General features: G+C 46.8%; 3 protein-coding genes and 2 long non-coding RNA genes across 8 annotated transcripts; 2 read left to right on the top strand and 3 right to left on the bottom strand.

Moving 5' to 3' along the window:
• Nucleotides 1-226872: 226872 nt before the first annotated feature.
• On the bottom strand, nt 226873-227386 carry LOC138488022 (uncharacterized). The gene is made up of 2 exons (XR_011274576.1): nt 227270-227386; nt 226873-227182 (listed from the first exon to the last, which is right to left on the bottom strand). It is a non-coding gene; the product is annotated as an uncharacterized lncRNA (long non-coding RNA).
• Nucleotides 227387-231535: 4149 nt separating this feature from the next.
• LOC138488021 (uncharacterized) lies at nt 231536-232056 on the top strand. Its single transcript, XR_011274575.1, has 2 exons — nt 231536-231659; nt 231747-232056. It is a non-coding gene; the product is annotated as an uncharacterized lncRNA (long non-coding RNA).
• Nucleotides 232057-236195: 4139 nt separating this feature from the next.
• On the top strand, nt 236196-420022 carry RFC2 (replication factor C subunit 2). The gene is made up of 11 exons (XM_069614736.1): nt 236196-236596; nt 292684-292753; nt 296680-296721; nt 298741-298847; nt 333443-333544; nt 337251-337351; nt 369302-369459; nt 399116-399181; nt 410405-410485; nt 418854-418967; nt 419698-420022. Exons 1-11 carry the CDS (start codon nt 236463-236465, stop codon nt 419803-419805), a joined length of 1083 nt encoding a protein of 360 aa, XP_069470837.1. The 5' UTR covers nt 236196-236462; the 3' UTR covers nt 419806-420022.
• Nucleotides 420023-422683: 2661 nt separating this feature from the next.
• On the bottom strand, nt 422684-743325 carry LAT2 (linker for activation of T cells family member 2). 3 transcript variants are annotated; one of them, XM_069614737.1, is made up of 13 exons: nt 743138-743324; nt 599224-599319; nt 590745-590790; nt 584844-584887; nt 552451-552499; nt 546932-546957; nt 537010-537048; nt 477914-477947; nt 474814-474869; nt 462029-462082; nt 458568-458633; nt 456991-457060; nt 422684-422833 (listed from the first exon to the last, which is right to left on the bottom strand). In XM_069614737.1, exons 1-12 carry the CDS (start codon nt 743148-743150, stop codon nt 456999-457001), a joined length of 585 nt encoding a protein of 194 aa, XP_069470838.1. In that variant the 5' UTR covers nt 743151-743324; the 3' UTR covers nt 422684-422833; nt 456991-456998. The 3 variants fall into 3 exon arrangements, with proteins under 3 accessions (XP_069470838.1, XP_069470839.1, XP_069470840.1); XM_069614738.1 differs by lacking the exon at nt 743138-743324 and adding an exon at nt 737202-737325; XM_069614739.1 differs by lacking the exon at nt 537010-537048 and having other exon boundaries at nt 743138-743325.
• Nucleotides 743326-889666: 146341 nt separating this feature from the next.
• EIF4H (eukaryotic translation initiation factor 4H) lies at nt 889667-1152164 on the bottom strand. 2 transcript variants are annotated; one of them, XM_069614734.1, is made up of 8 exons: nt 1152010-1152164; nt 1066281-1066474; nt 1001316-1001380; nt 1001138-1001234; nt 950712-950768; nt 950039-950092; nt 946057-946218; nt 889667-892256 (listed from the first exon to the last, which is right to left on the bottom strand). In XM_069614734.1, the coding sequence occupies exons 1-8, from the start codon at nt 1152066-1152068 to the stop codon at nt 892117-892119; spliced, it is 828 nt and encodes a 275-aa protein (XP_069470835.1). In that variant the 5' UTR covers nt 1152069-1152164; the 3' UTR covers nt 889667-892116. The 2 variants fall into 2 exon arrangements, with proteins under 2 accessions (XP_069470835.1, XP_069470836.1); XM_069614735.1 differs by lacking the exon at nt 950039-950092.
• Nucleotides 1152165-1153433: the final 1269 nt, after the last annotated feature.

Here is a 1153433-nt window from a genome sequence, read left to right as displayed (position 1 = left end):
ATACTAATATAAAGTGCCAAAAGTGTGCAATGAGATTAACGTGCATTGTGTACAAAAGATTGTACATCTGAAAAATGTGTGTGAACATTCACACACATGCTCACATAGGAAATGCGATTGTTCTCTCAATTTGGTTATCAAAAATTAGCACTTCTTGTGAGGTATATTTATTTGACTAACTCAATTTGAATTTCCAACAACTCTCACAATGTTCCTACAATTTCCCTTCGGGATTGCTGGTGCCTAATATCCCTCATCATGTCATCTGTATAGCAAATGGATGTAATATAATCAATGTTGAATGTCGACACCAAAACGTTTCGGTCCTATTTTCGGAGATTCACCCATCCACTACGATCTCTCACCTATTATCGTCTAGGCCTTCATCAGGACAGGAGCTGATTGTACATTTTCCGATATTCAATCTGCCAATTACCCCAATGTGATTTGGTTCATTCTTTTTCCCTCAGGGCAGCACATTCTTTTTCTTTGAAACTGCGTGGTTGATTTCCATGGTATAGTCTTTTATAATTCTTTCGTTAGTGCAGTAGAGGCATCTTTCGTCTTCAGACACCGATTTGTCAGTTTCACCCTTAACTTCCCGTTGTTTGCTTTCGGGTTCCACATGCAAATGCAGATGTGGCATACTCGCCTCCAACACAGGATTCAAAGGACAAATGGATCTCTTCAGATCCTGAAGAACAGGCAGAACTCTCCGTCATATGAATGGAAAGACAGAAAACACACAAAAAAGGTTTTTTAAAACAAATTGAGCCAGAGATCACTCTGGTAGTTCCTGGGTCCCTGTATAAACCCTCTTCACAAAGAGATCAACAACAAATCAGCAGTGAAGTAACTTATGTTGTGGTGCTGCTTGGACCATATTCTACATTTTAATATATTTTATGTAAAATAGTCATAATTGCTACACGAAAACAATCTAAAAATAATACAAAGTTGTAGGCCTGTTTTCCAAGAGCCCATGTGAGCATCACACAAGCTCTTAATCACCACAAGCCTGATTTTACATCTTCTTGTGCCAAGGTCGATCTCTTTCTGACTTGCATGATATAGGCTTACAAACAGGATTCACAGTCCACCTTTAATTTTAAAAGACTGCTCTGGCTGATTCACTGATAAGCTCGCCTCAAACTCAACTAAACTGAACTGAGTCAGACGACCTCAACTTCAAGGAGTAGCAGCTTTTAGAAAAACCTAACTTTTTCTATTTTCTTGCAAACTTGACTGTTATGCGGTTCATGACGCAATTGTTCCACTTAAAAACAAATGCATGGCAGGGTCAGGATTGTCTGTGTACATTCAGATGGCTTTTAAGGGCCCACGATTTTTGGTATCTAAATGTGTTAGGAATCTGCCCCTATGTGCTTTACTCGCTACTAGATTGTGAGAAAAAAGTGCACACAATCAGAGTAGATGCTGTGATGATGAGTCTTAGCCCTACCTTAGTCACTAGTCCTGGAGGGTTCTCTGCAGTGAGGTGTGAGCTGTGTGGACGTATTACATATGGGGGATGATGCAGAGAGCCCTCCATCAAGAGAATGCGCTTGGATATAAGTAATGCCATGACCCTCCCCTGCTGCTTCTCTAGTATGTAGACATTTCCATTTCATTTCAAATGTATTTGCCAAACAATACAAGATTGCCTTTCAAATATTAAATCAAAACAGATTGTTATCACAAACCACATTGTTTCGCCCTTGATACAGTTCATTTAATTCATGGACATTCTATCACTGCCTACATACAGGCGAGAGAAAGTGAGGGGCCTACGGCCGGACTGGTCAGCTTGACCCAAGGAACTAACACTTTACCTTAGGAATGCAGCTGTTACGGAAACATATGGAATCTGACAGTTAAGAGAGGCGAGGTCCGGGGGAAGCCAACCCTCTGTGAGAGAGGTGCGGGTGGACTGGTAAACTGTGGTTTCAAAGTCTTCTGCCTTTCTCATAATTTTGAGATCTAAAAAGGTTACTTCTGTTTGACTATGCTCGTGTTTGAATTTCAAAAATGGGTTTTGCTCATTTAGCCATGTGATGAAGTTTCCCAGGGTTTCTTCATCACCATCAAAGATCATAAACACATCATATATGTAGCATGTCCATCTACTGATGTTTTAAAAATATTGATGGGTCTCACAATAGATTGCCCGCTCTTCGAAGTCTGCTAGACTTGGGGCAAATGTTGCACCCATGGTGGTGCCAGATGTTTGTTCGTACTATTTGTCTTCTAGAATAAAGTAGTTCTTCGTAAGCGCTATTTCCACCAATTGCATTATAAATGTTACTGGAACTTCAGGTCTAGGTATTTTTTGCAATAGTACTCTCTCTATTACCCTCAATGTTTTTTCTTGGGGAATTTTTGAATATAGTGACTCTATATCTAAAGTTACTATCAGGACGTCGTTTGATGGCAAAATCATTTCATCCAGGAGCCTCAACACTGCCGTTGTGTCTTTTCTGTACGACTTCATCTTCATGACTTCACCCTTTATGAAGACGTCTACAAATTGGGATAATGGCTTCAAGATGGACCCAATTCCTGAGACAATTGGTCTCCCTGGTGGGGGGGAACTCCCTTGTGAATTTTAGGGACAGCATAAAATGCTGGGCATCTCGGAAAACTCTGACACACATAGATTAGAATTCTCTGGACAACTGGTCAGACCAGACGTCCTTTGCGGGTCCCGCGAGGGGACCAAGGAGCTAACAATGGGCCCGTTATTAACGAGCCCGTTTTTATCTCCCTCCCCATTCCCATTGAGCCCTACAGGGGCTGAAATGGGAATGGGGATGTGTTCCCTGAATGGGGAAATACCGGGTCCTCCAAGGTTGGAATGGCCCAGTATTTCCCCATTCAGGGACCACAGACTCTACCTCCAAACTCATAATGAGGCCCCATGGCTTTTCCAGGCGTTCCCCAGTATCCGATTCCTTATAATAAATCGAGATTTCCTGGGTTATCTGTGCTTTTCAATGCAATGCACTACGTCAGAAATGCTTGTGTTTCCTAGGAACATTTATACCACCCAGCTTTCATGAGAAAGTCTGAATTCCAATACCGTTGTGGCTGTTCATATCTTTTCTAGGAACTCCTTAGAAATGCATGCTTATCCATGTATTTAAAATTAGATTTATTTAGGAAATCCTTAGATTTTGAATCTAATTTTTACATGGCAAGATTTTATTCAGAAGGTTACGGTGAATGCTGTGATGGTTGAAGGCTTGAAGGAGTGCGACATTTCCAAAATAGCTCTAGCAATGGATTTCACACGGGCATATAATGCGCAGGACAACCCCAAAGCATGACTACCTGGCATATCAAGTGCTTTTGCCCTTTAAGATTGAAACCAAGACACTCACAAACCACACTAGGAACACAACTGTGACTCAGGACCTTTAACATGAGAGTTCTAAAGAACAGAACACAAAGTAGAAAATCAAGACGAGGAACACCTGGATCACAAATAATTAAGTTGAAAAAACACATGGATCAAATCAACAAGAAACAACAATTGGGCTCCTGGTTGGGAACCTATTCTACCCAGGCGGGTTGTGTAGGGAGCAACAATTACAGTTGAATAGGTCCAAAAACAACTTTGTTCAGATTATACTCATCACCTTCTGCATGTATAGAGAAAAGGAAACACCCTCTCATACTCTTTTTTCGAAGTGAATCTTGTCTTGCTCAGAGGAACCTGCACGGCTGCAAAGCTTGCACGCCGTCTGCTGTCTGAATCAGCCGATTCGCGCTAGAATGCTGAGTCACTGCGATGGCGGGGGCCTGGCTACACAGCGTTAGTTAGTTGTCAGGTGTGCCGAAAAATGTTCTGGTTCCGTGTGTTGTAAATATCCTGTGTCTGGATTTCTCGGTTTTAATACCGTGTGATGTCTTATCTCTTGAAATGTATTTTATGTTGATTTACACCACTTTGAATATATAAAAAAACAAGATTCACTTCGAAAAAAGAGTATGAGAGAGTGTTTCCTTTTCTCTATACATGCAGAAGGTGATAAGGATTAGGAGTATAATCTGAACAAAGTTGTTTTTGGACCTATTCAACTGTAATTGTTGTCCCCTCAAATCAACAAGTACAACATTGAGCAGACTAAGAACACAAATAAGGAAGACTACGGAAAACACCGGGTCACTGTGAGGGCTTTAATATGTATTAACTTCTCGTCTTAAGAAAGGGAAATGCTGTAGCATCCTTCCTGTCCATCTAGTGTGTCCCTCTGCTCAGGTGCTCTGCTCCTCTTCCCGGCAGACAGTCCTTTTGAAAATTCCAAATCAAGACCCAAGGTTGGTCCCTCGTTGACTTCTTGGGATCCCTCAGCAGCATATCGTTGCATCACTTCTACCAGATGTAGATACAGGGCAGGTTTTCCAGGGGTTGGAAATGGAGCCAGATGTTTCCGCTACTACCCTCTATTTCTAAGGCCCCCTTCTATGCATTTAAGGGTGTACCCCTGCACCCTCTTCTTTCCTCATTCATTGTTGCTCCTTCTCTGTCCACCATGCCTGGGTTTCAGATCCCCTCCTGCCTTGGACTAACCTGGCCTCCTTGTTCTTTTTTGCTCTTACTAACTTCTTTACCACTTCCTTCCAGCTTTTACCACCTTCCCTGATGTTCTCCACACACTACTGATGTTCCCACCTCCTGCAGCCTCCTGCCATCTCCTCCTGTTACAACTGCCTTCTCTTTCTCTTTACAAACACCTTCCAATGTTACCTTTTCATTCAGAATCTCACCACCTGTTCCTAATGTAACTGCTTCCTCCAACTCCCCACCACCTCCTTCTGATGCCCCCACCTCCTTCAACTCCTCACTAACTCCTCCTGTCAGGCAGCGCTTTTATAGTGCTTAGGGCCATTCCCCTGTGTTGGATTTTGAGAAATGGTCTGCAAATGTGGTTCCCAATTATTGGAAAGCAAAGATTGTCTGGAAGTCTCGGGAGGATAGCTTAGCGGCAACATGTTCGCCGTGAAGGTAAGACGACACAGAGCCACACAGGTTTAATCCCCGGGTCCGCACTTGTAAACCTCTGGGTATTAAGCGTGTTATAAATAACCTATAATATCATATCATAATAACTTTCACCTTCACTTGGGACTGCTTAATGATGTGGGTGCTGTCCTAAACCCATCTCAGGCCCAGCGGCCATTTTAGATGTTATGTCTGAGTCTAGAGGGCTTGGGGGAGTTGTGTGTAAAAGGAACAATGCTGTGTCGTGTTTTACAGTTAATCACAGTTTGGGGAGGCTAGGGGTATTTCTAAGCCCATTTTCCTGTTGACTATAGTGTTCATGGTTGCTGGACGAGTTCACGAGTGCATTGATCAAACGAGCAGATCTGCTGACCTGGACAGGCACATGAACATTGCAGACTTGTTGGGTGGCATGTTCCTGGACCTGCAAGACCTCACAAAGCCCACTAATACCCATTGTGGGCTGTGAGGTCACTTATGGAAGCAGAGCCTGGCAGTCTCTGAGTGGCAATGTCCTACCAAATAGCTAGGATCAAGGGAGGGTGACCAGGTGATCCTCATCATTCAGAACACAGGATCATCATGAACTGGCACGGGGGTTGGGGGACTTGGTCCCCTGTGTCACTTTGGTCAGGCCTGAGACTTTGTCACACCTGTCAAAACATAATTGCAACCAACACACTTGGGTCTCCAATGTACCAGAACCTGGTAGTTGGTGAGTTGGTGGTCATTCACTAACAAACTTACTGAATTGCTTCTGCAGCCAGTCCGTGATGTTTACATTGTTGGGTGGTACACAGTCAATGCAGACTCAAGAAGTAGCACTCGTCATTCCCTGACAGCTACGTCAATTGCGTCTGCCTGTCTTCAGATGGCAGTTTGTTGTATTGTGCAGCAATGCTGATGAATCAAGTGACTAAGCACGTGACTCCTTCAGGCTGTAGAGCTTAGCCTGTGTGTGGTTTGTGGACTGTGAAGCCATCTCTGCCCAATGGGCTGCACCCAGGATCCTTTCATCATTTTTACATTTACTTTTTAATCAGATATATATCTATGCCCATGTCCATGTTTTATTGATATTTTATGATATTTCTTTCTATTGCGCTCGTACACAAGTGTTTCAGAGCGCGACAAGACAAGGGAGGGGAACAGGGGAAAACAAAACAGCGATCTTACTAGGCCCAGTGACATTGAGAACGCGCAAGTGCATGGGGGAGGGGAGAGGAAAAGTGCATGGATGGAGGGAGAAGTGGAAAGTGCGAAGCAGAGGGGAAACAGATAAATAACAATGAATAAATAATAAAGACAACAAACAGTGGTAATGCAGCCAGCAATTTGCAAGTGCTAGGTTTAAGGCAGCAGACAGGGTAGGTCTGATAAGTGCAGGAAGAAAAAGGGGGGGCTGTATGGGTACAGATATAGACCCCAGTGCAAAGGGTGGCCCGGAGGCAGTGCGGGAGGGTGGCTGGGTGAGCAGGTACCTGGGGCCGAAGGACAGAGGGTGGCCAGGTGCACAGTGCCAAGAGAGAACAGATCAGCAGGGGAGAGGGGGAGCGAAGGTAGAAGAAAAGAGGAAGGTCTTGAGGTGCTTCCGGAACCGGAGATGGTTCTCCTCAGGTTTTAGAGTGGCAGGGAGGCTGTTCCACAGGGAGGCCCCAGCTAAAGACAGAGATCTACCCCCAGCTCGTTTCTTTGAAAAACGACTGACCCTGAGGGAGTTAGAGGTAGAGGAGCGAAGAGCTCGAGAGGGAGGGTATTTGCGGAGGGATAGCTGAAGGTATTTTGGACCCAGGCCCCTGGAAAGCCTTGTGGACAATGCAGAGGGTTTTGAATTTCATCTTTGCATCCACTGGGAGCCAATGGAGAGATTTCAGAGCTGGAGAGATACGATCCCAGGGCTTGAGGCCAAGGACAAGTCTTGCGGTCCTGTTCTGGATTAATTGCAGAGGGCGGAGAGTAGGAGGCAGGTAGATTTAGAAAGAGGCTGTTACAATAGTCCAAGCTAGAGAGAACCAGAGCTTGGGATACCATGAGCATCTAGGGGAAGGAGAGGAAAGGTAGAGTACCTCTGAGGAGGTGCAGTCAGAAATGTGACTTTTTAGAGACCTGAGAGATGTGGGCGGAGAAGGAAAGGGTGGAGTCAAAGATGACCCTGAGGTTCGTAGCCTCGCAGGTGGGGGTAGGAGGAGGGCCAAGGGAGGCCGGCCAGAGAGTGAGGGGGAATGGAGGGTGGAGGTGTGCCGATGAGGAGGATCTCCGACTTGCTGGCATTCAGACAAAGATCATTGGCGGAACACCAATCTTGAATGGCAGTTTTGCAGTTTTGGGATCCCGGATGCAGACATGTGATTGTTGAGGTCTGAGCAGTGACTGCCAATCAGCGGGAGATAGCTGTACCTGGGGTAAATTCTCACAAAAGAGAATTTACCGTACAATAGTAACATGAGCCGCTTTTATTTCAGCTGTATTTATGTATTACCTGTGTAATGATTCACCATTGACATGTGTCTGGTTGTAATGCTCTTGGAAGTCTTTCCTTCCAGACTGCAGTCAGGTGATCCAATCTGGGATGAGGAGAGGGCAGAGTCTTTAGCCCGCTGAGGGGAATCTCACAGCAGAGGCACTGCGTGCATTATCATTGCTCAGACAGGGAATCTGGGAGACGATGCCCTGTCGTTTGACAAATGGAAGGTCCCCTAAGCAAGATTCATCTACAGGGGGTGCTGAATATTAGAAAGGGATATTTCAGCAGTGAAGAGAATGATGAGAACATTGAAGCCTAGGGGAAAGAGCTGGGAGAACCGCTGCCGGATATAACTGGCCAAAATATTGCAGAGAGGAGCCGGGTGAGACAGAATTGAGCATAAACGGAGAAACCAGCTAGAATGACTGGAGCCAACGAGGTGCGCCCGTTGCTGCTCTACTGCTTGCAGGATGTTAGGCTCGTGCAAAGCCGCGATGAGATGGCAATGAACAGAGCCTTGGAGTCAGTGTAGTAACTTTGCTGAAAATTTTGGGGCGGGGCATGGCATCTGAAAGGGGCCGCTGACAAATGAGTGGGACAAAATGGTGTTCCACAAAAGTTGGTGCGGACCAACACCCTTGTCCAGCCCCCACCCTATAAAATTACGCCCTTGCTTGGAGTAAAGCTCAAAGTCAGAGGTGGAAGTAAGAGAGCCAAAAGCACCTTACCAAGTCAAGACATGAAAGAGGGCTATATCTATTGTGCTGCAACACTGCAGGCTGTGCACAGTTATTCTAATGGAATCATGTATAGACAGCGCCCACCTAGGCAAAATATCAACACGTTAGTTCAATGTACAGAGACTAAAGTTGCCAAGCTGGCAGCGTCCGTTCTGTGGAGGCTGTAACACAGCCATTAGCCTAAAATCCCAAGGAATGCAAATCCATGGTCCAGGTGTGCTCAGTTTAAATTACTTAGGAGTCCACCATGTTGTTTCCATTTGACAGTGATATTTATTCACCAACAAGATACCCTCGTGCCTAGTGCCAGCAATCACCTACTAGGGCACGTGCTAATGTTTCATCCCTTATTCTAATGCATCGTATAGTGCTGTAACGCTCTGTGCTCGGTTTAAGGAGCTGTCTGCAACCTCTGTGGTAGCCGTCTGGAATAAACATCCCGGATGCCATTTTGTATCTGCTGAGCATACAAAACGATTAATCCTTTCGCTCTATAAAAACGTCTTTTCTACCAGTGTCGTTAGAACCTGGTCAAAACGCTTCAAGTTCTCCTGGGCAGTCTTACAACACGGACAGCTGGCATCTTGGGCAATCTGTTCTTTAGAGAGGTGTGGTCGAATAAGTGTGCACATGGCAGCACACCCCTGCAACCTCGGAAGAGAAAGAAAGAAATGCTACATGCATTTGTGCCAGGGTCACAGCGAATTCCATTCACCGCTGTTATTTGCAGGGCTGCGAAATGGTACAACTGTGGTATCAAGCATCGTGCACATGCAAGTCATTGTTCTGCGCTTATTCTAGCGAGAGCACTTAGGCGCTGAGGGAAACTCTTTAATGCCAAACGATTGACATTCTGAATGAAAAACATGAATTTCAAATGATAAAAAGTATAAGTGCAATACAAAAAACATTAGAATGTAATGAATTGAAAAATATAATATACACTGGTGTAATCGTTGTTTATAGAAAGAAAATAGGGTGACACCACCCTATTAGGACTGGCGCTCTCAGTTTGTCCCAAAAGGGACTGAAAAAATAATAATAACTTCAAAATTCAGTTATTCTGATTCTTAGGCAACTCAAAATGTGTTTCTTTCCAAGATTTGCCCTTGAGGTTCCCTCTAGGACTTATGGAAAAACAAAAGGAACTCTTTGTGTATATATCGCGAATTGTTTAATTCACAGTCCTTAAAAAATGTACTTTTGATAGTGAGGCGAAACAATAATAGCTGTCGCCCTTTAAGTATACGTGTGCCAATGCATTTCGGTAAAAACCATCTTCAGGGCTGTACACTTATGATGCTATAATTTGAAAACCTTAAGGAAAACATACAATCAAAACATGTCACGCCATAATTGTGGTGTTTTCAAATGATAAATTAAAAAAATAACATACCAATTCATGCCAATTCAACAAGTTCATTAATGGGTGTCATCCCAATGTGCAGATTAGGGGGAGAGAAAGAGAATGCAAGTCAACTTTAATTGCGTTCTCGTGCTAGTCGTCAAAAATGCTTAACTAACCTGTGTAATCCTACCTCCTTCTATTCATAAACTGCGTCATCAAACGTGTTCTAAGCACATACTGGAAGCAGCTTCTATGGGAAGATATGAAGACAATCAACCCCAGTGTCAATTCTACATGAGGCGAGAACGCTTTAGTTACAAAGTCGTACTCACCTTGTCTCAGTTTTCAGATCGAGCTGAAGCCGGGCAGAGCTGCGAAGACGCAAGTGCGCCCCGACTCTGTGTGGATTTAAGTGTTGCCATGGAGACAGAGCGAGGCGTCACGCTCCCGCAGGGTAGCCGGAGCACGTACGCCTCGCGCCCTACCCCCTTTGTGAACACGGTGGGGCGGGAATGTCTCCATGGCAACACATGGACGCCTTGGTGAGTGTAATGGGCTGTGTGCAACAGCAAAGTCATTCAGAGAAGTGCTGTGTCAGCGTATGTCTAATCGGCTTGTTCTGTGCAAAGTTCAAATAGTTGAACTTTAGCGATACGGGAGTACCCTGGTACTAAGCCCTCTGTGATATCAGTGAGATCAGTCGCGGAGCCCAAAATTGAACCCGTTCTGGCTTAGGTAATATGTGAAATCAAAAAGTGGATCACATTGATCACCGTGAGTGGTTAAAAATGTAGCTGCACTCAGAAGCACCATATTTCATTTTCATTAACACTTAATGGTATATAAGGTAATGCAAGAATTTGAACGTCTATAAAGGAATACTGTGTTAGAAAACAGTGGATTAAATAGCGAAACAAATGGTTATATACTGCCTATTCAAATGGAGAGAAAACATAAACACAAAGTTCATTGCAAGGTTGTCTCACAGTTCAATACACCATATGGTAACTACGGTGTACCGTTGTGTAGCATATCAGTACTGTCATGAATAGAGATAGCACATGTAATTTATTTCCTCATTTAACCCTTTCGGTGTTAAAGAGCTGAGTCTGTCAATCCAGAATTTTCTCTTTGATCTAGTCGCTTTTGTAAGTTCTCATGTTGATCTCTTCTTTGCACTGTCTCGAGGATTACAAATTTGATTTGGGCCAAATTGTGCTTTTTTTCTTGCCAATGCCTGTCTACCGCCGAATTTACATTCTGATTCCGTATGAGGGATCTGTGTTCATTCCACCTTACCTTGGCAACCCTTTGTGATTGGCCTACATAGTAAAGGCCGCATGGGCATTTAAAAGCATAAATGATGTTATGTGTGACGCCTATCGGGTTGCAAAGAAACCTAAATGCTGTGCAACGATACGTCACATCCAATAAGTTAGCGATCAACACTAAGAAATGTGAAATATTGGTTCTGCAGAACCTGGACGGTGGGGGAGTGTGCAATAGAAAAATCATAAAATGGTCCTTAGGACAAGAAACGCTCCAGATCTCTCAAAATGTCAAATATCTTGGGATGACAATAAGTTCTGCTATAAATGACGGGCCCTGGCTTGTGGAAACTAAAAGGAAATGTAAGCAACTAGCAAGCCAGACATTGATAATCCATAAGAAATTTGATACATTTTCATTACGACCCGTTTTGACTTTTTATCAACAGAAGGTCATCCTGGTTGTGACATATGGGGCAGAAAATGCCCTTGGTTGTCCTTATGAGACCTGGGCCTCTCTAGAAAATTGTTTTTGGACCAAGGTACTAACCCTCCCTAGAGGTGTGAAGACGTCCTGTATAAAATATGAGCTTGCATTAATATCGATGCACGCAAGAATATGTTGGAGTCTGTTGATTTTATATCGAAAGACCTGTATTCGTGCGCAGATCCCACAATTCGATATCTTTCATGACGTCTCACCCGCAAACTCCAAAATCATCCAGATGTCAAATAGATGTGAGGGTATCTTAAAAAAATATGACATCACAGTTGACATGCTGCATGAGAATCCGGACGCAGCCAATCTTAAAATCTGGCGCATAGACTGGGATGAAATTTGTGCGGAGAGATCAGCCTCCAGTCGTATGAGCGATGTCCCATTAGAGGCACGTGCCTTTAACACTCTTCAGAACTATGTAGTTTTATTTCCTAATCCACATGCACACAGACTATTCATATTGTTTAGACTGAACATGTTTAAAACTGTTGATCGGCTTCGTCTATGGAAGGGTTATGATCATCTGACACCGGAATGTAGATTGTGTTCAAGTAAAAACGAATCACTTAAACACTTAGGGCCTCATTACACGGACGGCGGTAAGGGTTTACCGGTACCGGTATTTTACCGGTACCGGTAAAACCTTACCGCCTTACTACGAGGTCCCTTTGCGGGTTGGAGAATTTAACGCCTGCTTTTTGCAGGCGTTAAAAACCAACCCGCAAAAGGACCAGGGAGCTAATTAAGGTACCGCACTTTGCGGTGCCCTAATTAGCACCTTCCCCATTCCTATTATGCCCTATTGGGCAAAAATGGGAATGGGGAAGGGCAATGGGGGAAGGGGGAATTACCGCCCCACCAACCTTGAAATAGGGCGGTAATTCCCCTTTCCACCAAGGCGGTGCCGGTATTTTACCGGCATGGACCAAGGTGCTAATAGCACCTTGGTCCACCGCCTTCCATGTAATGAGGCCATTAGTGTTATTTTGGACTAAATTAAGATCTGAGAGGACTATTCACCTGGGTCCACGGAGCCTAAATCATCCTTCCCTGTGTGCAGACGATTGGTGGAAGTTGATGTTTCAGGGAACTGACTTAAAGTTAATACTTCCTTTAACACGGTTGTTGGAAATAATTGAAACATGTTTGATACCAACAGAAGGAATATTTCTTGTAAACAGTAATATTGGGTGAATTAGTATAAGCTGATGCTAGATGTGGAAGCCATGGAAACGGATGATTCGTTGGTGTCTGTCACATGATATATGTTAATATGTGTGTGCATATGTTGTACTTATTTTAAAGGTTTGTAAAAACCAATAAAATAAAAAATAATTTTTTTAAAAAAAATAAACTCTTAAAAAGCTGTTACAAACCCTAGAAGGGCCTTTTTTGTTTTAGCAATGAGGACAACATCATCTGCGTACATCAGTACCGGGATATGCCTCTCACCCCGTTTAGGAACGCCACTAGACGAATAAGACAATGTAAAGGATAGTGAGTTTATATACAAATTAAAAAGTAACAGAGCCAGCACGCAACCTTGTCTAACACCTCGTGTTGCAATGATTGGCCCTATCAGTTGCCCGAAATTATGAAGACGCACTCTGACTGACAGATTTCTATGCATTTCAACCAAGCAGTCCAACAACGAGGATGGCATGTCAAAAGCCTACAAGGAAGCCTATAGCTTCCCACCATTTGCAATCAAACACAGTACCTAAATCCATAATAGCTGCGTACATTGGGTGCCCATACCGTCTGACATATTTCTCCAAGTTTACATTCAGATTTAAGATTTGATCCACAGTTCCCACGCCCTCCGTGAAACCATATTGAATATGAGAATATGGCTTTATCCTCTACCCATTCATTGATTTTGCTGTACACAACCCTACCAAACCACTTGCTGTAGTGTCAGGCGCATAGTTCCAGTACATTTGCAACATAGCACCTATTAAGCTGGAACCGTAAATGCTCAGCACGCTCTGTTGGTCCACCAGATGTCATGGTGCAGAGGAGCAGACAACACAACATAGTTTCTACCCAAGTGTAGCTTCTATCAACGCCATTGTACATCTGTCACCTTCAGGCCATAAACCACTCTCCCGTCTCTTGTGACACCCATTTCCTTCCCCAAACCAGACTTCTCCAATACCTTGTATCTCCTGCCATGCAGTTAACTTACTTCTTAACCACACTTAAACTTCTGTTTACACAGCATGGAAGTTGTGATGATCAAACCACTCCCAAGTGTCAACAATTACACATTCTGGATCACAAAAAGACAGGACTACCATGGATCGACACCACCACTCTCTGACATCCCACAAACCAGTGGAACACCGGCGCACGTCATACCCCCTTTGTGACTTGGCCTCATCAATACATGTTCTGACGGAAACATGAGGTCCTGCATTTCATCTCATCACCTCCTCTTCACCACCATCATCTGGTTCTCTATGAAGAATCTTGAGAAGCTAGTAGACATCATGGCCATTATCCACAACATGAAACCCCATAATTGCTAACAGGCGGGAGCAGGGGCCACACAGCATCACATTCATCGCCCCTTTACCGGCTCAGCAACATTCCCTTTAACACTTGAACATGTGCATCTTACGAACACCTGGCTATCAGAAATGTCCTTTCCTTCCCTATTACTAGACTTTATTCGAAGAGCTCTTAAACACAACCCATCCTTCCTTGACGACTTATCTACCCACCTTGATGAAATCTCCAAACTTGGCAGGAAAATGATAATCCTCTGTGACTTCATTATCTAGGGCGATGACCCATGTGGCTGGGTGTCCTCTGCATCCAACATGTTAGTGAGTCCATACATGCTGAAGGCCATGCCTGCAACTACCTGTTCAACCTTAACCTGGACATAAACTGTCTCACGACCACAGTCATCTGCTGGTCTGCGCACATCCTGATTGCTTTCAATCGCCCCTCCTTTCATTGCCAGAACACAACCACTGTTTGCATCGATACCATCTCAACTGAAGCCTTCACTGAACTCTTGAAATCCACCAGCAAAGACGCCAACACAAATTTAGACCAACTACAGCCAATATTATCACCACATCACGTCCAACTTGCTGGTTCTTACCACCCTTAAGTACATATTCACCCAACCACTGAATGAACACAAAGTTCACCAAAGACATTGCAGTAATTAAAAGGCTATGCAGTCAAATGTCATTCACGAAAAACAGGTCACCCTGAAGGCGAGCTTTCATGTAGGTTCCATCAATCTGGCTTAAAAAAAAGCCATCAGAACAGCCAAAAGAAGATTCTTCACCCAAATTATTGATTTAGGTCAGAACAACAGTAACATTCAAATTCTACAGCACCCTCGCCACGCCTGCGGGTATCTCTTTGCTTATCCCTCACAGACAGGTTTTCTGCAACATCTGGCACAAACCATTTCACCTCATAATTCGAGAAGATACAAACGAAATTCACTACCTCTGCACATGTCCTAACTCGACCCCTCTTCCCATCAGCCTGTTTGTATCCTCTCAGCTTGCACATGTTCAAGGCCGCATTAGCTTTCAACATTCTCAAAGCAATCAAGGATGTATGCTTTTCTGGTTCCCATGATGACCCATGCCCCCTTTGCCATAATGCAAAGGGCAGAAAACAGTCTCCGGGACTACTGTAAGGCAAGACCTCCATCCAACCAGACAATAAGAAAACACTCCTTTAAGGACAAAGACCTGGTGAACCTCTTTGCAAGGAAAATAATATTTATTTTGTATAAAAAAAAGGAAAAAGGTGACAGAAGGTCCATAGAACCAAAGTGACACGGAGCTCTTTGTTAGTTCAAAGCAAGTACACAGTTTTAAAGGAAGAAATTGTCACTCATGCCATGAACAATATACACAACACTGCTGTCCCTGCCCTCTCCATTGCTATGCCACCCAACTATGCTATCCTAAGAACTGACTGAGACACACACAAAGGCTGTGGAGTAGCCTTCAGCTAGAAAGACACATTACCTATCCACAGCATACCCTCTACCCCTCCCAAACTGCCAATCACTTACAGCCAAGATATCATTGCCACCCACATCCACCATTACCTTCCACATTATCTACCGCAAACCCGGGCCCGCCACCTCCTTTGAGGCAGACCTCACCCAACTCCTCAACTGAAACCTTACCTTAAACCTAGCTCTACAACTATTGCCCTGGGTGACCTCAACCTAGGTCACTGCGACCCACTTGACAAGGATGCAGATTCCCTCGCCAGTTCCGCTACTGCCTTAGGATTTTTCTTTAAAAGTCTCACCTCCATACACTCGCTAGGACGCACATTGGACTGGCTAATAGACTATAATTACAATATTACAGTCCTATCTAACCATCCCTGTGTATTTCAGACCACCACAGCATCACTTTCACCAATCCCCTTCAACAGCAAACCCATATCCCCTCAGCCCACCCGTCCCCCCGCATCATTGATTGATTGATTATTTAGTATGCACTTATACACAAGTGTTTCAAAGAGCAACCATGCATGGGAGGGGAAGATGTAAGGAAGACAAGACAACGATCTTACTAGGCGTGGTAAGTCATATCATGCAGGTGGACAGAGCAAGAAGTGCTTAGGGGCACAATAGGGACCAGGTGCGACCAGTCCCATCAGAACATGGGTTAAGTGCAGAAAGATACCATTCTCACGGGTCGTAACCGAAGTGCAGTAGCTCTGAGGAAAGTGTAAGGCCCGGAGGTAAGTGCAGGAGACTGGCGATGCGAGCTTAGGACCTGTGGGGCTCTGAAGGTACACCAGGCAACCAGTCAGCAAAACTGAGCAGAAATAGAGGAATGAGAGCTAGGGAGCAGAAAGAGGTGTTAACAGGGGAGAGGGAGAGAGAAGGAGGATGCAAAGTGGAAAGACTTGAGGAGTTTCCAGAGATTAAGGATATACGACTCACGACGGAGAGAGGCAGGGAGGCTGTTCCAGAGGGAGGCACCTGCAGTGGATAAAGACCTCCCCCCAAATCTCTGCTTGGAGAAGCGGCTCACCCACAGAGATTTGGAGGAAGACGAGCCAACGGTTTGAGAAGGAGAGTATTTAGGAAGAGAGCATTGCAGATAGAGTGGGCCTGGCCCCAGAAAGCCTTGTGGACAATGCAAAGGGTCTTGAACTTAATCCTTGCCTTGCAGCCACAGGGAGCCAGTGAAGGGATTTCAGCACTGGAGAGATGCGGTTCCTGGACTTGAGGCCAAGGATAAGTCTCACGGTTCTGTTCTGGATGAGTTGAAGAGGACACAGAGTAGAGGAAGGAAGGTTGAGAAAGAGTCTGTTTCAATAGTCCAGTCTAGAGAGGACCAGGGCTCTGGAGACAGTGAGCCTCTGGGGGAAAGTGAGAAAGGGTAGAATACCTTTGTGAAGGTGAAGTTGGTATTGGGACTTTTCAGAGATGTCCGCAATGTGAGTTGAGAAGGAGAGAGTGGAGTCCAAGATGCTTGATCTCACATTGCACTCGAAACCTCACCAGTGACCGCCTCTGACCACTTCTCACGCACCTCCCGCCCTGTCGAGAGAGAACTTTTATGCATCTGGTTAAATGACGCAAATACCCTGTAAACTCGCCCCCCCAAAATGCTTGCAGCCCTGTTGGCATCAGATGCACTGCGCATCAATGAAAGTGGCATGTGCATTCTCCTCCCGTCCCAATCTCCTGAGGCGGGAGGTGATGGTCTTTACAGGGCTGCATTCTCAACTGAACAAAGCTAAGGGTAAACAGTGGATCCAATTACGTTTGAGGGTCACGCACAATTTGGATAATTTCCCCTCGAGGATTGGATTCATCCGTTCAACAATCCTTTTGGCCTGAGGATGGTAAATAGAGCACATCTTATGCTAAATGCCTAACAATGTTGCTGCTATCTATTTGAACAGCTCGTTGAAGAAGTGAGTGTCATTATCAGACTTAAGTTCTTTGCACACTCCCCAGCAGGGGAACACTTCATGAACTAGATATTTGCCCACTGATTTAGCATCTGTATGTTCACATGGCACTCCCTCAACCCACTGGGAGAACAGGCACACAATAACAATAAGATATCTATATGTTTTGCACCTCTCCCCCATATCAGCAAAATCTATATGAAGCTCACAGAACGGCCCACTGGGGTGGGGTAATGTGCTGCACAGTGTTCTCAATGTTTGCCACGTGTTGCAACGGTGGCATGTGGTACACTTAGCTACAAAAATATTCACTAATTCCTGCAGGTTTAGACAAACCAATCTTTCAGAATGTCTGCAGCAATGTGCTGCTTCGACACATGCGTTGATTGATGCAGCAGTTCAAAAGCGATCTTTACAAAATCTCTGAGTATCACTACTTTACCTGTGATGGCCCATTTCCAAATAAGATCATAGGTGATTGCATACAACTGCTTTTTTGCCACAACTCTGTTTTCCTGGGGTGCCTGTCTCTGTAGTTCAATGATTTGGGTAATTGGCACTGCAGTATATGGGACCTCTAATTGCACTTGCAAACTTGGTACTTCTGGATAGACTGCAATGGCTGGCACCGGGAGATACGGTGCTATTTTGGCTGCTTCCTCTGCTTCCTTGTTACCAAGGGAAGTTGGGTCTGTGTTGATAGTAAGGCTGGTGCACTTGACCACTGTGACAAGCGTGGCCAGCGAGAGAGCATAGATCAACCTGTCTAGCCAGGCTGCATTTTGCACTGCGGACCCATCGGCCCAAAGGAACCCCCTCCTCTTCCATCGGAATAATCCTGAATGTACTGTAGTGATGATATACACTGAATCAGAATATATTGTCACTTGGAACCCCTGGGATGCTGCCAGCGCTTCAATTAAGGTAATGAGCTCTGCAGCTTGGGCAGAGTAGTGCATGGGCAATCTTTTCTGGACCAATACCTCATGCTCTCTGTCTACTACGTGGACCACTACCACCCCCATGTGCCTCGTACCCGTCTCCTGGTCAATAGTCACTGAACCACCAATGACAAACACTTCCCCATCATCAAGAGCACCTATTGTCAAGAGCACAGCCCCTCCCCTTAGGTATGTCATTGTCGGGGCCCTAATAGGTAGCACAGTCATGCACTTCATCTCCCTCAGTAATTAGTTCAATGAGGAACGTAGCTGGGTTAACGGTCTTACACCTCACAATGTGGATGGATGGGCTTGATAAAATCACTTTGTATGCTGAATTCCTCTGTGTAGTCAGTGTGGATTTGGACCTTGCAAGAATTGCAAAAAATGTGTGTTTTTCATATAAGGTGTTAAAATGGATTTCTGAATTCTGTCCTGGAGGGGCAGAGGTTCAGAAGGCCAGCCTAGTTTCTTGGAACAGGGTAACCTCTGGACAAGCCAGACCAATCAGGGTAGCGATCGCGGTGGTCAAGACTAGGTCTCAAGAGGGGTGAGGGTGACTGAAAGCCCGCAATGAGCACACAAAGCAAGAACACTTACAAATTACTCCAAGCAAGTGTTATATGAAAAATATAGACACATTTATTACAAGGCCTTTGTAACATTGACCGTAGCGAGAAATCACCATAAAACTCAAGTAAACCAACACATACCAATCAAATCCAATATATATAAAATACAAACGGGTCTAACGAGTTAGACGCACGAAATTTGTAGACCACCTAGATGGGGAGGAAAACAGGCAGTGCGAATAATAATTAGACCCAGTCCGCCTTCAGAGGCACCTAACTAAAAGGAAGTCCAAGCCCCACGAAGAGTGGAGCCTTGTGCTCAAAAGTACCTGCACACGCTGGTGCCAACGGGCAAAGGGGAGTCTCTTCGAGGGAATCCGGCAGATTAGTTCGATGAACAGAGCTCCGCGACTCAAGCGCAGCCTCCAATGGGGGCAGTAGCAGAGCGCGAGAACGGAAAGGCGTGCTGTTAGACATAGCGGGGAAAAGCTATGGGCTACTGCAGGAGTGCGACCAGTTCCTAGCGAGGCTACTCACCGGTCCCCCGATGCAGGCAGACCCAGGCTTCTCAGGGTCAGTTTCAGTGCTGGCAGGTTCAGATACGAGCAGGGGACGTCTCGGCGTCGTGTAGATTCTGCAGCAGCAGAAGTTGAGTTGAGGATGTCCCAAACGCAGTGAACCCGCACAGTTTGTTACCACAGCAGGGCAACGGAGCAGCCGTGTGTATTTCAGCCAAATGTACACTACTCACTTCAGACCTGGGAATGCCAAGTATACGAATCGTGTGGGAGTGACAGGGACTCGTAATGCAACACAACCTGACGGCGGTTACAGAGCAAGACTCCTGGGTAGGCTGGTCAGTCTGCTGGATGGCCCAGAGACACTTCCGAAGGCTTATGTGCAGGAGATGGTGAAGATGCTGAGAATAGTTGTTCCCACTATTCCCACTATTCCAAGGGGTCGAAGTAAAAGTACAGGCCTTCTCGTTCGATCAGAGGTAGAAAGGGTTTCACAAAACGACAGCAGTGCAGAGGAGCAGTCCTTCAGTGGGTCACTAGCAATTCCTCGGTTCAGCCTCGTAGTTGCAGGATACTTGGCTCCTGTATTCCTTCATTCGTGAGAACTCAGGAGATCAACATGGTAGTGGTGTTTCCAGCCCCCTCTAATCCACGGTTCCCTTCGCGCCAAAACGGAGGGGACCCAATGGGAGATCTGCTCACAAAACACTCACACCATACGTGGACCTATCACGGACCATGGTGGTCCCAGGCATTCACGACACACTAGACTCTCTGGCACCCAGGATGTGTATTGGGACCAGACACACAAGGCCTGTGGAAGCCTGCGAAAGCATCTGTGTTTCGCGGGAAAGTACATGCCCAAATAAGGAAGGCCCCAGGTCGGCTCGACCTGGTGAAGGTGAAGGGGGCAAGACGGTCAGCGGGCAGGACAAAGAGCCTTGTGGTCTGGCCATTTTGGGAGCCAGGCCACCATTTTGGGCTAAGCGTGAGAAACACGCTTAAATGCCAAAAGGAGCTCAAAAACACAAAGAAACAATCACTGCCACCAGTCCCGTCCGTGATTCACTTACACCGTTCATTAACAATCCAAAGAGAGTATCTAGGGCCTGTAGAAGACTAGAGACCCAAGAGAGCAGTAACTTAGCTTACAGTGCCCTCTTGTGCCATGTTGCGCGAAAGCTGCAACATGATAAAAGAACTACGGAAAACAACGTTTCCCGGTACTGACTGTCTTAAGGGCATGTCAGTTTCCCCGTAAGAATGGAGCGAAAGCCCAGAAGAGTGCGGCCGAAGGCTGCACTTCGCTGGCAAAGTCTAGATCACGGTGAAAACAACAGCAAAAAGTTTAGGGGTTGCCACATGGAAGGAAAATTACCCACAATTAAGAAATCTTTCCTAACACTCGCCCCTCCCAGACTATGGACAGGGGGAACTAATCCACCCCTGGATGAGTCTCTTGTTCAGGTCGGTTAAACATTCTGGACAACCCATCAGCATTGCTATGTTGGACACCTGGCCTATGCTCAATAGTGAAGTCGAAGCCTTGTAGACTTATGGACCACCTAAGCAACTTTGGATTCTCTCCCTTCATGTTCATCAGCCACTTTAAGGGCTTATGGTCAGTTTGCACAGTCAAGTGGGTCCCATAGAGGTAGGGCCTCAGCTTCTGTAGGGCCCACACAACAGAGAAACATTCTTTCTCCACTGTGGACCATCTGAGCTCTCTGTCCTTAAGCTGGCGACTAATAAAACCAATAGGGTGTTCCTTACCCTTCTCATCTACTTGCGATAATACAGCTCCTATCCCAGTGTCAGAGGCGTCCGTCTGCACAATAAAAGGTCTTTGATAATCAGGGGCCCTGAGGACAGGGGCCTGGCACAAGGATTCTTTTAAGCCGTTGAAGGCCTTCTCACACTCGTCGGTCCAAGTTACCTTCTTGGGTTCCTTCGGAGTGGTGAGGGCAGTCAGAGGGGCAGATATGGTGCCATAGTCTGCCATGAAGTTGCAGTAATACCCCGTGAGTCCTAAGAAGGCTCTCACTTGGGTCTGTGTAGTGGGGGTAGGCCATTCTTGTACTGCTTGTACTTTACTGGGAAGAGGCTGTATCCTCCCTCCACCTACTTCATGCCCAAGGTAAACCACTGAGCCTTGTCCAATCTGGCATTTACTAGCCTTTATGGTCAAGTGTGCTTTCTGAAGAGCCTGGAGCACAATCCCGAGGTGTTTCACATGGTCTTCCCAGGTGGCACTGAAAACTGCTATATCGTCCAGATATGCAAGACAGAATTTGTCCAACCCATTCAACACATGATTCACAAGCCTCTGGAAAGTTGCAGGTGCATTCTTCAAACCGAACGGCATTACCCTGAATTGGTAAAGGCCGTCTGGAGTAGAAAAATCTGTCTTCTCCTTGGCATGTTCTGCTAAAGCTATTTGCCAATAGCCAGCAGTGAGGTCAAACGTGCTGAGGTACGTAGAGGCACCCAAAGTATCCACCAGCTCATCTGTTCGAGGCAAGGGGTGTGCATCTGTCTTGGTGACAGCATTCAGAGCCCTGTAATCCACGCAGAACCTCAATTCAGAAGTGCCTGCCTTTGGAACCAAAACCACAGGGCTGGACCAAGGACTACTAGAGGGTTCAATCACCCCAAGGTCTAACATCTTGTTGACCTTGGTCTTAATGTAAGACCGTACTTTGTCTGACATCCTGTATCCCCTACTCTTGGTAGGTACGCTGTCCCGTGTCTATGTTATGTTTGCACCAAGGTGTCAAACCAGGCGACTGTGAAAACAGGGGGGAGAACTGCCTAAGCAAACTTTTCACCTCAGCCTGCTGCTCAGAAGTCAGGTGAGGGGCCACTCGGACACCTTCAAAGGAGTTATCTGAAGGACCGCTTTGCAACAGGTCGGGGAGAGGTTCAGACTCCTCTTCCTCAATATCTGAAGCCAGTAGCAGTGCTGCGATTTCGACTCTTGGGACGAAAGCCTTCAGCCTATTTACGTGGAACACTTTTGGAGCCTGTCCAGGCCTTCCAAGGTCCACTAAATAGTTAACCTCACCCAGGGGCTCCACCACTGTGTAAGGGCCTGACCATTTGTCATGTAAAGCTCGAGGCCTTATGGGATTCATGATCAGGACTTGCTGACCAGGTGTAAAGTTGATGAGGGAAGCTTTCTGGACGTACCAATGTTTCACCAGCACTTGTCCTGCCTTCAATTTATCACTAGCCAAGCCCATCAGAAGTACCATCCGTTTTCTGAGCCCCAGCACATAATCTACTACGTTGGTAGTAACAGGGGGAGTGGGCATCTCCCATCCCTCTTTGACAATGTCTAAGGGTCCCCGTACAGGATGACCAAACAGAAGTTCGAAGGGGCTGAAGCCAACACACTCCTGTGGTACCTCTCGGTAGGCAAACAGTAAGCATGGTAAAAGACGATCCCATTTTCTTCTCTGACGTTCTTCCAGAGCCCCAATCATGCTCTTTAACGTTCTGTTGAAACGTTCCACCAGACCATTGGTCTGGGGGTGGTATGCAGAAGAGAACTTGTAGGTGACCCCACATTCTTTCCACATAGCCTGCATATACTTTGACATAACGTTGCTGCCTCTGTCAGACACAACTTCTTTAGGGAAGCCAACCCTAGTAAAGATGCCAAGTAACGCTTTTGCAACTGACTTGGCAGTTACAGTTTTCAATGGGATGGCCTCAGGATATCTGGTAGCATAGTCGACTAGCACCAAGATAAACCTATTGCCTGAGGATGTCTGCGGGTCAAGGGGACCAACAATGTCGATCCCTACCCTTTCGAATGATATTCCCACAACTGGGATTGGTACCAATGAGCTTGGATTGTTGAGCCACTCTTACCAGATAACTGGCAGGAGGCACAACTCCTGCAGTGACTTTCTACTTTCACCCCCATCTTGGGCCAGTAGAAGTGCATGGATAACCTTTGCTTGGTCCTCTTAATACCAAGGTGACCAGCAAGGGGCACTTCATGCGCCAGCTGCAGGAGGAAGGGTCTTACAGCAAGGGGAACCACCAACCTCCTATGGTCTCCTTCTGTAGACTCTGTGGGCACACTATACAGGAGTCCACCTTCCCAATAAATCGGATGCGTCCCAGGAGGTTCTCCCTCAAGCTGGGAGCAGGCCTGTCTCCTTAGGCCTTCCAGAGATGGGCACTCACGTTGGCCTTAACTGAATTCTTCCCTGTCAGGACCACCTTCTACTAACAAGCCTTTTAGTTCAGGATGGTCGTTGGGGTCAAATACTTCAGGCATCGCCACCTCCTCGTCAGGCCCGGGCGATTGACTAACTTCCTCCACCGCAGTGGTAGGCGAGTTCGGGAGAATTTTCTCTTTCCCTCGTCTTGACTTTCTTACTCCTTTCGCCTTGGGTTTCCCCTTTGGCTGGGGCGGCGTATTGGTCTTGGCCAATGCTGCCCATGTTTGAGACCGGGTGCAGGGTCTGTCGGCAGTGTCTCCTACGAGCCCTAAAGCTCTGAGATCATTGCCTAACAAGACCTTTCCTGGGACGTTTCTCTGAATGCTCACTGAAATCCTGACTGCTGTACCATTTAAAGTAAGATTTACAGGTATTACTGGAAACATGTGAGGTGGGCCGTCAGCCAACTTAGTGGGCATCAGAGTAGCTCCGACAACTTCCTCTGTGTCTACCAAGGTAGAATCCACTACAGTTCGACTGCACCCACTATCCCTAAGAGCTGGAGTATCCACACCATTGATCAGCACACTGTCTTTAAAGTAGTGCTTGGCATTATCTGGAATCCTAGCATAAACCTCTGCGACTTTAGGCTCCCAGGAATCCAGGAAAACTAAAACTACCTCAGCTTCTATCCCGCTGGGGAAGGAGTCTGAGGAGAAGGATGCTCCTGTAATCTCTTCTTCCTCGTAGGAGGAGAAGGCCAGATTAGCAGAGTGGAACCCCAAAGGTTTAACCTTACACCGGGGATCCCCCTTCACGTGGTCAGTTGCTCCACAAGCAAAACAAGATCCATTGGGTCTGTTTACATAGGGAGGCTTATTGTAACCAGAGTTCTGTTTCGGAGGCTGACTTCCACTACCCTGTGAGTTCTCTTGTGTCTTACCCTTATTTTTCTTTTTGTGGCCCTTTTGAGAAGACGATTTATCAGATTCTCCACCCTCCTTATCTTTGGACTTTTTCCCTTCCTCCTGCTTACCAGGATGAGTTTTGTCCTTATGGGACACTCGATGTGACACCCATAAGTCTGCTGCAATGGCCAGCTTCTTAGGATCTATCTCCTTTGAATCGGCCAAATGCTGCTTAAGCTCCGGAGAAGAAGATGCAAAAATATGTTCCAGCATGACAAGACTTATCATGCCTTCGAAGGTAGAAACCTTATAACCTTCGACCCAGCCAGTCAAGTTTTTTAAGGATTCGGTTACATAAGATACCCAAGTACCACCTTCTTTTTCTTATACTCTCAGAATCATTTTAAATATTGAGCAGGAGTCTTTCCAAACTTTAAAATGAGAGTTTGCTTTAACATTGCGAAATCCGCTCGCTCAGCCTTCGACATTTCCATAATGGCACTACAGCCAGAATGGGGCAGTCTGCTGAGTAACCAGGCAATCTTATCAGCATTGTTAACTTGTTGAACTTCGCATGCATACTCAAACATATTCAGCCAGTCCATAATGTCATTCTTTTCCTCATACACACTGAGCAGATCTTTTGGAAACTGTGAATGAGAGGAGGCCCCAGACCTATGTCCAGGACCCTTGGATCCATTTGCAACCTGAAGCTTGGCCAGTTCCAACTGGTGATCCCTGTCTTTCTGTTTTTCTGCCTGTTCGATTTTTAGCTTGACCCTATTGAACTCAAGCTCTTCCTGTAGTTTGGCCATATTGAATTCAAGCTCCTTCTGCCTAAACAGCAGCTCTTGCTTCTTGAATTCAAGCATGGCCTCCCCATCAACACTAGCAGAGGAAACATTAGACATCTCATCCTCCCTGGCCTAGCGGTCGCGGTGGACCAGTGCAGCGGCAGAACCGTCGGTTCTACCAGTGAGAGCAGCCCCACCTCCTTCCGCACTGTCCTCAGAAGTTATAGCATCAAGCTGCGCTTCTTGCCTCGCCACGATTCTTTGGATCATATCCAATTTGGTGCCTTGAGAGGAGACACCTCTCTCCGCACACATCTTTTTCAATGTTTCGGATTTAGAAGCATTTAAAGTTAACAAGGTATTTGTTTCCATACTGTTAGATAGAACTATGGCCTTTTCAAAAGTTATACTACGACAATTCACTATGTGTCCTAGTAGGAATAACTTGAAATGCCCTCGCTCGTGTGCAACACTGGATACCTTCAGTCGTATTCCTCCGCTGTACACCAATTTGTTAAGATGGATTTCTGAACTCTGTCCTGGAGGGGCAGAGGTTCAGAAGGCCAGCCTAGTTTCTTGGAACAGGGTAACATCTGGACAAGCCAGACCAATCAGGCTAGCGATCGCGGCAAATTACTCCAAGCAGGTGTTATATTAAAAATATAGACACATTTATTACAAGGCCTTTGTAACATTGACCGTAGCGAGAAATCACAATAAAACTCAAGTAAACCAACACATACCAATCAAATCCAATATATATACAAATACAAACGGGTCTAAAGAGTTAGACGCACAAAATGTGTAGACCACCTAGATGGGGAGGAAAACAGGCAGTGCGAATAATAATTAGACCCAGTCCGCCTTCAGAGGCACCTAACTAAAAGGAAGTCCAAGCCCTATGAAGAGTGGAGCCTTGTGCTCAAAGGTACCTGCACACGCTGGTGCCAACGGGCAAAGGGGAGTCTCTTCGAGGGAATCAGGCAGATTAGTTCGATGAACAAATGAAGATGAACAGATTTCCGTGACTCAAGCGCAGCCTCCACTGGGGGAAGAAGCAGAGCGCGAGTACGGAAAGGCGTGCTGTTAGACACAGCGGGGAAAAGCTATGGGCTACTGCAGGAGGGCGACCAGTTCCTAGCGAGGCTACTCACCGGTCCCCGATGCAGGCAGACCCGGGCTTCTCCGTGTCAATTTCAGTGTTGGCAGGTTCAGATACGAGCAGGGGACGTCTCGGCGTTGTGTAGATTCCGCAGCAGCAGAAGTTGAGTTGAGAATGTCCCAAACGCAGTGAACCAGCCCAGTTTTTTACCACAGCAGGGCAACGGAGCGGCCGTGTGTATTTCAGCCAAATGTACACTACCCACTTCAGACCTGAGAATGCCAAGTGTACGAATCGTGTGAGAGTGACAGGGACTCGTAATACAACACAACCTGATGGCGGTTACAGAGCAAGACTCCTGGGTAGGCTGGTCAGTCTGCTGGATGGCCCAGAGACACTTCCGAAGGCTTACGTGCAGGAGATGGTGAAGATGCCGAGAATAGTTGTTCCCACTATTCCAAGGGGTCGAAGTACCAGTACAGGCCTTCTTGTTCGATCAGAGGTAGAAAGGGTTTCACAAAGCAACAGCAGTGCAGAGGAGCAGTCCTTCAGCGGGTCACCAGCGATTCCTCGGTTCAGCCTCGTAGTTGCAGGATACTTGGCTCCTGTATTCATTTGTTCGTGAGAACTCAGGAGATCGACATGGTAGTGGTGTTTCCAGCCCCCTCTTATCCACGGTTCCCTTCGCGCCAAAACGGAGGGGACCCAATGGGAGATCTGCTCACAAAACACTCACACCATACGTGGACCTATCACGGACCACGGTGGTCCCAGGCATTCACGACACACTAGACTCTCTGGCACCCAGGATGTGTATTAGGACCAGACATCCCAGCCCACATCCTGGAGGCACACACGAGGCCTGTAGAAGCCTGCAAAAGCATCTGTGTTTCACGGGAAAGTACATGCCCAAATAAGGAAGGGCCCAGGTCTGCTCGACCTGGGGAAGGTGAAGGGGGCAAGACGGTCAGCGGGCAGGACAAAGAGCCTCATGGTCTGGCCATTTTGGGAGCCAGGCCACCATTTTGGGATAAGCACCAGAACCGCGCTTAAACGCCAAAAGGAGCTCAAAAACACAAAGAAACCATCGCTGCCACCAGTCCCGGCCGTGATTCACTTGCACCGTTCATTAATAATCCAAAGAGAGTATCTAGGGCCTGTAGAAGACTAGAGACCCAAGAGAACAGTAACTTAGCTTACAGTGCCCTCTTGTGCCATGTTGCGCGAAAGCTGCAACATGATAAAAGAACTACGGAAAACAACGTTTCCCGGTACTGACTGTCTTAAGGGCATGTCAGTTTCCCCATGAGAATGGAGCAAAAGCCCAGAGGAGTGCGGCCGAAGGCTGCACTTCGCTGGCAAAGTCTAGATCACGGTGAAAACAACAGCAAAAAGGTTAGGGGTTGCCACATGGAAGGAAAATTACCCACAATTAAGAAATCTTTCCTAACATAATGTTACTGAGCACTCAATCGTAATCGTAGCAGATTTCTCAATGGCAATGTCATTATCAGACTTAAGTTCTTTGCACGCTCCCCAGCAGGGGAACACTTCATGAACTAGACATTTGCCCACTGATTTAGCATCTCAATGTTCACATGGCACTCCCTCAACCCACTGGGAGAACAGGCACACAATAACAATAAGATACCTATAGGTTTTGCACCTCTCCCCCATATCAGCAAAATCTGACCTTGCATCACCGAGTCCAACATCCCACTATAGTAGGCCAAGGGCTTGTGACCCATAGTACTTTTCTGTTTCAACACTGCTGTCATCATCTGTCCATCTAAATGGGAAAACAAATAAAACTCCTGTGGGTGATTGGGTGTTGCTTAATTAGGGGCATTGCTTATAAAATCTGTAGAGGAGGTCAGACATGGCCTGCACCGCAGCCCCCCATTTTGAGGTACCAGGACCATACTCACCAAGATATGTGACGTATGAGGAACAAATGAACCAACAGAGAGCACTTCTAGGCCACTGCCCAGTGCCCATCGGAAATGCAATACCTGTCGAAGTGCCTATAATCAGACAACCATGGGCAGCTCGGTACCCACTGAGACATCCGTACCAGCAGCTGACACGAAATGAAGACTACTTACGGGCCGTCCCTAAGGAGACCCAAAGAGCCCTAATGGAGGGTAAATGGTGACGACATAAGAGCCTGAACAGTAGTACAAATGAACATAAACGACCATCGAAAGTCGACACACAAGGGCGAAAAGCTAGGAATAATGTTGTAATGGACGTGTAAGAGAAAAGATGTTAATATAAAGAAACGTAACCATAAAGTGAGATGAACACACGTAACTGACTAAAATGCCTGTAAATAGTCTTGGAACACAAGAAGCTAAGAGAACGATACTGCTTGCAATGCTTAGTAGAAGAATAGAGTGGCAAGCGCCAACTATATATCTACCTCAACGAAGCACATTATAAAGTGTGACTCCATTTTGTGAAAGCAGAATTAAGCCGAGGCTGCAAGGAGCAAAACAGGCCGATATTTATATTCCAGCTAAAGCCAGAAGGGATGAGCGGAATCGAAACTCAGTGAGAAGTAGCTCATGCTTCGGAATTCGAGGTCAACTCCAAATAGGGAGAGCGGCAGCTTTGAAGAAATCGAAATTTCAGAGCATACCAGCCAGCGAAGGTCGAGATAAAGAGGCCGCAGGCAGGTGGCAAGGCTATGGAAGAATCAAATACACAAATAACAGGGAAATGAAGCAGATTCACAGTGGACACATGACCAGCCAAAGGCGAAGAGGTACCAACGTCTGATGTCACCCAGAACCTGAGGATGCCATAACTTTTCCTGATAAGAAACTACAGTTTGGAGGCCATCCACAGCCAACTAATTGACACATACCCCTAAAGTACTGATTGATGGAAGGGAGGCAGGGTGAATCTTGGGGCACGAGGCACCTGGGTGTCCATTCTGCATGCTGCTAATTAAAGTGGAGATTTACGCCTAGGGGTGTAACCCACCCAATCACAATGGACCAAATAATCTAGAGTCCTATAGCGGTATAACCAATAAGACGTCGTAGTTGTAGTGACGTCTATCACGAGTGATGTAGAGGGATGGGCGTAGATGCCCACCCGATAAGAGTTATCCAATCCTCACGCTTTGTTACCATATACAGATATAGCACCTACACTTAAGTTACCTTTACCGACCAATAGAATTGCATGTCAAACTTACGAGTGTTACAGTCAATGATGATGAGAATTCGCTATAAAAATTACTGTTTGTATGAAGAAATTGGGAGTTGACGCGAGACAGGCGATCGCATCACTGTTGATTACCATTTGTTTCCCCGTTTTTTGTACTTGACATTAAACGGACTTCTCTTTGCCAAACCGTTGAAGTGTCCTTATTGATTGGTGTTGGAGTAAGTGAATCCCGCACCCCATCCTCCTCAAGGTGCGGCTATCTTGTTTTAAGGTGCCGGAGGGCTACCTCTGAATCTCAATGTGCCCGTGCAGAGGTCGCTCCGCCCTCCAGTACACTTGGTAGCGACGAGGATGGTTCTTGACCATCAAGTATTGATTAACTATTGATAAGACACATATTGACCGCTGACTAAATAACTCTAGGTCTTGGGCAATATCACAAGTCCTTCGCCATTCGGCTGAGTCGACTGAGAAGCTTTCCGTGGACAATGATAGTGTAAGTCCATAAAATCTGCAGTGGGTCTGAAGGAATCTACCTTACAGAGCATAACCCTTCTCATTCCTACGGGCAGCCGATCGGATGAAAATACTGCAGAGGCGGTAACGACGGAGGGGCTGGTGATCGCAAAGATCCAGAGAGGAACCATGCGAGCGGTGAGTGAACGAGAAGACTCAATACTTTAGCAAATGTTTTGTAGACATTAGAACAAGTAAGGGAAAAGGTGACGGAGGGTGGCGGAAAATAAAATAATCAGAAGTAGAGAAGACTGGATATATATATAAGGGGATATTGACTCGAGTATAATAGAGAAAAACATTGGTTACCGGGATAGATACCCGAGAGAAAAACAGTGGTTGCCAAGAGGACACCCGAGAGAAAACAGTGGTTACCGGAAGGGGCACCCGAGAGAAAAACAGAGGATACCAGGAAGGACATCTGAGATAAAAAAGTAAGAGGATTCGCCTTGTTCCTGCACTTTAATATAGCGGTCAGAAGAAACGTGAACTCAGAGCCCATATAATAGGGGATGATTAGGCTACTGTGATGATTAAAGACATCACAAAAGGGGTTTGTTTAAACTCCATGACGGGGTATTGATTAGAAGGCAGAGATATATGTGTCCAGCTGGTGTCTGTCTGGTCTGTCAAGTGTCCGTCGTGCGCGTTCTGTTATATGTCCAATGTAAAGAACTGTATCATTGATTGTTTGAAATGAACTTTGGGTTTTACGCGATTCTGTAACTAAGAGGGAATCGCCAATGGATTGATGTTCTTGAGTAAACTGATGATATAGAAGTTTGGCAGGAAAAGATTGGATTGAAGCTTGCGTATGTGGTGCTCGCTCATATTGTTGGAAGTATTAAACGTGCATGAAAATATTGTTGGTAACAGAATTTAAGAATGGAGGAGATTACCCCACTTGCCCACCTATGTAAGCAGCTGCCCAAACATGCACCCAAGCTTAAAAAATATAGCACAGAGTGGGTTAAGGGTACCATCCACAAGATGTTTATGTCGTGGCCACAGAACAGGTCCTTATCAAAAGCCGTCTTGCAACATATGGCGACTTATTTGCACGCCACATATACCGGCAAGAAACTAGAAAAACGCCTTGCCATTCTGGAACTGTGGAAAATGTTCGAACAGCCAAAGGAGGACGAGCCTCCCGCAGACTGGATATTAAACGTATGCAGGGAGGGGGGTGAGACGCCTACCACGCCACAAGCCCCAACTGAGCCAGAGATTGAGGGAAGTAAGTCAGAGGGACTCTACCCGATAAGAGAGCTTAAGGCAGCCACCGGGTATAGCAACCCCGCGTATGAGTCACCTACGGACAGTAGTGACAAAATCAAGGGGACGGATCAGGAAATTAATCTTACTTCCACAGTCCCGAGGGACAAGGAGAGACACGATAATGAAAGAAAGTACCAGGCACAGATTGGTGCACCTCTCGATAAAGAGAGAGAAGGAAAGAAGTGGAAGGGAAGTGAAGACAGAACTGATGAGATAGCATTCGCAAAAGACGAATGGATGGGAGGACAGATATTGTTGAAACTCGATGGTAAGGGAAGTGATGATGTGAGACCGAGAGAGAGGTCTGATGAGATGCAAAGAAGGCAGAAAGAAAAGGAGAAGGAAATAAGGGACGAAAGGATAAAAAGGAAAGATAGGCTGAGACGAGAACAGTTATATCGCGAAGAGCAAGATAAACAGCTAGTTCGCAAACAGATGGCAGCCTATGAACAGTACAGACAGAATCAGCAAAGTTTGGGAGAACAGCAAAGAGTACGTGAAAAAAGGATGAAGAGGCGAAAGGATGAAGAAATTAGAAGGGTAAACAAACGTAGTAATGAAAGAAAAGGGGAAGAAGAAAGGACTAGAGAAGACGCAAGGAGACGCAAGGAAGTTGACGATGATATAGAATGTAAGCATAGACAGAGGGCACGCGATCTTGAATATTTGGAGCGGGAAGTTTAGAAACCCAATCCTGTTGTAGAATGAGAAGATATCGAAGAATTCTTTCCTGCGTATGACTCAGTACCAGACACGAGTGGGACAAATATTGATGATGACTTCGACACCAGAAGCATCGGGGAAACGATCGATAAAATATATGATGAAATGGGGTTGGAGCAAACATCCCACGGGGAAAAGGAAGACGAGCGCTTGGAAAGCACTCAACTGCATGACACTGAGGATGTCACCCGAAGTAGTGGGAGCAGCGGACTGTCCCTGGACAGGCTAGAAATTAGTAAGAACGATGAAGATGCAAGGAGTTGCGTGAACTGGGAACAATCAGCGTCCAACTCCGGTGAGGAGACGGAGGACGAGGCACACGAAGTAGGGAGACGGTGCGAGAAGCGGCTCCCAAGGGACAAAGGGGTGTTCCTTTATGTCAGTGTATTTTCCTTTGCTCGGTGTAACAGCCGTAATATTGTATTTTTTCTGATTCCACATGTTGTTGGTGTTGCCGGAGTGTTGGCCCTGGTGCTATGGTGGTGGGGCGCGGCCTGTGTTTTGAAGGGCTTGATGTTGTGGATATGTGTCCAAACATCCTTGTCGGTCAATTTGACCGCTCTGGGTGCCACCTTTTTGACAGTGTGCAGACCCGTAAATCTAGGGGTGTTCTGCTTTCTACAGTAGTTCCTAAGGGGAACTGCGTCTCCTTCTTTCACCGCCCACTGTCCAGTTTGTTCCTCGTTGTCAGTTGTTTCCTGTGGGTTGTTTTCTGACCAGCCCTTTGTCTGCTGTATCTGTTGAGAGATAAAGGAGGCACTAGGTACCAAAGAAGTCACATATTCATACATTTCTTGACCAAATATATTATCTGTTCCTTCACAGTCATACATTGCCCTTGTGGGTGGAGTTAGTAGGAGATGCATTTGGCGTCCAGTCACCACGTTGTGGGGTGTGAGGTGGTGGTCCGAACCAGGTTTATTCCTCATCTCAAACAGAGCCAGAGGAAGACAATAAAGCCAACTCTTTTTGGTGGTCTGCTGCGTTTTTGCAATTGCATCTTTTAAGAGGCTGTTGAGGCGTTCACACACGCCATTGGCTTGTGGGTGGTATGCACAGGCAAACTTATGTTTAATCCCAAGCAGGGCAGTGACGTGCTGGAATAATTCATTCGCAAAGTGCGGGCCGTTATCTGACCTCAATACTTCGCAGACCCCCACCTTGGGAAGACCTCCCTTACTAGGAACTTTGCTGCCCTAAGTGCGTCTGCATGGGAGCACGGGCCAGCCTCAATCCACCTCGAGAACAGGCACATTACCACAATCATGTATCGGTAGCCTTGGCATACATTGATCATGTCAATGTAGTCAATGTGCAGATGCAAGAAGGGTCCTTCAGGCCGTGGTATCGTACCTTTGATCACTTGTAATGTGTGACCGGCCGTAAATTGCTGGCAGGTAAGGCAATTGCTGATAAAGTTTGCAACATGTGAATTTAGTTTGGGACAGAACCATGACTCTTTTATCCATGCTGCAATTACTTCCTTTCCTGTATGGGTGGGACGGTGTAGTTGGGCCAGCGCTGTTTTTAGTAGGGCCAGGGGCATTACTATTTTGCCTGTGTTATTTTGTCTCCATAGTGCATCTGTTGGGGACATAGTGCATCCTCTTTTTACCCAGAGCTCCTTTTCTGTCATTGGGGCTGCCGCTTGTAGTTCTATAATGTGTTTCTGGATTGTGTGTGTAGCTGTCTTTCATTATCATCTGTCTTGCCCCCCCTTTCTTTCTGTTTTTCTTGGAGGTCCCATATCGTGCCAAAATATGCAGCATATTTTGTATGTGCATCTGCTGTTTCATTACCCCTAGATATTGGGTCTTCGCCATTCGTGTGTGCCTGACACTTGACCACTGCTAACTCATGTGGGTATGTTATTACTTCTATCAGTTCACCCAGGAGGAGAGCATGTTGTACTGGCGTACCGTCCGCTCTCCTAAATCCCCTTCCGAGCCATCTTATTAATCCTGAGTGTACCGTAGATATGACATAGGCGCTGTCAGAATATATTGTTAATCCTTTGCCGTTGCTTTCTTCTAAAGCCAATATGAGAGCTACCAGTTGTGCTGCTTGCGCCGAATATTGTTGTGGTAATTTGACACATTTTACTGGGACATACGTCCAATCCTCCCTTAATCGCACTACAGCTGCACCTGTCCTTCTTATACCATCACTTTGATCAATTGTTGAGGACCCATCAGTGTACAGAACTTCACCTCCCTCTAGGGCAATTTCCCTTACCTTGCCAGTGGACGAATAGTACTCAATGCATGGGTACAATCATGTGCATATTCGCTCTCTGCTACTTCTTCAGCTATGAACCGTGCTGGGTTAAAATTGGTGCATCTCACTATTTTCAACTCAGAGCTTGACAAAATAATCTCATATCCATTTGCTCTCTGAGTGGTAAGTGTGCTTTTTGTCTTATGCAAAATTGCAAAAAGGGCGTGTTCAACATATAGCGTGGTGGAGCAGCCCATAGTGATGGAAGATTTTTCTACGGCGAATGCTCCAGCAGCCAGGTGTTGTTCGCACGGGAAGTGCCCCATCATTACTGGGTCTAGGTGTCCGCTGTAAAATGCTAGGGGTTTGTGTCTCATACTTGTTTTTTGTGTTAGTACTGCTTTCATTACTGCACCATTGCAATGTGAGAATATGTAAAATTCTTGTTTGTAGTTGGGATTGCCCAGAACTGGTGCAATTGAAATGGCCTCTTTCAGTTTGTTGAATGCATCGGTCATCTCTCTTGTCCATCCCAACTTTTTCACCCCTCTTTGTGCTTCTTTAAGAGCTGCCAGCAGGGGCCCTATATATGTGCTGTAGTCAAACACCCATGCTCTGCAGTAATTGCACAGGCTAAGGAATTGCAATTCTCTTAGTGTTTGTGGCTGGGGAGTATTTTTTATGGCTTGTGCGCTTTGTATTGGGATGTTCCTCCCTTTCTGTGATATAACCTGTCCAATGTATAGGACCTGTTCCTGACAGTACTGCAGTTTTTCTTTGTCTACCTTGTACCCTTTTTCGGCCAGTACTGTGAGCATTTTCACAGAGTCCTTCCTGCATTCCTTCTCGGTGGTGCTGCAGATGAGAATATCATCTACATACTGCAATACCGTACTCTCAAGTTCAACATTCCCCAGGTCCATCTGTATAACCCTGTTAAAGATGGATGGTGACTCGCAGTATGCCTGGGGTAGCCTAGAGTGTTTCTATTTTGTGTTGCGGTATGTGAAGCTGGTCAGGTCTTGTGAGTCAGGGTGCAATGGTATTGAAAAGAACTCATTCTTGAGGTCTATCACAGTGAACCGTGATGCCTCTGCTGGTATTCCACACAATACTGTGGCAGGGTTAGCTGCTATAGGGTATTCTGCCGCTACAATGTTGTTGAGTGGTCTCAAATCTTGTATGAAACGCCAAGACCCTCCCTTCGCCTTGCACACATGGTAAACCGCAGTGTTGCATGGTGATTCTGATGGTATCAATATGCCCCTTTCCACTAGGGCGCTTATTGTCTCATAGTTCCCTTCATCAGCTTCTTTTGACAATGGGTATTGCTTCACTCTGGGCAGTATTGCTCCCCTTTTTAGTTTTATTTTTACCCCTCCAATGCACTTTATGTATCCCACATCATAGGGACTAGTAGTCCATAGTGTGGCGGGTACAGCGGCCAAATCTTACTCACAGAAGTCAGATTGTGTGGGGAGGAGCGCTTCTAGAGCCATTGCCATTTTCTGCGCAACCTCCTTGTATGTCACTTTTAACCACACGTAGACGCTCATCTCTCCATCTCCTGTTTCATCTGAGAACAGGTCCTCGTCTGACACCTGTGTTAGCCTGCATCCTTCTGCCAATGCTATCGCCGCCCTCCAGGCCTTTCCTTCCCCATCCTGGGCGTGTACTGCAATCCAGTCTTTGTTAGCTACAATACTTTCGATGTCTACTGATATTGCCCCTTTTTCATCACTTGTGGGCGTTTCTGGCCTACAAAGGTAGGTGGGGGGCCTCCTCCATACCTTACCCTCAATCCCTGGTAGCCATGCTATTGCCATGCCTGTCCCGGATTGGAAGATCTCAGTGTCCACTGGTTCTGCCCTCACCACTGTCTGGCCACAGTAAGCCTGAAGTATGTGTCTTGCCATGAGCATGTGTATGCCTGGTGTTGAGCATATTATTCCTTTGTCAGTGAAGGAGCTGGTCATATTCAACCGGCTCATTATATCCCGCCCTAGTATATTTACTGGTGATTGTTTTGAGTATAACAAGGGCAAAGATAAGTCGTGATCTCCAACAGATAAAGAGATGTTATCAGTAAAAGGAACCACCCCTCGGGCCCCTGTGTCAACTAGGAAGGAAAATGTTTTGTCACCTATCGCCACCTTTATGTGTGGTTCCTTCACAGGGTTAGGTGTTACAGACAGGATGGGACACAACAAGGAAGTCTGTGGGCTGTCCTATTGGGGGTACAATGATTGCCTGTTACCTGTGTAGGGGTTATGTCCCAATATGTTACTCCCCCATTCATGTCGTTGGTACTGTCGTGTCCATGGGTTGTTGCACGTTGTCTTGTACTTGTGTTAGTTGCTGTACTGTGTGGACGTGTTGTTGTTGTGCCGTTGTCATTTGTTGTTGTGCTTGTTGTGGGGCGGGTTGGTGTTGTATCTGCTGTGTAGTGGGCATCATGTTTGGTTGTTGTTGTAGCTGTGGTTGTTGTATGCCCCCTTGCTGTTCCATCTGAACCTGACCCACTTGCAGCGTTTCTTGTGGGTGGTAGTTGTTTGGTCCCACTTGGTAGCCCTGTTGTCCTTGCTCACCCCATCCTGGTTGTGCCAACCTTGCCCTAAATGTGCGTGATACATGTTCTACTAACCCGCATATCCAGCATGTGTGTGGCTCCCGGGCTTGCCATGGGTAACCCCCTGTGCTGTCCAAATAACCCTGTTGTCCATATTGGGAGTACCCTCTGAACCCGCCCCCTTGCTGGTGTGCTGGTGGCCCAAACCCCCTCCCCCTGTTAAATCCTCCCATACCTCTGTAGTTCTTCATGTAGTTGTTCATGTAACCGTTGCCCATTTGTGTGTACCCTCCCCCATTGGTGGTGCGTATTGTTGTTATTGTTGTGCTGTGTATGGGGACAGAGGCGGCAACTGTTGTATCATTGTGGGTACTTGTTGTTGTTGTGTTGTTGGTTGTTGTAACATGAGAGTTGGTACCGGTGGTGCGGAGCTCGTCATGAGCGCCCCCTCCAGGGCATATTTTGATAGCTTTTTCTGAACCAATTTTGCCTCGTCTGCCTTTCTATCTTCCTCTTTCTGTTTCATCTTTTGTTGCCATAGTCTGCAATGGTGTACTATTGTTAATTGTATCTCAGGCCATGCCTTTGCTTCCATTCCCACCAATGTTTTCAATTGCCTCTGCACGGGTCCCTGTATCAGTATATGATAAAATATAGCTAGTGTTTTGTCCCATGGCTCTCGCGTTTCAAAGCGCCATTTCTCCTGAATTTCTTGGATGCAATGGATGCAATTAATAGGGTCCTCGTCCTCCTGCATTTTGCGTGAGGTAATCGTCCTTATGTCTGATGTGTCGGGGTACTGTACCCTTAATGCTTGCCACACGGCGTGTCTGCAGTTTGCAAATGGCAACCCATCCTGTGATGTGTCACTGATGGTCACCGCCAGGAACCCTGCCCTCTTCCAAATATCATCTGCAGCGTCACCCAAAATTGATATTAATAGCCCCTAGGCGTCCCCAACCACTAGCCTGTGTCCTGTAGTTAATTTTTCCATTTCATATATCCACTTCCCCACCCCTCCGTTAGGGAGGGTAATCTACACTTAATGTTTTCCTCCCATATTGTGGCCTCGTCCCGCCCCTCTACAAGAGTGGCATCTGTGTGTATTCTGTTACTTTGTCTGGTGTGGGTCTATACTGTGTGATGTGGATGTTTTGAGTCTCCTCCTCCATGTCAGATAAATCGTCGAAAAAATCAGTAATGTGGTGTGCACGTTGTGCGTTCCCTGTGCTCCTATGGTCCCCGTGTTGGCCTATCTGGCCCTTGTTATGTGCTATTGTTGATCCTTCCTTTCTGCGCCCAGTGAGGTCTCTGAGTCTGTTGAATTATGGTGTGTGCTTGTTGGATGTTACTGTTAGTAGCATCCCTTCCCCCGTGTGCTTGGCCCCTCTCGTCCAGCTGTGTCTTCCTCATGCGTTCTGCATTCCCATGAGGACCCTGTGCCTGTGATGTACAGTTTGCTAAGCCCTTCTCCGCTCCCATCGCTCTGTTCTCCGCATGATTCTTCCTCCTCCTCCGTGTCACTACAGAACCCCCCGAGAATGTTAATTTCGTGCGTGGGTATCATACCGTTATTGTCTCTAAGTCTATGTCCACGCACCTTCCTTTATCCTCTACATCTGCCCCTATTTGAGGAGTCGTGCCTGCTTCGCAACGGCGCGTGTTCATTTTATTCCTCGGTGTTCTGTTGCTTTCTCTTAGCCCTTGGTCGCCTGGCCGTTCGCCCTCGCTTCTTATTTCCGCTCTAGCTCTGCGTAGTTCATTCATTATGGCGTCACTTACCTGTCCTAGCACCCATGCATATCTATCCTTGGTGCTCGTTTCTCTGCCCTCCATTCCTAGTATGCTTTCTATTATCCTTCCCTTCTCGTACTTACGTGTGCCTTCTGACAAAATCTTTTTCTTCCAGAGCGTCATTTCCTGGTCACTCTCTTCCCTTTCTTCTTCTTTTCTTCTAATCTCCCATTGTTTCATACGTGCTCTCTTTCTGCAATACTCTGTATGTGAGCCTCCTCCTTCTTCCTCTCTTCTTCCCCATGTTGCTCCAATTCGATTCATTTTCCTTTTTCTCTCTCTAGCTCTACCTGTTTCTCCAGTTCCTTTAGCTCTATTTGTTTAATGAGTATGCTTCACATCTTCCTTAATTCGGCCTATTTTGTCTCCAGTACTGCTTCTTCTTCTTTCGTTGTGTTCCCTTCTTCCTGGTTACTTACCTCACTCTCCCTCTGCGGTTGTCCTAACTCCGCTCTGTCTATTGCCTGCATCACTTCCTCCTCCCTTCCTGTCATCGTCCCCTGCAGTTCTAAAAGCACCTGCGCTGCTATCCATTCATCTGGCCCTATACCCGTGAAATCGAGCTGTGCTTTCTTCACGCCGTCAACGTTCACTTGTGTCTCTTTCATACCTACCGTACCTCCTATTGGCAATTTCTCCTGATAGTGGTCCCCTGGGGCGTACAGTGGCGGGTTGTACGTAGGGTTTGAGCATCCCTCTGCAGCGGTTAATTCTTGCGACTTTGTTGCTTCCCTCAGTTCTCTTATTGGGTATAGCCCTTCTGCCTCTTTCTTTACTTCTTTTATTGGGTATGACCCCTCTGCCTCTTCCTCACTTTCCTCAGCATCTTTTGCTATATCGCTGGGAGGGGCCTGGGGCACTCTGCCCCTTTCCCCTTCGCTCACTCCTTCGCTCTTTACCTCCTGCATGCTCATCATCCCCGAGGCATATCCCTGAAACATCCTCCACAAGTCGAAAACCTCTAACTGGCTTGCCAGTTTCTTCCCCTTGTTTGTGTTGCGTAAATATGCTAGCAGTGAATGTTGTGCTTCCATTCTAAAGCTACCATTGGGCGGCCATGGTATACTTATCTTTTCGTCTGTACCTTTAGTCCATTCAATACTATATTTCACTATTTTGTCTCTGTGCGGCTGCAGTGTTGCACACATGTGTTGAAGTGGTGTTGTTAATGAGTGGTACCCATTGTCTGTTCCTAACCCATAGTATGATGCCAATTTGTAAAAATAAATATATATATATATACCACCGTTACCTGGCCCCTAGTTGGGGACTTCCGACTCTCTGCTGTTTAATAGTAGGAAAAAGAAATCAGTTAAAAATGCTCTCCAACTATTCAATGCCAACTTCTCTGTCGTCCTGCACCAGGCTGCCGCTCTTCGACACCCCTCCCTTTGAAATTAGGGTCCCCTTTGAGCCCTGGCGCATGAGGTCCCCTGCGACCTCACACACAGCACGGCGTGCTCCTGGGCCGCCCGCCTTCTTGGGGTAGCCGCTGCTCGGCGTGCCTGTGTTAGTGTCCTGATTCCTCCTCCCCCCTGCTTCCTCACAGCCTGCGCTGTGTACGTTTGTACCGTCCCACCCACATGGCTTGCACTGCTGCTCGGCACCCCCCTTCGATGACGTGCCGGCGTTCTCCGTGCACCGCCGTCTGCACACCTTTACCCCACCCTAGCCACTGGCCGTGGCTCCAATTTTTCGTAAAAAGAAACGCAATGCCCTATGCAAGCCCTATGGGTGATGTCACTAATTAACACAACGTATTACTTATACACAGTTTGAACATGTAAAGCGCCAATTTCACAATAGCAATCCCCACAATCCCCACAGCTGTCTTCCCGAGTATCCATTAATCACCGTAATCATTATAATTGGGCTGCACACGCTGCATCTCCTCGCGTGTGATACGCTCCCTCACCAGGGGAACTTAACCAGCCAACTATATTCCGTAATCTGAGACAAACTCTAGCTACCTCCTGCGGGAATACGTCATCTATTCACTGAGCTAAAACACTCAATTTATAGGGATCCTCATCGATTCACCGAACTACAACGCCGATTCATAGGAATACCACACCCCCAGACATGTGTTCGCTATCCAGACCAATCAGCGCGGCACTCCGTTCAACACGTGGGGACTCGTTGGCCCACCCACTACACTCAATAACACAAGAAGGGACTACCTCTGCTCCGTTCTTTACTACAACTCTTGTGTCGACCATCACAGATAAACCAAATTTTGCGACAATGTAAAAACCTCCCGCCACCCTTTTCTACAATACCTCCCTCCACCAGAAGCTGTTTTGTTCTCCCCTGTTCCCTCCCTTGCCTTGTCACGCTCTGAAACACTTGTGTATGAGCACGATAGAAATAAAATATCATATCATATCATATATCACCCGCACAACATAATTTTGCTGGTTGTGTGGACCATACTCACATCGGGCTTACGTCTGCCGGTGCCGCTCGGCTGCGGACTCCCCTCCCAATCAGCTTGTCGCCTCCCCTCGTCTGGACCGCGTCTGGACACTCGCCAACCGCGGGCAGGATACTTCTGAAGTCGGCTCCCGACGGCCAATCTCCGGATTGCGCAGTCCGTTCGTCTCGCAGTTCCGCGATGGTCCTGCAGTCTTCCAAAGGGGGCAACGGCAGAGGGGGCCGCGTTGCCAGGCCACCTTGTCACAAACGGTCTCGCTGTGATCTATCTCAGGATCTCAGCAGTGCCTCCAACATGTTAGGGTAATTTTCTGGAGGTCGGCAGGGCCGCACCCAGAATCCGCGGACCTCCAGCTGTGGGAAGGCCCTAACTCCTTTCGTGTCCCAAAGAAGTAGAAGGCCCACACAAGAGCAATAGGTTACTGCTGTTTATTGGACAAAACAGACAGGGACAGGTTCACGGAGCGTAAGTTCCAGAAAACTTCTCGCCGCAAGTTGGCTCGCAGACACCTTTTGTAACTGAGTGACGTAACAATGAGCGTCATCTGTGAAAGTTCATCCCCAAACCTACCACTACTCCGGGTTGGCTCCCCGAGTGGTAGGGTCAGTATAGGACAGTATATTGGAAAGGGTTATTGGTAGCAGTATAAGGTCCATAAGGCGAGGGGTTTGGGAGTGCGGTGCGGTTCTTTGTGCATTGGTCGATATGGTCTTGTCTTCAGGGTTAGTTGCATAAAGTGTCTGCAAGCATGTACACAAACTCTTCTTACGTCTAGCGTTTCTGCGATGTGGTTTCTGACCTATATGAAAAATAATAGCGATGCATGTCTGTGAGTGTGCATGGTCCTCTATGTCGTAGCACTGAGCGTGTTCTTTGTGTGGTTTGGTGTGTGTCTGATCCAGGTGTACGGCAGCACGTGTGTTTCAGTCCGTTGTGGCTATGTCGTTGTGTCATCTCTAACGATGGTAGGCGTAGGTTTGTGACGTTTAGTCGAGCTGGTCCATGAGATCGGTTTCAGTTCCATTGTGGTTCCCTCCTCGTGTTCTGGGTGGGAAGCAGCCAGGATTTACAGGTGGAGCAGGGTCACGGTGGATGTGGACATAGGTGCAAACTCTTCCCGCCGAGGGTACTTGGGTCGTGACGTCGTCGGCCATAGTTTGTATGTTGGTCGGGGGAAGGGACCGTCCCATTTTCCCTCTTCATAACCAAGGGATTAAACACAAGTAGTGGCGCAACACCATTGAGCTGGCTGGGTTTCAGCACAACCCCCCTCACCCCTCTTGACATTTTGGGCTATGGTGACGCGACTTAGCTGACCTACAGAGCCGTTACCGGACAGAACAGGACACATATGTTAAACGCCACCTGGGTTTCGCTCTTAACGAAGGCTCAGCAATTATTAACGTAAAGCATTTCACTGTTAGTACCTGCATTCAAATGCATAATCTTTTAGGCAATTGAAATCTTGATGTGGGTTTAATACTTACATGAGAGGGATGTGATTGGCAGGGAAGAGAGGGAACAGGAGACCCCTTTTTCTCACAGCAGTCCATAAGTGGGTGCTTGTTATTGCTTCGACTGTCATTTTGGTGCAACCAGTCTAGGTAGGTCTAAATGTGGACGGCATGCTTTACTGTAATATGTTATTACATGTCTAGACTGGTCTACATTGTGCATCCAGTAATGCTGTAACAGAAATAATTTCTTTATGAAGGCAGAGTGACAAAAAACATTTTTTTCACGTGGTGGTGGGCCCCTCCCCCCCCTCCGCACCGCAGGCGGTGAGGGGCCCCCGGTACACCAGTTCTTCTCTCACTTCACCACACACTAGCGTTCGTTGCGAAGGCTACTGTTGGTTTCCAATCCTTCCTACTTGGGGTGCCCTGGATCCACCAGATTCTTTCTTGTGGCTGTCCCACAGACTGACAGTTGCTTTTTCTGTTGGCTGACTTTTAAACGGCAGTTCCCACTCACGTAGTAGTCCAAGCCCATTGGCTTCAACTATGCTGCAATGGTTGTTTCTTCTCTTGATTGTCCCTTATGAACAGGGTCATGCAGGGTTTCAGAGGGTCGTCCTTAAACCATATAGAGGCCGGTGGCCATTCTCCTGTGGCTTGTATCTGCACATGGACTGCTATGTGGCTGCCTGACCTGCTGGTGAGCTGATTGTGCTTTAAATGTAAATATACGTCAGCCTGGTTTTGATCAGCTTTGAAGGTACTTTTAGGCATTTTTTGAGTTTGCTGAATGTTCAATGACTTTTACTGTGAATTCGCCAACCTTTGCTGTGGGTCAGAAAAAGTCTGCAAACCCACAATCCAGATCCAGGGGGACCGATGAACCTTGCGGGTGTTACGCGGCTAGGGGGTGGCAAAGGGGGGTCCTCGAAGACAACATCTGGTGCTACCAGGTCTGGATACTGGGAATTTTCCACACCACTCCTCCCTCCCCCTCAACTGTCCCGCGCCACCCCTACAACGACTTCCAGAAAATGTGGGATCTCATTTCATGACACGCTCTTACTGGCCAGTCAAGTAAATTCTATCCTCAAACACTGCAATTCCACCGTTAGCATGCAAAAATACATTCTCACTATGTACAGACCCACCACCAAGCTCCGTTTATCAGAGCCATCTTCACTGGGCTTGACTACAAAACACCCTCTACATTGTTGCGGGGTGGAGCTGGCATGGGACATCGTACCAGCCCCCCCACCCCTGTAGTGCTATGGGACACCAGCACAGGAGAGGCTTCAGTGCCTCAGTAGATGTCAAGTTCACCTTGCTGCCTCCGGCAGGCTAGTGTGGCTGGCTGAGTGCGAGGCCCCATGATGCCGTGGCCTGAAGGCCCCTTGTGTTCAGGGCGGGCCTGCAGGCCACAATAAAGGACACACACACTGGTTACTTAGTCATGCTGTCCGCAGCCGTGTGTCTCGCACGTGCCTGCAGGACTCCCTTTTATTAGGTTGGGCCATGACGACATCACGGCCCATCTTAAAAGGGCAACATATGGGGGAGCGACACACCCCAGAGGTTCCACTACACAATATCTCCCTCCTTTTTCATAGGGAACAAAAACAAACTTGTCATATAACATACCTAATTTTCCCACACCCTTTTTTTCAATGCAGAACAAGATTACTTCAGAGGTGAGGCACCATCTTTAATAGGACGTGCTATTAGCACCTCTGGTCTCACCTTATGGTGCACTACTCGGTGATGGGCACAGGGGGGGGCACCTCCCCGATGGACGGTTGGCAGATGGACCGCAAACTATCGACCCTTTATTAACCTGGGGTGCGGACCTGCCATCATTGCATGACGCTCACCGGTAATTCCTGGTACCAAAAGATCATCCCCACCACCTGCAGGAGCAAAGCTTCACATTGCTGTCCTTTACTGAGCCTACTTTCAGCATGTACATACTATGCAGGTCTACAGCATCACAACCTCAATGTACTGAGCCCTTTTTAACGCTACGGTAGGACTTGCTGGAGATCAGTTTGTCACCCATGAGCGTCCATTGCAGACCGATGCAATGACGATATAGTTCCCAGCCGGCACAGCCGCACTTGGCCGGTGCCAGGGGCCACATCGGCACCGCCCCTTGACGTGGGCAAGGCAGCGACCCACATACCTCTGGGCGTCCAGGTTGTTCCATTTCCTTGTCTATTTCCTTCCATGGCACAGGAGGGCGCACAAGCACTCGTCCCTAGCTGCAACCCAGTGCCTGCCGGATGTGCTGCATCTTGGTGTTGGTCCCGTCTTGTGATGGTGTGGCATGCGGGGCAGCACCAGTGGCTGGCAGTTCAGGGGCCTTGTTGATTCGATGTTAAGACCACCTGTTGTTCAGACAGGGTGCCTGCAGTCAGTCAGGGTGGCTTCTGTGTCAGGCCACTTATTGCCTTGAATTATGTTGTGGTGACATACCGCTGCTTTGGGTGTGCAGAGTCCTGCACCAGGCCATGGGGCTACGGCCCCCCAGGTCCTTGTCCTTGCGTCCTTGTGCCAGGGTGTTTGTGCCGTGGCGTACTTGTCACTTTTATGTTGCACATCTATTGCAGCGTTGCACACCCACTTTCTCTTGCCCCTCTTTCATTATTCGCTCCGCTCTGGAGCATTCCCCTTTTCCCGCCGCAGGGCAGAATGGCCACAGTGCAGCTGCGGCTTCCCCTAAAGTGACTCGTGCCCCTGTCTCTCCTCTCTGGCCTGGCCCGTGGTGGTGGCAGGCACGCGGGGGAGGGGCAGCTCCTTTTCCCTGTGGCGGATACCGCATGTGTAGCCGCTTCGGGTTGAGTAGGGGAGGGGCAACTCCTCTTCGTTGTGGCCGCAGGACACACTTCTTCCCATCTGAGGTGGGGAGGGCGGGCAGCTCACCTCTCTCCCGGCGAGCAATGCCTCTTCTGGAGCTCTTCCTTGTTGCGGTGGACGCCGCTTCTCCTTCACGGCGGGTGGGAGAAGGGCAGCTGTGGCTTTCCCCACTGCGGCTCATGCCGCTTTCCCTCTGTCCCGGCCAGTGGTGCAGGCATGCGGGGGAGGGGCACCTCAGGTCTCCATGCAGCAGAGGCCGCAGGGCAGGCTTCCTCATCTGGGGGGGGGGAATGAAAGGGAGGGGCGGTCAGCTCACCTCCTTCCCAGCGAGCGATGCCTCTTCCCGTAGTACTTCATTGTTGCGGCCGACGCCGCTTCTATTTCTCGGCGGGTGGGGGAAGGGCAACTCACTCCTTTGGTGCGGCGGTTGCCGCGTAGCTTACCCCTTCTATGAACGGAGTCTGCTTATTCCTTTAACTTCGTGGCGAGCACGCCACTTGGGGACTCCTGGTGCTGCGTGCGGGTGGGGGAAGGGCAACTCCTCTTGGTTGCGGCAGCGGTCGCAGGACCGGCTTCCTCCGCTCGGCGGTGGGGTTGAGAGGGGGCGGGCCGCACACCTCTTCTGGGGTTAGCCTGGTTGTGGCGGGCGCCGTCTCCACTTCACGGCTGGTGTGGGGTCGGTAGCTCGCCTTCCCTCACCATGCGGTGGATTCCGCGACTCCTTCCTTCTTGGCGCACACACTACTTGGGGAGTCACGGTGCACTGGCCGCTGGGCATCTTCCTTTTCGGGGGTGGTGGTGTATCACTCTCACCCTACGCGGGCGACGACCCGCTTCTTCACAGTTGCGGCAAAGGTCGCGGGACACTCTTTCCAGTTCTTGGATGGGAGGGGGAGAACACATGCGCCTCCTCGTAGCGCCGCCCCCGTTCCTGTGCGGCCGATGCCGCCCTTCACTTCGGGCACGGGGCCCTTTCTCCCTTGCTTGCGGCGGGTGCCCCAGGGAAGGGGGAGATCCCTTTCTTCGCAGGAACCGCCACTTCCTTTGCGACTGTGGCCGCTCCACTTTACCTCCTTTCTGCCGAGCACTGCAGGATGCAACTCACCGCAGGGTGTCCCGGGCTATCACCGTCATGCGTGCGGTGGAGCGCGGGTCCATCCTGGCTGCAGTGAGGGTCGGGTGCTGTACTGAAGGCCCGTGGAGATTGCTTACACCTCGTGTGCTTGTGGTCTTCTCTCTCTCTCCTCTTCTTTCCTGAGAGAGAGACGACTTCCTCGTCGCCAAATGTTGCGGGGTGGAGCTGGCATGGGACATCGTACCAGCCCCCCCCTGTAGTGCTATGGGACACCAGCACAGGAGAGGCTTCAGTGCCTCAGTAGATGTCCAGTTGACCTTGCTGCCTCCGGCAGGCTCGTGTGGCTGGCTGTGTGCGAGGCCCCATGATGCCGTGGCCTGCAGGCCCCTTGTGTTCAGGGCGGGCCTGCAGGCCACAATAAAGGATACACACACAGGTTACTTAGTCATGGTGTCCGCAGCCGTGTGTCTCGCACGTGCCTGCAGGACTCCCTTTTATTAGGTTGGGCCATGACGACATCACGGCCCATCTTAAAAGGGCAATACATGGGGTAGGGACCCAACCCCTTAAAGGGGCGACACACCCCAGAGGTTCCACTACACAACATACATCAGCCTTCCCCAATTCCGTGTGGACAAACTACAGAGAATTCCGAAAACCAAGTTCCTATGCTCCTCTTCCAAATGAGGCCACATGACCACACTTTGTCTGCTTAAAACAGTTAAACTTGCTCCTGCTGCTTCCGTTTCAAGTTTAAAACACAATGGGCCGGATACATGCAACTTTTAGTGCAGTGCAAAGTCACTTTGCACTGCCAACAAAACACCTTGATTCACAGAGCGTTGCAAAGTGTATTTTTGCAGTGCAAAAGTGGTGCAAAGTCCCCACGCTATGGATCAGGCCCTCTGCATCACTCACCAAGCCATTCACGGACCAGGATCTACTTACTTGCACAAACGCCTTAAGAAATACTACCCATCCAGGCCCCTTTGGTTGACATGCTCCTCTCTTCCACAAGTCCAAATCCAAGAATGTAAGATGCGGAGGCCACTGACCCGCAATCCTAGGCCCAAAGTCGTGGAATGCCCTGCCGATCCACATCCGAGGTGAAGACAACCCAATATGGTTCCGCAAACACAAGAAAGACCTACCCCTTGCCCCTACTACTGAGCATCTCCTTCTCAGCCCCTCCCCCTTCTTGTCTCCACCGTGTTTCCTACCCTCTGAAGTTAACTTGTTTTGCATGGGTGCATTAAAAATACCAATAAATAATGTAACTTTAATACATTGTGCATGGTTAAGGTAGAAATGATTAAAGAAATTACTGGATAAAACATGAAGAGATCCTAAATCGGCACACATGAGTACTAGTCCTGTTTCTTTGTCTTTGCATTCTCATGTGTCAGCAGTGCAAAGTCACTTTTCAGTACTGGAATTGGACCCGATTTTCCCAGATCTGGCCAAAAAAAAGTCTCTGCAGATCTGGAACAACTTGTCCCAATGAGCACTGGAGCCTGGGTGGCTAACACCAGGGATATGATAGGTTATTTATACCCAGAGATATGTGAGCGCGGACCCGGGAATCGAACCTGTGGTGCTCTGTGACGTCTTGCTGCAAGACGAGCACGTTGCCCCTGGCCTATCCTCCGGAGACACTTAAACGCAAGAACACATAAAGGCCCACTCAAGATGCCCGTAACATTATTTATTAAGATTGTAATGTGCAGCAAAAATGTTAATACAGCTTTTTAGTTTTCAAAGGTGTGCGCCTGTTATGCGTTACCAGCAACATTATGGTACACGCCCTTCTCCAGGGTGAACGCGCTGGTCTTCACGGTTAATTTTCTGAGTGACAAACATGTTGATGGGAGGGATGAGAATAACACTGGCTCCACCCTCCCACCCTCCCCCATGTCCCGGCCACCTTTGCTAGTAGGTTCTCACGGTAAATTATTCCTATTTCCAGCACTAAATAAACAAGACGAACTGGGCTACCCACACTTGAATTTGGAAAAAGCTGACATGTCTGAAAAAACCATGAATGCACGTTGGCAGCGTTTTATTATTACAATTCTTCTTAAAATGCTAGTGTTTTTCTGTTCAAATGTGGAGCAGGAGGCGCTGGTAACCAGAGTAATTAAATGCGTGCTCCCACCAGCTGGCAATGGCCTCATCCTTTCAGCGCTCCAACAGAGGAGATCATCTTTTATTCATAAAAGCGGGGCCTCCTGGGGGCGAGGAAGAAAACAGGAAGTAAACATTCCTCAGGGGGGCAGGGGTCACTCTGCAGCTAGAGTTCACTCCCGCAGACTGGGCACTCAGGGGCTGGAGAGTGGGGGAATGAAGGGCCGTTTTTCAGGGAGCATCATTTGCAGGGGTCTGGTTTGTGCATCATCCCTTGACGGTAAGCGCGTCTGGCCGACACTGCAGCATCCTGGACGCCGGGCACATGCTTTGCTGATGATGATGATGTCCAGCTGGGCAGGAGCGCTGTCACTTTTCAAACCAAAGAATCTCAAGTGTGCGCAGAACTGCGTGCATGCCCGCATGCTACATCAACAGTAAACACGTCATTCATGGATTTAGTATGGGGCTCATTTTGCAACAAGCACGGCGGATGACGAGCAGCAAAGCGGAGTTTGCATCTCCGCTTTATTTTTCTCCTCCGTGTCAGGAGAGCACTCGGGTTTTCGCCGGAGATGTTCATGTAGGTGTAAAAACCAAGGGATTCCAATGGATTCCGCCTGAGATTAGCACCTGGTGGATTCAATAGGAATACATTATAAAACACTGCCTGAGAAGCATCATTTGCCAGATGCGCTTTATCTCTGGCACATCGAAGTGTAAAAGTGTAAGCGCTTTATCTCTGGCAAAGCGAAGGGTAAACGAGAAGAGTAAAGGCAATGCCACCTTCATTTACACATCACAATTATACTCCGCTTTTTGAGTGTTGGAAATGGCGTGCAGGGGGGCAGCAAAACGCAAGTGCAAGCGTTGGTGGTCCCATTGTACGTAATTAGCATTTTGTTTTACAAAATGAACCCCTAAGTGTATTAATATTGTGAATAAATAAATGAAAATAAATTAAATTAGAACAGAGGTGTCGTATGACATAATATAGGCTAAAGATCACACTCCATGCAATAAATCACATCATAGAAAAGGGTCCATCACATTATGTCAAATGCAGTCCTGTACCATGCTCAACTTTAACAGAATACACGTTTTTGTAAAAGTACGCAATGCACGGACATATAAAGCCTGAAACTTGAGGAGAACCATCTCCGGTTCCGGAAGCACCTCAAAACCTTCCTCTTTGCTTCTGCTTTCTCCCCCCCTCTCCCCTGCTAAATCCTTGACTGAAACTGCACTGAATCAGCAACTGGGCCACTCTCACCGATCTCGGTCCTTGGCCCAGCCACTCTCCACTTGCACTGCCTCCCTGGCAACCCCTGCACTGCGGGACTGTCTCTGTATCCCTACAGCCCCCCTTCCCAGCACTTGTCTGCACTTACCTTGTACTTGCCACCAGCTGGCCCTAGTATTTATTTGTTGTTCTACTTACCCTGTATTGCACTTTCCCCCCTCCCTTTCCCCTTGCACTTTTCCCTTTCCCTCCACCCATGCACTTGCGCGATCTGACTGACACCTGGCCTACTAGGATCGTTGTCTGTCTTCCCCTTGTTCCCCCGCTCCCTGCCTTGTCGCGCCTTGAAACACTTGTGTATAGGCACGTTACAAATGCCATATCATATCATATCCCCATGCAGATTTTTGCTCAACATTGTCTCTAGAGTCATCAGAGTGGGTGGTCTACTTACGTTTCGGCAATAGGTAACCACTGTAGTGGTGAATCAAGCCTTCTTCAGGACCATTCTTTTTAGAGCATCATGTATCCAAGTGTGAAATGGTTGTAGAGTGGTGCGTAAGATAATTAACTTAGCATTAGCTGTGTGCTTTATGCTTTACAAAAACAATCTAAAAGCTCTCGAGAGATGGGGGTAAAGTACCAGTATATGGTAGCAGGAGCCACCAGTACACAGAGCGCGGGTAACAAGATGCAATCAGGCCGTAACCAGCAGGGAAACAGACAGAAGGACACAAGCTCAACCCTTGGTCGTTTTTGTAAACGATATGCCCTTAATCTTGTGGTGAAAAATGAAAAAGAAAAAAATACTCACCTATGGAACTTCAAAACAACACAACAGGTTCTGCAAAAAATTTAGGTTGTACAACATTTCCGATGAAATAGCTGTGCCGTGTCGCCTGGCACCTTCAAAACACCAATACATAAATAAACCTACCATCACTGTGGAATTTCACTCCAGAATAAAGGCAGAAGCTGCGTGTCTTCAAATACTCACCTACGAGGACCTTGTGAGCAAAACCGGCCACCTCTACTTTATACTTGATGAAAACACGTTGCATGAATTAACTTAAGGGCGATGGTTTTATATAAATGATGGTGCCACATGAGTGGTGCATGACGTTTGCTCCTCCTCACCATTGCATATAGGAACTGAAACGGCAGGGCAAAGAAGTGGAACGGTGCTACATTCCGAGAGTAGCTGCTGCACTGAATTAATCATGCCCCCGTTTGCTAGCCGCTAGCATGCTGCTCGAGAGGGCTTTAGGCCCGTGCGGGAAAGAGGCGGAAGATGCATAAAACGCAGGTGAACTTTCAGACTGACCTTTTCCCGCAGCTCTGCCTGCAGTCACGTCAGCCATTGCCATGGCAACCATTGTGTAACAGGCTAGTTTGCCATGCCTCTGAAAGGCAGTACATCTGCTTGAAGCGGTGGTTGATCACAGCGCCGTGTGTTCCCCCGTCGAGGAAGTGTTTCCTGAAAGGTTTCGCTCGGCCACCGACAAGGCTTATGGGGTGCAATTGCCATTCTTTTATAACTGTATCCATACGGCATACATGCCAACATGCCCTATCCCATTCCGAATATGATGTTAATCCAATCCTGATTCATTCTCGGCATTCTGGGACTTGCAGTCCTGGATTTTTAATGCACAAACGCATCACTAGAAGCCTCAGCATACAAAGAAAAAACATGTCTGACTTTGCAACTCCCTATACATGCCCCATATCATTCAGGAGATATTCAGTCTTGATTTTTCTTACTATTCTGGCACTTGTAACTTTTCATTTTCCAATGTAGATCCAGGACTGCAAATCCCAGAATGCAAAGAAAAAGCAAGAACTGGGTCAGTATCCTCCGAACAACATGGGGCATGTCGGCATGTATGATATTTAGTGATTTGTTTTGTTACCCATAATGCCCGGATTACTTACTGGTAATTGTCATTACTGCTAGTCCTACTCTTCCTCGTCCCCTTACTAATCATTGAGGTGCCCCACCTCTCACAGGAGCCCTTTTTCTCTCTCCACTTTTTTAGTCCCGCCTCCTGCCTCGGGCACAAGAACCTGCCTCCCCAAGCCACAATAGTAACTACCAACTGCCAGAAAGGCCAATTTGACACCAGGGGTGGGCGATGAGGGGAAAGCTGTTGTGAGGTTTTGCTCGGCACCTCAACTAGGCGTAGGACGTATCCCGGAGGGGGCCAGGGTAACGGTAACCTGCTTTAGTATCAACCCGGCAGTAACTGCCAGAACCCCGCAACCCCCCTCCCTCATCCCACGTCACTTCCCTTGCTGCCGGAAGAAAGGACCGCAAAGGCGGTCCACCCACACAACGATGTGGGCAGGCTGTAAGCCCGTGGGGGACGACCTGACATCTCTCCACTTTTTAACATGCAGGGTCTTTGCATCTTCTCACTCCACCTCCTCTATGAGTCTGTGAGGTTTTATGCGGCTTCTCTGTGGCCTGCCTGAATTTCTCAGCGTCCGCCCCACCTCTTCATGTTGCATCAGGTTGTCTTCACTGTCAGAGGCCTTGCTGTCTCCTAGATAGGGGGTGTCCCGACTTCTGTCGTTGTCACTGTCCTCGACTCTATCCTGACCATTTTGTGGGTGTGTCGTCCCGGGCTTGAAGTGCGATATGTTCCGAGTCACTGAGGATTGATCCGTTCTTTGTACCGTGACCATTGTTCCTTTTCTCTGCGTGACTGTCAGAGGTTCTTTTGCGAACGTGGCGTCCTCCTTTCTTTGCTTCGGTTGTCGCATCCACACTTGGTCCCCTGGTTCGATGTTCGACTCTTGTGCTCTCCTTTTGTGATCAGTTGTCTCTTTCATCCTAGCTTTTGCTGTGTCATCTTTGGCTCGGGCCTCCTGTTCTAACGGTGTGGCTTCTGCTGAGCAAGTGTCTTCCGGTAGCCTTGTTTGGATTGGCCTTCTGAACATCAGGTCAGCCGGGCATACTCCCGTCGTGCTATGAGGTGTGTGCTGATAGTCTCTGAGGAATTGGTAAAGTGCTTGTTCAAAAGGTTTATTGAGTATGGCTGCTATTTGTAGTGTGCTTCTAATGTTGGCCATGAATCTTTCGACCATTCCATTCGCCTGAGGCCATCTCAGTGATATTCTTCGGTGTTGGAACCCCATGTATTTTGAGAAGTTCTCAAAGTCCTGACTCATGAATGGCGCTCCGTTGTCCGACTTTATGAGCTTGGGTATTCCATAAGTGGACAACATGCGGTCTAGTGCTGGGATGACGCTAGAGGCAGCGGTGCTGTCGATGATTTGAGCCTCTGGGAACCTTGAGTGTTCGTCTATTAGTATCAGTAAATAAGAGTCGTCTCTCAGAGGTCCAAAGAAATCCACCGCTAATTCCTCCCACACGTGTCCTGGTAGGGGAGACATGTGTAGTGGGTTTGGGTGTGGGGGTGGTGCTACTTGAGCACTCGTCGGGCAGTTGCCCACTATGTCTTCCACCACTGCATCCAGCCTGGGGAACCACACTTTCTGCCTTAGTAGCCGATTGGTGGCGACCACCCCTCTGTGACTTTCATGCGCTACTTGTATCGTCCTAGTTCATAGCGATTTCGGGAGAAGTACTTTACAACCTTTTAGAACGACATGTTCATCAACTATCGAGAGTTTGTCTCTGACTTGGTCTATGTATTTGACATCTTCTTGAACGTCCTCAGATTCCTGTCTCGCTTGTTGTCGCATGTGCGCTCTCCTCTCTTCTTTTATGCAGTGACGTATGATCCATAGCGCCGGGTCCTGTTCCGATTGCGTGACTATGTCTGCCCATCCTACGGGCAGGGGTTGCAAGTGATGGACGACATAGTTGAGATATTCATCTGCAATGGAGGGTTCAGGGCTTGCGGGTCCAGTTGGGTGGCGAAACAGATAGTCTGCCGGGTTGTCTTCTTTGCCTGGGCGGTGTTTGATGGTAAATGTATAGTCTTGTAGACGCAGGCCCCATCTGGCTATTCTTGGGGGCATTCTTGATTTTGGATCCCGGTAGATTGTGAGTAGGGCTTGATGATCCGTTATTATGGTGAATTCCTTACCGTATAGGAACAGGTGGAAGTACTCGCATGCCCATACCACGGCCAGACTTTCCTTTTCCACTTTGGAGTAGGCCTGTTCTGTGGGGGTTAGGCTCCTGCTGGCATATGCTACTATGTATACACTCGTGGGCACCTGAGGGTCTATTTGTGTTAATATGGCACCTAAGCCAACGGACTGGCGTCGACAATTACTTCCGTGTGTCGTTTGGCGTCAAAGTAGGCCATATCTTCCGCTTTTGCAATGGCGTCACGTATTACTTCGAATGCCTTCTGACAGTCTGTGGACCATGTGTAGAGTTGGTCTTTGCGCGTTAGTAGGCGCAGGGGGTTGCTAATTGTAGCATAGTCCTTTAAGTATCTGGAGCAATAGCTGGCCAGTCCTAGGAACGACCGGAGCTCTGTCGCAGTTGTTGGGGGTTCGGCTGAGTTGAGGGCGGCCACTTTGTCCGGGTCTGGCCGCATTCCTTTGCTGGAGGATATGTGACCAAAAAACCATAGTGAGCCTTTGCCAAATTCACATTTGGCTTTATTTAGTGTTAAACCAGCCTCTTCCAGCGCTTCGCACACACTGTGAAGAGCGGTGTCGTGCTCCTCCTTCGTCTTCCCAAAGACCAGATCATCATCCGAATAGTTTAGGCAGTTTGGCACATGCCTGATGACTATGTGTATTTCTTCTTGAAAGATTTCGGCGGCAGAAGATATCCCAAAACTAAGTCTTTTGTATTGGAATACGCCCAGGTGTGTGACGAATGTTGTTATGTACCTGGACTCGGGTGCAATCTCGATCTGGTGGTACCCTTTTGTGAGGTCCAATTTGGAGAAGGCTTGTGCCCTATGAAGGAGGTGGATCATGTCAGTGATCCGGGGTGCTTGATGTCTCTCCCTTTCAATTGCTGCATTGGCCCTCCTCATGTCTACGCACAGGCGTATTGATCCATCAGGTGACTTTTTGGGGACGGGGATGATGGGGGATACCCATGGAGTGGGACCCGAGACTGGTTCGATGACATTGAGTTTGATGAGCTTGTCTAGTTCTTCTTCAACTTGGTGTTGTATGTTGACGGGTATCCCGCGATAGTGTTGGGCAACTGGTGGTATGTCCAGGTTTATATGCAGCTGTACCTTCCTGTGTTTCAGCTTGCCCAGACCTTTGAATAGGTTTGGGAACGTTTGTTTTATCGCATCAGGTCTGGTGAAGTATTTGTGGGCCATGAGTTGATACAGAATGTGCACCAAACCCATTTCTAAGGCCGTCTTGAAGCTGAGGATACACCCGCTGTTGGCTTCAGTTTTTAAAATGTGTAATGGAATCTTTGCAGCGTGTGATTTGTGCACGCACCATGCTGAGATAGTCCCTTTGCAGCGTAGTGGGGTGGTGGCGCCATACGGATAGATGTCCACCGTTGCTTTCTGGATTTTTGGAGGGCTGGTGAGCGAGTTGTATGTTTGTTCACTTATGATGTTGACTGTTGCCCCTGTATCAATAAGGAATTCGAGCGGGGTGTTGTTAACTTGTAATGTGAGCGTGGGACTGTGTTGGGTGGCCATGGTATTGTTGAGCGCCCACATGTACCCCTTCTTTCGTTGGTCATCCTCTGACAACTGGGATTCACTGTCGGATGGAGATCGCATTTCGATGTAGCGGACGAACCTCCTCCTCTGAGACCGTCTGGATCCGTCTGATGACTTTCTGTCTTCCCTTGCGTACGCACTCCTCTGGGTCCTGTCCTCTCGTCTAGGTCCCGTCAGTTCATCCTCCCTTCTCCCTGCTAGCGGGCTGAGCCGCGAGCTTCTCCTTCTTTCGTGTTGTCTCGGTCTGCTGGGTACTGGTCCCGGCGCGTTCTTGCATGCGGCTCTGTAGTGGTCCATTCCGCCGCAGGCGGCGCATTTTTGTCCAATGGCCGGGCACTCACCCACGTGCGGATATTCGCAACCACATCGGTAGCATATGGCGTCTGTACGTTTTCCGCTTTGTGAGGGGGCTGCATAGAGTTTGTTGATGGTGTCCGAGTTGGATGACGGTGGTTGTAAAGTGACCTTGCTTAGATTGTCCAGCTGCGACTCCACTGCGGCTTCCATTCTGGCTAAGGCGAGGATTTCCTCGAGGGATCTTTGTTTTTGGAGCAATTGTTTTCTGAATGGTTGTGATATGCAGCCAGCTATCACCTGGGATCTCAATGCTTCTTCGTTGGAATATTTGTGAAATTCACAGTATTTCAGCTTGATGCGCAGGCGCATCACAAAGTTGTCCAGCGATTCTCCTTTTTCCTGTCTAGTGGTGTGGAACACGTGTCGCTCATAGTCAATATTGGTGTGGGGAGCGAAATATTCAGATAGCTTCCCATGAAGTTCTCCATAGGTAACAGTATCTACGTTTATCAGCTCCCCTGCTATGTCCCTGACCGCTGGGCCTACTGTCATGAATAAGGTGTTTTTTAGTCTTGCGTCATCAATTAAGCCGATTGCCCCCGCGTAGAACTTAAAGTCCCTTAGCCGTATGACCCACCTGGGCCCCAGATTGGAAGTGTCTCTGACATCAAATGGACCGGGTATAGGCAGGTTTTGAGAGGTGTTACCTGATCCTTGGGCCTGCTGTGGATCATCCGCCGTAGTTCCTGCTCCTCCTGATGAAGATGCCACTGGGCTTGCAGGAGATGACATGGTTCTGGGGGCTTATTTGGTTCACTCCAGTGACTGTGTGTTATTCAGGGCCCACCTCTGCTCTGTTGTGCCTTGTAGTGCTGCTAGGCTGTGGCCTAGATGTACGTGTTGCTTCTTCGTAGAGCACGTGACCTTCACAAACCACGTGTGGTGTGAGGCTGTGGTGTGTGTGCCTCTGTGTTGGTGTCCGTGAAAGACTTTTCCCCCTTCTTCATGGGACTTCCGGCTGTTCCCCTGTTCATTAATGCCTGTCGTGGGTTGTGGTGTATGGGGGGGGGGGCGGGGTCGCCTCCTTCAATGCGCTCCGCGTGTGCTGAGGCCTCCTCGTGGCCTGCTGAGCACTCCCGTGCTGCGTGTTGGTTGTGGCCTGCATCCGCTTTACCTGCAGTGCTGATGGAGCCCCTCAGCAGGGGCCTCTTCCACAAGAGGAGCGCCGACGCGCCTCGCCACTAGACCGCGGTCCTCTGCGTGTCTTCCAGGGCCTCCGGGCCTCAGGATTGGAGGAGCGCCGATGCGCTGCAAACCGCTCGACTGCGGGCCTCCCTGGCACGGATGGGTGTTGCACACCCCTCGTCGCCAGATGTGAGGTTTTGCTCGGCACCTCAATCCGACGTAGGACATATCACGCGGGAGCTGGGGTAACGGTAACCTGCTTTATTATCAACACGCAGTCACTGCCAGAACCCTGCAACCCCCCTCCCTCATCCCGCGTCACTTCCCTTGCTGCCTGAAGAAAGGACCGCAACGGCGGTCCACCCACACAACGATGTGGGCAGGCTGTAAGCCCGTGGGGGACGACCTGACAGCTGTACTGGAATGAGGAAGAGTAGGACTAGGAGAAATGAAGATTAATGGTAAATCATCTGGGAATTACCTCCACGTCCTTCTTCCTCATTGCAGTACTAATCGATAAGGTATGCCAACTCAAGAGAGAAAGGGGCCCAGAACAAAACCCACAGACCAGACAGTTACGCAAAGTGACCAGCACCAATCTATTGAAGCACACAGGCCAAGACAGCAGGATCAACAAGCAGGACACAGAAGAGCAACACGCAAAACCCCAGACCCAAAAAACCCAGCCTCCCAGCAGAGGAGGGGAAGGCAAAAGCGCCAAACATCACACTGTGGCCAACCCAGGCGCAAGTCCTGTAAATGTCTAATACAGCAATACAACGTGCTGTTACCCAGGAAGAAGCCACGCCTCGCATGGGCCTGCCTGTACCCCAGCCAGGAGATGGGAACGCACAGAGGAGCAGGCCAGAAAGAAGTTGTCACGCAGCCAATGACAGAGCATGTGCACAGACGCCTGCCCACGGGGTGAGGGGCACCCAAGGGTGACAAACAGGTCGGAGGAGGAACGAAAGGCCATGCCGCGTACCAGATACACCAGGACAACCCCCCTGACATCCAAGGAAGCCCTGCATGCCCCCAACGTGGAGAAGGGGCAGGCAAGATGGAAGGACAAACTCCAGAGAGACAGGAAACCCGGACACCACCGTAAGGAGGAAGGAGGGGTGACACACAAAGAACAGGGCATCAGGAGAAACGTCCAGGGATGGGGCCCCACAGGAGAGAGCACCAAACACATCCAGCCACCGGGCCGAGAGGAAGGCCAACAAAAACACAGGTCAGGACAAAATGTTACAAGGACCTTCCCATAAGTGTAAAAGAGAGAGGAATACAGAGCCCACAGGACCAACGGAAGAACCCAGGGGGACACCAGAGCAGAGATGTGCCCAGCCAACGAGAACACCTCAGGAGCCACCTTTCCAGCCCCAACAAGGGGCGCACCCCTGTTGGGACCCCCAAGGAGCAGAAAGAGCAAGGAAACACAGAGACCCATGGGGAACCCTCCCAGGAGAAACCGCAAAACTGGAGCTCCGCCCCAAAGGAAAAAGGACACTTCAGCACAAGACACCAGGACCAGATGTGCCATCAGTGTCGGACATAGGCCCGCAAGGCAGAAGGACGTCTTACCTGCAGAACAAGGAAGCCACCTCCTCCGACAGCCCAGCGGACAGCAGGAGAGGCCCTCCAGTGTCCAGGCCCCCAGACCAGTAAAGTGGGACCACCACCACCCTGGGGCAGAGCACCGGCTCCAGACCCCCGAAGAGGGGAAGGATGGGAGAAAGGTCAAGTACCAGCAGCAGAGGCGACCGATAGCAGCGGGCCAGAGAAGAGCAATCCGAACAACCCCAAAGTCAGAGGAAGACCCACTGAATGAGGCGGAGGGGAGGAAATGCCACGTGTGGACAGGGTATCCACCCCCAGGGAAGGTAACCAGGAGAAGAACAGGAAAACCCTTGATCAGCGGAGATGCAAACAGAGCCAGAATCAGACACAGAGACCCCAGAACCCTGCAAAACCACCAGAAGGCCACCTCCCAAACCATTGAAGGAAACACCACACTGAGTTGACTGCCACAGAGTTGCACTGACCCCAGACGGCGCATGCCACCAAGGCCAAGAGAAGAGCCCCCACCCAGGTATCCATCTGCAACAGCAGGAGCCCCAGAGGCCAGGAGCGGGAGAACCCCTGCTGGGAGACAAAGGCCACAGAGGCAGCAATATCTGAAAGCAGCAAGACCAACCACACAGAGAGCAAGGGGGTAAATGCTGGAAGGCCCCAGAGGGCCGCCACCAGCAACCTCCAGAAGAAAGGCCCGGCTCGGCCGCTACCCGGTAGGACCACAGCTCCGGGCGAGGCTAAAACAAAACTACTGCTCCCACCTCAGCAGGCAGGCGTAGATGTGGACAAGGAGCAAAGGGATTTGACGGAGGGGAATACCTGCAAGAAAGGAGCAGGAGGAGCCACCACTGAGGCCACACCCTCAAGGATGGAGCCACCAGACGGGGTCAAGAAGTCCAGGGAGGAATCCCACCAAAACCCAAGAATGCAGAGCAGTGGGTGCAAGACACCAGGAACCCCTTCACCAGCAGGAAGCCCCGGGCCACAGTCAGTTCATATGAAAGAAAAAGGTTCAGGCAGTCCCAAAACCAGTGAGCCCTGGTGAGCAGAAGCACGATCCAACCTTCCGCTGAACAGAGCCAGGCCCTCAGAAATGGAAGGGCCCAGGAGGGCCGTAGAGGGGACGTTGTCAAGATTGGTATCCGAATAAGAGAGACACCCCAACTCATCACCTAGTCTTCCTTAAAGAGATAAGGCATGTCACGGGGGGGAGGCCACTATGTCTGCCTGTAGAATTGGTGGACTAGCGGCCCCCTCCCTGAAACAGACAGACAGTGCAAAAGCCGGTTTGGCAGAAAAACCCCTGATACAGGTTGGTATACAAATGAGTATTCCTAAGACTATAGAAGATTGGATGTAAGAGGAAGCAGTACTGGAGTGATGGAGTCCGTGCTGGCTGAATACTGCAGTGTATTTCCAAATATCCCCTGAAGGCAGGCAGACAGATGGGAACCCCCAACGAAAGAAGGGAGCATAATGATCGAGCTTGCAGCGAGCAGAAGACATGGGAACTGAAATCACAGGCTGGAAGCAGCAACAGGGAAGAAGACTTGAGAGTGGGAGAGGGAACAAGGGAAACCAAGAGAGAAGGGAAGCAGGATGAACGGAGTGAGACTGGGAGCCACGGATGAAGAATGGCAGCTGGAAACCACGGGAGACCACGCTCTGCAAGGCGGAGTGAAGAGGAAGGACAGGCAGGAGGGAAAAAACAGGAACAAGCAAGGAAATGCAAATAGGCAAGCCTACACACAGCATACAACCCCTATGCGGAAGCGGGTTGCAATGCGCCCCAGAACTCCACTACGCTGAATAAGTAGCGACAGGTGGCGGCCATGAGGGAAACCACCAGAGTGCTAAAACACGCTGCGGAAATGACGTGCCGGCCAAGTCAATGGTGGAATGTCCAGCACCTCCAAAGATGCCACGGGGCTACAGAGGTGACAGCATGCCCCCGTCGATACCTGTTTGTTCCGGGCTTCCCTAGGTGAAGTCCATGAAACCTTTGCAACAAACGAAGGGGTTGTATGAACGAGCTGGGTTCCCAAGAGGTTTCTGAAGAAGGGTAGCCTTTCCACTGGACCAGGTACTCAAGTATGCCTCTGTGATACAGGGAGTTGCAGTTTTGAGATACCTCATACTCCTTGGGGGCGGTAGTGGCCTGGATGGGATGTCTTGTTCGCTGACGCTGGAAATAATCTGGGACTCAAGGGCAAAGCAATGAGGAGTGAAACACAGGGTGTAATCGACTGAGAGTCTCATAAGTCCCTATGTACCAGGGGGAGAATTTAGATGGACAAACCCATCTAGGTAAGTACACAGTGGACAGCCAGACCTTGGTACCCACACCCCAATCAGGTACCTCTCTGCAAAGCCTGTCAGACTGTTGTTTGTCCTTCTCCTTGCAATCCGTAAGGTTTCTGAAAGTTGTCTTGTGAGCTTCAGCGCTGTCTTGTGAGCTTCAGTGATTTCTGATAACAAAAAGTCAATGGAAGGTATCTCAGAAGCAGGCGTAATCGAGCTGGGTAAAGTACGGGGATGTCGGCCATAGGTGCAAAAGAAAGGACTGAGTTTAGTGGCTGAATGAGTAGCATTATTGTAGGACAATTCTGCCGTGGGTAGCAGCTCCACCCAGTTGTCTTGTTGTGAATTGATGAAGCACATCAAGTATTGCTCCATCGTGCTATTCAGTTGCTCAGTTTGACCGTTAGTCTGTGGGTGATATCCAGAAGACAAAGCCCTCTAGAGTACCCAAGTTCTTGCATAAGGCGCTCCAAAATGTGGAGGTGTATTGGGAGCCCCAATCGGAAACTATGCATTCGGGTAAGCCATGAAGGTGGAAGATGTCTCTGAAGAATACTTTGGCCATCTCTGAAGCGGTGGGCAAACCAGGAAATGGAGTAAAATGAGTCATCTTTGAAAAGGAGTCAATGGTTACCATGATGGCAGTACAACTGTGGGTGGCTGGTAGCTCTACTACAAAATCAGTGGAGATATGACTCCACGGTCTTGTAGGAACCAGACTTTCCTCCAGTAGGCCAAGGGGGCATAGTGTGCAGTATTTATTCTGAGCACAAATCGAACAGGATTGTGTGTAAGATCTTACATCTGATCGGAGGGTTGGCCACCAGAAGTTCTTACGGACAAAGTCCACGGAATTGGAAAAGCCTCTATGCCCTGCCATCTTGGTTTCCTGACACCACGACAGAACTTGCTTCCTTAAAGAATCTTCCGGTTTATATAGCCTGCCATTGACAAAGATTAGACCTTCTTTTCTTTCGAAGGGGAGTCTGTCATCTTGGTGGAGATCTGGAGGTAAAGTTACTCAGGCCTCCTTTACCTCTTGGAGAAATGAATAAACCAAGTTGACAAAGAGGTTTCTCCTGAAGAAACATTCTTGATGCAGAAAACAGACACTGTCACCATGGTTGGAGCGTGATAAAGCATCAGCTAGGATATTTTGGCTTCCCGGAATGTATGAGATTGAGAAGTCGTACTGGGCGCCGAAGTATGCCCATCGAGCCTGTTGAGGGTTCTGACACTGCATCTGCTGTAGAATACGTAGGTTACGGTGATCAGTACGGATGGTAAATGGATGAGTGCCTCCTTGTAGTAGGTGGCGCCACTCCTCACAAGCCAGTTTCATTTCCAAAAGCTCCTTTTCAATTACAGAGTAGTTTACTTCACTGGAAGACAAGGTATTTGACAAATTTGCCACAGGATGTTCATTCCCATCAAGTTCTTGTAAAAGCACAGCTCCTACTGCAGCTGCAGATGCATCAGATTCTATGATGAAGGATAATTTCTGGTCCAGCTGGAGAAGATCGGATGCTTAATAAAACAGAGCTCTGAGACATTGGAAAGCAGCCTCGGCCTGTTCGTGCCACTCAAACGCAGTATTTTTCTTTAAAAGAGAGGTGATGGGAAGAACCACTTTAGAGAAACTCGGGATGAATTTGCGATAAAAGTTAGCAAGCCCTAAGAATCGCTGAACATCCTTGACCGATGAAGGAGCAGGCAAATGGAGGCTAGCTGAAACCTTGTTCTGATCCATCTCGATGCCTTGACTGGACAAGACATAGCCTAAGTAGGATACGGTAGAGATTCTGAACTGGCACTTTTCTGGCTTAACCAGGAGTTGGTTGTTTTCGCAGGCTTGTTAAAACCTCCCAGAGATGTTCTTGATGTTCCTGGTAAGAAATGGAAAAGATCAGTATGTCGTCTGAATAGATCAGGGAGTGAAACAATAGGTCTGAGAAGAGTCTGTCCATAAATCTCCGAAAAATTGCCAGGGCATTAACGAAACCAAATGGCATCATCCTGTACTCAAAATGGCAAAAAGGGGTCCTGAAGACCGTTTTTCACTTGTCTCCCTTCCTTACACAAAGAAGATGGTATGCTCTGCATAGGTGGAATTTCGAAAATATCGTGGCTCCTTGAACGGCTTCCAAGATGTCCCTAATAAGGGGCTTTGGGTAGCAGTCATGAACCGTGACTGGATTGAGCCCCCTCTAATCAATGCAGGGTCTGAGCTCCTATGTATCCCTCTTCGATATGAAGAATAGCGAAGCCCCAGCTGGGGAATGGGAAGGGCAAATTAGTTTGTTCTGTATGTTAGAGGTTATAGGTGAAAGTATCTAAAACAAAAGGATGAATGCCTTTTTATCAACACCAAAAGTGCTGAAAATAAATGTTTTGAGTGCTTTTTTAAAGTTTTTTTATGGGTGGCTCCCCCGCAACCCACCGTTTTCCTTTGTAAAAAAACTTTTTTTGCACACTAAACTAAAAAATATATAAATACATAAATATAAAAGCATTCAAAACTTTTTTTTCCGGTCCTTTTGGTTTCCAAAAAAATGGCATTCGATCCTTTTTTTTTCGACCCTTTGACCGGACACCTAGGTTAGAATCTAGGTACTCCCTGAGCACCTTTTTCCTGTGGAATGGAGAGGGGATACATCCGCCCAAATGGAACTAAGGCTTCTGGGGTGAGTTTTTTGGCACAATCCTCTGAATGATGGGGTGGGAGATCCTGGGGAACCTTGTCACAAAAGACATCAGAGAATTCAGCGAGATCCAGAGCGATACAATGAATGCTGATAGTGTATGCTGGAGTGGAAGGCAATGTCTTCACCGATTCCAGGTCGTTGTTGAGTAGGCAGTGTTTGTGACAGTAGATAGAATTGAACTCCAGGAGATTCTTTGCCCAGTCTATGGTCGGGTTTTGTTTTCTTAACCATGAAATGCACAGGATAAAAGTGAAGTGGACTGCCCTTATGATATCAAACTGGAGGGTTTCCTAATGTTGAAAGACTGAGACGCTTGAGATAACTTCTCGGTCTGCCCAGACAGTGTCGATAAAGTTTCCTGTGGCTCCACAATCAATCAAGGCCAAGGCATCGATCCTTTTCCTTCTGAGTATTATTTGGACTGAGACCACTGTAAGTCTGTTGTCTTCACCCTGTGGGGATACCGTCTGAGTTGTTAAGGGACTGGCTGGGGTACCTCGGATTCCAGTCCCTCTTAGGACCAAGGTCGATTGTTCTCCGATCTACGTGGGGGTTCTTCGGGACAATCCCATAACAGATGAGTGTTTGAACCACAGTACATGCACAGACCTTGCTCCTGCCTTCCCTTTCTTTCATCGAGAGTCAGGGGTCTGCAGGCAGCCCCAATTTGCATGGGTTGGTCTCTGGTTTTGGTATTGGAGGAGTGTATGGTGTGTGTTCAGAGGTATGAGGAAGTGGACTGCTACCCTTCTGTCTTTCAGGTCGCCTTTTGGTCAGGGGATAATCGATTTGTAGAACGATGGAGAGTAGTTCTGAGAAGCTGTTTGGTCAAGAGGTTCTGGCCAGTTTGTCCTTGATTTCTTCCCAGAGACATCTCTGAAGATGGTATATTGGGGCGACTCTGGCCATCCTGTGTCTATCGCAGTCCACTTGAAGGATGTGATGTTAGAAATGAGATCCAAAGAGCCCTGTCTGATGTATAGCAGATACTCACAGGCAGTATAGACCACCTCTGGTCTCTCAAAAGTTTGTTTTAAGGTTAATGGTTCAGGTTCAGGTTAATGAAGGCCCCATAGTCTTGCAGGACTGGATTGACAGAGGTGACTAAAGGGGTGGCCCAAGAGGGTGCGTTACCCACCATATTTCACATCATAAACCCCACCCAAGTGCGGTCATAGGCATATGTGCTGGTACGAAAGGTAAAATGAATGATAAAAGCCTCTATGAACTCTTTGAGTTTTTTCAGAGCTCTGTCGAACCTCTCAGAGGCTAGTCCCATGGAAGGGAGATCAGAGGGAAGTTGTTCACTAGCAGTAACCAATTGTCGTAGCACAGCATTCTCAGTCTTGAGATTTTGAACTTCCTGAGTGAGTCCTTTTAGAGCAGCAACAAGCTCCTGGATCTGTTCTGCTGTTGCCATAGTAGGTTCCTGGTGTTGCAATCTGTCAAGATTGGTATCTGAATCAGAGCGAAACCGCAACTCCTCACCTGATTCTTCCAGACTTATTGAGAGGGTTTCCGTAGTCCAACCATTTCTTCCCTTCTTTTTCCTCTTTGTAGTCCTTCTTTCCTTAAAGAGATAAGGCCTGTCGTGGGGGAAGCCACTATGTCTGCCTGTCAAATTAGCGGATTAGCAGCCCCCTCCCCGAAACAGACAGAGAGGGAAAAATCCATTGTGGCAGAAAACCCCCTGATAGAGGTTGTTACCCAAATGAGTATTCCGAAGACTACAGAAGATTGGATGTAGGAGGAAGCAGTACTGGAGTGATGGAGTCCCTGCTGGCTGAATACTACAAGATGTAGGAGGAAGCAGTGTTGAAGTGATGAAGTCCCTGCTGGCTGAATACTGCAGTGTATTTCCCAATATTCCCTGAAGGCGAGCAGACAGATGGGAACCCCCAAAGAATGAAGGGAGCGCAAAGATCCAGCTCACAGCGAGCGGGAGACAGGGGAACCAAAATCTCAGGTGGGAAGGAGCAACAGGGAAGAAGACTTGAGAGCGGGAGAAAGAACGGCGGAACCAAGAGAGAAGGGAAGTAGGATGACCGGAGCGAGACCGGGAGCCAAAGGCGAAGAATGGCAGCTGGAAACTACGGGAGACCGCAATCTGCAAGACGGAGCAGGGAGAAAGGACAGGCAGGAGGGAAAAACAGGAACAAGCAAGGAAATGCAAATAGGCAAGCCTACACACAGCAGATAACCCCTGCGAGTATGCTTGTTGCAATGCGCCACTGAACTCTGCTAGGCTGAATAAGTAGCGGCAGGTGGCGGGCTATGATGGAAACCACAAGAGCGCTAAAACGTGCTGCGGAAAAGACGTGCTGAACAAGTCAATGGCGGAACTTCCAGCTCCTCCAAAGATGACACAGGGCTACGGAGGTGACAGACGTCAACCAAACGACAAGGGAGCCCAAGGAAGAAGGTGTCAAGCGCCTTACTTTGTGGCCCCTTCTGCCCCGGGTTAATTTACGTGGCGGCCATTATGGGTGCCGCGACATATCTTCAGTACGCACTGCAGCAGTATAGTTGTTTTCTCGTAGCGTTCAGGGAGGCTTATATGCCACGCCCTCTCTGTGTGCTACGCGTTGCAACAGCTCCAGTTCCGGGTAAATTGCTGTGGCTGTAGTGTCTTTTGGTTTGCTGCGCTAGTTTATCACATTTACTACCCACTCGGGGTATTCCTCCTTGCTCTCTCTCTCTCTAGTCGCTCTCTTTGCCCTCGTTGCTTGCCTCTTTCTGTCGCTCTGCTCTCTGACACTCACTCTCTCTCTCGCTCCCTTCTCACTTACCTGGCTTCTTTGTGTTCTCATTCTCGGAGTCCAACTCCCTAGCAGTTTCAGTGTGGGATTGGGCACTGTTTCCTGTTTCTGTGTTCTGAGAGGTCTTCCCCTCTCCGCTCCGTATTTTGTTCGAGGCTGCGGAGCCCACCTTCCATTTCAAGCCGGGTTTGTCCTCTCAGCTCGTCCTGGGTTTTTTGTGCCTTACGGCTTTTTCCTCATTAGTCCCTTTCCGGGGAGGGGGCCACTGGTAACGTTGTTTACAACTTCCCACTGTGGCTTCTCTCCGGGAGCATGACATTGTCCACAAAAAAAAGGAAAGAAAGAAAGAAGAAGGACTATCTCTACGGGAGACCGTATGTAGAGGCTACATCTGATTCTTGGTTGTCAAGTGAGGAGGAGGCTGAGGAGGGGAGGTCAGGATCTTGGGAGTCTTCAGCCCGGGGGTCTGACAGAAGGAGGGCACCCGCGGCCCCCAGATGCTGAAGCAAGTGACTTCCAACAGGGTCTTGAGGAGTCAGACAGCCGGGAATGCGAATTCCAGAGCCCCCGTCGGAGAACAGCGGCCCTACCTGGCCTCAACATTGTGGAAAAGACACAGGGTGCCGAAGCGAAGTCGAAGGACAGCAGAGTCCTGAACAGGAAGTGGGCCCAGCCCACAGCAAACCCTAGGAACGGCCTAGGAACCCATGACAGGGGGAAATGGAACATGCATTCTACACACCCCAGGAGGCCAGGAAGGCGAAGTCCAGCACCAGGGAACAATCCACCGGTGACAGTCAATTCAGAAGAGCGGAACCGAGCAGGAAGGTGCAGTGCCCTCACCAAGCACCAAAAAGACGCCAAGACCCTGACAGTGAGGCAGAGGAAACACAACAGGGCACACCCCCAGATCCTACACCACCCAGGCGATCCACCTTATGACCACCATGGCTTGCAGAACCTGGAGAGCAGGCAGCAAGGCATATCACCATACAGGAGATCCAGGGAGTGGCAACTGGAGCAAGCCAGAAGGGGGAGGGTCGGGATTAAGTAGGAGACACCAACTCAACCGCCCAGCAGGGAAGCCAGCCTCCCAAAACCGGGAACCTAACCAACAAGGGACATGCTCCAACAGCAAGCAAATCCCAAACAGGACCAGCAAGACCATGGCCAATCACAAAAGGCCATCCACCAGCACCGGAAAATAAGGTGCCGTCCCGTCGGTCACTGACAACAGAACCTATGGACACGACAGCACTCGAGCCATCATCAGCCAGAGCATTAGAATCGGATTGAGACCAACGACAGTCCTTGTGATGGCTGACTCCAAACCCCCAAGCAGAGCCAGCAGAGCAGGAGGAGGAGGATGAGGCTAAACGAGGGCCGGACGTGCACCACCAGAAGTATGCCCCAGAGAGGAAACATCCAACCAGTCCAGGGGAACCCAGAAGGAGACCCCAGCAGACATAGAGGACCCCCGAGGCGAGGGAGGAGGTCATCCACGAGGATGACCTGAAGCACAGAAGGCACCCCACACAAGGAACACAGGAATGCCAAGCACCTGGGCCCCAATGCCCTCACAGGGGCAAACCAAGGCCACAGGACAGCAGTCCACACCACAGGAGGGAGAGAAGGGCCGCCCGGAGAGTGTGCCTGTGGGTAGAGGAGTCTGGCGACACTCCTCAGCACCTGAGGGGAAGCAGCGGTCCACCTGGATGACAACAGAAGCAGCAGCCTCCACAGCAAGACATGCAGACGAAGTAGAAGACGATCATCTAAAGGTGGGAGAAGTGAGACAACATCACCTCCACACCGGGGACCCACTCCACGAACCCGGTAAAGCCACGGCAGCCCTCGACAGGGACGGCCCCCACAACCAACACCCACAGCCCTGCAGGATCAGCAGGAGCATACCGGAGGCTACTGATAAAGAAGAGGGGTGTGGGGGACACACCCCTGCTGCAGCAGACCTAGACATCACAAGAGGGCGAAGGAGACCGAGGCCAAAAACGCCCCAGCTGGCCAGCATGTCACCTCCAGGCAGACACCCAAGGCCAGAGAAAACCAGAAGGCAGACACAGGCACCATCCCAGTCTGCAGGCCCCGCTCAGCAGAAAGAGAGGGCCCAGCATCCGAAGAGAGCACGGAAACCGGGGGATGCCGAACAACCCCCATTCCCAGCCCGGGCAGCAGGCCCACAAACGGCCGGGGCACAACACAACCCTGCCCACCAAGTGAGCACTCGTACCGCGCCCGGCGCACATTCGCCCCGGTTCAACATCACCTCCATACCAGGGACCCGCTCCGCGGCACCCAGTAGAGCCGTGGACGCTCCTGACCAGGACGGCCCCTCAACTGACACCCACAGATCCGCAGGAGTGGCCAGAGCACACCCGGGGCCAAGCTCATGCTCAACAGAAAAACCCTGGTCAGCAGGAGATCCCTGGTGCCACCACTGAGTGCGGACAACCGTCTTCCCAGCAGGGGGTCGTTCAAGTCACAGAAGTGAAGAACATGGCCTACCCCAGCAATGTTCAAGGAAGGGGGCGGGCGAACCGCCCAAGGATTCCCTGCCAGAGGCAGGAACAAGACAAAACTGTTGTGGCTTGGGGGAGACAGACTCTTATGCCTGGAAGCAGGAGGCGGGACTAAAAGAGTTCACAGATAAAAAGGAGGTGGGGCGCCTGCGCCTCAATGATTAGTACTGTGAAGAGGAAGATGGACATTGAGGAAATTCAATTTTGCTGTCTCGGAATTCAGGGAGAGAATATTTAGGGCGTACGTAGTGATACGCTGTATTTGACTGACAAGGTCTAACAATGGACTGTGCCTTACCGTTCCAGAAAAGATAGGCTTCTGTCCAGCTGTTTGTAATTTTCAAATCTGTCACAGTTGTTTCAATATGTCAACGGCTGGCAATAACGTTGTGTTGTGATATTCAAGTGTGCCCACGAGACAACACTCATGTGCGTTTGATTGCATCGCAAATATTAAAGATTGTTCACAGCATTTTCTCTGTTACTCGGAATCCTTCTAAAAACGTGTAAACTATGGCCCCAGAATGCACCTTGCTTTAGCTGGAGCACGTTGATAGACTCACAGTGCCGTTTCCGTGGCAGATACACTGTATTTCATGGCTCCTGCTTGGCCACATGCTGGTTAAGCTGGTCACCTCTTTGTAGAGAACGGCTTGGCTACCTGAACGCCATCCTGATTGGACAGTGGACATCAATGTGATAGCTACAAATATGTTTAATTTAAAATATGTTGTGTTTGCATTTCCAGAATTCAAACAGCTACAGATTGTTTATCTCCAGTTAAATAGCTTTCATTATCTCCCACTCCCACCTCTTTTCTTGTGGGAGTATGGAGGCTGCCCTAGTCCAGTTCTCCAATGAGTTCTGCATTACTCCTTAATCGCTGCTGCACATGGTTTCTTATCCACAGGCATCATGTGACTGGATGCAAACAGCATATCCTGACTGGAGGCAACCAGTTTCTGTTCTTCAAACCCAGGGGTCTTCCACAAGAGGTTCTCCTAATGTTTTGGACAACCCCACATGACCATTTACCATTGACAATATGTTCCAAGAGGGATGCCAGTCTGAAAAATATTAGTTTAGGCTGATGCTAGTTAACTGTATAATCTATCCATTGCAAGTATTTCCAAGAGTTTTTTAATCCACACATATTCAGAGGGGCTTGTGTCTGTTCCCAATGAAGGGGCTATCGATGATTTTACCTGCTACTGACAGTTATGATTAGAGCTGATCTCTCAGAGGGATTAATCTTAATGTATCAGGGTAAATGGATCCCAGCAGCATGTGTGTTTGCTTAGCTGGGATACTCAGGCCAGTCACCTCTTTCAGAAGCAAACCCACATTTTCCCCCGATTCGGCCAATTGGTGCGATCACCTCCATATACCCAGTAGCTCAACACTTAAACCATGTTTTGTTTCAGCATGGCACAGATCTCACAAGATATTTTTGTGTTTTACTTCAACATGGGTATAATACTTTTTGTAAATAACTTTTAGTTAACATTTGGAGAGATTTTTCCACAGCCCTCTGGCCAAGGATTTGAGAACATGTATCTTAAGGGAAAACAGGGATCCAACCATAGACCAAAAATCCCATTATGAGGTCGCAAAGACAAAGCAGCCATGGCTTCATTCAGAGGAAGGCAGAAGGCTGGAAGAAAAGACCATTTAATCCCAAAAGAATATCACTCAAAAGGTTACACTGAACAGCTATACTGAAAAATATACATCATTTATTACACAGTTACATACCAAGCAACTGCGAGTTCAAACCAGCCCTGGAGAAGAACACAACACACAGTAAAACAGTGGAAGTATAAAACAGTAAAAGGGCATTAGTGCAGTCCCTTCCCACTTTTTAAATGATGAAGGACCTATAAATACCTTGGGACAAACCTTGTACATTATCATGCTAAGGGCTACGGGAAAAAGGGAGACCTCAGAAGACAGGTAAATGCATACACCTAAATTAGAATCACCATGTTATGTTATGTTATGTTATTTGGGATTTATATAGTGCTCTATATATCATTGGTATGACCTCAAAGCGCTGGTAGGTTGAACGCCCTCGGGGACCATGCTCCAGGTCATTTGAGAGAGTAAGGTGGCATAGGGTGCATGGGTGCACCAATTATGTGGGCTGTATTAGGTGTGATGGTATTTGATATCAGTAGAATGTGCGCAGTCTGGGCGATGGTCACCAGGACTGGGTTCTGGCATCGTTGGGCCTGTTTAGGACGCTTGTGTGTGCAGATAGGCTGAATTCGAGGGGTATAACTGGGTTTTATCAGATAGTTGAGGTGTTCATGAAGTATTGTTTGTATGTGAGCTGCTAGGCCGAAATTGATCGAGGGGTGGAGCTGCGTTCTAATTGTGTGTTGGTGTAGAGAAGAGAGTGAGCGTAGCGATATGAGAGGTGAGTGTATGGGAGGAGGGTTTGATCAAGCGAGCTTGCTATTCTGGAATTAAGGTCCACGTTTGCGATTGCCGTATTCAGAGTATACTTATTTGTAATTTATTAGCCGCTTTCAGTGGCCTTATTGCTCAGGATTCCTGAACATTTGTCATCAGGTAGCAACGTTTCAGCAGTCTTAGATGGTTATATTCGGCATAATGGAAAGAGCCAGGTTTTTAGAACTTATTGGGAAGGCCATGTAGTTGTGGGTGTGTCGAATATGAGCGAGGAGAGAGTTCCACAGAGTAGGTTGAAAAAGTGCATTCTCCAATCCTGGCAGAATTAGGTTGGAATCACTAGAAAGAGGACAGTGCTTGATCTAAGGGTCTCGTAGGTATGTTGGGCCGGTCTTGTGCACTGCTTGGTAGGTAATAGATAGGGTCTTGAAGGTGGCCCTTCGTCCAACGAGGGTTCGAAGAGCAGGAGAGATGCAGTCTCTGTGTCCCAGGGCGAGGAGGACTTTGACGGCAGCATTTTGGGCTCTTTGTAGTTTGTTGAGTTGGTATGCCGGTGCTCCCAGGTATAAGTAGTTGGCATAGTCCAGTCTTGACATAATAATAGACATAACAGCAGTGTGTCTGTTGGGGTAGGAGAAGTAAGGAAAAATGCATCTTAGAAGTTTGAGGTGATAGTGACAGCATTTTGAAACATTATTGATCTGACGGGATAGGGTTAGGCCTGAGTCCATAGTGCAGCCTAGGTTTTTGATAATATTGGAGGGAGGGAGAGGTGGGCCGAGGGAGGGGGGCCATTAGAGCGGATGTGGGAGAAAGGCGGTATTGCCACACACCATGATTTTGGTTTTATTGGGGTTCAAAAGGAGGTGGTTACAAGTCATCCATCGGCCAATATCATGGAGACAAGCCTAAAGGTCAGGGCGTGGGTTGGTGCTAGTCTTGGGGATTCTTAGAATAATTTGGGTATTGCTGCTGTAGTTTTAACAAGAGAGGTTGCGCGCACGGATGATTCCTGGTAGAGTGGTCCGATAGAGGTCGAAGAGGAAAGCTGAGAGGCATGCCACATGGGGTACTCCAGCGTTGACGGGGTGAGCAGTTGAGACAAAAGGGGGAAGGAAGACTGATTGTTCCCTGTTGCTGAGGAAGGAGGCCATCCATTTGAGTGTCGAGCCACGGATTCCTAGGGATTGGAGGCGGTCAAGGAGGATTGAATGGTTAACGGTGTCGAAGGCTGCAGAGAGATCGAGGAGTATCAGTGCAGCGCATCCCTCAGAAACTGCTGTGACCTTAAGGTCATCCCAGATCGAGATCAAAGTGGTTTCTGTTCCATGTTGAGGTCTGAAGCTTGATTGTGTGGGATCAAGGAGATTGTTTGATTCTACAAAGCAATTGAGCTGTGAGTATGCAGTCCGGTCAATGAGTTTCATTAGAAATCCGGTGTTGTAAACTGGTCTATAATTCTTGGGTGCAAGTGGGTCGAGGGATGCCTTTTTTAGAAGTAGCTTGAAGTGCACTGTTTTAAAGGCTTCTGGGAAGAGGCCTGAGGTGAGGGAGTCGTTTAGTATAGCTCTTGCATGTTCTCCTGCGCATGTAGAGGAGAATATTTATTTCAGAACAGAGGCGGGGCAAGGGTCGAGCAGTGAACCGGAGGGTCTGCTGGCTGTAAGTAGGTCAAGGAACCCGTCTCTGGAGATGGGTTTGAAAGAGTCCAAGGTTGGTTTAGTGGGCGTCGGGGCAATGGGATCAGGAGGGGTCAGTATAGGGTAGGGTTTCAGCAACGACAATTTGGAGTGAAGGGTTGCTATCCGGTCAAGCGAGATGTTGTAGAGATGTAGAAAGAGGGAGCCGCAGAGTGATTGTGTGGGAGTGGAATGGGTAGAGGTGCAAGCAGGTTTCACGTGTGGAGCTCTTTGCTGCTGCTGCCACAGTTCAGAATGAGTTTATTGTAATAGGCTTATTTGGCCTTACGGATCTCAGATTTGTAATTACAGTGGTGGAGGGCGAACAGGGATCTGCTGGTGTTGGATTAAGATGCTTGCCATTTGCATTTAAGAGAGTTATTTTGTTTTTTGAGTGTCCTCAGAAGGGGAGTGAACCATTTGGGGGACGGTCCTTTGCGTGAGGTTGCAAGGTATAAGGGAGTGAGCGGAATTAGTTATTCTTCAAGCCAGGAGTCGAAAGATTTAATGGTTAAGGGTCCATCACAGGACAGTGTTGCAGGGGGATGGAGTAGCAGGGCTTCAGCTAAGTCAGGGAGAACTTTGACTTTGTTCCAGCATTTGTGGACAAGTGGGGGGCAGGGTGAGCTGCAGGAGATGGGGCCGGTGTGTGGATTTAGAAAGGGATGGCAAAATGGTCTTTCCAGATAAGTGGCTTGGGACTGGATATAGAGGTCATAAGAGCTGAAAATCACTTCAAGGGTGTGCCCGCCTGAGTGGGTTGGACCAGTTGTGTGTTGGGAGAGGTTGAGTGCATTGAGACTGTCGACCAGAGGATGGGCCATGGGGTTGTTGGGCATATCCAACCAGATATTGAAGTCTCCCAGGAGTGTAAGGGAAGGGTGCTTTACCTGAATGGTGGCAATAGAGTCGCAGAGATTATTGGCAAAATGTCTGTCGTATCCAGAGAGGTCTGTAGATGAGTAGGAAGCTGTGGATGAATGTTGATGATAGTGAGAGTTTTACCAGAAGGGATTCACAGGAGGCGTTGTATGTCTGGGTTTCGACGAGTGGGATGGAGAAATGTGGTTTGTAGCGGATTGCCACTCCGCCACCTCTTGAAGGTCTATTGTGGGTGATTAGCGATTAGCAAGGGGGAAGGCCTCGTGTGTCACAGGCACAAAGTCATCAGAGAACCAGGTTTCGGTGATATAAATGAGGTCATGATTGTCAGAGGAAAGGAGGTCACAGATGCTGTGTCTGTTTCGTGCTACGGAGCGGGCATTAAAGAGGATGCATGTGCCTTCATGAGGGGAGGTGGATTTGTGGCGCTCATCACCAGCGGTGTTCGGGGGACATGGGTGCCAGACGATGAAGGGGCTGTGGGAGGGTAATTCTGGGTGGTGGACCCTGGGAGAGGGGATGCATGTATGCTTTGGGTAATGTGTGAGGGGGTTACGTTGGGTGAGGAGGGGAAGAGTAGGCAGGCTTTGGTAGGTATGTGAGAGACGAGGAGGGGAGGTTCAGGGGGAATGGAAGGGAGGTGAGTGGAGCACACAAGATGGGGGGGTTAGGCGGATTGCTTGTGGTTCGAGTCGGGTAGGCCCTGGAGGTTTAGGGGTGCTGTATGAGAAGTCAAGGGTGAAGGGGTGGAGAATGGGAGAGGGGGCGGGGAGGGACTGGAGGTAGGGGTCGGAAAAGCTGGTAGGCTGGTACGATGGAGAAGGGGTGAGGTGTGGAGGGTCGAGGGAGAGGACCAGTCACTCGTTCTGGGTTTTGAGGGTTTTGGTGCCATCGGAGTGTGAGAAAGGGTACGAAGGGTTAGGGGGGGAGGAGGATGAAGTAATAGTTCTAGAAAGGTCAAGGCAAGCTACTTTCAGAGAAGGGAAGGGATATGAAGTGGGGGGTCTGTCGACGGGGGTAGTGTATGGGTTGAGGGGGAGGGAGAGGGAGGCATGAGGGGTAGGGTGAGAGGGTGGGGAGTTTCTCGATGGGCACAATGATGGCGTAGTAGTAGGGTGGGGGAAGGGGAGGAGAGGGTGGCATAAGAGGTAGAATGAGAGGGGGAGGATTTTGTCGATGGGAAAAACAATGGTGTGGTAGTGGGGTGGGGCAGAGGGGGGGAGAGGCTGGCATGGGAGGTAGAATGAGAGGGTGAGGAGGTCCACTGTGGGTAGAGGGACGGTGTGGTAGTGGAGTGGGACTCGTGATGTTTGGAGTGCCAGAGAGCTCCCCTTGCTTGGGAGGTTGATATTGCGTGGCGTGAATGGACAGGGAGTGAGGGGTTGTTATCAATGAATGCAAGAGGGATGATGGGTGGTGGTGTGTTTGGGTGGGTTGAGAGTGGCCCGTGAAGTTTGGAGCTCCAGAGAGCTCCTCTGGTTTCTGAGTTTGATATTGTGGGGGGTGTATGGCCAGGAAGTGGGGGTTGTTATCATTGGATGCACGAGGGATGATGGCTGGTGGCGTGTTTGGGTATGTTGAGAGTGGCTCGTGAAGTTTGGAGCACCAGCGAGTTCCTCTGGCTTGTGAGTTTGTTATTGTGCGGGGTGTATCGATGAGGGGAGAGCGGATGTTATCAGTAGATGCTAGAGGGAGGGTGGAGGTTGAAGTGTTCTGATGGGCTGAGGAGTGTTTGAGGGGGAGGAGTGTTTGAGGGGATGGGGACATGGGGTGCCAGAGGGGTCCTCTGATCTTAGAAATGGGGGTGGGGAGATGGAGGGGGAGTGCGCAGGGGAGTTCGGGGTGGAGTGGTTTCGGGGGATGGGTTCATGGGTCATGGCCTGATATGGGGTGTAGGGGAGGTTCATGAAGTTGGGTGCAAGGGCGTGAGTTATGCACAGGGGAGGATGAATTATGGGGAGGGGGTATGATCCTGAGAGGCCGGGAGTGAGGAGGGGTAGGTCAGGAGGGTTTTGTTGGTAGCATGGTATCACCCTAGTTAAAGTATCACCACTAGGTGAGGGAGACTGTGCACACCTTTTTAATTTGCCTTCTAAGAATTTTGAGTTGGCAATTTTGATACTCAGCCATTCTTACTTTAGTATTACTTGCTTTAACTTACAAAGGGAGATACATAATAGAAATAATGTACTTGGCCTTCAAAGAATGTTATGTAGAATTCGGACAATAGCTATGCAGAAATCTACAATGCTTTCAGGCAATCTGCATACTTTCAGGATTTGCACTGAGCACAAACATTAATGAATGCAATGGTACTGCAGATATTTTCTGAAAATCAGAGTTTGACTAAGCGCTTATATGATCCTACACAACAATATTTGGAGGAGTACATGATGCAATCTGGTTTTGCACAGCAAAATAATTGTGTTTATGAAGATTCGTGGCAGTTTCTTTCTCTGTCGAAACATCCTCATAATATAAAGTTGAGGCTTTAAATATTTGTATGAAAAGTATTTTGAGTACGCAAATATGGGGGTGACGAAAGGGGTGTTGGGTGGCAGAGAAGTACATTGCTCTGTTGTGAAGGACAGATTAGCAACTCTCAAAATCCAAGTCTGATCTTTTGGCATAACAGTACAGTGGAGGAAATTTGCTGTTTCTTTGCATGGAAGGATGGTGTCCTCTAGTAACAGTCTGGGGAAATGCAGCGTTTGTTTTTTTTTCTGTGCTCAGCTGCTGGGGCATTTCAATATAATCCCGTATTCTGTGTTTGGGGCCTCTAGCATCTCCTCTGTCCTGTTTAGCTGTTAAAAAGAATTGCAAAAGAAGGACTCCCTGGTTAGAAGAGAAGATACTTCATCAGTTGTCATTCTGAGCAGTGCAGCTATTAACCTATGGGACAAAGCGTTGTGATTGTTTTAAGGGGGCCCTTTGAGGGTCCTTACGGATGCTCTTACTTGTTTAGGCTGGGTCTGGGATGCAGAAGGGTGGGAAAAACAACAAAAGGCCAGATTCTGTGCTTAATCATGTCACTGCACTTAGCATGGTTACATGCATGGCTCCTGGTACAATTGTGAAGTGCCAATGAGAGGCGTTCTAGTTTGAGTGGAAATATAGATCTTTTTTCAAATCATACTTCATTCCACCTAGTAATTTGTGTCAAATAAAATATGTTTCCTTTGAGGATCTCTTTGGAGATGGCAGTATTATTATTAGAACTTCTTCCCGTGACACTGCTTTTGCCGGTGCCAATGATCCAAAAATACCGGTGGAAATGTGTGGGTGAAAGTAGGGGCTAGGTGTCGTTGTGAACATATTTTACCATTTATTTGTTGGACCTACTAATCCACATGTATAATTTTCTTGGGATGTCTATGTATTTGGAACTGAGACTGCGCACAGTCGTCCTTACCCTAAGACCAGCAAAGATTCTGTAAAAAAACGATAGAAAACATTATCTGTGGATGTCCCTTGGTACTCCAAGGACGTGACTAATGTCACAGCTAATGTCTCCTCCGAATCAGTGTATATGCTTTAATGTTCCTCGCATTTTAGGGTGAGTATTGTTAACAATGAAATAAGCACCACTTCCAGTGTGCATTACGTACTTAGTGATACAAGCATGCGTCTCTTTTAAAACAGACACATTTCTTAAATATAAAGAACTGTGATCATTATTCTGTTCCAGAATGCACTTGGATTTTATGCAAAGCAATCTGGAACCCTCGCTAGTGCTATTTGTCTCCTTTCCCTTTCTCAAAGAGGTATTTCGAAAGGGCACAATAGCAGTGTACCAGGCTGTCCATTATGGAATTGTAACTTTAAACCAGAAAACAATGGTTATTATAGGTGTTGTTAATGTGTTTGCTTTGTATGACTACAACATATATATGGTATGTGATCATTATAAATCAACACTGTAAAATGTTATAAAAGAGCCAGTATACAGAGTCAGTGCAATTAAAAATGGCTGCTTTTGTAAAAGAAAAATGCTCTTGACCTCTCAAAATATTTGTTTTTCCCACTATTCGTGCAGCTGGAGTGGCCGTAGGAAAGGCGCCCCTGACTGCGACTCTAACCCACATAGACCACAACAGAATGAGACACAGTGTGAGATTGTGAATAAGTGAGAGTGTGACTAAGAATGCTCTGATTACTTACTGGCAATCTCCTAGTCCTACTCTTCCTCGTCACAGTACTTACTTCATGAGGCCCCTGCCTCAGCACAGAACCTTCTTCTATTTCTTTTATTTCCTATAACTCCTCCCCTCCGAGTAGGACTAGGCATACTGAAGATTACCAGTAAGTAATCAGAACATTACCTCCACGTCCACCCTTCCTCATCCCAGTACTTACATCATGAGGCATACCATATCAGTAACGGGGAGAGGTCCTAATGAGACACAGATAGAAAGTGCAGAACAAAAACTCACACCTATTGTCAGAACTTGATGGTTTTCCCCCAACTCCTCCTCACCTGTATCCTCACAAGAGTGTCCTGTAGACTCAGAGGTCTTCTTTCTTCTTGAAGTCCTGCCCTCTTTGTCGTTTTTCTCTTTCTTATGATGTAAGTAGGGGTGCGCTCCCTCGGAGGCCACCTTGACAGGATAGTGATCCAAGTCCAGGGGACCACCAAGGAGCAAGCCCCTTTCAGGGAAAAAGCTTTCTTGGCAGAAAAAACCCTGGCGGTAGTCAGGGGAGTTGCTAGGTCTGGAAAAGACCCAGGGCTAAGCTGATGTCGGAACTGTTGGGACTGGGGGCTAGCTAGTCTTTTGGCTGTAGCTCCTGAGATTCTATCCGGGGCTACAACCAAAAGATCAGGGGCTATAGCCCCCTTAGCCCCCCCTAGCAACGCCCTTGGCGGTAGTGCAGTCAGTTCTTCTTCAAAGTAGCACAAAAATATGTCCAGTGTGCTAAAGTATACTCTGGAATATCAATGCAAGTCTTCCGGCAAACTGAGAGAGTCACTGACAGGGTGGAACACTCAACTTGACCCTTTCCAGCACTGTTAAGAGAGCAGAGGAGTGCCAGACCGGGTGAGTGCACGGAGTAATGGTCCTTGTATGAATGAAACCCAGCGGACTGGAACTGCTGATAACTTGCCGGTAAGTAATGGGAAAAAATAAATAGAAGGTAGCAAGAAAAACAAAATCCTACCGAAATTAAAGAATAGAACTAGAATTAGAGCTATACGAGAAAGCCGACAAAAAGACAGCCAGAACGTTCAAAGAAGGGCAGCGGAAGTAGAGGACAGAATAGCGAGAGATAGTAAGTAAACAGCACGGACAAAAGCCGAATTCTAATTAGAGCAGATTGAATGGTCTATACGAAGAAGAACACCCTACAAGATACAAAGGCTAAGAACTCCAGAGAAAGTCCGAAGAAGGCAGAAAGGAAGGCGGGTAACAGACCTGGAAGGAAGGACGGAACAGGAACAGAGGTACGTGAGGAAAATAGAAAAGAATACACCGTGTAATTTACCTTGTGGCAAGAAGCCGATCCCGAATGTGACGGAAGACAGAGGAAGGCACGCGAAAGCAAACAAGAAAGGTTACGAAGATCTGAAATGGGTAATAACACAGAGCTAGCAGCGTAGAATCTGGAGACGATACAATGCACCGGTCTTCAGAGGGAACTGACGTGAATACGTTCCGGTGGCCATATTGCAAATGCATAGACCGTCAAGGTGGAACAAAAGGCGGCCATGTTAGGTGTATCTCCACTTGTGCCAGAACCTCCAAGATCGATGCATGACAGTATGCCTCCCTCGATGCCGACCTCCACCCGGTTTTCCTAGGTAAAGTTTGTGGAACCTTTGTATTAGTCTAGGTGCATGTATGTGAGATCTAGGTTCCCACGTCCTCTCCGTCTTGGGATAACCCTTCCAGTGGACCAGATATTGCAGGATACCTTTTCTGTAGCGAGAATGTACCAACTTGGACACCTCATATTCTTCGGGCTCCGTTGGGGTTAAAGCTTTAGTCTTCTTTAAAGCCCTCTTAAAGGGATCATCTTTGTGCAGCTTCAACAATGAGGAATGGAACACTAGGTGGACACGTCTTAAACTGCCAGGCAATTTGACTTTAAAGGCCACTGGATTGATTCTGGAAAGTATCTAATAGGGCCCAATGTATCGGGGAGAAAACTTGCCCAAGTGCAACCAACGAGGCAGATACTTGGTCGATAGCCACACCTTAGTACCTGGTCTCCATTGTGGATTTATTCCTCTTTTTCTATCAGCAAATCTCTTACAGGCATTTCGGCTGTCTTCCAACGCTTGTGAAGCCATCTTGTCAATTCTCTCTAGATCAGACAACAAGCTGTCTACTGCCGGAGCCTTAGAAGTTACAAAGTTTCCTTTAGTTAGGTGATGTGGGTTATACCCGTATGTACATCTGAATGGGCTCATTTGTATGGCCGTATGAAACGTGTTGTTGTAGGCGAACTCCGCCATGGGAATGTAGTTAGCCCAGTCCTCTTGTTCCTTGTTACAAAAGCAGCGAAGGTACTGGTCTAGATTTGCATTGAGCCTCTCTGTCTGACCATTAGATTGTGGGTGGTATCCCAATGAGAGGGCCCGGTGATCCCCCAACCTTCCACAGAGTGAGGCCCAAAATTTTGATGTAAATTGCTTTCCCAGATCTGAAACCACTGTCCGTGGGATTCCATGCAATCTCACAATGTCTCTGAGGAACACTGCTGCTGTCTCAGAAGCAGAAGGAACACCGGCTAAAGTGGAAAAATTAGTCAGCTTGGTGTAGGAGTCTATTATTACTAATATAGCAGTCTTCCCATGTAACAAAGGTAAATCAACCACAAAATCCATGGAGAGATGTTCCCAGGGTCGAGAAGGTAGATCAACTTGTTGAAGAAGACCCAAAGGTCTTTGTCGAGATACTTTACTTGAGGCACAGATTGGGCATGAAGATACATAGGACGAGACATCCTGTCTCACCTTGGGCCACCAGAAACATCTGGTTACCAACTCATATGTTGCCTTTTGACCCTTGTGACCGGCTATGGGCATATTGTGACATGCTTGCAGAGCTTATTGCTGGAGAGTTCTAGTGGGTAGTAAAAGGGCAGAGCCACGAAACCATAATCCTTGTCTTTCTTGTAGTTGGAGCGACCTTAACTCATTAGAATTGTAGTCTCTCAAGTCGTCCTGCACCACCTTGAGAAATGTGTTCACTTCTGCTAAAAACTTGTGTTCTGCGAAGATCTTTTACACTCCGATAATTTCCTGGGTTTCTTCTGACCAGCTTCTTGATAACGCATCAGCCATGCTGTTTTGTGTGCCAGGGATATAAGCTACCCTAAAATCAAAATTGGAAAAGTAGTAGGCCCATCGTGCATGTCTCGATTTCCTGCACTCCATCTGCTGGAGCACCTTGAGATTATGGTGATCCGTAAGGATCACAAAGGGATGTGCAGCCCCTTGTAAAAGATGTCACCACTCCTCGAATGCCATTCTCATGGCTAACAACTCACGTTCAAAGACAGAATAATTCCTTTCACTAGTGGGGAAGGTACGTGAATAATAGGCGATGTAAGCGATATTCAATCAACACTACAGCTAAGTCAATGCCTAGTCTGGGATGCTGAGGAAAACCCTTATTGATGTATTTTTATATCCAGTTCAGTACTCTGGATGACAACCCTTGTATAACACCCCCTCTTAGAATCCCTCTGACCCCACTGAGCCAAGAAGTAGGTTTGTTTTGCAAATTAAAAGGTTTATTTGAAAATGTAAACAATATATATATCACACTTCTATAAATAAATTGATAATGGATATTACACTTGTGAATATGAGCAGTAATCAGCAAGAGGTAACTATGAATAGGAACAGAAGAACAAGGTGGGAAAGAATGCTTTATATGGTTCAAGGAAACGCAAGGTGGAATAAAATGCAGTACAGAAATAACTTGTTATGATTTTAGCAAAAGGCAATATGATCACTTTTTCTTTTGACAATTCACTCCCCCCCTATGCAATACCAGAAATGGAAGGAGAGCACACAGTCTTCAAGAATCCCAACAAATCACACTTTATAATGCAATACACAGTTCCAGTTCTCCCAGCAAGCTTAGGGAAAACAGTGATGAGTTTTAAACACAGGCAAATTACTTTAATATGGTTTGCAAGGAAGTGAAAAGGTGCTAAAATTGCTTTTAATTCCCTCTAGAGGTTCAGGGTAGGTGATGGCTACTTTATATTAGTTCAGACTCACTTTAACAATACTCTATGAATGATTAGCAGATTGCAAACAAATTTTAGCAAAGAGAAGCAAAAAGCTGCTGATTTCTACAGATGAAGAAATCGGGCCAAATCGCAAATCGCGGTAAATTTCTTGAGTGCGTGTCTCGCGATTACGGGAAAAGTATAGGGAGTAGGAAGTCGGTTCTAGGTTCGTTGGAAAGCCTAGATTCTAAGCTTTCAGATGAAAGTTTCGTTCATAGCCCAAACGGTTCCAGAGATACGGACGATTAAATAAAGGTAGTTTTTCGGATTTAAAGTAAACTCAAAATGACAGGTGACAGCTTGCAGCTGCAGAATTGACAGGTGACAGTTGTGCAGCTTTAAAAATGACAGATGACACGATTTCTAGGAGGCAGTTCTACTTAGGTTAACATAGTTTGGATTAGATTATTTTAACTAAGAGATTGGTTCTGCACAGTTCTGCTAGGTACTCACAATATAACTTAGAACTAGGCCTCGTCATGGATCTGGTCAACACGTCCAGCTGCGGTTCTGTCTGCTCGGCGGGTCAATCAGGCACCGGTTCTGCTCACAGCGATCTGGGTCAGCTCTGCTCTGCTGGTCTAGCCTCTATGGATTCTGGATGTAACACTGCTTTCTGGGTACTGCTACAGGTTCTTGCAAAAATTATCGGCAAAAATTCAAACAGCTCGCCCGGCTGTTGAATAGTTTGGTTAGTTTTGAGGCCTGCTGAAGAGGATTCAGCTGGTGGATTCAGGCCTCTCTGCTACAAATTCTGGAGTTAATTTCTGCTACAGGTTCTGGAGATTGATGGATTTGAAGTCTGGATCTCTGGATGTGAAGTCGTCGGTCAGCATGCTCCGCAGCAAATGGAATTAAATGTCTCTACCTGTCCCAGCAGTCTCTTTTTATGTGTTTTGAAAATGGGTGTGTGCCTGGGCCTAGCTAAGCCTGCCCCTCTCTACTTGTCATTGGCCCAATTCTTCCCTCTCCCATGATTGGGGGAAGGAAGTGGATTGTCATCATGATGAGGTCTGTTTATGGGTCAGAGGATCCTCCCCTGGTCAATTTGCACCCCAATCTATTTCTGACCCAAATACATATTTATCTATGTACCATTTTTCTCATATTATAGGTCCAGTTAACATATTTTCTGTAGCACCAAACCATCCGATCCCTGTCTTTGTACGATGTCGTGTCCACTGATGACAGAATTCTCCCCTTTTCATCCAGATAACGACCTCTAAACGTTTCCAGATTTTACACAAATGTGCACCAGGGATATGGGTTTCAGATGATAAATTTTCAGATTTTTAACATGCAGACATTTGGAGTAACAACCTTTTTTCCGCTACTATCCCCAGGAACATACTACAGGGTCCTAACACCTCTTAAAATGTGCACCGAAAAATCACAAGAATAATGGTATTATTTATATAATTTTGACCAGTCCGCACTATGAGTTATCTATCTTTTTAAAATTATGCCCTGGTCAAAAAGGGGTGTGGCTTCCCACATCACATGGTGGAATGCTGGTTTATCCACTTCCCCCAAGCCAGCTTGTTCACAGAGGCACAGCTGCCCCCCAGTTTCTCCCAAGAGGAAGCTATTTTACGACGCCCCCAATATAACATTTGCCTGAGTCAAGGAAGTTGCATTGTTCTGTCCCTACCAGTTCCCAGGTGCTCCACACCTAATCTAATCAGAGAGGTGTCAACTCCTTTTGGCAAGGGGCAGCAGGATGCAGCTAGGCCTGGGAAGTGTGGCTGAGCAGGCTTCTCCTGTCGGGGGTAGTTGTCAGGCAGAATTCAGTCTCATTAAGCCAGGTTTCAGCTAAATGTCACTTTTTGTTCCCAGTTTTCTACATTCAAATCAAACTGACAATTTTTACCTATACATTAAATAATTACTTCCTTCAAGTCATTTCAGAATATAGTTTTACATTGTATCCACCTCTTAGCAAGTCTTTCCTTGGTCTGGTTTTGTTTCATTTGTTCAGTTTTACACAAAAGTCTGGTGGTTTTAAAACGCCGGCTTTCTGATAGTGGTGAGTACTCGTAATGCAACCATTTTTGGGATTAAGAAAATGAATTCCCCACAGTTCTGAGTTGCTTTTTGGCAATCAGCATTGCCATTCCCAATGGTTTCAGGCTACTGTGTGTGTAGCCCAATGGTGGTTTTAGGCAGTGCCCTCCTGTGCTCACAACATAGGCAAAAATGGGTGGCAGCCTATTCTTAATGTTTTCCCTGTGCACTCTCTGGGGAGTTCTGGCCATCATGATGTTTTCCATGCCAGTACTGCACAGTTTTATGGCAGGGCTTGGATGCATGGGTAAAAACATCCCACAAGCCCCCCCTCTTGCGATGGCCATTCTGTCCTTTCACTGATGGAACTCGCAAGATCTGGGATGTTCGCCTCCTCTTCTTCCAATTCCATAGATGGCACAGTTCAGCATCTTTTCCTCCCTCCAGTCGATCAATCAGTTCTCCTTGCTGGTCCTGATGGGAGGATTGGGCGGTACCCCGGGCCCCTCGGGTCTCTGCTCCTGGTCCCCGGTCGTCCTCCTTGGTCAGTCTCCATGGTTTCATCTCTCCTAGGATGATAAAGCAAAGTGACAATACATATTCCTAGACATTTCTTCCCCACCATTGATATGGTGGGGTGGCATATACATTTTATGGTCAAAACATTTGCGTTCTTATTTTAACCAAAACAAGATACAATTATAAGACATTTTTTTTCCAAATCATAATATTTTAGAGACTATATGTGGGATATTTTAGGGTTGGAATTGAATTACTCTGGAGCGGTCCCCTCTGGTATTGCAGAGGACTCCTCCAGTTGTTGCAGAGTGTGTCTGGGATCGCAACACTTTAGCTGATTTATATGGACCCACTTGTCTTCCCCCTCTGCCAAACCGCCTTTGGGGATGCGGATCTTGTAGGCCACAGGGGAGATTTTGTCTATAATTTCAAACGGTCCCTTCCATGTAGGCAAAACTTTTCGCTGTTTGGCCTGGTTCCTTTGGAAATTGTATAGATAGACCCGGTCCCCCACAGTATATTCCTTCCTGGTGCTCTTCAGGTCGTAGTGGGTTTTCATGCTATCAGCTGATCTTTCTAGATTCTGCTGAGCATAGGCAAAAGCATGCTGAAGGTGTTTCCTTAAATTCTCCACATACTCATGAGTTGTGGAGGTATTTATCAGCGTCTGCTCTTGAGTCCTGTAGAGCAAATGCTGGGGAAGCACCATCTTGCGTCCAGTCATCAACTCAAATGGTGACATTTTAGTTGCAGATGAAGGGGTAGATCTGAGGCCATTAGGACCAGAGGTAATCGGATATCCCAACTTGGCCCAGAATCTTCCACAAACTTTTCTAATATGCTCACAATGGTTCGGTTGTATCTCTCCACTGCTCCAGAAGAAGCTGGCCTGTAAGCAATGTGTAGCTTCCTTTTAACTCCCAGTATCTCCCACATCTTTGTCATTACTTCACTGGTGAAGTGGCTACCTCTGTCTGACTCAATCCTTTGAGGTAGACCAAAACGGGAAAATATGTGGTTAATCATCAGGGCAGCTGCTGTTTCTGCCTTGCAGTTTGGGGCTGGGAGACATTCCACCGACTTCGTAAACAAGCCTGTAACGGTCAACATGTACTTGTTTCCTCTAGACGAACGAATTACAGGGCCTACAAAGTTGATTTGCAAATCTGACCATGGCAGTGTCATCCCACTCTTTTGGAGAGGTGCACGTGCGTGAGGGATGATGGCTGAAATTGTGCACACATTAGACACCTCTTCAAGTATTGGTCGAGGTCCTGCCCCATTGTGGCCAGTATGCAACCTCTCTTAAGATTTCCAGTGTTGTGTGAAACCCCCTATGACCGGCAGTGGCCGCATCATGGGCGTGACTTAACACCAGGCTTCGGAATGAGGTAGGAACCACCCACTGATCGTGGCCAGCTTTGGATTTCCTTACCAGCAAACCGTCTTGGATTCGGAACATTTTTGGACATTTCATCTACACTCTTAGGTCCTCTTTCCCAATGTAATCGGTATCCGTCAGGGAAAATTTCTCAGGGTCCTCAGAGTGTTGGTAAAACATACCAATGATTGGCTCCCCCTTCTGAGCTGTAATCAAATCAGCATCAGGGGTCTCCTTGCTCCATTGGGCAGTTGAAAGATCATTGTGAGCATTTGTCTGGGACCTAGTGATCGCAGTGACCTGGATTTCCCCCAACAGGAACTCTATTTCTATTAGATCCCCTTGGATGGCCCCGGTTTTGGCCAGCTGATCAGCTAAGTCATTTCCAGTTATGTCTGGTACCTCTACTTTGGAATGACCCTTGATTTTTTTTCCAGTAGATGGTCATCCCATTCGATGTGACCAGATCATCAATATTTTGGATTAACTTCCCATGTTTCAGGGGTTTGTTATTAGCGCATAACATGCCTCTGGTTTCCAGTTGACCAGGTGCTCCACGAACCCGTTCCGTACATAATCCGAATCTATGATTATGACCAGTTCGTGGAGTTGATGCTGGACAGCAGTGAGGATGGCCTGATGCACAGCCATCAATTCTGCCACCTGACTACTTCGGGGACCAATTTTGTATCCAGCGGAGGGTTCTGGGAACTCCTTCACCCATGCATTCCCTACGCCAGCCACCAGTTCTTTCTCCCTGTCGTTGTCAACATGGTAAGAGCATCCATCCACATAGACAGTGGGCATTCCCTCACACTTGTCTTCTTCAAAGACTTTGTGTGGGGAATTAAGGTATGCCTCCATGTTGTCCTTGATTTTTAGACTTTCGTCCTCGAGACAGTTTTCTCTGGCACAATCATACAAGTCAGCCAGACCTTGCGCGAGGGGACTCTTCTTGTTTTGGCCATATCTGACCTCCACAGGAAAGCCTTGCATTGACAGAATCCAGGAAGTAATTCGGGAATTACTCACATTTCCGGCCCGGATTCTGTCACTTTGGAGATATTGCAGAGGCTGGTGTGGAGTCTCCACTATGATGTGATCCCCTGGATAAACGGGTGGTAATTCTTCAATGCCCACACCGTTGCCAGGAGTGCCTTCTCACAATCGTTGAATTTTTCCTCCACAGAGGATAAAGTTTTGCTCGCATAGGAGATTACTTTATTGACCTTGTCATGCTTTTGGTATAATACTGCCGTCAAGCACGTATTAGAGAACCCCGTCTCCAGGAAGAACTCCTTGTTTCTGACAGGGTAAGCTAGGCAAGGCGCTTGTGAGAGGCTTCTTTTGAGTTGTCTTACCACCTCGGATTGTTCTGGACCCCATTCCCACTTGACCCCCCTCCTTCAAGAGATGAATCAGGGGTCTAGTGATCTCTGCGTAGCCTTCAATGAACTTTCTGCTGTAATTAGTCAGTCCAAGGAGGCTCCTTAGTTCCCGCAGAGTTGTGGGGTCTTTCAGTTTCTGGAGTGCTTCCACTTTCTTTTCTTGGGGACAGAGACCCTGACGAGTAATCTCATGCCCCAAGAAATTAACACAGGTTCTACACCACTGTGCTTTCTGAAAGGAAAGTTTTGCTCCGGCGGCCCTCAACTGTGTCAGAACATAACGGATCTCCGCTATGTGTTCCTCCACAGATGAACTTTTGATGAGCACATCATCTACATAAGCCAGGTTACCCCTCGCACCCAGGTCGGGCATGGCCTTATGTAGGAAAATGTTGAATTCATTGCCGGAGTTGAGGTATCCAAAGGGAGTCCGGGTCCATGTGTACTGCTGGCCCCCAAAGGTAAAAGCCAGTTTGTGTTGGTCCTCCCTACTGACAGGCACGGTCCAGTATCCATTGGTCAGGTCTATTGCTGTGAATACCTGTGACCCCTGAATCTGGGCCAGCCCTTGGTCAATGTAGGGCAGAGGCCATCGGGAAGTATGGACCCTTTTGTTGAGCTCCCTAAGGTCAGCGCAGAGTCTCCACTGGCCGTTTGGCTTCAATATTCCCAGCACCGGATTATTGAAAGTGCTGTGGACTGGACGGATTATTCCCCAGGACTCAAGGTTCTTAATTATTTCAGTAAGGGACTCCATGGATGCGAGAGGCAAGCGATATTGCTTCACAAACACTGGAGTCATTCCAGGGTCCGTGGGAATTGTTGTGGTGTGGATGTCGGTGCGACCACAGTCATATGAGTCTACCGCAAAGAGATCTTGGAAATCCAAGAAAACTTGTTTCAACTTTTGCTTCTTTTCCAGAGTCACACAGGCATCAGCTAGGTTGACTCTCACTTCCACCATCTGCCTGAAGCCTGGAAAGACTTCTGGTTTGGCTATCTCAGCGGCCTCCTCCAGCTGGGTGGAGAAGTCCCTGGTCAGAGTGCTGATTTGGACTGGAGGCTTCAGGTGGGAAAGGCAGCCCTCATGGACCTGGAAAATCACCTCATCCCTCCTGAACTCACAAGTCACATCTTCCTTACCATAAGGGCACGAAGTGTACACCAGGAAGTTCCCCCCATGCCGGGTGAAAATCCTGTCTGGTGTTGTATTGTCCTCACTGTCACTGTCAAAACAGTCCTTGGGGATTGGTCCTAACAGTTCATTTCGTAAATCAATGGAGAAATGTCGGTCATCAATCGCCATTCCAATAATGGTGCCTGCGGCTAGAGTAATACTCTTTAAGTCGCTGTTATCCACCTCTATTGGAATGGTGTCATGTTCTATGTTGACTAATGGTGTTGGGTTTACCCCTACCCTTGCTGTTGGAGAGAAGCATTTAGATGGATATAAGCATCAGGGTTTTTCAATTTTTGTCCTCTTTTAACTTTCACTTCCAGGGAGAATTGTCGGGTCCTTTCTGGGATGGTGACTTCCTCTTTGATCTGAATTTCAACTGCATAAGGTAGCAATTGAGCTGACCTAAATGCTTTTTCTGGATCATCAAAGCCCATGGGATTATCCGCTAATCGGGACCAAGCTTTGAAGTTTATAAGGTCCAAACTAATGGCAAAGCGATTGAGAATGTCACTGCCTAAGTAAAAGGCGGCAGTGACGTCTCGCACGACCCAACAATTATGGACTATGCTCTTGTTGCCAATGGAGATTTTGAGCATACACCTGCTTGGCAGGAGATGTTTGGAATTAGGTGCTTCCAGGTCCATTTCCCATTTGTCTATCAGTTTGAATGTGGGAATGGCTGGATCTTTTGGGAGTTGGCGGAACATGGCTTCGCTGATGAAGCTCTTACCGTTGTTCACACACACTCGAGCGAGAACAGAGTCCTTCCCATCATTTAACTGAACAGGGATGAACAACTGCTCTCCAATTTGCTGAATATCAGCCAGGCTCTGAGCTGATTTCACATCTTTCTGGACTATAGGAGTGGGAGTTTCTGATTGTGGATTAGTAAAGAATTTCAGGGTGTTTCCTTCCAGTGTGGAATACCACCTTAAACTGGAAGGAAGGTTGATTTTCAGAAATAGAGAGGACCCCCCATCACCAGTCTGTTGTCCTACTGCTATTACTGTCACGTCTGGAGTTTGGTTGTTCTGGAAGTGAAATTCTACTTGGTCAGATTTTTGTTCAACCATGTGGCAGGTGCCGTTTAAACTAACATGGTTGACAATCTGTTTTAATTTTATTGGTCGGCTAGTATGGGTCCAGAGGACCTTGTTTACACAATCTATTAGGGGTGACAACCTTCTCGGGAGGTCATTCTCTACTAAACAAGGGGTGCCCTCTGGAGTCACTACTATGACCGGGTGTTTCACCTGGTGTCGCCCAATTTTAATGTCCAAGTCTGCAGTCCCCTCAACGGGAATTTCCTTCCCGTCAAAGTTCTGCAGTTGTCCAGGAAGAGAGGTGAGAGGAATTCGGTAATTCTCCCCCATTCCTGCATTTAGTTCATCAAAGAACCTTTTGGACAGAAGGGTAGCTTGGGATCCAGTGTCCACCAGTGCCGAAATTGTACCCTGCCCCTGTACTTGTACTGGGGCATAATATCTTCCCTCCTTCTCCTCAAGGGGGCACAGCTAATGCACATTTTTGGACAACTGGTGGGCTAACTTTCTGGTTTTGGACATTGCTAGCGAAGAGATTTGGGCAGAATTCTGTGGAGAGCCTGGGGAATCTGAAAGAAAAAGTTGGCAACTGGAGATCAGAGCCATTGTGGGTTCCCCTGGTTCTGGTTCTGGGCCGCCCCCCCCTTTTTGGAGGCAGTCACCAGGATGGGTTTGAACCAGGGGATTTTGGTATTGTCGGTTCTGGGATGAGATGATGGGCGGCGGTAGCTCAGTCTCCACATCTCCCCAGTCTGAATTGACATCCCTTGGGACCCATTTTTCCTTGGGAGGAGTTCCCCCATCTCTGAAGGAGAAGATCCTTTTCCCAGGATCTTCTGAGGATCCCTCTCCCTCAAATTGGAAGACCTGTACCTCCTCCACAAAGTGGGGCTGTTTGGGTCCTTTGTTTCTCCTACCCCCCTCTGCTCCTTGGGAGGCAGGCTTTCAGGGGCAGGAGATTTTGTTTCCGGTTCCTGGTTTTCCAGGGGCTGTTTACAAGTTGGGAAGGAAGCTTCCTCCAAGGCTTTACACCCCCCTTCCCCTTGTGCCTCCTCCCTGGGAACCGGTGGGTTATCGGGGTGCTGCCCCCGTCACTGTTCTGGAGCACCAGGTCCAGAGTTTGGGGCATTCTGCGGTGGCATGCTCATCTGAGGGTTCTGTTGAGCCCTCAGTATGTGACCCAGATCTCGTGCCATATTTTGGACCTGGCGCTCAAGTTGTGAAACCTGCTCAGGCTGATATGGGGCTCTATTTTCTCCCCTGGGCTGATCCCGGGAAGGGTAGCTATCTCTTCTCTGGTAGTACCCCTGGTTGGGAAGATTTTGGTACCCCTTCACCCTTGGCCTCCCCTCTCCTGGATTAGGTTGTCTGGGCTCAGGGAATTGGGGAAAGAAGGATGGATGATTTTGGGGCTGGAAATTGGGTGGATGCCTGGGGAAAAAGTTCTGCCCAGGATTTGGTGAATTCCTGCCCTCCTGGGGGAAGTTAGGAGGGAAGTTCCCCGGGTCAGGTGCTTGGCTGGATCCCCCCCTTGGGCTGGAGGAGTCCACACATAACCCAGGATTGGTCGGTTTCCCTTGTAGCGGGGACTTACATAGTCAGGGGGGCGGGGGACCCCATTTGTGGGACTACCTCCTCGACTCCCTGTCTGTGACTGGCCCAAGGGCCTTCTGGGCTGTGAATTATTTGGTGCAGGCAGGTTTTTAGGCCCCCCCATCTCCAAATCTAAAACGGGGGCAACCTTTACCTCTGCCACCTTGGCAGCATCCGGGGTGCTGTTGGTTTTGGGGTTTTTCGGCGCATTATTTTTATTTTCGATGGGCTTCTGCACCTCATAGATCCGGGTAGCCTGTTCAATGACCCAGTCTAAAGATCTTTTCTCATGAAAATCTCTCACGAGCTGGGTCATTTTGTATTTGGGTAAGGCATGGAAAAACGTATTGATAAATTCTCTGCTATCCGTGCGCACCCTTCTGGTGGTCTGTGCAAAAGCACGCTTTAATTCTTGCACAAACTCTTGTGGGGCCTGATCCTCCCCACATTGCAAATTGTAGGCTGCCTTGCGAGCCTCTTGAGGATTTCCGTGCACAGAAAAATGTTTCAAGATGGCCGCCCTGCATGTGGACCACCTTGAATGGTTTTGATCCTCCAGCCCCTCAAAGAAACTGGAGTATTCTGGTGAGAAGGTCCACTTTACATATTGAATACAGCTTTGGCTGTTCTTCAAATAGAAAGTCTCCATCATTTGCTCATAGAGCTCCAAGTGTTCCCAAACAGAATACTTTGCGTTCTTATGATAAGGCGTGATGACACTCCTTATTGCCTTTATTTGTTTGAATGGGTCCTTAAGCAAGGCCCTTTTTTGCCTTATTGGCCTTTTTGGTTCGGGTAACCCTGGTCCATTCATCCTCCGACTAATGAAGGCCTCTGGTACCAGGGCTCCTGAGGTTATGCTCAGGTGTTTCCCTTTCCCAGCGCACCTCGTCTCTATCAGCCCCTGCTCCCTGTTGCAATGCAAGAGCCTGCGCTTTCAGTTCCTCAGTTAAGGCCTTACTAGACTCTATCAGTCTCTCCTGCATCGCTACCTGTTGCTGGAGCCTATCATTGTGCTGACAGAGAGCCTCATTTTCTCTCTGTGCCTCCTGATTGGTCCTGGAGTACTGGGCCATTCTCTGCTGCAGGAGGGTTACCTCCTGAGCTGTGTCCCTATTGGCCTGCTCCTTTCTTGCCAGAGCATCCTCCACCCTCTTGGTGTGCTCTAACAAGTTCTGGTGTTCTTTTTGGAGGTCACCCAGTCCCTGGAGGGCCAGGTGATTTTCTTCCATTTTCCTTTTTAAGTGGCAGACTTCCTGGCCTAAGGTATCCCTTTCCTTACTAAGAGCCTGCATCTGTGCCGCCAGGTCGTCCCTTTGCCTTTGGAAGGCACCAGCTTTCTGGCGCTCCTGGTCAAACTCTGCCTGGGTATCCAGGTCTTTCAAAATCAGTTTATTGCTCTCTGCCTTCTCCCTATCTAGGTGGCTTTGCAGGGTGACTACCTGCTCGGCACATGCCCTATTGAAATCTAATTGTTGCTCCAGCTTTTTCTGGCTCTGCAGTAGGGAGTCCAAACCTTCTTGGTACTCCTTCTGCAAGGCCAGAAATCTGGTATCCTGGTCCGCCTTTTCCTGTTGCAGCACATCCATATCCTCCTTTATTTTAGTGATGTACTGTCTGCTGTCCTTTTCTGACTCCTGGCTCCTGAGCAGCCTCTGCTCAGAAGAGTCCACATCAGATTGGGCCTTCTCTAACACCATCTGTTGCCTATTTGCCAGATCTTGGCCTTCAGCACATTTGTCCTGCATGGCTCCCATATATAGATACAAATATGCCGCTATCCTGGCAATCTTATTATGTTCATCTTTGGCTTTAGGGGCCATATATAGTTCACTCAGGGCCACATGTAGGGGACCTTGATCTCCCCATATATCTGACCCTGTTTCAGTGACCTGTTGCGCGATTGCCTGCAACCAGACCGTTTGGTCCTGATGAGTCCACTCACCTCTCTGTCACACCGCGGAGACCGTGGAAGATATGGGCAAGATGGAGGCGCTATTAGGTCCATATGGTCGGTCGGTGAGCGGTCTAGTCTTTTTGTTGCTCCCGTATTTAAGGATGCCACGCCCCCTCTGCGAGTTGCGTTGCAACTCGCTATGCTACTTTTCAAGTGTTCATACTGAAGCGCTGTCCTTACGAACTCCTCTTTTGTTTTCTTGGATACTCTCAGCGGCCCTTCGCCCTCTCGTCAGGCGACGGCCGTTCTCTCTTGCATTGGATACTCTCAGCGGCCCGTCGCCCTCTCGCCAGGCGACGGCCAGTCTCTCTAGCATTCCCCTTTTTCATTCGATCTTTCCATCCTTCACTTTCACCCCTTATATCTTTCGCGTACTCTCGCATTCGTTCTACCGCGCATTCGCGCACTCTCATAGTCATTTACTCTTTCAGCCATACTCTCTCGCATTCACCTTACCTCGCATTCGCGCACTCTCATAGTCACTTACTCTTTCAGCCATACTCTCTCGCATTCACCTTACCTCGCATTCGCGCACTCTCATTGTCACTTACTCTTTCAGTCATACTCTCTCACTCTTTCTCTCTTCCTTACCTATTTAGCCAGCAGCCTGCAGAGCCTCTGTTGGATGCTTCAGTATTCCTTCGTTGTTCTTCACTCTACCACCTCATTCCCACCAAGGATTCAAGGATCTGTTTCCGGTCATATCTGGAGTCATCCATTGGACATTTGTCTCAAGACTCGTATAACATCTGGATCCGCTATTCATTCTACCTGTCCCCGCCAGCAGCCTCACAGGGTTTTTTCTGCCTTATTGGCTTTTTCCCTGGATTGGAAGGGGCGGACTCCCCAGGGTTCACCTGACGGTTTATTCTACTAACGGTCAAGGTGGCCTCCGGAGGAGACCGTCCCTATCTCTTCGAACGCAAGAAGGGTAAAGGACTCCTTAAGAAGGACACGGAAGAGGAAAAGACCCAGAAAGAACGGAGGAGAAGACAGAAAGCCGCCAGTCAGAGTGAAGACCGAGGTGAGGAGACTCCAGGTAAAGAAACTGTGGGAAGTGGTTGTGACACTCTCACAAATAGCTTATGTAAGAAGTGCTCTCTGGCTATTTTCATATCTACCAAGGTCGTCATTCTAGAATTTGAGTTCCTTCCTGACTTACAGAAGTTTGTATTTTATTTTGCAAAACAGACCGTTTCCTTAGAGCGTTCCTTTGAGGGATGCTTTCACAGTGTAAAACAGCGTGGTGATCTAACCGGATATGTGTATCTGGTCAGTTGGCACACTGTATTAATCTGCTCAAGTGATAAATCTAACCCAGAATATCCCGGACGACCCCCCACTTTTGTAAGCGATATTCAATCAACACTACAGCTAAGTCAATGCCTAGTCTGGGATGCTGAGGAAAACCCTTATTGATGTATTTTTATATCCAGTTCAGTACTCTGGATGACAACCCTTGTATAACACCCCCCTCTTAGAATCCCTCTGACCCCACTGAGCCAAGAAGTAGGTTTGTTTTGCAAATTAAAAGGTTTATTTGAACATGTAAACAATATATATATCACACTTCTATAAATAAATTGATAAAGGATATTACACTTGTGAATATGAGCAGTAATCAGCAAGAGGTAACTATGAATAGGAACAGAAGAACAAGGTGGGAAAGAATGCTTTATATGGTTCAAGGAAACGCAAGGTGGAATAAAATGCAGTACAGAAATAACTTGTTATGATTTTAGCAAAAGGCAATATGATCACTTTTTCTTTTGACAATTCATTCCCCCCCTATGCAATACCAGAAATGGAAGGAGAGCACACAGTCTTCAAGAATCCCAACAAATCACACTTAATAATGCAATACACAGTTCCAGTTCTCCCAGCAAGCTTAGGGAAAACAGGGATGAGTTTTAAACACAGGCGAATTACTTTAATGTGGTTTGCAAGGAAGTGAAAAGGTGCTAAAATTGCTTTTAATTCCCTCTAGAGGTTCAGGGTAGGTGATGGCTACTTTATATTAGTTTAGGCTCACTTTAACAATAGTCTATGAATGATTAGCAGATTGCAACCGAATTTTAGCAAAAAGCTGCTGATTTCTACAGATGAAGAAATCGGGCCAAATTGCAAATCGCGGTAAATTTCGCGACGCGTGTCTCGCGATTACGCGAAAAGTATAGGTTCTAGGTTCGTTGGAAAGCCTAGATTCCAAGCTTTGAGATGAAAGTTAAATTTCGTTCCCAGCCCAAACGGTTCCAGAGATACGGACGATTAAATAAAGGTAGTTTTTCGGATTTAAAGTAAACTCAAAATGACAGGTGACAGCTTGCAGCTGCAGAATTGACAGGTGACAGTTGTGCAGCTTTAAAAATGACAAATGACACGATTTCTAGGAGGCAGTTCTACTTAGGTTAAAATAGTTTGGATTAGATTATTTTAACTAAGAGATTGGTTCTGCACAGTTCTGCTAGGTACTCACAATATAACTTTGAACTAGGCCTCGTCATGGATCTGGTCAACAGGTCCGGCTGCGCTTCTGTCTGCTCGGTGGGTCAATCAGGCACCGGTTCTGCTCACAGCGATCTGGGTCAGCTCTGCTCTGCTGGTCTAGCCTCTCTGGATTCTGGATGTAACACTGCTTTCTGGGTACTGTTACAGGTTCTTGCAAAAATTCTCGGCAAAAATTCAAACAGCTCGCCTGGCTGTTGAATAGTTTGGTTAGTTTTGAGGCCTGCTGAAGAGGATTCAGCTGGTGGATTCAGGCCTCTCTGCTACAAATTCTGGAGTTATTTTCTGCTACAGGTTCTGGAGATTGATGGATTTGAAGTCTGGATCTCTGGATGTGAAGACGTCGGTCAGCATGCTCCGCAGCAAATGGAATTGAATGTCTCTACCTGTCCCAGCAGTCTCTTTTTATGTGTTTTGAAAATGGGTGTGTGCCTGGTCCTACCTAAGCCTGCCCCTCTCTACTTGTCATTGGCCCAATTCTCCCCTCTCCCATGATTGGGGGAAGGAAGTGGATTGTCATCATGATGAGGTCTGTTTATGGGTCAGAGGATCCTCCTCTGGTCAATTTGCACCTAAATCTATTTCTGACCCAAATACATATTTATCTATGTACCATTTTTCTCATATTATAGTTCCAGTTAACATATTTTCTGTAGCACCAAACCATCCGATCCCTGTCTTTGTACGATGTCGTGTCCACTGATGACAGAATTCTCCCCTTTTCATCCAGATAACGATCTCTAAACCTTTCCAGATTTTACACAAATGTGCACCAGGGATATGGGTTTCAGATGATAAAGTGTCAGATTTTTAACATGCAGACATTTGGAGTAACAACCTTTTTTCTGCTACTATCCCCAGGAACATACCACAGGGTCCTAACACCTCTTAAAATGTGCACCGAAAAATCACAAGAATAATGGTATTATTTATATAATTTTGACCAGTCCGCACTATGAGTTATCTATCTTTTTAAAATTATGCCCTGGTCAAAAAGGGGTGTGGCTTCCCACATCACATGGTGGAATAACTGGTTTATCCACTTCCCCCAAGCCAGCTTGTTCACAGTGGCACAGCTGCCCCCCAGTTTCTCCCAAGAGGAAGCTATTTTACGACGCCCCCAATATAACATTTGCCTGAGTCAAGGAAGTTGCATTGTTCTGTCCCTTCCAGTTCCCAGGTGCTCCACCCATAATCTAATCAGAGAGGTGTCAACTCCTTTTGGCAAGGGGCAGCAGGATGCAGCTAGGCCTGGGAAGAGTGGCTGTTGATCCAGTTTCAACTCCTGTCGGGGGTAGTTGTCAGGCAGAATTCAGTTTCATTAAGCCAGGTTTCAGCTAAATGTCACTTTTTGTTCCCAGTTTTCTACATTCAAATCAAACTGACAATTTTTACCTATACATTAAATAATTACTTCCTTCAAGTCATTTCAGAATATAGTTTTACATTGTATCCACCTCTTAGCAAGTCTTTCCTTGGTCTGGTTTTGTTTCATTTGTTCAGTTTTACACAAAGGTCTGGTGGTTTTAAAACGCCGGCTTTCTGATAGTGGTGAGTACTGGCAATGCAACCATTTTTGGGATTAAGAAAATGAATTCCCCACAGTTCTGAGTTGCTTTTTGGCAATCAGCATTGCCATTCCCAAGGGTTTCAGGCTACTGTGTGTGTAGCCCAATGGTGGTTTTAGGCAGTGCCCTCCTGTGCTCACAACATAGGCAAAAATGGGTGGCAGCCTATTCTTCATGTTTTCCCTGTGCACTCTCTGAGGAGTTCTGGCCATCATGATGTTTTCCATGCCAGTACTGCACAGTTTTATGGTAGGGCTTGGATGCATGGGTAAAAACATCCCACAGCGACCGGATGTTCCTGACCTGTCTTGTCTTCTTGCAGCAGAACTGCACCCAATTCTCCTCCAGAGGCATCTGTCTCAAGAATAAATGGTCTTGACTGATCAGACTGTATCAGTATTGGGGCAGTTGTGAATACCTCTTTGAGACTTAAGAATGCCTCTCGAGCATCTGACGTCCAATTGAATGGCAATCCTTTTTTTAGTAAAGCTGTGATAGGTAGTACCTTGTCAGAAAAATGTGGGATGAAACAGCGGTAAAAATTTGCCAATCCAAGAAATCTTTGGACATCCTTGCTTGGGGACGGTTCGGTCCATCTGGTAATGGCCTTGACCTTCACTGGGTCCATCCGCACTCCCTCTGCTGACAAAATGAACCCGAGGTATGGTATTTCACTGGCATCAAATACACACTTCTCGGGTTTTGCATATAGCTGGTTCTTCTTCAATCTACTGATTACTTCATTTACATGAAGATGGTGTTCCTCAACGGAATTGGAAAAGATCAGTATATCTTCCAGATAGACTACGACAGATAAGTATAACATATCTGAAAATATTTTATCGATGAATCGCTGGAACACTGCGGGGGCGTTAACCAACCCAAAGGGCATTACAGTCTTCCATTCATCACCACTTCGTATTCTTAAAAGATGATAAGCACCTCTTAAGTCTAATTTGGCGAATATCTGAGAGTCTTTACAACAAGGAAGCCCCTCCTGAGGACTTTGATTCTCGAATCAGTCCATTCTTGAGGTTGGCCTCAAGGTATTCTTTCAAAGCATTCTTATCCATCAATGATAAAGGATACATGCGTCCAAACGGAAGTGGAGTCTCCTCCTTGAGGTCAATGCAACAGTCCTCGGGACAGTGAGGTAGGAGAAGTGGAGGGACTACATCTTCAAAACCTCAGAAAGGCTTGATAATGAATAGGTATTGTGGTAATAGAATTGCACTGTTGGGTAGCTGTAAGCGTAGCCTGGATGTTCACCTGAGGATCCTTAATACAATGATTGCTGCAATAATCGGAGTCAAAATTCAACCTATTAGCCCTCCAATAAATCTGAGGATTGTGCCGCCTTAACCAAGAAATGCTGAGAATGATGGGAAAATGGGCAGCTCGAATGACATCAAAAGATATAGTCTCAGTATGGTTATTCATAGACATCTGGATCGGTATAGTCTCCTTGATTATTGGTCTGGATGACAATGGACGACCATCCACCCCTTCCACAGGAATCACCCTTTGTTTCTCTTGAAGAGGAATGTGATTTTCTTGTGCCCAGGAAACATCTATGAAATTGCCTGCTGCCCCACAATCCAACATCGCAAGGACAGGCAATGGAGAACCAGACGGCATAATTAAAGAGAGCTGAAAGATCATCAAGCGGTTGTCCTCTACTCCTTCTTTTCCAGCTTGGGTACAGTTGCAAGGGTTTGTGTTGTTTCCCCGGATATCTCCCTTGCAAAGTTGCGGGGTTGAGCGTTTCCCGGATGACGGGGAGGTACATCAGGACAATTTCAGAGTAAATATTTGAGGGGTCCACAATGCATACATACATTCAACTCCCTTCTTCTCTTTCTTTCGTCTGGGGTCAAGGGACCTCTTGCAGCACCTATCTGCATGGGTTTCTCTGTGGTTGCCTTCTCCTTCCCCAAAGAGTGTAAATTAAATATTGGCGGGTAACTACGACCCTTCTTTCATTTGTGACGCCTCTCCAGTAGACGAAATTCAATCTGAAGTACTAAAGTCACTAATACTTGAAATGAATTTGGTCTGGCCACTCGGGTGAGCTCATCTTTAATTTCCTCTTGCAACCCTCGACGGAATATGATTTGTTGTGCTGTGTCAGGCCAGCCGGCCATGGCAGCTAATTTCTGGAACTGGGCCACATATGACTGAACGTCCTGGTTCCCTTGCTACATCCAATAACGCCTCATATGTCGAGTACTGTACTTCAGGGCGTTCAAATCGAGCCTTAAAACCCTGAACAAATTAGTCGTAGTCTTTAACCAAGGGATCCTGGTTAGTAACCAGTGGGGTTGCCCAAGCTAGAGCACTTCCGATCATGTTGGCAATGGCAAACCCAACTAGGGATCTTCCCGTCTCAAAGGTCTTCGGTCTGAAAGAGAAATATACTGCACAGGCGTCTAGGAACTCCTTCATCATCTTGGGATTTCCATCGAATTTACCAAATGGGAACAGCATCGGTGGTAGATCACTTCTACCCTCATCTCTGGCGGCCACTTGTCTTAGTGTTTGATTCTGTGCTTGGAGGGCCTGCATCTCCACTCGAATCCCTTGGATAGCATTACAAGGTTCCTGGAACTGCTCTAAAGATGCTATTGGTCTTTCTTGGTGTTGTATGCTGTCAGAACTTGTTGGTTTTTCCCCCAACTCCTCCTTACCTGTATCCTCACAAGAGTGTCCTGTAGACTCAGAGGTCTTCTTTCTTCTTGAAGTCCTGCCCTCTTTGTCCTTTTTCTCTTTCTTATGATGTCAGTAGGGGCGCGCTCCCTCAGAGGCCACCTTGACAGGATAGTGATCCAAGTCCAGGTGACCACCAAGGAGCAAGCCCCTTTCAAGGAAAAAGCCTACTTGGCAGAAAAAACCCTGGCGGTAGTGTAGTGTATTCTTCTTCAAAATAGAACACAAATATGTCCAGTGTGCTAAAGTATACTCTGGAATATCAATGCAAGTCTTCTGGCAAACTGAGAGAGTCACTGACAGGGTGGAACACTCAACTTGACCCTTTCCAGCACTGTTAAGAGAGCAGAGGAGTGCTAGACCGGGTGAGTGCACAGAGTAATGGTCCTTGTATGAATGAAACCCAGCGGACTGGAACCGCTGATAACTTGCCGGTAAGTAATGGGAAAAACTAACTAGAAGGTAGCAAGAAAAACAAAATCCTACCGAAATTAAAGAATAGATCTAGAATTAGAGCTAAATGAGAAAGCAGAGAAAAAGACAGCCAGACCGTTCAAAGAAGGGCAGCGGAAGTAGAGGACAGAATAGCGAGAGATAGCAAGTAAACAGCACGGACAAAAGCCGAATTCTAATTAGAAGCAGATATAACAGTCTATATGAAGAATAACTCCCTACAAGATACAGAGGCTAAGAACTCCAGAGAAAGTCCGAAGAAGGCAGAAAGGAAGGCGGGTAACAGACCCAGAAGGAAGGACAGAACAGGAACAGAGGTACGTGAGGAAAATAGAAAAGAATACACTGCGTAATTTACCTTGTGGCAAGAAGCCAATCCCGAATGTGATGGAAGACAGAGGAAGGCATGCGAAAGCAAACAAGAAAGGTTACGAAGATCTGAAATGGGTAATAACACAGAGCTAGCAGCGTAGAATCTGGAGACAATACAACGCACCGGTCTTCAGAAGAAACTGACGTAAATACTTTCCGGCGGCCATTTTGCAAATGCATAGCCCGTCAAGGTGGAACAAAAGGCGGCCATGTTAGGTGTATCTCCATTTGTGCAAGAAACTCCAAAATCGATGCATGACACCTATAAGAACTCCAAACTCACATCCCAACAGACAAAACCCCAACCCTGAAGGAACCATCCCCAGAGTGGGAGACATACAACCGATAGTGGTTGATGAAAGTGCTCTGACCCGCCCAGGTGGCCGCCCCACAAATCTCCTGCAGAGGAAAACCCCCTAGCAACCGCCCAGGAAGCAGCCAAACCCCTGGTAGAGCAACCCTGAACGTGGGTAGGCACAGGCAGGCCAAAAACCACATAAGTCATGGAGACAACAACACGGATCATTAGAGTAAGGAGCTTGATGACAATATCAGAAAAAGGGGTGCAAAAGCCAGTCCCTGAAGGAACCTCAAGACAAGAGTGAGATCCCAAGGGGCAAATGAGGAGAACCAGTGGATGAGCAGATCCGCCTGAATACTGTTCACCCCCCTGACATGAGAGGCCACCACAGACAACAGAAGCCACTCCCCCCTGGAACCTATCTGAGCTGCCAGAGCCTGCAAGGCCCCCACGGCGGCTGTGAGACAGTGGGATAAAGGCCGCGCAAGCCAGAGAAGCCAGGAGCCAGTGGGAGAATAGGTAAGACACCAGAGGACGCAGATGAAGACGAGCCCAAGGAAACAGAAAGACGCAAGATGCCACGAGCCCCTGAAGCACGAGCAATAGGCGAGCCGCGACACACTGCCTCCAGAGAACCCTGCCTAGAACAGACAGCAGGCACTGGACCCTTTCTTGGGACAGAAAAACCTCCCCATCCAGGAGCAAATCTGAGCACTGACGAAAACCAGATCCTGAGAGGGCTCCACATGAGACAAATGCCAGGTCACCAGAAATCCCCAGTCCTGCAATGCCCGGCAAACCAGCTGGAGATGAGACTGGACCGCCTCCCGGAGGTCCGCCCTGACCAACCATGCGTCCTTGTAGGGAAAAATCTGAATGCCCTTCAGGCGAAGATGCATCACCAGGGAAGCCACCAGCATGGTGAACACCCTGGGGCCAAGCACAACCCGAACAGGAGCATTCAGAACTGAAAATGCAGAGTGGAAGAACTACATCTGGCAGGGACAGAAAGACGCGTGGTAACATGCAACCCGGAGATCCAGGGACACCATCCAGACCCCCCTGCACAACATCAGGAGAATGTTCTGCAAAGTTCCCATCTTGAAGTGTTCCTTCCAGACGAAGCAGTACAGAGCCTCGAGGTCCAAGATGAGGCGATATTTCCCAGAAGGTTTGGGGACCAGAAACACCCACGAGCAATAACCCAGACTCCGCTGCGGAAAAGGAACGGCATGATAGCCACCTTCAGCAGTAACTCGGTCAGAGCTGTTGCCATCGCCAACTACTTGGGCAGTGAGCGGGGAACAGCAGTACGAACCATGCAACCCAGGACAGGGAGAGACAGGAAGTTCACTTGAGAATCCCTCCAGACAGTGTCCAGCGCCCAAGAATCCAAGTACCACTGGTCCCATATCGGAAAAAACAGCCAGAGACAGGGACCCACTGCCCTGCACCAACTGCCAGGACCCCTGGGCCGGGCCTTGACGAGATGCATGCAGAGGCCCACGACCCCCCCTGGGCCTCCGAAAGGATCAGGAAGAGGAACCAGGGAGATCTCATGACTGTTGAGGAAGACTTCTGCTGCAATTCGACAGCGCGCTTGTCAGCACGAAACACCTTATGCACTGTATCCTCAAGAAAATTACCAAAAAGTTTGGAACCGTCAAAAGGAAGCTTAAGGGCAGCCGCCTACTTTGACCCCACCATTTTCCAATCCTGCAGATGCACATGCCTGCAGGTCGACACATCAGCACCCATGGCCATGGCCGAGCCATGCACTCCAACAAATGCCAGATCGGACAAGAGTTCAACCTGATGCTGCATGTCAGCCAGCAGCGGGGCACAGTCAGAGCCACCTTCAACGTCCTTCTTCAACCTCCTGAAACCACTCAGCACAGTCTCCGCAGTGTAGGAGCCATAGATATTCACCCTGAGGGTCAGATGTGCACATCATTGATAGAAATATACCAAAAAAGTAATGGAACTGTTACTCCGGAGGGGGACAGAGTAGGAAGGAAGGGAGCAAGGTGCAACATATTATTCCAGGGTGGCAGTCATGCAGGTTGAGAGCCAATGGAGTGGAAAACAGATTTCAGTTTAGCTGAAACAGACATCTGGTGGGAAAATGGAGAAGTGTGCTTTAATTTCACAAAGAACAGGTCTGAATGGTGAAAATGGTTGCAAAAAGTAGTGGAGTGAAAATAAAAGTAGTGGAACACCGCTCCCGACCATTCCCGCTCACTTCGACCACTGCACCCCCCTTTGCTTTCACTGTCCTTCCTGGGCAAGGAACATTTTGCCGGCATTTTCTTCCTCCTCTTGCAAAGCTCAGGAGAGGAGGAAGATGAAGAAGAGGAAAAGGGCAAGGAGCCTGAGCTGAGCAGGGTGCTTTCCCATGGCGTAAGCAGCACAAACACAGCAAAAACAGGAACGCCAGAAACACATGTACGACCATTAAACACCAGGACCGGGAGAAACCCCCCCCCAATGAGGGAGAGCAATCACCCAATTCCCCCGGCAGCGGGCCGTCACTGCCATTATGCAACTCCAGGCCCACCGGAGAAAAACAACAATACCCCCCCTCGGAAGGCACAAACACCACCTGTTGTCCACCAGGTCCTGCATCGTACTGGAGACAACAGCACGTCCCAAGGAATGCACAGTCTGGGGCATACACAGGGCCCCGAACCCACAGCAGCCCCTTAGCTTAGCCCAGGCCTGCAAGCACGGGGCAGTGATGCCTCACACGCAGGATATGGTACCCACCAAAAACAGGGAGAGGCTCCATCCAAGCACACCAAGCCCAAGCCCAGCAGGGGAACCAGGAGAACGCTGCACCTGAAGAAAGCCGAGGCCCTGCCACACAGCCCCACCAGGGGGCCAGCAATTGTCACTCCCCTGTGCCCCACACCGGGAACAGTCCAACCTGCCTGAGGAAGGAAAAATTAAACTGGTTGCCTTGATTTAAGGGGAGGAGTTATAGGAAATAAAAGAAATAGAAGAAGGTCCTGTGTCGGAGGCAGGGGCCTAATGAAGTAAGTACTGGGATGAGGAAGAGTGGACGTGGAGGTAACGAGTGCTAGACTGACGTATGTTATGCCAGGTACAGCTAGTTACTCCCTTTTGTTTTGGTGGGAGTATTTTCATGTTTAAGGAAGTGACTTGTCCTCCTGCTATCTCTAGGATTGGTTATTAGTAAGGATTGCCAAGGTCTGTTTTCAGGGCAATGTAACGTTGATGGTAAGCAGTCTCCCAACAGTTCTGATGATCATACTCTGCAGTGCAGCAATTCTGATGCCGCTGTTCTCCTGACACATATGAGAGGCATGGTGTTGTATAGTAACTGCGCCCACACATTCAATAATACATGGATACTGGATGCGTCTTTCCTCTAATTTATTCACCTCCAAACTGAAACTCTTTTCTCCTCCCCCTCCCTTCCTCCCATCCCTCCCTTTCCCGTTGTGCTTTTGCTTTCCCCTTAAAGGGGCAGGTGTCCTTTTCCACTGCACCACATGGGCGCTTTGCCCTGCATTATTGAATTCTAGTGGCATGAACTCTTACCAAGTCTGAATGCTTTGTCAGCCACATGGAATATGGTAAGCGATATTTCTTCTTTGTAGTGCGCTGTCAAATGAGCCTTTTTTTTGCTTTCAGTGGAATTAAACATATTCTTCATTTTTAGCTAATATATGTATTAGCTAATGTATTTGATATGCCTCTCTAACGAATATATAATATATTGTTAGTTGAGCACATGGAAAATAATGCGTGCCCGAAAGCAAACAATTGCCGCACTTGGCGAAAAATAATGAGAGGGAAAATTGCACAACTCGTTTAGCATTAATTGCGCCTACTGAGCAGCCTTCAACTGAATAAACCTGCGAATGGGAGCACAGCAGGAAGTTATGATGAGCCAGCAATGGCAGCTGCGGTCCTGAGGCACACTTTCAGAAACCAAGGCGTTCGGGCAGCGCGAGTAAACGTGCACCTTGTCGTAATCCCTGGAGCGTGGTGCACCCGAACGTTCATTATTGGTGCGGTTTACGACCCATAGAACATGGCGCCAATTGATGTCTTCCTTTCCTTCAGACAGAGGACACTGCACTGGCGGACAAAGGGCAATTTAAACAGAATTATCATGTGAAAGTGTTGCCCAATCTGGATGGGCGATTTAACGAAAGTGTCGAATTAGATGATTGTCACCACTAAACCTTTCTTTGGAGCAAATTAATGGTTGTAGCAGGGACGTCATTTCACCAAAATGCCTGGGGTAGCGGAAGTGACAGCACATGACCCTTGACCTCTGATGACATCACAGGAATCATCTGACCCCACCCCGAAAGTGACAGGGAAGTGATGGAGCACAACCTTTCACCCCTTGACAAAACAGGAAGTGGCATCACATAGCATTGTTTCTAAGTACACTATTAAAAATATGGTTACGGTATCAATGTAAAGTGATTTACATTGCATACAAGAATGGATCACCATATGTATTGTTAATATCAGTGCGTATAGGCCCATATTACCAAATTACTGTGAATGCAAGCAGATGTCGAAGGCCAAACGATAATGATGTGTTATCAAATAGAACTTATGTGTAAGCTTTTCATATATTTGATCTAATTGTTCATTATTGTTTATAACGCGCTTAATACCAGTGTTGTGGTTTCTAAGCGCGGGATCGGGATCCGAACCTGTGTGGGGCTGCATTGTCTTGCTCCCAAGACAAAGCATTGCACCTGGCAGAGCCAGCCTTAGGGGGGGTGAGCCGGGTGACCGCCCAGGGCGCCACGCCCCCCAGGGCGCCATAAGCCCCCACCATGCCAGCTAGGGGGAGTCTTTCAAGGGCTTCCCGAGCTGGCGTTGTGGGATAAAGGGCAGCAGGCAGCCTTTTGCTGTTAAAAGTGCCCGCCACCGCGGGTGCCTTTAATAGGAAAAAGGCGCCATTATCCCCCCACCATGCCAGCTCCGGGGAGTCTTTCAAGGGCTCCCCCGAGCTGGCGTAGTGACAGAAGGCGTGGCAGGCGCCTCATTGTATGACCCGCGACGGCGAGCTCATTCAATGACTATGGGGTGCTAACGCGCCCTATTCGTATCATTACCTCCTCGCCAGAGCGAGGAGGTTTAAAAAAAATAAATAAATAAGAAAGTGGGCCCTCCTGGCCCGCCCCCTGTTAATCAGGGTCACGCAAAGGGCGAGGGGGGCGCCAGTTCGCCAAGGGCGCTGCTGCCCTTAAGGCCGGCCCTGGCCCCTGGGCTATCCTTCCTCACCTATATATATAAAAAATATAGATACAATATCACCCAAACTGTTTTGGTACTCATTTATCAACCTTAACAGGATGAAAGCCGGAGTTGACCTTGCCAGGAGTCGAAACTGCAACCTGCAGATTACACACACATTGCAGCAGTGATCGCTCAACCCACTGAGCTATTTTACGGGTTATAGCTACCAGAAAATCAGCCACTCCAGAAACAAAGAGCCACATGCTGCTGGTCGCAGCCCAGGAGCCTCAATTAAAAAAAAAAAATTAAATTAAAAGATTTGTACTAATTCTTTTAGGGGTAGCAAGGGAGACCACACAGGTAGCAAGCGAGACTCCAGGGGTCGCAGTTGCGAGCTGTGGCAACCCCTAAATGATGTCCCTAGGTTGTAGTCAGCAGAGACCACTGCCTTTATCTAAGCACTTCAAAGCAGATATGTTATCAATTCCTAAAGAAATTACTCCAGGCTCATTTTACCTACTACTGGGATGAACGCCACATGAAATGTACAAAATACTAGAATTAGGAAGTCAAGTTTCAAGTGTTTTATCAAAAAAGTGAAAGAAATCAAAAGTGTAATCACGATGTGAACAAATGCCTCTAACGCTGGGGTGATATTGCCTCACCTATCACTGGCATTGTGGGTCTTCCAGAGGATTCTGAAAACAAGGGAATCTCTTAATAGTCAGTTGTCAGATGCCAAGGGTTACCAAAGCCTGGATCTGCTCCAGTGCTGACAAAGTCCTTGCGGTGAACCATCCTGTCGCCTCCACAAGCCACTGGTATAACTGTTGCTTCTCTGCTGGGTTGAACTGGAGGCAGGAGGCACCACTTGCACTTTCAATGACGCAACCTATGCCTGTGGCCTATATGCTTCCCTCTAGTAGATCTTCGGCCTCCTTTCCCCCGTTGCCCAGATTATACATTCAAGGGCCTTCTCGCCTGTGTCCAGTGCCTACTCCCCCTTCTTCTAGCTGCCTTCGGCCAACCTGGCCTCCTTGTTCCTTTCTAGTATGTCTAAGTATTTGCTTCTTAGATCTCCCTTCAATTCTTGCAGTTGCCTCCTCCGCCTCAGAATCACCTACACCTCCTGATGTTACCATCTCCTCCTCCATACCACTTTAAGCTACTGAGGTTACAACCTCTTCTTCCTCAACACCACCTTAACCTCTTGATGCTACCTCCTGAATGCTGCCTTCACCTACTGGTATTACCACCTCCTCCTCAATACCTCCTTCACTTGTGATGTTACAACCACCTCCTTAATACCACCTTCTCCTCAATACTACCTTTGCCTCCTGATGCTACCACCTCCTCCTACACCATCTCCTTCTCCCCTCTTGCCTCCAGTACTTCCTCAAGAGCCCTTGCATCTGTCACCAAGCTCTCCAACACCCTGCCACAACCACCTTCTCCAACAATCCAGATGTCTGACTAAGCACAGGGTTGTCCAACTCCAGGCCTCACGGACCAGAATCATGTCGGATTTTCTAGATACCACATATTAATATTCATGACATATATTTGCATACAATGATTCTAAATGTATGGAAATCTTTTCTCATGAATATTAATGAGGGATATCCTGAAAACCTGTCAGATTCCGGCTCTCGAGGTCTGGAGTTGGACTATCCTGAAAGGTCTCTGGGTTTTATAATGTTCTCTCACACTGGGCTTTTTGCAAGAGTTTGCACCTCTCTCCCCTGAGAACATTTGTAAAATAATGTGTTAAAATAGTAAATTGTACATGACACTTACCATGAAAAACTGGGTTAACATCTTCAGAGTTTGCAAACAGTGAAATAACTCAATAGATGCAAATAGGCAACAGTGCACAGGAGCATTTTCCAATACATTTTCATTATGCCTTTATCCACAATATATGCCAGTATAAAGATATTTATTTGCTGGCTGCGCACATACTTAAAAAAAATGTAATGCTTATGGCTAATTCAAGCCTTTTGCATAACAACATTTACAAGAATTAAGAAAGAAAAGTACAGCACACGAATAAAACACACAAATAAATGCATTCCAACGTTCGAAATTACAGCAAAATTACAATAAAATGAGTGTAACAGTTGTGTGTCATTCACATCATTCTAAGTAGAGTGACAAACAATAAAAACTGCTAGACATGTCGAATTGAGGTGTTAGACTTAATGGCTTTTGCCTCTCCTTGGTCCAGTCTGATTTGAACTATCTCCTAAATGTGGAAAGCAGCGGCAGCAATAACCAGGGGTTTGGCAAAGAATATCGTGGACCAAAATGGATCCGCTGCATACCCCCCTGGAACTGCACAAAATCTGCCGTAGACCTTACCGTAGTGAGAGTTTAACCCTGTCCATCCCGTAAATGTGTGTGTACAGCACTCCACCTTAACCTCCCATATACGACAAAGCCGCGGTTCCTGGGCTGGGCCCAAGCGAGCTCGCGAACGGGCAGAATGTTCCAACGTAGATATAAAATAACACGCCTCCGTGGCAAGCTGCAGTATTTCATAAGGTAACTGCCAGGTTCATGCCAGGGGAACCCCCGTTCTACAAACTCAACATGGAGCTCTACAAACTCAACATGGCGCTTACATGGGGTCGAGGTCATCTAGAGTCATCCCCTGGCCCCATAGTAATGATTTCTTTCTTAACTCAGTCAGGAATGGCGCTGGGGTGGACATGTCCTCAAGTTGCATACCAATGGCCTTTAAGTGCACAGCGATGGTATTAGAATGGAATTTGCTCGATTCCCTGGTTTAAACAGCCTGTGTGCGCCAAGTAACGGGAGTAAAGTGTTTGGAGAGGCGCTAGAATCTGCTGCAAGGATCTTCATTAAGAACTTGGTGCATCTCATCATCCAGGACGTGGACAAAGAAACCACACCCAGCTCCATTGACAGGGCCTCAACTGTGCCCCTGTTGGTTTTAGGTGATCCTAACATTGCCTTCAATAGTTTCCCTGTTTAGCCACTTGACAGTGACGGATTCTAGTCTGTAGGGTAGACTTGGGGTGGCCGACTCGGAGTATACCTCCGGGAAGCCTTCCACGGTCTCCACAGTGTCTCCCACAAACCTGCTGATCAAATTATTGAGAACCGGCCACTTATGAAGCACTTTCATGCACACTGACAGCCTAAATATAAATAAATTCTAACTTTTTCCAACTTAACCCCATCTAACCACCAATTATGGCTCACTGGCTTTTTACCCTTACACTGGAGCTGTAAGATCCTTGTCTTCCGATGCTTGATTTTCATAGGATTTTTTTTTTGTATACTGCGAAAGAGCATCCAAAGAATGTTGCAGGCCCGACGGTGTGTGATCTAATATAACGGTATCACCCGTGTAGTTAATGCATGCAGTAGAGATACCCCCGAGGCGTGGAGGAAAGTTACGACCTTGGTCAAGCGCATTCCCCATGTCAGCAACATATAGGTTATGCAGCAGGGGTGCTAAAACCAGAGACGTTTTTATGGGAGGGCAAAAGGGGCACATGCCCCACAGGGTTGACTGATTTGAAGAATATTCCATTGTTCACCAGTCTTAAATAGCACACGTCACCCTTGATCAATTCATCATGTATTGTTTTCTGTGTTCACTGTGTGTTCCTCATGGCACAACTCTGTAGCATTCTTTCCTTCCTGTGGGTATTATGTTGATCATGTGCATTAGGTTCAGAAGTTAGCTCAGTGTGTGAAGCACCCATTGCAGAGATATGGGTTCATATGCAAAATTAGAATGTTACATTCCAACAAGGCTGGCGGAACACAGTCTGATAAACCTGCCTGCATATGTACTTGGTTTTGCAGAACAACATATGCTATGATCAGCAATGCACCTGCACCAGATAGGGGTTGCTATAAAAACGAACATATCATCCGTATGGTGAAGGTCTAGAAATTGGTTTGTTCAGGTGGGGTGTTGTAGGGGCAATCCCCTCCAACAATGGCATAAACTGTTAGTCCTAGAGATGAATAAGTATCCAAATTCAAGACTATGGAACGAAAGTGTTCATGCTTGTATCCTAGATTTGCCAGCAGACGATACAGTGATCCTGGTCAAATCATGTAACTAATATATCTTCCATTACTGTGCTGTCTTCTGTGAGGTTTGCCTTCTTGCATGCTGCTAGTATCGTTTAGCCCATTACTTGATCATTCTTCTTATGTAGGCCATTTGGATGGAAGGCTTGGTAGACAGAAGAGAGTGGACCAGATGTTGCAGGCCTCAGACAAGCATATTTTAAGGTCTGCCTGTTTGACACAAAAAACGGTTTGCTCTTTGGTAAAAGTCAAAGGTTTTTAAGCACGTATATAAAAGAAAATGTCACAAGCCGTTGTTTTGGAAGTATTTAAAGCTTTAAAATACAAAAGACAAACTCAGATTAAAATTGTTAAATCGCATCGATTGTGATGCTGGTAATTATATACTTCCCCTGATGATGGAGCGACTGAAGCTAGATTCATTCCCATTTTGCATAACACCCTTCTATAATATTTTGTTTAAAAATGGTCACATTTGGTAATGTGATTTGTGTACTTTCCAAGTCCGTTTTTTTAAAATGAGATTGCTTTAGGCAATGGTAAGAACTGGAAATTAAAGTGTTCAAATGCAAAAATTGCATAGTTGGCACAAATCCCAGCTTTACCCCTTCACCCCTTAACCAATGTGTGATCATGGGCATCTCATTTAATCTTGTATTGCCTAACCTCTCAATATTGCCAGTCCCTAAACCTTTCAAAACGTTCACCTTCAGAGGGATTTCCTTCTCATGGTATGATCGTCATAAAAGTCTTATTCATGGTTCACTGGCTAAAGGATTGCTTCCACTTTAATAGTGAGTGTATTTATATTGCACGCCACAGGCACTGGTTGCCTTGATATCTAATGGCAACACTATTTGTAAACCATATCCCACTTCTAATCTCAGTCTGTCTGGATAAAGACACTTTCCTGGTAGTTTCTAATCTGCATCCACTATCCATGCTAAGGTATGTGCAGCTTTCTCCTTTCTTTCATTTGGTCTCCTCTATCCATGCATCAGCACTTTTACATTCTGTGAGGCAGCTAATGTGAGTTCTCTGTCTATTATGGGTTACATGTACCTTTTACATACGGCCCTGCATTAATACTAGAGGCTGCATAACTTCCTGGATGCGATAGATAAAAAGTATCCTGTATGTACTAGAACAGTAACCTCTTCATAGACTCATAATGTTGGTCTTCAAATGTTACTTGTTTATCATTCTGATTCCAGCAAGAACAAAGAGGGCAAGGGGACTTAAAGGGAGTAAACGTGCTTATGCTGTGAGAGAGCACATCAGCCTATAGGTTGCAAGCGTGACAGTTTGGGGGGTGGGGGCGACCAGTATTCTTTATTCCTTTAGTTTGGTGGAGCGGGCCCCAAAGATGTCTGTGCCCAGGGCCCCAAAAGTGCTTAAGATGGCCCTGGCTAAAACGCACCCCTGCTTAAGGCCCCGGTGCTATGACAGATCCAGCCTGCGATAGTCATACTAAGACTGATGTTTCAGTATATAGACCTTGAATGAAATGGAGTAACTGTGGGCCTATGTCCGAAAATGTTAATTTACTGCATAGTCGTTCTCGTACTACATAAACGAAAGCGGCCGAGTCGGTCAGCGAGAGGTTTCTTGGACAACGCGAGTGCCGCAAGGTCTCGTGCTCGTTAGTCTCCTTTTTAGATATTTTTTCGGACACTCCACGCACCAGCATACTCTATTCTCTCTGGCTGTGAGTTTTAGCATCCCTTTTGTTTAACCTATATGTTGCTGACATGGGAAATGCGCTTGACCAATGTCGTAACTTTCCTCCACGCCTCGGGGGTATCTCTACCGCATGGATTGACTACACGGATGATACCGTTATATCAGATCACACTCCGCCTGATTGACTGCAACTGGGTCTTTAAACCAAAGTGTCTCTCCCTGCATATAGCAGGGTCAGCTGGTGACTTCGTGGAGATGTTGTGTTTTATGCTTTTAAGTATTATTATTGATTTATTTGCTGGTTTTCACTGCCTTCAGTTCCTTTATGGGCATCGGGTACTCGCTGGTGACTGGACGCTGCATATCTACACTCATGCAGTCAATTATTAGTGTTTTGTTCATGTTTATGTCGTTTCCTTATTGATTTTCAGTTCATTTTATTACCTCGTAGCAGATGTCGGTCGGCGGGAGGTTGCCTGGACTTCTGGGGTGCCCCGTGGGTGCGATAGAACTTTGGTTCACCAATGTTTCTATTACTGGGGATTTTAATTTTGCGCCCAAATGATCCGACTAACCAGATTACTGCTAGCTTCCTATCAGCAATGAAGGATTTAGGGTATGCAGTGATAAAACCGAGTCAAAAATGTCAACTGGATAAAAAATTGCTGCAAAAATGCAGGGGTTTGACCCGTTAAAGGTGTACCCCACTACACCATTTAAGGGGAGCAGCGGTTTGCTGGGGTGTCCCCAGCTCCCCTTAAATGGTATAATGGGTCCAGTGGTTGCAGGGGTGTACTCCGCATCCTTTATATGGATTGTGGCGGCAAAACCACAGCCTTTTTGCCGCGATATTTTGTGTCCATGGCCATTTTTGCTGTGATTTCAACACATGCAACCGGATTTAAGCCTCCCTCAGCTGGCGCCAGCCTACTCATAATGTGGGCAACACATTGGATCTCATATTCTCAGCTGTCACTTTGGTAACGCTGTTTTCTACCATGCCAGTCCTCGAGAGAGAATACTGTCCGCTGGTTGTATACTAATTGACCTTTTCACAATTGACTTCGGGAGAACTGACCTTGGGAGAATTGACCTAATTTAGAAGGTCAATTAGGACATATATGTGGGTGGAAACCCCCTGCAACCCTCCCAAACCAAAACCCCCTGCAACCCGCCAGCCAACCCCCTTATATCATTTATAATCCAAAACCAACCCAATACATATATAAAAGAACTAAAATATTATAAAGGTCAATTGTGCAGAAGGTCAATTAGGACCACTATAATTAGGTCAATTGTGCAAAAGGTCAATTGTAAAAGGTCAATTTCGGTAATACCTCTCCGCTGGATTCCATTCCCGTCTCTTCCATGAAATCCATTATATCGGCAATTGTTCCGGCTGTGACTGGCGCAATTAATCAGTCTTTTTATTCCATTTACATTCCTTCAATTCTTAAAGACGCCCTGGTGATACCACTTCTGAAAAAATCTAATCTGGATCGATGCCTACCTGCTAACTATCATCCTATTGCCCTATTATCTTTTCTAATGAAGCTCTTGGAATCTCAGGTGACCCCTTTACTTTCTTCTTTATTGAAAAAGTCTTCTTTCTTTTACCACTTCCAGTCTGGTTTCCGTCCTGGATGAGGTACTGAGTCGGTACTGGTTTCAGTCGTTGCCGGCCTTACACAGCTGTCTGATCAAGGTGCAGTGGGGGTGCTGGTTTTATTAGACCTATCAGCTGCTTTTTACACAGTTCACCATTCCACCTTTCTCCTCCGGCTGTCTATGGCATGTAACTCTGGCTCAGCCCTGTCCTGGTTTGGTTCTTTTCATTACAATTGCTCCAAGTTGTCTTCTCTCCGCCCTTTTCAATCTGATCCTCTGTGGGGTTCCCCAAGGCTCTGCTCTTTCTCCTATTCTGTTCACCATCTACATTAGTCCTTTGGCCCGGCTCCTGAAGTTCCACAGGTTCTGCTGCTATTCACATGCCGACGATACCCAAATCGTTGTGAGTCTCGATCCGACGGTGGCTGATGCTGCCGATCGTCTGCACTGCTGCCTGGAATCTGTAGGTAGCTGGATGAACCAAAACTGCCTGAAGCTGAATGTGGACAAAACCCCTCTTTGACTTCTTTCTGGATGGAGGCCTTCTGGCCTATTTCTCAGAATCCGCTTCCTACCACAGTCGTGGTGATGAAGGACCATGGCTGTAAAATCTCTGCGTCTCTTTCTGTGGAAGCCCAGGTCATCATGGTTTGTAAAAATGGATATTTCATCCATAAAATACTCCATAAGGTTCTTCCTTTCTTACCAATTCACCTACGTGCTCCGGTGGTGGCATCTTTCATCTTTGGGATGACATATTACTGTGACTCTCTTCATCTAGCCCAACCTCACTATGCTCTGAATCAGTTGCAGGTGTTATAGAATTCTGCAGCTAGAGCCGCTACTAGTACCCCATTGAACCCCTCAATCTCGCGAGTCCTTCTCTCCCTGCACTGGCTAGCGATTACTCGCCGCATTGAGTTCAAGGCACTCTGCATTATTCATCATGCCTTTTATGGTGTTGGGTGCAGAGTACCTTCAGGACAAATTTCGCCCGTACATTCCCTCCTGACCTTTAAGATCGAGCATGCACTTCAAATGCAGGTACTTAGGTACAAACGCTCACTGGCGGGAGGGCGAGTTTTCTCGGTGACAGCAGCAGTTCTTTGCACCAAATGTCCTCGTTCCTTACATGCGACTTAAAATCATCTCTTATTCCGACGACATCTCAATACCCTCCTTTTTTAACCTTTTCTCCCTTTCTCCATTTGTTCTCTTCAGTAGATGACACTCTTGTTCCCTGCACACCGTATTTACTGATACATGATCAGTCAAGATGTATTTAGATTTAAGAGGTTACATCATATTTAACAAGACAAAATGTTTCGGGGTATTCCTTCATCAGGAGCAGGTTTCAATTAATAGATTTTTCTTACTGCTTCACCTATCTGAAGTGTAAATAGACAGAAGTTGAGATGAGAGAAGAAGTTGTCTAATTCTTCTCAAGAGCTTTTCCAGATGCCAAAAATGTTGTTGATGAATCACTTGGACACTGCTAGATTGTCTGCCCATTCAGTTAGTTCTACTGAGTTTTGTTTCGAAAGCGTACATAAAAAGGTTTGCATAGACAGGGCCCATTGCTGAACCCATTGCGGTCCCTGATGTTTGTAAATAGTAGTTCTTGCAGAAGCGGAAATAATTATTGTATAAAATGATTTTCGTCAATTCTAGTGTTCGAATTTTATTAGCTCAACGCATATATAAAGCAGCCATTTTGTCCTCATACATGAGGATACCTCAATGAATGGACTGCTCAAGAAGCACCTGATCCATAATTGAGGTAAGACTTAGAGTTGTGCGCACTACAATATTAGTCCAGTTCTCTTCTCAATTCTACACAGCGTCATGATGCCTTAATTGGCAAAGGGTTGCACTTCACAAAATTCATTAACATAACATAACAGACATGTAAGAACACTCACCATCCTGGCTTTACCATTAATGCCAGTAAGAAATGGCATGCCACAGTAAGAAAATATGTCCAGACTGGCTGCAGAAATGTATTCTAGTACATCCATGCAAGAACACTCATTGTGTTGGATTTACTCTTGATGGCAGTAAAAAAGCCCATGCCACAGTAGGAAAACATGTTCAGACTGGCTGCACTAATATGGGCCACTATGGCCATGAAAGAACATTCATGCTGGCTTTACCCTTGATGGACAGTAAAAACACATTTTGCCACAGTAAGAAAGCATGTCCAGAATGGCTGCACCAATGTGGGTCAGTATGGCCTTGGATGAAAACCATCATGTCGACTTTACCACTGATGCCCAGAAAAAATGTCATCCCACTTGGGAAAATATCTCCAGACTGGCTGCACTAATGTTGGCCAGTATGGCCACACAAGAACACTAATTTACTGGCATCAAGGGTAAAGCCAACAAGATGACATGCCACAGTAAGAACATATGTCCAGACTGGTTCCACCATTGTAGGCCTATATGGCCAGGCCAAGGGTAAAGCTAACATGTTGCCATACCACAGCAAGAAAGTATGCGCGGACTGGTTCCACCCATGTAGGCTAATATTGCAAGGTAAGAACACTCATCAAGTTAGCTTTACCCTCAAAGCCAGTAAAACGTGACATGCCATAGTAAGAAAGTGTTCCTGTGTGGCCATACTGGCCTACATTGATTCAGCCACTCTGTTTATGTTTAAAGCCTGTCCAGAGTGTCCGTACCAATGTAGGCCAGAATAGCCATGTATGATCACTCATGTTGGCTTTACCCTTGATTACCAATAAAAGAATGCCATGTCACAGTAATAAAATATGATGCCCAAACTAGCTGCTGCTGCACAAATGTAACCCCCCTTCACAAATCAGAGGCCCGCTCCCTGAAACACATGCACACACATGCATTCATACACATTCACCTGTGCACCCATACAACATTCATACACTCTCTTTCACTCATTCACCCAGGCAACATAAACTCTCTCATTCATACACACACTCAAACACCATGCACTCTCTCATTCACATGGTCATGCATGAAAAACAGCTCTCATTTGCATGTGCACTTGCAGACAGAACCCTTTGCATACAGGTACACAAATGCATATATTTATTTCTTTACCTGCATCCTGGTCTAGATTCCGCTTGGCCCCATGCGCACATGATGGCCCTCTGGTTCCTGAGCAGCATGCAATAGGAACCATGAAGCAGAGAGAGCATCCTGGTTCTTGTACATGAGTGGTGGAGTTGAAGCGCTGCCAGCCCAATGCCCCTGGCCCTCTGAATGTGCAGGTAAGCGCAGGCATGTCCATCTATGCACAGTTGGCCTGCAGTACCCCACTCTGCATCTCAATGGGACATTCAAGGCTGGGAAGCAAAATGTACACAGCCTTGCATGGTCCATCGGCCATGCACTGGGGTATTGAAACTGTCAAAGGGGAACCATGTTTCCCTTTGACAGTTAAAGCCAGTTCAGGAGAACTCCCTCAGCCGCTTGCTGCAGCTGAGGAAGGACTTACTGTTTACACTCTGCTAGCATGGTTCATCCATCATAGGTGGCAGGTAGGTGCCCTGTCGTCCATCAGGAATTAGCTGTCCCTGTTTGGGGACACTGCAGTAAAGAGATTTAATTGTACAGATAGTATGTATACTAATCCTGTAAACCATTTAATTTCCAAATGTAGTAAATGAAATGTACAAGTTACTGGCGATTCCTTTCTGTAGATTGTGCCAACTTCGTTGTGGATTAGCATCTGAGTGGGAACAGGACATCACTGAGACATGACCTCGGGAACCTGCTTTGAGACAGGAGCAGGGTGGTCAGACTGGTAGTAGGCAGAGACAGTGTGGTGGGAGGCCAGAATGTGTTAGGGCTGAAATCAGGAGGAAATGCATGGGAGAGCCAGCTAGAGTGGCTTCAAGTGGACAGATGATGGAGGGGCACTCAAGACCAGTGAGGATGAGATTGGATTATTGCACTCCAAACTGACTATGTTGCCTTATGCATGCTCTACTGGCATCCCTCTGTAGAGGTGCAGATGGCAGCATTTTCCCTAACTTCTGCCCCCTCACCACCATCATATTGGAACAGTAGAAGAGCCCTATATGGGACTCCATGCGTTGTCCCTATTCCCCATTGAGTGTACAAGAGACGATATTCACTCAGACAACCGTATCGAATGTATCCTTGCACTGAAAGAGTGGAAGGATATTGTGTGGAACGATGTCAGCAAACACCATTGGACATCATGGAGCGCTGAGTGAAATCTGATGAGGGCAAAGTGATGTAATCAAGAAGATGTAGGAAGACATATTGAAACCATAGGAAAATACTTAAGAGTGACTATGGGGGTAATTATGACGTTGGCGGTAGCTGTGCTGATAAATACCGGCACGGCTGCCGCGGGAGTCATGCATTTTCCAGCGCCCGGGAATGGGCAATTACCGGGGCATTACAGCCCCGGTGGACCCGGTAATTGCCCATTCCCGGGCACCGGAAAATATTACTCCCCATTCCCATTTGAGTCCCATTGGACTCAATGGGAATGGAGAGGAGGGATCCACCAGAACCATTCATGAATGGTGCTGGTGCATCCGTCAGGGTCTGCGAGCGGGTGCCGTTCCACCCGCCAGGTCATACCTGGTGGGCTGAAAGACACCCACTCGTATAGCTCGTAGTTTGCCGGTCCAGAGACAACGGTACCGGTAAGCTTACCGGTACCATTGTTTCCAGACCGGCAAACTTGTAATGGGGCCCAATGTAACTGAAGAAACAAGAGAAACATGTACGAAATGATAAAGTAATCATATATGCAAAAGAAGACAAAAAATATGCATAACGCAAGGTAGATAAGATAACATGGCTTGGACAGCCATAATTGGAAGAAGGACGCCGGCTTGTGCTAAGATTCAATTCAGCTACCTCAAAGACAGACCCGGGTTGCAGAGTCAGGAGACATAGGAAAATAGTCTCATGTGCAAAATAAAGAGGAGTCTATGTTGGCCTGGGATCAGGGATGCTATTTGTGGAATTGCTGCAAAGCACAAGGGAGGCAGGCGGATAGGCCATGAACGTGAGACATAAATCTCTTACATTATAGAAGAAGAAAACATTTAAAAGAGCTAAGTATTTGACAATTAAAAGTGTATAAAGTCCATACAAGATGGAGTGAGCAAGTCTGTAAAAGCCAAGAGGAGCAATGACACCCAGCATAATTAAATCAAATAGCAGTAAATAAAAGATAAAAAGGGACACATTTGTGGTCTCTTCACATGTGATTCCGAAGTCGAAAACAAGAGCTATTCATTAAGCTTTGGACTAAGATAGAGATGTGCTTATACTCCCTTGAATGTCTCAGAACAGGGAGCAGCCTACAAGGTCAACTACAGCCAGGAAACGTGGCTCATGGCTGGACTGATGAGAGATGATGGACTAATTGGGAAAGTGGGGAGTAATCTGACATGACTTGAGCCCTTGAGTTTCATTTCGCTTACGTGCTGCTAGCCGAGCCGAAAGTCCAAGGTTGGGTGGGGATGCCAACCAATCAGTGCGTCTATGGGCCAACCTGCTATACAATGTTGCATAGACCGATCCGCTGCCATTTTGTTCACTATAATCAGGATTATACGTATTTAGAGGTAGTTTGAGGTGTGATTTACAGATAAGAGACAGCCAATGATGTACTAACACTTATATGATATATAGGTACATATGTTCTCCTAAACAATCCCTTCCCTTTTTTTATACATCTTTTTTATTATTATTGAATAACATACAACAAAAATACCAACATATGGACATACGCTTCCTTATGGCAAACGGTTATGATCAAGAATGAGAGCTCAACAATGCATCTGAAGCATCTGAGTGTTATTGAACAGTCCAAGCATCTGATCCAGCCATCCCTTAATGTCTGAAAAGTTCCAGCTAGTTCCCCTCCTCCCATTTGCCCCAGATTTTGGCGGCCTTCCAGGGGCAACCCCGAGCTGCATATATGCAATGTTCCATTGCAGCACAGATGCCCATGTCTGCCATCCACTGGGCTAGCACCGGGCTATCAGGTGAACCCCACAGACAGGCAATGTTGCGTTTAATCTGTCCCACCGCTGTGAAAATGAACAGCTTTTCCCACTTGCGAGTAATGTGTTCGCCCGGTATACCCAGTAGTAGTAGCTTGGGATCCAGCGGTATCTCCTTCCCCAGTGTCACTGTCAATCGGCCACAGCATTGTTGCCAGTACCTTCAAATTCTAGGCATTCCCACAGGATATGTATGAATGTTCCCTCTCCCCTTCAACCCCCGGCATCGCAAACAATTTGGGTTGGAGGCTTGATCCCATCGGTATAGGGCAACTCTAGGTAATACACTCTATGCAGTATCTTGAGTTGTATCATGCGAATTCTAGAAACAATCGCTATTTCTCTAGGGTGCATCAGAGCTAGGATCCAGTCTTCTGGGTCAATGGTTCCCACATCTACCTCCCATTTTTGTTTGAGAGCAGCCAATTCCGGTCTAGCAAAGGCAGTTATGGCATTATACAGAGTGGATGTGACCTTGGTGGGCACTCGTTCTATCAAGAGATTACGCTATAAGGGGGTGCATTGAGATACTTCCGGGAATGAGGGTATGTTCCTGCGCAGTGCATGTGTAAGTTGTGTACAGTTGTAGTGTTCTGTACGCGGAAGTCCATGTGTTTGGCAGAGCATCTCGAAAGGAGTAAGATCACCCTTGGAGAGAACATCCCCGACCACTCTGATTCGGGCGGCGGTCCATCGTGGCCACACCAGTAGTTTATTTACCTCGGCCAAGTTGCTATTTTTCCACAGGGGCTGCAACCGGGTCACCTTACGGCCCCATCCAATATGCTTATGTGCTCTCCTTCACACCATAGTGATGTGCGCAGCTGTCTTCTGTGGGGGTGGTTTGGTGAGGGGTTGATGGAGTAATGCAAGTGATGAGGTGTTCGGCCGCCACTGTGTTTCAGCTTTGTGTGGCAACACCCAATCACTGTGAAATATGTCATTAACCACAGTCATTTGGCTCGCCCAATAATATGCTTGTATATGTGGTAGGCCTATACCCCCCTCCCAGACTGATCGTTGGAGCGTACCAAGCGCAACGCGAGGGTGACACCCGCCCCATATAAGTTTCCTAAGGAGATCATCTAACGGACGGAACTCTGGGTCAAGTATCCATAGTGGCGCATTCTGGAGGGCATATAGCAATCGTGACAACAGTGTCGGGGAGGAGCATCCAGTGTCGAATATCGGCAGAAAATCGATCGATTATTGGGTGTAGATTGCGTGGAATGTATTCGAGGAGGTTCCCGGAGATCTGAATACCCAAATAGCGGAAGCACTCGCGCTTCACCTGATACGGGCAGTCAGGCGGTATGGCATGTTCGCCTTCTTTACCGGAAAGAGGATCAACTTCCCCCAATTGACCCGTAACCCGCTAAAAGCACCATACCTAGCCAGCAATTGCGTAACCACTGGGCAAGAATGGGCCGGTCGCTTAGATATATCAAAAAGTCGTCAGCATACAGGTAGAGTTTATCATGCCCACCATCTGGCCAACAGAAGCGCCTCCATGTAGTGGTCTGTCGAAGCCATAGTGCCAGTGGTTCAATGGCCAGTGCAAATAATAAGGGGGGCAGGGGACACCCCTGTTATGTCCCCCTGCCCAATGGAAAGGGTCTGGACGGCCAACCATTGACTCTAACTTCTGCTTGCAGGGACCCATATAACAGCTTCACCCACCCAAGAATGTCTCCACAAATCCCATCCTGTGCATGACTTCCCAGAGGCTCTCCCATATTAGCTAGGAATAACATGATGTACTCTTACATGCCTAACCTAGCCTTCCAAGTGTCACTCTCTAATCTGATAATTATACTCATAATTACTGCCTACACCACCATGCCAACCTTCCAGCCTCTCGAAGACCCAGGAGTCCACATTCATTCAATACCCACAACCCCTTGCAATGTAGCACAGAGGAACCACAGACTCCGGGGCTCGACTTCCTAAAATATTCAACCCATTAATAAATACAACATTAACCTGGAGCACCTTCGCCCGAAACTAACCCTACCATTAGAAACTACCGGCTTCCCCAGCCGTAAACCTTAACCTAAAAGAAATAAGCCTACTGCCAAACTGCTGCCTATAATATCACCAGAACTTGACCTAAAAGCCGCTTTAATTAACGCAAGATCGTTAGTCGCTCATGCTACAGACATAGCAGACGTCATCCGGGAAAATGACCTCGACTTCATCGCCATCACGGAATCGTGGCTCCACGATGCAGCAGGTCCTGCACTCACCCTAGCAGTCCCGAACAACTACACGATCCTCAGAGCCGACAGACCAGATGCACGTGGTGGAGGAATAGCGATTATCGCCAAGACTAATCTATCCATGAGAATCACCTCCATACCCGATCTTAAATCTTGTGAGTTTCTCTCCATCAAACTACCTACCGCCAACTCACAAACATTAAATATCCATCTCCTCTACAGACCTCCAGGCCCTATCAGCTCTTTCAACGAAGATATCACAACTGCGATCTCTGAGAATCTAAAAAAACTCCTCACAAACCTTAGTACTAGGAGATTTCAACCTAGGCTACAACGATATCAACGATCACCAGGCCACTGCCGTAGCCAACACCTTAGCAGAACTAGGTTTCACGCAGAAGGTGAATACTCCCACACATGCTAAAGGGAGAACTCTCGATTGGATCGCCAGTCACAATTGTAACCCCTCCATAATAGCCATTGTCCCCCAAATATGGACGGACCACCATCTAATCTCTTTCACGATCAACACTAAAAGACCCATAGCTCCAACACTCCCCCCAGCTGTACCCTCTTTAACTAGAAACAAGAAAAATATCACAGCCGATAACATCCTACTCCATATCCTACCTAAAACTTAACTCTCTACCAGAGCATACCAATCCTGACCTTCTAGTGGAGGAATTCAATAACGCCATAACCATAGCTCTCGATAGCGTTGCCCCGTTTAAACTTAGGAATAGTAAACCAAGAAAGCACCTAAACGCCTGGTTTACTCCCCACCTAAAAAACCTAAGACTACAAAAAAGAAAATGTCAAACTAAATGGAATTTGCATCCTACCGCTGAAAACAAATCCAATCTAACAAACATCTCTAAGCCATATAAAAAGGACATCATCTTGGCCAACAAGAAACATATAACAACAGAATTACCCAAGCCAATTCCAACATGAAGGAGCTCTTCTCCATCCGAAAAGAACTGGAAACGCCTATCGCTGTACAGGATGACTCTATCAGAGATAAAACCTGGTGCACAGACATACAGCGGGCTCTCACTACTAAAGTATCCAACCTCCAAACTAAAATTGCCCTAAAGAAAGCATCATTACCAGCCAAAACCCTTACCTCTGGGGACAAAATCCTTACCTCTGGGGACAAAATCCCCACACCCAAACCTAATGAATGTACCCAATTCAGCTTCTCTAAGGTCTCAGTAATAGAAGTAGAGAAAACCATTCTGGCTCTCAAACCATCTAATTGCAAAGGAGACCAATGCCCAGCACAATTGATCAAGGACGCTGCTAGAGATTTAGCTCCCTTTATCACAAAACTCATCAATGCCTCCTTTACCACATGCACTATTCCACGTAACCTTAAGGAATCCTGGGTACTCCCCCTATTGAAAAAACAAACACTGGACCCTAACATTCCTACAAATTACAGGCCCATCACCACGGTGCCCTTCTTACTAAAAATACTAGACAAGGTAGCTTACACCCAAATCCAGAATTTCCTTGAGGTGAACCAGCTTCTTGGCGTCCGCCAATCCGGCTTCCGACCTTTAAATGGCACAGAGACTGCCCTCATTGATTCGAAAGCCCAAATAGATTCACTCAGAGACGAGGGTAAAGTAGCTCTCCTCCTCCTTCTAGACCTCTCAGCCGCCTTTGACCTGGTGGACCATAAAGTCCTATGCAACCATCTGGACTCGGCGGCCCACTTCTCAGAGGAGGCCATAGTCTGGATACAATCATTCCTCAGCGACAGGACCATGAGGGTGTTCTCCCCCTCAGCGGCAGCAGACCCGATACCTATCACCTCCGGAGTGCCCCAGGGATCTTGCATCTCGCCAACACTCTACAACATCTTCACCAAGCCACTCTTTGACGATCTTGATAATCTGGGTATCACCTACACTAACTATGCGGATGATACCCAGATTCTCCTACCACTTACCAGGGATTATGGGGAAGATCTGGCTTTGGTGAACAGAGTTTATAGCATTGTTCAAGCATGGATGGCCAACCATGGCCTCTGCTTGAACAATGACAAAACGGAGCTGATCATCCTGGGCACTGCAGCTCGTATCTCCAAACTCAACCGTAACTACTTTGCATTTATCATCGATGGGAACACAATTAAGGTAGCAAAAGAAGTAAAAACTCTAGGTTTTTACCTTGACTCGACTCTCTCCTTCACCAAACAGGTGAATTCACTGGCCTCATCCACTGCCTATACATGCAAACTAATACGAGCCGGTAAACAATTCCTGTCAGAAGACAGCTGTCTTATCCTAGCTAGAGCCCTCATCTTATCAAAATTAGACTACTTCATAGGGACCTCCAAACAAATAATTAACAGTATACAAGTGCTCCAAAACAATGCACTTTGAGCGGCCCTATGCATCCTGAAAAGAGCACATATTTCTGAAATAAGACGCAAACACAAATGGCTCTCCACCCTTGAAAAAATCAACCTTAAAACTGCATCCCTCACCCACAAATGCCTAAATAGCAAAGCCCCCCTTTACCTCATAGAACGATTTACCAGAAATAACCCGACTAGACTTACTAGAACAGCCAGCCCTAACTCCCTTTTAGTGCCCAGATTTAAACTAACCACTATCGGAGGTTCCAGCTTCCCGGTCAAGGCAGCCCTACTGTGGAACTCCCTACCCCAGGCACTTAGATCTGACCTAACATTCAATAAATTCAGAACAAACACTATAAAATGGCTCACCGAAAACGCCATTTAACTGACACTCTCCCACCTATCACTACATGCATTTCACCTGTTATAGACTGACATTTTACCATGCAAATGTTAACTATAAATTGAATGCGTGGCTGTACATTTATTCTGCTTATCTGTTTTTCTGTTTCCTGTCATATGCTGTAACCGCAACCTTTTTGCATCCAAGCTGTAAACTTCCTTGTTTTATGCGCCCTGCTACTCGAGGGTCCGGTGCGCACAACAAATAAATAAACAAACAAACAAACAAACAAACTGTGTCAAACCCCTTTACAAAGTCAATTGCTAACGGGGCAAGGGGGGTCTCCAGGATCGGGCCCGTTCCAGGAGCAGGTGGAGGTGCCTAAGATTCATGCGTGTCGATTTATCCGGCATGAAGCCACATTGTTCACGGTGGATCAATGAAAGGATAACTTACTGCAACCGCGACGCAAGCACTTTAGCTAGTATTTTGGCTTCTCCATTGATTAGCGTAATTGGCCTATATGAACTAAAGAGTTCCGGGGGCTTCCCCGGCTTGGGGATAATTACTATGCTGGCCTTGCGCAGGTCTGGGGGGAAGGTGCCCTGATCTCTGCAGTGGAGAAACATCCTGTGTAATGGGGTCGCCATTGCTTCCCCTCACAGTTTTTTCCAAGTCTCGACTGGAAATCCATTAGGGCCTGGTGTTTTCCCAGAAGGCAGCTGGGTGATGGCCTCTGGCTATCTCTGTTTCAGTAAGATCTACATCTAGCTGCTCGCGTTGTGAATCAGTTAGTGGGGGAAGGGAAATGACATCCGCCAGACTATTTGGGCCCTGATAGAGTGTGGCATAGTACTCTGCAAACGTCTCCGCTATGTCAGAGTCTTGGCTTAGCACCGCGTTCTGGCTATTTGTAATCTCCCTGACATAACGGTGCCCCTCCTCTCTTTTCTCTAGCCAAGCCAACAGTGTACCCACTTTATCCCCATGCTCATAGATGCGTGCCCCTGATACTCGGTGGGCATGTTTTGCAACATCAATTGCAGTGTTTTGGAGGCACTCTCTGGCTTTCACAAGGTATCGGTGTACTTCAGAGGTACTGGACTGTATGTATTTGGCCTCCCATTCTTTGGCCTCCTTCTCTGCCATTGCCACCTTCTTGGAGTGCTCTTTCTTCCGGGCAGAAGTCCAGGAGTTCATTTCTCCCCTGAGGACAGTTTTGTAGGCATCCCAAATCACCTCTGGGCTCTTTATGGAGGTGGAGTTTATTTCAAACTATTCAGTGGATATCTCATGGATATGTTCCACACACGGGAAAACCAAGGTAGTAGCTATTCAGTCGCCATGATCTAAGCGGGAAAGGGATGTTGACTTTTATCTCTATCACCAAGGGCGAGTGATCCGATATGCCCCGGGGAAGTAGCGACGCTGTAGAAACCCGGTGATCGTCTGGAGCTTGGAGAAAGAAATAATCTAATCTTAACAGAGAGGCATGTGCCCTGGAATAGAATGAATACCCACTCTCCTGCGTGTGGAGTTCCCTCCACACGTCACAGAGGCCCAGGGCAGACGCAAAGTTGGTAAGTTCAGTGGGGGTGTCAGGGTTTCGCCCTCTGATGTGTGTGCGGTCTTGTGTAGTGCTCATTACATCGTTAAAGTCACCCCCAAGGATCCATAGATCTGGATGGTGTTCTGCCATGATGTTCCCAATGTCTGCTAAAAGCCCTCCCGTGAGTTAAGGTGGGGCACATATGGCCAGGATACCCATGGATTCGTTCCATAGCGTACCCTGCATCAACACAAATCTACCCCTGGCTACCCCTGGGGTCCTGTCCCACCGAGGTCAAGGTAATCGGAAGGCATTTGTGTAGCGGCACCAAGACCCCATGAGAGCCCGTGGTAAACCCTGATTGTAAAGCAGTACGGTAATGCATCCCGTGAAATAGGCTGCATTCTGTGCCTGCAAGATGCGATTCGGTAATAAGGGCGATGTCGGGGGAATGCCTGTTCAAGAACTGGGTGCCCAGGCGCCTTTTTATCCCTGATCCCAGGCCATTAACATTCCAGGTGAGAAGCTTAAGTGACCTGCGCCCGCTACCAGCCCATACCGTGCTCTGAGGGCGTGCCATGAGTAATCGTAAGTGTGCCGCCACAAGTGGACTGTTTCTCTCATGGATGTTTTCTGGGTAAGGTAAGTGCATGTAACATGGTAATCACACATTCGCTCAACAAACTTCAACATTAAACAAAGGTGAACATTCCCTAACTTTCCCCCTCCCTATACTCCGCCCCAACCCGAAGCATCTGTCGCCTGAACTTCAGCTGGGAGATAACTAAAAACTACTCCCAGCCTCAACTTAACCACTTCCTACTCCTGGTGGAGATCTAGTATCCCGGGTGGCGGCGCAGGTGACCTCCGTGATATTTCCATGGCGTAAGTAAAGTGTAGGATTGCTTGGCACCTTGAGCAGTGACTAGCACTTGCACACAGCTGCATCCCCTCTGGTGCGATGTTCATTACATTCAGTTCATTGTCTTCATGGGTCCGCTGCCTGCTCTGGTCCATTTTGTCCCAGGGGCAAAGGTCGCTGTGCCAGAGGTCTTTGATGTGGCCGGGCACGGGGTCTCCCTCCTGGATCTGGGCCGTCTCTCTCCCAGTCCCCGTCAATGTGGTTCTCCGCCCAGCTCCATGCCTCATGCGATCGGTAAAGTGTACCGTGGTACCGTTGTGATATATCTTTAGCTGGGCCGGAAAGAGCAGGCCGTATTTTACATTCATGGAGCGGAGCTTGTTCTTCTTCAGGTGATCAAAGGACTGCCTGGCCTGCTGCACCTCACGAGTATAGTCGGGGAAAAAGGCAATCTTGGAGCCATTGTATGTGATCGACCCTTTTGTGCAGCCCATTTATAGGATCGCATCCCGGTCTCGATAGTTTAATAACTTTGCAATGACCGTTCTCGGAGGGGCACCTGGGACAGGCCCTCCTGACGGAATTCGGTGGGGGATTTCGGTGCGAAGAGATCCGCAACCATTGCTCCAAGAAGAGGTCCATACTGGGGCCTTCTGTGCCCTCTGGAAGACCCAGGATATGTTGTTTATTTATTTATTTATTTATTTATATTACGCACCTAACCCCTAGAGGGGTAGCAAGGCGCAGAGGCAACAAGAGGATTGCAAAGCTTGGTTACATACAAGGAATTAAGTCCAGCCGTGGTTACAGTGCTGGACGCGTCAAAAAGAAACAGTGCACGCCAATGAGGCGTGGGTTACAGAAATATACAATATGAGCAATACTATATACAATAAATCGGTTGTCTCATGACAAGGTATCTACACTGAGCAGTTGACAACCTAAATGTACATATTTACAATCATAGTGGTGGAGCATCAGGGCAGCAAGAGAGCAAGAGGTCGTTATGTGTCGTGAATCTTAAGCCAGTGGATGGTCTTAGTTCTCAATAGGCGGTAGGGGAGGTCCTCCCTGCAAGGAGGTGGAAGGGAGTTCCAGTATTGTGCTGCTTTAACCGGAAAGCTGTTCCCACCCGGCAAGGAGCGTTTAAACCTGGGCACCAGGAGGAGATTGGAGTTGGCCATTCTATAGGGGCGAGAGGAGGTAGGTCTGGTGAATCTAGTGATAAGGTATTGAGGGGCTTCTTGGTGGAGGCATTTGTGGGTCAGGGAAACTGATTTGAGGAATATTTTGTCTTTGGTAGAAAGCCAGTTGACAGACCTTCTAGAACCAGAGATGTGGGCTTTCTTTGGGATACTGAGGGCCGCTCTTAGGGCGTTATTTTGAAGGAACTGAATTTTGTTCCTAATATATTTGTTGCATCCTACATAGAGTGCGTTACAATAGTCCAACTTGGTCAGGATCAGAGCCCTGGCTAGGGTGATACAGTTAGACGGGGAGAGAAAAGGTTTGGCTGCTCTGATGAGTTTGCATTTATAAGATGTTGCAGATGCCATAGCATTAAAGGATAGTTCCGGGACTTTTTTTTTATTGTTCCTACGGTTCGGCCATGTGTTTTTAAGCATAAATCGGTAGATCGTAGAAAACTTTCCTATGGACCTTACCCGACTTTTCGTCCATTAACGCACTCGAAATCAGCCGCCATTTTGTGATAATCCTATCATTTCCCCCCATCGACCTGGCTCACCTGCGTTTGCGGCACTAAATCAAATCCCCCGCCCCTGAGCCTGACATCAGCAGACGCGTACCGCCCATTTCCCAACGCCAAAGCACGTTTCGTGTCAACAATCGCTGCGCCTCAGCTAATGAAGTGTCGCCATGGAAATGGCAGGACGCCTCTTTCCTCAATAAGTATAAACACACCGTTTCACAACACACAGCAGCAGATTTTCGATTCCATTACTCTCTCTGTGTTACTTTGAGTATTCTGTGACTCTTTCTGTGCTCTGGTCAGCTACCTTCGCCGCTTCTAGGCCTTGTGAACACCTGTACCATCTCTATAAAATATTTTACTTTCTTTACCACACAATGGCTACAATAATGCCGTATATGTACGAGCCCGAGTACACCGAGGAGGAACTACTGGAAAGGCAAGCACGCGAAAACGATGGGGATTCGGACGGCAGTTGGGAGGACCAGTCAACAGATGAAGAGCCTGGACCATGTCGCATGGACGGCGTCTCCACCTGGTGCACGTGCAATCGGTGCGAGCTAATGCCAACTGAGGAGGAGAACTGCTGCTGCCGTGAAAATTCCGGGTGCTTGGCCTACATTTCGGAAGGCGAGCCAAGTCCGCAATGCATCACCGAGCTGCCAGAGTTCAGGGAAGCCTGCCTCTCACGGACCGTGCTGAGGATGATGATGGTGCTTATGCACGAACTTCGCGGCACTGTTCGTCCGCGTAATCCGAGTAACGAGTAAGAATACTCTGGTTGTGATGTCAGTGATGCCACTACTATTTCATGGTCGTCTCCCACATATAAAATTACATCTACATATAATTCGAACGCATATAAATTGGTTCCATATTGTGCATTTTCTAGATAGAATTTTTTTCAAAGCAGAATGACATTTTTTACCTGAATCGACATTGATAAGAAAGTTTTGTCATTTCAATACAGTTTGCATCTTTCTTTTTCACAGGTGGTACAGGCTGGTGGCCTATCGTTGCTTCACTTGGTGGCTTCACGGGTGGCTCGGACACCGCGTTCGGAGAGTAATACCTGCCTGTGCGGTACTTGCCATTAGACAACATTTCCCCAGCGACAGTGGACAATACCGCGGATTTTCCCTGGATGTGCTGCAACCGGAACTTTACAATGTGTAATGTTTATTATTTATGTTCAATTGAAATTAAGATCTAAAATAAAACCCAACATATATTTTAACAATGGTTGTTTTGATTTTTAAATGAATCTAGTGTGTCTCCATTGAATAGTCTTCCTGTGCCTTGTCTTGTCACACCACATGTCTCCGGCCAGCATCCTCCCTCACGCTGGCCGCCAACCTTCAATCCACATAACCGTTGAACCCATATGCAGCAGACATACATATGTTATTTTGCGGGTTGGCATCAAGCCTCCCGGCCTTGCCTCCTCCCCCAAAAATACTTACCACACCACTTTGTTCAAGCATTGGCAATAAAAGGCCGTTGGATTTTATTGATACAAAACATGGTTGTAGGTAAATAATCAATATGGTTGATCATAATAAATCATCCTTTTGGGCACCGGGTACAGAGATGACCCCCTCTGGCCCGTGCCGCCTTGCCACCACAGGCCAGCCTGCTGCTGAGTAACTGCCTAGGCATCCAGGGTCTCCAGGGTGAACTGCACCCATATATTCTCCTTGGAGGGTGAGGTATTTATAAACTCACCCCCCTGCCTTCCATGTACTAGATCCTGCAGCCTGCCTCTTACATGCAGTTAGATGGCCTCTCCTTGGTGAGGCCCTGCGGCAAACGAGTCTTGTCTGCACGACCACCGCCCCAATCCACCCCCCGCCCTATCAAAGGCAGTTCGCACCGGGGTACTTGCGCTGGCAAGTGGAGCTGTCAGGGAGCGATAAAGGCCAAGAGGTGCCAAAGACCATGTACACTTCAAAGTGGTCTATAGAGCATGGGTTGTTGTTCCCATGTCTACCTCCAGACCCCGTGTCTCCTGCCAAGCATCCCCCCTCACGCTGGACGCCCCCCTGCAAACCGCATAATGCCACGACATATTCACGTCATTCATTCACAAACACACCCCTGTTTCGAATTCTTTATAACCCACTTCATATTTCTAATGAGAACTTCTTTGCGCTTTGCTAGTCAACCCGTGAAGGTGCTGGTTATCTGCTCTTCGTCTCTGTGAACTTCCGTGACCACTTCGAGCAAACTCGTCAGTTTGCAACCTGTGAACTGCTCCCTGTTCTACGACAAGAAACTACTCTGATCCCTGCATCTAACTGTTTGTTCGTCAAGGTAAGGCCATGTACGATAATCATTTTGCGTCCAATTTTTTAATTTATATCTATTTGCTAGTAGTCATCAAATTACATCCATGTTTTCTTTTCGTTCAAGACAGTACATGCAAGGAACTAGTCACATGTTCTGAGTTTAGTCAAATTATTTTTCTATTTTTTTAAAGTTATTCAAATACTTATCCGCATGTGAATAACGTGTATAGTTCCAAGAACCAAAACGAACCTTTCATTGAACCTTTTATGTGTCATTTAATTTTTTAACACATTGGTATTCATAGAGAATTGTTGATCTTTACTTTTCAGAACTTTCCACAATGCCTGCCTGTTCCACTTGCGGTTGCCCTTCGAAGACCCATAAAAAATCTGAAGGTACTATAATGTATGTTTTCCCTAAGACAATAGATCAGATAAGAGAATGGGTCCGATATTGCGGATATCCACCGTGTGAGCTTGAAAGTAGAGTCCTAGAAGTCTTTGCGGACAAGAGGGGTGATCGATACCGCATCTGCAGCAGGCACTTTAGCTCAGACATGTACTCCACATCATTGCTAATAAAGAAGAACACACCGCGAGCGAAGCGAAAATTGCTCTCAACCGCTATTCCCACTCTATTCGTCCACATCCCTCCACTGGTGAGTCAAGTTTACGGATTTAGCTCTCGGCCTTGCGGTAGTGTGTAGCATTAGCTAACAATAATTTCCCCATTTATGTATCCACTCAATATGAAGGCGGAAGATTCTCCATCCGTGTCGTTATTGCAGTCATCAGCCACTTCAAGCGCCTATCGGGTGATCTTACTTAGCTATTCTGCCACTGACTTGTTTTAGGCATGTAAATCAATAGTTTTAATTTATCGTGTAATTATTTTACCTAATGGTACACCCTAGTACTCGTCCTCTAGTCTTTGTTTTCAGTTATAATTATTGTTATCCAAAATAATGCAAGTACTGTCTTTCAGGGAGATGCTGAGGAGTCCAACGCATTGACGACAACCGTTGATGTCACTCAGATGCTCGAGGTACGTTTCCGGACAGTTCCATCGATGGAGATCATCAGATCTTGCATTCTTGTAGCGTGATTGTTACACACAATGTTTCTTTCGTTTTTAGCCATTGATATGTCCTTCTGTCGTCGCCCTCCTATGTGTCTTCTTTTTTCAATATTGTGTTCATTACTAATGAAAGTCCTATGTTTCAGGGAGTCGATGGAGCATTAGTCCAAGAAGAAGGGGGAGCATGCAGTTACGGGTCGGCGCAATGTTCTACAAGAACATCACCCCTAGTAGTTGATGCAGATCTCTGGGTGGTGACACTTCCAACGATCGAGCAAATCGAATCATATTTAGATATCCATTACTTATTTTAGACAACTGATCATTTGTGCAGGTCTATTTAGATGAGCCGTTGACGCCTGCACAAAGTTTATGTTCTTTTTAACAAAATAGAAAACCATACTAATGCAATTACTGTGTTTCAGGGAGTTGCTGAAGCGTCATCTTCAATAATATCATCAATGGAAGTCTATGCAGAGCCCGAGGTATGGATCTTGACAGTTCCATCTAACTAGATCAACAATGCGTGAATAATTGTCGTTTGAATGTTCTACACAATGCGTTCATTTGTGTTTTGCTATTGAGATGTACGTGGGTATTGGTCCCCAAGTACATTTTGTGTTTTCAATATTATTATACATACTAATGAAAGTTCTATGTTTCAGGGAGTCGATGGAGCGTCAGTGCGTGATGGATGTGCTTATCATGAAAATATAGTCGTTGCAGCGCAAGAGGAAGTGGAGACATGCACACACGAGTCGGAGCAACAGCGTCCTGATGTTGAAGTTCGAGGCAAGAAAGTTTCAAAGAAAAGAAAGCAAAAGAAGGTTAGTGTCCTGGTCACTATATTATGTTGTTTTTCACTGTTAATAGTTCAATACTGTAAGTTGTGTTTAAACTGAACATCCCTTTTCCAATCTGTCCTCTAGTTGCGAGTGGGTGTACGAACTAGATCTACACAGACAGTGAAGCGAACGAGAGATGTTGCTTGTCAAACCTTTTGGCAGGGACTTGAGACTGGAGATGCATCGTGCCAATGGGAAGAATATGAAGTGATTGACAACGGAGCTATACCACCACCAGCCATTGATAGTGAATGTCCTCCTGGTAGTTCGGATGCCGTCGGAGATCAATTCACAGAATCCACACCCGCAAAAACTAAGACCGCGAGAAAGTTGAAGAAATTGTTTTATTCACCCATCGCCGGAGAAGGAACAGATGTTGCAATGGAAGAGAATGAAGTGGACGACAATGAAACACCATCAATATCACTGAACATAGCGGAAGACGATATCAGAGATTCTACCTTTCATGTGAGTGACATGTCCTCAACGTTACAGGCCGAACCAGCTGGTATGCAGAGTGACAGTATAAGGAAAGAGGCCAAATTCATTGTATTCGATAGTTGTTTGATTGATATTATTATTAGGATGAAATGTGGGCATTCGGTTGGTGGGGAAGTATGTGGGGAGCCATTGATTAATGTGACTCGTGCAATTCGAGGCACTAACCTTAAAATACATGCCACCTGTACAAAATATCATCCTTTCTCATGGTCTGCACAACCCATGCTGGGGCAACTGCCAGCAGGCAATCTACTTTGTGCAGCGGCCGCACTTTTTAGTGGTTCAAGTTTTAAAAAGTTAGAGTATTTCTTTCAGTTTGTGGGAATCCATTTCATTGCGAAAACTCAGTTCTACAAATACCAAATCGATTATCTATTTCCAGCCATTAGCGAAGCTTGGAGAATGGAAAAAATGTCTATTGATAGTACATTCGCGGGCAAACGGTTCAGGCTAGCCGGTGATGGACAGTGCGACAGCCCAGGATTTTCAGCCAAGTACTGCACCTACCACTTTCAGGACATGGAAAGTAAGAAAATTGTGAGTTCGGTGGTCGTGCAGGTGTCACAAAGTACATCCTCAGTGGCCATGGAGAAAGTTGGCTTTGTAGCATCATTGCAAGAACTACAATCGCGGGGAATGGTGATCGACCTGATAGCCACGGACAGACACGTTTCAATTGCCAAGACAATGAGAGAAGAGTACAAAAATATAAATCACCAATTTGACGTATGGCATCTTGCAAAAACAATCAATAAAAAAATGTCGGCTGCAGGTAAAAAAAAAGATATGCAAGGTATTTCACAGTGGTCCAAGTCAATCAGCAACCATCTTTGGTGGAGCTCAAAAACATGTGGAGGGTCGTTGGAAATTCTACTGGAAAAATGGCGGTCAGTAATGCTACACTGTAGTAACGTTCACCGCTGGACCACAAACCAACATTTCCACAATTGTGAACATGGCCATTTGTCCACAGAGGAGGCACGGAAGAAGAAGTGGTTGATTCCTTCATCACCCACTCACAAAGCCATTGAAAAGATTGTATTTGATAAAACTATAACAAGAGATTTGAGGGGACTCACGGAATTCTGCCACACAGGAGATTTGGAGGTGTTCCACAATATGTGCCTAAAGTACAGGCCAAAACGATTGCATTTTGGCATGGAGGGCATGATAAATCGGACTCTTCTAGCGGTCTTGGCACATAACCATAATGTTGGCCGTCAACAAAGTAGGACGACCGGAACTTTAGGGACGCTTCGCTACAATAAGGCCTTCACTAAAAGAAGTAAACAATGGGTGATCAAACCAGTGTTTCAGGATATGCAATATGAGTTTATTGAGAGACTTATTGTTGATGTCCTAGATAGGCACATACATGGAGTTGTGAACGAACCTGTGCAGGGGACAACTGCATTGCCACCCAACATTGCCTCTGTTCCATGTCCACCTAAAGCAGAGCTCATTGAGAAATACACATCACGGTTTAAATGATTGTAATTTGATTGTCTGTTCTCTCGAGTGTCCTCATGTTGCAGGCCCATTGAATATGTGTATCTATGTAATGTGTAAATTAAAGTGATTGCTCAGTGTACATGCAATGTGTCTCTCCACCGTTGCCCCTCCCTTCACCGTGCAGTTGTGCGAACCACCCGGGTGTCACCTGTGACTTTGCTCTGGAGTCTCCTCATGTCGCAGGCCCATTGAATATGTGTAGCTATGTATTGTGTAAATAAAAGTGATTGCTCAATGTACATGCAATGTGTCTATCCAACCTTGTTCATTTGCGCATTAAATTAAACCAAACAGTAATATAAATCATTTTTCAAAAAATATAGAATGTCTCCGTATTTATGGTTCTCTGGGGCTGCAAATGCACGCAGACAAAATGCAAAGATGGAGTGTAAATTTCAAGTCCTGTGAGATGGCCTTACACTGAATGTAGCTAACTAGGAATGTGTGCTCGTTCAAAGTGAAGGTCAGCTGCTTTGATTTTTTGCTCGGGTGCCGGAATGGCCCACGACTCAGTATAAGGTTCTATTGTTATTTGACCTTGACAGGCCGGGACCATCCCGAAAGACTTCTTTTTGGGGGTGTGGTGCAATAACGTAAACGATAATGAATATAATTTCAGAAACGAAAGCCATTTAATGTTCGTTCATTAGAAGAAATAACGTCGGCATAGAAGGAGTGGTATTTCGGGGCTGCCCTACGCACAGACACAATGGAAAATGCAAATATAATATAAGTAACTCTTTAGATGAGTTTATACCGCAATTTAATTACTATACAGTAGCTTTAAAGACGGGTTAAGTTGTACTTGTTCGTTCTATGTGGCATATTGTTTTGTACCGCGCACTACCTTGAGGAGAACCATCTCCTTTTACGGAAGCACCTCAAAACCTTCCTCTTTGCTTCTGCTTTCTCTCTCCCTCTCCCCTGCTACAACTGGTCCACTGTCTGCGACCTCGGTCCTGGGCCCTTCCACTCTCCACCTGCACTGCCTCCCTGTCAACCCCTGCACTGGGGGACTGTCTCAGTATCCTACAGCCCCCCTTCCCAGCACTTGTTCTGCACTTACCTTGCACTCGCCACCAGCTGTCCCTATGTATTTATTATTTTATGCTACTTACCTTGTACTCCACTTCCCCCCTCCCCTTCCCCTTGCACTTTTACCTTCCCCCTACCCCTGCACTTGCGCGATCTGAATGACACCTGGCCTAGTAGGATCGTTGTCTGTCTTCTCCTTGTTCCCCCCCCCTCCCTGCCTCGCCACGCCTTGAAACACTTGTGTATAGGCACGTTGCAAATGCCATATTATATCATATCAGTGACGAAGTGGTCCACTGGCGCTCAGGCGGCTCTGAAAAAGGCAGAGGAGAGGGGGTGGGTTACTGGAAATGACGTATAATACCCAGTTGCACTGTCCTAGCTATGAAATAATTTCCCGACCTAATATATAAAATGAATAATTTTAATAAAGATCTGATGGTGAGACTAATTTCATTTTTTATGTTTTTAAAACAGGTACATCCTTCATTATTGTATGTGTCACGAGTACCAGACACCGGCGGATGGCTTTTACAACCGCCAGTTGCTTCTCCGCGTGAACAACGTTACCACCCTGACCATTTTATGGGACGATCGCCAAGTACAAGTATGCCCTAACGCGGTACTAATGGCTAGATGCAACATACATACCGTTGTGGTGGCCTAGTGCCTCGTTGTTGGAACAGCCATGCGATTATCAGTGTGACCGAAGAGCTTATTTTATCGTAAACCAACACCCTGTGTACTGCACACGAACATCGCTTGCCTCAAGACGAACTATTTTGGATCGAGAGCAAAGAAAAATGCAAATCGCTGAATATTCTCTAAACATTTGATGTAAAATAAATGTACTTTACCAAATTTACAATCTTGCGGTTTGATTTAAAAGTACAGTTTCATATTCCGAATTGTGGCGCGCTGTGTTGTGAGCTGATCTGTGTTGGTTTCCGGGTTCTGTGTGGAGTCGCGTAGAAGACGCCTGGGTGCGTTTGCCTACGCAGCACAGTCACGTCACGGATAGAGGCGGGGAATATGAATGTTTTGATAAAGTCTGTTTCAGGGGCGGGGGATATGATTTAGTGCCGCAAACGCAGGTGAGCCAGGTCGATGGGGGGAAATGATAGGATTATCACAAAATGGCGGCTGATTTCGAGTGCGTTAATGGACGAAAAGTTGGGTAAGGTCCATAGGAAAGTTTTCTACGATCTACCGATTTATGCTTAAAAACACATGGCCGAACCGTAGGAACAATAAAAAAAAAGTCCCGGAACTATCCTTTAACTTGTTTTTGGAAGGTGAGAGTGGAGTCTAGGTAGAAGCCAAGGGTTTTGACCTCCTTGGCTACCTTGATCTTATTGTTGTCAATTACGAAGGAGGAGTAGTTTTGGTCCAGTTTGTTAAGGTTATGTGAGGACCTTAGAATGAGGAGTTCTGTTTTGTCGTCATTCAGGCATAGACCGTGAGAGGCCATCCATGCCTGGATGATGAGGTACACTTTGTTGACGAAGGCCAAATCCTTGTCATAATCCCCCGTCAACGGGATGAGGATCTGGGTATCAACGGCATAATTAGTGTAGGTGATACCCAGACCATCTAGATCATCAAAAAGGGGCTTCGTGAAGATGTTATACAGGGTCGGGGAGACGCAAGATCCCTGAGGCACGCCACAGGTGATGGGTGATGGGTCCGCTGCTGCTAGTAGGGAAAAGACTCTCATTGTGCGGTTATTTAGAAAGGATTGGATCCAGTCAGTTGCCTCTTGAGAGAAGTGGGCGGCTTTTTGAAGGTGGTCGCATAGGATCTTGTGGTCGACCAAGTCGAAGGCAGCCGAGAGATCAAGGAGTAGCAGTAGTGCCACCTTACCCTGATCTCTCAGATCATCTATCTGTGCCTTAAGATCTATGAGTGCAGTTTCGGTGCCGTGTTGAGGCCTGAAACCCGATTGTCTGACCCCTAAGAGATGGAAATGCTCAAGGTAATGTTGGATTTGTTGGTATGCTATTTTATCGAGGATTTTAAGAAGGAATGGTACTGTGGTGATGGGGCGGTAATTAGTGGGAGTAGAAGGGTCTAGATTCAGTTTTATGAGCAGGGGGAGGCCCCATGATTGTTTCAGATTATTAGGTACGCTGCCTGATGTGAATGACACATTTATTAGTTTGGTAATAAATGGAGCGAGATCACGAGCCGCATCCTTTATCAATTGTGCGGGGCATAGGTCTCCATGGCAGTTCGAAGGTTTGAGGGTAAGAATGACCTTTTCTACCTCTTTGGTGGATACTCTGTGGAAGTTAAAATGGGGAATGTGCACAGGGGGGTGTGTCTGAGTTGGGTGTATCTTTTTAGGGGTAGGGATGTTGGGTTTGGTGGAAGAGAGAAGGGAATCCTTTTTAATGTTTATCTTTGTCTTGAGAGAGGAGATTTTGTTAGCTAAGGCATTTTGTATACCTGTGCACCAGTTTTTATCCTTGAGGCACGAGTCAGGAGCTTGGATGGCAGATTCAACCTCTTTTAGTATTGTAAAGAGCTCTCTGGTGTTGGATTTAGCTTGTGAGATTCGAGTGCTGCAGGACGTTTGTTTGGCCAGGATGATTTCTTTTTTGTAATGAGAGGATAGTCTACTCAAGTTTTTCTTGTTTTTTTCTGAGGGAAGTGATCTCCAAATTTTTTCACAGCGTCGCTTTTCCTGTCTGAGGGCTTTAAGATGTGGAGAGAACCAGGCGTTGATATGTTTTCTAGGTTTGCTCTTTTTTAACTTCAGTGGGGCAATGGCATCGAGAGATGAGAGCATGACACTATTATATATGTCTACCATCATTAAGGGATCTGCGTGGTCCGGAATGGCATTCAAGGTCGGTGCGATTAATGGGATCACATTTTCAGGGGTGATGTTTTTTTTATTTCCGGTCTGAACAGCTGGAGCTATACTGTCAATTTGCGCTGGTGTCGCCTCTAGGGTGAACGAGATCAGGTCCAGGGCCGTGGAAGTATAGAAGAGATCAGGACTGGGCAATTGTGCACAGCTAGCCAGTCCAGGGTTCTACCTTTGGTATGAGTGGGCTCTGTGATTTTCTGGGTAAAGCCCAGTTCCTCTAAGGTATTATTGATTATTGTGGCGTAGGTATCTGCGGGGTCGCTTAAACCAAGGTTAAAGTCTCCTTATACGATACTTTGTGAGGAGTTCTTGAGTTTATTTGATATGATATTTATGAGGTCTTCTTCAAATGACCCTAAAGGGCCAGGTGGTCGGTAAATAAGGTGAATGGAGATGGATTGTGTATTAGATAAGGTTAACTTTGCAGTTAAGGATTCACAAGATCCTATGTTGGCTGGTGACTCAATGGTCAGAGGGAATTTAGTCTTAGCTATAATGGCAAGACCTCCGCCTCGAGAGGCGGTACGATCGAGTCTTAGTAGAGTATAGTCATCTGGTATGGCTAACATAATTGCGGGGCCTGTTGTTGGGTGTAGCCAGGATTCGGTAACAGCTAAGAAGTCCAAGTCTTCATTGTAGAGTAGGTCGGCAATGTCTGTAGCGTGGGCTACCATGGAGCGGGCGTTTATCAGTGCTCCCTTGGTCTCAGGTTGTACTGGTTTTAAAAGTGATAATGATGATTTATGTGTGTCTTTCTGGGCGTGGATAGGTTCACGATAGAGTCTACTGTTAAGTTGAAGAGGGTGCTGGGAGGGGCTGTGGGGGCTAGTAATAGCCTTGCTGTGGGCTGATTTGGTTAAAGGGTCATAAAGCCTTGGGAGTCTTGCACGTAGTTTGAGGTTCCTCTGGAGGACAGTGCAGGGTGCAGAGATCATATCAGTTGGTTTGTGAAGATTTGGTGGGGACTAGTGTGTAAGTGAGTTTGGTATCATGGTCGGGAATTGGATATTCATAGTATAAAGAAGTCATCTAAGTAGCACAGTATAGAGCGTATGGAGATACATTGTGTACGTGGACAGGATAGGATAGGTGCAGGGTGGTTGCACCTAGCACCTGGATATGAAAATGCAGCAGTATGAATGCAGGGGAAATAGCACACCACGGAAGGGCTAAATGCAATTCTGGGCGCAGGGCACCTCTAGGCTATTCAATGCAATCACAAGTGGGCTAAATGCAATTCTGGGCGCAGGGCACCTCTAGGCTATTCAATGCAATCACAAGTGGGCTAAATGCAATTCTGGGCGCAGGGCACCTCTAGGATAGTCAATGCAATCACAAGTGGGCTAAATGCAATTCTGGGCGCAGGGCACCTCTAGGCTAGTCAATGCTAAATATAGATACATTTGGGTGGGATGCAGCATTTGAGTGTAGTAGTACACTTTAGATAAGGTACATGGTATAATAATGCTACTGAGCAGTAGGCGCTAAATGGCACAGTAGGGCAAAGTATTGTGCAGCAAGGGCTTAGTGCAGCAATCAAATGTAAGGCAGCATAGGCTAGATACAACAATCACATATTAAGCAAAAATGGGCTAAATGCAGTGACCAAGTATTGGGCAACATAGGCTAAATGCAGTAATCACAGAGTGGACAGTATGCTGATAGGGAGCCACTTAGACCTTTCCGCGCCGTGGGACAAACAGTGTAGGCAGTTAGAGGAAGGGTACATAAAAAGGCATGTTTGTGCCACCTGGTACAGTGTTATAATATGGCCCAGCACACAGTTAGTGGAGCTTAGGAAAGCAATGGGCTGGTGTGCAAGAGCATAGGTGGGACACTATTTGGACAGGATAGAGTATGGCTGGCCGCTATGGTGTAGAAGCACCAGTAGGTAGGAAAGGGTGCATGCAGTAGCGTTTGGGTTGGAATGGCACCTTATGCTGAACCAAGTCAAATGTGCGACACGGCAGGTGGGGTCAGCAGATACATTGGAGCTTGCATCAAATCTAGGCAAAGCACATAGGGAACAGAGCATAGTGAGTAGGGCATCGTGCAGGAGGTGGGGCACAGCAGGCTAGGTATTGCACAGCGCACATTATCAGGCAGTTACTAGGTAGCAAGCAAGCATTGAGCACATTTAAGTCATGCAAGACATTTAAGCATGCAAGCACAGGGCACATTTAAGTCGGCTGTAGTGAGGGAATGCCAAATGTTGACACAGCTAGATTCGAAATGAGGCCAGGCGTGCAGGAACTAGGCACATTAGAGTTAAATTGCAGTATTGGAATAACAGATGTGGGCACAGTTAAAATCGAGGTACGGCTCTACAGGCCGACTCAGGCATTTAAGGCAGATGATGCAGGGTGCTGCTTGCGGCACAGCATAGATAGCTAGTAGAGCTGTGAGACGTTGAAAGGTTCGAGCTAGTTTACATATAATATGCACGAGAGCCTCAAGCTCGTATGTGCGACGTCGTAGGTGGTGGCAGTTACAGTTAGATGGACGTGCGTTGTGTGAGGCAGGGCGGTGGGAGCCACGAGTACACTTGGCGGCTACAGTACAAAGGCAGGTTGCAAATGTGAGAAAGTTACCTTGGTGGCGAGGCAGTGCTGGGCCAGGGGGACTGGCAGACGGCAGCCTCGGCAGAAACAGGCTGTAAACAGGCGACGGCCTTATTCCGGTGGGCCTTGAGGCGACGGCCTTATTCCGGTGGGCCTTGAGGCGACGGCCTTATTCCGGTGGGCCTTGTTGGCGGTGGGCCGGCTAAGCCTGCCGGTGGCCAATAGGATATAAGAGGCCTGGACCAGCCAATAAGAGCGGGCAGGCTGAGGCCAAATCAGATGCTGGAGTCGGCGTGCTGCGGGCGATCGGCCATCTTTGAGTGGCTGGGTACCTCGTGTACCAGAATGGCGGCAGATGAATATTTACAGCATTTACTGCTGTGTGAAGGCGGTCATGGGTGTTTCTTCCATCTAGTGTCGGGAGGAGCGGTCTATGTACAAAAGGGCTGCAGGAAGGACACGGATCATGCCCAGAAGTGCAGGTCTTACCGCAGTCAGATATTCGTGCGGGTAGGCGCGGTGCCTTGCGCAGGATGCTGTCTGCTCCTGCAGTAGAGGATCAGTGTCGGGGACCTCCTGCTGCGGTGCGATCTGCCCTCTCCCTCGTCAGGCCTTGCCTCCAGTGTCTTCAGGTGTGTCAGCGCTTGCGAGAGTTGTTGGCATACCCCACCCAGATTGTCCTCCACCCCAGAGAGACGACGTTCCATTTCTCCAGTACGGGAGGATAGCTTCTGTAAATCGTGACGTAGGAAGGAGACCTCAGCCGTGATGGCGCCCATCTTTTTCTCCATGGAGGAGCGAGAGTTGGCAATGGCGGTCATCACGTCCCTTAATGATAAGGATTCATCTGCAGTGGAGGTTGCCTGTGGCACGGAGTCCGCTGTTGTGGTGGAGGCGCTTGTCGCATATTGATCCACTGTACTCTGCATAACTCCTTTCTTTACTTTGTCTTTGCCCATGCTGCAGATCGATGTTCGTGAAAGAGGGGAAGGAAGAGCAAGACGCCGTGTTTGTAGGTAGCCGTCTCCTATAGCCCGCTGTTGTGATGCGGCGAGCCGTTAGCGCCTCTTTCAGTGAGAGCCTAGCCCTAGGCAGGAAGCGCTGAGCTGCACTGTGAAGTCCAGCGAAGCCCGGGTAAAGCCAGCAGCCGGTAAATCAGTTCTGATCCCTGGGTTCTGCACCCCAATATAGCCTCAGCGCATAGACAACATATACGTCCCTCCTCCAGGCCAGTCCCCCGGAGCATCAAGCCTGGGCTCCGGCTCCACAGTCCCCTCCACAGTATGCAGCAGTTTCTCTGGGCCAGACGCCCTCAGCAGTAAGTCAGCTGTGGACAGGCAACGCATCCCCCTGGGCAAGCAGAGCACAGTTCCTCAGCTCCCTGCCCCCTGGAACTTGCTTGGATTACTTCGGGTTCCTTGGGAGGGCGGAGCCCCAGCTCTCGATCACTACCTTCCCGATGGGGGGGGGGTAGCAGGCCACAAGAAGCAGCGCCACGTGGCATCCAATTTCAATCCAAGCTGACTCACTCAACTAGGAGCCGCACCCCCTCGATGGCTTCGCAGCAGGTGGGTTACTCCTTCACAGTCAGTTTGGAATCCCACCAGTCCGTGGGATTGCGACCCAATCCATACAGGCACTTAGTAGGCGGGTTTGCATCTCCTAGGCCCACCACTCTGCGCATATGGTCCTTTCGCCCCTTTATTGGATCAGTTGTATAACGCACTGAATTAGAACTTGCAGGCAGGTCGGCCACAGACAAACAGCACAGATCCCTCCGAACAAGTATAACAAAGCTTCGGGACTTTGGTGTTCCTTGATGTCTGCAAAGTTCAGAGTGCCCCCTCTGCCCCCATGTGCTGCAGCAGGGGGCTTTGCACTGGGATCGCGGGGATGTGTAATAAGCGTGCCTTTCCAACGAGCCAAATGCCCGGGGGGGCCCCCAATCAGCAGCTGGGTCCTGCAGGTGGTGTGTGATCGCCACGCTACGATGCCGCTGCTCTGCCCACCACTCACCCGGTTACTTCTTGTGTGCGTTGCTGCTCCTCACGAGGTCTTTATGGTGGCCAGGTGCTACGTAGCATACACTCCTAGAGGATGGCTGCGATCAGGCCCCGGTTTTGCAGCAGAGCCAACGTACCTCAGTGGCTGTCCGCCAGCATCAGTCACTCCGCATCCCCTGGGGTAAGCCGCAGGGTTTTCCGCCCCATATGATGCTCGCTGTGCTCTTTTGCTGTGGCGGACACCCAGGATGACAACTGCTCCTTATCCCCTTCAGGATCCAAAAGAGGTAGTCAGTGGTGCTTAAGCCTAGCAGGCTGGTAGGTCCAGATTCGGCTCAGGGCCTAGCCGGAGGTCCGTTCGCAGGTTCGATTCCACAGATTCTTGCTCCATCTCTGCCCCAGCAGAAGCGCACTGCTGGTCAGCTTGGTCAACAGGTCCTCTGTTGTTATTACGTTACCAGTGCTACCTCACCATTGCACCACAGCCCGCCCACAGTCCACAATGCTTGGCGGTAGCCGCACTGCGGCCTGTAGGACAGATCTGCAGCTTCTTCTGCCTGTGTGGGGGAGGGGCGCCTGGGCAGGGTCTTCTGAGGCGCCCGTTCCCACTTCGACTCTGTGCCAGTTCCCCACACGGGTGCGTCTCTTCTCGGGGGTGCCCGCCGGTGCACTTCTCCGGCAGAGGACGATCCTGAATCTCCCGTTCAGCCCCTCACACACCACCGGACCGTAGTACAGCAGGTCGCATCCCCTTCTTTCAAATTGCAGATCGCGGCAATGTTGTAGATGGGTGGCGCGACTCCAAGCCCAACTTTCAGCTCCAATTGCTCAGCCGGGTCTGTTTACCAGGATGTCACTGCCATCCAGCAGGTCTTCATGCGCCGGTCTATCAGGTGATATGCTTATTTTTCTAAATTTGCCACGAAATACAGGATATTTTATAGGATAATGGTGGCGGCCACGGGAGCTTCAAGAGCTCACGTCTGCATAGCTCAGTAGCTGGCCACGGCCACTGTAACCATATTCTTACGTTAAAAAGCGCCTAGAGACCTCTAGGTTTTGTGTTCTATATAAATGACAAAATAAATAAATATCTCGACGTGCGATGAAAGTAAACAGCGTGATGAGAGACGGGACATACAAGATAGACGGATGGAGAGAGAGGAAGAAGCAAGGAAGCAGAAGGAAATAAAAGACAAAGCTAATAGAATAATAATAGCATAGAATTAATGGATGGGAGGACAAATATTACTTAAGCTGCACGCTAAGGGCACTGATGGGGTTCGAGAAAAAGAAGAAAGACAAGAACAAACAGGAAAAGAAAGAAAAGGAAGAAGAGAGCATATAAAGAAGATAAAAAAGAGAATGCAAGAGAAGGGAAGAAGGTAGGAGGTATGAGGCAAAGAAAAGGCTATTTATTTTGTTTAATTGTTTTTTCATAATGCACCTAATACCGTACCTGAGTTCAGTTTCAAACTGCAGATCCGGGATTCGAACCTCTGTTGCTCTGTGTGGTCTTGATTCCAAGACCAGCACGTTGCCCCTGTGCTATCCTCCATTCTCATGCCACAATATGAAAGCATGAAAAAACTGACTGCACCAAAATGCCTGCCTGTTAGGATTCACCCCTTATGCTGCCTTTCAGCGTGATAGGCGGAATCCCAAGCCGAAGGCAAAGGAAGGCAGAAGAATTCATTCAGTTGATGACGTGTTCTTCCCACGAAGGTACCCCTCAGTTGTTTCTGAAATAACAATCAGAGGTGTCAATTAATTGGAAGACTGGGGACACACATCATGACACCTCTGGCTGCAAAGCAAGAGACACGGTTATAATGTTTGCACAGGTAAGCACGAGCAGAACAAGACAAAACCAGGTTAGGCTAACCTCTATTCCAGCCGAGGGATTCCTTACATGGGTGCTAGATGGTAAGAGCAGGCATGGTAGTTGTACAGCACATTGCCCTAGTTCCTCCCAGGATAGGGTATACCTAGAGCCAGAAAAAACACCCAATAAGCAGAAGTGATGGAACAGTAGGAAGTAGTGACGGTAGGGGAGTGTTCCTTACCAGTCGTAAGCAGGTAGCTGAGAGGTTTTGCTGTGTTCCAGAAGCATGATACAAAGTCCAAACCTAACCTGACGGCATGAGGACACCTTACCTTCCAGGAGAATGCACTTAGGAAGTCTCTAGTCCATGCACGAAAAGGTTATTGAAGCACAGAGGAAGTCCACAGATGAGACCGTCGTGGAGCGGCATTGGAATCCGGGTAACAAAGGAAGATTCCGTAACGTGCAAACAGTTTGGTATGCAGGAGTAAGGCAAAGAGTTCCAAATGCAAATTCCGAGGTTGACTTTGGGCGAGCATTGAGGTACAAAACGTGAAGCAGGAAAATCCGTAGAGCAGGCAGGGTCAGTTAGCGTTCGAGCAGCAAGGTACAAAAACGTGGAGCAGAGCAGTCCGCAGAGCAGACAGGGTCAGTTAGTGTTTGAGTAGCAAGGTACAAAAATGTGGAGCAGAGCAGTCCGTAGAGCAGGCAGGGTCAAACACCATTAGTAGCATACACTGCACAGACAGGGGAGCGGGCAAAGGCAAAATCCAGATAACAGATATGGGTCAGAAACAGAAGATCAAACAGGACGAGAAATGCAGAAGGGTTCCGGAAACAACTTAATGAGAAGCACCGTATGATGGGAGAGGGCGGTCTTCCGGGTCACGTGATCAGCAGAGACGTGCTTTCTCGCTCTGGCCGCGTGATTACGCGCATACCATGGTTTCCATGGCAACCCCCATCGCGCATGGAACAGCGCTTTCCGTGTATGAGGAGAAAACCGTGCATAAAATCGGGAGCTTTCCTGGCGTGGCGTGTGACATGTTATATGGAGGCTTTCTTCTACATGCATGAAGCCAGAGACGTTTTTATGGGAGGACAAAAGGGGCACTTTCCCAGGGCCCCCACCTTGGAGGGGGCCCACAAGGCTGCCTGATCTAAAGAAGTAAGATTCCATTGTTCAACAGATTAAAAAACAGATCTAAATAGCACATGTCAGGATATTTTATGGCATGCTGCTGAGGTTCTAAGCCCATTGCCTTTCTATTTTGACAAGTACATTCTGCCTTGATCAATTCATCATGTAATGCCTTCTCTGTTCAGTGTGGTATACATAGTTTGTGTGTTCCTAACGGCACAACTCTGTGGCATTCTTTCCTTCCTGTGGGAATTATGTTTATCATGTGAAATAGCTAAAGTTGAAATGCATATTGATAAATTAAATGCCACAATCGTTCAGAAGTTAGCTCAGTGTGTAAAGCACTCATTGCAGAGATATGTGTTCATATGCAAGATTAGAATAGCACATTCCGGCAAAGCTGTCAGAGCCTTTCCTATGTTTGAAGTTTATAAACCTACCTGCATGTGTACTTGCTGATAATAGCACCTGGTGTGCTATAAAACCAATAGGGGTTGCTATAAAAACAAACATATCATCTGTATGGCGAAGGTCTAGAAATTGGTTTGTTCAGATGGCGTGTTTTAAAACCTAGGCAAGCACCTCCAACAATGAGCATAAACTGTTGGTTCAAGAGTTGAATAAGTATCCTAATTCAGCACTATGGAACAAAGCATTCATGCTTGTATCCCGACTTTGTCAGCAGACGATACATTTATCCTGGTCAAATCATCTAATATCTTTTACATAGTGTGCTGTCTTATGTGTGGATTGCCTTCTTGCATGCAGTGGCATTGTTTAGCCCCTTACTTGATCTTTGTTCTATGTAGGCCATTTGACCGGAAGGGTTGGTAGACAGAAGAGAGCATACCAAATGTTGCAGGCCTCGGGCAAGCATATTTTAAGGTCTGCTCGTTTGACACAAAAAACGGTTTGCTTTTTTGTAAATGTCAAAGGTTTTTATGGATGTTTATGAATGACAATGTCACAGGCCACTGTTTTGGAAATATTTAAAGCTTTAAAATACAAAAGAAAAACCCAGATTAAAAGTGTTAAATCACATTGATTGGTTTGCTGGTACTTATATACTTCCCTTGATGATGGAGAGAATTAAGATAGAATCATTCGCATTTTGCGTTACACCCTTCTATAATATTTAGTTTTTATAAATGGTCATGTTTGGTAATGTGATTTGTGTACTTTCCAAGTCAGTTTGATAAAATTAGATTGTTTTACTTAATGATAAGAACTGGAAAAGAAAGTGTTCAAATGCAGAAATTGCAGAGTTGGCACAAATCCCAGATTCTCCCCTTCACCCCTTAACCAATGTGGGACCCTGGGCATCTCATTTAATCTTGCATTGCCTAACTTCTCAAAATTGCCAGCCCCTAAACCTTTCAAAATTGTCAACCCTTCAGAGTGATTTCCTTCGCTGTGCATGCTCTTCATAAAAGCCTCACTCATAGTTTCACTGGCTGTAGTGTTGCTTCCACTATAATGGTGAGCATTGATATATTGCACCCCACAGCACTTGTTCCTTTGATCTCTAATGGGAACACTATTTGAAAACCATATCCCACTTCATATCTCAGTGTGTCTAGATACAGACACCTTCCTGGTAGCTTCTAATCTGCATCCACTATCCATGCCATGGTATGAGAAGATTTCTCCTTCCTTCCAATTGGTCTCCTCTATCCATGTTTGAGCACTTTTGCATTCTGTGAGGCAGCTAATGTGAGTTCTCAATCTATTCTGGGTTGCATGTACCTTTTACAAACAGTCCTGCATTAATCTGCATGGTGCATTCCTTCCTGAATTCTATTGATAAAAAGTATCTTGTATCTAAACTAGAACAGAACTAACCTCTTTCTAGACTGCTAATGTTGGCCTTCAAATGCTACTTGTTTATTTTTCTGATTAGAGCAAGAATGCAGAGGGTAAAGTGACTTTAAGGGAGTAAACATGCTTATTTTGAATGCTGCAAGGCAGCATATCAACCTATATGTTGTGACCAGGACGAGGAGGTGAGGGTTGCGACCAGATATTTTTGATCACTTAATTCCTTTGGTTTGGTGGTGGGGGGCTCCAAAGATGTCCGTGCCCAGGGCCCCAAAAGTGGTTAAGATGGCACTGCATGAAGCAGCCTGGTTGCATAAATGGGTGGACTCCTGACACTGCCTAGCCACATAATAACACATATCACACTATAAGAGAAGAGTTGAGAGCAGGTAGAAGCGCAAAGAATGAAAGCACGTAGGTTGCAAAGAAGGCGAGAGCATGACAGATTAAGGGAGATGAGGAAGAGAGAGGAAGACATTAACAGAAGTAGGGGACTAAAAGATGATGAGACAGAGTATCTCTGTCATAGAAGCATAGTGCCGATAGAAGCACAAGAACGATTTGAGGAAGAGAGAGGGTCACAACAGCCCCGCAGGGAGCTGCAAGGAACACCAACAATACCAACATGGGCTGGTGGGCGAGACACAGAAAACATAGGGAAAAGAATTGGAGATTTAAGTAGAAAAATGAGGAATAAAAAAGGGTATAAAACCCAAGAGAATGTAGAAGGATCTCTATTGAGGGAAACAGGGAGAAGGTCAGATGACATCGTAGCAGATGAGCATAGAACGCTGTCTTTAAACAGATTAGAGCTTGATGATGCAAAAAAGGATAACAGCCATACAGGCTGGGGCATAATAATGTCAGACGACGAAAGGGAAGAAAATGAGAGAGAGTGAAGGGAGACCGCGTGCATATTTTCAGAAGAATCGAGTGTAGAAAAAGAGGTAAAATGGTCAGATCTAGAGAACCCCAAAGAGAGAACACCAGAATTGACACTATATGCTGATTGACCACAAGCACGATCATGCAGTGCAAGGGATGTATCCCATCATTATGTAAGCAGATTAAGGGGACTACCAGGACACAGACAAACGGGCATGACTAGCCCCACCTGAAAAAACTAGAAGTGTAGGCAGGTATGATTATGGACCAGGATTTTCACAGTTTCCATTATTAGAGAAAGGGGGAGGATGACCACCATTAATACCGTGGCCACAAAAGGATAATGACAATTTAAGATGTAAATTACCAAGTTTAACTTCCGATGTGGAGAAATGGATCTATGAGTTTGAGAGAATGACATCAGGAATGATGTTAGCCATAGATGACATAAAAGGCTTGTTAGCAGCCATCATAGGGGAGAGAGCTGACAACATGTGGAAGAGAGCAGGATACGTAGGTGTGACTGCACAAAACACGCCACAGGATGGAACACCATTGAACAATTGCAGAGCAGATATATGGTGGGCGCTCAGAGTAAAATATCCTGAAACATCAGATATGGGTGCGATTATGACTAGAAAAATGGGGGAGGACCCTGTCACCTATATTCAAGACATTCAAGAGAGATGGCACCTTGAGATGCATTAACCGTGGGATAAAACAGTGGAATTATTTTACCACATTTTATGTTAGGGACTGCCCGAGCCAGTGCAACAGAAAATTAAGAAACAGGTGGGAATGGAAGCAAAACTATAACCAGAAATGCAATTGACTTTCGTGCATCACTGCGGATTGTTACAAGAGAAAAATAAGAAGAAAACCGAGAGTAGAAAGCAGGAAGAGGAGAAGTTAGTTGAGAAAAAGTTGTCAAAAATAGCCAGAAAGGGAGCAGTATTGACTAGTAATGAAGTTGGGATGACACAAGAGATGCAATCATTACAGCAAAACAATGTAGTATATCCCACGGAGCAGATTAGGTATAATTGTTGTCCAAGAAGAAGAAGGAATGGGCCTAGAGGAGGAAGACAAGGCACATTTCAAAACCCTCAGGCAAGAGGAGGATTTAATGGAGGACCGCTGTAACAATGCTGGAATTGCAGGACACGTAGCCAGAACATGCAGAAGCAGAGGGGGCATGCAGCAAAATTGGCAAACTCCAAGAGGGGGGATGGGCTATGTTACACAATATAATACAGAACTGCAGGAGTGCTATGCCCTAGATCACACAGCAAATACAGCATGCGCCATTACAAATGCAATTGCCACATGGAAATCACAGATAGTGCCCATGCAAACACAACAGGTACAAATCCAGCAAGTGCAGACACAACAGGCCATGGTACCACAATGGAATATGAATACAGGAGCCCAGCAAGCAACAGCACCCAAATTAGGGAGTGTGGTCGTAGTAGGAGAAAATCCTTATACAGGTACAGGGGTGAATTTATATCCACCATAGGACGGCCCACAGAGTGACCTGATGTGTTCAGTACTATCAGTGACACCAGACCCCCAAGAGGAACCAAGGGTCAAGGTAACAATAGGAGGCAAGACATTTTCATTTCTTGTAGACACTGGAGCAACTCGTTCATGTGTCAGTGAGGGAAAATACCAATGTCAGGTATTGCCATAAATGTGCAGGGATTCTCTGGGGTGATGACTTTAGTTCCTTTTACAGATGAATTACAAATCTACATAGGAGAACACAGCATGTCTATGTCATTTCTGTATTCTAGCAGGTGCCAGTCAACATATTAGGGCATGACATGATGACAAAACTTAACATGTCAATATCTTTTACTGACGAAGGAATAGTGCGTTCTACCCCAGGGATACATTATATGAATGTGAGAGAGTTTATATTAGCCTTCACGGGCAAAAGGTATTACAAGGTGTTCCCTTAAGACACCATAATTTTTAAAGGAATATTTAGAGAAATTGCCAAATACTTCAAGGACCACAAGTCCATATGATGTGGGTCTATTGAAAGGAGTAGGTAGGAGCAGTTAAAATCAACCTTAAACCAGGGGCCCTTTTGCCACGTGCAAAGAAATACCCCATGTCCAGAGAAGCGGGTGAAGGTATATTTGAGACCATTTCCGCTTTAATAATATTGGTGCCATCCATTTCTCCATGTAACACAGCTGTGTACCCAGTGAGAAAATCAATAGGGGGGTCATGGAGATTCGTACAGGACCTTCGCCCCTTGAACAATACAGTCGAAGCTGAGTTTCCTCCATGTATTCCACAGTCATAGACTTATTAAATAATTAGTTCTTTTCAATTCCCCTTAATGAAGACTCACAAGGTTTGACTTCCTTTTTGTATAGAAATATTAGCCTGAAACATACTCCTTTGCCCTAGGGTTACTATGAGCAGTGGCGCCCCCAGACCCTTTTCATAGGGGTGGCCACACTGCAGACCTTGGGGTGCCACGCCAAAACAAACACACATAACTGGATGTGTTGGTGGGGGGGGCAGCCTTTTTATAAAGGTGGCCGTGGCCTCCCTTGGTGGCGCCCCTGACTGTGAGTCCCCTTCAATGTTTAACACAGTCCTTTAGATAGACCTAGGCAATGTACAGCGCGAATGTACAATAGTTCAATATGTGGATGACATTTTGGTGTGCAGCGAGACAGAAGAGAGATGCAGAGAAGATTCAGTTAAGCTTACGACTATCCTCTCAGAGAAAAGGTATAAGGTAGACAAGGAAAAGTTACAATACTGTCAGGAAGAGGTCTTGTATATAGGACAGTTGATTTCTCATTAGGGGAGGCAAGTGACACCTGAAAGAGCAGAAGCAGTTATGAAGACCTCAGAACCTAAAACATTGATGGAAATGCAACTATTTTTAGGCCTATGTAACTATTGTAGGGCCTAGGTTTCGATTACAGTACATATATATCTGACCACTTTTAAATTGACTTGAAGAAGCACAGGTGGGAAAGAGCAAAATAACATGGACAGATGAGATGACTGAAGGATTTAAAGAATTAAAAAAGGCAATCAGTACAGCCCCTGTGTTAGGAAATCAAGATTGTCAAGAAGAGTATTACTTATTTTCTCATTCAAATGGAGAAGTCATGACAGCAGTCCTTACACAGAAAACACCATTAGGACATGAATATAAACCATTGGCTTACTATAGTGGGATTTTCGATCCAATTATGAAAGGGCATTGCGCTTGAAAGCAGTCTTTAGCTGCTGCTGCATTTGCGATTGAAAAAGCTTCAAGCAGTATTATGGGGTGTTCAGTGACAGTATTTGCTCTCCTCCCTCCAGCCCGCCTCCCACCCCTCCCTTGAACTCTTATTGGGTGCTCCGCCCTTCTTCACTACTTCCATCAGGGCAGCCCCACTGCCCGTGGAATCCCCCTGCAGCAAAGGACATCTTCACTGTAGTGGCTCCAGATGGTGTCTGCCAGGGAAGCAAGAAGCCTGCAGCCATCAACCTGCTGTGACTGACTAGGAAAGTTGAATCTGGGTGTTTGCATTGCTGCTGTATTAAAAAACTAGGCCTTTCTCCCTCTTTTTTAGGAAAGTTGAATCTGTGTGTTTTGCATTGTGGTAACTGGGGTACTGCTTCATGTGTCTCATTTGGCTCTCACACACACTCTCTTGACCCCCCCGCCGGGAGTTCCTTATACTGCTGAATGTACCTATTCACTCCTCTGTGTGTTCCCTACTGTGTGCACCACACACCCTCTGTGCATCCCTCCTCTCTCTTCTCTCCCTCCTCCTTCCACTTCCTCCTCACACCCTCTATGGTGCTTCCCGTCTCCCTTATCTTCTATAACTTCTACCCTATCACCTATCCTATCCCTCTCACTATGTCAGGAAGGAAGAGGTTGAAGAGGGATATCCTAGTCTGCAACCAGGGCCTCCCTATCACTGATACCTATATGATACCTCGAGGCGAGCTTGAAGTCCTTCCGAAAGTTCTCAAAACGCATCTTTTCAACGAGATAAATGTGTCCCAACCTCTCTTTGCTTGATCTGACTGTTCTGTCCCTTTTTGCTTGTACCCAACGTGTAATTGTTGCACCCTGATGCCTGCCGGCGTTCGGCACAGTATACAAATAAATAAATAAAAGTTATGCGGATGACACTCAGCTCTCCTTCAGTCTACCCTCAGCCTCCTCTCCTCTCTCGCTCATTCCTGACTGTCTATCCAAAAATCAGGAGTTGTGTGCCTCCAACAATCTCTGCCTTAACGCAAGTAAGACTGGGATCCTTCTCTTTGGGACCCCTGCTCCACTTTCCCTCTCTCACTCTGGCCACCCTCCTTGGACCCTCTTCCTTCACCGTCCTGTGAGGCTAAAAACCTTGGTGTCATCTTTGACTCCACTCTCTCCTTCTCTCCTCACATCACAGACGTTGCCAAGAAAGCCCACTACCAGCTGCACCACCTTAGAGGTATTCTTTCTTTCCTCACTTTGCCCCAGGAGCTCACTGTCTCCAGAGCCCTGGTTCTCTCTAGGCTGTACTACTGAAACAGCCTCTTTCTCAATCTGCCTTCCTCTACTCTCCGCCCTCTGCAACTAATCGAGAACACAACTGTGAGACAAGTCCTTGGCCTAAAGCTCAGGGACCATATCTCTACAGCCCTGAAATCTCTCCACTGGCTGCATGGATCAAGTTCAAGGCCCTATGCATCGTCCACAAGGCTTTCTGGGGCCAGTGCCCGCACTACATCCAACTGTCTCTTCCTTAACACATTCCATTTCGAGCCCTTCGCTCAGCCACCTTCAACTCTCTGAGGGTCAGACGGTTCTCCAGGCTGCAAGTAGGGAATAGATCTCTCTCCTCTGCAGATGCCTCCCGCTGGAATGGACTCACTGTCCCTCTCAAACTTGAGCTGAGCACCTGAAGTTCCGGAAGCAGCTCAAGACCTTCTCTTCATTTCTGCTTTCTTTCTCTCTCTCCCCTGTTGAGAAACCGGTATGCTGCACTGACTGGCTGCCTGGCTCCCCTCAGAGTCTTACAGGTACCAGGCCCCCCCTTCACCAGTAGCCCCTGCACTGCATCCAGGCCTACTGTGCACGTGGGCGTTGTATCTAGAACCCTACTGTCTCCTGCCTCCTTGCCCTTACCCAGAGCCGCGTTGCGCTGCCTGTACTTACTCAGAGCATTGCTGCCCTGATTGCACTTCCCACTTCTCTCCACCTGGCACTTTAGAAACACTTGTGTACAGGCACATTATAAATGTCTTCTCATATCATATCATATTTGTAGAGCATGCATTATTTGCAATTTTAGAGAAGCCCACAAGTACATTGACTGCACAAGGAGCATCAGGATACAAGGTAATTATTTCGAACCTTGGGATTAAAATTGTTAGATGCAAGCCAGTGAATCCAGCAATGTTCATAGCAGAACCAATAGGGGAGAATGATTATGTACATGATTGCACAATGTATACTGAACACTTTGATGACATCCCCCAAGCCAGAGAAAATGCTATCGGGTGGAGGAAGTTCTCTTTATTGATGGTTCTTCAGAAATTGGCCAAACAACTGGCAAAATGTATAATGGATCAGCAGTAGTGAAGCTGAACCAAGAGGGTGAATTTGAGGTAGTGACAAGCGTGAAATTGCCTTCACATTGCCCAGCACAGCCTGCAGAATTAGTGGCGCCTATCGCTGCTCTTCAAAGATTTGAAGATGAGGAATTGACAGTGTACTCTGACTCCCCCTATGTGATGTCAACTGTGCACGCAGGTTTGTCACGATGGAAAAGGAGGGACTTCCTCTGTGCAGACATCACTCCAGTGCAACATGCGGCCCGATTGGATAAGCTTTTTGAAGTATTATAACTCCCGTTGACGTTCGCAGTCTTAAAATGCGCAGCGCATACTAAAAGGAAAGATGTCATTTCTTGTGGAAACGAAGCTGCAGATTTAGAAGCCAAAAAGGCAGCCTACTTCCCCCCCATTTTTAATTTTGATGTAGAAAGTGTTAAACAAATGACAGGACGATGCATGTTGTTAAAGGAGCGCTTTAACATGCCTTCTATTGTCCAGTTAATTGAGATACAAGGGCAAACACCACAAGAAGAGAAGGATTTCTGGAAGAAACAGGGGTGTTCTTTATCCCCCACGGAGGCAATTTGGATACAAGATAGCACTGGAAAGCCTCTTATGCCTCGGGCATTATTGAGGGTAGTGCTGGAGCCTCTTCACTACCCCGCGCATACGACTCGAGAGAGTCTTGCTGCTACAATTGCAGAAGATTGGTTCTCACCAAATTCGCTTGAGCATGTGCCACAGTTTATTGTAAATTACATTGTGTGCCAGAATTGCACTGCAGGGCACACTTTCAGCATCTACATATAGTTTATGTGGATATGCTGCAGACATGCAATGGTTACAGGTATATGCTGGGCGTGGTATGTCCTTTTTTTAGATGGATCGAGGCAGATCCATGCATGCACCCTTATGCCACATGTGCCGCCAAGTTCCTTGTATGTGAGGTGTCCCCAAGATGGGGTGTGTGCAAGGTTTTGCGGTCTGACATTGGACTGCATTTTGTAAAGGAAATGTTTGAGCAAATGGTTTTCCTATTAGGCATCAGGCATACATTTTCCTCAGTTTATCATCCATAGGCGAATGTTGTCTGTGAGAGATTAAATGGATTATTGAAGGAACGCATTGCAAAAATAAAGATGACTTTAAAGAAGGGATAGCTCAATTGTCTACCTGTTGTCTTATACGCACTAAGAAATCAGCCTGGCTCAGATCACCATCTTACTCCTCATGAGTTGGTGACTGGATGCCGTATGAGAACCACCCTTGCTCCTCCAACTAGGGTAAAAACTGATCCCGATAGTGTAGCGAAGGTACTATGTGAAGAGATGCATGATTACCTAACAACAATGACTGCAAGTATTTCTTTCATGTCTCAACAAGTTAAAAACCAAAGGGAGGGGTCAAAGGGAAGCGACAAAGATGATCAACCAATTGAAACAGAAGGTTTATTAAAGCAACCCAGTCTATACCCAGGGGACCAGGTGTTGGTACAAAGGTTTGTACGCACTTGGAGTACGCACCGGTTTGAAAGACCCTACGAGGTGGAAGAAGTCACCCCACATCTGCCAAATTAAAAGGAAGACGAGTTTGGCTGCATTTGTACAACATCAAACCATATAAAGGAGAAACCCCAACCCCTCCTGCAACTACCAATGGTGAAGCAAGAGAAGAAGTTCCACGCATGCAGACTTGTTCAATGGCCAAGAGCAAAGACAAGGAAAATGAAGAGCACAGCAGTACTTTAAAATGAGGACCAATATTTGTCAACATTCCATAAGGAATAAATAGACTTGTAGTTAGTTATCCTGGAACTTTTTAGATAGGCTCAAGGAACAATGTTGTAGAGGAGCAGCTGAATGCCTCTGCAGGAAGTCCCGCCCCATCCCTCCTATATGCTGGAAGCCAGAGATTGCGACATGCACAGAACGAGTGATTCTGCCTATTCCATGGAGAGCCTTAGAGAAAAGGTATCTACTGAGAAAACCCTATATGATATATCCCCGTAGAGGTGACAATCCCTTAGAGGAGATCCCTGAAGGAATATGAAGATGAGAAAAAGAGAAGTGGTAACGTCATAAGAAGTGAGCATGACACACTAAGAAGAGTGGCTGAAGAAGAGGATGTATAGACTTTATGGAATCTGATGATGAAATAAAGGATTGAGTAAACTTTCGTATGCAGAATGAAGATTGCCTGTGTGAAGAACACTGCAGAAAATGCATGCCGTTTTATAACTGTACAGATACAGCAACGCAAGTAGACTAAGTGATCTTAAGGCTAGCTATACGTAGTGAATAGACTGCAGGTGGTGCCGCCATTAAATAGAATTCTGGACACCGGTTCTCACATATTTAGTAAGCTCAGACCCACGAAAAAAGAAGGATTGGAAAGCTGTGTCGCAGCAACATGAAGGGCATGGAAAGGCCTGGAAGAACTGTCTGGCCTGGTGTCAAAGGCTGAAGTACCCAAGAACTGGTTATCTATCTGAAAAGAACAGGAACCATGAGACGCTGAATCGTCTCGTGTCAAGGTGCAAAGAAAGAGCACCCTGAGTGCCAAGTTTATTAATTGAAGACAATTAAATGCTGCAAAACAGGCTGAAATACTGTCTCCTGTCACGTGAGTCGAGGATGGAAATAGTAGTTGGGCATGCTGACCAGAACTGTAATAAGAATGTGCCTGTACTCCCTTATATTGTCAGAAGCAAAGATACTTTGCAAGGCCGAGTTCAAAGACAATCTGAATGGCAGACGGCATGAGTGATGATACATGTTGTGCTAATTGTGTGTGGAGACACAGTCAAGTCTACCCACTGACACCTGGAATACCAGCTTACATGCTGCTAGTGAGCCAAAAGAAGGGTACAAGCATGCCAACCAATTGTAGAGGGCCATATAACGAATATTATAGTTTGATGCCAATGATGGGCCATGTGTCAAATAACTATCGAAGATGACTTGCACTAGGGGTGGGCAGAAGTTGTCCACCTGGCTGTAAAGACCCAATCACAACCCATCCCTATATAGAAAGTAAACTTAGACATTCCCCTTAAGCCAACCAAAACCCCCATAGGTTTTCTTAGTTTGCCACATAGTATGACATCACATATGATGAGTTTGTGCTATAAAAGTATAATTTTTTATGAGATGCGTTGAGAATGCTGTATGGCGTCCGTTGATGTCCTTCGTAACTCCCTGTTTAAGCGAAAATGAGGAGGTTTCAGAATATAAGAGGCTCATTGCCATCAAGAAAATCGATGAGTTTCTGAGGAATAATAATTTTAATATCATTCTGTATTGTGATTTGTGTTTTCATCCTGATTATTATGGCATTCAGACATGTTATAAGAAACAATACAGACATGGTGGGTGACAATGAAACAGTAACTATTGTCCCTGATGAAAGCACAACAGTATCCTTTATAATCTTACTAGGCCTCTATTTCGATTTAAAAGGGGTATTGAGGAAGACCATGAAGATATGAATACATATCTTGATAATACGGTTCACTTAAAAAATAACCTATGGTATCAGCACATGAAGGAGGTGAGAGAGAGAACGTCAGATGAAAGCTGCTACATCTGTTCCTTAATACCACATGCCATGAATGCAGCAAGGACATTTATTGCAAAAGAAATGCTTGCACAGGATGCAAAGTGTCTCAGTCATCTAGCAGCATGTAAAACCAGAGGGCAATTCGAAGGAAAATGGGCAACTCTACGATGGCGATCAAGAGGAACATTTCCATATGAAGATACCTATGTGAAAACAAGAAGGATGGAAAGTGGAATGGGGTGGACAAGCAAAAACGTATCTATCCATCCCTGATTGGAGAACGGATAGAAATTGTCGAGATGAAGAGAATGAATTGCTCATATTTGACTCAACGAGCAGGAGAGCCAGGATGCTGGGAGAGACCTGAGCTATTTGTTTATGGGCATGTTACCACTAGTACCGGATGGGAAGAAGGACTATTAGCTTGGCCTGCACACTTATTAAAGAAGGAACCAGTAAGCATAGTGCAAATAGTGAATGACAAATGCCTAGAATCATGGGCTAAGTACTCTAAGCTTCTAACATGGGTCGACAATGAAGCAGGACCAGTATCTATAAAACTACTAAAGAATGCAACAACATGCTTGAAGAATGAAGGCCTGGTTCTAGTTGGAGAAAACAAAGGATGTGGACAGATAATCGAAGTCCCAGGCATGAATGGAGAAGCTGCAGTACTGATGGACCGATATTGGGGTTGTGGATCCAGAGCCTACATGTAGTTGCCTAAGAAATGGGGAGGAATATGCTCTATTGTAGTAATACATGTTCCAGCATTAGTGATTCCTCAAAGTGATCTCAAAATTGATGGATTCCCAAAGATGAATGAGCACCAGAGGAGGAAGCGGACGCTCAACCTGCTGAAGAGAGAAAATTAAATCTCATCAAAATCAATAAAGGCCTATGAAGATATTCCAGATGAGCATAACTTGTTCAGCAAGACATCAATGATAATGACATCTATATTTATGTCAGAACGCCAGACTGCAGTGAATGCCAAGTGGCTGCAGATTACAATATGGGAGCTGCTGCAGATGATCAATACAACAGAAAAAGGATTTAATGAAATCAGAAAAGAATTGAGAGCCCTCAGGCTGATGACTCTCCAGAACAGGTATGCCTGTGAAACCAAAGGGTGTCTCACTTGCTAGTCCCTGGGGATCTCTCTCTCAGGTGGCAGGGCACGGCCATTGCCTTTGGATCCAGGAACTGTTGGTTGACAAGTGCAGATCACCTGGGTGAGGGGTCTTCGGGGAGTGAGGGTGAGGCAGCCGATGGTGAGATGCGGCATTCCCCCCTTTTTTGTACACCTAAGCAATCCTATTTTTTAGGATTATCTGAGGTCCCAAATCCCCCAAACCCTTTCTACACAAACACTGGGCCGAGGAAAAGGGCAACTGAGAGTAACAAGGCTACCTCTTATAGATTCCACTGGACATGTCCCGCTAATCAGGTCAGGCAAAGTCAGGCACTGAACTTTAAGTACATACACACCTGAGACCAATTAGCTCTCATGCACGGATAAAAAGCGGAACATAGAGACACACTCTGAGCAAGGTGGAACACGAGTCAGAGCAGAATGTTCGGGGAAAAGGAGAACCTACTGGAGCAGAGCAACGGACCAAGGGACAAGAGCAGCAGGTAGATAACCCGAGGAGTTCCCTACTGGAGGTTGTTTTTTCCAAAAGACAGCAAAAGACACATGGGGAAGACCAAATCCCAAAGCAGACAGCAGCATTGTGTTTCAAGGAAGCCAGCGACCCTCCCAGGTGAACAGTAGAGTTGGGGAGGGGAGGTCAAGCCTGTGGAACTAACCTTGACTTGTGAATTGGAAAACTGTAAAGAGGAGACAGAAACGCACACAGCCAGTGTGTTGGCAAACAACCTGAGAGACTGGTGTGTTAAGGAAAGATTGAAGTTGAAACATTATATCACAAGTGAAGGCTGCACTCGTGTGGATGAGACGTGAAGAAAGCCAGACCTGTGAATGAACTTTGAAATAAGAACAGCTGTGAAAAAAGCGATACTGAGTAATGGAGTGGACCGGCGAAAGGAAGTAGCCCACTTGAAAGTCTCCATGAAAGGTGAATTTTTTGTAGCAATAAAGTGAATGAACTGTAAAAGCAAAGTGATCAAAATTAAACCTGAGAGAAGGGGAGGGTAAAAATTTGAACATTGAACAGTGAGTCGAAGTGGTCCTGCAAAGGTCTTTAAAGAAAGCCACGCACATTTGCAAGTCTTTGACATCCGAAAACGGTCAGAGCACAACTGAAGGAGCCCCGAAGTGTAATAGGTTTGGGGAAGGAAGCCCCCTGCAAGCATTGTTGAACTTTTGTTGTGAAATGGCTGAGCCCGAAAGAGGGGGACCAACGTGAACTTTTTGTTGAACGATGTTTGAAAGGATGAAAAGAGAAACTTTAACGTGGAAGGCCAGGCGTGCCTCAATCCATGTTTTGAACTGTTTATGTGTTGAGAACCCGAGCCAGAGTGTGTCATCCTGCCTACGGGGACCGCGTTACTCGGTGCTGTCTGACGTGGGGAGCAGAGCTGATTCAGCCACATTTATTCTTTATGTTTGAACACTGCTTTTCCTTTACAATAATATCTCCTTTATACAGTTTTTGTACAAGAGATAGGGCAGGCATTAGGTTTAGTTAGCATTTGATTTTATGGACTCCGCTAGGACTGTTTTGTTTATCGTTTGATGGTTAAGACTACTCCCATCTTAGTTATAGGGCAAAGTAGGAGTTTTTCCAAACCCAGAAACTTTAATAGAGGTTTTACAAATTGTACCTTTTGTGCCAGTGTCATACTTGTGATACCATGCCACCCTTACATATGTCATGGATTTCATTACAGCAATGGAAGGAGGTATGTGCACCAAGGTTGGACCTTCATGCTGTACATTAATACCATCTCATGATGGAGTAAATGGAACCCTGACAGAAGCAATAATTATGCTGACAACTCTGCATACGGAGATGGAAGATGAAGCTGATGAGACAGCAGGAGGTGATTGGTTTTCATTCCTATTGTCATGGATCCCAACCTGGCTGGCCAGTGCTTTCAAAGTACTTGGAGCAATACTAATGTTGGTATTGCTAGGAATTTGTCTCATAAGGATCATCTTGGGACAGTGTCAGAAGACAGCTAAGAAAGCTATTGGGATGAATATAATGATTGATATAGATGTTGGAGCTGGTGAGCAGATGCAAAATGAGGAAACTACCAATGGGAATATAAAGAAAAGCACCCTTGCACCTGCAGTAACTAAGTTATGTTACCTTACAGATCATAAACAATATGTAGGACGTTGGATATTCTGTCTAGCATCAGGAGAGTACTATCACATGACCTGGAGTGTGGATGAACATATAAAAAATACAGGTCATCCAAGGGGAGTGACAATGATATGGATCCCAAAGAAACGATAGTATGAAGGAGCTTGAAGAGGAGAATGTGGTTGACTCGACCAGAGGGGGGAATGTAGAGGTGCCCCCTCACCACTGGCATATTGGAACAGTAGATGAGACCTATATAGGACTCCATGTGTTGTCCCTATACCGCGAGTGTAAGAGAGATGATATGCACTCAGACAACTGTATCAAATTTATCCTCGCACTGAAAGAGTAGAAGGATATCATGTGAAAGGATGTCAGCACGCACCATTGGACATCATGGAGCACTGAGTGAAATCTGATGAGAGCAGAGTGATATCATCAAGAAGATGTACGAAGACATACTGAAACAATAAATACTTAAGAGTGACGATGTAACTGAAGCAACAAGAGAAACATGTACAAAATGATAAAATAATCATATATGTCAAAGAAGACAAAGGAACTTGCTGACCAATAACTGTAAATACACAATAACGCAAGATAGATAAAATCTATAGAAACTTGCTATAAAGGAATATATAACATGGCTAGGATGGCCAAAATTGAACGATGGACGCTGGCTCATGCTAAGATTCAATCCAGCTAGCTCAGAGACAGACCATGGTTGCAGAGTCAGAAGATGCTGGAAAATAGTCTTGTGTGCAAAATAAAGAGGAGTCTATGTTGGCCTGGGATCAAGGTTGCTATCTAAGGAATAGTTGCAAAGCACAAAGGGAGGCAGACGGATATGCCATGAATGTGAGGCATATTTCTCTTAGATTAGAGAAGAAGAGAACATTTACAAGAGCCAAGTGTTGGACAAATAAAGTCTATACAAGATGGAGTGACCAAGTCTCTAGAGGCCAAGAGGAGCAATGACATCCAGCATAATTGAATCAAAGGGCAGTAAATTAAAGGTTGAAATGGAAAAAATGTTGGTCTCTTCACACATGATTCAGAAGTCGGAAACAAGGGCTATCATTAAGCTTTGGACTGAGATAGTGATGTGCTTATGCTCTCTTGAATGTCCTAGAATAGAGAGCAGACTGCAAGGTCAACTTTACACAGGAAAGTTTGGCTCATGGCCGGACTGATAAGAGATGATGGACTAATTGGGAAAGTGGGGACTAATCTGTCGTGACTCAAGCACCTGGGTTTTGTTTCGCTTACGTGCTGCTAGCCGAGCCGAAAGTCCAAGGTTGGGTGAGAATGCCAACCAATCAGTGGGTCTATGGGGCAACCTGCTATACAATGTTGCATAGACCAATCTGCTGCCATTCTGTCCGCTATAATCAGGAGGTAGTTTGAGGTGTGTCTTACAGATAAGAGAAAGCCAAAGCCAATGATGTACTAACACTTATATAATATAGGTACATATGTTCTCCTAACCAATCCCTCCTGTCAATAGGTTTTACAGTTTACCATGTAGGATGACATCATAGATGATGCATATTAGGGTAAGACCTCTGTATAATCAAGTTTGTGCGTGACTGTGCAAGCATTAGTCTGATGTCTGCCAGTTTGCCCTGCTTTATTAAACTTAGAATAAAGTAGTACTTTGCCATATTCTTTGAGTCTGTCCGGTTATTTGGTCTGACATCTTTATTGGTAATCCCATTGAGCACAAGAGACGCTTCAAGGTGCTAGAGCACACCTCTTTACTCTACCCAACTATTTTGGAGTTCTACCTGATTTGAGGGTGAGTCTGCTAATTTTAACCAAGTGCTAGACTCTTCTGGGAATCTTCTGTCTAGGCCATTCCTCCCCAGCAAGATGAAACCTGAATGTGTCCCAGAAGGTCTTGGAAAGCTGCAGGGTTGAAGTGGGTACAACTCTCTTGGGGGTAGACACTTGTAGAAATAGGGACGTATTATTTATGCCCTGGGCTTTAAGTGGGTTAAGCAATTTAGGGGGGGCTCTCATTTGTGGGCGTGGCTTGCATGATGAGCGTGGCCTGAAAAGTACACACCATTGTAAGGTACACAAACAAATATTTAAATGTATGTAAGCATTTATATAGTTGTATGCGTACCTTACTATGGTGTGTGTACTTTGCAAGCCACCTTTTATAAATATAGAAATATGTTACATATATCTGTGTTTATAATAGATGGCTTGCAAAGTACACAAACCATAGTAAGGTACACACAAAAATATATAAATGCTTACATGTATATATTTGTTTGCGTGCCTTACTATGGTTTGTATTTTTCAGGCCACGCTCATCATTCAAGCCACGCCCCCAAATGAGTACACAAACCATAGTAAGGAACGCACACATTTATATATTTCTGTTTGGACCTTACTATGGTTTGTGTACATTTCAAGCCTTTTTTTTAAACACAGAAATATGTTACGTATTTTTATATTAATAAAAGATGGCTTGAAAGTACCCAATTCAATCCATCTTTCATAAAGCTTTGCTGACAGACAAAGCCTGAGGAGTCTTTGTCCGTCTGCAAAGCTTTATAAAAGATGGCTTGAATTGTGTACTTTTCAAACCATCTTGTATAAACCTAGAACTATATCACAGAGTCCCCAGGTTCGCCAAGGGTAAAATACGCTGCGCTGACCTGGAGAGGGCGGTGGGGAAACAAAAGGACAGTAACCTCCAATGGTGACCCCTCGCGTGAGGAGTCACCAGAGGATTTTACAGTGACTGACAGAAGTGCCAGCCAGTAACAGCCTCGCTCAAACTGTTTGAGCGACACTGTGGCTGGCACTTCTGTCAGCTTGCCTGACTAATTGGCGGGCACATCTCCCATCACGGCTGCGACCGTGGTGGGAGAAAGTGTCCTCTCATGGTGTGGTGTGACCGAGGGGGGGCATCAGCAGGACCCCGGCTAAGCCCCACTTTTTGGAGACTGCCGTGGCCCGGCCCCAGCTGGCCCCGGCCCACTTAAAGCACTATCAATCCCCTAATTAAAATTACAAATGTGTGTCAAAAGCATGTGCAATTTGCGGTATCTTGTTTTTGGGGAGTGTGGGATACTAGAGGTTTTAATACCTTCAGTGGTAAAGGCGGAGAGACAATTCCAAGCTAGAAAATGGTGTCTGTAATTGAGGTGGCTATCTTAAACGTTAGTGCTTTGAAGTGGAGTAAGACTAGAACTAATAAAAATTACTGGTATCATTCTCAAAATGTTTGTCTGTAAAATGTATTCCCAATAATTTAAACACAAACAAATCACTTTTTATTCCTAAGTGTGCAGGCCCATGTGCAGGTTTTCATTGACACAGTAGGACCACCCTATATCCTAAGCCAACAACTCCCTCTATTGGTGACAACAGGTGAAGGTATGCAAATTGGCATTGTCTTTATATAGCCCAAGTCAACAGCTCACTCTGGTGACAACAGGCGAAACTACTGCATCAGACAAACATACATCTAGCCTTTTATTATATTATAATTATTATAATTGGTTATTAATAACGCTGAGGTTTCTAAGCGCGGACCGGGGATTCAAACCTGTGTTGCTTCGTTGCCACTGAGCTATACTACCCATGTTGTTAGATTAGATTAATCAGATTAGATAGATACATACTTTAATGCGCACATTAAAAAGAAAAACCACCTTTTTCAAATTGGAGTTTACCAGCTCGGCACAATGCAGGTGGAAGCCCTTACTGCAGTGTGTGGCAAAAATCTGCATCCCTAACAACATGGCAAAAGGGTGTTATGCTAAAGTACAAATCACAGAGGGCTGCTTCCGTGATTTGCTAATGAATGGGTGCTTCATTTGTTTTCTTCAGGCAGACCCTCATCAAGGGATTTGATAAAATATTAAGGAAGTGACGAAACAGGACAAAAGAGGCAGTAGGTCCTTTTTTATCCAGTCTCTGGGTTTTTTGTAAGTAGTACATTTTGCATTTCTTTTATTACCAGGGTGCAGCAGATACAAGTGTGAAATGGAAAGTGTGACTAGTCATGACAGTTTAAGGTCTTTGCACCGAATGCATTCAATCGAAAATGGAATGCATCGAAAAGTTTTCAACGAAAAATGTTCCATCGAATTGCCATACATAAATGCAAAGTGTTTATGCATCAAAACCCTAAAGGGTTTCGTTGTATAAACACTTTACATTTTTTTCATCAAATTCGATGAAACATGCTTAACGTTAAAACGTTACATGGAGCTGTCTAGTGCTGAAATCGTTAAAGTATTTGGGCACTGGCCAGCTTCATGTAACGGTTTAGTGTTTATTGTTTATTGGGGGAGTTCTCCCCAACCCCCAAGGGCACCCCCCTAACCCTAACCCTAGTGTTGAAAACAAAAATCCATCGAAATCCAACTAAATGTATTCAATAAAATGCATTTCGATTGAAAGGGTTTTCATTGAATAAAATTTGTTGGATAGTAATTTGAGGAAACTAATTTCGATGGATAAATTAGATACCATCTTTGTCGAGTTGCGGCTCACTGGGATAGGCCCTTTAGCATTTCATAGCCCCTCAACTGTGCCTGCTCCACATTAAACACCTGCACAGTAAAACCTAAAGTTAAAAATGCTTACTATTTCGTACAAGCCATTAACTCCACGTCCACTCTTCCTCGTCCCAGCACTTATCAATGAGGTGTCCCACCTCTTTACAGGAACCCTCTTTCTACTTCTAATTTTCTGGGCATAACAGCCGCCTTCCCCAAGACCCAAAAGTTGTTTTTTTCCTGCCTTTGGGCAAGGACTCGGTTCGCTTCTGCCCTCCACCCACTCAGCATAGCCGGGGGGGGATTTGTTGTCATTTCCCGCCACTTCGGGGTCCTGCTCGGGATGGCCAGTGTTCTCTGGGGGGGCTCCCTGCTGATCAGGCCCCCCATTGAGTACGAGCGGATTGCCCGGTCCCTCCTACCACCTCTGCATAGCCGGGGCTGGTGGTTGAGGTCGCCCACCCCAGTCGGGGGCAGGGACTGTCGGGTGTCGTAGAGCGGCTCGCCCTCCAAGTCTGCATGGCTTGGGGTGGTCTCACCCCGGGCGCAAGTAAGTGGGAGCGGGGGGCGTGGTTGCAGCCTTTTCCTCTTTGCTGGTTTGATTGTGTGCACCTGGACTCCCGGGCAGAGTTTGTGGTTGCCTAGCGACCGGTCCTGTCCCGCTGATACTGGATTATTTGAGTGCAGGGGTTTCTGGTTGTTCTGTGGTTACCTTCCTCCTCTGTGGCTGCTCCTCTGTGCTTGCGGGCCTCAGCTTCTGGTTATTGGTGCTGACGCCAATGGGAAGCGCTCTTCCAAGTCTTGACATGTGGAGCCTCGCTCTCCTTTGCCTTCCTATTCCTCTTCTTCATGCCCCCCCTTCTAAGAGGCAGAGGGGGTGTAGGGTGCCAGTGGACCGACTCCTGCGTGCTTTTACAAGAGCCCTACAGGAGGAGGGGATTCAGCATCATCATAGCAGGGGGCTGTCCCCTTCCTCTTCCTCATGATCGGACGCCTCATCCTGCAGCCTGGGTGATTCCCAGAGGTTGACTGATTTCAAGGGCAAGCACCTGGACAAGGAGGCCACGGCGGGTGTTCTTCTTCAGGTGTCCCACCATATAGGGTTTCTGGACTCTGAGCCCCTGTCTACTCTAGCTGGAGGGGTTCAGCCCCGCCGCCCCAGTCTAAGTGCACTCTCAAAAAGAGTCTCCCACTTCTCTCTGAAATGAAGACTGAGATTTTGAGGGAGTGGGTTGATCCTGACAAGTCAGCGGTCCCCAGGTTCCTTGCATAGCTTAATCCCTTACAGGGAGAGGAGATGGCCCTGTGATGGGTGGTTCTGGTGGATGGTATCATTCCCAGTCTTGTGGGAAGGTCATCCCTGGCCTCGGACGATTCTCTTCGGGACACCACGGATCGTAAAGTGGATGCCTCCTTGAGATAGATTTATGAAGGGGCTCATTTGGCCTCTGCGGGCTGCCACTTAGGCCTCATACATGGCGGGAGCTGCCCTTGGGAGTCTGAAGTATGCCCTGAAGGGTTCTATGTGTTAATATCCCCACAAACATATCGCGATACATAAATATCGCCATATTTTTCTGGGGGACAAAATATCTTCCCCAGAAATATCACCTATGGCGAGACAAACGGCCATATGTATGGCGATATTTTTGATGGGGATATTTTGTAGGGGGCAGGGGAGGGTTCGGATCTTGCGGCCCTCCTACATGCCGTCAAGTCTCAGGTGGAGTTTTTGTCTGACTTGGTGTATGGTGGTGTGCAGCGGGCCGCCATGTCCATGGGTTCCATCGTGGGGGATCGTCGGCATGTTCTTACCAGGGATTGGAAGACCGACGCCCGACAGAAGTCTACTGCCATGAAAATTCCCTTTGAAGGATAGATGCTGTTTGGGGATTCCCTGGAGGGCAAGGTCCATAAGGTCTTCAAGGTGGATAAACATGCTGGCCAGCTGCGTTGGAAGTCTGCCCCTGCTCACAGGGGTTCTGCCGGGGCAGCCCCTCCCCAGCAGGCTGGCCTCTGCCTAGGGGTTGGGCTTGGCCTGTGCCTGGGCAGAAGTGGCACTCGGGTCCGGTCTCCCCTTCTCACCAGCAGAAGTCCTGACGCCAGGCCTGTCGGGGGCTGCCTGATGTCTTTTGGAAGCAATGGTCCCGGCTCTCGGGGATGCCTGGGTCAATCGTCTAGTGAGATGTGGGTACAAATTGGAATTGGCCGGGATTGGCTGATTCTTATAATCGACACAGCCACCGAAATGACCAAGAAGATTCTCGTTGACCTTAATACTCTAGAAGAGGAGATTAAAAAGGCAGTTCCATTAGAACTGTATAAAAAACAACTAGATAATCTAATGACTGAAATGCTAGCATTTAAAAAGGACTCTTTAAAGGAACATGTACGGAGAATGAATAAAGATCTGGTGAATTTCAGTCATGAAAAAGCGTTCCCGTATACCCAAGAGAATTATCAACAGGAACGCCAAGCATCGGCGTCAACCTCTAACAAGACACGAGGTCAGAAGAAAGTCGCATTTGCCAATACCTCGTTTAGCTCGAGTGATGGCAGTACATACGGCTCAGCATCCACGAATCGTGGAGGAACAAACTATCAAAAACAAAACAAAGGCAATAATTCTAGAGGTAGAAATAACTCAAATCAAGGTCAACCAAGAGGCAATCTTGCCAACAGGGGACATGGTCAACCTTTTTTAGAAAGGAGCCCGGAGGCCTGGGACCTACAACCCAGAGTGACGAGGAGTATGCAGGCATTGTGGTAAATCTCTCCTCTTATATACCCACGGAGACCGAAATGAGACTACTCGAAAGGGGTATGGGTTTTGTATCCACCAACCTGCACAATCCACTCCAATTTTGACAGGAATTCCATCAATTTATGAGGAAGATTCATCTACATCAGTTCTTCCAGAACAACACTTGCGATACAGAACCTTCTGAAACAGGCCTCCAAAACATATCTAACTTTTGTGCTCCCAGTGGTGCGCATAGTCCCGAGGCTAAAGTCTTCGAACACAGGGTACTTAAAGATTTAGAGAAATTGGAACATTTAAATAAGAAAACAACTTTCCATAACACGAGCACCGCTGAAAAAATAGCTATGAAAAACCTTCTGAACAATCAGGAAATAGTTATCCGTTAAGCCGACAAGGCGGTGCAATTGTCCTCCTCAATCGAGAAGACTACTTACTGGAATGCAACTGACAATTGCTGGGTCTAACTTGTTACCAACCTCTTGAAGACAATCCAACGTCGCGACTAGCGAAGGTCATCGCCAATAAAATTTCAAAAGCTGAAGAAAGGGGGTGGATAACAGGGAAAAAGGCAGACTTCCTGGTTAAGGATAAACCCCTAATCCCTCAGTTTTATGTGCTTCATAAGTCTCTAACCCAGCCACCACGAAGACCTATTGTGTCCGGAGTGAATTCAGTTTTAGAACCTTTATCCCGCTTTGCAGACAGGTTTTTACAACCACTAGTGAAGAACATGGCTTCATATGTCCAGGATATGACACAAATTATTGTGGAAGTAGAAGGAACACCTTTTGACTCTCAAATCGAATTACTAATGAGCCTAGATGTGACAGCACTTTAAACTAACATACCACAACAAGCTTCACTTGAAATGTTAGAGGAGAAGCTTCTAAAGGATCATATTACCATCAAGACACCCATATCATTCATCCTTTGGTGCGCCGAAATGGCCTTGACCGAGAACTATTTCCACTTTAACGGCAACTTCTTTAAACAAATTCAGGGCACAGCTATGGGCGCGACATTAGCGCCAAGTGTAGCCAGCCTCTATATGGAGTTTTTTGAAGTTGGAACTATCATGACAAATACCAACCCCTTTTGGGACAACATCAGGTTATGGCGTTGTTACATTGATGACATTTTTGTCATTTGGAGAGGTACCACAGGACAACTGGATGAGTTTCTGGAATGGCTTAACCAACAAAATGCTTTCTTAAAATTCACATCCTCGTACAGCAACCAGACGGTCGATTTTTTGGACATCACCATCTTGGCAGATAACATTCTGAAAACACTCTTTGTTAAGCCATTTAATAAACACACTGATAAGAACTCGGTCCTACACTACGATAGCTTCCATCCCAAGCACGTACGAGACAACCTTCCACTAGGACAGTTCCTCAGATTGAAGAGGAATAGTTCAAGAAGAATGGACTACAAAGCAGAAGCCAACCACATTCAGGTACGCCTACTAAAGCGAGGTTATCTGAATAAAATTGTTAACTCTGCTCGCAAACGGGCTGAGAACAACAATAGAGGCTCACTCCTCCAATACAAACAACAGAGATGTGACAAGACAGAGAATGATCGTTTGGTGTTTGTAAACACCTACAGTCACATGTCGAATGCCGTCAAACGACTGATCTGCAAACATTAGGATATACTGGAGAAGGGCTCCAACCCCATTGCAAGACCGATCATTGCTTTTAAACGGAGCCATAACATCAAGGAACTAATAACCCAGAATGATGTATCATCCAGACCAACTACCTCCCCCACTCTCACACAACTTTGGGCTTACAAGCAGTCACTGACCATTTACTGTGGGGAACCTGTACGTGCTGCGCTTTCACATAGAAAAGCGTATCCATAAACATTGATTTAAAAACCCCCTCGGTACAGAAGACCCTAATCAACTGCAATACCAGTTGGGTAATCTAGGTGATTTGGTGCCCGTACAACAAATTGTATGTAGGAAAAACAGAGAGAAAAGTGAAACTGCGCATAGGCGAACACCGCAGTTGTCTAAAAAAATCAGACCAAAAACGCCCCATTGGTAGAACATTGGATAGAACACGTCCACCAGGTACAGGATTTATCCTGGTCCATCATCTATAAATTGAACCCCAGCAATGACACCAATCGGGATAGAATCGCGTTGTCGAGAAAAGAACGAGAATTCATTTTTTTGACAAATATTATGTGTAACGGCTTAAATGAAACATTTGACTGGGTATTATAATCCCCGGACTAGAAACTGGTGTGAACCCTGGTCGGAACACTTTTGGTAAACATTTGCAGGTCACTGTGTATTTACTCTGGCTGATAGCTATACGTGCGCACTTATATAGCCTATCTGGAGAAAGGATGATCCGATATTTCCCTCACCTTTGTGGTACGGGTATGGATGGGGTCCCTGTGCGCTATCGGTTCCCCCCCCTTTTGTGACTGTTCCATGGCCGCCCGTTTTTGGCGGTTTATGGTACGGGGTGCGGTCGCGGTGAAGATGCGGCAACCACAATAGAGAACTCACATAGAGGACGTAACTCACGTTATGCACTTTGATCATGTGATACTACGTGAGCCAGGAATCACAAACGGTCCATCCTGATTGGTGAACAATGAGGTGCTCTAAGCAATTTAAACACAGGCCTGCTTACAGAATGAGGAGACGCGTTCACGGACCCGAAAGACAGACGCCGGACAATCCGCTGCACTCAGCGTAATTGAAACGCGGTCCTGTATACAGAACGAAGATACGCGTTCACGGACCGGCAAGGCAGACACCAGAAGATATGGCGCACCCAGCGTAGCAGTTTGATATCACAACCCGGTTACAGACACACACAGAGGTAAGCAGTAAGTCTGCTCCCCAGCTATCAGCTATACGGATCAGTGGGTTTCACCAACACCAACCCTTACGCTCTCCTCATTATATGAGTAAGGCAGGTACAATGAACCCATAGTTGGACTATTGACAAGTGGAGTCCGGTACAACATGCTTTAGTTGAAACCAGGGACTGTGAACCAGATTGAATGTCTCACCTTTTCTCTGGCAATATTTTGAGTAAAACAAGATCAACAGAGAATGGTTGAGAGTGCTTATTTGTTAACAGTCGGCCTCTATAAGGAAATGCACGATAATGTCACGTACTATATCTTCCCCGATAGGTCCAGTGATAAGAGGTGCTTTAATCGGGTGGGAGCAAGATTGAAATCAAGCATCCCAGACACAAACTATGAACCCTATTGACACGCAATATCCGACTACCCTTTTACAAGGGTCAGAGGATCGGCTCTCATTTAAGTGTAATGTTTTCAACATTTGTCGGGTAAGCTGATGGAATAGACAACTATACATATGAATAGGCTATTGCCTTACATCCGTGCCTACAGTGATGCTAAGGAGTATGTCAACTTTTGTAATTGTTACCTATGACATTCCCTTTAGAACTGACACAAGCTAGTTTTCTGACGTTCTGCATGCACAAGCAGTGCTGAAGCAACCTGGCCCAAGAACGGCGAGTGCTATATACCTAGAGTCGCCGATTTACCACCAGACAGGTGCAGCCTACACACTGACAGAATGATGTTCTTTCTAGCCTTATGAGGAACAGTTGCCATATACCCTGGTCAGTCAGCAGGATTATTCTTTCAAACACTCGATGGCGGAGATCGCTCCACTCTGGAGCATGGTTATTTTTGAATCTGTGTACCCCAGACTGGGGGCAACACTACACGAATGCACAAATAAACTGTGATGGGTCTGCTCTGAGGCCCTTAAACTTTCAATTTTTGATTTTTTTGCTTTACTTTTCCCTTTTTTTCCTTTTCCCTCCTTATGATCCCCTACACGGGGAGATTACCCCTCGTGTTTAGGGTACGTGATTGTAACTTTTCCCTGCCAACCTTTGTGAGCGTGAGTCTAGGTACTCAACCAGCACTATGATATCACTGGGGGAGGGGGATCTGAGCCTTGTATTCCATTTGAAACCGTGTGAACTGAACTACTTGTAAGCTCTGCCGTACCTGGCACTGTATTTGTCACTTGTCTTAGGTACGAGTACAATTAAACTACACACTCTGATTAACAGGAAATTGATATACTGTTTTTGTACCGCTTTCTTGTAGGAGAAACTATCCCGTGAAGTTGTCACTTAGAATTCCCTGAATATAAAGATTGGAATCTCTACTAACCAAAGCACTTGGACTTTGAAGAGAATTATTGATTGTAAAAGAATCTAGTCACTGCCATCATGCATTGATTTCAATTTTAATTCCGCTCCTGATGAATTTCCTGGAACAACCCCCTGAAGGAAAAAAACATGTTGGGCTTGTTTTTATTATTGTCCAAATTTTGTGTATGTGTATGAATGATTAATCATTCATGTATGAGTGTGTATGGTACGTATGATGATGAGTGGGAGAGTTAATAAGTGAATTCTGATCACGTATTATCACTGTGTATAAGCCACTTAACCATCGAGGCTCCCATCAATGGAACTTACATGTGGAATTACATTGTGTCATCCATATACAGTGATGTTTTCTGTTCTTTTTTTCCTTTTTCTCTTTATTAACACTCTCTTGACTAGTCCTATGAGAGGATATTTACATTGTTTTTGTATTTAACTTATATAATATTACTGCATTGAATATCAATTAAAATATGCAATTGTTTTAGATTTCTCAACCTTGTTGTCCTTTATCATTGATGAATTTGATGCCAGTTGAGTACATGAGATAGTACTTCCCATCTCTCCAAGAAAGCGGTAGTCTTGAGTCACAAGCCTTTTTGTTGCCAAGGGTTCTACCCTTATTGTGAGGGTTTGCTTGTGACTCCAAATGTTCCCCTCTACCTCCTAGTGTTTTCTTGTGGAATTGGTCTCCCCTCCTGTTCTGTCTGGTCTGATCCGGACACCCTGCCCAGGTGCCCAGTCAAAAGGTTGGCCATGTGGCAGGGACTCCAGGAACTTTGCTCCAAGAGGGTTCTTCGGCTGGTGCCTCGATCTGAGAAGGGTCTGCGGATTTACTCCATTGTCTTCCTGGTTCCCAAACCTTTGGGATCCTTCTGTCTGATTATAGACCTCAAAGTCTTGAACTGGCACATTCTGACTCGGAGGTTCAAAATGGAGTGTCTTCAGCGGGTCATTCCTCTGGTCATTCCTCTGGGGGATTCAGGTGGTCCCATACCTCAAAGACTGGCTACTGAAGGCTTGGTTGAGAGATCTTCTGCTGCGACACCTGGAGTCTACTTGTGCCCTGCTGAGCACACTGGGGTTTCTCAGAAACTGGACAATGTCTCTTCAGCAGCCTTCGCAGGATCTTCAGTTCATTGGGGCCAGGTTTTGGACTGCTGGGGGGGGGTGTTTTTCTTTCCCTTGTCAGAGCTCAGAGACTGCAGGACTGCCTGATGCATCTTCTGGCTCCGGAGTCGGCCCGGCCAGGGATTTTCTTCAGGCTCATGGGTACATGGCGGTATGTGTCTTCCTTGTTCCCTGGATGAGACTTCACCTATGCCCACTGTTGCTCTATATCCACAGGTTCTGGAAGGAGTCGTCTCTGGGCTTCGAGGCTCCTATCCCTGTGGGTCCCTCCCTCAGGGACCAGCTTGGTTGGTGGCTGCACCTGCTCAATCTTTTGGTGGGGTTCCTGATTTGTATGCCCTCTATGATCATTGTTACCACAGACGCCAGCCCAGTGGGGTGGGGGGTATTGGCCCTGGGTCGGGAGCTGCAGGAGAAGTGGTCCCCGGGGGACACGGCAAGGTCCTCCAACTGGAGCAAGCTCTTGGTGGCCTTCAGGGCTCTGAAGTCCTTTTGCCCGGTCTTGGAGGGGCAGGCTGTTCTCCTCCGCTCAGACAATATTGCCACTGTGGCGTGTATCAACGTCCAGGGGAGCTCTTGGTCTCGGTATTTGGGGTCTCTTGCTCTTCTCCTCTGTAGTTGGGCAGAGTCTCATCTTCTGTTGCTGTCTGCATGTCACATCAGGGGCCGGGACAATGTGGTGGCGGATCGCCTCAGCCGTGTATTCTCTTCGGGGGAGTGGGTGCTGTGGGAGGTGGTCTTTCGGAGGATCTGCAGGCTACTGGGGACTCATTGGGTGGATTTGTTTGCCTCTCCCCGGTCTGCGAAGGTCCCCTGGTTTTTCTCCCATTTCCCCTCTCCAGGGCCGTGGGGGTGGATGACCTGACCTTCCCGCGACTGCCGGGGCTCCTGTATGCCTTTCTGCCCCTCCCTCTCATTGAGACGGTGTTGCTCCGCATCCTGGACCATCGGGCGGTGGTGATCTTCGCTGCTCCGCCTTGGCCTTGCAGGTGCTAGTTCCCCCTTCTCCTGTACTTGGCTGTATCCCCAATGTTACCTCTCTCTGGGAGTCTGGATCCGGTGGTGGGCCCCTTAGGGGTGAAGGTTCCCAAGAACTTGGTCTGGGGGGCTTGGAGACTGCAAGGGCATGCCTAGTTTCTGGAGGGCTCTCTGACAAAGTGGTTTCTCACATTCAGAGGGACCGGCGCCCTTCTACCTTGAACGCCTACGAGAGGCACTGGGGGCACTTCATGTCCTGGTGTCTGAGTCATGGCGGTTCTACCTCCTTGGGTTCTGGGGCTCCTGTGCTTCAGTTTTTTCAGGATGGGTTTAACTTGGGTCTCTCTGTCTCCACCCTGAGGGCTCAGTGGGCTGCGATCCATGCCTTTGGGGGTCCTGCTGTGGGTGGTCACTCCATGGTGGGTCACCTTCTCCAGAGTTTTTATCTTGCTTGGCCTGTGCCTTCTTCTGGGTTGCCCTCCTGGGATCTTCCACTGGTCTTTCAGGCTCTGCTGTCTTTCCTTTCTAACCTTTGTCTGAGGTTTCCCTTCAGGTCCTTATTGCACTTCCACCTGAAGTGCTGGCCCCGTGGGTGTGCGCGCTCGCGCAGCAATAAAAACACAGGAGCCGATGCGTAGTGCTTCTCACTTTATTTCTCAAATCGGCGGAACTGCCGAACCCCCGTTCCCGTCCCTCCCCTTCCCCTGACGTCACGTCCGGGGCGTCATGTCCGTGGGGCCTCAACGGAGGCCCACCCACACAACGATGTGGGCGACCCGACATCTCCCCCCTTTTTAAAATGTAAGCCCTAGGGCCTCACTCTTACCCCATTTCTTCAATGAGTCGCATTGGCTTCATGCGGCTCCTCTGGGGTCGCTTTGCCTTGCTCGGGGTCGGTCTTTCTCCGGTGGGGTTAAGGAGGTGTGCTTCTTCTCCTGACTCTTCCCCTTCTCCTTGATACGCCTTTTCACATGGCCTGTCGTCGTCGCTGTCTCTGTCCATTGTCCATTGATCTTCCTGTGCTGGACTGACGCGCTTGAAGTGTGAGCTGTTCCTGGTCACCACCGACCAGTCGTCCCTTTGTGCGGTGACCATGGTGCCTTTCTTGTGTGTCACTATTAGGGGGGTGGACGCAAACGTGGCTTCTTCCTTAAGATTCTTGGGTTGCTTGAGCCATGCTTCGTCCCCTGGTTGCATTATGCTTTCACAAGCTCTTCTTTTCCTGTCCGTGAATTCTTTTGTCTTCTCTTTCCTCACAGTGTCATTAGCTTTCGCTTCCTGCTCCAGCTGTGTCGGCTCTTGCGGTCTCGGATCCTCAGGCAGCCTCGTGGTGATCGGCCTCCGGAATAGCAGGTCCGCAGGGCACACTCCCGTCGTGCTATGGGGCGTGTGCCTGTAGTCTCGTAATAACTGATTGAGGGCCTGTTCAAACGGCTTATTTTGAACATGGGCGATTTGTAAGGTTCTCTTTATGTTGGCCATGAACCTCTCGACCATGCCATTTGCTTGGGGCCATCAGAGGGTTATTCGTCGGTGTCGAAACCCCATGTATTTTGCGAAGTTTTGGAAGTCTTGACTTATGAAGGTGGGGCCGTTGTCCGACTTTATGATCTTTGGGATGCAATAAGCAGAGAGCATCCTGTCGAGGGCCGGGATGACGCTCGATGTGGCGCTGCTTTCTACTATCTGAGCGTCCGGGTATCTTGAATGTTTGTCCATGAGTACGACCACATGTGTCCCGTTGTTCAGTGGTCCAAATAGATCTACCACTAGCTCCTCCCACACTTTGTGCGGCATCGGTGATGATTGTAGTGGGTTTGGATGTGGCGGGGCGCCACTTGCGCGCAGACATGGCAGCTCCCAACGATGGATTCTACTAGACGATCAAGCTGTGGGAACCAGGCTTTCTGTCGAAGGAGGCACTTTGTGGCGACTACTCCTCTGTGCCCTTCATGTGCCAGGTGTACTATTCTCTCACGGAGTGGTCTTGGGATGACGACCTTGCATCCTTTTAGTAGCACGTTGTCTTCCACTACTGTCAGCTCTTCTTTTACTTGGTCCAACCACCTGACGTCCTCCCTTGTTGTTTCCGATTCTTCCCTGGCCTGTTGTCTCATGAGGGTCGTCTTGTTGGCCTGTAAACAGTGTCTTGCAATTCGAAGCGCTGGGTCCGCCTCTGACTGCATCGACAGTTCCGACCATCCTACTGGGAGCGGTTGCAGGTGATGTATGATATAGTTAATGTATGCGTCCGCTATGGACTGCTGTGAGACGGTTGTGGACATGGGGTGTCGTGGAAGGTAATCCGCGGGGTTCTCTTCTTTCCCCGGGCGATGCTGTATTTGAAACCGGTAGTCCTGTAGGCGCAGGCCCCATCGGGCTATCCTCGGTGGCATCCTGGCTTTCGGGCTTCCATATATGGTGAGCAGTGCCTGATGGTCCGTGATGATGGTAAATTCCTTGCCAAACAGGAAGAGGTGGAAGTATTCGCAAGCCCAGACGACCGCCAGGCTTTCCTTTTCCGCCTGCGAGTAGGCCTGTTCTGTGGTCGTCAGGCTCCGGCTGGCATATGCTACCACGTGTGTGATGTGTGGCTCCCTGGGGTCTTTCTGGGTCAGTATGGCGCCGAGTCCGACCGGGCTGGCGTCCACGATAAGTTCGGTGTCACGGCTGGCATCAAAGTATGCCATGTCCTCAGCTTGTGATATGGCCTTTCGTATTGCCTCAAACGCTGCTTGGCATTCTTGTGACCATATGAATGGCGTGTCTTTTCAGGTGAGTAAGCGTAACGGGTTGCTGACAGTGGCATAGTCTTTGAGATATCTGGAGCAGTAGCTGGCTAGGCCCAGGAATGACCTTAAGTCTGTGGTGTTTACAGGGGGCGAGGCCGAATTGAGGGCCTCAACTTTTTCTGGGTCGGGCCTCATACCTTTGTCAGAAAAGATGTGCCCGAAGAATCGCAGGGATCCTTTTGAAAACTCACACTTGGATTTGTTCAGGGTTAGTCCTGCGCCATCTAGCGCCTGGCATACTCTGTGTAGTGCCACGTCATGTTCTTCCTGTGATTTGCCGTAGACTAAGACGTAGTCCGAATAATTTAGGCAGTTGGGGATGTGCCTGATCACCTTGTGAATCTCCTCCTGAAAAATTTCAGCGGCCGAGGAAATACCAAAACTGAGTCTTTTGTACTGAAAGAGTCCAAGATGTGTAACAAAGGTGGTGATATATCGGGATTCAGACGCGATTTCAATTTGGTCATATCCCTTGGTGAGATCTAATTTAGAGAAGACTCTCGCGCCGTGAAGGAGGTGGATCATGTCGGTGATCCTGGGTGCCTGATGCCTCTCCCTTTCAATGGCGGTATTGGCTCTGCGCATGTCTACGCATAGACGTATGGATCATTCAGGTGATTTCTTGGGGACGGGGACGATGGGCGATACCCAGGGTGTCGGACCCGACACGGGTTCTATGACGTTCATTTTGATGAGCTTGTCCAGCTCATCTTCCACTTGGCGTTGGATATTGAATGGAATTCCTCGATAATGTTGGGCCACAGGTTTGACTTGAGGATTTATATGGAGATGAACTTTCCTGTTTTGCAATATGCCGAGGCCGGTGAAGAGTTTCGGAAATGAACTTTCGATTGCTTCCGGTTTGGCAAAGTACTTGTGGGCCATCAACCGGTATAAAATGTGCACTAGGCCCATGTTAACCGCTGTCCGGAAACTCAAAATGGATCCGCTGTTGGCCTCCGTGTCCAGGATGTATAACGGAATCTTGGCTGTGTGTTCTTTGTGGGTGCACCATGCCGTGATCATGCCCTTGCATGGCAGAGGGGTAGTGGAGCCATAGGGGTATATGTCTACTGTGGCTTTCTTGATTTTGGGTGGCGTGGCCAGTGATTGGTATGCTCGTTCGCTTAAGATGTTGACCGTCACTCCGGTGTCTACGAGAAATTTCACTGGGGTATCATTCACTTGAAGTGTCAATATGGGACTGTGCTGAGTCGCCGCGGTATTGTCCTTTAGGGCCCACACGTAGCCTTTCCTCCTTTGATCATCCTCTGATGATGGGGAGTCACTGCTGGTGGGGGACCGTGTTTCCATGTATCGTACAAATCGCCGTCTGTGTGAACGTCTTGTGTCCTCTGATGAGCGTTTGTCTTCCCGGGTGTATCGGCTTCTGCGGTCGCTGTCTTCTTTCCTGTTGTGCCTTCTTTCGCTGTCTCCCACTGACGTGGGGGGGCTCTGACGGGTGTATCGGCGTCTGTCCTGATTTCGCTGTTTAGGTGGTGTGTGTGTCGGTGCACTCTTGCACATGGCCCTGTAGTGATCCATTCCTCCGCACGCGGCGCATTTTTGTCCTATCGCCGGGCATTGCCCTGTGTGTGGGTATTCGTATCCGCATTTGAAGCATGTGGCTCCGAGGGGTTTGTTTCCTTGGGTGGGGTGGGTGTGCAGTTTGTTGATCGATTCAGTGTTTTCACTGTGTTGTTGTAGGGTCACCTTACCCAGACTGTCCAATTGAGAGTCCACTGCGGCTTCCATGCGGGCCAGCGCTAAGATCTCTTCTAGCGACCTTTGCTTCTGTAGGAGTTGCTTGCGAAATGGTTGCGAGAGGCACCCCGCTATCACTTGTGACCCGAGTGCTTCTTCGTTGGAGTATCTATGGAACTTGCAGTGTTTGAGTTTAATACGGAGGCGCATCACGAAATTGTCTATTGACTCCCCTTTCTCTTGTCTGGTTATGTGGAACATGTGACGTTCATAGTCGACATTTGTATGTGGCACGAAGTATTCTGATAATTTGGCATGTAGCTCCCCATAAGTGACTGTGTCAACATTTAACAGTTCTCCTGCAATGTCTCTTACCGCAGATCCCACTGCCATGAACAGTGTGTTTTTTGCCTTGTGTCATCTGTTAGCCCAATGGCGCCGGTGTAAAATTTAAAATCTCGGAGCCATATGTTCCATCTGGGTCCCAGGTTTGAAGTGTCCCGTATTTCAAAGGGGTTGGGCTTATGCATGACTTGGGATGCCCCTCCCTCATTTTGTACCCGCTGGCCGATATCTTGCGCCGTGTCCGCATTTCCTGGTGCAGTTGCCGCTGTTCCTGCCCCTCCAGAGGAGGATGCCGTGGTGCTTGCCGTATCTGACATGACTGCAGACCAAAGATGTACCCGTGTGTGGGCGAGTGAATGTGGTGCTTGTCTTCCCCACGCTCCCGGCTGGTCTCACGTGGTGCAGGGAAACGGAGCGCTGTGCCCTTCAGCGTGTGGCGTGGGGATGGCCTTCCGGCGTTCTTCCCCTTGCTCCCGAAACCCACCGGGTTTGCTGCATGCACGTGCGTCCCCTCTGTCGTCAAGGAGGCGGACGCGTGGTGCCCGTGTGCTTCTCCCAGGCTTTGTCACGCGGGAGACAGGGCGGCGTAGTTGTCGTTTGCCGCGAGCCTGCCTTATCAGTGTGCGCTCGCGGGGGCCCGTGTGCTACTTCTGGGCCTTCAGTCACTTGGGAGGGGGGGCAACGCTGAGTGCAGCTTACCGCTGCCGAGGTGCGCCGACGCGCTGAACTGCCGATTGCAGACCTCGATGCGGCTTCGGCGGGGCCCGTGCCCGCTCGTCGCCAGTGTTGCACTTCCACCTGAAGTGCTGGCCCCGTGGGCGTGCGCGCTCGCGCAGCAATAAAAACACAGGAGCCGATGCGTAGTGCTTCTCACTTTATTTCTCACATCGGCGGAACTGCCGAACCCCCGTTCCCGTCCCTCCCCTTCCCCTGACGTCATGTCCGGGGCGTCATGTCCGTGGGGCCTCAACGGAGGCCCACCCACACAACGATGTGGGCGACCCGACAGTCCTCACATTGATAGTGGTTTTCCTGGTGGCTATCACTTCGGCACTGCGGTTGGCGGAGCTTGGTGCCCTCTCGTGTGAGCCACCCTACCTGGTGGTTTCCCCTGATGCGTTGTTTTTTAAGTGCCACCCATCCTTTCTTCCTATTGTGGTTTCTAGGTTTCATCTTGTCCAGGAGATTGTTCTTCCTTCCTTTTTTCCCTCTCCCTCCTCCCCGGAGGAGGTTCGTTGGGCCGCACTGGATGTGCGGCGGGCGGTTCTGCTCTATTTTGATTGCACTAGAGCTTTTTGTTCCTCCCCTAGCCTCTTTGTTACCTATGGGGGGGTGGTCCCAGGCAGAAGGCGTCTGTGCCCACCATCAGCCGTTGGCTCCGAGATACTATCGCTTTGGCTTATTCGTCTGTAGGGTCTCCCCTTCCATCTGGCGTGCAAGGCAGGTCCACGAGGGGGATGGCTGCGTTCTGGGCTGGAGCCTGCAGTGTTCCTATTCAGGACATTTGCTGTGCCACCAACTGGTCTGATCCACACACTTGCATTACCCGCTATCGTTTGAATCTTCAGCGCCAGGAGGCAGGGGCCTTTGGTGCGGGTGTGTTGAATGTGGCGCTCTTGTGAAATACCTTTTTGCTTCTGTCTTGATTTGTGTATTTCAATAAATTGGTGTTGGTCGGGTTGTATTTTCCATTTGCCTTTTGGTGTTTTTCTTTGTGCTCTGCCCATTCTCTCTGGAGTTGGCACGCCTCATTGATAAGTGCTGGGAAGAGGAAGAGTGGACGTGGAGGTAATGCTCAGATTACTTACTGGTAATCTTCATTACTCCTAGTCCTTCTCTTCCTCCTCCCAGCACACCTTTCCCACCTCACCCTTCCCCGAGTTGAATGGGCCTATTGGGCAGTGTTATGTACTTTTGGTTCTTGGGGAAGACAGGCTGTTATGCCCAGAGGCGGGGGGTGGCGGGCCGTGAAGAAATTAAAAGTAGAAAGAGGGTTCCTGTAAAGAGGTGGAACACCTCATTGATAAATGCTGGGAGGAGGAAGAGAAGGACAAGCAGTAATGAAGATTACTGGTAGGTAATCTGAGCAACACTATTCATTCCATTAGGGAGGCGTTAGTCTAGTCGTGGTTTTAATTTTGTATTCCGAAAGTTGCAGGACAGGTCTTCACCGTTATAAATCCAGGACTGAAAGTTCCAGAATGCAAAGTTAACACCAGGCGCGGACTAGTGTTTCAGGAATGGCAGATGTTGCCATGTATGCTTGTCTGTGATGTGTTTGCTTAGTTGACATGAAAACATGGTGTTCAAACGGATGGGGGCTTGCACATTGTATTCACGATCTGCATAACAAAGTGCATGCTTGCGCGAAACAGTGACTAAACCGCTCCTGTGGTCTGTGTGCGAGCTTGAAAGCATGAAACACCATTCAGCAGTATGCAGAGATGTCACGTTCTCCTGTGAGTTGTGAAATAATCAGCAAGCGCTGACTTTCAGGCTCACGTCGTGTAGCATTGTGGTACCTGTAGTGCTGCATTTATAATGTTGTTTTACATTGTCAATGAGCGCAATCACAGAAAGAAGGCATGTAGTTCCAACCTTAAGGGCCAAATTTTCCTAAGAAAGACATCTGGAAGGGATAGAAATCTACATTCTCAAGCATAAGGGCGGTTTAATCCATTGAGCGACTACCTGGTGTTGGCTTTACGATTAATGTCAGAAACAAGGAAAGGGGGCGCTTTCAAGCAATGGGGACGTGCATGGTGTGGTGTGCCGGGGGCAGGGCCTACCAGCATGGAGTGCACGCAGCGCAAACAGAGACACGGACACCGTGTGTGTGTGTGTGTGTGTGTGTGTGTGTGTGTGTGTGTGTGTGTGTGTGTGTGTGTACCCGAGCGGGAACTGCCTTTTGGCGGGCTCCATACTCTCCTTTATTTACTCGCCCACGTGACCGCGGTCATGTGGACATCACATCCCTCATCAACTTTTAGATAGCCATTCAAACATGAAAATCGTTTGTATTCAAACATGAGAAACATGGTCAATCAAACATTAAAGTCATCTGTGGCTTTCCCCTTAGGCCGCCACCCAAAACATGTGGACCATTTGTGACTGTTCAAAACAAACATGCTGTTGACGCAGCACCTCAAGTCTCTCGCCAGGGCTGGCTCTCAGTCCCACGGCCTGGCCGAACGTAGACACCATTGAGGACGTAGCCTTTCAACCTCGTCGATGGCACTGGTTGCTTTCGGAGTGCATGCCGCTCGCTCCTCTCTCAGTGGGGAGTATGGGGTGTGTCCCTGCTTCTTTCTTCTTCATGGCGGACAGGAGGCTCCGGGGTTGCCTCCTCCACAAGACCTTCTCATGGGTTGTCTGTCTGTGTCAGCTGGTCTTCTCCAGGACTGCTGTCTGCTTTGCCTTCCTCCCACAAGGTCGGCGGCGGGACTTTCTGGAAGTGCGAGATGTTTCTCGACACCGACTCGTGCCCTCGGGCGGCTGACACGAGGCCATGCTCTCGACGGGATACCGTCCACGGCTCTGATTTGTACGGGAGTGACATCTTTCCCTTCCGATTTCGGGTTCTTAGCAGCACCGTGTCCCCAACCTGGAGGTCACTGGCTACAGCCCTTCTGGCCAAGTCCTCCTTGGCGTTGTGTAACCGCCTCCTTGTTTCTATGTTCTCCAAGTCGGCAGGGGCTGGTTTCCAGGAGTGGTGTAGGGGCAGGCCCCCTTGGATGGGGACACCAAACATCATGTCCGCTGGGCTGACGTGAGTTGAGGAGTGTGGCGTCAGCCGGTACGTGTGCAGGAATCTATAGAGCTCGGGGAGCCACCTGCGACCTTTGTTCTTTGCAATTAATATGGTCTTGTTGATGGACGCCATAAACCTTTCAGCGTCCCTGGTGGCTTGTGGCCAGTACGGGGTTATGTGATGGTGGTGTATCCCCAGATCGTCCATGAAGCGTAGGAACCCCTTGCTTGTGAATGGCGTGCCGTTGTCACTGCATATCGCTGACAGAATGCCATGCGTTGCAAAAATGTTCCCTAGTGCAGTGATGACCGCTGCTGCATCTGTGGAGAGGACGGGCTCAACCTCGGGGTACCTCGTGTGCTCATCAATTGCCACTAGCAGGTAGGTCTCATTTGCAACTGTGCAAAAGTCAATGCTGATGGAATCCCACCTGCGGTTGCTCCGTGGCAGGCATTTCATGGGTTCCGGTGGTCCAGGGCGGCGTGAGGACCGGCAGGCGCTGCAGGTTTCTATGAGGGCCATTACTCTTCATTGCATGTGGGGGAGCCAGATGCGTAACTTGAGGTACGCAAGTGTTTTGACGACTCCCTGATGCCCTTTGTGCGCCAGTTGGATTGCTCTCTCGTGCAGGGACAACAGCAGTACGATCCTGTGTCCCTTCAGGATCAGTCCGTCCACTGACATGGACAGCTCGGGCGTATCCCGAACAATGCATGTAACAGTTCTTGGGCTGGTTGCGTCCTCGGGGTAACCGCTGACAGGAATGTCTTCCATTACCCCGTCAGAACAGCCATCTTTGCTAGCTGCAGGCACGGATCGTTGTCCGTTTCAGTTTGTATTTCATCCAGCGTCTTAGCCTTCGGTCTGGCGTGCTCGACAATTTGGCAAACATGCACTTCTGCGATATTCGCCGCTTCACGTTCCGATGCAGTGGCTGGCCGTGGGTGGCGCGACAAGTAGTCTGCGGGTTTGTCAGCACCCGCACGGTACTGCACATTCAGGTCGAACTGTTGGACCTGCAGCAGCCAGCTCTCGATTCTTGCAGGTGGGTGTGGTGCTGTGCCTCCGAAAATGGGGATCAGTGGTTTGTGGTCGGTAAGTACTTTCAGCGGGTGTCCTAAAACGTACACATAAAAATGTTTGCACCCCCATATAATGGCCAGCGCCTCTTTCTCGATGTGAGCATAATTTTTCTCAGCCGGCATAAGCGCTCTGGTTGCGAACGCGATGGTGTAGACTGTTCTGTTCTTGTCTCTCTGCATCAGCACTGCTCCCAGCCTTACTGGGCTGGCGTCAACGAGTAGTTCCGTGGTGCGGTAGATGTCAAAGAACTCCATGCTGGCGTCGCTGGAGAGGGAGCCTTTTATCTTTTGGAACGCTTGTTCTTGACTGGTGCCCCACTGCCATGGGGCCTTGGCTTTCGTGAGCTCACGTAGCGCGGCAGCAGTCGTGGCAAGGTCAGGGATGAAGCGTCCGCAGTACGTGGCCATTCCTAAGAACCTCCTCACTTCCGATGCTGTGGACGGTGCTTTTGCATTTTTGATGTCGCTAACCTTGCCGGGGTCCGGGGAGACGCCCTGTTCATTGAATACGTAGCCGAAAAAGCTAAGTGACCTCTTCGCGAACTCACATTTTTCTTCATGGAGTGTCAGTCCGGATTCTTCCAGCCGTTGCAGTGTCGCCACTAGCTGGGCCATGTGTTCAGCCTCTATTCTTCCGTAGACCAGCATGTCGTCGCTGACATTGGTGACCCCCGGTAGATCCTAGAGCACTCTGCGAATCTCGTTCTGGAAGACTTCCACCGCTGAGGAAATTCCGAAGTTGAGGCAACGGTATCGCCAGAGCCCTAAGTGTGACGAAAAGGTGGTAATGTAGCGGGACTCCTTGGCCAGACGGACCTGATGATAGCCAGATTGGAGATCGAGCTTGCTGAAGACAGTTGCGCCTGTGAGGTCGATGATCAGCTTGTCAATCGTTGGCGTGAAGTGCCACTCTCAGCTGATGGCTGCATTGGGAAGGCGCATTTCAATGCAGATGCGCACGGCATTGGGTTGTTTGGGTTTTGCCGTGACTACCATGGGGGAGACCCACGGGGTGGCTCCCGACGTCTTTTCAATGATTTTCAAGTCCTCCAACTTCTTGAGTTCGGCTTCTACGGCGGCCCTCATATGGAAGAGACCCTCCTGTGTCTCACTGCCCTGGGTTCAATGGTTGGGTCGATGTGGATCTTCACTGATGGACCTTTGAGACCCCAATGTCGGTGAAGAGTTTCTTGTGCTTCTTGAGAAGGAACTCAATATTCTTGGGTTGGATGGCAAGGTTAAATTGTATGACTTCCAGGCATTCAGCCGTGGGGCAACTAAGCAGAGTTTTGATGCCAGCATCCACAACATGGATCCGTGTCTTACAGCTCATGCCACGATGTGAGAGTGTCGTTTTGAAATACCCCTTCACCGGAAGGGGCTTCTTGCACCCATAAGCGTAGAGCAGAACTAAGCGCTGTCGGAGCGTCGCTTGGCCTCAAGTTTGGCAAACCTGGAGACGGGCATGACATTCATGGTGGACCCTGTGTCTATCATCATGGTGACTGGGATGTCGCCTACCAGCACCATGCATCAGTGGGATCTGGCGCCACTGCGGTTGTTGCTGTCTCCTGGTTTCACTGCTGAGATCATGTGCGCCTTTTCCTATTGCCAATTGTAGGTCCTTCTGTTGTGGCTGGGGAATGGCTCCCTGCTAGACTGGTCTCCCTCGCTGCTGCTGGGGCTGTCTGACACCTCACCACCGATGGCGCGGGCGCGCTCGCTTCTGCTGTACCGGGGCCTCTCCATTGGTTTTCTTTGGCGGTGCGGTTGTCTCTCTAGGTGCCTGGTGGATCCTCAGGCTCCTGTGTCATCTCTTTGTCGTGGGGTGTTCTCCCTGCGGGTAGTGTCCCTGGGCGGCCTAGAGCTTAGGCATACCAATGCGTAATGATTTTGTTTCCCGCATTTGTGGCACGTGGTGCCATACGCCGGGCATGGTACGTTTCTGCCGTGTTGTCCCCCGCACCATTGCAGTCTTTCGGTCTCGTGCTGGGTGGCCCCCCTCGTGGCCTCTGTTGCCTCAGGACGTTGATCGTCGGGGTGTTGTTCTTCAACAGGTCAGTGTTTAAGGGCAGGCGACTTCTAATCTGCTCCATCACCGCCTCATACTCGCCCGTCCTTTCGCGTAGGCGTCCCATGGCCATTATGGTGTCGAGCGCGAGGTCTTCTTCAGCCAGGACCGCGTGCCTTAGCTTCTCTGAGGACAGCCCATGTATGACTTGTTGTCTGACTGAGAACTCCTCGTTCGGGAAGTCACACGACAGTGCCATTTCTCTCAGCCGGCTGTGGAAGTTGTCTATACTCTCCTCTGGGCATTGTCTGGCCTGGCACATCTTAAATCTTTCGAAGTCGTGGCTGGCCTTTGGCTTGAATTTCTTTGTGAGGACGTCTTTGGCGGTTGCGTAGTCGTCATCCGTCCCTCGGTTTGGCAGGGGGCGTTGAAAATGCGAAGGGCCATCGTGCCTAGGTTGAGCATGAGAAACGCCCTCTTCATCTCTTCATCCTCGATCTTGCGGGTGTGGAGGGAGAGTTTGAACTGCTGTAGCCACAGTTCCCACCGGAGGCCGGTGCGGCGCCAAATGGCTGAAATGGTTGCATGAACGTGCCCTGCGTGGTATCCAGCCATGTGCTGGTGTCTGGGTTACGCTCTGGCTCTGCAATCTTTGCGGCATTGTGATGTCATCTGCCATGTTCTCACTTATCTTGTCCCACCACCTCCAGATGGGTGCAGCCTGGCTGTAGAGGAGTCTGTTGATTCAGCTTGTGGGTGAGAGTCCCAGCGTGCTCCCTTTGTGAGCTGGGTGTTCTCTGGATGCTATGTTGGTGCTTCAGTTCAATGGTGCCACGGGATTTGTGTGGAGCGTGTGCGGAGGTGCATGTGGGGGCACTCTGGGTGCTGGCGGGTGGAGCGTACTGCGCTGTGTTCCCCAGTCCTTGGCTGGATCAGCAATTCTGGGCTGTGGCCTCTGACACTGCTGTCAGTGGAGGGGTGAATGTCCTTGGGCCCTTCCCCCTAGGTGCATGCATTGGAGAAGAAAAGGAAACGTTCCCATGTGACCACTATGCGCTGTCTTCATTAGTGGTGCACATCAGCTTCCCGCGCTTTCGTTCGTGTGGGGGTAATCAGGGGGAGAAGGGCCTTGCAGTCCTTGCTGTGCTTTCTCCCATGCGGTGCTTTTGTTAAAAAAAAAAAAAATCTTGCTGTGCCCCGTGTTGTGTGGGCGTGTGAGGGTCACAGCTGAGCCCCCCCCTCTTACTTCTGGCCGTTGGGGTAGGGAAAGTGGCCGTTGGGGGGTGCACGGAAGCGCCGCACTTACTGCAAAGCCCGCGGCAGCAGGCTTGTTTTTTTTTCTGCTCTCCCCGGCTTCGATGCCCGGCACAAGTAGCTCAGCGGGCCTAGGCTGCCGGGGGGAGCGCGAACACCTGCTGCCTCTTCCACAGGCGGGTCCGCGAGGGATCCCCGCCTCGTCGCCAGTGTGGTGTACCGGGGGCAGGGCCTACCAGCATGCGCAGCCCAAACAAAGACACGGACACCGTGTGTGTGTGTGTGTGTGTGTGTACCCGAACGGGAACTGCCTTTTGGCGGGCTCCGCACTCTCTTTTATTTACTCGCCCAAGTGAAGGTGGTCACGTGGACATCACACATGGGTACACTTCAGACTGGGAAAATGTTGCCGTGTCGTCAGCTGTGTGTGTTTCATCGGAAGAAGCCCTTTTCTTTATGACGTATAAAAACAACAAGGAAAAATGGGTGCTCCACAGGTAAACATAGGGAAACATTTTCACTTGAATGTATGCTGAAAAATGAAACCCCATTGTCGTTGGTTCCAACACAATACGAACATGTGTTTACATTAATATCCGTGGGCTGTGAATCAATGAACCCTGTTGGCTCCATTCCATTGTGGAAATTGTAAATGCACTGTTTTAAAAATATTTTTTTTTATTGTATATGGTTTATTCCAAACCTCATACCGTACATAGAAAATAAACATTAAGACATATGAAAAATTATTTTCAACCACAATTTACATTCCTAAAACAATTAAGAATAAAATAAGAATAAAAAATTGCCTATCTATACCATAGAAGGAATTGAAGGGATTTCAGGGTGTTAGGCCCAATTTTTAAATACATTTAACAACTCTAATCAAAAGTGAAGATGAACTACCCCCTTAAATATAATGCCAAAAGGTTTCCTCATTCCTAGATGATCATTCACGTGGTAAGGGACCAAACAAGTCTACCCTGGACTTCTGAAGCACAGAACATGCAGTCACGAAGTGCTTTACCGTTCCAACTACCACCCACCCCCGCAAAAACGACTCCAGGACTTGCCCCTTGCCCTCTGCTGAAGAGAACTTCCCTTGCGTGAAGCAAATGTAATCGCAGTCTCCTGAAGGTATCTCTATAGCAGCTATCCAGGGACTGTCTTAAATAACCCTTTTTTTTAACCTCAGAGTAAATTTCCACATAGGACGTCTATTCCTTCTTTCCTCGCAAGTGTCAATCCAGTTAAACTCTAAGATTTTCTTTTTCACTTTCTGTAGACTCCCCAGCAGGGCCTCGGGTGTGATCTCATATTTTGCCACTATTTTCACACAGTCATTCTTGAAGGGAACACGCGGGCCCACCTCAAAACTTTGAGAATGTTTCCCCACTCAAGCATACACAGTGTTCCTGTTGCTGGAAAACAACATTCAATATAACAATAGCTTCTTCAAAGATACTGCACTCATCCTTGAGCTCACGCCCAATTCAAAACGCAGCATAGTTACTGGAACACAATTCGGGAAGCTTAAAGCTCTCCTACAGATGTGTCCCTCCAGCTTACTCAGCTCCAATTTTCAACTCCCCCCCCTATTTGGCAGCCATATAGCAGAACTGGGACAACCTTGCACGTGAAGAATTGCAGCAACGGGCGAAGGGTAAAGCGACAATACTTTTTCCTCATGTTTGCCATTTGGGCCACATACTGTTTCCCTTTAGCTGTTACGCAGTTGTTGGTCGTGCAGAGTATGGGCTATCCCTCTGTTCCCAAGTATCAGACTGACAATCACGGTAATACCGCCAGAGTGATGTTTAGGGCCAAAGGTGGTAGTCCGTAGAGCCAGGACTCGGGAACAACCGGAAAAACCCCTGGAGCGCTGCAAAGGAAGGTATAAGGTTATGTAATAGTACAGAGTGTAGTAATCTTAGTGAAAACATCCAAGGCACTAAATACCTGTGAGTACTGGAGCGTTGTCCCAGGGAGTCGGACGTAGGCGTTAGCCAGTGGTTAGAAAGTGGCAGCGGGTCCGGGCAGATGTGGCAGCAGGTCCGGGCAGGTGACCACCTAAGACAGGACCGGAGTCCCGATGTAACACATGATCCGTAGAGTGTACCAGAGCAGTCTGAGGGGCTAAACACAAGGCAGTCCGTAGGGCAGAGCGTAGGTCGGCACCAGTGGATCCAAATTCCAAGGCAAGTAAAGGGCCACGACACAAGCAATCCGTTGGGCAAAATAGTTCGTCAACAAATAATCCAAGATTCCAAAGCAGACAAGGGTTAGGTACTGAGCGGTCCGTTGAACAAAAGCCGTGGTCAGATGAAGTAAGGAGTCCTGAAACGAAGTGCAAGCGACACATGATCCAGATAGAACAGCTGTGAAGCAACGCTTTCCGTAACCGGACTCCTTTTATCCATGGAAAGGAAACACGTGACCACTGTCACGTGACACATGTACCCAAGCGTTGCAGTATTGCTAGGCAACGAGTCACGTGCTCCGAGCCGCGCTGGGTCGCGCAGTCCTCCGTGCGTTTCTGTGATGAAGAAGCCTCCAGTTCGCTTGCCACAAACATGAAGGGCGATAAACTCCAGCTCTGCCGAGCATGCCACGCCGTGCCCTATAGCGTGACACCTGATAAGGCAATAAGGTACCCCTGTCGGGACGTGTGCGTTTGGGTGCTGGTTGGGAAGAGGCTGTGGACGTGGAGGGGCGTGTCTTCGTAGGAAGAGTAGTAGCTTGTGCGGGGAGCGGTGTGACAGAATCCCCCCGCAAGGGCCCACGACCCCGTGGGCTAGCCGGGTTGTCCCTATGAAACTGCGACACCAGAAGAGGGGCCTGGACGTCATGGGAGGGAACCCAGGAACGGTCCTCGGGACCATAACCCAGCCAGTCCACCAGGTACTGGAGACGGCCCCTATGGAAGCGTGACCCGAGGATGGCACTGACCTCAAAAACGTCCTGGGAAGACACAGAGACGGGGGCGGGAGGAACAAGGACGCGAGTGGAAGCAAGGTATGGCTTAAGGAGGGAGACATGGAAAACCGGGTGGATCCGCCAAGCACACGGAACAGACAGACGTAGGGCCACGGGATTTAGGATTCCGATGATCCGATAGGGGCCCACAAAACGGGGCAACAGCTTGCGACAACCAGGGATTCGCAAGTGTCTGGTCGACAACCACACCCGATCGCCCACATGATACACCGGCGCCTCGGCCCGCTTGCGGTCTGCCTTAACCTTCATCACCGACTGAGCCTCGCGGAGGTGGACCAAAGTTTGTGCATGAACACCGGCTAGATCACGCACGCAGGCGTTAGCAGCAGGAGTGACAGAGGAGAAATCAGGGAGCGGTAGGGCGCGAGGATGTTGTCCATACAGAGAATAGAAGGGAGAGAACCCAGTGGCCGAATGACGGGAATTATTGTATGCGAACTCAGCAAGGTAGAGCAGCTTGAACCAGGAGTCCTGGTACTGAAGGGACAGACAGGGCAGGTACTGTTCTAGGGCTTGGTTAACCCTCTCCGTCTGCCCATCACTTTCAGGGTGGTATGCTGAAGAGAAGCGAGCATCGATCCCCAGGAGTCCGGTAAGAGCACGCCAGAAGCAGGACGTGAACTGGGATCCCCGGTCCGATATAATGACATGTGGTAGACCGAAAAGACAGAAAACCGTCTTGAAGAACAGGCGAGCCAGTGTTGGGGCCGATGGTATGCCTGTGCAGGGAACGAAACGGGCCATTTTGGTGTATGAATCGACGATAACCCATATGGTATCGTAACCCTGTCTGCGAGGTAGATCAGTGATTAGGTCCATAGAGATGGTGTGCCAAGGCCTGGGAGGTATGGGTAATGGCAGGAGCAACCCCAATGGCCGTCCTCTGCGTGTTTTGCATTGTGCACATATAGAACATGTGTTTACATAGTTTTCTATGTCCTTTCTCATGGATGGCCACCAGCACCAGCGTTGTAACAATTCAAGGGTGCGTTGTTGCCCGGGATGGCCATTTATGGCCGCATCATGTGACCATGCAAGCGCCTGGTTGCGTGCATCGCATGTAGGAAGGAATAGTTTGCCCTGAATGAAAGGTAGCCCGTCCTGGAGTGTAATGTCCCATTCAGTGAGTGTATGAGGATGTTGAGAAACCCATTGTCTGATGGCAGTGAGCATGGGTGGCGAGGGCGTACACATGCAAACAACATGGCTTTTCCCTAATAGTGTGTCTGGAAATGAAACCAAGGATTCACCACCGGGAGATCGGGACAAAGCGTCAGCCTTGCCATGGATGAGGCCTGGTCTGTGTTTTACAACAAAATCGAAGGCAGCAAAAAACAAGTGCCAGCGTACCTGCCGGCTGTTTACACACTTCAGGACGGCCAGGTCTTGCAGGTTTTTGTGGTCTGTATAAACCACCGTTTGGTGCTTTGCCCCCATGAGATGATGTCGCCATGTCTGGAGGGCGTCCTTGATGGCCAGCAGCTCTTTCTCGGTTACAGTGTAGTGAGTTTCGGCTGCCGAGAACTTCCGAGAATGATAAGCCACCGGATGTAACCGACCCGTGGCTGGACAAGGCTGGGACAACACCGCACCTAGTGCAAACGAAGAGGCGTCTGCTTCCAGGACGTAGGGGAGGTCGGGATCGGGGTGTTGTAGGACCGGGGCAGAAGTAAACCTGGACTTGAGTGCCTCGAATGCCCTTTGCTGGTAGGGGTCCAAGAGTACGGGACAAGAGGACTGGTCAAAGCGGTCAGGGGAGAAACGATGGAAGAGAAGCCGGCGATGAACCGTCGGTAAAAATTAGCGAAGCCAAGAAAGGACTGAAGTTGTTTAATGTTAGTCGGAGTCGGCCATTCCATGACAGCACGAACCTTGGACTGGTTCATGGACAAGCCTCCGGGGGAGATGTGGAAACCTAGGAACTCCACTTCCTTTGAATGGAAAGTACATTTCTCCGGCTTGGCGACCAAGGCGTTCGCCTTAAGGCGAGAGAGGACCTCTCTGACATGACAAATGTGTTCCTCTAACGAGGACGAGAAAACCAATATATCGTCCAGGTATACCACCACGAACGTATCCAAGATGTCAGAGAATACGTCATTGATAAACCGCTGGAAAGTTGCGGGAGCGTTACAAAGCCCAAAGGGCATTACAGTGTACTCAAATAGCCCCTGCCGGGAGCAGAAGGCCGTCTTCCACTCATCCCCAAGTCGCATACGGATCAGGTTGTATGCCCCTCTTAGGTCCAACTTGGTGAAAACGGTAGCCCTTGTTAATCTGTCCAGCAGTGTGGAGATGAGTGGCAGAGGGTACCTGTTTTTTACGGTAACGGCATTCAACCTCCTGTAGTCCACACACGGACGCAAATCGCCTTCCATTTTTGGCACGAAAAATATCGGGCTGGCAGCAGGGGAACACGATGGACGGATGTGACCCAATTGCAACGCCTGATGGATGTATTCTTTGAGGGCCCGCTCCTCTGATTGGGACAATGAGTAGATCCTCCCCCTGGGTGTAGGTGCATCCGGAACTAGATCAATCGTACAGCCGTATGGTCTATGTGGGGGTAGACCCTCCGCCGTGGCTTTATCAAACACCATGTGGAATTCATGATACTCGATGGGGATATTAGCCAGGATGGCCCCCACGGTATGCGAAGGCCATGTCTCTGACGTTACGTCATTAATGCGAGTAGAGGCCATGGCGCCCAGGATCGTGGCAGGAGAGGAGAGCGATTCGCCATCCACAAGACAAAACTGCTGACATACCTCTGACTCGAACGTGACTTGTCCTGTCCCCCAATTAATCAACGGGTTGTGTTGCCGTAACCAGGGTATTCCCATTATAACACCGAATTGTGGTGTAGTGATAAGGTCGAATGACATGATTTCCCTGTGGGTGCTCTGAATCAATACTTCCAAGGGCGCAGTCTGGAACTGAATGGGGCCGGAAGACAAGGACTTGCCGTCAACAGCATGTACGGGTTCCGGGTGCTCTTTTCGGACCAGGGGTAGGTTGAGACGATGGGCCAAGGCTATATCGATAAAACAACCTGTGGCCCCAGAGTCAATTATAATATGAACCACATGTGCGACCTCCCTAGTGGGTTTCATAAGGGCCTGGACTACCACTGGTCTGACAGGGCCGAAGGCGGGTTCAGAGGGGTTTGAAGACAGGCTCGCCGGTGCCCCCTGTATCATGGGCGAGCCCTCTGAAAACCCGGGGTTTTGTTCTTAGGGCGTCGAGGGCATTCCCTTACATAGTGCCCGTTTAACCCGCAATAAAAGCAGGCGTTATCCGCCCTCCGGCGTTCACGCTCGGACGGTGTTATCGGGCTTCGGATACCACCTATTTGCATGGGTTCGGAAGGGGTGGTAGAAGAGGCCTGGCCGGACTGGCTAGTGAACATTGTTTCTGTCCTTCTCTCGGATCTCCTTGCATCTATCTGTAAAGCGAGATCCACCAGATCCGAAAACACCGAGGGAAGGGCAGGAACCACTGAAAGCGCATTCTTCATGGTGTTACATAAGCCACGGTAGAACACAATCGCCTTTTTCTCTTCCGGCCAGGAAGTCTCGGCGGCGAGTTGGTTATACCGAGCGATGTATTCTATCAACGATAGTTTACCCTGTGTTAGGTCCAGGAGTTCCAGATCCCTTGATTAAGCCTTATGGCGTGTATCAAAGACTTTGGCCATTTCCGTTATGAGAAGGTCAAAATCATACAAAGCGGGATGATCGTTTTCCAACATTGGATTTGCCCAGGTGGCCGCCACCCCAGATAAATGTGACAGAAGAAATGCGGCCTTTGTGACTGAATCGGGGAAAGCCAAGGGTCTGCACAAGAAGTGGAGTTTACATTGATTAATGAAGGTACGGTATTTCCGAGGGTCCCCCTGGTAGCGTTCTGGGGCAGCAAGAGGAACGGGTGTCGGAAGCAACACAGGAGTGGGTGCAGAGGCCGGAACAGGTGCTGGCTGATCCGGGGGGCCGGAGTCCCCGAATTCGGTGTCTGGGGGTAATGGGTAACGTGTGCTCTGTAAGGCGTCAAGACGGTCATGTATGGCGGTTGTGGCGGCGGCCATGTCGGTCCTGAGGGCCGCTACTGCTTGCATCAAAGCAGTCACTGGGTCCCCGGTGGAGGGATTCATACTCTGGATGACCAAAAGGCTTCACAGTCTGTTACGCAGTTGTTGGTCGTGCAGAGTATGGGCTATCCCTCTGTTCCCAAGTATCAGACTGACAATCACGGTAATACCGCCAGAGTGATGTTTAGGGCCAAAGGTGGTAGTCCGTAGAGCCAGGACTCGGGAACAACCGGAAAAACCCCTGGAGCGCTGCAAAGGAAGGTATAAGGTTATGTAATAGTACAGAGTGTAGTAATCTTAGTGAAAACATCCAAGGCACTAAATACCTGTGAGTACTGGAGCGTTGTCCCAGGGAGTCGGACGTAGGCGTTAGCCAGTGGTTAGAAAGTGGCAGCGGGTCCGGGCATAAGTGGCAGCAGGTCCGGGCAGGTGACCACCTAAGACAGGACCGGAGTCCCGATGTAACACATGATCCGTAGAGTGTACCAGAGCAGTCCGAGGGGCTAAACACAAGGCAGTCCGTAGGGCAGAGCGTAGGTCGGCACCAGTGGATCCAAATTCCAAGGCAAGTAAAGGGCCAAGACACAAGCAATCCGTTGGGCAAAATAGTTCGTCAACAAATAATCCAAGATTCCAAAGCAGACAAGGGTTAGGTACTGAGCGGTCCGTTGAACAAAAGCCGTGGTCAGATGAAGTAAGGAGTCCTGAAACGAAGCGCAAGCGACACGTGATCCAGAGAGAACAGCTGTGAAGCAACGCTTTCCGTAACCGGACTCCTTTTATCCATGGAAAGGAAACACGTGACCACTGTCACGTGACACATGTACCCAAGCGTTGCAGTATTGCTAGGCAACGAGTCACGTGCTCCGAGCCGCGCTGGGTCGCGCAGTCCTCCGTGCGTTTCTGTGATGAAGAAGCCTCCAGTTCGCTTGCCACAAACATGAAGGGCGATAAACTCCAGCCCTGCCGAGCATGCCACGCCGTGCCCTATAGCGTGACACCTGATAAGGCAATAAGGTACCCCTGTCGGGACGTGTGTGTTTGGGTGCTGGTTGGGAAGAGGCTGTGGACGTGGAGGGGCGTGTCTTCGTAGGAACAGTAGTAGCTTGTGCGGGGAGCGGTGTGACATTAGCCCACACTGCCTCCTTCTTGTGCCCATACTCCGAGGGCCTATCGAGATTCAACCCTAGATAGCATGGACCGTCCCGTTCTCCACCCTAATTGTGCAGATTTCTGCTTCCTACCATTATAACACAGAATGTTAGATTGCCGGGCGTGGTGGTGCGCGCCTCTGGATGGGGGTTCGCGGTTGCTGTTTGCCTCCACTGGTGATATGCTAGAGCTATTTTGTTTTTTTTTATAGAGCTGAAATGAATCAACTTTTGAATTCAATTTTACGTTACAAAATATAGAAAATGATCTTAAAAATGTTTTTCTTTCAACTATATACAAAGCTAACATACAAAGGTTATAAAACACTTGTCACAAAACATAAAACATAAACAAAATAGGGAGACAGAAAAAATATCAAAATAAAACAATTTCTCTTCTATGCATAATCAGAAACAATATTACTCACTTTCCTTCAAGTTTTAATTACATCAAGAAATTGATTTTTGCTATCTGTAACATTTTTTCCGAGGAGCCCGCAATATACGCCCAACAAGTTTGTTCTTTTAACAGTCCTAAATGTCTTTAAAAAGTCCTGAAATGTGTTACTCTCAACGATGTTAATTCAGGACAACTTACAATGAAATGTTCAACAGTTTCTTCTATGCCCCTCTTTTGACAGAATCTGCAGATATTTTCTTGTTTTGTTATGAGTTTACGTTTATGAAGTAAGGCTCTTGTAGGCCATAAATTGAAACAAAATCGTAGGATTGCATGTCTATACAACACAGTTGGTATTTGTTCAAGATATTTTTCAGGTGTACTCATATGTTTTGGTGAAAATATTTCAGGAGAGATCGTATGATAACACAAGCATAACCATGGTTATCAATCCAATCTATTCCATAGAGTTGTCTTTTTGCTTTGTCTGGGTTAGCTACCAACAATTCAATGGAAATATCTGCATGGAATATTCGATATATTGCTGACAACCACCTTTGCACAAATCGATGAGAACTGGAAACAACATATTTGGACACTGTTTTCAATATGCTCAACCTGACAGTTGATATTATACATTTTCGAAATAATGCGCATATTTTCCAACAGTAAGTTGCATAAAGCGATACAAGACCCAATTCATACCGCATCCAGGAGATGGGAATACAGTGTGGTAATTGCAATATTTGTTGCCAAAAAAGTTTCTCCCATTTATCACAGGTTTTGGATGAGATCGGAAAATCTGTTTCAAGCCCATATAGAATGGTTGGTACTACTTTTGCTTTCCAGTATGTTAGGGCCGGACGCACCGTAAATTTACCATAACGGTGCAGCATTATTTTTGCCTGAGACACTGCAGTCAGGATTTTATGTTCAAATGATCTGTGGTGAGTGTTTGCTTTTTCCATCCCCTCAAAACACATTCCAAGGTACATGTGGTCAGGTACAATTTCTAGTAGTATGTTATTGATAGACCATCTGTTCAGTCTGCCTCCACGGGTTGTTGGTTTATATACAACTATTTGAGTTTTCACTGTGTTAATACTCAATTTGTTGGAGGTGATGTATTGCTCAAGGGCTGTCAATAACCTTTGTAGGCCTACTGGCATCTTTGCTATGAGCACCTGGTCATCTGCATACATGAGTGCTTTGATCGGATATCCCTTCATTTTTGGGGAATCAGAGTTGATCGTCTTAAACACGTGTTTCACATCTTGTATGAAATAGTTGAAAATTGCAGAAGCTAATAGACAGCCCTGCTTAAGGACTCGGGATGTTGGTATTGCTGCTGATAATAAACCTTGTAAATTCAACCACCTAATACGAATATATGTGTTGGTATGAAATTCTTATATCATATCACATACAGAAGGTGGGCATTGATCGCATAGTAACTTTGACATTAACAAAACCCTCGAAACTGAATCGAACGCGGCTCACAAATCCACGAATGCAAAAAATACTTGTTGCTTCATTTGATGACATTGATGTATTAACGCATTAATGCATAGTAAATTAATGCCTGTGCCTATGCCCTTTACAAATCCTGTTTGGTGTGGATCACGTAATTGACATTTTAACGTTCAATCATTGAAATCTCTCAATAAACACTTTGCGGAAAAAAATTCCGGTATATCAAGAAGGGCTATGGGCCTATAATTCGTTGGTTTGGAGTAGTCTCCTTTCTTGAATACCGGGACGATGACAGAAGACTTCCAAGAACTCGGTAACGATTTATGTTCAAGGATTTGTTGGAACATGGAGTGTAAAATTTCAGCCCACATATCAGCATCATCTTTGAGCATTTTATTATGTAGCCAATCAGGGCTTGCTGCTCTAGAATTGCTTGCCTGTTTAATGTAATCACAGATAGTGGGGAGCACTCCAGTTTCCATTGCTTATTCATTTGCATCGTATAATAAAAGTCATCAAATGCTGGATCAGCCTATAGATCTCTAAAGTGGGTTAACAATTGTTCCTCTGATACACCATTTGCCTGAGCTTCCATTTGGTGAGAAAGACTGCACTCATTCAGTAGGATCCATGTAGCGGCAGAATTCTTTGTTGCTATGGTCTTACAAAAAACTTTGCTATCATGATTGAATAATTTTTCTTTATAACCTCGGATCCAATTGGTGTATCTACATTTGGCTGATCTTAGCCTCTCAGACATCAAAGGTGACGCTACTCTCAAGATGTTCTTGCGTTCTCTCCGATACATTGCTTTCCTTTCTCGCACTTCAGGGTTATATCTATGTATATGCTTCACTATTAGATTGTTTTTTGTTACGATGGTATTCTTGAACACCTCTAAAATGCAAGTATATGGGTGCAAAGTATAATCATTTGCATGATTTTGTATGCAATTTTTAAGTATCTGCAATTTTGGTATTGACCAGATAAATCTTGTTCTTGCATTATTAATTGCCAGGGATTGTTGAAGATACATTTGTTGTTCTTTCCCATTCACTTGGTTCCACATGAAACAAGTTGTTAATAAATTATGGTCACTTACAGGTAACGTAGTTATGTTGAGAGAGATTATTCTTGAAAAGTGTTTGGTATCGACAAATATATGATCAATTATGCTAGAACTATTGTTTCTATGCCATGTCGGTTGAGCTGGATCATCACCTTTAACCGCACCATTGACCAGGGTAAAGGCTCTCTCGGACATAAACGCAAACCACCTTCCAGCCTCCTTAGTTTGCAGGCCTTTTTTTGTTGTTATTTTACTTTATTTCTTTTTGTCTTTTAATCTTTAAGATTTTTACAAAACGAAAATCCTGGTCTAAGCCTGAGTCTCTATGCAATCTCTTGCGGGAATGAAGTTGGTACAGCACATGACGCCACCAAGTTTGTTGGGTCCGGGAAGGCTTCTTGTATGCTGCGTAAGATGTTGAAGGATGCCAACAGCCATGAAGTCTTATCACCCGCTATCGACCTCGCCCAACAAAGGGCTTCGTTCTGCAACACGAAGTCTGAAAAAATGTGCCTCAGATACAGTGATATTATCTTCAAAGTCCCAGAACAAGAAAGCAGCAAGTGACGGATTGATTCAACCACTTCCGTTTGTCCACAAAATCTACAACCTTTTGTTATCGCAAGCCCCCGTATAGATAATATCTCATTTGTGTGTAGTAGGTTCAGTCTTGCTCTCAATAGCAGGGACCTTGCTTGCTTGGACGGAAACTGTTTGATGAAGGGTTGGAGCTCGTTCAATTTACAGTGGTTCACAGGCAAATGTCTCGTTAGCTTATTAGAGGCGGCTTTCTCACCAGTTTTAATCCAGTCGAGTTCCTTCACTCTATTCAGTACTTTTACTGGATTGTTATTGAGGGCTGAGACCTCTTGGAGACATTCCTTGATCCAGTTTGACCAGCTGTTTAACATCTGGCAGCTTAAGTCATTTATTTCTTGTAAAATCAGGTTATATACTGAAGGTTTCTCCGCGAGTTGGCATTTGCGGTAGAGCATCAGAGAATTACATCTAACTGATCCCTCCAGGGAAAGTAAGTTGAGTTCTTGCCTTATGCAGGCTATTGGGACACAATTTGGAAGCCCCAGGACTGCCCTCCAAAAAGTTGCTTCCAGGGTAGGCCAAAGAGATGTAGGAATGTTGGGCATAGCGTCAGCCCCGTAGACTAGAGTTGGTACCACCTTCATTTTATAAAGTTAATCACCGGAATCAGGGCGAATCGCCCAAATTTCCTATCAATAGCTCTACCATGTGGCGTGAGTTTTCTTGTTTTTTCTTTTAGGAGATTTTGCATACCTGTCTCGTTTTTTGAGTTGTCCAAAATAACACCGAGGTATCTAAATTCCGCCACATTTTCAATCCGTTTTTTGTTCAACACTAGTTTCGTTTTTGTGTTGATTCTTGTGTTTATGAACAGAGACATAAGTTTGGTTTTCTTTTCGTTAATCTTTTGTTGTTATTATAATCTATATTAGTACCCCAGCGAGAGACAATCAGAATGCAACAAGCATTCTGATTGGCTCTCGCCAGGTCCCTACCCGGCCGGGAATCCCTCCGTCGGGATTCCACGGCCTTTGTCCCCGGTGGGGGGCATTGCAGCCCCTCAGCCAATGAGGAGGCTCGAAGCGGGACCATCCCTGCTCCGAGCCTCCCCGCGGCTGAGAGGCTGCCTTGGCCCCCCGCCGGGGACTCAGGTAAGTCTTTTTATTATTTTTTTTTCCTTCCCTTCCCTCCCTCCCACCCACCCCCCCAACTTACCTTCTTGATCCTGTGTCCCCGGCGGGGGACGAGGGAAGCCTCCAGCCATGTGGAGACTCGGAGCGGGGCCATCCCCGCTCTGAGCCTCCACACAGCTGGGGGCTTCCCTCGTCCCCCGCCAGGGACGCAGGTACTTTTTTTTTTTTTTCTTTTTCCCCGTCCCACTCCCACCCTCCCAACCGCACATACCTTTTTTTTTATCCTTTTTCGGGAGCGGACGCGCTGGGAACACTTGCGCGTCCGCTCCCGATGGCCACCATGGAAAGGGAAAACGGACTCCGTTTTCCCTTTCCATGTCGGCTGCCATTTTCTTGGTCTTTTTTTTTTCTGTCCCAAAACGCTGCAGAGTTGAAACGCTGCAGCGTTTCGGGACAGAAAAAAATTGCTTTTAGTACCCCGGTCACGCAAATTTTGCGGGCCGGGATACTAATAGCAATAGAACCCTCGCAGCGAGGGCATTACCGACTCTGGTAATGCCCCAGGGCCTTCGGTAATGCCCCTGTCGCTCGGGTTCTATTGCTTAATTAAAGTCACCTACTACGAACGTAAAAATTACGTCCTTAGCCAAAGCAATCATTTCTAACATATTTGATAATTTCAAATAGAATATGTCGTCTGCTATACCATACGGATTCCGATATATATTTATCTGTCCTATTGATCCTACTGGACTGACCAATTTCACCAGTTGTAAAAACCCACTATAGGATAGCCAAGGTTCTAGACTGAAGCCCCATGTTAAACGGACCACAACAAGGGGACCCGTGGATGGTCTGCCCCTAACTCCTCTAATTGCAGGGACTAGAGAAACAGCAGTTATCCCATACAGGAGGAGCAAGTAACCAGATTTCTTGAAAAGCTAATACATCAAACCTGACGGCAAAGTCTTTTATAGGGGACTCCAGATGATTATGACCTCTTGTGTTCCAACAACCCAACGTGATTAAGGGGGTCTCCTGCCTATCACTTAGTTATGTTCTTGGAAACACTGAGGAGTTGGATTGTAATCTTATTCTATGCTCCTGTTTGTTTAGAGTTCTGGTAGATGAATATATGGTATTCGTGCTCTGATTATGTGATTGCACCGGATCTTGTGCTAACAAGAAACCCATCTCAAAGACCTGCATTTTTGCCTTCCATAACACGTTGAAGACCAGGCCTGATGGTATCCAAAGTCTTACTATCGTGAGATTCTTTCCGGCAATAAATTTGATTAATTCAATAGCTCTAGAAGTAATCGACTCCAACTCTACAACATTACCAAAAATATTCAGTACACTTTCTCGATTTAAATCAAACATATTAAACTGCCCTCCCTGGCATTTCATTATTAAGGAGTGACAGTTACGACTAATCTTGGCCTGATTAGACTGTCTGGTAAGATGTTGAGGTGGTTGATTTCTATCGTTGAAGGATCTAGAGGGGTCAATGGATGATGACAAAGCTTGTTTATAGGGGTGTAGTGAGGGTCGGGCAAATGCATATGTCTGATCTCTGCCTTGTTGTTGAGGTAGATATCGCAAGTTTGCCACCTCATGTAAACTTGGGGTATGATGATTATACCCCTGTTGTGGAGTGTTACTTATCCCCATCTCATTTGTTAGTTGTCTACGCTGTGCTCTCTCTGCTACCACATCTTGTATTTGCAGCACCCTTATGCCTGGTGCCCCATATATGCCTTGAGAGCCCTGGCTCACATTATCTAGGGTGGTTGGATGAGGCCCAATACATGGAGTTGTTACTCCGTCGTTGTTAGACGTTTTCAAGGTCTTATCTTTCTCTGCTAGATATGAGTCAATCATTTTTTTCATGGCTTCCATCGTATTGATGGGTGGTGGACTATCAACCCTCACTGGTGTCACATTTGAAACTTTTTTACTTCTTCACTTGCCGTGGCGCTCTTGTTACTATGTTCAATGGCCTGGACTAGTTAATTTAAGCAGGAGTGTTGTGTCGATGCACTATTTACTCTCGGGGTTGTATCACTTAGAAGCCCACTAAGGGGCAACCGAAGGTTCCTGGTACTTGTGTCATCTGATACCAACTCCACACCCATCCTCTTTGTTACGTTGGATTCCAGGGACTCATGTTTCTTATTCTCTTTGGTCGCTACCCCTAGTGTGTTGAAAAAAGACGTCAACTTGTTTTTGTGCATTTTCATGGATGGCATGTTTTTAGATTTTTTTATCAAGGTCTGTTTTGATCCTTTTTTTGTCATATGCTGAGATTTGTTTTTTCTCTTTTCTTTCGCCGAATCACAATGTACATCGGCTGTTTCAGCATCCAGGTTGTCATGATTATCAATGCTTACCCACGAGGTCTCTGCTGTGGCTATTTGGGCAGCTACAACCGGGGTTTCCATTGAGCAAATAATCTCTGGGATCAAGGGTAAGCATCCTCCATTAGAGGCACTTGTCTTTGTGATTTGTGTCTGTTGTTGTGTATGCTGCATCCAAAGATAAATAGCATTGATTTGGTCAGCCTGAATTGTGAGTTTCTGATCTAATATCTCTATTAACTTGAATAGAGTTGTTATTGTGGTGTTTATTGCGGATAGAGTTACTTCTAACATAACTGATTGTGGCCGGTCTGTGTGTGAGGAGCCATCATCGAATACTGGCTTCGTGGGACGTTGCCTCGGGGTAGGGTGAATATAAACTGAGGATTCTCTTGACCCCGACCTCTCTGCAACGTGTGAATCACCCTCAGGCAACTGAGAACTGCATATGGTAATGGGTGATTCACATTGGCTAGCGTACAGTGAGATATTGCCTGCTTCAGGGCTGTTAGCTATTGAGCTGTTTAAATTGTGCTCTGAAGAGCTCACAACACTATCTGACAACTCTACAGTTTTAGGTGCCTCGGTCATATTCGCATCAGGCTGTAATATAGTGGCGTCAGACAGTAAATGCGGCATTGGTGATATTGCTACTGCAGCTGCATTCTTGGCCATGCTTCTGGCTACGCCACGAGGTGTGAAGAAAGGAGCATTTTTTACCGTATCCTTTATAGTGCGCCCCTTCCATTGGAATGGCTTTTGAAGTTTGCTAGGAAACGTTGACGTGGCCATTTTGGAAGGGGCAGCAGGGGTTAAAGTCATTGCTGTGCATGATACACATAACTTTGGTGAATCCCTCACCATTATGGAATTAGGGAAGTATGCCGTGTTTGTGGTTATACACATCGTTAAGGTGTATAGCTTTTTGAACATAGGCCGCTACCAATTTTAATGGTGGCTCGCAAAAATAACAAGACTTCTTAATGTCGAGTACGGGGCCAGGTTTCTCTGTGCGCCACAAACGAGGGAAAAGGAAAAAAAGAAAAAAAAAAAAGACGACGAATAAAGCAACTAAACTGTGATCACAAAATATGTACGCAGCTGATGGCTAATACATTAAAATTATAAATGCTAATAAAACACATCCAACATCAAATCTCACTCACAAGACAAAAATAAAACATGTAATAATGTATCTCACCGAAATACCGGACTTGTTGGGCAAAGCGGGCTAAGCGGTACTTCAACAAGGTACTTCGCTTGCAAGGTGCGCACGCGCTGGTGCGCGAGCAATCTCAATTTATGGTGAAATAAAAAGGAGTTCAGCCCCTCCAGGGGCGTGAAAATTATTTTGGCACAGGATGCTTTCTGGCAGACGAAGTCCACAGTAATAAACGGCACAACACAGCGTTCCAACGTCCTCCAGCGAGACCCAGCGGGCTAAGCGGTACTTCAACAAGGTACTTCGCTTGCAAGGTGTGCTAGAGCTATCCTGAGTATCTTCTGTGTGACCCCAAGTCAAGGGGATTGTGTTCTGTTCCTGGTGAACCCCCAGAGAAGGGGACTTGTTTCTGTGTCAAGTGGGATCTTCGAAGTACACGAGCAGTGAGCTGGGCCTCACAGACATAACCTCCAAAAAAAAAGAAAGTTAGATTTGGATGGATTTACGACGAGACTATTCATGTTAACATATTCCTCAAAGCTATTAAGAAGTTTCTGTAAGCCCAGCGTCCTCTTGTCCAATAACAAGACGTCATCCACATATGCAAACCAAAAACAGGGTTCCCCCGCAACCCTTAGTGGTGCAAACGAGGAGTCTCCTAAGGGGTCTCCAAGATCTGCTAGGTAAAGGTTAAAGAGGCAGGGGGCAAGAGTGCACCCCTGCCTCACACCACAGGCAGTTTTTATGGGGCCCGGCACCTCTCCCCGTGAGCTCAACTTCACCCGAACCGTGGTGTGAGAATGTATCTGTATTAGTATGTCCAGGAGATTTCTTGGGATACCCCACTTAAGTAGTTTTGACCAAAGCCCTGTCCACCATGTCAAAGGCCAGACTCGGGTCGACACATGGCACATGCAATGGGCTCTTGCCTTTCTGACTTGCTTGGTCTATCAAAGATTGAATAAGCAGACTACTCGCGTCCCTCCCAAAAACCCTCCTGAACCCTGTTTGAAATTTAGAAAGTCTCCCAGACGAGGATATCACTCCTCAATAGACACTTAGCAAAAACATTGCTCTGGTCGGTAATTCAAGAGATCCTGTTGGTTGCCTTTCTTGTGTATTGGGACAATTATTGATGTTTTCTATGAAGTTGGCAAGATTTTGTCTTCCAAAACACCTTGAAATACTGTGTGTAGGATCAGTGCCCATGCGTCTGGGTCCCTCTTCTTAACTAAGTTACGCCAGTAGGCCATTAGGAGCCGGTGTGCGGAATTTAAGCCCAACTTCATGATTATGGTCAGATTATCCAGGGATATATACACCAACTACGCCGACGACACGCAGATCCTCCTCACTCTCACAGAGAACTATGACACTGACTCCCTGACCCTCAACAACCTCTACAACACCATCCAAGCCTGGATGGCAGACAACGGTCTATGCCTCAACTCTGACAAGACAGAACTCCTCCTGGTAGGTTCCCCCGACACACTAAAAAATCTAGATGCACAATTCAGCCACTTCACCATTGACTCCATTAAAATTCCGGTCTCCGACTCTGTCAAAACTCTGGGAGTCCACCTGGACTCAAGCCTATCCATGGATAGACAAGTCAGCGCAATAGCCTCAGCAGCTGCATATCATGCCAAACTTATCAACGCAGTCAGACCCTTTCTCTCCAAAGAGAACTGCACCAACATAGCCAGAGCCATCACCGGCTCTAGGCTAGACTACTGCAACGTACTCTTTCTAGGAACCTCCAACAAAAACTTAGAGAGACTACAAGTAATACAGAACAATGCTCTCCGGGCAGCCCAAGGCATTGCTAAAAGAGAACACATCTCTATAGCCAGAAAACTAGCCCACTGGCTCCCAATAAAGGAAAGGATCGTATTCAAAGCCCTGACACTGACCCACAAGTGCATTCACCTCACTGCTCCAGCATACCTCTCTCAAAGGATCCACCCCGTCTCCACTACCAGGCCAACCAGATCACCATACACCAACATGCTCTCGGTGCCACTAGTAAAAAGAGTAAAAGCGGGCGGATCCAGCTTCCCCTATCTAGCGCCCACTCACTGGAATGCCCTACCTCACCACCTTCCGCAAAACTCTGAAAACTACCCTCTTCACATAAGACCCGACACACCAGCATGAAGACTTATCATATATGTTGTAATATACGTCCCAATGCAATATATGTAACAACAGTATGATATCTTGTAGTATTCATAATGTGTTATCAATCGCTTTCATGCCTGTACCATGTAACTAAGTTATTGCAAGTAACAGCGCCTCAATGCCCCTGGGCTTCTTGTGCGCTATATAAATATAAATAAATTAATAAAAAAATACTCTAGAATAACGCTTTCCACGTTCACCTTTTTATATAGGTCTCCAAAGTGGGACTTCCAAGTCTCCTCGGAAACAGGATTAGACATCTCCGGAATGACTTACCTTGTGGTTTTTGTTTACAAGGGACCGGAAGTTCCTATTAGAGTTCTTCAGGACTGCTTCCACCATGTTTCCCAATCTCTTTATAATAATAGATGTCTATCGGCATAATACAGCTCTTGTAAAGATGTTTCTCTTTTTTTATTAAGAACTTTTTTCCCCTTTCACAGAGAGTGCGTAAATGTAATGCTCTAACTTCTCTGCGCATATGAGCCTTCCTTAACTGAACCTCCTTAGCGTAGGGATAGGAGCGAGTCAACTTGATGCGTACAATGTTACTTGCATTACACAAAGATAATGGGCCGCATTCTTATAACCCTGAATCAAGCCTGCTTACGTCTCCTCATAGCGCCCCGATGCCCGTGGGCTGTAGTACGCTCTGCAAATACAAAAATAAATAATTAAAGATAACCCCCTGTCTACAAACAATGGGCAATTCTCCACGGAGAGTGTTCCGAGTTTCTCTTGATGTCGAAAACCAAACGTCCTGTATAAATGTACTAAACATGTCAAGACATTTGTAATTCCTGCTAAATCGATTTTTCTGAGAGTTTACCACGATGTTCCTACACAGCAATTCACCCTGAGACTTAATCACCATATGAAAGTGAAGGACCAAAATATCATGATCACTGTGCATGGAAGTCACTACATCGGAATAATCTGCTTCCTGAAAAAGACTATCTGACGCAGTGACGTAATCAATCCATGATCTCATCTCTGTGCCAGGTAGGCTTTGGCGGGATGTCCCTGAGATCTGACCATTTACTATTTGCAGCCCCAACCTCCCAAACACGTTCTCCATGTGTGCTGCCGTGTCTCACAGTCACCTTTAGGATCAGAAACCCCCCCCCCACCCCTCCCCCGCCCCAAAGGCTGTTGTGAAATTTAGGCAATGGGAGTTAAAATCCCCCACCAATATGGTTTCTGAGTCGGGGTGTTCCATTTTATAAATTTCGAGGATATCCTGCAAAGTCCCCAAGCAGTGTCAAGGCATTATGGGACGGATGCCAATACATATTAACCTGCAATATATGCTATAGAACCAAGTTGATCTCTAACTCTACTTATATCGCCAGCAACCCCCTAAAGGTGTTTTTGATAAACGCTCCCCTCAAGCCCTGTACCATGCTTAATTGCCATGCAGAGACCACCAGCGGTCTATCCAATTCAGTACCTGATTCATGGAATTATTTGCGTGTAAAACGCACATTTGCGCGTCTTTCTGCCCGAAAATCCCTGTTTAAGGTATGGGGATTTTCAGGAAGAATGGCGCACAAATGTGCGTTTTATGCGCAAATAATTCCATGAATCAGGGTGTCAATCTCGTTGCCCCCTGGGAGAAAGTTAAGCAGCCGCCCCAAATCATCACTGTCTGTTATCCCAACTGCATTTCGCATTGCTTGTCAGAGGTGTTCCGAGATAGCTTCAAAAACTTGAAAGCGCAATTGTGCCACCTGGTGGTCAGCTTGTTTAAATGTATGTACTGTGGAAGAATGAATCGCACGGGTGTCTGATTTGTGACGAGAAGTTCATTAGCAGATCTCTTGGTTTCTCCCACAGGTGTCAGGTGGGCGGGCCTGGACTGGCCTGGCCTATACAGCAATAGGCCCATGTCCGAACCAAAAACACAAAATGCTGGCGGGACAGTTTTTCTGGTCAAAGTGAGCCACTTCTCTGGCCAATTTGGGCCAGTTTGATTAGTTTATTCACTCTGTGGCTAGTCGTTTTGACCAGTGTTGCTGAAGAAATGTTCTTTAAACTGCACAATTTGCATCACACTTTATTTTTTTTAATATTCAAGCCGTGTCACAAAAGGAATGAATAGCCATTTGCAAACGCGGGCCACCTTTTCTTGGTGCCCCAGGCACTTTTATGGCCCAGTCCGACCCTGCTGGTTGCACCAGCATTTGAAAGCAGCGTATCATGATAAATACGTTGAAAATGTTTCATGTTAATTATTTTGCCGAATTTGAGATGATGGAATTGCCTGCTGTTTATACTGGGAGAGGGACACGCGCCACTTCTTGCAGTGTCAAGGTGAGATTGGGTGTCCTTGAATGTCAGTGCGCCCCGTCTACTTAGTTTATCCGACCTGTTAGGTAACCTTGTATATAGTTTATATGGGTCATTTTATGTTATTCGGCGACTGAGGCACACACATTTAGGGGGCCACCGGAAACCAAAGAAATGAAGGGGTCCAAGAACCTCAGGTCACACCCCCTCTTTCTTTGCCATCACAAACCGTAGCTTGATATGCTGTTCGAGAAGCGATCAAAATAAGCACGGGTGCTCCCTTCAAGTCGAGTTGCACCCTTCATCCTTGCTGGAATCAACATAATAAATAAGTGTCACTTCAAGGGCAGCACTTGCAGTTCAAGACAATTGTACAGTGCCCAGTATAAAAACAGTAGCCAAGAGGAAGGTATACAAGCTATAGCACAGATGGATGTAGGACACAAAACACTAGATATAGGGGAATAGGCATAGGCTCATCACTCAGATTAGCAGCTTCACAGAATCTAGAAGTGTTCAAGCCTGGATGCAGAATACACATTGAAAGCTACAAGAGAGGTACGCACAGCATGGAGAGAGGCTAAGAACTAAACATTACAGGAGAGTGCAATATACTAGCATAGACTGCGAATAGCAGAACATCATGGTTTTTAAGTGTTGTTGCCATGAGTGTGCAAATAAACAAATGCATTTTCCATGTGCAATATATCAATGGTCGCTATTATGTATGAAGCAACACTACCCTGAGTGAGACATTGTTGAAGAGTGTACCCTGGGAACTAAATCATTCTTAGAGAGGGCCAATTTGAAATATGTATGAACAGGCAATCCATGTTCACAGTTTAGGCAAGGCACAATGAGATTAAATGAGTTGCCCAGGATCACACACTGGGGTTAAACGGTGGAGCTGGGATTTGAGCCCAGTCTGCAATTTCTGCCTGCACTTGACCACATTGCTTGCCAGTTCTTGTCATATAGCACGATGCAATTATTTGTGAATGTTTGGCTTTTGTGAACTAAACTATTCACTGTTTTGTAGACCTGACTTGGAAAGTTTACAAATCACCTACTAAACCAACATGACAATATTTTAAAAATCCTTATAGAAACATGTTCTGCAGACTGGAAATGGTTCCACTGTCAGTGTATTTTCTCTTCCATCAAGGGACGTTTACAAGTACCAGATTACCTATTAATGCGAGCCACAAAATCTCACGAGGGTTTTACTACTGCCTTTCAAAGCTTTAACTACATCCAATAACATAAACTACGTGCTATGGCGACCTCAGTAAAGATATCACATGACACATAGTTGCAGATTGTTATTCAGAATGTGAAGGAAAACAACTGAAATTGAACAAAAAGCAAACAGTTGTCTGTGTCAATTAAGCAGACCTGAAAGCAAGCTCACCAGTGGCCTGTGACATTTGGTTGTCTTCTGTGTAGGGCGCCTACCCACTCTGATGGCCTACATGAAAGGAAAGAGCAGATAACGGGCTAAACAATGCCGTGAGCACGTGAGAAGGCAAACCTTTTCTCAAAAGACAGCGCAGTGCTCTATAGTGACATGAGATGATGTGTCTGGGATACCAGTATCAGTCAGTGGCAATGCCAGGTTATGAGCCTAACAATTTGGTTCCAAAGTCTTGAATTTAGTTGCCTAATCACCTCTAATGACTAATGTTTTATACTCTTCAGTGGGGTTGGCTTCTCAGTTTTTACCATCCTTGTGTGACTGGACCACACTTACACTAGCACAATAATGATGGTATGTTCATTTTTTTAAACTGGTGTTTTCAGGTGCGGGTATGTTGTTTTATAGCAGAGCAGATGTTAATATCACCAAAATGTTTATCAAACTAAGAGAGAGGAAATACACAGTCTTCCTTGCCTGAATGTGGTACTGTGATCTGGCATAGCTACACTGATAAAATCAACAAGTGCTTAACACTCTGAGCTATCTTCTGAACCATCGTGGCTCAAACGTATTAACATTTCAAATTTGTTTTTGCATGTGATCAATATATTTCCCAAAGAAAGGTGAAAATGCAGAAAGAGTTTTTCTACAGCGAACACACACACTATACGATCTACAGTGAACACAGAATGCAATACAGGATTAACAGAGCACATTGGACCTTAGTTGAAAACAATGGCCAGGCCACAGGATCAGAACCTTAGCAGATCACTCGCCGATATCATGGCATGTGGTATTCATGTTTTGTCAAGCATGTGCACTGACGTCTTTGCATTAGGCTGCTATGTGGGAGCCCTCCTCTCACAGTGGGGGCCAGGGGCAAATGCTCTTTTTGCCCTCCCATAAGAACATCTGTGTAGTTGCGTAGGAGCCCATGTCATATGTGATACTCTTAGCCGGTTAGGTTTTGTGAATTGTTTAATGGGGCTCGTAGGTCCATATTTGCAATGGGAAAATATAAGTACAAGTCCCAGCACTCAATATGCAAAACCAGGACTCGCTGAAGGTGTTGCACGTGACATGAGGCCACTTGGCAGATATGCTTTTACAGGCAAACAATGGCACATATTTTGTAATTCTCGCCATTTCATTGTCTGCTTGTAATAAGGGATGCTTCAAGATAATATTTTTGAATTGTTGTGTGTAAATCCATCGCTTAGTCAGGAATATTGGGTTGCGGTGGTTCTGTGATTTTTCACAACAAACTATGTGGCTTTCCTGATATTTGTCTGCAGTATCATGATATTACTTCATTTGGAGCTGCTGCTCAATCTGTTTTTCAGCGGCCAGCTCCTTTTCCAATCTCAGGACTCTCGCCTGTATTTCCACATTCTGTTGGTGGACCTTTCAAAATACATGTTACAGAATCCAGCCTCTTCTACCTAGAGCTGAACACTCTTTCTCTTTTTCCACAGGCACCTGTTGCAGGCAGCTGTCATGATGCCTGCCCCCAGACATCCGGAACAGGTCCATCTGTCCAGGGAACAGGCAACCAAGAAGACACAGGAATTCCCAAAACCCCGCCTAGGGGCTATATGGGTTCAGTCCTGGTGCCGTAGGCGCCAGGCTCATATTGCCAACTTTAAACTATGCAGGTCATCCTGCAAAGAACTCATGTACAGGCCATGAAGGGACTACTTTCGTTTAGGAACTATTTTGCTGCTTGGGTGTGGTACTGGAACTTCTTACCTGGGAACTACTTTTTTGATGCTATTTAAACCACGCCCGAAGAGCAGCACACGCTTCGCGTTATTCTGCATCTTAGCAGCGTAACGCTCACCGTGTCTGCAGTCCAGCATACAGTCTACAGCCACACCCGTCTTGTGTCCGGAGACGATCCTAGAGAAAAGGAAAGAAGAAGAGAAGGTTAGAACAAGGAGATTTCCATTTGGTCATCATCTTTTCCTGGAGCAGCCGCACCTGTGAATAAAGGAAAAAGACATTAAAATAAACCGTGTCGCATTGCCAGCTGCAGCGCCGCGCCATACTCACCAGTCTTTGGAGCATCTCCACGACCCGGCGCAGCACCCGCTGAATCGCCGCCCGAAACATCAGCATCTGAAAACACAAGAACAAACAAAAGGTGAGCGGGGTACCGCCAAAGACATTCTTTTCCTTACCGCAAGATACTTGCTCGGAATTTTACCGCTCGAGGCAGAGCTGGTCACCATCCTACATTTGACATTTTCGGCAAGGCGCCGCACCTGCAAAGAAGATAGAGAACTATTGCTTAATTATATTTGGAACAATATTACTTGCTAGACAGTGCTTGGTACAAACTAACTCTTACCTAAGCGCTACCTTCATCCATCGAGGCAAACTCACTCCTTGGATCACGCCGCAAGGGAAAAGATATGAAAGGAGCAAGAGCGAATTAACAGACATTTGAACTCTAAAAGAACTATACATTTGGTTTACACACTACTTACCTCAGAGTCAATGTTGTCTGGAACTCTGCCAAATACCTTCAGATCAGTGAAGTAACTGAACTTCTACGCGCCCCTGCACTCCACGCAGGATGGAGAGTTCGTCCTTCCAAACAATAAGGTGAGACTTTATGAAGGGGAATACTGGAAGTGTTCAGGGAAAATAGTGTTAATGTAACCTCTCTACCACGGGTGGCTAATCCCCTTTACTGCTTTTAGGGACATATTCTTGTGGGCCAGGCAGAAGAAACTGAATGGGCAAGTGCAGTCGATCATCACTTCGCTACGAGTCACACTGGTGGAGACCGCAGCAGTCCAGCTTCGTTCGACACCCCTGTGGAATCCAGGTGAGCGTAACAGCAGCCCACCACTTCAGCCGGACTCGCCTCTCCTATAATTGTGTCCGAGGTCTCGCTCAGACCTGCCCACATGCCCAGGTCTGTGTGACTTTGTCACATGGACCGTTGGTCCACCCTGGAATAGTCACCTCAGGACAGTCTCCGCCTGCAGAGATTCCTTTTTTCCTAAATAGGAAATTCATGTTATCAAATGAATATTTCACATCCCTATAGTCAAAACCTCACAACACACACCTTTCAAAGTATTGCCTCCCCGAGTCCAAAGCTTTAAGGTTCTCAAACCAGCAGGGCTCTTTTGCATCAATATCAGCACAAAAACCCTGCTCACAGCGCCAAAATGTTTAGCTTTTTCTTGGCCACGTGTAGGGACATCCGACCCACGTCCCCCAGACCATACCAAAACAAGTTATTGGACTCAGATAGGCAAGAAATCACACTTAGACCATTAGTTATAAAGAGCAAATGGCTCATTATAGGACCTTTATTCACTCTTTAAACATACACACATAACATATAGTCAATTATACATAAACATAGAAAAAGAGCTTCACCATTAATATGGTTGCAGAAGACACCTTCATCTAGGCCACCACAACACTGCTTAGTCCCAGAGCAGGTAGGCAGAGAGATCACTCATACTAACGGGTCTGGAGCGGAGCGTCCTCCCTCTCAGCAAGACTGCATCACCCGGGGGTACAAGTACTATCTGTCTTTCCAAGAGGAATACCTCTTCTCTTTATGGGGGAATCCCCGCCCCTCATTGGTTGCCAGACTGCCCTTGGCTGAAGAGCAGACAATAAGCATGAGGAGCAAAGAGTGGAAAATTCCAGCTAGAAGTGGAAAAACCCAGCTTCTCTTCCTTGCCTTCATTCCCAGTACCCCTTATCACTGCACCTGCAGAGCACTCCGACTCCCTTTCTGGCTCGTCCTTCAGCAGACAATACAACAACTATTTTCCACAGTTAGTTCATCTGACATCCTTATGTGACCTTGCCTCTGCTGCAGAAATGTGCCTTTACTTACTGAGCCCACGAAAACGTAGGCTTTCATTGAGGTAATGGAAGTGAATGTCCAAAATGTCCGCACATTGGCGCCATGTTCTTTTAGCTCAATTTTCGTACACGCACCATAGGGGGGGTGGATGCTCTTTCACTCACTTGGCCTTGGGTGCTTCTTTATGCCTTTCCCCCACTTCCCCTGATTCTCAGACTCATGGGGAGGTTCCGGGTCACTCCGAGGGTGTTTATCCTGGTGGACCCTTAGTGGCCCCGGAGGAGGTGGTTCCTGAGTCTTCTGGAGGTGCAGTTAGTCCCTCCCTGGGTGCTGCCCAAATGGCTGTCTCCTTTGCTGGGGGCCGATCTCCCCCCCTCCTCCTCTCTCATACGCTGGGCGGTTTGGAAACTGAGAGGAGGGGCCTCGAGGCGTTAGGTCTTTCGGTGCTATGGCTGAAACGGTCCAGCTCGTTGATCCTTGACGTTTAAGACTTATGATTGCCATTGGGTTCACATTCTGGCCGGGTGATCCTTCAGGGGGTCCAGGCTCTGGGGTGTAGCCTTCCGGACATTTTGCAATTTCTTCACGAAGGGGCTGAGAAGGGGTTGGCTGTTTCTACTTTCCGTTCCCCGTGGTTGGCCATTCGGGCCTTTGGGTTTCCTGGTCCCCTCCTGCGGGGGAGAGGCTCTGGTCTCCAGGCTGTTGAAAGGGGTTTCGGGTTCCCGTCCTTTGCGGCTGGTGGGGTACCCACCTTGGGATCTCCCATTGGTCCTGCCCATGTTGTAGGCACCTCCTTTTGAGCCCCTGGAGAGTGTTGAACTGAAGTGGGTGACTATGAAGATGACTTTTCTGATCAATATGACTTCTGCACTGCGTTTGGGTGAGAATGGGGCCCTTTTTTGCAGCCCCCAATCTGGTGGTACAGGAGGGGGTGCTGCTCCTGAAGTGTGACCGTTCCTTTGTTCCTAAAGTTCCCTCCCGGTTTCACCGGTCGCAGGAGGTGGTGCTTCTAGTTTTTTTTTCCAGTTCCCTCCTCTCCTGTGGAGGAGCCTTGGCATTGTTTGGATGTCAAGAGGACGGTTTTACAGTATCTTTCGGGGCCTGAGTCCTTTAATCAGTCTGATCATCTTTTGGTCACTGTTGGCGCAGGGGGCTGTGGCCACCGGACTTCCATGGCTACGATCAGCAGGTGGATTAGCATAGCTCCCAACCTTTTGTGTCACCAAGGCCAGTGAAAACGCCCGATTTTCTTTTTGGCGGGTGAGAGTCCATAGAAGTGAATGGGCGTATGAGGGACTTGGCAGATGATTCAGCTGCTTGCAAGGCGGGTGACACCCGCCAAAAGCAGGTGAGTTGAGAGCTATGGATTCGGGATGTTGCTCTGCAGGCCTCTGCCCTCAGGGGCGGATCCAGGGTCGGTCCACAAGAGGGTTGGCTGTCACCTGGGTGAGCCTTTAGGGGGTGCCTCTGCTGGATATCTGCCAGGCTGCCACCTGGGCTACTCCTAACACCATCACAAGATATTACCAGCTCAACGTGTGTGAGCCCTGTTCTACTCCTCTGGCATTGGAGTTTTTGGGGCTGTGTCTGTGATGCTGGAAATGCATCAGAGGGACAGGGCCTCTGAATCCTTGTCCTTTACTGCTTTTTATCGTGTGATCTGTCATGTTTTCTGCCCAGGAGTCCACGTGGGACTCCTGGCAGTGCAGCTCTCTCTTTTGGTTTGGTGAACAGACCCATGGGATACCCTTATGGCACCCATGGGTAGGGGTACAACCCTGTGCCCCTAGTGTATGTTTTTGGGCACCTGTGGGTGGCCCACAGAGCAGGGTATGGGCTGGTGGCAGCTCCATGCTGAATTTGACAGGTGCTCTGGGTGTCCTCCATTTTGGGATACCCAGGCCCTGCCATTGGGATCAGTTGATTCCTGATAGGAAACAAGATGGCCCCTGTGGCCTCTTGCTTTCTATTGCCTGTTACCTTGTTTTCCCAAAGTCCTGGGAAGCCCTGACTCTGTCCCTTCCCCCTGACTGGCTGTTGGGTGGAAGTTCCATATATGGTGTTGTTGTGAAGGCCCAGCTAGACTGACTGGAGCCTTCCCAGTGACTGTATGTTGTGGGTACCTCCTGTGGGTGGGACCTGGGTGAATGGAGTGTGTGACCAATATACACTCCTTGTTGTGGTTGTCTGGTTTCTGGCATGAGAGACAAAGACTGAGACAGCCCTGCCCGAAACTGACCTGAATGCAGTGTGTAGTGTTGAATGGCTGGGTACTTGTCCCAATCCACATTCCTTGTTGTGAGTGTCTGAAAGGGAGGAGTGTGGCCTGAATGCACTGGGTGCCTGAATGGCTGACTGACTGCATGAATGCCCTTCTGTATGATTGGCTGCTGAGTGTGTGCCAGCAGTGTGGATGAGAGACAGAATAGTATATCTGGGGACCTCTCACCACTGGTAGGGGGGTTCAGGAATGTTCAGAAGCGTTCAGAAGCGTTCTGGAGCTGAGTCTCCACTCTAAGAGTAACTGGAACTGCTGATCCTCGACGTCCAGCTGGAAGAAGAAGACTTGCTGTGGCATTTGCTTCGACCGATCCGAAGGCTGCCGAAATCGTCGAAGACTGACCCGAGAGAGGACCTGGTAAGGCGCCCTCTTCCCGTGCTCCGAGGGACCATCGAGCACTGCTCCATCTTCGCCGAAGCGCCCTGGAAGACAGACCCTCGAAAGGCTGCCGACCCGAGACGGGACCGCCGAGGAGATCGAAGTGAAGCACCCGGACATCGCCGCCGTCGAAGTCCATTGCCGTCGACCAGGGTTCGCAGGTTTGTGTAACCGCTGGAGGCCCGTCGAAGTTGTGTTGCCCAGCTGTGGGAACCACTTGACGCCGTGCCGCCGAAGACCGGAGCCGTCCGCTCCTTTGCCTAAGGACATTCGAATCGAAGGACTACCTCGTCCGCACCGTCGACCGCTTTATCCGGCCGGAGAAAGTCGAGGACGACCAACGCGCCGAGGAGAAACCTGCCGGTGGGTTTCCCGCCACCCGAAGACCACAAGGACTCGAACGACTCGACGCCTTTGCTGGGCCTCCGTCTCCACAATCTTTGCGGTCCAGAACTATTGTCACCGAGGTGCCCCGCACGCCTCTGCCTTGCAGGACGCCGACGCTCCGACGCCGACGAGCACCGCTCGGACGAAGCTGCCGCCTCATCGACGCCGTTCTACCTTGTTTGTCGACGGACGTTCGACGCCCCGTGCCTCCCGCTTGAAAGGGAAGGCATTCAAGAAGGGCCGTCGATTCCCCGTCGCCGAACACCGAGTTCCTCGACGTTTCTCGACGCCTCTCGACGATCCGTGACTCCCGCTTGAAAGGGGGGTCGCTCAAGAAGGATCTGTCGACGCCTCTTCGAAGAACTCGACTCCACCTGGTACATTATGGGGGTAAAAACATTATAGGAGGGAATAAGACTTACAGAACAATATATGGACTGGGCTTGTGCTATATCTTTATTTTACAGGTTGCCCAGGTGGGGGGATCTCCACACAGAACTGTGCCTAGTGGTAGGGGCCAGTATTCTGCCTATTGCTCAACCATCTTATTTTCTCCCCTCTCTCTATTGTTGGTTTCACTCTATTGATCTGTGTGACATTGTTACAGTATTGTTGATGCACTTTAATAAGATCTAGTACAAAGGGTGGTGCCACTTTAGAATTGTATATATTTGCCATTGTTGATTTTCCGGAGTACAAAGTGAGTTATTGTGATAAGTGTACATAACCTTGACTATTGATTATATAAAGACTGTGTTCTAACCAATACAGTGTGTGGACATTCCTTTGTGGGGGCTTGGGGTACACTGTACTTAAGAACCAGCCTGCATCACCTCCTGAGAAGCTAGGCCTTGATTGCTCGTCCATTGCTACCGTATTAGAGAATCTTGGCTGGGGTCCTCTGTGCCTCTCCTCTACCATATAGGGAGCAGAAGTACAGACACCCCCCACCGGTCGTTCTTTACAGCTGGTGGCAGCGGTGGGATGCTTATGGTTTTAAGAATCAGTGTATAACCGTGCCACTTACAAAGGATATCCGCACTTTATTAAATTAAGGTTTAGTTGTGTACAAGATAACTGCATTACAAACAATGGAGTCTATTGCAAATGGCAAATTGACTCGGATGAGCTTGGAGGCTCTCCAGAGTGCTTGTGAAGCCAGGGAGTTAGACTTTGTGGATAAGTCTAGGGCTGAGCTGATAGCTGCCCTGGTGGACTACCAGACTGATGGTGAAACTCCTGATGAGGGGGGGAATGCAACCAATGAGGACTCTGCCCCTGGGGTTTCTGCTGAATCTGTTTCTGGGAATGCCGCCATTCCTGCTGCCTCTGTTCCAAACCCCAGCAATTCCTTGGAGCTTGAGTTATTAAGGATGAAATTGGCCTTTGAATACCGCAAGTTGGAAATAGATGCTGAACTTAAGAAAGAGGAGTTGGCTCAACAAGTGGAGCTCAGAAATAAGGACCTTGAACTCAAGAGCCAGGACACTGAATGTCAGAGAATCCAGCTAGAGAAAGCTAGAGTGGAGACTTCAGCTAAAACCAGTGAGAGTGTCAGGTCCCCAGCCACCAAGTTTATGAAAGATTTGGTTGGTGTATTTGTGGAGGGTTCAGATATCCTCCAATGGATTGAAGCGTTTGAAATGGCGTGTGCGATTCATGATGTTGATAAAAGAGATTGGGCTAAGTGTTTGTTAAGCAGAGTGCCTCAAACTGGATATGACTGTATTCTGAAGCTGAGTGTGGAAGAAAGGGGTCAGTATGAGTGTATGAAGTCTGCTTTGATTGCCAAGTTTGGCAAGACACCTACCCAATACCTTAGAAGGTTCAGGGATTTTAAGAAAAGAGAGAATGTGTCTTGGGTTGACTGGGTGAGTGCTGCGCACATGAACATGATGGGGTGGATCGACGGATACAAGGTTAAGACTTTTGTTGAATTGTCCCACCTCTTGTTTTTTGAGCATTTTTCTGAAGCCTGTTCACCAGAGCTGCGTCAGTATGTGGCTGACCAGAACATTTTGGACCCCTTTAAGCTGGCTAGGTTGGCTGACAAGTGGGTCCCCACCGGGTGTCCCCTAAGGACTCCAGTGGGAAGGACAAGGACAAAGAAAAGGGGACCTCTCAGAAAGCTGAGGAGTCCCAGAAGCATTCACAGTCGGGTAAACCAAAACCTTCCTCTCCTAAGACCCATAAATCTAGTGGGGATAAGTCATCTGTGGGTGGGAATAAGAGTAGTGGTCCACCTGCTGCAAAGCAGGCTCCCGGTGGTTCCAGTACCGTACCCCGCACTCCTGGCGCTTGTTGGGACTGTGGGGCTCTAGATCACAAAAGGGGTGACTCCAAGTGTAAAGGTAAGGCACTTGGAGTACAGGCTGTCAGCCTGACCTACCCTTACCCCGTGTCTGAGGTGGAGGCCACTGTCCTCCCCTCCTCTACCGGGATCACATTTGGTGCTCCGGTAGAGATTTCCTTAATGTCCCTTGGGGCCTGGGACCAGTATGCAGAAGTACTGGCGACTATCCCACAGAACACCCGTAGGTTTTTGAGAAGTGTCCTCTTGAATGGCCAGCCTTCTACTGGTTTGAGAGACACTGGGGCAAGCATGACAGTGGTGGACAGGACCCTGCTCAAGCCAGAGGACTATGAAGGTGCTCCTCTGCAAACCACCAGGTTAGCTGGTGGGCCTCCCAAATTATCGCCTGTAGCCTTAGTCACACTCATGATTGGAGACAAGACCGCGAAGCTTCCTGTCCTGGTTCAGGACAATGTCCCTGCTAACATTCCGTTAGGAAATGATCTAGTACAGTTGGGGTTGATCTCGGATGGTCTTCCCATGACTGCTGCTGCTGTCACTAGGTCACAGGTGACACCGGGTCTGGCTGTGAGTCAGGTACCCAAGCCAAAGGCGAGGCCTAAGGCAAGAAGAAGGAAGACCAAAAAGGCCACCTCTGTGGAGGGAACACCTTCTCTTCCTGCTGTTCCGACAGCACCCATTGGGATCCATGCTCCGGATGGGCTGGGTCCAGTGGAAAACCCAAACTCAACTCCTGTGGGAGAAGAGACAGAAGACTCTCCTGTGGGAGAGGTTCTCAACCCGGAGGATCATCCCGACCTTCAATGCTTGTTAGCTGAAGGGGGACCCTCCCGGGCAGACTTCTGTAAGGGACAGAGAGAGTGCCACTCTCTCGAGGGACTGAGGAAACAGGCCCTGTCCCAGGCACAAGGAGAAGTGCCTAGGACATTCCGGATTTATTGGGAGGGTGAGCTCCTTGTTAGTGAGCCCACTAAGCCTGAACCTGGTGCCCTCAAGAGGTTGGTGGTACCCCAGGTTTACAGGCCCTTCCTACTGCAGTTGGCGCATGAGGTGCCCTTGGCTGGTCATCTTGGGACCAAGAAGACTAAGCAGAGGCTCTCTGCCCATTTCTACTGGCCACGGATGGGAGTAGAGGTGGAGTCCCACTGCAGGACCTGCCCAACTTGCCAGTTGTCTGGCAAGACTGGAGGCAGTGTCATTGCCCCACTGCAGCCATTGCCAGTGGTTGGCACACCATTTGAGAGGGTGGGCATCGACATCGTCGGTCCCCTTGACCCTCCCACTTCAGGTGGACATCGGTTCATCCTGGTCTTGGTAGATCATGCCACCAGGTACCCTGAGGCAATACCCCTTCGGACTGTTACTGCCAAGGTGGTTGCCAGGGCTCTCCTGGGCATTTTCACCCGTGTTGGATTCCCCAAGGAGGTTGTCTCTGACAGAGGATCCAACTTCATGTCTAGTTACATGAAAACCATGTGGAAAGAGTGCGGGGTAACCTACAAGTTCTCCACCTCTTACCACCCCCAGACCAATGGTCTGGTTGAGAGGTTTAATAAAACTCTCAAGGGCATGCTAGGGGCTTTGGAAGAACCCCTAAGGAGGAAATGGGATCTCCTCCTGCCATGCCTGCTGTTTGCTTACAGAGAGGTACCTCAAGAGGGTGTTGGTTTCAGCCCCTTTGAGTTACTCTTTGGACATCCCGTGAGGGGGCCCCTCGCCTTGATCAGAGAAGGCTTGGAAGCCACCCCTCCAGGTCCCGCCAAGCAAGTGGGGGACTATGTGTTAGGCCTCAGACGGAGGATGACACAGATGATGGGTCAGGCAACAGCAAATCTCAAGGCTAGCCAGGAATTTAATAAATACTGGCATGACCTTAAGGCCTCGCAAGTGGATTGGACTCCGGGACAGGAAATCCTTGTGATGGAGCCTACCAAGCCTAGAGCTTTGGCAGACAAGTGGACTGGACCCTTCAGGATCATCTCCAAGATGGGCGAAGTCAATTATCTGGTTGACATGGGAGCCTCTGGGGTAGCCCCTCAGATATTCCATGTCAACAGGCTCAAGCCTTGCCACCGGCGAGCAGAAGTCTCATGTCTCTTGCTAGCTTCAGGGCAAGAAGAGGATGAGAGTGAGCCCCTTCCTGATTTGCTGCATAGCAACCCTCAGGATGGCTCAGTGGAGGGAGTACATCTCTCTCCGGATTTGACAACAGAGCAACAGAGGGCCTGCAGGGCTTTACTCCAACAGTATGCCTCTCTGTTTTCACTGACGCCAGGCCTTACACCGTGGTGTAGGCATGAAATTGACACTGGTGACAGTGTGCCTGTCAAAAGCAGGTGCAACCGTATGTCAGATACCGTCAAGGACCACATCCAGGCTGAGGTCGCCAAGATGTTGGATCTGGGTGTTATTGAACCCTCAACCAGTCCCTGGTCCAGTCCAGTGGTCCTTGTCCCCAAGGCAAGTTCCCAGGCGGGTACCAAGGATTGGAGGTTCTGTGTGGACTACCGAGGAGTCAATGCCGTCACCAAAACTGACGCGCACCCATTGCCCAGGGCTGATGAGCTCGTGGACACCATAGGTGCTGCCAAATTTGTGAGCACCTTTGACCTTACCTCAGGCTATTGGCAAATAGCTCTGACGGACCATGCCAAGGAAAAGACGGCCTTCTCAACACCTGAGGGACTCTACCAGTTTAGGGTCATGCCTTTTGGGTTGAAGAATGCCCCTGCCACCTTCCAGAGATGGGTCAACCATGCGCTCAGTGGGCTGGAAGCCTTTTGTGTGGCTTACTTAGACGACATTGCCGTCTACAGTTCCACCTGGGAAGAGCATTTGACACATCTGGATAAGGTGTTGCAGGCCTTAAAAAGGGCTAACCTCACTATCAAGGCCACCAAGTGCCAGATAGCTCAGGGGAAAGTTACCTATCTTGGTCATGAGGTGGGGGGGGTCAAATCAAACCTCTCTCCAGTAAAGTACAGGATGTACAGAACTGGGAGACTCCCACTACTCAAACCCAGGTGAGAGCCTTTTTGGGCCTCACTGGGTACTATCGCAATTTCATGGCAGACTATGGGACCATAGCTGCACCCCTGACAGCTCTATCTTCACCCAAACAGCCTAGGAAGGTTAATTGGACCGAAGACTGTCAGAGGGCCTTTGATGGCTTGAAAGAAAGTCTGTGTAGGGCACCTGTGTTGTGTGCGCCTGACTACAGCCGACCCTTTATCGTCCAGACGGATGCCTGCGACACCGGAATTGGAGCTGTCTTGTCCCAGTTAGATGACAAAGGGAGAGAACATCCTATCATATTCATCAGTAGACAACTCAAGGGTAGAGCGCTTAGGTGGGCTACTGTTGAAAAGGAGTGTTTTAGCATAGTTTGGAGCCTTAGGCGTTTTAGGCCCTACCTTACGGGGTCTACCTTCAAGGCCCAAACAGATCATAAGCCCCTGAAGTGGCTTATGCAAATGAAGGGTGAGAATCCGAAATTGCTCAGGTGGTCCATTAGCCTGCAAGGGCTAGACTTCACCATAGAGCACAGACCAGGGAAGAGTCACGATAATGCAGATGGCCTTTCCAGAAGGTATGTTGACCGTCTGGATGAGGGTGTCTATCCCGTGGGAGATTAGACACCCTCCACCTCAGTCTGGGGGGGGTGACTGTGATGCTGGAAATGCATCAGAGGGACAGGGCCTCTGAATCCTTGTCCTTTACTGCTTTTTATCGTGTGATCGGTCATGTTTTCTGCCCAGGAGTCCATGTGGGACTCCTGGCAGTGCAGCTCTCTCTTTTGGTTTGGTGAACAGACCCATGGGATACCCTTATGGCACCCATGGGTAGGGGTACAACCCTGTGCCCCTAGTGTATGTTTTTGGGCACCTGTGGGTGGCCCACAGAGCAAGGTATGGGCTGGTGGCAGCTCCATGCTGAATTTGACAGGTGCTCTGGGTGTCCTCCATTTTGGGATACCCAGGCCCTGCCATTGGGATCAGTTGATTCCTGATAGGAAACAAGATGGCCCCTGTGGCCTCTTGCTTTCTATTGCCTGTTACCTTGTTTTCCCAAAGTCCTGGGAAGCCCTGACTCTGTCCCTTCCCCCTGACTGGCTGTTGGGTGGAAGTTCCATATATGGTGTTGTTGTGAAGGCCCAGCTAGACTGACTGGAGCCTTCTCAGTGACTGTATGTTGTGGGTACCTCCTGTGGGTGGGACCTGGGTGAATGGAGTGTGTGACCAATATACACTCCTTGTTGTGGTTGTCTGGTTTCTGGCATGAGAGACAAAGACTGAGACAGCCCTGCCCGAAACTGACCTGAATGCAGTGTGTAGTGTTGAATGGCTGGGTACTTGTCCCAATCCACATTCCTTGTTGTGAGTGTCTGAAAGGGAGGAGTGTGGCCTGAATGCACTGGGTGCCTGATTGGCTGACTGACTGCATGAATGCCTTTCTGTATGATTGGCTGCTGAGTGTGTGCCAGCAGTGTGGATGAGAGACAGAATAGTATATCTGGGGACCTCTCACCACTGGTAGGGGGGTTCAGGAACGTTCAGAAGCGTTCAGAAGCGTTCTGGAGCTGAGTCTCCACTCTTAAGAGTAACTGGAACTGCTGATCCTCGACGTCCAGCTGGAAGAAGAAGACTTGCTGTGGCATTTGCTTCGACCGGTCCGAAGGCTGCCGAAATCGTCGAAGACTGACCCGAGAGAGGACCTGGTAAGGCGCCCTCTTCCTGTGCTCCGAGGGACCATCGAGCACTGCTCCATCTTCGCCAAAGCGCCCTGGAAGACAGACCCTCGAAAGGCTGCCGACCCGAGACGGGACCGCCGAGGAGATCGAAGTGAAGCACCCGGACATCGCCGCCGTCAAAGTCCATTGCCGTCGACCAGGGTTCGCAGGTTTGTGTAACCGCTGGAGGCCCGTCGAAGTTGTGTTACCCAGCCGTGGGAACCACTTGACGCCGTGCCGCCGATGACCGGAGCCGTCCGCTCCTTTGCCTAAGGACATTCGAATCGAAGGACTACCTCGTCCGCACCGTCGACCGCTTTATCCGGCCGGAGAAAGTCGAGGACGACCAACGCGCCGAGGAGAAACCTGCCGGTGGGTTTCCCGCCACCCGAAGACCACAAGGACTCGAACGACTCGACGCCTTTGCTGGGCCTCCGTCTCCACAATCTTTGCGGTCCAGAACTATTGTCACCGAGGTGCCCCGCACGCCTCTGCCTTGCAGGACACCGACGCTCCGACGCCGACGAGCACCGCTCGGACGAAGCTGCCGCCTCATCGACGCCGTTCTACCTTGTTTGTCGACGGACGTTCGACGCCCCGTGCCTCCCGCTTGAAAGGGAAGGCATTCAAGAAGGGCCGTCAATTCCCCGTCGCCGAACACCGAGTTCCTCGACGTTTCTCGATGCCTCTCGAAGATCTGTGACTCCCGCTTGAAAGGGGGGTCGCTCAAGAAGGATCTGTCGACGCCTCTTCGAAGAACTCGACTCCACCTGGTACATTATGGGGGTAAAAACATTATAGGAGGGAATAAGACTTACAGAACAATATATGGACTGGGCTTGTGCTATATCTTTATTTTACAGGTTGCCCAGGTGGGGGGATCTCCACACAGAACTGTGCCTAGTGGTAGGGGCCAGTATTCTGCCTATTGCTCAACCATCTTATTTTCTCCCCTCTCTCTATTGTTGGTTTCACTCTATTGATCTGTGTGACATTGTTACAGTATTGTTGATGCACTTTAATAAGATCTAGTACAAAGGGGGGTACCACTTTAGAATTGTATATATTTGCCATTGTTGATTTTCCGGAGTACAAAGTGAGTTATTGTGATAAGTGTACATAACCTTGACTATTGATTATATAAAGACTGTGTTCTAACCAATACAGTGTGTGGACATTCCTTTGTGGGGGCTTGGGGTACACTGTACTTAAGAACCAGCCTGCATCACCTCCTGAGAAGTTAGGCCTTGATTGCTCGTCCATTGCTACCGTATTAGAGAATCTTGGCTGGGGTCCTCTGTGCCTCTCCTCTACCATATAGGGAGCAGAAGTACAGACACCCCCCACCGGTCGTTCTTTACAGTGTCTCATGGATTTGCATCAGTGGTCTAGTCTGTCTTCCTCTTTCTGCTGTTCTTTGAATACATTGGTATTGGATGGGTGTTGCATTACCTTTGGTGTCTGTGTCTTTGTGGTGGGCATGGGCATTCTTCCCGGTGTTGCTTTGGTACAACTCCATGATCAGTACTGGGACGAGGGAGTGTGGACGTGGTGGTAATGCTGGGATTACTTACTGGTAATCTTCATTACTCCTAGTTCTACTATTCCTTGTCCCCGTACATACTTCCTTCCTCTCCCGTCCTGGGGGTGAAGGTGCCCATGTCTTGGCTTTGGGTATATTGGTAGTCTGTGGATAAGTGGGAGGTTATACCTCCTGGAAGGGGAGGACTTCATCTTAGAAAAAAAGTTCCTGTGAACACGGAACCAGTCGCTCAAAAACTGGCAAACGGATCTGAGTGATCTAAATAAGAGCCTCTTCAAACAAATAGCCCTCCAATATAAAAAAGCCATTTTAGCAGCAAAATCCAACTCCTTCAATGATAGGATCTCAAAGGCCAACTCCCAAGCTAAAGAACTATTTGCAATCTTTAATGAATTAGTCACTTCTCCGGCTACCGCTGATGAGATAACTAAAGACAAAGCCTGGTGTGCCAGCATTCAGTCTGCCATGCTCAACAAATTAAAACTCCTCCAGAACAAAATCCAAAACCACTGCAAAGCCCTCCCAAACCAAAAAGCCAACCGCCCTACACAAGACAAGCTTAGTAATCTCAATCACGCTCAATTCTCCTTCAGAAACGTCACTGAACCTGAGGTCCTTAATCTCATCAAAAACCTCAAACCATCCCTCTGCAAAGCAGACATTTGCCCTCCCAAAATCATCAAAGAATGCGCCAATGACCTATCACCCCTGATTACTGCCTTCATTAACGCATCTTTCCAAACAGGAACTGTCCCAAACAATCTCAAGGAAGCCTGGGTGCAGCCACTTCTAAAAAAGGCCACACTTGACCCAGCGCAACCCAACAACTACGGACCGATAACGACAATCCCGTTCCTCCTAAAAATCCTGGACAAAGCAGCTCACATCCAGATCCAATCATACATAGAAGCTAACTCCATACTAGGCAAAAGACAATCTGGCTTCTGTGTCGGGCATGGAACAGAATCCGCCTTATTAGACCTAAAAAATCTAATCTCACAGATCATGGACAAAGGCAAACCTGCCTTGCTCCTCCTGCTCGATCTATCAGCTGCTTTTGACCTGGTAGATCACCAAACACTTGTAAATCCAACAGATTGTCCACAAGATTGTGGAACTCTCCCGTCCCCTGCACACCCTTTATACTGTAGAAACAGTCAATATTTCTATACAATGGTAATATTCAGTTTCTTTCAGAAAAAAGAAGAAATTAATGAGAGAAGCTAATTCATGACACTATTATAATAAAACAGAATGATGGGGACCATCGGTTTTAATTGAATTTTAAATTAATTGTTATAGATATGAATTTCAATTCATTCATCATCCAGTCTTTGTAAACATAATAACATAAATGTGTTCATTTTGAGGTTACATTCAATATAATAATACAAGGGCATACAAGGTACTCATCACACTTTCTATACAATAGGCTTTTCACATGGTATATCCACAAAAAGTAATGATGAATATTTTCTCGACGCGTTTCGGGGTGTCCCCTTCTTCAGGAATTGATAGCCCTCTTCATTGCCGTTAATCTTTGTTTCGTCTATAATGTATGATACAATGATCAAATTTTAGATTCTCACTGATAACTGTCATTTAACTCTTGGGAGAAATTTTTAATAATAATCACCTGGATGTTCAATGTGGAATATCCTAACTGGATTTATTATCAATAGCAATAACAGCCCAATAATGGTTATTCAACCTGTAGATGTGATAAAAAGACAATAGGGAAAGCTCAATTAAAAACGGGATCTTAATTCATGAAGGAAAATCTAGTCATGTAATATCTAAGAAAAAATATTACCTTTCGGTATTACTGTAAAAAGCTACTACATCCATGGAATGGGTCGCTGTGGTATGTAGAGAGTCCTCAGGTACGGAGGTAGTGCAGTAATGGGCGATTCCTCCACTCGTGTCTGTAAAAACACGTATATATACTATATTAGATACACGAAAACAATGGGGTGGGATCATTCTGTGGAGAGTATTCTGTGAAGGCCTCTAGGCTCATGATATGCAATTGGGGAGCTGTTTACAAAGGATTCTCTTACCTCCTTCCTGAGAAGATGGCCGGTGCTGTAGCTCGAACCGTTCTACACGGTTTTCGCTAAAGATGGCCACTATTTACATTATGACGTCATCACGTCGAAGCGTGACGACGTCACTATGTTTAGAACGTCAGCGTGTGACGGGAAAACAGACGTCATACGGACATATTTTAGAAAACAATGTGTAATTAACCAATAGTATATAGGTGTATATCTATACTGGTGCAGGGAGTTTGAGTCAAATGAAATAAAGGTGAAAAGAGTCGAAAGATAAATGTGAGGAGTGTCTCATGTAACTTCTGGGAAATCTATTGTTTACCACGGACAAAAGTTAATCGAATATTGGACATCCGTGTGTTTACTATTTCAAGAGAAGCATGCTCACATTCTATGGTCTGTAACTTAATACATCCTATGTCAGTAAAAAATCATCCTAAGTGAACTGAACAAATTCAAAAATGTATTTAACAGCAATTGATATTGTATCCACACTGGGTTTCTGATTGGGTCAGGGGAAACAGTATTTAGTTACAAAAATGAGGCTAAACTGTAATCTTCGTTCATCCCATTGGGAGCTAGACTGTTTAGTCTCTCTATCCAGAAGATTTCCCTCTGGTTCATACGTCTGGCATGATTGCCACCTCTTGGGGCTCTGTTCACAATTTCCAAAATCACAACCTTTAGTTGAGAAATATTATGTTTCTTTATGGAAAAATGTCTTGCTACAGGTGAGTTAACACTGTTGGTACGTATGTTACTTTTGTGTTCATTCCAGCGCTCCTTGGCTTTCCTTTGTGTCTGTCCAACATAGTAAATGCCGCATGGGCAGCTTAAACCATAAATGATTGATTTCGTGTCACAAGTGGCAAAATCCTTTAGTGGGATTTTTTGGCCATTTGATGGGTGTCTTACATAGCTTCCCTTCATTATGTTGTTACAATTGCCACAACTGAGACAGGCAAACGTACCTATTTTCCTCTTGGTGAGGGTTCTTTGATTGTCCACTCTCGGTCTTTCTGCTTTAACTAGGCTATCCCTGAAGTTCCGACCCCTCTTGTAGGCGATTATGGGTGGTTCAGGAAATAGTCTCTTTAGTTGTGGATCCAATTTGATTATACCCCAGTTCTTCTTGATCATCCTTGTTATGTGATGACTCTGTGCTGAATATCTTAAAGCGTAGAGAAATGGGATCTCCTTAGATCTATTTCTTGATATACGGAGGTCTTTCCTCTCCAATGTGAGTGTTTTTTCTTCTGCTTTCTTGATGATAGACTCTGGATAGCCTCTTTCCTTGTATCTTTGTGTCATCAATAGGTTTTCATTCCTCAGGGTGTCAGTTGTTGAGATAATTCTCTTTAGTCTAAGGAATTGACTGTAGGGCAAATTATTCTTTAAATGCGTCGGATGATGGCTCCTGAAGTGTAACGTGTTGTTAACATCGGTGGGTTTGTGATAAATATTGGTGATTATCCCATCTTCCCCAATCTCTAGTTCAACGTCCAAAAAATGTAGTTTAGGGGTTCCAATTTCCATCGTGAATTTGATTCTGTCGTGGCCTGAATTGATGTATTTTAGGAATTCCTCTAGTTCGTGATGTTGTCCTCTCCAAATGACGAAAACATCGTCAATGTATCTTTTCCAGGTGATGATTTTTTTGCTAAATTTTGTTGGTATCAAAATCCATTTCATCTCCAAATGGTACATGAATAGATTAGCATAGGCTGGGGCCATTGCTGACCCCATTGAAGTTCCTGATGCTTGTAAATAGTACTGCGTCCTGTATCTGAAATAGTTGTTAATGAGTATAATTTTGCTTAATTTCATTAGGAAGGTTTTGTTTGCTTCACATTCATTTCTTAGTAGACACCATTCGAGTGCTTCCAACTATTAGCAAAAAAATCATCACCTGGAAAAGATACATTGACGATGTTTTCGTCATTTGGAGAGGACAACATCACGAACTAGAGGAATTCCTAAAATACATCAATTCAGGCCACGACAGAATCAAATTCACGATGGAAATTGGAACCCCTAAACTACATTTTTTGGACGTTGAACTAGAGATTGGGGAAGATGGGATAATCACCAATATTTATCACAAACCCACCGATGTTAACAACACGTTACACTTCAGGAGCCATCATCCGACGCATTTAAAGAATAATTTGCCCTACAGTCAATTCCTTAGACTAAAGAGAATTATCTCAACAACTGACACCCTGAGGAATGAAAACCTATTGATGACACAAAGATACAAGGAAAGAGGCTATCCAGAGTCTATCATCAAGAAAGCAGAAGAAAAAACACTCACATTGGAGAGGAAAGACCTCCGTATATCAAGAAATAGATCTAAGGAGATCCCATTTCTCTACGCTTTAAGATATTCAGCACAGAGTCATCACATAACAAGGATGATCAAGAAGAACTGGGGTATAATCAAATTGGATCCACAACTAAAGAGACTATTTCCTGAACCACCCATAATCGCCTACAAGAGGGGTCGGAACTTCAGGGATAGCCTAGTTAAAGCAGAAAGACCGAGAGTGGACAATCAAAGAACCCTCACCAAGAGGAAAATAGGTACGTTTGCCTGTCTCAGTTGTGGCAATTGTAACAACATAATGAAGGGAAGCTATGTAAGACACCCATCAAATGGCCAAAAAATCCCACTAAAGGATTTTGCCACTTGTGACACGAAATCAATCATTTATGGTTTAAGCTGCCCATGCGGCATTTACTATGTTGGACAGACACAAAGGAAAGCCAAGGAGCGCTGGAATGAACACAAAAGTAACATACGTACCAACAGTGTTAACTCACCTGTAGCAAGACATTTTTCCATAAAGAAACATAATATTTCTCAACTAAAGGTTGTGATTTTGGAAATTGTGAACAGAGCCCCAAGAGGTGGCAATCATGCCAGACGTATGAACCAGAGGGAAATCTTCTGGATAGAGAGACTAAACAGTCTAGCTCCCAATGGGATGAACGAAGATTACAGTTTAGCCTCATTTTTGTAACTAAATACTGTTTCCCCTGACCCAATCAGAAACCCAGTGTGGATACAATATCAATTGCTGTTAAATACATTTTTGAATTTGTTCAGTTCACTTAGGATGATTTTTTACTGACATAGGATGTATTAAGTTACAGACCATAGAATGTGAGCATGCTTCTCTTGAAATAGTAAACACACGGATGTCCAATATTCGATTAACTTTTGTCCGTGGTAAACAATAGATTTCCCAGAAGTTACATGAGACACTCCTCACATTTATCTTTCGACTCTTTTCACCTTTATTTCATTTGACTCAAACTCCCTGCACCAGTATAGATATACACCTATATACTATTGGTTAATTACACATTGTTTTCTAAAATATGTCCGTATGACGTCTGTTTTCCCGTCACACGCTGACGTTCTAAACATAGTGACGTCGTCACGCTTCGACGTGATGACGTCATAATGTAAATAGTGGCCATCTTTAGCGAAAACCGTGTAGAACGGTTCGAGCTACAGCACCGGCCATCTTCTCAGGAAGGAGGTAAGAGAATCCTTTGTAAACAGCTCCCCAATTGCATATCATGAGCCTAGAGGCCTTCACAGAATACTCTCCACAGAATGATCCCACCCCATTGTTTTCGTGTATCTAATATAGTATATATACGTGTTTTTACAGACACGAGTGGAGGAATCGCCCATTACTGCACTACCTCCGTACCTGAGGACTCTCTACATACCACAGCGACCCATTCCATGGATGTAGTAGCTTTTTACAGTAATACCGAAAGGTAATATTTTTTCTTAGATATTACATGACTAGATTTTCCTTCATGAATTAAGATCCCGTTTTTAATTGAGCTTTCCCTATTGTCTTTTTATCACATCTACAGGTTGAATAACCATTATTGGGCTGTTATTGCTATTGATAATAAATCCAGTTAGGATATTCCACATTGAACATCCAGGTGATTATTATTAAAAATTTCTCCCAAGAGTTAAATGACAGTTATCAGTGAGAATCTAAAATTTGATCATTGTATCATACATTATAGACGAAACAAAGATTAACGGCAATGAAGAGGGCTATCAATTCCTGAAGAAGGGGACACCCCGAAACGCGTCGAGAAAATATTCATCATTACTTTTTGTGGATATACCATGTGAAAAGCCTATTGTATAGAAAGTGTGATGAGTACCTTGTATGCCCTTGTATTATTATATTGAATGTAACCTCAAAATGAACACATTTATGTTATTATGTTTACAAAGACTGGATGATGAATGAATTGAAATTCATATCTATAACAATTAATTTAAAATTCAATTAAAACCGATGGTCCCCATCATTCTGTTTTATTATAATAGTGTCATGAATTAGCTTCTCTCATTAATTTCTTCTTTTTTCTGAAAGAAACTGAATATTACCATTGTATAGAAATATTGACTGTTTCTACAGTATAAAGGGTGTGCAGGGGACGGGAGAGTTCCACAATCTTGTGGACAATCTGTTGGATTTACATAGGTTAAAACAACCCAGTGTCAAGGTTGTTATTCTCCCCGGCACCCCGTAAATTTTCAACAAATCCTGTAAAAGAACCTTAAACCTAGGTGTGCGCTAGGCAAACAAATATTAGATCACCAAACACTCACCACCCACCTCACCCATGCAGCCCATTTCTCTAATCAAGCAGCATCCTGGATCACTTCCTTCCTTGAAGGAAGAGCCATGAAGGTCTACTCCGACACAGCTAACGCAGATCCCAACACCATAAACTGCGGTGTCCCCCAAGGATCTTGTACAGCCCCCACCTTCTATAACCTCTTCACAAAACCCCTCTTCGACCTACTTGACTCCATGGGTGTTGCATATACAAACTATGCAGACGACACTCAAGTACTTTTACTCCTATCTGGACTCTATCACCAAGACGCCACGGCCCTTCACAACATCTATGCCACTATCCAAGCTTGGATGGCAATCAATGGCCTCTGTCTTAACGGGGAGAAGACTGAAATTCTCGTCCTGGGCCAGACAAACACATTATCGAAACTAAGCCCACAATACAACAACTTCAACATAGACAACTCAACCATCTCTGTATTATCCTCTGTCAAGACTCTAGGTGTTCACATTGATGCAAATCTATCGATGAACAAACAAGTCAGCGCCATAGCCTCTGCATCAGCGTTCAGCACCAAACTCATCAATGCCATTAAACCATACTTATCCACCCCCAACCGCTTGGCCATAGCTAGAGAAACTATAGGAGCCAAACCCGATTATTGCAACGCCCTTCTAGCTGGCACCTCCGCCAAAAACATTCACAGACTGCAAACCACACAAAACAATGCCCTCAAAGCCGCCATGAGCACCCCTAGAAGAGACCATATATCCCACGCCAGACGTGAAGCACGGTGGCTCCAGGTCAAAGACCGTATTACTCTGAAAATCCTCACCATCACTCACAGGTGAATCAACAAAACCGCTCCAGCATACCTATCTGAAGCAATATCAAGGACCACATCCAATCGCCCCACCAGCGCTCAGTACACCAACCAGCTACACGTACCATGCATAAAGAGAGCCACAGCGGGAGGTCTAGGTTTCTCCTATATTGCACCGAAACTCTGGAACTCACTCCCTGCCACCCTTAGAGCTGAAACTTCCATCTCTGTCTTCCGCAACAACCTCAAGGCCACTCTCCTCAACTAGCAAGTGGAGGACTGCCTCCTCCACTTCTGCCATGTATATTGTCATATAAGACAAATGTAATATAACTATATTGTAACCTGTGTATATATACTGCTAATGACTATGTAACTATATTGCAACCTGTATATATATTGCTAATGACCATGTAACTAAGTAACTAAGCGTTGTACTGTAACAAGTGCCACGATGTCCTTGGGCTGTTGTGCGCTATATAAATACGAATAAAACAAAACAAAACAAAAACGTACCCTATGATTAGTACTGGGACGAGGACTAGTAGGACTAAGAGTAATGAAGATTACCGGTAAGTAATCCCAGCATTTTCAGTAATACAATCTAGAAAATGTAATTGCTTTTAATATAGTTTACTATTTCACTAAACACCATTTTCATAATTTTTTCGATGTGTGCTGGTTCACCACAGAGTGGCTCACACAATTAAGGATTGGCATTTTAGTAAGGTCATGTGATAGAACATTTTACATTTCTGAAAATGATAGTTAAGAAAAAAAACTGTACATCAGTTTGTGGTAAGGCAGGACAGATCGACTTGTAATTCAATGCCATCAAATCGCTGCTTTACTAGCAGCGCTGGCTAATGGGCCGGCTCCCGCCATATCCGCGATCCAGCATCAGTTCTCTAGCCGGATCTCAGGATCTGGCTTGCCTCTGCCCCAGCCCCGTCAAACAGTGCACAGTGTGCTCGCACGTGATCTAATGTGCTCTGTGCAAGCGCACTGTGCACACCTGTTGCACAGAGCACATTAGTTCACGGAGGCCCAGTGGCATATCGTGGAGGAGAGCAGAGGGGGTGTAGGGAGCAGCTGCTGGACATTTTTCAGTGGGACACCTCTCCCGTTCGGCACCTCAATGAGGGCACCCAACGTGAAATGTGTCCTGCTGGCAGGAAAATGTGTGCCGAGCAATTCCTGCTCAGCAGGCCCATTGTCCTGCCATCAGGACACCTTACCTTTTCTGAACGGGAGAGGTGTCCTGCTGCCAGGACAATGCCCCAAGCAGCCCCGGACATCAGAGGGGCTCTCACGTTGCTCTGTGTAAACAGAGCATTAGAATGTGAGCCATTAGGCACTGATGAGAGGGAGGGGGACTATTAGCAGGTAAGTTTGTCCCTTTAGAAATAGGAATGGGTAGGAGTGATAAATGTACATAATGTTGCATGCTTTATGAAATAAAGACTATGGCTTTAAAATCCAAAGGTGATTTGTTAGGCTCACTTTGAATGCAGGATGAGGGGGAATAAAACTAAAGCCATACTCTTATTGCTCGACATATTTCTATGACAAAGTATGTAGCGTATAGTTAGTTTACTATGAAAGGCTAGTTTATTATGTAATGTGGTTTGCTTCCAAGGCATTGCTATAAATAAACAATTACTTAAGCACATGAAATGTGAAGCAAAACCTTAATAAATCTGTATACCAGCTCAACCTGCTCAGTTGCTTGAATTGTCCACATCCCGGTTTCACCATTTAACCAAAGTGTGTGATCCTGGGCAAATCATTTAATCGCACTGTGACTTATCTGCAGCTCTGTAAGTGATTCTGATTCACTTCATAGCTTATGTTACTATATCATGCTATTATTAAAAAAAAGCCCAGTGACTATACAGTTGCTCCATATATAATAATAGTGCAATTTAGATATGTTGCACCACAAAGCAATTTGCCATTTGGTTTACTTATGGCAATTTATTTTAAAGTCCTTTCCATGGTGCCTCCAAGTATCAATGCCGATGCTCCTTGCTCTGAAGTCACTTCTGTTGGTGCCATATGCAAATTTGAGGTGTTGCATGCATTCTGCCCCAGAGCCCCTAGACAGAGCCCTCTATGGATGAGTTTCCTGCATCTGTAATGATCATGCAGTTTTTTTTTGTTATGTATTTAAAATGCCAACTGCCACTAAAGGTACCAAAAAAGTAGATTGGGTGGGATGGCCGATTTGGGGAAGTGAATTAGACCGTATGGAATTGCGTGTACTGCATTTGGGGGGGAAAGTAACAGGACTTTTTTAGTGCCCCCCCCAAACCCTCTCTTGTAATGCTGGATACTCCCCTGTTGAGGACAGCCCCCAGATTCCCTGAGGGTCAAAGACCCTGTGACAGTCCAGAAAGCACACTGTGCACACAGAGCAGATTCCATTTGGAAAACAAAATGATCACCGAGCCCCCAGCTTCGTGGGCTCGGTAATGTAAGCTGCTCTGTTTGAGCACACTGTGCACATTATCTAGCCCGCAAATCTGGGGGCTTGGCATAGCTCCCAACCTTTTTTGTCACCAAGGCGGGTGAAAACACCCAATTTTCTTTTTGCCGGGTGAGAGGCCCATAGAAGTGAATGGGCGAATGAGGGACTTGATGGGTGATTCATCTGCTTTTAAGGCAGGTGACACCCGCCAAAAGCGGGTGAGTTGAGCGCTATGGGCTTGGTGATCATTGCCTTTAACCAACAGATTCTGTTATTTGTAGTTTTGAGAAGATAATAATAATAATAATTTAGCATTTATATAGTGCTACGAACCCTCAGGTATCTGAGCGCTGCTCATTATTACCCACGGTGTGGTTTGAAAAGTACACAAATCATAGCAAGATACACACATATATTGTGTACCTATGGTTTGTGTACTTTTCAAGCCATGAAAGAAATGTCCCAATTTTTGAACTATTTCCAACATCCTTTCCCTGCTCACCACCCCCCCGCCCCCCCCACTGAACTCCGCCTCCTCGGAACTCCGCCCCTCCCCCAAACTGCGGCCCTTGTGGGATCCCCCTTCACATTTCTTGCATTTCCACCACTGCTTACTAGGTATTTAAAACATGCACAAGTAAACCAATACTCGCTTATAATCTTTAACTCTGAGACCCGCAGCATGGCGCTAACAGGTGCCATGTCTGCTAGGCTCTGCAGTATTGTCTAGTGCTCCAGCTGATCACGGTTTCCTGCGCGTGGCGCTTGTTGTTGTGGAGAGGTCACGTGTAGGAGGCGCACTCCAGAGGCGTCATCGTTCTGCGTTGAACGTGCTGGCGGGAGAACAGCGGGCATGGAGGCAGAGGAGATGGATACTGAACCTAGTACAGCTCCCAAAAGTGAGCCCGTGAGCCAGGCGAGCAAAGCGGCCCCCTCGACTGCCGCCTCCGGGAGCAAGAGCACCTCCTCTTCGTTTGATCTGCCCTGGTAAGGAAGACATTGGACTGCTGGCAAGAAGGGACGAGGGAATATCGCAGAGCATTGCCGCAGCCAGGCGTGGTAAAGCACCACTAGCAAGAGGGGCGCAGTGCCGCGGGGAGCCCCCTAATGGCATTGCGATCGTGGTGCGGTGGGTGTAGCCCAGCATTTACTAATTTGGGGCAGCGGTGGTTGTCTTTGATTGTCCTGCAAAACTTCCACGTAGCTTAAGTTTAGTAAGTAATATGGGTGTGGCAGGACTTTGACATTTCTCTACAAAGGTATGTGGTTTAACCGACTGTGAAGGAGGAAGCGTCGACTTGGAGATATATATCAGTCTCCGCATCTTGGCATGCCTGTCTTCACGCAAATTTATATTGCTCTAAACTTCTGGCGTGGAATATATAGTCTCATCGCATCCTTTGCTGTCTTCTATCCAGAATTCTGCATAGCACTCCAAACACACAAGTTTGCAACCTTGCGATGAAACAGTTATGGCAGTATGTTTGCTATACATATAAATGGAGATATATCATTGTTTTAATTTAATTCACTGTGACACAGTTACGTTAAAGAAACCTGTCACAGAAATAGCTAAAAAAAAAAAAGTCAACCTTCAGGTTAAAACATCTCCAATACATTACATTAATAAAACAGTGTTGCGGTAATCGGCAAGAATACAGTTGAAATATTGGTATGCCTGAATACAAAGTATGCTGTTCAGAATTAGTAAAACATGAAACAATATCAAAACGGTTACTAAAACGAATGAAATAATTTACATGCTTCTGCAATACTTAATGGATTTTTTAAATAAGCATGGAAGGTCTCCCGTATGATTTTGGGATCAATTTTATTTAAATTTTCCATCAAACAAGTAAACTCGCAATAACTTCAACATAAACAACCAAATCTACCTAACATTGAACAATAATTAAACGCTATACTTATGAGCACCACCCATACCGCTTGCTCGCAGACTGTGTTTTCAGAAGAGCTGATCGTAATAGTCCAATATAAATAATCTCAGCTAATAGTATGTATATATTAGCTGAGATTATTTATGTCGGGCTATTATGATTAGCTCTTCTAAAAACACAGTCTGCGAGCAAGCGGTATGGGTGGTGCTCATAAGTATGGCCCATAAATTGTCAGTATTAGCTGATGGCGTGAATAAACCTAAGATAAACCTAAGATAAAACCAATCTTCTTGACAAAAGTGCAGGGCATTTTAGCATTAAAGGGGAAGTTCGCTCAGAAATGTTATTGGCCCTATCGATCGGGCATGTGTTTATGAGCATACATCGATCACACTTAAACAAAATTCCAATGCATCTTACCTTTTTAGGTTTTCTCACCTTTACACATGCGAAAATGACGGGTCGGGTACCGCCATTTTGTACTAATCTTATCTGTTGATACACAGCCCTAAGTTCAAGTGCCCTTGTGGCAGTAATTCCGATCACCCGCCCCTAAAGCTGACATCACTAGTCAAAACAATATGCTCCACCTATTTTCATGACGTTCGTGTGAAGCGTAGCCAAACGTACCCTGTCATCACCCATGTCATAACGTTATGCAACGCAGAACCTGGAACATAAACACAAGTTTCCTTTTTTCACAAAAAGTAGAAGAAAAAAATATATTTTGAAGAAAATGGCAATAATCGGGACAAGTGCTTTTATTTTTATTTTTTTTAAACTTCTGTTTATTGGCAGGTGGTCAAGACAGGTACAGCACATTTATCATGTAAGTGCGAACAAAAGGAAAACATTATTACAGCATCGATATACATTGCTTCACCAATAACGTCAGATTCCTATTGTAGAGGGGAAAACACATAGTGGAAAAGCAGATTCGTACTCATGCGGCGTGTGTCAGGAGGAGTCTAGTGGTGCCGGGGAAGGGGCTGATGTCCGTTCGGCGCCATCCTTGCTGTTTAGGTAACTACGGAATTCAGTCCATACATTTGCAGGGCGGGATGGAGCGGGCACGGTGCCGATGTACTCCTCCTCGCATGTTTGTACCCATGTAAGGGCCTTCAGCCACATGTTGAGGGTGGGGGGAGTGCGGCGCTTCCAGCATTGTAATATGCATCTTTTGGCAACCATAACACTGACATTCAAGAACCTAGACAATTTCCTCACATCTTCTCCCGTCCAAATGCCAAATAGCAAGGCCAATGGGTCCATCTCTACCGGGGTGTCTATTATCTCGGTGAGCGCCTGTGTCACCTCCCCCCAGAACCTGCGCAGCGCCTCACAGGACCAAAACATATGGGCATGGTCTGCTTCGTTTGATTCGCATTTCGGGCATTTATGTGACGAACTAAGCGTAAATTTTGCCACTCTGTACGGAGTGTAGTAGAGTCTATTGAGTAACTTGTATTGGATGCAGCGGAACCTGGCACTGAGTGATACCTTTCGCGTGTGTGCACACATCTTACCCCACATTTCATTAGTGATCTCCGTTCCAAGTTCTCTGGCCCATGTCTCCCGTGGTGCCGGGGAGGTATTCTCTATTTTTCCCATCTGCATTTTATACAGGGAGGATATTATGCCCCTACAGCCTGCGGAGTTCGCTATGTACAGGAGTTCAGGTGAGTCAGGAGGCTCCTCTGGGAAGGAGGGCCACATTGTCCGCACCGCTGCTCTCAGTCTGTAGTACTGTAACAGGTCGAGCGCGGAGCCGGAGTGCCCGTGGCGTAGTGTTAGAGGGGTAATGAATGAGCCTTCAGGGTACAGGTCAGCCAGGGCTCGGTACCCCAGGCTCTCCCATCGCTGGGAGAGGTGTTGGTCATGTGTGGGGGTTAGGCCAGGAAATTGCCATAAGGGAAGCCACTTATAGTATGGGCGCTGTGCTGGGCTGGGGGAGAGGATATTGTTCCATGCCCTGATCGTGGATGCTACCGGGTCCTATGGGACATCCGCGTGGTAACCATGGTGTAATAGCAGGGTCATGATGTGGGTTCCGTCACCCGCCATTTTTTCCAATTTAACATGTGGGGGCGGATCGGGGTGTGTGTACCAATGGGTAGCATGCTGGGCCTGCGCAGCGTTCCAGTAGAGAGTTAAATCGGGGGCAGTAAAGACTCCCTTCTCATACGGGAGGGTCATATGTTGCCACTTCTTACGGACCGCTCCCGAGTGCCAGAGGAATTGGGCGAACGACGCGTGGAGCCTCTTGAAATACTGCTTGCCTGGCCAAACTGGCACATTTACAAATATATAGAGTAGCTTGGGTACCGCGATCATCTTTATTAGGGAGAGTCTACCAGCGAGGGATAGAGGGAGATTGCGCCACCTGAGCATCTTGGTTTCAATGAGCAGCGCCGTTGCTTCGTAATTATCTGCCAGCAGGGAGACTCTAGCCCTTGACACCTGAACCCCGAGATACTTAATCCCAGACGGGGACCAGCGCAGGGGGAACTCGCAGGACGGTTGCTGAGTTGTTTTAGTAAGGGGGAAGATTTCGGATTTTGAGTAGTTTATAGTGAAGTCCGAATAGGTTCCTATTTTTGTTATGTCTCGAATGATAGGGTCCAAGTGTGTGGAGGGTTGTCTGACGTAGAGGAGGACATCATCCGCGTACAGCAAGATGATTTCCGGTGTGCCCTGCAAGCGGACGCCCTTATGAGTATGACGATTTCTGACATGGTCGGCCATGGGTTCAATGGCAAGTGTAAAGAGGATGGGGGAGAATGGGCAGCCTTGTCGGGTACCCCTATGCAACTCGAAGGGGGGAGAGGGGACGGAGTTAACTAGCACCCTTGCCGACGGTCCCGTGTACAACAGCTGTATGTAGGCGATCATGTTCGGCCCGATTCCCATTTTCTCCAAGACGGCCCATAAGTATTGCCACGAGACCATGTCGAACGCCTTTTGGGTGTCCATTGTGACTGCCTGTCACGCCACCTGTCCTGGGGTCTCCTTACCCATTACGGCGCTCCACGTCTTGGAGGTTGTATCCTCGCTTCCGGGTTCGGGGGTGTCCCGGGTCTCGGGCGCTTCCGGGTCTCCTGTGCACGCTGCTTTGCGCATGCGCGGGCGTCCGCTCTCCGCGCTTCGCGCATGCGCAGTGCGCAGGATGCTCGATTCTGGGAGGTATGCGGCCCAAGCCTCGTTGTGGGGTATCCAATGCCTGGGAGACGGAACGGCTTGCGTTGCAAGCCTCCCAGGTGTTGGTGGGCCTATTTAAGGAGCCCTGATCCTTTCCAAACCGCGTCTCAACGCGGTTTGTTCGGATCGTGTCTTTGCTGCCTTGTGTGAATTCCAGTGTTCCTGCTTGCTTCCTCCTTCCCTTGTTCTGCCTGGGGAACCCCTGTCTCTCTGTCCTTGCGCTCCCTCCTTCTAGTTCCTTCCTGTTCCTGAGTCCTCCCTGGCTTCCCTTATCCTGGTCCCTGCCTGTCCCTCTTTGTCCGCCCAGTCATTCCTGACTCCATTCCGCTCCAGTCCCCGTGCTCTTCTCATTACCAGCCTGCCCTGCTTGCTTCCTTGCCTTCGTCCCTGGTGGTACAATCTGCTTCCTGCCTCCGGATCTGCATTACGCCGGAATACCTCTGAGGACTTTGAACCATCTACGCAGAGGCTCCCCCTGCCAGTGCTTGCACTGTCCTGACGCCACACCATTCAGGGGTGAGCAATACCGTGGCGTTGGGAGCCGGTTCGCCTCCAATCCGGTTCTATTCGGGCTGGGGTTGGGCTGGTTCCCCGTGCCATTAATCACGTCTCTTCGGATCCTCTGACAGCCTGGCCTCATCATCAAGAAACCCAACCGGACGAACAGGTACGCAGCGTTCTCGTGACGCTAGTTACAACAGATTGAGACGCCTGTCTTCTGACACCTCGGACACTACGATGGAAGAAGATCCGGGTCTTCGTAATGAACTCCAAGCACTTCGTGCTGAGATGGCGGCGCTTCGTCAGGAAAATGTAGCCTTACGCCAAATGATGACACAGAATGTTGGTGCCATTCCACAACCCGAAGGTCCCATGGCTCACACGGCTCCCATCAAGTTCGATGGAGATCCCCGCCGTGTGGGAGAATTTTGTAATCATTGCCGTATACACTTTCTCTTCCGTTCATCCCACTTTACCAATGACAAAGCCAAGATCGGATACATCTTGGGCAACTTATCTGGGAACGCGCTTGCCTGGGCAACTCCATTGGTCGTTACCAATAATCCAATCCTGAATGATTTTCTAGCCTTCGAGAAAGCATTCTTGGATGTGTTTCAATCCCCCAATCTGGCTTCAGCAGCGCAGAATCAATTGATGGACATACAACAAGCCAATACCGATATCATCTCTTACATCAGCCGTTTCCGTCAGTTGGCAACTGACTCCTTATGGCCAGAGGTAACGCAGAAGACCTTGTTTCGCCGTGGATTAAGAGAAGAATACAAAGATGAATTGCTACACATTCCGGAACCTGACGATCTACAGAAACTTATTGAACAAGTATTAAGGATAGACCAGAGGTTGGCCGAAAGAAGAGGCGAAAGACGACGTTTTGAGAAGGGAAACCTCAGACCACTGACTCATCCTACCGGGATGTCAGCACCTTCGGATGCTACCCAAGAACCAATGCAACTGGGAGCTGTAAGGGGCCCATTATCGGAAGAGGAGAAGAAGCGCAGGAGAAGTCTGCGATTATGTTTATACTGCGGGGGTGCTGGTCATTTTCTGGGAACCTGCCCTTTGCGTCCTATCAAGAAAGGGGGAAACTAGAAGACCTGTCGTCTAAGGGAAAGGCTACGACAGGTCCTTTCTTACTCTCAGACCTTTCCAGCCCTGGGTTACAACTGCCCCCAATGCAGCCTGCCGCCCTGATGACTCTGGGGATAACCTTGAAGTGGCTTGATAAAAGGATTGATGTCCAGGGTCTATTAGATTGCGGGGCCTCCGGTAACTATATTGATGAGGCATTCGCCATCAACATTGGTATGCCTTTACTTACCAGGAGAACTGTTATACCAGTAGAGGTCATCGATGGTACACCTTTGGCTTCCGGTCCCATCCGGTTGCATACCATCGGCATGCTATTACAGGTCATGGGGCATGAAGAAAGGATAGCCCTCGACGTCATCAAGTCACCTTCGTATCCTGTGGTTTTGGGACTGCCCTGGCTTTTGCGACACAATCCTACGATCAATTGGGAGTCCCGTACTTTGACTTTTGTTTCTGCCTTTTGCCTGAATGAATGTCGCTGCCACAACACCTCCTTGAAGTCTACAACCTTGATCCCCCTAGTTCCAGGGGAGGACTCATCTGCTTTATGCTCTCTGTCCCGGATTCCAGAAGGTTACGCCGACCTTTGTACGGTGTTTTCGGAGCCCGGAGAAATACCTCTTCCTCCTCACAGGACGTTTGACTGTTCAATAGACCTGATTCCTGGTGCTGTGATTCCTCATGGAAAGTTATATTCTCTAACGCAGTCTGAAAAACAAGTACTCCGGATTTATCTAGATGATTGTTCTAAGAAAGGTTACATCGTACCCTCCAAGTCATCCGCCGGTTTTCCGCTGTTCTTTGTTAAAAAGAAGGAGGGGACCCTGCGACCCTGTATCGATTACCGTCAATTGAATGACATAACACTCAAGGACAGGTACCCCCTACCATTGATTCGGGACATCATGGAGTCCTTACGTTCTGCCAATATCTTCACTAAGTTGGATCTCCGAGGAGCCTACCACCTGGTTAGAATCAAAGAGGGCGACGAGTGGAAGACAGCATTCAAGACACCCTTTGGGCACTACGAATACAGGGTAATGCCCTTCGGGTTGTGTAATGCCCCTGCCGTCTTCCAACGGTTTATGGACAACGTGTTTGGTGATTTGGTGGGCATTACGGTCTGGGTTTACTTAGACGACATCCTGATCTTCTCGGACGATCCAAAGTTACACGTCTCGCACGTTCGTGAAGTACTTCTGCGATTGTCACAGAATCACCTATACGCCAAAGCCGAAAAGTGCTCATTTCACCAGAATAGCATGGAGTTCCTGGGATACGTAATCAGCAATGCAGGTATACACATGGATTCGGGCAAAGTGAAGGCTATTCTGAATTGGAAACAACCACATGATTTGAAATCCCTTCAACGATTTTTGGGGTTCGCCAACTTTTATCGGCGTTTTATCCCACAGTTTTCACAGTTCACGGCCCCATTGTCACGCCTAACCAGTGTCAAGATACCTTTCCTTTGGGATCATGTGGCATCAACTGCTTTCGAGCACTTAAAGACGGCGTTTAGTACGGCTCCCGTTTTGCGTCATCCTAACGACGAGCTGCCATATGTCATCGAAGCAGATGCCTCCGACTTCGCTGTTGGGGCGGTCCTACTGCAGAAACATCCTACTTCTGGTGACGAACATCCTGTTGCCTATTACTCGCGGAAACTGACCTCCAGTGAGCTGAACTACGCAGTCATTGAAAAAGAACTCTTGGCCATCAAGACGGCATTCGAAGAGTGGAGGCATCATTTACTTGGTGGTCGTTTTCCTGTAGAAGTACGTACCGACCATCGCAACTTGCAGTTCCTACGATCATTGCAGTGTCGCACTGCTCGTCAAGCCCGATGGGCCTTCTTCTTCTCTCACTATGATTTCAACATCACGTACATCCCTAGCTCCCAGAACCAGAAGGCTGATGCCTTGTCCCGATCACTGGAAAAGGAAGAAGTGGGGGACGGTTTGAACATGCCTATGATATCTCCCAAACACTTTCTACTAACCTTAGCTCCGCATCTTCAGAGGATCATTCGAGAGACCATGAGGGATCCAGAACGAATCGACCTGCTGAAGAAACCTCAGATCTGCGAACGCAATGGGTTTTTGTTCTTTCTGAACCGGTTGTACATACCTTCGACTGCTCTTCGCTTGGACATCCTACATGGATTTCACGACTCTCGAGTAGCGGGTCATCGTGGTATCAGGGCTACCCAGGAATTAATCTCCAGACAATTCTGGTGGCCCGGATGGGCCAGAGAAGCGAAATTATACGTGGAAAGTTGTCCTGTCTGTGCTCAGACGAAGACACCCAGAAGAAAGCCTTTGGGGCTCCTCAAGCCTACTGAAACACCTCCCTACCCTTGGCATACTATCGCCACCGACTTCATTGTCGAGCTTCCGCCCTCTGCAGAACACACTTGTATCATGGTGGTTGTGGACTGTTTAACTAAATACGCACACTTCGTTCCATTCATGAAGATTCCAACCTCCTCCCAGATGGCATTGGCTTTTCTACACAACATATATCGGTTACATGGACTCCCAGAGAAGATCATCTCGGATCGTGGTTCGCAATTTCTTTCTTCTTTCTGGCGTCAGTTGTGTACTCATCTGGGTATCCACAGGGCCTTGAGTTCAGGCTACCACCCGCACACCAACGGCCAGACCGAAAGGACGAATCAGACCCTGGAGCAGTACCTACGTTGCTATGCCAATGCCACTCAGTCAAACTGGTTAAAAGTACCTGGACCTGGCAGAAGTTTCCTATAACAATGCGACCCATGCTGCCACTGGCATCAGTCCCTTTTTGTGTTCAGCTGGACAACATCCCAAGTTGGTTCCCTTCTCACCTGTGGTGTCCAGTTCCGTTCCATCTGCTGATCACTTGGTCTTCGAGATCCAGAAACAACACGACCTGGCCCGGAGAACCCTTACGAAGACACGCGAACGCATGAAGGAGCAGGCTGATAGGGGTCGAACCACGGAGCCCAATTTCCAGGTGGGCGATCTGGTTTGGTTGTCATCCAAAAATTTACCTGTTCGTAATTTGCCCACTAAGTTGGCGCCCCGATTCTATGGACCTTTCAGAATTGCCAAACGTTTGTCTTCAGTGGCTTTTCGATTGGTGTTGCCCCGCACTTGGAAGATACACCCAGTATTCCATGTCTCCCTTTTGAAACCCTATGTGCAGGATGTCTTTGGACGTTCTGGTCCTCGACCCTCCTCTGTCCTGGTTCAGGGGGTTCCTGAGTTTGAGGTCCAGGAGATCTGTGATTCACGGATTCGTCGGGGTGTACTCCAGTTCTTAATCGACTGGAAGGGTTATCCTGCTTGTGATCGCACCTGGGAGCCGCGCTGTGATGTGCACGCTCCCCGGCTTGTCCGTGAATTCTTTCTTCGCTTTCCCTGGAAACCTGGGGCCCCGGGTCTTTCTGGGAGGGGGCATAGTGTCACGCCACCTGTCCTGGGGTCTCCTTACCCATTACGGCGCTCCACGTCTTGGAGGTTGTATCCTCGCTTCCGGCTTCGGGGTTCGGGGGTGTCCCGGGTCTCGGGCGCTTCCGGGTCTCCTGTGCACGCTGCTTTGCGCATGCGCGGGCGTCCGCTCTCCGCGCTTCGCGCATGCGCAGTGCGCAGGATGCTCGATTCTGGGAGGTATGCGGCCCAAGCCTCGTTGTGGGGTATCCAATGCCTGGGAGACGGAACGGCTTGCGTTGCAAGCCTCCCAGGTGTTGGTGGGCCTATTTAAGGAGCCCTGATCCTTTCCAAACCGCGTCTCAACGCGGTTTGTTCGGATCGTGTCTTTGCTGCCTTGTGTGAATTCCAGTGTTCCTGCTTGCTTCCTCCTTCCCTTGTTCTGCCTGGGGAACCCCTGTCTCTCTGTCCTTGCGCTCCCTCCTTCTAGTTCCTTCCTGTTCCTGAGTCCTCCCTGGCTTCCCTTATCCTGGTCCCTGCCTGTCCCTCTTTGTCCGCCCAGTCATTCCTGACTCCATTCCGCTCCAGTCCCCGTGCTCTTCTCATTACCAGCCTGCCCTGCTTGCTTCCTTGCCTTCGTCCCTGGTGGTACAATCTGCTTCCTGCCTCCGGATCTGCATTACGCCGGAATACCTCTGAGGACTTTGAACCATCTACGCAGAGGCTCCCCCTGCCAGTGCTTGCACTGTCCTGACGCCACACCATTCAGGGGTGAGCAATACCGTGGCGTTGGGAGCCGGTTCGCCTCCAATCCGGTTCTATTCGGGCTGGGGTTGGGCTGGTTCCCCGTGCCATTAATCACGTCTCTTCGGATCCTCTGACAGCCTGGCCTCATCATCAAGAAACCCAACCGGACGAACAGGTACGCAGCGTTCTCGTGACGCTAGTTACAACACTGCCACTGCATCCGCGCTTGGGTCAATTCTCGACAGTACGTTGAATAGGCGCCAGATGTTAAGTGCCGTAGAGCGGCCAGGGACAAATCCACTCTGGTCGGCGTGGACTAAGTGGGGCATTAGTGGGAGGAATCTGTTGGCAATTACTTTGGCAAAGATCTTCATATCAGTGTTGATGAGGGATAGGGGTCTGTAGGAGCCGCATTCGTCTGGAGGCTTCCCTGGTTTGGGGAGGACAGTGATTAATGCTTCTCTTAGGGAGGGGGGGAGGGAGTGTGAGCGGAGTGATTCGGTCCAGACCTCATGTAGTGACGGCGCTAGTATGGCCACATGCTCCTGGTAAAACTCAAATGTGAGTCCGTCGGGGCCAGGGGCTTTGCCTTTAGGGAGATCTGAGATCACCCGGACTATCTCTTCTAGTGAGAACGGGGCGTCTAGAAGTTCCCTGGTGTCCTGGGAGATCAGGGTCATAGGGATGGATTCCAACAGGTCGTCAAGGATTCCAACAGGTCGTCAAGGTCGCGGGTCGTGTGCTCTGGCTGGGGGCCGTACAGGGTGGCATAAAAGTTGGCAAAAGTGTCAAGAATAGCATGGTCTGCCCATTGTCTGGACCCATTATCGATAATGCTATCTATACGAGTCCCGCCTCCCTCGGCCCGGACCAGCCTAGCCAGGGTTCTGCCTGGCCTGTCCCCCTCGCCATATCTACGGGCGGCTGCAGGGCGGGTATGGTATCTCACTTCACTAAGGGCATGCTCCTCAAATAGTTCCAGTTCCGTCCTAATTTTCGCTAGGGTGGCAGGTACTGGCCTGGAGGCATACTCCTGCTCCAAAGTTTTTAGTTTAGATTCGGAGCGGCTTAAGGCCTGTCTTATGGACTTGAGGACCCCCGCTTCTCTGGCAATGCACGTTCCTCTGATGTGGACTTTAAAAGCCTCCCATCGGGTCCCAACGGACGTGTCGGAGACCTTGTTGGTTTCGAAGAACAGGTTTATGTCAGCCAGTATCTCCGCCCTAAAAACGATGTCTGATAGGGCGTCGGATTTAAAACGCCAAGCGGGGCGAGTCCCTGCGATGAAACCCAGCTGGATCTGGAGTAGCACGGGGGAGTGATCGGAGTGTGCGCGCGCTAGAATCTTGACTTCAGACACCCTGCCCATCCGTTCCTCAGGCGGATTCACCAGGGGGACCTGTGCTTCGATGAACTTGACGGCCTCATCCGGGACCGTGAAGAAATAGCTTTTGTTGCGGTGGATAAATTTCAGGCGGGCAGGGAAGAGCATAGAGTACTCAATTTTCCTATCTCTCAGCATCTTCTTGACCCCACTAAACCGGCGTCGCTCCATCTGGACCCCCACCGAAAAGTCAGGGAAGATTCTGATGACTTGGGATTCCAGCCTTAGTTCACCCCTCTCCCTGGCCAGGCGGAGAATGTGATCCCTATCTTTGTAGCTAAGTAGTTTTGCGATGATAGGCCTGGGGAAGTCTCCGGGCTTAGGGCGGGGTGCCAGGGAGCGGTGCGCTCTTTCAACAGTGAAGAACGGGGAGAGCTCAGGGTTGCCCAGGAGGTCCTTGATGAGCTGCTCAACAGCGGTCTCCATGCGGCCCTTGAGTGCGGATTCGGGAACCCCCACTATTCGGATGTTATTCCGCCGTGATCTCGATTCAAGGTCATCGTTCTTGGCCTTGACCTGTTTCATGTCGCGGACGAGCTCTGAGACCGTGGTCTGGAGGGTGTGAATGTGATCTTCGTTGGTCCGTATCCGCTGCTCCGTTTCCGTGAGCCTGGACCCATGCTGGTCAATTTGGGCGCGTAGAGAGGCGACATTAGCATTGATATCATCCAGCTTTTCATGAAAGGATGCACAGTTTTTGGCCATGGACTCCATCATGGTAGTGAGGTCTGGTTGCGGGGGGTCCGGCAGTGTCCCGCCATCCTCCTGTGTCGCTGGGGAGGACGCCGTGTCCGCCCGATGGGCTGGCTTGGTAAATTTGTCCATAGCGCCCGCTTTGTTGGCGCCCCGCGCCCTGTTGGACATTGTTGTGGTGGGGGGGTTCCCAGCGACTCCGGCAGAGTCAGAGACGGGCAGCGGCCGTGGAGTCGGCGGATGAGGCGAAGGCAGGACTGCAGCCGCTAATCCCTAGTATTGTAGGCACAGGGGAGCCAACCGTGCGCCCGTAGGATGGGGAGGCGGGCGACAGTGCGGCCCCCGAGGTGGTGTAGGTTGGCAGGGGGCATGCGTGGTCCCGGGCGGTGTGGTTTTCGCGGGGGGGGGCAGAGGCCCCGACCGTCCAGGGAGCCCAAGGGCCCCGCGTATCCTATGCGGGCACCGGGTGCCATATGCCAGGCCGGACCCAGAGCGCAAAGTGGAGAAGGCAGGTGGGGGCCGAGCCCAGCAGCAGGCGAGGGAGACCCCCAAGCGGGGTTAGCTATGGCCAGAAGGGACCGGGGCCCACCCCGGCAGGCATCGAGGAGGACGCGCACAGCGCCCAAGCACCCACCTTGAGGCCTCTGGGAATGCTGTGCTTGACGTAGGCCCACAGCGGTGGGCAGCGCGTCAGGGCGATCTTCGTGGCAGGCTGGAGAGGTGGGGGGTCCCAGCAGCGGCGTCCTCGGGTTGTGTTGTGTAGCCCTCACGGGGGCCGGCAACCGGCCCCCCAACCAGCGAGAGTGGGCGAGCGGTCTGTCCTCCTCCCACGGAGGTAGCGGGTCGCCGTTCAGTCCGGCGCGGGGTCCCACCAGGTGCCGCAAGCCCGCGGCAGTCGGGAAACCCACGAGGTCGTAGCAAGGTCAGTCACCCCTGCGAGGAAGCGTCGCCGGCGGTGGCGGGCTGTAGCGCGGGAGGAGCGGGAACCACAGCTCCTCCCGACAGTGTAGATGCAGGGAAACCCCCGGGGTGCTGAATCCGCGGTCAGCGGCGCGGGAGGCCCACGGAGCCGCCGTCCCCTCCGGCGGCAGCTGGGTCGCAGTGGGTCCGGGAGGCCTCGGACGGCGCAAGTACGGGTCCCGGGCGCCGTTTCGGCTCGAGATTGCGGGAGAATGTAGCGGACAACGCCGCTAGACGAATCGGTGTCGTGGCTGCAGCAGGCGGACTGGATTCGTGCTGATATGGCGAGGATTAGGTGTGCGATGACGGAGCTCCGACGCTAAGCGGCCATCTTGCTTGGCTGCTCAACAGCGCCCCCCCCCCCAAGTGCTTTTATTTTTAGCATAATGCTCAAAAGAGAATATTATGTCCACAAAAACATTGATATATTTTGCCAATATAAGTTATAGCTAGCAAACTTTTTATGCTTTGCCTTTTCTCTGCCAATATTCACCATATAAAGGCCTCTGCGCTTTCATCAATGGATGCATTTAATCCTGGTATTTTTATTGTTTGTGTAGTTAAATTTAATGTGCTTATGTTCCATCACCAATGTTTTGATCGCACATGTTATTCTGTTAGTCAGAAAAAAGGAATAGTTTCATTTTCGAATGCAACACTTTAACCTATGTGCTTTTTCTGACCCTAAGGGCTAAGATGTTGCTCCTTATTACTGCTAGCGCAAAAGGACAGATTAGTGTCTGGCGATCGTCCCAGATAGTGTTTATCACAGATGCGATTATGGTTGAAGAAGCAGTCTACCGGAAGGTTGAACCCATGGCAAGCATACATTGGTAGAATGTAGCTATGTAAATTTGAGAATGCGAAACATATTTCAGTACCCAGTTTATATTAGAATATACAGAGCACATAAATATGTTAACTAGTGGGCCGGGGCCGAGCCCCAGCAGTCTCCAGAAAGGTCTTCCGAGCTGGGGTCCTGCCGGTGCCCACTGCATCTAGCTCCAGTCATGCCGACACCTCGGGCATTTGTGTAGTCGAAGCGCTGCACAGTTAGACTGCCTGCAGGTGTCCGCACTTCGGAAGTACTGACATCTGAAGACAGCCAGTGTAACTGTGGCTTCGGCTACACAGCTTCCAGATGACTCTAAACTCAGAAACAAAAGGAGAGACTGGCTCCTCCAGGCCTCCTCCTGTTTCAGAGTCATCACACAGCAGGAAGCCCTTTCATTCAAGGAGCCGCTGGTTTCTTAACCACATGGTGCCTTGAATGAAAGGGCTGTCTGCTGCGTGTGAGAGCTGGGGCACGCACGCTGGAGTCACACCTTTGGTGCGAGTTGTGCATGCAAAATCTTTGCACCAACGGTAATAATGTCAGTGAGCCCCAGCTCCCCTACTTTCACCGGTTTTGTAAGATTTTCATATCAATGATAAATCTTCCTGACCTGTGTCAACCCCAGAACTTTTTTTGCTTTGACTAGTTAACTATTTTTTGCTTGTCCCCGGATACAGGGGAATCTTTTTCCCCTCCCACCTAGTCTTTTACTCTTTTTATGGATGGGTGACCTTTTAATGTCTTAATGTCTTGCCATAGTGTATGATAATGATCTGGCATTTTTAACGTGCCTATACACAAGTGTTTCGTGGTGCGACAAGGCAAGGGAGGGGGGACAAAGGGATGACAGAGACAGCAACCTTACTAGGCCAAGTGACATTGAGATTGCGCAAGTGCAGGGGAGAGAGAGGTGGGGAAACCTGCGAGGGGAAAGGTAAGTGGGGAAGTGCAGTACATGAGAACAACAAATTACAAGAAGGGCAGCCCACTGGTGGCATGTGCAAGGGTAAGTGCAGACAGCAGGTGTCTAAGTGCAGGTAGGGGACTGTAGGGTTCCAGATAAAGACCCAAGTGCAGGGATTGCCGGGGGGGCAGTGTGGGCGTGTAACTGGGCGGTAAGGGGACCAGGGCCCGAGAACAGAGGGTAGCCAGGTGGTAACCGGTGCAGTTTCAGCTGGGTCATCAGCAGGGGAGAGGAAGAGAGAAGACAGAAGCAAAGAGAAACGTCTTGAGGTGCTTCTGGAAACTGAGATGGTTCTAAGTTTCAGAGAGGCAGGGAGGCTGTTCCAGAGGGAGGCCCCAGCCGAGGAAAGAGATCTACCACCAACTTGTTGCTTGGAGAAGCGACGACCCCTGAGGGAGTTGGAGGAGCGAAGAGAGCGAGTACGAAGGTATTTACGGAGAGTTGGAGGTATATAGGCCCAAGGCCTTGTGGACAATGCAGTGAACTTGATCCTCGCAGCCACTGGGAGCCAATGCACAGATTTCAGTGCTGGAGAGATAGGATCCCTGGGCTTGAGGCCAAGGACAAGTCTCGCAGTCCTGTTCTGGATGAGTTGCATAGATTAGAAGCAGGTAGATTTAGAAAGAGGCTTTTGCAGTAGTACGGCCTAGAGAGAACCAGAACTCTGGAGACAGTGAGCTTCTGGGGGAAGGAGATGATAGGAAGAATACCTCTGAGGAGGTGCAGTTGGAAGTGTGACTTTTTGGAGACGGCAGATGTGAGGAGAAAAGGAGTGTGGAGTCGACAATGACCCAGAGGTTCTTAGCCTCACAGGTGGGAGCAGGAAGAGGGCCAAGGGAGGCTGGCCAGAGAGTGGCAGGAAAGGAGGGTGTAGGTGTGCAGATGAGGAGAATCTCCATCTTACTGGTACTAAGGCAGAGATCGTTGGCGGCACCCCACACCTGGATAGCAGACAGTCAGAGATGAGAGGAGAAGAGGTGGCAGAAGGGAGCCTGAAAATTAGCTGAGTGTCATCTGCATAGCACTGAAAGTTGGAGCAGAGAGCGACAATGCAGCGGGCAACGGGTGCCGGGTATTGGTTGAACAGCCTGGGAGAAAGGTCAGACCCTTGTGGAACACCACAGGTAGAGAGTGAGATAGAGGAAAGGAAGGACCCAAGTTGGACATGGGAGGGTCAGTCAGCGAGGAAAGAGGTCGGCCAGGCCAGGGCCTGATCGGTAATACCCAGGTTATCAAGGAAACGGTTGAGCAGGATGGCATGGTTGACTGTGTCAAAGGCAGAAGAGAGATATAGTAAGATGAGAACAGAGGGGGGATTAGAATCCAGGTTGGAGAGCAGGTCTTCACTGATGTTCAGGAGTGCGGTTTCCGTGCTTCTGGCTGCTCTGAAGCCAGACTGATGGTCATAGAGACAACCAACAGATTCAGTGTGGAGATAAAGCTGGGAGATGGCCAGCTAGTCCAAGAGTTTGCCCAGGAAAGGAGTGATGGAGATTGGACGATAGTTAGCCGAGCAGGAGTAGTCGGCTGAGGTTTTCTTAAGAGGGTGCACAAGGGAGTACTTCAGGGAGGAAGGCTCCAGTGGTTGCAGAAGTCAGCCAGTGCAGCAGCAGGGGTGTCAATGTGGTCCTTGATGACTTTGGGAGAACAGCGTAGAACCTGTTTTGACAAGACTTTCATAGACCTTACTTATCTAGAAACCTTGTGAGGGGAGAACAGTGGGGAAGTTGCCACAGGGGGGCCAGAGATAGAGCAGGGAGTAGAGGGAGGAGGAGGTGACGAGAGAGTGGACAGGATGTCCTGAGTTTTAGAGAGGAAAACAAGACGCCAGGGCCGTGCAGAGGGCCTGGGAGGGGACAGGACGGGTAGAGACTGCAGCAGGATTTACCAGCTCCTTGCAGATTTAAGAGTTTGGCCGAGTTGTTGGATGCCGCAGAGACGCAGGCTTGGATGTGGGCTCTTTTCTTAGTGCAGACAGAGAGCCGGTATTGCCTTTTGGAGCAGGTGGCAGGCCAGTTTGTCAGAGGATGCACAAGGAGCAAGCCATTTCCTCTCAGCCACCCTGCACTTGGGTTTAAGGGTGTCAAGATCTGAGTCGTACCAAGAGTTGCACTTTGCTTTGGGCTTCAAGCGGATCCTCATGACAGGGGCAAGACCATCAAGAGTATCAGAGATAGCAGAGTGGAGCATGGAAAGGGCTGTGTCAGGATGTGAGTCAGCCAGAGGAGGGGGAGAGAAAGTGGCGGCGAAAGCCTCAACTGACACACGCTTCATATGTTGGATAACCGAGAAGGTAGGTGGCAGTGCTGGAGTTGGATTGGGGGGTAGAGAGGGAGAGATGGGAGGAAAGGAGAAAGTGGTCACTCCAGGAGAGAAGAGTGGTGAGAGGGATAGAGAGGGGAAGGTCTGAGGAGATGAGAACATCCAGAGTGTGCCCTGCAGAGTGAGTCGCGTCGGAGGGGAGAACAGAAAGCGAGAGTCGCTGATGTGAAAGATTCCAGAGGCAGGACAGGAAGCATCCAGGTGGATGTTAGTCTCCAAGAAGGAGTTGAGTGGTCGAGGCTAGGACGGAGGAGGAGAGGTCCGCCCACTCGGAGAGGAAGGAGGTGACCTGACCAGGTGGCCGATAGATAGTGGCCACGGTAAGAGAGAGAGAGACTGCAGACAAGGCATTCGAAAGAGGTGTAGGCCTGCGTAGGAATGACAGAGGCAGGTATCCACTCTGGGAAGATCAGGGCTACACCCCCTCTGGGAACGGTTGGATCTGGGCGCAGAGAGGATCTTGTAGTCATCAGGGAGAAGTGTCAAAGCTCGTAACAGAGCTGGCTATGAACCATGTCTTGGTGAGCCTGAGGACATCGAGGTCAAGTTCTTCCAGGAGGCGGCAGATATCTGAGGAGTGTTTGACAGCTGAACGAGAGTTGAGAGTGGCAATATGGAGAAGGTTGCTGTCCTTGAAAGACTTGAGGGGAAGGGTACAAATCAGAGATACGCCCTACGGAGGTATACAAAAGAGCCCGGGGGGGGGCAGAAGAGGAAGGAGGAGAGGGTCAGGTTAGCCGAGGAGGAGACAGAGGAGTGGGGGGAGGCAAGGAAGCTGGGGAAGGGAGAGAAGGGACAGCTGGAGATGATAGGAAGTTGATGAGACGCAGGAAGAGTCTATCAAAGAGAAAGTTGGCCTGAGGGCCTTGGACCAAGATGGTGCCAGTAAAGTTGAACGGTTGAAGTTATTTCCTACAATTTGGGCTTAGGCTGGGTTGCCCCTATGGGCTCCCCTGTTAATTTCTCTTACTTGTACTTGGGTGAACTACAGTTCCCAAGTAGTAAAGAGGGATTTTCTTCCCCCATTACACTTTAAATAGTGAGCCAGCACACCCCATCGTATGTGGAGTGCTGGGGCGAGACAATGTATCCCCTTTCTTACCTGGTAACATTTTGTTACAATTGCACGTTTCCTTGAATGGCTGGTGGCAGTGTAACTACTTTTGACACTTTAGTTTTCGTTACTCGCAGGCTGTTAATTGAGCCTCTGTAATGCACAGAAGGGCCTACATTTTGCTAAAATGGTTGGCTCCTTCTTCTATCACCATTTCTTGTGTGCTAGCAGTTTCTGAGGTCTTCACCTGCCATTCTAGACGCAAACTACCTGAGTGGCTGTTTTATCTTGGGCAGGAATCCTGTGGATTCCCAACCTAGTCTGGAAAGGCAGGAAGCGAGGGAGGAGTCCCAAAATCTGCAGCCCTTTCCTGAAAGAGAACAACTCCCAGTGGGGGGCTAACTGTCCTGATTGGGCTGCTAGAACGCCCCTTAATTTGGGCAGAGAATGCAGAGGTTGTTCTGTAGTTGCTGATAAAAACTCTGAACCTGGAAGCTGCTGACAAGTCTACCACTGGAACTGAAACCGAAGAGGAAGACTAAGAAATGAAGGCTGTAAGACCGGAGAGCCTGCTGTTTAACCGGAGCCTGCTGTAGCCCTTCCTTCCAATCGACCTGGGGACTCTGAAAACGACGACCCCAACCCAGAGCCTTGAGATCCACTAGACTTAAGACCTCCATTTTGAGCCATCCCACGAGACCTTGCAGGCCTGCAATACCCCAATACACTGGGACCTTGAGCCATTGTGTGGTGCACAGTCTTTCGAATCTTACTGAAACTTTGTCGGCATCCTGCTGGACCTCCAGATAGGTAGTCTGAAAAAATGTCCCCTTACCAGAGTGCTGGACCTCGCAAACGATGAGAATCCGACCAGCAATATTAAGTATTCTTCTGGCTCCTGAAAAGGGTGCCAAAATCCAGAGCCGTATCCAGCCGCGAAGAAACTCTTGCCTAGAGCCTTCCCTGTTGATCCCTTCTGCAGAAGCCGTTCCAGTGTCCTGTCTTCATGAATTCAGCTACCAGGTTTTTGGATGGAGGTTGTTTTTCTTACCTTGGAAATATCTGCCATTCTGAAAAGTATATGTAAAGTCTTACTTTCCTTACAAACTGTTTCACCATTTTACAGAAAGTAGTTGCAAGGTTAATTTACTCACCTGTGAATTGGTTGTGCCTTTTCCCAAAAGTAATACTGTTGGCTTCACTTAACAATTTCTTTCAGAACATTAGTGTAAAGTTCACCTACTGGGTTTTGCTTTCCCAGGTCTGTTTTATACAGATTCTAAAACTGTCTTGGGTGTATACCTACCTACCTATCACTCTAAAAGTATATAGGTTTTACTTACCTTGGATTGGCTGTGTGCCATCCTAAAAAAGTTAGTTATTGCTTACCTTAATCTGTGTTCCACTGATCTGAAAAGCAACTGTACTTGTATATTACACCAAAAAGGTCTTACCTAAAATAACTGTGTTATCCTGAATAATAGTTGTAGGTTTTTACTGTTCCTTGAATGAGCGTTCCGCTATTCAGAAAAGTATATTAAGTGTTGGCTGATTATGTGATTTCTTTGAGTGTCACTGCATAACTAACAGGATCATTCTACCCTTGTATTACTGAAAGTAATAAAAAAGTAACTACTGGTTTTACTCCTCAAGAATAGATGTGACCTATACTGAATGCGTATGATGAGGGTTGAAATACTGTGTTTTCTGAATAAGGTCTATACTTTGGTCTTTGTACTTTAAATCATAGTGTTTTTTATGTGTTCATATGATCTGTGGTAGTACTTATTTCCCACAAGATGTATCTGGGCCTACTTGTATTTAAAAAAAAAAAAACGATTTATTTTAACAATACATCGTGTTTCTTTGGACCATGTGAGTATTACAATTTCTTTGTACTGATTCTACAGCCCTCTCTCCTAAGATAAGTCTGGCTCCTCAGAAGGTTCAGCCTTATACTAAGAGTGGAGTCTTGTACTGTCTTGGTTGAATGGTTTTACTAAGCCCTTATTTGGACTCCAGAAAAACGGTTGTAACAACCGGCCCCCCATTTGGCGAGAGGGGGGGTGCTCACATTTTGCTCTCATTGGGGTGTGTGGCCTTGGGTTGTGTGGCCTTACACACATACTTGGGCCACACCCTCGATTTAGCATCCTTGCACTTCATCCACTGGTTAAAATTAATGTGTACTATGTTTATTCTTTACGTTAAATTGAACATTCATCAGTCACATCGTTAATCATCAAGCATATAGCACACCTGCCATCCTCGGTCGCCTAAATGTTATGTAAAATTATGCTTATCTTTCCATTGTCTCTATATGATGGTGACCAACCGCTTCGACCGACAGAATCAGTAATAGAAACGTAACTTTGTTTGCTTTCAATGTAGTAAATCTTATCAATACTTTGTGTGTATTCGACACATTCTGTCCTTCAAATTGTTAGTATGGTTGATTCAAGGACAAGTAACGGAGACCATTTATAGTGTGCTCTCTGCCAGCCAGGGGTTGGTTTGGTTTTAGGGAAACCATGCCGCAAAAATGAACAATATTTATTTTGCTTTCAATGGCAAGCTGTGTACTAAAACACAAAGAAATATTTCAACTATTCCACATAGCCAAATATTTACTTCCATTTTAACTGTAACAAGGCGCCTGGTTCCACAACATTTATGGATTCTTTCACAGATGTGCTTAGGTGAGATGCAGACAGTCTCGTACTGGCCCATATGGCAATTCTAGAAACTAAAACTCTAGTTTATGCCAGTTTTTTTGGTCAAAGTGGGCCACTTTCTGGGAAAATGTGGTCCAGAGTTACTTCATGGTGTGGCTAGTAGTTTGGACCATTGTTGCTGATTAAATATTTGTGTTAGTTCACAATTTGTATTTCGTTTAATCAAAAAGATCCTCCTTGGGTAGTATTCAAACACTCTTACGAAAGGAATGAATTTTCATTTTGCCAGACACCATTTTATGCTCCCCTACATGGAGAACACGTACACTGCATGTTGCTGCTTACTAGTTTTCCCAAACAAGCTTTTCTGCCCTGTGCATGAATGCATTATTTGATATGGATGCACAGAAGGGAGGCCATCCTGCGTCAGTGTGGTTAGGGTGCCGATCTGTCTGCCCATACAATCAGGCCAAGTGGTGATTGCATTACTGCTGAAGAGCTTTTACAAACAAGTTCCAGTCTTTCTTCAATGTAAAGTCAAGCAACAACATTGCAATGAAAGATAATTGTATCGCGCATGTACACGTCTAAACCATCTCCTCACTTCTCAAAAAACAGTTTGAATACACACCATGAAAACAGGCTATTGAAAGCAGGTGTGCCTGGGAGTTCTCCACATGTAGGTCTCCACAGTAAGATGTAAATGAGCAAAGGCCACAGTCCCATGTTATAGTGCACACGGGCAAAGTATAGATATAAATGACAGAATCACCCGTTGTTTGAATGTTGGATAACACTGTGGCCCATTAACCTTTGGTCTATTGCATCTGCAGCCACTTAGCACGATTCCTTGCCAATAAAGTTCGAATGCATAATTTAAAAGGGGTTTTCCTTGCTTTCATTCTGTGTTACCGTTTCTTCACTTTTCTGATGAGATTCTTGAGCTCTTGGGAGTTCACTACGAAAGAGTTTGGTAGCACCATCAGTAATCGAGAATGATAAAATTGTGGCACACACTTTTGTGCATAGTTCAATAACTGGCGCAGAAGGATGAACGGTCCGGTATTGCATGTTATTATAATAGTACCATTACTGGTCATATTTTATGCACATAATAGACAATATTTTCCCCTTAAAACCTTTCCTGTGAAAAGCTGCGAGTGTACGCATCTGAGATGCCATCCTTTTAACCTCTTTCTATGGCCATTTTTGAAAACCATGGGTGTTTACAAGGAAAGCCCCTCAGCTTCGCGCACAACACAAATACATATTATTGGTCGGACTTACTCGTCGCCATATCCATGGATGACACCCCACGCAGTTACTTCTTCTTCCATGAATTTAAATATGCAGCAAACATGGGCAGTCGCCATAGCTACAATTACCATCCAGTGCAAGACCACAACTTCGCCTCGTATGGTGCATCACATGAATGGCAAATAAATGTAACCTACCATGTACATGTGATCCAGTACAATGAAACGGGTGGATTTACAAGCAATTAGTCAATGGGCAATGTGTGCAAATGAAAGGGGTGGTGTGCCAGTAAAAGGATGGCTCATTCACATATCAATTTTATGTTTTTTTTCACATGAAATAAGTATATGAAGGTGCACGCTGAAAAAAGTGTGTGAACTACTGGAGAAAGTGAGGGTCCACGCTCGTGTCCCTTCGACCTCAGCCCGTTCATAATGCGCGATTACTATCGGGTACACAATTAATAGTTATAGTTCCTTTAATCCATGTGCTGTGTACAAGATAAATTCGAACTGTTTTAATATTACATCTTGTGATTGCATACATTTTTCTCGTAATGAAAATTTTACCAAGACTTTTTACAAATTGTTTGAGAATCAAAAAGCATATGTATCTAGAAATTTAATCAGACTTTTCAATGATTTTGAAATAGTCACATACTTAAAAATCACACTTATTTATTGTTGTACAATCGGTGATATTGAGGGGAAGAAATTACATCACAATTATCACATTGCAAGTTATATACTATGACTTAATTGGTATAATCAAAATAGTTTCCAAACATATTGGGCAAAAGCTTGAAACTTGCTTTCAGCCACACATCAGTTGAATCTGAAATTCAACCTTTCAACAAGCTCATGTTTTGGAGGACAAACCTCTTCTGCAAGTTCTGTGGCATAGACTGGGCCCTGGGAACAAAATCTGGAGCCGTTCCTTGCGTATGCATGGTCAGCACAGTCAATGTCAGATCTTTAACAAATTCCAAATCCATCTGCTTGAATTTTGTCTTTGCCACCCACTGTTTTCATCTTTTTGTAAACGTTGTGTTGTAACGAAGCATCCCAAAGTTCCTGCAGATTTTGCTTGTTCCCTACAAATGTTCTCATGTTCAAGTACAGCCAGTTTTGTTCTGGCTTCCATACCAACTATGCCAAAATGCAACCTTTTAGGCCTGTGCTTTAGGCACATATTATGGAACACCGAGTCCCTTCACGTCTCTTGAAGGTATTTTGTCGTACTCAATCTTCTGTATTGCTGCGTGAGGAGGCGAGTCTGTCGCCAACCACCTTTTCTTACGTTCCTGCTCCTTAATCAAAGATCCATGTACACATTCATGGAAATGGTTTTCTTTCCAAGAGTCTGTTTGAACAATGGTGCAGCATTGTATGCAATTTTTAAAGCCGAATACCTGCAGATCTATCGCACGTTTTTGACCTCCACCAAAGATGGTTGCTGATAGACTGTGGCCAATATCTTTACCCCCCCCCCCCTTTTCTTTCTTTTTTACCAGCAGCTGTAATCTTCTTAGAAATAGATTTTTGCGACGTGCCCTATACATATTGATGCTGTATGTTTGAGAACTGCTCTTGCATGGCCTTTGCTATTTCGACGTGCCTGCCAGTGGCTATCGGGTCAATTTGCATTCCTCTGGATTGCAGAAGTTTAATTGATTTTAATGAAACCACATTTCACCATGGCAACAGAAGATGTACATTCAGACACTTGTACAACGACTGAACTCACTATTTGTTTGCTTTCCATGTCTTGGAAGTGCAGTATTTAGAGAGAACCCAGGACTGTCACACTGTCCATCACCAGCAAGCCTGAGCCTTTTGCCATCACAAGCATTGTCCATTGATATTAGTTAGAGATTCCAGACCTGGCTAATAGCTGGGAACAAGAAATGTTTGATATTTGTAGGATTGGGATCTGCTCAACAACATGAACAAAGTACATTTCCACCAGGCGCTTTTCCAAGCATGGGATGTTCAGACGATGAATATGCTATGATGGTGGAAACAGCTACTCTTGATCTTCAGGTTGGTGCCTTTGACTACACAAGTAAACTTCACCATTGTCTCCCCACAAACCCCTCACCCCGCCCTATGTAATTTCTGATCATATTTAATCAGTTTGATGATAATCTCTAGCAGGCAGCAGTCAAATACAATGTATTTTTCCTCCCATAATAGCCAATCGTCCTAGTACAGTGGGAAACAGTATGATTGAGGTATGCCAGGTAAGTGGAAGCGCTTGAGCTTATATATTTGATCAAAATCCTTTTTTAAACAAACCAAGCTAGCTGCTGCACCAGAGGGGAACAAGTGGGTACCTCAAACCCACTGAACATTGCAAAGAAACAGTAGATGTTCCACCGTTGGATGCGCTGCGGGCTCATACGAAATTATGCATCTGCAGTGTTAGAATTTCTCGTAATCAGTCCATATACAGAAAATAGTTCAATTCAGACGCAGATAGATTTTAGCGTTTCTTTAATTATATGCATTTCCAATAAGTTTCGTCCTAGTACAGTGGTTTGCAGTTCGATGGTGGTGGACTAGTCCTCCACACTTGGAAGAATGAAGTCCAGATCATGAATCGTCTATCAATTGCAACGATGCTTCAGTTATTTCAATCTGATATTTCTGGATTTTCTGCATGTATTGGGGAAACCGGGAACATTGTCTCTTTAGTCGATTGACATTTTTTTAGAGGGTGTTGATTGTGTGAACAGGTCTGCATGCAATTCAGAAACATGTTTTGTGTTGTCCGTTTCTTCTGGGTGATGTTGTGTACAGTAACCATGATCCATGGTTACTTTCCATGGGTCACTGGTGACATTCCATTCAAATTCCGGCCACTGCACATCTGCATCTTGACTGACCATGCTGAGCCTCAAGATGTGATTGCTCCAAAGTGTCTTCAGTTTGGTAAGCAACATCATTAGTTTGTGTTGTAGTCCGAGTCCTTGTGCTCCTCTTCTTCCTAGGCCTCTAATCGATAAAAAAAACCTGCTTAATTATGATCAATTTATTACACACATACAGAATAATAGATTTACAACTTCAAGTTGTAATATCAATAAAATACCTACTAAAGAACGTCCGTTAAAAAAAAAACCTGCTTATTTACCCTTGGTTTCCTAATTTGCCATGAAACAATCAATTTGGTTTAGTCGATGACACGACCAAGCTGAAACAGCATTTTGAAAATGTATAAACCAAGAAATGTACTCTTCCACTTCAAGCATCTAATATGCAAATCTACAAATGGAACCTAACTTACATATGCAAACCAATAAAAACAGGAGAAAATTCCATAAAGCGGGATGATGACTGGTGTAGATCTTATGTATACCTTTGGTCAATGTCTCTCCAATTTTGACTGCTTCAGTAGTGCATTGCTTGTACATAAAAATAGTTCAATTGTTTAACAATGTAATGTTAAAACCTTTGATCTCACAGTACAGACCTTACAATATCAGTTAAACGTTGACAAAAAGATATGGTGAATTGTTGGAATAAGTTTTTTACAATCTTAAGGTAAAGTTTAACACTGTATGCATGTAATGTTTTTAAAAGACGTATTTGAAATTGTACCTGATAAACCACCTGAGATGTCACAGGGAGTTGGTGATGTGATATAGCATTTATAACGCTCCAGTACACAATTGTTTCTAGACGTGGCAAGGAGGGGGAAACCAGGGTGGACAAAACAATATTATCTCACTAGGCCCTGTGCCATTCACATCGTGCAAGTGCAGGTAACTCAGTAAGTGCAGCCAGCGGGTGGCTCCTGTGCAGAGAGAAGGGACTGTAGGGTTGCAGGTTCTGACCCTTAAGTGCTGGGGGAGCCCAGAAGCTGTGCGACGGCAACTGGACATGCTGTATCCTGGGCCAGAATTCAGAGGGTATCCAGGTGAACAGTGCACGGAGCAGTCTGGTACATCAGCAGGGGAGAGGAAGAGAGAAAGCAGAAAAGAAAAGGATGTCTTGATTCCGGAACCAGAGGTGGTTCTGCTCAAGTTTGAGAGGGGCAGCAAGGCTGTTCCAGAGGCATGCCCAACCCGAGGAGAGATCTGCTCCGAACTCTCTGCTTGGAGAAGCGTTTGACCCTCAGTGAGTTGGAGGTGTTTGAGCTGAGAGCTCGCAAAGGAAGATGTTTTGCAAGAGGAAGTTGGAGGTAGAGCATTCCCAGCCCCCAGAAAGCCTTGTGGATGTACTTGATCCTTGCAGCAACGGGGAGCCAGTGAAGAGATTTCAGAGCTGGAGAGATAATATCCCTGGGCTTGAGGCCAAGGACAAGTCTTGCGGTCCTGTTATGGATAAGTTGTAAAGCCTAGAAAGGACCAGAGCTTTGGAGATGGTGAGCTTCTGGAGAAAAGGAAGAATACCTCTGAGGAGCTGCAGCTGATAGTCTGACTTCTTAGAGACGTCAGAGATTTCGGGAGAGAAGGAGAGAGTGGAGTCGAAGATAACACTGAGGTTCATAGCCTCACAGGAAGGAGGAGGGAGAGGTCCCAGAGTGGGCAGCCAGAGAGGAGAAAGGAGGGAGCAGGCATCCCAATGAGGAGGATCTCCGTCTTACTGGCATTAAGGCAGAGATCATTGGCGTCGCACCATTCCTGAATTGCGGCCAGTCTGGTATGAGAAGGAGCAGAAGTGGCTGAGGGTAGCTGGGTGTCATCCGCATAAAACTGAACTTTGGAGCAGAAAGTAGCGATGCAGTGGGCAAGAGGTGCCAGCTAGTGGTTGAAAAGCCAGGGAGGGAGGTGAGACCCCTGGGGAACACCACAAGTAGAGAGGGAGATAGACGAGAGGAAAGACCCCAGTTGGACCTGAGGGTCGGTCAGTGAGAAAGGAGGTCAGGGCCTGATTAGTGATACAGAGGTGTGAGATCATCCTGCTAAACACAGTGAGGAAATTGTTTCCGCCTTAGGTATGTTGCGTTTAATGTCTTATTTTAACCTATTCAGCTTTGGGTAGGCAGCTGAAGTTTATGAATGGAAACATAAAGGTTCTATGTTAGGTTCTATGTTATTCAGCTACAAAGTATGTTTTAGTGATGTTTATTTGTATTGTTGCATGTGTTTGGGCGATAAATACAGGTTGTTGATTGAATGCTTTGCTAATTGCTGACAGTATTGTAAATTATCAAACCACTATCACTTGACCAATAATATTTTTGTTTAAAATTTAGTTAACAACTAATAGCACAAGTCCATACATTCTCAATTATCTTACCTCATCCTCCAGACTGGTTGCTATAGCTGAATAGTTTGTTGTGGAAGTTCCAGCATCCCCCCCTATACCAGTTATGTTATGTTATTTGGCCTTTATATGGCAGTCAAACTTAACACTGTGCCTTAGCAGCCCCTATGTATGACACCCAACCTTGTAACTCTATTGCCAGAAATGAAACGCTCCGTTCACGACCAGCCAAATTATTTGAACCACTAGCAAGAACACTCGCCACTCCAAATATAAGGAGGGTCACTTCACACACTGGAACTCCCAATATCAGAGGAAAATGCCACTATAGCCCTCTGACAGCATATGCATCATGCAATCACACCAACTTTAAGACTCAAACTACAGAAGTCTCCCCCTCTCTAATATCCACCAACCTAGACCCCAAGGGCGCTTTAATAAATGCCAGTTCCCTTGTCGCACATGAGACTGCGATATCCGACATTATCCAGTCAGAAAACCTCGACTTCCTAGCGATCACCGAATCATGGCTACACGCCGCTGCAGGCCCAGCCCCCTTACTAGCTCTTCCTAATGGCTACACTATTTTTAGATCTGACAGAAATGAAGCGCGAGGAGGAGGTATAGCCGTTGTTGCTAAAACTAATCTAGCGCGTTCAGAGGAGTGGTTCAGCTGAGTGGTGCTCTGCGGCGCTTTTTTCGTCTGCCTGACACCCTGTGAACTGCTTTTGCCAGACTCAACGTGTGGACTCTGGACTTTGTTGGCCCGCCCCTCCCTCAATCTCCAGTTGCCTCCTTATCACACGCACGCGTTCAGAGGAGTGGTTCAGCTGAGTGGTGCTGTCTCGCTGTCTAGCTCTCTAGCAAGCTGCAAGCCTCTCCACTCTACGCACACCTGTACCTTAACTAAACCTCAAGTAAGTCCTAACTGTCCTTAACCTGCAATCCAGGCTCCCTTCACTAAAAGCAGGCATGCCTGCCACGTTACTTCCAGGTGGTTCTAAATCAACTCTAAGCACAATGTCAATTGCCCCCAGAACAAAACCACCAATAGCACTTTGTTCCACGCCAATAATGGAGCATGGGGCCAAAGGTGGAAGACCTGATTTTGGGAGGCCGTCTGCTTCGGATATCTGCCATTTTTACAAAGAGATTCCCAAATTCATGGCCTTTGACGCACCTAAACCCCTTCCCTGGGTTAATGATCGGCGTCACGGGTGCTCCAACCGTCCTAATGCTCTTTCCTACTCCATTGACTGGAAGTGTGTTGCCGGGTCATGTTGCCTTTAGTATTCCAATAGAAAATATAGCTGCAAACGTTATTGCTAAATCTCCCCATTGTGATTCTAATATGCATGTCTCAGTGTCCGATAGTATATTATTGAACAACATGCCGGCCTCAGCTCCTGTTAATGTGGAGAGCAGCCTTGAACTTTGCACATGCTCGGATGTAGCAATAATTGATCTGAATGTGAGCAAGTTGGGCTTTTCGCGTCATTTGCTTCCTGACGGCATACCACCAAACTTCTTACTCACCGGTCATGTTCTCAGACATTGATATAAATTGTTCGGCCATTGAAGTGTCATTCCTTGCTCCGACCCCGCAACGTCCCCCTTCCTCTCCATCTGCTCCGTGCAATGGAGGGAATGGGGACGTGGGTAAAAAATGTGATCAATACACATTTTATCTCCATGAATATTGTGTTGCAAACATGAATCTTTGAACGACAAATTTCAGGCCCAAACATATCAACTTCTTAAAATCATAGCATGGCAGAACGATGCAAGTGCCTTGTTACAGCAAAGAATGCCCGATACACCTGCCATTGCCCCTGTACCAAAGCCCACTCCCTCAATGATAACACCCAGATCTCAATCCATCATAGAGACACCGGTCGTGGGACCCCTTTCTCTTTTGAAACCTGCACTAACGCTTGCTGTACCGTTGATCACAGGTATTCTCAAACCTGCGTCCGCTTCATCCATTGATGATGCGATAAAGGAAAATAATTCCAAAACTCCCAAGAAAAACAATAACGCCTACAAAGACACCCTTCACAATATTTACCAAAAATTCTCTAAAGGGTAATAAACAATGCGTTGTTGAGAACTTGAGCAAAAAGCAGAAGAACTTGCAAATGCCAAAGGTTCATTCATCCAAAACAAATTTGTTTTTGAATCTTCTTAAACCTCCTATGAAGAGGGCACAAATTGCTTCCTCTGCTGTGACGAAACTCTTCAAATAGCCAAGCTCCGTTCTGTCGCAAACACTCAGACCGGTGCAAAATTCATTCCACCCTACGCCCCTATGGATGCACTAATTGAGGAAGCGGAGAGCTCTAGCTCCCCTACTTTACCCTCTTCTGAAGCAATCATTGCTGCGTGAAGTGATGACAAACATGCCAGTGACGCATCGGCGCGCCTGATCACTGAATTTCACTGACAAGAAATTAGACGGGCCGTAGATGCTTATGGATGGTCAGCGTCCAATTGAGCCAAATCCCAAGCCAGCCCGGGAGGCGACTGCCTCTAAAGCAGCTCTCACCCAGGTGCCACAGAAACAAGTCGCGCAGGCTCCAATTTCCACTTTGCCTATTTCACAACATTCTTGCAATAGTGATTCAAAGTAATGAAGCTTGCCAGCACCTGAATCAAGAATCCCCAAGAGAAAAGAAACGTACGTTATTGGCAGAACTTGCCCCTGAAATTTTAGAGCTGTTACAAGTTGCTCTACACAAGGTCCCTAAACAAGTGACTAGCATTACCCCAGTTTCTACATTTGACAAAACCAAATCGTCCTAATTTGTAAATCAAAAACGTTTGGCCAATTATTCTTTGATTTTGTCATGTCGTCCAGCTCCATGTACACAATATGCATTGAACCGTAGGTCAATACTGTCCATCTTCTCTGATGTACCACAACTGGAAGACATCAGTTCTGAGGACATGGAACTAGTCGAATTTTGTATTCAGCCAACTTCTCATGCAGTTAGAATCTGGATGAAATCCAGAGTCATTCAGAACACCATTTGGTCGGCTAAAAGACAGCTCTTTGATTTGGGTTTCGAGCTATCCGTGGTTGCGGACTCAAAGAATCGGCTTGTGATGCATCAAACAATACCCAAACCGACCCAACCAAACATGTACAAAAATCTGTCTCAAACTGAGAAATGCTCCCGCTTCCCAGTACAACAGTATAATCGACAGTAACTAGTCTCACTTGCTCCCTCTAAAGATTTTGCTTTACTTAGCTGGAATTCGAGAGGATACGCACATTCATTAAATAACATCATCAGTGGATTAGACTAATTCCATCTTGTAATGCTTCAAGAGACTTGGCTTACGACCTGCCCAATTTGGGATGATCATGATGTACTTATTATTCCTGCCAAAACAAGTCCACGTGGGAGACCCTCAGCTGGCTTACTTACAGCAATACGAGCTCATCCCAATATCTCTATTACACCATGGGCTTCTCCAAATTTGTTTATCCAAATTGTTAGTCTACAAATAAGTGCCAGCATATATGCCATCATAAATGTATACTGGAATCCGGTGGGGATCACGGACGATTGCTTCCTAAAAGATCTAGGCAAAGTACTCAATTACCATGGATACTTCTGTGGAAAAATTCTTGATTGCAGGGGATCTAAACTTGGACTGTATTTCTAACAGTCCTAAAAACAGCTCAAGTAGACTGAGTCAATGGTACCAATTCGTGAAACATTATGATTTGCATAGACTTAATGGTGCTTTCCTATCCGACATCCCCGCCGGTTCAACCTGGCAGTGAGGTTCCTCCTCGTCCACCATTGATTATGTTGACACCAATGCCAATTTCTTTCCAGACTTCGTTGAATTTAAGATCATAAGTTCCATTATGAGTGATCACAAACTACTAACTGCAAAATTGACACATCGTAACGGCCCTCATGTACCAAGAGACAAACATCCCAAGGGCCCCTCACACTAAATAATGCAGGTAACAGACTATGATGGTCAGAGAATTCGTTGAGTAACTTTCATTCTTGTATGAATAGAGAATCTGCCAGAATATGCTCAAGCGATGGGTCTAACAATATCGCTTATTCTGATATGATGCATGCCTTTCAAACCTCTTTGGCTCCCTCCTCTAGAAAAAATGGCATGGACCCTCCAAAATTGCATGTATTTGATGCAGAATTAAATACTCGAAAAAGGTTGTACAGAAAGCAAAAACGTGAAGCAGTGAACCTCCCCATTGAGACTAGGCTCAAAGTTCTAACCAATATTAGAACCAAATACAAAAACTGGCTCAAATTTAAACGTGCAAAGCTTTATCAAGCGGATGGCCAGCTCTTGCTAAGCGCTGTGCCCACTAAAAATGTAGCAAGAATTTGGTCTCTGCTTAACCAAGCTTCCGTTGGGAGTCAAGTCATTACCCAAGCAAACAAAGTATCAGAATCTGTAGAGGTTGGAAAAATGTGCAATCCAAGCAAAGTCCCTGATGGGAGCACATCTCTAGAAGCTGTCAAACCTCCATGCAATTTCCATCTACATTTTGACATAGACGATGTCTGCCTATTCATCAACAAAGCTAGCACGTCGGCGTGCTGCCCGGATGGCTTATCTAATAGGATGCTAAAAGCTCATCCTGCGTTTTGGTCGGAAATCTTGTTTAACATTTTTTCCATTATCAACAAAACTCAAATCCTGCCGCCTACATGGACTCATTCGATCATAGTCTCCATTTACAAAAAAGGTGACAGGAAAGAGCCCTCGAGTTACAGACCAATTGCGCTATTGGATGCGCCGGCAAAAATCTTTTCTCGCCTAATTTTAAGGGAGTTGAATAGGTGGACTACGCAAACCCACCACAACAATCCCTTTCAAGCAGGCTTTGTTGCCGGCCTGGGCACTATACCGAACATTATAACCTTGCATATCCTTCAGACTGATTACGTAGCCAGTTTAGATATAATTGCCCTTCATCTCTTGTGGCTCTAATTGTTCTGTTACATACCAACACTTCTATGCAGGTCAGATTGTCTACGGCATGTGCAATGACTGCAAAATTTAACACGTTTAGAGGGTTAAAACAGGGGTGCATTCTTGCATCGACAATTTTCAATTTATTTATGATTTAGGAGTGGCCCAAGTCTCATTAAGAGCGATGCACCATTTTTGGGTTTACATAAAATTGCATATCTGTTTTATGCCGATCTCGTGCTTATTTCTCAAACTCCTATAGGCCTGCAGCATCTATTAAATGGCTTAGAAACATAAGTGAACGAGAATCATCTTACCATAAACCTAAGCAAAACTCAAACGATGATTTCCAAATGGAACTCTAGTGCGAGGGTCAAATCATATAATTGGAAATTACATAAGGTTACCCTCGATAAAGTTATGAAATACAAGTATCTAGGTTTAATATTCTCAGCCTCCTCACCTAACCCCTACTATGAACCAAATCTGCGAAGTAAACTTCGCTCTCTAATCTCCCAAGCTAAAATCCTTATGGGAAAATTTGGAAAGTTCACAATAAAACATGTTTTATCCTTCTACCATCAAAAGGTAATTCCGATTCTGACCTATGGCTCAGAATCAACGCTTCCTAGAGATGTGTCGTGGTGGGATAGACTGGAAGCTCTATTCTGGAAATAAGTTCTGCATCTTCCGAACTGCACTCCTCTTCCTTTAATTCGTAATGAGTTAGGCTCTCTTTCAATGCATTCACATGTCATCTGGAAATGTTGTGCTCTTCTTCGAAAATGTTTGTTATCCTTAACCCAACCGAACATTCTGGGCAAGGTGGCCATCCACCTATTGTCCGGACACTCTATGTTCTCAAAATGTTGGTGTAACTTCACACTAAATGCCATGGCGGATGCCTCGATAGAACCAAGCTCGTGCTAAAACCAAGATCCATCCGTATGATTGGTGTGTTAACCAATCTAAGTGCCTTAAAGATTTTGATCGTAGGTTATTTGGTCACAAGACTTACAGAAATACGGCAGATTATTTGGCTAAATTCCCCTCATCCATTTTACGCAATAAGTTTCTCCGTTTTCGATTGAACCTATGAACAACCTTGGATGTTATGGCTAGGAGGAAACAAATTGCAAAGGACTCAAATATCTGTCGCTTCTGTAAGACTTCTAACCAAAAAGAAACTTTGGAGCACTGTCTGGTCTGCTGTCCTCAACTAGACTCTCTGCGTAATTCTCATTTTGGAAGTGTTTTTGACGAATTAAACCCGCTCTCTCTGTCTGACATTTGGCCACAAATTATTTCTTCACCTAGGTTGGCCGTGAAAGTGGCAACTGTTCATTTTCTGGATGCGATACTCCCTCAAACTTGGCCTGTTCAAAATATTCCATCTTGTCAACCCAAGTCAGAAATTGTACAAATGTAATCGATTGTTATTATTTTAATCTTGGTTGAAATATATCCATTCTTTCACGTTTTTGTACACTGTTAAACTATGCAATTTGTTGAATACATTTTTCATGTTGATGCTAAAGTTTTTCTTCATTTTTAATTTTTTTTAACTAGATTTAGATCTGTTAAAGGATGTCTTACTTTTGTGTCTAATATATTGTTGATTGAAGATTTATATATTGAATTGTAATGTTTTGTAAATTTGAAAGGTTGATTTTATCAACTAAACAAATAAAAAAAATAATCTACCAGTCAGACTAGCACCACCCCTCGACATCAAATCATGTGAAAACCTCACAGCTAAGCTTACCATTAACAATTCCCAGATTCACCTTATATACAGACCTCCAGGCCACATCGGAACCTTTCAGGAAGATATCTCTAATATCCTCTCCAACAACCTAAAGTCTTATTAGGGCACACAAACTTAGGCTTTAATGACCCCAAAGACTCGTATGCATGTAGCTTGGCCAATATCTTAACAGAACTAGGCCTTGCCCAGAGAGTGCTCCACCCTAATCACAACAAAGGGTGAATTCTCGACTGGGTGACAGACTATAACTGCAACACTTCAATCTCATCCATATCCCCCCAGATCTGGACAGACAACCATTGTGTAGCCTTCTCCTTAGCAACTGAAAAAAACTATCTCCACCCCCATCTTGCCAGCTCCACCTATACCCACAAGGAACAAAAAGAACATTACTTATGGTAACTTACTCCCTCTCATTCTCCCCACACACAATGCGCTCCCTGAAAACATGGGGCCTGATGCATTGGTCAAGGAGTATAATAGTTATGTCCTCCTCACTTGACTCAATAGCACCACTTAAAATGAGACAAAGCAAGCCCAAAGCCACCTTAACTCATAGTACACACCACATTTGAAAACCTTATGAAAAAATAAAAGACCATGCGAGGTAGATTACGACCCTCCGAGGAAAACAAGATCAACCTCGGCACCATAAATGCTCTCTAAGAGTGAAATACTTCTAGCTAAGCGTGAAACTTATAACTCCAGAATATCACAAGCCAAATCAAGTATGAAGGAACTCTGTTATCCCGAAAGAGTTAGAAGCCCCCATCCCAGTGCCGGACAACTGCGTAAAAGATAAACCATGGTGCTCCAACATACAGCAAGCATTAGCTAATAAAGTCACAACCCTACAAGCAAAAATTGCCAAGAAAAAAGCTTTACTAACCTATACCACTCCCCTCCCCCCCCCATAGTCGCCCCTTCACCTAATAACATTGCCAAGCCCCCTCGCTTTAAGTTCTCTGAAGTCGCCATAATTGAGACTGAAAAAATTATTCTATCGCTCAAACTGACCTCCTTGGCCTCTCCGCTGCTTTTGATACTGTCGATCACCCCTTACTTCTCAATACTCTTTCCTCCTTTGGCTTCAAAGACTCAGTCCTTAACTGGCTCTCCTCTTACCTTTCCAACCGCTCATTCGCCGTCTCTTGGGGTGGTCAAACCTCCTCCACCTTCCCTCTGTACTACGGCGTTCCCCAAGGCTCCATCCTCGGACCCTTCAAATTCTCTATTTATACTTCACTTCTCGCTCAACTCCCCTTTTGGAATTTCTCACCATTTCTACACTGATGACTCAGTTGTTCCCCTCCTTCTCTTCCGTCACCCCTGACTTTCATCTAAAACTCTCCTCCTGTCTCACTGCCATTAAAAACTGGATGTCATTGCATTTTCTCTCTCTCAATACTGACAAGACTGAAGTCCTTTTCTTCCCTTCCATTACACTTACTCCTCCCTCCATTCCCCCCCCCATCTGATCTTCCTATTTCCGCTCATGCCCGGAATCTAGGAATCTACTTTGACTCTCTTCCCTTTACTTACCGCATTTCCCTTACTACTCGCTCATGTTCCTCTCTCACTTTCCATGCTAGCAAACTCTTAATCTCTTACCTCATCTTTTCTCGCCTTTTCTACTGTTCTCTCATTTTCGGTCGCCCCTCTTCCCATCTCGCCCCCCCTTAAATCCCTCTACCACTCTGCCATCCGTACCCTCTGTCTTCTCTCGCCCCATGATTCCATCTCGAATTCACTTTCCAACCTAGGCTGGCTTCCCTTCCACTCCCAACTTAAATTCCACTTCCTTTGTCTCGTTTTTAAATCTCTTCATGACCTTGCCCCTCCTTACCTCTCCTCCCTTATCTCCTTCTATGCCCCCTCTCGCTCCCTACGCTCTGCTGATCTCCATTTACTCACTGTTGCTCCACCTCCTTGTGCCTCTTCTCGTTTCCGCTCCATGCCCACCTATTCCTCCTTCCGTTCCTCCTTAAAATCACACCTTCACCCCCTGACTTCTCTCGCCTTCCTCCTCTTCTCTTCCTCCTCCCCACTCCATCTTCCTGTTCTGTCTCCCCTATGATCTCCACCCTCCCTACTACTCCCTCTACTCCTTTTTTCCCTTTCCTCCTTCCCATACCTCTCATTCTCTTCCTTCCCAATTTCAAATTGTTCCACGTGCTGTTTTTCTGGTTTGATTCATGTATATTTTGTTGCTTCTATGTTCCATGTTTGATGTTTTTTCTTGTTGTTCAACTGTAAAGCACTTTGGAGTAAATCGCTATATAAACAATAAAATATGAATACAAACTGTCAGGGCGATCAATGCCCTGCCCAACTCATAAAGGATGCAGCCAGAGACCTGGCCCCTTTTTATCACGAAACTCATCAAAGCCTCATTTTCATCAGGCATTATCTCAACCACCCTCAAAGAATCTTCGGTGCTTCCATTACTTAAACAGACCTTAGACCCAGCTATACCTACTAATTACCGACTGATTAGTGCCTTTTCTTCTGAAAATCATAGACCAGATGGGCTATTCACAAATACAAAAACACCTGGAATCCAACCTGAGCACGCCAGTCTGGTTTTCGGGCTCAGCATGGGACTGAAACAGCTTTAATAGAACTGAAGGCCCAGATTGACGAGCTCGGGGATAAAGGGAAATCGGCCCTTCTTCTGCTGGATCTATCCGCTGCATTCGACCTTGTGGACCACGGGGTCCTATGCAGCCATCTGGACTCAGCCGCTCACTTTTCAGTAGAAGCTGTAGCGTGGATACAATCCTTTCTGAGTAATCAGACTATGAGAGTCTTCCCCCTCCTCCCCCCCACTGCAGCTGCGGACACCAACCCCATCACTTGCGGAGTGCCTCAGGGATCTTGCGTCTCACCTACCCTATACAATATCTTTACGAAGCCCCTTTTCGATGATCTGGATCATCATGGTATCACCTACACTAACTATGCAGATGATACTCGAATCCTACTACCACTTACTGGGGATTATGATAAGGATTTGGCCTTGGTGAATAGGGTATATCATCATCCAGACATGGATGGCCACCCATGTACTATGCCTGAATGAGGATAAGACTGAGATCCTCATCCTGGGCACTACCTCAATCTTAAAAAAAATAAACTGGGCTCCAAATACTCTGCCTTTTAATATTGACAACAATACTATCGCCATCACTAAGGAGGTGAAAACCTAGGGGTTCTACCTGGACTCTACCCTGTCTCAACAAGCCGGTCAATGCCATGGCCACGGCATATACTTGTAAACTGTTTAGTGCGGGTAAACCCTTCCTGTCCAACAACAGTTGTATTGCCCAGAGCGCTCATTTTGTCAAAGTTAGACTACTGTAATGCACTGTACATAGGGGTGAACAAACAAACTATTAAGAAAATCCAATTCCTCCAGAATAATGCCCTTAAAGCAGCACTCGGAATCGCCAGGAGAGAACATATTTCCGAGATCCGAATATCAAATAACTGGCTTTCAACACATGACAAAATGAAACTAAACGTTGCTTCACTCAAGTATAAATGCCTGAACAACGCGACACCTTGCTACTTGACAGAAAGACTCAGCATAAAATCCTCTACAAGAACTACTAGATTATCCAGCACCAACTGCCTCTTAGTCCCAAGATTTAAGCTTTCTAGAGTTGGGGGTAATAGCTTCCCGGTCAAGGCGGCTCAAGTTTGGGACTCCTTACCCCTCTGCCCCCATTGAGAGTAGATCAATCTTAACTAAATGTCCGCCAGAACCTTATAAGATGATTTAAAGACTCTGACAAGTAATGCCCACTCTATAACACCATAAACTGATCTTCTCTTCTACTATGTAAAAAATTTAGATGGTGTCTACCTGCCTGTGATATTGAACATCACTAGTTACATTTTTGACTGTCCATTGTATATGCCCATATTTTTGCCTATGTTATGTTGCTCCTACTTGATCGTTTACCCACAGCATGTATATTGCTTCTGCCCTGAATAACTCATGTTTTGTATTACTTTGATGTGTAACTAAAGCTGTAAGTTGTCTTATGCAATGTGCCCTGATACCCACGGGTCTGGTGCGCAATACAAACATATAACACTCTATATCATTGGTAGGACCTCAAAGCGCTGGTAGGTTGAACGGCCTTGGGGACCGCAGTCCAGGTCCGTCCAGAGAGTAGGGTGCTTGGGTGCACCGATTATGTGCACAGCTGATACGAATGCCTGATGGTAGCTGTATCTTAGCATTGTGTGGTGGCATTTGATATCCGTTGAATGTGTGCAATCTGGAGGGAGTTCACCAGGACTGGATTTTGGCTGCGTTAGGCCTGCGTAGGATGCTTATGTGTGCAGCTAGGCCCTAATTTCGTGGGTATAGCTGCATTTTTATCAGAATGTGGAAGGTGTTAATGGAGTATTAGTGATATGTGAGCAGCTAGGCCAAATTGATTGAGGGGTGTAGCTGCGCTCCAATTTGTGTGTTGGTGTAGAGTACAGAGTGAGCATAGTGATAGGAGAGGTGAATGTCTGGGTCTAGTTCTGATCTAACGAACTTGGTATTCCGGATTTCAAGTGTGCTTTTGTGATTGCAGCGTTCAGGGTACACTTATTAGTGTCTTAATATGCGCTTTCGGTGGCGTCATTGCTCCTGATCTCATTGAACATTTTTTCGGGTTGTAGGTCTCAGTCGCCTTAGATGGTTTTAGTCGGTTTTATGGAAAGAGCCAGGTTTTTAGAGCTTTCCGGAAAGTCATGTGGTCTTGGGTGTGTCAAATATGAGGGGGGGGGGGGAAGAGAGTGAGTTCCACAGAGTGGGGCTAAGTTTGAGAAGGCGGATCCTTACAGAATTAGAGGTTGGAATCACTAGAAAAAGGGCAGTGTTTGATCTTGGGGTGCGAGAAGGGAGGTAGGGTTTTAGCTTCTCTTGTATGTACGTTGGGCCGGTCTTGTGCATTGCTAGGTGGGTAATGCAAAGTGTTTTGAAGGTGGCCCTTTGTCCAACTGGGAGCCACTGCAGGGTTCAGAGAGCCAGTGAGACGTGGTCTCTGTGTCGTAGGGTGAGGAGGATTTTGGCGGCAGCATTTTGGGCTTTTTGGAGTTTGGGTTGGTATGACCGTGCTCCCAGGTAAAGGGAGTTGGCAGGCTCGACATAACAATAGACATAACAGCGGCGAGTCTGAGGTAGGAGAGATGACGAAAGATGCATCTAAGAAGTTTGAGGTGGTAGTGACAGCATTTTGATACATTGATCTGGTGGGAGAGGGTTAGGCCAGAGTCCATTGTGAAGCCTACATTTTTGACTATATCAAAGGGACGGGGTGGTGGGCTGAGGGGGGGTGGGAGGTCCATGGAAGCAGATATGGGAAAAGGGAAGTATTGCTGCATACCGTGATTTCAGTTTTGTCAGGGTTCAGGAGGAGGTGGTTACTTGTCATCCATCGGTCAATATCGGAGACAAGCTTCAAGGTCTGCCAGCGGGTCAGTGTTTGTCTTGGGAAGTCTTGGGTATCAACGGTGTAGTTGTAACGAGAGGATGCGGACGATTCTTTGGTAGAGTGGTCAGATAGAGATTGAAGAGGAGAGCAGAGAGGAATGTGCCTTGGGGTACTCCACTGTTCAGTGGGGGGAGGGGCAGTTGAGACAAAGGGGGAGAGGAGGGCTATTTGTTTCCTGTTGCTGAGGCAAGAGGCAATCCATTTGAGTGTTGAGTTACAGATTCCTAGGGAGTGGAGATGATCAAGGAGGATTGAATGATTAACTGTGTCAAAGGCAGCAGAGAATTCGAGGAGAATCAGTGCTGCGCAGCCCTCAGTATGCTGTGACCTTGAGGTCATCCCAGATAGAGATCAGAGTGGTTTCTGTTCCATGTCACGGTCTGAAACAGATTGTGCAGGGGTTGAGGGGTTTGTTGGATTCTACAAAGCAGTTGAGTTGGGAATATGCAGTCCAGTCAATGAGTTTTGCAAGTAATTTGGTATTGGAGATTGGCCTGTAATTCTTAGGGTCAAGGGGGTCAATGGATGCTTTTTTTTAGAAGTGGCTTGACATGCGCTATTTTAAAGGCTTCAGGTAGATGCCAGATGTGGGGGAGTCGTTTAGTATAGTTCTCGCATGTTCTCCTATGGAGGTAGAGGAGAATATTTCCTCTAGGAGAGAGGAGGGGCAGGGGTCGAGTTTCCTCAGTGGTAACCTTCTCTACTTCGATCAGTGTAATCTATGTAAAGACATGGTAATTGGCAAATTTAACAAAGAGCCAATTTTTCAAGGATGCTATGTAAGTGTTTAGAAAGGCTCCATTTGCACTGACCTATTACAGTATCTCTAAAGTAGAGAAACGCAAAGTAATCTGAAGTGAAAAATGATACAAGCACAGTACATTGTAGCGCAGCGGAAAGTTGTTATAACATATAGATGGATATATTACCCGCAAAAAAACTGAAAACCGTTAATCATGTTACCGTTTCACACACTATTTCAATATATTGAGTGATCATTTAGAAGACATATGTATAGAGACCAATTTAGTACTTAGCAACATGCATACAAAAATTGTCTACTACTCGCACAAGCAAGCGTGTTCTGAAATTCAGTTGGGACTGCATTGGGAAGTAATTTGCAAAGGACTCTGGGGCGATGGTGTTTAGTGTACTTTGATGGTTCGTACATATCATCTGAAGTGCGTATTGCAGACACAGTATTGATTGCTCCTCACGTCATGCAAGACATCCTAGGCTCTGCTTTCAATCTCGGACACTGGCAATCCGCAGTTCAACAGCCATGGCTTTTTAAAAAATTTAAATCCTTTGGAAATGCATGCATCACTATATGCATGCATCACTAAACTATGACATTTGACATGGCTGGTATTAGGGCAACCCAAAATGATACATGAAAGCATCGTTTCTTGTGATCTCATAAAAAATAACGTATCAGTGACTAAATCCACCATAACATAGCTTTGATATATATATATATATATATATATATTTTTTTTTTTTTTTTACATTTAAAAAAAGGCATCTAAGCAAACATGCACTATGAAACATTACATTTGTTAACAATACTCTGTAATGTTATGTGCCTATTCGAGAGATATCAATAAACAGTTGATAATGGTGAAAAATTTGAGATAAATTCAGTACTGTGTACATTGAGTATAAAGCAATAGAAAGTTGCTGAGCAGAAAACAATGACGCTCCAGAAGGCAATAGTTGACTGACCGTTTATTGGAAGAACAGATTCAGCGAGCAAGGTAAAAAGTAGTTAGATGATGATGTCCATTGTAGATTTCAGAGATGTTTTCTTGGTAACCTTCAAGGTGTTTATAAAGGCTTACAGAAGTGGATGTGAATGCGTATTTGTTCACATTCGCCAGCCCCCTATGACAATGTTTGATGACCTCAATTCTGCCAGTGCAGCCCCCTTGCAAGCACACTGTCACAGCTGCAAACTGCCATTGATACCGGGGGAGGGATGGGTGTGCATGAGGGGTGCATGCTAGGCCTGGAATATAGTCAAAGTACACATACACATGTTGATGGATGGAGCCTACAAAGGGGAGTCTGGAGAAACCGGGTCTGGGGTGGCCATGTGACCAATGGTCCCCGTATGAAGGAACACTTTAAGATGTACATGGTATCAGCACCTTGTTCGTTCCCAGCCACCCAGCCCCATATTGAGCGCTTGGCCACAGGTGAGTACTGCTATTGATACCGGAGGGTGGATGGATTTGGATGAGGGGGGCACAATACACAAGTAAACATGTTAAAGCACACTGATCTTTCATCATCCTCTTGGATGTATGGACGTGTTGTGGACTTACAAAATAATTCGAACAACTTTAAATATCAACTAATTTTATTTTTAGTTTGGCAAGGTGGATGGCAATGACAAACTATACATTGTACTACTGCGGTTGAGTTACTGGCTGTATACATTCCCGGTATTGTCCGTAATCCCTGGGGAATTTCTCACAAATGGCTCGAACCAACCGGCAGGTATTACTTGCTGAACGCGGAATCCCAGTATTCCATGAGTCCACCATGTAAACGCGCAATGGGCCACAAACCTGTACAAACTTTGTAACAGCTACTGAAATAGTTTACTTGAACAAACCTAATTGCATTCATTTTGTTTTCACTACCTTCTAAAATGTAAGGCATTGTTGTGCTTTCAAAAGTACATTTTTTCGAGCAAAGTATTGACAGTACTTGTGATTTCAAGTAGGGATAAATTGTGAGTGCCAATTCCAGAAAAAGCAGTTTGTGATATGGGGAAATATTGTTTTCAACTTCCAAGTGAAAGAACGTAAATTGTTCGGATATTAAATCTAATGATGGCTACTTTGGTTTGAGATTAGCGCAAATATTAGTTTACAGAAAAAAACCTTTGTCGGGGATCCGTCGAAGTTAAAATGATGTAGAACATAAAATGTTAGCCATCGTGCTTGTCAAACATACAACATATATAGAGTAAACTTACTTGTTACTTGGATTACGAGGGCAAACTGTAGCTTGAATTTCGTGCACAAGGACCATCATTCGCTGCACAGATCTTGTATGGCAGGCTGCCCTGAAGTCGTGTAGATCAGTGATGCATAGTGGTGGTGTCTTTTTCGGCAATGTAGGCCAAGCAGCCAGAGTTTTCTCTGCAACAGCAATTCTCCAACACAGTTGGCTTAAACTTGCAACAATGGCAGGTACACCAGGTGGAAACCTCTTCCATGCGAATGGGTTCCGGTTTCAGCGATCGTCGTGACTTTCTCATTCCTCTGCGCTTCAAGTACTAGCTCTTCTGACTATTCTGGCTCGTACAGGTAGGGCTGAATTGTTGTCACAGTTCCTAAAATAAAGTACAAAATCAACAGTGAGAAAAATTTGTATAAAGTAACGAAATTAGGTTTTACATTACAATTCAATGTTAAAGAAAGACGAGGGAAGAAACGGCCATGTTACAAAAACCCATCGTGCAAAGACTAGATTAATAGGTTTAAAGTTTGCAAAGACACATGTAAAGAACATGCCATGTTATAGTAGAATTTAAATCTGGTCTGGTATAGACATTTGTACATGATATAAGAAATGTTTAAAATGCATCTAATGAGTACATTCATTTTAGGGCACCATAAGGACCTCAGTGCATCGTCCTTGTAAGATAACTGAACACAGCAGAAACAAATCAGGGAGGCTCAAAATGAAATCCACTGACACAAAGGAAGAAAACTCCAATGTTGTGTGATCGAAAAGGGTTTGTTTACACTTGTCGAGGAAATGGGCGCCTTGGCATTTCCATGGAGCCACGTCTATAGTGTGCACAGAGGATGTTGACGTGAAACGTGCATTGGTGTTGTGAAAGGGGGCGTGAACGCCTAGCTTTAGGGCGGGTGATACTGCCACAAGGGCACTTTAATTTAGGGCGATGGATCAACAGATAAGTACAATATCAAAGACAAAGAAGGCTAACAACTGTGTGCATGTCAAGCTCCCCCGGCATGTCGCAAGAAACTATTTAAAGGCATGGTCTAGTAAAACATTTTATTTAAAAAAATAGATAGGCAACATAAAAAAAAATACTAGCATTCTCTTTTTTAAAACTTCCTATGTAAAATTTTGAGCCATTCAAGCTCAAAATTCGCAAAAGCAAGCACATGGGCGCATCCATTTTGTGAAATGGATGCCCTCCTGTGCTGGCTTTTGCTTTTGTGCCACTAATGAAGGAAAAGCCAGCCAGCTGTAGTAAACAAAAGCTACCGCTGGGTGGCTTTACGCGGAGGACGGGGACCGGAGACCAGAGCAGGAAAGCTGCAGCTGAATCTCGGTAAGTGCTATTTATTTTTTTTAAAAAAATAAGCACTAGCTGCGTTTTTTTTCTTTTTTTCTAAGTTTTCCGGGCTAGAGGAGCCAGGAAAACTTAGAAATAAAACCGCAGCTTTAAAAACGTATTAATGTTTGCGGTCGCTTTTGAAGCTACCGCAAACATAAATACAATGTTATTGTGTTGGAAAACGCTGTTTTTAAAGCTGCGGTTTTATTTCTAAGTTTTCCTGGCTCCTCTAGCCCGGAAAACTTAAAAGAAAAACGCAGCTAGTGCTTATTTTTTTTTTTTTAAAAAAAATAAATAGCACTTACCGAGATTCAGCTGCAGCTTTCCTGCTCTGGTCTCCGGTCCCCGTCCTCCGCGTACAGCACTAATGAAGGGAAAGCCACCCAGCGGTAGTTTTTGTTTACTACAGCTGGCTGGCTTTTCCTTCATTAGTGCCGCAAAAGCCAGCACAGGAGGGCATCCATTTCACAAAATGGATGCGCCCATGTGCTTGCTTTTGCGAATTTTGAGCTTGAATAGCTCAAAATTTTACATAGGAAGTTTTAAAAAAGAGAATGCTAGTATTTTTTTTTTATGTTGCCTATCTATTTTTTAAATACAATTTTTTACTAGACCATGAGAATGTGACACCTAGTGAAAGAGTTCTACACATTGGTAAAAGACTGGAGCAGGTTTATAAGGGGAGTAGATGGGTTACTTTCCACAAACTGCTCATGTACGAAGTCTAATCCCCATGCTACATAGGAGAACAAAGAAATACAGATCTGCCTTTTAGGTGATGAAAATGAGCACATTGCAGTGTGGAACATGATTGTGCTAAACATATGGTTGGATGAGGGGGACGCAGTGACACCAGAGCATAACATTAGGTCAATCTTAAATCATTGTGCAGTGGGGGGACTGTTAACTTAGATAATGTATTCATATACTAGCCTCTCCCTACTAAATTATTTTTTTTGTTTTACCCATATACAGGATTTCAATAATTTACCATATATTGAGGCACAATAACATACTCTGGAGAAATAAAGCTGACATCAATGTTCAGGTGATGAAAAACAGGTGCAGATTCATTTATCATGCAACCACATCCTACATCTGATAGGAATTAACCACTCTTGACTAGCACACCCTCTAGACCCGTCCCCTTTTATAGATCCTCTGGGTTTCTGACAAAACCCTCAACCTAAGAGCATTCGGGAAAACCTTATCAGGCCTTCTGGCATGCACATTCTGCCTCATGCCAAATACAATAGATTTCATTATTCCATAGTCGCTCTGCAGTGTTCATTTCTGTTTATGTATAGGACGTGCTGTTAAAATAGCTCAGCAGGTTGAGCAGTTGCTGCTGCGATCTGTGTTTCCAACAGATCGTGGGTCCGAAACCCGGCAAGGCCAACACAGCCTTTCATCCTCCCGAGGTTGAATGAGTTCCAACATCGATTGGGTGATAATTATATGTAAAATGTTCCATGTGCAGCTCTTTGGTGAAAGCTTATCATGAAGCCATCCATTATGCCGATTCCAGGCGAGGGGCTTAGGCCTTCCACCCACAGGATGACTTTTTGATCAGTCCCATTGTTCCTATCTGTTTGTTCCAGTTGGGGTGCCAATAACCTTGGTACTGACTCCTGTCAAAAAGCACTTTTTTCCATCACAGGGTGCGTGTTCTGAACATCCATGGAAGTTAATGGCTAGGGAAATAGTGCTTGGGGCTGTGATGCAGTAGGGGGCGTAGGCAACTTTATTTTATTCATGAACTATGATCCACCGAGGTACTTTGTTTTATTTATCGTCTTTCACAATATTTACAAGGATCCTGTTGCATATATATGATCAGCATTCGCCCATGCATCTGTTGTTGGGTAAAACCCTGTAACAGGCCAGGCATGTCCTAAAAGTCAGCAAGTTTATGGATTTCCACCCCTTATGTGCCCCTTCAGAGGAGTAAGCCCATACTATCTTAAGAGAAGTCCCATATAGACACCTCCTAGGAACCTGAAAGTCCTACTTTAGCCTCTTAAATTGTACCAGTATTACAACTTCACAATGACATGAGCTTATTCCCTTCATAAAAACCTTGGTGGCACTTGAGTGGTGGTTTTAGCCTAACTCCTACATAGAATTTCAATTTATTTCTTGTCTGGAGCCCCTATAAGGGTACTCCAGAAGCCATGCTTTTTAAAGGCTCGGTGAACAATACCAGTTGAGCAGCAGTCCTATTGGATCACCCTACAACACTCCATTTTATGACGTAAGCATCAAATAAGGAACTTTGGATTGAGGGATTAGAATCGCACTTTGTCCGCAAATGCTTCTCAAATGACATCAGATCATGTGAAGCCACTGCAAGAGGGGTACTGTCTGGGACATATTTGGTAGCCAGTAGGGGCTAGCCTGAAAGACTGAAAATTCAACTACGGGAAGAATGCACTGTGATGCTCACTGTAATGAGAGAGACTATGCTTCCAATATTTAGGGGCTTTGTGTCCCTCTTCACCAGAAAACAATAAACAGCCACTAAACAAAGGTTATGGGTCGACCCTACCGTAGAACTAAAGCCTAATTGGGCAACTTTCTGTATGGTCCGTTGCTCAGCCCACTTCTAATCATGCTAGTGCTCACCAGGCACTATACTCAGGCTAACCATAGGTATTCGCTCTCCTTGAAAGACTTCTGTTTTCAGAAACCTGTACATTTGGCGCATATGAGGGACACCTCATTTGCATGTTGAGTAGACCGCCACCAAACTAAGAGCTTGGAGTCCCAGGAATTTTTCAAAAGGAAACTCCCGGGACATACATTGGGCCTAGTTACAAGTTGGGCAGCGTGGGTTAATTGCAGCTGTATTGCTACATTACTGCACTGCCTAGCTATAGGTTTGGTGGAATGTTAAAGGATTCAACTCCAGCCTTGAGCAGATGGTGAACCTGACAATTTTTGGCAGGATTACTGCTGCCGTAATTCCGCCAAAAATGCCCCTTTGAGTACTATGGACTCCAAAAAATGGGGATCTACACTGCCACTTGTAATTCGGCAGTAATGCCCCTGGACCAAGTGGCAATATAATTTGGTATCTGGGTGGATTTACCATAAAGATACCACTAAACTCTTAATGAGGCCATACCATAACTTTATTCCATTATACCCTAGTCACAACTCTCCCTGATGGAACTCCCTTCAGCCTTTGATTGTCATATGTGACCAAAACACATCCGTAATTGGTTTCCTTGTTTGTCAGTCGGTGAAAGGTCTTTCCATGTTACACATAACCCTTCCCGGACTATGGTTCTTAATGCAGATAAGAATGTATCACAGCAGGTCCAGCAGCTGGAAAATGAAATGCTGTGATGTCACTGCTCAATCAAGAGAGAAACCTGGCCTTCCACATGTCTAAGCTTACTATCTCTTTCCATTGATCCCTAATCTACTCGCCTTGCTTAATAGGAGCTACTTGCAAGAGGCAGGTATTGCTTTGGCTGGCCTGATTCACTATTTCAGTGCTGCTGCACAAAACTGGCATTCCAGTAAGGGGGGGGGTAAGGTTTTCAGTTTTATCAGGAGAATAAAATCTGGGCGGAGCAGAGGGAATAGCATAATAAAGATATCTCTGCTGCACAACCAGAACTGTTGTTTTTACTTAAGTGGTATTCTAGCTTATCTTGGAAATGACTCGAAGGAAGAATTGATCATTTCATTCTGGTTTTAGATGTCACCATTCCAGTGAGACAGCCCGTCTGGCTGTATCTGAGCCTCTCGTTATGCTAAACTATCCTCTCGTTGTAGACATGTCGGCTGCTTTCGACACTGTCGGATACACCCGTCCCGCCTCCCACCCTCCTATCACAGATTTTGGGACTCCGCTTTGGACAGTTTCACTCTTATCTGGCTGACCGCACCACTGTCTCTTCTACTCGGACTAGTATACTGGACGATTCAATTGCAGCTCTAAATGAGGAGACCTTAGAAGTGAAATGGAGTGAAAGATCTCTGGCAGTAAGGGTGGAATTAGTTGAAGGATCAGGAGTGGGAGAAGAAAGGAGGCGGGAAAGAGTTTGAAATAATCGCCTTGGATGAGACGACTGTGTGTAAGAGATCAGAGAAGTAAGATTGTTTAGCAGAGTGAAGGCATTAATCATAGAGAGCATGGTAAGATTCATAAGAACTGTAGTCCCCTGCAGTTTCAGCTTTAACCAGCATCTTTCGTAACGCCAGAGAGCACTGTGCATTGCGCGAAGATGGGGAGAAGGCCATGGTTGGGGTATTTTCTTTTTCATATGGTGTAAAAAGTTGAAGGGTACAGAAAGGGCAGAAGCAGCCTCATCTGCTGCCAGAGTGGAAATTGATGCATGAGACACCAATTTAGACGTGCTACTAGAAATGAAGTGTAGTATTGAAATTGCGCTGATCACGACATAAGTAAGAGGGAGGGGTTGAGAGAGGCAGAGTACGAAAGGAAAGATTTGTAGTAATAGAGAGCGAGAGAAGATGGTCTCAGAGTTAGACTGGGAGAGAGGAGACGGGGGTTGTAGTAAAAGAAGTGAATATAAGATTTAAACAAGAGCCTGAGATGTGAGGAGGAGGAGTAGGAGGAACTAGATGTTGAGAATCTAGAAAGGAAGGGAAAGGTAGTGTGTAGTTAAGAGATGAAGATTAAAGTTACCAAGAACTAGAAGTAGAGTGACAGTAGGGAGTAAAAAAGACGAACCACTATGAAGGGTGGAGTATCCCTCATGCAGTGGAGATATACAAAATGCAGGCTGTTCCTGCTGCAATGTTTGGAGTGGACAATCGGGGGTATTTGGATATTAATAATAGTGTAATACAAGCTATTAAGATCCTGAATCTTCCAAATAGCGCACCAAATCTTCCATCAAGATAAGAATTGGGCTGGTATGGCATTGAATATTTAGTAAACATAAAACCACTGCTCTATTGACTAAAATTATGGAACACAGAACTGATTTTCTGCAAGGTGATATGAAACTCTCTTGGTTCACTTTTCATTAAAGCTATGTCAAATACATTGAACATTCTGCTCCTTTGGAGCAAACCGGACAAGCTTGTACTCATTACAAAAGTGTTGAAACAATGGTATCTTAATAAGATTTGTATGCCTGTTAAAAAGAAACTTTACAATATTTGGAATTTAAACGGAGCACTGGCTTTGAGAAACATTTGGTTATACCTTGCCATAGAACCGTAAAAACCTTGACCTGCAGTGTTTCAAATCGTGATGGATTAAAGGCCATGCTGGGAACGTGCATAAACTGTTATTTCGGAGGAAAATGTCACACACTTTCTTTTTATTTGCTTTCTATACAGTAAACCAAGAAGGTTTTTAAGACTATTGTTTTTATATCGCAATGTAAAAACTATTAAAGAGGCCATCTAGATTGTTCCAATGACGGTAGAAGAAAATACCTTCACAGTAATAAATGACCTTGATTTGGCATGGAGGATGATAATGACATTTTTATAAACAAGGACTCTGGACATTCGTAGGTTCTTCTTAATTTACTGTGTCTTTGAACTTATATTTGAGCATATTTGATCTATTCTTGTCACAGATTTTGATTATATATTAGGTGAACTTGTAGTAATCGATGAATTATTGAGTAGATGGTGTAAAAAATAAAAATTAAATGTCTTCATGCTTTCTTCCTTTTCCAATATGTTGTTGAAGTGAATTTCATCAGTTGGCAGACGTATTTATTATGAGTAATTTATGAATTGTTTTGATTTGTTGTGTATATCTACATCAGTAAACATTTGACTTTTCCAGAAATAAATGATATTGGTCTGAGTGGATAATAAAGGCTGATTAAGAACTTTGTGCAGGAGTAATTTATAACCAACTACTGCCCTAGTTTATCATTGTAGGATGTTTTTAATCGTGCAACATCTAGTTTGGGGGAATTTGCCACCCACCCCAAATGGAGTACACACAATTTCTTTTAACCTCCTTTTATGAACCCTGGGAAACATCATTTTAACAGTTGATGGTATCCAGTGAGGTTTCCCGAAATGAATGAATAGTTGCTGAAATAAATAACAAAAGGTAAATATAGGGGTCGGGGTAAATGGTAAAAAGGTGTGGGCAGAAGGATTCAGGGTGGCGTAACAAACATGAGGAAAATTATTTTTTTTCGGTAATCAATTCGTTAGAAATCATTCAGGTAAGAATGCATGGAACCATATTAATTCCGTAAAGCAGGGGGTCTGCAACCTTGGGCTCTCCAGATGTTTTGGACTGCAACTCTCAGAACCGTTGTTGGCATAGTCCATGTTCAGTGGTTATGGGAGTTGTACTCATCTGCAGGGCCTCAGGTTACATACCAGTGCCCTACAGCTTGTCTTCCTTTTTAGGACAAGAAACTGAGGTTTGCACAGGAGGTCATTAATGAAATAATCAAATTTTAATCTAAACATTGTTCTGACCATACTCTATGAAATGTCAATGATTACTACAATGATGCATGATCCCATGGGCGTTAGTTCAATTGTCAAAGCTGCATTTAACTTGAATGTAGACTTTTCAGAGCACACACTTTACCATATGTACATTTGGTTTACCCTGAGTACACGTTCACCGTGCATTGAAAAGTGAATGAAGATTCAGGAAAAAGCTTTTATTTTCTAGAAAACAAATTGAAATCAAAATCGCTGCCTAACAAATCTCTCGACTTCTCATTTTATTAAACACTTCCTGACCCATTCTAGAAAACTCAGTTTAAGATGGGCTACTTGCATTCCTATGTGTAAATCTCTTGCAAAAATAAAACCTTTATATTGAACATGTGTGGCTAGGTTCCCATCAGTGGTGTTTCTATTGCAAGGCATATAATAAGAAGTGTTACATAGCAATTTGCTATGCAATTTCTGTAGGCTTGCTAATTAAATTGACACTTATGTAGCAAAGACAGCTATTTGTTACCCTGTTCAATGAAAGCACCGCTCACCCTGCATTCCTCTTCCTCTGTGCTCTCCACCCTCTTTGTAGAGAGAGAATATTACAGTATTGTCACTGTAAAACACTCCAGTGCCTCCATGATTTACAGTAAAATTTAGATTAGTGTACCTCAATCTCATAGTGTAAACTAAAATTCATTTTGTTGAGGAAGGTGCATCACATTGACAAGTGAACCGCTTTGAAAATGTACATGATCACACAGCCAAATGATGGTAAACCTATACATCTGTGCAACTGGTGCTCAACCCATGAGCTGGTCCCATAATCCTCGATATTCTATCGAATCACCCTGTTGCTTTGTACCAGCTACCCTGAAAGTAGAAAATACATGTACTCATCAACAGAGATGGGAGCAAAGTGCAATGTCTAAGATCTATAAAGGTTCTATATACAGCATGGTGAGGGTATCGGGCCTTAGAGGTCTGTTTTAAAGCCAGTTGATACAATTGTATCTAAAGTTCTGGTATGTTTGAAACTTTGCAGTAAATGCCAAATTGAATGTTCCCACCCCGTGGAACAGATCACATTTCTGACAATCCTTGTGTTTATACATATTTAATGTGGATGAAATGAAAAAGATTATGTAGGGTTAATTAGTGAAGTGCCACTACATATATATTGTACCAACAGTATGGTTCAATTTTTATCAATTTGTGATTGAAAGAGGTTGACGTGATTGTAAATGATTGTTTGATTGTTGAGGAATGATAGTTGTGTATGGTTTTTTATAGCCTGGTGTAATATGCTCTCCTGCAATATTTATGTAATTTAATGTGTGCATTAATTGCTGATTAATTCATTGTGGAAAATGATGTATCCCAGTAACTTTTGCTACCTTGAAAAATTTAAAAAACGTCCTCTGGACAATATTTCAGTATACTTTGGTGGGTCTGTGGTGACGTGCACAATTTTACAGAGCACGTTTTACATTTTGTCATCCGTTGTTGTCTAGTGCATTTCTTTTAGGTCGAGTAGGTAAAGTTACTTGACATGCAGGTCTAGCAGAATTTTAAGAATTTGCACGGCCTGACTCATGTCACTAGTGTTTTAGTTCAGCGATGCACAAATGGTGTTGATGCTCATGTCTTTGGTACAAATCACTTCTGGTGACGTTAAAAATATTAGACTAACATTGCATATCAAATGGGTTTGTTTGCTAATCAAGAACATTTTAATTGGCAAACTCTGCTAATCGTTTTTGAAAACTAATTTATACTTTGTATTGCACTACTGTGTAAATGTTATTTTTCAATTATTTTAAAGTGGGAAAACGGGTGGCAATTAAAAAACCTTTCGTGTTTCAGAGGTAGTAACAGGTCCTGATCAGTGATATAACCAATTATGTTATTCTTCTAGGATTGTCCAAAGTGAGATGTTATGTGGCTTCCCGTCTAAACTTGCCATTCCAAAGAAAAAGAGTAAAGGATCTCCCAATATACACACCACTTGGGTCTATTTTTATCAAGTCTAACGTTTCCAGAAGCACTTGCACTTCTGAGATTTTACTAATTTCCCAGCCAGGATGTACAGACAATGCATACACCTGTTACTCCTCAGTACTTTCACAAATAAGGTGGGGGGGGGGCTGGGGTTTCATCTATTCCCCTTTAGCGTTTACCTCCCTTCATTATATTTCCCTGTGGCAGCATTCTTGCATATGAATTTTCTTTCGGTTGTTTTACAGACTGGAGTACACCCTCTTAAGGACTGGTTCATTCCTCCCCCCTCTGGTAACAGATGGTCATCCGTCGGCAAAAGGGGCAACTTCCCTCCATAGCCTGGTTTCTCTCCTTCTGTATTGGGCCGTTGTTTGCTTTGCCCACTAAGGAAGGGCTGGGGTTGAATTCCATGTGAGCCTTTTACAGAGGTCTGTCAGTAGGGAAAACCAGCTTTGCCGTTCTCCTCCCAGTTATCAATTCTTCATCTCTTTCCAGTTAGTCCATCTCGGTCAGTGTGTGCGAGTCCCCCACAATCTATGGGTTTCGACTTTTATAGATTAGGAGGCACTCCCTTTTTGAGGTATGCATCATTTCTCGATTATGATTGGTTAGGCTATAGTGGTAGTAGTATTTCAAAAGTGACATCATACTGGACCATTCCCTTCATGATCATTGGGCATCTTAATGAAGAGGGCAGTCTACTGGGAATAACCTGTAAACTCTTTCCTTCCCACTTGATATCTTGGAGATTTATGCATTGTGATTTTCTTTCGCACTTACGATTGCGTTAAAGATTTTGTCCGATTTTTAATGAAAGTTTCATATGATTTTTGCTTTTTTTCTGATACTTTCTCAAAACTATCTTATTCCCATCTCAGAATATCGGCCTACCCAGCACGCACACTACGATATGAATTGTTGACCTGCAAAAATATCGGTATTCATATAACTGACATAATTAAATACCTGAAAAAAGAGTAAGCTTAGTTGATACTCTTTTTAAATTGTGGGTGAACAACTAACTTGCTATGACGTTCTTATCAAAGATATTCAAGTATTTATTTTCCCATGTGTAAAATTTAAAACTTCAATTATTTTACTTCCGTCATGGGTTTTCAAAATATGATTGGTACTTCCAGTTCCTGGCCTGAACAAGCCAGATGATGTTGGTCCTCAGAGCTGGGCCATTTATGACCCTCGAAGTCTCTATCATGACAAAAAGTTCTTTGAAGTTCAGTTAGTTGCTCAGTCATTTGTCGACGGTGCTGTACCCCTTACGTGATTCCAACAACTTGCTGTCACACATGTCAGAGTAAAAGCATGAGTTGCATCCTGCATGGAAGACCGGTTTGCTAATTTCCAATTACCTGGGTCCAATCTATGTCAAATATATTCCTTGTATTTTTAGTTAATTGTTGGGCAGACCCAGTGACAAACTGAACCGATGATGGTCATCACTTGTTTTTCTCCCAAGGCCTGTTCTTTTGATGAACTGAGTGTTTGGTGAACCCAGGCAGTGTCCCAAAATGTATAGCTCTGGTTCAACTGGCTAAGTTTACACTTCCTTTTCCCTCACACCCCTAGCACTGTTCCTGTGGCCAGAGAAGTTGCAATCTTTCTGCTCAGCCCAACATTGTTGGCTTCTTTCAAACAAGTAGCAATTAAAATGATAGTCTTTCAATGTTGAAATATTATAACTGGATCTTTAAACAGGGCAACATTAGCAAATGTTTGTAATCTGCCCAATGCCGATTTAGATGTGAAGTCTGTGGTGGCTTTTATTTCATATTGGCTCAGTTGTGCAAAGGAAAAGGCAGAAATAATGTATAAAATAACGACATGAAGCCTACATTTTTTGTTTGACTTTTCTATAAAATGCTGTAATTTTCATCCTAGATTTATTTTTTCATTAAATACAGATTTCTGCATTCTTCCACGTAACTGAAAAATCTGTTTGATACTTGTCTTTAACTGTGGAACAAAACACTTGTTTTAGATGGGCTGCTAGCATCGGAACTTTTCCTTGCATGCATTTCTTTCAAAATATTTGTGTAGGATGCAGTCCATATATTTATTTTTGAATGTAGTTTTCCTTTGCATCATTTCCTTCCCTACATCATCTAACATCACTTCTTGGTTAACACGTATTCATCAAAAATCATGCAGAAAGAGAGGTGGTATTTGTATTTGTTTTATATAGCGCCTCCGTTGTGTTATCCCATATCAGATTTGAGACTTATGCTGATATTTATTCTGACTCCTTCGTTTTGGTTTCCTATGCAACATTGAAGTTGGGTTCCTACTGCGAATGCAGCACCGTACAAACCGTGTATTTGGAGGGAGACATGGATCAGCTGTGCGTGCACTTGAGAAACTGAAAGATCTACAGAAGGAAGACTGCATTCTGAATAAGTCTAGATGGTCCCACGGCAGGTTTAACACATCTAGCCATCCCAGGCTTTTCAGCCAATAACTGTTTGCACTCCGACTTGCAGTAGTGGGACTTACCATTTGTTTGGGCCTACATATCCTCATCTTCAGTGTGCATTTCCTCATATGCAACTTTCGCAATTGGTTAGCACACTTCCTACCGTGAGTGGTTCCTTCTGATTTGCCCCCTTGTACATGTACTTTATGCTTGTACCATAATGGGCAGCTGTAGGTCACAGGATTTAATGGGCTTACTAAAATCGTTTTGTTATTAATGTTGGACTGCAGGTACATGAACAACCGCGATCAGAAATGTGATCCATCACCTCGTTATTATTTTGAAAAGGGGCCTATCGCTCGTTATGCTTCATGTGGAAACAAAACGTTTTATTTGCTAATCTAACAAGTTGGAGCCGAGTGTACATTTTAAAAAAAAAAATGCTTGCATTTTATATCGCAGATCAATCATTAACTGCTCTGGTGATTTTGCTTAACTATTAGAACGTTCATGAGCATTGCTACTTCACACACGTTGCTGATCAATAGATTTGCCCTCACAACTCGAATTCCCGTATTTGCCTCCTGCTGTCCTATCCTTGACCACCACGAGCAATACAGGCAGAATGATGTGATGGGATGCACAGCAGCCAGCTTAGCTGGGCAATCCTAGGTCTGGCCGATTTTGGACCCGATGGGAGGCTCTTAACAGACACTAGATAAATCCTGGATGTGGCCATATGCCCTGGGGAGATGCTTTGGGGTGAGGGGGGCAGAGGGGAGGCAGCAACAAAGGGTTCATTGTTAGGGAGAGAGGTTTAGTGGTGGGGACAACTGGGGGCAGTGCCAATTGTGGGCACCTTCGACATGATCTGTGCTCATCGGGAGGAGAGTGCCTTTTGGAAGCATTAATGAGACCATCTGTGTCTTTAAGGCTACACCTATTAAGCACTGTGCTAAGGTGTGGGGGGGTTGGGATTGGTAAAGGTAGTAGTGGGAGGGTGCATATGAAAGCTGCAGTAACAATGTGAGGACACATGTTCATAATGGGCACCAGAAGTGCCAGTGGTGCATAAGTAGAAAGGATGGCACAAGGAATAGTGCAAAAACGGCACAGGGAGCATTACCAGGGGAGGCGGCACATAAAAGATCTCTATGATGGGGTCGTCTTGAGCATTGCAGTCATATAAGTGTACTGGAATCTGACACTGCCGTGGTAGGGGTCAGGATGAGTGCTGTAGATGGAGTAAAAGTATGGTGGTACTGTATGCCCATTGAGTGCACTTGTATAATGCATTGACAAATTGCCTCTGCTGACTCCTAGAACATTCTGTGAGCTTGACTTCTAAAGCAAACCTTCCTAAGAACCGTCACTGCCTTGATTGCATTTTTCGTGCTACATTGTTCGAGCTATGTCTAAGCAGTTGTATCATTTTCTTTTTTTATAAAGGGTAGAAAAATACAGGCCAATAAAGCTGCATGAAATAGTTGGAAATGAAGAAACCGTCAGCAGGTTAGAGGTGGGTACTTTGTTTTATTAATGCATGGCTCAATTTTCACTTAGTTTTGAAGCTGCATTGTTTTTATGACCGTATTGCATGCATGCGTTGTTTATGCAGAGATGGGGTTGTCTGCGTTGTTTCTGCACCATACATTAGTTTCAGCCCTACAGATGAGCAGTGTATCTGACACTTTTACTGCCTAAAAATGGGCAAATGCTCCCAAAATGCACCCAACAAAATAGGAAACTGCCACAAAGTGCCTGTTGCCCTGCTTTCACCCATACAGCCACATGGATCTGTTTGCAGCAGTAGGTTAGGTTACGCAGTACCACCTGAATATACTCCTGTTACTACTGCCTGATTCAAAGAGGTAAAAATGTATCTTTTAATATGCATGAATAAAAAGATGCAGATATTTATTACAAATTCATTTGTTTCCCGGTAAAAACATATTTTGCTCTTTTATAACAGTCCCATTAGGAGTGACTTACTGTTATCATTTTGCTCCCGACTTTAACAAATGGGAAGTCGAATAGTCCCACTTAATCTTATCTGGAGTACTGATTAGTTGCAATGAAACTTAGTTCAAATGTTAGTACTGTATGTTAATGTTAAAGGATATTTGTACCGCACAATATCACCACCGGAGTGGTCCTCTGACGGCTCTGAAAAAAGGAAGAAGGGGGGGTGAGTTAGTGGGAATGAGCTGGAGAAGTGCAAGATAGCAGTGATGTGCTATTGGCAGCCTCAGCCCGGTGGATCCGTTGACTGGGCCTGGGGTGTTTTAGGGTCGGTAGTCGTCGTGTGCTGTTGTACAAGTCTATGTGCGGTTAGTTTTGTTGTTGTAGTGAAGTTAGTGCGGTTTGCTGCTTTAAGGCTTGTGGTTGTGTTTGGTTCGAGAGGTGTATGCAGAGGAGTGGAGTTGTTAGTGGGTTGGTTGATTCATGATTGCATGCTAGGTCCAGGCTAGGTAGGAGAGTCATATATCAGTCATTGAATTGCCTCTATGTATGCACATGCAACCTTTTACAATTCTATCCAGATGCAACGCAGGCTGGTTTGAGGATTCCAACTAAGTAAGGCACATGCTAACATTCAGAATTCCATCTAGATGTGGCGCAGGTTAGGCTAAAGAATTCCCTCTATGTGTGCACATGCTATCATTTACAATTCTGTCTAGATGTGGCGCATGCTAGTCTAGCGAATTCCCTCTGTGTGCACATGCTAACATTTACAATTCTATCCAGATGCGAGGCAGGCTAGGTTGAGGATTCCAACTAAGTGAGGCACATACTTACATTCACAAATTCCATCTAGATGTGGCACATGCTAGGCTAACAAATTACACCTACGTCCACCTCTTTAGGACAACGCCACCTTAAAGCTGAATAACCCACAGACCATTCTATAAATTGATCCCCGTTTCACATTTATTTTCCTATGAGAAGAAAACAAATTTTGTAATGTGACCCTCCAGAAATGAGCCTGGTCTATTAATTTGCCAATGCTTTGAGGCAATGACACTATTGCTTATTCATCAGCAAACTCCCCAATCACTCAGCCTTCGCACAACCTGACTGCCAATCTTATCTACTGGTTCCTCCAAAAGTTGAACCCACAGCACTTGTAAAGTATGGAAGCTTCTTGTCCCCGATCCATAACAGCTCGTCTGGTTATAGAAATTCCACATCTCAAGGTTTAGCTTTACAAAAGAAAAATAACCTGCATTGACATTTCTTTCTTTTTTTCTTGCTGATATATGGTAGAACCCACAAAACGTCATGAGCAGCACAAGCAAGTTCGTTTTAGATTTCTGAAGTGATTGTAAACTGGACGATATGCTTATAATTCCATTTGCGTGCAGTGGTTTTTTTCTACCTTTCCCTTAGATGACCTCTGAGAATTAAAGTGATCAAGCAGACTTTTGCTGCATCTGGTCCCTCTGCACAGGCCATAAACTGACCATTGTAAATTATTGTAGTAATCTGTGTCTTTCCAGGTACGTCACCTAGTCGGTGCTGAGCATTGTGACTAAATGCTGCTTCTCTATTGGAGGCTGTGTGTGTATGGTGCTCCATCTCCTGACTGGTCTGGCACAATAGTTTCCAACATAACAAATGGTTTATCATGGATGGAAGAATAAACTGGGACTCTGGGTGAGATAACTTGTTGTTAGAGAGGTGCATGCCACATTTTCTTTTTTTTTTCTTTAAAAAAATGGCAAAGCCAATTGTATAAGCACTATGCAATGTTGTAGGAAATGATGCCACAGCAAGTTGGTTCTGGTTTGTCAACCTTTTTATTAAGTTCCATCTGCAGAACGAGTTCTTCGTTAACTAACAATTAAAAGGAGTGTTCATCTTTTTTAAAAAAAAAAAATATATATATATTTTTTTTTTTAGGAATTTTAGCCAACAATGAACTTTCTTCCCAAAGGAAGAACTCTTCCTCTCAAACCCTGCACTTGGCCAGACAGTATTTGCAATAAGCACACGCTATTCGTAAATTCCTGTAGATGCACAGGCATGCCTCAAAATGTGCATTCAGCAAAACAGAAAGGTGATGGCTGGAAGGTTTTGAATTAATCATAACCACGTGCAAAGCTCTGGGCAACCCTGCAGACCATCGTTTTTCAGCCTGCCAAGCCATTACAGAAGGGGAAAAAGCATATGCAAATCAGGCTTGGTCCTACCCCAAAAGGGGCAGTCCAACCCGAACTGCTAGGTCACATCCCTTCTGCACGAGACCACAAGCATCCCCAGACACGTTTCAGCCTTGTTGGGCGTCATCAGTGAGGAGTAACTGGAGTCTCTAGGCCTGGCAGACTCGGGCCCACATCTGGGCATGCCCGTCCCACTCAGGGTGACTTTAGAAAAACAGAAAGGTGATGGCTGGAAGGTTTTGAATTAATCATAACCACGGGCAAAGCTCTGGGCAACCCTCCAGACCATTGTTTCCGTGCAGAGGGGACCTGGCCTAGCAGTTCGGGCTGGGCTGCTACCATTGGTGGCAGTACCTGACTGATTTGCGTATGGCTGGACCCCTTTTGCAATGGCGCAGACGGGCTAGAAAACGGTGGTGTGGAAGGTTACCCAGAGCAATGCCAGTGTTCAGATTCATTCAAAACCTTCCACCCATCACTTTTGTGGTCTCAAAATGTGCATTCACCACCACCATCTAATAGTGAATGATGGACCCACTCTTGGCAAGAAAGAAATGGTGTATTTGGAAAACTTAATTCATGCCAAGGGGCGTGTCTTTTCTATCTGGCTAGTAGTTTGGAACTTATCTGTACCACTGTTAAGGGCATATCGGCTTGTAACTGTCCTCTTGCAGTGGAGTAGGGCCCCTGCCAAATGAGGGGGACAAAATGGTGTGCCACGAAGTTGGGCGCCAATGTCCTCGTGTCACAAACTATGTTTAGAGAGGGTGGGTGTTCTTTTCTATAAATATTAGGGAAATTCTATCCACTCGACCACGTTCCAGTTGTGTCCTGTTGAAGCAGCACAACATGTTAATTTAAATATTTGAAATTGGTATGGCAAAGTATGTGATCGTTCATGAATTGTTAGCTCCCGATTGTGCTCTTTTGATGAATATCTTTGGTTCACAAGTATGGTGAATGTTGTGCCCTGGTTAGTGACAAGTACGCAGCCATTTCTTTTTTTAATGTGGCTAAAATATTGTGTAGTCAAAGTATTTTGGCTCACCCATACATTTTCTGTTTAATTCTTAATTGAATAATTTACTCCAATCTTTACTTTTTTAAAATATCCTCTTGTGTGCTTTGGAGAGTGCAGTAATAAGCAAGACAAATACTAAATTATCACATATCCGCAAGGACCAGTCTTTTTAATCCTCATTTGGCAGGACATTGAGGAGCATTTATATAACCCCCTTTTCTCTGCTTCTAATTAATTGTTACATCTATTTATATTTTCTAGGTGTTTGCAAGAGAGGGCAATGTGCCCAATATCATTATTGCTGTAAGTATGTCAAGTTTTTCTCCTTCCGATTTCAGAACTACCTTCCAATACACCTCACATAGAGCAATATTGCTCAATATATCTGACAGTGGCTTAAAGGAAATGTGGCAAACAAAAAATGCATGTTTTATCTTCTACATCTTTTTTGAAAATGTTTGGTTTTGAGTTGAATACAGAGAATAGAAGACTTACTGATGAGTAAAGAAAGGATAACGTGAAAGATCTTCAACTAGCCCAGCCCAATGTGAAACATCAACTCAAGGGTGTGCAATTTGGGGAAACTAAAGTAAATGCATATTAGTTCATCGTTTGGAACGAGATGGGTAGGATGACACAACGCATACAAGGATCCACTTAAGCCTGGTAGCTCTTTGTTAGCGCTTTTGCAAGGGCAAACCGTTTCCACAATTGCCAAGAATGTACAGTGAAATAGCTCTGTCTGTGTCAATAAAGTTGTCCACCAAGTAGTTGTTGAGGTCACTCTAGAGGAGGGGGAAGGCAAGTCCATAGTAAGTTATTTTCAGTTCCCGTTAATCCCTGGTCCTTCCTGCAGCGTGATGGAACACAGCAAATTGGGTCATGTACTGAATGTCCCAAATAAAACCTAAAGAATTTCAAGAAAATATATTTCATGCTCCTTCTTGCGGGTTCTTTCCATAAGAAGTCTCTTGTATTTATAGCACTGTTGGCCATGTTGTGGGACTGGAAGGTGTCCTCTTGCATATCTATGGTTCTGGTTCTATGGCAGATTTGGAGCTGGCCTTAAGACGATGGTCGCAGCCATAAGAAGGCTAGCTCCCCTAAGGCCTTGTTTAACAGTGAAGTGGAAATTCAACACATGCCATTCAGAGGTGGTATGCCGCATACGTCCTTCACACAATACTAACACAATTATGTGATGGCGAAAAAACGAATATTCTCTATTTGGGACAATCCCTTATTCAAAATAGCTGACCAAGAGACAAACCTCCATATAGAAACCGGATTTGGAAAATGTCGTCCTAACTGGGTAAAAAGTGTAAAATCTCCCCTTTTAATCGGGACACTTTTTTTTTTTTTTAACACGAACCAGGACTGTCAAAGAGAAAGTATTTGACACTATGATATTCAGAAGAATACCTTTTTGCTGTGAAACTATTGCAACCAAGTACGATTGTGGTAGGACTGCACAATCCTGATTTGTGTACAACCTGAATAATTTAACCAAGTACCACTTGGACACCAATACATATTTGGGGAGAGTATGACTGCTTATAATAGTTTTATTGGTGTGTAACAGGCTCTGGTATAAACAATGTGATGTTTGAATGAGAAGGAAAAAGACAGTTGGACGCCTCTAAAAAGCAGAACAGGTCTACTTGGAAGAAGACCGCATTCACATCAGAGAAAATGTGAACTGGATAGGATTCCACTACTTTTACTAGAAGTGTAGTGCTGTAAAAAAAAAATCTTGCAGAATAGTAAATTAAAAATGATATATATTTTTTTTTTCTTGCAGGTACCGAGTTAGGCACATCTAATAAACTCCGAGCACTGCTAAGGGGATCCTACCATGTCGTGCTTGGCCTTTATGTAAACCCTAGAGAACCTACACAACAGCTTTTAGGACTCACTAGTAACTGGTTGTGCTCTAGCTACAAGGCAGTTAACAGCTCTGGTGCATTAATCACACCTCTGCAGAGAAATTAAAGCAACATTTTACAAATGTAAGGACATAAAGTACAAACATCAGTGAGGCTGATTCTTAGCAAAGTCACTTAAGCACACAGTAGGATATTGAACTGGTGTGCCATACCAATAGTCTTGGATTGCATGCTTATTCTTTTGACAGAATCATTTCCCCCCAAGTCTGTTATGAGAAATTGTTGAATCTGGTTCTCTATTGCCATAGGAAAAGCTAGTATTTGTTGGCTAGTTTTATTTAGTTCCTTGAGCAGATCTGCTAGATATTTTCTTTTCCACTTTATATAGTTAACCTAAGTAATAAACAATTAACCTGTGCCAATATTTTTTTTAAAGGGTCCACCAGGAACTGGGAAAACAACAAGTATCCTTTGTTTGGCTCGTGCTCTTTTGGGGCCTGCATTAAAGGATGCTGTCCTGGAGCTCAATGCTTCTAATGACCGGTAAGCCTGACTGAATACATTTGTCATAGAAGAACTGCGCTAGTTTAATAGTTGCAGGCTAAATCCGTGATGGAGCTTGAGCGTGTTTTCTACTAATTTCCTTTGTTCCCTAATTGCTTGCCAAATGTTTGTATTGGGCGGGCGGGCTCCATAAAGGTTTGTGTTGCTCTACAGGTTTTTCCTCTGTTTCGTAAGCTATTGTTGTGGTGTGGCTTACTGCTGTTGAATAAGATTAAACACATAATGGACCATTTGCACAGTGTTCAATATCATTGGGGATGCCACAAAACTATTGGCATTATTTGAAGACCGCGACAATTTTGTTTTTCAAAAGTATTCATGTATTTGGAATATTTTGCATTATGCCTGGGAGTAAAGGACTGACCATGCTGATTCCAGGCCGAGAAGGCTGCACTCACAAGCTCTTCTGTACTCAGTGATTTTCTGGGGGTCACACTGTACACCCACTCCTACCTGCTGCAGGCTCTGGATGCCTTCATTTGATTTCTGCCACCTCTGAACCTGAAAGCCTGACACATGCTTGTTGTGCTTCTGTGTGCAATATTCTGTGCCTAGGGCTTCAAGGTTCACGATCTACAGACCGCGAATGGAATATTTGTTTTCTCATGGGATCTGAAAGAGAAGGCGGGGGTAGGTTAGGAAGAGAGGAACATGCAAGTTAGCTTAGCTTTGCTGTTGTGTTTATGCCTGCAGACAAGTACCTATGCAGTTCTGTTTAAGTGTCATGTGATGAGTGCACAGAGAAATTTGTGTCCAGAAGGAAGTTTTGCATGCCCATGGTGCTAAAATGCATTGGCCGTAACCGTGACATGCAAGTTGATTTTCTAGGTGTAGCATTCTATTTGATGTCTGTTGGGGAGGGTTATCCTAGCGCATCAAAGTGACTTGACAGGTGGTGGCTTTATAAACCTACTATTAAGAAATATGCAGTTGCTGTGTGTGAGCCACTTATGTATGTAGTATGTTTGAGCATTGTTTGATAATGTTGGTGGTGGCAGTTTAGTAGTAGTTTGTCATATTTATATACTACCTTTATCCCAGTGACATAGTCTCAACTCGCTTGGTGGGGGGGGGGCGCCCTTGGGGGGCTCGGTGTGGCGGACCGAAGTCCAAGGTATGGTGGAAGTTGTCTGGTTTAGAAGGCTTTTGTGCATTTGGTCAAATGGGGAGTTTGGTCGGATGGCCAAGCCCCAGTAAGATACTCATGATGGTGAGGCATGTTGCTGAGAAGTGGTCAGGAGAGTGCGAGAGACTGGTCTTGTGTCTACCTAGACAGATCATTTTTTTTTCGTAGGATATCACTTAATTCTGATGGCAGAGATGTTGTGTTTTAGTCTGGTGTATGAAGGTGAATGTGAGCGGCCGTGCCTGTGGCTGGTGTCCACCGAAGTGCTGCTTAACTACATACCTTGAACCTCAGTTGGGGTTTTGCTTTTGATGTGGCAGTTGGATCCATTTGTCCGGTCTGCTCCAAAATGATACTTTAGCTCGCTCTGGAGAATATACTCCTGACTATCAAGGCCTGGGTGTCATGAAAGTGGGTGTGTGAAATGGGGAGTGTAGGGTGGGGCTGTTGAAGGAGGTGCGTTTGCCATGGTGGCCCGACCTATGCTTAAAGATGGGGGGAAATGTGTGGGTGAAGGGGAGTGGTGGGTTAGATTTTCATTTATAAGCCAAATCACCTTCATAGGTGAGACCCCAGCACGTTTTGCTGGACTTCTGGACTCTCTTTCTGTGTGCCTTTGAGAGTGGGAACCTCACTCACCCTTTCTTTTACTCTTTTTATGGGTGAGGGTAAGATTTTCATATTGATGATAAATCTTCCTGGGCTGTCAACCCCAGCATCTTTTCCTGGACTGGTAGATTGTGTCCCTATGCATCAGTCAGTGGGAACCTTTTTCCACACACTGTCTAACTCTTTTTATGGGTCATGTTTAAGACTCTCCATAGTGCCTTTTTAATATCCTCTTTGACAACTTTTGGCACATACTGCCTATTGTTGCCGGGTTGCCGTAGGGGCTCCCCTTTTAACTTTCAATGGCTAACCTTGTGGGAACTACAGTTGAGTAGAAAGGATCTTTGGATCCCACCCCCCTTTTTTTTTTTTTTAAATGATATAGTTTATTTATAAACTTTCATTGTATAAGTGTTTTAAGAAGGATAAAAGTTAAGAGATAAGAGAATCTTCTTCACTTCATTTGTTGAGTTCAAGGATGGTTTGGAGAAATAGGGCTATTGTGTAGGTGCATTTGTTGTTTTGCCCGCTCAGGAAGGTAGACCATCTTTCTTCTGTGGCCATCTGCTGCTCTGAAAGTTCAAAGAAAGCACCAAATTGTTTCCGCTGAGTAGAGCGGGAGGGGCATTCCATTACAAGGTGGAACAAGGTTTCAGTGGTTTTTTGCACATCACAAAAGTGACAGTATTGATCCTTGAAGGGTATCTGCTTAGTGATGGCAAGGTGTGATCTTGTCGGGGAGCATGTTCAGACGTATTCTGAGGAAGGTTGATCTTATAGATGCATCTGGAAACAGCGTGAGATATTTGGGTAGCTCATGTATTTTCCGGATATCTGATATACAGTTCAGATTCTGTTGGTGGTTGTTTTTTCTTTGTATGGTTTTTATCCAGTCGTTATGTAATAGTTTGATTTTGGCGTGTTGAGGGCGCATTGTTAAAAGATCTTCTGATATATCCTCGTTGGCCATTTCTTGTCGGGGGGTCCTGCTTCCATTTTTGGAGTATTGTATTGTTGAAGGTGTTTGGATGATACCTCAAAATTTGTATAGCTGGTGTTTGTGTCTGAAAATTTCAAGTTGTTTCCACAGTACAATGAAGGCTAATGATTGAGTTGGCATCGGAAATGATTGTGGTAAGTGTAGGATTTTGCACCAGAAGATTGACTCGAACTTCATCCAGTTTGTTGTTTCAGCATTGAGCATGGCTTCTGTTCCGTAAGTGACGATTGGGAAGAGTTTTTGTCTGTAGAACGTTATGATTGGTTTAAAAGATAATTTGCCATATTTGTGGTGTATCAGACGGCCTTGCCGTGCTAGTGATTGCGCCTTTTGTTCAATTTTATCTAGCCATTGTTCCTCTGAGTTTGATTGGTTTATCTGAACACCAAGGTACTTGAAAGAGGTGACATTTTCTAGATGGATCCCGTCCAATATGAATGTAGGGTGTTTTTGTTTTTTAAATGGGATCTTGTCTAGCGTCATTGTCTTGTTTTTTTCAGTATTAATGGCAAGTTCGTTCAAAGACATATATTCTATTTGCTCAGTGCTGTCAAGGCCGTTTGGAGTCCTGATGTTTTATCGAGGAGGATGATGGCGTAAAGCATAATTGGAACAGGGATGGAATTTATCTTAGGTGGATTTGTCTGATTGCTCGTTATGTTCTTTTCGATGTCGGCAGTAAAGAGGTTGTAGAGGGTTGCGGCAAGTGTGCATCCTTACTTTAGGCCATTTTCTGTGGGAATGGAGTTTGTGGTTGCGCCTTCTTTCGAGAGTCTGATCTTGATTGACGTTTCAGAGTATAGAAGTATGATTGGCTCCAGAATGTGTGTTGGGCACTCCCATGGTTTCAATTTAGACCAAAGTTTGTCTCTGGATATTGCGTTGAAGGCCATGTGTAAGTCTATGAAGGCAGTGTGCACTGTGATATGGTTTTTGATGGCCTCGTATTTGATTAAGTTTAGTAGAATGAGGTTGATGTTGGTTCCCACATTCTTGGTGAAGCCCGTTTGTCTGACACAGAATTTGCCCGGTTCTGTCGCCCAAGTGGTTAGTTGTTTTAGAAGGATGGACGCAAATAGTTTCCCCAAGGGATCGAGAAGGGCGATTCTCGTGGTCCTTGTTTATGTATTGGGACAATAATTGCGGTTTTCCATGAGTTCGGAATTTGATTGAGGTCATTAATCAAGGTTATCAGTTTGCACATCAGGTTTGCCCATGTGGGAGAATCTTCTTTGATGGTGGCATTGGTAGTGCCATCGGGTCCTGGTGCTCTTGAGGTATTCAGGTTTTTAATAATTTGAAGAAAATCGTTGTCGTGTGTGTTGACTTGCCATTTTGGTTTGTTGAGGGTGGTAGTGCTGGATTCTTGTGTTGATCGGGTTTTGTATATGTTTGAAAAGTGAAAGGTCCAGGTTTCCTGGGAGACGTTAGCTGTTAGTTTAAGTTGATTCTGTGAAAATTCCATAACACTATTGTATTATGCATCTAGTTGTTGGAGTTTCTTATGGGATTTCCTCCAGTTAAGTATTTTTGTTTGAGTTGTTTGGCCGTTGTACTGTTTTCTTTGTTTTTTTCTTTGATCAGTTGATGCAGTGCTTTCGCTAGATGTTTTTTCTTTCCGCTTTTTCTTGATTATAAACTTGCTCGTGGTGGATCTGGGATCGAGACTGGCCCGGTTGTTGAAAGGGGAGCAGTATCCACTGGTAATTAAGTTTGTCTTGATCTTTCAGGTTGGTATTCTGAAAGGTGGTTGGTAGTCTGGACATCGCTTGGTGCGAAATGCGTCTTGTAGATGCGCTGTTCAGTTCCAGAGCGCATTGCGGAGAGGGCCTCGGGAGGCTTGGTATGCCAGCGCCATGTATGATCAGTAGGTTAGGGTCACTTTTTTCAGATAGCAGTTTCCACTTTTGATATTAGGCCATGTAAGTTTTGTGACTTGAATATATAGTCAATTATCGCAGTGGAGTTGCCTCTTGACCATATTGGGATTAGTTGGTTTGAATTGTCAGTCGCATGATCAAGTAGTTTTAGATTCCGGGTGGAGATTGCTCTCATCCATCTTCTGGCTTGTGTTGATGGGTTCTTTTGTTTTATGAGGGAGCCTCCTTGGTCATATAGGTGAATGTTTAGATCTCCACATATTATGAGTTCAATTGACTGATAGTTGGCGGCAAGTCTGACAATTGCCAAAAATACCCCATCAATGAAAGTTTTGTTTGCGATGGCCGCTGGGTTCCAGTAGAGATTCAGTATTACGATTATGGTCCCGTCTCTTTTGTGTATTTCCGTAGTCTGTATTGTGGTAATTTGTACCAAGGGATTGATGTTTTCTGTGTTGAGTATGGTCCAGTGTGGATTAATCTTAATCAGGGTAAGGAGGCCGGAGGCCGGTCTTCCTTGGTTTTTTGTTTGTGCTGGGTTCAGGAGAGTGAGAAATCCCTCGCAAGCAGTGTTGCACTGAGCCACGTTTCTTGTAGGCATATGATTTGGAGATTGTCGAATTCATGTGAGGAATTGTTGAAGAGATGCAAGTTTTCTCTGGTGTTCCATGAACATAGTGACCATGTAGGATCAGGATTGATTATTGGTTATAAGCTGAAGGTAGGGGAATTTCCTGCATATGATGATTCTGTATCCTAGTTTCTTCTGAATGGCCCGTCACAGCGGATAGGTTGTTCAAGATGTTGGGATCGGCTCTTACGATCTTGGCGTCTTACAGTGTTATGAGGACTGGTAGTTATGTTGCTTGGGGTCTGTGTATTATTTGAGGTGTTTTCCTTGGTTGACCAGCAAGAGAAACCCAGCTTTCTAAATCGGGTATGCATTGTGAGTATTAGTTCAAGAGTTGTCGGATCTGCTAGCTCCATGTAGATTTTGTCCAGATGAAGGTCGTCTTTAAAGGTTATCAATATAATACCTTGGCTAGTAATTTGGGTTAATTGCGGAATCACTCGGACAGGTGTAGAACATTAGTTCTATTTAGAATAAGAGGGGAACTTCTATTCCAGGTGTTTTCTATCGGGATTATTTGTAGTTGTTTTTGCTGTAGAGGATTGATGAATGAGAGATGGATACAAGACTCTTCCATGTCGTTGTTAGATGTCGATGCCAGAGTGTTGGTAGATATTTGGTTATGTTACAGATGGTGTTTCCTGTGTTGCGTCGCTCAAAGATGTGTCTGAGATGTCTTCATAGCTGTTCCTTGAGGAGGATGGAGGTTCATAGCAATATTCATCTATGATTATGAAGTTTGCGGCGGACATCGGAATTTGTGGCATGATTGGACCTGTTGGTTGTGGGTCTTCGTGGGTGGTTAGATTGAGTAAATCTTCGTCAATCTGAGATATCTCATGGGGTATGGTAATCACTTTGGTGTTTTCCGGGGTAAGTTCGGGTTGTGTTTGGTTTTGTACGCCGGATGGGGCCAGAGGTTTTTGTGAGTTTTCCTTAGCGGGAGCTTTATGTTCTTCTGGCTTTTTCACTGTGCGTAGAAACGCTCTAGATCCCGTTTGCTTCTTTTGTTTTTTCAGAATTTGTGGTTTGTTCTCATGTGTTTTCTTCGTTTGCGAGAAGATTTGGTACGAATCTGTAGAGGGGTTGTTCAGCGAATTAGTGGTTGTGGGTTGAACAATGGATAAGTTCTCGATGGCTTCGTTTGGTGGACATCTTCGAGTGGGTAAGAGCGGCGTTACCAAGTCGTGTGCCAAATGCGGAATTAGAAGAGTTGGTCGGTAGCTTGAAGGGAGTCTCGAAGTGCTTGTTGTTGGTGATGCGCCTTTAGGAGAGAGTACGTCTGATGAGATTTTTCTTGCAGATCGCTTCTTGCAATTTCATAAAGTCTTTGCTGCCAGCGGTTTGACTGTTCTCCTTCTATATTTAGGTTTTTTTCAATGTTCGTGATTGTTTTCTGTATAGGTTTGTTTCGTGTGGATCATAGCTAGTAGAGTAGCTTGATCGCGGATGTTTTCTTTCATGTTTTCTTGGTGTTTGAGGAACGGTATAATTGATTGCGATAGTACTGTAACATGTTTTGGAGGTCTTGCATGTTCGTGGGTAGCCTCGGATAGTTGCAGTCATTGCTGTAGGCGTTTTCCGGTAGTATGTTTGTATTTTTGTTTTTTGACAGTTTCGTCAGGATGGGGATTTGATGATTTTCCATCATTATATACGGGGTGTGAAAGGTTTCTTCTGAGTCGTAGGTGAAGAATGTCATTGTTGGTTGAGGCGCGAAGTTGGGAATTTCCTGTCGCAGTTTTGACGTGAGACTTTGCCGGAGTGTCACTGGTCAGTTGTTTTGTGCACGGAGTAGACGTTAAATTCGGTTGTTGCTTGCCAGTTGACGTACCGAATAGTTCCTATCTTTTTTTCCATGTTAGTCATGATTGACTCAATTTCAGTAATGTCCATTGAGTCTTGCGACCTTTGTATCATCGGGAGTTGGTTCAATTGCTGTGGTTTGTGAGATTTTGAGGGAATTATGGGTTTGTAGCCAGGAAAGTTTGGCTAATCTGGCCTTTTCTTTCTTTGTTGTTGAAGTTCCCATTGGTGGAATCTGGTGTAGGCTATTATTAGTTTGGATTTCTTTCTGGTGCTTTCCGAATGCTTGTGATAGAGCTGTTACTTCTATTTGCATGATGCAGTCGCTTGGAATAGCTGAAAGCTGAAGTTGCGTGGCAGTGAGGGCTGGTAGCTTTGGTGGTTTTTCTATAGGTCGAGAGGTCAATTTATCGATTTCCAGGAGGTCCATCGTGGTAGCTAATTGTACGTCAGTTATTGTAGGTGGTGGATCATTGCTGGAAGTTTGTGTTCTATGTGGATCCTTGGTGGGACTTTGGTTCGTTCTCTGTGGGCAAAGCTTTGCCTGATGATTCCGATCTGCGGAAGTATGAATCTGAGCATGCGTTTTGAATAGGATTATTCTAGATCTCCTCAGAGGTGGCTCTGCATGGGGCAGAGGGGTTTGGTTGTTCAAGATGTGTTTGATCGGAAGTCTGTTTGGAGGGCGAGATGGAGGAAAGGTCAGGCTCCCGGGTGTCTGGGAGAGTTCCCAGATTGCCTTTGGTTTTGATGGGTCTTAATAAAGTTTGTTCCAGTGTTACTTTCGAAGAATCTACTTGAGATGCGGTGGTAGAGCTTTGCTTGCATCTTAGTCTTGTCTTGGGACCGCCAAGCAATGTGGTTTTGGTGGCACGGCTTGAGGACATGGTAGTCTGTGTGAGATGGGTTACTGTGTGCTGATCGCTTCTTTGGATGTAGAGCAGGAGTGAGGGAGTAATTTTCCTTTGTTCGTTCGAGGGTAGAGCCTTACAGATCTGTGTAGAGCGCTGTTATTCCAAGCAAGGCTGGCTCTGCTTCAAATAAAGATTGTAGCAGAAGATCGGTTACTTTGGTTGTCTCTGGATGGAGCATGGGAGTGCTCCCTGTTAGGGGGTTGGTGGGATCCAAGGGTCGAACCCTTCGGTCTCCTGCCAATCCTTTAGGTATTGTTTCACTATTCAGGGCAGAGTTCTCCCATGTGGGCTGCATCCAAGGGTGTAGCCCTTTCGGTCTCCATCCGAGTTGTATGTTGGTTCTGCGTTGTCGAGAGCTTGTCAGGATCCAAGGGACGAGCCCTTTCGGTCTCCTGACAGTCCTTTGGTGCTGATTCTGCTCTTGATGGTGGTCAGCGTTGATGGGTGGTTTCAAAGTTTGAGCCCCTGCGGTCTCCTGCCAAAGTATGTAGAAGTATCACAGTGTGAAGTGGTGGGCGGGATCCAAGGGAGGCCCTTTCGGTCTCCCGCCAAGCTTCCAGAGATGGAGCTATGAATTATCTAAATTTCGTTTAATGAAGGCCTGAAGGCCTGAGTGGTGTAAGTGTCTTTCCTTATAGGGCACTAGGTTTTAGTAGAGGTTGGCAGGTGCCCTGAATGACTCATTTACGTTTTATGATGGTTAGGAAATGGGGAAAAAACGTGGCTTTAAAGGTCTATGGGGATACCGTTGCCATTACCTAGTGTGGATTCGCAGGTCGTTGGAGAGCACTTGAGTGGTAGGAATTTCCATGGCAGTCAATAGCAGGCACCCGGTGTAAGGGGCGTAGCGCCCGTGCCTCCAACTCGTGTAGAAGAATCCCAAGCCGGAGAAGTGAGTGAGGAGGCAGACGGGTGCAGGTTGTTGAGCTGTCAGCTCGCCTCGCGTGTCCCGGAATAAGGAGCGTGGAGCGAATCAAGGGGGAGGGAGATGTCGCGCAAGTCGCAGACAGCTGAAACCTTGCCTCGAGCGTCACTAGACAAGTTCTGGCAAGCTGCGGGAAGGGTGTCTTCGGTCAGCACCGAAGAGTTAATCAGGAGGTGCGGCGTAGATAGCTGTCAGCTGAAGGCACACTCCGGCCGTCCCAGGAGGAAGTGCAGCGGTTCGCAGGTGGGGGAAGCCCGCTGCCACCAGGAAAGTCGGCGGCCAAGGACGGGCGGCCAGGGGATGGCGAGACCACACCTCGTGGAGCAGAAGGGGGTGAACCGGAGCACCGTGTGTCACCAGACGGTCAGGAGGCAGCGCAGATGCAACCTTTGCAGGAGTCGCAGCAAAGTCGGGTAAGGTGGGGGGGTGGTAGCTGCCTTCGAAAACAGATGGTGAGCAGGGGAGCGGCAGCTCGGTGGACCAGCAGAAGAGCGTTGCAGATAGAGCTCGATGAGGCTTGTTGACGTTCGTCTCAGGGTCAGCTTATGTGAGTGACTGCTTGACACACCAGGGTGCAGAACGGGTGTTATGGTCAAAGGTTTTAGGTTTTTTTTTTTTAATTTCTTTTTTTATTTTTTATAGCTGTGCAAGCAGAAGTGAAGCAGGCAGAGGGGGAGCGGTGCCACAGAGCACAAAGACCAAAAGACTCTGCAGCTGACTTCGCGGAACGCTCCATGGGTAGCTGGGTATTTTGAAGTGGATGATGTTAGAGATGAAAATAGGACTGGTAACAGTTCTCAATGAATGAAAATCTGCATCAAAGTCAATAGAACCTTCTCCTTGACACTCCAAAAGACGCTGCAGCCGATCCCTTTTACATTTTGTAAGGTGAGACCAGCACCCACAACCTTATGGGGAGTGCTGGGGAGATACGGAGTATCCTCTTTCTCCTTTTTAAATGTAACATTTATGTTAAGGACAAACGTAGCTTTAATGGCTGGTGGCAGTGAACCTTTACCGTGGGCTGTTTCCACAGCCCCGGTAAGGCAATCATTGGTGCTCATTTTACCAAAATGGCCCCTGTCTTCTTTTTTTGCCGTTTTAGCGTTTCTTGCCCTTTCTGTTACTTCCTCTGACATTCAGGGTGGGAAAATTCCTTTGTTTTTTTATTTTTTGGTTTTTATCTTTGGCGGGAATCCTGTGGATTCCCCGTCCAGGTTCCATGTGAAGGCAGGAAGTGAGGGAGGAGTCAAACTCTGCAGCCCTTGTTTTCCAGCCTGACTGCGAGAATCCAGTTCAAACTGGAAGGCTGGCTGTCCTGAAAGGACTGCCAAACCCCTCCCCCAAGTTTGAATGTTGCAAAGCTGTTTGGCTGGGTTCCTGTATATAAAAGTCCGATCCTGGAATCTGAAGAGGTAGTCCACCACTGGAACCAAAACCGAAGAGGAAGATGAAGAAACCGCAACTGAGACGATTTCCAGCTACTGGCAAGCCTGCCATGTAACCGGAGCCTGCTGTAGCCCTACCTTCCAATCGACCTGGGGATTCTGAAAATGACAACCCAGACCCAGAGCCTGGTGAGAAGCACTAAACTCAAGAAGACCTGCATTTTGAGCCGTCCCATGCCGTGCTGCGACCTTGCATGGTTGTAATACCCAAATACCAATGGAACCCAAGCCATTGCATGGTCTTACGAATTTGGAATCTTGCTGAAACTCGTGGGCATCCTGCTGGATCTTCAGAGACACAAATTATGTCTGAAAAGTCCCCTCACTAGAATACTGGACCTTTGTAAAAACGAGAATCCAACCAGGGATATTCTGTCTTCTGTGCTCCTGAAAAGGAGCCAAATCTACAGAGCCACATCCATCCACGAGGAAAACCTAGCCTAAAGTCTTCCGCGTTGATCCCTGCTGCAAAGTCCTTCCCAAGTTCCTGTTTTCAGTCAACACAAGGAATCCACTGACCAGGTTTTTGGCTGCAGATCATGGAGTCCTGCTGCTGTAAAATCTTAAGTCTCTTGCGTTTCCTGTGTAGTTTCTGGGTGTGTACTGTGATTGGGAGGCCTCTCGTCCAGTGCACCCAGGCCCCTGCTGGAATCCTCCTGGGCAGGCTCTGGTTAAACAGCAGGCTCTCGTGCGCTGGAAATCATCTCAGCTGGTTTTCCTTCATCCTCTTTGGATTTGGTTCCAGTGGTCGACTGCCGCTTCAGCTTCAGGGTTGGACTTGAAACCCAGCCAATCAAACAGCCTTGAAACGTTGAAACTTGAGGAGAGGCGGGGGGTGTAGTTGGCAATCCTTTCAGGGCAGCCAGACTACCAGTTTGAACTGGAATTTCGTACTCCAGCTGGAAGACAAAGGGCTGCAGAGTGTTTGACTCCTCCCTCGCTTCCTGCCTTCACAGACACACTGGAGCATGGGCAGGGAGTCCACAGGACTCGCACCGAAGATAAAAATCGCACCAGCGGTGCGATCCGGGGTGGGTAGTTGGATGGGTGGAGTGGCACATGGGGTCTAGGGTCTGGTTTCTGGAAAAGCCACTATGCGCCTCTGGCCTGGGAACTGCTAGGCTTGCTGGAAAGATTCTGCATGAGGACTAAAGGGGTTCTGTGTGTATAATTGGGCCTTGAGACGGGGCACAAGAGAAGCAGGTGCAGAATGTGCAGTACCTAAAATGTACCAGGATTCGAAGCATTTTGTAGTACCCAAGATGCTGCCGGATTCAAAACCTGTGCAGTACCTAAAATGTAGGCGGATTCAAAACCTGTGCAGAATATGCAACAGTTCGGGGCGTCTACCTTGAGTTGCATGCCAGGGGGAGAGGCAGGCCAAGTGTATGGCCAGCCATGATCCTGCGCTTTGGAGCGGAACAGTCGCTACACTAGGGTTGTGGCATGGTGCTAGAAATACGTAGGATAACATTCATAATTCTTCGAAGTTCAATACATAAAACTTTTGAGCATGGCAAAATTCAAAGCAGTCACAAAGTGTCTTCTGAGCCCAGCAAAGTTTCAGCGGGGTAGTGTCAGCAGCCAGAAGGATTTCGAGCGTGGGACGTTTTTCCGAGCCGGAGGAGTCTGAGAAACTTAAGAAAGAAAAACCGCAGCGTTTTCAAACACAATAGCGTTGTATTTAGGTTTGCGGTCGCTTCAAAAGCTACTGCAAACATAAATACAACGTTTTTAAAGCTGCGGTTTTATTTCTAAGTTTTCCAGGCTCCACCAGCCCGGAAAACTTAGAAAGAAAAAAAAACGCAGCTAGTGTTTATTTTTATTAAAAAAAAATAGCACTTACCGAGATGCAGCTGCAGCTTTTCTGCCTGTAGTCTCCGGTCCGCATCCTCCGAGTCCCGGCACCAATGAAGGAAAAGCCACCCAGTGGTAGCTTTTGTTTACTACAGCTGGCTGGCTTTTCCTTCATTAGTGCCGCAAAAGCCAGCACAGGCGGGGATCCATTTCACAAAATGGATGCGCCCATGTGCTTGCTTTTGCAAATTTTGAGCTTGAATTGCTCAAAATTTTACATAGGGACTTCGAAAAAAAAAAAATTGCCTTTTTTTTTTTTTTTATATTGCTCATCTATTTTTTAAATAAAAAATGTTGGGCGAACCATTCCTTTAACTAGGGGTCTCAATGGAGATTCAATACTTTGAGAGATGGCTGTAGAAATGTAGGAGTGGCAGGGTTTTCCAGAGCACAGCAATGGCTGTGCTCTCAGCCTGTATGACCTTACCGTAGTTATAGCTGTAGAGTCTTCTGTCTGGTACGAACGGGGTGCAATCTGGGAGATGGATGGAAGCTGCCCCTTGCCTTTGGCTCTTTGCCCCCTTGCTCACTGCCTGGGCAAGTTGAAGTGCAGGGCTTCCGGTCCATCCGCTTTGCTCTGGGCTGAGTAAACCGGGATGAGGGCGAATGTGGGTGGATGTGGATTTTTACATTGAAGGAAAGGGAAAAATGAAACGCAGTAATGGAAAGGGAGCGGGCACCAGGAAAATACGATGGAACGAGGGAGGGAACAGGGCACTCGCTGCAGATTATGCTCGCCACGCAGCCTGGGCACAAATGGTTTTAAGGCCACTCCATAAGATCATTTTCAGAATGATGCTTCGGGGTCTGGCAGATCTCATAGTAAGGTATTCCAGGGATGAGATCTACAAATGCCTTGAGCTTTAATTTGGCTGAAGATGAAGGTTGAATGCATATGTTGGTTGGTCTTCAAATGGATACTCGTGGACCTATGCATTTTGTTCTGCTAAAAGAATTAGTGTTTTCCTTTCTGAAGAACCATTGAAACTAAAGTTTGTGAACCTGGATTTAACGTTATTCAGAATGGTTTAAATTACCTAGTTGTTTAGACGCTTTCAAAGCAGAGTATGCAATTGTTATATTGTGGTCTATTCTGGGTTCATTTTGGGAGGGCCTGAAGGGTCTGTTAGTTGCTCCTTCTATTTAAACCAAATCTGTAACGCCTGTAACACCAACAGGGAACTCCACTAGATCTCAGAATTCAAGGCTGCTCCATGCTTCTCTGCTGCGACTCCACACTCCCAAGCACTCTGTGATGCCCTATCGGACCACTTCCAAAACAGGCAGTGAAAAACTGCACAATTGGAACTAAACTAGCAGCGCTCTCGCCTCGATACCCACTCCCAACATCAGACCCTAACACAGCTTGACCTACCTGAAGTTTCTTGCCGGCAGCTGTCCGGGTAACCAGTGCCCACCCGCTCTCATAAAAGATATCCTTTACTCAGCCTGCAGGCAGCATCGCAAGATATATCATCTCCTCCCTCACATCAGGCACTTTCCATCAGCTTTCAAGACCTCCCACATCAAACCCATGCTAAAGAAAAGCCTCCCTTGACCCCCCTCCTATTGGCCAACTACAGACCTATCTCTAACATCTGTTTCATAGCCAAACTAATTGACTGAACAGCCTTCTGCCAACTCTGCCTTTTCACTGAATCCAGCCTACTCCTCGACTCCGCCCAGTCTGACTTCAGACACCTTGGGTGAACTGAATCTTCCCTAGTCTGCATCTGGGATGATCTCAAAAGATCTGCAGACCCGGAAGACTGTGCCGCACTTACCCTCCTCGACCTCTCGCAGTCTTTGACACTATTGACCACTGCACCCTCTCTCTGCATCAGGTATACAGCATTGATGTAGATATCCTCCTTCCTCACTACAACCAATTGCAAATTAGCCACTGGTGGGGGTGGGGGGAGGAGGGATTTCTCTTTAAAGCAGCTTTCCTTCCATTTCTATGGACCCCCTAAACTTTTTGCTTTTATTTTTAATTCTGACGTCTTTTTGCAGTGCAGTCAAGCCTTCAGCTTCACTACACTGGCTCTTGCTCATTTTGTCATGGGGAAACTGGCATGTACTTCAGGCTGTCAGTACTGGGATACATTGTTTCCCGTAGTCTTGTTACTTTGTTACTACTTTTGGTAACTTTTATCATTGTACAGTACATCATGCAATACAACGGGGTATACTTTTTTCTTTTGCCCTAGACTAACGCAATGATTTTTGGTTACTTTAGATGTGCTAAAGGGACAAGCTGGTTGTAGCAGTAACTTTTTGCTTTTTTTTTTTTGGGTGTATTTCGTTTTAGCCTTAATGCTTTTACTGCATTGTGACCAGTGTCCAAACGTGGCCATGCCACATGGTTTTTCGCTTGTCCTTGGCCAGCTTGTCTGTTAACCTTATTCCTAGCCTTTGAATCCAGGAAAATCCTTATATGGACTTCCAGTGCCTGGGAAAGCAGAGGCTTTTGGCGGGCTACTGCAGGGCCATGGGTGGGTTGGCACTGTCTGGTTCCAATCCACAAACTGGTTTCAGTGTGTCTGAGTTGTATTCATGATTTGTGCCACCAGTGGTCCGGTCTGGGCTGGGCTTGTGCATGTCATATCTGTGATTAGCTAGTGGGAGTTTCAGCTCTTACCTGGCTTTTGGGATAAGAGGACCCCTGCACCTACCCTAGAGGGATCCTGGAAGAAACTAAAGGAGCCAAGTATCCTGTCCAGCTGCAAGACCTGCAAGGAGACAGTGGGCCCATTGGAAGAAGGCCTGGCGACCAACTTCTGCTGCTGCCCTGGTAGAGCACTGTCTTGTGGAAGATCTCCAGCAGTCCTGTGAAGGAGCTGCGACCCTTGGAGTGGAGGGAATATCCATTCATTCTCAACGTCAGTTCCAAGTCCTACAAATAACTTCGGAAGTGTCCTTAGACCACTCAGTGGCTGACCAGCTCTGAGTTTACACTGCCATGCTGCAGAAGTCGCTGTTCCAAGTTGAGGCCTGGAACTTGGGGGATCTTCAACTTGTGCTAGAAGACTTACCTCTGCGTAATTCCATGGTCTAGCATCCAGGGGACCCGAGATAAGCGGTGAAGTCTGACTGCGGCAAGTGAATCCCTTTGCATCACCGTGCATTGGTGGCTGTCGTCTGAAACTGCTTACCTGCATCCAGTCCTGTCCTTAGAGGGGCCCTGCATCGAGTTCTTCTGCATTTTTCAACTGGAGACCTTGCACCAGCATTAGTCGCTGACCGTAGAAGTGCTCGAACCTGCAACCCTTGGGGAATCGGTGGCTGAGGCTGACAGCGGGAAAAGCGACCTCAAACCCTCTTCAGCAGACCTGCTGCCATGACCTTCAAAGAATCAGAGTATGGACGGAGTTGTAACAATACTTGCCTGAGCCCCTAAGGTTTTGATAACTTTGATTTAAAAAATTGTTTCTTTGCCCATGCTTGTTTACACAAGCACTCAAAGTTGGCGACGCGTTTGTTAGATTAACGTGTCCCCTAACTGGAACTGTTGATTTTTTTTCCCAGCTTCACAAAACTGTATGGAACTTTGAACTTTTGGGCACAAGGTGCCATACATTTTAGGGATGGACGTCTGAAGCTCTGATGCATCTCCATGGACCTGTAGTGCTTCTACTGCTCTGTACCTTCCTTTTTAGGAGTTTGTGTATTTTTCCCTACTCCAGTGATTGTATATATGTATCTACTATTAGTGTTGTGTGATAGTATTACCTGTTCGTCATTTTTCACTGTTATATGGCCATGAGTAAAGAAGTATTTGTACCTCGGGTACTTCCATGTTTGCTGTTGTTGGCCAAATCAGGGCTGACCCACCCCTCCCTCAAGGTTCATCTGGCAGCTATCTCCCGCTACACCAGATCCCCAGGACAACCATCATTGTGGTTGCAACGCTTGGTCAAGGAATTTGTCAAGGGGCTATTCTGCTCGTTGCCGCCAGTGAATGCTCCGGCCCCGGCGTGGGAGCTCAGTGTGGTGCTTACTAAGCTCATTGGACCACCATTTGAGCCCATGCATCTGCACCTCAAGTTTTTGTCATGGAAAACTGCTTTTCTCGTGGCCATCACCTCTGCGTGGTGAGTGTGAGAGATCCAGGCCCTCTCCTGTAAACCACCTTACTTGACTTTCCACGAGACAAGGGCGAACACACCCCTCCTTCATGCCCATGGTGCCACTGGACTTTCATCTAAACAAGCCCTTGGTTTTTTTTTTATCGCCGGCTGAAAGGACTTTGCACTTGCTGGATGTGGCTACAGCGCTGAAGTTTTATGTGGCCCACACGAAGAGTTTCCGGAAAACCTTTTAACTTTTTGTGAACTTTGGCCCTTTGAACCCTGGAATGGCCCCCTCCTTGGCTTCCATTTCCAGGTGGCTCTCCGGCTGTATCACCCACTGTCACTGGTTGGCAAACCGACCGCTGCCTGGACGTCCGAGAGCCCATTCCACCAGAGTGATTGCTGCTACAACAGCGTTCCATTCTGGGGTGCCCCTGCTGAGCATCTGCAGGGCTGCTACGTGGAGGTCGACGCACACCTTCAAGAAATTCTACTGCGTCGACAGGGATTCCAGGGAGGATTCCAGAGTTGGCTAAGCAGTGCTGCGCAACCTGTTCGCTTGAAGGTGAGCCTGGTGAGGAGGTAAGAGATGCTTATGTTGAGCCTTGCCACCTCCCATGATTGTGCATGTGTATACTGCGATGTATGATGTGAATCCATGCCAGACCCTTGCTGGAGAACAACAGTTACAAGTAACTATTGTTCTCCAGCATGGGTCTGGCATGGATTCACATGAGAACCCTCTCGCCTACCTCTGCGGCTCTTCTCTTGGTCCTACTGCCAATTGTACGTGCTACCAAATCTGAAGATTGCTGCCAGGGGAGGGACTTAGGTAGAGGGCAGTCATTGGCTGGAGGCAGTATGACCCAGAGCTCAATGATTGATTGTTAGGAGAAAGACAGTTCAGAAATTAAACTGAATTTCTTTTTTTTTTTTTTCTTCTCTCTCTTTACCGAGGATTCCCAGCCTGACGACGGGGAATATTCATGAGCATGTGAATCCATGCCAAACCCATGCTGGAGAACAACAGTTACAAGTAAGTAACTTGTTCTTTACGTTTGGTGAATGGTACAGAACTTGAATTAACTATACACACCCAAAATTATTTTTAAATGGGGGTGGAGGGGCAGCAAACCGTGCAAAGCAGAAGGTTCACAAGTACACAATAAGAGTAGGAAATGCAAAGTGGGATGAAGTTAGATAAGGTGAGGCTGGAGCAACAGTAGAAACTTCAGGAGAGTTAGTGATGGGACTCACTTTCATGCCATTCAGGGTCGTGGCAGTCTTTGGAACAGCGCAGTGAAAACAGATCAGAATTTGTCAGTGGATAGATCATCCTTGGGGATCTGGTGCTGTGGCTGTCCAGATACAGACAGTGCCTTAAGAGTGGGCCTTTTGATGAGGCTGGTGTTCACCTGCCACTGATGCTGATTGGCCCTATTGGAGCGGCCACGGGACGGAATCGCAAGATAAGACAGTAAAAAACAAGTGCCCAGGGTGCATATGATGCCACTCGATTTTACAATAGGCACAATTTAAAGCGGTGCCTTTAAATGTTACTGCATGATTTCGGCATATGCACTTTCTGCATACTGGATGGCCCAAACGGGCATACCTGCGATGACAGCGATGGTCCTTCATGGAGGATGCCTCGTGGTGAAGGGGAGGCTTCTTGTCAAGCCACTTCCCAGATGCGACTCTGCTGTCTTAGATGTCCAATACAGAGGCAAAGAAAGTTCTTCATAAAAGGAAGTACTGTTAGAAGTCCTAAACACATTATAAAAATCAACACAATGGGTATGGTAAGTTAACCAGAGCATAAACCACATTTAGACTAGCAGTATGCAGTTCAAGGTGAGGAAACCCTAGTGGGGCACATACAAATGGCAGTATGCTATTCAAGGGGAGTAAAACCACAATGACGCAAGGCAATTCTGGATAAGCAGACCCTATTAGCAGTACACTGTTTATTATTCAGTTTCTAGAATAATATAGTTCCACCAATATTACTTTTCAGAATAGTGGAACACAATTAAGGTAAGCAATAACTTTTCAGAGGGACATTATGCACTTCATGATGAGGAATAACTCTGGAATACACATTTAGAATGGCTATAAGCTATTCAAAGTGAGTAAAACCCTATGGGTAATGACCTCTTGTGCTATTTCTATTACAGGAATATGTAGTTTTAACCTTGATGCTTTCCAGTGTTAGGCCTGGGTGAACGGTATTTGTGAGCTCCCCACTATGCGAACCACCACCTTAGCCACACAAGACTTTAGGTAAGTATTACCCTAAGTCGCACAGTAGGAGTAGCAGTGAAGAAGAGCTTGCAGAATTATACCTTCATGGTGCAGCAGCACAGGACCCGGTCTCTGGATTTTTCGTCATGGTGACGAAAGAACTGAACTTGCAGCAGAAGTCGACAAAAAAGGCTGCCAGCAAAGGATTCTTCGGTGCTTCTCGCTGGCTCTGTGATTTTTGGCATCCTTTTCAAGTTATCAGATGAAGGCCGTTTGTCGCTGAACAGATTTGCCTCGCTTTCTCGGTCCAGCACTCTGGTGAGGGGACTTCAACGAATGGAATGGCACTTCCGGGGGTCCAGCAGGAGCTCACCAAAGTTTCAGCGAGATTAGTTATTTGGAAGATGCTACACAGCACTTGGGCTCGTGGTCCCAGGATATTGGCGGTCTACAGCCCGCCCAGGTAGGTTACAGCTCGTAGTGGAATGCCTTGAAATGCCGGTCTTAATACTGAGTGGTCACACCTGTCTCTGGATTGTAGTAGTTTTCGGGACTCCTCTGTCGCATGGAAGAAGGGATCAGCACAGGCCGTGGTTATACAGCAGGCATCTCCAGTGGCTGCAAGTAGCTACAGCAGTCTTCTCTTCTTCGGGGTAAGCTCCAGTGGTTGACTTGTCCTCGGCTTCCAGATCCAGGCCAGATATACAGGAACCCACACACATCCTCTGCAAACTCTCCCTGCAGTTTACAGAAAGGCGTGGGTGGCTGTATACTAGAGAAGCCAGCACCGCCAGTGAGAACTGTTTTCTCTTAGGCACACCAGAAAACAAAGGTGAGTGGAGTTTCGGACTCCTCCCTCACTTCAGACACTCTACAGCTTTGGTGGGCTACACAAGGGTTTCCCAACAAAAGAACAACCAGGACATCTCCCACCCATACGGCAGGACCAAGAAAGGACAAGCACACTAAAAATGGCAAAAAAAGAAAAGCCACCATTCTTGCAGAATGGTGACCGTTCTGTGCATTACTGCAGCTTTAATGGCAGCCTGCACATAAACATTACGCAAGCCAGTAAAGTATGTCCGCTGCCACAATAGTAAGCTTGTCACTGTAACACATGTTACAGGAGAAAGGGGATACAGAGGAACCCCCAAGCACTCCACATAAGGTGGGTGTGCTGGTCCCACAACATAAAATGTAGAGGGGATACAAATCCCTCTCTACTATTGAACCAGTATTCTGCAAGTTAAGTCGAGAGAAAATAAAGTGAAGCCCAAGTGAAGCACAGAAAGTGCTGCATGCTGCAATAATAAAATATAGATGCCCTAAATGTTACAAGAAAATATAAACTATGGAGATTCAGATAAATGAAATCCATAAAGAGTAAAGAAAGGGTGAGTGGGTAAAAAGCTTCCCACTCACTCGGCATAGAAAAAGAATCCACAAGTCCAGCAACAAGTGCTGGGGGTTTCACATGTGAAGGTGATTTGGCATATATATGAAAGTAGCCCATATGGATACCAGAGAAGTGGAGCTATTTAAGCACGTTATTTTGGATCCTGTGTGATTCCATCACCCTGCAAGGGGGTTGGGGAGTAGGCTGGTGGCAACAGTGTTTTGGTTTTGGTTTTAATAAGGCTGTTGAGGTGAATTCTCAGAAATGTGCTAATTCCCTTCACCTTAGAGACCCCCAGCAACTTTGCTGGATTTTAAGGACTTGATTTTTATTTTTACCTGGAAAGAGTATGAGCCTTTTTCCCACTCTTCCATGTATTTTGATTCTTGTGTTCTTTGATTATGGAGTTTTAAGATAACTGCATAGGCATCTTTTCATGTGTATTACACAGCACCCTCAGTGCAGTGACACAGGGATGTCTTTCTTCGACTTCCCAAAGGTTATACCTTCTCTGGGAAAAGGTTTGTCTTTTTTTAAATTTCTAGACCCAGCACACACTATCTTCCTATAGAGTGCTGGAGGGGTTACTTAGTATCCCCTGTGTCTAGAAACTCATGTAGCAGTCAAATGCTACCCTTTTCTATCATAATGGCTGGTGGCAGTGGTTTTACAACGAACCACCATGATTTTTCCCGACCGCAAACACTGGTAGCTAAAAATCACGGGAGCCATGTTTTTTCAAGATGGCGCCCTAAGCCCCTTTGTTTAAATAGGTCCCGATCTTCTTTTTTCGCCATTTATTTTTGGAAAGCTCCTGCTACTATTTCTCTGCGCGCCAAACCAGGTTTGGTCCCTTTGTTTCCATGCCGTTGGCGGGCTTCAGGACTGAAGATTACCTCTGGCGTCTGAGTGTCTTGGGTGGGCAGAAAGTGAGGGAGGTGCCCGACTCCTAGGAGATCCAAATGCACTCTGGCATGATTGGCTGACTGTCCGGCAAGGACAGCCACCCTCCTTGTTGAGTGGCAGCTAGGCTGGAATGAATGGGAGAAAACTGTTTAAAAGGAGAGTCTCATAGACTGGAAAGCAAGAGTCGACCACTGGAACAAAAGAACCGAAGACCAGCTGGAAGAGGCCGGCTGCTGCAACTCCTGGACCATTGGTTTGCCCGGTGAAGCCCTGCTGCAGGTCCGAATTGCCAAGTTCATCTCGACGGACGCCCCTTCAAGAACCACTTCTTCCTTTTGAGTTGGTGGGACCAATCCACTCATAAGCCACCTGGACACCAGCTTGTGTGCTTGGATTACAGCTACTGGAACTGAACTGACTCCATTTTGTCGGCGTTTTCCGAAGATCCCGTGCAGTGCAGGAGTTCCCAGACGTCCTCCCTCTTGTCCCCACGACTGAGGCTCAGGAACAGTGAGATCTGCAGGAACTGCCAGGAACCAATGTCTTCAGCTGCATCTTGTGCTTCATATTAAGGTACTGTGCCAACCCGATTGAGAGAATGCGCCTCTCGCAGTGAGTTCGTGGAACTTTCCCAACTTGCAGGCCTAATCAGCTTGTGACCCAACATGATTCTTTTTCATACAAACTACTTCTGAGAACTTTAGTAAAGACTTTACCGTTTAATGCAAGAACTGTTCTTTCCTATCCAAGACACTAGTCCATTGACTTCGGCCTAGGCCTATTGAACTGAATCGAGTCCTCTAGTGAACTAAAACTATTTGCACTGCCTAAGAAAGTATTTGTGATCTATTCTGCTAACTTGTGCCTTTTTACTCCCATTGAAAGTAACTGAAATGCCATTTTGCTCCTATTTCACAGGAGCCTAATTTGTTCAGAAACTTATTGGTTTGATATTGAAGTGTTTGTGTAATATTCTAGTGAATGTTTTCTAAATGATTGTAATACATTTATTAAGTGTTTTACCAAGAAACCTTGATGAGTGTCTACTTGAACCACTGTGATTCTAAGTGTATAACCTCTTGTACTGCTCACATTCGTGCTTGAGATAAGCCTGGCTGCTCCGCTCGCTACCACAAAACTGTGTAGTAAAGACTTTTCTGATGTTTGTTAATCTGCTTAGAATCACATGCTGTGCATAGGTCCGACATCCAGTGGTCACTGCGGAGTGTTGCATTTTGTTTTTCGTAGTCGAAAAGGGGACGTCGACAAGGCGTGTCTGTAACACTATCCCTATAGTGACGTGCGTTGTACCCACAATCCCTCACGCGTCGAGGTCCCTCAGATTGTTTTTTTCCGCCCAGTTTCTGGTCGCCTTGCGCGGAGCTCCTAGAGAGACATTGCTATACTTACCACGGACCTCGGTCCTTTTGTCATAACTTAATATACTGGTAACGATCCCTCCCCCTCGACGTTAGCTGTGAAGCTGTTTCTCCGCCGAACTATTTTCGACGGAGAGGAAGAGCGGAGGAGATCCTTCGGCGCTGCCGAACACGTGGCCTGGCCTCGACGGCCAACTTACAGTAGGGAGAGTGGGGGTTAGAACTTTGTCTCTTCTCTTTGAGAATGTCTTTCTTTCTCCCTTTTCTTTCCCTTGGGGTTGTTATCGCCAGCTATTATTGCCTCAGCTATGGAGAGGACACCATTTAAGTTTTGCCCACGCTGCAGGGGCAAATATACTTGGAAAGATAAGCACAAGCTCTGTAATCGTTGCTTACCCCTCGATCACATAGAGAACAGCTGCGCAGCCTGCAAGCTCTTAAAACCCAGGACTCTTAAAGAACGTAGGGTTAAGAGGTGGGCGGACTACGCGATGTCGAAGTCAGTTGCTTCACCCGCTGCCGCTGTTACTGAAAGTGACGAGGAGTGCGATAACTCGACGTCCGTTACGGAAGTCATGAACCCCCAGAAGGAGCGCTCACGCTCCTCGACGTCCGTCCCCGGCCCCGACGGGCTCGGCTCACGCCCTGCTTATGGGGATGAACACCCCGGCGACAAGGACGCACACAAACCCCATAAGGCTAAACACACTACCCACGGCTCTTCTTCGTCGAGAACGAAGGATCCATCAGCGCCGAAGGGGACGCAGGGCACTCTGGCGTCTACCGCAGACCGTAAAGGTCACAAGCCCCACCCGCAAACGCAGCCGCGACCAGCGATTGGGCTTCCATCTAACACGGGCGCTACCCCAAAAACATCCGACGCAACGCTCCATAGAGCGACCGTCGAGGTACAACGCGCAACGCACACAACGTCGACACCAAAGCCCTCGACGGACAAAATCGTGGCCGAGAGCCTAGCGAGAATTGTCGCCGAAGACGAACGTGAGCGGACGACGAAACAAACGTCGAATACCGCGTCGAAAAAACACAAAAGTAGCCAGGAACTGCCCCTTTCTCCAAAGGACGCTTCCGAACTACCTGAAGGCTTTTCAGAAGGAGACGGGAACCTCTCGTCGACGTTGTGGGAGCGTTCGAAACGATTCGAAGGCGAAAACACTAATTTCCCCCCTCTAGACTATTCAGGGGTACCCCATGAGACCCTTGAAAGACTCCATTCTTGCATGGAAAAAATGGAAAGGTTTCTAGGAAACCAAGACCCACCCACTCACAAGAGACAAAGAGAATGGCCACAGGATGACCCTAGAGTCAAGTTTCCTAGGCTGGTTGACCTCACTGAGGAGGAGCAATACCTCCAAGAAGATGAGTGTTTGGGTGGAGAAGAAGAGGTAGAACTTGAGGAAGAGGGGTTCGAAGAAGATCCTTACACCACTCCTACACGGTTTGAAGAGGATACAGCTACCTCGCAGCCCTGGCATTCACCGTCAGTGCAGCCTTGGCAATCCCCATCAGTACATTCAGACCCTGATGCCTTTCTCCCTTCTCCTCTCAAGGATTCACATGGGAACTCCTCTCCCATAGATGACCAACCTTCCCTCAATGCACTATTGCGCAAGGCAGCAGCGCATTTTGAGATTGATACAGGGGAAACTCTTCCAGATATTGACTTTGTAGAAAAAGTCATCAAAGAAAAAGCCCCTGTTAGCCAATCTATTCCACTCCTGGCTTCTATTAAAAGAAGAATTTCTCCTTCCCTTACTAACCCAGCTTTAGTAAGAGGGGTCAACCCTAGAATAGAAAAGCTCTTCAGCCCTTCATCCTCTGACCCTTTATACATCAGAGGACACTCTATTCCGGACTCTCTTGTGGTTACCAACACAAGAAAAAGAGCAGGGGTGCCACTATCCACTAGTGAAGCACCGCCAGACAAAGAAGGCAAAAAACTCTACGCACTGGGGAAGAGAATCACGACCTCCGCCGCCTTCTCTACTAGAATTGCTAATAACAACTCACTTTTAGCTAGCTACGCAGATGCACAGTGGAACAAGCTGCGCAGCGAAGCAGAGGAAGCACCTGAACCTCTGCGTTCTCGCCTGCTAGCTATAATATCAGAGGGCACACTGGTAAACCAGGGCATCGTTAAAAACTCCCTAGATGCCGCTGAGACGGCTGGCCGCTCCCTAGTGCAGGGAATACTTCTCAAGCGCCACGTTTGGCTACGCAATTCAGGTTTTAAGCCCGAAACCCAAGCCTCCCTCATAAATAAACCCATTGAACAGACGCATCTGTTTGGGAAAGCAGTAGATGAGGCCCTAGAACATGCTAAAAAAGAGTTTGATACCATCAAGACTCTTGATCAAATTTCTAGGCCCCCTAACAGGCGAGGCTATGGTAATAAACGCTCCTTTCCTGGCCAAAGACAGCAGCAGAACCAACAACAACAATATTACTCTGCCTCCAACTGGCCCACCAACCAGGGTAACACCCAGTTCAGTCAAAGAGGCCAACGCCGTGGCAAAGGAAGAGGTCGTGGCTCCAGCCCCAGAGGTTCCACGCCCAATACCAGCAAATGACCCGAAAATTCGGGTCCCCTCCCATGCATCACCGGTCGGGGCCGGCTAACATCGTTCCTTTCAGCATGGGAGGGAATCACGTCAGACCGTTGGGTATTATCCACCATAGCCCACGGATACTGCATCGAGTTCAACGGTTCCCTGAAGTACAAACCCCCACGGAACCGGCGCATGACACCGCAACACCTCTCCATTCTTCTTCAAGAGGTGGAAGAACTACTGAAGAAAGAAGCTATAGAGCCCGTCCCCCTATCACAGGTAACCGAAGGTATCTATTCAGTGTACTTCCTTGTACCCAAAAAGGACTTAACCATGCGCCCTGTATTAGATCTGCGCCCAGCGAACATATTTGTCAAACCCCAAAAGTTTCGTATGGTGACCTTACAGGAGGTAATCCCACTGTTATCACAAGGGGATTACATGACAACACTGGACATGAAAGATGCATACTTTCATATTTTAATGTTGACATCGCACAGAAAATACCTCAGGTTCAAAATAGAGGACAAACACTACCAGTTCAGAGTACTACCCTTCGGGATAGCATCTGCACCAAGGGTATTCACGAAAGTACTGGCAGTGGCAGCGGCCCACCTGCGCAGATTATCCATCCCGGTATACCCTTACCTCGACGACTGGCTCATAACAGGGGATTCTTACGAAACATGCTTCTCCAATACCCAAAAGACCGTAGACCTTTTGTCCCAACTGGGCTTCTCCATCAACGAAAAGAAGTCCAGCTTAGACCCCAGCCAAACAAAACCATTCCTAGGGGCTCTAATTCGAACAAGGGACGGCCTCGTATTCCCCTCCAACGAGAGGGTCCAAAACATGCTGTTTCAAATTCCCCATTATGTAGCAGGCCGAGAGGTGACGGTACGCAAAGCAATGCGCTTGCTAGGGATGATGGCGTCATGTATTTATTTGGTACCTCACGCGCGCCTGCGCATGCGCCCAATGCAAGAGTGGCTCTACAGCCAGTGGTGTCAGGCCAGCGGACAATGGGACGATCTAGTGGTGGTCTCGCAGGCCTTGGTTCTCTCGCTACGGTGGTGGACAAAAGAAAACCTGTTATTAGGGAAAACTTTTGCCACACCCGCAGTGGAAGCCACTCTAACCACAGACGCATCCCTTACAGGATGGGGGGCTCACCTATCCCATCAAACGGCACACGGAGTGTGGACTCCGAGTTTAGCATCCAAGCATATAAACCTGCTGGAACTACTAGCGGTGTTCAAAGCACTGAAAGCCTTTCAGGAACACTTACAAGGAAAGACAGTGATGGTCCTCACAGACAGCACCACAGCCATGTACTACCTCAACAAGCAAGGGGGCACTCACTCTCCAGGACTATCCAAGCTGTCCCAGAATATATGGAAGTGGGCTCTCAAACACAACATGTTCCTACTAGCACAACATGTACCAGGGGAACTCAATCTGCTAGCAGACAAACTCAGCAGAGACTTCCCCCTGCCCGAAGAGTACGAGTGGCAATTGCACGAAGACATCGTCTTAGACATCTTCACGCAATGGGGATTCCCGGAAATAGACCTGTTCGCAACCCTGGAGAACTCACAATGCCAAAGTTACGCCTCCAGGTACCCCCAGAACCAGTCCAAGGGGAACGGTCTGTCGATTCAATGGTCAGGGAAATTTGTTTACGCCTTTCCCCCGACTCCCCTTCTCAACAAAGTGGTGCACAAGATGCACCAGGAGCAGGTTACCATGATACTAGTGGCCCCAATGTGGGCACGGCAACCTTGGTTCGCTCACTTGATGGAGATGTCCCTATCTCCCCCAGTGAAACTTCCCTGCCCGTACAACATGCTGTCACAAGACAAGGGCAGGACACTGCATCCATGCCCTCAGACCATGAACTTAGCAGCCTGGCTCCTGAGATCATAGAATTTGGACATTTACAACTCCCACAGAGATGTATGGACATCCTCAGGGAAGCCAGAAAACCTAATACTCGACACTGCTATTCTAGCAAATGGAAAAGATTCGTTATCTGGTGTAGAGGTACTAGCATCAACCCAGTTGACTGCTCTCCTACTGACATTATTCTATACTTGACCCATTTACTGGATTCAGGTTTAGTGTTCAATTCCATTAAAGTCCACCTAGCGGCACTTTCTGCATACACCACTTCCCAACTTAAAGTGTCGTGGTGGAAGATACCAGTTATCAAAGCCTTCATGGAGGGGGTAAAGAGGATACACCCTCCGATAGCTAACCCAGCTCCCGGATGGGACTTAAATGTGGTACTTTCCAGACTCATGGGCCCTCCCTTCGAACCCATGCACAAGGCAACTCTTAAAGATATCACCCTTAAGACTGCTTTCCTAATAGCTATCACCTCCATTAGGAGAATAAGTGAACTACAGGCTCTTTCTGTACTAGACCCCTTCGTAACAGTTCACAAAAATAAAGTGGTTCTACGCACACACCCAAGGTTTGCACCTAAATTCATCTCGAAATTTCATGTAAACCAAACTATAGAACTACCAACGTTCTTTCAAAACCCTTCCAGCTCGGGAGAAAAAAGTCTGCATACACTAGATGTACGCAGAGCTGTCATGTTCTACATGGAAAGAACCAGACCACTGAGAAAGACTAATCAGTTCTTTGTCTCGGTGGCAGCAGGAAGAGAAGGAGATGCGGTCTCAAAATCCACTATATCTAGATGGATTGTTCAATGCATCACTCTCTGTTACACTCTTGCTAAGAGAGAACTACCCTACAAGCCAAGAGCACATTCCACTCGAGGCACTGGGGCTTCCATAGCATTCATTGCAAATGTTCCCCTTGAGTCCATCTGCAAAGCGGCTACCTGGAGTTCTGTGCACACCTTTACAAAACACTACTGTCTAGATGCACACTCTAGATCTGACTCCCAGGTGGGACAGGCAGTATTAAGACATCTTTTCTCTACTGTTCCTTCTCATAACCCACCGCCAACTCCGGGTACTGCTCGCTAGTCTATGCACAGCATGTGATTCTAAGCAGATTAACAAACATCAGAAGACAATGCATTACTTACCGTAAAAGCATTTCTGATGGTTGTATCTGCTTAGATTCACATGCGCCCACCCTTCCTCCCCGCTCGGATGGAAGGAACATAGACTTCCTTTATATCTCTCTTTTCTGTACTCACTCACGTCTATAAGGCTCCCTCAGGGCAGAAAAATACAAACAGAGGGACCTCGACGCGTGAGGGATTGTGGGTACAACGCACGTCACTATAGGGATAGTGTTACAGACACGCCTTGTCGACGTCCCCTTTTCGACTACGAAAAACAAAATGCAATACTCCGCAGTGACCACTGGATGTCGGACCTATGCACAGCATGTGAATCTAAGCAGATACAACCATCAGAAATGCTTTTACGGTAAGTAATGCATTGTCATACCAAAGGTTGGTGTTGCTTACACTGTAGTCCTAATTGTATGTGGTGGTCCCAGCGGGTACTGCATGTAATTCTGCCTAACAAGGGTGCAATCATTTTACAACATTTACGTAGTGTACACTTTTTAAAAAAAAAATTTGTTGTTTTTCTCTTTCTCCAGCCATTTTGATTTAGGCCTTCCCTTGGTCTGTATCGACCATGAGGTAGGCCTAAAATGACTGTTGTGGACTCACTCTGTGCCTAGGACTATACCCTCTAGAGTGGTTGCTAAAACATTAGTGTGCCTGCCTGGTGTGATTTGAAATCTAGCTCTGACCATGCTTTATCCTGTATCCAGTAGAGACCCTGTCCATTTGTCAAATTCTTACCCAAGTTGCAGGCGGATTGCCACAAAGATGGACTGCATCCGAGGACATGCTTTGACAATATGGGCTGGACATTGGCACTTTAATTTTTTCCCCTGGTTTCTTCGAAGGCAGCTTTTCCTCAAATCAAACCCCCTTCGACACAAGGCCTATATATGACAGTAGTCTAATTCTACCTGCTGCTGTAAAAACAGATTGACACTTTTCCTGCTATTAACCCAAACACTTAGTTAAATATTGAGGCGAGTCGCGTGGCTACGAGGGCCATGTAGGAGGACGCGATCTGGAGGAGCTCCCGAGATCCTGAAATGATCCTGGCGAAATAGTGCATAACAACGTGCCTATGACTGCTGAAAACACACATGTTGGTGTGTGAACGGACTGTCTGCGCTTGGTGAACTTTTGGAATGCGTTGGAGGAATTGCGGCAGAGTTTTGTGTGAAAAAGATGAGGAGCGCGGGAGACGGAAGACGAAACAAAATGGCCGATCAACGACCGGAACAAAGGAAGGAGTAGGCCGCACGGTGGTCGGGCGACAGGAGCGGACTGTGTGCGTATTTGTAACTTGCGCGGAACACAGGTCCCCTATGTTGGGATACTGACGCGAATCGGCCTGTATTTCTAGAGTGTTCTACTAATGGCGTAGGCTTTTGGGCATGTGATAGAGGGCTGAGGCCGCACTAAGACGCATCGAAGTAGCAAGACACTGTGCATGGAAAGCTTGGCGTGAGAAGCTCAGAGTTTGTGGACTGGGAGTGTCATAAATACATGTTGCTGTATCCGGCGAAATTGAAAGTTTTTCATAAACACAGGACTTTGTTTTTTGAGACTCTGGCGGACGCCATGGGATGGCTCGACGCGCAGGGATGCCCCCAGGAGCCAGACGTCCGGATGGGAAGAGGAGATTGAGGAGATAAGTAGTGCACGAGGAGGGCACTACAAGATGGCGCTGAATAGGACTCTGGGACTTGATTATAGTCATTTGAGCGGCCTTAGGCAGAGAAGGCCAGACCGTTAAACAACATGTTATGAGCACTGTGACTATTGCTGTTTTTAGGGGAGCCTTGCAGAGTGGATCTCTTTACCCCATTTAGTAACCTTAGTTAAGTGGCCATTAGGGCGACTTCACCCTACTGAGCTCTGAGCATTGGTTGGTGCTTGCAGGGCTAGATGTGGGGGTGCCTGAGTTCCATGGATGGAGCTGGGCAGCAGTTGGGGAGTGTGGTGTTGGGGAAGGGGTGGGGAGGGAAGTGGGGAGTTTGGGGTGTACATAGTTATGGGGAGTTCGAGTTTGTACATGAGGCTACAAGAAGGAGCTAGAGGGTTGTATCTGTATCGCATGGGCAGGTGGGATTGGCTGCACGGAAGGGGGAGGATACTTATGAGCTATGGGAGATCTTAAGATCGTAACGTGGAATGTCAGGGGACTCAATTGTTAAAGAGGAACAAGGTCATGATCTATTTGAAAAGACAGAAGATTGATATTGCACTGTTGCAGGAGACTCATCTGACGCGGGAAAAGTTGGAGCTGGTGGGGAAGAAGTGGAGAAGTATTGTAGTGGGTTCTCCGTATTCTGCCTACGCCAGGGGAGTGTTGGTCTGGGTGGCACCGCACGTTCACCTCCAACTTACACAGGAGGTGGTGGATACAGAGGGGAGGATGGCTATATTCAAGGCGCTGGTGGAGAATAAAGAGGTGTGCATTGTAAATAAGTATGCCCCCAATCAAAACACGGCGGCATATTTTAGGACTCTGTGTACCAACCTGGGTACGTGTGTGTGGGGGGGGGGGGATTTTAATTGTGTGCTGAACCCCAGGGTAGACAGATCTGATAAGATTGATAGGCCCACCCCAGAAGCCAGGGCATTGCAGACGCTGCTCGACGACTTCGGGCTGGCAGATGTTTGGAGACTGAAACATCCTAATGGGGAGCAGAATTTGCATTACTCAGCCCCGCAACAACTGCATACGAGATTTTTTTTTGCCACTCCAGATGTGGTGGTAGAGACCACCCAAATAGAATACAAAGCGAGGGTCCTGTCGGACCACTCGCCTCTGGTCCTGGGGTGGCAGTACTGCCGCCCCAGGGCGCAGATACCGACGTGGCGCCTCCGTGCTGAGGCGCTCAAGGATCCGGTCTTCAGAGAGGATATCAGAGACAAGATTATACATTATTTCGAAGAGAACACTGGCAGTGTGGACTCGGCGGACACGCTCTGGGAAGCCTTTAAGGTGGTGTTGCGGGGTGCTACGATCGCTAAATCAAAGGGCCTGCATGGTTGGTGTCCCGACGGAGTTAGGGGGAGCTGAGGATGAACTGGAAAGGGAACTCAATAGTGGAGGGGGGGATGCAGAGCTAGTACTTAAACTACAGCAGCGGTGTGCGGAACTTTGGGAAAGGCTCTGCAACCTTAACTATAAGAAGTATGTTGAGAGGCAGCATGCAGGTGGGGATAAAACGGGCCGCCTCTTAGCGTGGCTATACAAGAGTGAAACCCCTAGGCCCCCGATTAGGACGATAACCAGAGGAGATGGAGAGGTAGCGGACACCCAAGAAGGAATCAATGATGCATTCTTGTATTATTACAGGGCACTATATGAGGACAGATGGGGTGGGGGGGGCAGCCGAGAGGAGATAAGGGAAACTTTGAGAGATATTGGATTACCTAAGATTAGTGCTGAAGAAAGAGAAGAGCTGGATACACCGATTACTTTGGAGGAATTGTATGAGGTGGTGAGGCAGCTGCCCACCAGTAAGACCCCGGGAGCGGACGGACTTCCTAGCGAATTTTATAAAGCATATAGAGAGGAGGTACTCTTTTCCCCCGCCCCCCCCCCCCCCATGCTAGAAATGCTTAATGAATCGTTTGAGGTGGGCCGGTTGACGGAATCGCTTAGAGAAGCGATCATAATACCGCTCCCTAAGCCCAACAAACCAGGGCATAGCTGTGGCTCCTACAGACCCTTGTCAATGCTGAATCAGGACGGCAAGATATTGACGGCGGTTCTGGCTAATAGATTGCGGAGAGTTATTAGTAAATTGATACATCCGGACCAAACAGGTTATGTCCCCAACAGGAATATAACCCACAACCATAGGCGACTCCACCGGGTGGTTGAATGGGGGAGCAAGAGCGAGGGCGAAATGGCGGTTGTGCCCTTAGATGCAGTCAAAGCTTTCGATTCAGTCAGGTGGTCGTGGTTGCTGGAGGCCCTGAGGGAATACGGGATGGGGCCGGGCTACATTATGTTGCTGTACAGTGAGCCGCTAGCTAGGGTTCGTACAGGAGCGGTGATATCCGAGAGGTGGCAACTTAGCAGAGGCACCAGACAAGGGTGCCCCTGGTCCCTGATGTTATATATACTGGCCCTGGAGCCCCTGGCAGTGTACCTTCGGCAACAATATGACATGATGGGCATCGAGGTAGGGGGAGAGAAACACCTAATATCCCTGTATGCTGACGATTTGCTATTATATTTGAAATATCCAGAGGAAAATCTTCAATATATTCTGGAGGTAATGGAAAGGTATGCGGAACTGTCTGGCATAGCGGTGAACCCCCAAAAATCGAGCATATTCCCATTGGGTAGCTATAGAGGAACCCTTCCGGAGCGGTTGCCAGTGTTGCTGATACCATGGGCGTTTGGTTCCTTCCGCTACCTCGGAATAGATGTGTATCACACGGTAGAGGAAGAACATTTGCATAACACCGAGGTGGCTGTGGGAAAAATCCGTATAAGCATGAAGTTTTGGGAGAAGTTGCCGTTGGCAATGATGGGACGGGGGGGCGTTGCTTAAAATGGTGGTCCTGCCTAGGCTCTTACATTTTTTCGCCAATATTCCATATATGATACCTAAGAAGTTTTTTGCCAAGCTGAATAGTATGTGCAGAGACTTCCTATGGCATGGCACCCGGAATAGAGTGGCGCTATGGAAGTTGCAGAATTTCCATGAGAGGGGGGTATTAAGCTGCCTAATTTTGATGCCTATTATGTAGCTGGTCAGTTGCAATATGTGGTCAAATGGCTCTCTGATGAGGCAACTCCCGAATTTAGGCTGTTTGGACAGGACTGCACTCCGTTTTACCTGAAGGAAATTATTTGGTTGCCTAGTTCAGAAATGAAGGAGCGCCCGGGAATGATGTTGCTGGGGTGGAAGATGTGGCGTAGAGTATGTCGAATGATGGAGGACCCGTACCCGTGTTCCCCGCAGGTGCCGTTGGTTGCTTTGGCAGGGGAAGACAAGCAACTAAGGATGATAATCAGGACCTACTGGGAGTCGGTCGGGCTGGTTACATTGGGGGATGTTTGGCAAGAGGGGACCATTAGGGATTTTGAAGGACTAGGGGAAGAGGCGGGCTTGCACAGGGGCCAGTATGTTACATACCTAAGGCTGGTGCAGAATATTCGTAAAATCTGGCCTGAGACTGTACTGGCGGAGGAACCAGACGCCACTATGGGGACAATATGACATATCAGAAGGGGGGGTATGAGATCTCTAGATTGTATGAGATGGTGATGACCCGGGTTGGGAAGGAGTTGACGCATTTGAGGTTGGATTGGGAAGCAGAGGTGGGAGCACAGATGGAGGATGGGATGTGGGAGCGTGCTATGGGATACCGCAAGAAGGTGTCGAGAAATGCTAGATTACAACAAATACAGTTGTATATAACGCACAGAGCTTATATGACCCCGATGAGAATATCTAAGTTCGGAAATGCGGGACGACAAGCGTGCCCGAAATGCGACAAGGAAAATGCTGATATGACACACATGTTTTGGTCTTGCCCAGTGATTGAGAGTTTCTGGGGAGAAGTGGCGCAAAAACTAGCGGACAAAGGGGTCACGCTCATTATAGATGCAGCCTGGGCCTGCCTGTTGGGAGGGTTTCCCAGACCACGGAAACTTAAACATGTAGGGAAATTGAAGGACTTGGCATATGTGCTCGCAAAACGGAGGATTGCCATGGGATGGAAGCAGTGTCATAAGCCACGGGTGGAGGTATGGTGGCGGGAATTGCAGAAATGGGCGGAGGCTGAAACGGTGGTATGGCAGGAGGCATGTAGCATGAGTGGGGAAGAAGTGGGTACCCTGATGGCATGGAGAGTATTAATAGCATGACTGTTTGGAACAATAACGGATTCTGCAGACTCAGAAGGAGGTGATACCCTGCCACACATAGCAGATACGGAAAGTGAAGGACAAACAAGCTCTTGAGGGGGGAGGGATTGGGGGAGCAGTGGTCTTGACTAATTGATGTTCATGTGATTGTTGCAAAAAGCGCTGCCAGTTTGGTTTGTATTGTTTTAAAAATTAATAAAAAACGTTTAAAAATAAATTAAAAAAAAAAAATATTGAGGCGATATGCCCCGAGGTGGCGGGCCCAGTTAAGGGCCCAAGCAAAGTGAGGTACCCGTAATGAAGGTGGCGAGCCATTACCCACCGAGTGAGCTTCCTCATGACCTTGCTGGGCGTATTCCCCCAGGGATACGAATGCTAGCAGCGTGAGACCATGAAAGCTTTATGAATGTCTGCGGTTCTGGCCTTGCTCACCGATGCCCATGTTTACACCCTATTCTTACACGCACAAGCTTATTTCTACCTTCATGATGTTTTGCAGCACAGCGTTGGGCCTCGATTTCAATATGGCTGCTACTTTCTAAGATGGCCTTCCATCCCCAGTGTAACCCGCACCCACAGCGTGCACTAATCTACCCGCTCTGTGGTCCCTGTGGACACCCCACTTGCCCTGCAACCTCCCTGACCCCCTACACCATACTTTCAGGTCTCTGCCTTATCCGAAACCAATTGGGGACCGGGGGGGGGTCCTGGGGCGATCGCCCCCTTCCCAACAAGTGGCTGTAAGGGGTGATATTGGGGAATTGCTTGGCGGTCCTGGTACAATTTTTAAGAGTAATATAGATTGTCTGCTATCCTTGGAGCTAGGCTTTGTGGATGTACCAGTTTTGCTTGGATCCGACTTTGTAAATTGTTTTTCTCAATTTTGTTTTAGAGGCATTGATGTGGTGAGAAACAAAATTAAAATGTTTGCTCAGCAGAAAGTCACACTTCCTAAAGGCCGTCACAAAATGATCATCCTGGATGAAGCAGACAGGTATTTGAGCCCATTTTGCCTGCCTCCCTGAAACTAAACAGCAGAGCTTTTATTGAAATGAACAAAGTTTATCATCCAACACCTAAACTGGCCATATATTTTATTAGTAGAACTTTTGAGCTCTGGATAACTGTGCTTAACATTAGTAACTGTCCTAACACATGCATACGCCTAGTTGGGTGGTTTTGAGTTCAGTGCACTTTGAGCAGAGGTACCACTGGATGGGTTCACTAAATGAGTGGAGCTATTGGAGGAATGTTGCGTTTTTTGTTCAATCAGAAATGTCAGTGGGTTATGAGGCATTCATATCTAGACGACCCCTCTGGGAAATGAAAACAATGTTCAGCTTGTGAGTTCTTCGGAACCTATGGTATTCAAGCAAGCCATGCAATTTGTCAATTGCCTTCCAACGCATGCATTTTAGTCAAATATTTTTAAGTAGACGATAGGGAAGAATGATTTTAAATTCAGTCCTCCAAAATGTTTACTCTCCAACAGCTATTGGTAAGTGATAATGGATTCTTGCCCAGTGACATACTATTGTCCAAATTGCAACTTAGATTTTCTGTCTCAGGCCCTACTTTATGCCCACGGATCAAAACCTACAATGTTTAAAATGAGTACTTTCTCAGGAAGAGTAGTGGATTGGTCAACGGGGTGCTAAGATTCAAGTGAGCTAGAAAATAATTGTTGTTTTTGATCTCTACTCTTCTCGTTTAAACAATTTCCAATTGAGAATGGTTACTAGCCTTTCTAAGCTCAACACCATGGGATGTGCTGTACAAACATGATTGCGACCAAACAATTGTAAAAAAGAAAAGTGGTGTCTGGGTGCGTGTTTGTAACTATACTGTCCTTTTTTTAATTTCTTTTTTATGTTGTCTCATTTGGAATGTTAACCTGCCATTTTAAACCGTCTGGCTGTGTGATCGTGCAGTGATTTTGGTAGAATGAAGTCTGACAATTGCTGACTGTGCTTCTAGTAAACTGCTCATTTGCAATTGCCATGTGTTGGTGTGTACATGTTGGGAGTTTTCCTAAAGTCCACTTGCGGTAAGACTTCATTAAACTATATCCCTTGGCATGCATGTCCTCAACTCTTAGTACAAGTCTGTACTACTCGAGGAACCTTGATAGAATGGCAGAGCAGTCAGGCTCATCATAGGAGGAAGTTGTGAGCTGTAGGCAACTACGGAGAGACCAGTTAGTACACTATTTCAAAGTAACACTTGCACAGATAATGTTATATTAAAATAAAATATATAATGTATTATCTTTACACAAGGAAGTCAGAAATTTACTTGGTTCAATTAACCAACACACTAAGGAAAATGTATAATTACTTTTCAAAGGCCATTGCTTCAATGGTAATTGCTTGTGGTTACAGTTGTTTGACACTAATGACAGTTCTACCGTATTATCGGTAATGCCTCGCACACGGACAAAGATATACAGTACTTGTATTTAGTTAGCAGAACCATATAAGATGGTCTCTTAGGAAGGAAAAGGGTTGGTTAGTCCTACAGTAGTAAAGCTTAACGTTCTAGAGACACTTTCCTGGCAAACTAAAGCTTTTAAAGTCCAATCCCTAACTTTATGCAAAAGTCAGTCCAGAAAGAGCTCTAGGTGTTATGTTGCAGTAGAACAGCAAAAGTTCCTTAGGATACTTTTGGTCTCTAGGAAAATATAATTGAAGAGTTAGCTCAGCGATGGACACTCTGCAAACTAAAGGGACACAAGCCAGCAGCTTGGGTTGGAGGTTAAAGTGGACACTGGACACCTTTGTGCACTCCCAATATTCTGGAGCGACTTCATGATTCTAGGTAAGCAGCACCTTTCACCCCGCAGTACCTTAGGTCAGAAGAAATGTAGCTGGATTCTCCTCTGGGTAGCAGTGATGGTCCCGCTCTCCGGATTCCTCGTTCTGGTGGTGAGAGGGTGGGCTTTGAAGGGGGATCTCTTTTTCTCTTTCTCTTTCTCTCCTGGTTTTGGCACCTTTTTATCAGCTCCACACTAGGGACGGTACTCGCCCGGTCGATCTTCGCTTCTGAAGTGATGCAAATGGGCTGCAGGCATCGGTGGTAGTCTTCAGTTACTTCAGTTTCCAATGGTCGACTTGCCTTTCACCTCAGGAACCTCACCTTTTATTCAGTTTCACCATACACTCTGCTGCAGTCTCTGTCAGCAGTTTACAGAAAGGGGTGTGTGGCTGTCCAGTCAGGACAGATAGCCCCCTAGTGGGCACTGGTTCCATTCAGGCACTCGGGCAGTCAAAGGGCAGGGGAGTGAACCTCTCCCCCGCCCCCCTTCCTGCACACACACTGGAGCCTAGGTGGGGCTACCCACGGGTTCCCACCAAAGACGCACACAGACCTCCCCCTCCCAGAATGGTTGAAGAAGGGCTAACAAAGAACCATGCTAGAAATTCCGAAAAAAAGAAAGGGGGCCCCATGTTGGCACATAAGTGCATAACCGAGACTGTCAATACAGTCTGCTGTAAGAAGTAGCACAATAGTTGGTATAACACGGCCACTGCCACCAGCCATAACTATAGGCTTGTCTATGTAACTAGAAAGTCACAGGAGCAGAGATCAGGGGGATACTAGATATCCCCTTAGCACTCCGCATAGGGAGGTGTGTGCTAACTCTCATAGTATAACGTTTTAGGAAGGATATAAAATATCCCTCTATCCTTACGAACAGTAGTTGATAGTAAAATCTCAAAGGATCCCCGGTAACACTGCACACGGGGTACTGTGCGCTGCAACAGTAAAACACAGATGCCTTAAGAGAGATGGAGGAAAGCGGACTCCATAAGAAAGTTAAAACATAGAGAACAGAGTTCCAAGATGAGTGGGGAAAAGACTCTCATTCAGGATAGAAAGAGAAAGGTCTCAAAATCCAGCAAATTGTGCTGGGGGGACGGAGAGGGGGGGGGGTTTCTCACTAGGAGAGGGGATGAAGCATAAAGGTCTAGAAATCCAGCAAATGGCAAATGGTGCTTGGGGGGGGGGGGGGGTTCATTAGGAGAAGGTATGAAGCAAAACAATGGTGCCGCTCCCCAACTCCACATAATGTCAGTGTAACCAGGGTGATGCATTACTGGTTATGATGTACGTCTTCCATTACCGTGCTGTTAAGGTAACACATGACGATATTGCATATCTTTGTCTAAGCCCCTTACTGGAAACCCAATGGCATAGTAATGCTGATGGTGGTTGTGTGGTGGGCTTTGTCAGTAACTAGTGCTGGGTGTATGGTTGGTCCTGACAAGGCTAGGCAACCTAAGAACACTCCAGGAGTGATGGGCAACATAAAAGATTGTTTTGTGATCTTGGAGTGTGCATGGTGCTGCAGTCAAGAGTGCACACTGATTCAGTAAACTGACTGCAGTTGTGGGTCCTGCTATGCGCATTCACTTAATCTGATGAAGAGGCAGTGAAGCCTCACAGGAGGAAACTTTGATATAGCGTCAGAACAAAGGGATCAGAAGAGGATGAGTATGTATTTCAACCGTTCCATAGCCCTTTGGCATCAGGGTGCCATGTTTTCAAGTGATGTCACATCACTTATAATTAGACAGTGAAGCTTTTGTGTTTACATGAGAACTGCCATCCTGCGAGAGACCTTGTTAATGGCGTTAACAGCTCTTTTTTGTTTGTGCTTGGTCCATGGCATACTCCTAACTGATCTATTTCTATTACAGCATGACAGATGGAGCCCAACAAGCCCTCAGAAGAACAATGGAAATCTATTCCAAAACGACACGTTTTGCACTTGCATGCAATGCTTCAGATAAAATTATAGGTAAATTACTGTAGTGGGTATTTACTTTGTTGTTTGATTCATTGATCGTTACCAATTGTGACGGTGGTGCCATTTTCATAAAGCACCTGATGATAATTTGCTACAGTATGTCTTCCCTATAAATATCTCCCGTAACTATGCCCATTGCATCAGGCTATGTTTTGTGTTTTGGAAACTATTTGATTACTATGCTTTCCAGGAGTTGCTTTTGCAAAAGGTCTTAGTAAGCAATGCAATTTTTAAATAGGACATGCTTGTAAATTGGGCTTTTTGAGAATTCTTCTGCTCAGTTGACCGAATTTGAAGACCTCAAACTGAATAGCCAATCTCTACCCTTTTCCAAGGATAAGTGCTTTTTAAAATGTCTCATCAATTTAATTGTAACTTCCACCAGGTTTTGCAGTGAATCCACTGTGCCTGTAAATATATTTCCGATTTGTGCTTATGCTATTCACCTATTTGCTCTGCAAGCTTACTAGTGCTGCTTCTTTAAGGCTATGTGCATGTTAGTGAAGATTTCTCTTTTGACAACTTTCCCTCTATAGTTTCTATGGACACCCAATCTTTTTGCTTTTTTTTTTTTAGGTAAAAATGAGTGCAGCCCAACTGGTGTGGGTCTACACAAGACTTAGCTCTTGGTGGTATTAGGTAACCCACCTTTTAATATAGGACTGTCCTGTACTACACATGTTGGTAGTGTGACTGAGCAGCCAGGCTTATCTTAAGAGGGGTAATGTGAGCTGCAGAGCTGTGCAATGAAATCAGTAAATACAAGTATCCAATTACACACTTAAAGTTATATAATACATTATTTATAATCAAAGATATTTAAAGCATTCTTTAAAAAGAAGTAATTAGCTGTAACATTAATCCCAAAAATAGGATTGAATTCAAAACGTTAACAAAGCAGGTGAGTAATTCATGCATATGTCAACATGTTCCAGCACCCGGAAGTGACATTTGTGGTCAGTATAGCATTTATAAAGTATCACCTTTGCAATATTGAGTTTTTAAGGAAGGAAGGGTTACATCAGAACAGACTGATAGGTCATGAACAGTTTGCGTCTCCCAAAGGGATGCAGGCAGTCTATTCTCCCAGCATTAACATGTTCAACATTTAAAACCTGTAAGGGAACAAGCACTACGAAAGCCAATAGGTTCAGAAGGAGGCCTTTAGGGAGCCAGGACAGCCAAAGTCAATGGACGAAGTCAAAGTTATGATGCTCTTAGAAAAATGTTCTTAAATAGTCGGTGTTCAAAAGAGAAATCACAGCAGCTCAAGAACAAGCTGTAAGGCCAATGCAGGTAAGTTGAGGTCAACTTAGTGTAGGGTTACATTGCACTCCTAAAGATGTGAAGCACTCCAAATGGCAAACGGATAAAATACCCCGAGCCTCACAGTACCTTGAAAAATTAAGAAAGTGTTCCAGGGTTGCCTTCATGATGCAATGTAGTAGACCCTTGTTCCTGGTCCTTGGTCATGATGACGAAAGGGAGGACGTCTGGCGGGCTCCTGCGGCAGCAGAGTGACTCAGCAGGAATGGATTTCTGTTGATTTAGCGGCTTTATGGTTTTGGCACCTTTTTTTCTCAGCGCCAACGAAAAACGAAAAGCTATGGTTAGGATTTCCTTGATCCTTCGCTCCTGAACTCTGGTGAGGGGACTATGGATGCAGATTTTGTGCTTCTGTAGGGTCTTCTGGATGCCCACCAAGATCTGTCCGGATTCGGACTTCGGTAGACAATGCACTCACAAGTGATCGAGGTACCCCGGGTATTGGGCTTCAGCAGCCTTGGAAAATCGCAGCAAGTCGGGGGTTGTGCCAAAATGGTTTGTCTTGAGGGCTAGTTTGTCCCACCAGCCTAAGGGAGGAAGTCGTCTTTATGGGTCTTCTCTGTTGATTCGAAAACTAGGTCAGCACAGCTGCAGGGCTTCACCGGGCACTTTGCGTCTTGGAGGGTGCTGCTGGCATCTTCCTTTGTCTTCTGCTTCGGATTTTGTCCTCCAGTGGCTTGGACCCAAAAACCTTGCTGTTTATGCAGTTTCCCATTCATTCACAGCCCTAGACTGTCAATCACACAGTAGGGTGGCAGTCCTCCAGGACAGCCAGCTGGCCAATTGGAACTGGTTTCACTCTGGCACCCTCGAGACAAAGGACAGGGAAGTTTCGGGACCCTCCCTCACTTCCTGCCTTTCCAGACCCACTGGAGACTGGGCGGGCTTCAGGGCTGAAGCCCGCTAAAGACAAACTACACAAAGGACTCCGAAAAAAGACGAACAGGGCCATTTTGAGAAAATGGTCACCCTTGGATGCAGCTCTGCAGCTGAAGTATCAGCATGCAGATGCATGTCACTAGGTAGTAAAAAAGAAACCACTGCCGCCAGCCATTCAATTGAGTTAGTGTAACACAATGTTACACGAGGCATGGTTTAAAGGAATTACTAGGTAACCCTCGGCACTCCACATAGGGTGGTGTGCTGGACCCATAAAAGTAAGACACGGGTCTTCTTACTATTCTTGGGAACAGTAGTTCACCGGAGAAAATGTAATTAAACAGTGGCACTGCACAAAAGATGGTGTGTCACAATGCAAAAGCAGTTGCCTATGGAGTTTACCAGATTCCTAAAATAGTAAGAAACATCATAGTCAGAAAAACATGTGAGTGAGGAAAGGGTCCCACTTACTCAGGAGTAAAAGAAAAAGCCCTGAATCCAGCAAAAGAGCTAAGGGTATCCAAGGTGAATTGGCACAAATGATTTTGAAAATATATAAACAATATCACCAACTTGTACAACATATGAGTTACGTTTACCCTCCCTTCCCCACCCTCTTTCCCTCAGCCCTGTATGCAGTTCCACTAGACTCATGTTTTTTCCCCACAACCGGGAATTTCCTACTTATTCACACATTTTTCCCCCCATGGGTAGGCTATCGACCATAGTTATTAAAGGGCATCTATATCCTTTCTATGTCTGTCCTCGTCTCATCTGAGATGTCAGGTATTCCATGTTGTAGATGCACCTTGCTTTTTGGACCCATTCCTTCTCTGTGGGCACACTCCCCCTCTTCCATTGTTGAGCTATGCAGCATCTCTCCACCATGTGACGCTCCTCCACCCACCTTGCCCCCTTCTCGCACACCCCAAACAGCAGTAAACTGGGTTACAGGGGTCTATCCCGTCAAGTCCCTTTAACCACCGCAGCAACTCTTTCCAAAATGTTTGGATAAGTGAGCATTTCCACTACATATGACAGTAGTCCCCCTTCGCCCTACCAGTGAGCATCAACCCATGGGTACGTTTTCGCTAGTGTCACTGGCGGAGTGTGACATCTATGCAGTAGTTTGAATGCCTGCATTCTATATTGCAGGCATAATGTGGATTTTTTTTTTCACCCCTCTGCACATTTTACCTCACAGCTGGTCAGTTAGGCCAATACCCAGGTCTTCCTCCCATTTCCCCCGTGCTGGCAATATATCTATGGGCTTGCCCCTTCTCAGTTCCTTGTATAGCCTAGATAATTCTTCCTTTGGTATTGGTTTCTTGTAACAGTACTTTTTCGAAGGGGGTAAGTTCCTGGGATAGATAATCTCCCCATGTAGGTTTCGTCAGGACACCCTTTAATTGTAAATACTTGGAGCCCCCTTTTTTAAATTTTTTCTTTTTGTTTTTGTTTTAAGCCAACCCTCCAGTCTGATTAATGAAATAAATTCTCCCTCTCCCCACAACTGTCCCGCCTTGGAGAACCCCTGCATTGTACCACCGTTAGAACCTCAGAGGGTCTATGATGTGATTTTGTATAGGGGTGCCCAGATAAAGCTAAGGGGAGAGGCCCTAGTTGGCAACCATCAGGTGGCACTTCCTTCACGCCAGGTTGACCAGAGCACTTCTAAGATGGTATGTGTCAATACTCCCCTAGGGATTTCACTTCGTGGAATCCACATCCATGCACCCTGCGATACCGGCCGTAGGATGGCATTGTCCATATGGACCCTCTACTACTTTGTGCTGGGGTCTAGGTGGTCAACCATAATCCGCAACTCGGCTGCTCTGTAGTATGCTCGCAGGTCCGGGAATCGCACTCCCCTCTTTTGCGCTCAAGTGCACCCTGTGTGCTACCTGGGGTTGTCGCTCTTGCCCAGAGAAACCGTAAGAGTACCTTCTGAATTGGGGGGCCAGGAAGAGGGCTGGCACTGTCGTGGGGAGCATTTGGAAGAGGAACAGCAACTTGGGGAGGACCGTCATCTTGATACAGTTCAGCCGTGCCATCCAGGATGGGCTAATCCTACCCGAACGCTGCAGGTCCTCCTTTATCTTATTCCGCAGTGGTGGATAGGTCCTCCCAAATAAGTTTTCGGGTTCCCTCGTAATTTCTATCCCTAGGTAGGGAAAGCACTCCTGCTGCATCCGAAACCCCCATTTACCTATCCTGTCAATGTCGCCTGTTCCCAGTTTCCCATTAGGTATGCCACTGATTTGGAGAGGTTGACCCGGAACCCTGACCCCATTTTCCTTCAGCCCCTTTAGGGGGGCCAGCACTGATGATTGCGGATTAGTAGGTAGAGCAGCGCATCGTCCGCAAAGAGGCTTGCCTTATACTCTTTTCCACCTTTGTGAACTCTGGCTATGTCTCAGGCTTATTACACATGGCTCCATCACCAGGGCATACAGCAATGAGGACAGGGGCACCCTTATCTTGTCCCTCCTTTGGACCCCTATCGTCCTAGACATGTTCCCATTGACTGTGACTTCTTTCCCTTGGGGTATTCTATAGGGCCCTGATCCATTCCATCCACCGCTCTCCCATTCCTATCTCCTCCAGCACCACTTCCATGAACGACCAGTTCACCCTTTCAAACGCCTTTTCGGCGTCAAAGGAGAGGACCATGGCCCCTCTCTTTGCGTTAGCTGGTCATATAGGATGTGTAGGGTCTTTTATTAGGTTATTGGATCCGTGCCTATTTTAACCCTGTCTTGCGCTGGGTGCATGAGGCCGGGGAGGTGTACCTCCTAGCGGGAAGCCAGAATCCTCGTACAAATCTTTGTGTCCACATTGAGCAAAGATATGGGCCTATGAGTAGTCCGCCATGTCCTTGCCCTGCTTGAGGATCACCGTTATAAGTGCCTCACAGAAGGGTGAGGGTATGTGCTCTGGGTGTTTTATGGCGTGAAGGACCTTCGCCAGAGGACCAGCTAAGGTGTCTTGAAACTGCCTATGGAAGCCTGCTGGGCAGCCACTTCCCCCGGTGTCAACTGACCTATTGCTCGCTTAACCTCTTCTCATTTTATTTCCACTTCGCGCATGGCTTTCCTCTGTCGTGAGGTGGGGGATGTGGAGCATGCCCAGGTATTCCTTGATCGCCCTTCTTTGACGATTTACTGGTTGGGAATACAGTGCTTCATAGAAGTCTGCAAAGCAGTCTGGGATGTGGTCCTCGGATCAGAGTGTCGTTCCGTTCTTATCCCTTAACTGGTCGACCCGCCTGTCTCCCCTACATTCCTTGACTCTATTTGCCAGCAGTGTCCCCACCCGATCAACCCCTTCATAGAACTTTTGTTTGCATCATCTTCTTTGCCACTTCCCCTATCAAGAGCTAGTGTAATTCTTGCCTCTTGTCTCGCCTTGTATGCAGTAAATCTTCTGTCTACTCCCGATCTTGTCAACTTCGTCCTCATGTCTCTTGTCTTCCCCTCCATCAGCGCCCGTGCCCTCTTTTTTTTTCGGACCCTCCCATTATGAGTAGGCCCCTCACTGTTGCCTTGGCTGCCTCCCAAACCGCATTTGAGCTTGTCCCTCTGTCGCTTAATGCAAAATATTGGGTGATTTCTGTCTGGAAGAAGTCCCTGAATATTGGGCCCTTAACGGAGGCCGTCATTGCACCTCCAACGTGGGCGTCCCTTCCTCCCTTCTTCCAACCAGCAGTCTATTATAACCATTTTATGGTTCGACCATGTCACCTGTCCACCTTTTGGTGATGACACCGTGGCCTCCTGCTCATTTGGAACCAGTAGGAGGTTGATCCTGGTATCAGTGTGGTGTGGGGGTGAGAAGGTGTACCCTCCCACCTGGGGGAACTTTGACTGCCATACATCTACCCAGAAGTGGTCTTCCAGCAGTTGGGCGAATGCTTCATGCTCCTTTCCTTTCTCTCTTTAGTCTTGTTTCCCCTTGCCGACTACCAGTCTACTGCCGGGTCTGCTATTAGGTTGATAAGTCCCGCCCTCCCCCCTCCACCCCCCCAAACAGCATGCCCTCCCCCCATTCTTCAAGCTCCAAGAATACCTTACGCAGGAATGCCAACTCGGTACGTTTGGTGCATATATGGAAGCCAGGGTGATTAATTGCCCTTCCACCCGCCCTTTGACTGCCACCAACCTACCACCAAAGCCCCTCTTTAACCTGCACATCCCTTAGTTGCATAGCTCTTGATAGGGCAATCCCCACACCCTCCTTTTTGCTTATCTTGTGAGGCCCAGAAGGTCTGTCCTACTGCTAATCCCTTGAGGGGGCGTTTCTCCACCCCGCCTGTAGGGTTTCTTCAAAGAATAGCACCGCTATGTTGGTTATCGCGGAGAATATTTGACGTGAGTGATCTTTAGTTCAGGGAGTTCAATCCTTTATATTTAGCGTTGCCACTTTCCAGTTAACCATTCCAGTTCCTCTTTCCCCCCCCCTCTTTCCCCCCCCTCTTTCCCCCCCCTCTTTCCCCCCCCCTCTTTTCCCCCCCCTCTTTTCCCCCCCTCTTTTCCCCCCCTCTTTTCCCCCCCTCTTTTCCCCCCCTCTTTTCCCCCCCTCTTTTCCCCCCCTCTTTTCCCCCCTCTTTTCCCCCCTCTTTTCCCCCCTCTTTTCCCCCCCTCTTTCCCCCCCTCTTTCCCCCCCTCTTTCCCCCCCTCTTTCCCCCCCTCTTTTCCCCCCCTCTTTTCCCCCCCTCTTTCCCCCCCTCTTTCCCCCCCCTCTTTTCCCCCCCCTCTTTCCCCCCCCCCTCTTTTCCCCCCCTCTTTCCCCCCCCCCTCTTTTCCCCCCCCTCTTTTCCCCCCCCTCTTTCCCCCCCCCTCTTTTCCTCCCCCCCTCTTTTCCTCCCCCCCTCTTTTCCTCCCCCCTCTTTTTCCCCCCTCTTTTTCCCCCCTCTTTTTCCCCCCTCTTTTTCCCCCCTCTTTTTCCCCCCTCTTTTTTCCCCCCTCTTTTTCCCCCCTCTTTTTCCCCCCTCTTTTTCTCCCTCTCTCCCTCTCTCCCTCTCTCCCTCTCTCCCTCTCTCCCTCTCTCCCTCCCTCCCTCTCCCTCCCTCTCCCTCCCTCCCTCTCCCTCCCTCCCTCTCCCTCTCTCTCCCTCCCTCTCCCTCTCTCTCCCTCTCCCTCCCTCTCCCTCCCTCTCTCTCATCGAGGCGTTTGGCCCCCCGTTGTCCAGTAGCTGGGCATTATGGCTGAACCACCAAGTTGTGCTCCCTGTCCTATTCTCCTCTTACACCATTTTTCAACCTCTCCCAGTAGCACAACATTATGGCGTTGCCGGACTGGTGTGTGCCCCCTTTATCAAGTAACAATCCCTCCCCACCAACAGACGGCTGGTCTGTGCTTCGCCGATTTCCTCGCTCCATTAAACAACTCAGACAGTAACCTGGAAACGGCCAAAAACTCTTCCTTTTCAACTATATGTACTGCACCTCTCCCATGCTTTGCCTTCCCTGTTCCTACATAAGCACAACTTTAAACCATATAAGAGTCTTGCTCCTTGAGCCTCCTGGGGTTGATCAACTAGCATCAAGTCTGGTAGGTGGGGTGTTGGGCTTCTGAAGTTTCCTAGCTCCCTGTGTTTTACACCTTCCCTGATCCATCTGTGGGCCTCTAAGTTCACGTCTTTTGGGTGGCTCAACCTCTCCTCCATCCCCCTGTTGATCCTGAGGGTGTCCTATTAAGTCCTCCGTTGCCCTCTTAGGTCTCCCTTGTGCACCAGCTGATAACCCCCCGCCCCAGTTCGAATAGGAGTGCAAAGGGATATCCCCACCTGTATCGCACCCCTTTTTCATGGCCACTGTGTAAGGGGGCCACATTTCTTGCATCTCAAGAGGGTTTGTGCCGAGAGGTCCTGAAAGATAGTCACTTTAGAGTTCTGGTAGTCAATGACCCCCAATCTTCTTGCTTTGTCCAAGATATCAGCCTTGTCTCTGTAATAGTGCAGCTTTGCGAGCACTGATCGGGGTCCCCTTGTGCCACCTCCCCCCCCTGTGGACCTAGTCCAAAGCCACTTGTTGACCACCTTTGGCACCTCTGACCATCCCTATTTCTTGAATTTTTTTCTTTCAAGGCCAGCCCCGGAATCCCCCTCTTTTTCTTCCAGTCCCAAAAAAACGGAGGTGGTTGCACCTCTTTCCGTTCTCTAGATCGTCCACTTTGAGCCCTAGGTCAAAATCTTTTCAATGTCCCAGAAGCAGACCTCTAACTGGGATTCCAGCACCCCTGCCGAGGCTTGATTTGCTTCCACCCCTTCTTATCGTTCTTCCAGGGTGACTGTCTGCCACTTCCCCCCCCAATGTCCATGCGCATTCAGTGAATTTCCTCTAGTATCATTTGGATGTCACTTTTTATGGTCCCAATTTCTGTGGCACATGGGTTGGATCCTCTATCTGCCTTTGCTGCCACCATGAACCCTGCGTCTGGGTACTGGAACTTAGAGAGAGCCATCTTACAGCTTATTCACTTGGTGGGGATCTAGTGTCGCGAAGCTACCTCTGTGGCTTTCCCTCCTTGCTTCTTTCTGTGCCCCAGGCGGTGCACTTGGGTGCACTCACCATACCAGCGTGTGGTGGGATTTGGAGAGACCTTCTCTCTCTCCACTCTGTTTCCAGTGTCCTCTATCCTGCACTTTCACTGACTACTGTCCGGTACTGGGCTCACCATGCTGCAGGTTCCACCAGAGATTGGCGTTGCATGTGTCCATTTGGGGGTGGACTGTCTCTCCCCCTGGTTTTTCTTTGTTGCCCGTTATGTCTTTCTGGGCCTCCCCGCACCCTTCACTGGCCTCACTGCTGGGGACCTGTGCAGCGCTGGGGCCTCCTGTGTCCCCTCTGCCCAGTTAGGGGCTATTTCCAGGCCGTGTGTTGCCTCTGGGATGCCTGTGGCTGCCCACTGTACGTTGCTCCCATGGTGTCCCAATGCCTCTCAGCCCTCGCGCACCGCCTCACAAGGTGTCTTGGGGGCGGGGTGGGGGGGATGTCTCCCGTTCAGGCCTTCATACCTCGTGGGTGCGTGGGCGCTTCTCTCCTGCTCCTCCCCTCGCTGCTATCTGGCTTCTCCGATGCAGGTCAGCTATGTGGCCGCTTGTTACTTGCCCCCCGGGGGACCGCCATGGCTCCCTCGGCTTTGCGGTTCTTTTCCCTGCCAGTACGGCTCCTCCCAGCATGAGGACTCACCGTTGTGGCCACATGTCACAGCACCGCCGTTGGTCCGTCTCTCGGCATTCTCCCAGGTGGGCTGCCGCTTCAGGAGCGTCTCCCTCGGTCAGCTCAAGGTGCGGGGCTCTCATCTGGCCAGGGTGCGCTGCTGCTGTTATGCTGCCCGGGGAACCCTATGGCATGGGTCACGGGGCTCTCAACCAGCCACAAAATCACTGTTGCATAGGACAGGGACTGGAGCTACTTAATCAGGCATCCATCTTGCCTGCGCCCCCTGGTGGCCTCCCTAACATTTTTAACCTGTTCTTGCTTTTAAGTAAAGCCTTCAGCTTCACTTCCCCTGCCTTTTGCTCATTTGTTATGGGGGAACCTTCAGACTATAGCTACTGTGTTGGGTAAGATTTTCATATTTGTGTCAACCCCAGAAACTTTTGCTTGGACTTGGTAATTATTTTTCCTTGTCCCTCGGTGAAGTGGAATCTTTTTCCCCGCTCACCTAGTCTTTTACTCCTTTTTTTTATAGGAGATCTTTTTAAGTCTCTCCATAGTGAATGATTGCCGTTATAGTTTACTATAACTTTTGGGCTTAGGATGGGTGGCCCCCCTGGACTTCCCTTTGTAATTTCTCTTTAATGTACTTGGGTGAAATACTGTTCCCAAGGGGTAAAGATGGATTTTCATTCCCTTTGCATTTTATATAGTGAGCCAGCACACCCCACCTTAGGTGGAGTGTGGGGCAGATGCACTGTACCCCCTTTCCCACTTACCTGGTAACATTTATGTTCCACTTACAAGTAGCTGGTGCCAGTGTAACTACTTTTATGGCTTTTAATCATTATTATGCACAGGGGTCAACATTCTGCTAGAATAATGGATTCCTTTTTTTTTCACCATTTCTCGTTTGCTTGTTGGTGGTTTTCTGCCATTTTAGGCGGGAATGACCTTGGTTGAAGTTTTATCTTCAGCGGGAATCCATAGTAATCCCCGCCAAGGCTCCAAGTGTCTGAGAAGGCAGGAAGTGAGGGAGGAGTCCAAAACTCTGCAGCCCTTAGTCTTTCACATTGCCTGAAAGGAACCAGTTCCCACTGTGGGCGTGGGGGGGGGCTGGGGGGCTAGCTCTCCTGATTGGAGAGCCAGACAGCCCCTTTCTGTACGAGTTTGCAGAAATTGTACTGTAGTTCCTGTTAAATACTCCAATCCTGGAAGCTGCTGACAAGTCGGCCACTGGAACCAAATCCGAAGAGGAAGATTAAGAAAGGATAGCTGTAACCATATTCAGCGACCGGAGTACATGCTGTGTAACCAGAACCTATTTTAACCTTTCCTGCCAAGCAACCTGGGGGTCCCGAATGTGACTACTCCTTCCCAGAGGCTGGTGAGATCCACTAGTCTTGAAGACCTGCAAAACGAGTCATTCCTCAATGTGCTGTGAGCTTGCTGGGCTGCAAAACGCCAATACCTGGGGGCCTCGAACCTGAGTGTGGTACATGCTCTTGCAAACTTTGGTGGGCTCCTGATGGACCTCCAGAAGCACGTTTTGATACCCTGAAGTCCACTCACCAGAGTGTAAGACCGAGAGTGTGAAGAGTATCAGACTGGCAATATTAGGCCTTCATCTGGCTCCTGTAAAAGGGCGCCAAATCCACAGAGCCGTGAGAAACTGGGAAGAATCCCCTGCCGGAAGCCTCCTCTGGCGACTGCTGCAAGTTCCCATCCAGTGTCGGTTTCTTTTGTCTCCAGACCAAGAATCTAGGGACCAGGTCCTGTGCTGCTGCATCCTAAAGGCATCCACCCAGAAGCTCTTCTTTTCTCTTAAGGTAGTGTTGGGTTGGGTAATACTAGTCTGATTCCTGTGAGGCTGAGTGGGTGATGCGTGTGGTTGTGAGTGTGCCCTTACCACCTGCCCAGGTCTAATGCTGGAACGTGTATAGGGATTCTTTTGTGAAGTCCCTGAACACTTTTGACTAACTCTGAAGCTAATACTTGTTGAAGAAGATATCCTCTGGAGCTCTGACTTTCCTGCAACTGAACCCTATCCTGACCTCTCTACAGCTGGCTCCTAGACCAATAGGGCCCCTCTTCTGCGTCTGAGGAATCTCATGCTATATGCTAGGGAAGGATTTTAAGAGAGAAGGCTCCTGTCTTGAAAATATAACAAGTGTAAAAGTACTTCCTTGCTAAAGAATGGAGTGTGGTTACTGTATCTCTGCCAAATAAGTAGTGTCATTAATAGTTGCATACTGCCCCTCTAAAGTATACAAGTTATTTTACTTGCTTTGAATGGTGTTTTTCCCCACTTGTGAAAAGTGATGTTGGTACTGTTTTATCATTTCTTAACCGAATGAGTGTAAAAGCTTACCAATAGGGTTTACCTACTTGAATATCAGATTGTCATTCTTAAAGTGTACTATTGGGTTTTGCTTTCCCTGATCTGCTCCAATGCATTTCTAAAACAGTCTTGTAGTCAATACTTACCTATGAGTTGCTGAAGGCCTTTCTTAAAAATATAATCGAAGGCATAAAAGTGTTGCATAGCAATTTGCTATGCAATTCTGTAGAGTTGCTAATTAAATTGACACTTGTGTATCAAAGCTAGTTAAGTTACCCTGTTAAATGACGACACAGCTCACCCTGCATTCCTCTGGGCTCTCCCCACTCTTTTCTCTATTCACTGGAAGTTCAAAGGGGCTAATGAAGAGTGCCGCAATAATCGTCCTCTCCACTCTTGGGTCCAACGGCCTGTGGGGGAGTGCTAGGCAAGCTATCTGTTTAAATAACTGCAAACCAGAAGTAATCAGGAGGCTACTTTACCAAACTGCATCAGCTTTTATTTATTATAGACAGTCATGCAATTCTATTCCTAAAACTGTAAGTTGTTACATAATTCATATTTACAGTATTGCTACTGTAAAACACTGTATTGTCTCCATGCTTTACAGTAAAGTTTAGGTTAGTGTAGGATATCATATGATAAGTTATTTATAACGTGCTTAATTCCCAGAGGTTTCTAAGCGCTGATCCGGGGATTGAACCTAGGTTGCTCCTTGTCGTCTTACTTCCAAGGCGAGCATGTTGCTCCTGAGCTATCCTCCCGAGACAAATCCCAGGAGGATAGCTAAATCTCATAGGGTCAACTACATTTCATTTTCAGGGAAAGATGCATCATATGGATGAGTGAACACTAACGTACATGATCACACAGCCAAATGCTTAACACGAAACCTTGTTATGTGACCTGCTGGTCTTATCCATCTGTGCAACTGTAGTCCAACCCATGAGCCAATACCATACTACATGACATTCCATCTGATCACCCTGTTACTTTATAGTTTGCCTATTTACCTGCCTGATATGCCATCCATCTGCATACTTACTTTCTTTCCTCCTTCAATAATAAGTAAACAAATCAAACTAGATGTTTATGCAAAGTCCAAATCTATAGTTCCATCCAGTCTGTTCATCTACAGATCTACTGCAATACCATACACTGTAGTTTACCTTGAGAGCTCACTTTGCTTTATGATTATGATTGCATTATATATTAGCACCTGCAGGAGAGTGCTAGCCAAGTCTTTACAGAGCATGTTTGATCATATCTATATATGTATGCGCAGCCATTCATGCAGCAAACCTTTTACATTTTATAGACTTTCATCCCGGGCTTGCAAAGTCTACTTTGCTACTCGCGTAGTTTAGGTGAGTACCATTTGCAGGGGATGTGTCCAACATTTATTCAACATTTAGCAATAAATATCAAATACCTTTCACTGTGCATGGCTAGCCTCTGGGTGGCAGCAGTGTGCCAAAGAAAGTGGGTTTGTTTGACAAGCACCATTTTCCAGAAAACACATTTAATTAATTTTTTTATTTGTTGCAATTGGCAGAGTGCATTTCTTAGGTCAAGTAGGTAAACTAAGTTAGTCGACCTGAGGGTCTAGTGAAATTTTAAATAATTTGCAAGGCCAGACTCATCTCACTAATGTCTGTTAAACAAAAATGCTGTATTGCTAATTTTATATCATGGGTATAAATAACTTCTAGTGGCATTACAAATATTAGTACAACATTGCTAATCAAATGGGTTTGTTTGCTAATCATTTATAATTAGCAAACTACCAATCCATTTTTTAAAATGATTACCTTGAAATACATTATTTCTATAAGTGTACAATTGGGTTATGCTTTCCCTGAACTGCTTTAGAGCGTGTTTATACTTAGCATTGAGTAGCTTAAGGCCCCTCCAGAAAGTATGAGTTACTTTACTAGCTCTGAACTGTTATACAATGTAAAATGTTGCAAGGTGTATACTTGTATGGTTTATTGAAGTGATTCTGTGATTGAATACCACTGTATGACCTAACCAGTGGGGTCTACTACCTTTGAACTACTGATTGTATTCTAAAAGTATACCTAACCTGATTTTACTCTCCAAGAATAGCTGAATGACATTCTGAATGTGTTATGGGTTTTACTCACCTTGACTACTTATTGTAATCTAAAGGTTATGCTGTGGTTTATAAACCATAAGAGTTGAGTTGGTTTTTATAATAGTTTATACAATATGTACTTCCTTCCCCTAGATGTATCTTGGCCTACTTGTGTTTAAATACTTACTTGGTGTGTGTATCAGTGTTTCTTTGAACCATATGTATACTACAATTTCATTGTACCAAGATACAGCCCTCTCTCGCTCTTAAGATAAGCCTGGCTGCCCTGGCTACGCTACCATGTTCTCGGGCATTACAGCCTTCTACTAAGAGTGGAGTTTAGTACTGCCTCAGATATGGTTTTATGAGGCCCTTAGTTGGACATTAGAATAACTGTCCTAACGCTGTGAAAGTTTCCCTTTTGCATTCTGCGACTTTTTAACATTGCACACATTTTATAATGCAGTGCAATGGGAATACTTTTCTATCACCCAAGCTTTTTACACTTGGGATTTTTGCTTACTTTTATGTGCCTAAAGACAAGCTGGTGACAGATGCATGTTTCCAATATTTTTAGTGTGCACATTGTACGTTTGCAGCCTATGGCTACTAAACGTGGCTAGTGCTCTAAAATGGGCATGCCATGAGATTTTTGCAGTACTATTGTTTGACCGTATTCCTGCCTTGCCAGGTCAGGAAATATCATATAAGGTCATGCACTTGACCGTGAACACTGCTGCTTTTGCATGCTAGCGGTGTGTCTGTCACGCACCCAGGAAGGGCTGAGACTGTCTGGCACCATATGTGGCATGGGACTAGAGCCTAGGGTTGGGGCATGAGTGAAACCAATGGTTGTTCCTGATTGGACAACTACTGGCAGTTTGAATCGTGCACAGCCTTACCATTGATGGTCTTGGACTTGCTTCCAACCTGGATTTTGGGTGAGGGGACTCCTGCAGCCATTTGTTCAGATTAGCGTTGAAGCCAAGAATCCCTTGACAGCCGGCTGAAGAGCCAAAGAAGACTCCTGAAGAGGCTTGGCATCCCTGCCTGCATCTGACCCGGGGAAGCCCTTTTGGACTTCCTGATCTCCGAAGATCCTGAGCGGTGCTTCAGTCCTTGGACTAGTGGGACCAAATAGTCTCCACACCTTCTCGAGGGTCCTGCTGTCCCATGGCCACCCAGTGTACTGGCTACCGCACCAGAACGTTGTGGTTGAACCCAGAACTTTGGTAGAGAACAGCTTGTTGTACAAGTTGCCCTCCCTCCAAATTTCAGTGTTGCAACCTCAAAGGAGCCTGTCCTGCAGGAACTTCTGCGACTGGAAGGATGCCTGTTGCCGCCTGTGTGTGGAGATGGTCTCTAGAACTCTCCTTCCCCATGTTCTGAAGAGGCTTGCGTCAGTGAAGCTTGCATTTCTTCCTTGCCAAGGGTTGCATTCTACATCTGGACCTGACTGGAAGAATTCTTACACCGGAATCGGCACTCTAGCAAGGAGCGACCAAATGACTTGAGGGAAGTACTACCACAAGTCGCACAGTACCTGAGGAGTGATGAAGATGCAGCTAGATTCTTTCACGATGCAGCAGTGGTGACCCCGGTCTTCTGTTCCTTGGTCGTGGTGACGCAGCAACAGTCGCAAGAAAAGACTTGCAGCAATGGATTCTTCGTGCTCTAACATCAGTCTGCAGTTTTGGCGCCTTTTCTTTTTTTTATTTGTTTTTATTTGTTTTGACAAACCTAGTGATCAGCATATACATAACAGTTGAAACATACGAGAATTGGTAATCCACTTGCCCCCATTCCCATCCCTATGGCCTAACATGAAACTGTAATCCAAATATTTTGTTTCACCTACCCCTCCCCCTGGAATTTTACCTTTGTCCCTGTCTGCAATACTAGCGTGTGTGGCTTTCAATGAGCACATTGTGAGCAAAACATATTTAACTGAGGTGCCTCTGGCAGGGTTCTCTAAAGGCCCTCAGGAGGTTGCCCTTTTTCATGTCGTTCCTCCCTGACGTTCGTGATGCTACATATGTGCTATGTCCAGTTGTCACTCGCCCTCTGATGTTCCCTGTGTAGGTTTAGCAATGTTCTCATTTACAAAGTCATTCCACATCGTTTCATATTGTGCAGCCCTTCCATGAAGGGATGCTGTAATCCTTTCAATCACACGTTTGTTGCGACCATGACCCAATCTTTCTTGGTAGGGGTGGATCCAGATTTCCCCTTAATCACCAGACAGGTCCTTGCCGCCAAAAGAAGTGGGGTGGCTATCCCTGTTAATCATTTCACCTTTGCATTCTTCCAGGCCAAATAGGGTTAACAGGGGTGTTGCGTCACGGACAACCCCATCAACCGGTTTGATCCAGCCCAAGACTTCATCACAGTACACTTTCACTCGGGGGCACCCCTAGCAGGTCATATGCCAGTAATTGGCTTTTTCGCCACATTGGCGCCAGCGCAAGGGACATGTTGTTTGGAACATTTTGGATAGTCCATCCGGATCATATTGCCACCTGTGAAGGAGTTTAATGGCATGCAGTTTGTATTGGGCAGCTATAGATACCTGGGAGGCCCCTTTGCAAATCCTCGCCCAGAGGTCGGGATCTAGTTCCATATTCAAATCCCACTCCCACCTTTCTCTAAGGTGGGCAGTGGAGCCCATCCCTGCTTCTATCAGCACTTTATACATGGCGGAAATCAATCGTTTGGTTTCTATGGCAGTGTCCAACAGTTTTTCAGAAGGATTGAGGCTTCTCTATCGCCTTTCCATTCATTCCTCATGAGGACTCCGTTAGGCTGTAAGAAGGAAAAGACTGATATCAGGTGTATTCCCAAAGACTCTTGAGTTTGGTAATTGAGAGAACCCCTGCCCGAAGTTGTCCTAGCCTTTTGAGGCCTGCTTAGAACCATGTCTGGAACCGGTCAAGATGAAGGATTTCCTCTCGGACTCCCGGAGCCCATATATGGCTCAAAGGGGACAGACACGTGGTTATTCCACGCATATCTGCCCCTTCGCTCCAGATTCCCCATAACGTGCCCAGTATCTGGTGACTTTTGAGCAATTTATCTCTCGGGACCCAAAGCCACTCCGCGACGGTGGCCGGTGCTAGATTATGGTGATCAAGGTTCACCCATTGTAAGTCAATCTGCCCTCTCAAATGGAGAACCATGACCCTTAATTGGACGGCTTGGTAATTTATTTTATGGTCGGGAAGACCTACACCTTCCTTTACCTTGGGTAAGACAAATGTCTCGTAGGCTATCCTTTCTTTTTTCCCCTGCCACAGGAATCTTAGAATGGCCCTTTTAGTTTCTCTAAAGAATGCCTCCGGGAGCTGTATCAGGAGCATTTGAAACGGATATAGGAATCTCGGGAGGCAGACCATCTTAACCGCATTAAGCCTCCCGATCCATGAGATCGTGAGGTTCTGCCATTTATTTAGGTCGGCATGAAAACTAGCCATGAGACAAGGATAATTGTCTTCATATAGGGTCTCTCGTTCCCTTGTTAGGTTTTATCCCTAAATAGCAGAGGGTGGTGCCACCTATTTCCATGGCGAGAGTGGCCAATCTGTTGGCGGTTTCGGAGGTAGGGACCTGTAATGGGAACAATATTGATTTAGATCTATTGATTTTAAACCCCGAGAGCGCAGCATAACTCTCTATTAGCTGTATAGCACTTGAGACCAATGTCATAGGGTTCTGTATATGCAGGATGTCACGGCGTACAGGGCGATCTTGTATTCCTTCCCTTTCACATGTAGGCCCTGAACTTGCTGGTCCACTCTAAGCGTCTGGGCAAGGGGTTTCAGGGAGAGTGCAAACAGTATTGCCGAAAGGGGGCAGCCCCGTCTCATACCTCTTTCCAGGTGAAACCAGCTCGAGTACTCTTGAGTTGGCAACTACAGATGCCTTGGGAGATGTGTATACAGCTTTAACCCCTTTTCTAAACATGGGTCCTAGTGCCACCTTTTCAAGTACTGCCTCTAAGAAGTCCCACTCCGCCCTGTCAAATGCTTTTTCTGCGTCCACTGAGAGGAGAGCGGGGTCTGCTGTCATTTTTTTGGACTCATGGATTAGATGGAGCGTTTTGCGCATAGTGTTGAGCACCCCCACCCCCCTTGTCTTCCCAAGATGAATCTGACCTGATCGGAATGTATTAGTCGGGGCATATAGACCTACAGTCTGGCTGCCAGTACTCATTTATAGATTTTGGCATCCATGTTGAGTAAGGAGATTGCTTGGGGTCACTGCCCTCCTTGGGATTACAGTGATGAGTGCTTCTGAGGAGGAGGCAGGGGCCACTCCAGCCGGAAGGATATAGTTTAAGTCCACCATAAAGGGGAGGAGAGACAATATAAATGTCTTATAGAAGCCCGCTATATAGCCATCGTTACCAGGTGCTTTCCCTAGTGGTAGCCTCTTTATCGCTCTCATCACTCGTAATCAGTACGTCTAATATTCCCATATCCTCATGGGAGAGCCGTGGCATGTCCACCCCCTGCAAGTATTGTATTTCTGCTAGTTCTGCACCCTTTCAGATTTGTATAGCTTCTCATAAAACTTTGCTAACACTTAGTAAGACACCACCTTCCCCCTCTATGCTGGAAATCAACCTTTCTGCCCGTTGGCCTCTCAATCTAGCAGCAAGCAGGGCGTCTGCTTTATCCCCTTTTCATAGTGTTTTTGTTTAAGAAATTGGAGTTTGCGGACAACCTGCCCCTCCTAAGAGCCTGAGTTCCTCTCTTTTCTGCCTGTCCTCGGCCACCTTTTCCGATCGTTCTTCTATGGAGTTTCAGGCTGCAGTATCCAATTGTGCAATTCTCTCCCTTAACCCAGTTTCTATGAGGGCCCTCTTTCTCTCCTTATTCGATCCATCCCTAATCACTAGTCCCCTCCATGTCGCCTTCCCAGCCTCCCACGCCACCCTCTTGAGTACCCCCCCCGTATCATTGAGTTCAAAATATTCCTCTATCCCTTTCTTCTCCTCACAGAAGACGTGATCCTTCCAGAGAGTTTCATTGCAGCGCCATTTCGCTCCTCTGTGGTAATAAGTTAATGTCGGCAGTAACCATATCATGCTCTGACCATGAAATTGGTATTCTCTCGGAAGCAGTCACAGCTTCCTTTGCCCCCTCGGAGATGTACACAGTCTATGGTGAACGTGGAGTGTGGGGCTGAGTAAAAGGTATAGCCCATCTCGTTTGGGTGGAGTGTTCACCAGATGTCCTGTAGCCTATATGTCGCACCTCTCTGTCCAACATGGGGTCTGCCCACCAATTAAGGTCCCCCGCTAGGATCACAGCGCCTCCAACATTATCTTTGGAATAATTTCAAAAAAGTAGCAGGCGCTCCTCTCCAGAAATAACATGGCATGATAACCTGTTCTGATAGGAGTTTGCAGCACACACTTTTTGCTCAACCAGACGTGGACTCCCTGCTCACTTTGCTCAAGAGGCACAGCTTCACCTCACTGAGGCCCAACAAGGCTGAAACACGTGTATGGGGTTGCTGTTGGTACTCTTGTTGAGAGAGGAATTGCCATAGCATTTCGGTGCTGGACTGTCCATGTGGGCGGGACAAAGATGATATGCAAATGGGTATTTCCCATCTGTGAAAGGTACAGTGAGCAAAAAGCGTGTGCTGCAAACTCTCATCTCAGAACAGGTCTCGGTCCCGGAGTGGTTCCCGCCATTCATCCTTGTCTCGGCATTCTAGGAAGCGCCATCACCGCTCCTGGTCCCGCAAGGAAAGTGGCCTGTCCAACTAAATCCTCGACCCCCGCAGAATGGGCTGCCTTTAGGGCGCAGTTATTGATTTTTTTTTTTTTCTTTTTCAATCGCAGGGCACAGTTTCGTCCACGCCTTCTGACGAAGCCGGCAAGGAATGATCTCGATCCGTGGCTCGCACGCCTTCGGGCTCAGGTCCTCGGCGCGATCCTCATCGGGAACCTTCGAGGTCCTGTTCGGACAAGGCTCAGGATGGTTGCAAGAGACTTGCTTCCAGGTCTCGGTCCTTGTCCCCAGCGAGACCACAGAAACCTGCTAAGGGCTCGAGGTCTGCGTCAACACCATCAGTGCCGTGTCCATCGGATACGGACGTCAAAGCTTTGCCTTCGTATCAGCCCTGAAGCAATCAGCGCACTAGATGCTGTCTGGGCCTTTTGGGCGAAATTTACCATCCGAGATCCCTGGTACTGTGGATCCTCCCAGGAAGGCTACTTCCAAGTCTGAGGCCTGTTATGGACTCAAGACCCTCAGCGGTTCTGAGAAAAGACTTTTACCTCCCCCTGGATGACATCTATGAGGAGGAGTATAGGTCAGATTTAGAATTTGACCCTATTGAGCCTGATGTGGCCCCTGTTTTATCAAGCAAACTCTTCATGATGCCAGCGGTTTGGACACTTATCCGGAAGTGGAATTTGGCAGGCCTGAGCATGGGGCTCATGTGGAGTCATCCTACAGGAGGATCATGGCTAGGGTCACAGAGTATCTGGGCTGGTCCAGTCCTCCTGAAGCTTTTGTACAGGATGATCTAACTGACATTTTAGATCCAGGTCCGTCCTCTGACCCGGTATTACCTTTTCATCTGACATTACAGAAAAGGGTGGTGGCTGCTTGGCAGTCACAGAAATCTCTTCTGGCTGTTAACAAATCATTAACCAAAAAATACCACCCTTCCGGAAGCGACCCCAGCTACCTTTCATCTCACCCAACTCCCGAGCGTTTGGTGGTTCAGGCAGCTACTGCCACCTCGGGGCAGGCGGCATACCCTACCATCCCTCCTGATTGGGATGACAAACGCTTCGACGGTTGGGCACGCAAGGTGTGTTCTGCGGGGAGTATGGCGTTGAAATCAGCCAACTCCACTTGTGCCTTGGCAAGATTTTCACACACTCTCTGGAATTGTATCTCTTGCGGCTGAGCATATTCCCGAAAGGGATGGGTTCCTTGCTGTCGTGCAAGATGGCAAGGATGTCATGTGTGAATCCCTTCAGTCTGGTTTGGACAGTGTTAGCCGGTCCATGGCTGCGAGCACCGTTATACGCAGATTTGCGTGGTTGCGGAAGTCTGGTTTTGCTCTGGATGTGCAAGCCTGTCTTTTGAACATGCCCTTTGATGACGCGCATTTGTTTGGCAGCAAGGCTGACGAGAGCCTTGAGAGGTTGCAGACCTCGAAAGCTAGGGGACAGCAGTGGACGGGGGGTTGTTTTCGTTACTACTCCTCCTTTGGTATAATGAGAGAAGCCGCCAGTCAAAGGGGTCAGCGTAAAAGTACCCATGGTGGTCAGGGCAATAGCGGTGCCAAAGCCGCTCAGTCAGCTGCCTCTTTGCCTTCAGGCGCTGCCACAGCCGCTCCTAAACAGTCATGAGGTCATGTCCCATGGTTCGCCGATTGGGGGCAGACTGTCTCAGCATCTCGAAGAATGGCGAGCCATTACTTCGGATGCGTGGGTTCTGGATACAATAGCCCACGGCTACTGCCTTTCCTTCCTACAGCAGCCTCACGACAATCCACTGGGGAATCTCTCTTTGAAGCTTCCAGATCCGCTCCTTGTGCAGGAAATATTGACCCTGCTAGAGAAAGGCGCTATAGAACTGGTGACTGTAGCGGAGAGGAACAAGGGTTGGTATTCCCCTTATTTTGTTGATTCCGAAGAAGACTGGGGAGTGATACCCATCCCGGATTTGCGTTCTCAGGAAGGAAAAGTTCAAGATGGCAACTCTTTCTCAAGTCCTCCAGGCCCTTCAACTTCAGGATTGGTTGGTGTCTCTGGACCTACAGGATGCTTACTTTCATGTGTCGATTCATCCCAAGCACACAGTACCTGAGGTTTGCGGCTGGCGACTCGCATTTTCAGTTTCGAGTCCTGTCATTCGAATTGACCTCCGCCTGAGGGTCTTCACCAAGCTAATGGGGGTGGTGGCAGCGTATCTCAGGCGAAGGGGGGGGGGGAGAATTCACGTCTACCCCTACCTGGACGACTGGCTGATCCGTGCGCGCTCTCCCGAGCAAGCATTGGCTCACCTCGGTCTCGCCTGCTGCTGCCTCCACAAGCTGGGCTTCTCCCGCAATTTCAAGAAGTCGCACCTGACACCTTCCCAACAGCTCCAGTACATCAGGGCTGTTTTGGACACATCCTTGGGGGAAGTGCTCGCTGCCCAAGGTGAGGGCTCATCACATTTTGCAGATGGTGGACAAGTTTCAACATGCCCAGAGTCTTCCGGCTTTTGAGTTCTTAAGGTTGCTCAGCCTCATGGCATCCTGCATTTTTCTGGTGCCAGAGGCAAGGCTGAGGATGAGATCCCTGCAATAGATCCTCAAGATGCAGTTCTCAGGCAAGATGTCGGATCCCTCGGTCTCCCAGGATCTTCTGTGGTGGGCCAGCGAGGGAAACCTGATGAAAGGGGGAACAGTTTTGGCAGCCGTGGCCGGAGGTGACTGTAGTGACTGACTCTTCCCTCACAGGATGGGGAGCTCATGCCGAAGACTTGACCGGCAGCGGTAGTCCAAACTCCACATCAAACTGTTAGAGCTGAGGGCCATCGGGCTGACCCTGAAGGCGTTTCTGCCATCTGTGTGGGGGAAGAGTGTCCTGAGAATGACAGACTACACAGTGGCCATGCATTACCTCAACAAAAAGGGGGGAGGGGGGATAGGGTCACTCCCGTCGTGCAAAGAGGCAATGCAGCTCAGGTTCGGGCCAATCCAGCAGGACAATGCGGCGGCGGATGCTCCAAGTAGGCAGAGCACGATCTCTCACGAGTGGGAGTTAAATCAGGAAGTCCTTCTGGAGATCTTCGTCCTTTGGGGAATCCCGCAAGTGATCTCTGCGCTACCAGTGCCAACCAGAAGTGCTAGAGATTCTGCTCAAGGGAATTTCCTCCTTAGAGGAGCCTTAGACGCATTCGTAGTGGATTGGTCATTCCCACTGCTGTACGAGTTTCCTCCGGTCCCTGTCATTCCTCAAGTGTTAAGGAGGTTATGGAGGTTCGGATCCAACATGATCCTCATTGCTCCGGATTGGGCCAGGAGAGCGTGGTACCCGGACCTTCTAGAAATGTCCATCTGCCCTCCACGCCGTCTTCCCTACCGAGAGGATCTTCTCTCTCTCTCTCTCTCTCTCTCTCTCTCTCTCTCTCTCTCTCTCTCTCTCTCTCTCTCTCTCTCTCTCTCTCTCTCTCTCTCTCTCTCTCTCTCTCTCTCTCTCTCTCTCTCGGGGGGGGGGGTTGGGGGGAGGGGTCAGGTTCTCCATCCAGAGGTCAGGACCCTCAACCTTCACGCTTGGTATCTGAAAGGTTGCGGTATAAGGATTGGGACCTCCTGGATGATGTGATGGAGTTGTTGCTTTCGGCCAGGCGGCCAGCAACAAAATCCCTGTACCATTTGGCGTTAGTTTTGCGACTGGTGCAGGAAATGTTGATCCTTTCAAGTGTTCCATTCCCATGGTTTTGTCTTTCTTGCTGTCTTTGGCCCACAGGGGCCTTCAAGTGGGTACCATTTAAAGGGTGTCCAGACAACTCGTCGAAAAAAAACTGGTCGACTGCAATTTGGTCGACGCAATTTGGTCGAAAACCAAATGGTCGAATTTTTTTTTTATTTATATATTTATTTTTTGGGTTTTCGTTTAGTTAAAAAAGGGGTTTTTAGAGAAAAAAAGGGGGTTGGGGGGGGACCCCCCCAAAAAAAAAAATTCGACCATTTGGTTTTCGACCAAATTGGTTCGACCATTTGTCTGGTCGACCAATTTTTTTCGACGAAATGTCTGGCAACCCCATTAAAGGTTACCTGGCGGCGCTGTTTATCTTCAAGCGCTCGTCTGAAGAATGTTCTCACTTTAGATTCCTTTGATTCCCAATTTCTTAAAGGCCTCACTAATGTGTTCCTACCGTCCCCTTTCCAGGTGCCTGTTTGTGATCTGAATTTGGTTTTAAAATTCCTCATGGGTGCTCCATTTGAACCTTTGCACTCTTGTCCTTTGAGGTTGTCTTTCAAGAAGGTGTTCTTGGTTGGTTTCTTCCGCTCGCAGAGTGAGTGAATTGCAGGCACTTTAATCTAAGGCACCTTTTACTGTGTATCACAAGGATGGGGTTGTACGGAGGGTACGTCCATCCTTTCTACCTAAGGTAGTATCTGAATTTCATTTGAGCCAGAAAGTGGTTCTTCCTTCTTTCTATCCTCCTCCTCATCCTGTTAAGGAAGAGGAGCGACTCCATAGGTTGGACCCTAGGAGAGCTCTGAGCTTTTATGTTTCTAGGATGTCCAGGGTCAGAGTGGACGATCAACTCTTTGTGGAATATGCTGGTCAACGATTGGGCCAGGCTGTTAAAAAAACAGACCTTGTCCAGGTGGATTATCCTGACCATTACTGAGCGTTACTGTTTTCGCGGACAAGGACCCTCCTGAACGGTTGCAAGCTCATTCCTCTAGGGGCGTGGCTACTTCCACAGCCTTGCAGAGGGGAGTTCCTATTCGGAATATTTGTGATGAGCCACATGGGATTCTATCCACACCTTTGTTAAACATTACTCCCTTAATACACTACATGGTCAAGATATGGCCTTTGGTAAGGCGGTCCTTTATTCTGCCATCTGATTGGGTATTCTAAGTTCTTCTCCCTCCTCCGTTTTCTGGTACTGCTTTGGGAGTCTGTCAAAGATGTGGAATACTTTGGAGGACACGATCCATTCGAAGAACAAGTTACTTACCAACTGGTAACGTTCTTTCGATTGGATGCTCCTCCAACGTATTCCACATCGCCCTCCCAACCTGCTCCTCTGGAGAATTTTCTATGCAATTGCAGCTTACGTTTCCGCAAGGCTATGTGCAGTCAAGCAGTCATTGGATATGTGCATGTCACACGTTATGGAGGAAAAAACATTAACTGAGGCTTCAGACACCGTGCGTCCTATTTGTAAAATCCGGTGACGTCTCCCTCGACGGAAGCCTTCGAGGGACATCAACCCGATGCAGGACGCCCTCTGCTGAAAAAGTTTCTGAACTACACAGGTGTAGAGATTACATGGCAAAGATGTGGAATACGTTGGAGAAACATCCAATCGAAAGAACGTTACCAGTTGGTAAGTAACTTGTTCTTCTCTCTTCCCCACCCCCTCCCTTCACAAGAAACCATTTGAATAGTCTGTCTCAGACAGCTGAGTCTGTTAGAAAAAGCCTCCCCATCAGCTTCACGAGTTACGGTATAGGCGAGCCCGCTCCATCTTCGGAAACCGGTTCTCTGAAAAACAACCCACATGTCTGCAAACACCCGTTGTTGGCGTTCTCCTAATTGCGGAGCAAGCATTCCTGGTGACCAGGTGCGCCCTGTCCGGTGTCTCATGTCTGCATCATGGAAGTCATCTGATGCTCTGCAAGCCTAAAGCAGTGTGCAGTAGTCTCTCCCCTCAGTCACCCACAGCCCGATAATGCCCTCTTGGAGTTAATTCATGTGCTTGCAGTCCGTGTCGTTTTGCTTGTGCTGGTCAGTGATCTGAAATGAACGATCCTCCCGCCGGTCCAAGCATCCGGCACAAGAGTATAGAATGATCTTGCTGATGTACTCAGTGTTCCATGTCGGTGATGCATTCATCCTCCTGAATTTCCTTGATCCTGGTATCTGCCTCCACCCCTTGATTCGCCATTCTGTCAGCCCTTCTTCCCTCTTGGATTGCGTCGTCCTCCTGGACGCCCAGTAGATCTGACGTGCAGCTCTGTATATCTCTCTCAGATTTGAGTCCTATCGTACTCCCCTCCCACTCAAATGTTAGCGAGAAGGCATAGCCCCAGCGGTATCGGACACCTTTCTCATTCAGCCATTTAGTCAGCGGGATGAATTTTCTCCTCATAGCCATTGTAAGAGTTGACAAATCTTGGTAGATTGAGGCCCTTGCTGTTTCCAGGGGAATCGGTGCGCAGTGCTTGGCCTTCTCAAGGATCCTGGCTTTAACTGCATAGTTGTGGAACCTCGCCAGAACTGTCTTCGTGCCACCTGCTGTCCCACCAGCTCTGTGTATACGGTCGATTTTGGGCTTGTCTATAGAGTCTTCTTCGAACAAGAGTTTAATTAGCGTGTGTAATGGCCTCTTTAGGTCCTGGTCAGTTTCCCCATCTTTCCCCATCCCTTTCTGGAATGCCGAAAATACGTATGTTCCCTCGTTTGCAGTTCTCTAGGTAATCCGTTTTTAGTCCGAATTCTTCTTCCCTGGCCTCAATGTCCGCAATTCTTTGCTCCATTTGAGATTCTAGCGTGCCAAGCGGGGATTGGTTATTCTCGACCTCCTCTAGTCTCTCCTCCATTGTCTATTCTCTATCATTTTATCAATTTTCCTGCCTATATCGGCTCTCATGCCTTTTTATTTCATTCAGTAGGTCCGCAATGTCAGCTTAGTTGTGGCTGTTTGTGCCCCCGGGGTCGTCATTTTTGGGTCTGGAGTGATGATTGTGCCAGTGCGGAGTGAGGAAAATCTATATGATGCGAGTTTACCTTTGTCCGTACATCTGCTGGATAGAGCACTGCAGCGGACTCCGAGCAAGACGAGATGTCGCTTCCACAGAGACCAGACAAGCGGGGAAAGTATGTGATTCCTTCAGATTTAGAAGAGGGCACACGCCCCAAAAATGGGGGCCCAACCTTCTTTAGAACAAGCGCAGGCACGGGTTACTGGGGCAAGTAGCACCTTCTCAATGTGTCATCTTTGGCGGGAAGGCCGATACTTTACTTTTTCTGGATAGTCCCCCCCCCACAATGATCTGCCCTCAAACGTGGCTGGATTATCAACTTCGGTGGTTCGCGAGGAATACTCCTCTCTTGAAGGGATGGTGGGCACATGCTTGGTGGGAGAGCGTGGTCTTGAGGAGGGCACACGCCCTGTTAAACAGGGGCCCAACCCACTGCCCTCTCCTGATGGCGTGAGCCAATTTGGGTGGGTCTTGGTATCTCTCCTTCTAGAACCCAGTAGTGCTCCCGCTGTCGTATCAATGCGTCGTTCACGTGGAGGGGTGTTAACCGCGCACTACTGCTTGTGATGAGCTTCCAGCGTATCCTAGTGGTTAGTGGGGTAATGGGATACAGAGAAGCCTTCCCTCGGTGCTCCCCATATCGTGTCTGCATGCACACCGAAGATTTTGAATGCCTGCTTCCCCTCCACATGTGAGTCAGCAAATACTTCAGAGCAAGTGGGGCGCTGTTGCAGGGCCTACTGTGGCCTCGGGTGACTTCTGAATGATTCCAGGACTACAGGCTGTCTCGGAGTGGCTACCACAAGCCATGAGGTTAAGTTTTGTGTTCCAGTCTTCACTCACTCCTGTGTGCAGCCTAGCACAGTCACCGTGTGTTATTTATAACGATCTCCTTTTAGTCCACATGTATCCCCCAATATGCAGAACACGGTGCAGGCGAGTTTGGTAGTGCTACGATATTTCATAGTTTAGGAGTTCTGCCCGTGTTAGTTAAAGGGTGGTCTAAACAGTTTAGCACTACATAATCATTTCAATGCTTCGCTGCAGGGCCCTGGATTCAAGCTGCATGGTCACAGCGCTCTGGAGTATCCGGAACGTGTGATTGCCAGTCCATGCTCACCGCCCTCAACCTCGGGGGCCGTGGTGACTTGTGTGCTATGGAGCGCTTCTCTTCACTTTGTGGCATGTGTTCCTTCAGGTCTGTTCCCCTCCTGCCATGTGCGGAGGTGCACAATGGGGTCAGGGTGCCTGCTGAGGGTAGGGGCTGCTGCGCAGACCAGGTATGGCGTCGGGGGCGCCAAAAAAATGTGCAGGAGTATGCTTAACTACTCGGGATCCAGTCCACAATTAGGTAGGAGTGCTCGCCACCCTGGAAATTATGGGCGCAGTCCGTGATGCGTGCCGGGTCTCTTGTCGGAGCCTCAGAGTTTCGCGGGTGCTCCGCTTCCCTGGGCACCATATGGGAGGAAGCCCATGTTGCAAGGAGCCGCACTTTCAGGCAGTCAGCCCGCAGTTAGGTGTTGGGCTTATCAGTGGGTGGAGAGGAGACAGGTTCTCGACAAGAGCAGGGGACAGGACCGCGCCAGAGGGCTCACCTTTCAGGACTGAGTTTGTCGCAGTATTGCAGCTTGTTTGTGCCCCACTCCGTCTTTCACTCCAGGTCCAGTGAGAGGAAGCAGCTCCCTTTCCCCATGGTGTGCAGGAGGGGGATCGCTGTCCGGGGTGGCACCTCGCAGCTGCACCGCTCGCCTCTTCATTGTAGGCAAACCAGACTCCTCTGCTGAACGTATGCCCAGCAGAGGCTCTGTGCTTGCTGCATAGTCGGCCTTGGATCACTGAAATTCAGTTATCTCGGCGAATCCTTAACCGATTCGCGTCGGGTTTTCTCTCTGCTAGTGGGAACCACCTACATAGACTGGATTCTCTCATTTACTTTTGGTGGGGGGGTTCCCTTGGCAGGGACTCGAGCCGCATTCCAGGGCCTGTAGACGGAGCTCACACAGAGGAAACGTCCATCCGTGCACCCCCTGGTGGCCAGTTTTGGCACCTTTTCGGCTCAATTAACGTTTCTCGTCCTAACAATTCACCTAGCGTGCTCGGTCCTGGACTTTCAGGCGGGGAATCTTGCCCCTGGAGGTCCGGTAGGAGTCCACTTAAGTTTCATCAAAGTTTGTTCATGACAAGACGATTAACTGCAATTGGTCTCGCGGTCCCAGAGTATTGTTAGTTTGCAACCCAGGAAGGTTGCAGCATGTCGTGGCATGGCTTGAATTGAAGGTGGTCTTAGGACTGATTATACCCACCAGTCCAAGGGCAGAAGTCCTCTTCGGAACTTCCTGTCGATTTGAAAACTGGGTCAGGAGAGCAGTGGTTGCTTCACCGGGTAGTGGAATGGGCTGCAGGTGTCTTTGGTTGTTTTCATCCTCGGTTTCTCTGTTCCAGTGGCCGACTGGTCTTCAGCTTCCAGGCCATTTATCCAGGAACCCAGCAATCGGCACTTTACATTCAAACTTTGGGGATTGGAACAGGATCCAGGCAGGCATGCCAGAACACACAGGGCTGCAGAGTTTCGGGCTCCTTCCCCCGTTTTCTGTCTTCAGACACTCTGGAGTCTTGGCAGGCTTCACAAAGAACTCCTGCCAAAGACAAGTCAAACCTGGCCCCCTCAGCCCCCACCCAGGACTGCCGAAGGACCAAGAAACGACAAGTGCACAAAGAGAGCCACCATTCTAGATGAATGGTGACCCTTCTGTGCATTACTGCGGCTGTGATGACAAAGTATCACTCTACCCTTTGGGTACAGTAGTTCACACAATAAAAATACAAAGGGCTAACGGTACTGTGCAAAAGATGTGTGCTACACAAGTAAATTACAGATGCCTTTAGAAAATATGAAGGAAAACAAGGGTTCCCATAAACGGAGTAAAAGAATGAGTGGGGCAAAAGGAAAAAACAGGAGTACAGCAAAAAGTGCTCTCTACCTTTGAGACATCCAGCACCTTTGCTGGAATCTGAGGACTTACATTTTTTACCTGGAGAGAGTGAGACCCTTTTTCCCACGCTCTCGTATTTTTGCTAGGATTTGAGAACTGTTTCTTTTTCTTGTGGAGTCTGACAAACTCCATAGGCATCATCTTTTACATTGTACCACACTGCACCGTCACTGCAGTGGCACAGGGAAGTCTTTCAGATTGCCCAAAGGTTTAATTAACTTCTCTTGGATAAACTACTGTTTCTAAGAGCAGTGACGTGAAATTTACTGTCCTTATATTGTAACTTTATAGACCCAGCACATACTATCTTACAATAGGGTGGTGGAGGGGTTACTTAGTATCCCCTTTGTCTAGTTTCTCATATAACATTTGTTACCCTTTCCTCTGTGAATAGCTGGTGGCAGTGGTTTACTTTTAACTACCGTGGTGTGTTTTTACCGCCGGCTGCATTCACAGCTGCAGTAAAGCACCCAAGGGTGCCATTTTTGTCAAAATGGCCCCAGTTGTCGTATTTTTTTTTGTTTGGTTTTTTTGCCTTTTCTTTGTGGAAAGGTCCTTCTTGAGATTTACTCTATGCGCTAAATCGGATTTTCGGATTTGGTCCTTTTGTTCGTTTTGTCTTTGCCGGGATTCACGAGTGAAGCCTGCCTCTGGCGCCAGTATGTCTGGCAGGGCAGGAAGTAAGGGAGGTGCCCGAAACTCCCTGTGCTTAATCCCCTTGGTCACAGGAATGCTCCCAAAGGTGATTGGCCGGCTGGCTGTCCGGCAAGGACAGCCACCCTGCTGTTTGAATAGCAGCTAGGCTGGAATGAATGGGAGACACCTGCATAAAAGGTTTTTTGGCTTGGAAGGCAGAGTCGACCACTGGACAAAGGAATCCGAAGAAGAACTTGGAAGAGACGCCTGCTGCAACTCCTGGACCGTTGGTTTGACCAGTGAAGCCCTGCTGCTGTGCTGAAGCTCAGAATTCGTCTCGACTATAGAAGCCCTGCAAGAACGACTTCTCCCCTTGAGTTGGTGGGACCAATCAACTCCAAAGTAAGCCACCTGGACATCCTCTTGAAGCTGGTTGAATTTCCACTGCAGTTGCTGCTGGAACTGAAGGGCCAGGGAGCGGAACACCAGTTTGTGTGCGTTGCTTTTAAGTTGGCCAAGAGCTCCAGGAAGATACTCCAGACTCCCAGGAAGCAGGACTGACCGAGCCTGAGCCACCTCAACAGAGTGCTGGACCCCAGGTGCAAGGAAAGCCCATCAACAGCCAAGAGTCTGAAACTCGAGGAGCTGAAACTGCGAAATGCCATTGAATAGAAGTTGGTCCTTTTCTGTTGCCGACCGCCCCGTTGCAGTGCAGGAGTCCTCCAGACGTCCTCCCTCTTGTCCCCACGACTGAGGCCCAGGAACACAAGATCTGTGGAGCTGCACAGGAACAGAAGCCAACTGGAACCATTTCTTCTAACCAAAGGTACTGTACAGTCTGAGAGAACTTACCTCTTGTTGTGTAACATCAGTAAGTGGTGACTTGTCTTTGTTGCTTCTGTAGAGTTTCTAACAGCTTCTTTACCTCACAAGCCTAATCAGTTTGCGGCCATAATTCGATTTCTTCTTCTTTTCTACAAAGACTTATGAAACATTGCAAGACTTTTACTTGCAAGAATTGCTTCAGCTCACCTAGACTTTTGTCCTATTCACTTTGGCTTGGCCTGGCTCCCTGAATGACTCCCTCTGACTGTGTTTTTGCCTTCCTTCCTGGAAGGGGTTCACTTACTTTGCATTGGGGGTTACCAAAAGTACTTACCTGCTTCAGAATATTTGTGAGATCTCTTGCTTTAGTCTAATCCTTTTCTTTGGCATACTCTTAAGTACTGCCACAAATGCTACAGTGATATAATGTCCAGTGTCCTAGCTATTTAAGTCACCCGAGGGTGTAGGAAGTGTCTGTATGCCATCCCAAATGGGTACTTGCTGGTTTAGAGAAACTAGGTGTATTTTGGAGTGTATTTGTGTTCCTATCATATTGCCCCCTTCTGAAGAAGGCTTACTCAAACTGACTTTTAAATTAATAATTGTTTAATCAAGAAACCTTTTGTTTAAGTTTATTTGAATACTTGTCACTGTGAATCTCTGTGTAACTCCCCTACTGCTCACACTGACCCATCTTGAGGTAAGCCTGGCTACTCAACATCCTACCAACCTGTGTAGTACAGACTTCTACCAAAGGTTGGGTTCCAATACCAGGAGGTCAGCGTTGTTGTAGTGCACCCAAAGGGTACTGCATACAATCTTGCCTAACACAGGTGAAGGAGATTTGGCATAGAAATTAAACATCTACCAAACAAGCTGCATCTCTTACCAGTGTTAACCCCTTAACGGGAAAGTACAAGGTGCAGCTGGGTTATGAACCCGCCCTGCAGTTGAGGGTAAATGTGTTACCTAGTACTGACAACTACACATTAATGTGCAGCCCCCTTTTGATTTCCTTATCTCATGTCTCCCTTTTCATAAAACTGAAAAATCCATTCTTTATTTTGAGTGTCTAGCCACACGTTGACTTATTAAACCACACCCTGGAGGAATAAGAAGTAAGGGGTTATTGTGCCTCAAGTGCCTATTGTTTCCTAGTCTGCTTTTCAGTTGCCAACCAAGCACTATGTTGATGTACTTTAATTTCCATTTTCAGAGCCCATCCAATCTCGCTGCGCAGTTTTACGCTATACAAAGCTGACTGATGCTCAGGTTCTTGCAAGGCTGATGACGGTGGTCGAGTTGGAGAAAGTTCAGTATACGGATGACGGACTAGAAGCCATTGTCTTTACGGCACAAGGGGATATGAGACAGGTACCAATATTACTTTTGGTAAAAATTTGTATTCAGCTTAAAGACATTATAGTACAGTTGCAGTTAGATATTGAAAAATGAATTGCTAATTTGCAGAACCTTTTAAAATTCTTGTCCAACGTTCCTATGAAGGGACGTTTTTTGGGGGAGTAAAGGGGAAAATCTATAATTTGATGTTACTGCAGTTAAGATATTTCTCCAGGCTCTTGGGTAGAGCCTGGGTATTTTACCTGAACTATAAAAGCTACAATTTAACTGTTATCACACTTATTCAGGGATCAGATGTTTAATGCGAAGTACTAAAAGGCCCATACAGATGTTATAACTTAACTTTGTTAAGATCAAGCAAAGTAATATGTAAGCATATACATTCTACCGCTTGGTAACCAGAAATGTTACACGCAACTTTAGTATTAAGTATCTTCACATGCAGTTGCTTCCTGTGGTAGCTGGAGGAAACTCTTTTTCACTCTAGGATCTTTTTGCAGGAGTCCACTAGTCCCAGTTGCAAGGGTTTTTATAATTGTAACATCCGATATCAGAAACACTTGGTGCGGGGGAGACAGCTCAACTTGGTTTCCTACTTAAGCAATAAGCCCTGAGATGGGGCAAGGTCATTACCACATCAGGTAATGCTCTGGGTCTCATCGCGAGTGTTAGGGAGAATTCTCAGAAATGTGCTAATTCCCTCCTCCTCCTTAGAGACCCCCAGCAACTTTGCTGGATTTTGAGAACTTGATTTTATTAACTTGGAGAGATTGAGACCCTTTTTTTTTTTTTCCCCACTCGCTCATGTATTTTAGTGTAATTTCTGAACTTCTTTTTCTTTTGGTTATGGAGCCTGACAAACTCCATAGGCATCATCTTTTACATTGTGTCACACAGCACCTTCAGTGCAGTGGCACAGGGAAATCCTGCTGATTTCCCAAAGGTTGAAATACCTTGTTTAGGATAAACTACGGTTTCCCAAAGCAGTAAAGCGAAATGTACTTGATTTACATGTGTAACTTTCTACACCCAGCACACCCTATTTTACAATGGGGTGCTGGAGGGGTTACCTAGTATCCACTGGTGTCCGGTCAAACAAAGGGATCGAATTTCTTTTTTTAATTATATTGTTTTTTTGGTTTTCATATAGGTAAAGTGTTTTTTACCAAAAAACGGGGGTTGGGGGTCACCCTCCCCCCCCCCCCCAACAAGTAAAAAAAAAAAAATAATAATAAACAATAATTCGATCCTTTTGTTTTAGGTCCTTTTGAATCGATCCTTTGACCATTCGATCCTTTTGAATCGATCCTTTGACCTATAACCGTATCCCCTTTGTCTAGCTTCTCATGTAACAATTTTATGTTACCCTTTCCTCGATGACTGGCTGGTGGCAGTAGTTTACTTTTAACTACCACAGTACGATTTTACAGCGGGCTGTGTTTGCAGCTGCAGTAAAGCACCCAAGGGTGTCATTTTTGTCAAAATGGCCCGTCTTTTTTTTTTTTTTTTTTCTTTTTTTTTTTTCACCATTTCTTTGTGGAAAGGTACTTCTTGAGATTTACTTTGCGTGCCAAACCAGGTTTGGTCCCATTGTTCGCTTTGCCTTTGGCGGGATTCACGAGTGAAGCCCGCTTCTGGCTTCAGGATGTCTGGGGTGGGCTGGAAGTGAGGGAGATGAACGAAACTCCCTGTGCTTAGTCTCCTAGGAGGCCCAAATGCACTCTTTAGTGATTGGTCGGCTGGCTGTCCGACAAGGACAGCCACCCTGCTGGATGACTGACAGCTAGGCTGGAATGAATGGGAGAGAACTGAATAAAAGGCAAGGCTTTTGGCTTGGAAGGCAAAGTTCACCACTGGACGAAGGAACCGAAGAAGAAATTGAAGAAGACGCCTGCTGCAACTCCTGGACCGTTTGTCTGCCCGGCAAAGCCCTGCTGCTGTGTTGAAACTCCAAATTCGAATTGACAGTTAAGCCCCTGCAAGGACAACTTCTCCCCTTGAGTTGGTGGGACCAATCAACTTCAGAGTAAGCCACCTGGACATCCTTCTCAGAGCTGGTTTGCTACTGTAAACCGAATCGCCAGGGAGAGGAACACCAAATTGTGTGCATTGCTTTTAAGTTGGCCAAGAGCCCCAGGAAGATCCTCTGGGCTCCCAGGAAGCAGGACTGACCGAGCCTGAGCCCCCTCAGCAGAGTGCGGGACCCCAGAAGCAAGGAAAGTCTCCATATTGACAGCCAAGAACCGCAGTGTTGCTATTTACGGTAGTCGTGAGCAGCTGAAACACCAAAGTGCCACTTGTTGGAAAGATTGCCGGTTGCGAGCTGTGACCGTCCCATTGCAGTGCAGGAGTCCCCAGAAGTCCTCCCTCTTGTCCCAACGACTGAGGCCCAGGAACAGTGAAATCTGCAAAGCTGCTCAGGAACAGAAGTCATCTGCTGCCCTTTTTCTTCAATGCAAAATGTACTGTAAGTCTGAGAGAACTTGCCTCTCATTGTAGAGTTGCTTGCATCTTCTACCTCACAGCTTGTGACCCTACATTTGATTCTTCTTTTCTTCAAAGACTTCAAAACATTGTGCAAAGTCTTTTCTGCTTACCTACCAGAGGTACTTCATCCTGTAGGAGACCTTTGCCCATTGACTTTGGCTTAGCCTGATATACTGAATGACTGCTTGGATCCAAAAGTATTTGCCTGCTTAAGAATATTTTTGGTCTCTTGTTTGTTCTAGTAACCTTTCCCTTTTACCAACTTCTAACAGTATTCTAAATGCAAACAGTAAGATGTTAATGTTCCCAGCACCCTAGCTATTGAAGCCACCTGAGGGTTTAGGTTGTGCCTGTGGGTCATGCCAAAAGGGTCTTTACTGATTTAGAAACTAAGAGTGTATAGTATTGAAGTATATATTTGTGTTACTTTTTATGTTGCTCCCTTCAGAAGAAGGCTTATTCTAACTGACAATTGTTTATTCAAGAAACCTAGTGTTTATTTGAATACTTGGCACTGTGAATCTGTAACTCGCCTACAGCTCACATTGACCCCTCTTGAGATGAGCATGGCTGCTCAACGCGCTACTAAACTGTGTAGTACAAGCTTATACCAAAGGTTCAGTTTCCTATTACCTGTAATCAGAATTGTTGTAGTGCACCTTAAGGGTACTGCATACAAGTTTTGCCTAACGGTGAGGGCCTTAACACAGGCCCCGGGGCAGTATCTGATGCGGTAATAACCCAGTGAGGAGCTTATTTCTATTGGTACTAAGGCACATTGCACCGGGGCAACTGAGGTGGAAAAAAATAGCTGCCATGTAACTGGATACAAAGTCCATTCTCCCTTTCCATGATGGCCATTGAAAAGAGTTTAAAAAAAAAAGTAAACTAAGAAAATGGCTGCCATGGAACGGGATAAGGGACTACATGTAGTCCCTTCTCACTTTCCATGCTGCTCACTCGCTTAAGGAACACACCAATAGATGGGTTGTCTAATACCAAGAGGACAAGGGTTGTGTAGTCTCCCCAAGGGTTACTCCAGCAATTCTTGCCTAACACCAAGTAACCCCCCCACCCCAGCACTCAACATAAGATGGTGTGTGCTGGACCTACAAAGAGAAAAGGTAAGTAGTCAATAACTTTACTATTCTTGGGAACAGTAGTTCCCACAAGAAAAGGCATTTAAACCTTTTAAGAAATCTAAAGGATGTCTTACAGTGCACTGAGGGTGCTGTCGCCATACAAAAAGTAGATGCCTATGGAGTTTGTCAGACTCGAACATAAAATCCAAATCCGTTCAAAACACATGAAAGCGTGAGAAAAGGGGCTCACTCACTCAAAGGTAAAAAGTCCTAAAGTCCAGGAAAAGAGCTGGGGGTCTCTAAGGTTGAAGGGAATTGGCACAAAAATGAGAATTCTCTGTGATGGAGATAGTTTCCAAGTTTTCTGCGTGACAGGAAGGGGGGGGGTGTTCAAGGGAATTATAGGGTTTGTACCAGGGAGTTTGATACACTTAGAAGGGTGAAACTGATAGGATTTGTGGAATAGTCGGGAATGACCGGGTTTACTATCTTGAAATAAACAGAGGATTGTGGGAACGGTAGTACTTTGTCCTAGTAGACCGAGTGCTGGAAAGAAAACCAGGAGAGCGTGGAGACGAAAGATGGGGAGTATTTGCGTGGAAAACAGGAAAACAAGGATTCTGGGAGTTGTGGGTTTTGAGTGCAATAGGGTTTGGGCTATTGGGTATCTATCAGATACGGACTAGTTTCTGGGATTCAGGTAAGGGAGATCTTTCAGGTGAAAGGGAGGTTGAGTTGGTGCAGCCTATAAAAATTCAGGAAGCTTGTCTTCCTCCTCCCTTTCTTAGGCATAATACTGCGTCTCACCTTGGATATTTCCCCAGGCTCCCCTACCCAGGTGATCATCCCTCACTCGCCCACCCCTAGGTTTGGGATCTGAGAATGCCAGCCCGTCCCTGGCCACCAGAATAAGGGACTCAAGAGGTCTAAATGAGAGAATACCTTCCGGTTTCTCACAGTACTGAGTTGGTTTTTTTGTAATTGTGTGTGTATATATGTTATAGTACTTACAATTATACCAAGATAAATCTTCTGTAAGTATTTAAATAAACACTTTCTTTTTACAATACATAGTGTCTTTGGACTGCATGTATGCTACAATTTCTGTGTACCAAGCTACAGCCCTCTCCCTCCTAATATAGCCTGGCTGCTCTGACCATGCTACCAAAACATTCTCACGTGGTACAGCCTTATGCACGGAGTGGAGCTTATGTACTGCCTCAGATATATGGTTTTATGAAGTCCTTGGTTGGACTTTATAAAACATTCCCAAACACCCTCATAAGTTTGAGATGCTCGGGCCAAAGGGCTTGGTTTGCAATTTTATTGGTACCAAACGATGACCCTAGAACTGAAGAATGAATAATCAAGCACACTAAAGATATATATATTTTTTAAACCGATAAAGAAAAAAGTACTTCATAAAAGCAAATCCGTCTCCCCCTCTTGTTCCCTCTGAAGAGGGGGCTATAATTGGTCCACTCCAAATACCAACCAATTCGCTGTGAGACTGTTGGGGAGAATTTACATTTCTGTGCCAATTCCCTTTAACCTTAGAGACCCTCGGCGCTTTGCTGGACTCTGGGCTTTTAAATTTTTACTCATGAGTGAGTGGGACTTCTTTTGCTCACTCATGTTTTCCTGACTAAGACTTTCTGTGTTTCTTACTGTTTTATGGAGTCTGGTAAACTCCATAGGTATCTGCTTTTTGCAATTGTGACACACAACACCTTTTGTGCAGTGCCACTGAGAAGTCCTTTGGACTTCCCTTGTGGTTTAACTACATTTTCTTGGGTGAACTACTGTTCCCAAGAATAGTAAGATGACCCCCGTCTTACTTTAAATTTACTTTATGGGTCCAGCACACACCACCCAATGTGGAGTGCTAGGGGGTTGCATAGTAACTCCTTCAACCCATTCCTCATGTAACATTTTGTTTCGTCGCTCACTAGCTCACTTAAATGGCTGTTGGTAGTGGCTTAATTTTTACTACCTAGTGATAATTACCTGCAGGCTGATACCCCAGCTGTAGTGCTGCACCCAAGGCTGACCATTTTCTCAAAATGTCCCTGGTCTTTTTTCGCCATTTCTTGTTAGTTTCTCCTGGGTTTTTTAGGACTAGAAGCAGTACACCACCAGAGAACAACATCCGAAGCAGAAGATGATGGAAGGCACCAGCAGCACTCTCCTGGACCGCAAAGTGCCCGATGAAGCCCTACAGCTGTGCTGACCCCATTTTTGAATCGACAGGGAAGACCCGTGCTGGACGACTTCCTCCCTTCGGCTGGTGGGACCAACTAGCCTCAAGATAAACTCTATTTTGGTGCAACCCCAGACTTTCTGAGACTTTCCAAGACTGCAGAATCCCAATACCCAGGGTCCCTTCACCATCTGTGTGCATTGTCTTAAGTGCGAATCCGGCAAACTTTGTGGGCATCCAGGGGACCCTACAAAAGCCGGAAATCTGTGTCCAAAGCCCAGGACCGAGGGATCAAGGAACTTCTAACCAGAGCTGTTCATTCTTCTTTGCCGTTGAGGAAAAAGACCCCAAAACCACAAAGCCGCTGAATCCTGAGGAATCCATTGCTGCTGTGTACTCTCGTGCTGCCACAGGACCCAGCCAGACATCCTGCCTTTTCGTCACCACGACCAAGGACCAGGAACAAGGGTCTGCTGCACTGTAACCAGAAGGCATCTAGCTGGAACAAATTCTTCAGTGCACAGGTACTGTGGGGCTTGCGGTACATTATCCTTTTGTCATTTGGGGTGCTATTTCGAGTTTACCTCAACTCACTTGCACTGGCCTTTTAAATTGTGCTTCTTCAAGGTGACTCCTCCTTGAGTTGCTGTGATTTTCTATAAGAATGGAGCATCAGAACTTTGAATTTGCCCATTGACTTTGGCTATCCTGGCTCCCTAAAGCCCCCCTTCTGAACCTACTGGCTTTGGCAGTGCTTGTTCAATTACAGGTCTTAATTGGTGAACACTATTATTGCTGGGATAAAAGACCACTTGCATCCCATTGGGAGAATAACTGTTTTTATTGAATACCAGTCTGTTCTGATCTAACCCTAACCTTACCTTCCTATTAATAATGCAAAGGTGATACAAAAACAAGTGGCATACTGACCTCAAATGGCATCACACTTGGTGCTGGAAAATGTGTAACATATAATTGAATTACTCAACTGCTTCATTGTTCACTTTTTTTAATTGAATCCTATTAATGTTACTGCTAGTTACTGCTTTTTAAAGAATGCTTTAAATATCTGTTTATACATTTTTGTATTATGTAAGCATGTACAACATACCTAGTGTAACTGCAAACTTGTAACATGCCTAGTGTAACTGTAATACTTCAAGCTTCTCTCATGTAACCATCTCTTAAGGTTCTGTGCCTAGATGCCACTGGGTTATGTGCGCATTACAAATGCCAAAATAAATAAATATTAACTTAAGTGTTTATTTTATACCTGTATTTACTGATTTCATTGTACATCTCTACAGCTCACATTACCACTCTTTAGATAAGCCTGGCCGCTCCCACTACCAACTTGTGTAGTACAGGCCTTTATTAAAAAGTGGGTTACCTAATACCAAGAGATAAGTCTTGCGTAGTTCCACACCAGTTGGACTGCACTAATTCTTCCAACACTTACATGGGTGGACTTGAGAAAAACTGTCCTAACAAGAAATTGGAGCCATTTGATTCAACCACAAGATCCAAGTACCTGATGCTAAACTACCACTAGAGGACTGCTGCAGCGACCAGCATTGGCAAAGTCGGATACAGTGTACCGTACCCCTGCCTTTCAGTAGACATTTAAGACTTGAATCGGGTGCCTTCCTCCTCTGGACTGGTGAGACCAACCAATTGTTTACCCTGCTCACCTGCCTGGGAATTAACTGGACTGCACTGTTGCATGGGCACCTTCTGCCGCTTTTTCTGGCATCTTCGTTGCTCTGCTGTGACCGTGCCAATCTTCTGCAGTCTCTCACCATGAGGAAAGTCTCCCGAAGTCTGATTGCACCGCTCCCAAGACCCTGCAGACCATGAAGTGGCTCACTCTCAATGTCTGCTGCTCCTGTAGGTTCCGTCTGCCTCGCTTGTACTGAAATTCAGAAGTCTTCTCCCTGGCCTGGAGTTACTCAAAGGCTTGGCCGAACCAGCAGTGGAATCCCTGAACCCACAGCCTGTGAGCCTTAAGCAAGTTTACAATGAGTCTGGTTATCCCCAGAGATTCCATGTTTCCAGATGTTGGTTTTGCAGGTTTCAGATAGTGGATCGAGAATTACTCTTTAAGCGCCCATATCCGCTGTCGCTGGCATTGGGAGTAAGGTCCTAATTTAAACGTAGCTACCTTATCGGACATAGACTATGGAGCCTGGGTCAGGAGTCCTCTTTACAGTCACGTAGTGCCTGGACTGTCTTCCTCTCCATAACCATAACTGCAGAACTAACTAGGAACTTTCTAAAGTGAAGTTCTTCAAAAACCTGTTTGATAAGGCTCCTTCCTGTAATGAGACTGAAGTGTAGGGATCGGCATCTAAAGCATTGCTCTTGTGTGTGCTAGTGTACTCGTCATTTGAAAGCTTGTGCCTTTAATAACGTTTTCTCCCACCTCTCCGGATAGCTTACGGCGTATAGTGCGAAGTCGAACTGTTAAACACTGAAGTGGTTGGTAACTTATGTTGGTGTTAACAAATTGGGAATGTACATGTTTAATGGTGATTTTCCTTCCCATAGTAATGTGGTGATCTTAATGCAACATTGTGTTTCATAGAAAGTAGATTTGTGTATTCATCTATGTGTACCTTTAACAGACTTAATTGTTTACTGTACCTCACATCAGGTCTACAACCTTTAATCTAAGCCTGATTGTGCAGTCATTCGACTCTTTTAGAGTTTGCTCACAAAGCTGTAATCTGGTTGCATATTTACATTGGTTTCTCGGGACCCTGCACCGGAGTAGGTTCTGAAAGGAAATACTTGCACAGGAAATACTAAGGCCTATTTAGCTTGACACCAGCAGCTACTTTACACTACCCAGGCCACGTGTTGCCAAGCAAGTATACCTTTGTACAGTTTACTCTGCTTTGGCGTGATATAAAGGAGCATTCAGACCTAGTGCAGGGAAGCTAGCCGGTCAGTTACCAAGTTGAATCTAGTGATTTTGATCTGCGTTCTAAGGGAGGTGAAGGCTGCTTTTCCACACACATCTCCTGCTGATACTCCACTACTTGCACCCCACCCAACTGAAAAGTATTCTTCGTAGAGTAGTCCCCTTCCAGTTGTACTCCTTTTTGGGAACACCAGATGGGTCATTTCAAATGCATCTTTCGATGCAAATAACTTTGAGCCTTGAGGGGCGTGGCAGGCAGACGTGCTCACTGGAGGCTCTTGTCGATCCGCATAATGAGAAGCTTCATACGCTAGCTTGATAACTAGACAACAACTTAAAACTAGATAGCAGCTGCTTGAAACCTTGGAGAGGCTTATGGCTCCGGAGGGGCACCACAAGCTCTCGCAGCAGGAGAAAGGCTGTATTGAAGAGGAGCTGCGCGTGACAAAAAGATGGCTGAGGTGTAAGGCGAATCCGAATTACCCCGGAGTGCACCAAGATGGAAGACACCAACGAAAGCGAGTTGCAGAGCTGCTGAAACAAGTGGGTGCATCCAATGTTTGCTAGACACTGGGAGAGGAGCAAAGTTGACTGGTGGAGGAACGAAGCTAACGGAAGGCCACTATACGCGGCTATCAGAAAGACAAAGGACTGGTGGCTAGAAGAAACGGGACACCGAGGCGTGGCAGACGCGCAACCGACCAAACGGTGGCTGCAGGCATGGAGGGAAGACAACAGTAACCTGGCAAGAACGTCCATTACCCTAGACTGCGGCCGTAGGCATTACATACAGCGGGATGGTGAGCAGACCCAACGAAAGACTTCCCCAGGGCAAAGCTGTGGGAGCCACAGACTGGGAGGTAGGAGAGGAGCTGCCAGCTAGGCAGACCACGGACATTACATCTGCGGTAAGGAGTCAGGGGAGAGGGGGGGGTTGGAAGGGCTGCACAAACGTTGCTGGACATATAAATAAACTGACAGGGCTCCCTCCAGCCACCCCTAGTGCTCCTGTGCAGCGCGGCACTGGGGCTGCACAAGGCCCCTATGAGAATAAACCTCTGCTTCCCAGAGGGGCGATCACTTTGACTTCCCAGTAGCCCACACAGCATGGAAAGGATAACGTGCCGAGGCTGGAAGGCTCCAGTCTCAACCGCGTGACACCCATAAGAGCGGCACATGAACTGGGCGTCAGAGTGCCCCCGCACACAGAAGACCCTAAGAGAACACACGCCACAGGGCCTTTGACAAATAGAAGCAACATAATTGTTGACTGGGTGTAGCCCTGCGGGGCGGCAGAAATTCTACAGAAATTACGCCAGAAGGGTCAACACCCCCCAGAGGAGCAAATATTTCTTAGATAACCGAAGGAACTTGAGAGTGAGATATAAGTAACTGGTACATGCACGTGGGCCTCAACTCCGGCCAAAAGGAACCGCATGAAAAGCAGAACACAAAAGGATACGTTGGCGAAAGCCGAGAACACTAAAGCTTTCAGAGGGAAGACCAATGGCCCATAAACCGATGACGCAACATCGGAGGTAGACAAGGCAACACAACACAGTGATGCAAAAGCGCACGAAAAGGAAACCAGCGGAGTTGACGCCTTCCAAGGGGTCCTGTGATATAGAAGTGCCAAAGAAAGAGTGGACAACACCTCCTGAGGGTACTGACTGTTCTCATTCACTGGTACAAAGTCCCTTTAAGTTAACAGCGCGCCGGTGTTTGCATGCCCCAGCCGTGGCCACCAGGAGTCACACAGAGGCAGCACTTAAGCGAAGAATGAGCCAAAGTCCCTGAGCATGGAAGTGTCACAAAAGAGGCACTTTGCAAGACTTGCAAATATGGTGCACCGATAGTGGCACAACTGGCACAAACGGAACAGTTCCCAGCAATGACGCAGCGCTGAGGACGGGAGATCACAAAATAGGCCCCCACAACTGGGCCCAACAGCAAACATGCGTACCACCACATCCATAATCGCAACCTAGGAAAGGTTGATCTGGCCTCGGTGACCTCAACGCAACTATAAACAAAAAGGCAAGTGAGCTGGCACGGCGGGGCAGATCACACAGGATTACAGAAGAAAGGATCCCTGAGGAAGCGCTAGACGGCAGTGGTCTCACTAGGGCTAAAGAGGCAGCGCATAATGGCTACCAAAGGAAATAAATCTAGGAACAAGCAGACCACGATGGAGACCTTTACGAAGTGACCAGCCATCCGGCAAGAGGGCGACCATGGAGACATAGGGAAACTGGAAGCGCAAGTCAAAGAAAACGCAAAGAGTGCAGACAGCGAAGCATATCGATATCCTTATGCAGAAAGTTAAGGTGCTGGAAGATAATTTAGAAGGTAAAGCTAGACGAAACAATAAAAGGATTGTAGGATTGCCTGAAGGAGCGGGAGGGTCTGACCCTACCACATACATTGGAAACTTGTTTCTGCAGGAGATAAGAGTGGACGAACTTACGCAGGGATTTACGATAGAGCATTGTTCCCTAATCAGAAGGCCACCATCTGGCGCGCCGCCCAGACCTGTGATAGCTAAAGTTCTCAACTATAAAGACTGGGAGAAAATCCTTGCCTTCTCCAGTGCTGGAGGGATAATTCAAAGGGCATCATCAAAGATGTCAGTATATCCAGACTACACCTTCCAGGTACAAAAGGGGCAAGCTTAATATATCACAGTGAAAGCAAGGCAGGCCTAAAGTACATGTTGATATACCCGGCAAAGCTGAAGGTACTCCGCAATGGCAAAGTACTATTCTTCGAGACACTGATGGAGGCACAAGATTGGATGGACCGCGCTCAGATACCAGAGACTGCCGAACAGTCAACTAATGTAAACGGGAGCTATAGAGACAGTGCGTTTTGCCAGAAGCCAACTGTAGAATTACGGATACGCATTCAGGAGTTAGAAACGTTTAGACTACGTTGCGAGCATTGCTTGTAAGAAGTATGGAAGCTATTTACTACGTAACGGAATAGCAGCAGGTCAGTGTACCCACAAACCCAGTAGAGGGAACGCTAAGAGCAGACCCTCTACTCCCACGTAGAGATGTTTTCTTTAGGGTTACTATGCAGAGCCCGCCCGTTGGGCACCAGTAGACTAGGCTACCGCCTGGGTGAATGGAGCAGAAACGGGGAAGTCCTAGCATGCCTAGCACAGCTAAACAAGTTGTTTGGTTTGGAGTTAGTTCAGGGGGAGGGAAGGGTGGCCTGGCATGAGTGGAAGAACATAGCATACCTTCACTATCCGGTTTTGGACTGATGACCCCAGTAGTACCACGAATATGTAAATGTAATGGCTGAGGCGATTAAAATCATGACACGGAATGTCAGTGCGCTTAACTATGTAAAGCGCAAAAGAGAACATATGTATATCGAGCGTAATAAAGTGGGCACAGTGTTACTGCAAGAGACGCACTTGGATGCGAAAAAGCTAAAGTCTGTCTGGTGCGTGGGGAGGGGTGATGGTGGGCTCCACCTGCTCCGCATATGCGACAGGGGTCCTCATTTAGGTAGACCCAGCGATACCGCTTAAAGTACTGGCAACAAAGGTAGAATGGACGTAATACATGGGATGATGGAGAATCGTGAAATATGTATTAACACCTATGCACCAAATCATGATGCCAGTTTTTTTTAGATCATTGTACGCTAGACTTGGACCTTACATGGAACCTTGATATGGGGTGGGTATTTTAATTGTACACTTGACCCCAACGTGGACCGATCTGATTCCAAATACAAACTACCATCCCCCCAGCCAAGTGTTGACACTTTTTAATCACTTTCAGTTGAGCTATATGGAGAGTACAACAAGGCGAGGTCAGGGAATACTTTCATTACTCTGCCCCGCATAAAGTCCACAGGAGAATAGACTACCTGTTTATGGCGGAGGAGCATGCGACTGAATTTACAGAGGTAGAATATTTAGTTAGAATCCTGTCGGACCATTCCTGAATCACAGCAAAATGGTGTGTATTTGCCCCTAGACCACCCATACCCACATAGAGGTTGAGAAGCGATTCGCTACTAGACTGGGCATTCGCCAAGCACGTTCGGAAAAGGACTGTTGACTTCATTGCAACTAATGAAGAAAGCGTGCAAAAGGTGGGCACGGTCTGGGAACCATACAAGGTGGTTATCCGAGGTGAAATGATATCAGTCAGGGGTAGTGCAAAAGGCCATTATTGTTGACCTGGAAAAAAATAGAGGGGAAATTGCTGATAGCGGAGAGGGAGGCAAGCGTAGACAAAAAAATATGTGGAAGCAGTAATTAGATTGAAGCAAGCATGCCTAGTGCAGTGGGACGCTGTCCATATATATATATATATATATATATATATATATATATATATATATATATATCTGAGGCTTGTGGAATCTGCTTAGATCACATGCTGTGCATAGGCCGACATCTAGTGGAAGCTGCGGAGTATTACAGTTTGTTTTTCGAAACTCGAAAATGGGCGTCGACACAGGCGTGCCAGTAATACTATCTCTAGTGTGACGTCCACTGTACCCAAGATCCCTCACGCGTCTAGGATCCTCAGATTGGTTTTTTCCGCCATACTGGTCGGAAGCATCTTGCGGAGTCCCCTGGCCTTAGCCATACTTTTGCTAATTATTGAAGTTTAAAATTATTTATTGACATCCTTCCCCACCCCAACGTCGACCCTCGACGACGGCTGGAGAAGACATCGACCGTCGGCTGCTGCACGACGGATCTGGGCCTCGGAAGGCCGCTGGCCTCGGCCCGGGCCTAGTAGGACGCTGACCTCGGCCCTGCAAGTAGGGAGAGTGGGGGGTGGTACATTCTCTTCACTCTTGGTATATAGGTACACCTTATATATTTCCTACACTTACCAGCCCGCTGCCTCAAGGTGCGTATGGAGGCTACCCCTTTCCAATTCTGCCCCAAGTGCAACCGCAAATACCCTTAGGTCGACAGGCACGCCACGTGCAATCTCTGCTTGCCGAGGGACCACCCCGAAGCGAACTGCAGAGCGTGTAGTAGGTTTAAGCCTAAGACACTTAAGGACCGTTCGACAAAGCGTTAGGCCCACCACGCCAGGCAGGCGGCCATGGCAGCGGAGGGCGCCTTCAGCGATGGCAGCGACGCCGTACTTTCGGACGGCGAGGGCATTACGGCGTCGAAAGACTGCCGAGCGCAGGTCCCCGACCTCGGAAGGTTGTCCGGCAGGGCGGCTATGGGGAAGACCCCCGGCGACGCAAGCGCTACACACCCTACACACACTAAGCACACTAAGTCCAACCGAACCTCGACGACGTCGACTTCTCGGAAAGAGGCACAGATAGAACGGTCCGACTCGGTGTCCTCTGGGCGCTCTCGATCGAGATCGCCTCATGACGCAAGGCAATCATCCACTCTTGCCAAGAGTGCCTCACTCCCTAGATTAACGGAAGTTCGATCGTCGGAAGACGAAGACGACTTCCACCCCCAGGCCGCGCTCCAGGAGACCGAGGCCGCAGTTAACACCAGCGAGGCCCCACGCTCGAAACACACAGATACCTCTCCCGACCCTCAACGCCAGGCGTCGAAAGTCTCTGGGGCCTCCAAGGGGCAGGGAAAACATTTTTCCACGCACGGGGAGGGGGGGAAACAGCGGAAAGCACAGCCTTCCACTCCTGTAAGACCATCCTTCCTCCCTAAGCAGACAGACCAACACAAATCTACTGGGACATCAACATCCAGCAAGGGTACCCTTGATAAGTCCCCTAAGTTGCCTACTAAAGTCATACCCTGTTCCAAAGAATGGTCCAGTGAAGACATAGACAGGGTCATGTCAAGGATGTATTCCTTGGCTGATTTTTATGACAAAAACCCAGAACATTTCCTTTCGTATGACCCTAAAGGGGCCACACCCTCAGGCTCCTCTGATCCTATCCCCCTAAGTAAAAAGACCCGGTTCGAAAGACCTGAACCCTTCGAGGTGCAGCCTTACTCTACTCCATACTCTACTCCACACCCCAGATACCAAGGACAGCCTTTCCCTGAAGGGGACCAGGAGTTTAACATTATGGAGGAACAAACCGGGACTGAATACTATGCGGATGATGAGGACCTGGAGGAGGTAGAAGATGAGCAGGAAATTTACAGAGTAGATTCCCCGGTAGAGAGCGAAGCCCCAGTTACCGACTCGCCAGTTGATAACCAGCCCCTCCTTAATGAAGTTCTCGCTCGCGCAGCAGAACATTTTCACATCGACACCCACGGTGTACAGGAGGAAAGGGACTTCGCAGAAGAGTTGGTGGGAGAGAGGAGGCCGGTCGCTCAGACCATCCCTATCCTTAAATCCATCCAACGTAGAATAGATCCATCCCTGGTGAATCCTAACCTCACCAGAGCCGTCAACCCCAGAGTCGAAAAACTTTTTCGGGCAGCCCAGTCTGACCCTCTTTATATAAGAAGACATCTTAAACCAGACTCCCTAGTGGTTACCAACACTCGGAAGAGGGCTGGGACACCCTTATCGTCGTCGGAAGCTCCTCCCGACAAGGAGAGCAAAAAACTGTATGGGTTTGGCAGGAAGGTAGCCTCAACGTCCGCCTACCAAGCAAGGATTGCAAACTCCACCACCCTGTTGGCAAGTTACAACTGCCATCAATGGGAAGAGGTCGCGGCGCTCATAGCCTCTACTCCTGAACCGTTAAAGGGCCAGTTGGCTCGGATCTCGGCAGAAGGGAGAGCCGTGTCTGGTTGCATATTAAAAGCAACTTTCGACGCCGCGGACAACGCAGGAAGATTGATAGCGGAAGGTACTGTTATCAAGAGACATGCGTGGTTACGGCAGTCGGGGTTCAAAACAGAAACACAGGCTTCATTAATAGACAAGCCGGTGGAACCCGATCTATTGTTTGGGAAAGCGGTCGAAGACGCACTTAAGAATGCCAAGGACGAGTATGAGACTCTCAAATCCCTTGGCCAGCTTACCAACAAACCCCCGAACCAGAGGGGGAACAGTAATTTTCGTCGCCCACGCGGCCAAAATTCACAAAGAGGCAACTATGCCCAAGGACAGGGTACACAATGGAACAACAACCAGCAGTCTACCCAAAGTTACAGCAAGGGTAACAAGAGAGGTCGTGGAAGAGGCAGAGGCAGCCCCAACAAGGGAGGTGGCACGCCTCCGCCAAAGCAGTGACGCTCAGTTCAGGGTCCCTTCTCACGCAACCCCAGTAGGGGGACGCATTTCCAACTTCACCCAGGCTTGGGAAGGGATCACCTCAGACAGATGGGTGCTGTCAACAGTGTCCACAGGATATTGTATAGAATTACTGCAGCGTCCCCGGAACCACCCTCCACGACAAAGAATACACTCCTTAGAACATCAGAAGATCCTTCTCGAGGAGATCGCCATTCTGCTAGAAAAGGACGCGATAGAACTCGTCCCAGGACACCAGGTAAACAAGGGTATCTATTCAACTTACTTCCTTGTGCCAAAGAAAGATTTGACAATGCACCCAGTATTGGACCTACGGCCTGCCAACAAGTATGTCAAGCCCCAAAAATTCCGTATGACCACGCTACAAGAGGTAATCCCCCTCCTAAAAAAGGGGGACTACATGGCAACCTTGGATATGAAAGATGCTTATTTTCATATTTCCATGCTCCCAGCGCACAAAAAATACTTGCGCTTCAAAGTGGACAGTCGCCACTACCAATTCAAGGTACTGCCCTTCGGGATAGCTTCAGCACCAAGGGTATTCACCAAGGTACTGGCGGTGGCAGCTGCACACCTACGCAGGGAGGCAATCCCAGTGTACCCTAATCTGGACGACTGGCTCATAACGGGGGAAACCCCAAGAATTTGCAGGTCAAACATTCAGAGGACTATCGACCTCCTCCACGAATTAGGCTTCTCTATCAACGAGAAGAAGTCAAGTCTGGTGCCAAGCACCTCAAAACAGTTCCTAGGAGCAATCCTAGATACTCAGAAAGGGTTGACCTTCCCCCTCGGAAGAGAGAATTCGGAATATACTACTGCAAATTCCACATTATCAGTCAGGTCAACAAATAACGGTACGCAAAGCAATGCGGTTACTGGGCATGATGGCGTCATGCATTTACCTGGTCCCCCACGCGCGTCTGCGCATACGTCCCATGCAGGAATGGTTGGCGAAACAATGGTCTCAGGCAAGTGGTCAGTGGGACGATCTAGTGGTCGTTTCGCCAACACTCATACAGAGCTTACACTGGTGGACAAAAGAGAATCTCGCAAGGGGAAAACCCTTCTACGATCCCGAAGTACAAGCAGTGGTAACTACAGATGCTTGCCTGACTGGGTGGGGAGCTCACCATCTCCACCACAGAGCTCAGGGTCTCTGGTCTCACTCAGTAGCCAAGAACCACATCAACCTGCTAGAGCTTCTGGCAGTATTCCGAGCGCTTCGGGCGTTCGAGCCCCATCTACTAAACTTGTCGGTGCAGATCCGGACGGACAGCACGACAGCCATGTTCTATCTGAACAAACAAGGAGGGACTCGTTCGCCAAATCTGTCCAAGCTTGCCCAGAAAATCTGGATATGGGCACTCAGACGGAACATCTTCCTATCAGCACAACATGTTCCAGGGGAGCTCAATTCCCTAGCGGATGCCCTAAGCAGAGACTCCCTCCCAGAAGAACACGAATGGGTCCTTCACAGAGAGATCGTAGAAGATCTCTTCTCTCAGTGGGGTTTCCCCACTATAGACCTATTCGCCACAAGCGAAAACAAACAATGCCCAGGATTTGCATCCAGGTTCCCCCAGCCAGACTCCCAAGGGAACGCCCTGTGGATGAACTGGTCAGGGATGTTTGCGTACGCTTTTCCACCAACTCCTCATCAGGAAGGTGGTGTACAAGATGAACAAGGAATCGATGACGCTCATCCTAGTTGCTCCCATGTGGGCGAGACAACCATGGTTTCCACACCTACGCAGGATGGCGTTGTGCGAGCCCATCAAACTCCCAGCCTGGTACAACCTACTGTCCCAGCAACAAGGTCAAACAGTGCACCAGGAACCCAACTCAATGAACCTGGCAGCATGGCTCCTGAGGTCATAGAGTTTGGGCATCTCAATTTACCACAGAGGTGTATGGACATCCTAAAAGAATCCAGGAAACCAAACACAAGGCACTGTTACTTTGACAAGTGGAAGAGATTCGTTATTTGGTGCCAGAATAAACAAATCAACCCAGTTGATTGCACTCCTTCCAACGTGGTAACGTACATGCTCCACCTGCTGGACGCAGGTTTGGTTTTTAACTCTCTGAAAGTACACCTGGCAGCCCTCTCGGCTTACACCACATCCCATAACAAAGTATTGTGGTGGAAAGTACCAGTAGTTAAAGCCTTCATGGAAGGAGTAAAGAGACTTCACCCTCCTATTTCGAACCCACCGCCAGGATGGGACCTCAATGTGGTGCTAGCTAAGCTCATGGGCCCCCCTTTCGAACCCATGCATAAAAGTAGTCTCAAACACCTGACTTATAAAACGGCCTTCTTAGTAGCCATTACCTCCATAAGAAGGGTCAGTGAAATTCAGGCTCTGTCAGTGCAGGATCCTTTCTTTATTATCCACAAAGACAAACTGGTTTTACGCACACACCCTAGGTTCTCACCTAAATTTATATCTAAATTCCATGTAAACCAGTCCATCGAGCTTCCGGCTTTCTTCCAGAACCCGCAAAGCTCGGCTGAGGTGAAACTACACACCCTTGATGTGCGTAGGGCGGTCCTCTATGTAAATAAAACCAGACCGCTAAGAAAAACAGATCAACTGTTTGTCTCCGTAGCTACAGGCAGAGAGGGGGATCGCGTCTCTAAAGGCGCGATCTCGAAGTGGATTATCAACTGTATACAGCTGTGTTACTCTCTTTCTGGAAAAACTCTGCCTTTTACGCCAAGGGCCCATTCTACTAGAGGCATTGGTGCCACTCTGGCTTTCATTGCAAATGTTCCCCTCGACACCATTTGCAAAGCAGCTACTTGGAGCTCTATTCACACTTTTACTCAGCATTACTGCATTGACACTCATTCCAAGACAGATACACAAGTGGGACAAGCGGTTCTAAAACACCTGTTTGCTCATGACCCTTCTCACATCCCACCTCCTTCTTCGGGTACTGCTCGCTAATCTATGCACAGCATGTGATCTAAGCAGATTCCACAAGCCTCAGAAGGGATACATTACTCACCGTAATCGTATTTCTGATGCTTGTATCTGCTTAGATTCACATGCGACCCACCCTTCCTCCCCTCCGAGAGAAGGCGCATGATTGCTTGTAGTCTTACCTTTCTGTCTATCTGCTTGGATTATCTGTACTCACGCTACTCCTCATGCTTCCTCATGTCAGAAAAAATACAATCTGAGGATCCCAGACGCGTGAGGGATCTTGGGTACAGTGGACGTCACACTAGGGATAGTATTACTGGCACGCCTGTGTCGACGCCCATTTTCGAGTTTCGAAAAACAAACTGTAATACTCCGCAGCTTCCACTAGATGTCGGCCTATGCCCAGCATGTGAATCTAAGCAGATACAAGCATCAGAAATACGAATACGGTGAGTAATGTATCCTATATATATATATATATATATATATGTTTTCGTTTAGGGAAAAAAAGGGGTTTGGGGGGGGGGGGGAGGACCCCCCACCCCCCCCAAAAAAAAGTGAAAATATAAAAAAAATACATTCGACCTTTTGTCTTTCGACCAAATGGTGTCGACCATTTGTCCTGTCGACCTTTTTTTTTTTTTCTCGACCAAATGACTGGTAACCCAATGGGACAGGTTGGGGAAATGTAACCACGCTAGATACCCAGAAAGGAGTCACGCACATGGTGATATACCCGGTAGAATGCTGGCTTGGCATTATAAGCAAAATTTGGAATTAGACTACAAGCTCTTATTTTCGTGAACCTTTGAAAAACATGTATAGAAGGTTTGGGTGGAATATGGAGCCGAGGAGAACTTATGGGTGCAGCAAAATGGATCCCACAGAAGGAAATAACTACGCAAGCTGGCATAAATGAAGTCTTTTCGGAATACTATAAAGCGCTATATGCGGATCCCCAGATAGAAGAGGGATGCAAGATGCCCTAGATCTCATCCTACCGTGTTTGGATGCACAGCAGTCCGGCTCTTTAGAGGCACCCATAACCCCAGAGGAGGTGGTAGCTACGATCAGAGCGCTGCCCACTGGGAAAGCCCCAGGTACAGATGGTCGGACAGGGGAATTTTATAATGCCTGCGCAGACACACGGTCGCCACCTCTTGCCAAGGTATATAACGAGGCGTTTGAAGTGAACATCCTCCCAGACAGCATGAGGGAGGCTCTGATAATCCTGTTACTGAAACCGAATAAGGCAGATACTGACTGTGGATCATACAGACCACTGTCACTGGTGAACTAGGACAGCAATCTTGGCTAATAGACTCCATAGAGTGATGACGCTAATCAATCCAGATCAGACTGTGTATGCACCAGGGAGGAATACTGCGGAAAACATAAGAAGGCTGCACCATGTGACCTATAGCACAAAAAATACAGCAGCACTCTGTGCCGTTGCATCATTGGATGCGACTAGGGCATTAGATTCCGTACACTGGAATTGGCTGTATGCCACAATAGTAAAGATGGGGATAGGACCGCAGTAAATGAAGTGGGTACAGATCATATATACCAAACCAATGGCCAGGGTTAAGACGGGGAGCACATACTCAGAAAAATAGCAATTGTATAGAAGTACGAGACAAGGCTGCCCCTGTCCCCTATGCTGTATATTATAGCAGTGGAACCCGTAGCTGCTTGCTTGAGGCAGGAATATAGTGATGGTGGTATTGATGTGGACGGGTGAAGCATATAGTGTCCATGTATGTTGACGATATGTTACTGTACTTGTGTAACCCAGAGATAAATTTGCCGTATGTCCTGGAAGTGTTGGACAATTTTGATAAGTTGACGGGGATCCGAATAAACAAGAGCAAATCGTGCTTGTTCCAGCTGGCCAAGACAGCGAATGTGGCAGAGGTGGACATGCCGGTCCTCCCCCCCCCCTCCCCCCCTACCATGGAGCAAGATCTCCTTTAGGTACTTGGGATTCATGTATATCACAAACCCAAACGAGAAAACAAGTTTAACACGATACAAGCAAAAAATGGGTTGCGAAGTCGATGGAGTTTTGGTGCAAGTTACCTTTGTCTGTGATGGCAAGAGCGGCTCTGCTAAAAATGGTGGTGCTGCCGAGACTCATGCATTGCTTCGGCAATGTTCCATATAATATCCCAAGGCAGTTTTTTTTTGAGACTTGGAGAAGTTATGTAGAGGCTTCTTTGGCGAGAGTAAAGACAGTTTCGCTGAGTGTATTGCAAAGACCATACGAACACGGAGGCCTGAAAATGCCAAACTTCTAGATTTACATTCTGGCATGCCAGCTACAATATGTAGTAAAATAGATGGCGGATGATCCCACGGCAGAAACAGTACTGGTGCAGCCGGCCAGTAAGAGATACCGCAGAGTTTTCATTTGGAATCCCGCTATAGAACAAAAAAGGAACCCCTACCTGGTAGAACTGGGCATCCAGATCTGGAAAAGGTCTTGGAAAGTCATGGGATTAGAAGACCCACTCTCTCCACAGAACCTCATAGGGGCTATAATGGAAGATATGCCAGGCAGTAGGGCAGTGGTCCGGTCACAATGGGAATTATGTGGCATAGCTACGGTGGGAGACCTAAGGAATGAAAAAGGGTTGATGACGTTTACAGAGCTGCAGGAAGTCACGGGTATAAATGGCGTCAGTTTCTACTACACAATACAGTAATAAGGGTGTTGACAGTACTGAGGAGACCATAGGAAGCGAAGAAATGGAGCATTGATTATGGTAGCGGTGGGGACACACGCCATTTCAAGGATATGAGTTATTGATAGAACGTAGCTTGAGAGCAGAAATGACGTGCAGGGAGAGTTGGGAAAGGGAATTGGGCAAAAAGTTTGAAGACACGGCCTGGAAAGACCTAACATATCACAAGGTGGTTTCTAGAAATGCCAGATTGCAACTAATACAGCTTAACGTTACGCAGAGAGCATACCTCATGCCCGCTGCTATAGCTAAATTCAAGGGAGCAAACAAACAATGTCCTCGATGTAGGCTAGAAAGGGGGTGGGTCTTATACATATGTTTTGGAGATGCCCAACTGTTCAGGTGTTTTGGAGAGGGGTAGCGGGAAAAGGAGGAATCGACCTTGATATCCAAACCGCCCAGAGGCTTGCATGTTGTGCCGATACAAGATCAAAGATTTGATGTATATACTGGCCAAACGTAGCATAGCCATGAGGTGGGAAGACACAAAAGGACCAAGTGTCCCCAGAAGGTGGGGAGATTTGGAAAAATGGGTAACCGCAGAAACTGGAGTGTGGGGAAAAGGCATTGAGGGAACAAAAGGTAGATATGGTTCTCCAGCATGGGGTCTGGCATGGATTCACATGCTCATGAATATTCCCCGTCGTCAGGCTGGGAATCCTCGGTAAAGAAAAATCAGTATCAGTTTCGTTTCTGATCTGTCTTTCGTAGTAGTAACCAATCACTGATCTCTGCGTCATACTGACCACAGCCAATGACTGCCATCTCCCTAAGCCCCGCCTCTGGCAGCCATCTTCAGATTTTTACCGCACGTTCAAGTGTTGGGGGTCCTCGTGCTTAGCTCTCGAGCTTTTGCTGCGTTTTCGCGCTTTTTCAGGTGAATTTTCACATTTTTCGGTTAATCGAGCCTCAAGCTCCACCGTTTCTACTCCCGTTAACGGGTACCCGTTGCAGGATTTTCCTACGCCCCTCAAGGGTGAAGATTTCGTCGAATCAACCTTTTGGAGGATTCCAGAAGATTTGCGGCCTACTTCGAGATGGCCAAGGACGCGAGTTTGTCACCCGGACCCAAGCTGTTTCGCAGCTGCCCTGGATGCGGGCTGCAGAATGTGTTTAAGGAGGACGAGCATTCGCGATGCCTCTACTGTCTTCATGGGGACAAGACTCATGTAGAGAAGGACTGCCAGTTCTGCAAGAACTTGTCGGAGCGGACCATGAGGGACCGTCGATCCCGTCTCGCCAGCTGGTTGGAGAAGGGTTCAACGGGTGAGAAAAAGAAGAAAGGGTCCGAGCGGGCTTCTAAGTCCTGTGCGGGCGCCCCGGCGAAGGGGGCCCAACACCAGGCCAAGCGCCGCAAGTCCGCTGGCTCCGGGAGCGCCGAAAGGTCGGGCTCTTCGGTCGCCAGGCAGGGCGCACCTTCCCTGGCACAGTCAACCACGAGCCAGCGGTTCGGGGAAGAGTAAGTCGGAGACCCCGGGTAAGCTTCGGGAGAAGCCCCGTCCGATCTCGGGAGAGGGGGAGCGAGGCGTCGCCCCTCCCCCTAAGGAGAACGCCCGGGACGCACCTAAGGTGGTGAAAGCCCCTACCCAGCAGGCAAAGGCCTCTATCGAAGCGATCGCGGCGACTCTGGCCAAGCCGGCAGAGACCCCGCCAGCGGAAACTGCCTCTGGGACTAGAGTTTCCCTGCCGCCAAGGAGGGAATCCTCTTTTCAGCCCATCGTTATGGCCACCGTGATGGAGAAAGCGAGGGGGAGCACGGTAGCCTCCTCGAGCTCGGAGTCCGCCTCGGAGGAGGAACTGACCGAGGCCGTGAGGAATCTCGAAGTCCAATTCGAGAAGGTTCGATCCCGTAAGGAAGATCCTCGGGAGATAACCGAGGAAGATGGCGAGGAAGAGCAGCCTTCCCTTCCGGCGCAGCCGGAACCTAGGCCTCAGGATAGCTCGGCGGCCATTTTGTCTGCGATCCAGTCCTTATTCTCTGAGATAAGGACGAGATTACCACGGCCCAGGCCGGAGGACCCGCAACCTGGCCCGTTGGGAAGTCCTCAGAACAAACGACGGAGGACCCAACCCTCTCCTCCACTCGCCCCCGTAAGGCCTACAGTTCCCTCCTCATCCTCCCACGAGTCGGGAGATGACGGTGCGGTGGGCTCGACGACGGGTTCTGAGGGCGACGACGACGGAACGGATCTCCTGTCGCACGGGCCTCTCCGCCCGACGAGATTGGCTCATTCCACGCCATGATCGCCGGGGCGTCCGAATTGTTCCAGCTCTGCCCGGAGGAGCAGAAAAAGGAAGGTTTCCTCTATCAGCGCCGGGAGGCCAAGAGGAAGACTGTCATCGCAGTGCCTCTAATCGATGACATCTGGGAGGAGGGCCTGTCGGTACTCAAGAACCCCTCCACGGCACCAGCCAAACGGGACCGGTACAAGAAGAAATACCGGGTCCCCGAGACCGCTCCCCTGTGCCTCAGGGCCCAGCCAACGCCAGACTCGGTCGTCTCGGCGGCGGCGAAGAAGAAAGCGGCGGGGTCAGGAGCCTCAACGTCTAATTTCCCCTCCGGACGGCGAGGGTAGGAAGTTGGACGCGATGGGGCGACGGGTCATTTCATCGGCGGCGACGACGATCAAAGCGGCCAACGCCCTGGCGATCGTGGCCCGTTACGACAGGGAGCTCTGGTTTAAGCTGGCTCCCATATTGGACTTCCTACCGGACGACAAGAGGTCTGAGGCCCTGGAAATACTTCAGGAAGGCGAGGTGGCGTCGGACCACGCCATAACGGTGGCAACCGATATTGCCGATACTGGGTTCCGCCAGCTGGGCAACATAGTTTGCCTACGACGACGGGGTTGGCTCCGGGCGACCGACTTCCGTCAGGACGTCCAGACCAGGGTGTTGGACATGCCGTTCGACAGCAGCAACTTGTTCGGGAAGGCGGTGGACGAATCCCTCCAAGCCATAAAGACTGACACAGAGACGGCCCGCGCCGTAGGAGCCCTTCAGCAACGACGGCCCTTTCGGAGCTCCGGAGGCAGACAGGGGGCCTCCAAGGGATCCAGCGGTGGCGCGTCCTACCGCCAGGCGGCACGCTCCTCGTCTCAGGGGGCCTACAGCGGTCGCGGGGAGCGCCTCGCCGCCGTCGGCAAGGTGGCCAGGGCGGCAAGGCCACCACCTCCAAGCAGGACTGAACCGGCCGTGGCCTCGGGCCCCCAGCGAAGCACCCCGGTGGGAGGGCGGCTGACTAATTTTGTCGGCGTGTGGAAGTCCATCTCCACCGACCGTTGGGTGCTGGATACCCTGGCAAGAGGACACTCTATCGAATTCCTGAAGAAGTGCCCTCACGTTCCACCTGTGGCCAGGAAGGAAAATCACGTCCCGCAACTGCTGTTGAAAGTACGGGCGATGCTCAGGAAAGGCGCCATCGAGCTCGTCCCGAAGAGGCTCCGGGGTGTACTCAAGGTACTTCCTCGTCAGGAAGAAGACGGGCGGCTGGCGGCCCATCCTGGACCTTCGTCGTTTGAACAAATACATCAGGTCACAAAAGTTCAGGATGGTCACCCTCCAGCACGTGCTGGGACAGCTGGAGGAAGGCGACTTTCTATCGTCGTTGGACCTGGAGGATGCATACTTCCACGTTCCCATCCTCAAAAGTCACCGAAAAGTTCCTCAGGTTCGTCGTCCAGGGACGCCATTACCAATTCAGAGCACTGCCGTTTGGATTGAAGTCGGCCCCCAGGGTCTTTACCAAGTGCCTAGCACCTGTGGCGGCGTGGCTGCGCCTGCAGGGATTCACATCTACCCCTACCTGGACGACTGGCTCATCCGCTCAAGGACGAGGCAACTCGCCGTCGAACACACTGCGAGGACCGTCCAGCTACTCACAGACCTGGGATTCGCCATAAATTACCCAAAGTCCCACCTGGTGCCATCGCAGGTGGCCCTGTTTCTGGGAGCGAAGCTCGATACAGTGAGGCGCCTGGCGGCACCGTCGGAAGAACGGACGAAGACTATTCTGGGCAAAGTGCAGCGCCTGCTAGCCACGGACGTGGCCAGGGTGAGGTCCATCAAGTCCCTCCTGGGGATGATGTCCTCTTGCATCTACCTGGTGCGCCTCTGCAGACTACGGATGCGCCCTCTTCAAGAATTTCTCGACGCCCGTTGGATGCAGGCGACGGGAACCTTCGAAGACAGTGTCCCCCTCAACGAGGTGTTCCGGCGGGCGATTCAGTGGTGGGCCGTTCGAGCGCACCTCACGGCGGGCAAGGACTTTCAGACGCCGGCGTACCAGGAGACGGTAACGACGGACGCCTCCCTGGAAGGTTGGGGCGCCCACACCGGAGATCTCCACGCAAGAGGCCTCTGGCTCCCGGAGGAGAAGCTCCTGCACATCAACATCCTGGAACTCCGAGCCGTGTTCTGGGCTCTCAAATCGTTCCTCCCGTTGCTCAAGGGCAAGGTGGTGCGGATCTTCACGGACAACACCACGACAATGTTTTACAAACGGAAGCAGGGAGGCACCAGATCCCCAGCCCTATCCAAGGAGGCACAGGATCTGTGGCACTGGGCGGTCGCCCAGGGGATGTTCCTGGTTCCCTTACACCTGGCAGGAGAAAGAAACACCATCGCCAACTCGCTCAGCAGGGAGCTGCGCGCGTGTCACGAGTGGGAGCTGCGCCAGGATCAGGTGGATCAACTCTTCCGACGATGCGGCAAACCCCAAATCGACCTGTTCGCAACAGCGACGAACTCGAAGTGCCAGAGGTTCGCCAGCAGGTTTTCCCAGCCAAGAAGCATGGGCGATGCGTTCTCGTTCCCCTGGGACGGCCTATACCTGTATGCGTTCCCTCCGTTGCCGTTGCTGCTTCGACTCATCAACCAGCTCAAGAGGTCCCGGTGCAGGATGATCCTCGTCGCACCGGCGTGGCCGAGGCAGATCTGGTTCCCGGACCTTCTGGACTTGTCAACGTCCCCTCCCATCAAGCTGTCGGCAGACGCGGATCTTCTCTCCAGAGAAGGAGGCGCCATCTTCCACCACGACCCGGCGTCGCTGAACCTGCAGGCTTGGCTCCTGCAGCGCTAGAGTTTGGAGGGTACGTTATACCGGCCGACTGCAGAGAGGTTCTTGCAAAGGCCAGGGCGTCCTCGACTCTCAAATGCTACGGTCACAAGTGGAAGAGGTTCTCTATCTGGTGCCAAGCACAGAAGATCAACCATCTACGAATTACGGCCCCTCAAGTGCTGCCGTACCTGCTATCGCTGGCAAAGGCTGGGCTAGCCCATGCCTCCATTAAGATTCATCTGGCGGCGATCTCCAGATATACCAGAACCACAGGACGGACGTCCCTGTGGTCCCATCGACTGGTAAAAGAGTTTATGAAAGGACTGTTCCGGTCGTTCCCGCCGGTGAAGGCCCCGGCATGGGAACTTAATGTGGTGCTGACCAGGCTCATGGGACCCCCATTCGAGCCGATGCACTCCGCACCGATGAAGTTTGTGTCATGGAAGACTGCATTCCTGGTGGCCATTACCTCCGCACGACGAGTGGGCGAGATCCAGGCCCTATCCTGCAAAGCACCGTACTTGACTTTCCATGCCTCGAGGGTGGTGCTTAGGACGCACCCCTCCTTTATGCCCAAGGTGCCGTCGGACTTCCATCTTAACGACCCCCTGGTGTTACCTGTTTTCTTCCCGTCACCTTCGTCGCCGGCCGAGAGGACTTTGCACTCGCTGGATGTGGCTAGAGCGCTGAAGTTCTACGTGGACCGCACAAAGAGTTTTCGGAACACATCACAGCTATTCTTGAACTTTGGACCTGTGAATCAAGGGAAGGCTCTCTCAAAGTCTTCTATTTCCAGATGGCTCTCCGGCTGCATCATGCACTGCCAACGGTTGGCTAACCGACCGCTGCCAGGCCGTCCGAGAGCCCATTCGACTAGAGCGATCGCTGCTACTACGGCGTTCCTATCTGGTGTGCCCCTGCTGGACATCTGCAGGGTTGCTACGTGGAGGTCGACGCACACCTTCACGAGATTCTACTGCGTCGATCGGGATTCCAGGGAGGAGTCCAGGGTCGGCCAAGCAGTGCTGTGCAACCTGTTCGCTTAAGGTGAGCCTGGTGAGGAGGTAAGAGATGCTTAATGTTGAGTTTTTTGTATTGCTTAATGTTGAGCCTTTTGCCACCTCCCGTGGTTGTGCATGTGTGTGCTATGTATTCTTATATTCATGAGCATGTGAATCCATGCCAGACCCCATGCTGGAGAAGGAACAAGTTACTTACCTGTAACTGTTGTTCTCTGGCATGGATTCACATGCGAACCCTCCCGCCTACCCCTCTGCGGCACTTGGTCATACTGCCACTTCACGTGCTACCGAATCTGAAGATGGCTGCCAGAGGCGGGGCTTAGGGAGATGGCAGTCATTGGCTGTGGTCAGTATGACGCAGAGATCAGTGATTGGTTACTACTACGAAAGACAGATCAGAAACGAAACTGATACTGATTTTTCTTTACCAAGGATTCCCAGCCTGACGACGGGGAATATTCATGAGCATGTGAATCCATGCCAGACCCATGCTGGGGAACAACAGTTACAGGTAAGTAACTTGTTCCACATCCAATGGTGGATTGCTCGAACTGTGGCTTTATTTACACGAGAGGAAGGGAAGACGCCACACAGGCCACATTAGAAGAAGTAAATGCAGTGTAATGTGAACAATACATCCTAGTGATACTATGCACAGGCAGAGTTGTGGGGAGTGGGTTAGTTTTAGGTGGGATATTGGAATAGGTACTGTAATATAACGTACACTGTGTGGTTTGTTTTTTTAAAAAAAATGTAACATATATATTTTTTAAAACTGAGCCTTTTGCAGCCCCGACACACCTTTGATTGTAGCACCACCATGAAATGATAATTATCGTTTTTTGTTAATGGTGGAAATGTAATTGTCTGGGAGGGTGGGACCCATGTGCCAAGGAGAGAATCCATGCCTGTGGCAGATCACATTATCCAGCTCTGTTATAGAACATTTGTGTACATGATACCCAATACTTAACTTTTGATCTATTTTAGATTTATTTTCATCTTCAATAGAAATAATTAAGTCTTGTAACCATTGGAAAATGTATTTATTGCGATGTGACTTGACCGTGATCGTAACTGCACATTCTACTGGTACAGTGATTCTGATGGGTCCTATTCAGAGTAATTCTGGTGGGCATGATCTCTCATGGAAAAATATTGATGCCTCTTATTTCTGATGGCCCAGTACTTATGCACCAATGGGAATACTGCTTCTGAGCTCCTGAGAGATCTTTATCGAAATTCATGAATGGGTACCCATTCAAAACGGTCTCCATAAATAACCGATTGTTTTCAAAACCACATTCTTTGAAATTGTTCAATAACGTACATCATTGCATATGTTCTTAGCAGAAATCTTCACCATTCCCCCCCCCCCACCGCCTCGCAAGCCACCCTTACAAGGGCTGAGTCACTCCACTCACTCCATTGCGTTTCCCAAAGGGATCTGGCCAAAATCTGCCCCGCCACCGCAATAGTGCATCTTGAGTCTCCTGAAGGAAACATTTGTTCATTTTCTCAGTCCTCTTGGATTCCTGTGTCTAGAAGCTGTGTTTTCGATATTATAGGTCTTCGTTTTCTTTTTAACTATTTCAGGTGTAGGATGGAGGATCTGCAAGCAGTGGATGTGGGAGGGAGTTGCGGGTTGCTAGGTGGAGAACTAGCAAGTGAGGTAGGAAACCTGCAAGGAATGGGCAGTGGAAGGTTGTTGTCCTAGAAGGATCAATACAAATACATCTCAAAAAGACTTCTGAAATTGGAGAGTTTTTGTCGCTTCTAGAATTCATGCAGAGTCTTAGATTTTAAGCATGGTGAATTAACCTGCCAATGTACTCTATCTTTATGCAAATATTCAACGGCACAGTTTAAACTTTTTAAAGGCAAATTTCCTTAGTGGATTATGCAGTTCACTCACGGTTGACCTTTCACCATCTGGTACGCTTGTTCTTTTCATACGTCCTAGTTAATATTCAAATTGTATTACGTATGCAGTAATTGTAAACCATACTTTTTTTTTACCCACAGGCATTAAATAATTTACAGTCCACCCAGTCTGGATTTGGCTTTGTCAACAGTACGAATGTCTTCAAGGTATGTGGGTGTGCTGTCACATTGTGAGCCATCAAACATTTCCTTCTGCAACAGTTTTCACACATGTCTAATTGTTGCAGTACAAAGTATTGTTGAAAACACTTCCGTTGTTGCTTCCATAGGCAACATCGTAGTTTCCAGCTTTTCATACACTGATAAAGCAGCGTTTTTCAATTACCCGCTATCTAATTTTGCACAGTTTGACATTCGGTTCACGGTGCTGCTTCTCTCTAATCCCATATCGTTTGTAGACAATACCACCAACTAGTCAGTTTGCTGCAAGCACTTCCAGGTGGTTACAGATGGTAGTTAAACTGAACAGCTGTGAAAATGGCTGGTACAGTTGAGAAATGAAGCTGCTTTCAGATATGTGAAGACTGACACTTTCTCCAAAATCCTTGATATTCAACGTGATTTTCTTCAATACATTTCCACAAACCCATGTCTGCGAACGCCAGCATCAGGCTTTCATTGACGGTACGTCACCAAACTAACATTTACCCAGGTCTCAAACCTTATAACCAGAGCAAACCACACTTCATTGTATTTTATAGCGTAAACATTGCTAGAAATAAGTGAGTCCTTTTATGGGTAGAGGATGAGCATACATGGCAGAAGAGAGAGGGTAGGGAGTGACCATCTTGGTCTCCTTACTAACCTCTGTGGTGAGTAGATATGTTTGACCACAACATTCGTCCACTAGTCATGCCTGCTCCTCATTTTCCTTCTACTTAGTAGATTGTTCCTGTGTTCTCGCCCTCATCTTACTCCACTGCCACACTCTGCCCATGTCCCACTCATCACTTTTTGGTTAAGGTGCTACAAAAACACATGACTTCTTAATGTACTTTTAGATCTTTTCAAAACTCTTTTATAAAAGGCATCAACATCATTTTGAGCTAACAATGTCTTAAATTAAATTTGAATTACCAGTTCCACCAGCCTAAGCCTATAAAAATGTCTTCCATATGCCATTGACATCCCATAAGGCACTGCCGGGCACCATGCTGCAGCATCTGTAATCAGATGCTGCCATCAACCATATCGCTGCCCTTTTTTCCTGGTGTCCGTTTGGGCTCTGGTTAAGATAATAGTGCTTCTTTTCAAATCAAACTTCGACACTTGCATCAATATTTCTCACTTCACACCAAGCTGGTAATGCCCTTTTTGTATGTGGGATCCATTTTGCTGCACACATTCTCCTCGACTCTGTGTTCCTCCCAAACCTTCTGTTCCTGTTTTTCAAAGGTTCAACAAAATAAGAGCTTGTAGTCTCATTCCAAAATTCTAATGTGGGAGCTGTTCCAGCAGAGGACTGATCACAAATTTAAAAAAAAACATAACCAGCTTAATTGGGACTAATTTGTTGATGTGGCCTTTACTATTCCAGTCTGTTAATGGTATTCATGACTGCTTCAGTATTCTTAACCACTGTAAAGTCCGTCCCCACCTCATCCCTTTCTACAAAGGCGTTCAGGGCAACATTTTGAAGTAGGATTTGTTTACTTGCTAAAATGAAGTTGATTGTAAATGATTTTTTAGAGAGGTTAACAAAGTAATTGCTATTCTGAGAGGGGATTTTTTTCAGGTAAGCAAATCTAAATTCATCCTTCCTATGACACTGTTTTGCTGGTAAAACCGATGCAAACAGATCTGTGCAGCTGTGTGGTTGGAAGTAGGAGGCAGCATTTCTTTTTTTTTAATAGTTTAGCTTAAGCAAGATTACCCTTGTGGGTGGGTATTACCGGGCCAGGTAATGCTCTGGGCCAGGTACAAGCCAGAGTGAAGCGAGGGCTTTACCAATCGCCTGGGGCATCACCGGGCACAGCAAGGGTAATATTGCTATTAGTATCCTGCACGTTGAACCGGATAATACATTTTTTAAAAAAAATTATTTTACATTGAGAAAGGACGTGTACAAAAAGATGGCCGCCATGGATCGGGGAGAAGGGACTCTTCGAATTGATTGTGTCCTCCAACGTATTCCTCATCTTTGACATGTAATTTTCAGCTTCAGCTGCTTCGGAATTTTTTTTTTGGCAGAGGGTGCTGTGCGTCGATGCCGTCGAGTCGATGTCCCTCGAAGACCTCTGTCGAGGCTGTCTCATCAGAGATCATATATAGCACACGTAGGGCCCGTTGGCCTCAGTTATGGTTTTCCATGACAGCTTTTGCTTCGTCTAACGAGAATCCGTGCGCCTCATCTAATGACTTGTTTTCGAGAAATTCTTTGAAAAATCCTTCGACATGTCTTCATCCTTGACACCTTCAACATCGAAAAACGTTTGGGAAAAAATTGCCGGGACTGTGAGTCCAAGATGTCCCTTACCGGGCAATTGACATGGCCAATTGTTCAGAATTTCAATCCATGACAGGAAAGGCCTTGAGGGAGCGAAAGGGCAAACTCTGGGTAGGAAGATTACCCAAATCCCCTAAGCCCTGACCTGCTAAGCCTTCGACCGACGAGTCGAGAGGAGACTCTCCTCTAAGGAAGAAGGCAAAGCCTCTACCTCTAGTTCACACCACTCATTGGCAAAAAAAGTTGAATAGGAAGTACTGGAGGTCTCCTTCGTCAACGTCTTCCTCTGGCGATTCACCCGAAAGGGTCGCATGTCCCACAAAAAAATCTACCCCAGCAGAATGGGAAGTTTTCCGAAAGGAAATGTTTGAAAAACAGGGTCCTGCTCCTACCGAGCCATCAAAGCAAGCTGGTAAGGATCGGTCTCGGTCAAAATCCCACGCACCCTTGAACTCGGGGAAAACAGCCCGACAAACATAGAGAGCCCTTGAGGCCCCCTTACAATGAAAAGCACAAAGAAAAATCTAGATCAAGGTCTTCAGACCCTCAACGCCATCAAAACCGTCGACACCAGCTGTGTCCTCGACAGCTGCTAGATCGTCCACGCCAGTGTCGACACCAGTCGGGATCTCGACATCGACAACTTCGAAGACAGCTACGCCGCATACGCTGGCTGTTCCATCGAAGCCAAGCGTCTCTCCTCAATTGGCGCCAATAAAGGCTTCGCCATCGAAGCCTACACTGACTCAATCTGAAAAAGTTTCTACTCCTTAACCCAGAAGTTATTCAAATCACTCTCTACAATTTATGAAGATGAACACTCTGTTGGAGACTGGAACATCCCTTGACCAGGGAGTATAGTTTTTACTCTGGTGCACATTCAGTATATTCGAGAATAGATATGTTTTTGACTGCTGGTCGGATGACGGAGTGTTGTGAAACAAGTGAAATAGGTAGCATACTCTTAATGGATCATGCGCATGTGGTTTTGCAGTTACGGCTGCGATATGCGCTAAATGGTCATACATTTTGGAGGATGAATGTTTCATTGCTGCAAAAGGTTAATGTGTTGGAGGCATTGAGGAAGGAAGTGGAAAGTTTTGTGGAGAGTAATCATGATGGCGTGATGCGTCCCAGTGTTGTCTGGGAAGCTTTGAAATGTACGATTCGCGGCCATCTAATTGGTGTATCAAGTGGGTTACGGAAAAAGAGCGTTGAAAGGGAGGCATTGTTGGAGATTAAACTTACCGAATTGTCAAGGAGGGTGATGGTAGGTCCTGTTTGTGGGGAGGTGGTGGGTGAAGTTAAAAGGGTGAGAAGAGAATTGAATTCGCTCATCAATGAGCGTAATGATCGAAGTAGCTTCTATTTAAAATGCGCCTACTTTGAGAAGGGTGAAAAATGCAACAGGTGGTTGGCTGATAGGTTGAGGAAGCGGGAGGCGGAGCGGTCTATTCCTTCGGTTAGGACTCATGACGGCAGCATTAGCTATCATCCGGGTGTGATAAACAACATTTTCAAAGACTTTTATGAGGAACTTTATAAGAATGAATCTGGGATATCAGGTAAAGGTGCAGAATTTCTGGAAAAGGTAGACCTGTCTAGGATTACTGTGGATGATTTCAATGTTGCTGGAGGAGGATTTTTCATTGGATGAGGTCAGGACGGCGATTGGTAAGTTGAATGCTGGGAAGGCCCCAGGACCGGATGGGTTCCCGGCGGAGTTTTACAAGATCCTGCCGGATTCGGCTCTACGATTGTTGCTGGATGTGTATGTGGAGTCGTTGACCATAGGATTACTTCCAGAGACTACTCGTCATGCTTTGATATCGGTCTTCTTGAAAGGAGGGAGGGATGAAACTCTGCCTTCCAGTTATAGGCCTATTAGTCTTGTTAATGTTGATAATAAGATTCTGGCGAAAATGTTGGCTTGCAGGTTGGAGCGTCTGCTTCCGTCAGTGATACATGTGGATCAATCTGGTTTTGTGAAGGGTAGGAAGACCTCCAGTAACATCAGGAAGATTTTAAATATTGTCTTGAAAGCAAGTGGTCAGGAAGGGGATAGTGCAGTTATCTTTGGATGCGGAGAAGGCGTTTAATAGGGTGAATTGGGACTTCCTCTATGCGGTGTTGGAGAAGATGGGTTTTGGTGTTAAGTTTGTTTCCTGGATCAGGCTGTTATATAATGAGCCGACTGCAGAGGTAGTTACCAATGGTATGAGGTCAGGGAGAATCAGAATGGAGAGGGGTACGAGGCAGGGATGCCCTCTGTCGCCTCTTCTATTTGTGTTGGCTTTGGAACCACTGGCCGAGTTTATCAGGAGGGCTGAAGATTTGGTGGGTCACTCGTGCTGGGGGATAACGCAGAAGATTTGGTTGTTTGCGGATGACATGCTTTTAGTCCTTAGTGATCTCAAGAAATCTATACCGGCATTGATGGATGTTATGGCGGAGTTTAATCTTTGTTCTGGATACAAAATGAACTGGATGAAATCGGAGATTATGCCTTTCACACATTCTGTTGATAGGTTTGTGGTGGATTTGGGCTTCAGGTGGTGTCCAGATAGATTGCTGTATTTTGGGGGTTTGGCTAACTCCGGGGATTTGGTGACCTGGTTAAGGAAAATGCGCGGGTCATGTGTAGTGGTTTGCGGACAGATCTTGAGAGATGGAGTCTTTTGAATCTTTCTTTGTGGGGTAAGGTGAACGCCTTAAAAATGGTATCTGCCCCGAGGATTAATTATGTTTTGAGCATGGTTCCTTTGATGTTCCCTAATACGTTTTGGAGAGATTTGGACAGGTTGTTGCAGGAGTTCTTGTGGGATAGGAAGCCCCCCGAGATTGAAATTGTGGAAGTTACAATTGCCATTGCATAGGGGTGGTCTTGGGGTGCCAAATTTCATGGCATATCACCTAGCCTTCTTTTCCGAATTTTTGGTTCCCTTTGTGGAGGATTTGCAGGATGTTTGGGTAGAGGCAGAAACCAGTTTCAATGGACCTCTTACTTCCAGAGCTGTGTTGACCTCGGTCTCCAGGAAGAGTTATGGACACGATTTGTTGATGGATGGCTTGAGGAGCGCCTGGAAGGGATTGTCGTTATTTGGATGTGGATGCTTTGAGGGAGCCTGGTGTTGCTAAATCCTGCTATCAAGATAGATGGCAAGGTGATTTTTTGGGCAGATTGGTTTCTGGGTGGGGTGAGGTGGGTTGGTGACCTGTTTACAAATGGTCGTTGGATGAACGCAAGGGAATTGCAGCAACAATATGGTATTGAAAACTTTAGAGCTTCTGACTTTGTAAAGCTCAAAAGAGCAATTGGTGTGGTGGATTTGGATAAGAAAATTGCGTTGAATTTCTTTGCAAGGGATTTGGTGGGATCGGGTGGAGGTCTGGCCAGTCGCCTGTATAAAGTTTGTTTGTGCAGTGTTTTCAAGGGAATGATTCTTTAAGAGAGGGCAGGAGAATCGGATTGGATATCACGGAGGGCTTGTGGCAAAACATGTGTATGAACGTGAAGTTGTGCTCGTTGGGACTCACGGAAAGATTGCGACAGATTAAAATTCTAAATCGCATTTATTGGACGCCTGAGAGAATGCATAAAATAGGGATGTCGGAGAGTGCAGAATGTTGGAGGTGTTCATGTGAAATTGGTACACTGGAACATCTACTATGGGATTGTAGGCTGGTAAGGCTGTTCTGGGGTGAGATTGGACGTATATGTGACAGTGATTGTTGGTCTCCCGGTCTTGGATTTTAGTGTGATCATATTGGGGAGTGATGAGTCTTTGGATGATCTCACTCAGAGTGAGCGGAAGTGGTTGTTCAGAGGGACAATGACTGGTAAAAGAATGATCTTAAGGAACTGGACGAATGCTTTGACATTGAATGTTGAGACGTGGTTGTCTGAGATGCATGAATTGGCAAATATGGAGAGGGTGATGTATAGGAGACTTGGTAAATTGGCTTTGTTTGAAAAAATATGGGCTAGATTTTTGCAGCTATTCTAACATTGTGGTTGCTGGGTCGGGGGGTGATTGAGAGATTTGTTTGATTTATTGGGGTTTGCGGTATTGTACATCTCACTCTGTACATTGAACTGTGTAAAATGCTGTGCTTTTCTTGTATTGTTTACCATGTTTTATTTGTTGTACATTGATTGTCTTGGGTTTTTGTTGTACATGTTGTGTAAATAAAGTTTCAACAAAAAAAAAATATACACAAATACACTTCAATAGCAAACCAATAAGTTTCTGAACAAATTAGGCTCCCCTGAAATAGGAGCAAAAATGGCATTTCGGTTACTTTTAATGGGAGTAAAAAGACATAAATTGGCAGAATAGATCACAAATACTTTTTTAGGCACTTTGAGGTCTTGAATCGCAGTTCACCCGTGGATGGCAGACTGTCTCAGTATTTAGAAGAATGGCGAGCCATTACTTTTGATGCTTGTGCTCTGGAAACTGTAGCCCGGGGTTACTGTCTTTGCTTTTATAATAAGACCTCAAAACAATCCACCGGGGACCAGCTCTTTCATGGTTCCGGACCCACTACTTGGGGAGGAAGTCTTAACCCTGCTAGAGAAATGTGCTATAGAACAAGTGCCTGTAGCGGAGAGGAACAAGGGATGGTCCTCCCCCATATTCTTTTTTTTTTAATCCCCACAAAAGGACGAAGGACTGAAACCCATCTTGGACTTGAGATACTGGAACAAGTTCCTCAGGAAGGACACATTCAAGATGGTCACATTGTCTCATATCCGCCAGGCCCTTTAACTCCAGGATTGGTTGGTGTCCTTAGGAACTCCAGGATGCTTATTTTCATGTGTGAATCCATCTCGAGCACAGAAAATACCTGCGGTTTGTAGTTGGCAGGTCTCACTATCAGTTTAGAGTCCTGCCTTTCAGGCTAACATCTGCCCGAGGGTTTTTGCCAAACTGATGGCGGTAGTGGCAGTTAATATAAGGAGAGGGGGATTCACGTCTACCCCTACCTGGACAATTGGCTGATCAGGGCACGATTTCCCGAACAAGCCTTGGATCATCTGTCACCTGCTACTCCCTTCACAGATTGGGCTTCTCCCTCAATTGCAAGCAGTCCCATAGAACACCTTTCCAACAGCTCCAATACATTGGGGCTGTGTTAAACGTCTATGGGAAAGAGCTCGCCTCCCAAGGTGAGGGCTCAAGACATTCTTCAGATGGTATCCAAATTTCAGAATGGCCAGAATCTTCCGGCCTTCGATTTCTTGAGGTTGCTCGGCCTCATTGCATCCTGCATTTATCTGGTGCCAGAAGTCCGCCTGAGAATGAGGTCCCTTCAATGGGCTCTAAGAACACAATGGTCCCTATTCTCAGGAAAGATATCGGCTGACTTCAGATTCCAGCCAAGGGCTCACAGGATCTTCTGTGGTGGGCCTCCAAGGAAAATATTCTGAATGGAGAACCCTTTTGGCAACCATGGCCGGAGATTACAGTAGTAACGGACGCCTCACTCACAGGATGGGGAGCCCATGCCAACGATTTGACAGTCGTTGGTCTCCATCGGAGTCCAAACTACATATCAATCTTTTGGAGCTCAGGGCAATCAGACTAGCTCTGAAGGCATTCCTGCCCTCTGTACGGGGGAAGAATGTCCTGATAATGACCGGGCAACTCGGTGGCCACGTACTACCTCAACAAGAGAGAAGGTGTAGGGGTGACTACCACTGTGCAGAGAGGCAATGCAGCTTTGGTACTGGGCAATTCAAGAAGGACTATCTCTTATCGGATGTTCATCTAGCCGGAGAGAACACAGCGGAGGACGCTCTGTGTCCCACAAGTGGGAACTAGCTCAGGAAGTCCTTCAGGAAATCTTCACCCTTTGGGGAACCCCTCAAGTGGATCTGTTCGCGACCGGTGTGAACCGGAAGTGCAAACTGTATTGCTCCAGGGAATTTCCCCCAAGAGGAGCTCTAGGAGACGCGTTTGTGGTGGACTGGGAGGTTCACTCCTGTACACGTTTCCTCCATTCCCCGTCATTCCTCACATAAGGAGGTTGAGAAAGTTCAGGAAGCACATGAACCTAATTGCCCCGGATTGGGCCAGGAGAACTTGGTACCCGGTCCTTCTAGAAATGTCCATCTGTCCTTCGATACGTCTTCGCCAGAGAGAGAGGATCTTCTCTCACAAGAGGGTCTGGTTCGCCATCCAGATGTCAAATTCTCAACCTTCACGCTTGGGTTTCTGAAAGGCTGAGATATAAGGATTGGGACCTCCAAGATGACATTAGGGGGGTGTTGCTTTCGGCTAGAAGACCAGCAACAAATTCTTTGTGCCGTTGCAACACGTTTTTCAACTGGTGCAATGAAAAGATCCTTTCCTGCGCAAAACACTGGATGTTGTATCCTTCCTTCTATCCTTAGCCAATTTGGGGCTCCAGGTTAGTAACATTAAAGGCTATTTGGCGGCGCTATCCATTTTTCTCGTCAGAGGAGTGTTCTTATTTCAAAATCCCTCTAGTGACACAATTTCTAAAAGGACTCACTAATGTGTATCCTCAATCTCCCTTCCAGGTTCTGGTTTGGGACCTAAATTTGTTTGGAAAATTCTTAGTGTGCATCTTTTGAACCATTGCACAAATTTCCTTTAAGGCTGTTGACCTTTAAAGCTATTTTATTGGTTGCTCTCACATCAGCACGCAGTGTGAGTGAGTTGCAGGCACTGTCAGTAAAACCACCCTTTACAGGCTTCTCCAAGGACAAGGTTGTCTTGAAGGTCAAACCTTCCTTTTTAGAGAAAATCATTTCAGATTTTCATTTGAACAGAACATTGTCCTGCCTTCCTTCTATCCTCCACCTCACCCTGGAAAAGAGGAAGAAAGACTTCATATGTTAGGTCCTAGAAGAGCATTAAACTTTTACATTTCAAGAACATCCAAAATTCGGTTATTCATAGGGTATACAGGACACAAACTAGATTGGGCTGTTACCAAACCGACCTTATCTAGGTGGATAATTTTGGCAATTTGAGTGCTATAGGCTTGCAGTGAAAGACCCTCTTGAAGGCTTGCAAACTCATTCCACTAGGGGCATGGCCACATCTACAGCTGTGCAAAGGGGAATTCCTATTTGGAATATTTGTGACACTGCAACGTGGTCAACAATACACACGTTCACAAAACAGGCCCTGGATGTTTCCCATTCTCAAGATCTTGCTTTTGGCAAGGCAGTACTTTGCTCTGCCCTGGAAAATGTATAGTATGTAGAATTCTACTCCCTCCAATTATTATAAACACTGCTTTGGGAGTCCGCGTTTGTCATCGCCTTCCCAACCTACCCTCTGTAGAATTTGCCATGCTATTACAGCTTCCGCTCCACCAAGGTTGAGTACTGCCATGCCTGTATTTTCGGGCATCTCTGATGCATAAGGAGGAAAAACTGAGGCCAACTGGCCCCAATGATCTTCGAGGGACATCGACTCGACATCATCAACGCACAGCGCTCTCTGCCGAAAGTATTCTGAAGCTGGACATTAGATGTCAAAGATGAGGAATGTGTTGGAGGAACATCCAGTCGAAAGAATGTTACCATGGGTAAGTAACTTGTCTCCCTTTCCTTGGCGGGAAGTTGCACATCGGGACCACTACTGTTCCCAGCACCAGCGAGGGACATGGAAGCGAAAGGTAAGTTGGGCAGGGATGGGCGGTTGTGAAATGTGTGGAAGGGGGAGATGGGGGAACGTGGGGGAGCTCTTATCTGACAGCGAAGATGGTGGCTTCCAGCTCTGACGAGGCTTGGTGCTGGGGCTTTACTGTGTGGTAAAGCCCCCATTCTGCCAAGACCAGACCATGCCCCTGCCAGGTACTAATTTGGAATATTTCCCAGTAATAAGGGCGAAGTGACTGGTACCCATCAAATCTGTAGGACGAAAATCGCTACTGCAGTACTCTGCAAAGTAGACCGTTGTTACAGCTAATACTGTTCCTTTTTCCACCACCTTTGGCAGGATTTCTTCTGTGCCACCTACTCCCTTCATCCTATTGCATCCTTTAGACATTAAGGATCCACTACACCGCATTGCCCTGTACAATGCCTCAGCACAGTATTCAAATAATTGTTGCAGAAGCGATGGTGTCGGTACCCCACTCCCACATCCCTTTACTTCCTCTGCTTCTAGGTACTGGGACCCTTTCACTGTGGTTCTGTTTTCATAGACCTTTTAAACTGTCTCCATAAATCGCTTCACAATGGTCTTCTAGAACAATCTGTTTTTACTCGAGGAATTCACAGCAACTACATAACCCTCATTCTTCGCCTACATTGAGCACTTTTAGGACTGTTTTATTAACCTGTTCAGTATTAAAGCCTACTTTTTTTCTCCCCGTTCTTCCCAATGTCGTGGTTTGCCACTATCTCTATGATCAAACATTTTGAAACTGGACAACCAATTTTGATGATGCTTTGAGTAAATACATACCTTGTATTTCTGACCTTTATCGAGATGTTTGTCGGGTTGTTGACCTTCATAAAATCAGTTGTCGCAACCTTCTTAGTTTTCTGTATTCTGCCTACTCTGAACTTAGATTCACGATTATGATTTGAAATGTAAAAAAGATATTTGTCAGCTGTGAAAATCGTGAGGGGATTTGCTTACACCTACAGCATTGTATTTGGAGCGCTTATGAAAGACGAATGATGTTGAGGACAGATCGAGTGTTTATTTTCCGTATTGCCATCTCTGGATAACTTGCCTGTGTGATTGGTCTAACCTCTTCTTCTGATTCTGTCCCCTCCATTCTCTTCTTTATGCTCTGAGGCCTAGTGGCGTGTAGCGCATAACAAAAATTTAATTAAATTCTCCCGTGTGGCATACATTTACTCCTGTGTTACCGGATGTCGGAGCAAGCAAGACCCCACTGGTTTAACTGTTCTTCCGGTTGTGTTTCAGGTGTGTGATGAACCCCACCCACTCCTGGTGAAGGAAATGATACAGCACTGTGTGGACGGAAACATTGACGAATCATACAAGGTTTAAATGTATTTTATGTATTACTATTGTTTCTGGTTTTGTTGTAATAATGTACCCTAGTAAAATAATATGAAAGGTTGGTGGGTCTTGCTGTGTAGAACTGTTTTTACACTTGATGGAGCAAACGGTTCTTGCAAGGCAACGCCTACTCCGGTAACGATCCTTCACAACATAAGACCACTCCGATTTTATTTATTTTTAATATGGTTCCACGTCGCAATTTCTTGAGGTAAGTAAAGAGAATGCCCTCCTGTCAAATCTCATTTAAATATAATGCACCCATTTGAAATGCCTTTTCCAGCTAATAAGCACTGGTCGGGTAAGGCTCTGATCCACGTTTGCCTGTGGCTGCTGTTGCCACCCCACCAACACCTTCCCTCTACACTTCTCACATTAATTCTTTATTTGCAGAGTTTTCGTTTTACTCTCTATTTTGCCATACTTCACGTTAGGTAAGAATGAGTGCAGTCCAACTGGGGAGGACTACACAAAACTTATCTGCTTGGTATTTGGGAACCCACCTTTTAATATAAGCCTGTACTACACTAGTTGGTAGTGTGACTGAGCAGCCAGGCTTATCTTTAGGGGGGTAATGTGAGCTGTACAATTGAAATCGGCACAAGTAGCCAAGTAACACTTACACACAGTTACATATACATATTTATAGTATACACAAGGTTTAAATAAGCATTCTTTAAAAAGTTTTATCTACTAATAACATCAATCAAAGTTTGGTTTCTGTTTTTAAAAGACATAAAAGTTGGTAATTACCGTTATTATGCGAACACATTTTCCAGCACATATAGTGACTTCAGTAAAGGTCAGTATTGCACTTCATTTTAGTTACCAATTCAGTTATTGAGTTGTTTAAGGAAGGAAAGTTTAGAATAAGACTTGGAACATACCTTCTACAGTTTTTAAAACAATTAGAATCTCCTAAAGTGAGGCAGGTAAACTTTTATCCCAGAAATAATAGTATCTGCAATTATAACCTATGAGGGAACAAGTGCTGCCAAAGCCAGTAGGTTCAGAGGAGTGCCTTTAGGGAGCTAGGACAGCCAAAGTCAATAGGTTGGATGCACTTCTTCGATAAAGTCTTGACAAAGTTAGTGTTCAGAAGAAATCGCAGTAACTCAAGTGAGCTACTTTGTAGAGGGCACAAGCTGTTAAGCCAGTGCAGGTGAGTTGAGATGAACTCCAAAAAGTACTTCACAAGATAGGAAGCATAGCTTATGGCTAAAAGGAACACCCCAAACCCCACAGTACCTGTGATTCAAAGAAAAATGTTCCAGCTGGATTCTTCTGTGCTACAGCTTGGCAGACCTTGGTCGTGGCGACATTAGGGGAGGACGTCTGTCGGACTCCTGAGCAGTGGATTTCCCTTGTCTCAGCTGCACTGTTTTGGCATTTTTTCCTCTGCGGCAAATGGACTAAAACTCTGGTTGGAAGAAGCTTGCTTCCTGGACTCTGGTGAGGGGGGCTCTGGATCAAGATTTCCTGCTTCTGTAGGGTCCTCTGGATGCCCACGAAGATCTGGACGGATTTGGACTTCGCAAGACAATGTACTCGTCAATTGTCACAGGACCCCTGGCATTGGGCTTCTGCAGCTCTGGGGCACAGCAAGTCTTGGGATGCACCAAATGGAAGCTTGTCCTGAGGCTAGTTGGTCCCACCAGCCCAAGGGAGGAAGCTGCCCCATACAGGTCTTCCCAATTGATATGAAAACGGGGTCAGCACAGCCGTAAGGATTCACCGGGCACTTCGCAGTCCAGGGGGGGGGTGCTGCTGGTGTCTTGTCTCCTCTTCGGATGTTCCTCTCCAGTGGTCGACTCTGCCTCTAGTCCCAAAAACCTTGCCTTTTATGCTTTTTTTTTTTTTCCCCATTTATTCACAGGCTATGCTGTCAATCACACAGCAGGGGCCTGCCCTTTCAGGACAGCCAGCCAATCGGGACTGGTTTGACTCAGTAGAGACATATGACAAGTTTCGGCACCCTCCCTTCCTGCCTTTCCAGACACACTAGAGCCTTGGCGGGCTTCAGGGCTGTGAAAAATCAACGACTTGAGCCAACAGCTCAGATGTCTACTTTCATGATGGATGTTTGAGAAAACTCCCCCAAGTCCTCTGGAAGATAGGACTTCACAACTATCCCAGTGTTCTGTAGATCCCCCAGCTCTTACTATCAGTATGTACTACTGCTGATACCTTGTACAGTGGCAGAGCAGTCAGGCTTGTCATAAGAAGAAGATGTGAGCTGTAGGGCAAGTACACAGAGCCTAGTTAGTAATGCACCTCAAAGAAACACCTACTCCACATATATATTAAAATATATATTCTATTTACACAATCAGTTTTTAAATAATTCACACAAATTAATCAAAACACTTAGGAATACTTTAGAATACTTTTTAAAGACCACTGCTTAGTTTGTAGTTGCTTGCGGTTACATTTGTTACAGCTTTGGACAGTTCTATCGTATTATCGGTAATAACGCGCACTCGCGAATTTTAGCCGGAATATGGTAAATCCATTTACCCTGATACTCATATAAGATAGTGACTTTTGGGAAGGAAAATGGTTGCTTGGTCTATACTAGCAAGTCTAAGGATCTAGAGGCAGTTTCCTTGCACAGCAAGTATTTTTTTAAAGCCAACATCCAACCCTAGCTAAAGGCAGTTTGGAGAGGGCTTAAAGGAACAGTGCGCTCAAATTTGATTGGCTTAAAATGGGCAATAATAAAACACGTATTCAACCTCTTTTCAAAGAAAGTTCCTATATAAAATTTTGCACAAATAATGTTTAAACACCTTTAATTTCAAGCACTAGGAGGCATCCATTTTGTGAAATGGATGAGCCTCCTGTGCTTGTGTTAATCTCTGCCCTCGCAGCAATAGTGAAGCAAAAGCCACCTGCTGGTAGCTTTTATTACAGTGGCTTTTGCTTCATTAGTTCCAGAGAGCAGAGAAGTGCTTTTATAAATACAACCTTGTTGTATTTATGATTGCGGTGGCTTTCCGTACCAGGGGAGCCCGGGAGATTCAAAGCAAAAGCCACCGCAATCTTAAATACAACCGCGTTGTATTTATAAATGCTGTGGTTTTCTTTTAAAGTTTCCCGGGCCAGAGGAGCCTGCAAAACTTGGAAAGAAAACCATAGCAATCATAAATATAACGCGGTTGTATTTATAAATTCTGTGTTTTTAAAATTACGAGGCTCCTCAGAGTAGCCTGGAAAACAAAACCACGCATTTACAAATGCCATGGTGTTCATTAAAAAAAAGAAAATTAGCACTTACCGGCAGCAGCCTTCCTGCCTGCCTGCATTCTCTGGTCTATGGCACTTATGAAGCAAAAGCCGCTGTACTAAAAGCTACCAGCAGGTGGCTTTTGCTTCATTATTGCTGTGAGGGCAGAGATTAACATAGGCACAGGAGGCTCATCCATTTCACAAAATGGATGTCGCCTAGTGGTTGAAATTTTCTTTTTATTATTGCCCATCTTTTAAAACCATCAAATTTTTGAGTGCACTATTCCTTTAAGGTCTTGACAAGCAGCAGAACAAACTCCCCTGGATATTGTCTACTCTCTACTATGCAAGAGGATACAACCAATGTTGGAGACCCTGTTAAAGGACTCGCTAAAGGGACACAAGCATCGGCTTGAGTCAGAGGTAAGGCGTGGGTTGCCCTGGACACCTCGAACGGCACTCCAATGCTCTGGAGTGACTTTCCAGATCAAGGTAAGCAAAACCCTTTTCCTCACAGTACCTTTAGGTTAGAAGAAAAGATTGTGACTAGATTTTCCTCTGTGGCCTCGCTGGACCCGACCTCCAGATTCCTTGGTCTGAGGATGAAAGGCAGTACAATGGACGGGATCTCTCAGCAGCAGTCTTCGAGAAAGGACCTCTGGCACGGCTTTCAGCAACTTCTCCAGTCACTCTGGGGTTTTAGCACCTTTTCTGCAGCACCAACAAAGGACGTGATTCGCCCGGTCAATCCTCTTCGGTTCCTTAAATCTTGCACTCTGTTGGGACTTGGACTGGGTGGATTGTGGTTCTGGAGGTTCACCTGGAGCTCAGCAAAGACTTGGACGGATTGTTGGGCTAGCACGTTTTCTGAATGGTATAGATTTTAATTGTTAGTTGACAATCCTCTATTTTTTTTAATGTACTGTGGAATTGAGGATTGCTTTGTACTTTTTATCTTCTATGAACTCGAGGAAATGTTAATTTGTATTTTATTTTTACTGTGTTGTGTAAATTAAGATTGGTTTTCTTGTTTTGTTTTATCTTTCAATGCTTTGTACATTTTGTGGAAGGTTTTCTGCAAACCGAAACACAATAAAAAATAAAACCGACTTGGATGGATTCAGCCTTTTCATGACGATGCAATGCAATTGGGTCTGAGGTCTCCTGGGTTGGAGTTCCGCAGCTCTGGAGAGAGGCACATCATCTCAGGAGATTGCTCAGTTCTTCTTGGGACTGGCTGTTCCCACCATTCCAAGGGAAGGAGTCGTCCTCTTTGGAATTCTGTCGCACAGAAAACTGGGTCAGGACAGCAAAGGTTGCTTCAGTGTTGCAAAGGGTCTGTAGGCGTCTCTGTATGTCTCCTTCGGTTACCTCAGTTTCCAGTGGTCGACTTGCTTTTAACCTCAGGAATCTCACCTTTTTATACAGTTTCAGCACACACTACTCTGCAATCTCCCTAGCAGTATACAGAAAGGGGCAGGTGGCTGTCCAATTGTTGGGGAGAATTATCATAAATGTGCGAATTCCCTTCTACCTTGGAGACCCCCAGCTCTTTTGCTGGACTTTAGGACTTTCAATTTCGAACCTGGAGAGAGTGTGACATTTTTCCCACTCATGTATTTGTGATTTGGACTTCGTTTCTTTTGACTTTGGAGTCTGACAAACTCCATAAGCATCATCTTTGCGTTGTGACAGCACCTTCATTGCAGTGGCACAGGGATGTCTCTTAGATTTCCCAAAGGTTTATGAGGTGAAATTGACTTTACTTACATTTTGTAACTTTCTAGACCCAGCACACACTATCTTACCATATGGTGCTGGAGGGGTTACTTAGTATCCCCTTTGTCTAGTTTCTTATGTAACATTTTCTATGTTGCCCTTTCTACAATTAATGGCTGGTGGTAGTGGTTTACTTTTTCCTACCATTGTGAGTTTTTACAGCGGGCTGCGTTCGCCGATGCAGTAAGGTACCCATGGGTGCCATTTTGTCAAAATGGCCCCGGTCGTCTCTTTTCGCCCATTTCTTGTCAAAGTTCCTTCTTGAAATGTACTCTGCGTGCCAAACCAGGTTTGGTCCCTTTGTTTGTTTTGCCTTTGGCCAGACTCATGAGTCAAGCCCGCCTCTGGCTCCTATATGTCGGGAAGGAAGTGAGGGAGGTGCACAAACTCCCTGTACTTAATCCCCTTGGTTACAGGAATGCACCCAAAGGAAACTGGCAGGCTGGCTGTCCGGCAAGGACAGCCACCCTGCTGTGTGGTTGACAGCTAGGCTGGATGAATGGGAGAAACCTGCATAAAAGGTGAGGCATTTGGCTTGGAAGGCAGAGTTGACCACTGGACGAAGGAATCGAAGAAGAACTTGGAAGAGACGCCTGCTGCAACTCCTGGACCGTTGGTTTGCCCGGTGAAGCCCTGCTGCTGTGCTGAAGCTCTGATTTTGTTTCAACTAGAGAAGCCCTGCAAGGACGACTACTCCCCTTGGGTTGGAGGGACCAATCAACCCCAAAGTGAACTCGTTTGGACATCCTCTCGGAGCTAGCTGTACAGTGCCAGGGAGAGGAACACCAAATCGAGTGGATCGCTTTTAAGTGTGACCCAAGCGCCAGGAAGATCCTCCGGACTTCTGAAGCAGGACTGACCAAGCATGAGCAACCTCAGCAGAATCCTGGACCCCAGATGTGAGGACAGTCCGAAGTGGTATCCGAGAACCGCGATGTTGCTATTTGCTTTCAGACGCGAGGAGCGGACACTGCGAAGTGCAGCCGAATTGAAGTTTTCCCATTGCTGCCACTGACCTTCCCATTGCAGTGCAGGAGTCCCCAGACATCCACCCTCTTGTCCCCACGTCTGAGGCCCAGGAACACCAGGATCTGCAGAGCTGTAAAGGAACAGAAGCCAGCTGTAACCATTTCTTCTGACCAAACATACTATAAACCTAAGAGGATTTACTACTTGTTATGTAGCTTTACTTGTTCTCAGTCGAGACAGGTATTTGTTGCCCTTGCAGAGTTGCTTGCATCTTTGCCCCTCACAGCATGTGGTCCTTCAAGTGAATCTTATTTCTACAAACTTTTCTAAAAATATTGTGCAAGACTTTTTTTACTTGCCTGCAAAGAGGATCTCCAGTTCCCCTAAACTTTGCTCAACTAACATTGGCTGTCCTGGCCCCCTGAGAGACTCTTCTTACCTCTGACTCTGTGCCTTTACCTTCCCCCAGGAAAGGGTTACATTTACTTGACATTGGAAGGTTTAAAAAGTACTTACCTGTTTGTTAGCCTTTGTTTTATTCCCCAATCTAACCTTTGCATACAACTCAGTATTGCTCTAAATGTACCAGTGATACATGTCCGCAGCGTCCTAGCTATTTGTCACCTGAGGGTGTAGGAAGTGTCTGTGTGCCATCACCAATGGGTATCTGATTTAGAGAAACAAAGTGTGTTTGAAGTATTATAATTGTTACATGTTTTGCTCCCTTCTGAAGAAGGCTTATATAACTGGCTGTTAAATTAATAATAATGTAATCAAGAAACCTTGCATGTAAGTGTTTATTTAAATAACTGTCACTGTGAAACTGTTACAACCCTACTGCTCACATTGACCCCTCTTGATAAGCCTTACCAACCTGTGTAGTACAGGCTTATACCAAAGGTTGGGTTCCTATTGCCAGGAGGTCAAGTGTGCTGTAGTCTTCCAAAGGATACTGCACACGATCTTGCTGAACACCAGGCAAGACAGCCAGACCGCCAGTGGGAGTTGGTTCCGTTCAGGCCCTTTGGCCGACAACATGGGAGTGAGAAATTCCTCCCCTACGTCCTGCCTGCCCAGACACACTGCAGCCTAGGTGGGGACACACAAGGGTTTCCGTCAAAGACAAAACATTTACACAGGCCACCCCCTCCCAGGATGGTAGAAAGGCTGACAAAGAACAACCACACTAATAATGGCGAAAAAAGAAAGAAGCCACCAATTTAGTACTTGTGTGACCCTAATGTGCATAACCAGGGCTATGGACATAGCCTGCAGTAGAAAATTCAATTCACACAATAGTTGGTAGAACATGTGCACTGCCACCAGCCATAAGTAAGGGGTTGTCTATGACAAAAGTCACAGGAGCAGAGAGTAGGGAGATACAAAGCATTCCTTTGGCACTCCACAGAAGGTGGGTGGTGTGTGCCAATCTCTCCACTCTAACGTTTTAGGAGAGATGCAAGTCTGTTACTCTGATAGAATCTCAAACGATAGCCCAAAGGTTTCTCAGCAACACTGCCCATAAGGAGCTGTGTGCTGCAAAAGTAAAATACAGATGCCTTATGAGATTTGGAGGAAAGTAGACCCCATAGGACAGTAAAACACAAAACTGAGGTCCTAAAGACAGAGCCCATACGAATGAATTAGTGGAAAAAGGCTCCACTCATTCAGGATTAATGGGAGGGGGTGGGGTTCGCTATAGGAGAAGGGATGAGGCATACAAATGTGTATAATATTTCATAGTCATACCTGCCACATTGGTTGCCTTCAGTAGCGTAATTCACATGCTTCAGAAGTTCAAACCTCCAGTTTTGTTTACGCACCATCTTGTAAATGATGTATTGCTCTAATTAATTACATCCACACTTTAAACCTTAACAGTTAGAGTAAACCCTACATTTCAGGATCTGACCGTGCCGATTACCTGTTTGAGGGTTGCTGAACTTCAGTTTTTGAAGTTTTGAGCCAAGATCTTAAACCCAAAAGTTGAGTAAGCGCTATCCACTTTGTTTTAACGATGGGGAAAATCTAGGTAATTAGACTCCAATCTGAAAGTTTAGTGACTAAAGAGAAAATCGTGCAATATTTTGAGCAAAATGTTGCTGTTATAAGAAAATAAACCTGTTCAACACAACCAAAAGTGCACTTTTGTAAAAAAAAAAAAAAAGGGAAGTAGTGATTGCCTGCATCAACATACTTTCTATTAAATATCAATACTCTGGTCCCTCCTGCCAACAATCAGTCAAGAGTCATGCGGCAAAGATATTAAACTTGGCATTCTATCTGACCTTGGTGCATAAGAATGCATTTTCCTTAAGTGAATGCTGTTTTTTTTATCTTTGAATGTCTGACAATCATCATTCTGTTTGTGCAGATTGTTGCTCACCTCTGGAAGCTTGGCTACTCGCCCGAAGATATCATTGGCAATATCTTCAGAGTCTGCAAAACATTTCAAATGCCAGAGTACCTCAAACTGGAGTTCATCAAGGTTTGTTCCATTGGGTGTTTTCAATAACTGGTCTTTTAACTGGAAGTGTGTATGTTTTGGCGCTTCCAGTTTTGGTAAAGAAAGGAAAGTACAAGTAGATCAGGGTATGTGTCAGTGAAGCTGCTTTATCTGATCTCATGACTTATGAACCCAAACGCTATGCCCCAAGATGATGGGGCAACACTTTTTGTCTTATACAAACATATCATTTTAGACTTCTCTGAGGCTAAAAGTTTTATATAGTATATATGCATTGTACAATGTGTGCTCACATCTTGTAACCTGCTTAACCAGTTTCCCCCAAAACGTATTTGCAAGAAAGGATCCAATTTGTAGAAATTATGTGCAACCCAAAGATTGTGGAATATGGGCATGTCTCCCTAATGTTCATAGGGATTTGAACGCCAGAGTTGCAGTTTGGAATCATGGAATCTCCGTTTAAATTCTAACAGGAATGGATTATTCCAAGGCCATGCGTTATTGTATGACTTACATTTCACCAAAGCCAATACCTCGTTAATGATTTACTTTTCCCTATCCTACTGGACTGCAGCTTCACCTCCAAAGCAAGATACCAAACATGCACAGTAGAGAACATAGATATAACTTCACTGTGTCTGATCAAAGCGCTCCCTTAAATAGTGCAATAAATGGTTCTCTTCCATTCGAAATGTCTGGCCGGTTGCTGCTGCTGTTATCTTATTTTGTTCTTTTGCTTCATTTCTTCCAGGAAATTGGTTATACGCACATGAAAATAGCCGAAGGGGTGAATTCGCTTTTGCAAATGGCTGGACTTCTTGCTAGACTATGTCAGAAAACTGTTCCTACAGCGAGTTAAAAGTAAACCATTTTTAGCAATAGATGCCCCACCAAATTGCCCTGATAAATTCCCCAGACTAGGAGTGGTCATGAAATGCCTAACGGAATCTGCTGCACTTAAAACGTACTCCTAGGAACACAAAAATACAAACACCTGGTCTATCTGTTTTGTACATTATTTTTTTTATTGGTGGCCATATTAGCTTTTGAATATTTAATAAAAATATTAAAACTCATTGAAGTTGTTTTTTCTTCTGTAAGGCAATGCTTCTCACTAATGAGACCCAAGAAAATTACGCTTTCTTCTTTGAGGCTCATTGGATTTGTTTTTGTTCCTGAAAATCAAATGTAAAACAGATTAATGTTGGACTCTTGACTACAATAAGCTGCTATGTGAAGAAAGAAGAGATGAACACAGGCTACCCCGTCCTTCCACACGTGAATAGGAGGATAAAAACAGACGGATGCAGACCAGCTCTGTTTCAGAAGATATTCACAAAAAAGGACTTCGTAACGAGACTATAGTGATATGTTAATTCACTTGTCCTGCCATTAGATTGAGTGCCAGCCGGAAATAACCCTCTTACGAGTGGCACAGCACCGGAGGCATCAACTAGAAAGTAACAAATCGCTGAATACACAAACCTTTATGATGTCTTTTATAAGCGAGTGGCCCAAGACACGCAGAAGCAATGGAAGTGTTTATCTGGAGTCATTCTCCATAACCGGGGAACTATATATTTACACCGCCTTGAGCTGGGTGTCCCGAGGAAGGCTTGGAGGGACGCATTATACCTTGAACTGAAACCAGCCAGAAACACAATGTGTCGACATTATAGTGGAACGTTTGTCACACTGTTACTAACCCCACTTAGACACAGGGCATATGTACAATGACCCTCATGCCCATGAAATGGTTTTTTTTTTGTATATTTTTGATACTCCAATTTCTTCTTTGAATACATTATTTTAAGTTTCTGGACCATGAGTACTGTTTAGTCTATTTCAGTACTTATTGAAGCTTTAATCCACCTACTCACATGTGGAAAGGTGCGGTAGCCTGTGTTCATCTCTTCTTTGTTCACATAGTCTGTTCCCTCACGAGACAGGCCCCCCCCCCGGTAACAGAGGGAATTACCCAGATTATACAAGACACAATAAGCTGCTGCCTTGGCACCACCTTTTGGCCAACTGGTTTGCACCCAGCTTTATGGGGCTCTTTCACTGTGAAGAACCCAACCTCCTGCAGAGTTAATGCATGATTCTGAAACCCAATTCATGGAACTAGTGCAACAGCGGCTGAGGTGGTGGGTGATTTAGTTTCAGTTTGAGGCTTGCAGGGAGACAAATGGTCAGACTTCAGGGAGAAACAAGCGATTCAGGCTCCTATCCAATCACCTGGCTAGCAAAAGACACAGCTGGCCACTGAGCATAGCACCTGAGCAAGTAGTGAGATTTAAGATGGAGCTCAGCTTTCTAACGTAAGTACTAAAGAAGCTGAAATATATTACAAGGCTCTTTATGTCTCCGAATCAAACGTTCTTAACTCCCATTACACATAGCACCGAATGGAGTCTCCAAATTACCCCCTTTCCTCATCTGGCAATTCTCGGATCCTGGGGGGCTGGGAGGGACTTGGAGGGCGGGGACTGTGAAGGAGGGTGCCGGACAGACCTACTGGGTGGAACACTGAAGCACAGGCTGGTTGGGACGCAATATGAAGAGTGAAATGAGACAATCCTGAAAATGCCAGAGTTGGTAAATTGGGAGGACAAAGGCTTTAAGGCATTTTTGTGCGCTTCAATGGACTTCTGTTTTGTGATGTTGTGATCATGCCTGTTTAATTCCATGTTATGATCTGCTTTGTGGTTTTAGGTTTTGTCTGCTGAAGCAGCGCTCGGAGTACTCACTGCACCAACCCGCTCAAATTGTGTATTCACACAATGCACATCCCAAATGCACTTGCCAAATCGACAACCTTCCCAACAGACAGCCGTATACTAAACCCCTGAAAGCAACTTGCATAGCACGCCCCAGACCAAAGCATCCTGCAACATGGGCACACAAGGCTTCCCTTCAGATACAAATACCTCTGCTTTCGACACAGAACACAAACCTAGGAATTGACCTGCACGTAGAACTCTGGATATGCCCAGTCTGTCTGTTCCAACAGAGCAGCAAGGCCATCTTTGCTTGTTTCCCCTCCTTTCTGCTAACCTCAAAACGCCCTCTTCTTGCCTGCCAGAGAGCCTGGAGACGAAACCATTGTCAGCTGAGCATGTTCTTAATCCCATCACATAACTATTGAAGTGTGCCAAGTGGTGCTTCATTCGCACTTTCTGAAATGGGTGTATTCTGGAATGTCTCGTAGCATCCCGCTACTGCAGCAGCATAGAATCCATTTCCAGATTTAAGGACTGCATGGATTGAGCTGAAAAGCAGGTCCTACTAAGTGTTGGGAATATTGTGTATTCCGAAAAAAAAACTTAAGTTCCATTCAGAAGCAAGTGAAAGAAATTTGGAACAAAGCCCTGTCCCCTTACAGAGCTGACCAGTAGCCTTCATGAAAAAGCTCTTAGAAGGACCCAGCGTTAACTCTTTTGATTTGCTCCATTCCAAACATTAAGAAGCTAGATTATTTAATAAGACCAAACTCTTCAGAGTAGGCCATGAAAAAGGGATTAAAAATGACATTCTCGTATGTAAATGGGTTGTAGTTGAGGATACACCATAGGCGTGAAAGTGTCTGGTCCACGAACTGAAGCAAAGTAGCCCCAAGTCTTGTGCAATCATGAGAAAAAAATGTTTTCTCGTGTTTTGAACACATTCGAGAAGCATTCCGTTCATTTTGAAATGACAAGGTGTAAATAGGCATTTGACAAACTATGCCTGGTAAATAATTTATCACAATCTGTTATTTTTTTATTTAAATTTAGCAGGTTTTAATATATTACATGTGGCAAGTTCAAGAATAGCATGCATGTGAAAAGGAATGTATCCGACTTCTTGCAAGGGACAGCAGGCCGGTCTGATTCACTGTGGTAGTCCTGTTGAAAGAATTAGAACTGTTAGTGGACTGTGACTCAACGACAGAAGATTAAATGTCAATAAATGTATTCAGTGACCTTTGTTTGCAAACTCATTTGAGTTTAAGGATTCAAAGTAAAATGGTAGGACATTCCTACATTTCATCTACTGTCCTACAGTCTGTATGTTTATGTTAAGGGTGACAATACTCCTGTGCGAGTGTGTAAATTCCTACAGTTCTAAACAGGTGTACACTGCTGGGAAATTGGCAGAGTAGGCCATGTGCAGTCTTCTTGCTCAGCCTCACAGCAACTGGTGGGCATTCTAAAAAGACCGAAGCTAGGCTCTATTGTAGTAAGATTCTACAACATAGAGAGCACGGGTTCCATGTGAAGAGGCATCGTCAAGTACTGGCAAAAGCTCCTTACTTCGCCAACATTTAAACCTTACAGATATCAAATTATATTGGGCTTTTCTATGCCACAGACCAAGCTAGAAGCATGGTTCCAGGTATCAAATCCATGCTGCTCAGTGTTATCTGGCTTCCAAGATGAGCACGTTGCCCATGAGCTATAATCACTGACAAAATTCCAACCGCTCATAATGACTTACCAAATATTTGGGGAAACATAAAAGCAACTTTCTATGTTCAAAGGTGCATCGGTGATATGGCTGCATTCATAGCAACTACTGGAGCACATGAACTGTTATTTTCAAGCACGCTGTCGTTAAATGTGTTGCACAAGTATCTGGTGAAGGGAAAGTGATGCTTGACTCACAATGGTAATGTGACGAGCAGCCAAGCTTCGCTCTTAAAGGAATAGTTCAATCAAAAATTGTATTGGCTCAAAAGATGGGCCATGATCAAAAATATATATAACAAATATTCATTAAGAAAGTTCTGATGTAAACTTTTGAGCAAATGAGGCTCAGTCACATATTTCAAGCACTAGGAGGCATCCATTTTGTTAAATGGATGAGCCTCCTGTGCTTGTGTACATCTCTGCCCTTGCGGCGCTTATGAATCAAAAGCCAGACAGCTGTTATAAACAAAAGCTACCAGCAGGAGGCTTTTGCTTCATTATTGCCAGAGAGAAGAGATTAACACAAGCTGCTGCTGGTAAGTGCTTTAAATGTTGTTCTTTTTTCAAAGCACTGCAAAATAAATGCTGCAATTTTCTTTCTAACTTGGAAAGAAAACCGCAGCATTTATAAATACAACAACGTTGTATTTCTGTTTGCTGCGCCTTCAGCTTTGAGTCGTCTCGACTCCCCCGAACCGGGGGAGCCCAGGAGACTCAAAGCACAAGCCACAGCAAGGAGACTCAAAGCTGAAGCCACAGCAAACAGAAATACAACGTTGTTGTATTTATAAATGCTGCGGTTTTCTTTCTACGTTTCCCGGGCTCCGGAGCCTGGGAAACGTAGAAAGAAAACCGCAGCATTTACATATCCAACGTTGTGTTTCTGACTGCGGCGGCTTTAGCTTTGTCTCCTGGGCTCCCCCGACCCGGGGGGAGACTCGTAGCGAAAGCCGCCGCAGTCAGAAATACACATGGAAGTCATTTCACCAAAATGCCAGGGGCAGCGGAAGTGACATCACACGACCCTTGGCCCCCTGATGACATCACAGGAAGTGATGTCATTTGACCCAGCCCCGAAGTGATATCGCGGGTAGCAATGGAACACGACATTTCACCCGTTGACAAAACAGGAAGTGGCATCACATAGTATTGTATACTACGAAAAATATAGTTATATCACTGTGATGTACATTTCATACAAGAATGGATCGACATATGTAACATTAAGATCAGTGTGTGTAGGCCCATATTACCAAATTACTGTGTATGCAAGCAGACGTCCATGACCAAATGATAATGTGTTATTATATAGCACTTACGCTTAAGCACTTTATGTAGACAAAATATGCACCCAATATCACCCAACCTGTGTTGGTGCTCGAAGGATGAAAGGCTGAGTGAGGCATTTAAGAACAGACTAAATCAGTGACTCACCCCCTGAAGTGTGCCCGAAATAAACATTTAATGAGCCGCGCAATTATTGTATAGAATTCCAGAAAGACACATTATTTGGTATTCCTATTCTTATTTAGGGTCAGTGATGAAAGTTAGACTTGTGGCACTCCTGCTCTTATTTTTCTTTTTTTTAAAAAAAAATGTTTTTAAGGGGCCTGAACAAGAACGCAAGCCACCCCAGAAGTAAAGGGCCACAGGCCAGGAGCTTGCATTATAAAATATATACATTTCTGATGTTTGTTAATCTGCTTAGAATCACATGCTGTGCATAGGTCCGACATCCAGTGGTCACTGCGGAGTATTGCATTTTGTTTTTCGTAGTCGAAAAGGGGACGTCGACAAGGCGTGTCTGTAACACTATCCCTATAGTGACGTGCGTTGTACCCACAATCCCTCACGCGTCGAGGTCCCTCAGATTGTTTTTTTCCGCCCAGTTTCTGGTCGCCTTTCGCGGAGCTCCTAGAGAGACATTGCTATACTTACCACGGACCTCGGTCCTTTTGTCATAACTTAATATACTGGTAACGATCCCTCCCCCTCGACGTTAGCTGTGAAGCTGTTTCTCCGCCGAACTATTTTCGACGGAGAGGAAGAGCGGAGGAGATCCTTCGGCGCTGCCGAACACGTGGCCTGGCCTCGACGGCCAACTTACAGTAGGGAGAGTGGGGGTTAGAACTTTGTCTCTTCTCTTTGAGAATGTCTTTCTTTCTCCCTTTTCTTTCCCTTGGGGTTGTTATCGCCAGCTATTATTGCCTCAGCTATGGAGAGGACACCATTTAAGTTTTGCCCACGCTGCAGGGGCAAATATACTTGGAAAGATAAGCACAAGCTCTGTAATCGTTGCTTACCCCTCGATCACATAGAGAACAGCTGCGCAGCCTGCAAGCTCTTAAAACCCAGGACTCTTAAAGAACGTAGGGTTAAGAGGTGGGCAGACTACGCGATGTCGAAGTCAGTTTCCTCACCCGCTGCCGCTGTTACTGAAAGTGACGAGGAGTGCGATAACTCGACGTCCGTTACGGAAGTCATGAACCCCCAGAAGGAGCGCTCACGCTCCTCGTCGTCCGTCCCCGGCCCCGACGGGCTCGGCTCACGCCCTGCTTATGGGGATGAACACCCCGGCGACAAGGACGCACACAAACCCCATAAGGCTAAACACACTACCCACGGCTCTTCTTCGTCGAGAACGAAGGATCCATCAGCGCCGAAGGGGACGCAGGGCACTCCGGCGTCTACCGCAGACCGTAAAGGTCACAAGCCCCACCCGCAAACGCAGCCGCGACCAGCGATTGGGCTTCCATCTAACACGGGCGCTACCCCAAAAACATCCGACGCAACGCTCCATAGAGCGACCGTCGAGGTACAACGCGCAACGCACACAACGTCGACACCAAAGCCCTCGACGGACAAAATCGTGGCCGAGAGCCTAGCGAGAATTGTCGCCGAAGACGAACGTACGCGGACGACGAAACAAACGTCGAATACCGCGTCGAAAAAACACAAAAGTAGCCAGGAACTGCCCCTTTCTCCAAAGGACGCTTCCGAACTACCTGAAGGCTTTTCAGAAGGAGACGGGAACCTCTCGTCGACGCTGTGGGAGCGTTCGAAACGATTCGAAGGCGAAAACACTAATTTTCCCCCTCTAGACTATTCAGGGGTACCCCATGAGACCCTTGAAAGACTCCATTCTTGCATGGAGAAAATGGAAAGGTTTCTAGGAAACCAAGACCCACCCACTCACAAAAGACAAAGAGAATGGCCACAGGATGACCCTAGAGTCAAGATTCCTAGGCTGGTTGACCTCACTGAGGAGGAGCAATACCTCCAAGAAGATGAGGAGTGTTTGGGTGGAGAAGAAGAGGTAGAACTTGAGGAAGAGGGCTTCGAAGAAGATCCTTACACCACTCCTACAGGGTTTGAAGAGGATACAGCTACCTCGCAGCCCTGGCATTCACCGTCAGTGCAGCCTTGGCAATCCCCATCAGTACATTCAGACCCTGATGCCTTTCTCCCTTCTCCTCTCAAGGATTCACACGGGAACTCCTCTCCCATAGATGACCAACCTTCCCTCAATGCACTATTGCGCAAGGCAGCAGCGCATTTTGAGATTGATACAGGGGAAACTCTTCCAGACATCGACTTTGTAGAAAAAGTCATCAAAGAAAAAGCCCCTGTTAGCCAATCTATTCCTCTCCTGGCTTCTATTAAAAGAAGAATTTCTCCTTCCCTTACTAACCCAGCTCTAGTAAGAGGGGTCAACCCTAGAATAGAAAAGCTCTTCAGCCCTTCATCCTCTGACCCTTTATACATCAGAGGACACTCTATTCCAGACTCCCTTGTGGTTACCAACACAAGAAAAAGAGCAGGGGTGCCACTATCCACTAGTGAAGCACCTCCAGACAAAGAAGGCAAAAAACTCTACGCACTGGGGAAGAGAATCACGACCTCCGCCGCCTTCTCCACTAGAATTGCTAATAACAACTCACTTTTAGCTAGCTACGCAGATGCACAGTGGAACAAGCTGCGCAGCGAAGCAGAGGAAGCACCTGAACCTCTGCGTTCTCGCCTGCTAGCTATAATATCAGAGGGCACACTGGTAAACCAGGGCATCGTTAAAAACTCCCTAGATGCCGCTGAGACGGCTGGCCGCTCCCTAGTTCAGGGAATACTTCTCAAGCGCCACGTTTGGCTACGCAATTCAGGTTTTAAGCCCGAAACCCAAGCCTCCCTCATAAATAAACCCATTGAACAGACGCATCTGTTTGGGAAAGCAGTAGATGAGGCCCTAGAACATGCTAAAAAAGAGTTTGATACCATCAAAACTCTTGATCAAATTTCTAGGCCCCCTAACAGGCGAGGCTATGGTAATAAACGCTCCTTTCGTGGCCAAAGACAGCAGCAGAACCAACAACAACAATATTACTCTGGCTCCAACTGGCCCACCAACCAGGGTAACACCCAGTTCAGTCAAAGAGGCCAACGCCGTGGCAAAGGAAGAGGTCGTGGCTCCAGCCCCAGAGGTTCCACGCCCAATACCAGCAAATGACCCGAAAATTCGGGTCCCCTCCCATGCATCACCGGTCGGGGGCCGGCTAACATCGTTCCTTTCAGCATGGGAGGGAATCACGTCAGACCGTTGGGTATTATCCACCATAGCCCACGGATACTGCATCGAGTTCAACGGTTCCCCGAAGTACAAACCCCCACGGAACCGGCGCATGACACCGCAACACCTCTCCATTCTTCTTCAAGAAGTGGAAGAACTACTGAAGAAAGAAGCTATAGAGCCCGTCCCCCTATCACAGGTAACAGAAGGTATTTATTCAGTGTACTTCCTTGTACCCAAAAAGGACTTAACCATGCGCCCTGTATTAGATCTGCGCCCAGCGAACATATTTGTCAAACCCCAAAAGTTTCGTATGGTGACCTTACAGGAGGTAATCCCACTGTTATCACAAGGGGATTACATGACAACACTGGACATGAAAGATGCATACTTTCATATTTTAATGTTGCCATCGCACAGAAAATACCTCAGGTTCAAAATAGAGGACAAACACTACCAGTTCAGAGTACTACCCTTCGGGATAGCATCTGCACCAAGGGTATTCACGAAAGTACTGGCAGTGGCAGCGGCCCACCTGCGCAGATTATCCATCCCGGTATACCCTTACCTCGACGACTGGCTCATAACAGGGGATTCTTACGAAACATGCTTCTCCAATACCCAAAAGACCGTAGACCTTTTGTCCCAACTGGGCTTCTCCATCAACGAAAAGAAGTCCAGCTTAGACCCCAGCCAAACCAAACAATTCCTAGGGGCTCTAATTCGAACAAGGGACGGCCTCGTATTCCCCTCCAACGAGAGGGTCCAAAACATGCTGTTTCAAATTCCCCATTATGTAGCAGGCCGAGAGGTGACGGTACGCAAAGCAATGCGCTTGCTAGGGATGATGGCGTCATGTATTTATTTGGTACCTCACGCGCGCCTGCGCATGCGCCCAATGCAAGAGTGGCTCTACAGCCAGTGGTGTCAGGCCAGCGGACAATGGGACGATCTAGTGGTGGTCTCGCAGGCCTTGGTTCTCTCGCTACGGTGGTGGACAAAAGAAAACCTGTTATTAGGGAAAACTTTTGCCACACCCGCAGTGGAAGCCACTCTAACCACAGACGCATCCCTTACAAGATGGGGGGCTCACCTATCCCATCAAACGGCACACGGAGTGTGGACTCCGAGTTTAGCATCCAAGCATATAAACCTGCTGGAACTACTAGCGGTGTTCAAAGCACTGAAAGCCTTTCAGGAACACTTACAAGGAAAGACAGTGATGGTCCTCACAGACAGCACCACAGCCATGTACTACCTCAACAAGCAAGGGGGCACTCACTCTCCAGGACTGTCCAAGCTGTCCCAGAATATATGGAAGTGGGCTCTCAAACACAACATGTTCCTACTAGCACAACATGTACCAGGGGAACTCAATCTGCTAGCAGACAAACTCAGCAGAGACTTCCCCCTGCCCGAAGAGTACGAATGGCAATTGCACGAAGACATCGTCTTAGACATCTTCACGCAATGGGGATTCCCGGAAATAGACCTGTTCGCAACCCTGGAGAACTCACAATGCCAAAGTTACGCCTCCAGGTACCCCCAGAACCAGTCCAAGGGGAACGGTCTGTTGATTCAATGGTCAGGGAAATTTGTTTACGCCTTTCCCCCGACTCCCCTTCTCAACAAAGTGGTGCACAAGATGCACCAGGAGCAGGTTACCATGATACTAGTGGCCCCAATGTGGGCACGGCAACCTTGGTTCGCTCACTTGATGGAGATGTCCCTATCTCCCCCAGTGAAACTTCCCTGCCCGTACAACATGCTGTCACAAGACAAGGGCAGGACACTGCATCCATGCCCTCAGACCATGAACTTAGCAGCCTGGCTCCTGAGATCATAGAATTTGGACATTTACAACTCCCACAGAGATGTATGGACATCCTCAGGGAAGCCAGAAAACCTAATACTCGACACTGCTATTCTAGCAAATGGAAAAGATTCGTTATCTGGTGTAGAGGTACTAGCATCAACCCAGTTGACTGCTCTCCTACTGACATTATTCTATACTTGACCCATTTACTGGATTCAGGTTTAGTATTCAATTCCATTAAAGTCCACCTAGCGGCACTTTCTGCATACACCACTTCCCAACTTAAAGTGTCGTGGTGGAAGATACCAGTTATCAAAGCCTTCATGGAGGGGGTAAAAAGGATACACCCTCCGATAGCTAACCCAGCTCCCGGATGGGACTTAAATGTGGTACTTTCCAGACTCATGGGCCCTCCCTTCGAACCCATGCACAAGGCAACTCTTAAAGATATCACCCTTAAGACTGCTTTCCTAATAGCTATCACCTCCATTAGGAGAGTAAGTGAACTACAGGCTCTTTCTGTACTAGACCCCTTTGTAACAGTTCACAAAAATAAAGTGGTTCTACGCACACACCCAAGGTTTGCACCTAAATTCATCTCGAAATTTCATGTAAACCAAACTATAGAACTACCAACGTTCTTTCAAAACCCTTCCAGCTCGGGAGAGAAAAGTCTGCATACACTAGATGTACGCAGAGCTGTCATGTTCTACATGGAAAGAACCAGACCACTGAGAAAGACTAATCAGTTCTTTGTCTCGGTGGCAGCAGGAAGAGAAGGAGATGCGGTCTCAAAATCCACTATATCTAGATGGATTGTTCAATGCATCACTCTCTGTTACACTCTTGCTAAGAGAGAACTACCCTTCAAGCCAAGAGCACATTCCACTCGAGGCACTGGGGCTTCCATAGCATTCATTGCAAATGTTCCCCTTGAGTCCATCTGCAAAGCGGCTACCTGGAGTTCTGTGCACACCTTTACAAAACACTACTGTCTAGATGCACACTCTAGATCTGACTCCCAGGTGGGACAGGCAGTATTAAGACATCTTTTCTCTACTGTTCCTTCTCATAACCCACCGCCAACTCCGGGTACTGCTCGCTAGTCTATGCACAGCATGTGATTCTAAGCAGATTAACAAACATCAGAAGACAATGCATTACTTACCGTAAAAGCATTTCTGATGGTTGTATCTGCTTAGATTCACATGCGCCCACCCTTCCTCCCCGCTCGGATGGAAGGAACATAGACTTCCTTTATATCTCTCTTTTCTGTACTCACTCACGTCTATAAGGCTCCCTCAGGGCAGAAAAATACAAACAGAGGGACCTCGACGCGTGAGGGATTGTGGGTACAACGCACGTCACTATAGGGATAGTGTTACAGACACGCCTTGTCGACGTCCCCTTTTCGACTACGAAAAACAAAATGCAATACTCCGCAGTGACCACTGGATGTCGGACCTATGCACAGCATGTGAATCTAAGCAGATACAACCATCAGAAATGCTTTTACGGTAAGTAATGCATTGTCATCTATTTAGGTCGCAAGGGAGACCTCAGAGGTCGCAGTTGTGACCTCTGGCTACCCCTAAATGACGTCCCTGGAATTTATAATTGCTGTGCCTTTGCTTTTTGCCTTTCTTTTTACGTTTTCTGTGCTTCCCTGGGTTTGGGGAGCACCGAAAACGTAAAATAAAAGTGAAGGCAGCCTCCTCCATGTACAGCTGTGCTCTGGTTGCAGTAAGCGAAAGCTCCCAGTAAGGGGCTTTTGTTTGGTTAGTGCCACCAGGATGAGCTGAGGAGGCTGCCTGAAATGACAAAATGGATGCTCCCATGTAAACGCTTTGAGCCTCGTTTGCTCAAAACTTTACATAGGAACTTTAAAAAAAAAAATGTTTAATGTATGTTTTTGATTATTGCCCATCTTTTGGGACAATAACATTTTTAAGTGAACTATTCCTTTAAGAGGGGAGGCTGTTGAGATGGATTTCCAAAATCAGTCTGGGGGGGGTGGGGTCTAGAGGCCACCCTATGATGGTGATTAGGGAAGACCGAGTTTTGGCAAACCTAATCAAGTTAAGGTAGCAGAGCGGCAAGGCTTAGTCTCAGGAAAGGTGTGAGTGGTCTAGTACTATGAGTTCACACGGAACACAAATAATTTCAGTTACACAGGTAAGTATAAAAATACACAATAGTTTATTGGGCCATAAAATACACACCAATCGAGTATAATCTCTAGTCCAATGTTTTCACTCCACCACTATAAAACCGATATTAGGAGAAAAAGAATAGCATTACGTTCAATGACCAGTGTGACAAAGGTAAATACTAGGATGCATTGGAAACGACACTTCAGGATTATTTGTTGCAACTGCTGGTTGGGGCGAGTACATCCCTTGTTTGCTTTGCACGTTCCTGCATTTGGGCATATTTGAATGTAATCGTGTGCTCTTCGGCCCTCAGATACCCTTCCCAAACCCTCCTGCTTCCTGGTTTGACTGCCTCCAGCCTACCATCCCTCCCACTGCTTTCCTGATTGGGCCTGTAGACCCACAGACTTGCCATTGAGGGACTAAACCCCTCGCTGCAGCACACACACCAAGGTTTTCTGCAGCTGCTAATTTGGGGGAGTACATTCCCTGTTGGTGTTGCATGTTCCTGTATTTGGGCATATTTTAATTTAATTCTGTGCTCGGCTCCCCTTCCCCACACCCCTGCCTGAATGCTTCCTGGTTTGAGACTGCCTGCCATCCCACCCACTGTGCTTCTGATTGGACCTCCTATACCCCCCTTAAGACATCTACTAAGGGCAGCCTCTGCCCAGGGCCCACAACGCAAAGGGCAGCTTGTGAAGAAGCAGCTCCACTCCGTATTTGCCAGTGTTCACCTGGGAAGTCGGCCGCAGTACACCGGCAGCGACTGTCTTGAGCGGGAAGTACAGCCACTACTGTACTCAAGTAAAACCCTCCACTCTTACTACTTAATGTATGCCTATGCATTTAGAACAAATTATACTAGGTAGCCATATCTTGCATTTAGCCTAAATTTTACTAGGTAGCCACACCTTGCAACGAGTCTACATTTTATTAGGTAGCCATATCTATTACACATAGGAGCTCCTACTACTGCACAAAAGTTAAACTCTGGGAGTTTATTGCTGTGCCAAAGTCAAATCTGAGCGTTTCCTTTGCTGTTGCCAAAATTTAGACCTAGGCCTTTTCTCCTTAGCGCCACCAAAGTTTTAATCTAGGTGAATATATAATCAATGCCAAAGTTAAATCAGAGTGTGTACTCTGGTGTGCCAAAGTCATTTCAGTATTTTTCTTTGCTGTGGCCAAAGTAAGATCTGGGGCTTCTTCACCACGTTCTACTAACGCTAAATATGCATATATCTATTGCAGTGCTAGAGCTGAATCTAGATGGTTTCATCTGCTCCAACCTACTGAATCGGGCTTCCCTTACTGTGTCAGTTAAATCTAGGTGTGTTCCATTGCTGTACCAAAATGGACTCTAAACAGTTAAGACTACTGTGCCAAATTCACACGAGTGCTTCCATTGCTATACCAAAGTTTACACTAGGTCATTTTCATTGTTGTGTCAAAGTTAACCAGTGTGTCCCCCTAGTGCCCTGCCAAAGTTGATTCTAGCTTTCCATCCTCGCCATGCCACCCTTGGTTGTGTCACACTAATCTCCCCCAAAAATGTCAACCTTGGCTGTACCACACTCATCCCACCTTCCCCAAACCGAATCCCCCCACCCCCTCAGGAGCCCTCCTCCGACACCCCCTCTCATCCCCACACAAGCTAGACACTTCACCTCTCCAAAGGCATCTCAGGCAGCTCACTGGCACGCCACTCTGCAGAACCCCCTGAGTACTCACTAAGTCCCGCCTCCCAAAACTCACCCCACCTGTCCAATTACACCCCGACTGCTCCCACAGACCCCCCCCCTGTCCGTTCCCACCAGCACAGAAATAAGGCTGCTTGCTGGCATGCAACCTCCCCAAACTGACACCCCACCGTGCACCTTGTGCTATAAACCTGAACCCACCCATGGCAATGTTTAACTGCCACTCAGCTACCGCCTCCATGCCCTCCACCACCACCGTCACAGACCACTAACTCACTCTTCCTCTCTCTGTGCATGACGAGCCGCCCTGGCCATCGCAGCCCCGTCAGCAAACCCTCGCGCGCGCGCACACACACACACACCTGTGCCCCTCAAGCGCCCTGCAATTCGCACAGGTCATACTCCTCCCAGACTGCCATTGACACATTGCTATCCCATTTTCCTCCCCTGGGCACCCTATGCTCCGCCTGCCTACTCTCCCCAGCCTTGCCCCGCCCACTTCCAACCCTGTCCTAGCCCTTTTTACCTCCCCTCCAAAACACGCTTCCAAAATCAATATACCGCAAAACCTCCCTCCTTCTGAAATTCCCACCTTGCATCCGGACTCCCCTGATCCCCTACATGCCCATGCCGCTACCACTCCAGATGCCGACCATACAGCAGAACTCCCTCACCCTATCCTGTGTACTCGACGCCAGATCGGTCGCTAAAAATAAACACAGCTTCGACCTCCTAGCCCCTGAAAACCCTGACTTGACATTCATAACTGAAACCTGGTTCACCAATGATGACCCCGTTACCTCTCCCACAACTACTCCCTGCTCATACATAATGTGGCCAGCATAGCGGGGTCTAGCCATCCTCCACAAACTACACCTTTCAGTAATATCCACGAGAATCTACCATGCAACACTAAATGTTAATGTTAAAGGATATTTGGACCGTGCACTATCGCCACCAGAGTGGTCCCCTGGCACTCTGGCAGATCCGAAAGGGGGTGGAGTGAGTTAGTGGGTCCGAGCTAGAAAAGTGGAAGATAGCAGTGATGTGCTGTTGGCAGCTTCAGTTCGGTTAGCACAGTTCGTTGAACTTGGGTGTGCTTTTCGGTTGGTAGCAGTCGTGTACTGTTGTGTGAGGCTATGTGTGCTTCGTTTTGTTGTTGTGGTGTAGTGAAGTTTGTGCGGTTTGCTGTGCTTTAGCTGTGTGGTTGTTTGGTTAGAGTTTGAGAGGTGTATGCAGAAGGGTGAGATTGTTAGTGGGTTGCTTATTGGCCTCGCTATCTAGATGTGATACATGCTAAGTTCCAAAATCTTTCTCGATGCGGCACTCGCTAATCACAAATCCTGTTAAGATGTTATGCAAGCTAATATTCACAATGATATCTGTGGTACTGGCTAACGTTCACAACCCTGTCTAGAAGCAACGCACGCCAACATTCACAATCCTGTCTAGATGTGGCGCAAGCGAACATTCACAATCCTGTCTAGATGTGACACAAGCTAATAGCCACAATTATATCTAAATGTGGCACTGGCTAACATTCACAATCCTGTCTAGATGTGGCACTGGCTATCACTCACAATCCTGTCTAGATGTGACGCAAGCTAATATTCACAATTATAACTAAATGTGGAACTGGCTAACATTCACAATCCTGTCTAGATGTTAAGCTGGTTAGTATTAACAGCCAGGTGTGCTATTTTCTGAGGGTAGGTAGTGGCAGGGTTTCCGGAGTACTGTGCTTGCTCTACTCCCCACCCAGGCCACACCTACCTTGATGGTCGCTGCTGGTTGACGGCTGGCTCTGGCCTCCCCTACTGACACCTGCAGACATGATAGGGAGCCGCCCTTTGCCTTGGGGCCCTTAAACGCAGGTGCTGCACAGACGGAGGACTGCCCTTGGAGGGTGAGTTAAGAGCAGCGATGGGACCAATCAGGACACGGGAGGAGGCAGGGAAGTGAGTCGGGGAGAGGGCCGGTGCATCGAGGGAGTGAACGGGGGGGTCTAAAAAAAGAAAACAAATACTGGATGCAATCGGGCCCAGGAGGGCTCTCACTCGCTTGAAGCACCAGGAAAAAAAGTGGCGTGCAGGTAGGATTGTCGAGGCATAGGCCAGGTAGGCGCACTCCTAAGGAACCAATCGGGACATGTGGACAGGAGGAGGGAGGGAAACGGTGAAGTAAGTCTGAGACGGCAATGGGAGCGAACGGGGATGGAAGTCTCAAAATTAAAAACAAAAGAAATACTGGATGCAACCAGGAAACATAATTTACAACTCCGAAAATCCATGCCGCGGGAACTGCACAAAATCCTAGGGGAATTCAATTTGCCTAGTTGCCTAACCCCTCAACCCCTACCCCAAACTCAATAGCTCTCTGTGATTAACTTTTCTAACAGTGCGCTTGAAGGACATTGTACCATCACCACAAAACTAGCTGGAATCCTACCTTACACATCCGGCTCTCTGGAACCCAAACCTCTCCTTGCCCTCCCGACCAACTTTCTCCTCATTCACACCTTAATTTCTGCAACTGACTAGCACTTGGCCGACCCATAGGCTTGCGTGGAGATAATGGCCTACCTCAGCTAGTGGTCTATGAAAAGAAGTAGTGGAACTATGTTCCCTGTTGGCCTGCCCTGCTCCTCACAAACACCATTGCCACGACCCCTCCCATGCACAATAAAAACCCACAAACAAATGCACCTGCTGTTTATGGAAATGTGCAGTGCACTGAAGTGCAGGTTTCAACTGCTTAGTATACTTTTATTTTAAAACTACACCCCCCCCCCCACACCACTCCTGACCCTGGCTTCCTTCAAGCACCACTAACTGAATCACATCCCTTCATATATGAAATATCACAGGATTGATTAATCACTGCACCTGGCATGTACAGTAAAACTGGCAAAGTGCACTCAAAGTAGGTTGCGATAGAATCACAATCTGACAGATTTTGATGCACTGCAGTGGAAGTTGCCAGGGGAGGACGTGCACATGGCCATGCCCCACACCATTAGGGTATTAGCATAATTGACCTAAAAACATTTGATTTAATTTTTTTTTTTGGTCCAATTTAAATGGATCTATGGGGGTGGCTAAGGGTATAGATTAAGATGAGGGGAAGTGGGAGGGGGGTGTTGTGGGGGTCCCCTGTGCCCCACCACCACATTTCAGACTGAAAAAAGGGTCAACTAAATTTGATCAAATGTGATTAGGTCAACTGTTTTAGGTCAAATAGACCCAAACCTACCAGTTGGCCAGGTGGGGTCCCCCATGCAATACTCCAGGAGGGCAATCAACCTGCTCTGGAATCACTCTGGAAAGAAAAGGGCAGGGGAAGAATGGGCAGTGTGAAGGCATCATGAAGCAAGATACAGACAACAGAATCAAAGTTAAAATAAAATGGTTTAAATTACATGTCGGGATGGTAGAAGGCCTAACTTGCTCTATGCTAAGGTGGGATTTCCCTACCTAAAAACTAAGGATAGTTCAACTTAAGTCTGTCTGTGTCCAAAAACTATTCTTGCCCTCACAACTAAAGCTAAACAATGTGTAGGGATGTTGGCAACAAAAGAAAGTGTTCCAAATAAAGTTCTGAGCTTCTTCCAGCTCTGGGTTTACTTTCCAGCTTCTCTTCCCCAAGTTAAGTGCCACAAAGTCTCAAAAAGGATTCTCTGGTTCCCTTCCACAAGAAGACAACCGTTCCAAAACAAAATCTCAGCGTTCCTTTCCCCAAAAAAACACCGTTCCAAATGAGTCTCTGGATTCTCCTCTCCCAAGATACCAGCTTGCCAACATCTACTTAAGGTCAGTTTCTCAATATTCAAAACCAGTTCCAGGTCAACGTGATACTCCTTGACAGTTCAAACAAATTGCTTTCTTCTGCCGTACTTTGGCAATCTCTTTCAGATACTTGCAATAACATTTTGTATATTTCTTTGGCTTTCACAGATCGGGTACACCTGGTCTAGGCGCAGTTGTCTGACCACACGGGCCACCAATCACAGATCATGCTTGCTTGCCCACACAGGTTCTTCTGTAACTGCACCTGTGTTCTGGTTCACACTCACTTTGCTCTCTGTCAGACTTTCTGCTTTGCCAAGTGTTTCACCCTTTGCCAGTTTTTGGACTTTGCTACCATCAGTTCAATTATGCAGTTCACTTTGTGGTGCTCTTTTCCCTTCACCACATTACTTTCACACTACTTTGCAATATTCCATTCTTGCTTTATAATGCATTTCATCGGAATCTCTTCACTTGCAATATATTTGTTTTTTCACTCCAACTTGTCTGCACATTGGTTTATGAAAAGCCTTGATATTCTCACCAAAATCGTTAATTCTGTACGGTATTCAGTAGTGTTAAGACCGTTTTTCTAAAGTCCTACCAAGACTTCATGGAACCATGTATCTCAGGCAGTGCATAAGCTTCACTCTTCGTATAAGACTGTACCCCCTGGGAATGAGGTAGCTTGGACAGAGCAGCCAGGCTTGTCTTCGGAGAGAGAGGGGCCTGTAGCTTGCTACAAAGAAATGGTAGCATACATATAGTCCAAAGAAACACTATGTATTGTAAAAAATAAATGGTTTATTTAAATAAATGAGGGCCAAGATGAATCTTGGGTAAATACTATCACATTATATAAGCAAAATTATAAAAACCAACTCAATACTTAAGGGATACAACCCAAAGTATAACCTTATTAAGAATACAATAGGTATTCAAGATAAGGCAAACAAATTACTCATTCAGAATGCAATCTGCTATTCTTGGGGAGTAAAACCAGCTTATATATACTTTTCGAATACAGTCAGTATTACAAGGGAAGAAGACCCTGTCAGTCATGCAGTGACACTCAGTTATGAAATTGCATAACAAACCAACTCTGTTACAAGTACACTCCTTGCAACATTACTTTTTAGAAATCAGTTCAGAGTTAAAACAACTCATACTTTCTGGAGGGCCCTTAAGCTACTGAGTGGCAAGCGTTAACACACGTCAACTATTTAGAATGCACTCTGCAAATCAGTGACAGTAAAACCCTATTACTTTTCTAAGAAAGACTGAAGCAGTTCAAGGTAAGTAATGTACCCTGTGACTATTTTGGAAATGCTCTAAGCAGATTCAGGGGAGGCACAACCCAGTGTTAAAAGTATACTTTTCTGAATAGTGGAACACCAATACATTTAGGATAACCTTCAGTTAGACAAAGTAAGACCTAATGGTGTAATAAACTAATACAGTTGCTTTACAGATCCGTGGAACACAGATTGAGGTAAGCAGTAACTTACTAACTTATTTTAGGATAGCACAAGGCAGACCAAGGTTAGTACAACTCATAATACACGCATAGAATTGCACACTGCTATTAAAGATGGGACCCAAGGTGAACTTATTCTAGACAGGCTATACAGCAGGTATGAGGAAGTAAGACCCAGTTGGTAAACCCAACGACTTCTATTCTGAGAAATAGTTGGGTGAAGCCAACAGCATTACTTTTGGGAAGAGGGGGGAGACCCAATTCACAGTTGAGTAAAATAACCTTATATATACTTTTCAGAATGACAAAACACATGCAAAGGAAAGTAAGAACTTTTGTAACTGCTCCTCTTTCAGAGAGACAGTTACTGATTCCAGTATCAGAACAATTATCAGTCGGTAATCTGGAGTTAGGCTCACCACTATACCACGAAATACCAAAAATATAGCCTCACCACTATACCATGAAATACCAAAAATATAGCCAAATTGGTACTATTGCCAATAACACTAACAAGAGGCAAGTGAGCACACAGTACTGCACTACCTCGCAGCTCTAAATCGGAGAATGAGTGTGAAATATGGTTATGCTTTATGATGCAAGGCCATGCCCAGTAGTAATTTCACTGGTTCCTGGCCAATGCACCAAGATGTTGGAGATCTTTTTGGCTATATTTTTGGTATTTCGTGGTATTTTTGTGGTATACTGATATTTTTGGTACTTCATGGTATAGTGGTGAGCCTAACTTCAGATTACTGCCTGATGATTGTTCTCATACCAGAATCACCAACGGTAATCAAATACTGGACTTGATGCACTCTAAACGATTAACTCATCCCCTTCTGTGGTATTTTATTTACAATACCACCATTATGCCCTTTTGGCTTGTATCTCAGAATACATTTACCATGTAAATGAAATACAAACATTCATTCAGAGCCTCTCGGAGTAACACAATTTACAGTGACTAACTTTGCTTTTATATTTTACCACACGTTCTGCATCTCTCTGTATGACAACCCAATAAAGCTGAGCACAGATAAGTACACTTAGGCTAAATCAAGTTAGAAATATGCAAGTTATACAGAATGACGTGTGCATTGACGTTGTAATTCAAACATAAACCAAGCCTTTCCTGCAATGGGTTTCAAAACATTCTATTTGCGATAATGGCCAGAGTTCTGCCAACATTGGCCTTGAACTTCGCAACAAAACTTAGAGCACTGGCTTCTGTCAAGTGAGTTTTATCGCAGCAAACAGTTTTACATACACGTTTAAAATGTCATTGTGCAGCACCTAAAATGATTTACCCACTCAACACTATCAAGCATTCAGTCATTAGTACGCTCCTCAAATTGACCGAACTTACCAAAAAAAAATCTTGAATCGGGTGCGTCTTGAACTGCTCGCGACCCCAATCTAGTTGTCTGTCAGAAGAACTTTCTGGTACACTCCCTTTTCGCCTGGAACGAACCCTCTACCTGCCTTTTTGCTCCTGAAGTCAGCCAGAGGAAAAGAGCTCCTGGAACGAACCCTCCTTAGACGGCTGCCAGCTCCCGAGCCAGTGAGTGAGAGAAACCCCATCCAGCCCTTGCTTCTGCAAGCCTTTTTAAGCCTTTTTCTGAAATCTTATGTCCTTCAAAACCACCTCCCTTTTCAGCCAATCCAAGAAGGTTGGGACCGTGTCCATCCCGATCGCTTAGAAACAGAAGCAATAGCTACTTCTCAGTGCTGTTTTCCTGCTTTGAAAGTTTTTTAAACATTGCAATGTCTTTAGCAGAACGGATCTCACATTCTACACTTCTTATTCAAGTCCCCATTCAGACACAGCGCAGCTTTAACCCTTTACATTTAGATAATTTCCTTTCCAAACTACAATGCATTTCAATTAATCTGCACCAAGTTTACATAACCAGCATGGACTGGTTTGCTCTAAATGTTAGTATAGGAATCTGTTATATGTTAAATGAATAAGGTAAATCAGTATGTTAGTTTCATGTTAGTTTTATTTAAGTGCAACTCAACCCACAACTGTGGTATCGTGGAGCAAAGTGATTATTTTTCTAGCATGTGTTCTGTGCATTCCCAATATGGGCATCTACTAGATTCAGCCTGAGTCTCACACATGAGTCACACACATGGATCTCACACCCTTGGCCCTAGTTAAAATTCAGACCTATGCTAAAACGTGGATGTTGAAATGTGGAGCTACCCTTGTTGAAATTCAGAATAGGGAAATGTATTTCCCTATTACATTTCCCTACAGTTCTCCTAAGAAAAAGGGGATACCATGCCTTGCCTGCAGACCTCCTCTTCACACTCTTCCTAGTGTTCTCGTATTTATATCTTCTGTCAATCCGGGCAGAGGGAAAAGGGTAGCAATATCCCATGAATGCAGATGGGACTGAGGGTTCATCATGGAATGGGGATTACTGTGTCTTACCCAAGGACATCCAATCCTCAAGGGCCCTTCACCCAGATGATCCTCCTTCGCATCTCCACCCCCATGATCCGGATCCAAAAGTGATGGCCTTTCCCTGGCTGCCTGAGGAGAGGATCCAAGGGGAGTAGATGTGAGGACGCCCTCGGGTTTCTCACAGCAGGTATGAGGCATGTATGAACTACAGGGTGGGCCTCTCTCTGTAAACTTAACTGAAAAGGTTCAGGAAGCGCTCGATAGCTGGGTAGATTTACCACGGTATCCCCCAGAAGAACCTGGAAGTGTACTCGTGTGCCTCTTGTTGCAAATAGTTGGAGCATACACTGTCGCTAAACGCTTTATCGCAGCCGCAAGAATCGACAGAAAATGTCAATTACCCAAGTGGGCGCACAAGCAACAAATAACCACTGAATTTCACAAGATACATATAGCACACTACTCCGGTGGACAATGTTCGCAGTCATGGCTACCCACACACATTTGAATACAGCAAGGACTGACGAAATCTGGTTGTGCTGTTCACATAACTCTCCGCCTACTCACACCAGACTACGCCTCAACACCTCTGATATCTGAATGCATTGCAAAACCATGACAAATTTGTGAATGCTGGACACGTAGCAGGTCTATAGCACTCACGCCATATTCTGACTCCTCTCCGCACCCCCCACATACCTGTCCACAAGGGGTGCTCTCTACTGGAGGTTGGCCAGCCCTGCTAAGCCTTATTGGGTCAAATGTGCATACACATCCTAATATTACTCCTTGGACCTCCAAGGGCGTTCCCACCAATGGCACATTGAGAGTATAAAAGGTGTTATATGAATGAGAAGTACAATACTTCTAGAACAGTTTCCCTAGCTCTTATAATGTCCAACCCTCGGTTGGTTTGGGGCCTTGTGTTCAAAGGTCACCTGTTCCAAAGTATATACTTCGAACAGTCAGTGGCTTTCCAATCGTAGCTAACCACTGGCCACCACATCTGCCCAGCAACATACATTCAGGCACCCAAATGTGTACTGGGACCAGACAGTCCCAGCCCAATATCCAGGCTCACCCACAAAAACTGTGCATTCAAATAAAAATGTAACCTAACCGTTGTCTTGGCCATGCTCTCAGCTCAAATCCTGGATAAAAGGATGGCTCATGCAGCCATTAGACAGATCACCTTTGTAGCAAAGACCTCTACAAAGAGCAACCTACTGCCAACCTGAAGACTACTCCTGAAGCAGACCAGCATAGATGTCAGGGCCATCCCAGAGAAGCCCTGCCCCACTTACTCGAGGAGGCCTTTTGCTGGTGCTTTGACCCCTCAGCCAATGGAAACTACCAGCACAACCCCTGCTCAAGGATCTGTGCCTTCAGAGCCTTCCAAAAGGTCCCTGGACCAACTGGTGGACTGACCAGCTCTCTCCTGGGCTGCCTTGCTGTAGCAGTCGTCATTTTGAGTGCATCCTTGGAACTTGGAGGTTCTTCAACTTGTGGGACAGGTCTCACGCTCCTGAATTTTCAGCCTTCTTGCATCAACAGATGCCGTGCTGGGCCTGTTCCTTTATTCACCTACAGAAGATCGCCCATCGTCACCTGACCGTGCAACTCGTCATCACTCCCGGAAGGGTCCCGATGTGTTCTGTGCCACAAAAGTCTTTATCTTCGTTTGGGTGTTCTACTGGAACCTGAGCAACCACTCCTCCTCCCCCACGAGATCCTGTGTAAGGTTAGAGCTATATGGTCTTGGAAGTGAGTGTTGTCAAGCTGTGTTCTAGTGAGAGTTAAGGTTTCATTTGTAAGGAAGTCGTTTTTTTGTTTTGTTTTAGGGATCGAGTGCATTTGGACTGAATGTTAGCACCTTTAGAATTGCCTGTGTTTGTAGACTTCATATTCTGTTGTCTTTGCACTAAGTGTACCTAAATGTTCTGTTCTTGACATGTGTAGACTTCGTTTCCCCCACCGGTCTCCTTTTTTAATTAAATGTTCCTCTGAGAATGCTAGTGTTTTGCCAATTCCATGCATGTCTTTCATGCTTGTTTCTGAAACTGGGCAGAATATAAATGGTCTCTGCTTATGACTGACAAGTGTCTATCATATTATGAGTTTGTGTTCTGTGCTTATGAATTGATTGAGGTATGACTTGCAGCCTTGCTATGCACATATGTTTTTGCATTGAGTGGTTTCGGCGTATGACTTGTGGCTTGTGCGTTTGTATCGTGCACCTTGCTATGCCTATATTATGGTGTGAGAGTCACAGCCTTCATGTACTTGTATTTTATTTTTATTAGATTGACCGTGTGACTGGCAGGCTTCTGTTTTGTACCAGCAGTGAGTCTTGCTTACCCCTAACGTGTGCATACATCATGTGTTTGCCAGTGCCTTATTTTGTGATTGATTTGTTTATTTATAGAGCACTTTACACCAAGGCGCTGTACAATGGAACAACTCATACAGTGAACAACAACAATAAACAAACATTGGGAGCAAAATTACATAATGAATCATTCGACAACAAAACAGTGCAAAAAGCAATTAACTGGGGGTAGGGGAAGTGTAGAGGGAGTAGGATTGGTGAGGGGGAACAGAGAAGGTTAGAACAAGTGAAGAATAGAAAGGTGGGAGAAAGAAAAGGGAGTGGGGATAGAGGAGTTAGAAGAGGGAGAGAGGGGGGAGGAAGAGAGAATAGGGAGGTCTGCAAGGAGGAGAGTGGAGGAGAAGGGATTTAAGGGACGTGCGAAATGAGGGAAGGGTCGTGGAAGAGCGGATTGAGAGAGGGAGTGAGTTCCAATGAAGAGGAGCAAGGAGTTGGAAGGAGCGGAACCGGGAGGAAGTACAAGGGGAAGGAGGTACAGTGAGGAGGAAATGGTCAGCAGAACGAAGAGAGCGTGAGGGGGAGTAAAAAGTGAGAAGGGAGGAGAGATGAGGAGCAAGACTATGTGAGGATTTGAAAACAAGGCAGAGAAAGCAGAATTTTAACTGTGTGGAAAGGTAGCCAACGAAGATGAGAGAGCGAGGAGGAGATGGAATCACGGGAGGTAAGGAGACAGAGTACGAACAGCAGAGTGGTAAATGGATTTAAGGGGGGCAAGCTGGGATGCAGGAAGTCCAAAGAATAAAGAGGAGCAGTAGAATAGTCGGGAAAAGATGAGAGAGGAGATAAGGAGTTTGGTCGCATGGAATGTGAGGGAGAGACGTATTTTGCAAATGTTGTATAGGTGGTAACGGCAGGAACGAGAGGTAAGTGAAATGTGTTGTGAAAAGGAGAGAGTGGAGTCAAATATAACGCCTAGATTACAAGCATGGGAGGAGATGGGGAGGATGGAGGGGGGAAAGTGGATGAATGGGGGAGGAGAGGGAGGAGGAAGTGAGTTAGAAGGGAAGAAAAGGACTTCAGTTTTATAAGTGTTAAGAGAGAGGAAGCGGGAGGACATCCAGTTCTTGATAGCTGTGAGACAGGAGGAGAGTTTGAGATGGAGGTCAGGTGTGAAGGAGCAGAGAGAGAGAAAGAGTTGAGTATCAGCGTAAAAGTGATGGGAGATGTCAAAGGAGGAGATAACAGGGGCGATGAGTGAGGTATTAAGAGAGAAGAGGAAAGGACCAAGTACTGAGCCTTGTGAAAAACAAGGCTCAGTACTTGGTCCTTGTACTGTTGCATTCTACATCCACTGTGGGGGGAAGGGGTGAGTTTACGAATATGGTATGGGTATTGTGTGTGTGTGTGTATACAAAAATGTTTGTTTATTTACATGTGTACATCAGTTGGTGCTGGTGTGTCAAGAGTGTGGCCATGCATGATAGCATCATTTGCAAATGTTACTCCACACTGTGATGCTGGAAATGCATCTGAGGGACAGGGCCTCTGAATCCTTGTCCTTTTTCTGTTTCTACCGTGTGTTCTGTCATGTTTTCTGCCCAGGAGTCCATGTGGGACTCCTGGCAGTGCAGCTCTCTCTTTTGGTTTGGTGAACAGACCCATGGGATACCCTTATGGCACCCATGGGTAGGGGTACAACCCTGTGCCCCTAGTGTATGTTTTTGGGCACCTGTGGGTGGCCCACAGAGCAGGGTATGGGCTGGTGGCAGCTCCATGCTGAATCTGCCAGGTGCTCTGAGTGTCCTCCATTTTGGGACACCCAGGCCCTGCCATTGGGATCAGTTGATTCCTGATAGAAACAAGATGGCCCCTGTGGCCTCTTGCTTTCTATTGCCTGTTGTCTTGTTTTTCCCAAAGTCCTGGGAAGCCCTGACTCTGTCCCTTCCCCCTGACTGGCTGTTGGGTGGAAGTTCCATATATGGTGTTGTTGTGAAGGCCCAGCTAGACTGACTGGAGCCTTCCCATTGACTGTATGTTGTGGGTACCTCCTGTGGGTGGGACCTAGGTGAATGAAGTGGGTGACCAATATGCACTCCTTGTTGTGGTTGTCTGGTTTCTGGCATGTGAGACAAAGACTGAGACAGCCCTGCCCGGAACTGGCCTGAATGCAGTGTGTAGTGTTGAATGGCTGGGTACTTGTCCCAATCCACATTCCTTGTTGTGAGTGTCTGGAAGGGAGGAGTGTGGCCTGAATGCACTGTGTGCCTGATTGGCTGACTGACTGCATGAATGCCCTGCAGTATGATTGGCTGCTGAGTGTGTGCCAGCAGCGTGGATGAGAGAGAGGATAGTATATCTGGGGACCTCTCACCACTGGAAAAGAGTTCAGAAGGGACCTTTGGTTGAGAAGCGACCATTGTGCTCCTAAAGCAGCCAGGGAGCTGAGTCTCCACTCTACGAGTAACTGGAACTGCTGATCCTCGACGTCCAGCTGGAAGAAGAAGACTTGCTGTGGCATTTGCTTCGACCGATCCGAAGGCTGACGAGATCGTCGAGGGCTGACCCGAGAGAGGACCTGGTAAGGCGCCCTCTTCCCGTGCTCCGAGGGACCATCGAGCACCGCTCCATCTTCGCCGAAGCGCCCTGGAAGACAGATCCTCAAAAGGCTGTCGACCCGAGACGGGACCGCCGAGGAGATCGAAGTGAAGCACCCGGACATCGACGCCTAAGTCCATTGCCGTCGACCAGGGTTCGCAGGTTTGTGGAACCGCTGGAGGCCCGTCGAAGTTGTGTTGCCCAGCCGTGGGAACCACTTGACGCCGTGCCGCCGACGACCGGAGCCGTCCACTCCTTTGCCTAAGAACATTCAATCGAAGGACTCTCTCGACCGCTTCGTCGACCTCTTATCCTGCCGGAGAAAGTCGAGGATGACCAACGCGCCGAGGAGAAACCTGCCGGTGGGTTTCCCGCCACCCGACGACCTCAAAGACTCGGACGACTCGACGCCTTTGCTGGGCTCCCGTCTCTACAATCTTTGCGGTCCAGAACTATTGTCATCGAGGTGCCCCGCACACCTCCGCCTTGCAGGACGCCGACGCCCCGACGCCGACGAGCACCGCTCGGACAAAGCTGCCGCCTCTTCGACATCGTTCTACCTCGTTTGTCGACGGACGTTCGACGCCCCGTGCCTCCCGCTTGAAAGGGAAGGCATTCAAGAAGGGCCGTCGATTCCCCGTCGCCGAACAGCGAGTCCCTCGACGTTTGTCGACGCCTTTTCGAGGAACTCGACTCCACCAGGTACATTGGGGGGGTAAAAAACATTATAGGGGAAAATAAGACTTGCAGAGCAATATATGGACTGGGCTTGTGCTATATCTTTCTTTACAGGTTGCCCAGGTGGGGGGGATCTCCACACAGAACTGTGCCTAGTGGTAGGGGTCAGTATTCTGCCTATTGCTCAACCATCTTGTTTTCTCTCCTCTCTCTATTGCTGGTTTCACTCTATTGGTCTGTGTGATATTGTACAGTATTGTTCATGCACTTCAATGAGATCTAGGGTGGTACCACTTTAGAATTGTAAATATTTGTCATTGTAGATTTTGCCAGAGTACAAAGTGAGTTATCATGATAAATGTACATAACCTTAACTTTTGATTATATAAAGACTGTGTTCTAACCAATACAGAGTGTGGATATTCCTTTGTGGGGGCTTGGGGATACACTGTACTTAAGAACCAGCCTGCATCACCTCCTGAGAAGCTAGGCCTTGATTGCTCGACCATTGCTACCGAATAGAGAATCTTGGCTGGGGTCTCCTGTGCCTCCCCTCCACCATATAGGGAGCGGAAGTACAGACACCCCCCACCGGTCGTTGAGATCCGTTCTCTCACACTGGTGGCAAGCGGTGGGATGCTTATGGTTTTAAGAATCAGTGTATAACCGTGCCACTTACAAAGGATATTTGCCCTTTATTGAATTAAGGTTTAGTTGTGTACAAGGTAACTGCATTACAAACAATGGAGTCTATTGCGAATGGCAAATTAACTCGGATGAGCTTGGAGGCTCTCCAGAGTGCTTGTGAAGCTAGGGAGTTAGACTTTGTGGATAAGTCTAGGGCTGAGCTGATAGCTGCCCTGGTGGACTACCAGACTGATAGTGAAACTCTTGATGAGGGGGGGGAATGCAACCAATGAGGACTCTGCCCCTGGGGTTTCAGCTGAATCTGTTTCTGGGAATGCCACCATTCCTGCTGCCTATGTTCCAAACTCCAGCAATTCCTTAGAACTTGAGTTATGAAGGATGAAATTGGCCTTTGAATACCGCAAGTTGGAAATAGATGCTGAGCTTAAGAAAGAGGAATTGGCTCAACAAGTGGAGCTCAAGAATAGGGATCTTGAACTCAAGAGCCAGGACACTGAATGTCAGAGGATCCAGCTAGAGAAAGCTAGAGTGGAGACTTCAGCTAGATCCAGTGAGAGTGTCAGGTCCCCAGCCACCAAGTTTATGAAAGATTTGGTTGGTGTATTTGTGGAGGGTTCGGATATCCTCCAATGGATTGAAGCGTTTGAAATGGCTTGTGAGATTCATGATGTGGATAAAAGAGATTGGGCGAAGTGTTTGTTAAGCAGAGTGCCTCAAACCGGGTATGACTGTATTCTGAAGCTGAGTGTGGAAGAAAGGGGTCAGTACGAGTGTATGAAGTCTGCTTTGATTGCCAAGTTCGGCAAGACACCTACCCAATACCTTAGAAGGTTCAGGGATTTTAAGAAAAAGGAGAATATGTCTTGGGTTGACTGGGTGAGTGCTGCGCACATGAACATGATGGGGTGGATCGATGGGTACAAGGTTAAGACTTTTGTTGAATTGTCCCACCTCTTGTTTTTTGAGCATTTCTCTGAAGCCTGTTCACCAGAGCTGCGTCAGTATGTGGCTGACCAGAACATTTTGGACCCCTTTAAGCTGGCTAGGTTGGCTGACAAGTGGGTCTCCCACCGGGTGTCCCCTAAGGACTCCAGTGGGAAGGACAAGGATAAAGAGAAGGGGGCCTCTCAGAAAGCTGAGGAGTCCCCCAAGCAATCACAGTCGGGTAAACCAAAACCTTCCTCTCCTAAGACCCAAAAATCTAGTGGGGATAAGTCATCTGGGGGTGGGAATAAGAGTAGTGGTCCACCTGCTGCAAAGCAGGCTCCCAGTGGTTCCAGTACCGTACCACGCACTCCTGGCGCTTGTTGGGACTGTGGGGCTCTGGATCACAAAAGGGGTGACCCCAAGTATAAAGGTAAGGCACTTGGAGTACAGGCTGTCAGCCTGACCTACCCTTACCCCGTGTCTGAGGTGGAGGCCACTGTCCTCCCCTCCTCTGCCGGTATCACATTTGGTGCTCCGGTGGAGATTTCCTTAGTGTCCCTTGGGGCCTGGGACCAGTACGCAGAAGTACTGGCGACTATCCCACAGAACACCCGTAGATTTTTGAGAAGTGTCCTCTTGAATGGCCAGCCTTCTACTGGTTTGAGAGACACTGGGGCAAGCATGACAGTGGTGGACAGGACCCTGCTCAGGCCAGAGGACTATGAAGGTGCTCCTCTGCAAACCACCAGGTTAGCTGGTGGGCCTCCCAAATTATCCCCTGTAGCCTTAGTCACACTCATGATTGGCGACAAGACAGCGAAGCTTCCTGTCCTGGTTCAGGACAATGTCCCTGCTAACATTTTGTTAGGGAATGATCTAGTAGAGTTGGGGTTGATCTCGGATGGTCTTCCCATGACTGCTGCTGCCGTCACTAGATCACAGGTGACATCGGGTCCGGCTGTGGGTCAGATACCCGAGCCAAAGGCGAGGCCTAAGGCAAGAAGGCGGAAGACCAAGAAGGCCACCTCTGTGGAGGGAGCACCTTCTCTTCCTGCTGCACCCATTGGGATCCATGCTCAGGACGGGCTGGGTCCAGTGGAAAACCCCAACTCAACTCCTTTGGGAGAAGAGGCAGAAGACTCTCCTGTGGGAGAGGTTCTTAACCCGGAGGATCATCCCGACCTTCAATGCTTGTTAGCTGAAGGGGGACCCTCCCGGGCGGACTTCTGTAAGGGGCAGAGAGAGTGCCACTCTCTCGAGGGACTGAGGAAACAGGCACTGGCCCAGGCACAAGGAGAGGTGCCTAGGAATTTCCGGATTTATTGGGAGGGTGAGCTCCTTGTTAGTGAGCCCACTAAGCCTGAACCTGGTGCCCGCAAGAGGTTGGTGGTACCCCAGGTTTACAGGCCCTTCCTACTGCAGTTGGCGCATGAGGTGCCCTTGGCTGGTCATCTTGGGACCAAGAAGACTAAGCAGAGGCTCTCTGCCCATTTCTACTGGCCACGGATGGGAGTAGAAGTGGAGTCCCACTGCAGGACCTGCCCAACTTGTCAGTTGTCTGGCAAGACTGGAGGCAGTGTCATTGCCCCACTGCAGCCGTTGCCAGTGGTTGGCACCCCATTTGAGAGGGTAGGCATCGACATCGTCGGTCCCCTTGACCCTCCCACTTCAGGTGGACATCGGTTCATCCTGGTCTTGGTAGATCATGCCACCAGGTACCCTGTGGCGATACCCCTTCGGACGGTTACGGCCAAGGTGGTTGCCAGGGCTCTCCTGGGCATTTTCACCCGTGTTGGATTCCCCAAGGAAGTTGTCTCTGACAGAGGATCCAACTTCATGTCGAGTTACATGAAAACCATGTGGAAAGAGTGCAGGGTAACCTACAAGTTCTCCACCTCTTACCACCCCCAGACCAATGGTCTGGTTGAGAGATTTAACAAAACTCTCAAGGGCATGCTAGGTGCTTTGGAAGAGCCCCTAAGGAGGAAATGGGATCTCCTCCTGCCATGCCTGCTGTTTGCTTACAGAGAGGTACCTCAAGAGGGTGTTGGTTTCAGCCCCTTTGAGTTACTCTTTGGACATCCCGTGAAGGGGCCCCTCGCCTTGATCCGAGAAGGCTGGGAAGCCACCCCTCCAGGTCCCGCCAAGCAAGTGGGGGACTACGTGTTAGGCCTCAGGCGGAGGATGACACAGATGATTGGTCAGGCAACAGCAAATCTCAAGGCCAGCCAGGAATTGAATAAGTACTGGCATGACCTTAAAGCCTCGCAAGTGGATTGGACTCTGGGACAGGAAATCCTTGTGACGGAGCCTACCAAGCCTAGGGCTTTGGCAGGAAAGTGGACTGGACCCTTCAGGATCATCTCCAAGATGGGCGAAGTCAACTATCTGGTTGACATGGGAGCCCCTGGGGTAGCTCCTCAGCTATTCCATGTCAACAGGCTCAAGCCTTTCCACAGGCGAGCGGAAGTCTCATGTCTCTTGCTAGCTTCTGGGCAAGAAGAGGATGAGAGTGAGCCCCTTCCTGATTTGCTGCATAGCAACCCTCAGGATGGCTCAGTGGAGGGAGTACAGCTCTCTCCAGATTTGACAACAGAGCAACAGAGGGCCTTTAGGGCTTTGCTCCAACAGTATGCCTCTCTGTTTTCACTGAAGCCAGGCCTTACACCGTGGTGTAAGCACGAAATTGACACTGGTGACAGTGTACCTGTCAAAAGCAGGTGCTACCGTATGTTAGATACCGTTAAGAACCACATCCAGGCTGAGGTCGCCAAGATGTTGGATCTGGGTGTTATTGAACCCTCAACCAGTCCCTGGTCCAGTCCAGTGGTCCTTGTCCCCAAGGCAAGTTCCCAGGCGGGTACCAAGGATTGGAGGTTCTGTGTGGACTACTGAGGAGTCAATGCCGTCACCAAAACTGACGCGCACCCATTACCCAGGGCTGATGAGCTCGTGGACACCATCGGTGCTGCCAAGTTTGTGAGCACCTTTGACCTCACTTCAGGCTATTGGCAAATAGCTCTGACGGACCATGCCAAGGAAAAGACGGCCTTCTCAACACCTGAGGGACTCTACCAGTTTAGGGTCATGCCTTTTGGGTTGAAGAATGCCCCTGCCACCTTCCAGAGATTGGTCAATCATGCGCTCAGTGGGCTGGAAGCCTTTTGTGTGGCTTACTTAGACGACATTGCCGTCTACAGTTCCACCTGGGAAGAGCATTTGACACATCTGGATAGGGTGTTGCAGGCCTTGAAAAGGGCTAACCTCACTATCAAGGCCACCAAGTGCCAGATAGCTCAGGGGAAAGTTACCTATCTTGGTCATGAGGTAGGAGGGGGTCAAATCCAACCTCTCGCCAGTAAAGTACAGGATGTACAGAACTGGGAGACTCCCACTACTCAAACCCAGGTGAGAGCCTTTTTGGGCCTCACTGGGTACTATCGCAATTTCATGGCAGACTATGGAACCATAGCTGCACCTCTGACCGCTCTAACGTCACCCAAGCAGCCTAGGAAGGTTAATTGGACCGAAGACTGTCAGAGGGCCTTTGATGGCTTGAAAGAAAGTCTGTGTAGGGCACCTGTGTTGAGTGCGCCTGACTACAGCCGACCCTTTATCGTCCAGACGGATGCCTGCGACACCGGAATTGGAGCTGTCTTGTCCCAGTTAGATGACAAAGGAAGAACACCCTATCATATTCATCAGTAGACAACTCAAGGGTAGAGAACTTAGGTGGGCTACTGTTGAAAAGGAGTGTTTTAGTATAGTTTGGAGCCTTAGGCGTTTTAGGCCCTACCTTACGGGGTCTACCTTCAAGGTCCAAACAGATCATAAGCCCCTGAAGTGGCTTATGCAGATGAAGGGTGAGAACCCGAAATTGCTCAGGTGGTCCATTAGCCTGCAAGGGCTAGACTTCACCATAGAGCACAGACCAGGGAAGAGTCACGATAATGCAGATGGCCTTTCCAGAAGGTATGTTGACCGTCTGGATGAGGGTGTCTATCCCGTGGGAGATTAGACACCCTCCACCTCAGTCTGGGGGGGCGACTGTGATGCTGGAAATGCATCTGAGGGACAGGGCCTCTGAATCCTTGTCCTTTTTCTGTTTCTACCGTGTGTTCTGTCATGTTTTCTGCCCAGGAGTCCATGTGGGACTCCTGGCAGTGCAGCTCTCTCTTTTGGTTTGGTGAACAGACCCATGGGATACCCTTATGGCACCCATGGGTAGGGGTACAACCCTGTGCCCCTAGTGTATGTTTTTGGGCACCTGTGGGTGGCCCACAGAGCAGGGTATGGGCTGGTGGCAGCTCCATGCTGAATCTGCCAGGTGCTCTGAGTGTCCTCCATTTTGGGACACCCAGGCCCTGCCATTGGGATCAGTTGATTCCTGATAGAAACAAGATGGCCCCTGTGGCCTCTTGCTTTCTATTGCCTGTTGTCTTGTTTTTCCCAAAGTCCTGGGAAGCCCTGACTCTGTCCCTTCCCCCTGACTGGCTGTTGGGTGGAAGTTCCATATATGGTGTTGTTGTGAAGGCCCAGCTAGACTGACTGGAGCCTTCCCATTGACTGTATGTTGTGGGTACCTCCTGTGGGTGGGACCTAGGTGAATGAAGTGGGTGACCAATATGCACTCCTTGTTGTGGTTGTCTGGTTTCTGGCATGTGAGACAAAGACTGAGACAGCCCTGCCCGGAACTGGCCTGAATGCAGTGTGTAGTGTTGAATGGCTGGGTACTTGTCCCAATCCACATTCCTTGTTGTGAGTGTCTGGAAGGGAGGAGTGTGGCCTGAATGCACTGTGTGCCTGATTGGCTGACTGACTGCATGAATGCCCTGCAGTATGATTGGCTGCTGAGTGTGTGCCAGCAGCGTGGATGAGAGAGAGGATAGTATATCTGGGGACCTCTCACCACTGGAAAAGAGTTCAGAGGGGACCTTTGGTTGAGAAGCGACCATTGTGCTCCTAAAGCAGACAGGGAGCTGAGTCTCCACTCTACGAGTAACTGGAACTGCTGATCCTCGACGTCCAGCTGGAAGAAGACTTGCTGTGGCATTTGCTTCGACCGATCCGAAGGCTGACGAGATCGTCGAGGGCTGACCCGAGAGAGGACCTGGTAAGGCGCCCTCTTCCCGTGCTCTGAGGGACCATCGAGCACCGCTCCATCTTCGCCGAAGCGCCCTGGAAGACAGATCCTCGAAAGGCTGTCGACCCGAGACGGGACCGCCGAGGAGATCGAAGTGAAGCACCCAGACATCGACGCCGTCGAAGTCCATTGCCGTCGACCAGGGTTCGCAGGTTTGTGGAACCGCTGGAGGCCCGTCGAAGTTGTGTTGCCCAGCCGTGGGAACCACTTGACGCCGTGCCGCCGACGACCGGAGCCGTCCGCTCCTTTGCCTAAGAACATTCAATCAAAGGACTCTCTCGACCGCTTCGTCGACCTCTTATCCTGCCGGAGAAAGTTGAGGACGACCAACGTGCCGAGGAGAAACCTGCCGGTGGGTTTCCCGCCACCCGACGACCTCAAAGACTCGGACGACTCGACGCCCTTGCTGGGCTCCCGTCTCTACAATCTTTGCGGTCCAGAACTATTGTCATCGAGGTGCCCCGCACACCTCCGCCTTGCAGGACGCTGACGCCCCGATGCCGACGAGCACCGCTCGGACGAAGCTGCCGCCTCTTCGACATCGTTCTACCTCGTTTGTCGACGGACGTTCGACGCCCCGTGCCTCCCGCTTGAAAGGGAAGGCATTCAAGAAGGGCCGTCGATTCCCCGTCGCCGAACAGCGAGTCCCTCGACGTTTGTCGACGCCTTTTCGAGGAACTCGACTCCACCAGGTACATTGGGGGGGTAAAAACATTATAGGGGAAAATAAGACTTGCAGAGCAATATATGGACTGGGCTTGTGCTATATCTTTCTTTACAGGTTGCCCAGGTGGGGGGGATCTCCACACAGAACTGTGCCTAGTGGTAGGGGTCAGTATTCTGCCTATTGCTCAACCATCTTGTTTTCTCTCCTCTCTCTATTGCTGGTTTCACTCTATTGGTCTGTGTGATATTGTACAGTATTGTTCATGCACTTCAATGAGATCTAGGGTGGTACCACTTTAGAATTGTAAATATTTGTCATTGTAGATTTTGCCAGAGTACAAAGTGAGTTATCATGATAAGTGTACATAACCTTAACTTTTGATTATATAAAGACTGTGTTCTAACCAATACAGAGTGTGGATATTCCTTTGTGGGGGCTTGGGGATACACTGTACTTAAGAACCAGCCTGCATCACCTCCTGAGAAGCTAGGCCTTGATTGCTCGACCATTGCTACCGAATAGAGAATCTTGGCTGGGGTCTCCTGTGCCTCCCCTCCACCGTTAGGGAGCGGAAGTACAGACACCCCCCACCGGTCGTTGAGATCCGTTCTCTCACACACATGTATGACTATATCGATACTGTGGGATTTTCAAGCCTGAATAACTAGAATTTGTCAGATCTGGTTTCAGAATTATTGCAATATGCACCAATTCTGAGTAAATTCTGTTTACTTCACTTTAAACAATTGTATAGCACATCCATGGACCCATGGGCATTAGGGCGCTGACAAAAACAAAAAGCAAGGCAAAGATCCTAGAGTAGGACCAAAGAGAAATTCAAGAAGTCGAGCATAGTCTGGGATGATTTCCTAAATAACCAGGTTTTCAGTTTTTTTATTTAAACACTCGAGATTAGGCTGAGCTCTCAGATCCAGGGGGAGATTATTCCATGCCATAGGGGAGGCAAGATGAGTCTCCTTTCTCAGCCCTTCTGGTCCTGCTTCTGGGGATACTCTGGAGTCTCGAAGTGCAAGATCTCAATGCGCAACCTTGATTTTTTGATATTTTTTGATTAATGGGTTCTGGGAGTCATATTAGGTATGAGACAGAAGGCCCCAATGGTTACTGTGGCTCCCACAAAGACACTTACGGGGTCATCACGAGTTTGGCAGTAACCCTTAAATGCGGTGGTAACGCTATTACTGCTGCATTTAAGGGTCTGCCAAATTACGGGTTTGGCTGCATTTACCCCCAGCTCTGAGCTGGGGGGAAATCCGCCAGGAATATGCTGATTTTCAGCTCTATTACAGAGCGGTAATACCAACAATGGTAATCGCCCCAAAAAATCCCTGTTTGGTCCAATGAGGAACTCCCGAATGGGCCCAATGGGGAATGGGGGAATTACTGTTCTGCCAAACACGTGATCTGGCGGTAATAGCGCCGGGGTTTGACGATAGCGCTATTAGCATGGGTGGTATCCCGGTGGGAAAACCACCGGGATACCACCCAACTCGCGATGAGGCCCTTAGCCATTAATGTATTGTGTCCCGCCCTTATGGACTTAGGGGCTGACAAATTGAATAGATGTTTAGATTGTTTCGAGCATATTAATCTTGCACAGTTGTGGGTGTGTATCTTGTGTGTATCTTATCTTGTGTATCTTTGTATAAATCCAAATGACATTTCTTTATTAAATGCAATTTTAGATTTTTTAACTATTGTATTGACAGATTTTTTAAGTTCTGTATTGTGTATGCTCATTTTAAACTGCTCTGTTAGATTGTGCCTGAATTGTTTTGTATAATTTGTGACTTTTTCTTTGATTTGTTTTATTTGCTAAATGGGTGAAGGGTTCTGTTGTGTAACCAAAACACAATAAAATAAATTGTACATGTGAACACTAATAATGTGCTCCTATGACACAGGCACCTAATACACACGTGCTTAATGCACATACTCCTACAACACATGTTATTTTGGCATATGCACTAGCGATACACGCTGTAATGCAGCATGCGCTTAGGCCACACAATATGTTTTTAGATTTATGAATGAGTTTAATGTTACGGTATTTCTAATGTTTGTAGACGTTTAAGTTTTTGTTGGTTTAAAGGTAACTTTTGTAGGTATCCAGTCATTTTATTGCAAACATTACAGAGTGGTACATAACAGAGCAGACACCAACACTGAAAATAAATATATAAAGGGAAGTGGGGTAAGGGGTTAAAATGGGTCAGGAGGGGATTAGGGTGGTGTTATAAGGGTAGAAAATGAGGGACATGGCAGGAGGAAACCCCCATAGTAAAATAAACATATGATGAAATATACCACTCTAATTGTGGTCGGTAACATCACATATAAATAGCCCTTTTGTTAAAAAAAAAGTCAAATATATATTTATATATGCACACAAGCACTTTCTGCTCTTTAATAATGCACCAATTTCACAACCTTGATCAGGGGTTTTATGTGTTCCTTGTGTTCCATTATCTTTGGAACACATGTTTTGTATTTCAGTTTTACTCTTGCGTAGAGTTGCTGGAGAAGTAAAACAAATGCAAATGAAGTAGCATGCTTTACAGTTCCTGGAATCGTTTTTTTCCTTCTTGTTCTTCCTAGAGTACAGTTTAGCAAGCAGAAACATGAACCAGAGAAGTGCAGACTGAGTAGCTTGGTTAAGTTAAAGATTTGGTTTTACCTTGTTTTTCATCTTCTGGGGAGTGTGGCATTCACATAATCTGGGTCAGTATATTCGTCCTCTGAGGTTCCTGAAATTGAAATTATTGATCATGTTAACCGCAGTGGAATCAAAATGAATTAGTTATTTCTTGCTATTGCGTGGGAGATTAAATAAAAAATGGTACATAATTCAATGTTTAAAGTCCAGCTTCCTTTCACCTGTGTTGCCATTAGGTTGTCAAAATGGAAACCATATAGCTTGACCAGAAGGAAATGCTAAATGATGTCTCTGTTGGGCATAGACATGGGTTAGCAAGTCAATTAGTGTAAACTAATTTAATTCAAATGATAGTTCACTGTTAAATACATTATTCTATTAAGTGTGCCTAAATAACAACATTGTTGTAGTGCTGGTTATCAATCTGACTGGCTTAGAAAATAACTGGTGCAGTGGTTGTTCAATTGTATATTTAACAAGTTTACATTTATTTCAACGAAACATACATTCGGATCCCAAAATGCATGTGTACCAGTTTAAATGGATAACATCAGCTTTAACAATTTGCTTCTTCAAAAAATGCATGTTGGAAGCAGTTGAAATGGGTTGTTAATGTGGCTTTGTTTGTGATAACCAAAAAGATCTAAAACCTTAGAATAGAGATGTGTGCCGACGCAGCACACCATAACATTATACGTTCTATTTCAAAGAATTGGGCTTGGACTTTTCACTTGGCGAAGGCAACAACTATTGGCCTCACTCAAGTGGCTGTTTATCACATGAAATGTTCTATTTGAATCAAAACACTAATGTGTTAATATCTTTTGATAAGAGCCTGCTATCTTTTGTTTTTTAAATAGTTTTCTCAGCAATTTTCAGAAGATCATCATGAGATGCTAAGATTTGCTAGGAAGTATGAGTTAAGTGATCTCCTGGGCTTAGTCCTAAGATTTCAACTTCGCCAATTATAATAGTGGTCCTACTATTCAAATTGATATGACCCAGCTCTTTTCGCCCCAGTGCAAGTCATATGGCAAACTATCAGAGAGGTCTGGCTAACGGCGCCTTGCAAATTCTTTAAAATCCTGCCAAACCTGCAGGCCCATTAACTTAGTTTACCTGCTGAACCAAAGAGAAATACATTCAACCCATGGTGACGGGTGCATACATTTTACCAGTGCTTTTTGTACAATCATAAATGTCACCATGAGCCCGCTTCGTGCTTGAGGCACTGCTGCCATCCAGAGGCCTGCCACACTCAACATGTTACTTGACATTTGCTGCAAACAAGGTTTGTTTGCAGTAAATGTCAAAGAATTTTCAAACATCTCTAAATGTCATTGTACAAAGTGTAAATGGCGTGCAACCTTTCATAAAACTACTTGACTATGCAAGTAGATTTTGCGAGGTCTGCTAATGCTGAAACCCGGTGGCCATGTTCTTGTTATTAAAGCCCTTAACATTCAATAAATACTTGTGCATAGTGTTTTCCTCATATAAAATAAATGCTTTCTTCTGTTCAATGGAAACTTGCATTAACAAAGAAGACTGGTTATGAAGGTGAGTCACTAGTCTCCTTTCTTGGCAATAGGCCTTACCAGAATTGTTTCTTGTGTTGTTCTTGAGCTGATAAATATTCTCATAGTCTGCTGTTTCATCGGCTTCTAAAAGAGATTGACAATAGGAATGGTGTCAGTATTGAGTTCATTTTTAAAGGAGAGGCCTGGCTCCTAGAAGGAAAATTGGTATTTTCACAATGTTTTGCTCTAGGCGTTGACACCCTGTGGCTCTCCGAATGCTTTGGAGATATAACTCCCATGACCCCTCACCATTGACTATGCTGACTAGGGATAATGGCCGCTGTAGTCCAAAACCTCTGGGGAGCCAAATATTGTAGACTCCTGCTCTAGGTTAATGTGGAAACTTTATCATTGGCGGGGTGAATGGGTATTTCATATGCAGATGTCTTGCTCATAGAGGGGCGGGGGGTGAACATTAAAAATTCATTTCAGAATGCTTTGTAAATGTGCTTGTATCAATGCCGATTATAACATCTTTTTAGCTTGCTAATCTTGTGGTGTTTGCCACTCACAATATAAGCAATTATCTGGCATTAGAGACACAAGGAAATCTTTAATTAGTTCATGCTGTTTTTGATGTCCCAGGTTACTGTTCAGGCACTGAGTCAGGCCTTCTATCCTCGAAGTATAATTATGCCATCATTATTGGTGTAAACAGTCTGTGTTCACTCTCCTGCTCGTCTCTTTTGGCTCAAGGAAGAAGCTGTAGCACATGAACCGTTTGAGGAATACTATATGGCACATCAGCCAAGTGTTGGTTGAAGATGGTCCCTGCTGTCAACACCCAGATAAAATTGAAGGGCTTCCGAAAGACCAGGCAGGTTATGCACTGAAATCAATTTGTATCTTACATTGACGGGAACCTCATCAAGGTGGCTAAGGAGGTAAAGACCCTTGGTTTCTACCTTAATCCTACCCTTTCCTTCGACAAACAAGGGAAATCAATGGCCTGCGCCGCTGCCTACCCTTGTAAGCTCATTAGGACCGGCAAACCTTTCTTGTCGAATGATAACTGCATGATCCTGGCCAGAACCCTTATACTCTCTAGGCTAGATTTTTGCAATGCCCTCTACCTCGATGCCAATAAAGCCATTATTCAGAGGATACAAATCCTCCAAAACAACGCCTTAAGAGCTGCACTTGGTGTGACCAGAAGATCACATACCTCAGCGACCAGGCGCCAAAACAACTGGCTATCGACCCATAATAAAATCCTTCTAAAAACTGCATCCCTCACCCACAAGGCACTAAACAATGCTGTCCCCAGCTATCTGGGTAGACTACATAGAACATCCACCGGACCTATGAGACTTGGCAATGCCAACTGCCTCATCATATCCAGATTTAGGCTTGCTAAGGCTGGTGGCTGTAGCTTTCCCATGAAAGCAGCCAAACTTTGGAACTCCCTGCCACACCCTCTTAGAGAAGATCAACCTTACCCGAATTTTAGACGCAACTTCATTAACTTGCTCAAAGCCACAGATCTTTAGGTTTGATTGCTGTACTACTTATACCTCAGTGATGTATCTGTTTATCCCCTCAAAGTATCTCTCGATACATGCCTGCTGTATTTATGGATCTTTCCTGCTCATAACCTGTATATATGTTTTATTCTTGCCTATATCCTGCAACTCTGTAACTTAAGCCTTGCACCTGCTTAATGCTGTGCCCCGATACCTCCAGGTCTGGTGTGCATTAGAAATGAATAAACAAAGTTAAGCCCATATCTATACATAACCTAAAATGCCACTCTCTACCTCCTCTAGAAATGGGCCTGGGGGGGTTTTAGGCCTAATTGAGGGACCTCACAAGCACGTTGAGGGCCCAGTCCAAATTACCTAGTACACCTGCTGCTCCTTCTGTTCCCTAAAAATCCAATGTTCGAACAGCAGCAGTGAATTGTTTCAGGGGCTCTGTCAAAGTACTGGGGAGCAGCTGACATGCAGCATATGGTGGATTTGATATGATGCAGCATTTATAACGCGCCTACGCACAAGTGTTTCTAGGCACCAGGAAAGTTACTTGGGGAAGTTTGGGGTTAGTTTGTGGAAGCAAGCTACAGAATGGTCACCAACTCTCGTCTTTGCGAACAAGGTGTTGAAATGTCCATACCAAGATGGGAATTGAATGCATTGTACTGAAAACCAAAATAATCTTAGAGTAGCTGAGCAGATCACACTTAGTACTTCTGTGTAGCCAATAACCCTTTTCTGTACAGGGTTTTCCCACACTCCATGGTCTGTCATTGTGCAGTGTTAGGCAAACACGGTAAGAGGTGTATATTGCCTTGTAAACATGAGTAACCATAGAGTCGAACATGATGTGTGTAATGATCCCCCTATTTGGCAGTCTCCGCTGTGTCGACCTATAGCATCTCGAGGACCAATGTCAACTTGAGTTCTGTTCTTAGACGTTTTCTGAATCACATCGGATTAGGTTAAAGAATGCCCCAGAGACTAGGGCTTGGACTTCTGCCGTTTTGGAGAAGGGGGTAAAGACAAAATCTTTGAAAGATGAAATGTGCCCTGACTTACTTGCAATCTCCACCCACATCTCTGGTTTCTTTGTGGTACTCTTCTTTCCCTCCCGCTTTCTCTAACCCTCTACGGGTTAGAGAAAGGGGGTCCCTGGCTTTAGATGTGACAGTCCCTCGCCCTCTGCTCAGGGGCAACGCGTTAAGGTGTTAAGCGCATTATGAATAACCAATTATAATTTATAATGATCTGGAATGCTGCTCTCTAGAGTATCTGTGAATTACAATATAGCATGCTACAAAATATCAAATCAAAGAAATGCATAGATTACTCTTGTAGATTCTGGGGTTCCAAACAAAACCAAATGTAAAGTTAGGCAAAAAGGTTAACTGGTAAACTCTACCGCTGCGCTGTCCCACTTATTTATTCAATAGTATTAAGAGCTAATGTTCTACCTCAAAAACCTCATGCCTGTTATGATGATTCCAAAATTATAAACGAAACCACCTGGAGTTAATGAGGGCAATCACGCAATTCTTATGAAGTGAATACAAAGAAAACCAAATGTAAATGCATCAATATGTGTCCAGACCATGTTTGCAAAGTCCCTTCATTCATCAGAGCTGGAGTATGAGCCAGGGCCTTTCGAGGAACCAAAGAAAGGGTTACCCATTCAACCTGACCCTAGTCTCTTAGCAATATTCGATGGACGAGTGTGTTTGTATTTAGATGTGCAGTGTACATACCCCCTCCCTCCCTCGCTTGCATGCATCATGCCAATTTTCTGTGGCGGTTTGGATCAATCTCCTACATTCATACTAAGGGTAGACTTGTTAATCATCTTATTCCTTGAACACTAAGTAGTACTTTTTCTTTTTATCCCCCACCCCCAACGTTTGAATGCCTCACCAGTCCTTTAAAATGTTGCACGGCTGAACGGGTTTGCGCACTGCCGCGTGTGTTTACTGAGCTACTGAGTGACTTAAGGAAACTAGTCTCACTTACCCGACTCACTGCCGTCTGTGATCACGACGTTTACATAGGATTGTCCATCGTGTTCTGAAAAGAGAAAAGGATGGACACCAGTTGAGCTGTGGCGGAAAAGATGGTCCAGGTGTCCAATGTTCTCCTTTGCAGCCTCACCAGCAGGCGAGCTGTAAGGAAGGTGGTTTGTCCAGAACACTGTTTGCACGATGGACAAACCTTTTTTTCAGGTGGAAGTGAGACTTGTACTTGGAAAAAGTCGTAGTTTATGCCAGTGTAAGTTGCAACCAAATATTGGATCCACATGCTGGCTTGCATTTGGCACCAGGTCACAATCATGGACGTCACCTTCTACACAAGTAGGGTGCCACTGGTCCTGCAAAACTGCTGGGTCCCAGCGTCCTGTCTAGGAATGGTGGTGGGTGGGCAGTTTATGAGAAATCAATACACGCCCCCAAAAGTAACTGTTCAGTGACCTTTCTGAAACGGTTTGGATGTTTTGGGTCTGCATGTTGGGCATAAGATGAGGCGGGAAAGTAAGCTATATGAGGAGTTATGAAGTAAAGAGAAAAACGTGGTAAAAAAAGGTTAAAAGGTTTAAGATTAACTTATTGTTTTTTGTGTTTTTTACATGGTAGGAAATATGTGGGGTATTGGGTGTAACTACACCTTTCGTCAGTCTGGTGTGAATTGCACTGATTTTGCAACAGTCGAAGTTATAACCAAATTCACTGGTAGGTTTTGTAACTCTGGTTTTCAATCAAATGTTACGATCAGTCTCTCACGCATGTCGTTAAGTCAGAAAGTTTTTTTTTTGTCTGAATTGGCCCTGACATTGAATGGGTATCAGGTAATATTATCCCCACCAATAATATCGCCATATATATGGTTGTGGGATAAGGCCATAGGTGATATTATTAGTGGGGATAATTTATGTGGTTATTGGGACCGGGGGTTGTAGGGGTGTCCCCCCGCAGGTTCCATGGCTTAATATCGCTGCAAAAATATGGCAATATTTTTGCGGGGATATATTAACACATGGAACCATTGAATGCATGTTGTTCAGACATTTTCTTGTACGTTTTTATTTTATTTATCTTTATCTTAAAAAGTGCAATTCTGACCCAGAGGAATTTGAGGCGATGAATGGATCAGCGTGTCATTGTCCAATATGATAAAAATCTGTCAAGTTACAGAAGATAACATTCCAAAAAACTGAGCAATAGCAATATGTTAGCAAAAGAATAACTTTTTCCGGGCTTTATGAAATAACATTGATTTTTTTATTTTCTTTATGTACAGGAGTGATAATGCTCTTTTGATCACAAAAGAACGTACAATAGATAAAAAAAAACGATTAAAAGACAAATGAAAGTGGGGCTAGAAATGTCAGGCCATCAAAGAACAAAACGAGGGCATAACATTGTTCACTACAAAATGTAGTGATGTTTAGGTGGAGAAGATCTTTCCTTTGTCTGCTTCTTATCCTGCCAGTTAACTGCAACCTATTGGCCATGTGTGTGTTGCCAACACCACAGTCTTGAAGGTAATGCAGAAGAACCTTAATCAGTGTGCATGTGAATGGGTAGCCAATGAAGTGAAATTAACATTGGTGGCATTTCGGTCAAGCTTTCTTGTGCCAGTGGTCATCTGGGCAGGAGAGAATGTATGGCATTCTTTAGAGGAGCAAAGGAAGAAGCAGGGAGTAGTATCAGAATGGCACTGCCACTCTCAAGCTTAGCGAGTACTAGAGCTTGAAAAGCATGGAGGAAGTCTGTTGGAGATCTAAACATCTTGCTTTAAAAAATAAATTGAACAAAAGATTTTCTTGAACTATACAATATAACTGTTAACGTTAAGATCAGAATCCGGAAGAAGACCTTTAGATTTAGCAGAGGACAGGAGGGTTGGTGTGAAATCTTAAGAAGATATTACCCAATCTTAAATCCGGTGTCCCAGAGATGAAGAAAACAAGAATATTTATATTTTAATGAGATTGAATGTCCTCACTATTGCGAAAAACAAACATCAATAGCACAGAGACAGTTCCTCAAATGGACCATGTAAGCCATGGCAAAAACCCTGAGATATAGTTGTGTCCTCAGCAAATGGGTGAACAGAGAAGACTGAGCCAGGGGTCTGATAACCCTGAGTGGCCGTATAAATGAAATGATAAAATGGAGCCCCAGGCATTACCAAACGCACCTGGAGAGGACAGGACCTGGACAAACCAACCGACATCACTGCTCAATCTCTCAAATAGGAAGAGAGGCACTCCAGCCCCCTGTGGAGGGACAAGGTGTTATGGCCCCCCGTATACAGTTAACGGATATGTCCTTCCAAACAGACCCCATAACCATCCCAATGATGCAACAGTACTTGGCCTCTTCCGATATGTTCGCTCGGCCCGCCTCTCTATTGAGGGAAGAAGACCGGGCCTCCTCTACTGCAATGTTAACATCTTATGATTTGGCGTCCACTGTTGGCCTTAACCCCTCAGCAGGCCCTGGTCTTTCCTCCCCCGGAGAAGAGAAGAAGACAAGCTCTTTACACCCTCCTCCACAGGAGGACCCCGTGAAGTTCACGTCAAGCCTTGGTATAGGGGGCTATCCAGCAAAAACTAAAAACTACATCTCAAAGAGCTTTCTAATATAGAAATCCACAATGCCACAGCTGAGCGATAAGTCCATACACTACTTTGTAATTTGTAATGGACAAAAGGAATGTTCTCATCGCCAACATTGAAAAACCCTCTGGGAAAGAACCTAGAGATGCTTTAAGAAACAAGGTCCTGGCCTGGCTTCGCCAACAAACTGGGCCGGGGTGATCAGACACATAGGTTTGGAAATAAATGAGTGGTGCACCCAGGAAAATAAGCATTGTATCATGGTTGTGTGTGGGTCTAGCAATCTTCCAAGCTACCTTAGTATTTGCATTTATAGGCCTGGAGGTCCATCAATCTTGAACCTTATAGTGGACAAGCCACAGGCTCCACCCTGTTGAGAAAGTGGTATTTTATGAATTTTGTCATGTTGAATTACTGTGATGAAGTTGTTTTCTTTCTATGTTGTAAATTGTTTTGTTATGGCGCTCTGATGCCTGCAGGCTTTCAGTGCCTTATAAATACATAAATGAAATAATGAAAACAGTTCATCATGGCTCACCCTATCGGAAGCTCCTGAGAGGTCACAAAACACTAGTAAACAGATCCTACATCCACGATGCTCATGCCATCACCTGCCGCCTACATAGTGGCTAACCTACACCAAGGATGGAATGCTGATAAACAATCCCAGAAGGTTGCAATTCCAGATGTGAATACAAATGTTGTTCAACTGTACAGTGCATGAGGAAATTCCTCCTAATAGACCAATGGGGCGAGGAGATGAAAACTCGAAAAATCTATCAACACTGGGGATATTTATTTCTGCTAATGAGTAAATTGTGCTTGTATTTCAATGTATCCGGGTGTATCCCCCCGAGTCTTGATTGTGCCAGGAGTTATTTCAGTGAAAGTGGCAAAGCAGCTCTTGGCTTCATAGCACTGGTCTGAACATTGGCGTCATTAGTTGGAGCTCAAAGGAATCCTGCATGGGAGCAACAGAAGGAACACTGCAGATGGAGGTGGCATTTTAGCAGCTATGCTAAAAATCCCGTGTTTTAGCAGACATTAAGAATTGCATGTATCTGACTGGTCGCAATAGGGAGGGAATTGTCATACAAGAGATTACGGCATTTTTTTATAAACCATGAACAATTCTCTTGGTTTATTTACGGCCCCAAGAATGTTGGTTTCCAAAAATAAAGATGTTTTTAAGTTCATGTTCTATAAAGCACTAGGTTGAGGTAGCTGTACAAGAACTAGTTCTGAGCGTTTGTCTCCACTACTCACCCTTTAACGACGGAAAAGTATTCTTAATCGTAGCGGGGAAAGTGAGTTCAGATATAGTCAGGGAACGCCTTATAAAAGTCTGCGTGCAGCCTTTAAGAGCAGGCTGCTGCTTGGGTTATCTTTCTTATATGGAAGTTATTCACAATGTGCTCACATTTTAATCAACCTATCCAGTTTCAACGACCATTGGCAATGCCAACAGTTTGCGCTTTTCTGTAGGCATGGGACAGGCACAGCTGTAGTGGTATTAACTGGCCATTGATGGTAGCAGGGGCAAAATTGTACAGGCACCTGGGCATCTAAAGCTGAACCCTGGCAAATGCCTAATATGTTTACACTAGCCAAAAGTGTTGGCTTTGGTAATGCTTGTGTTTAACAGGACTTCAGTGAAGGACATGCATAGTGCTTATAAATTGAGTGGCTGAAGGCAGACCTGGTTAAGACATTTTTATTAACCCAGCAGCAAGTTTGCAGCTCCAATTACGTCATAAAACTGTGGCAGTCACCTGAGTGCAAAGTTTGATGGTAAGGTTTGAATAATGCAAACTCAGAGTTCCCCTAAGGAGGTGCTTTGGGAGGTGAGGGGCAAGAACTGGGTGAGAATAGCCATATGGCTTACCATGGTCATGGGCAGTCAATGGGTGGGCGCATAACCAAACACAAGTGAGTGTCCCTCCTGATATGCAATTTCTCCGTACCTCTGCTCTAATGCAATAGTTTCCGCTTATAGGTGGTGCGAGCACCACCTAATAGTCCAAACTAAAAAAGAAGTTCTCATCTGGTCCACAAAATGTTATTCTTCCTACACAGAGTGGCTGGGTAAGATTTGCGCTATTGATGAAAGTAAACTGAAAGAATTAAAGGTGTACAAAACATTTTCTAGGATAAGCCAGTAAAATAGCTCTTTGGGTTAAGTGCTCGCTTCTGCAATCTTTGTGTGATCTGCAGGTCATAGGTTTGAATCCTGGAAAGGCCAACTCAGCCTTTCATCCTTTCCGATTATTAACCGACTTCAGTTGGATAATGAGAATGATATATAATCATGTTCTATGTACAATGATTGTGATCACTAACTTTTGATATAGAAGGAAGCTTATTTTTTTCTTCCGTAAACACCAGTGCGGGAAGAGGAAGGTCAGTAACTAGAATTGCATCCCATCCCTTTACCACACTTCCATTCGGCCCCTTTACCCCCAAAGCATTTTCATAATATAGTGTCTGTCACATTTCTTTAGTGTGTCCATAGTATAGTCTTGCCCTGAAGGGTGACGGAGGGCTTCACATTGAAAAAGGGGGTGGATCAAAAGTAAGCCTAGATCACCTCACTTGGATGCAATGCATCGAGAGGTCCACCGCACGCGGGGTAGTACTCTTGTAGCACTCTGGGTAGTACTCATGTAGTAATTCCTAGCGTGACCTTGAATCCTCCTCACCAGCTGCTGGGTAGCAATGATTGAGCACACTGGCCCAGCTGCCACCTCTGACAATATCTTTGGTACCCCTTGCCCTGCCCTTGCGGCCACTTGCCTACTAGGGTTCACACTGAGATGCCATAAACGGATGTATTACTCAGTGAAAAAGCACGATCGGCATGAAATAACTTCGGCTTTGACAGAAAGGGCGTGTCTGGTCAAATTCATCTCTTCCAAATTCCACCTGCCAGTTCAGTGGGAGCCGCCATCATGTGAAAATCCCACAGGATTATGGGTCTGTGGGCCTCATCCCTGAGCCTGAGGAAAATGAAATAAACCCAAATTAGCACTTTCCATGGCATCGTCAGAGTTGGCAGTGTGAGAGACCAAATTTAGGATGTGTTGACCAGGAGCAAAAAGCAGCTCCTGGGTATTGGGCATAACCCGATATGCAGGAGCTACCTCGGGGGATCCGGCAGCTGGTACATAATGCACAGCAAATCTAACTTTGTGCAAAATGCAAACTTTAACTTTTGTCCATTCTTTATTATTCAATATGCTTTAAATGTCCCTTAGATGTGTTCTTTATTCTCCTTAATACACATTCCCAAATGTACACAGTTAATATCACATAGCGGGGTGTGCATGGTACCACTCGCCACAGGAGTCAAAAGTATCTCCTGGCAGCTCTTTGTGTCAAGCTAACCAGGCCGCCTTGGCTATAACCAGGTGCTACGTAGCTCCCAGCGCCTGGCCATTTCGAACCCAGGAGCTGTATAATGTAACTGTGTGTGATTGTGAGATAGTAACAGAGAGAGGGAGAGATGTGCTTGCAACTTGCTGAAGCATGACAGTTTTGGTTTGGCTCTGTCTAATTTAAAACCTATTTGGCATGTGTGGTCTTTTGCTTGACCCCCATCTGACTTTTTTTTTTTGCCAACCGCTCCCTGGTTGTCGACTCTTTTTATTTTCTATGAACACTTGCATAATGGGCGACCCCCTGTGGCCAACCTATGTAATTGCTTAACCAAAGAAATCCCACATCTACCCACTACATTTCCCTGCCGCCTCCCATCCTCACCATTCTTCTCTCAGGAACACTTATTTCCAGACCCCCTCCCACTAATTCTATGTGCACCCCTCTTCCCCTCACCCCTTATTCCTCTGCACCATCCCCTCCTACCCTTGCCCCACCTCATCCTGTTCTCTTGTAGGGAGCTCTACCTGAACAGCTTTCTGTTCCCCCCCCTTCTATACCACTCCCCTCCCATTCACCACAAACGTATCTCCCCCTCCCACTGCTTTGCCCCGCCTCCCCAGAGTCTTAGTACTCCTCCTCGCATCATAAAGGCGTCGAGCAGGCTCACATATCGTCCAGCTTTACCAGTCGACCACTCTAGCCTGCTGACCATTTAATGATGATCAGGTTGGTCCATCTGTAAATTGGGAGTTGATCAGGAAAGGCACTACCTTTTTTTCTGCATTTGTCAATATCAGAAATTGCCCACTTTTTTACAGTATTTATAATGGGATGGAGATAGCTACATGAGTTAAGTGGGTGCTGCTTGTAGTTGTGTTCATTTTACAGTCGTCACAGGTTTCAATCCCAGCAAAGCTGCCTTACCCTGCATCCTTACAGTATTGATTACGTTACTATCTGTCCATTACAGTGCTTGAAATTGCTAGCAGCCACTGTATAGAAAAAGGAGAATACATCCTACATGTCTTAGCCAAAACGTTTTAGAATGTATACTTTCTGGTTGATTTAAAATGGGATTTGCTGCTTTGTGAATCCGCTTTAGTAAAACTAAACAACTGATTCTGCTCATTAAAGAAAATAATGCAGACATCTCAATATGTTGATATGAAACTGAAGATGGGGTGGCAGGAGCTGTGCCCTACTGAGTACATTGGAGACTGAAACAAGGACACAGGGCCCAAAACCTTAGCTTCTCCACTTGACAAATTGTGTGCCCCTGGGCAAATGACTCAATTCTCATATGGTCTCATTGTCCCCACCTGCTCAAATTGAGATCCACCAAAAGTGATTTAGTTGAGCACGCCAACTAACAAGCGGAAATCATTTGCCCCTAAAATGCATCATCTTACCAAAATCCATCCAGTCCAATCCCCTCTCTTCTCACTTGCCCCAAATCCACACCCTGTCCATTCCAGGCCCTTATTTGACATTGGTACATTTGGGATCCTTTGTTTTAAATCTGCCACTGCTGGGGGGCATGGCTGGCCAAGTGGCACAAAGTTGTGCCTAGAAGAGTTAGCCTACACTTGACATATGATGGAAAACCCTAGGAATGCGAGGCAGCACTTCACTTGTGAATGCTTTGCCTGCTGCACCAGGGTTTACCTGGAATATAATGGCAGTGCCTAAGTGACTGATGTTGCACTTGGTATATGATAGCAGTGCTTTGCCTATAATGACCATGTATCACCAATGTGAAATAGCCTGGCATAATATGGCACTACTTGGGTATGTGATGATGCTGCACCTAGCACATTATAGCAGTGCCTGTGCATGTAAGCCTGGCACATGAGGCTGTAACTGGCATGAGTTGATGTTAGGTAGAAATCCCACTCTTTACCTGATATGGTAGCCCTGTGTACTTTTTTCTAGCATTTGGACTGTATCTTTCCTGTCAACCAGACTTCGCCCAAAGCCTGACGGAGAGTGACTGTGTTTTGTTCTCTGCTTTAACGTAAGCCGGTTTTGCCCTTTTCTTTGTGTAATTGTAATTGTAATGGGTTATTTATAACGCGCTTAGCGGACCTGGGGATCGAACCTGTTGTGCTCCATGTCGTCTTGTTTTCAAGGCGAGCGTGTTGCCTCTGAGATTTCCTCCTGAGACAAATCTGGCTTCCACCTCATGGAAATCATTTCACCTGGCTGTGGTCCTTTTTGACCCACTCTTCTGTTCACAAAATGGATGTAATCTTTGCTTGCCTCAAACACCTGAGGGGTTTGGGGGTCACATGACTAGCCCTTGTGTGAGAGGAAGTGACACTATTGGCTCACTAGATATCTGTATCCCAGGATTAGCTGCTGTATCCAGACAGAATCCATTTCTGACTGGCATAAGCAGGAGCCTGCCTGGTATAGTATGGATACCCTGTGTTTATGTGTGAGTCCTTCCTGAGTGTCTGGGTGTGATTGGAGGGAATGTCAGCCATTGGCTGACCACATCTTTTTGAATGTTTCGTGGTGTATGATTGGGTGCAGTGTTCACTCCTAAACCCCTCCGGTGGAAAAAAGCAATCCCATTCACCTGGTCTACTGCTTGACCTCTGAATCTGCAGTCCTGGAAGGCTTGATGTGACAAAAAAAGCCTAAAGCTCTACACCAGCACCTTTGATGTTCCACTGAACCTAATGGCGAAGCTCTGCTTCTCAGGCGACCAGACATACACACTGTGGCACTCCTCCTTCCTGCTCCGATTGGGACAGCTGGATCACTTTCTTGCGCAAAGATTCAGTCTCCCGGAAGCTCCTGACCGTGCCTGCATTACCAGATCCAAAAGTGGGAGCCCCTTCACACCAGGAGTCCTAGGGACTCTCCTGGACATCTGTACCTGAATTTCTTCATACAAGGAAATCCGGCAATCTCCCTGTTCGATCTTCTCCATCTGGGCAGCTCCAGGGGCCCTTGCTGCCCCCTGTTCTTTAATCGCCTCAACACACTCGCCTCTCGGCCCTAATACCATGGCTGCTTCCTTTCCAGTCTGTCTCAGTGAGTGAATTCTGAATGGCAACTCGCTCGTCTTGGAAGCAAGAGCAACACGGGTTTGAATCCCGGGTCTGCGCTTAGAAACCTCATCGGTATTAAGCAAGTTATTAAAAAAATTATAATTATAATTTTCATGCACCGTTATCTTCTCAAGCTGACCCCGTCCTCTGAAGCCGAATACTGAGCTAGAGGACAACAGACCTCGCCCGCTACTAGGATTCTTTACTAGTCCTCTTTCCAATTGGTCTTGGGATCCCTCCTGTACCAGTGTCACCTCACTGGAACCTTCGGTGGGTACCAACCAATGTGGGCACAGTACCTGCTCCTGGAAAACCTAAGACTGTGTGCTGCAGAATTACTTCTTGGATCCACCGTATTGTACTCCTCACTCTGCGGCACTGCTGGTGCGCCCTTTCTTCAGCTGCATCCCCATCTGGAGTCACCTCTTCCACTCCAAGGGTCTTCTGTCACCTAAACCCCACCAGAACACTGGAAACTTCCCCTTTGGACATTTTCCCAAAAGATAACTTTCCACAAATCTGCAAAAGCTGGTTGCCCTTGGCCTCTTTAATAAAAAGTCTTTATTGCCCTCTATGGGGAAAATCATTTTACATGGCTGAAACTGCCTTTTCTTGGCTACTTGCTTGATCCAGTCTTGCATATTTGTTGTATAAAGTTTACTTGCCTGTTCGTGTTGTATTTTATCCATTGTCTTTTTCTATGCGAAAAATACATGTATGTAAAAATGTAGTGTGTGGACAGTGTCTCGTGGATATTTGTAAAAACTATGCCCTGTGCCTTTTTAACCACCCCTCTAACCACATAAGAGTAAGGATGGGCTGTTCTGCCCACTGGCACCTAGAGAGACTGGTGAGATGTAAGCATATCCCTGGCACCCAAGAAGGAAGGCATAACTAAGAACCTGCCCACAGGGATGCAGGAAAATCTGCCAGATAGATGACAATAACTGGCCTTGCCAGGCTGTACTGGCCAGAGGCGTAGGCAGGATAGGGCCTGAGTGGGCAAGGCCCACCCAAAATCTGTAAATGCCCACTCGGCAGCGCTGTGTGGGTATTTACAGATATTTTTGTCAGTGCAGTGGGCCCAACTACATTGGCATCAGGCCCCATTTGCTAGACAATCCTGGCTACGCCTCTGGTACTGGCATGAGAAGGCAGTGCTGCTTGGCTATGGTCTTTCGGCTGGGTGAGCCCCTGGCATATCACGACTGCACCCATGGCATGTGGAGGCAGCACAGTAGCAAAAATATGGCTGCCAACTAAAATAGCCTTTTGTCAACTTTAGTACCCTTTTTTATTCTATTAGACTTCTGCTTATTGTAGGTGTTTTTTACATTTGTGATTTCACAAGGGCCAAAGGTCTTATTTCTTGTAAGGTCATCAGGGTCTAAGGTTATGTTATGAAAGCTCCTGTTATGTCAGGGGGGGGTGTGATCTCGCTTCCGACACCCCCATCATTTTGGCGAGTTGACGTCAATAGATGCAATTGCAATTCCACCTGCACATTTCAGATGACTCACAAACAGTAAAGGAAGACATTTTTACATGAGGTGTATAGGAAAATGCAGGTGGAGCATTCCATTTCACAAAACAGGGGCGGGGGGGGGTTGCTGGCTCCTGTAGCAATTTGACCCTACCTTAACCGGGCTTTAGTCCATTTTAAAGTGTGGTGAAATAATCAGGTACAAAACGGATTTCTTTAGAAAACATTTTAACTAAAAGTGGTTCACTTTCCGCAGGGTTTGACACCGCCTTCAGGGGAAAAAATAGAATTTGTCTTTGAAACGTTCGCCTTTCCATGCTAAGTCAAACTTGCACCTGGTCATTTGGTCTGTTTGATGAGTCGTCACCAATTGTGTACAGTACAGGAATAGTTCACTAAAATGGCGCATACAGTATTCTTTTGTGCGACACCAGGTACATGGAATGTGCAGGTTGTCGCAAGCGCAATCTGCAGCTACTGCAATTTCCATGCTTACAATGTATACTTGTTAATAAGCACAATTTTAACACATTTAAATAGCCCTTCTGTTGCCCGGAGATGTGCAAATGGCATTGACTACCACTGTGGTCGGGTGGGGTGTTCATTTGAAGCTATGTTAGTTTCTTCCCAAGCGGGTCCCAGCTGCCTGAAGCTAAACCGTGTGTGTGGCAACGTTACCTCTTCAGTCCAATATCCAAAATAATAGCCATCCTCCCACCCACATGACACTTCTGAACTTGTGGTTTGCGTGCTTAGAGTTGAGGCGCAAAGAGCTAGTGAAGGGGTTTCCTTGTCCGCTGGATAATGATCCCGTTCTTTGAGAGATCACATCTCCTTGCTCAAACCCAGTTGACCCTGTGGGTTTATCCAAAAGGGTCAAGAATGGCACGTGGGCCCTGCACTGCGCCTGCGCTCTATCCAGAAAGGTCGGGGAAGTCATTTTGGGAGCAGCGTGTCTGCTTTAATGGAAGTTGTGCAGAGGGGCGAGTTGTACGTCCTAAGACATTGTGCTGGATGTTCCTAAAACGCTCCTTTCTTGCGGCCTTTTACTTTGGCCGCAGAGGTCTGAGCCTATGCATACTTTTACTTTAATGCGGGCACTGCCCAGTGCCAAGCGCATTATTCCATCCAGTTCACGGGAGGCGACAGACACGTCTGTTAATGCACTGTGTATCTGTTCTGTATCCAAAATTTGGCCTCTTCTTCTGCGTTGACCTAATGTCTGACAGTCCGAAGTCGACTTTCTTTTTGTATTCTTGGTGGGGGGTTAAAAGTTGACTTTCAAAATTGCCCCGTTTGTGTTTTTTTCATATAGGTGCCGCCCCGAATTTCGATACTTGGCTTTCTTCTTCTTTTTATGTAATTGATTTATGTCGGTCGTGTTGATCCTTATTCTAACCACAAAACCCATCGCACACAAATTCTATTAAGATGCTTTGCTTTATTACAAAATATGTCGCCCTTTTTATCATGGAAGATATACCATTCAAAGCCGTAGAATACACCCTCAGACAGTAATAGAAGGTACCCAGTCAGTTTACTGAAAATAATTCAGAGTGGTACATTTCACAGAAAACCATAACACCAGAAAATACTGAAAATATTAAATATATATATATATATATATATATATATATATATATATGGTAGTGGTGTACGAGGTTAAAATGGGTTGGGATGAGGTTGGGGTGGCGTTATAAGGATAGAAAATCAGGAGGCTTTGGGGTGGGGGGGATTTTGGTCGCAATGAAATGTGCCACTCTGAATTTTCCGTCGGTAACATCAAATATAACTTAATAGAACTGTACCAAAAAAGTTGTGAAATTGTGACTGCGGTGGGGGACACAGAAGGAAGGAAGGAAGGGAGCAACATGCAACACATTTTTTGAAGGGTTGCAGTCATGCTGGCTGACAGCCAATTGAGTTGAAACAGATTTCAGTTTAGCTGTAACTGATATCCGGTGGTAAAATGGAGAAGTGTGCTTTTAACTTCACAAAGAACAGATCTGGGGTGGTGAAAAAGGTTGGAAAAAGTAGTGGAGCTGTTAAAAGTAAAAAATAAAAAGTAATGGAACACCGCTCCCGACCGTTCCCACTCACTTCGACCACTGAAATCAATCTATATAGGTTTTAGTAAAACCCCCACAACATTTGTCATAAAAGCATTTCAAGACGTATTAGTGGAACTTTTCTGTCAACGCTCAAATAGTTTATGTAATCGGCGGCCACACAAAAGTATTCTCCTTGTATATGATCTTACCTGCTGGTGGCTGTAAGAAATTCCCGCAATTGTAGTAATCCATGGCTGTAGGGATACTGAAAGAAAGACAGTTTAGGGAGTGCAAACATGGTGGGTATACATCACTGGCTGTTAGCAGCTAAGGAAGAGGGTAATGCGTTGTTTATAAGGAAAAACGTATGCTACAATCTGAATTGTATTTTTAATATTTCGTCTGTTATATGAATACAGAGTATTTTGCATACAAAATGGTGCAGAAATATAATGCATGAGCTACAATACCAAGCTATCGAACAACCCCAAAAAAATGATTAGTTCCTGGTATAAAGTCGCGTATACTGTAACGGGGCCACTCACCGATCTCGGTCCTTGGCCCAGCCACTCTCCCCTTGCACTGCCACCCTGGCAACCCCTGCACTGCGGGACTGTCTCTGTATCTCTACAGCCCCCCCTTCCCAGCACTTGTCTGCACTTACCTTGCACTTGCCACCAGCTGGCCCTTACTATTTATCTTGTTATTCTACTACCCCTGTACTGCACTTTCCCCTCGCACTTTTCCCTTCCCTCCACCCATGCACTGGCGTGATCTGAATGACACCTGGCCTAGTAGGATTGTTGTCTGTCTTCCCCTTGTTCCCCCCCTCCCTGCCTCGTCACGCCTTGAAACACTTGTGTACAGGCACGTTACAAATGCCATATCATATCATATACAGAAGGCCTGTTGCCTACTACAGGGCAGCATATATATATATATATATATATACATACATACACACCAAGTCATTTTTAACCCCAAAGATGAATGAAATCGTTTTCTTCTCTTAGTTTAAAGCAACTGCAGTCACACTTTTTGCCTTGCAGGTGGCTGGCTGTTGGCTATGCTGGAGTACAAACATTTAAAGTGTATTTTACAAGTTTACAGAAATTGGGCTGCCTTTAGAAATATTTTTCGACTATATGGGGGAATCCCTATGGGTAACTGTGGTAAGATGTTTGGGTTCCCTCCCATAATATCGAGGAACCACATTGATTTTAAATACTGCATATTTAATTAATGCATTCGACCTGTCTAAATAGTGCCCATCCGTTTCAATTTCTATGTGATTTTATATCGGCCTTTGCCTTTTACCACTTGTTTTTTTTTTGTTTTTAAAAACCTACTATTTTTCGACCGACAGGGATCCACCTGCCAAACACCTCTCATCCCTACCACAAAATCCCAGGGAGTTGCTCACCTCCACACTACCCGTCACTGAACCCTACAACACTCACCAATTCGTGTAAACATTCTTGTTTTTTTGCAAACGCCATATTCTACAGATTTTGAAGCAAGATACTGTTGAAATTTCAGGGGTTATGACAAATGCAGGAATATGACATGCAAAATATCTTCTAAATATGGAGCGTGTTGCAGTGGTAGCATTGCAATGAGGGAATGCATGGACCGCTCACCAGTGGTAGCATTGCAATGAGGGAATGCATGGACCGCTCACCAGTGGTAGCATTGCAATGAGGGAATGCATGGACCGCTCACCAGTGGTAGCATTGCAATGAGGGAATGCATGGACCGCTCACCAGTCTGTGCAACCGTGGATTTTACTAGAGTTTCATAAAGGACATGTGACCAAAATCCTTTCTGGGCCTTTGAAAAAAGAAATCTCTATGAAAGATGAGGCCAGGGGTCCGATGTAGACCGATCCGATACACTTCAGGGCATTCATGAATAACAGTGCAGCGAGCCGCCCTACAAAGAGCCCTGCTGGTGGATGACAGTGTGAACAGGAAAAGAACTAGACCCATTAAAAAAAAACTAAAAGTGTGCAGAAAGAGTCTGGACATTCCCAACCCCGCCATTCTGGTGATGAGACTTGCTGTATTCAGTTGTCTCTTACACATACAGGCTCAGGAAAATAATGTATATTGTCAAGATAATGAGGAATGGTGCCGAGTGAGGGTGTGTGATGAAGGTGCTTAATTTTATTAATGTCATCCTGCCCTTTTAAGCAATAAGGCACTACTAGGATGGGTGCGCATGATGTGAGATTAGAGAAATGCCTTTTGTGACTAATATTTGAAAATATGTGGGCAGAGCAAAACTAATCATTTGAAAGATCTACCTAAACCCAAAGGACATTCCCCATCTTTTAACTAATCCTCAATTTCTCATCACACATACATTCAATACAGCCACTTCCACACAACCTTTTATTTAATTTAAAAAAAATGGCATCGCCCTAGATGTCAAGGATCGCAAACGTACATCTCTAACTAAACCTGACACTCATCCCCTGCCCAAGACACGACCACACTAAAGGCATGTGGCCAGAGGCATCGTTAGAGGGGTTTGGAGGAGGGGCGCTATAGCCCCGGCTCTTTTGGTTGTAGCCCCAGATAGAAGCTTGGGGGCTACAGCCAGAAGGCTAGCTAGCCCAGAGTGCCGACAGTCCTGACCCTAGCGTAGCCCTGGATCTTTTCCAGACCTAGCAATACCCTTGCCCGTGGCTGCTTCCTAGACACCAAGCCTTTCCATGCCTCATGCACTTCACAGCTAGAAATCTTACAAGCACCCAGAGCTCTTGGTACTTCCGATCTTCAACAACAACACAAAACACTGCAATCTTGCCTTTCCCTCTCCTCCCAACTAACCAAACCCACCCACTCTCTTCGAAGTCTGCCAGAGCACTGTACAATTCCTAACAACATAACCAAGAAAATGTTGTGAATGCATGGTACTGCCATGTTGTGATGTAGAACACATTACAAAATAGTGCATCTGTTAAAAAAGAGAGGCATTGTGGGAAATTGTAAAATCACAGGAAAATCTGCAGGTAAACTAGAGTTTGTGGTAAGGGTGCGCAAGAAGAGACATTGGAATACAGATTGGGGCACGTGTGACTTATCACAATTAAAAGAAGTGCACCTTTGTTTCTGTGGGGTGAAAGGAACAGATCCATGTGTTCATGAAGTTAGTCTAGCCGCGGCCTGCTATGTGCTCTCGACATTGTATCACAGTTGTCTGACCAAATGGGAGCAACACAATATGGCATTATCAGTAAGATAAAGGTAACAAATACGAACTAGAACTAAGCTATTTAATGTTGAATAAAGTTGCTGAACTTACATGTAGGCTCCATCGCATGGTTGTTGTGGGCTCTCTGAAAATAAAATGTATTCAATTAGTATATCATCCGGATTTGCAGGAAGGGAGCACGTAAAGAAAAGTTTCAAATGCCAGAGCTATCCAGAATGTTTAACTGCAATTTTCACAAAATCCTTGCTTTAAAAAAAATATACAATCTTTATGCAATACCTCTACAGGAATAGAGAAACACCAGTCTATACCTGTTACACCCTTTGGCATTTACAAAACCTTCACACATCTGTTCTACAGCTCTTCTGGAACATCTAGTATTGGATGCAACTCCTCCTGACACCTTCTGGTCCTTAACACAACTCTCTTCACCATCTGGGTACACATCCATTTGCACTAGCCCAGTGTTGTTTCTGTGTGCACAAACAGGATTTATCCATGCAAAGCGATACTATAATACTGCCCCTCGTAGTTAATAAAAAGGTACTATCACCATCTAGACAGAATTGTGAGGATTAGCCCGGGTCACTTCTAGACAGAATTGTGAAGATTACCCTTGCGCCACATCTAGAAAACATTGTGAGGATTATCCTTGCGCCACATCTAGACAGAATTGTGAAGATTAGCATACATCACATCTAGACAGAATTGTGAAGATTAAAATGCATCACATGTAGACAGAATTGTGAAGATTAGCCTTGCGTCACATCGAGACAGAATTGTGCAGATTAGCCTAGTGTCACATCTAGATAGAATTGTAAAGAGTAGCATGCATCACATCTAGACAGAATTGTGAAGACTAAAATACATCACATGTAGACAGAATTGTGAAGATTAACCTGCATCACATCTAGACAGATTTGTGAAGAGAACATGTGTTGCAGGCTAATCCTCACAATTCTATTTAATTGCAACACATGTTCTCTTCACAATTCTGTCTAGATGTGATGCAGGATAATCTTCACAATTCTGTCTACATGTGATGCATGTTAGTCTTCACAATTCTGTCTAGATGTGATGCATGCTACTCTTTACAATTCTATCTAGATGTGACAGCAGGCTAATCTGCACAATTCTGTCTCGATGTGACGCAAGGCTAATCTTCACAATTCTATTTACTTGTGTCACATCTAGACAGAATTGTGAAGAGAACATGTATCGCAAGTAATAGAAAAATGCACAGGTCAGGACCATGTAACGTGATGTCTCAAACCCTGTAAAGGGGGCAGTAAAGGCAAGAGAAGAGTACCCCGTATTTATAAATGACAAATAAATAAGTGGGAAGGTGATCACAGTGTTTTGTAATATGCAATGTTTGACTAGTCTAAAAGATGTTTGTTAAATATAGTATTGAGGAGTGATAAAACTGTGAAGAGTTGAAAAATAACAGTGATCAAAAGATAAAGTTTAGCAAAACGATTGGTGCCTATCAAAAGGATGGATGGGTAATTGATATAAGAGGATTGAGCAGCGATTGATGGTGCTGGCTCATTATTGTTTCAAAATGTTAAACGTGGTGATTTAAGTCACAGTAAAAGGTTTATTTAACGATCTGGTAAGTATTGACAGTCAATTGAGACTTGTCATTATGGGGGACACTCCTCTCACACACCTATGCAAGACACAGTGCAGAATGGGTAAAGAGTACAGCAGATAAAATGTTCATGCCATGGCCACAAGGGGGATCATTGTCAAAAGCGGTATTGCAACACATGACCACATACTTGCACACTTCGTACACAGGAAATAAATTAGAGAAAAGACTGGCAATTTTAGAAGTTTGGTAGATGTATCAAGAGGGAATATAAGACCCGCCACCTGAGGAGTGGATGCTTAATCAGAATAAGGGGGAAGTCGTTGAGCCCTCAGCTCCCCTTACCTTGCTTGAAGGAAAGAATGGTGCTGTCAGGTTCCATAGTAAATAGGTGGTAATTAAAGAATTATTATCCTTATGTTCTTTGTTTATTTCATTGTTGGGTTTAAAAACTAAATATAGTCCTTTCACTGTTAAAATGGTTGGGCCTTAACTTCCATATTCAGAGTACTGCAGATACCCCAAGCCAAGATGGAGGGCAGAGGCAGGAGTTCTGATTGGGTGGCAGGTTGACAATGGTGTGACTCCCAACATTCTAAACTGCCTTTCATTAGTTTAGTTTCCTGAGCTGGTCATGTTTCTGTTTATCTCCTATGTTTTGGGCCTTGGAAAACTCTTAAGAAAATATCTTCAACACTAAAAGAAAAATAAACAACTCATTCAAGTTACATCTACTCTAAAGAAATTATTTTTTTCCCTGTGGAAGAAAATGCTGAGAGGTCTTCTAAAGCAGAAAATAAGCTAAGTACTTTTTATGTAATTAATCTAAATGAACTGCCAAAGTTAGCCTTATCTTCTGTTATTTTCTCCTCTGAAGTGCAAGGATTAAAAGACGTTGTGTTGTGAAGCCAGTGTTTTTACATGGCAAACTCATTCATCAGAGATTAAGTCATGAAAACATGATATTTAAAGGCTATTAAAGTTAATGACTGCACAGGCAACCTTGTTTTTTAAAAGCAGCACCAAGAAGGATATTTATTTTTGAGCCAAGGTATTTTTAACAAAGAGGAAAATATATAAGACTTGTTTACCATATTATATGAGGAATCTTCCAAATGCATCTCATTACATGCAAAGACGTTTTTGAGGAATAACTTTACTTTAAAACTGCACTCAACATTAAATGGTATTTCCTTTGGTTGTTGAACTATTTCCATAAAGAGAGGTAAATGAAATGGAATGAACTGATTAAGGAAATAGTATCATTTTAAGGAAAACAAAAGATTATTTCTGTGTTTTCAACTATTTTTTCAAGTGTGCTTCATTCAAAAGACTCATCTTCTTGAGACATTCTGGAGTTTGTGTTCACAGTTTTATTGACATTGTTTGGAAACACATTTCCTTTTCTTCAAGTTCATTTATTTCCACAAGGAACCTCCATCAGTTTGGTCACTTGTAATGACATTCAGTTCATTGGTTTTCAGCAGCACAGTTATGAAACATGACCACCAAAGTTTGCTTTTAGGGTAAAAGAGTTGGAGTTATTTCAAAACTAAAAAAAAATATATAGAAATAATTATCATCCTCTGGGCTTTTTGCAGAGGGTATTCAGGTAGGATTGTTGATATTCATAAAATAATAGTTGTTTAGTTTTGTAATATTATTTAATGCTTAACAATTTTCATTCATGCAGAGACCGGATGAAGATAGAAGATCCAGTGTCTGATTTGTTATTTTATCCACTTTTCCCCCTTCCCCCCAGGGGTGTCTAGTACTCAGCTGTTCAGTTTAGTTGTGAGCTAGACATCTTAGTGGGATCGTGGGACTCAGCAGCTCCTGCGTTGGATGTGGATATTACCAGGCTGACAGGTGCTATGGAAGAGATAGGAGTGTATCCTTTAAAGGAATTAAAAGCAGCGACGGGGTATAGTAATCCGATATATGAACCCCCCGCTTACAGAAGTGACAATAGTCCTGAAGAGAATAAACGAAAAGAAGATATTTATAAAATCATAAAAGACAATGAAGAAAGGACCGAACAGTCAAATTTGTCGACCGATATAGACAGAGAAATGAAGAGATGGAAAGCAGAAAATGATACGGCTGACGAGGTAGCACTTGTATAAAACGACTGGATAGGCGGACAGATATTACTTCAGATAGATGGGAAAAGTATCGAGGAAGTTAGGCAAAGAGAAGATAAGGACAAACATGAGAGGAAGGATAAGGAACAAGAGACAAGATTAATGGAAGATGAGCAAAGAAGGAAAAGTAGGGATCGATGAGAACAGATATATAGCCGGTCAAGTGTCACAGCGAGTAGAGCGCTCGCTTTGACATCCGTGCAGAGCTTGCTAACACGGGTTCGAATCCCGGCAGGGCCAAACTCAGCCTTTCATCCTTCCAAGGTCGATAAATGAGCAACACACACCGTGGGTAATAATATGCAGCGCTCAGATACCTGAGGGTTCGTAGCGCTATATAAATGCCAAATTATTATTATTATTATTATAGCGAGGAACAAGAGAAAAATGAAAAATGGGCAGAGGAACAAAGAAAGTACGACAATAGACAAAGAGCGATAAAAGAGAGGGACAGGAAGGAAAGGAAGAGAGTAGAGGAAGAAGCACAATATTAAGGCACAAAAGGCTACAGAGAAGAAGAGAAGTAGGGAAGAACAAAGGCAGGAGGAAGAAAGAGTCAGAATGGATGCAAGAAAGCAGAGGGAAGTAGATGAAGAAATAGAGCAAAAAAGGCAGTGAGGTACGGATACCAGTCTTATTCATAAAAAAACAAATGAGGCCGAGCCCAGAAATACGATGGGATAGAGTGGAAGAGATTCTCCGGATAAAGGAAGTAATGCCAGTTTCATCTAGAGTAGTGCTAGAAGAAGAAAGATATGATGCTGAAGGCATTGGAGAAAGGATCAAAAAGGCCTATCAACAGTTAAGACGAGATAGCTAGTATGGAACTCGAGGGAACGATGATCGATCCCCAGTTCGTTAATCATGAAGTGAGGAGGGAAACCTGTTTAGTGATGAACATTGAGCATTGTCTTTGAGTAGATTAAACCTAGACAAAGGTGAGGTGGATGTTAGTCATACTAGTTGGGGCCTAGACATGTCAGATGAGGAAAGAGAGTTCGGTCTTGGCGCAGAAGGAGGGAGTGCGTGCGCCCCTGTAGGAAGCCCGCAAATGGATAAGGAAGTGAGGTGGTCAGATCTGAGACATTCTAAGGATAGAACACCAGATCTTGTAGCATGTCCTGAGCTTTCCTGAAGACGATTGTATATTGAGAAGGGAGAGTCTCTACCATATGTAAGGCAGTTAAGGTCATTGCCGGCAAGGAGATCAACAGGGACGATTATCTCTGCCCTCGATAGACTAATAGTGGGACCCGACTATGGGATGGGGTTCACGCAGTTCCCCTTGTTAGAGAAGGGGTTCTTCCATGGCCACAGATGTACAAGGATAACTTGAAATGTAAGCTCGCTAGTTTGACTTCGGGGGCTGGGAAATGGATATATGAATTAGAGAAAATGACAGGAGGAAATACTCTGGCCATAGGGGGCATAAAAGGTCTCTTGGCAGCCATTCTCGGAGAGAGGGTTCATGACATATGGAGGAGAGTGGGATAATAAAGTGTGACTGCATTAAACACAGCACATGATGGAGCACCATTTAATAATTGTAGGGCAGATGTTTGGAGGGCTCTCAGGGTACAATACCTAACACATCGGATATTGGTGCAATTATGACATGTAAAATGAAAGACGATGAAGACCCTATTGCTTATATTCAAGATTTTCAGGAGAAATGGTAGCTTGAAACTTGTCATGGGAAAAGACAGAGGCATTATTTTACCATTTCTGATGTCAGGGGTTTGCCTGAGCAAGTACATAAACAGATGAAAAAACATGTGGGGATTGCAACAAAGCCATGAGCTGAGATACAGTTGACAACAGTACACCATTGCTGGTTATTAAAAGAGAAGAACGAAAAGAAAGATGAAAATAGAAAAATTGAGGACGCCAAGTTGGTTCAGAAAAAGTTGTCAAAATGTGCCATAGAAGGGGTGGTATTGACAAGCAGAGAAGGAATGGGAATGCAGGAAGCAATGGGTACATCACAGGTAAACAATCTGCGCCCGATGGACCAAGATGGGTATGGGTTTACGCCACGAGGCAGAGGCATACCGGAAGAGGAGGTGGATTTCAGAATAACCAAGGTGGGTTTCAAAACACACAGAATGAGACCAGAGTGCTCAGGGAGGATATAACCACAGAAAGTTTTCCAGAGGCGGGGAGGCAGCTAATCCACCGCCATCCAGCACACAGACCAGGGAGGGCTTTGCCCAAGATCACACATCTTATCAGGCACAAGCACTGCAAGTACAGCAGGTGCCACAGCAGGGACAAGCACAAATGAAGCCACCCCAGGGGCAGTCGCAACAGGCCCCTATGCAGACACAGCAGTATGCAAATACAGGACAAGTACTAACACCTAGAATAGGAGGTGTCACTGTGGTAGGAGGAAATCCTTTCACTGGGACGGGGATGAGTTTGGGCCCGCAATAGGACAGGTAACAGGGTGACTTCATATGCTCAGTACTATCTGTAACAGACCCCCAAGAGGAACCAAGGGTTGATGTGACGATAGGAGGCAAATCTTTCTCTTTTCTTGTAGATACTGGATCAGCTTGTTTGTGTATATGGGAGGGAAAATATCCAATGTCAGGTTTTGCCATGAAAGCTCAAGTTCCTTTTACTGATAAATTACCGGTCTCCATAGGAGAATATGACATGTCCGCCCCGTTTTATTCTCAACAGACACCAGTTAACATCTTAGGAAGAGATTTAATGACAAAACTTAATATGACGATTTCATTTACTGATCAAGGAATCATGTGCTCCTCTCCGGGAATATACTATTTAAGCATGGGAGAGTTCATATTGGCATTCACAAAGCAAGTGGCTGTGCGAGGTGTTCCAGTAGATCCAGTGATTTTTCTATATGGAGTAAGCATTTTACTGACATGGCTACCTGGTCTGGTAGGAAAGATTGTGAGGATACCTGATGAGTTTTTATTTAGACCACAAATACCTATGGATGAGAAAGGTGGACAGACTACTCCTATAGAGTTGGAGGCAGCTATAGTTTCAAGAGAGATGGCAATGCTCGAAGGGATAGACGATGAGGGTAGGCCATGGAGAACAGTGATAGTTCTTGAGGAGGGGTACAGACTGACTGATATAACCGATGACGATATGTTCATGGAAGAACAAAGCAATGATGAAATGTTGTTCTTCATGAGCATTACATACTGGATAAGGATAGAAAAAAAGGGAAGTCCCATAGAGAATGGCGATAATGCAGCAAGAACCAGCATTTTTTCAGAAGGATCTTGAAAAGGTGCCGGTTATGACATAGGTTTATTGAAGGGGATAGGAGAGGTTAAAATAAAGCTTAAGCTTGGAGTAATTTTACCCCAAGCTAAACAGTACCTCATGTCTCGAGAAGCTGATGAAGGTATATTTCAGACTATTTCAGCACTAATGAATCGGGGGATTCTGGTGCCATCAGAGTCATCGTGCAATACTGCAGTGTAGCCGATTAAAAAATCAAGAGCAGGGTTGTGGAGATTTATCCAGAATTTGAGACCTCTTAACCAGATTGTAGATGCTGAGTTTCCTCTAGTTCCTAATCCTGCAACAATATTATGTAGTATCCCAGTGGAAGTTCAATATTTTACGGTGATCGATTTGAAAAATGCATTTTTCTCGATCCCGTTGCGCAAGGACTCCCAAGACTTGACTTCATTTATGTTTTGCCAAAAAATACTAAAAGATACTCGTTTGCCTCAAGTTTACAGTGGTCCCCATCGATCATTAACAGAGTCCTACAGATGGATCTAGGCAATACTGATCTTAAAAGTACAGTGATACAGTATGTAGATAACCTATTGATTTGCAGTAAAAGGGAGGATGTGCGTAGGGAAGATTCTGTCCAATTGATGACTATTTTAGAAGATAAAGGATATAAGGTAACAAGGAGAAATTACAGTATTGTCAGGAGGAAGTGTACATAGGTCAGTTAATTTCAAAGAAAGAAAGAAAGTGACACCTGAGAGGGATGAAACAATTATGAAAACACCAAAACCGAACACAGTGAGACAAATGCAGCAGTTTCTGAGTTTGTGTAATTATATTAGAGCTTGGGTCTTTGATTATAGCACATATACCAAGAAAGCACAAATTGGTAAGGCAAAAATAGATTGGGCCAAGGAATTGGAGGAAGGATTTGAGGAGTTAAAAAGAGCAATTTGCACGGCTCCAGTTTTAGGATTCCTAGTGATTGCATCGAATGCAAAAGCATTGAATGCAAAAACATGGAAAAAATGCATCGAAAAAATGCATTTTTTTAAAATGGGGTGTCCCCCCCCAACCCCGTTTTTTGACCCCTTAAAATCTATTATAGTAAAAAAAACTTTACCTACAAAAAAATTCATTTTTTCGATGCATTTTTTTCAATGCTTTTGCATTCGATACTATGGCCCTCATTACAAGTCCGGTGCTGGACCATGGTGCTATTAACACCATGGTCCATGCCGGAGTCCGGCATGGTGGATGGCGGAATTACCGCCCCAATCCAAGGTGAGTGGGGCGGTAATTCCCCATTCACCATTTGCCCTTCCCCATTCCCATTTTTGCCCCATAGGGCATAATGGGGATGGGGAAGGCGCTAATTACGGCACCGTAAATTACGGTGCCGTAATTAGCACCAAGGTCGCTTAGCGCCTTGGACTTTAACGCCTGCAAAAAGCAGGCGTTAAAGTGTGAATCAGGCATTAAGGGTTAACGGCGCAAACCCTTAACGCCTGACTTGTAATGAGGGCCTTTGTATTCGATGCAATGCCTGGATACCCAGTTTTAGGGATTCCCAACCATATAGTGAAGAATTTTATTTATTTTCACACACAATTTGGACAGTCATGACAGCAGTACCTATGCCAAAGGTTTATATCCTAATGTGGTTCTTTGTGTATTACAGTGGGATTCTAGACCCAGTTATGAGAGGACACTTCCCTTGCGAGCAATCTTTGGCGGCTGCCGTGTTTGCAATTGAGAAGTCCACAAGTAGTGTCATGGGCTGTTTTATGACCCTTTACGTAGAGCATGCCTTGTTTGCCATTTTAAAGAAACCCAACGACACATTGACATCCCAAAGAGCTGCATCTTATGAGGTAGTGATTTCTAACCCAACGATTAAAATTGTAAGATGTAAAATAGTGAACCCTGCCACATTTGTAGCTGAACCCATAGAAGAAGGTGATCATGTGCATGACTGTGCCAATTATGTTGAATTGTATGATGATATCCCCTCCCGCCAAAGCATTCTCTTTCACACGGGGTATATGTTTTTTTATTGCTGCAAAATTGACCAAACTAGTGGGAAAGGCACTCAGGCGCTGCAGAAATGGAGGATTTGAGGTGGTGGCGAGTGCAAGGTTACTGTCTCATTTTTCAGCGCAAGCAGCAGAATTAGTAGTGCTTAAACGCACTTGAGAAACGTGAAGGGAAGGAAGTGACGATGTACAGTGACTGTGCCTATGTGACGTCAACGATACAAGCAGGGTTGTCACGTTGGAAAAGGAGGAGCTATATCCACGCAGATGGCTCTCCAGTGCAGCATTAACTCATTAAGGGCCTCATTACACGGTAGGCGGAGGACCAAGGTGCTATTAGCACCTTGGTCCATGCCGGTAAAATAATGGCACCGCCTTGGTGGAAAGGGGAATTAACGCCCTATTCCAAGGTTGGCGGGACGGTAATTCCCCCTTCCCCATTCCCATTTTTGCTCCATAGGGCTCTATGGGAATGGTGAAGGCGCTAATTACAGTGCCACAAATTGTGGTACTGTAATTAGCACCCTGGTGCCTTTGCGGGTTGGTTTTTAACGGCTGCTAAACAGCAGGCGTTAAAGTACCTACCCGCAAAGGGACCTCGTAGTAAGGTGGTAAGGGTTTACCGGTACCGGTGCCCTTACCAGTACCGGTAAACCCTTACCGCCGTCCGTGTAATGAGGCCCTAAGACACTGAAACTCCCAGTGGCCATAGCGGTCGTAAAATGCACAGGGCATACTAAACGAACAGACTCTATCTCTTGCGGGAACAAAACCGCAGTCATCGAAGCCAAAAGGGTTTCATATTCTCCAGAAATTTCGAGTTTTGATACTGAGGATATTAAAGAAAATTCGACTACAACCATGTTAGTGCATGAGGGGTTTAATATGCTGTTGATAACCCAATTAATAGAGATTCAGGAAAATGCACCACAGGAAGAGCAAGAGCTATGGAAACGAAGGGGGTGTCCTTATCCCCCACAGAAGCTTTATGGTGTCAGGAAAGCACTGGAAAGCCAGTGATAACATTAACTTTATTAAAAGTTCTGCTTGAACAGCTGGATTAACCTGCACATGTAAATTGAGAAAGTCTTGCTGCCGATATTGCAGAAGACTGGTTTATTCCTAATTTGTTGTAACACATTTCACTATTTATGGTGAATTGCATCGTGTATCAAATGTTTACTGCTGGGCATGCACTAAGAACGATTTGAGGAGTAATACCTCGACCGAATGGTCCATTTCAGCATTTACATATCGACTATGTCGATATGCTGCAGACATGTAAAAGATATAGGTATCTATTAGTGGTGGTGTGCCCCTTCTCTAGGTGGATCGAAGCAGGTCTGTGTGCACACCTTGATGCCACTTGTACAGCAAAGGTTTTAGCACACAAAGTTTTCCCGAGGTGGGGTGTGTGTGAAGTGCTAAAGTTCTCTTCTGCATATCACCCATAAGTGAACAGAACATGTAAGAGACTCAACGGCCTCGTCAAAGAGAGAATCGCCAAGATTAAATTAACTTTGAAAAAGGGATGGCTGTATTGCCTACCCCTGGTCGTATATGCCCGTTCAGAATCAGCCAGGGTTGGACCACCACCTCACCCTACACAAGGTAGTAACAGGGCATTTAATGAGAACGCCCCTTACACCTCCGTCTAGGATTAGGAGTGATGCCCATAGTGTAGCTAAAACTCTAGGTGATGAAATGCATGATTATTTGACATGTATGACTACCATTATTCCTTTCATTTCCGATCAAGTTAACCATGTGGGGACGAAGGTCTAGGAACATGGAAGAAGATAATTCGGCAACCAATCCAAGTGAACTATTACCACCACCTAAGTTATGAGCCTTGATGTAATGGCCCATTCCTTGTTGAGGAAGTTTCCCCTTCTGTGTTAAGGTTTCGGGAAGACGAGCTTGGTTGCATCTGAATGACGTGAACATTTATAAAGGCGCGACCCTCCCTCCTACCATTGCTGATCTAGAAGCAAGGCAAGAAGAAGAATATCTGCGTGTGCAGACTCGATCGATGACTAAGAATAAGGACGATAAAGCAACAAGTGACTAACACGTACTTTCTTTGGACTGGAATTCAATAGACACTCCTTATATATATTTTAGCAGAAAGTGCAAGGGATTGCAGAGAAATTCCACAGGTTGACATGAACTTTTAGAAATATATTAAAGCAGTGAATAATGCATCAGAATTATATCTAAACGTCAGTTCTTGATCAGAAATTGGAAGAGAGATCAATATCCAGATTCATTTCATGGAGAATAATAAGTGATAGAAATACATGATACCCACCAATAGTGATGATCATCGGCTTGTGATTGGTGTCTTTGTGTTCGTATTACAATCTTACCCTGCTCTTGTTAGAAGAGACAGTAATATTCACACGTTTTTACAGGATCCTAAAAACGGTCCAATGATAAGAAGACTCCTCATTGCTATAATTGAACAAATTGTACAGTTACAAATGTAAAAGAAACTCAATGATTGTATTATAAATTATTAATGAAAAAGAAACTACGATTATAGAGAGAGCACGAGTTCAGCAAGCAGTGGGTTGGCACGAAAAATGGCTTTCCAGAGTACTATGCATAATGTATATTTGAATGATTGTTTTCTCTATCTTTTTGTTCCTTATTTGTCACAGTCTCTATTATCTTAATGGTTCTACTGAAGAAAAAGTTCCCATGATTTTCCTCACTATCAGTACGAATTATGACAATTTCTTTGATCTCTATGGGTATGTTAGGAGACCTAAAAGAGGCGTAGAGGAAGATAATGAAGGGAAAAATACCCATCTAGATAATTCAGCTCACATGGGGAATAACATGTCTGCTCTCTCATCACCTATGCCATGAATACAGTAAGGACTTTCATTTCGAAGGAGGTATCAGCATACGATGCAAAATACCTCAGCCATCTTGCATCATGTACTACACAGGGACATTTCGAAGGAAGCTGGGCAACCTTGAGATGGAGATCAAGCTGGTCGTTTCCATACCATGATGACTATATCAAGACCATACGAATGGAGAAGGAGCCTGGATGAACAGACAACATGCTTGTGTATCCTGCTGCAGGAGAGGATGAGGTTCTCTTTGAAGAAATGAAGAGAATGAACTGTTATGATGTGACGGAAATAGCAGGAACACCTGGATGTTGGGAACAATCACAACTATTGATCTATTGACAAGGGCATACCAAGAAGGGATGGGAAGATGGAAAGATGTCCTGTGCAGCTCATCTGCTGAAAACAGAATACGTACAAGAAGTGCAGAGTGTGAATGATGGATGCTTAAAGTCATGGGCCAAACACTCCAAGATACTGACATGGTTAGAAGATGAATCAGGTCCAGTAGTTGTAATCCCATTGGATAATGTGACAATATGTTCACAAAGCCATGGAAGGAACCACGTGGGACATAACAAAGGATGCAAAACCACAATCGATGTTCCCGGAATGATAAAAGTGACAGTTGTCCTTATGGATGGATATTGGGCTTGTGGATCTGGAGCCTATATGAAGTTGCCCAGGAATTGGGGCGGATTGTGTTCCCTGGTGCTCATCCATATTCCAGCATTAGTGATTCCTCAGAGCGATCTAAACATTGATGAATTACCTAAAGTGGACGACCATTTGAGAAAAATAAGATCACTTGAACTCTGATGGGCGAAAACAAAACATTATTTCTCAGACAAATCAATAACAGTGTATGAAACCATTTGTGATGAGCACAAGTTGTTCGGCAAGACTGCTATGATAATGACAGCTATATTTATGCCTGGAATTCAAACAGTGGCGAATGTCAAATGGTTACAAATCACCAGATGGAGCGTCTGCAGACAATCAATGCTACCATAAAGGGATTCAACGCCATTAAAGAAGAGCAGAGGGCCATTCAATTTATAACCCTCCAGAATATCCTTGATATGATGACAGCGATGGAAGGAGGAGTTTGTGCCAAAATCAGGCCATCATGTTGCACATTTGTACCTTCTCACGATGGCCAGAATGGGACCTTGGCTGAGGCCATATCGATATTGACAAACCTGCATACCATGATGGAAGAAGAGACCGATGACATTGAAGATGGCAGTTGGTTTACCTCCTTGTTTTCATGGATTCCTCATTGGTTGGCAAATCTATTCAAGGTTCTCGGGAGTAATAATGGTGCTAGTAACGTTTGGATTCTGTATAGTCATGATGGTGATTGCCCAATGCAAGAAAACAGCAAAAAAGGCAGTAGGAATGAAGATCATGATTGATGCCAGAGATGAAGCAAATGCCAAAGAGCTGACTGAGGACGCTATCAGAAAATATATAAAGGCTAGCATTGTAGCACCTGAGGGAACAAAGTTTCTGTATCCAAAGAATCAGAAGAAGTATGTGGGATAATGGGTCTATTGTACCCCGAATGGACAGTGTAACTACATGACCTGGAGTGTAGATGAACATGTCAAATCAGCAGGCACCTTGAGGGGGGTGATGAAAATAAGGACACCTAAGAAACACTTCTTCAAGAGAAAATACCAGGATACAGAAACACTTGAGGAGGTTGCTGAGGACTCGACCAGAGGGGGAATGTAGAGGAGCAGCTGCACACCTCTGCAGGAGATCTGGCCCCCCTTCCTACCATTTGTTGGAGACATGAGACTGTGCCATGTTTGACACCAGTCGTTTTGTCAATACCGCAGCGGGTGTTCGATAGAAGATACCCGTTGAGACAACCCTACCAAATGTATCCCCGAAGTGATGAGAACCTAAGGGAGGAACTCCCTGAAGGAATAGGAGAAAAAGAAAATAAAAAGAAGCTAGTGACGTCATAAAAAGTATGCACAACGTCCCAAGATACCTACCGAAGACAATATATAGATCCTATAGAAACTAATGATGAAATAAAGAATCAAGTGAACTTTTTAATACAAAAAAGATTACACAAACACAAGGTGCTGCGGAAAATCAACCATTCAATAAATGTACAGATGCTGAAACGCAAGGTAGACCAAGTCATCATAGAAGCTGGCTATACCTAGTGAATAGAATGCAGGCAAAGCCACCATTATATAGAAGCTGGACATTGGTATCATGAATTTAGTAAGCCAGAACGAATAGCAGGAAGGGAAAACTGTGTCGCAGCAAGAATAAGCTGAATCGTGGAGCTGCAAGACGAGTCTGTCTAGCCTCGAGTCAAGACTGAAGTAGCCACGGTCATCTATTCTGGAAATGAGCAAACGTGCGGGGGAGGAATCAACCCTTGCTAAGGTGCAAAGAAAGAACACCAAGAGTGCCAAGTTTAATTCATTTGGAGTATTTACAACCTGCAAAATGGACCAAATTGTGGTCTCCTGTCACGTGAGCCAAGGGTGAAAATAGAGTTCGAACTTGAGTCCCAGACATGATAGTTAGTGCTCTCACTCCCGTTCATTCTCAATGACAATGGTACTTTGCAAGGTCAAGTACAAAGACAATCTTCATGGCAAAAGACATGGGCAATGAGAGATGCTGGGCTTATTGGGTGGTGTGGTAGTGTCATGCCCCATCTCCTTGCACCTGGGTCTGGGCTTACGTGCTGCTAAACTAACCGAAAGTTCCAGACATGGCCAAGCGTGGCAACCAATTATAGTAGTCCATATAACGAAGGACCTTATAGTTTGGAGACCAATGAGAAACTGTGTATCTAATGTTTCTGAAGATGACATGTTTTAGAGGTAGGCACATGTTGTCCAGCTGATAGTGGGCAGCCAATCACAATCCTAACTCCTATCTATAGAAAAGTATACTTCGATGTTCCCCTTAGCCAATCCTGACCCTTAATAGGTTTTTCATTATTGCCACATAGTATGACATCACATCTGATGTATTTTTGGTGTAAAGACTATGTTGTGTGTAAAGATAGCTGAGATACTGAGCATATACGTCCGTTGATGTTTGTTGTAACCTCCCTGTTTAGATAATTGTTAATAAAACAGTACTTTGCCATCTTCCTGAGTTGGTTTGGTTATTTGGACTCAAATTATTCTGTATGATCCCATCCATTATCTATGCACGTTCCTAAAGGGCCCTAAGCTCAAGGCATTATAATGGTATTGGGTGGTAGAAGGTAAAATGTAATCTGGCAATCTTGTGGACAAATTAAATGGGATGGGTGTTCTATTTAGACCAATCAAAACAATGTAAACTTGTTCACAAAATCACGATATGCACATTGATTTAACTAAATTAAACACATTAATTGTTTTTTGTCATCCTCTGGTTTCTGATAAATTGACTGTTTGTTGTTTAATAAAACATCTGACCATCTTGTATGTTACTCCAGGCCATAAAATCTTTTCCGCTACAACTCTTGTATTGAATAAAACGATTGTTTATCATCTAGTACTAAATAAAACTTTGAAAAGTCTAGTATATAATACAAATGCTCACCCTTTCTGGTATATATTGCAACTCCTAATAATCAGGCTGAGGTGCTGTTCTGGGGCCGTGATGATGTCGATTGAAGACTTTTTCTTCTCTGCTCTAGGCTGGAGTTGCAACCTTTCCCTTCTTTTTCCAGTGTAGCATCTTTGGAACAAGGGGTTTTCTGCCATATTTTGGCCCTTCCTCTTCTTAATGGCAGTCTAGTAGGATAGGCGGCGAATCAGGTGGGGCTTAAAGTGTACCAGGGCTAGCAAAGCCTCATCCCTAGCAAGGTCCAAAAATTGCCCTCGAGTTGGGGCTTCTGCCGGGCTCTCCAACCTGACTTCCCCATGCTAAAAGTCAATAAAAATGTCCATTCAAGACCAGGCAACCTACTCCTCTCCACATTATTCCCCAGGAAGGGAGCGCTGAAAGCATCATGTGCCAGGGTACTTATAGCTTTACAGCTCTCACTACCTGCTTGGTAATGGCCCTTAGCGTGTGTTAAAGCCCTCGATTAACTTGGGCTTCTAGCCAGTGATCGAAGTGAGCGGGAACGGTGGGGAGCGGTGTCCACAACTTGATTTACCATTCCTCTATTTTACGACCATATTCACCATTCCATACAGAGGTTTTGTCCATTCATGTCCCTGTGCAAGTGTAAAGTTGTAATAGGAGCCTAGTTACTTAGACTATTGCAATGCCCCGGCCGCACCACCTTTTTACATGTTGCACTGCGCTCCCACCTACCCTCTCACTTGCCGAGACCATAGTTGCACTTCTTTTTTCGGTACACTTCTACCACTGCTGCTGGCCCATTACCAGCCAGGCTGCCCACGGATGCGAGCTATAAACCTGTATTAGTATAGAAAAATCATGGATTGTTGGGGATTTGGACCCCCATCAACCAATTCTGATTGGATTTCGTTTATGTATTTGAAAATGTTTATTTCAGTTCATGTGTTTTACTGCACCTTATTAATATTATATTTAACAAAGCTTTCAAAAATAGATGTTGCTCCTTTTCATGCCATTCACGGAAACCTGACCATGGCCCTCATTATAAGTATGGCAGTCTGGAAATAAGTGTGCCGGTAGCAACGTTCCGTACGTAAGCATACATTTGAATTATAACAATGATAGGTTACATAGGCCACCGTTCTTCAAAGGTTTCTTATTTTTCTTAGGTTTTTGGGTTGTCCTCAAATTTTGTTGCACAACTCATTAGGGCCCCCCTACATTTCTTCTCCCACTTAAAGAACTGTGATCAGGGCTGCAGAGCCAGATCTGACCAGCACCACTGGAAATGCTCTCGTCGCCAGGAATAGAACGCAAGGCCACCCCTTTGTTTAATAAGGCTCGGAACTGAGTGTCGAGACTTTTAGGTGATTGAGAACTCCTGGTTGCCACCAAAGTTGTGGCCTTCAGTGGGGTCATCCTTGTGGTTGGGCAATGAGAGGACTCCTCTTGACCTCTCTTCAAGGCGTATACCCGTCTCTTTGGCTTCTATCTTTTCAGTGTGGTCTTCTCTTGCATGTTGAAGAACTGGTCTTTATGGCACCAACATATGCATTTAAGGCACTGGGGGCCTGTGATAGGGGTCCTTCTGGCAGGCATTGTCCCTGTCCTTCTCCAAACGGGGATATATAAGGACGTTATTTTGGCTTGCCATCTCCTCACCCAAAGACACAAGTGTTTTCTTGAAATTTTGAGGTTTTGATCTCCCTCATGTACGAGTTGCCATCTTCACAGCATCCCGCACCGACATGTCAGGATGTCGCCGGATCCATACTTGATCCCTGGTAAGCAGTGAAACCAGAAACTGATCAAATTGCTCCAATTGTTGTCTTTTTTGTATGATCTTTGGCTGCAGCTGTCGGGAAAGAGGGGTCATGGTATCATTTATGGCACTGCAGTGTCTGTGGTGGACAACCTTTGGGCTTGTGCACTAAGCCTGCAATACTCTGGGATCAAATCCCACTCCCCCAAGAGTGACCGCTTTACCATATGGCGTATACCGTGCAGCATTTGCGGACTAGCAGGTTGTTTGCAATTTGCCAACAACAGCAGGGGCTACATTACGTGCTCATTGTCCCTGCAGTCACTTGCCAACATGTTGGGAAGAAAGTGGGGGCGTCTGCCTTCCCCCGTCCCGGGAACTTCTTATGTTGCTGATGCAGGGTGCAAATTTAATGTGCCCTTCTATGAGTGAGGATGCCGCTTTTTCCAGGATCACTGATCGCTGCTTTTGGACTGCTGCGCACATTTGTAATAACGACCTCCTCAGACTCAGGGGTGGACTGGCCAGTAGGGAACTCTGGCGATTTCCCAGTAGGCCTCTGCACCCTGGGTCCCTATGTGTACTATTTCCAAATGTTCCCATAGGAAAAAGGTTGGGCTTGCTGAAAATGTGTAATAAGGGGCCACTTTGGAAATGATTTCAAGGGTCTCTTTTGGTTTCCAGTCCACCCCTGCTCAGGCTCGGCCCTGTAAAAGTGGCTGGCCTTCCACCAAACTAGCCATGAGTTGCTCCAAACTGGGCCTGCATCTGACACCAATTGTCAAGGGGTAACAAACAGGTCCGGGATTGAGGGTGCTTTTTATGCGAGGTTTATACGGGAAGTTTGCATATAAAGTCTGCAGCCCTTTAAAGCGGAGCGTATTTCCAGGCTAGGGGTCCCCTCCCTCCAGTCTGCCGCCATCTGCATCATCCTCCTGGGGGAGGATGTCGGTCTTTGGCCGGTGTGTGCCTCGTTTCTTCTGGTGCACCTCCAAATCAGCTGGATATAGAGAACAGTGTCAGCTCGCCTTTAAAAATATATATATATATTCCTCCCCCTTGCTGCTGCACCCTCAGCACGTCCTCCCTGGTGTTGGTACTTCCTCCTCCTGGTCCCTGCCTCCCCCTGTCTGCTCGCCAGCCTCTCCCCGGAGGTGAATGAAAGTTGCCATTGTGACACCTCCACGTATCATCACGTGCTGCGTTGACTGGAGATCATTGTGATGTCGGATGTGTGAGAGGCGACCAGGGTCGGACTGGGACAAGGAATAGGCCCGGTCACCCAAAGAAAAGTGGCCCACCCCTCGCCTCACGACCCTTGACCTCTGAAGTCATCACCGGAAGTGATGTCATTTGACCCCACCCCAAAGTGACATCCCAGGAAGCAATGAAACACAACCTTTCACCCCTTGACAAAACAGGAAGTGGCTTCACAGCATTGTGCCTAAGTACACTGAATTACTGTGAATCTAAGCAGACGTCCAAGGACAAATGATAATGTTATTGTATAGCGCTTAAGCTCTTTTTTATAGAACAAATATGCATACAGTATCACCCAACCTGTGTTAGTACTCATTTATTGACCTAAGAAGGATGAAAGGCTTTTTGAAAAGAAAAGAAAATGTGGGGGAAAAAAATGCATTTTTTTTCTTCCAAACCGGCCCAGGCATAGCCAGAAATTGGCCCCCACTCCCTAGGGACGATTTCGGCCCGACCACGGGCTGAAATGCCGAGGGGCCAATCCGACCCTAGAGGCGATGTACCAGTGGCAAGAAGAAATGTAAATGGTGAAAGACGGTACACCCTGTTTCGGCGACACCGTTTCGGCGCAGGCCGGTTTGCTGCGACCGCTTTTGCGCAGAAGCCTTTCTGGCGCCGTCGATTTGGCGCGAGGGACGTTTGGACGTGACTGACCTTGCAGCCACGTCTAACCTGCCTCACGCCAAATTCAAAAGAATAATTATTTTCAAATGCAGCACGTTGGCAGGTAATGTTAACTTGTTGCATTTGAAAAGAATTGTGGGTGTGGGACCGGAGCAAAGCCTACGTGGCTGCGAGAGCCAGCCCCCCACCCTGCCCCGGCGGTGCGCTGCTTGAGGCACAGCGGGAAGTGCACCAGGATCACACAGCTTGTGACACAAGTGTCTCTCCAGCTGCACAGAGGGGGGGCAGCCCGCAGAGTGAACACAGTTGGGGGAGTGGCTGCTCGGTCCATACTTCCCTGCATGGGAGGACTCTGAATGCCAAGGGCACTGCTGACTAGACCTCGTGTGACCGTGGCAGCACCCCTGGGATTGGCACCCCACTGACTTGCCCACATCCTGGGGGGTTCTGTGGGGCGTTGCTGATCTGCTGCTGTCTCTTAGGGGTCTCCTGGATCTATGTTAGATCAATGGATCCAAGGGACCCTGGAACTATGTGAGTACCAGGGCTGGGGGCAGGGGGGCTGTGTAAATGAATGAATGAATGACCGCACATAGCGCTGAATCTACTTTGGGCGCTTCTGGGGTATCAGCTCCGTGAGTCCCTCCGCATGTGTAGTGCGGAAGGCTGCTACAGGGCACCCTCACAACGTCACAGAACGAGAAATGTGGGGCTGTTTGAATGAGTGAGATAGTGAAATGGCATAGCGCTTCCTCTCCTCTCGGCGCTTACCAGAGGATCGGGGCTATAAGAGTGCCAGCGGTGATGCCTCTGCGTTTGTAGTGCTGGAGTCGCCACGGGGGTAACCCCTAAGCAAAGGATATGATGCTGGGAAAATCATGTAACATAAGTAGCACCTTGATGCCCTCAGGTTAAGAATGCTTTACAAATGTAAAAATAAATACATCTCCATGTTTCGTTTCTGAAGTCCCTAAAAGGATTCAGTGCATATTTTGTGTTTTCATGTTGTTATAATCTTCTACTAAGGCAATCCTCACTCGTGGTTTAATGACTATGGAGTTGCTTCTGGCACGGGGGAATACACTCCCGCTCCCACCCCGCAAAGATCTCTTTTATAGAAACTCGGACTCCTGACCCTCTTGGAGTTTGGTGGGGAAATCTAGGCCCTTTGAGTGTTTTCATGTTTTGATGCTCAGCCTTTAGAAGTTGACACCTTTCGACCAATTTGCGGGACAAGGGTGGGTGGATAAGTGGGCGCAGAGGGAAGATTGAACTGTTCGGGGTGAATGCAGAGACATGCACGGTCTGGACAAAGAGCTGAGCTTCCCTGTACATCCTAATATCTGGACATGTCTTGATGCTGTCAACGAGAAGGTGCTGCGGGAGGAGGGGGTGGTCATCATGCTCTCGGATCACGGCGCTGCAAGTGATGCCAGAGCCGGAATCGCAGAGAACTTCCGACTGGGGTGGCGCGCTGCCAGGAGATCCCCCGTGATGCTTGCTGCATTCCAAGGGTCGCCCTTTTCATTCTGGGACTTGTAGTCTTGCTGTTCCATCATTATGGCGAACTAAACAGTGCCCGAGGAGCATTGGGGCGAGCTCTCCTCCCGCGCCAAAACATCCTGCCGCCTGAACATCCCCGCGGCGAACTGGCCACGCCGAAATAGGCGTGCCAAAACAGGCTCTGCGGCCAATCGGCCGCGCCAAATCAGCCTGCGCCGAAATGACTGCGCCAAATCGGTCTGCTCCAGGTGAAAGACTGTTGGAGGCGCTAGGCTCTTCTGTGGGTCTCTTTTTTGACGGTGTGTGGTGAACAGACCATTTTCATCAGACCGGTGGTATGATTAGTTGGCCTTGCACACCTTCTCCACCACATCTGATGTTTAATGTTGTGTTGCTTGCTGTTATATTGTTTCTCTGTGTTGTACTCGGGAGCAGTGGCATCTCCAGGAAACAAATTTAGGGTGGGCACAGAGGCAGGGGCACCGAGTACAGGGGGCTGCGGGGCCCGGCCCCCCCAGGCAGAATAAAGTCGGGGCTGAGCCCCCCCCGCCCCCCCCGCCCCCCCCCCCCGCCGGAGAGAAGAGACACAGTATGGATGGCCCTGTGTTCCATTCATACTGTGTCTCTCTCTGGCAGCCCTGGGAAAAGCCGGGTAATAACGATATTTAGAAATTGTGGCACAGATACAAAGCAAGAAACTCTTGCTTTGCATTTGCATCTGTCCATCACCTCAATTTCTAAAAATCGGTTTGGGTTGGGTATACTTCTACATCTGTGCACCGGAGTGCACATAGGTAGAGGTACACCCAACCCAAAACGATTTTTAGAAATGGAGGCAAAGATGCAAAACAAGCATGTCCCTCAATTTCTAAAAATCGTTTTGGGTTAGGTGTATTTGTACCTCTGTGCACCCCTGTTGGCAAGAGCGGTGCACAGATGTAGAGGTACACCCAACCCAAAACGATTTTTAGAAATGGAGGCACAGGTGCAAAACAAGTCTGTCCCTCAATTTCTAAAAATCGTTTTGGGTTTGGTGTATTTGTACATCTGTGCACCCTTCTTGGCAAGAGGGGTGAACAGATGTAGCGGTACACCCAACCCAGAAGGATTTTTAGAAATGGAGGTAGAGATGCAAAGCGAGGGAGGGGGCAGAGAGCAGGCAAATGAGACTGCATGTCTCTGAGTGTGCACGTGGTTTTGGGTGAATGCTATAGGCGGGGAGCGGAGGCGTATGAGCCAGCACTTTCGAGTAGAGCTGCCATATTTCAAATGGGGCAATGCTGGTACTCCTCAGTTAGCTCGCTATACTCTTGATGGAATAGTACTGCTGTAACAGGGCTTCTATAATTGTTGAATCTTCTCAGCGATAATACTATGCTTTTGTTGAGGCAATTCTAGTTCATCTTAGTGGGGCTGCTATACTTTTGATGGGACAACATCAGCACTTCTCAGTGGAGCTGCTACACTCTTATTGACAAGGCCCCAGCACTTCTCAACAGATGTATTTCTTTTTATTTGAATTGGTTATTTATAATGCATGTACTACCCAGAGGTTTCTAAGCGCGGACTGAGGGAGCGAACCTGTGTTGCGCGGACTGAGGGAGCAAACCTGTGTTGTGCGGACCGAGGGAGCGAACCTGTGTTGTGCGGACCGAGGGAGCGAACCTGTGTTGCTCTGTGTCGTCTTGCTTCCAAGCCGAGCACGTTGCCCCTGAGCTATCCTTCCGCTACTCTAAAGATCTGAAGTACATTTAATGATACAGAACCAGAACTATTGAACAAGTCTGTCATCATCAGAATAACTCAACACTGTTGTGGTTCCACAAGAGCTCATATATTTAAAGGGATGGAATTACTCAGAATGTAGCAGCACTATTCAATAACCCAAAGTTCTTAAGCATAGTTAATGTGAAAATACTACACTTCTCACTCTCACCGTTGGGACAGTACTGCCACTTCTCACAGAGGCTTCTACACCTTTTATGGGGCAGCACTGATCCAGCCTACTGCTCACATGCTCAGAATTGTCATTTCTCACCAGGACTGCAACACTATACCATTGTGTTCTGTATGTTGTGTGCTTCTTCACCACCATTGTGGATTCATGGCTCTCTCCAAGTGTCTAAATAGTAGATCTGTCTACATTCAATTGGCAACAGGCATGTCAGGAGCTGTCTACTGTCCATAAGCTGCCGCTCAGGATGTTGGGAGCCGTGATGCGGCAAGGGATAGAAGGCTCGAGCCTGTCCGATAGCAGAATCAGCAGGGTCTTAAAACCTGCTCACTCCTTCTGGAGGGGGTCATGGGGCAAAATGAGCCTGATCCCACATACAGGGGGTTGTTACCCCTTTATCTCTCCTGAATGAAAGAATGAGCTCTCTCAGACACAAGTTATCACCCCTGCACACACATTGAATGAATATGGTAGGGCTCTATAGATAAAGAAACCTGGAGTGACAATTCAGAGTGTTTTAACAGAAATATAATTGTCTTCCCAGATGGGAGACTGACTCCATTAATATACATGGGGTCACTGAGATGACCAAGAGTGAAACTGTACATTCAGTTGTGAGATTACCAGCAACGGTTGATACTATGCTCCAAGGAGTGAGGTGCCCACTCAATATATCACACTGTTCATAGGTGTGAGACCCATCCTGAATGCTTGCCCAAAGAGCCTTGGCCAGAGTTTCACACTGAAGAAGTGAGCATGTGATCCGGGGTATGCAGCCCACAACACGCAGGGGATTCCCATGCTCCCACTTGCAAGATTTGCTCCAAATTAGTGAGATTGTGCTCTAAGGTAGGAGGCACACGCACAGTCTTTGCTCTGACATTTGACACACTCACAGGATGGGACGGCATTTCGTTCTCCCATCCTAGTTGTGTTGCTCTGCCTTTTGAGGGCTACTACAACCTGGATGATTATAGAGGGGTGGAGTAGGGGCAGTGATGGCCTACTGGAATGCACCTTGAAGGCTTAAATCTCCTTCTTACTTGACTTTAGTATATGCAGTACATGCTAGCCAATGTTTCCACTGTTCTGCGCTGCGTGTGCATCCAGCCCCTCGCGCGCCCTTGCACCAAGTTGGCGACTACATGCACATTTGTGGTCCTATAACTGCTAGTGATGTTACTTCCTGTATTTGGGCCCCTCCATCCCCCCTGGGAAATTCATAAGTTGGCTCCCCTGCACAGAGAGGCCACAGATATAAGTAGAGGGGCTGCCTATAAAAGGGCAATGTGTATGCTTTTCCCAAATTGACACGTGCAAAGTGGCCCGGGGGGAGGTAAAAATGTTGCATTTATACAGCAAGCAATTCTGTTGTATTTATCTTGATGTTAATGATATTGTCTCATCCTATATCGATATTGAAAATATATATTGGTATATCTCCATAACACAATGTATCACCCAGCACACAGAGACAGCACCAGTGTTCACTCCTGGTTTCGGGCCTTCATGGGCAATTTGTTCAGATGTTGCCTATGGTCATTGGCTGGTAATGGACACCTGCCATTTTATGCACTTTGAAATGATACAGTGTCCATATTGTGTCCTGATCGCATCTGCTGTAAGGGGCCTTTCACAAGTGTGCCATTAATACCCACAGTTCGTACTGCCTTTTTGTGCATCTCGCATCTGGCTGCGGGTGGTTTTCTGGAAGGTCTGTGCAGATCGCACTTGGGGCTGTGGGTTCCTTTCTCAGCAGTGTCTTTGTGTGGACATTGTATAGTGCATTTGTAGCAAGAGCACTGAGAATATCCAGACAGGCATGTGAACTAGAGGAGCACAGTGTGTGTCAGTGTGCACGCTATAACAGCGGTCAACCAGCAACAAGATATGATCCTTTGAAGAAGTGTCTTCTGCAGAGATGGAGCCACTCAGATGTCTTGAGGGCAGTGAGTCCCTTTTAGGCCAGAAGAAATAAAACAGACTGAGCAAAATACCTGCAAACGTGCAAGTGATGGCTGGGGAAAGGAAGGCAGCAGATTAGATCACCAAGCCCCCTGCTTTCCGCAGCGAAGCTGGGTGCTTAGCAGAGAAACCCTTGTCAGGGGCGAGCTACCTGCCAAGACCCCAATTTGAATTTCAACAAACGGCAGTCGGGCTGGCCTGATTTTTGAACTACAAATTGAGGTCTTTTTTCACTGTGCCCTCACACCCCAGGCAGGGCAGGGGGAAGAGCTTACCTTTTCACCTAGCTGTGCATGTGTGTGCACGAATGCAGTAGCAATGGCAGGCCCTGGACCACGATGCTGTCCATCACCCATGTGCCGCTGTTCTGTGTGCACCTTAATGGTGCGTTCTTCACTGCATTTGCCGTGCCCCTAGCCAGCCCGATGGCAGCATTGCAGCCCGGTGTATTGCGGCTCTGTGTGTGTGCTGTGTTGTGTTGTTGGACCAAGGCAGTACTGCAGAGAGAGTAGCCCAGGTAGGGGGACAGGGGAATATCCAGCATTGCAAGAGTGGGGGAGGCCACCAAAAAAGTCCTGCTACTTCTCCCCCCCCAAATGCTGTGCGCGCAATTCCATATGGTCTCAATCATGCCCCCAAACCGCCCACGCCTGCCCCAATCTACGTTTTTGGCAACATGAGTGGCAGATGGCATTTTAACACAAAATGAAACTCTAGAATCATTACAGATCTAGGAAACTCATCTATTGGAGTTCTGTCCAGGCGCTCTGGGGCAAAATATATGCAAACCTCCTAATTTGCATATGGATGACACCAACAGAAATAACTTCACAGAAATGGACATCGCAAGGAGCATCATCTGTCTTTGATACTTGGAGGCACCATCGAAGTGACTTTAGAATAAGTTGCCAATAGTAAGCCAAGTGGCAAATAACTTTGTGGTGCACAACACCTAAATTTCACTATTATTATATATGGAGCAACTTTATAGTCATTAGGCTTTAAAAAAAAACAGCATGATATATTAACATAAGCTATGAAATGAATCACTTACAGAGTTGCAGATAAGACTTAGTGTGATTAAATGATTTGCCCAGGATCACACACTTTGGTTAAATGGTGAAACCTGGATGTGGACAATTTAAGCAACTGAGCATATCTTCCCAGGTTTAGTTGATATAGATATTTATTAAGGTTTTGCTTTGCATTTCATGTGCTTAAATAATACTTTATTTATAGCAATGTCTTGGAAGGAAACCACATTGTGTAATAAACTATCATTTCATAGTAAACTAACTATACACTGTTTACATTGTCATAGAAATATGTTGAGCAATAAGAGTATAGTTTTAGTTTTATTCTCCCCATCGTGCATGCAAAGTCACAATAGCATCATGTAGATTAATGTGAGCCAAACAAATTCCCCTTGGGTTTTAAAGCCATAGCAATTTCATAAAACATGCAACATTGTGCACTCTTCTCCCTTCTGATCACTCCACCCCATTCACATTTCTACAGGGACAAAAGTCCCTGCTAATAGCCCCCCACCCTTCTCCCTCCTCCCATCAGTGCCTAATGGCTCACATTGAAATGCTCTATTGACACAGAGCAACGTGAGAGCCCCTCTACTGCCTGGAGCTGCTTGGCAGCGGAACACCTCTCCTGTTCTGAATGGGTATGGAGTAATGAGCGTGCTGAGCGGGAATTGGTCAGCACACATTGTCCTGCCAGCGGGACACCTTTCCCGTTATGCACCGTCATTGATTTGCCTAACGTGAGAGGTGTCCCCCTGACAAATATACCGGTCTTGCCCTCGCTGCTCCCCCTGCTTGATACGCCATTGTAGGGGGGCCCAAGTGGGGCACAGGTTATCAGAGGAGGGCCACTGCTCAGGAGTAGTGCTGGGGCGAAATTGCTAGATTCCTCTCCGCCAGCCACAGAAACGAAATCTCTCAGATTTCGATTGGCTTCGCCCATCTCTGCATTCCGCCCCACATGTGGATTCCCCCAAAATGTTCGTGCTTGTCCGGTGCTTCATGAAATGCAAAATATTTGGGGTTGCATACCAAACCACCGCCAAAACACATGCGCACACCAAATTTTGTGTACCTCGCGCATTTCGTATGATTCACTTTCACGTGCATGCACACATTGGTCCATTTCGGTTTTGGCCACGAGGGCCGCACATTTCATGCCTGTGCGTATGATGCCGCATTTTTGCACCGCAAACCCCAAAAGGTTTATCGAGCCCCAAAACGTTTTGTGGAGCTGCAGAATAGTTCATGCAGGTGAAATCTGACAACGGTGTGCGAAAACATACTTTGTACCGGTGCAAAGGTTTGCGTGGGCGGACACATGGAATAGCGTGCGAAACTCATGAGAACCCACGTGAAACGTTGACGGATGAAATACTCTGCTTGGCGCCTGAAATTCCAGAGCCAGCAGAGCAGTATTGGCACTTGTGCGTAACGGGGAAACCAGTTTGAATCCCAGGAGAAATGTTTGCCCAGCACTACTCAGGCGGTGACCCTGAGATTAGAACATTGAGATTTGGCGAGGAAAAAAAACAAGAATAATAGTTTGCACGGAACAGATGATGATCTAGTAATGAAACAGAACACATGTGTGTAGTTGTTTTTAATTATTAACAAAACAGGAATATTTATGTTTACCCATATGCAAGTAAATTGGATATGCTGATACTACGTTGCAATCGTTATATATATATATATATATATATATATATATATATATACATATAATACACACAAAACTGTTTTAACCTGCGGGCAAGGGCAGAGCTTATAGTACTTAAAGGTGCTGCGAGGTGTGCATTCACCACAGGCTGCACACATCTAACGGTTTTTGATATTCAAAAGTAGCTCAGGTCTACATTTGGCAGTCCCCAAGAAGATGACTTTGCATAAATAGTGGAGCTTGTATGCGTCTAGTAACTTGTATTCAGTTAAGGGCTGCATTAGGACAGAGACTGTAAAAAAGGAGTGTTAGGCAAAATTGTATGCACTACCCTTTGAGTGCACTACAACAACCCTGACCTCCTGGCAATAGGAACCCAGCCTTTGGTATAGGTCTGTACTACACAGGTTGGTAGCATGTTGAGCAGCCAGGCTTATCACAGGAGGGGTCATTGTGAGCTGTAGGGGATTTACACAGAGATTCACAATGACAACTATTCAAGTAAACGCTTACACACAAGGTTTCTTGATTAAACAATTATTAATGTATTTAACAGTCCGTTTGAGTAAGCCTTCTTCAGAAGGGGCAATATAATAGTAACACACAAATACACTCCAAAATAATACACACTCTTAGTTTCTCTAAATCAGTAAGTACCCATTTGGGATGGACACACAAACACTTCCTACACCTTCAGGTGACTTAAATAGCTAGGACACTGTGGACATTAATATATCACTGCTGCATTTAGAGCAAGACTTAGGAGTTTGTCAAAGAGAAAGGTTATTAGAATAAAACAAGAGATCTCACAAATATTCTGAAGCAAGTAAGTACTTTTGGTAACCCCCCAATGCAAAGTAAGTTAACCCCTTCCTGGAAGGAAGACAAAACACAATGGCCCTCATTACGACCCAGGCGGTAAGCGGAAAACGATGCCGGTAAATGAATACCTGCATCGTTTACCGCTAGGTCCGATTATGACCCGCGATAGTGCAATTAGCGACATCGTAGTTTACGGTGCCGCTAACAGCACCAAGTTCGCGCACGCGACCCACCATGCCGTAAATACCGGCATGGCGCAAAGCTACGCAGATCACAAACCAAGCGGACATGCCCCTAACGCCATCGCCAAGGCCGTAAAGTACCTTGCCGCCATGGCGCTAATTCCGCCATCGCGAACCAACCGTAAATGGCCATGTGCAGTGTTCCCAGCTGCCACAGGTGCACAGAATCAGCACAGGTGGAGGCAATACAGACTCTCCCAGTGCAAAAAGAGCACACCCCACCCCTACCAGCCCCAGTCACACTCCACAATGATACCAATAGGAATAGCAATGTTGGGGCTGGAGGACCTGATAGCAATGCGAGTGCTACAACTGCAACAACAACAACAACCTGCACAGAGGAGACGCAGGAGGAGAAGGAGGGCAAGGCAGGGCCAGCAAGCCCCACCAGCACAGCCAGTGGCACCACACAGGCAGCCCCCAATCCCACGCATCAGAGCCAGTCCATTCAACCTCACCGCAGAGCAGATCCACACCCTGTACCGACTGGACCGGGACACCATCACCAACATTGTGCACATGATATACAACAAAATCGTCAGCATGATAGAAACACCCACCGCCATCCCGCCCCTACTGAAGGTCGTGTCCGTGCTCCACTTCCTGGCCACAGGCACCTACCAGCACACAGTGGGCCACTTGCATGGCATATCCCAACCATTATTCTCACGTACACTGATCCAAGTGCTCGATGCCCTCCACAAGCACACAGACGACCACATCCCATTGCCACGGTCTGCCCAGGAGATTGCCAACACCAAAGTGGGTTTCCATGCACTAGCTGGCATACCTGGTTGCATTGGTGCCATCGACTGCACCCATGTTGAATTGGTGGTCCCATATGCCATGGAGGTACCATACCGCAACCGTAAACTATTTCACTCAATCAACGTGCAAATGGTCTGCGACTCCAACAGGATCTTCACACATTGTTGTGCCCGATTCCCCGGATCAACGCATGATTCAATGGTCCTTCGGAACTCCACAATACCACGCTACATGGAGCAACATGCAGGCCCAAGATCCTGCCTACTCGGTGAGTCTAATGTCATGAGCATGGAAATGCGAAGTGTGTAGGTGATCGACGTACCAATGCATATTGCACCTGGCAGAAAGGGGGGGGATGATGCATACGTCACATGGCTGCGACTAGCAGTAGCCAGATCATACCCTGAGGCAGCACTCACGTCATCTGACAACAGTATACATGATGCCTGATCTAATCAGCCCTAACATGTGAATGAAAGTGTACCCCAACCATGACACAACCATCTGCAAGTGCATTGTACGAAATGTGACCATATTGACTCCAAAGGAACGCACCTACATGCACGTCACCAAACACCATCAACTGAAAGGACTGTCCCCCATAACTGCGCACAATGGAGGCACATGTCGGACAGGAACATCAATGCACCACTACACAGACAGCAAGACCCACAAACTCCCCCCATTGACATCAGTATTGTTCCCTGGGGTCATAATGAGCCAGACAGCAATGTTGCAATCATGTGAGCATTGACCTCACAGAACACGTGCCAGGTCACATAAAGTAATGGCCTGAACGGACACAGTGGATGGGCACTCACAAGGCAATTGTCCCCCCTGCATTGTGTCTTGGCATGCAAAACAGTACATGAGAGCCATGAACATATACCGGTTGCATAGTGTGAATCCATTAGCACAACTAAATCTGGTGCAAAGTAACAGTTGAATGCAAGGCATGGTGGCGCATCATGTTCAGAAAGCAATCTCATTCCTGACACATACATTGTTGCCCATTTACAGGTGATGCAGGCTATCCCCTGAAGAGGTGACTCCTTACACCAGTCCGGAACCCACAGAACCAGCATGAGGAGGACTACAACCGTGCCCATGCACGTACCCGTGTGGTGATAGAGCAGGCCTTTGGCCTACTGAAGGCACGTTTCCGCTGCCTCAGCAGGTCTGGCGGGGCACTCCTGTACCGCCATGAGAAGGTTGCGAAGATCGTCATGGCATGTGTCATGCTACAGAATATCTGCGTCAGACGTAACGTGCCTCTGCCCCCTGACGCAGAACTGCAAACACCTGATGATGAGGATGATGAGGGTGGGGATGGGGCAGCACCTCAAGGAGGCAGCGATGCACAGGAGGGCCGTGAAATGCGTCAGAATCTCATTGATCAATGCTTCTAACACACACTGCGTGTGCGTGTAAAATGTGGACGGCACTTGGGGCACTGTGTGTGTCTGGTATATGCACACTGTAGACTGTACAACAATAAAGCACACATACAAATGAGCAATGTCCACACATTTGGTTTGTGATAAACGTAAAAGTGTATTGTGCTCCTGAAAAGATATCACACACCCAATCCCCCCCTCCCCCCTGAACACCCCAACACACCCAATCCCCCCTCCCCCTGAACACCCCAACACACCCAATCCCCCCTGAACACCCCAACACACCCAATCCCCCTCCCCCCAGAAATCCCTGCAAAGGAGTGCCAGTGCCTGTGGTGACGTGGGTAATGTTTTAGTGGTCTACTGTGCGGGCACTATTGCCAGCCCCCTGTCCCGGAACCTGGGGCCCCCCTGCCTGTACTCCTCCGGGTCCTGGATGACCTGGGGACGGGGCTGGATGGGGCCGAACTTGCAGCTGAGGAGGTACCGGGCTGCTCGGTACGCCGTGTGTCCATGATTGTCCGTATCAGTTCACTAATCATATTCCGCACTGCGGCTAGTTCCGTGCATATGTTCGTGCCTGCTGATTGGATGGCTGCCTTGATGCTGTCAGCACACCTCTCCATGCCTGAACTGGCACCTCCACAATCAGCAACATGCTGCGTTAGGATTGACGCCAGTTGTTCTTGCCTCGCTGATATTTGGTCCAGCACCTGGCTGTAATCAGGCACAATGGGGGTTGCAATTGCAGGCCCAATAGGACTACTCCCCTACTCCCCTACTCCCACTGGGCTTGGAGTGGCTGGCCATGAACCTCCAGGGGATTGCCCCTGTGTGTCCTGTCCATGCAGGCTACATGGGGACAGGTGTGGGGAGGTAAATTGGGTGTAGGGGGGACCTTCCATGTCATCATCCCCATTCGCCACATCGCTGTCGGAACAGGCTGCGATGGCTGCAGTCTCCCCTACTGTACTGCTCCCCGCAGACACGATCCCCTCAGTGGGCAGCAGTGGTTGTGGGTCTGCCGTGGGTGCCATCATGTCCCTTTCCTCTGGGGGAATTGCTGCCCTGGGCTGTTCGGCAACAGGAATATTGGCCTGCTGTGGGTTGGCCATGGGTCCAGCGGAGGTGGATGGTTGGTGGTCTCTTCCCTCTGTCCTGGTCTTCTTGGCTGGGGTGGTGCCACTCTCGTCCCTGCCGGTGTCCGAGTGTGAGCCTGTGGTGGAGCAGAGGAGGGAAAGTGGTTCAGCGGACATTGAGCAGGCATTGTGATGAGTGCCATGGTTTAGATGGATAGATGGTGGACTTTGTAGGACGTGACATACAGGTTGTCTCCCTTTTGGGTGGGTTGAGCATGCAGGAATGTGTCTGCCTGCTGTAGAGTGTACATGCTGCATGTGTGCAGGGTGTGGGTCTTCTGCTGATGTGTTGCGTTTGACATATGGGGCGACATTGTGATTCCCATGTAAGTGTGATTCAGGGTGTTTTGCAAGGCTGATTTGGAGGCACCTACCTGTGTCTCCTGATGTCGGGGCTCCTCTCTCCATTCCGCCGACGCCCTCGATGCACTCTATGCCGATCAATGAGGCACATGTCTCCTCCCATGGCTGCATCTTCAGTGGGGAGTCTGCTCCACCGCCAGCTGCCAGTCCCAGCTTGCGGTTTGCTGACAGTATGCCCCTTACTCGGAGCCGGAGGTCATCCCACCTTTTGCGGCACTGTCTGGCGGTGCGTGGGGTGGTACCTATGGCACTGACGCATTGTGCCACGAGTTCCCATACTGTTTTTTTCCGGGCTATGGCTGGTCTCGTCATCTCTGATGAGAAGACGACGTCTGCCTTCTGCTGCAGCGTTTCTGCCAGCGTAGTCAGTTCTTTGCGACTGAAGTGGTCCTGCCGCTGCCTGTCGCAGGCTTTTTTAACAACTTTTGGCATGGTTAGGTGAGGAAATGGGTGGGTAATGGGATTCACAGGGTTTCAGGGTCGGATGTAGTGTGGTTGGGTGGGATGGCAATGGAATGTGTTTTTAAATATGGCCGCTGTGCTCTTTCCCGTTCCGCCGCGATGACGCTACTTCCGGTTCCGCTTATTTGCGGTGACCGCTAATTACAGGGCCCGCTAATTACGGGGCCCGCTGATTACGGTCGCCGCTATGATGGGTGGCAGTAGGTCACCCAGCGCGGCATTCGATGCCGGTAAGGGCTGTTTACGCCATGGCGTAGTTTACATTACCACCATGGCGTAATGCTCGTGCGCGATGGGTCGGAATATGGCGCTCTTTACGCCATCGGTCCATGACGTAAACGATGATTACGCCATGGCGGTAATGTAGCTTACTTACCGCCAGGGTCGTAATGAGGGCCAATGTCAGAGGGAAGAAGAGTCACTCAGGGAGTCAGGCCAGGTCGAAGTCAATAGGGCAAAAGTCTAGGTGAGCTGAAGCAATTCTTGCAGGTAAGTAAAAGTCTTGCACAATGTTTTAGAAGTCTTTGTAGAAAAGAAGAAATCAAAGCAGGGCCACAAGCTGATTAGGCATGTGAGGTAAAGAAGCTGATAGCAACTCTACAGAAGCAACCAAGACAAGTCTCAAATGAGATTATGCAACCAGAGGTAAGGTCTCTTAGACTTTACAGTACCTTTGGTTAGAAGAAAAATGGTTCCAGCTGGCTTCTGTTCCTGTGCAGCTCTGCAGATCTTGTGTTCCTGGGTCTCAGTTGTGGGGACAAGAGGGAGGAAGTCTGGAGGACTCCTGCACTGCAACGGGACGGTCAGCAACAGAAAAGGACCAACTTCTATTCAGTGGCACTTTGCGTTTTCAGCTCCTCGCGTGTCAGCAAATAGCACCACCACAGACACTTGGCTGTTGAGATGGGCTTTCCTTGCATCTGGGGACAGGCACTCTGTTGAGGTGGCTCGGGCTCGGTCAGTCCTGCTTCTTGGGAGTCCAGAGGATCTTCCTGGAGCTCTTGGCCAACTTAAAAGCAACGCCACACAAACTGGTGTTCCTCTCCCTGGCTCTACGGTTTCTAGCAGCAACTACAGTGGAAATTCAACCAGCTTCGAGAGGATGTCCAGGTGGCTTACTTTGGAGTTGATTGGTCCCATCAACTCAAGGGGAGAACTCGTCCTTGCAAGGCTTCTCTAATCGAGGTGAATTCGGAGCTTCATCACAGCAGCAGGATGGCTGTCCTTGCCGGACAGCCAGCCAGCCAATACCCTAAGAGTGCATTTCTGTCTCCTAAGAGACTAAGCACAGGGAGTTTCTGGGCACCTGCCTCCCTTCCTGCCCCCGCCAGATATCCTGGAGCCAGAGGAGGGCTTCACTCATGAAAGACGAAACAAACAAAGGGACCAAACCTGGTTTGGAGTGCAGAGTAAATCTCAAGAAGGGCCTTTCCACATTGAAATGGCGAAAAAAGAAGACCGGGGCCATTTTGACAAAAATGGCGCCCTTGGGTGCTTTACTGCAGCTGCGAACGCAGCCCGCAGTAAAAGCACACCACGGTAGTTAAAAGTAAACCACTGCCACCAGCTATTCATCGAGGAAAGGGTAATATAAAATGTTACATGAGAAGCTAGACAAAGGAGATACTAAGTAACTTCTCCAGCACCCTATTGTAAGATAGTGTGTGCTGGGACTAGAAAGTTATAAGTGTAAGAAAAATCAATTTCACTTCACTGCTTTTGGAAACAGTAGTTTATCCAAGAGAAAGTATTTAAACCTTTGGGAAATCTAAAAGACTTACTTGTGCCACTGCACTGAGGGCGCTGTGTGACACAATGTAAAGATGATTCCTATGGAGTTTGTCAGACTCCATACTTAACAAAGAAACACAGAGTTCAAATCACATTAAAAATACATGAGAGAGTGGGGAAAAAGGGTCTCACTCTCTCCAGGTTAAAAATTAAAAGTCCTTAAATCCAGCAGAGTTGCTGGGGGTCTCTAAGGTAGAGAGGAATTAGCACATTTCTGAGAATTCTCCCTAACAAGGAGTTGAGTTAAATAAAATAAACTATATGGTTAAAAGAAGTCTGCCTCCGTTTTATTTTTGTCTGCAGCATCAGAGCACTAGGAGTGGGGAATACTCATGGATGGGTGTCTAAATAGTACACATGGTCTGTGGACCAACCACTTAGTGGTAGCAAAAACTATGATCGAAGACTTGTGAGGAGGTTACACTATAGGTACAGTGTCATGATGCCTACCCCCGGGGACCCAGACCAAGTCCAGCACCCCCGGAAGCAGGCATCAAGTTATACCAAGCAAGCCCAACAACCCCTCCTAGGGGCTATTTGGGTGCAGTCCTGGCGTCTATGGCGCCAGGCTCATATGGAGAGTCAGTCCTGGCGCCATAGGCGCCAGGCTCATTGATTAAAACTTACCTGATGCAGACCATGCTGCAAACTTACCTGATGCAGACCATGCTGCAAGAGCTCCAAGCCAAAAGAGGCTTGGAAGGGACTACTTTACCTAGGGACTTTACTTGGGTGGGGCTGGGGAGGAATACTTACCTGGGACTACTTTGGGGGCTATTCAAACCACGCACGAAGAGCAGCACACGCTTCGCGTTATTCTGCATCCAGCAGCGTAACGCTCACCGTGCCTGCAAGTCTGCATCCAGTCTTCTGCCATGCCCGCCTCGAGTTTGGAGCTCCTAGAAAAAGGGAGAAAAGGTTAGAACAAGAGCAATACCTTTGATCCTTACCTGAATTCCCGATCCATCGTGCCTTCGAGCTGGAAGAAAGAAGTTATTTTATGCGTGTCGCCTCGCCTGCTGCAACGCCGCGATGAACTCACCGGCCTTCGCAGCATCTTCACATTCCACTGCATGCTCCTGCATGTTCCCGCCGCACTCCGGCACCTAAGGAGAAGACAAGAACAGCAAGGTGAGCCAAGGGAATACACAGAGGAATATTAGTTACCCCCCCATAGACTTACCTGATTTTACCACCGGGGGTACTATTCCTCTTCACGGGTCGGCGCAGCTTCCACTGCATCTTCGCCGAACCCTGGCCCCTAAGGGGAAACAAAAGGACAGCAAGGTGAAACAAAGGGACTAGCAAGGGGAACCCTCCTCACCCCAGTAGACTTACCTGATTTTACCGTCAGAGGTATTATTCCCCGAGACTTCATACTTTCTCTCAGCGCCTGAATAAGGGAGAAAGCAACAGGTTACATATTGACATTATTTTATCGAACTGTGTTGGAAAATACAAATCCTTACCAGAATATTACCGGTTGCCACGAGGAACTCTTCACTAGGGTCGAGCTGCAACCTGCAAGGAATCGGACAAGAGTGAAAGTCAGGCATTTGAACTCTTACGAACTACATACTTACAGCGTCTTGTCGGGAATCTCGGAGTCAATATTGTTCTGGAACTCACCAATTCCTTCGAGCCAGTGAAGCAACTGGTTATCAACGCGCCCCTGTGCTCAATGCATGATGGAGAGCTCATCTTTTCAAACCATCAGGTGAGACTATAAGAGGGGACATCAAAGGTGATCTGTGGGGAGATCAGCAGGGGTGGGGGAATTTACGCTCAACTCCACGGGTGGTTAATTCCCTTTCTCCATTTGCAGAAGAATATTCCTACGGGCCAAGCAAACGAAGCTAGGTGGGGCAGTCCAGTCCATCATCTTGGTCCTACGCATCCCATTGGTGGAGACCGCAGCTGTCCAGTTCAGATCGACGCCTCTGTGGGAGCCAGGTGAGCGTAACATACAGCCGGTCTTGGGAACAGATTGCAACATCTCAGCCTATTGGCAAAGGCAGTGAAGGCTTCATGCAGCTTGATGTGGAAGGTTGGCAAACCCGGGAATGTCCCTCACATACATTGAGCAGAAAGCGTATGGACACTCCTTGATTTGAAGATTGGACAGGAGGAAGTTCCAGTGTGGGCACCTCGATGTGGTGCAGGATTTTGCAGGAATGTAGAAGAGGAGTGCATTGCTTCTGATTATCTGGCCCTTGCACTGGTAAATCACTACCATTGTGGTCTTAAAGCACAGAGCCATGTCCATATGAGGGTGAACTGTCACCCTACTCGGGCATTGACCAGGCTGTGGTGTGTGAGATGAAAAGGAGAAGGGGAAGAGAATGAGGGAGAGGGTAGAGTGGGACATCAATTGGGAATAAAACAGGAAGGCAGACGTACAGAAGGACAAATAAAATGGATGTTTAGTGGTAATAATGGGAAGGTTGAGGGAGGGAGTGGTCTGTGTTTAGACATGGAAAGATAAGTCCAGTAAAGGATCTTGAAATGCCCTTGATGGCACTTTCCCCTTAAGGTTATTTGGTCAAAACACTGTGTTGGAGAAAGTGTTAAAATTGAGCCATGAATGCATGATGAGCTTTGGGTGTACTCAAGAGTTCGTCAGTTGTGTGCGGCTGCCCACCGCAGGTATTTATACTACAAAATCCCTACTCTGTAGAGCAGAATGATCAAGTAATAAATATCCCACCGACAGAGAAGCGCCAATGGTGTTCCCCCCTTCTCTCATGAAGATCTCCATCCTATTGAAAGCACGCCCCTGCACGCTCACACCAGAATAAATACAGCCCACTAGAGAAAAAGGCCCAAGACACCCTTGCAATAATACCAAGTATTTATTTCTACAAAATAGAAATGCATCAGCAAAGAACTATGCTGCCGCTGAATGTTGTGGGCTCCGTAGGCACGTGCAGCACATTATAAGCACAAACAATGTCACTGATGACGTAAATACATATAGTACAATTCTCCAATCCTAATTGGAAGAGCCCTATACATGTACAGCATGCTCCATATAGGATGCCAGGTCACTGGTCCATCTTCATCTGTCCATCTCCGTCCACATGGGTGCTGCTGGGCTCGTCATCCGAGGTGAAGTTGGCCCAACAATTAATTGGCTACTAACACAAACAATGTTATTTTACCTTTATAATTGTGCACCTGGCAGATACAGGGATGAGCTCGGGGGAGGGCTGAAGGCACACTTGCTCACATGCTCACTCATTTCTCAGACAGTTCAGCAACTCCCAAGGTCCTCCACCTTCGTTTTAGGCTATAATTTGCCACCACCAGCGCCTTGCTGCACAAATCACGTGACCCATTTGTGAAGGCGCAATAGCCTTGCCTTCTGATCTTAGTGATCCCTTGAGGGATGTAAAAGGTTTATGGTCGGTTGTTTGGGTTTGGATGGTCTTGTGGCAGGCAGGGGACTCGGCAAACATATTGCAAAGCTATATTTCTCGTGTGGAGATTGTTGGGGGCAGGAGGGCCTTGCTATCTTTTCTGGTTGGATGGTGCAACCAGGAGGCGCGCTGCTCCCTTCTCATGACCTTGCTGGGAGCATGCTTTCCTGTGCGCGAGGGCCTGTAACTTTTTAGAACTATGGAGGATTTCATGGACTCTGTGAGACCTGGCCGGGTGGTGGTGATGTTTGCACTCATGCAAGGGATCTAATACTAAAACATATAATGCTGTTTGCCACGATTGGGCCTAAACTCTAAGATGCCTGCATCTACCATATAGCTTCTAATGCATACGCTGAGGTGATCGCGCATTCTCCTCTGTGCACACCCCCTTCCCCTCTGTTCTCTGGATGTGTTCTCTTAGCGTTTATTAATCATTTGGTATTGCCTAGGGGGGGGTGGGAAGACCCTCTCTCCTTCCCAACACTATATATATAATTGTCTAAGGATGTCCATGACCTTGTACAGCAATATATACATAGACACCCTCTCTGGCCCTCTTCTTCTAAAAATTCAGAAAGGCTCCTGCAACACAATGGAGTGACGGATATTGCAGCCATGTTATCCTCACTTCCAAATCCTGGGGCTGTCGTCGTCTTGTTAGTGTTTCATGGAGCACTTTCCATCAGATTTCACAATGTGCGCCACCTCGTGTACATTGTTCAATATTAAATCTTCTTTTTATGAATGGGTATGTATAGTTCATTGTGACAAACACTTCACTGCTAGGGTGAGGTTTGTGAAAAATTAAATGAGTACCAAACCCAGTGGGCATTCTGTACTTAGTGATTCCAGTCACAAATATGTTTGTCAAATATAAATATTTGTGGTCATTCTTATGTTCCTAAAATGATCTGTCAATGTATGTAAAGTGGCCCCAACCCCTGTATTTGTGCTGTTTGTTCCCTTCAGAGTATAGTAGACTGTCCATCTTGGAATGCCAATTTATCACAAAATAATCCATAGGGCTACTCTAGGGTTTCATAATGTGCTTTCATCAATAAGACAAGTGTAACATTCATTTTCCGATCACAATATATACTGAAAATGATCATTAAAAATAAGCATTGTAAATATGGAAAAAGAGCCAGTTTCCAATGTTGGTAAAATTAGATCATTTCCTTAAAAAAAAAGTTTTCTTTTGTTGAAAATACAACTATTTTGTCTGTCAAAATGCGCTTTGTTGGACTCGTACTGGAATTAAATCTAGTGATCTGCTTCTGATGCGAGTACCAAGGCCATGTTTTATTTTGTGCTCTGGCCACTGTTATGTGGGTAGTGCTGTAGCTCTGTGTGTTCATTACAGCACGCACAAACACTAATAAATAACAATGAATGGCAAATAAAAAGAGGCAATTGACACCCCTGGAGACTGGTTCTCTAGCCCCTTACAACCACAGCAGCGCCCACAGAGCCTATCTAAATCCCATGTAACTTTGAATTCTACATACTGTGCCCCATCAGTGTGCGGGGGGGGGGTGGCGGTGGTGTGAGGAGAGGGAGGGGGGGGAGAGAGAGAGAGAGAGAGAGAGAGAGAAAGAGAGAGAGACAGAGAGAGAGAGAGAGAGAGAGAGAGAGAGAGAGAGAGAGAGAGAGAGTTGTTTGCAATAATACATGGCACCAAGACCCTAATCTATGGTTTTTTTTTTGCCTGGATCCAAACCTATCTACAGCATTTGGATGCTTGAATTGGCGTATTTCGCGCTCAGAGAAACTAGCCGAAAATCTTATGGGGCAGTCTAGGCTAAGAGGCTCCAAGATGGGTCACTTTTGCCGAATGGCAAATTCACTGAATTCGTTTCTGCTGAATTTCTTTCATTCTTTAATTTGTTTCTACTGCTAACAGGTAGATCGTAGGTTTGGGTAAGGTATATAGTAGGGAGGTGGGCGGATCTCCCCCTGATGTTTGTGGTTAAAAAAATCGGGCAAAAGAAATCTGGCGAACTTACCATTTGGCAAAAAGAAGAAAATCAGTAAACACTCATAGAACCCCAAGATGGCCATAGATCTTCTGCTCTCCGAAAGGGAATCCCGTCTCTGAGCTGCCAGCATGCTTTGGGAGCAAACCGTGGGGTAGCCATAGCTGTGTAAAAGTCCCAGGCATGACGCTGTTCTCCTTTTCCACAGATTCTTCATAGTGGAGTAGGCGTCAGGAGCAGTGGCAGTGCTGGTCATTGGGCCAGCTCAGAGCGGATCTGAGATCCAGTTACACATCTGTTGCCGGATCTCAGGATTCGGCCAGAGTCAGCCGCCCAAGCCCATGAACCGCACGGGAATAATTAAAAGAAGAAAAAAAAAAAACACCCACGACGGCAGCATTGCTTTTTATCACCGGCTTTGGCACTGGTGTGTAATGCACAATGCTCGCTACATGTACAACTAGTGTCAGAGCCGGCGGTAAAAGGCAATGCTGCCGTTGCGGGTGCTTTTTTTTCTTACTGAGGTATAAGAGAATATAATCCACCATTAAAGCAAAACGTTCTGGGGTTGACACAGGTCAGGAAGATGTATCATTGCTATGAAAATCTTACCTAACAGCCTCCACCGACCAAAGACAGGAAAAGAGTGATTTAGGGACAGGTCATTATGTCCATGTAACCCTATGTAGAACGGGGGAGCAAGTGTTAACGTATCCCCCTGACTCCAGAGATCACTGCTCAAGTTACAGAATGCTTTACCTGCCTCCAAAAAGTCAGTTCAGGAGTCAAAATACAGCAAAGGGAAAGGGTGGTCCAAAGTAGTCTATGGGAGGAAAGCCGCAAAATGAAAATCTTTCTGAACAGTGTTATCCTGCATGCTCTTTTTCCTTTTGCATACAGAGATGCAAGCTGATGTACAGTAGCCAATGCGGTCCACAGTGCCTGCACAAACCTTACTACCGCCACCAACAGTGTTCTTGCTCATACACCTAAACAACCTACACTTAAATGGCATACACTTATAAGACATTGGGCCTCATTACGAGGCTGGCGGTAAGGGGTTAACAGCACCGGTAAGGATGCCGGTGCCGTTAACCCCCTACCGCCGCATTACGATGTCCCTTAGCGGGTCCCACTAAGGCCAGCTGGTTTTACCAGCCGCCCTCAGCGGGAGCCGCTAAGGGACCAGGGAGCTAATAACGGGCCTGCTTTTTGCCGGCCCGTTTATTAGCTCCTTCCCCATTCCCATTGAGCCCTATGGGGGCTCCAATGGGAATGGGGAATGGTTTTCAAAATGGGGACTTACCGGGCCCTCCAAGGTTGGAATGACCCAGTAAGTCCCCATTCCAACTACCGAGACCTGGAAACGACTTTGGAGGCAGCGCACCATGGCTACATCCAAACACGTAATGAGGCCCATACACTCATGTGCAATATACCACGTTAGCCACAAAAACACTGAAATAACAGAGGAAACAAAGATTTACGGCTACTCTAACAAACAGTATAAATGATGTTAAGGTGCAAACACTCGCTCTATACCACTACAAATTCAACCATGAAACCTGAAATATAAACATTTTCTCCACACTACTAAAAATCCAACCTTAACACTCCCTTCAAATATTATGCAGGTTACATCAATTCATAGTGGAACTGAGGGCCCGATTCATAACTTGGCCCAGTGAACGTGCTAAAGAGCACGATTCACTGCGCCAAATGAGGACGCCCAGGTTCCACCAGTATTCTCAAGTGGGCCTGGGCGACCTCGTAGTGCACGACAGTGCACCGTCAGGATTGCGTCTGTTTTAGTTATAAGGGGCGCAATTCTGAAATCTCGGCTGCATTTTTGTAAAATAACGACATATTCGTTATTTTACAAAAATGCTGCCGAGAGCGCAGGTGTATATGAACACTTTCCTGTGCACCAAAGTAAGCAGCTTTGAAGCTGCTTACTTTGGTGTATAGAAAAGTGTTCATATACACCCGTGTAATTGAAAGTGTTGATTCATTTACACCAAAGTAAGCAGCTTCAACGTTGCAGACAACAACGTTGAAGCTGCTTGCTTTGGTGTATATGAAAGTGACGTTGCAGACTACAACGTTGAAGCTGCTTGCTTTGGTGTATATGAAAGTGTTCATATACACCCGTGTAAATGAAAGTGTTGATTCATTTACACCAAAGTAAGCAGCTTCAACGTTGCAGACAACAACGTTGAAGCTGCTTGCTTTGGTGTATATGAAAGTGACGTTGCAGACTACAACGTTGAAGCTGCTTGCTTTGGTGTATATGAAAGTGTTCATATACACCCGTGTAAATGAAAGTGTTGATTCATTTACACCAAAGTAAGCAGCTTCAACGTTGCAGACAACAACGTTGAAGCTGCCTGCTTTGGTGTATATGAAAGTGACGTTGCAGACTACAACATTGAAGCTGCTTGCTTTGGTGTATATGAAAGTGACGTTGCAGACTACAACGTTGAAGCTGCTTGCTTTGGTGTATATGAAAGTGTTCATATACACACGTGTATATGAACACTTTCATATACACCAAATAAAGCTTCTTGTGGCACTCCTCCCGTATAAGGGCACCAAAATGGTACCGTATATGTGCGCGATTTTAGCACACATATAATACTGGAGGAGTGCCACAAGAATACCCTTCTAAAAAGCTAGGTAAGGAATGTGGCGGTTGCTAGGTTGGTTTCCAACCCATCCTAGCAACCGCCACTTGTATTTCAAAAGTGGCGCATTCCTACCGACTTCGGAACAATGCGCCACCTTCAGAATAGTTCTTAAGTACCGAAAAGGCTGTTAACCCTTTTAACAATCTTTTCGGCACTTAAGACCAGGTTGAGAATCGGGCCTGTGTTAAGGTTGAATTTTGAGTGGTATAGAGTGTTTGTGCCATAATGATGTTACTGCTACAGTTTGCAGACTTTACGTAGAGTAGTTTACTCTTTTTTCCCCATGCTTTATATATCATTGATATAGTACAGCATAGACCCTAATTTTCTCAATCAGGGTTGGGCACGGCCTGCTGGGATTCGACCCCCTAGTTTTGCAGATTGCAAACAGACCTCAGCAGCAGGTCTTGAACCCACCAAGATAGGTTACTGGTTTGTACAATGTTCACTTTATTGCCAATATAATTGAGCATGGGAGTCATATGTATTTAATTCTGAATTATATTTAAAATGTTTATTAATAGGACTGCGATGTTATCTCTGTCTTACTTTTCCTGTCCTTGGCTCTCCTGGGTGACTGATTAACAGGATTGTGCTCTTCTACTTCAGACAGTTGCACAGAAGGGGAGGTAGGACTCACACACCAGATGCTTGTTTGTGACCAGAACGCAGTTAACACCCACACAATGGAATCTGCACAAACAAGCCAGAAAGGGCAAACCACAAACAGGCCGAAACATAGATTAGTGTGAACGTGTCTAACCACAGGGCTTTGCTTATCAGCTCTGTATTTTTTTCCAACCCATTTTCCACTGTAGCTCATTTCCTGGCAAGTACTGATCAGCCCATAAGGTTACAAGTACAGCGGCCACTGCACCATTTTCTGGAAAATACTAGTGGAGTAGCACCCTGTCCCCCCTGCCCTCTGTACAGTGCATTCATCACTTGTTTGTAGCGGGTCCCTGAGTGGCTAGTTCCAGCGCACCTTTACTTGTATGTATTTTACTGGTGCACTACTGTTACCGCAACAGTGCCTCTTTACCAAAACATTGGCTAAAATAGCTAACCTGGTTGCTGAAGCCCGTCATTTTGGGCCACTTCCTTCGTTGTCCGTCTTCCTCATTGTTAGGGTGGGAAATGGTTACATAAAATCATGTCTCTGGGGGCTCCGTCTAGGGTCTGGTGAGCAACAGCTCACGGTCTAGGCGCCCTACCACACATCTTCACCTTGATCGATGCCAGGACTGCTTCTGAGCTGGTCATCCAGGATTGGATGACCACTCAGAGTTTAAATGGTGTATGTTTCCTGGTGGGTTGGCTGGGAGGCACCCCAAGCCCAGAATTTTGACTGTCTAGGGACGTTTTGGAGCCATTCTTCAGTCAACCACTGAAAGCTGGCAAATGAAGCACGAGAGCCCACAGAGGGGCACAGAAGGCTGCTGCTGGGACAACTCTTTCGCCTGGTCTCTCTTTCAGCTGATCTCTTCGGCTCTATGTCTAGCTCGGCCGGCAGCGACATTCATTTTCTTTTTTCCTTCATTTCCTCCTCCTAACTACGGGGGCTAAGAGTGTTAATCTAGAGATCTCAGCCCCAAATGAAGGCACAGACAGAATTGGTTTGTGGTGCCCCAAATGAAGGCACAGACAGAATTGGTTTGTGGGGCCATTTTCACTGAGGATGCCCCTTAAAGCGATGCTGGAAAACAGTAACTAGAAAGAGTCCTCCGCAGATTGGTCCTAAGCACCCATCTTTTTCCTTGTCCATCTTACTTCAATCCCATGTAAGAAGGGAGTTGGAAAGTGACCCTCATTTGCAGACCTGGCTTGTCAATGTTTACCTGCAAGATTCCTACATTCACATTTTCACATTAGGAGGGACAGGAAAGACCTTGATGTTTTGCTTATTCATATATTTCAAAATCCACCCAACAATGGCGCTTTTCACTGCACACAGTGGGATGTGACTTTTCAGTTTATAAATGAAAGGAAATAGAGGACTATATAGGTAATAGGAGTTGGCAGTGAAGTGCCTGACAAGAGAAAGGAAAAGGGAATACAGTCCTGCTGTGGCCTACAATTCAGGTGGCAGTGTGCATTATATAAATAATTACTGGTATTCGCGTGGGCTGTATAATAATTTAATAATAATAATTTAGCATTTATATAGCGCTACAAACCCTCAGGTATCTGAGCGCTGCTTATTACCTGAGGGTTTGTAGCGCTCATTTGTGGTGCTCATTTATCGACCTCGGAAGGATGAAAGGCTGATTTTGGCCCTGCCGGATTCGAACCTGCGTCAGCAGGCTCTGCATAGATGTCAAAGCGAGCGCTCTACTCCCTGTGCTATCCACCAGCTATGACCCCTTTGTGAAGTGCAAAGCGTGCCACAAGTGGTCTCTTGCTGCTATATGTGGGGGCATCATTGTGGGTCTTCTTTTCCAAATACCAGGTTCATAACTCAAGGTGTCAAAGCCTTGCATGGAAGTGGTTCCACCAAGTGTAATGCTGTGCATTCACACACCTGGGCATTTCTCTTGGTTTTTGAAGGCGAAGTGGTGCCACGGAACAGAGTAACCATATCCGCCTGCACTTTACACTCTGTCTTCAAAAGACTCTTGGTTTTATGCTAGCATGACTTTGGTATCACTACATATTATCCCAACCAAAAATATCGCTGTATATATGGTCGTCTGGAACGGCCATAGGCAATTTTTTTGGGGGGGATAATTTTTGGGGGTTTTGGGAGCAGGGGCTGCGGGGGTGTGCCCGGCTCCTTTAAAAATAATGCGGGGGTTGCAGGGGTGTCCCCCGCAGGTTCCATGCCTTAATATCCCCGCAAAAATACGGCGATATTTGTATATGGCGATATTTTTGCGGGGATATTAACACATGGAACCATGACTTTTTCATGCCGATTTAACCCTAATGGCTGCCTATGTAGTGCGGCTGTTTTTGCACCTTCTAAATGCAGGAAGCTTACATAGGAATCCATTATACATTCTATCCGTCTTACATAAATGCCAGGGGAGACTTACACTTTTTGCAAAACAAATCTTAACGAAAGAAGGTGTAAGGCCGATTAAGTCTTGAAATGGATGAACATTGGCGAGGGCACCTTTTCTCACACAAGTGCATACATTGTTGGTCCCCTCCATGCAATGTACTTTTTTTAAATTGATGCCGTTCATGAGTATGGCTATTTATATGAAAGGCTTATTTTAATCACTGCTAGATGATCAAATTTTGACAATTAAAAAAATATGTCACTGTGACGTAAAGCGATTTGTCCCAGAGTGTGCCGAGTGAAGCACAAAACAAGACAAGGTTGAGGGAGTTAACAAACTGGCGTATTCACCAGAGAGGGAATAACACAGTGTTTAATGCCCAGTCTAATGAAATAACGAAGTTCAGGATGAACTGAAAAGAAAGAAACTTAAATAGCTAGAAAGAAACTTGAATAACTAAACAGAGCATGGACCTGTTCCCGAGTCCTCTTTGAGCACCAACAACAGAACAGCTGGGACATGTGTCATTGTGACATCGAAGGAAAACTATGCCTACCTACAAGTATTGGTAGTTTGTCTTTTTCAGAAAGTAAGTCAAAATGTAATATAGACACCCTGAGTTCCAGAGAGTCTCACGGGACATCCGAAAGATAACCTTAGTCTTTGGATTGCGGGTTTCAAAGGTTTCCCAGACCCTCAGGGATGGAGTATGTTGTTCTCACCATCCATGGCCAACAAGGCACAGGTAAGGGGAACATCTAAAGAACTCATTCAGGAGATGATGGCCCCTCTGCGACTCAGGCTGTGGTGGGTGAGGTCTCAGGAGAGGAGTCAGTGAGGTCCCTATGGGCGCATCAACTCTCTGCACTGGCCTATCACATCACCACCTCAAATATACTCCATGGCCCCTGGATAGGTTACACTATCTCGTACCTCCTTCCACTGTTTCTACTTTCTGCCATGAAAACCCCTTAGTCTTTTCTTTTAGGGCCACTTGCTCTTCTCCCACCTCCTAGAATGTTGGAGCACTGTCTTCCCATCTAGCCCCCCCCCCTCCCAGTCCCCACCTGGCATAGGCTTTAGGCTTCCTCCAACGTCCTCTGCCTCTTGCTATCGGGAAATGGCTAGGTTATCCTCAACCTCTGCACACCTTTCCTCCACCTGAAGGTGACACCCCTTTTACTCGGAGTTATGTTTTGCCTCCCATCTCCTGAAGACATCTCTCAGTTTCTGTCAAAACTCCTTCCTGCTTTGATGGTTTGCCTTCTCCTCCTCTCTTCACCTTCTTCGCGCCACCTGCTGTTAATCCTTTTTTCCTCCTACCTCTCGTACACTGTAACAAATCTCCTCTATATGATGGTGTATGTCACCTGCAACATCCTCCTCCAAACTCAAAAGACACCCCTCCACCTCCTGGTGACACCTTCATCCTGATCCCACCTTCTCCAAACTCTCCCTCCAAGTTCGAGCTCTCTCCTTCTCTCGTGTCTGTGGGCCTCTCTTGCCTCTCTTCAATAAACTTCTTCCTCGACCTCCTACTCAAACCCCCATACTGCCAGACAGAGCTGGCGGCATTATATAGCCGGGTCTCTCCTTCCCTGAAGTGGGACCCATCGAATCGAGAACTCATGGACACTGAGGGCTGTGTTTGCGGTGTCCGGTCAAAGGTTCCAATCCAAAAGGATCGAATGCCATAGGGTCGAGTCAATAGGACCTAAAACAAAAGGGTCGAATTAAAAAAAATATATATATATATTTTTGGGCTTTTCGTATAGGAAAAAAAAGTGGGTTTTACCACAAAAAAGAGGTTTTGGGGGACCCCCACCCCCAAAAAAAATATATATAAAAAAAAATCGACCCTTTTGTTTTCGGTCCTTTTGATTCTTGTCATTCGATCTTTTTCAGTCGAACCTTTGACCTATAACCTGTGTTTGCATATTACTGGTTCCCAGTTTGCGGGATCATGTGGAGTGCACGGGCGGGGGGGGGGGTGGGCTGAGGTTACTAGAAGGCTTTCTGCTATCTTGCATCTCACAAAGTCTGAGAAACTGTCTGGAGCGTCCCCCTTTTCCCTGGCTTTCCCAGTGTCGACGGGTGTGTTGGTCTGAGTCCTTCTGCACAGTAACATGGCTTTATAATAGTGTAATTGCGCCAGTGGGCATTTACATTGGGGAAATTACACCAGCAGCCAAGCAGTTATGGCACAGGTTGGCATCATAACACATGCAACAATCTGAATTTTATAGCAAGTCACGAGCCAGGACTCACAAACGCAGCGCCTGGAAGTGAAAGTAGGCAGTGGCATAGCTCGTCGGAGCAACATGAAGTTGGCTGGCATCATGCCATCGCAGGACACAGGTGGGCAGATGAGAGATGATGCGGGGGGGGCGTTGAAGACAGCATGCAAAGTAGGTAGAGCTGGGCAGGGACAGAGGTATGATTGATGAATCAGGAGCTGAAGGGCAGTTGGCTACTGCAAGACAGGGGTTGAAGAGGGGTACCCCACTTCAAGGCGAGGGTGGGTTGCAGCAGCAAAACAGGAGGTGAAAAGGGAAGCCTTTTCCAAGAGCAGCTTTGCAGAGGCAAAGGCCCCACCCAGGAACATGCAGTCATGTAAAGGCGGCAATAGAAAGGCACACTGGCAGGAAGACATGCGACCCACCGCTCTATGCCCGCATGCTTCCATGCGAGAAAGGCTCTCAGTAAGCATTGGGGGCAGCTTATCTTATGTGTGTAATTCCCTTTCGTCCCGTGGGTCATGCAAGTCTATGCCCAGTGTGCATATTGTGTCCTGGACCCATCCAGCAGGAATCGCCCAAGCCTCCTCCCAGCATGACTTTGTAACCCCGCTACTTGTGCAGTTTCCGTCTTATGTGCTGACTCTACTGGGCCCGAGCAGCTACATAACAGATGGCATGTCCCCGTTCAGCGAGCACTGTGACATAGGGCAGCATTGCCCTGTCCCAGGATAGGCTTCCCCACCCTAGCTGGAGCTTTGGGTGGTAGGGGTTTGTCTGGCTCTCTGGGAGTCATTACCTTGAGGAATTGATTCCATCTAGTGATCGTAGCAGCTCCCGTCCCAGGCCTGGGTTATTGGTAAGGCAGGTCGAATGGAAAGAAGTTTGGGTGCCCTTGCAAGTAGCCTCCACAGGACCCTGCCCACCAGCAGGTTTGAGGAGGGGGTTACCTCTCTGCAACTGTCCACTGCCTTATGGTGGGGGTGGAGATGGGGGTCGTTTGTGGATCCCCTTTACAACTCCTCTGGATCATGCATCCGCTAGCTCGAGGCAGCTCAATTACCCTCTGACCGACCACCCCACCTTCTATCATTACCCTCTGACCACCCCGCCTTCTATCATTACCTTCTGACCACCCCGCCTTCTATCATTACCCTCTGACCACCCCACCTTCTATCATTACCTTCTGACCACCCCACCTTCTATCATTACCCTCTGACCACCCCGCCTTCTATCATTACCCTCTGACCACCCCGCCTTCTATCATTACCTTCTGCCACCCCGCCTTCTATCATTACCCTCTGACCACCCCGCCTTATATCATTACCCTCTGACCACCCCGCCTTCTATCATTACACTCTGACCACCCCGCCTTATATCATTACCCTCTGACCACCCCGCCTTCTATCATTACACTCTGACCACCCCACCTTCTATCATTACCCTCTGACCACCCCGCCTTCTATCATAACCCTCTGACCACCCCACCTTCTATCATAACCCTCTGACCACCCCACCTTCTATCATTACCCTCTGACCACCCGCCTTCTATCATTACCCTCTGACCACCCCACCTTCTATCATTACCCTCTGACCACCCTGCCTTCTATCATTACACTCTGACCACCCCGCCTTCTATCATTACCCTCTGACCACCCAGCCTTTTATCATTACCCTCTGACCACCCAGCCTTCTATCATTACCCTCTGACCACCCCGCCTTATATCATTACCCTCTGACCACCCTGCCTTCTATCATTACCCTCTGATCGGCCCACCTTCTATCATTACCCTCTGACCACCCCGCCTTCTATCATTACCCTCTGACCACCCCGCCTTCTATCATTACCCTCTGACCACCCCGCCTTCTATCATTACCCTCTGATCGGCCCGCCTTCTATCATTACCCTCTGACCACCCCGCCTTCTATCATTACCCTCTGACCACCCCGCCTTCTATCATAACCCTCTGACCACCCCGCCTTCTATCATTACCCTCTGATCGGCCCGCCTTCTATCATTACCCTCTGACCACCCCGCCTTCTATCATAACCCTCTGACCACCCCGCCTTCTATCATTACCCTCTGACCACCCCACCTTCTATCATTACCCTCTGACCACCCCGCCTTCTATCATAACCCTCTGACCACCCCGCCTTCTATCATTACCCTCTGATCGGCCCGCCTTCTATCATCACCCTCTGATCGGCCCGCCTTCTATCATAACCCTCTGACCACCCCGCCTTCTATCATTACCCTCTGATCGGCCCGCCTTCTATCATTACCCTCTGACCACCCCGCCTTCTATCATTACCCTCTGACCACCCCGCCTTCTATCATAACCCTCTGACCACCCCGCCTTCTATCATTACCCTCTGATCGGCCCGCCTTCTATCATTACCCTCTGACCACCCCGCCTTCTATCATTACCCTCTGACCACCCCGTCTTCTATCCTCAAGGCTAGGCAGAGGACTTCACCACATCACATAGTTTGTCAGGGAAGCCAGAAGGTGGGCACTAGGTCCTGGCTCCACGATGTACAATTTAGGCAGTAGACCACTTTAACCCCTCATGGGTTCAAGAGCACAACAGGCAATGCATATCTGCAAAGTTGTCTTTCCGTGGATGATAACGCATATGTGCAATTCTCTATAATCTAGTGTGCTAAAACCAGATAGGTGTAGCGGATATAACAAAAGAGGCTATTTGAAAGGTTGACATATTTGATCTGTGTCTTTTCCCTGGCAGACCCATGCCGGCTGCACTTTATGCTAGCGGTGGGAGGCCGGTCACAACTATGCTGCCTGGTCCTTTTCAGTCTAAACCTCGGGTCAAAACAGCAGCGGGGGAATGTGTTGCCGGCACTTTTTCCGTCATGTTCTGTTATGCCCTTTTCATGTTGCCATCCTGTGGCCAGGTAATACCATTATGGCAGTGCCTAGAAAATACCCATGCTATACCTACACAAAAGCCAGACCTCTCGGATTTGCCAATGTTTCTTTTCTGATGTCACCACTCCTTAAGCCCACTTTTGATGAATATTTGCAGATGCTCAAGCCAATTGTCATTTTGGCTTAGCCATTCTCTCTTTCTGGCAATTGCGGTTATGGTAATTATGTATCCTCACATCACCAAACTTATTACTTGTAAAAATATTATTTTAATGTGTTTTCAAGGTGGTGGTTGTATTTCAAATTAGGATAAAGGGATACATCTGCATGTCATTGCCCCTTTGACAGTGGTGTAATATTTCATTCAGTTGTACAACGAAGATGAAATAAAAACTCATTTTTCATTGAAACATTGGTTAGTTTAATTTATTTTTCCAAATTCTGAATGAAGGGTCACCCAGAGAAAGCTATTTCTACGTAATATATTTTGAAGTTGTGCATTAGGAAATGAGTGGACATATGAACACTACCACCTCAATAACCAACGACTAGTCAGGCAATAATATCAATCAGTTTCACCATTCATGCTAATACTCTGCTGATAACCTTTTATGTGTTGATATTATCTGAAAAAGCCAATTCTCTCCCACGCAGCACTCGGGGGACCTCATGATATTGTGCATCAAGCCCCAAGCCTAAAGTAAGGGTTAATTTTGCCTTTTAAGGGGACTGGGCTAGGAGGAACCAGGGAGAGCAAGTGAACCCAAAAGAGAGCCCCATTGGCCTATTTAACAGGCTAATTTAAATCAGACGTCTGCCTACTTTGAGAGCTGGTAAAGTGATGTTGACCTCTTTAGAATTTAGAACCCATTCATACATAGCATGAGACCACCGCAGCGGCACGGCTTTCATGAATGTGTTCTGTGGCTTTGCTTTCACACACTGACGCTTTTGGTGATTTAAGCCCAGAAGTTCATTAGTATGTCTTAACAATTGGTTGGGCGCCACCTGGAGTGGCCCTTGCAAAGGCAATTAATGAAAGAGGCATGTTAGGTTCTTGACTTTCCCACCGGGCTCCATTTTAGCATTATGTGCACTACTTCTGGGTGATTCTAATAATTTTCAGGGCTTTTGCCTAGCTGTCAACTTAGGAATGTCAGCAGATGTTCTAGTTCCCCTTGGGCGCTGCATGTCCCACCATGACAGCAATATGAGCATGTGTTTTATGACAGCAATGAGGGTTCTCAGTGGAAGCCATTAGTTTTCCCTGGCATATTCAGAGACCATGCTCCATATGAGTAAGCAATCAAACCATGGACCAAGCAGACTAGTTACCATAAGTGTTACGATGAAGTATGCCTAGCTCACAGCTAAGCACCTTAAGGCTATTGGACTCAGGTTGATTGTTTATCCTCTCCCCCCTCCCTTTCATTTTCCCTACACATTCATCTATGCACGTCCAACTCTTGGTGCTGACATCTGTCAGCTGGCTCGGCAACACCAGTTCTACCCCAGACACTACCCCAGAGTGGTTCTTACAAACTATTCAGGAGAAAGCCTCCATACTAGCAGGACCCGCTTGAGCACATCACAATCCATCACGCAACCACACGCCAACTACATCTAGCACCATGCATCGTCTGGTCTGATTATTACCAGTACAGTGAAGCCTTTGTTTTAAACTGATCTTCACATTCCTAGATTTCATCTCATGCTTATCGATAAATAATCACAGTTAAGAAACATGCCTCTGCACCACCACAGCCATATTACCTCCCCCCTCATCCCACGTGTTTGCCCTTCTGTATATGTCTGTCTGCTGAGTAGCCTCACCTTTCCTATCTCCATTCCACCCCCAACCCGCCTCTTTACTATCCACAGGCCAAGGTCTTGCGAAATCCTGGCGAGGTCACAATACGCTACCTCTCGGACAAGGTTCAGGCGCCGTAAGACCACCACAGTCGCGATGGGTGCTGCATGAATGTTTCATAACGCAACATAAAAAGCATAGTGCTTGACACCGCCTTTAACTTGGTTTATGAAACATTTAACAGAACAATGAAAAAGTAGGTGAAGATGTCAAGTTAAACTGAGACCACAATACAGACCTACCTTTACCTTACCAGCAGATGGCGAAAGTCAACCGGAATTACTTCTGGGAGAGGACCTTGGGAGCATCGATTCCAGTGGCAAGTAACAATCCAAACCCATAGTGAGAACACAATAAGGCCAATTTATGTTCACAAAGGAACTAAAACCACACTTTGTCATCAATACAGCACTCATTAGCGACATAAAGGAGCAGTGCTTAGAAACAAAACGTTCTAAAACTACATCATTGTCACAGGTAACGCAGTTTCCCTGGTATTTCGATATGTTCGAATTTCGGCCGTACGAAAATTACATACAGCCGAAAATCTCGCAAACATCTCCCATTTGGTGCGAGTACATGAACCAGGAGAGCGGGGGGGGGGTGCAGGGGTGTTTCCTGCATCCTTGTTCACTGTAATCGCATCAGGGGTTACAGAGGTGTCCCCAGCGACCCACATAATACAGTTTTTTTAAAAACAAAAAAAAGGACCCTAAGCCGCCGTAAGTGAAGGGAACCGACGTTGCAGGGGGATTGCAGAGGCAGCGGCACACAGCTAAGTGTGCCGCCCTAAGGTAAGTAAGGCAGTCGGGGGGGAGCAGCCTGTTGGAAATGTCTGCGGGAGAGCAACCCGAAAGTTATTTACGTTTGTTAAGATGGATTTCTGAACTCTGTCCTGGTGGCGCAGAAGTTCAGAAGGCCAACCTAATTACTTGGAACAGGGTAACCTCTGGACGAGCCAGACCAATCAAGGTAGCGATCGCGGCGGTCAAGACTAGGTCTCAAGAGGGTTGAGGGTGACTGAAAGCCCGCAATGAGCACACAAAGCAAGAACACTTACAAACTACTCCAAACAGTTGTTATGTTAAAAATATATACACATTTATTCCAAGGCCTTTAAAACAATGACCGTAGCGAGAAAATCACAATATAACGATAGTAAACCAACACATACCATACCAATACAATATATATACAAATACAACAAGTCTCAAGCGTTAGATGCACGAAATGTGTAGTCCACCTAAAAGGGAAGGAAAACAGGCAGTGCGAAATAATGCTTAGACCCAGTTCGCCTTCAGAGGCACCTAACTAGAAGGAAGTCCGAGCCCTGCGAAGAGTGGAGCCTTGTGCTCAAAAGTACCTGCACACGCTGGTACCAACGTGCAAAAGGGGAGTCTCTTCGAAGGAAGTCAGGCAGTTCAGTTTAGTGCACAAAAGAAGAGGAACAAGTTCCGCGACTCAAGCGAAGCCTCCACTGTGGGCAGAAGCAGAGCGCGAGTACGGAAAAGGGCGCTGTTTTGACACAGCGGGGAAAAGCTATGGGCTCCTGCAGGAGGGCGACCAGTTCCTAGCTATGCTACTCACCGGTCCCCGATGCAAGCAGACCCAGGCTTCTCCGCATCCGTTTCAGTCGCTGGCAGGTTCAGAAGAGCAGGGAATGTCTCGTCGTCGTGCTGAGTAAAAGACGTCCCAATCGAAGAAACCCGCACAGTTTGTTACCACAGCAGGGCAACGGAGCGGCCGTGTGTATCTGAGCCAAATGTACACTACTCACTTCAGACCTGGGAACGCCAAGTGTACGAAGCGTGTGAGAGTGACGAGGACTCGAAATACTACACAACCTGGCGGCGGTTACAGAGCAAGACTCCCGTGTAAGCTGGTCAGTCAGCTGGATGGCCCAGAGACGCTTCCGAAGGCTTACTGGCAGGTGATGGTGAAGATGCCGAGAATAGCTGTTCCCGCTATTCCAAGGGTCGAAGTACCAGTACAGGCCTTCTGGTTCGATCAAAGGTAAAAAGGGTTTCACAAGGCGACAGCAGTGCAGAGGAGAAGTCCTTCAGCGGGTCACCAGCGATTCCTCGGTCCAGCCTCTTGGTTGCAGGATACTTGGCTCCTGTATTCCTTCGTTCGTGAGAACTCAGGAGATCGACATGGTAGTGGTGTTTCCAGCCCCATCTTATCCACGGTTCCCTTCGCGCCAAAACGGAGGGGACCCAATGGGAGATCCGCTCATCAACATACACACCATTTGTGGACCAATCACGGACCACGGTGGTCCCAGGCATTCACACCACCCTAGACTCTCTGGCACCCAGGATGTGTATTGGGACCAGACATCCCAGCCCACATCCTGGAGGCACACACAAGACATGTAGAAGCCCGCGAAAGCATCCGTGTTTCGCGGGAAAGTACATGCCCAAATAAGGAAGGCCCCGGGTCGGCTCGACCTGGGGAAGGTGAAGGGAGCAAGACGGTCAGCGGACAGGACAAAGGAGCCTCGTGGTCTGGCCATTTTGGGAGCCAGGCCACCATTTTGGGTTAAGCGCGGAAAACGCGCTTAGAATGCCAAAAGGAGCTCAAAACACAAGAAACGATTGCTGCCACCATTCCCGTCCCTGAATCACTTGCACCGATCAGATACAATCCTAAACGAGGATCTAGGGCCTGTAGAAGGCTAGAGACCCAAGAGAGCTGTAACTTAGCTTACAGTGCCCTCTTGGGTCATGTTGCACGAAAGCCGCAACATGATAAAAGAAACTACGGGAAACAGCGTTCCCCGGTACTGACTGTCTTAAGGGCATGTCAGTTTCCCCGTAAGAAAGGAGCGAAAGCCCAGAGGAGTGCGGCAGAAGGCTGCACTTCTCTGGCAAAGTCAAGAACAAGGTGAAAAACAACAGCAAAAAGTTTAGGGGTTGCCACATGGAAGGAAAATTACCTACAATTACGAAATCTTTCCTAACAACGTTCAAATAACTTTTGTTTTTTTCTCCTTCCGACATTTCGTGTTCGGTCAATTCATGGACATCCGTTTCCCTAGTTACTGACTGTCCCATTATCATTGTTGGTCTCTTTCCTGGAGAAGACAAGGAAAAGGGCTTTGTGCTGTCATGCAGTGGAGACTGTGGAGCTTCATTGAACAGAACATCAGTACAACTGTCAGGAAAGAACTGAAGACTCTTTGTTCCAGTGAATGTTTCTTGGAGGGCAGGGACCTAAAAGCGACTGAACATGCGTATGGCACCTGTCCTCATAGGAGACTGCCACGAGGCGTTGTTACTCTGTTAATACTTCACAGTTTTCTGCTTTTTCCTAGCTAGGTGCATGCGATATAATGACCATTCATACATTCCATCTTCCTCCTCGTTTACCTCTTGGTGCATGCAAGGGCAATGTGTTCAAAATATGGCACACAAATAAACGCACGGTAAAAAAAAATAAACACCTTTATAAACTAATTAAACTTGGTATTTTAAACCCTAATTTTTTAAACCCTAATGGCATGACCAAGTGTTTAGATGTGTGAATGATCAGGTCCTACATTGCCAGACCAAATGCTTTGTTTGATGAAATCAGGTGAACATTTGCTCTACAGACTTTAAATGCCCTTTTAACGCCAGTCCTCCTTAATGGGATGCATACACTGATATAAACGTTTAGTTTTTTCTCATAGGTTGCAAAACGTAAACTGTTTTGTATGATTTTCCAAGTATTGAATAGGGAACCAAATACAGATCCCATTATATTTCTTCTATGGATCAGTCAACTACTGGTCACACACTTCTTGGATTCCCTTGGTTTGAAGAATCTGTGACCACATTAGCATCTGCATAACCTCCGTCAATCATACATGGAGATGCTGTGGCTCACTCCAGACTATTAGAAGCAAGAGACAATCAGATCTTCCCTTCACATCCTGATGAAGGTCTAAGCAACAGATGGGTGTGATTGGTAGAGTCCAGTATTAATGACCGAAACCAGTGTAAACCCAGAACACTGTTCATAACATAAACGGACAGTCACTGACACCTGTATTAGAGAAAGGGCTTGAATACTATGATAAAAAGGGGTTGTGTTAAAGATGGTTAAATATGAGGTCTCACCAGTACAAGAAAGTCTAGAGTTGATGTGTATATGAGAGTGTGTGTATGAATGAATGACAAGAGAATTGATTATGAGTCGGAAAAATTGTCCATAAATTGTTTAGGAATTCTTTTAATGGTACTGAAATGTATTTCAGAATAATAGTGTAAAAGCATATGTATATATTTTTGTATTGATGAAATAAATGTATATGTAGAAATAGGAACAGAATTAGTGAATTGTGTCATCCTCAATCTGCTGGTCCATTGTGTTATATTAGATGTTAGTACAGCGTGCAGAGAGAAGGAATGCATTGGCGAGGGAGAAAGTCTGCAGGTGCCTTAGGCTACATAGGTTTGGCTCATATGTTGAGATTGAATGCTCTTTGGTGTATCTTAGTAAAGCTACATAGACTTGGCTCCTGGGGGGACTTTAACACCAGAAAGGGTGAATCGAGGATATTGTTATAGATATGTTAAATGGGGCACATTGAAAACTGCTGGGACTAGAAAGGAAGCTAGGAGGTGGGTGTAGTCAGTGGAGCGTGGCCCTGTCCCTTCAGCTCTGCAGGCTGCTCCCCAATCTCCCTGCTTGCACATCTAAAGTAGTTCACTTGAACACAAACACTTGACTTTGTCAATGCTCGTCTCCTGGAGAGTACATTAATAGTGTATAGTGAAAGTATTTTTGAAAATGCACATGCTCACAGTAACATTGATTCTGTGTATACAGAAAGGGGGGGGCAAAATGGGGGTTATGGCCCAGCACTAGCAGGTATAAACATTGCATTGATTGGCTGCAAGTTGTTACAAAATGACACTTACACGTCACCTAGCACAGACTACTGGAATTGGTATTGGAATTGTTGTAACCTGCTTTGCCTTACGCTCGACATAATATTAATTTAGATTGATCCTTCTTTTGATGACAACTTGATAAAAAAGACATTAATGGGCCTCATTACAAGTCTGCCAGTCTGGAATTAAGGGTGCCAGTAGCAACGTACCTACACCTACTGCAGACCGGCAGACTACAACTGTGCCTACTAGGGCCTCTGCACCCGGCAGGGTCTGACCTGCCGGGGGCATCGGCCCCGGCAGTCACAGTTTGAAATGGGGATTTAGGATTTCCGCTGCCTGAGATCCAGGGCCACCGGGCCTTGTAATGTCCCGGTGGCACCGGGATCTCAGGCGGTGGAAACGGTGTTACAGGGTTGGCTGCAACCTGCCAGTGGCACCGGCGGGTTACTGCCAACCTTGCAATGAGGCCCATTAGATTTTGGCCTAATGCTGATTTCATAATGCTGATTTCATAAGCAATTTCTAAATATATTTTATGAAATTAAAATGAACATTGAAAAGTCTCAAAAGGAAAGTCTCTTCATGCAGAATACTGCGAAAAAAAGGGCCAACATTTTTGCAAAGATTTCAGCCTACACGTTTTTCACTCAAAATGATCTTCCTCAGGGAAATTCATAATCAATGAAAGCGATGTATACTTCAATCTTAGTACATGATGTAAGAAGCGTGATTGAATTCAATACATTCGACATCTTACATGCATTCTAGTCCAATAGTATTTGATCCCTACATCATCCCAGTCTAGTGTGATTTGACAATAGTCTCATTGTTCAAAAATGTGAATGTAGTTTTAAAAATGGTTGACCTCTGGGTTTGGTCACTGCCTTTACACGAAGTCCACGGGCCATTCAGGATCAATAACGAGTGCTTGCAGGTTTCTCCAAACCCATCGACAATTTCAAATGTTCAAACAAGCATACGAGCTAATACCACAATTACAATAAAACATCACATCTTCCCTAGAACATCAGTACTGGAACTTCACGCGGGAATTCCAAGAAAACTCAACTTAATTTACAAAAGCATGCACTTGGTGAAAACTGAATAAGAATATTGTCAAACCTCACTAGAAACCTCGTTCAAAAAGTCATTGGGCCTCATTACACGGACGGCGGTGGACCAAGGTGCTATTAGCACCTTGGTCCATGCCGGTAAAATACCGGCACCGCCTTGGAGGAAAGGGGAATTACCGCCCTATTCCAAGGTTGGTGGGGCGGTAATTCCCCCTTCCCCCATTGCCCTTCCCCATTTCCATGTTTGCCCCATAGGGCATAATGGGAATGGGGAAGGTGCTAATTACGGCACCGCAAATTGCGGTACCGTATTTAGCTCCCTGGTCCCTTTGCGGGTTGGTTTTTAACGCCTGCAAAAAGCAGGCGTTAAAGTCTCCAACCCGCAAAGGGACCTCGTAATCAGGCGGTAAGGGTTAACGGTCACCGGTACCATTAACGGTGACCGTTAACCCTTACCGCCGTCCGTGTAATGAGGCCCATTGACATACTTTGCGCCCAGGGTCACAGCAATTGCATTACGAGTAATTGCCGCATGACAGTACTAGTCCTTTGGGAAATGTAATCCCAAAATGTTATTTTCTCACATTTCCCAAATCTCAAAAACCTACTTCTGCCTTCCCCCCCTTCTGGAGCTTCTCCTTGCCCAACCAACCAACCTTTGCTATGCCCGCACTCTACCTGTACCGTCCGCGTGCATTTGCTATGTACAGCTCCAGCAGGGTTCACAGTTTGAAAATCCAACACATGCGTGCCAGGTACCGTTCCACATATGTGAGCCTACATGGCCTAACTTGTGTATTTTCCAGTTATCCAATATATTTTGAAACTACCCCTTTGTTGCATCCATCTCAAGTAAGATCTCTTGAACACCTGCTTGTGAATAATTTAACACTAGTACAATTGGCATGGTCTTTTCATAACATAACATAGATCTAGTGGTCATTTCTGTTCAGTTTGGGCTCACCTGCTGAGGTGTTTTGAAATATGGGCTCCACATTAATGCCTGGAAAATAGATCAGTTTCATACTTCAACAGACAGAACAGATTTGATGTCACTTTCTGATTTAAAGTTTTAAGGCGGTACTCAAAATGGAGGATAAATATACTTTATGAGAAAGATTTGTATACAAATATTTAAAATAAGATAGACGGAAATATAAAATGCTTGGAAAAGTAATATACATTACAACATAAATAGTAAGCAATAACAATTAATTTCTTATAAAACCTTTATAACACCATAAACGCAAAAGCTGTGAGACTCTAGTCCCTGCTCACTATGTAGTCTTGGAAGAGTGAGCATGGGGCTTGCCAGCTGGTCACTCGATTGCTCATCTAAGCTAAGTGTGGACAAAAACCTTAAAGGAGAGTTCCGGGACTTTTTTTTTATTGTCCCTACGGTTCGGCCATGTGTTTTTAAGCATAACTCGGTAGATCGTAGAAAACTTTCCTATGGACCTTACCCGACTTTTCGTCCATTAACGCACTCGAAATCAGCCGCCATTTTATGATAATCCTATCATTTCCCCCCATCGCCCTGGCTCACCTGCTTTTGCGGCACTAAATCAAATCCCCCGCCCCTGAGCCTGACATCAGCAGACGCGTACCGCCCATTTCCCAACGCCAAAGCACGTTTCGTGTCAACAATCGCTGCGCCTCAGCTAATGAAGTGTCGCCATGGAAATGGCAGGACGCCTCTTTCCTCAATAAGTATAAACACACCGTTTCACAACACACAGCAGCAGATTTTCGATTCCATTCCTCTCTCTGTGTTACTTTGAGTATTCTGTGACTCGTTTCTGTGCTCTGGTCAGCTACCTTCGCCGCTTCTAGGCCTTGTGAACACCTGTACCATCTCTGTAAATTATTTTACTTTCTTTACCACACAATGGCTACAATAATGCCGTATATGTACGAGCCCGAGTACACCGAGGAAGAACTACTGGAAAGGCAAGCACGCGAAAACGATGGGGATTCGGACGGCAGTTGGGAGGACCAGTCAACGGATGAAGAGCCTGGACCATGTCGCATGGACGGCGTCTCCACCTGGTGCACGTGCAATCGGTGCGAGCTAATGCCAACTGAGGAGGAGAACTGCTGCTGCCGTGAAAATTCCGGGTGCTTGGCCTACATTTCAGAAGGCGAGCCAAGTCCGCAATGCATCACCGAGCTGCCAGAGTTCAGGGAAGCCTGCCTCTCACGGACCGTGTTGAGGATGATGATGGTGCTTATGCATGAACTTCGCGGCACTGTTCGTCCGCGTAATCCGAGTAACGAGTAAGTATACTCTGGTTTTGATGTCAGTGATGCCACTACTATGTCATGGTCGTCTCCCACATATAAAATTACATCTACATGTCATTCGAATGCATGTAAACTGGTTCCATATTGTGCATTTTCTAGATAGAATTTTTTTCAAAGCAGAATGACATTTTTTACCTGAATCGACAGTGATAAGAAAGTTTTGTCATTTTAATACAGTTTGCATCTTTCATTTTCACAGGTGGTACAGGCTGGTGGCCTATCGTTGCTTCACTTGGTGGCTTCACGGGAGGCTCGGACACCGCGTTCGGAGAGTAATACCTGCCTGTGCGGTACTTGCCATTAGACAACATTTCCCCAGCGACAGTGGACAATACCGCGGATTTTCCCTGGATGTGCTGCAACCGGAACTTTACAATGTGTAATGTTTATTATTTATGTTCAATTGAAATTAAGATCTAAAATAAAACCCAACATATATTTGAACAATGGTTGTTTGGATTTTTTAAATGAATCTAGTGTGTCTCCATTGAATAGTCTTCCTGTGCCTTGTCTTGTCACACCACATGTCTCCGGCCAGCATCCTCCCTCACGCTGGCCGCCCACCTTCAATCCACATAACCGTTGAACCCATATGCAGCAGACATACATATGTTATTTTGCGGGTTGGCATCAAGCCTCCCGGCCTTGCCTCCTCCCCCAAAAATACTTACCACACCACTTTGTTCAAGCGTTGGCAATAAAAGGCCGTTGGATTTTATTGATACAAAACATGGTTATAGGTAAATAATCAATATGGTTGATCATAATAAATCATCCTTTTGGGCACCGGGTACAGAGATGACGCCCTCTGGCCCGTGCCGCCTTGCCACCACAGGCCAGCCTGCTGCTGACTAACTGCCTAGGCATTTAGGGTCTCCAGGGTGAACTGCACCCATATATTCTCCTGGGAGGGTGAGGTATTTATAAACTCACCCCCCTGCCTTCCATGTACTAGATCCTGCAGCCTGCCTCTTACAAGCAGTTAGATGGCCTCTCCTTGGTGAGGCCCTGCGGCAAACGAGTCTTGTCTGCACGACCACTGCCCCAATCCACCCCCCCGCCCTATCAAAGGCAGTTCGCACCGGGGTACTTGCGCTGGCAAGTGGAGCTGTCAGGGGGCGATAAAGGCCAAGAGGTGCCAAAGACCATGTACACTTCAAAGTGGTCCATAGAGCATGGGTTGTTGTTCCCATGTCTACCTCCAGACCCCGTGTCTCCTGCCAAGCATCCCCCCTCACGCTGGACGGCCCCCTGCAATCCACATAAGTGTGTCTCCATTCACGAGTCTTCCTGTGTCTTGTCTGCACGACCACCGCCCCAATCCACCCCCCCGCCCTATCAAAGGCAGTTCGCACCGGGGTACTTGTGCTGGCAAGTGGAGCTGTCAGGGAGCGATAAAGGCCAAGAGGTGCCAAAGACCATGTACACTTCAAAGTGGTCTATAGAGCATGGGTTGTTGTTCCCATGTCTACCTCCAGACCCCGTGTCTCCTGCCAAGCATCCCCCCTCACGCTGGACGGCCCCCTGCAAACCGCATAATGCCACGACATATACACGTCATTCATTCACGAACACACCCCTGTTTCGAATTCTTTATAACCCACTTCATATTTCTAATGAGAACTACTTTGCGCTTTGCTAGTCAACCCGTGAAGGTGCTGATTATCTGCTCTTCGTCTCTGTGAACTTCCGTGACCACTTCGAGGAAACTCGTCAGTTTGCAACCTGTGAACTGCTCCCTGTTCTACGACAAGAAACTACTCTGATCCCTGCATCTAACTGTTTGTTCGTCAAGGTAAGGCCATGTACCATAATCATTTTGCGTGCAATTTCTTTTCGTTCAAGACAGTACATGCAAGTAACTAGTCACATGTTCTGAGTTTAGTCAAATTATTTTTCAATTTTTTTAAAGTTATTCAAATACTTATCCGCATGTGAATAACGTGTATAGTTCCAAGAACCAAAACGAACCTTGCGTTGAACCTTTTATGTGTCATTTAATTTTTTAACACATTGGTATTCATAGAGAATTGTTGATCTTTACTTTTCAGAACTGTCCACAATGCCTGCCTGTTCCATTGGCGGTTGCCCTTCAAAGACCCATAATAAATCTGAAGGTATTATAATGCATGTTTTCCCTAAGACAATAGATCAGATAAGAGAATGGGTCCGATATTGCGGATATCCACCGTCTGAGCTTGAAAGTAGAGTCCTAGAAGTCTTTGCGGACAAGAGGGGTGATCGATACCGCATCTGCAGCAGGCACTTTAGCTCAGACATGTACTCCACATCATTGCTAATAAAGAAGAACACACCGCGAGCGAGGCGAAAATTGCTCGCAACCGCTATTCCCACTCTATTCGTCCAAATCCCTCCACTGGTGAGTCAAGTTTATGTATTTATCTCTCGGCCTTGCGGTAGTGTGTAGCATTAGCTAACAATAATTTCCCCATTTATGTATCCACTCAATATGAAGGCGGAAGATTCTCCATCCGTGTCGTTATTGCAGTCATCAACCACTTCAAGCACCTATCGGGTAATCTTACTTGGCTATTCTGCCACTGACTTGTTTTAGGCATGTAAATCAATAGTTTTAATTTATCGTGTAATTATTTTACCTAATGGTACACCCTTGTACTCGTCCTCTAGTCTTTGTTTTCAGTTATAATTATTGTTATCCAAAATAATGCAAGTACTGTCTTTCAGGGAGATGCTGAGGAGTCCAACGTATTGACGACTACCGTTGATGTCACTCAGATGCTCGAGGTACGTTTCAGGACAGTTCCATCGATGGAGATCATCAGATCTTGCATTCTTGTAGCGTGATTGTTACACACAATGTTTCTTTCGTTTTTAGCCATTGATATGTCCTTCTGTCGTCGCCCTCCTATGTGTCTTCTTTTTTCAATATTGTGTTCATTACTAATGAAAGTCCTATGTTTCAGGGAGTCGATGGAGCATTAGTCCAAGAAGAAGGGGGAGCGTGCAGTTACGGGTCGGCGCAACAGCTTGCAGAAGTGTGCACCGCAGTTACATCGTCCCTTGATGTTCTTATGCATTTCGAGGTATGGATACTGACAGTTCGATCAAGCGAAATCATATGACGTGATTACATCCGCTATACTTCCTTCTTTATTAACGCAAGTACTATGTTTCAGGGAGATGACGGAGCTTCTTCTACAAGAACATCACCCCTAGTAGTTGATGCAGATCTCTGGGTGGTGACACTTCCAACGATCGAGCAAATCGAATCATATTTACATATCCATTATTTATTTTAGACAACTGATCGTTTGTGCAGGTCTATTTAGATGAGCCATTCACGCCTGCACAAAGTTTCTGTTCTTTTTATCAAAATAGAAAACCATACTAATGCAATTACTGTGTTTCAGGGAGTCACTGAAGCATCATCTTCAATAATATCATCAATGGAAGTCTATGAGGAGCCCGAGGTATGGATGTTGACAGTTCCATCTAACTAGATCAACAATGCGTGAATAATTGTCGTTTGAAAGTTCTACACAAAGCGTCCATTCGTGTTTTGCTATTGAGATGTACGTGGGTATTGGTCCCCAAGTACATTTTGTGTTTTCGATATTATTATACATACTAATGAAAGTTCTATGTTTCAGGGAGTCGATGGAGCGTCAGTGCGTGATGGATGTGCTTATCAGGAAAATATAGTCGTTGCAGCGCAAGAGGAAGTGGAGACATGCACACACGAGTCGGAGCAACAGCGTCCGGATGTTGAAGTTCGAGGAAAGAAAGTTTCAAAGAAAAGAAAGCAAAAGAAGGTTAGTGTCCTGGTCACTATATTATGTTGTTTTTCACTGTTAATAGTTCAATACTGTAAGTTGTGTTTAAACTGAACATCCCTTTTCCAATCTGTCCTCTAGTTGCGAGTGGGTGTACGAACTAGATCTACACAGACAGTGAAGCGAACGAGAGATGTTGCTTGTCAAACCTTTTGGCAGGGACTTGAGACTGGAGATGCATCGTGCCAATGGGAAGAATATGAAGTGATTGACAACGGAGCTATACCACCACCAGCCATTGATAGTGGATGTCCTCCTGGTAGTTCGGATGCAGTCGGAGATCAATTCACAGAATCCACACCCGCGAAAACTAAGACCGCGAGAAAGTTGAAGAAATTGTTTTATTCACCCATCGCCGGAGAAGGAACAGATGTTGCAATGGAAGAGAATGAAGTGGACGACAATGAAACACCATCAATATCACTGAACATAGCGGAAGATGATATCAGAGATTCTACCTTTCATGTGAGTAACATGTCCTCAACGTTTCAGGCCGAACCAGCTGGGATGCAGAGTGACAGTATAAGGAAAGAGGCCAAATTCATTGTATTCGATAGTTGTTTGATTGATATTATTATTCGGATGAAATGTGGGCATTCGGTTGGTGGGGAAGTATGTGGGGAGCCATTGATTAATGTGACTCGTGCAATTCGAGGCACTAACCTTAAAATACATGCCACCTGTACAAAATATCATCCTTTCTCATGGTCTGCACAACCTATGCTGGGACAACTGCCAGCAGGCAATCTACTTTGTGCAGCGGCTGCACTTTTTAGTGGTTCAAGTTTTAAAAAATTAGAGTCTTTCTTTCAGTTTGTGGGAATCCATTTCATTGCCAAAACTCAGTTCTACAAATACCAAACCGATTATCTATTTCCAGCCATTAGCGAAGCTTGGAGAATGGAAAAAATGTCTATTGATAGTACATTCGCGGGCAAACGGTTCAGGCTAGCCGGTGATGGACAGTGCGACAGCCCAGGATTTTCAGCCAAGTACTGCACCTACCACTTTCAGGACATGGAAAGTAAGAAAATTGTGAGTTCGGTGGTCGTGCATGTGTCACAAAGTACATCTTCAGTGGCCATGGAGAAAGTTGGCTTTGTAACATCATTGCAAGAACTACAATCGCGGGGAATGGTGATCGACCAGATAGCCACGGACAGACACGTTTCAATTGCCAAGACAATGAGAGAACAGTACAAAAATATAAATCACCAATTTGACGTTTGGCATCTTGCAAAAACAATCAATAAAAAATTGTCGGCTGCAGGTAAAAAAAAAGATATGCAAGGTATTTCACAGTGGTCCAAGTCAATCAGCAACCATCTTTGGTGGAGCTCAAAAACATGTGGAGGGTCGTTGGAAATTCTACTGGAAAAATGGCGGTCAGTAATGCCACACTGTACAAACGTTCACCGATGGAACACGAACCAACATTTCCACAATTGTGAACATGGCCATTTGTCCACAGAGGAGGCACGGAAGAAGAAGTGGTTGATTCCTTCATCACCCACTCACAAAGCCATTGAAAAGATTGTATTTGATAAAACTATAACAAAAGCTTTGAGGGGACTCACGGAATTCTGCCACACAGGAGATTTGGAGGTGTTCCACAATATGTGCCTAAAGTACAGGCCAAAACGATTGCATTTTGGCATGGAGGGCATGATAAATCGGACTCTTCTAGCGGTCTTGACACATAACCATAATGTTGGCCGTCAACAAAGTAGGACGACCGGAACTTTAGGGACGCTTCGCTACAATAAGGCCTTCACTAAAAGAAGTAAACAATGGGTGATCAAACCAGTGTTTGAGGATATGCAATATGAGTTTATTGAGAGACTTATTGTTGACGTCCTAGATAGGCACATAAATGGAGTTGTGAACGAACCTGTGCAGGGGACAACTGCATTGCCACCCAACATTGCCTCTGTTCCATGTCCACCTAAAGAAGAGCTCATTGAGAAATACACATCACGGTTTAAATGATTGTAATTTGATTGTCTGTTCTCTCGAGTCTCCTCATGTCGCAGGCCCATTGAATATGTGTATCTATCCAACCTTGTTCATTTGCGCATTAAATTAAACCAAACAGTAATATAAATCATTTTTCAAAAAATATAGAATGTCTCCGTATTTATGGTTCTGTGGGGCTGCAAAGCACGCAGACAAAATGCAAAGATGGAGTGTAAATTTCAAGTCCTGTGAGATGGCCTTACACTGAATGTAGCTAACTAGGAATGTGCGCTCGTTCAAAGTGAAGGTCAGCTGCTTTGATTTTTTCTCGGGTGCCAGAATGGCCCACGACTCAGTATAAGGTTCTATTGTTATTTGACCTTGACAGGCGGGACCACGTAAGAAACGATAATGAATATAATTTCAGAAACGAAAGCCATTTCATGTTCGTTCATTAGAAGAAATAACGTCGGCATAGAAGGAGTGGTATTTCGGGGCTGCCCTACACACAGACACAATGGAAAATGCAAATATAATGTAAGTAACTCTTTAGATGAGTTTATACCGCAATTTAATTACTATACAGTAGCTTACCGCGCACTAGAACCGTCTCCTTTTACGGAAGCACCTCAAAACCTTCCTCTTTGCTTCTACTTTCTCTCTCCCTCTCCCCTGCTACAACTGGTCCACTGTCTGCGATCTCGGTCCTGGGCCCTTCCACTCTCCACCTGCACTCCCTGTCAACCCCTGCACTGGGGGACTGTCTCAGTATCCTACAGCCACCCCTTGACGTATAACACCCGGTTGCACTGTCCTAGCTATGAAATAATTTCCCGACCTAATATATAAAATGAATAATTTTAATAAAGATCTGATGGTGAGACTAATTTCATTTTTTATGTTTTTCAAACAGGTACTTCATCCATTATTGTCTGTGTCACGAGTACCAGACACCGGCGGATGGCTTCTATAATTGCCAATTGCTTCTCCGCGTGAACAACGTTAGCACCCTGACCATTTTGTGGGACGATCGCCAAGTACAAGTATGCCCTTACGCGGTACTAACGGCTAGATGCAACATACAGACCGTTGTGGTGGCCTAGTGCCTCGTTGTTGGAACAGCCATGCGATTATCAGTGCGACCGAAGAGCTTATTTTATCGTAAACCAACACCCTGTGTACTGCACACGAACATCGCTTGCCTCAAGACGAACTATTTTGGATCGAGAGCAAAGAAAAATGCAAATCGCTGAATATTCTCTAAAAATTTGATGTCCAATAAATGTACTTTGCCAAATGTACAATCTTGCAGTTTGCTTTTAAACCACAGTTTCATATTCCGAATTGTGGCGCTGTATTGTGAGATGATCTAAGACCCTGTGTACAGCAAAGGAACATCGCGTGCCTCAAAACGAACTTTTTGGAACGTGAGCAAATAAAAATGAAAATCGCTGAATATTCTCTAAACATTTGATGTCAAATAAATTTACTTTACCAAATTTACAATCTTGCAGTTTGATTTAAAAGTACAGTTTCATATTCCGAATTGTGGCGCGCTGTGTTGTGAGCTGATCTGTGTTGATTTCCGGGTTCTGTGTGGAGTCGCGTAGAAGACGCCTGGGCGCGTTTGCCTACGCAGCACAGTCACGTCACGGATAGAGGCGGGGAATATGAATGTTTTGATAAAGTCTGTTTCAGGGGCGGGGGATTTGATTTAGTGCCGCAAAAGCAGGTGAGCCAGGGCGATGGGGGGAAATGATAGGATTATCAGAAAATGGCGGCTGATTTCGAGTGCGTTAATGGACGAAAAGTCGGGTAAGGTCCATAGGAAAGTTTTCTACGATCTACCGAGTTATGCTTAAAAACACATGGCCGAACCGTAGGGACAATAAAAAAAAAGTCCCGGAACTCTCCTTTAAACAATTGATTTGTTTGCATTTGGTAATATCAACGATCAATGAAGTGAGCCAGAGGTGAAGGAACTGTGCCCGGAATCAATTGGACCCAGCTTAGTAAAGCGCAGTTCGAGAAATTGAGATTTTTAGCATTTAATAATGGGCAGCAAAGAAAAGATGCCTAACAGCCAGCGATTCACAAAGGCCAGCCTGTGTTGGGGGACAGTAGGGCAAAGCTAGAGACTAAAGGGGGTCACTAGGTCCTGCAGTGGATAGGGAGATTAGCTGGCCCTGGTGATCAGTGTTTTTTGGCAGCGCATCAGAGCACGTGACCTCAGTGCACGGCCTTACTTACTGCCTAGCTGCACAGAACTTACTCTGTTGCCATTGTCTGTATGTTAGATTTTAAATGTCTTCTTTTTTTTTTATTTCGTTAGAGTTTATGTGTCTCAACGTACTTCTGAAGTAATTTAAGGCAAATGGTGGGTTCTTTCTACACACCTAAATATTTAATCAAATAAAAACTTCCGGTATAACCCTAGTAGTCGGACCTTTAGTGATCAGCATGTCCTCCTAGTGGATGTGAAACCTGAGGATCTCTAGATGTTTTGCACTACAGCTCCCACAATCCCTCGCAGCTGACTATGCTGGCTAGAAAGTATGGGAGTAGTAGTCTAAAACATCTGAGGAGTCAAAGTTGGGGGATAGGATAGTACTAGTCTAAAGACCAGGATTCTTTGACATTTAACTTTGGCGGGTGCCTGCAAAGGGCAACTTGATAGGTACTGTTTTTACCTCCGGTAGGTAAGTATCAAATAATGAAGAACAGTTATTTTAGAATAATTAAAGGGAATGTTCTCAAACTGAAAAACCAACGTGTGACTCAGAAATACACATGGTGTAATACATCACTCACCTTTTCTGCTGTTCCTGACCGTATTTCTAGAAATAAGAACAAAGAGCATGTCAATAAACAGAACTTATTTTCTTGACACATAAATGAGAATTGATTGCTGTTGAAAAGGAGAGACCATTGGATAAATTGGGGCGAATGGGTGGTTTAGAACGATGTGAACTAATAGGGAAACAAATGTGAATTGAGTGGTGTTGTATCGTTTATTTATGTTGTGTGTGTATTGTCTAGTTTATCATTGATCTTTATGTATACATTGTAATTCTGTTATGGGTTATTTATAGTTGATGATTTTGTAACATACCTCCATGGTACGGTTTTAAATTTGTTTATATCTTTGAGGAACAGGAAATGTAACTGATTGATGTAAGGTATATCTGTCTCTTCATAACTAAACTAAGTTTGTACATTTAAAATGACAAAGAGTTAAAAAAAAGAAAAGGAGAGATAAAAATAGCTTTTTACCTAAGTTTCAAAATGTGTTTTTTGGCAGTCCACCTGCCTCTTATGAAACTTTTTTAAGATGTATAATTGCCAAAGGGAGAATGGTATCCGCGATGAACCCTGGGGATTTGTCCCCTATCCCCAAGTAGGATCCACCCATTTGGGAATAGGGAGGTGAGCCTGCTAAACATAACACGGCCTAGTAGACAGGGCAAGTGGGATTGCACTGGGGTTGACCCCCTCTTAGAGTACAGACAATACCTAAGCAGGGATATGTGTTATCCCCCTTTGTCTCAAGGAATTGATAGATCTGTTGGTGTTAAACGGTGTAATGACTTACCACGTCCTAAAGTAATGCCTGGTATGGCACTGTCCACACCCCCGAAGAGAGAGCGGGTGTAGACCCACCCCCTAGTAGTGTGGAAGATAAAGATTTAATCAGCATTGCTACACAAGGAGGAGAGGAGCCTGCAGAGTTGGAGAGACCTCCTCCTGGGAGGTGTGGTAAAGAGAAGCCAGCGCATGCCCGGCGTGGCATAACGAAGTGCAGTCAAGCTCACAGAATGTTCGGCAACCCTGACACCAACCGGAGATGCCAGGTTCACAAGAACCCCAACCAGTGGAGAGTGCATAATAGGTGAGCAGGGGCGTAACAAGGAAATGTCAAAGCTCCACCGGAAGAGGGTTGGGAAGGGAGAACCAGCTCCGTAAGACGTGGAATGCCAGTAAACAGCCCAAGGAGAAAAGATGCGTTGGCTTATTGAAAGCCCAGCCTGGAGGAGCACTGTATGGAGACGGAAGGTACGCGGTCACTCCAGGACAATTACAATGTTAGCAGAAAGGCCCAAGAACCAAAGACGGGTTAAGAGAAACGAAACCCCAAAGTGGACTTCGAGAAAGAGAGATGAAACCCGAAGCTGGGGCAAGAGAAGGGAAATCCCAAGGTGGGGTCCGAAAAAGCAGAGGCCGAGACAAGTTGAGAGAAACCAGACCCCAGGATGTGGTAAGAGACACCAGACCCCAAGGTGGGCTGTGACACCAAATCCCTAGGCTGCGTATGAGACCTAAGATCCCAGGGAGGGGTAAAACCCGTGAGATAAGTCACTGGAGAGCGTACCAAGTTCCTTGGTTGGGAAACCAAGAAGAATGCCTGGTGTGGACTCAGGAATCAGGATGTTCCCAACGATAGAAGAAAAATAGAGAATGAGACTATGTGCTTTACCAAACCAAGGTGAAGGAGACATGTGTTCTTCTGTTTTGGGCCTTGTCCATCTCCCGATTATGATTTACCAAAAGTCTTGCAATCTGTTGTGACACTTCTGAGACCTGCGTCTAGTGCCTCAAGTGGGAGGTGAAATCAAGGAGTGGGCTCTAGAAATAAGCACAGCGTGAATGTTGGGCCTGGCCCAAATGGTGATGGGAAGGCCTACACTGGGCCCGGCCTGAAACAAGCAATAAACCATGACACCCTGCAAACATATACTTTGGGTCACTCAGCGTGGTCTTAGATGGCATGGTTTCCATCCAGTCTGCATATTGCGAGTTATTTTTCTAGGCTTTGTAAACCAATCACTCGCATTCAGTATATTAGAAAAATAATCATTGTGTAAATCTCCCTCATTCTGGAAAGAAATCACCTATGAGTAAGGGGAAGGGGAACAAATAGTACATATGTTGTTTTCCTGGTGATTTGCTTACAAGCAAGAGCATTTTGGGAAAATAAGAATGACCACAGAATTGTATATTTGAAATCTGTCTGTGATAGTAATTCAAGCATGAAAGACTTCTGAGCACGCAATGCACACTGGGCTCTATACTTCTTTCATTTGTCACATCCCTCACCCTAACAGTAAAATGTCTGCAAAGCACAAGACATATGTAGTCATTTCGACAGTGGAAAACAACTTCTCATTTCACTGTCACTCAGTTCTCCTCACTTACCGCACGTTTTCAGACTAAAGATACGTGCGCAGAAGAAATTGTATGGGCTGCTCTTGGGCGGTGGTCTGGGGGGAGAGAAGGGTGGGGGCTGGCTTGGTACCGGTTTTTGGAGACTTCTGGTCTGGAGCTAGTCCTGGCCAAAGTAAGGCCCTGAATACAAAGAATTGAGTAACTAAGAAAAGTGCCGATTGCTGAATTGACAAGAAGCACCTGCACATTTCTCAGGAGGCTGCGCATGCGTGCAAATGATGGCCGCCCATTCAAACACATGAGTGTCTGGCTTACAGGCCCAAACATAGAAATGACAAGATTCAAGCACACACATGGCTGGCAACGCAGCTACACGTGATGTGCCATGCAGAACCAGTCATACAAAAAAGTGCAAAGTGAACAGAAAGCCCTTCGGAACAGCAGCTGTTCACTTGTGTGAAAACATTTCTGTGTGAATTTGGCTCATAATGTTTTTAGGAAAGGGAATTGAGCACGGTAAAATCATCTCTAAAAGCAACAAGTAGCTTTGCTGATAATCTGAATAACAAGAGCATTTTTAAATACCAGTAATTCATAACACGCGCTGGGACAACGAGCTGCTTCAGGAAGCTGGGAAACGTACATATGAGGAGGGGAAAGAGAGGCAATAACAATCGAAGGGGGGTCGGAGGGTACAGTGCATACTTCGCAGTTAGGTCCATGTAGGCCCATCCACACCTGGATCTTAGTTTGAATTCCTGGGGCCAGGGCATGTGTTAAATTCGTTTATAGCGTCTATTAATTTGTAGTAGGCACATTAACAAAAAAGAAAGGGTGTGGGATAAAAGACACAACTAAAATAAAACAACATTTTCTTTTTCTTGCACTCCACAGGATCTTTTTCAAAATGTGTTTGTTCATGGAGAAGATACGGACAATACATTTCATCTGTTCTGTCAACCATATATTGACACCCACCATGTTGTGTGCCTGAGGCCTTCCTCCTGCCAGTTAAGATGGCATCAAGTAGAGACGTCAGCCCCCATCCCTTTGCATAGCCAGTAAGGGGGTGTGACCAGTGCTGCCCAGACGTCGTCTTAATTTAATGGGAGACACAACTCAGGGTGTGAAATGGTGGGTTGCGGTTAGTGCTTGCATGGGAGAAAGCCCATCATTGTTTTCCCATCCTGCTAAGTGTGTTAATGCGAATGCTAGAAGGACCCTCACAACACCATCCTTCTGGCCAGCTGGCTGAATCTGTGAGCCCAATCACTAGTCGGGCTATTTCCGGGCTATTCAGAGTTTCTGAACAAGGAACACTCCATGCACAGTTATTGCATGCAGTAGTATCACAAAGGCAAATGTTGCAATTGGTACATGTCATGCATCTGTGCACATAAAACATGTCTGAAATGTGAACTCCACCACTTGGACTGTCGATGGCTGTGATGGACACCGTCTGAAGGGTGCTATTGATGGTGAAGGTTTAAACCATAACATTCCTACCATGATACCCCACCTTGCAATAGTTCTATCGCCTTGTTCAGTGTAGATCCTCCTTCAAAGGCCAAGTACCAATAATACTGCATGTGCATGGTCACATGGTATGTCCTGCTGACACTGACATGCTCCCCTTTTGAATCCCTGTTTGCCTTGCTGACTGTCATTGCATGCCCATTGCCATTACCGTCTGGTTTTAGGTGTGGAAAAATATTAGTGGTAATTATGCCTGATTTAATCCCCCAAATTGTCAAACGCTAACAGTCCCTGCACTTACTTCCTCATTCTAGAATAGGGAAATAAGTTTTTGAATGAGTACATTGGAAAAAGCGTGTCAATTTGGATCTGCACATCAGTAGGGAATAGTCAACGACCCGACAATCAAACGCTCAGTGATCCCTTCAGTCGGGTTTCTGGAGTAAACACTTAATTGAAACTGCTCTCACCCACATCTCCAACTTTCCAATCAGTGCTCACCACTCCTGCCTCTCCTCCAACCATATCCCACCTTATTCCTCTGCAGACTTCGACACAGTGGACCATCCTTCTCTCCCTCAAAGAATTAAGGGAACTATCATTATTGGGTGGGTGTCCTTCTACCTCCACATTTCATGGAACTCTACCACATCCCTTCCAAGGGGCATCTCTCCTAAAGATCAGTCATTTGTCCACTTCTTCACCCTACATATGCCATCCACGGGCCAACTCATCGAATGCTTTGGCTTTCCCCACCACTTCCTAGCCAATTCTATCAAGATGCGCTCCTCTTTATCCTCTTTTACCCCTCTTATCTCAGAATGCATCGATTGCCTAAAAGCTATCCGTCACTGGAAGGCCCTACACTGTATGTTGCTGAAATCTATAGGCATCTGGGCAACATTTGTCTTTCTGGCTGTAATGCCAATTTCACTCTTCCATCAGCCACCTACACCTCCCCCCACGCACCCGCAACCTCCTCTCCATCACCCAGGGCTCTTAATTTTAGCGGTTCTCTTTAACAACGACCTTTGACTTCAGCAGTTCATTATGCCCCCTGTCATTGCTACCAGGATTAACCTTCTCAGCATAAGGAAGATCCACCACAAAACACTGACCACTCATCTAATACTCTAATCCCCTCCTTTGTGCTCAGCCAACTAGACTACTGATCGAGCCTACTTCTCCCTCTTACCCTCTATGCCTCCTCTCCATTGAGCAAAGGTCACCCTCTGCAATCTACCTAGATCCTCTTCCAAACCCCCATACTGACCCCTAGCTGGATGGCTCTCTACCCATAAATGCTCTCTTTAATTTCATCTCCTCTTCGAATCTATACATTGGCTTGCCCCCCCATTACCTTGGTGATTGCATCTCTTCCTCTCAAACTCTGCAATTGTCCCCTTTCCACTAACCCCCTCCTGCTTCCTTCCCTTCCGACTGCCTACCTCTCTCTCCTGTATATTTACTATGCAAGTCATTTCTGATAGAAAGGAAATCCTTATTGTTAAATCCATGTAAATACAAATACAAATAATGTTTTTATTAATATCATAGATGAACGAGATTAGCTAGGTGTTTTCTCGTATGTCCTGTGTGTTAATTTGTGTGAATGGGTACATTGTAAAGGGCTTGTCGATTGGGAGAATAACAGCATTAAGGTCGTTTTTGAACATATTTAATTCACGTACCTGGTTAGCTGGTTAGTTTCCGGGTCATGGATTTGCTCTGTCCTACCCACTGAAACAGGAAGGAAGAGCTGAATCATGCACTGGGAATGAGCACTGAAGATGGTTTTAGAAGCAGGTATTGGGGCCAGCGAGAAGCTAGTCTTTATTCATCGGTCTAACAGTCAAAATAGAGGAACATACATACAGACAGACTTGAACCTCAAATCAGTCAGATAAATGTTGTAATATCAGCACCATTTTGTGATTACAAGAGAGTGTAGCGTTCAACAACCACCATCAGAGAAATATTTGAAAAATGTGGACCAGACGAACTCATCTGCAGCATAATATCCCAAATAATGTGGTCATTCAGGGGTCTGCAACCTTTGGTTCTGCAGATGTTTTGGACTACAACCCCCATGATCAGTCGACATTGGCCATGCTTTCTAGGGCTGATGGGAGTTGCAGTCCAAAACATCTGCCAAAGCAAAGGCTGCAGGAATCTGATTTAGGTTAAAATGCTATTAGATTTGGAGACAGTTCTCAATGACAACTCATGAAATAGCCCGATAGTTCCGGATCAATAGATCAAACATAGTACTCAGGATCATTGCTCTTCTGCAGCTGTTAGCGACCGTTCAGAAATCTCACACCCCACACTGCTCAACTTTTTGATTCACCAGGGTGTGTGAAATCAGGTGTGCTTGCTTTGGATGGGTGAGCACCCATTGAAGTCTATGGACATGTATGGGGCAGTCCTGTATGTGAACTGTGTACACAGCTTGTGACACACACCAAATGAGGGTGAGCTGAGAGGTATTCACAAGAGTGTAGGAGCCCCTCTACAGCGAATGAACATGGTTCAAATAACCTGTTCTATGGAATTTCTTCCACTCAGCAGGGCCTACAACCACGTTTTAGCTCACTGCACCCTTCACAGAGGCGAAACACCATTTACATGTCAGTCTGGTCCCACCCACAAGGGCAGTCCAGAACTGAAATGCTAGGCAATTCTCCTATGAACAAGAGTACGATCAGCCACCCCAGACACATGTTTCAGCCTTGTTGGTCCTCCTCAGTGAAGTGAAGCTGAGCCTCTCTAAAGCACAATGAGCAAGGGGTCCACGTCTGGACTACCCTTGGTTACTTTTACGATGGATTTCTAAAATATGGCCTGCTGCACATATTTCAGGAGGTTGTCCTAGTTATAGTGAACAGGGGAACTCTGAAGGATTAGCCAAACCCAATCAAGGTAAGTGTTGTGAGTGGGCAAGGCTTAGTCTGAGGAGAGGTGAGTGGAGTCCGGGGTCCACAATCAGTCCACACAGTGAAATACACAATGATTCGGCTTAGACAGGTAAGTACATAAATACTCTATTCATTATAGACCCAAAACACACTAGAAAAATGAATCAAGCAGCCAATAATATCACACAATACTCAGTTGTGAAACATATACACAGTCACGTTTGGTTTGTAGAAATGCATACCATTCACTTAAACGTCTGAAAGGAAGTTAAGTAATTATGCATTAAACCAGTACACAAGAATGAAGTCCCTAACTTTATAAGTCCAATCCCTATGTTGAATGGGGTGTTGTGCCAAAAAGTCACAAAGTTCCTTCTAGGAGATACTTTTCTATCTCTTAGAACAGCTTTTAAAACCAACGTTTAAAAAGCGATTGAATGGAATAAATCAAAGTTATTCACAACTGAACAGATCAACTCAGCCATTTAAGATGAGTAGCAATTACCCTGGAGATGGATGGGGATGCATGCAGATTTTTATTCATACATCAATAATCAAAATGACTCAAGTAGTTGGCAAAAGGAAAACTGTTTTAATATCAATTATCTAAAACAGGGAGTACAACGAACATCAACCAATTCGCTCGATACTCTTACTCAATGCATTCTAGTAAAAACTGAGATTTTCTACACAAAACTCATCATCACTGACGTTAACCTAAGTGTTTACTAACGTCATCCAACTTGGCAAACTACAAAAACCTATAAGTATGGGTGATAGGCTCTCAGTGAACATCTAAGTATACGATCCATACTAGCATGAGATAGTGAGTGAAGGTAATTGGTTACTTAACATCAGGTAGGGCAACTTAGCTCTTCCCTAAAAATGACCACTATGAACGTCACTAAATACATGACGTCCCATTGGTTACACAACTATAGGACCCTTAATTATGCGGCCCTCTACAATTGGTTGGCACTCTAACCTCCGTCACCACTTTTCCACCTACGTCTAGCAGCATGCCGGCTGGCCATCCAAGTGCTGGTGAGCTCGCCTTGACCATTGCTTCCCACCAATTTGCATATCAATCCATCATCACCTCAGTGGTCTACTGTCAATTAGGCTCTGAAGCTCGGCCTTGAGAGTGTTCTTAGCTCTAAGAAATTCAGGGAGTGAAGGCATGCTCTGCTCTCGTGGGTAGGTGTGACCATCTCGTTCATCCAACTTCATGCTTCCACGTGACTGGAGACCATGAAATCGAGCTATTAATGCATTTAAATACTATTTTTTTAATGAACCTCTGATGTCTTTTTTGTTTTGTTCATGCCTTCTGAACAAGAGTTCTGTTTTGTTCACACGATTTGTATCTAATGTCAGTTTGCTCCAGTTTGATAAGACTATGGGCCTCATCAGAAGGTTGGCGCTAAAAATCTTGCCGAACCGGCATGGCGGTAATAACATGTCAGGCTTGGCACCAACCCGCACATAGCGGACGATCAAGAGTGCGCGGGCGCGCGCATCCCTGCATGCCGGTTACAGACGTACCGGCATGCCGGTAACAACCCCCAAACCCCCACACAGCGGCATCGAGCAATACGCACAGAATGGCTCCGCCCTCGGCAACCCCTAAATACTGTTACCGTTATTAACATAGTGCAAATAACGAGTGCGTCAATACCGGACCCGGAAGTAACATCATCGCGCCGGAACGGGAAATGCCATGGCGGCCATCTTTAAAAACACAATCCATTGCCATCCTCCACCTACAGGACCCTCTACACCCCAACTCCCAGGCCACCACTGACAACATGTCGAAGACCACCCGGAGAGGCACGGCCCGCCAGTGCAAACCACGTTTTACAGACGATGAGCTGAACATGTTGGCCGACACCCTTGTGGCATATGCAGAAGTGGTGTTCTGCAACGACCTCAGGCGTCCAGCCCAGCTCAGGAAAAAGTCCATCTGGGAAGAAGTTCCCCAGAAAGTAAGTGCAGTCGGCACCACCGCACGCACAGTGCGTGATTGCAAAAAACGTTGGGACGACCTCAGGCTGAGAGTCCGGCACATATTGTCACCTAATCGGAGCCAGGGGCTGGCAACAGGAGGAGGACCACACTCCCCACTGAAATTGGCCAGATGGGAGGAGACCTGCAGGTCCATCATAGACGTGGAGTCCATCGAAGGAGTCGGTGAAGCAGAGTTTGGCGTGCCAACATCAGCAGATGAAGGTGAGTGTCCCTACTGAAACAGTAAAAATCATCATAATCACCCTCCCCCAATTGTGGCTGCTACACCAGCCAACAAATGGGCCATCATGCACACCTACACATATCCATGTACGCATTCTGGGTCTACCACCATCCCATCCCAATGCATGTTGCGGTCATACACAAATACACACACAAGACACATATCATGGGCATGTGCCACCCAGGACGACCCTCCCAAAACACATCAATGTGCAACTGCATCAACAATGTGTACATGTGGACATGACTACGCTATCAGAATCCACTCTTCAACATTGCATGTACACAGTCCCCTACAAATGCACAAATGCAACTGATCAGATGGCGCCAGATGTCCAATGACTAATGCATGCACAATGCAAGCGGAACAATCACTGATATCCTGCCACTCTCTGTCCCCCACAGGTACGGATGCTGACAGTGATGAAGCACAAGGGAGTGCACAATGCACAACACCAGCCAAAATGCCTAGGAGGCAATCTGATGGCACAGGTCCATCAACCTCAAGTGGACCAAGGATGGGCCATGCGGGAAGCGGGCCAAGAACCGGTGCAAAAAAAGCACCACAGACAAGTACACAGGAAGAGCTGACACCTGCACCTGCATCCGTGGTCACACCATCCACACTGGCTGAGGACACAGCAGGGATGGAGGATGGCACACATTCTGCTGCTGCCAACACAATTGGGGAGATGGCTGCATCGGCTGATCATAGTGTTGAAGAGGTAGCTGGGCCGGACAATGAGGGCGATGCAGGACTTGCCCACTCAGAGCCTGTAGTGCACACACCAAGCCCGCAGGCCACCCCACAGGACACACCTCAGCGGGACACATCCGACCAGGGCAGCCATGGACAGTGGTTTCCGGCCATGCACAGCCCCACACTGCCATACGGGACCTTGAGGGACGTCTCTCCAGGATGGAGGCAAGGCTATGTGCAGTAGTACCTTGCTGAAGGGGAGACAACACGCCGTATTATCCAGGACAGCACCGCGTCCGTTATCCAGGCCATTAACTCAAATGCACAGCAAGTGCGTGATGGCTTCAATGCCTTGGCTCAGATCCTCACCAGGATTGCTGACCGCATGGACCAACGGCAAACCCAGCCCCTTGGATCACAACCATCTGGGTCATCCGCATCATCCACGCCATCGGGCTCGGGGCAGACCAGCCCTGTGCGCATGTCCCTGCGGAGTTCGCGCCGCACAGAGATCCAACCCCCAACTCCCAAGGGGGCTCAACAGTAGCAGGGCCACCCTGCATAATCCCTTTGGGCATACATGCAGACACATGTCGTGCCATAGTTGACTTTGGGTGTTAGGGGGTGGGTGGAGGGGTGGTGGTGGGTGTAGTGTGTTGTACTGCGGTGTTTGGGGGAATGGGAGTAGGTTGAGGGTGGGTGCGTGGATTGTTGTATCATGTTGTACTTAATTGCTCACGAATACACCAGTTGTGTAACAAACATCACATGAGTGGACATTGCTGATTTATTGCATGTCAATTTATTGCTTCATGGTGTTTCGCGCACATGTGCCCACACACCCAGTGCCCACAGTTCACAACACATGGCACCCTCTGCATCAAAGTACATCAGAATGATTGGTCTATGACCATTTGGCGCACTGCGCAACCCTCACGAGTTTCACGTCCTGGCCTATGTCCTACTTCTACTCCTTCCTCTCCTTCTACTTCACCAGGTGGTGGCAGCTCCACGTCAGGTGGCAGGGGTATGTTCCGCCGGATGCACATGTTATGTAGCATTACACATGCCGTGATGATCTGGCCCACCTTCTCAGGCCCGTATATGAATGCCCCTCGCGACCTGCTGATGCAGCGAAACCGTGCCTTCAAAAGGCCAAACGTCTGCTCAATGACCACACGTGTACGTGTATGTGCACGATTGAAGTCCTCCTCGTGCCCGTTCTGCGGGTTCCTGACAGGGGTGAGTAGCCACGGCTTCAGGGGATATCCAGCATCACCTACATGGGAGCAGAAGGAGGTATGTGTGAGGATGAGGCTCAGTTGACAGGTGTGCTCAGCCTGTAAATCATTCAAGGTCATATGCACTATCTCGTCATTGGCAGCCACACCCACATGACTGTCAGCCCTGTACAGTGCATGCCAATCCATAGAGGGAGCCTTGTGTAACATTCACGACCTAGGGTCCTAGGATTTTAAAGCACCAGGGAATGTATGTCTTGGCTAGGGGCATTTTGCATGCATATGTGAGGGCTGTGTGTCTGCGGATGACTTAAGAAACTACCATTCCCCCCAATCCATCTGCGCCCATGGCCCAGAGGGCATTCCCCTAGCATATGCATGTACCTCCCCCCCAATCCATCTGCCCCCATAGCCCAGAGGGCATTCCCCTAGCATATGCATGTACCTCCCCCCCAATCCATCTGCCCCCATGGCCCAGAGGGCATTCCCCTAGCATATGCATGTACCTCCCCCCCAATCCATCTGCCCCATGACCCAGAGGGCAGACTCAGCCAACAGCCAGCCACTTCGTACAACGTCTCCTTCCATGTAGCGGGGTAGTGAGGAGTTCCGCAGCACCATGGCATCATGCGTAGATCCTGGGTATCTGGCACAGCAGTGTGTTATTATCTGGCTGGCATCACACACCATCTGCACATTGATGGAATGGTATAGCTTCCGATTGCGGTAGACCGCCTCCACGGCATGTGGGACTACCAACTCTACATGGGTACAGTCGAGGGCACCAATTACATTGGGCATGCCTGCCAGTGCATGGAATGCTATTTTGGTGGCATTTGCCTCCTGTGGTGTCCTTGGTAAGGATATGTAGGCATTTGCGTGCTTCAGTAGTGCATCCAGCACTTGGTTTAACACAACCGAGAAGCATGATTGGAACATGCCATGCATTTGGCCCACTGTGTGTTGATAAGTGCCTGTGGCCAGGAAGTGGAGCACAGATGCCACCTTCAGCAAAGGGGGGATGGCTGTGCGGATGTTGATCAGGCTGACCAAGTCGTCCTGTATTAATTCCACTATGTTGGTGATGGTGTCTCTGTCCAGGCGGTACAGGGTGTGGATCTGTGCTGGGGTTAAGTCAAATGGATTGGACCTTATACGTTGGATTGTTGGCTGTCTGCGGGGAGCGACTGCCTGCACTGGTGGTATTTGCTGGGCATGTCTCACCCTCCTTCTCCTCCGGCTTCTCCTCTGTGTTTCCTGTTGTACTGCCTGCTCAAGGAGTAGCAGTGCAGACATGTCCTCCAGGCCCAGTATGGCAAGTACAAGTGGTAGCATTTTGCCTTGGAGGGGGGTGTGGTGTGTGGGTGTGCTCCTTTTGTGCTGACCCTGACTCCATTGCCTCCACCTGTGCTGATTGAGTGCACCTGTGGCACTTGGTTACACAGCAGTTTGCTGTTTACGGGTGGTCCGCGATGCCGGTATTGCCGGCATCATGGTGGCCCTTCTTACAGGCATCTCGATGCCAGTATGTACTTGTACGTGTGACTCGTGGTCTCCCCTTCTTTGCGGCATGCCGGTATTAAGGCCTCCCCATATGCGCGCGTGCCCGCGTGCCGGTACGGTGGTGCACGGCCACAGCGGGTCCTTGGCGATGCCGGTAGCAACGGCATCTAGGGTCATGATACACCGGCCCGGTAATGGATGCTGGTATTGCCTTACCGGTGCAGTTCTTACCGGAGCGCCAACCTTGTGATGAGGCCCTATGGCTTCTTGGCTCATCCAACCCTGTCTGCTGAGATTCACTTTGTAATTCAATTGTTTTTTTAACTACAACATACTAGAAATGAGGCCTTCTTGCTACTGTCCAGCACTGCTATAATGCATAGCGGAAACATCCATCCTTTACTTGTCCATATGCATATATATATATATATATATATATGCTTGCAATTCTTTTGCATCTGTACACGTGTAAAATAGCTTGATGTCTTCATCTGTTTCTGTTCTGTGGCATACATTTCTTCACCTCGATCCAGAGATGTCACTTATCCTTGATACTTTCTTGATGCCTTATAGAATATCTTCATTCTCGTGTCTCTGCATCTTCTATATACATCAGCTCAGCTCTGTGTGACGTATACTGGTGATGGTTGACGTCACTATTCTTCTTTGCCATTTCTTTGCTCTGCTTCTTCAGGAATCTCATTTAAACAATCATCATATTTCCTTGTGTGCATGTATGGTTTTCCCAATTGGAATCTTGCCTCTAGGATTCGTTTTGGCCTTTGTCGCTACAACTGTTCCGTGTGTGTCACATACTCTGGTTTCCAACATACAGGTAATAAGGGCAGGACGGTTGAGGTGGGGGTACTTGGCTCCTCCTCTACACAATATTTATTATAGGGGAGATAAGTGCATCTGTAAGCATTCCGATTACTCACCGCCCTTAATCTGATTTTCCCAAGTGACTTGGCAAGTAAGCTGGGAGTCGCTGGAGGTAGGTTTTCCTGCCTTTAGATCCAGTATAAGAAGCCCAGGAGATGCAGGTGCAAGGACAATTCCGGTCGGGTCCAGGAGCTGAGTGCAACATTTTCCAAAGAAGAAATGCAGCAGGCACTGATGCTGGCCTCGTCAGGACACTCTACCAGATAGGAGGAAGCTGGTTTCAGTGACAGACAGCGCACATGGGCGACAGCAGGCATCTCTCCAGTCATGAACGAAGACAGCCTTCCAGGAAAGGATTGCTTGATGCTGGGAAGCTGAAACCTGGCAGAAAAGTGACATGTAGGACTAGCTGGCGACCACCGAAATTCCAGACAAAAATGTGGAAAAGCGACAATTCTTTGCAGTAGCCCAATTCAGAGCAGGTCGTTCCACAGGGTGGTCCAGGGACAATTCTGAAGGCTCAAAGCTGCAGGACTGCAAGAAGACGTTGAAATTGGTTGGTCCCACCATTCCAACAGTCGAAGCACTGCAGAGGGCCTTCTCAGATCAGGTAGTCCGGCAGGGCTTCACTGGGACAGTTGCAGCAAATGTCACGAGTTGGCCACAAGTCTTCACTTGGCTGCACAGCTACACAGGATACTTAGCTCTGTTGCTGATCTCCTGAAATGGCTGCAGGACTCATCTTCTTATCCCAAATCCAGGCTCATGGCAAAAACTAGCCCACCAATGGTAAGGATCTGCTCCACTCACTCAGCCATCACTGGTCCAATGAGGGACCATTGTGGGATTCACTCATGCATGCAAACCAGACTTTCCGGCACCACAGTTGTGGAATGGGACCAGACAATCCCATCCACTTCCTGAGCCCAGGCACACATGCCAGGCACAAGCCCGCGAACGAGGCAGATTCCTTGGCAAATGCATGACCCTATTAGGGACCTAAAGACCTGAGAAGGCATGCATGAAGAAGGCCAAGCAACAATATGGCCAAAGAACAAGCAAAAAACCTACGTGGCATGGCCATTTTGGGGCACTAGCCACGTTTAGTAGCCAGACACAGTAAATGCAAATGTGCACACTAAACAAACTGCAGAAATTGTGAAAATGTAACTGCTTGTGTTTATGTATATATAAAAGTAACCATAAATCCCCAGTGTACAGGTCTAGGGTGATACAAAAGTATCCCCATGCACTGCATTGCAAGGTGCTGTGTGCACTGTTAGAAAGGTTACTAAAACATAACATAAAACTTGGGTGTAGACACTCCTGAGTGGAGGAAATTCCACAGAACTGGTTATTTGAACCATGTTCGTTCTCCGTAGAGGGCCTCCCACACTCTTGTGAATTTGGTAAAAACGTGGGGGTTTTACCCTAACTGTTAGGAACGATTTCTGTTTTAGGCAACTTTCCCTCCATATTCTATGGACCCCCAAACTTGTCGCTTTTCTTTTTGAACCTGTCTTGACTTTTTACAGAGAAGTGAAGCCTTCAATTTTACTTCCCTGACCTTTTTTGCAAATTTTGTCACGGGGAAACTGATCAGTTCCTCAGACTATCAATACTGGGAAACTATACTTCCCTTTTTTTACTTGTTATCTGTTTTAGTAACCTTTCTAACAGTGCACACAGCACCTTGCAATGCAGTGCATGGGGATACTTTTGTATCACCCTAGACTTTTACACTGGGGATTTATGGTTAATTTATATATACATAAACACAAGCTGGGCTAAAACAGGTAAAAAGTAAATTCATCCTAACCTTGGGCAAAATTCCAGATCATCGTTCTTCAGCCCGCCAAGCAATTACAGATGGAAAAGATGGTATGCAAATCAGGCTTGGTCCCACCCCAAAAAGGGGAGTCCAACCCAACTGCTTGGTCACATCCCTTCTGCATGAGCTCACGAGCAACTCTAGACAGGCTTCAGCCTAATTGGGCTTTATCAGTGAGGATTTGCTTGGATCTATGGCCCAGTAGGCTCAGGACCCACGTCTGGGCGTACTCATCCCACTCGGGGTGACTTATGCAAAACAAAAGAGGTATTAGCTGGAAGGTTTAGACTTAATCCTAACCATCTGGCATCACTCTGGGCGACCCTGTAGACCACTTTTCTTCAATCTGACAACCTACTTTAAAAAGGGGAAAGACAATATGCAAATTAGGCTTGGTCCCACCCCAAGATGTCTATTCATGGATTTTAAGTGGTAGCAGGGATTGACCTCCCAATCAGAGAACTCACCCCCAACCCACCATCTATCAGTGCACTGAAGAACCTACATCAGTGTTCACCAACACGGAGTGCTCCACAGTACACACACAGCTACTACGATGCGTGCTGCACTGAGTGTTCCACAGTACACACACAGCTACTACAATGCTTGCTGCACTGAGTGCTCCACAGTACACACACAGCTACTACGATGCTTGCTGCACTGAGTGCTCAACGGTACACACACAGCTACTATGATGCTTGCTGCACTGAGTGCCCCACAGTACACAAACAGCTACTACGATGCGTGCTGCACTGAGTGTTCCATGGTACACACACAGTGTATGGGAGTGAGGGGTCCCCAGGCCCCCTCGCGCCGTATACTCCTCAGTATGAGGCTTTGACCATGTGCCTCCGGTAGTGGGATTGCCCCTTGCCCTTATGAAAAGTTAACCACGGTTGACTGGTACATAGATCGGACTACTGAGCAGGACACGGGGCATCCATCTTTTGTGCCCCCTTTCGACTCCATCTTGGGTAAACAGGCCTCACTGCGATAGTACAGCAATGCTCAGCTCCCCTTCCACCGCAGCAGCCAAGGACAGAGACACTGTCAAAACTTGACTCCTCTTCCCCTATCTCCTCCTCACCTGTTTCTTCTTGTATCTCCTCCAACTTTAAAGGGATGGTCTAGTAAACATTTTTATTTAAAAAATAGATAGGCAACATAAAAAAAAAATACTAGCATTCTCCGTTTTAAAACTTCCTATGTAAAATTTTGAGCTATTCAAGCTCAAAATTCGCAAAAGCAAGCACATGGGCGCATCCATTTTGTGAAATGGAGGCCCTCCTGTGCTGGCTTTTGCTTTTGCGGCACTAATGAAGGAAAAGCCAGCCAGCTGCAGTAAACAAAGGCTACCGCTGGGTGGCTTTCCCTTCATTAGTGCTGTAGGCGGAGGACGGGGACCGGAGACCAGAGCAGGAAAGCTGCAGCTGAATCTCGGTAAGTGCTTTTTTTTTTTTTTTAAATAAGCACTAGCTGCGGGTTTTTTTCTAAGTTTTCCGGGCTGAAGGAGCCCGGAACTTAGAAATAAAACTGCAGCTTTAAAAATGTTGTATTTATGTTTGCAGTGCTTTTGAAGCGACCACAAACATAAATACAATGTTATTGTGTTGGAAAACACTGTGGTTTTTCTTTCCAAGTTTCTCAGGCTCCTCCGGCTCGGAGGAGCCTGAGAACCTTGGAAAGAAAAACCGCAGCGTTTTCCAACACAACCGCGTGTGTTTCTGCCTGCTGTGGCTATCACTTTGGGTCTCCAGCACCGGAGACCCAAAGTGAAAGCCACAGCAGGCAGAAACACACGCGGTTATGTTTACATGCCGCGTAGAGTTTCTACCTGCAGCTGATTTCCCATTTGGGGCTCTCGGGCTCCCCGTGGGGAGCCCGAGAGACCCAAATGGGAAATGCTAAATGCTGCGTTGTCTGCAACGCGGTTGTTTTCCGCAATGCCGCGTTGTTTCTGCCTGAATCTGCTTTACCATTTGGGGCTCTCGGGCTCCCGCGGTTGTGTTGGAAAACGCTGTGGTTTTTCTTTCCGAGTTTCTCAGGCTCCTCCGAGCCAGAGGAGCCTGAGAAACTTGGAAAGAAAAACCGCAGTGTTTTCCAACACAATAACGTTGTATTTATGTTTGCGGTCGCTTTTGAAGCGACCGCAAACATAAATACAACGTTTTTAAAGCTGCAGTTTTATTTCTAAGTTTTCCGGGCTGCTCCAGCCCGGAAAACTTACAAAAAAACTGCAGCTAGTGCTTATTTTTAAAAAATAAATAAATAGCACTTACCGAGATTCAGCTGCAGCTTTCCTGCTCTGGTCTCCGGTCCCCGTCCTCCGCCTACAGCACTAATGAAGGGAAAGCCACCCAGCGGTAGCCTTTGTTTACTACAGCTGGCTGGCTTTTCCTTCATTAGTGCCGCAAAAGCCAGCACAGGAGGGCCTCCATTTCACAAAATGGATGCGCCCATGTGCTTGCTTTTGCGAATTTTGAGCTTGAATGGCTCAAAATTTTACATAGGAAGTATAAAAAACGGAGAAAGCTGGTATTGTTTTTTTATGTTGCCTATCTATTTTTTAAATAAAAATTGTTACTAGACCATCCCTTTAATGCTTCCGTCTTCTTCCTGGTTCTTATGCTTTCCACTGGCCTCTTCACTTTCTTCTGACGTAAGTAAGGACGCGCTCCCTCGGTGGCCACCTTGATCTGGATGTTTTACAGATCTTGGGGAAACCCGAGGAGCACGCCCTTCGTGCTGGGAAAAAGCCCAAAGGCAAAAGACCCTGAGAGATGTTAGCAGTCCATCTTCAGATGTGGTGAGTGTTTGGTAGTACCTTTCAATTGTCCTTTGGGAAGGGTACCAGAAAGGTCTCCAATGATTCCTCCGATTAAATTAAGGAGGGTCTGAATAGAAGAAAACAGACTCCAGCTGCTCTCACTAAAAACAGAAAGGAACCGGAACACCGGCAGAGGAAAAAAGAAACAGGAAAGAATTAAAGATAGAAGGTAGCGAGAAAGAAATAGAAAAATGTAACGACTTCCGATACTCAGGAAGGCAGTAAATATAGAGAGAGAGGCTGAGTGAGATAGCCGAGATAGACACTTAAATGGAAATAGCGGCAGACAGCAAAGGTGGTTAGCGCTACGTGTGTGAACGAACAGCGAAACAGAACCAACCGTTACCTTACCCTAACCTGTAGACACCCACGTGAGGAGATAAAGGTGAAATACATACATAAAGGAGAGTAGGAGAGGTTAAACAGAAGAGGCTCTGGACGGCAAGTCGCTTTAGAGAAAGAACTGGCAGCGCACGTAACAAAGTTGATACAACGCGCCGAGCGCCAGAATGCATTGTTGTTTATAGGTTCCGGCGGCCATGTTGGATAAAAACTAGACCGTCAACCTGGAACTCTCAGAACCATGTTAGTGGTATTTCCATCTATGCATGAACTTCCAGGGCTGGTGCATGACAGTATGCCCCCTTCGATACTTGCTTCCTCCAGGCTTTCCCGGGTTCCGTCTGTGGAATTGTTGAACAAGTCGTGGGGCATGTACATGGGATCTTGGTTCCCATGTTCTTTCAGCAATCGGATAACCCTTCCAATGGACTAGGTATTGAAGAGTGCCCTTTCTGTAACGAGAATCCACCAATCTGGCCACCTCATACTCCTTTGGTTCATCGCGAGGGGCAGTGATTGGGCTTCTTCTTGTTCTTTTGTATGGATCTTCCTTATGAGCCTTTAGAAGCGAAGAATGAAAGACCGGATGAATTCCTCTGAAGGCGCTGGGGATTTGTAATTTGATTTGAATGCAACTGGATTGATCCTGGATAGAATGCGATATGGACCTATAAATCTGGCTGCAAATTTACCCATATGGGTCCAACGAGGTAAATACCAAGTAGAGAGCCAGACTCGATCTCCTGACTTCCATAATGGAGTAGGACTTCTATTGGTGTCGGCAGACACCTTGTATCTCCTCCTGCTGTCTTCCAATGCTCGCAATGCTTCCTTGTGTGAGACTCTGAGATCCATTAGCATCTCTTCTATGGCTGGCGTGGAGATCTTAGACCTTGGAGCTAGGACTCCTGGTAAGTGGTACGGATGGTACCCATAGGTACATTTGAAAGGGCTCATCTTGATTGCTGTATGATACGTATTATTATAGGCGAATTCTGCCATTGGTAGCAAAGAAGCCCAATTATCTTGCTCTCTATTGCAAAAGCAACGAAGGTACTGCTCTAAATTGGCGTTCAGTCTCTCCATCTGTCCGTTTGATTGAGGATGATACCCAGAGGAGAGAGCTTGTTGAATTCCTAGTTGTTGACAAAGAGAGTCCCAAAACTTGGAGGTAAATTGGGTTCCTCTGTCAGAGATTATGGTTCGGGGTAAGCCGTGTAGTCTTATTACCTCCCTGAGGAATATGGTAGCCGTCTCAGAGGCAGCGGGTACTCCTTGTAATGCTACAAAGTGGGCTAGCTTTGTATAAGAATCTATCGTTACCAAGATCGCTGTTCTACCATTTGAAGTTGGTAGCTCTACTACAAAGTCCATCGAAAGGTCTTCCCAAGGACGTGTGGGTGCCTTGGCTTGATGTAAGAGTCCTAATGGTCTTTGACGAGGTGTCTTATTGACGGCATAGATGGGGCAAGTAGAAACTAGGAGGTGATGTCTTTTCGCATAGATGGCCACCAAAAACTTCTGGATATCAGCTCATAAATTGCCTTTTCTCCCTTATGTCCCGCCAAGGGTAGATCATGACAAAAGCTGATGGCTTGGTTCCGAAGAGTCGAGGTAGGTAGAAATAGTGCAGACTGGTGAAACCATAATCCGTTGATCTCTTGTAATTGATAGGCTTCTCTTTCTTCTTGTGTACATTCCTCCAATCCACTATGAACCTCCTGTAGGAAAAGATTTGCTATCATGTAAAAATGATGCTTCGGTAGGATTCTTTCCTTCTGTAATTCTGGCTTCTCCTCATCTACCCAGCTTCGGGATAATGCGTCAGCAACACTGTTCTGAGATCCAGGTATATAGGTGATTTGGAAGTCAAAATTGGAAAAGTAGTATGCCCAGCAAGCATGTCTCGAATTTCTACACTCCATCTGTTGGAGTACCTTCAAGTTTCTATGATCCATACGGATAGTGAACTGTTGCGCTGCCCCTTGCAAAAGGTGTCTCCATTCTTGACAGGCAGCTCACATAGCCAATAGCTCTCTCTCTCGAGCACGGAATAATTTCTTTCACTTCCCGTCAAGGTGCGGGAATAGTAAGCTATGGGGTGTTCTTCCCCTTTACGATCCTCTTGTAATAAGACTGCCCCCAAGGCACCTCTGGAGGCGTCTGTCTCCAGGACAAAAGGTTTAGTCTGATCAGGTTGTAGTAGAACCGGAGCAGAGGTGAAATGTTTCTTAAGGTTCTTGAATGCCTCCTGTTCTTCAGTATCCCAGTGAAAAACCACTCCCTTTTTGAGGAGCGAGGTTATGGGCAAAACCAGGTCTGAAAATTTTGGGATAAATTGGCGATAGAAATTTGCCAGACCTAGGAAGCGTTGCACCTCCTTAACAGAAGAAGGATCTGGCCATCGGTCTATTGCCTGAATCTTGTTAGGATCCATTCGCACCCCATTAGCAGACAAGATAAACCCGAGGTATGAGACCTCGGAAGCTTCGAAGATGCACTTCTGCGTCTTGGCAAATAGATGATTCTCTAGTAATCTCTGTAGAACCTCACTTACATGGACTTGATGTTCTTCCAAGGAAGGTGAGAAGATCAGTATATCATCCAGATATACCACAACAGATGTATATAGAAGATCTGCAAAGATCTTGTCAACAAATCTCTGAAATATCGCCGGGGCGTTCACTAATCCGAATGGCATCACACAGTACTCGAACAACCCCATTGGTGTTCTAAATGCAGTCTTCCACTCATCCCCTCTCTTAATCCTTAACAAATGGTATGCCCCTCGTAGGTCGAGTTTGGTGAATACCTTTGAGTTCCGGACAGCCTCAAGAATGTCTCGAATAAGGGGCATTGGGTATCTGTCACGGACAGTCAGGCTATTTAAACCCCTGTAATCGATACATGGGCGTAATTCCTTTGAGTCCTTCTTAGATATAAAGAACAATGATGCCCCTCCTGAAGACTTTGACGGTCGGATCAGTCCATTCTCCAAGTTGGCATCTAGATAATCCTTCAGAGCTGCCTTCTCTGCTAAAGACAAGGGATACATCCGTCCAAAGGGAAGATAAACCTCCTCCTTGAGGTCTATGCTACAGTCTTCATTACGGTGAGGTGGGAGGAGTCTAGGGTTTACATCTTCAAACACCTTTGAAAAAGTCTGATACTGTACCGGGATAGAGGAAACTGAGATGTTGGATAGTCTTTCGGTAATGCTGGATTGGATTTCAACCTGGAGTCCCTTCATGCAATGTTCTCCGCAATAGTCTGAATCAAAGCTAAGTTTGTTAGCCGTCCAATCTATTCTGGGGTTATGATGTCGTAACCAGGAGATACCTAGTATCAGAGGGAAATGTGCCGTCCTGATGACATCAAAGCTAAGGGTCTCCATGTGGTGTCCCATTCCCAATGAGATAGGAACCGTTTCCATAGTAATAAATCCGGAAGATAAAGGACGTCCATCCACCCCTTCGACTGGGAGAGGTGTTTTCTTCTGGAGCGGGATTTGGTTCTCTTGGGCCCATTTGACGTCTATGAAATTTCCCGCAGCTCCACAATCTAGCTTGGCTAGTACAGGGATGTTCTGCTTCAAACTGTAGGAAAACGAGACCTGAAATACCATTAAACGGTTGTCTTGTATTCCTTCCTGGCTGAATCTGGTAAGATTGCAAGGGTTTGAGCAGTTGTCCCCACGGTCTCCCTTGCATAAACTTGGGGTCTGTCGTTTCCCTGTCTTCTGGAGGGAATTTCAGAACAGTCCTTGAGGCTGTGTCTAGAGGATCCACAGTACATACAGAGGTTCAGTTCTTGTCTTCTCTTTCTTTCAGTCTTGGTTAAGGGTCCTCTGGTAGATCCTATCTGCATCGGTTCCTCTAGGGTTGGGCGTTCTCTTCTTCCTTGCAGGGGGCTGTACCGTTGTACATAGCCTCTTCCTCTTCTTCTCTCCAAACGTCTCTCTTGAATACGAAATTCGATCTGGAGGGAGAGGGTAACTAGCTCACGAAAGCTGTTGGGACGAGCTACCCGGGCCAGTTCGTCCTTCATTTCCTCGTTCAACCCCCTTCTGAAGATTGTCTGTTGCGCTGTATCTGGCCAACCAGCGGATACTGCTAGACTCTGGAATTGCGCAATGTAAGCTTGTAGGTCCTGATTTCCCTGCTTAACATCGAGGAAAGCTTCGTATTTGGTATACTGGACCTCTGGACGTTCAAAACGGTCCTTGAACCCCTGTATGAACACAGCATAATCATTAACCAAAGGATCCTGGTTAGTGACCAGGGGGGTTGCCCAGGCGGGGGCACTTCCAGCTAAGTTAGAAATGATAAATCCTATCCGAGCCCTTCCAGACTCGAAGGCTCGAGGCTTGAAGGAGAAATATACCGCACAGGCATCTAGGAACTCCTTTATCGTCTTAGGATTTCCTTAATATTTACCATACGAAAATGGCATAGGTGGTAAATCATCTCTACTCTCGGTTCTGGCCGCAGCCTCTTGACGAAGCAGAAGGTTCTCAGCATGCAGGGTTTGCATCTCTACTCTGAGTCCTTGTATGGCGTTGCACATCTCCTGAATCTGTTCCGGAGATGCCATGGGTGTAATTGGGCGTTGTATACTGTCAAAACTTGACTCGTCTTCCCCTAGTTCCTCCTCACCTGTTTCTTCTTGTATCTCCTCCAACTTTAATGCTTCCGTCTTCTTCCTGGTTCTTATGCTTTCCACTGGCCTCTTCTCTTTCTTCTGACGTAAGTAAGGACGCGCTCCCTCGGTGGCCACCTTGATCTGGATGTTTTACAGATCTTGGAGAAACCCGAGGAGCATGCCCTTCGTGCTGGGAAAAAGCCCAAAGGCAAAAAACCCTGAGAGATGTTAGCAGTCCGTCTTCAGATGTGGTGAGTGTTTGGTAGTACCTTTCAATTGTCCTTTGGGAAGGGTACCAGAAAAGTCTCCAATGAGTCCTCCGATTAAATTAAGGAGGGGCTGAATAGAAGAAAACAGACTCCAGCTGCTCTCACAAAAAACGGAAAGGAACCGGAACACCGGCAGAGGAAGAAAGAAACAGGTAAGAATTAAAGATAGAAGGTAGCGAGAAAGAAATAGAAAAATGTAACGACTTCCGATACTCAGGAAGGCAGTAAATATAGAGAGAGAGGCTGAGTGAGATTGCCGCTATTTCCATTTAAGTGTCTATCTCGGCTGACACCAAAGGTGGTTAGCGCTACGTACGAACGAACAGCGAAACAGAACCAACCGTTACCTTACCTTAACCTGTAGACACCCACGTGAGGAGATAAAGGTGAAATACATACAGAAAGGAGAGTAGGAGAGGTTAAACAGAGAAGAGGCTCTGGACGGCAAGTCGCTTTAGGGAAAGAACTGGCAGCGCACGTAACAAAGTTGATACAAAGCGCTGAGCGCCAGAATGCATTGTTGTTTATAGGTTCCGGCAGCCATGTTGGATAAAAACTAGACCATCAACCTGGAACTCTCAGAACCATGTTAGTGGTATTTCCATCTATACATGAACTTCCAGGGCTGGTGCATGACAGACACACACAAACAAGGCGCGCAGGCAGCTGGCTGGCCCCCACCCTTGCACTCCCCCTGCGAAGGAAAGCTCTGCGCTCCCATTCTCACGCAGAAGCCGGAGAAAGTTGCAACAACCAATAGGATGCAGTTTTCTTCCTCTGAGATCACTGCTAGCATGAGAACCAGCATGTGAACCAGGATGAGCTAAGCACTTTCTGCTCATTCGCCCCCATAAAAGTGCAAGCCACCCACCCCCATTTAGAACAATTTATTGCTATCTTGACCCTGCGCTCCCTGTAAGGTATTTCTTTCAAGTGCCAGACCCTTGCCTGTGCTGCAAAACCCACCCAACACACCCACTACTAACCTTAAGCATATTACTACAATATATGTTTTTTTTTCTCATACAAATAGGTTTGAAGTTTAGGAGATATGTGAAACACAGAGGCCTTGACCTTATTGTGCATGTAAAAAGAATCAAGCTAATTAAAGCCACGAATTACCCAATTGTACTGACAATAATTATTATGTGTAACTTGTGTAGAAATATGAAAAGTAGCATAAAATGTTTTAGATAATTTGTTATTTAGTGTTTTTCGAATGCAACATATTAGCTTAGGTAGTGACCACAGTGACCGGACCCTGACCTGCGTGGAGCACGAGATATTTGACATCCGTCATCTCGTCAGCCACTCAGCCAACCAGAAGGAAGAGATGCCACCCACACCTACAGCACCACACCGCCTGGCCAATCGGGTCCATTTAGCACTTTTTGTTGGAGTTACTTTAATTGATATATTTACGAGCATGATGTAAATGTTGGTAGGGGTTTTTTGGGTTATTTCCTAGCTGGAGAAATAAACCATCCTTTGAACTCTTGCAGCCGGGTCTCAGTGCCTCCTTCCCCGACAGGGGTGGTTATTTTATTTTCTCTCACACGTAGTAAGCCGGGGAAAGGCACCTACATTTTTGGTGACCCCGCGACGTGATTTAGAGAGGTGCCTCGAGGCCTGCACCACCCGGCAGCGAGATCCAGGGCGCCCCCAGCAAAACCATCGGGTCAAGGGTTCCTGGTTGATGAATACCCGGTCGAAAAGGCTGCTCGCCAAGGCAGGCCACGGCTTGGTTGGGGGACGGACCTGAGCGAGGTCCGGCCGTGAGCGGCGACCCTCGGAGTACCTGACTGAACACGTGGAGTCCCTGTTGCAAAGACCCCAAAGGAAGGTAAGGGGAAAATACGGGAAGAAGGGAATTAGCAAACAAAGGGAAGGTAGTTAAGAATAGGGTCTGTGTGAGTGATGGTGAGGCTTTTCTGATCTATCCTTTATATGGCCATTAGGTGTTGTAAGAAGCGAGAAGAAGAGAAGTGGTATCTTAGCCCGTACGGGGTAGAGGCGGCGCCGCATAGCATTTGTCCCGACCAAGTGCAGAATAGAGATAAAGAGAAAAAAAGTAGGGGTCTCGTATATTGAGTAGACTCGGAGTAGTTTTTAGAATATTCTTTTTCCGTGGAGGTAAGAAATCTTGAGACATAATAAAGGTGAAAGAGGTGGGGAGCGAATGCGAAATAGTAGGTAGAATAGGGAAGAAGAAAAATCAGGGACAGTAACGGGAATAGGGAAAGAAGAAAAGCGCGCAGGCAGCGCATGTGTATGTTGCATGATTATATGTTTGTCGGTCTGCTTTGTGTACATGTCTTGCTGAACACGCTAAAGTATTTCGGTACAAGTAACCTTTTTGATTGATGAATAATAGGCAAAGAAATAAATTGAGAGGTGACCAGGTAACACCTCTCAGAAAGAACAGCTAATGTGACATAACATAATTTCAAGCTTTGATAAAGAACATATTTTTCACATATTGTAACTGACATATCAAGTGAGAGGTCGGAAGGGACTCAAGGGTACCAGAAAACACAAGAAAGGAAAAGAAGCATTGCCATGGGGGGAGTAACGCCACTGGCACATATTTGCCAGAACCTTCCACTATATAGTGACAGGATACAGAAGTATCACGATCAGTGGATCACTGAGATAAAAGGAGATGGGGTTATACCAATTTGGCCAGAAGGAGGGTCATTCGACAAAAGAGTGTTGGACCTAGTATCAACACATTTGCTAGCACGATACAAAGGGAAACAGTTACAGAACCGGAGAGAAGTATTAGATTTATGGCGAATGTTCGAGGAAGTTACCCCAATGGCAGAGGTAGGTACAAGCCGAATGATAAAAAAGCAGAAAATACCTGAAGTAAGCGGGACACCAAAAGGGGAGTGCTCAACAACTACAACCGAGAACGAAGTAACAAAAATCTATCCCTTAATGACCAGGCCAGCAGTAGGGTTTAGTGAACCTCTGTATATACCACCCACCCCCACTGCTCAGGGCGGGGCAACAGCCCCAGAGCCTCCACCATATGACAAAAGAGGCCTGTACGGCCCCACAAGTGCGCCTCCTGTGGACATAGCACGTTTAACAGGTGATTTAAATCGCCAGCTAGCACACGCACACATGGAAATAACGCGGTTAAGAGCTCTATGTGACAAAGGGCAAATGTTGCCAGGGGGAGGGGAGGTACCCCCGCTGTCACTGGCAGATCTCACACCCCCGATAGGGGCAGTAAGCAATGCAACCCCAGCAGCCTTGGTATCAGGGCAATCTATAGCATCGCAAGGGACGTCATCACAGCAAAGACAAGAACAAGAGTGGCAGTCAGGACAGTTCCTGTTCCAATTGAATAACAAGCCAGTAAGAATTATACGCCCAAACACACCGGAGAGTCAACAAAGTGGAGATCTGGGTGAAAGACAAGGAAGCGAACCCAAGGAAAACTGGGAGGATAATAACGAGCTAGAGTCAGAGATAGAAGAAGTATGGGATGATTTAGATGAATACGAAGAGGTAGCTGCCGCAGAAGCTTCCCCACTGCCAAACTGCCGTTACCCAGACACACTATCACCACCATTATGGCAAGGTAGATTAAGACAATGAACAGGGAGGACAGGAAACATAGTGGTAAGTAAAACAAAAAAAGGGAGAACGAGCAAAACAGGAAAGAAACAGAAACTACAAATGCCACTGATACATAAAGGAGCAGGTAGGCCAAATTATATTCCATGGGCCCAAATGGACAAAAACAACCTGTTAAAACTCCTCCCCCGCTGACGGGAGGAGCAGGTAAGTGGATACATGTATTTGAGAAGAACATGGCAGGCGTGCCGTTAGCTATAGGTGATGTGAAAAGCTTATTAGTATCAGCAATCGGGGACCAAGCAGACACAATCTGGGAAAGGGCAGGGCTCCCGGGAGTAACAATGAGCTGTGATCGCCACGATGGATCACCATTCAATAATGTGCCAGCACAAGTGTGGGATGCATTGCGGCATGCATTTCCAGACGTTCCAGATTTACATGCAGTGATGCAGTGCACGATGGAGGAGAACGAGGACCCTGCGCAATTCATTTTGCGAGTGCAAGATTTATGGAGAAGCGAAACTGGTACGGCATGGAATCAATCAACAGCTTTATTTTATTTTATCATTAAAAAGGGGTTGCCGAAAGAGGTGCAGAAGGCCTTGGACAAAATAGCTGGGATCAAAGCCAAAGGGTGGCCTGAAATTCAGAGCATAATTGTACACCATTGGAGGAGGATCAAAGAGACAGAAAAGGAGGTCACGCAAAAGAGGTTGGCCGACGAAGCAAAATTAGTGCAGACGAAATTAGTGAAGGTTGCCGCCCTTACTGCCAGCGTAACCGCAGACTGAGGAAACGAAGGAGAGGAAAACGCGGGAGGAAGACCCATTGGGATAGCAGCGCAGTGGGTTGGAGAGGACCAAGGACAGTGGAACGGAGAGGAACAGCCATGCCAAGGATCACAGTGGCAGAACAGGCCTGCCCAAGGAAGAGGTGGGTACCGTGGGCAGAGGGGAGGATATGGAGGAATGGGAAACAGAGGGTATGGTGGGCAAGGACCAAGAGGAGGACAACAGGGGTCATGTTGGAATTGTGGAAGATGGGGACATTATTCACGAGATTGTAGAATGCGACCATCAGGGTATTTTCAGCAGCAACAGCAGCAGCCCATGAACAATGAACAGGGGTGGGGCTGCCCACACCCAGGTAGCCCTTGTGGAGCTCCAATGGGAAGAGGGGGACAACAAGATCAGTACTGCTATGACCCCCAAATGCAACAAAGACAGCCAGCCCCACAACAGCAACAACAGCAGCGACAACAGCAAAACAGACCACAGCCCGTGGCAAGACAAAACTCAGTAGGGAACATAAATAATAGACCTTTTGCAGCAGCCCCAAACGGTCCCCCTTCACCATTCCGTGGCGTAACGTTCGTAGGTGACAACATTTTTTCAGTGCCAGGCCAGCAAAGATACCAAGACTAGGACAGCCCACAGGGAGCACTTGCGTGTCCAGTCCTAGCCACCACACAAAGTGCAAATGAGGAACCACTAGTGGCGGCAGAGATAGGAAACAAGTAGTTTATCTTTATGGTAGACTCTGGAGCAGAAAAATCATGTCTCACAGAAGGGCGGTTTCAGCTCTCGGGAAGAAATTTGGAGACACAGGGGTTCTCTGGGGCTATTTTAAAAGTTCCTTATACAAAAGATCTTGATGTAACAGTAGGGGGAAAAACAGTGCGCGCACCCTTATTATATTACGAAGATGCGCCAATCAATTTGATGGGTCGAGACTTGCTCAGTAAGTTAAATATGACCATAGCCTTTACTGAAAGAGGGATAGTGTGCTCGACGCCAGGGGTATGCCCCGTACGAGCACTCCTGATAATAAGCACGATTACAAAGGAAGTTGCAGTAAGAGGGATCCCCATTGACATGGACATGTTCGTCTATGGAATACAGGTATTAGCCCGAGTAGTGCCTGAAATGACACAAAGAGAGTGGAGAATACCATCAGACTTCATATTCCACCCAATCACACCAACAGATGTAGTGCCAGGCACAATTATATCTATAGACATTGAGGCAGTTCAAGTTTCCAACAAACGCATTGTGGTCATAGGCCTGACGCGCAGGGATGCGAGTGGAGAAGTGTGCTATGCATAGAGCCAAACATAATGCTAAAAGATATAACTGATGAAGAATTGTTTACCTATTACGAGGGGGATGGAGAAATAATAATGGAAATAAGCATACCATGTGACATTATGATCCAATATAGAGAAATACACAACCCACTCATGGCTAACATAAAGGCCCCACTGACAATATTTGAGGAAGACATGGCCAGGGTAGCACCTGAAATTTGGACTACAGGGCCACACGATGTGGGATTGTTGCATGAGGTGACTCCCATAAAGATAAAACTGAAACCAGGTGCCCTCCCCACCCAGAGTGAAACAATACCCAATATCCAAAGAAGCAGAGGAAGGTATTACAGAAACAGTGAATGCACTCCTAAGCCAAGGTATCTTAGTGCCATCAACTTCCCCATGCAACACAGCGATTTTTCCGATTAAGAAAGCGAAAGGAGGGGCATGGAGAATGGTGCAGGACCTCCGCCCACTCAATGATGTCATCCAAAAAGTTGCCTAACACGGCATCAATATTGTGCAGTATACCAAAAGAGGCAACTTGCTTCACTGTCATTGATCTGAAAAATGCCTTTTTCTCTGTGCCACTCGCACCAGAGTCGCAGTACCTCACAGCTTTTACATTAGGAAACAGCAGATATGAACACCGCAGACTCCCACAGGGGTATTGCGAGAGCCCAAGCATTTTTAACAGAGTACTACGAGAAGACATCGGCAATATAGATGTAGGGAGCACCATTATATAGTACGTAGATGATTTACTTGTCTGCAGCAAAACAGAAGAAGAGTGTAGAGAAGACTTGATAACATTGCTTAACGTATTGGCTGCCAAGGGATACAAGGTGGACAAAGGAAAGTTACAATACTGCCTTGCAGACGTTGTATATCTCGGTCAGCAAATATCTAAAGATGGAAAAAGAATACTACCAGACAGGGCTGCTGCCATTCAACACATTATCATACCAAAAACAGTGAAGGACATGCAGAAATTTCTTGCCATATGTAACTATTGCCGAGCATGGATACTCGATTATGCAGCATACACACGGCCAATGCTACAAGCACTGAAGGAAGCACAGAAGAACAGGGCCCCAATCAAATGGACACCTGAGACAATTGCCCAATTCTCTCGATTAAAAGACCTTATTGCAGACGCCCCAGTCCTTGCAAATCCAGATTATGAAAGGGAATTTTTCCTGTTTTCACACAGCAATTGAACATTGATGACAGCAGTATTGACACAAAAGACATCGCTAGGCCACAAACCATTAGCGTACTAAAGTGGAATATTAGACCCAGTAATGCAGGGACATTCCGCTTGCGAACAGGCCCTCGCTGCAGCGGCCTTCGCCATTGAGAAAAGTGCCATGATCGTAATGGGATGTTCAGTGACGCTATATGCGGAACACTCATTATTTGCTATCTTGGAAAGATCAAAATCTACTCACAACACAGAGAGCATCTGCTTATGAAATAATAATATCCAGTCCAAATGTACATGTGGTCAGATGCAAGACAGTGAACCCAGCCACATTCATTACAGAGCCATGCACAACTGAGGATTTACAGGAATACGATTGTAACACGTATGAGGGAGAGGGCGATGACATTCCCAAAGCAAGAGAAAATGCCCTTACAGAAGGAGAAATCTATTTCATAGACGGGTCAGCATCCATAAACTCAGAGACAGGAGAGAAACATGTGGGGATGGCAGTAGTGCACATGGAAGAAGACACATACGAGTGATTGGTCAAAAGCGCCTCCCCTCACATTACTCTGCACAAGCAGCCGAACTGACTGCACTAATCAGCGCATTACACACAGCCAAAGATTGTGCCTTAACAATATAGTCAGACTCAGTTTACGCCACCCCCACAGTTCACTCAGGACTAACACACTGGCGAAGGAGAGGGTTTAGAAGAGCAGATGGGTCCCCCGTACAACATGCCACATTGCTAAATGAACTAATAGAAGCTTTAGCAGAGCCATCGGTAGTGGCAGTGGTTAAATGCAAAGCCCATACCAATAACACAGACGCTGTCTCATTGGGGAACGCAGCAGCCGACACAGCAGCGAAGGAAGCCTCGTACTTCAATAAGACACCAACATCAGAGTACGTTGTAAAAACAGCTACAGCAGAACCACCAGTAGAAGCATACAGTAACACGCCCATAGCACAATTGATACAACTCCAAAGAAGGGCCCCATCGGAAGAACAGGAGTTGTGGGGCAAACGAGGATGTAAACAAACAGCCACAGATCTCATTTGGAGACAGGAAAAGACAGGCAAGGTAGTGATGCCTGTAGAATTATTAGAAGTAGCGTTCCAACAACTGCATTTCCCAGCTCACGTTGCAAAACAACACATCGCCTCAGACATTCAGGAGGATTGGTTTTTTCCCGATCTGCACGAATACTTGTCTAAATTTGTGATTGAATGTACTACATGCCAAACTTACAATTCAGGAATGACATTACGAACTCTGCCTGGCACTTTGCCATGCCCTACAGGTCCATTCAAAGAACTACATATCGACTACGCCGATATGGGAGAAAGATGTTATGGAGCGAGATACATGATTGTGGTGGTATGCCCTTTTTCACGGTGGGTGGAAGCGGGCCCCTCTCCCCATCCTGATGCAAAATGTGTTGCCAAGTTACTTGTGCGAGAAGTATTCTTGCGGTGGGGAATATGTGACGTGATCCATTCAGACAACGGCACACACTTTGTGAATGATCTCTTCAAAAAAGTAACCTCCCTTCTTTGGGTGAAACATAAACTATGTTCGATTTATCATCCAATGGCCAATGGATTTGTGGAAAGGATCAACGGGCTGCTCAAAAGCAATTTATAAAAATTATGCAGCACGTTGAAACAAAATTGGGTATATTGTCTGCCCCTAGCACTGTTCCAACTTAGAAATCAACCATGCAAGGATCACCATTTAAGCCTGCAAGAAATCGTGACGGGGAGAAGAATGCACACGCCGCTCTCTCCTGTTAGGAGGGTGTCTGATGCACACAGGGCTGCCACAGTGCTGGGGGAAGAGTTTAAGGAATACCTAGCACAGCTAACGCGCGCAGTACGCAGCATAGCAAAACAAATTGCTCCGCCATTTACTGAAGATGTAGCAACAGACACCTCCATGCCGGCAGCAGATAGTCCGGAGGGGCCTTTAATGCCAGGGGAACACATCTATGTTAGAAGTTTTGTAAGAAGGTGGAATTCACCAAGATTTCATGGTCCATACACAGTGGTGTACAGCACCCCAACCGCAGTTAAAGTGAAGGGACTGAAATACTGGGTGCACCTATCGGACGTGAGAAGGGCGCACAGTGTCGCACTCCCCCAAAATGAAACAGACTGTGTCGATGGCATCGCTAACACAGTCTGAAACGATGAAAACTGCGACTAAGACAGGGAAAGAATAGTGAAAAAGCAAAATGTTTTTTTTTAGATATATTCTGTCTTTCTCTCTCTCTCTTTTTTCTTTTTCCTTTTTAAATTTCATATGAATCATGTTATGTTTTCCATTTTTCTTCATTGTTTTCATGATAAATTGAAAGAAATTGTTAAATGCCTAATTGAGCAAAAAGATGAAAAAGAATGAACAATTGCAAATATATTTCTTTTCATGATGACTTAACGAATTTGTCTCGCCCTCATAGGTTCAACATGAGCCAATGCGATGAAACGGCTAAGCAGGCTGAAATGTTAGATAGAAATAGGGATGCCACTAGGGCCAGTAGATTAAGTAATGTGGAATGCGTTATAAAATATGCTGCCATACTATTTGCAATAATGATGTTTTATTTTATTTGGTATAATGTTGTTTTATTTGTGGCAAATGAAATTAACAAAGGGGGGAGCGGGGCTAATATGACAAAACCAGGGTCTAAACTAATATGGACTGGAGTAACAACCATTTTGAAGGACACTTATAATATTGAATCAAATAGCATAAATGCAACACCACCTTATGTACAATTACACGTGAACAAAACTGCTATTCCATTGTTGAGTAATACTATGGCCAAGGAAATAGAGCTTGGATGGAATGTAAATGACGATTACTATTGGTTGACTAACTCCAGAAATACAAGCATGCACGCACACACGGCACCAGAAACCACTACTGAATACACAAATGTCACCATGAACATTGATAATGCATGGGCCAGAATATTCCCGCTGCAATATCAACAAGTTGGTACCCAATTAAAAAACAAAAGAAGGATGAGAAAAAGGGGGGCGGGAAAAAACATATATGATATTTATCACAATCTGGGGTTAGATGAAATAGAGGACCCCCGACACCCTGACCAATCAAATAAAATGGTATTCAGACATGAGCGCCACAGCAAAGCAAGCAAGTAATGAAAGTTGCTACGTGTGCTCACTTATTCCTCATGCAACTGGAACCCCAAAAATGTTAGTTCCACAGAAAGTACCCTTGTCTGAGGCCCAATGTTTGATTCATCTGATGCTGTGTAGAATAAAAAAAACATTTCAGGCACACACAGTCGCCATGGAAAAATTGGAAAATGAACAAACATGCACCAGAAGACGACAAGGAGTAATCTGCCTCCAAGAGCCATTTTTCATCATAAAAGGGACAAGGTATGCAGAAGACAAGTGGCATGATGACACGATTAAATGCAAAGCTGAGGGGCTTCGAGGGCTGCCAGACGAAACATACGAGTGGGCAAAAGAAACGTGCATCCCCATCTGGTCACAGCATATCACCAAGCTGACATGGGTCACACCCCTGATCACACCACAGATCAGTTTACAGCAAGGCCTTCGGCTGACAGTTCCACAGCAGGCCAATCGGCTGACATATCGGCAGCAGGGCAATCTGCTGAATCATCGACAGCGCCCGATGAGACAATCACAGAGCCCCCAGCATACAAACTATTGTCAGCTCCCCTTCCACCGCAGCAGCCAAGGACAGAGACACACACACAAGGCGCGCAGCCAGCTAGCTGGCCCCCACCCTTGCACTCGCCCTGCGAAGGAAAGCTCTGCGCTCCCATTCTCACGCAGAAGCCGGAGAAAGTTGCAACAACCAATACGATGCAGTTTTCTTCCTCTGAGATCACTGCTAGCATGAGAACCAGCATGTAAACCAGGATGAGTTAAGCACTTTCTGCTTGTTCGCCCCCATAAACGTGCAAGCCACCCACCCCCATTTAGAACAATGTATTGCCATCTTGAGCCTGCACTCCCTGTAAGGTATTTCTTTCAAGTGCCAGACCCTCGCCTGTGCTGCAAAACCCACCCAACACACCCACTACTAACCTTAAGCATTTTACTACAATATATGTATTTTTTCTCATACTAATAGGTTTGAAGTTTAGGAGATATGTGAAAAACATCTTGATTCTATTTACATGCACAATAAGGTCAAGGCCTCTAATTAAAGCCACAAATGACTCAATTGTACTGACAATAATTATTATGTGTAACTTGTGTAGAAATATGAAAAGTAGCATAAAATGTTTTAGATAATTTGTTATTTAATGTTTTTCGAATGCAACATATTAGCTTAGGTAGTGACCAGTGACCGGACCCTGACCTGCGTTGAGCACAAGATATTTGATGTCTATCATCTCGTCAGCCACTCAGCCAACCAGAAGGAAGAGATGCCACCCACACCTACAGCACCACACCGCCTGGCCAATCGGGTCCATTTAGCACTTTTTGTTGGAGTTACTTTAATTGATTTATTTACGAGCATGATGTAAATGTTGGTAGGGTTTTTTTGGGTTATTTCCTAGCTGGAGAAATAAACCATCCTTTGAACTCTTGCAGCCGGGTCTCAGTGCCTCCTTCCCCGACAGGGGTGGTTATTTTATTTTCTCTCACACGTAGTAAGCCGGGGAAAGGCACCTACAACAGCTACTACGATGCTTGCTGCAATGAGTGCTCCAGAGTACACACACAGCTACTACGATGCTTGTTGCAATGAGTGCTCCACAGTACACACACAGCTACTATGATGCTTGCTGCACCTAGCTGGTTATGGTGGCTAATACACACTTCTTGTGTCATGGTATAAGTCCTAACTAATTATTGGTTAATTCATGATTAACACATATTACCAGAGAGATGGGGTGAGAACTTTACAGGTTGATGGCATTAGGCCTGCACAATACCAGGTCAGTCATGTAAATCAAGTGAGCTGCTTTGTATGTTGATGTGATATAAATGACCACTAAACGTACAATAAATATGAGTGTTGCCACGATTAATCATGATCATGCTTATTAGCAATGTAAGTCTCCTGTTCTGGAGTATAAAAACGGTGGGAAGTTGGTACCCTAAACTTTGAGCGACTTGTTGGGGGTAGCTGATAATAGACCTGACTCAAGAAGCCACAGCGTTTCACGTAAATGCGAACATTGGCTTCATGATTATGATAAGAAATAATCAGAACATTTCATTTAATCTCATTCTGTCAAAATATGACGCCCCATCCCGTAGAGTCAGACTCCCAACCATTTATAAGGATGCACCACATGTGTGAGCTCACGTGATAAGAAAAAGGCAAAACTTCACCCAGGTGGTGCGAGGTTTCCAGCACGCTACTTTCATTTCCGTTTTCTGAGTAACATGTTTGAGGTTCCATGTGAAAACGTTAGGATGGACCTGTCCATGTAGCAGTTTCCTATGCACCAAGTCTAACCTGATGCGCATTTTCAGACCTTGATTCTTGTGCCCAAAATGTAAATGCTTGTGCAAAGCATGATTATTTCTATTTCTTTTACCAATGAAACGGGGAGCTGGAGAGTGATGTGCAACCAGCACCCATGAGCCCTCCCGGTGCATAGGTAAGTGTTGAGCATGTAGCAAACACTTGCAAATGTCGTGCCCGCTCCGCCTCTAGCACAGGGTATCACTTGCCCGCTCCGCCTCTAGCACAGGGTATCACTTGCCCGCTCTGCCTCTAGCACAGGGTATCACTTGCCCGCTTCGCCTCTAGCACAGGGTATCACTTGCCCGCTCCGCCTCTAGCACAGGGTATCACTTGCCCGGTCCGCCTCTAGCACAGGGTATCACTTGAGAATAATGGAACGTGAATGCAGGAGATTTCATGTAATGTAAGTGCTCTTGTATAGCGCCTGTCTGCCACTATTGGTATCCTTGCTGTGCTCAGCTCTGTAAGAGAAAAGGGTGTTGGGGTACATTAGTGGAACAGTGGGAGAGGCAGTTGTGAACCCTGTGGGGTTGACAGGTGCCATGTTCCCGAGTTCCAATCTGCTTTATATCGGTTTGCTGAAGAGATTTACGAGTATGTTATCCACAGAGAGGAGCCCAATATCTCATACACTACAGTGCTTTGGTTCTGTCTAGCCGTTATGTTGGAGTCTGCGATCGGGCTAAAGAGGGGGGTGGGGTGTGTGTGTGTGTGTGTGTGTGTGTGTGTGTGTGTGCGTGCGTGCGTGCGTGCGTGTGTGTGTGTAACGGTCGGGTGAATGCGGGAGTAGGCCTTACAAGGCAAAAACGACCGGCAACCTTGCACAACTATCCGTGCCATATACAGACAGGTCTAATTTCTCTAGCTCCCAATGTCACCCCTCTCTCTCTCTCTTTCAAATACATACTTTGTACCCCAATTCCTACTTATGAGCCGTACCCACTTTTTCTCTTAGAGCCAAGCGCAGCGAGGTCACCAATAATGGCAGACAAGCGCTGTACAAGAACATTTACCTTACATTACATCATAGTATGAACCGCAGAGGGCTACATTCACAAATTAATATGAGTAACTCCGAGATGCTCTTAACTTACTCTTCCATTTGCAGGAGTAAGTCTATGACTAAGTCAGAGCTACTCCTTGCAACTTCTTTTGGAATCGATAAGTCTCTCTCCAAGAGTAAATCAGAGTTTCTATTTTTAACTTCATTGTGAATCAGCCTCTATGAGTTTTAGGAATTAACACCATCGTGCCCACCAACACATTACTTATAGAATGTTTTTAAACATATTTTTTTCATTTAGGAGGCAACAGCTGTATTAATATTGGAGAAATGTGTGCACTCTTTCATTAAACTTAGCTTGAGATATCTTTTGTCTGTTTTTCAGGATATTGCACAAGTATGCAAAGTTGGTCACATCATTAGTGGTAAACCAGAGTGTAAGCTAGTAACAATGTGTCATCAACACACCAGCACGGCTTGGTCTGAGTATGCAAGGTGGGAGGAGGCGTCAGTGGGCGCAGTAAGAAGTGTCCTTTGAATTGGATGCTCGCATGGACTACTCTTGCCTCAGCATTCACCTGCAAGGGTATGGGGTTGTCCCATAGTGTTGTGGCGTTGTAACTAACAAGTGTTACTGGTCCTCATTACGACCTCGGCGGTAACCATGCCACTATTGGCAGCATGGCTGCTGCCGAAATTGCATCCGGGTCCGGGTTCACAGAATGAGGAATTACCGGGCCAGTTCGAGTTCGGAAGGCCCGGTAATTCCTCCCTCCAAGGACCCGGTCCTCCCCCATTCCCATTTCAGCCCCCATAGGGCTGAATGGGAATGGGAGAGGGAGCAAACAACGGGCCATTACAAGTTGGCCCGTTGTTTGCTCCCTCTTCCCCTCGCGGGACCCGGTAAGCATGCTTGGTTTGGCCAGGCATTACTTCCTGGGTCCCGCTAGGGGACCTCGTAATGAGGTGGTACGGGGTAAACGGCGCTGGCACCTTTTACGGCGCCGTTGACCCCATACCACCAGGGTCGTAATGAGGCCCACTATCTTCCAAATCCATGGCTCTCCATTCACCTACCCAAAAAGGATGAGCGTTCGATGTATTAGCTCACTGAGCTCCTGGGCAACTGGGCTACAAGCTGCACTTTCATGATACTTCAATTATTAGAGAACAAAGCACAACTTTCAATTGTTATGGGTACTATACGCATCTCACTTATACAATGGGGAAAGGAAAATGTGCGCTTTCATATTAAAACAAAACACGTTTTATTTTTAATAGAAGAATACTTACCGGTATAGGACCTCACAATCTGAAATCCTGCCGGATTGGTATTTCTGGAAACATAAAAGTGTTCAGAGAACAAAATGTTTAAAAAAAGTTTAATTCATGTGATTGTTAGTAAAAAAAAGTGAAATGGTTCTCATGTGTTTAGCCTGTGATGAAACACATCTCTTATTAATACTGCTTGTAATGGTGCTGCATCACGGAACCCTCATTTTCTTGCACAACACAATCAAACAGATGCAAAAATGTACTTAGGTCAGTGACCTTCAAACATTTTGATCCCACCACCCCACTTAGAAAAATATGTTGGGGTCGAGACCACCCCTGAATGCATGAAGTCTAAATGTTACTAAGTTCCCAACTCGTATTGCGCTCTGTTATATAATGATGCCTGCCTCTTCCGCCCAGTCACAAGCGTCAAATATTGTAACCCCTGTTTGGGCATGCATGCCCCTCAAGTCCACGCCACAGCTTCAAAATAGCACAGGGCTTGTTTGGAGGGTGCCTACCCCTATAGCCCACTACACAGTTTACACATATTGCAGCCCTCGTTTGGTAGATCACTTCCTTGCAGCCCACTCCCCAGATTCAAAATAGGACAGGCCATGTTTGGGACTGCCTTCCCCTGCAGGCCACTACACAGCTTCATAATATCACAGGCCGTGTTTGGGGGGAGGGGTGCTCCGACAAAAACAGCACAGGCAATGGGTTTTAAAGATACACAGTGTCATAAGTGACATACATCACATAGGCTTCAAGTTCAGGTAGCGGGTTGGCGCGACCCTATACACATATAGCCTGCTCCATACAGGATGCAGGCGATTGGCCCCACCATCTTCTGTCCATCTTACACCATTCATAATGTCATAGCTTCTACAGTGCACCTAGTACCAAGGACAGCTTCCAACCCTGCACCTCAACAACTCCCCCCTCCATTGCTGGAGCAGAGAGTTAATCACTTCAATAGGGTGCCGATGGTAAAGCAGTATGGGGCAGATTTTCAAAGGCTGACCCATGCTTTCTTAGCATCAGCGTCCTATTGTAATGAAAAGGGCCACGCTCCGTGCTTGAGCAACCAGCGCCAGCATGAGAGCGGTCGCATTTCCTTTCAATAGGGCATCTTCACCCACCATGCCAGCTGGGGAATCCTTGCTGGCATGGAGAAGGGCTAATATGGTACCCTGGGCGACCGCACAGATCTCCTCGGCCTAAAGCCTGCTCTGCATGCAACACAGTCACATGCAGAGACTTTGAGCAGGCACAATTACACACACAAGCACGAAACTATCAGTTACACACAGAAATACACAAAGCCTGTACAGACAAAAATCACGTGTGCACACACACTCCTGCACCCCTTCTCCCCACACAAATGACAGCCTGCTAAGAAATCAGTCCAGCAAAGGTGGCTTCCCTTCTCCACAGGGGTGTTGCTAGTTCTGGAGAAGACCCGGGGCTACGCTAATGTCGGAACTGTCGGGACTGGGGGCTAGCTAGACTTTTGGAAGTAGCTCCTGAGATTCTATCCGGGGCTACAACCAAAAGACCAGGGGCTATAGCCCTCTTAGCCCCCCCTACCAACTCCTCCGCTTCTCCATAATGCAGCCTGCTGCATAAACATTCCCTGCCACCCCGTGCCCAATGAAAGAGCAAATATAAATAAAGGGTGCACGCTCGTCCCCTTCACCTGTTTGGCTTCCATCCTACGTTCCCTGCAAAGAGGATACAGTTTGCAGGTTGGAGGAGCGCAGCGGCTGAACAATCTTTCCATAGAGCTGGAGGGCGCGAGGGGCAGCAAGACTGGAGCACTGCCACATATCTGTGTTTGAGGTGATTCCTGGTGGTGCACAGTGTTACCTGAAAGGGCAGCTGAGTATCATCCAAAGCATAAGAAAAGCCTGGAAGCACAATGAAAATGGAGGGCAACTTTTTTTTCCAGGCTGTTTTTATTTCCAGGTTTAGTGCCATACCCTGTCCTCCGCTGGGCCCTTATCACAATGAGCATGTACGACAGGGGGAATTTTAAATGGACACAACTTTGTTGTTGTGTCATTTTCTCTAATTGTGTGTGCACCAGTAAAAGGAGAGGAAATGCTTGGTGGACTCACACACACCCTGACATGCTACAGCACATCCGTCCCATGGGGTGCAGCCCCCAGTTTGGAGACCTCAAGATTAGGGGGTCATTGCGTGTGTTAGGGAGAATTCTCAGAAATGTGCTAATTCCCTTCTACTTTAGAGACCCCAGCTCTTTTGCTGAACTTTAGGACTTTTAATTTCTAACCTGGAGAGAGTGAGACTTTTTTTCCCCACTCTCTCATGTATTTGTCTGTGATTTGGACTCTGTTTCTTTTGACTTTTGGAGTCTGACAAACTCCATAGGCATCATCTTTACATTGTGACACGCAGCACCTTGAGTGCAGTGGCACAGGGAAGTCTCTTAGATTTGCCAAAGGTTTAAATACCTTCTCTTGGTGAAACTACTGTTCCCAAGAGCAGTGAAGTGAAAATGACTTTACTTACATTTTGTAAACTTTCTAGACCCAGCACACACTATTTTACCATAGGGTGCTGGAGGGGTTACTTAATCCTCTTTGCCTAATTTCTCATGTAACATTTTTATGTTACCCTTTCTACAATTAATGGCTGGTGGCAGTGGTTTACTTTTTACTACCATTGTGTGTTTTTACCAGGGGCTGCGTTCGCAGCTGCAGTAAGGCACCCATGGGTGCGCATTTTGTCTAAATAGCCCGGTCTTGTTTTTTCACCATTTCTTATTGGAAAGGTCCTACTTGAGATTTACTCTGCATGCCAAACCAGGTTTGGTCCCTTTGTTCATTTTGGGATTCACAAGTGAAGCAGGAAGTTAGGCAGGTGCCCGAAACTCCCTGTGCCTAATCCCTTGGTTACAGGAATGCACCCAACGGTGATTGGCCAGCTGGCGGTTGACCACAGGAAAGTCTGAAGTGGTATCGGAAAACCGCTGTGTTGCTATTTGCTGTAGACACGAGGAGCTGAAACCGCGAAGTGCCGCTGAATTGAAATTTGACCTTTGCTGCCGCCGACCTTCCCATTGTGTTACAGGAGTCCCCAGAAGTCCTCCCTTCTTGTCCCCACGACTGAGGCCCAAGAACAGCAGGATGTGCAGAGCCACACAGGAACAGAAGCCAGCTGGAACCATTTCTTCTAACCAAAGGTACTGTAAACCTAATAGGAATTACTTCTTATTGTGTAGCTTTAGTTGCTCTCAGTTGAGATTTGTCCTGATTGCCATTGCAGAGTTGCTTGCAGCTTTGCCCCCCACAAGCCTTCCAGCTTGTGGCCCTTCAAGTGAATCTCATTTCTACAAACTTTTCTAAAAACATTGTGCAAGACATTTTACTTACCTGCAAAGAAGATCTTCAGCTCCCCTAGACTTTGCTCAACTAACATTGGCTGTCCTGGCTCCCTGAGAGACTCTTCTTACCTCTGACTTTGTGATTTTGCCTTTCCTCCAGGAAAGGGTTAATTTACTTTGCATTGGAAGGTTTTAAAAAGTACTTGCCAGTTTATGAATTTTGTTAACCTTTGTTTATTCCTCTATTTTATCGTTTGCACTCCAAACTCAGTATTGCTCCAAATGTACCAGTGATAAATCAATGTCCACAGTGTCCTAGCTATTTAAGTCACCTGAGGGTGTAGGAAGTGTCTGTGTGCCTTAGAGAAACAGTGTGTGTTTTGAAGTGTATTATAATTGTTACATGTTTTGCTCCCTTCTGAAGAAGGCTTATATAACTGACTGTTAAATAAATTAATAATTATTTAATCAAGAAACCTTGAGTGTAAGTGTTTATTTGAATAATTGTCACTGTGAAACTCTGTGTTACAACCCTACTGCTCACATTGACCCCTCTTGAGATAAGCCTGACTGCTCAGCCACACGACAAACCTGTGTAGTGAAGACTTATACCAAAGGTTGGGTGCCTATTGCCAGGAGGTCAAGGTTGCTGTAGTCTCCCAAATGGTACTGCACACAATCTTGCCTAACAGCGTGTTTGGTGCTAGTTGTAAAATATACAATATGATATGTTGAAATAACTCATAAAACACTTCCAGTTTTTACCTCCACCTAAGAGGTAATCCTATGAAACACACAAAAGGGTCAGGATTTACCCTCTTCTGTTTTTAGTTTATTGATACAGTAGCAGTATGGACTGCTCCTATATACAATCCATGTCCATCCTGTAAATGAGGATGCTCTCTGATTTTAAAAAATAGAAAATAATACATACAGACTTCCAGAAATACTGCATGTATGGTAACAGTAATTACTGCATGTGTTAGTTCCACTCAGGAATCTGTAAGGCATGTAATGGGGGGGAGGGAGAGGACCAACGTGTTTCAATAACAGCAATGCCATCCAGAACAAACTTCAAGTATCAACTACTGTTCATACCAAATGCAGTAAGATGGATTCTGGAATATTTGTAAGACCAAACCTCGATGCAACATCAATTATCAATTTGGCATCAGTGCTTGAATTCTGATGGCAACTTTTGAATTTTCTTTAATGACCCTATTTACAAATCTTCTGTACAACTCGGCCAGATTTTGCCTGGAAATAAAGCTCACTTAATGACTTTTTTCTGGACCCTTGAAATCATGCAAGATTGCAATTCTAACATCATCAATCAGATTGTTCAAAATGTTGATGTTCAAGACATGCTAAGTATAGTCAGACGTTGCAGCTGATTTTTCCTTGAAAAATCTAAGTAGGTAATTTTGCGGCGGGGAACTGTTACGTGTAGACACTGTGGAGTACAAATGTGCAGGGCAAAAGGTGGCATGCATGGGTGTACGCCTTTTGCCCTGCACATTTGCACTCTGCCGTGCAAATGAGTAAATGCTGCCTACCATGCCCACCCCTCCTATCTGCCGTGCAAATGCTGCCTACCATGCCCACCCCTCCTATCCGCCGTGCAAATGAGTAAGTGTTGCCTACCATGCCTGCACCTCCTATCCACCATGCAAATGGACAAAAATGGGGCGTGACATGAATGGAAGGTGTAAAAGCCCCTATACAAAATTAGCTCCTAAGTGTTCTTCTTACGGGCAGGTAGTGACAGCACACCAGTGGAAATATAATTTACGATCATTTCACAATATCTTTCATGTGGATCAGTGATATTTGGCAATGTAGCATCAAAGGCAGTGTAGCTTCGAATGAGGGTGACATTCAATCTCTTTGGAGAAACAGGGGCTGCTTTAATTACGAGGCTCCATCCCACCACCATTGCTGTTCAAGTATGCTTGGCACTGGATGAAGCTATGTAAAGTCACATTTTCACAGTCTGCCAACTTGCCTTTCTTTAGTTTGACTGGAGCGTTTTAATACAAATATGTAGATAGATAGACAGAAAGACAGACAGACAGAGTTCAATTCCCTTGTACCAATTTGGACAGGCGTGATATAAAAAACGGTTGGTCCCAAAAATAAATCACACCTTATTGAGGCTAACAAAGTAATTTATTTGTGAGCTTTCGTTATGTGAGTGATTTGACATCTGATGAAACTACATAAGCAGTAACACAGTCATGCACAGATAAAGGATGGAATCATTTGTAATGTTTTTTTTAGAATGCTTCATTCCATCTGTGCCTGAGGAAGTAATCACAAGATCACGAAAGCTGGTGGGATGCCCCATTAACTAGCCTGCGTGCTATTTTTGGACTGGCAGTGTGCAAGAGATCCCCTACACCTCGGAATCCACAAATTAGGTGGAAGGAGCTCCTACCTGACCAGACCCAACAAAGGAAAGGGCGAGGCCTTACGGATGGCGATGGCATGGGACAGCAATAACTGGGGCAAAGAAATAACTCCCTTTTAAGAGGAGCGGAGGTGCACACTCACTCACACAGTCAACTTACACGCTCCTGCTTTTTTTTCGTGGATTCGCATCTTCTTTTAATTCATCTGTAAAGAAAAAGAAATATGTATGGATCAAGCCTGTGAAAATCAAAGAAAGAAAGATAAAACGAAAGGCAAGTTAGAACATTGCTCGACTCATGTGTGGTAGGTGACTGATTCCATCCCTATGCAACAGTAAATGACTTTCTGGTGGTCGGTTCATCTCACAGTGCCACATTTAAAGCAACTATCTAGATGTGTGTGTTAACAGAGAATTCATATTTTTGCAGATTCTAATGCCACTGTTGTCCCGGGAGGATAGCTCAGCGGCAACGTTGTTTGCCTTGGTAGCAAGACGACACGATATGCGCTTAGAAACATCTGGGTATTTAAGCGTGTTATAAATACGCAACTAAGACAAAAAAAAACAATTACGCAACTAACAAAACAAACAATTCTTGTAACAGCGCCTCGATGCCTGCGGGCTGTGTGAGCGCTTTAAAAATGCAAAATAAATGTAAAAAAAAAATACTGTTTAGGGCCCCCCAACGGTTAGCTTGGTTCCCTTTATTTTTTGGGACCGCAGACCTATTTTTGGTGGTTAGTTTTTGGTGACTTCTCCTGAAGTCCTGCTGTCATTGCAACCCTTTTTACCTTCCTATGGCACACAATACCAGCACATTTCTTCCCTATGATAATATAACCCTAAATTGGTTTTAGAGAGCAGGTTGGTGGCAGCTGTACTTTAATTTTGGTTTCACTAGTAGTACAATTAATTTCACTGCATTGGTAGCCCAATGTACCTTTTTGATAGCCGTTGGTGTACCAATGTATTCTTTTAAATTCTGCTCATGGATGTTTTGTACTTTAGGACTTTCTTTGTTCAGGGCAACCACGAGGTAGGATCAAAATGGCTGTTCTGACCACTTGGGCTCTTTGTGAGCCCGCATGGACGCCTCCATATTGGTTGTAATTGGTTTAGACCAGTATAGGTCCCTGGGTTCTCCCTCTCACGTCCTGTGGGGTTTGTCTAGGCTAAGTGGCAGTCCCAATAACCAACTAGTATGGTTGGTGATTCAACCCTTTGCTTCCAATCTCATCTAGTGATTTGTGGGATTGTCTTTGGGCAGCTTCTTCTGCAGTGGTACAGAAGGCTCTGCTAGGTCCCTGCCTCTCTATCATGCTGCTTAAAAACAAAACAAAAAACAAAAAAAAATGTATACCTGATTTTAACTGTATTTTACCAGTTTTATAAGTTGCACTTTTTTTTCTCCTTATGTCTTACTTGCTTGCTTCCATTTTGTCCACTTTATCCAGCCATTTGGACTTTGGTTGATGATTTATTGAATTTTTTATTTATATATTTTTTCTTTTGTTTGTTAACGTCTGACCGTTTAAGAAGTTAACATCCCATCTCGATCATTCTTTACCTTCTTTTTTTGTTCCAATGAGGGAAGAGACCTTTGAGACAAGTTCATTTTTTAAGGTCTAGAGCTAGGCTCTCAATGAAATTCCCAACTGCCATGACTAGTTTCCGATTAGCACCATTCATTAGAAAGGTCCACCAGTGTTCCTCATCCATACTACAGAAATATGTAAACAGGTGGCCTATACGCGTCCTTTGGTTTAACGAGAGGCCCTTGCATTAAAGAATCAGATGTCTCAGGGATTCAATTACGTTCGTCTGGTTACAGAATCGACAAGAACTTGCCCTGGTTTTATCTCTGATGGCTAGGATTTCGTGTGTTTTTAAGATGTTGAGTCGGGCTCTCATGAAGGTCGATCGCAATTTGTTATTTGGAAATTTGGACAGGTAACTTGCTGGTTCGTTGAGATTTTAAATATTGGCTGGCAGGTGTCTTGTAGATTTGTATCTTGTAGCTAAATCCTGAGTGTTGCACCAGTCTCGTTCTTTTAGTTTTTCGACGATCATGCTGCTTTAGACTGGGCCTTGGAAGAAGCAGGTCTTCTAACCAACCGGAGAGGTTTTCCTGTCTGGGTTTCCTCAATTCTCCCGATGCCTTCTCCCATGCACTGGGTTGAGCATTCTACCCTGGAACCATTTTCTTGGCCGTTTACTGTTATTTTCCTGCTGTTTACCTCCAGGGTCTCCTGCTTTGGTGCTCGAAGCTGTTGTTGTTTTTGAAGTTTTGGGAAACCAACACCCCACCCCATCTGCTCTATGGGACATCCCTGATTGCCCCCAGCAACCATGATCCATCTTTGTGGGTTTCTCTGTCTTCCCAGAGTCTTCCTCAATGGATTCTTAGCTCCTGGCTTGAAGGTTGTCATCGTGGAAAAGCCATTTGTTCTTCATTTCTGCCGTGGGGGTCCCTGTTGGCTTAGGGTTCTGTCCCCTGTACACTGCATCCTGTAAACTGCATGTAGGAAAGGGGCCTGCACTTACCCGGGTTGTTTTTGCATTCCTGGAGCCGTTTTCACCTAAACCGTCACTATAATTACTTACCTTTGGATCCTGGGGTGGGTGATTATTCAAATAATTCACTGTCAGGGGTCCCTCTGGTCCAGGGCTTAGATTCTTTAGATGAAAGTCTGAACCATGTTGCCCATTGACTTACATAGTGGTATTTATGCTCTTCTGGACTTTCTTTCTTCTGGTTCTATATGCAACCTCTGGATTTCGTCATTGAGGGGCCTTCTGATCCTCCCTGGGGTTATTTGTCTTACCTCACAGGTATGGAGTCAGTGGCAGACTGATCTCCATACACATGGCTCGCCCATTGACTTTGTTCAATTAAGGTCTGTGGAATGTTCTACCTGCCCTGGAACTCTCCTAATGTGGCATTGGGGATACTTACCTAATCCTAGACATTTTTTGTGCAACCACAAAGGGCTCTGGGAGTGCTAGGCCAGGAACCGGATTTTTTAGTAGTGATCAGAGATTTTTGATATATGTATAAAGTTCTGCTGTTCTCGCCATTCAAAGTGAATGCTTTCTAGACTATCTAATTTTGGTAATTGTGTGACTATTTTTCCTGCGAGTGAATTGTACTGGTAAGTATGGCTAAAGTGTGTCTTGATTTTTGGGGCATTGTGCAGTGCGTAGATGTTGTTTTCCACCCCAATAGCTCTGGTATTAATTATCATATGTGCCTTTGTATTATTCAGGTGCTTTGCCCTAGAGGGGCATAATTCGTGTGGATTGTCAGTGTTGGCCTTAGGGCTCGTATAACTATTTTTCCCACTGGTCAAAATCTCTAGTTCCCTTTTGTGCCTATCCCTTGCCTAAATATGTTGAGTGCTGGCCACCTGATCTAGGACCTAGCGCATGCAACAAGAGTGGGATGTGTCTTTAGGAAACTCTGCTTAAATGTGCCGGCCCTTAGGAGATTTTACCTGCTTTGATAGGTGGTGCTGGTCCACTTGTATCCCACCCTTATTATTCTATGTCGGGTGCCTATCTGAAATAGTGGGCCCACATGAAGGCATTGGGGTGCAGAGAATCCTTTGAGACATTTACTGTTCCTATAATATTCAAAGGTATTCTTTAATACTGTGTATTACAAGTTAAGTACTTGTTTGACCTCACAGAGATATATATTTGTAACATAATAAAAGTATATATTTTTCAGTATATCAGTATGGTGAATTTTCTAGAGATAAACGTGTAGATGTATTGCAACTTTGTGTCAGCCTACTACCCCTGCATGAAAGTTAAGCCTTATCACTCTGTCCCTTAAAGAGATGTTTGACTTCCCTTTCTTGTTGGGTATATTTGCCCCACATTAAAGTCAGTGGTTGTAGACCCCTCAATAGAGGGTTGCACAAAACACGGATTTAGCAGTGTGTATCAAAGTAGCAATACTGACCCGGATGGCTGCATATAACCTACCAGATTGCGTACAAAGTCATACCTTTCAACGCAAGCTGATTGAAGCTGATAAATGTTCGTACCAAATAGTGTGTACATATCTATAGAACCAGAATGAATATACCTTGATTGGTCTGACACAATAAATATTACCGTGTAGATCACGTGTGCACCGTTAATCTCCAAGGTGTGATTCTTCCAAAACAAGATTGGCCTCATCACGAGTTTTGCAGTAATTCCGTTTGAATTCCTGCTAAATTCCATTACCGTTACCGCCACTTGTGCCTGTGAATTAACAGCGCAATTCCAAGTAGCTGCATGGCAGTGTGAGTCCTCCTTTTTGGAGCCCGTAGGACTCCATGGGAAAATCCTCAGATTTGTGTTGTATTGTGTTATTTGTATTGCGCAAATCCTCTGGGGAACCGGGCAGAGCCTGTATCTAACCGCAGATGTCAACAATATGATGAACAGTAGCCAATAGGAAATTATTGAAAATGGTAAGTCTGAAGCCTCTTCTTGAACACCAGCAATGAGTTAATTTTCCAGAGTTCGGAAGGCCAAATATGGAGAAACACCTGCCTCCATGATGAGAAAAGTGAGGAGGAGCGCAGCGTAGCCAGGAGTGCCTAACAAGTGGGGCCTGAAGCTAATGTAGTTGGGCCCTTAGCAGTGACATTAACATCTTTAAATGGCCACACAGAGCTGCTGAGTGGGCATTTATAGATTTTGGGTGGGCCTTGCCCGCTCAGGCCCTCCCTTACGTATGCCTCTGAGGAGGAAATATTAGATTTTGACCCACATATCGAAGTGAGCAGATTGTATGGTAACGGAAGATCTTAGAGACAAGATAGCTCAGCCCTAAGCCATGGAGACATTTTAAAACAAGGCCTTGGGCCTCATTATAAGCTTGGCAGTCTGAAAATTACAGTGCCGATAGCACCTGAGTTTGCCGGCCTAATCTGCCGGGAGTTCAGGCCCCTACCGGCATGCTTTTCCCTGAAGCACTGGCACTGTTACTAATGGTGCTTGTGCTTTAGGATCCCATTCCCATGGAGTCCTATGGTACTCCATGGGAATGGGATGCAGGACAGTGGCTGTTTAGGCTGGAGGCAAAAAGATCCACCTATGTTCCGTATGTTGTCCCGATTGATGGCTTAAAATCCTTCAACACCAGAAGGATGGTTTTCAGTTCCAAATAATGTATGTGAAGGGAACGGTCCACCCCAGTCCACCGGTCGTATGCTTGGAAACCTACCAGCATTGCCCCCATTCCAGCAGGGAGGAGTCCGTCATGATGGTGGCCCGGGGCAATGGGTCTCAGAAGGGAACCCCCTGCAATAGATTCTGAGAATCTGCCCACCAGAGAACGTCTTGAGTGAAGTCCTGAGGAATGTAAATCAACTGGGATGGATGATCCACCCCCTGCGACCAGGCAAGCCTCAGAGTCAGCTGAGTCTTCCTAATTTTCTACCTGGCTAGTGGGCCTGCCTGGACGCAAGAAGCCATCAGCCCCAACAGCCTTTGAAACCATCATGCCATGTCTCTGCTGGAAGAAAGAAACAGGGAGCAGGTTTCCTGAATGTCCGATACCTTCTCTGCCATCGGGAAGTCGTTGGCCTCCTGAGTGTCCCAAAGGAAGCCTATAAAGACCAAGCGTTGACACAGGGTTAGGTTTGTCTTCTTCTAGTGAACTGAAAGACCTAGGTTGTAAAGTAAGTCCAGAAGATAACGAAGGTGAGAGTTCACTTTCTCTGGGCATAGCCCCCTTACCAGCCAGTCGCCCAGGTGCACATAGACATCAATTCCCTGGAGACGGAGGAAGCAGGCCACTGCATGCATGATTTTTGTAAACAATCCGGCTGCTGAGTTGAGACCAAATGGAAGGTCTAAAAACTGAAAAAGGTCCTCCCCCACCGAGAATCTGAAATACCTCAGATGAGGGGCCCATTTAGGGATATGCAGGTTAGTATCTTTCAGATCCATGGCACAGATCCAGTTCAACCTGCTGCAGGGCCGACCGGATCTGCACAGGGGTGATCATCTTGAATTTCTGAAGTGGGAGGAAAGAATAGAAGTCTGAAAGGTCCAGAATGATGTGCAGGCCTGCCTCTTTGGAATTTGGCACCATAAACAGACGGGAATAGAACCCCTGTCCAATTTATGGGGCTGGAACTCTCTCTATCGCCCTCATTTCTAGGAGCTTGGAAACCTCTGCCCCAAGAGAGGACCCAGACTGCTTCAATGGGGGACGCAAGGGAGTAAGGATGAAGAGGGAGCCTGAACCCCCTGTTGGTGACAGACAGCACCCACAAGTCCTTGGTTACGGTGCTCCAGGCCTCCAAGTGGAAGGAGATCCTTCCCCCCATAGGAGTCCTGTGAGACCGAGCAATGCCATCATTTGGTTGGTTTGTCGGTGAAGGAGCTCGTAGCAGTTTTCTGTTGCTTTTTGCACTGTGTACTGGGCGATCTGTCCAGTAGTCTCACCTTTCACTCCTGGAATCCCCTGAATCCAGAAAAAGACCTGTACCGCGCCTTCAATCAGAACGAAGACACTTGTTCAGAGGGGGCCAACTTTGTCAACACTGACAGCGACTTTGCCATGAGGGTACTGGCTTTCTTTTTAGCCAGCTCGTCGAGCTGTTGAATAGATCCACCCCCTCAAATGGGAAGTCAAGCACCTTATCCTGCACCTCCCTTGTGAATTTTGTAGCGTGCAGCCTCGCATGCCTGCTCAAGTCTGCCCCTACGTCACACCCCTATCTGATGTGTCGACATGCTGCACAGCTGCTTTGAGAAGTCCTGCGTGACTGTTCTAGGATCTGCCAGAACGCCCTTGAACTCGTCCAATTGGTATTGAGAAATGAACTTCTGGAACTCTGTGAGATCTTCCCATAACAATAGAGCGGTGAGGAGGTGACAGGCAGGGGCATTCTAGTCAGAGCCGACCACTCTACCCGGAGAGCAAAGGGATCATTCTCCCCCTAAGGCCCTCAGAACCGACCCCGAAGGATCACGTTCCAATGATGCACTAGGAATGGAGATACATTTTGGGTCACTCCTTCGGCGCCAAAGACGCTGACGAAATTGCATAAGTTAGAACGCCTGAGGAAGCAGAGTCTATTTTGAGCTGCGACAGCACTGACTGGTTTTTGGTGGTTCAAACATTGTTGTGCTTAGCCCTCTGACAAGGATCCTCAGCGATGCCGGTATTAGGCCAAGCGCTCAAAGAGGTATCCTCTGGACAGCCCCAGTACATGTATCTCCCTGGGGAGCCTCAGTGCTGCCAGGAAAATTATCCCTGCTGGAGGGAACCTCAGGGATAGCTCCAGTAGATTTCGCCCCGGCGGGCATACCTCAGACTTGCCAGTACTGACTTTAGCCCTCTTAGAGCAAGTCTCAGGGGTGACCCTGGTACAATTAGTCCCCGCCGGGGGAACCTCTGTGCTGCCGGTAAGAGTGTTAGCCCCTGAGTGGAGAGCCTCGGAGCGAGCTCCGGTATCAAAATTATCCTCGAGCGCCTCAGGACTAGTGCCGGTACTGCTAGGGAATGAGTGGCCCCTCCAGCGACCAGGGACCTCCAAAGAGAAACCACCAGGCCGGGTTCCCTGAAGAGGAAGTCACTTACTGGTCGATGTTTCTTCACAGCAACGAATCCTCAAATGTGCTCCAGCACTACCTGACGGAAGACTTTGAATCCTCAAATGTGCTCCAACACTACCTAACGGAAGACTTCTTCCCATCGCTAGAGATGTCGAGTTAGAATCCGCACTGAAAGTGCGTCACAAGCAATAGACACATCCCGCCTGTGATCCTGGCCCAGGCACTCCAAGCAGAGCGCGTGTAGATCCGACGCCGAGTACCTTCTGGAACATGGCATGCAGGATGCAAACCCCTTTTGTCCCGGCATAAGTGGGCCAAAAAAGACTGCCATGCCAGAGACGTGGGGAAATCATTCTGACAGAAGAAAAAGGGTGGGAAAAATCACCCGCTGTGCTGAAGCATCTGGCACGATGGGGAGGTGGAGCCTGTGGTCAAGCATGCGTTCTGGCCCACGAAATAGAAATAGGACAAGCATTTGTTTGTTTTGTGCTACAAAATGCTCTGGTCCCGTCCCGAAGGACGTAACACCCACATTTAAGGAGGAATGGGAACGTACATAGCAGTAGAGAGATTTCGCATGAAATTTCACAATCATCTTCTAGGATTTTTTTGCGTGCAATTATTCCCATTTTTGCTTGTTTTATTCTTAGAATCTTTGACTTCTGGGGCAGCATTTCAGAAATGTTCCTCTAGTATAAAACAATTACCTCTTGGGTGCATTTTTACACTAAGGCAATGTTTGTCCTAGTCCTTTGCCCTGGTCCAAAACTCCACTGAAAGAATGTTTCTGTTTTTTTGCAGAAGGGACATTTTTGCCCTAATGCTAATTGCACTTGCACCGATAAAAAGTTTCTAAAGCATGACTCTGGAGCTCTATCAATTCTTTCTCAATGTATTCGTGTTCACTAAAGTTATACCTGGCCTTTGAGCGCTGTGGAGGTGGATTGGAACTAAATACATAAATGCAAATATAAGATGTCTCTATAAATAAATATAGTTTACACATGAAGCAGATGTTTGTGCATATTGGGCAAACATGCATTGCAATAAAAAGCAAAGTTTCTTACTGGAATTTCGACACTTCGTGCACAACGTCACTAAAGCTCCAAGTAGCACAATGGAGGCAATGGCCCACAATGGCCCGTCTGCACTCATTACTCTGTCTGAAAAACAAAAGATAACATGCAGTCATTTGCACTTTTAAGACCAGCTTTTGTTGCCGATTACATAATCAAATCTGTTTAGGTGTTTTTCCCTGTGACATGTTGGTATGTATGTGCGTTATTTCTGTACGAGCCTTTACTTTGATTGGTTGAATCACGGTAGCAGGCTGCAAATGAAATGATTGCGCTATGATGAAGCCAGTTGTTTTGCACCTGTTTCTGTTTAATGTGTGCACTTCAGCAGTCAGAGAATAACTCACATGTAGATTAATGCGTATGCAGCCCTCCCATGCAATAATGATTGTTCATGTGAATGGTTACACTTAAACATGTAAACAGTCGTAAATTCCTCCCAACATGTATCCACACGGATTTCTACAGAACCTCCTGCTTTTTGCAGGTGGGAAAAACCTGCAGATTCCATAGGATCCCAAAGAATCTGTGCCTGCATCAAAATCAAAATGCTGCTGGATTCCCCTTACAGGTAAGATGGGAGAGGCAGACTTGGTCTTTCAAATATTTGTCGCTGCCGAAACAAATCTATGGAAGGGGAAGGTGCTCAAAACCATTTGTAAAATGTTTTAGGCATGGATTTCACGCACCATGTTCATGTTTGACCGCCATGAACATGAACGTGGTTGTGCATTTAAGGGGTTGCCGTTCCACCATTTCTATTGCCAATGGTTAATTTTTATCTGCTTACTATGCATGAATATTAGCTTTGGCACCATCGCAGAGACTGCTATTCTGGTATCTATGGGGGCTTTGTGGTAAAGTCTGTATTCAGCACTCTTGAAGGTACTTTTTTTTTTTTATTTGCTTTTCCTTTCTGCTGCTCCTCGGTTGAGCAAATGTTTTCTTTGCTATGTTCATGAAGGCATGTGATGAATGCCCAAATGGTGGAGCTCCTTTAAGGTGTGGAAATAGTGAAGAGTTCTTGATCAAGCATGGATGAAGCAATAACGCAGTATACTACACTATTCACACAGCTGAGCACAAGAATCACCCCTGCCACTTTCAATCTCAGAAATCAGTTTCTTACACTGCTGAATATTTCATTTATTATAGTATCAAATTCAATCTGTAATACAATACATGGGATTAAATGAATTTCTCTACAAGAATACATACACGATCTGCAATAATTTGTTTAAAAATAAAATGGATCATAAAAAAGAATTCTAACAGCCACAAACGGGTAGCATTGTTGAAAACATGCTTTTAAAAACCCGAGATACTTTTTTAAAGACTCATTTTAATAACATTGAACCTTTCCAATGGTAAATGATGTCAAAAATTAACTCCTTTTGATACCTGCTGTGAAGAAATATTCAGCAATGGGTTACGGCCTACAATAAAGTGAATTGAAAAAAGGCCTTCCTGAAAGAGCAAGAGTGGAGCCAGTCACTAATGATGTCATTTGTTGGAAATCTGTGCCTCTTGCTCAATGTTATTACAGAAGGATAACTCTGGAAACATGCAATATCAAACTAGGTGTGCGTGCACTCTTAACATTATTTCCAAGGTTTTGTGTGTCTTTCAATAGTATTTAAAGACTGACTCATCAGTGCTGAAGAAATGGTGAGAACAGTGGTTAGCTCGAATTCAATAAATCACAGTAACAATACATTTCTTCAATTATTGCCTTTTTGTGTTGATGATATTTTGGGAATGGAGTATATTTAAACAGGAACTTTCTTTATGTAAAAATATCAGGACAAGGCCCATGTACCTGAAAAATATCAACATAAGAACCCACCCTGGGTCCAAAAACAGGGATTCTCTCAACTCTGAAGATCAAAAGAATTGAATTTCTTAAACATGTCCTTATAATTTGGATAACGTGTCAAGGAAATGTATTTTATTACTTAAAATATATCACTCTCTTGTTAACGGTGAAATGCAATTGTAAATGGACAAATGCACTGTGAATTCTGCCCCAGACATATTTATTTTGCTTAGAGGGGAACTGGAAACTCTTTGAATATTCTACTTATCAGGCCTAGCCCGGATCAGGAACTCTCAATAAGAAGACATGAAGAGCACATACAAAGACCTTGGTGGTCTGCTCAAGCTTGTTCAGAAGATAATTTGCAAATAAACCCTCTGCCAGAGGTCACTAATGGATTTGAGTTATCAGCTTCAAAGGGCTTGTCATAATTTATCAAGCTCCAGGCATCCCATAAAAACTCAATTATCACAGGTTAAGGGAAGGTTTATTGATCTCTTTGCACAGCAAAATGTATCTGCTCTCAGGACACATTGATATCATGAAAAAGGAGTATGTGGTCATTGCACCACCACTACCACCTCCTGGAAAACTTCATCAACTCCACACTATCATCATGAATAGACTGTAACATGATGGAAATCTTAAATCAAATGTTTAATCATTAAAATAATCACCGTGTCAATATGCAAGCTCAGATTGACACGAAATGTTGACATGTTGTAGACAGGGGTTTTCCAGCATTGGATCTTTCATGGATTCACATGCTCATTGAATATTTCCTGTCATCAGGCTAGGAATCCTCAGTAAATGAAAGCAGTTGATCTTTAAAGTTTAAAATTGCTTGTCACTTTAGTACTCTATTCGTGTCCCTTTGGGTCTTACTGCCCACAGCTACTTAGAGAGTTCATGTTAGCTCCACCCCTGGTGGCCATCTTCAGCTTATTTACTGCATGTTAAGTGTTGGGAATCCTCAATTTTTCTCTTCAGAAATTTGATATTTTTGAATCTATTTTTGATGATATCTTTCTTCAACATCTTGTGGTTTGGTTCCCAATGCTTTGCGACAAAGGTGATCCGTTAACGGTGACGTTTTTCAGCCCTTTTCACCGCTGGAGTTTCAATCCTATCTGATGCCTTCATTTGTCTGCAAAGAAGGGACATGTATCACATGCTCAGGCTGCTCCAGAAATGACCACCTTGTTGACCATCCCGTCTACACCTATGGGCCCCTCGTCAACCATTTCAGCTCCTAAAACACCTTTGTCTACAAGTTCATCGTCTAAGCACTCTTCAGAGAAGTGGTGCTCGTCAACGACTACCCCTTCGATGACCCATAGTGAGCCCAAATCATCATCGACAAAGACAAAGGCCTCCTCGACGACCACCACCACGTTGTCGATGATTGGATTGACAGCCCCATCGGCCACCTCGTCAACCACTTTGTTGACGACCAAGATAATGATGAGCAAGGCCATTGCTACTCCATCGACAAGCTCATTGATGACAAAAACTTTGATGTCTTTGCTGTCTAAACCATCATCTTCATCGTCTGCGACTCTAGTCCAGAGGCCCAGGGTTTCCACATTCCCAAGAGGAGTGAGCGTCGACAGAAAGTACCACATGCTTTGGCATGTCTATCAAGGCCTAAGCGGGCTCAGCCACGGTTTTCACTGTCTCCCTAAGTACTGGCTCCCTAAGTACTGGCTCCCTAAGTACCGCCTACAACCCCCGTCCATACATGGCCCCTCAACTGTTACAGCAGGGTGAGGAATCTGACATTGAGCCTCTGGAGACTATTTGCTACAACTATGAGGAAGAACAAGAAAGAGCTGTCCCGCCTCTTCCCAGCATGCCTCCTCCAGCTCTTCCAAAACAAGGCCTTCTTACACTTAAAGGCCCTACTCAACCTCCTCCTACTCAACCACCTATAGTGGCACAACCTACACCAAGCAAAACTTTCCCAATGGGGACTCCTTCTGGCTCCAGAGACCTGTCTATGGACATAATGTCACTTTGTAAACTCTGGTTTCCGAGCTCCAGCATCAACTTCCTGCCCCATCATTGCCTTCTCAAGGGCAACCCTGTGAGTTCCCAGCAAGAGAGAGTTTAGCCCTCTCCCCACCATCTAGACCTCTTCCACAGGCTCCATCTCTGCCACCTGTCACCCTCACTGATACCGTCACTGACGATTATCCATCAGATAGACCTACAGTCACATACACCACAGATGAGTTTGAAGACCAAGTGCTGGGCAATGGTGAGCCAGCTGAACTACTGCCTAGAGACTCGCCGCCATGAAATGGATTCCTTTCATTCACTCATGACACGGGCATCCAAGCTGTTTGATCTTATACCTGAGGAACAGAAAAAAGTAGTTTTTGTTTTATCAGAGACGGGAATCTTCCAGGAAGTCTATGGTTGCCATTCCCATGCTAGAAGATATATGGGAAGGTGGTCTCCTGGTCATGAAAAAACCCTTCTCGGCGCCACCCAAGAAAGACCACCTAGAGAAAAAATACAAGGTGCCAGATTCCATGGCAAAATGCCTGCACACGCACCCTTGCCCAGACTCTGTTGTTTCTGCAGCAGCAAGTAAGCATTCTACCAACCCTTTATCCCCTGCATAGTGCCCCCAGACAAGGAAGGCAAACAGCTCGATGAATTTGGAAAGGGTTATATCTACTTGTACAACGACCATAAAGTCGGCTACTTCACTAGCGATTCTCTAACGCTATCATCGTGAGCTTTGATTTAAGAAGGGAGAAATCCTGGAATTTCTCCAGGGTGACAAGTTTGACTAAGAGCTTTCACTGCTGCTTCAACGGGTAGCCACATCAGACCATGCCATCTCCATTGCAAGAGACATTGTATATACTGGTTTTCACCAAATGGGAAGCAGGGCAGTGTTGCGGCGCCAAGGATGGTTAGAGGCCACTAACTTCCAGCCTCGGTTGCTATTGTACGGAAACACACATAGTGGATACGGGTGTGGAAAAACAAAATACTGTGTTGATATATAAAAAGGGTTCTACTCAAGGGTTGACCTTTAGTATTGTTTAAGTTGACATTGGTTGTGTGATTGTGAGTATGGGTATGAATGGTGGAATTAATTGGATGTCAAAATTGTGATTTACTTTTATAAATTGCATGGTTTGAGTATCTGTACTAAAATTATTTTTGTACTGAATTCATTTGTTAGTTGTATCTTTCCAACCTCACCACCAAGGTCAATTTTTTGTAGATTAGAAATTAGTCCACTGAGAGAAGGATGAACAATCTATGTTTGGAATTTGGTTTATAGTTAGCCACCTGGAGAGAGGGTTTGCTGAAGGAATTATTCCAGGCTGACCGAGTACCCAGCTGATTCTTCAAAATCAGAAGTCATATTTCAGCAGGTAAATTAAACTCTAATCAACCCCAAACTGTCTATATAGATTGGCCAATGTAAATCAAGGAAGATAAAGGGCAGTACGAGAACAGGGACAAAGGTGCTGATATTTTACATGCCCTGTGACTTCTGTATGGGATAAGAAGAATGAGTCTGACAAGGTGGGGTCATGTTGCTTGCTTATAGACTGATCAATGAAAACCTAAATATCCCTATTTCTATGAGGGGTTTCCCTGCCTCAACCTAGACAACTAAGGAAGTGTCAGAAATTCTACCAAATGATCACGTTCTCTGTCCTTGTCAAAACCCTACTCCTAACCCTAACACTTAAACTCATGAAGATCTAAACAAAGTAAAGTTCTTGCACGAGGAGAATGCGTTCCTACTCTTGGTATTTGAAAGTATTTCTGTAAGGGTAAAAGTCGAGGAGAATGTCTCCCTTCTCCTGGCACGCAATAGTTCACACCTCTGTCGGCAGTCCTTGGATCACCAGATTAATCCCTCCCTTCTCCTGGTTCAGCCCCTCTCATGGAAGAAATGTCGCTGCAAATGTTGTAGCTCTCTTTGGGCCCTTTTGAGAACATCTCAAAAGGTTTCACTTGTCTGGTTCATTTGAGGAATCTTTTCTTGTTGGTTAACCTTAGAATTAGCTCCATGCCAACTACTATGATGAGGGAAATCACTTTGCCAATATGCTGCACAAATCCTTACTTCTGTAGCTTTGATACTCTTACAGGGACAAGGGAGATTGCTCCCAAGTTCCAAATCCTTCTACCAGTAGCCGTGTGGTTACCAATGGGATGGGGAAGATTCCTCTCGTTACATAGTTCACTTGGCTTTGGGTCAGTGGTCTTCTGACTGCCACTGCAATGAGGAAACAATCCTCGGATGCACTTTTTGATTGTGTTTGGGTCAGTGGTCTTATGACTGCCACTACGATGAGGAAACACTCCTCTGATGCACTCTTTACTTGTGTTTGGGTCAGTGGTCTTATGACTTCTACTGAGATGAGGAAACACTCCTTGGATGCACTCTTCACTTGTGTGTGGGTCAGTGGCCTTATGAATGCCTCTGTGATGAGCAAACACTCCTTGTATGCACTCTTCACTTGTGCTTGGCTTAGTGGTCTTATGACTGCCACTGTGACGAGGAAGCACTCCTCGGATGCACCCTTCACTTGTGTTTGCATCAGTGGTCTTAAGACTGCCACTGCAACAAGGAAACACTCCTTGGATGTACTCTTTACTCTGCCACTCCAGTATCCCTGCTGGGTCTCCCTATTCCTCCCTTTACCTTAATGCAGGGTCAAGCACCACAATGATTCTTCCTGGGATTGTGCTTCACCTCGGCAGCTTTCCTGTTTCTATACCTTCTCTTCGGCAGTCCCACAGGGCTTCCGCTGACCTCTTCTTCTCAGGGCTTTGTGTTGTTTTTGGACCGAACGTTCCACCTTGATAAGGTCACGCCTTTGCTTCTCTCCGCAATCATGGCAGTGGGGTCCACTCCTGCTGTACCCCCATTGGACTCCAACAGCCTCTCACTGGCATCCAATACGCAGCCGGTTCTACTCTCACATGGGATTCTAAACTGCCGGGGTCCTCGATGCAGGAAGACATTGTGTCATTCTTCTATTCCTACTTTATAGGGCTGTTTCTGCCCCAGCATAACACCAACACCTGTTGGCAATGCCTTCTTGGCACACTCCATGCCTCCTGTGAGCCACCTCATGTCAGTACTTGCATATCGTGGAGTCTTCATATTCCTTGTGCTCTTCTTCATCTCAGTAAATGGTACATAGGGTACAGTCAGTGTATTGCAATAGTATATGGTTGTACTATCAGGAGAGGAAGCGGTGGTGGTGGTGTAAAGCGCTTTCAGGTGATGGTAGGGTTGTGCAGGTGGTGACCCAGGTTGTCGTCCTTAGCTCCAAGAGGGGATTTCCCTCCTATGAGGTCCTCCCTCGTATTATCACCCCTACGGGGACTATTAGGTAGCAGCCTCACCTCCCTAGCCTCATAGAGGGATCTGGGGGAGTACAAAATGAGCCCCTATATATCTGTAGACTATTAGTGTGAATGCTGGTGTGGACTGATAATCGTGAGATTCATATAGGTAGGTCATTGGGTTATTGTTTTTGGTTGATTATTGTTTTTCCTATGTTTTGTGTTGACCTCCATGATGTAAAGCTGGAGACCAAATAATTTGAAGTTACATTATTCTTTTTTTTTTTTAAATATCAATTTCTGAATACCACGCTGTCTATTCCTTCCCCAGAATAGTGGGGTGGGATTTTATAAATGGGGATATGAGGCAGCATGCCACGCCAACATGAGCTATTTAAATGCATGAAAGCTCAAAACAATTCCTAAAATGCCTACATTTTGAATATTCAATACAGAAAATTCTAGGGGAAATCATGCTAAATTCTTTACCTTCCAATAATATGTAGTGGAAGAATAAGAAAACGTGTGCAAATCATAAAATGACTGACAAGAAATGGGAGAGTTGATCTCATATCAAAATGTCCATTTATTCATATGTGGATTAATAGCTTTGGTTGGTTTGTTTATAAACGCTAAAGATTTCTCTAAAGCAGGACAATACGGCACAGAGAGATGAAGAAATCTGCCAATGATCACACCGTGGTGAATTGAAGATACCAGTACTAGAAGAAATGTATCCTGGATCCACAAATGGCAACTTAACTCTTGTGCATTGTATGTATATTAACAGTAATATGCTATGCAGGCTACACACTCTTCTGTAGTGAAGGCGTTTCATTGTCCGTTCAAATCAGAGGTCTAAACACTGATGTCCTTCCTCAACAAATAACATGAGAAGCAGTGCACTGTTTTAATCAGGATCCTGGCACATTAAGAGCATGCATGTCTCGAACTTTCTCTCCAATTTTTTCCACTCAAAACTCTATTCTATATTCATCTTTTTGGACCTCTATGCTGCTTTTGACACCCTCAATCACTCCCTTCTCCTCCTCAATCTCCAGGACCTTGGGTTTTGGATATCTGCTCTTGCCTGGATTGCATCATGCCTGGGAGGTTACTCCTTTAAAATGTACTTTGCAAACCTCTGATCACCCCTGTTGGTGTCCCCATAGGATCAGTTCTTGGACCTCTGCTTTTCACCCTCTATCAGTTGCTCTGGCACCAGAGGGGCCGGAGGTGCTGAAGCACCCCCTGACCTACTGGATGGAGGTCCACAGGCTAATTAAGCAATAGAACCTGAGGAGGGAGTGCATTAGGGGGCGATAGTTACAAGCTCGAGTGAAGTGAGGGCTTTAACAAGCCCTGCTGGCATTACCAGACCGGGTTCTATTGCTTTAAGTTCCCCGGCACGTTGTACCTGGGTACTAAGAGTGTTTTTTCCCGAGTTGCTAAACTGCAAGAAAGCTGTTTCTTAGCTCGCAAAAAAAGAAACCAAATGACCGCAATGGACCGGGAAGAAGGGACTACATGTGGTCTCTTCTTCCTATTCATGGTAGCCATTAAAAAGATATTAAAAAAAAGTTAAACAAAGAAAATGGCCACCATGGTTCTGGCAATGGCACTGCACATACTCCCTCCTCCCTTTCCATGGTAGCCAGATGAACAATGGAAAGGAACCTGGAGAGATGCGGCGCTCGATGTAACCCATAGCAAGTAGGTCTTTGTCGCTCTGGTAGGAAGCATCAGCAGTGGAGAGAGAGAGAGAAAGCAGAAGCAAAAATTAAGGTCTTGAGTTGTTCCCGGAACCTTAGGTGGTCCTGCTCAAGTTTGAGGGAGGCCGATATCCATCAAACCACACATTCCCACATCCACATCACTGCACACATCCACATCCTCATGCATGTGTTCATCCTTATTAACAGACACTCTCACTTCACCGCACATCTTTCAATCTAGTCCATACAATTATCATCATCCACATTCACACCCACACTAACATTTACCTTCAAATGTCAATCAAGACTGCAAAGCCTAGACACCCTGACTAAAGAAGCCACACTCACCAACCACACTAGAGAACAAACTTACACCAACATTCAAATGCAGGTGTTTGCGGGAGGTTCCTCGATAGAAGGAACCATACTCACGAACCATCTGAGTGAGCAAACGTCAGGTGTAAATGTTAGTTGGTTATTCTGGTGACCACTCTGCGAGAACAAGCTACCCTCATCAACCCTTGGAGACTGTCGGGGATAGCATCATTTCTGCCCTGCCCCTCGAGTAAATAATCCATGCCTTGGGTAGGTCACTGTCTCACATAGCAAGTGGTTGTCTCTAAGAGGCTGTGCAGATAGGGAACATTAGGCTTACAAAACCCCACCAGATAACAGAAATGAAGGACACAGTTTAAACTCCAAAGGGATTGTGTGTGTTAAGGGCTTGGATTTGTGTTATTTATAATGTGCAGCCAGGCAGAATGAACTGCGTGTGTGCAGCTGCTGATACATTTCCCCAATACAACCACACGCCTGCAACCCCTGTGAATATACTGAGAAGTAGGGTCAACAATAAGAGATGACCAGCAGATCAAAGAGGGTCTGCTAAATGGGTTAATCAAACCTTTTTGGATAGATATGGCAGAGCTAGTCCACAAATGCACTTAAAAACCAGAGTATTATGAACTCAATTCTCTGTCTGACAGGCAGCCAATGAAGATACTTTAAGAATAGGGCGATAGACTTGTTTTCTGAGTAACAAAGTCTTCTAACTGCAGCGTTTTGATCGAACTGCAGACGAGAGTTGTCTGCCTAATAGCAGCTTAGAAAGCGGCCACATAATTCAGTTTGAATTATCCTAGGCATCGACCACTACTGGATGGTCAGCAGGGGAGATGAAGGGAAGGGCATAGTGAAGTGTATATAGGCAATATATTGAACATTAGCAACCTGGGGTGCTAGCCAATCAGGAAGCTCGGAATGCAGGCTGTATTCGCTGGTATAAGCATGTGTTCTGAACAGCCTGAGTGTTGCTGGCCTGCGCTCCCCTTCCGGTTCCCTGCCCTCATTGCTTACCACCCGCGTAGCTCACACGTCGTTTCAAAGGGTGTGTTTAATTAAAAAAAAGAAATCTTACCTTGTGGCTGGCGCTGCATTTCTTTCTCTGAGTCCGGTTTGCTTGTTGATGATGTCACGTTCATCATTATGGAAATGGACTAAAGAAAGACACGGTTCTGCACTCGCAAAGGTAAGAGTTCTTTTTTTTCTTTTTATTAAAACGCACCATTAACACACCTGTATCATCTACACGGAAGCTAATGGCGATATAACCCGAGGGGGCAGGCCTACCACCACGGGTAACATCCTGCCACCTGTGTAAAGGGACCCTCGCTCCACTCAGCCCTAAATTTGGGTGGCGGGCCATTACTGGCAGGGTCGGCCGTATCAATTGCCAATTTGATGCTTACAGCCCTTCTGGTATATGGATGTCGTTCCCAAAATGTTCTCTTGCAAAAAGCTGCAAGCAGGAATGACTCTGTTCCCCTGGCTTGTAGCAATCTAACAGAAAGTTCCTTCTTCAGGATAATGACTCCCTTCTCCTGGTACTGGTCTGCACTCTCCAATGTAGTTCACAACAAGGCCAGGGGGAACGACTGCATTCCCCTGGTGTATCGTCAGTGAACTTGAAAGGATTCTCTTTCTTCACCAGGAGAATGACTCCTTTGTCCTGGTGTTTGAGAGAGTTATTTTTCAACTTTGGGGTCATCTTAGTACTCTTTCACTATATCAGCAAAGTCCTAAATCCTTCTCTGGATTCCAGTGAACTGATCTCTGCCACTGCGAGGAGTAGGATTTCCTCAGATGCCTGTTTCAGTGGTTTTAGGGTCCCAGACCCTTCTCTGACCACCAGTGGGCTTATCTCTGCCACTGTTGTGCGGATGGTTTCCTCTGATGCTTGTTTTACTTATATTGGGGTCCCAGACCCTTCTCTGGTGGTCAGTGGGCTTATCTCTGCCACTAATACAAGGAAGATTTCCTTGGATGCTTGGTTCCCTTCAGTGGGGTCCCAGGCCCTTCTCTGGTGGTCAGTGGGCCCATCTCTGCCACTAATACAATGCAGATTTCCTTGGATGCTTGGTTCCCTTCTGTTGGGGTCCCAGACCCTTCTCTGGTGATCAGTGGGCTTATCTCTGCCACTGATACGAGGAAGATTTCCTCAGATGCTTGGCTCTCTTTTGTTGTTGTCCCAAACCCTTCTCTGGTGGTCAGTGGGTTTATCTCTGCCACTGATATGAGGGAGGTTTCCTCAGATGCTTGGCTCTCTTCTTTTGGGGTCCCAGACCCTTCTCTGGTGGTCAGTGGACTCATCTCTGCCACTAATATGAGGAAGATGTCCTCAGATGGACTCTTCACCTTGTTATGGGGCTCAGACATTTGATAGCCCTCTGAAAGGCTTTACTCTTGCCCAGCATGAAGCAGTGACCTCTATACTCCTACCACATCCCTACTGGTCTGCCCGTGCTTCCCGTTACCTTCTGGGACTTGCTCGCACAGCGCCAGTTTCTCCAGTGATTGGTGTTGGTCTCCTTCCTGCTTCCTGCAGCCGTCTGCTTCATCACAGCTTCTGCAGCAACTCTGCCTGTTGTGGCTCCTTGCAGTCATACCATTAGGGGACCTCACCGTCCACCTCCTCCTGGAGGGCATGCCATTGCCTTGCCCGCTTCCCACTGGGCTCGGTCCTGCTGACCAGGTCCCGTCGCAGACTCCCTCAACACCTCACTTGCATCCTCTGCAGAACCCTCCCTTCGGGTTGAGTGCTGACTTCGAATCTCCCAGGTTCTCCAGTCCTTCTGCTGTTTCCACTAAGGTTTAATCCGCCCCAGCATAAAGTTAAAACCTTTTGTCAATGGCTTCTTGGTATTCCTCATGCTTCCTGTGAGCCACCTCATCTCAGTACTAGCACAGACAGTAATCCTCATGTTTTCTATGCTCTTCTTCTTCATCCTAGTATTTTCTGTCTTTGCTTTACACCAGGTACCACTAAAATACATTGGTCTACTCTCAAACTGCAAATATCTGATGCCCATCCTTAAAAACTACACAAATACCACTGTTCTCAAATCCATACTTAGTCCGGTCATGGAGACCCCATTGGGACCACTGACCTCTACATCCCTCCTTCCTCACAAGACAAAAATGGATACTATTCCACTTACACCTCTATGCACTAGTGTGATGCTGGAAATGCATCGGAGGGACAGGGCCTCCGTATCCTTGTCCTTTAATGATTTTTATCGTGTGTTCTGTCGTGTTTCCGGCGCAGGAGTTCATGCGGGCCTCCTGGCGGTGCAGCTCTTTCTTTTGGTTTGGTGAACGGACCCGTGGGATACCCTTATGGCACCCATGGGTGGGGGTACAACCCTGTGCCCCTAGTGTATGTTTTTGGGCACCTGTGGGTGGCCCACAGAGTAGGGTATGGGCTGGTGGCAGCTCCATGCTGAATTTGACAGGTGCGCGGAGTATCCTCCATTTTGGGATACCCCGGCCCTGCCATTGGGATCAGTTGATTCCTGATGGAAAACAAGATGGCCCCGGTGGCCCTTGCTTTCTATTACCCATTACCTTGTTTTCCCAAAGTCCTGGGAAGCCCTGACTCTGTCCCTTCCCCCTGACTGACTGTTGGGTGGAAATGCCACATATGGTGTTGTTGTGAAGGCCTGGCCAGACTAGCTGGAGCCTTCTCGGTGATGTATGTTGTGGGTACCTCCTGTGGGTGGGACCTCGGTGAATAGAGTGTATGACGAATATGCATTCTGTGTTGTGGGTGTCTAGTATCTGGTGGTTGACACAATGACTGAGACGGCCCTGCCCGAAACCGGTATGAATGCAGCTTGGAGTGCTGAATGGCTCGGTTCTTGTCCCAATACACATAACTTTTTGTGAGTGTCTGGAGAGAAGTGAATGTCCTGAATACCTCGTGTGCCTGATTGGCTGCCTGCCTGCATGAATGCCCATAGTCGTGATTGGATGCTTGAGTGTGACCCAGCGGAATGAATGGGAGATCAACATTATATCTGGGGACCTCACACTGCTAGGAATCGTGTTCAGAAGCTGAAGTCCACTACGACGAGTAACTGGAGTAACTGACGCTTGACCTTGAAGCCCTGCTGGATGAGAAGAATTGCTATTGCTCTCCTTCACAATCTGAAAGCTGCTGTGTTTCCAAGGACTGACCCAGAGAGGACCTGGTTAGGCGCCCCCGTCCCGAGCTACGAGGGACCATCGTGCACAGCTGATCTTTGCCAAAGCTCCCTGGTAGATAGACCTACAACAGGCTGTCGACCCGATACGGGGACTGCTGCGGAACTCCAAGGAGAAGCCCTCAGACTGTTGTCCGCCACTGTCGATGACCGCCGTCGCCGACCGGAGCCGCCGTGCTCCCGTTTGCCTAAGAACTTCAATTGATCATCGGACGCTCTCGCCTGCATCGTCATCCGCTTGTCTCCCGCTGGAGAAGGCCCGACCGTCCACGCGCTGAGGAGCATCCACCGGTGGGTTTCCCGCCACCTAAAGACCACAGAGACGCCGACGACTCGACACCCTGGCTGTCACCGAGTCATGGCTGTATGATGCTGCTGGCCCAGCCCTTACATTAGCAGTACCTGACGATTACCAAATACTCAGAGCAGACAGAACGAATGCCAAAGGAGGCCGGTCAAGTGGCACAGCGAGTAGAGCGCTCGCTCGCTTTGACATCCGTGCAGAGCTTGCTAACGCAGGTTCGAATCCCGGCAGGGCCAAACTCAGCCTTTCATCCTTCCAAGGTCGATAAATGAGCACCACACACCGTGGGTAATAAAAAGCAGCGCTCAGATACCTGAGGGTTCATAGCGCTATATAAATGCAAAATTATTATTATTATTTTTATTATTACTACTGGGTGATTTTAACTTCAGTTTTAATGATCATGCAGATAAAAATCGAAAGCAGTAGCCAATATCCTCTCCGAACAAGGATTAACTCAAAGAGTATCCTTACCAACCCACGTCAAAGGCAGGACCTTAGACTGCGTGGGTGACCAGAATTGTGAAACCTCTATCACTATGGTGACCCCACAACTGTGGACTGACCACCATCTGATAGCCTTCACCGTAGCCATGTCCAGACAACTGACTAAAGACCAAATCATGGCACCTCCCCTCCCAATTAGGAGCAAAAAAAATATTACAACGGATAAACTACTACCACTTATCCTACCCTTGCTCAACTCTCTCCCAAGTGCCTCTTACCCTAACCTCCTGGTCGAAGCATACAATAACACTATGTCCAAGGCTCTAGACACGATCGCACCTATCAAAATGCGCAGAAGCAAACAACGTGCTCATCTCAATGCATGGTTTACACCGCATCTGAAAAACCTGAGACGTCAAAAAAAAAACTAGAAACCTTATGGCGCCACACTCCGTCAGAGGAAAACAAGCTGAAATTGACCGACTTTGCTAAAGACTACAAAAAGGAAATCATTTGCACAAAAAAAGACCTCTACAATGAAAGAATCACTAATGCCAATTCCAATACCAAGGGACTATTTGTGATTTTACGAGAATTGGAATCCCCAATCCCGCCCACTGACAATGTGTGGATAAATCATGGTGCACAAGCATACAGAATGCTTTAGCCAACAAAATAACACTACTTTAAAATAAGATTGCAGACAAAAAAGCTTCATTGACCAATTCCGACCCTCTACCGACCATCCCAACTAATTCCCTTAGTATCCCAGAACCCTTTAAATTTACTAAAGTATCCATCCATGAAATGGAAAAAATCATCTCATCATTGAAACCCTTCAACTGCAAGGGCGACAACTGCCCTGCCCAAATAATGAAAGAGGCAGCAAGAGACTTAGCACCTTTCATCTCGAAACTAATTAACACTCTCCTTCATGACCAATACTGTCGCCAGCAAATTAAAAGAGTTTTGGGTGCTACCTTTGCTAAAAACAAACAGACTCTGCACCCTTCCATCCCAACTAACTACAGGCCCTTCCTCCTCAAAGTAATCGACAAAGTAGTGTACCTGCAAATTCAGAACTATCTTGAGGCCATCCATCTCTTAGGCTCCCGCCAATCCGGCTTCAGCCCACAACATGGTACGGAAACTGCGTTAATCGACCTAAAAACCCAAATTGATGAACCCAAGGACAAAGGGAAAACTGCCATGCTACTCCCTCTTGACCCGTCGGCCGCCTTTGACCTGGTGTTACAAGTTTCTACCCTTCTCACCTGTTTCTGTTGTATACTTGCGACCTTCTGGGATTTCGTCTTCTTTACGGTCCGGGATTTGTATAGACCAGAACACTGATCTTCGGCGTCCAGCGTGAGAGTAGCGGTTCAGTTTCCAGGAGCGTTCCAAAAGTCCAGGGTAATTCCAGGAAGTAAATAAGGTATGCTCGGAGGCACGGAGGACCGTGACTCGAGCGCAGAAGCTTTTCCAGGAGATTGGGGAGGAATGGGAACAGGAGGGAATTCAAGGGACTGGGAACAAGGAATCAAGCGAGAGCCCCGATCAAACTCCGGCTAAGCACGTCCGACTACAGGTAGCAGTAGCGTTGAGACGCACAGAGCCGTGGGGGCGTGTCTCTTTTGTAGGATGATCAGCGTGGAACGCATAGACTGATCCGGAGCATTCTGTTCCGGGTGGCCATGTTGGAAGGATAACTGCATGCAATCCCCTGCGAGTCAGGGACCAGGAGGTCCAGAAAAGACATAGATGACGGTTCATGACAGTATGCCTCCTCTGGAAACCAGCTCCTCCGGGTTTGCCCGGATGGATCAGATGAAATCGTCGCACCAATCTGGGAGCATTCATGTTTGACACGGGTTCCCAGGTACGCTCACTGGAAGGGTACCCTTTCCACTCAACCAGATATTGTAGTTGACCACGTCGATATCTTGAGTCACAAATCCTGGAAACCTCGTATTCCAGTTGATCATTTACAATAACAGGGGTAGATCTAGGAGCTGTTCGGGATGACTGAATGTATGGTTTTAACAGAGAAGTGTGAAAGACTGGATGGATTCTTTTCCAAGATTCAGGTAACCAAAGTCGAAAGGCCACTGGGTTGATGATTTCTTGTATGGAAAAGGGACCGTAGTATCTGGGAGCCAGTTTATTGGGGCACAGGTGTCGAGGAAGGAGCTTCGAGGATAACCAAACCTTATCTCCTACTGAATAGGAAGGTCCAGGTCTTCTTTTAGAGTCAGCATAACGTTTGACATCTTCTCGGGCCCGTTCTAGGTATTTCTTAACCTCCTTATGTACTGTGATGAGGTTTTCGATCCAGGAGTCTACTGCAGGTACTGGAGTAGGATGTGGGAGTACGGAGGGTAGGACTGATGGATGGAATCCTTGGCTACAGAAGAAGGGACTGGTCTTGATAGCTGAATGATCTGAATGGTTATAGGCAAATTCAGCCATAGGTATTAGGAGTGACCAATCGTCCTGAACTTTGCTGGCGAAACATCGTAGATATTGTTCGAGAGTCTGGTTCACACGCTCCGTGGCTCCATTGGTTTGTGGTTGGTAGCCAGAGGATAAGACACGTTGGATTCACAGAATACGACATACTTTCTTCCAAAACTAAGATATGTACTGAGGTCCTCGGTCAGAAATGATCTTGGAAGGCAACCCATGAAGTCGGAATATGTGTTCCAGGAAAATTCCGGCAAGGTCTGATGAGGAAGGTAGTTTGGATAAGGGTGTAAAATGAGCCATATGAGTAAACAAATCAACAGTGACCATGATTGTTGTGTAGCCTCTAGAGGGTGGTATTTCCACGATAAAATCAGTGGCAATGAATTCCCAGGGTCTTGTTTGTATTGCTGGTTGGAGTAGGAGTCTGGCTGGCTTCTTATTATCGTGTTTGTTCTGATTGCAAACTGTGCATGTTATGACATGGATCCTAATATCATCCTTCATCTTGGGCCACCAAAACGGTCTTTGTACTAGATGGAGAGTGTTGGTTATCCCACGATGTCCCGAATGTAAGGTATCATGACAGACTTGTGATCCTTTGTCTCAGTCCAGGAGTGGGAATGACTAAGCGATTATCTTTGAATAGATACCCGTCCTTAGCTGTGAGATTCCATCTGTTATTTCTCTTGTGCTCCTTCCAGAGGTCCGAAAGTCGAGTTTGGCGTTGGATATTCTGCAGGAGGGTGAGTGCTTGGGCTACAAAGATCGTGTGAGGAAACATCTTTGGAAAGGTCCGATGCTCAGAGTTTTCATAGTCAGGACGTCTGGAAAGGGCATCAGCAATTATGTTTTGTGATCCAGGGACATGATGGATGTGGAACTGGTACTGGGCAAAGAAGAAGGCCCAACGGGCCCGACAACTGTTCCTACACTCCAAAGATTGTAGAACTTGAAGATTTCAATGGTCCGTACGGACCTGGACTGGATGCCTAGCTCCCAGGAGCAGATGTCGCCATTCTGTGAAGGCTTGGCAGATGGCTAGCAGTTCCTTTTCCAAGACGGAATAATGAGTCTCACTGGGCGTCAGGGTTCGTGAAAGATAAGCAATGGGGTGCTCCAATTTGTCCTCAAATTCCTGTTTTAGTACTGCTCCTATGGTGTAATTGGATGCATCCGTCTCCACTAGGAATGGCCAGTTAATATCGGGTTGAGCCAGGATGGGGGCTTGAGTAAACTCTGTCTTTAATCGTTGGAATGCCTTGTCTTGATCTGTAGACCAGAGAAATGGAGCATCTTTCTTCAAGAGAGCAATGATCGGTTGAACAATTTCAGAGAAGGACGGTATGAACTTTCGGTAAAAATTGGCAAGTCCAAGGAAAGATTAAATCTGTTTCACGGATGTGGGAGCCAACCAAGATAGTATGGCCTTTACTTTTGAAGGATCCATTCCAATTCCTTCTGGACTAAGGACAAATCCTAGGTAATGAACAGAAGTGACGTGAAACAGGCATTTCTCGGGTTTACCACCGTCTATCTACATGCAACCTGTCTTACTATGTAATAATATGTATCATTATATCTCTATCTCTATGTAACCTATTATACTATGTAACCTAAGCTTCAAGTATCCTTGTATATGCGGCGCCCAGTTACCATACAAATTAATAAACAAACAAACAATATAGTGGTGTTAAATGGAGGGGGGGTCTAAGGAATGTGGAGTGTGACGTTGTTCAATGGGTTGTACCCTAGTTGATCTCCCTTGTCCCCAGAGGAAGAGTCCCTCCCCATGAGATCCTCCTGTATTAAACCACCCCTAGGGGAACTATTGGGTAGCAGCCACGCTACCTAGCCTCATGGGAAAGGGCTCCCCCTTGGGGAGAAGTGATGATACCTGATGAATCATCACATACCCATCCCCTAATACTGCCGGTTTCCCCTTCTGAGATTTACCAGAGGTCACAATTGTGCTGATCCTGCTTAGGACTTTCTCTGAGGTTTTCATACCAGACCCAGACAGGGGTATCAGGTTTAAATCCTTCTTCGTCCCAGGTACCAAAAGGAGAATATTTAACTGGTACCTTATTGATTTCCTCTATTAGCTTACCAAATCGAGGGAAGTTGGTACCAACAATGGTATCCTCAGGGGTCTGGGTACTAAGGCTGAGTTCATAATGGTTTCTTTACCCCTGATGTTAATAGAGACTGGTCTCCTACGGTTGAATTCTTGATCCTCATGGACACATGTTATCCTGACTGGTTTTCCCATTTATATTTCGTCAGCAAACATCAAGTCTGCTCTTAAAGCAGTTTGTCAGCTGCTGGAATCAACCAGAGCTGATAGTGGCACTATATTAACTAGGACAGTCTCATGCGTTTTAAATGGGGTGGAGAGACAGAGACAGTTGCTAAGTGTCTCGATGTCGGGTTCTCCTTGTGGTTTTAGGTATCCCCACTCTTCTCCAGCCATCCAACCTATTTCTATCAAATTAAATAAAAATTATTTCGGATTTCAACATAATAAATACAACATCCTAAAACCCAATGGAAAATCTTCCAACTACAAACATTCATTTTTAAACCAGGCATTCTAATACATTTCGGGGCAGTTGAGAATAAATCTAGTCTCCCACATTGTGCAAAATAGGCATTCTCATGTCTAATGCTTTTTTTAAAATTCAGCCAAGTCTTCCGAAGAAGGTATCCTCCGATTTAAAGACCATAGAGATTGCTTCCTTAATAACTCTAATCAGCTTACTCTTAAAATGTGGTTTTAACCATTCCTTCCTCAGGACCTGATATTGTGGGCCGATGAAGAGCAAGTGAACCAAATCGTCGTCTAACCCTGTTTTACAACTATCCTTTTAGAATGAAGCAATAGGTTTAAACATACTAAAATCAGCAGCCCTCTGCCTTATGGGGAGTTTATTTTAGTAATTGAGCCAGGACCCTGCTTAAACATGTTTGTAGCAGAGGTACCTGTCTTCTCCCTAAACCCTGCCCCCTTGCAACCATCATATTGGGATGACAGACGAAGGGCTATGATGGGGAACCCATGCTTGAACCCTTGCAATGATTGTACACCTCTGCGTATATGAGACGATATGCACTTAGACAACCCTTCAGAGTGTACCCGCAAGCTGACATAGTTGAGAAAAGTTACGAGGAAGGATGTACTTATCCATTCTGTTCATGGCTACATTTCAACAGCTTGGCAGTGTGTTAAACCAACATTTGACGACAGCAAAAGAATGTCATAAAGAAGATATAAGAACCTATGCTGAAACAATATGAAAATACTTAAGAATGACAACGTAACTGAAGCACTAAGGGAAACATATACTCCATGATGCAGTACTACGCACATAAAGAAGAAATGAAGTGACTCACTGGTCAATAACTGTAAAATACGTTAAAACGCAAGGTAGAAAGAATACATAGAAGCTTGCTTATGAAAGGTATATATTCAATGGTTAGGACGATCATTAGAAGAAGATCGACGACGGGTCATGCCAATCAACCTGGTTACCTCAAAATACAAGCCCAGCATTTTAAAAAGCAGTTTTCCCTTGCAAAATAAAGTAGTACATTGGCTTGGAACTAAGGATGCTATTTTGAGAGATGGAGAAAAACCAAAGGAAGACTATGAGCAGACCACGTGTAAGCACATATTTCCCAAACATTAGGAGGAACAAGAACATTTACTGATGCCAAATATTGGACAATTAAAATGGCATAACGTTAATATGGGATAGAGCGAGCAAGTCTCTAAAGGCCAAGAGGAGAAACTGCACCCAGCATAATTGAACCAAATGGTGTTAAAGGCACAGTCGAGATGGACAATTTCATGGTCTTCTCAAACGTGACTAAGAGCTTGCAAACAAGGGCTATTCACTAAGCCTGAAGCTAAAATAATGGTGTACCTACACTCCCTCGAATGTCCCGAGACAGTGCAGACTGGCAAGATCAGCCTTCAAACAGAAGACATTGAGAGGAGGCCTACCGATGAGAGGGTAGAACGAATTGGGGAAAAACAAGGCGAAAGCTGACGTTTCTCCAAGCAGCTTGGTTTCATTTCTATATACGTGCTGCTAGCAAGCCAAATGTCCAGGGTTGGATTCGAGTTGCCAACCAATTAGAATAGCCTGCCATGCACATTTACATACAATGTTGCAAGGTATTATTCCGCTGCCATATTTTCTGCTATGAAGAGTGCCTTACACCACGTGTATAGAAGAAGTACCTCAGGGAGTGTCTCACAGATAGGAGACCATCAATGAGGGACTAACACCCATATATGCTATATGTAGACATGTTCCCTTAATCCAATCCCACCCCTTGATAGGTTTAACGTAAGGGCTGCTGTTTTTGCTTGATATTTTATATGGCTATCCCATCTACCTGATCTAGAGAACAACATGCCTAAGTACAAATATGTATCTACTTCTTCCAGTTGGTCCCCATTTATGTTACAGCTACAAGATTTGGGTCGCTTCCCAAAAATCATAATTTTTCATTTGTTTTTGTTTAATTCTCAAAGAAGGAATTAGCATATACCAGACCCAGTTTGAGAGAGTTCGGGGTGAGACCTAAAAATACAGAGTCGCCAGCGAATAATAATGTGCTATACTCCATCATCGCCAGTTTTTGACAAAGGATTCTACCATTGGCTTTACTGGGGTCAAAATCAGCCATAAACAGCGTGAATAACAAAAGGTCTAGTGGAAAACTCTGTTTTACCCCTTATTGCTGTTTTAAAAGGGCTAATTCCCCCTGCCTTTGTATACCGGACCGCCGCCTTTGTGTCCCTGTAAGAGACCAGAATCAGTTTCAGCACCGCACCTGAAGCCCCTATTTTCTTCAACTTATACCACAAAACAACCCTGTCTATTGATGATTCAAAAGCCTCCTCGAGGTATACAAAGGCTGCAAACAGCCCCCCACCCCAGAGTCGCCTGCGTATAATAATGTGCTAGACTCCATAATCCCCAGTTTTTGGACAGCTTTACCGGGGTCAAAATCAGACATGTACAGGGTGAACAAGAGACGGGCTAGTGGAAAACCCTGTTTTACACCCTTTTTGGTGTTAAAAAAACTGCCTATTAATCCTGCCCTTGTACACCAGACTGCCACCTTAGTGTCCCTGTAACAGACCTTAATCAGTTTCAGCAATCTCCCTGGAGCCCCCACTCTATCCAACTTGTACCACTAAACCGCCCTGTCTATTAAATCAAAAGCCTTCTCGAGGTTCAGGAAGGCTGGAAACAGCCCTCCCTCCCCCAGAACCCTGCAATATTTATTAATAAGTGTACCCAAGATAAACCTATTTCTATAGGTTAACCTTTCTGATTCCTATGACATTTTGCCTCATTACGAGACAAGCAGTAATTCTGCCGGTGCTACCGGCTGGTTGCTGCCGGACTCGTAATATTTTACCAGCGCCTGACTTTCCAGTGCCACCGGGAGATTACAAGTCCAGCGGCCCAGGAAGTCAGGCGCCAGCAAAATGTAAGTCTCCATTCCCATAGAGTCCCAAAGGACTCTATGGGAGTGGGGACACAGTAGCACCAGCACCGTTGCTAACCGTGCCAGCACTTCTGTGAAGTGTCTGCTTTCCATGGCTGCTGCGCCAGGCTGGGTCAGACCTGTCTGGTGCAGCGGCCACAGCAGGCAAACACGTAGTTTGCCGGTCCGGAAACCAGGATGCCAGGGAGCTTACTGGCACCATTGTTTCTGGACCGGCAAACTCATAATGAAGCCCATTGTCTGTCCAGATGTCCCTTCTACCCACATGAGAACCATGCAATTGTAAACCAGTAGGAGATTTTCCTTCCTCTGGTTTGAGTGCTCCCCTTTCTTTAAAGGGGATATATTTTCGTTCATCTCGTTTTTCTATTTCCTTAGTCCCTATTTTAAAGATTTTGTTTGATTTTGCGGGTGCTATTTATCTGGGGTTTATTTTAAATTCTTTTGATGGTAAGTTTCTGGGGTTTATCTTTACGTCCTTCCATCCTTCATCCCCTTTATGGAATTGTGATGGTGCAGATAAGACCAGTGATTCATAAGGCCATGCCCCGCCTAAGGGATGTCATTTAGGGTTCACCAGGGGTCGCAACTGTGACCCCTGAGGTATCCCTACGTATCCCTGTGGTCTCTCTCGCTAACCCTAACAAAAAAACTCATTTTTTAAAATGTATTTATTATTTTATTTTTTTAATGCAAGGTCTTGGGCTGTGGCCAGCGTCATGTGGCTCTTTCCTTCTGGAGTAAATGGCTTTCTTGTTCAGGCCTCTTAAAAAAATAAAATAAAAAAATTAAAAGAACAGGGGTTCCACAAGTCTAACACTTTCAGCAGTGACCCTAAATAAGAAAGAGTAGGAATACCAAATCATTTGTCTTTCTGGAATTCTATACAATAATTGTTAAGACTCATTGAAGGTTTATTTCAGGCACACTTCAGGGTGTGAGTCACTGATTTAGTCCATTCTTAAACACCTCAACTCAGCCTTTCATCCTTCTGAGGTCAATAAATGAGTACCAACACAGGTTGGGTGATAATGCATGTATATTTGTTCTATATAAAGCGCTTAAGCGTAAGTGCTATTAAATAACACATCATTATCATTTGGCCATGCAAGTCTGCTTGTATTCACAGTAATTTAGTAATATGGGCCTAAAGACACTGATCTTAACGATACATTTGGCGATCCATTCATATATACACATTATAGTGATATCGTAACCATATCTTTCGTAGTGTACTTAGGAACAATGCTATGTGATGCAACTTCCTGTTTTGTCAAGGGGTGAAAGATCGTGTTCCATCGCTTCCCATGATATCACTTCGGGGTGGGGTCAAATGACATCACTTCTGCGACCCCTGGCATTTTGGTGAAATTACCTCCCTGCCCCATATGTCCCCAAATGGCAGCAAACATTTAGAATAAGGAAATTAGAAAAAGGTGTTAGTTTGTGCATGCCACTGATCTGTAGAATCTAACAAGTAGGATAGAGTTCATTTTGGTAAACTGTAAGGAGATAGTTTGCCACATTAAAGGTAGGGTTAGGTTGTTGAATACACAGAGAGTGAATGTAGTAAATGGTGGTATGCACAGTTAGGTAGGGTATATATGTAGGGGTGTTGCTAAGTCTGAAAAAAATCAGGAGCTATGCTGTCAGGGCTGTCAGGACCCGGGGCTAACTTGACTTTTGGTTGTAGCACCTGAGCTTCTATCCGTTGCTACAACCAAAAGACCTAGGGCTATAGCCCCCTATGCCCCCCTAGCAATGCCTCTGTATATAATGCAGCATTATAAATGCCAAGGGAAACGCCATTGTCCCTTTTGCAAGGCCCTGCACAGCACATAGTTCAAAAAGCACAGCACATAGTTCAAAAAGCACAGCATTGCAGTTTAAATGGCTTAATAGTGATTTTTGTCAGCTCATTATTGTGTCCAGATGTCTGAAGGTGCCAAGGCTGAGAGAAAGGGAGGATAGCTGAAACTGCATGAGTAGGCATTTCCTGTGCTTCCAGTTTTATGTAAGCAACAATTCAGTTTGTTTTGTTGCTAGCAGACAGAAATATTCAGGTTTGGATTGCCAAGTGCACACAGTAGCGTTGCCAATAACACACTAGCAAGATACATCCACAGCACCCCCAATGGTGAAAACAGTTCAACGCACGCACGAAGAACATATTACCAGGTTGAATAAAGTTAAGTGAAAAGGTCTCATACACTGGCCTCACATCACAATGAATAAACTATGCATGTCATGACCCAATTAGATCAAACACCTGCAAGCAGCAGTATGTTTCCGAAGGGAGTACAGGACGAGCTGTCCAATGTTGAGCAAAATGTCTGGAATGTTGGGGCCCCCTGTGGAATGATGAGATGGGAGTAAGTTTGATAGTTCTTCGGCCAAGGCAATGTTTCAATCTCTTTTTTTCCCACCAAAGTTAATTGGACTGTTGTGGATAAATGGAACACCCAAGGCCTCATCAGTAACCGGCACCAGTATTGTAAAGGTGTCAGCAGGTTATGGTGCCAAGCAATTCGAGCACGGTCCTGGGTAGGCTCAAAGATAATGATTGTCAAATTGAAAGGGGCAATGTAAAGGCAACTATATTTGCCTTTTTTTAAAAAACAATGGCAGTTGTAAATAGTATGTTGTTTATGAATATGACGATGTAATATAACCCATAGGCTACTAGGAAGTAACTAAGAATGTCAGTGGACCTTATTCCGACCGAATGTAGTTGGAATGGAATTTGGTTTAAAGCGCTTTTTGTGGTATATAATAAAAGGTGGGAGGGTCAATTGATTAAGGGGAAAATAGAAATAAGGTGAGGACTTGTGCGGGAACAGCATTGATGCATACAATTGGTAAGTAGAGTATATTATTGTGCATTATGGACACCCCACTGGCACATATGTGCAAATGACTCCCCCAATATCGGTAGAAAATTGTTAAGTGCCACACTAAATGGGCGCAAGAAACGGCAGGTAACATATTTAGCCACTTCCCAGGGAGGGAACACACACAAAGGAAGTATTACAGCACATGAACACACATTTGATTGAGGACCCTCAAGTGAGGCTGCCAACAGAAGTTAATGGGCAGAGCTAGAGGGGGACCGGCTGAGTGTGCCAGAGGAAGTAAATGAACAAATAAGTGGAATAGAGATTGCCCCAAACGTGGGACAACCTCACAGTATTGCGTATGATTCAGTGCATGGGGATGAGGAATGGAAGGATAATGTAGATGAAGGCAACGATATCCAGGGTGACAGCCAGCAAGCAGAAGATGAATGGTCACCAGAGCCCCCCATTTCCTGTACCCCCAGTAAATGAGATAAGAGAATCATTATACAGGGATAAGCTTTGATGCCTGCCAGCCTGCTGCATGGCTGTGGCAATGGGGAGAAACGTTAAAATGTTACCCCCGCACATGAAGCAGAGTACGCAGCTTCGCCTTTTACAGAAGGGGACAGGGTTGGCTCAGTACATCCAATGGCCCCAGACAGATAAGGATAATAACTAAGTAGCCATCCCTTACAGCAGGGGGTGGGCAAGTGGATACATGAACTGGAAAAGAGAATGGCAGGAATAACTTTAGTGGTGGGGGACATCAAGAGTTTATTTGCTTTGATAGTGGGTATGACCTGTGGAGAAGGACAGGATACGCAGGGGTGACAGCAAACAGTAATGAGCAAGAAGGGTCACCATTTAATAATTGTATGGCTAACATGTAGACAGTAGTAAGAGTAATTTACCCAGATACATCAGACTTGACTGGCATAAAGATGCAGAAAATTAAACCAGATGAGGACCCTGCACAGTATATTGAGGAAATGAAGGAAAAGTGGCACTTAGAAACGAGAGAGGGATGGGACAAAAATATTCCTGTATTTTATCACATTGTATGCCAAGGCCTCCATGACCAAGTGTAAACTGAATTGTGAAAGGCAATAGGGATAGAAATGAAAACATGGTCTGAAATACAACTGAATATTGTTAATTTTTGTAGGCTGAAACAGGAGAAGGATTGGATGAAAATAGAAGATAGAGTGAGTGAGGAGGCAAAATTTGTGCAAAAGAAGTTGATGAGAATAGCAGTAGAGGGAGCTGTGAAACACAGGAGAGGAACCATATCAGCTCAATAACCAGCAGGTGGGACCAATGAGATTTAATGGAGGAAGAGGAGAACAGATGTATTATCCCAGGGGCAGAGGGAATTCGCAAAGAGGAAAGGGAGGGGGATGTGGGCAAGCATATGGAGGAGGATTTGACAGAGGTACACCAAGATTTGGTGGCTATGGACATTTTGGAGGATAATGTTGGGTCTGTGAATTCAGGACATTATGCAAAAGGGTGTAGAAGTAGAGGCATGACCCCATATGGATTAGAGCCTCCAAGCAACAGAGGAAGGGCAGCACATTTTACATCCATGTACCCTCCACAGCAGCAGACACAGTTTTCTAATGCTGCACCGCAAGCACAGCAGATGTCATACATCCTGACAAATACCTTTCATTAAATGCTGCAACAGGCACAGCCCCAGGTACAAAAACAGCAACTGAATATTTTACATGCACAAGTGCAGCAGACAGCACAACAATGGGACACAAATTTGATACACGCAGGCGTTGTACTGCATTTTGGGAGGGGGCACAGTTACGGGAGGGAATCCCTTTTTATCCACAGTCACAAGCATGTATCTGCAATAGGACAGCCCACTAGGGGCTCCGATTTGTCCAGTACTATCGGTAACTCCAGACCCAGAAGAGGAACCGAGGGTGGGAGCGAGGACAGGGACTAGAACATTCATTTTTCTTAGTAGACACAGGAGCTACTAGGCCCTGCGTTACAGAGGGTGAATTCCCATGGTCACACATTATTATGGATGCACAGGGATTTTCTGGGGATATGATGTTGGTTCCTTTTACAGAAGATTTACCAGTAACAATTGGGTCATGCACATCGTAAGTACCTCTGCTATATTTTTGAAGCACACCAGCAAATATTTTAGGTAGAGATTTATTGTTTAAACTGAGCATGACCTTTTCATTCACATGCATTCATTATATGACTGCCAAAAGATTCAATCAAGCATTTTGTGGCCAGAAAGTTATGAGAGGAGTGCCAGCTCCTGCAGGCTTGTTCTCCTACGGAGTACAGATGTTGGTGGGATGGGTCCCCAGAATAAAAGACAAGGTGTTGAGGTTGCCCACAGAGTATTTGTTCAGACCAAAGGTACCAACAGACATTGAATGTGGGAAGGTTATTATGGCGTATATACAAGCAGCGCTGGCGAGAGAGGATAGGGTAATTTTGCATGCAACAGATGAGGAAGGCATTGGTTGGCGCGCAGTTTTAGCGATTGATCCAGCGCTGCGACTGCATGAACCCTCCTACGTTAGGCAGGGATAGATTCCCCACGTTGTTCAATGCAGACATTGCAGTCCTCCTGTCTACCACCCCAATGGACCTTAACCGAACCAGCGAATGTTTTTTGACCAAATGCAAAGAACTAGGCCTATCTTTAAACATTGGGAAAACTAAGATCTTATGCTTCCAACCTGGGATTCCTTTTTACGCAAGCCGGCACCTGATCCACACAGATTGAGAAGTCATGCACTCATCTATTGAAATACTGTGGAAGGGTGAGAGGCTTTTTGGGGGGGCACAGTAAGTGGCAACCTTGCTGACATTGGAGATCTATCGGAAACCAGCAAAAGCATTGACCTTTTATGTTGCGGACATCCGTGGCTATGGTAAGAATCAATTTCTGCAGTCATCAGAACTAAAATTCTTAAAAGCCTTATTGATGCTGCCGCAAAGTTCTCCAAATGCCCTACTCAGGGTGGAGATTCACTTGAGCCCTATTGAGGATGATGTCCTATGTTATACTGGGTTAGGCTATGTGGTACTCCTGGCCTCGTTAAATATGGTGAGGCCCTAGAGCATTTTTTGTTGGACGAGGTTGGTAAATCCTTACCGTCGTCCCTCTATTAAAAACCTGCTCAGAGAATTCAATCTGACTGGCCTATGGATGAACCCCAGTACCATTGATAAGGGCAGTATTTGGCGTGTCAGAAATGCAGCCCTGCTTGCATCGCACAGGAAAAGTGAAGAATCCTGGACGTTTCTACGTTTAGGTGCAGGATATTTAGCAGGTAAACCTAACTTTGGGTACAAAGTCTACCTTGATTTAATCTCTCTGCCCCTCGCTAGGATGCTTTTTCTCGAATTTAGTTTGGGCACGCTCAGAGTTGCTGCTTTCACCAAGTCTTGGGGAAGTCTTGGGCTGATGTGTACCCTGGCCAGTGCTCTTTATGTGGCACAGGTGAAGAAACTATTATGCACTTGATGTTGTTTTGCACAGAATTTGAGGCCTTGAGGAGAGATTATCTTAACCCTGTCTTCAACTCACAGCCTATCTGGAGGGCTGCGAATGCGATGGCTTTCTGCAAGTCTACTGTTAACCTTGATGTTGTTTTCCGGGTGTCAAAATATATCCATAGGCCAAGATAATTGAATCATACTAAATGTATGCATTTAATTACCTACCTACTGTAAAATATCAGTGCCTTTGTTTGCCCATGTTTTATGTTTTATAATGCTTGTATACGTTTGAATAGATTAATTTTTAATGTAATATGTATGTTTTTTTAAACAATCGCGATTTCATGTGTTATCTGTGTGTACCTAAAGACTTAATGTCGAATAAAGGTAAATTGACAAATGATGAAAATTGTGTAAAGTATGGGAGAGTATACTGGATTAAAGGTGGGGAGCACAGGAGAAGGGGCCTGGGGATGAGGTCATTTCAGACACTGGGAGAGACGAAGTAGGAGTAAGAGAAATGCTGGAAGTAAAGAGAGGGAGTGTGTGGGACAGAGAGGAAGGGGTGAAAGTTATGTGTGTGGTTGAGACGAAGTGTAAGAAGAAGAAGAATACGAAGAAGACAAAGAGGAAGAAGAAGACGATTAAGAACAGCACTCCTGAGGATGCTTAGTGACATACACTGGCACTCTCCTAGCCTGAAGCAGCCTTGCCTGGTCTCCCAAAGCTAAGGACTGAACGTAGATGGCATAGTGGTACGGGCCAGACAAAGGTGGGTGGCATATGTGCACGTTTTCAGGGCATAAAGAAGGAGGCTGCGGAATGCTTTCCATTTAGCTCTTGAAAACCCACTTGTGAGAAACCCATGTTACATTAGGTTACATGGAATTTGTATAGCACACCTCTGACATTTACAGACAGCGGCATAGCTTCAGGGATGGTGTATTGGGGTGTCCTACCCCACCATGTGTGTCCAGTTGTTGGACTACAACAGTACGGTCAGGTTGGAAGGTGTCAGGACCAGAGATGCCATGACTGGCATTCATCAAAGCTCTTTCTGGGCTCTCCATTGCATTTTAATTCAGTCATGTTTCTTGTAGCTGTGTTGTACACCCCTACTGTCAGACAAGGGCTGCCAAGCAAGCAGCAATTAATGAGAAACGGGTCGTGGGGAAAGTTCATGCTGAGTAACTATGTTCAAAATTCCATATCGTCATGAAAAGTGCTAATGTTATGATTATCTGTGACTGTCCATATCCATTTTAAAGTTAAGATTCAAAAGAATTTAGTTAAGCATTTGAATTAATAGCCATCAAATATTCAATATAAATTATACATCCTAGCTTTGGCAGTACATGTTACGTTTTGTCAGACTAATAAAGCAATATTGTATTGTACTAAATTGTACTGTTAAGACCCACCAAAGCTACCAGGACCTGATTAAGCAATTTGAGAAAGAAAAGTTGTTCCAAATATGTTTTTAAATGTACAATGCTGCCTGCTTACTTGATATGGAAAACATTGTGACTGTTTTAGCAACATTGGTAATTTTCTGCACAGAATGCAAAACATGCAGCGCGGCTGTTTCAAATAATGAAAAAGTAAGCGATGTTTGTTGTTAATACAACCCACACACAGCAGACTATACACGCATCTGAAGTTATGACAGAGACATATGACAATAAGGCGCCCAAGCCAGGACTCATTCAGTCAACTGCAGCTCCTCATTTCCAATGGAATAGCAAACTACCAGTAGGAGAATGCAGAGAAAAACACAGCGCCGGATGCCCCATTCACATAAGGCTTGTGGAATAGTTAAATCACTGGTTTAGAGCTCTAGACGCTGTGGAGTGATTGACACATTAAATCATCTCATTGTACAATGTTGTGTCTGTGCAGTCCATCCAGCCCAAACTTTATTTTCTCTTTGCATTGCCGTAGCTTTGGTTCTGGGCTTCTGGGAGAATTAAAATACAGTATGGGCACAAGAAGGCAGAGTAACAAAAAATACAGGGGCAGGGTATGAGGGAACATATAGTTCAGCCTCACAACCAGCATACAGACTAAATACATAGGGCCCGATTCATGGAATATTTGCCCGTTTCAAAGTGAATTTGCACTGCTGAAAAGTCACTTTGCACTGCCGACACAAACCCTGATTCATGAAACCGTGCAAAGTACATTTTTGCAGTGCAAAGTCCGGGCAAAGTCAGTGCATAATCATTTTTGCAGCACAAAATTACCTTGTCTGGACTTTGCATGGCAGAAATACACTTTGCACAGTCCCATGAATCAGGGTTTGTGTCGGCAGTGCAAAGTCCCTTTTCAGCAGTGCAAATTCAATTTGAGCCGGGCAAATATTCCATGAATTGGGCCCATAGTGTCTGGAAAGTAGCTGACTAGTGGTTGGTCCTTGCTTTTCAGCCTCTAATGCTTTAAATGTGATGATCAAAGGCACAAACCTATAGCAAAAGCTAAACTACAAATCCCAGAATTCAAACTGCTTTCGATTTAACAGCCACAGAGAGACTGAGTTGTCAGCCTTTTTGGAGCCAAGTAGCAACATTTAAAAGTTGTGGCCGTGTAGAGCCCTCTCTCTCAGGGGTGGACTGGGCTATAGGGAACTCTGGACATTTCCCGGTAGGCCTCTGCACCCTGGGCCTCCCTTTTTGTGGTATTTCCACATTTTCCCATAGAAAACGGGTTGTGCTTCCTGAAAATGTGTAATATGGGGCCACTTTTAAAATAATTTCCATAGCCTCTTTTGGTTCCCAGTCCACCCCTGCTCTCTATCGATCTATCTGATGGTCCAATGTCGAGTCTTAGACACTCTACCAGACTAGGCCCCCAGGCCAACATGACCCAGCAAATCTACTACTCAGCGATCTTCATTTATATGAGAAACATAAACTTCGACACAGTGTAAGGTAGCAAAACTGCATGAGTGAAAGAAGTGTACTTGTAGAAAATCTCATACCTGCCATCACACAATACAGTAGCTATGGTCCTTATCATTTTGAGAAATTACTGTAAATGAATGAGTGAAGTTGCAAGATATGTTTGGCCAGTGGTTTGTCAACATTACTGTCCTTCGGACCAGCACAATATCTATTAAGATAGTGCACAATATTCCTGAAATACTGCAATGTTTAAAAGTGGGAATGGATGGAACGGCCACAGTAGCACAGTTTAATGATTTGATCACTTCAATAGTTAATTGATTGTTACCAGGCTTATAGGAAGAGCGCCGGCAAGAAAGGCCACAGGTTTTTCATTGCCCCGTATTGTTATGGGAATGGTGAGACATTGTACGCGGGCATATAAAGCAGTCCTAAGGGAGTGGGATACAAATTCACAGCGTATGGCCTACATTGGTTACAGCTACTGTGGCATCAGAATCATAGGTTATTGTGAAATTCTGGGCAATGTCCTGTTGGTAGAGTGAAGGTGAACCAATTACTTCTGGTCACTGAATGATGGACCCGTGGAGGGTGCATGTGGGCATCGGCTTAATGTAGATGAGTTTCAAAAGCTGAGGGCTAATCAAGGACGCAGTGTCCAGTGATAAAATAGCATATGTGGAGCTGCAGAGGTACAGCAGGCTCTCACAATAATTTGACTTGAAGATTGGCGTATTTTGCGAATGAGACTTCATTAATTAAAACCTTTGAAAAAGAAATCAATATTGTAATACATTTACTTGAACTATACCACTTAGTAGTGGCTTAAGGGTGTGCAGCCCGCACTGCTGGCCACAGGGCCAAGGTCTATTTACTTCAAACACTTCTTTTGTTGTCTACGATGGTTAGGTGGAATGATTGTGAGATCTTGGAAACACTTTGTCCTTGTGGCTCACGGGCCACAAAAACCCTAATTCACTTTGTTTTGTTTTGCCCTTTATTTGTGAATACAAGGCGTCTCTACCTGTGGCCAATACTTAATGAGAGTGTATTTAAACAGCACAGAGCTCTCTTTTTACAAATATTGTGCAGATGTGTGGAAAGCTTTTTAACATTTGCATAACGCATACTAGCTAAATCTCTGCTATGATAGATCCGTTTACTGAACCATTCAATTTATTTTTCGTTGTATTTATGCTTGTTTTATTCATCGCTGATTTTTTTCGAACTTGCTATTACTTCGATTTTTAGGAATGATCATTTATAAAAATGTGTATGATTGTTGTTTTGATTGTTATCCTTTATGTACTTTTAGGGAGCTTGTCTTGTCGAAAGAGAAAGTATATCATGCCTCCTATTGTAATAAATATATTAATATTGGCCTACGCCAAGCTGCTCGAAAGTTGCTTGCAAAAGAAATCTGTGTTGCAAGGTCCTGACCTTAAATCCATGTAAGCCGCCATTTTAGGTCAAACCGCCATTTTAGGATTCGTTGTGTAAAAGTCACCCTGTGAGTTAAAATGGTGGACGATGTCATTCCAGAATACAACATGGCCGTCTTGACCTCTGTACATAGCTAATGTGTAACTTGCCCGCAGGCCACTTGTTGAGGTCGTGAACTGAGACCTTGTCCTTTGTTGACCTATGTGTAGAAGGATTACTCGTGCAATGAAACTAATCCACGAGCATATGTTGAGACAATGTATTCAAATACTGAACGAAGAACATCTGTTTAACTACATTGTATTAATGTTTAAGAAGGCCTGCATGGAAAATCTTAGAATACACAGTTATTGCATAGGCTTGTTGATACATGTATTAAAGGCAAACCAGTTATATGCGGTTGTTTGAGACTTGGCACGAACCCTAGATCGGTGATGTATTAAAAGGAATATTAACCCGAAGTGGGGCTGGACATCGCGCCCACCAAGCGTATAGAAAGCGAATGCATTCTAATGTACGTCTCTCACTGAACACACTGAACCACGCTGGAGTTCGTTGTGTTGTACTGAGGGCCGATAGCTATCTGATTTTGCTCTGTTTTTGTAACTGGATTCAGTATAAAATAAAGTACTTTGTATGTTCCTTTGTAACCCGTGTTCGGTGCATTTCCTTTTGGAGTACTCAGCCTCGATATTTTGATTCTGTTTTCACAGTTGGCAACCGAATAGGGACCCTCAAGATTGATGCCGGATTGTTGAAGGTTGACGCACGCTATCGGACCGGGATCGGACGGTGTGACATAAGGGGCCCCCTGAACGAGGCGCGACACCTCAGCAGCGCTGCACGACCCGATCCCTGGACGATAAGCGTGTGGTCCGAGACGGCATCTTGACGAGGGTCCACTAATCAAGGTGGGCAGATTTGCCGAAATCACCATACACGAGGTAAGATTAGTTAGGTAAGATTCTTAGAAAACCGATCGGACCTCCTTAGGTTTGGTCAGGTGAGTCGTGACCCGATTCTTAATTTAACCCTGACAATTTGAATTTTGGCGCATTGTATCTGCAGATACAATTATTGACCAGGTAACACCAAGAATTTGAGATATGCCTGGGAAATTGTCTACCTGCTTTAGGGCATTATTCCGCAGTGATAGACAATCTTTGGAATTGAGCCGTCCCGCACCACAGGAGGGGTCGCCGGCATGTACTATGTACTGTAAGCATGGCATTGGAAGTATAGTATTTAATGACATTTGGCACAGACAAACCAGACATGCCTCCGAACTTCAGTGGCCAATCAATGGTAGTTTTGAAATCCCTCGTATTGAGTATTTAGAGTCAATTCTATTAAAGAAAAAGGCTAGACCTGCAGCATTTGATGTTTTGCAGAATTGGAAACAAGAAGCGGTGCAACAACTTAAAAGTAGAGAGAAACATGCACGCCGTCATAAAACGAACGCTGAAAAAGCATTGTTATATGATCAGGACAAACAGTCTGAGGCGACTAAAAATATGGATAGGGCTTTTTCACTCGGTATTCAGAAAATCTATCCTTCTAAAGATCTTCATATTTCTGATGAGTTTATTGACAAAATATTAAATGAACGAAGGCCTGGTGCCTCTGCGCCACCTCTGTATGTTCCACTTCCTGCTGCTTTGCCTCTTCCTCCTGTTATTCCTGCTCCACCTGTTGTTGTTCCAGTTGTTCTTGCTCCGCCTAATGTTCCCCTTCCTCCAGCTCCCCCACCTCTTTTTATCGCACCGGTTATAGTACCTCCATCAAATATGCCTGCTCCCTCTCTTCCAAGTGGTCCTGAGCCACTTGTAATCGATCGAGGTACCAAGATAAACATTCTGAGTTGACTAGGAATATGGATAGGGCTTTCTCACTTGGAATTCAGAAAATCTATCCTTCTAAAGACCTTTGTGTTTCTGACGAATTCATAGACAAATTGTTAAATGAACGAAGGCCTGGTACCTCTGCGCCACCTCCCTATGTTCCTCTTCCTGCTGCTTTGCCTCTTCCTGCTGTTGTTCCTGTTGCTCCTCCTAATGCTCCTCTTCCTCCAGTTACTGTTCCTCTACCTATTCCTCCACCCCTTCCTATTACAGCAGTAAAAGTACCTCCATTGAATTTGCCTGCTCCCTCTCTTCCAAGTGGTCCTGTGCCACTTGTAGTCGATCAAGGTGCGGGGTCGAAGGTTGTCACTCGCAATACCGTACCACCGGAGAAGAAACGTGAGTTAATTGCATGGGCTAAACATTGTATGGAGAAGGATGATCGAGCTAGCGTTTTTGCCACACTTTGTAATACGGATAATTTTCCTGAGAAAAATGTTTTTATTGAAGGTTTAGGGATTCAGTTATGTATAATGTGGGGAAGATTAAATAATGCGGATTTTCCGCAAGGCTTAAGGGATCTAAATACTCTTGCGCTTTCTAGAGACACTGTGGAGAAAGTAAATGAGCATGTCGAGAGGTTGTTTGGGTATAGAAAGGAGTTAGAAAAGTTACAGAATGAGGATGACGAAGAGGAAAATATGTATGTACAGAAACGGTTCCTTCCGTGTCGTAAACCGATATCGGAGGAAATACGAATTTGTAAGAAAGACGCGATTAGATGGATTTCAGACATATCGATAACTCCAGTTGAGGTATATGACACATATAGTCAATATACGCTAGAAATGCAGAGGAAAGTGATACAGGTAATGGTAGAGTACCTGCAGGATGAGTGTGTAAAAAGGAAGATTAGTTGTCCCACAGAGTTATTGAGCATTTATAAGAGAGCTTTTTCACTGGACACTTCTTCGACTGCTTTAGCGCTCGACTTGGCTCTGTTGCTTAGTAAGCGTTCAGAGTCACCTACTTCTCAGTTGCCTATGAGAGAGGTTCCTCCGACATTTGTCCCGAAAGTTGAGGTTGCGGCCGATGCTGCACAGGGTATAGTCGCTGTGAACATTCCCGCACATTATGTATCGCAGTTCGTTCACATCCCGTTCTCAAGACAGGAAGTGAATACTATTAGGCAATCTATTCCTGATATTAGGAAAAATCCGACAGGGTTCTGTGAAGAGGTAGAATCTGTTTTGCAGTCCTCAGTGTTCACCTTAGGTGACATTGATTTGTTGTTTCCTGTATTCCTGCCCGTAGATTTATGGAAACAAGTTAGAACTATTGACGACGTACCCGGGTTGGGAGATACAAGGGTGAATATAACTAGACTCGATGGGGAAAGGCCAGCTGGTGAAAGACCACCTCAGGTGATATTAACTCTGCCTGATAGAATCGTTGCTAAATTAAAAACCATAATTCCCGAAAAGAGTATTATTTGGGACAAGCTTACGGCCTGTGTCCAAGGAAAGTCTGAGGGTGCTACCGGAGTTCTTTAATCGGTTCAAACAGGTATTCTCGGATTTCAGTCGACAAGATTTCGGCACAGAGTCTGGGAAAAGATTATTTGTGGGCAAATTTGTACGTGGATTGCTGCCTGACATCCAGTCACAATTTATGTCTTCTGAGAGCGCTTGGCAGGCGAAATCACAATCAGAAGTACTGCACATGGCTCAGTACTACGGGAACCGTGTCAATAATGAAAAAGATAGGATTGAAAAACAGAAAGGCGATTTAAAAACTAAAGTGCTATTGCAGCAAATTGTTAGGGGCCCCAGAAGGGGTAGTTCTCAGGTTAGAGGTCAGTATGTCCCGCAGGGGAATGTGCCCTTTGGCCCTGTGAACAGTAACCAGTGCGCTTATTGTCGTCAAGAGGGTCATTGGCGAGCACAATGCCCCGTCCTTCAACAAAAGTCGAATAATACATTTGGTAATATGGGTAGGCGATCCAGAGGTCATCCGGGCGTAGGGGGCCCTGGTAGAGGTCAGTTTACACAGGACCCTCAGCAACCTTTTTCGCAGGACAATCAGACTCCGAGTGTGGACACCAGGAACATATTTGATCCTCCTTCCGATGCATATTTATCTGAAGAACTTCCTTTTGATGATATTCTGTTTCGTTAGGATTGCCCGAAGCAGGGTTTGGAACCTACACCTATTCCCGTCAATCAGAAAGGTCCCTACGTTGAAATGGTTGTGGAAAATAGGAAACATCAGTTTTTGATAGACACTGGAGCACAAAAGTATGCCATTGATCATTCGCGGGTTCCAAACATTCCACTGTCAGGGCAAACCAATGTTTCTGTAGGGTTTTCTGGTACACCAGTTGTTTGTCCGGTTTCTATGCCGGTACCTATTTCTTTGGGTCCCTTTACGGACCATTGTCCATTTCTGTTGACTTCGGATTGCGGAGAGAACTTGCTGGGGTTGAATCTGTTAAAATAATTAAATTCAGTGATTTATTGTTCTTCTGATGGAGTGCGCTTGACGATTTCACCACAGCGATTTTCTGCCTCGCAATTCTTGACTAGACCTTTGCCTCCAGAATTCATTGATGTACCAGAGAGCTTGTGGGCTGTCGACGACAATAATGTCGGTGTTTTACAGATTGAGCCTGTCAAAATAGTTTTGAAACATGGAATTGAGCTGCCACGCATTCCCCAGTATAAGATTTCGGTTGAGGGCGAGCGAGCTTTGAAATGTATTGTTTCCGATTTTGTGCATCGCGGGGTGATTGAAGAAATTTCAGGAAGTTTGTGTAACAGTCCGATTTTACCCGTATACAAGAAAGGCGATAATGTAATTCCGTTTCATAATTGATTTATGTGCCATTAATAAAGTTGTGGCACCACAATTTCCAATTGTGCCTGATGTAACAACAATCCTAACCATGATTCCAGCTACAGCTACTTACTTTAGTGTCGTGGACTTAAAGAATGCGTTCTTTAGTATTGCTATACACAACGATAGTATATATTTGTTCGCGTTCACCTCAAGGGTACACTCATTTACATTTACTCATGCACCTCAAGGGTACACAGAGAGTCCTAGCATTTATAGTAGGGCTTTGAAAGAACAACTTGATACCCTTGAATTGCCCTCTACCTGTACTTTGCTTCAGTACATTGATGATTTGCTTCTAGCTGCTGACTCTGAGAGTGCCTGTAAGGAGGGCACTGTGTCATTACTTATTCATCTAGCTAAGCATGGTCACAAAGCTTCGGTTAAAAAATTTCAATATTGTTGTCAGGAGGTCGCCTATTTAAGGCTATCTCCTGTCAAAGGATGGAAGAAGATTGACACCTGAAAGAAAACACATTTCCGGTATGTCTGTCCCAAATACACAGAAGGAAGTTAGAGCCTTGATAGGTATGGCTTCTTACTGTAGGTTGTGGATCCCGAATTTCTCACTAGTGATCAAACCGATGTTGGCTTTGACGAAGAAGGGCATTTCTTCACCATAGCCATGGAACGTGGTACACCAGCAGTCTTTTGACTTGCTTAAGACTGCATTATGCTCTGCACCAGTTTTGGGCACACCAAACTATGAAAAGGCCTTTGTGTTGTTGGTGCATGAATGTGATGGATGTGCTTTGGCTGTATTAATGCAGGAACATGGAGGGAAGAATAGGCTGTGCGGTTACTTTTCTTCCGCCCTTGATCCTGTAGCATGCGCTTTGCCAAGATGTTTGCGTGCTGCCGCTGCCGCGTCTGTAAAACAGAGTGAGGGAATGGTCCTAGGCCATGATCTAACCCTGATGGTGCCTCACTCTGTAGATGTTCTACTGAACCAAACTCAAACGCAATACCTCACTTGCGCACGGTTGACAAGATATGAATTGATCTTGTTTGCTCCTCACATTCAAATTAAGAGGTGTTGTGTCCTTAATCCGGCTGAACTCCTACCTTTCCCGCAAGATATTACTTACGGCGATGAGGTGCCACATAACTGTTTGTATACGACCGAACAAGAGACAAAGGGTAGAATTGATTTGAAAGATGCTCCCTTGGATAATCCGCAAGGAGAGCTGTTTTGTGACGGCTCCTGCTTCAAACTTCCAGATGGTACATCCACAGCTGCTTATGCGATCACTACATTGAGCACGGTTGTGGAAACTAAGAGAATCGCGCATAATTCTGCGCAGGCCGCAAAGATTATAGCATTGACCCGAGCTTGTGAACTTTCCGAAGGGCTTGCAGTAAATATATATACTGATAGTCAGTATGCTTTTGGGGTGGTCCACAACTTTGGGAGACTTTGGTCAGAGAGAGGGTTCCTAACTTCGCATGGCACCAAAATTCAACATGGCTCCCTAATAGTACAACTACTCTCAGCGCTTGCACTCCCTACTCAGTTAGCAGTTATGAAATGTGCAGCACATCGAAAGATTACAGATGAAATGGGGAAAGGGAATGCTTTCACTGATCAGATAGCTAGGCTAACTGCTACCGATCTCCTTACGGAGATGTATGTTTCAAGGGAATCTGTAGATGATATGATATATGATATGATATGGCATTTGTAACGCGCCTATACACAAGTGTTTCAAGGCGCGACAAATTATGCTTATACAATAGATGAGGGTGTTGGGTCTGTACGGGATATCCAAGCTTATGCCACGTTAGAAGTATCCAAAAGGTGGGCTGAAGGCTTGGGGAAACTTGATGATGACGGGTGTTGGGTGGACATAATAGAAGGGAAATGGCTACTAGCTGACGCGTATGTCATGATGATGGTCATCATGGCCCATGGTCCTACGCATGTATGTATGTGCCCAGAAAATGACAAAAATGTTAGAGAAGGTTCGGGTAAATGAAAAAATTTAGAAAATTGCCCAGCGCTACGTCCGGGAGTGCATGATTTGCCTGCAACACAATGTGGGAAAGGGGACAGTAACTCCAAGGGGTAGTTTTGGCCCACCCTCTGTCCCCTTTGAAGTGATCCACTTTGATTTCATTGAAATGGAACAATGCGATAATAAGAAATATGTACTGGTGGTTATCTGTGCTTTTAGTAAATGGGTTGAGGCTTTCCCTGTTAAAGATGCTACAGCTATGACTACTGCAAAAATCATGTTAAAAGAATACTTTCCACGATTCGGTTTGCCAAGAGCTATCTGGTCGGACAATGGTCCACATTTTGTCGCCGCTGTAATTCTACAGATATGTACAGCATTACAAATTGACAAACGGTTCCATTCGGCCAGACATGCTCAGAGCGCCGGACTAGTAGAAAGACACAACGGTATCATCAAGAACAAGCTCGCTAAGACGTGTGCCGGCACCAAACTAAAATGGCCGGACGCCTTACCGATCGTGTTGTTATCTATGCGCACAACCCCTCAAACTATGGGCCTCATTACGACTCAGGCGGTAAGGGGTTTACGGCGGCGTATACAGCGCCGACCCTTACCGCCTGAGTACGAGGTCCCTTAGCGCCATGGAGGTTTTAACACCTGCTTTTAGCAGGTGTTAAAATCCATGATGCTAAGGGACCATGGAGTTAATTACGCCACCGTAATTTACGGTGGCGTAGCTAACACCGTCCCCACTCCCATTATGCCCTATGGGGCAAAAATGGGAATGGGGAAGGGTAAATGGGGATTGGGGACTTACCGCCCCGCCGACCTCGGAATGGGGCGGTAAGTCCGCCTACCTCCATGGCGTAAACATAGTTTACGCCATGGTGGTAAAGTCACGGCCCAGGCGGTAACTTACGCCTGGGTCGTAATGAGGCCCTAAGACTGGGCTCTCTCCATTTGAGGTGGTAATGGGGAGACCTGCCAATATTTGGAACCTTCCTAAATGTAACTCGTTGAAAATGTACTACTTTCAGATTATTGTAGCCAATTGACTAAAAACCTGTATTTGATTTATCACCAGGTACGAGAAGCTTTACCTGTGCGATACGAGGGCCCGGGCCACGGCATACGGCCTGGGAGTTGGGTGCTCGTCAAATCGTTTGAGCGCACCTCCTGCCTCTCTGGCGTGGCCCATTCCAAGTCCTGTTGGTCACCCAGACAGCGGTGTGGGTCGCTGGGCGAAAGAACTGGATCCACGCGTCCCACATCAAGAAACTTCCTCACCCTGTGCCACACGTTACAGAAGAAACAGAACCCCTCGCTGACATTGCAACCAATGAACCCAAAGCAGTAAGCAGCACTGAGAGTGTGTCGGAGAATCTCTCTGAGCCCGGTAGGCTTGGGGAAGCTGCCATTTTGTCTCCGCACTCTCCACAAATTTTGCACCCGGAAACTGCTGTTTCGAATTCAGCCCCTTCACTTGCCTCAGACACGTTGCTTCCAGCAGGAAGTGACGACATATTGTTTCCAGATCAATCAGTACCAGGAAAAGTACGATATAATCTACGACCACGAAGATAGACTTACGGCATGGTTTTGCTGTGCATCTGATAGACTTACGGCACGGTTCGGCTGTGCATTCGGAGAAGGAAAAGAGTCATCGAGGGCTTGCTTTTTGCCCAAATTTGAGAAAGGGGATTCTGTTGGCTAGGGTAGTGAAGGACTAAGAAGTCGCTCGACCTGGAGGTAGCCAGCAACAAACTTTAGAGCGTCCGTTTGAAGACTACTATGCCCGCCACCGCTACCGCTCGTATGGGACTTGTAAATAAGGGGGTGACCAACCGGGAAATGGACAAAATGCCTGGGCCCCGAAAATGTATTGCTGTATTCTTATAATTATATTTTGTTTTTTAATAGTCACTGCCTTAGGATTGTGGTACCTCGAGGAAACTCACTCTTTAGTACTTTTGTTGCCTACTGAAAGTGTACCCAGTGTTCCTACTCCCTTTGTACATTTGCATACTTTATCCCCTCGGGATTCCCAGCACAGACAAAGGTAAAACAATAACACTTTACTGCTTATCATGAATGCTACACATGCCATTTTTAATAAATCTAACTGTTGGGTCTGCTCACATTTACCGCAACACGGGGATAAGGGGCTAGGTTGGTATATTCATCCTTTACCGTTGACAACTGCTTGCTATGCTTCTCTTAGAGCACTGTTTTTTGGCCGATGGAATGATAGCATCTCAGAGAACTTTGATGGCACCAATTTGAATAGTTTTGAGAAATGTGTTTTGACTCCCCTGGGATGCTCGCTTTTTGCAAATAGGAGTAAAACGAATGTTGCTTCTATTAGGCCTTCTGATAAACTGTCTCGTCCTTTCCAATCTTTGATTTCCTTTAAAATGGCTCCAATAGGCAATAAGGAGGCCATGCCTCCTTCTTACACTGTTAACCATAGCCCTGATTCAGTTTCTTTTTGCATACAGAGGAATGGAACCCAGTCAATGGGAAATGTTCTAGGTTGTGCCAACGTTGCAAATTTGACTGGGGAGAACTGACCTTTGTATGTAGGCGAACCAGTCTACTTTGTCTGCGGTAATGTAGCATTCCCATGGTTGCCCAGGGATTGGCAGGGAACCTGTTATTTAGGGATCCTGTTACCTGGGGGTGTTTATAGCTAGTACAAAATAAGTTTGTTTCGAAGACTCGTCCACAGCGGGATGAGAATGGTGACACCCCAGCACAAATCTTGGGAGATATAGCTAAATCAGTTGTGCCATTTTGGGGGCAGATAGCGAATTCAGAAGATATCAGAAAACTAGCAAGAGTACTGGAGAGAACCATCAACCGGACCACGGACATACTCTATAATATGACGTTAGAACAAAAGGCAATAAGATTAGTAGCACTTCAAAACTGAATGGCATTAGATGTAATTTTAGCTGAGCGTGGTGGAGTGTGCAAATTAGTGGGGTCCGCTTGCTGTGTTTTCGTACCAGATTCCTCCCCAACTATCTTCAAGGCAATACAGAATCTGCACGTCCTTAGATCCCAGTTTCCCTCGGGAACATGGACTTCGGAACTAAGCGCTTGGTTCTGGGACTTCTTTCCATCTTGGGGTTGGAAGGTACTTTCGGTCTTACTAATTATTTTGGGAATCCTGTTGTTTCTTTGTTGCTGTATTCAGTGTCTACCTGGTATGTGTTCGATGCTAGGGGGATGTTGCGCACAAGCGATAGGTTTGATAGGACATAAAGTGTATGCCCCAGATAAGACTTCCAAAGAATATGTGTTGATGGATATTTTAGCAAATGACCTAATGGAAATAGATATTTCTGACAGCGATTCAGGGTGCATGGCCAATGATGCATGGAGTTATTTGCAAGGAGATCCAATGTAGTTTTTAGCTCTTGGCATAGGCCAAAAGGAGGGTTTGTCGAAAGAGAAAGTATATCGTGCCTCCTATTGTAATATATTAATATTGGCCTACGCCAAGCTGCTCGGAAGTCACTTGCGAAAGAAATCCATGTTGCAAGGTCCTGACCTTAAATCCATGTAAGCCGCCATTTTAGGTCAAACCGCCATTTTAGGATTTGTTGTGTAAAAGTCACCATGTGAGTTAAAATGGTGGAAGATGTCATTCCAGAATACAAAATGGCCGTCTTGACCTCTGTACATAGCTAATGTGTAACTTGCCCGCAGGCCACTTGTTGAGGTCGTGAACTGAGACCTTGTCCTTTGTGGACCTATGTGTAGAAGGATTACTCGTGCAATGAAACTAATCCACGAGCATATGTTGAGACATTGTATTCAAATACTGAACGAAGAACATCTGTTTAACTACATTGTATTAATGTTTAAGAAGGCCTGCATGGAAAATCTTAGAATACACAGTTATTGCATAGGCTTGTTGATACATGTATTAAAGGCAAACCAGTTATATGCGGTTGTTTGAGACTTGGCACGAACCCTAGATCGGTGATGTATTAAAAGGAATATTAACCCGAAGTGGGGCTGGACATCGCCCCCACCAAGTGTATAAAAAGCGAATGCATTCTAATGTACAACGTCTCTCACTGAACACACTGAACCATGCTGGAGTTCGTTGTGTTGTCCTGTGGGCCGATAGCTATCTGATTTTGCTTTGTTTTTGTAACTGGATTCAGTATAAAATAAAGTACTTTGTATGTTCCTTTGTAACCCGTGTTGGGTGTATTTCCTTTTTGGGTACTCAGCCTCGATATTTTGATTCTGTTTTCACAGTCTCTGAAATAAAGTTTTTATGATATGATACAATACTGGCCCTCATCATGTTCTTACTAAGAAGTTGCTCTGCATAAAGACCATGGCGCAGTTAAACAATCCACCATATATCACTTCCCCACATTCCTGGTAGGCAAGTCTTATAATTACACCCCACCTGCTTCTAGCTATGATATGCCTTTATGCCGTTGGTGATTGTTCATAACCCAGTGGACTATGATCTGCCCTTCTACGTTTCGCCATGAGCATGGGGTATTGGTTCTAGTAAATGGACGTTTAAGCGTAGTGAGCCTTTTGCAGGAGCACAGTGGCAGAATCCGGGCATATCATACATAGGCCCCCCATTTGTATTATCTCTGCATTCATAGGTGTTGTGTTAGGATTGCTTGATATGGTCATTGTTTTATTGACCTTAGTTCAATAAAGCACCATGTGCACCCTACTATATGTCTCTCACACTCACACACCATCTCTGCAACAGGCACTCCACCCGCTGAGCTATGTTGCCATAATTTTGTGAATGCTAATGTATGTGATGGTGTATGTATCTGTAATCAACAAACTAATCAATCAGTGAATGAAATGCAAATGTATATTTTCCACCATGTTCACCAACTTATCCAATAGTTACTCAAGGAAAATCAGTGTAATTCACGGATTGTAATATATACGCAGATATCACGCTTCTTTGCATTTGACATTGCATGGAAATGAAGGACGGGTTCATTTGTAACCCTTGTACTTGGCTGGATTCCTTAGTACTAGTTTTGCAGATATGCATTCTCATTTGCACTCTTTTGCGCTTTCAGAGTGAATCAGACTTTCTTTCCCCCTAACATGTTTCTATAAAAATGGCTTCTATATTGTCAGGTTGATTGCACATGTGCTTTGCAGGGCAGATTCGCTGAATAGACCGTCTGAGTGTAGCTTTTGAAAGACAACTATGCAGAAAGCATTGCTCATTGTTGAAAATCAAAAGTTGGGATGGGAGGAGATATAGTCTACTGTCTGAATTCAAAACTGTGCAACCAAGATGTCTGAACGAAACCCCAGCTTCTCCAGTTGACCAAAGTCGCGATCCTCAGCAAATGGCTTTGCATCACTGTGCCTCAGTTTCTTTATCTGACAAAATTGGTGTCACCTAGAAGTAATTCTTTTAGGTGAGAACTACACAAACCGCGAGGATAACTCGTGAATCATTTACCACACAGCACTGTTGCAACCATATGGAATAATCCTATTGGCCATTTACATACGGTGCGATGTCCTTTCATCGCGGGATGTTTTTTCGATGGGTTTTTTACCGTGATTCTAAAAGCTGACACGTCTCATAAGTCCCACATGTCTGCATCAATTGTGATTGGTAAATTAATGGAAACAAATGATACTGCCACGTCCATTAGGTGGGGGTATTGTGGGGGGCCTGGAGAGTGCAATACACAATTCTAGGGGGGGGGGCATAAAAGGATGTGACTATGACTAAAGACATCCTGCAAATGTGGATGACTAAAGACATCCTGCAAATGTGGGGCAGCACAAGGAAGGTTCTGAAAGCTCAGCAGTCATAGTAACATAGGGTTAATGTTTCATTTAAAGAAAGGTGCACAATTAAGTGCTGGCCCTCAAATAAGCACACTCTCCTTTTTTGCGGGGTACACGGCATTGTTTGCTCGGAAAAACCTAAAACCATATACCCTTATTTTTGATTAAGCTATGCCTCAGTTTAAAAAAATAACTGTGATGCCTGTGATCTTTTCCTGTAGAGGTGGAGGGGTTTCTGGCGTGGTCTAGCGTGTGCTAGGAAGTGCTAATGGAAGGAGATAGAGTGGCCTAACAACACTCCTCATCAAACTGGAGTCCATCTCCGATGGATGAAGTGTGTGAAATGTGTGCAGCTGTGTGATTTATATCTGGTGTTGCCCCCCAAGGGAATAGTGTTCCAGTGAGGATGGGTCGCAATTGTGACAGCTAGTGTGTGGGACAATTGAAGGAGAACAAAAAAGGGTAAGGGGAGAGGGAGAGGGAGAGGGTGAGGTGGTGAGAGAGGCAAGAGACAGTGGGTGGGGCAGATTGCACTCTGTCTAACGACAGGAGAAGGAAAGGTGGAGTGATAAGAGTGAAGTTAACAGGAAGCATAGAGGGAGAGAGGGTAAGTGGGTTGGATGATGTAGAAAGAGCAGTGGTCGAAGTGTACGAAAAGAAGTAGTGGAGCTATGTTCCTGCCGGTCTGCCCCACACCCCACAAACCCCATTGCTGCGCCTCTCCCACACACAGTCCAAACCCCCAAACAAACACACCTATTATTTAAGGGAATGTTCAGTGCAGTGCACTGAAGTGCAAGCTTCAACTTCTTCCTACACTTTTATTTTAAAACTAAACCATCCCGGAACAGTGGAACGGTGAAACTGAAAAATGAAAAGTATAGGAGCACCGCTCCCGCCCACTTCGACCTCTGAGAATGAGGAGTAGTAAAAGTTGGAAAGCCAAAGGCACAGAGAGGGATAATGGGGAGATAACAGTGCCAGAGGGAAAGGAGGAGTGGACAGATGAAAGATTGGAAGAGTGGGAGAAGAGGGAACACAAGCTGCTGGTGTAAGAAGGAGAGTGGGAGAAGCGGGAGTGGTTGGGTAGATGTTCAGGGTTTTGGAATATGCACGATGGGACAGTGTGTGCATGGAGATTTGGTATTTGTGATATGCAGTTTTGTGCAGTTGTTGTATTATGTGCTTTGTGTCTGCCCCATTAATGGGCTCACTGGGGTTCTTATAACTGGAGGGCTAGTGATCTATGCTTTCTCAGGCATTTGTCCCTCATGTATATGATACCACCCTCCCGCAAACACACATAGTTAAATGGCTGCTGCCATATTCCCAATCTTTACTTACCCAATGCCTGGGCATCGCCTTCCACCTCCTCAGTGGTCGAGATTATCATAGACCCGCAGTCGCTGGATCAGTAGCAACCAGTCAGGCAACGGTAGTGACAGGAGCAAAGGCGCCCAGAGACAGTGTGACAAAAAGGGCTACAGCTGGTGTCCAATGGGCACGAACGCCAACCGGAGATCAAACTATGTGGTGTTAGTAGGTTTCACTCATACATCAATCTCTTTTTTGATGAAGAAAAAATAGGCCCTCCCTTAACATGCTGACTTGCCTAACAACTTGTTCCATGTTCATCAGAGGATGGAACCTGGTATAGGAATATACTTGTTATGTGGCAACAGCTATTGGGCCACAGTACATCTTGGAAACAGTGGAAACGCGTATATTTTGTCCGCAAAGTCTGTAAGATTTTAAATGTATGTCTTTGGAAATGAAATAACATTTGTGTTATCATTACACTATACTGCCTAAACCCTTTCTGGGGATGAACATTATTTGGAGTCAGAGACTTAGTATATAATTGTCAGGGGACTTTTGTAATACGGATATAGAGCATTCATGACAGTTGCAAGGTGTTTTATTAGCCTGGAAGTAGTTATTAGTTATTTTCGAAGTGTACAGTGAAAACGTTGAGACCTCTCTTGTGCCCCAGTCTCTAAACGATCCTCATCTTTTTGAGCAAGTTATCAATTCAACATTTTCTTCAGTCATTTAACTTAATTTCTCACCCAGTGCTTATGATACAAGTTTAAATTGTATGTAGACCCGCTAAAAGCAGCAGTTAACATGAAAAATTGACTGCTTTACACATGGTTAGGTTTTCCTGTTTTCAGTGCTCGTTTGCCAATACGTATGTTGCATTTTCCTGTTCATCAATGCTTACCCACTGTTTCTCTCAAACAATTCACGGCCAACAGTGTTTTTCCAGTTAGTGAAAAACGTATAGTTTATCGCTGAATTATGCATAATTCTTTAGAAGCAAAAAAAGCAGTTAGTGCTGATGAAGGCCTTGTTACTTCTTTGAATTCTTGGACTTATTGTCCCAAATGTATAATGGAAAAAGAAAACTAAAACATACAGAAATGCCAAGAATCATGCCAGGACTTGATGGTCTCCAGTTGCCTGACATAGGGCAAGATGACACCTTGAATAGTTTTGCTGTGAATTCTAAGACGTGTGCTGCCCAAAGCTAAAATAAATCATGGTGTACAAGATAGGAAGGGGGAGGTGCATTGGGTACATAGGCAGGTTTAGAACTGAGCATCATTTAAAAACGATTTTGGGGAACCAAGCTTCTCATCTCAGAGTAAAAGGAAGCCCTCGCTAAAAATATACCTTTCGCACATTTATTAAGAGGGGAGTTTAGATAGACATTAATGATGACCCTGGAGGAGGAGAAGGGAGCCCCAGAATCTATTAAACGGCACTGTCCTGATACAGGGTCCTCAACCCAACCTTCTCCTTTTGGATAGGATACTCCCACGCCTTATCAACTTTTCTTATTCCTCTTCAAGGGCACCCCTGCCTCCCTCTGCTACCAGCTCCACATGTAATACAGCCCAAGTACCATCCTTAACTTCTGTCGCTCTACCTTCTCCTGCTTTCATCTCTCAGACACTCTCGCCGCTTACGGGGGGTACAGCGGTACCCATGTACCCACCGTAAATCTCTCAAAAGTGGCAATTTGCTCCATGCCTCTCGCTCTGCTGTCAAGCACTCCTCTGGCATCTGCCTCCTCCTTGAACTCTTGGACCTTGAGGTTCTTGCCCTCACTGAGCCTTGGTTTAAGGACAGCTCTGTCACAGGTTTTGACACACTTGTCGCTGAGGCTACAAGGTCCTCTCTGTGCCCAGGACTAGCAGACAAGGTGGCAGAGTAGCCTTGATTTATCCAGAGTGGATCCCCATTTCCATCATTCCCACTCAGGCCTACTCTTCCTTTGAATGCCTGGCCTGCAGGCTCTCTCGCTCTCCAATCTCTGCGGCATCACATGGGCAAACTTTTCAAAGTCTGCAAGGAATTGGCCAACCCTTGAGCAGCCACATCTGCCACTACACCCACCCAAGCCCTTTGCTTGTCATTGGCAGCACATTTCACTAACAAAACCTTGAACATACTTTTCCTCTTTCACTCCTTCACCCACCCATGCACGAACATCCTACGAGCCAACTTTGGTCTCCCACACTCTTCCCCCTCTACCTCCTCTTCCCTTTCCTGCTTTTTCCCCTGTCACACCTGAGGAGGTCACTAGAAGAGGCTTTCATAGACCGGGCTTGCCTAAACAGGTGGATCCATACCCTTACAAAACTATCAAGGACAATATTGACACTCTACCTCCAGCCTTGGCAGACCTCTGCAACCTCTCCTTCCCATCTGGAGTTTTCCCCTTCTCTCTCAAACACTCACTGGTGTGCCCACTACTCAAAAAACCTTCTGCCGACCCTTCTATCCTGGCAAATTATTGCTCAATTTCTATCACTCCCTACCTGGGCAAACTACTGGAGAAATTGGCTATCTCTCAGCTTACTCCCACACTGAATCTGTTGGTTGTCTCTATGATCATTATTCTAGCTTCAGAGCATCCAGAGGCATGGAAACTGCTCTCATGAACACCCGTAAAGATCTGCTCTCAAATCTTTATACAAACTCTCCTTCTGTCCTCATTCTCCTTGACCTCTCCTCCGCATTCGACACAGTAAATCATAACACCCTAATCGATCATCTCCGTGATACCCTGGGCATCACTGATCAGGCCCTGACGTGGCTTACCTCCTTTCTCTCCAACCAACCATCCCAGGTGGAACTTGGGCACTTTCTCTCTGATATCAGTCTCTCTCTACTTGCGGGGTCCCGCAGGGTTCTAACCTATCTCCCTGGTTCTTCAATACCTACATGGCCACCTTGGCCCACAGGATCTCCTGCTTCACGTCCAACTTTCAGTATTATGCGGATGACACTCAGCTCTCCTTCAAGCTACCCTCAGCCTCTTCTTCCTCCTCGCTCATTCATGACTGTCCGCAATTCAGTCCTGGTGTGCAGCTAACAACCTTTGCCTTAATGCCAGCAAGATAGAGATTGTTCTCATTGGGACCCCTGCTTTCCCGCTTGCACTCTGGCCAGCTACCATTGGCCCTGTGCCCACACCCACCAGTGAGGCTATACATTTGGGGGTCATTTTCGATCCCACTCTGTCTTTCTCTTCACACATTTCAGACATATCAAAAAAATCTCACTATTAGCTACACCTCCTCCGAGGTATCCTACCTTTTCTCTCTTTCCCCAGAGACTCATTGTCTCCAGAGCTCTGGTTCTCTCTAGACTCGACTACTGTAACAGTCTCTTTATCAATCTCCCTACTTCTACACTCAGACCTTTACAACTCATCCAGAACAGAACCTCAAGAATTATCCTTGGCCTCAAGCCCAGGGGATGCATCTCCCTGGCACTGAAATCCCTCCACTGGCTACCCATGGCTGCAAGGATCAAGTACAAGACACTCTGCATTGTTCACAAGGCTTTCTGGGGCCGGGCCAGCACTACTTGCAACACACTCTTCCCTAATACACTCCTTCTAGAGCACTCCGCTCATCCTCCGCCAACTCTCTGACATTGAGCCGTTCCTCCAAACTGAGACTTGGGGGTAGATCCTTATCATCTGCAGGGGCCACCCTTTGAAACAATCTCCTGGTCTCTCTCCATCTCGAGCCGGATCTCCTTAAATTCCGGAAAACCCTCAAGACTTTCCTCTTCTCCTCTGCCTTCTCTCTACCTCTCCCCTGCTACCCTCCGCTCCCTACCTTCTACCTCCTTCTTCTGCTAAGCTAGCTGACAGGATCAACTCAGAACCTTACAGGTCCCAGGCACCCGCACCAGTCCCTACACTTGCCACCAGGCCCCCGCACTACTTGCTGCACTACGCACTTCTCCAATGAGATTACCTTCTGCACTTAACCCGGCCTTCCTGGACTAGGTGCACTTATTCCTTACCCCATTATTCACAGTTCCTGTCTGCGCACTCACATAAACTGAATTCACCGAATTTGTTTTCTGTTTCCCCCTTTGTCTCCCCTGGTCCCCCTCTAGCTTTGAGCGCCTGCACCACTCGTGTTAGTGTCACACTTAAAAATGCCATACCAACTTAACCATTCCCCTTCCCTCTCCATATCCATTCCCCTTATGTCAATGACCACTTGTGTTCATTCTAGCATGAAATGTTCTCTAGAATGGCTGTCAAGTTGTTACGTGCCTCGACCTCTCTCCCCCTTCCCTCCTACCCTCACTACTTGTCACGCACTAACATTCTGGCAGTTTGTTATGCATGCACCCCCACTCTCCCCCCTGCTTTCCCCCCACTATCTGTTAACGCACTTGAATTAGCAGAAATGACATCAGGCCTTGTATGCTTATTATTATTGTATATCATTCGGAATTCTCCAAGGCATTATGAATGATTGTATCTCATGTTCCCCCATCTTGGAGTGCTTTGAATCACTTGATTTGTGTCCAAGCTCTTTATAAATAAACAATACCATACCGTACGAATCATAAAAAAGAGCTGGATATTTAATTTGATGGGAATTAGAGATGCCAAATGACAGATAACCAACCAGTTTAAAAAAACTGTCCAATCAAATTTTGATGGAAAGTTTGCATCATGGAAATAGAAATTAGCTTTCCCTTGTTCAAATTCCTCAACAGAACTTAAGGAGCCAGTGTTCGATGTAAGGTCATTGGAACACAAGGTGACAGTTGATAAAGTAGTCCATCTGGATCTTCTCTGACAAGTGGCTAACTGAATATGTTCAACCCTGTAGCTTCGGCAATCCAATAGTTGACTCCAAAGTGCTACTTTTTCAAGTACATGGTTCATAAGATAAATAATGATTAAGGGGGACATAGCATAAGGCCTATTTTAGTTTGAATCATCACAAGGCATGAAAATCTCCACTAGACGGCACTGCTGACCCTGCTTTTAATTTTCATGTTAATGCAGAAATAAATGTACAGCAATGCCATAAACCCCTAGGAGGGAACATTATTTCCAAGGGACAGAAATCTGTGTTAAATCAGATTTTACTGAAATCCAAAATGCCTACACGTTATTCAAGCATTGTCTAAAAGAAATACCCCACACTTTGTCCTGCCCCCTATAACCATTGCCTTCAAATGAATGTGTTGTATGCCCCTTACATTTTGGGCAAAACTATTACTTTAGTGCTGTATATGCTTTCTTTTCCAGGAACATGCCATTTCCTGGGCTATGACTAAACCCTCACACAGCCTAATGTAGGAGAGACAAAGAACAAAAGGAACACAAACACAACGTTTTGAGGCACCCCAATCAGACAGAGTCCCCAGGATACAGTGGTATTGATTTATACAATGTGTGGCAAGAATAAAGAAGTACTGCGATATGAATCTGCACATTGTGCATTATATATGTTTAATTAAACTAGTAATAGGTACCTAGTAAAGTACATTACTGATACTCTCACTGAATCTCCTGACTGAAAACAAGCTTATACAATGGTAGTTTCTTGGTATAAAGGGTATTTGGGTCTTCAGAACACTGGCACTGTGAGTACTGGATATCAGAATTTGAGGTGTCAGAAGGGTAAAATACCACAATTAGCTATTTCCTTAGCTGCATTTCAGACAGTTTGCAACACATTTTTCATTGCAAGCACAAACTCCTTATTAATCTAGATGGTCTGATTAGTTATCTGGGCAAATAGTAACTTGAAATGTTCCTGAGAAAGGATGTCTTTAAACAAACCTTAGAAATACAAGGCTTTGTAAAAGGCACCCTCCCCTAGCGAGCTATATATTCACCAAAATTGCACAGCGGAAGTTAAAAGAATATGAATTTATTTAAATTAAAAAGTATTCATCCAGAGGGGCCCCCATACAGAAGGGCCACAATCACTCATAACTCTACACTCAAGCCACTGACTTAAGGCCGAGCAAGAGGTTGAAATTGCTAAGCTTGCTATTTTTGCACTTAATCCTAATTTTCTGTGATCAGGGAGTACGGTGTGTGCTCTCTTATAAAATGAGATTGATCACTTGAAACAGAGATTTGATGGGTAAAATTATAGTTACATCCTCACCACTGTTTTTTATACTAATGGGATTCCATGTGTTTCTAGTCCCTAGATCATCCTGAGGGAGTTACTATAACACTCAATGACACTGGAAAGATAGGTTATACGAGGTTAGGTTAGGTTTACACCTCAGTCACAAGGGAACTACTTTATCGAACCACTGTTGCCGTCATGGAACATAACTCATATCAATTTAAAAATCACCCTAGTCATTTCTTACTCAATCTCCGCTAACATTTACATAATAGACAAAAATGTATTACCCTATCCATTTCGGAGTTAAAACAAGGACAAAGGCATCCATAGGGTTTAGCTGACCACAATCTGAAAAATGCTGCGACATCATGCTGACTAAAGGAACATTTTATGCAGCAGAACCGCATATGTGCAGGTGAAAAAGTAGCCAGATATGGCGCAAAATTCCAATTGTTCTTTGACTCAAATAAAGCTTTGCCACCATGTTCATGGCAAGCTTTAACACCTCTCTCTTTCTCCCTTTCCCTATATCTCACTGTCTATTAAGGTCTCATTTTATGTCTGTGAGTGTCCCTCTCTGTTAGTGAGAGTCACTGTGTCAGGTGCACATTTTCTAGAGCAACCCCAGCCATTCACAGTAGCATAACTAGAGAAACAAATATCTTGAAGGAGGGTGGGAGGAGAGGGTCCTTTGGTTTTTTTTAGGTTAAAAGTAGAATGAGAGTTTCAGAGAAAGGTGCAGCCCCCCAAGAAAGGGTCAAGCCTATTATTTCGACACATACATTGTCATCACGTGTCCTGCCAGAATTTCGCCATCACATTGAAGGTACATTTTTCATAAGGGGGAGGTAAGGGGAGAAGAATATGTTCGACAGGGATGCTTGGGTTCTGATAGATCATGTAAGAGACCCGAAGAGCCGGCTGTAGTGTCTACATCTGCATTTATCTATTTTATGTTAATTATTAGTTTTTGTGCATATTGTCACAAATGTGTAGCTTCAGTGACACTACAAAGCAATCAGTGACAAGCACAAAAATAACTTGGTGCTAACATAAGAAAAAGATAATTCGTTTTAGTCCCAGTGTAACCCTTTCCAAGAAAGAAGGATGTTTTGAAAGACAATTTGTGTCTATTCTTGGCAAAAGAAACTATAAAAGGGAACATTTTGAATTGTACTACTATTACACATTGCACATTGTTCTGAGCAAAGCACACTATCAAAACATAGAATAACATATAAACGATCTTGTAATATAAGGTTATCATTCTAAGATGGACAGTCTGATGCAGTCCCATTATACTCTTTAAATATACCTCTGTGAGAAAGTGACTGAGGGTTCCTGGTTGCTTTGCATTAAGTCCAAGAGCAGTATTGGAACATAAGAATTACCATGTACCTTTACCTTGGACAAATATGTATGTGATAAATGGCTTGTATGCATACATGACTTGGTACATATTGCATACTGGGCTTGGTGCTCATTTAGTTTTTTACACCATTCAGCGCTCACACCAAAATTAAAGTGGTTGTAGCAATGAATCATATATACTCATTTAGGCAGCTTCAAGATTTTGGTGTCAGGATAAAATGGCTGTGACATCTGTCAACTCACTGCAGTTGAGGAACACCGGGACAGAGGGCACAGTTGGACCAGAATTTTAGAAGAGGCCGAGAGTGGCAGCTTGGTCTCAGGGTAAGAGTAGGTGTACATGGGGTTGTGCACATGTCCAGTCCACAATGAACAAATATCCTTAAAGAATTATATATGTAGGGTGTGTCATATTTATTTATTGTGCCATCTGGTGCTTTGAATACCAGCCTAATTACATACATATGCAGAAACCGCTGTATGTTGGCTCTAAACCCCATTCGTACCTGGCTGGGGGGGTTGCAACCTCCCAGCCAATGAGGAGACTCAGAATGGCTAATTACTGTAATTACCCCGCTCCGAGCCTCCTCACGGCTGGAGGCTGCTATCTTCAGGCTAAGTGCTCCGCTGCCCTCCTCCACAGATTTCCCTTCCCTCCCCCTTACCTAAACTTACCTGCTTTTTGGCTCCTCTTCGTGAGCATAAGCGCTGGAAACACTTCTGTCTCCAGCACGTTTGCTCCCGATCTGTGGCAGGCCACCATGGAAAGGAAGAAGGGGCTACACGTAGTCCCCTCTCCCCTTTCCACGGCGGTCATTTTTTTTTCTACTTTTCTTCTATTTTTTAAAAGGCCGCCATAGAAAAGGAAATGGGTACATGTAGTCCCTTCTCCCTTTCCATAGTGGTCATTTTGTTAGTTTACATTTTAACATTATTTTCAATGGCCGCCATGGAAAGGGAAAACAGACTTTGTTTTCCCTTCCCCGGTGGCCATTTTTTCTTTTTTTTCTTTTTCCTTAACGGGGGAGGGTTTCGGAAAGGAAGAAAAAAGCTCTTAGTACCCCGGTCCACCAGGCCGGGGTACTAATAGCAATCATCCCCTCACTGGGGGGACATTACCAAGTCAGGTAATGCCCCGGGGCATTACCTGACTACGTAATGTCCCCCCAGCGAGGGGATTATTGCTTTTATAATGAATAGGAGATGGCATGGTCTAGTGTCTACATTGTAAACTGCGGAACCAGGAAACCAAGATACATATTTCCGTTTCTCAACTTGACCAGTTTAAGTATTCCTTGGCAAATCATGTTACCTCCCCTGGAGCCTTACTATATGTGTGGAGGTAAATGTAAAAACTGCAGTATTTGCAAATACCAGTTGTTTAGGCCAACTGACAAATGTTGGGGCTGGTAGTTTTTACTGAATGCATTGAGCCATAATACTAGATTTGTTAAACACTGCATGAAGAGATGAAAATGTCCTGTTTTTTGTTGCACCCAAGACGTTTTTTCGCATACATTGCATTTCACAAATGAGTCAAACCGACCATAATAATAACAATAATGACCACTTATTTAGTGCACACTGAAAGCTGAATTGTGTTTAGCACTCTCTCATGCTAATGTCACTTATAGGGCATGGTCCTCTCCTCATAAAATATTGAACTAAATGATGTGACCTTTAATGGCTTATGTACTTTAACTGGATATACACAGACTCTTCCCTTTAGCGTTGCTATCTTCGTTTTCCCTCAGCCCATAAAGCATTCTAGAGAACTCCTTGTGCCTCAATACGAGGTGGGCGCAAAGGGATACCGGGCATCGTTAAGGACATCGGTGCCGGTAATCCCTTTGCGCCCTATTCCGAGGTCCCTTAGCGGGTCCCTTCCTTAACGCCTGGTTTTACCAGGCGTTATGGACGGGGCCCGTAAGGGACTTCAGAGCTAATAACGGTACCGCAATTTGCGGTACCGTTATTAGCGCCTTCCCCCTTCCCATTGAGCCCTATAGGAGCTGAAATGGGAATGGGGAATGGCTTTTTCAATGGGGACTTACCGGCCCCGCAAAGGTCGGAATAGACCGGTAAATCCGCATTCAACGAGGGCGGACTTGATACCGGTATTGGAGGTAGTCATGGCGCTAATAGCACCATGACTACTTCCAACCTCGTAATGAGGCCCCTCGACTTCAATCCACACCATCATTGTTTTACTGTTTACGTCATCTTGTCAGCAGCTTCACTGCCAGCTCTTTTTACGCAGTCTACCTTGCAACTTTCGTAATCATATTTTTCTTTATACAAGCAAATCCAGTGCTGCCGCATGCATATAGAGAGATATTGTCAGAATAATGAACATAAACATCTGGACAGTGCCGGATTAAGAACCTGTGGGACCTCTAGACACTAAGGCGGTGTGAGTGCCTTCAGTTTCTAAGATTCAGGGGCCGATTCATGGAACAAACGTGCGCCGAAAATCTTTGCGCAAGCAGGCGCAAGCAGGCGCAAGCGCAAAAAAACAGGCGCACGCGCGTGCGATTCGTGGAAGTCCCTGCGCGTGTTTACCTCGGGATGTGCGCCAAACCCGCGCATGGCGCACAAGTCACTGCAACATCCCGAAAGGTGTGCGCGACGCGCACAGTGAAAGCGCACAGTGAAAGCGCACAACCTCGGCGCATACACCAGACAGTGGGCGGGACACGGGGCGTAACGTGCGGAATGGGGAACAACGCGTGAACATAAGGGCGTAACTGGGGATGTACTGCAGGGAAGCAGACGGAACGCCCACACGCACTCGAACCACAGGTATTCATGGAATCGAATAGGGCAAAGCCACGCACAGCCAAAGACACGCACAAGCTGAAACACGTCCGCCACACGAAGGCAGGCGGTAGAGTCCCAGCGCATCACAAAAGTGGCAACATACAGCAATTGGGCCTGTGCGAGCGGGGCACGTGTATTGCGGGGGTGCGCGGGAAGTAACACACGCGATTGAGCGGGGTATATGTATTTTGGGGGTGCGCCGGAAGTTACACACGCGATTGAGCGGGGTACGTGTATTTCGGGGGTGCGCGGGAAGTTACACACGCGATTGAGCGGGGTACGTGTATTTCGGGGGTGCGCGGGAAGTTACACACGCGATTGAGCGGGGTACGTGTATTTCGGGGGTGCGCAGGAAGTTACACACGCGATCACATCAGGGTACGTGTATTTCGGGGGTTTGCGGGAAGTTACACATGCGATCTCATCAGGGTACGTGTATTTCGGGGTGCGGGGGAAGTATCACACGCAACATCAGCAGGGTACGTGTATTCCAGGGGTGCGCGGGAAGTTCCACACGCAATTCCATCAGGGTACGTGTATTACAGGGGTGCGCGGGAAGTTCCACACGCGATCTCATCAGGGTATGTGTATTACAGGGGTGCGCGGGGAGCACCACACGTGAATTGCACGTGTGGGTCCTCCCAGGTGTTCCCTCTACACCCTCCACGGCCCCTGCAGGTGGCTCACACCACAGGGGCCTACCCTGCACATGTCCTGCAGGCACCCCATCCACCATGGCCATGCCCCCCAGCCAACCCACATGTCAACTTGCACTACTGCCAAACAACGCATGTCCCCCTGCACCCCCAGCCACCAGAGGCACCCTCCACCAGGCCCCCAACCCATGTCTCCCACCACCCCCACCCCCAGCCACCAGGGGCAGCCTCCACCAGGCCCCCACCCATGTCTCCCACCACCCCCATCCCCCAGCCACCAGGGGCAGCCTCCACCAGGCCCCCACCCATGTCTCCCACCACCCCCACCCCCCAGCAGTGTAGGGGCACCCTCCACCAGGCCCTCACCCATGTCTCCCACCACCCCCACCCCCCAGGGGCAGCCTCCACCAGGCCCCCACCCATGTCTCCCCCCACCCCCAGCAGAGCAGGGGCAGCCTCCACCAGGCCCACACCCATGTCTCCCAGCACCCCCACCCTCCAGCCACCAGGGGCAGCCTCCACCAGGCCCCCACCCATGTCTCCCACCACCCCCACCCCCCAGCCACTAGGGGCAGCCTCCACCAGGCCCCCACCCATGTCTCCCACCGCCCCCACCCCCAGCAGTGCAGGGGCAGCCTCCACCAGGCCCCCACCCATGTCTCCCAGCACCCCCACCCCCCAGCAGTGCAGGGGCACCCTCCACCAGGCCCCCACCCATGTCTCCCACCACCCCCACCCCCCAGCACTGTGGGGCACCTGCCAGCAGGCCCACACCCATGTCCAACTCATGTTCCCCACCACCCCCACCCCCCAGCACTGTGGGGCACCTGCCAGCAGGCCCCCACCCATGTCTCCCACCACCCCCACCCCCCCCCCAGCAGTGCAGGGGCAGCCTCCACCAGGCCCCCACCCATGTCTCCCACCACCCCCACCCGCCAGCCACCAGGGGCAGCCTCCACCAGGCCCCCACCCATGTCTCCCACCACCCCCACCAGTGCAGGGGCACCTGCCAGCAGGCCCCCACCCACGTCTCCCACCACCCCCACCCCCCAGCAGTGCAGGGGCAGCCTCCACCAGGCCCCCACCCATGTCTTCCAGCACCCCCACCCCCCAGCCACCAGGGGCAGCCTCCACCAGGCCCCCACCCATGTCTCCCACCACCCCCACCCCCCCAGCAGTGCAGGGGCACCCTCCACCAGGCCCCCACCCATGTCTCCCACCACCCCCACCCCCCCAGCAGTGCAGGGGCACCCTCCACCAGGCCCCCACCCATGTCTCCCACCACCCCCACCCCCCAGCACTGTGGGGCACCTGCCAGCAGGCCCCCACCCATGTCTCCCATCACCCCCACCCCCCAGCAGTGCAGGGCACCCTCCACCAGGCCCCCACCCATGTCTCCCACCACCCCCACCCCCCCAGCAGTGCAGGGGCAGCCTCCACCAGGCCCCCACCCATGTCTCCCACCACCCCCACCCCCCAGCAGTGCAGGGGCAGCCTACACCAGGCCCCCACCCATGTCTCCCACCACCCCCCACCCCCAGCAGTGCAGGGGCAGCCTCCACCAGGCCCCCACCCATGTCTCCCAGCACCCCCACCCCCCAGCAGTGCAGGGGCAGCCTCCACCAGGCCCCCACCCATGTCTCCCACCACCCCCACCCCCCAGCACTGTGGGGCATCTGCCAGCAGGCCCACACCCATGTCCAACTCATGTTCCCCACCACCCCCACCCCCCAGCACTGTGGGGCACCTGCCAGCAGGCCCCCACCCATGTCTCCCACCACCCCCACCCCCCAGCAGTGCAGGGGCAGCCTCCACCAGGCCCCCACCCATGTCTCCCACCACCCCACCCCCCAGCCACCAGGGGCAGCCTCCACCAGGCCCCCACCCATGTCTCCCACCACCCCCACCCCCCAGCCACCAGGGGCAGCCTCCACCAGGCCCCCACCCATGTCTCCCACAACCCCCTCCCCCCAGCCACCAGGGGCAGCCTCCACCAGGCCCCCACCCATGTCTCCCACCACCCCCACCCCCCAGCAGTGCAGGGGCATCCTCCACCAGGCCCCCACCCATGTCTCCCACAACCCCCTCCCCCCAGCCACCAGGGGCAGCCTCCACCAGGCCCCCACCCATGTCTCCCACCACCCCCACCCCCCAGCAGTGCAGGGGCATCCTCCACCAGGCCCCCACCCATGTCTCCCAGCACCCCCACCCTCCAGCCACCAGGGGCAGCCTCCACCAGACCCCCACCCATGTCTCCCACCACCCCCACCCCCCCAGCAGTGCAGGGGCACCCTCCACCAGGCCCCCACCCATGTCTCCCACCACCCCCACCCCCCCAGCAGTGCAGGGGCACCCTCCACCAGGCCCCCACCCATGTCTCCCACCACCCCCACCCCCCCAGCACTGTGGGGCACCTGCCAGCAGGCCCCCACCCATGTGCAACTCATGTCTCCCACCACCCCCACCCCCCAGCACTGTGGGGCACCTGCCAGCAAGCCCCCACCCATGACCAACTCATGTCTCCCACCACCCCCACCCCCCAGCACTGTGGGGCACCTGCCAGCAGGCCCCCACCCATGTCCAACTCATGTCTCCCACCACCCCCACCCCCCAGCACTGTGGGGCACCCTCCACCAGGCCCCCACCCATATCTCCTACCACCCCCACCCCCCAGCAGTGCAGGGGCACCCTCCACCAGGCCCCCACCCATGTCTCCCACCACCCCACCCCCCCCAGCAGTGCAGGGGCAGCCTCCACCAGGCCCCCACCCATGTCTCCCACCACCCCCACCAGTGCAGGGGCAGCCTCCACCAGGCCCCCACCCATGTCTCCCACCACCCCCACCCCCCAGCAGTGCAGGGGCACCCTCCACCAGGCCCCCACCCATGTCCAAATCATGTTCCCCACCACCCCCACCCCCCAGCACTGTGGGGCACCTGCCAGCAGGCCCCCACCCATGTCCAAATCATGTTCCCCACCACCCCCACCCCCCAGCACTGTGGGGCACCTGCCAGCAGGCCCACACCCATGTCCAACTCATGTTCCCCACCACCCAGCACTGTGGGGCACCTGCTCAATGTCCCGGAGGCGGTCCTCCTCCATGGCCCAGAGGGTCCGCAGGGCCGTCGACGTGTCCACCTCCAAACCCCTGTGGATTGCCTCGAGGCACTCGGCTCGCCTCAGGGCCCTCCGCATGGAGTTCTCCGCCCTGACCATTGTGAGCCGTGCCTCTTCCGCCCGCTGCCGCTCCGCATCTATGGCGTGGCCCAACCGCTGCCACACGGAAGACACTCTCTGTCCTGGGTCCTCCTGCCCTCCGGCCGATGCCTGCCCCTCCGATGTTGAAGGCCCCGAGCCTTCATGGCTCCCACCACGTTGCTGCTGCTGCTGTGCCTCTGCCCGTGCACTGCCTCCTGCTGCCTGCACATCCTCCGCCGGCTGGGGTGCAGTCGTTGATGTGGCCACCCCTGCTGGACGTCCGACTCCCGACTGTGGCAGGGATGCCTCCTCCACCAGCCTGGCCGCACCGTCAGAGGCAGCTCCACAGGGCACCCAGGTGACTGATGGGTGGGAAGATGGCACGGAGGACGACTGGTGCGTAGGGGGTCCAGTTGAGGAGGGGGTCGTAGCAAGCCCCATCATACGGAGGAATCCGGCCTGGGTGACCTGTCCCAGCAGGCTGACGTGGTCAATGAGCCATTCGAGATGACGTGCAGTCTCCTCATGAAAAGACTGCAGGTCACCTCGCATGGCCCGTTGACGCAATGCTACACCAGTCACGAAAGGCTCAACCCGGACCCGGATAGCCACGTCCGCAGGCAGAGGAAGGCCAGTTGACGTGAGCTCATCCCCTGCCTGAAAACGGGTCTGGACGTAGGCATCCCTGCTGGTGCAAGATGATGCAGGGACAGGATCAGGGACAGGATTGCACACAGGCACATGAGTGGCATTGGCAAACCTCAGACATGTCATCACAATCCCCAACACACATGTCATTTCAACTCGCACACATGAGCCATACCACAGCCATATCGCAACTGCCAGCACCATCCATACACATACAACAGCATGAGCAGGCAAAGGTGAGCCAGACATCACATGCAACGTCCACCTAGGGCCACTGAGCACATCTACCGAAACCGCAAGCACTGGCATTCCATCAATGTACAGGTGGTATGTGATGCAAAGGGAATCATCACCTCTGTCTATGCAAACTACCCTGGCTCCACCCATGACAGTTTCATATACAGAATGTCCGCCCTGAGCCGGGCCCTGGAAGCTGGGCAGCATGGTGACACATGGCTCCTAGGTCAGTACAAATGCCCTTGCACATGCATGCAAGTCACACACAGACAAATATCCAAACCCTAATAATCTCAACTATTATCACCTCCCCAGGGGACAGTGCCTACCCTCTGAGCAACCACACGATGACGCCAATCCGGAACCCCACCACACCACCCCAGGTAAGATACAACGCCGCCCATATTGCAACCAGGGGCATAGTGGAGCGCACATTCGGAGTGCTCAAGTCACGTTTCCGCTCCCTTGACCGCTCTGGTGGGCAACTACTCTATGCACCACCAGTAGTGTGCAGGATCATTGTGGCAGCCTGTGTCCTGCACAATGTTGCAACACGGCAGGGCGTCCCGGTGGACATAGTGGTGCCCCCACATCCCCAACCACAGGCACAGGCACTGCCCATGGGAGTGGACAGGGCATGTGGCGAGGAAGCCCGGAACCAGCTTGTGGCCACATTTTTCACCTAAACTCCCACCCCTGTGGAGTGCACACACGCCTGGCACATACCAGGTGACAATCGATGACAAAGACAGTCAACTGTCACAACCCTACCACCCTGAGATAGTTGCCATGGAAGTGCCACATCGTCTGCATCCCTAGCTACTTAAACACAAGCTATCCTGTGTGACCAAAAGGCACACATATGACATATGACATGATATGGCCCATACACAAGTATTTCAAGGCGCAATGAGGCAGGGAGGGGGGAACAAGGGAAGACAGACAACGGTACTACTAGGCCAGGTGTCATTGAGATCGTGCAAGTGCAGGGGTAGGGGTAGGGGAAAGGGAAAAGTGCAAGGGGAAGGGTGGGGGGGGAGTCCAGTACAGGGGAAGTAGCCCAAAAAAATAATACATAGGTTGGCTGGTGGCAACTGCAAAGGTAAGTGCAGACAAGTGCTAGGAAGGGAGGGCTGTAGGGATAGAGAGACAGTACTGCAGTGCAGGGGTTGCCAGGGAGGCAGTGCACGTGGAGAGTGGCTGGGCCAGGGACCGAGGTCGGTGAGAGTGGCCCAGTTGCAGCTCCTGTGAAGTTCCAGTGAAGAATTCTGCAAGGGAGAGGCAGAGAGTAAGCAGAAGCAAAGAGGAAGGTCTTGAGGTGCTTCCAGAACTGGAGATGGTTCCCCTCAAGTTCAAGTCAGACAGGAAGTCTGTTCCAGGGGGAGGGCCCTGCAGCGGAGAAAAATCTACCCCCAGCTAGTTGCTCTGAGAAGCGGATGACCCTGACATGCAAGGTGTGCATCACACACACCTGCAAAACAGGCCATGGCCATCACTGTCATGTCAATCAAACCCTCCCAAACATCAACATGACATGGCAAGCAATACCCATACACCAACACAGTAACGATAAGGTACACATTGCCATGTCCTAAATGTACAGTGGCATCAGACAATGATGCCTGACCCGGAATCAGATGAAATGACAGACCAACAAAATCTCCCACCCAAAATAAGTCATTTCCAAATGCATTACAACAGTCGTAGACGTAACATAACAATGAATGCCTGTCTACATGCACATTATGCATTGCAAAATCAACACTGCCGCTCATGTGTGCAGTGTCCTACTCCTGCAACACACTGCTCAGCGCACAGCACAGTGAACAGCCATTGTGTGTGATGCACACCCTGAGCATCACATCTAAGTGACAGACCACATCAAATTAGGCATGTACTGGATCCATAATCGGTCACAGAACATGTGCTGCAGGGACACAGTGGGCACCAGAAGGCAAACAGTGTACACGTGGATATGCAAGGGTGGGAATACATGTAGTGCATCAGAGTGCAAGTGTGTGTTTCTGCAAGGACATGCACTCCACATATGCATGTGCACTCAAGTGACCATCAGTGTTCCCTACACATCACATGTGAACATTCACCATGTGTACACCCCAGCATGTCAAACCACAACTATCCCCTCGCACCTGAAAGGAAAACACAACACATGAACAGGCATTGATCAGCAGAACACAACATGTACATAGGATACCACCATTACAATGTCAGAGTTCCCATCACACTGCAGGGCAAGGCAACTATCAACAACAACCCCCCCCTCCCTCACAAATGACCATGACCCACTGAACAACTGCACCTGGGTCATTGAGCCTCCAACCCTCAATTCCACCTGGCCACAGGATCACCTTTACCCTTCGTCACCATCACCCACCTTGTGTGTAAAAAGATGCCTGAACCCTCAGAATCCACACTCATTTCCAAAATCACAAAATCCAAGGCATAAAAACGAACCCGAACACCCTCCAGTAGATGACTTGACGTAGCAGTACCTCACAAAGGCCAAGTACTACCACAATGATGCAACAACCAAGGTAGCACAGTAAAACAATGTCACAACAGGATGTGAACCATGTGTGGTACATAACATAGGATGATGCATCATGAACGGATGTGTATTGTCACAGGTCCCGTGTACAGGCGCGGAAGTGTCACGAAACAACCACCCCCACCGTGTCCCGGGTGCCTGCAAGGTCAAACTCACACAGGCCCCTGAGACCCTGGTGGAGAAGGAGGTTCGGGGATATGCAGTCGGGACAGGTGTTGGCACACTGGATAACTGGAATGAGTGGCAGGAGAGGGGAGGAGCAATGACACATGAAAGTAGGGAATGAACGAAAATGTACTACCTGCATGAACACATACACAATCCAAACAAACTTGGACATCATTGTTATGGCCTTCTGTAGTCCAGGCTTAGGAGTGGTACGAACCAACCACCCCCTCTAGGGTTTTGGCGCCTGCAAGTTCGGGGCTTACACAGGCATCCGCAACCCCAGCGGGGAAAGAGGGTTAGGGAACGTTGCTTGGATAGGTACGGGAAGCAGGAACACCGGGTAGAGGGTACAGGGTTCAATATTGCATAGGATTCCGGGTGATTAGGGGGAAAAAAACATACCAAATTGAATCACACATACATCCATGCATTAGTGCACCCCCCCAGCAAGCCTATGCAGAGCAGTTTGAAAGAAAAACAACAAGACACTTAGATCTGGTTTTGAGTGCTGGCCTCCTGCCTGCGCACTCTCAGGTCCGGTTACAGGAGCACTGCAATGCTGCAAAGAGAGCCACAGTCAACAAGCACTACGTGCCAATTACACAAAACACACCACCAAACATGCCCCATAGCAACAAAGTACTCTACAAACAGACAATCTGGTGTAGATGCTTCGTACCCATATATATCAGTACCCCTGTGACGGGTCATACACAGTCAATGCAGTAAGTCAGCCGCCGATGGGTGCGTGGCAAATGGAACACCAATGTGTGACAATTCACACAACATGCAATGTTCCCTGGGTAAGCAGACAGACCCATATAGAAAGCCATGACTTCAGTGCAAGTTGCGTACCACCATGACCGAAACAAAGTTGGCAGTGCATTTATCATAAAGTACATGGAAATGAAATGCACTGCACCCGAGTATGTCCCTTGCTGTATGTCCCTGTGAGCTGCCCCTTTCCATGTCTCAGAAGGCTACATGGTTGATACAAGTGCCTCAATGGACCTTGGTGTACCGGAGGGTATGTGCCACTGCCCCTGCATGTGTCCCAGACAACCCTACTATCAACAGCCATCAGTCCACAAACACATCTGAGCTGCATTGTGTGCTTCAACACCAATATTCGTCTAAACTGACCCTCAGTGCTGTGACTAAGCCTGCATGTGCAACTCGCCTGGTGCAAGCTTTGCTGTGTCGTGGCCCCCCTGTGATGTGCCCAAAATCCACAAAACTCTACAAAACCCCCCTGGCAGACCAATAGTGTCCGGTTGTGGCTCCCTTTTAGAACCCCTCTCTAAATTTGCAGACTACTTCCTGAGCCCTTATGTAAAAGAAATGACATCCTACATCCAAGACACGACAGAAGTCATTAGAATAGTAGAAGGGGTGAAGGTTGACAATGAAGATCTATTGGTTACATTAGACGTGATATCACTGTATACAAAGATCCCTCAGGCAGCTACACTGAGTATGATAGAAGAAAAATTGCTAACAGCTAGAACGACAGGAAAGACACCCAATTCCTTTATACTTTGGTGCACTGAGATGGCGCTGTGCGAAAACTACTTTTTTTTAATGGTCGATTCTACAAACAAATCCATGGGACGGCCATGGGGTCTGCTGTAGCACCGACTCTGGCCAATTTGTATGTTGAAACAATAGAGACACACGTGATCTTGACTGATGATAACCCTTACAGAAAATACATCAAACTTTGGAAAAGGTTTATTGATGACATCCTGATGATATGGATTGGTGATCTGTTAAATTTTGAAGCCTTTAAAGTGTGGCTGAATACACAAAATCCTTTTTTGAAATTTACCAGTTCTGCAAGCTATGATGGCATTAATTTTTTGGATTTAACTATTTTTATTAACAAAGAACAACGAATACTTCAGGTTAAACCATTTCCAAGAGCACTGATAAAAATTCGATGCTATTATACTCGAGCTTTCATCCTCAACATACGAGGCAAAATTTGCCGTTTGGCCAGTTTCTACGTATAAAGAGAAACAGCAGTGAGAAAAAGGATTTTGTGGAAGAAGCTGTAAACTTGAAACAGAATCTGCTAAAGAGAGGTTATCCTAAAAAAGTGGTAAAAATGCATACAAAAGAGCCTCCAACAACAACAGAGATGCAATCCTAGAATATAGAGAAAAAAGAACTAATGATGATAAGATTGTATTTGTGAGCACATATAATCCATTGTCAAATGAAATATCTAAGATTGTGAGACGAAATTGGCACATACTGGAAAAAGGGGAATGCCCCTTATCGACACCAAAATGTGCGTTCCGCAGAAGTAAGAACTTAAAAGAACTAACAACTAAAAATGATGTAACAACAAACCGGTACACACAACTGACACTAACAGAAAGTTGGGGCCTCTCCAGAACTAAAGGCCATAGTCCATGTAGACACTGCCAGTGCTGTGCACAAACGTGCAGGACAAAAGACATTGACCTGGGCCTGCACAAAAGATGGGAACAAAGAGCCTTTACCAATTGTAACTCTATGATGGTAGTGTATGCCATTTGGTGCCCCTGTGATAGACCTTATATCGGAAAAACAGAAAGAAAGATAAAAGTCAGAATAGGAGAACACAAAAGCTGTATTAGAAACAATACAGCGAATGCACCTCTAGTGGGACACTTTACCAGCCTAGGCCATAAACCGGAAGAACTCAAAAGGACTGTAATTATGAAGATTGAATCAACCCAAGACTCTAACGCAGACAAACGCACCTTAAGCATACAAGAACAAAAAATGATCTTTTTGAAAAAAAGCTATCCTGAAGGTCTAAATGAAAATATCGATTGGAGTGTCTTCATTAATGAATTCATATCCACCCCACTCCCCTACGACACTTTCTAAATTTTAGTTAGCTCCCTGATATCTAACTACTACAGTATTAACTGTTACTCTGCGATTTCAGGCACACCGCGCATCACTGAAATTGAATGCTCTTTCTTCCCTACACCTTATGCGCGTAGGATGCGAAGGACTAGTGTTTCTACCCTGGCACATGTGCACAACCTTGCCTTTCTCCTTTCCCATCACGGGCCCACATTCGATATGATTTTACTATTATCTACTACGATCTTACCATGAACTCGCCAACTGATGAGAGCACTATTTCAATGTTAATCTCTCTTTTGTTTTGAAAGCCGGCACATCGTGGAAGCTTTCAGAGATAGGATACTCTATCTTTTCGACCACCTATCCTCCGTAGAAACGAGCAATACGAGGGGAGCAGTGGTATATGTACAGTTTTGCACATGCGCACTGGAATATCCTTCATATGCGCATGAGCGTAGGAACTAGCGTCCTCAGTCACGTGCATGCGGACATAGAACCAGAGTTAACTCACCTCTCATAGGGTGTCTGACAGCTCAGTCCTTGGCCGAGATTGTTGTAATTCCTTTGCCCTATCACTACACCATAGGGGACTGAGTGTCCTGTCATTTTGTTGTATGTCTACAGGGTTCCAATTTGAACTGCGACTTAGTAGCAAAGTGCAGTATCCTGAAGATGCTTAACCGACACTGAGAAACGGTAAGCTCCAACATACACCTTACTGAGCCAATTAATGAATGGTGTATTTGAGTTAAAGCAACCACACTAATTAGCCTGTGGTTTGTTGTTTTTATTAATAGGTTCACACTGGATCCACTTCTCGGTACTCAACACCAACGAAGTGGTTTTGGCACGTCTATTATGCACCCAAAAGGGATAAACCATCCGCAAACTCACACTGTTATGTCAACATCAAGTCTTCAAGTGTCCATCTAATACCATCACCAATTGGGTCAAGGGCGTTCGTAGGCCTTGGCTCAACTATCCCCCTGAAGAAGTTCCTACAACTAGTTTGAATCTTGGAAGGAACGAAACATGTTGGGTCTATACAGATACAACTGAGTAGTATCTAAATGAGTATCAATTAACCTTGATGCACTCTAAATATATGGTTACTGAGGCATCACAATTAGAGACATTGTTCAACAAGGGTTTCTATATGTATATATTGTGAGGTTTAATGTTCAGCTAAGAATGAATGTTACAAGTATTCAAGAACTGTTTACATGTTGACCTGTACACTTGAGGTTATTAGAGTACCTCATAGTAGAGATACAGTTTTCTCCTTGATGATGAATACCAAGCACTATCTATGAAGCACTTGTCACTTTAGCTAGTTTTCTATGTTAGTTTTTATGTGTTTTTATATGATTACTATTTATATTAAAATTTATTTTTGAAACAGAATTACTGATGAAGTCAGGTTGAATTCTCCTAAGACTTCTGTTTTTTAGGTTTGTACTTCCCCCACAGATGTGAGTATCCCACCAATATCCAGCGAATTATGTGTCTATAACCTAACTAGCGAGGTGGCCTCTCTTTTGTTGAAACCCCCTGTGATGCTCACCTTGCCTGGAGTTCCTTGGAACATGTCAGCAGTTCTAGGATGTGGGTCTGCAATCACTGTGCCTCTGCTTGTGCACACATGTGCATGTGGGCACCAACAAACGGGTCCAGATTTCCGTCGTCCAATGGGCCATGTCTGCTGGCAAAGGTGCTCTGGAGGCTCACCCCCCTGCAGGAAGGGCATGAAACACATGATTAATGCTTCAAAGTCATCTGTGTGTGTCTCATCAGGCATCTCATTACTTGACCATGTCAGAGAGTCACATCACAAATCACACCATCAGTCCGTCTTTCACATCCAAAGTGTGGTACACTATCTACAGCATGAATTGCAACAAGCACGTGTACAGGAAAGATATGAAACATACTACACAATGTATAGCAATCAATGTACACATTCATGACACACCCCATCTAGCAAAAGCCGAACAGTGTACAATGACACCAAAATCATCCACACAAGGGGTGTCAACACAAGTCACACAGCACCAGACATGCCACAGATATGACAGTCCAAAGCCCTTGTGTAATATTCTGTAACACCAAACCATCCTTGCGAGCCCATGGATAAGGGAGGCAGGAGTGGCAGATGTGAGTCAAGGACCCCAAGCACCAAACACATACACAAGACAACCATGAAGGGCCATGCTGGAACAGACAGTGGATGCCTTCAAAAGCCACAAAGCACCGCACTGTCACATGAAAGCACAATAGACTAGCAATTTTAAACTAAATCAACTATTAACTAATTGCACTAACAATGGAAAACCTACATTACCTATTTAAACTAACTATCAAACAGAAACTTAACTAACTAAACTAAAAGAAAAATCAAAAATGGCCACATACGACCCGGGGGGGAGGGGAGGCACCCAGGAGGGGGGAGGTACAGGGTGCTGCTCAACATCCACATGCGATGATGCTGAGCCAAAACAAAAACCTCCATGGGCTCAACACCTGCACAGCCCGACCTATGTGGGAGATAGATGGTCGTCTGAGTCTGGCTCATCCTGTAAAGGAGGACGTGGCACAGTAGCCTGGCCACGCCTGACCGCAGCTTGCCCCTCGTCAGCAGCAAGTCTGCCGGACGGGTGAGCCTGGTTCTGTGTGGCGATGTGACATAGGTCTGCATGCAGAACCTCACGTGATCCACGTGCTTCCTCTTGCAAGGTAGCACGTGTAACACGGAGTTCCTCCTGCAAGGCCTGGCTGGACAACCGCTGCACCTCCCGGCAAGCCTGTAGCTCAGCCGAGATGGTACGCCCAAGCTGTGCAAACCTCTCCTCTGCCTGCTGCCTCTGGGACATCATAAGGACACCCAGAGTGGATCTGAGGGAAGGGAAGCATACTCCTCCCTCAGGGCATCCATGTGCGCCTCTGCGTGAGCAGCAATTGCTTGACGCAGAGACGACATTTCAGCCTGGCGTGCCATGTCTGAGGCCGCCATGCCCAGCCTGAGCGAGCGGGCCGTGGACCGTGCCGCCTGCTGCTGGAGAAGCACCTGCCTAGCAGGGGGGAGCACAGATCGGGCCACACGCTCCATGCTCTCAGCGATGTTCTCCATTGCTGCCCCCTGCCGTTCGGAATTGGCAGTCATGTCTTGCTCCCACTCAGTATACAGCGGCTGCGCGCGGCGACCGCGTTGCCGGGCTTGACCCCTGCGAGACCCAAGGACCGGGGGTCCTCGCTGTGTTGGCACCGCCTGCGGCTGCACGACTACATGCCCCCGTCAACGTGATGTCCCAGGCACATCAGTGACTGGTGTGGAGGGTGACCCTGCGTCCCGATCCACCACGGGCGGAGGAACCAAGACTGTCTGATCCCTCAGTGCAGGTGTCGCAGACAGAGGAGTGTCCACATCAGAATCACTCACCCCTGACACATGGACTTGATGCTCATCCAACTCAACATGGACGTCAGAGTCGTCATCAAGGCTGGACTCATAGGCAGCCAGAGACAAGATGGACTGCAGCACTTGGGGGTTTTCGTGGCCTACCACCCCACGACCCCCACTAGTGCTGGGTTGATGTGGTGTTACCAACCCTGTGTCTGGCATGACAACACCATCCTCCGCCTCCATTGCGTCATCACCTGAAAAATAGAGAGAAAAAAGGTCACTACACATGTCAGAAGCACACGACACACACACACACCGACAGCAAAGGCATCCGGCAGACATGTGACACACAACATATGACCTGGCATTCATGCTGGGTCTACTTTGAATAGCTTCTGTGATCAGACCTGTTGAAAGGTGGCAGTTTCCATGGAAGTGGGTCTATGCAGTGCAGAAAATGTGTACGCCACTCACTACCTACATGTACAACCACTCCATGGTGTGTGCCAGGAAATGTGAAGGCAGTGCAATGTCAAATTCACACATCACGTGCATTGTGCATTCAATGTGTACCATGTCTAGAAGCCAAGCACCCCTCCACCCCAGTACCAAAGCAGGGATGCCTAGCATGGTATCAAAAGGCTGACCATACACCTGTGTATTGACAGGCAGTGTTGACTGGCATCAACAGCTTAATGTGATTCAAATTACAACACTGCAAATGATGCTGGGACAGTGGGCAGGACACATGATGAAAACTCCGGAGGCCGCCCACGTGTGAAGAAGACACAACAAGAGTTGGACAGAGTCATTGGCCATTGAACAGGCTGAGGCCTGTGAGCCACACAGATTGTCAGAGCCTAAACATGTGTGCAACGCAGGACTGAGCCACAGTAGACATGGGGAGGCCGATGAGATGGCAGGCAATGTATGTAACCAAGGACTCATATTACAGTGATCATCCAGTCAAGAACACATAGGGGCATGCGTGCAATGCACATGGAGCATGAATGGGCACTCATGTCCCTGCGGGACATCTGACTCATGCACAGTACAAGTGAGATACCCTGCATCGAGTTCTAAGGCTGTACCACACGGCATATGTCTGGCAGTTTCTACGCTGGAAGTTAGCATCTACACAGGACACATGAACAAGAAACTACACATTGGCAAGATTGAAGCAGACCAGTGCAAAGGTGGAACTGGGGTGCAGAGTGGCGGAGGAGGGGCAAGGGAGCATGCCCACATGGAGTCCCGCATGCAGGCAGAGGAGACATGCATGACGGAAGCATTGTATTACTTACACATCAGAACCATGTACACGTCACATGTAGCAGCAATCATGCACAACACATCCCACAAGTGAAACACACACGTCCTCAACAAACACGCATCAACACTCACTGGACTGGGCATCAAAGTCCAGCTTCTCTCCCACTCCTTTCACCAATTCAGGTGGTATGAACTCTGCAACGAGAGCCTCATGCGGAGTGAGTTCTTCCTCCTCTGGCGCAGGCCCACCGCCAGTCACCAGAGTCAAGTTGTAATTTGAGGCACGCTTAGCCTTAGTGCTGCGCTTGATGTCATTCCAACGCTTTTTGCACTCCTGCGCCGTGCGCACCTCATGGCCGAATGAACTGACATGTTCCGCAACATGCTTCCAGTGGGCGTCACGTTGGGCAGCCGTAGTCTGACTATTGGCACCCACTAGCATGTCACGGCTGTGGCCCCGCACGTAGTCCACGAGGAAGTCCAGTTCCTGCTTACAGAAAGGCTTCTTCCTCGACGTGCAGGAGGTCGTGGCTGTGTGTGGGGTCCCAGCCTGTGCTGCATGTGCAACCTTCCTCCTCTTGGACTGTGGCGCAGACCCTGGCTGGCTAATGCCGCCCTGACCAGTATGGCCAGTGGGTTCGGTAGATTGAGCCAAGGGAGTGGCAGGTGGAGGGATGACCAAAGGCCTGACTAATGGACCCTGCGCAGCAACATCAGCTGTAGCAGGGTCATTGACCGCAACGGTCCTGTTGGCAGACTCACAACCGGGGTGCTGCTGGGTGCATCTGCCCCTGCACTTGCCAACACCCGGCTGTTCGGGGCAGCAGATGACATGACTGCCCCAGGGACACGTGTCTTGGTCTGAGCAGCCCGGCGTGCCCCTATGGTTTCCCCCCTGGCCTGTTGGAGATCTACCAAGGGCTCTTCAAGTGCCAACGCAGCCTGCGCTGGCAGACCCTGAGCCTGGGTGGCGGTGTCCACAGCTGCAACTGCAGCTACCACTACCCTTGGGCCCGTGGCAGTCGATGGAACGGACTGCCGGGTCGTACGGGTGCCAGTGCCAGATGCAGGAGCTGCATCCCCGGGAACCACAGGGGGTGGTGGCATGGCTGCACCGACACATGGCACAACATTGTGCTCAAGTGGCGCATCCCTGCCTCTTCACCCTCTGTGGCTGCCCTGGACACCCTGGAGTCCCCCTACTCCCTGGTCACCACGGCCACGTCCCCGACCACGCCCGCCACGAGGAGGACGCCCAGCTGAGGCGCCCCTCACCTTTGGTGCCCTCCCAACCATGGCACAGATGTAGTAGTGCTGGCACAGATGGAGTGGTGCCAATGTGAGGTGTACACCACAATTGACCTGGGCAATTGGGTTGAAGGGGGTGGGAAGCAAGATGTTAACAGCCCCCCTGCACCTGCAAGGCTGTATGTGACCCCGGCGATGTGGTGACGGGTCACGCAACGCTCAGGCACCCCAAAACTGCAGTAAAACCGTTCACGCAACCCTGCAGCCTACATGCGTGGATTCAACCTCCCGCAGTACGCGGTGGCACCCAGTAACACGAATAACGCGTACGCATAGGACACGCAGGCTACTATGACATCGTAAATGGGTGCGATACACAGGGGCACCCGCAGTGGGAAAAAGAGCGTGTGCGACTCACCGTCTGACTAGCGCGATGCAGAAAAACACGCATAGCCAACACCCCCGCCAAAAGAAGAGATACGTCCTTGATAGCTGTGAAGTTGTGATGGCGCGCGAAACAGGAAGCAGCAACACACGTCGGTCTCCACGAAAGGCACATACAGCGAACTGCTGGGCCCGCTCACCTTTAACCCGTGCTGAGGGAAACGCACTCGCGCGTCACGTCACTTACACGCATGGGCCCTTTCCTCGTATTACACGCGGACGTGCAGTTTTCTACGCGTGCTTATGCGCATGGGCCCTTTCCTCGTATTGCACGCGGACGTGCAGTTTTTCACGCTCGCTTACGCGCATGGGCCCTTTCCTCGTATTACACGCGGACGTGCAGTTTTTCACGCGCGCTGAAATGCCCATGCACGTCTGTACGTGTCACGTCACAGGGGCGCTTGCGCTTGAGGTGCCTTCTGTCCAATGAAAATGCGTATGCGTGCAGACGCGCTTACGCGCTAAGGGCCTTTCCTCGAATTACACGCTGAAGTGCAGATTTTTCACGTGCCAAATCACTCCGTATCAAGCTGGCCACGCGTAAGCACACGGAAGACCACGCTCCTGCCCAGAAGGCCGAACTACTGCCCCCCCAGAGCCCCGAGCACGCTCCCACCTGCCATCTGCTGCTGCCTGACTGCCTGCTGCCCACATGCCCTGCCATTTGCTGCCTGCACATCAGCCAGGGGTGCTGTTGCTGTGACCACCCCTGCTGGAACCGAAGACTCCCGACTGGGATTCCATCGCTCCACAGCTCAGCCCCAGGACCCAGTTGCCCACCCACTCCTGCCTCTGGGGTTGTCATGTCGGGGCAAACACCATCTGAGACCACCGACAACCCCCGGCCAGAGAGGCAGAGGGGCACTAGCTTCAGTGCCACCGAAGTTGGTGTCCTGGTGGAGCAAGTCCTGGGGCAGTATGATGCCCTCTTCGGAAGTTCCCGCGCCGACAAGGAAGGACGGACTCGGATCTGGACAGACATCGTGACTGCCATCAACGCGGAGGGGGTGGCAGTCCGCGACTTACAACATGTCAAGAAGCGCTGGGAGGACTTCAGGTCCAGGACCCTGAACAAGGCCCGGCGCCTCTTGAAGGCAGCGGATGCCAAGGGGTGCCGGGGCCACTTGTCGGAAGAACAGATGAGGGTCCTGGAACGCATATCCCCAGCGCTCCACGTCCAGGTCCTTGAGAGGCAGACCCGTCTGGAGTCGAGCGGTAAGTGTACATGCATCCTGATTGTGAGCAGTGCATGTGGTGATTTTTCAGTAGTGTGCAGGTTGCACATCTGTTTGTATGGGGTCGAGTATGGGTGGGGGTGTACAGGGCCGTGGGGCTAACACATGCGAGGGCTGGAATGTGTGAGACATGGATGGTACTTGTGTGTGTAGGCTTGCATGCCAAATGCAGTTGTGTGGGCACACATGTTTGGATGAATGTGTATGTAAGTAGACATGTCCGTGATGTCATGCATGTTCGTTGTTTTCGGCTGCATGTATCAGCACTGTGTACATGTGCATGTGTGTGTATTTGACAAGGGTGCAACAGTGATGCAACATGGATGCATGTGACAGCGATATGTGGAAGCCTGATTGGCAGATGTGACATGGATGCCCGTCTGAACACTGCGACACTTGGCAGAGGTGTACACATGCATGCAAGTGTGGTGGTGTGTGTACATGTGTGGTGCACTTCCTGTGTTGCATGTGATGTCTGGCTCACCTTTGCCTGCTCATGCTGCTGTATGTGTATGGATGGTGCTGGCAGTTGCGATATGGCTGTGGTATGGCTCATGTGTGCGAGTTGAAATGAGATGTGTGTTGGGGATTGTGATGACATGTCTGAGGTTTGCCAATGCCACTCATGTACAACTCAACTGTCATGTGTGTATGTGTCCATTGTACAGTGCCCTGATGCATGTGTTTTGTTTCTCCCTGTCTACAGCGTCAACTGATGAAGAGGGCGGAGAAGGTGCTGTGGAGCACAGCGGCGGGGATCCCACCGCCAGCCAGAGACGCAAGGCCCGGCTCCCCTCCCATGTTGTCATCTCGTCGGGGAGTGATGAGACCGGTGCCGCGTCCCAGGCCGCAGCTGCAGGGGGGAGGTCCAAGAGGCGGAGGTTGGAGTTGGACTCCTCAGCAGCAGAAGGGGCAGCTGGGACCCCACAGGGCCCAACAGGGGAAGATGTCACGGAGTCATCCAGGTTGGTGGGGGTGTTTGGTGGAGGAGGAGGCCGTGCAAGCACCAGAGACGGGGTCTGGAGGTGGGGATCCCACTGGTGCTAGTGGTGCAGTGCAGGACCAGGGACAGGAGGCAGCACAGGCCACTGCGGAGGTGCCTGTGTGCAATCCTGTCCCTGCATCATCTTGCACCAGCAGGGATGCCTACGTCCAGACCCGTTTTCAGGCACGGGATGAGCCCACGTCAACTGGCCTTCCTCTGCCTGCGGATGTGGCTATCCGGGTCCGGGTTGAGCCTGTCCTGACTGGTGTGGCGTTGCGTCAACGGGCCATGCGAGGTGACCTGCAGTCTTTTCATGAGGAGACTGCACGTCATCTCGAATGGCTCGTTGACCACGTCAGCCTGCTGGGACAGGTCACCCAGGCCGGATATCTCCGTCTGATGGGGCTTGCTACGACCCCCTCCTCAACTGAACCCCCTATGCGCCAGTCGTCCTCCGTGCCATCTTCCCACCCATCAGTCACCTGGGTGCCCTGTGGAGCTGCCTCTGACGGTGCGGCCAGGCTGGTGGGGGAGGCATCCCTGCCACAGTCGGGAGTCGGACGTCCAGCAGGGGTGGCCACATCTACGACTGCACCCCAGCCGGCGGAGGATGTGCAGGCAGCAGGAGGCAGTGCACGGGCAGAGGCACAGCAGCAACGTGGTAGGAGCCATGAAGGCTCGGGGCCTTCAACATCGGAGGGGCAGGCATCGGCAGGAGGGCAGGAGGACCCAGGACAGAGAGTGTCTTCCGTGTGGCAGCGGTTGGGCCACGCCATAGATGCGGAGCGGCAGCAGGCGGAAGAGGCACGGCTCACAATGGTCAGGGCGGAGAACTCCATGCGGAGGGCCCTGAGGCGGGCCGAGTGCCTCGAGGCAATCCGCAGGGGTTTGGAGGTGGACACATCGACGGCCCTGCGGACCCTCGGGGCCATGGAGGAGGACCGCCTCCGGGACATTGAGCAGGAGTTCGATGATGCCCTGGCCCGGGACATCCACAAGTGAGCCGTCAAACTAGCCCGCTGCCCTTGTACTTAGTTATGTAGGTAGTGTTAGGTTTCATTTTTGTTTTGATTTTATTTGGACCTTTCGGACATTGGCCACATTTTTGTATATAGTTTATTTTATTAGTTAGTGTAGTTAGATAGGTTTCCTTTCTTTTGTTGGGATAATGGACCCTGGCTTGTTCCCATGTACATAGTTCACTGTAGGATTGTATTTTTTTTCACATTTTAACCATGGAGCTATGGCTTTCTTTTTTTTCCCATTGGATTTTGTTTTGTGGACATGGGTGGGGGCCTGGTGGAGGGTGCCCCTGCACTGCTGGGGGTGGGGGTGGTGGGAGACATGGGTGGGGGCCTGGTGGAGGGTGCCCCTGGTGGCTGGGGGGTGGGGGTGGTGGGAGACATGGGTGGGGGCCTGGTGGAGGCTGCCCCTGGTGGCTGGGGGGGTGGGGGTGCTGGGAGACATGGGTGGGGGCCTGGTGGTGGGTGCCCCTGCGCTGCTGGGGGGTGGTGGTGGTGGGAGTCATGGGTGGGGGCCTGCTTGCAGGTGCCCCACAGTGCTGGGGGGTGGGGGTGGTGGGAGACATGAGTTGGACATGGGTGGGGGCCTGCTGGCAGGTGCCCCACAGTGCTGGGGGGTGGGGGTGGTGGGAGACATGAGTTGGACATGGGTGGGGGCCTGCTGGCAGGTGCCCCACAGTGCTGGGGGGTGGGGGTGGTGGGAGACATGGGTGGAAGCCTGGTGGAGGGTGCCCCACAGTGCTGGGGGGTGTAGGTGGTGGGAGTGTTAGGCGATCCTCAGCACATCAGGCCTCCCCACAACAGAACACTGCTCACATTCCCCAAACATCTCCACCCCAGCTTCGAGGCTCAAGGGATTCGGTGAACCCACAGAACCGAAGACACCGTACCTTCTTTGGTGTACGGGCTCGTTTACAGCCTTTCCTGCACTGGCAACTGCCTTGGAGGATGTATCGCAGAAGGGATGGCGTTACGTCATCACGTCGGTCACGTGATACAGTGTGGCGTTCCTCACGTGATCTTGGTGGACGTCACATGGCCCAGAGACGTCACATGACCCAGGGACACACAGTATAAAGAGCTGAGAGGCAGGACGATCATTGCTTCTCAGCTGGCTTCGGACCCTGTTTGGCGTTATTACTTGCTCCTTGCTACCTCGACCACGGAACTCTATCTTGGACTCTCTTGGACATCCCTTTGTACCTTTGCCTGGAACTGTTTACCTGTTGCCGGATTTTTGGACTACACATCGACTTGTCTTTGGATCATCCCTGAGTATCTTGCTGTACTTCTACGCCCAAGTCAAGCCCTATCTTACAGGTGGCCTACCTGGATCCACGCTTACCTGCGGTTCTACCACTCCAGGGACCGCTGTATCTTGTTGAGCCTCGAACCTCCCTACTAGGTTACCTGGGTCTCCCTTACACCAGATAGGTAAGACACTTTAGATTCTTTTGTTTACCTGCCTGTATTGTGATTGCCTGGTGCTTAACCTCATTCCTTCTTGACAGCAGCATCGGTGTTCCAGAGGCTCCGTGGATCTGGGAAGACATCTCTCACCTGTGGCCTCAAGGGTCGCACAGCGGGTTTCTATTTTGTTCCCCTGTGCGTCACTTGGGGACGGAGGTCTCATCGGTCTACACGACACTCAAGTCAGAACAGAGAGACATGGGTGGGGGCCTGGTGGAGGCTGCCCCTGGTGGCTGGGGGTTGGGGGTGCTGGGAGACATGGGTGGGGGCCTGGTGGTGGTACCCCTGCACTGCTGGGTGGTGGGGGTGTTGGGAGTCATGGTGGGGGCCTGCTGGCAGGTGCCCCACAGTGCTGGGGGGTGGGGGTGGTGGGAGACATGAGTTGGACATGGGTGGGGGCCTGCTGGCAGGTGCTCCACAGTGCTGGGGGGTGGGAGTGGTGGGAGACATGAGTTGCACATGGGTGGGGCCTGCTGGCAGGTGCCCCACAGTGCTGGGGGGGTGGGGGTGGTGGGAGACATGGGTAGGGGCCTGGTGGAGGGTGCCCCACAGTGCTGGGGGGTGGGGGTGGTGGGAGACATGGGTGGGGGCCTGGTGGAGGGTGCCCCTGCACTGCTGGGGGGTGGGGGTGGTGGGAGACATGGGTGGGGGCCTGGTGGAGGCTGCCCCTGCACTGGTGGGGGTGGTGGGAGACATGGGTGGGGGCCTGGTGGAGGCTGCCCCTGCACTGCTGGGGGGGGTGGGGTGGTGGGAGACATGGGTGGGGGCCTGGTGGAGGGTGCCACTGGTGGCTGGGGGGTGGGGGTGCTGGGAGACCTGGGTGGGGCCTGCTGGCAGGTGCCCCACAGTGCTGGGGGGGTGGGGGGTGGGAGACATGGGTGGGGGCCTGGTGGAGGGTGCCCCACAGTGCTGGGGGGTGGGGGTGGTGGGAGACATGGGTGGGGGCCTGGTGGAGGGTGCCCCTGCACTGCTGGGGGGTGGGGGTGGTGGGAGACATGGGTGGGGGCCTGGTGGAGGGTGCCCCTGCACTGCTGGGGGGTGGGGGTAGTGGGAGACATGGGTGGGGGCCTGCTGGCAGGTGCCCCACAGTGCTGGGGGGTGGGGGTGGTGGGAGACATGGGTGGGGGCCTGGTGGAGGGTGCCCCACAGTGCTGGGGGGGTGGGGGTGGTGGGAGACATGAGTTGGACATGGGTGGGGGCCTGCTGGCAGGTGCCCCACAGTGCTGGGGGGTGGGGGTGGTGGGAGACATGAGTTGCACATGGGTGGGGGCCTGTTGGCAGGTGCCCCACAGTGCTGGGGGGGTGGGGGTGGTGGGAGACATGGGTGGGGGCCTGGTGGAGGGTGCCACTGGTGGCTGGGGGGTGGGGGTGCTGGGAGACCTGGGTGGGGGCCTGCTGGCAGGTGCCCCACAGTGCTGGGGGGTGGGGGGGTGGGAGACATGGGTGGGGGCCTGGTGGAGGGTGCCCCTGCACTGCTGGGGGGTGGGGGTGGTAGGAGATATGGGTGGGGGCCTGGTGGAGGGTGCCCCACAGTGCTGGGGGGTGGGGTGGTGGGAGACATGAGTTGGACATGGGTGGGGGCCTGCTGGCAGGTGCCCCACAGTGCTGGGGGGTGGGGGTGGTGGGAGACATGAGTTGGACATGGGTGGGGGCTTGCTGGCAGGTGCCCCACAGTGCTGGGGGGTGGGGGTGGTGGGAGACATGAGTTGCACATGGGTGGGGGCCTGCTGGCAGGTGCCCCACAGTACTGGGGGGTGGGGGTGGTGGGAGACATGGGTGGGGGCCTGGTGGAGGGTGCCCCACAGTGCTGGGGGGTGGGGGTGGTGGGAGACATGGGTGGGGGCCTGGTGGAGGGTGCCCCTGCACTGCTGGGGGGGGGTGGGGTGGTGGGAGACATGGGTGGGGGCCTGGGGGAGGGTGCCCCTGGTGGCTGGGGGTGCAGGGGGACATGCGTTGGTGGGCAGTAGTGCAAGTTGACATGTGGGTTGGCTGGGGGTCATGGCCATGGTGGATGGTGTGCCTGCAGGACATGTTCAGGGTAGGCCCCTGTGATGTGAGCCACCTGCAGGGGCCGTGGAGGGTGTAGAGGGAACACCTGGGAGGACCCACACATGCAATTCACGTGTGGTGCTCCCAGCGCACCCCTGTAATACACGTACCCTGATGGAATCGCGTGTGGAACTTCCCGCGCACCCCTGAAATACACGTACCCTGATGGAATCGCGTGTGGAACTTCCCGCGCACCCCTGGAATACATGTACTCTGCTGATGTTGCGTGTGAAACTTCCCCCGCACCACGAAATACACATACCCTGATGAAATTGCGTGTGGAACTTTCCGCGCACCCCTGAAATACACGTGCCCTGCTGATGTTGCGTGTGAAACTTCCCCCGCACCCCAAAATACACGTACCATGATGAAATCGTGTGTGGAAATTCCCGCGCACCCCTGAAATACACGTACCCTGCTGCAATCACGTGTGGCACTTCCCGTGCACCCCTGGGATACGCGTACCCTGCTCACACGGGCCCAATCGCGTGTGGAAATTCCCGTGCACCCCTGGGATACGCGTACCCTGCTGAAATCGCGTGTGAAACTTGCCCTGCACCCCAAAATACACGTGCCCTGCACCCCGAAATACACGTACCCTGCTGAAATCGCGTGTGGCACTTCCCGCGCACCCCTGAGATACGCGTACCCTGCGGAAATCGCGTGTGGAACTTCCCGCGCACCCCTGAAATACGCGTACCCTGCTCGCACGGGGCCAATCGCGTGAGGTACTTCCCGCGCACCCCAGTGATACACCTAGCCCGCTTGCCGTGCTGGTACAGGGTTAGCGCAGCCCTTTGCGCTGGATTGGGTATATTGATGGCTTTTCCCTGCGCGAGAGGCGTTCTTGGGGGCGTAACTGGCGCTGCTGCAGGGTCGCTGCGCCACTGTGCGCCACGGCTGGTTTTGGTGGCTGGAATCCATGAATACGCTGTGTGCGGAAATGGATTTTAGCGCACGCGGCTGGCGCAGGGATTCACACGCGCACACTGTGCGCCAGCCGCGTGCACCACTTGTGCGCTGAATTCTATGAATTACCCCCTTAGTGTGCTGTCATCAGTAGTGGCTGTGTGCGACGTAATGCCCACTCCGTATAACTGCCCCACTGGTGTCTTGAGTGGTTCTCCTTCCAAGAACATTTTCAAGATAGTTGGTCAAATGGGGCATTCCACAGTGCACTTTTCAGAAGAAATTGCATGAAAACTAAAAGGACGTACTCGGTTTTGAAGAGGAACACATGAACATTCAGATTCCATTGGTACAGTACAGCAGAGCATGTTGCGCTTTTTTTAAGCATAGTGGATGCATAGGAAACTGTTACATGTGCCGCATGACTGAAATAGGGCCTAAAACACTGTGCCACTGTGTAAAATGGCAATTATAAATCATACGTCAATAAAAATCACAACAGTTTTAAACACGGTGGCGAGAGATTTAACCCCTTAAGTGCCACGGGCGAGGTATCTCGACCTTGGGATTACCTCCCTGTTGCCAAGGATGAGATACCTCGTGCTTGGCACTTAAGGGGTTAATGAAACAGAAAACGTTAAAAAGCATTGAATGGCGAAGTACCAAAATCACCAAAAGAGGCCTGGTCACTGAAGGGTGGTGGGGAGCCCAGACCCATGGCAGTTATTAATAACACTAGTTTTAAATTCTATGCCAGAAGATGCAAAACACAGTATTGGTCCCCTGACTGTTACTACAACGCATGAAACAAGAGATATATTAACACTGACTGCTCCAGATAAGATTTGGAAGTGGTACTATGTTACTCCCTCTTTTTTAAAGTTGGAAGTGAAATGATTTTTTTAGGGTAGTAAAAATGTAAGTGGAATTCCCAATGGGAGTATTTTATATGCAGGTCAAAATATGTTTTAACTGGAAAACGTTTTTGTAATAATTCTTTGCACCTAGTTATTCATGCAGCTAAAAAGATAAATGTTTACCTCTTGCCATCAGGCAGTAATAATTGTAGTTTCTTCCTGTGGTACTGCGTGCCTTAAAGGTCCAAAAATATTCATGGAGCTTTGTGGGAGAAATCTATTTTTGTTGGGAGTATTTTCACGCCCCATTTTTATATTTGGGGAGTTTTGTCCTATTTTTTTTAGAGTAAAAGTGGCCGATACACCCCATCTGTAGGGTTCTTAACACTAGTTTTAAATTCTGTTCCAGAAGATGCAAAGCACAGCATCGGTCCCCTGACTGTAAGTACAATGCATGATACAGAGTGCAAAGAATAAAGTAGCAGAACTGGACTAGCTCAGCACACGTGCCAAGAGGCCGCTTGAGAGGGCACCCAGTGATTCCACTGCAAAACATCCTTCACACACGTTTTACAGCACAGATTATTCCTTGCAAAGAAATTCGCCTACACTGTATAACTGATCAAAAGTTACAGAAAGTAGGTTTTGGAAATCGGATGATGTTTTTAGGGGACTGGAGCTATGGTTCAGGTGTCAATAAGTGGTTGCAGGGATACTGGCATGTTGCTGCTGCACTGAATTTAAAATGCACGAAACATCAACAATTGAATATGCTGCAATGAAAAAATCAGTGGTAAAAACACGTTGAAACCTTGAATTCTTTAACACAACCTGTTCCCCAAACCTAATCATATCTGGGACCGTGTGGCCAAACAAAGCACTGACATGGGTGTTTGGTGAAGGGGCAGGCTAGGTGGAGGGAGCGCATAATCACTACAAATTCCACTGAATAACACACTCTCCAGTCTACAAACTCTCCATACGTACCTCCTGATTCACTTACCGAACATATAACACTTCCTTTGCGTTATCCGTTTAGTTCCTAAATAACAATCGGCCTTGTGTTGTTAAGAGCATCTTTATCCAGTATTAGTGTAGTGTCTCGCAAGTGGACTTCCTCATGCTGCCAGTCACCCTCATGCACACAAGGATATACCGACAAGGGAGCTGGGGTGCAACACCTCTTTACTTAACGACCATCAGCTTCCAACTGCCTTTCTGGCGGTAGCCCCGCCCCTTACTACACGTGGGTCGCAGCCCACTGATGAATGGCAACAAACCGAGGACTCATCCTCTGAACAAATAAACAATGGCGACACCACACCCTCCCGTTACTAAACATTAAGTCGTGCTCTCAGTTCATTTCTTCAATGAGGCGATGTGGTTTCTTTCTTGTTCTCTGTGGTCGACAATCCACTCTCGCCGATGAATCTGTCCGTGTTTCTGGTGCTGTGTCGCCCTCAGAGGTTTCGCTGTCTCCTTCATAGGGCGCGTCCCATTGAGATAACATGTCATTCATATTTGTGTTGCCTGAGGCTGGGGCATCAAGCGTCCTTCTGAAGTGAGATGATTTTCTTGTTATGACCCTGCGGTGATGAGTGATCCCTTTTTCTTGACGATGATGCGTGGTTCTTCCATTGAATGGAGCTACGTTTTTGCGCTGTTGAGGTTGTCGGACCACTACCAGGTCCCCTGGTGCCAGGTCACTTCCCTTGGCCCTGCGAGTGGCATCGGCAGCTCTCTTCATGTTCTCTTTCATGAGCGTATCTTTCTCTCTCATTTCAGTGTCGTTCTCATATTGATCTTCCTCAGCTGCCACATGTGGTAGCCGCGTTCTGATAGTTCGCCCAAACATCACCTCGGACGGTGACTTCCCAGTGGTGCTGTGTGGGGTGTTTCTGTAGTCTCGCATGAGTTGGTATAATAGTTTCTCGACAGGTTCTCCGGTGAGGCGCGCAATTTGTGTCGTGCGTTTGATGTTACTCATGAATCGTTCTACTGTTCCGTTTGCCTGTGGCCATAGGGGTGCACCTTTCTGTGGCGAAAACCCATATATTCAGCGAATCTTTGAAAATCTTGTCCAGTGAATGGAGGTCCGTTGTCGGACTTGACTACCTTGGGTATTCCGTAGGTTGCAAACATCCGATCTAGGGCTGGGATGGTGTGATGTGCGGAGGTGGACGGGACTATCTGCAGGTCGCGGTATCTTGAATATTCGTCCACAGCTACCAGTATGTATTCACCCCCTTCCATGGGCCCAAAATGGTCGATGGCTATTTCCTCCCATGTTCCTTCGGGCAGCGCTGTCATGCTCAGGGGTTCGGGTGATGTGTGTGGCTTCACGAGTGCACAAGTGGGACAGTTCTGCAGTAGTTCTTCCACTGATGTGTCTAGTTGGGGGAACCATAGTCTTTGTCTTAGCATCCTTTTAGTGGATACAATGCCCCTGTGTCCTTCGTGTGCTAGTTCTAGCACTTTCTGTCGCAAGCTTCGTGGGATTACGAGCTTGGTTCCTTTGAGTAGTAGTCCTTCCTCCGACTTTGCGAGTTCTTCTCTTATGGCTAGAAAGCATGTGACGTCTTGTTTCGTGTCATCATTCATTGTTTCACGGATCTGCTTTGCGGGCTTCTATCGCCCTGTTTCTAGGCATCTTAGTATGATTTGTATTCCTTGGTCAGTATTAGTTTCATGCATTATCTGCTCCATGTCAAGCCCTTGTGGTGTGCTGCTGTGGATGACGTATCTTATATATTGATCAGCTATGGACGGTTCTGGTCCGCACTTTTCTCTTGGATGACGGGAGAGAAAATCCGCAGGGTTTTGTTCTTTCCCCGGCATGTGTGTGATGGTAAACTGGTAGTCCTGTAATCAAAGTGCCCACCTGGCTATTCTTGGTAGTATTTTCGCCTGGGGGTTGCAATAGATGAATATGAGTGCCTGGTGGTCTGTTACTACTACGAAAGGTTTTCCATACAGGAAGAGGTGAAAATGCTCGCAGGCCCAGACAACCGCTAGTCCTTCCTTCTCTGCCTGAGAGTAGGCTTGCTCAGTTTTGGAGAGGCTTCGACTGACGTAGGATACTATGTGCTTCCCACTCCCTTCTCTGTCATCCAGTTGCGTGAGAATGGCACCTAGGTCGACGGGACTGGCGTCAACGATGAGTTCCGTGGTTTTCTTTGGGTCAAAGTATGCCATGTTTCGGGCGTCTGAGATGAGGTCCTTAATGATTTGGAATGCCTCTTGGCATTTGGGTGACCAGACAAACTCAGTGTTCAGCTTGGTGTGGGCTCTGAGAGGTTCGCTGATGGACGCAAAGTCTCGTATGTATCTCGTGCAATAGCTTGCAAGTCCTAGGAAGGATCTGAGGTCTGAGGTGGTGGGTGGCTCAGCTTCTCGGAGTGCGCTAACTTTCTCCGGATCTGGCGTCATGCCCTTCTCTGAAAATATGTGTCCAAAGAATCGGAGTGTCCTTTTGCAAAACTCACACTTCTCCTTGTTTAAAGTGAGCCGGGCTTCTTCTAGGGCCATGCAGACTCTCATTAGTGTGTCATCGTGTTGCTCTTAAGTTTGGCCGAAGACCAAGATGTCGTTGCTATAATTCAAACAGTTGGGCACGTGTTTGATAACATTGTGGATTTCTGCTTGGAAGATTTCCGCCACGGAGGATACCCCAAAGCTGAGCTGTTTATAACGGAATAAACCTAGGTGGGTGGCAAAGGTTGTTATGTAGCGGGAGCTCTTCCAGAGTTCCAACTGGTGGTAGCCTTTGTTTAGGTCCAACTTGGAGAATACTGTCGCTCCATTTAATAGATGCACCATGTCTGTTATTCGAGGAGCTTGATGTCGTTCTCTCAGGATGGCTTTGTTTGGTCTCCTCATGTCTACACATATCCGGATGTCAGGGGAATCTTTTTTGGGCACCGGTACTATGGGGGAAGACCCATGGTGTGGGGCCTTCTGCTGGCTCAATGATGTCTGCCTCGAGTAATTTGGTCAGTTTATTCTCGACTTGCTTTTGAATGTTGATGGGGATACCCTTGTAGTGTTGTGCCACTGGTGGGGCGCTGGCATTGATGTGGAGTTCGATCTTTCTGTTCTTCAGTTTTCCAAGGCCTTTGAATAATGATGGGAAACCTTGGTCAATGCTTGCCGTCGGGTCTAAATATTTATGCACCATGAGGCGGTATAGTATGTGAATGAGTCCCATCTCTATGGCTGCCTGATAGCTTAGTATGCACCCGCTCTCGGTGGCAGCCTCTAGTACATGCATGGGGATGCTTTTCTCGTGTTCCTTGTATCGGCATGATGCCATGAAGAATCCCTTGCATACCAGGGGTGTTTTTGAGCCGTATGGATAGATGAGGGCTCTTGCTGGCTGTAGGCGAGGGGCATTTGGTATGCTTTCGTAAACTTCCTCACTGATTACATTCACGGTTGCCCCCGTGTCTATCAAAAACTCGGCAGCAGTTTGATTGATTTGTATTCGTAATATTGGGCTGTGTTCCTTTGCCGTGTTGTTTCCAAGGGCGTATAGATATCTCTTTTTCCGTGGTGCTTCTTGGTATTTCTCCGGTCGGCGGGTTCTCTCTTCTGATGACGCACTTGACACGCTGTCCGATTGCAACTGTTCTATGAGGCACCGTACGTATCTCCTGGGTCTTCTTGTCTTGGATGGGGTGGTTTTGCTCTCCCTCCAGCCCTTTTTCTCCTGTCTTCTTTCCGGTTGTTCGTCGTAGTGTCTGTGACGTCCTTGTTCGTGTGGTTGGTGTGCTACCCGGTGGTGCTGTGTGGGCGGGTTTTGCTCCAGTTCTGTTGTGGGTTTCCCGCTTCTTCCTGCCCCTCTCATCTTGCTGCAGAATATCAAACACACGGCCTTGTAGAGGTTGTCACCACCACATGCGCAGCATGTCTGGCCCATGGCGGGACATGTTCCTTCATGGGGGTACTCGTGTCCACACCGGTAGCAGAAAGGATCACTGTTGGTTCTCGCTGTTCCTTCTAGCTTGTTGAGACTTCCGTGCTTACCGTGCATGATTTTTATTTCATCCAGGCCCTCTACTTGCGCCGCGAGGGCAGCATCTGATCGTGCCAGCCGCAAGATTTCCTCTAAGTTTCTCAGCTGTTGTAGTAGTCGTTTGCGAAAGTCAGCGCTTTCACACCCCCACTATGATCTGCGACCTGAGGGCCTCCTCGTTGGAGTAATTGTTGAAATCACAGTGCTTCATTTTTGATCTTAATCTCATGACAAATGCGTCTATGGTTTCTCCTCTGTTATGCTTGTTGGTGTGGAATACATGCCGTTCATAGTCCACATTTGTGTGGGGCGTGAAGTATTCCGTGAGCGTTGTCTTTAATTTGGCGTAGGTGTCTATGGTGTTTTCAGGTATTTCGTCAAGGATGTCTCGCACGTTAAAGCCTATGGCATGGTTTAGGAGGTTTAGTTTTTGCTCATCCTCTAGTGGTCCGGCCGCTTTTAGGTATACTTCGAAATCCCTCAGCCACCTTTTCCATCTTGATCCGAGGGTGCCGGTGTCAGTGAGGTCAAAGTTTGCTGGCTAAGAGGCTGTCTGTCATCTTTGTGCTCTGGTCTGGCTGGAGTCACTGGGATTGTCAGTGACTCCCCTTCCGATCCACTCATGGACTGATCTTATCTGCTCCTTCTGTCGCTTTGTCCTTGGTGCTTTACTAGCTGTGTGGCTTGAGAGGCCTACTGTCCTGTGTGCAGCCGTTCTTGGACGCCAGGGGGGTGGGGGCGCTGTGCCACGTGTTGATGGGCCTGTAGGGCCTAGCTTTGGTGGCGCGGCCTGAAGCCTTGTGGCGCGGGAGTCCTAATTTCGTTTGCACGCGTTGGGGTTTGTGATCTTACCCTTCTTATCCTTGTGGAGAAAACAGGAGGGCCGTGTCTCTGCTGCTTCTCTCTGAGTCGTTTTTCAGCCATGGTCGTTGCCGGGAGGTCAGTGCTCCTTAACCGCCCAGAGATGTGAACAGGGAGCCGCTGATCCACCTGCAGGTGATTGGATGCACCTACCGGCGTTGTTGGCGGAAAAGGTTTTCCCTTCCCCCCCGCCCGGACGGATGATACGCGGGGAGCTGCTGCAGCGGCTCCACCCACGTGAGAGGTGTGAGTTGGAGCCTTAACGGAGCTTGCGCTGGGGCTCATTTTGACGGCGGTGAGCCTTCTCACTCCAACCCGCTGTCTCCGGGAGTCCTCGATCGTAAGATGTCCTGCGGCTCCAGTGGTGCCTCACTGCTCACCACGAGCGCTTTGGACCTGAGGTGGCGGGCACAGTGGGAGACACGTGTCCACTTCGTCGCCAATGTAGTGTCTCGCAAGTGGACCTCCTCACGCTGCCAGTCAGTCGCCCTCATGCACACAAGGATACACCGACACAGGAGCTGGGGTGCAACACCTCTTTACTTAATGACCATCAGCTTCGAACTGCCTTTCTGGTGGTAGCCCCGCCCCTTACTACACGTGGGTCGTAGCCGACTGATTAATGGCAACAAACAGAGGACTCATCCTCTGAACAAATAGAAAATGGCGACACCACAATTAGCTATGTAGCCAACAGCACTTTGCATGCCAAGACTGGTAGCTATGTTTTTTTCTATTATAATTATGGGCTTACAAGGTCAAGCATGCAAAGCGTCATTGATTAAAATGACAGGACTGTATGAAAGTGGCTACTCTGTTAATTGTAATATGAAGTAAGATCATTTTAACAGTAGAGCACATCAAAAAAACACTGTTTGCATTGCTTCATTGTAGACAAGCAGGTTACATTTTGATTGCAACTAGGGGTACAGTTCACCAACAAAGAGTAACACTATTAACATCTCTAATCCGTGTGTTGGTAACAGGGTAAACAGGGTCGGACTGGGGCATAAAATTGTCTCGGCCACCAATTAAAAAGTGGGCCACTGTGGCAAATGGCAATTCATTTCTTTTGTGGCACTGTTCGAGTAGTACCCAAGGGGGAGTTCTTTGATAAAATGTGAGGCTAATTGTGCATTTTAAAAATTATTTATTCAGTAACAATGGTCAAAACTACTAGCCGCATGGGGAAGTAACTCATCGAACTAGCCCACATTGGCCAAAAAGTTGGCCCACTTTGACCAGAAAAACTGCCCACACTAGTGTTACGATGGACTGGAAGGCCCAAATTACACAGATTCTGGAGCCAGTTCAACCCGGATTCAAGAGCGGAAATAGACAAGAGCAAGGCAAACCCCAGCTTTATTATCATCAAAATAAAACAGGAACAGCAAACAAGCATAACATTCTTAGCGTTCTCGCCAGTTTCCATAAAAAAAAACAATGGTTTATATATTCAGTATTTGTCATAACTGACATCCTGAAATTTTAGTTACCAAAACCTACAGGGAACAGGGAGTGGATAATAGTGGTGATTACATATACATTCTATAAGGGTTACATTTCTAATTGGGTAACGTTTGTCTGATGGCTCCTCCTGTGACCACCTCTAAATTGATAAAGGTAAAAAAGACATCTCTCTGCAATATGCAATTGTCTGGATCCTTACTTCATGGGCATTATAACATTGGGGGTTTTCATTGGTTGGCTTCGTACTAACCAACCTTGGATAATTGACAGGTCGTCATGAGCCGGACAGGAGTATTGGGAGAGAGGTTCACAGAACGCTTTCCTTTCAATTAAAAAAGATACCATCCCTCATTTCTAGGCCATGAGCCAGGGTGATCTCTTTGTATTTGGCCTTGTGTGGCTTCTCGTGTCTGGTGATACGTCTAATGAGTAAGGCAGGTATCCTATCTATGTTCATTGCTAATGAATAGACCGTTTTCTCAATTATGGGTCACGTTTGATGGGACTGTGTTTGGAATTATTTCACCCTTTATTTTTTTGGGATTTTAGCTAATATTGATGCAAGTGTTAAATTTTCTTTTGCCACTGCGGACACTCTGAGTTATTCTTCAGAGAGTCTTTTGGCTTATATTTGTCCTGCACCTGGCTTACAAAGGCTGGTTGTATTCTTATAAAACTTTAATCTGGGAGTATCCGTCTGCATTCTGGAAATTGATAACTCATGCTTTCACTGCAACATTCTGACCCTCCCTTAATTCGCAGTAACCTTGGCTGCAGTTGTCGGGTGCTGCCTGAGCTCTGCATTGAACTGCATTTCTGTGGTTTCAGCATTTTGTGTTCTCGTGAAGCCTTGAGGCCCTTCATTTAATTAGAAGCATATCGTGGCTTCCATTTTGGAAAAGATGGCTACCCATTACTGTTGCTTTTCTATGTTAGTAAGCTATATTTGCGTGTCGTTCAAGTTTCATTCAGCTAATACATTGCTTATTCTCATGTTTTATGAATAGTCTTCATGTACAAATGCACATATTACCTAATTTGCGTGTTCTTCATGTTGAGTGCACCTTTTCTTCATGTCTAATGCATGCACCTGTATTGTCACAACATTACAAAAACAAAGAGGTGATGGCTGGAAGGTTTCGAATTAATCTTAACCACTGGCATTGCTCTGGGCAACCCTCCAGACCACCGTTCTTCGCCTGCTAAGCCATTACACAAGGGGAAAGACCATATGCAAATCAGGCCCATCCCAAAAGGGGCAGTCCAGCCCGAACTGCTAGGTCACATCCCTTCTGCATGAGACCACGAGACCACAAGCAACCCCAGCAGGCACGGGACCACCCCGAGTGGGACGGGTATGCCCAGACGTGGGTACCGTGCCTGCTGGGCCTAGAGACCCAAGCTACTCCTCACTGATGAGGCCCAACAAGGCCGAAACATGTTTGGGGATGCGTCTGGTCTCGTGCAGAAGGGATGTGACCTAGCAGTTCGGGCTGGACTGCCCCTTTTGGGATGGGACCAAGCCTGATTTGCATATGGTCTTTCCTCTTCTGTAATGGCTTGGCAGGCGAAGAACGATGGTCTGGAGGGTTGCCCAGAGCAATGCCAGTGGTTAAGATTCATTCTAAACCTTCCAGCCATCACCTCTTTGTTTTGTCACCCCGAGTGGGACGGGTATGCCCAGACGTGGGTCCCGTGCCTGCTGGGCCTAGAGACCCAAGCTACTCCTCACTGATGAGCCCCAACAAGGGCAAAACATGTTTGGGGATGCTTGTGGTCTCGTGCAGAAGGGATGTGACCTAGCAGTTCGGGCTGGACTCCCCCTTTTGGGGTGGTACCAAGCCTGATTTGCATATGGTCTTTCCCCTTCTGTAATGGCCTGGCAGACGAAGAACGATGGTCTGGAGGGTTGCCCAGAGCAATGCCAGTGGTTAAGATTCATTCTAAACCTTCCAGCCATCACCTCTTTGTTTTTGCTTTGTCACCCCGAGTGGGACGCGTATGCCCAGAGGTGGGTCTCGTGCCTGCTGGGCCTAGAGACCCAAGCTACTCCTCACTGATGAGGCCCAACAAGGCCGAAACATGTTTGGGGATGCTTGTGGTCTCGTGCAGAAGGGATGTGACCTAGCAGTTCGGGCTGGACTGCTCCTTTTGGGGTGGGACCAAGCCTGATTTGCATATGGTCTTTCCCCTTCTGTAATGGCTTGGCAGGTGAAGAACGGTGGTCTGGAGGGTGGCCCAGAGCAATGCCAGTGGTTAAGATTAATTCTAAACCTTCCAGCCATCACCTCTTTGTTTTTGCTTTGTCACAACATTAGTTTTATTGCTCTTTCCATCTTTAACTCAGATTGTGTCCATCTTCTGCAATACCTGCCTGGGATAAGGACAGTACGGTTGCCTCATTGAGTAAAGTTTCTCACCGCTGTGATATTGGTCCAGGGAAGGAGCAGAAGCTATGGATGACGTATTCATCTGCCTTTCAACACTAGCATTTTGCGGTTTGGGTTTGGGTATTGCGAGTCTTTAAATTATGAAGCATGCCATCATTATTTGTAATCTTGAAAGTCAGAATACTTTATTTTCAGTAAGACGCGGTATGGAGACAAAGACCGTCATTAAGAGTTTGGTGGTAATTCCATAAATATGGACAAACTACTGCCTGAACTACTATCCCTGGGTTTAGTAATTGTACATATTACCCCTGGCAGTATTCCAGTGGAAGGTCCTCTGGCAAATGTTCATCCTGAGAATGTGCCTATTTTAATCTCCAGCACAAGGCATGGGAAAAAACATGACAATGCCCCAAAAATGTTTAATTGGGGTGTTTAACTCTATAACAAAGAAACATGTAAATGGGTAAACTGGAAAGGGGTGATAAAGATGCCCATCCTCTCACCATCTTTCCCATGTAATGCAGAAAAGGGTCTCAATTTACAAATTTGAGCTTAAAAAATGTACAGTAGTGGTATGAACCTCTTCTGTACTTTATCTATTTCCACCAACACACTGAAGGTGGAAGTTGACAGAAAATAATTACTAAACTATACCTTCAGAGGTTAACACTGGCAGAAGTGTAATTGGTGTAATACCAGGCATACCACTGGCAGAAGATGCATCTACCACTATGAGCATTACTATTCAGAAACTTGTCATTGACGAGTAAACAAAAGAGAGCTACAGGGCATTGTAATTCATGTAGTCTGCGTCACAGTCTTTGTCCATCTTCCTCATCCTAGTGCTTTGTTCCCCTTCCTAATTCTCCCTTTCTCTTCCTAGTCCCTCTTCTTAGTCCATCTGACTTATCCTAGTCCTTCTTCCAGGTCTATCTTCCTCATTCCAGTCCCTCTTCCTCATACTTGTTACTTATCCTAGTCTCTCTTCAACACCCTAGTCCTACTTTGATGTTTTAGTCAAGCCTCATTGTCCTACTCCCTTGTCCTAGCTCCTTATTCTAGTCTCTTGTCCTAGTCTCTCCCTTGTGCATCATCTTAGACCCTTGTCCTATTCCCTCATCAAAGTTCCTTGTCCCTCATCAAAGTTCCTTGACTTAGTCCTTCACTTAGTCCCTCTTTCATACTCATATCAAAGTCCCACTTCTCCGACCCAGTCCCTCAATCTAATAACTCTTTATTTCGATTTTGGATTGTTCATTGGCAAAATTGCCTTTAACAAATTATTATAAAATAGAACAATGCACAAAAAGATTAATAAAACCATTAAAATATTAGAAGATACTTCACACAGTAACTAATTAAAATGTATATCATTATAAAATGTCATATTATATTCAACTCTACTACTTCACAACAAGGAGGACTTCTTCTTTTGCCTTTCCACATCCAGATCCACAAGAACTTAAAATAAGGGGTCAGTCATATAATCAATGCTAAAGAATTTTAAAAACCTACAACAGATATTACAATAGATGTGGTCCTGCCAAACAAACACTCATTCCACAGATTTTCTTAACTTGATTTTGATAAAGCATAATCAAACTTTCTAAAGTGCTGTGTGCCTTTCCCAGCAAGAGCTGGACATATTAGCAGCAAATGTTTTCGACATCCTCTACTGATTCCTCTAAATTGTGCTCATCCCTCGTGTTGGTTCATTGGCCTAATCCTAACATCTCGTCTTAGTCCCAGTTTCTGTAATATTCCTAGTCTCAGTCAGAATATTGTTGTGTCTCAGGTGCAGTTCCTCATCCAGTCTCTTTTATTGTCCCTCTGCAATGCTTCATCCATCTTTATGTTCTTCTTTTCCCCATCCATATCTCTCTCTCTTTGTCTCTGTCTCTGTCTCTTTCTCTCTTTCACACTCACAGACTCACTCACACACTCACACACTCACACTCTCTCACTCTCAATCCACTGTGGAATATGGAATTTGTAAGGGAGGATATGGCTTAAGGTGAATTAAGAATTAAAGGATGTATGGAGAGTTTATAAAAAGGGAAGATTCTGAAAGCATATCATATAAAGTCATCTAAGAGAATTGCTCTCTGTTATGCTGAAACCCCACCCCCTAAACCTCACTTGGTTAAAGACTTTGTGGTATGCATGGAAAATAAACTTTGTTACTGGGCATTACACCTGCAGGGAAGCACTGAGTAGAGAAGCTGCTTCCCTTTTCACACAGGTAAATGGTAAGACATGAATGCTTTACATGATTAGCTTTATACATGAATGTTGATGCCCTCTTTGCATAGGTGTGACAGATAACCCAGTGCTGGGTGGTCTTGGTTCAGCACAATATTCTTCATTTTGTTGCACATTATAGTTATCAAACAGTGCATGCCATCCTACACATAATCTAATATATATTTAATCTGTGTATGTTATTTATAGGTGAATGATAAGATGCCCTCTGTGAAGAGCAGTCACTTGGTGTTGCCTCAGGCGGAACGGAGGAAGGAGACCTGCGATCGACCAGAAGTAAGAACATGTACAGACTTGAACTCCGCCTGTGCAGGAAGGAAAGAACCAGAAGACAAGCCTTCTCTGTCTAAGCCCCAGACTCTGGATCCTCTCCCCCATCAACACCAGACTAGCCCACTCGCGTTTACAGTTCATGAAAGAGCACCAGACCTTCCTCTTCAACGAATGGCTCCTCACTAAAATCTAGGTCCACACACCCTCCACTCCGTACCCTACTTGAGTCTCGTGATCTCCTCCTCACTTTTTCCTCCCGTGGTTTCTTTTAAATCCCTTGCTGTCAATTGCCCACCATCCTCTGTTAGCAGAAAAGAGAGTGCTGGGTTCTAGATCATGAACACTCTTGTGCTGAGCTCTGTGTATAGTTCACTTGGATTTGCAATGTCTCTGTAAGGTCACAGGTTTGAAGAGGTAAACCCTATACTTCTTAAAGAAGAAATTTCAGTATGATTGTCCTAGTTACCTCACAAGAAAAGAAATTGGGCCCTTGCTTCTCAAAAAGGAAGGATCTCACACGTTTCCGTTGTGTTTCTTACATGAGTGTTTTTATTTTCACTTGGAATATTGTCTAGACAATTTGTCTTGAGGGTAAAGGTCAGCCGACACCTGTTTCAACCCCTAAGGGTCTTTCTCAAGGCAGTTGGGGCAATATTCTAAGGGTAGAATCCCTGTGGTTCAAGGAGCCAATGGCTACGATAAAGTCCAAGTTTCCTGGGTTGTTGTAGGCTGATGTCTACATGTTGTTGCTTCTGTGCCCCTTGCTCCTTTTCTCTGCTTCCCTCTGTGTTCTTCCCATGATTGTAAAACGCTCCGTTGCTTCCCGAAGCTAGGTCCAAGCACAATAAATACAATAGTAATAACAAAATGAGAAGGAAAACTGATCTTCACAGCCTTGACACTTTCAGTTAATTAATCATATTTCATGTGGCGAGGTCCCCAGCCTGAATCTGGGGACAAGCAGTATTGTGAATCAGGGGGGGCTAGGTGCTACCCCCAAGGCATTGGATCTTGGGCCCGGATGCAGCATGGGTAGCATTCCCTGATAACCTTGCCTAGGAACCCAGCCCCTGCCAGGGAATTGTCAAATTGCCCCATCACCACCAGATAATCTCAAGGTGCCCCTTCCCGAGTAAGGGAGCACAAAGCTCTACACAGCTAGACCCAAATATACAATACAGGAAATGAAGGCTCTACCTCTAAAGGAAGCATGCTTCAGTTGAAGATAACACAATGTTAGATACAGTTGCCTGCCCGCTCTCTGAGATTGTATAAGAATTGCATTCCGAGACCCGCAGGACCCGTGATAAACTCTGCACTACAGTGGAGGGTTCCAAATTGCCAGGAGCGGGGACCTATTTAGCTCCTGGTTCTAGCCAGGGGGACCTTGACGACAACAGCTACGAGGAGCTACTATTGACTTCCCAGGCAGTTGGTGCCTTTCAAACATAGTTGTGTGATATTAAGGGCCCGATTCATGGAATTATATGCGTGTAAAATACCGGATTTGCATAACAAAATGCATGCAGAATCCCGTCCGTCGATTCATGGAATCGACTGCGTTGGATATTTTGATGACTTGCGTGTATTACCACCACGCAATGTGCATCCCTGCGAGTGGCCGAGTGCCTTGCGCGAAAGACCGCGCAGGCCGTGGGCGAGGCCTACGCAGAGGGCGGATTTGTGGGCGGAACACAGAAAATAGGGAACACCACGCCAAAAAGTGGGCGTTACGAAGGACGGCACGCAGGCAGTCCATGGCATGCCCATGCAAAGCCCTCAATCTCTCCACTACCCAAAAGCAGGCGTACAGATTTGTGCTGAGGATTCGCAACTTTGGTGGTGAGTTTGCATGTAGGATTTATGGATGCATACGCGAAGACGGGGTCCCAATCATAGTTAGGGGTGAGTGTACGCAGCATAACAGGGTGCAGGAACGGTTTACAGCGGTTCGCATGCAAATCTTACCCCAGCTGTTTTCCAATTATAAATTCACACGCTGCAAACATCACTGCCACGGCTCATAAACCTCAGAGTGGGTCGAGAAACCTCTGAAAAATCCAAGATGGTGGCCAAGCCAGTTAAAGACCGGGCCTCATTCAAAGAACCCAGCCAATACCAACCTTCCCTCAATTTCGCCTCACAGGGGTGGTCTCTCTTCCATCCTCACTGGCACAATCTAGGTCACGCTTGGGCTGCTGCGCTCACCCAACACAGTTGGCAGCTCAGGCCCAAGTCATGCGCATAAGGGAGGATGCCCTCGGTGTGTGTGGGTGCATGTGCAGTACTAGAGGGTCTATTCAATCCTTCCTTTCCAACTCCAGTGTCCCTCTGGGCAGTGGCCAGCTCTAGGGGTCGAACTGCTCACTTGGGGGAAAATCGCCAGCATTATTACTTCACCAGTGGTAGAAGTGTACCAAAAATAGTAGTGAAACTGTGACCCCGGTTGGGGACAGGGTAGGCAGGAGGGGGGGCAACATGCAATACATTTTTCAAGGGTTGTAGCCATGCTGCTTGACAGCCAATTGAGTTGAAACAGATTTCAGTTTACCTGTCACTGCCATTGGGTAGTAAGTGGAGAAGTGTGCTGTAACTTCTCAAAGAACAGTTCCGGAATGGTGAAAATGGTTGCAAAAAGTAGTGGAACTGTTAACAGTAAAAAATAAAAGTAGTGGAAGAGCGCTCCCAACCGTTCCTGCTCACTTCGACCACTGTACTTCACAGTGCCAAGAAGTCTTTCCCGCCACTGCATCAGCCACAGTCCAATCCTATGAAATGCACCACACCACTCATATCCAACATATCAGCATGGCTGTGTGTGACTGCTCTTTACCTTGTTTTGGGGAACTAATACATGAGACGGTAACAACAGCTCAGGAACACTGAAGCACGTGCATGCAGCAAGACTAGCATTCTACGTGTAAAAGTGCATTTCAGCAGTGCCTCCACAAGCAGACCCGTCCTCTGGTGGTTCTTGTGGCTTCCTGTGTGAACTAAAAAGAAACTTCTGGCTCGCTTTACACCTTCAAGTTCCTATTCCAGCTTTATTCGACCTTTCAGCTCACCTACCCCTTCTCACTGCAGATCAGCAGTATTCTAAATCACGTGATTTTCTCCTTCCTGTTCACCGTTGTTATTTTCTTAAAGCATGTCACTTTATGTCTTTATTTAACATTATAGTTAAAGAAAGGTCACTCTCCATCTCTTTTCAACTAGGAAGCCTAGCTGGCCTAATTAATAAAAGCCCTTCCCAGTACAATTTCTCAAATAATATTTATAACTGATTCGGACCACAGGGTGAGACTTGATGTTTTGGGTTAACTATGAGCCATTTCCTTTCAACCACCCCCAGGGAAGCTATGTGTGAGATTCACCTTACGTAAGACGCACACACCAGGAAGTGTTTCCAGCTCACAGGACACTCCCTACCTCGAGCTAAGGCATCCCTCATTGCTTATGAAAGAAAGATAGAGAAACCTTACAAGCTTTGGGTTGAGGGTTAATGGCTAAACTGGCATTTATTCTATGGGCAGGTACAGTCTGGTGCAGGTAGCACTTGGGAGCACTTGGTGGCTGCCCCCAGAACGTGGTCTGTATTCTGTAGGATAACGTGTCTGTGAAATCATTCTTAAGAGCTAATCCTATAGGACCCGATTAGGGAAATCATATGGCACTGCTTCCTTGGGAGCAAATTATCTGAAGACTGCAGCAGACTAGCCAAGGAATTTTACATTTGGGGATTTTTCTCTCTTCATTCCATCACTCCTTTGGTCATCGTCTTGTCCCATGGTCCCTAAACCATCAGCGTGCCCGAACATCCTCCTGAGGCTTGCACAAGCATGGAACCCATCTGTCACTCGCTCAGTGGCATCAGGCCATGCTGTTATGAAGAAGGGGGAAAGGGGGCAACACTCTCTGCGCTTGCAGAGGTGGGTCCCGATTACTCGATAATGAGGAGCCTAGCTGTCTTAAGCTGCTACACTGATTCTCACCTACTTCCCAGGCCCTTCATCTCCTCTCAGGAAGGCCTCTCCCTTTCTTGCTCTTCACTTGTTCTAAGGTCCTCTCCTCCTAGCGATGCATGCATCCCAATGATCAATCACCACTCCCTGCTCCTCAAACACTCCCCACCTAGTAACCTTTAGTCTCTCAGCCTGTTACCAGGGACATGTTATCCAATGTTAACCTGACAAACAGCCTCGTGGAACACGGGATGCATGGTCAAACATCTCCTCACACCGACCCTCACTTTTAGTTGGCTTTGTTACATTTATTGTTACATATCTGTGATCCCTAAGGGGGTTGGTTAAATCAACCTTTTGTGCTTTGCTCCCAAAATGGCTAAATACTAGCCTTCCCTGATTCATCTGCATAAGGATCCGATGTGCTCCATCTCTTGTGCACTTAGACCTTCCTGCTCCCTGCGTTCATTATAATTCTAGAGGGAGGACATCTGCACAAAGATGGGAGCTGGAGAAATTAGATAACAAAACAAGAATGTTCCCATCAGAGCTGGTTATATATAGTAATTAGTCACAAACGTTTTTAGCATGCACCATGCAGGGCTGGACTGAATCGTCAGTCCAGCCCTGCCCTGCATGGTCCATGCTAAAAGAGTTTATGACTAATTACTATACAGAACCAGCTCTGATGGGAACATTCTTGTTTTTTTAGCCTGGGTTCGTTGGCAGGATTGGCTGTCCCCCATTCCAAGCACCCCCCGCCTCATGTATCTCTCCCTCAAACCTAGAGATGATCACAATCCTGGATCCGCGCTTCCAGAGAGCTCACGCTTCAGTGAGCTACCTCTGGCTTTCCTTACCACTGCTGCTTTCAATTACCTCCTCTGGCCTTTGCGTAGCCCTGTGCTGTGCTTTGCCACTGTCTAACTGCCTAACAGACCTTCCTGCACCGTCTCGTTCTCCTGTGCTGTGGGGAATAAAGGGGATCCTAGGGCCCCCAGACACTGCTTCCTCTTGCCACTCCTCATCTGTTTGCACCTCTGTCACTGATCTAAGTGTCTCTTTCTGCTCCATCCATCTATCTCTCTCTTTCTCCTTGCCTCGTCACAGTCCATCTGCACCATCTCTTTCTGTGGCACCTTTCCCTCTCTGTGCCCCACCTCTCTAGCTCTCACCCACGGCCGGTCTTTGCGTCAGGCAGCTCAGGCGGCTGCCTGACGTCAGTCAGCCTCTAGGGGGCGCTCGCCTGAGCCTCAAGCCAATGCAAAGCCACTGGGCCAGCCAAAGCCAGCCAGTTTAGGAATACGAACGTAAGTTAACACATTAAAATGATGCATCATTCACGTTCGTATTCCACACCGCAGCGGGCGACAAGCAGCCTCGTCCCTCAGGGAGGGCAGCAATTAAGTTGAACACTGGCAGGAGGGAAAGGTAGAAAGCATTAATCGGACGGGGTGGACGGTGATTGATGGTCATGGACCGCAGACACCCACATTTTCTTTCCAGACTGCGATTTCCTCTCCGGCCCACTTTCTCTTTCCATCTCCGCGACTCCTATTTTCCTTTAAATTTGCTTCTTTTATCCGCTTTACTATTGTCTCCTCCGCTCTCTCCCCCGTGGGCTATCTGCACTACTGCATTGTGTAATATCACATACATTTCATTGCTGATGGTGGAGAGGCATTATGCAGTCATGAAGCATAAACTATTTTGTATATGTCATATTACATACGATAGGTTATTTATAACGCACTTAAATACCCAGAGGTTTCTAAGCACTGACGCAGGGATCGAACCTGTGTTTGCTCAGTGTCGTTTTGCTTCCAAGGCGGGCACTTTGCCCCTTCTCCCGAGACATAGGCTCTTATTGCATGCATTCTGTGATCAATTGAGGGTCTCTGCGCACCATCAGAACGTAGTGACATGGAAAAAATTATTGCGCTTTTGGGCAATATTGAGCTGTTTGTAGTAAATGGTATGCATCCAATGTATGGAGAGCTGACCCCCACCTTGAAAACATAACGAGTGATTAGATTTTTGTGGAAAACCAGACGTGGACACACTTAATACACAATAAAACAATATACAGAAATGCCAGTGGGACTGCAGACCAGCCAGTACATTCAGGAAAGAAAGTGGTAAGAGCTCCAGAATCAGGTTCAGCCATACTGCACACCAGTCTGGGGTCCTCTTCACCCTATAGATCATGAAGGTTCGTGCCGAAGAGCGACTGGCCTACCGGCTTATTGGCACCTCAACACTGTACCAAGTACTCAATCTGTGGCAAAATCTCCTGAAATTGTCACCGCTTAATTGGTTGCAATGATGACGAGTACAACGACAACTCTGTCAATAACATTCACAACTCAATGTCATGAATTGTGAAAACAGCAGTTACCCGGTGCTAATATCTCTCAAGTGGTTCCCTGTAAGCCAGTCTAGTTCCTCGACACTAACACTCTGCGGGGACCCTGTGCCTCTCACCGCCATCACCCACCTCCGGCTACTCTACCCGTGCGGTATACCAAGCATCGACTCACACTCAACAAACTCAGCCACCTCTTGATCTTCACACCTCACACTCAGCCAACATGCCAGTCAACTCTGGTTGATTATGCTCAAGCATGAGGGAGCCTTGGGCGGGGGTCTTTGGTATGGCAGTTTGTGAGGTAACAGTTACTGTAAGGCACTTGGGGGGAGACATATGTCCGAGATGCAGCAAAATAGGTGTGAAAGGGCAGGCAGATTTTTCGCAGACGCAGATAATTGTATAAAATGTTTTCTACTCTGATTTCTCCAGTTGTTTTTTATTCAGCCATTGCATTGTGTTGCTGCTAGTCCAGAATATCGTCAGGTTGTCTCTTATTCCACACCCCTGGGCTGTTCTTTCTTCCTTCCTTTTTTTCTTTCATTCCCTCGCATCCCCCTGTCCTCTTCGTGTTGCTGCTGTACAAAGCTTGGTTTTCGTCACAGGGGTCGGTGGTCATAGTGGTGGTACTTCTAAGTCACCAACTGTACCCACTCTACAACAAGCCTAGGAAAATAAGACCGCGCAGGCCCGGTTGGGGCCGGATTTAAATGTGTCCGGGCACCAATGAAAAGTGAGCCACAATCGCAACATTTCTTTTTGATACTTTTGGGGACAGACTTTTGGAGTGATATTTACCTAGGGGGGCGATGTGACATATTGTGCATTTTAAAGTATATTTAAACAGACCTGTTTTGGCCCCCCAAAAAACTGCCCAACAGTAAGATGCTAAGACAGCGCTTTTGGGCATTTGGCCAATAGGCCAATTTGAACCCCTGAAGACAGGTTTGGGGCCAAAAGTGCTGTACCCACAAGTAGTGGTGCCTGCTTGGACCCGTTGATACTGGTCTAGCCAGTGGCCACTGAGCTCACAAAGGCAGCCCTTGTCCCCAAGATTTACCCCAGATTATAGTGGTGCCCACGGATAGATAGCAGTGCCCCTCAGACCCCGCAGTGTGCCAGGAAGGACAGATTGAAACTGCATCCAGGCAAGGCCTTCCCTAAGAGCAGGTGACAGAAAAACCATTTACTTGGGTAGCATCAGCTGTGCTTTCACATTAGAATTCTTCTGTAAAGTACTTGAATTACAAAGTAATGAAACTAGCTTCATTTATATAGCAATTATTTATTCATATTGAGGAGGGGTTTTGTCGCACAACAGAGGTGTAGTTTGGGAGTGACGTGAGCCAGTCGGGGAGGAGGGGTGCATTCTGATGAATGGGGGGGGGGCACCAACGATGCTTCCTGCCTGGGGTGCAAACTGGTGTAAGACCAGCCCTGCACCCGACCTCTATCTCTGTCTGCCCTTCTTTTCCTCTATGTAGCCTCTCTAGCTATGTCCCCCATGTTGCCCTCCCCTTGTCTCCATGCATGCTCCCCCACGCACGCCCTGCCGCTATGCATGTCCCACTTCTCTCTCCATCCCAGCAATCCGCAAGATCCATCTATCACTCCATCTGTTTGCTTCCTTTCTTCCCCGTCCTGTCGGCATTTCCCAGAGCCTGCCACCAGAGTACTAAGAAGTCTGAAGGACGCCTATAACATGAGTGGCATGGACACGTTTAAAACTATTCTGGAGTCTGAGCGAATTACTGAGCAACCTCAAATTATGTGAATTTCAAAAGGACAAAAAAAGTGGAGAAAGGTGTTGCGTTCTTCCTTGGGCCTTTACCTGGGTAACTTCTTAGAATGGACACAGGCGTCAAGGAAAGACAGTCACTCATTCCGCTGTTGATTGTGAGTCTTTATTATTCCAACTCCCAAGGTACAAGCTGGGACCTCCAGAGAAACCGGTGCTCACCACCCAGGCTACTGTTCTATCAGGCTCCCTCCGTCAAATAGCACTCTAGAAACCTCTAACTCAGAAGATGCACCCAAGGTCCCATAGATGACATCCGCCATTACCTCACAGTCCATTCACTCACCACTACAAAAAGCTGGAAAAGACACCTATGGGAACGATGTTATGAATGGCAAGGAGCTGAAAGGGGTAAATAGGTGCAATCGTGACAGAGCAAGGAGAAACCTAGCTGTATACGAGAAACAATATCTTATCAAATAAAAAAGACCAACACTGAGAAAGCAACAATGTTCTTCTGTATTAACATCACACTGCCACAGTACGAATAGGTGATATGCAGGCCTCACCAGGATGCAAGTCTTTCTCAGGTTCAGACCTTTCATTAATTTTCCCACCTCAAGCTTTTAACTGAAAATGAATTCCATAACACTAAGCAACCTTCACAATAAACTGCTGCACATTGGAAAAAATGCAGGTTATGCTTTGCTTAGACACATATTTCATATTCCAATTCTGCCCGGGGCTGGATACATGACATGCTGCTTAGCTTGAGGGATGAGTGACAGGATTATAGTTTTGTATCAGTGGCAGAGCCAGCTTCTGTCAATGCATCCCTGCAGGCTTGTGCAGCATGGGTAGAAGGTGCAGGCCTTTCTGGGAACGGTAAACCCTTTGAAAAGTAATTGTTCCTTTTGGATGTATATTTCAATTAAGTTCAAGAGAAAAGAATAAAATCAGTTATGGTGTTTCATGGCCTGTTGGGAATGGTCAGTTTTTTCCCTTACATGTGACTAGCTCTGCCCCAGCCTGTCTGCCCTCTAACAGGCACCGGAGTTATGGGTCAATTTCCAATAGGCCAGCTCAATGTCACAAAGCTGAGTAGGCTCAACATGAGGCAAGGACACGAGCATATGTTTACACTAAGGTTTATTAGGGATATTTACAGAGGTGGACCAAAATATGTAGGTGGAACACAGGATCTTCATTGACAGCAAGTCTTATCTTGTAAATCCTAACCCGGGTCTCCTCACAGTCCAAGCTTCCTTCTTTTCTCTATGGCTGATGATCGCTGCTCCTCTTATCCTTGCATCTGGCAAGACCCACTTATTTGCTCCTGTTTCTATGGGTCCACATGCTCCCACATGCTAGACCCACTGGAAAGTGATGAATGGTGCTAAAAAGTATCTGGGGAAACCCCAGAGCTTCCTCGAGTAGGGTGGCAGCTTTAGTTGGCTTAATGACCCAAACTCTACTTTCTAGGCACCTCACTGTCTCAAGGCCCTGGCTTTATTCTCCAATGCCCCATCCTCAATTTCCCCCATGACAAGCCTCAACAGTCTCCTGCCTATGTGACCCTCACTTGCACCACCTGTCCTCTCCCTTCCTGTCTGGTTCTTCTCCTGTACATCATCAAAGCTTTGCCACAGACTATCACCTCTACCCTTCCTCGGTTCACCCTTGTCAGGCATTGATTTCATCTCCCATCCAGACTCCACTCCTGTGCTGATTTTCTCCCTCCCTCCTGAATCACTCATCTGCCAACATCCTTCTTAGATCTCATATCCTTCTCAAAAATGTCTCCTCCAAACTCCTTTCTCTCTCTATCTCTCTTGCTCGCTCTCTCTTACCCTCTCTCGCACTCTCCTAACTTCTTCCTTGTAGCTCCTCCCAATATCCTTCTTCATGATATTCTCTCTCCAACTCTTCTCTCCTCCCAATTACACTTTGATGTCCTCTGTCACTCTTGCATCCACTCTAACAACCACCTCTCCAATGCTTTTCTCCACTCCTCTTCCCATCCTCCTTCTCCAACTATCTTTCACTACCTCTCCCAACCTCCAAAAACGTCGAGTACTTTCCCACCAACTTCACATGCCTACCCTTCTGTCAGGGTGTGTATGTCTTTAATAGGGGACCAGTCCCTCTCTCTGGGGTGTCCAGCTCGGGCATGGGGACATCTGCATGTAATCAGTATGACTGGGACCAGAATGGAGCAGCGGCTATGTGGTTGTGATTTCATCAGTTGAAGTGCATTTCTTCAGGAGCACCCAGGGAAGCAGACAAAGATGATATCTGGGTTGGTAGCCATTTTGGACTGCATGTCCTGCTGAAGACAATGGCAAGCAGACCACCCTGCACATTCCGTTGCAGACTGCCAGGAGTCATACCTACTTTTCTCCCGGCATCTGACATGCCACTGCGAGTGTCATTAGTGCCTTTAAGCATCTGTTGTGCTAGATGGAATTACCAGTAAAATATGTCAGACCCAACAACTGGACAGTCCCAAAGAAGATGATAAAATACTGCTTTAATCTCAAGAAGTAAAAGCAGGTTGAATAAACACTCATCAATTCGACTCATGCAAGATCACACTGTCTTATAATTTGTTTTTAGCTTACTTAATGCTAGATGCGTCATCTATGAGGTCATCCTATGTGGCAAACAGTAAAAACGTATTGAGGGGTGGGATTGGATTAGGGGATCATATCTACTTATAGAAAATGTGCATGTGAGTCTCTTATTGGTGGTCTCTTTTTTGTGATACACACCCTGTGCTACTTCTAAACACGTGGTGTAGGGTACTCGCCATAGCAGAAAATGTGGCAGCGGAATAATACTTTGCAACAGTGTATGTAAAAGTGTATGGCAGGCTATTGTCATGAGCCGCCGGACACGCTCCTTCTGGACCTCCTGGTCCTAGACACATCGGGGCTTACACTCCATGCTACTTCCAACATGGCCGTTAAGCAGCAAACGCTGCCTCCCAGCCTTTACGTCCAATGCAGCACATCCTATAAAGTAGCCACGCCCCCGCGGGCCCGCGTGTCGCAACACTACTGATTGCTGTGGCAAGACGTGTGCTCCGTAAGTTCGCTTCCGCAGAACTCTGTTTATTCCTGGTTCCCGGTCCCTCTGTCTTCTATTATTCTCAACCCCCTTTCCTGTCATCCTTCCGGACTCTGTGTACCCGCTTCCGAGTACACTTCTTGTTTCCTGGACTTCCTGGACGTTTCCTCGATCCCGGACACTGAATGAACGCTGGAAGCCAACGATGGCCGAGCAGGGTTATATAAAACCCGAACCGTAAAGAAAACTCCTCCCAAAGATACCAGCAAGCAGCGAAAACAGGTGAGAAAAGGGGAAACCTGTGATAGATTGAGACGCCACCTAACTGAAGACAATACAGACATGGAGGCGGCCGTTCAAGATCTTATGCAGGGCATGCAAGAACTAACGACCGAAGTACAAAACCTAAAGGCAGAAAATGCCGCGTTAAAGCAATTAGTCTTATCTCGCGATTCCGCCACGAGGGAAAGTGTACTATTGGACGGCATTGTTGACAAATACGATGGGTCTGCAAAAGATCTTTGTGGATTCCTTGATTCCTGTCTGGTCCACTTTACCTTTAAGCCTTATTTTTCTACTCCCAGGGCTAAGGAGGGCTTTATCATCTCACACCTTTCCGGGAATGCATTAACCTGGGCCGCACCCTTAGTTAACGCCAGAGATGCCCTCCTGGATGATTATGATGGGTTCATTCAAGCCCTTAAGACCATGTTTGACCGCCCAGAACAGGTTTATACCGCTCAGGAGCGTCTACTTGATTTCCAACAGGGCTCTCAGGACATGCTCACATATTTAACACGATTTAAGCAAATGGCTTAAGAAGCAGATTGGTCCTCAGAAGCCTGCTTCACTCTCTTTCGTAGAGGGCTAAATGAAGACATCAAGGATGAACTAGCCAGAGTCGCTCGCCCAAGTTCATTCCAAGCCCTTATGGATCTCGCTCTACAGATTGACTTCCGCATCCAGGAAAGAAAAGCAGAGAAAAAGAAGACCAAGTTGCCCTTCAAGAAGAACCCTATGGAGACCACCTCGAAGTCCAAGCCTGTTCCTGCCCCTAGTAACGAACCCGAACCCATGCAACTAGGGGCCTTCTGTGGACCCATCTCCCCACAAGAGAGAATGTGAAGGATCCATATGGGCTTATGCATGTATTGCGCCTCGGACAAACATTTAGTGAGAGAGTGCCCTATAGCTCCTCCTCAGCGTTCAGGAAAGGCCAGCTCCCGATCCTAGTTGGAGCACAGTTTCGGGAGAGTGAGGTTTGCTCCACATCTATTCCATCCTTGAACTCTCCTGGACAAAACAATCTTGTGATTTTACAGGCTTGTCTATCACCATCCAAGGAGGAAACCTACCCCATTCTGGCACTGGTGGACTGTGGAGCTATGGGAATAATTATAGATCAAGACTGGGTCTTAAAACAGCATATTCCACACAAATCCCAGAATATCATGCAGCCTGTAGAAGCAATTGATGGATGACCCCTCTCTTCAGGACCCATAACCCTTCAATCCAAGGAAATTGAGCTTGCAATAAACCACCATCGAGAGAAGATAAAGTTTGACATCATTAAGTCCGCCCATTACCCAATGGTTTTGGGAATGCCCTGGCTACAGAGACAGAACCCTTACATCAATTGGACAGCAGGATCCTTATTCCTGGGATCTGAATATTGCATGTCTCATTTCTTAATCCCGGATCCCGTTTTGACACCATCGGAAGGAGTTTCAGCAAATCATCAGGGGCCGCTCACGGTCTCAAATATCATCCAGGTTCCCGAAATCTATCAGGAATATGCGATGTGTTCTCTTCTGCCATTGTTCAAGCCTTACCTCCTCATAGACCAGAAGTCTTTGCGATTGATACCGAACCTTCAGCTGTGATCCCCTTTGGAAGGATGTTCATCCTATCCGAACCTGAAAAGAAGGCCCTCCGTGAGTACCTAGATACAAACCTTGAAAATGGCACCATGCGACCATCCAAATCCCCAGCCGGAGCCTCACTGTTTTTTGTTCCAAAAAAGGACACCAATGAGCTCAGGCCTTGTCTTGATTATCAAGGTTTAAATCAGTGTACATTCAAGGATCGCTATCCATTGCCCTTGATCTCAGATATCTTGGAAGCTGTAAGGAGCCGTAATCTTCAGTAAGTTGGATCTCAGAGGTGTCTACCATCTGATCCGTATTAGAGAAGGTGACAAATGGAAGACAGCCTTTAGAACCCCTTTTGGTCATTTTGAGTACTTGGTCATGCCCTTCGGACTTGCAAATGCCCCAGCGGTCTTCCAACGCTTCATGGATCGGGTATTTTCAGACATGCTATTCCTCTTTGTCATTGTGTATCTGGACGACATCTTGATATTCTCCAAGGACCATCTGAAGCATGAAGAACATGTTAAGACAGTCAGAGCTATGGGCTAAGAATACTAGGTACACAAAAAGGGGGTTTGCTAAGTTCTGGGGTCTACTTATTGACTGCAGTAGGCCTAGACTTATTTTATTAAGTCACATGCATGCAAGAACACTCTAAATATAGTAGTACTTTGGAAATTGAAAAATTCTGCAGTCAATGGTTTCACCCTTCAGTGCTACCTTCCGTCCTCCCACACCCTACACCTGTCCCTATGGTTGATTCCTGGATTGAAACACTGATCAATGTACAAAAAGAAGCCAAAGAGCAGTTAGAAAAGGCTCTGACTCATACCAAGTATTACGCAGATTCCAAAAGAAGACCAGGGCCCTCCTACGCAGTAGGAGATAAGGTATGGTTGTCCTCGAGACTACTGCCAAGACATCTACGACCAAACAATCTGGCCCTCCCCAGTATTATGGGCCCTTTTCCATAAAAGAAGTCATTAACCCAGTGGCCTTTCGACTCAAATTACCAGATTCCTGGAGGAGAATTCACCCAGTTTTCCATACTTCTCTGATGAAACCATACATCCGGACTTCCCGGACTAACCTCAGACCCAATCCTGTACTAGTCAATGACCAACTCGAATATGAAGTCTCCAGAATATGTGACTCTAGATATAAGCGGGGTCAGCTCCAATACTTGGTGGAATGGAAAGGATATTCTCCCAGTGAACGCATTTGGGAACCAATCTCACACTTAAATACCCCCAGGTTGCTCAGGAGGTTGGTTCCATCTCATACACCCGGGCAAACCAGGCGGATGGGTTTTTGGAGGAGGCATGCTGTCATGAGCCACCTGTCATGATCTCTGCTTCCAAAAGATCAGGACTTGCCCGACTCCCTTGGAAGCAGACCCATAACCCCGGTTCCGAGTGCCAGCCAGTCCCAATTGGGACCTTTTGGACCCTGTCCTGGCGCCAGTGGCACCAGGCTCATAAAGATGCCCAGTCCCAGCGCTGGAAGCGCCGGGCTCATAATGCTTGGGTGGACTTACCTGCAGCAGACCATGCTGCTTACTTACCTGCCAGTTGAACCCCTGATCCTCTTCTGTTTGGGACTACTTTTCCTGTTGGGTGGGGCAGGAGCCACTCCGTAGGTTTAGAACACTGGAACTCTTCTGGAAAGCAGGAACTCTTTTCTTACCTAGGCGTGGCTGTGGAAGGAGACACCTAAGCACTACAGGAGGCTATTTAAACCACACCCGATGGATGAATCTTGCTTTGCGTTATTCTGCATCCTCTGCAGCAGAACGCTCATCGTGTCTTCTGCTTCTGATCCTGGGCCTAAGGGAACAAAAGCTTACCATCCTGGAATCCAGTCTTCAGCAGCACCTGTAAAGACAAAGAAAGAACAGGTTAGCACTACGGTCTTCAGTGGCAGCGCATCTCTTACCTGGTCCATCGGCTGTCACCAACGCCTCGCGCTGCATTCCGGCATCTGAAAGACAAAGGCTTACCTACTCTTCGCATGCTCCGGAGGTCTTCGCATTGCATTCCGGCATCTGAAAGACAAAAGCTTACCAGCTCTTCGCACGCTCCGGAGGCCTTCGGCTCTGCATCCCGCATCTGAAAGACAAAAGAAGGTGCGTTTAAAGACATTGGGCAACTTTATTACTCACGTGCCATTACTCCTTCCCACGCCGAATCCAGTGGGTATTCCAGCACCCTTCAGCTTCTCTAAAGCTCCGAACTTGTACCTGCAAGATAAAAGGGACAGTTAGTGCGCATCGTGAAGCAGGCTACAAGCGCTTACTTACGTGCTTCCAGGCGCTTCTATTCCTCACGCGGGTTCGATCCTCAACTCTCATCAGCCTGCCATCCGCCATCGCCGGAACCCTGCAAAACAAGAGATATCATTACAAAAGACTTTTAAGACATTTGAAGTGCCCAGAACTTACCGTTCGTGCAGTTAACGACGGACAGCAGTCCTCTGAGGTCAAGAGGCCTGCACCCTTATCCAGTGAAGAAACTGGTTACGGCACCCTGCCCCGAGGCAGATGGAGAGCTCGGCGTTCACTTACCTAAGGGGAGGGTGTTAACCTTTGGGGTGCTACAGGAGAAGAGAAAGGGAAGAGGAGAGAGGCACCCAATAACCCCAGTTCATTAATCCCATATTTTCTATCTGCAGACATATTACTCTTCGAGTCAGACATACAGTGCACAGAGGTCCAGCCCAAAGAGCCAACCGTGTGTTACACATCACCTTTGAATATACGGCATTCACCCAGTCAAGACCGGCGCCTCTGCGGGAATCAGGTGAGCGTTACAGAACGCAAAGCCTATCGCAAAACTCCCACCCAGGCGCTATGGAAACCTCGGATACCGACCAGCTAGCCCAGTTACTTGGGGAACTAAGAGCAGAAGTGCATGCAGCCCGTCAGGAAACGAATGCTCTAAGAAGGGAACTGATTATTTCCAAGGAGCGAACAGACGATCTCGCTAGACAATTGCTACAGTCACAAGCCGGACAAACTCCGTTACCCGCATCAGGGGCAAATCTTCCTTCAACATCCTCTACGAACCCAGTGCAGATCAACCTACCTGGGAATGTATCTCTGGCTCCGCCCGAACAATTTTCTGGTGACCCAAAGAGGTTTGCAGGATTTATTAATCAGTGCCGGTTGCACTTCTTATGCCGGCCAGCAGCCTTTCCAACTGATCAAGCTAAGGTAGCTTTCGTGCTTTTGTACCTTAGTGGCAATGCGGCAGACTGGTCGATCCCTCTAGTTAATCAAGATGATCCGGTTCTCCATGATTTTCAAGCTTTTCAGCTCAGTATGGAAAAACTGTTTGCAAGACATTCACAGGGGCAGGCCTTGGACAATGAACTCCTTTCATTGCGACAGGGTAATCAAGACCTTTTGGCTTATATTGCGTCTTTCAACAGACTGATAGTGGAAACTCAATGGCCTGAGGACAAAAGGATTACGCTGTTTTATAGAGGTCTACGTGGAGAGCTCAAAGATGTGTTAGCCCAAGTAGTGAATCCCCCGCAAGACTGTTCGGACTATATTGACTTAGTCGTTCAAATTGACCACAGACTGCAGAACAGGAAGGCCGATCGTTCCAAGTTTGATGCTCGAGTATTTTCCAAACCACCAACTCCTACCAAAGGAGTAGACTCCGGGGAACCCATGCAAATAGGGGGCCTGAAAGGACCACTAACACAAAAGGAGCGGGAAAGGAGAAAACAGCTGCAATTATGCCTCTATTGCGGAAACTCGGGGCACTTTCTTCGAGACTGTCCGGTGAAACCAGTCAAGAAGGCAGTAGGAGCTGCAGTTACCAGGGTCACAAACTCTGAGCAGGGAAACAACCTCGCCCGACAAGAATAGAGGTCCTCTTGCCGAGCGTTAAAACCAGTTCCGTGACCTCGCATTTCGTGATACCTATGGTCCTCATTAGCCCTGAGCATCCGGATCGATTACATGCGATTGAAGCTTACGTCGACAGCGGTGCCATCGGCAATTATGTGGATCATGAAATGGTTTTGAGGATGAATCTGACTCTTTGTCCAAAGGCTGTAAAGGACATCATTACTACGGTGGATGGTACGGAGATAGCCTCCGGACCAGTAACGCATACCACCCAAGAAGTGACGCTAATAAGTCAAGATGGACACCATGAGAAGATCGTGTTCGATGTGATCAAGGCCCCTCAGTTCCAGATTATTCTAGGAATTCCTTGGTTAGAGAAGCACAATCCTCAGATCGATGGGCGAGCAAGAACGGTTCAGTTTCCAGAATGTGTCTCTACTTGTCACCCTCGACCTGGTGTTGCACTGGCAGCAATTTCCTCGGATGCTCCCCAGTTACCTCCTGAATACCTAGAATTCCAAGATGTTTTCCGGAAGGATCAGGCTAACTCTCTACCTCCTCATAGGTCTTATGACTGCCAGATAGACCTGATACCTGGATCTACTCCTCCTTGTAGTAGAATTTATGCCCTCACCGAGCCTGAGAATCTTCACCTCCGACAATACCTGGATCAATACCTAGCGAATGGGTTTATTCGTCCTTCCAAGTCCCCTGCTTCCTCAGCTTTGTTCTTCGTTCCAAAAAAAGAAGGGGACCTTAGAACTTGTATAGATTATCGCGCCCTGAACCAGATTACCGTTAAGAATAGATATCCATTACCTTTGATCCCTGAACTCCTGGAGCAAGTCAGAAAAGCATGCATATATACAAAGCTGGATCTTAGAGGAGCCTACCACTTGGTACGAGTAAAAGAGGGCGATGAATGGAAGACGGCCTTCCGCACCAAGTATGGGCTATTTGAATATCAGGTCATGCCCTTCGGACTTTGCAATGCCCCGGCCGCCTTTCAATATTTTATGAAAGATGTCCTCAGAGAGCTCATAGATGTGTGTGTTGTTGTTTACATTGACGACATCCTCGTTTATTCTTCATCGGAAACTGAACATCGGAAACACGTGAAAATGGTCCTCGAGAGATTGCGTCAACACAAACTTTTCGCTAAGTTGGAAAAATGCGTTTTCAACGTGACTGAAGTTGAATTCTTGGGATTCATATTATCACCTAGCAGAGTGCGTATAGATTCAAAGAAGGTCGATGCAATTCTCAAATGGCCATCGCCATCCTCCGTAAAAGGTGTTCAAAGCCTGTTAGGCTTTGCTAACTTTTACCGCAGGTTTATCCCCGAATTCTCTCGAATAGTCCAGCCCATCACCGCCTTGTTAAAGAAAAACAAACGTTTTGAATGGTCTACCGAGGCGGAACAAGCTTTCCAGAATTTGAAGACTAGATTTATCTCTGCACCGATCTTAAAACATCCTCGCCCAGAACTCCCCTACATCGTTGAAACTGATGCTTCGAGCCTTGCCATGGGGGCAGTTCTATCACAAAAGGACCCAGTAACCAATCAGTTGCATCCCGTGGCATTTTGGTCCCACAAATTCTCGCCTCCTGAAATCAATTACACTATTACTGATAAGGAACTTCTAGCTATCAAGTCCGCCTTTAAGGCTTGGCGGCATTATCTTCTGGGGGCCCGACACACCGTTACTGTGATTACAGATCACCGAAACCTGCAATATTTGAAAACCGCAAAAGCTCAATCCTCTAGGCAACTCCGTTGGGCACTATTCTTTGCCGAGTTTGACTTCATAATTACCTATCGACCTGGTACAAAAAACGGTAAAGCTGATGCCCTTTCTCGGATGGGAGTGGAAGAACATTTGATCAATCCTAAACCTGTACCTATCATTCCCGAACAAAGAATTCTAGGTGTAATCGCCACCCAATCCATAGAGGAAGTTAAGGATAAAGCCAGGCTACTGGTAACTCCAGCAGACATACAGAATTGGCATCTGCAGGGAAAGGACTTTACGGTGAAGGACAACCTATTATATTTCCAAGAACGGTTATACCTGCCCAGCACAGATTTACAGAAAAAGGTAATCTCTTGTTATCACGATTCTTTAATGGAAGGACATCCCGGTATGACCAAGACCTCGGAAAAGATCAAGCGCTATTTCTGGTGGCCGTCTTGGAAAAAAGATATCAGAGACTTTATAATGTCCTGTGGAGTATGCGCCCAAAACAAGAGTCAAAAGGAAAAACCAGCCGGCCTCTTACGCCCTATTGACATCCCGCCTCGCCCTTGGCATACGCTTTCTATGGACTTCATCACCGATCTACCTCCATGCTCCGGATACAATACGATCCTAGTAATCGTGGACCTATTCTCCAAGATGGCGCATTTCATTCCACTCAAAGGCTTACCAACAGCAACAACTCTGGCCCGAGAATTTCTCGAAAACATCGTCCGACTGCACGGTTTTCCTTCAGTTCTAATTTCGGATCGAGGTAGTCAATTTATTTCTCATTTTTGGCGAAGTTGCTGTCGGTCGGCTCAAATTGATGTGAGACTTTCGACCAGCCACCACCCTCAAACCGACAGACAAACCGAGAGGACCAATCAAACTCTGGAACAGTATTTGCGCTGCATGCTACAACAAACTGAAAAAACTTGGAAAGATATCCTTTGGATAGCCGAATATGCCTACAATAACTCTGTCCACTCGGGAACTGGGAAGACCCCGTTTTTTCTTTTATACGGTAGTCACCCTCGAACCTCGGAGTTGGATCCACTCCAAGATCTTGGAACACCAGCAGTAGACCACCTGCATTCTACAATCACCCAAGCTTTTAAGGAAGCCGTTTCTCACCTTCAAAGGGCTAAAGAACAATACAAGAAAGGAGCAGACCAACATTAGAAGGAAGCCCCCCAATATCAAGTAGGAGATCAAGTCTGGTTATCCACCAAATATCTACCTCTAAAAGGACCACGCACATTCAACCCAAGATACCTTGGTCCCTATTCCATCACTACCATAGTAAATCCAGTAGCGGTCAAGTTGGACTTGCCCCCTCACATGAAGATACATCCGGTCTTCTACGTCTCTCTATTAAAACCCGTGCAACCTCAAACCCGACTAACTACATCTCCAAAACCTATTCTAGTTGATGGAGAACTCGAGTTTGAAGTCAAAAGCATCCTGGATTCCAAGATCTCCAAATCTAAACTATTTTACCTGATTGACTGGAAAGGCTACGGTCCCCAAGAAAGATCCTGGGAACCTGCAGAATATGTCCACGCGCCTCGTCTAATCAAAAGATTTCATCGAACATTTCCTAACAAGCCCAAACCCCCAGAGAAGCCTGGTTTGGGATGGGCCTTGAGGGGGGGGGGGGGGTGCTGTCATGATCTCTGCTTCCAAAAGATCAGGACTTGCCCGACTCCCTTGGAAGCAGACCCATAACCCCGGTTCCGAGTGCCAGCCAGTCCCAATTGGGACCTTTTGGACCCTGTCCTGGCGCCAGTGGCACCAGGCTCATAAAGATGCCCAGTCCCAGAGCTGGAAGCGCAGGGCTCATGATGCTTGGGTGGACTTACCTGCAGCAGACCATGCTGCTTACTTACCTGCCAGTTGAACCCCTGATCCTCTTCTGTTTGGGACTACTTTTCCTGTTGGGTGGGGCAGGAGCCACTCCCTAGGTTTAGAACACTGGAACTCTTCTGGAAAGCAGGAACTCTTTTCTTACCTAGGCGTGGCTGTGGAAGGAGACACCTAAGCAATACAGGAGGCTATTTAAACCACACCCGATGGATGAATCTTGCTTTGCGTTATTCTGCATCCTCTGCAGCAGAACGCTCATCGTGTCTTCTGCTTCTGATCCTGGGCCTAAGGGAACAAAGGCTTACCATCCTGGAATCCAGTCTTCAGCAGCACCTGTAAAGAAAAAGAAAGAACAGGTTAGCACTACAGTCTTCAGTGGCAGCGCATCTCTTACCTGGTCCATCGGCTGTCACCAACGCCTCGCGCTGCATTCCGGCATCTGAAAGACAAAGGCTTACCTACTCTTTGCATGCTCCGGAGGTCTTCGCATTGCATTCCGGCATCTGAAAGACAAAAGCTTACCAGCTCTTCGCACGCTCCGGAGGCCTTCGGCGCTGCATCCCGCATCTGAAAGACAAAAGAAGGTGCGTTTAAAGACATTGGGCAACTTTATTACTCACGTGCCATTACTCCTTCCCATGCCGAATGCAGTGGGTATTCCAGCACCCTTCAGCTTCTCTAAAGCTCCGAACTTGTACCTGCAAGATAAAAGGGACAGTTAGTGTGCATCGTGAAGCAGGCTACAAGCGCTTACTTACGTGCTTCCAGGCGCTTCTATTCCTCACGCGGGTTCGATCCTCAACTCTCATCAGCCTGCCATCCGCCATCGCCGGAACCCTGCAAAACAAGAGATATCATTACAAAAGACTTTTAAGACATTTGAAGTGCCCAGAACTTACCGTTCGTGCAGTTAACGACGGACAGCAGTCCTCTGAGGTCAAGAGGCCTGCACCCTTATCCAGTGAAGAAACTGGTTACGGCACCCTGCCCCGAGGCAGATGGAGAGCTCGGCGTTCACTTACATAAGGTGAGGGTGTTAACCTTTGGGGTGCTACAGGAGAAGAGAAAGGGAAGAGGAGAGAGGCACCCAATAACCCCAGTTCATTAATCCCATATTTTCTATCTGCAGACATATTACTCTTCGAGTCAGACATACAGTGCACAGAGGTCCAGCCCATAGAGCCAACCGTGTGTTACACATCACCTTTGAAGATACGGCATTCACCCAGTCAAGACCGGCGCCTCTGCGGGAATCAGGTGAGCGTTACACCACCGGACACTCCCCTTCTGGACCTCCTGGTCCTTGACACATCAGGGCTTACCCTCTGTGCTACTTCCAACACGGCCGTTAAGCACCAAATGCTGCCTCCCAGCCTTTACGTCCGATGCAGCACATCCTATAAAGTAGGCACGCCACCGCGGGCCCACGCGTCTCAACGCTACTGATTGCTGTGGCAAGATGTGTGCTCCGTAAATTCGCTTTTGCGGAACTCCGTTTATTCCTGGTTCCCGGTCCCTCTGTCTTCTATTATTCTCAACCCCCTTTCCTGTCATCCTTCTGGACTCTGTGTACCCGCCTCCGAGTACACTTCTTGTTTCCTGGACTTCCTGGACATTTCCTTGATCCCGGACACTGAAGCTGAACGAACGCTAGAAGCCGACGACAGCCGAGCGGGGTTATATAAAACCCGAACCATAAAGAAGAAAATTACTCCAAAAGATACCGGCAAGCAGCGAAAACAGATGAGAAAAGGGGAAACCTGTGATAGCTATTCTAATTGGTTGGCAACCCAAATCCACCCTTGGACATTCGGCTTGTTAGCAGCACGTACATAGAAATGAAACCCAGGTGATTGGAGATGTGTCAGCTCTCCCATTGTTTCCCAATTAGGCCACCTTCTCTCATCGGTAGGCCTCATGCCAGTGTCTTCTATTTGAAGACTGACCTTGTCAGTCGTCACTGTCTCAGGACATTCGAGGGAGTATAGGTACACTGCTATCTTAGCTCCAGGCCTAATGAATAGCCCTTGGTTGCGAGCTCATCACATGTTGCAAGACTGAATTTGTTCATTTCGACAGTGCATTTAACACCATTTGATTCAATTGTGCTGGGTGCAGTTCTCCTTTTAGCCTTTAGAGATGTGCTCACTCTATCCCATATTGACTTTTTGCCCTTTTAATTATCCAATATTTGGCATTAATAAATGTTCTTGTTCCTCCTAATCTTTGGGAAACATGTCCTTGCACATGGTCTGCTTGTTAGACTCCCTTTGTGCTTTTTCCTTCATCGCTTGAACAAGCATCCTTGGTTCAAAGCCAATGTCCTCTTCTATTTCGCAAGGAAAACAGCTTTTTCATCATCTTTCCATGTTAAGATTCTGGGCATGTATTTTTTTTAGGTAGTTGGGTTGATTGACATAAGCCTGTGTCCATCTTGTTCTGATGCTAGTCCTAAACATGATATATATACCTCTTTAAAGAAACTTCTATGTATTCTTTCTACCTTGCGTTTCAGCATATTTACAGTTATTGACCAGTGAACCACTTCATTCTTCTTTGTATTCATAACTACTGCATCATGGAGTACATATTTCTTAGTGCTCCAATTACATCATCATTCTCAATTATTTTCATATTGTTTCAACATAGGTTCATATATCTTCTTTAGGGCACTCTTTTGCAGTTATTAGACTTTAACGTACATCCATGTGGCGCACCACTGTTTCAACATGAGGGTATCTTCTGAATGGCTGCCTGAGTGCATATCGTCTTCCATATGGTTTACAGGGTATGGACATATCACATAAATGTATCCTTTGGTTCACAATTATAATTTTTCATCCATCATTCCAATAGGATGGGGATCTGGGGCAGTGGCTAAGGAGAATGCTTCCACCTGCTCCTCTACAATGGCTTCTCTCGTTATCAGTGTAGAGCTTACACGAGCCACAGGGCAATTACGGCATCGGCTAACTCCCAGCATAGGAGGACCCCTTAAAGGGGAAGTAGAATGTAAGTTGTAATATGCATCACCCGTGGCACAGAGGGATATGGTTACTTAAACATGTATAAGGGGGATACATCAAGAAATTGAATGACAAGAACAAAAAAGAACTGTGGTACAACTACATGGGATGGGCATGGAGTGTGGATTTGTCAACTGTGATGTACTGTTTATGTATATTAAATGTAGAAAGAACAATAATGAGTTACTCTTAAAACAATGGATTGCAGGCTTTTTGTCCTCACTCAGAGTGATGATCACTAATAGTAGATTTGTGGCTTGTTGCTTCCTTAACAATAACTCCAATTATGGTGCCGAAACACATGTAGAGGCATTCAATTTGATGAGACAATTAATTTGACATGAAACTTAATTTGACATTAGAGGTATTCATTAGATATTGAAGAAACATCTCATGTTATTGAAAACAACAATGAAGCAAAGTTAAAGAAAGTTCTTTTTGAATACAATCACCAATTAAAAACTGATATTGAAACAAAATACAACAGTGTTTGGCGCATCCTTTAAAAACATTTTTGCAATTACTGGAGGATTTCAACTTCAGGGCAAACGCGAATTATTTTTAAGGAAGTGACAAGCCACAAAACTACTATTAGTGATCCTTGCTCTGAGTGACGACGAAAAGCCTGCAATCCATTGTTTTCACACTAATTCTATTATGAATCCTCCTGGTGCAGAGATCAACAACCGAGAAACAAAAATTGCCAACAATTTTGATCTAAGAGATTTAGAAGCAAACATTATTTTCCAACACCCACCACACTAACAAAGGGAACAACAATATGAGTAACTCAACACCTTCAATTCAAAAACTATTTGAAAAATTGGAGAATCTGTCAAAGAAGGAACTATCTAAATGGTGGGAAATAAAAACATTGAAAATGTACCTACAAGCAGTGTTCCCTCTAAGTTGTGCGCATGTCCGCTTGCCCAGCTTCCTTCTGGGTGCCGCTCAGATGTTTTTAACACCGCACACAGACAATTCTCACCTATTTAAAAATATTTAATAAGGCACAAGCCACAGCAATTAATTTAAATTAGCTTTCTCTTAAAATAAGCAACTAGTCTCAATATTCTGCTAATTTGCATTACACTACTATGCAAAGGTGACAGTAAACACCTAAAATCCCTAACAGCAAAATGCACACATAAGAGGTAAAAAAACGAATATGAAAAACAGGCTCCATGAACAGAATAATCTAACCAAGATATGCCTGCACACATTAACCAAATAATTAATGTTTCCTCCCCACTCATGACTCCTAAGCTTGATTCTACCACACTTTGACCGTATGATTCTAACTTCTGCCCCAGAACACATTAAGATGGTACCAGACAACCTTGACTCCTCCTTTCTTGGCTCTGCGAAAGGGTAGCAGACGTGTACCTACATCCACTTGTTTTATGTTTGTTGCAATGTGAATAATGTTCATATGCCAGAATTTCTGTTACTCATTGTGCCTTACCAAAAGCGTCACCCACACAATACAATCGAACTACCAGCTAAAATAGCAGATACGGACTGTAAGTAAGCAGGCTACCTGGATGTGTAACCTTATGAAGCAGCCCCCTTACAAGTTAACGCATTATAAAACTCAAATATTAATTTGGCCTGTAAGGATTTTGAGAAGACAAATGTGATGCTCAGTATCTCCAACTTTAGCATTGCTAGCATTACCCTTTAAGTGGAGAGCAACATTGCAAGATCATTTACTTTGTCTACAAGGGATAATGGGTAGGACTATGCCTGGGATTACTCGTCCATAATATCAGGGCAATGGAAATTCAGACAGGAGAATGCTTTTCACACAATCTGCTTCATTTCCAAGTGTTCAGAGTTCCTTTGGGCATAGACTGTCACACATTATATAGTAACTCGTTGCTATGCGCACTGTATAATCCTACATAAGAATATAAGGGCGGGTATGTTGCAAACCATCGTATATGCACTGCAAATGAATTGCATACATGCAGTGTCATGACATTCTTAAAATGCACATAATATGTTGAGCATTAAATAGGCCTTGCTTGCAAAGTATTGAAGGTCTGCAAATATCCCAGTGAGTGTTTACTGCTACAATCCCTCACTTTTTACAGTGCTCTATCAACTAGTATTGGAGGCAGCACAGGGGCCGGGGAAGGGTATGGGTGGAAGAACATAGGTCTTCACTCCTTGCGGGTGACGAAAAAAGCAGCAAATTTCAAAAACCAAGTCAGACGTTTTGGCAGTATACTGAAGGAAGCGTGTTGCTCGTTTGCTAAAGGATTGGAAATTTTAGTACCCGTGTAGACAACAGCACCTTCTTTCTATGCTCATCTGCTGAGGGCAGTTCAATATAACCATGTGCTTTGTATCGTCTCCGGTATCTCCCTGCATCTTATTTAACTCATAACAAAGAACTACAGAAGAGGGATCCATAGTTACAGAAGAAGGGACTCAATCTGTTGTATCTCTTGTGATTTTATGCCATTAACTTAAAAGGCATATATTTGTGATTTTCTTACACAAGGATCCATAATAAACCTCAAACCTCTCGTTTAATTCGTCTAGGCTCTGGTGCAGAAGGGTGGGCAAAACTATACACTACATTACATTCTCTGTCATTTCACTTTCTATGTCAGGGTTACAAACAAGGCTCTAATCAGATTTTGCTCCCTACTTGGAGTCAAATGATTTTTCGGGGAGTAAAAAAGTTATTCGCTTTGCCACTAGGGATACTTTCTGCTTATTAAAAGATGTTCTTCCCCTTAAAATTCCTGTTGAGATCAGGCATTAATATTATTCGAGTTCCTTCCTATACCACTCCTCTGCTGGTTATTAATTAAAAAAATATCAGTGGAACTTTGTGGGTTGAAGCAACAAAATGTTCATTGTTTCTCGTTTTTGTTGGGCACATTTTCATTTTTAGGGAGATAAAATGGATGGTTTATATGTTTCTTAGCTGTAAGGCTGGTATTATCACTACCCAAAGGACAACATAATGTGGATAGTAAGCAGAGGCACAGGAATATTTACTCATCATATTCTGAGGCACAGTTATTCTGATGCAATTATCATCCTTACACAAATTATTAGAAGCTTGTTCACCTGGCCCTTGAATTACTTCATTAAAGTGGCACTTGTCCTCCTATCAGCATATTTGACACATTGCTTTTAATTACCGTCAATCCATCGGCAAATTTTGTAATCTGTCTGAATTTCTTGACAGCCACATACGTTTTTCAAGAGGTATTTGTATTTTGTAGTACACGAGTGATTTTCCAGTGTCATAAAACATTTGCAAGGTGCTGTGGCAGATGTTGAAGTCTTGGACTGGTTGATTAGTTTTCGGTTTAATCACATATGACATTCTATTTTAGCCTGTGTGTTTGGAAAAAGTGTTGTAAGATTTGTCTACAATTGAAGTGGCTGGGTAGAGGAAATTCCTTTCCAAACTCTCTTCTGCGACGGTAGTTCACTAAATACGCATGCTCACAAAGTGGCTGAACTCATTAATCAATAGCGCACATGGAAAATAATGTGCGCACAACAGCCAACCAGTTCCGCACATAGAGAAAAATAATTAGAGGGAACATTGCCTACAAGTAGATAGAGATTTGTATATTTCTAACATTTGAAGATGAGGATAACACAGACTTCAATGAATGGGAAAAAATGCTAACAAGAACTTCTAATGAGATGATGGAAAGAGTAATAGCGCAAACAAAGACATTTCACAAACGTACATTCATAGAAATACAAAATGTTAAAGAACAAATTGTTAAAGGACTAAAGTCTGTCAGAGAGTCTCCCAGGAGCCCCCTCCTTGTTATTTGCATATTTCAAGTAACTTTGGGATCACCCTAAGTTACTAGGGGAATCCAGACGTGGAACCCTTGCTCACCATTCCTAGAGAGGTTCAACCAGACCGAAACACATGTCTTGGGTTGCTGTTGGTACTCTTGTACAGAGGAGAATTCCCTAGCATTTTGGTGCTGGACTTCCCGAGGGCAGGACAAAGACTGATATGTTTGGGATATTTCTCCTCTGTGAAAGATAGTGAGCTAAAGACTCTGGGAAAGGCTCTTGTAACCAGGACTAATGTCTGGCAGACAGTCTTCCAGGACCCCCCCTTGTTATTTGCAAAGAACAAATTGAGACATTGAGAACCTACCAGAGATCTCGTTCAAAAACTATCAAATCACGGATGAATTCTTGAAAGATTACACACAGGAACTTAAATTCAAGAAGCAGAAGAAATTCGGAAGAGATTAACAAGATTAGTTGAACAAATGGGTCTACACCTTCCAAAAACAATAGGATTTAAAATATAGTCCTCATTCTGTACCTAAATAAATTCCAACAAACGCAGAACTACAGTCATCTGCATCATCATTGGAAGTGGATTCTATAGGAAGCATCAATGTAGAAATAGACACCTTGCATGGTTCCACAGAAAATGTGCCCAATTCTTTTTTTAGAAGAAATCGACAAAAACAGTTTCAAAAGGCCCACTTCCAACACAGGCAACGCAACAAAAGGGGTATTTATATCGACAAAATCCAAAAAAGCAAAGAGGCAAAAGAGCAGGGCGAACAAACAGGAAGAAGACCTAGGGGTAAAAACTAGATTACAAGAAATGACACAAAGGAACAAGAAAACCTTGTAATGAACCTATCGGAACTCGATCCTTCTGAAGGTCCGATTACGGCTCTCAACAAAGGACTGTCATTCAGTCCGTCCAATACCATGGACTTTATACAAACCAATATTGACATGTTGCAGATGTCTGGAACTTAAAAAATATTTTGAAACTGCACCAAATCCTTCTACGTCACACTCACCAAAACCGATACCATCAGAATTAACAGTTGCTATGGCAGAGCAAACAATAGCTTTACTTAATGCGGAAGGTATAGACAAAGACTACAATGTGGAAAGCTTTGTATGGGAACAAGATATAGACACACATCACCAAGGAAAGTTCTCTCAAACCTAAAATCAAAATTACGTAGCAGTCTGCATCCCCTACAATTCTTAGCAGCCCGTGGCTCCAAGAAATCTGTACTTGACACACTCTGCACTGTAGAACATTGTACTCTGTAATTTAACTGTATAAGTAACTTATGTTGTTAAGCTTCACACATTGGGCCGCTTATTGTAACCCACAAGCAAGCCTCCTTAAGTATACTTATAGCGCCTCGTTGCCTAGAGGGCTGCAGTGCGCTTTACAAATCCAAAAAATAAAATAAAGAAAGGGGTACTGCCATTTTGATAGTGAAGGGAGTCCCATTTGTAGAAGTTGAAAGTAAGAGGGGTCCAGAGGGCAGATATGTAGGGGTTGAAGGTACAATGTACGGACAGCTCTTCACCTTGATCTCAATGTATGCCCCCAATGAAAAACAGGACACATTCTTGACTGATTTGGTCATGGAACTGTCCCCATTCATTGGAGGCCAGTTGATTATCAGAGGCGATTTTAATGTGGTCCCGGACCCTACATTGATAAGGCTCATCCCCCATCCCAAGTGCACTTCAAAAATGCTGTTACGCTACTTTATCTATTTAGGACTGAGGTTGAGCGAGAATACACACATTTTTCCCATGTTCACCGTACCATCTCAAGAATTGATCTCTTGCTGACCGACCGTCTGGTGGTGCCTTGCGTTAACGAGGTGCTTGTAGGTACAAGGGTCTTTTCAGATCACGCGCCAGTTGTAAAGCACCCGAGGATTCCAAATGTGTCCCCACTTGAGAGATGGCACAATGGAAGCTTTATGATCTCATCCTTGGCAACCTCGCCATGCGAGATGAGATCGCGATGGCAAGCTCTTATTATTTTCGGGAAAATTACATGGACTCCCTATCGACTTCAACTCTCTAGGAGGCAATGAAGGCGGTAATCAGGGGTGAGCTGATTGGCCGGTCCTCAGCTTATACAAAGCGTAGGAAGATCTTCAAAATGAATTGGAGGGAATAGTGAGACAATGCGAGATGGCCCACAAGAAAGAATGCTCCCCTAAAATGTAACCATCCTTTAGAGTGGCTGCCGTAATATACTTAAAGCCCACTAAGCTGTATAAACGGCTCCATCCCAGGCCAAAACCAAGCAATCATACTATGCAAAAGGAAACTAAGCCCATGGTGAGGAAATTGTCAGTAATAAAAAATAGAAATGTGATAGTAGGGCTGAAAGATCCATTGTGGAAGATACAATATGCAGACGAGGCCAAAATGCTAATTATAGTAAAATGTTTCACAGAAACCAAGCCGCCCTCCCCTTGCACGCCATCAGAACAAGCACAATTTATTATGGAAGTTGGACTCCCCTGGCTCTCAGAAGTCGCTAAAGCTCATTTAGATCACCCTATTAGAGTAGAAGTAGGTGGAGTGATCAAATCCCTTAAAACAGGAGCCCCAGGTCTGGACGGATATACCCTATTATTCTATAAACATTTAGAGCCCAGCTACTTAAACCCCTCACTAAATTATACAATTCTTTTCTCCAGATTGAATGAGTGACTGCCACTGTGGAGGAATCTGCTACTGTGTTAATACTTAAACAAGGTAAAGATCCCCAGGATTGTGCCTCCTATAGAGCCATTTCACTACTAAATATCAATGCTAATATCTAATAATAAATGTGGGCAAATAGACTGGTGGAGGTTATACCACTGTTTGCGGACCAGGATCAAACAGGCTTTATTAGGGGAGAAGTACCTTTGATAATATACACAGAGCTCTCAAACTAATAGAAATAGCTAATGAACTGCATCGTAAAGTGGCCTTATTAGCATTGCAAGCCACTAAAGCGTTTGATAGGCTGGATCGGGCCTTTATGCGCTATACTCTCCAGGATTTCAATTTTGGCTCTATATTACAACAAAGGATACTAGCCAACTATAAAACTCTGTCTCGAAAGTATGGTTCAATCACTCCATACCGAAATCCTGTGACAGGGATGTCCCCTTTAATCTTCGCAATAGCTATGTAACCTTTCTCTGCTTGAATCCCTGAGATATTAGAGTCTCCCTGATTCATTTAGAGGGAACACACCAAAACTTGTCCCTTTACGCGGATAACGTGATGTTAACGGTGACAAACCTGCATGCGTCAATAAAAGATACCATGGTAGAATTTGAATCATTTTGGAAAATAGCCAGCTTTGCTATCAACTATCAGAAATTATCGGCACTGGGGATTGCAATGGTAGAACCGGACATACAGCCTATAGAGCTATTGTACCCGCTGACCTGGGGGGTTAACACAGTGGAGTACCTGCGGGCGAGTATCCCCTCGTGTCCACAAAACACCTGCTTGGAAAATGTCCCTAAACTATTTAAGACGCTGGAGGAGGACTTGAGGTGGTGGGGACAGCAGGATATCTCTCTAATGGGCCGAATTACAGTAGTTAAAATGAATGTGCTACCTATATATCATATAGAATATATATTATACATCATTGTTTTTTTATAACACGCTTAACATTGAAGAGGTTTCTAAGCGCAGACCCGGGATTCAAACCTGTGTTGATCTGCATCGTCTTGCTTCCAAGACAAGCGCGTTGCCACTGAACTATACTACCCATGCCAAGGTATCTAGATACATACCTAGAAACCTCTATTATTGCTCCACTCTTCCAGTTAAATTCCTCAGCCGACCCTACGACTGAAGATAATGATGTCCCGGTTTATATGGAGGGGTAAAAAACCTGTATCTCTATGGCGGTTATAATCGGAGATGCCGGCATAGGAGGAATGGGAGAACCAGACTTGACTAAATAGAACATCACTGCCCAGGTCTCACACATTGCTAAATGGAACACCATACAACCCCTCCCTAATTGGTTGTCCTGGAACAGACAAGGGAGAAGGCGCCCCTGTGAGCCTTACCATATACGTCAAACATGGCCCGATCACATTAGTCCCCGTTACTTTCGTCCAGCAAAACCACATTAGACTACTGGTGTGAAGCATTGAAAATCAAGGGAATCACTGCAGGTCTGGGCCCATTGTCCCCCATACCGAATAATCCAGACTTTACCCCACGGCTTAGGTCGAGGGTGTCAATAGGTGGACACAGGGATGTCTACAGCACATTTCACAACTATTTAAAGATACTGCATCCCTCACCTTTCTCAACTGTAAGGGAAAATTCTCAATCACTGAGAGGGAAAGATTCAGATACTCTCAAATTGGGCACTGGGTGGTCCATCCTGGGGTTAAAAATGAAATTCTGCGTATTCCCAACACCCTGAAGCTTACTATGGGGGATGGGAGATCAAGGGGATATCGTTTTCTCCTCTTCCTTCCCTTTACACCTCCCGTGCTAACTCCCCCTCTGCCGCTGCTACTGGGGAGTGGTCCCTTCAGAGTCATCCATTGGCCAGACCAACACCCACCAGTCCCCCCTGCCTTTCCCAGACTAGCCCAACTTGGTCCTCCATGTCCACCGCACTCATCCTCCCTTCTCCCCCTTTTCCACTGGCACTTGCCACCTTGGCCCACCCAGCACTACCTGCCACCTTCCCTGGGCACGCACCTCCTGCACATCTCCCTCATCCCCCCCTCACCCTCTGTAATTACAACCATCTGACACACTTGCACGGTAGGATTGTCACAAGGCCGATATAACTGTTTTTTGTTGTTCTACGTTCATGATTCCCTTGTCCCCCTCTACCCACCATCTTGTTTTGTGGCGCCTGGAAACACTTGTGTATAGGTGCCATACAAATATCCAATAAATAAGGGGATGGGTTTCCAAATTATATAAGATTATGAGAACAGACATGCTGGTGACAAGACCTAGTTATATGACAATCTGAGAAAATTACTTGGCACACACAATTGAAGATCACTCCTGGCTAGATATATGGGCCCGAAATTACTCTTCGTCGACATGTGTTACGAACAGGGAATGTATGTTTAAATTAACTAACATATGATATTACCCCCACCCCACTACATTGCATCGAATCAAAAGATCCATTGACCCTCACTGCTGGCGTAAATGTGGCATTAGTGGCTCCTACTTTCTCATGTGGTGGGACTGTCCAATCATTGGACCTTTTGGGAGAAAGTCTTAGCATCTATCTTAGATAGAACTGGAGTCCGACCACCTATGGATACGATGATCATGTTACTAGGGGCTCCTAGCAAGGAGATATATCTGAGATTGGGTGTGGCCATTAAACTGCTTGCCCACCTGTTGGTGGGGGCTTGAATCAAAGTTGCAAATTTTTGCGAAGCAGAAGACAGCCGCTAGTTCCACTGCAGTGCAATGTGGTAGGTTAAAGTATGGAATATATTTGTCACGGAGACAGCTACTGCTTCCAGGGAGAACCATCTCCACATGTTGTTAGGAGTCTGGTCTCCCGTACTTCATTTCGACCAAAACTATCCAGCAAAGAGACATAAACCAATGCCCACAACACATTTCCTATGGTACTGAACGACCCTAGGAGGCACACAGGGAATCTCGAGGATTAGGAGAGCTGGCGGGTGCAGAGATGGGGCGAGTAGGAGGGCCTTGCTACACTTTCTATTACATTTATTTGATTCCATGCATAGAATGTTGTGATTTCTAATGTTGCAGCTGAACTTCACTAAATAACGTTGGTAAAAAACAAACACGGACAGCATGTGAGAACTTTACTAGATGACTCACTTCCATTGTTTTCTTCTGTACTGCTCCAGCTATCCTGTGCAAGCCACCCCTATGATCAGAACCAGACACCAGGCCGCCCTTTTCCATATGGTGCAGCATCAAGGTGCCCACTTAAGTCTTTTCTTTTTGCACTGGTTGTTCTCAAACTTGTATCCTCTTTATGGGGCATAGTGATTTTTTTCGAATCTGGTTGCTTTGCAACACACCACTTTTCATTTCCACCCTTAGCACCTGAAACCTGCCCATTGCATCTGTATTAATTTATTTTGGATTATTTGATTTTCTGTAGCACTGCTCCAACCCAGGGGGTAACAGAGACCTCAGAATATGGCCAACAATGGAGATGTGGAGACACCTAATCTTTCAATCAATAACTGAATGAGATGAGAAGTGGAAGGTATAGAAAGAGAGGATAGGAAGGAAAGTAGAGGCTAGAGAAAAGAGGGTAGGACTTGAGGAATTCGGATGCTGAGTGCTTATATGTTTTTGGACACACACCGCAGAGTAGTCTCCGAGCGCTAACAAGCTCACCAACAACAAGGAATTACTGTGTGAAAAGCCTGGTCTTCAGAGATTCTCAAAACTAAATGATAAATGATATATAATGGTTTGCACATGTGGAGGAGGATGGTTGCAGAGATTGGGGGTTTCAAGAGAGAGAAAGCTTTGCCCTTAAAACTACGCTTGGTAGATCTTGCAATAGATGGATGATTGGCAGAGCTTGATCTCAGATTTCTTACAGGAGTGTATTGACTAGCACATGGTTTGAGAAGGCGTGGTCTGTTGCCCTAAAGGACACAGTGGACCACTCAAAGCATATTACATTTAGTATGTCTCCAAGGGCAACATATTCAGAGAGGATACAATAGGATCATCATGGTTTCGTCCTGCAACATTTCGAAGACTCTAGTTACTGGATGAGAAAGGCTGGGAGCCTGGGTGTCCCAGATAGTTGGCACTGGTGCAGTCCACACATGGCAAGAACACCACCACAACTGATGCAATCCATTGCAGGACAGCCAGACACGTATATAATCCTTTCAGCTAACGGAGTAGGAAGGAGGCATTCTTCACCACTTGTCTGATCTGATGTTCAAGTCTTTTCCTCTTGTCAAGATAAACACCAAGGCTCTTAACGGTTCGTGGAGTGGTAGGACAGGGGTCAAGATGGATTTGGGGTGGTGGCCAAAGTGATCGAGACCTAATTCTATAGTTTCTGTTTTAGTAGTGTTCAACTTCAGAAAATGTGGTTTCATCCAATCATTCACTGCCAGGTTACAGTTTACAAAACATGTGGGGTTCCTGTGGTAGGCAGGAGACGCAACCTCTGCAATTATTTGTGTATTAGCTGCACAATTCAAAAAGTCCAGGCTTAACGATTTGATTAGTAAAGGAAGTGATTGGATGTAAATATTGAGAAAAACAGGAGACGCTGATGAACCCTGTGTGGCTTCATGGTTAACTTTGGGAGTTGAAAAGGAGAGGGCAAGTAGAACAACTTTGTATGAGATTTTGCATTGAAATTATCTAAGCCAGCCTAGAGCTGAGCCAGTAATTGCAAAATCCTCAAGAAGATAGAGAAGGGTATCTTTGTCCACCACGTGAAATGCGCTGGGACTACAACAAGAACGCACTTCTGATTTCCTGGATGGATGTTGCTCTGAGGTATTTTTAGGTGCCTTTTGTATACGGTTGCATTTTGGCACCCGATTCCTCCAGCAGGAGTCTCAGCATATGTATATAGTGATTGCATTGATGAGTAGAGTATGGCACTCGGGGGCGAGGGTGGTATTTAACAACTGACTTTGGTAGAATTGGCAATTGACTTCACAACCATGACCAATTGATCTCCATCACTCAGGGGGGAGGGCACTTCAATACATTGACACCAAATTTCATCCAGAGGTTCCAGTCTGTAAGAACCCCCAATGATTACACTGGTAAACATGTGTTGATAAATTGAGTAAGGTGAACATGCAGGCAAATCATTTTTCCAGCAGCTAGTTGTCAACAAGGACCTTATTTGTCACTATTTCAATGCTGCAGGCTATGCTGAATTCTGATTGATATTGGGCAAAGAGACTATTGTCTTCACCATATTTCCCCTGCTGCAGTGAGACACATTTTGACATCAAATGAATGTGTGATCTGAGGTCATTAGCAAGGAGGTTAATGTAAAGTTTTGGTTTCTTGACAATCAGTTATTTAGCCTAATGTTTTTGCATTTGGAAAAGTCTTTCTGCAAAAGGTGTTCAGTTTGGTATTCCAGTTGTCGCATAATAAATCTGAGCAGGATTTTAAGACAGGTGGACATCTCAAAGTAATTCTTCAGGTTCAAATTGACATAGGAATTCAGTTGCCATTGGTGATCACTGAGGCAAAATTCTACCATCTGGTGTTTGTGGTGGCAGCGGCGAAAGCCATACGTGTGGCTTAGTTTAGAAGTTGATTTTTTTCAGATGTACGAGATTTGTTCGAGAAATACTTCCTTGAATTTTTCTTGAGAGGGTTGTCAGTGACGCTTGCCTTGTGGCTTAATGTTGATACAAATAGGTTTAAAGGAGTTTTGAAGTGGAATTGAAGTCGACTGGATATATTTCTTGATAAGACAGGCTTTAGCAGTAAGAATGTTCCCTTTGTTAGCCTGTCTTGCTGATTTACTTAGGTAAATAGTCTATGGGATTTTTATTTGCACTTTTGTTTTTTCAGGTTCTGAAGATGTCTTCTTTCTTCTTTTGGGTCAAGAAGACTCCTGCTTTCTGGATAGCTTTATCGGATCATTTTTACCAGTTAACGTTTGTAGTGTTTGGAATGGTCTTTAATCCAGTGAAAATGTGTTTAAGTCTCTAAAGGTAGGCTTCAGACTTATTTAGATCAGCTTTTTGATGGAGTTGACCTATTATTTTTTATTTTGTTATTGTGTCAAACAGTTAAACATGTAAACCATCAAACAAAAAATGTATCATCAATTCATAAACAAATTTCACTCAATTAAACAGATTACATCTTAATCATTCAAAGATAAAATACACATAATAGTACGCAATCTATAAAACTCAATTCATGATCAATCCATCCATCCAAAAATGGATACAATGATATTAAAACTACAATCGAGCAATGATCTAAAAAAATAATATTTCCCACAAAAATGTCCATGGGCATACCTGTAGATCACCAATAAGATCTTTAAAACAATGCAATTGGAGGCTGTGCAAGACAGGACATACCAACAGCAAATGTTTCAAGGACTCTTCCTCTTTCTGGCAGTACCAGCACTCTGGACCACTTATTCTTCCACAAGAAGCAAGTTTCATTAGTAGGCAAGACATTTAGGTGAAAGCTTAAAATTGTTCATGCAAAGTGCCAAGCTGGAAATTTTGCTGTTTGCCCGCTTTTTTGATCACATAAACCCAAATGCCTAAATCTCTAATAAGTACTTAACTCGTCACATGTGCAAGACCAATCATAGTCCCATAATCGCTTTTTGCACATTTGTGGATTTCCCATTAGTTCTTCAAAAGTCCACTGAAGCTTTTCTTCTACCTGTATTTTGCGAATTGAGGCCAGGGATTTGATCACCTTGTCCCCATTTGTGTCTGAAAACCAAGGGGATTTGGAGTTTTAATCTATGTATAAATGTGCACATAGTTGAACTCTTTCCAAAGTACCTTCATGTTCATGGAAACGATGCCTAGTCGTAGTCGATGTCCGATTACTGTCATTGGAACCATGCTGAGAAGACCCAACATGCCTCTACATAGCAATCCTTTAACATAATCAAAATCAAAGTCTCTTAGTTAATGGTGTATCTCAAGCCCATAATAAATACTCGGCACCACCTTTGCTTCTAAAATTTTATGACAACCTTTAGAGAGAACTTGCCTTACCAATTGTGTAAATATTTCATTTGTGAACTGACATATCTTGCCTTTTCAACTACACAATCGATGAGCAAGTTCTTCCCTGGAGAAGCAAAGAATTAAAAACCTGTATCTTTTAATTGTGAAACCTCTTCAAGGTTATGACCATTTAGAATCTTTGGGTTTCTCAGTTTGAATCTGGCCCTTGTGGTTAACACTTTGGAATGTGTTGTATTTATAACTATGGCATTATCTCCCAAATATTGTTCACAGGCTTGCAACATTCAAGAAATTCACACTCTAGTACAATCAATCAACAAGATATCATCTGCATACATAATCCAGTGTACCTTGTAACCAAGGACCACTGGAGAAACTAATGCAGATTTAACCAAAAATTCTCCAAGATCCCCCAAGTAAAAATTAAGGAGGTCCAGGACACACCCCTGATGCAGGCCGTTCTCATCTGGAATGGGCTGCTTAATATTTCCCTGTTGACTGAGTATGACATTCAAAGTATGTTTACTGTGGAGGCATATGAGAATATTCAATAAGTTACTAGGAATCCCTCAGTTATTCAGTTTTTTCCATAATAAGAAACGATTCACTTTGTCAAATGCCAACATGAAGTCAGCACTAATCAAAAAATATTTGATCTACCTTTTTCTGCCATACCAGCTGCTGCAGATGGTCCAATACAAAACCTGCTGTTGTGGTCCCCACACCTTGTCTAAAGCCAATTTGGTGTGGAAAATTGAGTGGAAAGCAGTTACTGGCAGTTAGAGGCAGGCAGCTGTATTAGCTGCACTAGCCGCATTCAGTCGGGAACATACGTTTCTGCTCATTAAGTAATATTGTAAAGGAGTGAGGATTACGAGCGAGACCGCACGTCGGCCTTCTAGTGCTAACCTGCAACTGGCAAGGTGTTTCCTGAACTGTGGCCCCACCTCCTGGTTGTGTGACGCACATTTCCTTTCCTTATATTCTCACTTACCAACGCACCAAGAAGTACAGAAAAAGTACTGTTTGCTGTGGTGAATTCATGCCGGTTTTTGTGCCCAACATCTGAACTTTGTGCTTTGAAGCAAGTTCGTCTGGGGCAACGTGTTTGCTTCCCCCTTGGAGGACGTCTTTAACTGCAACACAGCTTTGCCTGACCCTGCCAAGCATCCAAGGAGGTGACTGCGTGTGCCTCATGTTACTTTGGAGACCATTATAACTGCGTGTGCCCCGTGTTACTTTGTTATCCAGTAGTAAGCTGGTCTTTAACACATTTTTTACTTCTATCTTGCCTAAGGTGTTTCCTGAACTGTGGCCCCACCTCCTGGTTGTGTGACGCCCATTTCCTTTCCTTATATTCTCATTTACCAGCACACCGCGCGCACACAGAGAAGTACAGCAAAAGTACTGTTTGCTGTTCGCTGCTTCGGTGTTGTGCTGCACTACTTACACCTAAAATATTCCCCCGGGGCTCAAATGGGGAAAAGTGAGTAAGTGTTCAAGTCTAACACTGCAGGGTGAGTTGCCTTCTTCACCTTTTTCAACATACTACGTACTTGTCTTGTATTTATGTTTGAATACTGCTAGTTTAACCCATTGTTAACCTGTCCTTTGCTGAATAACTTTGAAAAATCTTCTCCATTTGTGAACATGGCAGGCGGCTTTCGGAGTGGTCGGTGCAATGAATTGGGCGCAATTGCACTCACACCAAATAGCATTGACTCGCTCGTTTGCCGAGGCCGCACATCCTATATCGAACCTGCTGTCCTAGATGCTCTGACTTTAAGTAGTCCTGGGGAGATTAGGGGTTGCACAAGTCTTGCCTCGCATGTAGCCATGATACATGCTAATGAAGCGAGTCTTCCATCTACCCCCATTTCCTCATAGTCACCCTTCAATAGGAATGCAAACGGTTCTGTAGGACGGCCTCCCGATGAAGTATATGGAAGCTGCTCTAAATTTCCACTGATTAACCAACTTCCTAACGATCAGTACGACTTTACTATGAGAAACATGGTTGCCATGGACGACCAGGTGTCCCGTGCCATCGGTATGTTAACTCCGCTTGCCTTTGGCTCTTCAAAAATGAATCATTTGGTAAATCAATCATCATGTAACCAAAGTTTTGTAAATGAGCCCCATAGGGACTCTCAAGAGATTAATAATGAATTGCTGCCACCGCCTCTATCATATTCTTCTGTTTCGGCTGATGTATTCATGAAGCCTTCTCAAATTGCACAGTCAGGAGGTTCTACCAACACTGTTGAGAAAGATCTACGATCTCCATGCACCTTTCCAGTGATTATAAAAATACTTGACTTATTGGACAAGGGACATGACCTGACCCATTTGGAACTGAAGGATGTAAAAGTGACCTTACATCATTTATGTTCCCAAATGGACAATGGAAATGGTTTATAATCGCTGCTGATACTATTAGATCCATCAATGGCCAACCTCCATCAAATCCCCCCACTAACCCTGTTCCAGCTCCATTTGAAAAAAGGTACACAATCTTGTCATGAGGCATGGCCTCTCCTTACCCTTCCTTCAGCCATCTCCCTTGCCTCTGCGCTGTACAACTGCAATCATGAAATAAAAGAACTTAAAGCATCAGTAGAGGCAATGAACTTAACATTTTCCTCCCAACTAGCCAAGTTAGTCCAACCGGTCGATTCTCCTGATAGTCCCTCGACCTTGGTGAAAGTACTCAATGAGCAGCATTAGAAGGAACAGGAATGCTCACACTGATGAGAACTTCACTTTCTTGTCACGTCGTGTAAAAAAGACTCACTTGAGCAGTGAAAAGATATGACAAGAGGAGAAAGGAAGCTTTGGCCAAAAAGAATATCAATAATGAGGTTAACAATCCTGTATCCCTGTCATCTGATGGTTTTCGGACTGAAGGACAGGAAACGGTGATAGTAATCTCTGATGAGGAAAGCATTGAATTACAGCAATTGTCGAAAGAAAGTCAGGAGGCACTTATACTGACCCCAAGACTGAAATCAAAAATAGCACCTAGAATTAAAAAGATTGAAACTACTTCCCAAAAATTAATGGAACCTGTAAAATCAACAATTACTAAGTCTGCTCCTCTCAACAAACTTGTCAAAACTCCTCTGACTACTCTTGAAACAAGTGCTACTGGAATAGATGGTAAAGGGATTGAAACTGTTCCTATCCAAAACTCTAAACCAAATTTGAACAGCTATTTTCCGATTTCCGGTAGAAGTTGCACCACCAGAAGAGATATTACATTCGAACATCATATAACTAACAATGATCCCAAAACCAATAATGAGCTCAATCTTCCCCGGAGAAAATCATATAGTGCCGTATGCACTGAGGTACCATGTTGCTCAGAGACAGATTTTAATAAAATTGACCTCAGTAATGTCAATACGTCAAGTATGATAAATGGTAAGGGCAAGGTTACCAAACTTGACAATGTGCCCTGTTTAAGTAATGCCATTACCCCAAGTATGACAAATGGTAAGGGCAAGTTCTCCTCACTAGTCAATGAGTGTCAAGGCACCCACTGTCACTTCTAGGCTTAACTCTAACTGATAGTGAGGTGGCAAAAACCACATTTGCTCCTAATCACATTTTCATACATGGGCCAGCACTTGGTAGATATCTTCCTGAAAATAACAAAGACCTAGGGAAGTCCCAACAGGACACACTTGAAATATTGAGGAAAGCTATATATGATATGATTCTGAAATAATAAGGCGTTACCATCTCTTCCACCGCAGATGGTTAGGGTGGAATTTATGCCTCCTTCCCGAATTGAACAGAAAATCCTTGAAAAACCTCCTGCAGTGAATTCCCATCACAATATACTTGAAATACTGAGAAAAGTCATACGATGGTTCTTTGAATGCCGAATCACTAACTAACTTGCTACTTCCACATCCACCGCAGATGGTCAGGGTGGAAGTTATGCCTCCCTCTCGAATCGAAGAGAAAATTCTTGAGAAACCATCCGAGGTGGATTTTATAATAAAAAAAAAAAACTCTACCTCATTGGTCTAGAGGGAGACAAGGTCTCTACTGCGGGGAAGTGCATTAATCGATCATTTATTTTGGCCTTATTCTCACAAATCCCCCAATTGAGAATGGTTAAATCGGAGGATATTTTGAGAGTTTCTAGGGCTCAGACTAATAACTTTAGAGATATGTGTTACTTGAGCTCTGAGACCATTTTGAAATTTCTCTGGTTTAAATGAGCCGAGTTAAAAAAAATCAGGGATTCAACCCATCTACTTTTGAATTTGAATCAACTGCGATGACTTCTTGGCATATATTAATCCTGCTGTTGCTGAGATGTCGGCGACAGGAGAGTGTTCAAAAACCCGATTCCATTGTTGATTGTGACTTACATGTGTTATTGAATCTTGTAGCTACAACAAAAGGTATCCCATGGCTCGAACCAATGCTTACTGCTATTTTGGGAACCAAAACCTCGCCTTCTGCCCCATAGCATCCCGAAAACACTGTACTAAATCTCCTCTCGTGGAATACATGTGGCTTTGCTTATTTCATGGGTTGGTACTCATCACTTTCTTTTGAAAACCAACCCACAATCTTATTATTGCAGGAAACAATGAAAATGGGCTACTTTTCAATACCAGGGTTTACCACGTATTGTATGCATGCAAAGCGGTCTTTACAAGGCCGGCCATCTGGGGGGCTCGCAATTGCAATTAATAATTCTGTTAACTTTTATTCAAAGTGGATATGGGAATCAGCGAGTTTACTGGGTGTACTCGTGGATATTAACCAATCAAAATACCCTCTAATTCTAATAGTGTCAATCTATTGGAATCCAGTTTGTGTTACAATTGATGTAATGCTGGGTGAACTTGATTGCCTTGAAAACATATCCAGCCAACATCAATCCCTTGAGATCATCATAGGCAGTGATTTCAATTGCGATTGTAGAGACCCCAGTGAGTTTGGAACATTAAAAACCTCCCATCTATCACATGGAAGGGAAGCGAAATTTAGAGAGCTACTATCTGATTGGGATATGGATATGGTTGGGAATAACGATACGAATTCACAAATTACATGGACTCAGGGAACCAAAACATTGACCATATATGTTACTCGATCCCTATCCCTACTTACCTCATCTCTTCACACTAGTCAGATTTTATCTAGTGACCAGGCATGGATCTCCTGTACTCTGAAATTGGAGTGCGAATTACTGACGATTGAGCCAGCTTTGGCTTTAGTGGAGATCGATCACCCCCTAGTATCCATTAGATGGAGTCAGGGTCTGTGCCAGCAATTCGTCAGGTATGTTTCGCAAAAAAAGCAATTGCCAGGGCACGAAACCACTAATATAGAAAGGCCATTAATTGATTGGCACTTCGAATTGATTAACAACGCACTCATTCATTTTAGGAAAAGGCACATTAAGAAAGATCATCCCCATCCTTTTGATTCCACTTGTATGCTTTTAAAAAGAGGGAAAAATAAGGCACTGAGACAACTTAAGACAGGTGGTCTGTGAGTACTGTATTGCCGGAATATGCGGATACAAATCCTGAAGGTATACAAGCAGAATCTCAGACACGCTCGCATTCTCAAATACAACAGAGAGAACTGTGAATTAATAAGAGCAATATCGTCACACGATACCCGAGCAATTTGGCGCACAATTAAAAGTGAAAATAAAAGTGTTGTGATGGCCATGACCAACTGTATATCTGAGCATACATGGCATGACTATATCACAGATAAATTCCATCTTCCAATAAAATTCGAATCTGCACCAGATGTATTTCTGTGTTATAGTAAGATCGCCTGCTTCGAATGGTCAATGGAAAATCTCAAATGGGCCATCTCAAGAATATCTTATTCTAAAGCAGCAGGCCCCGAAGGCCTTCCACCCTGCCTCTACAAAGCTGATCCTGAGTTTTGGGCAGGCATTTTGAAAATTAAATTCGATGCCATCATCAATACAGGAATCATTCCTCCATCATGGTCCACAGCAAATATTGTACCGATATTCGAAAAGGGCAACGCTACCTTACCACAGAATTATCGGGCCATTTCCCTAATTGACACGGATGCTAAACTGTTTGCAATTCTGCTTCTATACGACCTTGAAACATGTATTGAGAAAAACAACCTTTACTCGAAATATCAAACAGGCTTCAGGAAGGGTATGAGCACCTCTTTGAATGCTGCTATTATGGCTCATATGATAGCAGGTACAAGTGGAAAGAATTCCTATCCTGTTTACATAGCCCTGATAGATATGTCATCAGCATTTGACAATGTCGTACGAAGTCTTTTGTGGAATAAGATGAACATGGGAATTCCTATGGTATTATACTGGTTTATCAAACTTCACACCAACACTTCCTATAAAATTAAAATCTCAGTCGATGGCAGAACTACCAAGCCAATCAGAACATCTATTGGTCTTAAGCAAGGCTGCAATCTTGCGGCAACATTTTTTAATCTGTACCTTTCTGATCTTGATAAACAATGGGATCACACAAACCTGTTTTCTGTCAAAATTGGCTTGTTGCGCCTAAAATGGGTAGCGTTCGTAGATATTATCTTCAATCCTACTCCGGGTGGGCTGCAAACAAAGCTTCTACTTTTTGAGGAATTTGCAGTCACGCACAATCTGACTCCAAATCCTGCAAAAACAGCCATCATGAAATTTGGCACTAAACATAACAGTAAGGGATACCAATGGCAGATTATGAAAACACAAATCTCAAGCATTACCAGCACAATTTATTTGGAATATTATATGTTGGCCTGTTATTCAAGATTGGATTCTTTAGGGAAAGAGTGAAGGGAAGCAAGGAGTGGTGGGATCAGTGTACTTCAGATAGCAACTTGTACAATGGTTGGCAAGTAGATGAAGAGCCTCAAGCAGGTGCATTCACATTACACACTCTTATACTGCTGAACACACCCAAAATTTGCCACGGGTGTGCCTACCCCCCACCTGTGCAGGTGGGAGAGCAAAGCATAGCGTTGTTAGTCACTTGGCTCATAGTCATTATTACATTTTTGCTGGTTTTCTTATGGTTGTATCACAACTGCATCATGAATCATCATCATGATGTGTGGATTTGCACTGTGCCCTTCTTTCACTGTGAAAAGGTCATCCAATGTAGTTTTCACACTATTTGCTCAGATCCGATTGGCACGTTCATACAGGGACCTCTCCTGTTACTGGTGTCTTCTGCAATTGCTACTGCGAGATGTGTTTTAAGAACACTTTGCCCCAGCAATGTGGCATAGTAGCAGTGCCACACTTTAATCAGAAACTCCAAGGAGCATCTTATTTCTCATGGCTGCGATACTCAATGCACAGGTGACTGAGCACAGAGGAAGAGTTTCTATTCTTTTGAAAAACAGATACGTTTTCAAAGATTTTCTAGACAAACATGGCATGGCACCTTCCAAACAACATGCCTACCGGATCCTTAAAACATACTTTACACCTCGACTGGGACCCGCAACTTCCTAATGTCGATCATTCAGACTTTTACAGCTTAATAGCCATTACGAACTTGGACCCATAGCCCCAGCAGAGGACCGACCTGATAAAAAAAAGAATTAAATAGAGGCACAAGCCAGTCAGACTCACCCATAAGTGCAAATAGACCTGCACAAACTGTTTAAATCAAAAACAGACTCGGGATTGGACTCAGTTGCCGCGGTCTCCCTAAATTCTCCTAATCAGACTTGAAAGATCAACACCATCTATAAAATCATAAAATGGAACTAGAACAGCAAGAACACCTCCTCCAGACGGATAACACCACAACAGCACCTCCACTTTCAGACCGACAGCAGACAGGTTCAGCCTGGCGTTGAACTGCAATTACAGGACTCATTAAGAGCCCCCACACTACCTCTCCTTCCATAAAAAAAGTACTCGCCTTTCGGTCTACTAGCACCTTTGCATCAGATACACGGACCTCCATCTGAAGTGGCAGCTTTACATCTGCTAGCACCAACTCCTCCTTAATCTCTGCTGAGCCACTGGGGGGGTAACTGCATGGCCTGCAACACCTTTAGCCCCATCACATATGCCCTGCCACCTCCAAACAAGATGCTCTCAAGATGTCTCAGTATGATTATATAACGCGCCCCTGCACAAGTGTTTCAAGGCGCGACAGGCTGCTAATTGATCTTGACAATCGGATTAATGACCATCTGTGACACCCCCTCTAATTTAGTTAAGGAAAATCAAGATGCTTATCCTCAAAACATATAGTTCTCTAAATGGAAGCACTACTCAGAATTCAGTGTATATATTTTTTTACTGGATTGCCAACACGTATTTCGACCTCTACTCCTAAACTCTTCTTCAAGGCTTTGTTACCAGACACCAACATATTCAGACAATACAATACGTGTAACATTTTCAATTCAAGACCATATTAAAGCATTTTTGTATCCAAGAAAAAAATGTGTACAATGATTGCCTTTCCACATTATGGTGCCAAAGACACCAATCGAAACCGAATCAGAGAGAATATAATACACACCAGATACGGGAACAGAGATGGCTTGCAGGGAAGGAAAAAAATAAATATATGTATGTGAGTAACATTATTTGTATACGTCACATTCTTTCAAATAATCACAACATATTTCTTTTTCCATGTTCCCTTTTCCTAACACCAAAGTGTAAACAAAATAGCAAACCTGCAAAGGTATTTTCAAATGTAGGCGTTTAATCAGCCACCTACCACCAGAGTCGTGTGACCACCACCAGCACACTGACGAATCCCATCCTGCTTATTTAGCCCGTGCTCAGAGTTCAATTGTTAGCGAGACACTTCGTATTCTTCTGCATGGGAACACCCCAAATGAACATGTCCTGTGAACTAAATAAAAACTCACCACTCAATAATTACCTTTTGGTACAATCGGTTGGTCAGGTTTCAGTGTCAACCTGACAGTGTGAATGACTACACGTGTTTCTTTAGATGCTTGTGGAGGTGATCAATATCCTTATTGGTTTAGATGGTCATTAATCTCAATTTGGTGACCTTGGGCCAGTGTCACTGTTTATGGGCAACGTTGACTAAGCCCCTGAACAGACACAATAGCGAGATGACAGGCTCTTAAGTACTTGGTAGATATCAAATAAGGGCTAATACTTCCTTGAGCTAACTGTTAGTTGGGTATTGGGCGTGGGGGTGGACAATAACAATTAACACCGTCCAACCATGTAGAATAACCCTGGCGTACAAGATTCGGATACTTCTGGCGGCCACACATCCACCAAACAGGTTTTGCACCCCGCCCCCCCCCTCCCTTTACCTCACTAACTCCATTCTCTTTTTTTGCAGAACCATGGGCTACGAGGCTTCCAAAATAATAGTCTGCTATAAAAGGGCCCTTTATTTCACATTAGCCTTGCATATTTAATTTGCTACTAAACGTGTATTGTTTTGACATCTGTATAAATGTTGCAATGCATGTACGTTGTATAAAAACTTGTTGATCAATAAATCTATTAGTGCTGGGCAGAATACCTGTTTCTATACCCCGGGAAATTCTACTGATAATATTATTAATGGCATTCAGAAAAATAGAGCAACCAGAAAATGCTGGGCCCATTTCAGAGATAGCAGGACCAATGGGGGGCTGCTTGCAGGCCAGGCAACCAGAAAGAGGCGCAGAAGGAGCTGTGGTCTATTGGGCTAAGTTACCAGGCTGCTGCTACATACAGCAAGGCAATTCTAGGCACCTGTTCGGTTGAGAGCAGCGGGTGCTGTTTTGGCCTACAATTATCTAATCTGGCCAGAAGGAAGCGCCGCCTGAAGCCGCATAAATCCTTTCGCCTGCACTGCAAAAACGGGGTCTGTTACACCAGAATTTGGGAGGCCAATCCTGGCTTCTCCACTTAACTAAATCACGTGTGCCTCGGTTGCCGCATATGCCAACACCGGGATGCGGGTACAAACAGGCATAAGTGCACAATAAAGACTGGACATTTACAATGATTTTTGCACACTAAAAAAAGAGCAAACCTCGGGCATTTGCTATATTGCTATTAACAAAAAACTGCGCCTTCAGACAGGAGGAAATGTAAAACAAATGCTATAACTTTACAGAGCATGCATTCACTTCAAAACGTGCTGCCTTGTTCATCAGTAAGGATCCCGGTTTTCATGGTATTTATTATTCCAGCCTTTCCATCTGTATTTATTTATTTTTTGCTTATTTTATCTGCATTTATCCTCTTTTTTTTGGTTGCTGTGTAAACATAAAAGTCACAACTAGTATTAAATGAAAACATGTAGTGCATGGATACCCAATGGGAGGCTCGTGAGCTAGGTTCTTGTACATCAAGCCTCAATCCAAAACATCTCTGCAGCCATTTCTATATCTTGAAATACAAAGAAATTCACCTTTAAAGCCATTCCGTCATCTTACTTTCCACAGACATTGGACTGAAAGGCATGGCTGGTAACCTAGAGACCTAAGCAAGAGACCTCCAGTTCCGCGTTTTACCGGTTTTTATAAATAAATACCGAAAGGGAACATTGGTTTCTGTCTGTGTAAAAATCAGTAAAAACCGAAACGTACACGCTAGCATCAACTGTGCAGTTAGCAAACAAAATACAAGGGTGACTGCATTCATGACCGAACTTCCTTTTTATGGATGCCCTTGCAGCCATGCAACTGTGAGTATCTTCCTTAATGGCATTTAGGAAAGAAAACATGTTTTTTTAATAACAGTATCTGGAGTGTTTTGGGGTATATGTTAACTTGTCTCTGCATTTTGCACGACAGTATCATCCATCCTATGTATGTTTTATTCTTAATGCGGAGTTGATGTTTTTATCCGTGCTGTAACTATTTATGTGCAGCGCTATGAAGCTTTTTAGTGAGAGTGGAACTTTATAAAAAAACACTTAAAAGCAATAAAGGAATCGATCAAAGGGAAACCAAGAGCTATGAAAGCGATGTCTGTGCCTCCCACTTCTAGACCAAGCCTTGCCACTCTATTTCACACCAGTGATCTGTGGCACTGATTTCAAACCTTTGCAGAAATGCAAACACAATAGTCCTCACTTTTATTTTTTTTTTAAATACAAAGATAAAATTGCATGAAGGCAATTGCCAAGGTTTGAACTTTCGTTCAATGCGGTCCCCGGTGTGCAATTCTCGGCATTTGCACTAAAAAGTGCAAGGAGAAAGCACTAAAACAGGCAAAATTGCCTAAAAAAAAGTAGTAGTACATTTTGTAGTGCAAAAAATGTGAATGCCTCCTGCAATGTAGGCTTACGGCAGGCATCTACAATGGATTCCTATGGAAAACAGGTGTGTTTAGCAGTTGCTACAAACAGGTGGATTCCATAGGAATGCAATGAATGTACGCCAGCACGAAAAATACATGTTTGTAAACATTATTTTGTTGTTTGCAGGCAGAGCATCAAGGGGCAGGCAGACAAAATCCTACTCCACGTGCCAGCTATGTCTGAAAAACTGTTAAAAAACACCCTTTAGTGCAATAAGTGGTGTTAAACAATTAACCCTTATTTAGCGGTGTGAAACTTAACACATTTGGGGTGATTATGCTTTATTAAAATGGACACAGAGCAATTGCAGGGACGAGCATTAAATGGGCCGTGCTTCAGATTAGTTTGGTCACAATAAATGGCACATCAAAATGCTGCAGTATGTTACATCTTTTCAACAACTTTTACGAATATTGGCACCCATACCTCAAAATGAATCTCGCCACCACATGTTGATGAGAACACCACCTGTGTCATCATCCAGACAACATCAGGTCAAACGACCTCCCGAAGCTCTTGGTTAATGCCTTAAGTCAGGGGCCTGTAACCTGAAGCTCCTGAGATGTTTAGGGCCAAATCCCTCCACCCCCACACACATTCCTTCACCATTACCATTGAGTCGACTATGTTGGTTAGGGCTAATTGGAGCTGTAGTCCAACACCTCTTGAAATCCAAAGGAAGCAGATCCCTGATCGTGCAAAGTCCAGGTGCACAGTGTTCCTTCTCATCAATATCTGGGGAGCCCACGCCACCACACCACATAAGTGAGTGCATGGCAGTGGTATTTATGAATGGGATTTATCGCCTCTGCATTGGTACCTATCTCTCCACCACGGTACCCCACCACCCCCACACCCTCCCATCCCCCATGCCAATGGTGATTGTAAACTGCGGTATCTGTATTGCTGGGATGGAGGCAGAGTGGTAAATGCATGAATGGAAGAGCGACCGAGGTCCACGAGAGACCGGATGAGTGGGTGCTGATGGCGGGCGTTGTCATCACTGCACTTCCCTATCTCACCTGTAACTAGAAGCAAGAAGAATAAAGACGCAGCACTTTCATTTTGGAATAAGCATGGCTGCATTTACTTGGCACTTTGCTCACAAGGTCTGCCTAAGCTTCCCCGCTTTGCAGTCCATGTGGAGCCTTACCGGTAGGATCCATTGGTCCGTCCCCAGCCTGTCACAGCCATCCCCTGGTCCACTTCCAGCAGGGCCGCGCGAGAGACAGGCGCCGGAGCTGTGACGCAGCAGGCCCGCCAGCATCTCTCTGGTTTCCTGTCAGCCTCTGAAGCACCGCCACATCCGTTCTTCTACTGGACAAAGCCTCCTGCTAGAAAACAGAAACTTGCATCGTCGCACCTCAACGTTTTTCTGGCCCCCCTGTCACGCCCCCCGCGCTTGCCCTCAAATGTTGCAAGACCGGAAATAAAAAACGCTAGTAATAAAACCATAGTTGGCGACAAAAGCCTGCATGCAAGGAGATTGCTGTAATCCCGTTACCCATTTGAAATATTGTAGCAAGATATTTTAGACTCACTGTTGATAAAGTTTGCAACGGGCACACCCTAGTTAGTCTAAATGAAAACCTTTCTAAGCATTCACCAAGCAAGTAAACAGTTAAAAGAATGCCCGTTGTAAGTATTTACTAAGCCCGAACCTACCCAGGCATTTATAAGTCATGACACATTTAAAATTAGATAATGCTCATTTGAAAATGTGCGGAAAATACTTGACACTGTGTTGTAATTGGATCTGTGGGTTGGCTGGTGATGTAATTTGGAGTGTGGATGGATGTGATGTATGCAAGGTTCCACGGATGTCAGTTGGACCTGCTGAACTGGGCTGGCTGGCTGGCTGGATGGATGTCCCAGTGCTTTCTCTACCATGTAACTACAAGGATTAAACTAACCTGTAAACTTACCTTTGGGTCGTGGCGTTGAGCAATACAGGGGACCCACGTTACATCACACTGCTTAACTGATTTCTTTTTTTAGCAAGTGCTACACATGTAAACATTTATCAAGGCTGTATCATTTCAGAATGTAATACATGTTAATTTCCCTCTGTCTAGGTTTAGGTTGACTCCTCATTATGGGTCAGCGATGAATGGCACACTCTGTTGAAGTGAAGATGTTTGATTTTTTGATAAGGGTGGGCGCGACCAGTATAGAGAACAGCTATCATTTCCTCACAGCAACTTTAGAACAAGTAAGATTTACACGCAAAGATTCCAAGATGGCCGCCGGGACAGGGCGACACGCATAGATCTCTCTCCGCCCGGGACGCCACTAAAACGACAATAAAGCTGGACAGAATCGATTAATAAAGCACAGAAACCTACCCGAAACGTGCAGGGCAGCACCCGGCAGGCGAGAGTCGACCACGCAGCAGCGGGGCCCAGGAGACGCGGGCTCAAAAAGCGTAGCAACGTGGCCGCCCCTCCCCCTCTGAAGCCAGCCACGGGCTTCCACGGAAGAAGGGAACCAGCAGGGATACACAGGTGGCCGCGGCAACACCCCGTGCACAGCGCGACACCCGGACCGGGCACGCGAGGGAGCAAGAAGGTGCCCCCACCCTCGTAGCTCATCCGCCCCCCCAAAGAGGAGAAGAACAGCAGCGAGGGGGGGGGGACAACACAGGAGCGCAAGGCCCCAATTTGAGGAAGCGAAGGGCCGCATCCTGAACACCACGCAGCACGCCATCGGCCGCCCGGAGGGGCATAAGGTGAGCACACACCCCCCCAACACAAATAAACAGTGGTGGTCACGCACCCAACCCTAACCTCACATTAGCCCAACTCCAGGGCCGAGGCGAGAGGGGGAGGGGCAGAGGGGGAAGGAAGGACATTTAAGATCTGCCGCAGGCAATGCCCTATTGACTGCACCTGCCTCTCACAGGAAGATCTACAACCTCCCCCAACAACCCCACACAATAAGGGGGTAGCCCGTAAGGGTGACAAGCAAGAGACACCCCCCCGGGTCTCTCCAAAAGCGCATTGCGCCTCCCCGCATCCACAGGAGAACAGGATACCCCAGGGAAGGCATGTCGAAAGCAAAGGGGAAGGGGAGCTCGGTACTCCCGAACTCGCAGTCCTCTAAACAAGATGCGAATCTAGTACAAATGCGGTCGGCGGAACCCCAGGTCCATACAAGAGGAAGGGCTCAGGAAGACCCCCCAGAGGACCGCAACCTCCCCAAAGCTCCCCCACCACCTCCATCAAAGGAGGATATGCACTCATGGTTCGTGGAGCTACAGGATAAGTTCATGACCATGGTCCAGGACCAGTTCACCACAATGAGAAACTAAAGGAAACAGGTGGTGCAAGAAGTAAAGAGGGACGTAGCCAAACTAGAAGAGAGGACCGACACGGTAGAGAGAATCATCCAAAACCTAGAAGACGAAACACGCCAATATGGCGAGACCCAGGAACATTTGGTGCGTTTAACCCACAACCTAGAGATCCAGTGCGAAGACCTAGAAAATCGCTCCCGGAGATCCAACATTCGAATCAGGACCATCACAGAGTCGGTACTCAACAAGGATCTCAAGAAGGCAGTCCAGGAAGTGTTCAGAGACATTCTGGAAGAACAGGAAGCGGACTCCATAGGGATCGACAGGGTCCACAGAGTGGGACCAAAAAGAACAGGGGCGCCCAGAGAACGACCAAGAGATGTTCTAGCTGCCCTCTCTTCCTACCCACAAAAGGAACAAATACTAAAGAGGGTGCGACAATTGGATCACATCAGGATGAATGGGACGGACATCCACCTGTACCAGGATCTGGCATCGGTGACATTACAAAAAAGAAGAGATGTCACCGCTAGTTAAGGAACTAGTGGCGAAGGAAATACGATACAAGTGGACATTTCCGTTCGGCCTCCTATTCACCTGGGAAGGCAAACAAAGAAGAGTGACCACATGCGACGAAGGTCTACTAGTAATGGACATAAAAACAGAAGGACCGAGGGGATTAGCCAACAGAACAAGCGGAGGGTACCACAAAAGGCCGAGAGGCTAGGAAGAAATACGGCAAAAGAAGAAGCAAAATGGGTAAATATGTGAACACATTAAACTGTCCACGGAATGCACAAATCGGCAGCCCGGCAAGGAGCCCTTGGAACTGAAACTCAGGAAGGTCTGAAGAAATGCGGGGTATAGGAACCCCCTCGAAGTTGATACCAAGTTCACTGAGGGCCGGGAGCGATAGGCTCAATGCCCCAGCAACCTTAGGTTAGGTACCCGGGCCCTCCTCGGGAAGTTATTTGTTTCAAAGTTTGAAGTTGGGGGTACAGGGGACACACCGGAAGAAGCAAGGATCTCACCGCACAGGGAATCACTAAAACTCACAATGACATAATACAAAATGGGGAAACTTAGAAGCCTAACATACAACATAAGAGCCTTGAACTCCCCGGTAAAGAGGAAGAAAGTAGAGACCATGCTGAGGAGAGAAAAGGCGAGCATCCTCCCACTTCAAGAAACACACATTAAAGCCCAGGACAAACAGAAAATACATCTCAGGGGATACCGGATAATAGCGCAATCCAATGCCAAAGATAAAAGGGCAGGGGTCCTGATAGCAATAAAAGAAGGAGTGAATGTAGTCCTAACAGACAGGCTAACAGACAAGGAAGGGAGGCTCGCGATCGCCAACGCTCAACTAGACGGAAGCCGCCTAACCCTGGCCTCAATCTATGCACCCAACACGGGTCAGGATGGCTTCCTTCGAGGCACTCTGGAGAAGCTCGAGGGCTTTGCGAAGGGGGAAGTGATTATGGGGGGAGACCTAAACTAAGCATGGCATCCACAAACTGGACGGAGCGCCCTGTGTGATGGGACCCCCCGCACTCCTTCCAAACTTCTCAAACAAAAAATGGACCAACTGGCACTCTGCGACGTATGGAGAGAACAGGAGGGCCTGCAGAGAGGCTACACGTACTTTTCACACGTATATAATACGATGTCAAGGATAGACTACTTCTGGGTATCGGTGGGCCTCTTGGGTAAAATTCAAGAAATACAAAATGGGATCGATACCACTATCGGATCACGCCCCACTCTGGCTAGAAATGACGACCCCTGAAAAGGGGGGAGGACTATGGCGCTATAGGCTCCCACAGGATATTCTCCTGGACCCAGTACTGGGGGAAACAATCAGGGACCAGATAATTGAATATTTTACACAAAACGACACAGGGGAGGTCCCATTAAGCACAGTCTGGGAGGCATCCAAAGCGGTAACCCGCGGACACTTCATAGCACTAAAGGCCACTAAAGAAAACCAGAGACACCGCTGGGAAAAAACTCGAAAAAAAGTAACGGACACACAAGAAGAACTTCTGTCCCACCCCTCGAGAACCCTCAAGAAGGCCCTAAAACACATACAGGGACAACTAGAAATGCTCCGCACCAAAGGGGCCGAAAGATCCCTCCAATACCTCAAACAACGACTATATAAAAGCCAATAAAGCAGACAGATTATTAGCGAGACAACTACGAGAAAAACAAAAGACTACGAACATAAAGAGCACTCGAGACTCACAAGGAGAACTACAGACACGAACCCAGAACATAGGAAAAGTCTTTCGTGAATTCTATCAATCACTATATGCCACAGATCACCCGAAAGAAACCGACCAAGACAGTTATCTGCAAAATCTCCCCATTCCTAAAATCCCAGAGGAAGACAGAAGCATTAGAGAACCCGATCACGGAAGAGGAAGTAAAAAAGGCAATAGCCGCACTCCCAAATGACAAGGCACCGGTTCGGACGGCTTTACCGCCCCCTTTTATAAAAAATATGCAGATATACTCATCCGCGTCTTGACGAGACTTCTAAACTCCTTCAAAGAAAATGGAAATGTGACTCACTCAATGAATGAAGCAAAGGTGCTGGTATTCCATAAAACAGGGAAAGACCCATCCCTCCCCGGCCCATTGCACTGATTAATTTAGATGCCAAGCTATACCCCAAAATTCTGGCAAATAGCTATCCCCTCTCCTTCCGTCCATAATAAACCCAGACCAATCAGGATTTATCCCAGGGAGACAAACGCACGATAACCTCAGAAGAATAATACACCTAGTGGAAAAAACGCAGATCACACGCAAACCGGCAGCCTTAATCTCACTAGATGACGAAAAGGCTTCCGATAGGGTTGAGTGGTAAATATTGTTCAAAACTGTAAAGCATATGGGCTTTGGGGAACACTTTATAAAAATGGTAAAAGCCAAATGACACCTCCCCAACAATCAGGATTGCCATAAATGGGGTGGTCACAGACAAAATTGAGATCTCACGGGGCACCAAACAGGGCTGCCCACTCTCCCCCCTTCTGTACGCCATATTCTTGGAACCTCTCCTAATTAGAATAAGGGAGTCAGTCCGCATAACGGGGATAGAAATGGGCGGCACACAACATAAGGTAATAGCGTACGCAGACGATATGCTGCTAGCCCTAGTGGACCCGGGGATGGCATTACCCATAGCTATCAGAGAGCTGGAGACATTTGGGGCAATCTCAGGACTCGCAATAAACAAGAAAAAAATCAGAACTGTTACTCTTAGCCGGAGAGAGGCCGGAAATAGAAAGAATAGCAGCAACATTAGACTTGACAATAGCTGAAAAAGGAATCAAATATCTGGGGATAACCCTGACACACAAGATAGAAGCACTATAAAATGGGAACTACCCCCCCCCTTCTGGAACGGGTAAAGAGGAACCTGGAGCGCTGGACTCCCTAATGGTTTCATGGTGGGGTAGAATTCAAGCAGTAAAGATGAGCATCCTCCCTAAAATGCTATATCACTTTCAGGCTCTCCCAATAAAAGTTCCCAAATCATTCTTTAAAACACTTTCTAAAGCAACCTCATCCTATATTTGGAATAAAAGCCCCCCCCCCCCCGCCGAGGATCGCCAGAGCGACTCTTACTGCGCCAACCTGGGAGGGGGGGGAATGTCCCTGCCACATTTCCACAAATACTACCAGGTGGCTCAACTATGGGTCCTGAGGGAATGGCTGGGAGACAATCAGCAACAGGGGTGTTGCTAGGTCTGGAAAAGGCCTGGGGCTATGCTGATGTCAGAACTGTCGGGACTGGGGGCTAGCTAGCCTTTTGGTTGTAGCTCCTGAGATTCTATCTGGGGCTACAATCAAAAGACCAGGGGCTATAGCCCCCTTAGCCACCCCCTAGCAACGCCTCTGATCAGCAAACAGTATGGGTGACACAAGATCGGGCGGTAGCCAGATCCTCCTTGGAAGAAACTCTATGGAAAGCTAAACAACATAGGCATCCCAATCTCCGTATAAGTGAAATCATGAAAACCATCCTAGAGGCCTGGGATGAACAAATGCGGAAGGGCATCATGACCACAGTGGGGGGGTCCCTTCACACCCATTTGCCGGAACCCCCAATTCCCACCGGGAATGGAGCAGGGAGCCTAGGAGAAGTGGGAGGCAGCGGGATACACAAAAATAGGAGAAATGTACAAACACGAAGAAATAAGGACATTCAAAGAATGCAAAACAATACTCAAATTAACAGAATCAGACAGATACAAATACGAGCAGCTTAGGCATTGGCTGGCAACTCCAGATGTAAAAACAGCAGCCACAAGAGAACTCAAGCCATTTGAGAAGTTCCTAATAACCAACTTGGGATCAGGAAAACTGGTCTCCTCGCTGTACACCTACATCAACTCCCAGGAAGAGGAAGTCAAATGGGCATACATGGTCAAGTGGACGAGGACACTAGGGGAGGATGTCCACAAACAGCAGTGGAGAGACCTGTGGAATACCATTCCAAAAATGACCCGATCAGTCCAGAAAAGGGAAATTTGGCTAAAAGTAGTAACCCAATGACACTACACACCGGAAAGGCTGCACGCATGTACCCCCAAACACCAAACAGGTGCTGGAGAGGCTGCACAGAGGTGGGCACGTGGAGACACATATGGTTGGACTGTAAGGGGGATCAAAGCCTTCTGGTCAGAAATAAAGACGGAAATCATTAAGATATTCCCGGATACGGAACGAGTTTGACTATGCGGAATAAAAGATCAAGGCAGCCAAGAAATTTAGGAAACCACAATGGAGAAGTTTCATGGGTCTTCTCATAGCGGCATGGGCGACAATAGCCCAAAACTGGAAAAAACAAAAACCCCCACTGATCTTTACATGGCTCCAAAAAGTATGGGCCCAACTGACCATGGAAAAGCTCACACACGCAATACAAGGATCAAAAGAAACCTTCACAAAGGAATGTGGAGAGACTCTGGACTATTTGCAATCAGACTACATGGAACAATGGTGCCCACATAATATAAGAATATCGGACATATTCAGATCATAGACACTCCCTGGAACAACAAAGACAATTAGAAATCTTCCGGGGTGGGTGAGGGGAGGGCAGGGGGACAATATGTGTTCAGAGTTTGTATTTTGAAAAGCATAAAATAAAAAAAATAAAAAATTTAAAAAAATTCACACACAAAGTACAGTGTTATGAACTGGGTGGATCTTGTACCCGAGTACCACTTGCACTAAACTGGAAATCTGGCCCATTATAAGAATACCGGCATGGAGGGAACAGATACACATTTACTGAAATACTGTATTCAATAATTCAGAACATTGTCAGCCTGAATTTCTTTTAAAATGTATTTTAAAAAGGTAATTTTTTCAATCGCTATTCTGAGAATGGAAATAGAATGGGTGCACCAGAGGGTCATCGTGCTACTGCACAATGTAATGCAGCTGAAGAGGGATGGCGGAGTTCACCCCCTCCTCACCCTACTATAAGATACATGATGCGGAAGAAAGCCAGGAGATACCGGGAAAGCTATAATATTTTGGACCAATTCATAGTGCTCCAATGATAGCCAAGTATGTCGAGAGGTGCCCACTCTGCCAGCCCTACAGACCAGGTGCTGTACAAGTCTACCCTTGAGTGGACGAGGAGCCCCAGGCTGCAACTAGAGAGACCTCAATTGGCAGTATCGACTAAAGCGCAGAGAAGCCATGTTGCTGACGTCGACAAAGACACCACGATTTAGGAGCTCTAGACATGAAGCACACGTGCCATCCGCACATCGGGACACAAACACACTCGAATACATGAAGAACACAAGCGTACAGTTGTATAGTTAGAGGGCAGATACATATACGCACAAACCCCAAGCAAGAGATCCTGAGAAAAGCTTGCAGATGCTTATATGCAATGAAACATATGGAACTGCAGGAGCACCTACGGGACCCGACAGAGCCAAGTGTGACTAACGCATGGTGAATATAGAATAGCATGGACACTGTAGGAACCGCATAATGGTTTAGGAAAATTACAGCAGGCCACAAGCCTCTCAGCAAGAGCTAACTTGAAATCAGGTTGGACAGGAGCAAATGTGTTGGACAGGACCCGCTACTAAGGCCACCAGATATGAATAACATTCCAGTCCCTGAACTACAGTAACACCAGCAACAATAAATGCAAATAATTCTTCATAATTCAGAGCTGCAAAGCTCCAAATCATGGTCTCCGAACACGTGACCCGGCTGTCTCAGAAAATGGACCGCAACCAGCGCTGGGAAAGGAAGCTGATCACACACCGCCAGACAGAAGCTTGCAACAAAGATGTCACAATTTGAGACAGGTGTTGCACTAAATGAACGAGCACTCTCAGACTAAGGTGGTACACACAAGTTACAATGCAGATACATAGTCATTCTTATTACTGTGAGAAGGTACACCAAGAGTTGAGAACCTTTATGGATCTCAGGCCTTGGGACATCATCCCTTGCCATTCCACAGTTCAGTATCATAGGGGCGGATAGCAATGGGCCAGAACCAATGGTAAGACCCTCACACTGCAACATGGTTAGCGATAGTGATTTGGGGATGGATCAGGACAGCCACCTGACATGCAAGAGCCAGTAGATTAACATGTATAGTGTCCACTATAGGTGGACTATTACTCAGTACCCAATCCAGTAGCTCGATAGGTTTTCTGGAGAGGGGCCCAGGTTGTGACATCACTCAGACGCAATTTTAGGTCAAAACTGGCCTGCAAGTCAGGAGATGTTGAGACGTCCATGGATTTCTTCTTTCCTTGTACTGATCCCTGTTGGTTTTTGCTATAATAAACCGCAGTTTGAACTTGCCATTTGACTGAGTCTTACATTCCTCCTGCGGAAGGTTTTGGGCCTTCCAATAGACCACAAACTCCTAGTGGCCCTCTGTCATACCTGGGAGTTTATCCCAACAAGTTGGAAGCAGAGGATGGTTGGCAGGTCGACAGCTTCACTGCCGAACCTGAGAGGCTGCGGGACCCTCGGATATTTCGAGAAGACGGGACAGGACGGGGAGGCAAGCGCCTTGACGGGGAGCCAGCAGCCGAGGAGCACCAGCACAACACGGAACATAAGTATTGACCCAGTCCTATGGCAACTGTGGGTGTGATGGAGGGTACTGAGTGTTGTGGACTATCGTTTAGTATTGTCAAATATCGTTGGAGTATTGATTAGTATTGTTATAGTGATTAGGGACCGGAGCAGAGGTAGAAGTCCCTTTTCCATGTTTATTTTTTATTTTTTTTCATTTATTTGTTCATTTATAGAGCGCACCTAACCCTCAGGTATCTGAGCGCATGTTGAGGGCACATTCAGTCTGCGAGGTAAAAGGTTCTAGTGAATAACCTAGACCATTGACTCAAGGGCTTGGATGACAAGTTATGTAAATAAGGTATTCCTGTGGGTGGGGCGTTTTAACTCATAAAGGATGGTATCCCGTGAGGGTTAGCAAGGGAGTTAGCCTAGATTGCGGAAGGTGAGTCGGCTGGTTAAGTCTCCAGGAGTGAAGCATTTCACGCATTAGGCAACGCAACGGGTGCATTTCGATCACAAGAGAATATTGGTATACTCTGCCTGGAGTGCAATAAGACAGCTGTGGGGTTTGTTTGGGTTTGGGAGTAACAGGCTATTACAGTGTACGCGCAATATTTGATTTACCTATGTCATTTTGGTAGATTGGTGATGTCACCCTTACGTTTGCATATAGGACACAGAGCTTGGGACGTGAGGAGCTAGTATTGAGAACTTGGGATTGGCAGACGAGGTGAACAAGAGGTGGTGCGCGGAAGGTGCATGCGCAGGACTGTGGTTGTGTGCCTGAGGAGGCAGCAATTGTGAAGGAGGGGGAGTGCACGGAGCAAGTTGGGGAGCCAGAGAGGCTCGCAGAAACTGGAAAGTATTATTGCATTGTGACTTTTTATCCCTCCGCAGCAGATTATTGAAACACTCGACTTGAGGTCAGGAAAAAGGTATTGATATGTATCAAGGTAATTTTGGGGAGACTACTCCCCTTCAGCACTTGTGTAAGATACTTCCGCCTTATAAGGAAAAGATATGCAAATATAGAATAGAATGGTCCAAAATTACAGAAAGTAAATTAACAAAACCATGGCCACCTTGTGGACGTTTCTCCAAAGACGTGCAGCAATCGCTATTGACACACATACAGGGTGCAAGGGGAAGAAACTGACCAAATGCATGGTCATACTCTAGTTGTGACGCATGTTTCAGGTGGATGAAGGGGATACCGCGAGGCGTCAGTAAATGTTAAGCCAGCAGGAGGTGAAGGACCAAGGGACCCATCCCTCCACACCTCCCCCTGCCCCTCCGAACGTAGTATCCGATGATAAATAGGGAATGTATTCAATGAGGGAACTAAGGGCAGCAGAGGGGTATTCAAATCCGACCTACAAGCCACCACCATATACTAAGGAGGATAAGCAGAAAGGTGCAAGACATTCAGCTAGTGAGGCAGGGGCGAACAGTGAGGCGCAGCAACGCACGAAGGCATAAGCGTGAACAAATGGATAGCAGCACAGGTATATATGATATGACATTTGTAACGTGCCTATACACAAGTGTTTCAAGGCGCGACAAGGCAAGCAAGGGGGAAAGAGGGAGAACAGAGACAACAATCTTACTAGGCAAAGTGACATTGAAACCACGCAAGTGCAGGGGAGGGGAAAAGTGCGAGGGGGAAAAGGAGGGGGCAGTGCTGTACATGGGTTCAAAACAATAACAAGAAGTGTGGCCAGCAGGTGCCAGGTGCAAGAGCAAGTGCAGACAGCAGGTGTCCAAAAGTGCAGGTAGGGGGGACTGTAGGGTTACAGATACAGACCCAAGTGTAAGGGTTGCTGGGAGGCAGTGCGGGTGTGCAACTGGGTGGGCAGCGACCTGGGCTCGAGATCAGAGGGTAGCCAGGTGACCAGTGCAGTATCAGACAGGAAATCAGCAGGGGAAAGGAAGAGAGAATGCAGAAGCAAAGAGGAAGGTCTTCAGGTGCTTCCAGAACCCGAGATGGTTCTCCTCAAGTTTCAGGGAGGCAGGGAGGCTGTTCCAGAGGGAGGCCCAGCCTACTGGGCTACTTTTGAAGCTTCAAGGGAAGAGAAATGGAGGCAGAAGGGGCGACCGAGGCGAGAGAAAGCATGAAAAGGGGCAGCGACATGACAGACTGGGCAAAAATAATGGATGAGGAAGATAGAAGGGAGAAGGACAGGGAAGTGAGATTAGAGCGCGAGGACAGAGAAGGAACGAAGAGAAATTGGAGTGGGAAGACCGGGAACAGAGAAGGGAAGAAGAGAGGGAACACTTGGAAAGGGAGTGGGAAGAAAGAATAGAGAGGATCTCAAGGAAAGGAAGAGAGCGGAAAGTGAGATGAGGGAGAAAGGGGAGAGAGAACTGGAGAAGGCAGAGAGACGGAGAGAGATAGAGCAAGAAAAACATAAGTTAGCAGAAAGGGAGCAGAGAAAGTCACAGTTGGCCAGATTGGCAAGAGAATGAGCATGCACAGAGGAAGCCAAGCGAGCAATAAGGGCGGTGAAGATGCAGGCTGCACTTGATAGGGAAAGAATAGGCGCGAGGAGGACAAACGAGTTGAGCCAGATAGCACAAACTCACGAGGCAGCAAAGCGACAGGGGGAGAGGAGGGGGGGGGAGGAGCAGGTCCAGGGGCCTGTGCAGGAGGTAGCAAGTATCATTTAGTGGACATTAATCTTAGCATGAAACCTAACAGACCTGACATTGACGAGACTACGTTTTGCCAATGATTTTTGTAGCAACATGGAAACAGGATCCGACAATAACGACAAATACAGTGGGGACGAGAGGGGGAAACAACAGCGATCACAGTCCACAGGGATGGGGACAGACAAACAGGTTTCATGGGAGTTCAGGACACATACACAGGGAGAAGAGAGAGAGGTGGCTTAGAAACAGACAAACAACCTTTGCACCACACACAACACATGTCAACAGACTGCGGGATCTCCCAGGACAATGCTGGGATAATAAGCAGCTCTCAGATACCTCAGGGTTCGTAGCGCTATATAAATGCCAAATTATTATTATTAATGGAGGGGGGAGACAGGCATAGCTTGTTCGAGGGGATGCTTGTCTAGAGCGTATGACGATAACAGGAGAGTGCCCACATTGGAACCAATAGATATATGCACAGATATTGAGAACGAGAGAGGACCTCAACAAACTAGACTGACTACGAAATCACTTGAGGAGCAGGAAGCATACACACAGATGCCTCTATTAGAGAGAGGAGGGCGAGACCTCAGTACGTACCATGGAAGCACACAGACCAGGAGAATTTGAAGTGTAGGTGACCATTACTGAGCGCTGGAGCGGGGAAATGGATTCATGAGATGGAGAAGATGACAGCTGGCCACAGGCTAGCAGTGGGTGACGTAAAGGGACTGTTCAGATCAATTTTAGGAGATACAGCTGATTACGTATGGAAGAGAGCGGGGTTTCCAGGGGTGATGACAGAACACAGCGCATGATGGGGCACCATTTGCAAATTGCAGGGCAGCAGGATGGCAAGCATTATGAACACAATAGCCAGACACACCAGACATTGGGGCGATTACGTCACATAAGATGAGGGAAGATGAAGATCCTGTGCAGTACATTCAGGAGATTCAAGAGCTTTGCCGCCTCGAAACTGGAGAGCCTTGGGACAAAACCATAGCAATATTGTGTCATATTATTGCAGGGACTACCAGAGCCAGTACAGAAGAGTATGAAGAAATTGGTGGGGATGGAAGCGAAAGGAGAGCCAGAAATACAGCTCACAATAGTGCATCATTGTAGACTAGGAAAGGAGAAGGTTAAGCAAAAAGCAGAAGACGGGAAGGCAGATGAAGCCAAACTAGTACAGAGAAAGCTATCAAAGTATGCAATGGTAGGGGCAGTTATAACCAGCCCCTCCCCACAGACAGCAGCAGCACCAGTAGCCACAACAGTTTGCACTGCCCATGGGGGGAGGATGCATGGGGTGGGGCAGCCCACAGCAGGGGTTTTGAGGTAGGGGAGGCCTACAAAGTGGGCGTGGCTTTGGCCCACAGATGCATCACAACCAAGGGGGGGTTTCTGGAGGGTTTCGCGGATATGGACAACAGATGCAGCAGAACCCAGAAGATTTTGCAGGGGGGGGTTTCAGGGACAAGGGAGGGAGCCACCACACTGCTGGCCTGCAGGTAGCTGGGCCACATCTCAAGGGTGTGTCAATTTAGAGGGAGGCAACAGAATTGGGGAGAGCAGGGCCAGTAACCATATCAAGGGGGACAAGAAGATTATTATGCACAAGATCAACAGCCACAGTGGCAGATGCAGGGTACATATCAACAGATGCCCCAAGCACAACCACAAGCACAGATGCAGGCACCACATATGTCAGCACAGATACCACAGTATTTATAAGCACCAGAGATTAAAGGGGGCGCACAGCAGCTAGCACAGATATAGGATGACAACGCACCAGCACATGGGGACACAGTAGCAACAGTGCCTGTCCGACAACTGGGAGGAGTTCCCATTGTAGGGAGTAGTCACCATGGTAGGGAACAACCCCTTTACGGGAAATGGGTTATCTATGTACCCGCAATAGGACATCCCGCAGACAAACTTGATGTGTCCCACCCTGTCGATCACACCCAACCCTGCGTAGGAGCCTTGCATAGGGGTGGGGATAGGTGGCAAAACCTTTTCCTTTTTTGTTGACACTGGGGGGACTTGGTCATGTATTAGGGAAGGAACATTTATGTTGTCAGGCGATGCCATGAACACTCAGGGATTCTCTGGCACTCGAGAAGTGGTTTCTTTTACTGATATCTCACTATCTATAGGAGATCACGAGTGATCACTACCTTTGCTCTACTCTTGACAGACACCTGTAAATATATTTGGACAAGACATCATGAGCAGACTAAACATGACCCTCTCATTCACAAAGGCATAGTGTGCTCAACAGCAGGCATATGTTTGTTAAATGTAAAGCAGATCGTTCAAGCATATTGTGAATGCACAGTACAGAGGGCGGTGCCAGTGGACCCAGAGATGTTTCAATATGGGACTGACATTGCCATTGCATGAATGCCAGGCATTGCAGGGAAGGTGTGGCTAGTACCAAACGAATACCTGTTTAGGCCAGAGACACCACTGGATGAGCCAGAAGGAACCCTAGTGTCCATAGAAATAGAGGCAGTGTTGGTGAGGGAGGATTGGATTGCAGTACACAGTGTGGATGACACTCGGAGGGCATGGAGAGAAATAGTTGCAGTTGAAGAGGGGTGCAGGCTGACCACAGTGGCAGATGAACTATTTCAGGAAGAGAGACAGGAATTGGAGATGGTATTCGAAATAAGTGTAACCTAGTGGTTACAGATACATTACAGAGAGGTGCCACAGAGAATGCCTATGACCCTGGAGGCGCCACCCTCATTCTGGGAGGAAGACATGGCCAAAGTGCCCAGCCGTTTATGGACCACAAGTCTTTATAATGTGGGCTGCATAAAGAGCATCAGGGGAGTGAAGATTAAACTGAAACTAGGACCAACTTTGCCAAGAGTAAAACAGTATCCCCTAACCAAGGAAGCAGCTGAAGGCATTTATGAAACAATCACAGCTCTGATTGACATGGGCATTCTGGTATCATCAGAATCTCCATGCAACACAGCAGTGTAGCGCATGCTCAAGGCTAACAGTGGGTCATGGTATTACGCTCACCTGGCTCCCACAGAGGCGTCGATCGGAACTGGACAGTTGCGGTCTCCACCAATGTGATGCGTAGGGCCGAGATGACGGACTGGACTGGCCCACCTAGCTTTGTTTGCTTGGCCCGTAGGAATATTCTTCTGAAAATGGAGAAAGGGAATTAACCACCCGTGGAGTTGAGCGTAAATCTCCCCCACCCCCGCTGTTCTCCCCACAGATCGCCATTGATGTCCACTCTTTTAGTCTCACCTGATGGTTTAAAAAGATGAGCTCTCCATCCTACATTGAGCCCAGGGGAGTGTTGATAACCAGTTGCTTCACTGGCTCGAAGGAATTGGTGAGTTCCAGAACAATATTGACTCAGATTCCCAGCAAGACGCCGTAAGTATAAAGTTCGTAAGAGTTCAAATGCCTGACTTTCACTCTTGTCCGATTCCTTGCAGGTTGTAGCTTGACCCTAATGAAGAGTTCCTTGTGGCACCCGGTAGTATTCTGGTAAGGATTTGTATTTTCCAACACATTTCGATAAAATAATAATATGTAACCTGTTGCTTTCTCCCTTATTCAGGCGCTGAGAGAAAGTATGAAGTCTTGGGGAATAATACCTCCGGTGGTAAAACCAGGTAAGTCTATTGTGGTGAGGAGGGTTCCCCTTGTTAGTCCCTTTGTTTCACCTTGCTGTCCTTTTGTTTCCCCTTAGGGGCCGGGGTTCGGCAAAGATGCAGTGGAAGCTGCGCCGACCCGTGAAGAGGAATAGTACCCCCGATGGTAAAATCAGTAAGTCTATGGGGGGTAACTAATATTCCTCTGTGTATTCCCTTGGCTCACCTTGCTGTTCTTGTCTTCTCCTTAGGTGCCGGAGTGCGGCAGGAACATGCAGGAGGATGCGGTGGAATATGAAGATGCTGCGAAGGCCGGTGAGTTCAGCGCGGCGCTGCAGCAGGCGAGGCGATGCGCATAAAATAACCTTTCTTCCAGCTCGAAGGCGCGATGGATCGGGAATTCAGGTAAGGATTAAAGGTATTGCTCTTGTTATAACCTTTTCTCCTTCTTTCTCCCTTTTTTACTAGGCGCTCCAAACTCGAGGCGGGCGTGGCAGAAGGCTGGATGCAGACTTGCAGGCACAGTGAGCGTTACGCTGCTGGATGCAGAATAACGCAAAGCGTGTGCTGCTCTTCGGGTGTGGTTTAAATAGCATCCAAAGTAGTCCCAGGTAAGTATTCCTCCCCAGCCCCGCCCGAGTAAAAAATAGTCCCCAAGTAAAGTAGTCCCTTCCAAGCCTCTTTTGGCTTGGAGCTCTTGCAGCATGGTCTGCATCAGGTAAGTTTGCAGCATGGTCTGCATCAGGTAAGTTTTAATCTATGAGCCTGGTGCCTATGGCACCAGGACTGACTCTCCATATGTGCCTGGTGCCAGGACTGGACCCACATAGCCCCTAGCAGGGGTTGTTGGGCTTGCTTAGGATAACTGGATGCCTGCTTCCGGGGTTGCTGGACGTGGTCTGGGTCCCCGGGGGTAGGCATCATGACACATCAAGTTTTATTCAGGATTTAGGCCCTCTCAACCATATTGTAGAAGCAGAGTATCCTTTAGCAGCAAACCCAGCGACAATTCTGTGTGGCATCCCAGTGGAAGCTACCTGTTTTACGGTCATTGATTTGAAGAATCCATTCTTTTCAGTGCCACTACACCCAGACTCACAAGACTTGACCAGTTTTATTTACCGAAACCAGAAGTGGAAACATACTTGTTTACCACAAGGGTACTGCGGGTCCCCATCTATCTTTAACAAAGTGATACTGATGGATTTAAGCAACATGCAGACAGAAAGCACATTTTTGCAGTATGTAGACAACATTTTGATTTGCAGTGAGGGATAGAGATCAGAGTGCACATGCTGACAGTGTTATCTGACAAAGGGTACAAAGTGGACAAGGTCAAATTACAGTACTGCCAGAAGGAGATGCTCTACATTGGACAGGTGATATCTAAGGACGGCTGACACATTGGCCAAAAGAGCAGAGACGATACGGAAAATACCCCAGCCCACAACAGTAAAGGAAATGCAACAGTTCTTGGGGTTGTGCAATTACTGCAGAGCATGGGTCTTTGACTAAAGCACATACACAAGGCTACTACTGGGCACTCTGAAAGAGGCACAGAGGGGAACAAAGACACTAACATGGACCACAGAGATGAACTGAAGGAAGCCATAAGTACTGCCCCAGTGTTAGGGAGCCCAGACTACAAAAAGGAATTCTTATTCACACACACCGATGGTGTAGTGATGAAGGTGGTACTGGCTCAGAAGACCGGCATAGGCCATAAGCCAATCGCTTACTACAGTGGACAACTTGACGCAGTGATGAGGACATTATCTGTGTGAACAATATTTTGTAGCTGCGCCCTTCGCCGTGGAGAGGTCATCAGGAGTGACAATGGGGTCCACCACCACCTTATGCGTGGAGCACGCCCGCTTTGCAATACTGCAGAAGCCAAAGAGCACACAAAGCATTAGGGTATGAGGTAATACTATTGAATGTAGGACTGAGGATAGTAAGATGCAAAACTGTAAACCCAGCAATATTTTTGGAAGATGTTCTCAAGGCAGGAAACTATGCACATGATTGTACAACGAACATAGAGATGTTCAGTGAGACATGCAAAGTGGAGCACGACGCACTTGCGTGGGGAGCTGTGCTATACACCGATGGTTCGTCGACAATTGATCAAACTGATGGGATCAAACGTAATGCGATTGCAGTGGTAAGACTGAAGGAGGGCGGAACAAGCAAGGTGGTTGTAAGTGTGTGACTACCATCCCATTATTCAGCACAAGCAGCAGAACTAGTGGCTCTCAGCACCAGAAAACAGTGTAGAAAAGGAGGTAACAATTTATCATGACTCCGCCCATGTGACAAACAGTACACTAAGGACTGGCGAGATGGCTCAGGAGAGGGTTTAGGAGAGCAGACAAGAACCCAGTGCAGCATGCACTATTATTAGGCAAATGGATCGAGGTGATTGCATAGCCAAAACAGGTAGCACCAGTGAATTGCCAGGCCCCACATTTCAAGAGGAAATGAAGCAGCAGATTATGAGGAAAGGTGCACAGCGTATTTTGGGCAATTGTGGGAACTGAAGGAGAGACCAAAGGCTCAGGGACAAGTGAGGAACATGGTGATGATTGAAGGTTACAATGTACTACCAGAGACACAGACTATGGAGATGCAGGGAGCTGCACCCCTGGAGGAGAAGGAGCTATGGGTAAGGAGAGACTGCTCCAGGTCTCCGACAGATGCCTTATGGCGACAGAATACAGGTAAAATGGCCATGCCACTAGCATTGCTGAAGACAGCATTGGCACAATTGCACTATGTAACACACAGGGAAGGAGGTCATTGCTACACGCACTGGAGAAACATGGTTTTGCCAAAATTTGAATGAACATGTAGCTGATTTTATAAGTAACTGCTTGGCCTGCCAGCAGTTTACAGCAGAGCATACTTTGAGAGCTATGAGAGGAGCCACAACAAACCCATAGACCCATTTCTGCACCTCCACGTGGACTACATGGATATGATCCAAGTTTGTCAAGAATACTGCTACATGACAGTTGTTGTCTGCCCATTCTCTAGGTGGCTAGAGGCAGGTCCCGGTTCACATGCTGACACCCTCATAGGGGCTAAGTTTCTTGTCAGGGAGGTTTTCCCGAGATGGGGCATGTGCGAGGTCCTGCAGTCTGTCAACAGCCCTCATTTCGCCAATGAACTATCCTAGCACATCACAACCCTGCTAGGCATTAAGCACAAATGTGCCTGTCTGTACCACCCGCAAGCAAATGGGATGTGTGAATGCCTGAATGGACGCCAAAAGGAGTTCATAGTCAAAACTCACCAGAGCACCAAGAAAAACTAGCTGCATGGTTTACCACTAGCCTTGTTTGATTTGCACAACAAGCCAGGGTCAGACCACCATTTTACACCCCATGAGTTGGTGACAGGACAGCGCATGCATTTTCCCCTAGCTCCTACCACAAGAGCATTCAAGGATAACAGTGCAGATGTGTTAGGACAGGAAATCTACGAATACATTAATTCTCTGGTTTCTAATGCTTCTTTTATCTCTTGCCAGATACAGCGGATCCAGGGAGGCCCAGAAGACTGGCGAAGAGATAGACTGATGACATACCACAAGATCATGAACTAAAGCATTCTGTGAAAGTGGGAGATGCTGTGAAATTTTGTGAGGCGCTGTAATGCACCTAGATTCACAGGACCTCACGTTGTAGAGGAGGTAGCAGACCGTGCTGTTAGGCTAGTTAGTATGACTTTATGGAATCATCTCCACGACGTCAAGCCCTACAAAGCAGTGGCCTCACCTGGCAACAGAGTCTCCATGACCGACAGGGCCAACATTCAGGACCTCAAAACTACAAGTGTGTACAGATCTCACTGAGTTAGGGAGACCAGGTCACCCCATGATTACACGATACCAAGCAGCAGAAGCAGCAACTGGAGCACTTGTCCAAATAGACTAAGGATACACTGGCTCCAATTACAAGTCCGGTGGTAGCCGTGCTGGTTAAACCGGCAGGCTGCCGCCGGACTCTTAGTGAATTACCAGCGCCGGACTTGCCAGATTTACCGGGGCATTACAACCCCAGTGGTCCGGTACATCCAGCGCCAGCAATTCTGTTAATCCCCATCCCTGTGGAGTCCCATAGGACTCCATGGGAATGGGGACCGCGGAAACACTGGCACCATGTCGTAATGGTGCCAGTGATTCCGTGCACTTCTGCGGGTGGGTGCCGTTCTGCCCGCCAGGTCAGACCTGGTGGGCGGTACAGCAACCACCCACAGAACTCATAGTTTGCCGGTCTGGAAAAAGGTGCCGGTAATTCCAGACCGGCAAACTTGTAATGAGGGCCACCGTCTGTTATTTTTCTACTCGCACACGCAGGTCTACGTGAATGTCGTTGGAATTGTATCGTTTTTTTCCTAATGCTATCTCCCACCCATCACGATGAATCTTTCTCTAACCAGTTTGTGCACTATATAGTGAGACCCCGGCGATTCAGAACACGATCTCTTGCAGTATATTATCTTGTTTTTGTAGAGTATTTGGCACAAACATACGCACAACTTGGACACAGTGAATTCCCAGTGTTGGCTAAATGGAGAGACCCCTCAGTAAGAAAGGTCTGGGAGGGGGTCTCTGCCTTTGCAATTAGTGATTATTTGGTTCACGGGGCTTGTGGGTACTGAAAAATACTAACACAGTAATGCCTTCTTTTGAGAATTTCAGGCGGGCAACTTTATCACCAGGCTGCAAGGATCAAGCAGCATAAGTGGATATGAAAGAAACAAAGAACTTTATTATCATGTCGTGTCTATTGATTCCCAGTGGCTTGATGGGATTTGTATTTTGGCAATTATAGGTTGTTACCACTACCGCTGTACCTTATACTAACATTCCACCAAACCCATGCAGGAGGGATGACCATGTCAGGTGGACGAGAAGACACTGCTGATAAGGTAAGGAGAAGTAAGTGCAGCGCTAACACAGACACAAAGGGAATAGACATGTATCTCACTGACACTCCTTGAGTATCCAACATGTGGTACAATCACATGACAAAAGTAGATAAGGAAACGACCAGGGAGAGCGGTTATGTCTGCTCTTTAATACGCTATGCCATGAGTGCCTCTAGAACATTCATAGCAACTGAAATACCAGCAGCAAGAGCACAGCGCCTGATGTATCTTGCAATGGTACAAACCCGAGAAAGATTCCAAGGGAAGACAGCAACATTGAGATGGAAGTCCAAAGGGACTTTCCCTTATGAAGATAATTACATAAAGACATTGGACATGATGAACAATTACTGGCAGCTACATGAAGCCAAGCAGTACATAACTGACAGACCTGAGAAGGAAGAAAGGAAGACTATCACACTGAAGGAATTGCCATGTCCCTGGACAAGCGTGAAGGAAATAGGAGAGCCTAGATGCTGGGAAAGGCCACAGATATTCGTGTATGTACGAGTGTACACTAACAATGGATGGAAAGATGGAGTGGTGGGGAGGAAGGCACTTACACTAGCCCAGTGGTCAGTGAATAAGGTGCAGGTAGAAAATGACAAGTGCCTAAAGGAGTGGGACGCAAGTGCAAAGTTACTAACATCGTTGGAGAACGAAGCTGGACCAATGCCAATAATCCACCTGAAGATGCCAGCCCTGTGCTATCAGAAAAAATGGTGATGTTGAAGTTGGCGAAAACGTAGGATGCAAGACAATTGAACAACTTGCAGCAATGAGAGCACGAACGGCAGTGCCGATGGATCATTACTGGGTGCGTGGATCGAAAGCGTATGAGAAGCTAACACCTGAGTGGAGAGGAGTATGCTTGTTGGTACAGATCAACATGCCTTTGTTGGTTGGACCCAAAAAGGATGTAAAGCTCGATGAGTTCCTGAAGATGAACAACAACAAAAGAAGGAAGAGATCAATCAAGGTGGCACCAACAGCCCAGATAGAGACGGCAGAGAAGCAGGATGGATTGAGCAGAGTGAAAAGAGTGGGGAATTACTTCTCAGAGACAGAAACAGTACTGAACGAGATCCCAGCAGAACAGACTGTTTAGCAGAACGCAGATGTTCTTTGCATCAATAATAGCAGTGATACAGACATACACAAATGCCAAGTGGTTACAGATCACTAGTTGGGAGCTGATGGTAACAATTAACTCTACAGTGAATGGGTTCAACGCCATAAAGGAAGTACTCAGACAATAGGGTTGGTGGCGCTCCAGAATAAATATGTTCTGGATCTCCTCACAGCTATGGAAGGAGGAGTTTGTGCAAAGATAGGGAGTTTGTTGCACATTTTCACCAGCTAACGACAAAGATAACAGAACTCTCTCAGATGCAGTAGCACAGATGCACGCGAAAATGGAAGATGAATCACAAGGAACAGGAAAGGACAAGAGCTGGTTAGCATATATATGGTCCTGGATGCCATTGTGGCTGTCAGACGGACTGAAGGGGTATGCTGTTACATGCACTGATCATCCGACGGCCACACAAACTATTACAGACACCTCAAAGGAATAACGAAGATATGGCAGCCCAGAGCAAAAAGACTCATGTAAGGATGTGGTCAACAAGTCGACCAGAAGGGGAACTGAAGAGGTATAGAGGAGGAGCCAAGTACCCCTACCTCAACTGTTCTGCCTCTATTACCTGTAGGTTGGAAACCAGAGTATGTGACATACACAGAGCAGTTGAAACGACAAAGGCCAAAGGGAATCCTTGAGGCAAGATTCCAATTGAGGAAACCATATCTGCACCTAAGGAGATATGAGGGTTGTTTACATGCGATTCCTGAAGAATCAGAGCAAGTGAAGGGTCAAGACGAATGGTGAAGTCACCAACCATCGCCAAGTAAATGTCACACAGATGAACAGACGTACCTGGAAGAGATGCAGCGACTAGACAATGCAGATATTCTATAAGGCATCAAGAAAGGATCAAGGATAAGTGACATCTTGGGATCAAGGTGAAGAAGCTTATGCCACAGAAACAGATGAAGACATTAAGTCATTTTACACGTGTACAGATGCAAAAAAAAAACGCAAGCAGACGAAGTAATCTTGAGGCTAGCTTAGAGTGAGTAGATTGCGGCAAGTGTCATGTTATATGCACACGGACAAGTAAAGGATGGATATTTCCACTATGTATTATAGCGGTGCTGGACAGTAGCAAGAAAGCCTCATTTCTAGTGTGTCGCAGTTAAAAAGCAAATTGAATTACAACGTGAATCTCAGCAGATGAGACTGGGCGAACCAAAGAAGCCAAGGCCTTATCAAACTGGAGTAGGGTGGCATTAGATACAAAATCGTGTGAAAGAACAAAACTCCTGTTCAGAAAGCATGAACATAACAAAGAAGATGACAGAGGTCTATTAAAAAATAGTAATACACTAAAGGCTCGATTTTATGGTCTCTAGTCACATGGAAGCATGAAGTTGGATGAACGAGATGGTCACACCTATGCACGAGGGAAGAGCGTGTGCTTTCATTCCCTGAATTTCTCAGAGCTAAGAACACTCTCAAGGCCGAGCATCAAAGCCTAATTGACAGTAGACCACTGAGGTGATGATGGATTGATATGCTAATTAGTGGGAAGCAATGGTTAAGGTGAGCTCAACAGCACCTGGATGGCCAGCCTGCATGCTGCTAGACATAGATGGGTTAGAGTGCCAACCAAATTGTAGAGGACCATGCAATTAGGGGTTCTATAGTTGTGTAAACCAATGAGATGTCGTGCATTTAGTGGCGTTCGTAGTGGTCATTTTAAGGGAAGGGCTTAGTTGCCCCACCTTATGTTAAGTAACCAATCACATATTCACACTTTAGACTAGTATGGATCGTATATTTAGATGTTCACTCAGAGCCAATCACCCATACTCCTAGGTTTTTGTAGTTTGCCACATAGGATGACGTTAGTACATACGTAGGTTAACGTCATTGATGACAAGTTTCTTGTATAAGATCTATTTTTACTAAGAATGTTTGAGTAAGAGGATCGAGCAATTTTGCTGATGTTCGTTATGCTCCCTGTTTCAGATAATTGATATTAAAACCTTTTGCCAACTACCTGAGTCGTTTTGATTATTGATGTATGAATACAAATCTGCATCCTCGTCCATCTCCAGGGTATTTACTACTCATCTGAAAGGGCTGGGCAAGTTGTCCCCTCCTATAAGATACATGGCATGGAAGAAAGCCACGAGATACCGTGAACGCCCATACTATTTCGGACCAATTCTTAGTGCACCAATGATAGATAAGTATGTCGAGAGGTATCCACTCAGCCAGCCCTACAGGCCAGGTGCGGTACAGGTCTACCCCAGAATTGTCGAGGAGCCCCAGGCTGCAACTAAAGAGACCACAATTGACAGTATTGACTAAAGCGCTGAGAAGCCATGTTGCTATCGTCGATAAAGACACCACGATTTAGCAGTGTTAGACATGAAGCACACATGCCATCTGCACATTGGGGTCACGAACACACACTCAAATACATGAAGAACACGAGCATACTGTTCTATAGTTAGAGGACAGATACATATACATACTGCTATTGCTTTTATTATTTTGCCATTAGCCAAACGCAGCAACGCAGAAACCGTAAGAAGCAAGAAATCCAGAGTAAAGCTGCAAGACTGATATGTGAAAATAGCCTTATGCTGGGTGTGCGCAAACCAATCTGAAATATGGATGAAAAGTCAATTTAATGTAGTGTTCAGCAGTAGTGAGGAATAAGTAGGTGACTTCTCACTGGCACCTAAAACAAAGTGAAAGTATAGAAAGGTATCCTCACAATCCGCGCTCACTTTCCAGTACAGAAAACAAACAGCAATTGACATTGTAAGAGTACCAAAAAAAACACATTTAATGAGGCTGAAAAACACCTCTAGATGTTGTTCAGTAATCTCTGTACATTAATCGTGAAGAGACATGTGTTACAGGCATTGCAAGCTCCCCAAAAATGAATTGTTGGTCATAAAGGAACAAAAAGAAACATTTGCAAGTCTCAAATGCAATATATGCAAGTAGCCCGATGAAATGGGTGCAAGACTCCAACAGGTGTTTCAACCCTCTAAGGTCGTCTTCAGGGCGTATAGTTAATGTGATACTGTAGTCCAAAACATTCCATAGTCGTTCATTTTGTTAGAAAAAGTAGTCAAACACATTGTTGGAAAATGTATGTGCAACCATCAGATGGAAAAGGAAAGAAAAAGGGGAGAGAAAAAACAAGAAGGGAAACCTATATTAGTTCCTGTTATTAATTCCCACGTGAAGTGCATGAAACTTAAAATTGCACATTTGTATAGAGAGTGAAATACCAAAGTTCACAGTTGTATATTGATACATCTAAAGGTATTGGCTCCATTTTAAACATTAAGGCACGATTGTGAGCCTAATATTTGTCAAACTACATAGTATACTAGAAGAGAACATTTTGGAAACGCACCTTCACCCAAAACCATTGTGCATATTGGTCTAATTTACAAGGAAGCTAAAAGGTAAATACCTGGATAGTACAAGCGAATATGTAGGGAGATTTGGATAAAGTCCAACTTGGTAATGCTTAGGGTAAGCATAGGGTGCAATTCCTATCTATGCGGGAAATCACACGCCTGTGGAAGTAAATAAAAAATAATATAATGTATTTAAGTCAGATAATCTTGGTGTTAGAATACGGTTAAATGCGTTTAACACCGAGAAGTGTAATGGCTTACCTGCCATTCGATGAAACTTGTTTGTAGTGCGACAATAGGCAAGTTGTTAAAGTCATTTGGCAAATTGTATTGGCCAAGTGCAAGGTTATAAGATGTGCCGGTTCATAGAAATGTCTGTAAGGAAATGAAATAGAACGAATACCCTTTCATTTTTATATAGTCATGAGGAAATATAATATCCGTGTTCCGTACCGTCATGTCAGATCTGCTTATTCGGATATAGAGAAACTCACCAAGTGTAGCGCATCATTGCGAGCGTACAATTCCTGCTTGATTGCAGATCGAGTCACGCCAACGATGGAGCGGGGGGTGTTGTCACCAATGGCCTATTAGCCGTGTGAACAGAAAATACTTCTGGTCACATGACTGCTCACGTGAGAGCATGTTGCCTAGTAACTTGCTCAAGCGCCGGTTGCCTGGCGACTTAGTTGTATCTAATAAGCAGTGTTCTGAAGTTGAAAACATTTTGAACTAAATAGTTGTATATTAGCTTGATTCCCATTCCCGTTTGTGTGTGCAGATAATGATGAGACTGCATCGCGAAGGTGATCTTGGCTGACAATTGTGAAACTGGATTGAGAATAGGTGAAATCTTTATTTACCAACCATACAGTAATAGGGTTAAGTAATAAACCATGCTGTGTCCAAGCGAAGGTGCAGAGCCAAACAGTCACTCAATGTGAGGCTCTCACTTGGTAATGTCTTAGTAAAGCAAAACATGGTTGCTGATGAATAACCACCCATCTTGTATGGACTCTGGATTTGCAAAATATCCATGCATGTGCTAACTTGTAAAAACATGAGGAATGCCAATCAATCTATAATTTGTGGAAACTGAAACAGATGAATGACATGTTAAATGTGAAAAACATGAAAAAAATATTTTTAACACATGAAAAAAAAAAGTTTTTTCCCATTCATCCATGCTTGTGCAAACTGTTGAGACAGATGTGTTTAAAAGAGTAATAATAATATTGGTGGACAAAATGGCATATGAAAAACAAATATAATCATAAAAATACATTCAGCTCATGTTCCTGGTTGAGGCCAAGTTGTAAACACTGTAATTTGCATATCATGCGTGCTTCTTGTCATCGCAGAGTGAGTGGTTTGTCGCCTCCTCTTGCATGGGGTTTGATCTGTTTTAATCCAATGAATCTGATGTCCTTGCGATGATCTGTTTGGTGGTGAGTTTGCCAATGCATCGCAAACAGGAGTTTGGCATCCTGGCTGTTAATATTGGCAAAGCGTTCACGAGTCCTGACTCGCAATTCGCGGATGGTACTGCCAATATATATTTTCTTACATACACATTGGATCCCACAGATTATGAATTTCAAGCGACAGTTTATAAAGTCCGTGATCTTGACTTGTAACCCGCCGTGGCAGGTGAAAACCTTTGTGGGTGATAGTGCAAATTGACAAAAATTACATGTACCGCATTTGTAAAAACCAACTGGTTTAGTGGTTTCAGATAACCAATTTTGCTGTCTAATGGGGTCAGAGCTTAAGAAAGAGGGACTAAGTAGATTTCTCAAAGTTGGTGCTTTAGTAAAAATGATATTGGGTTTCTCTGAAATGTATTGCGCAAGGCCTGTATCCAAAAGTAAAATATGCCAGTGCTTATGCAGAATATGGAACAGAAACTTGGCATCTTGAGAGAATGTAGTTATGAAATTGACATGTGCCGGAAAATCTTTAGTAGGTCTCTGTTCTTTCGTCTGAATTAACAAATTAAAACGTTCAACTTGTTCCATATATTTTACAACCTTATTTATAACATTCTTTCAGTACCCTCTTTCTTTAAATCTGGCTCCAATCGACTCACATTCTTGTAAGAAAATTTCATCTTGACTACAATTTCTTCTGGATCTTAAAAATTCCCCTCTGGGGAGGTTTATTGATGACACTTTGTCTGCGACTACTTGCCACGTGCAAAATTGCATTGACCGCAGTTTCATTCTGGTAGGTGCGAGTCTGAATGGAATTGGATACAATATTGATTTGCAAATCTAAACACAATTTCCCTAGCATCTATGTGGCCTGTGAAATTAATTCCAAAATTATTGTGGTTCAAATATTGCATGGAGTCGTCAAAATTATCCTGATTTCCAGACCAAATGACAAAAACATCGTCTATGTATCTTTTCCATGTTATATTAGAATGACGATGGATTGTTTAGAAAGATGTGAAGGTCTTCAAAATAGACCATAAAAAGATTGGCTAAGGAAGGGGCATATTTGGCCCCCATGGAAATGCCTTTTGTTTGAGAGTAATAGTTGCCATTAAAGATTAACTGATTATGTTGTAGAGTAAATTCTAAGAAACTTTTGAGCATTTGCACATGCATGGCATGCGAATCCGAGAACATCCTGAAAGTATAATCTATTGTCTCTAAGGCCAAATAGTGTTGGATGGATGTGTATAAGGCGGTTACATCTAAGGTGACAAGAAAGTAGTTTGGTTTCTGTAAAACCAAAAAGGAAATATCAAGGCTTAGTACCCCAAGAGGAAATACACCAAACGCGGGCTAATAAAGATTCACAGATCCTTATTCTAAAACTGTACAGTTACAAAGAAACAAAGTATCAGATAGCTATCTGGCCCTCAGTACATCACAGCAAATACCAGCCCTTTCGGTGTGAGAAGCGAGAGGTACTGGACGTCTAAACAGTCGTACATTTTATACTTTTCCAATCGTAATGTCCAGCCCCTCTACAGGTTAATAATCCATGGTCTAGAGTTCGTGCCGAGTTCACTTCTGGATCAATCTAAGTTTACTCAACAAGTTACAATGGCAACAGTGTATTCTCGGATTTAACAATAAGCCTTAACACATGTCCTATACAATGCAGTTCAGCTAGTGTTCACATTCAGTATTGGTATAACATTGTAGTCTATGCATGCCCGCAGATTGGACTTGTTGGCGCAGACAATCCTCTGTCTACAAGTCAGGCATGGGACAAGGTCTCTTTACTCAACCCAAACATTCGGCCAACTGACAGTTTATACATTAACTCATGTACAAGGTTCAGGACGGCTCAATTACAAGCGGGAAACACTGTCCACCATTTTAGAACACAGAATCACTTTAGAAATCAAAATGGCAGATTGACCTAAAATGGCGACAAAAACGACAAAGTCGATCTAGAATCGGAACTTTGCAACGCGGTTTTCTTCGCAGAGCGACTGGGCTTAGGCCAAATTATACAATAAAGGAGGCACAATATGATATCCCGTTTAACAAACCCTCCTTTTAGTATAAGCCACGCGCTAAGCTACTTCTAGTCACTTTACGAATAACTCCACGTCTCAATGTCCATACATCCTGAATCACTATCGGAGATATCAATTGCCATAAGGTCAGATACTAAGATTTCCTTTACCACAAATTCATTAGATATTTTCTCTGGGGCGTATACCTTGTGCCCCAACGTACCCATTGCTTGTGCACAACATCCTCCTAACATCGAACACATACCAGGTAGACATTGTATAGAACAGAAAAACAACAGAATACCTAAAATAATCAGCAAGACCGAAAGTAGCTTCCATCTGCAAGATTGCAAGAAGTCCCAGAACCAAGCACTAAAATCCCAATTTCCCACTGGGACATGCACTTCTAAACTGAGAACATGCAGATTTTGTATTGCCCTAAAGATAGTTGGGGAGGAATCTGGCACGAAAGCACAGCAAGCGGACCCCACTAATTTACATACTCCACCACGCTCGGCCAGGATGACATCTAATGCCATCCGGTTCTGAAGTGCTACTAACCTTATTGCTTTTTGTTTTAAAGTCATGTGATAGAGTATTTCAGTGGTCCGGTTGATGGTCCTCTCCAGTACTCTCGCTAGTCTTCTGAGATCCTCAGAATTCAGTATTTGCCCCCAAAATGGCACGAAGGATTTAGCTACATCACCCAGAACATGTGCTGAAGTATCGCCATTCTCGTACCACCGTGGACGAGCCTTTGAAATTTCTACAGTGCTAGCAATGAATCCCCCCAGGTAACAGAATCCCTAAATAACAGGTTCCCTGCCAATCCTACATTACCGCAAACAAAGTAGACAGGTTCGCCTACATACAAAAGGTCTGTCCACACTAGTCAAATTCGCAACGTTGGCGCAACGCTTGAAATCACCCATTGACTGAGTACCATACCTCTGTATGCAGAAAGAAACTGAATCTGGGCTGTGGTTAACAGTGTAAGAAGGTGGCGTGGCATTCCCATTGCCTATAGGAGCAATCTTGAAATAGATCAAAGATTGAAAAGTACGGGACAGTCTATCAGAAGGCCTAATAGAAGCAACATTAGGCTTGCTCCTATTCACAAAGAGTGAGCATCCTAGGGGCGTTAGAACACGTCTCTCAAAATTGTTCAAATTAGTTCCATCAATGTTCCCCAAGATGCTATCGTTCCATCAGCCAAAGAATAAGGCCCTTAGAGAAGCATAGCATGCAGTCGTGAAAGGTAAAGGATGAATATAGCAACCCAGCCCCTTACCCCCGTGTTGCAGTAAATGCGAGCAGACCCAACAATTGGACTTATTGAAAATGGCATGTGTAGCATTCATAATGAGTAATAGAGTATTGGTATGGTAACTGTCTGTGCTGAGAGTCTCTAGGAGATAGTGTGCAGATGCACGAAAGGCGTAGAAACAGTGGGTACATTTTCAGTGGGTAACACATTTTCAAGCGGATGTACTTCTTCCAGATACCAGAATCTTAAGGCAATGACTATTGTAAAACCAGTTAACATTATCACAGACAATACGTTTTCGGGGCCCACACATTAGATTGTTTATTTTTACGATCAGTCACACAGTCTCTTTCTGTTCCGTACGAGTGGGAGCGGTTGCAGGCATTGTTTCTTCAAACGAATTCACCAAAGTTAATTTGCTGGTGATCTCCAGGTCGAGCGTCTTCTTAGTCCTTTTCCCCTTACCCTAGCTAACAGAATCCCCTTATGTACAAAAGATCGGGCCAAAGAGACGAGCCCTTCGATGATTTTCCTTGATGGCACAGCCGAACCATGCAGTAAATCTACTTCCTCAGACGCAGATTGTACCTTGTGATCCCTGGTACTGAGTGATCTGTGAACAACGTGTTGTTACTGCCTGATGGAAGCGGTGAATTCAAAGCGGGATTTAGTACAAGTTTCGAGACGGATTTTGCAAAAGGAACGGTTGGAGAGTGTGGAGATAAATGGCTGTTTCCCCAGGCCCCACGGGCTCAGGGAGAGTCTCTGACACACTCTTGATGCTGTTTGATGCTTCGTGATCGTTGATTATGGTATTGGTGAGGGGTTCTGTGTCTTCTGTATCATGTGGCAAAGGGAAAGGAATCCTCTTGATGTGGGACGCGTGGATCCAGTGCTTCCTGCCCTCCACTCACACCGCTGTCTGTGTGACCAGGAGAACTTGGTGCTGGCCCCGCCAGCAAGGTGCGAGGCAAGAAGATTGTTCAAACGACTTGATGAGGACCCAGTCTCCCGGCCGTATGCTGTGGCCTGGGCCCTCGTACCTGACAGGTAAAGCCTCTCGCACCTGGTGGTAAATCAAATACAGGTTTTTAGTTAACTGTCCACAATATTCAGAGAGAAGTACATGCTCAACATCACGTAGCGAATGGGGCTTTGGCAAATTCCAAATGTTAGCTGGCCTACCCATGACCACCTCAAATGGAGAGAGCCCAGTCTTAGTTTGAGGGGTCGTTCTCATAGACAATAACATGATCGGTAAGGTGTCTGGCCATTTCAGTTTGGTGCCGGCACACGTCTTAGCAAGCTTGTTCTTTATGATGCCGTTGTGTCTTTCTACTAAACCAGCACTCTGAGCGTGCCTAGCCAAATGGAACCGTTTATCGATCTGTAATACCGCGCATATCTGCAAAATTACAGCAGCGATAAAATGTGGACCATTGTCCGACCAGATGACTCTTGGCAAACCAAACCTAGGAAAATATTCCTTCAGCATGGTCTTCGCCGTTGTTATAGCTGTGGCATCTTTGACAGGAAAGGCTTCAACCCATTTACTAAAGGCGCAGATAACCACTAGTACATACTTTTAGTTATTGCAACGCTCCATTTCAATAAAGTCAAAATGTATAACCTCGAAGGGGACAGAAGGTGGACCAAAACTACCCCTAGGAGTCGATGTGCCCTTTCCCACATTATACTTCAAACAAATCATACACCCTTGGACAAAACGTTGGGCTACCATAGAGATTTTATCATTTACCCACACATTTTGCAACATTTTGGTAACTTTTCGTGCACAACTATGGGTGGGACCATGAGCCATAACAACCATCATCGTAATGTGTGCATCAGGCAGTAACCATTGCCCTTCTACTTTGTCCACCCAACACCCATAGTCATCCAATTTTGCCAAACCCTCAGCCCATTTCTTAGATTCCTCTAACATGGCATCAGCTTGAATGTTTTCACGGACTCAAGACCCTCATCCAAAGTACAGGCATTTGTGGCTTCCCTTGAAGTATACATTTCTGAAGAGAGATCAGTGGCAGTCTGTTTGGCTACCTGATCAGCGAAAGCATTCACTTTTCCAACATTAACTATAATCTTCTGATGTGCTGCACATTTCATAATTGCTAGTTGAGTAGGGAGTGCAAGCACTGAGAGTAACCGTACTATCAAGGAGCCATACTGGATTTTAGTGCCATGTGAGGTCAAGAAGCCTCGTTCTGCCCAAAGTCTGCCGAAGTTGTGAACCACCCCAAAAGCATACCAACTGTCAGTATATATATTTACGGTAAACCCTTTGGAAAGTTCACAAGCTTGGGTTAATGCTATAATCTCTGCGGCCTGCACAGAGTTATGCGTGGTTCTTTTGGTCTCCACGACCGTGCTCAATGTGGCGATTGCATAAGCAGCTGTGGATGTACCAATCGGGAGTTTGAAACGGGAGCAATCACAAAACAGCTCCCTTTGTGGACTGTTCAAAGGAGTATCTTTTAGATCGATTCTGCCTTTTCTCTCTTGCTCTGTAATGTAAAGGCAGTGATGTGACTCTTTGTCACTGCAAGCAGTACCTTGCGGGAAAGCTAAAGGTTTAGTCGGATTAAGGACACACCACCTCTTTATTTGAATATGCGGTGCAAACAAGATCAATTCGTATCTCATTAATCTTGCGGAGGTGAGATGTTGCGTTTGTGTTCGGTTTAATAGAACATCTACAGAGCGAGATACCATCAGGGTTAAAGCATGGCCTAGGACCATTCCCTCGCTCTGTTTTACAGATGCAGCAGCAGCGACAGCTCTCAAACATCTTGGCAAAGCGCATGCAACAGGATCAAGGGCTGAAGAAAAGTAGCTGCACAGCCTATTCTTCCCTCCATGTTCCTGCGTTAATACAGCCAAAGCACATGCATCACATTCATGCACATACAACACGAAGGCCTTTTCATAGTTTGGTGTGCCCAAAACTGGTGCCGAGCACAATGCAGTCTTGAGCAGATCAAATACTTGCTGATGTTCCGAGTTCCACGGCAATGGCGAAGAAATGCCCTTCTTCGCCAAAGCCAACATTGGTTTAATCACTAAGGAGAAGTTCGGGATCCACTGCCTACAGTAAGAAGCCATTCCTATCAAGGCTCTGACTTCCTTCTGTGTATTTGGGACAGACATGCTAGAAATGATTTTTATCCGCTCAGGCGTCAACCTTCTTCCCTACTTTGACAGAAGATACCCTAAATAGGCGACCTCCTGTCGACAATACTGAAACTTTAAGTGAAGCTTTGTGTCTATGTTGTGCTAAGTGGATAAGCAATAACAGTGCCCTCCTTACAGGCGCTCTCCGAGTCAGCAGCTAAGAGTAGATAGTCGACATACTGAAGCAGTGTACAGGTAGTGGGCAACTCGAGTGTGTCAAGCTGCTCTTTCAAAGCCCTAATGTAAATGCTAGGACTCTCTGTGTAATCTTGCAGTGCACAGGTGAGGGTAAACGAGCATCCCCCTAAGGTGAACGCAAACAAGTATTAGTCTTTGTGTATAGGAATACTAAAGAAGGCGTTCTTTAGATCCACAACACTAAAGTGAGTAGCTGAAGCCGGAATCAGTTATTGTCGTCACATCAGGCACAATGGGAAATTGTGGAGCAACAATCTTATTGATGGCACGTAAATCAATAATGAAACGGAAAGGAATTGCATTATCGCCTTTCTTGTACACGGGCAAAATCGGACTATTGCACAAACTACCTGCAATTTCCTTAATCACCCCTCGGTGCACAAAATCGGAGACTATACATTTCAAAGCTTGCTCACCATCGACCGAGATCTTATACTGGGGAATACATGGCAACTTTACGCCACGTTTCAAAATAATCTTAATGGGCTCAATTTGCAAAACACTGACATCATTATCATCAATTGTCCACAAACACTCCGGAACATCACTGAATTCCGGTGACAAAGGTCTGGTAAAGAATTGAGAGACAGAAAGTTGCTGTGGTGTAATCGTCAAACGCACTCCATCAGAAGAACAATGAATTACCGCATTTAATTCTTTCAACAGATTCAACCCCAACAAATTCTCTCCGCAATTGTAGTCAAAAGGAATGGACAGTGGTCTGTAAATGGACCCAAAGTAATAGGTACCGGCGAAGAAACCAGACAGACTACTGGTGTGCCAGAAAATCTTACAGAAACATTGGTTTGCCCTGACAGTGGAATGTTTGGAACCCGTGAATGGTCAATGGAACACTTCTGTGCCCCTGTATCTATCAAGAATAGATGTATCCTATTTCCCACTATCATCTCAGCGTAGGGACCTTTCTGATTAACGGGAATAGGCGTTGGTTCTAAACCCTGCTTCCGGCAATCCTAGCAAAACAAAATGACGTCAAAAGGAGGTTCTTCAGAGAGGTAAGCAGCAGAAGGATGATCAAAAATGTTTCTATTATCCACACTTGATGCCCGATTGTCCTGTGAAAAAGTTTTCTGCGAATCCTGCCAAAACTGGCTTCTACCAGGACCCCTTGCCCCAGGGCGCCCTCTGGATCATCTACCCATGTTACCAAATGAGTTATTCGACCTCTGCTGGAGGATCGGGCATTGTGCACGCCAATGACCCTCTTGTCTGCAATAAGCACACTGGTTTCTGTTTACAGGACCCAATGGCGCATTTCCCTGTGGAACATACTGACCCCTAAATTGCGAATAACCCCCTCTAGGGCCTCTAACGATTTGCTGCAATAGAACTTTTGTCTTTAAGTCTCCTTTTCACTTTTCAACTCTTTTTTGTTATTGACACAATTCTCATAGTATTGAGCCATATGCAATACTTCTGACTGAGACTTCGCTTGCCAAGCGCTGTGAGGACATAATTTGCGACTAGATGTCAGGCAGCAATCCACGCACAAATTTGTCCACGAATAATCGCTTCCCAGACTCTGTGCTCAAATCTTGTCCACTGAAATCTGAGAATACTTGTTCGAACCGATTAAAGAGCTCGGTAGCACCCTCAGACTTCCCTTGGACACATGCAGTAAGCTTGTCCCAAATAATCCTCCTTTCAGGAATTATAGCTTTCAATTATGTAACTATTCTATCAGGTAAAGTTAGTATTACCCGAGGCGGTCTCTTGCCAGCTGGCTTTTCTCTATCGAGTTTAACCATGTTATCCTATGCATCTCCTAACCCTGGTACATCATCTACAGTCCTAATCTGTTTCCGTAAGTCAATAGGCAGGAGTACAGGAAATAAATCAATATCTCTTAGGGTAAATACTGATGACTGCAAGACAGACTATCTTTTGTAAAACCCTGTCGGATTCTTCCTAATATCAGGAATGGATTGTTTAATGGTGTTCACTTCCTGTCTCGAGAACGGGACATGAACGAACTGCGACACAATGTGCAGGAATATCTTAAGCAGCTGCACCTATTGCAACATTAGCGGGGATCTCAACTTTTGGGACAAATGTCGGAGTAACCTCTCTCTTAGGCAACTGAGGAGGCAACTCTGAACGCTTACTGAGCAACAAAGCTAGATTGAGCGCTAAAGCAGCTGAAGAAGTGTCAAATGAAAAAGCTCCCTTGTAAATATACAGTAATTCTACGGGACAACAATTCTTTCTTTTTATACATTCATCCTGCAAGTACTCTACCATTACCTGCATCACTTTCCTCTGCATATCTGGCGTATACTGACTATATGCGTCATACTTCTACAGCAGATATCGACATGTCTGAAATCCACCTAATCTCATCTATCATACAAATTTGTTTCCACATTTATCGATTTACGACAAGGAAAGAACCGTTTCTGTACTAGCATAGCGTCCAAACTATCACCATATACATCTTCATTCCGTAACCTTTCCAACTTCTTTTTATACTCAAAAGCCCTCTCGACGTGCTCATGTACTTTCTCCGCAGTATCTCTAGTAAATGCTAAAATATTCAGATCCCTCAACCCTTGTCAGAGATCTATATCATTTAGCCTGTTGCACATTATACGTAAATGAACTCCCAATCCTTCAATAAAAACGTTTTTCTCAGGGAAAATTGTCCAAGTTCGAGAGTGTGGCAAAAACATCAGCTTGTTCACCCTTCTCCATGCAATGTCTAGCCCATGCAATCAATTCATGCCTTCTCTCTGAAGACACCGTATTACGAGTTACAATTCTTGATCCCGCTCTCCGATCAACTACAAGCAGCACAAAACCACTTGGAAGAGGGAGCGTAGGCAAATTTTTGACATTGGGTAACAGAGGTGCTATCACTGGTGCAGCAGGCAAACCCACCGGACCCGTAACAGCAGGCAAAGGTGGAGGAGCAGGTTGAGGAGCAACGACAAGAGGAGGAACAACAGCCAGAGGAAGAGGAACATTAAGAGGAGCAATAGGAGGAGCAGGAGGAGCTACGGGAGGAGGAATAACAGCAAGAAGAGGCAAAACAGCAGGAAGAGGAACATACGGAGGTGGCGCAGTGGCACCAGGCCTTCGTTCATTCAGAGGTTTGTCAATCAGCTCATCAGATACATGAAAGTCTTTAGAAGGATACATTTTCTGGATACCAATTGAAAAAGCCCTATCCATATTCCTAACTGACTCAGATTGTTTATTTTGATCATATACAATGCTTTTTCGGTGTTCGTCATATGACGGCGCGCATGTTTTTCCCTACTCTTAAGTTGCTGTGGAGCTTCTTTCTTCCAATTCTGTAATACATCAAATGCTGCAGGTCTAGCCTTTTTCATTAATAATATGGATTCTAAGTATTCAATACGAGGAATTTCAAAACTACCATTGATTGGCCACTGAAGTTCGGAAGCTTGTCTAGTTTGTCTGTGCCAAATATCATTAAACACTACACTACCAATGCCGTGCTTACAGTACATAGTACATGCCGGTGACCCCTCCATTGGCGCCGGTCAGCCAAATTCCAAAGATTGTCTGTCACTGCGGAATAATGCCCTGAAACAGGCTGACAATTCTCCCAGGTATATCATAATACTGGTGCAAGTGTAATACGCCAAAACAAATGATCAGGATACTTAAGAACTGGGTCACGATTCACCTGATCAAATCCTAAAGAGGTCCGATCAGATTTCAAAGAACTAACAAAGGTCCCACGTGGTTGGTGATTTCGGCAAATCTGCCCGACTCTCCCCGTCAAGATGCCGCCTGGGACCGCGGTCTCACCGTCCAGGGATCGGGTCGTGCAGCGCTGCTGAGGTGTAACATCTCATCCAAGAAAGGGGCCCCCTTTGTCACCATCCGATCCTGATCCGATAGCCACGTCAACCTTCAACGAGATGGCATCAATCTTGAGGGTCCCTATTCGGGTGCCATCTGTAAAAGCAAAAGGAAATATCGAGGCCCAGTACCCCAAAAGGAAATGCACCAAACACAGGCTTATAAAGATTCACAGATCTTTATTCTAAAACTGTACAGTTACAAAGAAACAAAGTATCAGATAGCTATCTGGCCCACAGTACATCACAGCGAATACCAGCCCTTTCGGTGTGAGAAGTGAGAGGTACTGGACGTCTAAACAGTCATACATTTTATACATTTCCAATCGTAATGTCCAGCCCCTCTACAGGTTAATAATCCATGGTGTAGAGTTTGTGCCGAGTTCACTTCTGGCTTGTCCGACAATTTACTCATGGATCATTCTTAGTTTACATATCAACAAGTTACAATGGCAACAGTGTATTCTCAGATTTAACAATAAGCCTTAACACATGTCCTATACAATGCAGTTCAGCTAGTGTTCACATTCAGTATTGGTCTAACATTGTAGTCCGTCTATGCCTGCGGATCGGACTTGTTGGTGCAGACAATCCTCGGTCTACAAGTCAGGCATGGGGCAAGGTCTCTTTGCTCAACCCAAACATTCGGCCAATGGACAGTTTATACATGCTCACGTACAAGGTTCAGGACGGCTCAGTTACAAGCGGGAAACACTGTCCAGCATTTTAGAACACAATCACTTTAGAATAGAAATCAAAATGGCGGACGGACCTAAAATGGCGGCGAAGTCAATCTAGAATCGGAACCTTGCAACGTGGTTTTCTTCGCAGAGCGACTGGGCTTAGGCCAATTTATACAATAAAGGAGGCACAATAAGATATCCCGTTTAACAGTTCCCAGGTAATGTAATTCAGAATTTGTAAGGTGTGGGTGGTATCCTTGAGATAAGCCGGTATCTCTGGTACTAGATGTTTGATGCCTGACTCTATATATTCTGCGAGTCCTTCCGTGGCCCCTCCTTGTCCACTCATAATAGGTCGTACCATTGGTAAGTGTGAGAATGGTTTGTGTACCTTGGGCAAAAAATACAGGGTGGGCATCAAGGGTCGCTGATTGATGAGAAAAGTTCTCGTCATCGATAAGTAGACCTTTGTTATACCAATACAATATCAGTGTTTATAATTCCTTAACAGTTTGCACAGAGGGATTGCTAGCTAGTTTTAGTTTCTGATAGCAATCTGGTGTTGAAAGATGTTCTTGAGCCATATTGATGTAGTCTGATTTGTTGAGAATCACAGTATTGCCACTCTTATATGCCTCCTTTATAACAATGGAACTGTCTTCTGACAAGTCCTGAAGAGCTAGACTTTCTGATTTAGATCAGTTGTTTTTCTTGCTGATGGAACTTGTGTGTTGCCAATCAATGTGTTTGTGTATTTCCTTTGTTATTGATCTGTAGAAGATTTCAATTGCATTTTCCCCAGTAGCTGTTGACATGAATTTGGATCATTTTTGTGTTCAATAATGTCCATATTTCGCTGATGGACACCTAACTCACTTCGGAGGTCACTCAAAGTTGGCACGTTTTCTCCCGCTAAGTTAGCAAGTAGATGGATGTTTTCTATCTCTTGAATACTCCTTGTACTGATTGAGGGTAAATATTCTCGAGTTTTGAAAAAGGTTGGTCTGTTATTAATTTTGAGTTTCCTCGTGAATTTATAAAAATCAATTTGAACTTCAGTCATATCTGATGTGACATTCGGAGCAAAGGAGAGACCATAGTTCAAGACAGAAAGTTGTTGCCTGGAAAGGTGTTTGTCAGATAAATTGAGAACTACGTTTTTAGTATTGGTTTGTTCTTGGGATTTTTGAAACTTGATCTCATGAATCTTTTGCTTGTATCACTGGAGTCCCCTCTGGCTTGCTCCTCTTCCTCTTCTGAATTGGTGGGAGTCGTTGAAATATTTGGCCCTAAAGGGGCAATTATTTGGAAAGTGACCTGTTTGTTGCTTGAGTTATAACTCAATTGGTTGCCCTTTTTGAACCTTTTAATTTCAGCTAAGTAACCTCTTCTATATTGGCGTGCAGGTACTGAAGTTGGTTCTTGTTCTAGGTCGCCAGTGGTGGAATTACCAGGCTCAGATTCCGAATCTGCATCTGAGGTGACGGGCGTCACCGTAGGGGTTTTCATTTGTGACAGATCATATTTTGGTTGGAAGGTATAGACCCGATCATAGAGGTAATCTTTCTCATCTCGATAGAATTTCCGGAATTTACAGTTTTATTTCATCTTGATATTCTCCTAGGATATTGTAAAAAAATAAAATTCTTGATGGTCGTGGGAATTTTCATTTCCGAAATTTCTGTTTTAATTTTGTCAATTTCTTCAGTCACCCTTCCATATTCCCGTTCCGCATGTGCGATTAGGATCTTCATCATATTCTCTGAACTCACAGTGACATTGGCCTCCCAATCAGCTGCTAGGTCTTGATCATCTTGGTGCGTTCCAACTTAATACATTTTTTAGCAAGTGTTTCTATAGTGTTTGTTCGGATTTTAAAGGGGTTACTATCTAAACCCTGTGGTGCAAAAAGGGCAGCACTATCCTCTTCTCTATTCTGTAAATATTGCACCATCTTCTAGAGGCTAAAGATGGCAATACCTAAGGGAATGCTGCACCCCAAAGTGAAGGGGCCCCTGAGGGACCCTCGCGTACGGAAACAAGGCACAATCACCACACACGAACCGATACGCCAGACACAATGTTGTATTCCCAAAAGCTAGGGTTTATTGCAAAAAAAATAGTCTCAGTTGGCCAACTGGGTCCCACACCCCACGACATGTTTCTCCAGACATCGGGGGATGCAAGCGAGAGAAAAATCGTACAACAGTTACATACATACAAAACGAGCATCTTAAAATCAGCGGTGACACATTCAATAACGCCCATAATGTATTTCCTTTGAACTGGCTTCGATGATTGACAATTGTGACGAGTATGACACCTTCAAACATTAATTTTGGTACTCTTACAATGTAATTTGTTGTTTGTTTTCTGTACTGGAAAGTGAGAGTGGATCGTGAGGATACCTTTCTATACTTTTAGATCCGGAGTAAAGCTTGCAGTTGCTTATATGTAAATAACCTTATGGAACTGCAGGAGCACCTATGGGACCTGACAGAGCCAATGTGACTAACGCATGGGCAATATAGAATTGTAACGCTCACCTGATTCTCGCAGAGGCGCCGGTCTTGACTGGGCGACTACCGTATCTTCAAAGGTGATGTGTAGCACCCGGTTGGCTCTTTGGGCTGGACCTCTGTGCACTGTATGCCTGACGTGTAGAGTAAGATGTCTTAGGTAAGTGAATGCCGAGCTCTCCATCTGCCTCGGGGCAGGGTGCTTTAACCAGTTTCTTCACTGGATAGGTAGCGCAGGCCTCTTGACTTCAGAGGACTGCTGTCCGTCGTTTACTGCACGAACGGTAAGTTTCGAGTCATTCAAATGTCTTTAAAGTCTTTAGTAATGATGTCTCTTGTTTTGCAGGGTTCCGGCGATGGCGGATGACGGGCTGAAGTGAGTTGAAGATGGAGCCCGTGTGATGAATAGAAGCGCCTGGAAGCACGTAAGTAGGCGCTTGTTGCCTGCTTCACTATGCGCTCTAACTGTCTTTTTATTTTGCAGGTACGAGTTCGGAGCGGCTGCAGGGTGCCGGAATACCCACTGGATTAGATGTGGAAAGGAGTAATGGCACGTGAGTATTAAAGTTCCCCAATGTCTTTAAACGCACCTTGTTTTGTCTTTCAGATGCGGGATGCAGCGCCGAAGGCCTCCGGAGCGTGCGAAGAGTTGGTAAACTTGCCTTTCAGATGCCGGAATGCTAACCTGTTCTTTCTTGTCTTTATAGGTTTTGCTGAAGACTGGATTCAGGATGGTAAGCCTTTGCCTTTCAGATGCCGGAATGCTAACCTGTTCTTTCTTGTCTTTATAGGTGTTGCTGAAGACTGGATTCAGGATGGTAAGCCTTTTTCCTTAGGCCCAGGACCGGATGCAGAAGACACGATGAGCGTTCTGCTGCAGAGGTTGCAGAATAACGCAAAGCAAGATTCATCCACCGGGTGTGGTTTAAATAGCCTCCTGTAGTGCTTAGGTGTCTCCTTCCACAGCCACGCCTAAGTAAGAAAAGAGTTCCTGGTAAGAAAAGTGTTCCTGCCTTCCAGAAGAGTTCCAGTGTTCTGAATCTAGGGAGTGGCTCCAGCCCCACCCAACAGGAAAAGTAGTTCCAAACAGAAGAGGATCAGAAGCTCAACTGGCAGGCAAGTAAGCAGCATGGTCTGCTGAAGGTAAGTCCACCCAAGCATTATGAGCCCGGCGCTTCCAGCGCTGGGACTGGGCATATTTATGAGCCTGGTGCCACTGGCGCCAGGACTGGGTCCAAAAGGTCCCAATTGGGACTGGTTGGCACTCGGAACCTGGGTTATGGATCTGCTTCCAAGGGAGTTGGGAAAACCCTGACCTTTTGGAAGCAGAGATCATGACAAGAATAGCATGGACACTGTAGGAACTGCATAATGGTTTAGGAAAATTACAGCTGGCCACAAGCCTCTCAGCAAGAGAGGAGTTGAATTCAGGCTGGACAGGAGCAAACGTGTGAGACAGGACCCGCTGCCAAGCCACCAGATACGAATGACATTCCATTCCGTGAACGACAGTAACACCAGCTGCAATGTCATGATGCCTACCCCGGGGCAGCCGGATCGAGTCCATCAGCCTCGGGAGCAGGCATCCAGATACTTGTTAAAACCCCAGCAGCTGCGGCTGGGGGCTGCTTGGGTTCAGTCCTGGCGCCTTCCGCCAGGCTCATCTTAGAAACCAGTCCCGGTGCCATAGGTTACTTACCTCATGCAGACCATGCTGCAAATGAATCCAAGCCAACGTGAGGCCTGGATGGGACTATTTTATTACAGGGACTATTTTTTACTCAGGTGTGGTTCTGGGGAACTTCTTACCTGGAACTACTTTGGAGGCTATTTAAACCACGCCCGAACAGCAGCACACACTTCGTGTTATTCTGCATCCTGCAGCGTAACGCTCACTGTGCCTGCAAGTCCGCATCCAGTCTTCTGCCACGCCCGCCTCGAATCCGGAGCTCCTAGAAAAAGGGGAAAGAAGGAGAAAAGGTTAGATCACAGACATTATTTTAATTCCTTACCTGATTCCGGATCCAGCACGTCTCTGAGCCTGGAAAGGACATTATTCCAGCACGCGTCGCATCGCCAGCAGCAGCGCCGCGTCATACTCACCAGTCCACAGTATCTTTCGACTCGGCGCTGCCTCCATCATTTTCTTCGTCGAACTCCAGCACTTGGGGGAAAACAAAAGAAATAACAAGGTGAGCCAAGAAAGCCGACAAATACAATCTCTTACCACCATAGGCTTACCTGATTTACCACCGGAGGCATTACCCTTTAATACGCCTCATCTTCATATGCCGCACCTATAAAGGGAGAGAAAACAACAAGTTAAACTCATGCAACTTTTACCGGACAATGTTGGGTAGTACAGACTCTTACCTGAACGCCATTAGCTGCCTCCAGGCAATATTCTTTTGGACCAGCTGCAATTCAACAAGGGAATGGAACAAGAGTGAACATCGGACATATTCCTCCAGAACTCCTCCAGTACCTTCAAACCAGTGAAGTAACTGGTATCTACGCAACCCTGCATGCCACGCAGGATGGAGAGCTCATCATTTAAAAACATAAGGTGAGGTTACTAAAAGGGGATATTGGAGGTGACAAGTGGGGAGAACGAGAACAGTGGGAGGGGGCCCATCACTAAAATCCATGGGTGGCTAAATCCTCTTCTTCACTTGCAGGAGAATACTTCGGCGGGTCAAGCAGACGAGATTGGGCAGGCCAGTCCAGACAGTCATCTCGGCAATATGCATCACGTTGGTGGAGACCGCAGCTGTCCGGGTCCGATCGACGCCCCTGTGGGAACCAGGTGATCATAACAGAACACGAAGCCTATCTACAAATCCCCACCCGGGCGTAATGGAAACCTCAGAAACCGACCAACTAGCCATATTGTTAGGGGAACTTAGAGCAGAAGTGCATTCCGCGCGCCAGGAAACTAATGCCCTCAGAAGAAAACTGATTGTGTCAAAGGAGCGCACTGATGATCTTGCTAGACAACTGCTGCAAAACCAAGCTGGGAAAACACCACTACCTGGACTCAGGGGGAATCCAACTCCCGTTTCATCGAGCAATCCTGTGCAAGTGGTTCTACCAGGGAGCATTCCTTTAGCTCCACCTGAACGTTTTGCTGGGGACCCGAAAAAGTTTGCCGTGTTCATGAACCAATGCCACTTGCACTTTTTATGCAGACCTGGAGCTTTTCCAAACGACCAAGCCAAAGTAGCCTTTGTACTATCATACCTTAGTGGCAGTGCAGCGGATTGGTCAATTCTACTAGTCAACCAGGATGACCCTCTTCTGGATTTTCAGGGTTTTCAATTGAGCATGGAAAGACTATTCGCCAGACATTCACAGGGACAGGCCCTGGATAACGAACTTATATCCTTACGACAAGGTAACCAGGATCTACTAACCTATATCGGAACCTTCAATAGGTTGGTGGTGGAAACCGGATGGCCAGAAGTAAAACGAATTACATTATTTCATCGTGGACTTCGGGGTGAACTCAAAGATGTTTTGGCCCAAGTTGTGAACCCACCTCAGGATTGCGCAGAATATATATAGACTTAGTGGTCCAGTTAGACCACCGACTTCAGAATAGAAAAGCTGATCGAGCTAAGTTCGAGAATCGGGTATTGGTTAAACCCAATGTTACCCCCAAAGGAACAGATGCATCAGAACCTATGCAGATCGGGGGTGTTAAGGGACCCTTAACTCAAAAGAGAAAGGAGACGGCAGATGCAATTGTGTCTGTACTCTGGGGCCTCAGGACATTTTCTACGGGATTGCCCTATAAAACCATCCAAGAAAGTAGTCGGAGTTGCTGATAGAAATCAAACAGAGCCTGATTTTGGAAACTACCACACCTGACAAGCGTAGAGGTCCGCTTGCCGAGCTTGAAAAAGGACACTCAGACCTCGCACCTAATCATACCAATGGTCCTTATTGATCCAAGGCAGCCATCACGTGGGCACGCAGTAAGGGCATACATTGATAGCGGGGCCGCAGGAAACTATATGGACCACGAATTGGCTTCCAGGATGAATCTTCCTCTCTGCAAAAAGACCACTTCGGATGTCATCACCACAGTCGATGGAACTGAAATTGCCTCTGGGCCTGTAACTCATTCCACCACAGAGATGACACTGTGGGGTCAAGATGGGCATCGAGAGACTATTGTGTTTGATTTAATCAAAGCCCCGCCGTTCCAAATAATACTGGGGATACCTTGGTTGGAAACACAATCCTTGTATTGATTGGCGAGAGAAGAGAATAACCTTCCCGGATTGTGCACACACCTGTTACCCGGAAAAAACCTTGAACAAAAGCCTGGCCACAGTCGCTAATCCAGTCATGCAGTTACCTCAGGAATATCAAAAATTCCAGGATGTTTTCCAAAAAGAACAGGCAAACACCTTACCACCTTAAAGATCATACGATTGTCAAATCAACCTCATACCTGGTGCACAACCACCATGTAGTAGGATCTACGCCCTTACAGAACCCGAAAACCTTCACCTACGACAAAAACTGGACCAATACCTTGCTAATGGCTTCATTCATCCATCCAAGTCCCCTGCATCCTCAGCTTTGTTCTTCGTGCCTAAAAAGGAAGGTGACCTCAGAACGTGCATAGACTACCGCACATTAAATCAGATCACGGTGAAGAACCGATACCCATTGCCTCTGATCCCCAAATTACTGGACCAAGTAAAGGATGCTTGCATCTACACTAAATTAGATCTCTGAGGGGCATATCATCTGGTACGTGTAAAGAAAGGCGATGAATGGAAGACTGCCTTTCGCACCAAGTACGGATTATTCGAATATTAGGTGATGCCCTTCGGGTTGTGCAATGCACCAGCAGCCTTCCAGTATTTTATGAACGATGTCCTTCGTGAACTCATTGACGTCTGTGTTGTCGTATACATAGACGATATTCTAGTGTTGTACTCCTCAGAATCAGACCATGTTAAGCACGTTCGTGCAGTCCTCGAGAAACTATGCCAGCACAAGTTATATGCAAAATTGGAAAAATTTGTTTTTCATGCTACAGAAGTTGAATTCCTCGGATTTATCCTGACTCCAAAAGGAGTCCGAATGGACTCTCGAAAGGTGGACGCAATTCTCAAGTAGCCATCACCCAGTTCAGTTAAAGGGGTACAAAGCATGCTTGGATTTGCCAATTTCTAACGCATATTTATTCCTGACTTCTCACATGTTGTACACCCCATCACAGCACTTTTGCGAAAAAACAAATGCTTCTTGTCGACCGAAGAGGCTGAAAAGGCCTTCCAAAAGCTGAAATTGAAATTCACGTCGGCACCTGTCTTAAAGCGTCCCCGCCCGAGCTCCCATACATAGTTGAAACCGATGCATTCAGTTTAGCCATGGGGGCTGTCCTGTCCCAAAAGGATCCTGAAAACGGTTAACTTCATCCAGTAGCTTTTTGTTCCAGAAAGTTCTCACCCCCCGACCCCCGCCCCCCCCACCCCCCCAGAGTTAAACCATGCGGTTACCGATAAAGAGTTGTTAGCCATCAAATCCGCCTTCAAGACTTGGCGGCATTATCTTCTCGGTGTCAGGCACACCATTATTGTAATCACCGATCACAGGAACTTGCAGTATTTAAAAACAGCCAAGGCCCAATCATCGCGTCAACTTCGATGGGCATTATTTCTTGCCGAATTCGATTTCGTGATCACTTATCGACCAGGTTGTAAGAATGGTAAGGCAGATGCCTTATCCCGAATAGGGATGGGAGAAGCATATTCGAACCCAGAACCGGTGCCTATAATTCCAGAACAAAGAATTCTTGGCATAACTTCTCTACAGACTTTAGAAGATATTAATTTAAAAATCCAACAACTTTTTGATTCAGCAGCCCTGCAGGACTGGGTGAAAAAGGGCCAAGATTATTCAGTCATCAAAGACTTACCTTAGTATCAAGGGCGTCTATTTCTACCACACAAGGAACTACAAGAACTAGTCATCTTCAATTACCATGATGCTCTGATGGAAGGGCACCCAGGTATTGCAAAGACTGAAGCTAAAATTAAAAGACAATTCTGGTGGCCCACCTGGCGAAAAGACGTAGTCATTTGTACTGCCTTGTGACATCTGCGCCGAAAACAAAAGTCAGAAGAAAAAACCAGCTGGTCTTTTACAACCTTTAGATATTCCACCCACACCATGGCACACATTGTCTTTAGACTTTATTACAGATCTACCGCCATGTAATGGATTCATCACCATTCTAGTTATTGGGGATCTTTTTTCCAAGATGCCCCACTTTATTCCTTTGAAAGGATTACCTTCCGCTTCAATTTTGGCCAAGGAATTTCTCGGAAACATTGTTCGAATACATGGATTTCCTTCCGTATTAATTTGATCGAGGTAGTCCGTTCATTTCTCAATTTTGGAAGAAATGTCAATTGGCGCAAATCGACTTAAGGTTATCAACCAGTCACCATTCCCAAACCGATGGTCAGACGGAGAGGACCAACCAGACTCTTGAACAATACCTAGGTTGTATGCTTCACCAAACCGAAGGTAATTGGAAGGATATTTTATGCATTTCTGAACACTCATACAATAACTCTGTACATTCAGGAACCGGACAAAGCCCCTTTTACACCATATCTGGACATCATCCTCGAACCTCAGAACTCGATTCACCCCAGCACTTAGAAATGCCGGCAGTGACCCATCTGCACTCTACTATTACACAAGCCTTTAAGGAGGCAACAGAACATTTGAAACTAGCAAAAGAAAAATACAAGAAAAATGCTGATCAACATAGAAGTGAGACTCCCCCATATCAGATTGGATATCAAGTTTGGCTGGCTGCAAGACACATACATCTGAAAGGAACTCGGACCTTTAATCCTAGATATTTGGGACCTTACACCATTAAGGCCATTATCAACACGGTGGACGTCAAATTAGAATTACCATCTAATTTGCGAATTCATCCTGGCTTTCATGTTTCACTTCTAAAACCAGTTCAACCCGGGACAAGATTAACCAAACCACCTGACCCCATCCTGATAGATGGAGAACCTGAATTCGAGGTAAAAAACATCCTGGACTCTAAAATGGTTAAATCAAGACTTTATTTAATAGAATGGAAGGGTTACAGACCACAAGAAAGGTCATGGGAACCTAGTGACCACGTTCATGCTCCCCCGGCTGGGGGCTGTTTGGCTGCAGTCCTGGCGCCTTCCGCCAGGCTCATCTTAGAAACCAGTCCTGGCGCCATAGGTTACTTACCTCATGCAGACCATGCTGCAAATGAATCCAAGCCAACGTGGGGCCTGGATGGGACTATTTTATTACAGGGACTATTTTTTACTCGGGTGTGGTTCTGGGGAACTTCTTACCTGGAACTACTTTGGAGGCTATTTAAACCACGCCCGAACAGCAGCACACGCCTCGCGTTATTCTGCATCCTGCAGCGTAACGCTCACCGTGCCTGCAAGTCAGCATCCAGTCTTCTGCCATGCCGGCCTCGAATCCGGAGCTCCTAGAAAAAGGGGAAAGAACCTGATTCCGGATCCAGCACGTCTCCGAGCCTGGAAAGGACATTATTCCAGCACGCATCACATCGCCAGCAGCAGCGCCGCGTCATATCCACCAGTCCACAGCATCTTTCGACTCGGCGCTGCCTCCATCATTTTCTTCGTTGAACTCCAGCACCTGGGGGAAAACAAAAGAAATAAGGTGAGCCAAGAGAGCTGACAAATACAATCTTACCAACATAGGCTTACCTGATTCACCACCGGAGGCATTACCCTTTAATACGCCTCATCTTCATATGCCGCACCTATAAAAAGGAGAGAAAACAAGTTAAACTCATGCAACTTTTACCGGACAGTGTTGGGTAATACAGACTCCTACCTGAACGCCATCAGCTGCCTCCAGGCAATGTTCTTTTGGACCAGCTGCAATTCAACAAGGGAATGGAACAAGAGTGACCATCGGACATTTTGAACTTCATAAACCCCGGAGTCAATATTCCTCCGGAACTCCTCCAGTACCATCAAACCAGTGAAGTAACTGGTATCTACGCGCCCCTGCATGCCACGCAGGATGGAGAGCTCATCATTTAAAAACATAAGGTGAGGTTACTAAAAGGGGATATCGGAGAGGTGACAAGTGGGGAGAACGAGAACAGTGGGAGGAGGTCATCACTAAAATCCACGGGTGGCTAAATCCTTATCTCCACTTGCAGGAGAATACTTCTACGGGTTAAGCAGACGAGATTAGGCGGGCCAGTCCAGACAGTCATCTCGGCACTACGCATCACGTTGGTGGAGATCGCAGCTGTCCGGGTCCGATCGACGCCCCTGTGGGAACCAGGTGAGCGTAACATGCAATACATGTGAATAATTCTTCATAATTCAGAGCTGCAGAGCTCCAAATCATTGTCTCCGAACATGTGACCCAGCCGACTCAGACAATGGACAGCAACCAGCACTGCGAAAGGGAGCCAATCTCACGCCGCCAGATAGAATCTTGCAACAAAGAGGTTACAATGTGAGACAAGTGTTGCACTCAATGAACGAGCACTCTCAGACTAAGGTGGCACACACAAGTTACAATGCAGACACAAAGTAATTCTCATTACCATGAGAAGGTACAACAACAACTGAGAAACTTTGCAGATCCAGGCCTTGGGACGTCAGCTCTAGCCAACCACAGTTCAGTATCCTAGGGTGGGTAGCAACAGGCAAGAACCAATGGTAAAACCCTCACCCTGCAACATTGTTAGAGATGGTGATTTGGGGATGGACCAGGCCAGCCACCTGACATGCAAGAGCCAGTAGATTAACATATATCGTGTCCACTATAGTTGGACTATTACTCAGTACCCAATCCAGTAGATCAATAAGTTTTCTGGAGAGTGGCCCAGGTTGTGATGTCACTCTGACACAATTTTAGGTAAAAACTTGCCTGCAAGCCTGGAGATGTTGAGACGTCCACAGATTTCTTCTATCTTTGTACTGATACCTGTTGGCTTTTGCTGTAATAAACTGCAGTTTGAACTTGCCGCTTGACCGAGTCTTACGTTCCTCCTGGGGAAGGTGATGGGCCTTCCAAGAGACCACGAACTCCTAATGGACCTCTGGCATACCTGGGAGTTTCTCAACGCAGCGAAGGGTCATTGACGCCTCTGCTTTACATTCTAAACCAGGTGATGTGTGAGCATCCCAGAGTGGCCCACTTCAGGGATAGTATGGTGTACTGCTTTATATTTTTTTAATGCTGGACATTAAATGTCAAGTGTACATAGTCAATGGGCATCTTGGGGGAGAATTAGGCTCCTTAACGGCCTATTCTTGAAATGGGAGCAGGACATATGCCTCAAAACATAACTACCCACTTAACGATCCAGGGAAGCAATGCCACAACAGATGTCTTCGGTGTATACACGTAGCAAACAGTATTTAAACAATTCATGTAATTAACAGTCAAACAAAGGTTTTCACAGGTACAGAGAGCAAAAGACATGCCACAGGATGGCATTTTAGGTTGTAGTGCAAACAAAGAAATAGGACATCCCAGGGTCTGAGACCATTGTATGAATTAAATAAATCATAAGACTTTGGCCAGTTGAATTGTGTTTTCACAAGTAGTTCCCTGATGTTAAGCAAGTAATATGACATTAATGTTGGCAGTGCAGGCTAATGCTATTTTTAGGCTTGACTAAAGAGAGCTTTAGCTCTCAGAGTTCCTTCAGAAGTCGGTAGAGGGGTATTGGCATCACTCAACTATCCTGTAATGCTTAAAATGGGCTTGTTATGGTTTAATGCTTCTTGATACTTGGATGTCCCCACTGTTGCACCTCATTACAGTGCGGTTAAAGAATAGAATATCAAGGCTCCCAATCCATAACAACCAGTTGCTCTGTGATACAGCTAGTGCTTTGCATTGGGCTGTTTCATATTAAACAAAGCAGTATGTTTTCAAGTACTATCTTGGAATGCAGGACATGCCGGAGAATGGTATAGTCCACTATGTGCGTCAGCCCTGTGATAATGTTTTTATTCAGTGTGGATTAAAATAGGTTGGCACATCTTAATTCTCTACATGTGCATTTTCATTCATGGAAGTGGAGCAATATCACCAAGCCAAAACATAGCAACTATTCCCTGCATGCACAAATCATTCACCAAATTAGAAAGTGATTTTTATGTTATAGTTATAATAATTTATTATAATGTGATTTAGTTTAAACAAACTTTACACATCTTAACATAACATTTGCATAAGATTAACATAAAATCCATTTTGTAGACAATTCAATTTCTTACAAAACCTTTAAAAATAAATGGAGAAAAAAGGACCAATAACGGAGTAAACCAGCTATAACTCAATTAACTAAGACAAATATGTATCAAACGTGGTTATGAAACTGCCTAACACTAGGTTGGCATGGAACATGGTATTGGAACTACAATGTAATGCAATCTTGACTCAAAGCTTCCCAAAAATATTTTACTAAATCAATGATAGTAATGATTGACTGAGGCGGCAAAACAGTACTCGGGTTTCCCAATTGATTTTTACAACAAAAAGTGCCAATCATATTAAATACATACATATCCCTTTTTCTTATGTTAAAACAATAGACATACATCTGATAAAATAGTATCAACCATTAAAATAGCACTTTAACTATTAGTCAAGTAGTGCCTTGGCTTCCACTGCCTTTATGGCACTGTTCCAGACCCTGTACAAAGAACTTGATATCACATTTGAACTTAACGCACATTAAAGCCGACTGTCCATAGTACTTGCAAAGAGCTCCATGAGAATGCAGCCCCTTCAGAAAGATACCATTGAATCTTTTGACATGGATATTAGCTGTGACCAGGTTAAGCAATTTGCCTCTTGTCAAAATGAGGACGTCAGCTTGTTTGATGAAAAATCAGAAGACTGGCTCCCAGGAAACATTACTCCCTAATCTATAAAAAGTTTAGAAACTGCAATTTTTAAAGTTGGTTTACAGACCCCCCCCCCCCCCCCCGACCCCCCTGGATAGAAAACAAGTTGACCAGTTTCCGAAGCTATAAAATATAACCAAAAAAGTGATGGATGGAAGGTTTTGAATTAATCTGCCAAGAGCAGTGCCAGTGGCTCAACCTTCCACAACACTTTTTTTTAGCCTGTCTGCTCCATTGCAAAAGGGGTCCAGCCATATGCAAATTAGTCAAGTACTACCACCAATGGGAGCAGCCCAGCCCGAATTGCTAGGCCAGGTCCCTTCTGCACAGGAACACAAGCAACTCCAGACATGTTTCAGCCTTGTTTGGCCTCAGTGAGGTGCAGCTTGGTTCCCTATGGCGCAACGAGCAAGGGGCCCAAATCTGGGCATACCCTCTCTCACATAGGAAGACAAACTGTAACCAAAAATGTGATGGGAGGAAGGTTTCGAATTAATCTGAGCCACTGGCACTGCTCTTTTGGTGTTGGCAAACCACTAGCCATAAGAGATGGAAGTGTGGGGAATCTTGCTGGTAAGCCTACGGTTCGTCTAACGAAGAATACTTCATATCCTAGGAAGCAGAGTAGGCCTGAGATTTCAGACCTCAATCTGAGAAGTTGCATTATGTACCAAAGGAACTTTATTTTAAATCAACGTAAATAAGGTTAAGGGTGGGCAATCTAGACAGTCCATAAAAAAACAAGGTCTTCCACTGGCTACATGCAAGAATGGGACCTGGTCGTTAGAATGCAGGACCTTACATTCTTGCGAAGGGTTCATGTTAAGGGCTGGTCCACTGAAGACGACAGACTATTATTGTGGTTTGTGGAATGAGCAACCTTCCTGTTTTTCCGAGTCATTGGATTCCTTGGATTCTAAGATTAAGACTGTTCTCGGATGACAGAAGGACTGAATAGGGGAAATTACATTTTTTTGTTTCGGATATTATTTTTAGTTAAATGGCCTTGTGTTGTATGTTATATTTTGTGATTGATCCGATTGTATTTCTGTGTTTATGTGCACCTAGATGCCTGCAGGCTTTGGCATGGTATAAATATACTTTTTTTTAAAGAAAAAAAAAAGTTGACCAGTATTGGTCTTCAGCAACACCTTCCATGAGCCTTACAAACATATGATAGTGAACCTCAGAGGGTCAATAACAGAGCATTGCCTAAGTAGATGTCTGGAGGTGTCTAGTGAGCGTTCACACATTCTACACCTATCTATTACTAAGCTCCAGTAACCATACAAGTGGGTAGTAGATTAAATCTAAGGAACATGATGAAACGTCTCAGGTTCTTTTCAATAGTGGAGCATATGTAATGCATAGGTTTTAGAAATGGGAATGACTGCCTAACATATTAATTATAGGTTTTCTTCTCGTGAAGGTAAGCAGTATTATTTGCTCTATCCCACACATGTGCTTTGTTCACTATTGCTTTCTGAGTTAAATAGGGAAAGCTGTTCGAATAATCATCTGGATACCACCCAATCAGATGTGGTCTTCCCTACTCACAGGTACTGTCCATTAACCATTGGTCAGGTCAATGGTGGTATACACCTTCCACCCTTGGATCTGGACCAGTGCCTGATGTAGGGAAAGGGCCATCTTGACACGTGGACCAGTTTATTTAACTCCCTAAAGGTCTGCACAAAGTCTCAATTTGCCACTGGGTTTCAGTATCCCCAGTACCGGGTTGTTAAAGGTACTGTGGATTGGATGAATTATCCCACAGGATTCTACGTTTTTAATAATCTCCATGAGTGACTCCTATGAGCAAGGCATGGTATCAAAGTAAGACGGACACAAGTGATCACAGTTCAAAAGGTGTTTATTAAACAGTAAAATGGGTGGGGTAAACACCTAATCTAAACCTAAATCTAAAATGGGAGCAACCTACAACCATCAAATAATAATCCCGTCCAAGGGGAGTCTAGTCAAATAAAAAGGGCCTACACTAAAAAAAAACGAAATCCTTACTGCTATGCTACAAAATAGTGTGGGGGAATGTTCACAAAATGATAAGGCAGGATGTAAAAGTTAGGGTCTCCCTTCCCCAGTGTTTTTAGCACAGGAAGAGGCAGGACCAGTGAGCACAGCACATCCTGGGCTTCTCCAGCACGAGCTTGCAGTTTCTTTTCTCTGTATCAGGTCCTTCTGTGCCCAAGTCTCTTCTCATGCAAAGTCTCTTGCTTCAGGAGGGCCTGGTATGCAAAAAACAACAAAACAAAAGTTCCTTCTGGTAATCTTCACATTGGGTGATTACCTTTCACCCTTGGATACCACTCAGCTGGGCTCTGATCCTTCTCTCAATCACCAGCCTCCCTCAGTCGGGCTCAGGCCAACCACTCACTGTGGACGTCCCTGCGTCAGGTTCATGCTTGTCGACACAATGGAGTTCCCTAGGCTTCTTCGCAAAGTGGGATTCACTTCCCTATGCTTTTCTCTGGACGTACCTCCATCGGGTTCACTACCGCCTATCAAATCAGCTCTTCATTTGTAATATTTACAGGTCTTAAAGTCTTTTAAACAAACAAAAAATGTTCATTAGGTCACCCTCATCCAGGCTCAGACCTCTCAAAGCATTTGACAATTATAAACAGTCTACCAATGGGTATTCGCGTTCGCCAGGCCACTCTGCAGGCCTATGAAAAGTGCAGGTTGCACAGCATTCCCCTCAGCCGGGCGCAGATGCCCGTTTCACAAAAAGTACTCAGTTGGATTCATAATTTCACAATTGTCAAAACCTTCTGCACCGTGTCAAGGACCTTCGATTGTACAAGGGGTTTGGCTTGACCCTTGTATGACCACCTTATCACCTCATGCCGGCCTTCCCTATGGCCTTCTGGTAGTTGTAGTGTTAATACTTTTTAGTTCCACATTCTCTTTGTTCAGGAGAGGAGTACCAGGTAGAGTCCTTCAAATGAACTCCCATGTGGTGCCAAACTACTCTCTCTGGTACCAAGTTTGTTCATAACAAAAAAATCTGTCTACCAATCTTCTTAATGTTGCCACTGCAACCTTGAGGCCAACACATTCCCGTTTCCCATCAGGGTCTTCTGACTCACCGGCTGTGCTGAACTCGTTGCCGTTTCTCTTGCTGCTGGAGTCAAGGACAGTAGCATGATGACAACCGTGTCTCCCCACCCTGGCTATCAGTGCGGGAGGGTTCCATGTACTGCTGACATCTGTCACACCATTAGCCAGCTGCGATTCCCAATCTCATGGTTCCTTTGTTGGAGGCTTCGCAGGTCTGGGTTGAAAAGGGCAACTCCCTCCTTGACGTCCTTTCAGGTCTCGCCGCCTTTCTCCATCTTTTGAACTGCCGTCATAGAAAAGATGTTTCCTCATGCCTTCGGCCTTGCTCAGAGTGTGCTCCCATGTTGCGCCATTTATCCGGATGGGACAGGGCGGTCAGGTGTGTGTTGTTGTCGTTAATTGCCTAACTCTGCCTGACCCTTGTGTTTGGGACATGTCAGGTAAATGGTTTGGATCTTAGTCCGTTGTCACTCACGGTGTGAGAAAGTGTTCATGTTGGAAGGGGGCGGGGGGTAGAGTTTCTAAATATCCTACTTAACAGGATGGGGAAAAGGTGTCATAAGGAAGGGGATACCGCGTCTCACGCTTCGGTGTCCCACTTCCAATCCCTGAGGACTCCTCATCCAGGTGACCCTCCCTCAGTGGTCCACCCTCAGGAACTGGATCCAATAGCAATGGCCCTGTTCTGACCACCTAGATGACAGGTCTCCGGGGACCAGTGAGTGAGACTCCATCAGGTTTCTCACACTCCATAGACACGAGAGCCAACTGCTATTGCTTCACAAATACTGGAGCCATCTCGGGGTGCCTGGGTAGGGCAGTTGAATGTGTCTGTGCGTTCACATTCATCTGAATCCACTGCAAAGATACCCTGAAAATCCAGAAGCATCTGTTTCAGCTTCTGTTTTTGCTCCTAGGTCTCACAGGCATCAGCGAGATCGATTTGTTCTTCGACCATCTGCTTACAGCCTAGAAAGACCTCGGGCTTGGCAATTACGGCAGCATCCTCCAGCTGGGTGGAGAGATCTCTTTATCGTGTTGGCCTGGACATGAGGTTCCAAGGATGAGAGGTAGTCACTGTTGACTCGGAATATCACCTCATCCTTCCTGATGCCACAGGTCACCTCTTACACACCATAAGGCAGTAATCTTCAAACATTTTTGGCCTGGGCCCGCTTAGCAAAATTTGGGCAGGCTGGCCACCCCCCCCCCCCAAAGAAAATTCCAAATGGACAGTATGTACAAATGGCTGTGAACTATTGCGTACCGTCACCTCAACCCACTCCCAGTATAGTCCCTGGGCCCATCATAGACCCCGGGCTTTCCCCACCCTGCTCCCACCACTATTCCAGTTCTCCCACCCATTGTAACGCTCACCTGGTTCCCTCGGAGGCGCGGGTCTTGGCTGGGCGATGCAACCGTCTTCAGTGTCAGGCGTAGGATACGTTTGGCTCCCGGATTCGGCCCCTTTCTCACCGAAAGTTTAACCTGAAGGGTGAGGTGTCTTAAATAGGTAAATGCTAGGCTCTCCATCCTGCGTCTCAGGCAGGGGCGCTGAGTCCAGTTACTTTACTGATATGAGTTCAGCCTCTTAATAGCAGAGGGTAAGTTGAGAGCGATGCCGCCGTGTGCTGCACGAGCGTGACTTGTAAGTATAAAAGTTCCCTTTAGGTTGCTCTCTTCAAATGTCTCATCTCCTTAATGTCTGTCTTTTCCCTTTCAGATGCTGTCGGTGCCGAAGAAGATGCTCCCCACAGGTTCGTGGCAGAGAGCGTAACAAGATGATGGGCATACGAAAGCACGTAAGTAGAACGGCTGCTCTAGGGCTGTAGAATGCACCTTAATGTCTCTTTTGTCTTTACAGGTGCCGGAATGCAGCGCGAGCAGAGTTGGAGCGAGCGTAACACAAGTAAGCAGTTTTGTAACTAAGCGTTACTAACCAATGTTCTTTGTCTTTGCAGGCCCGATGCCGTACGAGATATGCAGAAAAAACGCCTTGAATGCTGCCGATGGATCGGGTAAGTTGAACCGCCAACTCTGCCTTTGCCTAACCTGTGCCTTTTGTTTTGCAGGAGCTGCTGAAGACTGAGGATAGGTTCCCAGCAGGTAATTTTCGTATTCACAGGATCCGGAACTGAAGATTCACTGGAGCTGACACGGTGAGCGTCCTGCTGCAGATGCAGAATAACGCGAAGCACCTTGCATCAATCGGGCGTGGTTTAAATAGTCCATAGGAGTGCTTAGGTGTCTTCTTCCACAGCCTCGCCCAGACAAAAGAGTTCCTGCTTCCAGAAGAGGTCCAGCATCAATGATCCAGGGAGTGGTGCCTGCCCCACCCAGAAGGAAAAGTAGTCCCTGCCAGAAGAGAGTGAAACATCATATTGCTGGTAAGTAAGCAGCATGGTCTGCTGCAGGTAGGTCCACCCAAGCACTCTCACACTTGTTATGAGCCCGGCGCTTCCTGTGCCGGGACGGGTCCATGCTATGAGCCTGGCACCACCGGTGCCAGGACAAGGTCCAAAAGGTCCCTATTGGGACTTGCTGGTGCCGATAGTATATGTTATGAGCCTGCTTCCAAGGATGTTGGGCAGGTCCTGACTCCTTGGAAGCAGTGGTCATGACAGCACCCCCCCTCAAGGCCCCTCCCAAATTTGTCTTCTCCGGGGGTTTCGGTTTATCAGGAAAAGTTCGATGGAATTTCTTACCCAGACGGGGTGCATGAACATGTTCTGACGGTTCCCAAGATCGTTCCTGGGGGCCACAACCTTTCCAGTCAATCAGATAGTATAATTTTGATTTGGAAATCTTGGAGTCTAAGATGTCTTGTATTTCGAATTCCAGTTCTCCGTCCACAAGAATAGGGTCTGGAGATTTCGTCAAACGGGTTCCAGGTTGCAAGGGTTTTAGTAGAGAAACGTGGAAAACTGGATGTATTTTCATATGGGCAGGTAGGCCCAATTTAACTGCCACTGGATTAATTATGGCAGTGATTGGGTAAGGTCCCAGGTATCGCGGATTGAAAGTACGCGGTCCTTTTAGCGGTAGATGTTTGGTGGATAACCAGACTTGATCTCCCACAAGATATTGAGGAGCTTCCTTTCGATGCATGTCCGCACACTTCTTGTATTGTTCCTTGGCCCGCTTAAGGTGAGACGTGGCCTCTTTAAAGGCTTGAGTGATTGTAGAATGCAGATGATCTACAGCGGGTGTCCCAAGATTTTGAGGTGGATCAAGATTTGAAGTGCGAGGGTGGAGTCCATATAAAAGAAAAAAGGAGTTTTTCCGGTTCCGGCATGGACTGAATTATTATAAGCGTACTCCGCAATCCAGAGAATGTCTTTCCAAGTGTCCTCCGACTGTTGTAACATGCAGCGCAGATACTGTTCCAGGGTTTGGTTGGTCCTCTCGGTCTGCCCGTCGGTCTGGGGATGGTGGCTGGTAGAAAGCCTTACGTCAATTTGGGCTAGGCGACAACAACTCCGCCAGAAGTGGGAAATAAATTGACTTCCTCTATCTGAGATTAAAACTGAAGGAAAGCCGTGCAACCGAACGATGTTCGAGGAACTCTCGAGCCAGAATTGAAGCTGTAGGTAACCCTTTCAATGGGATAAAATGGGCCATCTTTGAGAATAGGTCCACAATCACTAAGATTGTATTAAATCCCGAGCATGGTGGTAAATCCGTGATGAAATCCATGGAGAGAGTATGCCATGGGTGTGGAGGAATGTCTATTGGATGTAAGAGACCTGCTGGCTTCTCCTTCCGGCTTTTGCTTTGAGCGCACACACCACAGGAATTTATGAAATTTTTAATGTCTTTTCTCCAAGACGGCCACCAGAAATGTCTTTTTATCTTTTCCGACGTTTTGGCAATGCCGGGATGCCCTTCCATTAAGGAGTCATGGTAACAAGAGATCACCTGTCTTTGTAAATCGGTGCATGGTAGATATAATCTTCCTCGAAAGTATAGTAAGTTCTTATCCATTGTGAAATCTTTTCCCTTGAGTTGCCAGTCTTGCACTTCTGCTGGAGTCAGAAGTTCTTTAACCTTAGCTTCAAGGTCTTCAATGGTTTGTGCACTTATCAAACCCAGGATTCTCTGCTCCGGAATTATGGGTACTGGTTCAGGATTGGTCATGAGTTCACCTACTCCAATTCGGGAGAGAGCATCTGCTTTACCATTCTTGTTGCCTGGTCGGTAAGTTATCACAAAGTCGAATTCGGCAAAGAATAATGCCCAGCGAAGTTGTCTAGATGATTGAGCTTTGGCTGATTTAAGGTACTGTAAATTACAATGATCTGTGATGACGGTGACTGTGTGTCGGGCTCCCAGGAGATAATGCCGCCAGGCTTTAAAGGCGGACTTAATAGCCAAAAGTTCCTTATCTGTAATAGTGTAGTTGATTTCGGGAGCTGAAAATTTGCGGGACCAGAATGCTACTGGGTGTAACTGCTTTGTTTCTGGGTCTCTTTGCGAGAGCACTGCTCCCATTGCGAGACTGGAAGCATCAGTCTCCACGATATAGGGAAGTTCCGGGCAAGGATGTTTTAAAACTGGAGCCGAGGTGAATTTTGTTTTTAGTTCCTGAAAAGCTTGTTCCGCCTCCGTAGACCACTTGAAACGTTTATTCTTTCTGAGAAGGGCAGTAATGGGTTGGACTACTTGAGAAAAATCAGGAATAAATCTACGATAAAAGTTGGCGAAGCCCAACATGCTTTGAACTCCTTTCACAGACGTTGGTGAGGGCCACTTACTGATAGCGTCCACTTTTCTTGAGTCCATGTGGACTCCATTAGGTGACAAAATAAATCCCAAAAATTCGACCTCCGTGACATGAAAAACGCATTTCTCCAGCTTTGCAAAAAGTCTGTTTTCGGAGCCTCTCCAGTACTGCTGTGACGTGTTTTCGATGATCCGCCTCAGAGGACGAGTAGACCAGAATGTCATCAATATAGACAACTACACATACGTCGATGAGCTCTCTGAGGACGTCATTCATAAAATACTGAAAAGCAGCCGGTGCGTTACATAACCCAAAGGGCATTACTTGATACTCGAACAGTCCATATTTAGTACGAAAGGCCGTCTTCCATTCGTCGCCCTCTTTTATTCGTACTAAATGGTAAGCTCCTCTGAGGTCCAGCTTTGTGTAGATACAGGCACTCTTAACTTGGTCAAGAAGTTCAGGGATCAATGGTAACGGATATCTGTTCTTAATCGTAATCTGGTTCAGGGCACGGTAATCTATACATGTTCTCAGGTCTCCTTCCTTTTTTGGAACGAAGAACAAAGCTGAAGAGGCTGGGGACTTCGAAGGACGGATGAATCCATTAGCCAGGTACTGGTCCAAATACTGCCTCAGGTGAAGATTTTCAGGTTCTGTGAGGGCATAAATTCGACTGCACGGAGGAGTGGATCCCGGAACCAAGTCTATCTGGCAGTCGTATGTTCTGTGAGGAGGCAGCGAATTAGCTTGATCTTTTCGAAAGACATCCTGAAATTCCCGGTATTCAGGAGGCAGGTGATGACTCTCAGAAGTAGTTGCTACTAGCTTAGTGGTAGGCTGAGTATAACAGGTAGGAGCGCATTCTGGAAACCGGATTGTCTTTGCTCGCCAATCGATTTGGGGATTGTGTTTCTCCAACCAAGGGATTCCCAGGATAACTTGAAACTGCGGAGCCTTGATCACATCAAACACGATCTTCTCTTGATGTCCATCTTGGCTTACCAACGTCACTTCCATGGTGGTGTGAGTTACTGGTCCGGAAGCTATTTCCGTACCATCCACGGTGGTGATGACGTCTTTCACCTTCTTAGGACAAAGATAGATTCATCCTGGTGGCCAATTCACAGTCCACGTAATTGCCGATTGCGCCACTATCAATGTATGCTTTAATGGCATGCATACGATTGGGTTGTTCTGGACACACGAGGACCATGGGCATGATGAAATGCGAGGTCAAAGAACTGGTTTTAACGCTCGGCAAGCGGACCTCTACACTTGTCGGGCGAGGTCGTTTTCCAACTCTGAACCTTTGGCACCTTTATCGGAAGCTCCTACTATCTTCTTCCTTGGTTTCACGGGGCAATCTTGAAGGAAATGCCCTGAGTTTCCACAATAGAGGCACAATTGCAGTTGTCTTCTCTGTCCCTTTCCTTTTGGGTTAGAGGTCCTTTCACAACCCCAATCTGCATGGGTTCCACGGGATCATTTCCTTTAGCGGAACTCTGTGGTCTTGAAAAGGTTCGAGTCTCAATTCTGGAACGATCGGCTTTTCGATTTTGTATTCTATGATCCAATTGAACCACCAGATCAATGTATTCGGAACAGTCTTGAGGAGGATTCACCACCTGAGCCAGAACGTCTTTGAGTTCTCCACGCAGGCCTCTGTAGAAAAGGGTGATCCTCTTATCCTCAGGCCATCCGGTTTCAACCACTAGTCTATTGAATGATGCAATGTAGGCCAGAAGATCTTGATTGCCCTGTCGTAGTGAAAGTTCATTGTCCAGGGCCTGTCCCTGAGAATGTCTTGCGAACAATCTTTCCATACTAGCTTGGAAGTCCTGGACATTGTAAAGAATTGGGTTATCCTGAGTCACTAAAGGAATAGACCAATCTGCGGCACTGCCACTAAGATATGAGAGCACAAAGGCCACCTTAGCCTGGTCCGTTGGGAAAGCGGCAGGTCTACACAAAAAGTGCAAACGACACTGATTGATGAACACAGCATATCTTTTCGGATCACCTGAAAAGCGTTCGGGCGGGGCCAGAGGTACATTTCCTGGTAGATTAATTTGCACCGGATTAGAGGAAGTCGTTGGAGCATGGCTCCCCCCAAGGGTAGGCAGAGGAGTTTGTCCCGCTTGGGCTTGCAACAATTGCCTAGCCAAATCGTCTGTTCGTTCCTTAGAAACCACTAACTCCCTCCTTAGGGCATTTGTATCCTGGCGCGCTGCGTGTACTTCTGCCCTCAACTCCCCGAGCATCTGGGCCAATTGGTCCGTGTCTGAAGTTTCCATTGCGCCTGGGCGGGAAATATGTGGTAAGGCTTCGCGTTCTGTAACGCTCACCTGGTTCCCTCGGAGGCGCGGGTCTTGGCTGGGCGATGCAACCGTCTTCAGTGTCAGGCGTAGGATACGTTTGGCTCCCGGATTCGGCCCCTTTCTCACCGAAAGTTTAACCTGAAGGGTGAGGTGTCTTAAATAGGTAAATGCTAGGCTCTCCATCCTGCGTCTCAGGCAGGGGCGCTGAGTCCAGTTACTTCACTGGATATGAGTTCAGCCTCTTAATTGCAGAGGGTAAGTTGAGAGCGATGCCGCCGTGTGCTGCACGAGCGTGACTTGTAAGTATAAAAGTTCCCTTTAGGTTGCTCTCTTCAAATGTCTCATCTCCTTAATGTCTGTCTTTTCCCTTTCAGATGCTGTCGGTGCCGAAGAAGATGCTCCCCACAGGTTCATGGCAGAGAGCGTAACAAGATGGGCATACGAAAGCACGTAAGTAGAAAGGCTGCTCTAGGGCTGTAGAATGCACCTTAATGTCTCTTTTGTCTTTACAGGTGCCGGAATGCAGCGCGAGCAGAGTTGGAGCGAGCGTAACACAAGTAAGCAGTTTTGTAACTAAGCGTTACTAACCAATGTTCTTTGTCTTTGCAGGCCCGATGCCGTACGAGATATGCAGAAAAAACGCCTTGAATGCTGCCGATGGATCGGGTAAGTTGAACCGCCAACTCTGCCTTTGCCTAACCTGTGCCTTTTGTTTTGCAGGAGCTGCTGAAGACTGAGGATAGGTTCCCAGCAGGTAATTTTCGTATTCACAGGATCCGGAACTGAAGATTCACTGGAGCTGACACGGTGAGCGTCCTGCTGCAGATGCAGAATAACGCGAAGCACCTTGCATCAATCGGGCGTGGTTTAAATAGTCCATAGGAGTGCTTAGGTGTCTTCTTCCACAGCCTCGCCCAGACAAAAGAGTTCCTGCTTCCAGAAGAGGTCCAGCATCAATGATCCAGGGAGTGGTGCCTGCCCCACCCAGAAGGAAAAGTAGTCCCTGCCAGAAGAGAGTGAAACATCATATTGCTGGTAAGTAAGCAGCATGGTCTGCTGCAGGTAGGTCCACCCAAGCACTCTCACACTTGTTATGAGCCCGGCGCTTCCTGTGCCGGGACGGGTCCATGCTATGAGCCTGGCACCACCGGTGCCAGGACAAGGTCCAAAAGGTCCCTATTGGGACTTGCTGGTGCCGATAGTATATGTTATGACCACTGCTTCCAAGGAGTCAGGACCTGCCCAACATCCTTGGAAGCAGGCTCATGACACCCATCCTGCTCCCACCACTGTCCCTGGGCTCCCCCCAACCCAGTTCCCAACACAGTCCGAGGGCCAGAGGGAGCTGGTGATTTTTTTAAGTGGAGGGGCATAAATATTTCCCACAAAAATGCAATAGCGACCGAGCGCAGCAAGGGAGCCCGAACCAATCAATCGGGGTTCATGGGGCGTTTTCCACCTGTAAATTCTTTTTAAATAATGGGTTAAAATGTTGCATTTTAGAGCATACTTTAAAATAAAACGGTAAAAAGCCAAACAGTTTGCAATTGGCGCTCAGGGGCCATGGGGAAAGCATGGTATTTTTGGCTGGACATCTAGGATAGATCTCCAGTAAAAGAAAATACCGTCCCTGTCCCCTGGGCTCCACAGCGCGTCAGGAGAGCTAATTTTGGCCTGTGGGTAGGGGGATAGTGCAAAAAACACATTTTTAAAATGCCTTTGTTGTACAACCCTGTGTCCCCCCTCTGCCCCCCACTCGTTAAAATCAGCTCAGCGGACCAAAACAAACACACATTCACACAGCAACCACGCTATTATTCATACGAGCATCCATCACCATAAACTCACTCATAACACAAGCATACACGCATCCATACACATTAAAATAAAAAATAAATGAACATACACATACATTCTGCAGGGGCCTGCGTGTGGGTGCTGATATGCCCCGCTCCAGGTTGCTCTGTCCGTATGTGCAAGGGTGCGCAGGAGTTCCCTCTCGCACATACAGACATGCAATGCCCCAGCCAGCATTTCCAATGACCTATTCAAGGCTGGCGAAGCAAAACGCCCTCAGCGCTGCATAGCTCAGTGAGCATGTGCAGCTGGGGAACGGAGCCAGCCTAGGAGCACTACTTCAGCCAGAAAAAGCTGAGAGAGTGCTCAGTGTTTCACTGGGCTGGCTCCTTGGGTCCTCCATAATGGGCGAGGGGGGCCACTGGGTGGACACCCTGTCACCTATTACGGATGAGCCACCTGGCTCGGACTGGCCTATAGGGCAATGCCCGTAACAAAAACGCAAAACGCTAGTGTAGGCCAGTCAAAAATGGCAAATTCTTGGGCCAATGTGGGCCAGTTTTATTAGTTACTTCACTATACAGCTAGTAGTTTTGACCATTGTTGCTGAATAAATATTTAAATATCACAATTTGCTTACATTTTAACAAAAAACACCCCTTTCGGTACTATTCAAACAGTCTGTGACTAAAGGAATGAATATCCATTTGCAAATGCGGGCCACTTTTTCATTGGTGCCCGAGACAGTTTTATGGTCCAGTCCTGCTATGTGAGCCGCCTCTGCCCATTTCCTCCAATAAAAAAAAAAAGAAATAAAATAAGATCTTTTTTTACATTTCATGCTGGGCTCTCGCGCCCCCCTGCCATGCGGCCGCATCCCCTGGGAGGGCGCGCCCCACGGTTTGAAGACCTCTGCCATAAGGGCAGGAAGAGTACACCAAGAAGTTGCCCCCTTGCCAGGTGAAAATCTCTTTCAGAGGGATACCATTAAAATTGTAGCACGCATTAGGAATTGGTCCAATGATCTCATTACCTAAATCAATAGAATAATGTTGGGCATCAACCGCCATTCCAATAAAGGTGTCTGCAACCAAAGTGATACTTAGAGAGTCACTGTTATTCACCAATATTCGAATGATGTTGTCTTCAAGGTCAACTAGGGGTGTTGGATGTAAATACAAAAGGTTGCTGTTGGAGATGATAATTCAGATGTATATAAGCGTCCTTGTTTTTGAGGTTCTGGTCTCGCTCAATTTTTAAGGGAATTGTAAATTGTCGCACCGGTCGTGGGATGGTAACCTCTTCTCTCACTTGAACTTCAACCGCATACAGCAGCAATTGAGCTGATGGTAATGCTTTCTCAGTGTTGTCAAAGCCCATGGGGTTACCCACCAGTCGGGACACGGCTTTGTTATTAATTAGGTCTAAATTAATAGCAAATCGATTGAGAATGTCACTGCCTAAGTAAAAGGTGGAGAGTACATCCTTTACAACCCAACAATTAATGTCTATGCTTTTGTCGCCAATGGACATTTTTTAGCATACACCTGCTAGGCAGGAGATGTTTGGAATTTGGAGTTTCCAGGCCGATTTCCAACTTATCAATCAATTTAAATGTGGGAATGGTCTGATCTTTTGGAAGTTTCCTGAATAATGCTTCGCTAATAAAGCTTCTTCCGTTATTCAGGCATACTCTGGCGAGAACAGGCTCCTCCCCCTCATCTACCTGAATGGGGGGAAAAAACAGCTGTTTACCCTTTATCTGGATGTCGGTCAAACTTTGAGATGGTTTTTCATCATCTTTTGTAACAGGATTTGGGTTTTCCTCCGATTGTGGATTGGTATACAACTTCAGAGTATTTTCCTCCAGTGTGGAATGCCACTTAAAACTGGGACAGAGGTTGATTTTCAAAAATGAAGGATTCCCATCACCAGTTTGTTCTCCTTCAGAAATGACAGTGATGTCTGGGACTTGATTGTTCCTAAAATGGAATTCTATTTTGTCAGACCGCTGTTCAATCATGTGGCATGTTCCATTCAAACGCACATAATTTGTACTTTGTTTTAATTTGATTGGCCGGTTAGCCTGAGTCCAGAGGACCTTGTTCACGCAGTCAGTCAGGGGAGCAAACCTCTGAAGGAGGTAATTCCCCAGTAGACAAGGTGTGCCCTGTGGAGTGATGACTATCACCAGGTGTTTCACCCTATGTCGCCCAATTTTTATCTCCAGATCAGCAGTCCTATCGACGTAAATATAATTTCCATCAACGTTTTGGAGTTGTCCAGGAAGAGGTGTGAGGGGAATTTGATGACTCTCCCCCTTCCTGAATTTAGTTGCTCGAAGGACATTTTGGACAGGAGGGTGGTTTGCGATCCAGTGTCCACCAGCGTTGATAATGCGCACAGACCCTGGACCTTGATGGAAGCATAAAATCTTCCTTCTCTCTACTCAAGGGGACAAAGAAAATGTGCATTCTGTGCCAGCTTGGCAGTTAACTTTGAACATGGGAGAGTGGTGGTTTGCGATGTTGTCTGGCAACACCAAATTAACTTGGGCAGCAATTGATTACATGGATGAGATTTTAATAACTACTTAATATGCCATGTATCATTTTAAGGACTTGTGAGCTGCACCTCGAGAGATCTTGAAGTTTCCTGATGCTTTCTAAAGAACGATGAGGTGGAATGATTCTGCCTAACAGAATTACTGTGATTTGTGTAGAATGTAATAAGTTTATAAACTATATATTACAATAAATAAAAATAAAATAAATATTTAACTCCGATACTGTGTGATCTTGGACAGTTTTCTGTGTCGGAGTCCGGGGAATCTGTAAACAAGATTTTGCACACAGAAACGAGTGGGATTGCGCAGTCCCCTTCCACCCCCCGCCACAATTCTTTGCTGTCCCCCTTTTCCTGGAGACAGTTACCCAAACTGTTTGGGGGGAGGCTACCCTAGTGATTTCAGGGTCATCTGGGTGACCTTGTTGGGGTTTGAGAATGTGTTGCTCTGGGACAGTCTCCATACTTAGCCAGTCTAAATGAGGGTCTTTTGGGACCCATTTTTTCTTGGGCGGGATCCCTCCATCCCTGAAAGAGACGATGTTCTTCCTTGTATCCTCCAGGGATTCTTCTCCTTCGAAAGGGATGATGTAGACTTCCTCCACAAAGTGGCTTGCCTTTGGCTTTCAATTTCTCCTACTTACCTCTGTTCTTTAGGTTCTAGCTTTTTGGGGGTAGAAGATTTACATTCAGGCTCCGAGGTTTCCAGGGGTTTTGGTCCCGAGGGAAAGGAAGCTTCCTCTAGGGCTTCACATCTCCTTTCCACCCCGGACCCCTCCTCTGGAACCTGTTGGTTGTCAGAGGTTCTTGCCCATCATTGCTCCGGGGCACAAGACCCTGAGTTATTCTGGGCAGCAGTTTCCAGAGGAGGGTTCTGCTGAGCCCTTAACGGTTCCATGTGATAAAATTGCGGCAAAAATGGCTGTGGGCACAAAATATTGCGGCAAAAAGGCTGTGGTTCTGCCGCTGCAATCCATGTAAAGTATGCAGGGACACCCCAGCAACCTCCAGACTCCCTATACCATTTAAGAGGGGAGGGGGACAAACCCTGCAACCTCTGTCCCCTTAAATGGTGTAATGGGGTACACCTTTAACGGTTCAAAACTCAGCATTTTTGCCGTGATTTTTTGTACAGGCGACATTTTTGCCACAAATTTATCACTGCATACCCCCTTAACATGCTACACAGGTCTTGGGTTAGTTGTTGCACTTGCGGTATCCTCTCAGCCATCCATAAAGACCAAGTGCGGTACAGATCTATCCATGTGTGAGTGAAGAGCCGAAGACCATGGTCAGAGACTCCTATATGGGCAGCCTGGACTAAGCACCAAGAAGCCATGTTGCTGACATCATTAGAGACACCATGACACAGCCGTGTTAGACATGAAGTACACATGCAGTCCGCACTGCACCACAAACACACTCGAATACATGAAGAACATGAATGCACAGTTCTATAGTTAGAGGACATATACATACTGTCATCGTTTTATTATTTTGTCAGACAAATGCAGTAATGGAGAAACCGCAAGGTACAAGAGATTCTGAGCAAGCTTGCTGATGCTTAAAGCCAATAATCGTCTGGACATAGAGCAGTATATATGGAACCTAATCGAACCACGGATAGAAAAACCATAGGGAATGTAGTATGACATGGACAACATAGAAACCACATTATACAGTTTAGGAAAATTACAGCAGGCCCCAAGTCATTGAGCAGGAGACAAGCTGAGCTAACTCAGGCTGGACAGAGGGCCCACAGCCAAGGTGAAGAGATACGAAGACATTCCAATAACCAGACAACAAAGGGACCAGCTGCAGAAAAACAGAATAAATCCTCATAATGATGAGCTGCTGAGCTCGATTTTGTGGTCTCTAAACACGTGGTACAGCCGAATGGAACAATGGACCATCTTCCAGGGTGGGAAGAAGCCAGTCCCAGCAGCCAGCCGCAGATTGCTAAAAGTGTTGCTACCCTGAGGAGCATATTCTCATAAGGCAGAGGTGGTGTACACAAGTTACAATACAGACACATAATTGTTCACATTACCTTGAAGAGGTACACGGACAGCTGAGAACTTGATCGTGTCCCAGGCCTGGGGGAATCGGCTCCAGCCAATCACAGTTTGGCACTCCAGGGGGTGGGTAGCAATGGACAAGAACCAATGGTAAGCCCACTACCCTGCAACAATGTGATAGTTAGTAAATTGGGGATGGGACAGGTCAGCCACCTGACATGTGAGAGCCAGTAGAATAACACATATAGGTACACATATAAGTTATTAGTCTCCTGCTGGCTAATCCCACCCAGTGATGGGTTTTTGGAGAGTGGTCCAAGTAATGACCTAGTAGTGATGCAATTTTACACTAAAACTGGCCTGTGAGCTAGGAGAAGCTGATATGTACTGGAATCCACCTGTGTTCTTGTATCGATCCCCGTCAGTTTTGGCTGTAATAAACCTCAGTTTGAACTTGCAGTTGACCAAATACTCTGTGTATATTGGGGAGGGAGTTGGGCCCTCCGTGTCTGCAGACTTCCAGCATCGCTTTGGCATACCAGGGAGTTCTCCCCAACAAGTTGGTAGAGTTGTTGGTGCAGTGCGTCAGCCCAACACAAGGTCATCTCCCCCGCTGCGGAACCTGAGAGGCTGCAGGACCATTGCATATTGCGAAAAGACACGTACACGTACCCATGGAAAGGTCATCAGGAGCCAGCTTGGAAATCATCCGGCCCGAAGTCAGCGAGGAGTCCAGGCAGGATGGGGAAGTGAGCAGGGCCAGCAGACCACGGAGTGCAAGTATTGACCCAGTAAAATGGCAACTGTGGGTGTGAGGTAGGGTATTGAATATTGTGGAGTATTGTTTAGTATCATCGAGTATTGTTGAAGTGAGTAGGTACAGGAGCGGGCATGGATGTCCTTTTTGTAGGTCTAGGGCACATTTGAGTTTTGAGGTAAACTGTTCTGGTGAAGAACCTAGACTATGGACTCAACAACACGGTTGGCAGATATGTGAATAGTGGATTTCCTGTGGGTTGGGCAGTTTAGCTTGGGTCATAGATAAGAGTATCCCTGTAAAGGTTAGCAAGGGAAGCTGGCCTAAATTGCAGAAGGTGAGTCGGCTGGTTAAGTCTCCTTGAGTGAGACGTTTTGCACTCTAGGCGATGTAACGAGTACAGTTCGATCACAAGAGAATATTGGTATACTCTGCCTGGAGGCGGGAAGACAGCTGTGGGTTATTGTGCATTTTGGGAGTAACAGGCTATAAAGTGTGCACGCAGTATCTGATTAGTTAGTAAATTGGTGACTTCACTCATAGGTTTGCACATAGGATGCAGAGCATGCGACAGTGAGGAGCTAACGTTGGAAATTTGGGATTGGCAGACGAGGTGAACAAGTGACGGTGCACGGAAGGCGCATGCGCAAGATTGTAAGCGTGCCTGAGGAGGCAGGGATGGGGAGTTTGTTAAGGGGCGGTGCATGTAGCACACCTGATAAGTTGTGGAGCCGGAGCGGCTCACAGCAACCTGAAAAGCATTGTCATTATGTTGTACCTTTCTCCTTAAACAGCAGATTGTCAAAACCCTCGACTTGATGTCAGTTAAAAGCAAGAAAAATGAGCAGGGAAAGTGCAGGGCCAACACGCCCCTACAGCACCTGTGTAAGACACTCCCACCCTACAGGGAAAAGATATGTATTTATAGCATAGAATCATCCAAAAGCACAGAGGGAAAGTTAACTAAACCATGGCCAATTTGCAGAAGTTTCTCCAATGACGTGCAGCAAACACTAACACAAATAAAGGGTGCCTATAAGGGGAAGAAGTTCACAAAATGCATGGCTATATTCGAATTGTGGTGCATGTTTCAGGAGGGGGAAGGGGATGCAGTGAGGTGTCAGTGGATGCTGAGCCAGCAGGCAGTACCGGGGTCTGCAACCTCACCTTCTGCTCCCCCACACATCCCTCCAAGTGTAGGATCTGATGACAGACGACAAGCAAGGGATGTAACTATTACAAGTAGTAAGAGTCTTACAGTAATTGAGAGCAGCAGAGGGGTATTCAAATCCGACAGATAAGCTACCACCATATACAAAGGCCAAGGGGCACAAGGCAGCCAGCTACTGAACGAGAGATGAACGGCGAGGTGAAGAAGGGCATAAAGGAGGGGCTCGAGAGCATAGCCACAAATGAGTGGGTAGGAGGACAAATACTCCTAAAGCTGTAAGGGAAGACAGATGGGGAAACAGAGGAGGCGGATAAGACAATGGAAGGTCTGAAGGGAAGCAGCGTAACAGACTGGGCTGAGATCATGTATGAGACAGATAGAAGGGAGAGGGAATGAGAGAGGAAACAAGAAAGGACAGGGAGAGGAGAAGAGGTTGGAGAGAAAAGATAAGGAATGAAGGAAGGAGGAGGAGATGCAGATGCAGAGGGAAAGAGGATCGAAAGCGATCGCAAAGAGGAAAAGAGCAGAACGGGAGCAGCGGGACAGAAAGACAAGGGAAGTAGAAGAGCTTGAGAGGCAGAAGGAAGTAGAGCAGGAAGAACACAAGTTGGTTGAGAGGGAACAGATGAAGTTACAGGTGGACAGACTGGCAAGGGAACACGCACGCAAGGAGAACAAGCGAGCAATCGGGGTGTTAAAGACACAAGAGACAATGACAGGGGAAACAACAGACTTGAGGAGGACTGGTTCTATTGCTCCTCTCACCAACATGAGCTCCACCTCTTGCCACAAGACAGATGTGGGTGCGCCACCTGCACAGGCAGAATAGGGAGTTGAGGATGGTGAAACGTAGTGGCCTTGATGTACTGTATCCAGCACCCAGCGGTCCATAGTAATAAGATGCCACTCGATGTGTCACTAAACTCTGCCCCCTAGTTGACTGCATATATGGCAGTCATTTTCAGCCCTTAGCAGCCGAGGCGGCTGGGAACGTCTTATGTTGCGCTTGATGGTACCTGTTCTGCGTGAACTGGAACGAGCGCCTGAAGCCTTGGGAATAGTAAACTGGAGCACCATAACCTCTGTTGAGGGAAGCAGCAAATCCAGCATTTCCGGAGGCCCCTCGAAATGCCCGAAAGAGCGGCCATCTCATATTCTTCTTTCATCCCCTTGAGCGCCTCGTTGATTTCTTCACCAAAGAGGTGCTCACCCTCACAGGGCATGTCCACTACTTTATGCTGAACCTCTGTACAAAGGTCAGTGCAGCGCAGCCATGGCTGCCTCTGGAAAACCACCCCATTATTTATTTGTTTGAACCCAGATTCCGCCAGGTCCACTGCAACGTTAATGCTGTGGTTGTAGGCTTCCTCCCCATCCCGAACTAGCAGCATAGCTTCCTTGCGTTGTTGCTCCGGGAGATGAGTGGAGCCAACCAGTGCCACATCTCCCCGTCACACCAGGCCACAATGGCCAAGGAGTTTGCCGCTTTCACTATTGTAGCACCCACCGGCAGCACCTTTTTTCCGAACGCATCTGCTTCCTGGTTTCACTGTCCAGGGGCGTAGCACAATTGTACTGGCTCCTTGCCTTCCGACTAGCTGCTGCTGACACAGATTACAGCATGGGTTGCGACGTGAGGCATTTGGGGGTAAACTCTGGCACATTAAACACCTTCTCAAAATGTCCCTTCACCGCCGGTTCCGAAAAAGGATGGCACATCATACGCAGACCCTCCTGCCACACATGGTCCAAAATGGTGACAGAGAAGACTGCCTTCCGTCGCTTCCCCCATATGATTGAAGAGAAAACAGTCTTTTCTTTCCTCTTCAGGAGCAAGGCCAAACTCTTGGCAAGCCTTGGCCATCATCGCGTGAAAGGCCCCAACATCTGGCAGCGACAGCGGAGCTGGGCCACTAGGAAGCTCCACTTCAGGGTCCGTATCCCAGGTATCGGCCCTCCTGGGCGACGAGGACACCGTCGACAGCGTGTCACGAGGACCACTCTCCGGATCCGAATCCACCTGCTCCTCTTCCTCTGTGAGGCCTCTGGGAAGGCCCAACCCCACCGGCAATGGTAATGGCAGCTGCACCGCAGAAGATTTCCTGGGGAGACTTGGTCATGGGGCCTCTACAGGCACATGTACCACCGGAGCCACCGGGCTTGGTGCCGTCAGAAGACTTGCATCAAATTGTCCCAACAACGCCTGGAATGTACTCAACACCTGAATGGAGAGCAGAGTTCAGATTCACCAAAGGGTAGAGGGGGCAGGCCAGTCCCAAACCCCTCAGACATAGATGGATGCACCAATGGCTCATGTTCGTCCTCAGGACTCGAGGACACAGTATATGGACCTGGGTCTTGCTGAAGGATGTCCACTGGGAGCAAAGGCTCAAAGCCAGCCCCAGACTGCCAGTGGTCCCCCCGTAGGCAACAAACCACCATCTGTCCCCAGCAGAGCCACCAATAGCAACTGCAGCCCACTGTCAGGCACGGACAACGAGGCCCCGAACCCGGTCACCGACCGAGCAGACAATACCACCGTCTACGAAGGAAGTGAAGGCAACGCCACCACCGTCGACGGAACGTGCGTCAATGAACCAGCACTAATGCCTCCACTGGCCTGGACTTCTCCGGCGAAGCATTCTGCCTGATGAAGTGCTGGAACAATGTTTCGAAGAGTCACAGCTGGAAGATGACCTATGATGGTCCTTCGATGACGAGTGCTTCGACAAGGACTCCCCCCGAGACTTCTACGTCTCCCTCTCTGCCATCGTGGTCTTCTGCCCCGACTTCTCATGGCTAGCCTCTGCTTCCTTCGACTTGTCCGGTCTTGCCGACTTGGCTAGAGAGTGCCCACTCACCCCTTTAAACTGATGAGACCTGGATCCAGAGGGTCCGCCGCCTCTCCCCACCACCGACCCTGGCACTCCCATGCACAGCTTCTTAGAAGGGGCAGGGGTTCCGCAGACCTCACCCTCTGGTGCATAGACGACACCTTCTCCACTGGAACCGAAGACTTGCTCCCCCAGGACGAACTCTCTTCCGAACCAAGGTAAGTGCCTTTGTTGAACCAAAAATTCAACTACCGGTTGTGATCATTCAAAGTTTTCTGAGAAAGCCTCGACAGATCTCACAGGCCTCCACGGAATGATTGGGGTACAGACAATCCACATGCCCATCCCCCTCGAAGACGTTTTTCAGGCTGCAGGTTTCACAAGGCCTAAACAACGATTTCTTCGGGCCCACACATGACATGATGGCCCATGTAGGAAAAGCATGTGTAGAACACAGTAAATCGAGAGCAAACACGAAGCGATCCCAACAGTTTGGAGACAGTTGCAATCTGAAGGGAAGCCACAGGGGCAGAGCTATTTATATCAGGCGTCCTATTAGTGTAGCCTAAAGCACCCAAAAAGACGTTGATCGGACACTGAAGTGTCAAAGTTTTCCATAGGAAAATGCTAGGTTCAAGTTACTGAGGTTTCCCAGCCTGACGACAGGAAATATTCACAGCATGTGAATCCATGAAAGATCCAATGCTGGAAAATGTTCTTTATTGTGCCTTTCATTTCCATTTACGCTGCTTGATCCTTGCAGCCTGGTGATAGTTGCCCGCCTGAAATGCACAGAAAAAGGTGTCACTGTGTTAGTATGGTCAGTGCCCTTAAACCCTACAGAGCACACAAAAAAAAGAAATCACTGATTGCAAAGGCGAAAACCTCCTCCCAGATCCTTCTTACTGAGGGGTCTCTCAATATGGTTAGCACTGGGGGCTCACTGTGCTCAAGCTGTGGGTATGTTTGGGCCAGATTCTCTACAAAGACCAGGCAATATACTCCAGGGGGATCACGCTCTGAATCTGTTGGGTCCCCTCATATTGCGTACAAACTGGTTAGAGAAAGCTTCTGGGTGGTACGTGGAAGTTAACATTGGTGAAACGATACAATCCCCACGGAATTCACATAAGCCCTGTGTGTGCGAAACAGAAAATAGACAGCGAATCCCTAGTCGATTTGGACAAGTATTCCAGTTGCTACCTCTGCTGCTTGGGATTGTGTGACCATGGGATGTCTGGGCCTCCCTAATCTTTTGAGCTCAGAACGCACTTGTAGTTCATCTAGGTGCTGAACGTTGGCCCTGTCAGTCACAGACTCTTGCCAGGTGAGGCCACTGCTTTGTAGGACTTCATGTCCTGTAGGTGATTCCACAGGATATGGCATTTATAAACACACCTATATGTAGTCCATGTGGAGATGCAAAAATGGGCCTACAGGTTTTGGTATGGCCTCTCTTAACTCTTAAAGTATGCCGTGCTGTAAACTGCTGGCATGTCAAGCAGCTACTTACAAATTCAGCTACCTGTTCACTTACATTTGGACAACCACATTTCTCCAATGTGTGTGGCAATGACCACCTTTCCTGTGTGTGTTGGATAGCGCAACTGTGCTAATGCAGTCTTCAATAAGGCTAGTGGCAGGACCACTTTTCCTGCGTTGTTGTCCCGTCGTCATAAGGCATCTGTCTGAGACATTGAGCACCCTCTCGTTACCCATAGCTTTCTCCTCTTTGGGTGCAGCTCCATAATCTGTCTCTCCGGTAATACATTGCAACCTTCCTTCATCACCATGTTCCTCATCCATCCCAGAGCCTTTCGTCTCCCTCTCCCAGCTCCCATTGAACAAAATACACTGAACATTTTGCCTCAATCTGCTGCTTCCTCTTGAAATAGGGTCTTGCCCCTTTGGTGTGGGCCTGGCATTTTACTAGTGCTACCTTTTTCTTCTGGATAAGCAATCACTTCGATCAGTCTAATAGTGCATGCTAAGGTGTGTAATTTGTCGCAATCATTTATGGATACTCCACCGATTTTTGGCATGGGCGAGATATCGTTTCCCTGCTTGTCACAGCATCTTGAACAAAGGGGACTTAATGCTGATAATGGAAAATTCACTCCAATTCAGGAGCAATCGTGTGAAGATGGTTGCGAAATAACATCTGATAAGAGGATGGTTGAGGAATTGCGTAAACAGACAATGATGTTGAATGAGATTGTTTTGATTTTGACTGCAATGCCTGAAATATGTTGTGGAACTTGGTTGCGAATGATGGATGGGAAGGCACGGACAAATAGCAATCTAGATAACCAGGGAAACATTACCCCACATAGTCACAGGAAATTAAATGGCAACCGAGCAATAATTGATGTTGCTCCTGTGAAAATGACACTAGAGGAAGGTATTACGCCTCAAAACAATGACAGAAATGTACCCATTGTTGAGCAAAATGTAGAAAAATGGCTGATTTCACAATTAAAGTATAAAAAAAAAGAAAAAAAAAAGGACGAGACAAAAAAGATGCCCAGGCACAAAAAGCCTTGAATATATCTAGGAAATTAAGGGACCCTAACTTAAGGGAGGGAGAAAAGCATTTATCAGTAAACAATGGTTATTTTTGTGAAAGAGGCAGCTGGTAAGATTCATGAGAGTCCTAGTGATGATCAGATAATGATTAAGTCGTCTCAGTGTGGTTATGCAGAAGGTCCAAACACACTATGAGGCTATGAAAAATAAAGAAATGTCTGGAAGAATAGATAAAAATCCTGAAATCTATAGAACTAGGTATGAAGGATATTTTTGATATATTCAAAAACCCAAATGCCCCTATGAACTTATACAGTCCTGTATCAGAGGCACCAATAAAAGCCTCTAAGGTGCTACCACTCAAGCTGCCATAATAAGGTTCAATGACTGTGGTAAAGAAACTTCGGGGGCGATTAGAGATATGGATGCTGGTGGAGAGGTTGAGAAACAACAAGATCAGTGACACAAATGATTATTCAGAGTTGAATAGAAAGGAGCAAGGAAAGGGGGGTAGGAGAGCAACCCAGGAGTAGTAATATAAAGAGAAAATGTAGCTATGAAGGTGTCAACTGATCTGGAAATGAAGGATGGGAGGCAAGATAAAACTTGGTGGATCTTTAACTTGGTGGAAGAAAGTCAAGAAGGGAGTAGCCAGAACCTGAATTCAGAGCTAGATATAAGAGATTGTAGAGGAAATATTAAGTAAGAAAAAGTATCGCCTGGAATCCAGATGATTGGGAAGGTAGGGAATGGTGTGAGTGGAAGCGAAATCCCGATGAATGAATCTATGAATGAGAGAAAAACCAGTAAAAGGAATATGGAGAGTGAGTGGGCTAGGATATGGAAGAGATAAGCGAGGAAAAGTCAACGAAAATAGCAGATATCGGGAAACTCAGCCCTACTTAAGAAAAGCAGTATACCCGCAAGAGCATAGTTTAATCATGTGTAATATATTTGAAGAAGACAGATATCAACCGTTAAATAGACCATCCATTCTGAGCATTTTTGCTGAGATTCCAGAATGAAATCTGATCTCGTCGGCAGACATTAAACTTGTTGACTTTATACACCTATACAGATTTGATTATGTGCGGCTGGTGATACCTTCACCTTTGGCGAGAGCTCTGATCTTGAAAGAAGAGTACATTGCAGAAAAAAGGTTTTGACATCTGTGTGTTCCATCAGAAAACTGAGAAAGAAGGATCGGGGATTCACCCAAATGGTACCGGGAATATACAATCCAATGAGAGGTATGATCCACGTGAGAATCACATAGTTGACACTGGTTTGATAAAGGATATGCACGAGTGGCGAGAGTTAGCAATGTCACTTAAAGAATCTATATCTCAATAAAAAACTATGGGCAAGCCCCTTTAGCATACGGGCGAGCAATGGCGCTATCATGGAATACAAGGGGATGTCTCATCTTGTTTCCAATAAAAAAAAAACTATGCGATTCTATGGAATCGCATGACTTTATATTGATGCAGAAAACATGGGCGACAGGATCCCATTTATGGGATAGGTATGAGATTATATGTGCAAAAGCGAAGGTGGGCAGTAAGGGACGCCCTAAGGGAGGACTTGCGATTGCTATAAAAAAAGATAATGTGAAAAGAATTTTGGAAGTACAAATTGATGATTCGATTCTGATGGTATCACTGGAGATACAGGTTGATGAAGGAGTAATTGATGTAATGTTGATAAATATTTATTGGAATGCTCTAGCCAACTCCGATAAAGACCTAGAAGAGGTTATGTTGAAGTTAGATAACCTACTGGGTGACTGGAAGGATTATAAAATAGGAGGTAATTATCATGGGCAGCGACTTAAACGCTAATTGTCAATTAGATGAAAGTGAAAAAGTAACTCCAACGATTTGTGGGGTGGGGGGAAGAGATATGGAATGGAGAAAAGTAAAAGGAATCGTGGAAGATTATGGCTAAGGTTTGCGGAGAGCTGGGGCCTTGCAATTATGCATAATGTGACCTCCACTTGGCATGCTACAGGTTTACAATCTATTATTGACTATATATTTATAAGCATGTCTTTATTCTTACGCATTGGCAATCTAGTGGTGACCAAGGTCGAGGCAAGTGACCACTCAATGTTATCTTGTGTTCTACCCTAGCCAAAAAAAAAAAAAAAAACACAATGATCCTGCGGTTTATAGCATGAATATAGAAATAAATGCTAGAGGTTCTAGGATAAAATGGAATCCAGGAAAAACTGAAGAGTTTAACAATATGTTGTTAACTGTTTATGATTCACAGACTTATGAGAAAAAGTCCTATGCCGTAGGCAAATTTGATATGGCCATCGAAAAAGCGAGAAGATCATCATAAGTCTGGTAGGAGGAAAGAAGCTTAAAGATCATAAGCACAATTACGATATAGAAATTAAACAGCGGCAAAAGGCAAGTAATAGACACATTTGTGAGCTAAAAAAGATATACCAGAATGGGGATGTTCTTCGAAGTAAGGTCAAACAGAAGTATAGGTATTGAATGAAGAACTACCAGATATCCATACAGCAAAATGACGCAGAACTCATGATGCAATCAATTAGGAGTTCTATGTCAAGATCCTTTTGGGCTTTGATAAACAGCACTGAGAAAACTCAATTTCAGATGGCAATGAACCCAATAGCTGCACAGGACTGGAGAGAATTTTTTGAAAACCTATACAGGGCATCGAACTCCGGCCATAGAATGGAGTGCTACCGTACACAAACAGAACTCTATATGTGTCCGCAATAAGTATAGAGATACATAATAAAAGCCAAAGCATCAAACACCCCTGGACCAAATTATCTATCATTTTTGACGTTAAAAAACAATAAGGTGTTATGGGCAAATAAGCAGCATATCTTATTTACTGATGTATTAGTCAAAGAAGTTACCAAAATCGTGGCTATTATCCTATGTTATACCTATATTTAAAAAAAAAAAGGAAATAGACTATGCCCTACGAATTATAGGCCAATCTCTCCAATGAATGTGGAGGCGAAAAATGTTTCCTCCATTGTATTGGATCGATTGCTAAAATGGATAGAGGACAAAAGAATATTGGATATAAGGCAGATTGGCTTTAGGAAGGGGATAAGCATGGATGCTGGTGATATGCTATTGATGCAATTGCAAGGTGCTGCCAGAAATAAAAGCAGGAGGCCATTGTATATTGCATCGATGGACCTCTCGGCGGCCTTCGATAGGCCCTTACTCTGGAGGAGACCGAGTTGGGCATCGACAATGATCTGTTAAAAATTCTGATTAGTCTATACTCAGATACTAGGATATGTGTAAGATTGAATCGAAGGTTTAATGTCGTCTGAGATAAAAGTTTCCAATGGTCTGAAACAGGGTTTTTTTTTTTTTAAATATATTTTTATTTTATTTTTAAGGTCAAACAAACACACTACAACCGTTTCAAAACATAAAAAGCATCATATTTCAACACATTTTCAAACTCCCCAACTCCCCCCTCCCCCTTTAAACTAGAGCCAGTTCTCACATATTATTTACGGGAACATCACTGGGTGGCACACTACCTAGACTGCCATCAACCGGGTCCTCTGTCTCGTTGTCACCCTGGTGAGGGTTTGCCAACGAGGCCACCAATTGCCGCCAGGCCAACAAGGGCCCCACTTCTTCTTCGCCCCCCTGGTGACCGCTTCAAACCAGACTACGGATTCAGCTTCCGCCCATCTCAAGAGGTCTGTCCACCACAACTCCACCCTGGGTCTATGGGCCGCCTTCCAGCCCATGGCGATCCTAAGTTTGGCCAAGACATAGGCCAGGTCCTTCATCTTGCTTATGTGTTTCAAATGCCGGGGTCTAAGGAATAGTCCAAGCAAGCATGACCAGGCCGATTCCACATCCAGCACTACCCCCCCGCCGGCCAGTTTCGTCTTGACCTCATTCCAAAATCTATGCACCTCCGGGCAAGCCCAAAACATGTGTAGCAGTCCCGCGTTCACCTCCCCACACCTGGGGCATTGCTGTATAGCTGATCCCCCAAACTTTGCAATCTTCCCGGGGGTTAAATAAGCCCTGTGGGTAACATACAACTGAAGCTGTTGGAATCTCGCATTGCGGGACACCTTTTTATGGTACCTCTGGGCCTGTTCCCACTGCCCATCCGTCATGGGTCCTCCCACCTCCTCCTCCCAATCTTGTCTCAATTGGAGCAACTGCTTCCCTGCCCTTGCCCGCAGGAGCTCATATATCCTCGATATTTCGTGCCCGCCCTCCGATACATCGTACATGGTTTCCAGGGAGGCATCTGGATCCTCCGCGAGCACTGTCTCCGGCCATCTTTCTCTAGTCTTTTTCACCAGCCTAGTGTAGGTTATATATTGGCCACCATGTACTCCCGTCTCTTCCTGCAGCTGCTGAAAGTCCACCGCCTCCCCTTCCTGCCATATGTCCCCGAGGGTGGCTAGGCCTACCTGTTCCCAATATCTGCGGACCGATTCAAGTAGTTGGGAGTCGCTCCCACACAGAGCCGCCAAAGGGGCTTGCTCGGAGTATGGTTCCGAATCCGCCCCCCCCCCTATCTTCCATGTCCTGTGCCAGATCTCCCAGCCCAACCTCAGTAACCGCCCCTTGCCCACCAGTTTATCTCTACTCAACCACACCACTTCCATCAGAAAGTATGGGGCTGTATCTTGGCGCAGGAGCCTGGCTTCCGCCGAATCTTCAGTCGAGAGCCACCTGGCCACGTACTGCAGCTGCCCCGCCAGGTAATAGAGTTCTAAGTTAGGCAGGCCTATTCCCCCCCCTGTCGCACGGGTTCTGGAACTTCCACAGAGCCACCCTATTCCTAGAGCTGCCCCACACAAAACCCCTACACATACTGTGAAGTTTTGCGAATAGGCTTTGGGGTATCAGGAACGGGACGTTTGTAAAAAAGTGCAAGCGTCTAGGCAGGACCACCATCTTGAGCAAGGCCGCCCTCCCCATCATGGTCAGGGGCAGTCTGGACCAAAATACCATACTGTTCCTAATCCCCTCTATTGCCTTTGCCGTGTTGTGCTTGTGTTCGGTCTCGATCTTGTGGTAAATGTTTATTCCCAGATACCTAAATGTTACGGCTGCCATGGTATTGGCAGAATAGGCAGCCTCTGCACTGGGACGTTCCTATATCTACCCAAAGGGAACAGGCTGGACTTTCCAGGGTTCACCGATATACCGGAGAGGATGGTGTACCGTTCTATCACCTCTAGGACATACTGTAGGTTTTCTTCTGGATAGCGTAAATAAAGGAGCATATCATCCGCATATAATGATATCAAATGCTCTCCACTGGCCGTGTTTATGCCCACCTCCCCATATTGTTGGCGCAGGCATATTGCCAGCGGCTCTAGCGCCAGTATGTATAGCATTGGTGACCAGGGACATCCCTGTCTGGTCCCCCTGCCCAGTTGCCAAGAATCTGAGACCGTGAACCCTGTCTTGACCCTCGCCATCGGGGTGCTGTAAAACAACTGTACCCATCTGAGGTATCCGGGTCCCACTCCATACCCCTTCAGGACCGCTTTCAGCCAGGGCCATTGTACCGAGTCGAAGGCCTTGACCGCGTCTAACGACACTATGGCCAGCTCGCCCGTGTCCTCCTCAGTTTGGTCCATGACATGGTGTAGCCTCCGGTGGTTGTCAGTGATGTTCCTGCCCGGGACATATCCCGTCTGATCTGGGTGTATCAGTTTCTCAATCACCCTTTTCAGTCTATTAGCCAGCACCGCCATGAGTATTTTGCTGTCCTGGTTGAGCATGGACAACGGTCTGTAAGACCCGCACTCCACGGCCGGCTTGCCTGGTTTCAAGAGTGGGATGATTATGGCCTCACGGAGAGACAACGGGAGTTCTCCCTTCTCATAGGCCTCGTTGAAAGTGGCTAGCAGTGGCTGGAGCAACTCTTGCTGGTATGTTTTGTAGAACTCGCTGGGCAGCCCATCCGAACCCGGCGCCTTGCAAGTGGGCAAGTTCCGAATCACTACCTCCAACTCATCCGAGGTGACGGGTGCGTCCAACTCAGAGCGTTCTAGATTATCTAAGGTGGGCAGCTCGATGTCCTCCAATGTGTCTAGTATGTCTTAACCCATATCCTCCCCCGTGTCCTCATACAAGTGTCTGTAGAACTTAAGAAATTCCTCATTTACCTCTTTCTGGGTGTTGCATCTGCTACCTTCTTCGCCCTGAATCTCACTAATCACCGAGCGGGGGGTCTCACTCTTGTACAACCAAGCCAGCAATCTGCCCGGCTTATCGCCCCCTGCGTGTATCCGCTCCGTATTTTCCTGTACCTGAGTCTGCACAGTCTATCCCAGAGTGCACCACAGGACGACTGTAGCTCCTCTACTTTAGTTCTGTTATCATGAGCGGCGCTCACGCAACGCGTGAGCTCCTCTAGCTCTCTTTCCGCCTCCCGGAGCTCCCTTTCAACCCCCCCCTTTGACTTGGGAAATAGCTACCCCACGCACCACCACCTTGAACGCTTCCCACAGTGTGCCCACGGAGCTTACGCATTCAGTGTTTTTATCAAAATATTCTTCAATGGCGTCTCTCAGGCCCTCCCGAAACCCCTCATCCTGCAGAGCCTCGGTCCTAAGTCTCCACGTAGGGATCTGCGGGCGTGGGGGCTGGTGTCTCCAGTCTACCACCAAGGGCGATTGGTCCGACAGCACTCGGGCCTTGTATTCTGCTCCTTCTATTTCTCTCACTATCCCGGCTGTTACAAACATGTAGTCTAACCTTGTGTACAAATCATGTGGCGCTGTGTAGTGTGAGTACTGTCTATCCGTGGGATGCAGCCTCCTCCACGCATCCTCCAGGCCTAGGTCTTTCAGTAGAGTATTCAGCGCTTTAGCCGCTGGTGCAATTTTCCCTGCCCTATCCTTGGACCTATCCATACTGGGGTCTACGGTACAGTTAAAGTCCCCCCCCCCCCCCACACTACCGTACCCCCCCACCAGGGGGCCAAGTTTACCGTAGAGGGTCCTAAAGTAAGCCGCTGTATCGTTATTGGGGGCGTACAAATTTATGATGTGTATTTCTCTGTTTTCCAAGAGACCCGTTACCACCACCATTCTACCCTCCGGGTCCACCGAAGAAGCAAGCACTCGAAACGGCACGTGGGGCGCCACCCAAGTGACCACCCCTCTGGCATACGCCGAGTACGCCGCCCCCACCACGGTGCCCTTCCATTTCCTCCCGACCACCTCCAGCCTTTCCCTAGTGAGGTGGGTCTCTTGCAGCAGGGCTATGTCTCTTTAAATACATCATCACTTTGTTGCGTTTAAGGTAGCTGTTGAGGCCCCGTACATTCCAGGTCACAATTCTGAGATTACCCGATGCCATCTAGTCCATCTATCTCCATCCCATCCCTCCCCATAATGTTCCCCATATAGGGTCGTTTCCTGGCTCCTTCCCTATTAACAAACCGTGCCCCCCTCCCCCTTTCTCCAACCTCACACCACTGCACACAACTCCCCTCCCCCACCAACCCCCAACAATAGCCCAGCTCCATCCCTGGATCTCAGGCCTACCCACGTCTGGACCCGTCTCGTAACCAAGAACAAGGAGCCCGCGGGGTGTCACCAATCTAACAGTGACCTAAGTATACTACTATCGGGTACAGAGGTTGCTCCCAGTCATCTGTTTAGGAGAAGTGAATTCAACGGGACCCGCCGGCAGATGCCATGACTTCCCCCTCACAAGCACAATATCAAACTATATTCTAGTCCCAATGTCATAGCTATGGCCTCACGGGTGCCTCTGCAGCGTGCTACTTATCTCCATCCGCTTCTGTCTGGGCATCCGATTCCTGTGGTCGACCTTGCATATCGAGCCATTCCATCGCGTCGCTCGGCCTCTCAAAGAAAAGGGATCTGTTCTTATGGATCACCTTTAACCTGGCGGGGTAAAGCAACATGTAGCAGTGGCCTGCCTCTGAGCCTCCTCTTCACTGTTCCAAAGTTCATTCGACTCCGTTGTACAAGCAGCGTGTAATCCGGGTATGCTGTTATATTCACTGACCCCCTTTCTATCGTGCCCCCTTTCCAGAAAAATTTGAGAATCTTCTCGCGGTCACGATAGTTCAAGATCTTAGCAATCAACGGCCGCAGGGAGGCTCCTGGGGCCGGTCTCCTGGTCAGGGCCCTGTGCGCCCTTTCGACCGCGAACCCCTGGGTCAGCTCTCCGGCTGTGATCTCCTGCAAAAGCATGGTTTCAACGAAATCCGTGGGGTTCGATCCTTCCATTCCCTCCGGTACCCCCACTATGCGAATGTTGTTGCGCCTGGGGCGCCCCTCTGCCTGCTCTGCTCTGTCCTCCAAATTGCCCACTCGCTGCACAAGGGCATGAAGTTCCTTGGCGTGTGTATTGCACGCCTCCTCAGTCGGGGCCAACTCCTGCTCCCCAGTACGCTCCGCGATCATTCGCACATCCTGGCGCAACAGGTTCACTTCTTCCTGGACCGCTCCTATCTTGAGGTTTAGGCCCTCTTGCAACTCTTTCATGGCCAGGCCCAGCTTCGTCTCCCAGGCCACCTTCAGGTCAGCAATTGCTGCCAGCACCTCCTGGATGGTACCCGGAGGGTCCGTCGCCGCCGCTGAGGTTTCTTTGCTCTTGCCCCCTTCCGCGCCCGAGGGCGACCTAGCATAGGTCTCCATCATAGGCTGCTTGATCCGGGGTCGCACCACCTTGGAAGACATCCTGTTGCGTCGATTGGGCCCACACGCCCAGCTGTATCCTAGCGGGTTCAATCTGCTAGTCCGCCACAACCCATGGCTGCTGCAGTAGGGGCTCGCCCTTATGTGCTTGCTTTCGGCCCGAGGCGCATGCGACCCGTCTATCTGGTTGGGCTCGCCCACGTTCCGACCAACCTTGTCTTCCTCAGCTATTCGGACCTTTTATGGCCCTTTGTCCACAGGCGGCCATCTTGGGTGCTCCCCTTCCTTTGCGCGACCGCCAACTTCTTCGGAGTCTAGTTCTGTGAATATGCAGTCCCGCCGTTGGGGAGGGCATGCACCGTATGCCCCCCACTTTCATACGCCTTTAGATGCACCGTGGGCTCGAAAGTCCGCCAAAAACCATCACTTTCCCCAGGATCGGATGATCGGGAACTCCTCCAGGGAACGTCCTCTCACGTAGCCATCAAGCCACACCCCCTGGTCTGAAACAGGGTTGTGCATTGCTGCTATTCTAATCAATCTATATGCATCATCTTCAGGTTGTGAGTTAGAAGGGAAAGGTCTGATGCCCCCGAAAATAGGAAAAATGCACTTGAATGGTGTGCTTATGCGGACGACTCCTTGTTATTTGATACTTCCGAAATAGGGCTGCAAAGAACAATCGGTGCCTTTGAGGAATTCATTAAGAAATTGAAACTGAAAATAAATGCAGAAAAAACAGCCATCATAAATATAGGGAGAAGCACCAAGGTCACGAAGGGTTATTCATGGTATTGTGAAGGAATTAAAATCAAAGCACAGAAAAATCTGAAGTACCTTGGCTTTGTATTCTCAAGTATGCTATCAAATAACTTATAAAAGACTGCTTAAAACAAAAGGCTATGGATTCGGCTCAGCAGTTAAGAATAGTAGAAAAGTATGGAAAATATTTTATTTTTTTATGTAGAATTCCAAGCACAGAAATAGTGTATAATAAATAAAACAATAGTACCTAGGTTGACCTATGGCATGGAATTTGTCCCCAATGCCCCATCGCAATATCTAAAAGGTAATAGAAGGAATGACATGGAGAAAGTTACTTTTTTTTCTACCCAAATGCTTACCATTTGAAGCAGTGAGGTATGATCTTGGCTTATATTCCCTTGAAAGTTACATGACGTGGAAAAAGGCGGGTTTATTGAGGAAACGTATGCTAAGTGAATCTAATTTGCTATATAACAAGATTATTAATGACATAGGCAATTTTTCAAGAGAACTTAAGGCATTGGTTCAGAGATCTATATGCAGTCTTGGTCTATCGTTAAACGCCTTGATAGAGAAGCCGCTGAAAATAAAAAAGATAAAAGCTTTCGATTGGCTTACTAACGATGCCTATTTAATAAACTCAAAACTATTCATGAATTCTGTATCTTTTTGGAAATGGGAACCGAAACCATACATACTCAAATATCCATTTCGCAAGATCCGAAACTGCACTATGAGATTTCAAACTAATGTGTTAAATACTCAGGAGATTAGACATGTACGGTTTCTGAATGCAGAGCAATTTAAATATTGTAAACGTTGTATGGTACATGGCAAAAATGAAACATCACTTACTAGTAAAATGTCCAAAACTTTTGGGGAAGCGATTGGAATACTTCGAAGAATTTGTTGCAGATAGATCATGTGTAAATACTGAATTGTTGTGGTATAAAATGCTACATGGGAAATCGATGGTGTTGAAAATAAGAACGATTGCCTTTTTAAAAAATGTATGTAGTTTGGAATAGGAGTAGTGGTTGGGTTCTTACACTAAATTTAACACAGGTTTTTGAGTACAAATATTGCATATAGGTTTTAAATAGATGATGAAAGCAATGAAATGGTATATTTTTATATCCACTTGGGTATGATTTAATATGGATTTTAGATGAGAGCTTAGAAAGTAAATAATTGTAAGAATTAATGTGTATATTTATGGATTGTAATGTGAAGTATAGAAATTTTGTAAAGGGTTGAATAAACCAATACAAATAATAAAAATAAAATAACAAATAAAATAAAAATTGTGCATGCTGCACTAGGGTCCCGTCTGCTCTCCTGAACCCTTTCCTGAGCCATCGCCCCAGTCCTAACTGTACTGTTGACAACATGTAGGGAGAGTCAGAATAAATAGTATCTCTCTATGCTGCTTTCCAGTGCCAATATGAGAGCCTCTCGTTCTGCTGCTTGTGCTGAATAATGGGATGGTAGCCGCGCACCTGCAACCACCTCGCTTGTCCCTTCCCCCTTCAGTCTTACCACATCAGTCCCAGTACACCCGACCCCATCAGTCTGATCAATTGTCGACAAACCATCAATGTAAAGCATGTCTCCCCCCACTCAAAGGCTTCCTCCTCTATATTGTGCGTCTCAATGAACATATCTATGTTCTTTGTGCAGTATGTGCATAGTCTCCTGCCTTGACAAAATCTGGCAAAAATGTCACTGGGTTCACAGTGTTGCATCTTACATCCTACATATAACAGTATGCCCTCGTACCCCAATGCTCTGTGTAGTAAGTGTGCTCTTTGGCTTTTGAAATATCACAAAGAGGGTGTGCTCCATGTACAAAGTAGTGGTGCACCCCATTGTCACTACTGATGAAGATGATTATTTCTCCACCGCAAAAGCAGCAGCTCCCACAGCTTGTTTGCACGGATAATGTCCTCTCATTACTGGCTCAAATTGTCCACTATAGTAAGCTATTGGCTTATGGCCCATGCTTGTCTTCTGCGTCAGTACCAGCTTCATCAACACACCGTCAGTGTGTGAGAATAGTAAGAATTCCTTTTTGTAGTCTGGGGTCCCCAACACTGGGGCAGTGCTTATTGCTTCTTTCAGTTCCTCAAAGGCCTCAGTCATCTCTGTGGTCCAGGTCAGTGTCTTTGCTGCCTTCAGGGTGCGCAGTAGTAGCCTCTTGTATGTGCTGTAGTCAGACACATGCTCTGCAGTAGTTACACAACCAAGAACTGTTGCATTTCCCTCACTGTCGTAGGCTGGGGCATTTTGCATATGGTCTCTGCTCTCCATGGAGCAATCTGTCGGTCGTCCTTTGATATCATCTGTCCAATGCGTAGCACCTCCTTCTGGCAATACTGTAGTTTGGCCTTGTCCACTTTGTACCATTTGTCAGCATGTGCACCAAGTCCCTCCTACACTAGTCTTTTGTCTCACTGGAAATCAAAATGTAGTCAACATACTGTAAAACTGCGCTTTCCGTCTGTATGTTACTTGGATCATCTGTATCACTCTGTTAAAGATACATGGTGACTCGCAGTACCCTTATGGCAAACGTATGTTTCCAGTTCTGGTTTCTGTAAAGCTGGTCAAGTCTTGTGAGTCTGGATGTAGTGGCACTGAGAAGAATGCATTTTTTAAAGCAATTACCTTGAAACCAGAAGCTTCCGCTGGAATGCTGCACAAAAATAATGGTTGCTGGGTTTGCAGGTAGAGAATACTATGCTTATACAAAATGGTTAAGAGGTCTAAAATCCAGAACAAAATGCCATGACCCTCCCCCTCTGCCCCCCCCCCCATTTGCCTTGCGCACATGGTACACTGCTTAGTTACATAGGGATTCTGATGGTACTAGAATGTCTCTCTCAACAAGGGCTGCAATTGTCTCAAATGCCTTCATGTGCTTCCTTTGTTAGGGGGGTACTGCTTTAGTCTTGGCAAAATCGTTCATGGTTTCAGTTTAATCTTTACTCCGCTATACTCCTAATGCACCCTACGTCATAAGGACTTGTGTTACATAAACTGCTGGGTACCCTGGCCATGTCCTCCTCCCAGAATAGCTTACACACATTTCAGCATCTCCAGTTCCTGTCTCTCTTCCTGGAATAGTGCTTCGTCTGTCACTGGTTAGCCTGTACCCCTCTGGAACTGCAATTATTGCTCTCCATGCCCTTCCCGTGTCATCCATCCCATGCACTGTGAACCAATCCTCTCTCACCACCCCTGCCCTCTACCTCTATGGGCACTATTGTTCCTTCCGGCTCGTCCAATGCTATTTCTGGCCTAACAGATATTCGCTTGGGACCCGCCACACTTTCCCTGGGAGCCATGCGATCACAATGTCCGTTCCATACTGGAACATCCCTGGGTCCACTGGCACCCCCCTTACCGTACAGCCACAATATGCTTGAACGATCTGATTTACATTGAGCATGTGCATGCTTGGTGTTGAGCACACTATGCCCTTGTCTGTGAATGAAAGGGCCATGCTTAGCCTGCTCATGTCGCTTCCCAGTATGTTTACAGGTGTCTGTCAAGAGTAAAGGTAGCGATAGATTGTGAACTCCTATAGATAGTGAGAGGATATCAGTAAAAGAAACCACTTCACGAGCCCCAGAGAGTCCTTGAGTGTTCATGGCATCGCCTGACAATGTAAGAGAAAGTGTCTTGCACAGGTGCTGAAGGGGCGTATCCCCTCCACACTTACCTAGATGCATAGCAATACCTTTTACCGGACCTCAAGTCAAAGGTTTCGATAGTCCGCTGTTTAGGGAAACGGCACAATGCAATAATACTTTCCAGTTTCTATGAGCCTCTCTGGCTCTACAACCCATCAGGCATGCTCCGTACACTGCCCCTCCTTCACAATCGCTGCCTCCTCAGGCACACTCCCAATCTTGCGCATGCGCCTTCCACACACCGCCACTGGTTCACCTTGTCTGCCAATCCCAAGTTTCCAATACTAGCTCCTTACCATCTCAAGCTCTCCACGTCCTATATGCAAACCTAAGGGTGACAACAAGTTACCAGAACATCATAAGTAAATGAAATATCGCATGCGCACTGTAATAGCCTGTTCCTCCCACACCACACAAAACTCCATAGCTGTCTTCCTGCACTCCAGGAAGAGTATACCAATATTCTCTTGTGATCGAACTGCACTCACAGTGTTGCCTAACGTGTGAAACACCTCACCCCAAGAGACTTAGTCGACTCACCTTCCACAATCTAGGCCAGCTTCCTTGCTAAGCCTCCCTGGGCTACCGTCACCTATGACTCGAGCTAAAACGCCCAACCCACAGGAATACCTTTATCTACAGAACTTTTGTCAACAAAGCCTTCAAGTCAATAGACTAGGCTATTCACCAGAAACGTTTACCTCTAAGACCGAATGTGCCCTAAACATAGAAAAAGTACTTCTACCTCCACTCCTGTGCCTACTCACTATAACACCAATCTACAATACTCAGTACCCTGCCTCACACTCCCAGTTGCCGTTAGACTGGGTCAATACTTATGTTCCGTGGTGTGCGATCGCTGCTCGGCTGCTGGCTCCCTGTCAAGGCGCTCGCCTCCCAGTCTTGGTCTGCCTGGACAACTTGCTGACTTCAGCCAGGATAATTCACATGGGGCTCCTGACGACCTGTAAACAGGCACGCATTTTCCAGTCTTCGCGAAATATGTGAGGGTCCCTCAGCCTCTAAGCGGTGGCAAAGGAGACTACATGGTGCCAGGCTGGCACAGCCAACCATACCTCTGCTACCAACTTGTTGGGACAAACTCCCAGGTATGCCAGAGGGCCACTAGGAGTACACAGGCTCTCGGAAAGCCCAACACCTTCCACAGGACAAAGACTGAGGACTCAGTCAAACGACAAGTTCAAACTGTGGTTTATTACAGCAAAAACCCAACAGATCAGTACAGGGACAGAAGAAATCCATTGACATCTCAACTTCCCCTGGTTCGCAGGCCAGTTTTGGACTCGAATGACAGTGATGCTACAAACTTGGCCCTTATCTAGAAAACTTAGTGGATCACTGGATTGGGTACTGAGTAATAGACCACCTATAGTGGACACTATGCATGCTAGTCTACTGGCCCTCACAAGTGAGGTGGCTGGCCTGGTCCATCGCCAAAGTCACCATCTATAACAATGTTGCAGTGTGAGGGTCTTACCATTGGTTCTTGCCCGTTGCTATCTACCCCTAGGATACTTAACCATGATTGGCTAGAGCCAACGTCCCCAGGTCTGGGATCCGCAAAAGGTTCTCAGCTCTTGGTGCACCTTTTCAAGGTAATGACTATGTGTCTGCATTGTAACTTGCTGGGGGTAGATCTCTCTCCGCAGCAGGGGCCTCCCTCTGGAACAGCCTTCCTGCCTCCCTGAAACTTGAGGAGAACCATCTCCGGTTCCGGAAGCACCTCAAAACCTTCCTCTTCGCTTCTGCCTTCTCTCTCCCTCTCCCCTGCTAATCCTGCTTAACTCCCCACTGAACTCAGCTCAAACCTGCATCTGGGCCACTCTCAGCAACCTCGGTCCAGGGCCCAGCCACTCTCCACCTGCACTGCCTCCCCGGCTCCCCCTGCACTGTGGGACTGTCACTGTATCCCTACAGCCCCTTTCCCAGCACTTGCTCTGCACTTACCTCGCACTTGCCACCAGCTGGCCCTTTCTATTTATTATTTATTATTATTTTATTTTATTTTTTTTTTTTTACGCTACTTACCTTGTACTGCACTTCCCCCCCCACCTCCTCCCCCCTGCACTTCCTCCTTTTCTCCTTACCTCTGCACTTGCGCGATCTGAATGACACCTGGCCTAGTAGGATCGTTTGTCTGTTTTCCCCTTGTTTCCCTCCCTCCCTGCCTCGTCGCGCCTTGAAACACTTGTGTATAGGCGCGTTACAAATACCATATCATATCATACCAACTTAGTCTGAGTGCTCATTCGCTCTGTGCAACACTTGTCTCACATTGCAACACCTTTGTTGCGGTCCTCTGTCTGGTGGCGTGAAAGATGCTTCCTTTCCCAGTGCTGGTTGCTGTCCATTGTCTGCTTTGCCCGGGTCACGTATTCGGAGACCATGATTTGGAGTTGTGCAGCTCTGAATGATGAGAAATTATTCACATGTATTGCAGCTGGTGCTACTACTGTTCAGGAAATTGAATGTCCGTTCAGGGAATGGAATGTCACTCATATCTTGTGACCTTGGCAGTGAGTCCTGTCTCACACATTTGCTGTTCACCCTGAATTCAGCTCTTGTTGAGGCCTGTGGTATTTTTCCTAAACCATAATGTGCTTTCAACAGTGTTCGTGCTATTCTATATTCTCCATAGGTTAGTCACACTTGGCTCTGTCAGGTCCCATAGGTGCTCTAAGATTATTTGCATGTAAGCATCTGCAAGCTTTGCTCAGGATCTCGCTTCTTGCGGTTTCTGCGTTTAGCTAATGGTAAAATAATAAAAGCAATAACAGTATGTATATGTATCTGTCCTCTAACCATATAACTGTACACAAGTGTTTGTGTATTCGAGTGCTTGTTTGTTTCCCAAGTTCGGATGGCACGTGTACTTTATGCTCACCTGGTCGCTGCGGAGGCGTTGGGGCATGATTACAGCCCTCCCAGTGGTTAGATCACCCCCTTCAGGTTTCTCCCTCTGCGGACAAGCTGCTGGCGGCAACAATTGGTGGCACTGCCCCTGGCAAGTATGGAGGATGAGCTCTCCATCCTGCTACTTCTGGCAGGGGCGCTTGTGGATGGGATCTAGTTGCTTCACTGCTCCTAGATCAGTATAGTCCGGTCCAGCTGCGACTATGCTCCTCCTTGTTGGTGGTAAGTGTCTCTTGTCTTTTCCTCTTTTTATCTTGGTATTGTTGCTCTCAATGTTGTTAATTCCTGAATAACGTTTTCTCTTCTGCTTTCATCCAGATAGGTGGAATTGTGGCCCAACAGAAGCTGTGGAGACGCGGAATGAGATGAAGATGGATGAAACCGCAACGTCTGACAACTGGTAAGTGATGGTTTAAGGGAAAGCGCAAGGTTTGATGGTAGCGCAACCTTAAACTTAATGTCTGTTAAGTGTCTAACCTTGCCTTTCGTTTTATTTGCAGGTGCAGGGGTCGCGGGTGGAGCGTGTCGTGCTGCAGTATCAGCATGACGATTCCAGCATTCCTGAAGAATGGAAGATGAGCTGCAGTGCCAGATGATCATGAGGATGCCTGCGCTCCGGGAGATGTTTGAAGGTGAGCCGCGGTGCCCAAATGACGATGCCTGCGCTCCGGAAGAGGAAGGTGAGCCGCAGTGCCAAGAAGATGTGCAGAGATGACCACGAAGACGCGCACAGGTGAGAGCAGGATCCCCAGGTGGTAAGTATGGAGGCAGATGACTGGACTTCTAAAGGTAAGTGAAATCCGAGGCGGCGGCGAGCGTTAAGCTGTGTGTAAATGCAGAATAACGCGAAGCGTCTGCCTCAGGGATCAGAGCAGCTTATACAGCTGTGCTCGTGGGCACGCCCACTAGACTTGGTTTGCCTGCCACTCCTAGTGAGTCAACACGCATCAGGCAACTCAATAGCAAGTAGCCCCACCCAAGTGTGCACGTGGGGCTGCTTTAAAGAGGAAAGTTCCAATGTTAAATACACGGTGCACCCAAAATGAAGTGCTATGTCCGTAATAAAGATATTTGACACAAGTGAGTCTTATTTATTGTTCCTTATAAGCCTGGCGCCAAAGGAACCAGGACTGTGTCCATCCGGGCCCCCTGTGTGTGCCCCTGTAAGGTCTGTGTCCTTCACCCGATGACCATGACAGCACTTCGTGTCTAACGCGGCTAGGTCGTGGTGTCTATTGACGTCAGCAACATGGTTTCTTGGTGCTTTGATACAGTCAATTGAGGTGTCTTTAGTTGCAGAACAGGGCTCCTCGTCCACTCTGAAGTAGATTTGTACTGCACCTGGCCTATAGGGCTGGCTAAGGGGGTACCTCTCGACATACTTGTCAATCATTGGACCACTGGGAATCAGTGCAAAATAGTATGGGCGATCGCGGTGTCTCCTGGCCTCCTTCCGTGTCATGTATTTTATAAGAGGGGGACGAGGGGCTAAACTTCCCCATCCTCTTCAGTTCCAAGACAGACCCACATATAGACGGGGCATCCAGGAGGATTTTCCTCGTTCTTATGAGTCGTAGGTAAAGCATATAATACAGGGTTGCAGATGTCACATGTGCGAAACCTAGCCTCTTGATGGGATAAATTATCCACAAAAAAAAAAATCACTGGCCTTCAGCTGTACATAGTTCCTGTAGTCCAAGCAGGTTTGATTCAGTAGGATCTACTGTAATACGCATGTAACCAGAAGAATTGTCCAACAACATGAGTATTTCTATATATTTAGGGGTGTTGAGTAGATCAATCCCTCACCTCATGTGAGCAGGTTAAGGGCACAATTCATGGAATCCAGCAAAGAAGCAGCGCAAGTGCCTCGCGCAGAGAGTGAGCGTGCACCAGCCGCAGGCACAAAACAGCATTTCCATGCACCGCGCATTCATGGATTTCCCATGCCATTACCAGCCGTGGCGCAGTGAACCTCCAGCAGCGCCAGTTACATCCCCAACACCGCCCTTTGCGCATGAGAAAGCCATCGAAATCCCCAATATGGCGCATAGGCCCACGCTATCCGTTGCCCAGCATAAAGCCCCCCTACATCAAAATTGCGAGAAAATACTACATGTACCCCGCTCGTGCCAGCCAAAATACGTGAAAAGGGCCTTCGCGTAGCCCTTGAAATTTCACACCCCGCTCGCGCCAGCCAAATCATGTGAAAATGGCTGTGTACCCCGCTCACGCCAGCCAAACCGTGTGAAAAGTGCCTGCCGTAACCCTGTGAATACATGCACCCTGCTGGCACCAGCCAAATCACGTGAAAATGGCCTCACGTGCTGCCATCACCTGCAAACACACCCCACAAGCAGGCCACACCACAAGGGACTACCCCATCACCTGTGACCATGCCAGCTGGCAGCCCACACCACAAGGGATCACCCCATCACATGTGACCATGCCAGCAGGCAGCCCACACCACAAGGGGACCCCCCTGCTACCCCATCACCATGCCGGCAGGCAGCCCAAACCACAAGGGATCACCCCCATCACCTTTGACCATGCCAGCAGGCAGCCCACACCACAAGGGATCACCCCATCACCATGCCAGAAGGCAGCCCACATGGCACCATACACATCAGGCAGACCCCCCCCCCCCCACCACCAGTAGCGGCAACCAAACTACTCTGGCTACACTTTTGATGAGCCAGGGTACATGGGCGGAACAGCGGATGGAGCAGCTGGAACACACCATCTTGGCTGAACTCCATGCAAGCCGCGAGGAAGTCCGTCTGTCACGTGAGGCCTTGCAGGCAGAACTCTGTGCTACATGCAAGAACTTGCAGGAGGAACTCTGCTACATGCGAGTTGCTGCATGGGGACCACCGTGCCATCTTCCTGCAGGACCAGGCTTACCAGACCCGCATGGTTTCAGCCATGGAGGGGCATGCCAGGGCTATGCGTGGGCAGGCACCTTTACCATGTACACCTCCTGATATTCAACTAGAGGGTGACAACAGCAATGACGACTCTCCAACTATGGCCTAGCCGTGCAGACCATGAGCCCATGGAGGACTATTTTTTTTTAATCTCAACATCTACACATGTGGGTGTTGCGGTGCACCCTGCACCACCTCCCGCCTGGGTGCCCCCAATACCCCTGGTCAACCACTGCCATTTCCCCCCCTTTGTCTATTGTGCATTCATGCAACAGTGTGTTGCTTTGTGTGGCAGACAAATGCATCTGCTGTGTGTTTCGGCTGGGCCCATACAGGCTTGTCTTGTGTTGGTGTGTGTGGCTTGAGGTCCAGACACACATGCCACTCCCGCTTCCCCTTTCCATGGGCTCGCAAGGATGGCACTGTGTGACAGTAACTTGCACAGAGGCATTGGGCTTCCATCATATCTGTGGCCAGTCTGAAGTCAACCTGCATATACACCCCTAGTGGGGATTCATGATGGTTTCTCCAGTGCATGGTTGGCTTGCATTTTGGTTTGTATATTGTTAAATGTGCATGTTTTCATGTTGCTTAGTCATGTATTGCCTTGCAGGTCTACATTATTGATGCACTTGATGCTGTATGCGGTAGCATGCCCCCTTTAGCTGTCAGAGACACTCAAGATGGAAGGGGGCTGTGTGGTGGCAATGTCACATTGAGACACTTGTGCTATAGTGATTGGTCACTGTCTGACATTGTCACTGTTGGGTCTTGTGTTCATGATATGTTCTGCTGGCGAATAGATAGTCCTGTGTTGGGTTTGCTTTTGATGCGTCAGGCGTGATTTTTGCATCACAGACGTCTGCGATGGAGAAGTTCTAATGAGAAATGTACGCAACACTGAAGGTTTGTACATTTCCCATGCAAACAAGCATTGAATACCCCTACAATCCCACAGCCACCCCCAACATACCCCCACACACCCTACTTACCTTCTGAGGCTTGCTGTGTCCCTGCAGCAGCAGTTCCCTTTCACTTCCGTGATCAGGAACCGGCGCTGGAGGCTCCTTTGTTTTTTTTTGGGCAGGTGCAGGGGGGTTCCACCCCGAACCCCCGGTCACTATACGGTGTAGTGTAGAGAGCGGGGTGTTGTGGGTGGACACCCCCGCAGCACCTGCATTTTGGTTTTTTCCATTTTTTAATTACCTGAAATGCATGCCACCAAAGGTTCAAACTGCATTTACATCCTTTTAGTGTAGGTTGGACATTCTTGGTCGGTCATTTCGTCAGATTCTGTGACAGAGGGAATTGTCTCTGGCCCGTTTCCATTTGTCATGGTGCAATTTGTGACAGTTGTGTCATGCATTTATTTTGGAGTTTTCACATTGCATGCCATGGCATGGTGTGTCGGGCGGGTGACATAGTTTGGGAGGGTTTAGGTGACATACCAGGATTTGGATGTGCTGTTTTGCCTGGGGGTGGTGGATTATGCACCTTGCATGTGTGCCTTTTGGTCACACAGGATTGTTTTTGTTTCAGTAGCTAGGGATGCACACAATGTAGCACTTCCAAGGACACATGCTCAGGGTGGTAAGGTTGCGACAGTTGACTGTCCATTTGTCATCGATTGTCACCTGGAATGTGCCAGGCCTATATGCTCAGCAGGGGTGGGATTTTAGGTGAAGAAAAATGAAGCGACAAGCTGGGTACGGTCTGCCTCACCACGTGCCCTTTGCCCTCCCTTGCGCAGGGGATGTGGGGGCACCACCATGTCCTGTCCATCACGCCATGTTGGAACGTTGTGCAGGACACATGCTGCCACAATGATCCTGCACACTTCCGTTTTTTGGGGGTGCATATAGTAGCTGTCCACTAGAGCAGTCAAGGGAGCGGAAACGTGACTTAAGCACTCCGAATGTGCGCTCCACTATGCCCCTGGTTGCAATATGGGCTGTGTTGCATCTTACCTGGGGTGGGGTTCCGTATTGGCATCATCATGTAGGTGCTCAGAGGGTAGACACTGTCCCCTGGGGAGTCGAGAATGGTTGTCATTAGTTGGGTTTGTCTATTTGTGTGTGACATGCATGCATGTGCAGAGGCATTTGTACTCACCAATGAGCCAAGTGTTGCCATGCCTCCCAGCTTCCAGGTCCCGGTTTAGGGCTGACATTCTGAATATGAAACTGTCATGGGTGGACCCTGGATAGTTTGCAGACAGAGGTGACGATTCCCTTGGCATCGCATACAACCTGCACGTTGATGGTACGCCAGTGCTTGCAGTTGCGATAGATGTGGCCCTACGTCCACCTAGGGCCAATGAGCACATGTGTGCAATCAATTGCACCGAGCACTTTGGGGAAGTGTGCCACCCCGTAAAAGTCCTGGACCACGGCCTGCCTTTCTGCGGGTGTTCTGGGCATGTATATGTGCCTGCGGACTGAGGGGTGGGCAGTCATGATTGCCAACACCTGGTGTAGGCAGCGTGACTATGTGGGCTGTGAGACGCCACCAACTATGGCAGTTGTCCACTGAAATGACCCAGTGGCCAAAAAATGCAGGACATTGAGCACCTTTTCCAAGGGGCTCACTGCTTGGGAGCACAGGGTGGGTGATGTGAAATCATCCTCCCACTCAGTGACCAGGTCTAGGATATGAGGTGGAAACCTATACCTGCCATAGACCTGGTCATCAGGCATACAAAAAAGGCTTGTCCTGGGTAGAAAAAATGAAATGCGGGACTTGGCTATCCTCCTCCTCCTGAGGTGCCCCACAATCACTGCTGCGAGAAATGGTACCATTCGTTTTTTGTGCACAATTTTATGCTGCACGGGGGCGCTTACGCCAGCTTTCGTGTGGCGTACGTGTTTCTGGCTTTGTGCGTCTTTTGGCACGCATGGGTTTCCCCTGTTGGATTCCATGAATACGTGTTAGCGCACGTGTGGGCGTTGCGAAGATTTCACAGTGTTTGTTCCCCATTCTGCATGTTCCACCCCCTTTTTAGGTGTGTGCACTGGACGGTGTGCGCCTTCTCTGGGCATCTCGCGCAGGGCTTCCGCGATGTCGCAATGACGTGTGGAAGCCGCACGGATTCGGCCCAGTTCGAGGGTAAGCCACGCGCAAGGTGTGCATTAATTAGGAAACAGGCGGTTTTGCGTGTTTCGCACGCGTGCACCGCATTTTTCACGCTTGCGCCCCTGTTTTCAGTGCACATTTATTCCATGAATTGCCCAGTTATATCTGGACAAGTGCTGAGTTATGGGCCAATATTTCCCGATAACTGCTTTTTTCGGTTCGGTTTGATCATGGTGTGAAAACAGATGAGGGGCAAAAAGGAGCATGCGCGTCTTGGCCAATCTCACTATTTCTAAAAAATTGGCTGCTACTCTAACTTTTCTAAATAAACCTTGCAGTTCCAACTCCACTTGGTCACTGTTGTGAGGGGACAAAACTTAATCCTTGTGCTAAAATGCTGGTTTTGACAGGTGAGCGGATGAGAAGAATGAAATAAGGAACAAGTTACTTACCTGTAACTGTTCTCCAGCATGAGTCTGGCATGGATTCACATGCTCATGAATATTCCCCGTCAGGCCGGGAATCCTCGGTATAGAAAAAAACAGTATCAGTTTCGTTTCTGATCTGTCTTTCTCAGTAGTAACCAATCACTGGTCTCTGGGTCATACTGCCCCCAGCCAATGACTGCCCTCTCCCTAAGCCCCGCCCCTGGCAGCCATCCTCAGATTTGGTAGCACGTGAAGTGGCAGTATGACCAAGTGAAGAGCCGCAGAGAGGTAGGCGGGAGGGTTTGCATGTGAATCCATGCCAGACCCATGCTGGAGAACAACAGTTACAAGTAACTTGTTCCTTCTCCAGCATGGGGTCTGGCATGGATTCACATGCTCATGAATAAAGAATACATAGCAGTACACACATGCCCAACCACGGGAGGTGGCAAAAGGCTCAATATCAAGCAATACAACAACTCAACATTAAGCAACTCTTACCTCCTCACCAGGCTCACCTTAGGCGAACAGGTTGCGCAGCACTGCCTGGCCGATTCTCGACTCCTCCCTGGAATCCCGGTCGACGCAGTAGAATCTCGTGAAGGTGTGCGTCGACCTCCACGTAGCAGCCCTGCAGATGTCGAGCAGGGGCGCACCAGACATGGATGCCGCAGTAGCAGCGATCGCTCTGGTCGAATGGGCTCTCGGACGGCCTGGCAACAGTCGGTTTGCCAACCGGTAACAGTGCATGATGCAGCCGGAGAGCCATCTGGAAATGGAAGTCTTTGAGAGAGCCTTCCCTTGATTCATAGGTCCAAAGTTCACAAACAGCTGTGATGTCTTTCGAAAACTCTTCGTGCGGTCCACGTAAAACATCAGCACTCTAGCTACATCCAGCGAGTGCAGAGTCCTCTCAGCCGGCGACAAAGGCGACGGGAAGAAAACTGGCAACACCAAGGGCTCGTTGAGGTGGAAGTCCAACGGCACCTTGGGCATGAAGGAGGGGTGCGTCCTCAGCACCACCCTCGTGTCGTGAAAAGTCAAGTATGGAGGCTTGCAAGACAGGGCCTGGATCTCTCCCACTCGTCGTGCAGAGGTGATGGGCACAAGGAATGCTGTCTTCCACGACAGAAACTTCAACGGCACTGAATGCATAGGATCGAACGGCCCCCCCACCCCCCATGAGCCTAGTCAGCACCACGTTGAGCTCCCACGCCGGGGCAGGGGCCTTCACCAGCGGGAATGATCGGAACAGCCCTTTCATAAATTCCTTCACCAGTCAATGAGACCACAAGGACTCCCGTCCTGTAGTTCTGGTGCAACGTGAGACGGCAGCCAGATGTACCTTGATGGAAGCGTGAGATAGGCCAGCCTTGACCAAAGAATAGGTACGGCAATACTTGAGGGGCCGTAATCCGCAGAGGGTTAATCTTCTGTGCACGGCACCAGACAGAGAACCTCTTCAATTTGTGTCCGTAGCATGAGACTTGAGGATACCCTGGCCTTCGCAAGAACCTCTCTGCAGTCGGCCGGGATGTTGTATCCTCCAAACTCGTGCTGCAGGAGCCAGGCCTGCAAGTTCAGAGTCTCTGGTTCGTGATGAAGAATGGCGCCTCCTTCTCTGGAGAGAAGATCTGCGTCCGTCGGCAGCTTGACTGGTGTGGACGCTGACAAGTCCAGAAGGTCCGGTAACCAGATCTGCCTCGGCCACGCCGGTGCGACGAGGATCATCCTGCACCGGGACCTCTTGAGCTGGTTGACGAGCCGGAGTAGCAACAGCGGTAACGCATAAAGGAACAGGCCGTCCCAAGGGAACGAGAAAGCATCGCCCATGCTCCTCGGTTGGGGAAACCTGCTGGCGAATCTCCGGCACTTGGAGTTCGCCGCCGTCGCGAAGAGATCGATCTGGGGTTCGCCCCATCGTCGGAAGAGTCGGTCCACTTGATCCTGGCGCAGTTCCCACTCGTGGCACGAGCGCAGCTCTCTGCCGAGTGAGTCGGCGATGGTTTTTATCCCTGCCTGATGAAAAGGTACCAGAAACATCCCTTGGGCGACGGCCCAATGCCACAGATTCTGGGCTTCCTTGGATAGGGCAGGGGATCTGGTCCCGCCCTGCTTCCGAATGTAAAACATTCTGGTGGTGTTGTCTGAAGATCCTCACCACCTTGCCCTTGAGGGACGGAAGGAAGGACCTGAGGGCCCAGAACACTGCACGGAGCTCCAAGATGTTGATGTGGAGAGTCTTCTCCTCCGGGAGCCAAAGGCCTCTCGCGCGGAGACCCCCGGTGTGCGCTCCCCAACCTTCCAGGGAGGCATCCGTCGTCCGTCACCTGGTGGGCCGGGGCTAGGAAACCTGTTCCCGGGATCCTGTCCTCGAAGCTGCCCGTCGTCTGGATCCAGTGGGCGTCGAGGAATTCTTGCAAGGGTCGCATCCGAAGTCTGTAGTGGCGCACCAGATAAATGCAGGAGGACATCATTCCGAGGAGGGACTTGATAGACCTCACTCTGGCCATGTCCGTGGCCAGCAGACGTTGCACCCTTCCCAGGATGGTCCTTATCCTTTCCTCAGACGGTGAGGCCTGCCGCGCCACTGTGTCGAGCTGTGCTCTCAGAAACAGGGCGACTTGCGACGGGACCAGGAGGGATTTTGGAAAGTTGATGGAGAACCCCAGGTCTGTGAGCAGCTGGACAGTCTTCGCAGTGTGTTCCACAGCGAGCTCCCTTCTCCTTGCCCGTATGAGCCAGTTGTTCAGGTAGGGGTAGACGTGGATCCCCTGCAGGCGCAGCCGCGCCGCCACTGGTGCTAGACACTTGGTGAACACCCTGGGCGCCGATTTTAATCCGAACGGGAGGGCCTTGAACTGGTAGTGCTGCCCTTTGACCACGAACCTGAGGAACTTTCGGTGCCTCTTTAGAATAGGGATGTGGAAGTATGTATCCTCCAAGTCCAACGACGACAGGAAATCGCCCTCCTCCAGCTGTCCCAGCACGTGCTGGAGGGTGACCATCCGGAACTTCTGTGCCTTGATGTATTTGTTCAGTCGTCGCAGGTCCAGGATGGGACGCCATCCTCCCGTCTTCTTTACAAGGAAGTATCTTGAGTAAACTCAAGAGCCCCGAAGCCTCTTTGGAACAAGCTCGATGGCACCTTTCCTGAGCATTGCTCTTACTTCCAACAGCAGTTGAGGGACTGATTTTCCTTCCTGGCCACAAGAGGAATGCGGGGGCACTTCTGGAACTCGAGGGCGTGCCCCAGGGCCAGGACGTCCAGCACCCAACTGTCGGTGGAGATGGACTCCCACACGCCGACGAACTTCGTCAGCGGGTGCTTCGGCGGGGGCCCGACCCGACGGTCGGTTCAATCTTGCTTGGAGGCCGCTTTGCCTCCTTGACCACCTTGGCGACGACGGCGGGATCCACCTGACTTGCCGCGTCCCCTGTAGGCCTCCTGCGACGAAGATCTTGCCACTTGACGGTACGTAGAGGAGCTGCTGCCGGCTCCCTTGGAAGCACCCTGTCTGCCTCCGGAGCTCCGAAAGGACAGCCGTCGCTGTTGGAGCACACCCAGTGCACGGGCCGTCTGTGTCCGTCTTGATCGCCTGAAGGGACTCATCAACCGCCTTGCCAAAAAGGTTGTTCCCATCGAAGGGCAAGTCCAAAACCTTGGTCTGTACGTCCTGGCGGAAATCCGTCGCCTTGAGCCATCCTCGTCTCAGGCAAACGCCGTTACCCAACTGACGGAAACCGGTGTCGGCCATGTCCGTGGTCCGAGGCAATCTCACCTTCCTGTAAGATTTCCAGGGCCTCAGCCCTCTTGGCGTCCGGAAGGAAGGCCAACAGAGGGGCGATCTTGAACCACAACTCCCTGTCGTAACGATGGCCAGGGCGTTGGCCGCCTTGATGGTCGTCGATGCAGATAAGATGACCCGTCGTCCCATTGCATCCAGCTTCCTACCCTCGCTGTCCGGCGGGGAGGTTGAAGTCGAGGCCGATGCCCCCCCCCCGCTTTCTTCTTGGCCGCCGCCGAAACGACCGAATCCGGGGTAGGTTGCGCCCTAAGGCACAAGGGGGCAGCGTCGGGGACCCGGTACTACTTCTCGTACCGGTCCTTCTTCGCAGGAGCCGTGGCAGGGTTCTTGAGGAGGGCGAGCCCCTCATCCCAGATGTCATCAAGAAGCGGTACGGCGAGGACCGTCTTCCTTTTAGCCTCGCACCGTTGGTAAAAGGCACCCTTCCTTCTTTTCCTCGGGGCAGAGCTGGAAGAGCTCTGATGCCCTGGAAATCAGAGCATGGAAGGACCCAATCTCGTCGGGCGGGGACGCCCGGGCAGGGGGCAACACGTCCCGTCATCCGTACCCGTCGTAGTCGTGTCCATGCCTGTATCATCCCCGTGGGTAGTGGACCGGGGGGAAGGCAGAGAAGGCCGCAGAGGCGGGAGAGGAGGCCTAGGATGGGTCCTCCTCCTCTTAAGTGGTGGGCTCTCCGAAGGTCCTGGCTCCGGTTCCCCCGTCGGGTCTGGCTCAGGTACCTCCGTCGGGGGAAGGGGCAACCTAGTCCTTATCTCCGAGCATAAGGACTGGACGGCTGACAAAATGGCTGCCGAGGTGTCCTGCGGCGCCGGAAACGACGGGAACGAGGCCTCTTGAGGAGCCTCGTCTGCGACACTGTCGCCCTCGTCGTCGCCCTCGTCGGGATCCCTCCCGATGGGCTGGGCCTCCTCCACGCCTTGGATGAGCTCCTCTTCAGAGGTCGTGTCTGTATCCACGATGGCCGCCAGCCCCTCCCCCACCCTTTCCAACGAGGACTTCGTGGGGGGTCTTCTCGATGGGCCTGAAAGACGACTCCCTCCGCGGTGGCAGGAGACTCTGGTACCTGAGGGCGCCTCCACTGGTGTAGCCTCCACAGGCTGAGCCAGGGCCGCAGCGACATCCTCAATCTAGGTCTTAGCAGGGTGAATTAAGGCCAACGTCAACTTCTGTACGCCTGGGGCCTTCACCTTGGGGGGGGGTGGGGGGGGGGGGGGTCCAAGCCTCGCTCCCCCTCTGCCGGAATCTTTTGAGATCGACCGGGGCCTCTCCAGAAGCTTCGCCGGGTTCTCGGACTTCCTTTTACCCGAGCCAAAGGGTTGGCTTGTGGTTGATGGCGCCAGGGAGGATGCGCCCTGCCTGGCAGTCAAGGAGCCTGATCGTTCGGCGCTCCCGGTGCCTGTGGACTCGCGGTGCTTAGCCTTTTGTTGGCCCCCCGTTGCCGGGGCACCCTGACAGGACTTAGAAGACCGCTCTGACTTCTTTTTCTTCTTCTCGCCTGGCGGGCTCTTACCTTCCAGCCAGTTGGCGAGACGGAGGTGGCGATCCTTCATGGTCCGCTCCGACATATTCCCACAAAATGCGCAGTCCTTTTCCTTGTGCGTCTTGTCCTCATGAAGACAGTAGAGGCATAACGAATGCTCGTCCTCCTTGAAAACATTCTCAAGCTGGCATCCAGGGCAAGTCCTGAACAGCTTCCCGGGCGTCGAGCTCCCTTTCTCCTGGGCCATGTCCGGGGTAGGCCTCGGAACTTCTGGAATCCTCCAAAAGCGTAACTCGACAGAATCTTCATCCTTGAGGGGCGTAGAAACTCCGAAACGGATCCCCGTTGATCGGATGTAGAAACGGTGGAGCTTGAGGCTCTATTTAACCGAAAAAATGAGAAAATCTCCTGAAAAAAAGCACGAAAACGTAGCAAAAGCTCGAGAGCTACAGCATGAGGACTCCCAACACTTGAACGTGCGGTAAAAATCTGAGGATGGCTGCCAGGGGCAGGGCTTAGGGAGAGGGCAGTCATTGGCTGGGGGCAGTATGACCCAGAGACCAGTGATTGGTTAGTACTGAGAACGACAGATCAGAAACGAAACTGATACTGATTTTTTTCTATACCGAGGATTCCCGGCCTGACGACGGGGAATATTCATGAGCATGTGAATCCATGCCAGACCCCATGCTGGAGAAAATAAATAAATTCTGTGGGTCTCATCTGCCTCAGACTGGAGGATGAGGTCCCTGCACAAGGTCTTTGTCTATGTTTCATGATTATCTTGACCATTGAAGGTGGTGGTTTTCTCGTTAGAGGAGCTGGAGGTGTCTGAAAAGGACACCCGATTTCTGTCTCGGACCTTCTGGTTGTCTGCCTCTGTGACCAAAGTTAAATGGCGGGGGCCTGTAATCTGGAAATAAATAGGGATACGTTCGCTGTCTGGAGAAGTTAGCCACGTCTTGTTTTAAGTTGTCCAACTTTGTGTAAACAGGCGAAAAATCTTCCAACTTCTTTGCTAATAGACTAACTTATAGGCGCCATCTGCGATGGCCTTATTGGTAAGAAGAGACGTATGCTCACATAGGCGTACCTCAGGCCTAACGCAGCCAGAACCCAGTCTGGGTGTCCACCCACCAGACTGCACACATCCAACTGCTATCTTCAGCACCACACCTATCGCTAGGAAGCAGCACTCATCCAACAACTACACCAGTTGCACACATATCCGGTGCACCCAAGCACCATACAACACCATCTCTCTTTACTGACCTGAACAACGGTTCCAGAGGGTGTTCAACCTACCAGCGCTTTGAGGTCATACCACGATATATAAAGCTCTACATAAATGCCAAGTAACATAACAAATTACACACTATAAATACTTCAATCACTCTTGACAGAATTGAACTCCCAACCGAAGGTCTCGGCTGCATTTGGTGACAATCTGAGGAAACCCTACCGCATATAATCATCTTCAAGGAATAGAAGCAAGGCGGTTTTCATCCTAAGGTCTAATGGGATCACAATGGCTTTTAAAAATTCCTTTGGTGAATGGCTGTGAGGTTCCGTTTGGAACGCCTTCCTATTGAGGCGAAGCAGTCCATCTGCTGTAAGGGTGGAATCACTACCACTGGCTGAAGGAAGGTTGTCAAATACAGAGGGCCCACTAAAGGCAGGACTGAATTGGAGCCGTCAGACTCAGCCATGGAGTTAGTGGGGAAAGGAAGCACACAGGCTGAACCCTAGCAACGGAGTACGTGGTTACATGAAAAATAAGGAGAGTCCACAGGTGGTACAAAAGAACTCGTACATTGAGGCAAAGCCACACAATGATTTAGACAAAGGACCTGGAATAAGTGGTATTCAAGCAGGAGTATCGTGCTGATAGTGGGTATAATATGTGAAAATGTCGGTTACCCATAATTAAAATGGAAGGGACTGGCGAAAATTGGCCGATATGAAACAAGCAGGGAAACCCAATTAGTTCCCGGATTCTAAAATACATAAGAAAAATGGTGATCTCCTGGTTATCTCGCTTGGAAGTTAGTGAAGTAATTACTGTGACACTTTGTTCCATACGAATTGGTTCGTTTTTATTAGTGGTGGTTGTACTTGCATTGAGTTATTACATACTCATAGTTGTTTTTGAGAAACACTGTTTCAACCTAGATAAGCAAGTTAGGTCAGCCGACACGTGTTTCGACCCGTACGGTCTTTCTCAAGTCCTCGGCGGCAGCGCACCGCCGCCGAGGACTACAGAGAAGCACTCAGGGCCCAACAGGAGCCTGGACTGCCGTAGGGACAGTCCACATTCCAACAGAACCCCACAGAGGGCACACACCAGAATTAAATGCCTTGAAAAAGACCGTACGGGTCGAAACACGTGTCGGCTGACCTAACTTGCTTATCTAGGTTGAAACAGTGTTTCTCAAAAACAACTATGAGTATGTAATAACTCAATGCAAGTACAACCACCACTAATAAAAACGAACCAATTCGTATGGAACAAAGTGTCACAGTAATTACTTCACTAACTTCCAAGCGAGATAACCAGGAGATCACCATTTTTCTTATCCAACCAAACAGGGGCTTGGGCTAAACCCCTACAAATTACTCCTGTGATCTTGCTCATGATCAATATAACTGGAGCTCAGCACTGGCAGGTTCCAACCCTAGAGCCTAAAACTACCTTTTCTAAAATACATACTTTTTAGCCTGCGCATTCCCTTCAGACTAGAGAGAGTGCCATGTAAATAAAAAGATATTAAGGGTTAAAAATTAGGTGTGCATGCCTAGAACATGAAAGGCAGCAAATACGAGACTTGCGCCCTTCCTGCTTCCCCCGGAGCAACTCGGCTTGTCCTGCGTTATCAGATACAAGGCACCACTATCAGGCTTGAGATCTCTCTGCGGTCTTCCATCTGAAGGGGATTTCTTTTCTGTAGCGAAGGGCTACACACTAATTTCCAGAATAGCGACCTACACACATAACGAGCAAGTGTGCAATGTGTTTATTTTCAAAGGCATATATATATATATACACACAAAAGTTGCAAGGCATGTACAATCTGCTGCAGCGCCCCCACACCTCTATCCGTGGCAACTCAGGGGACCACGGACAAAAAGGTACTTGGGTGACACCACAAACGTTTGAATCCACCACATGGAAATCCCTCATTTAAATCCTGCCATTGCGAAGTGTCATCACCTGGAACGTTGGGACGTTTGCAGTTTTTGAACTATGCCACAGATTGCTGTGCGGTTTCACGGCATCTGTTTTTTTGTGGTGTGATATTTGCATCTTTTGAGCTCCACTGTTTGTGTATATTTTAGCCTTGTCCACTTTAGGTCCTGCCACTGTGGGGTCGCGTCACATTTGAATTCCGCTACTGTGAGGTTTCAACGCCTGGAATTTAACATTCCTGAATTTTTCCTCCATTTTTGACACTGAAGCACAACCACTATAACTTCATTACCTTCACTGATCACCATCTTGAACGTTTGCTATTGTGAAGTTTCACCACTTTGAACCTCACCACAGATCTTCACCACTCCTTGAACTACTATGGGGTGGTTTTCATCTCCTTCTGAAACATTGTCGCACTTTCTCTTCCGCATCTTGCCACTGAACTTTGCTACTGTGAAGTCTCACCACTTGCGGGAATGTTGCTACCGAGGTTTCCCCCAGAGAGATTTGATGCTGCAAGGTTTTCACCACCTCATTTTACTACAGCAAGACTTCACTTCTGGGAAACTTAAAAATAAATACAGTGCCATCTAACTCTAATGCTTGAATTTAGTGACATGTTTATTACCCACTCAAACAGTACTGGCGTGGTTTGTACTGCGCTCCTGAATTTGAGCTGCTAATAATGGCACCGACTTGTTCTTGCCACTTTAAAATTTGCTTTTGGAACTCCCACCACTCAGTGTAAGGGAGAATTCTCTCTTTAGGCTGAATTTCCTAACCTAGTGAGTCCCCCAGCAGCTTTGCTGGATTTCTGGAGTTTGTTTTTTTCTCCTGCCAAGAGTGAGACTCTTTCTCCCACTCTTGGACATGATTTATGGTGTTCCTTTGACTGTTAATGTGTTTTATGGGCTCCTTTACTCCATAGGGTCTCATGTGTTACTATGTGTGTTACACAGCACCCTCCGTGCCGTAACACAGGGGTGTCATAGTGACACCCCACCATAGACTCCATACCCTGGGACTGACTACTGTCTCCCAGGGCATGTAAAGTCACCATTGGCTTTACTAGTCCCAAATTATTAACAGAAACCAGTACAAACCATCATATTGTGGACATACTGGTTGGGGCAATTCGATTGCCCTGGGGTCTGTTAGTCGAGGGGGCACGTCTCCATCCCCCCTGATCGAGTTTTGGCTGGTGGCAGTGGATACTACTTTTTATATCCGACCGCAAATATTTCCCTATGGGATTTTCCCATTGTTCGAGGCCACCAACTTTAATTATTTAATTCTCATAGGCTCGAACATACCGCTGGTTTATTTAATATTAATTCGCCGGTTGGTATTTTTTGCCAGGACTCGATTCTAAAATGGCGTTTGTGTTCTCTTCTGTGACGTCGAGCCCTTTGTTCCACTTTTTGGCGGGCTTCTCCACAGAAGCCTACAAAAGTGGTGCCACTCTGTCTGGGTACCACAGGGGGTGTGGGAGGGGGTTTAGGCACCCTGGACTGAGTTACTTTGGTAACTCAAGTTGCACTCTCGTGTGATTGGCCCAAGTGGTGAGCCGGCCGGTTCACCACTTAGCATGTTTGATTGACAGCTAGGCTGAGTGAATGGGGGTATGCTGCATAAAGGCAGGGCTTTGGGGACTGGAACTTCAGAAGTCGCCACAGGACCTGAGAATACGACGAGGGAGAAGCTGAGCCGACCTACCATGACGACACCACCGGTGGAGCCCTGCGGAACCGACTCACCACTTCCCGACGACAGAAGATCTCCCAGCTGGAGAAGCTTCTTCCCCTGACTGGTGGGCACAACCAGTTTACCTTCTTTCTTTGCACCCCAGACCGGTTTGTGGTCGAACTGCCCGTGCCAAGCACCCTGGCGGCCGGATAGCCACTCACCACTGAACCGCGAATCAACAGACCGCTCCTTGTACCTGAAAAACTCCTCGGCTGGTTTCTTCCCTGGCAGTGCAACAGACTCGTGTCTCCCCCCCACCCCCCAACGAGATCTTCTCTTCCCCCGGACGAAGCACCGACTTGCAACCGCTGCCAGGAACAACTGCCCCCGCTGGAGTGTTCTCACCACTTTAAGGTACCATGTCCACCAGGCCTCCCTTTCTAAAGATTGCTACAAGGTAATAATAATCCCTTAACCTTCTGGACTGGGCTGGCCGCCTTGACCATCTAACTGGTCCCTTTCTTTTGGTCCAACTCTTTCTGAACATTTGCAAGACTTGTGCACTTCAACCGTGTGACCTTGGACACATTTCGTTCTGATCCTCTTAAAGTGGATCCGGCCTTCTGAACTCTAACTTCACAGTTTTACTTTGCATTCCTCTCTTGTTGTGTTCTTGTGAAAGTGTTGGGACCCGTTTCAAATTATTCTGCTTTTCTCTCCCTTTTAAAACGAATTATTAGAGTGCCATTTGCGTTAAGCGCTCACCGCTGTCTGAAAATAAGTGGGGCTTTACTTAAGACTTGTCTAATATTCTTTTAAGGGAGTGTATATCTTTTAGTGACCGTGTTTTTGAATTGCTTACTATTAGTGCCTGTGTGTTTTTCTAGATGTGGTTTTAAATAATTAATTATATCTCTTTTACACCAAGCCCTGGTCAGTGTTTACTTGTTCTATTGTGTTCTCTTGACCTATTGTGAATACCCTGTATACTGCCTAACTCTTCTTGAGGGAAGTCTGACTGCTTAGCCACAGCTACCAAGTGAATCTGTGTGGTACAGACTGCTACCAAGTGGGTTTACTGCCAAACACCTGTAGTCCTAAATCTTTTGCAGTGGTCCCAGGGGGAACTGCACAGGTTTCTGCCTAACACTCAGCCATTCTAAGACTACATGCATTTGATTCTGCTTCTCCTAAACCCAATCAACTTACCAATTCCTACTGCACTTCAATCTATTCATTCTAAACTCCATACTACCTGATCCTAGAGACTTCCTGTGAGTCTTTTACTTATGTCATTTCGAAATGAGCTGCTTCAAATTGTACTGATTGGTTCCAGACTGCCCCACCATTTCGTTCATTCCAAACGCTTTCTACCTCGAACACCTACACTCTGAAAACCCAACTGTGCTTTGCCCCTCAATTTCAACATTCTGAACTCCACAGCTCTCAAACAACCACCTGGAATCTTCAAGTCTAATCCTTGCCACTTCCTAAACCCAGATATCTGCTATTCCTACCTCGAACTAAAACCTTGTGAACGCTAACTCACAGTATCTTGACGCTCTGGATCCCACTGCTTTGTGTACTGCAGGCCAAACCTTAATCACTAACCCAGATACTTCCTTGAATCCAACCACTCTGAATTTGCCACTTCTAACTCCAAACGCCTGAATTTCTCTACCAAACCACTCCCCACACACACCAAAATCCAGAGACCCCCCCACCCAAGAAAATACTCCAATGATGAGCTCATCAAGGCACACACCCCTGGAGTCTACTCAACTGGAGACTGGGCCTGAAACACAGGATTGGTAGAGTTTAACTCCCTATTGTCTGTGTGCTTGAACCCCTTCTTCCCGGGGTCCAACCCTTCGCTTTGATCCACAGCTTACCTTTTTTTCTTGGAAAGTGTGCTCAGGCCGGCTTTCCTCACAGGGGCGTGTGGATTGATGCAGGCTCATTGCTGCCTAGTTACTTTACTGGCAAGAGTCCAACAGGTAAGTATAATGAGTCTTTTGAACAGTTCTCCAACTTCGTTCCTTTCCTTCCCTTCCTTCGATGATGGCCGGGGTCCGGGGATGGCGACGTGCTGCTGAGATGAATAGCGCTGAAGGTGAGAGAGCGCAGTGCGCGATGCGACCCTTTCATATTTATGTTGAACTGAGTTCTTTTTCTGTGTCTTTTAGGTGCTGCAACGTTTTCAGCATGGATGCCAGTTATGAAGAAGAAATGCGGTGAGTAAGCGCAGCATGCGGTGCCTCTAGATGTTTCCATGCTAACCTGGAGTGTCTTTTCCCTCTTGCAGATGGATGAGAAGTTCCGGAGACAGAGTTCCCCCAGAGCGGCTGGGATTCAGGTAAGCGTTTGAAGCTTGTACAGTCTGTAAAAATAAGAGAAGATTTGCTGAATGCTTACTAATGCCTTTTTTCTGTTCTTTTCCCTTAGGAAGCGGAATGCCAGGATGGGAATGACACCGCTGAAGATGCCCGCAGAACAGAAGGAGCGATGAATGGTGGGCAGAAGCGCTGCAAGGCAAGGCTGTTCCTAACATTGTTCTTGTTCTTGCAGTAGCTGAGCGTAGAAGTAAGATGCAGGCCTACTGGAGACCGATCCGAACACGGTGAGTGTTACGCTGCAGGTGCAGAAAACGCAAGCATGTTTCTCAGCATGGGCGTGGCTTAAATAGTCTCGGGGTATCCCAGGTGTCTCTGGGCTGAACCACACCCAAAAGACTAGACTGCACATGCAGTTATGGGAACCAAAATATGTGGGGGCATCCATCTTGTCCCCATCAATGCACTACAAGTCCAATCCCCAATGTTATCCTATGGGAGTGAGTGAGTCTGGTGCCACAAGCGCCAAGTCGGACTTCAAGTGGGTCTTTGGAGGGATGGAGAGGCCCTTGAGGGCCATGTAGGTGATCGTGGCCCGACTCCAGCCTGACATCTTGGAGGGCTGGGGACACGAGGGGCAGGCATCATGACAGCAACATTCAGAAATTGTCAAGATAATCCATCTAGACAAAGTCTGTTTAGTAACAGCTTGTCCCAAACGCCTTGCAGCGTATCCTAAAAAGAGCTGATCGTCCACTCTGACCTGGGACATGTGTGAGATGTAGAAACTTCAAGCTCTCCTAGGATCCAACCTATGGAGCCTCTCCTCTTCCTTACTAGGATGCGGAGGAGAATAGAATGCCAGAAGAACGACCTTCTAGCTTAAATGAAATTCCGACAACTTTAGGAAGAAAAGACGGATAAACCCTAAGGACAACCCTGTCCTTATGGAACACCGTGAAGGGTGGTTTAACGGAAAGTGCCTGCAACTCACTCCCTCTGGGAGCGAAAGTGACCGCAACTAAAAGAACTTACTTCTTACCTCGTAACGTTCTTTCGATGGGATGTTCCTCCGACGTATTCCTTATCTTGATAGATCACATCCCAGCTTGCGGGCCTCGGAATTTTTTTCAATAGAGGTCGCTGCGCATAGACGTCCCTCGAGCTTTTGTCCCTCGACAGCCACCGTTTTGGCACCGACGTCATTGTGCATATAAATGGACTCGCGCAGCGACCGTTGCTCAGTTCCGTTTTGAAGCTTGAAATTTAGCTGTGCATGAATTGGTTCTTGACCTTGAAGGAGTGTAAGATGCAACTACAAGGGAGGAAGTTTTACTGCGGGGATGAATGGGAGGGGCGATCAGGAATACGTCTGAGGAACATCCCATCGAAAGAACGTTACAAGGTAAGAAGTAACTTGTTCTTCGAAGGGAATGTGTCCTCCGACTTATTCCTTATCTTGATAGACTCCCATAGCAGTGGTGTGCAAACAGAGGAGAGTAAAATTGGAATATTTCCCTTTAGGAATGAACAGAGTGTAACACAGCTTTGCCAAATCTTGTCTCCAGGCTAGAGGAGGAATCCAGATTGTAGAATTTTGTAAAGGTATGTGCGGACGACCATGTGGCAGCCGCACATCTGTCCCGAATCGGTACCCCTCTTTAGAGAGCCGAAGAGGCTGCGATACCCCTGGTTGAATGAGCCCCAAGGTGTTGAGGGGGCTCTTTCCCTGCCAATTTGTAGCATTCTAGAATGGCTAAAATAATCCATCTTGAAATGGTCTGTTTTGCGATTGGCAATCCTAATTTGTATCTTGCATAACCTATAAACAGTTGCTCTGCTCGCCTTATCCTAGCAAGTTTGCGGATATAAAAACTCAAAGCACGCCTTGGATCCAGCCTATGTAGCCTCTCTTCCTCCTTCCCTGGATGGGAGGAGGATAGAATGAAGGTAAGGTTATCTTCTGAGTGATGTGGAATTCAGAGACTACCTTTGGGAGGAAATTAGGCTTCACTTGTAAGACAACTTTGTCTTTGTGAAAAATTGTATGAGGAGGTTTGCAAGATAAAGCTTGTAATTCGCTCATTCTTCTGGCAGATGTTCGAGCTACTAGTAAGACTGTTTTAAGGGTGAGAAATCTTAATGAACAAGAATGGAGTGGTTCAAAGGGAGTACCCATCAGGAAATTTAAGACTAGATTTAAGTCCCACAAGGGAACTTGGAACGGCTTTGGGGGATAGACCTTAGTTAACCCCTTCAGAAATTGGATTGCTAGGGGTAATTTGAAATATGATGGCTCCTCCGAAGTGCGCTTGAAGATTGACAGCGCTGCGAGGTAGCCCTTGAGCGTACCAACTTGAAGACCTGAATTCGCCAAATAGAGCAAAAAAGATAACATCATTGGTGTACCGCATGAAAAGGGTTCGATATTCTTTTCTCTACACCAACTGCAAAACCTGTTCCAAGGGCAGCGGTATAAGGTCTTTGTTGCTGGCCTTCTAGCCGAAAGCAACACCTCCATGACATCATCTGGGAGGTCGCAATCCTTGTATCTCAACCTTTCAGAAACCAAGCGTGAAGATTGAGGGTTCTGATGTCTGGATGGAGAACCTGACCTCCCTTCTGCGAGAGAAGATCCTCTGTGCGGAGATGAATCGGAGGGCAGATGGACATGTCCAGAAGGCCCGGGTACCACATTCTCCTGGCCCAGTCTGGGGCAATTAGGATCATAGCCTTCCGGAATCTTCTCAACCTCCTGATCATCTGAGGAATGACAGGGACTGGAGGAAACTCGTACAGAAGTGGAAACTCCCAGTCCACTACAAACGCGTCCTCTAGAACTCCTCTCGGGGGGAATTCCCCTCGAACAAAACTGATCGCACTTCCTATTGATACTGGTGGCAAACAGATCCACTTGAGGGGTTCCCCAAAGGGCGAAGATCTCTTGAAGGACTTCCTGAGCTAGCTCCCACTCGTGGGAGACTGCTCTGCCTGCTCAGAGCACCCGCTGTCAAGTTCTTCTCTCCGGCTAAGTGAACTGCCGATAGAGATTCCTTCTTGAATTGCCCAAAACCAGAGCTGCATCACGCCTCTCTGTACAGTGGCAGTGATCCTTCGCCTCTTTTGTTGAGGTAGTGCATGGCCACTGTGTTGTCCGTCATTAGGACATTTTTCCCTTGTACAGATGGCAGAAAAGCCTTCAGCGCTAGTCTGATGGCTCTCAGCTCCAACAGGTTGATATGTAGCCTGGACTCCGATGGAGACCAACGACTGCTGATGGTCAAGTCGTTGGCATGGGCTCCCCACCCCGTGAGTGAGGCATCCGTGACTACTGTTATCTCCGGCCATGGTTGCCAAAACTGTTCTCCTTTCAATATGTTCTCCTGACAGTCCCACCACCAAAGGTCTCGAGCCACTCTGTCCGGGACCTGAAGGAGATCTGTCATTCTTCCTGAGAATTGCGACCATTGGGTTCTTAGTGCCCACTGGAGGGATCTCATTCTCAGGCGAGCCTCTGGCACTAGGAAGATGCAGGATGCCATGAGGCCTAGCAACCTCAAAAAGTCGAAGGCTGGAAGACGTTGGGCAATTTGAAACTTGGTGACCATCTGTAGAATATCTTGAGCCCTCACCTCTGCTGGCGAGGCTTTCCCCAGGGAAGTGTCCAGGACCGCTCCAAGGAACTGGAGTCTGTCATGGTATCATCTGTGACTTCTTTAAATTGAGGGAGAAGCTCAGTTTGTGAAGAAGTGGCAGACATAATCTAGCTGGATCTGAGCTTGTTCCGAAGATACTGCTCTGATCAACCAATCGTCCAGGTAGGGATAGACGTGGATCCGTTCCCTCCTTAGACTTGCAGCCACTATCGACATTAGCTTGGTGAAGACCCTCGGGGAAGAGGTCAGCCCAAATGGCAGAACTCGAAATTGATCGTGAGCATTACCAACTGCGAACATCAGGTATTTCCTGTGTTTGAGATGGATTGGCACATGGAAATAAGCATCCTGAAGGTCTAGCGATACCAGCCAGTCCTGAAGCTGGAGGGCCTGAAGGATCTGAGAAAGAGTTACCATCTTGAACTTGTCCTTCCTGAGGAATTTGTTCAATTCTTGTTAGTCCAAGATGGGTCTCAGTCCTCCGTCCTTCTTCGGTACTAGGAAGTAGGGGGAATACCAACCCTTGTTCCTCTCCGCTGCAGGTACCAGTTCTATGGCACCTTTCTCTAGCAGGTCTAGAATCTCCTGCAGAAGGAGCGGATCTGGAAACTTCAAAGAGCTGTTCCCCGGTGGACGACTGAGGGGTGTGTAGAAAAGGCAGGCAGTAACCTTGGACAACTGTCTCCAATGCCCAAGCATCTGACATAATAGCCGGCCATTCTGCCAGATGTTGAGTTAACCTGCCCCCCTACTGGTGTCTTGTGAGGAGAGACCTCAGAGGGGTTTAGAAGCGGCTGACGCAGATGCCGAGGGCAAAGAGGCACCTGCTGCTGCGGCTTTTGTACCTTTAACCCGTCCACCACGGGTGAATCGTTTTTGGCCCCTTTGAGCTGGCTGTCCTCTGCCTTTTCCAAATGCGGAGTAAAAACAAAAGGACCTACCATTCCAGGATGTTCCTGAGGGGCGATTCGGAGTCTGACGGATTGCAGCCTCAAGAGATTTCGCTGCTGCCTTAGATGTTTGTAACTTCTCCAGGCTGTCATCAGCCTTCTTACCAAATGAAGTGCCGTCAAAGGGCATATTCAAAAGTCTGGCCTGTACATCTGGAACAAAACCAGACTTTCGCAACCACGCAAATCTGCGGATTGTAGTATTTGCCGGCATGGCCCTGCTGATACTGTCAGCAGAATCAATGCCAGTTTGAAGGGACTCGCACATTGTTTGTTTGTTTATTATTTATAGCGCGCGCCAGACCCGAGGGTAACCGGGCGCGTTGTTCAAGGATACTTTAAACTTTACAGGTTACGCATGTTTACAAGTAGTGGTTATACGTCGTAGAAGTTACATAATGCAGGACAGTAAGGAGAATATACATTGTGCATAATATATACATATAACATAATATATACAGGAAATATGCAGTAGGAAGATAGAGAGTATATAACTATGTACATAGTACGTTTGTAGAACAGTGGATATATTGGTGTAGGGCAGGACTATCGGTCGTTTTCTTTGATCCAATTGATACAGTTAGATCTGAAGAGAGCGTATGATTGGGTAGATCTCAGGCCAGGCGGGAGGGAGTTCCAAAGCTTTCCCATCTTTAATGTTTAAAAATGCTTCCCTTTCCTCTCCTTCCAGAAGAAAGTCAGCCGCAGATGACGCACACTCCCAAAGTATATGGCTGAATCTTGCAAGCGTGCAAGTGGTGTGAATAGATTTAAGCGCCATGCTACATGCCGAAAAGACTTTTTTTGACATAGCGTCAAACCTTTTATCATCCCCGTCTTGTGGAATGGTAGGGTATGCAGATCTACTGTTCGATGAAGTTGCTGCTTGTACAACCAAACTCTCTGGAGTAGGGGGTTTGCTAAAATATTCAGGGTCTGAAGCAGATACCCTGTATTTGGCATATAGTTTCTTGTTAACTGCCGGGATAACTTCAGGAGTTTCCCCAATTAGCAGAGATTTTTCTTTGCAGTGCAGTATGAATAGGAACAGGATCTTCCTGTGGACCTTTAACTAAAAGGTCAGTAAGGTCATCCTGCTAAAAATAAGGTGAAGGTGTAGACCACCCCATGAACTATTATTCTGACCATCAGAACCCTATAAGGGGTCTCAGCATGCTCCCCATGGTCTGGTTTAGCAAATTCTACTTCTGGAGAAGTATCTAAACCACTTGCCTCATGTAAAGAGTCTTGAAGATCCTTTAACCTGTTCTGTTCAGAGATAAATTCTTCTGGTATGGGTGTTGTGGTCCCTTGCAACCCAAAGGGCCTCATGGTCGGAATCCTCCCCTTCCTTATATATAGGATACATTACTCACCGTAATCGTATTTCTGATGCTTGCATCTGCTTAGATTCACATGCTGTGCATAGGCCGACATCTAGTGGAAGCTGCAGAGTATTACAGTTTGTTTTTCGAAACTCAAAAATGGGCGTCGACACAGGGCGTGCCAGTAATACTATCCCTAGTGTGACGTCCACTGTACCCATGATCCCTCACGCGTCTAGGACCCTCATTGTATTTTTCCTGATATGAGGTAGCATGAGGAGTAGCGCGAGTACAGATGATCCAAGCAGATAGAAGATAGATAAGACTACAAGCATCCATGCGCCTTCTCTCAGAGGGGAGGAAGGGTGGGTCGCATGTGAATCTAAGCAGATACAAGCATCAGAAATACGATTACGGTGAGTAATGTATCCCTTCTGAGGCTTGTGGAATCTGCTTAGATCACATGCTGTGCATAGATTAGCGAGCAGCGTTAGAAGGAGGTGGGATTTGAGAAGGGTCATGAGCAAATAAATGTCTTAGAACCGCTTGTCCCACTTGAGTATCTGTCTTGGAATGGGTGTCAATGCAGTAGTGCTGAGTGAAAGTGTGAATAGAACTCCAAGTAGCTGCTTTGCAAATGGTGTCAAAGGGAACATTTGCAATGAAAGCCAGAGTGGTCCCAATGCCTCTTGTCGAGTGGGCTCTGGGCGTAAAAGGCAAAGTTTTGTCAGAAAGAGAGTAACACAACTGTATACAGTTGACAATCCACTTGGAGATGGCACCCTTAGAGACGCGATCTCCCTCTTTGCCTGTGGCTACGGAGACAAACAGTTGATCTGTTTTCCTAAGCGGTCTGGTCTTGTTTACGTAGTAAAGGACCGCCCTACGCACATCTAGGGTGTGTAGTTTAACCTCAGCCGAGCTTTGAGGGTTTTGGAAGAAAGCCGGTAGCTCGATGGACTGGTTTGCATGGAATTTAGAAATAAACATAGGTGAGAACCTAGGGTATGTCCGTAAAAGGAGTGCAATCAACTGGGTGGATTTGTTTATTCTGGCACCAGATAACAAATCTTTACCATTTGTCGAAGTAGCAATGCCTTGTGTTCGGTTTCCTAGACTCTTTTAGAATATCCATACATCTCTGTGGTAAGTTGAGATGTCCAAACTCTATGACCTCAGGATCCATGCTGCTAGGTTCATGGAGTTGGGTAGAGGATGCACCTTCTGACCTTTGTGCTGGGACAAAAGATTGTACCTGCCCAGGAGTTTGATGGGATCGCACACCGAAAGTCTGCGTAGGTTGTCTCGCCCACATGGGAGCAACTAGGACGAGCGTCATCGACACTGTTCATCTTGTTCACCACCTTCCTGATGAGGAGTTGGTGGAAAAGCGCACGCCAACATCCCTGACCAGTTCATCCACAGGGCGTTCCCCAGGGAGTCTGGTTGGGGGAAACCTGGATGCGAATCCTGGGCACTGTCTGTTTTCGCTTGTGGCGAATAGGTCTATAGTGGGGAAACCCCACTGAGAGAAGATATCTTCTACGATATCTGTGTGTAGACACCATTCGTGTTCCTCCGGAAAGGGATCCCTGCTCAAAGCGTCCGCTAGAGAATTGAGATCCCCTGGAACATGTTGAGATGACAGAAAGATGTTCCGTCTGAGTGCCCATATCCAAATTTTCTGGGCAAGTCTGGACAGATTTGGCGAACGAATCCCTCCTTGCTTGTTCAGGTAGAACATGGCTGTCGTGCTGTCTGTTCGGATCTGCACCAACAGGTTCAGTAGGTGGGGCTCGAACGCTTGAAGTGCTCTGAAAACTGCCAGAAGCTCTAGCAGGTTGATGTGATTCTTGGCCACTGTGTGAGACCAGAGACCCTACGCTGTGTGGTGGAGATGGTGAGCTCCCCATCCTGTCAGGCATGCGCCCGTCGTGACTACCGCCTGTATCTCGGGATCGTAAAAGGGTTTCTCCTTGCATAGATTGTCTCTTGTCCACCAGTGGAGGCTTTGTACAAGTGTTGGCGAAACGACTACTAGATCGTCCCACTGACCACTTGCCTGAGACCACAGTTTCGCCAACCATTCTTGCATGGGACGCATGCGCAGGCGCGCGTGGAGGACCAGGTAAATACATGACGCCATCATGCCCAGCAAACGCATTGCTTTGCGTACTGTTAGCTGGCGACCGGTTTGATATTGCGGAATTTGCAGTAGTATATTCCGAATTCTTTCCTCTGAAGGAAACGCCAACCCCTCTGGAGTATTTAGAACAGCTCCTAGGAACTGCTTGGAGGTGCTGGACACCAGACTTGATTTTTTCTCGTTTATGGAGAAGCCCAATTCGAAGTGGAGGTCGATAGTTCTTTGAATGTTTGTCCTGCAAATTACTGCGGTCTCCCCTGTGATGAGCCAGTCGTCCAGATAAGGGTACACTGGGATTGCCTCCCTGCGTAGGTGTGCCACCGCCAGTACCTTGGTGAATACCCTTGGAGCCGAGGCTATCCCGAAGAGCAGTACCTTGAACTGGTAGTGCTGACTGTCCACCTTGAAGCGCAGATATTTTCTGTGCGCTGGGAACATGGAAATATGAAAATAGGCGTCTTTCATATCCAATGTTGTCATGTAATCCCCCCTTTTTTTTTTAGGAGGGGAATTACCTCTTGGAGAGTAGTCATGCGAAATTTTTGGGGCTTGACATACTTGTTTGCAGGCCGTAAATCCAATACTGGGTGCATTGTCAAATCTTTTTTTGGCACAAGGAAGTAAGTTGAATAAATACCCTTGTTTACCTGGTGTCCCGGGACGAGTTCTATTGCGTCCTTTGCGAGAAGAATTTCGATCTCTTCGAGTAGGATCTTCTGGTGGTCTAAGGAGTGTATTCTTTGTCATGGAGGGTGGTTTCAGGGACGCTCTAGGAGTTCTATGCAGTATCCTGCAGACACTGTGGACAGCACCCATCTGTCTGTTGTGATCCCTTCCCAAGCTTGGGTGAAGATGGAAATGTGTCCCCCTACTGGGGATGCGTGAGAAGGGACACTGAACGGAGCGTCACTGTTTTGGTGGAGACATGCCCCCTCATTTATTGGGACTGCCTCTACCCCTACCACGACCTCTTTTGTTACCCCTGCAATAACTCTGGGTAGACTGCTGGTTAGTGTTCCATGTAGTACCCTGGCCTTGGGAATAGTTTGAGCCTCTTTGGGAGTTTTGTCCGCGAGGCTGGCGAAAATTGCCATTCCCTCTCTGGTTAAGGGGTTTATTGGTTAGTTCCCCTAGGGACTTGAGTGTCTCGTACTCGTCCTTGGCATTCTTCAGCGCGTCCTCGACCGCCTTTCCAAACAATAGATCCGGCTCCACCAGCTTATCTATCAATGATGCTTGGGTCTCGGCCTTGAAACCAGACTGCCGTAGCCAAGCATGCCTCTTGATGACCGTGCTTTCAGCAATTAATCTGCCGGCGTTATCCGCGGCATCAAAGGTTGATTTTAAAATGCAACCTGACACAGCTCTCCCCTCTGCCGAAACTCAGGCCAATTGGCTCTTTAAGGGTTCTGGGGCGGAGTCTATGAGAGCCGCGACTGCTTCCCATTGGTGGCAGTTGTAACTAGCCAGCAGGGTGGTGGAGTTTGCAATCCTTGCCTGGTAGGCGGAAATGGAGGCTACTTTCCTGACCAAGCCATAAATCTTCTTGCTCTCCTTGTCGGGGGGAGCTTCGGATGATGACAAGGGTGTTCCCGCCCTCTTACGGGTGTTTGTAACCAGGGAGTCCGGTTTGAGATGTCCCCTTATGTATAGTGGGTCAGATTGGGCTGCCCTGAAAAGCTTTTCAATTCTGGGGTTTACTGACCTAGTGAGATTGGGGTTAACAAGGGAAGGGTCCACCCTCCTTTGTATTGACTTAAAGATAGGGATGGCCTGAGCAACAGGTCTCCTTTCTCCCACCAGTTCCTCTGCAAAGTCCCTCTCTTCCTGAGCACTCTGGGTGTCAATGTGGAAGTGCTGTGCCGCTCTGGACAGGACCTCATTCAGGAGAGGTTGGTTGTCGACAGGGGAGTCGGTAACCGCGGGCGGCTCCTCCTCCTCCTCCTCCTCCTCCTCCTCCTCCTCCTCCTCCTCCTCCTCCTCCTCCTCCTCCTCCTCCTCCTCCTCCTCCTCCTCCTCCTCCTCCTCCTCCTCCTCCTCCTCCTCATAATAGCCTGTCCCAGTTTGTTCTTCGAACATGCCCACGTCTGGATCCTCAACAAAAGGATGAATCTTCCTGGTATTGAGAATAGGGCTGTCTAAAGAAGGGGTCTGAAGATTGTGCTTCACCCCGGGGATTTCCTATTTGGGGGTATTGGATCCTTCGAGCCTGAGGGAGTTGACCCTTCTGGGGTATAAGAGAGAAAGTGTTCCGGGTTCTTGGCATAGAAATCTGCCAATGCTGACATCCTTGACATTACTCTGACTATGTCATCACTGGACCATTCCCTTGAACTGGGAATAACTCTTTCCTGGAGTGCTTTCCCCGTTTTATCCTGGCTAGACCTACTGGCCTGAACAGGGGCCTTAGGGACAGAGACTTGTCCGTCTGTTTTGGAGTATAACAGTTTAGGAGTGGAAGTAGGCTGGGACTGCTTACTTCGTTGTTTTCCCCCCCTCCCCGTGGGTGGAAGTGTGTTTCCCCGACTTTTGGGCCCCATCAGAGCTTTTCGATGCCTGGCGTCGAAATTCGGGGGGTAGAGTCCCTGTCTCTGGAGAGTGTAAAGGATTCGGTAGCAGCCTTACCGCTGCCTGCAGACGCAGACTCCGGGAGTGCGGCTTGGGGGTAGAGGTCGGCGTCGTCCTCCGACGACCGAACCTCAGTCACTAAGGGGAGCGAGGCACTTTTAGCAACAGTGGAGGGTTGCTTGGTGACATGGGGCATCTTGAACGCGAAGAGGACACCGACTCGGTGGACCGTTCTCTACGTGCCTCTTTCCGAGAACTCGACGTGCGCGGCGAGTCTCGGTTGGACTTTGGTTTGCTGGAAGTGGTGTAGGTAGCGCTCATGTCGCCGGGGGTCTTCCCCATAGCTGCCCTGCCGGACAACCTTCCGAGGTCAGGGACTTGCGCTTGGCTGTCCATCGACGCCACATTGCCCTCGCCGTCCGAAAGTACGGCGTCGCTGAAGGCACCCTATGGCCTCTTGTCGCCTGGCGTGGTGGGCCCAACGCTTTGTCGAACGGTCCTTAAGGGTCTTCGGTTTAAACCGACTGCACGCTCTGCAATTCGCCTCGGGGTGGTCCCTCGGCAAGCAGAGGTTACACGTGGCGTGTGTCAACCCAAGGATACTTGCGGTTGCACTGGGGCAAAATTGAAAGGGGGTACCCTCCATACGCACCCTATGGCAGCGGGCTGGGAGTGTAGTAATATAAGTAATGTACCTATATTATTCAGAGTGTAGGATATGTGCCACCCCCCACTCTTCCTACTTGCAGGGCCGAGTCCAGGGGACTTCCGAAGCCCGGGCCAAGGCCAGAGGCCTTCCGAGGCCCAAATCCGTCGCTGTAGTCCAACGGTTGAATTTTCTCCGATCCGGCGTCGAGTGTCGATGTTCGGAGACTCGACGTCTAGGTGGAATAAACGGGGAAATATATAACAATATTTGCAAAATCTGACTAAGTCAGGGAACTCCGCTCAGTGCTTCCGACCAGCATGGTGGAAAAAAAACAATTTGAGGGTCCTAGACGCGTGAGGGATCATGGGTACAGTGAACGTCACACTAGGGAGAGTATTACTGGCACGCCCTGTGTCGACGCCCATTTTCGAGTTTCGAAAAACAAGCTAATATTCAGCAGCTTCCACTAGATGTCGGCCTATGCACAGCATGTGATCTAAGCAAGAATATATATATATATATATATATATATATATATATATATATATATATATATATATATATATGACAAAGCTCTAAAATAATCAGACCTAGGGTATGGTTTAAAACCCATTTCTAGAGCAGAAGGGGCCAGATTTGTTGTCACCGGTTGAGAAAACGTGAAAGTTGTCGACGTGGAAGTCAAAGGCTTCAACAAACCCGAAAAGGGCGTCAAAAAAATTTGAAGGACCTCGAAGTACTCGAGAGGATCAGAATCCCACTCGGAGTCGTTGAAGTTGTCGACGACATCCAAGGTCTCCTCGGCACCTCTACTGACTGAGATGTAGTGACAGTAGTAGGTCTGTCTTATCAGAGTAGACAGTGGCATAAAGGCGTCGATGACGCAGATTTATGAGTCGAAGAAACCTTAGACGACGTCGATGACGCGGTCTTACTGCCTTTACTCAAGGGTTCATGACGCTCTCGTGCAGTTTCTTTCGCCAGGTGCAACGACTCGCGGCGTTTTTATTTTTCGGGTCTTTCACCTTCAGCCGTCTCCGAGGGGGTCAAGGCCGCTTTCTCTAAGACGCTAAGCATTTTCTTACGGAATTCCTCCCACTTAGCTGGAGAGCTGTGTTTCGTGGGGCAGGTGTCCCTTTCCAGGGAAATAGAAGGAGATCTACAACGCCTCTTTTTCGAGTGTTTCGATCTCGAAGACTGATGGGAACCACTTCGAGACATTGAACGGGAAGATTTCCTGTGACGGCGAGGAGACGAATGTCTCGACTCTGCCAAAGAAACTTTCGAAGGAGTAGAAGTTTTGAGAGTCTTACCTCTTTCTAGCTTCCCCTTACACTCCTTCAAGGCTTTCGCCGTCATGGACATTCAGTCCTCGCCTTCCGAACAGTGATGCTCTGATCCCAGGCACCACAAACAGATTCTGTGAGGATCCGTCAACGACATGTTCTTCCCACAATCGCAACACTTTTTGAAGCCAGACCGTGGGGTTGAGGGTTCGGATGAGGAAGCCATCGAATAAAAATGATATCTTCGAGGAATAAGTAGAATCTACTTTAAAGAACTGATCAACACGATTCCGAAGCTGATGAAGCGCGGGAAAAAAAACAGACTAAGCAACAGTCGCTGCGCAAGTCCATTTATACGCATGATGACGTCAGCGCCGAGACGGTGGCTGTCGAGGGACACCAGCTCGAGGGCCGGCGACGTGCAGCGCCCTCTACTGAAATAAATTCTGAGGCCAGCAAGCTGGGATGTAATCAAGATAAGGAATACGTCAGAGGACACAATCCCTTCGAAATACAGTTTAAGGTCAGCAGTATCAAAGGACAAGAATGTAAAGGCTCCAATGGAGCTCGCATTAGGAATTTTAGAACCAAGTTCAAATCCCAACCGGGCACCTGGAAAGGTGACGGCGGGAACACATTAGTGAGCCCTTTGAGAAACTGAGAAATCAAAGGAATCTTAAAATAAGAACACGCCTCAGACGAGTGCTTAAATATGGACAGCGCCGCCAGGTAACCTTTAAGGGTACCCCACTTGCAGGCCCTTGTGGGCTAACGAAAGAAAAAAAAGACAGAACCACAGGAATGTCACATGAAAAAGGATCCACATTCTTAACCCTGCACCAGTCGCAGAACTTTCTCCAACGGCAACGGTACAGAGACTTTGTTGAGGGCCTTCTGGCCGAAAGCAACACCTCCATCACATCTTCAGGGAGGTCCCAATCCTTATACCTCAACCTTTCAGAAGCCAAGCATGAAGGTTGAGGGACTGGACCTCTGGATGGAGAACCTGAACCCCCCCCCCCCCCCACCCTCCCTCCCTCCCGCGAGAGCAGATTGTCTCGGTAGGGAAGACAGCGTGGAGGGCAGATGGACATATCTAGAATGTCCGGGTACCACGTTCTCCTGGCCCATGCCGGAGCAATAAGTATCATCCGGGAACCGAACCTCCGTAGCACTTGCGGAATGACCGGGACTGGAGGAAACGCGTACATCAGTGGGAAGGACCACTCCACTACGAGCTTGTCCCCTAAGGCTCTTCTTGGAGGAAATTCCCGCGAGCAGAATCTTTCACACTTCCGGTTGACACTGGTGGCGAAGAGATCCACTTGTGGGGTCCCCCAAAGGGCAAAGATCTCCAAGAGAATCGCCTGAGCCAGCTCCCACTCGTGAGAGACCGTGCTCTGCCTGCTCAGAGCGTCCGCCGCTGCATTTTCGTCTCCGGCCATATGAACTGCAGAGATCGAAATTTCCTGCTAGATGGCCCAGAAACAGAGCTGCATCGCCTCTCTGCACAGAGGAAGAGACCCTGCCCCCCCCCCACATTTTGTTGAGGTAGTGCATGGCCACTGTTGTCCGTCAGGATCAGGACATTCTTCCCTTGCACAGAAGGCAGAAAAGCCTTCAGAGCTAGCCTGATTGCCCTCAGCTCCAACAGATTGATATGGAGTCTGGACTCCAACGGAGACCAACGATCGCTGACTGTCAACTCATTGGTATGCGCTCCCAATCCCGTGCGGGACGCGTCCGTCACAATCGTTACCCCTGGCCAGGGTAGCCAAAATGGAGCCCCCTTAATCAGATTGCCTTCGACGGCCCACCACAGAATATGGTGACTGAGGGCGGCACCTGAACGGGGTCCGACATCCTGCAGGAGGACTGCGACCACTGGTGCTCGAGAGCCCATTGGAGAGATCTCATCCGCAACTTGGCCTCTGGCACCAGAAGAATGCAGGATGCCGTGAGGCTGAGCAACCTCAAGAACTCGAACGCCGGGAGACTCTGGGCATGCTGAAACTTGTGCACCATCTGCCGAATGTGATGAGCCCTCACCTGGGGAGGCGAACACTGCCCAAGAGATGTGTCGAGCACTGCTCCGATGTACTCGAGCCGCTGGGTAGGTGTCAAGTGGGACTTCTTGAAGTTGAGGGAGAAGCCCAGCTTGTGAATGGAGTGGCAGGTGACTGACAGATGATCCAGGACTTGCTCGGGAGAGCGCGCCCTGATCAACCAATCGTGCAGGTAGGGGTAGACATGAATTCCCCCTTTCCTGATATACGCTACCACCACCATGAGCTTGGTGAAGACCCTCGGGGCGGAGGTCAATCCGAACGGCAGGAGCCGAAACTGAAAATGCGAGTCACCGACCGCGAACCTCAGGTACTTGTGCTTGGGATGAATCGGCACATGAAAATGAGTGTCCTTGAGGTCAAGAGACACCAACCAGTCCTGAAGTTGAAGGGCCTGGAGGACTTGAGGGAGAGTAACTATCTTGAACTTGTCCTTCCTGAGGAGCTTGTTCAAACCGTGCAAGTCCATGATGGGTCTCAATCTCCCAGTCTTTCTTCGGGATAAAAAAATAAGGGGAATACCATCCCTTGTTCCTCTCTGCTACAGGCACCAGCTCTATGGGTTTCTCCAGCAGGGATTTGATTTCCTGCGCAAGGAGCGGATCCGGACTCTTCAAAGAGACATTCCCTGGTGCATTGTCGTGAGGCCTCTGCCGGAAAGGAAGACTGTAGCCGTGGGCTAGGATTTCCAGAACCCACACATCTGAAGTAATGGCACGCCATCCTACAAGATGCTGCGCCAGCCTTCCGCCAACCGGCGAACCATGGGACATGGCCTCATGACTGAGCTGAAGCGGCTGCGGCAGTGCCTGAGGGTAAAGAAGCAACTGCCCGAGCGGCCTTGGCACCTCGAGTACCTTGTTTTCCACCTCTGGTACTCCTACAGTGGCCCCTTTTTATTTGCAGCTCCTCTCGATCTACCAAAGGAAGAGTAGTATCGAAAGGAACCTCCCCTACTTTGCTGTCCCCTAGGACGAAAAGGCAGAGGTTGACGAACTGCAGCGCTCAACGACTTCGCTGCAGCTTTGGAGGTCTGCAACCTCTCAAGGCTCTCGTCAGCCTTGCTGCCAAAAAGATGTTCACCATCAAAGGGCATGTTGAGAAGCCGGGCTTGTACATCAGGAGCAAACCCGACTCCCGCAACCACGCAAATCTACGCATTACGGTGCTCGCCTCTATGGACCGGCTGACACAATCTGCCATGTCCAGACCCGACTGAACTGATTCACACATGGCGTCCTTGCCATCCTGACCGAGAGCAAGAAAACCATCCTGTTCCTCCCCTTCGGTAATATGTTCATCCGCCAAAGATGCACAATTCCACAGAGTGTGAGTGAAATGTGCTAAGGCACACAGTTGGCTGCCTGTAAAGCTATACCCCCCGAAGAAAACCCTTTTTTCACCCAGCCATCAAATCGCTTGTCGTCCCCATCAGGAGGGATGGTAGGGTACGACGCCTGCTTTGCTGGGGCCGTAGCCGCCTGCGCCAACAAACTCTCCGGAGTGGGGTGTGTAGTCAAGTAGCAGGGGTTGCTACTGGCAGGACGGTACTACTTCGTCAAAGACTTGCTCACTGCCAGGAGACTCTCCGGAGCAGTCCAAGCCGTCGCCACCCTTCTTTGCAAGGCCATATGGAATGGCAGTACCGGGTCAGTTGGTGGACCTTGGTCCAAGATATCCGTCAGGTCATCCTGCAGAAAATCCACTGGTGGCGCAGACCACCCCAAGTACTCAGTCACCCTCGACACGAGGCGCCTGTACGAAGATTCAGCATGCGTACCAGGCCTGCCAAACTCAACCTCCGGAGAGGTATCAAGACCACTGACGTTGTGCAAAGACTGACGCAGGTCTTCCAACTGGCTATGACCAGATAACAGGTCAGGATCAGGTACCATACCTTCCTCAGACCCTTCATCCACCTCAGAAATATAATCAAGAGGCTGAAAACAATCCCTGGAATAGGTCACAGAAAAAGGCACAACGTTTGATTTGGCTAGAGCCTTCCTCGGGGTTTCCACCGGTCTCCGGGGTACCTCCGATAAAGCCTCCTCGAAAGGCATAGACGTCGAGCGTGGCGCCGATGGCTTCGACACAGGCCTCGAGGGCGGTACTCCGAGCGTTTCCTTAGACGGCCTCAGCGCCGATTGCTTCCTCGGAGGCAGAGCCTCGAGAGAGTCCTTCGACGGGCATGGCACCAGTGGCGTCGACGTCTTCATCAAAGACCTCACAGGATCTGATGATCTCAAGCGTCGTCGAGGACAGGGACCTGGAGCAGGCATGTCTAGAGCGATCCACCTTGTCCGACTGGGACCTCGAAGGCTCTCGATCGCGCCGACCACCCGAGCCCGAAGGCGTGCGAGCGGTGGCTCGAGCACGTTGCCATCCAGCTTCTTTCGAAGGCGTGGACGGAACGGAGCCCTGCGACTGAAAAATCGCCAACATCTCTGTATGAAATTAATCCCATTCCGCAGGAGACAAATGCTTGTTGGGACAAGCAACCCACCGACGGACGGAGTCCTAGGACAAGGATGGGGAAGGCAACCGGCGACAACGCTTCCGGGAGTGCCTCGAAGAGGCAGAGGAATGGCGGGACCCACTCCGGGACAGACCCCCCCCCCTGGACTTATGCCGATGATGCGGAGAGTCGCCTCTCGAATCGGTCGAAAGCCCAGCGGATTTTGACTTTTGGGGCTTGGACACCCTATCGACAGAAAGATTCTTCCGCTCCCTCAAGGCCTTCGATGTTAACGACTGGCAATCGTCACAATCATCCGTGGCATGGTCCTCACCGAGGCACCAGAGGCAGGTGTTGTGCGGGTCCGTCAGCGACATCTTGGAACCGCAGTCCCGACACTTCTTGAAACCCGGCCATTGGGTAGAAGAAGATGAAGACATCAGGAAATCTTCACAAATAAGTTCAAAGAACCAATAGAATTACTCAGAAGAACCAAGGCATGCCGAGATCTCCGAAGCAAACACGTTCGCGGAAAAAACATAAGTAGGAAGCACGACGCCTGTAGCCTCAGTTCTAACATCCGGTGACGTCTGCTTGACGGTGGCCCTCGAGGACAGCGTATCGACATCATTGATGCAGAACATTTTCAAAAGCAGCACAGCTGTGGTGATTACCTGTCATAGATGTGGAATACGTCGGAGGAATCAGTCCCTTCAAACAATTTTTCTTTTCATGAACCCACCCTCTGGAACTATATCCCAGAGTCAGCGAGGAATGCCACCACAATTCTCCAATTTCACAAATTTCTCAAAATTGGCTCTTTCAACACCTGACCAAGGAGTAATTCCAATGGACGAACATACTGATGCACAATACCTCACCACCAAAAATCTAAGTATTATCAACCTCAAAATAACTGACCCCATTAAGAAGCTCTGCCCGGGAAACCTAATCTGGTGTCTATCGCCAAGTACGCCCAGAGAAACCAAACACACTCCAGGAGGATTTTTGACCGTGTAACAAATGACAAACCAAGATCTGACCAAGCAAGCCATCACAAACCTATAACCACAACAAGAAACTGCCACTTTGTGTAGCCACAAAATCGATCTATCCAGTCAACAATCACCCAACACTACAGCTTACCTGCTGTGATCAAAAGCAACAAGAAACCTCAACAAGAGAGCACCCCAATTAGGGCGCCTACTACCAAAACTGAACGTACAACAAGATCTGCAGTAGAACAATGACCCACAAGAGTCACAAAACACTGCAACCACAAAGATGCCCTGATACAAGGCCAAGGCAACAAGAATGGTAAACAGAAGAAAGACTAATGAAACCTCATCCAGGAACATGAACCATCTACCATAATTCCAATACCTCAAAACCACCATCAAAGACCTCTAAATGAACTAAAGATGGAGACGAAGACATAATACATCTCCCGCTACCGTTCCACCTACAATACTAATACACCAGAAAACAAACAGCCCGCAACAAAAAGGACCCAAGGAATACTAGAGCAGGCTACACCAGACTCAAACCACCTACCGTAACGCACAGTACAAGCAACGTGGAAAACTGCTTTGGAAAGACCCTTCTAAGAAGCAGAGCTAAGCTAAAACCCCCACCCATACACACCCCATACATAATCAGAGACTGGAAAAAGGATCACACAGTCAACCAATCACCCCACTACAATTAATAAGAACAGAGAAACACATTGCGCAACTTCATGGAACTCCTCAACAAAAGGGACAGAGGATTCAACCACACACCCAGCAAGAAAACAAGCTCACCCAAGGGAGTCAAAGAATAGACGATCACCACCCTAACCAAAACATGAGAACGGACTTCAAGCACAAGCCAACTCGCACACAATGCAGTCCAATCAACGTACAATCTATGGCAAAGCACAAAACAGAAATGTAGGACTGAGGACCACAAAGCCATACCCAATCACTAGCACTAACAGACAAAGAGGTGGAATCGCCCTAGCACACAAAATCACATCTACTTAACACCCCGCCCCTTAACCAACATAGAAGACTGCAAATCACTCCCAATCAATCTTAAGTTCAACAACAAGTCCAACCTACTGTTGCTGCCGATATACAGACTGCCCATCAAAAAATGCCATGTGGCCACAAATCTGAATGACGCCATCGCCAACCCCGCTACAAATAATAATTGTTCTGGGGGACATCAACATTTGGTACGAAAGAGAAAAATAAAATGACTACAAACTGCGTCACTTAGCGAGCTACTAGAAACCCTTCACTTCTAACAAAATAGTAAACAGTCCCACCAACAGAGCTGAACACACTTTAGATGCAACCTTCTGCAGAGATGGACTCTCGACCTCTCCTCCACTGGTACCAATCATATGGAGAGCCCATTATTAACCTGTTCACCGTCAAAATCCAGAGTCACATGATGCCCACAATGATAAAACTCTCAGCGACAAACAAGAAAATGGAAACGACTCCCCTTCCCCCTCCCCCGCACCCTCTGGAAACCCTTCCCAATGTATCAAATCTAAAACCTCACTGCAAAATAGAATGACACTAGACTTCATCGTAGAGAAGCATCACACCTCCATCACAGAGACACTGGAAGAATTAGCAGCCATAAAAGGCTTCAAACCAACTCCAAAGAAAATCGCAGGGAGATAATTCACTGAAGCACTGAGGGACTCAAAAAAACAAACCGTAAACTGAAAAAATGATGTAGAAAACACTACAACCTGGACAAAACCAACTACCCATGACCAATCCGAAACTACAAATAAGCAGTCCTGAAAACCAAATAAAGCACAACCCTACGTGAATCCAACCGGCAACAAACCTATACATTTTCTTTTTCAAATCAAGGAAATAAAAAAGATAAAACGTCTTGAAGCAACTGAAAAGGTACAGGGAACTTTTTGGTAAACTCACTCTTAACCTCCGCGACTGAAAATCCACAAGCCAAACTTGGCAGTGTCGCAATGGTGCGTGCAGGGAAACGGAGACGCTGAGTTCCCCCACTCCGTTAGTAAAAAGTGAGAAGAGAGCTGCACACATCCATGTTACTGCGCCACGGTAGTTAGTTCATGTGTAAAAGTTATCAATTTATTGATAGCCCTTTGAGATAACACGTGTTTCGGCACAAACTATGTGCCTTCCTCAGATTAGGGCAATGTTTCTTTATCAAATTACACAAAATGTGGAGATAGTGAAAATAAAAAAAACATGAAAGCAAATTGACATTGAAGTGTTAACCAAAAGCATCAAAAGCAAAATGGGAAAGAAGCCCCCAATTGGGCCACACAGATCATATTATTGCCATATGAGTTAGCCAAAGAATTACATGATGGTAAAATACGACATAGCAAGAGTTAAGTTTTTGAGGAAGGGTTAAATCATACCATCCGGCCATCAGGTGTCGTAGGAATGTGAATAAAGATTGTGGAAAAATTCATGGAGAGGAAGAAAAAGAGGAGAAAGAGAAAGACCATTAGATGATTATTCGGCGTTGCATTAGTTATATAAATGGTAAAGCCTGTGTGGCCAATTCCAAAATACTGCTGCAAGAATACGCCTGAGACTAAATAGAAGAAACCACATCACACAGCCCTGAGAAGTCTACACTTTGTCAACAAAGAAACACATTAACTTCCAAGCCCTCTGCATTGCCCATAAATAACTACACAGACAAGGAGCTGAAATCCGTCAAGCTAAAATTACTGGTTATCAACAAGCAAGAGACCTACGATTGAGCAACGGCCTCCAAATAGAAAAAAGGGCATTCGGAGGAACCACCTTCTCCCATCCAATAGCCAAATTATGGAACTCAATACTGAAAGAAATGAGAACGACGCAAGACCACCTGACATTCAGTAAACAACTAAAAACCCAGCTAGTCAACAGAGATAGACCGGCACCCCTACAAACCATACTCCTGTACCAAAGCAAACATGTAATTCATAATTTTAAAAAAAATAATAAAACTACTCAACACCCAGAGCTCACCAAAAGCCAACTAACCCCCTGCTTCTCATTTCCACAACTCCCATTACTACACATGCCCAGAGGGCTAGTGAAACAATACACCAATACACGCAAACCAAACACCCCACTATAAATCATGCTACAAACCGAATATGTGCAGACAAACTCAGACACCAGTTTCTGCATGCATCAACAGATGATCACAACCTCTACGCTATCCGGCTCTCACTCACTAACCAACCCTACCCACTTTTCGTACAAAGCCACATGAAAACCTGGAGGCAATGCAAATGGCAACAGTATAAATCAGCGTAATATGCTTAGATAGTTTCCCTTGGCACCAGTCACCTCAAGTAGCATTTTCAAAGAAAGATTACCAGCCTTGACCAACAGTGTCTCTGGAGACTCCCTGCTTTATCATCTGACAGCTGGCCCCTGAAACAGCCAGGAGTTTCCATTCCCAATCGTCTCAGCATGAGATGTGCAAGTATTCCAAAACCACTTTTATAAGTCCAAGCCTTTAGGCTTCTGTTAGCACAGCTTTAAGATGGTGGAATGTAGCAAGACAAAATGGTAACCTAACAATAGACTACAGCGCTTTCAGTCTGGGTAGCCGCTGATGTGGTGGAAAGAGTGCAACAGGGCTAAAGAGAAGAGCTTAGCGGTAGCTCTGTGTCGATATGCCAGTGGCTAGGTCTGGGCTGGCCTTCAGTGAGAGGGCTGGTTTTGTTTAGGTGGTAGATATTAGAGGGGATTCAGGGTAGGGTACTGTAGAATAAAACTATGAGGGACCTTTCAGGTTCACTCCCGCTAAAAAGGTCACCCACATTCACAAAGTGGACAATATTTCTTGCCTGGCTTTGTTAAGAGCAGATCAAGTACCCAAAGTATGTAAACCGGAAGGAAAGGAGCATGGATTAACTCATTGTTAGGGGAGTATTCCATTTTTGTTTTCATGTCCCATTTTATCAGATGCCTAAATTATTTGCTTTAATTTAATGTATTTGTTTTTAGTTCATAAATTAACTTTAATACATGATATTTTGACACTTAAAACCCAATGTTAGGTTCAATAGTTAATAAAATAAGAGCGATACAATATTGTGCAATTCAATCGGTTGCAATAGTGATTCCAAAAAAATAGCGAATACAAGTAGATAAAAGTATTTAAAATGGAGTACAATAGCATGTAAAATATCATCATATCACTGTGCAATCATTTAATTCCATTTACATTCCGTATCATATCTAGTCATTCATTTCCTTATGATTAGTGGTAGATTAAGGTTTCCCTTTCACTGTGTACTGGACTATACTTCACTATATTAAGAGATGGAGTCTGCTGCCAAGGTACATTTCGGGCCTGTCTAAAGCAAAGTCTACTGCCATGAACAGATCAACATTAGTTAGGAAGAGGGTTTGATCTGTAACCATAGCCCAAACAATGCTATATGGACCACGTCCGAGTCTGTATTCAGACAATGGCAGAAATTGTCCGTTTTAATAGCATCATACCAACAAATTGTTGTAGCATGCACATATAGTTTGGTCCCAATTTCTCACACTGAAAACATGATTTGGGGTGGGGGGGGGGGGGGGTCCAATTTGGTCTAGACTTTACATATGCAACAGATTCATCGGTCTTGGGATTTTTAGGTAAGCCCCCCACCCCCTTCCTGTCAAGGAGACACGGGGGTGGGGAGTTTACTTGTTTACTCTTAATCATGGTATAAAGCTACAAACTCGAATACTGGGGCATTTTAATAGGTAGCATATAGTTGTGTGACCCCCCATCACATGTGTAGTGTTTGTTTCCCCGATGGTTGTAGTTACTTACCCAATCATGAACCGTCATTTTCCCCTTATATATGGTTTTCAGCGTGGTAACACTTGTACCGCGTTCAACATCAGGCTTCCAGTCAACGGAAAGGAAACATTTCTCAAGTGTTTGGTAGTCCCAGTTTAAACTTTTGTTACTCTGGGTGGTTTCCATACACTATCCCAGTTTTCCTAATAGGGGCCATTTAGGTTTAGATCTTGATTTTATATACAGAAGGCCTCAGCATATCATTACCTGAGATTGCAGCAGGATCAGCCCCATCTCAAGCCTCAGATAGGCCATCGGGGTAGACGAGGGTAAGGCTTGTATATGCCTCCAGAAGATCCCTTCCAGGACACGTAGCCAGTCAAGGTTACCCATAGCTAGTGCCTCCAGGCCGTATAAAATTGTTGGACAAAAGGTTGTTCATGGAATTTAATAGTGCCTTCAATTGAAAACCCTGCTGTATGTTTGGTGAACTGGCCAATAGCATACGTCAGTTGTAGGGCTTTGCACTTTTTTTGTTCAATGATGTTGTCATAGCGACCTATGGCTGCCAGCTCCACACCAAGGTAGGTGTAGGTCTGCACATGGTCTGCACATACTCAATGGGACCCACATCGGACTCTAATTTTACCCTGTTATTTCCCTCCAGATTTACCATCATTTGGGTCTTCTACAGGTTGATGGCAAGATCATTTTTGTGCACATTTGATCATACAAGATGCTGGATATACAGGTATTGTCTGGTTTCAGGCTTTCTTGCTTCTCTATGTCCATGCATCAAGGAGCCAGGCCACTAAATTGAGAGTTTGTGGGCATGGATGGTGCGTTTCCCCTTGTCCTGTGATAGCATGTTGTACGGGCATGGTAGTTTCCTCGCAGGGGAGATTGACATTGCGATCAGGTGAGTGAACCAGGGTTGGCGGGCCCACATAGGTGCCACCAGGATCATTGTGACTGGTTCCTGGTGCATCTTGTGCACCATCTTGTTGAGTAGGGTGGTCGGGGGCGTAAAATTTCCCTGACCAGGTTATCCAGAGACCGTTCCCCTTGGAGCAGTTCTGCGGGTACCTGGAGGCGTAATCTGGACATTGTGCGTTCTCCAGAGTTGCGAACAGGTCAATCTCTGGGAAACCCCAGTCTGCGAAAATGTTGAGAACAAGGTCTTTGTGCAATTGCCACTCATACTCCACAGGTAGTGGGAAGTCTCTGCTGAGCACGTCTGCTAGAAGATAAGAGTTCCCCTGGAATGGGTTGTGACAGGAACATCTTGTGTTTGAGCGCCCATATCCATATGTTCCGAGACAGTTTGGGTAGCCCTGGAGAGTCAGTGCCCCCTTGCTTGTTCAGGTAGTACATGGTCGTGGTGCAGTCCATGAGGACTAGGACGGTCATTCCCTGTAGGTGTGTTCGAAAGGCCTCCAGGGCTTTGAATACTGCTAGCCGTTCCAACAGGTTTATGTGGTTGGATGCTACCACTGGGGACCAAACGCTGTGCGCTGTCTGATGAAGGTGGTGAGCTCTCCACCCAGTCAGATGCGCCCATGGTGAGTGGCTTCTACTGCAGGGGTTAAGATCGTCCCCTGCAAGAGGTTTTCACTTAACCACCACTGCAGAAAGAACAAAAGCTGCCGAGACAACCACTAGATCGTCCCATTGCCAGGCACTATCGGCTTGAGAGCCACTCTTGCATGGGACGCGTGTGGGACTAGATGAAATGCAGGAGGCCATCATCCCCAACAGTCGCATGGCTTGGTGTACGGTTACCTCGCAATTGAATACATAGTGAGGGATCTGGAACAGCACTTTTGAACCCTCTCATTGGAGGGAAAGACAAGCCCGTCTTTGGTCTGAATTAGAGCCCCCAGAAATGTTTGACTCGGCTGGGGTCTAGGCTGGACTTTCTTCATGGATCGAGAATCCTAGACTGAAGAGATCTACTCTTCTTCTGGGTATTTGATAGGTATGTTCCGTACGAATCCCCTGTTATTAGCCAGTCGTCGAGGTAAGCATAAGACTGGAATGGACTGCCAGCACAGGTGAGCCGCTACTACCACCAGTGGCATTGTAAATACTATTGGGGCTGAGGCAATGCCGAAGGGAAGGACCTTGAACTGATAGAGTACCTAAGGTTCATGATGGAGGACAAACACTGAGCGCTGGCAGCATTGAAATATGAAAGTATGAATCTTTCATGTCCAATGTTGCCATGTAATCCCCCTGTGTTAGCAGAGGGATTACTTCCTGCAATGTTGTCATTCTGAATTTTTGAAGCTTGACAAACTTGTTTGGTGGGTGCAAGTCTAACATGGGTGCACGGTGAGATCCTTTTTGGGTACAAGTATGTACATTGAATAAATACCCATGTTTACCTGTAGAAAGGAGACATCTATTTTGAGCCCTTTTCTTGAAGGATCTCGACCTCTTGTCGTAGAATTTTGAGGTGTTCCTCCGAAAGGAGTCTTGATGTTGGTGGACGGTATCAAGGTGGCCGGTGGAACTCTATACAATACCCATGGCCGACGATCTTGAACACCCACTGGTCTGAAGTGACCCCGCCCATGCATGAAGGAAAGATGTTATTCGTCCCCCCTGACCGAGGAGGCATGGGAGGTGAACGGACTGGCGAGTCATTTTTGAGCTGAGGCCAGGAAGCCTCATGGGGCAGAGTTTCTACCCCTTCCTTTGCATCAGCGCTGTCCCCTTTGTTGATATTGACCCATGGCAGTTGCTCCTTGTCCAGAGGACCATGGTGCATTCCCTGTTCCCGTGACAGTTGCTCCTAGTCTGGAGGACCATAGTGCATTCCCTGTTCCAAACTGGTTGTGGGAACGTAGGAAGGGTACAAGCTACCCACTCGCATTTGATGGGGTCTTGCTGTAATTTGGTTTAGGGACTTTAAGGTTTCATGCTCCTTCGATGTTTCCAAGGCATTGTCTTCTGCCTTCCCAAACATATTCGTCTCCTCCACTGGCTTGTTAATAAGGGATGCCTGTGTCTCAGGCTTAAAGCCAGAATTCTTAAACCATGCATGCCTTTTAAGAAGGGTACACTGGGCAAGGGGCCGTCCCACTGTTTCTGCCGCAGCCAAGTTATTTTTTAGGATATTTTGGCTGACTTGCCTCCCTTCCGAAACGAACCGGCAGCGGGCGCGATTGTGCCGTTACCGGGACGTCTTGGAGGCCCTCCTGGAGTAAATTCCATTGGACGTCGCAATAACTAGCCAGCAATGTGGTGTTGCTGGCAATTTTAGTGGAATATGCTGCTTACATAGTGATAAGCTTTCCAAGGGCATATAACTTTACAGTCCTTATCTGGTGGTGCGCCTCTGCCATAGACAAGGGTACTCTGGCTCTTTTCCTTGTAGTAGTAACTACTAGGGAATCGGGAGTGGCATGGCTCCAGATATACAGCGGACCTGTGGGGGAGGGGCAAAAAAACTTCGACTCGAGGATTGACAGATATAGTTAGAGCTGGGGTTAACACAAATAGGGAGCGATGTGCCTTTTGATAGAATTAAGCAGTGGTATCGCCCGACTTGTGGGGGGTTTCCTTTAAGATCTCTTCCACAAAGTCTGTGTCCTGTACTGCCTCTTGTGTGACAATTTGAAATGTTCAGCAGCCTTCTTTAGAACAGCATTTAAGACCATCTGATCATCAATGGGTGAGGCTTATCTTTGAGGTGAGGCGGGAGGGTCTAGACAAAGGGTGCCTGGATCTGGAGTAGTGGTGGGAAAGCCATGGTGCTTCCTCTATCGGCTGCTGGGCAATAGTCTGGTGTCTCCTCAAGAGGATCATCTCCCCGATTATAGGGGTCTTCATAGACTGAAGTCTCAGAAAGGTCAAAAACCTCGTTGTGGGAATGGACTTGACATTCCTGGAACTTTTGAAAGAGTAGGGCAGGAACCCTCCTCCCTAGGTTTCTTTGGAGTGATATTTTTCAGAGAAATCTACATATTTGGAAAGTTTATCCATGTATTCTTCAAACCAAACTCTGGTCCATAGGGATGAACCAGAGGGTTCAGGCGGCTCTTCTGGAGGACAGGAGTCCTTATGGAGGTTGAGATTTTTCAGCAATAGTCTTAGATAGGGGCTGTGAGCCTTCGGAGTACTCCTCTCGATGCTTGGATGAGTCTTGAGGTGTATTTGCCGGTGAAACGATGGCCACGAGACTCTCGCTTGGTTCTGGCGGGTCGGGGAGTAGTTCACACACCTGTAGCCGAAGATTTTGGCATTGCCGAAACCATTTGAGCCGACCGGCTTTTAGAAGGCACGTCAGGGCTCGTGGTGTTTGGTGGAGACACCCTTATGGGTTGAGTGCCCGGATGCATGCTGTGTGGACGGTTGCGGGGAGGGTGGCCGATCAGGAGGATCAGTGGGCGACGTTGAAACTTTCAATGGGCACCTTAGCATCTTTTGCTTACTCTACGAGTCTGTCGAGGGAGCTAGTGGGGTTGTGAGTTTTCCTTCTTATGGTGTGGGTGTGCCCCTGTCGCCGGGATGTTGTCTACCCATAGCAGCGCAGGTGGCCTGCCTGCTGGGGACAGGCACTTGGGAACCTACTGGCTCGGGGGGAGGGGGGGGTTGGGGAATCTGTTGCTTGTATCCTCGCCACCCGAGTTTCCTGTGCCGACAGGGGTGCCACACTTGGCCAGCATGGTGTAGGCTGCCCACCGCTTTGCCGATCTTTTAGCATCTTCTAGCGAAAACGTCGCCATGACTTGCAGGACTGCTCCTCGTGATCATGAGGCAGACACTTGTTACACCTTCGGTGAGTGTCCTTTCATGGGTATTTGCCGTTCCAGGAAGGGCAAAACTTAAAAGCAAGTCCTCTCCATAGCTGAGGTGAGAAGGAACAAGTTACTTACCTGTAACTTGTTCTCCAGCATGGGTCTGGCATGGATTCACATGCTCATGAATATTCCCCGTCGTCAGGCTGGGAATCCTCGGTAAAGAAAAAATCAGTATCAGTTTTGTTTCTGATCTGTCTTTTGTAGTAGTAACCAATCACTGATCTCTGCGTCATACTGACCACAGCCAATGACTGCCCTCTACCTAAGCCCCACCTTTGGCAGACATCTTCAGATTTGGTAGCACGTGAAGTGGCAGTATGACCAAGTGAAGAGCCGCAGAGGGGTAGGTGGGAGGGTTCGCATGTGAATCCATGCCAGACCCATGCTGGAGAACAACAGTTACAGGTAAGTAACTTGTTCCTTCTCCAGCATGGGGTCTGGCATGGATTCACATGCTCATGAATAAAGAATACATAGCAGTACACACATGCACAACCACGGGAGGTGGCAAAGGCTGAACAATTCAAACTCAACATTAAGCAATTCTTACCTCCTCACCCGGCTCACCTTAGGCGAACAGATTGCGCAGCACTGCTTGGCCAACCCTGGACTCCTCCCTGGAATCCCGATCGACGCAGTAGAATTTCGTGAAGGTGTGCGTCGACCTCCACGTAGCAGCCCTGCAGATGTCCAGCAAGGGCACACCAGATAGGAACGCCGTGGTAGCTGCGATCGCTCTGGTGGAATGGGCTCTCGGACGGCCAGGCAGCGGTCGGTTTGCCAACCGATGACAGTACATGGTACAGCCGGAGAGCCATGTGGAAATGGAGGCCTTTGAGAGAGCCTTCCCCTGATTGACAGGTCCAAAGTTCACAAAAAGTTGCGACGTCTTCCGAAAACACTTCGTGCGGTCCACGTAAAACTTCAGCGCTCTAGCCACATCCAGCGAGTGCAAAGTCCTTTCGGCCGGCGACGAAGGCGACGGGAAGAAAACCGGCAACACCAAGGGTTCGTTGAGGTGGAAATCCGACGGCACCTTGGGCATGAAGGAGGGGTGCGTCCTGAGCACTACCCTCGTGTCGTGAAAAGTCAAGTACGGAGGCTTGCAGGACAGGGCATGGATCTCTCCCACCCGTCGTGCGGAGGTGATGGCCACAAGAAACGCTGTTTTCCACGACAAGACCTTCAAAGGAGCCGAGTGCAGAGGCTCGAACGGAGGTCCCATGAGCTTGGTCAGCACCACGTTGAGCTCCCACGCCGGGGCCGGAGCCTTCACCGGCGGGAACGATCTGAACAGTCCCTTCATGAATTCCTTCACCAGACGATGAGACCACAAATACGTCCGCTCCGTGGTTCTGGTGTATCGGGAGATCGCAGCAAGATGAATCTTGATGGACGCGTGCGCCAGTCCAGCCTTGGCCAGCGTCAGAAGGTACGGCAGTACCTGGGGAGCCGTAATCTGTAGAGGGTTAATCTTCTGTGCGTGGCACCAGACAGAGAACGTCTTCCATTTGTGTCCATAGCATTTAAGAGTGGAGGACGCCCTGGCCTTTGCAAGAACCTCTCTGCAGTCAGGCGGTATGTCATAACCTCCAAACTCTAACGCTGCAGGAGCCAGGCCTGCAAGTACAGCGACTTCGGGTCGTGATGGAGGATGGCGCCTCCTTCCCTGGAGAGAAGATCCGCGTCCACTGGCAGCTTGATTGATGGGGACGCTGACAAGTCCAGAAGGTCCGGGAACCATATCTGCCTCGGCCACGCAGGTGGGACGAGGATCATCCTGCACCATGACCTCTTGAGCTGGTTGATGAGGCGGATCAGCAATGGCAATGGAGGGAACGCGTATAGAAACAGGTCCTCCCAGGGGAACGAGAAAGCATCGCCCATGCTCCTCGGCTGGGGAAACCTGCTGGCGAACCTCCGGCACTTGGAGTTCGTCGCCGTCACGAACAGATCGATCTGGGGTGTGCCCCACCGTCGGAAGAGGCGGTCCACTAGATCCTGTCGTAGTTCCCACTCGTGGCACGAGCGCAGTTCTCTGCTGAGCGAGTCGGCGATGGTGTTTTTTATCCCTGCCAGATGAAACGGGACCAGAAACATCCCTTGGGCGACGGCCCAATGCCACAGATCCTGCGCCTCCTTGGACAGGGCTGGGGATCTGGTACCGCCCTGCTTCCTGATGTAGAACATGGTGGTGGTGTTGTCGGTGAAGATCCTCACCACCTTGCCCTTGAGGGACGGAAGAAAGGACCCGAGGGCCCAAAACACTGCACGGAGCTCCAGGACATTCATATGGAGGGACTTCGTCGGAAGCCAAAGGCCTCCGCGTGCAGATTTTCAGTGTGCGCTCCCCACCCTTCCAGGGAGGCATCCGTGGTCACTGTCTCCTGGTGGCCTGGGGGTCTGGAAGTCCATTCCCGCCGTCAGATGCGCGCGGGTGCCCCACCACCGGATCGCTCGTCGGAAACTCTCGTCGAGTGTGATCCTCTCCTCGAAGCTGCCCGTCGTCTGGATCCAGCGCGCGTCCAGGAACTCCTGCAACGGGCGCATCCAGAGCCTGCACAGGCGGATGAGATAAATGCAAGAAGACATCATTCCGAGGAGGGACTTGATGGACCTCACCCTGGTCGTGTCCGCAACCAGCATCCGCTGCACCTTGCCCAAGATGGCCCTCGTCCTTTCCTCCGACGAAGAGGCCAGAAGCGACACTGTCGAGCTTCGCTCCCACAAACAGTGCGTCTTGAGCGGGCACCAGGTGGGACTTGGCGTAGTTTATGGAGAATCCCAGGTCCGTGAGCAGTTGGACGGTCCTTGCCGTGTGTTCCACGGCGAGCTCCTTTGTCTTTGCTCGGATGAGCCAGTCGTCCAGGTAGGGGTAGACGTGGATCCCCTGTCGGCGCAGCTGCGTGGCCACCGGTGCGAGGCACTTGGTGAACACCCTGGGTGCCGACCTCAATCCGAAGGGAAGGGCTCTGAACTGGTGGCGACGTCCTTGGACCACGAACCTGAGAAACATTCGGTGTCCCTTTAGGATGGGAATATGGAAGTAGGCATCCTCCAAATCCAACGACGACAGGAAATCGCCCTCCTCCAGTTGACCCAGGACGTGTTGGAGGGTGACCATCCGAAACTTCTGTGCCTTGACGAATTTGTTCAGTCGTCGTAGGTCCAGGATGGGACGCCATCCTCCAGTCTTCTTCTTCACGAGGAAGTATCTTGAGTAAACTCCAGAGCCCCGAAGCCTCTTTGGGACAAGCTCGATGGCGCCCTTCTTGAGCATCGCCTTTACCTCCAAGAGAAGTTGAGGGACGTGATGTTCTTTCCTGGCCACAGGGGGGACGCGCGGGCACCTCTTTAGAAACTCGAGCACGTGACCCTGGGCTAGGGCGTCCAGCACCCAACGGTCGGTGGAGATGGACTCTCACACGCTGACGAAGCTCGCCAGCGTGCCCGAACCCACGGCCGGATCAGTCCTTCGACGAGGCTTTGCCGCCTTGCCCTCCTTGGCAACGACGGCAGGGTCCGCCTGACTTGCCTCGTCCCCTGTAAGCTTCCTGTGACGACGAACGGGCCGCTTGACGGTAGGTGGAAAATCCGCCGCTGGAACCTTTGGAGGCACCCTGTTTGCCTCCGCCGCTCCGAAAGGGCGGCCGCCGTTGCTGGAGAACCCCAAGAGCCCGGGCCGTCTCCGTCTTGATGGCTTGAAGGGAATCGTCCACTGTTTTCCCCAAACAGGTTGTTTCCGTCAAACGGCATGTCCAAGACTCTGGTCTGCACGTCCTGACGGAAGTCAGTAGCCTTGAGCCATCCACGCCGCCTAAGGCACACGCCGTTGCCCAACTGGCGAAATCCAGTGTCAGCGATGTCCGTCGCAATCGTAATGGCGTGGTCCGACGCCACCTCTCCTTCCTGCAAGATCTCTAGGGCTTCCGCCCTCTTGTCTGGTAGGAAGTCCAGCAGGAGGGCCAGTTTGTACCACAACTCCCTGTCGTAGCGGGCTACGATAGCCAAGGCGTTGGCCGCCTTAATCGTCGTTGCGACAAGATGACTCTGCGTCCCATCGTGTCTAATTTCTTTCCCTCGCTGTCCGGCGGGGAGGTTGATGTAGAGGGCGCACCCCCCCCCCCGCTTTCTTCCTGGCCGCCGCGGAGACGACCGAGTCCGGGGTCGGCTGTGCCCGAAGGCACAAGGGGGCCGCGTCCAGAACCCGGTTCTTCTCGTACCGATCCCTTCTAGCCGGCGTCGTGGATGGGTTATTGAGGAGGGCGAGGCCCTCATCCCAAATATCGTCCAGTAGAGGTACAGCGAGGACCGTCTTCCTCTTGGTCTTGCGCTGTTGATAAAGGAAACCTTCCTTCTTGTCTTCCGGGCAGAGCTGGAAAGGCTCGGATGCCCTGGCGATCATGGAGTGAAACTATCCAATCTCGTCGGGCGGGGAAGCCCGGGTGGGAGGTGACGACGGGAGATCCTCGTCGTAAACCTCGTCGTCTGTACCCGTCGCGGCCGTGTCAGTCCCCGTATCATCCCCACGTGTCGTGGAGGAGGGCTGAACAGGGCGCGATGGCTGAAAAGGAGGTGTGGATGAATCCTTCTCTTAGGGGAGGGCTCCCAGAAGGGCCTGGCTCCGGGTCCCCCGTCAGGAGCGGTTCCTCCGTCGGTGGTAACGGCAGTCTCATCCTTATCTCCGAGCATAAGGACTGTATGGCCAACAAGATGGCCGCCGAGTTGTCTTGCGGCACTGGTTGAGGGAGATCCGACGGGCGATCAGGAGCCCCTCGGCATCCTCGTCGTCTTCCACGTCGGGGTCCCCCCCGACAGGATGGCCTTCTTCCACGCCAGAGCCGTGGCCTAGGACTTCGATCAGCTCCTCCTCAGAGGTTGAGGCCGAATCCACGACGACCTCCTGCCCCCCCTTTTTCTTCTCCGTCGGAGTCTTCACGGGGGCCCTGTCGATGGGCATGAAAGAGGACTCCCTCCGCGGTGGCAGGGAGATTCTGGGCCCCGGGGTCGCCACCACTGGTGTAGCCTCCACAGGCTGAGCCAGGGCCGCCGCGACCATCTCGATAGAGGCCTTGGCCGGATGGATCAAGGCCTTCACCACCTTAGGTGCGCTCACCGCCTTCTCCTTGGGGGGAGGGTCACCACCTCGCTCCCCCTCCGATGGGGCCTTGGGGCACGACCGGGGTCTCTCCAGGAGTTTCGCCGGGTGCACGGCCTTCCTCTTACCCGAGCCAGAGCGTTGGCTCGTGGTCGATGGCGCCGGGGAGGGTGCGCCCTGCCTGGCACCCGTAGAGCCCGACCGTTCGGCGCTCCCGGTGCCAGCGGACTCTGTGCTTGGCCTTCTGTTGGACCCCCGTCGCCGGGGCGCCCTCAAAGGTCTTAGAAGACCGCTCGGACTTCTTCTCGCCCGACGGGCTCTTTCCTTCCAGCCAGTTGGCGAGACGTTGATGGCGGTCCTTCATACTCCGCTCCGACATATTGCCGCAAAACGCACAGTCCTTCTCCACGTGAGTCTTGACCTCATGTAGGCAGTAAAGGCAAAGGGAGTGTTCGTCCTCCTTGAAGACATTCTGAAGCTGGCATCCAGGGCAGACCCTGAACAGCTTTCCGGGCGTCGAGCTTACCTTCTCCTGGGCCATGCCCGAGATGGGCCTGAGAAACTTCTGGAGTCCTCCAAAAGCGTGGCTAGACGAAATCTTCACCCTTAAGGGGCGTAGACGAATCCGACACGGGTCCCCGTTGATCGGATGAAGAAACGGTGGAGCTTGAGGCTCTTTTGACCGAAAGAGAAATTTTTAGAGAAAAAAACCTGAAAAAATAGCACTAACGCTCGAGAGCAATAGCACGAGGATCCCAACACTTGAACGTGCGGTAAAAATCTGAAGATGGCTGCCAGAGGCGGGGCTTAGGTAGAGGGCAGTCATTGGCTGTGGTCAGTATGACGGAGATCAGTGATTGGTTACTACTACGAAAGACAGATCAGAAACGAAACTGATACTGATTTTTTCTTTACCGAGGATTCCCAGCCTGACGACGGGGAATATTCATGAGCATGTGAATCCATGCCAGACCCCATGCTGTAGAAGTGACAGACCAGAAAGGAAAAGGGGGGGGGGAATGCATTCTACAAAGAAACAGAACCCCGGGCTGCACTCTCCCTACTGTATAGGCCTGGCCTGAGGGCCGAGGCCACACGGTCGACAGCGTCAACCGAAGCACCAGCTGCCGAAATCTGTAGTCTCCCGCATATGATGCAGAAGTAGTAGTCAAAGAAGGACAGCTGAAGACTAAACCACCAACAGTTGTGAACAAAACTATACATTTTGCAATGTACGAGCTCCGCATATGGCGACCGACTAGCTGGGTGGAAAAAACCAATCTGAGGGACCTCGACCCATGAGGGTTTTGGGTGCACTACACGTTATGTTAGGGATAGGGTTACAGGCACGCCCATGTCGACGTCCCCTTTTGATCCTCAAAAGACAAGATGCAATATGCCGCGATTAGATGTCAGACTATAAGCACAGATCCTTTTCCCATATATGTAAAAGAAGCTCTGTACATACCAGGTTCTCGCACCACCTCAAAGATGAATCCAGAGTGACTGGCACTGTATTTATCCAGATCTATTTCCCTATGTCAACGAGTATTGGTTTTGCAGACCTCCCAACCCCCTTAGTTTTACCATTGGCTCCAAATCCTGCTGCGCATCCATCCGCCTCCAGCTGGCTGTGTCTCAAACCTCATGATTAAGCTCAATGACAGAAGCTACTCTCGTGTTGACTAGGATTGGCTTTGATCGAAACTGCGGGGGTAGACCAGAAACTGATCTTACCCCCTATAACCATGGCAGGCCTTTGGCCTTTGTCTTACTTCGCTAGACTGGTACTTTTTCTTGGCTCTGCCTTAGGTCCCAGTGTTCTCCCAAAAACGGGCTTTAGATGGTGAATTTAATGCAATTATCACATCTATTCCAAGTGCATAGGAGTGAAGCAAGACTTGCAGTGCATCTAATTTTACTCGATTTTAGGGGGGGCTGGGGGAGAGCCACTGAAACTGGTTTGTAATTTGTCTTAAGCCTTTCACTCACTCCATGTAATGAATTTTAACACACCGATTCACTTTAGACAACCTCTCATCAAATCTAATTTCTGGTGTAGACTTCATTCAGACAGCAGTAGCATTGAAAGAAGCACAAACCAACTTTCTTCAGCTGCATAAACGCAGAGGCGCATGTGTAGTTCAATTCCACAAATTAACCAAAAAAATCTTTTTATAGTTTAGTGTTGCTAGTTCCATTCCCATTACAAGTCACACGTGTACCATTCCCCCCCACCACTACAATAAAATTAAAAAAAATAAAAAGCTTTCCTTTAGTTGCACAGCCCCATCCGCTTATAGCTTCATAAATCTTGAGAGTAATTCGTTTGGAGAACGCCCTTTCAATCTGAGGGAAGTGCCTTTATCCTGCGATGAGCCCTCACCTTTATATGGAGGGTTTAGACATGTGCCTAACATTTTCTCTTTTAGTTGTATGTCTGCAATGTTTAAGAGGTTGTGGAGAAGGTCCTCGACTGTTTGGAAATCCCTTTTCTCCCCAAACCTTCACATTATAACGTTAAGATTTTGTACTCAAACGTAGGTGTCAAATTAGCTTCAGTGATAAGGGCATTTGTCCTAAGGCCCTTTTATTGCTTTTACTGTGAGTTATGTTCAACTCTAAAGCACTCATTTGACTGTAAAGTTGCTTAATGTGAAATTCCAAAATAGTTACCTTTTCAGGTTATCTTTGCAGTCTAAAGCCTTCATTTATCCATTTACCTGCAACTATCCACCAGCCTTCTCACGAGTGAAGCCAAATCTGCTCTTCCAATGCTACCCCATAGAGCAGGAGTTTCCAGGCTTTGGCTCTGCAGATGTTCTGGACTACAACTCCCATCCGCCATAGCCAGTGTAGCTAATGGTGAGGGAACTTGGGAGACCATCTTGTGGTTGGAACTCTGAATACCCTTAAGATGTACGTTCTCACACTTTCACAAGAAGGCTGTGGAAAAAATATTCTGAACACTTAAGCAGAAATTGATGCAAGTTCCAAAAACAATGCATGCAAATTTAAATTGTTGAAATACCACAAGAAAAAGTGGACAATCATGAGTGGATAGCCCAATCAGACCCACAAGTACTTCAACCATAACCAGTGATGAATACCCGAGGAATACGAAAGCTGGGAACCTCATGACCAGCACTATTTCAATCGGGTGGAATAGTTAGAAGCTCAGGAATAAGCACAATAGTCATTGGTCACAAGCAACAAAATCCAAAATTCAAAGGATTCTGAAGTGAGCAAAGAAAAACCAGCAGCAACACAAGCTTTGCAAGAATGCTGAACGTTATAAGCGAAAGGCGAGGTGGAATCTGGTTAGGGCCCCACATGAGGGCAGTCTTCCACATTACTTTTTGCTTGGAACGTAAAAACATTACAATCTTCAGCTTTACAGGAGAGACAGAGCAAGTCTGAAGTAAAGTAGCTTGGATCATAGAAGAACCTCTTTTAAGCTCTTGTACCTATCCATCTCCGCACTAGGAAACCAAACACCCATAACATAAAATGTGCAAGTATAGAACATGCCCCGATTAAAAGGTTAATCAAATTCTGTAGCCTGATGTACTTGTTCATACAAGTACCAGCCCCAAATAAGCAAATTTAAACACGCACATACATATATAAACATACATATACACCTTTATTTGCAAAATAAATATTTCACAGATCTGTAAAGATTAAATTTCATTCTTTGAAGAGACCACATTCTGAATGAATGCTGGTCATTGGGCATTAAATAACGTCTCAATGTGACTTACTGCTCACCAAAGAAAGTTTAACGAATTTTCCCGTTTGCATTCTTTAACAAGCCAGAAATTGCAACCAATTTTCTTTATTTAAGGTTTTATTTTATTTAAAAGATTCACAAAATACCATATCCATAAATTTACTTTCTGTTCAGAAGCAGAATGTGTAAAGTGTTTGGAATTCTATTCTTACATTTAAAAGTCAACTGCCTTGAGCAGAATTGAAGGTTTAAGTGTGGTTTGTTCTCTTAAAAGCTTTGACATTGTCGATGTAGAGATCTGAAAGTATTTGTGTTTAGTATAGCTACACAAAGCATGTCTGTTTTACATAAGTACTAGTGTTAGACAAATGGTTCTCATCTCAGCAGCAGAGTAACAAAAAAAAAAACAAAAAAAAAAAAGCAGAGGAAAGAAAAGTTCTATAAAATTGCTGCGACTCTGCAGCACGGTGGGAGTGTGCCACGGCTGGGCAGCAAGGAGAGGGCACCATGCTCAGGGCTTTTCCAATTTGTTACACCTGGAAACTTTGTGGTTACAACAGATTTTGGTGTGCAAATGTTTTGAACCACGATAAAAAATATGCAGTGTGATTTCAGAACCTCATTTTAGCATGGTATACAAAAGCATTTACCTCAAAAATATTCCATTAATACAGACCAGGTTCTCTGCAACTGACATTTAAACCAATCTTGCTCAAGTTCCATTTGCGCCCGAAAACCGCGAAAATAAAAAGCACTAGACTGAGTCCTGCATGTATCAGAATGGACAGACACAAAATAGCACTCTGCAGGTAGTCACTATCTCACCATGTTACAGTTGTAAATTATCTTTTGGCATGCCACCGTACTGGAATATAACCTTTTTCTGGAAACTTTAATTACAGCCATCAGATTTAAGACGTTAGTGGCTGAATGAGGCACACTTTACCAAAATGAAATATGGTCTGCATAGCAGATCTATTATGGCAGTCCGTGCATGTCAAACCAAACGGTGCCAACAACCAGTACATTAAGGAAAGCCTCGTTAGGCCTACCTAGAAACATTTCCAACCATTGGCAGGTTTTGGAAAAGCAAGATATGGTTAGAATTGGACACTAGAATGCAGAGATTAGACACACCTTTGGCAATAAACAGCCCCATTCTGTGTGCAATTTAAGGATATCCACAATCACGCACTTTGAAAACAGGGCCAAAAAAAAAAAAAAAAAAAAGCACAGTGATGCCATTTCATGTTAACACTTCGACCTCCCTCCCAATCTCAGTTTAATAATCATGAAGCACTTTACTAGAACTATATGATCAACACTACTGAGGATTGCCAAGATTAGGTACAGTTCAATATGAATTAGTGGCATATGTAAACAAACTCTAGGGACTTCGTACACCCCCCCCCCCCCCAACTGTGACCAAAATTAAACAAAGGTCAGCTAAAGCAAAAGCTAGATACATCATAACGTATGCCTAAAAGAAGGCATACATGTAAAAAGGAACATCAAAGTGTACCACAAAGACACTTTCAGCAATACTCTATGTAAAACATAGAGGCCGACTACACAAAGTATAGAGGCTTGCTTAAAATGTTTCAAACGAAGCTTATACATTTTACATGAAAATAAGTGCATGCATGAATTGCTTCATTTTCCGTTTAACTCTTGAAAATGAAAAACACTTAGTGAAAAATTGCATCGGAAGATGCACCATTGAGGCCGTTTAAGGCTTTACAGCTTCAAACGTTTAACATGCAATTTATGTTACTGTGCCTGGCTCACCAGCTTCCCATGGTTTTTAAATCATTTATTTCAGACAGGTAATTTATTAATGGAAACGAGGCACCTTGTCCAGTAAGGAGTCTGGTGATTCCCGCACAGCTAATATAAAAGTCACCATATGCTTTTGGCTGCATTTCATGTGATCACACTAAGCTTATATTTCCTAAAAGTTTCAAAAGGCTTTAGAAACAAGAACACTGAAAAAGAATGCATGGAATCTAATAACTGTTGGAGACAGTACACCGTGTGCTTAAGAAAAGTAAAATGTCATGTTGTCGTCTTGCAGAGTCACAGCAATAGAGAACCAAACAAGTAAGCCAGAAAAGAGCACTGAAGTCAGAAGAAAAGAAATTAGAATAGACTTAATTTGCGTTTCTGAATTGAACAAAGAAAAACCTTTTGTTTTTTAAAAACGGAGGAAGTAAAGCAGCACCTTGGTTCAATTATCTCCACACCACTGGAAGCAGCTACGATTTCACCCTCACACTGTTGCTGCTGCTGAATGTTGAGAACTGGGATGTGGTGGGAGCAGGATAGGCGGAGGACATAGCACAAAGCAGGCACTAGATATAGGTAAGCCAAGAATGTACTAAAAACCACTTGTTAACAGTTGACATGCATTCACAAGCTGTGTTTTCAGTTTTTTCCGAGAGGCAGGTAGGGAGGGAGGAAACGCGTCAGGTCGCAGGAATAACTGCAGGGTTGACATTCCAGAGGGTGACTAGCTCTAGGATCTTCCACCCGTCCTTTCCAACACAAGCCTATTCTTCGTCCTTTGGCGCTCCTTCCACCCGAGGCTTTGCACCGCCAAAAATAGCAGAGTTAGGATTGGCTACTTGGTTGAGGGGTGTTGCAACTGTTCGGGGTTTGAGTTGAAGCCGAGGCCTTGCTGCTCTTTCCTCTGAAGATGCAATAAAAAAAAAACTATTAGAACCCTCAGAATCAAGAACAGATTTTTTTTTAAACTTTAAAGCTATTTAATCTGCGCCATTTCATTTGGCTTTGCAAATAGCCAAACAATGTAAAACACAACAGAAACAATATTCTTTGTTACAGTCCTCAATGGATATGTACTATTCAGAGTATAAAGTAGCCACTTACACTAAAGTACACCTCGAATGAACCTCTACAGACTGAAAGACTTCCCTCAAAAGAAACGGACTTCCAAATGTGTACTTGTACATACTTATGGATAATCTCTCAATCTGCGGTTTGACAAGAACACAGTAAAAGGGATATTCTGAAACAATTGCTAGGCAATCTTGCGTCATTGACTGTTCTGCGACACCACAGAGAAAGGACAATACCATCCTACATCAACATTTGATACAAAATAAGCTTTTTCTATGTTTCCTGGTAACCGAGCTCTAGAATACAGTAGGACAATGGTAAACGAATACATGGATTAGGAAAGTCTGAACCTGGCCAGAACGTTGGATGCCATCCAGAAGCAATGTGCAAATAAATGGTTGAAAGTCTCTGAATCGCCCGATCATGACCGATAGGACCATTATTCAGCACCCTGTACAGGGCATTCAAACACAGGTAAGGATTCATGCAGAATCATTCAAGCAAGACATTATCTGCTCATCAAAAGGGGATACACTCTTGACAAATATGCAGAGCAGCAGCTAAATTTAGTCAACGAGAAGAAATGGTTTTTGAAAAACACATGGGGATAATTCAGTCAAAGTGGAGGAGCACAAATAGGAAACTACAGCCTGCTATAATCTTAACAGGCTGTGCCTTATCCACATTTCACTTCCACTCCCCTGCTCTTGCACCTTCATCTGGGCCCTTCAATGCCATGAACTAGCGAGATTGACTGGCATTTAAGAGGGCATGGAAAGTAGGTCTCGAGAATATAGTTCATGTGCGATTTTGTGGCATCAAAAAGGTATTTGTTTTGCACACTTCAAACAAATTGACTCATGATCTCCAATATGAAGGAATGAACGAACTCAAATGGTTTTATCTTCTGCCTCTTTTTGTAAAAATCTATTGTTAGATTATAAACAAATAAATGTTTTTTATTGTTGGCACAATCTTCTTGGTTTTGCTGAATAGATGTCCATCTCCCTGCTGTAGGCATTCAACAGCTGTAAGGAAGACTTTTGGACCCTTCTGCCATTATATGCATACGTGTTTTAACTTGCTTGAATGCACGAAGATAGTGAGAAAAAAAAAATGGCTGCACAAAAGCTTTCCCAATTTGAGCATATATTCAACACATCAATGGCCTAAAAACGTGGCTATCCTGAAGTACAGTATAATCACTTAGCTACGTCAACTAAGTATATATGGAAATGTACTGTTCAACAGAACACAAAGGAGTTCTATGAACTAATCACGACCAATGCCGAACGCTCCTCCACCACCAAGTCCTATATGCCGTCATCCTCCACAGCAACTATGGTACATCCCCTCCAATTGAAAACGAACCATCAAACCCCTGGGACCAACAAAACACTTAACGGCTCTTCAGCTGGCACCCTAGCCTTCCATCTTCACCACACGCAGACCATACTCCTCCAGTTGCAGTCTTCTGCACTCCAGGAAAAACAGCCGAAAGACAGCACATACAAACCGGTCTCAAACAGTTCCTGTACAAGCACTGGTACTGGCATTGTCTGGGACTTGATCGTTCGCCTGTGTGTGGAAATCCCGAATATATAAAAGGCAGACTGAAGTGCCAATCAGAAGCAGGTCCCCTTATAAAACTCATCACTAGGTTTCGTTTATACCCACAAATGTCACAACAATCAAAATTTTGCTGAATAACAAATTCACCCAATAATAAAGGCGTTCGGAAATTAGGATTTTTCAGAACCTACCTGGTGAGGGGTTCCAAGAAGCAAACTTAAAGGTGCAACCAGATTACACTTCAGTCTTTGACCAAACTCTAAATGGTAAAGTAGCTAAGCAGTTTGGCTTAAACTGGGTATGTACACTGTGAAGTACATTGCAAAAAGAACGAGAGGGTCCACAGGTAGGAGTACAAAAGTATACTGGACATAAGTACCCGGGGGGGAGGGACTGGCAGCATCCCAAATCAATGACGAGGATCGGAACAAGGACATCAGACAGTAATTTGCCACCCTGAGCCTCTTCAAGGCTTGAGGCCGCATATTCCCTGCCGGGTAAGAAGGCAAGTGCCCTGCCCCTCTCCCCCTTCCACAGATTTCCTTCGCCCTCCTGCCCCCTTAGCTTTTTTTGGAGTGAATGCGCTGGGTGCACCTCTGTCTCGGGCGCATCTATGCTGCCATGGAAAGGGAGACAGGACTACATATAGTCCCTTCTCCCACTGCATGGCGGCCAACTTATTTGTTAACTTTTTTTTACTATTTTCAATGGCCGCCATGGAAATGGAATACTGATCTAGTTTTTCCTTCCCTGGCGGCCATTTTTTCCAATTGCGCCACACCTGAGCGTCTCGCAACTGTTGAAAGTTGCTTTTAGCACCCCGGTCCAACAGGCTGGGGTACTAATAGCAATAAGCCCCAGGGAGCAGCTGACGCCTTAGGACCGAGTACCTGAATGATAGAAAAGAAAAAAGACAGAAGTATCCGCGTGTGGAATTACATGGTCGAAGCCAAACCCAGGAGCGCTGGTGAATTCAGCCCGTTCCCATCGATGCAGAAAAGGGGACTGAGGTGTGGCGCCAGAGGGCGGAGTCAGGACAGCGCATGCACCCTGGGACGCACCCCCCCCACGCCTATAAATTTAAAGGGGGGAATAAGGTTTTTCTGGTGAAAAGGGTTCCGTCTCCCGTCCCTTGGAAGGGACGCCCATACAGTATGGAGGAAAGGGGACGGGACGCAAGATTAAGGCCCCGGCTCGGGGTTTATTGCTTAATGAGCAATCATTAAAAGGAACACCACAGTTTAGGTAACCTACCACTTTAGTTTACAGCATGTTAGTAAAAAATACACACTACACATTTTTGGGGAGTTCGATTAAGACCAATTTCCCAATATATAGGCTAGAATTACTTGGGTAACATGAGCACCACTTTATTAACAAATCTAGAGCTGGTCTTCTAATCACACTAGCATTTTGTTTCTGCTGCAGGTACTATTGACAATTTCTTGGCTGCAAAGTTCCAAGGGGTCCTTCAAATACGAGGGGGTGATTACCAGTCCTCTGCTCCTAGATGGCCAAACGGAGGACTCCAGTCCAAGGATCCACCACCTTTTATCTGGTAGTGTAGCTACTTTTAATTTAAGGGCTTTACACTCAATCGAAAACAGGGTCCTTAAACAAATGCAACATATCGACCGACTCACTTGCCATACCACAAGACAGGGAATCTGTGAGAACAAGTCTGTTAAGGAGATTTCATTTTTATGCTTCATCCCCTCTCCTAGTGAGAAACCCCCAGCTTATTCTGCTGTTTTCTGGACCCTTTTACTTGTATCCTGAATGAGTGGAGCCTTTTTCCACTCATTCATTCTTATGAGTTCAGGATGACAATGCATTACTCACCGTAAAAGCATTTCTGATGGCTGTATCTTCGATTCACATGCTGTGCATAGTCCGACATCCAGTGGTCACTGTGGAGTATTGCATGTTGTTTTTCATAGTCGAAAAGGGGACGTTGACAAGGCGTGTCTGCAACACTATCCCTATAGTGACGTGCATTGTACCCACAATCCCTCACGCGCCGAGGTCCCTCTGTGTATTTTTTCTGCCCTGAGGGAGCCTATTAGACGCGAGTACAGAAAAGAGAAAGGCAAGCATGTCCATGTTCCTTCCATCCGAGCGGGAAGGAAGGATGGGCGCATGTGAATCTAAGCAGATACAACCATCAGAAATGCTTTTACGGTTAGTAATGCATTGTCTTCTGATGTTTGTTAATCTGCTTTGAATCACATGCTGTGCACAGACTAGCGAGCAGTACCCGGAGTTGGAGGTGGGTTGTGAGAAGGAACAGTAGAAAATAGATGTCTTAACACTGCTTGCCCCACCTGGGAATCAGATCTAGAGTGGGCATCTAGACAGTGTTTTGTAAAGGTGTGTACAGAACTCCAGGTTGCTGCTTTGCAAATGGACTCCAGAGGGACATTTGCAATGAATGCTATGGGAGCCCAGTGCCTCTAGTAGAATGTGCTCTTGGCTTGAAGGGTAGTTCTCTCTTAGCAAGAGAGAAACAGAGTGATGCATTAGACAATCCATCGGGATATAGTGGATTTTAAAACTGCATCTCCTTCTCTTCCTGCTGCCACCGAGACAAAGAACTGATTAGTCTTTCTCAGAGGTCTAGTTCTTTCCATGTAAAACATGACAGCCCTGGGTACATCTAGTGTATGCAGGCTCTTTTCTCCCAAACTTGAAGGGTTCTGAAATAACATTGGTAGTTCTATTGGTTGACATGGAATTTAGAAATTATTTTTTGTGCAAACCTAGGATGTGTGCATAGAAGCACCTTATCCTTGTGAACTGTTACAAAGGGGTCTAGTATAGAGAGCGCTTGTAGTTCACTCACTCTCCTAATGGAGGTGATAGCTATTAAGAAAGCAGCTTTAAGAGTGAGGTTCTTAAGGGATGCTTTGGGCATGGGTTCAAAGGGTGAGCCCATAAACCTGGTAAGCACCACATTTAGGTCCCATCCGGGAGCTGGGTTAGCTATAGGAGGGTGTATTCTCTTTACTCCCTCCATGAAGGTCTTAATAACGGGGACTTTCCACCATGACACTTTGTGTTGAGAAGTGGTATATGCGGAAAGTGCAGCTAGATTAACTTTAATGGAATTAAAGACCAGACCTGAGTCTAATAAGTGAGTCAGGTAAAGAACAATCTGTGTGGGAGAGCAGTCAACTGGGATGTTCTTATCTCTACACCAGATGACAAATCTTTTCCATTTGCTGGAATAGCAGTAACGAGTGTTAGGTTTTCTAGCCTCCTTAAGAATGTCCATGCATCTTTGAGGGAGTTGTAAATGTCCAAATTCTATGACCTCAGGAGCCAGGCTGCTAAATTCAGGGTCTGGGGGCATGGGTGTAGTGTTCTGTCCTTGTCATGTGACAGCATGTTGTACGGGCAGGGAAGTTTCACTGGAGGAGATCGAGACATTTCCATAAAGTGAGCGAACCATGGCTGCCGGCCCCACATAGGGGCCACTAGTATCATGGTAACTGGTTCCTGGTGCACTATCTTGTTGAGAAGGCGAGTCGGTGGGCAGGGGGGAGCGTAAACAAAATTTCCCTGAACATGGTATCGATAAAATGTTCCCCTTGGATTGGTTCTGGGGGTACCTGGAGGCGTAATCTTGGCATTGGGAGTTCTCCAGAGTTGCGAAAAGATCAATTTCTGGGAATCCCCATTGTGTGAAGACGATGTCTTCTTGTAACTGCCATTCGTACTCTGCGGGCAGAGGGAAGTCTCTGCTGAGTTCGTCTGCCAGCAGATTGAGTTCCCCTGGTACATATTATGACAACAGGAACATGTGTTTGAGAGCCCACTTCCAGATGTTCTGGGACAGCTTGGACAGTCCTGGAGAGTGAGTGCCCCCTTGCTTGTTCAGATAGTACATGGCTCTGGTGCTGTCTGTGAGGACCATCACTGTCTTCCCTTGCAGGTGTGCCTGGAAAGCCTTCAGTGCTTTGAAGACCGCTAGCAGTTCCAGCAAGTTTATGTGTTTGGACGCTACGCTGAGAGTCCAAACTCTGAGCAGTCTGATGGGATAGGTGAGCCCCCCCCCCCATCCTGTGAGGGATGCGTCTGTGGTTAGAGTGGCCTCCACTGCGGGGGTGGCAAATGGTTTCCCCATTACAAGGTTTTCCTTGGACCACCACCGTAGCGAGAGAACCAAGGCCTGCGAACCCACCACTAGATCGTCGCATTGTCCGCTGGCCTGACACCACTGGCTGTTAAGCTACTCTTGCATTGGGCGCATGCGCAGTGGCGTGCGAGGTACCAAATATGTACATGACACCATCATTCCTAGCAAACGCATTGCTTTGCGCACTGTCACCTCTCGACCGGCCACATATTGAGGGATCTGAAACAGCCTATTTTGGACCCTCTTGTTGGAGGGGAAGACAAGGCCGTCCTTTGTTCAAATTAGAGCCCCTAGGAATTGTTTGATCTGGCTGGGGTCTAGGCGGGACTTCTCGTTGATGGAGAAGCCCAGTTGGAACGAAAGGTCTACAGTTTTTTGGGTATTTGAGAAGCACGTTTCGTAAGAATCCCGTTATGAGCCAATCGTCGAGTTAAGGGTATACTGGGATGGACAACCTGCGCAGGTGGGCCGCTGCCACTACTTTCGTGAATACCCTCGGCGCCGACGCTATGCCGAAGGGTAGCACTTTGAACTGGTAGGGTTTGCCCTCTATCAAGAACCTGAGGTATTTTCAGTGCGCTGGCAACATTAAAATATGAAAGTATGCATCTTTCATGTTCAGTGTTGTCATGTAATCTCCCTGCGAAAGTAGGGGGGGGGGATTACTTCCTGTAGGGTCACCATGCGAAATTTTTGAGGTTTGACGAATGTTCGCTGGGCGCAGATCTAGTACAGGGCGCATGGTTACGTCCTTTTTGGGGTACAAGGAAGTACACTGAATAAATACCTTCCGTTACCTGTGATAGAGGCACGACCTCTATTGCTACTTTTAGTAGCAGTAGTTCCACTTCTTGAAGAAAGGCAAGGTGTTCCGATGACAGGCATCCCCTTGGGGGACCGACTGAATTCTATACAGTACCCGTGGGCTATAGTTGACAATACCCATCGGTCTGATGTTATTCCCTCCCATGCTGGTAGGCAAGATATTAACCGGCCCCGACCGGCGATGCATGGGAGGGGACCCGGATCTTCGGGCATTTGGTGTTGCTAGCCGGGGAACCTCTGGGAGTGGGGACCCGACCTCTGCCCTTGCCACAGCGCTGTCCTCTTTGCCTGTACTGGCCACTAGTTCCGAGTAGAGGACCAGTTGCCTGTAGTGTACTGCTGTCGCTGCTGTTGGCGTTGCCCTTGAAAAAAGCGTTTGTTGCCAAATCCTCGCTTATTGGGAGGCCTTGAGATTTGGTCTAAGGTCTTGAGGGTGTCAAACTCGTTCTTTGCAGTCTCCAGTGCGTCGTCCACTGCCTACCCAAAGAGGTTAGACTCCTCTATTGGTTTGTTAATGAGTGACGCCTGTGTTTCTGGCTTAAAACCGGAACTGCGGAGCCAGACATGACGCTTCAGAAGAATTCCCTGCACTAAGGAACGGCCAGCCGTTTCTGCAGCATCAAGAGTGTTTTTAATGATGCTCTGGTTAACCAGAGTTCCTTCTGTTACTGTGACCAATAAGCGAGTTCTTAAGGGCTTAGGAACTTCCGAGGTCTTTCCGTAATTTTCCCCATTGGGCATCAGCATAGCTTGCCAGTAGTGTATTATTATTGGCAATTCTGGTTGAAAAAGCTGCAGAGGCTGTAATTCTTTTACTCAGGGCATAGAGCTTCTTTCCTTCCTTGTCTGGGGGTGCTTCGCTGGTTGACAGCGGAACCCCCGCTCTTTTCCTTGTGGTAATTACCACCAAGGAGTCCGGAAATGAGTGACCCCTAATGTATAATGGGTCTGAGAGGGAGTAAACAATTTTTCAATTCTAGGATTGGACCCTCTTACCAGTGCAGGTGTGGACAGCGATGGGAGTAATTCGTCTCTTAACTGAGGCGAGGAGGGGTAATGGTTTGACTAGTAGGAGGTTTTTCTGTAATGATCTTTTCCACAAAATCAGTATCGGGGGTAATTTCACCCGTTTCAATCTCAAAATGCGCTGCTGCCTTTCGAAGTAGCGCATTGAAGGTGGGTTGATCATCTATTGGTGATGGATTCCTGACCGGTGTGGTCTGAGGAGAGGGAAGGTTTAAGATGTCAGGGTCTGTAGACTCTGTTGGTGACTGCCAGGGCTGTGAGCCACCTTCATCTGGGTCTTCCTCGAAGAACCCCCACAGCCCCCCATGTCAGCGTTTTCCTCAAAACCTTCTGTTCCTAGGTTTTGTTGGTCTTCACTATTTAAGAACTCATCTTCCTGGAAGTGAAGTCATGTCCTCTTGGAGGAGGTAAAATAATCTAGGATATTTAGCCCTAGGGTCCTCCTGAAGCGCCTCCCTTGGTCTCTTAGGCGTTTTATTTTCAGGAGTGGACATAAATCTGTCCAGCTTGTCCATACATGACTGGAATCTCTCACCAGTCCAGTATGGTAAACCAGAATGGTCTGGAGGCGAAAAAGGAGGTCCCTCTGCCTCTATCCATCTAGGTCTGTCCCATAACGTCGAGGATAAGGTCCCTTCGCCTTCTGAGAAACCTTCTTGCAGGCTAGGGCCTTCTTTCGACGGCGGGAGCGGTCCCTGCCTTCCTTCTGGCATACTCAGCGCTTCCCTGGCCTTGTGTGCGGTTTTCGGCGTGTCACTCGCCGTCCGTTTCTGGCTGTCCTTGGAAACTATACGCGCCAAGCTCTTTCAAGATTACTTTCTCCGTCGAGGGTTCGTCTGGCATCGTGCTGGGCGGTGGCGAGTCTTTTTTGGCAATGATAGCGTTCTTACGTGGCGCATCGCCTGATGTTTTGGTGGTAGTGCCCTTGTCTGCAGGTAGCCCATTCGCTAGTCGCGGTGGCGGGGAGGGCTTGCGACCCTTACCGTCCGTGGAGGTCGCCGGTAGGCCCGGCATCTCCATTGGTGCTAGGGCTGTCTTCGACGAAGACGTGCCGTGGGTTGTGTGCTTATGTTTGTGTGTTCTGTGTTCGTCAGTGTCGCCAGGGTGTTCATCCCCATAAGCAGGGCGTGAGCCGAGCTTGTCGGGGCCGGGGACAGACGAGGAGCGGGACTACTCCCTAGAGGGGTCTACAACCTGCGGCGCGGAGGTCAGGTTATCACTATCCTTGTCGCACTCGGCGGCAGCGGGTGAGGAATCAAACCTAGACATAGCGTAGGCTGCCCACCTTTTGACCCTGCGGTCCTTTAAAGTCTTAGGCTTAAGAAGCTTACAGGCCGCACAGCCGTCCTCTTTGTGGTCGAGGGGCAAGCAACGGTTACACCGTTTGTGCTCGTCTTTCCAAGTGAATTTGCCTTTGCAGCGCGGGCAAAACCTAAAGGGAGTCCTCTCCATAGCTGAGGATACAGTTAAACGTGATAATGACCCCGAAGGAACGTGAGTGCAAAGAGAAAGGCATTCTCAGAAAGAAGAAATGTCCCACGACCCCACTCTCCCTACTGTCTTAGGCTGGCGAGGCCAGGCCACGTGTTCGGCAGCGCCGAAGGATCACCTCTGTCGAAGTCACCGCTGAAGTTATTAGGCGGTGAAACAGCTTCTCAGCTACGACAAAGGAGTGTTCTAATGTATATGTTCTTAAATAATAACCAAAGGGTCGAGTAAATGTCTTTGCAATTTCTCTCGAGGAGCTCAGTGTAAAGGCGACCAATATCTGGGCGGAAAAAAACAATCTGAGGGACCTCGACGTGTAAGGGATTGTGGGCACAATGCACTTCACTATAGCGATAGTGTTAGACATGCCTTGTCGACGTCCCCTTTTCGACTACGAAAAACAAAATGCAATACTCTGCAGTGACCACTGATGTGGTCCACAGCATGCGATTCTAAGCAGATTAACAAACATCAGAAAGAGAGATACAAATACTTGACATCCCCTTCTCTCTGCTCCTGTGACCATATTAGTCACAGCCAACCTTCTAGTTACAGCTGGTGGCAGTGGACGTGTTCTGCCAACTATTGTGTTTTTCTACCAAAGGCTATGTTCATAGTCCTCGATCGTGCACAAACGTGTCAAAGTACTAACTTTGTGGCGCCTTTCTTATTTCGCCATTTCTAGCATGGTTGCGCTTTGTTAGCCCATCTACTATTCTAGGAAGGGGTGGTGTGAGCGCTTTGTTATTGGCAGGAACCATTGGGTGTCCCTGCCTAGGCTCCAGTGTGTTTGTGAAGGCAAGATGTAGGGGAGGAGTTTCGCTCCCCTACCCTTTGTCTGCCAGAGTGCCTGAATGGAATCAGATCTGACAGCCACCCAGCCCCTTCTGTAAACTTCTGAGAGAGATTGCAGAGGAGTGTGCTGAAACTGAATAAAAGGTGAGGTGAAAGCAACAAGTTACCTGTAACTATTGTTCTCCAGCATAGGTCTGGCATGTATTCACATGCTCATGAATATTCATTCAGGCCAGGAATCCTCTCCAAGTGAAACATTTCTTTTACCAACTGTATTTCTCCTCTAAGCCAATCCCTGAACTCGGGTGTCATACTGCCCCCAGCCAATGGCTGCCCTCTCCCTAAACCCCTCCTCGGTCAGCCATCTTCAGATTTGGTAAACACGTCAAGTGGCAGTATGACCTAGAAGAGTCGCAGGGGGGGGGGGGGTTTGCATGTGAATCCATGCCAGACCCATGCTGGAGAACAATAGTTACAGGTAAGTAACGGGTTCCTTCGCCAGCAGGGGGTCTAGCATGGATTCACATGCTCATTAATAAAGAATACATAGCAGTACAATATTACAACCACCACTGGAGGTGAACAGGCTCAACTTCAATCGAACAGGTTGCATAGCACTGCTTGGCCAACCGTGGACTCCTCTCTGGAATACCATGTCGATGCAGTAGAATCTTGTGGAGGTGTGCGTGGCCCTCACGTAGCAGCCCTGTAGATATCCAGCAGGGGCACACCAGACAGGAACGCTGCTGTTGCAACCACCGCTCTGGTGGAATGGGCTCTCAGACAGCCGAGCAGCAGTCTGTTTGCCAACCGATGTGTGCGATACAGCCAGAGAGCCACCTGGAGATGGAAGCCTTGGACAAGGCCTTCCCATGGTTCACAGGACCGAAGTTCACAAAGAGCTGAGATGTCTGGAAACTCCTTGTGCAGGCCACAAAACCTCAGCGCTAAGCCACATTGAGCAAGTGCAAAGTCCTTTCAGCCGGCGACAAACCTCAGAAAAAACACAGGTAACCACAAGGGCTCGTTTAGATTAAAGTCCGACGGCACCTCGGTCATGAAGGAGGGGTGCGTCTGCAGCACCACCCTCGTCTCATGGAAATTCAAGTCAGGTGGTTTACAGGAAAGGGCCTGGATTTCCCCCACTCGTCCTGCAGGTGTGATGGCCACGAGAAAAGCTGTTTTCCACGACAAAAACTTGAGTAGTGCAGAATGCAGAGGCTCGCACGGCAGTCCCATGAGCCTAGTAAGCACCACATTGAGTTCCCACGGCGGGGGCGGAGACTTCACCAGCAGGAGCGAGCGGAATAGTCAATGATGGTCGTCCTAGGGATCTGGTGTAGCGGGATATCGCCGCCAGATTAACCTTGGAGGCGTGGGCCAGTCCCGATTTGGCCAATGGCAGCAAATATGGAAGCACCCGAGGAGCCTTGACCCTCAGTGGGTCGATCTTCTGGGAACACCACCAAATGGCAAATCTCTTCCACTTGAGTCTGTAGCATTTCAAAGTAGACTATGTTCTAGCCTAGGCGAGAACTTCCTTGCAGTCCACCGGGCGATCGTAGCCACCGAATTCTAGCACTGCAGGAGCCAGGCCTTCAGGTTCAGAGACCCTGGATCGTGGTGAAGAATGGCGCCTCCTTCCCGGGCGAGAACAACCGCGGCCACTGGCAGCTTGACTGGTGATGCCGTCGACATGCTGAGAAGGTCTGGGTACCAGTTCTAACTCGGCCACGCTGGTGCGACGAGGATCATCCGGCACCAACACTGAGTAGATTGATGACTCGAAGTAACAATGGCAACAGAGGGAACGCATACAGAAAGAGGCTTTCCCAAGGAAATGAGAATGAGACCCCCATGCTCCACTGCTGGGGAAAACTGCTGGCAAACCTCCGGCACTTGGAGTTTGTCGCCGTCGCCAAACAAGTCTATCTGGGGATTGCCTCATTCGTGGCACAAGCAAAGTTCCCTGCTTAAGAGTGTCGGCGACTGTTCTCGACCCAATGCCAAAAGTCCTGCGCCTCTTTGTAGAGCGCTGGGGACCCCATGCTTTTTGATGTAAAACATTGTGGTGGTATTGTCTGTGAAGACCTGCACCACTTTTCCCTTGAGGGATGGCAGGAAGAATTTGAGGGGCCCAAAACAGCCTGTAGCTCCAGCAAGTTTATGTCCAACATCTTTTGCTCCGGCAGCCACAGACCTCTGTCGTAAAGACTTCCAGTGTTGGCTCCTCATCCCTCCAGGGAGGCGTCCGTCTTTAAAGTCTCCTGATGTGGTGGGCCATGGAAATCTGCACCTACGGTCAGAAGAAAGTGCACGTTCCACCATCTTATCGCCCGACGGAACCCCTAGTCGAGAGCGATCTTGTCCGGAAGCTTCCGGACACCTGAATCCAACGGGCGTTGTGGAACTACTGCAGTGGTCGCATCCGTAGCCTGCAGAGTCGGATGAGATAAATGCATATCATGGCGAGCAGCCTTGATGGCCCTCACTGTGGTGATCTTCAGAGCCAGCAGCCATTGCACCTTGCCCAGGATGGCCGCCACTCTCTCCACCGACGGTGAAGAGTGTGGCGGCCATCCTGGTACAAGTCTGTACTAGACAGTTTCTGGTAGCGGAGCCGAGCAGCCAGGCTCATCTCAAGAGGGAATGTGAGCTGTAAGGATGTTACACAGAGGTCTACAATCACAAGTATACAAATAAACGTACACTCAAGGTTTCTTCGTTAAACACATTAATTTATTCAACAGTCAGTTATAAAACATTCAGTAGGAGGCACAATCTAGATCACAAAGATATACTTCAGTACTTTACACAGTAAGAGTCTGAAGCATTTAAACTACGTTGACGGAGGAGCAAAATGGCATTCAGAGTACTTTGAAGTAGGAACAAAAAGGCATAGGTTAATAAAAAGAATATTACAATTACTTTTAGACAGTGCAAATAGTTTGAGTTCACCAGAGGAGCCAATTCAATACAATAGGTTAGGCCAAAGTCAATGGCCTGAAGTCTTGTATAGGATAAAGCAGTTCTGGTAACGGAAAAGTCTTTGCCAAAGTTCTCAGAAGTAGTTCGTAAAAGAAACATTCATATGTTGGGTCACAAACTGACTAGGCATGGAAGTTGCCAAAGTTCCAAGCACTTTTGCAGTGAGGTAAATTCTCTCCGTCAGGTTTTCACAGTACCTTACAATGAAGACAAAGATGCAGCTGAAGACTTCTGATCCTGGCAGTTCCTGCAGATCTTGCTGTTCCTGAGCCTAAGTCGTGGTGACAAGAGGGAGGACGTTGAAGGACTCCTGCACTGGGACTGGTCAAAGGTGGCACTTGGCAAAACTTCAATTCCGGTAGCTGTAGTCAAGCACACAAACTGGTGTCCCTCTCCCTGGTTATTTGGTTTCCTGCAGCACTCTCAGGAAAATACAACCAGCTCCAAGAATGGTATCCAGGTGGTTTATGAGTTGATTTGGTCCCACCAACTCCAAAAGGGAGAAGTCGTCCTTGCAGGGCTTCTTTGTCGAGATGAATTTAGCAATTCAGACCTGCAGCAGGGCTAAACCCGGCAAACCAAAGGTCCAGGAGTTGCAGCAGCCGTCCTCTTCCAGCTCGTCTTCGGTTCGTTCGTTCGTTCGTTCCAGTGGTCGACTGTCTTCCGGTCCTGGAGACTCGCCTTTTAAAACAGTCTTCTCCCATTCATTCCAGCAGAGCTGCCACTCACCCAGCAGGGTGGCGGTTGGGAAAAATCATGGTAGTTTGTTGTAAAACCACTGCCACCATCCATTTCGATAGGAAAGGGTAGCATTTGACTGCTACATGAGTATCTAGACAGGGGTTACTAGGTAACCCCTCCAGCACTCTATTGTAAGATTGGGTGTGCTGTGTCTAGGAATTTGAAAGGACTAGTAAAGTCAATTTCACTTTACTTTCTCTGGGAAACAGTTTATTCCAGAGAAGTTATTTAAACCTTGGGAAAGCCTGAAAGGCTTCCCTGTGCCACTGCACTGAGGGTGCTGTGTAACACATGAAAAGATGCCTATGGAGTTCTTTTAAAACTCCATAATCAAAGAACACAAATGTAAAACACATCACAATACATGAGAGAGTGGGGGAAAAAAGGCTCACACTCTTTCCAGGTAAAAAAAGAATTAAGTCCTCAAAATCCGGCAAGGTTGTTGGTGGTCTCTAAGGTGAAGGGAATTGGCACATTTATGAGAATTCTCCTCAACAGCTTTCACCGTCAGAACTGGTTCCTTGTCCTGCTTGGCCTTGGTGGCCGTTCCAGATAGCTTGTCCTGAAAGGACAGCCCGCCCCCTGCACACACCCCCCACCAGCCCCCCAAGTTTGAATGCATTAGGTAAGATTCTATGCAACAACCCTGTGGGAGACTACACCAGCCTTATATTCAACAGTCAGTTTTAAAATGAGCCTTTAGAAGGGAGCAACATGCAACACTTATATATACTTCAACAATACACTCCTTCAATTCTTTAAAGTAGAACCCTTTTGGGATGGCCCAATCTATCCCTACACCCTGAGGTGACTTCAATAGTTAGGACACTGGATATTAATATATCACTTTTCACACTTAAATGGTAATACTGAAGTGTTGGCAAAATGGAAACCGTTAGGGGAGGAAACAAAGGTTAACAAGTTTCTTAAACAGGTAAGCACTACTCAATCCCGCAATGAAATATAGGTTAACCCTTTCCCAGCTATACAAGTAAGCTATGTATGACTTTTTGCAGGGACAGATCAACACAAAGACAGAGGGTAAGAAAAGTCTTCAGGACAGCCAATGGCAATTTAGCAAAGTCTAGGGGAGCTGAGTCACTTCTTGAAGCACAGAAGTATTGCACAAATTTAAAGAGAGTTGTATTGTAAAAAAATAAATAAATATTAAAAAAAAAAAATCACTGTTGGGATACAAGCTGGGAGGCTTGTGGAGAGCAAAGCTGCAAGCAACTCTCCAAAGACCAGCCAATGCAAGTCTGCAGTGAGAGCAAGTAAGCTACATGAGAGGTAAGTACCTCTAGTTTTACAGTATATTGAGTCTGAATAAAAGGTTCCAGCTGGCTTCTGTTCCTGTTGTAGTCCTGCAGATCCTGATCCTGGACCTCAGTCATGGAGACAAGAGGGAGGACGTCTGGGGACTCCTGCACTACGGTTGGTAGGTCGGCGGCAGCAATGGGTACAATTCAGATCAGCAGCACTTAGCAGTTTGAGCTACTGGCAAATAGCACCACTGCGGTTCTTGGACAACTTGTGGACTTTCCTTGCTTCTGAGGTCCAGCACTGTTGAGGTGGCTCACGCTTTGTTAGTCCTGCTTAGAGGGAGTCTAGAAGATCTTCCTGGAGCTTGGGTCCGGCTTAAAAGCGATGCAATCGATTCTGGTGTTCCTGTCCCCTAGTACTCGGTTCCTATAGCAGTAATGAAGTACAGCCAGTAGAGAGGAGTTCCAGTCGAGTTAGTCTTGGGGCTGATTGATAACACCAACCCAAGGGGAGAAAAACGCCTTCTTTTCTGGGCTCGTTAGGCAAGATGGTATGCCGTAACCCTGTGGGAGACTGCACCAGCCTTGTCCGCTTGGCAATAGGTAACCCAACCTTTGCTACAAGTCTAATACACAAGTTGGTAGAGTGACTGAGCAGCCATGCTCATCTCAAGAGGGGTGTAACGCTCACCTGGTATCCACGGGGACATCACTCAGCCTGTTCTGACCTCTTACGAACTCCAACCCTTCCCTGGAGGCTATTCGACTGGAGACTGGGCCTGAAACACAGGATTGGTAGAGTTTAACTCCCTATTGTCTGTGCACTTGAACCCCTTCTTCCCCGGGGTCCAACCCTTCCCTTTGATCCACAGCTCACCTAGTTTTCTTGGGATAGTGTGCTCTCCGTCCTGCTTTCAGCGCAGGGGCGCATGGATTGATGCAGGCTCGTTGCTGCCTAGTTACTTCACTGGCAAGAGTCCGACAGGTAAGTAGGAGTCTTTTGAACAGTTCTCTAACTTTGTTCCTTTCCTTCCTTAGATGGCCGGCCTGCTGCTGAGATGAGTAGAGCTGAAGGCGAGTGAGAGCGCGATGCACCCCTTTCATATTTGCAATTGAACGCAGTTCTTTCAGTGCCTTTTAGGTGCCGTGACGTTTTCAGCGTGGATGGCGGTTATGAAGAACAAATGCGGTGGGTAAGCGCGGTATGCGGCGCCTCTAGATGTTTCCACGCTAACCTGTTGTGTCTTTTCCCTCTTAGAGAGGGATGAGAAGTTCCGGAGACAGAGTTCCCCCAGAGCGGCTGGGATTCAGGTAAACGTTTGAAGCTTGTACAGTATTTAAAAATAAGCGAAGATTTGCAGAATGCTTACTAACGCCTTTTTTCTGTTCTTTTCCCTTTTCCTTAGGAAGCGGCGTGCCGGGATGGGAAAGACATCGTCGAAGATGCCCGCAGAACAGAAGGAGCAATGAATGATGGGTAGTAGCACCGCAAGGTAAGGCTGTTCCTAACAGTGTTCTTGCAGGAGATGAGCGCAGAAGATAGATGCAGGCCTACTGGAGACCGATCCGAACACGGCGAGTGTCACGCTGCAGGTGCAGAAAACGCAAAGCATGTTTCTCAGCCTGGGTGTGGCTTAGATAGTCTCTGGGTATCCCAGGTGTCTCTGGGCTGAACCACCCCCAAAAGACTAGAGCGCACATGCAGTTCTGGGAACGGAAATATGTGGGGGCATCCATCTTGTCCCCATCAATGCACTACAAGTCCAATTCTATCCTATGGGAGTGAGTCTGGTGCCACAAGCGCCAAGTCTGACTCCAAGTGGGTCTTTGGAGGGATGGAGATGCCCTTTAGGGCTATGTAGGCAATTGTGGCCTGCTCCAGCCTGACATCTTGGAGGGCTGGGGACATGAGGGGCATGAATCATGACAAGGGGTCAATGTGAGCTGTAGGGTTGTAACAGATTCACAGTGACAGGTATTCAAATAACAGGTATACAAGGTTTCTTAATAAAATATTTATTAATTTAACAGTCAGTTTTAAAATAAGCCTTCTTTAGAAGGGAGCAAATATGTAACACAAATACTTCAAAAATACACTAAGTTTCAATAAATTAGTAGATACCCTTTGGAGATGGCGCATAGACACTTCCTACACCGTGAGGTGACATCATAGTTAGGACACTGGGCATTCATATATCACTGGTACATTTAGAGCAATACAGTTTGATGTCAAAAAGAAAAAAGGTTAGGGAATGAAAAAATGGTTAACAGGTTTCTCAACCAGGTAAGCACTTTTGAACCCCCCCACACCCACCAATGGAATGCAGATTAACCTGAAGAGGGAAAATGGAGACCAAACCCATGCCCCCCTCACCCCAAGCGCATATATAGAAGAACAAGGAGCGCACTTATCATTTGAACCAGGCCCCAGCGCACCCATGGGTGACAAATATGCTGAAACACACCCACTTCACCAACAGTGCAACTTCCATGCTACATTAGAATCAATGCTGCAATATCAGAATCTACAAACACAAAAATCCCTGTTTAAAGGCTTGCAAATGCCTATATGAATTAATATGGTCTAATTGCACAGTGTAAAGCCATGTTTCAGGAAAATTACAGCCAAGTTCATTTCACTCACTGAACACTGGCTGCGGGAGCCTTCAGCAATGTTCCTCGCAAAACATCCGACCTGCCAAGGCCGCACATTCAAGATAAGACTGCCACAAATGCGAATAAATCACGGCAACCCAGTGTGCTTTTTTATTCTTTCTGGGAAAGAAAGACATTTTCTCAAGGACTCGCACAACATTTGAAACATAAATTGTAACAAGAATGGCGCAGCCCAGCCAATCTGCGCCCAGAGCCCAGGTGCGAACTGCTTGTTCAGCTAAAAAGTTATGGGAACAAAGTCATAATGTAACAGGATAGAATTAGGTAATGGGGGCTGGCACAGCTAAATCAACCCACTGACGCAGAAACGCTAACACCCAATTGTCAGTCTCACTATAAGGGCTACATAGGTAACCTACCACTTAGCAGCCAATAGCAGGAGGAGATAGGTTTCTGGGAGCTGATCCAATTCTATGAGGTCAGCCTGCAGTGTGATTACAAAGCTGGCTTGCAAGCCAGCCCCGGGGGAGACGGCGCCTGAACTCGCGATGTGCACGATGCTCTGTGTGTTTTTTTTTCTTTTTTGCTGCCCAGAAATAAATGCAGTTTGAAACATGCTGCTGCCTGCTTGGGACTCTGTTGCATTTCTGGGGGCCATATGGGAGGTGTTGGGGCCTCCCATAGCTGGTGAGGGTATGGCTGCTGGCCCCCCACTGCCCTGGGGGGAGGGGGGGTCCAGCTTCTCCCCAACAAACCCTTGCCTAGCTATACGAGTAAAGAATGTTACTTTTTGGAGGGATAGTTAAATAACAGTCAGATGTTAGAAGTGTCTTCTGGGAGCCAGGACAGCCAATGTCAATTGAGCAAAGTCTAAGGGAGATGAGGCACTTCTTGAAAGTAAAATGTATTGCACAATGTTAGAGAGTTTTTGTTGGGAAAGAAATCACTGGTGGGCCACAAGCTCGGAGCAAATGAAATTCTCAAACAAACTACACAACAAGAGGCAAGTACCCCTTAGTTCCCAGTACCTTAGGTCTGAAGAAATTGCTTCCAGCTGGTTTATGTTCCTGTTGTAGTCTGGCAGATCATGTTTCTGAGCCTCAGTCATGTGGATAAGAGGGAGGACATCTGGGGACTCCTGTATTACGATTCAAAGGTCGGCAGCAGCAATGGGCAAAGTTCAGATAAGCGGCACTTTGCGGTTTTAGCTTCTCGCGAATAGCACCACTGTTGTTCTTGGACACCTTGTGGACTTTCCTTGCTTCTGGGGTCCAGCACTGTTAATGGCTCAGGCTTAGTCAAACCTGCTTCGACGGGGTACGGAGGATCTTCCTGGAGCTTAGGTCCGGCTTAAAAATGATTCACTCGATTCGGGTGTTTCTGTACCCTGGTACTCAGTTCCTGCAGCAGCAATCGAAGAACAGCCAGCAGAGAGGGTTTTGCAGGAGTTTGTCTTGGGGTCTATTGGTCCCACCAACCCAAGGGGAGAAGTCTTCATTTGCAGGGCTTCTCTAGTCGAGGCCAATTCAGAGCTTCAGTATTGCAGCAGGTCTTCACCGGCAAACCAATAGTCCAGGAGTTGCAGCAAGCTTCTCTTCCAAGTTCATTGGAACCCTTCGTCCAGTGGTCAACTGCCTTCCTTGCAAAAGACCTTGCCTTTTATGCAAGTCTCTCCCATTCATTCGCAGCCTAGCTGTCTGTCACACAACAGGGTGGCTGTCCTCCAAGGACAGCCAGCCAATCACCTTTGGGTGCATTCCTGTAACCAAGGAGACCAAGCACAGGGAGTTTCGGGAACCTCCCTCGCCTCATGCCCTGACAGACACGCTGGAGCCAGAGGCTGGGTGGTATATTGCAGCTGCAAATGCAGCCCGCGATAAAAACACACAATAGTAGGAAAAAGTAAACCACTGCCACCAGCCATTAATTGTAGAAAGGCTGACAAATGTTACATGAGAAGGTAGACAAAGGGGCTATTAAGTAACCACTCCAGCACTCGTGCAAGATCGTGTGTGCTGGGTCTACAAGGAGAAAAAAGTAAAGTCAATTTCCCTTTCCTAATCTTGGAAACAGTTTATCCAAGAGAAGCTATTTAAGCCTTAGCAGAAATCCAAATAATTTCTCTGTGACAATGCACTGAGGGTCGTTGGGGAGAATTCTCAGAAATGTGCTAATTTCTGCCACCTTAGAGACCCCCAGCAACTTTGCTGGATTTTGGGGACTTTATTTTTAACCTGGAGAGAGAGAGAACCTTTTTCCCCACTCTCTCGTGTATTTTAATGTGATTTTGTACACAGTTTCTTGTGGTTGTGGAGTCTTGACAAACACAATAGGCATCTTTTACATTGGGTCATTCAGCACCTTCAGTAGTGGCCCAGGTAAGTCTTTCAGATTTCCCAAAGGTTTAAATACCTTCTCTTGAATAAACTACTGTTACCAAGAGCAGTAAAGTGAAATTGACTGCTTACATTTGTAACTTTCTAGACCCAGCACACACTATCTTACAATAGGGTGCTGGAGGGGTTACCTAGTATACCCTTTGTCTAGCTTCTCATGTAACATTTTTTATGTTACCCTTTCCTCACTGAATGGCTGGTGGCAGTGGTTTTATTTGAACTACCATGGTGTGCATTTACCACGGCTAGCGTTCGCAGCTGCAGTAAAACACCAAACGGTGCCATTTTTGTCAAAATGGCCCCGGTCTTCATTTTTCGCCATTTCTTTTTGGAAAGGTGCTTCTTGAGATTTACTCTGCGTGCCAAACCAGGTTTGGTCCCATGGTTTGCTTGGTCTTTGGCGGGATTCACAAGTGAAGCCCGCCTCTGGCTCCAGGGTGTCTGGGGTACGCAGAAAGTGAGATAAGTGCCCATAACTCCCTGTGCTTAGTCCCCTAGGAGACCCAAATGCACTCTGTGGTGATTGGCCGGCTGACTGTCCGGCAAGGACAGCCATCCAGCTGGGTGACTGACAGCTAGGCTGGAATTATTCAGAGAACTGGATAAAAGGAGAGGCTTTTGGCTTGGAAAGCAGAGTCGACCACTGGACGAAGAAATCGAAGAACTTCTTGAAGAGGACGCCTGCTGCGACTCCTGGACCTTTGGTTTGCCCGGTGAAGCCCTGCTGCAGTGCCGAAACACCAAGTTCGCATCGACAGAAGCCCCGACAAGGACTTCTACCCTTGAGTTGGTGGGACCAATAAACTCCAAAGTAAGCCACCTGGATATCCATCTCAGAGCTGGCTGAATTTCCACAGAGTTGCTTATGGAAACCGTATAGCCAGGGACAGGAACACCAGATTGTGTGTGTTGCTTTTAAGCTGGCCAGGAGCTCCAGGAAGATCCTCCGGACTCCGAGGAAGCAGGACTGACCAAGCCAGAGCCCCCTCAGAGTGCGAGACACCAGAAGCAAGTAAAGTCCATTTCGACAGCCAGGAACCACAGTGTTGCTGTTTGCGGTAGACGCGAGGAGCTGAAACACTGAACAGCCACTGAAAGTGAAGTGCCGGTTGCGAGTTCTGACCATCCCAGTGCATTGCAGTAGTCTCCTGACATCCTCCCTCTTGTCCCCCCGTCTGAGGCCCAGGAACAGTGAGACATGCACAGGAACCAGAGTCATCTGCTGCATCTTTTCTTCATTTGAAAAGGTACTGTACAAAGTCTGAGAGAACTTACCTCTTGCTATAGAGTTGCTTGCATCTTATACCACAAGTAATCAGCTTGTGGCCCTACATTTGATTCTTTTCTTCAAAGACTCCTAAAACATTGTGCAGAGACTTGTCCATTTACCTACCAGAGGTGCTTCATCCTATATAACACTTCTGCCCACTGACTTTGGCTTAGCCGATCCTACTGAATTACTCTTGGGGGAAGGAGGGGGGAATCCAAAAGTATTTGCCTGCTTAAGAATATTTGTGGTATCTTGTATGTTCTAACTAATCTTTTCCTTTTGACTCATTACCATAGGATTCTAAATGCAACAGTGATATATTAATGTCCCCAGCACCCTAGCAATTGAAGTCACCCGAGGGTGTAGGTGGTGTCTGTGGGCCATCCCAAAAGGGTATCTACTGATTTAGAGATTTTAAGAGTGTGTATTTCATGAATTGTATTTGAGTGTTACTATTATATTGCTCCCTTCTGAGGCCGTATTCTAACTGACTGATAAAGAATGGTTTATTCAAGAAACCTTTAGTGTAAGTTTATTTGAATACTTGTAACTGTAAATCCCTGTGCAACTCCACTATAGCTCACATTGACCCCTCTTGAGAAAAGCCTGGCTGCTCAACAAGCTACCCAAACTGTATAGTACAAGCTTATAACAAAGGATGGGTTTCCTATACCTGTTGTCAGAGTTTGTAGTGTTCCCAGAGGGTACTGCATACAAACTTTGCCTAACAAGGGTGCTGTGTGTCACAATGTAAAACGATGATGCCTATGGAGTTTGTCAGACTGCAAGAGCAAAAGAAACGGGGCTCAAATCAAAATATGAAAACGGTCTCACTCCCTCCAGGATAAAAATTAAAAGTCCTAAAGTCCAGCAAAAGAGCTGGAGGTCTCTAAGGTAGATGGAAGGGAATTAACACAGAATTGAGAATTCTCCCTAACAGAATGTTAAAAGTCTGTTCGATTGGCTAGGTTCCTGCATTAAAGTCTGACCTTGGAAGCTGAAGAGGTAGTCGACCACGGGAACCAAATCCAAAGAGGAAGATTAAGAAAACACAGCCGAGACCATTTTCATTGACCGGAGAGCCTGATGTGTAAACGGAGCGGTTTAACCTTCCTTCCAAGCGACCTGCAGACTACAACAACGATATAGCCTGGTGAGACCCACTGGACTCGAGAAGACCTGCATTTTGAGCCATCACGCATCATGCTGCAACCGTGCGGGCTGCAATACCCCAAAACACCGACCTCGAGCCATTGTGTGGTGCAGTCTTACGAATTTTGAATCTTGCTGACACTTTGTGGGCATCCTGCTGGACCTCAGGAGACCTGAATAAAGTCTGTAAAATCCCCTCACCAGAGGGCTGGACCTTGCAAATGACAAGAATCCAACCAGCGACATTCAGTCTGCTTCTGGCTCCTGAAAAGGGCACCAAAGCCACAGCCACATCCAGCTGCAAAGTAACTCTTGCCTTGAGCCTTCCCCATTGATCCTTACTTCAAAAACTCTTCCAGGGCCCTGTCTTCAGTCTTCATAAGGGATCAGCACCCAGGTTTTTGGCTGCAGATCCCGAAGTCTTTTTGCTGGAACATCTTCCATGCTAAGGTACTGTGATGGCTGGGGCATTTACTTACCTTAGGCCTTTGTGATTTCTGTAGAGCTTTGTGGTGTTCTTGTGATTCCTCTCATCCAGTTCACCCAGGCCCACTGATGGAATCCAACTAGGGTGTCTCCTCTGAAGTCCCTGTACCTCAACTAACCGTAAATAACTACTTACTTGTTTGAACAGTCTTTCACAGGAACTCTGACTTGCCTGAAACAGAAGCCTTTCTCACCCTGCCTACAGCGGGCTCCTAGACCACTAGGCTCACTCTTCTGCCCGAAGTGAACTCATGCAATAGACTAGGGAAGGACTGGTTAAGAAAAGGATTCTGTCTGGAAAAGTATAACAAGTGTTTAAAAGTACTTGTGAAGGAGTTAGTTGCTAACTGTAACTGAGCGTTGAGTTACAAATGGGCTTACTTGAACGTGTTGTTCTGCTACTTGTAAAAGTATATGCAAGGTTATTTTGCTTACCTTGGAAATGTTCTGCCATTCTGAAAAGTATATGCAAAGTCTACCTGTTTCGTCATTCCAACAGAAAGTGTACCTCTTCCCAAAAGTAATGCTGCTCGTTTCACTTTACTATTCCTGTTAGGATATAAATATGAGTGTCCCCAGTTGGGTCTTGCTTCCCCTGACCTGCTGTAAGCCTATCCAAGTCAGCCTTCGGTTATACCCAACTCAAAGTTACTGATCGCTCCTTTAAAAAAGCATTTAAGTTTTACTTACCTAGAGTTAGTTGTGTGCCATCATAAAATAAGATTAAGAGTTATTGCTTACCTCAATCTGTGTTACACTGATCTGAAAAGCAACTGTAATAGTACATTACACGAAAAGATTTTACTCACCTAGAATAACTTATCCTGAATAATAAGTATAGGTTTTCACTGTTCCTTGAATGAGTGTTCCACTATTCAGAAAAGTCTATTTGCAAGTTGAGTTACTCTGATTGCAAGGCATAAATTAGTTTTGCAAAATTGATTAGCAGAAATTGCTAAATAAAAAAAATGTTTAGCAATCCAACCTAAATGGTTAGCAATTTTTATATCTTAATTTTTAAAGGGATGAGTAGTTAATTGCAACAAGGCAATTGCCCAAATAAGGCACAGGTGCAGCTAACAAGTCAATGTATTACAGCAGTAATCTCCAGGCCTTTTTAACCAGGCAGTGCAGGCACCATATATTTCTGAAACAACATTTAGAAGGCCTCATGCCTGCAGGCCATCAGTGAAGGCACAACTGCTAGCAAATGGCTAGGAATAAAATATCTCCAGCCAATCATCAAGCAGGAGAAATATCATTCCCAGACACTTGATGCCACAACAGCCTGTGGGTATATGCATGCCTACTAAATGCTCTTTGACGCGAGGACAGCAGCAAATCACTGCATTCCAGAGGCGGCATCATGGCCTTTCAAACTTTTTAGTTGAAAGGGTCCCGAGTCTCAGGGAGTTCCCCAGCAGCTGCCTGCATGTTAGCAGTCATGAATCGTATGGCATAGCAACAAACATCTTATATTCCATTCTTTAAATGTGCACTTTGCAGTGCACACATAAGCTGCATAGCTGGAGTCCTTCAGCCCATCACCTTCCTTGGGCCTCTCTGGTATCTAAAAGTGTTCTTCGCCTTGTTGCATTTTTAGTCCAGTGGCTCTACAATAGCCCCTTGCTACTAAAGTAGGATTAGAGTCGAAGTTTAGTGTTTCAGGTCTCCGCTGTTTGGCAGTCTTGTGATAATCTGCAGCTATTAACCCCCTGGCTGTATTTTCTGGTCTTCATTAGAATGTATGCACGGGTGCCTCAGACTTTGAGCTCCAAAAGGGGCCCTGCAAAGATCATATTGAAATGGGCCAGCCGAGTCATGATTCAGCAGGCCCTGCTGTAATCCAGCGCATCAGACATTTAGAAGGCCTCCTGCCTACAGGTTGTATCATCAGTGCCAGGTTGAGCATTATCAAATGGCTGGGAATATTATATCTCCTGCCAATCAAGGCGGGAGAAATATTTCCAGACACTTGACAGCACACAACCTGCACTGATAACGCAGCTAAACCTGCCTCACTTCTGGTATTGTTCCTTATCCCATGGGTATTTCATGCTCTTCTCCGGGTCTCCAGGGAAGAGCATAAAGCCTCTGGGATTGTCAGGGCCTGCAATAAAAGCAGTGCCTTTCGTCCCTCAGCAGTGATCAGAGGATGCCTGTGATGGAAAGAGTGCACAATGCTGCTCAGTCTGCAAAGTGCACAGGGCTCCCTTCGAGGCATTTAAATAACTAACACCTCTTTGTTATTAGTCAGTGATCAGAACGGAGCAGGCATTGGCTATTTTGAAGAAAGCCCAAATAAAGGTCCCACCAAATTATGTTATCTTGCATGGGTATAGCGTCTCCTGCCAAAGTTATGACCGTATTTTTTTGTCATGTGGCTTTAAGTATTGAGAGATCTAGACAAGGACAGACTTTATAGAAATTCGAGGTGCAGCGAAGCACGGACTGCATAAATCTCAGGGTTTTTGATTTTCAAATGTAGGTAGGTCTGCCTGCATAAATACCTTATAAATGTTGTTTGAAGTACAGTGCAGCAGCAAATCACTGCAGCCCAGTGCTTCAAAGAACATTAAGAAGGCATCATTGCGGGACGTTTTTCTGCGGCGTTTTAAACCACTAATATTTTTTCAAAAGAAAAATCGCATTTTTTAGAAAAGGGGGAACCCCCCAAAAGAATTTTTTTTTAAAAAAAAAACTCGATGGGTTTTTCGTTAAAAAAAAATGGCGGTAAAAACCCTGCGAAAAAACATCCTGCGATGAAATGACATGGAACCACTAACACTGCCTGCAGGCACAAGGCTTTCTAAATGTTCTTTGAACAGCGAGAACGCAGCAAACCACTGCAGTCCTGCTCTTCAAAGAACATTAGGAAGGCAATATGCCTGCAGGCTGTTATCAGTGCTAGGGCAGTGTGAGCCCCGCACTAACACTGCTTGCAGGCACAATGCTTACTAAATGTTCTCTGAAGAGCAAGACCGCAGCAAACCACTGCCGTTCTGCGCTTCAAAGAAAAAATGTTTAACATTTGTTTTTATTTATAATGCGCCTATACAGCCAAATGGTGTTTAAGGCGCATAAAGAAGGGGGGGGGGGGAACGACATGAAAGAAAAATATAAAGACAAGGCCTTGACATTCGAAACGTGCAAGTGCTTTACCATGAAAGCAGGGGAGAGGTGGGGGAGTAAGGGAGTGCAGGACAGGTAGGAACAGGGGTGAAGAACAAACAAAACAAGACAGAACGATCCTACTCAGCCAAGAGGCAATTCGGATCGTGGAAGTGCTGTACAAGGCGACCACTGCACCTGTACTATGCTCACAGGACAGCCTGCCGCCCCAGTTAATACTGGGAGGTCACTATGGGGTCTGTGGTCAGAAGCGAGCACAGCTTCTGGACACAAATCACTCACAGGAGTCTGCTTTTTGGGGAGGGGGTGTTGGGGGGTGGAAACTGGCCCTACCTGCAGCCAGTCTGCCGCCTGCCCGAAATTCCATGCACGAGTCGCAGAGCGACTGCCTGACCTGCCAGAAGCAGGGCCGGGCTACTGTTGGACAACATTAAGCCTGCAGGCTGTTTTATCAGTGCGGGGCTATCACAACCGTCTGCACTGATAAAACAGCTTGCAGGCACAAGCCCCAGCACCTACTAAAATAAAATTAGCATGTACTTCCCAGCGGCAACCACGATGGCGGGAGAAACTGTCTCGAGCTGCCTCTTGTGTGCTCGGCCTCGGCACATGGGCTGCTCTGCACATGTGTTTTACACGGCACCCGGGCTGCGCACATAAAAAAATGAATCCGTTTCAGCCCAGCCCGGGAGCCGCTGCCTCGCCTGTGTGCGCTCTGCACCCCAGGCACAGGCTATGCAGACTAAACCTACAATCCTCATTCCAGAAATCATGTTGCAGTTAGTGCCACATGATTATTGAAATAAAAAGCAAATAAGCAGTATTGTATCGCAAACTGCGGAGACACCGCTTATTTTATACCTTTGATTGCGAGGGCCACTGCATAACTGATAGGGTCTACTACACTTGCATTACAGAAAGTAATGCAAACTTAACTAATGGTTGTTACACCCCAAGAATAGGTGTCACCTATACTAAATGTGTATGAATAGGTTTGACTTCCCTAGAATTACTGTTAAGTATTCTGAATAAGGTCTTATGCTTTGGGTCTGTGTACCTTCAAGCATTGTGGTGTGTTTTTATAAATTTGTTTATGACTCTATAACCAGTACTTGCTGTTAATAATTGGTGTAGTCCAACTGGTGTGGGACTACACAAGACTTCACTTGGCATTAGGTTACCCACATTTTAATACAAGTCTGTACTACACAAGTTGGTAGTGTGACTGAGCAGTCCGGCTGATCTTAAGAGGGGTAATGTGAGCTGTGGAGCTATACAATGAAATCAGTAAATTTAAGTATCCAAGTAAACACGTACACACTTAAAGTTATAATACATTATTTATACACAAAGCCATTTAAAGCATTCTTTCAAAAGCAGTGACATTAATCCCAAGTTAGGATTCAATTAAAAAAGTGAATAAAGCAGGCGAGTAATTCATTCATATGTTACAAATTTTCCAGCACTTAGCGTGACATCATTTGAGGTCAGTACAACTTACATTGCATCACCTTTGCAGTTTAGTTATAAAGGAGGGAACGGTTAGGGTTATATCAGAACATACTAGTATTCAATAAACAGATTCTCCCGAAGGGATGCAGGCAGTATTTTATCCCAGCAATAATAGTGTTCAACAATTAAAACCTGTAAGGTAACACGCACTGCCAAAGCCAATAGGTTCAGAAGGGGGCATTTAGGGAACCAGGACAGCCAAAGTCAATGGGTAAAGTCAAAGTTCTGATGCCCTCTTCTTAGAAAAGGTCTTTAGTCAGTTCAAATAGAAAAATCACAGCACCTCAAGAGTGGTCACCTTGAAGAAGCACAAGCTGAAATGCCAGTGTAAATGATTGGAGGTCAACTAAAATAGCACTCCCAAAGGTAGGAAGCCCCTCCCCCCGCACCCCCCCAAATGGCAAAAGGACAATGTACCCCAAGCCCCACAGTACCTGTGAACTCAACAAGTTGTTCCAGCTTGATGCCTTCTGGTTGCAATGTAGCAGACCACCACCAGCCTATGGGAGTAAGTCATCCCGTACAGGTCTTACCAGTCGACTTGAAAACTGGGTCAGTACAGCAGCAGGGCTTCACCGGCACTTGAGGGTCCAGGAGGGTGTTGCTGGCGTCTTGTCACATCTTCAAATGTTGTCCTGCAGTGGTAGACTGCCTCTAGCCCCCAAAACATCACTTTTTATGCAAGTTCCCATTCATTCACAGCCCTAGGCGGTTAATCACCCAGCAGGGGTATATCCACCCCCCCCCCCCGGACAGCCAGCTGGCCAATTGGAACTGGTTTCACTCTGGCACACCTAGAGACAAAGGACAGGGAAGCTTTGGGACCCATTCCTCACTTCCTGCCTTTCCAGACACTGAAGCTTGGGCGGGCTTCAGGGCTGAAGACTGCCAAAAGCAAAACGCACAAAGGACTCCAACCCGATTCAAACAAAGTAAAGGCCCACAGGAAACGGACAAGAAATGGCAAAAAATGAAGACGGGAGCCATGTTGTGAGAATGGTCACCCCTGGGTGCTGTCCTGCAGCAGAGTTATCAGCCTACAGTTACATGGCACAAGGTAGTAAAAAGAAACCACTGCCACCAGCCATTTAAGTGAGATCGTGTAACAGAATGTTATATGAGGAATGGGTTAAAGGGGATACTATGTAACACCCCCCCCCCCCCCCCCCATCAATCCACATAGGGTGGTGTGTGTGCTGGACCCACAAAGGAAAAGGTAAGACAGGGGTCATCTTGCTATTCTTGTGAAAGGTAAGTCACTCAAGAAAATGTAGTTAAACATTCGAAGTCAAAGGGACCTCAGTGGCACTGCACAAAAGGTGCTGTGTGTCACAGCGCAAAAAGTAGATGCAGATAGAGTTTACCAGACTCCATACAACAGTAAGAAACACAGAACATCCTAGTCAGAAAAAGACGAGAATGAGGAAAAAAGTCCCACTCACTCAGGAGTTCAAATTAACAAGCCCAGAGTCCAGAAAAAGAGCTGAGGGTCTCTAAGGTTAAAGAGAATTGGCACTGAAATGAACATTCTCCTCAACACTTACCCCAAGACTTAACTTGGCCTACTTGTATTTATAATAAGCTTTTTTTAAATACTACTTCTGGTTGTGTTTCCATTGAATCCTTGGTGCACTACACGTTCAGTGTACTTTCCTACAGCCCTCTCCCTCCCAAGATAAGCCTGGCTGCTCTTTGTACCACCTGAGTATATGGCAGCGTAAAGACTTCTAGTAAGAGTGGAGTCTTGTACTGTCTCAGTTGAATGGTTTTACTAAGCACTTGGTTGAAATACTGTCCCAACATACACTCTGGTGAGGGGACTGAGGCGGAGTGTGTCTCTAGAGGTTGACATGGAGCTCAGCAAAGACTTGCAGGGATTCGCACTTGGCAAGACGATGCACTACGATTGGTTCAGAGGTGAGGTCCCAGTATTTGTGGTCTGCAGCTCTGGAAAAGTCACAGTACCTCGGGAGATGGCTCAAGATTGTAGTTCGTCTCAGGACTGGTTGTTCCCACCAGTCAAAGGGAAGGAGTCATCCTCTGAGTTCCTGTCGCATCAGCAGTGGTGGTCGCTTCACAGTGTTGAAAAGGGTATGCAGGTGTCTCTGGTAGTCTTCAGCAGTTTTCAGTGGTCAACTTGCCATTCACCTCATGAACCTCCCCTTTTATTCAGTTTTCCCACACTCCTCTGCAATCTCTGGATTTTACAGACAGGGCCGGGTGACTACCGAATCAGGACAGCCATCCCCCCCCCCCACCCCCTTCCCAATAGGAACTGGCTCCCCTCAGGCAGACAAAGGGGAGTGAAGAACTACTCTCCCACATCTTGCCAGCCCACACACTGGAGCTTAAGCAGTGACAACCAAGGGTTCCCTCCAAAGGTAACAGACACACAGACACCCCTCCCCCCCCTCCAAGAATGGTAGAAGGGCTAACAAAGAACCACGTTATAAATGGTGAAAAAAGAAAGGCGCCACTACATTAGAACATTAGAACATAGGTGACCCTATTATGCACAACTGAGATTGTAAATAGTGTGCAGTAAAAAAAATAGCACAATAGCTGGTAGAACACTGCCACCAGCCCTAACTATATGGTTGTCTTTGTGACTAAAAAGTCACATGAGCAGAGAGAAGGGGGGATCCTAGTTATCCCCTTAGCACTCCACATAAGGTGGTGTGTGCTAATCTCATAGTATAACGTTTTAGGAAGGATACAAAGTATCCCTCTATCCCGAAGAAATGTAGTCATTAAGGATAAGGAAGAATCTCAAAGGAGAACCCATAGGGTTCCCAGCAATACTGCCCATAAGGAGCTGTGTGCTGCAAAAGTATAATACAGATCCCTTTTAAAGAGATGTGGAGGAAAGCAGACTCCATAGTAAAGGTAAAACATAGAACAGAGTTCCAAATGTCAGGAGCAAATAAGAATGAATCCGGGGCAGAGGGGGTGGGGCAAAAAGTGCTAGGGGGGTCTCACTAAAGAGGGGATGAGCATAACCATGATAAATCTCCCCAACAGCAAGTATAAAACCAAAGATGCCACTATGTCTCAGGTAAGTACTAGTTCAAGAAGAGCTTACAGAGATCAGTACAGTATTACCTAGAAGAGAAAATGCAGTAGTAGGTTCAGCCCTACGGATAAGGGGTGTTATCAGCCACTTTCACTCCCTAAAAATCGGCAAATACCATTAAAAAAACAAAAAAAAACACAAAAGGGGAACAACAATACTCAGGTCCTTGTGCCGCTTTCACCCACACAGACAGCTCCATAGACCATAGTAGTGGCAGTACTTACCTGTAACTGTTCTCCAGCATGGGTCTGGCATCGATTCACAGGCTCATGAATATTCCCCGTGAGGCTGGGAATCCTCGGTAAGAGAAAAATCAATCAGTTTCATTTCTGAACTGTTTTTCTCCCAACAACCAATCACTGAGCTCTGGGACATACTACCCCCGAGCCAATGACTGCCCTCTACCCAAGCCCCTCCCCTAGGCAGCCATCGTCAGTTTTGGAAGCATGTAAAGTGGCAGTAGGACACAGAAGAGCCGCATAGGGGTAGGCGGGAGGTTTCACATGTTAATACATGCCAGAAACACGCTGGAGAACAGTTACAGGTAAGTAACTTGTTCCTTCTCCAGCATGGGGTCTGGCATGTATTCACATGCTCAGGAATAAAGAATACATAGCAGTACACATGCACAACCATGGGAGGTGGCAAGGCTCAACAGAAGCAATCTCTTAACTCCTCACCAGGCTCACCTTCAAGTGAACAGGTTGCGCAGCAGACTCTGAACTCCTCCCTGGAATCCTTGACGCAGTAGAACTTCGTGAAGGTGTGCGTCGACCTCCACGTAGCAGCCCTGCAGATGTCTAGCAGGGGCACACCAGACAGAACCCCGTTGTGGAGCAATCGCTCTGGTGGAACGGGCTCTTGGACAGCTAGGCAGCAGTCGGTTGGCCAACCGGTGACAGTGGGTGATACAGCCGGAGAGCCACGTGGAAATAGAAACCTTGGACATGTCCTTCCCATAGTTCACAGGACCAAAGTTCACAAAAAGTTGAGAAGTTTTCCGGAAACTGTGCGGGCTGAGTAAAACATCAGTGCTCGAGCCACATTCAGTGAGTGCAAAGTCCTGTCAGCTGGCGACGAGGGCGTCGGAAAACACACGTGACGCCAAAGGTTTGTTAAAGTGGAATTCCGACAGAACCTTGGCCATGAAGGAGGGATGCGTCCGCAGCACCACCCTCGTCTCGTGAAAAGTCAAGTAAGGCTGCTTGCATGACAGGGCCTGGATCTCACCTACTCGTCGTGCAGAGGTGATGGCCACGAGGAAAGCGGTCTTCCAAGACAGAAACATGCGCGGAGCTGAATGCATAGGTTCGAAATGAGCCCCCATGAGACTAGTCAGCACCACATTGAGTTCCCATGCCAGGGGCCGGGGCCTTCACTGGCGGGAACGAGTGGATCAGTCCTTTGCCAAACTCCTTAACTAGATGGCCCGACCACAGCAGCAACAACCGTCCCGGAGATCTGGTGTAGCAGGAGATATCCATCGGATGAACCTTAATAGAGGCATGAGCCAGTCCCAATTTAGCCAATGATACTATGGAAGTACTTGAGGGGCCGTGACCCGCAGAGGGTTAATATTCTGAGAACAGCACCAAATTGCAAAGCGCTTCCATTTGTGTCCGTAGCATTTTAAGGTAGATGATGCCCTGGCCTAGACGAGAATCTCTTTGCAGTCCGCAGGACGATCGTAGACACTAAACTAATGCCACAGGAGCCAGGCCTTAAGGTTGAGAAGAGACCCCGGGTCGTAGTGAAGAATGGTGCCTCCTTCCCTAGCGAGAAGATCCGCAACAACTGGCAGCTTGACTGGCTGTGATGCAGACAAGATCCTGGTACCAGACCAGCTTCGGCCACGCAGGTGTGACGAGGATCATCCTGCACCGTTACAGTCTGTTGATTGATGACTCGAAGCAGCAATGGAGGTAACGCATACCGAAAGAGGCCTTCCCAAGGGAATGAGAATGCATCCCCCATGCTCCCTGGCTGGGGGAACCTGCTGGCGAACCTCCAACACTTGGTGTCCGTCGCAAACAGATTGATCTAGGGATTGCCCCATTTGAGGGAAAAGTTAGTCCACTTGATCCTGTCGAAGCTCCAACTTGTGGCAAGAGCATAGGTCCCTGCTGAGGGCGACCATGTATATTTACACCTGCCAGGTGAAACTGAACGAGGAACATCCCCTGGGAGACAGCCCAGTGCCATAAGTCCTGAGTCTCTTTGGAGAGCGCTGGGATCTGGTGCCCCCCTGCTTCTGGATGTAAAATATTGTGGTAGTATTCCCGCGATGACCCTCACGACCTTGCCCATAGTTCCAGGACGTTGTTGTTTAACGTCTTCTCCTCTGGTAACCACGGGCCTCTGGCATGAAGATGGCAGGTGTGCGCTCGCCATCCTTCTAGGGAAGCGTCCGTCATGACCGTCATTAGGCAATGTTTAAGCAGTACCCTCTGGGAACACTACAAACAACTATGACTACAGGTATAGGCAAGCCAACCTTTGGTACGAGCTTGTACTACACAGTTTTGGCAGTGTGTTGAGCAGCCAGGCTGATCTCAAGAGGGGAAATGTGAGCTGTAGTGGAGTTACAAAGATTCACAGTTACAGGTATTCAAATAAACCCTTGCACACAAGGTTTCTTGCATAAACAATTTATCAGTCAGTTATAAAGCCTTCTTCAGAAGGGAGCAATAGAATACTAACATACTTCAATACTGTAGACTGAGTTTCTGAATCAGACAAGGCCCTTTTGGGATGGCCCACAGACACACCCACAGGTGACTTCAGTAACAAGGGTGCTGGGGACATTAATACCCTACTGTTAGCATTCAGAATACTCTTTAAAAGTTGGTAAAAGGCAAAGGTTATTGGAACACAAGAAACCACAAATATTCTTAAGCAGTGCAGATACTTTGAGTTCACTAGAAGAGTCATTCAATTCAATAGGCTAAGCCAAAATCAATGGGCAAAAGTCTTGGATCGGATAAAGCACTTCTGGTAAGTAATGGAAGATTCTTTGCACAAGTTCCTAGTAGTCTTTGAAGAAAAGAAGAATTGTAGGGCCACAAGCTGATTAGACTTGCAAGTTGTGGAATTTATAATCACTTCTACAGTAAGAGATAAGTTCTTAGACTTGTTTTTACAGTAACTTGGTAAAGAAGAAAAGATGGAGCGGAAGACTTCTGGTCCTGTTCAGTTCCGCAGATCTCACTGTTCCTGGGCCTCAGTCGTGGGGACAAGAGGGAGGACATCGGGGACTCCTGCACTTTACTGGCACCGTCAAAGCTGGCAACCGGCAAACTTTACTTTCAGTGGCTGTTTCGCGTTTCAGCTACTTGCAGTACAACAAATCGCAATAAGCGCGGTTCCTGGCTGTCAAGGTGGTCTTACATCTGAGGTCCCACACTCAACTGAGGGCGGGGGGGGTTGAGGGGGGCCAGGCTTGGTCAGTCCTCCTTCGTGGGAGTCCGGAGGATCTTCCAAAAGCTTTAGGCCAGCTTACAAGCAACGCACACAATCTCGTGTCCCTCTCCCTGGCACTACGGTTTCCTGCAGCAACTCTGAGGAAATTCAACCAGTTCCGAGATGTGTGTCCAGGTGGCTTACTTGGGAGTTGACTAGTCGCACCAACGCAAAAGGGAACAGTCGTCCTTGCAGGGCTTCTCGGTCGATGCGAATTTGGCAAGTTGACACTGCAGCAGGGCATCACCAGGCAGACCAACGGTCCAGGAGTTGCAGCAGGCGTCCTCGTCAAACTGTTCTGTTCCTTCGTCTAGTGGTCGACTGCCTTCCAAGCCAAAAGACTCACCTTTTATTCAGTTCTCTCCCATTCATTCCAGCCTAGCTGTCCCTCACCCAGCAGGGTGGCTGTCCTTGCCGGACAGTCAGCCAACCACCAGTAAGCATTTGCGTCTCCTAGGAGACTAACCACAGAGTTTCAGGCACATCCCTCACTTCCTGCCAACCCCAGACACTGGAGCCAGAGGCGGGTTTCACTCAGAAACCCTGCCAAAGGTGAAATGAACAAAGAGACCAAACCTGGTTTGGCACGCAGAGAAACTAGGACCTTTCCACAAAGACATGGCGAAAAACAGACTGGGGACCATTTTGTCAAAGATAGCTCTGCACCATTTTGAAAAAGATGGCTCCCACAGTTACCGTCACCGGAGCTGCGAACAGCCGCAGTAAATGCAAACCATGGTAGTTTGGAACTAAACCACTGCCACCAGCTATTCTGTGAGGAAAGGCTAACATACAAATGTTACATGAGCAGTTAGACACAGGGGATACTAAGTAACCCCTCCAGCAGTCTATTGTAAGATAGTGTACTTGCTAGACCCAGCACAACCTATGTAAAGTCAATTTCCCTACGGTTCTGGGAAACAGTTTATCCCAGAGAAGGTATTTAAACATTGTAAAATCTAAGACTTCGCTGTGTCACTGCACTGAAGGTGCTGTGTGACAATGTAAACAATGATGCGTATGGAGTTTGTTAGACTCCATAGCCAAAAGAAAGAGGTACAATTCACACAAATACAGGAGAGAGTGGGGAAAAAGGATCTCACTCTCCAGGTAAAAAAAATCGAGTCCTCAAAATCCAGCAAAGTTGCTGGGGGTCCCTAAGGTGGAGGAAATTAGCACTTTTGAGAATTATCCCCAACAGGGACCAAGGGAGACAAGCAGTGTAGATTTGAGGCAGTCTTTGGTAGCTAAGAGTTACCGTTATGAGAAAGTAGGGGGTCAAACAAAGCAAATTAATCAAGAGTTTACCAGCAGCACCACAAAGTCAGGAGAGCTACAACGCGCAACTTAAAAAGCAGTTCAGCAGGCAGTTAATTTGCACGTTGTTTGAGGACCACCTTATGTACCGACTACGCACTGGTGCAGGGTTGTCCTAAACACCCTTTGGGCAAAATAATTCACAATTAAGCGATTCTCAGGTCCAACGTTGGGGCCAGAAGAGCTAAAATGTAGAGCAGATGCTGTAAAAGGCAACGCAAAATTCCCTTGTCCTGAGGCACAGGATTTGGCTTCAGAGTATACAGTAGCCTTCAGACGACACCAAAGAAGAATGACTAATCAAGATTTCCTTGTATAGTTGCAGCTAAGCAGAGTAAGCCACATAAGGACTAGGAGGTAATTTTAGCAGTGCAAGATTGGAGACAAAGGGACCTGGACGTCCCCGAACGTACAAATTAAACCAGGGCGCTTGCAGATATCCTGACACTAGTCGCTGGCCGATTCAGCACAATCTGGCTGCAAAGACAGCACAAACTAATAGATCCGGCAATGCAGGCACAACTCAGGAACTTCAGGGAGACTAGACCTTCGAGAAGGAGAGGTGATCCAGTTGTCCCCTTCAGATAGAGGAAAGGAGTGGTGCTGTGGGTTCCATTCTTGTGATCCTGGAGAGTTAGAGCTTCAACATGAGTTTCTCCTGAGGGTAAAATAATGCTGTTGTAGAGCTTTGCCCCTTTCTTTGGGCTGCAGCCTTTCCAGACAGCTACATATAGTTCCAGCAGTAGACAAGGTGAGTTGGTAAAGGGGTCTCCTTTTATCCCTCTTGGGATGCAGTGAGTGAATACAGCTTCCATCACACACAAAGTATCATTCAAACAAAGGTGTGGTCTGCCAATGGCAGAACATGCCTCTAAGCACACCCAATCGTTCTGGAAGAGTCTCACACAAAGCAATGCATACACACTACTTCAGACAGGCATCAGCATATGCTAGTCAGAACAGTTTTCAGATTGACTGCAGCCCTCAGGCCTGGGAAACAGGCACCCATTGGCCCAAGATGTCCTCCTCCTCTCACATGCACCAAGAGGGATGATCAAGGGACACCTTGGTTTGAGGTAAACCGACAACCTTCCTTTAGGTGGAAGAGGGTCAAAGACCAACCCAGGATTTGCATTCATTTGACAAAGTGGAACCATTTTACACAGGCCAAAAAGCCACCTCCACCACATGACAAACACAGAAGTGGTACCTTCCTAGGAGTCATTAGGACTCGAGGCAGAGTACATAAACATAGCCTCATCCCTTCGGGGTTTGGATTAAGACTGGCAGGAATAAAACGCATCTGGTAGGCAAACAGTACAGGGGGCTACATCACCAGGTAAAGTGTCCTATTAAGCACTTAAATGTAGGAGGAATAGTCACTCAAGTATTGTGATCTTCTAGCTATTGGGCTAGAGGGCACAGAGGATGTCCCAGGACAAGGCGGTGCCGAAGACTTTCAGATAGGAATATGGTTACTGTGTTTAATAGAACTAGAAGCCGCTGTGGCATTTGTGGGATAGAGGGTAGTTTACTGTATTTTGCTCAAAGTTTGAGGGGTGAACAAACGTTTGGAAACCACTGGCCTAAGTGCTTAAAAAGCATGCCTCTCCTAGGAGAATTCTAATTTCTGTGCTAATTCCCTTCAACCTTAGAGACCCCCAGCTCTTTTGCTGGACTTTAGGACTTAATTTTAATCCTGGAGTGAGACCGACCTTTCTCATGCTCCTGTATTTTGATCTGATTTTGGAGGCTGAGAAACTCCATAGGCATCTACTTTTTGTATGGTGACAGCACGTACGGTGCAGTGTCAGAGAAATCCTTTAGATTTCTCATAAGGTTTAAATACCTTTTCTTGTGCAAAACTACTGTTGCCAAGAATAGTAACGTGAAATTGACTTTACTTGCCCTTTCTCTTTGTAGGTCCAGCACACCCCATCTTATACTTATATGGAGTGCGGGGGGGAGGGGGTTACTTAGTAGCCCCTTTTCCTACTTACTCATCTACCATGTTATATGTTACTCTACTTTAAATGGCTTGCGACAGTGGTTTAATTGTCCTACCATTATGCATTTCTACCACAGGCTAAATCCTCCACTGCAGTATAGCACTGATGGGTGACCGTTGTATAAAAATGGCCCAGGTCTTTTTTTGCAATTTCTTGTTTGGGAGTGATTTGAGTTTTGCTCAGCACCAAAGCAGGTTTAACCCAGTTGTTAGTTTTGACTTTGGCAGGCTCCAGTGTGTCTGGCAGGGCAGGAAGTGAGGGAGGTGCCTGAAACCTCCCTGTCCTTAGTCACCAGGGCAACCTGAATGCACCCAGTCCTGATTGGCTGGCTGTCCTTGCACGACAGTGTGAGTGTCAGCTAGGCTGTGCATGAATGGGAGAAGCTTGCATAAAAGGCGAGGCTTCTTGGACCGAAGACAGTCGACCACTGGTAATAACAACCCAAAGAAACCGTGACAGAAGCCTGCTGCATCCTCCTGGATCTTTGAATTGTCCGGTGAAGCCCTGCTGCTGTGCTGAAACTCCTTTTTCTGCTCGACAAGAGAAGCTCCAGAAAGGACTACTTCCCTTGGGTTAGCGGGACCAACTAACCTCGAAACAAACTTTGTTGGAAGACCTTCCCCAACTGGCTGTGCTTCTTTGCTGCTGCTGGAATAGAGTACCAGCGGTTCAGAAATCTGTAGTCTAGTGAAACATCGGCCAGAGGACTCTCCCAAAGCAGGACAACCCAAGCTCCAGTCACACCAGAGTGCTGGACTTAAGGAGTGAAGGAAGCCCAACCGGTGTCCAAGATCTGCGGTGGTGCTGTTTACCGAGCGCTGAAACCGCGAAGTGCCGCTGAATTGAAAAGAGCCTGTAGCTGCCTCCGAACTGCTGTACACTAGTCCTCCACACGTCCTCTCGTTCCCACAAATGAAGCCCAGGAACAAAGGAACTTCAACAATGCAAACAAGACAGAAGCCAGCTGGATCCTCTTCCAACCCAAGGTACTGTTCCGACTAAGGGACATTTACCTCTGTCTGTAGCTTGCTTTTCTCAGTTGTGACTTGCAGTAGCTGCTTTTCTAGAGTTTCTCAGCTCTAGCTTTCACAAGTTTAACATCTTGTAGCCACACAGTGATTTTCTACAACAAACCAAATTTGAGCAAGACTTTTTGCCATCTAAGAAGTGCCGCAGCTCCATAGACTTTGCTCCAATTGACTTTGGCTGTCCTGCCTCCCTGCACTCTCCTAGTCCATTGATTCTTCCTGTCCCTCATAGGTGATGCATTGGTTTTTAACTAAGATTGCTGGGAAAGGTTATCTCACTGCTAGCGTCTCTGCGGCCCTTCTACAGAGGAGCGCAGCAACGCCTGCCCCCCCCCCCCGGAGTTGAGCCCTCCATAACATCCACAAGGCCCAAGGCCCTCTGTGAGCCCCCAGCAGCCCGCTCCCAACCCGCGCCCAGTTCCTGCTTCCCCGGCCTCCCGACCCGCCCATCCCCGCTCCCATTGGTCCATGGGACCGCGTAAAGGGAACCTAGCCTCACTGCTAGCGTCTCTGCGGCCCTTCTACAGAGGAGCGCAGCAACGCCTGCCCCCCCCCCCCCGGAGTTGAGCCCTCCATAACATCCACAAGGCCCTCTGTGAGCCCCCAGCAGCCCGCTCCCAACCCGCGCCCAGTTCCTGCTTCCCCGGCCTCCTGACCCGCCCATCCCCGCTCCCATTGGTCCATGGGACCGCGTAAAGGGAACCTAGCCTCACTGCTAGCGTCTCTGCGGCCCTTCTACAGAGGAGCGCAGCAACGCCTGGCCCCCCAGAGGTGAGCTCTGCATAACATCCACAAGGCCCAAGGCCCTCTGTGAGCCCCAGCAGCCTGCTCCCGCACCCAGTTCCTGCTTCCCAGGTCTCCCGCCTCCATACCCACCCATCCCCGCTCCCACTGGTCCTTGGGACCGTGTGATCAGGAAGCCTGCCGGTAAATCCAACCATCTAGGCCTCTAACCCCATCACCACCAGGCCAGAGGCCCCCTAGGCCCGTGTGCAGTCTGGCTCCCCAGTTGGCCTCCCGTCCGCGTTTCCCTCCCCTAAGCCCGCCTTCCAGCCAACCCGCTGCCTGATTGGTACCCCACCTAGGTCATAATCGACTCTCCCAGGTAAGCCCTCCTGCCCGTGCAGCCCTGCGGCTAAGGGCCCTAAGGCCAAGGGCGGCTCCAACAGAGGCGGCCACAAGAACTGTCAGCTGGTGTCTGCAGGGGAAGCAGTGGCCGGCCGTCAATCACCACCAACAAGGACCAGTAAGGTAGGAGTGGCCTGGGTCAGGAGTAGAACTACTCTAACCCCAGACTCGGAGCCACTTGCCAAACCCAAAGTAAAGAAGATTATTACATTGTATGATGTTTAGATAGCACGGATAGGCCTCTCTCCCACCATACAGGTCTCTCAAATTTAGCAGGAGTTCTGGCTCCAAACTGCATTGTATGATGTTTAGATTGCACTGATAGGCCTCTCACAACACACAGGTCTCTCAAATAACCTAACTGCGCTTAGTTCAGTACTCCATCTACCCGGAAACCCCCCACAACCTAACTCAATCAAGTCCCATTCCAGCAGACCGTTAACACCCTAACACCCCCCCCCCCCCCGACAGTGCACCCTTAGGAAACACATCCTACCCACTGACAGAAAAGCAACACTGAGCCAAAGCACACCCCAGTGTATCCAGAGAAGGAAAACCAAGGACACCGCAACAGCACAACACAGCATAGAGGACCAGCTACCTTACTACGCCTGCACTTATACTGAAATATGGCCCGACCCAGAAAAGGACGCTGAGAAGAGAACAAGAACGTGCAACAAGAGACGCGAAGACACAAGAAGCAGCCCCATTGGAAAAAAACACGCTTAACACAGCTATAACCGGAACAAAATCTACAAGAGAAAAATCCTTATACCTCACACTCTACCTCGCAACAATCACGGTACGCCGACACCTCAACACGGAAACCTCGAAACGTGCAAAGAATTTCCTGAAACACGCAGAAAAAAGATGTGAGCACTCAAGAGAGTGGGAGGGCTACAACCTCATTACCCCTTACATCACAAGAACAGAGGGGCAATATCAATTTCCACTACATCCCGCACAATACGGCGAAGCGCCAACAACCAACAATTCCACCCCTCACCCAAAAATCGGACTCCATGAAGAAACCTCTGCTGATCCTCATCAGAGCACCATCACAGCAGAAACACCAAGCCTAATCAGCCCGGTTATCAACTTATTGGACCGCTTCAATGAAGAAGCGGCCGTCGCCGTTCTTCATCCTACCGACATCAACGCGGAAACGCCACAAACAGACAATTACAAACCTGAACAACAAATAAACTCAAAACAAAATCTCACACAGAAAATCCACTGTAACCTAATAAACGCAAGGTCAATGTCCAAACATTCAACTGAAATATACGACCTGTCAGAAGGAGGCATAGACATCCTATTTGTAACCGAAACATGGCTAGACGACAACTACAAGATCACCAACAACTGCCTGGCTGAAAACTTCAAATGCATCCAAACAAACAAAATCCAAAAGAGGGGGTGGTTGGGGGGCTAGCGATCCACTAAACATCGAGAAATGTGAATCCTTAATACTACGACTTTCAGTAAATCCCAAAACTAACCTGAAATTCATCCTGATATACAGACCAATAACACGCCAATTCCATCGATGAAACTCTGCGAGGACCTCAGAGACCATTTCAAAAACAAAACATCCAACACACCATACAAAACAGACCAAGCGATCACAGCTCAAACCCCACCGACACAGACGAGGAACACGCAAACAAGCTACGAGACTTCCCGGAAATATCAGTTGAGGCTTTCGTCAAACTGGTAAACCAAAGCAACAAATCCAGCTCTCCTGAAGACCCTTGACCACCGGACATATACAAATCAATCCTCAAACAAGGAACCCCATGGAACACCACAGGAACCTTCTCAACCTCTACAGGTAAAGTACCACAGGCCTTCAAATCAGCCTACATTAAGCCACTTCTCAAAGACACCAGGAAACGGAGGACTTATCCAACTACAGACCCATCTCCAACATACCCTATGTAGCCAAACTGCTAGAAACTTACGCCTACCAAATAACCCAGGAATTCATAGAAGAGCATGGCCTACTAGACCAGGCACAAGTTGGTTTCAGACCCATGAGAGGAACAGAATCAGCTCTCCTCTCAATATGGGACGACCTAAAAACAAACACGGACAACAGTACCGCCCTGATTCTCCTTGATCTGTCTGCAGCCTGCGACACTGTCAACCACGCCATCCTCAGAGATTAGAAGGACTAGGGATAACAGACACTGCCCTACTATGGATCAAATCATTCCTAACAGTATGGATGAAACCTTTTAAATCCAAATCCAGAGACTCCAAGTGCGGAGTACCACAAGGATCATCCTTCTCACACCTCTCCTATTCAACATCTACATGTACCTATTAATCAAACTCATCAAAAAACACGTCCTCACATGCTACAACTACGCCGACAATACTCAAATAATTTCCAAAATACAAGACACCCGAGAAGAACACCACACTAGAGAATTGCCTCCGCGACATATTCAACTGGATGAACCTCAACCATCTCAAAAATCACCCCAGGCAAAACAGAGAATGATCGTTTCAAAAAAAGGAGGAGACATCAACTACATCCCCTGGCCAAGAGAGCTCGGCACCACACCAGAACCATCATCAACTGTAAAAAACCTAGGGGTTCTGATGGATAACAACCTCACTCTAGAGCCACACGTAAACTCTGTAATCAAGAAATGTTTTCCTCCTGCGAGCAGCAAAAAGGATCCTACCGGTCCTGTCGTTCGCCAACAAAACACTTATCATCGCTCTGATCATGTCCAGAGTAGACTATGCTAACAGCCGTTACCTGGGCATGCCCGAACGTCTTCTAAAAAAAACTGCAACGCATACAAAATGAAGCAGCCAGACTCCTCCTCAAGCTACCCAGAAGAGAACACATCACACCCGCAATAAAAATACTATACTGGCTAGCACAAAAACAGCGAATAAAGTTAAAGTCCATGTGCATCACGCACAGAGCAATACACAAACAAGGCGCACAATTCCTAAGCGACAAACTACGCCTACATCAACCGACGAGAACACCAAGATCAAGCACCGACATACGCCTGGAACCTAAACCCTACAACAGAAAATAACTCGGAGGATCCCCTTTCCCTCACCAGGCACCCAAAACCTGGAACGACCTACCTAAAAATATACGGAACACAACAAACCACCTAGCATTCAGGAAACTCCTCAAATCATGGCTCTTCACAGCATAACCACAACGGAGACGCACTACAATGCGCAGACATTAAAAGAACCGTGAAAATAACTCCAACCTCGGCCACTCCCAAATTGGACAAACACTCAAACCAAAGAACCAACCACGTGACAGAACACAAGAGATCATGGAAAATAGCCACTAAAGGAAGGTTTGAGACTGATCACATACTTCGACCCAGACAAAAGCCTTCATGTGACTCACCCACTCGAACGTACCGGACGGACCATGCCCAGACCGGCAGACGCACTTAGATAGAATTGTGGATGTTGGCATGGCCACATTTGGATGGAGTTGTGGATGTTGGCCTGCGTCGCATCAGGATGGGTCTTCGAATGTTGACATGCCGCGCTTGGACAGAGTTGTGAATGGTAGCCTGGGTCGCATCTAGATGGGACTCTGAATATTAGCATGCCCGCACCTACGCTAAACATGAAGACTAGCACAGGCCACATTTGGAATTGTGGACAATTGGCCTGCGTCGCATCGGAATAGGATCGATTGAGGGATAACATGCTCGCGCCTGGATGAAACTTGAGTGTTAGCAGGTGCCACACTTGGAACTGTGAACACCGGCTGAGCAGCATCCATATCGAGTTGTGAATCTTGGCATGCCCACACCTGGACAGATTCCTAAGCGCTAGCCTGCGCCGCACCTAGAAAAGTCTGGATGCTGGCATGCCCACATGTGAAGGCAAACAAGTGCCACACTTAGACAAACAGTGAATGTTAGCATGGTAAAAGTCTTGTAACCCACTAACCAATATAAGCTCAAACTCTGCATACCCATCTCACTCAAAAAACTCACACAACCATCTCTCGCACAACAAGCCGCACGCACTTCACAACACTGCAACACCACATAAGCCGGAGCAACAGCACACGCGGACTGACCGATCCAATACCTGCACCAAAGCTCAGCACCCGGTGTACACAGAGTTGAAGCTGCCAACAGAACACCATTCCTCTCACTATCCTACTCCCTCTTCACCCTACTAACCAACTCGTTTCTGCTATGTTCAGCTAGCTTCGTTGGTCGTAGCCCATGCAAACATATAGTACTATCATTACCATCTATTTTTTCCGCATAATGGCAACAATACAGCCCTACCAGTACGAGCCAGAGTATTCCGAGGTGGAATTACTCGAAATTGAAAGAAGCGGAAACAATGGGGCTTTGGACGACAGTTGGGAGGACAAATCACCAGATCAAGAGCCTGAGCCTAGTCGCATGGACGACGTCTCCACCTGGTGTACCTGCAATCAGTGCGAGGTAATGCAAACAGAGGAGGAGAACTGCTGCTGCAGAGAAAACTCTGGATGCTTGTCCTACATATCGGAAGACGAGACAAGGCTGCAATGCGTTACCAAGCTGCATGACTTCAGGGCAGCCTGCCTTACACGGTCCAAGTTGAGGATTATGATGGTGCTTACGCACGAACTTCACGCAACAGTTCGCCCTCGCAATCCAAGTAACGAGTAAGTGTACTCTCGATGTGATGTCACTTAGGCCACTAACATTTCATGTGCGTCTCCTATATTGTCGAAACTTTGATCCATCACTGCCAAATGAATGTAGTCTTGCAATTCTATACATCACTCCCGATTTGGGGAAATCATAGTGGTCATCTTATGTGTCTTTCATGTACAACCAAGAAACAATATTTCTGTGTCCCAAATGTAATGGAATGCATAGTTGTTCGCTTTTGTAATGTGTCTACACTTTAAAGCCCAAGTTGATTGATCCGTGAAGTAACATTTGTACTGGCAACAATGCCATAGGATACAAGATTGCTTTTTCAACTTTGGTTTGATAGACTTATCTTGTTCATTTAAATACAGTTTGTAGCCTTCTCTTCCACTGGTGGTACAGGCTTGTGGCCCATCGTGCATTTACATGGTGGCTTCATGGGAGGCTTGGACACCGCATTTGACAAGTAATACCAGCATGTGTCGTTGGTGCCATTAGAGACAAAGTCCCTAGTGACAGCGGTCAGTACAGGGGATTTTCCCACACTGCTGCAACCCGAAGTATGTGTAGTACATTTGTGCCAACAACAAAATAAAATCCAACAGAATATTTATGAATGGTTGTTTCAATTTTTTTCTGTGAATCAAGGACACGCTCACTTGTCCTGGCAGGGCTGACTGGGTGGGAACGGCTGAGGTGCCAAACACCATGAACACTTCAATGGTATCTTGCGCACCAGGGGCCATTGTTCACATGGCCTCCCCAGACCCAGTGTCTCCAGGCAGGCTCCCCTGAAGCAGACCGTGCCCCTGCAATCCACATAAGTGCGTCACCGTTCAGTGTTCCAGGCCTTGTTTGCACGCCTCATGCCCATCTCTCTATCCCATCAATGGCAGTTTGCACCCGTGTCCGTGCCCTCCCAAGGGGGCTGGCAGGATGTGAACGGTCAAGGTGTCAAACATCATGTACACTTCAAAGGTATCTTACGCGCAGGGGCCATTGTTCACATGGCCTCCCCAGACCGTGTCTCCAGGCAGGCTCCCCTGAAGCAGGCCGCGCCCCAGCTATCCACATAAGACCATGCCATATAAACGTCACTCATCCACATACACACCCACTTTTCTAATTCTTTATAAACCCCTTGATATTTATTATGAGAACATCTGTGAGCACTGGAAGTCAACTCTTGATCGCGTTACCTGTTCTCCTGCTACTACCTACCCTTCTTGCTGAATCTAACTGTTTGGTGGTCAAGGTAAGGGCAGGTCACCTAATAAGGTCTTCTTGATCTCTAAATTGCAATCAATTTCGAACTAATGTACACGGTAGTGTAATGTTCATTCATCTCATTGCCTTTACCATTGTCTTCTGTTTAATTTGTTTTCGATACATAGCAATTTATGGATATAATTCAATCGTTCTCACGCAGTCAAGTAAAATATTTTTTTAATTATGTGTACTTCCTTCTTTTACAGATTTTTAAACAGTGCCTGCTCGTATGGTTTATGGTTGCCGTCTAAGACCCATAGCAAACCTAAGGGCACAATAATGCATATATTCCGGAGGAATATAGATCTAATAAGAGAATGGGTCAGATATTGTGGATTTGCGCCAGGCGAGCTTGAAAGTAGAGCCCAGGATGTCTTGGGGGACTTCAGGGGCGATCTATTTTGCATCTGCAGCCTGCACTTTACCCAGAATATGCACGACCAATCGCAGTACACAAAGAAGCATCGGCTCAGAACGTCTCGTATATTTCTTCCAAATGCAATTCCAACTCTATTCATGCACACGCTGCCTCGGGTGAGTCACAGTTCATGAATTAAGCTGTAGGCCTTGGGTTACTGAGCAGGTAACTACATGAACAGATTGCTGCTTTCGGTGTACATGTTTTACTAAACTCTGCATATTTACCAGATTGTATTGCTTTATAACTGTACCCCATTTTGATAGACATCTATCCCTGGCTTTAGGAGGGTCATAGAAAATTATGGAGGACCACAAAACTATGCCATAGTGCACTTCGAAATAAGAATAATCTTTTCGTAATCAGTTGCTTCACATGTCAATTCTTTTAGGGGAGCATATTGACTGAAGCACAGACTATCGGTAGTAACGACATCACTGACATGTCCAGTTTACCAATGGGGAGCCATGCAGACTTGAAGTTCATATTCGGGAGTTGGTTCTTCCCAGATATCTAATGCAAATCCAATTTTCCCTTTACCACTTTGTGACAATGCACTGAAAATGAAGGAGCAAGATTCTGCATTCATCTCTTTTCCGGATTCAACAACAACTTCGAGCACCCATTAGGTAGTTTTATTTTGCTTTTCGATTACGGAAATGTATTATGCATGGAATTTTAGATAAGACAGTTTAAGTATCCTGTTATTTGTTTACAAGTGTTTCACTTATGGGCGTGCGTTTTTATGTACCATTGTCTGCATCCGATTCTCTGTTCAATTTCACTGTTTTCATCCATACTAAAACAAGTACTGTGTTACAGGACGATGCTGGTACTTAGACTACAATTATATCATCCTTTGGAGCTGGTCCAGAGCATGAGGTATGCGGTCTGACAGTTCCCTTGAATGAAAGAAAGTACATCCTACATCTGACATTATTAGAAAGTGACATTATAAACGTGCACCTTTTCAGACTTTTACCATTTCAATTCTAACGTTACAATTTCTACCCTAACGCTGAATACAATTACAAAATGCTTGAGTGCAACATTACAATCAGTAGGTTTTGCACAGTGATCTCTGATCGAGTAAACTAGCCATCAATCAGGTGAAATTCGAAATGTATATTTTGACTAAATGAAGTACACCGTTTACGAGGGTATGTATGTAAGCTATGTGTGCGAGGGAAGAATTTGATTCCAAATACGATTGACTTATTTAAAATGTATATTCTATTCAATGGGATGTGTACAAGGGCTGGACTTAGAAGAGGCAAATGGATCAGAGGTGGCGGACCAGCTTGCTGGTGCGGTCGTTACAGTGAAGAACATGGTTTCACAGAAAATCAAGAAAACAAGGGTAGCTTACAAACAACTTCCTTTACGAAAAGTGGTTTGGGTTGGTGTCTTCATAACCTTTTTTTAAATCTAAAGTGCTACATACTGTATGTTGGATTTACATTGAACATGTTTTTACAACCCATCTCCTAGAGGCCCAGAAGGAAAAGAAGTATAAAGACACAGACAACAAATGAAACTAAAGATGCTGCTTGCCAAACAGATTTCACCATGCAGCAACTATTTGAGGCGCAGCGTAGTCCAGTCAATAAGCAGACTCGAGATGCTTATGCCCAATGGCCAGAAAATGAATTGAATGTGACCGGCGAAGCAAGCAAAGTGTTTTTGGACCATTGCTACAATGTGAGATCTCGACAAGATGAAGAAGAAACTGAAAATAAGGCAGAAGCTTTTGATTTACTCAGTGACTCACACAATCTACACCTACAAAAAAAAGGACCACCCAATAAACAATCGACATTGATGGTTTCTCCAATTCTTGTTCAAATAAGCTGAAATAACAGACGCAGAAGCCTCAACGCAATTGACCGAGGAACTAATCAAAGATCTCGACTTCAATGTGTCCTGTTCGGCTGATATGTCCACCACAGTTGAGTCACAAACCACATTCATGAAGGGCGATAGTCTATTAAAGGAGCACAAACACATTGTATTTGACAGCTGCCTGATAGAGATTATACTGATGCTGAAATGTGTCCATCCAGTGAGGGGGGGCTGCCATTGGTGAATGTGACTCGTGCATCACAAGGCACTAACCTGAAAATCCAAGCCGCCTGTGGCCTGCTCCATGCTACATTTTCATGGTCCGCTCAACCAATGCTGGGCAAAGTGCCAGCTGGAAATCTACTGTGCGCAGCAGCTTCACTTTTCAGTGGCTCTACTTTTAGTAAATTGTCCAGTTTTTGTCCATTTGTGGGACTCCAGTTCCTTTCTAAAACGCAGTACTACAAATATCAAAGAGAATATTTATTCCCTGCTATTATTGAAGCTTGGATGGACAGTGTGACAGCCCCGGATTTTCAGCAAAGTACTGCACATATCACTTTCCCGCACATGGAAACTAAAATAATTGCGAGTTTGGTGGTCGTGCAGGTGTCCGAATGTAAATCCTCAGTGGCCATGGAGAAACATGGTTTTATAAAATCCCTGGAAGATCTCTAAATCGAGGGGAATGCAAATAGATCTCATAGCCACTGACAGACATGTTTCAATAGCCAAGGCCATGCGAGAGCAGTTTCCAAACATTTGGAATGACGCTCATTAATGCACCACTGTTCCAACGTTCACTCTTGAACAGAAAACCTACATTTTCACCAATGTGCACATGGACCTTTATCGGAGGAGCAGGAACGCAAGAAGTGGTTGGTTCCATCTTCACCTCCACACAAAGCTCTTGAGGAGATAGGGTTTGATAAAACCATCAAGAGATCTGAAGGGACTCACAGAATTCTGTCACAATGGAGATTTGGAGGTGTTCCACAATATGTGGCTAAAGTACAGGCTCAAGAGATTGCATTTCAGCATAGACGGGATGCAATATAGGACATTACTAGCAGTCTTAGCGCATAACGAGAACGTAGGGCGAGAACAATTGAGGCCTACAGGAAACTTTGGGATGCTTCGTTACACAATGGCCTTTACGGAAAGAAGCAAAAAATGGGTGGTCAAGCCAATATACCGGGAAAAGGAATTAGATTGTTTGAAAGATCTCATTTTGATTCTGTAGGACATACATACTCATGGAATGGCTAATGGTGTCCCGAGGACACATACATTGCCACAAAACATTGCAAACGTGCCCTGTCCACTGAAAGCAGACCTCATGGAACAGTTCACTTCCCGGTTCAAATGAATAGCATCTATTTATTTGTTCAACAATTTTTATATAAAGTGTCCAAATAAAGTGTCAAAATTGTCTTTTGAAAGGTATCCTCTGTCAATATTCTTATGCAAGAAGTGCATTTTGAAGGATGCCATACAGTGTAATGCTGTCCTTTAAACTTCCCGCTTTCATGGAGTTCTTGTGGGTCCTTCACTGATCGGGGAGGGTCAGATGGATATCAGCATGAAAGCAACTTTGGGGTTCTGCAGTTGCCTTACTAAGCATGTGTCCAGATAGCTGAATAAATACGTGTCCCATAAAGGAATGAGACCTTGGTTACATAAGAAACTAGGCACGCAAGGACTACCGACTGCCTTGCGGCTAAGGACCCCAAGGCAAAGGGCAGCTCCTACATCGGCATCTCCAAGACGTGTCTGCAGGTGTCCGCAGGGGAAGCCAGTGAAGCCATCAGTCAACAGACACCAACAAAAACTAAGTGTGGCATGGGTGGTGTGTAGAGCAATTACTCTACTCCAGAAAACCCTTGCCACTCTACCTTATCATAACGTAGACTGCCTTAAACTTACACCATGCATACTTAGAGATTTGTGACCACCAGCTTAAATCCATTCATGACTGGACTGTAAATACTGCATTACACACCAACTTACTTGCCAATGTTAACTAGTGCCACACCTAGAGAGAACTGAAGATTGGCCTGCATTGCATCTAGAGAGGATTGTGAATGTTAGCATGCGCAACACTTGGATGGAATTCTTAACTTTAGCCTGTGTCAAGTCTAGATCGGATTGTGAATTTTAGCATGTGCCACACTTCAAGGGAATCATGATCACTAGCCTGCCTCACATCTAGATAGGATTTTGAAGATTAGCAAGTGCCACACTCAGATGGAATAGCGAAAGATCGCAAGCATCACACCTAGACATAACTGCAAGGACAGCAATGCCAATGAACCGATCCGCTAATAATTTCATCCCTATGCATACACCTCTCAAACTCTAACCAAACACAAGCCTACAACACAACAATCCGCACAAACTTCACTACACTGCAACAAAAGAAACCACACAGACTCGCACAACAGCACAAGACTACCGACCGTAAAACACCCCAAGCCCAGCCAACGGACCCACCGGGCTGAGGCTGACAAAAGCACATCACTGCTCTCTAGAACTTTTCCAGCTTATTCCCACTAACTCACCAACCCCATCCCTTTTTTCAGAGCTTCCAGGAGACCACTCCGGTGGCGACAGTGCGCGGTACAAATATCATTTAAGAAAAACAGCGCATCAAAGGGGGTTGTTGGTGAGAAATAGGTGGATTCTGACCTATATTTTTATGGCGGCATGTGTTCGTGGTCGTTGGTATCGGATGCCTTATAACAAGGGCCGATGTTTGATTTGCAGCCCTTGGAATCTTACAATTTTAAATGCAGCGGGGATAGGTGTCAGTGTTACCAAAATATATGACCACTAATGATTAGGTATACGGGAGGTGAAGTTGTGGCGGTTGGGTCTGGGGTCCAGATGCGTTCAAAGGGAACAGGGGGTCATGGATTTAGGGGACCACGGCCTGGCAGGAGGGGTTTGGAGATGGCATGAGTCAGTGAGCAGAGACGGATTTAGCACGAAGGTTGGAGCAGGGCTTGCTCTGACATTCTCGTACAGCCACATTTTGTCGGGGCTCAAGACTCGCAACTTGCAAAAATGATTAGCTGATTTGCTTGCTTTGAGAACAGGAGACGGGCTGAGCTGACAGGTGGTGGGTGCTTGATGGGAGAGTGAGCAGTTCACCCGAGGGACAATAAAAATAAGGCATTTGGGAGTCAACTTTTACTTTTTTAATGAAAACAGTTGATCACTAGAAATTTAGTGTGGCATTGGTGGATGCCGGCAAACAATTTGATTGTTTTTCAAAAATATTTCAGATGCCACTGTGGTCTGCAAGGATATTCAATAACTTTGTAAGTGAAGGTCAGCGCATTCAAATTTTGCTTGTGAGCCGAGCACACCCATGCATCACACAGTAAAAGGTTTGATTGTTTTTCGTCCTCAGAAGAAAGGTAGGATTCCGAATGGAATAAACGAAGGGAGGTGTGTAATACCATCAAATTTGACATGGTTCACCCTTCCAAAACTGGACAAAGGAACATGTAATTTCATTTTATTAAAATGTGTTGATTGGAATGGATTCTCTGCGTTACGCCAAGAGAATAGAAATGCTGAATATTATGTAAGTTTTACTAAAGTTTTACTATAGACGAACGAGTCAAGGTTTCATTATCGGACTGTTATTGCTGGCTTACATTGTAATGGGTTGTTTGTGGCATATTACAACAACAAGCAAAACAACCTGTGTGTATTTGTCTTTGTCCCAGGCAAATGGGCAGTCCAGCACCGAAATGCAAGTAGTCCACATCTGGGTTCCCCAGGTTCCACCAACGCCAAATTCTGAGCTAATAATAAGTTAAAATGCCGTCTGTTTTCTTTGAATTCTTCCGTCAACTTGCGCATCCCATTGTGAGTTAAACATACTACATAGCACTTACCTCTCAAGCACATCGTAGACTCCAACTTTCCACAATGTTTTCTCTGTGGTTCAGTTGTTTCACGTTTGTGTTCATCATTAGTTTTCGCACAGTGCAGAATTAATGGGTAAATTGATGAAATTAGAATAAAGAACGGCCACTAAGACACATTTCTGTTAGGTTTTCTACACAGCTACATCCTGCCTTTCTGCAAATGTTATTGATTCCATATAACAATTGATGGCTTCTTTAGCCGGCAGCTGAAGATACACTTAAATGGCTGGATCACAATGACACTGTTTTGGGACGATCGCCCCGGACCGATATGCCCTTTCGCAGTACCAGCAATAAGGAGCAACCTGACATTGTTTACGGTGGCCTAGCACCAAGCTGATGCCGAAGCCTTGCAATTCACGGTGCGTCCAATGCGCTTATACCCAAAAGGAACATTCCAACTCACGATAAACATTTGTGGATAGAGAACAAAAAGAAATCACCAATGTGGTTGAATATGGCAATCACCAGATGTTCTCGGAGCGTTCATCGTGAAATAAAAGCATAGTATAAATTGTAGAGTATTGCAGTTTTTTTTTTAAATGTTTTGTATTCAAAATTGAGAGGCGCTGTGGTGAGAGGATGTGTGTTGATATTCCGGGTTCTACACGTAGGTGATGCCTGGGCGGGTTTGGCTACGCTGCTCAGTTAAGTCATGGAGATAGGCGGAGAATATCGCTAGGGATGGTGATGTCAGCCTCAGGGGCAGGGATATGATTTAGTGCCACCAGTGCAGTTCACCTTAAGGCGATGCAGCGACTGATAAGATAAACACAAGATGGCCGCGCCCTGCTGCCTGATTTCGCATGTGTAAAAGTGGGGAAAACTATGTCAAGGTACATAGGAAATGTTTGTACGATTGATCAACATATGTTTAAACACATGCCCGAATGCTCGGGGCAATAATATTTTTGAGCACACTATTCCTTTAGCCTTTCCTTTCTACCGACGTTCGAGCAAAAGCGATATATAAATGCCAATACTCTAATTAGTAAAGTCACCTCAGGGTGTAGGAAGTGTGTATGAAGCATCTCTAAAGAGTATCTACTTGCTTTGCCTTGATTCTAAGAAAGTAATTTGAAGTATAGTGTTATTGTTGCATTGTCCTTTTTAAAAAGATGTTCATTTAGAACTGACTTAAATAATTTTACTAGAAAACCTTGAGTTTAAGAGTTATTTGGATACTTGTATCGGTGAATTCCGATGCTACAGCTCACATTTACCCCTCCTGAGATAAGTATGGCTGCTCAGTCACACTACCAACCTGTGTAGTGCAGACCAATAGGTGGGTTACCCAATACCAAGAGGACAAGATTTGTGCAGTTTCCCAAATGGTTACTACATTTCAATTCTTGCCTAACAGACAAATTGGCTACCTACCTCAGGACAATATACTAAAGAGTGGAAAGGATGCTAAAGTAGAAGTCCCATAAATTAGATTGTAGAAACAAAGAGGAGCGGGGGTGGGTGGGAGAGGGTCAAAAGCAAAACATTTAGGGAATCCGTAATCAAAGAGACAGTAGAATCACAAAGTGGAAAGCTTGTTAAATTACCAGGGTCAAGGAGGACGACCCTAGGATTAAGGTGTTAGTATCTGACAAGAATCTGTTGCTGCAGACAAATTTGGCTTGTAGAGTACAGAAGATGGAAGGGACTTGGAGCAGTCAAATGGGTTCAAGGTCAACCCATGGAGGTATGTGTTTCAATGGCCTTTGTTAAAAAGCAGACAAACCATTTCTTGGCATCTGGATTACTGCAAATTCCATCTCCACTCAATAGTTGATTGATCAGTCCAAAGATTTTATAGAGCGAGGCAGTTCCGATAGTGGAGATAGCCGCTAGGAGGAGTAGTCTTCAGAATAGAGTCCAACTCACAAGCAGTCCTGTGGCTACCTTCTGATTTCAATCACTTTTACTTGGTTAATTAAGAGCAGTGTGTTTTTAAACTTTACTGTCACATTCAACCACACGACTTCTAAAGTTGAATATTTCATCCTTCATTTCCATTCATCCAGAATGTCAAACATGCAAGTAAAATTAAACTCCCGATCTAATGCAAAATATGAAAGAAAGCACATATTACCATCTGTTGGCTCTCTGAAGTCTGCGCCACTACCTCCACCACCACCACCACCACGTGGAGGAGGTGGCCCATCTCTGTACCGTCCCATACCTGGTCCACCTACTGGAGGGGGTGCACCTCGACGATCACCAGGACGACCTCTTCCACCATCCTCCCTGTAACCTACATAGAAAGTAGTAAATGATAGAGTTAAGTTAATTCTATAAAGCTATAGATCACAGACTAATATGCTAACATCCTACGCTTGATCCTTGCAACATATCCTTCACTCCCTGCAGTTAACAGGTAAACATTTGGAATGTTCTTGGAAAATAAAAACCACAAAAAGACAAAAAAAAAAAACAGAACAGGTTATGCTGCAAGCAAATTATGCAGTGGCAATGCCAACACTTCTAATTAGATTGATCACACTAAAAAGGTAGCAAAAACGAGCAGCGTTTTTGCTACCTTTTTTAACCTCCGAATTATTGCACTAGTTCATACTGGGGACAAGTGAACTAGGAAGAACGAAATGTAAGCAACAAAAAGCTGCCGAAACAATCCAATGACCACGCAGGTTTCAAGCACTGTGCCCATAGAGCTGCATGCATCATTAACTACTGCATCTATTGATCTATAAAAACACACAATTTATCAATGTCTGACCTTGAGCAGAATAGCAAATGGCAGAAAAACGAAGTATCATAGGCTTCAGCCGACCAGCACATGAACCACGTGGTGTCCAGTCAACTGGTCGACTGCAATTTGGTCGACTGCAATTTGGTCGACACCATTTGGTCGAATGCCAAATGGTCGAATTTTTTTTTTTTTATATATATATATATATATATATATATATATATATATATGTGTTTTGTGGGTTTTCGTGTGGGGAAAAAAAATAAAAAAGAAAAAAAAGGGGGTTGGGGGGACCCCCCCAAAAAAAAAAAAAAAAAGGGTAAAAAAAAAAAAAAAAAAATTCGACCATTTGGCATTCGACCAAATGGTGTCGACCAAATTGTCTGTCGACCAAATGTTTTCGACCATTTGACTGGTAACCGAACCACGTTTTATAAATCAATCCCTCAGTTGCAAAGCATCTGCCCAGGTGGTGTAAAAAAACAAGCGGGACATGCTGATCACACATCTCAGATACATTCATGAAAGAGGAGTAAAAGAACATTAGCCTTGATAGCAGACTTAGGAGGAATTCGTTAGAAAGGGTCCACACTCCGGTCCTGGGCATCTCCAATTAGATGGCATTCACCAACAATCACTCACTGATCAGGCATTGCCCCCTCCATCATTCCTCCCGCCTGCTAACCAACAAAATGGAAGATCTGATGACCTAATTCAAGCAGCATAATAATAAAAGCTATGGAACCGCCATTGCTCCCCAGTGAATATCCCAAACAACTAACCATTTGCAGTGTCCACATTTCTGCTGAAAGAAGCTACAATTAAACCCCCCCCCACTTTTGTCCAAGAAAGTCAACCTGGACCGCACAGACAGCTCCAGTTGTCAAATCGATCTTTACCCTCCCATTTTCCAACAAGCCCACTGAGGATGCTGCATGAACAAACCCATAACTATTTCAAACGAAACTATAAAGGCTCTTAGGAGGCAGGGTTCAATCCTTGTCGCAGCACAGAACCCTTCCTGGCATCATGACTGGGCAATCACAGGATGGTAGCGGATGCAGTCAAAATCTTTTACAGCCGACAACCTACAAAATACACGGTCTTGGACTGGAATTGCTGTTAAATTGGCTTCCATCCCCAGTTCAGCAGAAGCCAATCTTCGTGAAAATCAAGGTTCTTACCAAAACAAGGCAGGCTTTTGCTTATTGTTTCAAAAATGTGAAACTCTTCCTTCCACACAGAATCCAATCAACTCCAATGCATTAAGTGTCGAAAACCAGGGATTTCCAGAACTAAACGCCTGCATTCTGTGTATGTATCTTGCCCCTACTCTTCGAAGCGATGCCGAATTTAGTGCATTACATTAGAAAATTAAACAAATTAGCTTATCTGAGAAAAAAAATAACTGCCATAAAAAGATAACCAATGAAAACTGGATGGGTTTCATTAGGCAAAAGGTTGCAGAGAACTAAAATAAAAAAATCATTGTAGTACTAGGTTAATGGACTGAGCAACTGTTCTTTAAAAAAAAAAATCACCAAACCCATTTCACATTCAATTTACCATGTGCTGTGGGCACATGCTTTATGGCACTTCCCTTTTGCCTATATGCATTCACAATTACCTCATGCTATAGCAGACTACCAAGACAGCACTGCACAGTCAACTTACCTGCCGAGATTGGTTCACTGCTGATCATTTATCCACTTAAACACATGAGCACAAACCATGCAACAAAGCACAAGGCAAAGGGAAAGAGATTTGTCTCAAACATCTGAGCGATGTATAATCTAGATATATATTTTTTTATTTAATAGGCTCTTTCCTATATTGCCCACTTCAATTATGTTCAATTATATTGCCATAATAAAGCTTCTATATCGAACTTTGAAAAAGAAAGTAATTCGAGAAACTACTTCATGGTCATGAGGATAGCTCTGGGGCAACGCGTTTGTCTTGGAAGCAAGCCAACGCACAGCAACAGGTTCGAATCTCAGTCCCACACTTAGAAACTTGTCTACGGTATTAAGCGTGTTATAAAATTATTATAATTATTTCACCCCTTGTCACTTTGCTCCACCTCCTCCCATGTTCTATGTGATGGTCACTTGGTTCTATAGTATTCAGATTTCAGGAGTCTATTTTTTTTAAAAAAGGTATTAAACACATTGACTTTTCTTTGGGAAATTTAAAAAAACTATCTGCAGAATTTAAAATTCTACTAGAAACCCCCACATTGCCACGTCCTCCCCCTCCCCCTCTCCGCCCTCTCACAGCACATCCTTTCAATTTCAGAAAATACTAGCTGGTTGAAACATGAACTCAAAAACCTAATTAGAAAGGGGCAGAGGAGAACCTTTACTTTTTTAAACATACAATTCCTTACTAATCCAATGCCTTGTGCTGCACCGCTTGGTACAACCTTTACAAAGATCACACTGAAGAGAAGCAACTGAACATTTTAAAAACATTTCTATTTGCTTACACCTCCCTCCCAATTTATCACTTTGTCAATACAGACAAGGGTGACCTCAATGTGCACTGCCAATACGTATCAATCTATAAAATCTGCATCTGCTGTGCACATCTTGGACATCCACTAGTCTCAACATAAGCAACCATATAGTTGACTAGTTCTTCCGACTTAAGACAGTGAACCACAAGCGCCGTTTAATGTACTTCAAATTGCATAATTTAAGAAGGCTCCAATTTGAAGGGTCTACATGAGACCACGATAGAGACTCCCCAGATTAAAGCTTTAGAAACAGTGTGTCTTTTCAGGGTCTCGAGTAATTTCTACTCAATTTCCACACACCAGTTCCATTTTTTTTTAATGGAAAACATTCTCAGCAAGTTCTCTTTGCTACAACACTGTCCCAAAGAAGAGTGCAAGGAAAACTTGCGTGATATTTATACTGTAGAACAAGCGAGTACAATGTTGCCTTAATAGATCATGGGGATGGGTCAAAAACACTAAATTGTGCCCATAAATTGCAGGAGACCTGATTAATCTTTGCTGGCCAATAGAGTTATCACAATACACAATTGTGGAGTTATATATGATGCATATTAAAACATCTTTAAGCGAGTGATTTACGAGTGTAATAACTGAGGTGTTTTTTTTTCCAGTTAACCAGGTCTATTTCAGTGCATTAGTTGCCCAAGAAATGTCTGGCACAAGTCCAACATTTTAATTTAAAAGGTGTAGTAGAAAGGAGTGGTGCAGATACACTGGGATGTGAGGCTGTAAGACAGAACCCAAAGTAGTCATTCTAATTGTTGGTAACTGTGAGCATGCAGGCGAAGTTGTAAAGTGTGTATACTGCAGGACTCCCATCATTAAAAACACAAATGTTGTTACCGGCGCTGGCGTCGTCACTTTCACCTCCTCTAGAGTCGTAAGAACTACCACGTTCTGAAAAAAAGTAAGATTACACTTTTTTTGCACTTCTTTTAAAACATTGAAAATGAAGTGCATGGTATTAGAGAACTGCTGTAAGCACTCACTGCGCAATCCAAATTCAAAATATACTTGCCAAGAAAGGTCAGGAATCACCACAGGCACGGTTATGGTCTCTAAACATTTCAGTAATATGCATCTTACTAAAACTATCCTCTTATGGAGGAGGCAAAAGCGGAATAGGAATTCGGTACACAATTTGAGATGCTAATAACAGGGACCTTTCTTCAAAGTGGAAATACCACTAACAGCTGTAAACATTCAGAAATTACAACAACAAAAAAAATCAGAGAAACAGGTGCTCATACAGGATAACCAAATTAAGAGAACAAAAACTTAAGTAGTCAATGGAAGTGAAAAGCATCGGTGGCAAACTACAGAATACACAAATGTTAGAGAGCATCTAGGAAAAAAGTCAAGGACAGAGCATGCAATGGCAAACTAAATCGGTCTGATGATTCACATATACTAGAGTAACAAACACCATGAAGGAAGCAGATGAGGAGTTTAAGAAACTAGCATGCAGTTTAACAGTCTGTACTAAAGGACTCAATGAATAAACTGGCAATGTTACCGCCACCAAAGTCATCTCTTCCGCCGCCTCTAGAGTCGTAACTACCGCCACCTCGCCCTGAAAAAATGAAACAAGTTAGATTTAACATTTGCACTTTCATGGAAAAGCAAACATTTAAGCTGAAGTGCAAGGAGGTTTCAACTGTAACAAGTGGAACAAGCATTGGCAATGCCAACACTCTGGGCTTTCGTATGGGCATGGGGAAAAGCATTTGCCAGGCACTACCGTAGTGGCATTTACGTGCCATCAATGATAACAGCTTTGCAGCTGCAATATGGTGCGAGTTCCATAAAATATAACAGCAATGGCTGGCAAATGCCTAAAACTGCCTAAAACTTATTTGCAAAGTCAGCAGTTTTGGCTCGTGGATGCTTATTTGTAACAGGATTTCAGTAAAAGAGTGCTTATAAAAAATGGAGCGAGTGAAGGCAGACGTGGTGAAGACATTTTATTTCACCATTAACATAATGAACTCTCAGAAGACCTATGAAAAAACACTGACAGGCACTTTGAGCACAAAGGTTGATGGTAAGGCTTCTTAACGATAGCTCAAAGAGATCCCAGGAGGTGGTTTTTGGGGTAGGAGAGGCAGGCAGTGGGAGGGAATGGCCATAGGGATTGGCATTGACATATGTAGTCAATGGTTTGGAAACTAATCAAGCATCGTCTACCTCGCATGCCATTTATTCCTACTTTTACTATAATGCCATAGTCTCAGTTTATAGATCGCCAAAACTAAAAATAAGACTAAAACTTACCAAAAATAAAAACAATTCTATTAATACATTTGCAGGTCCGTTCCACAGCTGGACTAGAGCATATGAAAAACTGTTCACTAATATTTACAAGAAAGCACCAATGCGTTTAGAAACTGCTAGGTAAAATCAGTTCTGTGCCAATTCCCTTTAACCTTAGAAACCCTCAACTCTTTTGCTTTTTAATTTTTACTCCCGAGTGGGACTTTTTTTCACTCACATGTTTTCCTGACTATGATTTTTTATGTTCCTTACTGTTTTATGGAGTATGGGAAAATCCGTAGGCATCTACTATTGCATTGTGACACAGCACCTTTTGTGCAGTGCAACTAATAAGTCAATTGGACATTTTCTTAAGTTAACTACGGTTCACAAGAATAGTAAGTTGACCCAGTCTTACTTAACTTTACTTTCTTTACTTTATGGGTCCAGCACACACCACCCGAGATGGAGTGCTCGGGGGGGAGGAGAGGGGGGGGGGGGAATACATAGTAACTCCTTTAACCCATTCCTCATGTCATAATCTGTTACACTCACTTACTTACTTCAATGGCTGGTGGCAGTGGTTTCCTTTTTACTACCTAGTTCATGTCTAAAGGCTGATGCCTCGGCTTCAGTGCTGCACCAAAGGCTGACCATTTTCGCAAAATGGTCCCAGTCTTCTTTTTTCACAATTTGTTAGTTTCTTCTGGGCTTTTGCTCTGTTTGCATCAGGTTTGAGTCCTTTATGTGTTTTACCTTTGGCAGGGTTCAGCCCTGAAGCCTGCCCAGGCTCCAGTGTATCTGGAAAGGCAGGAAGTGAGGGAAGGTCCCAAAACTTCTATGTCCTTTGTCTCTAGGTGTGCCCGAGTGAAACCAGTTCCTATTGGCCTGCTGGCTTTCCTGCAAGGACAGCCACCCTGCTATGTGACCGACAGCCTAGGGCTGTGAATTAATGGGATCTTGCATAAAAAGTGAGGTTTTTGGGACTAGAAAGAGTTGACCACTGGGAGGACAACATCCGAAGCTGAAGACTAGAGGAGACGCCAGCAGCAACCACCTGGACCGCGAATTGCCCAGTGAAGCCCTACAGCTTTGCTGACACGGTTTTCAAATCGACAGGGAGACTTGTAAAGGAAAACCTCCTCCCTTAGGCTGGTGGGACCAACTAGCCTTAAGACAAACTATTTTGGCGCAACACCGACTTGCTTCAACTTTGAGGCTGTAGAAGCCCAATACCCAGGGAACCTCCAACGAGTGCATTGTCTTCCGAAGTCCAAATCCAGACAGATCTTCGTGGGCATCCAGAGGACCCTACAGAAGCAAGAAATATGCATCCAGCGTCCCCTCACGTCCAGGACTGAGGGATCAAGCAAATCCTAACCATAGCTTTTTATTCTTTGGTGATGAGAAAAAAAAGGCACCAAAACCACAAAGCCGCTGAATCGATGGAAATCCCTTGCTGCAGAGTCCCTCTCTCGATTGCTGCCCTAGGAGCCCACCAGACTTCCTCCCTTTCATCACCACGACCAAGGACCAGGAACAATGGTTTGCAGCATTGCATCCAGATGGAACAACTTCATTTCAAAAGTTACTGTCGGACTAGGGGTATACTATCCTTTTGCCATTAGGGGTGCTTCCATCTTTGGGAGTGCATTTTAACCCTACACTTAGTTGACCTCAACTTAGCTGCAACTGGCCTTACAGCTCGTGCTTTCTAAAGGGGAATCTTGAGTTGCTGTGATTTCTCTTTTGAACACTGACTATTTAAGAACATTTTTCTAAGAAGAACATCAGAACTTTGACTTTGCCCACTGACTTTGGTTGTCCAGGCTCCCTAAAGGCCTCCTTCTAAACTTATTGGCTTTGGCAGTGCTTCTCCTACAGGTTTTAAATGTTGAACACTTTAATGCTGGGATAATAGACAGTCTGGTCATGACAATTGGATTCTCCCAAAGGGATGCAATCAGTCTGTTCTGATCCAACCCCAACCTTTCCTTCCTTAAAATAGCTCCATACTGCCATGGTGTTCACAATATAAATGTTATACTGACCCCAACTGAAGTCCCCTCTGGGTGCTAGAACATGTGTCATGAATTAATGAATTTCTCACCAGAATTATTGTTCACTTTTTGAATTGAATCCCAATTTGGGATTGTTACAATTAATTGCTGATTTTTAAAAAGAATGCTTTAAATATCTTTGTGTACAAATAAATAATTAAATTATAACTAAGTGTGTAAGTGTTTATTTGGATACTTTTGTTTACCGGTTTCATTGTACAGCTCACATTACCCCTCTTAAGATGAGCCTGGCTGCTCAGTCCCACTACCAACTTGTGTAGTACAGGCATATATATTAAAGGTGGGTTACCCAATACCAAGAGAAGTCTTGTATAGTCCCACACCAGTTGGATTGCACTAACTCTTACCAAACACCAACATGGTCACAAACTGTAGTAGGTGTGAAGATGTTTCTATGAAGAAAATCTAAAATAAGCTTGTAGGACTTCTCAGAATGTACCAGACTCTCCTGGTGGCAAAACTAGGCAATCAAGGCTAGATTCAAGATGAAATCAGGGTGTAATTTAAATACAATATATAAAAAAAAGTACTCACTGTTGTGACTACCATACTATTCCAGTGTTCCCTTTACTCCATATTTGCATAACATTGTTCCTCGGAATGTGCCAAAGCAGGATGCAAAGCAGCATTAAGGATTTGAAGAAGCAATCCCCAGTGTACCTGTGGCCCAACCCTAGCATCAACTCCCTTGCACATGCTCCTGGGTCCCCAAGCAGCAGTATTTTTAGTTCTATGATTAAGGGACAACCTTATTAGCAGGGGGACTGTTTGTGCCAGCCTTATGGAGGTAAGGGGATTAAACACTAGGAGTACAGTACACCATGAGTAAACAGCAAGCACACCCTAGTTTCTATTGCACTCCTGGAGCAGAGTCACCTCTCCTTCATTTTTGTGCTGTCGTCCCCTATGGGGGCGGAATCAGAGTAGGTTGTGGTTTCTCCCACACCCAGCCCCTAGTCCTTTTGTTATAGCCGTTCAGAAAGATTTTTTTTGCACATTTCTCCACTGACTTTCAATAGAGCGTATTTCTTTCTGCTGATATTTGGACCTGTCCTGACATTTTGAGGGAAGCAAAAACTTCTGCTTCACATCTTTTTTGTTCATGGTTATGGGTAAACTGACTTTCCCTTAGACTGTCAGTACTGAGAACCGTTTTTTTGACATTGTTGTATTCTGGTGACTACACGCAGCACGTTGCAGTGGGGATACTCATTTTAGGGTTGTCACGTTCTATATGTTCAAGACAAGCTGGTGGCAGCAGTAACATTTAGCATTATTTTGTCACTTTTGAAAGTACTGTCAATTGCCACGAAAGGTGTCTCTTACCCTAAGATAGCTGTGCCACAAGGATTATAACTTGTTTTAGACAACTACTGGCTGTTTGAATGTGGCAGATTCTTTGCATTGGTGGACTTGCTTCCAGCTACGAATCAGCTTAAGAAGACTACTCCTGCACACATTCTTCAGATACACATTGGCACCAAGAATCCTACAACAACGAGCAGTCCACGGACTACTGTTAAGACAGTTTTTCTGAAGTCCAACTAAAGGCTTAGTAAAACCAGAACAAAACTCAACTGTTAGTATAAGGCTGTACCACCCAAGTATTTGGTAGTGTAGGCAGAGCAGCCAGGTTCATCCTAGGAGGGAGAGAGGGCTGTAGGTAACTACAAAGAACCTGTAGCATACAAATAGTTCAACAGAAACGCTTACACCCAGAAGTATTATAAAAATAAAGGTTTATAGATACAAACAGGCCAAGGTAAATCTTGGTGGGATAGTGTATAGATTCAACACTATCACAAAACAATCATTGAAGGTACACAGACCAAATACAAGGTTAGTAAAACCCACAATACACTTATTCAAGAAATGCACACAGCTATTGCGCTAAAGCACAGGTGAGTGGTGCCCTGAACAACTAGTGCCCCCATTTTGGTGTTTTGTGGACGATTTTAGTATTTGACAACATACTCAGTATAAATTACAGGTATACAAGAGAACAGTTTGCCTCAATCCACCATTCATTTAGAATGACTCACTAGTTCACCAATCTTATTCAACAGTACTATCTCTCCGGGTTGATTGAGCATAATTGCACCTTTCACTCAATTACTTCAAGTCTATTGATTATTCACCCTAAAAAATATTTTCCACACTTTTTTCTTCAATACCTGTCCGTTTTCTCACTTGATTCTCTGGACATCACCGACATTTCTCCCTTTGCATAACATGCCACAAGCGTTTTCACTTTGTACGCGAATTTGCTTGCTCACACTCTGCTCCCACTGGGACTTCTATATCTTCGATGAGGGACCACTCCAAGATGGCCACCAGAATAGTTTAGTCCTTTGTCTATGTTCACCATCTGCCATAAGAATTTCAGGTCGACACAAGGGGTCGCTTGGACCCCTAGTTCTGTCTCCAAGGATACGGACGCCACATCTGTTGGACAATTTCTTGAGTCAGCTCTACCTTGCCTCACCACATGTACGTGCTGCCGCAGTTTTTTTTTCCCGGACTTCGTAGAATGTAATCCGCTACACGGATTACCGTCACTTATTTTACCTTTGTGACTTCCCGCTACTAGATAACTGAATAAGCGCATCCTGAATGTTGATAGCGCCAACAGTCACACCTACGTGGACTGGTTCACCAGCGCACCTGCTACTTGCCCTTAGTGGATTGAACTGGACATCACTTGAGGTATTTGTTTATTTTCTTATACATCTGCCATTTAATTATTGCTCTAATTTCGGTCATGTACTCCTGTTTGACCATTGTAACGGCACACATTACATGTTGGGATCTCTTATGTTACCCCACAGACGAACATGGTTGTCCATTACAATTTCTACGTTGGGATTGACATAATTAAATATGTCCGACATCGTCACTTTGACGTATGAGCTCTATTCCTGAACATATTTTTATTCACTGATCGAGGCAGAGACTAGTATCCTCAGAACTCAGATGAACCGCTACTAGGGTAAGTGGCCCGGATACTCAATTTGTTGAACGTACTAGGTTGCGCCCATCACCAATGTGACCATTTTTCGCAACTGGCGAACACATGAGTAACACATTGTTGTTGGTTTTCTTTAAAGAGTACTGTACGGAAGTTCTGGAGTTTGGGACTACCGTTTATCTACTTCGTGTCCTACCCCACATATTTGGCCCACCTACCCATGGACTCCGAGTAGTTCTCGCATCCATTGGTGAGTTAGTTATACCATTAGCTACTGGTTTTTGCGAACTCGTGTTGCGTTTGGGACGAGTGCAAGTCTACACTTTCGCTATGATGCAGGTTCTATCTTTTGTTCCCTTGTCTTGCACCAACACTGTGGTGACTACGGTAACCTCTAGCTTTGTTTTCCCTTTTCAATTTTTGATTGTTTATCATGTTTAATGACATAACAGTACAGGACATCATGCACCATATTATTGTGGCATAGATATTTCTAAGCACTAGTATGTACTGACTGACACTTTGGAGACTGTCTGGTGTAGTTTATTTTTTATCATTTCAACTGTTTGTGTGATTTCTCCATCTTTTTCGAGTTGTAAATATTAAGCGAGTTAGCTCAAGTGCTCAAACTTGTAACATGCATCTTATTTCTTTGTCTTTTTATGTATAGGATTCAACATCAGCCCTATTAGGCCCTAGAAGAGGGACATCCTTGAAAAGCGTCAGCCTTCAATATTGGACAAAATTGCTGCGTTTTTCTTGCTTCCACATTTGTTTGCGATTAAATTATCCATGTTCAACCTTCTGCTTTCTACAAAGAATTTTCTTGTTGATGCAGAACACTTGACGTAACATTCTATGTTGAAATTACGAATTGTATTGTTACATAATATACCAAATCAACCGCCTTTTTGGCAACCTCAATAAGTGTGCAAGGGACAGGAGGATCCCTACTTTGTGTTCTATTTTTCTCTTTGATTTTAGTATTTGTGCAGGCCGCCTGTGCTTCCCCCGCTCCCTCACAACCAGCTTGTGGTTGCCAAGGCGTAATCCCACCCCCAATTGGCCCAGAGTCTTTATTACACCCATTGTGCTAGGGCAGCCCCCCTGCCCTGTGCAGCACCTGCAGCGAAGGACAGCTCCTGCAGAACCAGCTTCGGATGGTGTCAGGAGGGAAGCAGGCAGCCGTCAACCAGCAGCAACTGACAAGGTACAGAGGGGACTGTCATCCCTGTTAGTCACTAAACTATCCAACCACTCACATCCATCTACAACCTTTAATTATCTCACCACAAACCAGAAACATAACTTTTCCACTACAAGTAGCACACTGCTCCAGTCCACCCATAGTTGCAAGCTAGACATCCACCAGAAAGGCAGGTGTGTGGGGTAGGTGTGTGGTTATTAACTGATACAATTTGAAACCTAGGTGCCCCCCCAACTATCCAGGATATTCAAATACAAGTGTGTTCTCATTGACCACTATAGTTGGAAACTTAAACTTCTCAGAGTATCCGGGAAAATAATAGTTAGGTGGGTCTCCCCAACTACTACTCGGACATCAGATCCACTCGCAACTGAACGCACCAGCAGCTAATTGATTGTAGGTAGATCTTAAACTAATGTGAAGCTCCGGCCCTCTTCTCCCCCCGCACCCTCTCCAAACCACCAAGTGAGTTGCTCTCACTGCCACCCCTAGAAACCAAACTCGTGTCCACTCAAGGTCCACCTTGACCAGGAACGTGGTACTTTAGAACTTTCACAAGACACCACAACAACCACAACCCTAGAATTCTATTCAACCCTGGGACTCCCTTAGCCCACCACCCAAGACATGCTAATCTGTAGGGTAAGGATGCCCAGTCAATCCCTCTGCCAGCAGCCCCCACCCCTACTTGAATACCACCCCTCATATCAAGCCACAAGACCGCCCAGACTACACTGTTACACCTTTCATCACAATGCAAAGCCAAGAACTGCCACAATCCCAACCCTTCAATGAGCTGTGCGTGGGCTACCGCCACAGCAACCTAAACTCAAAACTTCTAAACCAACTCACTACGAAAGACCACAACATGCCACGACACAACAGGACGATACAAAAAAAAGACCAGGAATAAACCAAATAGAACCACACTATGTTTCTCAGCCATTGGACATAACCACAAATACAGAACACACCCCCCCACAATCACAGTGGACAAAAGAACAAACGTCATGAGAAGAGAAAAGTCTCTATACCTTACACCGTACCTTGCAACTGACAACCCACCAGAAGAACTACACCACCAACGTCGCTAGACAAACCAAAAACTTACTGGAAACACGCAGAAAAAGAACAGCCAGCGAGAAGGCAGAATGACACCCTTACTCCATAGATGAAAAAACATGGTCACCGGCATCAAATACAGCAACATTTAGAAGAGGAACCCAAAGAAATAAGCAAACCAATAATTAATTTAGCAAACCTATTAGACAATGAATCAGAGCGCAATGACCCATCATCACGTCCTGAGAAACATGGAAGCAGACCAACCCGGCAACTGAGAGATCAAGCTAATATTAAAAACTAAACGGGGCTGAAAGGATTGTTCTGTAAGATTTTCAAAGTAATGGTAAATCTTCCTGACCTGTGTCGACCCCAGAACTTTTTGCTTTACTGGTGGATTTCTTTCCTTATTCCTCTTTGGGTGTGGAACTTTTTCCACACAGAATCTTTTACTCTTTGTTAGGAAGAATTCTCCTTTCTGTGCTTATTCCCTTCTACCTTCAAGACTCCCAGCTCTTTTGCTCGACTGTAAGACTTCATTTTTATCCTGGAATGATCAAGACCTTTTTCTCACTATTTTTCTTTGATTTGAACTCCGTTTCTTTTGGTTTTGGAGTCTGACAAACTCCACATGCGGCATCTTTTTGTATTGTGACACAACACCTTCAGTGCAGTGTCACAGAAGTCCTTTTTTTTCTTCTTAAGGTTTAAATACCTTCTCTTGGATAAACTGGTTCCAAGAGTAGTAAAGTAGTGACCTTGCTTACCTTTTTCTCTTTGTAGACCCAGCACACATCTTACATCAAGTACTGGGGGATACTTAGTATCCCCTTTTGTCTACGTTCATGTAACAATTTGATATTACACTTACAATTAATGGCTGGTGGCAGTAGTTTACTTTTTTGTACCATTGGGCGTTTTTACCACAGGCTGCAATCGCAGCTGCAGTATTGCAACCATGGATGCCCATTTAGTCAAAACGGCCCAGTCTTTTTTTGACATTGTTTGTAAGGTCCTTCTTGAGATTTACTCTGCGCTCCAAACCAGGTTTGGTCCCTTTGTTAGTTTAGTCTTTGGCAGGATGCACTGGTGAAGCACACTGATGACAGGAGGAGGTTGAGACATATCAGAGCCAATTAACTATAAATCCCCTTGGGCCTGTGCTAAGCAGGAAGAGTAAACAGATGTCATAAGTGAGGGGAGGGCAATAGCTATTGGAAAGACATCTGAGAGCTCCAATGAGAGATAAAGAGATCTCCAAAGAAGGTGCTTTACTTTAATACTGGACATTTTGTTTTGTTCTTAGCCTGCAGAGAAGGGTGAGGAGTAAAAGGCCACCTCTGAAGAAGAGGAAATCTTATATGAATTGGCCTACTGAGTTAGAAGTACCCCAAAGGTTAATCCAAGATACGCTCCGGTTGAGCATCTTGTGAAGTTATCATTACAATAGTTTGCTGTAGTGAAACGGCGGAGGTCGAAAGAGTGATCGAGATCCAACGTTGGGAGCAGGCCGTAGAATCCGCCATCTGTGAGCCACGTAATACGGCCCCGGCTCGATCCTTGCAGAGGGAGAAGTTAGAGGAGCGGAGACGAGCCCCACCTTTGCAGAGGAGGCGTCAGCTCGCCGAAGGCAGCTGAAGCCGTATGAGCAGCTGTGAGGACGTAGCGGCGGAGCGCTGAAGCCCCACCTTTGCAGAGCCCCACCTTTACGGAGGAGGAGGAGTCAGCTCGACGACGGCAGCTGAAGGAACAGCTGTGAGCGCATCGGCGCAGGGTTGAAGCCCCCCACCTTTGCGGAGGAGGAGACGGATCGGAGACATGAGAAGCCGAATGAACAGCTGAGCGGCTGTAGCCGCGGCCCAATCCAACCGTGGCGGAGAAGGAAACGGCGACTGAAGGACCAGAGAGCTAACGCTGAAGTGAGTAAACGAACCCCATAGATCCTTCAATAGATGTGAAGTGCCAGTGCAACATCCTAGCACAGAGCAGAGGGTCCATACTATGGTGGAGCAGTTTGAAAGCCAATAAGGGAGAAGGCTGAACTTTGACAGCAAGAGTGCCCAATGCCCTACTGATACTAGGCCACAAGGGAAGCTACCGAACAGTATAGCAAAAGAAAGCCATATGGTATGCCACGTTTGGGGTATGGAGGAGGAGAATAATTTGAAGGGCACAGAAGTGTTGCACAGGAACTTATAAGGACATTATCCACTCGTACAAGGTTTGTCAAGAAAAGTGGCAAAAGATCCAACGTAAAGAATGCAAGGAAGGCAGAGTCGACCACTGTACGAAGGAACCTAAAAAAACTGGAAGAGAAGCTTGCTGCACCCTCCTGGACCGTTGGTTTGCCCAGTGAAGCGCTGCTGCAGTGCTGAAGCTCCATATTTCGAATTGACTAGAGAAGCCTAGAAATGACGACTTCTCCCCTTGCGTTGGTGGGACAACTGACCCCAAGACGAACTTGACTGGAACCCCCTCTTCTTGCTGGCTGTACTACTTCGCTGCTGCCGGAACTGAGTGCTAGGGGACAGGAACACCAGAATAGAGTGCATTGTTTTAAAGCGTGGTCCAAGCTCCCGGAAGATCCTCTCGACTCCCTCAAAGCAGGACTAACCAAGCCTGAGCCACAACAGAGTGCTGGACCCCAGAAGCAAGTAAAGCCCACAAGGTGTCCAAGAACCGCAGTGGTGCTATTTGCGAGTAGCTGAAACCGTGAAGTGCCACTGATCTGATTTGTGCCCATTGCTGCCGCTGATCTTCAAACCGTAGTGCAGGAGTCCCGAGATGTCCACCCTCTTGCCCGTACGACTGAGGCCCAGGAACAGGATCTGCAGGACTACAACAGGAACAGAAGCCAGCTGGAACCTTTTCTTCAGACTCAAGGTACTGTGCAACTAGGGATACTTACCTCTTGTGTGTAGCTTACATGCTCTCACTGGAGACTTGCAATGGCTGCCCTTTGCAGAGTTGCTTGCATCTTTGCTTTTCACAAGCTCCCCAGCTTGTGGCCCAACAGCATTCTTTTACTACAAAAACATTGTGCAATACTTTTGTGCTACCTTCAAGAAGTGCCTCAGCTCCCCTACACTTTGCTCAATTGTCATTGGCTGTCCTGGCTCCCTGCAGACTCTTCTTACCCTCTGACCATGGGTTTATCTGTCCCTCAAAAAGTCATACATACATACCTTACTTGTATAGATGGGAAAGGGTTAACCTATACTTAATTGGGGGATTGTAAAGTATTTCCCTGTTTGGAGAAACTTGTTAACCTTTGTTTCCTTCCCTAATCATTTCCTTTTTGCCATAAGAGTGAGTGTGTGATCCCAAAAGGGCATCTACTTACTGAACTGAAGGAGTGTATTTCTGAAGTATATTTAAGTGTTGCATATTGCTCCCTTCTAAAGGCGGCTCATTTTAAAACTGACTTAAATCAATAAATATTTATTTTAATCACGAAACCTTAGTATAAGTCTCATTTGAATACATGTCACTTTCAATCTTTTAAAACCCTACAGCTCACATTAACTCCTCGGGAGATAAGCCTGGCTGCTCAGAGACTCTACTAACCTGTGTAGTACAGGCTTATACCAAAGGTTGGGTTACTATTGCCAAGCGGACAAGGCAGGTGTAGTCTCACACAGGGTTACTACATACAATCTTGCCTAACACTTTTATGGGCGTCTTTAAAATTACCCCCCCCTCCCTCCCCCCGACAACCTTTTGGCAATAAGTGCCAGTTATGCTGGGTTGCCCTAGGGGCTCCCCTTTTAATTTCCTCTGGCTAACCTTTAGAGAACTACAATTCCCAAGGGTAGAACGCATATTTGGATACCTTTTAAATTTTATTTGGTGAAACCAGCACACCCCACCTTACGTGGAGTGCTGGGGAGATACAATGTATCCCCTTTCACACCATTTATTTATGTAGCACACAAAAACGCAGAGATATCTAGATGCTTCTGCGCTTTCTTTCTGTAACCTGAAGCACTGCAACCAATTCTGTAGATGATTACCCCATGTTGCAGGGCGGCTGTGGCACACAAATGCAGAATACAAATATAGAAGCACAATCAGGATTGCAACTGAGGAATGGCGTCTCGCCCTTGAGAGCCCTGGTAGCAGACAGGGAGGAGACAGGGGCATTAGGAGTAGGCCTTTGATGGGGGCTGGCCAATCCTGTCGGCTCTCCCATAGGCCAGTTTGTACAGCGCTCGAGCCAATCAATGCTCCACCACAAACAAAAGTCCCAAGCACTCCAGTGCATGCAGCAAGGGCGGCCATCATGGTAAGGCCAGCCCGACACAAGATGAAAGTATGTTGCCTCTGGCAACAAGAGAAGCACAGTAGTTGGAGTACCTATGTTATGGTCAACAATGAAAGCAGCTGCTACTGCAAATGCAGAAATACAAGTTGAAAATAAATTAGGAATCCCGCGCTCGATCGTGCTCAATTTGCTAAAGGCTCCCAGGGCCTGCCTCCGTGCCGGATGGAGGTGAATTGCCTTACCAGTCTCCCAATGGTCTGGGGAGAGAATTCTCTAAAACTAACAATTCTATTACAGGGACAATCTTACCTTTAAGGGCTGGTGACAGTGATATCTTTTACTAATTCGGTGCACCTTTACCGCGGGCTGTGCTCAAAGCTGCATTAAAGGCACCCAAAGCTGCTAATTTTACGAAATGGCCCCAGTCTTTTCCCACCATTTTAGTGTTTGTCCATCCTTCCTCTAAATCTACTGGCCTCTACTCTCCGCCCTCTGCAACTAATCCAGAACAGGACTGCAAGACTTGCCCTTGGCCTCAAGCCCTGGGATTGTATCTCTTCACGTCCGAAATCTCTCCATTGGCTCCCAGTGGATGCAAGGATTAAATTCCAAACCCTCTGCATTGTCCACAAGGCTTTCTGGGCCTGGGTCCAAAATACCTTCAGCTAACCCTCCGCAAATACCTCCCCTCTCGAGCTCCCCCCTCTTTGACTACCCAGTCTGCTGCTTTTATACCCAGCACTTGCCAATTGCTGGCTGCACTACCACTGTTTGTTGCCTTTATTTATTATTATTTATCCAATTCTCCTTTGCTCCGCACTTCGAGGGGATTGGGTCCTCCGACGTATTCCATATCTATGACATGTAATCACCACAGCTGTGCTTTTTCGGAAACTTTTTCGGCGTCTGTGTCCTGCGTCGATGACGTCGACGAGGACTTCCTCCGACGTCCGACGTCATCCGATGTGATAAGTAGGACGCCCGACGCCCGTAGCCTCAGTTCTGTTTTTTCCGCGAACGTGTTGCTTCGTGATTCTCGGTTCACGCCTCGACTCTTTGGAGTTCTGTTCTTCTCGGTTCTTCGAACCTGTTCGTTTTGTGAAAATCCTTCGTGTGAAGATGTCTTCTACTTCGTCTTCGACCCCGTGTCCGGGTTTCAAGAAGTGCGGGTCCAAGATGTCGGTGACAGACTCGCACGACGCCTGCCTCTGGTGCCTCGGGGAGGCCCACGACACGGATGACTGTATCGACTGCCAGTCACTCACGTCCAAAGCCTTACGCGAACGTAAGAAGAAGTTGTCGGTAGGTCGGGTGTCCAAGCCCAGGAAGTCGAAGTCTGCGGGGCTTTCGACGGATGATTCGAGGGGTGACTCTCCGCGTCATCGTCAGAAGTCTCGTGGGTCTCCTTCTAGGAGTCGGTCTCGCCACTCCTCAGCCTCTTCGAGGCATTCTCGGAAGCGCCGACACCGGTCGTCTTCCAGGTCCTCTTCGGAGGACTCTGCCCGTCACGTCGCTTACCCCACCAGCCGTGCGACGCCGGAGGAATGGGCTTCCTTCGGGAAGAAAATGCTGGCGATTCTTGAGTCGCAGGGTACTAAGCCGTCTGCGCCCCCGAGTGGGGTCGGTCGAGAGACACCGCTCGCAAGAGTGGTCGGCACGAGTCACGGGAGAGGTCCCGTTCGGACAAGGGGACTCGTTCTCGACGTACCCGTTCCAGGTCCCGATCCTCGACGCGTTCGAAACCGTGTGCACCTGTGAGGTCTTCGAGGAAGACATCGGCGTCTGAGGCGTCGAGGGCATCGACAGGCTTTCTCGAGGCTCTGGCTCCGAGGAAGTCGTCGAAGCCGTCGACGCTCAAGTCGTCGAGGGACACGCTCGGGGCTCCGCCTCGAGGGCTGTGTCGACGCCGCCGATGCTGGAGGCGCTGCATCTGACTTCGACGCCGATTTCCTCGGCGCCGGTTCTCTCGACGCCATTGACGCCTTTCGTGTCGGAGGTACCCCGTGGCACGGGTGGACCCCCTAGGAAGGCTCTGGTTAAGAGCAAGCACTCTCGGGTGCCTTCTTTTCGCCACCTGGACTATATTTCAGAGGCGGATGAGGATTCTGATGGCCTGGTTCCTAGTCGGGTTCCAGATGACATTGTCTCGGGCCATAGTCAGTTTGACGATTTGAGACAGTCACTGCATGATGCCAGTGGACTGGACACCTCTCCGGAGGTGGAGTTTTGTAGGCCTGTGCCTGGCTCTCATGCCGATTCCTCGTACCGGCGCCTTATGGCTAGGGTTTCTGAGTACTTGTGTTGGTCTGCTCCCCCAGGGGAGTTTGTGCAGGATGATCTCACGGACATCCTTGATGTTGGTCCCCCAACTGATCCGGTACTGCCGTTCCATATGGCTTTACAGAGAAGGGTGGCGGCGGCTTGGACTGCTCCGGAGAGTCTCCCGGCGGTGGGCAGATCCTTGTCGCGAAAATACCGTCCAGCCAGTAGAGACCCCTGCTACTTGACCAGGCACCCCACTCCGGAGAGTTTGGTGGTGCAGGTGGCCACGGCCCCGGCAAAGCAGGCGTCGTACCCTACCATCCCTACTGATAGGGACGACAAACGCTTTGATGGCTGGGCGAAGAAAGTGTTTTCTTCTGGTGGTATGGCGCTTCAGGCGGCCAACTCCATTTGTGCCTTGTCTCGTTTCACACACACTCTGTGGAACTGTGTTGCGTTAGCGGCTGAACATATTCCCGAAGGGGACGAACGGGATGGTTTCCTTGCTATGGTCCAGGATGGTAAGGATGCCATGTGCGAGTCCGTTCAGTCAGGTTTGGACTTAGCTGAATGCGTCAGTAGGTCCATGGCGGCGAGCACCGTGATACGCAGGTTTGCGTGGTTGCGGAAGTCGGGGTTTGCTCCTGATGTGCAGTCTCGGCTCCTCAACATGCCCTTTGACGGTGAACACCTTTTTGGCAGCAAGGCTGACGAGAGCCTTGAGAGGTTGCAGACCTCGAAAGCTGCAGCGAAGTCGTTGGGCGCTGCAGTTCGCCAACCTCCGCCTTTTCGTCCTAGGGGACATCAGTGGAGGGGTGGTTCCTTTCGCTATTACTCGTCCTTCAGTAAAGCGAGAGGAGCTGGCAGTCAAAGAGGCCAACGCAGGGGTACCAGAGGTGGACGACAGGGTACCCGTGGTGCCAAGGCCGCTCGGGCAGTTGCCTCTTTGCCCTCAGGTAACGCCGCGGCCGCTCCCACTCAGTCATGAGGCCATGTCCCATGGTTCGCCGGTTGGGGGAAGGCTGGCGCAGCATCTTGTAGAGTGGCAAGCCATTACTTCAGATGTGTGGGTTCTGGAGATCATAACCCACGGCTACTGTCTTCCCTTTCGTCACAGGCCTCGCGACAATCCACCGGGGAACCTCGCTTTGCAGAGTACGGATCCGCTCCTTGCGCAGGAAATTCAGGCCCCGCTGGAGAAAGGCGCCATAGAACTGGTGCCTGTAGCGGAGAGGAACAAGGGATGGTATTCCCCTTATTTTTTGATTTCGAAGAAAGACGGGGGATTGAGACCCATCATGGACTTGCGCGGTTTGAACAAACTCCTCAGGAAGGACAAGTTCAAGATGGTTACTCTCTCTCAAGTCCTCCAGGCCCTTCAGCTTCAGGACTGGTTGGTGTCACTCGACCTCAAGGATGCTTACTTCCATGTGCCGATCCATCCCAAGCACAGGAAGTACCTGAGGTTTGCGGTTGGCGACTTGCACTTTCAGTTTCGGGTCCTGCCGTTCGGATTGACCTCCGCCCCGAGGGTTTTCACCAAGCTCATGGTGGTGGTGGCAGCGCATCTCAGGCAAGGGGGGATTCACGTCTACCCCTACCTGGACGATTGGTTGATCAGGGGGAGCTCTCCCGAGCAAGTCCTGGATCATCTGTCCGTCACCTGCCACTCCCTTCACAGGCTGGGCTTCTCCCTCAATTTAAAGAAGTCCCATTTGACGCCAACACAGCGGCTCCAGTACATCGGAGCAGTGCTCGACACTTCCCTGGGGCAGTGTTTTCCTCCCCAGGTGAGGGCTCTTCACATTCAGCAGATGGTGCACAAGTTTCAGCATGCCCAGACGCTCCCAGCGTTCGTGTTCTTGAGGCTGCTCGGCCTCATGGCATCCTGCATTCTTCTGGTGCCAGAGGCTCGCCTGCGGATGAGATCTTTGCAGTGGGCGCTCAAGACGCAATGGTCGCAGTCCTCCGGCAGGATGTCGGACCCGGTTCAGGTGCCGCCCTCGGTCGCCCGGACCTTCTGTGGTGGGCCGTCGAAGGCAACTTGATGAAGGGGGCTCCTTTTTGGCTTCCCTAGCCGGAGGCGACGATCGTGACTGATGCATCCCTCACGGGTTGGGGAGCTCATGCCAACGGGCTGACAGTCAGCGGTCGTTGGTCTCCGTCGGAGTCCAGACTCCATATCAATCTGTTGGAGCTGAGGGCCGTCAGGCTAGCCCTGAAGGCTTTTCTGCCGACTGTGCGGGGAAAGAGTGTCCTGATCCTGACGGACAACACGGTAGCCATGCACTACCTCAACAAAAGGGGGGGGGGGGGGGGGGGGCAGGGTCACTTCCTCTGTGCAGGGAGGCGATGCAGCTCGGGTTCTGGGCCATCCAGCAGGAAGTTTCGATCTCGGCAGTTCATCTGGCCGGAGACGAAAACATGACGGCGGACGCTCTGAGCAGGCAGAGCACGATCTCTCACGAGTGGGAGTTGGCTCAGAAGATTCTCCTGGAGATCTTCGCCCTTTGGGGGACCCCTCAAGTGGATCTCTTCGCCTCCAGTGTCAACCGGAAGTGCGAAAGGTTTTGCTCGCAGGAATTTCCTCCAAAAGGAGCCTTAGGAGACGCGTTTGTGGTGGAATGGTCGTTCCCGCTGCTGTACGCGTTTCCTCCAGTCCCCGTCATCCCGCAAGTGCTGCGGAGGTTAAGGAAGTTCGGTTCCCGGATGATCCTCATTGCTCCGGCGTGGGCTCGGAGGACGTGGTACCCGGACCTTCTCGACTTGTCCATCTGCCCTCCGCGTCGTCTTCCCTACCGAGACGATCTGCTCTCACGGGAGGGGGGGGGGTCAGGTTCTCCATCCAGAGGTCAGATCCCTCAACCTTCACGCTTGGCTTCTGAAAGGTTGAGGTATAAGGATTGGGACCTCCCTGAAGACGTGATGAGGTGTTGCTTTCGGCCCGAAGGCCAGCAACAAAGTCTCTGTACCGTTGCCGTATGTTCTGCGACTGGTGCAGAGTTCAGGATGTGGATCCTTTTGCATGTGACATCCCCATGGTTCTGTCCTTTTTACTTTCTTTGGCCCACAGGGGCTTGCAAGTGGGTACCATTAAAGGTTACCTGGCGGCGCTGTCCATCTTTAAGCGCTCGTCAGAGGAGTGTTCTTACTTTAAAATCCCTTTAATTTCACAGTTTCTGAAAGGGCTCACTAATGTGTTCCCTCCGTCACCTTTCCTGGTGCCCGGTTGGGATTTAAACCTTGTTCTTAAGTTTCTTATGGGGGCTCCGGTTGAGCCTTTACATTCTTGCCCTTTGAGGCTGTTAACTCTGAAAACTGTTTTTAGTTGCGGTTACTTCCGCTCGCAGAGTGAGCGAGTTACAGGCACTTTCAGTTAAGCCACCCTTCAGTGTATTTCACAAGGACAGGGTTGTCCTTAGAGTTCGTCGTCCTTTTCTTCCGAAGGTAGTGACGGAATTTCATTTGGCCCAGAAGGTTGTTCTTCCGGCATTCTATCCTCCTCCGCATCCTGGTAAGGAAGAGGAGAGGCTCCATAGGCTTGATCCTAGGAGAGCTTTAAGCTTTTATGTTTCACGCATGTCCCGGGTCAGAGTGGAGGATCAACTCTTTATTGGTTACGCTGGAAAGCGTTTGGGACAAGCTGTGACGAAACAGACTTTGTCTCGCTGGATTGTTTTGGCCATCTCGGAGTGCTACCGCTTGGCGGGTAAGGACCCACCGGCTGGCTTGCGGGCCCATTCTACCAAGGGTATGGCTGCATCTACTGCCCTGCAGAGGGGTGTTCCTATTCGCAACATCTGTGATGCAGCCACCTGGGCTTCAGTACATACATTTGTACGCCACTATTCCCTCGATTCCATCCGAGGACAGGATCTGGCCTTTGGCAAGGCGGTCCTTTGCTCTGCTATTTGATTGGCTACTCTAAATTTTGATTCTAAATTCTTTCCCTCCTCCTTGCTCTGGTACTGCTTTGGGGATCTGTCATAGATATGGAATACGTCGGAGGACCCAATCCCCTCGAAGAACAAGTTACTTTCTTACCTGGTAACGTTCTTTCGATGGGATGGTCCGACGACGTATTCCATATCGCTCCCGCCCTACCTTCCCCGCTGCAGAATTTCTTTTGCGATTGCAGCTTACGTTCCGCAAGGCTTGGTGTCTGACTGGCAGTTGACTAATGTCACACGTTCTGGGGGAAAAAACTACAACTGAGGCTACGGGCGTCGTGCGTCCTACTTATCACATCGTATGACGTCGGAGGAGGTCCTCGACGACGGCGCGTCGACGCAGGACGCAGACGCCGAAAAAGTTTCTGAAGCAGCACAGCTGTGGTGATTACATGTCATAGATATGGAATACGTCGTCGGACCATCCCATCGAAAGAACGTTACCAGGTAAGAAAGTAACTTGTTCTTTCCACTTCTCCCCCTTCCATGCCCCTGCCCCCCACACCCCTCTCCCATGCACTTGCGCGTTCTCAATGTCACTGAGCCTAGTAAGATCGTTTTGTTTTCCTCTGTTCCCCTGCCTTGCCTCGTCACGCTAACACTCGTGTACGAGCGCGATAGAAATAAAATATCAATATCAATTCCTTCCCCCTGACACCCAAGGCGGGAAATTCCTTTGTGTGATTTTCATCTTCAGCGGAAGTCCCCTGGACTCCCCGCCCAGGCTCCAGTCTGTGAAAGCAGGAAGCAAGGGAGGAGTCCAAAACTCCCGTTAGTCTTCCTCCTTGCCTGAATGGGGACAAATCCCAGTGGGGGCTGGCATTCCCGATTGGACAACCAGACAGCCCCGTGTTGTAAAATGCAGGGAGCGAAAGCAGAAGTTGTGCTGTACTGAGGATGAAGGAAAAAGCGGCTAAGACCATTTCCAGTGACCTGAGAGCCTGCTGTGTAACCCGAGCCTGCTGTAGCACTTTCTTCCAACCTGGGGACTCTGCAAATGATGGCCCCCCCCAACCCAGAGCCGGGTGAGACCTAGTAGACTCCAGGCCTGCATTTTGAGCCATCCCACGACGTGCTGCGACCTTGCAGGGCTGCAATACCCCAATACCCTGGGACCTCGAGCCATTGTGCGGTGCACGGTCTTCTGAATACCGAATCTCGCTGAAACTTTGTGGGCATCCTGCTGGATGTCCAGAGACCGGTTTCAAATTCCGAAAAGTCCCCTCACCAAAGTGCTGGACTTTCGTAACGAGAATCTGACCGGCAATATTCTGTCTTCTGGGCTTGTGAAAAAGGCACCAAAACCACAGGGCTGTGAGGGAAAACCTTGCCTAGAGCCTTCCCGTTAATCCCTGCTTTAAAATCCCTGCCAAGGTCCCGTTTTCGGTCAGCATGTTAGGGAGAAAGCTCAAAAATGTGTCAATTCCCTCCACCTTAGAGACACCCAGCAACTTTGCAGGTTAAAAAAAATCAAGTCCTCAAAATGCAGCAGAGTGAGACCCCTCCCCGCCCCCCCAACTCCTGTTTTTTAATGACATGAATTACTTATCGTAAAAGCATTTCTGATTGTATCTGCTTAGATTCACATGCTGTGCATATGGTCCGACATCCAGTGGTAACCGCGGAGTATTGCATCTGGTCTTTCGGGAGACCGAAAGGGGACGGCATAGGTGTGTCTGAAACACTATCCCCATCGTGACGTGTGTAGTACCCAAAATCACTCACGCGCTGAGGTCCCTCCGATTGTATTTTTTCTGCCATGAGGGAGCCCAAGGCTATAGTGAGTGAGTACATGGAGAGAAAGTAGTAAAACGTCCATGTTCCTTCCACCCCAAGCGGGGAGGCAGGGAGGGCGCATGTGAATCTAAGTAGATACAATCATCAGAAGAACAAGTTACTTTCTTACCTGGTAACGTTCTTTCGATGGGATGGTCCGACGACGTATTCCATATCTATGACATGTAATCAGCACACTGTGGTGATTACATGTCATAGATATGGAATACGTCGGAGGACCCAATCCCCTCAAAATGCTTTTACGGTAAGTAATGCATGTCTTCTGATGCTTGTTAATCTGCTTAGAATCACATGCTGTGCATAGACAAGCGAGCAGTACCCGGAGTTGGAGGTGGGTTGTGAGAAGGAACAGTAGAAAAAAGATGTCTTAGTACTGCTTGTCCCACCTGAGAACCAGACCTAGAATGAGTGTCTAGGCAATAGTGTTTTGTAAAGGTGTGTACAGAACTCCAGGTTGCCGCTTTGCAAATGTACTCTAGGGGAACATTTGCAATGAATGCTTTGGATGCCCCAGTGCCTCGAGTAGAATGTGTTGTAGGCTTGAAGGGCAGTTCTCTCTTTGCAAGAGAGAAACAGTGTGATGCATTTGACAATCCACCTTGATATTGCCAATTTAGAGACAGGGTCCCCTTCTCTACCAGCTGCCACAGAAACAAATAATTGTTTAGTTTTCCTCAGTGGTTTAGTTCTATCCATGTAGAACATGACTGCCCTGCGCACATCTAGCGGGTGAAGGCTTCTTTCGGCCATGTTAGTAGGTCTCTGGAAGAACGTGGGTAGTTCGACTGACTGGTTCACATGGAACTTTGAAATGAATTTCGGCGCAAATCTGGGATGTGTGCGCAGAACTACCTTATCTTTGTGGACAGTAACAAAGGTGTCCAAAACCGAGAGGGCCTGTAGTTCGCCAACTCTTCTGATAGAAGTGATAGCTACTAGAAAGGCTGTCTTGTAAGTCAGGTCTTTCAGACTAGCTTTATGCCTAGGCTCAAAAGGGGGTCCCATGAGCCTAATTAAAACCACATTTAGATCCCACCCAGGGGCTGGGTGAGTGATGGGGGGGATAAATTCTCTTCACCCCTTCCATAAAGGCTTTAATCACAGGTATTTTCCACCACGACACCTTCTGCTGTGACGTGGTGTAGGCTGACAATTCCGCTAGGTGAACCTTTAAGGAATTGAAGACTAACCCAGAGTCCAACAGATGGGTTAGATATAACACAATGTGTGAAAGCGAGCAATCGGTCGTATTGACGCCTTTGTTACTGCACCAGATGACAAAACGTTTCCATTTGCTGGCATAGCAATAACGTGTGTTAGGCTTTCTTGCCTCCCTCAGTATGTCCATGCATCTGAGGGAGTTGCAGATGTCCAAACTCTATGACCTCAGGAGCCAGGCTGCTAAGTTCAGAGTTTGTGGGCATGGGTGCAGAGTCTCCCCCCTGTCCTGAGACATGTTGTACGGGCAGGGCAGCTTGACTGGTGGGGAGGGGGACATTTCCATCAGGTGCGCGAACCAAGGTTGGCGGGCCCACATGGGAGCCACCAGAATCATGGTGACTGGTTCCTGGTGCATCTTGTGTACTATCCTGTTCAGAAGGGGAGGTCGGTGGGGGGGGGGGGGGGGGGGGGGGGGAGGGGGTGGAGCGTAGACAAATTTCCCCGACCAAGTTATCCAGAGACCGTTCCCCTTGGATCGGTTCTGGGGGTACCTGGAGGCGTAATCTTGGCATTGGGCATTGTCCTGAGTAGTGAACAGGTCGATCTCTGGAAACCCCCATTCTGCAAAGACGTTGGATACCATGTCTTCGTGCATTCGCCACTCGTACTCTTCTGGCAGAGGAAAATCTCTGCTGAGTACATCTGCCAGAAGATTGAGTTCCCCTGGAACATGTTGGGATATCAGGAACATCTTGTGTTTGAGAGCCCATATCCAGATGTTTTGGGACAGCATGGATAGCCCTGGAGAGGGAGTGCCCCCCCCCCGTTTGTTCAGGTAATACATTGCTGTTGTGCTGTCGGTTAGGACCAGCACTGTCTTCCCTTGCAGTTGCTCCTGAAAGGCTTTCAATGCTTTGAACACTGCTAGTAGCTCCAGTAGGTTTATATGGTTGGACGCTACCTGAGGGACCACACTCCGTGCGCTGTCTACTGAAGCAGGTAAGCACCCCCCCCCCCCCACACCCCGTGAGAGATGTGTCTGTCGTGAGAGTGGCTTCCACTGCAGGGGTGGTGAAGGTTTTCCCCTTCAAGAGGTTCTCCCTCGACCACCACTGCAGAGAGAACGAGGGCTGGCAAGACAACAGATCTTCCCATTGTCCGCTGGCCTGACACCACTGGCTGTTGAGCCACTCTTGCATGGATGCATGCGCAGCCGCGCGTGGGGAACCAAGTATATGCATGACGCCATCATTCCTAGCAAACGCATAGCGTTGCGTACCGTCACACCTCGAATGGCTACATACTGAGGAACCTGAGAGAGCATGTTCTGAACCCTCTCGCTGGAAGGGAAGACTAGACCCTCTTCCGTACGAATTAGAGCCCCCAGGAACTGGTTTTACTTGACTAGGGACTAAGCTGGATTTCTTTTCGTCAATAGAAAATCCCAGGCTGAACAGTAGGTCTACTGTTTTTTGGGTGTCCGAAAAACAAACGGAGTCCCCCGTGATGAGCCAATCGTCGAGATAAGGGTAAACTGGAACTGAAAGTCTGCGCAGGTGTGCCGCTGCCAGGACCTTGTTAAACTCCCTTGGCGCTGAGGCTATGCCGAAGGAGAGTACCTTGAACTGGTAATGTTTGTCCTGAATCACGAACCTTAGGAATTTTCTGTGCGCTGGCAGCATTGAAATATGAAAGAATGCATCTTTCATATCCAATGTTGTCATGAAGTCCCCCTGTTTTAGCAATGGGATCACCTCTTGCAGTGTTACCATGCAAAACTTCTGGGGCTTTATGAACTTGTTCGCTGGGCGCAGGTCTAGAACAGGACGCATGGCGAGATCCTTTCTGGGTACAAGGAAGTAGACTAATAGATACCCTTGTTTACCTGAAGAATTGGGACGGCTTCTATGGCGTCCTTTCCCAGCAGCGCTTCCACCTCTTGGATCAGGATCTGCAGTTGTTTCCAGTGAAAGGCGTCAATGTTTCGGCAGTCTGAAGTTATCCCCTCCCATGCCTTGAGGAAGGATGTTATCGCCCCCCGACCAGGGAGACATGGGAGGGGACCTGGACTTGGTGGTCATTTCTGACCAGCAGTTGACGCTCCTCTAGAATTGGAGCCTCTGCCTCTATTCTTTCTGCGCTTCTGACCCCTCTGGGGGTAGTAAATGGGGCTTGCAGCAGGTTGACTTGAGCTGAAGTTGCCCGTGCCGAAGTTGTTTTGAGCGGCGCAGGCTTGTCCTCGAAAGGACCGCCGAGAATTACTGCCCCTCTGTGAAGAGGGTTTCTGGGAAATCTGGTGCAGCGACTTAAGTCTTGTGCTCCTTCTTGGCTGTCTCCAACGCATCGTCTACGGCCTTACCAAAGAGGTTGGTCTCTTCGACGGGTTTGTTGATAATGGATGCCTGGGTCTCAGGCCTGAAGCCCAACTTGCGCAGCCACGCGTGCCTCTTTAGGAGAGTACCCTGTGCGAGAGACCTGCCTGCTGTCTCTGCGGTGTCCAGGGTATTCTTTACCACATTCTGATTGGCAAGTTTGTCCTCCGAGACAATGGCGATAAGCTTGGCTCTGGTTGGTTCCGGAACCTCTTGAAGGCATTCCTGGAGTAGGTTCCATTGCGTGTCGACGTAGCTTGCTAGTAACGTTGTGTTATTGGCAATCCGGACGGTATAGGCGCCGCCGACGTAACCAGTTTACCTAAGGCATACAACCTTTTGGACTCCTTGTCCGGGGGTGACTCCTGTGGCAAGTGGAACCCCTGCTCTCTTACGAGTGTTGGTCACTACCAACGAGTCTGGGATTGCATGTCCTTTGATATAAAGCGGATCAGAGGGGGAGGGTCGGAAAAGTTTCGACCCTTGGGTTCACAGCCCTAGTCTGAGCGGGTGTTAGTAAGGAAGGGGCCAGCCGTCTCTTTACAGAGCTCAAGAGAGGGATAGACTGGCTTGCCGGAGGCTTTTCATTAATAATGTCCTCCGCGAAATCCTGTTCGGGCAAGGCTTCAAGCGTGGCAATTTTAAAGAATGTCACTGCTTTTTTCAACATGTTGAAAGCCATTTGATCATCCACCGGGGAAGCTTGTCGAATCGGGGTGGATGGGGGAGAGTCGAGGCAAACGATATCAGAGTTGTGATCGTCCTGCTGGGTGTCCTCCCAGTTGTCTGTTGCTCCTTGATCTTCCCCATAGTTGTCCAGAAAAGAAAACTCTTCTTCAGTATAGATGTCTCTATACGTGTCCATCTGGACATCTTCTTGATAGTCAACTTGGTGTTGGACATCTTGTGTTTGAGGGTTAGGGTCTACCCGAGCTTTTTTCGGCGGAGGTTGATCAGAAGCCCTGAAAAACTGCTCCAGCCGATCCATACACCCCTCGAATTGCTCTGTGGTCCACTTGGATGACCCAAATGGACCTAGCTGAGTAGGAACCGTGTTCTCCGTCCTAAGGTGTTGAGGATCTCCTCAGGGTGCTTGAGAGGCATACCTGGCTTTCTTCGTAAGAGTCTACGAGATCGTCTTCCCAAACCGTGGAAAACTTTGACGGATTGGCCCATAACTGTGGGAGGAACCGGTACTAGGCCCACTGCCGTAGCAATCCTATTAATGCTCTTACGGATAGTCACCGAATCTTTGGGAGACAATGCCTCCGATGATGTGTCGGCAGTGAAAATGTCTTCCGCGGCTCCAGAACGGCTAGCAGATGGTTTCTTGGGTAGAGGCCTACTTGTAGTTTTCGGGCCTGTTCGGGCCTTGGAAACCTTGGAATCCGTCGAAGTTTCTTGTTCTGAAACTTCGGCGCGTGTAGTTTGGGATGTAGCGCCCTTGTTATGTTTGTTATGCTGAGTCGTCATGCGCTGCTGCGGATGAGGCTTCGGATCAGACCGATCCATGGGCGCCGGCAAAGTTCCCGGCAGACCCGTTGGCGCTTTGGCCTTCTTCGACGAAGTTGTCGAGGAGGGCGCTTGGGTTGTGTGCTTTGTGCGGTGCGATTGTACGCCCCTGTCACCGGGTGTGGTCCCTGTAGCAAGACCGGAGTCGAGCCTGGAAGGGTCGGGGATGGGCGTGGCAGCCCTAGAATAGTCCGCCTCAAGGTCTATAACGTCCGCGTTGGACGTTTGGTCATCTGATGTACCCCCGTCACTTTCGGGTGGTGTCGCGGCAGGGAGGGGGTGGGGGGGTGCATGTGATTCTAAGCAGATTAGAAAGCATCAGAAGTGATTTTATACACTGTTTATTTTTGGTTATAGAGTCTAAACAACTCATCTTTTATAATTGTGTCACAAAGCACATTCAGTGCAGTGCCACAGGGAAGTCTTCCAGATTTCTCAAGGTTTAAATAACTTCTCTGGGATCAACTGTTTCCCAAAGCAGTAAAGTGAAAGGGAGTAGTTACTTACCTGTAACTATTTCTCCAGCGTTGGTATCTTTCATGGATTCACATGCTGTGAATATTCCCCTTCAGACTGGGAACCTCGGTCACTTTAACCTAGCGTTTTCCGATGTAAAACTTCAACACTTTAGTGTCCTATCAACGTCCTTTTTGGGTGCTTTAGTCCCCACCAATAGGAGGTAGGGTATAAATAGCCCCGCCCCCACGGCTTCCCTTCAGATTTTAACCTCCAAAGTAAAGGGAACCCCGAACCAGGTTTGCCTGCAGGGGCGGCCGGAGGGCGCATGTGAATCCATGAAAGATACCAACGCTGGAGAAGAACAAGTTACTTACCAACTGTAACTTTCTTTGGACTGGATGTTCCTCCCATATATTCCTCATTTTATGATATTCGTATCCTGCCAGCTTCGCTGCTTCGGAAAAAAAAAAGTTCTCAGCAGAGGGCACTGTGCACGAGGTCGTAGCGTCGATGTTCCTCGACAGGCTCCGTACTGTGTCGACATCACCATCAGTATAAATAGCTTGTGCCACGCCCGTTGGCTTCAGTTCCATTTGAGGAAATATTCGAGGAACACCCAGGTGTACCTCATGACTGATACACTTTCCTCTCACAAAGAGTAAGTAACGTAAACTGTACTGCGGGGTAAGATGAGAGGGTCGATGAGGAATATGTGGGAGGAACATCCAGTTGAAAGAACGTTACAGTTGGTAAGTAACTTGTTCTTCGAATGGATTGCGTCCTCCCACGTATTCCTCATTTTATGATAGACTCCCATAGCAGTGGTAATTTTGGAGGTGGGAGTACTAGTTATTGTTCATGGACGGAATGAAGTACCGCCTTGGCAAATAAACCCTCATTGGTGGAAGAGGCATCTAAGCTAAGCAATAATGCTTGAAGGTATGCATTGATGCCCATGTTGCAGATGAACAAATATCTGCTGCAAGGACTCCCCTCTTCAGACCGCAGTAGTAGCAATTCCCCCCCCCCCCCCCCCCCAACCTCCCCAGTGGAATGGGCTCGCAGCCCATCCGGTGGGTCTTTTCCCGCCAATATGTAGGTAGCACTCAATTATAGCCAGAATGACCCAGCGGGATAGTTTGTTTGGTCACCGCTAATCCTAATTTATGACCTGTACAACCCACAAAAAGTTGGTCATCTTGACATTCTTGAAATGTAAAAACTGAGCCCTTTTGGGGTCCAGTCTATGCAGTCTCTCCTCTTTGCCCAAATGAGGAGGATAGAATGTTGGTAATATGATTTTTTGTGACAAGTAGAAATCAGAAACTACTTATGGTAAGAAAGATGGTTTAACCTTAAAAAGTAGTATATAGAGGTTTACATGAGAGCCTGTAGTTCACTAACCCTGCGGGCTGATAAGGCCACAAGAAGCATAGTCTTCAATGTTTGAAGCCTCAATGGGCAGGAGTGCAGAGGCTCAAAAGGTATACAAGTTAGAAATTTAAGTATTAGATTTAAATCCCAAGTTGGGACATGAAAGGGGACTGGAGGGTGTACATTAGTAAGCCCTTTCAGGAATTGAATTATCAATGGAATTTTGAAGAAACCTCTTCCGAGGAGCGCTTGAAAATGGACAGCGCAACTAGATATCCTTTAATTGTTCCGATCTGGAGCCCCAGATTGGCTAGATGCAATAGGAAAGAGCACTATTGGGGTGCCACATTGAAAAGGGTCCACATCCTTATCTTTGCACCAGTTACTGATTTTGTTCCAACACCAGTACAAGGATTTTGTTGCTAGCCTTCTGGCCGAAAGCGAAATCTCCATTACGTCATCCGGAAGATCCCAATCCTTGCATCTCAACCTCTCAAAAAACATGCGTGAAGGTTCGCGTGTCTTGACCTCTGGATGGAGAACCACACCTTCCTCTTGCGAGAGAAGATCCTCTTTGTGGAAGACATATTGGAGGGCAGATGGACATGTCCAGAAGATCCGGGTATCACGTCCTCCTGGCCCAATCAGGGGCAATTAGGATCATGGTTTCCCTGAACTTTCTCAACCTCCTGATTACTTGAGGAACCACTGGGACTGGAGGAAACATGTACAGAAGTGGAAACTTCCAGGCCACCACGAACGCGTCTCCTAGAGCTCCTCGCAGGAAATTCCCTTGAGCAGTACTGTTAGCAATTCCGGTTTACCATGGACACGAACAGATGCACTTGAGGGGTTCCTCAAAAGGCGAAGAGCTCCAGTAGGACTTCCTGAGCTAGCGCCCACTCGTGGGAGAGACTGCTCTACCTGCTCAGAGCGTCTAACGCCGTGTTCTGCTCTCCGGCTAGGTGAACTGCCGATCGAGAGATTCCTTCTCATATTGCCCAGAACCAGAGCTGCATTGCCTCTCTGCACAGTGGTAGTGAGCCTACGCCTCCTCTTGTTGAGGTAGTACATGGCCACCATACTTTCCGTCATTATCAGGACATTCTTTCCCTGTACAGAGGGCAGGTAGGCCTTCAGCGGTAGTCTGATTGCCCTCAGCTCCAATAGGTTGATGTGTAGTTTGGACTCCGATGGAGACCAACGACCTCTGATTGTCAGATCGTTGGTATGGGCTCCCACCCCGTGAGTGAGGCGTCCGTTACTACGGTTATCTCCGGCCATGGTTGCCGGAAAGATTCTCCCTTTGAGGATGTCGTCGTTGCAGGCCCACCATAGTAGATCCTGAGCAACTGCGCTCGGGACTTGCAGAAGATCCGACATACTCCCCCCCGAGAACTGGGACCACTGAGTTCTGAAGGCCCAATGAAGGGATCTCATTCTCAATCTGGCCTCTGGCACCAGAAAAATGCAGGATGCCATGAGGCCGAGCAAACTCAGAAAATCGAAGGCCGGCAGATGCTGGGCATTCCGGAACTTTGTTACCATCGGCAGAATGAGGAGAGCTCTCAACTTGGGAGGCAAGGCTTTGCCCGAGGAAGTATCCAAAATTGCTCCGATAAACTGGAGCTTTTGACTTCTTGAAATTGAGGGAGAAGCCCAGTTTGTGAAGGAAGTGACAGGTGATTGACAGATATTCCTGAGCGTGTTCGGGAGAACGCGCCCTGATCAAACAATCGTCCAGGTAGGGGTAGACGTGAATCCCCCCCTGCCCTGAGACTCGCTGCCACAACTGCCATCAGTTTGGTGAAAGCCTTCAGGCGGTGGTCAGCCCGAATGGCAGAACTCGAAACTCAAAGTGAGAACCACCAACCGCGAACCTCAGGTACTTTGTGCTTGGGATGGATTGGCACATGAAAATAAGCATCCTGGAAGTCCAATGATAGCAACCAGTCTTTGACTTGGAGAGCCTGAAGGATCTGAGAAAGGGTTAGCATCTTGAACTTGTCCTTCCTGAGGAACTTGTTCAAGTCCAAGATGGGTCTCAATCCTCCATCCTTCTTTGGAATGAAAAAGTCGGTGGGGGTGGGGGGTACCAACCCATGTTCCTCTCCACTACAGGTACATGTTCTGTTGCACCTTTCTCTAGCAGGATTAAAATCTCCTGCAACAGGAGCGGATCTGGAATTTTGACATAGCTGGTTCCCGGTGGCTGGTCCCGAGGCCTTTTTAGGAAGGGAAGGCAGTAACCTTGAGCTACTGTCTCCAGTGCCGAAGCATCTGAAGTAATGCCCCACCATTCTTTCAGATGCTGAGAGATTCTGCCTCCCACCGGGGAGGTGTGTGATAAGGCCTCAGTGATTTGGAAGCCGCTGCAGGAGCGGCAGAGGGCAACAATGCTGTTCCAGAGGCTGGTTTTGGACTTTTTCCTCGTCCACCACGAGCGACATTTCTCTTGCCCCTTTGAATGGCCTGTCCTCTTCCAAAAAGAGGACTAGTACCGAAAAGAAATACCTCTCCAGGAAGATGAGCCCGAATAAGGTTTCTGAGGCTGCCGCATGGAGGCACTAAGATTTAGTTGCCGCTTTTGAGGTCTAGTTTTTCTAAGCTTTCATCAGCTTTACTACCAAACAGACTCAAGCCATCAAAAGGCATGTTGAGAAGTCTGGCCTGCACATCTGGTGCAAACCCCGACTTCCTCAAACACGCAAATCTGCGTAGCACTGTGCTTGCAGCCATGGATCTGCTGATACCATCAGCAGTATTCAAGTCCAGACTGGAGACATTCCCCATTGCCTCCTTTCCGTCTGACAATATTCAGGAAGCCTTCCCTTTCCTTCTGGAATATGTTCAGCTGCCGCTGAAATGCAGTCCCACAGAGTATGGGTGAACCTGGCCAGGGTACAGGTGACAGTTGACTTGTGCTACCCGAAGTAAAGACCTTACAGGTCCAAGCATCCACCTTCTTATCCTCTATCCAGGGGGATAGATGGATATGCGGTCTGTTTTGAGGAAGTTGCAGTCTGAATAACCAGACTTTCTGGAGTGGGATGCCCGCTTAAATAATCAGGATCAGAACTAGAAGTTCTATACTGCTTAGGAAAATTACTGTTGACTGCAGCAATTGTATCAGGAACTTCCCAGTTCTTTTCTACTGTTCTTTGAAGTGCCCTATGGAAGGGGAGAACTGGATCCTTCTGGGTGCCCTGATCCAGTATGTCAGTCATATCATCCTGATCAAAAGTGGGTGAGGCTCTATCCCAGACCATTCATTAAACTCCTGTACCCTGAATCTGCATGTTCTGCAGGGTCAGGTTTTGCAAACTCCAACTCAGTTGACGTATCAATGCCACTAGCTGAGTGAAGGGTATCACAGGTCTCATTTTCGATTCTGGATAGATTAATTATTCTGGGACCTCTCTAGTACCATATTGTACTCCAAAAGGAGAAACCTTTTCTTCATAGCCAATTTCTTCAAAAATAGAAGACAGACAAAGAAGTCTGACAAAGGAGTAAATCTCCTTTCCTGTTCATGAGTTTGAGTCGAAGGAACCTTCGATGGTATCGAAGGAGTTTTCGTGGACACTGATGAGGTCTTCGACAAAGGTGGCAAAAGCTTTTGGCTTCGTTGTCGAAGCCGTCGGCACCTATGAAGTCGAGGGTTTCAACGACTTTTTTATACGGTGTCGGGGAAACGCTGAGGAATCTTCGACAATTTGACGTCGACTCATGTCTGAGTTTCACCCATACTACTGGGTTTTACCACAGTAGTTCCAGACTTCTCCGTCGTCCGACGGAGCGACTGCGGTCTGGCTCTTTTGAGGCTTCTTTGAGGTGGTCGAGGCTGCATTCTCAAAGACCATCTTCCTTCTAAATTCTTCCCATTTTCTTGGGGAATCCGACTTAGTCGGGCATCGTACCAATTCGGTAATGTATCAGGAGGATGAAGAGGGAGATCTAGGTCTCCTATTAACCTTTTTTGAAGAGCATCTCAATCTACTGCAAGATTCAGAGTGTTTAAGACAATCCGATCTTTCGAATCGCTCTACTTCCTAGGTCTTTTTGACGAGGCCTTCGAGGAGGCGTTGGAGCTTCCTGCCCCACCGCCAGTTTACCTTTCCTCTCACGAAGGGCCTTCTCCGTCATCGACGGACAGGAGCCACAGTCGCCGGTTCGATGGTCTGAACCTAGGCACCAAAGACAAACACAGCGAGGATCTGTAATCGACATGTTCGATTCGCAGTCATACATTTTTTGAACCCCGTCTTGTGAGTCGAAGGGGTAGAAGATGACATTTTCAGAAGAAAATTTCGAAGCACGCCGCTCGAGAATGAAGCAATCAGAAAAAACAGAACTGAAGCCAACTGGCACAGCACAAGCTATTTATATACCGATGGTGACATCGACACATTACAGAGCCCGTTGAGGGACATAGACGCCACAACCTCGTGCACAGCGCCCTCGGCTTAGAATCTTTTTTACCGAAGCAGCTAAGCTGGCAGGATACGAATATCATAAAATGAGGAATACGTGGGAGGACACAATCCATTCGAAATGGAGTTACAGATAAGAAACTACTCCCTTCTCCAGCATTGGATCTTTCATGGATTCACATGCTGTGAATAGATTACATAGCCGTACCAATCATGCATGGTGGAGTGTAAAGGCAAACCAATACAGAAACAGAATCACATACATGAGACAAACCCATCCCATGACCAAGTTAAAAAAATAAACACCTCGAAGCTGCGGGGCTTACCTTCTTGAAATAGGTGTTGCAGGACTGCCTGTCCCACCTGCACATCATCACCATGCTGCTGACCCAGACAGTTTATGCCAGGTAAAAGGTATGCGGCACCGTCCAGGAGGCCACCTGACCAATGTCCACCAGCGGAATCCACGACCATAATGCCACTGACTAAGCCATAGACCTCGTCGAGTGTGCCTTCTTAGTCCTTCCCAAAGGCTTCCAAGCTTTAGAGTGGCAGAACGAGATAGCAGAGGACACCCAACAAGAAAGTCCTTGTTGGAGATTGCCTGTCCCTTGATGGACGGCCCATAAGCCACAAACAGCTGTTTAGATTTTCTGAAATCATGAGTTTGATTAAAATAAAACTTTAACGCCCTCTTTACGTCCAGAGAATGCAGAGCCTGTAGATGCTGAAGCAAAAAACTAGGGCAAAACAATAGAAGAGAGTTTGTGAAATGCCGCTGGCACTTTGGGTATAAAGTGCGGCTTTGTGTCCAAAACAACCTTTTCCTTAAAGAATCTCAAGTATGGTGGGTCTACAACCAATGCTTGCAACGCAGATATCCTTCTGGCTGAAATAATTGCCACCAGAAAAGCCACCTTCCATGACAAACTTCAAAGGAGTCATCAACAGCGGCTCAAAAGGCAGTCTCATCAGACCCGAAGTACCACATTAAGCCTCCACACCGGCGCAAACTTCTTGACCAGAGGAAAAGTTCGAAACAACCCCTTCAAGGAATGCTTTACTAGGCGATCACTAAACAGAGGAGCTGCATGCCGCCTCGAGTAAATCTAGATATCGCAGTTGTGTACTTTTATGCAGGATAACGCCAGCCCCCTTTCCGCCAACTGCTGCAGGTAGGGGAAAACCTGTTCGAGGGAAATGTTCAAAGGGTCCACCCACCGGCTAGCCTTTACACCACACACAAAACCGCTCCCTTTTGTAAGCATATGAGACATTCATGGATAGTGCTCTTGCCGCCTCCAAAATTCGGCAACAGTCACAGGAAAGCCTTAGCAGGCCAAACTCTGAGTAGTCCGGCGCCAAGCCGTCATGCTGAGAGACCCCGGATTGTGGTGCCACACAGCACCCCCGTCTTGAGACAGAAGGTCTGGCGTCGCTTCCAACCAAATCGGCTCTGCAACCGACAGGTGAAGGAGATCTGAGAACCACGGCTGCCTGGAACAGAGCCACCAGAATCACACGGCATTGGTATCTCCGAATTCGATGGAGGGTCCGCCGGATGAGCGTAAACGGGGGAAATGCATATGCGAACCAGCCTGTCCACGAGAACGCATTCCCCAGAGATTCAGGGTGAGCCCACCTGCTGGCAAACTTCCTGCACGGTTTGTTCTCCACCGTTGCAAAAAGATCCAATGTGGGATGGCCCCACTTCCGGAAGATCATGGAAACCCGTTGCTCCTTCAGCGGCCATTCGTGCAGCTGGCCGACGTCCCTACTGAGCGAGTCTGCCTGCACATTCAACACTCCCGGCAGATAAGCCACAATGCCGATTTCGTGAAGCAGAGCCCAATGCCAAAGATCCTTTGCTTCCCTCGACAGCACCCTGGAATGCGTGCCCCTCTGTTTCCCCGAGATAAAACATTGTGGTGGTATTGTCTGTCAACACCATCACCACCGAACCACAGATTTGTGGCAGAAACGACTTGAGGGCCCAGTGCACTTCTCAACACGAGCACATTGATGTGGAAGCGAGATTCCTCCCAAGACCACAGGCCTCGAACTTGCGAGTCACCAAGATGTGCCCCCCCGCACGCCCCATCCCATCTGAGAGGCATCTGGCACAAGCATAAATTCGAACTCCGGCTCCAGCAATAGCATTCCCCGAACCAGCTTGAGCACTTCCACCAGCAAAGAGCGTCCCCCAGAGCGCTGATCACCAACTTGTCAGACCACCCCAGTAGCGACATGTAGGACTGGACCGAAACCCTTGTGCCGCTCTTCCACTCTGCTGCCCTTTGCAGGAGCTTCAGGACCCGCTCTCCTGAGGGCTTCACCAGTCCGTCGAGTACAAAACTCCACCCACAGAAACACCAATTCCTTGGAAGGCTCCAGAAATTAGTTGATGGCGAATCCCAGTCGTTCCAACAGCTGCATGGTAGCTCCAAGACTTTCCTGCGCCTCCCCTGGCAACGAACCTCTCAGCCAGTCGTCCAGGTACGGGTATACGGGATGACTTTCCCGTCTGAGAAACGCTGCCACTGGTGCAAAACACTTAGTAAACGTCCTGGGGGGACGACTTCAAACCAAACGGGAGTACCCGAAACTGGTAATGGTCCTCTCCTATGACAAACCGCAGAAACTTGCAGTGCCGTTGACGCATAGCAATGTGGAAGTATGCATCCTGTAAATCCAACAATGACAGAAATTCGTCCGGCTGCACCGACCGATGACTTCCTGAAGAGTGAGCATCTTGAACTTCAGGCATTGCAGAATCTTGTTCCGAAGATCCAGAATGGGTCGCCACTTGCCGTTGGGTTTCTTCACAACAAGGTAATGGGAATAAACCCCTTGGCCTCTCTGCCACCGGAACCAGTTCTATAGCCCCTTTCTCTAGCATAAGAGCCACCTCCTGCCTCAGGATGTGAAGATGTGTATGCCTTGCAACCACAGGTGGAATGGCAACCGGTGAACACTAACTCCGAGTGGCCCAGACGCACCGTGTCCAACACCCAACGATCCGATGTTATTTTGCACCATTCGTCCACGTGCATCGCCACCCTGCCTCCCAGTAGATTGGCCTGAAGTCAGTCATTGTAGTTTAGCTTGCCTCCCCTTAGAGGTGTAGGCCTGCAAACCCCTTTTTCGCCGAGCCTGAAAGTCTGACTCTTCTGCGCCGACCTCTGATAGCCCTGGGAGGAATAACTTTACTGACCGTAACCCCAGTCCCTGGTGGAAATAAACCAGGCATTACCCAAATCACCCCGGAACAGGCGAAAAGAGCATCCACTCTGTAAAGCCCCCAAAGTCTGGGTCCTCCTTCATCCCTTTGAGGGCCTCATCGATTTTTTCCCAAACAAATGCTCCCCCTCACAGAGCATGTCAATAACCTTATAATGCACCTCCGGCCGAAAGTCAGTGCACTTTAGCCAGGCTTGGCGACAAAGTACTACCCCATTGTTAATCTGCTTAAAGCCAGACTGCCAAGTCAACTGCAATATTCATACTGTGATTAGCAGCCTCCTCGCCTTCACGCACCAATAGCATGGCGTCCTTGCAATGCTGCTCCGGCAGATGCGCCAAAATATGCACCAGCCTATGCCACATCTCATGATCATAGCATGCCATGACCACCAAGGAGTTTTCCGCTTTCACCGTCGTTGCCCCAACAGTCAAAACCTTCTTCCCGAAGGCAACTGTCTTCTTGCCTCACTGTCCGGAGGAGTAACACACGTGCCGACTCCGGCCCTTACAGCTGTCCGCCGCCGACACCAGACGATTGGGCTGAGACACTAAGCACTTTGGGGTAGATTCTGGTGCCTTGAACTTTCTCAAGTCTACCCTTGATAGCCGGCTCTGAAAATGGATGGCACATCGTGCGCAGGCCCTCCTGCCACACGTTGTCCAGAATCAGCACAGAGAATACAGCTTTTCTTCTCTTGCCCATGTGATCGAACAGGAAGCAATCCTTCGCTCTTCCTCTGGTGTCAACCCAAACTCCATGCACGCCTTAGCCATTATGGCGTGGAACGCCCCATCATAAGGGATGGGGGGGGTGGGGGGGGGGGGGAGGCTGCGCTAGACTCAGAGGCTGTTGCACCTCCCTGTCCATGTCCCACATGTCATCCCTCATCTGTGACTATGAACCAGTAGACATTGTGCCCCGTGGGACACTTAGTCTCAGACTCTGGCAGTTCGCCCTCCTCAGGGTACGATCGTGGACGGTCTTCTCACCGGCAGGGGTACTGGCAACCCAGCTGGAGGAGATTTACGCGGCGCACACCAGGAACCTCTGAATGTGACCCCGGTGGGGCCTGTAATAGAGGAGGTAACCTTGCATCCAGCTGGCCCAACAATTGCAGCGTGGACAGAACTTGGAGCGACAACATAAACTGCGGGTTAACCAGTGGGTAACTAGCCGGACCAGCTCCCACCGACCATCGAGGGCCCAACGCTTTGACGTCCCAAAGCCGACAGGCCCAGCACATGCTCCTGGTCGTCCACCCCCAAGGACACCGAAAAAGCTACAGTATCTTGCTGTAGAATGCTGTCAGGCAGCAGCGAGTCAAACAAGACTGCCACGCCCCACTCGTCAGCAACAATCCTTCATGTCCATCCTCGTGGACGAGAAAAGCATCGTCCATTATCAAACGCAGTCGTCGCCGGAGCCGACACCACCATCTACAACGGAACTGTAGATTGGAGAGCAACCCTCAACGGGCCCACCGTCGACAAGGTCGACGTTGGTACCACCACCTGCGGTGTAGATTTCACCAGAGGCCCGGCCGGCTTGGCAGCACTGGCCCGGTGTTTAGAGGACGACCTGTGATGGTCCCCGAAAGAGGAGCACTTGGATGATGAATCCTTTGGCTTGGCCAAGTCCTTCTCCTGCGCCGTCGACTTATCGGGCCTACTACCAGACCCCCGGGAATGGTCTGACCGACCATGCTTATATGAAGAAGCACCCTTCAACAGCTGCCTACTCGAAGAGGATGTACTGCTCTTTCCCTTCTCCGAGGCTGGTGCAGGATGATGTTTCTTAGCCGGAGGCTCGGCCGACTCCACACGGCGATGTTCGACCAACTGCACAGGCCGCTCTGAGGACAGGCTCCGGACCGACCCCACCTCCAAGGCCGGGTATGTGCCCACATTAAGCCAACAGACCACCCGCCGATTGCAATCCTTAAGAGTCTTCTGTGAGAACCCTCGATAAATCTCACAAGTGTCTGCCGAGTGATGAGGGTAAAGGCAGTAGAGGCAATCCATGTGCCCGTCGCTCTCCTACACCTTCAACTCACAAGTTGCACAGGGGCGGAAAAGAGACTTCTTCGGATCCCCAGAAGCCATCTCAATACTCAAGTAGCAAACGCACGTGCAAAAACGCGAACACGAGGTGATCCCAACAGTTTGGAAATGGTTGAAATCTGAAGGGAAGCTGTGGGGGCGGGGCTATTTATACCCTACGTCCTATTGGTGGGGACTATAGCACCCAAAAAGGACGCTGGAAACTAAAGTGTTGAAGTTTTCCATAGGGAAACGCTAGGTTAAAGTGACCAAGGTTCCTAGCCTGATGACGGGGAATATTCATAGCATGTGAATCCATGAAAGATCCAATGCTGGAGAATTGACTTTACTTAGCATTGTACTTGCTAGACCCAGCACACCCTATTTTACAATAGAGTGCTGGAGGGGTTACTTAGAATACCCCGTGTCTAAATGCTCATGTAACTTTTTTATGTTACCCTTTCCTCAATTGACTGGCTGGTGGCAGTGGTTTCATTTTGAACTACCTTGGTTTGCATTTACCGCGACAGTTTGCAGCTCCGGTAGAGTAACCGCAGGAGCCATCTTTTTCAAAATGGCATACAGCCATCGTTGCTAAAATGGTGCTTGGTCTTTTTTGCCAGGTCTTTGTAGAAAGGTCCTTCTAGAGGGTTTCTCTGCGCGCCAAACCAGGTTTGGTCTCTTCGTTAATTTCGCCTTTGGCAGGGTTTCTGAGAGAAATCTGCCTCTGGCTCCAGAGTGTCTGGGGTAGGACGTGAGGGAGGTGCCCGAAACTCCCTGTGGTTAGTCTCCTAGGAGACCCAAATGCACTCTGGTGATTAGCTGGCTGACTGTCTGGCCAGGACAGCCACCCTGCTGGGTTAGTGACACCTAGGCTGGAACGAATGGGAGAGAACTGAATAAAAGGCGAGTCTTTTGGCTTGGAAGGCAGAGTCAACCACTGGACGAAGGAACCAAAGCTCTTGAAGAGGATACCTGCTGCAACTCCTGGACCGTTGGTTTGCCTGGTGAAGCCCTGCTGCAGTGCCAAGTTGCCTAGTTCGTATCGACAGAGAATCCCCTGCAAGGACGACTTCTGCCTTCGAGTTGGTGGGACCAATCAACTCCCAAGTAAGCCACCTGGACACTCATCTTGGAGCTGGTTGAAGTTCCTCAGAGTTGCTGCAGGAACCGTATAGCCAGGGTGAGGGACACCAGATTGTGTGTGTTAATTTTAAGCTGGCCTAAAGCTTTTGGAAGGGGATACCATGCATCTCCTCAGCACTCCGCATAAGGTGGTGTGTGCTGATACCACAATGGGGACTGTAGAAAGGATACAAAGTATCCTTCTACCCTTGGGAACAGTAGTTCACACAAGGAACCCAAGAGAAAATAATTGAGCCCAAGGGACACCCCATCAACACTGCACAAAAAGTGCACTGTGCTGCAACAGGAAAATGCAGATGCCCAAAAAATTACAGGAACATAATTCCAAACATTAAGTACGGAGTCATAAAAAGAGTAAAAGAAAAGAGGGGGGGAACGGGGAAGGTTCCCACTCACTCAGGAACATAGAAAAAGACACCACAAGTCCAGCAAATAAATACAGAGGGTCAAGTGGAGATCTGGCATAAAAATGAAAATCTAACCCAACACTGCACCATCATCATGTGGTCCTTCAAATGAAGGATAGGTGTGCTTTTGCAGCAATGACGCAACACCTCCAAGTCGCCATTAACCATTACAAGGAGGAATTTGGGGAGGGCAAAAAAAAAGAACGTTTCTAGACCTTTCAGATGCTTTGAGAAATAGAGTATTTCTCAGTCAAAAGGTAGAGGCAGAGGAGGCCACCAGGGGGCGCGGGCAGGATGGACGCCTGAACGTCGAGCTCCGCACCCAGCCCCGGGTGAATCACGATTTATCGGCGAAACGAGGGTCCCATATACTACGCGACCCCCCCCAAAAGACGTGGAAGCCTGTGGCCCCCACCTGGGTCCAACTTTGGTTCCGATCCGACGCTCCTGTGCGGAGTTACACGGACCAAGGCGATATCGGCTGCCCCTCCCCCACGACCTGGCGCGGAGTGGCGCAGGAGACAGCACGAGCCGCGCCGCCCACGAATAGGCCCGAGAGGGTGAGCCCGCGGCGCTTCCTCCCCTGGGCATCCTCCGACTTGAAGAAAACCGTCCACCCACACAGGGAACGCACGCCCGGCGCCTCTGGTGCCCGAGGCCCGGCCTGACCCGGAGAAAGGCGGCGTCCGTCGTAAACTGGCCGACACGAACCCCTCATGAACTGGAGAGAGAACTTGCTGAAATATCAGTTTGTTCCCAAAGAAAGGACCATGGCCGCCGGTAGCCCCACCGTCCCACCCCCGGATCTGGGGGCTATCCAGAACAACATCCAAACGATTCTGGAGGAGATACGAGGTATGAGGACAGACATGGGGGCCAAACTGGCCGACCTCACCACCAAGGTCGCCACCCTAGAAGACCGCGTGGAGGGCGTCGAGAATAACCAACTTTCGGCGACACTCCTCGAAACCCAAATGGACATGAGACTCCGAGACATGGAAAGGCGCGAGGAAGAGCTTCGGTTCAAGGTTGACGACATGGAAAATAGGGAGAGGAGGAACAACCTTCGAATCTTTGGCCTGATGGAATCTGAGGGCGAATCCGTACAAGGACTTGAAGGCAAAGTGCACGATATCGTGAGGATCGCCCTGGGAACGGAAGACGTGGGGGCGACCAACTTCGACAGGGTGCACCGAGCGGGGGGGGGAGGCAGAGGCCCACGCTCGGTTCTGGTTCGGCTGCACTACTACAGGGACAAGATCAGAATCCTGGAAAAGGCGAGACATCTTGGCACCATACAGTACGGTGATTCAAAGGTATCCATCTTCCAAGACCTCTCGGCCCTAACCCTGTCAATGAGGAGGAAATGCGGCACACTCACAAGATGGTTGCAGGGAAAAGGAGTCCGATATCGGTGGGGTCACCCCTTCTATTTGGAGTTTGAGTGGCTAGGTGAGAAACACCACCTGGTGTCGGAGGAGGACATACGAAGAGCCACGGACGATCTGGTGAACGACCAGGCGGGCCATTCGGGCGCCCAGGAGGGAGGACCACGGGACCCCCCTAGGGGTCCCGACGGCCCAGGAAATCACAGTGGGAAATCTAAGGTCAAGGGGGCCCGAAAGTTTCGGAAAACCAGACACCCGTCGATGAACCCGGAAAATCACACTGACTCATGAAAATGACGTTCGATTGGAAGGAGAGAAAATCATGAGGTGAGAGACGATTCAGGGTACGGACGCAGGAGGCCCCGGGCCCACGAACTGCCTTGAACGGACACCGCGGCGGTGTCGCGTTTGGCCCACCGGACCTTGGGTCGGCAGACCATTATGTTAAAAAGTTAACTGTTTATTTGTGTTGCCCCGCGTTTGGGTTTCTGGTTGTGGGTTGAGGGCCCGGGCGGGGTCTCTGGTTTTTGTCTCGGTTAAGTGCACCGAAGGCCTGCAGGGGCCGACCTGAATCGGACTTGCGATCTGGGACTCTCCAGACACACGAAAACCCCGGGGCTGGGGTTGGAGTCCTTGGTGGTTCGTTGACCGGCCCCAACACATGTTGGGGAGAGTGGACGGACGCCTCAAGGTACAAGGGTGGGGAGGGGGGAGGGAAGACACGGGGAGGGGGGTCAGTTGCAAGGGGGGAGGGGATGGGGGGGATAACGGGGTAGTTTGGGGGACTCAGGGGGAAATTCAGTTCAGACCGCAAGAATACGCTTGGCAAGGGGCACTAAAATTCAATCACCACGAGGGGTTCAGAATACGCACACGGTATGATGACAACGATTGAAGGGAAGGTGGGCACGTTAAATGTCAAGGGTCTAAACTCTCAAAATAAAAGATCCCTCACGGGCAACATGTTCCGAAAACAACACCTGACGGTCCTATTTCTACAGGAAACACATTATAAGCGCGGGAGGGAATCCAGAATCAAGGGGAAAGACATCGGTAGCAACTATTGGGCTTCACACCCGACCTCGAAGAAGGAGGGGGTGGGCATTCTCCTGGGAAGGGCTCTCCAACTAACGGGGGTGGAAACCAAGAGGGGGTTTGGGGGTCGATTTCTGGGTGTCAAGGGGCTTTGCGAGGGGCAGCGAGTTACTCTCGCCACCGTATACGCGCCCAACACGGGCCAGGTGGAGTTCCTCACACGGATCTTTGGTGTCATGGATGAATGGGCCGAGGGGGCCATGATTCTCGGGGGTGATTTTAATCTCATAGCCGACCCCCAACTGGACTGGTGGTCCGCCAGAGGTGGGGTACCCAAGGGGATCACGAGGGATAACCTGGCCTTGCAGAACCTCTTGAAGGATCACTACTGGGTAGATGTTTGGCGCAAGGCGTACCCGGCCCAGGGTGGTTACACATTCTTTTCTCCCCCGCACTGCACCTACACCAGAATCGACCTTCTGTTGGCCTCAGAGGAGGGAGATGGGGCGATGACCCAACCAAAAGTCGAGACCATAACGTGGTCGGACCATGAACTACTTATAGCTAACTGGTCCCTGCCCATCGCCCCGAGATCGGCTCGATGGCGGTGCAACGACACGCTCCTTAGGGATCCAGTATTCCGTGAGTTCATGAAGCAGGAAATGCTGGCCTACTTCGAGACAAATGACACGGGGGAGACGGACATGTCCATGGTATGGGAAGCGGGGAAGGCCACCTTCAGAGGCCTCCTCATAGCGGAGGGCTCGAGGCGTAAAAGAGAGAGGGGCCTGATCGAGAGCAGACTCCGAGGGGAGCTGCAGATCTTGCGGGCCAGACTGGGAGTCCCGGGAGTGGACCGGAGGGCACTATTGGACGAGATGCAGGGCAAAAGACAGGAGCTCCATACGGTTCTCATAGGGGAGGTGGTTAAGAGGATGCGATATACCAAACAGAGATACTACGAACAGGGCGACAGGGTAGGCACTCTGCTGGCTCAGAGGTCGAGGGGGTGTAGAGTGGAGAGAGGGATTACCCGGTTGACCGACGAAGAGGGCAGGGTTCATGGGAACCGGCATGAAGTGACGGAATGCTTTGCTGAGTACTACAGCAAACTCTATTCTAGGCAAGCGGGCGAATCTCGGGAGGACATTGCCTCCTACCTGGCAGAACACCCCCTCCCCAAACTGACCGACCAGGACTTGGAGGCCCTCGAGGGGGAAATTTCAGAAGAGGAGGTGGAGGGAGCCATCAAGAGACTGAAGGCCGGAAAGGCTCCTGGCCTTGACGGCTACACAGCGGATTTCTATAAACAGACCCAGTCCACCTTAGTGAAGCCCCTGACCAAATTGTTCAACCAAATTAGAGGCAACGACACGATCCCCCCGACTTTCCTACAGGCCCTCATCACCGTCATACCTAAACCTGGTAAAGACCGGGCAGCTTGTGGGTCTTACAGACCCATTTCACTTCTCAACTTAGATGCCAAGATCTTTGCTAGGATCCTGGCCTCCAGATTGGAAAACTCCCTCCCACGCCTGATACATCCTGATCAGGCGGGATTCGTCCTCAATAGACAGGGTTCCGATAATTTAAGGAAGACCCTCCATGTATTGGCCACGACCGAGGCCAGGAATGAAGGCGCTCTCCTACTGGCTCTTGACGCGGAGAAGGCCTTTGACAGGGTCAGCTGGGCTTTCATGAGGGAGGTTCTCTTGTCAGTGGGGATGGGTCCAAGGTGGTTGGGATGGATATCCGCGCTCTACTCCTCCCCCTCGGCCAGAGTGGTGGCTAACGGGATTGAGTCTAGGGAATTCCCCCTTGAACGTGGCACGAGGCAGGGATGCCCCCTGTCTCCGTTAATCTACGCATTGGTGATGGAACCGTGGGCAATCTCGATCCGCAATGATGCGGACATCAGTGGTGTACAGATGGGGGATATGCACTGCAAGATCTGCCTCTTCGCGGATGACGCCCTGCTCTATGTCACCAGACCGTCCCAAACAATCCCTCGGGTTCTGCAGGGCCTCGCAAGATATGGAGAACTATCGGGGTATAAGGTTAATTTGGACAAATCGGTCGCATTCATGGGTGGGAACCTGCCAGACACGGAGGTGACCTTTGTGGAGGGTCTCCCCTTCAAGCGGAGCGATGAGGGGTTCCGTTACTTGGGAGTCCAAATCACACGTAACCTTGAGGACCTGTATGGGGCCAACTTCCCCCCCCTCTGGTCAGCAATCAGGAGAGACATAGAAAGGTGGGCGGGAACGGGTCTCTCATGGATGGCACGCCTTAACCTTATAAAAATGGTTATCCTCCCAAAATTTCTGTTTCTCTTTCAAATGCTCCCGGTCCAAGTCCCCAAGGCCTTTTTTGACGAGACAAAACGCATCCTCCTTAGATTCCTCTGGCAGGGCAAAAAACACAGGATTTCATACGAGGTTCTGACTAGGACCAAGGAAGATGGAGGGGTGGGCTACCCTGATCTCGAGACGTATTATAGGGCTTCCCAGTTGAGGATCCTGGTCGATCACTTCTCACCGGGACCGAAAAAACAGTGGGTAGCCATGGACAATAGGCCCCTGGCGCCCGTCACACTAGAGGAATGGCTCTGGGTCCCAAGGAGAACGATCCCCAGATCAGTCTTGAACCACCCGATTCTAAGAGTACTGTGGTCCCTGTGGAGAGAGGGAGGTTACTATAGATGGCTCACGACATGGCCCTCCCCCTTGAGCTGCATCTGGGCCCCTCCTTTCCTGGCCAAAATAGCGGAACCAGCAGCCTACCAGACATGGTTCGAGGCGGGCCTTAGTAGGACCGGCCAGTTGTGGGTGGGGGGCTCCTTCCTCCCCTTGAAGGACCTTGAGGAAGCCCTGGGAATAGGCACGCTTTCCCCGTTCCGATATCTTCAGCTTAAGGGTGCCCTCACGGAACCATCTTGGGGTGATACCCTCAGGAGGGAACTCACAGACTTTGAAAAACTCCTTCTGACCGCAAGGGGCTCCAAGGGGATAATCTCCCGCCTATACAAGCTCTTTCTGTTCTCCATCCCCCGAGACCCGCCACCAGCACGCATACAATGGGGTAGGGACCTGGGCGAGGAAATTGATGACGAGAGATGGACAGAGATGTGTAGACGGGCCAATCGATCCACATCCTCCCTCCAATATCGCCATCAGGCCCTCAAGATATTACATAGATGGCACTACCCCCCGCAAAGAATAGCCAAAATGCGTCCAGGATATGACCCACACTGTTGGAAATGTAGGACAGAGAGAGGTGACTATATCCACATGTGGTGGGGATGCCCAGTGGTCCAGAAATACTGGGACAAGGTGCGGACCTGGATCAAAGGGGTAGATGGGATAGAACGAGTATCCTGCCCGTGGCTCTTCCTCTTCGGGATTAGTAACGAAGAGGACCGGGGTAACACTCATGATCACATGCTCCAGGTGATGCTGGTAGCAGCTAGATGCTGTCTAGCGCAGAAATGGAAACACCCGAGAATGCCAGGGGAAAAAACCTGGGTGACCAAAGTAAGGGCCATCTACGACATGGAGTTCCTCACACACCTGCTCGATGAGTCTAAGTCCAGTATCGAGGAAATTTGGCTCCCCTTCTTTGATAAGTACGGCCGAGTGGTCTAGGTCCTGAAGACTGAGCTGAGGGATTCCCCTCCTCCCCACGGATGTGGGACCATGGGCCAAGGACCCGGCTGAGAACTGAACTCGTTTGGCCCATATGACTTTGGCGTGCCACACGCATATTGTATTGACGCCTCCATCATTAAGAGAGCCCGTTGTGCAAGTGTTTATCAAGGCTATGTAAGCGCGAACTGAAGGGGGGTGGGGGGAGGGAGAGGGAGGGGGGGGGGCATGGGGTGTGTTTCGTCTGGTTTTCTCTTTATGTTAACTCACATTAATAAATGCAATGCAAGAATGTAACCTCGTTATGCACCAAGGAAACTTAATAAAATTGATTTTCAAAAAAAAAAAGGTAGAGGCATTACTTCTAAACTATTCAATGAGCTTGGTACAGTCATAAAAGACCAGGCTCTGATGTATGAAAACATGGCATGCAGATCTTGGAAAGATCTGGGGCAAAAATCTGGAAAAGGACAGCCAAGTCATTGGTATGCACTGTTCATAAGGAGCAGGACTGGATAAAGGATGTTAAGCTAGATTGTATGCAGTACCCTTTGGGTGCACAACAACCCTGACCTGGCAATAGGAACCCAACCTTTGGTACAAGTCTGTACTACACCGGTTGGTAGCATGTTTAGCAGCCTGACTTCTCAAGAGGGGTCAGGGTCAATGTGAGCTGTAGGGGAGTTAGAGATTAACAGTGACAAGTATTCAAATAAACTCTTACACACAAGCTTTCTTGATTAAACAATTATTAATTTGAGTAAGCATTCTTCAGAAGGGGCAATATAATAGTAACACAAATACACCTAGATTCTCTAAATCCGCAAATACCCATTTGGGATGGCACACAGACACTTCCTACACCCCCAGGTGACTTAAATAGCTAGGACACTGGACATTAATACATCACTGTTGCATTTAGAGTAATACTTATGAGTATGTGAAAGAAAAAGTTATTAGAACAAAACAAGAGATCAAATATTCTGAAGCAGGTAAGTACTTTTGGTAACCCCCAATGCCATGCAAGTAAGCCCGTTCCTGGGAGGTAGACAGAAACACCATCAGAGGGAAGAAGTCATTCAGGGAGCCAGGCCAAAGTCAATTGGGCAAACGTCTAGTTGAGCTGAAGCAATTCTTGTAGGTAGATAAAAAGTCTTGCACAATGTTTTAGAAGTCTTTGTAGAAAAGAAGAAATCAAAGCTGGCCCACAAGCCGATTCGGCTTGCGAGTTAAAGCTGCTGTTGGCAACTCTACAGAAACAACCACGACAAGTCTCGACAGAACAAATGAAGTTACACAAGAGGTAAGTTCTTAGACTTTACAGTACCTTTGGTTAGAAGAATAACTGTTTCAGCTGGCTTCTGTTCCTCTGCAGATCCTGTGTTTCTAGGCCTCAGTCGTGGGGACAAGAGGGTGGACATCTGGAGGACTCCTGCACTGCAACAAAGTCAGCGACAGAAAAGGACCAGCTTCTATTCAGTGGCACGTCGCCTTCGCCTTTTCAGCTACTCGCGTCTAAGCAAATAGCAACAATGCAGACTCTTGGCTGTCAAGTTGGGATTTCCTTGCATCTGGGGGTCCAGCACTCTGTTGAAGTGGCTCAGGCTGGGTCAGTCCTGCTTCCTGGGAGTCCGGAGGCTCTTCCTTGAGCTCTTGGCTAACTTAAAAGAAAAGCACACTAACTGGTGTTCCTCTCCCTGGCTCTTCGGTTCTAGCAGCAACTGCAGTGAAATCACAACCAGTTTCGAGAGGATGTCCAGGTGGCTTACTTTGGAGTCGATTGGTCCCACCAACTCATAGGGAGAATTAGTCCTTGCCGGGCTTCTCTAGTCTAGGCGAATTCTGAGCTTCAACGCAGCAGCAGGGCTTCACCGGGCAAACCAATGCTCCAGGAGTTGCAGCAAGCGTCTCTTCCTAGTTCAGATTCCTTCGTCCAGTGGTCAACTCTGCCTTCCAAGCCAAAAAGCCTCACCTTTTATGCAGGTTTCTCTAATTCATTCCAGCCTAGGTGTCAGTCACTGTCATGATCTCTGCTTCCAAAAGATCAGGACTTGCCCGACTCCCTTGGAAGCAGACCCATAACCCCGGTTCAGAGTGCCAGCCAGTCCCAATTGGGACCTTTTGGACCCTGTCCTGGCGCCAGTGGCACCAGGCTCATAAAGATGCCCAGTCCCAGCGCTGGAAGCGCCGGGCTCATAATGCTTGGGTGGACTTAGCTGCAGCAGACCATGCTGCTTACTTACCTGCCAGTTGAACCCCTGATCCTCTTCTGTTTGGGACTACTTTTCCTGTTGGGTGGGCAGGAGCCACTCCCTAGGTTCAGAACACTGGAACTCTTCTGGAAAGCAGGAACTCTTTTCTTACCTAGGCGTGGCTGTGGAAGGAGACACCTAAGCACTACAGGAGGCTATTTAAACCACACCCGATGGATGAATCTTGCTTTGCGTTATTCTGCATTCTCTGCAGCAGAACGCTCATCGTGTCTTCTGCTTCTGATCCTGGGCCTAAGGGAACAAAGGCTTACCATCCTGGAATCCAGTCTTCAGCAGCAGCTGTAAAGACAAAGAAAGAACAGGTTAGCACTACGGTCTTCAGTGGCAGCGCATCTCTTACCTGGTCCATCGGCTGTCACCAACGCCTCGCGCTGCATTCCGGCATCTGAAAGACAAAAGCTTACCAGCTCTTCGCACGCTCCGGAGGCCTTCGGCGCTGCATCCCGCATCTGAAAGACAAAAGAAGGTGCGTTTAAAGACATTGGGCAACTTTATTACTCACGTGCCATTACTCCTTCCCACGCCGAATCCAGTGGGTATTCCAGCACCCTTCAGCTTCTCTAAAGCTCCGAACTTGTACCTGCAAGATAAAAGGGACAGTTAGTGCGCATCGTGAAGCAGGCTACAAGCGCTTACTTACGTGCTTCCAGGCGCTTCTATTCCTCACGCGGGTTCGATCCTCAACTCTCATCAGCCCGCCATCCGCCATCGCCGGAACCCTGCAAAACAAGAGATATCATTACAAAAGACTTTTAAGACATTTGAAGTGCCCAGAACTTACCGTTCGTGCAGTTAACGACGGACCGCAGTCCTCTGAGGTCAAGAGGCCTGCACCCTTATCCAGTGAAGAAACTGGTTACGGCACCCTGCCCCGAGGCAGATGGAGAGCTCAGCGTTCACTTACCTAAGACATCTCTTCGAGTCAGACATACAGTGCACAGAGGTCCAGCCCAAAGAGCCAACCGTGTGTTACACATCACCTTTGAAGATACGGCATTCACCCAGTCAAGACCGGCGCCTCTGCGGGAATCAGGTGAGCGTTAGTCACCCAGCAGGGTGGCTGTCCTTGCCGGACAGCCAGATGGCCAGTCACCTAGGAGTGCATTCTGGTATCCTAGGAGACTAAGCACAGGGAGTTTCGGGCACCTCCCTTGCTTCCTGCCCCGGCCAGATACCCTGGAGCCAGAGGCAAATGAACAAAGGGACCAAACCTGTTTGGTGTGCAGAGTAAATCTCAAGAAGGACCTTTCCACAAAGAAATGGCGAAAAAAGCAAACTGGTGCCATTTTGACAAAAATGGCACCCTTGGGTGCTTTACTGCAGCTGCGAACACAACCCCCGGAAAAAGCACACAACGGTAGTTAAAAGTAAACCACTGCCACCAGCCATTCGAGGAAAGGGTAACATAAAACATGTTACACAAGAAGCTTGACAAAGGGGATACTAAGTAACCCCTCCAGCACCCTATTGTAAAAGTGTGTGTGCTGGGTCTAGAAAGTTACAAATGTAAGCAAAGTCAATTGCACTTTACTGCTCTTGGAAACAGTTCATCCAAGAGAAGGTATTTAAACCTTTGGGAAATATGAAGGACTTCCCTGTGCCACTGCGCTGAAAGTGCTGTGTGACAATGTAAAAGATGATGCCTATGGAGTTTGTCAGACTCCACAACCAAAAGAAACAGAGGTTAAATCACATTTAAAAATACACCAGTGGGAAAAGGGGTCTCACTTTCTACAGGTTAAAAGTTCAAGTACTCAAAATCCAGCAAAGTTGCTGGGGATCTAAGGTAGAGGGGAATTAGCACATTTCTAATAATTCTTTTAACAATGGAAGTGAGCATGTTGCTGCATATCTGGTGGCAGTGTCCAAAGATTAGATTGCGGGATAAATCATGAGAAGTAAAATGTGGTCACACAATACCTAAAGATCCTGGTACTTGCTTAGAGCCCCAAAAGGGGTGATTTCTGTTGGTTAAAAGATCCAGTGAAGCTGCACTTTTAGTGATTGGGAATTTCTGAAAGTCAAGAGCGGGCCAGAGTTGGAATGCTGGTATGGTAAGATGGAGATTCTAAAGTGGTCCATTTGAAATAAATGGAAATGTACTGTTATTCTTTCAGGTAGCAAATAGCGTGTTAGAACATGTGAAATGACACAAAGTACCCGCCCAAACCACTTAAGGGCACTGAGGCTTTTGAACATTTGAAATATTAAAGCAGTAGAAATACAAGAAGTTAATTTGAAAGTAGGATGCACAACTACCAAACAAAAAGGCTGGCACAATCTCACTAAAATTTGAGTATTTTTTTGAGCGCCGCTCAAGCGCCCAATTTTGTAACTATTCCTATTTTGTGGTTATGATTCATGGCCATATACAAAAACAAAAAGATTTCAAAATGTATTACATAGCAAGGTGTCAGTCTTTAAAAGAGCAAACGAAACATGAAAATAAAGCTGCCTCAAGTTACCATAACATCACTAGCCACGTGTAAAAAATATTCAGTGATTTAAAAAGAAAAATAAACCACCACAGTAAAAAAGTACAATAGTCCACCAGAAAATGTTGCAACACATGGTTCGTTGCCACCAGAGTGCCCAAAGCATATCACTGAAGCATACAAATTGTTGCCAGAGGAAAATAAAACGACCACAATGTTGATTTGCCACTCATTCTGAGCCCTGGGGTTCACAGCAATTACGGCATTAATCCCTACTTGCAATTGTAGATGCCAGTTAATAAGAGACATTGCTTCTCGCTCTTGAAAACCTTACAAAGATACAAATAAGCCAAAACAATATACATCTCAGTAATCTAGTTACAGGTTTAGCAGGAAAGTGGAGTTTATAATGATACTGTACTATTTTATAAGTAGGCATTTGACGTTTAAGTAGCACTTCCTTAACTGGTTTTGGGAATTTAGCAGAAACCGGGGCTTAGCACTCTTAGGAGGCCTTGTAAACTGCATATGGTTGTACTTTGTGGTATAATAATGTCTGCTGACTTTAGAAACATGTTGGTATCCGCGCAGTCCCTTAATGTTCCTTCTACCCAACTTCGTACTTGACTGTAAATGTACATCCCTTAATTATGAAAAGTAAAGCCTTTCTCAGTAACGTACACAAACTGTACAATCCTGTATAGGTGGAAGAAATGCACCATCCCTGTTCCCTTCCCAAGAGTGAAGTCTGGCTGCTCAGTCATATTACCAAAGTCAGGGTGAAGCCTAACTTGGTAAACTGCCTAGCACTAGAGGTTTTTTTTGCACTAACCCATCAAGCAAGGATAGTACAAATGTATAACTTGCTGTATATGCCTGCTTCCAGTGTGCACCAAAAAATAAAACAATGCAAAGTCACTGGGTGCTTGCAAGGCCTTTTTCCACTGTATGCAATAGTCGCAGACGTGAACAATTAAAGTTTGCACAGACTTTATGCACGATTGCAATTTCACACGTTTAGTGCACCCAGGCAAGAAACAAACTTCTCACCTTTCGTGGATTTGACATGTACCCAGTAATGTTCAGATTGACCGATATCGGTAACACATTTTCACTAAATGACACCTATAAAACAGTGGAAGATAAACTATTTTAAATCAGTACAAAAATAGTCACCTCTGTCATCTGGCCCGCCTTTCCTGAAACCAAAGCCACCTTTTTCCTTGTTCCTGCCCTCAGCTATGTCAACTCTGAGCGATCTATCCGCTAAAAGCTATAGAAAAAAAAGAAAGGACTGTCAATTAATTATTAGGCAACATATATACATTGACCATTCAACACACCTTATACTTACTGCTCCATCATACGTCAACGCTTCTTTAAGAGATTCCACGTCATCAAATTCTACATAGCAAAAACCTGAAAAAATAAATTTGTAAATAAATTAGATCAAATTCTAAAATGCACATTCTGGATAACAATTGCTAGGCGGCAACCGCATCAGTAAAGGTCTCATCTCTTTAGTACTGCAATATGTACAGTCACACAACCATGCAAGGGTGCTTGCAATAGTTAATCATGTGGATGGACGCTGCGGCAAGGCAAAGGAGTGGGGGAATAGGGAGAGAGGGGACAGGGAAGGACAGCCATGCAAGCTAACCAATCAATGCAACGGCAATAAAAATATAACTTCAGAATCAATCTACTAATAAACCTGCATAACAGCTGTCTTTGCCGGTGGTACATAAAGGTAATGCTCACTCGCTTTAGCTTCATTGCTGCTAAAATTGTACCCGTTGCATTTTAGGTATGGTTTTTAAATCTTTTATTGGGCCATCTTATCTAGGTCACATTGTGGAATCTGAGCTGCTGAATTTTATTTGCCGTTTTTAAGAAACGAACTGTCAGTTTTAATAGTTAAAGCGTTGTGTTGATCTTATCCTAGCTTCTGGCTTAATAGCTTAGTCACTTTGCACCGAATACTATCTTTTCCCTTGGAACTACACTTCCCAGCGGTCTTGTAGTTCTAGGGACCATTTGTTTGCTAATCAAGCGTGTGAGCAGAAAGCCTGTCTGTGCCTGGCCACGCTAGACGTGTCACAAGACGCCGGTAAGACGCAAAAACGAACTACTCACTGACTCTGCTGTACCACGTTTTAATATGGCACCCCACTTTTTTTGCAGGTCAGAAATTCAGAAGTTGCGAGAATATAGTACAAAAGTACCTTACCGAGAGGATCTATGAAACATCCTTGTCACTACAAGCAGAATAGTTTGCAGGGAACGGATGCCAAAAAAAACTGACCATCTGGCCATGGTATCCAGCTCAACCCGTAGCGATCCAGCTATCAGTTGAGGCAGTATAAATCAACACATGTATAGTCGAATGGCATACAAGCACTCAAATAGGGATGACTAAAAAATTTTATGACATCGTCGGCCCACCCACAGATAGAGTAAACTTCACAGAAGCCAACATTAGAAAAACTGTTGGGTAGAATGTTCATTTTAGTGCTCAATTCCTCCCACCTTTAGAGACCCACAGCTCTTTTGCTGGACTTTCGGACTCATCATTTTTATCCTAGACGGAGAGACCTTTTTCTCAGTCATGTATTTTGATCTGCTTTGGATTATGCAGTTTTTTTTGGAGTCTGACAAACTCTACAGGCATCTACTTTTTGTGTTGCGACAGCAGCTTCAGTGCAGTTTCACAGAAATCCTTTAGATTTCTCATAACGTTTAAATACTTCTTGTGAGAACTACTGTTCCCAAGAATAATAAAGTGAAATTGACTTTACCTTCTCTTTGTAGGTCCAGCAAACCCCATTTTATGTATAGTGCTGGCAGGGGGTTACTTAACAGCCCCTTTTCCTACTTACTCATGTAGGATTTTTTATATTACCCTGACTACTTTAAATGGCTGGTGAAGTATTTTCCTACCATGGTACTTTGACAGCAGGCTGAATCCTCAGCTGCAAGATAGCACCCATGGGTGACCAGTCTGTCAAAATGTCCCCGGTCTATTTTTGCCACTTAGTTTGTGAGGCCTTTCTTGGGTTTTACTCTGCGTGCTAAACCAGGTTTAACCCCTTTCTTTGTTTTGCCTTTGGCGGGGTTCAGTACTGAAACCCGCCTCTGACTCCAGTGTGTCAGAAGGGCAGGAACTGAGGGAGGTGCCCAAAACTTCCCTGCCCTTAATCTCCAGGGAAACCTGAATGCACCCAGTCCAGATAGGCTTGCTAGCTGTCCTTAAAGGACAGCCACCCTGATGTGAGCAACAGCTAGGCTGTGCATGAATGGGAGGAACCTGCATAAAAGGCGAGGCTTCTTGGACTGAAGACAGTCGACCACTGAAGAACAACCAGACGAAGAAACCGCGACAGATGCCTGCTGGATCCTCCTGAACCTTTGAATTGCCTAGTGAAGCCCTGCTGTGCTGAAACTCTTTCTGCTCGACAAGAGCAGCTCCGGCAAGGACGACTTCTTCCCTTGAGTTAGTTTGTTTTATTCACTTTTTGTGCGCGCCAGACCCAGGGGTAGCAGGGCGCAGTGGCAAGAAAATGTGAAACTTACAAGGTTACATCATAGCAAAATGTACATTAGAAATGACATTAGGGTCACACAATTACAAAATATACAGGTTCAAATAGGTCAATCAGTTACAATTGTATAGAAAGAAGGTCTAGTGATTTATACCAGTAGGAGGTAGGTAACACCGGTCAACTGAGGTCAGTTGAGGTAAGGAATTGAATGACTTTTTTCCTAAAACAAAAAGGTAGGGCAGGTCCGCTCTAAGGTCTTTTGGTAGTGAGTTCCAGGTTTTAGTCGCCTTTACCGGGAAGCTATTTCCTCCAATAGTAGGGAGTCTAAAGTTTGGTATTGTCAAGCAATTAGAATTGCCAGCTCTAGTAGGTCTAGGAGATGTTCTCCTGTGGAAGGAATCAGGTAGCTAGGGGCAGAGTCATTAAGGGCTTTGTGGGTCAGGGATAGCATCTTGAGTTTTATTTTGTTCTCCGTGGTCAACCAGATGTGATGGCGTCTGGCGGAAGAAATATGGGACCGTTTATTAATGCCTAGTGCAGCTCTCAGGGCATTATTTTGTAATGTTTGTAGTCTTTGGGTTATTTTTTTTGTATTAGCTCCAGAGTATAGAGCATTACAATAATCAATTCTGGAGAGAATTAAGGCTCTAGCCAGGATTAGGCAACTCTTATTGGAAAGGAATGGTTTATCGGCTCTAATCAATTTGCACGTGTAGGCCGTGGAGGAGGCAAGGGATTTTAGCTGTTTATCGAGTGTTAGGGTAGAATCAAGATAGAATCCCAGGGTTTTTACATCCTTGGATATTGTTCCCATCTATGTTGAAGGAGGAGAATTCCTGTCCTAGATTTTTGATATTGGCTTGGGTACCCAGGATAATCAACTGTCTTATCATCATTCAGACAAAGGCCGTGAGTGGCCATCCATGCCTGGATGATAAGGTATACCCTGTTCACCAATTCCATGTCTTTAGCATGGTCCCCAGAAAGCGGAAGGAGGATGTGTATCTGCATAATTCGTGAAGGTGATACCAAGATGTTCCAGATCAAACAGGGGCTTGGTGAAGATGTTGTATAGAGTTGGGGATACACAAGAGCCCTGGGGAACACAAGAGATAGGGGTGGGATCTGCCGCTGCTGAGGGGGAGAAGACTCATCGTTCTCTCGCTCAGGAATGACTTGATCCATCCAATGGCTTCTGAAGAGAAATGGGCGGCGGAGTCCAGGTGGCTGCAGAGGACTTTGTGATCCACCAAATCAAAGGCAGCTGAGAGGTCCAGGAGTAGTAGGAGTACTGTTCTCCCTTTGTCTCTCAGCTCATCAATTTGAGACTTCAAGTCAATGAGTGCAGTTTCTGTTCCGTGTAGGGGACGGAAGCCCGATTGTCTTTCTCCTAATAGGTTGTGTAGTTCTAGGTGCTTTTGAATTTGGTTGTTTGCGGCTTTGTCCAGAATCTTAAGAAGAAACGGTACCGTAGTAATAGGGCGGTAGTTAGTAGGGATGAGAGGGTCTAATGTCTGCTTTTTAAGGAGAGGGAGTACCCAGGACTGTTTAAGGTTGGCAGGGATGGTGCCTGAGGCGAAGGATGCGTTAATCAATTTAGCGATAAAGGGAGATAATTCTCTGGCAGCGTCTTTTATCAGCTGTGCTGGGCAAATGTCTCCTTTGCAATTTGATGGTTTAAGCGACAGGATAACTTTCTACTTCCAAAGTGGTCATTTTGGAGAAGTGGAAGGTATTACTGTGCGCCAGTGGGTTATTGGTGTGAGGCATTTTAGGCAAATCCTGAATTTTGAGTACTTCTTATTTTTGCTGGATTTTATTTTGGAGTGTGATCATTTTATTTGCTAAGGCTTGCTGGATATCCGTGCACCAAGGTTTGTCCTTAGTACAGGTGTCCTGAGTGGCAATGGGAGACTCGAGTTACTTTAGAATGGAAAAAAGCTCTTTCATGCTGGAATTAGATTTAGCTATGCGGTCATCATATGAGTTACGTTTTGCCTGGCAAACTTCTTTTTTATACAGTGAGGAGGGAGTGGATAGTTTAGCTTTGTTATCGACTGATTGGCAGAGCCTCCAGGTGGTTTCGCTCTCTTTTCAGAATGCGTAAATCTCTTAGCTGTGGAGTAAACCATTTGTTTAGATGAGCTTTTGGTTTGCTTGGTCTAAGTTTGAGAGGAGCCACTTTATCTAGGGTAGTGAGCATGATAGAATTAAATTCTTGCACTACGATGCTAGGGTTTAGATTAGCTGATAGAGCGTTAAGGGTTGGTAATATAGCTGAGATCACTTTCTCTACAGCGATACATTTTTTTATTTCTAGTCAAGCAAGGTGGCGCTAGTGGAAGGGCCGTGGGGTTAGGTCTGACGGTAGCTAGGTTAAAGGACACCAGGGAGTGGTCTGTCCAGGGTAAGGGCATTATAGATGAAATAGTGGCTGTACAGTTGCAGTCAGCTATCCAATCTAATGTTCTTCCCTTCAGGTGCGTAGGCTTATCAACTCTGAGTTAGGCCAAGTGCATGAATAGTGTTGGCTACCAATGTAGCGTTGGTATCTGTGGTGTCATGGAGACCTAAATTAAAGTCCCCAAGAAGGATGGATTGAGAGCAAGGTTTGAGGTTATTGGTGAGTAGGTTATGGAGATCCTCTTCAAAGGTACCTAGCGGGCCAGGGGGTCTATATAAGAGGTGGATGATGAGTGTTTGATTATTATTTAGTTGGAGTTTGGCAGATAGGGTCTCACAAGATTGAATCGATTGGGTGGGTACAAATCTGAGAGAAAGGCTTGTTTTAGAAATGATAGCGATGCCGCCGCCGCCGCCTCTAGCACCTTCTCGGTCGTGTCCAACTATTGTGTAGCCATCAGGGATAGCTAGCATGAGCGAAGGTCCTGCTGCATTGTGTAGCCAGGTCTCTGATAGCGAGAAAGTCAAGGTTGCCTTCTGTAATTATGTCGGCAATGTCTTGGGCATGGGCGACAAGCGATCGCACGTTAAGGAGTGCTCCAACAATAGTTGGGGTCTTAGTGACCTCTATGGCTTGAGGAAGTAGAATAGTAGACATATTGGGTGTTTTTGACTTATTGTTCTGAGTTAAGCAAGTATAGGAATTAGGTTGTGAAAGTTGTCCAGTATGACGAGGTTTACAGACCTGCTTGAGGTTTGTTTTAATGTTGGTAGAGGGCCGAGATCTGCGGAGAGTTCATGTAGTTTACAAAGTCTAGCACGGAGTCTGAGGTTTCTGCTAGGTGTATCGCATGGGTGAGATATCGCGGTGGGTGTTTCAAAGGGCTCAAACCTCGGACGTAAATATTGAGTTATCGTTGAGGTGTACTACAGACGTCAAGAGCGGCAAGCAGTTAGGTACATTAACATCTGGCATGATGAGTAAATGTAGGATAGTCCTCAGTAGGGTTGTGTAAATGGCTGGTAGATACATAATTGTATAGTGGTGACCTATCTAGAATACCACATTAGTAACCGGTAGGTGTGCAGGCAATCAATAACTCAAAGGCAATTACTCAAATATGGCCGACTGGCTAAGTACATATATAGGCAATCAATGACTCAAAGGCAATAACTCAAACATGGTCAATTAGGTAAGTACATGTGCGGGCAATCAATGACTCAAAGGCAATCCAGTATGGCAGTCTAGGCGAGTACAGGCACTCAGTGACTCAAAGGCAATTGCTCAGGTATAGCCGACTAGCTAAGTACATATGCAGGCAATCAATGATTCAGAGGCAATACTCAAGTATAGTAGTCACGTAATGGTTGGGCGGCTACCGTGACCAGAGTGGTGTAGGCCAGTGGCGGTAGGTGTGTAGAGCGACAGCCAGGTGGTAGGGTTTAGCGCCTAGGGGTGAGGGTTGGTCAGCTTGGGATCAGTGGGTGTGCTTTTTATATGCTGGTGGTAGGCTTACCCGATGACCTCAGGCGCTGGAAGGCAATAGTGAGTGGACCTGGGGCAGTGGGTCCTCCATGCTGATGCTCTCCTGTGTGGGCCAGGGGGGACTGGCGGTGGCAAAATCGGCACGAAACAGGCAGCAAAACAGGTGTTGTCTTTAGTCTGTGGTCCTTGGTGCTGGTGGGCCGGCTTCGCCTGCCGGTGACCAATGGGCACTGTAGTTGGAACGGCGGCCAATCAGGGGGTCAGATGCTGGAGTGGGACCAACTAACCCAGAGACGAACTTTGCTGGAAGACCTTTCCCAATTGGCTGTACTTCCTTGCTGCTGCTGGAACAGAAAGAGTGCCAGAGTGCCAGGGGTACAGCAATCTAGTAGAGTGCAAAGTCTGTAAGCCGGCCAAAAGCTCCATGAGTCAGAGGACCCTCCTGAAGCAGGACAACCCAAGCTCCAGTCACCTCCCCTGAGTGCTGGACCTAAGGAGTGAAGGAAGCCCAACCAGTGTCCAAGATCCGTGGTGGTGAAGTTCACTGCGCGCTGAAACCGTGAAGGCCCGCTCAATTTGAAAAGAGCCCGTAGCTGCCACGGAGCAGGGAGTCCTTCAGATGCCCACCCTCTTGTCCCCACAACTGAGGTACAGGAACATAGAATCTGTAACACTGCAACCAAGACAGTAGCCAGCTGGATCGTCTAACCTAAAGGTACTGTTCTGACTAAGGGGTACTTAGCTCTATCAGTAGCTTGGCAGTAGCTGCTTTTCTAGAGTTGATCTCGGCTCTAAACTTTCACAAGTGTAACAGCTTGTGGCCCAACAGTGAACTTCCACAACAAACTAACTTCGTGCAAGACTTTTTTGCAATCAAAGAAATGCCTCAGCTCCATAGACTCTGTTCCAAATTGGCTTTGGCTGTCCTGGCTCACTGAAGACTTCTAGTCCATTGACATTTATTCTTACTGTCCCCCAAATGCGATACTTTAGTTTTTACTAAGATTGCTGGGAAAGGTTTTTATCTGGACTTCATTGGGAGATTTTAAAGTGCTGACATGCTCTGAGACCTGTTAACCTTTTTCCTTCCTCTAACCTTTCCTTTCTACCAACCTCGACATTTATAAAAGCACAAAAGTGATATATAAATGCCAATACTGTCCTAGTTAGTGAAGTCACCCCCGGGTGTAGGAAGTGTGCATGAGGCATCTCTAAAGAGCATCTACTTGCTTTGCCTTGATTCTGAGAAAGTATTTGAAGTGTATGTTTTCTTGTTGCACATTGCCCTTCTTAAAAAATGCTTACTTGACTGACAGTTAAACAATTATTTTACTAGAAAACCTTGAGTCTTATGTGCTATTTGGATACTTGGAGAATTGTGAACCTATAGCTCACATTTACCCCTCTTGAGATCAGTGTGGCTGCTCAGTCACACTACCAACTTGTGTAGTACAGACCTATACCAATATGTGGGTTACCTAATATCAAGAGGACAATGCGTTGTGCAGTCTCCCACAGAGTTACTACATAATTCTTGCCCAACACACCACTAGCATGGAACTACATTACGAAAAGCCAGACCTACACAGGGTAGGACCGACAAACTCTGCTGTGATAAAAATGTCTTTACTAAATACTAGATGGTCCCAAAATATGCAGGCCACACCCCCAGATTATAATTTCTATGCAGTGTCGAAGTGTATGAAAAGAAATAGTGGAACTATGTTCCCTGCTGGCCTGGCCCACTCCCCACAAACCCCATTGTTGCACCCCCTCCCACAATCCAAACCCCCAAATAAACACCTGTTCATTAAGGGAATGAACAGTGGAGTGCACTGAAGTGGAAGTTTCAACTTCTTCGTACACTATTTTAAAAACGAAACCATTCCGGAATGGTTTCTTTTTAAAATAAAAGTATAGGAACAGTGAAACTGAAAAATTAAAGTATAGGAGCACCGCTCCCGCCCACTTCGACCTCCGTTTGTATGAGGAAAAAACGTGCCCATTGTATCAGTGGAGGTGTGGCTTTTCTGATCAAATCTGGCCTACATGTTTTTGAATGGCCCATTGAATGTGGGAATTGCGAAATCATACACCTAAAACTTCTTCCGAATGGCAATTATAGTATGAATCTCATTTTGATTTAACCTTTACAGAAGAACGAACATCTACTTGCCGCCCTAAACAAACCTAACTGCGCTACAATTCTACTTTGAAACATAAATTACTGGCTGGGTAACTCAGAGGACAAGGACGCAGACGAGTGAGAAAGTCATCTTACATTAAGATTGCCTAGTCCTTATAAACATCCAACTCACTCGGGTGGCAACATCAGGGCTGGGTTGCCAAAAGACAATTAAAATTACAAACATTAGACCGTGCCCGTTAGTGTGTGGTATAAGTCTCCCGAACAAGCCTTTTAAGGTAATCAGCCAAAAAGGATTGTTAGCAGAAACCTTAAAAGGAAAAATCCAGCTGACTTAGAAACGTCTCTCAATCAATCAGATGATGGCTGTTAGACACTGAGCCCCCTAAAATCTTGGTAGAGGTGTACAATAGCCCACTAAACCATCTCTTGGCTAGAGTGGCTCCTCCTAAATCCAAGATGATCAGAGATAAGGCGTGTAAACACCTATGGTACAGTTCCACCTTGGCTTGTAAAAAAAGGGAAAAAAGAAATCTAGAACATAGATGAACAACTAAGGAGAACAAGGAAAAACAAAGCTTTACAAAAAGACAGATCTGGTTTATGAGGCAAAAGGAAGAAAAAAATATAAAAAAGAAATAAAAAGAAATTGAGGCTGCCAGGAATAATTCCAAACAATTATTCAAAGTTTATAGAAAACTTGAAAACCCCAAACTGCAGCCCTTGTCCACACCACCTACCGTTGAGGACTGTAAGATGGTGCAGCAGGGCTTCACTAAACTATCTCACCAAGGGTACTATCCATACTCCAACGCAGGCCTACCCTTATTAAAAACTTTGAAGTTCCCTGTTCTCCTTTAAATCGCATATGAAAGGATGAAATGCTTGGCGTGCTTAAATCTATGCGCCCCACGCACTGCCCAGGCGAGATCTCTCGCTTCTAAACTTATCTTGCAAAACCCCAATGTCTTTGCCCCTTTTCTGACTCTATTTGTTAACTCATCCTTCGATCATAGCAATGTACCAGACATCACTAAATATGTAGTAGTTCCACCAATGCCCAAAAAACCTGGCTCCTGGCTAAAAGATCTGAATAATCTGCACCCTATTACAAACTCGATCTTCCTGCTGAAGGTTGAAAATTAGCCACATCTTAGCTGCAACATTTGGAAAATGCCAATATCTTCCATCCCAAACAATGTGGTTTCCGTGCCCACCACAGAACTGAAAGTGCCCTACTGGAGCTCCAAACATATGCTGAATCTCATGGAGAATACCTGGTCTGCTCATTCTGTTACTCAGCCACGTTTGATTTGGTTGATCATGGCAGTTTGCTGTATTGCCCAACTTCTTATGGATTGGATTAATTATTTTCTGAGCAATAGACGCTCACATGTATGCTGGGGAGGTCTCTTCAAGCCCAGAGCAAATACACTTTGGGGTTCCACAAGGCGCATGCTTGTCTACAACCTAGTTTAATTTACATCTCTGACCTCCTTTCCATCTAGGATGTCAATTTTTTCCAACTAAGCCGATGCCACCCAGCTCATTATGGGGCAGAGTGGTGATTACACTTCTGATTCAATCAGGCTAATGAAAAGCTATGATCTGGTTAAGAAATGGATGACCCAAAATTGGCTGTGTTTCAATCCAGCCAAGACTGAGCTGATTTGGGTCCACAAAAGAAAGATCGAAGCTACATCCAGACTACTCATCTGTCCATTGAAAAGAACCAGTTAAAAATACTGACCAAAGTTAAAAAAAAACAAAAACTTTGGGAATCCAGATTTATACCTTGCTAAGTTCTGATGCCTAGGTAGACTGCATTGTAGAGAGCACCCAGTACCACTTGAAAGTATTAAGGTACGTCAAACCATTTCTCTCAGAAAAATTGTGCCTCTTATCAGAGCAATTATTATGCCACGGATTATTGCAAGACTCCAGATTGGAGCAAGTAACAATAGTTTAAAGAGACGCCAAACACTACAAAATGACAAAGCCAGTGAAGCCAGCAGCGACATCCAAAGTAGGTGTGGCTTGAGCGGGGAGTAGAGCAATCGCTCTACTCCAGAAAGCCGTGCCACTCTACATTACCGTACCTCAGAACATAGCTTCCCAGGCAAATGTCACCTGCATCACTCTTAGGGAATACTCAACATTAGCAATCACCTATTACAAATTCACTCTCAAGTATAGTTATATCAAACCATCTGTCCCCCAAAACCAAAAATGCAGCATTATGAAAACCTAAGACTTTCTCACACTAGACTCAATTCCAGGCGTAGCCACCATCTCCATATATCTTTATTCCATTTGCCTGCGTTGCACTCAGCCAGAACTGTGAATATTAGCAAGTGCCACACTCGTATAGAATTGTGAATACAGGCCTGCATCGCATTCAGCCAGAGCTCAATATTTGTGAAACTTGAACTGCTCTACGAAACTTGGGCCTCTCTCCCACTATACACGATGCTCAAATCTAGGTAGGTTGGCTCTGGTAATCTTGTACCCAAACTCCATTGTGAGATTTAGGCCTCTCTCCCACTATACGCTGGTATTCAAACTGCATTTGAAACGTAAGAGTCTCCCCCACTAAATAGGGTTCTCAAATCTAGGTATAGCCACCATCTCGCCCTATTATATTGTGAAAACTATTGTAGTGTGGAAACTAGACCTCTCTCCAACTATACAGGAATCCCAAACTTCGCTTTAGTCTCATTTTTTCGGCCTATCACATTGTGAAACAGCCAAATAACCTCCAATCCTACGGTACGTATACACACCACTAGCGTGGACACAGGCAGCAGACATGGCTATGAAACCATGCACCGTAGAATACTGCTACAGCCAAGCACATCCTGTCTAGCAACACACTTAGTCGTCCAGACTGAAATACCCAACTTAACTCAACACCTCTACCACTAACATGAAGCAACTACCATACGAAAAGAACACTGTATAGATGGCCACACATTGATTCTTCATACAATCGCATTTCTATTGCAATCCACCAACAGCGTCCTCCCAAGTGCCTGGCCCCTCTCTGGACTGCTTCGTCATGTCTAGCCAGACACCTAATTCCTAGACCGGCAAAATGTACACGCATCTCCTAAACTATACCCCTTTGAATTTTTCACCACATAGACTACGGTCACTGAGGGCATTCCTACCAGAACAGCGCATGAGGCCACAAGTGGGGAACGAACACTATATAAATAACCAAATACAATACAATATCTCAAGGAGAGAACATATTATGCACACTGGACGAGTGTGGCAGCAAGAGTGTTTCAAGGCACTCAGTGGCCCACAGGAATTTTTGGCAGAGCCCCTGTTTTTCCATAAGGGAAAAAATCAAACTCTACACGCCTCAGTGCCATCTTTGCTGCGCTTGAGGCGGTTTACTGTCCGTTCCCAGATCTAAAAGCGTTCTAGGTGACAAGATTTTTATAAAGATCTTTTCACCCAAAAAAAACAACGTAGAAAAGCCGCTCCGTGACCGCATGGATCTGTCTTTCTAAAGACAACTGTCAAGCCCCTGCGACGCACACGAATACACGCAGGGGCTAACGGGCGCTAAAGGACCAGATAGCGGCTGCAACAGTGAACAGGAAAGTTTGCTCTCGCATCTGCATGTATTTTCAGGGAGTGCAGGGGTGAAACGCCCCCATTTTGAACAAATCAGTGCAGTGTGGGAGAGTGCGGGTGGGGGGTGTGGAGGCAAGGCAATGTGGTTTTTTGCTTTTTGTAGGCTGCCCAAAAAATCTGTTGGGCGACATGCAAAAATCAAAATGATCACATAGAACCTCTAAAAGAGCTAGAGGTCTGGGCTGTTCCTTTATCGTCCCAAATCGGTACCAGACCTGTACTAAATCATTCTGTCCCGTTTGTTCCGCCTTTTCTCTTTCTTGGTCCTTGTGTATGTGTAGCGCTTTGATGCCTGTGGGCTTTCGGCGCTTACGAAACAAATGAATAAGTGCCAGGATAATTGTTTCAACAACTACTAAACTCAACTGGCCATAGCAATTTCCCATGCCAGCCAAGGGAGTCAGCCTCCTGCAAAGTAAAGCTTCCCTCGCCTCACTTTTGCTTCCCGCTGCACAGCCTCTGCAAAACAGGCTGCCAGAGGGCAAGCTTCCCACTGAGTGATCTGCACATTAGGACTGATTTTTTTTTTTATACTCTGCCCTGGTGGACAGATGTATAGAAGGCCAACCTATATTGTGACATGGACAACTCTGGGAGCTGTATCCAAACCAGTTCAAGGTAGGTGGAGTGGTCAAGGCTAAATCTCAAGAGGTTGTGAGCTTGTAAAGGGTCCACAATGAGCACACAGTGAAACAGTCAAGGAACACAATAGGGTATAGAAGAACAAGTTACTTCTTACCTTGTAACGTTCTTTCGATGGGATGTTCCTCCGACGTATTCCTTATCTTAGATATCTCTTTCCAGCGTTGCTGGCCTCGGAAAGTTGCTGCGCGTCGACGTCCGCCAAGTCGATGTCCCTCGACAGCCGCCACGTCGACGTCATCCTGCCTATAAAGGCCGCGCGCAGCGTCCGTTGCTCAGTTCCGTTTTGTAGCCCACAATAATTCTTTCTGGACTAGACTAATCACCCTGAAGGAGCGTAAGCTGCAACAACAAGGGAAGTAGTACTGCAGGGATGGATGGGAGGGTCGATAAGGAATACGTCGGAGGAACATCCCATCAAAAGAACGTTACAAGGTAAGAAGTAACTTGTTCTTCGAAGGGATTGTGTCCTCCGACGTATTCCTCATCTTAGATAGGCTCCCATAGCAGTATTCTATATTCGGAGGTGGGAGTACTGACTTCATGCTTCCTCTTATTGATGAGTAGAGTGCAATACTGCCCTTCCAAACCTAGCCTCTTGACTGGGAGGAGGAATCCAAGTTGTAAAACCGTTTAAAAGGTATGGACGGACGACCATGTTGCAGCCGCACATATGTCTTTAACCGGCACTCCTCTTTTGAGGGCCGATGAAGCTGCGATACCTCTGGTCGAATGAGCCCTAGGATTTTGAGGGGGCTCTTTTCCTGCCAGTTTATAACATTCCAAAATGGCTAGAATGATCCATCTGGAAATGATCTGCTTAGTTATCGGTAACCCCAGCTTGTGACCTGCGTAGCCTACAAACAGCTGGTCTGCTTGTCTTATCCTAGCCAGTTTACTGATGTAAAAACTTAAAGCCCTTCTTGGGTCCAGCCTGTGTAACCTCTCTTCCTCTTTCCCTGGATGAGTAGGAGGATAGAAAGATGGAAGGGTAATCTTCTGATTGATATGAAATTCAGAAACCACCTTTGGGAGGAAATTAGGCTTCACTTGCAGAACAACTTTGTCTTTGTGAAAGATTGTATGAGGGGGTTTACAAGAAAGAGCTTGTAACTCGCTCACCCTTCTAGCAGATGTAAGTGCTATTAATAAAACAGTCTTAAGGGTAAGAAATTTTAACGAACAAGAGTGGAGTGGTTCGAAAGGTGTGCCCATCAGGAAAGTTAGGACTAAGTTTAAATCCCATAGGGGAACCTGGAATGGTCTTGGGGATAAACGTTAGTTAACCCCTTTAGAAACTGTATTACCAAGGGTAACTTGAAATAGGATGGTTCTTGCGCAGTGCGCTTAAAGATGGATAGCGCTGCGAGATAGCCCTTGATGGTGCCAACTTGAAGGCATGAATTTGCTAAATAGAGTAGGAAGGACAAAACCATTGGTGTACCACATGAAAAGGTGTAGATATTCTTTTCTCTACACCAGCTGCAAAATCTGTTCCAACGGCAGCGGTATAAAGATTTTGTTGCTGGCCTTCTTGCCGAAAGCAACACCTCCATAACATCATCAGGGAGGTCCCAATCCTTGTAACTCAAGCCTTTCAGAAGCCAAGCGTGAAGGTTGAGGGTTTTGATGTCTGGATGGAGAACCTGACCTCCCTTCTGTGAGAGCAGATTCTGAGTGGAAGTCGAATTGGAGGGCAGATGGACAAGTCTAGAAGGTCCGGGTACCACGTTCTCCTGGCCCAATCCAGGGCCATTAGGATCATGGTTTTCCGGAATCTGCTCAACCTCCTGATCATTTGAGGAATGACAGGGACCGGTGGAAATGCATACAGAAGCGGAAACTCCCAGTCCACTATGAACGAGTCTCCCAGAGCTCCTCTCGGGGGAAATTCCCTTGAACAGAACAGATCGCACTTCCTGTTGACAATGGTGGCGAACAGATCCACCTGAGGGGTTCCCCAAAGGGCGAAGATCTCTTGAAGGACTTCCTGAGCTAGTTCCCACTCGTGGGAGACTGCTCTGCCTGCTCAGAGCGTCCGCTGTCAAGTTCTTCTCTCCGGCTAGGTGAACTGCCAATAGAGAGATTCCTTCTTGGATTGCCCAAAACCAGAGCTGCATCGCCTCTCTGCACAGAGGTAGTGATCCTAAGCCTCCTCTTTTGTTGAGGTAATGCATGGCCACTGTGTTGTCCGTCATTATCAGGACATTCTTTCCTTGTACAGATGGCAGGAAAGCCTTCAGCGCAAGTCTGATGGCCCTCAGCTCTAACAGGTTGATATGTAGTCTGGACTCCGATGGAGACCAACGACCGCTGATGGTCAAGTCGTTGGCGTGGGCTCCCCACCCCGTGAGTGAGGCATCCGTGACTACTGTTATCTCCGGCCAGGGTTGCCAAAACTGTTCTTTCAGAATGTTCTCCTGACAGGCCCACCACTGAAGGTCTCGAGCCACCCTGTCGGGAACCTGAATAATATCTGTCATTCTTCCTGAGAATTGTGACCACCGAGTTCTCAGAGCCCACTGGAGGGATCTCATTCTCAGGCGAGCCTCTGGCACTAGGAAAATGCAGGATGCCATGAGGCCTAGCAACCTCAAAAAGTCGAAGGCTGGGAGACGTTGGGCATTTTGGAACTTGGTAACCATCTGCAGAATAGCTTGAGCCCTCACCTCTGGTGGCAAGGCTTTTCCCAGGGAAGTGTCCAGGATCGCTCCGATGAACTGGAGTCTCTGCGATGGTATCATTTGTGACTTCTTTAAATTGAGGGAGAAGCCCAGTCTGAAGGGAGTGGCAAACGTGATTTAGCTGGATCTGAGCTTGTTCCGAAGATACAGCCCTGATCAACCAATCGTCCAGGTAGGGGTAGACGTGAATCCCTTCCCTCCTTAGACTTGCAGCCACTACCGACATTAACTTGGTGAAGACCCTCGGGGCGGAGGTCAGCCCAAATGGCAGCACTCGAAATTGATAATGAGAGTTGCCAATTGCGAATCTCAGGTATTTCCTGTGTTTGAGATGGATTGGCACATGGAAATAAGCGTCCTGAAGGTCCAGAGATACCAACCAGTCCTGGAACTGAAAGGCCTGAAGGATCTGAGAAAGAGTTACCATCTTGAATTTGTCTTTCCTGAGGAATTTGTTCAATTCTCACAAGTCCAAGATGGGTCTCAGTCCTCCGTCTTACTTTGGAATGAAAAAGTAAGGGGAGTACCAGCCCTTGTTCCTCTCCGCTACAGGTACCGGTTCTATGGCACCATTCTCTAGCAGGTCTAAAATTTCCTGCAAGAGGAGCGGATCTGGAGCTTTGAGAGCTGATCCCCGGTGGATGACTGAGGTATGCGTAGGAGAGGCAGGCAGTAACCTTGTGCAACTGTCTCCAATGCCCAAGCATCTGACGTGATAGCCTGCCATTCCGCCAGATGTTGAGTTAACCTGCCTCCTACAGGTGTCTTGTGAGGGAAGTCCTCAGAGTGGTTTTGGGGCGGCTGATGCAGATGCCGATGGTAAAGAGGCACCTGCTGTTGCTGCGGCTTTTGAATATCTACCCCCTCCACCTCGGGTAGTTCTTTGTCCCCTTTGAGCCGATCGTCCTCTACCTCTTCCGAATGCGGAGTAGAAGCGAAAGGACTTGCCTCTCGCAGAGGATCCTGTGGAACGAAAAGGTGTCTGACGGATTGCAGCTCCTAGGGATTTTGCTGCTGCCTTTGACGTTTGCAGTTTTTCTAAACTGTCATCCGCCTTTTTCCCCAAACAAAGAAGAGCCATCGAATGGCATGTTCAAGAGCCTGGCTTGCACATCTGGGGCAAAACCAGACTTTCTCAACCAAGCGAATCTCCTGGTTGTTGTACTTGCCGCCATTGCTCTGCTGATACTGTCAGCCGAATCAATGCCCGTCTGGAGGGATTCGCACATAGCGTCTTTACAGTCCTGTATGATATTTAGGAACACCTCCCTTTCTTCTCCCTCTGGGATGCAGTCAGCCGCTGTAGAAGCACACTCCCAAAGTGTATGGCTGAATCTAGCAAGGGTGCAAGTAGCATTAATAGATTTTAACGCCATGCTACATGCCGAAAAAAACTTTGCGCCATAGCATCATATTTGTTATCGTCCCTGTCCTGTGGGACGGTAGGGTAAGCAGTCTGGAGGTCAGTAGAAGATGCTGCCTGTACCACCAGACTTTCTGGGGATGGGTGTTTAGACAAAAACTCCGGGTCTGCAGACGATACCCTGTATTTAGTAGACAGTTTTTTATTTACTGCCGGGACGACATCTGGGGTTTCCCAGTTCGTCATGACTTTCCTTTGAAGAGCTTTATGAAAAGGCACTACAGGATCCTCCTGTGGACTTTATCAAGAATATCCGTGAGGTCATCTTGTTGGAAAGCCTGTGAAGGTGTTGACCACCCCATAAATTCTGTGATCCTGTCCATTAAGGCTCTATAGGGGGTTTCAGCATGCTCCCTCGGGTCTGGCTTAGCAAACTCCACTTCAGGGGAAGTGTCTAAGCCACTTGCCTCATGTAAGGAATCATGGAGTTCCTTTAATCTGCGTTCCTCGGAGGATAACTCCTCTTGAACTGGGGTTGCAGATCCCTGCAACTCAAATGTCTCTTCTTGGTCAGATAGTTCTCCCTCTTCCATAATTGAGGACATAGTTCTCAATTGGTCTGAACTCACAAAGGGTGTGAAACCCATCTCCAAGGCAGAGGGTGCCAAACTTGTAATCTGCCTCGAAAACGTCGATGTCGTCGACGCCTTCGAACGTGGCGTCGAAAACAAAGGCGGAGGCCTCGAGGTCCTCAATAGAATTGGGATTCTGCTTGAGGATGTCGACAATCTCGACGACATCGTCATCGAAGACCTGGGGATAGCCACTGGGTGCGCCGCAACCGTGACTTTCCTTGGCGTCGACGCCGGTGTCTAAGATGGCGTCGAGTCGACAGACCCCGTGTGTCGAAGGTCCCTTCGACAACGGCGTCGAAGACACCAACGTCGACGGAACCTTCGAAGAAGGATCCGAGGTCTTAGCTTTACTCGAGGGTTCATGACTCGCTCGAGAAGCTTCCTTCGCCGGGTACTGCGACTCGCGGCGTTTTGGACCTTCGGGTCTTTCGACCAGAGCATCGCTCTCGGCAATCTTCGAGGGGGTCGAGGCCGCTTTCTCGAAGACGCTCATCATATTTTTGCGGAATTCCTCCCATTCAGCCCAGGAACTATGTTTCGTGGGGCAAGGGATTCTTTTAGGTGAAACAGAGGAAGAGGAGGACGAAGAAGGGGATCTTCGACGTCGCCTCTTCGAGTGCTTCGATCTCGACGAGTGATGGGACCCGCTTCGAGACCTGGAGCGCGAATGGTGACGAGGAGACGAATGTCTCGACTTCGTCGAGTAAGAAGAAGCTTTAGAAGTCTTACCTTTTTCCAGCTTCCCCCTACACTCCTTCAGGGCCTTAGCTGTCATGGACATACAGTCCTCGCACTCCGAACAATGGTGTTCAGCTCCCAAACACCACAGACAAACTCTGCGAGGGTCAGTCAGCGACATCTTTTTCCCACAGTCTCGGCATTTTTTAAAGCCGGACCGAGGGGTCGTCGGTTCCGACAAGGAAGCCATCGAGTATGGATCGAATATCTCGAGGAAATGGGATTAATTCTCTACGAAAACTGAGCAACGATATTCCGAGGCACTGAGTAAGCGCGGAAAAACGGAACTGAGCAACGGACGCTGCGCGCGGCCTTTATAGGCAGGATGACGTCGACGTCGATACGGCGGCTGTCGAGGGACATCGACTCGGCGGACGTCGACACGCAGCGCCCTCTTAAGAAAACATTTTCCGAGGCCAGCAAAGCTGGAAAGAGATATCTAAGATAAGGAATACGTCAGAGGACACAATCCCTTCGAAATACTTCTTTACTTATGGCCTTATAACAGTGAAAAATGATTCCCAACAGGTAATACTATCACACAACACTAATCGATACATATAAACAATCACTGGAGTAGGGCAAAGTACATACAAACCCCCTGAAAAGGAAGGTACAGATTAGTATTATCTTTTCAGGTCCACAGAGTAACAATACTAGCTTCAGAAATCCATTCCTAAAATGGATGGGGCCTTGTGTCCAAAAGTTCAAAGTACCATACAGTTTTGTGAAGTTGGAAAGAAAAACCAAAAGGTAGGGTCTCTGGGGTACAATGAACACTACCAAGTGTTAGGGGACAAGTTAATCCAACAAACCTGTCCAACTTTCAGAGCGCTTTTGTGAACAAGCAATGGCAAAGCAAAGCTATTTCAAAAGTTTATCAAAGTTCTAAAAATATTTGAGGAGTTAGGGGTTCAGGTAAGTATTGCTACAACTCGCTCCCAGACTCTGATTCTTTAGGACTTGGCAGCTGAAGAGGGTCCGAGGTCGCTTTTCCTGCTGTCAGCCTCAGCACTTGATTCCAGGGCCTGCAGGTTCGAGCACTTCCCCAGTCGACGAATAATGCTGGTGCAAGGTCTTCCAGTAGAGAAATGCAAAAGAACTCCATGCTGGGCCCCTCTCCAGACAGGACTGGACGCAGGTAAGCACAACACAAAGGGATTCACTTCCCGCAGTCTCGGGTCCCCTTAATATATTTTGCAGAGGTAAGTCATATGGCATAAGCCGATAAACCAACCCCCAAAGTTCCAGGCCTCAACTATGAACAGCGACGTGTGCAACACGGTAGCCCAAACTCTCAAGCTGGTCAGCCACTGGCCAGTCCAGGGGCACTACCGAAGGTTAATCATAGTACTCAGAGCTGACATCGAGAATGGAGGTTCCCCCCACTCCAAGGGTTGCAGCTCCCCCACATGACTGCTGGATATCTTCCACAAGATAAGGCTCTACCAGGACAGCAGCAGAAGTTGGTTGCCAGGCCTTCTTCCAATGGGTCTCCGGTCTCCTTGCAGGTCTTGCCGCTGGACATCATTCTTGGCTCCTTCGGTTTCTTCCAGAATCTCTAGAGTGGGTGCAGGGGTCCTCCAATTGTTACCTAAAATTCTCATATTAGTGGTACATCTTCTGGACCTGTGTCAACCCCAGAACTTTTAACTTGGACTTGGTAACTTTTACCTTGACAATAGTTGAGTGGGGATCTTTTTCCCCCCAGTCACCTAGTCTTTTACTCTATGGGTGACCTTTGTATGCATCCCCATACTGTATGGTTGGAGTTCTAGTTTCCTATAAATTTGGGCTTGGGATGGGTTGCCCCTTTGGACTCCTGTTAATTTCCCTTTCCTATACTTGGGTGAACTACTGCTACCAAGTAGTAAAGAGGGATTTTCATCCCCTTTACATTTTATAAAAGAGCCAGCACACCCCACCTTATGTGGAGTGCTGGGGGACACAAAGTATCCCTTACTTACCTGGTAACATTTTGTTACAAATGAGTTGACAAGAATGCCTGGTACCAGTGGTTTTAACTTTATGAATTAGTCTTCTTATGTGCAGTCATATTACGTGCAGGCTGTTAAATTCAGCCTAGGTAACGCACGGAAGGGTCATTTTGCAAAGCTGGAAGCCCAGCTAAGGGCTTATTAAAAACATACAACTGAGAAAGAACACAACTGCACTCTTAAAATAAGGCTGTACCACCTCAGTATTTGGTAGCGTAGACTGAGCAGCCACGCTTACCTTGGGAGGGAGAGAGGGCTATATGAAAGTACAAAGAACAGGTCACATACCAATGGTTCAACAGACACTTGTACCCAGAAGTAGTATTAAAAAATAAAGGTTTGTTATAGATACAAATGGGCCAAGGTGAGTCTTGGTGGGCAAGTACTTTGTCATAGAATCATAAACACAATATCAAAACACAACCCAATGCTACAACGGTACACAGACCAAAGCAAAGACCTTGTTCTGTATTGCCAATAGTATTTCTGGGCAAGTCTGACCTAATCGTACACGTTTAGAATAGATCACACCTATTCAGGGGCAGTAAAACCAAAAGTTACTGTTATATTACTTACAGTAATTCAAGGGTAGTAGACCTGGTCAGTCATGCAGTGACACTCGGTTAAAGAATCGCTTGGTAAGCGAACCCTGTTATCAGGATACTTTTCTGTATTGTATAGACCCATAACTACATTCTGGATAATCCTCAGTTATATTAGGTAAGACCTAATATTGTAAAAATATTAGTTGCTTTTCAGATTAGTGGAACATAGATTGAGATGAGCAATAACTCCATTTGAGGATGGCAGAAGGTAGACCAAGGTTTGTAAAACCAACAATATTCTTATTTAAGGATTGCACACAGCTATTCAACTTAAGTAAAACCTAAGACAGACGTTATTTAGACAGGCTATACAGCAGGTCACGGGAAGCAAGACCCAGTTGGTGACCTAATACACTTAGTTTCTGAAATAAATAGTTGGGTGAAGCCAACAGCATTACTTTTGGGAAGTGAGGGAACCAATTGACGGGAGTAAAATAACCGTACAGATACTTTTCAGAATGGCAAAACACATTCAAAGGATAGGAAGAACTAACTGCTCATTTCAGAGGGACAGTTAACCCTATTAAGAGCAAGTAGCTTTTAAATACTTGTTGCATTTACTAGGCAAAAGGCCCAAACCTTATAATTCTTTCTGTTCTTGGAGCATGTGTGTTCTCAATGGCAGGAGGTGGGGGCGGGGGGGGGGGGGTGCAGTCACTAGTTTCTGGTGGCCAACAGACAGGTAAGGATAGACACAGATGTAGGAAAAGTCAGAGTTCCTGGGGAAAGCTGTTCAGACGAGGGATTATTTTACTTGTGGTAGAAAGGTTCCAGGGACTGCAGAGAAGACACCCTAGAAGGATTCTAGCAATGGGCCTGGGTGAACTGGGTCAGGGGACTCCCATTCTCATGACTCACCCCCACAGCTTCACAGGAATCGCACTTAACACAAAAGGTTTAAGGTAAGTAATACCCCAGCCAAAACAGTACCTCAGCACAGAAGTTTGCAGCAGGACGTCTTCAGGATCTGCAGCAATAACCTAGCATATTAATTCCTTGTCGTGAAGACTGGACACTGGAAGGGAATTTTCAGCATGAATAAATGGGGAAGACTCTATGCAAGGACTTCCTCGTGGGTGGATGCGCTTCTGTGTGTTTGGTGCCCTTTTCAGGGTCCCAGAGAAGACTGAAAATTGCCATCGGATTTTCGTCACTAGCACTTGGGTGAGGGGACTTCAAGGATTCAAATCCAGTCTCTGGAGGTCCAGAAGGATGTCACCAAAGTTTCAGCACAATTCGGAATTCCGGAAGACTGAAGCGTGTAGTGGCTCGAAGTCCCAGGATATTGGAGGTGCGGGGGGCATTGCAGCCCAGCAAGGTCGCAGCACGATGCGGGATGGCTCAAAATGCAGTCTAGTGAATCTCGCCAGGCTCTGGGTTGTGGCGTTGATTGGAAGTGGTACTGCAGGGATCAGTTACACAGCAGGCTCTCTGGTCGTTGGAAATTGCTACAGCCATCTTTTTCTAATCTTCCTCTTCGGTTTCAGTTCCAGTGGTCGACTGATCAGCAGCTTCCAGGTTCGGCGTATTTAACAGGAACTACAGCACAACCTCTGCATGCTTTCCCTGCATTTTACAGCAAGGGACAGTCCCAATGGGAGTTGGTTCCTTTCAGGCAGGGTGTGAAAGATGGGGCTGCATAGTTTTGGACTCCTCACTCGCTTCCTCCATTCTCAGACACTGCAACCTGGGCAAGGAATCCAAAGGATTCCTGCTGAAGACAAAACTTCCACCAAGGTCGTTCCCACCTGGAATTGCAGGGGAGGACCTCGGACAGCAAACACACAAGAAAAATGTAAAAAAAAGGAGCCCACCATTTTTGCAAAATGACCCTTCCGTGCGTTACCTAGGCTGAAAACGGTCCCAACAGCCTACTTCAGGTCGTCAGGAATAACGCCCAACCCAAAATCGAAAGGCGATTAAAAACATTCACAGCCGGAGTTATACAAGAAGCAAGAACTGGCCTAACAGCCTCTAGAATTCCTAAAGGAATCGGTTGACAAGATTTGAGGCTCCTATTGGTCAATAGCATATCTACTGCCCTAAACCAAGGAAAGGAGGACCACATTTGAGATGGGTCAGCTACCTGAGCAACAGTGGTAGGGACATCCGTTCTCAGCACTGATGAGATAATGTTATCACGAATATCCTCAATCTTATTAATGAAGAAAAAAAAACAATTCAGAAAGTCAGTTTGCGAGGGGCCGATGTTCAGTAAGATTTTCATAGTAAAAGTTTTGGCAAATTAGTGCCTACTGTTGAAGGGTTGCCCAAGGGGCTCCTCTTTTTAACTTTCTCTGGCTAACCTTGAGAGAACTACAGTTCCCAAGGGTAGAAAGGATCTTTGGATCCCTTTTACATGGTATTTGGTGAAACCAGCAACTTCCCCCAACCTTATGTGGAGTGCTGGGGAATACAATGTATCCCCTTTCACACTAAAACTAACTTCTGTTACAGGGACAAGCTTACCTTTAATGGCAGGTGGCAGCGATACCTTTTATTAATTTGGTGCACCTTTACCACAGACTGTGTGCACTGCCCTGGTAAAGGCACACATGGGTGCTTATTTTACCACATTGGCCCCAGTCTTGATTTTTTGCCATTTTAGTGTTCCTTATTCCTTCCCCCAACATCCAGGGCGGCAAATTCCTTTGTGTGATTTTTATCTTTGGCGGGAGTCCCATGGACTCCCCCGCCCAAGTTACAGTCTGTCTGAAGAAGCAAGGGAGGAGTCCAAAACTCCACAGCCCTTGGTCTTCCTCCTTGCCTGAATGGGGACAAATCAAGGAGGGGTTGGAGTTGCAGTCCTGACTGGACAACCAGACCGTCCCTTGTAAAATGCAGTGAGAGAATGCAGAAGTTGTGCTGTAGTTCCTGTTAAATACTCCGAACCTGGAAGTTGAAGACAAGTTGACCACTGGAACCAAAACCAAAGAGGATGATTAAGGAAAAGTGGCTGAGAAGATTTCCAGCGACCCAAGAGTCTGCTGTGTAACCTGGGCCTGATGTAGCCCTTCCGTCCAATCGACCTGTGAACTACAGAAACGACAACCCCGAGCCAGAGCCTATTGAGACCCACTAGACTCTAGAAGACCTGCATTTTGAGTCGCCCCGCGTCATGCTGCGACCTTCCGGAGCTGCAATACCCTGAGGCCTCGAGCCATCTGGTGGTGAACAGGCTTCTGAATTTCGAGTCTCGCTGAAACCTTGTGGGCATCCTGCTGGAACTTTGTAAATAGGAATATTAGTTCCTATCAGTGCTGTTTGAAAGGTGCCGAATCTAAGAAAAACCGTAACTGACTGAGTCTTCTCCAGAGTACTCCCGCAGGAACCTGCCAGAAGTCCTCCCTCTTGTCCCCAACACTGAGGCATAGGAACAAGGGTCTGCTTGGCTGTAGCTAGGAGGAATCCAGCTGGAACACTTTCTTCAAACCTGAGGTACTGTGGGGTCTTGGGGTACTTAGCTTATTGCCTTAAATTGTGCTTTCTCACTTGAGAAGGGCACTTGCTTAACTTTTGGAGTTGAACTCAACTCCCCTTGCACATCTTGTGTTGGTCCAGTGAATATTCTAAACTATCCGACTTTGTGAAAGACTTAATCCAAGAATTGCATCAGAACTTTTGACTTTGTCCATTTGACTTTGGCTCTCTTGGCTCCTTAAAGACACCCTTCTGATCTATTGGCATTGCTTGTCCCCTCATTAGGTTGTAATTTGTTGAACACTTAATGCTGGGAAAGGGTATCTAATCTATCCATCGAAATTTGTTTCCTTGAATTACTATCCAACAAATTTTATACAATGAAAACCCTTTCCATCGAAATGCATTTTCATTGAATAAATTGCGTTGGATTGATCGATTTAAAATAAATAGAAACAATAATCCCTTTAACCATATTATTTAACTTAATTAAATATTTTAATCTCTAACTACAATTTGTAATAAGTTATTTTAGTTGTAATAGTTATTAGACATAATATAACTGTTCTTTCAACAGTTATATTTTTAGTCCTGTTTTTTCACTTTGTCTGAAGATTACATTTTTTTTTTATATTTGTGTTTTTTACGTCATACGTACAATGTGATCACCATTTTGGAAGTCTTTTCGCTGGTTCCGATGTTCTTCCAGGAGTTCCTGTTGAGTTTTAAATGGACATTTTTCTGTTTTTTTCTCATCTGGATTGATGTTTCCATAGATTGTATGGATTTGCATTCATTTGGTCTTTGGATTCTATGGATTTTTTTTTTACATGTCTGTTTTTCGCGTTTCATTGGTGTTTTCTAGTTTGGATTGGGTTTTTTCTTGCCTCTTTACTAATGGGTTCCCGTTTCTAGGATTTGTGGATACCCCTGGAATCGAGTTGTTATGCGCAATTTAACATTTAATATTGAAATCTATACTGTTTAGAAATGTTGTCTTTTTTCGAAATCTTCAATGCATTGCTTTAATTTTTGCTCATAATCTCCATCTTTTCCTTTGATTAAGTGTTTTTTTTCAAAATTGTTTGTGCAATGACCATTTGATTGGAACTTTTTAAAACAACTCAAAATTGAACAAAGTGTTAGATTTGGCGTTTTAAACGATTTAGTCTGTTGTGCCATCCCTCCATTGTTTTATTAGTTCTGGCATGTCCCATCACCGAACTGAAACCGTTCCATACATTTTTCTTGTTTTGCCATTTCTAGTCAATTGTCCAACCCATGTGCTGTCGAAGTTGTCTAATAGAGATCCAGGTAGTGTTTTTTTTAAACTGTTTCAGTTAAATGTTCATAATCATTTTCAACTTGATCAATGTGCACAAAAGCAAGTGCGAATAATAGTTTTATATTATGCTGAAACTCCAAATCATTGATATACTGGATTGCATTCCTAATTGTTGTAATGTCCTCCATATTGCCTGTGTAAAATGAAAAACATCTTTGGATTTGACACGATTGGAAAGTCTAAATGCTTTCATTTCCTGAACTTCAAAATAAAGTACCATGATTTGTGGAGAATTCGAATTAATATTGTCTCTAATGAACCTGAAGATATTTTTATACATTTCCTCAGTTTTATTGGGCATTAGCACATACATATGGCACAAGGGTGTCTTCTACCATCCCATGGACGCTATAGAATTGTCTGAAAGGTTTTGGGCATCCCCATGCCAGATTTCCAATTGTTTTAGGTATTCCATGTTTCTTGATGTTCTGATTATCAGCGGATTTTGGTCATTTATATCCCTAATTGATAGTATGAAATCATCATTTTTCTCTGTTACCTGTAGCTGAAATGGAATCTCAATGTCATTGAATGTTGCTAGTATTGAATTGTTTTTATTTCGGGCATCTGTGCGACCACATGAAATGGCAGTTTGGTACATACTTGCTTTATGACTGATCTGCTTTGTTTTCATTAGCTTTTTTTATTTAGTCTATTGTTTTCTTTATCATTAAATAGCACGTCCCTTGCAGTTACTTTTGTAATATTCTGTACATTTCCAATATATACGTTCATTAATTTGTTTTTCTTGGTTGTACGTGAATCCTAAATAGGCTAGTTCTCCCCCGCCCTCATTTGAGGTAATAAACTCCATATTTTCAGTAATTTTTTTCCACTGTAAAAACAAAGAACCCGAAATTTATTTTTAACTCAAACCCATCATTATCGTGCCGTATCCCTATACTTTTATGGTGCTTTCATGAATAAAAAGGCTTACCAATAATTTGAGACAACGTTCTCAGATCACTCATACAATCAGGTCGATTCTCTCAGTACAAAATGGATATGACGTTAGGAGCAACTGTCATTTTACCTCACAACAGGGTGCTTTACTCTTGTATCTTCTACTCCCATCAAACATATTCATATATTCGATGGACATGTTTAGACGGATTTGTACTTTAATGGAATAGATAGCATTTCGATGAATTTATTTTCAGTGCTTGCAATTCGATGAATTTAATTTGCGATGGATGTTTCGACAGAAACTAGGGAAAGGCTTACCTAGATTTCATTCAAGGATTCAAACTGTCTTCACATTGTAAAAAATTATGTTCTAACCTTTCTGGAAAGTATATACAAGGTTGGTTTACTTACCTTAGTAATGTTCTGCCATTCTGAAAAGTATATAAAGTTATATTTCTTAACTGAATTGGTGGTGCCTCTTCCCCAAAAGTAATGCAGTTGGCTTCTTCTTTAAAATAATTAGTGTGCAAGTTCCCCCAAGTTGCTGTTCACCTGTTCAGAATAAGTCTGCATTAGGTTTTACCTAACTAGAATAACCTTGTCTCATTTATTAAGAACACTGGATTTTGCTTTCCCTGTTCTGTTTTAGAAAGACACAAAACAGTCTTCGGTTTATACATGCCCCAAGTTGCGGATAGCTCCTTGAAAATGTATATGGGTTTTACTTACCTCGAGTTACCTGTGTGCCATCCAAAAATAAGTTAGAAGAGTTACTGCTTATCTCAATCTGTTTTACTGATCTCAAACACCTGTAATTGAATATTACATACTTAGGATTTACTCACCCAGTATAACTGTTACTACAAAAGTAGTTAAAGGTTTTTACTGTACCTAGAATAAGTGTTCCATTATTCACAAAACGTATATTGTCTAGTTGACTTATGTGATTTCTTGCTGAGCATCACGGTACAACTGTTAGGCTCTACTACCCTGGTATTACTGAATGTAATCTGAAAGTAACCATTGGTTTTAGAAAAAATACAAGAAACTCCAGGACTCTGCGCCAGTGTAAAAATGGATTGTTTAATGACACAATCTGTTGCACATAGTTGTGTGCATACGACAGAAAAACGCCCTCTACTCGATAACGCGTTTCGGCTCCCACGGGCCTTTATTAAATCAGGGCTACATTAGTTATTACAACCAAATTAAATACATAAAGCAAACAGTACAATTGTCAAATGTATGGTTCAATTTCACTACATTTCCTGAAACCATTCAAATTGCTAGACAACCAAGTTGTGCGACATTAGTTCCATCTCCGGCAACAAAGATGGACTGAGCATTGTTTTTAGAGTTCCCGCTCTCTTGAAAATCATACGCGTTTTCTCATCTATCAATTTGGTAATGTGATCAAGTTTCAGGAGATACCAGTGCTTCCCTAGTATTTGCTGAATCTGCCGATGGTCCCTACAATACTGTGTTATGAAACTATTTTCTGTTATTCTTTCTATTGTCTTTTGAACATGATGTTTACTTATTGCTGTTTTGGGTGTATTATTGTTTTTTTTGTCGGCTTTTTCTGCCTCCGTTTTATTGTGCTATTGGTCTACATGATGACATTATCTTTACAGTATTTTTCCCAACCCACTCAATCCTCCCCTTCACCAACCCTTGTTTCTCTGACGAATGTTAATGTGCGAAATGTTTGGAAATATTCAATTTGCATATGCTATACGTGTAATTGAACCATACATTTGACAATTGTACTGTTTGCTTTATTTATGTATATAATTTGGTTGTAATAACTAATGTAGCCCTGATTTGATAAAGGCTCGTGGGAACCGAAACGCGTTATCGAGTAGAGGGCGTTTTTCTGTCGTATGCACATAACTATGTGCAACAGATTGTGTCATTAAACAATCCATTTTTACACTGGCACCGAGTCCTGGAGTTTCCTGTATTTTTTCTGTTACCTTGTGGACGGTAAGGGCTTAGTATCCGTCCAAATCCAGTGACCCGCAACTTTTGATGACAATATAGTGCACTAACTACTTTCATCATTTGACTTCTATAAGGGATTGTGAGGAGTCGCCTGCTGGAGCAACTTCAAACTAAAAAAGCCCCATTTTCTAACCATTGGTTTTACTCCAAGAATAAGTGTCTCCTATACTGAATGTGTATTAAAAGTTTTGACTTCCCTAGAACTACTGTTACGTGTTCCAAATAAGGTTATAGGCTTTGGTCTGTACCTTCAAGCATTGTGTTGCTTTTTTTTTTATAATGCGTTTATGACTTTGACCAGTACTTATCGCAAGACTTAACTTGGCCTAAGTGTATTTAAAATCAACCTTCATTTTTTATAATACTTCTGGTTGTCAGTGTTGCCATTTATTCATTTGTGTGTTTAGATTCTTTGTACATGTCTACAACCCTCTCTCCCTCCTAAAATAAGCCTGGCTGCTCGGTCAAAGCCATCACAAACTCCCTTAGTACAGCCTTATACTAGGAGTGTAGTCCTGTACAGTCTTAGTTGAATGGTTGTGATTAAGTTGGGTAGAACTTCAGAAAAACTGGATTCCAAGACGGCCACCTGCTGGTGAGGACGCACATCGGTTTATAGAGATTGCATCAAATGCCTTTGCATCTAAAAAAGCAACGAAAAAAAAAGCATTGAATGCATTTTTTCCCCATAGGGGGCCCCCCAACCCCTGTTTTTTGACCCCTTAAAACCCCTTATAAATAAAACCTTTACCTTTAAAAAATATGCATTCAATGCTTTTTTTTCAATGCTTTTGGCATTCAATGCTTTGTATTCGATGCAATAACTGGATACCACACACACACACACACACATCTCCTGTGCTACGCACATGCAGGAATCAAAAGGCGATTAAAAGCAGTAACAATTAGCTAAAACCTGGCCAGAAAGTAGCGATCCACTTCGATCTGTGGTGGGAGGAAGAGTGGAGCAATACTGTACCGCCTTGGTGCTCTGGTAGACAGCGTTAGCTAGCGACCGACAGGAGAGCTCGGCGGGAGGAGGGCCCTGGAGACATCCGGAGGGCTGCGCGCACTCCACAGAAGCAGCAACAACCTCGGTGGCCCAGAGGTGGGCTGCGGCAGGAGCAGTGGTGGACCTCCGCTAACCGTGCCCTCGGTGGCCCCATAGGCATAGAAGAGGAGTGGGGAACAGATTCGGACTGGCGGCCGGGAGCTGCTTGAAAGAAGATTTCTGTGCCCCACACCAGTCGAGCCGACTCACCACCTCCCATCCCCCAGTGCTGCGAATAGGGCGGGGGTCACAAAAAGCCAACAATCACCTCGGCGGGGAGGGCGCCCCCGCAGATTGCATGGCCCACGCCAGACCCTTTGGCAAAGCGGGGTAGAAGCAGATCACCGAGACTCTGTTAGACGCAGGAGTTCAAACATTGCTGATCTCCCACGAGGACATTGGGGAAAGAAAAAGTGGCTGTCCCCAGACGCAGTGCACAGAGCAGCTCCTCCAGCAGCACCTCAGGCGGCGAGGTTCTGGCAGCAAGGCTCTGACACGCCGGAGGGCCCCAGAGGAACAGTCTTGGAGGTAGGCAGCCCACAGGGAGCGCGCCCGCACCCTACCAGCTCCACCTACGTACCACTTGACAGCAAGACAACAGCAGGGTGGACCTGAACACTGCCAGTAGGGCCCAGAGAGAAATTTGGAAACAGCTACATCTGCCGCCCCCCCCCTCAATACAATGGCCACTGAGAAGGGTGCTGACAGACAGGCCACCTGAAAGCTGGGTCTCTCCTATTGGGAGGGCCTCAAAGAACTGGGGACATTCTCACACCGGGTGACCACAACAGGCATTGCGGTTATACCCCCCCCCCCCACCACATAAAGGCAGTGAGCCCAGCAACATCCCAGAACTCTGGCCTGGCACATAGCAGCTAACAATCTGCGTGGGGGTGAGTCTCGTGCACAGGGGCCCTCCAGAAGCAGAGCTCCAAGTTCCCAGGTCTGTGTATCCCCTCAGAGCATCCAGGCAAACCACAGAATCGAGTCAAGAGGGGGGGGGGGCACATTTCAGCATCAAGCAGGTTTGCGGGTAGGGGCCCCGCCATCAGCGACCCGTGCTCGCAACAGTCTCCCCGAGAGAGGAATCAGGGGACCAAGTGGGCATACGGCGGTGGAAGTCCGGCAATCCTGATGTCAGGAGCAAGAACGAAAAGCTCACCCCCGAGAATAAAGGGAATAACTAAGCGGCAGGAGAACCAGCTGACCAAGTGCTGAAATCAAAAGCAACCACAGAATTCAACACCACCCTTGTCCCCTCAAATCAACAGAGTAAAGCACGGCTACACCCCGAGGCACGATGACCTCAGATAAGGAGGAGCTGCTGAACTGTTTGAAAGGTATTGAGAGGAGGATGACGGACACATTTCAGGCCCAACTAGGGCAGTTGGAGGATCTAAAAGCCTCACTGCAAGACATCCAGAGAGAGTTGAATGAGCTAGGAGTCAGGGTGGACACAGTGGAAAGTGGCTTCTCCAACATCGCAGAGGAAATGAAGCAGAACAGTGTACTGCTAGACCAAGTGGCTAGGGTCATCAGCAACCTTGAATTGCAGGCTGAGGACCTTGAAAACAGATCACGAAGGTCCAACATAAGGATTAAAGGCCTGCTGGAGTCGGTACTGGACTGGGACCTTCGAGAAACGATGCAACAAACTTTATGCAACATTCTCCACCACATCATGCCCGAAACTATAGGATTCGACAGGATACACCCCTTGGGCCCCAAGAGAAATGACCCTGGGCTCACGACCCAGGGATGTGTTGGTCGCTCTCGCCTCCTACAGTTTTGAAGGAAAGCATCCAGCCCTACAGATAAGGTGCGTATCTTGCCTTTATACGCATGTAATTATAGCCATTACGGAGCATTTAATTTTCTTCTGCGTACCGTTTACACTGTATTTATTTTCATTAAAAAGCATACTTTCCTCCACTAGATGGCAGTAGAGGGCAATAATCTCCATATCTGAGTGTAGTACACAACTTTTTTTATTAAATCAATGAAATTACAGTGGGGTTAACTAGATTTTTGTGACTTCTAGGTTACCATTCAGGCTTAACATGGTGATGTAAGGATTTACATGTTGCCATGTGGTGTTATTATGCAATTTCTGTTTTTGGAAGTAAACTCTTTAAGATATCATTACTGTAGGCCTTGAAATCCAAACTATTAACGCTTGGAAGGTATGTGGTCAAATTTCCAGAGTGGATTCAAATCTCTGCTTCACTGTTCAGCCAAGGTTTGTGATCCTGGTCCCCTGTCCCCATAGTCCACCCTGCCTCCCACCCCATCTGTCCAGCCATCCTACTCCCTCCTTTTTGGAGGGAACCAGAGGACCACTAGTTCCTTTTTTCCACTTCCACCACTGATATGATTAGCGGTCATGGGCTGAATTTGCTGTGATGCGTGTTATGTCCAAGATGCAGATTCTCGATTATCTAGGAGGAAACCTATTGGGCAATCAAGACTGCTCTTCTAGCATGGAAGTCGAAGATGGGGGAAGGTACAGACAAGTCTTTAATACTGTAGGAGTTCATGTGAAGTTATATTAAACAAGCAGCAAGGAGTAAGCCAAGAGACAAACTTTGTCATGTGCATTATATAAATGGTCCCTACTATTAATGCTACAGGTCGAAAAGTGGAACAGGGGCTAGTCAGGCTTTTTGAGTAGTAACTAGTTGGAAATAAATCACTTGTAGAAGCAATTTCTATTTTTGCTAAAAAGGCACAGTGGCAAACTTGTCCAGGATCTCACACACACACTTTAGTGTTGAAGCAGGGCTTTGGGACCAGTCTTCAACTTATGCACTTGCCTGCATTTCTTCCTAACTGTAATTGCCAGAATTTGGTTTTTTGGCTTTGTACACAAACAAATCAGTAAAACTATAAATATGCCTACCATAATGCAATTCAGCTTGCATGCACTTTTTGGTTATTTGAAGTGATATTGCTAACTAGTGTCTGGCAATCCACATTTATTTCCTGCAGAAGACAGCGGAAAAGGTAGATTAGCAGTTTGTGACTTCTGCTAAGAATATGTGTGCAAGTTCCTGTAAGTAAATCATATGCCAACAATCGCTTACTCACACTCCCTCTGCAGGCAATACATCAGTCTCAATCTATAGTAGTTCTTAAGAGTTTCTAGGCTCTAGAATTTTGAAAATGAAGCTGTGTAAGTACCAGGTACTTGTAAGTTATTTTATGGCAGAATATTTCCCACAAGTGTAATAAAATGGTTAAAGCCAAGCCAGACAACTTTGATCTACAACTCTTTTGGGCTACAGGTCCGATTTTACATATGCATTGGGTGTATGTTGGATACGTTTTACTCTTGCAGAGGAGAAAACTCATTTTTACTCTTGAAATTGCATTTACTCCATTTGAAAAATCATACGTAAAATACTCCCACCTCAAAAATCTTATCTGGAGCACTGAAAGCATCCTAAGAGCGGCCAGACCCCTCACTGACCCGACGGTCAATGGTAGTCCTATCCAACTGTTTCAAGACTTGGCGCTCACGACTCTTCACAAGAGGCTCATGCAACGAAGGTCCTACAAGAGAAGCATGTGTCCTATAGCTGGGCGTACCCCTTTGGCCAGTTATTTAGCTGGGGGGGAAAACAGATGAATTAGCATATGCGAGGAGGGCCTCTCACTGTTCAACATTGAGGAAGACCAGAAACACGGGAAAGCCAGTGCTGCGCAAGATGCCCTGCCCACAGTGGCTAACCTATGGGAATGGTCTGCGGAACGGAGGTGCAGATCCAGAAGAGAATGTAAACTGATGGGTCCACATAAAGGCCAAGCATAATGGAACCAGCGACACCATGCCTTGGAATCCAATTCAAGCTGTGGGATGTATTGACCCACTCCGCTATGCGGCATCACCCTGCTAGCTATGGTGAAAGAAACTAACCATGACGGCAAAACCCTTGTGCGTGCCAACAACCTACAAAAACCGTGTGCTTCAGCACACAAAAAGAGGGATGCACAACCTGCTACCCATGGTGCATGTGTGGGGGGAAATAGAGTACACCCTGCAGAAAATGTGCCAGTGGGCTCTATGACCAGCAAACAGTGCAGAGAGAAAAGCAGCACTTTGCAAGTGAAACCCCAAAATGTGCCTACAAATGACATTTGCTCTGTTGCTAAAACTCCAAAATGCCTATAACACTTCTCAACATTCAAAATCTTGCCTGGTGCTAAAATTCATGTATCTAATGAAACATTGTGAACATACAAAGTCCCAATGTGAAGAGCAAAACATTCTTCAGACAAACTGGATTGTCTGAAAACTGACAGCATAGGCCAACATCTGGGTGCAGTACCCAGGGCTACCTGAATGACAGCTGTCAGAGGAGTACTGAGGAAACTCTAAAGTGACCTTAAACTAAAAAATCTGCTGGATTAGCAAACAAAAAAGATTTTTGCGAAAAAGGAATACAGATTTTAGTTTTTTTCCCCACAGATTTTAAGGCCAAAAAAGAAGACAATGCATTACTTACCGTAAAAGCATTTGATGATTGTATCTGCTTAGATTCACATGCTGTGCATAGGTCCGACATCCAGTGGTCACTGCGGAGATTTGCATTTTGTTTTTCATAGTCGAAAAGGGACGTCGACAAGGCGTGTCTGAAATACTATCCCTATAGTGACGTGTGTTGTACCCACAATCCCTCACGCGTCGAGGTCCCTCTGTTTGTATTTTTCTGCCCTGAGGGAGCCTTCTAGACGTGAGTGAGTATAGAAAAGAGATATAAAAGGAAGTTTATGTTCCTTCCATCCGAGCGGGGAGGAAGGGTGGGCGCATGTGAATCTAAGCAGATACAATCATCGGAAATGCTTTTACGGTAAGTAATGCATTGTCTTCTGATGCTTGTTAATCTGCTTAGAATCACATGCTGTGCATAGACTAGCGAGCAGTACCCGGAGTTGGCGGTGGGTTATGAGAAGGAACAGTAGAGAAAAGATGTCTTAATACTGCCTGACCCACCTGGGAGTCAGATCTCGAGTGTGCATCTAGACAGTAGTGTTTTGTAAAGGTGTGCACAGAACTCCAGGTAGCCGTTTTGCAGATGGACTCAAGGGGAACATTTGCAATGAATGCTATGGATGCCCCCGTGCCTCGAGTAGAGTGTGCTCTAGGCTTAAAGGGCAGTTCTCTCTTAGCAAGAGTATAGCAGAGAGTGATGCATTGAACAATCCATCTAGAAATAGTGGACTTTGAAACTGCATCCCCTTCTCTTCCTGCTGCCACCGAGACGAAGAACTGATTAGTCTTCCTCAGTGGTCTGGTTCTTTCCATGTAGAACATGACTGCTCTGCGCACATCTAATGTGTGCAGAGTTTTTTCTCCCAAGTTGGAAGGATTTTGAAAGAACGTTGGCAGTTCTATAGATTGGTTTACGTGGAATTTCGATATGAACTTCGGAGCAAACCTTGGGTGTGTGCGTATGTAACGCTCACCTGATTCCCGTAGAGGCGCCGGTCTTGACTGGGCGTATACCGTATCTGCAAAGGTGATGTGTAACACACGGCTGGCTCTTTGGGCTGGACCTCTGTGCACTGTATGTCTGACTTGAAGGGTAAGATGTCTGCAGATAGAAAATATGGGATTAAGGAACTGGGTTATTGAATGTCTCTCTCTTCTTCCCTTTCTCTTCTCCTGTAGAACCCCAAAGGTTAACGCTTTCACCTTAGGTAAGTGAACGCCGTGCTCTCCATCTGCCTCGGGGCAGGATGCTGTAACCAGTTTCTTCACTGGATAAGGGGAGCAGGCCTCTTGACTTCAGAGGACTGCTGTCCGTCGTTTACTGCACGAACGGTAAGTTTCGAGTAATTCTAATGTCTTTAAAGTCTTTAGTAATGATGTTTCTTGTTTTGCAGGGTTCCGGCGATGGCGGATGACGGGCTGAAGTGAGTTGAAGATGGAGCCCGTGTGATGAATAGAAGCGCCTGGAAGCACGTAAGTAAGCGCTTGTTGCCTGCTTCACGATGCGCTCTAACTGTCTTTTTATTTTGCAGGTACAAGTTCGGAGCGGCTGCAGGGTGCCGGAATACCCACTGGGTTAGATGTGGAAAGGAGTAATGGCACGTGAGTATTAAAGTTCCCCAATGTCTTTAAACGCACCTTGTTTTGTCTTTCAGATGCGGGATGCAGCGCAGAAGGCCTCCGGAGCGTGCGAAGAGTTGGTAAGCTTTTGTCTTTCAGATGCCGGAATGCAGCGCGAGGCGTTGGTGACAGCCGATGGACCAGGTAAGTGAAGAGCTGTCACTGAAGACCGTAATGCTAACCTGTTCTTTCTTGTCTTTATAGGTGTTGCTGAAGACTGGATTCAGGATGGTAAGCCTTTTTCCTTAGGCCCAGGATCAGATGCAGAAGACACGATGAGCATTCTGCTGCAGAGGATGCAGAATAACGCAAAGCAAGATTCATCCATCGGGTGTGGTTTAAATAGCCTCCTGTAGTGCTTAGATGTCTCCTTCCACAGCCACGCCTAGGTAAGAAAAGAGTTCCTGCTTTCCAGAAGAGTTCCAGTGTTCTGAATCTAGGGAGTGGCTCCTGCCCCACCCAACAGGAAAAGTAGTTCCAAACAGAAGAGGATCAGAGGCTCAACTGGCAGGCAAGTAAGCAGCATGGTCTGCTGCAGGTAAGTCCACCCAAGCATTATGAGCCCGGCGCTTCCAGCGCTGGGACTGGGCATATTTATGAGCCTGGTGCCACTGGCGCCAGGACTGGGTCCAAAAGGTCCCAATTGGGACTGGTTGGCACTCGGAACCTGGGTTATGGATCTGCTTCCAAGAGAGTTGGGAAAACCCTGACCTTTTGGAAGCAGAGATCATGACAGCGTAGAACCACCTTATCTCTGAACTGTAACGAAGGGGTCTAGAACAGAAAGAGCCTGTAGTTCACTTACCCTCCTGATGGAGGTGATAGCTATTAAAAAAGCAGTCTTAAGAGTGAGGTCTTTAAGAGATGCTTTGTGCATGGGTTCGAAAGGTGAGCCCATGAGTCTGGTAAGTACCACGTTAAGGTCCCATCCGGGAGCTGGGTCAGCTATGGGGGGTGTATTCTCTTTACTCCCTCCATGAAGGCCTTTATAACAGGGATCTTCCACCACGACACCTTGAGTTGGGAAGTGGTGTATGCAGAAAGTGCCGCTAGATGGACTTTAATGGAATTGAACACTAGACCCGAATCCAATAAGTGGGTCAGGTATAGAACAATATGTGTGGGAGAGCAGTCAATTGGGTTGATGCCTTTCCCTCTGCACCAGATGGCAAATCTCCTCCACTTGCTAGAGTAGCAGTGGCGAGTGTTAGGTTTTCTGGCTTCCCTGAGAATGTCCATACATCTCTGCGGGAGCAGTAGATGTCCGAATTCTATGATCTCAGGAGCCAAGCTGCTAAGTTCATGTTCTGGGGGCATGGATGCAGAGTCCTGCCCTTGTCTTGTGACAGCATGTTGTAAGGGCAGGGGAGTTTCACTGGGGGAGATAGAGACATCTCCATCAAGTGGGCGAACCATGGCTGTCCGGCCCACATTGAGGCCACCAGTATCATGGTTACTTGTTCCTGGTGCATCTTGTGCACCACCTTGTTGAGAAGGTGAGTCGGGGGAAAAGCGTAAACAAATTTCCCTGACCATTGCATCGACAGACCGTTCCCCTTGGATTGGTTCTGAGGGTACCTGGAGGCGTAACTTAGGCATTGTGAGTTCTCCAGGGTTGCGAATAGGTCTATTTCTGGGAATCCCCATTGTGTGAAGACGTTGAAGACGATGTCTTCGTGCAGTCGCCATTCGTACTCTTCGGGCAGGGGGAAATCTCTGCCGAGTTTGTCTGCCAGCAGATTGAGTTCCCCTGGTACATGTTCTGACAGTAGGAACATGTTTTGTTTGAGAGCCCACTTCCATATATTCTGGGCCAGTTTGGACAACCCTGGAGAGTGGGTGCCCCACAGCTTGTTGATGTAGTACATGGCTGTGGTGCTGTCTGTAAGGACCAACACAGTTTTGCCTTGTAGGTGTTCCTGGAAGGCTTTTAGCGCCTTGAACACAGCTAGTAGCTCCAGTAGATTTATGTGTTTGGATGCTACGTTCGGAGTCCACACTCCGTGAGCAGTCTGATGGGATAGGTGAGCCCCCCATCCCGTTAGGGATGCGTCTGTGGTTAGAGTGGCTTCCGCCGCGGGTGTGGCAAAGGGTTTCCCTTTTTCCAGGTTTTCCTTTGTCCACCATCGTAGCGAGAGAACCAAGGCCTGCGAGACCACCACTGGATCGTCGCATAATCCGCTGGCCTGACACCACTGGCTGTTGAGCCACTCTTGCATAGGGCGCATGCGCAGGCACGCGTGAGGTACCAAATACACGACGCCATCATGCCTAGCAAGCGCATTGCTTTGCGTACCGTCACCTCTCGACCGGTCACATATTGAGGGATCTGAAACAGCATGTTTTGGACCCTCTTTGTTGGAGGGGAAGACGAGGCCGTCCTTTGTTTGAATTAGAGCCCCTAGGAATTGTTTGACTTGGCTGGGGTCTAAGCTGGACTTCTTTTCGTTGATGTAATAGCCCAACTGGAATAAAAGGTCTACCGTCTTTTGGGTATTGGAGAAGCATGTTTCGTAAGAATCCCCTGTCATGAGCCAGTCGTCGAGGTAAGGGTAAACTGGGATGGACAACCTGCGCAGGTGGGCCGCTGCCACTGCTAGTACTTTTGTGAATACCCTTGGTGCTGATGCTATGCCGAAGGGTAGCACTCTGAACTGGTAGTGTTTGCCCTCTATCATGAACCTGAGGTATCTTCTGTGCGCTGGCAACATTAAAATATGAAAGTATGCATCTTTCATGTCCAATGTTGTCATGTAATCTCCCTGATTTAGCAACGGGATCACTTCCTGTAAGGTCACCATACGAAACTTCTGGGGTTTGATAAACTTGTTCGCTGGGCGCAGATCTAATACAGGGCGCATGGTTAGATCCTTTTTGGGTACAAGGAAGTACACTGAATAAATACCTTCCGTTACCTGAGATAGAGGCACGACCTCTATGGCTCCTTTTTCCAGCAGCTGTTGTACTTCTTGGAGAAGGATAGCAAGGTGTTCCGGTGTCATGCGTCGTCCCCTCGGGGGTCTGTATGTTGGGGAACTGTTGAATTCGATGCAGTATCCGTGGGCTACGGCGGAAAGTACCCAGCGGTCTGACGTTATTCCCTCCCATGCTGGAAGAAAGGATGTTATCCGGCCCCCGACCGGTGTTGCATGGGAGAGGACGCGAATCTTCGCGTCACTTGGTGTTGTTGGGAGCCTCTGGGGGTGGACCCCCGACCTCTCCCTTTGCCCCTGCGCTGGCCTCTTTGGCTGTACTGCCCACTATTGGCCTGGTAACTGGTGGCAGGGTACTGTTGCTGCTGACTCTGCTGTTGGCGTTGGCCACAAAAAAAGCGTTTGTTGCCATAGCCGCGTCCGCTAGTGGGCTTAGAGATCTGGTCAAGAGTTTTGATAGTATCGAACTCTTTTTTAGCCATCTCCAGAGCCTCATCCACCGCTTTCCCGAAGAGGTTTGAGTCTTCAACAGGTTTATTTATTAAAGACGCCTGTGTCTCCGGTTTGAACCCTGAGTTGCGCAGCCATACATGGCGTTTTAGGAGTATTCCCTGAACCAGGGAACGTCCCGCTGTCTCAGCAGCATCCAGAGAGTTCTTTACAATACTCTGGTTGACCTGGGTTCCTTCGCCAATAGTAGATAGCAGGCGTGTACGTAGTAGTTCCGGCGCTTCTTCGGCGTCCTTGCGCAGTTTGGCCCACTGCGCGTCCGCGTAGCTAGCAAAGAATTGTTGTTCGCAATTCTTGCCGAAAAGGCAGCCGAGGATGTGACTCTTTTAGCAAGGGCATATAACCTCTTGCCCTCCTTGTCAGGTGGTGCCTCACTGGTGGACAGCGGCACCCCTGCCCTCTTCCTTGTATTCGTTACTACAAGGGAATCCGGAATGGAATGTCCCCTGATGTACAGCGGGTCTGAGGATGATGAAGTGAAAAGTTTTTCAATCCTTGGATTAACTCCTCTGATTAGTGCGGGTGTGGATAGCGAAGGGATGATTCTTCTCTTCACTGAAGCGAGGAGGGGAATGGTCTGGCTGACTGGGGGTTTCTCCTTAATTACTCTTTCCACAAAGTCTATTTCCGGAGAGATCTCCCCAGTGTCCAGTTCGAAATGTGCTGCTGCTCTGCGCAACAGGGCATTGAATGTGGGCTGATCGTCAATGGGAGACGTGTTTCTAACAGTTGAATTGTCAGGAGGGTTTAGGTTCTGGACATCAGTGTCGGAATATACTGATGGGGATTGCCAGGGATGAGAAGGTCCTTCTGGATTTTCTCCGAAGCTTTCTCCTACCATGTCTGGGCTGTCTTCCAGACCTTCCTCTTGGTTCTGTCCCTCTTCTTTGTCCACAAAATCATCCTCCTCTTCTAAATATTCCTCACCCGTGAGGTCATACACATTATGGAAGTCTAAGGCTGTGTCCTGCCTCGGGTATTTGGCCCTGGGGTCCTCCTGAGGTCCTTCTCTTGTTCTCTTGGGAGTGGGAGGGTTCTGGGTGTTCATAAACCTCTCCATACAGAGATGGAGCCTTTCCATGGTTTCATGGGGTACCCCTGAGCGGTCTAGCGGGGGAAAATTAGTCTCATCTAGCTGGAAACGGCTCGACCTCTCCCATAACGTCGAGGAAAGTGTCCCGTCGCCCTCCGAAAAGCCTTCCGGAGTGCTGGGGCCCCCCCCCCCCCCGACTGAAGGGGGTAGTCCCTGTCTGTCTTCGGGCTTTTTCGGGTCTTTCGACCTCTGCTTAGCGCTCGACGTGTCCTTCGGCGTACGCTTCTGGGCGTCGGCTGCCACGATCCTCGACAAGCTCTCTGCGACCCGTTTGTCAGCAGAGGGCTGGGGTTTCGACGTTATGGGTGTCGATCGTTCTACGGCGGCGTGCGCTCTCTGCTGGTGCACGCCGGCCGATGGTTTGGGGGCGGCGCCCTTATTTGCCGAAAGCCCAGTCGCTGGTCGCGGCTGCGAGAGGGGCTTCGAACCTGAACGGTCCGAGGAGGCCGCCGGTGTAACCTGCGTCTCCTTGGGCGCTGATGCTTTCTTCGTCTTTGACGAAGAAGAGCTATGGGTTGTGTGTTTATGTGTTGTATCGTGTGCGTCAGTGTCGCCGGGGTGTTCATCCCCATAAGCAGGGCGTGAGCCGAGCCCGTCGGGGCCGGGGACAGACGACGAAGAGCGCGAGCGCTCTTTAGAGGGGTGTACGACTTCCGTAGGGGAGGTCGTGTTATCACGTTCCTCGTCACTGTCGGTGGTCACAGCGGCGGGTGAAGACCCGGCCTTCGACATAGCGTAGGCCGCCCACCTCTTGACCCTACGGTCTTTTAGAGTCTTTGGCTTTAGAAGCCGACAAGCCGAGCAACCCTCATCTTTGTGATCGAGGGGCAAGCAGCGGTTACACCGTGAATGCTTGTCCTTCCAAGTAAACTTGCCCTTACAAAGTGGGCAAAACCTAAAGGGTGTCCTCTCCATAGCCGAGGCAATAAACCGTGATAACTACCCCAAGGGAAAGGAAGGGGAAAAGGAAAGGCATTCTCAGAAAAAGAATCAGATGTCCCACGACCCCACTCTCCCTACTGTATTTGGCCTGCGAGGCCAGGCCACGTGTTCGGCAACGCCGAAGGATCTCCTCCGCTCGTCCCCTCCGTCGAAGATCTTGCTCGGCGGAGATAGCTTCACAACTGCGTCGAGGGAGGGATCGATATATTAAATCTTTAAACAGGAAAAAACGACCAAAGGTCGAGGAGATGGAATCTGCAATGTCTCTCGAGGAGCTCCGCGTAAAGGCGACCAGTAGCTGGGCGGAAAAAAACAATCTGAGGGACCTCGACGCGTGAGGGATTGTGGGTACAACACACGTCACTATAGGGATAGTATTTCAGACACGCCTTGTCGACGTCCCTTTTCGACTACGAAAAACAAAATGCAATACTCCGCAGTGACCACTGGATGTCGGACCTATGCACAGCATGTGATTCTAAGCAGATTAACAAGCATCAGAAATATATTTATGTTTGATGTAACAAATTTGGTTTTTGCTGGACTTAAGAAGTTAATTAGCCTGGCTGAAGCTGCAAGAACTGGAAAAGCAGGTTTTTCTCCAAGAAGGCAGGTCTTCCTCTCAGCAAAACTCACTGGGAGGGTTTAATTGCGGGTTAGAACAGAATCTTGTCTACAGAAAGCAAAGGAACAATGACAAAGGTTCAGCCCAGGAAACTGGAAGTGTGAAGAGGGTCGTAAATGGCCCCTGGAAGGAACAAACAAGGAGGGGGATGCCCTGGACTGCAGGAAGACAAAAAGGGGCAGACCATCTGTTGCTAAACATGAACAAAGAACACATTTCATAACTTGCTATTCAAAATGGTGGAAAATATAAAAAGGACAGTTGTTAATTTAATTTCTGGCTGCACGTGTGAAGAGGCGGTAGAACTGACATGTTCTGGACAGAAATGGCAACATGTGGTTTTATGCTAAATATATTGTTAGAAAGGTAAAAATGTACACGCATATCCCTATGTTACACGCACATTTGTGGAAATTTGCATAAAATTTGGAAATGGTGTTCATAGCAAAAAGGGCAAAAATCTGTAGAACGTTGAGACAAGATCCCACCGCTGCGGGGTTTTGAGGAATAGCTGCTACATAAAATATGGCATCTTTATGTGTGATTTGTATAAAGGTGACCAATGTAGAAATGTACATTTAGTATCAAATCCGATTGAGACCAGTGGCTAAAGGGAGGTCTCTGAGGGTTGTAAAGCAAATCATAAAATGGGACATCATCCGGCCTTGATCCAATCACTCAAATTGCAAGGCAGAGATGAAGTTTGGTCCACTCCCAGCTCACAAGGGCAAGCTTAGCTAAGCAGGCCCATACACCCCCTTTGTGATGTCATTTTAAAGGATAAATAGATATAGCTGACAACACATTGGGACTCACTGATCCAGCCACTTTCCTGATCCCGGCGAAGCACTCTGATCCAGCATTCTACATCCAGCTTTAATATTCTTCCAGATCCAGAGGCCAAATCTCTTGCCAACAATAGAGAACTATTGATTTCTCTCTAACCAGTAAAGCGCTGTGAGAAGGCCTTTTGAAACAGTATCCTGAAATCTTCTGGCTTACCACCACTAGGCTTGCCTGAGGAACTCGCCATCCAGCCGATTCAAATACCCAGACTAGTAGGGCAGACCTGTGCAAATCCGGCAACCGGCCTCGCTGATCCAGTACCATGCCTGATGTGCAGTCTTTCCTAGACCAGACCCAATCCAATGACAAAAGCAGATGGTCCCATTTAAAAACGTATCCTGTGAGTATTAATAGGAAGAACTGTGCCCATAGTTTATGTACTTATCCCTATCTCAAGCCCATCCTATCTTTCATTCAGAACTAGTATTGTTTGAACTATCTTTGCGCTGACCCTTTTCTCATCTGAAGAAATCGAGTTTCCTTAGCAGGTGGGTCGCACTGATCATGTGACCAAGATCCCTGTGGTATTCGCTTTTTCATAGTGATCCTCTAGTGTAAGCAAACCCATTTATCATTTTCAAAAGTGCATTTCTGTTTTCCATTCTTGCGCCTATTTTACAAAAACGACCTTTACTAAAACCTCTATAACTCCCTCAGTTTTTGTGATATTTCAGCTCCTACTTGTACCTAACATCCAAAGCTATCCATAGCGAAAATCACGCAAGGAAAAGTTTGCCGCGATTTTAAAAATCTAAAAAGGTATACACGTGTGAAAAAGCCTAAAACTGCTTCCAACCTGGACTTTAAGATTTCAAATCTTTTCCTTGGACTAAATCATTGATTGTGAGCAACTGTTCAAAGTGGCTCCCATAGGAATTTAAAACAATTTAAGTATTTTTGACCATATTTGGTGTTTTTGCCCAGTCCATTCTAAAGATCATTTAAAGCCATTGTGACAGCTGAAAAGTCAACTCCGTTTTTCTCTTGTGTTTGAAGGGGGAAGTGGGACCGATATTCTGTTTGATTTGTGCTATTCCTGACTACGTGCCCTCTCCTCCCATATCTTTACATTGCCTATTAGGGGGGGGGGGGGGGGGGTTTGGGGTGTTGCAGGGGGACCCTCTAACCATAGTGCTATCTGATCCAAACCAACACAAAAGTATTTTCTGTGCTGCATTTGTTTTGCTCATTACTTCTTCCTAGTGTATTAAAGATATTATTCAGTGTTCTGTCACCCCATTGGTGATTGATGTTTATCTATTAAAAACATATTTTGATAAAATTTTCAATACATAAATATTTACCTTTGCAAACTAGCCTGATTCCTGGGGGGGCGGGGTTGTTCCAGGCATTCTTAGGCACCCTACTCACATGTCACAATATGTGGCAGGGAGGTGAGGAGAAAAGGGATGGAGAGAGATTCTGTCTAGAGAACAATAGGGAACAGTCCAGAGTCCTGGATTGGAAGGGGTGAGCGAGGGGGTGGGGGCTGCATTAGGCTGGTAAATAGGAGGGGCTGATCGGCAACCACTACACATTGAAATGGCGGATTTGTCTTTAGTTTCCCTGAACACACAAGGGCTGAATTCGCCAATGAAACGCTGGGCAATCCAAGATAGACTAAGGGCTATGCAGACGATAGGAATCCTTCAGGAAACTCATCTCCACAAAGACGAGAAGAGGATGGCCCATTGGGCATTCCCCTCAACAATACTATGCATCCAGTGAAGAGTGGCCATTCTGCTTGGTCGAGAGTTAGGGTTCAGAAAATTACAGCTCCGCAGCGATCCAGATGGACAGTACTTAAGGCTTCAAGGTACGATAAAGGGAAGTACTTACACAATACTTGCCCTATACGCCCCCACCGAGAAGCAAGATGTATTCATATTGGGAATAATGGAAAAGTGTGGCGCTGGTGCGAGGGTCAGTTGATCATAGGTGGGGATTTTAACTGTCATGGACCCAACACTGGACAAAACGCTCCCTCCCACGGTGGCGAATCAGAATAGGCAAAGACTGGGAAGACTCTCGAAAATTGGGGGTTATAGAATCATGGCGGTTTTTCCAGGGAGAGAATAGAGAATACACTCACTACACTTCCGTCCATCGGGGCTATTCTAGGATAGATATGATCCTGATCTCAGCAACCTTAGTCGCCCAAATAACAAAACTAGAGATAGGAGTGTAGTATCTCTCCGACCATGCACCGATGATAGTGGGCGTAGAATTGGGGGGAGAAGCGAGTTAGCAAAAGCCTGCATGGAGACTAAATTAGCTGTTAGAGGGACATAGCAATCAGGGCACATATGGAGAGCACTAACTATTTTGGAGAGAACGATAATGGGGAAACAAAGTGGGGGGTGGTCTGAGACGCAAGGAAGGTGGTAGTCCGGGGAGAGTTTATTTCACTGGCTGCGACATTACAGGGAAAGCGCCCTTCTAACACAACAGTTAGAAAAGAAGCGAAGCCGAAAACCTGCATAAAACCCAACAATAAGGAAAAACTGCTGGAGCTCAAAAAGATAAGAGCACAACTCGAGAAACATACGGCAGATCGGGTTGCCCAATCACTGTTGAACACGAAACAATCATATTACATACATGGGGGAAAGCAAATCAGTTCCTGGCCGCGAAACTGAGGAAACAGAACACCTACAACTTCATAACTCCGTTAAAAGACACAAGGAACTCCACACACTGCAGATAAAGAGAAATTAGAAATAATGGCGCAATTCCACAAAGCAATCCTACGCAGCGAAAACCTTAACCCGGAACAGAGCTCCTATATCCGGGCCACCCCCTTATCTCAGATCACAGGACAGGTTGGTCCTCGGGAGCCCGATCACGGCACAAGAGGTCGGCGACGTAATCTCAGGATTACCAACAAATAAAGCCCCCGGCCCGGACAGCCTTGGAAATTGCTTCTGTAAGACCTTCAGTAGACAGCTGCTGGTTCCGCTGACACGCCTCTAATACAATCAGGGAAGGGGGCTCAGTCACAGCTGACATGGGAAGATACACGACCATACTCCACCTAAAACCAGGTAAAGACCCTCTAGCATGTTCAAGCTACCGCCCCATCGCTTTATTGAACTCAGATGTGAAGATCTACGCAGAAATCCTCGTGACCAGATTGATGAAAGTTCTCCAGAGTATATCACAGGCCGAGTAGGCGTGTTTCATCTCTGAAAGGCACACAGGACAACGTAAGGCGGGCAATAGATACAATAGACATGGGGACGTGCACCCAACAAAAGTTCGCAGTGGCAGCTCTGGATGCCAGACGGACATTCGATAGCTTAGACTGGAATTATCTGAAACTGGACCTGGAGGGCTTTGGTTGCGGCCAAGAATTAAACACGATGGTGCTTGCCAACTACCGGATCCCATCGGCAAACTTCACAGTCAATGGGCAGAGCTCGGAACACATCAAAATACGGCGAGGTACGAGGCAGGGTTGCCCCCTCCCCCCCCTTACCTTCGCAATGGCAATGGAACCGTGCGCGATCCAAATCAGACGGGACCCATGGATCAAGGGGTTGAAGTGTGGTCAGGAGACCCATAGAAACCGCACTAAACAATACACTGTTTTAATCAAGCATGCAGTCGGTGTAGAGAATGGATTAAACAAAATATATATATTTTGTGTTAAACTGCACATTGCCCTAGAAATTGAATGGGCAGTTCTGAAATTGTCCAGGAGGAATGAGTAGAAGGATTAGGTGTTACAACAATGAATGTGGGGAATGAATGATGTTCTAATTAGCGTTCCAATTAGTTTACATTTGTATTTCCTGCATTGTGTACGAGGGTGGATCATGGATTATTTTGGTTGCTTTGGGGTGTTAAATCGCTTCAGTTAGAAGGTTCATTGCGGTGCCGGTTACCGTTATTTCACGGGTTTGCAAGCCTGCATTGACTAGTGCCTGGATCTCAGAGATATTAGCATTTTTTGCAGATTGTGGTCAGGTGGGCCTGTGCTATAGCCTGCAACACTTGTTTAAGGTGATGAAGATGTTCTTCCCAAATGAGGCTGAAAAATAACGTCAAAGTATGCCATGCAAATGTCCTAACCCATTCAGAACATTATTCACCATACTTTGGAAAGTTGCTGGTGCATTCTTTAGTCCGCAGGGCAGGACCTTGAATTGGTACAAGCCTTCAGGAGGTAGAAAATTGACAAAGTTACTCGCCGTGGGCAATACCTTACTCATAGTCCCCTTTCCTCCAGACTTGTGGGACATTCTGTCTATCGGGATGGGACCTGAGCACTTTATGCATCAAAACTAAAGTTTGTCCTTTTATTTTACACATGACTGTAGCACAGCCCTCCTGAGCTCCGCCCCACACATCGCCCTTCAGTCGTTTTCCATCGCCAGATGCAAGACCATTTCGCAACAATAAAATATACTTCGAGGGGACGGCGGGCGGGCATATAGCGGAAAGGGGACTATGGACTAGGAGTAAAGTAGTCACTACGGTGAGTAAATGTCATACTCACATGTCCTGTCCCCTATCCTCCATACTTGTGGGAGATTCCCAAGCACCAACCATAGGTATTACGGGTGGATGGAAAGTTCCCTTATTGGAACACATTAAGAACTGCCTGGCCAAATTGGGCGTCAGCTAGGAGCTCCTAAAACAGTATTGTCTGCAAAAAGCCGATGGGGAGGCCCACGTAGCCGCCTTGGCAATGGACTCCCAAGGGACGTATTTTTCGAAGACAACAGCAGCCACTTTGCCATGGACCAGATGTGCATGAATGCCCTTTGGTGGTTGAAGGCCTCGGAAATACATGAAGCTATCCAACAGGAGATGGATTACTTTGAGGCGGCTTTCCCCTTGGGACCACCAAATGCAACAGAGTTATGAAGCGCTTTGGAGTTCACTAATTCTAGCGACGTAGAACTTGAGAGCTCGTCTGACGTCTAGGTTGTGCAGAACCCGCTCTGCCTCAAAGACCAGGTTTGGGAAGAAAGCCGATAAAGTTATTGACTGGTTCAAAAACGGAATTCACAAACCACTTTAGGTAGGAAGGGTGGGTGCGAAGCAAAACCTTATCCTTATGGTAAGTTAGGAACGGATGTTCGACAAAGCTTGCAGCTCACTTATTCGCTCTGCAGATGTCAACAAAATCAGAAAAGCCACCTTCCAAGAAAGGTACTCGAGTTCGGTAGTGGCCATAGGCTCAAAAAGGCTTGTGACAAAGCGGCGAGGACCAAATTCAGATCACATTTGGTTTGAGGGGCCCAAACCATCCAGAAAAGATGAAGACCTGCAAAATGTCTCTGGATGACTGGATTAGCCAGTAAAAAAAGAGAACCTGTCTGTAGACAGATCAGCCAAAATAGTGGACAAATTAGTCCTGCATGATAGGACATGTATGCCCGAGGCTGCAAGATCAGATCCAAAAGACAACGGTGTCAATGAAAGCATGCCTGGGATCAAGCTCTTTGGCTAGACACCAATGACAAAAACAGAGCCACTTGATCCTTTATTGAGCTCTCGTAGAGGGCTTTCGTGCCGCTTGAATTATATGCATGTTGTCCTCCGAGAGGTTGAACTGTGCTAATGATCGGAACTCAGGTAGCAGGCCACCTAGCTGAGCAATTATGGGGAGGGATGCCACAACTAGTGACTGCTCTGTGAAGGAGCTCGGGAACCTGCGACAACCTGATCGGAGGAGACACCAACAGGTGCTGCAGTTCCGAAAACCAGAAGCTGGCTGGCCACCAAGGCACCATGAGGAGGAAAGTGCAATTAGACGCACTCCTGAGTCTCCAAAGTGACCGAATGGCAAAGTAGGGAAAGCTTAAAATGTCATGTTGTCCCACGGGATCTCGAGGGCATCGCCGAAGGAAGAAACTCCGAGCCTGTCCCTGGAAGCATAAAGAGGCAGTTTCCGGTTCAATGAGGTCCACTTCTGGAGTGCCCCATTGCTAGAAGATCCTGATGAATGTAAAGTCAAATACAGTCACACTGCACCAAGTTCCAAAAGTTCCATGCTTGATTGCATGCAATTTATTGTGCGAGAGGTCCGCAAGACACGCGTTTCGAGCCAAATGCTCTTCTGAGACTGAATTATAAAACAGAAGATTATCATTGAGCCCAATTGATTGCACATTAAAATACACACAGGCGGCCACAATCCAAGTACAAGACACAGGGAGAGGTTATACATATGTCCATGGTCAATTGGTAAACAAATTTATATAAGGATCATTAGTTAATTGATCAAATAGACATTAAACATTTGTTTAGTGGAGAGAGAGAAGAGTGGGATATAAATACAATACACAACGGAGAGCTAAGAGACTTCAATTAGTACACATCCAGTAGGATACAAGGCGCCGTGGCCGAGCGCCAATGCGTAACATCAGCCAGTACAAAGGTCACCTCTTAGTAGTTTAAATACCTTATGTCCTCTGAAATTCTTGTGCGTCTATAGAAAAGATAATATAAACAATCTAATATTAGAGTGAGAATCAGATCTAGTTATTGCCCACCATTCGTGCTGACTTGATAAACTGAAAGCAAATTTTCACTTTCCAGTCAGGGTTTTACCCTGCTGGAAAACCACTTTGGGTGCTTGACTACTAAAAAATGAATAAAAGTCCTCTTGTCCATCTAAACTTGCGAGTTAATTCGTTATTTGTAACAAAGTTTACTAGAGAGAATCATATGCGAAGCAAAAATGTTCCTCTAAAGCTTCACAATTGCGGAAAGTTACCGATCTGTAAGTCAATAATCGTCGGATCAGTGTTGTTGCAAGTGGCAGCCAATTAATGTCACATCAAGCGTAATTTCCAAAGCGCCACTTAACAGCACATGTAAATAAGGAGAGCAGAGCATTACAAGTAAGCAATCAATATGATAAATGCCGGGTGTTAAAAGCGGCCATGCGCATGGTCAAGTGACCGTATGAGAATAGTTCTACCGGTTTGGCCTCTTGGCCGATGTATGCGTGGTCAGGGACTTGCAGCCGCGTCTAGCTGCACTGCATGCATTCTCATTGCAGAAACTAGCAGGTTACGCGATGGCAGCAGACCACGGCTCTGGTCTCCACCATCTTGGATGAGTGTTCATTGTGTGCAATACCTAATATTATCTATGTTTAATTGTCAATAGCGAACCTGTTGCAGCTACGGTGATCCAGGGATACAATCACCTTGTAAAAGGTATGGCAAAGGCCACAACTAATTAAATGCATAATAGTATGTGAATACCAGCTGCAGTCTATGCAGCTTCAACTATTAAATTGAATCTAGTTGCTAAGCACATGTAACAATGAAATGATCTGAATCGGTCCGGCGCAACCCATTTAGCACACAGCAAACCACCCTGTGCCAATTACACTAGCAAATTAACATGAATAAATATTTGGGTATTACATAAATATGTATGCACTGTCCTCAGTAAGCCAACATACTCCAGAATCCACATGTATGATAGTCAGCAATATTTTAAGCAATAAAATAAGCAATACCAAACCTATCAGCTGTCCATTCATAGCTGGAATTACATACAATTTGAGCATATTTGAACTGGAAGGGGGTTGGGGGCTCCATAAGAACACTGCAAATTCATGATCAGAATTTAGGCCAGAGATGACTGTCCTATATTGGCATATTAGTCTGACTTCGTGGTCTTAATTTCAAAACCAGATTGCCACCTCTGAGGTAACGAGACCTTGGCCATCCCCACAAATGTGATATCCATTTGATGGATACTCTGCCAATGGCTGGCTAGCGGGTATTTGGCTTCTTGGTTAGCTATTGTGAAGTGTTTGCTGATTCTGAGAGGTCTAATTGTACTCCCAATGTAGTGTAACCCACATATACAAATACAATACACAACAAATTTAGAATTGCATTAATAAATGTGATGATATAGTGGTTTCCCAATTTAACAGTGGTTTCAAAAGCATGAACACACATCGAACAGCCCCCACATTTATGGAATCCCTTATTCTGTGCCCTGTGTAGCCACGTTTGGCTGCTCTGAGGATTACTCAAAGGAGGGGCATAATAAGACTGTGCTTAGGTTCAATCAATTTACTCACATCCTTGTCTAACTGGAGCAGATGCCAGTGTCTTTTGACAATCGTATAGATCTTGTGACTGTCTGAATTATATCTCGTGATAAGTCTAAGTTTGTTCGATTGGGTACTTTTGTTCTGTATTAATGGAGCTAGCAAGTCAACTCTTCAGTTTACAAACTTCTTTTTCAGTTTGTACGAGAATTTCTCTTTCGTAAACTCCTGCTGAAAATCTTTGTTTATTAAGTTGACTTTCTAACTTCAAGTCCTCAGCACCAGAACAATTCCTTCTAGCCCGAATGAATTCACCTTTTGGTATGTTGCCCATCACTCGCTTTTTCTAACAGCTCTGAGCACGCAACACTGCATTGACTGATGTACTCTTACGAAATGTTTTAGTTTCAAAGCCATCAAACTTGTCAAATCGAGGCAATCAATGCTAGGGTCACTAAATGTGTGAGTACATGGAATTCCCCACTCATTGGTGTTAAGTAATTTAACAAATTGCAACTACCATCCACAGTACCTGACCATACCATCTAAAAGTCTTTTCCGTACATGAATCAATGGCATAAAGAGATTATTGGTAAAGACAAATTCTTGTTCAAAGTGGTGCATAAAGATGTTGGCCAAGGCTGGCGCAAAACTAGTTCCCAGGTCAGAGTGGCTGGCTAAACTCTCTGCAATTTTACATACAAAAAACTAACAGTGCCGACACATGACATACTGAATGCCTTCCTGCAGGATTGGACAATGGTGCTCCTCCATGAAGACTGTGGTACAATGAGACTTTGAGGGTCTCAGCCTGGTATCTCCCCCGCCCCACTATGCTCTTTGCCCGAGAAACGTTCCAACGAACCCACCACAAACTACATTGAATGTACCCCTCGTCAGCCAATTTAAGGTTTATGGTCCCAGAACATTGCTAATCAAAATCCCCAGTATCCAACTGGACTGTTAGTTATAGGTGGGGGGTGGGGGGAGAGGGAGGGGGGTGGTTAAACACGAGATCTGTGTACTAGCAATCGATCTGCCTTATGAAAAAATGTTCAATAAGAAGTGAAATAAAAATATTGTTGCCGTGGACAATCATTTTGTCTATGCCGGAGGCGAACAGCATCACAGGTGTGAGGCTGTGGTCACCACGGGGGGAGTCAGGGATCTAATGTTCCATTTTAGCCTTGTGACAAGGAACCTCAGCAGATCTGGTGCTAGCTGATAAGTGTTTGAGACACCTCAGGAACTGCTGATGAATTGCCCCAAGTGAGGGAACCTCTGCAACACTGGTACCAGAAGACTTATGGTGCCCAACTGGCTTCTTGCCCCCCTCCGCAGGATTGGTTCCACCACAGGTCTGAGTGTGGAAAGGCTTAGAGTCACCACCTGAAGCCAGAGCCCTCCAAGGGGCCACCTCAATCTTGCTGGTCTTACATGTAGCCTCAAACTGGGGAACCTCCGGGATAACCCTGGTAAGTTTAGTCACCTTGACAGCGACCTTCAGCCGATGCGTGGTACACTTAGTAAGTGGAAACCTCAGGGATGACCCTGGTGAGAAAGGCTTCAGAAGTACTGGGCCTAGCTGTAGCCCCTAAAAGGGGAACCTCAGAAGAATATATGGTTTTGGCAGCTCCCCTTGCAGGGTCCCTCAGAGGAAACTACGTAGCACTGGTTAGATCCCTTTCGGGACACCTCATGGAGACCCCTGGTAATCGGGCAGCTTGAGCCACTCGCAGACCCAGAAGACCCCGGGAAGGAGTCACCTGGCCCTGGTACCCTGAAAAGGAACAAACTTACCGGCAGTTTCTTTTTTTCTTCGATAAACTGCTGTAAATGTGGAGGAACGCGTTGGTACACCTCCTCCCACCTGACAAGACGAGTGCCCGGACGCAAAGGGAGTCGCAGTAGAAGCACGAGTCCCAACGGTGTTCCGGGCACATTTTGCTTGAGGCAAAGAGTGGGGATCCGCCCTCGAGAAGAGACTTTTGCAGGATGAACAGGACACTAATCCCAGACATTCGGCATAGACGGAGCGAGAGATGACCGTGGAACCCGAGCAGGAACCAACGACCAGGGAACAAAAATCAAAATATTCCCTGTGATGCAAGTGCATCTGACCCAGAGCGCGCAAAGAAAAGGAAAGGGCGATGCACAGGGCCGAGCACAGGAGGGCGGGGCTATGGTCACGTGCAGTGGCCCCACAGGATAGCATTTTTATTTTTGATGCTCAAGTGCTTACTCCAGGTTGGCGCTTTGCAAATGGACGAGAGGGGAACATTTGCAATGAATGCTATGGAAGCCCCAGTGCCCCGAGTAGAGTGTGCTCTAGGCTTGAAAGCAGATCTCTCTTGGCAAGAGTGCATCAGTGTGATGCAATTGGCAATTCAACTAGAAATAGCTGATTTAGAGACAGGATACCCTTCTCTATCAGCTGCCACTGAAACGAAAAACTGGTTTGTCTTCCTTAATGGTTTAGTTCTTTCCAGGTAGTACGCGGCTGCCCTGCGCACATCTAGTGTGTATAGGCTTCTTTCTGCCACATTAGTAGGGTTCTGGAAGAAAGACGGAAGTTCTATAGACTGGTGCACATGGAACATAGAAATACATTTGAGCTCAAACCGAGGGGGAGTGCGAAGAACCCCCATCTCTAAATTGGGACAAAAGGGTCTAGAATAGAAAGGCCCTGTAGTTCAGTGACTGCCACTAGAAAGGCGGTCTTGTAAGTAAGAGCTTTGATACTTACCTTATGCATAGGCTCAAAGGGAGACCCCATAAGTCTGGTAAATATCACATTAAGGTCCCATCTGGGAGCCGGGTTAGAAATGGGTGGGTAGGGAGGGATGAATCCTCTTAATCCCTTCCTTGAAAGCCTTAATAACAGGGATCTCCCACCACAACACCTTCTGTTGGGACGTAGTGTAGGCTGAGTGCAGCCAAGTGAATCTTCTGGGAAATAAAAACCAGGCCCAAGTCTAGTAAGGGAGTCGGGTACAACACAATATGCGTAGATGAGCAGTCAATGGGATTTATGCTCTTGGAAATGCAGATGACAAAGCGTTTCCATTTATTGGAGTAGCAATGTCCGTTATGTTTTCCGGCTTCTCCAAGTATGTCCATGCATCTCTGAGGAAGCTGGAGGTGCCCGAAACTCTGACTTCAGGAGCCAGGCCACCAAGTTCAGAGTTTGCGGGCATGGATGCAGTGTTTCCCCCTTGTCCTGAGATAACATGTTGTATGGGCAAGGCAGTTTCATCGGAGGAGATACACATCTCCATCAGATGGGAGAACCAGTATTGGCAGGGGAGAGGGGGTGTGGGGAAATGAGAGTAAAAACAAATCTCCCCGACCATGTTATCCAGAGACCGTTTCCCTTGGATCAGTTCTGAGGATACCTGGAGGCGTAATCTTGGCATTGTGCATTCTCTAGAGTTGCGAACAAGTCGATCTCTGGGAAACCCCCATTCTGCAAAGACGTTGGAGACTGTCTTTGTGTAGTCGCCATTCGTACTCAAAGGGCAGTGGGAAGTCTCTGCTGAGCACGTCCGCCAGAAGATGGAGTTCCCCTGGAACGTGTTAAGACAACAGGAACATCTTGTGTTTGAGAGCCCATTTCCAAATGTTCTGGGACAGTTTGGATAGCCCTGGGGAGGGAGTGCGCCCTTGCTTATTCAGGTAGTACATGGCCGTGGTGCCATCTGAGGATCAGGACCGTCTTCCCCTGCAACTGTTTCTGAAAGGCCCTCAGTGCTTTGAATACGCCAACAGCTCCAAAAGATTTCTGTGGTTGGATTCTACTGCTGGGGACCAAACGCTGTGCGCTCTGCTGAAGGGGGGGGGGGGGGTCCCCCCTGTGAGATGCAAAAGTCGAGAGTGGCTTCTACTGCAGGGGTGGTGAAGGTTTTCCCCTTCAAGAGGTTTTCCCTCAACCACCACTGCAGAGACAGAGGGCTGCCGAGACAACCACTAGATTGTCCCATTGTCGGCTGGCCTGACAGCACTGGCTGTTGAACCACTCTTGCATGGGACGCATGCGCAAACGTGAGTGAGGAACCAAGTAAATGCAGGACACCATAATCCCTAACAGTCGCATGGCCTTGTGTACCATCATCTCTCGATTGGCTACAAACTAAGGGATCTGAAACAGCATGTTTTGGAACCTCTTGTTGGAGGGGAAGATGAGACCGTCTGTCCGAATTAGGGCCCCCAAAACTGGTCGACTTGGCTGGGGTCTAGGCTGGACTTAGTCTAGGATTCTCCATGAATGAGAAGAGGTCCATCGTCTTTTGGATATTGGACAGGCATGTTCTGTAGGAATCCCCCGTTACGAGCCAATCATCAAGGTAAGGATAAACTGGGATGGATTGTCTGGACAGGTGCGCTGCTGCCACTGCCAATATATTTGTAACACCCTTGGGGTCGAGGCAATGCCGAAGGGACGAATCTTGAATTGGTAGTGCTTGTCCTCCATCATGAACCTTTGGTATTTGTGTGCGGCAACACTGAAATATGAAAGTATGCATCTTTCATATCCAATGTTGCCATGTAATCCCTGTGCCAGCAGAGGAATTACCTCTTGCAGCGTTACCATACAAAACTTCTGAGGTTTGACAAATTTGTGGGCTGGGCGCAAGTCTAGCAAAGGGTGCATGGCAAGATCCTTTTTGGGTACAAGGAAGTAAACTGAATAAATATCCTCGTTTACCTGTAGACGAGGGACGACTTCGATAGCGCCCTTTCCCTGCAGAATCTCAACCTCTTGCCGCAGGATCCTCTGGTGTTCTGGTGTTAGGGATCTTGATCTTGGGGGTCTGACTCAAGGTGGTCGGCTGAACTCTATGCAGTACCCGTGGGCGATGGTTTTGAGTACCCACTGGTCGGTTATCCCCCCGCCCCCCTCCCATGCATTCAGGAATTATGTTATATGTCCCCCGACCAGGGAAGCATGGTAGGGGACCCGGATCTGAAAGGAAGAAACAGGGTAGGAGGCAGACCCCTGTCCTGAGGACCAATTGTTCCTGGAACCATATTGGTGGCGAGGAGAGCGAGAGCAGGACTTCCTATGAAAAGAGTGGCGAGAACCTCCCTCTCTGTTGAAAGAGTGAGTAATTTGGTTCAAAGTCTTGTGTTCTTTTTTGTCGTTTCTAGCGCCTCATCAACAGCCTTGCTGAACAGGTGGAGTCCTCCACCGGCTTGTTGATTAATGATGCCTGGGTCTCTGGGTTTAACTTGGAGTTATTCAACTAGGCGTGGCGTTTTAGCAGGGTACCCTGGCTAAAAGTCCTTCCCGCTGTCTCCGCAGCGTCTAAAGTATTTTTGAGAATGTTGTGTTTCACCTGCTTACCCTCAGATACAATTGTAAGCAGGTGAGTATGCACGGGTTCAGCAACCTCTTGTAAGCCCTCCTGCAACAGGTTTCATTGAACATCCGAGTAGCTGGCCAACAGCCTAGTGTTGTTGGCTATGCGGGTGGAGTATGCTGTCGCAGTAGTGATTCTCTTTATCAGAGCGTACTATTTCTTACATTCTGTGTCAGGTGGTGCCTCGCCTGTGGACAAGGGGCCACCTGCCCTCTTCCTGGTTGTCATGACCAGAAGAGAATCCGGGGTGGCATGCACCCCAACGTAAAGGGGGTCAGTAGGGGGAAGGGCGAAACAGCTTTTCGACCCGTGGATTAACAGCCCTGGTTTGTGAGGATGGTAATGAAGGAGCAATGCGTCTTAATCGAAGTAAAGGGCTAGACTGACTGGTAGGAGGCTACTCTTAAAAAGTCTTCAACAAAATCTGAATCTGGCACTGCCTCCTGCATGGCGATTTAGGTGTTTGGCTGCCTTCTTTAAGATGGTGTTAAACGCCATCTGGTCATCAACAGGTGATGCCGGACGTAATGGTGGGGAGGGGGGGGAGAGTCCATACATAAGGTGTCAGGGTATCGGTAGGGGACAGCCAAGGTGGGTCATCAACCGACTGTCGCGCCCCCCTCACCCACCCCCTCCATCCCTGGGTGTGATCAGCCAGATCAGTGAAGGGATCATCCTGTAGGTGTGGGTCAATAAGAATTCCTTTCGTAAGGTCAAAAACCTCTTCATGCAGTAAATATGAAGTCCTCTGGAACTTAGCCATTGGTGGTATCCAGTCATAATTTCGAATACAATATATTCGAAAGTAAAAATGTCGAAAATATTTAGTCGAAAAACAAAAATGTCGAAAAACAAAAATGTCGACTTTTTTCGATTTTATGTGTTAATAATAAATATTTTATTAAACTTTTTTTTAAAAATAATTAAAGGTATTTCCATGGGGGGTGGGGGTGATGGGGAGGATGGGGGGGGGGGGGTTGGGGATAGGGGTTTGGGATGTTTTAAATAATTAATTATTTAATATTATATTAAAGATTTTTTTTAAATAATTAAAGGTATATCTATGGGGGGTGGTGGGGATGGGGAGGAGGGGGGGGTTGGGGTAGGGGTTTGGGATGGGGGGACTCCCCCCATAATAAATGTTACTATATGGGTTAAAAAAAAAAAAAAGTGTTGGGTTTTCAATTTTTTTTCGACATTTTTTTTTCGAAATTATGACTTTTCCTATTATATGTATGTTTTTTCGACTTTTTTACATTCGACATTTTTTTTTCGACTTTTTGAGTATAAACCGCCATTGGTGTATAAAGGCTCTCTTCATGAGGCCTCTTAGGAGCAAACCTTTCCAGCCTGTTCATACACCCCTCAAACTTCCCTCTGGTCCATGAGGAGCCAGGCGGAGGAAAGGGCTCTTCCTGATGATCCTGCTCCCTAGAACGTCGCGGTTTCTCAACCAGAGTCCTAGATAAAGATGGAGGACTCTCAGATTAGTCTTTCCGCCGCTCCGGGCTTTGACGTATATCTGTCGACGTGTCCGCAACTTGTCTAGGATTAGCCGCAGAAACGATCTTAGCGAGACTCTCGCTGACGTTCGGCATTACTGGGAGGTGTTTGGACTATTTAGGCGGTTGTGCCGTGGATTGTGACGCAAAAAGGGCCTTAAGCGGCATTGGCGTGCTCTTCTGAGGCTTCTCGGCGGCTGCGTGGCTTTTGGTGCTGCGCCCTTACTTTAGACTGCCTTACTTTTAGACGCATGCCACTGCCGCAGTTGCGGGGAGGGTTGCCGAATTGGCGGGTGCCATCGATATAGCCGACGTACCTGTTGGCGCTTTGGATTGCTTCGACTGAACCGTCGAGGCAGTACCGGGGGTTGTGTACTTTGTGTCAGGTGTGTCCCTATCGCCGGGATGTACATTCCCCATAGCAGGACTTAAGTCGTGCCTAGCCGGGCCAGGCACAGACATCGTGGAGCGAAAGCACTCCGATATAGGGTCAATGGCGTCGAACTGGAACCTTGGACGTCACATCTCATCACACTCAACAGCGGGGGCGCTACCCTAAGCCTGTGACATAACGTAGGCTGCCAACCGCTTTACTCGACACTCCTTAATAGTCTTAGGACGTAGGAGCCTCGTGATTGAGGGGAAGACACTTATTGCACAGCTGGTAATGGTCTTTCCATGGGAATTTTCCCTTGCAGGTAAAACAAAATTTAAATGGTGTCCTGTTCATAGCTCAGGAATTTAAGAGCAATGGCAAAACCAAAGGGACAAAGGGGAGAAAGAAAGACATGCTTGAAAACAATAGAAATTCCTCAGACCCCACTCTCCCTACTCTAAAGGCCGGCCAAAAGACCCGGCCAGGCAGTCGACTGGAGTCCCAGCTGTCGAAAAGTGTTATTTCGCCATCTTTGGCTGTTCAGGATACCATTGTCGAGAAGGGGACGATAATATAAATATGACCGAAGGTCAGGCAATAAAACAATGTTGCAATTTGGCAAGAGCTCCGCATAAGGCGACCAGCTAGCGGGGCAGAAAAAAATCTGGAGGGACCTCGCTGCGCGAGGTATTTTGGGTACACTACACGTCATGTTAGGGATAGTGTTGCAGGCCCGCCCAGGTAGACATCCCCTTTCGATCCTCGAAAGGACAACAGATCAACAAGTATTAGCTTCAGAGTTAGTTAACTAACTCTGAAGCTAATACTTGTTGAAGATCTCCTCTGGAACTAGTACTGCATTTAAACAATATCCTGACCTGCCTGCAGCTGCTGGCTCCTAGCCCACTAGGGTCCTAGTGATCAGGGACTTTGTAGAAGACTCCCTATATGCGTTCCAGCATTAGGCCTCGGCGAATGGTAGGGTCAAATGCCCAACCACACTAATCAATCCACTCAGCTTCACAGGATTCACCCAAACCTTAAGTTAAGCATTACCCAAACCAACTAAGTACCTCAGCAGAAAAGAGCTTCTGGGTGGATGCCTTCAGGATGCAGCAGCACAGGATCCGGTTCTTGGTCTGGAGACCGAAGAAATGGACATAGAAGGAAATATGACTGCATTCATTGATGGTGGGAGGCTTCCAACCAAGAAGTCTTTGCAGCTTCTCATGGCTCTGTGGATTTGGCACCCTTTTACAGGAGCCAGATGAACAGCGATATTCATTCTTCGATCCTCTTCACTCCCGGTGCTGCACTCTGGTGAGGGGACTATAGGGTTTCGAATCGCGTCTATGGAGGTCCAGCAGGAGTCCAAGGTTTCAGCAGAATTCAGAAAATGTTGCACTGTACTCAGGGAGGGATAGCTCGTTTTGCAGGTCTTCAGACTAGCAGATCTCACCAGACTATGGGTAGGAGTCGTATTCGGGACAGCCAGGTCACTTGGAAGGAAGGGTTACATTCAGGCTTTGGTTACACAGAAGGCTATCTGGTAGCTGGAAATGGTTATAGCCGTTGTTTCTTCCTCTTCCGATCTGGTTCCAGTGGTCGACTTGTAGGCTGCTTCCAGGATTCGAGTATTTATCAGGCACTACAGCACAACATCTGCAATCTCTCTCTGCAGTTTACAGAAGGCAGTGGTCTGACTGTCCCATCAGGACAGCCACTGCCCTACAGTGGGTACTGGTTCCTTTCAGGCAAGGTGAAAGACCAAAGGGCTCCTCCCCCACTTCCTGTGTTCAGACACACTGGAGCCTTGGCAGGTAATGCAAAGGGCTACCACCAAAGAAAAAAGCTCCAAGATATTTCCTAGAATGGCACAAGACCCCAGAAACCACAAGCAAACGAGAAAAGGCAAAAAAGGAGCCCACCATTCTAGCAGAATGGTGACCCTCGAAGTGCATTACCATGGCTGATTGGACAGCGTGAGAGTAATAATGACAAAGTCAAAAGTAGTTTCACTGCCACCAGCCATTCAACTTAACTGGTCATCTAACAAATGTCCCCAGGTAAGTGAGAAAGGGGATGCAGTGCATCTCCCCAGAACTCCCCATAAGGTTGGGAGTGCAGGCAAGCCCACAAGTTATAGAAAACTAACGCAAATCACACACTATGGAGAGACAGACCGGTCACCCATTTAAAAAAAATAAATAAATAAAAAAAAAAAAGAGTAAAAAACTAGGTGAGATGGCAAAGGGATTCCCACTCGCATAGGGACAAGGAAAAATAATCACCAAGTCCATGCAAAATGTTCTGGGGTTGAGACAGGTCAGAAAGATTATTCACATTTATGAAAACAAGATTTTTTCAGAAGGTAATTATAAGCGGGCACTAAAAATACTTTTTGAAAGACAGAGGCACTATTGGATGGCACACCAGATTTAGCAGAACTGAGCGTAAAAGGGAAGGGCTTCAGTAATATGAAGAGGTATCTACTCTGTAAATTGATTTAAGTGGACTGCCAAGGAAACACTACAAAAATTGCCATAAAACTTTTTTTTTTTTTTAAATACAAAGAGTTTTTTTCCCCCCCACTCCTCCAGCCTCCATCCAGAGTTCTCCAATTTCACGTACTGTTCATTTCCTCTGCAAATTACCATCTGTCGGGTGGTTATATCGGTGTCTTGACATTCAGAGCACAATTGTTATATTTGAGGACACAGTAAAAATAAAGCCAAAGAAGTAGGCACTGGCAGTAGAATAGCAACCAGCATTACCCAAGAAGCTGGAATCATGGCTGTGCTAAAAATGTTCCATCACAATGCCCAACAGACAGATTGAAAAATGAGATGCACGGTTATTTTGAGGCTCTGAAAAACATTCCAAGAGTGACATGGATAAGAGCAGAAAGCCGCTCCAGAAAGCCCCAGCCGCGCCATGTGCTTCACCTGTAACAGCTCTTAACGCATACCATATTCCCGCTAACTGTGTTATTATCCACTGTTCCGCATATACTGGTATTTTAACCTGCATGCATACCTAGTAACTGTATGCTTCTTCCATTGGTTCAGCCTCCACTAACTACGGTCCAACGTTAACTCTGCACTTCCAATGACCCGCTGCTCTCAGTGCGCTAACACGCAGATACCTAACTGTGCTTTGACCCTAGGTAATTTGCTTAGTGTTGTTGCATAGCTGACCTAGTTGCAAACTACGCTGTTCTATCCTGGTCCCTCCAACTCCCCATCTGTGATATTAGCATTCGCCTGTATTCTAACCATATTTTTGAACTTCGAATCGAGGTATGCCCTGTATGCATATGCTCTCAGGGTCCTAATAACCACTGACTGTGTTGTGCCTTATGGTCGCTACAGACCACTCCGATTGTGTTGTGCCCTAAGGTCGCTCCTAGACCTCACTGTAATGTGTTGCACCTCCTGGTCGCTCATCTGAGCTCTTGCCTCCCGCTGCTCGCCAGCCACATTGACATTCCCTGGTACCCTAGGTTGCTCCCTAGCTTTCCCAGAACCTAACCGTTCCTGCCCTCCTGGACCACCCCACCTAACCTGACTGTGCCAGTAGCGTACCGCAGTTTAAAATCATGCTTCTAGCGTCTTCAAAGCCTGCCACTACCACATTAGTACTGAGCCTCCTTACTATCATGACTCCTGCACCCTCTGCCACGTGCCCACCCAAAGACAGAAACATGAGACTAAGGGCTAGACTATCCCAGCTACATGAACCTTCATCCTATCACACTTTTAGGGGCTATACCAACCAAACCAACCTGACCAACAAACGATCTCAACACCCCAAGCCCGCTCCACTGACACCAGGCGCCTTACCCACCAAGCAGCCACTGTCACAAGCCACAACCTCAACCAAAAAAATACAACCCGCTACCACCTCACCAACTAGCACCCTGCCACTAACTGCCACCCTCATTAATGCCAGATCAATGGTTGCCCACGCTACCGAGATCTCAGACACTCTAACAAACGAGAACCTAGATGTACTATGCATTACTGAAACCTGGCTCCATGAGGCTGCTGGCCCCGCCATTATGCTAGCAATACCAGACGGCTACCAACTGCTAAGAGCTGACAGACCCAACACTAAAGGAGGTGGCCTTGCCATTATCCACAAAGCCAACCTGCCTATCCGTCTAGCCACTACCACGCCACTCCAGTCTTGTGAACTCCTCACTGCCAAACTCCAACTTTCATGCAACCGCACTCTTACCATCCATGTGATCTACAGACCACCTGGACCATTAGGCACCTTCGAGGACGAACTAACCAGCATCCTAACGAATACTACAAAAGACCATACGCAAATCCTACTATTAGGAGATTTCAACCTTGGTTTTAACGATTGCAACGACAAACATGCCACATCTGTCGCTGCACTACTGCATGACTACGGACTAACGCAAAAAGTCACCACCCCCACCCACTCCAAAGGCAGAACTCTTGACTGGGTTGCGGACCTGAACTGCAACACTAGCATCACTAATATAACCCCGCAAATATGGACAGACCACCATCTAATTTCATTCTCCGCCGCACTTGACCTTAACCACCCTAAACCTATAGTAATGGCCCCGCCACACCCCACTAGAAGTAAAAAAGAAATTTCAGCAGAACTACTCCTTCCACATCTCCTCCCCACCCTCAATAACAGACAACATTACAGACCCGACCTTACTTGTGGAAACCTATAATAATACCATGACCATGGCATTAGATCTGATTGCCTCCACCAAAATCCGTAAAGGCAAACAACTCTCCCACCTGAATAACTGGTTCACACCCCAACTGAAAGACCTCAGAACTCAAAAAAGAAAACTGCAATCTATATGGCGACATTCGCCCTCTGAGGAGAACAAAATCAAATTAGCCACCCTTGCCAAACAATATAAAAAGGAAATCATTAGTACAAAAAAAACCACTTACAATGACAGGATAACCAAAGCCAAATCGAATACTAAGGAATTATTCTCCATCCTGCGGGAAATGGAATCGCCCATACCACAAACAGACAATATCCCCAAAAATAAACTCTGGTGCACTAACATACAAAACGCCCTAGTAGGAAAAATCAGCTCTCTCCAAACTAAAATTGCAATTAAAAAAGCCGCCTTGCTAGTGCCACCTGAGCCCACCCCCAAGGCACAGCCCGCCCCTAACCAGGCCGCTAACACTCCACACCCCTTCAGCTTCAAACAAATAACCATACTAGAGACAGAAAAAATCATACTCTCCCTAAAACCATCCAATTGTAAAGGCGATAGCTGCCCTCCTCAAATTATAAAAGATGCAGCGAGAGACCTAGCTCCCTTCATCTCAAAACTGATCAACGCCTCCTTCAAGACTAACCTAGTGCCCAATAACCTTAAACAGTCCTGGGTCCTACCCCTGCTAAAAAAACAAACTCTCGACCCTTCCATCCCGACAAACTATAGACCCATCACCACCGTCCCATTTCTACTTAAAATCATCGACAGGGCAGCCTACCTGCAAATCCAGGACTACCTTGAATCCAATAACTTACTTGGCTAACGACAATCTGGCTTCCGACCCCTCCACGGCACTGAAACAGCCCTGATTGACCTCAAGACTCAAATTGACGAGTTGAAGGATAATGGAAAATCAGCTATGCTACTCCTCCTTGACCTATCGGCAGCCTTCGACCTGGTAGATCATGCAGTTTTATGCAATCACCTCGCTCTGCTGCCCATTTCTCAAGCGATGCCATAACCTGGGTTCAATCCTTCCTTGCTAACCGGACTATGAGAGTCTTCTCCCCCCTTGCAGCTGCTGATCCCATACAAGTCTCCTGCGGTGTCCCCCAGGGATCATGTGTGTCTCCTACTATGTATAACATCTTTACCAAACCCTTGTTTGACAAGTTGGATAGACTGGGTGTCATCTACACTAACTATGCAGATGACACTCAGATCCTCATCCCCCTTTCGGGCAACTTCTTGGAAGACTCAGCTTTGGTAAATAAGATATACCTCCTCATTCAGGCATGGATGGCATCCCACGGCCTCTGTCTGAATGACGACAAAACAGATTCTGATCCTCGGCACAGAGACAGCAATTAAAAAACTAGACCCCAACTACGCCTCATTTAACATTGACAACAATGTCATCAAAGTGATGCCCGCAGTCAAAACCCTTGGGGTCTATCTGGACTCAGCACTCACTTTCAAGCAACCAACTAATTCCCTAGCCTCCTCCACTGCCTATACTTGTAAACTGATCCGAGCATGTAGACCATTCCTAACGGAGGCCAGCTGTATTACCCTAGATAATGCACTTATCATATCTAGATTGGACTATTGCAATGCCCTATATGCTGGATCTAACAAGTATATCCTCAACAAACTCCAAACTCTCCAAAATAACGCTCTTAGAGTAGCATTAAACTTACCCAACAGAGCCCATGTCTCCACCGCCAGAAGGAACATCCACTAGCTCAAAATTAATGACAGGATCACCCTCAAAACTATCTCACTCACATCCAAATGCCTCAACAATATAGCTCCCCCCTACCTAGTTAACAGAATCAACAAAAGAACCTCTAATCGCCCCACAAGAATATCTAACGCCTTCACCCTGCTGGTGCCCAGATATAAAAAAAGCACAGCTGGCGGCGCCAGCTTTCCAGTCACAGCGGCCCAAACTTGGAACAAACTCCCCCTAGAACTCAGAAAGGACCAAACTTACCCAAGTCTCAGACGCAAGGCACTCTTATGGCTACGATCTAACGACATCTAAGGTGATCCCCCGCCGCAACATTTCCATTCGCCTGAGAGACACCCTCTTGACTATGCCCTGCTAACTTGTCCCTAGGTACCCCTCCCCCCACTGCCAGTACCCAGCTACAAACTGCGGCTGACCACCACTCAGCTCCTTCTTGCTTCCGACACTTGACAATCAACCGCACTAGTTCTCTCTTACTGCACACCTCACTGAACTGTACCACCTTCCACTCTCTTTCTGTTTCCAACATCTGGCATTAACTGTCCAACACATGCAATCTATAATGTTTCTGAATCTGCTCCTACCGCTTACTTCTGTGTTTGTCACTGTAACCAAGTTCTCAAGTATTCTTGTAATGTTTGCGCCCGGCTACCTGCGGGTTTGGTTTTGCGCTATATTAAATAAACAAACAAGAAATCCGACTCAAAAATATTTCAAAAATCCCATCATACCAAATGGACTAGGATAGGTACACACAAGTCCATCAATTCTTTCCTACGACAGGCACTATAAAATACAAACACGCTTACATCAATGCAAATCTTTGCACCCACAAATTCCCTAATCATTGAAGCCATGCAATCAATACAAATAACTAACACGTACCTTTAAATTTATCGGTTTCTTTGTCTCTTACTAGCCTCACACTTCGTACACTGAGTTCTTTAAAGATTGCATCTATATCTCCTTGAACAGTGTTGAAGGGTAGGTTTCCTACATATGCTGTGTAAGGAGGACTAGTAGGCAAGTCTTTCTGTTGTCGAGGGCCACCACTGGAACCCATATCCCCTCGGCGAGACCTATAAAGATATTTGAAGAAAGGAACAAATTTTAACACCAACAGGATTAAGAGCTCAACTAGTTAACAAACATTTCAGAACATTTATCATTTGCTGTTTCAAATATGTAGGGCTCACGGCAAAATGTGCACTTGCCTCCAACTAGTGAGGACCGTCCTGCATAGACTATGAAAGTTAACATTGATCTGCACTTTTAGGCAAAGACTGGCACGGGACGGTGTATTGATATTACTAACCATACATATAAACTTAGCTTGGGAGCAGATTCCACTTCAGCTGACGTCACTCAAACACTTGAAGGATCTGCACCATCACATCAACTGCCAGTTAAATACATATCTAAAGTTATATCTAGAGCTGGGGTATGAGCAAATAAGCCAATGATTAAGAGGAAAAAACCAGGAACCGTTATTATAGAAAATTCCAATTTAAGCTTATGAGTAGGCAAACTAGGTTATTGCTGGTGTGATGGACTCATTTCACTTCAAATGCTTTCCATCCAAAAGTGTGATTTAATCAGAGTTAATTTGGGGCATTGCATGTTTCACAGGGATAGAAATTGAGGGGAGCTGGGAGCTCTTTAGCTCCTGCTTGGAGCTTATAAGAGCCTGATAAGCTTGATACCAACAGCTACCAGGAGCTACTTTTGGCTCCCCCGGCCAACTGATGCCAAACACCTATGTGATTTAACTCTGCATCTTTAAATAAACATTAGTACAAATCTATACAACATTTAAAGCACAAGGGGTCATAAATAGATAAAACGAGATTTGTCCCTCTTATGTGGAAGTTTGATTTGTAGAACACAATGTACTAGAGCTTCCAGTTGCCCAGTGTTCGCTCCTGGTCAATGGTCGATACCCAGGAGCTGTTTTTAGCTGCTGCTTAGCCAATCTCAAGCCCTGTTTTATGTATTACACCATATTGCTTTGAATTTGTTTTAATGCTACAATACCAAGCTCATTCTTCTAGATGCAACAAAAAAAAATAACCTGTCAATGGGAATTAATCTTAGGTTATCACTTTGATAGATATTACCAAGGAAAATTGAAAGAATGCAGAGTTTGACATTGAGGGGAGCTAGGTATTTTAGATCCTGCTCGTCACCCTCGCCTCCAGAAAGTACCAACTGTGGTCATCACTGACAAGTGTGTACACTACTAGTTTCAAGAAACTAGTGTCACCGGTAACCTACTGATATTCTTCAAACCCTTATGGTCCACAGGATCAAAATCATTGCAAAGTACGTCCCATGTACATCCTTAATGTTCAGCATTCGATTCATTACGCTCATTATGGAAGGCAGAAAATCCTCCATTATAAGGCTCAGAAGATATTTTTCTCTAGTAGACCCTATGCCACAAGCAATATCTGCTCAAATAACATGCTTACTTCCAAAAATTACAGTATGGCACTGCCATTTATTTATATACACCGGATACCACAGAATGAATTGTCTGAGGCAAGTATTGGCAAAGTCAAGCGAATACCATTAAGGGTATGAGATGAGAAATCAAGTATTGGCTAAAATAGTTCAAGGGATTGCAGGATAAGAGGAAACATGTATTGGCAAGAGCCAGAAGGATACAGAAAGTATAACAAAGTGCATGGTGACCAACCAAGCCATGGTTAAGTGTTAAAAAAAAGAGTGGGACACTGATGAAAAAACCAAGCTTCACTGTCAAAGGAAAGCGGGGGGCAATTGATGGAACGCAGTCAAGAATCCTGTAATGGGTGGACCATGTGGTCCGAGAACTGCGCCTAGACCGAATGCCCCCCGTTATGGAGAAGCCAGTGAATGTATCAATAAAGAAGCGTGTTTTGCAACAACCTCTGATTTTGAAGTCAACAGAACTATGTGAACCAGTGAAAAGTACAGAAGCCAAAAGAGCTGAAAGTGGCGGCGCTGGTGCACCGTGACCAAGATGGCGGCTCTACTTTAGAGCTCCCGAGTCCGTGGTCAATTGGGAAAATGAACATTTTCCTGCTTCCATTAATCTGGCTACCGCTTGAAGCACATATTGGTTTCTGACACTTCTACCAACACTCTGGTCCTTTTCCGTTCCTGATCGGCAATCGTGGTGCTTGGAATGAGAACCTTGCACCCCAGAGCGAGTAAGGGACAGCGTGCACTATGTTTGCCGCTCCTTGGCTGGCTGTGTGGATTGGCCAACACAAACATAATTGGTGCAGCGCACCCCAACCCACTGGAGCACTGCTGATTTCCCACTCACCCTTTGGGAGTGTCACCCGCTGAAGTGTACCCTGGTGCCTGAAGGGTTCCCCTGAGGTTCTGCACCCCAACGCGAGTGAGGGACAGCGCACACGTGGGCTACACCTCGGCTTGCCGGGAGGATCGTCAGCATAACCTTTGGAACTAGTGTGGCATGCCTCGATTCACTGCAACACTGCTGACTCCCCCCTCCCCGCCCAGGGAGCACCATCTGCCGCATTGTACCCAGCAGGGTTCCCCGGTGGCTACTACATGATCCCAGCCGCCGAGCCACAGGGCTGGGATCACACTACCTGCTACGGTGCCTCCTTCGTGCCCCGAGGCACGCCTACAGGGATTGGATATCTGAAACCACCGCAGATCGCCTGCTTCCGCAACTGCGGGTGGGTTGAGGCACACCGGAGCCCCACTACGCTGGTGGGACAATCATTTCCTGTTGCTGTGCATCATCTGGGGAGGCAGGTCCGGTGGGGTCTAAGGCCCAGCAAAGGTTGGTGCTATATAACATGAGCCGTGTTGTGCTTGCTGCTCGCCTGCCAGGAGCCACTTCTTTAGCAACCTGCTCCTCCTTGCGCTTACTTTCTGGGAACCTGATGTCCTCATCTCACCCACATCCTAGATTAAACCCTTTGATTGTGCCTCCTCCCCGGGCCATCACCTGGAGCACTGGACTGGGTTCCCAGGACACCGTCCAGCTCCGAATTGGTAGCTGTAGACCCCTGACCAGATCAGCTCACCTCAACAATGCTCATTTTGCTGTCCCAGCGCACATTTGACTCTTCAGGACCATCAATGCCAGGAGCTGCATATTACGACCGACCATATACTCCAGCCTGTGCGCTGGGGGCCGTCACTGGGTGGCACACAAGTATACCATTGAAGATCCAGATTGATTTGCTTTACTCCACTCCAGGCCTTGATTCAACTGAGCTACCCTAAAGCATTTTGCCTACTGCACTACATGAGGGCATTCCCTCACCCCCCGTCCCCCAAGAATATCAGCCATCTACACAGGCGGATGGCGAATACGGTACTGCACTGCCTCATGCCCGGGAGTGCCTTGGGGCTCCTCGCGGAATATCTGGGCTCTCTGGACCACTACTGTTCTTTTGCTTCGGTGCTTCAAGTCGGCATTCTGGCACAACTCTTGTGCTAAGGCCTTGACGGCCATCTCTTTGCTGGTAGCACGGCGACTCCCTCCACTGTTGGTGCCTGGGCCAGAGGTACGCACCCTCCGCTACTCTGCCCAGCCTTGTGCAGACAACCAAACCTCGCCCCAATGCTCCAACTCTTTCACACCATCGTCACGGGGTGGTACAGGACCTCACGAACAGGGCTCACGACAGGTGAACAACAACCAGCACAAGATACTTACCACCCAGGGAGCGCTCTCAGCCCAGGGACTGTTGCCCTAAAGATCTTCTTTACAACAGGACAGAAGGGAGTGCCCTAAATCAATGCTGCATAAACCAATACACCAAATCCGCCCACAACCCATCAATAACTGGTGGATCATCCACAGACATGGATGTGGCAGCGATCCCAACTGAACCCAACGAAACTCCATGCATGATGGCGTGCATGCAAGAGGGGTTCGCCAAGGTGCACACCAAACTGGATGACATGACTACCACCACTGATTCTACAAAAACGCGCATGGACAAGACTGACCATCAGCTGAGCTACAGGTGGAGAAAAAGTTGCGCTCCCGCCGGAACAACATTCGCCTCATCGGGGTCCCTGAAAGTAAAACAAACATCACTGGAGCAGTGAATAGAGTCTACCTTACTCCCACTCCTGGGGAACCCAACATTATCACCACAATTTGCAATAGAGCAGGCCCACACATCTCTAGTACCTAATCCCAGACCTGGTGCGCCTCCACAATCCATCACTGCCCGCATCCTCAATTACTGTGACGTGCTACTTTGTGCAGCTCGAGAGCAAGGAGACTTGGTGCTGGGCTCAAACAGGATTCATATCTATCCCGACTCGGTAGCCATCCAGCAGGAAAATAAATCCTTAGCAGTCAAGAAACGACTCTGCGATGGCAACTTGAATATGCAATGCTATACCCAGCGAAACTGTGTTGAATTGAACAGCAAAACCTTTTTTTTTTTTTACACTGCCCGACGAGGCTATGAAGTTCCTCGATGTGGCCTTACTGACTCCCTGAACACTGAGAACACTACCCACATTGGGACCTGTGGGAGCCTCTCGCTCTTTCTCCGGCCTACATGGCAAAAGTTACATACCTCTTGCTCTCATGTTGGTGTCCCTACAGATGGTGAAAGTATACGCTTTTCTGCTTGTTTTGACTTCAACTGCTAATATATTGGTTACCCCGGTTGGGGTCAATTTCATGACTAGCATGTGAACTCTTATCCTATCTGTACTTAAGTGCTAAGGCAACCCGGTGGGTCCATGTGACAACTTCCCCAATACAATGTTGCATTGATAAGTTGGGGTGGTATTTGCAGGAATGAATCCCCAAAGTTCCTATGGGGGTGAGGGAGTGGTGTGGCGAGGGATGGTTGGGGTTGTTAAAGTTAACAAAATTGCACTTGACGCACTCAACGCTCACATACACAATGGAAGGATGAGTGGGGGGAGCTGACTGAGGGGAGGACTTGGTCTAGATACTAAGTGAGCGGGCAATATGGATCTTATTGCATCCAGATGGGAGGTATAACCTGCCCGAGAAGGAATGTCCAGGGCCTGGGTAACCCAATTAGACGGAAAATACACCAGTACGTTGAGAATCAAAGTCCAAATCCTGTACTTACAAGAGACATGCCCTCTCGCCAATTTGTGAAGGGTTTGCTAGAAACTCTGGGAAGAATTGATTCTATACATCCTACCCCTCACAATCTAGGGGGGTTATGATACAGATACATCAATCTGCCCCATTTCAATGCAGCCACACGCGAGCTGACCCACTGGGCAGATGTGATGGTGTATGGAACTCTTGCGGACAGGGAGATGCTGTTGACCAATGTATATTGTCACAATGAGGACGACCTTCAATTTTATGCAGATATTCTACAGGAACTTTTTCGGTATGCACTGGTCCCTATTGTGTGGGGGTTACTTTAACACCATCTTGGAACTAGAATTAGATAGATCCACATGCACCCCCAGAGCGCTCACCCAAGCCGCCTCCATGATCAGAGAAGGTATGAACTCTAGAACTCGTGGATGCTTGGCAAGCACTACCTACCTCCGACCGTGCATGTACTTTCTATTCCTCGGTCCAGGACTCCCTCTCCTGCATGGACATTTCGATTATCTCCAATACATTACTCGGTGGGGTCGCAGATGTCTCCATGCACCCTCACACCTACTCTGACCACTCCCTGATCAGCATCTCCCTGACCCTGCCTACACTTGAGAACTTCCAGCAACTGGCGCTTTAAACCGCTAGCCCTGCAAGATGTTGCATTTGCTTAGAGTGTCGACGACCACGTACACCTGTTTTCTAAGAATGTAGGCTCAGTACCCTTGCCTAGTACACTCTGGGGAGCCTTTAAGGTTTACATGTGGGGAATTGCGATGTCCACAGAGTTCAGTGTCCTCAAGGCAATTAGACACAGTATGACACAATGGGAGAGTAAATTGCGGGAATTGAAGTAGGAACTGACTAGCGACCACCCTGTGACCACACTTGCAGATTAAAGAGGCCGTGGATACCTTTAGAGCCCATGCAGAAGGCAAAGTAAAACATTTTAATGCACCCATGGCAGCTAGGAAATACGGAGAAGGGGCTAGACCTGGCAGATTACTTGCACGTATGGCATGACAAGAGGAAGGTAACGGCTGTATCCCACTTGTGTGAGACGAGTCAGATGACCTAGTCCACATGCCTGCAGCCATTAACAGGGTTTTCACAAGGTTCTATCAGGACATCTATACCAACAAAGATATGTATGCAGGAAGAAATACTGGTTTCTTGATACACTACCACTCAGTCAAATATCACAGGACATCAGGGCCCTTCTGGATCTCCCAATCTTGATAGTCGAAATTACTCAGGCAATTGAACATTTCCCAACTTAAAAGGCCCTGGGTACGGATGGCCTAATTGCCAAACTTTATAAGCATTACAAGGAAACTCTTGCCCCATACCTTGTCCAGGTCTGGCGCAAAGCAAGTGTCAAATCACTTCCACACAGTATGCGATATGCAGTCATTATGGTCCTGTTGAAACAGGGTAAACCCGTAGATCAATGCGGCTCATACCTCCCCCTGTCCTTAATACTGATGTAAAAAAATGTGTGGATATATTAGCCACCTGGTTGATGCCAGTTATGGTGTATATTGTCCATCCTGATCAATCAGGATTCAACCCCGGCAGATCCACTGCACTTTCAACGCCTCTTTAATATACTGGCGCAAATTGACCCCAAAGCTCATGGGGTAGCAGCCAAATTAGATATTCAAAAGGCATTCGATTTCGTTTCCTGGTGGTTCATGTACACTGTATTGTCGAAGTGCAGGTTCGGTAGGGAGTTCCTCAGGGCCCTAAACAACCTCTATGCTGCCCCATCAGCCAAGGTCAATATGAATGTGCTACTCTCTGCACCATTTACGGTAGGACGTGCACCCGTCAAAGCTGCCCCCCGTCGCCCCTAATATTTGCCATTATAATTGAATCCTTGGCAGACTTAAGACTCAAATGCAGACATCGCAGGGTCCGATTTGACAGCTAAACCACAAATCCTATCCCTTTATGCAGACGATGCTCTAATATACATTCGGAAATCCACAGGAACATTTAGGGCCCATTATACAGGATATACTACATTTTGGAGAAGTGTCAGGTCTTAGAGTAAACTGGAGTAAATCCAAAGTCTTTCCGCTAACAGATAACACACCACCCTCCCACGGACCGACAGGGGTTCCAATGGGCTCCAGCAACTATATGCTACCTGGGCGTGACGATAACCAGACAGCCCCATACTGCAGGACTACAACTGCAACACGTATATGAGTCAACTGCAAGCTATGCTTGTGGGCTGGGCCCTCCTCCCCATCACAATAGCGGGTAGGATTGCGCTTCTTAAAATGACAGTCCTTCCTAAACTACTAGATCTTTTTCTTAATATACCTTTGTGGCCCAGGCGACCCTTCTTTCAGCAGCTGGAGAGAAATCAGCAAATTCATATGGCACTCGGGCGGTACGACTGAAATGAGGCACACTGCCCGAGTTCTACTGGATGGCAGCACAGGCACAGTATGCAGCTCTTTGGTTTAGTGATAACCCACCTCCCCCTCATACTGCTAGAGACTTTCGGTAGGCAGCATGGACCTGCGCTCATTGGTCTTCCCCGAAGTAGTAGCTGACTATTTCTGTTTTGACCCAGTTAGCATCACATCGCTGGCCTGCTGCAAAATATGGAGGGTAATTCATGTGCCTGCCCCATTTCGTTTGTGCCCCGTCCCTGCCCCATGCTGACCCTGGTGCACAAGCATGACATTGATTTCACACACTGGGGTCAGTACATCCGGAAGATAACTTCCTTCAAACCTGACAGCCCAGGGAGCACACTGGGCACGTCCTCCCAATGGTTGCAATATGCAGGCCCGGGTAGGGCATGTAAGAAACTGGAGCTGCTTCCCAGCTAAACCCGAGAACTGCACACTACTGGGATTTGCACTGACAGCAGGCAACAGTCGTAGCCGAGTGTTGTCCCTATACCACTTGATTCAAACATGCTTGGGTGTAGTACATCACAAAAAAAGTACTAAATGGGCAGGGGGGTATCTCCAACTGGACATAACCGATGGTCTCTGGACTGTCATGTGCGTACAGACCCAAAGGGTTTCATTCAATTCCTGCTTCCGACTGATACAGTTTAAAGTGTTACACTGTTAACACTACACTCCGGATAGAATACGCCCGTTTTCATATGAGGGTGCTGGGACATGCCCAGCTGTAGTCTTGCACATGCTGGATACTTCCATATGCTGTTGGACTGCCCGCAGTTTACAACCTTTTGGGGAGATGTGTGTGCAACTCTGTCCGAAATAACTAATAACCAAGCCTCCCTCCCTCCCTCCCTCCCTCCCTCCCTCCCTCCCTCCCCCCCCCCCCCCCTTCCCCCCACTACTACAATGGTCAGCCCGTTTCATATTCTGAATTCACCATCTGGCACTGTCAGTAAATTTGGATGGCTGTCTCCTATCTAAGTGCTGCATTCTTTTGCGTTGGACAGGTGCTCAGGCTCCCAACAATCATTGGCTGAAAGATGTAACATGGGCCAACGACATGGAAGAGCAATGGGCACACATGCAACCGCCTGAATCAAGACCAAGAGACATTTGGAACCCCCTTAGACTGTACCTCTTGCACTCACCGACAAATGCAATGCAGGCAGGGCCCAGTCACCGTAATCGACTTGAACTGCCCCCTTGAAGCTATGCCCGAGATAGGAATCATGTTGAACCAACCTCTCTGCATACTCATGTTTGCCCAGCTGAACAGTAACACTTGTCTCTGTATTCCGTCCTCTCATCTGCAATGACACACATTACAGTTCAGTAGGCTACCATTTACAGTAACGTCAAGTGCTTTAATCAATAAAGTGAAGGGGAAAAAAAAAAAAGGATCTGGCAAGTGTCCCATGGAATTGTGTTGCTTTGTTAAGCTGGAAGATTTGAACTCTTGGGGAGCAGAACCTCGATACCTTTTGAACCGTTTTGAACTTGGGGAAGGGGACACCAATTACAATCCAAGAGCTGGAAGAAGCCCAGAACTTTATTTTGAACACTACTTTTGATGCAGATATCCCTACACATTGTATAAAGTTAGTTCTGAGGGCAAGTATAGGTTTTGGACAGATTTTTGATCTGGACTTTCCGACACAGCCCATCATTAGTTTTCTTTATGTAGGGAAATCCCACCTTACATAAGGCAAGTTAGGCCTCCCTCCATCCTGCCTTTTAAGTTAATAAAACTATCGAGAACCAATCTTAAACCTGTTGCCTGTGTCTACTTCATGATGCCTTCCCAATACACAAATTATGGAAACATTTCCGAAGGAAGTGGTTTGCAATCCTGAAAAGTACATAAAGTAAACACTGCAATGCAAATGTTGGCATCCTTGAAATCTCCTAAATATATTTCATGTTAAACAAATGGGAACATTGTTTGGGACAGAGTTGGGGCAAGTGGGTGTGGGGGGGTGTACTGTATGTTAGGATTGCAGCGTTGGAAAGATCCGATATTTGATATGAATAAGTTGGGTCCATGTCATTTCATCACGGGATGCTTTTTACCGTGGATTTTATTTTTTTACAAAAAAACGAATTGGATTTTTTTTGGGGGTTACCCCCCCAATTCCCTTTATTTTTATATACCCGCACACCCAATTTATATATTTTTCTAACTACCCCTCCCCAGTTTTTTCAGGAAAAAAAAAAATTGCGGTAAACAAACTTGTGAAAAAACATGCCGCGGTGAAAGGACGTTGTACCAATAGGTTATGAGGACAATTCAAGTGTTTAACACTCAATATTAGGGGCCTGAATGTGCTGGCGAAATGCGGGAAGTTTCACTCTTTGGGCGTTACCAACCGGACTTTGTGGTGCTCCAAGAGACACACATGCCAGGCAGACAGATATAAACTACGCCTGCAACGGTACCTGGTGGTGTTACAGCCAAATGCAGTGGGCAAAGTGACTAGGGTGCCGATAGTGATGGGGTCAGCTCCTCATATTAAAGTGCTTTAAACAAAAACAGAGGGTCGCTATGTTTATACAGTTTTGGCTATAGACATTAAGAGGGTAATGGTGGCCTCAATTTACACCCCCAATATTGGTCAGGAAGATTTTTATTAAAAAAAACTCGCTATGGGAAGTTTTTGGAGAGGGGAACATCATTATGGGGGATTTTAATATGGCATCAGACCCTCTGCAGGATCATAGTGCAGTTACCCACTCTACGCATCCAGCGCCTTCTAACAAAAGCTTACAAGTTTAACCTTGTTAGACAGGTGGCCAACAGTTAAGGGGCAGGAGAGGGGATATACTTTTTCATTCACATGTTCACCATCTTTCTCCTGTATAGATTATGTATGGGTCTCAAAGCCACTTTTGGGAACAGTTATCCAAATCACCTGTCAAGCGATCACACTCTCGGACCAAGTGCCTCTTATAGACTTGAATATAGCTGGGGCAGTTCAGAGGGTTTGGCGATTCCTGTCTAAAATCTTGGGGGGTTGCAATATTGAAAGAAATTTGAAGGCAAGATTGTGGAGTTTTTTTTTTTTTAGTTTAACTCGATGCATGAAACCTCAGCAAATATAACTTGGCATCCTTTCAAAGCGACTCTTCGCAGTGTTTTCATAGCAGAAGCGGCTTAAAGACGCAAACAAAAAAATAGCTTTAGGGCCCAAGCTGGACAGAGCTGGAGCAAGAGCTAGAACAAATAATCCGCTCCGAGGCCTCCGGGCATGTAGCGCCTTAACGAAAACTAAAAATGGGGAAAATGAAAACGGGTCCTTCCATCCAAAGAGCTTTTAGAACAGTGGTTGGCAAGTTAAATGCACTCCAGGCAAAAAAGGCTGAAAGTCGTTACATCTTAGACAGCAATATTACGTTCAAGCCAACAGGGCAGACCTCTTGTTAGCCAGACAACTACGCCATAGACCAGCATCAAACTATTCAGTCAATCCAATCACCCACATGGGAATATAGTCATGGAAACGCCTCAAACATTCTCGCAATTTCACACTTTTTATTTAAATTTATGTCGGTCAGAGTCTCCAGACCTAGAAGCCCAGGAGACGTACCTGGAGGCACTTGCCCTCCCCCGAATAGCATCGGAGGATCAGGAATGCCCGAGAGGAATATCACTACCGAAGTACTTGGGGTTATAAATTCTCCCCCCCCCCCCCCACCCGAATAAATCTCCAGGCCCAAATGGATTTTCCACAAGGTTTTATAATATATATGGGAAGGTACTGACCCCAAAACTTTTATATAATACGTTTATACAGTCAGGGCATATATCCTCCACTATGGAGGAGGCAAAGATTGTTCGGTTAACAAAGTCTGGTAGAGACCCTGGCAGCCGTGGAGCCTATAGCCCTTATAAATAGACCCTAAAATGTATTCCAAAATATTGGCCAATAGGATAAAGGATCTACTCCCCACTATTATACATCCAGATCTGGTTTTATGAAATATTGGCAAACCCATGACCATATTAAACTTACGGGTCACATTTTAGGGAAGGTTCGACACGGCTGCGGTCTTACTTTCCCTCGACACCAAAAAAGGCCTTTGACCGGATAGAGTGGCGGTTCTTTTTTTGACTCTGGCAAGATGGGCTTCGGCCTGAAGTTCATACAGAAAATAAGGGTAAACTATAAATTCACGTTAGTCCGTGTATTAACGGACACCTCTCCCTTCGATTACAATTCAAAGGGGGGACTAAGCAGGGATGTCCGATGTCACCATTGCTCTACGCCATCTGTCTTGAGCCGTTTCTCGCAAGCATCCGACAAATGGAAGATATGCAAGGGTAGTCTTTGGGGGGGAATAGCGCATACAATTATGGCCTATGCAGACTGTTGCTTCTCATATTCGATCTGGTAGGAACTTTGTCCTCAGTGGAATGAGAGCAAAAGAAATATGGATCAGTGGCCGGTTTAAAAATCAATCATTCTAAATCAGAAATTTAAAACCCCACAACTTCGTATAGTGAAGGACTGGCGGGGTACTGATTTAGAGAAAAAGTGGGTGCAAATGTAACGTGCGATAGGAGGGCCGCAGCTAGGTGACACCTTATGGCTGCCCAAAAGGGATCGCTCCCCCAATATTCATAAGAGCAGGATTACGAGCTTGGTCGAAGAGGTCTGGGACATGGCGATTATGAAATATCAATCCACATTTCCCTTGCCCTTCAAGCCAGTGTTTTTCAATCCGCAGTTTACAGCTGCCATAGACTCACAGGCATTCATTAAATTGAAACAGGCAGGCTGTATGAAAATGCAATACATTTCAGGGCACTGATCCTAAGCCTTTTATCCAATGCAAACTAGAACTGGTATTACATGAATGCGCTTGTTTCCAATACTTCCAGGTCCGGCACTGGATATTGGCTCCCCCAAACAAACAGGCAGCAACCAGAGAGCTAACCTTTACTATCTCCAATCCAGGGATTAAGGCTCCAATCTCAAATGTATAGGATATTATAGCAGAGGTTTCCCCCCCTCGATACCCATCCATATTATAGATCCCGTTGGCAGCCAACATTGGGAGAAGAGATGTCAGAAGCAGACTGGGTGGTGCTTTGGAAAGATATTCCCAAATGGACCAGCTCAATCCAAATAAGGGAATTTTGGTATAAGCCGTTAGCTCAATGGCATTATACGCCGGCCCGTTTGCACAAAATGAGATCCATTTCGGAGCAATACTGGAAAGTGTGGCCAGCTTGGGTATTGGAGGCATATATGGTGGAGCTGCCCAATTCTGAAGGGATACTGGGCAGCAATCTATGTTGACATGGCCCAAATATTTGTTTTTTGAAACCTAGTAGCTTTAAGTGTAATGTACTGTTGATACTGGAGTCAAAAATTAGACCATGTTGGAAACAAAGTAAAACCTGTGTTACATTGCAATTGGCAGCTTTATTAGGGGTAGCACAAAAGTGGAAAGCCAAGGACCCACCATAGTTTGCTGAATGGGGTTCCAGAGTATGGAACGTTGTTGCACTTGAATGGATCACATACATTATTCAAGGAGATAAAATCACTGGGAGGAGGTACTTAGTTCTCTACAAACTGACTAAATACGTTTTTGTATAGCGCAACACTCATCCAAAAGGTCTAGGGGCGCTCACAGAAAGACAAACAAAAAACAATCTCAGGGGTGGGAAGGGAAGTCACTTAACACAGCGACTGGCAGGGTTCTAGCGAGTAGCCGGATTATCCTATACTAATGAGTAGGTTTAGGCAAAGTGACTAACATTCGATATTGTCCTCTGCATCTTCGAATCCTTGACATTCATTGACTTTACAACTATTTCTATATGTACGATGCAAAGTTGTTAGGTGGGGGTTCAGGCAGGAGGTGGGGTTGCGAAAGGGGGCAAGGTAATGTTTGTTATATACGAAATGGCAATACAAAATAGAAATAAAAATAAAAGCAATGGGGCCGCAGTGATGGGAGATTGTTCAAGAAGTGAGAGAAAAATGCAAGCAAAAGCTACTGTTCAGATGCATATGGTTTCTAAAATGACAACGTTTGGGAAATACAAATTATGCAACAAAGGCATTTTAGACAAGAATGAATGCAAGGACTTGCTTCCCAATGCAATTTTAAAAGCTGGGGAAGACAAGTTAATGAAGGGGCATTTTAGGGATAGCATACATTACATAAAGTTGGTGTGGTATGACCTTGGATTTATTACTAAGGTAAAGAAAAACATTTAAAACTGGTCAGGTTTTTGGGGATGTGGGCAGTAATAAATGTTTTCCAATGTTGGCCGTTATCAGTGATACTTTTGCTCTTGTTCAGGATCCTGTTGCAAGGTACACATTAGTTTGAATTACATTTAGATGAGTTTGATCATTGCATTTTTAGCGCTCTAAATATTTTGATTTGCAATATTTGTCAAAATCACAAGAAATTAATGTTATCCATGGCGTAAAATACAGGCTACAAAGGTAATTGCGTGTTGTCAATTTCTTCCCGTTTTCCATGTTAACCATATGAAGGGCTATACATTAAAATACACAAGGTACAGTGCAAGACCAACAACCTTTTTAAAAACACCACCGCCAACTCTCAACCAACAACATCTCGAGTTACAAACAAAGGTGGTGAGAAGGGCTGGGAGAAGGGACGGCTCTGGGTTAGAACACTATTTATATATGGAATCAATCTAAAAACTATGGAGATGTCGGTTTTGAACACCATATACGTTTACCAGGTCAAAATAATGCTTGCATTTATGGTCGATTAGAGCATACGCTGTGGGAATTGGGCACTGATAAAAATGGTCCCAGTCAGATTGTAGAATATAATAAATATAAAATAAAGGTAATCCACTTTCCGGAATGGAATCGCACAACTGCCTAAAAAAATAAATAATCAACTACCTTTAATGAAGCAGAGGGTGGGTTGGGATGAGGGGGGAAATAATTGCTGCTATAGCCATCACCAGCCACCTTTGAACATGATGGGATTGAAGGAACAGGGAAGAGAACTAAATGGAAAAAAGATGGCAACTAATAAAGCATTTTCCTTGAAGTTGATTTACTCACACTGCTAACAGTATGAAAGGGAGAATCTTGGCTAGAACTCTACCAATCACGACCAGGCAAGGAATTAAGGAGGAGGGCTTTGCACCCATATAAGCCTATGGTTTGGGGATGGGTGGGGCTTTGCACCCATATAAGCCTATGGTTTGGGGATGGGGGGGCGGGGGATGGAAAAAGCTAGGCAGGTGTTCCCTATTACTCTGCTTCCACTAGCACTTACTTGGATGGTTGGGTGCAGTGGCAGTTGTCAGGTTTGGCTAGGTAGCTGTTCAAAGCTCAGGCGAGGCATTTGCTCATGCTAGACGGCGCAGAAACCAAAAAATGCAAGCCACCAAAAGTCACACAAGGACAAGAGAGACACGGATATGACAGACTGGGCAGTACTGACACTTTGCTTCGACAGTGGCAGGCTATCCATGCCGAAGACAAACTGCTGAAAAACACCATTTCAGAATGGAGTGCAGCAGCAGCAAGGGGACGGTTCTTAACCAAAAGGAGAAAAAATTAAAACCTCAGTAGAATATCCACTGCCACTTGGACACCTAAGACAAAAAAAAATGTTACCAAATTAAAAAGGCTGTGTGCCCATCTTAAAAACAAGAACTTGGGAAAAGTTAGGTAGACCCGCTGCACTGGTAGCTTTGGAGACCGACCAGTGCCCTTAGAACCAAAACTAAGCTAGGGAAGTAAAGCAAAAAGCCTTTACCTTCCTCCAAAAGTCAGGAAAGCAATTAAACAGTAAAATCAGGTTCAGGAAAACCATGCATGTCGAAGGGAAAGCCACAAAAAGAAAGTCCGAACAGTTACAAACATTTTTAAAGATAAATCACAGTGGCCAGATCCGGTCTCTCCTTCAGAAGAGAGATCAGGCCTGTGCAGTGGCTTAACACCCATCCCCATTTTATTTTGCTTCTCAATGGTCTTCCACCACTTTCAGGAGCGGGTGCTTCCATAGGAGGTGAGCACAACCCAGTCTGCACCAACCAAATGTGACAAACCTAGAGCCACCCTCTTTGGGACAAGCAAGGTGAACCCACAACGCAACATCACCAGGAACAGGGCACGTGGGATCTCGATGGGAAAGCTCCCCATCCTTGGGGAACAGGATAGCCCCAGAAGGAAAATCTAACATCCCCATTAACCCAGGAGTCCCAACTGTATGTTGGATAAATGGGGGATGAATAAGTTAACATACAGGGGCCTTTAATGTTCTTGGTTTGGTTCTTCCCAAGTGCTCCTGAAAGCTTGTTTTACGGTTACAGCAATTCCTATGCCATATGACGTTCAGATTATTTCTGCACAGCTTCCACGTCTCCCGCTATTGCCCTTATGTGTAAGGACTGCATTGTTGGTTACTCCTTGGGCCGATTGGCTGGTTTATTTATTGGGTATTTATCATGCACCTATAGAGCAAATGGTGCTCCAAGGCGCCACAAGACAAAGGTGGCAGGGATTAACAGGGATGAAAAATAGCAGAAAACAGTCCTACTAGGCCGTGAGATTCGGATCGTGCAAGCGCAGTAATTAGTGCAGGGGGAGTGGGGGTGTGTGTGAGAATTGCTGGTCAGAGCGGAATGCATTAATGCTAAGAAGGGATGAGAAAAGTGAAGAGCACACAAGTGCTGGTTTGGGGGGGGGGGGGTGGTTGAGCCCCTGGGAGGGCAGGGAATAAGGGTCCACATACTAAATGAGAGGACTGGGTTGGATCGGGTTCAGTAGGGGTGTTGTCCCCACCAGGTTAGTGCAGGAGGAGGCAGTAAGGGAGGGCAAATGCAGGTATGGGGGGGTGGGGGGGATTTCAAAGTGCTGGGGTAGACTGGTAAAGGAGGGTCTGGAACCCTGCAAGATTCAGAAGTAACCAAGCCGCCAGGCAAGGTGTGGCAGAGGGGGACATTAGCAGGGGATGGGGAGAGGGAAGGAAGAAGAGACAAGGAGGGTATTGAGAAGCTTCCAGAACTTAAGAATATCCGGCTCCAGCCTGAGAGGGTCAGGGAGGTTCTTGCGGAAGAGAGGGATCTACTCCCCCACTCTCTACTTGGAAAAGAGTCTGATCTGCAGAGAGTTGGAGCTAGAAGACCGAAGGGCTCTAGCAGGGAGGTACTTCGGGAGAGCGAGTTGGAGGTAGTGGTGTCCCAGGCCCAGAAAGCCTTGTGAATGATGCAGAGGGTCTTGAACTTTATCCTCATGTGAATCTAGCTCAAGCATAAAGTGCAATTACTTAAATGAACAGGCAGTTTTCAACAAGTCGTGAGGAAAACAGAAATACACTTGGTGGGCTAATTCTGTCAGCCTAGCTTGCCGATGCACATTCCACACTGGGAAGTGACAAACCAGGTGGCTGACTTTCATGTTCTAAGAATAGGTCTTGTGCTCATTATGCTCACTGTGCTCCTTTTAAATGGTAACCATGTGTCATGTAATCCTGCTGGACAATATGTAGAAAAGTCAAGACTTTGTGACAAGAAGGCAGAGGTATGGACAAAGAATTTGCTGTTTTGCTCAGTTTAAATGCATTCTGAATGAATAAAACTTGACTGCCAAATAGCGCTGTGGCAGTATCTCATGCTCTTGGTGAGTGTCCACGAGTGTGCATTATGAATGGATTATTTCCCACACTCACAACCAGGAGCCAGTGGAGAACATTTAGGTCTAGAGATGCAGACCCAGGGCTTGATGCCAACGAGAAGTCTTGCAGTCCTATTCTAGATTAGTTGAAGGGGGCAAAGGAGGCAAAAGGAGGATTTAGGCAGATTGAGGAAGAGGCTGCTGGAGTAGTCCTGCCTAGAGGACCAGAGCTCTGGAGACTGGATTTCTGGGGGGAGGAGAGCATTATCCTGAGGAGATGCAGCGGAAGGTGGGCCTTCTTGGCAAGGTCCGTGATGTAAGGAGAGAAGGAAAGAGGAGTGGAAGAAGACACCAAGGTTTTTTGCCTCACAAGAGGTTGAGAGAAGGGGACTCATGGAAGCTGCCAGAGTAGGGGGCCAGCTTCAGCGCTTTCTGTTGCTTCCCGCTTTGTTCTTGCGGCTCCACAGAGACTTCAGCCACACGGCTCTGGCGCAGTTGCAGAACCACATGGCCGACCTCCCTGGGGTCATGCTACAAATGGTTTCTCACTCTTCCACTGGTCAGGATGTTAGCTTCGACAGCAAAGATCTGGCAACCATTCTTCAACATCCCCACTACTGGGGATCAGCATTCTTGCAGCTTCGTGTTCCCAGGTTTTAACTTTCCGGGCTGGAGTGGCTTCACGCCTGGTGCCCTCTCCATTTCGTAGTCCTTTTTGTGGCTTAAAGTCAAAGTCCTTTAAAGTTGAGATAATCTTTATGCCTCTTTGGGGGCCCAACTCTTCTCAATACTATGGAAAGGCAATCATTAATCTGCAGGGTTCTGTGATCCACTAAATAGGACCCTGACAAAGACCTTACCATAAAAAAAATTGTAGAATTTGTCACAAGGGAAAAGGGGTTAGGGAGTTCCTTTATGGAACACGAGTCCCTATGAGGAGAGTCTCCATGTGGGTCCTGCTTTCCACCACCCCTAGGGGACTATTGCGGTACACCCCGTTTCACCGCGGCCAGTTCGGTGACGGGATGTTTTGGCGCACCGCACACCAGTGCACATCGCCTGCTGTTTAGGGAAAGGTTCAGTGCAGTGCACTGAAAGTGTGAGTTTCAACTTCATGCCACACTATTATAAAATTACTTTTCTAGAGCGGTTTCATTTTTAAATAGTGTGGGATGAAGTTGAAACTCGCACTTTCAGTGCACTGCACTGAACGTTTCCTTAAACAGCAGGCGATGTGCACTGGTGTGCGGCGCACAGGGCAGATTAGATCTGCCGGGCTCATGAGGGTGGGGGCTGTGCTGCTCAGAGAAGACTGCTCCGAGCAGCACAGCCTCCACCTTCGCGGGCCCGGCTGTGCAGTCTGCGCGGCTGTGGTGCCTGCATGAAGAACTCGCATGACATTTATGTGTGGCCAGTTCGGCGCGGGCTGCCGCACCAAACCGGATCCTGCGCCGAACCAGCCGCGCCAAATCCTCCCGCGCCGAACCGGCCGCGCTGAAATGTCCTGCTCCGGGACTATTGGGTAGCGGCACCTTCCTACCCTCAGAGGGAAGGGCTCCCCTATGGGAAGAAGTGGCAAGATGCCATTAATCGTCACAACTTGCATCTCTCGTTGCAGAGAGAACCGTAAAGGATAGTAAACTATTAAGATGAATAACCCCATTATTTAACTAGCAATCAAAAAATCGAGAAGACTCGATTGTGAAGCATTGCTTCACTCTAGTTAGGTAATGAAAAAATTTAAGAATCATATCTAGAACCCCACCACTCACATTTGGTTCAATATCCCAGCATATCATAGCTGGTCAAGTGGCACAGCGAGTAGAGCGCTCGCTTTGACATCCGTGCAGAGCCTGCTAACGCAGGTTAGAATCCCGGCAGGGCCAAACTCAGCCTTTCATCCTTCCGAGGTCGATAAATGAGCACCACACACCGTGGGTAATAATAAGCAGCGCTCAGATACCTGAGGGTTCGTAGCGCTATATAAACGCGAAATTATTATTATTATCCAACTCCAATATACTCCAGTTTACAAGATGGCAGTGTTTATCCAGCTGTCACAGTCTACATAAGCTTCCCATTGTACAGACTCAGTGCTCAACCCATATAAGCCCCAAATAACACCAAGCAATCTGGTGCTCAAAATATGTGCAGTGCCAATCAATTGAAACCCTTTGCGACTAATCCCAGGATGTCGTCACTGCTTCCATAGGGGGAGCCCCCTCCCAGGAGATCAGGCTGCTACCCGACAGTCCCCCCTGGGGGTGGTATTCAGCAGGTGAATCCCATAAGGAGGGGAAACCCTGTTCGACCCGCGTCTACTACTGTGGAAGAATGCGGTATCCACCAAACACCTACACCTCTCCTTCGCCACCACTCTCTCCATCCATACCCTCCCATCCCATGTAATTCAATAAGACTCAGGCAGCAGAAGAAACCGAGAAGAATAGGAAGGAGTTAAAAAACGCAGTAACAACCAATGAGATGAAAAAGGTGCAGAGTAGTGAAGACTACTTCAAACTCAATATGAGCGCTCTAGACAAAAAGGACCCACTAGGCACATCATGCTAATAGCAAGGATAGCAGTACCGCTAAGATATCCTCCCAGGAGGAGCCAAGGGCCAGAAAGGCGGGCTTAGCTTGAGGAGAGACTGCTGACGAGGACACAGTGGCAGCTCCAGTATTCAACTGGCAAGTGGTTGAGTAGGGTGGAAAACCAGGGACCAGGCAAAGGAGAGCCCCTGCACCACTTCCGTACTGCGAAGCTGCCGCAGAAGAAGCAAAGTCAGCTTTGCAAAACACTTGCACGGGGCACCGCCACCACATGTGGGCCAAAGACCAGACTCCCACACACACCTTGGGCACATGGGAGAGGCTCCTGCAAACATCCTGGACAGTCTCAGGGAATCTCTATGCCAGCCCATTAAATTGTGTTCTATTGTGGAGGTGAACAATCCACCCGGGAAACAATTTTGTAAATACTTGCCCAATCTTACCTGAAAATCTCCTCCCCCAATAAATCAACCCAATATCTCTGGAATGTTGGTCTCCCCTGCAGACACGTCTCATTCATGGCTTTGTACAACTTGGACAATATACCCTTTCTCGTTGTGCATATGTCGATAACTTTTTCCACTGCAGTTAACTCTTGCCACCAATACACCAGACTTTGGGTCCATCAATTTACCCTTGATGCAGAGATATTCAAATACTAAGATGGAGTCCCTTCCCAGTACCTCCCGAACTGTTACAAATTCCAGGAAGACTCAAACAGTTGTCCCACCCGTTCTAGGCCCACATCTGCGATTGGACTAATCCCTGGTGTCCCAAGTTAAATGGCGGTCCCCATATGGAGGACCACGTTGTATACCCATGCGTGTCTTTGGACTCATGCCAGACTGTCCAAAAAAAAATGTGGAGTGGGACCTTAGTCTTTCTGGGATTTACCTGATCGGAGACCAGAAGTAGTCCCTCACCATCAGTGGATGAGCCGCTAGGTCCTCCAAGTAGGTCCAATAGGTCCTCAAGTCGGCCCTCATGTGTCCAAGCAGTACCCAAAGCTGGGCCACCTTATAATATAGACAGATGTCTGGGAACCCCAAACCCCTCCCCTTTATTCCTTGGAAGAATTGGGGTTGCCATTTTTACTCTCCGCGTCCATCAATCTACAGAGCTCTCCTGTAACTTCCAAGAAGAACTTCTCCGGGAGCTGCTCCCAGAAGGCTGCGAAAAGGTTTAGCAGTCTGGGGAGCATGTTCATTTTCAATGAGGTCATCCTACCGTACCAGGTTAATATCAGTTGGGTCCTGAAAGGGTCATAGTTAGCATTGACCACCACCTCCAAGCCCCTCATCCTGCTCCTTCGATTGCGCCCCATGAATCAGGTTCATGGTCTTACGGATGTTAGTCTGATCCTTGCCTTCCCCTAATGAAGCCCATCTGGTCTCCATGTATAACAAGTGGTAACCCCACCTCAAATCTCGTTCAAAATGTTCACCAAAAGCTTCACATCCCCATTTAAGAGGGCGATAGGTCGGTAGGAGCACCACCTGGTGGGATCCTCCCCCTCTTTAGGAATCGCTACAATCATTGCTAGCAGCATCTTAGAGGGCAGGGCGTTCCCTTTCAGACATGCATTAAACACCCTAACCCCACATGGGGCTACCAAGGGCCCAAATAATTTGGAAATCTGAGGAGCCGTCCTCCCCTGGCGCTGACCCAGACTTCATCCCCTTGATGTCCCGTAGGACCTCCTTCACAGTTCCAGTTCTCTAAGCTTGCTACCATTTCCTTAGGGAGCCCTGGGAGGGGCAACCCCCCCCCAAAAAAATGCATCTATCTGTACCTCTCCCCATTTACATTCCGAGGTATCGAGGGTGCTATAGTACCTTGCAAATTTGCACCCGTTACCTTTAGTGTCAGACAGATCTTCGCTCCTCTGTCTGAATAGACCCTTCGGTTCTCTGCTTTTTCTCCTCCCTCAGTCTCTAGGAAACAATCTTATCTGCCCTGTCCGCATTTCTCTTTCAGAAATAGGTTTGTGTCATGGGTCAGGATGGCCTATAAATGCGTTTTATAGCGTTAGAGTTCCTTTGCTTCTGTGGGTGATTTATACCTTCAATGGGTGCCTCCCGGCTGGATCCGTTCTGTTTTCTGACAGAGCACTCCTCCTCCCCACTTTCCTTTTAGAGCCTATCCTTTAGGATCCCCCCCGGATCGTCGCCTTGAAGCATTGCCAGACTGGCTGAATACCCACTGCTCCTGTATCGTTGAAGAGGAAGTAATCCGATTCCCATCAGTAATTCTTGTTGCTCTGCCCTATCCTATAATGAGTCATTGCATCTCCAGCTGGGGCCCGCTGACCTCCCCACTTCCACTACAACTCTCACCATATTGTGGTCGGACCACGGAATTGGGGCAACCTGGGATTCCAAGACCTGTACCTTCAAGGTTGAGTCCAACAGGTCCAGGTCTATACGCGAGAAGGAGTCATGTACCTCTGAGTAAAAGGTATACAGCCTATCCCCTCCAGCGATGGCGGAAGGGAGTCACAATCCCAGAACATCATTTACCTGTTTAAAGCATTTGGATTCCACTGTATTAGTCCTGGGCATTGCTCGCTCCATCATCCTCTTACGGTCTCATAGGGTCTACACCATATTATAGTCCCCCCCCCCCCCCCCGCCCGACCCCAAGTTGGCCTTCCACCAATTCAATTATTTTGTCCCAGACCTTCTCCTAGAATTTACATTGTCCCACATTTAGAGCATACACAGAACCCAAGGTACGCTTGGTACCATATTGCTGACCTTTCATAAACACATACCTCCCATTCGGGTCGGCTAGGACCAATTCTAGCAGAAAGCATAGTCGGGATAGTAGCAGAATTGACACCCCACACCTCTTCTTGACAGAGGCCATAATCACTTCCACCTCCCGGGAGCGTAATCTAGGTTCACCACCCCTCTGCTAGTGCACATCCAGTCACTTTAACCCAGAGTACCAATGATTGTTTATTCTGAGACCTAAGGCCCGAACATTGAGGGAGCCAATGATCATTTCACCCAGACTTTGCCTCTTTTCCGAGGCTTCACATTCCCACCCCCTCCAAGGGAGTAGAGTATCATGAATTTCCTTGAACCTGGGATTTTGGTGTCTGTTGGGCCCCTTTATTCGCCATCGCCCATCTTCGCGGCTCCCATCCTTCTGCCCTTGGTGCATCCCCTCCCAGCAGCTCTCCCGTGACTTATGTTGTCCTTTACCAGTTTGTAGTTATAGCTATCAACTTCAAAGGCTACGGAAAAAGGGAAACCCCATCGGCATCTCACTCCCTTCTCGTTGAGTCATTTCATTAGGGAAGTGCATTTTCGCCTCTTCATTAGCGCGGACAGGTCCTGGTCGATTGCCATTTGTACATTTCCCAGGGACACTGAGCCCTGCGCCCCTTTGCATTTTCCAAGATTTATTGCCTATCCGGGTAGGTGTGGAAGCGGGCCAGCACAGTGTGTCCCCCCCCCCCCCTTCCCGGCTGCCTCTGCTCTGTGCATCCTTTCAATTTTAGGTTTCGGCCATGTTCTCATCTCCAAACAGCTTGACCTCCACATGGATAGCCCTCCTAAGGTCTCTTCCCCCCCTGCCCCTACCCCCTCCTTCTCCGGAATTCCAATGTTTTCTCCCCACCCAGTTTTCAAAATCGTCCATTTTCAGGTCCAGCTCCCCCTCCAGGGTTCCATGTGTTAAATTTGCGGCAAGAAGGCTGTGGTTTTGCCGCCGCAATCCATGTAGAGGATGCAGGGGCACACCCCAGGACCTATTATACCATTTAAGGGGAGTAGGGGACACCCCTGCAACCCTTAAATGGTATAATGGGGTACACCTTTAATGGATCAAACCACAGCATTTTTACCGTGATTTTATGTACAGGCAACATTTGAGCCGCGATTTTATCACTGCATACCCCCCTCCAGTCTTCCCAACTCCGCCAACCTCATATCCATTTGAACCTCCATTGTCTCGAGGGAGGTCTCGGTATTCTCGAATGCCTAAAATCTCTTGTCCTTCAAGTTGTCTGTACCTCTTTCAGCTACTCCCCGCTCTCGTGAGGGGGGGGGAGGGAAGGGGGCCATCCCCTGTGTCCACTGGTCTCAGCATTTGCCCCTTCTTGCTTGCTGCTCAGTGTAGGGGTGTGGGGTGTTCTATCCCCAACTCTTCACCCCCTCCAGGGTCTCTGGCATCGGGGGGGGGGGGGGGTGGGGTGGATCCTCTTGTCAGCAGGCACACACCCCAGGTATTGGTCTGGGGGGTTCTCACCTCGTCTCCCTCTCCCCGCTGTCCGGTTAGGGTGTTTTAGGGCGGGGTGCCAGGCCTTACTCTGGGCTTCCACTACGTGGTGTCCTCTCCCTTGTTCCACCACCTTTTCAGGATCTCTGGTTTTTGGGGGAGACCATTACCGGTGCGCTGTAGAGCAAGGGGCCAAATCCCTCACTGCTGGCTCCCCCGCTCGTAGTGTCCTCTTCCCTCCTCCACTCCCCTTCTGGAGTCTCAGCTGCTATGGACAAAGGGGTGGGGGGTGTGGGAGATTACCCTCAAGGCGGGCACATGCCCCAGGCTCTCACCCAGGGGCCACACCTTCTCATGCTAGTGCTTCCCAGGTTGGGGGGCAAAGGGAGGGGCCGTCGGGACAACCACTGCCAATTACCCCATGTTTAACGGGTCTTTTAGCAGCGCACCTTATTGGGGCTCCACATGCCCCCCAGCACGCCTGTCAGCTCTTTGCTCCTTTTTCCCACACCGTCTGTGCGGACTTCTGTGGGTCAGGGGAGGTTTTTTTTCTATGCAGGGGCTCAGTCCAAATTTAGGCCCTTATGGTCTGGAGCGGTACGATCAGGATGCGTGCATTCAAGCACCCCCTGGTGCCCTCATTTCTGAACTCATAAATCAAGAGATTATTGTTCCCCCACACCCCACCCGCCCCAATGTTACACGGCTATATATCAATAGAAAAGGCGGGAGTTGGAGAATGATACAGGATCTCTGCCCCCTACATGACATTGGGAACTACAGGAAACTCCCTGTACAACCTTGCAACCATTTTCTGGAGCATACCCAAACAAGCATCGCACTTCACTATGGTGGATTTGATGGCGGCCTTTTCCATACCCCTGCATCCAGACTGCAATACCTCACTGCGTTCACGCATGGCAGAAGGCGGTACTAACACACAAGATTACCACAAGGGTACTGTGAATCCATCAGTATTTTTAATAGAATATTACATGCTGAATTAGGTAACATCCAAGTGTTCACTACACTCGCACTAAACACTAGCAGATCGTATTTGGACGATCTGCTAGTGTTTAGTGACAATGAAAATTGCTGAAGTGACCGTCTCTCTTGCATCTGTTAGCCTATAAAGTAGACAAAGCCAAGCTACAGTACTGTTTATAAGAGGTACTCTACTTGGGACAATTGATATCCATCCATGGAAAGAAAATACTACCAGAGGACAGCATCAGTGCTCTCCAGCCAAAAACTGTCGGCAATGCAGAAATTCCTTGGGCTGTGTAATTATTGCAGGGCATGGATTCTGGATTACGCCGCATACAACAGGCACCTGCTTCAGGGCCTCAAAGAAGTGCAAAAGAGAACAAGGATATGGAAAGGGGATATGCTTGTGAGATTTTAATGAACTAAAAGAGGTACTACTCCTGTGCTAGCAATCCCCCACTAGACACAAGTCATTTGTTTTCCCATTCTAATGGTCAACTAATGACGGCAGTGCTCATGCAGAAATGTACCATTGACCACAAGCCATTGGCCCATTACAGTGTAGTGCTGGATTCAGTGATACAGGGCCAGTTCCCTTGCGAACAGGCGCTTGCTGCTTTTGCAATTGAAAAAAATCGCCATAATTGTCATGGGGTGTTCTGTAACGCTGTATGTGGAGAATGCAGTATTTGCCATCCGTTGGAGGCTAAAAAAACGAATACAATATAATGATTGGATCAAAACCCTACAAGAGAAAGCCCAGTATCATCTTTCCATTAATTCTGACATAGAGGTTGAGGGCATTAAACCAACTTGCACAATATTGGACTATTTTTTTCAAGCAGACAAGAGACTGTTGGCTACGACTGAACGTTCTACCAACAAGAGAATATCTGGTTAAATCCAAACAATTAGCTGAGACAGACAAATTGCAGATTCTGTAAACAACGGAATCAAGTGGAATCCAGCCATCTTATCATTATGGAATGCACAACAATGAGTGACAAGAGAAAACTGTTTGGCGATATGCTACCCCCAGCGAGGATCTATCATGGAACAATGGTAAAAAATAATAGGAACCAATAAACTTCTTACATTTAGAGTCATCCAATTTTGGAATGAGGTAATTAAAGCAGACTCAAAACAAACTAAAAAAACTGGCAGCCCAATCACAGATCTTCAATTAATGGAATAGAATGTATTCCTATTTTTAAGTTTATTTATTTCCATTTAGACAAAATAACTGTTTACATGTGGAAATTTAGAATTGCTGCTGGCAATTTTACAGGATGTATAAATGAAGTTTGTATGCAAACTATAGCATTTAATACAATAAAAAAAGTATTTGCCATCCTGCAGAGGTCAAAAGCAAATATCACGCAGCGGGCATCCGCATACAAGGTCATCTTGTCCAGCCCGCACATCCACATAGTACGATGCAAGACAGCAAACCCTGCTATCTTCATAACAGAACTGAACTAACGAAGCCCTTGCAATGCACTACTGTGTGCCATTTGAAGGGGAGGGATGTTGGGTCCTCAGTAAAACATGCAACATTACTTGACAAACTGGAGCGCTTTCCCAGCTGTCCGTAACGGCAGTGGTGAAATGCAGCCCCCATACCAACGATACAGACGAGGTTTCCGTCAGTTACGCCTCCACAGATGCAGTGGCCAAATAAGCAGCAGATCTCCCAGTGCCCAGCAATCCCGAATATCCAGTAGCAGCACAGACACAATCTCGATTGCCAGCACCCTACAACTCATTACCAATTGCTAAAGTTATTAAATTACAGGGCCATGCACCACACGAGAAGGAACGGTGGCTAAAGAGGATATAACCAGTCACCTACAGACTTCATATGGTGGAAGGAAACAGGCAAAGTGGTTATGCCGCATGAACTGCTGCGGGTCGTGTTCAACTAGCTGCACCATTCATCTCACACCTCAAACTATCACATTGCTGCAGATTATACATGAAGACTGGTTTGTCCCCATTCTGCGGGAGACGCAGATTAAAATCTCACTCACATTAGGTTTTAAATGGGAACATGACAAACAATTGCTATTTATATGATACCTACTCAGAAAGAAATGGGGAAGTTCAAGTTGACCATCTCATCATAACCTAATGTGTTTAACAAAAGTACATTTGAGTTTTCCCTTTGAATCAAAACGTTTCAAAGGACAGCTGAAAACGGCCAAATAATAGTACAGAGGGCTAGGAGGTGGTCATAGAAAATGTGCACCACCCAGAACTAAGTAATAGTTGGTACGCAGACATGAGCTCGGTGGGGAACAAGAGGGTTAATGGGAGTCGTTATATTTGTTCCTTGACACAGAAGTGACTGGGTCGATAACCTCTTCTCTTGTGCACAATCATGGATGGGGCGATCATGAAAATACTGGTACGAATTATAGTGTTCATGTTGGTGACCTTTTGAACTTGGCAGATGGTACTTCGATGCTACGCCAAAGCACTGTAATGATTATGGTTTAATTTAAGATACAGCGAGTACCTTGTGGCACAATAGACAACAAGACAAACAGATGACCCCAATTAACCCTGCATGATTAGATTGGAGTAACAGTCACTGCTTCCCCCCCCCCCCGCCCCTGGGCACCATCACAACTCCCCCACCAGACCCCAAAAACCATGAGAAACACTGGATTGATCTGGCAGGAGATTGGGGGCAATATAATACATGTACCCCAGAGCAGTATGCAGAAGCAGGGGAAAGTAGGTTCTGTGTGCAAAGCACGAGTACCCAAGGAGGGAACGCTGCCATATTTGGAAGCAAAGAGGTTGGAAAAGGAGAAAACAGGAAGAGAGGGAAAGGCTTACATGGCAGTTAGTTAATGTAGGATTATCGAAGAGGGGAACGTTGGGAAGCAGGGGCAATTGTCCCAGGCTCCCAAGAGGTTTGGAATGAGACAGAGGCCTAAGAATGTGTTTTAGATGCCTGGGGAGGTGGTGTCATTAGAAGCTGGGGTACGAGTGCAGTGAGAAGCAAACGCAATCTTGAAAGACAGCACCCATTTTGAAATTGAGTTGAGGCCTAGCGCTGTGCTGCTGCCATGGCAGCAGGGTGTGTGTGTGTGTGTGTGTGTGTTTTCTTTGGGCCATCTTCAGGACAAATTTCTTCCACACAAGTCGATTAATGACTATACCCCAATATTCAACGAGGTGAATAAGGCCGAAACATGTCGACATTTATCTGTAATACCCATATTATTTGAATGTGGGGTCACTAATGCAAACAAAGTAGTAACGAATGTACAGCTTATTTGGCACACGCCCTTTTTTGATTATGGTTGTTCTGTGCAATATATCCGGTCTGTTTAAAAGGTTTTAGAATAGCCTTTTGTAATATTTATTTGTACTTGTGGCACCATGTGCCTTTAATTTTATACAATAAATTGTTTTTTGATTCTTCTCTCGTGTATTGGGTTCTACATAGCATAACAACAAACTATTTGTTTAAGTTTGTAAACACTTGTCTCAAACTTTTGGGCATTGGAAAGGGGGTAATCACTTATCTTTAGTGTTCTCCTTTCAGATTTAGTTCCCTTTAAGTTCTGATCCCCCGAAACCAAAAAGTGGAAACTTACCTGACTTGGGTTAGACTGGTTGGGTTGTAGCCTGGGCAGCATTGAGAAAGGCCAAACCCGTGGAGTTAATAAACCTCTCATTGTCTTATTTTGTTAGTACTTGCATCCCGGAAAGAATGTGCCCTGCAATGCCATGAAGGGACTGAGAGCACCCTGTGAACAGTTATCCACGAGCAGGAGGGAACAAGCATCCAACAAACCTTTGCTAGTCAAAACCCCAAGTTAAATAGCCCAGATGCCCCAGACCACAGCATTCCAAAGTACCAGCCAGCCCCACATCACCGACCATAAAAGATGAGGATCGGACACTCTGCGGCAAAGCCATTGCAGGACAAGGCCGCAGTGTTGTGATGCAGGTACGCAGGAGACTCTGCCCGACACGTAGCACGCAATGCAACTTTGCACGCTCCCAAGCCTTTAAGAACAGAGGATAGGACCCTGTTCAGCAAAGCCCTCATAGGACAAGGCTGTGGTGTTGTGCGATGCAGGTGCTTGGCAGCGATGGGACAGCAGTGCAGATTGTGAGCGCGGACAATTTCACCTAACTGTCTGCAAGGTAAGAAGGCTCGGGGGAGGGAGAGTAGCATTGCTGCATTCCACGCAACTCCCTGACCTTGCGAGTCTGTTATCCCGCATGTGCGTCTGCCCTCTCCCTTTGCAACTCAGGCCCTGCTGACCCCCACGCACCAGTCCCCTCCCTTTTACCACATGCTTTCCCTTGCAACTTAGGCCCAGCTAACAGTTCTCCTTGACACTTGTGTTCCTGCGCAACCTGTCCCCTCTCCCACGGCCTTATCCATCTCTCAGCATTGCTCCCCACGAATTTGTCCCAGCTCCCCTAGCTTTGCACATTCCTTCTCAGCGTTGCTCCCACGCAATCCAGTCCCGCTTCCCTCTCCCTCCTCTTCAGGCTCCCCTGATCCGTGACCAGTGTATTGTTTCGCTGCATTCCATGCCTTTCGTACTGTCTTGTATTGTCATTCCACTACATCCCTTAGGACTACCTGCTGGGAATTCTGTATTGTACTTGCATTCCCACACCCTTGAGAACAATTTTAGTGTACATTAGTTGCCTGCATCGTTTTCTCCACTCACACTAGGGCCCCGCAAGGTTCCAGTGTTCTTGTTCAGTGGTGTACTTGTTGCCGCCTCAATTCTGTGCGACAGACACCCCCCAAACCCCCCCAGACACCCGTGTGCCGCTGTTTGCTCCTAGTGTGAGACACCCCTCCTGCTTCGGCTGCCCCCCCCTCCCCTTACTCACTGCCCCGCACCCCCCCCCCTCTCTCCTCTAACTGCTATTCTATCAACTATCCTATCTCCCTCACCAAGTCTGGTAGGAAGGCCTCCCTATCGCAGATACCTATAACGTGCTTCTCCAGACAGACGCTCACCAACATCCTCTGTCATTCCCTCTCCAGGCCTATGGACCCCCCCTCCCCAATAGGGTCTCTGTTCTCTCCTTTTACCTCTTCTCCCATTAATGGTGGGAGCCAGTGGGAGGTCCTCTTGGCCCCTGCCACTCCTCCAAAACTATCATTAAGGTCTACTTAAATGGCACAGTCTTGCTCCAGGGCCCTCAGGCCCATCTCCTCCTTCTCGATCGATGCTTCCGGCGTCAACTCCTTCCTTCTCCTGCTACTCCCACCTATTCCTCTCCGGCTTCTCTGCCGACTTCCTCCACCAACTCTCTGGCTGCTCTCCCTTCGCCTCCTTCCTTCGTCACATCTCCAGCACCCTCTTCTTCCCCTTCGGCTAACCTGCCATCTCCTCCTCTGTCTGCCCATTCTCAGACACCTCTAACACTTCTGCAGGGCGATCTTATGCCTGTACACTACCACGGAAGTTCTGCAAAGGTGGCAATATGCCCCATGTCGCTACTCTTACTCTGCTGTCAAACACTCCCGACATCTGAAGTCTGCTCTAAGAGCTTGATTTGGATGTACTGTGTTACCGAGACTAGGTTCATGGCCAGCTCTGTCACAAGTTTTGACACTCCACGATGGCTACAAGATCCCCTCGGAATCCACCGCCGCCGCCGCCGCCGCCACCGCCACCGTCACCGCCCCAATCACGAGGTTAAGTTCGAAGCCTGCATCCATGTGCAACTCTTGGTACGATTCCGAGCTCGCCACACTCTAGTGCAAGTGTAGGGTGCCCGAGAGGAAGTAGAGGGCAACATGCTCATCCTCTGACAAACTGGCCTGCTGCCTGCTCCAAAGGCAATACAGATTCTGTCCTCTCTAAGAGAGCCTACATCACAAGCCTGCGTCTCAGCTGCCTTTAACATCTCGGCCACATTTTTTCAAAATCTGCAAGGAGCTGGCCAATCCTGTTGCAGTCTCCAACTCTCTCATTCCCTCACTATACCCAGGACGTCCAGTCCACTCCGCTTCCTCTCCCTCAACCATTCTAGGCCCCTCTGGCCACATTTCTTCCTTTCACCTCCTTTGGCCGGTTCATTCCAGACAAGGTTTCTAGATGAGTCAGATCTATGAAAGTCTTGTCACAGCAGGTGTTCTCCTGCTCCTCCAGATTCATCAAGGACCACAATGACGCCCTTTTTCGAGCCTTGGCCAATTTCTGCAATCACTCCTTTGCCACTGGAGCGTTTCCACTCGTCTCTTAAGCACTCCGTTGTGCACCCCCTCCTTAAGAAGCCCTCTGCCAATCCGTCCTCTCCAGCAAACTATCGCCCGATCTCCATCACTCCTTTCCTGGGCAAACTCCTGGAAAAGCTGGCAATCTCCCAGCTTAATCTACACACTGAATCGGTTGGTTGCCTCCATCACTGCCAGTCTGGATCCAGAGCAGCCAGAAGCATGGCAACTGCTCTCCTTAACACCCGTGAAGACTTGCCATCTTTTCTTGATTCTAACCTTCCTTCAGTCCTCATCCTCCTTTCGACATGGTCAATCACGCCGCCCTGCTAAATCATCTCCGTGACCCCCTGGGTATCTTTGGTCAGGCCCTAGACTGGCTGACATCCTTTTGCTCAGATCAACACTCCCAGGTCCAACCTGGGTCTTCTATCTCTCTCGCTAAATTTGGTGTCCCCCCCCCAGGGGTCTAACCTCTCTCCCTGGCTCTTTAACCACTATCTGGCACCTCTGACCTACTGCATCACTACCTTCTGTTCTAGCTTTAGGTTATGCAGATGACACCCAGCTCTCCTTCAGGCCCCTCACATCTCCAATGTCTCCAAGAAGCCAAACTCTCAGCTGCACCCCCCTCAGAGCTATTCTTCCTTTTCGCCCCGCCCCCCCCACCCCCAAGAAGCTCAGTCTCCAGAGCCCTGATCCTCTCTAGGCTGGACTACTGCAGCAGCCGCTTTCTAAATCTGCCTTCCTCTACTATTCCCCTTTACAACAAATCCAGAAAAGGACTGCAAGACTTGTCCTTGGCCTCTAGCCCAGGGATCGCATCTCTCCAGCCCTGAAATCTCTCCACTGGCTCCCTGTGCCTGCAAGAATCAAGTTCAAGACCCTCTGCTTAGTCTACAAGGTTTTCTGGAGCCGGGGACCACATTACATCCAACTTTCTCTTTCCAAGCATCTTCCTTTGAGCCCTCCGCTCTTCCAACTCCGAGGGTTAGGGGCTTCTCCAGGCAGAGAGTGGGGGTAGATCCCGGTCGTCGGTTGGGGCCTCCCCCTGGAACAGCCCCCCTGCCTCAACTTGAGCAGGACTACCCAAGGTTCCAGAAGCAACTCAAGACCTTCCTTTTTGCTTCTGCTTTCCCCTCTCCCTCTCAGATGTCCCCATCTGCTGCACATACTGGTTAACTAGCCACCCACTGAACTTAAGGGACCAGGCAACTGCACGACCAGTTGCCTTGCACTGCCTCCGGTTTCCCAATCACTTAGGGACTGTATCTGCAACCCCTACAGTCTGCTGACTCTGCACTTATGAGCCACCTCCCAGGCAGCACAAGAGTTCCTTTGCACTCTTCCCGTCCCCCATACCCCTACACTTGGCGATCTGAATGACAAGGCCTGGTAAGATCATGTTGTCCTCCTGTCTTTACTTCCTTGTCTGGTCATGCCTAGAAACACTTGTGTACAGGAGCATTATAAATGGCATATCAAAACTTTTAGATCACCAATCGATCAGGACGATCAGAAAGCATGGGCAGACTGCCCCCATCAGTTCATGTGATTTGTTCTGCCAGGTGCAAGAGGATAAAAGTAAGAAACCTAAAACTACGGTGGAAGATTTGGAACAGCGCAGGCGCGTATGGATCGAGCTGGGGTTTGCAAAGTTATCTTGACTGGGCATTTCCTCTGCACCTAGGTCTGCAGAACCATGTGCATATTAGGCCAGAGATAAAGAATGCTAGGCTTTGTGCTTCTAATTGCCAATTGGGATCTCGCGCCCAACGATGTGCAAAGAACAAACTTCACGTGGAAGAAGACTGACAGGAGAGGTTGGGGCCAATGGGCTGGCATTCCTTATGAAGCAGGCAGTATATGTATAGGGTCGCACCAACCAGCCACCTGAATTTGTAGCCCATGTAATTTACATCACTTACGAAGCTGCGTGCCTTTATAACTTGTTCCTTAGGCGGTTATCATCAGCGCACTCCGTGGCAGCAGAGTCCTTTGCTGGCGCGTCAGTCTTTATGGAAGTAAACCTTGTTCTCCTTGCAAGAGGTGTGATGGGCCTTTTCCCCCTAGTGGGTTGTATTCTTTCTGGTGCGAGCGTTGAGTGACTTGGCTACACCCATAAGCAGTTATCCCCAACCCCTTTCTAATTGTTGACAAGAGCAATGAAGAGTGCCGACGCACTAACCAAAAGATTCTGCAAAAGCACTTTAGGTGGACCAGCATCCGTCACAAGCCATAATATGATAAAACCATCAGATGGATCTTAGGAGTCCAAAACACCTGGCGGGAAACCTAATTAACCAGTAACCCCTATGTAAATCAATACAGGCAAAAAGGAAAGCAGAGTGTTTGGCACATAAAGGTGTTCAACAGCCTACCAGGAGGGTAGCTGTCACCCCCCATTGTCATTCAACAACTTACACCAACAGCAATGATCCATCAGCTCCTCACTCCCTCGTTTCTCTGCTTCCCCGCATGCCTAATCAATGTAAAGTGCTCCATTGCTTCCGAAACACTAGGTCAGCGCTCAATAAATACCCCAATACTAAAAAAGAAAATAAGCAAATCTCTTGCACGACAGAGGGCCATCAAAATGTGTGTCAAATGGTGTAGAGAAGTCTAGACCTCCCAAAATTATTAACAAAGCCTGTGCTAATTTTATGGCTCTATAGGCCTGATCTCCAAAAAACAGTTCTATTACGGAGCACCATCTGGCCCACATATCCCCACCAGAGTTATGTCTGAACAGGGCCAGGTTTCAAGCAAGACCTCTGAACACTGCATAACTTAAGCACTTCATGGTGAGCCTAGGCCTGTTGAAGTGAGAACATTCCTGACCTAGCGAGCACCTCGCTCAAGCTAACTCACCTTTCGGCGCTATGCCACAGAGTACAGTTGATGCCCACGAGAAATTAAGTCCAAATTGTACACATAGCTCCTACACCTTTCCATGCCTTCCGCGGCATCCTATCTAACATGCGCCCTCATCCACACTCCCACCTACCACTACTGCATGCTCTAGCATGCACATTTGCATCTCTGAAAGGCAAAGCGTTTCAGTTCCATAACCTATGGTGGCAAGCGCTATACAAATGCAAGATATAATGCCACTTTAAACCCTGGCATAGGGGAAGGCAGCTGGGCTGATGGCAATCAGTCGAAGTTCTTTTTGATGTTTTGGGATTGCTGGTTCCCATTCTTCAGGCAATGGATAGGCAAAATTGACTGGGTAACGTCCTTGCCTCCTGGGAGAAGAAGGTAGGACAGGGAGGAACAAAGCGGTTTCGATTACAAAAGAACATACAATAGATAAGAAATCATATTTGACAGGAAGCAATGAGCTTCTTACAATGGGGTGACCAGGTTGTGGAGTAAATTGGAGTAAATTGAATAGTCACTAAGCACAATACATTGACATACATAGAATAAGGACAACCAACACGAGTGCAGGTAGAACCGGGAGGAACATTAAGCAAGCATCCTGAGAGACATGAACAAGTTATTTACCCCTGATAACGTTCAACTGTATGTTCCTCCCACGTATTCCTCATTTTATGATACTCAAGCAGTGATGGGTTTTGGAGGAGGGAGTAAGAACGTTCAGTTTGATTGTTTGCCATGGATTGAGTAGAACTCTGCTTTCCCAAATCCTCCTTCCTGGCTAGAGGATGAGTCCAGACAGTAATGCTTTGTGAAAGGGTGGATGGTAGACCCAAGTGGCTGCTGCACAATTATCATTTATAGGCACCCCCTGGAGAGTAGAAGATGTTCCAATGCCACTTGTGGAGTGGGCCCTTAAGCCTTCCGGGGGATCCTTCCCGGCTAATCTGTAGCATTCAGAAACGGCAAGTATTATCCATCTGGATAACATTTATCAACTGGAAGTCGTTTTATGGCCAGAATAACCAATGAAAAGTTGGTCATGCCGACATACCGTAGTCCTCTGAGCAATCTAAAAGCTCAAGTCTCTTCTTGGATTGAGTCCAAGTAGCCTTTCCTCTTCCTTGCTAGGAAGAGGCGGTTGATAGGTTAAAAAGGCACCATTTTCTGTGCTAAATGGAAATCTGCAAATTTTTGCAAAGAAAGGTTTAACCCCAAGGACAATTGAAAATTGAGGCTTACTAGATAGGCCCTACAATCCACTTACCCAGCGGGCTGATGTTAACACCACTAATAGAAAGTTTTTAAATATAAGCAGTCTTAATGGACAAGAGTGAAGTGGCTCCAACAGAGCACACCAAGAATTTTAATACCGGATTAAGATCCCAAATTGGAACTTGTGTAGGAGGGAACATATCAGTGAGTCCCTTAAAATACGGTATGATCAATCATTTTAAAATAAGATACCTCTTCTGAGGTGCGCCTGAAGATCGAAAGCGCTGCCAAATATCCCTTAATGGTCCCAATCTGGAGCCCCAGATTAGCCAAATTTAACAAATACCATAGGTGTGCTGCACTAAAAAGGGTCCACAGCTTTTTCCCTACGCCAGCTGCAGAATGTATTCCAACAGCAGCGGTACAAGGATTGCGCTGCTGGCCTGTCTGAAAGCAAAATCTCCATTATGTCCTCCGGGAGGTCCTAATCCTTATATCTCAACCTCCCAGAAACCATGCGTGAAGGTCGAGTGTCTTGGCCTCTGTAAGGAGAGCCAGACACTCCTCTCACGAGAGAGACGGTCCTCTCTTTGCGAAGATGCATTGAAGGGCAGATAGACATGTCCAGAAGGTCCAGGTACCATGTCCTCCTTGAGCAACACGATCATGGATTACCCAAACTTTCTAAACCTCATCACGTGAGGAATGACAGGGACTGGAGGAACTTGTACAGCAGTGGAAATTCCCAGTCCACTGAACATGTCCCCTAGAGCTCCTCTAGGAGGAAATTGCCTGGAGCAGAACAGTTGGCACTTCCGGTTGACAATGGTCACAAACAGGTCTACTTGAGGAGTTCCCTAAAGGGTTAAGATCTCTTGAAGGACTTCTTGAGATAGTTCTCACAAGACACTGCTCTGCCTGCTCAGAGCGTCCCCGCCGGGTTCTCCTCTCAGCTAGGTGAACAGCTGATGGAGATTCCTTCTTGTACTGCCCAGAATGAGACCTATTGCCTCTCTGCACAGTGGTAGTGACCCTACAACCACTTGTTGTAGCAGTACATGGCCGCTGTCTTGTCTGTCATTATCAGGCCATGCTTTCCCTATACAGGGGGCAGAAAGGCCTTCAGCGCAAGTCTGATCACCCTCAGCACCAAAAGATTGATGTGTAGTTTGGTCTCTGACGGAGACCAATGACCGCCGATTGACAGATCGTTGCCATGGGCTCCCCACCTCGTGAGGCGTCCATCATTACAATTATCTCTGGCCATGTTTGCCAAAAAGGTTCTGCCTTCAGAATATTGTCCTCACAGGCCCACCACAGGAGATCCTGTGCAACCCTGTTAGGAACCTGAAGTAGGTTCGACATCTTGCCCGAGAATGGAGCGCCACTGTGTCCCCGAGAGGCCACTGAAGGGATCTCATTCTCAGGCGAGCATCTAGGAACAGAAATGCAGGATGCCATGAGGCTGAGCACCCTCAAAAAAGCCAGAGGCCGTAAGACGCTGGACACTTTGGAATTTGGTGACCATCTGCAGAATGATGTGAGCCCTCAACTTGGGTGGGGAGGCTTTTCTCAAGGTTGTATCCAGGACTACAACAATAAACTGTAGTCTGAGATGCTAACATGTGGGACTTCCTGTAATTGAGGGCGAAGCACACTGGAGAGTGTGGCAAGTGATGCTGAGATGTTCTAGGACTTTTTTCGGGAGAACGTGCCATAATCAGCCAAACAACCAGGTGGGGGTAGATGTGAACCACCCCAGCCCCTCTCCTGAGGCTCTGCCACCAGCGCCATCAACTTGGTGAATACCCTTGGGGCAGAGGTCAGACCAAATCGCAGAACTCTAAATTGATAACGAGAGCCGCCAAATGCAAACCTCAGCTATGAATTCGGCCACTACTAACAAATCGAAGCCCATTATACCGAATATGAGACACAGGGGTCCCCCCCACTCATGTTTGGTATAATGGGTTGCGGGCGGGGACTCCCAAAAATATGAAAAAAGATTAAAAAAAGGGACCTTGCAGCGTCCGCTCAGACTAGCGTTGGGACAGAACCAGCGCTGCAGGGGGACAGCAGAAGTGCCAGAGTTTGGCGAAAAAGTTATGTGGGAGAGGAGATTGGTATAGGGCTGCTGGCAGGACAGGGATTGGGGTTGTTTGCCTGAAGGTCAAAGATTTGTGGCGAAATCAACTAGTCAATTCCACAGCGAATCTATTTACTTCAGTCTCAAAACGCAGATCCAAAAGTAAGCATCCTTAAGGTCGAATGACACCACCCAATCCTGTAGCTGGACAGAACTTGTTCAAGTTTCTCAAGTTCAAGATCCTTTTTGGGGATTAGAAAATAAGAGTACCACCCTTTGTCTCTCTCCGTTACAGGTATTGGTTCTATAGCAGGCTCAATATTTCCTGCACAAGGAACAGATCTGGAACCCTCAAAGAGCGTCTCCCTGCTGGATGGTCCCAAGGCCTTTTTAGAAAGGGGAGGAGGCAGTAACCCTGGACTATTGTTTCCAATGCCCACACGTGAAGCAATGCCACGCCATTCTTGCAGATGCAGTGATTTGACTCCCACTGGGGTCTTGTGGGCTAAGGCCTCAGAGGTTTTGAGGCGGCTGAAGTAGCAGCTGATGGTAAGGTAGCCATTGCCTGGGTGGGCTTTGCAGATCTCCCTCGTCCCCCACAAGGGAATCGTCTTTGGCCCCTTTGATTTGCGAATCCCCTCGCTCTTCCAACTGGGGAGTACAGGCGAAAGGACTTAACCCTACAAGATGATCCACTGGGATCAGAGGGTTGAGGCTGTCCGATAGGGGCTCCAAGGGACTTGGCCGTTGTCTGAGGTCTGTAGCTTCCATCAGCCTTTCTGCCAAACAGCTGGGTGCCCTTGAAAGGCATGTTGAAGAACCTGAACTACACGTCCGGTGCAAAACTGGACTTCAATCGCGCAAATCTGCGTTATCGCCATGCTTGCCGCCATGGCCCTGCTGTTGCGGTCAGAGTCCAATCCTGATTGCAGAGACTCACATTGCCTCCTTGCCCTCTTACAATGCTCGGGAAGCTGCATCTCTTCCCCTTCGGGAATATGGTCAACCAACATATTTAAACAGTCCCACAGGGTGTATGTGAATTTTCCTAATATGCAAGTGCAATTCGGAGACTTGAGCACCATGCTTCCAGCAGAAAACGATCATCCCCATCTAGTGGGATGGTATAGTACGCAGTCTGTTTGTGATTGACATTGCTGCCTGCACAGCTAGGCTTTCATGTGTAGGATGTTTCGACAAACAGGTAGGATCACTACTAGATGGAATAGATTGTCTGGCGAGATTCATTTTCACCACAGGGTTCGCTTCACGAACCTGACATTTGGTCATGACCCTTTTCTTGAGAGCTAAATAACAAGGAAGTATGGGATCCAGGCTATCAGTTAGGTTGTCTTGCTCAACGGCAGAGCAGGCCTGCTCCGTCTCATAAAATCAATTACTCTGGTCATGAGATGCCGATAAGAAGCATCAGCATGGTCTGCCGGATCCGGCTTGCCAAACTCCATCTTAGCCCCACTAACGGACTGCAAATTTTCATACAAATCCTTTCATCTGGATTCTTCTGAAATCAGACATTCTAGAACATTAGGTGTGCTTAGATCTAAACCAAATGGTGGTATATCTTGATTTGAAGGTTCATATTCCTCATAAATGGAGGATAAAGACTTAAATCTTGCTTTGGTAATGGCTTGTACGATTTATCAATTTCTTTTGGTTTTGAAGGTAAAAGCATTGATGGCCTCGATAAAGGTGTCGATGACTTGGACACTAACAGCGTCAACGACTTTGATGGCGCTGACGCGACTGTCGATTTTGCCTTCGACAAAGCCCTAAAAAGGGATTGACTCGTGACATGAAGCGGTTTTCAGTGATTTCTCGTCTTGTAGAGCTCGAAGGATCTCGATGGGTCTTCAAGTTCCATTCTGGGCACGAGGAATGTTGTTTTTGGTTGCTCCTCGTCTGCCTTATGCGGGTATGGCACACTTATTCCTTCGAGGGGGCTGGGGCCTCTAAGATTTTCATAATTTTACTCCCACTCTGTCAAGGTGGAGGATTTAGAAGGACATGGAGTCATCAAAGCGGGTTTAGTAGGGGGTCCTACCCGCCGCTAGTTTCCCTTTACGCTCTTCAGAGTCTTACCAGTAATCGGCTGACAGGAATGACAGTTTGCCGTTTCATGTGCAGAGCCAACGCACCAAAGACACCCCCAATAGGGGTCTGTAAGGGACATCTTGGAGCCACATTTGTAGCACTTTTTTATCCTGGTCTTCAGGGTTGACGGAGCTGAAGACGAGGCCATAACTCAAATGAAGTTCTCACAGAAACTGAAGCATGCATCACTCTCGAAGCGAATGCTGCTGCAGAACTGAAGCCAACGGGATAGATATAGATATCTCACCGTAAATATTTCTGATGCTTTTATCTGCTTAGATTCACATGCTGTGTATACGCCGACATCTAGTGGAAGTTGCAGCGTATTACAGTTGTTTTTGAAACTTGAAAAGGGCGTGCCAGTAATACATCCGTAGTGTGACGTCCACTGTACCCATGATCGTTCACGCGTTGAGGTCCCTCAGATTGTTATTTTTCTGACATGAGGTAGCATGAAGTGTAGCGTGAGTAGTTGTATCCAAGCAGATTCGTATCAGACAAGCTCATAAGCATCCATGTGCCTTCCCTCCGAGGGGCGGAAGGGTGGGCGCATGTGGAACTAAGATACAAGCATCAAAAATACCATTACGGTGAGTAATGTATCCCTTCTGAGGATTGTGGAATCTGCTTAGATCACATGCTGTACATCGATTAGCGAACAGTCTTAGAACAAGGTGGTGGGATGTGAGAAGGTTCATGGGTGAACAGATGTCTTAGAACCGCTTGTCCCACCTGCGGATCTGTCTTGGAATGCGTGTCAATGCAGTAATGCTGAGTGAAAGTGTGTATTGAGCTCCATGAAGCTGCTTTGCAAATGCTGTCTAGAGGGACAATTGCAATGAAAGCCAGAGTGGCTCCTGTGCTCCTTGTGGAGTGAGCTCTGGGTGTAAAAGGATTTGTCTTGTTTGATAGGGACTAGCACAATTGTATACATCTGACTATCCATCTGGAGATGGCATTCTTCGAAATGCGGTCACCTTCTCTGCCTGGTGCTATGTAGACAAACCGTTGATCTGTTTTTCTTAGTGGTCTGGTCTACATAGTAGAGGACCGCCCTCCTCGCATCTAGTGTGTGGAGTTCTATACCTCAGCGGAGCTGGTGGGTGCCTGAAAGAAAGCCGGTAGCTCAATAGACTGGTTTACATGAAGTTTAGAGATGAACCTAGGGTTAGTACGTAAAACCAGCTGGTCTGTGTACAATAAAGAAAGGATCCTGCACTGACAATGCTTGTATTTCACCAACTCTTATGGAAGTGATAGCCACTAAGAAGGCAGTTTTGTAAGTCAGGTGTTCGAGACTAGACTTGTGCATTGGCTCGAAAGGGGGTTCCATGAGCTTAGCAAGTACAACATTGAGATCCCATCCTGGCGCGGGTTTGAAATAGGAGGGTGGAGTCTCTTTACTCCCTCCTTGAAAGCTTTGACAGGTACCGTCGACCGCAAGACTTTATTGCGGGAAGTGGTATAGGCTGACAAAGCCACCAGGTGGACCTTTGAAGAGTTGAATACTAACCTCTCATCTAGCAAGTGGAGCATATAAATTAGAATGTGGGAAGGAGTACATTCTATGGGGTTAATTTGTTTATGCTGGCACTAAATTACAAATCTCCACTTGTCAAAATAACAGTGCCTAGTGTTAAGCTTTTTTGATTCAAGATATCCATACATCTGTGGCAGATTAAGATGTCCGAAGGACTTCAGCAGCCATGCTGCCAAGTTCATTGAGTGAGGTTGAAAATGCACGGGTTGAGTGAGTAGACTGTACGGGCACGGGAGTTTGATGGGATCGCACATCGCCAGTTTGCGCAGATGTTGGTCCTATGTGGGCAAGACAACCCTGGTATCCACAAGGATCAGCATCATTGGTTCTTTGTGCAACTTGTTCACCACTTTCCTCATGAGAGGAGTCAGGGGGGGAAAGCGTAAGCAAACTTCCCTGACCAGTTCATCCATAGGGCCTTCCCCTTGGAACCTGGCTGGGGGAACCTGGACGCGAAGTCTGGGAATTGCCTGTTGTCGCTTGTAGCAAACAAGTCTATTGTGGGGAAACTCAGTTGAGCGAAGTGTTCTACTACCCCTGCGTGTAGTTGCCACTCGTGTTCTTCTGGTAAGGGATCTCTGCTCAATGAGTCTGCGAGAGAGTTCAGTTCCCCTGGAACGTGCTGCGACGATAGGAATATTTTCCGTTTGAGTGCCCATTTTGAAATTTGTTGCTCAAGCCTGGACAGATTTGGAGAACGTGTGCCCCCCTGTTTGTTGATGTAAAACATGGCTGTAGTGCTGTCTGTCAGGATTTGCACAGATTGGTACGCCTGAAGAGCTTTGAATACTGCCAGTAGTTCTAGCTGATTGATATGGTTCTGTGCTGCCGCATGAGACCAGATCCCGAGCTGTGTGGTGAAGGTAATTAGCCCCCCACGCAGCAAGTGAAGCATCCGTCACGACAATTGCCTGTAATTCCGGATCGTAGAACGTTTCCCGCCCTTCAACAGATTTTCTCTTGTCCACCAGCGAAGATTTTGTACTAGTCAGACCTTTCAGTTTATAGCTGTTTTGCAATCCTGCAAAATGCTGCGAAAACTGCAGTTTTGTGCAAAACGGCAGTTTTTGCACCAAAAAAGCTGCAAAAATTACAATAATTATTTTTTTTCAATCCTCTGGGTGCCAGATTCTCAAAATGTATCAATGCAAGAAATCAAATGGGCCAACACATCTCTTCACTTGCGCCAAAAAAAAAAAAAAAAAAAAAAAAAAATTTAAAAAAAAAATGTCACCTATTTCGCCAGTACCATTCGATCGATTTTTATAAAAACCAAACATGTGGGGCAGGGGTGTCACCCGCTCCCTATGTTCAGTATTTTGGCCTAGGGGGTTGCAGGGGTGTCCCCCGCTTCCTCAAAATTGTAGGTGGGTGTCTAAACAAAAACAAACGAAAAAAAAGGGACACTGCGGCATCGGATCCGTCCTGCAGTAGAGGGACTGATCTGACATCGCAGGGTTGTCGAGTTGAAGCGGCAGCGACCAAGCAGTTAAGTAGGGGAGGGGGTGGTGAAAGGTACATTTTGGGTTGTTTGGCTGAAGTGAAAATCTATTTGCTGCAAAATTGACTACGGTCAATTACGCCGCAAATAATTACACTTCGGTCAAACCACCCAGAACCCTATTCAAGGCACCTGGCTAGCGCACAATTTGCACTACAGCTCAGCCCCGTGGAAATGCGCAGGTCACCTTTGAGAATAAGGTGACCTGCTAATTTCCAAAAATAGGTTAAATAGCATATCCTCGGCTTAAAATGTCCCTATTTTTTGAGGATCATGTTCAAAATCTACATTAAATGTAGACACTATGAAAGGGAAAATAAAGAGGATGGGTGAGATGTGACGTGATAGGCAAGAAAGCAGAGGGAGAGCAGTGGGTCAGAGGAGGAAGCGGTGCACAAAAGAGCAGAGGAAGCAGTGATGCAGTGGGCCAGAAATCTGAGAGCGAGCGGAGGTACAGAAAGTAGAGGGAGCATGTGGCGAGGGGGAGAAGTGAGGCAGAGAGGAAGCAGTTGGCTGGAAAGAGGCAGTGAGCTGTAGATTGGGAAAAAAGACAAGTGAAGAGTGATAGAATGGGAGAAAGGATGCAAGATGCAGAAGCAGCACAAAAGAATGAAGGACTACATATTGCGGGAGGAATTGTAGAGTTTAAGGTGCGAGTTGGAGTTGGCAGGGGCAGGCAAATTGTGACTCGACAGTGTGACATAGCAGGTTAGTATTTGTACGACAGAGCGAGAGGTTCAGGAATGCAAGTTGTAATGGGGAGTGGGTGAGCTGTGTGATGTGTGTTGGTGAACGGTGTGTGGGTGTTTGGGGGATTGGAGAACAAGGTTACAACCGATATTGATCAATTTAGTTAATACTATTAAATAGGCATGCACATTAAAACAAATGTAGCCAAAACAAAAACTATTCTGCAAAGCCAGAGACATCTGGGATTCTTCCTATTAAATTAATACAAAAGATACATAATTACACCTGGACTCTTGTAGCCTCGCATTCTGCCTCTTTCCTACAATGTGGCAATCTTACACCCTCCAGATAATACAAAATGTCCCGCAAAAATGCCATAATAAATAGAGGTTTGTGCCGCAAAATTTGCCATTTCATGCCGCAAAATCCTGGAAGGTCTGACTAGTGTTGGCGAAACTACCATTGGATCGTCCCACTGACCACTCGCCTGAAAACACTGTTGCGCCAACCACTCCTCGCGCACGGGTTACCAGGTAAATGCAAGATGCCGTCATGCCTAGCAAACGCATTGCTTTGCACACTCTTATCTGGTGGCCGGCCTGATAATGTGGCATTTGCAGTAACATGTTTTGGACTCTCCTCCGACGGAAAGACCAACCCCTCGTGTGTTTATGACGGCTCCTAGGAACTGCTTGGTTGTGCTTGCCACTAGGCTTGATTTTAACTAGTTGATGGAAAAGCCCAATTGTAAGAGTAGTTTGATAGTTCTATTATTGTTTTGCCTGCAAATTAGGGGAGACTCCCTTGTAATCAGCCAGTCGTCCAGGTAAGGGTACACTGGGATTGCCTGCCTGCACAGATGTGCTGCCACCACCGCCAGTACCTTCGTGAATACCCTTGGAGCAGATGCTATTCCGAAAGGTAGCACCTTGAATTCATAGTGCTAGTTCGCCATCTTAAAACGCAAGAATCTTCTGTGCGATGGGAACATTGAAATATGAAAATAGGCATCTTTCATATCCAGTGTTTTCATGTAATCACCCCTTTTTAGTAGAGGGATTAATTCTTGTAGAGTAGTCATGCAGACCTTTTGTGGCTTGACATTTCTTTGCAGAGTGCAAATCTAATACTGGGCGCATTGTTAGATCTTTCTTTGGCACAAGGAAGTAGGTTGAATAAATAGCCTTGTTTACCTGGTTGGCTGGGATGAATTCCATGGCGTCCTTTATTAGAAGCATGGCAGATTTCCTTGAGGAGGATGCACTGGTGTTCCTTGGAATGGGTCTTTTGTCGTGGGGGTGGTTCGGGGGTAAGTCGAGGAGCTCTATACAATATCCGCCTGTTACGGTGGACAGCACCCATCAGTCTGTGGCGATTTCCTCCCATGCGTTGGTGAAGCTGGATATGCGCCCTCCTACTGGAGAGGCATGGGAGGGTATCTGGAGCAGATAGTCACTGCTTTTGAGGTGGGGTACCACCTCGGGAGGAGTTGCCCTTACCGCAAGATCTGTGCGCTCCTCTAGGGTAATTCAGGGAGGACTGACCCAGATTGTTTCCCCAGGCAGTACCTTGGCTCTGGTTATAGGTGGAACCCCTCTGAATTTTGGCCACGTGAGCGACAAAAATTCCTGTTTCCCCTCTGGCCAGTAGGTCAGTTGGCCCAATGACGAGTGTATCGTATTCTTTGGCCATCTTTAAGGCGTCCTCGACAGCCTTTGCGAAAGAGCACATTGGGCTCAACGGGCATGTTAATAAGTGTAGCTTGCGTCTCTGGTTTAAAACCAGATTGGCGCAACCAAGCGTGACGCTTGATAATTGTCCCTTCTGCTATTATCCTGCCTGCGTTGTCCGCGTCGTCAAGAATGTTTAATAAGCAGCTTGACACTGCCCTGCCTTCTGCAGCAACTTGGGCAAGCTGAGACTTAAGTGGTTCCGAGGCCGATGATAGTAAGGTCGAGAGCTAATCGCATTTGTGGCAGTTGTAGCTGGCCAACAATGTAGAATTGCTAGCAATCCTGGTCTGGAATGCTGCAGAGAAGGCCACCTTTCTGCCCATTGTGTAAAGTCTCTTGCTTTCCTTGTCAAGGGGGGGGGGCTCAGAGGAAGCTAGGAGAGTACCATCCCTCTTCCTTGTAGTAACAAATAACAAATCTGGCTTCAGTTGCCCTCTGATATACAGTGGGTCAGAAGGGGCAGGTCTAAACAGTTTCTCTATGCGGGGTTTCAATGACTGCCTAAGATTAGGGATCTCCAGCGATGGAGGAGAGGGATCAACTGAGTAACAGCCTGATCTCCTAGGATTTAATCTACAAAATCCTTCTCTTATTGTTCTTCCGGAGTAGCCATCTGAAAATACTCTGCTGCCTTATTTCATTTAGTAGGGGTTGACTGTCAATGGGTGGGTCCATGACTGGGGGGGGTTCCGATTAACCAGAGAGTCCATGACATACATATTTGTCTCTGGGTCAACCTCAAAGCCCTCATCCCCGTAAAAAGGGTCTGCTGCATCATGAATAGAAAGGTCTTCATGATCGGAGTCTGGGTCATAGAGGTCAATGACTGCCTTGCACTGGATTCTCGTGGCGAGACCCCCTTAGCAGGGAGTTGAGCAGGGATCTGCGACCCAGAGGGTGCTGTAGTGGGGTGGCGGGGGGAGTGGAACCTCTTGGAATAGTCAGGGTCCTTTTCATATAAGTTGGCCATGAAGGACATCCTCCTTAGGACCCTGTCTATATGCTCAGCCAACCATTGGGCAGAACTAGGGATGACCAATGGTTGAGAAGGGAGCCCTAAATGTTCATTTGTGGGAGAAAGTAAGGTAGGAGTCTTCTTTTTCAGGGTTGAAAACAGAAAATCATGAGATACAGGTTCTTAACTCTTCTGAGTGGTCCTAACCGCCTGAGATTTCTCCCTATGAGGGATCTTATGACTTTTTCTTTGACTCCCTCTCTTTACCCTGACCCTCCGACGCATGTTTCTTGCCTAAGTGGGTCAATCCTGACTGTATGGGGTCGAATTTCAGGTGCGGGCTGAACTGGAGCCTCATCCGTGGACTACTGGCCCCCGGTGGGAGTTTTTCGCGCGACGTCTGTACCGTCCTTCAAAGGCCAGGGCCTGTCATGTGGCGATCTTGATCGAGAATGCCCAGAGGACAGATTCAACTGACCTCTCCCTAGACGTTGTGTGCTGCCTTCTGCTCGACACGTGTGTCGAGTCTCGGCCGTGGGTTGTGCATTCAGTGGTTCCGCCGCAAGGGGTTGTCCCCATAACAAGGCCAGCGGCCCGTCTTCTGGGGTTGGGGGCCTGCGCTTGGGTAACGGGAGTAACCTGGTCACCTTCGGATACCGCAGCGTTGCTGCCGTCGCTGAAGACACCCTCTACTTCCATGGCCTCGAGCTGCCTGGCGTAGTGGGCCCCGCGTTTAGTAGATCGGTCCTTCAAAGCCTTGTGCTTGAAAAGTCTGCACGCTCTACAAGAACCCTCAACGTGGTCGAACGGGAGACAGATTACACACAAGGTGCTGTCGACCCACGGAAATTTCCTATTGCACTTGAGGCAAAATTTAAAGGGGGTCTTGGCCATAACTGAATGACACGGCAGCTAGGCAGATGTAGTGTAGGAAAAAGGGCGTATACATTCTAAAATGCTCTCACTACTGTGTGGGCCGAAGCCTGTAGCAGCCTTCCAAGGCGGAAACGGATCAGTCGCAGGAGTTTTTGACTGTCGTTTTTCTTGTTCTTCACTGGCGTATGGTGTTTCGATAGTCGGTGATGTAAAGGAAAGTAAGAAGAAAATATTGGTAATTTGATAATAGTAATTGGCTATAAGCCGAAAGAGGAACTCCACTATAAGCGTCCGTCTAGAATGGCAGAACAAAACAATCCAAGGGACCTCGACACGTGAAGTATTATGGGTACAGTGGACATCACACTGGGGATAGTATTACTGGCAAGCCCTGTCGACGTCCCTTTGAGTTTCAAAAACCACCAACACTAATATATATAATACACACCCCCCCCAACTTGACAGAATACGAATACGAGACGGTGGCCCTCAAGTGACATCGAGTCTACCGCATCAACGCACAGCGCCATCTGCCAAAAAGAATTCAGAAGCAACTGAAGAATATAAGATGAATACCTAGTACACAATCCTTTCAAAATATATCTATGAGGAGGTTGCTCCCTCCTACTACCTTAATACATTAGTATAAACCGGTAATAACATTTTTGCAAAGTCCTATCCATTAGGTTGGTGGAATTTACAGATTACCTGGTTGCACCCAACCAACAGTGTTGAGCCTGGAATAGATGGTTTGCCATACCAAAAGCGCCAAGGTGGTTGGTTATAGGTCTTGCAGTCTGTTGTGTGTCTCTGCTGAAAGTTTTGGAAGCTGGACAGTTTCTGAAATGGTCAGGTTTGACTTCCTATGGGCCAGAACGTACAGGATTAAGATGACAAGTTTGTAAACGAGTTGGGTGTGTAGATACTATAATTTACTATTCGACATTAGAAGGGGTAGGTGCTGGCTGGTTTCCCCCGGTATAGGAAAGCAGCAATATCGCCCAGTTGGCATAACTCTTAGTTCACATACAGAGTGGAGCCATTGCCCCATACCTCGCCAAAATAAACATGTGGTCCTGTAGAGTGCTAAGAAGCAACATATGCCAAGTTTGGTCTTCACGTAACAATCATTCTTGTAATCCAGTTGCCAAAGCCTGCATATGAGCAAAAACGTTGGATTTGTGAAAAATTCTCAGTAAACTGAAGAAACTATTTCAAGTCTCATGGTTTGAAATACGAGTGTAGATATAGGGGACCTACAACCAAAAGGCAAGATCTACCCTGGGATGGAGTTGTGCAAAGTCACCACAGAGAGCTAATGTAAACAAATTTTAGTTGCTATTTGGGGATGCTCAAAATAAAATCCTTATAAAATAATGTCTTGCATAAAGCGTTATGCAAGACATTAACAAAACGCCCAGAAAATGCCCATACCACTCCACCTGTGTAGGCAGGTTAAAAACAAAAATAGATGCCACTCCTGTGCTTTTCACAAAAGTATATATACAGTGTGAGCCAGCAACAAAAAGCTATAGTATGAAGCAAAAATCGGATATTCATCTCCCCTCTCGTAGAGGGACAGTAAGAAAAGCAATAACTATTTTATTGAAATTCCATTTCTAATTGAAATTCTAGGTACACATTTTATTTTAACCTTCAAAACATTAAATATATTACTCAAACCTAAATATAAAGTACTCGACAGCAATTTCGATTGAGAATCTCAAATTGACCTAAAAAAAAAAGGTCCCTTTGCGACTTCCTTATCCAATTAAGGAACAAAGTTCAGAATCTTTACGGGCATACTCTGAAAATGCATTTTTTTCTAAGAAATGCCATGCGGCTTCAGTAGAAGTACAGACTTTTGGAAGGAAGTGTCCTTAAGCCAAGGACACCAATGTGAGAACTGTAACACCAGACTAGCAACAACCCACAAAGCTGCCTAGGTACCGCTAAAAGTTCCAGACTCGCCATATTTAAGTAACCAAAAAGCACAGATTCACTCAATATTCTGAAAGTCTAACTAAATGTTTGCACCTTTTCCGGATAACCCAGTATGTGCTCACTGGACATCTCTGAAAATATGCACCTTAATATATGCACCCTCGTCAATACCTTGCAAGTAACCTGTCTCACAAGATGCGAATTGAAGTGCAATGAACACAATTAGTTTTTCATCGAAGCAACTCAAGTTTATACAATCCACATTTCAAACAAACAGGAGCAACCTTTACTACAACGCACGGTGGGGTCAAGGTTTTTCAGAAATGCAAGTCAATGTGCAAGGGCTACGCCCGCTTCTCCCCATCATTACCTTTCCAACCCAAACACAAAACTGAAAATAGGGCACAGACTATTCGGATTTTCACAATCGGCACTTTTTCAAAAGCCAGCCATAGCTCGTATGTGAATTCAGGATCATAATTAAACTAATAGCCAAGAGAAATACAAAATAAGATTATGGGTTACTTGGCTTTAAACATTGTTTTGTGGCTTCACATTTATAGAGCCATTAGAAGCAACATGCTACCATCCAACGGTATGGTTTTAAAATGGCCTTTGGTATTTCATAATGGCCATGTTAATGTTAAAGGACATTTGTACCGTGCACTATCACCACCGAAATGGTCCCCTGGCGCTCTGGCGGCTCTGGACGAGGGAGGGAGGGTGAGTTAGTGGGAGGCGGCTGGACAAATGCGAGAGTGCAGTGATGTGCTGTTGGTGGCCTCAGCCCGGTGGGTCCGTTGGCTGGGCCTGGGGTGTTTGCGGCCGGTAGTAGTCGTGTGCTGTTGTGCAAGTCTGTTTTTATTTTTTATTATTATTTTTCTGTTTTGTTGTTGAGGTGTAGTGAAGTTTGTTGTGCTGTAGATCTGTGGTTGTGTTTGGTTTGGAGTTTGAGAGGTGTAAGCAGGAGGAAATTGTTAGTGGAAATGGTTAGTTGGCATCTCTATCATGAAATTGACAATTTGGGCTTGCGTCATCTCTACAGATGGGGTGCAGGGCATCCTGTGCCTCTGGTTAGGTCTGGGCCAGTCCTGCATTCGAGGTCCCTTTCATGTCTCGCTGCCACCTCTACTAGCCTTCCTAACAACCCCACATGTTCCACCCCCCCCGCCCCCAACTCCCCCCACTACATGGCCAGTGCATCAGCCAGTGTCCCCCACTCAGTTAGCGTGGTGTTTGGTAGTGTCTTGACAATTCCACAACCCGGTGGTACTAGCAGCTAAGGGGCGGGTGAAGATGTAGGATGGGATTGGCTGGGGTTGTTGACTGTCTCCTTGGGTGTCACCTGTGTTCCACTCTGCCCAATGTCAACCGTCCAGGTGCTGTTCTGTCGGTTCTGGGAGCTTGTCTGTGTTCTTTCCGGTTTAGTCTATTCTTTCGTTTTCGATTTCAGTTTGAGTCTGTGGTGTGGAAGAGCCAGGTTTTTAGTAATTTTCAGAATTTTAGGTGATCTTCTGTGTTTTTCTTTGGGATGTTCCAGGTTTTTGCGGCTAAGTGGTAGAAGGCGGTGCCTCCGAGTTTCTTAATGTATGGTTTTAGTTCCAGGCAGATTTCATTGCTTGACCCGAGGGGTTTCGTTGGCTTGTAGATTGTTCTTTTCTTTTGTAGGAATTCTGCTCCTTGTCCACGGATTGCCCTGTGCGTTACACATGTTTTGAAGGTGATGGAATGTTTTACTGGGAGCCAGTTTAGTGTTTTTAATGCAGGGGTGATGTGGTCTCTTCTGAATAGTTTGAGGAGTAGTCTGGCTGCTGTATTTTGGATCCGTTGTAGTCTCTTCAGGAGGTATTCTGGTATTCCGAGGTAAAGGCTGTTTGCATAGTCGATTCTTGACATGAGGGCGATGATAGTGAGCGTTGTGCGTGAACGAGAGAAAAGGTAAGATTCTTCTTGCCATGTGGAGGAGGAAGAAACATTTGACTGTTGCTTATTTGTGATTCTAAGGTTAGGGTGTTAATCAGGACTCCCAGATAATTTACTACCTTAGATGGTGATGGTGCGGTTCTCATTTCCGTTGGCCACAGGATGGCAGTTTCGTTCTCTTGGTCTTTGGATATGATCATGATTTCTGTTTTTCCTGGGTTGATTTTCAGGTTGTTGGTATTCATCCACTTGAAGACTTTTCAGACAGTCGGTTAAGTTTGAATGATCGGCTTGGGTGTCTTTGTAGATTTGAGCATCATCTGCATAGTTGTAGCATGTAATGTTGTATTTCTTGAAGATTCCGTTAACTGGGATCTGGTAGATGTTGAAGTAAAGCGGTGACAGTGAGGATCCTTGTGGCACTCCACAGTCGTTGATTCGTGGGGTGGATTTGAAGGGTTTAATCCATACGGTTTCTGTCCTGTCTGCTAGGAATGATTTAGTCCAGTGTAGCGCAGTGCCTGTTATGCCCATGTCTTCTAGTTTTTTGGTTACGGTGTCATGGCTAACTATGTTGAAGGCTGCAGTGAAGTCGAGCAGAATAAGGGCTGAGTCAGCGTTCGTTTTTAGGTCGTCCCAGACGGATAGAAGCAGACTTGAGCTTGGTCTAGCAGGTGATGGTTTTCAACGTGTTCTTGGGTTAGTTTGCATATGTAGGTTTCCAGATGTTTTGCAGGGCAGTGGATGTTTGAGATTGGTCTGTAGTTTGAGAGGTCATCTATGTCGCTGCTTGTGTTTTTCAGTAGTGGTTTGATGTATGCTGATTTTAAGGTCCTTGGTACAGTTCCTGTTGCTAGTGATAGATTTAGAAGGTTTCTGGAATATTCTGCTGGCGTTCCTTGTGCGAGTATTGATTTGTAGATGTCCGGGGAACAGGGATCCATGGGTGAACCCGTTTTCTTGCTCCGTTTTACCAGCAATGCGAATGCCTCTGCTGATATTTCAGGAAAGTTTGAGTTTGTGCTGTGGTTCAGAGTTAGATTCGTTTGGTTGCATGTTGTGGTTGGTTGGCCTCTGTTGAATGGTTTGTCGGATGTCACTGATTTTTTTCTTGAAGTGGTCTGCCATGCCGTTGCATAGTTTCTCTGAGGGGGATGGGGTGTTGTCACAGCCTGGTGGGTTTCTCATTTCTTTAATGATGTTAAACATTTCTTTTTGTGTGTTGGTGGCATTGGTGATTCTGTCATCATAATGCCTTCTCATCGCCTTTTGAATTTCCTTCTGTATGTGCGGATTTGTTTCTGGAACAGTTTGTTTTGTTTGTTTTATTCATTTATAATGCACACCAGACCCAGAGGGCGTAGCAGTACTGGGTATGCGAGGCATAGGTTACATAGTTACATAGTTGCACATATAATTAGCGATATATACAGGCTGTATCATAATGGTGAATTATATACAGGATATTATACAGTTTGCAGGTAGTAGATAAGCAGGGTAGAGGGGGTGGGGGTAGTACTGGCTAGCCGACCAATTGTTTCAGATGGTTGATGCAATTGGATCTGAATTTAGGGTAGGATTTCACCTCACGTATAGTGTGGGGCAGTGAGTTTCATACTTCGGCCACCCGGACGGCAAAGCTTGCGCCTCCAGCCTTGGCGAGTTTAAATCTAGGAATGAAAAGTGTGTTGGCATTGGAGATTCTTGCGGGTCTGGAGGATCTTCTTTCTACAAATCTATCAGTTAGATAGGGAAGAGCCACGTTGTTGAGGGCTTTGTGAGTGAGGGAGGCAACTTTCAGTAGTATTTTATCTTGGGTTGACAGCCAATTGTTATTACGCCTTGTCTTATTAATGTGTGCTTGTCTAGAGATACCAAGGGCTGTTCTCAAGGCGTTATTTTGTAGAATTTGAATTCTGTGTATGATATGTTTGTTGGCCCCAATATATAAGGCGTTGCAGTAATCAAGTCTAGATAGAACAAGAGTTCTAGCTAGAATCATGCAATTGTCATTAGAGATAGAAGTTTGAGCTTACATGTGCAAGCTGTGGCCAAAGCCAGTGAGTTCGCCTGTTTGTTGAAGGAGAGGGTAGCATCTAGATGGAAGCCTAGAGTCTTCACTTCCCTGGCTACCTTAATAGTATTCCCATCGATCTCAAATGCAGAGTAGTTCTGGCCTAGTTTTTTGAGATTGGAATGATTGCCCAGAATGATTAACTCTGTTTTGTCATCATTCAGGCATACACCATGAGTGTTTTGTATTCTTCCCTCCATTCCAGTTACATCTTTGTTTTCCTTTTTCATGGTGCTCAATAGTGGGGTGAACCATTTTGCCATTGCTCTTTTTTGATGGTGGGTCTGAATGGTTTTTCTGGGGCGATTTTGTCAATTGAATCTGCAATCCATGTGTGTAATAGCTCCGCTTTCCCGTCTAGGTCAGCTAGCTCTAGTTCTGAAGTTGAGGGTTTGGTTAACTCCAGTTCGAATATGTTGCTTTCTTTTGACGTCTTTCCAGTTTTTTTGTGGTGGTTGCGAGTTTGGGAGGTTGGATGCAGCCTTGAGTAGGCAGAGTGATCACGAATGGGATGATGAGATGGTCGCTCCACAGTATTTGTATCGGCAGTGTCGTGGTGATGAGTTTTTCCCTGGCGAAAAATTGCATCCAGGGTGTGTCCTGCTGATTGGGTTGCCCCTTTTACTAGTCGTAGTTTCATGGTGGTGAGTTGTTCAATCAGTGAGTTTTGGGAGTTGGTGTGACTCTTCAAACCAAATGTTGAAGTCCCCCAGGATGATTAGGTGCACATCAGGTGCACACATCGTATATGCATCCCTGGGACAAACTGCAGCCCACAATGTCCCAAGAAACGTTTGTTTTGCTGTACGTGGTTCATGTATGGTGAAGTATTAAACATTTTGTTAAGCCGGGAAGGTAAGGTTGTTCACCTACTAATGTATAACTGATGCAGTGCGGTCTTATATAGAGTAACTTCTGCCATTTGTCAAACCTCTCGGCACCACATGCAAAGCGCACGTTTTTATTGAGGTATTTTACATAGTCAATGAAACACTAACATTCTCGAAAATACATTTTCCCAACGTTTCGCATAGTAAAAATCAGTGGTTCACAGCATGTAAGTTTATTACTACTATTATAAGTGTTGTCTGGCCTAAGGTCAGTCAAGAAGTCTATCATGTCAGGTGTGTGAAGCCTCTGTGGTGCAGTTTTTGTCTTTACATCACGATATGTTTCACTTCCATTACACAATTTGTCACATACAAACCAATCAACGTGGTAATGCCATTAAAAAGGCTACAAACATTGTGTTAGTAAAAAAAAAAGTGCACCCTAAAAGCAGTGTATAGGTCGGCCCACTGAACTGGGACTTGCGAGATACTCTCCGCCCTATTGTGATAACACTAGAGCATCCCTTTTCTAAATTGATAGCTCATGTTTTTCTGCTAAGTGCCTTTAGTAGTATGACACTGGCTTGGCAATCACGACTGAGAACACACCTGAAAATGAGTTTGGTGCACATGTATCTTCGCTCTCTCACTTTGACTGTGCCTATAAAGACACCATCCCTTCACAGTGTAACCTGTAAAGTGTTTTGCAATGATTCACACACTACGTTTTTGCAGGAGACCTCATCGGAAAAGTTCCCGAATGCAAACAGCCACAAAAAAGGCAATATTTTGAGTTTCAAGAAAACAGTTTCAGTAAACAAACTCCATACCTGTTCAGTTAATTCAATTTCCGTCCTCCCAAACGGTTCCTCAGAGCCAGACAAGAAAGAAGAGGGGGGGGAAATACACCTGCAGAACTGATGGAGTGTGCATCGTTGTGATTTTAGCAATGGCCTTCCAAATCATTTGAAACACCGGATTGTAAACACAATTTAAACTTAAAGTATGTGATGGCACACTTGTGTGCATGTGGTCAATCCAACTACTCGGGCAACAGCAACAGAAAAAAGTTTAAATTATCTACCTGCAACACCCTCCTCCCATTGGCTAAAAGTCACAAATCAATGTATGAAATTGACCCAACTCAACCCCTCCATGACCAAACAAAATAGCATTGCAATCCATATTTTTCTTCTATTGCACTCATATTGAATAAGATAGCGAAATGAGCCCTTCAGGCTTTAAAATATAAATGTACATAGCTTGGTATACAGCCAAAGTTGAGAACAACAAAAACCATCAGGAAACAGTTCACAGAAGACAAAGCAGCCATAAGTTTAAAGAGTGCAAAACCTAGGGACACCGTAATCTTGCATTTCAATCACTATTGACCTCACTGGTGAAGGACTCCTAAACACTCCTACTGACAGTTCTCTACATCTCGTTATCACAGGGTCTCCAGGACAATCTTGACACAAGGTGGCTCCCCCTCACATTGTATCTACCTGTTGTACAACCCACAAAAAGGCACTGTGGAAGGCTACCTCAGTCCAAGCTCCTCCATCCCTCCTCTCCAGCCGGATGTTTAACTTTGAGTTTCACCCCAAGTAGCCCGGTGTAATCCAGATGCAGACCCCTTGCTCACTGTGCCTTAGAGGCTCAGTTTCACCTCACTGAGAACACCAAACAATGGCGAAACACCTGTCTAGGTTGCTGATGGTACTCTTGTTCAGAGGAGAATTGCCTAGCATTTTGCTGCTGGCCTGCCCTTGTGGGTGGGACCAGACTGATACACAATATGGATATTTCTTCTCTGTGAAGGGTGCAGTGAGCTAAAAAGGTGATTGTAGACACTCCTGAGTGGAAGAAATTCCATAGAACAGGGTATTTAACCCATGTTCGCTCTCAGTATAGGGGCTCCCACACATGTTAAATTTCCTCGCCCCTACACTTCCTACTAAAGTAACATGTTAAAAGAAAAAAGTCTGACATTGTAGTAGCACACAACATCTATGGACTTGCTGTAGCGGGCTCATGAAACAACAAAACAAAAACGTTCTGGTTTTTAGAAGGCCTGCAAACAAAATGCCACTCTGTACTGAAAATCTAGCATATACATTGGATTTTCAAAGCTCAACACTTGTTAAATAGCTGAAGGAAATCCTGGTCCCGGAGGATGGTATATGAGATGTACCAGAAGAGTTTGAGAGGCTGACAAAGGGAATTTAAATGAAAGCAGTTTGCCAGAGAGTAAACATACTTTGATGAGTTCTCTTCGGCCCAATTGGGTTTTTGTAATGAAGGCCACTCCCCTCCACATGGCCATGGGGAGGACCGACTCTCTCTATGCAGACCACCTTCCACATATCTCAGCAACTCTAGAAACTCCTGTCCGGTAGAGTCTTGCATCCTCACGGAATTCCAAAACTTTGAGGGGCTTAGAGTGAATGAAAAGACTGTCTTCTTTTTGCTCCGGGGGTGAGTGGGGCGATGCAGTAATTCCAAGACGGTGCCCATACTCTGTCTTGGGATTTGATTACCTTGGTATCCACATTAGCCCAGACCTGGAAGACTTCTGCAGCTCAAACTGCAGCCAGTGATATAGATTCTCTGCTGAGGTGGCCCACTGTCAGTCCCTCCCCTTATTGCTAATGGGCCCTATTCAAAATGTTGGTGCTCCAGAGATCAGTTTGAGGTATTTTGACACGGCTGTCGTTTGCCGTGCAAAGTTGTGGTTTGCCATGCAAATTTATGCAGGGACACATTTTTGCCGGTATGAAAGGGTTCCTGGGGAATCAAAGTCAGTGAAAGACAGTATCTACAAGCGGGGAGGCATATTTGACTCCAACCTGTAGTGTACGAGAAGAAATCTGTTTAGATATCACAAGACCACGTGCTGATGGCGGGAATCAAGACGGCAAATCCAGCATGGAATTGAAAATAAAAAGCCCCATACCGAAGTGGAACACCAATTAAAAGATAACTTTGGGACAGAGTCAGTACTCCAACATGTACATGAATTAATTTCAGTATTTAAATTGGTATAAGTCCTGATGAAGGCCTTTGTTAACATTGGAGGAAACATCACGGATGAATGTATTCCGTCCTAATTTGAGCTGAAACACACAGTGTCAACACCTGAATATTGACGTTTAATGCTGGACGTCCCTTTTTGTCATCCTGGACAGGGGATGGATTCCCTGTGGGTTATGTAGTGTTCTAAACGTTGATAAATTGTATGCGTTAGGTTAGAGTGTCCATCTATGATTAAAGTGTGTTAAACATGTAATCAGTTGGGGACCATGTTCAAAATAAGGTAAATTGGATTTTTAATAAAAGGACTACGCAATTTTAATGTGCATTAATAGTAATACATTAAGGATATGATCTGGTCTATGTATGTGTGCTCAGATTTGTAGAGGTACCATCAAATTACTATGCGCCCCGGGATTATCCAACAAATTAATTATACAGACTCAGGTGCTGCTATTTGAGGCATATGAGGGCCGGTCATCCCATTCTGTGCTTTTGGTATACTACCCCTATAGAGGTCAGAGGAAGCGAATTAGGGCTGATGTCTAATCAAGTGAAAACTGATTGTGTGCTAAAATTGACCACAGAAAGGGAACATTTGGCATGTATTGTACTGTTCAGAAATTTTGGAGAAGAAACCTGCCCAAGAGATCATAGGCCCTTGGGAGACTGAGATGTATGACTTTTTAAATGTTGAGATTTGGGTTCCTTTTCACTTGGGTGTAGGAGAAATGAAAAAAAAAAAACTAAGGCAGCCGTATAGGAAAGAGACCGGAATATGTGTGAAGGAAAAAAAGTCATCTTTCCATAATTATATTATGCAGAGCTTCCTAGTTAATGCTCATGGCCCTTACTTGAAGACCAGTAATGCTAAAGTAAGGAGATGTATCCTTCAAAACTATCTAGAGAAACTGGTCAATTATGATAAATAAAACGTATGTGTACCGCGTACCGTCACCATCGGACGTAGTCCCAAGGCGCTCTGGCGGACCTGAAAAGAGGGGGGTAATTATGCCCATATATGTGCTTGGAAACAAATTCCACTAAAAGAAAGTTCATGTATAATATGCAATCTTGAAATAGAAACAGTAAGATTAACCAGCTGTAGGAATCTGAAAGATGTTTATACTAGAGGTTATATAGACAATGAAAAGGTAAATGGTAGACCAGAGCTGGTTTGACATTTATTCTGGAAATAGTCAGGTTTCAAATGATAGTTCACATTTGGCAACTTATTTTGAAAAGTAGTGATTTTTAAGTGAATAGAGAAAGAAAAAGATGTAATTTGTATAGGTATTCCTACTTGTGTGAGTTTTATTTTTTTTAAATGTCTATGCATTATACAATGTATTCGATGAAATGTATTGTACTTGTATTCTAAAGTTTATTTTTAACCCTTAACAGGTTAAAAAATTACAAGCTTTGGCAAACTGTTACTGTGCAGTTAGTACCAGTCCTGATCAGGTCTCCAAGCAAGCCCTGGATACCGTTGCCATAGGATTTAAAGATGTAAGGAACACTGCGTTTATAAAGTGGATGGGGTCGATTTGATCGAAAATATTTTACCTAATGGAGAAATGACTGAATCCATTCTACCGAAAACCGGAATTAACTAACTTTTTTAATGCAGGGGGAGGCCCCCTTGCCCCTCTCTTACTTGTACCCTTTACCAACACACCCCACCTATTATGCACTACACATACCACATTACCTATCATTTTCGGTCAAATAGATTTGGTCACTTATCCTTCGGTAAAAATTGCATTCGGTTAAATATACGGTAGCATTATAAAGTGTCATTGCACCCAAGGAAATGAACCCCTAATTCGAATCTTATATCGTGGATAGGGACGCATTGCAATAATCCCAACATAGGGCACCATAATGTCAATCCAGCCAGTCAGTGTGATTGCCTTAAAAGTTCCCTGTGCATATAATATGGCAGGAACCAATGATAATTAGTCAATAAACCTGATGTATATGTAGTGAAAGATTTCATGTTCAGGAATTTAGCTCAATGCTGCCATTCTCCTGCATAGCTTTATCGCTTTTCATGTCAGCCAGAAGATCACAGATGTTTAAAATCGGATACCTGTTGGATGCTAGTATGGATTTGTTATCAAGTTTGGGTAATTAGAATGTCTTTCCCCTGCAAACTAGACTTAACACAAGTTATTTTAAGTCTATTGTCCTCGAGTACACAATTAATGCTGTTGGGGATCTTTTAAGACCAATCGAAGTATGATTCCATAATGATTTTACCATCCACATGTCCTGAACATTGATTATTGTAGGAAGAAAGGAGGCTCCAAATGTTTGCCAGGTTAGCATTTCAACTAAGAAAGTCCGATTCCATTTGTGAACAAGAGTGCGAGACTCGGGTGTGAGATTACGCACCGAACATAATATATGCTAAAAAAAAAAAAAAGGGGGTGGCAATGCAAAACATGAGATTATAATTCTGCCCCACATCACTGATTTGAACCGAGTTGCAATGATGCATAAAGACGAACAATTACTAACCACCAACCCCTAACCAGTAACATATCCCCATACTAATATTCAAGGCAGCTCAGTCTGATTTTTGAGTCAAACTTTTGGTGCAGATGGTGTGCAACATTAATTGAAGCGCAAGAAAATAAACATGAAGAATTAGAATTGTTTTGCAGTTCATACGTGACAAGATTTAGATACGAGGTGATCTGTCCAAAGTAGCCCCATACAGAAAAGTAAAGAACAGCGCAGAGCAACATAACACTTGTCATCCGTTGTTGCCTTCTAAGCAGCCAAGCTAATCATGTGCTCTCTGGGCATGATTAGAGGGTTGGTTAATGGAGAGGGAGGTGGTTCTGACCACACGTGAAATCACCTTGGGAGGCAGCATTTTATTATATTTTATGTAAACAGACATACATTTACATGAGATGATATAGAAGGCGGTCTTTCTGGCTGGTGCACTGTCTCTCTGATCTCGAGCATTCACCGTCCCCGGGGAGAAGTGTGCTCCACACGCAGGCAGACGGGCAAGCACAGAAGTCTGGGCTGAAATCCTTTGACGAGTGGGAAGAAAACCAGATTGAGTTTTGCAGTTCAGGGTACACAGAACTAAGTGCATTCTTGGCTGAGTTCCAGTTAATTGAGGAGTGTGAAGTTTGTCGAAATTATGAAATGTGGGTGTTAATCATAAAAGTAATCTGATTTTTCTTTTATTCCTCCCATGTAAAAAGTAGTAAATATGCCCTGGGCTCCAAGCTGCAAAAAGCAAATGCTACCTTAGAAGGTTATTAGATAACAGTGTTTTGAACTGCAACACGAAAAAAGGTGATTTAAGCACATTGTGGGGGGGAAGCTCATTTATCGTGGGAAGAGCAACTGCAAATGGGTTGTATTTCTGGATATTTCATTTCCGTTTTTTGAATCACAGGAAAATGTCATGTCATGTGAGGTAACTGTAAAGCGGGGGTAGTTTTAACAGTAAGTGGTACCCTCAAATTACTGCATGTGGTAAAGCACATACCAAAGTTGGTTATTGTGAATTGGGTCCATCTCAGGGGCTGGCTACATAGATGAGTGTTCGGATGACGTGGTAAGTGCATGCTGGTTTACTGGTGTATTGGTAATAAAATACCACAGGAGGACGAAATTGTGATCTAGAGTACATCAAGTCCGGTCTTTGCTTTTGTTTGACACCCCGGTATAAAAATAATGATCAGGCAGTCCTCTGTATTTAGGGCTCACCAGAATAATAATACATCCAACAGTATGCCTTGCAAAAACCATTAGGAGAACGTTTTTAACTTTAAAAGGAGTGCATCTGGTATTGTGGAGGGTCAGAAGGAGACAGACACAGTTGAAGTTATTTTTATTAAAATTAAGGTAAGCCCTAGCTTTCCCTGTCCCTATGGGTGGTCCCTGCCTATATTTCTAACTAAGGTGCTCGTCCGTCAGTAGTGAATGTCCAAATCTGCTGGCAAAAAGCCATTGTATCCGACCCAACCACTATGTAAACAAACATAGGTGGAGAATGCCTCCCTTCTTCTCCTAGTACCAGTCTGTAAAGCTCTTCAACAGTATACAAGGTTCAAAATTGAGGGGAGCTGGAAACAATTTAGCAGCTCCTTCTAGCATAGGAGAGCCTGGTTAGCTTGAAAATAGCAGCTACTAGGGGCTACATTTAGCTCCTAAGGCTAGTTGGTGCCTTACAAACATGCATGTGTGATATTAAATTTGAGAATGCCAACAGACGACTGAGGACACATCAATCATGCATCAAGGCCAAAAAGTAAAGTGTGCATCTCATGTGGAAGTTTGATTCAAAATGTGCTGGTGCTGGCTCCTAGTTCCCACATGGTAGCTTCTGCCTACTCGGTGATGCCCGACACCCATAAGCTTGTTTTTAGCTCCCGCTCATAAAATCTAAATTTCAAACCCTGAGTAGGTAATCTTTAAATAGTGTCTTGAGATAACTTGCTTCAGTCTTTGTAACTCCATGGTTTGTAGTTTTCCCTTAACTTCAGGAATCTCTTTTGGTCTTTTTATGTATGAATTATGTTTTTCTCGTGTTCTATTAGGACTAGGTTTGCACTAGCCAGTTTTCCTCTAATTTAGCTTCACTTTTACGATTTCTTTGAACTTGGATTCACCAGAAGTTCTCCTTTTCATGCTCTTCGTCTTCTATGAGTTTGTGACTCACCCCCATTCCAAGGGTGGTATTTGCGAATCTTTACCCGTATTGTTTTTCTCTTATTATTCGTGTCTCTTAAATCCCTGTGGTTGAAGTTCCTTTCCTAAAAGTGGAAAGGAATCCTAAGCCTTATACAGAGACGATTCGTTTAATATTCTGGTGCGTTCTTGGCAGCCTGTTACACCAGTTCTTCACGTTAGCTTCTGTGCAGAGGAATAACATTTCCAGGACCTTGTTCTTTCTGAAGATCGTCACAGGTCTCCAGCTGTCTATGCCCTTCGGCACCCTAGTCCGTCTACTAGGAGTGGACACCTTGTGTTCTTGCTTGCACAGTGGTCTCAGCAATGCTGTAGGGACAGACTGTCCACTATAGGATTTCCATGGTCCCACCAACGCCTCCTCACTGGCTCCTGCTCCACAGACTTTTTGGGCTTGGCTGACGCTTTGTCTGTGGCATCCCCACAAGCTCTCCTGGCTATCCCTAGTCTGCTTTCTCAGGTTGGGTACACAGTTGTCGCAGAGCCCCTCAAGGTTTTCCCTCTAGGGTTTTCTCGCCTCAGGCTGATGCCGTGGCTTTGGTGTCCCGACTCCTCCCTCCGTCTTCTTTCTCACGCTCCAGGCGCGTTTCAAACTCGTGGGTCAGTTGGCTTGTGCCGACTCTGCTGCTCTCGTCAGCTTGGCACGTGGAGTGCCCATTATTTGACCCCTTTGTCTCAGGGTACAAGCTATATTAGAATTTAAAGGTACATGCTCTTTTTCAGTAAGATTTTCGGTCTCTACCAAGGGTTTCTTTGGCCCAGTAACAATAAAAGGTCTCTGATGTTGTGGAACATGCCATAGTGTGGGCATCTATAGGGAGTTACTCACAGGAACGGGAGTCCTTGTGGCCTAAGCAGGGAGTCTCTCACAGTGAGGTTCCGCTTGCCTTTACCCCTAGGGAAGGTATTGCGGAGCAGGCTCACTTGCCTAGCCACACGGGAAGGTGAAGATTCCCTTTATTCGTCATAGTGGGACAGCGATATTTGTATTAAAAAGCAGGAGCGCCAATACACACCCCTGTTTAAGACCATAGGTGGTCAATTTGAATGCAGAATAGTTAACTTTGTTATCTAGCCGAACCTTTACACTAGTGTCTATATATAGCTGCTGGATCATATAAAGTCAATTAGGTCGAGGTCAAATACACCATAGAGTGAATTTTTCACAGGATAGTTCAGTCCGGTCAACACGAGCAAACAGCAGAGAATTCAATAGGCATTTACGGCAGAAGAGATTCGGCATGTGTAGCTCTACTCTGATATTGCGATAAGTCTATATTGTGCCATTGCCTGCTCTGAAACCAGTTTGTGAAGGATTTAACAGGTTCTCCTCTACCCGTTTCAAAAGCTTATTTAGGAGAATGCTTGCGTAGATTTTACTTGAAGAATCAAGCATCACCAGTAAGCAGTAGCGTGCTGGATCTGTCCTACAGCATTCTTTATATATAGGGAAGAATAGTGATCTTTTCCAGGATGAAAGTATTAAGAATGTGCTGGAAATAAGAGTATGTAGAAGTGGGGCCCAGGTAGAAGGATCTCATTATTATGATGTTAGAAGTACGGGTGCTCGTACGGGTTCAATTTTAAAGTGTCAAGTAGGTCCTCCACATTTGCACTATAATCGTATGAAAACACAAGAATTCAACACATTAGTTGACAGCACCAGTCTGGGTCGAGGACAATATATTGCTTATACTAGGTTGGTTCGGAAGAGGATAAAAAAGGTACATGGGAGGACGTGGTACTGGAGGGTCAGCCGGACGCAGCCATAGAAACTATACATGACATGTCGGAGGGGGGACCATGAGGTCTCCCAGATTTATGAACTGTTAATGTCTAGAGTTGGGAAAGAGGTGATCCGGTTGAGGAGGGACTGGGAGGAAGAAGCTGGAGAACCTATGGGGGGGGGACGGGTTGTGGGTGCGGGCCCAGAGGTACCACAAGAAAGTGTCTAGAAATGTGAGACTGCAACAAATCCAGTTGTATATCACCCATAGGGCGTACATGACTCCTTGGAAGATTGCGCGATTCAATGATGCAATGATGCGGGGACGCAGAAATGTCTTAAATGCAGAGAAGTGAATGCGGGCATGATACACGTTTTGGGCATGGCCTGAGATAAAGATACTTGGGAGGTGGCTCACTGCTTGAATGAGAAGGGCATTAAATTAGAAGTGGAGTCCCTGTGGGCGTGCATGGTGGGGGTAGAGGGAGGGAGCGGGGGGGTTTCCCAGGCCACGTAAAATGAAACATGCGAGTAGACTAAGAGACTTGGCTTATAATCATGCCAAGCGCAGAATCGCCATGGGCTGGAAAGCGGTCAACCGACCAAGGGTGGAGGGGTGTTGGTGTGACCTTCAGAAATGGGTAGAAGCGGAGACAGCGGTGTGGAGCGAAGCAGCTAATAGAGGTGGGGATGACTTGGGGTGAGGGGGAGGGGGGGTTATTGATGGCTTGGAGACACTTAGTGGTCACACTGTTCGAGTCGGCGCGGAACGACTCCGGAGAGGGAGACTCCTCCATTGGCGCAGAGATGTGTACACTCTGAGGGTGAGAGATTGATGCAGAGTAAGCTCGGGTGGGGGAGTGATGAGCATATTTTGTAACATTTACAAGTGTTATTGTTGGACTTGTTTTGGTTGTATGTGTTATAAAATCAATAAAAAATATATTTTTTTCAACAAAATAAAAATCATAACAATCAAAGTTACAAGGTCTGAGTTGTTTCTATTGTGCATGCTGATTATCCGAGATGCCTTCAGGAATGGGATGAATTTCCAATTCCACCATGTCCATCTTTACGTTTCTTTACAAATCTGCCAAAAGGCTTTTGTATCTTTTTTGGCTAAAAGTTGGAACATGATTTTACCAGCATACCGGACGCTTAAGAGTTTTGATGGCTTCTAAGCCAATTCTTAGATTGCGTTTTGGCTTTACAAGTGTGAATGACCCAATTCGGTAGATGGCATAAAACCGTTCTAATAATGAATGTTTACGAAGATCTTGTTCATGCTTTAAAATTTCCAAATCGGAGATCAGTTAATGAGCTTGTCGGTCAAAGACAGTGGATTTCTACGATTGCCAAAGCAAGAGGCTATAATTTGTACCCGTCAGTGAAACCTTTATGGCCAGCTATACCCATGATGGACAGATAATTGTCGATCAATTGATTAAATGCACAACTATTGTGTACCGGTCATACAAAATGATTGCCCTTGAGATTGTGATGTCCATGATTAGAAGTTGTATTTTTTGTACATCTGAGGTCTAACTTGGTTCTTAAATATGAGTGATCACTTAATTCATTAGTTGTACATATGCACTGCACATTTCTTATTCTCAACTATCAATACCAAATGGCAAGTGCAAGTGTTGTGTCCTGTTAATTGTACAGTCAATTGACCCAACACTTATGAAGCATTTGTTACGACACTTTGTACCGATCATAGGTGAGAAAAGGGGAAGTTTCAAGTACATGGTTTTCCGAAGGGGTCAGCTTCCTGTGGAATTTTACTAATTAATCCCAAGGGCTCTCCGGTTTAATGTCTACCTTACATCTTGTGTGTTAATCGGTATACTTGAGTTTATCCAACAAAGTACTGCTTTGTAGCCTTTCCATGATCTGAGTACTCATGCAGATAATTGGTAATTTATCACGCATCAAATCCCTGAAGAATACCAACAGACTACTTACATAACAGATTTGTATAGTTTGGCAAAACACCCTCTATTCTTACATACATATTTTAGAAAAAAGCTAGACTCGCCAAAATCCATAATACTATATTGTAGGAAAAAAAATATACTATTCAAAAAGTTATTAAAAAGGTGTTGGGAAGGAAAGTGTGTCTTGCCTTCTCCCACCCCAGGCGATACCGAATGAGAAACAAAAAAACTGCTAAGAGCACATGCAGGGGGCAGGCGGCGCACAGAGAAGGGTGCGCTATCACTTCAGTGCATTCACTACAAGGGGCGTGAACACCATTGCAGCAGCCATCTTAGAAATTAGGCCCAAGCGCAGTCTAATAAATGTTACGTGGGTCCGTTCTTATGAACCATAGACCTAAATCAATTTCACTTTTACTGTTCCCTTGCAATAGCGAGACGGGCATTTAAGGAAAAAGCAGCTTGCGCTTCTGGCAAGCCTGGAAATTTTGAGCCCATAGACACCATACATGTGGTTAAATATAACTTGCATGAATTAATGAGGAGGCAATGATGAGGTGCTCTCCTGTGAGGTGGGTGAGAACCCCAATATGAAAATGATGAATGTCAGATATTATGACTGTTGGTTTTGCAAAACCTTGGTAGGTGGCAGGTGCAGCCTTGAATACAATAAAGGTCCACTCCACGACACCTAGGTGAACAAATTTTCAACTTTTTTCTAGATCATGCAATGGCTGCCAGATCCTATGATGATTGCAGTGATTGACTGCGCTAGACAAATTATTGGTCCTGAAGAAGATATCCCCAACAAATTGAGTCACCGGTCGACCTTTCCCAGTTCTGATATTCACAAACAAATATGGATGCAACATCTTTTTATTAGCATCTAAATACCGGCCAAAGGGCTGGAGTAGCAAATGTATAAATGTGATTGATTGTCATTTTAGCTAACAGTTATCCCTCACCATCCATTGTTTGTACATATTTCACTGTGGGTGAATAAAAAAGGTTTTATCCAAAATAAACACTCCCCTTTGGAATGTCCAGAGGGGAATGAGATGAGACCATATCCATCTACCATGATAGGGTGGGCAACTGTAGAAGTTTAAGATTTAAAAAAAATTGTGTAGCATGTATGTTGGATTGAGTTGTTTAGATAGGGATAGTCTTCTCCCTCCTTCGTGTTGGATGGGCGACACACCGCCGATTACCTAGGAACAGCATCCCCTGACAGGGAGTGCTTCGGTCTAGGGATAGCAGTAGTGGACTAATAGATTGAAGTCAAGATAAACTGCTTATATATTTATATGTGCTCCATACCAGTTTGTTTTTTTATTTATTTGGTAATGCGCGCCATACCCTTAGGTAGCCGTGCGCAACAGTATACATAAGAAATCTTAAGCTTCATTACAGTATTTGGCATGAGTATATGAAACACAGAACACAAGAATATATACAAAAAAGCATACAGTTGTGTGCTATATGGGTGAGTGAATACCCAGAGAGAGTTTCAAAATGGATCTCTAGTCCCCGACTGTTTAAGTGCACGTTTTAAACATAAGTGAATTCTGGCTCTTTTTTTTAGAAAGACTGCAGTCAAAAACAATACCAGCGTTCAGCAATACCAAGGTGTCGGATATGTCCATCGACGGAAGAGAGTGAATTTGTATAATGCCACTGGTACTACATGCTCACGTCTCTGGATAACTTCCAAATATAGGGCAATACTTGATTGTCACCCAAGTTCATAGTATAGAGATACAGTTCATAGTATTGAGATACAGTCATGGATCTTGTCCATTTTTGGTTATTGCCTTACATCCACAAATTATACCTTTCGACCTAGCCATGTAGGGAAGTGCAAAATGTCACTCTTTTGTGCCATCCAATAGCCAGTGCACTAGGACCACCAACATTCCAGAGCTCATGTTACTTGAAATGCCAGAGCTCCTCATGATTCAGGGTCATACCACTGCTTAAATATGCGAGCATTACGATACACTTGCAGGTCTTCGCCAAAGCAATAACTAACAGCAGTGGCATCTATAGCCAGCCTGAAAATACTCGGGTTACAAGCTCGACTGCCTCAAGTAGCTAAATAAATCTACAAGTTGAACAATGAAACAGGCTTCAGCAGGGAAGGGGGAAGAGGGAGCTTTGGGGCGGGAAGAAGCGTTTTGCACTAACAGACACCAAACGTAATAGGATTGAATGATGAACCTGTGTCGTCTAACCGCACAATACAAGCCTAAAAAACATTTGACGTGGATGTTGGCAGCGCAACAAGTCAATATTAGCTATTAATAGGGTCTAAATGATGTAACTTCAGATACCGACTGCCTGACATCTTAGCTCCAGTGACAGCCCACTATCTAGTAGGACAGACACCTCTGCACATGTGTTGATGAAGGTTGACCAGCAAAGTGTGTGGTTACCAAAGAAACAATTCAAAACATGTTAAGTTAGACTAATCAAATGTACAAGGAAATGACTGACAAAAGGGAATGCAAGGGGAACCACAGAAGCCAAATCCACATCTTGCTGCATGCCAAGTTTAAAACACATGTCAAACATGACAAGTTCAAAACTAAGCCGCCAAAATGTAAAAGAATCCACTTTATTTTTACCTGTAAAGTGTAAAAAATGATTCCATTAATTGCCTAAAATAGCAAGAGTCACGAGAGAAGCCCTAAAATAAGCACAATTAGAATGTCTTCTGGATGGATACATGGGCAAACAGTCTTCCACACACGTGCCAAAGCACGTTAGGGTGAGGTTCTGCAGAAATGGTGGTAAAGTCAGATACACAACGCCAGCTCAATTTTCAGCTTTGTGGACTAAAGCATTGCATTTCTCAAATTTGTTTAGGTTCTTGTGGTGGAAACACCAATACATTCTGTTGAAGAAACGTAGCAAAGAGGTTAATATTCTTATATGGAGTCGATATCCAATTAGCATTTACAGAGCACTAAAAGCGCTCCTAGCGGCCAAGTACTAGGACTATTTGCAAACTCATTTAGAGCAAGCATGTAAAGGCACATAAATAAGAGCTTTAAGAGATCGCCAGACTTCAAAGTACACCGACAAGTGTGCAGCTAGCTGGAGGTGAATATCTGATCCAGAAAGACGAACCCATATTTACAAATGTTACATTTTTTTTATAGGATGGTAACAAAAAGGGGTCATTTGTAAAGCACGGACCTAGTTCCCCAATGGAAACAAGTAAAGCAACTGAATTGAGAGCAGATTGGATAACCCTGCAAGTATCTTCTGCAATACTAGGTGGTGATCAAAACAAAGTTGTTAAGCAATTTCACACGCTAATGGATTTTAGCATATGGCTCTCCTGACTAAAGCGTCTCAAAGAATGCTATGCTGTTGGGCTCTGTGTGTGAGGGGAGGAGGAAGACTACCACACTGTTGTAGTTTGCATATACCACATCTCCGCCCCCCCCGTCCCGCCCTTTTCCAGTCACTCGTTTGTTTTCTTTTGGAGAGCACTGCAGCTAAACTTTTTGCATGCACAGCGTTGTCTTAGTTGAGTTAAATAAAAGGAAGATGTGGAAGAGGAAATGGGGAGGGGATAGACCGACCGACTTCCTGTTTAGAAGTTGATTTTTGAACAGGAACAATCTAACAAGTCCTTTTTATTGGGAAGTCATCACGTGCCGAATTAAAACCTGCCATAACATAGAAGTTAAGGCAGATAAAACCTTGGCAAGATGCCTTTAAAAGCCAAAAAAAACGATTCCTGCAAAAAGGAAACTGAGACCAAACTACAATCAGGGGTCGATCACCAACTTTTTCCTAGACCTTTACAAAATACTATAAAAAGACCGAGATCAAGGCGAAAAATAACCACTAGCGTGCCAAGGCTTAGTAAAGAAGCTTCCCTCTAGTGCGATGCCCCAATTCAACAAAATTAAAGCGGCAAGCCACAACATTTTATTATGAAGAGCACCAGACACCCATGACGCAGCATCCCAATTGAATTAGGAATCTAAACTCTTAGCATCTCAATTACTTAAACTTTTTACACCATATTGCACAGACTGGTAAAATCCCTTGCACCCTCACAGATGCCACGATCACTGCGATACCTTAAATCAGGAAAGCAACCTACCATTGTAAAACTGCGGTCCGGTCTCTAAATAAATTCAAGCCTGCCAAGACTTGGCACAAATCTCATTTTACCACGCACCTGCCAGCACTGCCCCTCTAATTAAAATGGATCAGTTTCTTAAAGGGCAAATACTATACTAGTGTGCAATGTTGTAACAATGCAATGCCTAAATCCCAAGTATTTGACTGCTTGTCCTGCCCTTCTTATTTAAAAAGAATTCAGGTTTGGGGTGTGCCCTTTCATAATTGGATTACTGCACTGTATAACAAACCCAGAATCTCCTTTAATGTGAACACCCCACTCTACTGTGTGTTCTCCCGAGGTAGACCAGGCTGCCCTGCTGTATCAATTCTAGTCCTAGAATCCCTCCTTTATCATCTACCCAACAATCCTTGGCATCACCATCAATCAAGAATTGAAAATCAACATATGCAGAAGACATTCTCCTTGAAGACTCTCTAACAGACCATGCCATCCCACAGATCCTCAATACCATTTAGGATTGCAGCGAAATGTCAGGCTATTCTCCAAACAAAAACAAACCTGAATTCTTCCCAATAGCCCCTAGAAGCACCCCAGACAAGCCAGGCACTTCAGGTCTTAAGTGGAAAACCAATAACGAAAATTTTGTTATACTACTGTCAAACATAGAAGGGACCACTCAACTGCAAGAGAATCATAGATGCATTACAGGAAACTACTAGATGGTTTTCACGGTCCCTGACCAGGTAGGATACAGGTCATCAAAATGGTCATTGTCTCACAAATCTATCAGATTGAAGTATAATTCCGACGCAATTCCCCCACTCCTTTTACAAAAAGACAAAAGGATGTAGAAACTGATTAAAATGATACGGGAAGACACAGACTACCTTTCAAGTCTTTAAGCCTGTACAAAAAGAAAGGCATTAAAACTCCCAAAGCTTAGAACATACCATCTAGCCTTTTTAAAAAAGCCAAAGGATAGCCTGGCTAAAAGGCCCAGACACGCTTCCCAGTGCCTGTGCATCGAACAAACTCATTCTCCCTGCTTTATCCAATAATGGCCATTACTGGCCCACCACCAACCCCTCAAGCAACCATTCGATTCACTTTCAGGGATGTAACCACGCCCGAAGTCCTCCATATCATTAAGCACATCAAACCGTCACTCTGCAAAGGTGACATCTGCCCAGCCAACCTAATCAGAGACTGCCATAGTACTCGCCCCGTTTATCATCTCCTTCATCAATGCATCTTTTGCCACCAGCACCGTTCCAAACACCCTCAAAGCAGCCTGGGTGAGGCCCTTACTAAAAAAACAAAAACTCCTTAGACCCGGAGTCCCCTAACAACTACCGCCCCATCACCACAGTGCCATTTCTATTGAAAATTCTAGATAAGGCTGCTCATCTACAAATTCAAGCCTACCTAGAAACGCACAACATCCTTGAAAAAGGACAATCCGGTTTCCGCCCCCGCCAAGGCACTGCGTCAACTCTACTTGACCTCAAAAACCAACTACTCAAATCCATGGACAAAGGCAAAACCTAACTCCTTCTCCTAGACCTCTCTGCGGCCTTTGATTTGATGGACCACAAGAGCCTCTGCAAACATCTTACCGACACAGCCCACTTCTCTAAAGAAATCACTGCATGGATCACATCCTTCCTGGATGGTCGTGCCACGAGAGTCCTCTGACAAAGCAGCTGCCCTATCATCACCCATTGAGTGTGGAGTCCCACAAGGCCCATGCACCTCCCCCACACTCTACAACCTATTCACCCTCCCACCATTCAGCGACCTAGAAGATTTTGGCATAGCCTTCACCAACTATGCCGACGACGACAAATTCTCATTCCCCTAACAGGCAACCACGACCAAGACCTTAAAACCCTCCAAGACATATACCTGGATGGCTGCAAATGGCCTATGCCTAAATGGGGAAAACCGAACTACTACTAGTAGGCCCCAAAGAAGCCCTAAAAAAGCTTAACACATACAATTCCTACATCATCGAAGACAGTCATTACCACCTCAACCACAGTGAAAATATTAGGCTTCTACCTAGACTCCACACTATCTATGGACAGACAAGTCTGTGCCATCTCAGCAGCAACTCTCACTTCTAAAATCATAAACGCAGTGAAACCCCACCTATCACAAAAAAACTGCATCAACATTTCTAGAGCCACAACAGACGCAAAACTAGACTATTGTAATATCCTACTTCTGGGCACCTACACACAGAACATCAATCGCTTGCAAATAGCACAAAACAATGCCCTCAGAGCAGCACTCAGCATTACCAAAAGAGAGCACATCACCTAGGCAAGAAGGGAAGCCCACTGGCTCCCGATTAAAGAACGGATAACATTCAAAGCCCTCACAATCACACACAGATGCCTCTCCCAAACTGCACCAGCGTACCTAGCAGAGGATACACCTAGCGCCATCCCACAGGCCAAAACAGAACAAGTATTCTCACCAACTTTCAATCACAGCATTTAACAGAGTGAAAGCAGTGGATACAGGTTTGCAGTTCTAGCCCCCAAAGCATGGAACCTGCTACCACCCAGTATGAGGAGCGAACAATCCCTCTACAACTTCAGAAAAACCCTGAAAACAATTTTGTTCAACTAAACTGTCTAGGACTATGCACTGCCTCCAATATTGTTCCGCTGTAACGACGGAACACCTGCTCAACACTGCTTCTCTACCTGTTTTCTGACCATGTTCCTAACTGACACTAAGCTGAATATTCTGTAACGGCGCCACGATGCCTCTGGGCCGCTGGGCACTTGATAAATCCCAATAAATAAAATCCAGTCTCCACATTCATTGTGCCATTGGGAACTACAGCCTAGCCTCATTTGGAGGAAAAAAAGCACACTGCTATTTATTTATACTTATTTACTGGTTATTTATAATGTGCCTATACAAAAAAGTGTTGAGAAGCACAATAGGGAAAGGGGGAGGAGGAAACAAAGGACAGAACATGGTAGCAATCTTAATGGGCCTTGTGGCATTCATATTGTGCAAGTACAGTAATGAGAAGTGTGGAGGGGAGCATGGGGGGGTTGTCAGGCGCACCAAGTGCACAGGTAGACTGGACAAGGGGAGCCTGATGCCCTGTAAGACTCATGAAGGAACCAGGCCGCCAATCTAGAGAAGAGGGGAGATTAGCAGGGAATGGTGGGTGGGGGGGGGGAGAAGAGATGGGGAATGTCTTCCAGAACTTAAGGAGATCTGGCTCAAGTCTGAGGGGCAGGGAGGCCATTCCAGAGGGAGGCACCTGCAGAGGAGAGAGATCTACCCCACACTCTGCTTGGCAAAGTGTCTGATCTGCAGAGAGTTTGAGCTAGAAGACCGGAGGGCTCTAGCAGGGAGGTATGTCGGGAGAGCAAGTTGGATGTAGCAGGGTCCCAGGCCCCAGAAAGCCTTGTGGATAACGCAGAGGGTGTTGAACTTGATCCTTGCAGCAACCAGGAGCCAGTGGAGGGATTTAAGGGCTGAAGAGATGCAGTCCCTGGACTTCAGGACAAGGATAAGTCTTGTAGTCCTATTCTGGATTAGTTGAAGTGGGCAAAGGGAAGAGTTGGGAAGATTGAGGAAGAGGCTGCTGCAGTAGTCCAGCATGGAGAGAACCAGAGCTGTGGAGACTGAGTTTCTGGGGGAAGGTGAGTAAAAGGAGAATGCTTCTGAGGTGGTGCAGTTGAAAGTGGGCCTTCTTGTCCTGGTCTGATGTGAGGAGAGAAGGAGAGGGTGGAGTCAAAGAGGACACCAAGGTTTTAGCTTCACAGGAGGGTGAGGTGGGGGGGGGGGCATGGAGGGTGGCCAGTGAGGAAGGGAAAAAGGGAGCAGGGGTCCCGATGAGAAGGATCTCTGTCTTACTGGCATTAAGCAGAGATCATTAGTAGTGCACCATGCCTGAACAGCGGGTATGCAGTCAGGAATGAGAGGAAGAAGAAGAGGAGGAGGCAGATGAGGGTAGCTTGAAGGAGAGCTGCAAGCTAGGCGAGAAGGTGGAGAGCAAATGAGTTAGAGGGGCCAGGTAGATATTGAAAAGCCAGGGTGAGAGAAAAAAGACCAGAGGGATGCCACAGGTGGAGTGAGATGGTGGAGAGAAAGGGGCCCGGTTGCACCTGGAAAGGTTGGTCAGAGAGGAAGGAAGTCAGCCAATCTAGAGCCAGGTCTGATGCCAAGGGTGTCACAGAGGCATTTTTGTCCGTATTGAAGGCAGAAGAAAGGTCAAGAAGGATGAGAATGGAAAGAGCTGCTATCAGGATTAGAGAGCAAGCATTCACAGGTGTTCTGGAGAGCAGTTTCCGCACCTCTGAAGCCAGACTGGTGGTCGTGAATGCAACCAACAGATTCAGTGTGGTGGATAAGATGGGAGATGCCCAGCTTCTCCAAGAGTTTGCCCAGAAAGGGGGTAATGGAGATAGGGCACTAGTTAGGCAGGCAGGAAGAGTCAGCAGAATGCTTTTCTTAGGAGAGGGTGCTCGGGGCAAGCTTTCACTTGTGGCGATGCTTGACCTGTCAGCCGCCTTTGATACTGTCAACCACACTATTCCTTTAGAGAGGTTGAAGACAGTTGGGAAGGTTTCTGAGCATGCCATTCAGTGGTTTAGATCTTTTTTGCAAAGGTGCCAACAATATGTCAGATTAGGAGCCTTTACGTCAGACCCCTGTATTGTGGACTGTGGGGTTCCACAGGGCTCATCGTTGTCACCTTCAATTTATATCTCTGACTGGTAATGGAAATTCTGAGACGCCATGGATTAAGTTTCCAAACCTATGCTGACGATACTCAGATTATTACAATTGACAAGGTTGAGGAATCTCTAGCCAAGATTAGCGACTGCCTTCAGGAGATTAGCGATTGGATGGCCTCTAACCAATTAAAATTGAATGCAGCCAAGACACGAGTTTATTCTGTTAGGCCCTGAGCAACTTTCTGCCACTATAAAGAATCAGTCCCTTCCCAAGTTACTGGGAGTTGAACTTAAATTTCCAACTAAAGTTAAAAACCTTGGCTGCATCTGGCAGGACAACCCGGGTAGTGAAAACCAGATTAGCCATCTTCTACTCCTTGAAACACCTCCGGCAAACCCTCCCATATGTCCAGGAAGGGAATCATGTTATGGTGGTGGGAGCACTCAAATGCCCACCTAGACTATTGCAATAGTTAATTGGTGGGCATCCCAAAAAAACTACTTAGCAGACTGCAAAAGGCACCGAATGCAGCAGTAAGGCTGGTTTGTGGTTTAAATAAAACATCCCATGTTCACCCTCATGCTGTTTCCTTCGCTGGTTAAAGGTTGAGGACCGCATTAGATTCAAGCTAACATGCCTTGTATTCAAATGTTTGAACAATTTAGCACTGGATTACCTGAAGGATAAGCTCAAGCAGTATCAACCGTCCAGATGTCTACGTTCAAGGGACCAAGCTCTGTTGGTTATCCTCTCCGCCCCCCCAACCCATCTACATTTGTGTCCAGAGGGGATAGAAGATTCTCAGTGTTCGGACCTGGACTCCGAAACAGTTTACCCAGGGAAATTAGGTCTTTGGATTCCCTGTGTCAGTTCCGTAATGCCCTGAAGAAGTTTGTTTAAAGTTTAGCCATATCCGCTGCAATTATACGGTTCTCTTGGATTTAATTGCTTGTCCTCTTGGACAGAATATGGCACTACTACAATTTTGGATATCCGTTTTCAGCAAAAGTCATCTGCACCATTATACGGTTTGTTCTGTTTCGAGTGAGTTATACATTTCCAAAAACAAAAAAAAAATAAAAATAAAAACATGAGGGTGAAGGGAAAGAACCAGTGGCAAAGATCAGCCAAGGCTGGAGCAAGGGAGGCAATGTTGTCCTTGATAGTTCTGGAGGAGCAAGGGAACACCAGTTTGGATGAGACTTTCATAGAGCAGACTTGTCTAAAAATCTCATGAATTACATGGACACTTCCTGAAGGAGTATTTACGAGCTAGTATCATCCCTACGGGACTAGTTGTTAGGAATGAACCTTGCTTGTTTCTTGAGGATAAAGAATACACTACGAACTTCAGCTACATTGCAACCAAGTGTAGCAGGGACCTAATGGTCCTAACAATCACAACAGCACAAAGTCAGTTTGGAACTACAAAAGACACTGGACGACGAAGAGAGAAAATTTGCAAATAGCGCACTCATTGTTGACGCCAAAAATCAAATAGAAGCAATTAACAAACAATTTGCCATTTTCAAAACAAATACTGTGAATAAAAAAACTAACAAACTACAGAAAGACATTCAAGAATTTAAAACAGAATTAATTTATCCTTATACCACAGAAGGATATTGCAAAAAATTGAATCAATTAGGAGGAACACAGTCAGGCAATCAGAAAGCCAAAAGAAGGGGGGTATCTTTCTCCGGATCAAGTAGTAGTTCATTCAGTGGGAACTCCAACCCTAACTATAACCCATACCCATTTAACCCATTTGGCCAAGCCCAACCACATAACTATCCCCCCACCACCCTTCCAACCCCCTTTTTTAGGACGAGGAGGGGGAAGATGGGGTCCTCCACCTTGGAACCCAGGTTTCCAAGGCCAATGCAGACGTCCGAGACGACGGAGGAGATAAACCATACGGCCGACCAGGACTTACCCATTTTCAATTTAGCTAATGCCCAACTAACTGCCACACAAATTTCAGTCCTTACGAAGGGTTTATCATTTGTACCATCCGGAAACACAGATTGGTATAACACCGAGATGGAGATACGTCGGTTCTTACGGACCGTCAGATTACGAACCTTTTTTAACGAACATGAAACAAATGAAGATCCAAATGACACAGGGCTACATCCCAAGTCTTCTTTCTCACCCTCTGAGAACCAAGTCCCTTCGGATCTTCTTACCTTTCAAAGATGCGTATTGCGTGACCTCAGAAGCCTGAGCAAAAGAAATGATAACCACAGACAACAAAATATTACACGAGCAGAAAGAGAAGCCCTATATGCACTAGCTAAAAAATCTGAGTTAGTTATCAAACCCGCCGACAAAGGGGGCGGAATTGTTATAATGAACTCTGAACAATATTTCCACATGGTTATGTACCTTCTCAATGATACACAAAGCTACAAACTTTTAAAAAAAGATCCTACGAAGGACCTGACGGTTGAAATTGATGAGATGGTCTCCTTTGCTCTTGAAAGAGATTGGATTACGGAGCAGGAATCTGACTTTCTGATCACTACAGGAGGCAGAACTCCCTGCCTATACGCACTACCCAAGATCCACAAAAACTCCACCAACCCTCCCGGTAGACCCATTGTGTCAGGATGCGGATCCATTCTAGAGCCATTATGCAAGTTTGTGGACCATTTCCTCAAACCTATCAGCATCACCACAGAATCTTACATTAGAGACACGATGCATACAATCCAGATGTTCGAAAATTTAGAATTTGACCCACAAAAAAATTTGTTAGTGACTCTTGACATCAAGTCGTTATATACCAGCATTCCTCAACAAGCCGCGATTGATTGCGTATATGAATATCTTGTTGAAACTAATAGAGAGACTAAGGCTCCACCCGAATTCATCATTGAACTAATGACACTTGCCCTCTGTAAGAATTTTTTTGAATTTGACAAACAGTTTTACTTGCAAATCAAGGGGACAGCCATGGGTGCGGCATTTGCCCCAAGTTTGGCTATCTTATTTATGGCCAAATTTGAAAAGAATTTTATTCACAATACGATCAACCCTTGGAAAGACAATATTAAACAATGGCACTGATACATTGATGACGTTATTTGCTTATGGGAAGGAACAGAGGACACATTACAAAACTTTTTTGTCTGGCTGAACACCTGCAGCACAGACATACAATTTACAATGGAACACAGTCATACCAGGATCAATTTTTTGGACCTGACGATTGGATGCAATCAGGGTAGATTAATCTGCAACACTTTTCGCAAACCAACTGATCGCAACACCCTCCTCCATTTCCAGAGTGACCACCCCAAGCACATTAAAGAAAACTTACCATACGGACAATTCCTTCGTTTGCGTAGGAATTGTACAGCCCTAGATGACTTCTACCATGATGCTGAGTTACTAAGCAATAGACTGCTTGAAAGGGGCTACCCCAGGAAGCTGGTGTCCAGATCTTTGAAGAGGGCACGCTTCACCTGCCGGGATTCACTCCTTACCCCTAAAATTAGAGAGGAATCTCAAGACCAAATCACATGCGTGATAACACACGGCCAGCATGCTTTCCAGGTCAAACAGATCATTCACAAGTACTGGCCTATTGCCAGACTATGTCTCCCTGACCAACAAACACCCCGATTTGCATTCAAGAGAGCACGGAACATCAGAGAGCACTTAGTGCACTCTATGTACATCAAGAGACCATCTCAAAGCAATCTGTGGAACCTAAGACCACTAAAAGGACACTACCCATGTGGGTCCTGCTCGGTCAATTTACGTCCAAAATACAACATTTCCAAGTGGGACAAAAAACCTGGGCTCTTAAAGACATTTCTAATTGCAAAACCAACCAAGTGGTTTATTGCATAGAATGTCCTTGCAAGTTACGCTATGTCGGGCAAACCATGCGCAATATTGGCACACGGATTTCTGAACACCGGTCACGGATCAGGTGCAAAAATCTCATATCACCTTTGGTACAACACTACATGGACAAAAAGCACACCACCCAAGACATCAAATGGTGGGTTCTTGAAAGAGTGCGCCATGGCCCTAACATCCAAGGCAGACTTTTAGACCTTGAATGCAGGTGGATCCACAGACTGGACTCGGTACAACATGGCCTCAATGAACAGCAAATCTTCCCATATTAAAAGGGAGAGAACGGTCCGCCTTGCACTCTTTATACGTGCATTTCCCAGAGAAACACTCATCAGAGACATAGATGAAGATATTTGATTTACGAATTCGCCAACCATGTCATGCTGGCAACTCACCAGCGCATAGTTAGGAGACACTGACGTGTCTTTATTACTACTATTTCCTTTACAAAAAACTCTACTTCATACCCTGCTCCACCACTAGCTCTCCCCCTGGGTATGACACTTTTTGACTACACCGTCTAGCTTTTCAACAACAGGGTGCACCCACATGCAGCGCCCCCCGATCAGTTAACGTGACACGGGCAGTCAATCAGGTGGACTCAGGCATGCCTCGATTGGACAACCGGCCCACTCTGACCCACCCGAGTTATTTCTGCAAAAATGGACGCCTAGGCGCACTCTCTCTGTACCTTCCTCCACGCAGCACAGTGACCTCACAGGGCATTCCCATTAAGTCCCAATTCGGACTCCACGCCACTCTCTGCCTCTCTTCTCTCGAACTCCCAGCACCGGCCCCAGAAGGCAACTCCGCCCGTTCACACAGCGGACTTTCTAGAGTCGGTTCCGCATTCCTGATGCATCCACCAATCAGGACACAACACGTTCTGCGAGCTGATTGGCCAGCTCCCACACACCTCCAGGACATTACAAACACGCCAACAAGACGAATGCTTTCAGTCTGCAGCAGCTCGCCAGACCACAAGCATCGTATGCTTGAGCGCACACTCCAGCACCGCCTGGGACATCTGGAGACTTACGTCCAGACGGCACCAAGTTGGAAGTGCCTCCAGCATCACTCAACAGGTATTTATCAAAATTCTCACAACCACAAAATTCGTATCGGGCGCCAAGGGCTCTTTTCGCCCACACGCATAGGAGCTACTAGTAACCGGCCTGGAGCGGCCACAGTCTGCTCCAGGCCGGGTGCTGGCACAAATGAAGTCCGGCCTCGCCCAGCCATATGAGCGACATCCACACACCTAGGGAGCTAGCCACCTCCTAGCCCAGATACCGCCCAGGTTCATATGCGTGACGTCCCGGCATGGGACGAACAGATACTACACCACCATCACAAACAAACCCCTTTCTATTTTTGCTCCATTCTTGGTGGATTCTCCCAACCCAGTACACGCTACAGAACCCATTGAGCCTCCTTTGCACACGCAATTGATAGTGCTATGACACTGTTTTGTCTCTTGCTTTCTCTGCACAGAATGATGTTCCCTGCAGTATCCATTTTTGTGGACTGAATTCAGCCACTTCCTCATCAACCAAGCAACATACAGTGCGGTTTGACTGGTCCGGCCCACAAGGAGTGCCTGCCTCACAGTGAGATTCACCTCAAGGTTTCTGTGGTGAGTTAGGCATGCCTTCCAACCACCACAGACAGATTACAGTTGCAATTTCTTGCACTCACGTAATTTATTCTCAGGTTTGCCCACCTACTAAACTTAGGTTTCTTATGAATTCGAACACTCGGTTCGTTGCACAATTTAATTGTTGTTACTAATTTAACCCAGTTATGTCCAGAAAGAATTAGGGTCCCGATACATAAGGACTTGACATTGATTTTCTCCTTTTGTTTTTTCTTTATTTTTATCTTCTTGCTACAGGGGCCACCCACTCGCCCTAATGAAGGCGGTTCACGTAGAACAAAATGTATCCCTCAGAAGCATTTCCAAATGGGATAATTTTTCCGCCGAAACGTGTACTATGTGCATGGGGGCTGTATTGATCCATATGTCCGATTAGTACTTATTTTACAAACATCTTTAGGCCAGCAATTGTATTCCACAAGCTGACCCAGTTCCCCCTGTCACGTTGGCACCTGCAAGATGAGATGCTTCCTTGTATAGAAGCAACTCCAGGACCTAGATGGCTACAGGTCTAATAAACCCTTTCAACTCCTACATGTATTATACATGGAGCATGTTCTAAAACCCAGAACCATTTGTGAATATTTTCCCCTTTGGTTCACGCTTAAATACTCTCCATTCAGCAAATACTAAAAGGCCTGAATGGGCATTTCTTTCATGTACCTTATCAAGTTATTGTTGTCTAGATTATTGAAATTTGTCTCATACATATTGCTTTCAAATGTTTTTTGATGTTCTTATGTACCCCACCAAGTTATTAGTTGTCTAGATTATTGAAATTTGTCTCTTACATATTGTTTTCAAATGTGTTTTTTTGTTTTAATACAAACCTTTTATGTTCACAACCTTTGACACGTGTGAGTCTCCTTATTCGATCTTTCTTCTTTCTGGACAAACCTTATGGGTTACTAACTCAGGGATTTAATCCATTAGTATAACTATACCAGGCTCCCCGATTTCCATTTGTTCCATTTATTGATAAAAATTGGGTATGAACCTGGAAGGTAGCAGTTCTACTTCCTTTTGTTTTTGTATCTTTGATGCTTGAGTCTGCTACTTGTCACCCTGGGCACACCGAAGCCCTCAGAATAAAAATCTCATTGCGTGTTATGGGAGAAAAAGAGGGGAGAATGCAGGTAGGGGAGAGGGGGCGAAGGTAGGCAAGAGATGGTGAGGGAGACTGGTGTCGAGTAGGAGGAGAGGATGTCCCGAGTTTTGGAAATTAAGTGAGGGCCAGGGAGAGCAAGGGGAAGTGGGGAAATAGGGTTGGAGAGTGCCTTGCAGATTTTGAAAGGTTCCGCCATGTTAGTGGCAGCGGAGACGCTGGCTTGGATAAAGGTCCCCTATGTGCAGATGGAGAGTCTGCATTGTCTTTAGAGCAGGAGGAAGACCAGTTTTGTCAGAGGATGTGCTTGAAGCGTGCCACTTCCGCTCTGCTGCTCTGCACTTGCATTTCAGAGTGGCCAAGTCAAGAGTGAAACCAAGAGTTGCACTTGGAGGTAGGTTTCATGCGGCTTCTCGTGGCAGAGGCAAGGATGTCCAAAGTGTATGAAATGGAGAGTTGAAGGTAGAGAGAGCTGTATCAGGGTGAGTCAGTTGGAGTAGAAGGGTGGAGTGAAGGTGGCGGCACAAGCAGCAACTGACACTCTTCATTGGTCGAATGAAGGAAAAGGAGGCAGGCAGTGAGGGTGGAGGCTTAGCCGGGATCCCAGTGAAAACAAGGTGAGAAGAAAGGAGATCATGATCAGATCAGGAGAGAGGAGTAATCAGAGGGATGGTGATGTGTGCATCCAAGGTGTGTCCAGCAGAGTGTGTCAGACCAGAGGGATGAATGGAGAGGGAACATCACAGAGGTTGTGAAGAGCCCAGAGGCCACATCAGGGGAGTAGAGGTGAATATTGAAGTCTCCAAGGAGGAGAAGCTTGGAGGCGGAGGCCTGGAGAGAAGAGGCGAGGTCAGCCCATTAAAAGAGGAAGTGGGAGTCCTTGCCACGGGGCCTGTAGATGGTGGCCAAAGTAGGAGAGGTCGGAGGAGACAAGCCTGCAGACAAGGCATTCGAAAGAGGAGTAGGTAGGACCCACTCAGGAAAGATCAAGCTCACTCTACTCCCGGGCTGGTTAGGAGAGGATTGTGTAACCCTCTGGGAGGAGAGTGAAGAGCTGTGACAGAGGTGGAAGTGAACCAAGTGTCGGTAAGAGCGAGGACATCTAGGTCGAGGTCCTCAAGGAGGTGGCAGATGTCAAAAGGAGTGACACAATAGTGAGTGCAAGTAGAGCAGGTTACCACTTTTGAAGGTCTTCTGAGCAGGGGTATAGGGGTGTGGTACACCCGGAGGTAGAAGAGGAGCCAGAGGGAAGACTACAGTAGGAGTCGCAGGAGAAGGGAGGGCGTTGATGACATTAATGAAGACCCTAGAAGACAAAGGAAGCCAAGATTGCCTCCCAGCGAGTGCCACCATTAATGGGAGAGGAGGAGAAAGGGGAGAGTGCCGAGACCATGTGGGGAAATCAAAGGTTTTGAGAGGAACGACAAAGGATGTCGATGACAGTGTCTGGAAGCAGCATTGACAATAGGTGTTAGCGACAGGGAGGCCTGGGTTGGAGACCAGGCGATCCTTCTTGAACTTTTTACTTCCAGACAGATAAGGGGATAGGATAGGTGATAGAATAGCAGTTAGAGAAGATTAAGAACACAATTTAGGGTAATGCAGAGAAAAGGAAGGGGGGGGGGGATTGCGAAGCATGACCCCAATAGCACACAGCATTGCACGATCAGGCCAGTGATAAAGGAGGCGGCCTAGATTATAAAATGCAGCAGAAAAGACGCGACAACTAGAGGCAAGTGACAAGGACAGGGAACAAGAAAGAGGGACAAAAAGGGTGGGGGGGCAAAAACCCAAGCGATTACAACGAGCAGATTTGGCATTCGTAGAGAAGAAAAAAGGCCAACTTTTAGGCATATTTGAAAAATACACAGATGCAGACAAGAATTGGTAAGAATTGGTAACAGGATACAACAGACATAAGAAGGTAAGAGGCGATTGTGGAGTGCAGGCAAAAAGTCTGAAATGCAGATAGGCGCGAAGGCCTTATAACAATGCGGGAGAAGTCAGTATAACAAAGGGAGGCCAAGAAAAGTATGGTCCGTGAGGCAAGCGAAGAGGCGTTAAGTCAGTAAGGATAGAGCCAGCCAATACGTGGAGCGGGGAAGACAGTGGGGAGAGAGTTATGCATACAAAGGTGCTGGAAGGTGTAGCTCAGGTGATCACAGGAGGGAGCACAGGAGGGAGAGACAAGGCACTCAAAGCATCGGAGAGACGGGTTGGAGGCAAAGTCCAGGACACTGTTGCAATGCAGAGAAATGGAAGGCACAAGGTTGGGGGGAGCGCTTCACAGGGGAAATCATGGAGCAGCGCTCCCAGGTGTCAAAGCAAGGGTGAGGTGGAAGGGGGGGGCAATTTAAGGCAAAGCACAGCCTGCTGTATAAGGCAATGAACTTGATAGGAATCTACGAGCAGAAGGGGTGTGGGCCCCTCCAGAGCCAGGACAGGCTCAGACAGGGAGAGCATACACCCTTATAGGTGGCCCTTCAAGCCGGCACAAAACGCCGGCTTCTGGGCCAAACAGGTCCACAGCCATTCAGGCAGATATCCTGAGAATATGGTGTGCGAGGATCAGCTGGACAAGTACACTGTGGTGGCCACGAAGGAAGAGGCCTGCAGACCTCAAATAAAGCTGCTCCACAACGGACACGGGCTCAAGGGCAGGATGTTGAATCCCTGATGCAGAAGTAGTAAAAACAGCAAGGAGGCTGAGGGTCGCCCCACGAATGGCTTTTAGACTGAGCACACAGTCATCTGAACGATCAGAGACAATACGAATTGGGCATATTAAACCATTCTTACTACTAGCTAGCAAATTCTTGCTTTCGATCGGATCCGACAAAATACAAAGAGCTCTACAGCACATCAAGCGACATGTCAGAACCATAGTCCACCACTAAAAACACACCCCACTCAAACTCACCCTCCAGATCCTTCAACCAAAGGGCCACCAAGTATACACATTATAATATTTAGAGATGCAACCTCTCACCAGCCATCCCTAAAACACATAACGAATTGATTTGTCGTGCCAGGCTACCGACCAATTTGTATCTTCTAGATCGACTCTAATTGATTTGTTAGAAACTATGTAAAATCGGCCTTGCACATTTCCAAAATGCCAGCAGCGGTAAAATCTTTGATGGGGACCTAGAGCACATGTTTTTCAGCTGTCCGAATAATCCCTTCTGTATATAACTATTGCTCGTTATGAGGCAAAGCTTACCAATACACAAAGGTAGCAGGTCTTTCAGTCTAATAGTGCTCAAATCCTCAGACCTACTTACACCACCTCACACCAAGTGCGAGCAGCAGGCACTAAAACACTAACTTTAAACTGGAAAAATTCAAAACTTATCACAGACTACTCATGGTGGGCCTAGGAAATTTTCCTGCGCAGAGTATACCAACTAGCAATAAGAAAATTAGAATAGCAAACTATAGACAAAGATGTGATACTGGACAAATACGTTTTAACAAAGACGACCCAAAAAAATTGGAATACCACTCATGTACAATAAACTGCACATACAGCTACCCTACAACAAAAAACCAAGATTAACCTGACTCTTAATCTAAGAAGGAGCTAAACATCCATTTGGATAACCCCTATGAATCCAAATCCTCATTACCTCTCGTCTGCACACCTTCCATCTACTAACGTCTGGAGTTGATCTCAGTTTTTCTCTGTAGTTACTGCCCCCAGTGTTATTCTCCATAATTTAATCATGCAAAGACAACAAACATCGGACATATTGTTTCACTGTATATTGTAAAGCCAAGTTGAATATACAATAGACTACTGAATGTAAATTAATAAGTCATTTATATGTACTGATATTTACATGTTCTATTATACAAACCAATACCAATCAAAATAGGTCAACACAAAAAAAACATAAGACATAAAAAGGGGCATTCTAAGAGTAATGCCCATCCATGTCCGCGATTTTATGAACCATTATTGTAGAGCTCCCTCTCTGCCCCGTCAACTAGCTCAGCAAGTGTAAACCTTTCCTCATTGTAGATTTAGAAAGCATTACAAACAGCTCAAATTCCACAACCTCCCGACAACGTAGATTGTTGGTGCGAGGCACAACTCCAGAAGTGAGAGCTGTAGGATCTGAAACCATAACGTTGGTTAAACATCTAATATTTTTGACAAACTAACTCCTATTGAAGGCGCCACTTGAGAGAAGATCATAAAGTAAGAAATCGTATGGTCCAGTACTACGAGGGCAATCGTTACCTTGCCCGCTATTCGTGCTTGACTTTGGGTAGTCATGTACAGAGAATGTGCGAATCAATCATATCTCGCAAATGGTAACGTATAATTTGATGATTTGTTACGTGATCAGCGTTTGTTCTCTTCGAAACGTTTCTACTTGTTATGTAAAAATTGATTAAAAAAAAAGGCTTGTTGATCATGGTTCCAGAATACTAAATAAAAGCTCTTTTTAATACTTAGTGGCGTATTATAGTGCAATAACCATACAATTCGAAATCGTAAGACAACATACTGTAATGGTTTTAAAAGTAAATAAAGCGCCCACCATGGACCCGGGATTACCTCATGCACATGAACCCTTCCCCAATACATTCAGGCACCAGTGACTACTTACTCTTAACCACATTAGGTGTTGTGTTCTCGTGACAACGGGAATGATCATTAAACAAATTGTGCGCAGACCGTGTACACAGTGGTGAAATGAGAGCGGAAGGACAACACTCGCGTAACAGCAGAGTACAATTAAGATCGGGGGAGGGCGTTGGGCTTCAGGGCGTGGAGAGAATAGCAGTATAGGGCGGTGGTCCACGGGAATGGGTATATCCACGTGAGAGCTTCCCCTGCAGCAAACACGTGCACATCCTCAATCCCGCGCTCGTACAGCACTTTGACCAAATGAGACTCGAGCAACCTTGACTCGGTGCAGCCAATGGCCACCACATCATCCAAAGATGCCAAGGAACCCCGGCTGAGAGCAGTGGGCGGTGCTCAAGGAACTAGAAGCGTGCAATGACCCGGGGGGCCCGTTTATATGCAGCGTTAGCTCTTGATAATGACACTGCTGGCCAGACACCCAGCTAACACACACCCCCCCCGGGCAGGGATGGGGTAAAGCCTGAAGCACTCTCGCACATGCCGGCGGGGAGGCGAGTGTCATTCTGGTGCCCCTACAATCACAGTTCTGTCAGTGATTAAGAGTGACCGGGGTCCACTAGCGCCTGATTCATTCCTGCCTCCCCAACTCACCCTCTGCCGCCGCCAAAACTGCTATAGGCCCGGTCATCGTAGGTATCGTAATCCGCCATTGCTGTCTCCTCTCAAACCAAGCAGTGCCAAAGCGAAGGACCCTCGATATAGCACTAGATTGAGTGGTGGCCTGTGCGCTGCCTGAATGCAAAGCTCACAACATGCATCACAGACACAGAAGAAGGACGACAATGACAGCTACTATGGCGACCCTACTCGGTCGCCCAGACATATCCACGAAGCGGCATGTTTATGTTGTGAAGGCCACAGCATGAAAATAAAGCACCGATAACTTCTCATCCTTGTGCGTTTGTTTGGTAGTTAATTAGTGAACACGATGTACATTTCAAAAACCGAAACCATATGTGGTTTGTGTTAATTGCTAGTTATTGTAGTGGGCTTTTCAGTAGTAATGAAGAGGTGAAAAGCAGCATGAATATTTTTGAAAGCTTTGTCAGGCTTATGTAAATCGTCAATTTCCGCGTCTCTGGTGTAAAAAGCAGGAGCATCCCAATATGGCCGGTCCGTTAACATATCCTCAAACAAGTTATATTAAGCCAGGTCCCTTTTCTATTTCAGTGCTCTACATGTGCTTCTTGAGGCACGGCGACAGGACGTGTTGAACATACATGCCAACCCTCCCACTTTAGGTGGGAGATTCCAAATTTGTCAATTAGAAATATTGCCTTTTTTTACTTTCTCCCGCCTAAAAAATTAAAACCCCAATGCAATCATATGGGCAAATTCATTTCTCCCGCTTTATGCTGCAAAATCTCCCTCCCATGGGGCTCCAGAATGTTGGCATGTATAAGGGTTAATCGCCCTGTGAGGAGCAGAGCCCTGTTACTTAGGCCTTTGCACTGGTTATAAAGACCACTCAGACACAGGTTGTATTTCAGTCGGGCTCCAGGCACGTACTGTCTTGCTGCGTGGGACCACCCCCTTTATTGCTTTTGAGTGCAAAATCAGATTCCTCTTTTTTCATAGGAAACAATTCAAAACTTTTGCACAGGAAACAGGCACTATAGGGCTGGACTTCATAAGATAGAGGCAATAGGGTCAGCGCGCACAACCTCACCTGCTACAACTACGCTGACGATACCCAAATTGTCCTGAGAATTCCCAAAACAAGCGTCAACCTACAACCCGGGCAAGCTAGACATTGACCGATGGATGACAAGAAACCACCTCCTTCTAAACCCAGATAAAACTGAGATCATGGTGTGCAGCAACACTACCCTTCTCCCAAAACCACTCCCATGGCCCCCCTCACTTGGCACCCCCGTTCCTACTTCTAAAATAGTCAAAAACCTTGGCTGCGCTATGGACTGAGGCTTAACCCACTCCCATCAGATCAATCATGTATCAAAATCCTGTCACTACTACCTGAAGCTCCTAAAACGTAATTTCCCTTACCTCACCTA

Source organism: Ambystoma mexicanum, chromosome 9 (genome assembly GCF_040938575.1).
Source record: "Ambystoma mexicanum isolate Mex_15411 chromosome 9, UKY_AmexF1_1, whole genome shotgun sequence".
In the NCBI taxonomy this organism is placed as follows: Eukaryota; Metazoa; Chordata; class Amphibia; order Caudata; family Ambystomatidae; genus Ambystoma; species Ambystoma mexicanum.
This window is presented reverse-complemented; position numbering and strand designations above follow the sequence as displayed.

Bases quoted from the DNA above. Each gene is read 5' to 3' on its own strand.
- LAT2 (XM_069614737.1), bottom strand. The intron at 584,888-590,744 runs GTAAGTTGACTG...TTATGTTTCCAG, and splicing joins CGAAAAAAAAGCAGGAGCGT to AAATACCAATCCGGCAGGAT. The intron at 552,500-584,843 runs GTAAGTATTCTT...TTCCTGTTTCAG, and splicing joins GATTGTGAGGTCCTATACCG to TGGGTAGGACAGAGCAAATC.
- RFC2 (XM_069614736.1), top strand. From the start codon at position 236,463: ATGGAGGCAGAGGAGATGGATACTGAACCTAGTACAGCTCCCAAAAGT. The intron at 298,848-333,442 runs GTAAGCCTGACT...ATTTTGTTTTAG, and splicing joins CTCAATGCTTCTAATGACCG to AGGCATTGATGTGGTGAGAA. The intron at 410,486-418,853 runs GTTTAAATGTAT...CTGTTTGTGCAG, and splicing joins ACATTGACGAATCATACAAG to ATTGTTGCTCACCTCTGGAA.
- EIF4H (XM_069614734.1), bottom strand. From the start codon at position 1,152,068: ATGGCGGATTACGATACCTACGATGACCGGGCCTATAGCAGTTTTGGC. The intron at 1,066,475-1,152,009 runs GTGAGTTGGGGA...ATATCTTTATAG, and splicing joins AGTTTTGGCGGCGGCAGAGG to GTCTCGCCGAGGGGATATGG. The intron at 950,769-1,001,137 runs GTGACTATTTTT...TCATTTTTTCAG, and splicing joins AGGCGGGCCAGATGACAGAG to GGCGAGGTGGCGGTAGTTAC.